Source organism: Carettochelys insculpta, chromosome 17 (genome assembly GCF_033958435.1).
Source record: "Carettochelys insculpta isolate YL-2023 chromosome 17, ASM3395843v1, whole genome shotgun sequence".
NCBI classification, from domain to species: Eukaryota; Metazoa; Chordata; order Testudines; family Carettochelyidae; genus Carettochelys; species Carettochelys insculpta.
Window position 1 is genome coordinate 10,108,004 of NC_134153.1, and position 1,153,433 is coordinate 11,261,436.

The window sequence follows — 1,153,433 nt, forward strand, 5'->3', positions numbered from 1 at the left end:
AATAGCTTATTTCGATGTTGCGACATCGAAATAGTCTATTTCGATGAATAACGTCTACACGTCCTCCAGGGCCGGCAACGTCGATGTTCAACTTCGACATTGCTCAGCCCAACATCGAAATAGGCGCAGCGAGGGAACGTCTACACGTCAAAGTAGCACACATCGAAATAGGGATGCCAGGCACAGCTGCAGACAGGGTCACAGGGCGGACTCAACAGCCAGCCGCTCCCTTAAAGGGCCCCTCCCAGACACAGTTGCACTAAACAACACAAGATACACAGAGCTGACAACTGGTTGCAGACCCTGTGCCTGCAGCATAGATCCCCAGCTGCCGCAGAAGCAGCCAGAAGCCCTGGGCTAAGGGCTGCTGCCCACGGTGACCATAGAGCCCCGCAGGGGCTGGAGAGAGAGCATCTCTCAACCCCCCAGCTGATGGCCGCCATGGAGGACCCGGCAATTTCGACGTTGCGGGACGCGGATCGTCTACACAGTCCCTACTTCGACGTTGAACGTCGAAGTAGGGCGCTATTCCTATCTCCTCATGAGGTTAGCGACTTCGACGTCTCGCCGCCTAACGTCGAAGTTAACTTCGAAATAGCGCCCGACGCGTGTAGACGCAACGGGCGCTATTTCGAAGTTGGTGCCGCTACTTCGAAGTAGCGTGCACGTGTAGACGCAGCTTATGTTCATCTAATTTAATAAATAAAAGTCCTCAAGAAGGTAAGCATTTCCCCAGCTCCTCTTTGCCTGTCAGGGGCTGGAGTGTTGCTGGGAGTGGACAGGGTAATGTGCTAGAACTGAAATATGCTGTCTTTCTTCCAGATAACTCTTAATGGATCTGAAGCTGAATGAGTATGTGGCTTGGATCAAACTGCTGGCTGGCATGTTGGTGGGGATGTTGGGGAGCAGCCATCTGGAAAATGAAGGGAAGGGAAGTGCCCTCCTCTGGTAGCCATACTGAAGGCTTAAACTCTCTGGCAAGGTAGGTCTTCAGATGCTGTGGCAGAGGCTGGTGGTTTTTCATCCGGAGGTCCTGGGTTCAACTGATGCAGGTGTGTCATGTTGCAAACGGGGATTTAGCCTACATTTTAAGCTGTGGTGATCTCTAAAGCTTGGGGTAACTCTCTAGAGGTGCCCGTAAGCATGTGATTCTCCACCTGATGTGTCCCCAGTTGCTGTGTGAGTCTCCTTTTGCACGTCTTGCTGACAACTGCTCCAGCTCCAGTTTGACCTTCACAGAGCCCTGCTCATTCAGGGGTAAACTTGTAGTTTGACAATAGTCTGGCCACTTCACTTTGGTCCAAGTCCAGACTTATTAGTTCTTACCCATTCCCACTATCGGGAGGCAGGTGGAATTCAGCAATGCTTCCCCTGTTTGTTAGGGAGTGTGGGGTTCTGCTCTATCTTCTTGAGTGCGCTAGTAGGGGAACTCAGGCCCTATCCACAGGGTTCTGGGCCAGGATCCTTGAATAGGCAGCTGAGGCATGACTACACAGCCCCCTTACTGCCTTCCTGGACCCCTTTCTACCTTGCAGTATCTTGGGCCTTTGCCTCAAACTCTTCCCAGGCTGGGTCCGGATGTATCACCCTACATCTCAGCCATTAGCTCCCTGCAGAACTTTGTAGCACCTTTCTGCCACCCATCTGGTTCTTCTCCAGGGGCGATTTTATCCTTTTCCCTGGAAGTTTAGTTCCTGAGTCAGCAGGTGTCTTGCTGACCCGTCAGTCCTGTTCACCAGAACGTAGAATCCTGGGCATATTCGAATCCTGCTGCTCATTCCCAACTGCCTTAGGCTGCTTGTTATGGATGTTACTTTCTTCCCTGCACTCAAATTCAATATAGCATCTACTACCCCTGGCTGGGGCCTGCAGTCAATGTATTTCCTTGGCTTCACCCAGTGGCTGTGGTCTGCTGGATGTTGGCTCTGAGGGCCTTTAACTTCCCGCTCCTGCTTTGACATCTATTGCAGTTATGACTGGGTGTGGCTGATTGTGTGCACAGGGTCTCATAAAACCCTTCAGGCCCAGCTTGGGTTTGGTATACTCCATCTCAGGGACTTATTCCTAGGTTCACAAAATCCCTCTGAAGAGCAAATTGTTTGCCAGAGCAATGGATTGCATTGGACCAAATATTTTATTTTTAAAACCCCACATCTCCTGGTAAAGGATACTCACAGTTCCTTGCCTGGTGTTTAAGCCCTCTTCAGAACATAGCAGTAGAACATCATGTTCCTGCAAAATACCCTGAGACCACTGACTGTCCAGCAAAGGATAAATATTAAGCAGAAAAGTGCAGCTTGTTACAGGTTCTTTTTCTTTTCTCTCTCTCTTTTTGCCAGTCACTTCCGTCTTCTCCTCCTGTCGTGACTAGGGAAAGTTTTTGCTCAAACAGGAAAACAAATGAATAAATTTCTTAGTCATTCGTCCCCACTGTCCATGAAGGCATGGACTTGTGGGTCATGGATTTATCACAGACTGAAAACGGCCTGTTGTGTTAGTGTACTAGCAACACTCCCTGGGCTATTAGGACAAAATAACTGAGTCTTGCTGGCTGGATCCTAGGTTCAGAAAACAAAGTTAATGATGGGATCGACTGTGCTGGTGAGAAATAAAGTCACATTTCTGGAGGCTGAGGAGGGTCTGGGTAACAATAGAAACCCTTGGCTACGTCTACACGTGTCCCAAACTTCGAAATGGCCATGCAAATGGCCATTTCGAAGTTTACTAATGAAGCGCTGAAATGCATATTCAGCGCTTCATTAGCATGCGGGCGGCAGCCGCGCTTCGAAATTGACGCTCCTTGCCGCCATGCGGCGCGTCCAGACGGGGCTCCTTTTAGAAAGGATGCTGCCTACTTCGAAGTCCCCTTATTCCCATGAGCTCATGGGAATAAGGGGACTTCGAAGTAGGCGGGGTCCTTTCAAAAAGGAGCCCCGTCTGGACGCGCCGCGCGGCGGCAAGGAGCATCAATTTCGAAGCACGGCTGCCGCCCGCATGCTAATGAAGCGCTGAATATGCATTTCAGCGCTTCATTAGTAAACTTCGAAATGGCCATTTGCATGGCCATTTCGAAGTTTGGGGCACGTGTAGACACAGCCCTTATGTGCAGGTTAGCAGCGGCTTCACTCTTCTCTTGGCATCTAAATGTGATTTAGATACCATCTCTTTGAGGCAACATGGGATCTTCCATCAGCCTGCTGGTAGTTTAGTGAATTCATAGACTTTTAGGGCAGAAGTGGGACCATTAATCATCTCCTGAGATCTTCTATATAACACATATCCGCACAATTTCCTCCAGTCAGTCCTGCATGGACCACATCACATGGGTTTGACTAAAAGAGATCTGACTGAATGAATTAGGAGCTGTGGTATGTTCATCACCATGCTACTTTTTAATCATAGATTTCCCTCCTTGTGAATGGTTGCCAGCTTGCTACTTAGAGATCAATACATTTTATTCACCCCGGCGGGTATGTCATTCTTTCCTATTAGCCTTTTCCATTTTAAAGTCTAATCAAGGTCACCCAATCAGCAGAAGGCTACTTTAGAGAGATTTTTTTTTACTTGCCTAACTAATAACTTTGTCAGAGATGCACCAAACACCCTAGTTAGATCTTCCTGCTACAGAAGCATACTGTGACCCAGAAAAGAGTCCAAACAGCTGCCTTCTCTTACTGCAAGGGGAGACGCTACACGTGTCAGCAAATACAGGTCAAAATAAAGGAAATTACAGATGTGTCCAAGTAATGTTCTCCAGACAGCTTAAGAAGTGTGAGCTCCAGAAAACCCTCTGAAAGATGCTCCAACTTTCATTCACTCCTGTAGCCTGAATTGCATCCCTCAGTCCCAGAGAAGATAAAACAAAGGTGCACCTTTTACACAGCCTTCCTCCATTGTCCTATTTCCCCAATGCAACTTAGCCCAGGTTGGTGTCACATCTGATTTAGTTGTGAATAACTTTAAAATCCTTGGCAGGGCAAGATGCCTGCTGAACAGATTGTAGGACCTCCACCTACCGTTCACTTAGATTTAAATCAAACATTTTTGAATATATTATGCTGCAGAGCCCTTTGTTCAGTACCACTCCCCTCTGTATAGCTTGCATTTTATCATACAATAAGCTCTCTGAGCAATATGTATTCTTGCAAGGATTACAGCTGGGTTATACAAGCCAGGGAATGACACTTACACTGACATTAGCCACCTCTAGATTGTATGTGTGTATGTGTAGTTTCCATAGTAACCACTTAAGAAAAAGCAGATTCTGAAAGAAACAGATAAGCAATAGAAATTGTCTGCGGATTTCTCTTTTCAAGGGAAAGCAAGGGAAGAGAAGGGGTTAAATCAAGAGCGAGTGGTTCACATCCTCCCTTCTCCACATCGAAAACCACAAACTGAAAGGATATTTGGCAAAGAGATACACTTTAAAAAATAAAAAGCTTTTAATGTCCCATGCCCCTCATTCCTTAGGGACTTTCTAACAGCATGAACCAAAGTTCATGTGTGCTAAAAGGGCCTTGCTCAGCCACTGCACAAAATCAGGAGGCAGAGGCCTCTGAAAAGATGCTGAGATTCAGATGCAACCATGTCATGTGCTTCTGCTTTCCCACTTCTCTTTGGCTTGGGAAGTGCCGTCCCTCCCCCCCCTCCCCGCCCCACCCCACCCCACCCCACCCCAGGTGGCTTTGGACCATTTGCCAGGCTTCTCTTGGTCACGCTCTATGCTTCGCTTGCATTCTCATGCAACGGATGAGCCTGTGAAATACAAACACTGCTCTTTTCAGGAGCACATGCTCTACCCCTCCCCCTCTTGCCCTCAGTGAAAGACCACGATGGTTTCTGTGAGGATTCTGGAGGGTGTAAGAGAACAACAGCCATGTTTATTTCTACAGTTTCACAAAGGCAATTTTTTTTCTTGTCTCCAATTAGCCCATTACTGCTGACTTAATTTGGTCATATGAGATTTAGCCATTCCCTGGTGCACAGGGAACCTGCAGTGCAATGCATGTAAAGCATGAAGCAACTTGTAAAGGAAGGGTGATAGTTAGGCTGTCCCTAGGGAGATGCTAAGAGGAGAGGTGGAATAGCCCTGCAATTCTCTGTTCTCTAAAAGCTTCTCATGGGAGATGATCCCTGCAGGGCTGCTGAGAGTTCAATAAACTCAAGCCTCTGTAAGATTCGTTCTCATTTCACAACAAAAATCCCATGGTGACCTTCTTACTTCAGCTATCTCCACAGCAGGAGTCCTAGGCTTTACTGGAAGAATGCGCTGTCTGGGAGAGGGAGGGAAACTACTGCTGTCCAAGAATTAACAAACCAGGCTCAAGCCATTAGTCCCAGGATTTTTCTCTGAATTGAGGAAAAATTCTCTCAGGCTACCTCTACTTTAGAGGTTTTTTGGACAAAACAGGCATTTTGTCGACAAAACCTGTGGAGTGTCCACACTAAAAATGAGTTCTGTTGACATACTGTCTGCAGAACTTGCCACTTTTGTCAACAGTCTTCTGCTTCTTCCCCACAAGGCAGAATGCCTTTCTCGACAGAATCTGACAACAAAGAAGCCATGTGGATGCTCTGGGGGCCCCCTCTGTTGACAGACAGGGCTTCTGAATCACTGGGCAACCCTGTCTGCTGTGCTCCCTGTTGGATGTTCTGTTGAGATCCAAACATTCTCTGTTGACAGAACAGATTACTTTTCTGATCCGCTTTTGTGTGTGGATGCACTCTGACAGAAGTTTTGTTGGAAGGTCTCTTCTGACAGTGACTTCTGTCAACAGATCACTGTAGTGTAGACATAGCCCCAGCGTTTGTAACTATAAAGAGGAATTTTCAGATGGGGTGAGGCTCAACATTTCTGTTGGTATGCACAGTCCTTGCTTTAAAAAAAAAATCCCATGCAAATCACTTTTGAATGCCTGCAAATGAATTTCAAGCACAGATATTAGCATTTGGATAGCTGCAGATCAGGCTGTTTGCTGTCTAGATACTACTATTCATTCACAGCCACAAAAAGGAGCCAGCTTTCTGAAAATGTAGGTGCAGGTTTTTGGAAGATCTGGGCGCTCATTCATTCCCATTTAGTCGAAGTAATTGGCTGGACTTTCAAAGGAGCTCCAGCCTCCTTTTAGGTACCTTGATGAAGCAGACAGTTTCAGAAATGTTTGGCATCCACTAGTTTCCACCGAGAACGATTGAAAGTCTTTCCACTTCACTTAGGAGCGTAGATGGGTTTCTGAAAATCTGCCTTTACCTGTGGGTACTGGCACTCTTACAAAATCTGGCCTTAAGGGGGTGATCAAAAGCCCATTGAAGTCAGTGGAAGTTTTTCTGTTGACTTGCGTGGTCATCGGATCAGACACTTGGCAATTAGAATATTAATCAAAATTTTTCAGGTTAACACCATAATTATTAGGCAAGGCTGTTCATTTGTCTGTAACTTTATAACTTAAATATCTGCCCACTTTTGTCATTGATTTAAAAATCACTGGGGCAGCAACAATCCTACAGGTAACTTCCGCAGCATTGCTACCTAACAAACCTTTCCTTTGCAAGTGGGTGACTTTCCACATCTTGCCCTGTGCCATCCACAAAGGACACTGAAGCTGGGAATTTTTTCTAGTGATTTTTTTTTTTTTTGGCCTTAATATGTGAAGTCAGGTTGACCAAAATATTTTGTGAATTGCTTCGGTAGGGGCAGGGAAACCCAATTTTAAAATGGTTTTCAATTTACATTTCAGGGTAACACTTGGCTAGATAAAGAAACGAGAGTACGTAAGGGCATAAATATCTCACTGCCTGTTACTGGGGATAAATATGTTTCCTTCCTCTTTGAGTGCTAATGGAATCTGCTAAAGACTCAGTACATCACATCTTCATTAATATTAATGACCCTCTCCTGCAGCTATGGGGAAGGTATTTAAATTAAGTTAGTGCCTGACAGCTTGGATGCAGCCATGTTGGGTGCATCTCCTTTTCTCAGCTGCTCCAGGCCTTCTATTTAGCTTGACACTCACATTATTCCGTGGGCGCTCCAGCAAGTCTGCTGACAGAACAGCGGAGCCAACTGAGAAGGGCGACTGCGTGGCTGCACAAACCCTTCTGAAGCTGGAACGACATTTTCAAAGGGAGTTTAGCCAGCCTCTTTCTTTGCATTAGGGTAGCACTTCAGATGTCCTCACCAAGTCCATGGCATCATGATGCTATACAAAGACACAGTAAGTGATGGTCCCTGCACCAAAGTGCTTACAATGCAAATAAAAAAGGTGAGAGGAAACAGAAGGACATGAATTGAACAAGGTCAGAGGTGAAGCCAGTAACAGCACGCAAGTTTTCAGAGCCCTGGTCCACTGCTGCATCCACTGGGCCAGGCTCTCCAGAAGTGCCTATGACCTAGTCATTGTGCAGTTGTACTCACAATGAGAGGCTGGTGCTCATTTTGGGTACTCCCTGTGCAATGCTGGGATTCTTAAGAACAAAACTTCTGCAACCTCCCTCAGGAGCTGTAGAGGCTTTACTCCAGTAACAGGAATCCCCTGTGTCCCCTGAAGATGAAGAAGTGGGTGGTAACAAGAGTAGATTAGCAGCCATAGGGCAGATGGCCTGCAAACAGTTCTAAGTAGAGCTCAGTGACCGAGGCACATGGATAATTCATTTGATGAGTTTTGCCCTTTTTTCTGCTCATGAATTGTCAGTGGGCAGACTGAGATTTTCTCAAGTGTATTTGTGGTTGGAAGTTATTTGCTGAAGGGCTCCAGAGAGCAGTTTTGGGCCTGTAGATTGTTGGCAAACCATTTGTGGCAAGTGTTTCACCTTCTAGCTGTTTTGTTTGGACACAGGCAGGTCACATGCCATGGTTCCACTCACTGACTGGATCACTGTTATGCTTACAATCCGTTTTCATGGGTTAATACTTCAGTTCTGACCTCAAAGCCCATCTCTGGTGTGTGGCCTCCAGGGACAGTTCAGTTTGCGTCAGTGGGGAACATCCAAGGCTACTGACCACAATTCTGGGCCCTACCGAAGAAATTATGTTTCATTTTTTTACAATAGTGCTACACTGTTTGGCTCATATTTACCATGTGGTTCACCGTGACCCATTTGCTGATTTTTGACTGTTGCTTCCTAAGTGAAATATTTTGCATTTGTCTGTATTGAATTTTACCCTATTTATCTCAATCTATTTCTCCCGTTTGTCCAGATTATTTTGAATTTTAATCCTATTCTCTAAAGCACTAGCAATTTGCTGTGATCTGCAAATTTTATCAATGTACTTTTTATCCCACTATCTACAGCGCTGATGAAGCTATTGAACAGAACCAGACTCAGAAATGATTCTAGTAGGACCCCGCTCATTACGCCCTTCCTGCGTGACTGCAAGAACTGTTGGTAACTCTTCTGATAACAGTGATGCACCCACCTTACAGTAGCTCCATCTAGGTTGTTTTTCCCTAGTTTGTTTATGACACCATGTGAGACAGTGTCAAAAATCTACATATTCTACATCTACCACTTCCCCCATCCTCAAGGCTTGCTACTCTGTCAAAGGAATCTCTCAGGTTGGTTTGACACTATTTATGCTTGACAAATCCATGCTGTCTGTTTCTTGTCGCCTTCTCATCTTCCGGATGTTGGCAAATTGAGTCCTTAATTATTTGCTCCGTTATCATTCTGGGCAGAGAAGTTAAACTGTCTGGTCTATAATTCCCAGGGTTATCCTTATTTCCCTTTTAATAGTTTGGCACTATATTTCCCCTTTTCCAGTCTTCTGAAGTGAATCCCATTTTTGATAACTTTTCAAAGATAATTGCTAATGACTCAGAAATCTCCAACAACTCATTGTTTATACTAGCATAAAGCTGATGGACTGGGTCATTGGCAGGTGGGATCAAATCTGGGACCAAGGCCATGTGCCTCTGTGGCAGGAGCCTGAGGACAACTGCCTCTTAGCTAAGACTGTAGAGCAGATGTTACTCTCCCTACCTCAGTGCCTCTGGGTTACACTAGGCTGCGTTTCATCAGGTCCTGGTGGACCTTAAGTATGTGAATAATCCCATACAAGTCAAGATGACTAAATACTTTTGCTGAATCAGAGCAGAGCATTTATTTGCAGTTCCAGATCTAGAATTTGCTTTCCATGACTTTTCTCCAATACTGGCTTAAAATGCACTGTTTTGGGTAGTATTCTTGGCAGCAAATTCCCTGCTAGAATATTCACATAAGAGCATAAGAATGGCCATACTGGGTCAGACCAAAGGTCCATCCAGCCCATTATCCCGTCTGCCGACAGTGGCCAATGCCAGGTGCCCCAGAGAAGGAGAACAGAAGACAATGATCAAGTGATTTATCTCCTGCCATCCATCTCCTGCCCTTGTACTGAAGGCTAGGGCACCATACTTTACCCCTGGCTAATAGCCATTTATGGACCTAACCTGCAAAAATTTATCGAGTTCTTTTTTAAACCCTAATAGAGTCCTGGCCTTCACAGCCTCCTCCGGCAAGGAATTCCGCAGGTGGACTGTGCGCTGGGTGAAGAAAAATTTCCCTTTATTAGTTGTGAACCTACTACCCATCAATTTCATTTGGTGTCCCCTAGTTCTTGTATTATGGGAAAAGGTAAATAATTTTTCTATATTCACTTTCTCCACACCATTCATGATTTTATATACCTCTATCATATCGCCCCTCAATCGCCTCTTTTCCAGACTGAAAAGTCCCAGTCTCTCTAGCCTCTCCCCATATGGGACCCATTCCAAACCCCTAATCATCTTAGTCGCCCTTTTCTGAACCTTTTCTAATGCCAATATATCTTTTTTGAGGTGAGGAGACCACATCTGCACGCAGTACTCAAGATGTGGGCGTACCATAGTTTTATATAGGGGAAGTATGATATCTTTTGTCTTATTATCTATCCCTTTCTTAATAATTCCTAACATCCTATTTGCTTTACTAACTGCCGCTGCACACTGCGTGGATGTCTTCAGAGAACTACCCACTATAACTCCAAGATCCCTTTCCTGATTTGTCGTAGCTAAATTTGACCCCATCATGTTGTTGTATGTGTAATTTGGGTTATTTTTTCCAATGTGCATTACCTTACACTTACCCACATTAAATTTCATTTGCCATTTTGCTGCCCAATCACTCGGTTTGCTGAGATCTTTTTGTAGTTCTTCACAATCCCTTTTGGTTTTGACTGTCCTGAACAACTTGGTGTCATCTGCAAACTTTGCCACCTCACTGCTTACCTCATTTTCTAGATCATTGATGAACAAGTTGAACAGGATCGGTCCCAGGACTGACCCCTGGGGAACACCACTAGTTACCCCCCTCCATTGTGAAAATTTACCATTTATTCTAACCCTTTGTTTTCTGTCTTTTAACCAATTCCCGATCCATGAAAGGATCTTTCCTCCTATCCCATGACTGCCTAATTTACATAAAAGCCTTTGGTGTGGGACCGTGTCAAAGGCTTTCTGGAAATCTAGGTATATTATGTCCACTGGGTGCCCCTTGTCCACATGTTTATTAACCCCTTCAAAGAATTCTAATAGATTAGTTAGACACGACTTCCCTCTGCAGAAACCATGCTGACTTTTGCCCAACAATTTGTGCTCTTCTACGTGCCTTGCAATTTTGTTCTTTACTATTGTTTCTACTAATTTGCCTGGTACGGATGTTAGACTTATCGGTCTATAATTGCCAGGGTCTCCTCTAGAGCCTTTTTTAAATATTGGCGTTATATTGGCCGTCTTCCAGTCATTGGGTACCAAAGGGGATTTAAAGGATAGGTTACAAACCACTGTTAATAACGTCGCAATTTCACATTTGAGTTCTTTCAGAACCCTTGGGTGAATACCGTCTGGTCCTGGAGACTTGTTACTATTCAGCTTATCAATTAACTCCAAAACCTCCTCTAATGTCACTTCAATCTGGGAGAGTTCCTCAGATTTGTCACCTAAAAAGGTTGGCTCAGATTTAGGAACCTCTGTAACATCCTCAGCCGTGAAGACTGAAGCAAAGAAATCATTTAATCGCTCTGCAATGGCACTGTCTTCCTTGATCGCTCCTTTTATATCTTTATCGTCCAAGGGCCCCACTGCTTTTTTAGTGGGCTTCCTGCTTCTAATGTATTTAAAAAACATTTTACTATCATTTTTTGAATTTTTGGCTAGCTGTTCCTCAAAATCTTTTTTGGCTTTTCTTACTACGTTATGACACTTAATTTGGGAGTGTTTGTGTTCCTTTCTATTTTCCTCACTAGGATTTGACTTCCACTTTTTAAAAGCTGCCCTGTTCTCTCTCACTGCCTTTTTAACATGGCTGTTAAGCCATGGTGGTTCTTTGTTAGGTCTCTTACTGTGTTTTTTTATTTGGGGTATACATTTAAGTTGGGCCTCTAGTATGGTGTCTTTAAACAGTTTCCATGCAGCTTCCAGGGATTTTAGTTTAGTTACTCTACCTTTTAGTTTCTGTTTAACTAGCTTCCTCATTTTAGTGTAATTCCCCTTTTTGAAATTAAATGCCGGAGTGTTTGACCGCTGCGGTGTTCTTCCCAACACAGGAATATTAAAAGTTATTATATTGTGGTCACTATTTCCAAGCGGTCCAGTAACAGTTACCTCTTGGACCAGATCCTGCGTTCCAGTCAGGACTAGATCGAGAATTGACTCTCCCCTTGTGGGTTCCTGTACTAGCTGCTCCAAGAAGCAGTCATTTAAGGCATCAAGAAATTTAATCTCTGAATCCCGTCCTGAGGTGACATGTACCCAATCAATATGGGGATAATTGAAATCTCTTATTATTACTGTGTTTTTTATTTTGATAGCCTCTCTAATCTCCCTTAATATTTCAGCATCACTATCGCTGTCCTGGTTAGGTGGTCGGTAATATATTCCTAATGCCATATTCATATTAGAGGAATGAATTGTTATCCATAATGATTCTATAGAACATTTTGATTCCTTTAGGATTTTTGCTTCATTTGCTTCTATATTATCCTTCACATATAGTACCACTCCACCACCCGCACGACCTGTTCTGTCTTTCCGACATAATTTATATCCCGGTATGATAGTGTCCCACTGATTGTCCTCATTCCACCATGTTTCTGTGATGCCTATTATGTCAACTTCCTCCTTTGATATGAGGTACTCCAGTTCACCCATCTTATTAGACAGACTCCTAGCATTTGTGTAAAAGCACTTTAAAAAACTACCACTATTTATATGTCCGCCTTTCACAGACGCGTTGGATTTTTTATATGCGATTGTTTCACATCTGATCTTGCCCATATATTATTTCCCACGTTCCCTATCTGACTAACTTCTAGGGAATCCCTATCTATGGAGCCTTGTGTAAGAGAAGTCTCCGTCCGATCCAGGTGCTCCCCTGCACCAATCGGCTTTCCCCCACCACTTAGTTTAAAAACTGCTCTATGACCTTTTTAATGTTTAATGCCAGCTGTCTGGATCAACCTTGATTTGGGTGGAGCCCATCATTCCTGTATAGGCTACCCCTACCAAAAAAGTGTCCCCAGTTCCTAATAAATCTAAACCCTTCTTCCCTCACCATTGTCTCATCCACGCATTGAGACTCTGAAGTTCTGCCTGCCTATCTGGCCCTGTGCGTGGAACTGGAAGCATTTCAGAGAATGCCACCATAGATGTTCTGGATTTCAGTCTCTTTCCTAGTAACCTAAATTTGGCCTCCAGAACATCTCTTCTACCCTTCCCTATGTCATTGGTACCGACATGTACCACGACCACCAGCTCCTCCCCAGCACTGCCCATAAGTCTGTCTAGATGCCTTGAGAGATCCGCAACCTTCACACCAGGCAGGCAAGTCACCATACGGTTCTCCTGGTCATCACGAACCCAACTATCTATATTTCTAATGATCGAATCCCCCACTACTAAAACCTGCTTCTTCCTAACAGCTGGCGCTCCCTCCCCCGGAGAAGTATCCTCGGCGCGAGAGGATACCATAGCACCCTCTGGAAGGAGGGTCCCAACTATGGGATGGTTTCCCTCTGCTCCCATTGACTGGTCTCCTTCCCTGAGCCTTTCTTCCTCTGTAACAGCATCAGGACTGTCAGACTGGAGGTGGGGCAGCCCTACTATGTCCTGGAAACACCTCTGCCTTCCTTAGCTCCTCCAGTTCAGCCACCCTGGCCTCCAAAGCACGCACTCGGTCTCTGAGGGCCAGGAGCTCCTTGCATCGAGCGCACACATACGCCACCCGCCCACAGGGTAGGTAGTCATACATATTGCACTCGACACAATAAACAGGATAGCCCCCACTCTGCTGCTGGGCTTCTGCCTCCATTTCCTACTCTAATTATATAAGAGGGTTTAATTAAATGTTTCAGATAGAGGTTGTTATAAAGGATTTAAGTTTAAGGGCAATAGAAGTCACTGGCTCCCTCCAAGCTCCCCCTCTAAACTCCCCTCTCAATACTCCCTCCTGTTAGCACTCACCCTGTTCGCAAGCACCCGGTCGCAAAAGTGAATGTGAAAAGAGGTGCAAGCATAGATGAAATGAGATCATTTAGAAATGCCAAGACACTGACTGCAGTATTCATTTAAATACTGGGTAATTTCTCTCTTCACTTTCCTAATTGAATCCAGGAAGCTTGCAAGTGCATTAGTTTTGTGCTCAAAAAAAAAAATCATTCGCATTTGAACTTGCAATCAAAGGTTTGTTCTCACTGACTATTATTTAAATTGTTCTGTCCATACTTCTATGTCTTTGCTTCAGCAAATGGCTTGGGACTGATCTGGTATGAAATGACTCTCGTTTAGACACACTCTTACATGAACTTGTCAGAGGAATAGAGTGTGCTTGTAATTAAATGTCTATCACACCTACCTTAACCTCAGTCTTGTTAAGTCAAAGCACTAGAAAAGCCTCAAAGAGACAAGAAAGACTCGTCAATTTGCAGCAAGTTTCATTTTGCACCTTGAAATGCCCTTGATTTGAGAGATCAGTGCTGCTCATGTGGAACAAAACTATATGGAGTGTCACATTTTTTTTTTATGCAGCATCTGTTTTACATACTGAATTTATGTGTGATCATATATTGAAGCGCATACAAACGAATAGGAAAGTGGTCTCTTAGAAGCGCTACGTGGGTAAAGGGACTAATATATCAAATGCAATTATGACGTGTCTCTCTGTGTATATATTGCATGAAAAAAGTGCGGAAAAAGAAGTACAAAGCTGATCCACTGAAAGAAAGGGAGTGTCAGGATTAAAGGTTGCTGTGCCACCTTAATTCAGGCCCCTTTTGGACATTCATTGTTATAAAGTCTTTAGTTACACTGTCAAATAAGTGATCACACAAACACTTGCCCACACATGACTAGATATGGGAGTAAGGCCCAGAACTTCTGATTCCCGGTCAATCAGAGAAACTGGTTTTTGAATAATATTTTCAGATTAATTGGAAGTGGGATCTATAGAGAAATCTCACAATCTGCTCTTGCATGATCTCTAACCTGCCCTTGACCTACAATGTCTGGTTACTGCGGGAAAAGTTGAAGTAAGCACCTGCTTACCAAATTACAACAAACTTCTAAGAAAATCATAATCAGCCAGTCCAACAACACCACCATCAGACTAGGAAGGGATGACTTTGAAGATGTGGAGCAGTTCATATACCTGGGGAGTATTATGGGCATAGATGGAGAAACAGACAAGGATATCAATGCCAGGATAGGGAAAGCAACAGCTGCACTCAAGACTCTTTGCTCCATATGAGTTCACAAATAATACCTGTGAAGACGAAACAGCGGATCGCCAACACAAATGTGAGGAGTGTGCTCTTGTATGGATGTGAGACCTGGCATACTAAAAAGTCCTCAGATCACAAGCTACAGACATTCATGAACAGATGCCTGAGGTACATCCTTTTCATCAAATGGCAAGACTTGCTTGCAAATGAGGAGCTTTGGAACAGAGCAGGACAAGAACCGATAGATATTTAAATCAAGAAAAGGAAGTGGGGACAACTAGGCCATACTCTCAGAAAACCATCATCCAGCATATTCTGTCAAGCTCTCAAATGGAACCAGCAAGAAACAGGCAAAAGAGGAAGACCTTGGACAACAACGAGATCTATTGAGATTGAAGGACAACAACTGGGGTACTCTTGGGATCAGCTAGAAGTTGACAGTCTCTACATAAAAGAATAAATAGACATAAATCAGGCGTCAGAAATGGTAACATATAGAAACCTGAAGGAGAAGACTTGGGTCTCCCTGTACACTCAATAACAGATTTAAAAGTAGCAGTCCTATAACAACACAAAAAAAATTCAAAAATAAACTCCAAAGAGAAACTGCAGAGCTTCAATTCATTTGCAAATTTGACACCATCAACCAAGGACTGAACAGAGACGGAACAAGGATTGAACCAGGAGTGGTTGGCCAATTACAAAAGCAGTTTCTCCGCTCTCGATGTTCACACCTCCACATTAGCTACTGATAATGGGCCACATCCTCCTTGACTCAGCTGACTTGATTTCTCTTCTCTTGATGTTTACAACTCCACATTAACTGCTGAAAGTGGGTCACATCCTCTGTGATTGAACCGACCTTGTCAACTCCGGCCCTCCTCTTGACTGAGACTCCCTCTTTAAACCCCCCCCTCTGGAACTGCCCCCACTCATGCATCTGATGAAGCAGGTCTTTGTCCATGAAAGCTTATGCTCCAAAATATTTGTTAGTCTATAAGGCTTCTGCCCCAGGCAGCCTCAACCTCCAGCTTCTTGGGCTGCCACAGGGCTCCAGCAGGTGGAGCCTCTGACCCCAACCCTTTACTCCAGTGGGTGCTCCAGTCCCAGCCGTGCATTGTGATGGGGGGCTCCAGCAGGGCCTCTGGCCCTAGCCCCATGCTCCACCAAGGCCTTCCTCCTCATCTCCATGCTCCAGCCAGAGCCTTTGGCCCTGGCCCCATAATGAGGCAGGGGCTCCACCCCCCACCCCACCACCCCACAGTGCAGTGGGGCTGGCAGGGGATCCAGCTCTGGCCCTGGCCAGGCTGCTGGCTACTGCTGTGGTCCCAGCCCCCGCCCCATGGATATGGGTTCCTCCCCAGTCTCAGCACACTCTGGTCCTGCAACATCAATGGTCCTGCCAGACCACAGATGCTGTCAGATGAGAGAGTACCAGATGTAAGAGGTACTAACACAGGAATAGCCATGCTAGTGCAGGCTGAGGTTCAGCAAATCCGATATCCTGTCTCTGCCATGTGAATGTCCAAACCCTCTTTGATTCTTGCTTCTCTCTGCTCCTACTGAAGTCAAGAGGAGTTTTTTTTTCTCTAGCTTGAGTGGTTGCACACCTTTAGTGATCAAACAAAACTTTGCTTTGCCATTTGTAGGTTCTGAAAGTAGGCTTTTGCCTCTGATTTAAAGTGTATGCGGCTCTTCTATGACTGTTCCAACCTACTGACAAATTGGAATACAATGCCAGGCAATTAAATAGCAAGTGGGCTTATTACTAAGTCGCTAGCAAGCAATGGAAACAAAATTCTAGCCTGTTTGTTCATAAATCTAAGAATTTTGGGTAAGCTCATCTTGCACTTTTTGTGCAGACACCTAAATGGTGTTCAGAGCCTCATGTAAACACAGTGCTATGAGGCCAATTTCATCCTAGCTAAGGCACTATCTTAAGTACTCTCATTATATTGTTTCTAGGTGCTAAGGCATCTATTTTAATCAGAATTCTAGAAAATAATGAGCTCGTCTCCAGGGATGCGTGAGCAAATACCTTTCTTCTGTGATCAACATTCAGCTACTGAAATGACCATGTCTATAGCAATAACTTGTTATCACAAATAATGTCTTTGGAGTGGAGCAATGTCAGAAGATCAATGCCTCCTGCTCCTAAAATAGAGACTTGGCTTTGCTTCAGCATTTATGTAACAGCAGAAAAAAATCCTGACCCTGTGATAATGCCCTATTTCATGGACATTATCTTAAATTAAATTTAGCTTGTGCGAGGTGGAAGTAGAGTTTGAGGCTATGAATATGTGCGTGCTTCGCTATTTTCTGAGGAAAGCAGTAATCAGCTAGACTAAGATAGCAAAGGTGAGATCCTGAACAGATCACGCTGGTAAAACATCAGCAAAGAACCAGTCATATAGACCAGGCTAAGAAGTTTCTATTTAGGCCCAGATGGAATTATTGACCAATGCACAGCATGTGGGGAGTGGGGAGTTATTAAAGAAATGGAAGATATGGTCTTCAGGGGTAATGATATCTCAGCACTCATAATAATGAATGTAAAGGAGGAGCTATTGAATGAGTTAAGTCAACTGCGTGTTTTCTGATCCAGAAGCCTCCTGAGGGCTGGAGTTAATTTATTGGTGTTAGAATCTAAGGGTATATCTACACAGCAGCCTTATTCTGAAATAAGCTATTCCAGAATATCTTTTCTGAAATAGCTTATTTTGAAATAATGCTGCTACACACAAAAACGTATTTCAAAATGTCTGCTTCTACACTGGCCGCTCCCTTTCGAAAGGGGCATGTTAACGAGGGAATTTGGAAGATACTAGTGAGGTGCTGACATGAATATGCAGTGCCTCATTAGCATAATGGTGGCCATTAATGGCTATTTGGTTTTAGGAAGAAGGGGCTTTCCAAGTCAGGGGGATCCTTTCGATAGAGTCCCATCTACGCAGGTGGCATGTGTTCCAAAAGCAGCGCTTTCAAATTGCGTGTGGCCATCTGCATATGCATGACAGTGCTTCATTAACATCCTCTGAAATCCCTCATTAACATGCCCCTTTCGAAAAGGAGGGGCCAGTGTAGACGCAGCCAATAATACTTTGCTATTTCAAAACACGTTATCTAAATGCATAGAGCTTATTTTGAAATAGAGCCATTGGACACACTATGGCTTATTTTGAAATATGTGCTATTCCCTGTCTTAACAGCACCTATTTTGAAATAGGCAGGATTCCTTGGATGCGTCAACACTAGCCCCCTTCTTTGATGAGGGCATGCTAAGCAGGCAGGTCAGAGGAGGCTAATGATGTGCTGAGGGAAGTTTTAGGAATAAGGGAACTTTGAAGTTCAGCACGTACTTCGAAGTGCTCATGGCTACACTGCCTGTTATTAACATTTGTTATTTCAAAATAACTTTGCTGTTTAGACCTACTCTAAATAGCACTCTTCTGAGAAGCTCCACAGAAGAGATATTGAAGATGATTGTGAGTCTTTGAGGAGAGTTGTTAATTTCTGTGATGTACAGTTTTGTAAACCAAAGTGATTTCTGCTCTGGGTCTTGGCATTTAATTTAGAAATCTCTGAAACTGAGAACTTTGGTCCCAGGTGTTGAATCCCTGATTTTGTCCTCTGTGACAACTGGTGAAATTCCATGCAGATAAACTGGGCTTATCTAGCCATTACAGAGTAAGTTTATTTCAACCATCCCCTTGGAACTAGATAGCTCATGGATACATCCTGCCTCCTTTAAAGGTATTTGGGGAAAAAGTGAGCTCATTGAAGTGAACCTAAGATGATGGTACTTCTGCATTGAAATAAGCATATACTGTAAGTTCAGTGTGTGTGGCTTACTTGGTGAACGGTTGTAACTTATATCAGAGAGGCAGCCGTGTTAGTCTGTAGCTTCAAGAACAACAAAAAGTCTTGTGGCACCTTACAGACTAACATATTTTGGAGCACAAGCTTTCGTGGGCAAAGACCCGCTTCATCAGATGCATGAGACCTCATGCATCTGATGAAGCGGGTTGTAACTTAGTGCTCTCTGACTTGCACCTGTAAATTTCTGAGTTGTCCATAGGGGCAGCTACTACTTGGTGATGAGGCAAAGCGGATGCATCATCCTACTATAATATAAAAGAAGTTAACTCTAAGGCTGCATGGACAGAGTGCTATAGCTCCACTCTAAACATACAACTTCAAAGACAGAACCAGCTCTGGCAAGCATCTCCAAAATGATGTCTAAAATTAGACCCATGTTATATGAGGAAAAACAAAGGCCTTTTAATTCTAGCCTTCCTAGAAAAGAAATACAGAAGTTCAGTTGTTTAATGCCTGCACTATAACTGCAAACCAAACACCCACCATTGCACCACTGTCTTGTAATGCACCAGTTCTTATGTTAAGAGATATCTCTCTGCTTTCTCCTGAGACCTGATGTATACTATTTCCCTGACTCTGAAATTAAAGCCATTTTGAACTCCAAGGCGGTTTTGTTCTTGGTGCCAGCACGTGTGTGACACAAGCAGTTCTGGGAAGGCCATTCACACCATTTAGTTAAAAATACAGGCTTTTAAATATCTGTATCAATGCCTTGGGCTCCAAGGAAGCCGGTGAACAATGCAGACTTTGAAAATGATATAACCTACCATATAAAATGTTTGCAGTGGCATCTTTGCTCACAAGTCACTTTGGGGATCTTACGAGTTTCCTTGTCTAGAGCTTGCCTTTATTTCCTAGCACTTCCCTGGGAACAAGTGGAGAGATATGTTCTGTGTTGTGGTACAAAGCCTGGCCTGCCCTCTCCAGCTGGATTGGTTCCCATGTTCCGGTGGAAGGTGGAGAAGGGAAAACAGAGATGTGGGATGGGTGCTATACCCTGGTCACTCTGGAGAAAATGTGCTCCATTGGACCTCCTTCTATAGTAGCATATAGGTGAGTTCTTAGGAGAGGTTTGTTGGTATAGTCAGTGGACACAAAGTAACACCCTATAAGGGGTGCCTGATTCCCAGGGAACATCTCTATCCATCATCTCTTGTCTCAGTCAGGGAAGCTGTTTGGAGCCCTAGTTTTTCCCTCTGGGATTTAAAGGCTGGAAGTGTTCTGTTGACGACAGAGCTGCAGTTAAAACTTGGTGAGTTAAAGCTCCTTCCTCTGAGCTCAGGTCTCTGCATCCTCCAGCCTCTATAACCCCGTATTCAAACTTCTGAATCATTAATACTGGACATGCTGACAGGGGCTCCATTATCAAGGATATGTCTATTTGTGAGGGCTTTGATTGCAGGTTAAGATAAATAAGAAAGAGAAATATAATGAACTAGCTGCAGACAAGGAGTGCGTCTGACAGCTGGCTTCAGCCACTGTTGTTTGATCTGACCACTGAATGTAAGTGGTTTTATTGTTTCAAACCAAACTCCTGAAGTTATTCTCACATCTTTCTCTGCTCGGTTGAATATGTAGCCATGTCTGTGATCAGTGCTCTTTTGGTTTTTGTTTTTTTAAAAATGGAGCTTGTACTCAACAAACTCCCTGCCTTTTTCTCCCAGCCAGTCACGTGGCTGAGGCTGCCAAGGTGCTGGTCCTCAGTACCAGCAAGTACCGGCACCAAAAAAGCGCTGTCTATGATGATAATTACAGGGGAAAAGACATCTCAGGATACGACTAACTTTCAAGGCCAGGCTCACAGGGGACCACTCAAGGCACCAAGGGCCTGGGACTAGGTGATCACAATAGACACGTGCTTCTCACTTCTGGAGTGGAGATTGCTAATGACAGGCAGCACTCTCTCTAATGGAGAACTGATGTTCTCTCTGCTGCACTGCCTGATTTGCTTATATAATTCCAGAAAATCAAAATGATTGTATATTATTAACTAGATGGCATTTGATGAAGAGCTTTAATCCAGGCAAAGTGAAAAAGAAAAGGTGGGGGTGAGGAGAGAAAAGACTGAGATAGGAGGAGGAAAGACGAATGTCTAGACCCTCACTGACATGTTAGAAGAAGCTAATAAGTACTGCAAAAAAGAATTAAAACTGTTCCTTGCCGTTTCTCAGAAAGGGAAGATTTTAGATTGCAGAAAAGGGAATTTTGACATCAGTTATTATAGTTCTGTTTTTTCCTTGGGTTCACAGCAGCCCACATTGTAGAGAAATATATATTTGACTTGCCAGATGACATGTAAAGTAGAAAATTAAAAGCAAGACGTTGGCTTTACTTACTCTCTTAGTACTTGAGAGAAAAAAGTTGCCTATTCTGCCTGTCCGCCTATTTTAACAAAAACCTGCAGTTTAAAAGAAAATGGATTTTTTTAAAAGATAAAAATCTCTCTTTGGTGGAAACCTCCTTTCTACAATTAAAAAAAAAAAGCATTAATGGAAAACTTTGACCACCAACAACCCAGAGGCCTTATTAAAGGGTTGATTATTTGGGCTATTCTCTGGAAGTAATCACCAGTGCCGTCTGTTTTGATTGCTCAGCTACCCCCATTTTCATGCACGATTGTGAGTACTACAAGAGCAAACGAGCCAGGCAGTTGTCCCCTGATTATATTAAAATAAGCTCACAATGCATATGGTATGGGGGAAATCATTATTATACCATTCCCTGTCATTAGAATAGGAAACAAAAACCTGAAGTCAAAGGGCTTTGGAACAGGCTCAAAGGGCAGGATCTGGGTTAATGCTGTGTGGTCACCATTAGTAAACACTGGCTGTGTGTGTGCATAGCCATACTGGTTATTCTTCTTTCTCAACAAGCACCCTCATTCTGCCTTCTGTTTTAGGTAATGATGTGCTCCCCTTCCCTTTGTATATGAGCCTCAGAATCCCCCTGTGCAGGGGGCAGTGCTATTACCCCCATTTTATAGATAACCTCTCTGACTCAGTTCCTTGATTTGCCTGGGTCACACAGGAGCTTGGTGACAGGACCCAGGCCTGTAAGCTGATAGGCTCTTTGCAGTAACCACTGACCCATCCTGCCTTATGCCCACAAAGGGTACTCTGATTATATGTAAACTACTAAAATGGATTCAGAACAAGCTGGGAGGGATGGACGTGGTGAGAAACAGAGCTGCTGAATTCCATGTTAGCAGAAGAACAAGTGTAGCATGCCCTCAGGGAGCCCTGAAAATAACGAGCAACAGTATTCAAGCCATACAGTAACAAAGGTGGAGAGTTGGTAGCCTGCCTGATGCCTCCTCCTTCCCTCCCCAAAACAAATTCACCAGCATGTCTCCTGGACGATGCAACCACATGGTGTTACTGCACAATTTTAAGCTCGACTTCGCACATCTGGAGCTCTGTTGCTGCATAAGGGTTGTACCAGAGTGCCTCCCAGAAGCCTGATGAGAGCCACATGTGTAAATTCCCTGCCTACTGAATGGAGAATACACCTGATATAATTAATAGGTGATATCCTCTTTGACCTCCCTGGTAAGCAATCTCATCCCTCTCAGGGGAAAGCTGATTAGAGGTTTACATGGGAGGATAGCAATTGCATCCTACCCTCCCTTTAACGTGAAGCCAGAGCACTATCCATTACTCAGCAGGTACCCCTGTCCAGACAGCTGCCTCTGTTATTGGCTCAGCTTCAGTTTCATGAAATGAAATACAAGGCAGCAGAGAATGTCTCTGAGGCAGACAGTAAGTCAGATCTGTGTGCTGAAGCAAAGCATCAAATGGATCAGATTTTTTAGTGACTGTAACCTCTACACACACATTTACTTTACTACTGAGGTTCTGATTCTTCCCCTGGATGTTTAGTAGTGGAACCTAAGAAGGGGAGTTTCTGGCATTATTTACAATTAAAAGGGCTGGTATAGATGCACTTAGAGTCTAGATTGTAAATGTAATTTATGGCAAACCAATTTACTGCAGTTGAGTGTGACATCTCAGGTGCCAGGGATTTGACAGAAAATTGATGGAATTATTTGTTAGAGAGACACTGAAATCTGCAGTCTGCTGAGTAGCCTAGCTGGATACTGAGTCTTGGCCATGTGCAGGGATGGAACAATTCATGGTGAGAGGTAAGTATCTGTTTTCTGTGCACCACACTGACAGGGGGTGATGGTACAGATGTCCAGTGTTTGCAGCTACAAAACTCACACTTTTGCTCTCCTCTTGTTTGTGCATACAGGTTTTTGCATATGCAAAATGTGTAACTGCACGTGCACATTGGCAAGGGCATAACTGATAGAAGTATGTGTGTAGGCACACAGGGATTTTCTCCACATTTTTCTGAGAGTGTCCATGACACTCACATCTGATAGGAGCCCATGGTGTGCTGCCAGGCTAACCGCTGAAGGGTACTGACCAAATTAAATTTTTTAAGACTGTCATTGCCTCTAGACTAGTGTGGGTCTGTTTAACACATCCAGCTGTAGCGCTGAACACAAAGTGAATATTGGAGAGCTCTTGCCAAAGAAATGAGGACTAGAAACAGCTGCTTTAGATGCATGAATGATTGGTTCATTGGGATGGGTTGCAGCAGGGCTAGGTCTGAATGACGAAGCTCAGATCTATTATTTGCTCAAGATTTTGTAGTCAATTTTGTGCAGGCACCTACTAGATCCCCACAGATCTGGTTTGCCAGGCCTCTGTATTTTGACCCAAAAGCCTGGTTGAAAAGGAGCCCCGATGGCTCTTGTCAACACTGCTGACTGGGCTATTAAGGATATGTCTACCCAGCAAGGTTATTTTGGAATAAAACGACCGATATTTCGAAAAAATTTGTGAGCACCTACACAACACAACTGCTGTTTCAAAATAATTTTGAAATAGCAGACAGCTTATTTCAAATTTGGCAAGCCTCATTGTACAAGGAGCAGTGTCTAGTTCGAAATAAATATTTCAGAATAGTGGCTATATAGACAGGGAACAGCGGTTACTTCAAAATAAACTATTCCAGAATGGTTTATTCTGAAATATTCTGAAATTTGCTGTGTGGACATAGTATTTCAGATTAGAACATCTAATCCGAAATCGGATCTATTGTGTGCAGACACCCTATTTCAGAATAATTTTTGCTTATTCAGAGGTTTCCCTGTAGGGTAGACACACAATTCTGGAATATTTCATTTTGGAATAATAATTCTGGAATAAACTATTCTGGAATAATTTTGCTGTGTAGACATACCCTTAAAATGCAGTCAACAGTGCAGCCTACCTGCCCTGGCTCTGTGTGGCTCCTGGAATTGGCTGCCAGGTCCCTGTTGCTCCGAGGTGCTGGGAGGAGCCATGCACTGCCCCTGCCCCCAATGACCAGAAACTGTGACCAGTGGGAGTTGCTGAGGCAGCACATTCGGGTGTGAGGACAGCACATGTAGTCTCCTGGTCTACAGGGACCTGGCAGCTGCTTCCTAGTTGAGGTGGTAAACACCACTGAGACCACACATTCCCACATACACCCTAACTCCCTGTCTCAGCCCAGAGCCCCCTCCTGGTCCTACCCTCAAGCCCGTGGCTGCAGCTGGACTTCTCACTCCTCCTCTTCTGATTGCGAGTGAGGGAGATGAGCAACATAAGGAGTGGGGATGGAGTGAGAAGTGGGAAGGGACCCTGAGATGAGGCCAGAGCCTCTGGGGCAGGCCATTTGGTTCTGTGAGATTAAAAAATTAGCAACCCTACCATTTAAGTCAGTTTGGAAACAATCACAGGGCGCTGGCTACGTGGAACTTCCTGCAGGGCCAGCGTTTCCTGGACATTTTTTTTTTGGGGGTGGGCATGGAAATCAGGTTTCGTCATCAAGGGAAGATTTTCAGAAATGACCCATGATTCTTGGGGCTTACCTCAAAGGGCCTGTTTTTTTCAGCAAATGCTGAACCACCAGTCCTCTGGGAATCAGGTCCCTTCACAGTGTCTCAAGCTGGGCACCCCAGAATTAGGGCACCCAGAATCACTCATCACATGTAAAAAACCTTGGCCTGTCCAAACACAGGCTAGGCAGATATTTGGGCCTAGATGTGACTGTCCTTAACTTCCTAACTTCACAGGCCAATTCTTTCCTAAGAGGATGTTTCCAGATGTCTCCAAACTTTTCAGATTTATTTTGCATCTTTTTGGTCTGTCCCTTAGAGCCAAGTTTTATTGCTGTAAACGTGAAGTCCTAACCTAAATTTATTCTACAAACACGAGAAGTGTAGATCAGGAAAAAAAAAGAAAAGTTAGAAAGGCAGCTTTATTTTTATTTATTTATTTTTAGCTGATGGCAAGCGGTAAGCATGTTTTATTTATGCAGTCAGAGATCTGCCAATGTTATGGGTTTTTTTCTGACTGATGCATAAGCCACAATGACAGCTTACACTGAGCCGGCTGTGTGCTAGGCTTATTTACTCTAGACAGAAGGCTTCTGAGGATTGACAGAGAAATATTCTGCACACTGAACTGTTGCTCTCTTAATGGTATGCCACTTTTTTGTGTTATTAAAACAATTATTTAAAAATCTGACTTTTTTTTTTTTTACCCCAGGGAAGAAGGTTGTTGTTCTAGATGGAATAAGTAGTAATCCATAAGAATATTATTAAATGCTACCCGATGGATGTCGTGCCATCTACTAACTCGCTATGCATGGATGTGTACACATTATGTGATCATTTTAATAGTGGATGGTGCACGTCTTCTCCCCGTCTAATCCTTAGGGGAAACAAGTCAGATTTTGTGGGTTCAAGCATGCTGCACAGAGATAGTAGTCCTATAAATTTCTAAGTGTTCTCTGGCCGCTCATTCGCCTCTTGTAATTGCTAAAAGTGTTTGATCTGTGAAGCTTGGATATCAGGTGCATCCCTCCAAAAGCCCTTTTGAGATTCTATCTTTGATGTATGCTTCAAGGGAGCTCATGATACAGTCCAAACACTTATCAGGTAGTAGTGCTCACATTACAACACTTTCCATTAATCCTCTATGGCACTGTTCAGATGCACAAAATTGACTAACCATCCTATTTCTAAATTTGATAGGAAACTGCTTTGGCAAAATTATTCCTAATGAGAGGGGTTTTAGCAGCATGCAGTATGGAAAGTAGCCAGGATTCATGCTTTTCAGGATAACAGCTGGAAAAAAAAATAGAATAAGGGTGCATCAGAGCTTTTGTTAAGTAATTAAGGGATTCAGTCTTGCTTAAAAGCCCTAAAGCTGTGTTTGTGGGTCTGATCTGGAATTTTTTATTTAGGTAAAGAATTTGCAATTCCTGGCATCTGAATTACGTTGTGTGAAAAGGAAGCCGTAAAGGTATGTATGTTTTTCTGCCACTGAACCAGAGAATCAGTACCATAGAATTCAACAGCCAATGGCTCTTGTTTTGTCAGAGATTCGCTGGTACAGCACTTTATTTGAAGAAATAATTGATGTTCAGATATTGCAGAGACTTCCTAGTTAATCCCAGCCTGTGTTCCTTCCTTCTAAGGTGGCCTAGCCAGTGTATTTAAACAGCGGGACTTGATACACAAAATATTAATATAATCTTTATGTATCCTGGCTGTCTGCTTAAAGCCCAGATATTTGCATACTAAATTTACACTCCTGGTGCCTGCACACCTTCACCTGTAATTAAGCAATGCCCTGGGTTTCTCTTTCATAGGATAAGTGGTTATGTGCACAATCTAATGGGCTGGAGATAATTTTTATACAGAATTTTACTGTTTGTTTAGCTGTATAGCAAATTAAATGTGTGGGTAAGTGTATTGCCCTGATAAAACCCACATACTCTATTGTACTATAGTTATTTGTGTACGTTTTTTTAAAAAAAGCTGCAATTGCTTAACTAGCACCAGTAGCCAAGACTGCTTTCCCTGCCGAACTCAGCATGGAAGGTGCAGACATCTGAGTGTAGCTTGCTGCAATTACATGTCATTCTCCTCTTCAGACTAACCCACTGGAATGGGGCTGAGCCTTGATCTTGAACTCCTGAGCTGGTGCAGAATGTGCCTACCTTTTCATTCATTCATTCATTCATTCACAGCATTATACTGGTGCTTTGAGATCAGTGGTAATTTCCAAGTACTGGCTTTTGAGCAGCAAAATCTTAGATGCTTTGAGAGCTAGGGCTTATCTACAGTACTGCAAAAGTTTGACCCAGTCAGAGTCGATCTTCCAGGGTTTGATTTCACGAATTTAGTTTGGACGCATGAAATCGACCTCTCAGGGGTTGCAGTCACGAGATGTGAGAAGTAAGGGAGGTCAAAGGGAGAAACTCTCCTGTCGACCTTCCCCTGTATGGACAGACAAGTTCGCCGAGTACAGATATGTTGATTTTAGCTATGCAATTGGCATAGCTAAAACGGCATAGCTGCAGTCGACTTTCCATGTCTAGTACAGACATAGCCCTAGCTATGCACGTCCCTCTTTGCATGTGATACCCCCAGTTAGGGCAGGTGCTAAAGGAAGCAACTCCTTGGTTTTGAAAGGGGGCAGAGAAATAGCAGCAGGGCACGTACTTTGATGGGGCTCGGGTCTCTGGAATGTACATCACCTTTTGACCCACAGCCTGAATTGGTTATTCTTTGTGGCATATTGCAAAGTTCGTCTATTCCCACGAATGTCACTCAATCACCAGTGGGAACATGGTTCGCTCAAGCCAATAAACCTCGTGCTGCAGCCTTAGGCAATATGAACAGGTTAAAATAGGTGTATTCAGCATACATACTGGGTGTGTTTTGTCCAGCCTTTAGTTAGTCACCTTGGAATGGCTGAGAGGATACAATGATAGTGCCACATACTGGGGAGACAGGACAGTGTGTGTGTTTAGAGTTGCAAGGGCTCTTGATTTATGTGGTAGTGGACAGGAAAAGAGAAGGTAAGAAAGGATTTAGGCTCAATTCCTGAAATTGCAGCCAGGCAGGGAAATAATTTAATAATTTTTTTAGGTGGAATTGGGGGTAATATGGGTCAGCATATTATATTCTGAGCAGCTGGGGGAGGCCAATGCTCTCCTTGCCCTATAAGAAATGAGGACTCTGTATAAATCCCCATTGGTCTTGTAGCTTGCCATCTTATAAGGCCTATTAGTTTAATTAAGTCTTCTCTATATGTATTAATCCAGTACAATTAAATCAATGAATAGTTGGCTTGATCTAGAAAATAGCAAACTTATTTTCATTTTATACTCCATTTTGTAGTAACCGCAAGAAACCAGCAGAGTATTCTGCGCTGTAAGAATGAGCTTGTTGCAAGGTTTTTTCTCCTGTTTTCCCCTATATTTATACCCCTAGATTTGAGGCATACAGATGATTCGTGTCAGTGCCTTTCTGACCTAGGCCCTGGATCTAACTGTCAAGTTGTATCCTTTTACCCACATTCTAACTTAAAAAGGGATAGTTGTCATGAAGACCATGTGTCACAGATCAGTAACATCAAGCCCATGGGTTGCACCCATCCTGTTACTAGGAGAAAGTAAGGCAAGAGTTGCCAAGGTGATATTTCTGGGTACTCTTACCTTTTTCTTGGAATTTGCACATGAGGCCATTACATCATGCCTCACGCATATTCAGGATGACACCTCAAATGAAAGTCACCCATCACATTTGTGCACCCCACAAATTCCTAGGGTGCCAATGCCTAATTTGGTTTTGGAAAGGTTGAGCTAAGATAATGTAGAAGGGACTATAATACCCCATTGCAAGTGGGGAAAGTAGGTTCAGAAGAGGCTCCTGAAAGGGTTTCTAAGATTCTTGCATTAATTTAATTTTATTTTTCCGGGACTGGCTCTCCTTCTGTTTCTAACCTCAACCTCCTTGTTCTACTATCATACAATCTTCCCTTGCTGTGCGTGGAGCAGAGCAACTCCTAGTATCCTGAGGAGGGAGTGAATATTGCACTTTATTAAGATATAAACTATAATAACTGTAATGAAAACCATAATCAGGATGCTATGCTAAAATGGTGAAAAGGTATACAGTCTGCAAGACTATATTGGCTCTATTATTCAGTATCACTCAGTTTGTACTTTTTTATTAATTCAACTATTTTTTTAACTCAACCTGCTGTGAAAGAAAAATAAGCAAAGTCTTGTTAAATTTACTTGTGTAATCATTGGGAATCCACGGATTACCTGTAGTCCTGGAACATTTCTATCTCCATGATGTTTGAAGTGATTGGGGATAGGTATGAGCCTTTCATCTTTAAGTCGGACTGCAAGTATAACCTAAATTAGTAACTCCTTCTAAATAGCCTTAAATCCAGTTACTTGGACTCCCTCCTCAAACCCTAGGCCACCAACACTCCCAGCTATCTCCGAATGCCACTGATTTCCTGAGGAAATTACAAAACATTGGAAAAGTTCCTGACAACACCAACCTTGCCACCATGAATGTAGAGGCTCTGTACACTAATGTTCCACACGAAGACTGATTACAGGTGATCAGGAATACCACCCCTGATATCACCACAGCCAATCTGGTGTCTGACCTCTGTAACTTTGTTCTCACCCACAATCATTTCTGATCTGGGGACAATTTATACCTCCAGATTAGTGGAACTGCTATGTGCACCCGCATGGCCCCACTATATGCTAATATATTTATGGCTGACCTGGAACAATGATTCTTCAGCTCTCGTCCCCTATTATCCCTCCTCTACATACGATACATTGATGACAGCTTTATGATTTGGACTCATGGTATAGAGATTCTAGAAGAATTCCACAGAGACTTTAATAATCTGCACCCCATCATCAATTTATGCCTCAAGTACTCCATGTGAGAGATGCATTTCCTGGACACTACAGTACAAATCAAAGATGGCCTAATCAGTACCACACTCTACTGGAAACCCACAGATCGCTATACTTACCTACATGCTTCTAGCTTCCATCCTGCACATACAACTAGATCCATTGTTTACTGTCAAGCCCTTACGTACAATTGCATTTGCTCTGATCCTACTGACAGAGACTGAAAACTACAAATTCTTTACCAAATATTCATAAACCTGAATTACCCACCAGGAGAAATAAAAAAACAAATCGACAGGGCCAGATGAATACCCAGAGACCAGCTACTCCAAGATAGACCCAAAAAAGCCAAGAACAGAACATCACTGGTCATTACTTACAGTCCCCAACTCAAACCACTGCAAAGCATTATTAAAGACCTACAGCCTATCCTTAATCAGGATACCACACTCCAGAAGGCCCTAGGTGACAGGCCTGTTCTCTCCTACAGACAGCCTCCCAAACTTATGAGGATTCTCACCCACAACCACAGTTTATACTGCAGGAACACCAGTCCTGGAACTCTTCCTTGCAACAAAGCCCGTTGCCAGCTTTGTTCACGTATGTATTCTGGAGATACGATCACTGGACCTAACCAGGTTATTTACAGAATCACGGGCACATTCTCATGTTCCTCAGCTAACATCTTATATGCCATCATGTGCCAACAATGCCCAGATGCTTTGTATATTGGACAGACTTCAAACTCTCTTAGACAAAGAATTAATGGGCATAAAAACACTCCTGATCCACAAACCGGTCAGCCAGCATTTTAATGGAGTGGGCCATTCTGTTAATGACCTGAAGGTTTGCATCTTACTGAAGAGGAATTTTCACACTACTCTGGAAAGAGAGGCTGCTGAACTCTCTATATTCAATTTGACACATTAACACGTGGTTTGAACCAGGATGGGAATTTTTTAGGTCATTATGGGGGCTCTTTTGCATACTTGGCTTAATCTAATTCTTGACCCCCTCCCCCTTCTGCCCCTCTACTCTGTGATTTGCTCACCTTGATTATTACTTTTGGCTCTCTGTGCCTTAAATATTGAGTCTGTTCTGGTATGACTATGATCTTAAGAAGTGGGTCTGTCCCATGGAAGCTCATTACCTAATACATTATTCTGTTAGTCTTTAAAGTGTTACTGGACTGTTTTTTTGTTTAAGTCCCCAGTTACAGTCTCCATTAGAAGCTGGTGATAACTGGCAGACAGGTGCGCATAATTGACCTTGCCTATGCTTGGAAAATTAGATTTGTTAAGAAAATGTGGTAGTGCGTAGATGCAAATTAATCACATGACAAACTAAGACATGCCCAGTGAGGTTTAAAAATGTTTTATGTTACATTATGAACATTTACCAAATATGTCTTGTTTTCCTAGTCTAAAAGGGGACCTAGTGGCTTAAGAGAGGTGGTAGCAGTGCACCAGCTTCAAGGACCTGTCAAAAATGTAATCTGAATTAGCTTGCATTTCATGGTTATTAAATGGAAATATTGAATGGTATGTAAATTCTGTAGTGGCTGCAAAAGTATATGCCAGTAAAAGGGAGGGAAAAGCGACGTGTGTTATTCCTATTATCTTCCACCTTTCTTCTGTGTGATTGCTTGGTGCATCATCCTTTGTATGATGCTTGTATTGCTAATATTCGTGGTGGCAGGTTTTCTACTTAGGAGTTCTCTGTCTCCCTCTCCTGCCTTTTGAAAATATTGTTTCGGACAAGCTTAAACATACACAAGTGGTTTCTGGGGTACAATTTGATATTTATTGTGGTAAACTAGCCTCAACGAGTCCAATAACTTATATGAATGTCGAGTCACTTCTGTATGGGGGGAAGTCTAAATCTTTGTCTAAGTTTGAATCAGTTGTCATCTTATACGTGCTATAGGTATTGGTGCAGGTGATTAGGGTTGGTAACAAATGAGACTGGACATCTTACTGTAGAATACTGGGTTCCTGATGGTACCTACCAATCACATGTAAGTAGCAAATGTGCATATTTAGATTCTCAGTTTGCAGAAGTGCTTATTATAAATAACCATGCCAGTTGTTTCTAATGCCTCTAGTCTGTAGCTAGACATGGAAATAAAATAATGAATTTAAGATAACAGAGAGCACCAAACTTCACAACACTCAGCTTTGTGTTAGTACCTTGCCAAAAGCATGAAGATGGTACTCAATGTCTGTCTGATTGCAAAATTAAGTTCATACAACAAAATGAGTTAGACTGATCCTGGTCTGCACATGATGGGCCTGATTCTGATTTACATTGAGGCCCATTTACATCGCTCTGACTGCACAAAGGATCCTTAAAGAGGGTGTTACTTATTCCCACTTGAAAGCTGTTTTACGCTGCCAGACTGGTGTAAAGGCCCTTCGTGTATATGTCCAATGAGACCATTGCACCGATCGATCTCTTGCTATCATTGGTGTAACTCCATTAGAATGAGAGTAGCAAGGGTCCCAAAACTGGTTTGTACTTTTATCTCTGTAGGGGAATCAAAGCAGCTGGTCATAGGAGTTCTGCAGCAGCAAACAATTGGATTTGATTGATTTAGGGCCCACAGTGATTCTTGGGGGGAGAGCGGCTACAGCTACATTCCTGATCACACTGGGCCTGCGCCCTGTGCATTGTGCAGATTACATTGTGCTGCTGGACTGAAGATAGTCTAACTTTTCTGAATAGGCTGCTTCAGTCCCCGGTATCCACAGTGCTCTCAGCAGATGGGCACCCAGTACTTTAGAGATGGAAGGCTAGATTGTGGCATACAGCTGGTGTTTGAGTTGCAGATGTTTTCTGTCCCTGGAAACTCTGGTAGGAACTGAGCCTGGGAACGCCCCCATCAGTGCTTGCTGCAGCACTGGGGAGAGCAACCATAGTATCAATCTTGAAGGGGGTGCAGAAGCTGTTCAGGGCCCTGTCCCTGTCCCTTTGCTAGGGCGGCTACAGCAGCCCTGCACAGGCTTTGGGCTTCCTGGGTAAGGATCACCTTTATACCTCTTCCCTGGGTGGGAGGTATGCAAGGAAGCTCCCCAACTTCCTGTACACCAGCTGGGCAGAATCATGCCCTTACAGATACCGCATGTGGCAAGACTAAAAGTCTCATCCTCAAAGTATGGGTTCCTAACTTCATGTCCATTAATTGAAAACCCATGTTCAGGTTATGCTCCACATTTCATTTTAGCCTGGGATTCCTCTTCTAGTCCTGTCAGGCAGTGACCTCCCTGCCTAATGCTTCCCATGGGCCTCAGTCCCAGCCTGATGCATTGATGGCTCCATAAAATTTAATTACTGCCATAAGCCTAGTGGTACTGGAAACAAAGTCCCAAGCCCTGGGAATTAAATCAGGGACCTCATAATTAAACTGCTGTGTACTAGAGTAATCATCTGAAGCAACGGATTTGATAACTCCAGACTTTTATTTAGGGTTCTTCACAACTCTCGGTTCTTCATATTTATGGCACCTTTTGTACTCTGTCTACCTGATGGAAGCTTTTCAAGTGCAAATGAAATGGTCCCTTTTAGACTGACACACCATCGGTATCATTTTGGCATTGGTTTGGGGTGGATAATCCACTTCATCTTTGACCGAGCTGCTTCTCTTTGGAGTTTAGCTCTGCTTTTTATCATGAAGCAGTGTTAGTTGGATTTGCAGTGCTTTAGCTGATACCTCAGTTGCTTCCTGTGAGCTTGTTTTCTCTTGTAACCTGGCAGCATTAGGGAAGAAAGGGAGGCTTTGAGGACCTTTATGAGCTTTGTAAAATTAGGAAGAAGGTAAACATCACAACTGTGCCATTTCTCTTTAGCTATGTGTTATTTAGAAGTTCAGCCAAAGGCAATCCTTTAGAACAAAGTGGCACTGCCTTTAAATCAGCCGATGCAAACCAGAACCTGAATATATTCAATGGAGGTGGCTGGGGAGCAGCATGTGGTGCTCTCTTTTAGATTGAAACTAAAACCAGGATATCACCATCTTCCGTGGTCAGGCCAGGAAAAAAAACTGTGGCTACATCTACACTACAGAGCTTATTTCAAAATCACAGCCATTACTTTGGAATAACTTTTTGAGCATCTACACTATGCACATGCTATGTCGAAATAAATTAGAAATAGTGGGTATGTTATTTCAAAACTGGTAAACCTCATAGCAGGAACAATGACACCTCTTTTAAAATAGCTGTTTTGAAATAGGTGCTGTTAAGACATGGAATAGTGCTATTTCTAAATGAGCCATGAAGGTGTCCAATGTCACTATTTTGAAACAGCACTGTTTCTGGAAATGCCGGTTTGAAATAGCTGGGTTCTATTTTCTATTTCAAAATACATTTTATCTATGTCTACATTGGTCCCTCTCTTTCAAAAGGGGCATGCAAACTCAGTGGATCAAAATGCAAAAGAGGAACTAATTTGCATATACAGTATCTCATTTGCATAATACCAGCCACTTGCCATTTTGGAAGAACTGTTTTCAAAATGCAAAACAGCCCTGCTTTTGAAAGCACCCTTCTTCCTAATTTCTTAGGCCTTTCTTAGGGACGCAATCATGGTCTAGTCCAGAACTGTCCAATTATGTGCATACTGTAGACGTTCAAAGGAAGTGGCTGGGAAGCAGCTGGGGGAGGTGCGTGCCTAATCTTGCACACAAGCATATTATGACTGCATGTATAAATATGGGACTTGAAAGCCAAATTTTCAGAAATGTGTATACGTGCATTTGTTTATCTACTTTGTGCTTGCATTGTCTGCAGTTGCCCTGCATTTTTGTTTGCCCTTCCAGTGATAATTGATATGGAAATTAAGTGCATTCTGAAAAAATCTGGCCTTAGACCTTAACTATTAAAGTGTGTGTGTGTGTGCGTCTGTGCAGTGTCCATATCTTTGTGCATGCAGTTATGGGAACACAGTTCTGAAAAATCTGAGTCAAACTACTGGCACAAGGTCACCCCAGGAGCCCGCATCTGTGTGAATAGATATCCATACCCTATGACCCTTACTCCCCTGCTGTACTGACTCCACTTGTAGTTCTCAACCTTTTTGGTAACACAGCACACTTCAGTGAGACAAACAGTTGCACGGCACACCCACTTTTCCCAGCTGAATCGATTGCTCACTAACTCACATTTACTATTGTTACAGTCTGACAAGAGAGGTTTGCAACACAGTAGTGCACACAACAAGCTACACAAGGATCACCACAGAATATACCTTCTTCAACCGCAAGCACAGGCACATTTTCAGTATCTGGTCAATGCCATGCTAGGGATGCTGAGTTAAAAGAGTAACCACTGAAATCAGCCCCCCTCCATGCCAGCTCTTTGGAGCCAGGATGTGGCTTTTAAACCATGTCCCAGCTATAATAAGCTTCTGCCCTTCCTCTCTCCCCCTTGTCACTGCAGGGAGTGGGGGTGGGCTCCCCGTCAGCTTGTTTGAGCCAGGAAGCTGCATTTCAGTTGCCTCCCGGCATGAGCGAGGGCCTGCAGGGTTGACTTTTCCCCTTGCAGAAGCTCTGCAAAAAGCCACCATTGGGGGGAAATTGACAAACCCCGCATCAACTGGGGCTCAGGCAGCTTTGGTGCTTGAGCCTCAGCTAGTGCTGGGTTGTCAGTTACCCCCACTCTCCCACAGTGTCTCTGCAAAGAGCCACAGCAAGGGAAAACTGATGAAATTTCAGGCACTCTTGAACAGGTCCAGACTAGACCCTGATTGCATCCCTAAGAAAGGGCTGAGAAATTAGGAGGGGGCAGGGGAAGGCAGATGAACAAAGAGTAAAAAATTGAGAGTGAGGAACAGAGGAGAATGAGGTGAAGCCAAGAAGTCCTAAGACAAGGAAAAATCTGGTGGTTGGGGCTCCAGAACTTTGTCCGCAGATATTAAAAATGAGCCAATAAGCCTGCAAGCAAACCCCCAAATGTTTCTAAAGATAAACACCACCATGCCAGGCAGAAAATAAACAAACAAGTGAAAACAAAAGGCTTCTCAGGGCTGACGAAAGTGACAGAGCAATTTACTTGTATCTCAGTATAGCATGTACAGATACAACCTCTCAACATCAGCCCTGTGAATAATACATCCCCATAGTATACTTGCAGCCTGAGAAACACAGAGCTGCTGCTATGATTACTTGCCTAGGACAGAAATAAAAAAAAAACCAAGAGACTTCTTATTGTTTCTTAATAATACGGAATCAGCCTGGACTCCCTGGGTTGGCAGGAGGAGGAGAGGGTAACTTGACACGTAGTTCTGACTGCTTCAGAGTTGTGGTTCAATTCCCTTTGCAAACCTCACAAGTCAAGAGTCAGAACCAGGGTGAGCCTGAAGTTTTCAACCTGGCCGGTAGGTTTTACAGTCTTAAAAAGCAATAGTTCCCTAGTGCCCTGGTATAGTGGAAATTAAAACCTACGTGGTGTTGAATACTTACAGTTTCTCCCTTTTGGGCATGCTTAGAGAGACTGGGTCAAAGGTACATTTCCCTTAGAGGAAGGCTGATGTGGGGCGAAGGGGTGGTAGTAGTCATGGGAAGGAAGGCTGTTGGTGAAAGGGGAGGGGTCAAAGGATGATATTGAGTGTGTGCTAGGCAAGGGAAAGATGGGGAGAAATTAGCTGGCCCCCACCCCCAATTTTTTAAAAATAACTGAATAGACAGAAGGGGGAATATTAGGGGAAAGACAGGTTCAAACACCCTCGTCTGGCATCATCCCTCACCTGGCAGGACAATGCCTTAACTGATAGGAGATGGTCATGTCTTTATACCTATTGCTAACCAATATGTTCCTGATTTATAGGAGTGAAGTGTGTTTACCTTAAACAGCAGTGGGCATCCTACAGCCCACTGGGATTCCATCTCCCTGTCTGTCTGTCCTGTCTGTCCCCCGACCCCTAGGTGCCTCTTGTGCACTGAGGCACCGGACCCCCACACTTCTTACTCCTCTCCCAGCACTTCTGGCACACCATGAATCAGCTGATTTGTACTCCATCCCTCTTCAGAGCTTGAATGCTGCAAATTAGTTAGGAGGGTGGAGGAGGAAAGGAAGTGTGGGGCTCCCGGGCCCTCATGCATGGGAGATGGGGCTGGAGGGGGGTGCCTGGGCCATGGGCCGCAGGTTGCCCACTACTGCCACTCATGTCGTCCACTCACTAGCCGTGATTGTCCATTGCTGCCTTAGAGCCTTCTTGGAAGTTCCCCGTCAGAGCAATTGGAGACACATGGTCAGGGCATACCCACTGTTAGCTAGCTCTTAGCTTTTCACTCTGAGCACCGGTAAAATTGCACAGCCCTTTCTGCCCCTGGAGGGTGCCCAAAAGACCAGCATGACCCAGTTGAGGACATGTCACCGTGACCTTGAGGAGCTGGAGGTAGGTGGCAAATGGCATCTTGGCTTGGCCAGAAGCGTGGGGGCTTAGGATCTTTTTTCTTTCACTTTAAACAGCATGAAGAAGTTCTTCCTCCTTGCTCCCCCTCAGGGTCTCAGCAAAGGAAAGGAAGGTGGGGGGAATTCTGGGGAGCTGCCACATGTACCTCGACTTGTCTGCTTTGTACATTAAGTTAGAGCCACAGCTTTTGCTTTTCACTCTCTGGCGACACGGTGGAGGGGCAGGAGAGCTTTGTGTGGGAGAAGATGCTGCACTCAAGGAGCAGTGGATTTCTATGAAACTTCACTGGACAGGCCATATATTAGGCAATCTCAAAAGCATACAAAGAGCTGTTGAAGGGAGGAACGCAAGGAGAATTTGGCACTCAATTCAGTTCTCAATGAACAGGTGAACCTGTCAACAAATCATCCAATACTATGGCACTTTTGTGGGGGAGAAGCAGGACTGCCCTCAATGTGGAGTTATTCTGTCATACTCAAAGGTGTGTTTGGGGTGAGACAGGGGCAGCCTGAAGGTGCATCTTTGGGGAAGCCTGTCCAGCTGCTATTGGGTGTATCTGCACTAGAGCTCTGGGGTTCCCCACTGGGTGTTGATTGTATCATCCCAGGGCAGCAACCCCCAGCACGGGTGCCAAGAGTGGCATGTGAGCTGATTTTCATCAGCACATGAGGGGGGAGCTCAGCCCCATCCCTCCTCCCCCATGCCTCCTGATGCTTGCTCAAACCCATGCTGCCTTTGGGTTAACAAAACTTCAGCTAATGCTACCAATCACCATGTAAACAGTAAAGCTCTGCAATTTTATTTATTAATGAAGCTGTTGTAAGTAGGACTATTAGGCTATGTTTACACTGCAGAGCTTTTTTGGGTTACGGAAGCATCCCAAAATAGAGACTCCATGTCTCTGAAATGTGCCCATTATTTCAAAATATTTTTTTGCAAAAACAGGTATGCTCTTTCGGCATCCCTTTATACCTTGTTGCAGGAGGAGTAAGGGATGTCTTGAAATAGTGCAGTATTTTAAGGTTTGGTGCTGTGTAGACAGTGCCAAATCCCAAAATAGCCTATTTCAAAATTAACTCAAAATAGGATATGCAATTTGCATAGTGCAAATTATGTATCTTATGTCAATTTAAGGGTGCAGTGTAGCCATACCCCTATAGATTTTAAAAGGTATCACAGACACTTGTACTATAGATAGAGGTGAAAAGGTCAAATTTCAGCACTCCACCTCTGAAAGGTTGCTGACTCCTGTCCTAGGGAACACCTCTCCCCTCACCCCCACACCCTTGGGGCTGTGACCATCACTCTGCCGTAAGAGTCACTTTTGAGGGACAGAAGACTCTTTCTCCGCTTCAGCAGCTGCGTGTGCCATCAGTAAAACTCTTAGTCCTTGCTGGGTCAGGTAGCAGGGGTTGGCACTGAAGGAGTATGGCAGGGGCTGTATGTGTCTAAGACCAGGACGGAAAATCAAACCAAGAACTCCTACACATGACAGTGCAGTGCTCAGATTATTAGGCTGTTGGGTTGAGTTTTAGGCCTGGTTTAGAATTTGACAATATTATAAACTACTCAAGGGCATAGAGATGACATCTGCTGAAGTGCTACACAAGCAGGGCAGCTCCTCCTCCCACTTCATGAGAGTGATGAAATCTGAAGAGCCTTCCGCTAGCAATTGATTGAGTTTATCAGCTCTCTTGCATTCTAAGCAGTTCTGTAAACCCAGGACCAATTTTGCATCTCTGTTATCAATGAAAACTCTAACTCAATCAGCTGTAAGCAAAAAGGGAAGAGAACTTTATATACTTGGGAAGGAGATTAGGGTGAAATGAGAGGACTGCACTTGGCAAGTTTACAGTTTGCTGCAGGTGTTATTGTAATAAACTAATTTGATTGAAGGACTTTTTAAAAAGTTAGCTATATGGCTTGACTGCCTTTTCACCTTACAGACAAGTTAGGAATAGGCATTGTGTTCCCTCCATTGCTGAAAGTGTGGCTTCAAGTTGTAAGGTGCCTAGGTAAGTGCTGCCGGTTGTTGGCTGTGTGTATGTTTTCATTGTGTGCGGCACCAGTACTGGCCAGGGGGTCAGTACAGCAGACTAATCAATTTGCCTAAGATGACCCCAGCCTCAGTTCAGCAATAAAGAAGCTCAATCAGGTGTATTGCTGACAAAGCATGGCTCTGTCCCCCCGGATCAATGCCTACAGAGATGCTAGCGCAGATACGCCCATGACAAAGGATCAGCTCAGTGAGCAGCGGAACTATCCACTCCCCTCAGGCAGAGACCATTACTGTGACCTCTTTTATACAATTTGTGAGATTTGGGTGTGCTTGATGAAGCTTTTAATGAGATGTGGTTCTCAAGTGCCTAAGTCACTTTGGAAAATGTGTCTTAGGCTCTTAGCTACATGTAAAAATTTACTCTGCACTGATCACACATTATTTGGTTTTAGGGGAGATCTCTTTCCATGTGTGCCTGTGCAGATCCACCAGCATGTGCTGGGCAGGTGCTGCCCCCTGGTGTGTGCTTTTAGGAGCCCCATCTATTGTGCATGTGCAAGGATCAACATTTGCACGTGTAAAAAAAATATGCATGTAGATTTCAGGTTGGCTCTTGCTCCAAGCTCCTCCTCTTCAGTGCTGTATCTCACTGTCCCAATGCCAGACCTACAATATGCAGGCTACCTGAAAGATGTGCGGGAGGAATAGCTCTCTCACAACATGCAATAAAGACCAATACCATGGCTACCCATGGGAGTAATGGTACCCCGGTAGTAACCATGTGCATAATTTCCCTTCAGTATCCAACGGACAGCTCAGTTTTTTGGAACATCAGGAATTTACTCTACAGTCATCACACCAGTTCTTCACCACACACTTTACATGGACAAATGATTTGCTTCTTCTGAAAAGAAAATCCTTTATTTTTGAGACGGGTGCAGCACGTGATGTCAATGAGAGTGCCTGGTTATGCGGCTGTATTTCCTGGCACAATGCATTCTTCCTAAAACTCACTGCCTCACACCTTCATTTGCACACACGACTGAAGACGTGCAAGGCTAGCTGCTCTAGTTCTTTTCACCATTGTACCATACTCAAAGCTATGAAATACTGAGCAACTTGTGTAAAATCTGTACTGCTAGTGCATTGTTGCTTGCACATCTTTTAGCTACGGAAGCAATACCAGTGTGATGCAGCTCATATGCTAATTAGAATGCTCTTATAGAAGAAACTGATACATTGTGGGAGCGGATGGAATCCCAAGTGAGACTGAGAACATGACAAAACAACAGATCTGTTATTTGAAGTGCATGCCCCTGCTTGCTGCTGGTGTAATCCACAAAATAAGTGCCTGTGTTGGCATTGTTGAGACAAAAATGGCCACACACAGATTCCCAGAAAAATGGAGAATAAGGCAGGATGCTGTAGACAGCAGCTGATGGAAATTCTGGTGGTAAATACGATAACCTTTGAGGCTGCTTGTGAAGCTCCTGATGGCTGAATACAGCTGAAAAGAAACAGCAGCTCTCCTTGCCTCTAGTGCTTATCAATCTCCACTGAAAATGTATCTTTTCTCTCTGGCCCCATTTTTTTCTTTTCCCTATTTTCCTGTTTAATTGTATTATTGAACTCCTGTATGAGCATTGTTTGAAAGCTAACAAGAAAACTCTATTGCATGGTGTGCAGCACGCAAGATTTGGAATGTGTCATTTGTCAAAACTGGGCTTTTGCTAGTGTATTTGCAAATGAGTGTATGTGCAAATGAGCACCTAGTCTGTGCCCGTGGTTTCTGTGCAGGATTAAGGGTGAAATTCAATCTCAACACAGGGCCCATGCGCCGCTAAAGTCCTCCATAGTGTTTAATTGAAGTGAAGAGGTGCTCAGGTCTGTGCTGATCCTCTGCTCAGGAGTGAATTTTACCCTTCAGGTGTAGTACATCTAAACTTATATTTGAAACAAAGCAATCATTTTCTATGTATGAGCATCGTTCTTAGAGTCTGCTTGGAGGGACTTCCTGACGTTCCAGACAGGGATTTCAACTTGGAACATTACAGGAGGGGATTGTGGTACTTACTCCCTGTAGTTGGCTCTCCTGAGCTTTTACAAAATATATGTCTGTATCATAAGTATGATTGTCTATTACTTCAATAAATGAACTTATAACAATAGTACCAAGAGAATAGTGGCACTCTTCAAATCATAGAAAATTGAGTCTGAGAGGACCCAATTTTTCCACAGCTCTCTGTCAAATGCCACTGCAAAATTTGAAGACATACCCCGAATGCTGCATTGGATGCATCTGATGAAGTGGGTCTTTGCCCATGAAAGCTTATGTGCCAATAAATCTGTTAGTCTATAAGGTGAGCCTGGACTTCTCATTGTTTTTGTGAGTACAGACTAACACAGCTACCCCCTGATACTCACATGAATGCTTGTAAGGCTTGTAAATTGTCTGATCTGTGTGTACATGAGCCTATTTGCATATGTAAATAGCAATTGATTTTAGGCGGTGTCTTTTTTAGGCAGTGCCAGTCCCATGGCTGAAGCTGCTGAGCTGCTGTTACTCAGAACCAGCAAGTGCCAGCACAAAAAAAGCACTGGTTTTAGGCATAACCAGGTGCAGTGCATAATGTGTGGAGGCACAAGTCACAGGCCTTGTGCAAAGCTGCCCTGGGTAATCAGCCGTTAGCAATTCAGGATTTGGCACATTCTGTTGTGCAGTACTTCTATCAAACAAACTTCCATACCTTCTCCATGGTGTTATTACAGTTGAGTTCTAGCATAAAAAATGACTATGTAAAAATGGTGACAACTTAGATTTTCACTTTGTGTATTCAGTGTCGTCAGAGTCTTGTCCTGCTATAGTGACCAAAAAATATGTTTTTGGTACTGTTAACCTTTCAGAGACAATCCTGAGGGGTGGGGGGTGGGGGGGGAGAGAGAGAGAGAGAGAGAGAAGAATGCGTGTTCCATTTGTTTTCTTATGCCTCCTCAGCGGGATTGTTTACAAAGTTCTAAGCAGTCAATGAATTTGTACAAGCGTTACTAAGGGTCTAATTTATTATAATTTATTATTTATGTTGTGGGACTTTCCAGAAAACCTCCAGACTGCCATTTGTTAGGTGCTGTACAGACACAGAACAAAAAAATGCTTCCTCCTGACCCAAAAAGCTGCTAGAAATTTAGCCTTTGGAATCCTTGTTAGTGGTGGTATTATACCGAAGGGGAGAATACAGCTGGACTTTGAGTCCCAGCTGTTTATACAGGTTTGGTAATGAGAAAAATCATATTCTTATTTGCATGGTGATCAGATTTGAAATGCAAACCATCTAAAGGTGAAATGGTAGGGGATTCCCTAGTGTCGTTTGTACAGAGTCACTTTCCAGCATTGAACCACATTTTAATGCCTCCTCTGCTCAGGTTTAACTTCATTGCCCTCCCTTTTTGCTCTGCAATGCTTCATTGGACACTGAAGGAAATGGTAAGGACACAAATAATGTTGTTGTAAGTCAGTAGCCCAGAACTCCCTTCAGCAACCTTGACAACGTGGCAATGCTAAGTGAAGAGAGCTCTGACAATCAAAATGTTAATGCAGACACAAAATATAAGGTAACCCTCAGAGTCTTTCAAGAAATGCCTCATTGGCACATGCTGTCTCACATCTGACAGGAAATTTTCCTACAGACAGAACAAATCAGCATGATCAGCAGTGACGAAATATAAGTGGAATGGGGGAGAAGAGGAGGGGAGGGGCAGGGTGTGTGTGCATGTGTCTGTGTGTGTGATTGTAGGTATGTTTTGGAAACAAGTAATACAAGCAGCAAATAACAGAACTTGTCTTATGGAGAAGGGAGTCCTTTGACGGCACACCCAATCAGCACTCACTCTCCTCTTAAGGAGCTGAGGTGCTGCTCTTGATACCTGAATTTCTGGTTTTAATGTTATGTAGAAGTAAGCCTCTTCCACTCCTAAATCTTGAAGCATAGGCCACTGATGACCATTTGCCAGCATTCCCTGTCCTGGGTGATCTTTCCCAGTTCTGACCAAGTGTATCCCGTATTTTTAATGTTTCTTGGGTGCCAATTTAAAGCTTGCCTTTTGATGTTGGTGGCTGGCTTTCTGAGGGTGTGTCCAATCCATCGCCATCATCTCTTCCTGATTTCTTCTTTGGTGGGAAGTTAGTGAGTCAGTTGCCACAGGTCTTGGTTGTTGATGGTGTGTGGCTAGTGGATCCAGAGGATTTTCTGGAGGCAGTTATTGATACACGTCTGGATTTATTTGATAGTCCTCTCTTTGTTGTTCTCCAAGTTTCTGCTCCATACAGAAGGAATGATTTGACATTGGAATTGAATAACCTGATCTCAGACTAAAAGCAGGTTAATGTTAGGTAGGGAGGACTTATTACGAGATTTTGAGAAAAGCACCAAGGAATAATAAAAGGATAGAGGGACCTTTTCATGCTGCACAAGTGCTCCAGAGGGGGGGCACAAATCCTTCATTGCATGGCACAGCGCAGAGGACGACTACAAGAAGCCACTACTTCTGCTCTGTGTGGGTTGATGGTAGAATGGGCTAAGAGGGGCAGAGCTTTGGTTCCACCTCACCTTCCCCTCCAATGTGCTGAGTAGTGTGGCTGAGCTGACACAGCCGGAGAAGTAATCTGCTCCTGGTATAAACTAGCAATAGGTCACTCCTGTCACCTTCCAGAGCAACACAGGGGACTATGGCAAAAATAGTGATTGAGCCACTGCTGGTTCCCTGGTTTGCTCCTGCAGTACAGATGTAATAATCACTTCTCAAATTGGTATGAAAGAAGCAAGTCACTATTGACAAAAGTTTGCAAGTGGTCACCATCTGCAATGTCCTGATGGTGTTTTTTCCTGTATGTGCCTCTCACACTCTGGAGTGGGGGCAGAGGTGGGAAAGGGGGGATTAAGAAGCTCTTGAATACAGGGAAATGTCTATAGGGTATGCAAAAGTTTCAGCAAGTGGAATACTTCCACCATGCTGAGCACAGCCCCATTGGTCAAAAGTCTGATCCTACACATGATAGTGGAACAAGGCCATAAAAACAGAAGAGCAGTTTGCTGGAGGGTAAACAAGATTTTGGAGTCTTTCAAATGGCAATAAGTAGCTACGTGTTAATTTGTTCGTCTGAGGGAAAGTTTAAGCTTTAACCAGTGGTGTGACATCCTGAACTCTGTATTACTAAACTTTCCACTTGCCTTGCTGCTCCTTTTCTTTTCTTCAGCAGATGCTTCGTTTCTTCCATCCTTAGCTGGCAGCATTTTGTTACTGTGTGTTGACAGATGTTACCTGAAAACTACCATCACCAGGGATAAGAGTAATTGAAAAAAACCCTAAGGACTTGTTATGTATATTAGTGTGAATTCAGCAAATAGTCTTCAGATCTTTCACTCACGGCTGATTTTGGCCAGAGCTGAACAAACGACCCATTGGTCCAAAGGCTTTATTACAGATGTCCAGCAATCTTACATGTTGTTATGGTAGGCTATGCTTATTTTATAGGAATGAAATCTTCCATAAAGAGAATATTACAGAGAAATATTATGAAGACAGCACAAAAATCATAAAAAAATAATCACTGCATGCCTTTTTCCTGAGGTTTCCATCCCATTCTCTGGCAAATTATCTGGCCAGAACCCAAGGTGGTTTCCTTAACTATCTTTCTGTTTACAACTGTAGTGCTAAGAGATCATTAATTCATTATCTCTTCTCCTAAACTGGAGATGGGTTGCTATTACAGAAGTACAGAGACCAAAGCTCATGATCCATTGGTTTCTGTTGTCAGGTTAGATTATCTGCTAGTGCACCTCCGTGGTAAATTCTCAGTTTGAAATCTCCCTCTGTGTGTAGGAGTTTTGATAAATTGAAGGCACAACAAGGAGGAAAAGAGCAGCAAAAGCAGCAAGCTACTTACTAATGTTACTGCATCACAAATACAGGCAGAATAAAGAAATTGTGGAATAGAAGTACTTCTGATCCAAGGAGACCTTTAGTTTAGAGCAAGCAGATGACTAGTATTGGAGTCTTAGGCTATGTTTACATTAGCCTGGAAGATCAGCCCACTCAGGGTTGGTCTTCCTGGGTTTGATTTCACGCATCTAGCAGGGAAGAGTGAAATTGACCTTTCAGTGGTTGCATTCAACCCCTGTGCTCTTCATGACGCACGAGGAGTAAGGGAAGTCAACAGGAGAAACTCTCCCATAGATGTTGTTCACTAGGGACAGCCATGTAAGCCAAACATAGCAAGGTCGATTTTAGCTATGCAATTACCATAGCTAGAATTGCTTATCTGTGGTTGACTTACTTTGCCTAGTGTAGACATGGCCTTAGGGCACAAAGCTTCTGTTTTCTTTTTTTCTCTCTCTCTCTTTGCAATTAAGACAGATGTCTAACATAAAAAAAGCGATTGGTGTTTGTACCGATTTTATACCCTTGATGTTAAATTATCTACACGTTTTCCCCGGCACATACGTGAAAACTGGGAGCAGTAAAATGAAAATGAAATCACAGCCTTGTGCAACTCTCACTTTAGATATCAAGATGTGGTTGCTGGAAAGTGAAGAGTCATTTTCAAATTCACTCAGTAAAAAGATATGAGCTGACACCTCCTTTCTGAAACACTTGTTTGTGAAAGTATGAGTAAAAGAAATCTAATCGTAATGTGTCTTTCTGGGAGGTTATTCTGCTGCACATACACAGGCTACTTATCGAAAGACCCGGGTGAAAAGCTAATTATTTAGACTGAAACTTAAATCTGTTTCTTCAAAGATGGATTTGTGACTCTTGCCAGCTTTTCTGAGAGGATGCAACCTCATTCTGTTCATGGTGAACTTCATCTGCTGTTATTTTATGCCTAAATCTTGAGAGCTACAACCACTGAAGGATAGATTATAATTATAATGCAACAGCTTCTGCGTGAAGCTAGCCAGGACCGCTACACTCTGAAGATGGGCACCCATTCCTAGACAGCATGGTAATGCCAAGTCTGTGTTGTGTCTCTGTTGGAGCCAGGAGACTGTACTTCACGGGAAGAAAGATTACACTGGTTACAAATACGTATTTGTCGGCCTGTGGACATTTTCCTAAAGAGGTAACGAATTTTTTAAAAAAATTAGACCTGCCGTCTTTATGACCATGGGGTGATTGCCTGGAAGAGGAACTTAAATCACAGACTGGGAAGTGAATATTGTCAGGTCTCTGGGGGTAGTGATCATGTTGGTGTTCTGTGGCTGTGCAGTGGGGTTCTGGTCCATGACTGGGGCCTTAGGTCCTGACACAGTAGAAATAATAATACACTCATTCCTCATTTAACGAGTACTTTACTTACGAGTACTCGTTAAAATGTGGGAGACACATACCTACTAATGTTCACTACACGAGTGAACTTCCCCCGCTAATATGAGCCAGCCCTACAGCTGTCTCTGTGCCAGCTGCTGGGTCCCTGGCTGGGGGTGGGGGGAGGCACAGGGAGACCGGCAGCCCCATGGTTGGCTCTGTTCCAGCTGCGGTATTCCTGTCCGGGAGAGGTGGAGGGGGGCATGGAGAGACTGGCAGCCCCATGGCTGGCTCTGTTCCAGCTGCAGGGTCCCTGGCTGGTGGGGAGGAGACCCGCAAGCACCATGGCTGGAGCTGAGCCAGCCACAGGGTCCCTGGTTGGGGGGCGGGGAGATCCACAGCCCCCCCGCCCAGTCCCAACATTCCCGCAGCCCACAGCTCCCCTTGCAGCCCCCCCAGCCTGCTCCCAACACCCACACTGTCCCGTTCCAAACCGCCTGGCCTGGCTTCAGCCCCCCAGGTACCTCTGCGGCAGCCAGGAGGAGCAAGTTGCCACCTCCTCCAGCTGAGCTTCCTACAGGTTTTAACACTCCCTCCCATTCATGACCCCAAACTGTCCCCAGCCTTTAATGCTCCCCAACCCCAGGGAGCATCACTTACCTTTCAAAAGCAGCGCCACCTGCTGCCACTCCAAGCACTTGGAACCAATCAAATACTTTTACATGTATTTTAATAGGAATTCAGTGTCCCCTGTACAAGTTTTCTCCTATGAGCAAAAAGTTAGGAACCAATTGTGCTCATACACTGAGGGATAAGTGTAATAAATAATGACTCTGAAAGGCACAAAGGGTAATATAGTCCCCTTTGAAAGCCAGTGGGGGCTGGGCGCCTGACACCTATTTGTCAATTAAAAATCTCCCCCTCTGTCCTTAGTGCTATATAATCATCTCTAGTGATTTCCTTGCAGATGGGGGGATTTTATTAACCTGTCCCATGAAAACATGACAGGTTCCCAGCTCAATAAGTTTTCTTTATTCAAAATTGCATTGCTATTGAGCTGAAGAAGTAGGTCTGTCCCATGAAAACTCATCACCTAATAAATTATTTTGTTAGTCTTTAAAGTGCTACATGATTGCTGGTTTGTTTTGTTAGAATAATACAGAATAGCTTTGAAATGGGGGCTCAGGCAACTTCATGTTATTGTAAATGTTTGTGCTGTATAGTTCTCACGGATTGCCATTGAACTTGTTTTACTCCAAGCAGTTAAGCAGGAAATACAGTCACACCATTCTTTTGTCAAAAGTGAATAAACCAGAAAGAGAGAGAATAAAGGAAGTAATAGGAACTGGATGGCAGTTTCCTGTGTAGAGTTGAGTGGAGGATAAGTGGAGTCTCCATCTGAACAGCCAGGAAGATTCATTTTCATGCACATTGAAGGGTGACTTGTCCATCTGAAATTATTGCACACACCTTGGCAGAGCATTAGAGGAGAGTTAAAAGTCAAAAGACAAACTAAACATCTTGATCGGATGTTTTTTAACAATCTCAAGGTTTTTGAGGATCTGCTTGATGAGTTTTGACCTCTTGACATTGGCACTACTGCCAGTGTGATGTAAACCAATGTCCTCCTATTCCACAAAGTAGCAGCTTGTTACTTACACTATAGGTTAATTCCTGGAGGGTAATATTGACCAGTTCTGATGGGGATCTCCTATCCTGGGTCCCTGTACTGTGCTTTACCTCATCCATCCATCTGAACAGTCCAGCACTCAAGAAGATGGTAGTCAAAACTAGGGAAGGTAACGAGGGACTATAAGGACATGTTTCCCCCAGGTATGGCTGGTAAGTGCTATGCATGCTGGTGGTGATGTAGAAATGAATAAAACCAATACTGTATAATTAGATGCACTGGAGTATGTAGACCTTATTCTAAAACGATTGAGGTTTACTACCATCAGACGAAGAATTCCAGGGCTAGATGTACATTGATTGAGAATGTAGAGTCAACAGCTCCACTTACAATTTCATTTAGTTCATATTTTTTTATAAAATCTCATCTTATCAATTTCTTACTGGAGCTGGTTGAAATTTTTTGAATGAAAGTCATTTTTTTCTAACAGAATTTTTTTCTTTAAAAAACTTAATTTGTACAAAACAACAAAGTTAATCATTTTTCTCTTTTTCATTATTCTTTATGTCCTTTTCTCCCTTTCCCCAAATCTGTTTTCAAAAGGAAAAGGAAGAAAAGGAGGCGAGAATGAACCAAATAACTAAAAGGTTCACTGGACTATTTATAAAAAAAAATAATGTGAGTAAATGAAAAATGGCCTCTGGTTTGAAATTGGTAGAATGCAAATGACTTTGAAATTTTTGAAACTTGTGGTGAAAATTAGGTTTGAATTTTATATCTTCTGCAGAGCTGGGTCAGTGAGGTTCTGGCCAGGGAAGGTGCAGGACCAGCTCCCAGTATGTGCCACATCTTACACAGAGCAGTGCTGGGCAGGTGGAGGGGAGCTTGGGAAAAGCTTCAGTCCAACACCTTCCAGACTGCTGGTTCTGAGCCCAGGGCCAGCAAGGTGCAACAGTTGGATCCTGGCCAGGGAAGGTGCAGGACCAGCTGACAGAGAGTACCAGCACCTTAGATGGGGCAGTGCTTGGGCTCCCTGGCCCCAAGGTAGTGGCCCAAGAGCTGCAAGGAGTCAAAGGGGAAGTGTCCTAGGGAGTGAGAGGTGGTCAAGGCAAAGGGAACAAGGGCAGGATTGGCTGCCACCCAAGGGTCCCTAGGCTGGGACTCAAATTAGAGGACAGACCTGAATCCCTTCCCCCCTCTGTCTTGCACCACACCTAGCCACACCATCTGTGACTGGCACAGGCTGTGGCTTGCCCCCCAGGTAGGGGGCTAGAGAGAGGCTACAGCAGGCAACACTGGTGAGTGCCCTGAACAAGGACTGCTGGAGCAAGGGACGGCAGTGTCTCAAAGAGGACCTGGTGATCCTGAGAGCAACGTGGGTCCAGAGCAGAACCCAAGATAGACTGAGGAGCGGCGGCAGATGACACACCAGCCAGAGGAAGGCACCATGGCATGCCAGTCCCCACTAGTCTTTTCCATCCAGGCGCAGAATAAATTTTTGTATGTGCACGGAGGCATGTGCAAATGTGCACCAGCAGTAGAAACACAAAACCTAGCTGTAGGTGCTCTGCTAATCAGCTGGGCAGCATATGAATTTCTCCTGAGTACCTGCACCTGTGCACAGCTTACAGGGAGCATTGTTCATAGGTATTTTAAAACCTCTCCTAGCCAGCATTCTGCAACAGCACATTCCTCATTCACTCATTGGCTACAACAGTAACATCAATATCTACTCTGGGCTTATGGGATCTTCTTTTCTTCAGGAGTGGGAGAGGAGGCAGACTTCATGTAAGATTTAGTTTGGGTCTCCTGAGTCAAAGTTGCCACTGGGCTGAAATGATATAAAGTTGTTCTGTGATGGATTTCTTCCTGACTGGATGTCCTTTAGAAGCACACAAATGTAATCTCAAAAGAAACCATGCTGGTAAAGTTCTCCAAGGTTAAATATTTTATAGTCTGCTATGTTTATTCAATGCATTTCCACCCTGATGTACTTTTTATATTTTCTTATAGTCTGCTGGTTATAGCAAGGGTCTGTAAGTCTGGTTCCTATAGCCAGCTCTGCTACCTCATCAGATTTCTTTTGGCCCAATCCTCCAATTTGTCTAGTTCTTTCTGGACTCGATCCCTATTCTCCAGCTTGTCAACCTCATCCCTCAGTTTAGTGTCTTCCATAGATTTACGGAAGGTGCAAGCCGTCCCTTCATCCAGCTCATTAATAAAGATGTTGAACAAAACTGGCCTTAGAACAAGCCCTTGGGGTACTCTGCTTGATACTGGCTGCCAACCACACATAGCGCTGTTGTTCACTACCTGTTGAGCCCGACAATTGAGCCAACTTTCTATCCATCTTACAGTCTGTTTATCCAATCCATACTACTTTAGCAATGACATCACCCTGTGACTGGCACAAGTCACTGTCTGGAGCTGCTGGTAAAGTTGTAATTTACTGTGCAAATCTGTGTTGCTATATCATTAAGGACCCATCCATACCACAGTGATTCACCTACAACCACCTGTCCTGTAGTAACGATGAAATAATATCTGAAACAAAATTAAAAAAAGTATAACATGGCCATTTATAGCTGGTGGACTGTCTTGTGAGGAAGTTAAATGGAATGGTTAAATAACGAATGACACAACACGGCCTCGTCAGAGCTTGCCTGTATTGATTCAGCTTGTTTTCTTTCTGACAGTAGCTTGGGATGCTTGGCAAGCAGGAGGTTCAGTAACACTGTACATTGATCTCAGTGATTACACACTTGGTTTGCATTTAATAGGCTGCGTATAGTGAGTTAAAAGTAAAGCACATGATTGATAATCACATCCACTGAGGTTCTAAATGCTGTCTACAGCACCTAGTTTTGAATGCTAACACAGAGTTCTCACTGTATGAAATTTGTTATGGCAACTTTCATGCTCAAGATAACTCAAAGTACTTTAGAAAATAATAAGATGCTGGAATGTGCAGCATCTGTAGTGATTAATGGAGTAATTATGGTGATCTCAGTAATGCAGTATTCATACAGCTGTGGCTATTAACCCATTTTAAAGAAAATAGGAATACTAGTGGGGCCATGACTTCTCTTTAGCCTTTTTGAAGAATCATACCTGAGCCTTTGAGTTTCTGGTTAGCTGGCTTCCAGGGATGAACAGAAAGTGACAATAAGCTCTCAGTGGAAGATTGGCACCTTGAACAATGCAACTGCTCACTGGCTCCACATTAGGCACCAGTCCTTGGATTTTTACTTGCAACCATCTGTCGCAGCTAAATTGCCATCAGCCAAGCCACAGTGACACACAGTCATAAAGCAGAGGGAAATGCCCTCATTGTCTGAACATGGGGTTTGAAATAATTGTGCTTCTTGAGATGGTAGGAATCTAATCCAGACATGGTGAACTCAGCTCATCATCCTACCAAGATGGATAAGCTGAGTGGCATGTTTTTCTTGAAAAATATCTTAAAGATGGAAATGCTGTCATCTCTCCATGGACAGTAGGGGTCTCATGATGCTTTTTAGAGAGCAAAATGTTTGCACCAGTACCCTTCACTTCCCCTTTAACCACTGTAAGGTCTCATGCTATCTGCCCATTAATTTTCATTTCCCGTTTCAGAGTTTTCACTTGAATGAAACACATGATGGTATCCTTTGACTGGGTGGCAACATAAGGCAGATTAACCAATCAATAATCACTTGAACAGACTGAACAGACTGCACTTGCTTCATAGGTAGGAAAATTACTGTAACTATGGTAGATGTATCTAAGTTGAATATCAATTTAGTGCTAGATTATGATTCTTAGAAGAATTTAGAAAACTAAGAGGAGATTTCCAATGGCACACAAACATCCAGGAGCCCAACTCTCACTGGAAGTCAAAGTCAAAAAGGGTACATGAGAGAGAGAGAGTCCGTCACACAAAGTAATTTAATTAATTAAAAAAACTTTTAAAACTGGTAATATCAATTTAATTTAAAGTTCTGGAATGAGTGCCCACTATTAAACTGTAAGCAGAAATTTTAATTTTTGAATTTTCTGGGGAGAGGGATAGCTCAGTGGTTTGAGCATTGGCGAGTTCAATCCTTCAGGGGGCCATTTAGGGATTTGGGGCAAATAGATTTAAAAAAAAGGATGGTGCTTTGTCCTCGCAAGAGAGCAGGGGACTGGAGTTGATGACCTCCTGAGGTCCCTTCCAGTTCTATGAGATGTGTAGCTCCATACATTTTTTATTTTTAACTTCAGCAGATATGATATGTTTGAAGTAAGATGAGAAACAATTCTTGGTTAAAGCGTAGTTATCAGCTTTCTAGGAGCACGTCTCACTATATATGCCTGTTTCCTTGGAACATGGCCACTGTGATGAACAAGTTAGGCAGCCAGTCTCCTTCCCTTCAGAGTCAGACAATTTTGTAACCTTTCTTGTGCTGATGCTTCCTTGAGTTATTTGACTTATTGCCGTCAGAGAAAAACAACTCTGTGGTCTTGGATCTGACACCAAGTTCCCAGAGTAGCAGCCTGAATAGCACTGCATCAATCATATGGGTGTCCCTGTTTGCGAACCAGAACAGCATCGAGCCTGAGGAGACCGCCATGTTCCTTGGCGCAGCTATCACAGCAACTCACCGATATCATTTAATTTTTTTCTTAGTGATCTCTTTTTCCTTTTTTGTTCTGGATAATCACAGAACGTTAAAATATCCTCTGTCGCCTTTTGTGCAGCAGGCAGAAGGGGTCTGTGAAAATGACTCTAACAAAGGCATTGAAGGTTTGCAGATTTATTCTCTTGGTGCCAGGCACACCTCTTAAATTGGCTCAGATGACAAGTCAAAGGTGATTTTGCCTCGCCCGCTTATTGTACTCCAATAAATGCCACCAGGGCTCTGAACAATCTGTTGGCTGCTACTGCCTTACCAAGAATAAACAGTTTGCCACCTGCACTTAGGATCAGATATTAACTCCTGTCTCAGTCCTTCACTCTTCTTTGAGCTTTTCAAGAGAAGGACGATCCAGGGGTTAGAGCAGTCACTTGGGGGTCAGGAGATCCAGGTTCAACCACTCACCCTGCCCCAGACTTCCTGTGTGATCAGGAAGGTTAGAGTCACAAAGGGGATTTAAGATCAGCATTGGTAGGTCACTGGAATCCTCAGTGCTCTGTTAGGTGCCCAGGCTAGAAAGTGTGACTTGCCAAAGAATGGTGTTCATAGAAGCCAGCGAGCTGAGAGGAGTGCTCACCTCAGCTGTGCTAAATCTGGCTTCCATCTCCATGCAATCTGATTCACAGTGTGGTCTTGAGCCTGGGTCTCCCAAATTGCAGGGATGGTGAGGGCATTTACTTGTTAGCAAACATCAGCCAGGCTCTAGTGCCCACCAGCCTTGGTCATTATTTGTAGGGTGACCCCCCCAATACATTCTCATTTCCAAATTCCTTCTCTCCCTCCCAAATTAGTGATCTCTACTGTGCATCCCTCTCCTGGACAGAGCAGATATTTTAGGTGCATTGTTCCTGTAAGAGAACAATACGCAACAACTTGTTCCTTATAAGACCTGACCAATATTGTGGCATAAATAGCTGTATGTGAAGCAGTTCAGTGTCAGCACCATGTGACATAACTTACATCAACCTAATGCCTGTCCACACTGCACTATGTCAATGGGACACACTCTACTCCCAACTTAGCTTCCACCTCTCCAGACGGTAGATAACTGAAGTCAATGAGTGAGCACTCTGCCACTGACTTATCACACCTTCACAACTTTTCATTGGCCCTAGTGAGGAGCCATTTCTACTGCTCTGCGGCCTCCTCTCCAAGGCTTTGTGGAGTTCCATGTCTCCTGGGCATGGGCTACTTCTTCCTGCATTAAGGGGGGCATGGTATACAAAGTCCAGTGGGAGGACAGAAAGGTGTCCAGAGCCTGGGGAAGGGGAAAGGAAGGTCCAGAGATTGTTATGCCTCAAATTTTTGAGGGATAATACTGTCGAGGAAAACGCAGGGTTCTAGCGAGACTTTGTCGACAGAATGCTTTAAGTGTGTGGATGGTCCCTGAGTTATGTCACCAGGAGGCCCCCTTCTGTCAACAAAACTATGTAGTGTAGACCCAGCCATGGTGTCCAACTAGTTCTGAAGCAGTAGCCACTAGAGTGGCTATTGCCATAGCAAATTAGCCACATTATTCTAAAAATATATTTATTGTTTAAGCCAACTAGCCACACATAACTGGCCAAATAGCTAGATGTGGCTAGTGTGTTGAACACCACAGACTAGACCATAAGGGGGTACAATCAGGGCAGGACCTGGGGCAGAGTTGGGGGCTGAGCAGCAAGCACCCTTAGCACATTGGAAAGGCAGTGCAGTAGCTCCAGCCCCAGAGTTGGCACCTAGTTAAGGAGCCACATATTAACTTCAGAAGAGCTGGTAGGGAGGGGTGGCCATCTCTGGAGCCACACCTTGTGTAGAGCGTGTATGAGGGGTTGGATTACAGCATCCTCTTGGGACTGTCATCTGGTGTGCTGATCATATCATTGAGTCTGCCTCACTGCCCTCTGGGGCTCTGTATCAACCTGCCCTGCTGGGCCAGAAGCGCAAGGCTTCCCCAGCCAATGCACAGAGTTGGGGGGGTAACATTTCTTACACCAGCAGAGCATCACAGATGCTGACACAGCTCAGCTCGGGGAGGCCTCAGCTATAGAAACCCAACTTCAGAAGGGGCCAAAACCCTAAATAAATTTTTCCCAGAGTAAAATGGATTTATGAAAGAGAGATCTGCACAATGGTTGCTCCACCCTGCCCCCTCTGCCCTGATAGCAATTATTTACACTGGGTTTGCAAAAAAGTGGAGTGTTTTATTAAATATAAAAGTAGGAGTTAAGTGAGTGCAAGTGAAAATACAGTGGAATCAGTTAATAAAATAATATTAAAAACATAGGCCAATTAATCCTTATAGGCTAAGTAAGATTGTTACAAATTATAAGTCTCACTCTAGTTCTTGCACCAGGTAAAAATACATCAAGACAGAGATGATGTTTTCCTTGTGTTTTGGGACTGCAGCACCTTATGTCATTAGCATGCTTTCGTTTCTGGTTTCATCATGTGTAACCTTTTAGGAAAGGGATGCGGTTTGAAAAGCCAGCTGAAGACAAAAGATTGCTTGCTTGCCATTCCTTAAATAGCCTTTCTTCAGGGCAGGAATCCTTTGTTTAACTCCTCCCATTCCATTGGAAAATTACGCAACTCAAAAGGGATTCAAGCAGCAGGTGCCATGGTCACATGTTTTTGTAGGACCAATCACAGTTTGGGCTTACAGGGGAAAAAAAACAAACCAATTTAGGATATGGCTACACTTATTGGAAGAATAACTCTTTCAGGATTAGCAACGAAGGGTCCTGTGGCACCTTAAAGACTAACAGAAAAGTTTTGAGCATGAGCTTTCGTGAGCACAGACTCACTTCATCAGATGCATCTGATGAAGTGAGTCTGTGCTCACGAAAGCTCATGCTCAAAACTTTTCTGTTAGTCTATAGGGTGCCACAGGACACTTCGTTGCTGTTACAGATCCAGACTAACACGGCTACCCCTCTTTCAGGATTGGGCTTCCAGGGTTCGATTTAGTATGCCTAGTGGGGAATGTCTTAAATCAACCTATTAGCGCTCTAGAGTGGGCCACGATATGCCTCATGGTTGTGAGAAGTAAAGGAGGTTGCTGGGTGAGTTTCTTTTGTCACCCTTCCTCTGTGTGGACAGCCAGAAAAATTGATCCTGGCTACATTGATTCCAGTTGTGCAATTGTCATAGCTGGAATTGTGTATCTTAGATTGACTTTTCAGCCTCATGTAGGGCTGGCTTTCCGTATTGTTGTCTTGAGCACCAGGCCATTAAGTTCTGCTAGCGGCTTTCACTAGCAGACTTAGGTTGATAAAAACAGGTTTATACTTCATATTTCTAGCTTCACATACAAGGATGACACAGCAGAGCATAACAAAAAATATGTCACAAGCTGCATTTTGACTAAAGCATCTTCAAGTTATGCATTTTCATAAATTGTGGTGGGCATGGCAGTGTGAATACAGGAGAGCATTCCATCACACCCAGATACATACATTGGCTAGCTTGAGACTGGATGGATGGTTGTGATTTGCATGAATATGGCTGTTTGAAAGGATGCAAGTCATCACTATGGTATTGTGCTCATTGAAATGATAAGCCTGGCTCCTGCAGTGGATTATGGCTTCAGGTGGGTGCACAGCAGCAGGAGTAAATGAACTCTTAAGAAATAAAGATTCAATTTTCATGCAAATATGCCTCAAAATAAAGGCTGAGGGCAGCCAAGTCCCAAAGCATGGAGTGACTATAAACAAAATTGTTTTAAAATGAAATGTTTTATCGAACTCTTTCCCATCCAGCATTGCTTGCTGCTTTCAAAGGTGTCAGGGTGAGTAACTACTACAATGACAGTGGCAGCCGGTGAAAGCTTCTTATATGAGCTGGATGAGGTGGGCCTTTGCTTCTTTAATCCACAATTTAACAGGAAGGAACATATTCCCATTTGGTCCCTGTTTCTGATTTCATGCAGACAAGACCCTTTGCAAAATGTATGGGCTGCTAATTAGTTCAGCTTCATGAAGCTTTTTGCAGCCGGGGTCTCCTTCAAGCCCTGTTGGCTGAATATTGGATTTCTTTGGTGAACAAAAACTGTCAGGCTCGGAAGGCGGCCATTTGGGTTGGGCTAGATTAAAACCACCTTTCGGAGTTGAACAGACAGCTGAAAGATGGCTATTTCAGGCTCCACTCCTTCCACCACCCTTATCTTAGTCATTCAGGGTTGGATGGCATGCAAAGTTATTCCATTTTCTAAATGTCAGGGGAAGACAAAGTGGCAAAGGAAGCCACCACCTTGTTGTGAGGCGGCATTCAAAAACACAGCTGCTGGGGCTCAAAGGTCGTCATTGCTCATTGCAGCATAAAAAGCTCTCATAGCGTCATGGAATCCTAGGGCTGGAAGGCCCTTCAGAAGGTGATCGCGTCCAAACCCCTACCTAAAGCAAGATCAGCCCTAAATAAATCATCCCAGCCAGGAGTTTGTCAAGCCAGCACTTAAAAAACCTCTAGGGATGGCCAGTCCACCATCGCTCCTGGTGATGCATTCCAGTGCTTCACCACCTTTCTGGTTAAAGTTTTTCCTAATAGCCCCCCCACACCTCCTCCTCTGTAACTTGAGACCATTGCTCTTTGGTCTGCCATCTGCCACTACCAAGACCAGGCTCCCTTCAGCCGCTTTATCGTCCCCCTCCAGGCAGTTGAAGGCTGCTCTCAAATCCCCCTTCACTCTTCTCCTCTGCAAGTCTAAATCCCTCAGCCTCGCCTGGTAGGTCATGTGCTCCAGCCCCCTAATCATTTTGCTTGCCCTCTGATGGACCCTTTCAAATGTATCCACATCCTTTCTGTATGGGGCGGGGGGGGGGGGGGGGGGGGTGCGTGGGCAGAACTGACCACAATACACCAGCTGTGGAGACAACACATCTTCTCTAGTTCTGCTGGAAATCCCCTCTCACACATCACAGTTCAGCTATGGGAGAGGTTTGCCTTCATATGTGTGCATGCATTCCCTAGCCTTTGCTTTCGTTTCATTGCAGAGTCACCTCACTGGAGAGTCAGCCTACGGACCCAACTCTTGGTGTGTTTCCTTTCAGCCAAAAGTGTAAATTACATGAGCTGCGGAAGGTGCGGTTTGGTGGGCCTTCAATTATGTAGTGGGGGGTCATCACAGCCCACTTGCTGGGTCCTCAATAGCTAGGTTAACATGAGGGCCTAAATAACGCAGTGTGGTTCATCCCTGGACTGAAGCCAGGAGCAGCTCTCTGTCATTGCTCACAGCCATCTATGTGCTGCTGTTTCCCAAAAAAAGCATTACTGCAAAAACTCAAATTATTTTTCTCATTAAAGGGCCGGGAAGGTGGAAGGAGGGGGTGGGGAAGGGCCTACAAACAGGCTAGATAGATTGGGCTGTGCAGCTGAGATGAGCGCTGTGAAGCTGTGTATTAATCATAGTGGTGGAGGAGAATAATACAGCTCTATCAGGAGCAAACCATGTGTTGTAAAACAATACTGACAGCTAAGCACCCAGCGAGCTACATGCATGCGATAGGGAAGAGGTTGTTGCTGTTCAGTCCAGCGAGGGTCCCCATTCTATGGATGTTTTAATCCCCAAAAGGAGAGGCCAAGGAGAGAAAAAAGACTGACTAATGGCTAACGTGCCTTCCTTATTAGGCTGCTATGTTTGTGAGTGTACTTCAAACCTGCCCCACCTCCCCCCGCCCCGCCAACACACATGCTTTGCTTCAAAATACAAATCTTTACTGTCTCATTAACTCTATCCCCCTGTGCAAGCTCTACAGCAGTCAGGAGAAGAGACAGTAATAAATAATAATCGAGTCTGAGGCAAAAGCTTGTAATGTAAAAGATGCCTGAAAATTCAGTCCCATCTGAATTCCTTCATGCATTTGTGTTTCCTTTCAGTCTGCATTGGACTTCAGAGAAATGCTGCAGCTCACACTGATAAGTTGCATGAAACTCAGCACTTCCAGGTCCACAGCAAACACACAATTAAAAGATAAGCAACTGAGAGCCTTTTCATTAAAGACTCAGAAGAGAGTGCACTCGAGTTACTTCTGTACTATTTGCTGTTTTAGCAAACATGGATAGCCAAGTTTGCCTATCACACTGAACAAGCATCTCTTCAGCCTTTAATTCAGTTTTTGGGTCCTTCATTATGTTTATGGACTGCCTGTTTCTTCAACCTATCATTTCTCTAGTGGGTGGTCAAAGGATGGGCCCTGGATTTCTGTTGTCAGAGGCTGACGCTAGCACTATGAAGCCCAATAGCCAAGCTTGTGCCCAATGAATTTATGGTGGCTGTTTAGCTGAAGTCAGGATTTGTCCTCTAGAAGGACAGATGCGAATAGGCGGCAATTTCAGTCACCCCACTCACTCATCCCCCCACATCCATATCTGTGACTTGCGGTAGCCTTTGTGAGGTGCACCATCCACTGTGTCCCATCCAAATTTGCCCCCACCAAACATCATTGCTCACTGCAGTGCCCCAAATATAGCTGACCATCTAAGTGGCCCTCCCTGTACCCACTGCCCCTGCAGGCATCAGTCTCCACTGCCGTCCAGTGAAATGAGGGCCATATGCGTATGCTTCCAAATGTCAAAGGGTGGGTGGGGGAGTGGAATGAATGGGCTCCGCTGCCCACCAACATGAACTGGAGGTTGGGCACATCACTCCGTGGCACAGTCCAAGCCTCTACTTTGTTAGCACTCCCACTGGAAAAACATGTTTTGACTATCAAAACAAAAAGCAGTCAAGTAGCACTTTAAAGACTAGCAAAATGGTTTATTAGGTGAGCTTTCGTGGGACAGACCCACTTCTTCAGACCATGGCCAGACCAGAACAGACTCAATATTTAAGGCACAGCGAACCAAAAACAGTAAGCAAGGAGGACAAATCAGGCCAAGATAATCAAGGTGAGCAAATCAGAGAGTGGAGGGGTGGGGAGTTTGTTTATTGAAAAGGATTTGGATCAAGTGGTTCCTCAGTTTCTTAGAGAGCGTGTTGCATAGATAACCACTGTAGTCAGTGTAGTATGCTGAGTGTAATGGGTTTTTCACTGTCAGTCCCTTGGGTACAATGTCCATTTTCTTGCATTTGGAGCGAAAGATGATGTCTGTCTGGATCTGGGCGAGTTTTTTCATGTAGTTGATGGAGCTCCATTCCAAACGGCTAAATGTAGTGCCTTGCATGTTGAATAGTAACAAAGAGGCAGCTGTGCTAGTCCTTGATTATCTTTGTCCTCCTTGCTTACTGTTTTTGGTTCTCTCTGCCTTAAATATTGAGTCTGTTCTGGTCTGGCTATGGTCAGAAGAAGTGGGTCTGTCCCACGAAAGCTCATCTAATAAACCATTTTGCTAGGCTTTAAAGTGTTACTTGACTGCTTTTTGTTTTGCTAGTGTATAGACTAGCACGGCTTCCTCTGTTACTATTCAACATGTTTTGACTATGTAGTAAAACTGTGGCTTCCTCTTGTACTTGAAGGACTGGGTCCAGTTTCATGGATCTCATTGGTTTGTTTGACCCACCATTATTTTTTTCCACCAAGAGATGATTTCCTTGGGGCAGGGAGGAGGGGGCCCACCAGGGCAGGGAGGGGCAAATACTCACTGGCTTTTAATGAAAGGTATAATCAAAAATAAGCTCATCAGTGACTGCTAATAAAGACACTGCTAATGCTGGCTGGATGTGCCAAGCCCACGTATAGACCACTGAACAAGCATCTCCGCAGCCTTTGGTTCTGTTTTTGGGTCCTTCAGTACGTTTATGGACTCCCAGTTTCTCCAACCTATCATTTCCCTAGTGGGTGCTCAAAGGAAGGGGCCCTGGCTTTCTGCCATCAGGGGCTGATGCTAACACTGTAAAGCCCAACAGCTGTGCTTGCACTCAATGGCTACGTCTACACTAGCACACTCTGTCGAAGTAGCCTATTTTGAAGAAAGAACATCAAAATAGGCTACTTTACTGTGTATCAGCTATACATCCTCCAGAGCTAGTGCCGGTGATGTTCAACGTCGAAGTAGCAACGGGGAACGTCAAAAGGCGCTGCCCCGGAAGGAAATGTGGAGCATCCACACACACACAAGCACGCCCCGTAGAAATAAGGGGCCAGCAAAGCCTGCGGGTGGTGGGGGGGGTGGGTGTCACAGGCTGGACTAGCCCTTCTGGGGCATGCCGCTCCCTTAAAGGGTCCCTCCCAGACGCACAGCCTGCACAGCACAAGGTCCACAGAGCCAACAAATGGTTGCAGACCCTGTGCACACAGCATGGGTCGCCAGCTGCAGTAGCAGCCAGAAGCCCTGGGCTAAGGGCTGCTGCAGGCGGCAACCGTAGAGCCCTGCAGGGGCTGGACAGAGCATCTCTCAACCCCTCAACTGATGGCTGCCATGGAGGCTGCCCCCCCCCCGCCCCCCCCCTGCTCTTTCAATGCAGCAGGACGCGGCTCATGTACACGTCCTCCTTCGATGTTGAATGTCGAAGTAGGGCATGAGTCCCATCTTCGGATGGGAATAGTGATTTCGACGGCTCACGTCGATTTCAGCAGTGAAATAGCACGTCAACACGAGATGTGCAATGGGTGCATCTATACTTGCATTCCTCTTTGGAAAGAGGCATGCAAATGAGGTGTAAATTTGCATATTTGGCACATTATTTGCATATTCTAATTTCAAAAGAGCTTCTTTCGAAAGAAGCAAGCCAGTGTAGATGCTGCTCTTTCAACCATAAACCCCATCTTCGAAAGAAGCCTTCTTCCTTGGCTGAGGGAAGGCAGAGCAGTACGTATACATTTTAGCTGGCTGGTTTTTTTTTTAAAAAAAAAAAAAAAAAAGAGCCAAACTGTTTTAACACAATTGAAATGGTTCCTGAATATGATAGAAGCTGCTTCAGCAACAGTCTTAAGCCCTTATGGAACGCTGTGCATGTAGCTAGGTCTTCTGGCAGATGCCAGCTTTAATTAATTGTCAATGGTGTAAAACTGGTGTGCCTGCAGCATTGGGACACGGCTTTGTGCAGGGGGACTATACACATCAGCTTGTGTCTTTGACTAAAAGGCATTTGTGGCTTTGTCAGGAACACATTGGAGACGGTGCTGGAAAAGGTCTGGCTTTAGCTACATTGGCCTGGCTGAGAACGCAACTGTTATAGTCAAACTTTGGCAATGGAGCCCACCTGCAAACGTGCCTGACCCCAGTGGCAGGCTCCGCACCTGATTTGATGCAGCAGTTTGTAGACATCTTAGTGCTAGGTTGAAGTGAGTCTTGCCCATTGCCTGAGCTGGCCGTTCAGGGTCCAGGAGGGACGTGCTAATGAGGGCTGACAAAGCTGCTGGCATGTTGCGGCTGTGCTAGTCCCAGGTGATTAGTGCTACAAAGCCAGTGAGGTGCTCTCTTTTATTAGTGCATCATCAGCTGAGGACGGGAGACAGGCTTTTTGTGCTGATCTAGGGCATAACTTCAAGGCCTGTGGTCACCTCAGTAACAATTCCAGCAGTATGGGTGCCTCTGGCAGACCAAAAGGTGCTTTGCCACCCTAAACAGGGGGGAGGAGGGGCTGCAGATTAGCATGCCTCTACAAGCAAGGGCCCTTCATGCTGTATTACCTGTGGCAAAGCAATTTACCTCAATATGTGGTCAGCAGGGGCTACAGCCCTTCACTTGTGCACATTCCTGCAGTTGCATGGATTGGGCAGAATCATAATAATGTTTACCCCCTTGTGCCCACATCACCAGTGTCTTCTTTCTGGGTTAGCTGTGCTCTGAGACCATGAACTGGAGCAAGGGCTCCAAGAAACATAGCCAGGGTTCTGTGCGGTTCTTTAGCTGTAATTTGCTCTTAAATGTCTTCCAACAGTCCGGCAAGCAGTGGAAATGTTGGTAATGAGGCTCAACGATATTGACCTCCTGGGTGGGGGGGGCTTTGAATTCTCTCATTTGGCACCGCTCATGTCCTGAGGCTGCTGGACGAGAGAAGTTCAGCCTGTATTATGTGGTTGTAGCTCCACATGCCTTACAAGCATAGGATTTGTGCTTCTGTTAGTAATGCATAGGTGTGACATAATGTCTCACAGCCTTGTCTGTTCACTGATCACTGCTATTGACACACTAGACAAAATGAACAGACATGCACGTGTGTGTGCACAAGGGAAATGCAGGGGTTGGTGAATGCCAGTTTGAAGTTCCTTATGGACCGTGAAGGCACCAGATGCTGTATAACCTACTGACCTCCAGCCATTCCATGTGACAATGCCTTTGCTGGGATTGTGAGAACTGCTGCCCAAAGAACATTCTGTGAGACAGCCAGGAGAGGGCTAGCGGGGGCTGAAGGTCACAGAATATCATGTGAAGGTCACACAGGACCTGCTTGCATTAAGCTTTGTGTGAACCAGCATAAAACAATCACTTTCATGAGCCCTCAAGTCACAACAACAAAACAAGCCTCTTGCCTATCCTATACATAAGAGGTTTGCAAGAGAAGTGCAGCTGCCCCAGTACTGCAAGACACATTCCCCAGTTAATATCATTATGGCTTATCCTTACCTTCTAGCGACAATTTGAACTCTAGTACCTTCTGTATTTTTTTACTAAATAGGGGGCTGTGTATGTGGGAAAAAAAACAAAACCAAAAACAAGGGAGACTATTAAAAGGGGCATTTTATTTATTACACTGGAGCTAGGAGCTAATGCACCAGTTCAGCTTTGATACACAATAAATCAGCAAAGCTGTTACTCAGTTTTGAACCAAGATTGCAGTGGCACTAAAAACACATTGCAAACATTTACTCTCTTCCTTTTTTTTTTCCCTCTTTTGTTTTTTTGGTACAAAAATGGTACAAACAACAATACAAAAGATTTGTGCTGTTGACAGTTACAAAAAAAGGTTTTTGAGCTTGTTTAACTGATGCACTTGCATTTGCAGTTTGGCGTGAATATGTCAGAACACTAGAAGTCTTCTTGAAAACAACCACAATCATGCGGGCTGCTATACAGTTTGTCCATTTTAAAAGGAAACATGCAAAAAGAAAAGAAAAAAAAAAGGCATGTTAATTATACATATAGGTGATATTTTTCCTCCCCCCACTTGTTGTAGCGTTGAGCAAATAACTACATTATGTACACATTGCAGTGAGCAATTTTAGTTTTGTTGTGTGTGTGTGTGTGTGTGTGTATTTGAGATACCTTTTTCCCTTTCCACAAGCCATTGAGAAGATTTTTGCCTAGGAGAAAACTACACTGTTTTAAAACATATGCTTTTAACATACACACCATTTTCCCTGAAACATTTACCTTTACGCAAAAGTGTTTCACAAGCCATTACAGGGCAAGGTCCCATAGTTTCAAAATACATTGTCTTCAATATTTTTGTCATGCCAGCCAGTGTTGCAATAGCTGCATTTGTGTTATACACACCCTTCACAGACTGTTAACAAGTATGTCTGGGTGAAATTTACACCTGTATTATGGGCCTGTGGATTACTTAATTCCCAAATAAACCCGATGGGTGATTTCAGAGCTGAGCACCAGGGCACCAGGCTGTAAGGAGTATATTAACCTTGTACTGGCCTCTGCACATGAGTGAATTTCACCCCATTGTCTTCACACAATCAAAGGATCACTCCTGGTCCAAAACCACAAAAAGAGCCGTGAGAAGTATATCTGGATGGTTAATAGCACCAAAGGTTACCCACCCATTCACTGTCAGTTTCCTGTCATCTCCCCTTAATAGTTACAAACTACATAATAAATACATTGGATATCGAGAGCTATGTTTATATCAGTGGCCCGGTGGGCAGGAGATGTGGGCGTTACCTCAAATATGAATGATCTCTGGCTCAGGGGCTATATATAAGCTTGGCATCTGGGAGGCTGCCTTCTGCATTGCCTTTTGGTGGCCTATTCAGTCAGACTATGTCTACACTACAGCGATATGGCAACACAAGTTACTGTCAGAGGCTATCTTCCAACAAAACTTCTGTCAACAGATTGCAGCCAGACAGAAAAATGGATAGATCTTCTCTGTCCACAGACTGGCTGGACTACCCAGCTGCTCTCTCGACACAATGGCCAACCACAGTGGCCTGGGCTCCCGCTGACCTGGCAGTCTTGTCTATAGACAGAGGGCACCCCAGAGCATCCACATGGCTTTTTTGATGACAGATTCTGTCCAGAAAGGTGTTCTGCCTCATAGAAGAGAGGCAGAAGGCTGTCAGCGTAAGTGCCATGTTCAGTCAATTTGCTATTGACAGAACACATTTTTGGGGTGGACATCCTGTGAGTTTTGGCAACAAAAACAGGTGTTTTGGTGACAAAACTCTCGCTTGTAGACATAACTTCAGAGTGCTTGCTGTGCTCTTTTCCTAGACACAGGTGAGAGGTTCCATAGTCTTTACTGGTAGTTGTAAGAGGCCTAGTGGCAAAAATGGAAATCACAGCATGAGGATACAGGAGTGTGGTAACCGTCCACTTTTCTGGAAGCCAGCTTGCCTTTAATCATCTTCCCATGTCACGTCTGGACTGAATGTCTTTCATTAATTAGCTTGTTATCTTTATTACTGTTCTGTATATTATTCAGAGAATAAACTTTCTTGTTCCCCAATACGGTAACGATTAAAAAAAAACAGCCTTATAAGAACTTATCTGTGTGTGTCTTCCCTACATTGTTTCTTCCATCTCCAGAATAGATCAAAACCGCTAACACACGTCCTCTAAGCAAAAAGGCATGTTCCATCCTTGACCACCACCATCAGGATCAGAGAAATGGTGCAGTACTAGACTGCGTGGGATGTGATTGCACCCCATCCCATGAAAAGTTGCTGGTAGCCACATTTTTTTTTACTTCTCCTGAATAAGAGTCTACATCTACATTCCTCTTTCGAAAGAGGAATGCAAATGAGGGAAATCAAAGTGCCAGCAACGTGCTAATTGACAAATCTCATACTTCATTTGCATAATCTCAACTGATTTTTTTTTTCAGAAGAGATTTGTTTTTTTTAAAAAAAGCAATGTAAGTAGGGTTCATTTGAAAAATAGCATTTTTCGAAAGAACACATTCCTGAAAAAATGAGATTTAGAGGTCTCATTTAAAAAAGTGTTTTTTTAGTTAACCCCATCTACACCGCTTTCTAAAAAGAAGAATACTTCTTCCAAAAAAGCAATCACATGAGATTATGCAAATTACATGAGAGATTTGTAAATCATTGCTTCATTTGTATTTTCACTTTCCCTCATTTGCATTCCTGTTTCGAAAGAGGAATGTAGTGTAGCCATAGCCAGAGTGAAAAGTCAAAACCAACCATTCCACAAACCAAAAATCTGGCACTTGTGGGGAGGGGAAGGTTTTGGGGCAATAAGAATTGCTTATGCTTTAAAAAGTTTAGCTCAACAAGATTTTGAAAGAAAAATAAATTTTTGACTTAAAAAAAAGGGGACATTTCAGACTCCATTGTCTTGAGAATAGTTTTAGTTTTTACAAATCAGAATATTTGGCAAAAGAAAGTGTTTGTCAAAATAATCCCAAGCAGGTCTTTGTTTGACATGAACATCTTTTTAAAGCGACAATGTCAGTTTAAATATAAGCAACTTCACTTGCCTGCATACAAATCCCAAACAACAAACTAAAGACGAAAACCTGTAAAAAGTGAATTTATTTTTGCTGTTTGCTTATCTTCTGCGTGTCCTGCAGCTCAAACAATAGGCCACACACTAGCCCTGACTACCTCCCCCCATGGACATCATTTGAGTCTTATGGGGAAAGCATGAGTGAAATGTTGTCAAAAGATGACAGATTAAGTTGTTTCATTTTTGGACGCTTATGTATTAACATAAGCTGTAATATTGGAGGGGCAAATGCTTCGGGGAAATATTAATTTCTTTTAAAAAATGTCAATGTATTTTAAGTCACCGAAGGATTTCTGCTAGTCTTGGATTGATAAACATTAAAGTTGTGTCTACATGAGCCCCTTCCTTTTGGAAGGGGCATGTTAATGAGCGAGCTTGAAAGATGCTAATGAGGCAGTGCCATGAATATGCAGCACCTCATTAGCATAATAGTGGCCATGGCAATTCGAAAGTGCTGCTTTCGAATCGTGGACTGCCTGTGGAGACGGGGGGGCCTTTCGACAGGACTCCCCCAGTCTTCGAAAAACCCTGCTTCCTATCTGGTGTTAGGAAGAAGGGGCTTTCAAAGACTGGGAGGGTCCTGTTGAAAGGCACCAACTCCACGGGCGGCGCACGATTCGAAAGTGGCACTTTTGAATTGCCATGGCCGCAATTATGCTAATGAGGCACTGCATATTCAGGGCAGCACCTTATTAGCATCTTTCAAACTTGTTCATTAAGGGGCTCATGGAGCTATAGCTTAAATGTTGCAATATTCCTCACCGTAGTAATGTCCCCTTAACGGTCAATGGCTAAGTGTATGGTCTCTTTTGTAAGCCCACTTATTGGTAGGGCCCTACTAAATTCATGGTGCATTTTGGTCAATTTCATGGTCATAGGATTTTAAAAATGGCAAATTCTGTGATTTCAGATATTTAAATCTGAAACATCACGTCATTTTATTGATAACAGTTCTGACCCAAAAAAGAAGTTTGGAAGCAGGTGTTACACAATACTGCTACCCTTCCTTCTGTACTGCTACTGGTGGCAGCACTGCCTTCAGAGGTTAGTGGCCAGAGAGCAGCAGCTGCTGGCTGGGAGCCCAGCTCTGAAGGCTGAGCAACTGCCAGCAGTAACACAGAAGTAAGGATGGCCTGGTATGGCATTGCTACCTTTACCTTTGTGTTGATACCTTCAGAACCTACCTCATTCAGCAGCCACCGTCCTGCCACCCAGCTCTGACAGCAGCAGCTTAGAAGTAAGGGTTGCATGGTGTGGTAGTGTCACCCTGCCTTACTTCTGCTTTCAGGCTGCTGCCTTCAGAGCTGGGCACCCAGCCATTAGTCGCTGCTGTCTTGCCATCCAGCTTGGAAAGCAGTGTAGAAATAAAGGTTGCATTTCCCACTTGTAAAATAACCTTGGAACCCCCCCCTGCAACTCCCTCTTGGGTCAGTACCCCCAATTTGTCAAACACTGGTCTCCACCCAAGAAATCTGTAGAGCACAGGGTAAATAATTGGGATACTCAAATTAATGTGTACATAGTTACACTATATATTCACCCTAATCTCAGCTTCTTATTATCATAGGTCAGCATTTTTACTATAACATTACTGTACTGGGTTTGGAAAATCCAACACCTCCACAAAACAGACATGATATAATACCAAACCTCCCAGAGCAGATGTTTAGACTATTTGCATTAGGCAACTGGTACCAAGTGTTTTGCATAGTATAGCATAGCTTAGAACTGGGGACCATCAGGTTTGACTCCTGGTTGGCTGTTCACTTTGAGAAAAGCTTTCCTGGCTGTCTGCATAGAGGGAATAAAACATGTTAGAGAGAACTGGGTACTACTTGCATCTCATGTCTGAGTAACTCCCTCCACTTTTTTGCTTCTTCCTCCTGTATTGAAAAGGAGGTTACAATAATGATTTCAAACCACTGACATGTACCAATCATTAAGCAACACTAAGTGCATGCTTTTTATTCACTGATTTGGTTGTGACTGTGCCATTTCCATGCCTGTGCCTCATCCATTCTGCTTATAATCTATTCAAGTTTAACACTTTTCTGGAAAGAAAGAGGATCAAGACAAATACATGGATGAAGACCATAGGCCAAACCTCTGCAAGGAGATTACAGTTCATAGCTAGTTTGTGGACAAGTGATGTTATTTCCCCATGTATCAGAGCTGGTACACTCTACTTGACTTGCAGGATGTTGTATAGAAAAGTTTGCTAGTGTGTTACGTTGAATTGGAGGGGTGAGGTATGTGGTGCTAGCCAGCTAGGCTACATCTACACTAGAGAGATTTGTAGACAAAACTGGGGTTTTGTCTGCAGAATTCTCAGAGCATCTACACGCAAAATGTATTACAGCAACAGAAACTGTCAACAAAAAAGCCATGTAGATGCTCCGGGGCCCCTTTTGTCAATAGACACAGTCATAGGATGATCCACTTTTATGTGTAGATGCAATCTGTTGACAGAAGTTTTGTTGGAACATCTCTTCTGACAACTTCTGTAGACAGATGCTTTTAGTGTAGACATAGCCCTAAGGTTTTCATAGAGGCAAGATGAGGAAGGTTGAGGTCCCAGTTCTGGAGTAATTATTTTTGAAAGGCATCAGCTACAGAATTTGTTATGCATTCATTGCACATCATCCCAGATGCAACAGTGACGTGTTGCCACTAGACTCCTCATTGTTTCCTGAGGTATTATCTGCTACTTTTCTCTCCTCAAGAAACTTGTATGAGTTTTTTTTTGTTTGTTTTTTGTTTTTTCCCTGGATAGTAAAAGGATAAACCAACTGACCCCTCCCCTCCCTTGGCAATTAATAATATAAAAGATAGCGATTGAGTCCTCACAAGCATACTTTTACCACATTCCATTTCAGACAAGACACATTTCAAATGCTCATTAATTTACAGAAATTGCATTTTATAGAAAATATGATACAATGAAATATAAAATGCACTAGGAGCATTTTAAAAATCTAGAGACACAATCCTGCAGCCTAGTATTCCCTCTTAAACAATGTCTGTTCATTATCACACATACGTTCCCTCCCACTTCCCCGGTTTAACTCTCAGCATTCAATAAACATATCAAAAAAGCATGATCATCCCCTGGATAATCATCTTCCGATACTGTGCACATTCTTGGATTGAAAAGAAAATATATCTAAGCACTTCTACAATTTTTAGTGAACCCACTGCAAAATTGTCTGCAGAATATAAAACATAAGTAATCCAAGAGTTCATAGCACATGAATTCAGTGGCTCATAATCCATTAAATGTGGTTTATATTACACATCCATGCAGGCTAAATCATTTTACAAACATTAGACATAAACCCACTAGTCCAAATCAGTAAAGGAATATGTAATAATAATAAAAAAGCTAATAACTATTTGTTATTGGTTAAATTGACCCTACATATAAACTAGGTAGTATGCTACCATTTATAATACTGCTGTTGTGTCTGGATGCTGCAAAACCGCTTGCTTAATTGGCAATGTTTGAGCATGTATACCACAAAATACTTACTAGGACCTTGTTGCTTTTCTTCTCCAAAAGACATTTAATATAGATAGAAGTGCCTATCCATCAAATATAAAGGACACATTCGTTGGGTTACATGATGCAGTTGCGCTTTGGCTACTGATGCTCAAAGGCATTAATATAGTACTAGCCCTACTTTATCCTACTGTCATGGTAATGTACTGATAAGCTGTCCATATGATTAACACTGCCCTAATTTTGAGGTTGCTGATTATGTGATGTCCCTGTATATGGTTAAGGTAGGAAAACAGCATTGATTTGTCATACTAACAAGCATCATTTTGGATGCATGACGGCAACATGTAACCCAGCTTTTATTTACACTACTCAAAAGGTTCAGGGAGCCAAAAACACACCAAGAGCAAAAAAATTAAAAAACCCCAAACACATGGCCTTTGGTCATTTCATGATTTACTGTAGGATTTATGTAAGGTCTGTTTGAGATCTTTTGTTTCCATAACCAAAGGCTTATCAATGCTATAGTTCTATGCAGCTACATCAAGTGTGACCAGGCTACAGGAGAAATGCCAGTCAATATTTTGCATCGGATAAAACTGAATTATATACAACAATATGAGTAATTCACCACCTGCTTAGGCTTAAAGATGGCTGTTAAGATTTCCCCACCCACCCCAAAATGAGTCACCCACTTAAAAAAAAAAGGCAAAAAAGAAACAATCGCCACGGTTCCTTTTGTTAACTCCTTCCCAGCTAGAACTGGCTTAGGGTCATAGAGAGTGCTGCCCAAGATGGTTGAAATCTTTATTTTTTTTGTATGTTTGTTTAGATCACTCCTGAGATTGAAGGGAATCTGATACATGTACCAAAAGGCACTTTCAAATATATATATATATATATTTTAAAAACAGTGCTTCTGTTCTAAGAAATTCAAGTTAAGACAGAGTGCCTTTCACTCTCTTTAGTCATAAAGCGGATAAATGAGTGATATCCCAGCTGACATTAAAAAAAAATGCAGCAGAGACAAGTGTTCATGCTAGACAGCTCTAAAAAACACAACAAAACCCATTAAAAAACAAACAAACAAAAAAAAACCTCCTAAATCACCACTAAAAATAATACAGTCAGCGGGGAATATTAATTAAAAAAGCTGCCACTTCTGTACAGTTCTTGCTTCTTCGTTGTCTTTTTTTTCCTGTTTTCGTCTTTTTAATTTTTCTTTTAAATAAGAATATGAGGTCAGTTTAATCTTCCTCGCCTCCCCCATACATGTCCGCCAATTTCTTGAACCTAGGCCCCCAGTCATTAAGGTAGTCATAATCCTGATCACCGGAGCTTGAGGAGTTGAGGGAGCTGACAGAGCCTGCAGTAGATCCACTCCCCTCATAGTCGAAGACCAGCAGGGAATCATATGGTGGAGCTGTGGGGTCATTATCTGCTGCTCTCAAGCCCTGGGATTACAAAGAAACTGTAGTAATAGATGCTGTTTGTTACACTCAGGATGTACACAAAGAAAGATTAGATAAAAGCATAAATATGTTTCCTGGAATGTTGTAAGGTAACACCCTTTATTTCTTAGAATTCACAATGATTACATATAAAAACCCAAAACCAGAGAGTGACAAAGCAGACTGCTTCCTTAAAAGTGAGAGACACAACTCATCCCACCTCACTCTAGGGTCTCTGCAGAACTGAGTGCTGCTCCCAGATCACACACTTCAGCACAGAGCAGGCCCACGGAGGAAGACGGACAAGAAAGCAGTTGCCCCGGGCCTGTGCTTCAAAAGAGTCTGAGGCTCCCGGTTTGCACTGCTGCTACTACAGGAGCAGTGATGAATGGCACCTTCAAATCTGCAAGCAGAATATCGAACACCGCTTCCAAGCAATTCTGAAAGGGATACTTTGCAATTCCAAGACTGTTCAAGACATTGCGCTGTTAAAACTTAACAGAACTCTTTTGGTGCTGTGATAATCGGACCCATAAGTATCTAGCTAGACCAAATTCAACAGGAGTTCAGCATATGGTGGCCTTGATCCAGTTAGGATTAGATTTTATGCTTCACCTCTACTAGATCCATGTGTGGCACATTTTAGAGAAGTCTCTTTTTTTCTGGTTCACCCTGACTTTTATAGGCTGCTATTAGGGACAAGTTGGGCTCAGCGAGGGGAGAGATTCTGGGATATGGGTATAGATTTAAATCCAGGCCAGTATATGGGAAAAATAAAATTGGAAAGTATTTGATGTATAGCAAAAGTTCCTCTTTATTACTCATTTCCAGAAGTCATGAGAGGGTGTAATTAGTTTTACTGGGCCGAACAATAGCGGAAATGTGTCCGCATGCAGAGGTGAGCAAATATCAGTGAAAAGAAGAGGAGAAAGAATTTAATGAGAACAATAAAGAAGAACGCAGTCACAAGACTAAAATTGCTGCCACATTTATATTTCTGACATTAGAAATGAATTGTGCTTTGTCTCAGAGGAAATAATGCATTGATTGGTTTGCAAGCACTTGTTTTAAAAATGATTGGAGAAACATTTAAAAAGAATTAAAAGTGCAGTAAAGTTGCAATAAGCATTTATCTCTTATGAAAATTCTCAGCGGCTTGCATGCTGGAGTTTGTTGGAGATGGAGGCATAGTCTAGTAAACTGATAGGCAGGAACTCCTGATAGCTTTTGTGGCTGTGAGCAAGTTATTTAATCCCTCTGCCACAGCTTCTCCATCTGTAAAAACCCTCCCGTAGAACCAGACATTGCTTTCATTTCAGGCAACAGCAAAAACCCCTAAGCACTGAAATGGGAGCAAGATTAGCGCACAGTTCTTTAATGATGAAAATCCACATGCTTGGTGTGGCATTCCAGGAAAACTAGAAAATAAACCTTGGGCTGCATTTGGCTTTGGTTTCAAAACTTTTCGGGTCCAGGTCCTGTTTTGATCACTCATGTGAATAGTTTCACTGACTTCTATCAGATTATTTGTCTGAGTAATGGGAGCAGAATTTTGGCCTATTGTGAGCACTGAACATGTGCTGATAAATTTTATTTCAAGCATTTTGCATCAGAAACATTAACAGACTGCACAAGCCTTGAGAAGTGAAACAGAAAGCCTAAAGGAACTTACCTCATTAATAAAGTCACCAATGTCCCCGGGATGGGGGATTACTGGTCTTATAGGATACTGGGGTTCAGCCCCAATGGGTCTCTCATCCACTCGTCTTACTCCAGGGGCCTTGTTGAGTACGTGATCCATAGTCTCCGGCTGTTGAAGTTGGCTTAAATCATAATCCTATAACAAATGGAGAGCCACAGAGTGAAACCGAGAGCTTTACACAAAGATTGTCAAGAAAGTCTCCACTACACAAGCAAATACATTTGAAATGCTGTGCACAATTAACTTCAATACCCTTTATCGGGGTCTGCAACTTGTGGCTCCGGTGCCACATGTGGCTTTTTAAGGACTTCTTTGAGGCTCCTGACACTATAATTGAAAAGTTAAAAAAAAAAAAGCACTCCTAATCAGTTTCGATAAATGGTGTGCCTCTAAAAGCCCAGCAATGAAAAACTCATATCTAAACAGCAAATGGTATATGATCTTGAAATGCTGGATAATTACCCCTTTAATATGTGCAGTGCATTGTGGGGTATGATATCGTACCTGTGTTTTGATCATGTTGCTAAGAAAAATCTTGATTTTGAAAAGGAAAAGGAAGCTTGCGGCATTCCCACTGTGAAGGGCAACAGGCATTTTAAGAAAGAAAACTGAAATGAAACATGACTCTTCATTGGCATAATTAAGGTGGCTCAGGTGTGAAAGTCAGGAAGATAGTGGTATAAACACGCACATGTAAAGTGTGAGGAAATAGAATATATAAAAAGTTTGTGTCTGTCCTGCAGTAAACATGTATCACAGTACAAATCATTGTGTGTGTTGTTCTTAAAATAGGGGTTACAAAAAGTATGATTTGATGTTATTTATTAAAGACAGTCTCGTATTCACATGCATTAGGGCACTTGAATTATTGAATTTTTACCGAATTCGAAAAAAAAGTCTCTTCTTGCTATTTTGGTTGCTGAACCCTGTACAGTATTATATCTTTGTGATACCAAGTTGGATTTATCATTATGTGTGTGTCTGTGTATAAAGGAGCAACATTTTCAGTACTATATATGTGCAACATATTAAATACATAATTTACTTTGAAAATAACTCCGCCATGAAGCCTCTATGAGCCCCATGCCAGTCCCAAGCCTGAATGAAGGAGGAGAGTTGGTCAGATGTGTGTCGATGCGCTGACCATCAAACAACAATACAAATGAAATCTGATGCCAGTGCAACTAAGTGATAAATGATGCCAGCTCAGATGTCGCCTGGATAAACAAGGTCTGCGATACCAATCGAGTGATTGGGGTTGGGTCGATAAGTTGGCTACCGAAAGAAAATTACAACTAACACATATGCTATCCATTGGAACATGGAATGTCCGAACACTGTGGGCAACTGGAAAATTAGAGCTGCTTTGGAGGAGATGGAGAGATACCTATGCAATATACTTGGACTGGCAGAGATGCGCTGTACAGGATCAGGAGAGATATGCGGTTGCAAAGTCATTTGATCAGGAAATGAAATGAAGCATGAAGCAGGAGTTGGCTTCCTTCTTAGCAAAACAGATAGAAGAGCATTATTAGGATACAAACTGGTGGGTGCAAGAATGATGGAAGCAAAATTTGAAGCAAAACCGTTCAACATCTCAGTCATTCAAATTTATGCACCCACGTCGGACAGTACGGAGAAAGAGACTGGGCTATTCTATAAAGACTTGACAAAGACGGTGGAGGAGAGACTGAAGAAAGATGTGTTGATCATTGGAGAAGATTGGAACACAAAGGTTGGAACAGATAATGAAGGTTGGGAGAGAGTCATGGGAAGGTTTGGATATGGACAAAGAAATGAACGAGGTGAGAAACTACTTGAGTTTGCTACAGAGCATGAGGTAGTGATCTGCAACACGAGATTCCAACATAAGGACTGTAGGAAGTGGACGTGGTGATCGAATGACGGGAAGTCCAAGAACATGATAGATATGATTTTGATAAGAAGATGGATAACATCAGTACAGCAGTGCCAAACTTTCCAAGGAGTGGATATAGACTCAGACCAGTCTAGTGATCGCAAACATCAAGATAAAACTCAAAAGAAAATGTAAGACACAGTTTAAGAAAAGAAGAGACGTGGTGAGGCTATGTGAAGAAGAAACAGGGAATGCATACAGAGCAGTGCTCGAAGAGAAGATTAAGAATATCACCACAGAGAAAGACCTAAATAAGAGAGTTGCAGGAATAGAAGAGGCAATTGAGCAGACTGTTCCAGAAGAAGAAAAGATCAATAAGAAGTGGATTACCCAGGAGACACTGAAGTTGGTTCATGAGAAGAGAGCGTTGAAGATCAGAAGAGATGTCTCTGAGATGGCAGAACAGCAATATAGGGTGAAATGCAGTGAGGTAAGGAAAGCAGCCAGAAAGGATAAGAAGAAATGGTTAGAGGAGCAATGCGAAGATATAGAGAAGTATTATGGCGAATGTAAGACCAGGGAGGTGTATAAGATAATTAGGAATATTAATAGGAAATGGCAACCAAAGCAGATGGCAATCAAAGTTGAGAATGAAGAAGTGCTCATGAACAGGGAGAAGATTGTGCAGCAACGGATGAGATATTGCACTGATCTACACAAAGCACAGTTGGACCTGAGTGTCTCAGAGAGACTGACTGAACTGAAAGAGACATCTCCGCCGAGCATCAAGATCAAGACTGATAGTTCCAAGGACGAAGTAGAACAAGCAGTGAAATGACGAAAGAACAACAAGAACCCTGGAAATGATAAGATCACAGGAGAGATGATCAAATATGGTGGAGAAAACACGATTCAGGAAATACACCGACTATGTAATATAGCATGGAAAGAAGGGAAGGTGCCTAAGGAATGGACAAGATCTGTGCTAGTGACAATACCCAAGAAAGGAAGTACAGTGGAGTTCAAGAACTACAGAACGATTGCCGTAACAAGTCATCTAGGCAAGGTGCTGATGATGATACTGACTGAGAGACTAAGATCGCAGATAGGAGAACATATAGAAGATGAGCAAGCAGGGCTCAGAAAAGATAGAAGTACCATACAGCAGATATTGGCATTAAGACTGATATCGGAAAAAGCTCGACGAAAGAACAAGAATGTATACACTTGCTTTGTCAGTTTTCAAAAGCCATTTGATAGTATCGATCAGAAAGTGACTTGAGTGGTGTTGGAGTCATATGGAGTGGATAGCAGACTGATACAGTTGTTGTAGGATATCAGTGACAATGCTGCGGCAGTGGTGAGAACACGCAGGGAGCTGGGAAGTTGGTTTAAAACAAGTAGAGGTACAAGACAAGGAGATCCAATGTTGCCAAGCATCTTTACTGCACATCTGGAGAGAGCGATGGACAAGATCAAGGAAGAGGTAAAAGGGATATCTGTGCACGGGAAAAGAATTAACAACTTGAGGTTCGCAGATGATATAGTTGAGGAAGATGAGGAGAAGCTAGCAAAAACGGTGCAGGTGTTAAACTAAGAAGAGAAGCCATACAAACTGATTATGAACATTGATAAAACAAAAACAATGGTATTTGGAGATAAGGAAATAGGAAGGAAGATCAGTGTCGATGGTATTGAACTAGAAAATGTAGAGAAGTTCACATATCTGGGGAGCAACATCACGTATGGTCTAGACGGTAAGCAGGAAATAGCAACTAGAACAGTGAAAGCAAGAGTGAGTTTGAAGGTGATGGATAAAGTCTGGAAAAGCAAAGCAATTAGCTTAAGAAGGAAGCTGAGCATCTTGAAAATGTGTGTATTCAGCAGCATGTTGTATGGATGTGAGACATGGGTTATAACGAAAGATTCAAAAAGAAGAATATTGGATTTGTTATAGAAAGATTCTGAGAACAGGATGGATGCAGAAGGTCACCAATGAGGAATTATATAGGAAGATACAGCCAAAGGGGAACGTGCTGCAGAAGATTACAAAAGGGAAGCTACAACTATCTGGGCATATTTGCGGAATGAACGACGAATGAAAAATCAAGACCCTGGTGTTTGACATAATGGACGGTTTAAATAGGAGAGGCAGACTCCACAGAGAATAGACAGATGATATAGTAGATTGGTGCGGAGCTAGTCTACAGAAACTAACCCACTCTGCACTGGACAGGGAAAGATGGAAAGAAAGACTGAGAGACGCATCAGACACCAACGGGCGCTGAGCCCATGGTTATTGATGATGACGACTTTGAAAATAAGTATTGGTCACAGTATTATTACAACATTTCTGTGTTTTAATAGATTAAAACAAAAAACTTGAATAGCATGTATGGATATTGATCTTTTGTAATGAATTGGTTTTTCTCTTTTAGATTTATTACTGCAAAAATGAGAGTAAGATTATATCCCGTAACAAGCACTAGGTAATATGTCAAATTCATAGCTTTTGGTGTTTTGCTGAATGCTATTTCCCGCTACTTTTAAATAATTCTTCCTAAAATCACATTGCAGTTGCTTGAAACCAGATTTTTCATCTAGTTTGAATGTTTATGACTTTGATCTGTTGCTTAACCTGTGTCTTGAATAGGGATGTGCTCTTGGATTTGGGTTGTTAAATCTACAAGAGCAGTTATCTACTACTGTATATATTAGAGAGAGTTTGTGTTTGTCTGTCTCTGTCCATCCATCTGTCAATTAGTGCATTCGTGGTAGCACCACCAAATTGGGTATGCAGTTTCCTCCTATCGAAATTTAAAGTAAGGTAAAGGGGCTTGACTGTGCCAGGAAAACAGGATTTGCTTGGAATGGTATTGTTCCTCATAAAGTGCTAAGGCAGGGACTACAGGGGGGCGACCATACCTGTAAGGCCCATGGTGGGGGCGAGGCGGTTATGAATGTTGCCAGCCACTATTCATGGGTAAGGTTCCCATGCTGGTATTGGGCATAGTTCCCTCTCCCTTATGGTGGCCCCCATGGCCCACAGTTGCAGCCCAATCCACTTGCAGCCCCGGCGCTCAGACTCAGTCCCAAATGGACAGTGGCGGGGGTGGAGTGGAGTCCAGGGAGGCCGTGCAACCCCCCTCCACTGCTCCCAGGGAGCAGCTGCCCCCCTCCACTGCTCCCAGAGAGCAGACAGCTGGTGTACTGCATTGGCCCTTTGCCACCAAGGATGGTCCCAGGGAGCCACCAATGGCCAGGCAGCGCAGTTCAGCAGAGCAGCTGCTGGCCAGACAGCCCTCCAACACCTCCCAGCCACCTGCCCTGAGCCCTTCCACATAGCTAACACCTTGCCCTGACTCCTGCACATCCCACACCCTCAGCCTCCTTGAGTCCTGCACCTCTTCACATCAACCCCTTGCTCTGAGCTCCTTCTCACCTTCAACCCTGACTCCTGCACCCCTTCCCCCGAGTCCCTCTTTCAGGACCCAAGCAAGCTGGGTAACTGTTCTAAGCTTATAAATAACTTCTTAGTGATTTTGAAAATAAAAAGAAGAAAGTGAAAGAAATGCTAATTGTGAAGGCACCTGTGTCCCATGCCTGGAAGTGTCCTATCCAAGGTTTCTTGTCCAAGCTGCGCAAAATGGGCTTACATTACTTCTTATATACGCTCGTGCAAAACCACTGGAGCCAACAGAGTTATGCAGGTATGCATGAGGAGAGAACTTGAACCTGTTCATATACATCAATGAAACTTTTTCCAAGTCTTGGCCCAAGTTCTCCACACAGATCATCAAGGTGGACCTCGACTAGGAGAAGCTTCATTCCCATTGATGGGAAAGTGGGTTCTGTAATTGTAGGGAAAGCAATTGGAGTAGACTGTGGATTCTTTTAAATGGGAGTGACTGAGGTCACTAATTCAGCGTTTTGATGTTAATGCAACACTGAGGCCAATACAGACTTATTGTTCCCTTGTATTCTCCTGTCTGTCTATACCTATGTACTGTCTTTATAGTTAGATTGGAAATTCTTTGAACAGGGATTGTGTTTTTTTATTCTGTGTTTCTACAGTACACAGAACAATGTGGTCCTTATTCAGGACTGGGAATCTTAAACACTCCCATAATATAAGCCATAAAAATTCCCTTTACAACAAAAGCGATGTTAGAATAATAATATACCTAAAGGAACATGAAATGGTAGGGCCGTTCTGTTTGCCCTTTGCATTGCAGTCCCTGTCCACATTCAATTCTGGAATAATAAAAGGGCTCAGTTCCATTGACTTTGTTAGCGTTGAATCCCTTCACATCAACAGTTAATCTGACATCGTGCAGCTGTATATATGAAGGGACAAATGAGTTATGCAGCCCACATCCAACAAATGCTGACAAATCATTTATACTGCCTCACAACTTTATGTAGTCTCTATGAACAACATATTTTTGAGAAAATCTATTTTAGAATTGGTTGAGAGAGATTGTAATGAGACATTTTCTTGTATAGCTCCACCTGAAAAAGCCAGGTATCTTAGTTGTGGGTAAAACTGTCCAGGGGGCAGAGTAAGAGAAATAAAAAGAAAAAAGAAAGAGAGAAAAGAAAACTAATACATTCTGAAAAGTCTCGAAAATACTATGATTCATGAACAAATTTACAAGCAATTTACCACTTTACATCAGACCCAGATCCATATCTTATAATTATATTATACCTGGACAAATGGAACACACACAGGCTATATCAGTGTTTCTTTCTCACCTGTAAATCTCCCCCTCCTATACAACAGAACACACACAAATGCACGCATGTTCCTACACACAGTTTGACTATGGAACAAAGCTTTTCCCTTATCAGCTTAGCTGTGGAAAAGAAAATCCCCAAACATATTTAGACATTGCTTACATATTAAGATCAGAAATTAAGAGAAATGAGAGGCGCATTAGAAATTGTTAAGGAATAGAGAAAAAAAGCTAAAAGCTCAAGCAAACCCTGGGGCTACAGGACCCAAAGGAGGATGATACCTCCTATCAGATTTTATGAAGATATCTAAATGGAAAATGGGAAAATACATACTTCTAATTATTGAAGTAATAGCTATATTGTTAATATGTTAGTGTCAATATGTTGGTTTATCATTCTTTCCTCTATAGGTGGGCTTATGTGAATGAATGCTACACCTGTCCCACATCACTATCCAAAATGCCTGTAAACATACTGTCGATGTTACCTTCTTTCAGCTAGATATGGTGGACTCAGGTTGCTTCTTATATATGCTCATGCAACGCCACTGGAGCCAACAGAGCTGTGCAGGCATGCATGAGGAAAGAACTTAAACCTGTGCATATATATTAATGAAAAAATCCCACTATAAAGTGTAGCTTCTGGTACATCTCTGTGATGGCTAATATAAATCTAGTAGCTACTCTTTGGCCAGAAAAAGCCTGGTGGCCACCACTTATCTAAAGTATCAGACTTATGAGCAGAATGAAGATTTGAAGCTCGCAAGATGCAGAGAAATGATGTTAAACAATCCCGAACCAAGTGTTCAGCTCTCCTCACCTGGTCTTCTTCTCCGCCACCTTCTTCGTCATATTTCAGGATGTTGTCCCTCACATCATCTTCAGGGTCAATGAGAAGTTGCTTCGTGTGCCTCTCTTTTTCCCTGCGTTTCATCCACACCACAAACAGCAAGACCATGGCTGCAACAGTGAATGACACAAGCCCGAATAGTGAGATTTCACACAAGCCCATGGATGAAGGGAACATGTTAAACCAATCTAACCTTTCCCCTCCCCTATTTCCATAACAGATGGATATGGCTGCTTGCAAAGAGCCATGTCCTAGCTTATTCATCCAGAATGTTTGTTACATTTTATAAGGGCAACATTTATATGCTGCTGTTAGCAGTCAATGCTATTGTAAACAGAGCTGGGCACTCAACTTACTTTTTGGTTTGCTGGTACAGGTTGAACATCTCTAGTCTGGCACCATTGGGACCTGACCAGTGCTAAACCAGAGAATTTGCTAAACCCCGAGAGGTCAAATAGAGTAAACTCTTTCATATCCAGCAGAGCCGGGATCTGGAGGTTGCTGGATATTCAAATATTCTGGGTAAAAGAGAGACATACCTAACAATGCATAACTCTAAAGAAAAACAAGATTAGACATTAAAAAACAAACAAAAATGTATGCAGAGTACTTTATTTACCAACAACAGTAGTATTATACACTGTGAACTTCTACGGTAGTTGCTGTATTTATTTGTATTTACTTTCACTATACTGTACTTATGGAAAAGGTAACTAAAATTTACTTATGGTTAAAATGCTGGTTATCTGAGAGTTCTGGTTGATAGAAAGCTGGTTATGAACACATTTACCATGTTGTCTAGCAGCATTACCAACACTTCCACTGCTTACTGGGCTCTCAGAAGACATTTTGGGTAAATTACAGCACAGAACACTGAGACCCAGGACTGGGGGATGTAAACAAACAGAAGGAAATTTGGTACATGATAAGTGGTCATTCGGCTAACTAAAATCATACCAGACCATGGATGTTGCTAGAACAGAGAGTGCCAGACTAGAGATGTTCAACCTGTGGTGCTGAAGAAATAAAAAAACAAACACTTAGGAGTGGAACTGAAAGCCAAACTTGTCAGAATATTTTCTTCAAAAATACCACAAAAATTATATGACTGGGTGAAAGAAACTTTTCAGTTTAAGTAGTTCAAATGAAAAACAATGCAAACAGAGGGCCAGGTTCACAAGGGGCAGCCCCTGTTGCTAGCCCAGCAGCTAAGGCTTTCTCCTGAGATGTAGGAGAGTCAGATTCAGAGCCCCACTGAAGGGGGAGTAAGGACTGAAATCCATGTCTCTTCTTCCCTGGGTGAATGTCCTAAATAGGCTATAGGCTAGACATTTCTCAAGCTGCCTTGTTGAAGCAGTCCTACTTTTTATAAGTAATTAAATATCCAGAGAAGCAAGGATGGGGCACTATGGTCTCTCCCTGAACCTGGTGCCCCCCACCCACTCACTGGGTAATAACATCATTATTATCTGTCTTCTCTGGCACTGAAGTATTTTAGACAAAAATGGAACCACTTCTTCAATCCACCAAAATCCACACACCGAATTTTCTCCAAGCTCTTGTCAAGACCTCCAATGCTAGAGGCCTCTGACTGTTTCAAACTGTACCTTTGAACCAAACATGTCTGGTATAAACGGCAAACACTGTAACTTTAATCATGGATTATATGCCCTGTGAGAAACAGGGCTACTGCAGCACTCTCAGGATTTGGACATCCAGGTCCTGCACCTCTGCTGCCCACAGTCCTGGCTGCCTGCCCCACATGGATGCCACAAACGGTCCTGGCAGCCAGACCTCCTGCCAACTGTGGGTCCCTCTCAGCTGCCATCCATGGGTCCCACTAGGCCATGGGTTCCATCTGGCCACTGCTAGGAGCTCAGCCGTCAGTCCCAGGGTTCTGTCTGCTAGCCCCAGCTCTACGGGGTTGAGGAGCACAGACACAGGTAAGGGAGGGTGCGGCTCAGCAACCTCAGTCTGAAATGCTGTTCCAGCACAACTGTGACTGGGGAAGAATACTTACAGGCTCGTGTAAGTTGCATGCAGTTCTAACCTGTATTGCTTGTTGAGACTAAAAGAGGGTTAGATCAGTGTGTGTGAGGGGTGTAGATTTCTCAGAAACTCCGAGCTATCCATATTCATTTAAGCACATTGATTCTGGCTAAGGTTGGAAGGAGCATCATGCATAAGTTAAAAAAAAAATGAACTGAAAATAGGAGAACAATCACTTTCTCCAAGTGTTTATCCTAAAACAAAAGGGCCTGTAAGAACTGGCAGATGCAGGGCCAACAGAGAGGGGCATGAATAAGTTAAGAAGCAAAGAAGCCCCAGCCTAATGCAGAGCACTTTCCCATGAATGGGTGAGTTTCAGTGGCAGAACAATAATGCCCCATGAGTTTATGCAATGACAATGCTGTGATCTTTTTCCCCCTTAATGATTTGCAGTGTACTTAGATGGATGTAACAGGGTAGATAACAATCCACAGAAGCCGGTTTGGATTCATTCTTCTTCTTTTTTTGGGGTGGGGGGGGCTTGCTCTGTTTCCAAACTTACATTAATGACAGCATTCATGTAGGCTTTCTGGTGACTACTTGGATATTGGGATCTTTCAAGGAAGGGTGGTGGGTTTTGCAGCTGAAGGGAGTGCAATACCAAGTTTGATAAAACTGAGATAAATTCTTGAGCCATCAGTCTTCATATACCAGGCCGTAGTTAATCTCCCTGGTTCAGATGCCACAATAGTATAGGCAGGAAAATTGTTCTGAAATCATGGGAGGATGTTTGCCACTTAAACAGTGTTACACAAAACATTAGTTCCCCACCCCTCACCCTCCTCTTTCTGCTTTTTTATCTGATTTGACAACCTTTATAACAAATTTTCTAATTTGTCAACCTTGACAATTTTTGGACCTCTGGGCTTCATATATTGAGTCTGTTCTGGTAAGGCTATACATCTGAAGAAGTGGGTCTATCCCACAAAAGCTCATCACCCCCTAATAAATTATTCTGTTAGTCTTTAAAGTGCTACATGTCTGTTTTTTTGTTTTGACAAAATACAGACTAACACGGCTATGGCTCTGTTACTATTACACATGATGCTAGTTTCCTAGCTCCCTAACCTTGTTCTTCAGAGCCCCATGCCCCAGGGATTGTACTTTCTGAAAAGGATGAGATACGTGAACAGCAATAAGGACTCTGGCACATCTCAAAGAGCACCAGGCAATACAACCTCTCATTATAAAAGTTCCTGTTAGCTTAAAAACAAACCCACCATTATTCCAGCTTTTACTCAAATAATTGATACATAGCTGGGATTATGGCTCTGTCATATCTCCACTAGGAAAAAATGCCTTCTTAACTCCTGATAGCTAAGGTGCAAAGCAGCATGTAGTAAAATTCCATTGAAAACAAGGCAGCTTGTTGTTTTAACACAAGTTAGCAGACTTGATATACCTTCGGGTCCCCATAGTCGTTTCCTCACCTGTTAACTTGTGTTAAAATCACAAATCACCTTGTCTTCATGAAGGTTTTACCCCAGGTTAGGTCTAACGTATGCACACTTGACTTAGGAACACACCTTTTTCCCAAGTGAAGAGACGCTTGCAGGGAGAACGCAAGGTTTTCAAATTCTATGTGGCTGCTCTAGCTCTTCCTGGGTATGTAGCTTAGTAATGGGAATGAACATTTCATATTTTGCACTGTGGTTTTTAAAATATTTTTGCTCCTTGTCTCTTCAGGGTGCCTCAGCATCACTTCACTGAGCACAAGAGAGAAAATGAGACAAACTTGGGCTATGTGGACTCTAAGGGACTTGCAATCAAGACAAGCTTTCTGACATCCTTTCATCTCAAGTGGTTAGGAAGATCTGAGCTCTTCCTCTTTTCTTTTCTTCCGAGCGTGAGAGTATTCATACCCAACAAGAATTCATTGAAGTGAATAGGAGAGGACTGGACAACTAATTACTGCCATGGTGTGCCAACTGGCTGCCATCCCTGCCTGCCAGCTAACAGAACTGTTTGCACATATTTCCGCATTTCTTTACAGCATATCCCAGATCTGTTCTGGAGTACAATGAAAATCTGAAAAAAACATGGAACTCTTTTCTCTGATGTAAAACCTCTTGACTATTTAGCAGATGACAGAAGTCCTTTTTTCATGGTTTTTCCGCCAAGTCTCTCACAACAATCCTCCCACCTGGCACACAAAGGGAATATTACAATGGTTAGCAGGGTGGTTTTTTAATGCTACTTTTCCATTGTGTTTTGGAAAAATGATGCCATTAATGCCTTTACAGCTACCTTGAAAAAAAGACCTTCAAAGTGTCAATAGCAGATGTTGGGCATTCTACCTCTTCCTTCTATTCACTCGACAGAATGGGAAGCTATATTACCGCTGTTAAACCCATTTTTACTCTGCATGTAGTTTTTCTTGAAATCTACTGTCTTCACCCTTTCCAGTTTTTTATTGTATCATTCTTTCCTCAAATGTGTTATCCTGGCAGTAATACGTCAGGTATGAATGGAAAAAGAAAAATCACACCACGGTAAAAGAAACTTTCTACTCCTTGCAGCCACAACTAGCATATCCTATTGCTCCGTCTGACTTTTAAAGCTTGACCTGCCTGATTCCAGAATGGAATTGCAGAGCAAAAAATTACATGTTCCTTGTCCCACATCATCATTTAGAGGTCACAGCATAAAATATATCTTTAAAAATAAAGAGGTGAGACAGTAGAACGATGTAACTGAAAAGCTTTCTCATCGCAAATTACATTTTTCATCACTGAGAGAGGTCTTTGCAGCTCTTGAACATAAAAAAGCCAATTAGAATTACAATGAATGTAAAAATAAGCTTTTGTAATGAAAACCATAATTTCAAATGGGCTAATGTATCTGACAATGAAAAAAGGAATATCATAAATCAAGTGTCTGTCAGCTGAAGTTAATTTTAGTCAATAGAATTTTCAAGTGTTTAAATCATACTTTTGAGTTGGATTTATATAGGAGACAGCAAAATGAAGTCTTGTGCTTCTGTTACTTCTGGGGAAAAGCTTTACTATGCCCTCACTCTTTTTTATGAAGTCAACATTAAAGGCCAACATTTCATCTGATGGGGCTTAAATTAGCTGTGCCTAATTGCTATGCATGCACATCATGCACCTGCAAAAAGCACACCTGCATATTACAAAAGACAGCCCTGCTGCACACAATAGCACTGTGCCTGGACACACCACTGCCTGTCTCTATGTGCAAATGGACGTGCGGCAGCTACCCCTACTTGCAACTTACTCTTGTGTTGGAAAGATGCAGCCATAAAAAAGCATTAAAAATTAGAAGTAGGGAACAAAGGTCCCTCTAATTTTTTTCATCCATGCACAGAATAAATTTTGTTATGTGCACAAGGCATATGTGGATGTGCACAACCAACAGAAACACATTCTGCTGACAGTGGGCACTCTGCCAATCAGCTGGGCAGCAAATGAATCTCTCCTGGGTGGACACTCAAGCACTCAACTTACAGGGAATCATATAATAGGGATCATATCATTCTTTGTACCCGGTGTAGCTGATAAGCGACTGCTTTCCAGAGCTGAAGAGTGACAAATGGGCACGACATTTTGTTACACAAACACCACATTTTCATAAGAATTTTTTTCTACGTGCACATGGACTGTTAGGTGCAGAGCTGGGCATATGCAGATGCAAATACCCTGCTTTAATGCTCCATCTTGGCATTCACAAGTATTAATTACATATTCAACTGTGTACTCCCATCACTGAAACTCAAGCCCTAGAGGGTCGACTCTCTGGCCAATGGCATGCCACTATCCTAATGTACCGTAGCATATATATATTAGGCAACATTCACTGCATACACTGGTCTGCCTGCTCTCCATTAAACACATTAGGGGTAAATATTAAGTGTGATTTAGCACCAGAACTCCCATTAACTTTAACAGTTTCATCCTGTGGGTCCTGATGAATATTTACCACACTGTACATTTCAGCGCTTCTTTTTATCCATCCCTACTGTGCCAACTCCTGCTTGAAGTTATAATGATATCATTTTTATTTGTAAATGCATATGCATTACAGTTAGTGCTCATGAAGGCCCAGGAATGCCAATGCCGCTAGACAGAGGGCATCTTCCCCTTAAACAACTGTGATGCAGCCTGGCTCAAGTCTTTTAGCAGGCCTTCAAGTTGTAAGTGCTTCTTGCTGACTATATAAGAGCTATGCTCAGTTAGGATAGTGATCTGGGTTTTACAAGAACCTGAATTAAAATACAGCACAAGGGCAGAACTCTACTTCTGCCATTCCTAGAATCCTCCCCCGAAAACAGTAACTCTACAAATGAATGAAGGTGGTTAGCTAGCATGAGAAGTAAATGGTAATAGATGGATACTAGGATTTGTCAAATGTATTTAGGTGTTGCTTCACTAACTGATTCAGGAGCCCAAGTTTCATTTTCAAAAGTGACTTAGGCATGTAGGAGTCTCTCACTGAAAGACAGTGCTACTCAAGCTTTTGAAAATGAGATTTGATCTCCTAAATCAGCTAAAGGTTGCAATGCTGAATGGTGCAACACCTGAATACCTCTAAAAATCTAATCATTTGCCAGATAGATGAAGCTTAATTCTGTTACGAAATAATAGAAAGGCCTATAAAAGGCATGACATAACAATGGATCCACTTGTACTCTCACTCTTTAAATACGTGAGCTAGACTTTACTATGCTTGCTTCAGCCAGCTTGGGGGAGGGTGTATGTTTATGTCTTTGCCTTAAAGAACTTCACATATCTTTCTGGCATGTTTTTCGAGCTTGAATTTTTACAAGTGATGGGAGTAGCTGCAGCTTTTTTGGAATCCAACATTAGAAACAGGCAGTACTATGTGATGGGTACATCAGTAGCCAGGCACTTGGTTTCTAATGGCTATGAGCAACAGTCTGCATGCATCATAGACAGACAGGCATGTGATCTGGTTTCTATTATGTATTCTGCTACTCAGTTGCTGTGAGACCTTGGGTGAGTCATTTGAACTCTCAATGTCACACTTCACTCAAAATCTCTGCCCATGTGTTACTTGCTGCAACACTTACTTAGTAGAATAATGATGCATATCAAGATGGCTATTATGGCACCAGTTCCCAGTCCAGCTGCAGCAACAGCTCCAATGGTAGTGCAGTCTCCATTCTCATCACATGGACACACCTTTACTTTAATGATGGACGTGTTATACAACGGAGGGTTCCCTGAATCCGTCACAACAACTGGGACATCATACATGCCAGCTTCCAGATACATTATTCGCAAACTGAGCTGGGCGTAGTCACCTGGGGGAAACAGAAACAGACAGAGATGTGACTGCAACTCTGGCAGGAATGCTAAAAACAACATTAATGCCCTGAAAATATCACTATCCGATTAGCTCAGTGAGACAGGCTACTCTACATCTGAACCACTTGGGCTTCAGACCATTTCCCTAAAGTCTTGTTGAATGGGTAGCCTGCCAAGACGAACAAGATGTGTCATGCATTCTTCACTTCCAAGTATAGTAAACTCTTTCATATCCGGCTTTCTATCATCTGGAACTCTCAAACAAGTGGCATTTTAACCATACATAAATTTTAGTTATGATTTCCATAAATATAGTATAGTGAAAGTAAATACAAATAAATACAGCACATACAGTATAAGTTTACAGTGTACAATACTGCTGTTGTTGGTAAATCAAGTACTCTGCATGCATTTTTATTTGTTTCTTAATATCTAATCTTGCTCTTCTTCAGTATTCTGCATTGCCACGTAATATCTCTCTCTTATCCAGAATATTTGAATATCCAACAACCTCCTGGTCCTGGGGCTGCCAGATATGAAAGCGTTTACTGTTATACTAGTTCCCTATACTATTAACTCTGTTTGATGTTGTTAGTAAGCCAGTAGTCAGTTGTTTGACTCTAAAAATTGATGGCAAGGAAACAGTGAGATAGTGAAGCAGAGATGATAATGTTGAAATTGCCAGGACAGAGTTGGGTAATTAGAGGTAAAAATGCCTCTGCACCTTCCCAGTGCTGGGCTGTACCCAGGCCACTATGCTGGGACTCTGCCCATATACCATCTAATGATTGTGGCTATATCCACATGGCAAAATTATTTCAAAATAACTTTGTCAGTGTCTTAATGATGCACATGCTATTTTGAAATAAATTCAAAAGAGCGGGTCCATTATTTTGATTTCGGTAAATCGCATTCCATGAGGAATAACGCCTATATCAAAATAAGATATTGTGAAATAGGGCAAAATACGTGCTATTTCAAAATAAGTCATAATGGCTTCCTATGGCACTATTTTGAAATAGGCATATGTGTCCAGAACTGCTACTTTGAAACAGCTGGTGCTATTTCAAAATTTATTTTTGTGGTTTTTTTTCAAAATAAGACACTTTGAAATAGCCATTTTGAAATATTTTATTTTGAAATACTTTATTTTGAAATAGGGCTGCTGTGTAGACATAGCCTGTGAGAAGTGCTGGGCTGGCAGTTTAGAAGACTGAGATTAGGCCTATGCTATGGAGACTACACCAGCACAGGGATGGTGCTGTAGATATGTGGTATAACCTCATAGTATAGATGCAATCTACAATGATAGAAGGGCTTTTTCTGTCACTAAATCAGTGGCTCTCAACCAGGGGTATGTGTAGCCCTCAGGGTATGCAGAACTCTTCCAGAGGGTACATTAACATTGTTTCTCAACTGTTTTTTTATGAATTAAAAAATTGGATGGAGTTGAGGTTCCTCTAATTTTTTTTATTTATCCTTTTTTCACAATCATAATTAGGATGACAAGTTTATTGCCTAGAGGCAGTTTCTTCCAACCAACCAGTTAGGATTAAGTTGTTTAAACAAAAGTATTGCAATGGTAGAAAAAAAATTGCGTGTTTGAAAATTGTAGCTACTGGGGGTACTTATAATTTTTTTTTTGAAAAAGGGGAACTTTATACTAAAAGGTTGACAAACACTGCCCTATACCACACTGCATCCCTGAGCAGCCACAGTTGCATAGATGGAAGCATTCTTCTGTTTACATGGCTTTGTCATCCTTACACTATGTGCAGACCAAGCCTGAATCCCTGAACAAGCAACTAAACAAGCACAGGACAAGTTGCTGTCTCAGGTCATCCTGGCAGTGTGTTTTGGAGGGATCAGCTTGAAGACAAGAGATGACCACTTTTAAGACACGTTTGCGTTCCGTGACAGGTCCATTACTGGCCTTCTATGCTGAACCTTCCAATAAGTGGGCCAATTAGTGTCAACTGAAGTTGCACGCCACAATCTAAAATCCTTCACATCCTCATCATGTTCATACTTACCTAGCCGGCCTGGTTCCATGGTAAAATAAAAGGCTGCCTTTAAGCAATTAAGGTCAGAGAAATGAACATTGATCGTGACTGTGGCTCATGACAATTACACTGGAACATAAGAAAGGCTAATAATAGCTTTTTTCCCCGGGCTATTCTGGGTGATTTATATCCAGTTCAGGCTGGATAACCGTTCATAATTATGAACAGTGTTAAAAAAAGGGAAGTGCCACAGCTCCTAGAATGATGCCACAGGTCTGATACAAATAATTTCTGATTAGCTAGCTTGTCTATAATGTTGACCAGAATATGTTTTTAAAAAGTCAGATAAAGAAGCAGGGAAGTTTGAAATGCTGCGGTCCTCATTAGCCAACAGGACTCCAAATGTCCTCAGGATCACCTGCCCCATTTACCATTTAGCCTTGTTATGGTCCAGTTCTTCCTGACTGCAGCTGGCACACTTGGCAGCTCGAAGACAAAGGGCCCAACATTTGGATCGATGTCAGCATCTGCGGCTGTTATGTTGATGACATTCAGGTTTGGCTTCTCACAGATCTGTGCCTCTTTTGGCAGAAGCTCAGGAGCGTTATCATTGATGTCGATTAGATAGATCTGCAAAGTGCCAGTGCCACTTGCTGGGGGGATACCTGAATGGGAGAGGCAGATTCAAATGAGCAATGACAAACCCAGCACAAACAGTGGCATGCACAACTACACTAACTTCCACGGCCTTGGAAAACCTTACAGCTCCATAAAACACATAACAGGCCTGAAAGATATTTTTTTCATTTCTCCCTTATGTTCCTGGCCATTTCCTTGTCCTGGTGTGAAATCAGGTACGATGTATCGTGACAACCTTCCAAATGTTCATGAAAAATGCTCTTTTGTTTGAATAAAACAGTGCTGGTTGATGATGCTACACTAGATGTCATGTTACACAGCACCCATTTTAACTGTGTAGTTACAGTGTGGCCCCATCATATTGGGCAGACAACTCACCAAGTCAGACACACCAACGGGGAAGGGATAAGAAGGGCGTTGCTCTGGGGCTCTGGGCACTTCAAATTTCCAGTGGAGCCCCAAACAGCACAGTCTGGGTGGCACTGAGGGCTGGCTGCCCTTAGCCCCACCCCTCTGGTCAAGGCCCCACCCCTTCTGAAGTGCATGGAACCAGCCCCATTACTCAATGCCCTGCACTCAGAAAGAGGGGGGAAGCGTTAATGATAAAGGGGGATTCCTTAAGGCAAGACACTTGATATTAACACTACAGCTCTTTAGTTAGTAGGCTGGGGTGGCCATTCTGTGGCTTTGGAGCCACATGTGGCTCTTCAGAAGCTCATATGTGGCTCCTCGCTTAGGTGCTAACTCTGTGGCTAGAGCTACAGGCACCACCTTTCCAACATGCTAGGGGTGCTTGCTGTTCAACTCCCCCAGCTCTACCCCAGGCCTTGCCCCCACTTTACCCTTTATGGGCTAGTCTGTAGTGTACATACAAATCACTAGTCACATGTGGCTGTCTTGTTGGCTTGAAGAATAAATGTATTTTTAAAATAGTGTGGATGGGTCTCTATAGCAGTAGCCACTGCTATAGCGGCTATTGCTTCTGCTTCAGAACTAGTTGGCAACCACAGTTTTATGTGGTGCTTGGTCTTGTAATGAGTGCAGGGGACTGGACTTGATGATAACTTGAGCTTTCTTCCAGTTCTATGATTCTGTAATTCCCCAAGCCCGCCCCTTCCAGTCCCCCCACCGCATCCTCTCTCCTTCTCTAGAGCCTCCTGCATGCTGTGAAACAGCTGATCATGGTGAGGAGGGGGCCCATAGAGGGTGAGGGAAGCACTGAGTGGATAGGTCAGTGGCTTGAGCATTGACCTGCTAAATCCAGGGTTGCAAGATCAATCCTTGAGGGGGGGGGTATGTGGGGCAAGTAGGTTTTTTAAAAAAAAAAAAAATCTCTCAGTGAGGGTGCTTGGCCCTGCCAAGAGGGCAGGTGACTGGACTCAATGACCTCCCAAGGTCCCTTCCAGCTCTATGAGATGTGATTGATGGGGGTTGCTATCACATTACTGTGGCTCTTTAGCAATGTACACTGGTAAACTCTACCTCCTCCCATGTGTGGGTTGGCCAAACCTATGGTAGAGGATTGGAGATGCCCAGAATTGGGCAAGGGTGTTTGATTTCACAAATTCAAAGTTCAGAATGCAGGTCTCATCTTCTTCAAAGACTCAGTGTTTGGAAACATTCAAGTCAATGGTTTCAGGTTTTGCTCATTTAATCAGACAAGGGCTAAAACTGTGATGGCTTCCTTCTGCAAAATGTGGTTGGTTCTGTTTTATTCAACCCTGAAACCAGTAGGAGGGTGGAGATGAATAGTTTTTGCTACTCCCTCTCCGGGAGGAAAGAAGGGGAGGGCTGCAGCAAAAGGGGGAAACAAGAAAGAAGAAACTTGTGGGGTCAAGGAGTAAAAGGAGTGTTACCCGTTTGTTGGGAAGTGCTATGTGGCGCACTCTCTGTCCAAGCCACAGGTGATATGGGTCTGTTGTGGCATTAGTCTCTGACTGCGAGATGCTGGGACTGGACAACAGGAGATGGATCACTTGATAATTTCTCTGTGCTGTTCATTCCCCTTGAAGCATCTGGCATTTGCTGCTCTTGGGAGCCAGGATACTGGGAGAGATGGACCTTTGGTCCACCCCAGTAGCATTAGTTTTATGTTTTTAGTTCAAGCTGGAGAGACACCTGTGTTGAGTTCTTAAGTCCTTGGTTCAATCCCCAGTGGGTTGGCCCAGATGGTGACCGTTACAAAAACACATTAGATTCCACCTGAACCATGCAAAAATAGAAATACATATCATCCTCCCTTCAGTGCTAAACCATGTTCCAAAAAGCAGATGTGCTGTGCTTCTTCCTGATACAGAGATGCCAGTCCTGCACTCCTTACTCAGATGAGTAGTCTGAAGTGATTTCCGTTGAACTACTTGGCCGAGTAAGGCTCAGTCATGTAAATTTATCTGGATCAGGTGCTTAGTTTTTGTTTCACTCGTTAAGATGAAAAGCTGTCACCGTCCTGTAAAATCTTCTGCAAATATCTGGTTCTTCTGCTTTCCAACCCGCCATGCTTCAATAAATGCTCCTCTAGCAAGAAAAACAGCTCGTTTTCTTTAACATGGTTGAGTCGTTTTTCATTTCCCCCCACCCCTGAACTGCGGGCAGTTTTGTTCCAGGTCTCCACACTACCTATGTCCTCACACTGCTCTCTCTGCCTCAGTAATTTTTTTAAGTGTATATTTTCAATTCATGCGGCCCTTCTTCCTAATGCTAGGATAAAACAAACTAAACAACCAGACCACTTTTTCCATCATTCCTGGATGCTTTCTGTTTCTTTAGGATTTGCTAATGCTCCTTTTTTGTTGTTTTTGCTGACTGAGGGGCTCAAAATCCCTGGAGGAGCCCTGAAAATTCCTCTCTCATGATTCCTGCATTCTCCCTCCCCACTTTTTATCACAGATACCATCCTTTCACCCACTGAGCGCTGCAGAAGTCTCCCTTTGGAACAAACATCTTTAATCAGCCATGGAATTTGCTGCAGAGAGAGGCAAAGCCCATGGGGCTACTAAGGCTGTGCATGAAATGGAGTCATTGTTAGTGTCTTCTGTGGAAAAGTATAGGTGAGTTTTTTCTGCTTACAGGAACTACAGACTGTATAACTGGTTCTGCAAATTTAGGGATTTGTTTTTAAAGGGCCTTTAAAATACGTTTCCAATAGTAGGTGTCAGTAATACAGACATGACTGAAATAATCTGCATTTGCACCTGGAAAATGATCTTTGCAAGTGCATACCAAAATGTTGATTTATGCATACAAGTAGGTATCTCCATGCCCATTGAGTCATTTAGCTTGTTCCTGATGTCCCTGAGGTGCATTCAGGAGCAGGCCCAGGAGAGACTGAAACAATCATAACTGCAATTTCCTTTGCCAAACAGAGTTTCAAATTGCTTCATCTAGAGTGGGCAAAGGAGCAGGGAGGTGTTGATGTCTAACAAGTGTAAGGCCGATGCACCCGAGTTGTCAGGAGGAGGAAAAGAACCTGCAACCTAAGGGGTTAAAGTCCTGTGCTCTACCACTGGAGCTAAAATTTGATGGCCTCTTGGCCCAGGATGTAGAGCAGAGACTTCACTCTCCATGTCAATTGTCTCAGCACCTCTGCGGTTACACATGGATCATGGGGTGGAATCCCTATGTAACCTCAGAGGCACTGAAACACCTAACAAGGGAGAATGAAGTCTCTGCTCTACAGCCTGGGCTGAGAGGCACCTCACTTCTAGCTCATTCAGTAGAGCCCATGAGCTTAGCCTGTATGGTGGTATGTTCATTCCCTCCTGCTGATGACCTGGGGTCCAGCCTTATGCTCAGGTGGCATGAATCGAAGCAGCTTGTTCGACTTCAGTGGAGAATCTGACTCCCTGGCTTGATCTAAGAGCTAAAACAAAAATGAGCTGGCCTGGAAAAGATTTGGTACCTCTACACACAAGGATGCAGGTGACAACTCTGTCTACCTACAGTGCAAGTGGCTTTTCCTTTTTCATCTTAGCATCAAGGCATTGAAAAAGCCTTGGGCACAGGAAGCAGCTTCTGGAGTGATGTAAAAATATGATGTTATTGTTTCATTGTGCCTTTGGAGGGATTTTCTAGAGTATCCAGAGATCTGTTGCTGTGAGTGGTGGTTCTCCATTCATGAGACAGCAAATGCCTTTAAAGTGTCCTCCTGTTTACCAGGCCATTTCTCTTGTAACACTGAGCTGACACATACTGGCAGAAACAAATTAAATGGAGTCTATGTGACCTAGTGCTTGGGATCCATCCCCACACTTTGTCATTGTATAATGGCAGATAATTCAAGTGGTACCCCTCAGAAGCACGACACTTGGTGGAGAAGAGGGAACGCTGAAAAGGGAAACACCACAAAACAGAAATATTAAACTGATTATGATTTTTTTTAATAGAGGCTGCACTTTCTGCTCCTTTGTGAACACCTCCTTCTGGTAGTTCAGGGAGAAATCATGCCCAATGAGCTAGTTAGTGGAATGCTTTGTTAATCACACACAGAAACTATCCAAAGGGCTTGACCTAGTAGAATGCTGTTCCTTTCCCCAGGAGAGAGAAAAAATCCCCCAAATCTGCTTTGATAAAGAATGTGATGACACAGCTCATGGAAACTGGGGAGAAATTTGAAACTCCTGAGATGAAACTTTGGCTATTACCCTGAACACTTGAGACAGAATTTTAAAGGAGGTGGTGTTGTAGGTGCATTCTGAGGGCTGCAATAGAACATCAATGGATTTATTTTTTTTAAAAGGAATTCATCCATATTTCAGCTCTCACAGCTGCTGAATGGTGGCTCAAGAGAAGCTCCTGTATGGAGCCATGTTCTCTACCATGAGCTAAAAGCCCTTTTCAGAATAACAGACATTAAATGAGAGAGATTGTAATGTTCCACCTGCATCCAAACTGAATTGCTGGGTGTGGTGGTGGGAACCCTGGTGGGGGCAGCCAGGATGAACCATGTCCCTTTCTCCAGTGAGTAAGTTTGGTCTGGTAGCTCAGGCGCAGGTCTGGGATTCAGGAGACCTGGTTTCACTTTCCAACTCTGCCACATTTTCTCTGTAACCCCTGGCAAATCCCTTACTTTCTCAGCAGCTAATGAGCCTTCCTTTGTCTGTCTCATTTATTTAGATTTGGGGCATGGATATTTACAGGGTGAGTGTACAGTAGGCCTAGCACAAGACAGTCCTGATCTCAGATGGTGGCTGATTCAGACAGTAATAGTCACCACTTTAGCCTCAGGCTTCCGTACAGCACAAAGGTCACCTGGAACTCCCTGCTTGCCTCAGACAGAACTGCTGTACGCAAGTCTACAGGGTACCCTCCACAAAGGTAGGCCCAGAGAATGCTAACTGTGCAAGCTCACATATCCTGCCCCACGACCATGTTGTGGTATGCTGATGGTTCTCTGCACCACAGGAGGGAGGCAGGATTTGCCCATTAGTGCATTGATTAACAGTACCAACACTCACTAAGTAGCCCTGCTTGTTTCCCTGGTGGCTCCCAAACACTACGACTGATGTTACCTGGAGGGGAGCTTGGGAAGCAATAAGTGGGGGCGTTTCTCCAGAACAGTGAGCATCTCTGTATGAAAGCACTCATGTTTTATACAGCGGCTATCAGCCAGAAGGGTCCCCATGGGCATTGTAAACCTGAGCTGACAGGCATACCTGGATTCAACAAAACGTGATCAGCCCAGTTACTTACTCACATGCTTAAAGTTAAGTCCATGCTTAAGTGCTTTGCTAACCTTGGCCCAATATGTGTATGTCAGGTTCAGTTTGGACCTGGGCCAAAAAGGATGACCATTGACTTCTCTTCCCTCTCTTCCAGGGAGTATTGTGAGGAACTGGGAGGATGCTACCTACCCTGTCAGCTTTGGAAGCTGCTGCCATGTCAGGCTATGGGGATGAATCATGGAAGAAATCTGGGATTTGTAGTGCAGCTGGCTTTAAGCACTCACACAGTAAGTGGGAGGCACAGGAGACTACCTTAAGCCCTGGACTAAAGGTTGTGAGGGAACTCCTCTGTTCCTTTCCCTACCCCACCTCCCTTTTGCTTCTTGAAACAATAAGCCTAACTTCAAAAAGGGTTGACAGCTGAGAATAGATAGCAGTACATAAGAATGGCCATGCTGGGTCAGAGCAAAGGTCCATCTATCCCAGTATTCTGTTTTCCAGCAGTGGCCAATGCCAGGTGCTTCAAAGGGAATGAACAGAACAGGTAATCTGCAACAGATCCATCCCCAGCTTCTGGTAAACAGAAGTCGGGACACCATCCGTGCCCATCCTGGCTAACAGCCATTGGTGAACCAATCCTCCATCAACTTACCTAGTTCTTTTTTGAACATTGTTATATTCTTAGCCTTCACAAGAGTTCCACAAGGTTGACTGTGCATTGTGTGAAAAAATACTTCCTTGTGGTTTTTTTTTAAAACCTGCCACCTACTAAATTTCATTTGATGACTCCTAGGTCCTTGTCTTATGAGCTGGAGTAAATAACACTTATTTTCTCCACACCAGTCATGGTTTTATAGATCCCTATATCATATCCTCCCTTAGTCATTTATTTTCCAAACCCCTCTTCTTACCTTTTTCTGTGCCTTTTTCAATTCTAATATATCTTTTTTTGAGATGGGGTGACCACATCTGCTTGACATGTGGGTGTACCATGGATTTATATGGAGGCAGCATGATATTTTCTATCTTAATATCTACCCTTTTCTTAATGATTGTTAGCATTCTGTTCACTTACTGGTCTGTAACTGTCCAGATTACTTCTGGAGCCCTTTTTAAAAATTGGCATCACGTTAGCAATTGCCTGGTCACTTGGTACACCAGCTGATTTAAATCATAGGTTACAAACTACAGCTGGCAGTTCTGCAGCTTCAGATTTGAGTTGAACTTTTGGGTGAATTACGTCTGGTCCAGGAAACATTAATGTTTAGTTTTTCAGTTTGCTCTAAAACATCCTTTAATGACACCTCAATCTGCAACAGTTCCTCAGGTCTCTCATTTGAAAAGAATGGTTCAGGTTTGGGAATCTCCCTCAGATACTCAGCTGTGAAGATCGATTCAAAGAATTTGTTTAGTTTCTCTGCAATAGCCTTATCATCTCTAAGTACTCCTTTAGTATCTTGGTCTCCCAGTGGTCACACTGGCCGTTTACCAGGTTTCTCTGCTTCATATGTACTTAAAGCTATTTTTGCAATTACTTTTTGAGTCTTTGTCTAGCTGTTCTTTAAATTCTTTTTTGGTCATTCTAATGAAATTTTTACACTTCATTTACCAAAATTTATGCTCCTTTGAGTTTTTCTCACTAGGATTTAACCTTCAGTTTTGAAAGGATGCTTTTTTGTCTCTCACTGCTTCTTTTACTTGGTTGTTTAGCCATGATGATATTTTTCTGGTTCTTTTACTATGTTTTTTTTAATTTGGGGTTTACATTTAAGTTGAACTTCTATCATGGTGCCTTTCAAAAGATTCCATGCAGCCTGCCGATATTTCTCTTTTGGTGTTGTTCTTTTAAATATCTGTTTAACTTCCTTCTTGTTCTCAGACTCTAAGCTCTAGGAGATAGGTAGGCTTAGCATACCATCCTCTGAGATCTAGCTTAGGGGGCTCCCAGCCTACTGTGTTGGCTTTGGTGAATTATGCTCTAAGGCACATAACTCTCTCCCATCACAGTATAGGGCACTTGGGTGCCCTGGTCAGGCTTTGTGAATCATAGTATGGTCCTGTGATTTTCTAGGTGCCTGAGAGTAAATCTTATTCTCACAACAGTTCAATACTTTTGTGAATCTAGCCCCTAGACCATTAGTTCTCAAAACTTTTTGGCTGGAGGCCCAATCAGCTCAACACAAACTTTTCTGCAGACCGCCAGCCAGTCACCATGATGACAAAATGCATTCACTTACCTCCAGTACTTTTTTTTTTTTGTAAAAAAAAAAAAGAGGAGCTGGTACTCAGCCAGTTCCCTGCCCCCTGCCCCCAGCCAATCCTGTGGGTGGGGCTGCCGAGGTGCCAGTACACAGTATTGGCAAGTACTGGCACAAAAACCTCCCACTGCTTAATTCTAAATATCTTAAATACTAATTTATTCACATTAGGCTGCTGGATTGTAAAAACATAAATATGCAGCTCTAACAGAAGGGGGCTTATATTTAGATCCTATTTTTATATTTTATAACATGGGGGGCATATATTTTAAATCTTTGTTTTAAATAAAGCAAAATATTGATTTATGTCCAAAACAAAAAGGTTTCAACATTGTCTTTAAATATGGCAGGGGGGCAGAATTGTTTGGAATGGGGGACACACTGACCCCCAGAAAAATTCAGCTGGGGGCTACACAAAAGTAAGAAGCAAACCTACCTTCACTTATTTGGCTCCCGACTGAGACACCTCGCTCTCCTCGTGCTTCAGTCCCATGGGGTGGGGGAGAAGGGACTGAGGTTCAGGTTTCCCATAGGCCACATTAATTCTTTGGCGGGGGGGCCCCGGGGTTAGAAGCTTTTGTGGGTGGCCCTAGGCTCTGGGGTGGCGCAAAAATGAGGGATTTAATGTATGGGAAGGGGCTGCTGAGGAGTGGACTGGGGTCTGAGCAGGAGGGAGGGTTCAGGAGCAAGTGAGACTGGGTCTGGGAGAGACGGAGGGTGAAGGAGCAGGATGGGAGGTCTGGGTGAGAAGGGGGTGCAGGAGAAGGGTTGGGGTGGAGGGTCTTTGAGAGAGGGAAGTTGCAGGAACAGGGTGAGAGATCTGGGAGAGAGGGAGGGTGCAGGAGCAGGAAGTGGGTGATGGATCTAGGAGGGAGGCAGGGGCGTGCAGGAGGAGGATGGGGTGCAGGGCCTGGGAGGAGGACAGGAGGAGGGTGGGATGCACATCCTAGGAAGCGGGTGTTGGGTCTCACAGGAGGGGGCTGTGTGAGGGCAATGGGGATCTGAGGTCTGGGCATGCAGGAGGTGGAGGTTGCTTACCTGGCTCTGCACCCAACAGTGTTCCCAGACACCACCCTGTATTGCTCCCATTAGCCAGAATCTGACCAATGGGAGAAGAAGGAAAAGACTCCTGGTGAGCAGTTTCCTGCGCTGCCATTCCTGCAGCTGCAGAGAGTGGGAGCAACAGTGCACAGAGCTGCGTTTTCTGCCTTACCAGCCTGATCCAGCCCACAAGGCTTGGAGTTCCTCCCCCACCAGTGAAAAGCGTGTGCCGGTGCTCCAACATCCTGGGGCAATGTGGCCCCCTGCTGCAGCAAGGGGAGGAGGAAGGGGCTGAGCCCCAAGCCCACAGCCCACCTATCCACTTGGAGAACCCCTGCCCTAGACTGCAATAGGCATCAATAGAGACTGCACTAAATCCAAAGGAATAATAAATAAAATAATAATGTGGCAGTGTCTGGGGGTCATTCCAAACACAGTCACCTTCCTGCATCTCTGGCCTCTCCATAGCAGTAGGAGAGCTGTAGATCAGCAGAATTTAATCACTTGAGTTTGGCCAGGACACCACTCGTTTAATTAGAAGTGCTGTGTTATCTTTAAGAACCACAGCTGCTTAGGACCTCAGCCTGACATCTCAAGAAGTTTAAAGGGGTTAATGGTCCACATCCTTTTTAATGATCTCTTGCAACATGTTAACTCTTTAGCTCCTCCATCTTGTGTTTAGCTGTGAGTCATGCTCTGAGTATCTTTTCCAGACCACTTTGTCTCTTTAATCTCAGAACAAAGCATTGTACAATCACAGCTCTCCAGCTTGCTATGCTAGAGCCCACTAGTACCTGAGTGCTAGGGGGATGGCTGCATACTTTAGAAATGTAAATAGATATAGAGAGAGATTAGAGTCGTATCAGATGAGACAGATCAATTTTAAGAAAGTTATGGCGTCTTAACATTACAGCAAGTCAGTTTCTTCTTAATACCATCCCCTCTGTCCCCTCAAATTGTTTCTGATTTCCTGATGGAACATTTCCTCCTTGCTCTGAGCTGCAGTTTTTGGACAATAATGAAGATGGGTGTGTTCTGCAGCACATTGAGCTCATCGCCTTTGGTATTTCCTTAGATATAGGCTCTACAGCTACACAGAACTTCCCAGATCAATTTTTCATTTGCCCTCACTTTCCTTTAATAACACTCTCTGAATGCTGGGCACATTTAAATTTACTCCAGCAATTTCCTGTCCCACTTTCACATTTTTAACCATAAAACCCAGGGAAAAAGATAACTTATACTGACAACTCTGTCAGAGCATCATTCCTGTTAATGCATCACATTAGAGTATTATTGAAGCATGAACAATGGGAAGCTTGGGCTCACCGTTGTCAGCCGCCAAGAATGTGGCCTCATAGACATTATTCTTAATGTAGACTGACTCTCGATCAAGGACAGCAGCCGTAGTGATCTGACCATTTGTGGCATTAATGTTCAGCCAGTTTGCAGGATCTGACAGCTTGGAGTATCTACAGAAAAAGGAAATAAATATGTGGCAGTCTTTTTGGTGACATGTCTTTAATACGGCCTGAAATAAGGGGGCTTTGTACGCCTGACCTCTTTTTCAGCGTAGCTTTGGATAACGGGTTTTGTTGACAAACAAAACACTAATTGAGTGTTTACTGCTGGTCCTTTTTTTCACCTCCGCAATTATTCAATTTTTCCATTCTCTTTCCATTAAATGTTTTGCATTCTGCTAAGTGCCACTTATGCTTCAGCTTTCTGCTACGGGCAACACTCCTATTCTATAGCAAGTTGCTAATAAAGATAAAAGGGTCTTTGTCAACGCATAAAATGATAGCTATATTTGTGTGTTTGTTCCTCAAGAGCTCAGACTAAAGGAGGGATGATTTCCCCATTTCTCACTCCATCCCACCTACAACAGAGGCAGCTCCCAAACACTGCTTATACCACCCTGTCCACACACACACACCATGAGGAATTAGCCTGCAGTTACTTCAGTGGTATATAATGGGAACTCACAGCTGCATTAGCCAATAGGCCCATGAGGCCAGTTTGAAGCCATTTTAAGTGAGCCATTTTGCAGTGGCTGCAGGCAGGTGTGTGTGTGTGCGTGTGTACATGCAAGTTGGAGAAGAACCTCAGTTATGTAGATGGGCAAGTGGACTCCGAAGAATGTCCACCCAATATGCGTGGACACGGTTAGCCAGTGCAGCTGTGCATGGACTGTGGGGAGCACAATAACAGCCAGTAGGCAATTTGGGATGGAAGCTACTGCAGAGCTGACTCTTTTAGAAGTGAGAGTTGCCATGGAAGTGTTGAAATTCTATTACCTTGGTAACTGTGGTGGTGGGGGTGAGTGAGGGGGCAAATTTTTAGACCTTATGGAAGCTGATAGGGTCAATACAGTCCTTAGAACAAAGTGTACACAAGGTGGCAAGGGACTGTATTTTGGTAGTTGGTGCGTATGACTGGAAATTGGAAAACCTATTCCTGTTCCTGGCTCTTGGACACTCCACCCCCTTAGGAAAGTCACATAATTGCTCTGTGCCTCAGTTTGCCCATATATAAGATGGGGATAATAACACTTACCTATGTATTTAGGGGTATTATGAGGCTTACATAATTGCCTGCCAATTGAAGGGCAAATGATCAGTCATAAAATACCCTGCTAAATAAAGTTGTTGCATTAGATCTGAGCGGAGAATTTAAACAAATTCATTCTTTTAGAACAGTGCTGCAACATTCATAGCAAGACCAGGAACCATGCAGACATCCACTTAGTTCATGATAGCACTGCAATCTGGAAATTCAGACCAGGTGGTTCAGCACAGCTTCATCTTAGGCACATGTTCTGGCAATCTCCAAAGGTTCTCTAGGAAGACTAGAGGCACACAATTTTCAGTGGGACAGTTCCCAGCTGCAACACCTGCAGCACCTCTAGTTCCAGCACCTATGTATTCCCCTCATCTAGAGGTCTGCAACCTGTGGCTCTGCAGCCACATGCGACTCTTAAAAGACATCTTTGTAGCTCCCAATGCTATAATTGCAAAGTTAAATAAACCCTCCTGATTATTTTCAGTAAACAGTGAACTTCTAAAAGTCCCACAATGCACAACCCATATCTAAATAACAAACAATATGTGATCTTGAAATGTTGGATAACTCCCCTTTAATATGTGCAGTGCTTCGTGGGATATGATATCGTATCTGTGTTTTGATAGTGTTGCTAATAAAGTCTTGATTTTGAAAATAATAAGGAAGCTTGTGGAATTCCTGCAGTGAAGGGCAATACACATTTTAAGAAAGAAAACTGAAATTGAACGTGAAGTAAAATTGGCATAATAAAAGTGGAGTTGGAATGGCTTGTAAAAAGACTTTGTGAACCTCCTGCAGTAAACATGTATGGCCTTACAAATCATTGTGTGTGTGCTGTTCTTAAAATAGGGGTTAGAAAACGTCTGGTTTGACACTATTTATTAAGGACTGTCTCACATTCACATGCATTGAGGCACTTGAAGTATTGAGTTTTTTACCAATTTGAAAAAAAATGGCTCTTCTTGGTCGCTGACCCCTGCCCTTGCCAATCTACCATAGCTCAAGCTTCTTTGCATTCTACCTGGTTAGCCATCTAGAACTTGACACAGTTCAGTCAAACCTTCTCCATAGAGTCATTCTCTTTAATTCCTTTTAAAATCTCTCTTTATTGCTCATTATTTTAGGGTTACCATATTTGAATTTTCAAAAAAGAGGACACCCTGAGAGAAGTGTATCTGTCAGTATCTACCAACTCACATTGCATTAAGGTACAGGTTGAAGCTCTCTAATCTGGAATTCCCTTGTCTGGCAACATCTGTAATCCGGCATGATTTTAGTTAAGTGGACGACTGTTTATCATGGGTGTGGCCAAGTTTCCTGTGGTCTCATAAAGTTTTGTTTCCAGCCACCAGCCCATGGTCACATGTTTTTTGCTCTTAGTTAGCTGTAATTTACCCCAAAATGTCTTCTAAGAGCCCAGTAAGCAGTGAAAGGGACTGTTTCTGACAGGCTTGTAGATTGGGGGTGTGGGGGGAGGGGCAAAGGGGGCAGTTGCCCAGGGCCTAGCATTTCAAAGGGGTGTGGGGCTCTGGCTGCTACTGCTGCTACTTTGGCAGTGGCGATGGAGAGAGTCCAGGCCCCTTTGAGGTGTCACAGCAGCATGGCCCCCCTGCTCCATGTGGCTCTGAGGGAAGGGGTGCCAATGCCACAGTTCAGGTGGCACAAAGGGCTGACTACCCTAGCTGTAATTTACCCCAAAATGTCTTTTAAGAGCCCAGTAAGCACTGAAAGTGTTGGTAATGTGCTAGCCAATATTGACCTCCACGGTCTGGCAAATTCTCTCGTTCAGCATCAGTCAGGTCCCGAGGGTGCTGGACAAGACAGATTTAACCTGTACTATATACATCTAACACATTAATACCACGTAAGTTGGTAGATACTGAGTCTGAGTCCAGTGTGGACTAAAACAACAATAAATTGTTATTACAAGCCCTTACCAAGCGAAAATATGTTGCAGGGAGCTATGTTCTTTATGACGATTGTTTTTTAAATATCATTGTTATCTCTGCACAGTTTCATTGCTGAAAATGACCAGTGATCTGGCTTGCAAAGCTGCCTTTCTGGCTTCATTTGTGGTTAACAAAGATTATGTGAGACAGGTGATGATCAGTAACAAAAGCTGTGGCTTGTTGGAAGATGTTCTTAAACCCTGATCTTTCATTTTGGAAAATTATACTTAACAGAAGAGTATAAAAGCTAAGATATAATGACTGCATCCTGTTCTCAGTTAACTGAAAACTGTTTATGATAGTCTGCGCATATGTATTGCCCATTCATTTCACTACTTCAAATATTTACCCTCTAGCATTTTTTTTGTCTAACTCAGTAGTGCCAGCTGGGAAGACAAGACAAAAACAAACCAAAACATCAGCTTGCATTGTTCACAGCAACTGCTTGGGAAAGTCTCAACTGACCCTACCAATATTTTGCAGCTTTTTGCAAAGCCATGGAATCACTCTACTATAGTGAAATCCAGGTACGAGAGAGTTAAGCTTACATATAAAAATACAGGTTGAACTTCTCTAATATGACACCCACAAGACCAGTGCCGGATGAGAGAATTTGCCAGATTACAGAAGGTCAGTATTGTCTAGCAGCATTGCCAACACTTTCACTGCTTACTGGGATCTTAGAAGATATTTAGGTGTAAATCACAGCTAAATAGCAGCACAGAACACTGACAGCCAGGACTGGTGGCTGCAAACAAACTTTATGGGAGTGCAGGAAACTTGGCCACACCCATGATAAACGATCGGCTGGCGAACTAAAATCATGCCTGATTACACATGTTGCCAGATGAGAGAGTTCTGGATTAGAGCAGTCTAACACGTAGTGTGTTGCTGGATCCAACCTTTCAGTGAAATGTCTGTCTTGGGAACTACGCGCAGAACAGCTCAAGTCACTTGCTGTTGATGTTTAGAGGATGTCATTCAGGGTCATGTGTGAGCACCATGCAGTCAGAAGAATGTCTCAGCAAGTTCATTGTTCACCCCCAGCTGGGCAACGTTACAATCCAAACCCACTCAGGAAGAGTATTTGAGTGGAATGAGCACTGCCTTTTTCTGTGCACTGAAAAACTGGCTTTACTGGGGGATGGGAGGGAAATAAAAACTCTCCAAAGGCTTCAGAATGAAATCACTATGGAAAAATGTCTTGTTAGTGAAGACAGTCTCTCTCTTTAAGCATTTCAATATCAGTCCAAAGGCAATGGACAGAGACAGTGAGAAAACACTGTCATTTTCTACACCAGACAGTTTCATCGTAAGTGGAATATATGAGTCTTTTCCTGATTATCACAAAAGATGTAAGTTTAACTGGACTCAACTGAGCAGTACGCTCTCCTAGTATGCCATTAAGTTGGTAATCCTTGAGTACATACAATAAATGGGAACAACCTGTGTATTTTCTAGCATGGGCAGAGGCTCAGAGACTGATGTGGGTTTTTAATCACTCAGAAAAAGGTTAACAAAACTACTGGACCTGATTTTATTGTAAATGTGAAGCGTGAAAACCATTGTTCACCTAATTCCAAGGTCCAAATTACATGAGAATGCAAATGACCATAATTAGCCTCAAGAGTGTGCAACTGCCCACTCTGTTCATGCAGCGCGGCAGCTGCGTGATGCAAGACTAACCATTTAAAAATTCAGGCCCATAACAGTAAGTGGTAATTGGAAGGTGCCAAGGTACTCCTGAAGGAGAGTTGAAGAATAGTCTTTGATTCACCTGCTAGAAAGGGACGCTAGAAAAGTAGATTTGTTTCCCAGTTTTGCCACAGGTTTTCTTTGTGACATCGCATGTGTCATGTAGGGCTGGATTTTCAAACGTATTTAGGCATCCAAAGATGCAGGGAAGTGCCTGTCTGCATCTTTAAGTGTCTAGATATCTTTGTAAAACTAGCCCTTCATAAACTGGAATAATATTACTTCTTTCCTCTAAGCCATTGTCTGTTTTGTCTTTTTAGACTATAATCTCTTCAGGGCCAGGACTGTTTCTGACAGGCTTGTAGATGGGGGTGGGGAGAGGGGCAAAGGGGGCAGTTGCCCAGGGCCTAGCATTTCAAAGGGGTGTGGGGCTCTGGCTGCTACTGCTGCTACTTCGGCAGTGGCGATGGAGAGCGCTCCAGACCCCTTTGAGGTGCCACAGCAGCATGGCCCCACTGCTCCATGTGGCTCTGAGGGAAGGGGTGCCAGTGCCACAGTTCAGGTGGCACAAAGAACTGACCGCCCTAGGCTCCGCCCCTTCTGTCCCTGGCTTCACCCCGTACAAGGGTGTGGAGCCAGGCCCCTATTCCACCTTGTCCTGGGGCAAATGGTAGCTGCCAGCCCTGCTGGTTTCTGATCATGCATCGGTATCTATTACAGTGGGGCCTTGATCTGAGACAGAAACCCAATGAGCTACTACAATATGAACAATAAATAAGTTTTATACTGATGAGGGGACACAGCTCCCTAAATGCTGATTAATTTCAGTGTGGCTGCGGGTTGAGGGCTCTCAGCCCTGCTCAGAATTAGACCCTCTCTGAGATTCACTTATGTGACACTGGTTCTGATTGGGTCATACTCCACAAATAGCTCCACGTGGCATTTCTCCCAATGGTATGGTCCTGAATGTTAAAGTGCTTTGAGAGCTTTGGCTGGAGGCTGCTAGGCAACTGCCAAGCAATGTTTCCGCTAATATTTTTCCATCTATGTGCAGAATAAACTTTGTTATGTGCACAGAGGCGTGTGCAGATGTGCACCACCAGTAGAACACATGCAGCTGGCAGTGTGTGCTGTGGACACTCTGCCAATCAGTGGAGTGGCACCTGAATCTCTCCTGAACAGCTGCCCAAGTGCTCAGCTTACAACGAACAGTGGTGCCAAATATTATAATTACCTTATATAGGATAGGAACAGAGAGGAAGCCGTGCTAGTCTATACACTCTCAAAACAAAAAGCAGTCAAAAAAAAAAACCCCTATCCTTATATAGGATAGTTTATGTTGCAACTTCTGATTGATGCGTACTGTTGCTTTTGTTGCTCTGATTGGTACACGCTCCCCATCCTAACGCATGCTCTTAATTTTATACAACCACCTTTGCTCATTCGGTTTCCCACCTTACTGCTTGTTGCATGAAGCGATCAGGATCCACAGCTGAAAATGTTGTCAGCGCCGTCCCCATAGGCACCCCTTCCTCCAGCCGAATCAGCTTGTGGTTTGTTGGAAAATAAGGTGCCTCATTGATATCCATGACCGAAATGGTGACTCCTGCTGTAGACTGGAAGGACATCTGGATTCCACTTGCTAGTGGAGCTTGATTTGAGACCATCACAGTCAGCATGAAAGCCCTGTTCATTTCGTAATCCACAGCCTACAACAAACAAGCACACAGACAAGATAGCCCCTCTTGGAGAATAATTCCACCTCCTGGTGGAAAGCTGGAAGATTGAGAATGGGAACAATACCATAAATCACTATGCAATTTAATTTCTGGGTATAGGGGCAGATCCTGCTCTCAGCTGCAAAGGTGTTCCAAAGTAATAACCATGTAAGGAAACAAAGTTAATCCAGATTCACACTTCTGTAACTCAGATTAGAATTTGAGCATTGGATTTTTGGGAAATGAGAAAACAGGATTAAAAGACCTGGAAAGACCCAGAAGGTTAAAGCTAAATTTTGCTAAGTGTTTTCTAGAGGGCAAGGAGACTGATTTTAGGGCCAAGGCTACACTGGAAGTGCTTTGCCACTATTTAATTACCCTGGGGCAATATATGGGCAAGTTGTACCTACCATGGGTACAGCTTTTATCAGTATAGCTTATTCCAGTCTCCTCAAGCAAAATAATCTATACCCACAGAAGTGCAGAGTTTTGTGGTCTACACTTCTGTAGGCACAGCTCCACCGGTTAGGGATCACATCTCACCCCCACCCCGACCAACTGAACTATGCTCCTAGAGGTCTGTAGTCTAGGTCTGGCCCACCGTGTCATTCATATTTCAGCAAGAGATCCCACCAAAGGCAGCTGTAAAAGCAACAAGCATGGCCATGTTAAAAGGAATTAGACAGGTACTTAACAAAGTTATTAGCATTTAAAGCTGCGGGCAAAGTAACTGGGTCAGACTCGGTGGATTCTGGAGCCTGTAGCATTCATAGTTGAGATTACATGTGAAGGCTGGATTGCAAGGTATGCAGCTGGTTCAGTAAATCATGCGGTCTCCCACTGGTGCCCTTGAAGGATGCTCTCATATGATATTTTACAGTTTCTCACACATTTCCAAAGGTATGTCTTGCCATTGGGTGGCTGTAGATCTCACTACAGCACACACAAAAGGAGAGCATCTCTTAGAAGCGAGAGGGAATAAAAAAGCTTTACCTGGTTTGAATGGTAGTGTAATAATAATCTCAACACCATCTCTGTAATTATTAAGTGGGTAGTTTCTAATCATACACCAGGGAGGTTTGAGTTATGCAGGCTCACACCTCTGCCCATTAAATCAAGCTTTGCCATAATTTATTAATTTAGAAGTATATCAGTTCCCTCTAATATGTCTTCTGATGTGGACTATTGACTGGCTCTAGAGACTGAGTGCTGATATCTCAGCTGGTGTAAACTAGCCAAACTCTAATGACATCAGTGGAGCTACACTGATTGGTATCAGCTGGGAAGCCGCCCCCTGTGTTCAACATAAGAAACAGAACTTCCAGGACTGAATTCAAACTGTGGAAAGGCTGGTCTGAGGCTACAAAGGAAAACCAAATTCCATGGAGGTAAATGGCAAAAGGTAAAATATTGGAATCTATATTTGACTGGAGTTTGTGTTCCTGTTATGAAATGATTTCATGCCCTGCAGGGCCAACACATTTCTCATAAATAAAAGAAACTCAAGCTGACTGATTCCCCAATCACACACCAGCTAGGGTTGCCAACCTTCTAACTTCATAAAATTAAACATGCTTGCCTCACCCTTTCTCTGCGCACCACCACCGCCCCCTGCCACTTCCCCTCCCTCTGTCACTTGCTCTTCCCCACCCTCTTTCAATTTCACCAGCTTGGGAAAGGGGTTTGGGATGTGGAAAGGAGAAACCACTTGGAGTGGGGACAGGCTGTAGGAGTAGGCTCAGGCCTGGGGCAGGAGATTGGGTGGCAGAAGGAGTGAGGACTACAGCTGGGGTGTGGGCTGTAATGTGGGCCTGGAATGGAGGCGTTTTGGGTACAGGAGGAGGCTTAGGGCTGGGGGGTTTGGAGTGTGGGCTCCAAGAGAGAATTTGGGTGTAGGAGGGGGTTCCAACCTGGGACAGTGGGTTCCCTAGTTCTAGCCCCTATGATTCAACTCCATTGATCTGGGGACTGTAGCTCATCAGATGAGGATGTGCCTAGGGACCATGTCCACAGAGCAGAAGAAACTTACATTGATATGCTTGGGGTTGGGGGGGGCTGAAAGAACTGATGCCCCCTGGGCAAGATGAGGAGGGCATGGCTCCATGCTCCTGGAAGGGGTGAGGTTGGGGTCAGCTAGCCCAGAGTGCCCCTTGCAACACACCCTGCTGTCCCCTCCCCGATCTCCACAGGCAGGCCACATGGCAATTTAAAGGGCCCGGGGCTCCGGCTGCCCACTGTTCCCGCAGTAGCAGTGGCAGCAGCTAGTAGCCCTGGGCCCTTTTGCCCCCTCTGCCTGTTAGCAGGCCTGGCTATGGGAAGCACACATTTGTTGAAGGATTCAGAGTTGTGGCATGGCTCCTGGTCTCGAGGGAACTGGCTCATATCTCTGTGTCTCCTCTCATCCTTCAGGCCCTTGCCAAGGACTCCTAAGCATTCCTTTGAGAACCTTCTTCCCTACAAGACCCAGTGCTGTAGCCAAAACTTTCCTAGCTAGGACTGCACAGGAGGCCTTCAGAATGTGACACTGAGCAGACCTGATCAGCTATCAGGGCTGACACTAAAGGCCACTATCAGTTCTCTCTAATGTGTCTTCCACTGTGCTGAGAATTTACTGATTCTGTGCTGTGCTCCACAGCCTTTGCACAAAGGGAATGGAGAACAACTGCCAAATCCTAGCTGTGGGTGCCTGTGGAATGAGCGAGTACTCAGCAGGTGCAGAAAGGTATTGCTGGTTCCTATGCCTCTCTCCCTGTGCCCCTCTCTGCCCAGTAGATGCATGCACTGGATCTGGAGGGAGTTGTTCAAGGGCAGAGAAGCAGCTGGACTGCAATGCTCTCTGGGAACTCCCTGGTCAGTCAATAGCCCCTTGAGAATCAGGTTAGAACAGCCTCCAGTCTGCACCAGTTGGTCAGAGAATCAGAGAGCTGCAACTGGCTCCCTGCCAGCTCCCTCCTCTACCCGCCAAGGCAAGCGAAGGGAAAAGTAGGCTGGAATTCAAACCACAGAAACATGAGGCCAGTGGAAAAAATTCCATGGGGAAAAGAAAGGTAAAATATGGGCTATGCATGTGACTGAAGTGCTTCTGTTAACCTTCCCATTGCTACAGTGCATTCCCTGGACAGCATCCATCAAGGAGGCTATTTGGAGCTCTGACTTTAATGTAGACTGACCTCTGCGAAGAAACCCAGTGGTACAAGTCCTGCTGGCCCTTCCCCAGGGGTGCATCCCACTGGGATGGCAAGCTATGAAAACTGCACCTCCTTGCCCGAATGGAGGTCAATCCAGTCGTCAGTGTAATGGTCACATGTAAAATAGTGTGCTACTATTGACACAAACTTCAAACTTTATTCCATTTCTCTACATCTCTGGGGTACCAAATGGTTTATCTGAGCACATGGTTGGCAAATAGGTTTGTGAAGAGTGCGCATTAATCAGATGTGATTCGGCAGACCTTGTAGTGGTTTGTTCTTCCACTTCTCAATTCTTCACACTGGGCTAACACTTTCCATCTTCATGTCACTGAAAATGATTGATCCAGCAGCAGGAGCAATAGTCCAGAGATCTGTTTCATCTTGGATGAGAATATGTCTGAGGCAAAATCTGATTCCTCCTGTCAGGCCTGCCTACGGAGAGGGCAAGGGGGGGCTAACACACAGGGACCCAAAGTTTCAAAGGGGACTGGAGCGCCCAGCTGCCACTGTTACTTAGGCAACAGCAGTGGCTGAAGTCCCCAGCCCCTTTGAATTGCCACCACAGTGGAGGAATGCTGTCCCAAATGGCTCTGAGGGCTGGGTGGGCTCTAGCGCTGAGGTCTATGTGATGCTAAAGGCTGATTGTACGAGGCTCTGCCCCTTTCACCTGAGTCTGGAGCATGGAGCCGGCACCCTCCACCTTGCCCTGGGGTCCGTGATGGTTGTTGGCCCCACTGCCTAATGCATTTCTTTTATTATATGCAGGTATGCATGGAAGAGACAAATGTATATTTAAAATCATATACAGGTTGAACCTTTCTAATCTGGCACCCTCAGAACCTGAGTGGTGCTGGATAAGAGAATTTGCCAGACCACGAGAGGTCAATATTGTCTTGCACTGCTTACTGGGCTCTTAGAAAACATTTAGGGATAAATTACAGTTAACTGATAATACAGAACACTGAAAGCCAGGACTGGTGGCTCTGAACAAACTTTATGGGACCACAGGAAATTTGGCCACACACATGATAACTGGTCATCCAGCTAACAAAAATCACGCTGGATTATGAATGTCGCTGGATGAGAGTTCTGGATTAGAGAGGTTCAACCTGCATTATACGTACAAAACCACAATAAAAGAACATTATTTAAGATCACAAAGTAAAAGATGCAAAAGACAGGACAGTCTAGACTTAGGGATGCTGATGCAACTTTAATTCATCTCCCTTGTCTCAGCAAACAGGACAGATAGTGCTCAGTTAATGAGTAGCTATTCAATATATTTTTTTCTCCTCATTTTTCAATGTGTGCCCCATGCCTTATTTTGGGTGCACTATTTCAAGCCACTCTGAAGACAGAATTATTAATTTTAGCAGAGGTTTTTCCAAAGCTCTTGTCAATATAACTTGAGTGTTTCACAAAATAAATAAATATGAATTTATTTTCACAACACCTCCATGGAAAGAGTGGGTATTTTTGTTTGCATTTGCAGATGAGGAACTAAATCACAGAGAGATTAAACTCAAAAGCATCTAATTTGAGCTTCCTAGGATTTGCTTTTTCAGAGTGCTTAGCATTATATAGCTCTTCAAATGTTCAAAGCACAGCTCTCACTGACTTCAGCTGCCACTGCAAGTGCTCAATACATCTTCTCCCGCTCAAAAAAAAATTCAGGGTCTCAATTTGTGTGCCCAGAAAATGAGTAATGCCCAGTTATTGACCACCGGTGTAACATGATGTTTCAGTGACTAGCCCAACATTATACAGGCTCTCCACATTAGAATTCAACTGTCTTCACCATGAGATAATTTTCTTCCCTACAAAACCCCAGTGCATCTACAGAGCAAGTTGGTCCATCTTTTGCAGTGAATGAGGCAGAGATCCTGTGAGAAAACAGTATGGATATGTCTACTCTACAGAGTTATTCTGGAATAGTTTATTCTGGAGTTATTCCATGCTACAGGGAAGCCCAGAATAAGCAAAACTTATTTCAAAATAGTGCATGCATGTACAATACAGCCTATTTCAAATTAGAGCCCCTGGAAGCACTCTGGGGTATGCCCACACAGCTGCATTATTTTGGAATAAACTATTCCAGAATACCTTATTTCAAAATAGCACCTATTGCCCCACCTCAATTATAAAAAACACATTTGTTATGAAAGCAAGCCAGCCCCCGTCTGGAAAAAGAGATGTTTGTTTAACATGGCAGGGGAAAGAGGGGAACAAAATGTGGCAAGATGTCATCAGATACTCACATCTACTTGTGGGCCATTTTTTTCCCATGCTGCACCAGTGAAAATAGCCAGAATGCTACAGGGCTCAGGGAACTGTGGGATAGGTTCTCACAATACATTGCTGCAGCACTCAATTTAATCTACTTGTGTGTGGCAGCAATAAGTCAGTTTTGTGGAGAGCAGATGGGAAGGTGAGGATGCTCAAAAATGAATGGATAAAACCCAGCGTTAATAAAGAGATTTTAATGAATTTGCTTTTAGCTCGCAGTGTAGATGCAGCCCTAGAATGAGGTTTACAGAATTTGAAATAAGCTGTCCGCTATTTTGAAATGGCAGTTTTGCTCTGTAGAAGCTCACAACATTATTTCAGAATAGCATCTGTTATTCTGAATTAACACTGCTGTGTGGACACACCCTATCCAACTATGTAATTAAAAAACAACCACAATGCATATACACAAAGGTGGGTGGTGGGCGACTTAAGGTTGCTCAGGTATTTTTGAACTGATGAGTGTTGACTTTGCAGCATTAATTATTCTAATGTGTGTTTTTATGTGTCATCCTTAGGATGGCACAAGGCTGGGGGCAACCTGCCCAGTGCCTCACGCATGGGACATTGTTGCAGACTCAGACCCTGCTCCACCTTTGCCCTGCCTCAGTCTTCCTCTTCCTGTCCCTGCTCTGCTCCCTTGCCCAAAGTCCCCACAGCATAGCAGGCTGGCTCACTCCAACCCCCATTGCCATGGTGGTGGTGGGGGCAAACCCTTCTGCTATCTCATGCCATGCCCATGGTTAAGGCAGCTTCTTCAGGGCTCCCCAAAGTACAGGGGATGGAATGACAGTCCCAAACCATTCTATGGGTGGGACTGCTGTGCCCAGGATGGCTGGAATCTGCAAGGTCTTAAACGTCTAGTAGCCAAGACATCTCTGTGCATGTGCAAACTGCAATTTTTCAGAGGTTTAAAATGAAATGTGGAAAGATTTTCATGGAACTGGCAAAAGGCACATCCCTGTCACAAAGGCCAGTCCCCTACCAAATGTCAAGTCCCTCCTTTAAAGCACGAGGCTGCTACAACTTTAAAAAACACACACAAAAAATCTGCCCTCACCAAACCCCGGTTTTAACATTGGCAAAACAATGCTTTTCCCCCTAGGTTCCTTCTCAGTACTAACGGAACTGTTCTAGCTAAAAATTTTCAAAAAAACTTCAGCCTGAAGCAGACATCCGTCACAGAAAATTACAGCCTCTCAGACTTGGCAAAGTAGTAAGGAACTGAAAACAGGGTCTTCTAATGGGAGCTATTAAACAACCTTAATAGATACTGCCACCATTCCTGTCTATAACATATTTACATTTATCTTTGTGTTCTAAAATTAGCCTACTGATAGGGGGAGAGGGAATTGCCCAGGGCCTGGGTGATTTAAAAAGGCCGAGGGCCCCCAGCTGCTTCCAACAGCATAGCAGGGCTAAGCCAGGCTTCTTGCCTGCCCTTGCTGAATGCCACTATTGGAAGCAGCCGACACTGTCCCTGTGGCTCCTGGGAGATTGTCTTCCATGTGCTGCCCCCACCATGAGTACTGACTCCATAGAAACAGGGGTGGTGCCTGCAGGCAGCAGTGCATAGAGACCCCCTTTTCTCTCTGCCCATGAGACACTTGCAGAGGGATGTGCCAGGTGCTCTTGGGAGTCACTTGAGGTAACCACTGACCCTCTGACCTCCTCGCACACTCAACCTCCATGCCTCTGTCCAGAGGCAGCACCCAAGCTCCCTGCTAGGGTCCACACCCCCTCAGATGCCCAAACTCCTTTCCAGAGCCTACACCTCACACTCTGTCCCCTTCCCCACAGCCTGGTGAAAGTGACAGAGGGTGGGAGAGAATGAGCAGTGGGGGGAGGGCAGATGGAGTGAAAGGATGGGATGGGGGAGTGGCCTCAGGGAAGTGGTGGGGCGGGGTGGAATTAGGTCTTTGGGTTTGAACTATTAGATAGTTGGTAATGTTCCTGGTGGGTATGTGGAAGCACTGGCCATGCTGGAAAGTGTGCCCAGTAGCACAGACAGCAGCTCACTGGGCACCAGCAGGCAAAAGTTCAGCAATGTCCAAATGTCGGGCAGACCATGCTGGTACAACTTGTGTATGCATGTGGGCCCACTGGCTGTTCTGCCATGGGGCCTGACATCTCTGTCAGTCAGCCTCGATTCACAGTAGAGCCTCCTTTTCCCCAGAAATTCTCTCACCCAAGACTGGGTTATGTCCCCAGACATTCATTAGTTAGATTATGAACTTCCACACTTACCTCAAATCTGTGAGATTGAGATACACCCCCACACTCATTTAGTTAAACAGCATTCGGTCCTTCTCTATTCCAATGGAACAAGTAACCTCCCTGGAGGCGGGCGGGGCGGGGAGGGTGTTGCACTCAAGTAACCACAGGCAGAACAAGGCCAAGCATATATTGTTTTTACTCTCCATGACATTCACGACACCCAGGCCTAAATGCCCCAAAGCACAAGCAATATATGTGCTCTTTACTTGCACATGCACAACAGTCAATGAATCTGAACATGCACAAATGTATGTGTAGAGACAAACCTGAGCACTGCTGTGTGCATACTTACATTTTTAGGAACACAAATGAGTATCAGCACATATACCAATCAGCGATAATAAAGATACTATTTACTATATTTGCCAGTCTGGGTTAATTATAGGACTACCCTGTTACCCACCACCAGGGATTTTTTTTTTTTTTTTTTTTTTTAGTGTGTCCCAAAACCTTGGCTTTATTAAATCAAGAAATCATTTTCTGTGCTAGCCTCTAATTTGCATGGCAACTGTTTGCCACCACAAAAGTGATCTTCAGCCATCACCTGTACCTCTATATTTAAATGTGACAGTTGGAATCCGCGTATTTGGTGTGTACCACTTTTGCAGGCCACAATCACTATGTATGCAGCATCTGAGGCTGTCCAAAAATTTGGCTCTGATATCTCATCTTGGGATGCACAGATCAACCTCCTATGTGCAACATAGCTCAAATTATCTTGGCACAGCAGGTTAAAACAGAAGACTTACAACGTGTCCTTTTCTTCTCAGTGTATCTAACTGAAGGGTACAAATTTGCTTTCTGCTATTGTTATGTCAAGAGTGAGATCATAAATGGAAGCATCTCCATTGTAAATTCATACCTCTGATTCCTGCAGAGTACATAAAACAGCATTAGTGAGCTGGCTGCCACAGGGCACCCACTGCTGCTCTTGGAGATTGTGTTCAGACTCCGCTGCGTCTCAGCTGAGTGGGAAGTTACTCTCTCCCCATTTACAAGGCTTGCAGTGGAGAGAAAGGACACACACCATTACAGCAATGATAAGAAAAGCAAAAAAAACCAAAATGAAATCATAGCTTTTGGTGATTAGACTGGCAGGGGACAGGTGGTTTTGCTGAAGGCTGATTAAATGCTGCAAAGCAACTTTCTCAGACATTCATTACAGCTCTAAATGCCTGTTTAGTTTGAACAGTTTTATGCCTCTTTGAGACTGAACATGAACAAAGACATGTTTAGGGAGGATGAATGTTCTTCACAAGAATATACCTACTGGATTGTATTTGCTACTTCCTGTAGGCAAAATTGTTAACTTCTTTAGTCACACAATTAGTCCTTTTGAGTTCAAGGGGATATACGTGCTCACTACCTGACTCTATGTGTTATTCTCTTGTTTAAAAAGTTTCACGGGTGCAATCAGAGACTAGAAACAATGCCACGTGACTTAGATGACCACTCAAAGGCCGTGAATGTAGTACGCAGAATGCATATTTTAGGTGGTGGCACATGTGAAAAGATGCCTGCTTGTCAACTAAGGAAAGAGAATCAAAATCTTAGAAGATTAGGGTTGGAAGAGACATCTGGAGGTCAGCTGGTGCAACCTCCTGCTCAGAGCAGGACCAGTCCCCACTTAATCATCCCAGCCAAGGCTCTGCCAAGCCTCACCTGAAAAAAAACTCTAACCATGGAGATTCCAGAACCTCCTTAGGCAACCCATTCCAGTTCTCCAGCACTGTCCTACTGAAATAGCTTTTCCTAATATCCAACCTAGACCTCCCCCATTGCAATTTGAGACTATTGCTCCTTGCACTGTCATCTGTCACCATTGAGAATAGCCTGGCACCATCTTTTTTGGGAACCTCCTTTAGATTGTTGAAGGCTGTTATCAAATCCCCCTCATTCTTCTCTTCTGCAGACCAAATAAGCCAAGTTTCCTCAGCCTCTCCTCATAAGTCACGTGCTCCAGCCTCTTAACCATTTCCATCATCATCCACTGGACTCTCTCCAATCTGTCCACATCCTTTCTGTAGTAGGGGGCTCAAAAGTGGATGTAAAAGTGGACACATAACTCCAAATGTTGCCTTACCAGTGCCAAACAATCACTTCCTTTGATCAGCTGGCAATGCTCTACAAATTCAGTCCAATATGTCATTTGAGTTATTGGCAACCAGGGCACACTGTTGACTCATATCTACCTTTTAGTCTACTGTAATCCTCAGGTCCTTTTCTGCATGGTTGCTGCTTAGCCATTCAGTCCCTAGCCTTTAGCACTCCATGGGATTCTTCTGTCCTAAGTGCGGTATTCTGCATTTGTCACTGTTGAACCTCATCCAATTTCTTTTGGCCAATCCTCCAGTTTGTCCAGGTCACTCTGGATCATATCCCTACCCTCCAGCATATCTACTTCTCTTCCCAGCTTAGTGTCACCCATGAACTTGCTGAGAGTGAAAACCAACCTATCACCCAGATCATTAATGAAGACAGTGAACAAAACCAGCCCCAGGACTGACCCCTGGGGTATTCCATCTTATATCAGCTGCCATCTAGACATTGAGCAGTTTATCATTACTTGTTGAGCCCAACAATCTAGCCAGATTTGTATTTACCTTATAGTCCATTGTTCTAGACCATATTTCTTTAAATCGCTGGCAAAAGTACTGTGGGAGACCTTATCAAAAGCTTTGCTGAAGTCAAGGTGTACACATCCACCCTTTCCCAAATATCTACAAAATCAGTTACATCATCCAAGAAAGCAATGAAGTTGGTCAGGCATGACTTGCCCTTGGTGAATTCATGTTGACTGTTCCTGACCACCTTCCTCTCCTCTGAGGCTATGGCTAAACTAGAAGCATCTGTTGACAGAAGTTACTGTTCACAGGGAAAATCTTGACAGTATTCTGTTGATGGATTGCATCTACACACAACTTCCTCTGTTGACAGAGAACTGCCAGGCCGCACTGCTCTCAGGTTCCAGAAAACGGAATGGCAGCTCTGCAAAGAGGGCTGCCTGGCAACTGGAAGTCCTCTTTGTTGATAGAAGTGTCTAAACTGCACTTTTGTTGACAGTGTTCTGTCCACAGATTGTTATGCCTCAATTTTTTGAGGGATAATACTGTTGAGGAAAATGCAGAGTTCTGTTGAGAGAATGCTTCAAGTGTGTGGACATTCCCTGAGTTATGTTGACAGAAGGCCCCTTCTGTTGACAAAACTCTGTAGCGTAGACTGGCCTGTGTTTCAAAATGGATTCCTTGAGGACCTGCTCCATGATTTTTCCAGGGACTGACGTGAGGCTGACCTGACTGTAGTTTCTTGGATCCTCCCTTTGAATATGGGCACTATATTTGCCTAATTTTGGAGCACCCAAATGTGGCAGCCACCTTGCATTTAACCCTATCCTGTGCCCTGTTGTGGCAGACTAGTTACTCAGTGAAGCACTGAATCAATGACATGCTTCTTCAGCTTATGAGTCTGCCTGTGATCTGTGCATTCTGGGTGGTGGGAAGTAAATAGCTGATAGATGCCACAAGCAGTGAACACTGCAAGATCTGAGGTCAGTTTGTACTCAGTGCACCAACAGTGAAAGAGTTTGTCTAAAATTCTCAACAGTTTTCAAAGCAGAAGGTAAAATCCAGAGTCTTTCCTTTCCCCACCAGGAACATTTAATCAGAGGCAGTGTTCTCTCACTCTCCCCCGAAAAGCACCAAAGAAGTCTTCCAGTTTGCCAAGAATGAAGAACTTAAGATGTGCAGAAAGATCAGGTGCGGTTATCTACTGAAGACATTCAATATAATTTTTGGCTTTGAGCTCAATATGACATGATAGGATTTTCAGCGTGGATCTTTGCATTGTGATCATTACTGGTTACACAGCAATGGAAAATCAACATGGGCATCAGTGGCATCTTGACAAATCTGTCTTGCTTTCTGTCTGCAATTTCTGAATAAGGGATGGTTCATTATGCAGAAGTCCTGGTGTAGCAGGATGATCATATAAATCCCCTGTTTTTCACTTTGATGTAGCTCTAAAACTACAGTCATGGCACTTTATGTTTTGCTAGATTAGGAATAAAAGGCTTTTTTTTCCTTTTAGTGAAATTTTTATGAGTGTTGGCATTTCTACTTCAGATCAGCTACCGAGATGGAAAAAAGTTAAATTGTTTCATTTTGCCCTGTGGAGCTTTTGTTTTTTAACCACGATCAAAGAAATCCCACCCAACCAAATCAGAAAAGGTATTTTCATGTTGCAGCAGCTAAGGCTGTCAGCCATCATTAGAGAACAATAAGAGTGATAAATAAAAAGCTCTGTTGAAATATCATCTAGCTGGTAAGATGATGCTTCCTTTAGAGTTTCAGCAAAGTGGCATCTGCAGACGCACAAACACAGCCTAAGGGACCAAAACCACACCAGCTCACACATTCCCACCACCGTAATCTAAATGGCATTTCACTGATGTCATTTTCCCTAATAGTCCAACAGTAAGTATTAAGAATGATTACAATTTGTTAGCTATGAGGGAGTGTTTCTTCCCCTACAGAGTCATTCTTTAATCGCTTGGCTCTTTACACTTTAGTGCTGTGCTTGTATTTATTAAAACTTTTTGTTAAGAGAAGGTCACGCTTTTTCAAAAGGTGGAGGCTTTGTTCTCGACAGCCTAAATAAATCTTTCCAGGTGCAGCACATGGTACATGTAGGGCAAGTTCCTTCAGATCACAGCAGCCTATTTGTGCTTCCTTTGCTTTCTTCAGAGTCAGTGGGAACATCTGTAGGAATCTTATCTAGTAACTGATTGACTGAATGTTGAATGAACGTATTAAATTCTGACTGCATTTAATATCTGCCGAGGCATTTGCTGCCTGAGTTGCTGCTGGTCTTATGCAAGTGAATGTGAAGGAAGACCTCAAATGAAGATTGAACTTGTGCTCTTTAGAGGTGCAGGGGATGAAGGGAAATAGAAGTGAATACCTAGGGTCCAGGTTCTAAGCTGCAGCTTTTAGGACGTTATAGAAACTTGATGACAGTGGATGAAGCGGAGCTCTGAACTTCACTCTCCTCAGTTCCTACTTCTGTGGCAATACTGAAAGCAAGCAGTAGGCTGAGAATCTCAGGACCAGTTCTTTAAGCTATCATAGGGCTGGATTCTCAGCTGGTACAAATGTGTAAAAATCTATTGATGTCAGTGCAGCTGCTCTGTGTTACACACCAGCTGCATATCTGGCCCACAAAGCCTGTTAATTGTTTGCTATCAGGAAAACAATCATCCCCAAACTTTTCAGGCAATTCTACGAGTTGAGCCTCTCTGGTCTGGTACCTTCAGTACCTGACCAGTGCCAGAAGAGAGAATTTGCTGGATGACAGGAGCTCAATATTTTCTGGTACATAACCAACACTTCCACTGCTTACTGGACTCCTGGAAGACATTTAGGGTAAATTACAGCTAAATAACAGGACAGAACACTGAGAGCCAGGACTGGTGGCTGTAAACAAACTTTATGGAACCACCAGAAACTTGGCCACACCTATGATAAATGTTTGTCTGGCTAACTAAAAATGTGCTGGATTATGGAGTTTGCTGGATGCTAAAGTTCCAGATTAGTTCCTCTCCCTTGTCCTCTCTGCCACCAGAAACCCCATCCCTGCTTGTGACAACTCTTCAACAGACTCCTTCCCTCTCTGCTTTTGTAAGATATCAGTTATCCCGGTTATGTGTACGGAGATGGGCGTGCGCCAACATTTGAAAGAACTTGGTGTACTCCAAATCCTGGAATACCTCAGACTGGGCGAGGTGATGGAATCCAATCTCCACTACAGCTTTAAAAAGAAAGGGGGCGGGGCAGGGAGACAAACAGCAGCAACACCCTGAAGTGCAGCTCAGAGACGGGGCCCTAAGTTCATCATATTAGTGTTTGTGGGGGGCTCGTGGTGGTGCAGCCAAAGAATCACAGAGAGATGAGAGAAGACTTAGTGGCTTGCAATTCAGTAAGGCCTCGGAGTACGTGAACCGAGTACACAACCCCCTTCTTAGGCAGCTGACCCCCGATTCCTACAGATTTCCAGCTGCACTTAACTCACTTCCCCCGGCCCTGGCTCAACCCCACCAGCTCTGCTCACCACCCGTGCATAGCTCCTGCTCGCCCCCTACCCCGCAGGCGCGACTCCCACTCAACCTGCCTGGCTCTGGTTCAACCCCGCTCCCAGCTCACCACCAGCACGCAGCTCCGACTCACTCCCCAACCCCACACTCAGCTCCGGCTCACCACCCCTTACATGTGGCTCTGACTCAATACCCCTCCCCCCGGCCTGATTCAAACCCCTCTCTACTGCCCAGTTCCATCCTCCTGGCCCGGTTTAACCCCCCGGTGTGCGGCTTTGGTTCAAGTACCCCCTGCACGCTGCTCCGGTTGAACCCCCCCCCCGCACATGACTATGGTGCATCCTTTCACACCAGTTCAACCCCCACACACCCTGGTTCAACCCTCTTGTGGCCCCGGCTCACCACCCGAGAAGGGCTCCAGCTTACCACCCCCCATGCACAGCTCCAGCTCAACTCCACTCTTGGCTCCCCTGCAGCCCTAACCAACCCAGCCTTAACCCTCCCCAACCGCCCCCCCCACAACCCCAGCATTTACCTTTCTGCTGCTTCCCCGGCTGCAGAACATGTGTTCCACCGGGGAAAAAGCCGGACCCCCCACTTACATGAAATTCGGGTTATGCGAGGGTGTGTGGACTGTAACCCTCGCGTAACTCGAGGGCCTACTGTACAGTATGCATATCATGTGCTCCAGCAAGATGTGGAAAACAGCAGTTGGAGATTAAGCACTGACATTCCCACACCATGAAATAATGGCAGAAGTCTGGGAATTCCCCTGGGAGTAATTAGCTAGAGGGTCACAAAGATGGACTTGATTTAGTCACTTGCCTTCACCACAGTTACCATCCCTTCATTGGTAACTGGATCTGTCCGAATGGTGAAATGTCCCGAAGGATCTCCACTGATAATGCGGTACACAGCATTCCAGTTGGGGGAGTGAGGCTGGTCCCGGTCCATCACAGTCAAATTTGCAACCACAACTTCCACTCTGTTCTCAGGAACCTCCCCGGAATACTGCAATCAAAAGAGAGAAATGGGCATGCGCAAAGAGTTCTTAAGGATTGCAGGGCTAGATCCCTAGCAAGTTCAAACAAATACCCCTGAAGTCACTGGAGCTGTGTTGACTTACATTAGCTGAGGAACCAGACCTCAGTGTTTTGAGAAGATAATTGTAGAAAAATAAGCATGAAAAGTACTCTCAGTTACTATGCCTGCCCCTGACTCCCTTTGGAATTCATGGTTTCACAATTCCATTTTCTTTTCATTACATGTTTCCTCCCACCCTTCCCGAGTTGCTGTCTGAAAAACCCATGTAAAAATGGGTGAAAGTGATTAACTAGCCAAGGCAAAATGCTGTCAGATGTGCAAAGTAAACAAATTGGGAAAAAAGAGATTATTTTCCCCTCAATAATCGCTTTCAGTTATAGTTGCTAGAGCTCTTAAAAGTGACTTTTTTAAATTTTGGCTGTGTCACTGTAATGTAAAACATTTTCAGATACCCAGCTTTCAAATGATACATTCCAATAGCTTGACTTTATCTAGTTTTAATTCTTTCTGTTTTTGATTCGATTTTGCATGCTTTTTTCCCCATGATTTTGCATCAAACTTTTCTAGTGGTTAATTCTATTATTTATCATTGCTTTTCATGAAACACATCCAGTTTATCCATATTAAGATTCATTATCTGCATTCCTCTCATTTTCTGCTTTCAAATCCTTGATTTATCTTGTATCTGGTCAATGACCCTTGACATCCTGCCTTTAGAGCACAAAAGTTCCCACGCAGATACCTGAACACAGAATCCAAATCTTCAAACGTGCTCAAAAAATAGAAACTTTTATTTACAATTGGGAACCAACACTTAGGGCAAATCTACACCAGGGGAGAAAGTCAACCTAACATGCAATTCCAGCTATGAGGACAGTGTAGCTGGAGTTGATATACCTTTGGTCAAATTTCTCTGCCATCCCCCCAGTGGAAGGTTGATGGGAGAAACTCTCTCGTCAACTTCCCTTACTCCTCACACCTGCGAGGAGTGCCAGGGTTAATGGTGGCACCCTCAGCATTCCATATAGTGTGTCTGTATTAGACCCGCTAAATTGAATCCTGGAGGATCAACCTCCAGTGCATGAAACGAGCTCTAAGGGTGCATCTATATTTATGGGAGTCGGGGCTGACACACCTTGATCGATCTTCTGGGGATTGATTTTGTCACGTGTGAAGACGTGGCAAAATTGATCTCTCTGGGCTTGGCCGTCAACCCTGGTACTCCATGCTATCACATGGACATTGGCATGAGTCCGAAGAGCCCTGATCTATACCTGAGAAGAAAGTTGATACGTTGATTCTAGCTACACTAATGGCACAGCTAGAATTGTGTGTCTGGGACTGACTTTCTTCCCTGGTGCAGACAAGGCCTGAATGTAGGTAAGACCTTAGAAAGGCATATGGCAAATTAAACAATTTGGCTGGCCCCGGTCCTGAAATTCTAACTTAAGCCCCAGTTGTGGACTTGGAACACTTTTGAAAATCTGGCCCTTAATATATGTTTATGTAGAACTTTGCTTACTTTAGTCAATAATTTTTTTAGTTGAAGATTCCCTTTAAAGTAATATTGTTCTAGTTTAATAGTAACAGAGAGGTAGCTGTGTTAGTCTGTATTTTAACAAAATAAACCAGCAGTCATGTAGCACTTTAAATACTAACAAAATAATTTATTACGTGATGAGCTTTTGTGGGGCAGAACCACTTCTTCAGATCTGGACATTCTGACTGATTTGTTTTGTTCTGGTCTGACACCATTCAACATTTTTGTTTATACATACTTGCTACCGACATATCACATTTCACATCTGACAGCAAAAATATTTAATTTGCCATATGCCAACGTAAATGTATTTTTGCCCTTTAGTGATATCTTTAATGGCATTTTGCTCTCTTTTCACTTATGCCCCTGTGCTAAATACATTTTCATCAGCTAATGCAGATGGTATTTTTGCCTAGGTCCATTAGGTAGTGGAGCAAAACAGTAGGATGCCACTTAATAATTCTAATTCCAAAATATATCATGGCTCCTCTACTTCTCCTTGTTTCCCACTATGTAGCCAGGTCTTTATGTATTCTCATGCCCTATTTGGAATTTTGAGTCAGTCTGTTTAAGCAAGGGAATACAATATGGAAATTTACCAAAAGCCTTTTAAAAAACCCATTAGATCATGTCATGCGCACACATCTATTATCAGGGTTGTCTGAAATGCTGCTCAAAAGAACTCAAGGAGATTAGTTAGGCAGGATCGTCTCTTGCTAAATCCATGGTGGTTATATCCCATTGGATTAGATTAATGTACTGCATGGCAGCGATGACAAGTTGACGGATCTTTGGTTTCCTTGGGCAGTTGACTGCTCTGTGTTAAAATCAAGATATTATATTTGCTGTAATTCAAAGGGAACTAAGCATGTTAAATTCAGTAAGGTGCATATCTCAGACACTGCCATTTCCTTCCTTGAGCCCGTGTGAGTCACAAGAATTAAGAGAAATGTAAAGATTTAATCTATCCTGTTGCCCTAATCTTAGCACTTTCACCAGTGTCCTCTGTAAACTGAGTGCCTGGGCAGCCACCCAGGAGAGATTTGGCTGCTGCCCAGCTCATTAGCAGAGCACCCCTTGCTACCCACAGCTGGCAGTATATATTTTTAATGGTGGTGCACATCTGCACATGATAAAATTCATTCAGCACAAGAATGGAAAAAAATTAGAGGGCACATTGGCCCTCTCCCAACTTTTATTAAAGCAGGTCAACTGCACATTGCCAATAGAAAGAGTTTTGCTTGTGTAAAGTCTTGATAAGAAATAACTGCTGACTTCATTAAGATTTTGGTGCACTATTCATTTTTCATGGGACCTAGTAGGATGAACTCATTCAGAACACATAATTGATCGAACTTTTTGTTTTAACACTGTGCCAAATTCTACAAGATACCGTGCATCCTTTGCTCTCAATGGGCGACATCCTAAGGGGCGGGTGGGGTTCAGCTCTTTTGACTTCCAGAAAATGTAATCCTTTAAGGAAAAATACTATTTAATAGGGATGAAACCAATGGAATTTTACAGCAATTCCTCTAAAAGAATTTAGAATTTAAGAGAGAACATAATTCTCTCTTTGAATTATTTTGACCTATCTGATAGAATTCCATAGGATGCGTTACTTTTTTTTTTTTTTTTTTTAAAAGATGCTTCCAGTAAGACCATTATTTTTTGTAAGACTTTCTCCTAAGGATGCAAATCACAATACCAGACCAGTATAAAGCATTTTTCAGGATTTGGTCCATTCAGATCATTGGGAATTGATGGCCATCTGTCCTTCTAAGGAAGCAATTAACCCTTTACAGGATCCAGGGGTATCAGTGGAAATTAGTTATGCGTACAGGATGAGACCAGCTTATGTAGATCAGAGTAGCTGCACTGAGGTCAGTGGAGTTATACCAACTTACAGCAGCTGAGGAATGAATTCCGAAAACTACTTGGCACTTGAAGTCTATATTGACTTTTTAACAGCTGTCATTCAGTATTCATTGTAATCCACGGTGCCTACTGCCTCAGCCCTTTGGTCTTATCTGACACTCTTCTATTGTTTACGTAAACATGTGCTGTAACATGGCTACAATTTCGCTTATTTTTAATAAAATTAAAGAATATATTAAATTATGTCTGGTGTTGGACAAACAGGAGTTTGGAGCTGCTCGAACATATTTAAAATCTTTTATTCTTTACCCAGAAATAAAAGAATTATGACCAGCATAATATTTCAATGTGCTTTCCCTAAACTATGTTTCTTTTACAAAGAGTGCAGATAGAGAGAGTAGTACAAGTTTAACCTCTCTAGTCTGGCACTCTCTTATGTGGCAACATCCCCAATCCAGCATGCTTTTAGATAGCTGGAAGTCCACTTATCACAGGTTTGGCCAAGTTTCCCGCTGTCCCATGAAGTTTGTTTACAGCCACCAGTCCTGGTTCTCAGTGTTCTGTGCTGTCATTTAGCTGTAATTTACCCCTAAATGTCTTCCAAGAGCCCAGTAAGCAGTAGAAGTGTTGATAATGCTACTAGACAATATTGACCTCCCATGGTTTAATCATTTCTCTGGTTTGGCACCAGTGAGGTGCCAAAGGTGCTGGACTAGAGAGCTTCAACCTGTATCTCTATTCAAACACTGTTGAATAGCGAGAGGTCCAGAGAGAAGTGCTGGAATAAATAAGAACAGCAACAGCAATGATTTTAACACTGAGTAGTGCCTGTCGTATATTTTCTGCTTTGTCGTGATTATAGTTATTATACTGTTAGGTAAAAGGAGTACAGGAACTAGCAGACAAATGTGACAGACACCCTATTCCAGCTTGTCCCATGTTCTTCACAATCTGGTATTCTCGTCACAGACTCTGTCTCGCACACATGGAAGCCAGTACAGCTCAGCCTTGTTGGAAGCACTTAGAAAATCAGGTTCTTAAGACACTCATCCGTCCCATTTTATGACTATAGGCAAAATGAGTCTACTCAGACTTATCCGTGATGGGAAAGTTACAAAGATCCTGTTGTTTAACCAAGGAAGGGAACCAGCTTCTCTTAGCAACTGAGCTTTGCCTTCCAATTCTAGGCTAGCTTCTGTAAGCAGTTGCTGTCTTCTAAGAGCTGCCTCGCAAAAGAGAATAGAGACATGACTCTATGCTGTAATGTAAAGCAACAGTGTGCAGAAGAACAGGCTCTGCAAAATCAGTGTGTGTACTCTGGAGCCATAAAATGATAGACCGTACCGCATCTACCCCCTTCCTGCTGTCCTGATGTATCTTTCAAAGGAACAACACCAGAAAGAACCACACTTTAAAAAAAGAGAGAAAAGGAAATTTCTCAATACAGAATCATGATTTAATCTGGGAGGATGCTTGTGGGAATCTAAACAAGCCCTCATTCTCAGTGGCTGCTGGTGATATCTAAGTGTGCCTGGTGGTTCTTCCCCTGGGTTTTGCATCATCTCTGTTTGCAGGTCTGAGATGGAGGTAAGACTGTTTTTGAGCTGAGTTGATTGTTATAAAACAGCTGTTCAAATATTTTATTATGTAAACTGAAACCACATGAAACACATCTACACTTTAGATGTAAGGACAAACCTGATGTCCGCCCTGCTTAGGTGTGTGGAAAAATAAGGTTTGGGAGCCATTTAAATGAACACAGGTAAAGTTTTAATTGATCCTGGATTTACATGTGATTTTAACATGAAACAAGATCAAAATGGATTTATTTTGACTGAGTTGGATATTGAGTTTGTTTGTGCCTGAAATTCAGGAGGCACAAACACATAAGCACCGGAATTAGCACTGTCAAGAGATTAAAACTATTAATTATGATTAATTGTACTGTCAAACATTAATAGAAAACCATTTATTTAAGTATTTTTGGATGTTTTCTACATTTTAAATATTTTGATTTCACTACAACACTGTATACAAAGTGCACAGTGTTTTTATTACACATAGTGACATTGTAAAACATTTTTTCAGTTCACCTAAATGCTGTAGTGCAACCTCTATCATGACAGTTGAACCTACAAATGTAGAATTATGTACAAAAATTGCATTCAAAAATACAACAATGTAAAAATTTAGAGCCTAGAAAGTCTGCTTCGTTCTACTTCTTGTTCAACCAGTCACTCAGACAAAAAAGTTTGTTTACTTTTGCAGAAGAAACAAGCTATCCTCTAGCACCATAAAGACTAATGAATGTATTAATTAGGTAACAGGCTTTTTGTGGGTAAGACCCACTTCTTCATATTTGAGATACGGGTCATACCCAAGAAAGCTCATTACCTAATAAATAAATTTGTTAGTCTTTAAGGTGCTAGAGAAATGCTTGCTTTTTGTGAAGCTACAGATTTACATGGCTACCCCTCAGACTATTTGCAGAAGATAATGCTGCCTTGTTCTTGTTTACAATGTTATCTGAAAGTGAGAACACATGTTTATATGGGCAAAATAAAAGCTGATGTCATAAGATATTTATGTGCCACATGTGTTAAAGCTTTATGTCACTTCATACTTCAACCACCATTCTAGAGGATGTGCATCCACGCCAATGATGGGTTCTGCTAGATAACAATCCAAAGCATATTCATTTTCATCATCTGAGCCAGATGCTAGCAACAAAAGGTTAAGTTTCCTTTTTGATGGTAGGGTGCAGGAGGAGGCGGGAGTGTGTGATCTTGGCAGGAGAAAGGGTGCAGGAGTGGCCTGGAGCTCGGGGGCGGGAGGGTGTCTGGGTGGGAGGTAGGGTTCAGGAGCAGGCAGGAGGTGAAGTGGGACATCTGGGTGGAAGGTAGTGTCCCAAAGTGGGCTGGGGGTGTGTGGGGTCTGGGTGGGAGGTAATGTGATGAAGTGGTGAAGTGGGGTGGGGGTGTGGAGTCTGGGTGGAAGAAGAGTGAAGGAGTGGGATCAGGGTTCAGGATCTGGGCAGGAAGTAGGGCGTAGGAGCAGGTTGCGGTGGGGGTTCAGGAACTACGAAGGAGGGTGCAGGGCAGGCTGAGACTAGGGGACACAGGGTCTGGATGGGAGGGGTTGTGCATGAAGTGGGTGGGGCAGTTACCTGCACAGGTCTCTGGAAGTACATGTGGCCCCCACCATCCCCAGGCACTGCCCTCCTCTGTTCCTATTGATCACAATGCTGGCCAATAGGAACAGCATGAAATAAGCCTCCAGGCAAGTGGTTCCCTGTGATGCCATTCCCTGAGGTGGAGGGAGGTAGTGGGGAGGAGGAGCTGCTTTAATCAGGCCTGCAAAACCTGGGGCTCCCCCCTGCAGTGGAAAGCTGGTGCCTGCACTCCAGTTGGGTGGGGTGGCCAGTGGGCTGCATGTTCTCCACCTCTGCTCTGTAGTACCTGTATGAAGTGAACTGAAAAATACCATTTATTCTGTTTATTATTCTTGCAGTGCAAATATCTGTAATAAAAATAACAAAGTGAGCACTGTACACTTTCTCTTCTTTGTTGTAACTGCAGTCAATATACTTGAAAATGTAGAAAAACATCCACAATATTTAATATATTTCAACTGGCATCCTATTGTTTAACAGAGTGATTAAAACAGCGATTTTTTTTAATCATGGTTAATTTTTTGAGTTAAGCATGTGCGTTAACTGTGACAAATCATCAGCGCTAGCTGACATCAAAGCAAAGAATGCACATGGCCTCCTACAAGGCAAAAACTGAAGACCTCCACCCAGCTCTGCAGCAAGCATCTTGTTAAAGATAAATCTCATGTGTCAGTAAAGAGTAGGCATCACACAGGAATCATGTATCTCATAAAATATTCATAGCTTAAGATATTTTATAATCATATATATCTTCACTTAATTCTAACACAGCAACATTTATTTATATTCATCTGCAATTTATTTTGTTTCATGTTCTATTGGTGCACTATGAAGCTTTTCATTTTCTGAGTCCTTTTTAATCTCTCTCTCGCTTACTATTTTGAAATTGATTGTTATTGCATTATGAGCTAAATACTTTCTCTGTTGATTCACCATTACTTCTTAAACCTCCTCTATTCATCTGAAGTTACGTAGGCTCCATTTTTTTCATACTGCTATGATTGTGAAAGATCCTCTTGCTGGCCTCTATCGTTCGCCTGTCTGAAGTCATTATAGTATTGGAAAGGTAATAATTCATTTTGATTTCAAGGCTGCATCAGATTATACTGAAGTCATTTAATTCTAGAGTTTATTTGTTGTCTTGCTCAGAACTTGACAGCACATATGTACAAACATCACTCAACAGAAGAAAGGGAAATAAGCAGGGAAATTGTAAGTTCACATGATGACTTTATGGCTTTGCAGCATCTCCTAAATCTACAGTATGAAGAGCAGAGCCAGCATACCGGAGTAAAACCAAGCACCTCATTTTAGACACCCCCAGACGTACTGATGCGAGATGGATGAATAAGAAAAAATTATTCAGGTTCATTCTGGTGACTGTGCAGAGAATTTTATTTCTTTCATTTTAGCCCGTTTGTCTTTCATGAAGACTTGCTATACACAATATACTGTGATGCAGGTGAGCAATCATACACCTTGAATATCAAATCACACATACATAATACTGAGAAGAATGCTCATAAGGAACAGTTTATGATCAGTCCAGAGGCTGGAATGAGTTCGCACAAAATATTTAGCAAAGAACTTTGAATATTAAGTAAATTAATAAAAATGAAGTTTGTTGACAATATGTAAAAAGGAAAAAGAGCTAAGAGCATGCTATAAATCGTTAATTGTGAGTCCTTTGCCCTGCTGCAGCACTGAAACAAGAAAATACCGTGCTAATTAACTGCTCCTACACCAATGTAGGAGCCTGCTTTTTTTTACTGTCATGGATTAAATAAGACTTCTACATCCCAGAAAAGCCAAAGAAGTAAACTCTTCCAAATTGTACTGTGCATCTGCCAACTGGATCTTCAGATCAATAATCCTCTATTTTTTCTATTTCTACTACCAGTAATTTTGCTTTCCTTCCTAGCAGCCTAATTGCTGTTTTCTTAAGCCTTGTTATTACTTCTCTGACCTTTAATTTTCAATATCATTTGCTGTATGGTTGAGTGCACTAGGTTTGCAAGTTATCCTAGCTAAGCTGGTCTCTATGCAGATTTGGATCTCAGTTTCTGTGCCAATATAAATCTAGAGAAACTCCCAAAATGGTGTCAAAATTGTTATTGTAATCTACAGTGGTGTAGCTGCAACCAGTATCTAGCCTTAAACTTCTAAATTTTGAAAAAAAGATGATCAGCCCTTGTAAGTAATCTAAGTAATTGTTTTGGTGTAAATCTGCAGATTTTGCTATTTCAAAAAGTTAATCAGTATTCATTAAAGCTCTTATCAGTGGCACGTGTCCTCTTTTTACAACTGATCACATTCTAGTCTCCATGCCCGTCTCCTGAAGAGTAGCTCACAGACCACCAACTGCCTACCCTATCATCTAATGACCAGAAAGTAAGCTTCATACCTATTTTGTCTTTGTTCTTATAGTCTCTCTTGCACAAATACAAACTGCATGACAATTCTCAACCTAATTTGTGTAATCACATGGATCAATTCAGTAGTCATTTCATGGGTACATATAATATACCAGGCTAGTTATATGCCACATGGCCAATGACTTCCAATACATATACTGTGAAAGTCCAATACATTCTTGCCAACTTGCAGTTTACTCCATTGTCACTAGGCCCAGGTATCACATATTCCATTATGAAATGAATTGCTTGGGTTGGATACATTTGCTCTTCACGTGTTTTTTTAATGATCTACAGAAGTCGGCCATGATCTAATGACTTTGAGGCACAGGGACCGGCTAGCTCACCAACTTTTAAAAGCTGAATTGGAAGTGCTATCTTTCTTTTCACCATTTGGTGCTATTAAAAATGCCCACTTGACGTAAACCTGTGAATGAGGTTGTAAAGTCCAGTAAAAGATTTATGTATGCATGCTACCATCTTGTCCTGGTCTACACTTAGGGGAAAATGAGTGCTGTGGAGATGTATCTCCCAGGGATCAATTTAGCCTGTCATTTACCCACTAAAACAAATGCTAAGCTTGCTCTCATCAACTCCAGTACTCTAACAGAATGATAAATGTAAGGATAGCCAATGGGAGAGTTTCTCCTGCTGACCCCATGCAGTGGGGACCCTGCGGTATCTCAGTATAAGGCATGTCGATTCCAGCTATGCTATTCAAGTAGCTGGAGTTGCGTACCTTAGTACATTAACATTACTCCATCCTGTAGCCCTGACCCTTGTTTATTTACAAATGTGTCTCGATTTAAGGCTTATAAAGAGAACAGTGAGTGATAGAACTTAAAGAGGGAAAAAAATAAGTGTAGGAAAAAAGGAAACTTGTCAGAGATTGCTCCATTTGTTTACTTACAAATATTTAGGGTATCTATTCTATTTCTTTCACTCAAACTGTTGGCTTGCTGGGAGGATCCTAGCTGTATGCTAATATGCCCACCATCAATAAGCTAAATATTTTTTCTGATTTTTCAGGTACGTTCCCTGACCACATCTGATGCTGCCTGATGAACACAGTAGGTCTGTAGGTTGACTTTATTTCCTGAGCCACCTTTCAATTTCTTAGACCCCCCTCTTGACTATATGCTGAGATAGCAACCATTTTGCTGTCAGAACTGCTGAGAGCTGTTAACTCCACCCTTGCTCATAACATGGGTGTTACTTTCCTTACTCTCAAGTAACAACTGGATTTAACTGAAAGAACATGGTTTGCTCTTTGGATTAATGAAATGTAAATTCAAATTAAGAACTTGGATGAAAATATGCCTTTAGGAATGGTACATCATGTATTCCTTGAACTAAGCACTAGTAAGTGGAAACTCTGCAATCTCTGACTCTTACTTTCAAGGGGGCCAAGCTTGATCCAGTTTTAATCTTGGACCAATGAGTCCCAGAGTACTCATCAAGGAGTCACAGAAAAGAGTACAGAATGGTAGAAAACATCTTTTTTAAAAAATGCTTTGCATTCACCATAACAAAAGTTATTTTTTCATTGTTAAGCTGTTTACATTCTTTTTACAGAATGAAAAAATGCTACAAAATGATGACAGACACTGCTTTGCTGAAAGGCAACACCATTTCTGGATAAATATATCCTATGAAATGCAGTCCACATATAAATGTATACATTTTAGAAAAGTGCTGTACAACACAAAGGAGCTCTTTACAATGTTGGTATGAAAAGTTTAAAATGAGATTAAAATGATGTCCTTGGAGAGGCACACATTCTTGCCAAGGAAAAGATATCTATATGCAGGAAAGTTGTATGCTATCTGTATTTAAAGGCTATAAAGTCTGACTTTAATCAACCTTCTTGACTTTGGGAACTTTCATGTCTCACTGAAACTCCTGAAGTCTGGCATAGTGTTGCTTCTAGAACACAAAAGCCTTTAATCTGTAACCTGGCACTCTTGTACATTCAAATCCTGATACTATCATCTTGTTAGGAAGAAAAATTGTGAATTTATCCAGAATGGGATCTCATCCAGTTTAAATGATGTAGCCTTTGCAGCAATGACCTTTAACAACGGTTGTACTCAACAATAAAAGATCTTATCTGAAGATCCAATGGAAACATTGTATGTTAAAATTCTGATCTGATAGCAGAAGCTTCCATTTTCAAGTTTAGCCAAGAATCTCTTGAACAGTCCCTTTGCTTTCTTGTCTAACCCACCTTTGCTCTTGCCTGAGGAACAAATGGTGAGAAAATTAAACCACTGCATTTTTGATGAATAGTTGTCAGGTTTAATTAATAATGCTATCTTTTAAATAAGGGCATAGGGTCTAAAACAGCTGGAACTGGCGGCAAAAACCTACAAAGCTGAATTCTGCTAATAAAATAGCAATAACTCTTTGCACGGAAACAGTACTGCCTTACTCTGGTGGGCAAACACTACAGCCTGCATTGTACGGAAGGACACAAAGGCTATGACTTGCCCAAGGTCACATTGGAAGGTAGTGGTTGAATCAGAATTGGAACTCAGGTCCTGTGCTGAGTCCCTGAGAACATGAATTAAAGTACATGTTTTACAAACAGATTCAGGTCAGTCCAGGTTAGTCTCTCCATCACCAGAATGCATTACCTTTTAGCTCTCTGATAGCCATCAAGCTGTTGAGAAGCAAAAGACAAGGTATAAAGCCTGGAAATAAATTGCATTAAACACTGTAAACCAATGCTGTGGATCAGCTGTCTCAGCAATACTACAGTCGGCAATTTCCTCCTCACACTTTCACAATGCATTGATTTCAAACAAGAGAAACCAAACTGGTTTTACATATTGAGGGAAAAACATCAACAGAAGAACAGTTTGGGTTATATGTAACCTAGCCCTGTAACAACAGGTTGTAAAGTTCTGTCAGTTGTGGCTGCAGGATCTGGCAGTGCCAATGTGACTTTCACCTTGCAACAGATGGCATAAACAAAGCTTTTCAAAATACAGCATTAGGTCCAGATTCCACCACTGTCCTTTATATAAAATACTTAGCTTCCTGAGTCATAGCTTCCTGTGCTACTCAGTATCCTGGTGTAAGAAATGCACCAAGAGAGATGTTTTGGGGCCAGATTCCCATTCTAGTTACTCAGTGGAATAATTTTTGCTTTGGTGTAACTGAGATCAGAACCTGACCCCCAAATTCAAGAAAGCACTTAAGCACATGCTTAAGTTTAGGCATGAAAACCATCCCATTTGAAGTCAATGGTGCTATTCTTGTGCTTAAAGTTAAGCACTTGATACAATATTTTCCTGACTAGGGGCTCTGGTCATTTTTAGACAAACTTTATTTTTACACAAGTGTAACATGAAAACCTTCCATTAACTACATTAAATAAATTTGAAAACCTGATGAAATCTATTAATTTGTTGGAATGTGTAATTAACAGGTTCCAAACCTTATCTCTCTTCACTATGCCTCAAAGCGGCAAATCTATGTACTTTATTTGCTTAGATTTTACAAAACCTCCCTCCCAAACCACAGTGACAGAGACAGTGATACAGTTCAAACTTCAAGCCACTGAAATGCACCCCATTGTTCTGACTCAGTACTTCTTGGTGAAATTTGTACAGAACAGGATATTTTAATCCATGCAACTTTAATAAGATTTCATAAAAAAAGGGCTGTAAACTAACAAATACAGATTTATGATTTTGTTATTAACTGCCTACCTCTCATAGGCCGTGTCTACACGAGCCCCAAACTTCAAAATGGCCACGCAAATGGCCATTTTGAAGTTTACTAATGAAGTTCTGAAATGCATATTCAGCACTTCATTAGCATGCGGGCAGCTGCGGTGCTTCGAAATTGACGCGGCTTGCCGCCGCGTGTCTCATCCAGGGTTGGAATAAATGGTAAATTTTCACAATGGAGGGGGGTAACTAGTGGTGTTCCCCAGGGGTCAGTCCTGGGACCGATTCTGTTCAACTTGTTCATCAATGATCTAGAAAATGAGGTAAGCAGTGAGGTGGCAAAGTTTGCAGATGACACCAAGTTGTTCAAGACAGTCAAAACCAAAAGCGATTGTGAAAAACTACAAAAAGATCTCAGCAAACTGAGTGATTGGGCAGCAAAATGGCAAATGAAATTTAATGTGGGTAAGTGTAAGGTAATGCACATTGGGAAAAAAACCCCCAAATTACACGTACAACAACATGATGGGGTCAAATTTAGCTACGACAGATCAGGAAAGGGATCTTGGAGTTATAGTGGATAGTTCTCTGAAGACATCCACGCAGTGTGCAGCGGCAGTTAGTAAAACAAATAGGATGTTAGGAATTATTAAAAAAGGGATAGATAATAAGACAAAAGATATCATACTTCCCCTATATAAAACTATGGTACGCCCACATCTTGAGTATTGTGTGCAGATGTGGTCTCCTCACCTCAAAAAAGATATATTGGCATTAGAAAAGGTACAGAAAAGGGCGACTAAGATGATTAGGGGTTTGGAACGGGTCCCATATGGGGAGAGGCTAGAGAGACTGGGACTTTTCAGTTTGGAAAAGAGGCGATTGAGGGGTGATATGATAGAGGTATATAAAATCATGAATGGTGTGGAGAAAGTGAACACAGAAAAATTATTTACCTTTTCCCATAATACAAGAACTGGGGGACACCAAATGAAATTGATGGGTAGTAGGTTCAAAACTAATAAAAGGAAATTTTTCTTCACACAGCGCACAGTAAACTTGTGGAATTCCTTGCCGGAGGAGGCTGTGAAGGCCAGGACTCTATTAGGGTTTAAAAAAGAGCTCGATAAATTTTTGCAGGTTAGGTCCATAAATGGCTATTAGTCAGGGGTAAAGTATGGTGCCCTAGCCTTCAGTACAAGGGCAGGAGATGGATGGCAGGAGATAAATCACTTGATCATTGTCTTCTGTTCTCCTTCTCTGGGGCACCTGGCATTGGCCACTGTCGGCAGACGGGATACTGGGCTGGATGGACCTTTGGTCTGACCCAGTATGGCCATTCTTATGTTGGCTCCTTTTCGAAAGGACCCTGCCTACTTCAAAGTCCCCTTATTCCCATGGGCGGGGTCCTTTCGAAAAGGAGCCCCGCCTGGATGAGACGCACGGCGGGAAGCCGCGTCAATTTCAAAGCGCCGCTGCCGCCCGCATGCTAATGAAGCGCTGAATATGCATTTCAGCGCTTCATTAGTAAACTTCAAAATGGCCATTTGTGTGGCCATTTCGAAGTTTGGGGCTTGTGTAGAGGTAGCCACAATGAGTTTTTAATTTTTTTAAATATTTTTCAGGAACATAATAGCTGTTCATGTACTTTTCGGATTAGCAGGCAGATATTCTGGGAAGGACAACATTTAACAGTAGTGGAACTGAACTTTTCTTTTACACCATAACCCTGGTATTGAGATTTACCACAAGTTTCCTCTATAGCAAGACTCAGCCAGTCAGCAGGCTGACTTCTTCTCAAGCATTTTCCATACTGCAATTCAACACAGCTGCTTCCAAATTAGAATTCACATACAGGATTTGTCTTATGACTGGAACTGTATAGCAACACAGACTAGAAAAATCTACAAAATCTTCTGTTTATTGATAAATCCCCCAGTTCAGTAAAGTATCCCCATTCAAGAAAGGCATTTAAATGCAAGCTAAAAATAAAGCACATCCTTAGGACCCACTGATGTGAAAAGGACTTAAACACATGCTGTTCCCGAATCTGTGCCAAGACGATTATCACTATTTGCATGTTGCCACAAAAAATTTAACATACAAATATGCAGCAGAAGAAAAATTGGGCACAATTGTAGAATGCAAATATGAAGTTATGTAAGGAAATAAAGTCAATGTTTTGATGAAGTGGCAAATGTAAGGCGTAACATAATAGTAAACACAAAGGCCTGGCTACTTAGAGTTATGCAGAACAGTAAAGACTAAATACAGCTAAAATAAATAGTAAATAATGAATGGACCTTGGAATGAGAATGAGGCAGAGAGAGAAAGAGAGAGTGAGAGAGATGACTAGAAGGAAGAAGAGCATGACTAGGACTTTTTTGAGAAAGAGAGACACACAAATATACATTGGAAAAGATATGGGGGCGGGGGGAGAGAAGAGAGGAAGGCTATGTGTGTAGTGGGTGGGGGGGTGTATATGTACATATATGTTAGGCTTAATGGCAGGAGAATAGTATTTTTTCTTTGCTGTTAGAATCCTTTATGATTGTGCAAAGCTGAACAGTTTGAATAGTTCTAGCACAGTTTAAAAAGTCAAGAGAAACCTCTTGGAAGTCCTCTATGTTTCTAATTTTTCCTGTACTGAGTGTTCTGACCCCATTCTCTGAAACTGGGAAATGCTAAGACATCCTGGACAGTTAGAAATATTTGACAAGAGAAAATTTACAGCCTTACTAAATCCGTTGCTAAGTTATTTTATTTAAGTATGTCACTGAAGATTTTATAAGAGAAATGTGCTTAATAGAATTTGAACTATATATCCTCTTATAATGGCATTTCTGGGAAGCAAATGTTTTTAGGCCAGTTAGGTTTTAAGACTGGGTCAACAGAATATTGAGAATTTTTTTAACAGCCCGAAGAAGTTAGCATATGTCAGGAAGAAAAGATGCATTTTTAGCCTTTATGACTACAGAGTGAAAATATGTACCAAATTTCTCAAACTCAGATCAAACTATAGTATCAGTATCAGATACTCTGTCAACAAAAGGCCCCCTGGATTTTCTACATGGCTTTTTGTCGAGTTTCTGCTGACAAAACACATTTTGTGTGTAGATATTCTGTGAGATTTGCTGACAAAACCCCACTTTTGTCTATAAAACGCTCTAGTGTAGACATAACCTATGTGTATTTCAGTTACTAAAATAATCCATTACAAATAAGCATTTACCTTGAATTTGTTCTATCATTGGTGTCAGATCTGGACCTAGGATGCTACAGCACACATTAGTGTGGTACCCAGGTTTATAATGAAAAGGATCCAGGCATGGTGGAATGTAAAAGATACAAGAGAATGCATCATAAAAGCACAAGAGATGTTGTACTTTTTTCAAAATTCCTAATTATGGATTGATACTGAAGGTAGATAAAAACTGGCCCAGGTGAGGACCATGTGGCATTTTTTAATAGGAAAATTAGGCTGACACTGTGCTCCTGAAACTGGTCAAGAAAATGTCACAGATCTCAATTGCACTACAGAGCAATATTTCAGAAACAATGATAATGGGAAGTAGAAAGGGTACTGAATTAAGCTCTCAGTTGTCGACCCCATTTGAAAATCATTCTCTGACTCTGACAAAGCTTGCTAACGTTCAGAGGCATTTAGGTCAATAATTTATTCATCCTTTCATGGATGCTTTAATGAACTACCAATGCTGTAGCATATATCAAGCAACAGTTTTCCACCTATCTTTTGATTTAGTGAGCCTAACTCAATATAGGCAGTTGAATATATGCACAAAAGCTGTGAATCTCTTTGGTGTGCACATAAAGCTTTGCACAAGCAACTTGAGCATTCAATGGCCCAACTATTTTGTTTTTTTCTCATATTTTCTCAAAATATGTCCAGTTTGCAGTCATCATTTGCACACATAACACTGGGTGCACAAAATGAGAGCCAACTTAAAATGTTCAGAATTTACCGAAGCCTAATATAATATGGCATTCAAAAAATTAAGATCTTAAGAATCCTAATTTCTCACTCAAATTTTCAGGCCATTACAATACTTTGGGTCAAGCTTTTAAAGCAAATGTCTACATTACACATATACAAAATATGAATGTGCATATGTGAAATGGATAACCAAATATACAGCCAAATGTAGCTATGCAATTTTCATGGCAAAATTCAGATCTAACTCCTCAGCTGGTGTAAATTGACTTCTCTTCATTGCTTTACAGAAGCCATGCCAATTTTTAGCCAAAAATTTAAACGCATGGTTAACCTTATGTATAAATAACTCCACTCCATTCAGGACTGTACTTTAGCCCATGCTTAAATTACAGAGAAGTTAATGGAACTTAAGCACATACTGAAAATTATGCGTATCAACAAATGGTTTGCTAAAGAGGGGGTCTATTTACCTGGTTTTGAAAATCTAAAGATTTGGAGTTCTGAGAGCGAGCAGGAACCATTTCCTTTATTTCACCAATGAAACTTTCTGAAAAGCTATTTTTTCGATGTAATAAAAACAAGAATATACCACACATTGTTTTAGTGGTGTGCAGCACATATGCATCAGTTTGATGGAAAGCACTGGTATTTTGCCACAAGATTTACTACCTAGAGTGGAGATCATTAAATTTAATTGTGGATGTTGGGTCACCAACAACTGGTAATGTTACATCTCATTGCATTTTTGCACTGACACTTTTTTCCAGTCTGGATCATCCATTCACAGGATTACATAATGCGTATTACAACAATCTGGTTTTATGGCTCCAGACCCCACATATATAGTAACTGGAGAAGGAACACTGTGATGAGACACTATTCAATAATCTGTTACACTAGAGATGTAACATAGCCAAATGTTGCAAATGAAATGGGTCATGACAAATGGTCTAAGACAAGACAATGTGAAAGCTAACATGGTAGCACTATAGCATGTGTACAATTACTTCAATATACAGCTTTAGTGAGCTGGGTGAAAATATTAAATATGTCGCATGAGCAGAAAACATCAATGTAGAAGACCAAACATTCCAAACAGATTATTGCATGTTACTAGGTGTTCATGTGTGCAGTTCATTCCCATTAATGGGAATTACATACAAGCTCAGAGGAGAGAAGCACTTAGTGTTGTAAATGATAGCTAAGCACGGACTTAGGATGTATCCATTCACTGAGGTTATGTTGTAATTTTTGGATTTCAGCCACTTCTGTGTTGTGAAGCTGGGAATGAATAGTACAATGGGCTCTACTCCCATCTGGCATTTTAACTTGAATTGGGTAAAAGTGTGCTTTCTAGTGCAGAAAGAGATGGTTGCATTAGTCTTGATTTTAAATCAGGAAGTAAATGGGTCCAATTTAAGAGAGATCAATCAAGCATTTTTTACTGCCTTTTTTTTAGGGTGGGGGGGAGAAGAGGTACAACAGGGAATTGAAATTTGTAATGAATTTGTCATTTCCATATTTTAAATGCACTGTTTTTTGGCAATTTACAACTGCAAGGTCTGAAAAATTCATTATTATTACTTTCCATCAAGGACGTTTCTGAAACCAAAATTACTTAATCACCTCAATTTAGCTTCTTGTGCAGACATGATTCAGAAAAAACTTTATCTTTCTGAATTGTTATTGCAATTAATTTCTTTCCCCTTTTCTTTTCTGCAGCAGACTATGTTACAGTAATTAGATATTTTATAAAAATGAGTTATATTCATTGAGGGTAACTTCACTTTTACATTTGATTAATCAGATTACTGCTGAGGTCTCGGGTTTCTCTCAAGGAAAGTTTAATGACTTCATTTTAATTCTTCTTTTAACCACAGAACAGGTATAAATGAAAAGAAAGAAAATTATCTCCCCCCGCCATGAAGATTACATTTGATGGTTTTGCTGTGCGACTGACCCATTTATAGGGAACAGTCTATCTGATTCTAATTAGGTGCAGGGCTACACAGAGTCTTGAACTATCTCTTAGTTACTCAAGCTCAGTATAGTGGTGAGAAATCAGTGTAACTGGAGTGAAATGGCAGCTTTTTTTAATACCCAGGGTGTCTAATTTTGGAATAATTAGGCAATAAAATACTAAAAACAAACAACCAAACCAAAAGACACTGAAGTTAGGTTACAATTAAAGACTTTTACTTGTAAGCAGAATATGACAGGGAGACATGACGACTAATGGAATCATAAAATGTATATCACTTTAATTATTTCAGAGGAACTCACAGCTGTGGCTACCTCTGGGAGTTAGCTCTGCCCCAGTCTGACAGCCCCTCCTTCAGTTGCTCACCCTATGGTCTCCCTCTGTCTTTCAAGCTGGGGAGATCCATATTTCTGACCAGTATTCCCTGTAAGCTGAGTGACTGGGCAGCCACACAGGAGAGATTCAAATACCAACCCGCTGATTAGCAGAGCACCTACAGCTGGTAGCATGTGTTTCTACCCATGGTGCTCATTTGAATATACCTCAGTGAACACAGCAAAGTTTATTCTGCATATGGATGGACAAACTTAGAGGAAACATTGTTTGTGACTCTGCCCACATCAGGTCTCTATATTCCTATACTTCAGGGATAGGATGACCATATCTACCTGTCCCAAATAAGGGAAAGGGAGATATTTGGGAGAGGGGCCACTCTTCCAAGCCTTAGGGAGCTGGGAAGGAGACAGCAGCTGCCAGTGCTCCTCAGGAGCCCCGGGGAAGCCAGCCAGTACTCCCTGGGAGCCCTGGGGAAGTGACAGCTGCTGGCGCTCCCTGGGAGCCCAGGGAAGCCAGAGCCGCTGGTGATCCCCGGGAGCCCTGGGGAAGCGCACCTGCCAGCCTCCCTCAGAGCCCTGGGGAAGCACTAGCTGCCCATGCTCCCCCTGCTTCCCTGAGGCTGGGGGGTGGGGCAAATATGGGACAATGAGTCCCCTTTAAAAAAAAAGTCGGGATGCCTTTTTGGCATCTCAAATATGGGACCATCCCGCCTAATATGGGACAGATGGTCACTCCACTCAGGGATATCAAAGTCCCGCTGGATAAATTGTCTGTCTGCAGTCCCTTGAAGTCTTCTGATCCCTTTTCAAGTCTGTGCCACTTTCCTAGTGTCTGTTATGAGCAGTGTTTCTCAGCCAGGGGTACGTGGGGGTACACCAAGGTCTTCCGGGGGCACATCCATTCATCTAGTTATTTGACTAGTTTTACAACAGGCTACATAAAAAAATAATCAGTACAATCTAAAAGTTCATTCAGACATTAACTCGTTTCTATGGCTTCACATGCCTTTTCCTGAAATGTAAGTACAATATTTCTATTGAAGATAAGATGGTAGGATGTCAGCAAGTTTTCACTAGTCTTCTGGGATGTTTTTGCATGTTTTTGTATGCAAGTAGTTTTTAAGTAAGATGTAACTTGGTGGAAAGGTTGAATGGCACTTGTTTCAAGAACTCAGATTACCTTAGAAGAAAGTACATTTTTGACCAGCAAGTTCACTGTCTCCTTTTGCTGCTGCTATTTCTGGCCCTCGAGCCTTGTTATTTATTAGTTATTTATAGTGTATTATTAGCAATTTACAAAAAAGGTTTTCTGGGACACCTGGAATACATTTAAGGGCAGAAAGACCATTTCAATGTAAAAGCATTGGATTCTTATGCAGAAGAACTAACTGGATTTGCAGTTCATTGTTTGTATATTTAATTGAAGTGCACAGGAGACTAAGAATATGTTCTGATAGGAGCCAAACCACCAGGGCAGACTGGGTTTACTTGAATACAGTCAATTTACTTAGTTATAAGATTACAGCACCATGACTGCACATACTTTGTGTTCTTTGTTCCAACTTCATTTTGAGTGAAAAATGAGAAGACTACAATCAGCTATGATTTTCCATAAAAACACAATCAGTTTTTAATAATAAATCTAATTTGCAGAACTGTATAGAAACAAACTTGCTAGCTTTCCTCCATCTTCATTTTTGTCTCCTTTGATAACTGTTTCCAAGTTGTGCTAGTGCCACTTTGGTGCTATAAATTATTATTATTTTAAATCAATCCTTGAATTTAGTTCCACATTTTCTGAACAGCTGACAATCAATTGTGGTGATTGCATATGCAAATGGACACACGGATGGCTGTACCACAATTGCAAATTAGGCACACGGTTGAAGCAAAAGACTTCTCTGTGTTTAGGCAGCTAACATTCAGCTTTTTTGAATTCATTAAGGCAACAGATGAGCCAAACTGAACACTAGTAAAACCAGGTCCAGCAGGGCTGCTTGATGTAGCTAACTCTGGTATTTTATACCCTTACACAAACAAAGCCCAGTGTCAGAGGCAATTAGGCAGAGAATTGTAAATCACTTCTCAAAGAGAAACCGTTATCAGCAAAGAGAAACAGGTACTGGGGAGATGGAGCTTAACTCCAAACAGTCCATTAATGCATTCCATAGAGCTCATCCTGCCTGCTATTCCCAAACAGGTCAAGGAAAGTACAGGCTTTTGTGTACGTGCAGAAGTAAGGGATGTGAAATGACTTATATACAAGATGGTTTCCACAATGCTGTTCTGAATAATTAGGCCCCAAGTCTTTTCCAAGTGTGGACACAACTGTTTTCTACCATCCCACTTCGGGGCAGATGACTTTTTAGGATGAGATGCACAGGTCAGAACCATCACTCTGGAGCTAGATAAGTGTCATTATCCCTACTTTACTAATGGGGAACTCAAGCACACACATTTACTGACTTGATCAAGGTCATACAGTATGACAGCAGCAGAGCTAGAATGAGGATGTTGTGGAGAAGTATCTAAAAGGGTGTTGTAAGGAGGAGTGAAAAAAATTATTCTCCGTAACTCTGATTATAAGACAAGAAGCAATGGGCTTAAATTGCAGCAAGCAAGGTTTAGACTGGACATTAAGAAAAAATCCTAACAGTCAGCATGGTTAATTACTGGAATAAATTGACTAGGGTGGTTGTAGAATCTCCATCATTAGACAGTTATCTAACAGGGATGGTATAGATGGTGCTTGGTCCTCCTGTGAGGGCAGGGAACTGGACTAGATGACCTTTTGAGGTTGCTTCCAGTTCTATTATTCGATGATTCTAAGACCAGGAACAGCAGAGCTTTGCCAGAGGATGTCGTGAAGACCAGGATTCTAACAGGGTTCAAAAAAGAGCTAGATACGTTGTTGAAGGATAGGTCCATCAATGGCTATTAGCCAGGAAAGGTAGGAATGGTGTCTCTAGTCTCTGTTTGTCAGAAGCTGGGAATGGGTGATGGGGGAGGGATCACTTGAAGATTACCTGTTCTTTTCATTTCTCTGGGACACCTGGCATTGGCTACTGTTGGAAGACAGGATACTGGGCTAGATGGACCTTTGATCTGACCCAATATGGCTGTTCTAATGTTCCTATGTAAAAGGTACATCTGATTACTCACAGTTCTCTGCCTTAACAAACCACAAGGCTGCCTTTTTGATTCAGATGTGTCTTTTTGCCTATGAGTCATATTTGAGTTATGATTGATCTGATTGCTCCAGCCAAGTCTGAAGAACAGGTTACCAACATAATATTATTTAGTAGCCTGATATGATTCCAACCTGAAGATATTAATTAAATATCCATGTGCAAAAATTATCAAGTCAATTTGGCAGAACTGCCAGAGCCTGCTTTTTCCAATGAGCCATTTCAGTGCATTGGTAATGAATGTCTATGTATTCCTTTCTTTGGCTACCAGCTCTTCTGCTCAAATCAGAGAGGAACTGGACCATGCTAGGCTCTCCATCCTATTTCTTTTGTGGAGGATAGCTGCGTTCATCATGCTATTCCAGAATAGCTCCTCCTGCTTCAAATTTCCATCCTACCTTATTCCAGAAAAACTTGATTGTGCAGGCAAGCTCTTATAACAGCCCTTTTGTCCCTGAATACAAGGATTCTCACTGTGAATCACAGATAGAACTGGAAGGGACCTCAAGAGGTCATCAAGTCCTGTCCCCTGCCCTCAGGGCAGGACGAAGCACCATTAGATATTCATCCAGCCTGTTCTTAAATATTTCCAATGGTGGAGCTTCTACAACCACCTTACGCAATTTATTCTGGAAAATAACTAGCCCTACACTGGGCATGCAAAGTGGGAGAAGTTGCTTCTGCCCATTCCCTTTTCTTTCTTGCACACCTGTGCAGGAGACAGAACATATGTCCCACTGAAATTATAATAAGAGCTCCGACAGAACACTATAGAGAAAATGGATCCAGAGGCATCCCATTCAAATATGCTTCATTCTGCTTTGCATTCAGCACACAAAGAGCAGATTCTTAGGTCGCCACCAAAGGGCAAATTTTAAAGTAGCTTTAAATAAGACCTCGTAAGACTCAGGAGCTTAGAGAACTCACATCGGCCAGTTTCTCTCTCTCTCTCTCTCTCTCTCTGTTTTTCCCTCCAAAAGGACAGCTTGATTGCAAGTCAGATTTTCCCAAGAATCCACAGCTCTGCTAATCACGAGCACTTCAGCCTCGCTCAGTAATATTTCCCTTCCATGGGCTACCATAAAAACAAGTTCTGCACAGTAGGCAAATTTAAAATAACTTTTAATTAACATTTAAGTCACAGAAGTCTGATCATGCAAATTCATCTGCATCTCCTCTCTGTGCCTGATTGTTCCTGATTGAATATGATAAAAATAGACTTTATATGAGTTGAGTGTGGGCATGGAACTCCCTTTACTTCTCCTCCTCACTGATTAAGTATTTGCTTACTTTAAGTGGAAACCCTTGGATGGCTATTAACTGTGTCATAGGTGGTACTGCAGAAAGACATCTCGTCCAGTTTGTACTTACAGATTGCATTGTAATTAAATGCAGCTTTTAAGTAAGCATATTATATTGTCTTCTCCTAATATGAAAATCCAACCATTTCAGGGACTTAAACATGGAAAGATCATCTGTGAGTACTAACACAGTGCTCACAAAGCCCAGGTCAGAAGTAGAGCACCCACCAATTTCTCATTCCCAGAATCAGTGCCAACTCTGGGGACATGACTCAGTGCACCTCCCATATCTGAGATGAGAGTCTGGTCAGAGGTAATGCACTACAGCTCTAGCTTTTCTGAGTATGAAGGAAACTGCACAAATGGGAATAACGAAGGTTTGGGACGACCCAGGGAATTTTTCACATAATCCAAAGATTTTAGGTACTATGAACTTGTTATGGATAATAGGAAATTTGGATAACTGCAGTTATACTGTATATTAATTGCAATATCTCAGTTTACTACAACTGTCTTTGAGTCAATTGTCCTGGTAAATCTCCCTACTGGACCTTTTCAGACAAGTTCAGTTGATGTCAATGAAGCTAAGAGAATTAACACCAGCTAATAGCTCTCAATAGACAGTTTTTCATATCATAAAACCCACTGTTAGAAATCGGTTGATTGGTCAACTTTTGTTGGCTTCCCAAGCAGAAGGGCAAGGACTGACTGGGAATAGAGATGAAAAAAACCCACTGATCTCTCACAGAGAACTATCCAGGGTGAAAAGGTGTAAAGTTATCACACTCTGGACTGTTTCCATACATCTTCTGCAGAAAGAAAACCTTAATCCTTAGGCTAATTCAGAAAACCTTCCACAAGCACTAAATTCACATAAAAATATTTTAGAAAAACAAAAGGATTACAACTGTCCATCCATCAGTTGGTCAGACGAGTTTTCAACAGCTTGTGATCCTGCACAGATCCTGTGCATGAAACTTAGAACTGAACCAACTGAATCTAAGGCCATGTTTACACTAGACGTAGAAGTTGACTGCCGATACGCAATTTTACCTCTGCTTATTAGTGGTTGACTTCAAATGTCTGTCTACAAGGAGGAGGAAGCGTTTCACCCGTCAATCTTCCTCATTGCCTGCAAGGAGTTCTGGGGTTGACTTTGACCCTAGAAAGCGCCATTTTGCACATGCACGAAATGAAACCCCAGAAGATCAGCCCTGAGCCAGTTGATCTTCTGTGCTGCATGTCTGTAGGCTTAGAAGATCTCAATAGTTTTAGTAGGTTCCAAATTGTTTCACTATAGACATGGCTGTTCCAGATGCAGCATGATGCTCCCCCTTTGCCAGCTGCTTTCTACTATTAGAATGCAAGATAAGATACAAGAGAAGCAGGTAGGGTAGGCTCTTCCCAGAGATTATGAATATTATAGTTAAAGAGTTCATTCCTCATGGAGATAACAAATCTCTCCCCCATATGGCTTCAGATTCCTTTACAAAAGACGGGAATGTTCTTTTTTTCACATAAATCTACAGGTCCTCTTTCTTTGCCTCCTGGGTGATATATTAAGAGATAGGATAAATACTTGTTCCAGTATCAACATAGAAACCAATCATTTCTAGGTTTTATCATACCATTTGCACTTTATAGTTTTAAATAGCTCTTGCCTGACTTTATGGCTTCTCTTTCATTCCACATCCAGCACAAAGCTTTATGACAGTGCAGCTGTGATTTTTTTTGTGATCCTTAACCAAAATCTTTTTTGATTATAATGCACTATAACCTTTTTTGGGGTTGGCGTGTGACTATGATGCTCATAAATCTGTCATTTAGGTCTAAAATGTCATTTGCTATATATTCATAGTAAAATCAGCCTGACAAGCAGACAACTTGCCCAATTTTTGACTACCACTATGGTTAGTTTCCTACTTTTTGATTGTTAAATTTTACATAGTAAAATTAATTCCTGCTGCTGAACATGAGTTGTAACACCAGTATGTTGCAGCATCCTCCTGAGCTACATTTACAGCCAGAAACTATTAAGTTGACACCCCCACAGTTTGAATGACAGGTAATTTATAGGGTGTGTTTTTGTATGTTTCTGTGCTGAGTATCATCCTTGATTTCCTCTCATCTGGCAACTTTCCAAGAGCAAACCACCATTTCAACTGTTCAGCCTATTTATGTTTTTGATTGTGTTTCAGGGCAGAAGTGTGTGTGTGTGTGTGTGTGTGTTTTCAAATCATGGTATGCTTTCTTAAAGAATCTGAGGATGTAGTGAATGCTTAATTTTTTTAAAGCACACAGAAGCTATAAGAATGCTTTTCAGAGTTGGTGTATATGCATGTGGGGAACAAAGTGATTCACTTCAAGTTTAATGAGAATTATTGAACTGATGATTTTACCTGTTGCAGTCCCAGGTAAATATCAGATGGCATTTTTGTACCTCCTGGTAATGGGATATTTACTATACCCAAGAGAAAATTAAAGATCACTTTTACTAGAGAACCATGAGGTAATATCACTGTAAAATAGTCTCAGGTTTTGAATTTAGCACAGTCCCACTTGATACTGTATAAAGGGCCCTTTTTTGCTTTGGCAAAGCTCTTCAGTGTATGAAATTAGAGTAATAGTGGTACAAAACATTCCTGCTTAGGGGCAGAGTAGAATTTTCTGATCCATTTAACCTGATTCTAAAGATAATTGTCTGTTTTTTTCTCATTCTGTGTCTGATGCATGCTGAGACTTAAATACTTAGAATTTACCTGAATGTGCTTTTTCCTTGAGCTCTCCTTTGTCAAATTCAGTCCTGAATTAAATAAATCCTGGTAAGTTTCCTAACATATGTTCTTTTATCTCACAAATACCATAGTATATATACACTCTTTCCTCCAGAAAACTTTAACCAAGCTATATGGCCAATCATAATGTGGAGATGGTTAGAAGTAAGGAGTTGACAGTCACTTTAAATTTCTCCTGTTAACTTTATTTGGAGACAAGAAACATTTTTCCTGGGATATATTTAAGAAAGTTATATCTGTGCTTAAATATCTTGGCTACTAGCTGTCAACACTTTTTCACTCAAATTAAGGTGGAAGACATTTATCTGGAAGCATAACGTTCACCTGGGAGTATTAGCATACTGGGGCATGTATATGTTTGTAGTGGGAAGTCTCATTGTTTGGCATATGGAAATCCAGACTGGAGAAGACCACAACTTGTACAGGCGGAAGCAATCCTACACTGACAATGGAAAGCATCAAATAACCCAAGATCCTGTGGTTCTGCTTGCACTGTTTCCATCACATACTGAAATACATCCTCTAACATACTAAACAGAGAATACCCCATTACATATATTTCCATGACAGACATCTTTGCACATATCCTACTGTGAACCATACTCTGTGTGCTCTGAGCTAACAACTGCAGAGGCTGTAAGTGGAGCTACTTCCATGGACTGGAAGATCCCCAGCCTGTGGCCCTGCCCATTTTCCACCCCTGCTCTGTACAGGCCTTGCCCCCGCCATTCTGCCCAGGCCTTGGCCCTGCCTCACTGTTACCCCCTTCTCTTCCCTCCTGTTTCTCTGAGCACCCTTCTAGCCAAATCACTGAACTCAAATGTGGAATCTGAAAAAAAAAAACCTAAAATTTCTTTCTAAAGAAAATGAAAACTATTTTCCGTTGCATGCCAGATTCTGAAGACTGGACATGCAGAAGGTACCTAATTAGAAGCCTAAATTCGGGAATAAAAATGTGAGTCCCAGGTGTTTTTTTTTTTTGGATGTACCCTGAAGCAGCAGGGCTGACAGTTTCTGAAGATTTTAGGCATAACAAAGCATTTTATAAGGTAAAATACTTACTAAAGTATTGATTTTGATGGAGGGTTCTCTTAAAGCTAGGCCATCAAATGATCAGAAGTAATGTAAGGGAAACTCATTTGGTCAGTTATGTGAAAGGGATGTTGTTCCTTTAAGGTCCCTCTTCAACAGAGGGGTGAAAGGAGAGCAGGGATGGGTAGAAAGGACAGGAAGACTGTGGAAACAAGTTTTTGTACTATAGTAATTAAAATGTGTATTTTAAATAAGGGTGGTCTTTTGATGAATGTATTTAAAAACACCTAAATGTCAGACGACTGAGGCTTTTAAGGCTAAAGCAGAATAATCAGATTGGGCATCTAAAAAATCTATGGAAGAATTTTTGAGAAGTGTGATTTTTATAATCTTCAGCAACAAACTAATGAAACATTTAAAACAAATTTTAAACTGTTATAGCTACGCACAACTGTTTTTGTCAAGTTTAGAAACTGACAGTATACACGTCTGGATTGGCACATGCCTGTTAAATGGCTTCATTACAACTTAATGGCTCTTTCACAGGTTCAGTTTATGTTAATAAGTTTGACAAGCTGGAAGGCATTTCACTTTTATGTCAATAGATCCATTTGGCAGCATGTGGGGGAGGGAAGAGAGGGGAAGACTTACAAGGTTGCATAGCCAGCTGTGGGAGTCTGCAGGAACTGTCTGAATAGAGATAGGAAGAAGGAAAAATGTTGAGCACTAAGACCTAGGGGAGGCATTGCCTTCTCTTGACTCTTATACCAGTTCACCAGGAATAGATGCCCCCTGTGAATTGCTCTCTTCCCTAACCTCAGTGGAAAATAAACAAACTCAGAACCTTTGATGGTGACAAACATCAGAGGGGTAGCTGTGTTAGTCTGTATCTGCAAAACCAACGAGAAGTCCTGTGGCACCTTATAGACTAACAGATTTTTTGGAGCATAAACTTTCGTGGGTAAGACCCACTTTGTCAGATGCATGTAGAATGTTTAAGATAACTTTTTAGAGCTTTGGTTTGTAGCCAGACAAAATCTCCCCACTACAGACCAGCATTTGCCTCCCCTCTTAGGTGCCTCAGACCACACAGGGCACTGGACAGCAGTTAAACAGCACAGTCTTTGATGCATTCTTAAATGGGCCCAGATGTGCTGGCTCATCGTGACCCTGAGAAACTGAAAACACAGATAGAGGGTAGCAGGCTAACTGTTAACAGGGGCGGGGGGGGGGGGGGCTTCAGGAAATTACCGCAGCTGGCATTGATGCACACACACAGCCATCCCAGAAGAGAAATCTCCGCCCTTGTAAAAGAATGTCCTGTACTCCCAAATTGCTTATCTCCTGTCTTACAAGTGCAAATTAAGTAAGAATTGCCCTTGTAAAAACTGGTGTCACCAAAGACAGACCAGTACGATCTGGCACCGTAGATAAGAAAGAGAATATGTGACCCAAGGGGTATAAAGATGGGCCCAGCAGCACTCTGACTCTGAGTGCATTTCCACCAACTACCTGCTGGTCGGGTCAGGTGATTGCCTCCCGAGGTCCACAACTGGGGACGCCCAACCTCGTATTCATCTTTCCACGGAATTGAGTGACTGATCTGGCTTGGCTACGCTGGTATCAGGAGACACAAGGAGGGTAAGATACACCCACATTAAGGTCTCCTTTTTTGTGTACACAGATAAAAAATTAGAGCTCTGTAACTAGATGTCGTTGTATTAAGATATCATTGTGTTAGATGGTAACAGATATCTTTGCATTGGATTGTAACGTAACCTGTTAACACCTGTACTCTGCTAGCATATAAGAAGTAGACAATAGCCTTTTGTAACCGCACGCTTATAACTGTAGCTGAATCAACTTGTAGTTAGTTAAGATCTAAGCCTGACTGCTGTTGCCCTCTGTCACTGAAACACAGCCGGCACAATAAAAAGAACTTTAACTGTTTGGCTACCACAGCCTGGCCATAGGTGAGAGTGCTAGGAGCTCCCTGCTCTAGCAGTAAACAACTGGGGTGTTTAGGACCCAGGGGCATCCGTCAGCCTGGCCCGGGCTGTCCGCTGCACAGAGCTCGGCGCTCTAGCAGTTAAAGCCTCGGATGGTAACAAGGGCATAGTTGGTACCTCACCGCACATTACCTGGCCACCGGCTAACATGGTTGCATTTTGAAAAGTATTTTGTGTTTGCTACTTTACTTTGCTTAATTGCTGACCTTCATACTAATGTAAACAAATGAAAGCTTATTATTTACCATTATTTAGGGTGACCATATCTCCCTATCCCAAATACAGGACAGGGAGGGGAGGGGGACAGCTCTCCAGCTGTGGCTGCCAGGGGCTGCCACTCTGCGGGACCTCCCCAGCTGCCCCATGTTTCAAGGCACCAGGAATGGGGAGGCAGCCATACTGGTGCGCTCCCAGCTTCCCTGAGCTGCAGGGAGCCAGGTGGCAGCTGTGCCAGTGTGCTCCCAGCTCCCCTGTGTCTTGGGGAGCCAGGAAGTGGGTGACAGACATACAGGTGCAGCTCAGGGAGCTGGGAAGAAGGTGGCAGCCATGCCTGTGCTCCTGCCAGCCCCCTTCACCTTGGAGAGCTGGAAACTAGGCGGCAGCCACACAGGTGGGCTCCTGGCTTCCCTGCATATCGGGGAGCTGTGTAGCGGGTGGCAGCCATCCTCCCTCCCTCGTGCCCCAACACACTCCTAACTCTGCAGGGATTCCTGCTGGCTCCCTCTTGTTGTGGCTTGAGAGTACAGGTGTAAATGCTGTACATGTTCTCTCTGGCCAGAAGCTGCACCTGCACTTGTCGGGGGAAAGGTCAGCTAGCAGGGGGCTCAAATATGGGGCAATTATCCTCTTTGTTAGAATAAATCAGAGCACTTTCTTGACACCAAAATACAGGACATTCCTGCCCAAAATGGGACAGATGGTCACCCTACCATTACTACATCAGCCTGACTTAGTTACATGTATTCTGAGTACTCTCAGAGGGGTAGCTGTGTTAGCCTATTGCTTCACAAATAACAAGCAGTCCTGTGGCAGCTTGGAGACTGACAAAATTATTTGATCAAGAGCTTTCATGGACAAATCCCACTTCCTCAGGTGAAAAATGGAGAGGGAAACAGACCCCAGGGTTTATATAGCTGGGGGAAGGAGGAGGAGGGGAGAGAAAAAAAAGCTAATTTTCAAACGTGACACCTTTAACCTTGGCCTGAATAGAGATATTAACTATCTTATGCATTTCAATGGCAATTTCCCCACCTTTGATATTCATAGGAATGAGACAAATCCCACTTCTTTAACTGGTCCTACAAGTGACAAGGTAACCCCTTCCCCTCCATTCCCCTAGCTATATAAACCCCAGATTCTGCTTGTCCTCTCTCTTTTCCATCTACGTTTTCAATTTTTTGCCCACAAAGGCTCATAATCTAATACATTAGTTAGTCTCTAAAGTGCCACAGGACTGCTAGGCTATGTTTACACAGCAGCATTATTTCAAAATTATCCATTCTGGAATGGCTATTTTGAAATAGCTTATTTCAAAATAACACAGCTACACACAAGAATGCATTTCAAAACCACACCCAGCTATTTCAAAATAACATGTCCAGACACATTGTGCCCATTTTGAAAAAGTGCCATTGGATACCGTTAGGGTTTATTTTGAAATTGTGATATTCCATGTCTTAGCAGAGCCTATTTCAAAATAGGGGTTATTCTTCTTGCATTGAGGTTTATGAAATTCAAAGTAATGTGCCCATTATTTCAAATTTATTTAGAAATAGCATGTGCGTAGTGTACATGCTCATAAAGTCATTTAAAAAATAATGACTCTTATTTTGAAATAACTTTGCTGTGTAGACATAGCCCTTGTTATTTGTGACTCAGAATACTTCACTTCTCTATTTGCTGTTATATCACTAATTTCTTCATTTGTTTGTGACACAGAAGTATTGTGTTAGCTCTCCCGCAACCCCTGGCTAGTTGCTTGCATTACCTTGTCCATTGCAATCTCTATTTTTCCCAGTCAAAGAAGTTAGACCAATGGTCTTGGAGCTTAATAGAATAAACACAAAGAATATGAAAGATTCTGAGATCATTAAAAACAGATGCACTATGTTTTAATACATTTACTGCCTGCACAACAAAGACTTCTGTTACAATTATCAGTGAAATACTTATGGGTGACTAAATGTTACCATTTGGACTATTTATTCTTCTTCTGAAATTTTGTCAAAGCTACAATATGTAGTTCAGGGTTTAGCTCCAAAGTAATAAATCTGTTACAACTACAGCCAATTGCTGTGAAACCACTGTATCCTAGCTGGTGAAAGTAGGCCATATCCTTGCCCCATTCTTTCAGTTTTTCCATTACCCCAGAGTAACTGGTAGCTAGTGTTTCTGGATTAGGAATCATTCTCCCTCTTTCCCCCGTTTTTTCCCCTCTGAAAGTCTTTGTTACAAAATTATTTATCAAGCTTTTTTTCTGTCCGTCAAACCAGCAAACAGTGACGAGCAATATCAAATGTCCATGACTTAAAAACACGTTGTGTGTGCATGCATCATTGGGCTGATGTATTGATACTCACAGTGCTGGCAGTGAATTCTGGTGGGTTGTCATTCACATCCGTCACCATAATGATTGCAGTTGCTGTGTTTGAGAGACCATAGTTAAGATTTCCTTCCATATCTGTAGCCTGAACGATGACCGTGTACTGCTGAACTTTCTGGAAGAGGAAATAAAAGAGACAAAAATATACCATTTAATATGTCGTGAGTTATTCCACCCCACACGATTGTAGGTTAAAGGAACACCAAGCATGATTTGGACTCAATGTCAATAACAGGGCTGGGCCAAATTTACCTTCAAAACTCTTTTTAAACGAAAAATTTCAGAGTCGACTAAGGAGAAACCTTTTGGAAGTGTCAACTTTTTAAACATTTTCACCTTGCCAGAAAGTGACATTTTTGGCTGAAAGCAGATTTTTAAAAAGTTTTTGGCCACTGAAAACTGACAATTTTTTTTTAGTTTTTGGCTTTTTGACAAAAAGTTAAAGAATTTCCACTGAAAATATTGTTGAAAATTAAACACTTTTAATGCTTGTCGAATGTTCTCACAGGGAACCTCATCTCACCCTTGCTTTTCTAACCAGCTCTGGTAAATTGGTTTTATAAAACCTAGGAATAGAAGCGACATTTTCACACAGCTGAATGGAAATAAAACACAATTATAATCATGTGTTGGGAGTCAATCATTCTTCTTCAGGGTTTGAAACCTAAATATTTCCACTACATGCTATTTCATGACAAGCAGAAAGTGAAATGACTATAAATAAAAGGGCAAACAACTAGTTTGTCTTCACATTGTCCAACACACATGAAAAATAAAGAGGAAACAAGTAGTATAAATGTGAATGAGTAAACAATAGTTTTTAAATCACTTTACTTTTTAATAACTTGGAGGAACTGACCCCTCACATCAAAAACAATGGGAGGAACCAAAGGAGAAGTTTCCTTCATGTAATTGTCCTCAGCTTTGCTGGAGACTAGAATTTGCCACATAGAAACAGTGTAGGATTTCAGCCTGAGAGATCCCATAAAATCTATATAACTCTTGGGGAGTCAGTCAAGACCTTCTGAGCTGGTTCTAAGATTCTATGCTGGCCCTTTGGCTTCTGGACAATGCAGTTTCCCTGCTTGTCACTGCTCCAAGGACCTTCCCTTCGGTTTAGGTTTTCACAGAGTGGAGGAGCGGGTAGAGACTTAGGCCACGTCAAGTTTTAGTGCCAGATCAATGCAGTTTGAAAAGAGATGAAGCATTCACCCCAGCTGTAGCCCAGACTTTCATCTTCCTACTCACTCTGCATATTCAGTCTTGAGACTAATGTGCACTGGGGAAGATAGTCATAGAAGTTCACCTATATGTGTGGATCATGAATGAATGATTTTCCTTCTACAGTCAAACCTGGGCATTGATATTAAGTCCTTACATATCCACTATCCAGGCCAAACCAAGTAAGAATTTCAGGCCTGGACCTCTCCCAAAGTGACAGACATGAGGCAAGAGCTAAAAACGTGTTATCCGTAATCCAACATTTTCCCTGTAATAAAGCCAGAGTATTTCACAATGTACGTGAGGAGCAGAGAGTTTTCCACACAGAACTGTTTTGTGTATACCAATGCTCTCCAATTTACTCCCTGTGGGTCACTGAACTGCCGCATAAGGACGTTTGACTTGATTTTCATTTAAAGACACTGAAGCTTGGAAACACAAAGGCCGTTTTTACACAGGCCACTTTCTTCGAAAGTGGCATGGTAATACACGGCCCGAAATATGGTAATGAGGCACGGATGCAAATTCCCCCAACTAGCATACGGTCACATGATTTGGAGTCCGGAAGACCATTGTTCTGGACTTCAAAAAGCCGTTTAGAAGCGTGGCCCCCGGGGGGTCTTCTGGAAGGAGGTCCTTCTTCCGGAAGCCCCTTCTTCCCAAAAATTTTCAGGAAGAAGGGGCTTCCAGAAGAAGGACTTCCTTCTGGAAGCTCCCCCAGGGCCGTGCTTCTAAACGGTGTTTTGGAGTCCAGAAGAACGGTCTTCCGAACTCCAAATCACTTGACGTTATGCTAATGAGGCATGGGGAATTTGCATCTGCACATCATTAGCATATTTTGGGCCATGGATTACCATGCCACTTTTGAAGAAAGTGGCCTGCGTAGAAACGGCCAAATGGTGCATCTACACTTGCATTCCTCTTTCCAAAGAGGTATGCAAATGAGGCAAATAAAATGCAAATGAGGCATAAATTGGCATATTTGACACTTCATTTGCATATTCTAATTTTGAAAGAGCTTCTTTCGAAAGAAGAAAGCCAATGTAGACGCTGGTCTTTCGAAAGTAAACCCCATCTTCAAAAGAATCCTTCTTCCCATTAAATAAAGGGAAGAAGGATTCTTTCGAAGATGGGGTTTACTTTCAAAAGACCAGTGTCTACACTGGTTTTCTTCTTTCGAAAGAAGCTCTTTCAAAATAGAATATGCAAATGAAGTGTCAAATATGCCAATTTATACCTTATTTGCATTTTCCCTTTAGTTAATGGGAAGAAGGATGCTTTCGAAGATGGGGTTTACTTTCGAAAGACCAGCATCTACACTGGCTTTTTTCTTTCATAGAATCATAGAACAATAGAGCTGGAAGAGACCTAAAAAAGCCATCAAGTTCAGCCCCCCTGCTCTAAGCAGGACCAAACCAATCAGATCAGCCCAGCCAGGGCTTTGTCGAGGCAAGACTTAAACACCTCCAGGGATGGAGACTCCACCACTTCCCTGGGTAGACCATTCCAATGCTTCACCACCCTCCTAGTGAAAAAGTTTTTCCTAATGTTCAACCTGGACCTTTCCTAGCACAACTTGAGACCATTGTTCTGTGTTCTGCCATCCATGACCACTGTGAACAGCCTCTCTCCAGCCTCTTTGCAGCCTCCCTTCAGTAAGTTGAAGGCTGTTATCAAGTCCCCCCTCAGTCTTCTCTTCTGCAGACTAAACAGTCCCAATTCCCTCAACCTTTCTTCATAAGTCATATGCTCCAGCCCCCTAATTATTTTGGTCGCCCTTCACTGGACCCTCTCCAGTATATCCACAGCCTTCCTACATATGGGGGCCCAGAACTGGACACAGTACTCCAGATGCAGCCTCACCAAAGCCGCATAAAGAGAAATAATCACTTCTTTGGATCTACTGGCAACGCTCCTCTTGATGCAACCTAATATGCCATTAGCTTTCTTGGCTACAACGGCACACTGTTGACTCATGTCCAGCTTCTCGTCTACTACAACTCCCAGATCCTTTTCTGCAAAATTACTATCGAGCCAGTCGGAACCCAGCCTGTAACAATGCTTGGGATTCTTCCGGCCCAAGCGCAGGACTCTGCACTTCCCCTTATTGAACCTCATCAGATTTCTTGCAGCCCAGTCTTCCAATTTGTCTAAGTCAGTCTGGACCCTGTCGTTACCCTCCAGTGTATCTACCTCTCCCCCTAGCTTAGTGTCATCCGCAAACTTGCTGAGGGTGCAATCCAATCCCTCATCCAGGTCATTGATAAATATGTTGAATAGAACAGGACCCAGAACCGAGCCTTGGGGCACTCCACTAGAAACCGACCGCCATCCCGACATCGAGCCACTGATCACGACCTGCTGGGCCTGACCTTCTAGCCAGCTTTCTAGCCATCTTACCGTCCATTTATCCAATCCACATTCCTTTAACTTGCTGACAAGAATATTGTGGGAGACCGTATCAAAAGCTTTGCTCAAGTCCAGATAAATCACATCCATTGATTTTCCCCTATCCACAGAGCCAGTTGTCTCATTGTAGAAACTAATCAGATTGGTCAGGAATGACTTGCTCTTCATGAATCCATGCTGACTATTCCTGATCACTTTCCCCTCCTCCAAGTGCTTCAAAATGACTTCCTTGAGGAGCCCCTCCAGGATTTTTCCAGGGACTGATGTAAGACTGACTGGCCTATAGTTCCCTGGATCATCCTTCTTCCCTTTTTTAAAGATGGGCACTACATTTGCCTTTTTCCAATCATCCAGGATCTCTCCCGACCTTCATGACTTTTCAAAGATAACGGCCAAGGGCTTGTCAACAACATACACCAACTCCCTCGGAACCCTAGGATGAATTAGGTCCAGGCCCATTGATTTATGTACATTTATCCTTTTTAAATAGCTCCTAACCTGTTCTTTCCTCACCAAAGGCTGTCCACCTTCATTGTACAATGCATCACTTATCACATTAGTCCAGGAGCAGTCTTTGTCCGTGAAGACAGAGGCAAAGAAAGCATTAAGTACTTCAACTTTCCCTACATCATCTGTCACTGGGTTACCCCACTCTTCCAGTAGGGGCCCCATGTCCTCTCTGATCATCTTCTTCTTGTTAACATGCCTGTAGAAACTTTTCTTGTTATCCTTCACATTCCTCACGAGTCGCAATTCCAGTTGCGCTTTCACCTTCCTGATAACTGCCCTACATTCTCGAGCTATACGTTTATACCCCTCCCTAGACATCTGTCCCAGTTTCCACTTTTTGTAACCTCCCGTTTTGTCCCTAAGTTTTCCAAGGATTTCCCCATTAAGCCAGTCTGGTCTCCTACCATATTTACTTCTCTTGCTGTGCATCGGGACAGTTTCTTTCTGTGCCTTCAATAGGGCTTCCTTAAAATACTGCCAATTTTCATGGACTCCTTTTCCCTTAATGATAGCATCCCAGGGGATTCTGCCCATCAGGTTTCTGAAAGGAGTCAAAGTCTGCTTTTCTGAAGTCCAAGATGTGCAATTTGCTGCTCTCTTTTCTTTCTTTGGTCAGGATCCTGAAGTCTACCATCTCATGATCACTGCTTCCCAGGTTGTCCCCCACCTTTACCTTCCCTATTAGTTCCTCCCTGTTTGTAAGCAGCAGGTCAAGCTGTGCATGACCTCTAGTCGGGTCCTTCAGCACTTGTACCAAGAAGTGATCCCCAACATTCTCCAGAAATTTCCTGGACTGCTTGTGTACTGCCATAGTGGTCTCCCAACAGATGTCAGGGTAATTGAAGTCCCCCATGATAACAAGAGCCCGTGATCCAGAAACTTCTCTCAGTTGTCCAAAAAAAGCCTCATCTACCTCATCATCCTGATTTGGTGGCCTGTAGCAGAAACCAACCATCACACCTCCAGTGCTGCCTACACCACTAAGCTTGATGCATAGATTCTCAACAGGCTTTTCTTCCTCTATGTACTGGAGTTCCAAGCAATCATAGTGCTCTCTTACATACAGTGAAACCCCTCTTCCTTTTCTCCCTTGCCTGCTCTTCCTGAACAGTTTATACCCTTTCATGGCAGCGCTCCAGTCATGTGAGTCATCCCACCAAGTCTCTGTTATTTCAATCAAGTAATCATTCTTGGACTGAGCCAGGGCTTCTAATTCCTCCTGCTTGTTAACCAGGCTTCTGGCATTGGTGTACAAACCCCTTAGATAACCAGTCGATCTCCCTGCCCTCACTACTTGAACCAAGGGTCCACTTTTGTTGCACATTCCTCTTTGCATTTCTTCCCGGCCTCCAAGTTCCTTTCTACCCACAGGGTTTTGGTCACCATCCCCCAGCGAACCTAGTTTAAAGCTCTCCTCACTAAGTTTGCAAGCCTACTTGCCAAAATGCTCCTTCCTCTCCTGGTTAGGTGGACTCCATCTCTTCCCAATAATCCTTGTGCCCAGAACGGTGTCCCATGATCAAAGAATCCAAAGCCCTCTGTCTGACACCACCTGCGTAACCATGCATTTACTTCTGTAACCCTTCTGTTAACGCCAGATGCCTGCCAGAAGGGCCGGGTTCAACTTTTGTGGGGTTTTCCTATCAAGGATACAATTAACCGGCTCAAGCCCCCACCCAGTGGCCTGGGACAATTTCACCCCCGTGCTGGGTGCCTGTAAGGCGGTTCTCCCCCCCCTCGCAAGCACAGAGTCTGAGATAGAAATGGCTTGTTTAATGACCGTAACCTACCCGAAGGTTACAGCGACAGATGCAGTATATCGCAGCACAGAAGAGACAAAACCCCTTTTACCCAGATACCATCCCCATATGCAGTAGAACCCAGTCTCTTGCTGGGGCTGTTGGCCCTTTTCCACACACACACAGTTACAGGGTGTACCCTCTGCGGTACAGTCCCAAACTCAAAGCCCACATATACATCACCAGGGCAATACTAGCTGTCCACTTGTCTGCCGCCGCCGCCGCTCCTACCGGCCGCCCGCCGGTCGCCATCGTCTGCCGCCACCGCCGCCGCTCCTACTGGCCGCCCGCCGGTCGCCATCGTCTGCCGCCGCCACCATCGTCGTCTACCGCCACCGCTCCTACCGGCCGCCCACTGGTCCTGCTGTTGTCCGCCAGCCCTAACCCCACTGCTTGGGACTGCCCTAAGGCAGAACCCAGTGATTTCAGCTCTGTGTGGCCTCAGCTGCCACTCTGTGATTTCAGCTCTTGGTATCTCTAGTGTGGGGTTTCACAAACACCCTAGTATCCAGCTCTATCTTTTAACAGGTGGGGAGGGTTAGTCAAGCCAGGCTTATAGCTATATGGCCAAGGCATACGCAGGGCCAAGGCACTCAGCAAGCTGGCTCAACCCATACCCCTCCCCTCCTCTCTCACAATGCTTTAAACCAGGAAGCCCTGTGTAATCAATGTCTTACACAGCTAAGGCAACTGCCCTGTCCCCCCACAACAACCCAGAGCATTGGTGAGATCTTACAACTCCCACCTTAAGTGTCAGCTTAAATTGTGATTTTACAACTACATGTTTACAATAGACCAAATCTCATGGCTTACTTGCTACCCATTAGGCTTTGCCTGAAAAGGTATCACACATGCACACCTTTTGCATTCTCATGCAGATGACCTCTGGGAGACTCATTCCTCCCAGCCTTCAGCAGCACTGCATTCCTTCTGCCACATTCCCTACACTTCCTCAATTCAACAGTCCCTACCTGGCCCTTTCAAAATTAGAATATGCAAATGAAATGCCAAATATGCCAATTTATAACATTTGCATTTTTGAGTTACCTCATTTGCATACATCTTTTGAAAGAGCAATGCAAGTGTAGACTTACCCAGAGTGTATTTAAAAATGTGTAGTGACATCTATATAAAGCAGCCTAGAAAAAGGTGCTTTATTATTTACACTTCTGTTGGCCTGTTTCTTCTACATCAAGGGTAGGGCTGTATTAAAGCAGTAGAAAAAAGATATAGGGCAATAAAAATTTAGCCAGACAAGTGATAAATTTGTGCTTAGCTAACTTCAGAAGGTCAATAGGGAAAGCAGGCTACATATGAAAAAGCAATTCAAGAAACAGCTGGAATTCCTGGTAAGGGGGATTTCAGAAAGTAAAGGAAGTGTAATGTACCAAATAACTTATTGTTTTTTCTGTGCTATCTTTCATTAGCAGTGTGCTTTGAGTCTCACTCTTACTCTGAATTATTTAGAACTGAATTTCCATCAAGCACTGATCTCTTTCCTTTATTAATACTCACAACAGTCCTAGGTGATCAGGGAGGAGTAAATTAACATTAGCAAATAAAAAAGAACCAATCCAACGTGTGCCACAAACTGCAGCTAAACCAAACAAACTTTTTAGGTGTACCAAAAGGTTTGAATAATTTAAAGAACCACTCAAAAAACAAATTACGTATATCAGATGTTAAACTAGTGGAAGGTACTGAGGATGGTCTTAGAACTTATACAGATGGGCACATAAATTGGTCCCCACTTTGTTCGTGTGAAAAATGACACAGGAGTCATCTGAACTTCTGAATACTCACTTGAACCAAGCCAAAATCAACTTCTAGAGTTGCATCCAGTTATGTATCTCCTTTGTTAGGAGTGTGTGATGTGTAGTTATTTCTGATAAATACAGTACTAACAATGTGCAAAACAGGCTAGAAACAGGTATGGAAACCAGGTCCCTGCTCTAAAACACGTGCAGTCTAAATGATGTGTAATACGTTAGGAAGTGTTCCAATCAAAATCGGCATGAGTGAAAAGTGAAGCTGTAAGCATCAAGTCATAATCACTGTGCACATCATTCTTTGGCTCACGTGTCTCTCCTGCAGTGGGAAAGGTACTAGAATTTATATGCCATTTGGGGAAGACACATTTGAGGAGGGATGACAAAAAGATAGAGGCACATTTGATTGTGCTCAGTGGACTTAAGGCATATGAAGCTATGTGGAAGAAAATCAAGCACAAGGCAACTGAATGAATGACTTGGTGAAGTAAAAGGGAGACTGAGGTGAGTGAATGAAGATTGAGGGAGAGTGTTACACAAGAACTAGTTTGTGCAAGGCTGAAAAGCTCAGGACAAGGAAATGTGGGAAACCAATGAAAATCAGAGAATGGGAAGATGGACATTGCCAGAGAAGCTGGCGCGCCAAAGTACTTGTTAGTATGATGTTTTTATGACGTGAATGAGCTGAAACCCTATTTGGTTTTCATCCGCTGATGATACAAGTAGTTATTTCAAGCTTGGACAACAGACTGTTTCTAGGGACATTACAACAGTTTGGTTTCATTCTCATTGCTAAGATATCATTGCAAATAATGACATCATTATTAATGAATGTGCCCTCTGTATTATTGAGTTCTCGCTCAATGTACGTGACTGATGATAGCGTTTATGTACAGTCCAAATGCTCATGTGCTGAATTCTCTTTTTAACAAGGTTTAAGCAATGGAGGGAGTGTAAGGAGGAGGACTGAGGGCAGGGAGATTTAAAAGTAATCAGGTTCTACCAAAATTAGGAAAATCAGATGAAAGTGTATATTAAAAACACCAATTCAACAATGTCTGCATTTTGAAGGGTGACACCACTTCCAACGTTCATTACCACAGTGAGATATGAAGCATGCAATTTAAAGCATTTCTTATTTGATGGTATAGCTGTTGCACACTATTATAAAGGCTTCAGTGCCTCAGTAACATAGCAGAAGAAAAATGTTCCTTACTTTCCTTGCAAGAGCTGGGCAATAAAACATTCCTCAACTGTGGTTTCTCTCTCTTTTTTTCTTTAAAGTTGCAGTTTTCTATTTTTACCTGTTTGCAACCTGACCCCTTCAGTAACTGTTGGACTTAGAGGCTACTACCACTTACAGGTTTCTCCATTGGAATAACTGGGGACTGCCAGAGCCACTCATTGCTCTTGTTTTGATGTCTTGCCTCCAGCTAGGGCACTAGAAAGGCAGTTTCATTTCGTTTCTGTGTCAAAAACAATTTGGAGACTCATGACACAATGCAAACTTTACTCTGAACTTCAAGAATGAACTGCAGACCTTGGATAAGGTCACAGTATGTGCCATGCTAGGCTGAAAACTGAGATGGTACTAATTAATATTGGACCTAATTCTGCAAAATTCCCATTACCTTTAATTCTTTATTTATTTATTTATTACATCAAAAGCTGTTTTGAAGAACACTTACTGAGAAAATTCCTCTGACAGAATATTAGATAAGGGACTAAAAGTCTCATTTTAAAAGGTTTTCTTATTTCATTAGCTGTCACTGATTTGAGATACTAAGAGAACAGATCTTGATAACATCAGGCTAATAGGACATTTTATTGATTTAATAAGGTGCCCCATATGAAACATCTGCCTATAGTGTAAATCAAACCAACAAAACCTAAACACAGAATATTAAAGGAACAAAAAATAAAGAGAGGAAACAAACCAACTAAATACAACACAAAGCTGGCCAATGAAAAAAAACAAAGTACAGGGACAAAAAATTCAACAGCACACCGCCAGCTGTTGACCCCCCTCAAGGTAGGGAGAAATAGAAAAAACAAAAAGTACAATGGATACAAAAACAAGGGTAGAGAAGTCAAACATAGTCAAAATCACAACAGCTAAAGCAAGTGAGGCTTAAAGCATGCGAGTCCGATAGTGAGACGCCTAGAAAATAACAGGAGCCTGTCTCGACTAGTGCTATAGGCCAGGGACACAGGGTAAGAAGCAAACTGCTGTATAAAGCTCTGCTGAAAATCAATAGTGAAAAACTGATTTCCAACAATGGAGGATCTAGCTCCCTGGGCCTAGAGGAGAAAAGGAAAGGTATGTTGCGTGAACCACCAAAGTTTCTAGCTAGTGCAAAATGCTACATCACTATGGATGGAACTTTGAGTTGTATTTAAACCTACAGACAGGCAACATAAAAGAGAGTGTGGTTTGTAAAACCTCACATTAGGTTTGGATCCATTTCCACCATCAGGACTAATAAGATGCTTAAAGTTAAGCACATGCCTTAGTGATTCACCTCTATCTGAAATTCTCTGTTGTGCAGAAGGCTAGCATAAGGTCTATTATATGCCTGAAGTGGTACTGTAAACCCTATTGTGAGGATTTGGGTAGGATTTAAGTGGTGCAATGCTTGGTCATCTACCAGAGGGTGAAGCCATTTGCTCCATGTGTGGCCACTGGCATCAGTAACAGGATACACTATCACTCCCATCAGCTTCATTCTGAAAATGTTGAAATGCTTTATATTGCTTATTATCCCAATTTTGGATGCCTTCTTAGGCTTAACAGGACTCACTTTATAGTCTGTTAGTGAAAAGTACAAGCTGTCAAGCAACACAAAGTCCTTCTTCAGGTCTGGGGGAAGGAAATCTAGGGTCCAGGATTTTGGTGTCAAGCAGAATTATGAATTGAAGTTCACAGGCTCCCCTTTTGAAGGGGCTGAGCAGGTTTCCTCTGAGCATGAGTATTGAAAGATCAAATATGGAGGGAGCACTTTGTAAACAACATTTCATCCATGGGTAACAGGGTGTATTTTTTTTTTTTTATCAGTTATCATTCTGTGTGAGGTCCTTTGAAAGAGCAGTCATTGCCTCGTTTTGTGCACTCAGTCATTATGGGGATTTTGGTGCACTGGATGAGGGCCACCACGTCTTGACAGGCACATGCAGGACCCATGCAGTTTGAAAGGTGTGTTGTGGGGGCATAGGTAATATGTGGGGTTGCATAGGAGGCCAAATGACCGCCCCCCAGTATCTCCCATTGCCCCCTACACTTACCATTAGCACTGCACTACTTCCAGTTAGTGTGAGAGTGGACCCAAAACTCCCCAGGATGCTATGGCTCATGCTACTCTCAGTTTGCACCGCTGAGAGTGGGGGACTGCTCCCACACTCCCCAGAAGTGCATGGTGCTGCTGCAGAAAGAGGAGGGCAGGGGCAGAGCAGGGGGAGGGAACAGAGCAGAGATGGGAGGGGCACGGACTAAGTAGGGGCAGGGAGAGGAGGAGTATAAGTGGGTAGGGAGTGGAGCATGGGAAAAGCAGGGGCAGGCCAGGGCTATGTGGTTGGTGCCCCTCTTCCCTGCACCAGTCACCTCTGTGGCCATTGTAGCTGCAGAGAGCAGGTTTTGCTTCTGATGTTCTGGCAGAGTCAGATACCCCTCTGAGCTGGTGTGTCCGGGGCTGGCTTCTGAAGATGAGCTTGGCAAGGCTGAGGTGATGTGTAAAGGCTAGAAGCGGGGGTACAAGAGGGATTTCTATCAGTATGTGGTCCCCATCAGATACAGCAGACCCCCCCAACTTACATGATTTCATCTTATGTGTTTCTTGCAATGACATGAGTCGAAATCAGGTGGGAGGGAGCAGGGAACCATGTGACAGCAAGCTCCTGGCCACTTGCTGAAGCTGGGAAACAGACCAGCTCTGCTGAGCCTGGCACTGGGCTCCCCACTGCTCATAGGAGCAGGGAGCCAGGCACGGCAAGGACCGGGGGACCTGAAGGCAGCAGGGCCCCTTCCCCACCCAGTCCTGACTTATGGAAAATTTGACTTGTGTGTGGTTGCTCAGGAATGCAACCTATGTGTAAGTCACGGATCTACTGTGTGAGATCTGTCTGATGATACCTATCCAATAGGGGTTCCAGTGACACAATAGGGTCACTGGTTTTGTGCATCATTACAATAACTTGTAATGCAACATACTGCCTGCTACTTTTAATTACCTACTTCAAAGCCTTTGTGCATTACTATCTGACCCTCAATCTCCCACTTCATGTTAACTGACCACCTACAACCTGCATTACTTCTAAAGCTTAACAACCTGTCTCAACTTGTGTGTAGCTTGGACACTCTGGTTATCTTCCCCAGAGCTCTATGTAGCTCAAAAGAATGTGGTCTAATAAAAGATACGACCTCACCTACAGTGTTCCCTGCAAGCTGGCTGCTTGGTGGCCAACCATGAGAGATTCAAATGCTGCCCAGCTGATAAGCAGAGCTCCCAGCAGCATGTGTTTCTACTGATGATGCATAGCCACACATGCCCTGGTAGACATAACAAAATTTATTCCACCCACGGATTGAAAAAATTAGAGGGAACTTTGCTCATTTACCTTGTCTTTCTCATAGCTTGGGACCAACAGCTACAACAATCCTGTAAACTAGCTTCATATTCCTGTCCTAAGAAATATATCATGGATCTTACATATTATTTTATGAGTTTCTAAAAGATTTTAAAAATATAACAAAACAGAGTCTCTTTGGATCATGTAAAAGTTATTTCTAAACTAAGGGGATAGCAGAAAATCAGATCTCCCAGCATGCTCTATGTACAAACAATTTTGAAAAAAAAAATCCCAAAACAATTTTCTGTCTAAAAATCACTACATGTTTTTGCAGCAAGGATTTAAGTGGAGAGGTTTTCTATTTTATGACCCCTTTCCTTAACACAAATCAATATCACTGAGCTAGCAAGGTACATGACAAAAAACAAAGGAATCTGTGACCTGAACAAAATTACAGTTATTACATGTGGCTATCTCCATCAAGACGTGGGCTGGCATGACATATACCTTTTCCAAGACCCTGGCAGCACCAGTTAATGTTCTGAGAGTTTATGAACAAGACTAAAATTATATTTACAAAGAAGCTGTAAAGGACTGTTGCATTTTCAGCAAATAAAGCAACAAGAAATAAAACTTGCATGTGATTTAAGGTCCAAATTTTAAAAAGCATATGCACAGTTGTTTTATGCACGCAACTGTATTCCAAGAGCCACCTGTAATACATGCAAATTGGTAACTGTATGTCTAAGTCTAGACATACAGTAATTATATCGTTAAATGAGTCCATATCAGTAGACACAGATACAGTGTCTACACGTGCACGCTACTTCGAAGTAGCGGCACTAACTTCGAAATAGCGCCCGTCAAGGCTACACGTGTTGGGCGCTATTTCGATGTTAACATCGACGTTAAGCGGCGAGACGTCGAAGCCGCTAACCCCATGAGGGGATAGGAATAGTGCCCTACTTCGATGTTGAACATCGAAGTAGGGACCGTGTTGTCGTTGCGCGTCCCGCAACATCGAAATTGCGGGGTTCCTCCATGGCGGCCATCAGCTGAGGGGTTGAGAGACGCTCTCTCTCTCCAGCCCCTGCGGGGCTCTATGGTCACCATGTGCAGCAGCCCTTAGCCCAGGGCTTCTGGCTGCTGCTGCTGCTGCAGCTGGGGATCCATGCTGCATGCACAGGGTCTGCAACCAGTTGTCGGCTCTGTGGATCTTGTGTTGTTTAGTGCAACTGTGTCTGGGAGGGGCCCTTTAAGGGAGCGGCTTGCTGTTGAGTCCACCCTGTGACCCTGTCTGCAGCTGTGCCTGGCACCCTTATTTCGATGTGTGCTACTGTGGTGTGTAGACGTTCCCTCGCAGTGCCTATTTCGATGTGGTGCTGCGCAACGTCGATGCTGAACGTCGACATTGCCAGCCCTGGAGGACGTGTAGACGTTATTCATCAAAATAGCCTATTTTGATGTCACTACATTTCGATGTAGCCTATTTCGATGTAGCGTTCACTTGTAAACGTAGCCCGAGACTGCAAAATTCAGACCTACATTTTAAAATCACAGTTCAAATATTTTCCAACTAATTACCACTTTCCTAGGTGTGGGTATCTGGCTAAATTTACCACGTCTGTTAAAGTAATGGAAGCTTACAGGAGTGTTGCTTTTGAGTAAGGAATTATTGGAGAGAGAAAGAGAAAAATCTATAGGTGTTAAAATGTCCTATTTCTTCTCACAGCTATTCTTACACCTTCTCTTCTTATTTTTTATGTATTTTTTCATCAGCTTCACGCGGAAGTAGTAATTCTGAATACTAATGAAAATAAATCTACTGTAATCCTCCTTGGTTAAATTATTTTTCAGCCAATAACAACTTGGTATTTGCTTTTTAGGTAGAAGTATCTCACATTAACCAATGACCTTGTGACTATTTTGCTTATAAATATTGTAGCCCAATAAGGAAAGTCACATTTTTTAATAACTTATCTGCACTGAAAACAATTTCTGCAGAGAGATTTAATCATTAATTACGTAACTAAAGCTCAGTGTGAGATATTTTTAAGAGTTTAGCACACAACCTCTCCCACTTAAGACACACCTCAATAGATGGCCCAATTGCCAAATCGCTTAACTCCCATTCAGGAAACTAAACAAAGCAGGCAGATTTCCCAAAATATTCAGTGTATGCAGCAGTTTTCACTGGTCTGTCAATTAATGGTTAGGTGTTAAGTGTGGTTCAAAACCTGATCCCTTCTTTTATGTGCCTAAATGGGAACTGAGTTCCTTTTTAAATTTGCCCCCGATTATGGGTGCTGAGCCGTTCTGAAAGTCTGGCCTTTTCTTTTTCACTCAACTTTCAGGTTGTGTCTTTGGGTGGGGTTCTTGAGACAGGGTAGGCTGCCAGAGGCCACCAGCTAGCCCAGAATTTTAATTTTAACACTGCAAAGTTTTTGAGAACTGACCAACAGGAAATAGTTTCATTTACCCATGTGACTGATAATCACAAGTTCTGCTTTAAAGAAAACAGAACATTTTTCCTTTGTGCTTTACACATGTAAAATGCTTATACATCTGTTTCTTTCCTAATCTATTAACCTTTGTATTTTAAATGGTGTGATACGCAAATACTTTCTTGTTAAAAAAAACACAGCTTCAATATTGACAGATGCTTGATCATTTCTTTTCTGCTTCAGCTTTTCTAGGGACAGGTATCAAAGCTTAAACATGAATGTGATTCTAACTTAATCCACATGCTTTAGCATTTCGGATTTTTTGTGTGGTTACTTCTGAAAGTACAGCTCTTCAACCTGCTGGTGTTTATATGGTATCATCTCAATAATATTACATGTTAACTCCAACCCTTTTGCACGAGGAAGTGTTATAAGAGTTAAAGTGGAAATAATTTTAATCTTTTTCACTATAAAATTAATAAGCGAGCTAAATGTTCATGCTTTGTTCTCTGGTTTCTGAGCAGGTTTGGATACAATGGAGCAGATTCTCTGCCTGTTTGCTCTCTTGGTGCTGCTCAGCTGGTGTGGAATGTACACAGCTAGTACAGGAGAATTCCCAACAAGCCTGAAGATAGCCTTGAACACTCCCATATCTCCCTGCCTCAATTCCTCAGTAGGACACAAGGCATGTCTGAGGTGCAATGCTGCCAAATCTCATGATTTTATCAAGAGACTTGTTGGTTTTGTTTTCTTTTCTTGAAGATCTCATTTTGGGGATCACATGAATATGTGAAAATCTCTCTTCAAAAAGGTAAGTTTTAGCCCTCCTAAGTGTGGAGAAGGCTCAGAAGCACATTTCCTAAAAGCTGGAAAACAGGAAGGCAAATAAAAATGAATCCTGCATTTATTTGTTTACTGCAAAATCTCATGGCTTTTAAGCCTATTGTATGGCTTCAAGAGGCCTGATTTACAGTTTTTTGTTTGTTTTTTTGTTTTTGTTTTTTTACTACTTGGGGTCAACAAACTTGAAGTTATGTCTATACTACGACAGGGATCAATGTTGCAGTGATTGATCCACTGGCCATTGATTTATCGTGTCTGCTTAAATGCAATCATTCAAACTCCCAGCATTCTCCTCTTGATGCTGATACTCCATCAAAATGAGAAGAGCTGCTGGCATCGATGGGAGAGCAGTCCTCGCCAACCTTACTGCACGTAAGGGGCTGTGGTGCGTATGTTGATATCAGCTGCATAAATGTCATTGCTGAAGTAGATCAACGGTGCTGTGTAGCGTAAACTCGGACTGAGTATCCTCCCCTTGGGAAGGGAAGTGGCTTGATATGATCTACTCCAGCCATTCCTTGTTGGTTATTTCTTATAAGTGGAGTGAATTTTTCTCCTGAGATACTAGGCAATAGGTTGGTGTGACCCAAGTTTGGGAAAGCTAATCCAAAAGTCAGCAGAGCCATCATGTTCCTGTGGAACATACAAACAACATATTTAAAAGGGCACTTTTGTTCTTGGAAAGGGTAGTCAGTCACTCCCCATGCACCATCCAAGACATCTATCACGCTCTGACCTTGAACAAGCACCACAGATGGTGAAAAAAATGTGTCAAAAATACTCTGTATCTAAGGTTAATAGTACAGCATGTTCTGTTTCTACCAGCTACTAGCTCTAGATTATGAGTTGCAAAAGGTGGGGTTAGAGGCCACATCATTTTTTATTCTATTTGTTTGGTTTAGGAGAATGCCATTACTTGCACATGGCTGCATGAGAAACACTACATTGTGTAGAAAAACAGAAACTGTTAAACCCAAAGAAGTTTTTCATTGCTAAATAGCACCTTTAAATTCATCTCATTCTTCAAAGTTGACACAAGCACCTACTTTCTAAATTGTGCCTCTTTAGTTAAGTTTGTGTCAGCATTTTCAGGGATTTTATAACGAGGCCATACAATTTGTTTATTGACTGAAACTTGGCAAAAGGAACTGCAAACATGGAGAACATTCAAAATAAAAGGATGTGTTTTCAAATGAGAGAGAAGAAACCAGTAGTTTTTTTTTCAGGTGCTTCTTTTTATATCCCTATAAAAATTAAGGTCCCAATCCTGCGGATGCATGTCAATGGGTTGCCACAATTTCACCAAGTCCTGTCAAAATCAATGAGGCTCTCTACAGTCAAACCAATTTGTTCAGACACAAAAGATTGCAAGACCTGGACCTAAACTAGCCCAGACACCAGACCAGATTAGAAAATGTCTAAGTTTTCAAATACTGGAATTCCTTCTATGGAGCGGTTTCCAACAGGTGAGCCCAGCAATCAGTTTCGTGGTTTTCCAAAGTAATCCCAAAATTATTATACGAGAAAGCATGCCTTAGAAATGTGCACGATGCGTCCCAACCTGCTGTATTCCACATGTGGGACTGAGACTCAAAATAAGGGATCTGAAAAGTAACAATCAAGAGGCTTAAATGATGGTCAACTGTATTTTGTGACCTTACTTCAGCAGAAAGCAAAGAACGTAATCCTAACAGATGCTGCTTTCTCGTGATGTCAATGTTTTGCATGCTTTGTGCTCAGAAGATTCCATTTGCATTTCAGAAATCATTTGAAAATAGGATCATGGAGTAAGATTGTGGTTGTGGCAGTTTCTGCAAATTTACTGCATTATTTTCAGTTTTTCCAGGGCAGAACAAATACTCTACGAAAGTTTGATCTCTAATGGCCACACAATAAGCTGTCAGCTGATGTCCTTCAGTAAATATGTCAGAGTGATATTCATGCTGCCGACAGTTTGCATTTGTGTTGCTGTGACAATGGCAGTGAGCACTACTGAAAACCTAAGCAGGTGCCATGAAGAAGGTAATGATGATATCTAAAAAAAGTTGCCCCCTTCTGGTGTTCTCCAAAGCAAAACCTTCTTTCCAGTATGTTACTTCTTGGTGATCACCCAAAGGCCATGCTTTAGTTTCAAAGAATCCTAGTTATGTCCCTTGTACTTTTGTAATCTGCAAAACCTTTGCTGACAAATGCTGCCAGAGCAATTTAATAAAGAGGGAGAATGCCTTAATGTATTCTGAGACCTGAAAACCACCCATCATTAGTCCTACATGCTGCTTCCCTATTTCCTTTCCTTTAAGCCATTTAGCTGCTACAGCTGTTTTCTTTGCAAGTCTGACTTCTGTTTTTATGAGCCTGACTTTTTTTTGGGGGTGGGGGTGTATCTGGTTTGATTAAAAAGAAAAGAAAATCCTCTGTGATTCAGATTTAGGGAAAATTGCCTCTTTTCTCCAACTCTTTTGGCTGGGCTGCTTGAAAAACGATAATCAAGAAGAATAAGATAAATCTAGGTCAATGAACGCTGACAATATTGTCCAAAATTTATGTTCTCTCTCATTTTTGTAGGGAGATCAGAGGTGCCATGACTGGTACACCACTTTTCAAGGGCAGCTGAAAAAAACTGCTACTAGTGTTATATCCTACAGACTCATTTTAACACAACCATCTTAAAAAAAACAGACCGAAATATTTGCATTCCATTCCAGTCAAGGTACTTCCTATATGTTTGTATTTTTTTTTAATTCGATCTTGTTATTAAAGCACTGAAGGGACTAGGACAGGGATCAGCAACTTTCTGAGGTAGAGTGCTGAAATTTGACCTTTAGACCTCTATGTATGGTCCAAGCACCAGTGATACTGTTTAAATTCATTAATAGTTCTACTTACAACAGCTTCATTAATAAATAAATTAAAATGCAGAGCTTTACCATTTAGGTGATGGTTGGTAGCATTAGCTGGTCTTTTGTTAATCCACAAGCAGCATGGCTATGAGCAAGCTTCTGGCTGCAAGGGGGAGGAGAGGTGGGACTGAGTTCTCACCTCATGTGCCGATGAAAATTGGCTCACTTGCCACTCTTGGCACCCAGGCTGTGGGTTGCTGACCCCTGGTCTAGGGTTTTGGAGAGCACCTGCAGCCTTGGGAAGATAAGGAGCATTGATGCTGCATGGAATGAACAAACTGTACTGCTGCAAAACCTGGTATCACCCAATATTTAATGGATTACTTACTTTGATTAAATAGGTTTGCTTGCTTCTTGCTGACTGCATGTCATGGATGTTTATGCCTTATAACAAATGCAGGGCGACATCCAAAGAACGAAGGGACAAGCTATTTTAGAGAAAGCTACAGACTGAATTAAATTCAGCAAAACAAAAGGTTTGTGGGATGAAATGGAAACTGAACAAAGATTAATGTCAAGTTGCTCCTACTGTATTTCCCCTACTATTTGTTGTGTACAGTATCGACAGGCTCATGTTGGATGCTTGGGTCAATTGGTGAGAGAGACTCTGACAGTATTATTGGAACAGAGACAAAGAAAGAGCAGATTAAGGGGAGCTTCTGTCAAAGGAAAGCTCTAAAGGCAAGTGACCATTTTTCTGCCCACTGAGGGAATTGCAGCCTTCATGAGATGAATTCTCTTCCAAATTCTTAGGGAAATACCATTGATGTCAGCAGGTAACCACCGGAGTAAGCATCAGATCCAATTTGCTTCAGTGAAAGGGCTTCCACTGAAAAGGGCTGGGGATGGGTGGATCACTGAGAGCATGGGAATTACACCAGGGACAAATGTGGTCCAATTTGTTAAGCAGAATCTGTTGGCCATGAGCTGACTGGTGCCATGGACTGAGTGAGCCATTGAGGGACAAATCCTGTCCCCAGCTCACTGCAGCTGTGTTGCACAGTGTCTAGAGACATGGTATTCATCACGTGCGTTAGGCAGAGTTCAAGTCCAAAGGGAATTGCTGTGCATGGTCATGCAGGAGCATCCTCCTCTGGTCCTCTTCCCCTAAGGAGTGAGGATGCTGACTCAATGGAATACACTCCCGCCAATAGGCTGAAGGAGTGGCCACGGAGCAATTTCATGGTCTAGGAAATGTGACCTTTGAATTTACCACACGTCTCCAGCATCCAGTGATGTTCTACCTGAGATGTGGTGAAATATAAAAACATAAGAACTCTCACTGAACAAAACTTGGCTGGAAGTAAACCCATCCAAGAAGGAAGCAATATAATTCTGAAGGACTGATAGGGTTATAGGCACTCATTGTTAATTTCCGTTCAGAGAAAAGTAAGGTAATGAAGTGAGGGACAAAATATCAGTAATTGTGTAGACGCTGCATATCACTCTCTCAGCAGGATCATGTGCTACAATGAACGGACAATACAATTCTAAAGTTTTTGTGCAAGATTGCTCAGGCATTTTCTTAGGAATTGGGTGTTGGACTTGATGACCTCCTGAGGTCTCTTCAGGTCCTAGGATTCTATGATTCTATAAGCTAAGGAAGGCCTACGGTGCGTAAATATATGTCTTGGATATAAATGAGACGATTGTTTTTGTATGCATTATGTTAAGGGAATTGTGTGAGATCACATATGGAATACTAATAATATTCTTATGAAAATGCAGTTACCAAAATGAAAACATTTCTGCACAAGGCAGTATGAATGTCCCCAGGACTCATAAGGAATTTGCCGATGTGCTCAGTACACTTTGGGAAAGGGATCCTAACATGGGAGCTCCACTTTGCTGTGAAGTACAACATGGCAAGAGGGAAAAAAGCTGATTCAAGGTAACGCACAGCCATTTGGCAGGGTACTGAACCAGGAAATGAGAACAAATTTCAGCTAAGAGGAAGTGTGGAGAGTATGAGTGGTGTGAAATCATTATATAGTTAGCATGAACTAATGAATACTAATTGAAGGTAACAGCAACGAAGGGTCCTGTGGCACCTTATAGACTAACAGAAAAGTTTTGAGCATGAGCTTTGGTGAGCACAGACTCACTTCATCAGATGCTGGTCTTGGAAATCTGCAGGGCCAGGTATAAATAAACCAGAGCAAGGGTGGGGATGCTCAAAACTTTCCTGTTAGTCTATAAGGTGCCACAGGACCCTTCGTTGCTGTTACAGATCCAGGCTAACATGGCTACCCCTCCGATAATTGAAGGTAAGTATATGGTAACTGCTGAATAGTTCCATTGGAAACAATGGAAAACATATAGCTTATGCTAATGCTAACATCTGAACATCTCTCTGATCAAGAAGACCCTGTGTTTCAACTGGCAGACAGATCATCAGACTTTGGAGCTTTGGTTAGACTTATGGTACCTGGTAGCATGTTCACAGTTTTGAGATTACTATACTAGTGTAAATTTCATTTTTGGATTTAATTTGAACTGGTTGTAGCCCTTGTATTTGAAGTTAATTGAAGCTTGAAAGCTTACAACAAAAAGCGGGGGGGGCAACCCACCAATGGCTTTTGTGATGAAACCATCAACTCGTTCCTAATTTGTTTGAAAGCATTTTTTTTTGAGAAATTTGGGATGAGGTCTGAGTTTGTCATGAAACCTGTAAGTTTCCTAGCTGTTTCTCAAAGCAGCAATATGTGTGCATTTACCTGCAAAGAGGAGACTTGGTACATTTTAATACATTTCCTACTTATGAGGATAATGATGGCAGACAAAGAATGGCAAAACTTGCACAATTCACCTAATGATGCTGGTGGACCATCTCAACTGAAAAGCTGGGGGTGTTTGTCCCTGTAGCAACCTACTGCCTTTGTGCCTTTTTTCCTACAGCCTCTTGCATGTGGGATCTGGCTCTATAGGTTCTTAGCCTTTAGATTCTTCTAAAGCACCACACATCCTGGAGCAAGAAATGGCCATCAAATTCCAAATCATATCTTCCAGAAGCATTAAAGCAAATGGAGGAAACCCCAAAAGGTTCTAGTTTCTTCCGGGGTTTCTCTTCAGTCTCAGTCTCTTCAGCCAAATGGATTCTCAAGCACTGGGCTGCTCTCACCCCTGCTGAGTCTGAGGTTTCAGCTTTTCCTCCCTTTCACATTTAAGTTCACCCTTTTTCTCAGAACTCTGATTCAGAGGAATGCTTCCCTGGAGGCCTGTACTTTTGCAGGAGCTAGTCCTAGTTCTGCTATATCCCTTTTCTTTCGTCATTGATCAGGTCCTCATCTAGTCTCTCCTTCCAGGAGAACAATCTCTCTCTCACTGACTCATTCTTTTACCCAGCACTCCTTCTTCAACCTAACCATAGCTACGTCTACACGTGAAGCCTACATCGAAGTAGCCTATTTTCATGTGGCGACATTGAAATAGGGTATTTCGATGAATAACATCTACACGTCCTCCAGGGCTGGCAACGTCGATGTTCAACATCGACGTTGCGCAGCACCACATCGAAATAGGCGCTGCGAGGTAACATCTACACGCCAAAGTAGCACACATCGAAATAAGGGTGCCAGGCACAGCTGCAGACAGGGTCACAGGGTGGACTCAACAGCAAGCCGCTCCCTTAAAGGGCCCCTCCCAGACACAGTTGCACTAAACAACACAAGATCCACAGAGCCGACAACTGGTTGCAGACCCTGTGCATGCAGCATGGATCCCCAGCTGCAGCAGCAGCAGCAGCCAGAAGCCCTGGGCTAAGGGCTGCTGCACACGGTGACCATAGAGCCCCGCAGGGGCTGGAGAGAGAGAGTCTCTCAACCCCTCAACTGATGGCTGCCATGGCGGACTCTGATATTTCGATGTTGCGGGACGCGCAACGACTACACGGTCCCTACTTCGACGTTGAACGTCGAAGTAGGGCGCTATTCCCATCCCCTCATGGGGTTAGCGGCTTTGACGTCTCGCCGCCTAATGTCGATGTTAACATCGAAATAGCGCCCAACACGTGTAGCCGTGACGGGCGCTATTTCGAAGTTAGTGCCGCTACTTCGAAGTAGCGTGCACATGTAGACACGGCTCATGACATCCCCAGTTGTAAGGGATAAACTTTCAGACTCCTCTGTTGCAACAAGGTGGGGTTTATACTCCCCATCAGAGTCCTGTTGCAACTGAGAGATTTCTTTATGATCAACCTTCCCCACCCCAACCCCCAAATTGGCGTGTCAGCTTTAATAACACCTCTAGGGAGAGGGTAAGATTGTTATTCAATTTGGGGGTCAGGGCAACCAGGCCTGCCAAAGGTGGGCAGGGAGAGGGCTGTTGCCCTGGGGCCTGGCATTTCAAAATAGCAGTGCCGGCCACTAGAGCTCTGGGCCTCTCTGAAGTGCTGTGGCAGCACCACTCTGCCGCTGTGCGCAGCTGTGAGGGACAGGAAGCCCAGGACCAGGGTCCAGGTGGTGCTGAGGGCTGAGTGCCTTAGGCCCAACCCCTTTTGGTCTTGGCTCCTCCTTTTCTAGTGGCCTGGAGCCAGGCCCCCCTCCCACCTTGGCCCAAGCTGGTCGTCAGCCCCACTAAGGGCAACTGTTAACATAAATGAAACAAACTATGTCAATCTCAGCGAAAAGAACCAAGTGTGAACATTTTTTAAAAAATATACTGACTCCATGTTTTGGAGGTATAAAGTGCTGGAGGTAAGTCTATTTATTAATTAAAAAGGAGGGAGTAGATTTGGATGGATTTCCTTTCACTCTAAAATTCCCTCAGCATACAGGGAGATTTCTGACAGCATAAATTGGGCCCTTTTTAAAAGTACAAGGAATCAAGCAGTAGGCACAAGTCATTTCAATAATTGAAGACAGTATTTAATTTTCTTGGATCAGACCCTCAATCAAGCAGTATTTAATTTGCATACTTTTTGTCAACCAAGGGATGCGGATGATCTTTGCAAGCGATAAAGCCTTTCAAGTGATCAGTAAGCAGGTTCCATCTTAGCAGGGCAAATTTCAAAAAGGAGTCTGCACTGTGGAGAGCCATTGAAATGATCCCAGAGTCTTGTAATACGTAATTAATTTCACATGGCCACAAGGTACCAAAGAAGAACTTGTTAACCATATTTACCTGATGCAACATAATTTATGTGGCTATAATACTGGAGAAACACTAAGTTTCCTACTCAGTAGCTTGAAGGGGAAGTTTCTGTAGCTAAGGGTTCTTCAATTTTAGCTACCTTTGTTAAAAAAAATAATCCAGGGAAGATCTAAATTTCAGGTGGGAATGAAGATGACATGGAATTTTGAAGTTGAATTTAGCAGCATATAGTCTCAGCTATTCATATGCCATACATCTAAACTGAAAAAAATTGCCAAATTTAATTTTGACAAAATAATTAATGGAGGTTAACTCAAGACCTGATCATATTTAACACTTCACTGAATACTTATTGAAAGGCAAACCTCATGATGGTATATATTTTTTTTATTTATAGACACAAACATTAAAAAGTTCATCATTGTGAGATTTTTGTGAGGTTGGGAAGTATTTATCATGTTCCTCTTTGAGATGGAAACCCGAGATTCAAAGAGGTTCAGGACCACATTTTTTAAACTGTCCTCTAATCTGGGGGACCCAGGTTGAACAGGGGACCTGGAAGTGTCATTGGGCCCATAGGCAAGGTTGTGGTGGGGGGCAGCTCCATGCTCCTGGAAGGGGCAGGGGTGGTGCAGCCTAGACCACAGCATGCCACCCTCTAAACCCTCCTGCTCAGCACTGCTTGGATTCCAAGCACCCGTTGCTGCTGCAGTAGTGGTGGTGACTGGGAGCCCCAGGCTCTTTTGAATTGTTTGGGCCCATGAGAGTTGCCCCTTTTGTGTCCTTGTCAGCAGGTCTGAGGATGAGACACCCTAGGCCTGATTTTTAGAGGTGCTATAAACAGTCTTGAATTTTGCTCAAAAGTTTGAGGCAAATGGTACATGGTGATATGGAGACCAGATGTCTTACAGAATGACATCATGTTGGGTATGTCTACACCGCAGTTAGACCCCAAACTGTACGTATACACTGGTTGAGAAACATGGTCCTAAGGTAATCTGAGGTCTTGAAACAAGTGCCATTCAACCTTTCAAGATTACTGTACCCTTTTCAGGAGTCAGATTTGTTTTGCATAGCACTAAGTTACACCTCATTAAAAGCTATTTATTTACAAAATCGTGCAAAAATACAACAGAAGACTTCTGAAAACTTGCTGACTTTCTACCATCTTATTATCAAGGAAATGAATTGGAATACAAATATTGTACTTACAGTTCAGTAAAGGCACGTGCAGCAGTAGAAACAAGGTAGCTGGGCAAATGAGTTGCCCTTTCTTTATTTGACGAACGAGTTTTTAAGGTACTCCTCAACCCAAATCAACATCTTACTAAGATATAAAATCCTTTATTATGCCTAAAATCTTTGGAAACATATTTTAACATGAAGTTTTTTTTCCTATAGGACTGCTATTTTTAAGTCTGTTACTGAGTGTCTCAAGAGATTGAAGTTTTCTCCTACAGGTTTTTCTATGTTACCAATGATCCTTCACTCTCATAGACCTTGGGAGTCAGGCCTGTCCTCACCTACAGACAGCCTGCCAACCTTAAACAAATTCTCACCAGCAACTATAGACCACAACACCGTAACTCTAAACCTGGAACCAATCCCTGCAACAAACCTTGATGCCAACTCTGCTCACGTATCTACATCAGCGATATTATCATAGGACCTAACATCAACCACACCATCAGGGGCTCTTTCACTTACACATCTATTAATATAATATATGCCATCATGTGTCAACAGTGCCCTAGTGCAATTTACATTGGCCAAACTGGACAGTCTCTATGTAAAAAATAAATGGACATGAATCAGACTTCAGGAATGGTAAAATACAAAAATAAAATGCTTCCCTTGACTGAGACTCCCTGTTTAAATCCTCCTCTGAGCCTCGCCCCGCACACCCCTGCCGCCACTCATGCATCTGACAAAGCGGATCTTTGCCCACGAAAGCTTATGCTCCAAAATATCTGTTAGTCTAAAAGGTGCCACAAGACTTCTTGCTGTTTTTGAAGATAAAGACTAACTCGACTACCTCTCTGATAAAATATCACAATAACCGATAATAATAAATGCTCAGAGGGGAAAGGTGCAAAAGAGAGAGAGATGGAATTAGTCCAAAGAAAAAAAAAAAAAGGCCCACTGATATATAAATGCTAAGATCTTGCCTGGCTAAACAGAGGAATTGAGGTCTGAAAATTATTACAACAAAATTGGTATGTTGGGTATTTGGACTAATTAGCATACAAAACAATGAGAGAATGGACCTTGGACCATACACCCAGCACTCTCCTTCAGTAGCCTTAAGAGAGAAATTTTTGAGGAAAAATTGGCTACTGAAACAAGCTTTGCAATAATTGCAACCATTGCTTGTGTCCCCAGAACGTCTGCTTTCTAATACTAGAAGTGGTCCTGACCAAATTGGGCCAGAGAGAAGGACCCAGATGACACCACTAGGTCCACCAACTCCAGCTGAATCATGAATATCACCTAGGATGTGAGATTAGTTTATTTTCCTCATCCTCACCCTGTGTCATTTTCCTTCCCCACTTTATTTCCTCTCTTTCCTATCCCTCCCCTTTTCTCCTTTGGCCAAATAAAAATGGACTTAGCTAGCACAGAGTATATTTTGTAACATAGCTGTTAGCATATGGCCAGAAAGATGCAACTATAAGCAATGCCTTAAACGACCTGATGCTGGTACAAATTTGCAAAGTACCAGAGTGGCGGAAGAGACTGTGTGCTTTGCCTCTTTTACTCCATCACTGAGTTTGCAAGTGAATCTCAACACCAGAGACAGATGCTGCATTTTTTATCTTTGCAGTTTGTTTCACTTTCCTTGTGTGTTTGTTATGTTTTGTCTTCTAGGCAACAGGATCAGACTAACACCAGAATGACAGCTCCAGCCAATCATAACTAATTTATCTTTTTTACCTAAAAAAAGGACATTTTTTACTATTATACCATCTAAAAAACAACAAATAAACATTTTATTTTCCTCCACTCTCTCCAGATAAAGGGAAAGGGAACAAGAGAGGTTGTTAAAACAAACACCTTATTCAATAATTTACATTCCTTGATAGGTTTTTTGTTCTCTTCTGCAATTTAATAGACATCCAACAGGATGTTTAATTGTGTGTTTGTAAAGCAGGCTGATGTCACCAAACCCCAGCCTAGCAATCACTGTTAAATGTGGGGTGGTGATTAGGTTCTGTTAACCTCTTTGGGACCCTCTGTTCCATCTAAATTATTTGACAGAGTGTTTTGGTTTTTTGAAATGTTTTACTGAAAAACAGGTTCTCTGCTGCGTTAGCGTGTGTTTAGCACAGCTGATAGATGTGGGTAAAGGTGGTTCTAAGCTGTGAAGCTGGACCTTGGGAGGTGAGAGTGCTGCAGTACCCCCACCTTGAAGTAGTAATACAGGTTGTACCTCTCTAGTCCAGCCTCAGGACCTGACCAATGCCAGATGAGAGAATTTGCTGGACCACAGGAGGTCAATGTTGTCTAGCAGCACTACCAACACTTCCATGGATTCCTGGGCTCTTTAAAGACATTTAGGGGTAAACTACAGCTAAATAACAGCACAGAACACTGAGAGCCAGGACGGGTGGCTGGAAACAAACTTTATGGCCATTTCTATGTGGCCCCTGGGAGGAAGGCATTTTGGGGAAGAAGGGGCCTCCAGAAGAAGGACTTCCTTCTGGAAGCTCCCCCGGGCCACGCTTCTACTCAGCATTTTGGAGTCAGGAAGAACAGTCTTCTGGACTCCAAATCACATGATATTATGCTAATGAGGCACGGGGAATTTGCATCCGCACTTCATTAGCATATTTTGGGCCGTGTATTACCATGCCACTTTCGAAGAAAGTGGCCTGTGTAGAAACAGCCTATGGGACTGCAGAAAACTCGGCAACACCCATGGTAAGTAGTCTTCGGGCTAACTAAAATCATGCCCGATTACGGATGTTGCTGGATGAGAGAGTACCAGATTAGAGGGGTTCAACCTGTAACAAATATCTAGTGGTAACTGGTGAAGGGGCTTCTGGGGAGGGTACTGGCCATGTGCCCCAGAGCAACCCCCTCCTCGCCCATGCTCCACCTGTGCCTCACCACTCCTTGCCTCTTCCTCCTGCTCTGCTCCTGCCCACCTCTTCCTCCAGAAGTGCCACACTGCTGACAGGGAGTGTGTGTGGGGGAGCATGCATGCACAGATGCTGTCGGTGCATGTGACACCCCATCCCCCGGGTGGTACTCACACATTGCCCCGGCAAATACCATATTCAGGGCTTCCATCTGCAGCTTCCCCCCTATAAATATTATTCCAGCACTCCTGAGTCTAGGCAATTTTGTCTCTCCCACTATCCTGGGGACCACTGAAGGTCAAATAATTCAAGCAGCAGCCCCATGGGGGTTGTTATATCTGCAGGTTTGGTGCTGTTCTACCAGTTTGACGCTGGCAGATTTCCAAAGATCCCTGCCCTCTTTGAGCTGCATCTTGTCTCCTTGCATAGTCAGTCAGCCCCAAAACAAAAGGAATTTTCCTCACCTCCTTTAAGGCAGATTTAAGGTTCTCTGCATTGCTGATAGTGGACTGAGGATTTCACCTGCTGTCTTTCATCAGCTTCATTTTCAGGCACAGCAAAGTACTAAAAACCAAACTCTCCCAAAAGCTCACCCAGCTCCTGGGGATCTGTGCAGAAATTTGGCCCTGATTTTTTCTTAAAAATAGACAACCGAACCAAACAAAATCAACAGAAGCATTTAGCTGGATTGTGATAGATTGAATATTTCTTTAAAAGCTGCTGCTGTCTAATGGAAAAGGTCCATTTAAAACTAGCAAAGATTTCTTTAGCCCATATCTTCTGTTTCTTTCAAATCAGTCACCATAGCTATGGACATTTACTACTATTGCGCACTCCGGGCACCTTTTATTGTACGCGCTGTGGCATCAGAACTGGTTGCTATGGAGATGACTGATGCCACACAACAAAAGTTGTTATCTTCAAGCGGAAAAGGACCATATGAGGAGACAAGACATTCTCAGAAACAAAGGTCCAGTTGGGTTTTACAAACCTTGCATGAGAGAATGGAGAAGACGACAGAAGCATGGCACGACTGTGCACGATCCTCTTCTAAGCATAGTCTATGTCTACTCCAGAGAGTTTTGTCAACAAACTCATGGAGTATCTACACACAAAATGTGTTTTGTTAACAGAAATAGTTGACAAAAAAGCCATGTGGCTGCTCCGGGGGGGCCCTTTTGTTGACAGAGTGGGTCAAAAGATGTGATCTGTCCACAGTTTTGTTAGAACATTTCTTCCAACAGTAACTAGTGTAGACAGATGCTTCTAGTGTAGATGTAGCCATAATGTTTTCGGCAAAGCTTTCTATGAGGTGTCAGTTGCTTTTCATATCACTCAAAGGAAAGGTACACCACCTTTCTAGTTTTGACACCAAAGAACATTTTCTACCTGTATTTGAATAATGTGAATATATTAATTAAAGTTGATAATAGCTGATAATGATTTCCATCAGCAGTGGAATGAGGCTATATTTATCTTTATCTATGAGATCCTCATGCCTAATTATAATTTATGCAGAGAAGAGTTGGCAGTAATGTGAACTTGCCATTTTAACACAATTTCTTGAAAACACCATTAAAGCAACAGAACATTGTTTTCACAGGCATATGAGTAGATTTGCTGAAGACGCAGAGGGAAGGAGTTCACAGCAGGAGAGATGTTCTGAGCAATCGGGTTTTGCTGCAAACAGGTACACTTTAAAAGGCATGTCACATCTAGGACAAAAATACTTTAACCGCACTTTGGCAAAAAAATATTCCTGGCTAGGCACGCAGAACTCTAGAGTGATTTGCAGATGCAGTCAAGATATAAAATTAGGGTGAACACATTGCCTATGCTAAATATGGGACACCAGCCCCTGGGGACGGGGGGACTGCTGTCCCATGTCAGGGCTCCTCAGTGATGGGGGTTGCTGCCCCATGGTGAGGCACCAGGGATCGGGGGTCTGCAGCCTCCCAATGGGGAGTACCAGGGATGGGGAATCCACAGCCTCCTGATGAAAGGGAGCAGAGGATGGGGGCTCTGCAACCTCCTGGCTGGGGAGGGTGTTGCTGAGAATGGGGGCTCCACAGCTTCCCAGCAAAGGGGACCAGGGAATGTGGCAGACATCCTACAAAAGGGGTCCCTGGCAGCAGTGGCTGCTGCCCTGGGAAACAGGGCAGCCACCCTGCAGAGGAGCTTCCCTGTAGAAGGAACTGCCTGTCTGAGGTGCAGGATGCTGGGTGATGAGGCAGACACCCTGATGAGGGGCTGCTGCCCCAAGTAACTGGGTGTTGGGGAACAGGGGACCCACAAAATATGGGACAATTTGTCCTTCTTTAAAAAAAAAATTTGGACACCTGTGAGGTAACCTAAATAAGTAAACTCAGTTTACTTTCCTCTAAAAAAAAAAAATTGGAGCAACATTCCCTCTGCTCTCTGGTGAGCAGCACTGCTCCACAGCTGACCCTCTTGCCTTGGCTTGAGTGCCTACCACTTTCTTTGGGAAATTCTCTGGGAAAACAAAAAAGCAGTCCAATAGCACTTTAAAGACTAACAAAATAATTTGTTATTTGGGGGTAATTTATTATTTCTTTGGGGTCAGCATTCCTCTGCAGCTACCCCAACTTGAGGAAGCAGCACTCTTCCACAGCCTCCACTTTTCCAATGTCCTTGAGCCTCCTAGTGTGAGGAGAATTTCCTCTCCTGTTTCAATCTGCTTTAACCTGGGGAACACGCAGTACCTGACAGAGTTCACACTTGGGCCAAAGTCTGCTATTTCCTCAGGTGCCAAGAAGGGAAGTGGCTGCTGAAAATCTGTCTTGAAAATCCAAATCCTGTTCCTAGTGGAAGTTGACGGCAAAAGACCTCTTGACTTGACTGGAACCAGAATTTACACAATAGACAGAGTATAAACAGAGAAACTTTCTTAAGTATTTGTTAAGGTAAATCTAAAAAGATTGTTAATTGCATTGTACAGCAATCAGAACACAGACATTGAGTCTAAATGTATCCCTTTCCTTACCTTTGGAACAGAACTGGAGTATCTTGTTCACTTCCTTATTAGGCCATAAACTTTCCAATTCGGAAGCAATTCCAGATGAATAGGATTAGCAATGAGGGCATTTTAGACTAGGTACACAAGAGCGACTCACAACTCTCATGTCTTATCTAACACGCTCCTGACATTTATAATCATGTACAAATGCTACATTTACATAGCTTTGCCTAATTAGACATTGTTGCAATTATGCTTGTGGGCTTTTTTTTTTTCCTGTCCAAGAATGACTTACACCATCAAAAGAGAAAACAGGAATTGAAAAAGATGACACAGGAGAAAAAGTGACATGTACAGTTTTTTATTTTACTTCTTCAATTTACATTTTAAAATCCAAGTTGTTTTTATCTTACCCAAGATCTGGATGTCACCAATCCAATTTCAGAATCAGTTCCACACAACCAAATTTTCACAATGAAAGACTCGGATGAACTAAATTTCAAATGAGCTATGACTGCACAACTAAAGTCTGGTGGTTATCAGCACTTAAAGAATAAGCACTAAGCTAGGGCCTGATCCTGCCAAGGCTTACACAGTTCAACAGAACCGCTGATTTTGATGGCACTTCTCCTGTGTTTAAGGTTAATCCCGAACACAAGTGTTTAAAGGACTGGGGCCTGGTCGTGCTATCAGTAGGGCTGACTGCTGCTGTGGCCTATTGGGAAAGGTGGGATGGCGTCCCAGCTTTGTGACCACTGAAGAGGTGGGGCCAAGGGTGGAAGGGGCAGGGCCTACGGCATTTGGACTGCAGCACTGCCCCCTACACAGGTGCATGCAGCAGCAATTCAAGGGGGCTTGGGGCAGCAGTGGTGGCCAGAGTTCCAGGTCCCTTTGAAACGACAGGGCCAAGGGCACCGCCCCGTCCCATTCCCTGTCCTCTCGTTGGTGGGCCTGAGTGCTATGAAGCTCTGTAACCATGAAAAGGAGCACTAACACAATAGGGAAGCTTCAGTTTTCTAACAAACTTCTTGTGGCACTGCATACTGATTTTACAGATCATTTGAAGTGGATAAGCTACTGCAAGAAAGCTATTTTTTTCACTCGTGCTATGCAATTAAGTAAGAGTGTCCAGTAAAGACATGAATGGTCTATAAATGCCATTCCACCGTCTTTAGCTTGTGCCCCATTGGTTGGTGATAAAGGACTCACAAACAATGATAAAACAATTCCTGGAAAAGTTGGTGCATGCTCTGAGCTACCATTTAAGTCAGCAGGAATGAAAGAATTTATGTATGTATGTATGTATTTATTTATGTAGAAATAAAGGTATTTCTACATAGCATCAAGGGTTGATAGAACCATGCTCAGGTAGGCACACTTACCTTATCTTATACGCATGTCAAAATGGATAATCTACTCTAAAGACAAAACGCATTCCAAATTTCAATGTCAGGATTAGACCTTGATCCTGCAAACTCATATGTCTGGACAGATTGCTTACAACTGGAAGATGCTCCACTGGAGTCAGTGCAGCTCAGTGAAGATCCATCCACATGTGCAAATGGACATGTTCAGGGGCGTAAATATTTCCTGCACCATTTTATTGTCTGTTCAAGATCTAACCTGTCTCTCCTCTAACCTGTCTCTCCTCAAAACACTTTGTTTATAAGAAAATCATCCTAGCCAACAACTTTTCTGCCACAGTTCAGCCCCAAGTGAATGTCCCCAGCTGAATTAGAAAGCTCTGAAAAGCAGGGCTTTATAGTGTCAAAGGTAAGTGACTCTAAGCAAAGACACAGTTTTAATAAAGCCATGTGAGGAATACGAGCATGACTGATGAATGTTATCAGAAACCTCCTACCATACTCATTAACAGCTGCAGAACAGGGGAGGGAGGATGAACTCAAAGGAAACTCAGGCTGAGATTAGGGTTGTTGGTAAAAATAGTCAAACTCCTGATAAGTAGATCATAATAAATAATTCCCTCTTACCAAACTGCAAAAAACCCTTTGAGCCAATGAACTGGTATTTTCACAAGTTGTTTAAATAAAAGCCTTGCACATGCCACTGCATGGTACAACCCTTGTCATGATGAGGTGGCTTTGTGTGTCTCATTGACCTGGAGAGCTATGCCAATGGGACCTACAGCTCCTTGAAGGGTCACCCACGCTGGACAGATCAAAGAGCAGAGACCAGACAAATTTGGATCACCTCTCCTTGAGGTAAAATGGGTTGACTTAGGGCTAACAACCCTTTCCTTAAAAAAAGAAAAAGTTACAGAAACATCTACAAAGAAACTTGCAACTACACAAGTCTTGGGAGGAGCTGCCAATCAACAATGCATTGAGTGTGAAGTATGAGAAGGAAAACCTAAAGGAAGCTGCCCCGCAGATGACCCTTCTCTCACCCAGGACAAACACCCAGTTGGTAGGTGGAACCATGTGTCAAGAGGGCAATATATGACAGATCGCAGGGGAGATGAAACAGTACAAGCTTGCAGGTTTTGGCCCTGTGTGAGACAAGACGGACACAATCTGAGCAGCTATGTCTGACACCAGAATAGTCTGTCAAGCTCTTCAGTGGAACCTGTGGGGAAAGTGCAATAGAGGAAGACCCTATCAATGCAGAGGAGAATTCCTGAGACTGGAGGGCGACAACTGGGGTACTCCTGGAGTCAACTGTAAGTTTTGTCCCAAGATAGAGTGAAGTGGAGGAGACTTGTGGTTGACCTATGCTCCACTTGGAGTGCAAAGATTTAAGTCAAGTCACATGCCTGGCAAACTAAGGGCTTGATCTCTCAGCCATTGACTCTGAACAGGAGCCTTTAGGTGAACATCAGATCAGACTTTACATGCAGAATTCATACTAAAAGCTATTTGTTTTTAAATATTAGAGCTCAAAAATGCAACAGCTATCTTCAAACAATGATAATTGGTTTCTCTCTCTTTGACTGAACCATTTACCTGTCACTTACTTTGTTATCAGAGATTTTAATCTTGAGCCATATGCCTTGAGAGCTGGCCCCAAAAGCTCAGGATGGCATACCAAACAGCTGAAGTTAATAATTATTCAACCACCAACCTCTTTCATATGCTGTGTTGTATTTAAGATTAATCAATATGTACAAATGACTAGCACCAGGCACATCTGCACTATATTAGCACATAATCAACTTTGTCTTGTCTCATCTGACTACAATTTTCCACCATATTAGACGTCTTTATAATATCCTGTCCTTTCAAATAGATATAATTCAGAATCACTACATAGTTCAATTGGATTATTTTAGTGGTGTGCATACACATGCACACACACACACACACTCCTCTCTTCAGACACTGCTTCTCTTTATTTCATTACCCAATGGGATTATAATGATGATTAGAGTGTCTGTGATGAGATGACACTCAGGGCCATAACAAACCCTTACCAGTACCACTTCAGAAAAGTTCTTTGGGTTTTAAAGGCTGGCGAAAGAAATGAACAAAATATCAAACACTGTGCTGTGGCAGCCATTAAAGCTCTTATACAGATTAAATGATTTGGGAAATGGTTAGTGTTGCATAAATGAGTTTATCATTAATATGCCTCATTCGATGTCAATTTTACACTGTAAAGTTATCATGGCAACCCTGATGGAACTGAAACATGCATTGAGGAAATAATTATGATCTCCACTGGGAAACCACAGAAGGCCCCATTGGCTTCAAAACCATCTCCAGATAAAATACTCAGTGACAAACTCATCAGAGTTACACAGATTTTCTCTATACTTATGGATATGCCTATTTCAGACAGCATAAAATTAGCAGGAAGCTTATGATGCAAGATCTCCTCCACCATCAGAAATGGGTATCTTGACTCAGGGTAGGGGCCTCTGCAACACATGTTGGTTAGACAGATAAGCCCAGGCCAGACAGAGTAAGGAAATCAGTTTGTCTCTTAAGACAGCTGCTTGTTGCTTGGTCCACCCCAAGATGTGTCTCTGCACAGTTGTTCACCATGGAACTTTCAGGCCTTTCTCTGAAACTTTGAACATGGCAATTTCAGAGACAGATGCCTACCTAATGGACCATTCATTTTATATGCAGCAGGAATTTCTAGAGTCCGTTAAACATAGTCCTGTCTTTTGATAGAGCTCATGTGAGGAGTGTGAGGATGGGCAAAAACTCTAATTCGGTATTCTCTAAGACAGTGGTGGGCAACCTGCATCTCATGAGCTCAGTAAAGCCTATGAGATATTTTGTTTACTGTTGCCCATACTCAGGGTTGCCATGTTCCGCTGGTTTTTGTCCACACAGCTTTTTCCTACCAGCATTACCAAAGTAACAGGAACGTAAAGCAATGACATGTGAAGTGAGGAATGTGCTGATGGCACACAACATTGACTGAGAACTGTGTGTTCCCTTTGCGTCCAATCAAAGCTCTGCTACATACAGTCAGTAAACACCACAAATACTAGGTACACAAGTGCAGTTAGCACAATTACCCTATCCTATCAAAACAAAAAGCAGTCAAGTAGCACTTTAAAGACTAGCAAAATGGTTTATTAGGTGAGCTTTCGTGGGACAGACCCACTTCTTCAGACCATAGCCACACCAGAACAGACTCAATATTTAAGGCACAGAGAACCAAAAACAGTAAGCAAGGTCTGAAGAAGTGGGTCTGTCCCACGAAAGCTCACCTAATAAACCATTTTGCTAGTCTTTAAAGTGCTACTTGACTGCTTTTTGTTTTGACAGTGTATAGACTAGCACGGCTTCCTCTCTGTTACCCTATCCTGGGAGACTGTCTTGGTTACGACAATCTTGCAGCCCACTGAGATGAAGGAGGTCCACTCAAGAGGCCCACTCACTAACCTAGGATGCCCCTCACTGTTGTAGGCCAAATTGTGTCCTCAGCTACTTTACAGTGCTACTTGAATAGTCTTTATTCAAATCCCTTTCTTCCAACCTTAGGGCTCCCTTCAGGTTTCAGACACAAACCTGAGGATACCCTAAACCAGTGTTTCTTAAACTATGTTGAATGGAACCTGGTGTTCTTTGGACAACTTGCAGATGTGCTGTGAGTGTTTGGAAAAATACACTGATATTTTCTGTTATTAAAACCAGATACAATGTTACTTCTTCATTGATACAATACCTGATTAAATTACTTCGTTTTGTTTTTGCTGTATATGTTGTTTTGTTGTTGTTGCTCTTTTTTGTTTTGGTCTGACAATTTTTTAAGAATATTTTCATAGGTATTCTGCATAAAAAATGTTGTTGTTTTGTGTTTCATGATCTCAAGAAGGTTTAAGAAACACTGCTGTAACTATCACTGCTTTAACTCTTCCTTCTTCTCAGACTGTCCCATACTGTAGCCACCTTTCTGAGCCAGCACCATTGACGGATCAGCTGGAGGTCTTCCTCCCATTGCTTTCAAACTATTCCAAGCATCTACCATCACAGAAAGCAAGGACAGGGGTGGTCATGTGTATTTCTTTAATCCCTCACCCCTCGGGAATCCCTCATTTTCTTCCTCTCTATCTTGATCACATTCCCCATCACTTCAACAGTGTTTCTATTCCCTTCCATGGAAATGAAGGTGAATGGCAGATCTTGTCTCTCCGCTCATTTCTTGGCATAGTCAGGAGACTGTCTGACAGCTAGAAGTTCACCCATGGACTACGGAAGGTCACTCAGAAAAAAAACTACAACAGAAGCAGAAAGCTTGCCAAACAATTGGGGGGGCAATGAATGATTAAGTTACTAACAGAGCTCTCAGAAAAGACAAAGAATCAGCCTTCACTGCAGAGAATGTGAAGGAGATTCCCAGAGATAAGCCATTTTGTAAAGTGATAAGACTTCCGAATAGATGAAGCTTTTGGAACAACCCGATGAATTAAATAGTAAGATGGCACCAAGAGTAGAAAGTATTCACTGAGCATTCTGAAGGAACTCAGACATGAAACTGCAAAACAACTAAGTGCTGTATGGATTGGAAAAAAGCTCATCTTCAACCTTGTTTTTAGGTTGATTAAATATGAAGATATACCTATCTCATAGAACTGGAAGGGCTCTTCAGAAATCATTGAGTCAAGCCCCTGCCCTCATAGCATGACCTATCACCATCTGTGACAGACTTTTTTTTTTAATCTATTTACCCCAGATCCATAAATGGCCCTCTCAAGGATGGAGCTCACAACCTGGGGTTTAGCAGGATAATGCTCCAACCACTGAGCTACCCCACCCTCTCCCCCTTACCTAAGAAACTCATCGCAGCCCTCAGTTTAGCAACTGTCTCTAGGGCACCAGCTTGTTGTTTGTTGAGCTATTCTCATCATTGACCAGCAGGGAAAACATGGAGAAATCAAATGCATGGAAGACAGATCCATTAAGGCTATTAGCCTAGATAGACAGGGATGCACCTCCATGTTCCAGGTGTTCCTAAGCCTCTGACTGTTAAAAGCTGCATATGGATTAGAGGAGATGGATCATTCAACAAATTGTCCTATTTTATTTATTCCCTCTGAAGCACCTCTCACTAGCCACTGTTGGAAGGTAGGATCCTGGGAAAGATGGATGAATGGTCTGACCCAGTATGGCCTTCCTTATGTTCCTCTTCTGTTCTGCGAGCTCTGCCTCAACAGAGTATAAGGCAATATACAATGACAGAAGGCAACTCCGCAGCCTTATGTTACATTCCTGACTTGCCTCAGATAGCTGAACACCCCCAAATCTGTTTCTGAGGTTGTACCCAATTGTTAATGATCTAACACATGGACAGTCTATACTTTTGAACTGATATACCTATCCATTTGCGGTATTGCTGTAGCTGTGTTGGTCAAAGGATACTAGAGAGACAAGGTGGGTGAGGTAATATTTTCCAGATTAACTTCCATTGGTGAAAGAGACAAGCTTTCAAGCTTACATAGAGCTCTTCTTCAATCTCTGTGTAAAACCAAACATGTATCTTGTTAACCACTAGAAGTTGGTCTAATATAACTTATTATCATCTCCACCTTGTCTCTCTACTATTTATCCATTACAGGTAAGAAGGGATATACAAGAAGGCCTTTCTGTAACTGAACAAAAGTTAGCTAGCGGTAGAGACATGCAGTGTTTAATCATTTATTCACCATGCTTTATTCACAACAGGTTGCAAAGTTGTGCTTAAAACCTGATTTCCACCCCAGAATGAATTTCATTCTTATTTATAAAGTAACAAAGTGCAAAACAAGGTCTTTGATTTTGATATGTGCCTCTGTGATTATTCCTTCAGTAAATGCCATAAGGCCCTTCAGATCACCCTTTCATATTCTATTTGGTTTAGAGCAGAGAAGAGAGAAGGCACAGAGACAAGTGTCTGTGCCTTGAATCACTTGCATTATTTTCTTATTTATAAAAACCAGGGAATGACTAGAGCATATTTCATTGGTACTTAAGGAACTTTTGACCTTTGGAATATGCTTTGTGAACTGGACTCCCAGTGGACTATAACCAACACCCAGCTGCAGAAAGTGTCAGTTTATCAGGTAATTGCATCCTGTTAGATCATAAGGCACTAACGGTAGGCTTTCAATATTATCACCTCAGATCATGATATAGCACGCTCCTTGAATAGAAATAATTTAGCTTTCAACATGAGCAGCAAGCCAGTCTGCTGCTGGAAAGTCCTTCAGCAATTTGCATGTTCAGGAAAGCTAGCGTACTCTAGACATTAGTTCACTCCATTGGAAGGGAGTGAAGAATGGTAAATGAAATTTAGTCACCTCCTCTGACTTTTCGACTTACATTTGCATGTCTCATGTTAGAACGTTCCACTGGTTTTGCTTAAGGGATGTGCTTTTAAGGTTTCCATCACCGTTATAGCTGGAAGCACAAACTATCAGGATACAAGAATACACATGTAGCACAGTACATTTTCAATGGGCTGTCTAACAGGATGGTAGATTCTAGAGAAATGTAGGACTATTTGATGTTAGACATTTGAAACCTTCACAGAGGAGCAGTCGTGTGCTGTTTCTTTCTGAGCTCAGATCAGGATGGCCCTATGTGCTGCAGCCAGGATATGAAAGGGTTTGAGCAGTTCTTTGAGGCAGAGGAGTATCCCAGGAGAAAACCCAGACGAAGTTAAAGCTCAGACCAGGGTGGGAAATCCATCTGTTACAGGCTGTTCCCACATTAACTGATCAATCTGGAAACGTAAGGGAGAGAGAGACCATAGAAAAAGAGGAACATTAGACATAATGCATGAAAGTCAATGGGAGTTCTGCTGTGAATTTCAGCAGAGCCAGGATTTCACTCAAATAATCCACCTGCATCAGCTAACAGAAGAATATACATTATTTCTTATGTCATGGGGTGAACAGGCTGAAACATCTTCTAAGTAATTTATTATCAGTTTATAAGGAATGCTTAAATCTGGGGTTCCTCTATAAACATGCCCCAGTCCGAGGTAAGCAGCAGTCTGCAGGAAATCATCTCCAAATCCGTTAGAGTTCCTTCTAAAATGCTAATACTAAAGGTAGTGGTCACTTAAGTGACACCAGCAGTTTCTTACTATGAAGAGTGGACTAGCTTTCCCCAGCTTGGCATGTGAATAATTTAGTGCTCATCTAAATAACACATATGAAGTAGATGCACTGAGAGCAGCAGCAACCATGGATAAAGCAGCTAAGAGGGCATCAGGCCAATCAATAAAAGCAGCCTATGTTGAGTTTTTGTCCCTCTCTGGGCTATGAAATCATTAATTCCTGTGCAGTATATGCTGGAGGGAGCTGCCTCTTTAGTTACCATACAAAATATGCAGTCAGCCTGGAGACATGCACATTTCCTATGGATTGTGAGGACCACTGGAAATTCCACTCCTATTTTCTCTTCAGTCTTTAATAAGTGGTCAATCAAACCACATCCACTGGCTGGTTACAAGGCTTTATCTTTTTCCAACACATCACATATTTAGCTGTCAAAGAGAAATGGAGAGGAAGCATAAATTACAAATCTAATAAAACATTTCCAAATCCCATTATGCTCCTCAGCAATGCGATAACCACGAAAAGATGGAATCAGGTGAGATCAAAGTAGGTCTTAACCACGAAAGCTCACTACCTAATAAATACATTTGTTAGTCTTTAAAGTGCTGCAGGGCTGCTTGTTATTTGTGAAGCTACAGACTAGCATGGCGACTCCTCTGCATCTATTTTCTAAAGGTAGGATTTAGTTGCTAAAAGAATTAGAAAAAATATGTATCCCCCAAAGCAAACCACTTGGAGACTGAATATTGTCCTCTTTACTACTACTTCACCTTGGCACTAGCTCCCATGGCATTTAAGCAAAGAAATATAGATCCTTCGAACAGAACAGATGACTGCAGCTAAACCAATACCCCAATGCACTGCAAAGGAATCACTCTCTTGGTGTGGATAGCACACAATGCAATATAAGCAGCATGTCCTCATGTTTGTTCCATTCTTGTGAAGACCACTTGTGGTAGACAGGAAAGTTATTTTGTTTTTCAAAAAAGGCATTTGTATGTGGTACATGTTTTCGTGTCTTTAGGAAAGCAGAAATTTACCACAAAAGCCATTAGCTGTGATACAAGACTAACAAATTATTAATTTACAGACACTGTGCCAGATCATCAGTTGGTGTAAATCAGAGCTGCTGAAATACAACAGCTGAAGAACTGGTTCCTTCCCTCTTTTTTAAATATTTTAAACTGTTGACTGTACCCTCTAATGGACAGGAATTCCATATTCATATACATGTGAAATGGCAGCTCAGTCTGGTTGATACTTTTTCATAGATCCACAGAATTTAAGGCCAGCAGAGATCATTTGTCAGCGAATTTCAACCATCCATTCTGTGATTAGAATTTGGTTGTCAAATTCAGGGTCAACACCTGTGCAATATGGTTATTTGAACTCAAAACTACAGCTGTGGTACTGGAAATATAATGATCAAGTGTGAATAAATGACCAATTTGGAAATAACAATTCATTATGTCAAGTGCTATGCACACACATACCATACATACACATAATTTCTTCCACTGCCTTCACAGTGAACACTGGTTTTAAAAATAGAAATAATAGGATGGTGGAAGAGTATAGATATAACTTAGATATTAGGGCAAAATTGGCTCCAAGGTTAAAAGGACAACAGAATGGACTGCCTAATTGATACTGTAATTACTCAAATAATGATGCTCTCTAAGGAATGACTGCATGTGTTTGTGGAGCAAGGAGTGTAAATGCTGTCATACTTGCAGGAAAGACTATTATAGATTATCCATTTTAAACCTGTTATCTAGGGACAAAATTTTCAATTCTTGGTGCTTAAAGTTAGCACTAGCTGTTGTGCTCTAATACCATTTACAACTGCCCAGTGTGAATAACTTCTTCCCTCCTTCAAAGGGCCAGATTCTCCTCCACTTTCCTTCATTGTTAAGTATATTATTCTTCAAAATCAGTGGCACTACTCCATGTGAGTAAAGAGAGGACGAATATGGCCCTATTATGTTTGTCATTTCACAACCATCAAGTTTTCCACAACTGGGTACCTGATTTTTGTAAACAGGAGGAAAAAAATCCATTTGGAAGGTCAAACTCCCAAGACCTTGTGGAGTTCCAAATACTCTTCTTTGCACTTAAGCTGCCTTTCCCCTGCATTAGTTTGAGAAAAGTGTTTGCTGCATGCTGACATGGACTAAATTTATTCATGTGCCACAGACAGAGTGGCAGTGATAAGAGCTCTGTAAACAAGGTCGCCAAAGCATATGTATTAAATATTGTAACGCTGTCCCCTTAAATATAGCTGTGGGCTACATTTTAAAAAGTTTTACCAATAAAAGTGAATGTACATAGCTCTAGAAAGCAACGAGTTAATGAAGCTGCTCTTTAAAATGCTAACAACAGACGAAGGTTCAGGGATAAGTTAATTAGCAGAGCCAGCTTGTGTTCAATTATTTCACTTGACCTGGTGCAGATTTATACCATAATCCCTTCTGAGAGGGGTAGAGACTGACAGAAACTATGCAACATACCAGAGGAAAAACTTTAAATCTGTCTGAGCTGAATAGGACTCTTCTGACTAAAACTCAAACGATACATTATTTTCCACCGTCAGACAAGCTCAAATGGAGAAGAAATGCAGGTTTGAACCACTGAGACTACGTTAAAGATCTGATGAGCTTCCTACTCTGAAACGCAACTCCCCCACCCCCACTTCATTACCACTAAATAATGCATGAATCAAGTCACTGTAGTTGGTGGTGGGGTTTCATGAGCAACCTCAAACACGTACAACCAGTCTTGTACCAGAACTTAGAGCTCTTAGAAATCTTCTAGCAGAGAAGAAATGGAATGAGAACTGAATAGGCTCTCTCTCCAGCTGTCATTCAGAACTATCTAATGGGAATTCATTTAGACTTAAAGGTATCTTTTGTCTCAGCAGGTCAAAGTATATTTGGCACGGGGAAAAAAGGTTTGAAGGTGCCTCAATATGAGTTTATATGAGAAATTAATGACTCTAAAGAGGTTATTACAGATTAAATGGAAGAGCACGTGTGGAGCCAAAGGTGTAATATCCATGCCAGAAAAATCTAAATGAGACCAGGTGCAGTGGAAGAGAGACATACACAAAGAGAAAAGGGGGTGTGTGGAAAAACCTGGAAAACCAATTTTGTTAGCCAGCAGCCGGCTCTAGACTCACTGTGTGATTGGGAAGAAAATTTCCTCCCACTGAATCCAGTAAGAAGAAACCATTCTTGGTGGAGATTGTTTATGGTAGGTACAATCTGGATCTCAAGATACTTCTAAATGTCAGCTGTTTCTGTCCATTTTCAGGTGTCACCATGCTACTCTGGTCATCATTACAAATGACTTATGAAAGCCCACGAACCTGAGCTGAAATCTTTTCTATAAAACAATTGGATTTACCATTACCATGTGAGTAAGTGCATTGCTTCTGCTGCTTACTTTTAATTAAGACATCACTGATGAAGAGAGATGTGGGGGAAAAGCAGGACCAAGGATAAGGTGGGCTGTGACATGGGACAAGGTCTGTTTTAGGAGCAGCAGTGTGACTAGGAGGCAAATTACATATTTGCTCTGATGGCAGCTGCATGTAACTGAAACAATGCAATTGTCACCCTCAAGAGTGAAACACCTGACTAGAGGAGAGACAGCTTTCTTGGCAGCTGGTCCACAGCTAACTTCTCAAAGGCATCCGCATGTACTTATGTGACTTAGCTATCCTTCAATGCAATTGTCAATCCTACCCTCCCCACACACCTCAATAACAAGGAGAATTCTCACAGACTGTAGAAGGGAAAGACAGACTCTGAGAACGCTGTGCATTCAGCTTGAGACATGTAAAGTGCTCACATACCACACCAATTGCATATATAACTAGCTAGATAGAGAATGTGGCACAGAATCATTGAAAAAATTCCAATTTTTAAAAATATTACATAAGAACAGTACAGATAAAATGTGCTGTAAACTGGAGATTTTGCACAGAACCTTTTGATTTGCTGGCTGCTGAGCATTGTACCAATGTTGTCACTTCAGCAGGTTGCAGGCAGAGTGTATGATTGAAATGACAAGAATGTGATAATCCTCCGTGAAAGCCATCAGATTACACTTCACCCAGGGCAGGTCACATAAACCTGAAAGCAGCTCTTCTGGCTAAAAAGAATGGTTGATGTACTGATGATTCAGCATGTCTAAAGTGTGCAGCCCTGCATCTCTCTTTTGCTCAGCACAATCCCAGGAAATCCAGGATTAAAATGTCACATGGGCCTATACATCTAGAATGGCTCCCAAAGATATAGGCTGGCATCAAAGTGATCTACTTTCTCACTATGTCCCGGGCAGGTGATTGAATGTGTTTGCTTTGCTCTGTTTTGCTTTGTCTTTATTAGTGTTTATCTGCGTTTGTCAATATATTTAATTCCTGAAACCTGTAGTGATAGTAGCAGCCTGTGCATCTAAAAACAGGTAGTATATTTAGTGACTGGAACCAGGGTGGTGATGACCTGTTTGCCTGAAATTCAGACTGTGCCACCAGCTTTTGTATGTTATATGACTAATTGTTTGCATGCAGCTCACCTTCTTCCTTCACTTGATTGCATGACATTTGTGAACTTACAACTATTAATATCATACCTGAATGCACCAAGTTGCCCCCTTCCCCTCTAAGCAGGAAGCAAAGCCAGGCGAAGTCCTGGGAACAATTCTTTTTGGAGAAGGAGCCTAACTAATTTCTGGGGTCCTTTCTCTCTCAGTTCATAGGAATGACACAGCTTTTAAATCTCCTTTTCACTATACTTTCATTTTGCATTAGTTGAAGGGTCTTCTCCTCCTATGTTCTTCAAGTCTCTTTCCTAGGGACACTGGTCTCATGCCTCAGCTCGCTCTCTCTTTCTACCTACAAGTTGAACCTCTCTAATCACAGAATCACAGGGCTGGAAGGGACCTCAGGAGGTCATCTAGTCCAGCCCCCTGCTTCAAGCAGGATCAACCCCTACTAAGTCATCCCAGACAGGACCTTGTCCAGCTGGGACTTAAAAACCTCAAGGGATGGAGAATCCACCACCTCTCTAGGCAACGCATTCCAATGCTTCACCACCCACCTGGTGAAGTAACAGAGAGGAAGCTGTGCTAGTCTATACACTATCAAAACAAAAAGCAGTCAAGCAGCACTTTAAAGACTAGCAAAATGGTTTATTAGGTGAGCTTTCGTGGGACAGACCCACTTCTTCAGACCATAGCCAGACCAGAACAGACTCAATATTTAAGGCACAGACAACCAAAAACAGTAAGCAAGGAGGACAAATCAGAAAAAGATAATCAAGGTGAGCAAATCAGAGAGTGGAGCAGTGGGGGGGAAGGTCAAGAATTAGACTGAGCCAAATATGCAGACAAGACCCTATAGTGACTCAAAGTTCCCATCACAATTTAAACCATGTGTTAATGTGCTGAATTTGAATATAAAAGCCAGCTCGGCTGTTTCCCTTTCCAGAACGGTGCGATAATTCTTCTTCAGTAACACACATACCTTTAGGTCATTGACAGAATGCCCCATTCCATTAAAATGTTGACGAACTGGTTTGTGGATCTCGAGTGTTTTGATGTCTGTTTTGTGCCCATTGACCCTTTGTCTAAGGGAGTTAGAAGTCTGTCCAATATACAAAGCATCTGGGCATTGTTTGCACGTTTTCCTAATATCTAACCTACACCTTTCCCTCTTCAACTTCTGACCATTACTCCTTGTTCTGCCATCTGACACCACTGAGAACAGTTTCTCACCCTCCTTGTCAGAGCTCCCCTTCAGGAAGTTGAAGGCTGCTATTAAATCACCTCTAAGTCTTCTCTTCTGTAAGCTAAACAAGCCCAAATCCCTCAGCCTATCCTCATAGGTCTTGTGCTCCAGACCCTTAATCATTTTTGTTGCCCTCCGCTGAACCTGCTCCAGCAAATGCACATCCTTTTTATACTGGGGGCCCAAAAACTGGACACCATATTCCAGATGTGGCCTCACCAGTGCTGAATAAAGAGGAATAACTACTTCTCTAGATCTGCTTGAAATGCTCCTCCTAATGCACCCCAGTATGCCGTTAGCTTTCTTGGCTACAAGGGCACACTGTTTACTCATATCCAGCCTTTCATCCACCATAACCCCTACGTCCCTTTCCATCGTAGTGCTGCTGAGCCAGTCGGTCCCCAGCCTGTAACAATGTTTGGGATTCTTCTGCCCCAGGTGCAGGACTCTACACTTCTCCTTATTGAACCGCATCAGATTTCTTTTGGCCCAGTCCTCCAATTTATCCAGGTCCCTCTGGATTCTCTCTCTACCCTCCAACAAATCTACCCCTCCCCCTAGTTTTGTGTCATCTGCAAACTTGCTGAGGGTGCAACCCAGTCCCATATCCACGTCATTTATAAAGATGTTGAATAACACCAGCCCCAGAACCGAGCCTTGCGGCACTCCGCTTGAAACAGACCGCCATCCAGATATTGAGCCATTGACCACTACTACTACTGATCTGGAACTCTCATCCGGCAACATCTGGAATCCAACATGATTTTAGTTAGCTGGGCGACCACTTATCATGGGTGTGGCTAAGCTTCCTGCGGGCCCATAAAGATGGTTTCCAGCCACCAGTCCTGGCTCTCAGTGTCCTGTGCTCTTGTTTAGTGGTAGTTTACCTCTAAATGTTTTCTAAGAGCCCAGTAAGCAGTGGAAGTGTTGGTAATGCTGCTAGACAATATTGACCTCCCATGGTCCAGCAAATTCTCTCATCTGGCCCTGGTCAGGCCCTAAGGGAGCTGGATGAAAGATGTTCAACCACTATTTCCACTACTTAAAGCTCCTGCAGTCTCTGTTTCAAACCTTTTCGGAAGGGGTATGTAAATGCCATGGATTGGAAATGCTAATAAGGCACTGACATGAATATTCAGGGCCTTGTTTGCTTAATGGCAGCCACCCAGAGCATCTAATGTGCTGCTTTCGAACTGAAAACTAGCCATGTAGACAGGATTCCTTCAAAAGGAAACGCCGATTTCAAAAGCACCCTTCTTCCCAATATTTCTATCAGCATCTCATTAGCATTTCTGATCTGCGACATTTACATACCCCTTCTGAAAGGGAGGGGTAGTGTATATGCGGCCTCACTGATCTGACAGCTATCATTGCAGTGCTATGAAACATCATTCTGGTAAGACTGGGGTTTTCTTGGCCTACCTTTAACTCTATGAATCATGACCAGCACTCACACCCTTACCATTTAGTCTAATATTTTCAGACCAGATGCACAGTGTCAGACTACTTTAGAATAAAGTTCCTGTTACTGGCTCCCTTAGGCTACGTCTACACGTGCCCCAAACTTCGAAATGGCCATGCAAATGGCCATTTCGAAGTTTACTAATGAAGCGCTGACATGCATATTCAGCGCTTCATTAGCATGCGGGCGGCAGCGGCGCTTCGAAATTGACGAGCCTTGCCGCCGCGCGGCGCGTCCAGACGGGGCTCCTTTTCGAAAGCACGCCACCTACTTCGAAGTCCCCTTATTCCCGTGAGCTCATGGGAATAAGGGGACTTCGAAGAAGGTGGCGTCCTTTCGAAAAGGAGCCCCGTCTGGACGCGCCGCGCGGCTGCAAGGCTCGTCAATTTCGAAGCGCCGCTGCCGCCCGCATGCTAATGAAGCACTGAATATGCATGTCAGCGCTTCATTAGTAAACTTCGAAATGGCTATTTGCATGGCCATTTCGAAGTTTGGGGCACGTGTAGACACAGCCTTACTCTCTTCCTTTTTACTTGATTCCTCCAGTGCTGACTTAATGAGTGGGTAGCACTTATGCTCCATCTTCCTACCCCTCCTGGTCTTTCAGGGGCCATTTTAAATGTGTCTTATTTAATAAGATATAAAAAATACCCACCAGAAATGCAACAAAGAAGATAACATACTGATGTATGCCAACTAAAATATCTCCTTCAGCACCATCACTTCCCACCATCTCTTTCAGCAGTCTAAATAAGTACATTATGCTTATGTGATTTCTTGACTTTCAACCAACAAAAAGTTTTCTGGAAGGATAGTGGAAGTCAAGTTCAGATCTGAGGATTGGTATGCTCCAAATCTAATCCTTTATAGTTAAAATATAAGGGAAGACTAACAGAAGTGTTCCAGCAACTTCCATGATAGTTCACAGGAAAGAGGCACACTCACCCTAAGGGGGGGGTCTGCGATCAAAATCCTCACTTGAACTTCTCCAGAAGCAAATAGGAAGCCAGGGCAGGCTTTGGAGAAGAGGTGAAACCATAATTTTATAGGTAATATTGGTAGGAAAGCTGGCAGGAGTTTTCTACCCTTGCTGAAGCTTAGGGATAGTCTCATGCAGAGTGCCTTGCAGTAATTTAGTTCATGGGGCACAAAGACATGGATGACAGGAAAAGGGCTGTATCACATAATAAAAGTTCGCAATTGCACGGGCAAGCACAGATGGTGGAAACTAATACTTCTGGGCAACGTGAATCTAAGACTGCAAACATCAGTGACATATCCCCTTGTGAATAGGGGCAAACCAGTGGAACATCCTTATCTATCTTCTAAATATTGGCACTCCAACTTCAGAAGATTTGATTCTGCTGATCAATGCTGAATTGTGAGTATTTGGAGTGCATTCCTGACTCTTGACATTTCCAGATTACTATGAGTGGCTCTACACTGGGTGTACGCTGTGTCTTCACAGGAACTAAATGGGGTTAGTAAACTGACCCCTCTTCACTGAGGAGTTGTAGTACTCTGCACAATAATTTGCTGAGAAAAGGTTATTCTCATTCCTAATGAGAAAAGGAAATGAGTGTTGGACTTGGGAACAAGCTTAAATCAGCCCTACATACAATATAGAACTATAAGCTCGAATCAGCTATAAATTTACTAGATACATTTGGTGCACAGCTAATCAGCTCCACTTTTGACAGAAAATGCTGCTGTGGAAGGGGGATAATTTTGTAAATGAATAACTTAACCCATTTTATCTTTTAAGTAATGATATTCAGATGTATTAACATATAAAACCTCAGTATTTACAGTTTTGTTACATAGACCTGCAGAATTAAAATGTATCAGGAGTATTTAGTGACAAATCACATTTAGAGAGTGGCTTTCATCACACACAACTACTCTGTGCTTCACTAAAATCCCTGGTATGGAACACAGCACATAGGCAGACAATTGGCACACAGCTCAATGCATGACTGCATTGGGGGAGAACTTATTTTTTAAATATCACAGACAATCTTTTCCTCATTCCATAGGTTCAGAGATTTTAAGGCCAGAAGGGATTATAAGCTCATTCAGTCTCACTTCCTTCCTAACACTGGGGATAGAATTTCACAGGTTTAAGTGCAATATGTTGTGTTTAAGAAAAGCGTATCTTCCAGACATCATCCAGTCTTGATTTCAAGACAGCAAGAGGGGGAACATCCACTTCCTTACTTGAGAGGTAATTCAAATAGTTAATCAATTCACTCCAACATAAAGTGTGTAGGAAACTTTAAGACCACATGTTCAAATATAAGAGAGGTAGCCATGTTAGTCCATATCAACGTTGATTCAGTATCAGTCGTTGATACAGATTAATACGGCTAGCGCTCTGATACTCATCACCATGCAAGACACTGCATTTAGCTGTATTGAGTGGAAATCCATCAACCTCATGAAAAAACTTGCACAGATACAGACATCATCTTCCTTTCAAAATGCAAACAGAAGGACATCATGCCAAAAGGAATGAAGGTGAAAAACCCACTGAAATCAACATACTACACAGATGATAGTGAAAGATTGTTCCACACACTCTTTAAGAAACTGAGGAGCCACTTGATCAGCATCCCGTACAGTAAACAGGAAAACATCAAAAAAGAGCTCTCAAATTTGGAGACCCTCATAAAAAAACAACCTTCCACACAAACCTACATGTGGCTGGACTTTACTAAAACAAGACAGGATATTTACAATGTACATTTCTCTTTTCTACAGAAGAAAAAGGACTGTAAACTATCTAAACTCTTACTTTCCACATGGGGCGACAATAGGGGTACCCTTAACTCACCCAGCAACTCTACACACAACCTGGCAGAAGAATCTGCCCTTTCTCAGAGACAATCTTTCTGCCCCACCATGCCCACAAACTTGATACAGTTCTGTGGTGATCTGGAAACGTACTTTTGCTGTCTTGACTCAGCGAATACTTCCAACACTACACTGAAGAGTGCATTGACCCACAGGTGCCCTCTCACCTACCATAGAAGGAAAAGAATTCCTCATGAATTCCACGTGATGGAATTGTCGAAATGACAAACTGGACCTATACATAGAATGCTTCCGCCAATGTGCACAGGCAGAAATTGTGGAAGTGGCATCACTTACTCCATAACTTCAGCCATGCAGAACACAACACCATCAACAACCTCAGAAATAATGCAGACGTTGTCATCCAAGAGGCCGACAAAGGAGGTGCTGTTGTCATCATGAATAGGACAGACTACCGAAAGGAGGCTGCTAGGCAACTCTCTAATACCACATTCTATAAGCCACTCTCTCAGAATCCCACTGAGGAATACACAAAGAAACTACAGCATCTGCTCAAGACCCTCCCCATAAAAACACAAGAACTGATCTATACAGACATACCACTTGAACCCAAACCACGTTTATTCTGCCTTCTATCCAAGATCCATAAAGCTGGGAATCCCAGGTGCCTCATCATCTCAGGCATTGGCACCCTCACCACAGGATTGTCTGGATATGTGGACTCTCTACTTAGACCCTATGCTACCAGCACTCCCAGCTTTCTTCGAGATACCACTGACTTCCTCAGGAAACTACAGTCCATTGGTGATCTTCCTGAAAACACCATCCTGGCCACCATGGATGTAGAGGCCCTTTACACCAATATCCCACATGAAGATGGACTCCAAGCTGTTAAGAACATTATACCTGATGAGGCCGAGGCACAAATGGTGGCAGAGCTTTGTGACTTTGTCCTCATCCACAACTATTTCAGATTTGAGGACAAATTATACCTTCAAATCAGTGCCACTGCGTTGGGCATCCTCATGGCCCCACAGTATGCCAACATTTTTATGGCTGACCTGGAACAACGCTTCCTTAGTTCTCGTCCCCTGGTGCCCCTCCTCTACCTGTGCTACATTGATGATGTCTTCGTCATCTGGAACCATGGGTAGAAGGCTCTTGAAGAGTTCCACCGTGATTTCAACAGTTCCCAGCCCACGATCAACCTTAGCCTGGACCAGTCCACACAAGAGATCCACTTCCTGGATGCCACTCTGCAGATAAGTGATGGTCACATAAATACCACCCTATACTGAAAACCCACGGACCACTATGTTTATCTACACACCTCCAGCTTCCATCCAGAGCACACTACACAACCCATTGTATACAGCCAGGCACTAAGGTACAATCATATTTGCTCTGATCTGTCAGACAGAGACAAACATCTACAAGACCTTTACCAGTCCTTCCTAAAACTACAATACCACGTAAGGAAGTGAAGAAACAGATTGACAGAGCCAGACAGGCACCCAGAAGCCACCTTCTACAAGACAGGCCTCACAAGGAAAACAAGGGAACACCACTGGCCACCACATACAGCCCCTAGTTAAAGTCTCTCTAATGCATCATCAGGGATCTCCAACCCATCCTGGGCATTGATCCTTCACTCTCACAGACCTTGGGAGGCAGGCCTGTTCTTGCCTACAGACAGCCTGCTAACCTTAAACAAATTCTCACCAGCAACTATAGACCGCAACACAGTAACTCTAAACCTGGAACCAAGCCCTGCAGCAAACCTCTCTGCCAACTCTGCTCACGTATCTACACCAGCGATATCATCACAGGACCTAACATTTACCACACCATCAGAGGCTCCTTTACCCGCACATCTACTAATATAATATATGACATCATGTGCCAGCAATGCCCCACTGCAATTTACATTGACCAAACTGGACAGTCTCTATGTAAAAGAATAGATGGACATAAATCAGACATCAGGAATGGCAACATACACAAACCCGTAGGAGAACATTTCAATCTCCCCGGACACACAGTAACAGATTTAAAAGTAGCAGTCCTATAACAAAAAAATTTCAAAAATTCAGTGGAGAGAGAAATCTCTGAGCTGCAATTCATTTGCAAATTTGATTCCATCAACCAAGGATTAAACAGAGACTGGGAGTGGCTGTCCCTTACAGAAGCAGTTTCTCTGCAATGGAAGTTCACACCTCCCTATTAGAATCTGACAATGGGCCACATCCCCCATGAGTGATCTGGCTTGTTTTTTCTCCTCTCTTGATGTGTACTACTGATAATGGGCCATTTCCACTCTGACTGGATAGACCTTGTCAGCGCTGGCCCTCCCTTTTACTGGGACCCCACTCTTTAAACACTTCTCTGAATTCCCCCCCACCTCAACTCATGCATCCGATGCAGCGGGTCTTTGCTCACGAAAGCTTATGCTCCAACATACCTTTAGTTTATAAGGTGCCACAGGACTTCTTGTTTTTCATGTTCAAATATAGAGACTCAAGGTCTGAACACACAGAAATACAAGTGCATTAAAAGCAAGAGTGTACCAAGAGACATACTGGGAGATTTCTATTCTTGTGCATGCAGCTGCAAGAGTATTTTTCTGCATGTGTTTCTCATGCACTGACCTCAGAGCTCCATTTTTGAAAATAACATCCTTTGGACCCAGGAAAATCATACACAGACTAATTTAGGCCTCTGTTTTAGGCCTTGTTCAAGAGAAAACACTGGAGAGATATTAAAAAAAAGAGTTATTACACAGCAATCTCACTTTAAGGCAAAGGATTTGGATAGCACATGGAAAATACAGCTCATATTTAACGGTGCCTATCACAGAGCAACAAACTCCTACCAATTTAAATCAGCCATTGCTGTGAGATGTCTAATTTTGGTGATGAAAATATGAAACAGATTCATATGAAATAGACAAGCTAGCAAGACGTTATTTTCCTCTCACTCATTGTACCCCATTTGATCCCTCCCAGCTATCTGGTCTCCATAGATTTGCTGAGGCATACTTTGTATTATGACAAGATCCTTCAGCTGCAGTAAAACATCATTACAGTCTTATTCGGACAGAGAGGTGCAGGCTTGGATAGCAGCACATTGGTAAGCAGGGCAGGAAATAACACAAATCCTAACCCCATGCTAAACCCCTTTTTTGCTGTTCCAGTGGGATAAAGGGGGACTGAAGATGCCAATATGGCACTGCTCTGGATTGTCCTGTCCTGGTGCTGTAAAGCCAGCGAGGTCAGTCCAGGTTCTTTAAGTCCTGCAGGCAGTATAAAGGGCTGGCCAAAAGAGGCTCTACATTTCAGCAAGCCAGTGGAATAGTGTGCAGCGCGCCATTCCAGAGCATGTAAATTAGAGCAGATCAGTGGCTGCTGTAACTTGCCACAGAGGTTGAACAAGGCCCCAACAGTTCCCAGGACTGGAGACACAATGTCCTTTTTGAATCCTCCTTCTCCTTAGAGACTCTCAGCAAAACTCTGGTGCTCATCAGCATCCAGCTCAACAATCCTCTAATACATTTACCAATGGAGTTTCTAACAAAACGCCCTTGCGGCTACCAGAAGATAACTGTTCTCATCTACCTACATACTCACAATAGTTCCCATGCAGGGCATAAATGAACCTGACACTAGCTTAGCTGAATTATATGAAGAAAGCGAGGAGGCTAATTTTTAAATAAACCTTTCTAAAACTCTGATCTTCCAGAAAATTCTAGTTTCCACAGACATATCAGAGAAGAGGTCAGACACTTCTTCCACCTCGTGAAAGGAACCTTTCCTTCTACCCCACTAAAAATCCTGCTGTTTCATTCATAAATAAAATAAGCCACAAACTCAGTAGCTGGCAGGCACTCTCTTTTATCTTTCCTTTGGTTGAGAGAGAGACTAGCAACATCACATTTTCAGAAAGGCAAGAGTGGTAATCACAGTACTGGATGTCATGTATTTTTAAAAGCATTTCCAGCAGCACATCGCCAACCATTTTAAAAAGAATTACAAGCATGCAGAAAATTCTAAACCAGCAGCTTAACTCTCTTTATTTATTTTTAAGATGAAAAAGAATGCACTGGAATAACACCACATCCAAAAGGAGACCTCATAAAGTTAGTACCATTTCACTTCAAGCACCACAGCGCTGAAATACTTATTATCTCAAATAAGACTGGATGACATTTGAGATGTCTCGACAATTATTGGCCTGCCAGCAGTGTGTGGAATCAGCCAGTTCCTTTTCTCTTGCTACTTTTTTTTTTTATACATGCTCAAAGTCCTCATTCATAAAATATGTAGCTGGAGCTCTTCAGAGGATGATATTGCCTATGCTGTAGACCTGATGAAGGTTACTGTGCTGCTGAGACAGATATCCTGCCACAGAATAAATGAATGTAGCCAGTGGAATTGAATTACTGCATCAAGATCTCAGTGGCTGGCACACTGGCCCTCAGAATGAAAGTCTGGGTTTGATGCCTGGCTGGCAGCACAATTTTGAGCCTCAGTGAGAGTGAGGAATAAACACACAGTGTGGTCCTAGTTGTTACCACACAGGTTCAGGGAAAAATACAACTTGTTAGAATAGAAAACAGATACCAAGTTTTTGCACATTCCCATGCCATGTGACAGGGATGCAGTTGGCCTATTTATCTCCACATGCACATGGGTGGTGCACACAAAGAGACGACAATGAGCAGGACAGCTGACAGGAGGGATGAAAAGGGGGCAGTTGCCCCAGGGCACAGTGTTTCAAAGGGATGCAGAGCTCTGGCCACCACTGCCATTGCTACTTTGGCAGCAGCTGTGGCTGGCGCTCCTAGCCCCTTTGAAGTGCTGCAGCAGTGCTCTGCAGGGCTGCGAGATAAGGCCCCGCATCATGGTCCAGGCAGTGCAAAGGGACAACTGCCCTAGGCCCCCACCCTTTCTGCCCTTGGTCCAGCCTGTTGTTGTGTGCAGAGCTGGGCCCCCTTTCCACCTTGCCTCAAGTCTCAGAGTGGCTGTCCGCCCTGCTGACCAGGATGCAATCTGGACATATGACTAAATTAAACATATAAAATGTTAGCAGTTGGCTGGAGGCTTTTGCTAGAACCAATTTCGCAGCAGCTCCATATAAACCAAATAAAAGCAGTATTGCGTTTTCTTCACAATTTAGTTACATCCTGTCCACCTCATATCTTTATGGCCTGTCTGGCAAATCCAAATCCTCCATGCTCCGCTCACCCCCTGATTTTTTCCACCTTCTCCTAATACATTCTCCAACAATTCATTTTCATCTGCTTCATTTTTGCCAGTTTTAGAGCAAGTGTTTGATTTTAACTTTCTGGTGTTAGCGTTGGTGTCTCAGCATGTCTTTGAATCTTTGGTATCCCTTACATTCTAAAACGCCATCATTTCCCTCTACTAGTTCAATGGGCTAGCTGCTCTTTCATCTCCCCTTCGGCATCTCTCACACTTCTGCAGGCGGGAGTGCAAATCAGACTGTTGCTGAACTATCCTCCTTTAATAATTTTTATGAAGTTCAGTCCAATTTTCTTTATCTTCCTCGGGGATCCATTCAATTAAGCACAGTCATAATGAGTGAATGGACACAGAGCTTTGTAACCATATTTACATCCAGATTAATGGGAACCAGGTAAGATAACTTTAAAGCCATCAATATTTTAATACCTTTCCTTTTCATTTTGCTATCTTCAATGTCAGACACATTTAGAGGCTGAGTTTTTAATTTCCTCCTCAGTTTGTGAGAAATCAGAGTTTATACATGGCTGTAAATTACCAGAATTTGCCTCAAAAGAGATTCTCCTTGCAGGTCTTCCATCTTGATAGTCAGCTGAAAGACACACACTGAGTTGCAAAGCTGATCATTTATTGGCAGCTGTAATGAATGTAATCTATTTATCTACATATTGCTGAGAACCCAGCATTTATCAATATCAGTATTTAAATGAAGACTCAGAGAGCACCAAAAAATATAACGAAGGGAACACTGAGGCAACTGAAATGCTGAACTAGATGAATGAAAATGTCTTTTCCATCTTACCTTTACCACTCAGGTTTACGTATTTTATCCAGTGTGCGGAGTTATTGTTAGACCTCAAATATGAGCCTGAATCTCATTTACTTCAAGGCTGTGACAGTGGCATATATACTTACTTCACACTGCTGGAGGTGTACAAAAGGGCCTTAGTGTAAAATGAAAATGAGGTTCTTTATCTATACAATCTAACTGCACAATGTGAGACAGTGCAATATGTACATATGCAGCTGAGAAATTTATGACATTAGCTTGAACCCTTGGAATTTATTTTATAGGACCTTCACTTACATGAGAGAGATTTGTTAACATTATAAAACAGATTAAAAATCCTGCTCCAGTTTGGCTCCTGCTACTAACAATGGACAAACAACAAAACTTGCTTTACTCCTTGCATTGCCTTTTCCTTCAAGAATTCAGTAAAAAATTATGATCCACTTTGTAAAGTTTACAGATTTCTACTTAGATTTGAGAAAAAAACATTTCTAAAATATAAGCTTGTCACTCCCATTCCAAATATAGTAAAAGGTTTATTATACACCCTCCCCAAGGAACCAGACATACTAGATAATCAAATATGCTGGATAGCCACAGCCAAGCAGCAGGCATCTGGCCTCCGTTCAACAGCCACGGTCAGTCAGCTGGCCCCAGCTGGGTAACTAGCCCCATTGCAGCTGGCCCTGGCTGGTCAGTTTGCCCTGCAGCAGCTGGTCCCAGCTGGTCAGGGTAACCTGCTGCAGCTGGGTAACCAGTCCAAAGCCAGCCAGTCCCAGACAGCTAACTGACCCTGTGGCCGTTGGCTCCAGCCAGTAACCTGGCCTGTGACATCCTGGCTAACCATATGTGCTAGTTATCTGGTTGCTGGATAACAAAGCTTTTACTGTATTAAGTTGGGGGCACCTGGAAAGCAAGAAAACATTGGGAGTAGGGTTACTGCTTTAAGGAGCTCCAGCAGTTGTTAGGAACTATGAGGTCCGGATTCACTGTCTTTTGTCCAACCTAGTACCCAGGGCTTTCTTCTGAAGAATGCACCAGAATGGAGTTCCAGCACCTTTTTCCAATAGAATACGAGAAAAACTTTCACTGTTGGTCCTGCAGCAGTGCAGGGACCAGCCCAGGAGCCCCTACCAGTCCTGAAGCAGCACGGGGACAAGGGCAGGAGTCCCTGTCAGACACACAACAGCATGGGGACCAGGGCATTAAAACTGAACACCCAAACCCTTATGAGGAATCATCAGACTTGAGTTCTGGCACCTTTTTTCCCTAGGAAAAAAAACACTGCTTGTACCCAGCTAAGGGACGGTCAATAGCCTATTTCCATATACTTACTGCTAACTTGCCTCAATTTGCTAGCAGTAAAGTGACAGAGAAGACAACCTCAAATACAAACTTCTTCTGAGAGCTTTAGACCTGGGCTGCATAACAAACCTGTGGTAGCACAGATATGCTGGCTAGGAGCATGAAAAAAATCACACACCCACGGATCAGAGCTGACAGCAGAACCTGTAGTTTAGAAACAACTAAACTAACAGTAGAGCAATTCTCTTGGCATTGTTAATGGGGAACTGGAGTTACTACACTAGCAAAAGAACTTTTGCCAGCCTACGCAGTACCCACACAGAGGCCTCTCCCAGAATACCGATGGCCTTAAAATATTTCACACACATAAAGACTAACACAGCTAGACTAGATGAAAAAGGAGCGTGGGTAGGGTTGTCAGATGCTGAATTTAAATCAGAAGTCCCATGTCCTGCATTTCCCCCAAAATGTCCTGCACAGCTGCTGAGGTCCCTCCACCCCTGCGGGGAGGCCCACCAGGAGCCCCAGTGTTGGATTTCCAGCTGGGAGTGGGGAGACCCTGGCAGCCCCACTGCTGGGAGCTGGCTGGGGTGCAAAACCCTGCCAGCAGCCCCAGCTGCAGGAACCCCCTCCAGGGTAGGGAGATCCTAGCAGCCCCGTGACTGGGAGCCAGCTGGGGTGCCACAGGGCTGCTGGGGTCCCCACCGCAACCCGGCCAGGGATCCCAAGGTGCTCCAGTTGGCTCCCAGCCCCAGGGCAGCCTGGGTACCTTGCCCCTTGGTTGGGGATCTAGTGGCTGAGGCTGCAGGTGGGGGGGTCTATGTGTTCCACATCACTTTTCTGAAAATCTGGCAATCCCACCTGTGGGATTCAGGGATGGAGGTGTGGGAGAGGCAAAGATTCTGCCTTTTTCTTTTCTTTGATTGTTTTGACTAGTGAGTTCTTAAGTTGATTAGCTCTTCCTTTGCTTTGCACCTGAGGTCCTAAATCACTAAAATTACTAAACAATTAGGCTGTCTCTAAAAATCTAAAAGTCAATAGAACAACTTGAGTTTTGCCATTGGATTCTACAGGGTTTCACGCTTTGGATTTAGGATCCAGCAGTGGGTGCTCGGTTGTTGTCCTGTCATTTCTAGGGCACCATTAGTGATTCGTATTCTGCCCACACCCTCTGTTCTACCCAAGTCTGCCTGGGATAAGCTACTATCTGCTGAGGATTCAGTTAAGTTTCTGATTTTGCAAACAAAGAGTGTGGAAATGCCCTTTGTCATATTTGCAAAGTCACCTAGATCAGATCGTGGAAGAGGCAATCCGCAGTGCTATATTTTAAACTCAGCTCTGTTTCCTGTCTTCACATCCAATCCCTTCAAAGTTCTTTTTTCTTCTGCTGCCCAGCTCCCCAGACAGCTGTTTCATTCAGCCTTCCCCCTCAGGCTCAGCTCTAGCTGACACAGTGCCTTGGGTGAGCCCCAGTTCTGTGCCAACTCCATCCAGCACCCCTTGTTTCTATTCAAATCTTTCTGACTGCCATGGGGCCCTCCTTCTGCCTGAGGCTGACTTGCTGTCAGTGTTTCTAACCAGTTCTCTCTGTTTAGCAGTGGCCACCTTCCCTTGCTCTGAGGCTATGGTTAGGGCTTCTGTCCACCAGCTGAACAGACATACAGGGAAGCAGCCTGCAATGTGGAAGCCTCAGCGTAGCGTTGAAGCAAAAGGCAGCCTGAGGTGAAACAGCAACTCTACTGGAAAAAGGTTTCAGCAGTCAACTCTCAATAATTCCTCCTCCTCCACTAACCAGAATGGATTTTGGGGACAGGAATCTCTCCTGCTTAGGCTAACCCAGTAAACTCCAATTTAGGGGCAAAAATTCTGCTTCCTTATCTATTTCACTTTTCTGCCTGATTTTAGGGGCAGGAAATTCTGATAATTTTTTCTGTGATTTGCTCTTGTTTTATCTAGTAAGAAGCACATTTCCAGAGGAGGAGGAGGTGGTCGCACACATTTTTGTTAATCTGTGATGGTGGAGTGTGGTTTTTTAAGACTTAAAATAGCCCCCATCCCCCAGTTTGGAATGTTTGCATATTCTACAATGATGGAAAGAAGCTCTGTTTAGAGAGGTGTGCTTCTCAAAACAAAAGCACATATACTTTAACACAAAGCTGGAAACATTTTCCTAAAGTTATCAACATAATCACTAGTATGCAGGGAACACATCTGCTCTCTAAGATCAGTGGGTGAATTTTTTCCTGCCTGACAACAAATAACAAAGCAATGTTTGGAATCTTGCATAACATTTCAGAAAATGTTTGAAATGATGCTGTAACCGTTTTCAAACATAAAATGTAAAGACCCATTGAAGTTAGAGGTAGGAAAGACCTTTGCCCATCCCCTAGCTCAGGGGTCAGCAACCAAAATAGCAAGAAGACAGCCCTTAATAAATAATATCAAAGCATACTTTTTGTAATCCCATTTTAAGCACAGCACACAATGATTTGTAATGTGCTACATGTTTACTGCAGGATGTTCATGAACTTTTTACATGTTCTATTTCATCACACTTTATGTGTGTGTTTGTACCACTGTCTTCCTGACTCTCACTCCCAAACCTATTTAATTATGCCAATTTTACTTCACATTTAATTTCAGTTTTCTTTTATGAAAATGCGTGTTGCCCTTCACAGCAGGACTGCTGCAAGCTTCTTTTTCCTTTTCAAAATCAAGATTTTATTAGCAACACAATCAAAACACAGACTCAGTATCATATCCACAATGCACTGCACATATTAAAGTAGTAGTTATCCAACATTTTGAGATCACGTATCGTTTAATATTTAGCTATGAGTTATTCATTATTGGGCTTTTAGACATTCACCATTTATCAAAAATAATCAGGAATGGCTTTTTTTTAACTTTGAAATTATAGCTTTGAGAGCCACAAAGAAGTCCTTAAAGAGCTGCAGGTTACAGGCCCCTTTCCTAGCTAGTGAAAAACTCCTCTGTAGTTTATTTTCCATAGCTTTGTACTACCACCTTAAATTATCCAAGGATAAGACTTTTTCAACATTTGAGATTACCCTTTTGAGATTATCCACTTTTGATCATTAGGAAATAGGTCCAACCCAGAACCCAAAGGTCCCTACTTCTGGACTCTGGATGCACTCAGATCTGGATCTCATGGCTTCACTCTGAAACAAAATCCTGAATACAAATGACTCCAAACTTTAAAACATTTGGGCGTAAATCCAAATCTAGATTTTACAGTTCACTAAGTCAATGATAACCAGAAACATCTATATTTTCCCCCCTTTTATCTCACCTCTCTGTCCAGTCCAGCAGCCACTGTGACAATGTCTCCTGTTTCACTATTAATTGTAAACATATTTTGTGATGGACTCTGTGGGGTCTGAGTCAGAATCCGGTATCTCACCATCCCATTGGCTGTAGTACTATCATCTGCATCATTTGCGGTCACGGTCATCACGTAGGTCCCTTGAAATAAGAGAAAACAAAACATTAGTATCTTTTCAATGTATAGCATTGCATTGTTGGTGAGCTGGAAACAGTCATAAGATTCCTGAAAGGCCAAAGAACATCACATTGGAAAGCTACCTAACTACAGGTTAAACCTCTCTCATCCAGCACCCTCGGGACTTGACCAGTGCTGGATGAGAGAATTGGCCAGACCACGGGACGGCAATATTGCCTAGCACATTACTAACACTTCTTTTGTTTACGGGATGCTTAGAAAACATTTAGGGGTAATTATGGCTAAACAACAGCACAGAACACTGAGAGCCAGGAATGCTGTCTGTATACAAACTTTATTGGACCACGGTAAACTTGGCCACACCCATGATAAGTGGTCATCAGGCGAACTGAAATCATGCCTGATTATGGGTGTTGCTGGATGAGAGAGATCCGGATTAGAGAGGTTCAACATGTGGCCAAGAAGTAACAAAGAGGAAGCCGTGCTAGTCTATACACTATCAAAACAAAAAGCAGTCAAGCAGCACTTTAAAGACTAGCAAAATGGTTTATTAGGTGAGCTTTCGTGGGACAGACCCACTTCTTCAGACCATAGCCAGATCAGAACAGACTCAATATTTAAGGCACAGACAACCAAAAACAGTAAGCAAGGAGGACAAATCAGAAAAAAGATAATCAAGGTGAGCAAATCAGAGAGTGGAGGGGTGGGGGGGAAGGTCAAAAATTAGATTGAGCCAAGTATGCAGACAAGCCCCTATAGTGACTCAGAAAGTTCCCATCACGATTTAAGCCATGTGTTAATGTGCCGAATTTGAATCTAAAAGCCAGCTCGGCTGTTTCTCTTTCCAAAACGGTGCGATAATTCCTTTTCAGTAACACACATACCTTTAGGTCATTGACAGAATGCCCCATTCCATTAAAATGTTGACTAACTGGTTTGTGGATCTGGAGTGTTTTGATGTCTGTTTTGTGCCCATAGACCCTTTGTCTAAGGGAGTTAGAACTCTGTCCAATATATAAAGCATCTGGGCATTGTTGGCACATGATGGCATATATGATGTTAGTAGAGGAGCATGAGAAAGTGCCCGTGATTCCTGGGGTATAGACTGTGGCTGTTAGTGAGGATCCTCATGAGGTTGGGAGGTTGTCTGTAGGAGAGAACAGGCATGTCACCCAGGGCCTTCTGGAGTGTGGCATCCTGATTAAGGATAGGTTGTAGGTCTTTAATAATTCATTGCAGTGGTCTGAGTTGGGCTGTAGGCGATGACCAGTGGTGTTCTGTTCTTGGCTTTTTTGGGCCGATCATGGAGTAGCTGGTCTCTGGGTATTCGTCTGGCCCTGTCAATTTGTTTTTATACTTCTCCTGGTGGGTAATTCAGGTTTATGAATGTTTGGTAAAGTTCTTGTAGTTTTTGGTCTCTGTCAGTTGGATCCTCAATAACAGCCACAGTCTATACCCCAGGAATACCAGTCCTGGAATCCTTCCCTGCAACAAAGCCCGCTGCCAGCTTTGTCCACATATCTTCTCTGGAAATACCATCACTGGACCTAACCAGGTTACTCACAGAATCACGGGCACTTTCTCATGCTCCTCTGCTAACATCATATATGCCATCATGTGCCAACAATGCCCAGATGCTTTGTATATTGGACAGACTTCTAACTCCCTTAGACAAAGGGTCAATGGGCACAAAACAGACATCAAAACACTCCAGATCCACAAACCAGTTAGTCAACATTTTAATGGAATGGGGCATTCTGTCAATGACCTAAAGGTATGTGTGTTACTGAAAAGGAATTATCGCACCGTTTTGGAAAGAGAAACAGCCGAGCTGGCTTTTAGATTCAAATTCGGCACATTAACACATGGTTTAAATCGTGATGGGAACTTTCTGAGTCACTATAGGGGCTTGCCTGCACACTTGGCTCAATCTAATTCTTGACCTTCCCCACCACCCCTCCACTCTCTGATTTGCTCACCTTGATTATCTTTTTCTGATTTGTCCTCCTTGCTTACTGTTTTTGGTTGTCTGTGCCTTAAATATTGAGTCTGTTCTGGTCTGGCTATGGTCTGAAGAAGTGGGTCTGTCCCACAAAAGCTCACCTAATAAACCATTTTGCTAGTCTTTAAAGTGCTACTTGACTGCTTTTTGTTTTGATATGTGGTCAAGAAGTATATTGTGAAAATAGTATCCTTGTTTGGACTGTATGGTCTGGAAGGATAAATAACCAAGCTTTCTGTCTTTCATTATCAACTCAAGCCTTATCTTTTTTTTTTTTTTTTTCCAAAGGATTGTATGTTTTAAGGCAACGTTTTCCTTCTGTAGCATCCTATATCTTCTTCAAAAGGCATAGTTTTCTCCATCAAAACTCAGCCCAGTTACCTTGCTATGAGAATATTTCTAGAATTTAGCAGCACAAGAGCTCTTCAGGTTCTCAGAAGCTTCAGAAGGTCCCACCAACATGCACCACTGCAACATGACTTGTTCCAAATCTTTCAATAACAAAGTCCATTATTGCACTGCCAACTACTTTTCAGTGCAGAAACAAGCGTCATCTGCAGAGTGAACCAAACAGCTGCTGCCCAGCAGGGAAGGAAATCAATGGTTTGGTATGTGTGGCCAGCAATGTATTGAATCATTGGTATGTTTCTTGCTAATCATGAGCTTCTTCATTTGCCTTGCAAAAAGCCTATTTTCCAGATATTGCTGGGAGCACAATGACAAGCTTATTATCACTGGAGTTTGGCAGCAGGGTGTTCTGTTAAAGTGGGAAATTATCATTATGATGGTAAAGGATGTTGCTTGATTGGATGGACTCCTGCAGCTGCATGGTCTTATGACCTCCTTCCCCAATAGCTGATGCACCACAGCCTAACATTTGTTTTTACTGGGTGGAAAAAATGGCTTTAAAAAAGATGGACAGACACTGTCTACCAATAATGATCGGCTATAATATATGCAACTCATAAGGTACCCAAACAAGGGAAAGGAGAAAGCGGGGATGGACTGAGTTTCCAGGCCACTGAAACATAGAAGAATCATTAGAAAAAAGCAGGGTCTTTAAGAGTCATGCAGAGTGAGGGTCAGATTATGGCTGGCAATCTGGGGCCCAGCCTGGATGAGATGCCAGAGGTCTCAAAAGGGATTCTAGCTCACTCTAAATGGGTACTCTTTCAATGGTGGCAGAACTCAGTCAGCTATATTGGCCATCACAGTGGACACCACAGTTAATTGCACTACACTTCCAGCAGGGCCAACAGCACTGCAGGCCCCCAGGACAAGGTGAGATGGGGTGGGGGGGCAGCTCTGCCACCTGAAAGGGGCAAGGCCAAGGGCAGAAGGGGCAGCCCCTAAGGCATTCAGCCCTCAGTGCCACCTAAACCACATTGCTGGCCCCCCGGCATCCTTCACAGCTGCACAGACTGGCAGAGCAGCAGTGCCATGGCAATTCAAAGGTGCCCAGAACTCCAGCTGCTGACAAAGTAACTGAGGTTGTGGATGAAGCCCTAGGCCTCTTTGAAATGACAGACCGAGGTGCAACTGCTCCTTTTGCCCCCACTGTCAGTGGGCCTAGCTTTGTCCCACTTTTGGATAACTACCACCTTTGGGGGTGCTAGGGGGAAGCTCCCCAATAGTATCACATCCTTGTGCAGACACATATCATTGTGCTGGATTTTTCCCAGCTTGCACAACCAAGCTGTCTTTGTTCTTTATGGTACAACAGATCCCTTTGAGTTTTTCTATTTTAGTGCTTTTGTTGTTTTGTTTTGTTTTGTTTTGCTTTTTAAAACTATGCAGGGCAAATTCCTGTGATAAATGTAAGCCCTATTTTTCTTTAATAACCCTGGTCCTCATTTGTGAAATGAGAACAAAGTATGGAATGACCCTAAAACTTTTCTGATCCATAAATGCAGGCTGAGGAAAGGAACATTGACTTGGAACAAGACTGCATGAGTTATTATTTGTTCTCTCTCTTGTAGCATTTCTTTTTTTCTCTGGCAAAACCAGTAATGATAAGAAAACTGATATAAACAAGGAATCCATCCTTAGAAATATGCTTTATAGGAGAAACTTCAATAGAACATGTGGCACAGGATGTCCGATTTATAATGTATGTTCTTTTAATGCATTTCTTAAGGAAAATAATCTCTGAACACAATGTCAAAAGTTATGGTTAATGAAAATGGAAGAGAAAGGAGAATAAAATTTATTTTAGGAGATATGATACACACTGTATTAAGCCATTTCCAAAACATCAGGCTCTGGAGAAACAAATGTTATGATTTAAGTTTTCAGTATAAGAAACAGAACATCTCAGAAATAAAAGTTCTTTAAGTTGCCAACAGGAAGCAAAGAAGATTCTTTTATATTCACGAAAGATGCTTAGAGAAAGAATTTACAAAATGCTCGGCCCTGCAGATTCTCTCTCTTGTGAATAATTCCATTGATCTCGTTGAAATGGTTCATGTGAAGAAGAATGACAACTCAGATGAGGCTTTGCAGGAGAGGGCTGCATGACTTTTCTTTCCCTCTACCCTTGTTTCCTTTGATGCAGCACTTCGACCAATAAAATAACATTTTGCAAATTGCAGTTCTAGAAAACTGATTATACCACTTGTCCTTGAACCTGCACCCTGTAAAGACACATGAGACAGATTAAATGCCTCTTATGATGTGAGCCGAGAACCAGGCAGCTGTAGCTCATGCTGCAATCTGCTCTGATTCTCATGTGTGAATATTATTATAATTTTCCATTGTGAGGTCCAAATTAGTGGGAAGCAAAGAAAGCTTTGGCTAGATTAATGACTAGATTGTAGCATAATAAGCTACCGTGTGTAAGGGTGCCACGTAGCAGTACTGCCACAGGGTGCATACTATAGACTCAGAGAAAGTCACATTTCCTTCCCTGGTTCCCTCTTTGCTCCAATGAGGACGTAATGTGATGGCATTTCACCATCCAATACTCGGTATGCGCTAGTAGCACATTAGTTCCCCCTCTCTGCTCTGCTGCCTGATGTGTGGCTGGGTGCAGCTAGTATGCCCATTCCCTCCCACTTCCTGCCCACCCAATTCCTGCCTGGCTATGTTGGAGGCAAGCTGCAGTTTGACAGAATCTGCTCTATTTTCCGTCCAGTAACCCACGTGCAAAGAGCATGGTCTTAAGGGCAGGTGATGATCCTACTCTTACTGTCTATGTGTTATATTCACTATTATACATATTTACTCCATCTAAACCAAGAGACGGTTCTTGCTGGATACTTTCTCAGGGTATCACAATTTTCAGTTAAAAAGAAGTATATTGTGAAAATATATCCTAAATAGTATGCACACAGATCGTTGTTTGCAGTGCTTTTTTTGCCAAAAAAAAAAAAAAAAAAAGAGGTGCGGTTACTCATATCTTGGCACCCCAGCTCCACCCCCCATTCTAACCAGTTCCTAACCCCTCCCCCAGAGGCAACCCCCACCCCACCCCACTCTAATACAATCCCCCACCCCTGTCCCAGAGCCAGGCATTTCCAGCCCCACCCCCTCCACCAGCTTTAACCCAATACATGGGACTCACTGGCGCCGCCACCACCACTCGCTGCCTTCTGGCACACGGCTCTGAGCAGGAGCTTCATTTCATTGCTCAAAGATCTGCATGCGGTTCTGAAAAAAGGTGCTGGTAAATTGTGCCAGCATGTACCATCACAAAAAGAGCACTGCTTGTTTGTATATTTTAACTGAAATAAAACATAGTTACTTCTATAGTACTCTTCATTGTAATATCTAGACACATACATTGAATTATACTGTACAGCCCTTACTCAGGTTTTTGCTGATGTTAACGAGGCTACTCATTTGAGTAAGGGTGTACCAAGGTAAAGACAGTACCATGTAGTCCATACTGTGTATATGTTTGAATTTAGAGGGAGTGAAAGTAACAGACTAAGGTTATGTTGAGATTGCAGGTTTTTGGAGGCAGAAGTTTGCATCAAAAGACATGTTATGAGAAAACTTCTGTTGACAGATTGGGTCCAGACAGAAAGGTGCACTGAAAGAGTGATCTACTCTGTTGACAGACAGCAGACAGCTTGCGTCGCCTCTCTCTCTCGACAAGACAGCCACCCGGAACCACATCAGACAGGGTTGCAGGTTACCAGCGCTTCTGGGAGCTCCAACATGCTTAAAGGGACTGCCCCCAGCCCCCTACTTCCTGTCTCTGTTGTGGGCATGCCTACCTCCTCGAGAGACAGCACAGCTGTTTCAAGGCCTAGTTCAGGTGCCTGCTCACTCACCCTACCCTGTCCCCACCACCAACCCCTCCCTTCATCTCATCACCCTTCCCCAGCTCCTGCACAATAAAGAGGGACATGGATACAGTGAACAAAAAACTGCTCATTTAATAAAGAAAAATGTGTGCTAAATAAACTCTGTTGTAACAAACTATGTACAATAAAGTGAAGTGCAAGGAACTATTTACAGTGGGGAGCCTTGGTACAGGAGGTGTGGGGGGGCTCAGAACATGGAGGAGGCGGGGGCCATGAATCCAAGGGGGAGCAGGACCCCAAGCAGTGTCGGCCTCAGGATCCCCTCCCACTGCAGGTTCTGGGCCCCTGTTGGGGTTGGGCTAGGGTTGGGACCGGGAGAAGGTACGGGTGGGGAGGAGCTGCAGCAGGGTCTAGGTGGGCGGTGAAAACAGAGGGGACCTGGCTGGAAGTGGAGATTGGGAGCTGGGGGGGCAAAGGGGTCCTAGGGGCCAGGGGGAGGGGCCATGGCGATCACCCAGGTCCAGGATGCCGTGCAGGAGGGCCGGCGGGTGTAGGACAGAATGTCCCACCAGACACTGGTGACAGCTGTGTTGTCCCTGAACCAGCACTCCATTGTGCCTTGGATGGTCCACAGGACACCATTTTGGTCCTTCTGGATGTCCTCATAAACCCTCCAACAGCCCCTCCAGGTGTGGGCTTGGCCTGGTGGTGAGGTGGATGTTGCCTGGCCTTCAGTATGGGTCTACCTGTAAGGGATACAAGAAGGAGAGACAGAGTCATTCATGCAACTTAGCCCCTAAGGCCATGGCCCTCACCATAAGCACTGACCAATGCCCCCACCATAAGCACCGACCAACACTCCCAGCCAAGGGATGGGGATGTTTTGGGAGCAAAGCCACGTGTGGTCTGCACCGTGGGCCCTGCTGCCCAGGGGCTCTGCAGTGCATCCACGACCATGCTGACCACTGCACCCTCCCCTACCCCGCTTGATGGGCTAGTGGCCAAGGGGTGTGTCCAGCCATAGAGGGGTTCCCTCCTGGGTGGTGGGTGTGCCAGAAACAGCTTCGTCTCCACACACCCCTGGAGCTCGCAGTGCTACCTTTGGGAGCGGGTGCTGCCTCTCACCTGTGGGCACGACCGTGCACCAATGCCGCACTACTTGGTGTGTCTGGGGGCAGGGCAGTGCCCTTACAGCTAGCTCACTTCCAGCCATGGGAGGTGTTACCCCTCCATCCTCACTGGCCTGAGGCTCTCCTGGCCTCCCATGAGCCTGATAGGAGGATCCTTGCCATGCCCGGGGGCTGTCTGCTGGGTCTGGATGGTGCACACTACCACTGCCTGTAGTTCCAAATGCTGGGACCACAGCACAAGGTCCTGCCCAGGCTGGCTGAGTGATGCTTGCAGCATGGCCCATCTGTGCCCACCTCCCATGCCCTGGGATACTCACTGGAGGGACCCTCATTCAACTCTGATGATGGCTGGGAGGTGTCCAGGCCGTTGAGGACCAGGTCCAAAGCCAGCATAAGGCTGCTGGCCTCTGAGTTTTGGTCCGGCTTTGGCTCCAGTGTGGGTTGTGGCTGGGATGCTTCCTCCTTCTCCTGTGGGGGTTCCTGCTGTGGTGGGGAGCATCAAGAACCATGTCTGTGCTGAGGCACAGGGATGATGTGTCCCCCGTGCTTAGGATGTTGCTGGTCCTGTCCCAGAGCACTGGGCAGCATCCCAGGCCTGGATGTAGCTCTGTCTCAGTTTCTTGATCTTCACCTGGACCTGCTTCAGGGTACAGTGGGGGTGGCCCCATTTGGCCAGGGCAGTGGCCATTCTGCTTGATATTTCAGCATTCTCAAACCTGGCTTTGAGGCCCTGGAGGGTTTCCTCCTGCCCCCACAAGTCCAAAAGGGCCTGAATCTCGACCTTTCTCCAGGAGGAACCCTGGGGCAGATCCTGGGACCCCTTAGGCTTCTCCCTTGAGGGCCCAGAAGGGTCTCAGGGTGCCTGGTTTTCTGCCATCTGGCAATGTTTTCACCAAGGTGCAGATGTGAATGCATGTGAGACCACCCACAGTAGCTCTGCTGTTAGCAAGCTCTCAGTTTCCTGCCATAGGATTTCCTGAGCTCGCTGGGGCTTTAATAAGGGCTGGAGGCAGGAATCATAGAGGGCTGATTGCTGTGGACAGAGTATCCACTGGGGAAACAGTGCTGCTTCCTGGAGTCCTTTTCTGTTGACAGATGGTCTCCCAGAACGTCCAGACCAGTGTTCTGCACTAGCAAACTGAACCACCCAAACCTCATTAAAAGAGAACAAGTGAACTGATGAAGCTCAGACCATAGACCAAACCCAAGCAGTGTATCACGCACTAAAATACATAATCTGAAAAAATATATTTGATATAATTTCATTAACATATACACATGATCTACTGATAGTGTTAAAATAGAAACATTTCCTATCACACCAGGTACAACATATATGGAATAAAATATACCACCTCGTAAATCATATGAATTATTAAATCAAGTTTGTTACACACATTGAACAACCCTCCCAAGCAACTAACTGATTGAATTACTGTGTGCACAGAATGCTGACAAGAGTACTGTACATTAGCTCTTCATTAACTAATGTGCCAAGTTCTGTATCAACTAAGTCAATGTTAACATATGACATGGCATAGCTGATCTTCCATTAAAAGAAGACACCAAGAATCAGAACTTGACAGTGCATGGCTTTGATTTTTCAAGGAATGCAGACTCCTGGACATTGCCTTGTCAAGTAATGCAAATTTATTTCAACCAGCTGATAATTAAATAGATGAAACAGCAAGGGAGCTTTTCCCCTGATCTCCTGCCTGCCTGAGACAGAGTGTACGTATACACTAGAGCTGGAAGGGTAATACCAGCTCAGGCAGACATACCCACACTAGCTTTGATTGAGTGAGCATGCTAAAAATAGCAATGCTGCCATGGCAACGCAAGCCAGATGCCCAGGAATGATCCCATCTGAAACAGCAGGTATGTATTTGCAGCAGATAACCCATCCAACTGCTAGTATTGGGGTGACTGTGCTGATTGATCATAATAAGCATTGAGTATGCTCTCGTGAGCTAAAATTTACATCTCCAGCCCCTATCAAGACATAACGTCCGAGTGTCAGTATGTGAAAGTTTTGCCTTCAGACTGGGCTGTCTGTGGGATGTGCACATAAGAGGAAGTGATAAAGAAACCATTAAGTGCAAGAAGGAGCCTTACAGAATATATTGTGGCTGGAGGAGCAGGAGCTGGTTAAGATGGTAATACGGGGAATTAGCATGGAATACCTTTTGTACTTTATATTTACACCCTAGCAATTTTGCACTAACTTTCCCAAGCCCTAAACTTGATTCTTGGTCAGTTTGGAAATGATTATTACTGCATTGAAAAGTTACTGTCTCAAAATAGCTTTGTGGGGTTCCTTGTATCTCAGGAACTCAAAATCATATATACTCATTTGATAAGAAAAAATAAAAGTAAAAAAAAAAAGATAAATACCTGTATCTCTCTATATATCTTTGGATGTCAGCACACTAATATTTAGCTGTATAAAATCATCCAAGGATATGGCTGATAAGATGAATTCTATCTGTCTCAGATGTTAGCAATAAAGAATTGCAGACTAATTGCTGCCCTTGGTTTCCCTTTCTCTTCAACCTCTGATCTCTCTCACCACCAGTGCAATCTAATTTGTGTACAGTAAAAATTGCTTTCACAGTGTTAAGGTTTGCAATTGTGCAAACAAAAGCTGAGAACAGTTGTTCTCACACATCTTTGAAAAGATGGCCTCTAATGCTTCACTGTTACAATTGCATCAATTTACCAAGAGTCTAAGCTCAGTAAAAAAGACGACTGGTGTTTATGAGTTAGACTTTGTGTATTGTAAAAGAGCTGGGGGCAGGGGTATTTATCACAAAAAAAGAGCCTTCCACTCTGTCCTTTATGCCTCATAATATCACATTAAACAAATATATAAAATACCCCTACCTCCATTTGTTTGTTTAGAAAGAGACAGGCTAAAAATCTTCATGTAATTTCAGTAATAACATTAATTCTTTATCGAGTTGTGTCTTGCAGTTTATGTTTTTAAATGGCTGGTAAATGCTGCAGAATCATTAAAGGTTGGTTAACCTTCCCTGTCTAATTTGTCTTACAAGATACTTAATTTAATCATCTCCCCATAGAAAAGGAATGAATCATTATGTGGAGACATGTAGCAATGGCCATATTACATTAGATCATCATTAACACAAGTTAATAATGGCTTCAAACTGATGGAGTCCTCCCTTTCCTCATTTCTTTTCTCCAAATTGCAAAGATTTTGTAGTGAATGATCTACATATCCATGTTTGGTAGAAGAATGAAGCAATCACAGATGGAAAGTTTATGTATTAAAAGTGGCATAAAAGTTAAACGTTTATAAAAAATGACAATTTCTAATTATTTTAAAAGCATTGTGAGAATAGTTGTTTTATACTCTCTGCATCAGATTCTCAGATCCTTACTCTCATGTTGATTGCTATCTTACTCTTCAAGCAATGCCACTCCTTCCAAGGAGACCGTTGGCTGAATGAGGTATGACCCTATGAGAAGAAGGATGGCAAAACAGGGTTCCATATTTTTCCAGAACTGTAGCCCACATCTGAATAGGTCCTGTGGTTAATACACCTCCTCCTGTTAAAATAATAACTTCTAAATATTGCTTCAATGTTGAAGGCAGCAAACATCTGAAAATCTAAGGTTCTAGGCTGAACCAGTCTGTTGCCCATCATGCTCTTGTGTAGGGTAACTTCACTTTGCTTTCATTCTCCTCTTCTCAATGATTTCATTGTTGTGATTCCAGAAAAAAAGGAAATTGACAGCATTCTTAGTTTCAGCATCAACTTCTGAGGTTCAATCTGACAGTTTGCAGGAGCAGAGCATAATTTTCATCCAGCTTCCACACTGAAGGACAGATTCTAATGTAAACAAAAGGCACTAAAGGAGTCTCAGCAATTCACACCACTGGAGAATCTGGCATTGGCATTTTAGGTAAACTGAAGCTTTTGTTTTGGAGGGCTGATATTCTTTTCAGATACCAAGGGAATAGCTGACATCAGAAAATATGCTCATGGGGCAGTATGATGGTTTGGGCCTTGCAACTTTTAATCATGACCCTTTACGAATGAAGTAAGTGCAAGAGTTGCACTTGGCTGTCAATGGGATTCATTATGGCTGTGACCAGCTGTATTTGATTACACCAAAATTCAGGTCCATCAGGAAGCACAGGAGAACCTGAGAACAACCCCAATATGAATATGAAACAATAATGATAATAATACCTCTTATGCAGCACCTTTCCTCAGAAGATCTCAAAGTATTTGACAAAGGTTTGATCCCCTTATTTTACAAGGATCTTAACCCCATTTTACAGATGGAGAAGCTCAGGCACAGAAAGAGGAAGCAACTTGCACAAAGTCACCTAGAAGGCTAGAAGAAAAGCTGGAAATAGAACCCTTCTCTAATTAAAGACATAATAAAATTTAATTGGAATCAGAATAGCCCAACTGAACTATGTACCATAGTTTGACCTAGAGACCTTTGTGAGTTGTAAATTTCCTTGGATGAAGGAATCAGAGTCTTATCACTGACATCAATGGGGCTGGGTTTCACCCCTTCTCTCTTATCAGCTAAGAAAAAGGGAGAAAAAACCTAAAACCACGATCATCCAATATAGGAAAGAAAGACTGACACACGTACCCAGTCATAGCATGCAACAGCGAGAAGGAAATAGAATATACCTACTATTTTAGTCAAATAAGGAAGGACAAGATTTGGAAGCCACTGAAGTGTCAGAATAACTATTTTAAAATTAAAGAAGCATTGTCTGGATAACCAGTGTAATGAGCAAACAATAGTGAATGTTGTCATTGATAAATGTAGAAGTAGAGAAGATGACAGAAAAGGCATATTAGAAGATAAGGACTTTAGGCCAACATGGAGACAACTGCTGTAGTATGTGTAATGCCAACAGACCCAGGTCATCATCAGGAGGGTTTGAACCTGTGACCACATGAGCTAAAGGCCAGCTGACTCTCAGACAAGGCTGTAGAGCAGAGACTTCACTCAGCCTGGTACATGGTCTCAGTTCCTCTGGCAATTACATATGCAAGACTAAAGCTTGTGAGTTTGCAAAAATGGATTAAGTAGATGATAAACAAATCATTTTTACATTCTCATTACCCCACATGCAAAATGGGCATTGGACCCACCAAATTTAGGCAGTAATGTAATTAAACTAAGTAGGTGGTGTCAACTAAATAAATGCATGCAAGGCAGGGAGATCAAACAGATGATTAAAATTCTGTTGCTGATATAACAACTTGCAAACACGCCTAATCTAAACGGTATCCTGCATCACAGAGAAAGAAAAGTAAAGTAGAAGCTTGTGCTTTCTTTTCAGATGCTGCTCCCTGGTGCTCTTTTACCATTTTTAAAAAATAATCAATGGCATATTTTGACCTTTCAAGCAATTAACCCAATTCACAGAGGATAACATTCCCTAATTACCGGAGACATCAGATTCTCAACCTCAAGCAAGGCACGAAGAGACAACCTAATGAGAACAAAGAGAACAAGTGGATCTAAAGAGAAGATTGAAAAAGTCAGAAAGGATGCTGTTATCTGGAACTGTAGAACAATATAAACTTCTTGGGAAAGAAAACTAAAATGAATGCACAGAGAACAAATCACAAAGAGGTATGGCCAGAGTTAAGGTTAACTCTTGCATGGTTTGGGAATGTAATCTGTAGCACAGTGAGGCTGAAACAACCACACAGAAGCTACATGAAGTAAAACTTCAAGACAGGCAAAAAAGAGACTCCTGTACATACGGATGAGCCTCAGCCCAAGAGGCAGTTTAGTAAATGGAATATCTTGAGCAAATTCAAAAAGTGGAATAAATGAGATTTAGGACAAAATATTCAAAACTGTGAGCAACCAACACAATTTGAATAAGAGTATCAATGCATTTGCACACACATATACTGCACAGCTATAACTATTCATGCAAACAGACAGATGTCTGATGGCAAATGCATACACAAATTATAAAATTATGCAGAGATTTCTCCACAAAACTGGGGACTCTACATACACTGCACATTAACATCTTGCATTTTGAGATCTCACAGAGAAAGTGGTTTGTATAATGTAGCTTCATAATTTCAAAAGGAGGATTTTAAAGTGGCAGGCTTTTTTTCAAGACAAAAGTGGAAATTAAAGTGCACAGCAAAAATTCATCATTTCTCTGCAGACCTGAGCTATGAGATAGGCCATTAATGCAACTAAAGAAACAAAATATAGTGCAGAACAGATTGGGAAGTTGAAGAAATGTATTGGGGCAACTGCAATAATGTTTTCCTGCTGTGGTCAAACAAGGGCTCCCAGTCCACGGTCCCAGATGCTCAGCTGTCAAATCTCTTGAGCAGAGACCTGCCTCTCTCTCATTGTGACTGGAGTTGTTTCCATTTGTGCTGTTCAGTGCCTACACCGTGATATTCTCAACATGCTAAACTGCCTAAAAGGGCCAGCATCCATGTACTGCTCGCTTCCCCACGGGAATGAACAGTTGTAATTCCAGCAAGAACAGGTTACTATACTGATTTTTACAAGTACGCTCATGAATTCTTATAGTGAATGCGCCACAGAGAAAACACTGGAAGACTATAAGCACATGCTAATAAATTTACCAGAGATCACCTCCCAGCACCAATAAGGGCTCTGGTAGGAGTCAGTTTGTCAAACCAACCAAAGGAGTTTTCTCTTGCTACAAGCCATAACAGCACTAGGTCTGAACTAGAACACAGTAATTCTCTGGTATATGCGATTTTGATTTGCGCTTAATTCGCATTAACGCGAGTTACGTGCAAACTGAAAACACTCTGGCCCCGGAAGCAGGGGAAGCAGGGGAGAAGCGATGCCACAGCGGCTGTTTACTCAGCAGGGAGAAACCACGCCACCGCATGTCTGCCTGCCCAGCTGCCCCAGCTGGGGAAGCCAGGCCAGCAGACAACTGCACCGCTGCAGATGCTGGGAGAAACAGGGGAGAAGCTGTGCCTGGCTCTCAGAGTGGCAGAGAGCTGGGAAACCAGGCAGCAGCGCCTGGTGCCCTCATCAGTTTCCTGGCTCCCCCGTGCTATGTGGGAAATGTGACTTATGTGGGGGTTGTGAGAATGCAACTCCTGCATAAGTTGGGGGTTTACTGTACTTATGAACAGAAAGGCTTTCCTTTATACAGAGTATGCCTATGGTCGTAGCCTTCTGAAATAGGTAATCAGCAGATAAAAATAGTTTCTTCAGGACATATCTTCTAAAGATTGGACTTTTGCATACCAAGAGGAGAGGGATTTTCTTCTCCTTAGGGATTTTCCAGTAACACGTATGGTCTCAAAAGGCCATTCTTGTCTGACGCATTGTTCAGTATAGTCCCTTGTTCACCCAGCCTTGCATCACAACTTCTCTAGTTATCTTACAAACAATGTTGGCTCTCATTAATGTATACATGCTGCATTTTGTACAATGGCATCAAAGAGACAAACATAAATCAATGAGGTTTTTCAAGGATATTGAACAAAATAGCCATATCCATCACGTAACAACTGCCCTGGATGCCAGACATGAACAACACCTGTTCCATCCCTTTCAAGCACATTTAGATCTTTTCACTTGCGATAGTCTGATAAGACTTGGCGATGTCAGGCGAACAGAGAGAACCAAAATTCACTGACTTCAGTGCAGTTAGATCAGCAAAAAATCTAATTCCCTTTGGATTAGAAAGGGAAACTCTACAGATTGTGCAGTTTTCTTGCAGAACATGTTACAGTCAGTCAGTCCACATTGATACAACCAGCATTCCCTGTGTGCTGAGAGCTTGGGCAGCTGCCCAGGAGAGATTCAAATGCCGCTAGCTGATTAGCAGAGCACATACACCCTCCCACAGCTAGCAGCATGTTTTTCTGTGGTGGAGCACATCCACTCATGCCTCGGTGCACATCAAATTTATTCCACCCATGGTTGGAAAGAATTAGAATATTGGATACAACCAATAGCAGGTTCAGCAAACAACCAGATTTTTTAAAATTATTTTTGACTATTAACTACTTGCTCAAGGGTCCTTGGAAGCATAGTTATAGCCTGGTTACAATGATCTTTTACCACTTATCACTGAGATCAATTTATTTGATTCTTGGCTTTTAAATAGCTGTCATTTTCCCATAGATATATGGCACATTATCTGTTGTTGTTTGCTAAATACATTGCTATAACTGATTTCCAGAATGGTTTCAGAAGATTATTTCAACCAATTTTCCTTTATAACAGCTTGGTCATTTCTTGGAATGGGAAAATCAGAGTTTTTGGATGGGGTTTTTTTTTTCTTGTTGAGACTTATAATTCGCGGTATTGCTATTGCAACTGGTGGCTTCTATTCTAAAAAAAAAAAAGCCACAAGTAAGCAAATTAATTGATAACTATCCAGTTTTGACACAAAGTGAAAAGCAGTAACACATGGTTGCACATGAGCACTTTCTTCTCCCAGAATGGTGATGAGCTGAGCAGAAGACCTGAAAGAGGATGAGGTCTGTCCTAAGTTTATTTACAACACGTCAGAAAAGAAGGTGGGTTGGATGAAGCTATTTTAATGGTTTTCAAAATGCAAAGATGAGATTAGAATAGATCAGTGGTTTTCAATCAGTGTGCAATGGCACAGTGGTGTGCCACGAGAATCGTCCAAGTATGCTGTGAAATTGTGTCAATTTCCTCCACGCTGTGTCTCTTTGCAGAGTTACCATAAGATGAAATGACCCCACAGGACCCTGTTTGCACCAGGAAGCAGCTGAAATGCTGCTTCCCAGCCCAAACAAGCTAACAGGGAGCCTGCCACCATTCCCTGCTGTGGCCACAGGGAGGGAGGGCAGGAGCCTGTTGGATCTCACATGCGGTTTAAATGCTGCATCCTGGCTCCAACGGGCTGCCAAGGAGGGGAGCTGCTTTAAGTGGTTACGCATTTACTCAACATCCCTAGCATGGCGCTGAGCAGATTTTGACCTTGTGTCAGTACTTGCAGTCAAAGAGGGTGTATTCTGTGGTGGGTTTGAAACATGAATGCATGTGATCTTTGTTTAGCTTGTTGTATGCACTATTATGTTGCAAACCTCTCTAGTAAGAGTGGTATCAAAGAGGTAGCCATGTCAGTCTGTATCTTCAAAAACAACAAGTCGTCCTGTGGCACCTTATAGACTAACATATTTTGGAGCATAAGCTTTCAGGGGGCAAAGACCTGCTTCGTCAGATACATGAGTGCATGTGACAAAGCAGGTCTTTGCCCATGAAAGCTTATGCTCCAAAATATCTGTTAGTCTATAAGGTGCCACAGGACTTCTTCTTGTTTTCTAGTAAGACTAGCAACAGTAAATGTAAGTAAATGTCATGTTTATGAGTAATCAATTCACCTGAAAAAACTGGGTGTGCTGGGGAATTGTGTGTCTCATTGAAGTGTGCTGTGTTACTGAAAAAGGTTGGTAACAGTCTGAATAGACTGAGACGGCACTAAACTATTTAAATGGGCTGTATATTGAACATTGTGATAATACATCTTGTGAGTCTGAGAAAACTGCTGAATCATATTCTGTTCATTATGCAATCAGATGAGTTTGTATGTGTTGTTCCTTTAAGGACGATGACGATACTCTAGCTATTGCTATGCTCTTCTGGTTGTAGTGCTGATTAGGAAGCAAATGCAATTAGCAAAACACACAGTCATGCAGGGTAGGATCCCCCACAAGACTTCACTGTGTACACAGGAATGTGGAATTTGATCTTGAATGGTAATAGTGACTGATGTAAGTAGATCTGGGTCATGTCAAGATAAGCAGATTCTTCTCTTGCTTTGTCGCACTGGAGTTACGTCCATTTTTGTTTTCCCTTTTTATTTCATAAATTTTAGATTTGGAAGGGCACAACTATCATTAACTTTGTAGAAAACCAACTAGAATAATACTCCACAATTTCAAGAGTCAAAGCAGTAGCTTATATGTTGAGATACTTTCTTTACATGGCTGCATATACAGTAAACCCTCAATTCAGCGGACCCCAATTTAGCGGACTTCAGGAACAACAGACGTCCACCAGCCCCTCCCCTTCCAAAGAATGTAAATACCAACAATTCACCAGAACCACCCTAGCCAACATTGGGCCCACTGTGGCTGTGGTTGGAGGAGCTGCTGGGGCTGCCTTAGTGGCTGGAGAAGGCACTGTGGTTAGGGCTGCTGCTAGAATGGCTAGATGGGCTGCCGCAGCTGGGGCTGCCACACACTCCTCCCATCAGGGTGGGGCATGTAAGTGGGCAGGCAGCACTCACGGACATGCCCACCTATGGTGGGAAGAGTTTGTGGTGGTTCCAGCTGCTCCAGTGAGTTGCCAGCATTTATTTGTGTGTGTGTGTGTGGGGGCGGGACTCAGGGAGCAGTCAACCCTGTGATTTAGGGGACTTTCAGCATTAACGGATATCCATCCCCCCATGAGTCCATTAAATCGAGGGTTTACCGTACACTCACCCACCACACACACACATTTTGATGGATAGTTTTAAGTACAACTCTCTCTTCCACTGTGGCTCAGATCCTCTGCCTGGTGTCACTGAAGTTCCACTGAAATCAATATAGCTATATCAATATAACTGTGATAAAGACCTGCCCCTATATATTTGCATATACATATTGATATGTGATAACCCACTGTTTCCAGTTCATGAAGAAGTTATGATGGTTTTGACTTCCTCATTCCACTGGGCACTTAATATAGGTTTAAATGTCTGGTTATGAGTTTTTTTCCAAATGCTCCTTATTTACCGAGGGCATGAGATGATAGAGCACTTGTAGACATGCTTAACCAAAAGCACATATTTAAGTTCATTCTCATTCAGCAAATTGCTTAAGCATATATCCAGGTCCAACTGGTTTAAGCGAGATGTCAGCATGTTTATGTGTCTTGCTGAATCAAGGCCTTAAAATAAAGAATAAAAAATTATTTGACTTCAAGCTCATAAAGCTGCACAGACTGTATGAAGGTTGCAGTTATTAGCTTCAGCATAGTGGTTTTGAACTGATTCACATTCAAAAGGGAAGGAAGTGTTTTTCACTGTCTCCTGCCAGCCTTTAAAAATGCTGTTTCTTATAGCTACTGAGACTGGAACTTTACCTGGGTCATATTCAGTTCCTTTCTCACAAGCATTTTACCACCTATGGGACTCCACCTTGTAATTTAAGTAGAAATACAACATTCAGGATGATGTGCACATCTTTGTTACCTGCACTATCAGGTGAATAAGGGGAAAGACCCAGGAAATCAGAACTTCAGTTCTATATACAAGTCTATGTACAAATGCAACTATATGCCTTAAAGGATTAATTTCACAAGCCTCAAATTGGAGTTTAATTTGAAAACTAATTCAGCCCCATAATTGGCTTTCTGTTCAAATCACTGAGGCTAAAGATTTAAATTCTTAATATTCAGCTGCCTTTCAAGTATCTGGCCCCATCTGTGCATTAGTCCATGATGTTAATCTCTCAGGGGAGTCTCTGCGAGCATAGAAATAAAATAAATAAACAAACATATTGGGGGCAGTAATAGCATAAGATGCTTTGAAAAAAAAAAAAGAAGCCCAGGGCATTATATACAATATTTATTTTTATGAGCTTTCTTTAACTCAATTTGCTATGTGCAGATTTTGCTTCCAGCTGTTTAATTTTTTAGGTGACATCAGTATCAAGAAACATACTATCAGAATTGCATGGCATTAGGGAGAGGCAGCAAGTTTTAATTAGAACTTCTTTTTCACTTAAGGAATAGCCATTACAATGATCCATTCCTTGGGAGGTTTGCCCATAGAACTTTGAGCATCTTTCAGTTCATTAAGAAACTGGTGTCAACTCTTCCCTTCAGCTTAAAATGTGCTAAAGAATTAAATGGAAAACAGGAGGAAGTGAGATTCTGGCTTCCTGGAAAGCCACAGGAGTTTTGCTATTGAGTTCAAAGGGTCCAGTATTTCACCAAGGGGATACATAGGGAGGAACTAATGGGTTGATATTCAAATGTTTCTCACATACAGCTGGTTGGACATCTTCCAACTGAAGGTTCTTCCAAAGGAAAATGCCAATTTGTCAAGAGTGAAATGTTTTGGACAAAGTTTTACATTGAAAAACAAAAATGAAAAGCTCTTGGAGTGAAGCATTCTGTTGTGGTTGAAATTTGTTCGACCTTATTGGAGCAGAATGTTGTAACAGAATGTTTTGATTTCCTATTTCAAAATATCTTGTCATTTCAGTTTTAAAGTTTGATAGTATATAATGCGTAAAGTCAAAATTGGAATGAAACATTTGGATTTTATTAAAACAAAACATTCGGATGACGCTGACATTTAACTTTTGCCACAATTCCATTTCATGAGTAATCTCACATTTCTAAAATCTTCATTCTGTTTTGGAAGGGAAAAATTCAAAATCAGAGAATTTCCCATGAAATGGAAAATACTGTTCCCACCCAACATTACATCCTACCCAATATTACTGAGCTCTCACTAACCTATACAAGCGCTGCTATAAAACTCTACTAGCTAAAGTTTGTGTCAGGCAGTACCTGGTGAAAATATTTGCAAGACGTCTCTTTGAGTCACGGTAAGAAGAAAAAGCTTTTTTTCCCTTGCTATAACCCATTGAGTTAGTTTGCCCTGGTTCACAGAAATAAGCTTTAAAGGTACAACAGAATTCTTGTGGCATGTACTACATTCAGAAAAGAAGCTGTGCAATCCACACAGCTTTATCAGCTCTTGAAAGGAAAGTTCTACAGTTATGAGGGAACTAGAACTTCGCTGATTAAGGCTGCTGGAGGGACCTGGGGAATTTCAGCTCTAGCTTGCAGCAGCATTTTTTAAACTTAGCTATGTTCTTCATACAGAGGCAAAGTTCAAAGAAGCAGAACATTATTCAATGTGAGTAAAACACCATCTTTTAAGATACACTTTCAAACTGTAGTGCATTAAATCAAAAACAATTCGAGTGTCTGTGTGAGGGGGAGCTGATTCTGTGGGGAAAAATAACATAACTATTCATATTCTGTGTTTATTTGGAAGGCCCCACATTTTAAACACTAAAGGGTTCATCTGCATAACCTTAGATTAAATAAACTAGAAACAGCAAGGAAGAATTTATTGTGGAGTATCAAAGAGAAGAGAAGAGAGAGAGAATTCACCACAGCCTCTGGAACACATTTGGGGATTGTACAAGGACCAGAGAGTAACACCTGTATTCATAATGGCTGTGTCTACACTAGCCCCCTTCTTTGAAGGGGTCATGGTAATCAGCCTGAGAGGAGAATACCAATGAAGTGCTGCGATGAATATACAGAGCCTCATTATGCTAATTCTCCCCATGGCAACTTCGAAGTTACAAACTTTGAAGTGCCGGCATGCTGTGTAGCCACGGGCACTTCGAAGTATTGTTTGAAAATTTTTGGGAGTCAGGGCACTCTGAAGGTGCACGGGTACATAGTATGCCAGTGATTTGAAGTTTGCAACTTTGAAGTTGCCGCGGAGAGAATTAGCCTAAGGAGCAGCACTTCATTGGTATTCTCCACTCAGGCTGATTACCATGCCCCCTCGAAGAAGGGGGCTAGTGTAGACACTGCCAAAGACTAGTACCTTACTGTGCAAGGGGAAATTCCTTAAATTTCAGTGGGATTACTCATGACTTACGGTACTATTCAATTCACTGAGAGGAAAATCTTAGTCAACAACAATAATAGATTATAATTGACAAGGCATGAGCTACGGTCTGCATTCCCATCAGGATCTCAGTTCAATGGTGGCTTGCACACTTCAAGCAGTACAGTCTTTGGCAACCTGGGCAGTCTGTGGGATTCAGAGAGCCATACATTCCGTTAAGGCCTGTTCACCCAAAAGGAGACTCTCTGTCCTTCTGCATCAGCCTTCTCCTGGTTCTTGCCTGGTCCAGATGGCCAAGGAGGGCTATTTCTATTTTTGAAGGAAGGGAATCCATATCAAATTTAGGGTGGCATCCAGGGAAGCCTGAGATATCCGGACACAGTGAACAAGGCACAGCTGGACTTTGCTGACCTATCTGCATTCCCATCATCTTGAAGCTCAGCACCTGCTCTTAGACCATTCATACAGCACTCATCAGGCTACCTTTTGACTGGAGCCCTGCTCCCCTCCCAACCACTCACAGCAAAGGCCAGACACCGTTTGTAGTTTCTGGGCACACCTGAGCATAAGGAATGTTTCCTCCTGCAGTCTCTGAAGGGGCAAGAGCCACCCCAAAGGTGACAGGAGTGAGCAAAATATTAGCTCCTCCTCACTCTGCTTACTGACCAGTGAAGCTTGGTGCACGTGGCGACTCTGTGCTGAGTATGCTGCAGGATCGTCTTGAGACACTAGCCCTTCTGCATGTCCCCTGAGGCCACAGCTGCTCCATTCTACCTCTGACTTAGAGATGTGCTGCACAGCTCAATGGAGTTCTTTGTTGTTCATTTCAGAGGTGTTCTGCTCTATTGATCCTGTTAATCAGCCGCATAGGGGGTTTCCCTTGTATCTCAAGGTCACTGTGCTATTCTCATCTGCATATATTTGATGTTCTCTGGGAAATTTCCATGGGTTAGAGCTTGAATTATTTACTATTTTTATTTTGGCAAAATTACCACAAATTCAGATGGACTTTGGTCCCTGGTAGTGGTTACTCTATTAAAGTCAACATTTATCCAGAGTACTACTTAGAACTACTTTCCTAAATTAAAATATATGAAAATACTTGGCATTCCCCATAATGTGGTAATTGAATAAGGCTTTTTAATATCGACCACTGTACATGGACGCATCAATAGTCAAGTCCTGAGCAAGAGCTCATTAAGAGTAAAGTGTGCCTTTTATGGAAAATGAATGCTGATCTGCTATATCAGTGTTTCTCAACCCTTTTTTTATAAAGTACCCCTTTTAAAAAAATTATAAGTACCCTCAGTATCTACAATTTTCACACACAACATTTTTTCTACCATTGCAACACTTTTGTTTTAAAGTTGTGCGGCAGTATAGTATTACGAGTGTACTTAAGGCTCGTCTACACTAGCTCCCTCCTTCAAAGGGGGCATGTAAATGAGCCCAATCGGAGAATAGCAATGAGGCTCTGCACTGCATATGCTGCACCTTATTAGCCTAATTCCTGCCATGCAAACTTTGAAGTTGCTAACTTCGAAGTGCTGGCAAGCAGTGTAGCCATGGGTACTTCAAAGCGCCCATGACTACATTGCTTGCTGGTGCTCTGAAGTTAGCAACTTCAAAGTTTATGCAGAGGGAATTAGGCTAATGAGGTGCTGCATATGCAGCACGGCACTTCATTGCTATTCTCTGATTGGGCTCATTCACATGCCCCCTTCGAAGGAGGGGGCTAGCGCAGATGAGTCCTTAGTGTTTTAGAACTTCTGAAAACATTTCTGAATAATTGCCTGACTATTACAGAGCAGTGGTTCTCAAGCTTTCCAGAGAAGCGTAGCCTTCCAGGCGTCTGACGGGCACATGCAAGACCAAAGTTTCACTTCACTTTTAAAAACTACTTGCTTTCAAAATCAGACCTTAAAATACAAAAGTGCTGCAATACACTGTTACTGACGAATTGTTTACCTTCTCATGTTTGCCATGAAATTATAAAACGAATTAGAACATAAATATTGTGCTTAAATCTGGGTGTGTAAACACAGGGCTGTACAAACAAGTCATTGTGTGAAATTTATACAGACTTTCATAATCTTTTTTATATAAGCCTGTTGTAAAACTAGGCAAATAGCTAGATGTTTTGATGTATCCCCTGGAAGACCTCCGAGTACCCCAAAGGACACAGGCATCCCTGGTTGAGAACCATTGTGCTATATCATAAACATCTTCGCCTTCCAATCTGCCTGAAGGAGAACAGTGTTTGCCTGTACATGTAATGCATTGCTGAATCAAGAGTGAGCACATTTTATCATTTGTTTTCTGGAGGATATTTGTTATACTTTTCCTTTGTCAATCATTATGATGAATAATTAGGAGCCCTATCTGCCATTCTTTCCCATTGTACGAAGGCCTAGTGGTGTACTCTCTTAATACTGTAATTTCCTGATATAACTTGAGTGAAAAAAAAAAGATATATTTCCAAGTCTCTGGGGCTGTGTTCACACTTGGCCAAAACATGCAAACGGCCATTTCGAAGATTATAACGAGGCACTGAATTGAATATTCAGTGCCTCATTAGCATTAGGACGCTTCCGGCAGTGGCACTTCGAAAGTACCACGTTCAAACACATACGGCTTGGTATGGCTACACAGAGGTCCTTTTCGAAAGGACCCTGCACATTTCAAAATCCCCTTATTCTCCTCAGCTGAGAGGAATAAGGGGATGTTGAAATGTGCGGGGTCCTTTCGAAAAGGAGTCCGTATAGCCGCCCAGAGACGTGTGCGTTCAAAAGCAGCGCTTTTGAAGTGCCTCTGCCAGAAGTTTCCTAATGCTAATGAGGCACTGAATACTCAATTCAGTGCCTCATTAGAAATCTTGGAAATGGCCATTTGCATGTTTTGGCCAAGTGTGGCCACAGCCTAGGAGTTTAGTGATTAGCTAAACATACCGCATTCTTCATTTTAGCTATATATGTCTCAGTGGTGCCCCAGCTGGGAGTGGGTGAGGAGCACACAAGTTGCACAACCTAACTCAACAACCTCTCTATTATTCTCTCAAAGACACAATATCCCAATTATTAACATATGTGCAGAAGGAGGGCATCAGACACCCAAGTCTTCAGGCAAGTTGAGAGAGGCAAGGAACAGAAATTCAATAACTATTTTAAACCTTTGAAAGTATACTGATTAAATAAGAAGGGAGGGAAAATAAATCCATCAAAGACAAATGTAATTGCTTGTGAATAAAACAGACTGTGTCCCATTTACCTGCCTTAAAGGGTCTGGGATGCAGAATACCAAAAATCTCTTGTATAACCAGAGGCACAAATATTTTGTAGTCCTATTCTGATTTAATGGCTTATAGGCTTATCTGGATTCCAAACAAGAAAGGGCTGCAATTTACTCCTTCCATCATCCTAATGAGCAGAGCTGGTTAAACATTTGGGAAAACTTTCAGTATTGATCTGTTTTAGAATAAGTTGCGCGAAGTCTGATTTGTTATGGAAATATCATGAGCACTTCAACCAGCACTTCAGAGCTTAAGAACTGGTACCTGGAAGACCCAATAGATATGTCTATGCTACAGCAATCAGTCAACAGAAGTTACTGTTGTAAGATATCTTCCAACAAAACTTCTGTCAACAGATTGCAGCTACACACCAAAGCGGATGGCTCCGTCAATTCACTCTATCGACTAAGAGTGGCCAGACTGCCTGGCCACTCTCTTGACAGAATGGCCAACCAGAAGTACAAAAGACAGGGCTGCCCAGTGTCCCGGAAGCCTTGTCAGTTGTCAGAGGCTCCCCTGGAGCATCCACGCTGGTTTTCTATTGACAGATTCGGTCAAGAAAGACATTCTGGCTTCTGGGGGAATGGCAGAATGCTGCAGACAGAAGTGGCTGGTTCTCTCGATTTACTGTCGACAGAATACATTTGTGATGTGGACGATCTGTGAGTTTTGTCGATAAAACTCACTAGTGTAGACATGGTCAATATGGACTCAATGCATCGGGGAAAATGAACTCCTCTATGAAGAAAAAAGTCATTAGAATGATCGTTTCATTTTCTTTACAGGCTCGCTCTGAAGATCAGAAGCTGTATGAGAAACTTGAAGTTTTGGTGCGTCTCTACCTTAAACATACCAAGAGGGAAGCTATGTAAAGTTCTTTCCTTGTGAAATAATGTCACACTTTTGTCCCCATGACATGTCACCACACAGCTATTCTTCACACTGCTGAAAGACAATCAATCAGGATTGCAATTCACCTTGTTAAAAATAGTGGCCTCTGGAGACTTCTCTGTGACAACTACCTCAGGCGGCAGAGAAGGAATGATAAATGTTTGCTGACACAAGCCACAAGTCACGTGATATTTAACCCTTCTCTGTGGAAACAACTGAAGATAAATTTATCTGGTGGGAGTCTGGGGGGAAGTCTCATTAAAGCTGCAGGAGCTTTGTATTTGATAGAAGTTTACCTAAAAATAGGGTCAATTGTTTTTACATCCATCTCCATGTCTTCTTTAAATTCTGAACACATCCATATTAGTTACATTCAGCGATAAGCTGAAGGAAACGATTTACCATATTCTAAACAGCCTATTTTTGCTCTGCCCCAATAATGCATCAACAACATACTTGGAAGGGAAACGATAAAGGCAATTTTTTTCCTGAAAGACTCTTTTAAACAGGTTAACCTTTGCATCATACTTCAGTTGTACACACAAATCTAGCACTCGCTGATTTTGCATGAGAATTTGCACACTTAATTTTTTGGAAATCTGTTCTCAGAACTCTACATAATTCATCCCTGGCAGAAAAACCATGGCATGAGAGCCGTCACCATGAAGTTAGTGGGAATTGTTAAATTTCCTACAATGATTTTTGGATCAGATCCCATAAAAAGTAAGTTGTTTGCCCACAACTTGGGACACAGTCTGCATTGGGTTCTGAGTGGATGGCTTTCAAATGATTGGATTATGTTTCAGTCCGTCAGACATACAATAATTCAAGTGTACAGTAAGGTGAAATTCAAGATCATTGTAGGGTTTGCTTTTCTTTTTATAATTATTACTGCATTATTGTTTCTGTGTTACTATAGAACACTGTAAATGCAACAAGCATTTGAGATAGGCAGGCCACATCAGGATTGATTTTAAAAAGCATCAGCAGCTCAATTTGCACATAGAAGTTCTGAATAGTGTCATTTGGACAAAGGTCTCATTTTATCCAATTCTACAACTCCTCCACTTCTAATTCTGAGTGTGTTCAGCTAAATTGTTGTAGTCTTCACTGCTCTTTAGCAAAAAACAACAATCTCTGAGCATCATGAGGAATTCTGGAATATGCAGCTCAAACCAACTAGTGTTTTATAGTTGAAGACTTAGATTTATCATAAGAGCTTTTCCAACTCTACCTGGTTTAGAGCCTTCATCAACAGATCCATTATAGACTTGATTTATAAACTCAGGCCTGTTGTCATTCATATCAATCACATAGATGTAGAGGTCAATGGGGTTCTCCACCTTGTTTCCATTCATATCCACGGCATGAGCCCTCAGCTGGAAATAAACAAAGTGGAAACATACAGTTAGTGACAGAATGTGTTAGATGAAAGAGAGGTTTTTTTTTTCAGAATAGAGTTGAAAATGTATATTCTTTCCAAAAATTAAACTATTGTATATGAATGGCAGTTTTACAGGTGTACCAACAGATATCTGGTTTACATCTAGGCTCTGCAGGATATAGAACATTTTACACCAGCAGTGAATATTAAAAATCATTTACAAATAACAACAATAGATTGTATTATTAGTTAAAAGAAACATTTTCTCCACTGCTAACAAATGACTACATTTAAGTAGTTTAATAAACTAGTAGTTGTTTCTTGGCAATCTCCAAAGCCTAAGTCTTGCTTACTATTACTAATTCCATGATGATGTGCGTTTATTTGGCACTGTTCACATGAACGTCAGCAACACACTATATAGAATCTCACACTGCTTTGTGGCCGCAATAGCATATGGTAATTAATATGTGAAGAGCTTTCATAATTGCTGGTATTGTTGCTGTAATTTTTACTCTGTAGCACCTAGGAGCATGAGTCATGTATCGTAGCTATCATCCTAGGCACCCTACAAACTTGGAAGAGAAAAATGCCCCCCAACTCATGTCTGTTCTCCAAAGGGGAGAAGCCATGTATAGTTAAGAATGGGATGCCCATCTCAATATTAATTACAGCATGAGTGATGCAACACTATAATAGCCAGTACTGTACTGCTGAGTTCACAGTTAAAAGGGCACTGGGACTCCGTCATATTAGAAACAGGAATTAGTAAACTGAGACCATCTGTTTTCAGAATAAAAGGGAAAGATACAGCATGTCAAAATGAGCAATTAATAATACAAAGCAATCAAAAAAGTCTGGAACAAGCCATAATCAGGTGAGAAAAAATGGAGAGCTGCCTTCATTATATGGAACAGACAGCTGTTCTAAATGGAGTGTGTGTCGAATGTATTTTATCAAAGCTGACTTGGAAAAAGGCCTGGCTATGAAAATCTTGTATCGTGCCTGACTTCAGTTGGCCAAGAGAGAGATATCTGGCTCCGGAAGAGCTTTGAAGCTTTCATTTTGTCACCTTTCCTCCTTTCAGTACCAGTGCTGAATGCCTGCACTGACATAAAAATCAGGGATGGTATTGAACAGCTTATGGGCAGATTCTGAAATACTAATGAATGGAGACTGAAAACTCTGCATAAAAGGAGTGTGGTGAAATGGCTGTCTAGAAAAACAGGACTGTCACTTTAACACCAGGTATAAGAAGGGTTGCCTAATTGGCGCTATGTGAATGGCTCATATTATAACACCTGCTATCATGCTTTCCCCTGCAAGATACCTGATGTATAATGGCCTCGATTTTCAGATGAGCTGGTATCTCCAATTCCCATTGACTACAAATGAAGATACAGATGCTCAGCACTTCTAAATTTCAGGCCCAATGTGTCAAAGAATGTAAATAGTTCTTCCAATGCATAGCGCATAAGGGTGCTAATTGTCTTTAATATTGATTTCAGACTTTTGCCAAGACTATAATTGATGGGATTTTTCCCCTTCATTATATTTACAAGAAGGTTTAACAAACATAATCAGGCTATATTTGATAGGGTGGACTGAGATTTAATCAAGGGCAGAGCGCAAACTGCCATGCAGACTGTGAAGGTAGGATTTTTTTTTTAAAGTTTAAAAATTTTATTTTTTTCTACATCTTAAAAAGGTCCCGACTTCATTTTTAATACAAACTATATCCCTTCCTGATTCTTAATGCTCTTAATATTTGTATTTCACGCCTATGTATAAACTGCTTTGACTTGGAGTCAGCAGAGCTATCCTTCATTATGTCAGATGTAGCAATTCAATAACTTTGACAAGTCAAAGGTCAGATTGTCTTTGAAAAAAAGTAATTCTGAGCAAAAATTAAAGTTATTATCTTCAAACTGAAGCCTCACTGGACTCCTGCTTGCTGCATTTTCAGGAATGGAAACACTGAGATAAAGCAGAGTGCAAAGCTGGTATCTCTCTCTTTCAGATCTGACTCCCCACCCCCCGACTCTCAAATTTTAATTATATTTGATAGCTCTTGTTTGAAATCTCCAGGAGTAAGTCGTTTCTCAGCACTGCATGTCTATCTACTTGTCACATACACCAAGCCCCTGTAAATATGCATATGTTACCAATTCACTCAAGAGAATAAATTTGATAAGCAAGACTGCAGTAATCTCACTAAAAAACGCAGCGATGTACATGCATGAGGCTTTGCTGCTCCATGGTAACATCAGCATGAGCGCATCTAAACGGACTGCTGAAAGTGAGGACAGTACTGGAGAACACGGTCAGCTGAACTAGGCCTTCCCACTGAGGTACTGAAGGCAGTGATGTGCACCCTTTGATTTCACATGCAATCCAAACACAGACCACAGAAACCCCAGTACTCATTTGTTCCCCCACCTGTGGTTCATTCTCCTTGTACGGTTGTTACTGCCTCCTTGCTGAGGCTATGCCTTCTCTACCCTGGAAGACCAACCAGTCAACCCCTGTAGTTATTGCGAGACGTGAGGAGTAAGGGGGATTGATGAGAGAAACTCTCCCATTGACCCTTCCCAGTATAGACAGCCAAGTTGGCTGAGTGCAGCTACGTTGATTTTAGCGACACAATTACCATAGTTAGAATTGAATATCTGCGGTTGACTTACTTTGCCCAGTGCAGAAGTAGCCTGAGCAATTTTTCTTTCTGCCCTCTTTTACCTCTGTTTTCCTTATTTTTGGGGGTATTTTTTAAATTCTTTCTGTGCTCTGACCTGTCAATGACCTTCCTCCATATCCCCTCACTCTATGTTAGACCTGGGTGGGGTCAGGACCATCTGCTGACATGAACTCCATGGGAATGAGAAGCTTAGGATAAGCAAGCACCTGTTTGTGTCTATAAGAATACACAACAAGAGGAGCTCCTGGGGCTGGCTACTTTAGCTGTCCTTTGCAGAAGCGGAGAGGGAGGGCACATGGCTTTCAAGGGGCCACCTGCTGCTTTGAGGCACACTTAGAGAAAGGACAGAGTGGAGCAGATCTTAGGCAGCTTTCCCTGTCTTCTACCATCCACAAACTTGCTGAGGGTGCAATCCAGTCCCTCATCCCGGTCATTAATAAAGATGATGAACAACACCGGCTACAGAACCAAGCCTTGGGGCACTCCACTTGAGACCGATTGCCATGCAGATATTGAGCCACTGACCTCTACCTGTTGGGCCTGACCATCAAGCCAGCTTTCTAACCATCTTATAGTCCATTTACCCAATCTGTACTTCCTTAACTTACAGGTAAGCATGTGGCACTAGTCCGTGTCTTGACAGTGCCTATTTTTAAATAACTATTATTTCGAAATAGGTGTTATTGCTCCTGCAATGGAGGTTTACGAAATTCAAAATAACTTACTATTTCAAATTTATTTTGAAATAATGTGTGTGAGTGTAGATGCTAGCAAAATTATTTTGAAATAGCAGCTGCTAACTCGAAATAACTTTGCTGTGTGGCTGTCACCAAAACTAAGAAACACAGACCACCACAAAGCCAAACATATTTTACCTTTTCTTGCTTCACAAGTGTATATGACCCTGACTTATTTATTCATATGCATGTTTTAGTCTCACACTGTGCTCAGCGGGCAGGGCAGCAATCAAGTTCCATCTGCTCCACAATGCACGTTGTGATAAAGAGAAGGGAGGGGATGAGAAGGTGATACACTTAAGAGCTTTTTCATAGAATGTGAGCTGTTCACGGGGCAGGATGACTAAACAATGGTCATGAGGTCATGTTTACTGCTGGCCACTGGAAAGGAGCACACTCTTCTGGAATGGAAGAAATCATTGTTTGAAAGGCCAGTTACTATAAACACAGGTAGAAATGAAGGTAGGCACACACACACACTCATTCAAATGGGATACAATCAGGTGGAATCTCAACTGGATGCTTGCAGGGGTATTTAGTAACTGTTTGCTAAGGCTGATATTAATCTTTAAAGTTGTTGCCATGTGAAGTGTGGGGTCTTGGCTGCAAATTAGAGAATGAATAAATAGGAAATGACAAATGTCAGAATCCAACAGCCATTGGATAGGGTTCATACATTTAAATAAAGTCTAGCTGGTGGTACAGCGCCTCTGCGGGTGGAACAGTCACAGGTCTATTTTGTAGCAGCCAAAAATCTGACCAGTCCCCTTAAACAAATATTTTTAAAAGTATAACAATCTTCATTTACAGACTTAGCAACAGTCACCACTGTCTTTTTTTGTGGTTTTTCTGCAGACAGTTTCTAGCGCAAATGTAGCTGTTGGCATACAAATGCTTCAGCACCATGGTTATTAATGACAGTGGAGGCTGGTGCTATCTGAAGGTAGTTAGTCACAGTCAACAAGGTGAAATGTGTTAAATATAAATACCACTTCTGTACTAATACAATTAATATAAATGTGTTATTAATAAGTGACAGATCTTTAAAAATAGTCACACAGTTGTGTGCCTAATTTGTACACTGTTTACCATGATTAAACTTGTAAATCAGGTTATTATGGCACAAATGACCAGAATTACATATAAGCAGGGCTTTTTTTTTGTGCAGATACTGAGTACCAGCACCTTGGCAGCCCCAGCCATGGGACTGGCTGGCAGTGGGGGTTGAGGGAGCCGGCTGAGTACAGGCTCCTCTTCTGTTACAAAAAGGGCACTATATAGATGGTTTTGTAAACTTGGTTCAGGAGTAATTATTGCAGTAAATACTATTTTACCTGGCTCATGTCCCTTATTTCTGATTGTCTTTTCTTCTGCCAGAGACAGGTGGGTGAAGTAATATCTTTTATTAACCCAATTTTCATTGGTGGAAGAGACAAGCTTTCAGACTTACGCAGAGCTGAAGAAGAGCTCTGTATAAGCTCACAACTTTGTTTATTTTCACCAAGAGAAGTTGGTCCATGAGAATATATTCCTTCATCCCACTTGTCTCTCTAACAGACCGATATGGCTACAACAACATGCAAATAATTTTTGTCTCCAATGCTGTCTAAATGATTTCTGTAACCAATCTCCCCTTGTCCAGACATCTCTGACAGAATGCTGTTTCATAAATTCGTTAGTGGAAGTAAAATGGCAGAAATGTAGCACTTTAAAGACAAACAAAATGATTTATTCGGTGATGAACTTTTGTGGGACAGGCCCACTTTATCAGATCAAACTCATTTCCAATACAGACTGACATGTGATGCTTGTGGCTGTCACGTTGCTCGCTCTGGTTGGGGATCACACTCCTTCCCACACCCTGGGTCTTTTGTCTATTTAGACTGTAAGCGTTTCAGGACAGAGATGGTCTTTTTTGTTCTGTATTTGTACTGCATGAAACACAGTGGAGTCCAGGTGCAAGGCTGGGGCCCCACAAAACTACAGCAACAATTATGCAGCCATGCTGATTAGCACCAGCCAATGTTCTGACTTCTGCCTAGATTGCTTTTACAGAGGGAATCACAGACAGATCTAGTTATGTCCAGCATTTCCTGTAAGGTGAGTGCTTGGGCAGGAGAAATACAAATACCCCTCCCACAGCTGATTAGCAGAGTGCCTACCACCTCCCACAGCTGACAGCATGGTGGTGCACATCAAAACATGCTTTGGTACAGTGGTTAACTTTTTTATTTTTTTTAAATTACCCCCCCCTTTTTTTTTTTTTTTTCTTTAAAAAAAAGTACCCCCAGCACCTAAAATTTTCAGACTCATACATTTTTTTCTACTGTTGCAACACATTTGTTTAAACATAACTGTTTGGTTGGAAGAAATTGCCTACAGGCAATAAACTTGCCATCATACTTATGACTGTGCAAAAATAAATCCATTTTTTTTTATTAGTAAAAAAGGTTGAGAAACACTGAGCTGATGTACCCTCTGGAAGAGCTCTGAGTACCCCCAGGGGGTACATGTACCGCTGCTTGAGAACCACTGCTTTGGTGCACATAACAAAATTTATTCCACACAGGGATAGAAAAACTTAAAGGGAATGTTGGTTATGTCCCATACAAGAAAGTCTTGCACATAAGTACCCAGCGTGTTTTCCTTCTTCCTATAACTCTGGTTCATTGTTACCGTTTTGCATAAAGGTACATTTTTAAATGGTTTACACAGGGTTAATAACTGCATGATCTATGGTTTAATAACTCTCTAATCAAATGTCAAAAGCTTGTTTATAACCATGGCTTATAATTATCTATAAACTTTCTACAGATGTGCTTACACCCAGTTAAAGTATAGAATCAAAGACCCATAATGTTGGAAGGGCCCAGAAGGATCGTGTTGTCTGACCCCCTGCTAAGATACAGGATTTGTTGTGTCATATGCTGCTCCTGCCTATTATATCTAGCAATCATTTATTGACCCTTATTGTGGCTATGGCTGTGTTCGGTTGTACCTAGGTCTCCTGCATTCCAGAAAAGAGACTTCCATAAATGAGATTAAAAGACATTCTTATTGATTCCAGGTGGTGGAAAATAAAGCTGCTTTTTTGGGAAATGATACCAGTAATTTCATGGCAGCCTTTTCCAAGCTTTCCTGAGATGTCTGGTCTAAATGTACATACCAGGCATATTTGTTATGCATTATGGATCAGATAAGTCTTTATCATGGGAGACAAAGTCATTTTTTTAGCTCAGAGTGTCTAGTACTAGAGATAGTAATGGCTCCATCAAAGCTGCTAGCTTGTAAATTATATCAACTGAGCTGTTATGCTGACCTGGCAGTACTGAATCAATCTGAAAAACACGGACATGACAAAGGCGCTCTCTCAAATATTCCTTTTTTTCAGAATAATCCTCTTCACATTTTCATGGGCACAACAGTCAAAATAATTGTTCTTGTGCACAGAGGATAAAACAATTTAGCTTCCGATTCTTTTTTACCCAGGGGAAATTTCTCTTCCCATCCAACTTAAGTGATAAGCTATTTGTTTGTCCCTTTACTCTCATCCAGAAGCACTGTCACCTTAGTTAACTGGATACCTGATAATGCTAACAAAGTGTGCATATCTGACTGAACAGTTAGGAATATGCTAGTGGTGAAGGTCATCCATTCCAGCACTGACTTCATAGCATCCCCAGAAATGACTTTTATGATACCAAAGGATGTGTCTGAAGCTGACACGAAACAATCCACAAAACAACTTTTTGTAGCTGCTGTAGAAAAGAACTAATGGGCAGGTACAGAAAGTAGAGTAGTTTTGTACGGCCTACACACAAGGAATGACATACTTTTGAGTGATATTATTTGCTATTTGGTTACAGCCTGTAATATTTTGTGACTGTAGCTGTGCTGTAGATTATAATACAAAGACCAATTACACTGTAATTATTCTGCAGGTAGAACATTTTGTGAACCAGTAGTCTATGGATGCGTCCCTTGGCGTTACTAATCTTTATTAATTCCCTACCTACTTAAGAACTTATGTGATCCCCTTACTGGACTGTCTAAGAACCTCCACAGGATTTAAAATGAAAAATGACTATAATAGTTACTGCATGTCCAACTGCAGCAATGAGCAATGAATCAGTAACTTTCTATGATGCTCTAATGTTGGTACTGCTTTCTCATGTTCTTTTAGGCCTGGTCTATACACAAACGTGACCAGCTCTCAGTTAAACCACTGCTACATTCTCAAGTTACATTGGCTAAACTCTGAGAAAAATTTCACACCCTGTGTGGTACAGTTAAAGTAATCTAAGCCCCAACACACATATTGCTAGGACAATGGAAGAATCCATCTCTTCAAGACAGTGCCTCTTGGAGAAAAGGGTTTAGTCCAGTGACAGAAAACCTTCTTCTCTTGCACCTCCTACAGCTGCGTTTTCTGGTGTAGATGCACCCTAAATGAGTGTAAGGCTGCGTGTGGACACTACGGCCGTGTCTACACTAGCCCCAAACTTCGAAATGGCCACGCAAATGGCCATTTCGAAGTTTACTAATGAAGCGCTGAAATGCATATTCAGCGCTTCATTGGCATGCGGGCGGCTGCAGCGCTTCAAAATTGACGCGGCTCGCCGCCGCGCGGCTCATCCTGACGGGGCTCCTTTTCGAAAGGACCCCGCCTACTTCGAAGTCCCCTTATTCCCATGAGCTGATGGGAATAAGGGGACTTCGAAGTAGGCAGGGTCCTTTCGAAAAGGAGCCCTGTTGGGACGAGCCGCAAGGCAGCGAGCCGCGTCAATTTCGAAGCGCCGCTGCCGCCCGCATGCTAATGAAGCGCTGAATATGCATTTCAGTGCTTCATTAGTAAACTTCGAAATGGCCATTTGCGTGGCCATTTCGAAGTTTGGGGCTAGTGTAGACGTAGCCTACATCAGTTTAATGGCACAGGTGTTGTACTGTACACTACAGAAATGGAGGGGGTTCTTCCACTGCAGGAGGAAATCGAAGAGATGATAACTAGATCGACAGTAGATGCTTACAAGGGAACTTAGGTTGGCTTAACCACATCAGAAATGGTGTGAAAACTTTCACAGCCCTACTTCATCTGACAGTTTGGTAGTGCAGATCAGCCCTTACGCTAGCTAAACTTAACCCTGGTGTACACTCGAAACTTGCATCAACATAGCTAAGTCACTCCAGGGCATGAAAAATCCACTGTGTGACCAGCACCCAGGTAGGCTGAAGGAAGAATGCTTTGTTCTGGCTACCATCAATCAGGGCAGTGGAGTTCCCACCATGATGGAAAAACCCCTTCCATTGCTGCGTCTACACTAAGAGGCCACAGTGACAGCAGCTATGACATGTACTTAATAAGGGACAACCAATGTAAAGCACATTTAAAATAACAGTGAGTCTATACGTAGAGGATATGTCTACATTGGAGGTGGAAGAAGGCGTAAATTCCAGCTCAAGGAGACATATCCATGTCAATTGAGACAATGAGCTAAAAACTAAAGTGTAGCCTGAGCTCCTGGCCCATTTGAACTGCTGTGGCAGCATTGTTCCAGGTGGCTGTGAGGGAGGAGGAGGACCCAGCACTGCAGTACAGACAGCACTAAGGACTGACTGTCCTACAATCCAGCCCTTCCACGCTCTGGGGGTGCAGAGCCAGGCCTCTTCCTACTTTGGTCAAGGGCCTGCGATGGCTGCGGGTCCTGCTGTCAAGCAGCCCAGCCCATTGTGCCACTGCAACCACACGACAACACTTCTCATTTAGCATGAGAGTATGATCACACCTCGTGCAGATGTGTCTCCTAGAACTGCACATTTTACTTTCTAGCCCCCAAGCAAATATATACGGCAGGGGTGGGGAACCCCTGGTCTGGATCCAGATTGCAGCTTGTCTCGATACAGTTCCCAGGACTCGTGGCTCCTCTTTCCAGCATCCAGCCCACAGCGGCCTGTGGTGGATGGATAACCCCCAGCCTTGCAGACCACATCAGGCAAGCCAGGGCTGGATCCAGCCCACAAGTTCTGCCGGGTGCAGACAGGAAGCAGCTGTGCTGCTGCCTCCACCTGTGCTGCTGTCGCAGCCACTGCCAGTTCTGCTCCCGTCACCACCTTGGCTGAGGGAATGGCAGATCATAGCTCCCTGGAGAGGGTTGTCCCCTTGCCTCTCTCAGGCACTGCCCCCTGCTGCGCTGATGTGTGGAGGTAAGTTTCCCTCCTCATTGCTCAGACTACCCCACCTCCAGCCCACTCCTGCCCCACTAGACCTCTACTCTATTCCTGTTCCCTCCCTCCCACCCCGATCCCCATCCTGTTCCTGCACACGCCCTCCCAGGCCCCACACCTACACCTTGGTAGCCCCCTACTACACACTGAACCTGGAACTCCCCAATTTTGGTCCCATCCTGGGTCACAAGAGAGTTAATCTGGCTTGGGAGAAGCTCTGAATCTCATTCCCCCCTTTTCCATCCTCCTGCCTATGGTGCTGGAGTGTGAGCAGAGTGAGATGTCTCAGTCAGAGGCCACAGTGTCTCACTTTTATGTGGCTCCTGGCTTATTTTTCTGTGGGTCAGTGGCCCCCACATCAGCATCTTACCACTGATATGCAGAATGCACTTATTTAACTGTCACTTTTACTGACAACCATGCAAACCTGTTGGGTAAACAAACCTTAGGCCTTTTCTCAGCACAGGGAAAGGAGTTGATCTGTCCAAAATATGTGCTCAACAGACCCTGAACTGGGCAACACTCACATGCAAATCTGTGCCCTAATTTTACACAAGCAAGTTGGCTCCTGAATTCTATATCTAAATTGTACAGAATACACTTGCATGAGGTGAAACCTGCTGAAATCAAGCTGTTAGACTGTTTGACTCTGTGAGTTTGGACCCCAAATAAAGGGAAGGACCCAAATCAAAGTGTGTTTTCCAGTTACAAAATTCTTTTGCACAGTTCTAGTGGAGAAGTGCTGTGGAACAGGGGGATAACATGTGCAGTGCATAAAAAAAAAGATGCTGTTATTTACTTACATGGTAGGAAGCCCTTTCTTCTCTGTCCATTGGACGTGTCACATACATTCTGCCAGACACAGGATCAATGCTGAAAACTTCCATAGGTGGCTGGTCCGCTCCTACTCCAGTGATGCTGTACCTGATATGGATCTCACTGTCCTTATCAGAACGAATCTGTATAAATAATTAAAGTTATCAATCAGTAAGCTATGGATAATGGGTTAGTGTCTTTGATATTCAAATGCCTTTACATGCTTTATTGTTAGGAGAACATTAAGGCCCAATCTTGTAAGCCTTCTCTGTTTAATGGTGTTAACTCAGATAGGATTCCTATATACCAAAGACCTGGAACTAGGCTGGGGAAAAAGATTTTTCATAAACTTTGAACTTCTTTTTAACATTTTTGTTCACAATGATCCTTTGGAATCTAGAAAGCAGAAACCTCTGATGTTTCAGCCACGACTCTATGAAGTGCTTTCGTTTGCATGCACAATTTATGCAACTGAACATGCATCGCAGGTGGTTAATTTATGTTTACAAGTAATTAGAGCTGGAATTTTTAAAGGACTGTATATTCCTTGCCATGGTGTGGTGGCTTGTGTTTCTCAATAAACTGGAGAGCTATGCCAATGGGAGCTATACCTGCTGGAAAGGTCATACAAACTGCACAGGTCAAAGGGTAGAGACCAGACAAGTTTCAGTCATCTTTCCCTAAGGCAAAAGGAGTTGGCTTAGGGTTAACAACCCTACCATTGAAAAAAAGTTACAGAAACATCTACAAAGAAACCTACAACTACACAAGTCTTGGGAGGAGTTGGCAATCTGCACGGATAGAGTATGAAGCATGGCAGGGAAAGCTTAAAGGAAGCTGCCCTGCAGATGACCCTTCTCTGACTGAGGACAACCACTCAATTTGGTATGTGGAGCCTTTGGACCATGTACCAAGTGGGGAAGATGGCACAGATTGCAGTGGAGTTGAAACAGTTTTTGGCTTTGGGCTTGTGTGAGGCAAGATGAACACTATGTAGGGAGCTACCCTTGGCATCAGATGAAACCCTCATCTACTCAGGACATGAAGAAGCAGACGCATCACACACAGAAAACGTGGTCCTGATGTTATCAAGAGAAGCATCTGGTGCTTTAAGGGAGTGGACAGCAGTATCATTATGCATCATCACAGCCAGATTCTACACCAAAGTGCAGAAGGTACTGGTTGTCCAGTGTTTTGCACCAAACAATGAAGCAACTGAGAAATATAAAACTGATTTCTATGAGAAACTATGAAGTGTTATCCAGTAATATCTTGATTATGACGGGCAACTTCAATGTCAAAATTGGAAGCATAAATACAGGCAGAGAACAGACCACGGGAAAAGAAGGTCTAGGCAACATGAATGAAAATAGAGAGGACTTCAGTGGCTTTTGTTCCTTCAATGGACTGGTGATAGGTGGTAGTGTTTTTCCACACAAAAGGATCAATAAGGTCAGTTGGATTTAACCAGATCTCCCATCCAGAAAACCAGATTGAGCACATCTGTATCAGCAGCTCTTTCAGAAGATCAATGCAGGACATCTGTACTAGAAGAGGAACAGATGTAGGTTCAGAACACCATTTGGTTATGATAAAACTCAAGTTCAAGCTCAAGAGGTACACTGCAAAAGCGACCGAGCTGAGGTTGAGATTCAACACGGAGCAGCTGAAGGATGTACAGACAAGAGCCAGTTTCCAAGTGGAGCTGTCCAACAGACATGTACTTCTGTCAAACCTCATACTGGAAGATGCTACCATGGCACAAATTTGGGAACACACCAAAACATCGAGGAAGCAGACGTGCAATAAAACACTGGGAAAGAGGAGAAGGCATCTCAAAGAATGGACCACAGCAAACACTCAGAGAAAAGTAAAGGAAGGAAAGGATAGAAAAGCAGCAGTCAACAACAACAAAACAAGAGCAGCCAAGGCAGAAGCTCAGAGACTGTATTCAGAGGCCAACAGAGACGTTTAAAAGGCTGCAAAATAGGACAAGAAGATCTTTGTGGAAAACCTTGCACAACAAGTGGAACGAGCCTTTAGCTATTATATTTGAAAAGTCCTGGAAGTCAGGCGAGATTCCAGAAGACTGAAAAAGAGCAAATATAGTGCCATCTTTAAAAAGGGAAAAAAGAACAACCCAGGAAACTACAGACCAGTCAGTTTAACTTCTGTGCCAGGAAAGATAGTGGAGCAAATAATTGAGGAATTCATCTGCAAACATCTGGAAGAAAATAAGGTGATAGATAACAGCCAGCATGGATTTGTAAAGAACAAATCATGCCAGACCAATCTGATAGCTTTTTTTTTTGACAGGATAACAAGTCTTGTGGGTAAGGGAGAGGCAGTGGATGTGGTATACCTAGACTTTAGTAAGGTATTTGACATGGTCTCGCATGGTCTTCTTATCAACAAACTAAGCAAATATAACTTAGATTGGGCCACTATAGGTGGTTGCATAACTGGCTGGATAACCATTCTCAGAGAATAGTTATTAATGGTTTGCAGTCACACTGGAAGGATCTGTTTTGGGACCAGTTCTATTCAATATCTTCATCAACAATTTAGATATGGCATAAAGAGTATGCTTATTAAGTCTGCAGATGATACCGAGCTGGGAGGGGTTGCAACTGCTTTGAAGGATAGGCTCATAATTCAGAATGATCTGGACAAACTGGAGAAATGGTCTGAGGTAAACAGGATAAAGTTTAATAAGGACAAATACAAAATACTCCACTTAGGAAGAAACAATCAGCTTCATACGTATGGAATGGGAAGCGACTGTCTAAGAAGGAGTACTGCAGAAAGGGATTTAGGGGTCACAGAGGACCACAACTTAAATATGAGTCAACAGTGTGATGCTGTTGCAAAAAAAGCAAACATGATTCTGAGATGCATTAACGAGAATGTTGTGAGCAAGACACGAGAAGTCATTCTTCCGCTCTACTCAGTGCTCGCTAAGCCTCATTTGGAGTATTGTGTCCAGTTCTGGGCACCACATTTCAAGAAAGATGTGGAGAAATTCGAGAAGTCCAGAGAGGAGTAACAAGAATGATTAAACGTTTAGAGAACATGAGCTATGAGGGAAGACTGGAATAACTAGGCTTGTTTAGTTAAGAAAAGAGAAGATTTAGAGGGGACATGATAGTGGTTTTCAAGTACCTCAAAGAGGGTTACAAGAAGGAGAGAGAAAAATTGTGCTCCTTGGCCTTTGAGGATAGGACAAGGAGCAATGGGCTTAAACTGCAGCAAGGGAGGTTTAGATTAGACATTAGGAAAAACTTCCTAACTGTCAGGGTGGTTGAACACTAGAATAAATTACCTAGGGAGGTTGTGGAATGCCCATCACAGAGATATTTAAGAGCAGGTTAGACAGACACCTATCAGGGATGGTCTAGATGGTGTTTGGTCCTGCCAAGAGGGCAGGGACCTGGACTTGATGACTTCTTGAGGTCCCTTCCAGTTCTAGTGTTCTATGATTCTAAGCTGCAGTACAGAGAAAATTGAAAGAGCTGTATGACATCACATAGAAGCTATCTGAGTCACGGTGTACAATGGATGAGCCAGCAAAGGATAGGGAAGAGCATGTGCTAACAAACCCAAGTGAGCAGCTCACTAGATTGAAGGAACACTTTGAAGAGCTACTGAACTGCCCTGCCCATATGGAACCTTTGGAGTTACCATCTGCAAATATATCTCTGCAAATTAACAGCAACAGTGGAAAAATTTGGGTCACTGACTGAAAGACTGGAAACATGGCTACCTTATTAATCTTCCCAAGAAAGGCAACCTGAAGGAATTCAAGAACTGGAGGGGCATCATGCTACTGTCTATTCCAGGAAAAGTGTTCATCACAAATAGGAGCTTTGGAACAGAACAGGACAAGAACCACTTGATCTTCAAATCAAGAGAAGAAAGTTGGGTGGCTAGGGCACACTCAGAAAACCATCATCCATCATAATCTATCAAGCTCTCCAATGGAACTCACAAGGAAAGTGCAAAAGAGGAAGGCCTTGGATAATGTGGAAAAGTTCTACTATTTCAAAATAGGCGTTATTCTTCTTCCAATTAGGTTTATAAAATTCAAAACAGTGTGCCTGCTATTTCAAATTAATAGTCTGTGTGTAGTGTAGATGCTTGCAAACTTATTTTAAAATAACAGCTGCTATTTCAAAATATCTTTGCTGTGTAGACATAGCCTAAGACAGCTGGGCACATAATTCACCCCAGGCTTCTTTGAAAAATCTTAGTCTGGGATTCTAACAGACTGACTGAGCATGCAGACCCTATGTTTTCAAAAGCAACTAGTGATTATAGGAACTGTAATTTGGGGGCATCTAACCTGAGACACTTCAAAGGAAGCCTGACTTTCGCAAAGTTCCAAATGCATGCTCTTTGAAAATCAAGCCCCTTTTAGGGCATTTGTAAATCACTAGTCACGCATTAATGATTTTTGACAATCTTCTGCAAATACCAGGATGGCATATTGACCCAACTCTGTGTATGCAAACATATATAAACATTCCTAATAAAAGCTTATAGACTTGTTATTGGAAGGTTATAAATTTCTGATGGACTGCTAGCATTGTACTTGAATGTGTTCTCATGAAAAGAGTATTAAAAGTATTGCTTTTGAGACCCATTCCTTTAGCCTCCTTCCCACCTTGAAAAACACACCGCTAATCAAACATGGCATGAAGAACTATGTGAACTTTGGAAACAGATAAAAGAATATAAAAAGGCAGGCACAGACGTTACCCTAGCAACACTGATTGTATTGCTTTAAATCTGCAGGTAATTTCTAGATCAGCCATTTAAAAAAGATCTTGTAATGTCAGGGCTATTTCTGAAGGAAAATGCAAGGTACGAGGTACAAATAAACAAACTACCACCTCCACACTGTCACAAACTCTCTTACAAGTGTCAACGGGGAAAACAGACATTTTATTCTAGCCAGGTTTATGAATGCAATAAATTAGTGGGAGGATCATAAACATTCATCTTAGAGCTGAGGGTGCATTGGCGTCTTTGTGATATGGCAGTGGATTTTCTGAAAAGTCTACATGCTCTGAAATACTATGGTGTATGCTGGAGGTACAAATAACTGAATTAAAAGAATTTTAGTTAGAGGTGAGCAAAGGTGGTTTCTTGAGATGAGGGTTTGTTTATCAGCTGAAGGAAATTGGGTAGAGGTGGCTGCTATTCTGAAACCCTCCATACATGACCAACTGGTATTTCTTTCCTCTCCTGAATTGGGAGGCTGACAAGATGCCGATTAAGATATCACAGGATAACAACAGAGCACTGACAACCATCTCTGAGAATCCTTTGATGCTGTTGTCCAGATGATTATTGAGTTTGTACCATGTTCTCCGTGTACTGCTTCCATTTTATATTGTTACCTCTAACAGTTAATAATGTCCGCTATTACTAGAAACTACTAGAATTGATTCTTACTGGACCTATACTTTGGGAGTTGAAGGTCGGCACATACAAAAAGACTCATCTGTTGCTAATATAGAAGATTCACTGCTTGTTCAAGCTTTTTGTACTATGTAGAACTGGTTTGACTTACACTTGCATTATAACTTAGAACAGGTAGTAGGAACTATGATGGTAGCTGACTGAACTATTAGATTAAAATGTGGCACATGGCCAGAAAGGGTTAACTGGCTCACAGGCTGAACAACCCAGTAAGCCTCGTGAGGAAGATGTGTACATGATGGCTGGGCTATTGCATTGGGTTAGAGTAAAACTGAAATGTAAACTTGCATTCTTAAAGAAAACTTGCATTTCTTTTTTCTTTTCTTATATATTTCAGTTTAGTTCATAAGAATTAGCTATATGCTTATATTTTGGGTAAGATCCTTGGTACATCACTAGTCCTTTGGGATCAGAAGAACTTTTCTTAAATATGACGAAGTAAGGCTTTTAGCGATCATGATCATATTTGATCTGGGAAGTTAGATGGAGGTATGAGCTGGGTATTTGAGGGGAACTATGCTGTTTGGACTTGAGTAACCGCCAAGGTAGTATCGAAGCTGTTCTCTGAGAGCTCAGTAAATCTAAATATTGGAATATCCACCAGCAGTTGGGGTCCGTCTGCTCCATTCTGTTTGCAGTTCAGCCTAGTTGAGTGACATCAGCTCTCGCAGGGACTATGGTCTAACATGTCCTAAACACACCCATTAAATTTGTGCCCAAATTGTGTAAACAAAAAACTCCAAGTTCACAGCATTTGTAAGAGCAAATCAGGGAGACATCAAACCACTCTGTGTTAGCAAACTTGTGGATGCAGAATTTAAAGTATGCTTTTAGAAAATTTAGCCCCTCAAAGTCAACTTCTGAGGGCACGTCTGTGAACTTGACTTGCAGAACTATGGGTTTTGGGGTTGCAACCTCTTTGTGTGGGAAATAATGCAGGGACCTATGTTAGAAAGTAAACATTCAACCTGGCTGCCAGAGAGATGCCAACACACACTATCAGCTCCAATGGGGAATTCAATATCTAACTAAATATTGATTGCAAATGAAAACATATGTTCATATCTAACCTTTTCAATGCAAGTAGGTGAGTGCAAGCCTGAGAATCTTTGGAGGGCAATGTCTGACCTTCTACTTCAAGCGAGCCTTTGTTTAATGAGGCTGGAAAGAGAAAGAGGAATGAACTAGCTAAGTTTATGATAGACGTAGTCTAACAATTCCTTTGTCCCAGAAATTAAAATGGTCAAAATTACTACTTGAACTAGGGCAGGCTGGAACCCCAATATTTTTCATGGACAATTTATACTTATAGTGCCCTGATCCCATGTTGAGAAGTGCATCAGAAATGAAGAGAGACAGACAGCGATCGGGAAAATGAGTCTGTTTTGGAGTATTTGGCCCTAAGAATTCTATATTGCATTGTAAGGAAACAAAAGGTAAATGGATGCTTTCTTTAAACCACAGTATGGCTACGGTTACACTAGCAAGTTCTGCTGGCAAAACCTCGGTTTTGTCAAAAAAATTCGTGGAGAGTGCACACACAAATTGGGATTTGCTGACAGTATTTGGACAAAACACAGCACTTTTGCTGGCAGTATTCTGCCCCAAAGCTTCAAGGCATAACACTGCTGTCGACAGATTCTGTAGACAAAAAAGCTGTATGGATGTTCTGGGAGGGGCCTTCTCTTGACAGACAGGGCATCCACAACAAAGGGCAGCCCTGTCTGCTGTGCTTCCAGGTGCCTGTTTTGTTGAGAGAGCACCCAGGCAGTCCAGCTGTTCTGTTAACAGAGCCACTCACTCTACAGATTTGCTTTTGTGTGCGGCCGCACTCTGTCAACCCAAGTTTTGTCAGGAAATCTCTTCCGACAGTGACTTCTGTCAACAGAGCACTGTAGTACAACTGCAGCCTAATTCATGTACAAGTTAGTACGTGCATGCAATCTACACACACACACACACACACACACACACACACACTTCCTTCCATACATTTTTTTAATTAGCACCAGTGAAGGTTAAACTTTCTGTAAGTAAATCACTGCACATCTAGGATATGAAATATACCACAGGATACATATGAGTTATCCAGCTGTATTCAGAAAATCTATGAGATAATTATACTGCATTAAGCAAAACAAAGATACTGTGGTAAATATTGCAAACATAATAATCATTCAAAATTTGCTGTAAATCACAAACACACTCTGAAGGTCTACTGTTTTCCTGAACTTACTTCCAAAAATAAATAAAAAAAACATCAATAAAAAATTGTAAGGTAAAGTGGCACTTGTCACAGAAAATCACAAAAATTTATGGCAATGAAGCATAATACGTCTTAACACTACTGAGGTATTCTCCATACAAAAGCACATTAATTTTGTATCAGAACATGTAATTTTAACATTTGATGAGATGTTTTAAAAAAGAAAACTCTAAAAAAAGAATATTTCCCACCTGTAACAATCTGATCATTCCGTGTGTGTAATTTTTGATCAATTAAAACTTTTATGTGAATACAATATAAGCTTTGCTTATTTGTCAAAATAGCTACTGAACCAGTTTGCCATATTTAAAAAAACAGTCAGTTTTTCAGGAGTTTCTTAGATTAGGAGAAAGCACCTTCATATCTTATTTATGTCTGGTGAATGAGACAAACACAACACATGCTAATGATAGGACTATGAGTGAAGACAACACACGTGCATCTCCTTCACTTATCTTACATTAATGATGATGATGAGAATTATGTTTTTTATTTACAGAACAGGTGGTGAAAGATTAATTTTTAAAAAATGTGTTAATATATTTAAAAATGTATTACTGTGGTACGCAGACATTCCCATGGTCCCCAACGTTCTACTTGCTAGGCACTGTATCTGTGTATATGAAGACATAATTAAAGTGATATGTAAAGAAAATTAACTTATGATGTTTGTAAGTGTTGTAATGGATTAAGTCTTCATAGAAGGCTTTTCACTCTCAAGAAATACATGGGAAAAAATTTAGCTTTTGAGATTACTGACCCCATCAAGAAATGTACTATCAATAGGGAGGTCATTGGATTCAGAATCAGGGCAAATGTTATAATTCTGGATATCTAAGCCCTGATATGGTTCTCCAGACCTTATTCTGTGCACCTCACAAACACTATTGGAGTTTCCCTCACGCCAACCCTATAGCTAATGTTTGTTTATTTCATATTTTATAGATGGGGAAGTGAGGCACAGAAAAATTGAGCAACATGACTAAGAACAAGACAGCCTTTGGCAGAGTCAGGAACTGAACCCAGGTCTCCTATGTCCCAATCAGATCTCCCCATTGGCTTAATGAGATGTATCATTCAGTAAACTGCATTATGGTTTTGGTTCAATCCCTGCTGAGCCAAGCAATATACAGGCTGATAATTTAAATCAGTTCCCAATTCATAACTGGACAGAGTCTGAGTCTGAATCTAAGCTCTCCCATTACACTATAGTAAATACATAATAACTGGAGATCAGTGGAATGATACAGATGTAAAATCAGTACAGTCAACTCTTTCATATCCGACAGTATTACCTGGGGTATTGCTAGATATCCAAATATTATGGATAATAGAGATGTATACCTAGTAATGCTCCATGCTAAAGACAAACAAGATTAGACATTAAGAAACAAACAAAAACGTATACAGAGTAATTTATTTACCAACAGTAGCATTATACACTGTAAACTTATACTGTATGTGCAATATTTATTTGTATTTACTTTCACTACACTGTACTTACAGAAAACATATCTAAAATTTACACATGGTTAAAATGCCAGTTATTTGAGAGTTCTGGACAAGAGAATGCTGGATATGAAAGAGTTTACTGTAAAAGTAAAAACAGAAATAAGCCTTTCTCCTTTAAGGATTCTCTGATATAATGGCCAAAAATACATATGTTCTATACCTTGATACAAAATTCTGTTATCAAATCTGATCTTGTGATTTCTAGCATTGGTGAATTTTAATAGGCTTCCCCTGTCACATGATCAGTATCCCTTTTAGATACAGGACTTCATGTCACACTTTTAGACAAAATCTTAAGGGGCACATAAATCCTTCGAGATTTAATATCCAGCTTCCTATAAGTTTTCTTATTGGGAAAGATCTTAATTAAAGAGCTTATTCAATGCAACAGATTTTATATCTCTATTTCTACTGATCTTATCTTCTTTATAGTCTCAGTATTCTTGATTCCTGCCCTGGGTCTTACAGTTACTAATCTTCTCACTGTACAGGGTGAAGAACTATCCTCTGAAGCTGACAGCAATGCGTGCTCTATGACCGGGGATAAGAACAATGGGCTATTGATAGTTGGCCTGTCAGAAGACACCAGATAGCTGGTGAATTACCATTTATGTAAAATCCAATACACTATGTAATAATACATAATGGTATTTCACTCAGTGGTGCTTCTGTGAAATATACTATATCATAGTACAATAAGAATTTAACTTGGACTTATTTTGTCATTGCACAGTATTTGCTATTTCATTTTTTTAAAAAAAGTCATTCAATGGTCACACGGAAGATGTACCCAGATGGGGATATATCTCGGCAAAACAAAATGACCAATTTATCCTCCTTTTCACTATCAAACTGAAAATAAGACGATAGCCTGGTCTACTCAGAGGTGGTTCTGAAAATGTCCTACAAAATTATTGCATCCCACAAAAATTTCAAACTGAAACATTAAAATTTGCAAGGCTTCTGTCTACTTGGACCTCATATTTTACTTTACACAAAACACCATAATTATTAATAGCCATTCAGAATAGTGTAAATGCTAAGCAATAAATATCTGTATTACGAGGCTTTTAGTTGTTTTGCCCATTACAAGGACCAAATGGAAAGGAATTGAAGGCTGTATTCTATCATGTCTTCAAAGAATTGCATGGATGCCAAGAGAGGCAAACATTTACATCCTTAAAATTACCACACTTAAGAGCCAATTTAAGCATTCTGCATTTGGCTCATTGATTCTAGTGGAAACATTTTCATTTGGCTATATCTTACTGCTCATTGCCAAGGGATTGTTTTTTTAAACTAAAGTTGCAGTGCATTTAAGAATCAATCATTTAAATGTTCTCTGCTCTAATTTCACAATCTCTTTACAAATCAGCAAAAAGGCAGATTTCTACGACTGCACCTCCAATCATATTCCTTCCTGTTGACTTTTAAATATATTTGGTTTCTGTAAGCATGTTCCGAAGTCCAACGGACAGCAAATAATTGAGTGAAATGTGGAGAATCACTGGGTTCAGGTAATACTATCACCATTCTTAAGGAAACAAAAAAGCAGTAAAGTAGCACTTTAAATCTGGATTTCTGCGTACAAAGCTTCCGCAGTCGTGCTCAGACTGACATTATACGCAAACAATTCTAAATAAGACACAATCTTAACTATGCTGAACACTATGCTGTCCAGAGTCTCAAAAATAACCTAGACATTATTGTTAGTCTCTAAAGTGCTACTTTACTCCTTTTTTGTTTTGATAGTACATAGACTAGCACGGCTTTCTCTCTGTTACCATTCTTAAGGATGAGCTCAAAACACTTAAAAAATACACAAAAACCTGACTCTGGAGGTCTTATCCCTTCGCCTGGTGTTCCCTGAATCCTAGTGGCCTGATCTCGGGTTGAATCCTCTTCAAACTCTTTCCTGTAAGAATTTTAATTGATTTAATTTTATGCCAAAGCTGAATAAAAGTATACCAGAGACCCTTGGGGTTCAAGAACCTCTTTCTCCTGAATTGAAGTCTCTGCTTTTACATCTGAATCACATGATCTTGGTGAGTGAAAGGAGAGGCTGCAAAATATTAAAATGTGCATAAACAAAACCTCCTGGCTGCTACCACATTTCTTTGCAGCTTTCTATCAAGTATGGGTACTGGCTGCACACTGACCCTCTGAATTGGGTGGCGAAGCAAATTTACTGTTATGGAATTGCAGCTGAGCTTTCAATGTCTTTCAGATTCTGACTTCTGTGAGTCTCTCCCCAAATGGCCAGTTTTTATTGATGAGCATAAGCCTGTGTGGATGTGATTCCCCACATTTCCCCCTCCCTCCCTGTTTTCCCTGGTTATTCATTTTACTTATAATTTTCTCTCTGGGTTTTTCTGGTTGGTTTATTTAGGTTTTGTCTTTGCTTCTTGTGTATGAAATAGGGGGGAGATACAACACCAGGCAGAAGAGAAAAGAAAGAGTCGAAACCAAAATTACTAAGGAGATCTTAACATGTTACTGAAAATTTCCTTTTTGCAATACAACCACATGAGATCTTACAAGTCCTCAGGACTTTGCAAATTGGCAGTACTAATTAGCCATCGGCTGCATTTTAGCTTTTCTATAATACGGCTTGCAACTGCAGAGCACTTGTGTTTTAGCATGAGTTGGATGCTGCAGGACTAAACGACTGATGGATTCTTACAATATCTTTGCTTGCTGTTCTCTTATCTACTTATGCCACAGTTTCAAGTACAGATAGAAACTTGCAACTGCTGACAGTTGATGCCACTGCCATCAGGTCTTCTCTTTACTGTGAAGATTCAATATATTTTAATCTGTTGCATGGTCTTCATGATTAGCTAATTAAGTAACCTCCATTACTTGTTACTGTGAAGGTCAAAAAGCTAATGCATCTGTAACAGGAAGTGGCCACAGCTAATGGGTCTTCCACATGCAATGCTAATAAGCAATATGCATTGGCTTCCAGTTCTTTTGCAATAGATTTAATTTTGAAATTGAAAAACGATACCACTTTCTGGAAAGTGTGTGTGTGTGAGAGAGAGAGAAGCATGGGGATAGGAAAAGAACATTATTTAAAGATATAGACTCTACAGCACCACGTTAGCCATTAAAAAAAAAAAACAGAGCTAGAATTCAGATGCCAAAACTGCATATCCCACATTGTCTGCACTCATGTCATAGGAACAAAGTATCGTAGAATCCTAGGACTAGAAGGGACCTCAGGAGGTCATTGAGTACGTTGTGTATAATTAGAAGCACCTCTGGTGGAACAAAAGCCATTTTCCAGAGCAGAGAATTTGACCCTGAGATGGTTTCTTAAGTTACTGGGGCTATTTCATTTAATTTGATCTCACATCAAATGAGGTTTCGGCAACACTTGCCCAGAAGATCGACCCACTCAGGGTTGATCTTCCAGGGTTCAATTTCACACATCTAGTAGGGACACGTAAAATTGACTTCTCGGGGGTTGCAGTCGACCCCTGTACTCCTCACAGAACACGAGGTACTGGGGTGGTTGATGGAAGAAACTCTCCCTTCAACTGTCCCTAATAGGAACAGCCAAGTAAGCTGACGGCAGATAGGTCAATTCTAGCTATGCAATTGCTGCAGCTAGAATTGCTTATCTGCGGTCAACTTACTTTGCCTAATAGTAACAGAGAGGAAGCCGTGCTAGTCTATACACTATCAAAACAAAAAGCAGTCAAGTAGCACTTTAAAGACTAGCAAAATGGTTTATTAGGTGAAGAAGTGGGTCTGTCCCACAAAAGCTCACCTAATAAATCATTTTGCTAGTCTTTAAAGTGCCACTTGACTGCTTTTTACTTTGCCTAATGTAGACATAGCCCAAGATACCAATGCTTCTTATTAAATATGGGGGGACCTGATACAGATGGTCAAGGTTCCATCCATTTAAGAAGGGCTATCTTGCAAGGTGGAAGTTTGGGCCAACTGAAATTGCTCTGGTAGCTCAGGAAAGATCTCTAGTAACTCTTAAGATGGGAAAGTCACTGATCTGCATGCTACAGAAGGACTTTTTCCTTTATCTGTTAATAAAGGGGTACATCCTGACATACTTATTTGTAATTTAGTCCTGCAGCTAGTCAGGGAGAGCTATGCACAAGTGAAGACTATGCAAAAACCAAGTAAGGATACTGGGATTTTACTCAAAGTTTTTTCAAAATGTGTTCTTATTGTAGGCCTGTCCATGAGCTCCCCCATTTGCTTTCCCCACAAAGGCCGTGTCTACACGTGCACGCTACTTCAAAGTAGTGGCGCCAACTTCGAAATAGCGCCCGTCACGGCTACACGTGTTGGGCGCTATTTCGAAGTTGAAATCGACGTTAGGTGGCGAGACGTCGAAGTCGCTAACCCCATGAGGGGATGGGAATAGCGCCCTACTTCGAAGTTGAACGTCGAAGTAGGGCACATGTAGACGATCTGCATCCCGGACCATCGAAATAGCGGGGTCTGCCATGGCGGCCATCAGCTGAGGGGTTGAGAGACGCTCTCTCTCCAGCCCCTGCGGGGCTCTATGGTCACCGTGTGCAGCAGCCCTTAGCCCAGGGCTTCTGGCTGCTGCTGCTGCAGCTGGGGATCCATGCTGCATGCACAGGGTCTGCAACCAGTTGTCGGCTCTGTGGATCTTGTGTTGTTTAGTGCAACTGTGTCTGGGAGGGGCCCTTTAAGGGAGCGGCTTGCTGTTGAGTCTGCCCTGTGACCCTGTCTGCAGCTGTTCCTGGCACCCTTATTTCAATGTGTGCTACTTTGGCGTGTAGACGTTCCCTCGCAGCGCCTATTTCGATGTGGTGCTGCCCAACATTGAAGTTGAACGTCGACGTTGCCAGCCCTGGAGGACGTGTAGACGTTATTCATCGAAATAAGCTATTTCGATGTAGCGTGCATGTGTAGATGTAGCCAAAGTCAGTGAAGGAAAGAGAGAGACCAGTAGTTTCTTGGGAATAAAAGCACTTGTTCCATGAGGTTAGAAGAATTAGCAAATATCAACACTAAGGCTACGTCTACACTAGCACAAATCTTTGAAATGGCTATTTCGAAGATTACTGATGAGACGCTAAAATGCATATTCATTTGCATGACTATTTCAAAAATTTGAGCTAGTGTGGACTCGGCCTAACAGTGTTAACTATACCATGGTAACTAACAAATCTAGTTCTCAGATAGTGTAAATCAGTGTAGCTCCATTGGCTTCAATGAAATTACACTAAATCATCTCAGATGAAGATCTGGTCCAAGCTATTTAAGAAAATCTAACTGGACATCAAAACAGAGAGAAATAAGAAATAGTCATTGTACAACCAACATACCAGCATTTCAACAAAAGCAGCATTCCTTTTCATTTCACAGTATGGAGGCAGCAAAAAGATAAATATTAAGGAACCGACACTGCTGTATCTTCATGAAGGGAAGTTTTTTCCACTCTCATGGGATATAATTTGTCTTGGTATGACCTTTACTTTCATAATAAGTTATATCTTTTCCCCTGTTGTCCAGCTCTCCTGACCTTACCTAGCAATGTACTTCAATTCATATTCTGTACCATTCCTATAGATGGTACTGATCACACATAGCAACATTAGAGACTCTTCTCTCAGCCTCATATGAAACTTCTAGGCCTGTGTACAAACAACTAACAATGTCTAACATTGAAAACAAAAATAAAATTCTAATTTTCTAAGGTTTGGGATACAAAATCTGCCCAGATTAATATTTTTATATTACTTTGTGGATATTTGAAAGGCAGGGATTAAGCATCTTGTCATTGTATTGATATGCTGATTGCTAAGGGTTTTTTTACACTGAACTTTGTACTAGGTCTCTCTAACGCACCCAGCTATATAACAAGATACTTTCCTCCTACAGTGGATATTATATTGTGTACAATATACAGAAAATGATTTAATTAATTGGCAAAGGGACAAGCTAAACCTGAAAGGTTTGAAAATGTAATTCCCTTCAAAAGAAAATATCTATCATAGGGACAATATTAGAAAGTATTAATGAATATTTAAATTCATAGTTTTATTCTTCATTTGTGCAGTTTCTGAGAGATGGCTGTGATCCCAGTGTCCCGTCATGGAGCTACTGAACAGCTTCTCAGCTGAAATGCTGATTTTTCATATTTTCTCTCTTAGGGCCAAATTCTGCCTTTGGTTGAGGGTGTGTTCTTTGTACCAAGGACAGAGTGAGCTGAACATGGACAACCAAGCGCAGCATTTCTTCCTTAAATTGTACTGCTAAAAAAGTGTTAGGGCTTCAGTAACCCCAAGAACAAAGCATAAAACGTACTGACAAATGAGCAAAGGCTGGGCACGTATTTACCAACACGCATCCATGCATGTTATATGTACCATACATGCCCACAGTATGAATGGTCGTAAACACTCACACAATGCATGCACTGCGCAAAGTCATACACGCTTACACACTGTATGCATTTCACACATACTACCCTTGTAAACATTCTAGATACAGTGTACACTACTATAGACACATCATTTGCACTACATACACACATGCATGTGCATGCACACCATGTTCACCACAAGAATACATGCTGTACGCATTACCAAAACTTGACTCCATATACATTGAAAATAAAATTGGTCTCAGGTAGACCACAAAACCTATTTTAAGCATGACTTTTTACATAGTCGTAGATTGCCATCAGCTCTAGGAATATCAATCTCCACTAATCTTCAAACACCAGGCCACGCGCTCTTGCACCAGAGTTCTAAACATGGAAGGGGCATCAAAGAGCTGGGTACAGCTGGTTCTGGATCATAGAATCACAGAAGTGTAGGTCTGGAAGGGACCTTGAGAGGTCCTCTCATCCAGTCCCCTGCACTCAGGAGAGGATTACATAACAAATAGACCACTCCTGACAGTTGTTCATCTAACTTGTTCTTAAAATCCGCCACTGACAGAGATTTCACAACCTCCCTAAGCAATTTGTTCTAGTGCTGAACTACCCTGACAGTTCGGAAGTCTTTCCAAACGTCCAGTCCAAAGCTCCCTTGCTGCAACTTAAGCCCTTTGCTTCTTGTCCTATCCTCAGAGGTTAACAAGAACAATTTTTCATCCTCCTCCTTGTACAAACCTTTTATGTATTTGAAAACTTATATGTTCTCTCTCAGTCTTTTCTTCTCCTGATTAAACTAACCCAATTTTTTCAATCTTCCCACACAGGTTATGTTTTCTAGACCCTTAATCATTTTTGTTGCTCTGCTCTGGACTTCTCTGATTTGTCCACATCTTTCCTGTAACGTGGCATCCAGAACTGGACTCACTGTTATACTGAGGCCTTATCAGCGAGGAATAGAGTGGACGAATTACTTCTCATGCCTTGCTTACAACACTGCTGCTAACACATCCCTGAATGATTGCTATTTTCCCCAATGTTATACTGTGGACTCGTACTTAACTTGTGACCCACTAGAACACCCAGATCCCCTTCTGAAGTAATTCTTGCCATTTTGCACATGTGCTGTTAACTGTTCCTTCTTAAGTGGAGTAATTTGTGTTTGTCTTTATTGAATTTCATCCTATTTATTCCACATCATTTCTCCAGTTTTAATTTGAATTTTAATCTTTACTTCCAAAACACGTGATACCCTTCACAATCTGGTATCATCTACAAACTTTATAAGTGTAGGCATCCAGATAACAGATTTAGATGTATATCTACAGGTGGGGTTAAATAAAGGGAATTTGTATGTCTTCTCTTCATCCCACTCACATCAATGTATCAACTCCTGCTCTCCTCTGAAGGCATCTGCTACTGGATCTAGCTCAATCCCTTCCACCAACCTGTGATTAACGTTTTCCTAAAATAATTTCTTCAGACTGATCTCTACCTTGTTTTCTTCTTTCCCCTATGACCTTCTCTAGTGCTACTCCGCTTCAACAATCTACGAACAAAAAATTCTCTGCAAAACCTTCTTCCTTGCTCATCTTCAGAGACCCTTTTGATTCCTATTGCAGGTATCCTGCTTTGTCAAAGATAATTACCCCAGCTACCTTCCACTTCCGGTGATGCTTCTGGCAGAACCCAAGGCTGTGAGCCATCTTGTCAACCCTTGCCCTTAGCATGAAGCAGCTTTGTCTGTGCCTTCTGTTGGTCAATGACCCAACTCCATTGGCCACAGTCTGCATAACCCCCACCCTCCGGCCTTGTAGGATGCCACCCTACATCTTAGCAACTGGCACATTGCAGCCCCGTCATTGGAAAACCCCCCTAGAGTGTTCAGCCCTTGGCTCACTGGACAATCACATTATTTATAGAAACAAGGAGGGGTCCTTTAACACCTTAGAGACTAACAGATTCATTAGCGCATAAACTTTCACGAGTAAAACCCACTTCACTATCTCTTCACCCAATGAAGTAGGTTCCACCTCTGAAAGCTTATGCCCTAATAAATTGGTTAGTCCCTAAGGTGCTACAGGACTTGTTGGTTTTACAGATGCAGATTAAAATGGTTATCCCTCTGACTATGTATAAATACAGTGCTTCAAAGAAACAAAACAGCCCTGTTTACTCATTCCACCTTGGATACCTGTGTCATAGCACTTATGTATATTTATAATGAAACAGCTTATAAGCTTATTTAACAAAGCATAGAGATTCAAATGGTAGCCAGCAGAAGAGCTGGCAACAAACAGTAACATGAAATCATAGCATACATTCTAGGGCCTAGACAAGAACATGCTCTTATATCTGATAGACTATTGTTCACTCAAAATCCTTGCAGAGTTTTTCATCCAGGTTGGCCATGACCCTCCTTTCACAAGACAAACATGCTGTCAGCTGCCTCTTTGGTGGAGGCTCTTGTATGTTTCCTTGCATCCCTGCTGTTTGTTTCATCTGTAAATTTCCTTTCTGTGACACCTTCCAATCTTTCGTTCTGCCCCTTGGTCAGTCTGTGGAAGGGTGACCATCCATCCTGTTTTCAGCAGGATGGTCCTGTATTTGGGACGCCAAAAAGGCGTCCCGACTATTTTATAAAAGGGACTAATTGTCCTGTATTTAGTGCTGCCAGAGAGCATGTATTGTACATCAGTACGTGCCCTCCGCAACAGAGGGAGCCAGGAGGTTAGCTACTTTTCCCCTTCCCCGAGGCTTGGGGAAGCGCTGCGGCTTCTCCATCCTGGCTGCTGCCCCAAGGCTAGGGGGAGGGGGACTGCCACGCATGCTCTGTCCCGGCCACTTTCGCAAGGCTCAGGGAAGGGGAGCGCTGCAGCTTCCCCATCCCAGCCGCTTCACCAAGGCTCAGGGAAGTGGTGGGGGGAGCCTCCCCCATTCCATATGTGGCCTTGGAAGATGTGGTCACCCTAGTCTGTGGAGAGGCACGTATTATGATGCATAGAATGGGATGGTTGTCCTCTATAATGATATCCCTAGCCTCTGTTTGCCAGAACCTTGGAATGGGTAATACAAGATGGATCACTTGATTGCCTCTTCTATTTTCTTTGGGGCATCTGGCATTGGCCACTGTCAGGTGACAGGATCCTGGACTAGATGGATCTTTGATCTGACCCAGCATAGCCATTCGTATGTTCTAATGCACCAATGACGTCACAGGAGAAAGATGTCTTATTTCCTGCCTGAAAGCGACACTTCCAAGCAGTTTAACCTCTAAGCAGCCTTTCTTATCTCAAAGACCTTAAGAACATCTCTTTAGCACAGGTATGTAACCCTTTAAATTCTACTGTACATACATTTGGCCAGGATTATGATGAGCAGTGGATTACTATCTCTTGATAGATGCCTTATATGCCACTCTGGCCAACTACTTTGCATACATATGATCCAGAGGGTCCCTTTAAAATCTGTGTATGCATTGTACCCTCTGCCTATTGTTCCCCAGGGTGCCCTAAGCCACATTCACCCAGCTGCAATTCTTTCATTCATGGTCCACTTTTCAAAGATATCTTTACCCATCTTATCTATCTCATAGAGCTGGAAGGGACCTTCAGAGGTAATCGAGTCCAGCCCCCTGCCCTCATCCAGGACCTATCACCATCCCTGACAGACTTCTTTTTAAATATTTTGTTTGCCCCAGGCCTCTAATGGCCCCCTCATGTCTTGAACTCACAACCCACGGTTTCACAGAATCACAGAACACTAGAACTGGAAGGGACCTCAAGAAGTCATTGAGTCCTTCCCTGCCCTCTTGGCAGGACCAAACACCATCTAGACCATCCCCGATAAATGTCTCTTGAACCTACTCTTAAATATCTCCAGCGATGGAGATTCCACAACCTCCCTAGGTAACTTATTCTACTGTTTAACCACCCTGACAGTTAGGAAGATTTTCCTAATGTTAACCTAAACCTCCCTTGCTGCATTTTAAGCCCATTTCTCCTTGTCCTATCCTCAGAGGCCAAGGAGAACAATTTTTCTCCCTCTTCCTTGTAACCCTCTTTGAGGTACTTGAAAACCTCTATCATGTCCCTTCTAAATCTTCTCTTTTCTAAACTAAACAAGCCCAGTTCTTTCCATCTTCCTTCACACCTCCTGTTCTCTAGCTTTTTAATTACTTTTGTTGCTCTTCTCTAGACCTTTTCCAACTTCTTCACATCTTTCTTGAAATGGGGTGCCCTGAACTGAACACAATACTTCAATTGAGGCCTAATCGGCACAGAGTAGAGTGGAAGAATTAGCAGACCAATGCTCAAGCCACTAAGCTACACCCCCGCCCACCTCCCTAATGCAGATGTGCTCAGACTCCATCAGCCACTGTTCCTGTCTGCAGAACTGCTTCATTAATTAGCAGTAGGAGATTGCCCATAAGCAAATTTCAAACTTAGCTGAACTTCACTGATTTGAAATGTATTCATAGGACTGAATCTCTGGCAAGTTTTTCTGCTTCATTAACTAAGTTTCTGGTTTTTATTCCTCTAGAGCTGAGGGTCCAGTTTGCTGTAACCTGAATTATCAGTGTGTTAGATTAGTTCATTTCCAGCATTACATTGTACTGATGTGGTCTCCATCTATCCGCCTTCAATATGAAACACAGGATTGCTGTACCGTACTGCAGTATGCAGCGTTCTCCTTTTAAAGGCACCATGAGCTACAGCTTTTAAAGTGTCTATACAAATTTCCATGCTCTTTCCTTTTATGCAAGAATCTCAACATTTCCTTTTTAAACTTAGAGAGCCAGATTTTCAACACATCAGAAGGCAATGACCACGTGCAAAAAAGTCTGTGTCCCTAACTAGTGCACATTGTTTCCATTATCATAGGACCAAATCAGGCATCTGAACAGATGGTCATTTAGACTCCCAAACAAACATTTGTTCATGCAAGTACCCAAACTGCACATGCAATTACAAGGAACGCACTTGCAAATCAGGTATGTATTTGAATAAGTGGCTGTGATTCACTAGCTGGCAAAGTGATATCTTCTACCTACAGCATGGTGCTTTGAAGTTTGGGTCTTGTCAACACCATAGGGTAATGTGCAATACAGGGATGTGATTTCTAACGTGCACAAACAAACTGTCCAGTAATTGGCCTGTGTGGACTGCTGGTGCGCTTTAACGGAGAGCTGTTTGAAACAGTACTGTTAAAATGCACTAAGAAAACTTAAGTGCACACCCGAATGGTCGACATGGGTCCATTAATGTGCAATGTAATAATATGATTTAGAAATCACATGCCTATAGAACACATTATCTCATCATGTAGACAAGCCTTTAGTTAACGTTTCAAAGATGCAGAGGCACTGGCATTCGCACTCGGTACCGGCAAGTACTGTCACAAAAAACCACTGGTTTTACACATGTAAAGACCATATAGTCCACTATGGTTTAAGATTGTCATGCACCATCTTTATAATTGCAAATTAGTGTGCTTTGTCTGACAGACATGTTGACTCTCTGTCACATGACTGGACTTTTATATTGGATATGGAAGCCATTTTTTGTGTCTGTTGTATCTATTGGCCCCAAACAGTGTGCCAGAGGGGCTGAGTGAATTGTCAAATGAAAGCTGAGGTTACCCTGAATCTGTGCATGCTATTTATATGCCTGTATCATGTTTGCAGGTAGAGTTATAGGTTTTAGCTATGTAGCTGTATTAGAAATATTTCAGTGCTAAGATTCAAAATGGGAGGTGGATTGCCACCCCAGCCTGGATGATTGGACTATAAATAAAGGCTCAGACAGCTGAATATACATTTCAGAATTGTGGGGCTTCTCTCCTGGAAGGCATCTAATGGCAATGGGCCACAATAGCCCAACTGGATCAGGTGACTTTAGGCAAAACAATGAAATTGAAATCAGATGCCCAGACATCCATTCCACCTGCCACGTAAATGACAGGGGTGTGCTTGCAAAACCAACGACCAATGGCATTTTGCCACAGCAGCTCACCTGGGTCAGATGACATTGACCCTCAAGGGTCTTTGGGAAGAAGAAAGGTTTTTTCCCTCCACAGGAAAAAACTATGGAGTGGACCCAGCAGCATCCATCTTGGAGACAGAAAGCCTTGTGTCTTTTGTCTTTTATTCCTGTTCCAAGGATACATGTTCCAGCATGCTGACCCCAGTTGGTTGGATCTACAGTTTTCCTGCAATTAAAACTATGGAACCTGGAACTGTGCCCCCTATGGGGTGGACTTTCAGAGACTTTCAAGAAGCAGCATAGAACATTGCTGGCCTGCATCAATAACTGTTATTGATGTACGTAAATTATCACTTTAACAATTTTCCCTTTAATCCTGTTTTTTTCTTGCTTTCTAAATAAACTTTTAGATGTTTAGATCTGAAGGATTTGGGCAAGCGTGTTGGTTTTGGGTAAGATCCAAGTATATATTGACTGGGGACTGTGGCTGGACCCTTTGGGGCCCTGAAGAATCTGTGTGGATTGGGTGAAAGAGGTTTCATAACCACTCACCTTAGTTGGGAGTTGTTAGTCTGGGCTGGTATAGCAGCTGGGAAGTCTGTGGGTTTGCTTGTGTGGCTTCTGGCTGGCCAGTGGGGCTGGCAAAGTTACTTTTCTGGCCATTGGATTTGCCTTAGTGAGAAGGAAATCCCAGCCTGGGGGCTGTAAGTGGCTTGGTTTTAAGCAAAGATAACCTGGATCAATTTCCTTAGCTGTGCCCAGAAATCCCATTATATTATAGTCTCCTTGCTCATTTTTGAAGTATTTTTGATATATCAACTGATCATTTAATTGCAGAGCTGGTGTATTACATATAATCCATTTCCCATTTTGTTAATCGTTAAAGTGCTACATGGTTATTTTTCTGTCCACCTAAACGGTAAGTGCATGGACCACAAATTCATATAAAGCTTCCTCTTATCATAACTTAAAGCAATGTAAGTGTTTGGTTGTGCCAGGAAAATGGGATGTGCCTGGAATGGGATTGCTTCTCATGAAAGCAAACAGAAAAGAGACAGAAACCCAAAATCAAGTACAATCCTTAAAACTGACATAACTGAGTGGATGTTGAATGAGACTGAACCAAGATGAGCCAGAAAAATAGAATGAACCTGGAACTGCTTCTCAATAAACCTTTGAGAAAAGAGATAAAATGGAGACATTTGGAGTAATGCTCTGTTTTGCCACAACTAAATCAATGTTTAAGGTTTGAAAACTAGAAAAAAATATTGGAACCCAAAATGACTATAGCTCTTTTTTGTTACAACCATAATGAATTATAAGAATTTATAGGAATGAAGAGATGCACTCGGTAGAATTCCCATTTTAAAAAACTTTACTACAATTAAATTGAGAAATTGTGAGAATTCTTCTTCAAAAGAAATCCAAAAAAAATAAAATAACACTGTATTTTTGAAAAATGCAATCATCTGAATAAAGTACATACATTTTTATTTTATTTCCCCCCTCCAAAAAATGATTATGATAAATCTGCTAGTATTTCTGAAGTGAAAGAGATCATAGGAGATAAATGCATGTTTTTGATAGCATTTGGACCATGATTTTGAAAAGTGCTCCAGGGTTCATATTTTCAAAAAAGCTCCATTCCTACTGAGGTGTTTGAATACAGGTCAGATTTTCAGACATTCTTATTTAATGTCCAGATTTTCAAAAGATCCCCACTTCCAATCTATTGAACTTTCCTGATAAGCTGGCAACTTACTTTGGTAATTAGATGAAGCTGAGTTCTTACCGTCTGTTTACTTCCTTGTATTCCCTTGGTCTGTCTGTCTACCACTGCCACCTGTTCTGTATCATCTTATACTTACATTGTAAGCTTTTTACATATTAGCCATATGCACCAAAATACAATTGAATGAATGAATAAATAAAATAAATGGGGTGCTGCTCTCTTACAAATCTGTCTGTTAGCACAAAGCCCATTTCCTGATTTGTTGATGATCTCTTGCACTTTCCAGTCTCGGGCCATGTCTAGATTAGAGGGATTTGTCAGCTAAACTGCCATTTTGTCGACAAAACCTGTAGAGCGCCCAGATTCCCAAAGGATCTTCTGTTGACAGTAAGTCAACAGAATGCAGCACTTTTGTAAACAGATGTACCCTGCTTGCAACGAGAAAGAATGCCTCTGTCGACAGATCTGTCAACAAAAAGTTGATCTGTCTGGACGTTCTGGGGGGGCCTTCTTTCAACAGAAAGGGCTTCCAGGACACTGGACAAGCCTTTCTGCTGTGCCTCCTGTTGGCTGTTTTGCCAACAGAGGAGCTGGACAGTCCGGGCGCTTTCTATCAACAGAGTGGATCGCTCTTTCAATCTGCCCTGTATTCTGGCTGTGATCTGTCAACAGAAGTTTTGTCACAAGATATCTTCCAACAAACACTTCTTCTAGTCTAGACATAGCCTCAGGCACTAACAAGAGGAAATCACTCATGCACAGCTCCGTTTTTTCCCCCCAGGCCCTGCAAGAGATTGCTTACTAGTATCAGCAGTTATGAAATTTAACCTAAAGAGGAATGGGAGCAGAAATGAAGCTTGACCAAATGATTGTTAGTTGTTCTTGGGCACACCTACTTGCTCCTGTGAAAAGGACTCTTAAAAATACAGGACAGAAAAGCCTCTTAGGGAGTCTTTCTTTTTAAGTATTTTGGGGGCGGGGGTGCAGGACAGCCCATGAAAAAGGTGTGTGCTTAAGCCCTGATTTATTTCTTTTGCAGATATCTCCAGAAGCAGCTCTGCTTCTGTCTAGTTATATCATTTGAACTGGAATGTTATGTGGGTCTAAAGACATTCAAATGTATCAATCACTTATTCTCACATATACTCTCCCCAGAGCACACTAACAAGAGACAGTATTTTTTTAAATTCCAGTTTTCCTGAGATACAAGTTCAGAGATGATGGTTTGACACATGCTAGAATCCTCAAGGGGACACTTAATGAACTACACAATGGGACAGAGCCTCGGCTATTGCAAAGCAGTGTGGTTTCACAATCATCAGTGGAGCGACTTCAATTTATAACAGATGAGGGTCTAGCTCAGTAATTTCATGGTGCTTAGTGTGAACTGTTCCTTTGTGTTTATTTCTAGGGAAAACAAAGACAGCCCTCATGTCTTGGATATGCTGTATGTAGTGTGCTACTGTTTGGTGACAATGACTTGAAGCACTCTTGCTTTTTTCTTAACTCAGGGACACTTTTCTGACTCTTTGACCTATCCGCAGTTTTGAAAACGATGCATGGTATGCCTGGCAACAGAAGAAAAAAGCTCTTACATGATAAACTTTTTAAAATGCAGAGGCAGATACAAAGCAAATGGCCTGGAAGCCAAGGGACATGAGAATTAGCACACTAAAAGTTTCCAGGTCTTATTTTGTTAGTCAGCACGGAAGGAGACTTTAGACAGGAGGAAAACCAATCCAATTATATATTAATCCACTACTCTTCTCCTCCTCCTCTGTTCTATAGATTTAGTGCTTAGTTGCTGAACAGCCATATGCAGTGCTTTTATAAAAGGAGTGTTTTTTATTTTTCGAAAGAAAGACTCCATGTCCATTAGTTTATATGAGGAAATTAAAATAAAAAAAATCTAAAAGCATGTTGGCTGATGCAGCATTCTGAGCTTCAGTGGTGAATGGCAGCTTCTCCCCACTGGAAACTGGGACTTGTACTTAAAAATCAAGGTAGCAAAAGGCTGATACCTCAATCTGCTCTGGGTGGTCACGAACTTTCTAAAGAGTGAGGTTTTTTTGGTGTTGCCAACACTGGGAACTCAGTATAACCAATGGGGAAAAATACTCAACATCCCTCTCCCTGCCTCCTGTCTGCCTTAATAGATTTCTCAAACATTTGAAGAGCTTTACTGTTTCAGTATAAACTATTGCTTTTTTTTTTAAATGAAACAGTTCTTCTTGAGCAAGAAGCTGGCCAGCAGTGGGATGCTAAGCAATGCCAATATTAATTAACAACACCCCAAGTGAATCACAGTATATGCATAGCAGGATGTTTGTAAGCATGTGAACTTCGAACATGCTGTGTTGAGCATAATAATTGCAGCTGTTTTTTTGTTTTGTTCTTTATCAGACAGTAAAATTGCATTGCTTTGGAAGGGCAGTCTATTAATTCTTTTTTATGGCCCCATTCCCAGTCTCCTGAATTTTTGGCCACTTCTTTATTCTGAGGATGCCATACACCTTTGATCACCTCTCTTGCTTAGAGGGCTATGGATGTGGGATACTATTTTCCCTCTAAGAGAGTGGCATACACAGCTGCTTACACTGCCCCTTCTATCTTTTAGGAGGGAGTCTGTTACAGAAGACTAAACATGCTTTCCCCACAGTGGGGAAATGTGCTGGTTCCCCATTACCCAGCTGTCTTTCTATTTCAGTTTTCATAACCCTGCATACTGGCCTTTTCTGCACAATGTGCCACGCCATGCAAATCCAGAAGCAGGTAGCAGCTCCAGTAAAGCTATGTCTACACCACACAGTTACTTCGAAATAACAGCAGTTATTCTGAAATTACTATGCAAGCGTCTACACTACATACATGCTGTTTTGAAATACATTTGAAATAGTGGGCCCATTATTTTGAAATTGGCAAATCTCTGGCTATGTCTACATTACAGTGATCCTTCGAAAGACATTCTTCTGAAAAAGATATTCCAAAAAAAGGTCTTTTGAAAGATTACATACACACACAAAGAAGTGGATAGAAAAATTGATCCGCTCTTTCAATAGAGAGCGTCCACACAGCCCCTATTCTTTTGAAAGAATAGGCCAGGGATTGAAAAATCTGATGCCAGGAGAACTGCTCTTTCAAAAGAAGGGCCTTCAGAGAATCTACACATGCTTTTTTTTTTTTTTTTTAAAAAGAATCTTCCTAAGGAAGGTGTTCTTCCTGATCTGGGAGCAGAGGAGGGCTTCCTGAAGAAGAGCCGTGTTCTTTCGATTTTGGATTGAAAGAACGCACTTTGTTTGTAGACGCGTCATGTGTTCTTTCGAAAAAGGGTCAGATTTTCTGTAAGAGCTCGCTAGTGTAGATTCAGTCTCAATGTGGGAGGAATAATGCCTGTTTTAAAATAGATATTTTGAAATAGGTGCTATTAAGACACAGACTAGCTCTATTTTGAAATAAGGCAGGTGCCAACAGCACTATTTCAAAATAGCTCTGCATGTCCAGAAATGCTATTTTGAAAGAGCTGGGTGTTATTTAGAAATGCATTTTGTGTGTAGCTGTGTTATTTAAAAGAGTTGTTTTGAAATATCATATTTTAAAATAACTCTGTAGTGTAGCCATAGCCTAACAAACATAGATTGTGACTTCAGGAGTACACAGGGATTTAACGGAGAGGACATGAAACACAAAATATGAATATGGTTTAGAAAGTGCTCCCTTCAAGGGGAAGTTTGTTGTTGCTGCTGCTGCTGCTTTTTAGTGCTTGGGGACCTTGGAAGGAACAGAGGAAAAGGAAGAAAAGAGACAGAGTAAGAGTTTACCTCCAGAACTCACCACTACAATGCCCAGACTTTTCTCGCTATTTCTGAAAATCAGAAAGGCCTGGACTAGATCCAAACACCACTAAGTATGGGGAAGTTCGGATCCAAATCTCACATCTCAGAGACACATCTCAGCTAAAACATGCCTTTTACCTTGCTAATTTAGTAAAACATGGTTAATATGGTCTATGGGTACATACACCAAACAACCTACAGTAAAATCAAAGGAAAGAAGCCAGTGGCCCATATATGCAACCAACCAGAACCCCAAGATTTAGCACCATGGCAAGCCAAACAACTACTGGGCAGGCACCCACCTAATGAGAAGGAACAATTCCCATTTAATGCAAATATAAAATACAAAAAAACAGTTATATCTCTTTAACCTGTGTGAAGTGTACTAACATGTAGGCTTAACTGGTCTTCCTGGGGCTAAGATTTGCTTTGTCCTGTCTCTAGCAGGCATCGAAGTGACTGCAATGCAATAGGGAAGAATTACTACCAAATGGTCCAAAGAGCACCACGGAGGAGGCTGAGTACCATGCTGAATGGTGCAACAAGACTTAAAGAAAATAGTAAGCCAGAAGGTTGGGCACAGCAACTATAGCAAGCATTAGCCAACATAGAATGCAGTTCCTTTACCAAATGTGCATCCTCTCAACCAATTCTTTCCAGTCTTCCATGGTAATCACAACTGCAAGCATAGAGAAGGCAAGGGGCCATTGCCTCAAGATTTCTAAAGGCATTTGAGGAAGGATCGGCCATAAGTAGTGACATATCCTGAGTAACCTCTGGATTTTTGTTTTATACAATATAGAGGAGATAAGAGCTCATCCTTATACATATTGTAGAAAATCTCCTCTGAAGGCACATTATCTGGCTTCATAACAAAGTGCAGGACTCTGAAAAGACAAGAGGTCCAGGTTTAAAAATTGTCCAACAGATGGAGTGCAGGAGAAAATTTAGGTGTTAATCTACGTGTTCAGTAATCCTACAGTAAACCTAAAAAACAACAATGCCATAAATTCAGAATAACTTAATTTAATACAATGGAATTGCACCAAATTAAGGGCCTATTGAAAATCCACTGGCATCCATGGAATTTATGGCCTTTTGGTCAGGCCTTTACAGCAGAGTAACCAAAATCTAAATCAGGCTTTTCAAGAGGATCTCCTGTTGTATGAAATATCATATGCAGGATTTTGATAAAGTTTTATTATTGTTTTGGAAATTATATGATCATACTCATAGTATACAAATCTCCATGTGCCAACATGGAAAAATCAGTTTGTGTTTGTGTACCTTATTCTCAGAAAAGACTTAAGTGTATAAGTAGAAACTTTTTTAAAAAATGAATTCTGCTTGAAATAGATTTTAGGTATGAAAAAATTCAGACTGATGGTTAAAGTTTAACAAAATTATAAGCAACTGAATACAGTCATAATAGGATGTGCTGGGAGAACTTAACTAAAGATGCTTCTAAAAGCTCTGCCTATAGTACACATACTGGGTAAAATGCTAGCTCGACTGAAGGTTAATGGTAAAATTTCCTTCGGCTATGTCTACACTGCAGTCCGCTTTTGGAAGAAGAATGCAAATTAGCGAGATGGGGAATGCAGATAAGGTAGAAATTAACATATCTCTCACTTCATTTGCATGTTATCACTCAATCTTGCTTCCGGAAGAGCCTTTTCTGGAAGCAAAATCAACTACGTGGCATAGTTCCTTCAAAAAACAAACCCCGTTTTTGAAAGAACCTGTCTTCTGATTTTCTGGAAGAAGGGTTCTTTCAAAAATGGGTTTGTTTTTGAAGGAACTCCTTTCACACAGCTGTTTTTGTTTCCAGAAAAGGCTCTTCCAGATATGAGATTGCATAAGTACAAGCAAATGAGGTGCAAGATATGTAAATCCATGCCTCATCTGCATTTCTACTCTTGCTCATTTGCATTCCACTTCCAAAAGCAGACTGCAGTGTAGATGTAGCTTTTGTCTTTAGTGAAGCCACTACGTCACCAATTATAATCTTGTGGACAGACAGATCCACACATACACACATTAGAATAAATAGAAATACTGATTGATTAGCAAAATATTCATGGTTAATACTAAAATATAGAAATATTTATCATCTATCTCAACAGAACCTAATTATCTTTTTAAATATAAATTCATGAAACAACACATATCTTCTAAACATGTTTTACAATGTTTGGTTTTATTTAAAGCTATGCATTTCTATGGAAGCCAGACAGTCTATTAAAAAATCCAATGGACTGGTGATGCATTAAAAAAGATTTCTTCTTTTAAATTTTACATGGGAAAACTCAAACCTGAAGAGTGTTGGAGTGTGACTTTACTGCCCTTCGTATTATTAAATGCTTCACAGAGCTGGTGTAATTAAGTACTGAGTCTGTGAAAGAAAACTTTATTTCCCATTAAAGAGGCTGAACCTAGTGAGCTCTTTAAATAGCTAGTGGGGACTAGCTGGGCCTTATTGTTCCAACCCCAGAATCACACTCTTTGAGCCTTCATTCATTCAAGAGGTTTAGCAGGTAAACAGATAAATCCCACTTGAAGTCTCTTGTATTATCTTCGATTGATGGTGGAAGCTGCACTGGCATTCTTGCTCATGCTAGTGTGGAAGAAAATAAAGGCATCATTCAAGAACAAATATTTTGGGTTTAGATGCTGCTAGCTTTGCTCATGTGGAACATACCTAATGATTTCAGTGGGTCTTTTTACACCAGAAAGTGCAACCAAGGCAGAGGAAGTTTGTCAGAATCTGGCCTTTAGCATTTTAAAGCTAATTGATCAAAAATGCTAGCAATACCATCTAATTCAAAGGGCAGTAGCAGATATGACTATATATTACAGATCTAGTTATCAGAGAATCTACCACAAGATTTCTCACCACACAATTAGGAAAGAATGGTGCTCCTTCAAGATTTTGAGCTAAAACTGCTCAATTGTCATCCAATAACCATGAAAGGCCCGCATGCCACAGCTGTTATTTCAAAATAACTATCCTAGCATCTACACAACAGGCCTTCAGGCTTATTTCAAAATTGGTAAACCTCTTTTTATGAGGAATAGTACCTATTTTGACATAGCTACTACAAAATAGGTGCTGTTAAGACAGGGAATACAGCCTATTTCAAAATAAGCCATTGTGTCCCCAATGGCTCTGCTTTGAAATATTCTCTACACTGTATTTTTTAAATAGTCAAATGCAATTTGCATGTAGCTGTGTTGTTTCAAAATAAGCTATTTTCAAATAGCTTTTCCAGAATAGGTTGTTTCAAAATAAGGCTCCTGTGTAAACATACCAAAACGGCCTAAATATTAAAGTAGTTGGCCCAAAAGTTCATTAATGTAATGTAGTTGCATGAACAGACACACAGAATTTTTATGAGTGAGAACAGCACTACAGGTTTCAGAAACTAAAGCAAATGCCTCTGCCACATGCACAAAAGGGAACTTAACAGTTCCACCACCATTGTAGGTTGCTTAGTTGGTGGAATCAATCACTAATCATACATACCAGACCATGCATATCATGGAACTGTATTAGGTCAGGATTGTTGTTGGCATTTGTCGATAAAACCCATGGAGTGTCCACATTCCCAAGGCATTCTGTCAACGTAAGTTGACAGCACACAGCTCTTTGTTGACAGCATTCTGCCACTCCCTCATGAGGCTGAACACCTCTGTTGACAGAAAGCCATTCTGGATGTTCCATGGGGCCTTCTGTCAACAGACAGGGCTTCTGAGACACCAGCAGCCCTGTCTGCTGTGCTTCCGCTTGGCCATTTTGTTGAGAGAGTGGTTGGGCAGTTCGGCCACTCTCTGTCGATGGAGTAGATTGCTCTTTTGATCCGCTTTGTGGTCTGGCTGCAATCTGTTGACAGAAGGTTTGTGAGAAGATATCTTCCAAGAGTAACTTCTGTCAACAGATCACTCTTGTACAGACATAGCCTGGATGTCTTGCCATCTGGTAGCTTTCTTTCTGTCTCTCTCACCTGAGACATCCCCACCTCAGTGAAAGTGATGGGGGCCTCTGTACAAAGTGCATACAAGCTCAACACTGCTTGGAACTGTTACAACTGTGAGTAAAACAAATACAGTTCAAGCATCTCCTAATGACCTGTTATCTATGGATCACTGACAGTGTTGATTGTAACAGTTCTAAATGACTCCACTGGACTATTGTGCCAATAGGTACTTAGGGAGTTCATAATCTGTGGATGCTCTTGGAATAACTGCACACTAAAAACCCTTATGAAATTTCTGACGAAAAGTCATTATTGCTGAAGCAGTAAAAAAAAAAAAAGTACCATGTAAAAATAGAAAAACAACCATCCTTCACATGACAGGCATACAAAAACAGTATCTGAAACGATAGATTCCTCTCTTCCTCTGCCTAGTCTAAAAATGCTCCAGAATATTTATGCCAGGATACTTGAATGACTTGTTTTCCAACTGAGCTAAAATCTTGGTCAGCAGGACTGCAGTTGATGTGACTTAAAATGAACTGGTGTTATATTATGAAGGAAACAACAGAGGGGGAACCTGTGGTAATTCTTAAATTAGCATTCCCTGTTGATACAATGTGTGAAATTAAGGAGTGACAGTAACCCAAGGAAATGCTCATTTTCTGTCTCTGAGAAGTGGCACTACGCACGTGTATTTTAGTTTTCAAGAAAAGGTAAATTCATAGACTCATAGCATCAGTATACAGAAGGTGAAAAGTGACCAATACCCAGAGTCTTCTAGGAAAAGATCAATGCCAGGCAACACAGCTTGCACTGACATTTTTTTACATTGCAAAATTGGGTCCATACAAAAATAATTACACAGCAATTTTGTAGGGGGGACAAAACCCGCCACATGCCCTCCTCACTCTAGAGAATGAATCCCAGGCATTTTACCTATATGAAAGTCATATTGTTTTTACAGCTTTCTTCCAGACAAGGTAGACCAAATGGATAAGACCTAGAGGAATAAAACCAAAACTAAAAGTACTACCATCATGTTCATTTTTCACAGAATGTATGCTGGGATGCAGACGCTGCACCTGTGTAACTCAGAGCAGATTGTGGTCCCTAAACTTTGCAGCTATTAAAGGCAGCCTCATGAATCCATAGTTCACTGTTCACAGAATCGGTAGGTCTGAAAGTGCCTTCCGAAGGAGATCAGTGTCGTTATCCCCATCTTACAGATGAGGTACAAAAGTGAAGTAACATTCCCAAGGTTATTAAGCAGGCAGAGCCAGGAACAGGACAGCCTCATGAATCCCCCAGAAGGTGTTAGTATTTAGTTAACAAAGAAATAACTTGTATGTTAAACTAATACTCGAGAGTATGTTTCCAAGCATTATTTAACTAGACTTCCTTTCACATTATTGATGTTTTTAATATGGATTTTCTTCTCCTTCGTTCTTTTTATTACTTTGTGTGCCTTTCTGATTATTTAGAGAGTTGTGAAAAGAGCTGGTCAGCACTTAGGAGTTCCTACTGCTCATCAGTAACAGATCCAGACTATAAAATTAAGCCAGTACAGAGAATCCCCACGCTGACCTTTCTTGCCTCTCAAGGGAGAGCAGGTAAACACATGAGTAACCTCTTCCAACTTCCTACTATGGAGCAATAACAAATCTGAAATTACTTCACTGTGTTCTTTTCACTGGGAATACAGAAGCACCAATGGCCTTATAATTATTGGATGACATAGTAAACCAGCCAGCTCTCCAGTCCTGTTAGCTCCTGGGAGATTTTAGAGACAGAAGCCTCTGAGAATACCTTGCAGGAACACCAGGAAGATCTGTGAATGCATCAAAAGTTTGTTTTTTGCCTTACACTGGGCTGCCGTTTCCTTAGGCCAACAGCTGGTTTTGACAGCCTATATGTTTGCTGATGTAGATGTCACACATGGGAAAAGGGTCAGGGTTTCAAAATCATTTGGCAGAGTAATGGAATTGACAGCTGAGCAGCAGCAAAAGCCAGGACATTTCAGTGTTCAGACATAATGTCAGGACACCAGGACAGTCAAAGGAAATCCACACTGTCTCAGATGCACTAGAACATCTGGTCATCTCTTAATATATTGGCAGAGATTTCAGTTTATTTCAAACCTATGTATATTTTTCCCATTGGACGCAAGTTACTTTTCTTTATTTGGAATTCATTTAAAATATGGATCTATTTGATGACTTTTGGGGGGTCACTAACACCTGCAGAAGGGTAGACAGACATTGTCCAAACTTCCACGTTAATGAACCATGGTCCTGGCTTTTAATCCTCATGTTATTTTGGAATTAGGGCTGTTTTAATAATAGTTGCTGTGTAATGTTTCTTAGCATTTATGAAACGCTGTATATCTTCATACTGCTTCAGGAAGATTAAGAAAAACCCGACCTCCTGTTGGAGAGCATTCACTTCAATGTGACTATGCAAAAGTGAATAGTAAGAATCCATAGTTCACTGTTCACAGAATTGGTAGGTCTGAAAGTGCCTTCCAAAGGAGATCAGTGTCGTTATCCCCATATTACAGATGAGGCACAAAAGTGAAGTAACATTCCCAAGGTTATTAAGCAGGCAGAGCCAGGAATAGGACACAAGTCTCTTAAGCCCTGTTCCAGTGCTCTAACCACAATAAACACTGCTAAATTCTGACCAAATTGAGTTAGTGCTTCATAGCCTGCACCAATTAATCCAGTTAGGATCTGAACCCAGACTTCAGGAGATGCTCTAAACCACTGCTCTACCAGCTTTCTATGTTTTCACATAATTCAGAACTTTTCTTACTACTAGTAGTAGAAAAATAGTAGGCAGGGATGTTGCTAATGAACATTATGGTTAAATGAAAGAACATGCTTTGCACATTTTCCTGTTACTCGATTACGTTTATCAAGCTGCCACTCTCTGACATCACTTTATTACTTGTATCATGTGACTCCTTTCCATGTTCTCATTCTGGGTAATTCCAAATAAACTAATCCCACTTCTAGATCTGTGGGAGCTGAAGGGAAGGAATTTTATATTATCAGAATAAAAGCACTAGCCACTTTAAAACACGCTTCATGCTGCTTACAGCTTTAATACCTACCTGTTAAAACAGTATAAACATCAGTAGTGAATGACATTATTTTATTTTATTTTCCTTTAAAAATGTACCAGTTACTCACCTAACAGCCACCCCTGAGATGCTCTAATTGTGTAGTACGAGCATTCCATTCTGACCCACACAAAGTTTATCACATCACAGGTATGCCTCTGATGCCACAACAGAAACACAGTGCATTAAATTGAGGCTGGCGTAACGAAAACAGGCATGTCTGCTTATCTCAGTGGAACTGCACCCACTTAACCAGGCTGAACTGTGCCTTCTGCCCTGAAGATGCTGACAAAGTTGGATGGAAGTTAGAAAGAAATTTCTCAGGTGGCAAATCTGTAACTGAAAGAATTAACAGTAGAAAGGAACAAAGAGGATGAAAGGGAGAGACAGACATACCGGGCCAGATCCAACCAGGCATGCTTGTTGGAAGTTGCAAATTTTATCTCTGTATACCTGTGGCACATAATATTCCTATAGAGTCATCCCTGGGGCACAATAGGCAGAGGTAGATAACTCACAATCATCCATCAGGGAATAGGCAGTGTGGTGAAGGGAAATGGATAAAGCTTACCAGCTTTCAGGAGGGACTTAATTTGGCAAGACCACAAAGGTACAGGTACATTAACTGAGCCAGAATGCTACCAGAGAAGTAGAGGATTCTCAGCATGTAAGCCTGGCTTCAGTGCATGCTCAGCAATAATCTCTTTCTTATAGCTTTGCCAAGCAGCCCTCTGCACCACTTATTGTTAAAAGAACAAGTTATGCTAGGGACTGGTTGCTTCTATGTTTTTAGGCTTCATCTTTGGACTGACTTAGCTGTGCCAATGCCACCTGTTTACATGCTGGCCTCCTGAGGCTTCCCTGGCTGAAAGCAGGTCGTGCTACAGTGACACAAATCTTTCAGTACCATGGCAATGCTGAAGGCTCTGCAGGAGGATCCACATTCATTCACTTCTGCCACTAACAGTGTTCCCTGTAAGCTGAGCACTGGGTGGGCTGCCCAGGCGAGATTCAAATGCTGCCGAGCTGGTTAGCAAAACACCTACAGACACCCACAGCCAGCAGCATGTGTTTCTACTGGTGGTGCACATCCACACATACCTTGGTACGCATAACAAAATTTATCCTGCACATGGATAGAAAAGTATTAAAGGAAATACTGGCCATTAGACCCAGAAGTGAATTTGTTTCACCTCTGTTTCATCTGCAGGCTTAAAGTGGGTAGCCATTTTGTGTGTATGGAGTTCTCTCATGTTTCCAAAGAGTTTAGTCTGCTCTGATTGAGTCACACTGTGTGAAGTGCCACCTTTACTTCTCACAGACTACCATATTCCACACCAGGAAGAGTTTACCCTGAATTTGCTAATGCTCTTCAGTAAAATATATTTACCTATTCTGCTGTTTGTGGGGAGAAACAACTCTTAATAAATGCCTGTTTAGGAGTAGGTTTATTATTCCAACAACACAGGCCTGGTTGTGCTAATAGGAATGATGAACAAAGTGCTCAATGTGCCAAAGGGAGGTGTTAGCTGAGGATGCTCCTCTAAACACTGTGGGAATCATCCCTGTCCTAAGGAAACTGCAGTATTTTTATACTTCCAAGGTATATATCACATAGGTCTGACCAGTGGCACCAACAGCCTCCACAGGCCCAGGGGAAAGGTAAGAGGGAGCCCAGCTCCCCACCCCACAAGGGGTGGGGCCAAGGGCAGAAGTGGCGGGGCTTAGGGCAGGAAGCCCTAGGTCCTCCCCATGATCACTCAGAGCTGTGTGCAAAGAAGCAGCACAGAGCTCTGCAGCATTTCAAAGGGGCGTGGATATACTTTGGCAATGGCAGTGGTTGGAGCTCCAGGTGCTTTGAAATGCCACGTCCAGGAGCAACTACCCCTTTTTGTCCCCCTCCTCCTCCGTCAGTGGGCCTGTGTCTGACATGTCAAATGGAACCTAAGGACTGACCTCGCAAGCAATGCTTCCGTAAGAAGGCTTTGCCTGTGGGAATCAGGTAAGGACTGATAAGAATAGATGAACTGGTCATAGTTACAGTGCAGGCCAAAACTACCCGTGCATCTTATGGGGCTGAGAGCAGGCATGATCTTCTTGGACCTTCACAGCTACATGTTGAGCAGAGTCCCAGTAACTCCCATGTTCTAGATCCCTTTGTGAATTGCTTTAGAGGTGTTCTTGATGGAGGTGTGCTGTGAGGGAGGCTGCAAAATCCCTCTGTGTGGCTGGGGACTTGGTTCTCATATGTTACAGACCCACAGAACATAAGGAAACTTCAGTGGCACTGACATCCATTGCAGGACATGGAACAAGGTGGGAGGGGAGCCTGGCTCCGTGCCCCAAAAGGGGCAGAGCCAAAGATGGAAGGGACAGAGATCCTGCCACCACCACTGACAAAGTAGCATCAGCAGCTGCTGGAGCTCTGGGCCCCTTTGAAATGCCAGGCCTGGGGGCAAGTGCCCCCTTTACTCCACCCTGTCAGTAGGCCTGGGTGCTCTTGCCCAGAATGACCCTGCTTAACTGGGTTCAGGAACCAAGTATGAATGAACCCTACTTATAACAAGAAAGAAAATTGTTCAATTAATTTTCAAATATACAGACATTCCCCAGCAATATAGACTGAATAGGAACACTATAGGGCTGATTGTGTCATCCTTAGCCAAATTAGTAAGTGTGATGTTGCACCACACATTCTTATGGTAATATGCTCATGAATGACATAACTCATATCTACTTTATGCAAAGTACTTCATGGAACTTACCCTTTGAAACGTTATAATCTGCTGAATGTGTACATTCCATTTGTGTGCACGTCTCATTCCTGTATTTGAAGTTAGAAATATGAAGTGAAAAACTGTTTTACTAATCTAGAAATATTAAGTAAGGGCCATTAGTAGTACTCAAGGAACATACTGGCCCAGTATTCAGGACAATGGTCTGTGAATAGTCTTCACAGAACAAAAAAGCAGTCCTGTAGAGCTTTAAAGACTAACAAAATAATTTATTAGGTGATGTGGTTTTGTGGGACACTTCTTCAGATCTGGAAGATTCTTCCTGGAACAGGGTTGGTCCTGTCAAGACATGTAGTCATCTCACCAGATGCTGAAGTCCATTTTGGATGCCGTACTTTTCCTCTGAAGGTGAGAAGACTGTGAATTGAACACAAAGGATTCCCATCTTGGTAAAAATCTAAATAAGGGCAGGAAACCAAACAATAGAGGCTGTTGACAGGCGCTAGGACACCCAAGATGACTGCTGGAAAACATCTAAGACTGAACAGGGAGAAGGATCAGGCCCAAGATTGGAGGCTTTCCAGCTTGTGAGAAAAGATCATTAGGGGAAGAAATTGCAGATAAAAAGTTTCTTAGAGTATTAGACTTAACTGGAGTGTTTTGTTTTATTTTACTTACCTTGACCTGTTTGCTGTTTCTTAATAAACCCAGTGTAAATAGTTCTTACCTGTGCGGGAGACAAGAGCTGTGAATATCTCTTTTTCATTGACAAAGGGGATGAACTTTTTATGACCTTGCTCTGTACAAAACTTTATACTGAGTAAGATGGATTATCTGGAGTTCTGGTGCTGATGGGCTGTGCACCAAGTGGCAACTCCCTTCGACTAAGCCTTCCCAGAGCTGACCTGACCTCAGTGTCTGTATTATTCTGCTGTGGGCTGTGACCCCAAAACTCTGTGCCGGCTCTGGAGGGGACTGGAGGGTCTGTGTCAGCACTACAGGATAATGCAAAAAGTTCCCTCTAATCTTTTTTATACCTGTGCAAATATATTCATGCATGTGCATGTTTGTGTATGTGTGTGTAATAAATATTTTATGGGCACTGAAGTATTGGCGAATGTGCACTACCACCAGAAACAAAAACCCTCGCTGTGGGCTTTCGGCTAATCAACTGGATGGCATTTGAATTTCTCTGAAGCAGCTACGCAAGTGCACAGCATATAGGGAACACTGGTGGTGGGGCACCCCAGAGGGCAGGTAGACAGGTTCAGTGGTATTTTAGCACATCAAATGGCAGTCTCAAAAGGGATCTCTGTGACTAAAGCCATCACAGTGGGGACTTACTCAAGGGAGTCATCTCAGTATCTTAATGAGACTAATCACCCTGAGTAGGCGCTTCATAGGCTGAGTGAGAGTCATACACTGTGATCACTTGTAATACAGTCTGTATAAAAAAAGGGTAAGTGTGTTGAAGAAAGTGTAACGTATACCTTTTTGGATTACTGTAATGTAATATGTATGCATCATTATAACAAATGTGAAGTGTAGTGTAACCCTTACTACATCATTGTAATTCTTCCTGCTTTTGGTGGTGGGGAAAAATAAGAGAGGAGGAAATTAAAAATTGAGAAACAGTGGGAAAAGGAAAGATTTGGAGCAGCAAATGAAAGGAACCTAGTATTTGTGAAGGAAGCAATATAAATGAAAGTCTGCTAGCCTGTGTGAAAGTCACCTGTGAACATCAGATCAATCTAATAAGCAATATCAGAGAGAGGCAGAAAGGGGAGCAAGTTATTAATGACGGTGAAATGTGGTATTTTCATACTTATGAAGCAGAAGAATACTGTAGTAAGAGGTGTTTTAATTCTTCTGGGGTAGGTCAACACAGCAAAGTTATTTCAAAATAACAACTGTTATTTTGAAATAACCATCCTCGCATCTACACAATGCTGCCGCTATTTTGAAATTATTTCAAAATAGCAGTTGACTTATTTCAAAATTAGTAAACCTCATTTCAAGAGAAATACCTTCAAAATAAGTGCCATTAAGACAGGGAATGGCACCTATTTCAAAATAAGCCATCATGAGTTCAATGGGTCTATTTCGAAATTGGCTCTGTGTGTTAAGATGATGTTTTTCAGAATAGCTACATGCTATTTCAAAATGCATTTTTGCATGCAGCAGCAGTATTTCAAAATAAGCTATTCCAGAACAGTTTATTTCAGAATCAGACTGCTGTGTAGACGTGCCCTAGGACCACAAGTAATACCTTAATATGGCATGACACGCAAGGAGCATTCAGGAGTTTAACAAAACAAACTACAGCTTTTCCTTTTATTCAGTTAGCAGAGTGCTTGCTTCTCATTTCTTATTTTTGGCTGAGGATGAGGGAGCTGGCAACAGCCCCACTAAACCTTTCAGTCGTTCCTGGAAGAACACAGGTCAAGCAATGAAACCTACCACTTCGGAAGAGTCACCTCGGCTTTCACATTGTGCTGACCGCACAGCTTACAGGCTCTCCTGCAACTTGAGTGACTCTTTCCAGATTATAGCCAGTGGCTGTCTAACAGGGTGATCCAACGTCCATTGAAATCAGTGAGGACTGGATCAGCTCCTAAATGCAATTGATATTAGAATTAAATACAAAGAATTGTTAAAAAGAAAACTGTGTTCTTTTCTTCCCTCATAAGAAGGGCCAGCAGCACGGGGTATGACTTTTCTCCCGTACTCCCCTGCCTCCATCTCTATGATTTAAAACAAGAGAACTCCACCTTAAAGTTCTCTGAGCCCATCAGCTTCCCCATCCACGGTGGCAAAAAAGGAGACATGGCCTAGAACTGAATAGCTATATGGGCAAATTGAAGGGCTGAGAATTAGCAGTAGACACAATTGGTGATCTCTTAGCTTGACTCCTATGGATGGCTTCCTTCTAAACAGGCTGGCTGGTCCTGGAACCAGCAACCAATCTTCCAGGGTATATGGATGGATTTGGCTCTTATTTATCAGTCTTCATTTTGTTTTCATTATAATGGAACAATAAAATCTATTATCTGAAAATCCAAACAGTCATATTTGTGCCATAAATGTGCCTGTCTCACATTATTGCCACTGACATATACTGGAGAGCTATATCTTCAACATTATATAAAACTGTTTTCTATTAAAACGACAAACCAGTAATGAGTTTATTACATGAATAATTTTTCTAGACACTGAGAAGCCCTATACTGCAGGCAAGAATAATAAACACATTATTCAGGAACAAATTAAGGAACAATTCTGTAGTTTTGGAAAACACAGTTACTGAAAATAAAATTTGACAGTGACATCCTCAAGAAATGCAAGTTGCAATTCTTATCCATTCCTAATATCCAGAGGATCTACTTTGTACTTCTTCACTTTATTGTTGATAAGTTCATAAACATCCTGGAAGGAAGGTGCTTTGGGTGCTCTTAATTTGTTCTTTGCAATGCTATGTAATCTAGGCTCTGGTACTTTCTTACTGAAGTACATGGGAGTTGATGGTGATCAGTACCTTCTAGATTGTGTTGGTGCTGCAAAACCAGCAGGGGAAAATTAAACAGACTAACAAACCCTGTGCCTAGGGCCCTACCAAATTCACAGCCATGAAAAACTGTGTCAAGGCCCATGAAATCGAATCTTTTGTCTGCTTTTCTCCTATGCTACACAGATTTCACAAAGGAAATCGGCATTTCTCAGTTGGGGGTTCTGGCCCAAATGGAAATTGCAGAATGAACACAAGATTATTTGAGGGGAGTGGGGCACAGTACTATCATTCTTACTGCTGTATTGCTGCCTTCAGAGTTGGGTGGCTAGAGAGTGGCAGCTGTTAGATGGGCACCCAGCTCTAAAAGCAGCACCCGAGCAGCAGCACACAAATAAGGGTAGCCAACCCCTACCATGCCACACTTACTTCTCCATTGCTGCTGGCCATGGCTTTGCCTTCTGGGCTGAGCTCCTGGCCAGCAGCTGCTGTTTTCCAGCTGCCCATCGCTGAAGGCAGTGTCACTGCCCGCATCTGCGCAGAAGTAAGGATAGCACTACTGTGAGCCCTCCACAACTCCCTCTTTCATCTGAACTCCTACAACTACAACACCATAAAATTTCAGATTAAAAAAATAAAATTTACAATTTGTAAAATGCCATGACTGTGAAACTGGCAAAATGGGACTGTGAATTCAGTAGAGCCCCACCCATGCCCAAAATGGTGCTGAGATTATTAGAGATGTTTGCACACTAAAAAGGAAGGACTGAAAGCAGAATCATATTGGCTTTTTCTTGGCAGAAAGAAAATGGAGAAAAACAATGTCAGTGCTTGCCAAATCCTCCAGTTTCTGCCAACCAAACATAATTTTTGTTGATTTATCTGTGAGAGGATTATGGAAGGGTCTTTCATTTTTCTGCAGTGCCTTGCTATCCATGGGCATTGTTCAACCAATTGCTTAAGCTTCACTTGTGAAGATACATTTATGTGGAAGTACAGCTTGCAGATAATACAGAGCACATGTATAGCGTTCTACATCTTCAAAGCACTTTGCAAGCAGGTACTTCAAATGAATATTCTTTGACTGGCAAACACTGAGCTTGTATTTTATTCTTCTCACTCCTCTAGCCCAGCTGAATTCCCACTGATTTTCATCCTAAGACACCTCTTAGAGAGACCCGGGGCATAGTTACTCCGTGTATGTGGCTAATGAATAATATGGTCAAAAAAGTGTATTCAGATATGTGTCCAAGAAGTCCCAGTCATTGCACAGATGACTGAAATCTAATATTATGAAAGGCTACACACTATAATATTATTATAAACAAGAAGGCTCCATTTTTGAAAGAAAAGCAATGATCACATCAGAGAGGGGAAAACATACCATTCAGCTCTTAAACATTTTGTCCTTGTCATAAAATCAAGCATTGAGCAAGGACCAAGCCTTTGCTTGTACACAATGCCTACTTGAGAACAATTCAGTAACACGAAATATATGCCTCATACCCCTGAATGCAGCAACACATGATTTATATTTGTCATTATGATCAACAACAGTTCACGCACCATTGAAGCCACCTGACTCCTTGCTATGTGGTGAAGATTTGATTGTTAGTGGGAAGGTATTCTCGTATGTGTGCATGTGTGTGTGTACCAAATATTTTATGGGCACAGAAGCATTTGCGAATGTGCACTACCACTAGAAACAAAAACCCTTGCTAGTTGTGCCTCTTAAGGTTTATGATTGCTGGTGTGAGGAACATGGGCTTTCCTCGCAGTTTGGAAGGGAGGCATATGGAAGGTAGTTACATATTTCACAAGCTGCCAAACAATTTTCATAGGGTCTTAGAGGACACATACCCCACAGACAGTCCCCTGGCAACTTCATGATCTTCGAAAACAGCAAGAAGTCCTGTGGCACCTTAGAGGCTAACAGATATTTTGGAGCATAAGCTTTCGTGGACAAAGACCCGCTTCATCAGATGCATCTGACGAAGTGGGTCTTTGCCCACAAAAGCTTATGCTCCAAAATATCTGTCAGGCTATGCCTATACTAGCACCCCCCTTTCGAAAGGGGGATGCTAGAGACACACTTTGGGATATGCTAATAAGGCACCACAATGAATATGCAGAGCCTCATTAGCATAATGGCGACCTCAGCACTTTGAAAGTGCTTTTTTTGATTGCCCGCGGCTTGTCTGCACGGGGTCCTTTTCGAAAGAACCCCGCAGACTTCAAAATCCCCTTATTCCTATTTTATTATATTTTATTATAGGAATAAGGGGATTTCGAAGTCTGTTGGGTCCTTTCGAAAAGGACCCTGTGTAGACAAGCCGTGGGTGATTGGAAGCAGCACTTTTGAAGTGCTGCAGCTGCCATTATGCTAATGATGTACTGCATATTCATTGCAGCACCTCATTAGCATATTCTGAAGTGTCTCATTAGCATCCCCCTTTTGAAAGGGGGATGCTAGTGTAGAAATGGCCTTAGCCTATAAGGTGCCCCAGGACTTCTTGTTGTTTTTAATATTGGCTTTGTAACTTGGACACTGGTACAGCTATAGAACAAACATGTGACTATTCATTTGCTCCATTCCTCCATCCAGCTGGATGCTTTCAAAAACAACAGTTTAGCCTGGCTAAAAGTGACAAATGTTTTCTGCATGCAAAGGACTTGATTTAGAAAAAGAACAGTGGGGTCTGAATTTGTGGGTCAAAGGGTTAAAAGTGAGTGGATCTTTTGGACTGGACTTCTCCCTTTTCTGGAGATTCTTTAGGGCCAAGCAAGTTGTGCAGGTGGCAGAAAATGTTCTCTGAAACATGGATGCTTCTTGGAAACTCCAAAATCTACACTGCAAATTAAATGAGCTGTTTTATTAGCCTCAGGTGTGCCCTACAGAACTCACCTGATGATTGAACCCACCTGGTCCTGGCTTGCACCTTTTGTGATTATTACTTTTCACAGTAAATACTAGGTTGGTGGTTGATGCAACAGTCAGGGCCATTGGTGATGTTCAGGTGCTCATGAACTGCCAGCAAAATAAGTAGTTTTTAAACTAATGGCTACAGCTTTTCTAAGTTTGTATACGGATCCTTTGACACAGAATTTTTTTTCTTGACATCTATTCTTCATTTAAACTTTTTTTTGGAGGAAGGGTGGGAAATTATGCTGATTTTTTGCTATTAGACAATTGTCAGCCCAGGGAACTCTCACTAAAATCGTTAAACATATGCATAACCAGGTAGAACTGGGAAAAGTACTTGGACGTAGTAAAATGAACTCAATTAGTCACAGGTGAAAATTCAAAGACTTAGTTTAGACCTGGCTGAAAATTGAGGCCTCAGTATTTTATTTTCTTTATCCTTGTTTTTGAACATTGCGGACAGTGAAAATGTTTCCCTCATACTCCAACGTGCTGCATTTTTACAGACTGCTGCAGCCACACTCCCCACAGGAACTAATGGGCTACAAAGCTCTGTGGCACAGAGCTAATGTTAACTAAACAACATTTTTTCTTCTCCTTTCCTAGGCATAACAACCTGCTCATCACCATGAACACTGATCTCTTCCAGCATTATTAAACCATGCAAACCTGCTCTGGGAAACCAAGTTCCAACTCCAGCAACACAAACCAAGTGATTCATGCTGCTGGCATAGCAATAAACTCTTCCCTCTTTTATACACTGTGCTTCACAATATTGTAATCTTTATGCTATTTATTCACTTTGTATTACTTTGGCTTTTGCAATTCCTTAAGGATGCTTATGAGGAGAGACATACTATGTAATAATGACTAAAATACAAGATCACCCAAAAATGAATATGTATTTCATCAATATAACTAAAATAGCTCTTAAAAACGTTTTTTTCCACATCCACATAGCCACATAAAAATGGGAAAAAGGGTTTGTAATTATATGTGCATTTCAAGTAGTCTACACACAGTGGGGGGTTTAAAGCATTCATATAAATTATACCAATCAGCAATGAAAGGAGAAAAAATGAGGACATCAAATGTGACATTTTCTTATAACTGATGTACACAAGCATTGAATCATGGCAAAACAGTGCCTTAGAAAACAGGGACTAAAATATCATAAAATGAGTTGCTATCTCCAGCTTTCCTGCCTCTGTAAATGCATATGATCATCTTAATGATGTATTTTGAGAAGACATGATAAATCACCGAGTTAAAGGAGTTTGTGGAATATGAATACATTTGGAAACTTTCCTTTGAATTGTGTATACTAATAAATAGTGCACAATAGATGGCCCTTGTGCTACTGTCTTAACTTATGATTCCAAGAGAGATGAGCATTATTTTGTCAAATCCAATCTTACAAGTCCTGGGGACAAGTTGGATAGGATTTTAATTTTGACTATCATGATTTTGGAGCTCCTGTCGTTTTTGCCAGGGGAATCAGCATAACAATGTTTTGTTACAGAGCGTTAGCTGTGCTAATCTAAATCAAAAGTCCTGGTGCCTTAGAAAAAGAGACTTCAAGAAAAAACGTAAGTTAATATTTCTACGCTCAAGTGCCATAGCCATTCTAGATCGAACCCCAAAAGATCACCAGAATGGATGCCATGGGGAAATTTTAAGACACCATTGTAAAATACCTTCTGCAGGGAGCCCCATAAATCAGTGGGGTTACAGAAAAAAGCCATAAAGTGTTATATGTAGCTTCTATTTTATTACCATCAAGGTACATTACCACCAGCAAAGTTGCATATATGGCATAAAACTGTTTAATGGAAAGTTTAAACTTTTAGATATCGACTAGATGGATACTAACCTGCAATGGTAACCATGAAAATTTTAATTTTGGATGCAGTCTGACTGTTGCTGTTTATTATTGCATGATTCCATGAATCAGTAGCTCAAAGCCATCAATACCTGTGTGTATGTAAAAAGCAATCACCTGAAGTTATTGTGGAAAGATACAACTAATATTTAGATTATAACTCACTGGGGCAGGGGCTGTCTTTTTTATTCTGTTCCAGTGCCTAGTCCATTTGGGTCCAAATACATGACTGGAGCTCCTAGGCACAACTCAAGGAAAATTAAATAATTATAGATAGTAGTCCCAATGTGAACAGATGAAGCTAACATTTTGTACATACCATTGTCAGTTTGCAACCAGGCACGTATCCAGCATTTTGCATTAGCAGTTCAGGACACAGTTTTTGCAAATTGGATCCATCTTATATGGGGGGGGACGTGTAGATCTGTATTATTAGCAATGATACTTAAAACTGAAGCAGCTTGAAAGAATGGATGTAGCAAAGTCAATGCACTGCACTGGAGAACTCAGTAACCTTTTCTGCTGCTGCTAGAGAATAAAACCACTCAAGTTGCCTTCCTGATAATATAGGTTGAAACTCCCAAATCTGGCACTCTCTCATCCAGCAATGTCTGTCACCCAGCAGGGCCATGGGTCTTGCAGGACCAGAGAGTCCTGGGGCTGGGAGAAGGATGGGCCAGCTAGACCAGCAGCAGGAGCCCAGGGCAGGGCACCCACAGCTGCTCTGGTGGCACAGGTGGGAGGGGAGGAAGCAGCAGGCATCAGGCAGCTGCAGCGAGAGACTCTTGCCCTGGGCTGGGAGTAGTGGCCAGGGCTGGCTGAGCAAGAAGCTGGTCCAGGGAAGCTGTGTCAGGAGCTGGATGGAAAGGCCCTGGCCTGGGAGTGGCAGCTCATCCCCAGGGTTCGGCGGGAAGCTGTGGCCCTGGGAAGCTGTGGCTGGGACTGGGCAGGAAGAAGGAAGTTTCAGCTGGGGAAGGGTGGCTGGGGTCGGGAGCCAGCAGGGGTGGGGAGTCAGGGAGCTGCGGGTGTCAGAAGGGAGGGGAGTCCCAGAGCAGAGGCTGTAATGCCAGCAGGGGGCATCATTGACCACCCCTGCTCTAGCAAAATCCTTGGTCCTGAGGGTGCTGGATGAAGGAGGCTGAATCTGTTCTGCAGTTGCCGTCTTATGGTTCTTTTAAAACCTACTTTTTCTTTTTAAATCGTGCCTGTAAAACCCCTCATGATGTTGCATACCAGCATAGGTTTGGGCTCGTAAAGATGGTTCCTCCTAACTGGTTGAGTTCAACACATTATATAAAATCCATTTGATTTTTTGCCAGTATATGATACACCATCTGGATGATACTACCCTGTCTCTCAGTGAGGAGATGATGAAAGTCAAGCTGGACCAATTATCACAATGCCAGTTTGAGAAAGAAAGGAAGAAAAACACCTCGTTTTCTAATCCCTGCTGCTATTTGTGCCTCTTCCTCTTATTTGTACTTGCCTCTTTGCTACTGTCATTGTCTGGAGTTCATTAACTAACCACAAAACCCAAGCTTTCAACTCCTGCATCTAAAGTCTGGTTCTGTGGGATGGCTCCAGCCACAGTGCCTTGGCATGCACACTACATTAAACACTGCTTACAACAACCAGATGTGAGGAAGCATTTAAAAATGTAATAGCTCACCCCCCCCCACCCCACAGAATTGATTTCTGACATGCTCTTACACAGTTTATTCTATTTTAAGATTGCTTTGCGCAATGGCCAAAGAAAACAGTTTTTTAAAATGCCTTTTGTAAATTAAGAGAAATTATGGGTTGGGGTAAACAAAGAGAATTATAATATCTCTCAATGTAATGAGACTCCCTTTGTAATAGGGGCACAGACCACAAGTTTGACTTGACTTTTTGTTTGAAAGCTTGGACAGCATGATCTCTTTATGTGTATTTTTTAATGTTTTCTGGTGATAATTTGAGACTAGGAGCTTTGAGAATCAGAACCTAGAAGAACAAAGTTGCTTCAGCTGAAATTTAATTCTGGAATCAATCTGGTCCAATATCTTTGAACATTTGTCAGCGGTGGCAGAAAACCTCACCGAGTGGAGCATCACTCAAGGCCCAGCATTTTTTCTCTTGCTGAAAATAAAGACTTAGTATTATTTGGCCTCCCTGCATTTCAAAAATATTTTACTCAAACATACTTAATCTAATGTACAGCAAAGAGGGGGTTTAATATTACAGGAAATCATCCCTCTTCAGAGCTGCTAACGCGATTATGTTTTAATACCGCATCACTACAGCCTCCTGGGATATGAGAGAGATTGGGTCAACTTGTGGTCAGGAGTTAGCAATACGACTGACAAACCCTCATGTAATTCACTAGTCTGTGACTTGCAGGTATGCATTCTTCGGTTCAGAAGCTATCACATCATAGAAACAAAATCTCTAACAATCAATACAAAACATGAAACTCTAAGAAACCGGCAAATACACATTTAACATATCACTGCTAATGTCATCAATATGAAGCAAAAATTAAGCTAGTTCATCATACTAAATCTCTGGCTGGACAATTTTAGGTAGGTTGCTGATTTTTCTTCTTATTGTGCCATAGGTGTGCTTGATTCTTTACAAGTGCTGTGAAAGGGTCCCTATCCTCAGGAGCTGACAAATCAATAGTTCAGGTTCTGTGAACACTTACACTAAATATAGTGCTCACTGCCAGTGTGATGACTCAGAGAACTGTGCTTAGGACTAAGTGTTTGCTGGTTTGAGCCCTACGTCAGTCAAAAGATAAGAAGAGGTGAAGTGACAAATGTGGGGTGAATTGCATTATGTTGGCACATATCATGTACTTCGTTACACTCTTGCCATTGAGTGATTTACTGATCAGATGCTGTCCAATCCTAAATCCTGGGGCAAATCTCTTGCATTTTCCTCTGGAAATCATTGCATGTCTTTTCACCCTCCTGTCAGCACCGGTAATAAGCCTTTGCATACAAAACAGATTATTTTCATGAGACGAGCTGTACAGAGAGCTACAAACCCAATCCTTCAATGCACAGACCCTTGTGGATGGGAGGTGTACACCTGCTGGAATGCGCATAACGGCACAGCAGATGTGCTGGCAATAGTTGCACAGTGCAGTTAAAGCTGACTGTGCTTGGAAGGACGTGCCAGCCTCTGCACCCAGGGCTGGCAACAGACTTCACTAAGCCCTGGACAAGGTGAGAGGGTCTTGGCTTCTGGGCTCCCTGGGAGGGGCAGGGACTCAGTCAGAAGGGGTGTGACTGGGAGCTAGTTTCCCCCATCCAGTCCTCAGCACCACCCAGATCACATCACTTGGGGCTCTAGCAGCAGTTTAAAGGGCCCAGGGCTCCAGACACTTCTGCTGCCTTGGTAGCTGCAGTGGCAGCCTGGAGCCCCTGGGCCCTTTTGTAGCATTAGGCCCTGGGGCAATTATTCCTTTTGCTCCCACTGTCGGCAGCCCTGTCTGCATCGCCATGTGTTCAAAAGGGTTGGTCACATCCAAAAAAGGCATGTAGGAGGGCACACATACTGGCTGGCTGCTTCTGTTGCAGTGGTACTGAACCTCCATTACACACAGTATGCAAATAGATTCTCAGCAACCCTGCGTGGATACAAAAATGCAGATCTGCATCCAATCCACATCCTCCAGCCTCAACTCCTCATCTGATCTGCAATCCACAAGCTGGATTTTGCTTGCATCTGCACAACAAATCACCTGTAGGGGTGGGCAGAGAGGGAGCACAGATGAACAAGGAGGGGGCAGGGTCTTGCAGGGAAGAGGCAGGCAGCACAAAAAGCAAGGATTGTGGGTAAGGGGCAGCAGGGACCTGGGGACCCAGGCCTGGGCTTCACAGGTCAGTGCTCACCAGATGTGGAAGAGGCAGAAAGGGGGACCAGGCTGGGCCAACACTTGTTCCCTCCTGCAGGTGTCCAGGAAGAGTGCGGCAAAGACCCCTATATGGGGTATCTGCTCGGCTATCTGTGGATGTCCACGGTCAAGCAGGGCTCTACCCATGACCTTGCAGTATGGCTATGTCTGCTAGGAGACCTGTATAAGGCAGTGCTGTGTTGTGCCTTCAATAACTTCCCTAGAAGCTAATTGTGTTAAATGAGCATTCCCCTCACCCTTGCATCATTTTCTGCCCCAAAGCAGAACTCAGCTCTGAAGCAGTATGTTAAGTGAGTCTGGGCTATGACAAACACAAATCTACTTGATCCTGCAGCAGATAAAGATATAAGCGAGGTTCAAATGTGAGCAGGGATGCAACAGGAAGAAACCTTTTTCAACTAGCATCAAGGCTAACCTTATTCCCAGTGGCCATGTATGGCAGTTCCTGCTGTAGAATAAAGGAAGGAATTGTACAAAGTGTGAGGTAAAGCAGGGCCAGCTAGTTGTGATAGCAGAAGCCACAGCTATGGCTTAAGAGGGAGGGGAAAAAAACCATTAAAATTGTAAAATGAAGAGGGAACACTGGCCTCCTTTTAAAAATATTAATGCATGAAAAATATGGGATTAAAGTAGCCCAACTGACCCAAGCACTGTATAACGGTGAAAATAAGTCAATAAGCAAAAGTTATTTTCTCTATTCAATATTTCATTTCTAATCATATGCTGTTTACATACTATTTTATCAAAACCTCAACACTCAAATGTAAGAGCCATTCGGTTGCTAGAACATACAGAATCATACAGCTAGTAATTACAAACACCTTTAATGTTGTAAACATTTTAGGGAAGATATTCTTTGTCATTTCTAGACATGATTTGAGTGCTTATACCAAATATTCTAGAAATATAGGAACTTTGTCTTTGGTCTGCCTTGCAAACACAATACTGATTTTTTTTATTCTGAGATTGCCAAACGGGGACAGAAACTGATCCCTGCCCAGCTCCTTCCTCTCCACTGTAAAAACAAAGGAAAAAAACGAAAAAAAAAAAATCTAGTTTTGTAGGAGAAGTTGCATTTAATTTATCCCTTTCACATTTGGATGAATAGTCAGGCAAGAGATCACTTCTGGGGATACACAGGCTAATTTAGCTTTAAACATTACTATGACTTCAACCTGCCAAAACTATGTTTCTAATGCATGTGCCAGTCACTGAGTTTGTGGCTACTACACGCCAATAAACAAACATAACCAATTGACTCTCATTTCTGCCTTCCTTCCCAGGAGATATCACCTCTTTTTTTCATTGAAAGAGCATTTCACTAACACCAGATCAAAAAGTGATACCGCTCCCAAGTCACTGTTCAGTGACCAGTGGTTGCCAGGCAGTACTGAAATTTCAACTGGTGTGCTGAACACAAGTTGCTCATTCTACAGTGTTTACGCTCCAGAGACTTTGAAACTGGCTGGTAAAATAATCTGCAGACATAAAAGGTAATGCACACAAAGTCAAAGCCACTATCTCCCAGATTATTAAAGGTATTTAAGACTTGCTGAACTCAAACTTGCAAGGCCTTTACTGATTTAAGAGTCTAAGGAGACAACTACCCAACCGAGCCTACAGTGGGAAATCTGCACAACCACTTTCATCATTGGTGATCCCTTGATTCAAGGATGATCTCTGCCGGCATTTATGTAAGGGTCCTGGGTGACTCAGGAGTCCGATCCTTGAACCAAAGAGCTATCCACAGAAAGTACAGCTGGTGGGTCAGCTGCCTGTGTAACAGTATAACAAGTAAGATTCTACTATAACTCTACTGAAAGGCCTTCCTCTGCAGCCAGAATAAAGAGCAGCAGCCATTAACTGTAAAGCTAGAAGTCACATACTCACATTCCTTCTTAATTCCATTATAGTAGTGTCACACCAGGCTGTCAGAGGGGAACCCTGTCCTAACGCCACCTACTGTCACCAGATAAAATAACAGCTCTCAGAGTGGGCAGAGAAAACTTAGTCAACAGAATTTTGTCTGGCAAGAAACTACTTATCAATAGCTGAGGTTGTGGAATCCTCATTCTATGATGATTGTCCTTGCCTTCCTACTGTTTGCATCATCTCCTTCTAGTTTATAATTGTTTCTGTCTGCTGTATAATTAATTTTGCTAGGTGTAAATCAACTAATGTGGTGGGGTATGTTGGTTTGGTAATTCTGTTACAGTAGGTTGTGACTGATGAGTAAAATTGTACTAAAATAATTGGTCAAGGTATAGCAAAGCAGGATTCAAGTTTCACTATTTAAACTGGGGTCCAAGAAGGAAAACAGCAGGAAGGAAGGAGAAAGACAGGAAGAAAAAGAAGAAGAGAAAAGAAGGAAAAACACCTGGATGGAGAACTCATCTCCAAGACACAGTCAACGACCAAAGCAAACAGGACTGCTCTGTGTGGACAAAAGGTGCAGCAACTAACACCCAGAGAGACTGACATCTGGTCAACAGGGGAAGTCTGCCTGCCTTTAACAGGATTGGTGAGCATGACACTGTGGCTACACCTACACTTGCATTCCTCTTTCAAGAGTAATGCAAATGAGGGAAATTGGAAATGCAAATGAGGTGCACATTTACATGTCTGGTACCTCATTTGCATATTCTTCTTTCAAAAGAAAAAGTAGTGTAAATGCTGCTCTTTCGAAAGTAAAACCTATTTCAGAAAGCATTCTTCTTCCAATTTTTTTTTAGGAAGAAGGGTTCTTTCACAGATGGGGTTTACTTCAAAAGAGCTGCCTCTATACTGCTTTTTTTCTTTTGAAAGAATCTCTTCCAAAAAGAGCTTATGCAAATGAATCACAAGATATGTAAATCAGTATATCATCTGCATTTTTGATTGCGCTCATTCCACCCCAGCTTGTGATGTCCACATCAGTTTTCTTGAAATATGTTTTCAAAATGTCCTGATGGCTTTTCCTCTGACTATCACATGATCTCTGATCATGGGTGAGCTGAGAGGAAAGGACTTATGGGGGCAAGAATCTAGCAGCTGCACACAATTCTGGACCAGTGGAGTTGGTGTGGGAGGATCATTGCTTCTTTGTGGGTGATAGTGGCTTCAGTGAGGACACTGGCATTCGACCTAGTACAGATGCTCAAAACTGATGGGAGACAGCTCTCCCATCAACTTAATTATTCTAGCCTCCTGCAAGTGGTGGTAGATATGTTGGTAGCAGATGCTCTCCCACTGATATAGCATTGTCCACATTGGCATTCAGGTCCTTATAACTTACAAAGTTTTTATTCTCAACTGTGAATGACACAACTTATACCACTACAAGCTGCAGTGTGTACATAGCCTCAATCTCATTTTCAAAAGAAATGTAGGAATTTAGGAATTCAACTCCCATTGACGGTGGGATTTAGGCTTAAAATCTCTAAAACTTTTTGAAAGTGAAGGCTTGTCTATACTGTGTGGAAGATTGACCCAGTCAGGCTCAATCGTCTGGGGATCAATTTCATGCACCTATTAGAGACACGAAAAACTGAACTATCTGGGTTTGGCAGTCAACCCCTGTACTCCTCAATGTTGCAAAGAATAAGCGAGGTTGACTTTCGGCCAGGTGAGTCAATTGCAGATAAATTAATTCTAGATATTCAATTGGTGTAGCAAGAATTTTGTATCTGCAATCAACTTTCCTGCTTAGCATAGACTTGCCCTGAGACTTTGGTTCCTAAATTGGCTAGGCACTGCAATGCAGTGCACAGCAAAACATTGGGGCCTATGTTTATGTTTAGTGACCATGAGGTTGCCTTTCAGAAGAATGTGTGTAATCTCAGAGGCATTGAGACCATTGATGAGGGAGAGCAAAGTCTGCTCTACAGTTATAGCTGAAAATTAGCTAACTTTTGGAGACACTGTCTTTAGACCCTAAGCTATGTGTACATTAGAGTGCTCTGTTGACAGAAGTTTCTGTCAGGAGATATCATCCGACAAAATTTCTGTCGACAGATTGTGGCCAGACTTCCAAGAGGATTGAAAAAGCGTGACGCTTGTCTCCACAAAACAGTTAACCAGAAGGCCAGCAGACAGGGCTGCCTGGTGTCCCAGAAGCCCTGTCTGTCCACAGAGGGCCCTCTGGAATGTCCAGACTGGCTTTCTGCTGACAGAATCTGTTGACAGAGGCATTCTGCCTCCTGGGGGAGGTGGAGAACGCTGTCAACAGAAGTGTCACATTCTGTTCTGTTGATTTACTATCGACAGAACACCTTGGGAATGTAGACGATCCGCGAGTTTTGACAACAAAACTCTCTAGCGTAGGCATAGCCTTATGGGCTAAAGCCAGTGTCTCCTGCCAATAACCCAGGGCCATTGGTCTTATATATGCATAAAAAACATTTTATTCATGTTCTTCGTTCTCCTCTTCCTTGCAAACATTTGAAGTGAATCAAATTCTGAGAAGCCAAACAAACAAAGTTGTGATGCAAGTAATGTAGTGTCCATTTGTTTTGGGGTTTAATCAAAGAATGCTTCTAACAGTTCTGAAGACTGAGGTCAGTTCTGGCAGAAAACGCAGCACCTTTAGTATCTTGTTATCTAAGTTTACCAAAGCAGACTTAGGCTGCCCGATAAATACTGATTTATGCTGAACCCTCAGTTAACGTCTATATGAGTGACGTTAATATTTCTATTCTCATTGGCTCAATTCATGCTGCTTCAATGAGGTTTTAATCTTCGTCAGGAAGCATATGTAGTCATGCATTTAAATATATTCTTTTAACGTTTTATCTTTGTACAAGCTACAGTACTCAGCACTATATTTAAAGGATTTCTTCAGTATTAAATTGTATTCATTAGCCAGGGCTAAGTATAACCAGTCCTTATGCAAGGATACAGTTGGGGGAAGAGGGAGCAAAATAAGCCAACTAGACGTTCAATTCCCAATATAGAGTTGTGCCTAAATGGTCTAACTTGGCCATAAATAAGTATATGGAAGTGTGCCCAGATACTGTTGCTAAGACAGCTACATAAGGAAGGGTTCTCTGTTATCTGTACACATGGGTTCTGCTTTCAATTATATCACTGAAGCAGAGACCAGAATCTAGTCCAAGAAATGAAATAAAGGCAACAACATAAGTTATGCAGTTATACTGAATATACCCCCTGCCCAAAAATGTGCTGTGATGCATGAATTCAAGTACTTAAGCAAAATACATTTGGCAAATTGTGTCACCAATTTAACAGATATGTTTTGTTCTGCATTTGATGGCTGCTAATCCGTCCTTTTTTGGTGCAGATACTAGCCAGTAGTGAGAACCAGCTCTTTGGCAGCCCCAGACATGGGATTGGCTGGGGGTTGGGGAATACCTGCTCCTCTTTTGTTTACAAAAAGGCACTGTTGCTAACTACTTGTTTATGTATGTCCCACATGGAGCCAGTCAGAACATTTCAGGATAAATATATTTTTGTCACAGTATTCTACGTGGCTGCTACTGAAATGTTTGCAGAGGCATATTAATTTGGGGGTAATTAACAGCATGGTTTCAGAACTCTAGAGCTCTCTGATCAGAAGTGACCAGAGAGAGAAAGAAAATCATATACCTGACCTCTTTGATCTAAAATATATGTTTGCATCCAAATCCACGTCATAAAAGTATTGGGGAGGTTTTATTTTCATTCCAACATCAAGTAAAAACAAAATTTGGCCACCTGAAAAGTTGTCATTGTGACAAATGTGGGGCGACTATTTAATAACCTGAGAACACTGACATGTAATAATTTTACAAACATTGTATGGGATCTGCTGAGTGAGAAGTCATTGACTACAAGGTTACAAGACTTTCTCACATGAATCTATTGATCTAGCTTAACTCTGGCCTCTGGGAAACGGACGCAGGAAAGCAACATTCTAGCTATAGATAAACAAGCCTCCCCAAAACACTGAGCGACTGTTACAGGACAACAGTTTACCCTACAAATCGACCTTAAAAACCTTCTTAGGAGAGGTGTCAGGGAGGTTCAATTAGCAGGGGCTGTCCAGCATGACAGGCTGATAGAGGTGTTCATGGAGGGAATGTGAAGAAATTGGACCTCAGAGCAAGACAGATATAAAGAGACTGATGAGACTGATGTATTGTTTTTAGGTCTGTTTTCTCTTAAATGCGCTGGTTCTAAATAAATAAGACTTTGCTTTCAGGAGGAGGTCGGGTCACTGGTTACCACTGTCCTTGTCCCTGAAGAAAACACACCTGTTTGCAGTCTGAACCAAAGTCAGATCTGTGGAAATAATCTTGATCAGTACCAGGGGACTGCAGCCCAGGCCCAGCTGTGTGGGAAAATGGCATGATTCCATCCCAAGAGGAGTACAGGTGGAACCTCGCTAATCTGGAATTCTCATCTGGCAACATCCATAATCCAGCATGATTATAATTAGGCAGATGAACATTTAGCATAGGTATGGCCAAGTTTCCCATGGTTCTATGAAGTTTGTTTACAGCCAGCAGTCCTGGCTCTCTGTGTTCTGTGCTGTTATTTAGCTGTAATTTACCCCAAATGTCTTCTGAGAGCCAATGAAGCAGTGGAAGTGTTGCAAATGCTGCTAGACAATATTGACTTCTCATGGTCCAGCAAATTCTCTCATTCAGCACCAGTCAAGTCCCCAACGTACCAGACCAGCGAAGTTCAACCTGTAGTTTCTGGCTAGGGGCCCAAGACCTGAGGGGAGTGCACTCAAAGGGGTTAGTATTGCTGTTAACCTTGCAAGTGAGCCAGTCATGAAATGGAATTATATTATCTTCTGGCTGCCTCTAATCCTAACCCTTGTATCAGGTACTGATATATGCATAGTGCTATAGGGAAATCATTCCCTCCTATTGCTATAGCTGTAAATAAAACCCCATACTTCACAGTGCACATTGTGATATTAAAAATGAGGTCAAAAATCCAACAGAACCTACTGCTTCTTTTATGGCCTGAAATCTGTGGGAGCTTTTCCACTGACTTCAATGGGAGGTGGACCAGGACTTAAAGAGAGGTCACCATTCTAAAGTTCATTTCTGTTGCTGTGCAGTGGTTTTCTTTTGTTTTATGTCATGTTAAAGATCTCTTCTAATGCTCTGAAATATAGTACAATCTATACAAGGGCAGGAAACAGAACTAAGCAGGAGTGGGGAGCACACACCTACACCTCATTAAGATCTAAAGTTTGTCCTTAATGTGCCTATGAACTCAAAATGAGTGTCTAAGTGGAGACATTTTTTCTGCTACAGGGTAAAATGATTACAAATGTCTCTTTGTGCAAGAGCTTACTGGTATTTTATGCAGCTGGCATGGCAAAGCTTGAAACGAATCCAAGAAAACAGATTGTATCTTTAAGGTTAGAAATCAAACTTTCTACTGCTAAAGTGCAGATTTCCTGGTAACGGCTAAGCCATGATACAAGACGCTATAGCAAACAGAATCTCTCCTGCTATATTAACTGAAGTGTATTGCTCGCTTCATTCCCTATTGCCTTTTTATCCATTCATTCCATTTCCAAACTATCATTACACGGATATTAGCACATAATTTTTTGTTATACTTTTTCATATTCTGAATTTTTCAACAATATTTCTAATACCTCTTCAGAAGCCTTACAGGGAAAACTGTAAGGTAAAAATTACTAACTTTTCAAACAGATCTGAAAGCAAGTTGGTAGTTCTTATCAAGCATAACAATAGCTTCAGTTTATATACAGTGTGACAAACCAGAAGTTGCGGCTGGGAAATACCTGATAGAGGGTGAACATTTTGGGTGCTGGAGGAACTCCTTCTTGTTCCCCTCCTAAGTTTCCAGAGGGTGCAGTCTTGGAGGCTGGATTGGCAGCTGGGGCTCATTAGGAGTCAGCCAGCAACTGCTTCCAATCAAACACCTGCTACCAGTTAAGGCCTCCAGGCTCCCTAAAAAGGCTTTCCCCAGGCAGCAGATGGGGAGAGTGGTGCCCAGAGAGAAGGAGGCTGAGAGAGGGGTGGAGCAGGACAGATCTGAGTGAAGTCAAGGGATGTCAGCCACAAGGTACCAGAGGGAAGTGGTGGATACAGAGGCCCAGGGAAAGGCTGCTGCCATGGGGCAGGGTCAGAAGCCCCACTAGCTCCCTTCCCTTCCTAGGGTCCCTGGGCCAGAGTCCAGGGCATTGAGTGGGACTAGATTCTCCCCCACCCTTTCCCCTAGAAGGGTACCCAACCTGGGCCAAACTGGGGCAGCCCGAGACTGGTGGAGAGGGTCCTACTCCACCCTCACTCAGAACTGGCCTGTGATGAAAATAGCTTGGTAAAGGGAGAGCCTTGTCTTTGGGAAGCCCCAGGGCAACAAAGAGGCCTCTCAGTCTCTGAGGCACACAAGGAACTTCCCAGAAGCACTGGACCCCTAAGGAACAGACAAGGGGTCTGCCACAATGGGAATCTCAGACCTGCCATTGTGGACCGAATCATTGGTCTACCAAGCCTGCAACACCCTCACCCAATACAGACACACACTGTATATCTTTTATACAACTTCTTAAGCAGTTTCTCTCACCCCACTGGGTATTGCAGTTCATGGTGCAATGATTCTGCCTGTGTTCCTTGTAAATTGAGTGGTTGGGCAGCCATGCAGGAGAAATTCAAATGCCACCCAGCTGATTAGCAGAGCACTCACAGCCAGCAGCATGTGTTCCTACGGGTGGTGCACATCCACACACGCCTCAGTGCACAGAGGACAATGTATTCCACACATGGATGGAAAAAAATAGAGGGAACATTGGATTTTACCCTTGAAACCTAGGCCAGTCCCTTCTGTTGGATTCTTGAGCCTTCTCCTCAGTGTCCTCGTTACTGGGCAGTATAGGTGGGGCGGTAGGAGAAAAGCCACGCACACTGCCTCTGTGGTCTCTTCTATACCCTCATGCCCAAGTTCCAGGCACCTGAAGAATGCAAGTCCAGGCATGTTTGGTGGGCACTGCTGAGTCCCTGGGCAAGGCTGAGCAATTCTCTTGGTGTGGCCTCATGCAGATGCATCACTGAATTGTAGCTCTCGTGTGGGACAATAGCTACTGACAGTGGTTTGACACCCCACACAAGCATTGGCTATTTGCCTCGCTGTTGTCTCTGGGGAGCTAATATCTGGCTGACTCCCCAGTTTACAGCATGTTTTAGTGACAGTCATATAATACACTTTCATAACTTCGTATGTAGAGCTCTGCATGGATCAAAAACTGCTATCAGCTTTTGCCTCTGCAAAAAATGATTCTCGGATATCTGCATCCACGCCTGCAGATATGGATACCCATAGATATAAAGCAGGTATCTGCAAATTTGCAGGTTTCTCATTAAGACATTTGTGTCCATACCTTCAAAAGTAAGCTGAGGATATCCACATCCACATCAACGGTTTGGATACATGCAAATATGAAGTGGATTTGCATGTACCTGCAGGACTCTATTAATAGGCATTGAAGCTATACATATTTAGAAAGGAAAAATGACTTTCAGCAGATCATAACCTTCCCTACAATACCTCACATGCAGGGTTCCCTCTATTTTTTACATCTCTAGGCAGAATAAATTTTGTTATCCGCTCCAACGGCATGTTTTACATGCAAAAGCATAGTTACCTCTAAAATGAGGAATGGGGGTTTAGAGAGCACTCCCCCGAGGTAAAGAGTATCACACAAGCATAATAGTTTATATGAATTATTATGTTTGCAATTAACAGACTTCCACAAAAGCTAAAAAAAACTCTACTCATCCCTATCATGAGATCTTCTTGTATTCTTCAGCCCCTCCAACTGTGAACCCCCAACCCTACCAATAGCCTAGCATGCTTGGCTCTGTCATACTAAGGAAGGAAGCACAGCCCAAAGAGAAGAAGTGTTTGAAGAATGTCCAGGCAGTTGCATACTCTCCTTTAAATACACTGGGCTCCAGGCTTTGTTGGTCTCAGGGTTGACAGCGTGGTACAGGATGGGAGACTGTCCTTCAGGTAATTAGGATCTAATGCCACTGAGGTGCTTTATAGATTCAAATCAGCCCCTTCCACTCCACTGGAATCCAGCAAACCTGTGGGAGCCACAGTATTATGGACTCTTCACACAAGGCACTGCTCACCATCTGGACAGCTGCATTATAGGTTGGGCCCATGAATAGTCCTAATGCACAGCCTGTAGCGGAGAGAAATGGTTCCCTGCTTGTAGGCAGGGACAGAAGACAAATGCCTGGTTTTGGCTACAGCTGCTAGTGTTTAATCTTTCATGAACAGTCCTGGATTGGATACAACTCCCAACTCAATCCTACACAATGGGAGCACTGTAATGGGGAGCAGAAGGCATGGAAGATGCAGGCCAGAAAAGTGGGAAATGAGACCTTTGTGGATTCAGGACCCCTACTGCCTGCCCATATGCTATTGTACCAGCCAGTTAGCTTCTGCAGGTTGAAGTTGCTTTTTCAGCTCCATAAATATAAGACTGAGAAGCTTCTTTGCTTGTGCTGTGTGCTGCTCATTTGCAGAATTGTACCCCATGGGAACAGTGTCTTTTCTACAGATTAGTCTGATGGGGTAGCCTGCCATCGAAGGCAATACTGCCCCCACCTGGCATGATTCTCTGAAAATTTGAAAGAGCCATCAAGAAAATACAGAGAGACCTACACAAGGTGGGGATAGGAAGAAAGCAAGTCCATGAGTGAGTAGGGCTTGGAGAAGGAATACTGTTGTTGCATTTTAAGGGCCCAGAGCTTTTCAGAAAGGGCAGGGCAAGGCTTCCCTCTCACCAGGCAAACAGAAAGGAGTTGGGGAAAGTGAAACAAAGATGGCCTCCCCCCTTCCAACTAATAGAATATATGCCATCATGTGCCAGCAATGCCCCACTGCAATTTACATTGGCCAAACTGGACAGTCTCTATGTAAAAGAATAAATGGACATAAATCAGACATCAGGAACGGTTATGTACAGAAGCCTGAGGGGAACACTTCAATCTCCCAGGACACTCAGTAGCAGATTTAAGGGTGACAGTCCTGAAACAAAGAAATTTCAAAAATCAAATGGAGAGAGAAATCTCTGAGCTGCAATTTATTTGCAAATTTGACTCCATTAACCACAGATTAAACAGAGACAGGGAGTGGCTCGTGGCTTACAATGGGAGCTTCTCTGCCCTGGGTGTTAAGATCTCCCCATTAGACTCTGACAATGGCTCATATCCCCCTGTCTGATCTGACTTGTTTTTCCTCTTTTGATACCTACTATTGATAATGGGCCATTTCCACCTTTCTGAATAGACCTTGTCAGCTCTGGCCCTCCCTTTTTCTGGGACCCCATTCTTTAAATACCCCTTTGAACCGCCCCCGATGCATCTCATGAAGCAGGTCTTTGCCCATGAAAGCTTATGCTCCAAAATATCTGTTAGTTTATAAGGTGCCACAGGACTTCTTGTTCCAAAGATACAGACTAACACAGCTGCCTCTCTGATACTTATATTTTAGTATTTTCTAGTGTCCTGCAACTTCTCTCCTAAGAACTCAATTGATCCACATTATCATAAACATTCATATTTAGAGCTGACCCCGAAGAAAACAGATTATTTCTAAAATTTCTGCACTAGGCTGGTGGACCAACTGTTCCAGAAAGGTCAAGGCAAAAATACTGTTTCAAAACTCTGGGTCACAGATACCTTCTCTAATATGAGCATGACTTTTGGCAGGCATGTGCTCTGAATAACCAAAAGACAAAGAGTAATGTATATTTTTTTGTTTTTTATCCATATCTTTAGCTTCTTCTAGGGTAGTGCTTCTTAAAGTTTTTGAGATCATGCGACACTAAACAATAATATTTTTATGTGGAAAACTTATGAAAATTTTCTTCCAAAATCAAATAAATAAAAAACCCCAACCGCAACATCTACAGCAAAAACAAAATGAAGTAATTTTATCAGGTATGATAGCAATGAAGAAGTAACATTGTACCTAGTTTTAATACGAATACATATACCATCAGTGTACGATCCTGGCACACCTATGAGTTGTTCATGAAACACCAGTGTTCCACAGAACATAATTAAATACTGTTCTAGGAACTCATGCTACTGGAGCTAAGTCAATGATTAATTTTGGCATTCAGCAGAGTTGATGTGGTGGTGGTGGTGAGGGAGAGTAAAAAGAAAAAGGCCAATTCCAATTTCTGTCACCAGGCATGACAGAAGAGAGGCTGAAGAGAAGGTGGTTGTAAACTTATCTTGCCCAAAGATAACATGCAAAGATGGGACTGGTGCTTACCTGTAGACAGAGCAAGTAAGACAGGGAAGATAAAATGTTGCCTTTAAAGAGTGGGTTCTGGACAAATGTTGGAATTTTTCACATTCTGAGAGACTCTTTTGGTTTGGTTCTGCTTCAAGAAAAAACAAAACAAAACAAAACAGTACCTATGGTACCAAGAGCTACAGCATGGATTAACCTGTTAGTCTTTGGCAATCAGAGAGAATACCCAGAAGGCTCAAAGGTGCTGCCGTCGGTGGGAATTTTACTTGTCCTACTAATGCATATCTGTATAAGGACTTTGCTGTCATATTTTTCATTTGCAAAAACTGATGTGCCATTAAAAATAAAAGGATGGAGGGAATGTAGATTAAAGATAGATTGTCAGTCTGGCTCAGCCTAGTTTGTATTTTCACTGTAGAATGTGTATAAATAACACCTTTGATTGCTTTCAGAGATGGGTCTGGTTTCAGCATGGCATTCCAATCCCTCTACTTTCTTTTTGTATTACCTCTGCCAGTCATGAACAATATGGAACCTTTTTGTTAAAGAATCCTTTAATTTCACATAGTAATTACCTATTTGATCAGACAAAAGGCACCATGACTGAAAGACATTTACTTGTTTGATGCTAGTGAGACAAAGTGTCACTACAGCTGTGAGCCTGTCAAAGAGAAAAACTAGTGGCTGATTAGATAAACAACGTTGTTTTAAAAAAAAAAAAGGAGTTTGTGTGAGGGAACAAAAGGAGACAAATTCCAAGTTTTACACCATTTAAATACACAGAAAGGAGTTAAAGAGAAATCCTTCAGCAGATAATTAGCATAATTATCTTGCAACAGAACTGCTGCCACTTCACTGGGGTTAGTCTTTCACCAAGTGAGCTAAACATGTGCATGTGCACATACAAATACACGCACACAAACACACAGAAAGACCCAAGGAGGCAACTTGCCTAACATCTGCTTCAGTACCTCAAACTCATTCATGGAACAACAGAAATTGTGCCACAAAGATGTGAAAAGTGCCATTGGTTTAAGCTGATCAATGACAATTTGGACCATGATTTGCACTGGTTGAAATCAGAATTACAGTCAAGTTTGCACAGGGATTTTTTTTTTTTAAATTATTCTTTCCAGAAACCTGATAATGGAATGTTGAAAAACAGCTGCGGGAAGATATGCTCAAGGATGAAATTATTGTGTTTATTAGAAAAGGAATCAGGAGATGGTATTTCTATCTAGATATGGGTTTTAACTGTAGAAATGACTTGAGAATGAATTGAGAATGGGGGTGGATTTCAAGTGGCTGACACTGGAATCTCACTAGCAGTCTCCATAAGAATTCCTCCCCAAATGTGAAAAACAACAAGAAGTCCTGTGGCACCTTATAGACTAACAGATATTTTGGGCAATAAGCTTTCGTGGACGAAGACTCACAGATATTTTAGAGCATAAGCTTTCGTGGGCAAAGACCCGCTTCATCAGATGCATCTGAGAATCTCCACTCTGAGGCTGATGAACTGGGTCTTTGCCCAGGAAAGCTTATGCTCCAAAATATCTGTGGGTCTTTGTCCATGAAAGCTTATGCTCCAAGATATCGTTAGTCTATAAGGTACCCGAGGACTCCTTGTTGTTTTTGAAGATACAGACTAACACAGCTACCTCTCTGATACTTATCCCCAAATGTGGAAATCTATCCTGATTAGCAAGCCTTCAGGTTCACCTAGACAATATCAGAAACTGCTCCAGGGACCAAAAACTGGACCAAAACCAAGGAAGGAGTCGGGGGACAGGTGTTCAGATCTGTGGATTATGATCTCACACCCTGCATCAAGACTCGGAGTTGTTCAGTCTATGTGTACACTGCAGCCCAGATTGACACTGTGAGATTGAGTCACCAGCAGTTGATTTAGCAGGTCTAGGTCAGACCTGCCAAATCAATTTCAGATTGCTCTGCAGTTGACACCTCCATTCTGCCCTGGAAAAGAAGAGTAAGGGAAGTTGACGGTGAGTTTCTCCTGTCGACCTCCCATGGTAACTGGACCTAAGGCATGCCAAGTCCAGCCACATTATTTATGTATCTAGATTTGTGTAGCTTAAGTCAATTAACCACAGTAGCGTAGATGTAGCCTCACACCTGAGATTCTCACTTTGGCCCAGCTCTATTCTTTGTATAGTCTTATCTATGGAATGCCAATATCATGGCAAAATAGCAGCCCTGTGTTCTCTGTTGGGTACGCACACAGTGTGAGGATGTGTGGTTTTGAGCTCTCTTTTCTACCTTACCTCCCTTTCCTCCTTTGCTGCAGCTAGTGTGGGAGGTGGAAAGTGAAAGGCACAATGATTTCCCAGAGTCCCTTCAAAAGCTAAATTTAAAATACAACCAGTTTTGGATGAAGTCTCTCCTCTGTGCTGGCTGTTGGCCTCTTGGTACTAGTTGGTAAGAGCCAGACATGTTTTTAACATTAACTGGAAATGTTTTATTCTGTTGGATAACATATCAAACAACACAGCTCTGAAACTTTCATTGCTTAGAAACTGTGCCTGGAGGTACTTGAGGGTTCTTATGGACTCTTTCACCAGTATGATATCTGCATGCCACACCAGGGACCTCAAGATTCCTTTTTCATGTCTTTGACTCATAACAGTGATTCATGTAGCACAGAAGCTGAATACTTTATTGCTTTCCTTGACACTCCTCAGCAAGGGAACACATATTAAAAAAAGGAAAGCACCCAGCTAGCTGACCCAATTGAATGCTGGTTCACCCCCAAAGGCTGCAATACTATTAGTACTATAGTTGCAGCAAAAATGTACAGTGCCAGAGCAGGGCTGTGGCTATGGGCTTAGTAGGAGCTGGAAAAGAATTCCTACAGAATGCAACTGCCTCCTCCAAGTGGTAATAAATCGCATAGCTCCTGCATGGACATATCCCTCTCACCTTCTGTGCATGGCGTGGAGGAAGGAATGGAAAGTGGAACATTACCCTGCTCTGTTATACTCCTTCCCCGCAACCACTGCCTCCATTCACAAAAGCTCCTACACAGCTGAGCTTCATAGGCCACGTCTACACGTGCAAGCTACTTCGAAGTAGCGGTGCCAACTTCGAAATAGCGCCTGTCACGGCTACACGTGTTGGGTGCTATTTCGAAGTTGAAATTGACGTTAGGCGGCGGGACGTCGAAGTCGCTAACCCCATGAAGGGATGGGAATAGCTCCCTACTTCGAAGTTGAACGTCGAAGTAGGGCACGTGTAGACGATCTGCGTCCCGCAACATCGAAATAGCGGGGTCCGCCATGGCAGCCATCAGTTGAGGGGTTGAGAGACGCTCTCTCTCCAGCCCCTGCGGGGCTCTATGGTCACCGTGTGCAGCAGCCCTTAGCCCAGGGCTTCTGGCTGCTGCTGCTGCAGCTGGGGATCCATGCTGCATGCACAGGGTCTGCAACCAGTTGTCGGCTCTGTGGATCTTGTGTTGTTCAGTGCAACTGTGTCTGGGAGGGGCCCTTTAAGGGAGTGGCTTGCTGTTGCATCCGCCCTGTGACCCCGTCTGGAGCTGTTCCTGGCACCCTTATTTCGATGTGTGCTACTTTGGCGTGTAGACATTCCCCTGCAGCGTCTATTTCAATGTGGTGCTTCCCAACGTCAAAGTTGAACGTCGACGTTGCCAGCCCTGGAGGACGTGTAGACGTTATTCTGTAGCGTGCACGTGTAGACGTAGCCATAGTGGAATAACAGCTCGCATCCTTGAGTGCTGCATCCTCCCTCACTCCCACCCATGGCCATCAGTGGAGGAAAAATTTGCTTTATACTGCACATTCTCTCTTTAGAGATATAGCTGTACGTGTATGTACTTACGCTACTGCTGCATTTGCTGCCACTGCTGTCTCATCAAAGAGGAGGGTTTCTCTAGAACTGCAAGCAGCCTCTGCAGATGCAATGCTAATAAATATGCCTCAGGAGCAGCAGTTCTTTAACAAAGCAAATAGGTCCATTACAGCATCTCATAGTCTTCTTTAAACCTTGCCATCAAAACCTAATTTCATAGCATGATCAGTTCCTGTGGCCGAATAATTCTCTATATTATTTAAATCACACCAAAATGAATACATTAACACATAACACTAATAAAATTCATGGGCTCACACAGTGGAAAAAATTACATGGCATGGAGAATTGGGTTACAGCAGTTACAGCACCTGTTGAATCAGATACAATATACATCAAATCAGATAGATGATTACTTTAATTCTATATACAGGCTATTTAATTCAAGGCATCCCTTAGTGCATGTAACTGCTAAATGAAATGCACTGGATGTACTGCAAACACATAATCACCTTGTAAATGAAATACCTACGATATTAAAACTGATATAACATTTATTAAAGCCATCATGCAAAGAATTCATTTAGATCTGAATTGCCAGATATGATGACTGCCTATGGATTTTCAAATGGGTTGGGGTCCCCAGATGAAGAAGCTATCTCTTCTAAAACAGCGCACTCAGACGTCCCTCCTGAAGGTAGGGAAGCGTTGTCTTGTGCATTCCAGCTAGAGAGGCATTGTCTCCATTTAGCAAGGCACTTACAAAACATGCTGAAAGTGAAGCAAGGTCAAGGCTTTAGCTGGTTCGGATAAGGACTTTTATTTTCCCAGGGGCACTGAGGTGTCTGTCTTGTTCCAGGTGAAGTTGATTTAGCAGTATATTAACACCCCACCCCCCGCAGAGTTGAAGAGTTGGGTTTGATATTGTTTGTGTCCACACTTCACCTCATCTATCCCTCCTAAGGAAAATAAAGTTCTATTTCTAATGGGAAATGTGTTTTTCAAAACAGACTGTGAATGACCTCTGCAAGAGGTGAGGGATTCAGTCTCTCCTTCTAGTAGACTTTGCATGACTGCAAGGGAGAAACGCAGACACTAAACTCAGGGGCTACATATATACTACTAGATAAATTCGAATTTATTAATATCGATTTTGTAATTCTGAAATTTATAAGTTCAAATTTGACCATCCTCACTTCCTATGTGTTCCCCAGAAAGTCAACTCACTGCTGCCACACTCAAATTGGCTAACATCAACTGGTGCAGTAGTGCATTGTGCGAAGCTTACAACACTTCCCTCATCCCTGTAGCATTCTGAGTATGCTCACTGGTCTTTGACATGACCTTTCCACACTGCATTTTCCTCATTCTCCTCCCGATCCCTGAAAATATGCCAATCCATAGAAATAATTCAGGGACCCTCAAAGTTAGAAGAAAGAGGATAGAGAAGTTTAGGAAAAAAGAATTTTTGGTTTCCCCCACATTACATTGCCAATATGGGTGCAGCGACTGTATTCTCAACTGGCCATCCATGAATGTCCCACCTCCCATCATTGCATCCCTTCAAATAATAAGGGGCCCTGACTGTATTTTAAAGTGAGAAGAAAGATAATAGAAAATGTAGGAAAAAAGAATTTTTGGTTTCCACATTCATTATATTGGTATTGGGCTTCCGTGCAATGACTGTGTTCTCCCCACGGCAGCAGCAAGTCCCCCAATATCTTAGCCACCAGGGAGACTTCCCCATGGCAGCAGCATCCCCTCCAGTATCTTAGCCACTGGAGGGGACTTCCCCTTGGCGGCTGCAAGCCCCCAATAGCTTTCCTGCCCTCGGATCCCTAAATGAGCACAGTCTATCATGGTGCTGCCTGGCAGCATGGTCTGCATCAAATGGCAGTCACATCCTTTTATTGGGTTGGGGGCTACCCATGCAATGTAGCAGAGTGTGGGAGAGACCCAGATTGTGTGGCGCCTGTGGGGGGAGGGAAGAGGGTTCACAAAAATTGTAAACTGCTGAGAAGAAATTTCTCCATGTGTTATGCAAGCATGACCCCACAACAGCCTTGTTGCCATGTGGTGCAGCGGCTGGCACTAGCTAGCACAGGAAAAATTAACAAGCGGAGAGACACAGCTACAAACTCCCTGCAGGGGCTATTTGAATGGGTAGATGCACTCACAGTGCTAACAGCAAATAAAGACAGACATTTCTTAGACTCTCGTACAAACATGAGCCCACAGCCAAAGGCTTGCTGCTCTCGCTTGGAAATGCATGGTCTTCCTGCTATTGGAGAGCAGGGGCCAGAGCGGAGCAGTGAGGGACATTGTGTGTTACACACGGGACACCTCTGGAAGCTAAAATTCGATTTTAAGATGTGGAGCTTCCACAATGGCCTTTAATTGGATTTCTAAATTCAAGCTTGATGCTATACCTGTCAGGTAATGGCAATTTTGTAATCTTGAGATGAGTCCACCCTAAGTTGAGCTAATGGTATTTACAGTGAAGACAGTCATGTGGTAATGTTGAGCTAACTGCCTTAAATTTGAATTTATCTCATAGTGTAGACACAGTCAGGCACTGCTTCATCTGTGAGCCCCTGTGATAGGCTTGCTTTTACTGCCACAGCTGGTCACTCTGGGAATTAGCTCAGTTCAGCCTCAGATCACCCTCACCTGGAGGTATCTCACCTGTCATTACCTGACCTTCCCAGATTTTCACCACTGGAATATTCACCACCAGCTTAAAACTCATTAATCAACTGTTAATGCACATCAACAGGATGCCCAAAAACAGATGGTGCGATAGAGTTATGCCCTAGCCTGCCAGAGTCCAACTGTTCATAGAAAAACCTTTGTTCTTCTGTTCCCACCTGTACAATGGGTATATAAGAATCCCCTACTTCACAGGGGATTTCACAGAGTCATAAAATATGAGGACTGGAAGGGACTTCGAGAGGTCATTGAGTCCAGGTCCCTGCATTCATGGCAGGACCAAGTACTGTCTAGACCATCCCTGATAGACATTTTCTAACCTATTCTTAAATATCTCCAGAGATGGAGATTCCACAACTTCCCTAGGCAATTTATTCCAATGTTTGACAACCCTGACAATTAGGAACTTTTTCCTAATGTCCAACCTAACACGCCCTTGCTGCAGTTTAAGTCCATTGCCTCTTGTTCTATCCTCAGAGGCCAAGAAGAACAAGTTTTCTCCCTCCTCCTCATGACACCTTTTTAGATACCCGAAAACCACTGTCATGTCCCCCCTCAATCTTTTTTCCAAACTAAACAAGCCAAATTCTTTCAGATTTTCTTCATAGGTCATGTTCTCTAGACCTTTGATCATTCTTGTTGCTCTTTTCTGCACCTTTTCCAATTTCTCCACATCTTTCTTGAAATGTGGTGCCCAGAACTGGACACAATACTCCAACTGAGGCCTAACCAGCACAGAGTAGAGGACAAATTGTGAGGACAGATATGGTGAAGGCTGTGAAATGTTCACATAATAGGGTGAGGGGAGAAAAGAGAATTCTAACTCAGGACTTCTGATTTGGAAACCATGTGCCTCTACTAGCTAAACTAAAGAAACAACTTCACCTGGAAAGCCAACAGAAGACACAAGTGAATGAGAATATCAAATTACAGCTGAGGGCATCTGAGTATATAAAATGACAGGTATTCGATATACGAGTAGGCCCAGTCCCATCCTCCATTCCAAACAGAACACTTCTGCGTTCCATTTGAGTTGGGGAACAAAGTCCAACATTTTCAAGGAGAGCTCATGATTTTGACTGTTTTCAATTTTGTGCACTCAGTGTGAAGTGAAACATTTCAAAGGAGCCTGATTCTCATAAAATGAGTGCTTGGCATTAGCTGAAAATCAGGTCCCTTTAAGGGGGTTTCAAGTCAGTCATGCAAAGAATAGGCATCCAGAATCACTAGCTGCTTTTGGAAATTTTGGGGACAACGTAGGTTTAGTTTGGCTCACGTGAACTTTTCTGCCTGCAGTTTATACAGAGGTGACTCGTTCCCATGCTCCACCCATGCCGTGCCTTCTCCCCACCCCTTCACCATGGTCCACCCTTGCCCACCTCTTTTCTGTGAAAGACTGCACTACTTCTGTGGAGTGCAGGGGCAGTTCCCCGCCCCAACACTCCTCAGAGCGGCATGGCCCAAGAGCAGTGTGAGGTAGGAAGCTCACACTCTCTCAGGCCATGCCACTCTGAGGGAGAGTGGGAATTGCCCCTGCATGGCTCAGAAGCGGCACATGCTGTCAATGAGTGTGGGGTGGGCAATGCGGCCCCTGTGCACCTGTATAGGTAGTGGTGCAAATCTGAATCCTTTCACCTTAGATGACCAAGGCCCAAAGTCAGCTGGCTAGAGCCCCAAGGATTAACTCTTAGCTCTACAGCTGAAACAGCAAGAGAAATTTGCCATTACAAAGGGAGGCTGGACCTCAAATGTGTTGGAAAATGTACAGATGAATTTCTATTTATTCCTCATTTTATTTTTTTCCAGGTGTCAGCTGTAATTTAGTTGCAATTGTTTTTGTGTACTGGTGTTATGAATGTGCTATGCACTATTTATGACTCAAAAGCAGTCACAGCTTCTTGGATTTATATAACGTTTTAGCACACCTAGTGCTTCAAAGAGCTTAACAAAAGGAGATAACTCCCTGGGATGGCAAGCTAACCTATCTATTACAAAATAAATAAATCAGTTTTAAGTTCAGACTTCAAAAGAGAAACAGTAGATGTCCCACTAAAATCTCTGTGGGCAGGGAATTCCACAGAGCAGGAACATAATGGCTAAAAGAGCAGCCTCCCAAGGTGACACATCATGGTCCTTTTCCAGTATAGATTAACGAGCAGCGGGAATGGAAATGTTAATCATTAAGAAAAGGTTAAAGTGTTTTTACTGTGCAAGAACGATGCATAAAAGGATAGAACAACTGTTAAGAAAACACCAAATCAGCACAGATATCTTTTGCAAACTAAATTCCAACTGGGAATATATTAAGAATGAGAAACAGCAACAGAAAAGGAAACCTCAAAGTATAAAGCCAATGCAAAAACAGCAAGTGAAAATCAAATGGAACTGTGGTATCAAAGCGCCTTGCACATTGTCAATTTAAGCACTATTCTGGCCCAAAAGCCAGTCATTTAGGGACTTAAAATCTAATATAATGAAATAGTGAAATGTTCAGACATACCAAACCCAACAACTATTGTCTCAAAAATCAGATGTATTTTTTTTTTTTTACAAATGTCCATGTTATTTTATTGCATTAAAGTTCTCCAGATATAAATTTTAACCGGTGGTTAAGTAACATAGGTCCAGATTTTCAGTTCATGCCATTATACATGCATTTATTATGATTGAAGACACAACCACGTCAAATTCTCACACAAGTAACCTGTTGCACATCTGACTACTCACTTGTATGTGCAGTGCCTCTGATTTTATCACCATTCTCAGTGAGTGTACCTGCAAAATTGGGTCAAAGATGCACACACAATTTTGGACATGCATAGACTATTGAAAATCTGGCCTTTATTCCACTGTAATTCAGTTGCATGTATTAAGTATATGGACTCAAACTGAGCAATGGCATGGCAGGTAACTGTACAAATTGTCTCCCCTGCATGCGCTTCTGAGGACTAGGTAAGAAGAGTCAATGCCATTCTTCTGCAGCAGGGCAGGATTTAGGCTGCAGGTGGTTCATACCCTCCTATGTGTGAAAAGAAATGTTCCATGTCGGGGCTCTCTCTTGCCATAGCAGACATGGGCTACGTCTACACGTGAAGCCTACATCGAAATAGGCTATTTCGATGAATAACGTCTACACGTCCTCCAGGGCTGGCAATGTCGATGTTCAACTTCGACGTTGCGCAGCACAACATTGAAATAGGCGCAGCGAGGGAACGTCTACACGCCAAAGTAGCACACATCGAAATAGGGATGCCAGGCACAGCTGCAGACAGGGTCACAGGGCGGACTAGCGCTTCTGGGGCAACAGCTAGCCGCTCCCTTAAAGGGCCCCTCCCAGACACACACAGCCTGCACAGCACACGGTCTGAGGAGCCATAGGCACACAGACCCCGGGCGACGCAGGCATGGACCCCCAGCAGCAGCAGCAGCCAGAGGTCCACCCAGCCCTCCCAGCAGGAGCAGGGCTTGCCCTGCTCCATGCCATGCGGGAGGCAGCTGAGCACCTCCTTGCTACACTGGAGGAGGAGCTGCCCCCAGGGCAGCAGGGCTCAACCCCCAACCCTGCAGCACCCCGCCCCCACCCCCGCCTCACACGCCGGCGGCTGTGGAGCTACCCCACCAGCACCAACTGGTGGGAGCGGCTGGTGCTTGGGGAGTGGGACGACGACCGCTGGCTCAGGAACTTCAGGATGAGCCGGCAGGCATTTATGGAGCTGTGCCAGTGGCTCACCCCCGCACTCAGGCACCAGGACACCGCCATGCGGCGTGCCCTCACAGTGGAGAAATGGGTCGGCATCGCTGTCTGGAAGCTGACCACTCCCGAAAGCTACCGATCCGTGGGGCAGCAGTTTGGTGTCGGCAAGGCCACCGTCAGGGCTGTCCTCATGGAGGTAAGAGAACCCACGGGGGGAGGACAGGGCAGGGGAGGGGGGCCCGGGCAGAGGAGGGGAGGCCAGGGCAGGGCAGGGCAGGAGGGGAGGGGAGGGCGGGGGAGGGCAGAGGAGGGCAGGGTGGGGGAGGGCAGGGCAGAGCAGAGAAGGGCAGAGAAGGGGAGGGCAGGGCCACGCACACCCTGCTCACCCCTCATTGGTGCTGTCCCATGTGCTTTCCCTGCAGGTTGTGCGTGCCATCAATGCCATGCTCCTGCACAGGCTCGTGAGGCTGGGGGACCCAGATGCCACCATCGTGGCCTTTGCCACCCTGGGCTTCCCCAACTGCTTCGGGGCTCTGGATGGGACTCACATCCCCATCCGCGCCCCGCATCACAGTGGAGGACGCTACATGAATCGCAAGGGCTACCATTGTGTGGTCCTCCAGGCCTTGGTGGACAGCCGGGGCCATTTCCAGGACATTTATGTGGGCTGGCCTGGCAGCACCCACGATGCCCGGGTTTTCCGGAACTCGGGCCTGTGCCGCTGGCTGGAGGCAGGGACCTACATTCCCCAGCGGGAGATCCCTCTGGGGGACACCACCATGCCCCTCTGCGTCATCGCAGATGCAGCATACCCCCTCCGGCCCTGGCTCATGCACCCGTACACGGGCCATCTCTCCGCTAGCCAGGAGCGCTTCAACCAGCACCTGAACCACGCGCGCCAGGTGGTGGAGCGCTCATTTGGCTGCCTGAAGGGACGCTGAAGATGTCTCCTGACCCGCCTGGATGCGGGCCCCAACAACATCCCCCTGATTGTGGGTGCCTGCTGCGCCCTGCACAATTTGGTGGAGAGCAAGGGGGAGGCCTTTTTCCAGGGCTGGGCTGTGGAGGCCGGCAGGGCCGACGTGCAGCCACCCGCTGCCCCCAGTCGGCAGGTGGACCCCGAAGGGACCCGGGTCCGGGAGGCCCTGCGGGCCCACTTCAATGATGAGGCCGCGGGGTGAACTCTGCCAGGCCCCCCACTGCCCACCCCTTCCTCCACCACGCTCCTTGCCCCAATGCCCACACCATGGAGCACCCAACCGCACCCCCCTCCCACTTTTCCTGGACAAATGACAGCACGCACTTGTGGCTGAACTTAAACTGCTTTTTCTTTTAGAACTTTTTTTTTTTAACTATAAATATAAAACAAGAACAAACTATATACAACATGTGTGGAACCAAAGTAATATGTACAAATAAAACAATAGTAATAAAAAAGTGTGTTCAGTAATAAAAAGAAAACCAGCGATGATAAAGGGGAGAACTATTTATATGGGGGGGACGGGGCAAACGGGGGGCACAAAATAATAAGTCCCAACTATATACGGGGGGGGCCACGTCCCGGGCCCCTCGCCCCTCAAGTCCGGCACTGGGCGTGGGCGGCCAGCAGCCCCGCCGCGGCCGCAGCCCTGTCCAGGGCTGGCTGGGGGCGGGGCGGACCGGAAGATATGCCCGGCGAGTCTCAGCTGGCTCCAGGGGTCCCTCGGCGCTCCGGCCCTCGGCGGTGGGTGGCGGGGCGACGGCAGACGGGACGGCGACGTGCGGAGCAGCTGGTGGTGCGGCGGGTGGAGCAGGCACGTCGGGTGCTGTGGCGGCCGGCGCGGCATGGGGGGCCAGGTAGTCCACCAGGCGGTTGAAAGTCTCCATGTAGGCCCCCCATGCCTCTTGGCGCCAGGCCAGAGCCCGCTCCTGCAGCTGCAGGTGCTGCTCCGCGACCTCCAGCTGCCGACGGTGGATGGCCAGCAGCTGGGGGTCCATCGCCGTTGGCTGGTGGTGGTGCGGGTCCGCCGTCTAGCCCGCCGTGGGGCCGGTCGGTCCTCAGCCGAGGGGCTTGCCTGGAGCGATGGCCCCGGAGGGGTCTCCGGGACCACTGATGCCTCGCCGGCGCTCTCTTCCGGTCCTTCTGATGGTGCAGGTGCGGGACACAGGAGAGGAGGGGGGGAAGAAGAATGGAGACAGGCGTTAGTGTGGGTCCCGAGCCGTGGCCTTTGTCCCCCCAGCCCTGTGCTGCAGGTTCCCCATCCCCATCCCTGGGAGATGCTGCTGTGATGGATGGGGTTCAGGGGTCCCCCTGCACTGCACCTCGTCCCCTGGTGGGAGCGACTCTCACTTCACTCCACAGGGTCTGACAGGAGAGGTTTCTTAGGCCACAGATGCCCAGTTTCTCCCAGGAGCGACAGCACCAGCTGTCAGAAGAGACAGTCCTTCCAACCCGTCCTGGGGAGAAGACCCCAAGGGGTGCCCCTCTGGGATGCAGCTTTCCCCCTCCTCAGGCTGGCCGCCTTCCAGCTCTCCCTTCCCCTAGCCTCTACCTGTGGCCCCCGCCCTCCCCCCCCAATTCAAAGCCAGCTCGGCTCTTCCCTCCTCTTTGTTCAGGGCAGAGGTGTCACCTGCCAGCTGTAGCCCCACGATCATCCTTTGCCTGTGGGAGCTATTCGGCTCTTGTTGCTCATATCTAGCCTGAGTCTCCCTTTTGCACTCCCTCCACTCCATCACATGCTGCTGCTGCTGCTGTTGCTGCGGGGTGTCCCACCCCCTCCTCCCGGAGGGCCCCTCAAGGTTCCGCTCCCCCCTGCCCCGGGGATGGGGCATGGCACTGTCGTGCGGGGGGGGGGGGCAGGGGCTGATGCAGTGCTGTGAGGGACATGGCCCTGCTGTCCTTCGGGCCATGGCCATGTGAGGGGCCCTGGACACATATCTATTACCCCCCGCCCCTCAAGCCCAGGGGTGTACACCAGAGTGGGGTACATACCTGTTGGTCCACTCCCACGGTCCGGAGATCCCCAGCGGGCGGAGGCCCGGCTGCTGCTCCGGGATGGCAGGAGGAGGATCTGCAGCCCGGATTCTGTGGAGGAGTCGTCCCCCTCCTCCTCCTCCTCCTGCTGCGATGTCCCGGGGGTGGGCTCCGGGGGGGGGCCCCCGGGGTGCGGGGCTTACCTCCGGGGCGAACTCCGTCTGAAGGGCCTGCTGGGGCTCGTCGGCCGAAGTATCAAGGGTGGCCGGAGGGGAGGAGGTGTGCCGGGGGCCCAGGATGTCCCTGAGCTCCCTGTAAAAGGGGCAAGTGATGGGGGCGGCCCCAGATCGGCCGGCCGCATCCCGGGCCCGGGAGTAACCCTGCCCCAGCTCCTTCACCTTGCTCCTGACGTGATCAGGAGTGCGGGCAGGGTGACCCCGGGCAGCCAGGCCGTCGGCCAGCCAAGCGAACGCATCTGCGTTCCGCCCCTTGCTCCCCATTAGCTGGAGCACCTCCTCCTCGCTCCAGAGCCCCAGCAGGTCCCGCAGCTCGGCCTCCATCCAGGAGGAGTCCCGCTGCTGCTTGCCAGCCTGGCTGCCCTGGCTTCCCTTGGGGGGGGTCCCCTGGGGGCGCTGGGGGGGCTGCCGGGCAGCCATCGCAGCTGGGGTGGCTCTCTGTGCTGGCTGAGGAACGTGCAGGATGGCCACGTGTCTGGGCTGCCGCCTGCACGTTCCCTCAGCTTCCTGCACAGGAAGGGAGGGGGAGGGGACCTTTAAGGGGCCGCTCCACGCGGCCACCATTGAGCTGAGGGGCTGCAGAGAGCGTCTCTCAACCCCTCAGCTGACGGCCGCCATGGAGGACCCCGCAATTTTGACGTTGTGGGACACGCAACGACTACATGGTCCCTACTTCGACGTTGAACGTCGAAGTAGGGCGCTATTCCTATCCCCTCATGGGGTTAGCGACTTCGACGTCTCGCCGCCTAACGTCGAAGTTAACTTCGAAATAGCGCCCGACGCGTGTAGCCGTGACGGGCGCTATTTCGAAGTTAGTGCCGCTACTTCGAAGTAGCGTGCACGTGTAGACACGGCTATGGTGATTAAGAGGGTGAAATCCAGGGCCAGTGAATCCACAACTATGCAGGTCTATCAGGCAATCTTCTCATCCGTGATGGAGAGGCACACCAGCAACTCTGGCCCCAAGGCTGCAGAAGCAGCTGTAGAGCATGTCTCCTGCCAGTCTACACTTGGGAAAGAGACTTCTAATGCCAGCGTCCATGAAATAAGGCCATCTCATTCTGCTGAGACTGGTGCATTCATTAGATTTCCCTTGCCATACCTCCCTGCCTCAAACTCATCTCTTGCCTGAGGTTATTTGATCTTTTCCGTGCTTCAAGCCAACTACAACAAGAGCAAAATAAAAAATGCCAGACTTGTCCTTTTTAGTCAACACCTGAGTTTGACTGATCGGCAGGCTCTCTTCGGATTATCTTCTTTGGATAGGCCACGAAAGATCAAATCTCATTAAATAAAATATACTTTAAAGCAAAGAGAAGCTCAAATCAAGCAGCATAAATAATTTCACAAAATCTTAGCCCTTAGCCAGGAACTAGGCTCACCTCAGAAGACCAAGATCCTTTCAGCCACAGGAAAGAAAACCAAAGTGTCATCTTTAGAAAGCTTGTATTTCAGATGCCCACCTCTCAAGAATTCTGTATGTCAGCACTTCCTATCCACCAGTCTCCTGGTTCCAGTGAACCACTCAATCTCTCTTCTTGGCTTCTGCCGCTGGGTGCTCACCTGTCAATGTACTCATTACTATGCTAGCCAAGAAGGAACCCTTGGTTTGTGCATCTTGACAAAAAGCTTGTAGTGGGGCACCATTCTGACGAGTGCATTAACCTTTGTCCCCTCTTGATAAAGTAGCCAATTACATACCATATTTGTTGGTGTACCTGCCTAGGGCTGCAATTATTGTCTCAGATTTCCTCCAATGATTGCTACAAAATGTTAGAGCCTTTTCCATCAACAATTCCATTTTTGTGGGAGGCAGGAGGAGAGGGGAGGAGGACACATAAAGCCTAATCTGAATAAAGCTTGTTGGCATTAAAGGGCTTTCTTGGTGGTCAGGCAAAGTAGAAAGCATGTGCAGTATGTATCTGAAATATTGTTGCAAGGGGCATCTTCCTCTCAGTCTCAGTCTTCATTGTACAGTGATAACGTTTCCCCATTGCTTAATAATGTCCTCCTCTGTCAAACATGCTTCATATAAATGAAAGCATCTAAGGAATAACAGACAGCTTTTAGCCTCAACATCTGTGTACAATTAAACACCTTTTTTCAAACTTGTGTATATAACTTTCTTTAAATTAACCATCAGTGAAAATATCTTGAATACATAACTGGTATTTAACATACACAAAAGGAATGTTCTTTGTAAATTACCCTTCTATTCCCTGGTTCTGCTACTGACCCATGTAAGGTATCTATATTTCAATTTACCCAAAGACTGAATAGGAAAAATAATTCTCTGGACAGTGCTTCTAAACATAGGAATAAAGAGTTTTATTACACAAATGCAAATAAACAGTAAAAAATACTATTACAAAATATAAAAACTAACCTAATAACCTCACTGTGGTAGGTCTGCGAGGATTATTTAATGTGTGAAAAGTGCTTTAAGATCTTGAAAGATGGTAACTTTAAAAGTGAAAATTACTAAAGTCTCATCCATTATGCATTTGCTATGTGTTTTTACAGAAAGTTTATATCGGTGCCAAAAACGCAGGAGGAAATCAATGTACAAACTGCATCAGATGACCATATTTCACTTATTTAACTATGAAGTGAATGCAGTGTGATTTATTTAAATCAAGGGATCCTACAAATACTCTGTACATGATACCATCACACAGTTAGATGTTTTTCATTATTTCTTGCACATTAGCAGTTTTTGCAAAAATTCATCAGTTTATGAGAAAACGTACCATTTCTAGTGACTTAAACCCTTGTACTCTGGGTGGAGCATACGTCATTTACAAGTCTCCTTCACTTCACTGTGTCTCATGTTGTCTGACATCTTCCCCTTTTGCATTTTCTTTGCAGATTCCCTGTGAGAGCTTGACAGACTATGCTGGATGATGGTTTTCTGAGCCTTTGGTCTAGCCATACCCACTTTCTTCTCTTGATTTGAACGTCATTTGGTTCTTGTCCTGTTCTGTTCCAAAGCTCCTCATTTGTGACCAAGGCTTGCCATTTGATGTGAAGGATGGACCTCAGGCATCTGTTAATGAATGTCTATAGCTTGTTATTTGAAGACCTTTTAGTATGCCATACAAGAGCACTCTTCACATTTGTGTTGAAGATCTGCAGTTTTCCCTTTGAAGATATTATCTGTGAACTCCACATGGGATGAAGAATCATGTATAAATTAAAAAGAGTGACACTCCCTATCTGGATTTGCACATTGTGCACTTAGAACTATGCACATACCCACATGTATTTGTTTCAACAAGACTACCAACTACCTTCTTTCAGACATTAACAATTGTAAACCTCTAGTTAGGACACAAAGAGAATTCACATAAAGTGAATAATTAGTTCCCCCTTCCCCTCAATTTGCGAAAAGGATGTTGTTGAAACCTTACTGATCTATTCCCTTCCTCCTTTATTACAAATGAATTCCACTTAGAAGGTTTACCGCAGAAAGTAGTACTGAAATACAGTTCAAAGAAACAAAACAATTTCAGTACTCACACACTCTTATTCATAGTATCACATCAAACTGCTGAAGTAGTGCCATATGGCACTTGAGCACCAAGCCAGAACAAGTTGTTCAGCTTGTCATAATCTGGAAAGCTGCATGAAACTTAAATAATCTCTCTATGAAGTGGAAGATCTTTGGCTTTAGTATAACTCACTGAAAATGGTTTCAGCATTTCTCTCCTATTATTCCATGTGTTTTTCTCTGATTCACATTCCATTTTCTAGCTCTTGCCATTCGCACAAGTGGATGCTAGTAGCAAAAGGGCTGAAAGGCTGCTAAAAGCATCTGCCTATAGGAGCTCCTTGATCCGTCATCAGCAAACTGAATGGTATAAACATCTTCCACAATCATGTTCATATACATCTGAATAAAAGAATTAATGAGACATTGCAAAGTCTCCCAGACTCACATTTCTACATCCCTTCAAAGTCACACGTTCAATTGTAAATAATTTCCCCCAAAACTCATGGACTGATGTGACATTTTCATGTAGTATACCTGCCCATTAAGACTGAGAGGGGAAGTATTTTAGGCCCATAGTCAGGCCCACTGATGTGGAGGGACAAATGGGGCAACTGTAGAGCCCAGGAGCTCTGGGCCTCTTTGAAACACCACTGCTCTGCTCAGCTCCTGGGGGCTGCAAGGGAGGCGCAGCATGGTGCTCCTTAAGGCATTAAGGGCTAACTCCCTTGGCCCCACCCCTTTTGCCCAAGGTTCTCCCTCTTCCTGGGTATGCAGCTGCCTCCATCCCCACCACTTTGGTCACCAAGCCCATGGTGGCTGTTGGACCCACTGCCCATACTGAGATGTCAGCTTTCATATTTTACCAAGTCTCTGAAATCAGGTGAATGTGTGAGAATCTCTACCATTTCTTTTTTTACAATAAATAAATGCCTAGCTTTCATGGTAGAGGAAAAAAATCTTGCAGCCAAATGATTCAAAAATAGAAGATGAATGAAAGGAAACCATTTTAAAATTATTTTAAGCAAAACTCAAAATTTTGGTAAGGGCCTTGGCTCATGCTTTTGTATGGTTTGGACTGGCAATAATGATATCATCCCCATTCTAGGGAGAAGACGGTGGAGAATGTGACATATATTCATGTGGAGGTTGTCCCAAACATGTAGGTAACGAGTGGGAGTCTGGAGATGCAAACAAGTAAGTATACTATATGAGGGAAGAGACAGGAGCAAAGCACAGAAGGAAAATAGGAAATGGAAGGACAGAGGCAGGCAAAGATGTAGGTAAAGATAGAGTTATAGGAGAGAGATTTGATATGGAAGAGCACTGCAGAGGTGAGTGGGTCAGGAAGATTGGAGATAATATGATTTTAGTAGCTGCATGTTTATCAATCAAAGAGCAGAGAAATTAGAACTGAGCCAGATATCCCAACAAAGTTTTCTAATCTTCGGTGGCACATACATCAAGACCTGTATATACACCCAAATTGCGAGAATTCTGAAACCATTTTCAAGGGTTCATCTTGAGCGCTACTGGGCCAGCCAGCATGGATAAATTGAAGTATAGTATTGCACGATCATTTGCTTAAAAAATATGTAGTCATCTAACATGGGCCAACTGTGTTCAGCAAAACCACTGTAAAATATGACCAGAAACCCATCTTCAAGAATGGTTCTTCAAACCTAATTCAGATCATGGCTCACTGTGTACAGATTAAAATGTTTTAGTCCAATACCCTTGGAACCCGACCAGTGGCAATTCAGGGAATTTGCCAAGCCATGAGAGGTCAATATTGTCTAGCAGCATTAACAACACTTCCACTGCTTACTGGGCTCTTGGAAGCCATTTAGGGGTTCTTGGTGGTCAATTGATAATGAGCAGGATGTCTTCATGTCACGCTCCTATTTGTAAGTCCATTGATAGCTGATCAGCCCAGTTCTGGAGCTGCAGGTCTTATCACAGAAGGGGCACGTGTTGGCAGGTGTGGGGCAGATTTTGCCGCTCTTTTCTTTTTTGCCACCCCTCCTCATCTCCATTGTGGCTGGACCTCTGAAATTGGGCCATTCACGGATTAAAGCCCTCCACAGAGGATGGTCCTGGGCAAGGTTCTCCCAAGTGTCAATATTGATGTTGCACTTTTTCATGCATGCATATTGCTTCCTTTGGCCCTCAGTGCACCTTTGTCCTTTCTCCAACTCAAAAATAGAATCTGTTTTAGAAGGCACTGATTGGACATCTAAACAACGTGGCCAATCCAACAAAGTTGTTGATGAATGATAATGGCTCCAGAGCTGGTCATATTTGACTATGCCAGGATGGTAGTGTTTATCCTCCTAAGAAATATTTAGGATTCTCCTGAGGCAGCATTGATGATATTGTTCAGGTTCCTTCAAATGATACTTGTATGTTGTCCAGGTTTCACATGTGTACAGTAGCATTGGAACAAGCACTGCACGGTATACAAGGCGCTTTATCTTGGGATAGATGTCTCAGTTCTCGAAGACCCTTTGTCTCAGGCAAGTGAAAGCAGAGCTTGGTCAGCTCATACGATGCTGGATTTCTACATCCATGTTAAATTTAGTAGAAAGATGACTTCCAAGGTATGGGAAATGCTCCACAATTTCCAGCAGTTCTTTACTGACTTCAATAGAAGGTATGTGAGATTGTCCTGCTGGCAAGGGTTGGTGGAGCACCTTGGTCTTTTTGATGTTCAGCATGGTTCTTCCATGAAGGTGCTTAAGACGGTCTGAAGGGCTGTGGGAGAAAGAGCAAAAATCATGTCATCCGTGTACTGGAGCTCCGTAATTGAGGTTGTGGAGGTCTTGCTTTTAGCCTTCAGTCTCCTGAGATTGCAAAGTTTCCCACACATTCTATAGACAATCTTCACACCATCTAGAAGCTTGGAAGGGTCATGGCAATGAAGATGCAGAACAATGATGGGGCAATCATGTAGCCTTGTTTGACTCCAATTTTGACCTCAAAGGGGTCACTCTGGGATCTGTTGCTGCTCAATACTGTGGGGATCACATTGTTGTAAAGAAGCCTCAAGATGTTAATGAATTTTTTTGGGCAGCCGATCTGTGACAGGATGGTCCACACAGTGTTATGAATAATTGAGCCAAATGCTTTGGTCAGGTCAATGAAACTCATGTATAAGGCTTGGTTTTGTTCACATCTTTCTTGGAGTTGTTGGGAAGTCTGCTGTTCCCTGGAATGGTTGGAACCCAGGCTGTGATTCTATAATTTCTTCTGAGAGTGGTAGGAGTTGGTTTGCAAGGATGTGAGATAAGATTTTCCCTGCCATTACCAGGAAGGAGATGCCAGGATAATTTCCACAGTCTGACTTGTCACCCTTCTTGAAGGGAGTGATGATCAGTGTGGCTCTGAATTCTCACAGCATCTGCTCCATATCCCAGATCTGGAGAATGAGTAGGTGGAGTTATTTGTGGAGCTCTGGCCTGCCCTCTTTGAAGACTTTGGCAGGGATTCCATCTAGTCCAGTTGCCTTGTTGTACTTCATTGCTTTGATGGCAGCTTGGACCTCACTCAGAGCAGGAAGTATTGCAGGATCATCCCAATGTGATTACTGAGGAATGGTCAACAGAGTCTATGACTATGACGGAGGAGCGGTTCAAGAGCTCATTATAATGCTCCCTCCAGCAAGAAACAATGGTTTCATTATCTTTCAAGAATTGGGTACCATCCTTTGGTTTCAGGAGGACTGATTCCTTGGTTTCTCAGTCCATAAACAACTTTGGTGGCATTGAAGAAACCTCTTGTATCCTTGATATCTGAGAGCTGCTGGAGTTCTCGCACCTTCTCAGTCCACCACTGTTTTTTCACAGACCTTGTTTTAAGTTGGACTTCTGCTTTGTCCTTGGCATACTATTCTCTCTTCATTGTGCAGTTGATGTCGCTTTGCCATATCCTAAAGACTTTCCTAACTGCCTCAGACAGGCACTCAATTTCCGCATTGTTCTAATCAAACCACCAATATTCTTCCACATCTTCTGGGTGTGTTATTGGTAACTTCCTTTGCAACACTATCTGGAAGTAACTTCAGCTGATGGAGTCCTTCAAGCCTTGCATGTTGATCTTTCATCTGCTCTGTTTCCTCTGAGTTCTCCATCTGGGGACAATCCTAATCACCATTGTGGATTGAATAAGGCAGTGATTGGTCCAGCAGTCATCAGCAGTAGTCATTGCACATGTGAGAAGGACATTATGCCTAACCCGAGTGCGGACGATGACACAGTCTATGAGGTGCCAGTGCTTTGATCATGTATGCTGCAATGAGGACTAAATTTTTTCTTTTCTGTTGGAAGAGGATGTTCATGATGATGAGCTTGTGTTCTGCACTTATGTAAGGAGGAGCACTCCACTGGAATTGCTCTTACCGATTCCTTCTTTCCCAATGGTAGTCTGCCAGAGATCCACACCTCTTCTGACCCTGGCATTGGAATCCCACAGGAGAATAATATTGTCTTCTTTTGGGATGTCTTTCTAGACTGTCTCCAACTGAGTGCAGAACTTTTCCTTCACATCATCTTCAGTGTCTAGAGTTGGCATATAAGCACTCACAACAGTTGCCTGTTGGTTTTTGGCAAGCTTCAAGTGGAGAATCATGGAGATACATGTTGATACTGACAGGGACTTCAGACAGGATCTTTGCCAGTTTGTTCTTTATGGCAAATTCCACTCCATGAATTCATTTTCCTTCTCTTGGGGTTCCTTTCCAGAAGAATGTGTACCTTGTGCCGCCTTCTCATAGCTGTCCTCCTTGTGGTCTATGCGTTTCTGCCCAGGCAGCACAGAACACTGAAATCCAGGACTGGTAACTGTAAGCAAACTTTATGGAACTGTGGTGAACTTGGCCATATCCAAGATAAGCAGACATCCAACTAACAAAAATCATTTGAACCACAGATGTTGCCAAACCAGAGAGTGCTAGACTAGAGAGGTTCAAACTGTAGTATAACCATGGCTAAGGGGACATAGTCTGTCCTCAGTAAGGGGAGAATTTTCCATTGACTCCAGTGGGCATTAGATCAGGTCCCAAATAGTTTTGAACAATGACTGAGTTCTACAAACTCACCCTGCAACTGTAAAAATATATATATGATTTTACCAAATTTTTAAAAAACAATTCAAATAAAAAAAGAACAAATACAGGAAACATCTCAGGAATGAGTGAAAAAGTACCTCCATGCAAGGGAGAAAGGAAGACATTTTTATGCCTGAAGTTTTACTAGAGACAAGAGAGAGCTCTTGAAACAACTGAGACATATGGAGAGAGCCTTTAAATAAATAAATAAATAAATAAAACAAATCAGTTCCACTCCATGGATGAAACAATTGAAGTGAAAATAGGTATTTTCTCAGTGATGCATGCACATTAACAGTGAACAAAAGGAAAGCTGCAGCTAGACACATCCCTGTCATGTAGATAGAAAGTTACAGAGGGGTGAGTTGGAAAAAATCAATGTAAAATCCCTTGCTGGAGAAAAGACGGAATCTGGTGTCAGTGAAATAAGTCTTTTGTTTAACATAGCAAGCAATAGTCTTGCAATTGCATGAAATTCTTCCCATTTAGGAAAGATGTGGAGAAATTGGAAAGGGTCCAGAGAAGAGAAACTAAAATGATTAAAGAAATATGACCTATGAGAGAAGATTAAAAGAACTGGGTTTGTTTAGTTAGGAAAAGAGCAGGCTGAGAGGGGACATGATAGCAGCTTTCAAGTGCCTAAAAGGGTGTTACAAGGAGAAGAGCGAAAAATTATTCTTCTTAGCCTCTGAAAATAGAGGCAATGGGCTTAAGTTGCAGCAAGGGAGGTTGAGGTTGGAATTAGGAAAAATTTCCTGCCAGGCTGGTTAATTACTGAAATAAATTGCCTACAATTATGTAGAATCTCCATCATTTGGAGATATTTAAGAACAAGTTAGAAAAATATCTAACAGGGATGATACAGATGGTGCTTGATCCTGCCGTGAAGGCAGGGAACTGGACTTGATGACCTCTGAAGGTCCATTCCAGTTCTAGTGCCCTTAGACGCATAGCTTGTGGGCACAGACAGCACTGTTGCCAATGAGGCTTTCAACTCTAGCTGTACAAACCCATACTAACCGCACTGACATTCTTGCATTCTCCCTACTCCTCCCATGGTTCATGGCCTGGCCGCTTGGCAGCCTTTATAGACCAATTTTACTCTCTGTGCCAGGACCGAAAGGACGGGGAAAGCAAAGGAAGGAACCCAACATGCCAATGTCGCGTGGTGTTTCCTTGTTTGCTGCTATTACTCTTAAGACCATTGTTTTCCAAACTTGGGGGCATGAAGAAATTCTGGGTGGGGGGCACGAGGCAACCCAGACCCTGCCCCCCCCACCCCAAGTCATTCCCCACACCTAAAGAAAAAGGCGGCCCTTGCTTCCGGTTCTCAGCCCTTGACGTTTCACGTGGGCGACCCGGCACAGCTGCTATAAAAAGCAGGCAGCCGGTGAAGGCTCACATGGTGCTAGCTGCCTCCTGCAAAGGTGAGTGAGTGCAGGTTGGGTGGGAGAAGGAAGATGGGGTTAGATGAGGGGCTGGTGGTGCCTGGCTTTGGGGCAGGGGAGGGGCTCAGGTAGGCAGCTCAGAAGCAGCTGGGGTGGCTGGCTTGTGGTAAAAAAGAGGTGGGGAGGTGTGAGGATTTCTCAAAAATCAAAAGGGGGTTGTGATGCCGAAGAGTTTGGGACCCACTGTTTAAGAGGTTTACGTTTGAACGCATCTTCTTTCATATTTAATGGACGGCTGGATAGGGAGAACAGATGCTGGCTCCCTCACAAATGATGGTAAAGTATTCTAAGAAAGCATCAGCCCTGGTAAGAAGAGGGAGCCCCTAAATCAGATGCATCCCTGCTTTGGGGATGGAGATGGGAGAAGTGGTTTTTTTCTCTTTAAAAGATCTTTTGAAAATTTTAAAATCTGACACAACAACAATGTCAAGAAAAGCTGGTCCTGGATTTCATTTTAAATGCCAAAGGCCAGGTCCCTCTCCTCTCACAAAAGGAGAACAGACAGGAAAGGTGATCCTAAACCAGACCTTTCAAAGTATTTAAGTGACTAATAGGATTTTGAGCAGCATCCACCTACCTGCATCTTTATATGTCTAAATGCCATTAAAACTTTAGGCAAGAGATCATGAAGAAATCTATGTTGGTTAAAGAGAAGCACTGAATGCTCTTCCTTTTTCCATGATGCTGTGTCTCCATGTGTTCTCCATCACCATAGAATCTAGGTTCCTCACAATCTTTTATGATTATGGTGTCCAACATGCTAGCCACATGTGGATGTTTGGCTGGTTGAGTGTGGCTAGTTGGCTTGAACAATAAACATATTTTCAGAATAACGTGGCTAGCTTGCTACAGCAGTGACTAGTGCTGCTACCATAGTGGCTACTGCTTCAGAAGTGGTTGAACACCATGGTTTTATGCATTTATCCACACAACACCCCAAGAGGTAGGACAGCATTAATATCATTATTGTTACAGACAAGTAACTGAGCCAGAGAGGCTAAGTGTCTTACTCAAGGTCACACACAAAAAGCTGTGGTGCAGCAGTGACTTCAGTCTATGTCTCTCAAGCCTCAGGCTAGTGTCTTAACCATGGGGCCAGCCTTCTTCTCATATGCCCCATCTCATTCCCAACTGCCCCCTGCTTGGTTTCTTCAAGATAATGAATAGCTTCAAGAGCATGAATGATTTGTATTTAGACAGAGAGAGGAGAAACAGTAGAGCAGAGGAAAGCATTTTACACTGGCTGTTCTGACATTCCTGGGTATAGATTTTCCCACGACATAACCTCAAGCTAGTATTACGAACAGTTTGTATAACTAAAAGGTCTACTTGAATAGCTTCTGTGCCAGGGACTCTTGATTAGGCCAGCCTACTAGCATCAGAAATTTGGTTATCTTTGGGGGATATTCTAAAGAATTGTCAAGTCTCTTATCCCAGGGGAAAAAAAGTGAAAAAAAAAATCTGCTGTGTGCAATTAGCAGCTCCCTTTGATGAATCCATTCTAGCATTACCACCTTTATCAGAACAGTTTGCTGCTCGGCAAATGATTAGAAGTTGCCAGCACAGGCAGAACTTCAGCACAGGATCACAATGGAGAAGATGATGCATTGTAAGTGAGAACACTCATTAACCCGGCCCAGGAAACACACTCAGATCTTGATTAACTCCTTGAAAGCCTAGAATTTATTTGCGCCAAAGATGACTGCTCAGGAAAATGAAGTTATCCTGACTTTAGTTTCACATTATACCACTCAGCATTTGTTCTTTTCTCTCATCAGCACACTGGCTCTTGGCTCTGTACTTATGAATACCCAGTATCCAATTAATACCCCCATTAAACTGAGCACCTGCAACGACTTTCCTCTCACCACTACATAGTAGCTCTTAACTCCATAATTCCCTGTTGTTATTATTATGTTAGATTACAAAGGTCTGACCCAAAGCTGAAACTGACAGGCACTCATTCAGCTTTGGATCAGGTCCTCAAGACTCAGAATATGCACAGTGAAGTGAAAGAATACCCTTTCTTTTAGTCAGCTGAGATAAAGATGCCCGAAGCCACCAGCAGAAACACTGAGCACTTACTGGTATAGAACAAGGCTGCAGTGAAAACAACACAAACTATGGGAGAATTATGAATGCTATATGATATAATATCACTTTAGATGAATTAGATTTGGATCTATCTGTGGCTCGATCTGACATAGCTATGAGGGCTCAATCATATGGTTATAAATGGCATATTATTGATAACCTGGCTTTAGGTTTTAGTCCCAACTTCATTTGAAAAGTAGGATACTAGACGCTGAAAATCAGTGTGACTCCTCCTCTAATTACTGATTAATCAAGAGCTAAGTTTACTTAAATAAAGAATCATGGAGAGAAGGAGGAAGTCTCATTAGCAACAAGAGGTAAAAAAGGGGGTGCATTTTAACAATTAGATGGATAGAGAAGGAAATAGCTGATTTTCTAATAGCATGCTATCTCCTAATGTTACATTTTGTATTCCTGTCTAATCAAAAAGTGATAAGAAAATATGCTCTCTAATGCTTGCACATATGGCATGAAATGCAATTCAAAGGGAAGAACAGAGAAATTATTTTCCTTTAATAATTTCAGAAATATATGTATTGTGCCCTTCTGTCCCCTGAATGCTCCAAAGGCCCAGTAGCTGTTTCATAAATTCTAAATTGCCTTTTTCTTTAATGTACAGAAAACTGCACTATAGCCATAATGCTGCATGCAACATATTTGGTAAACCTAGACAGTTGTAATGTTTGCTCTGATGTTTCAGTTCCTCTCTGATGGGAGCTTTCCTGCAAAAATAGATGCTACCCAATAGCACTTTTTATCATTCAGCTGAATCTGACTGTTTACTTGCAATATTTTTTCCCACAGACATTAGAATATAATTTCCATCACTGAAAGAAAACTGGCACCTTACTTCTCAATTCCTTGCTGCCAAATGCATATATAACTGTTATAGCCTGCAGTAAATGATTTATGTTCTGATGATGTCTGATTCTTTTACCTTGCAAATATTTTTGTCAGACATTATTGAATGCTAGTACCAGTAAGAAAATTGTATCACAATGCTTCAAACGTAAGATTGCCAAGCATATTTCTCTCCCACTTGCTCCTCAACTATAGGAGCTGTGGGGCTGAAGCAAATACTATGTCCATCTATTTTACTTCAGTCTGGTAAGCACCATTGGTTCTTTTAAATTCTAGGTTCTATAGGTTCTAACTAACTCTTCTTCCAATAAAGCTATGAGAATGATGGTCAGTTCTGGATAGGAAATGATATAACCAGAAATAATGGTTCTTAAATGATGCACTTCAGGAGCAACTCGAAAATATGGCAACCTGACCATGTTCTTGTAGGTACTCACAGGTAAATCCCATCCCGAGGATGAACATCCAGGTGAGCTGCATCATCATCTCTCAGACTACTGTGGCTGTACAATGCCAGATAAGGAAGCATTTGCTTTTACACAAGCCAGAAAACTGTGCCACCCTACTCAAACTGAGTAGCACCTTACTTTGTGAGTGGCTCATTTCATCTACCAACAGAATAAGGAACTATTCTCTGGAAGTAAGAGGCATAATCTTGCCTTGCAGTCACATCTTTTGAGAAATGCAATGCCTGGCTGTGTTTCCCAGGGACAATGAGACTGTGCATTTCTTCCTCCTTTATTATTTTTAATCACCCCACACATTATGAAAATAAAATTAGCTTCTTAGCTTAAATACATTTTACAGAACACGAAGCCTTGAAGCCCAAATCATACAAATAAGTCAATTGCAAAAGCCTAAAAGGATTAGAAAACTGAACACAGACACAAATGCCCCTAAAGGCCATTTAATGTTTTGATTAAAAAAATGGATACCGAAAAGAAAAAAACAAAACAAGTTCCCTTTCATGGACAGCTAAAGCAGCATAGGATTGGAATTATTACAATGATGCCTGCTAGCATCTCTAGTTAAATGTCTGACAGTATTTTTTTGCAACCCTTTAGATTCAGGGGTTTATAATTCACCCACAAAAAATTGGCTGCAGGTTAAAACTTGGGTTGCAAGGTCTTATCCCACCATTGCTACAAGTCCCAGGGTTACACACACAAATTTTGGGAAACAAATGGGGGAGAGGAATAAGCCCCACATTCCAATTAAATGAAAGCTAAATCACAATATTATGTAGTATACGTCATTATAGCAGGGGTGACCAACTTGATGAGTCTAAGAGCCAAAAGAGCTGTGGTTAGAGTGCAAAGAGCCATGCGTTATATATTTATTTATGGTTAGGTAGATAAATATAAATATAACACATGGCTCAATGCTCTCCCTCTCCCCCAGAGCCAGGCATCCCAAGCCCTCCTGCTCTAACCCAATGTACCCATCCCTTCCCCAGAGCCAAGCATTTCCAGCCCCACACTATAACCCAATTCCCCACTTCTCCCCCAGAACCAGGTACTCCCAGCACACTCCACCCCTGTGCTCTAACCCAATGCCTGGGACTTACCAGAGCTGATGCAGCCATGTGCTTCTTTCTTCACGCTCTGCGGTGCATGCACAGAGAGCAGCACTGAGTAATCCAGGCATGGGGCTCCAACCAGGAGCTGCATTTCATTGATCCAAGAGCCAAGGGTGGCTCAAGAGCCATGGGTTGGCCACCCCTGCATTAGTTTGTATTTGTTGTCTGCTGTGGCTCTGCACACAGCTGGTTTTGTGTAGATATTTCTGGCAGGGCTTAACCATTCTGTCTCTGGTCCTTGTCTTAGTTTTGTCTTCTTTACAACTTAAAAAAATTCAAACGGGAAGGTGCTTTCTCATTAATCTCTCAGTTTGGGAATCTGGTTTCTTAAGAGAGTTCACAATCTCACAGTATTTTTCACCCAAATTCCGAGCTGGCTCAATAACCTTTGCATAGTGTTCTTAGCCTCAGTAGGGATAGGATTTTCTTCTCCCTCCCATAGGGTTACCATAGTTGACTTTTCAAAAAGAGGATACTCCTGGGGGCAGGTGGTATCTGTATCAGTATCTATCAGCTTACATTGTATAAATGTACTTTATATATCACACATTGATACAATGGGAATTGGTAGCTACTGATACAGATATACTCCCTCTCAGGGGTCTCCTCTTTTTTTATTTGTTAACCCTACTCCCATCCAGCCTTCCTAGCTGCCTCTTGTTCCCTCTAGACCTTTGACTTAGCTTTGTAGCTAGGCTTTCCCAGGTCTTCTAGCTAGGAGCTATGGCGAGTTACACAGCATAGACCTCGTCAGTGGTCTTCTCACACTTCAGTGAAGCACAGACACATGCCATGGTTCACTTTTCATAGAGTCCTCCTTGTGAACGACAACTGGTTGTTCTTATCTCCCCCTGCAGGTGGGTTCTCATTCACATTCTCCTGAAGACATGGCCCATGCACTTTCATCCCCTACATCTGGAGAGGTGGTTTAAACCTGACATAGGTGAACCTGACCCCCAATCTTCTTAAAGCTCACCCTGCGACAATATAGGTTGAACCTCTCACATCCTCGGGAACTGACCAGTGCCAGAGGCATGAATTTGCTAGACCATGGGAGGTCAGTATTGTCTAGTAGCATTAGCAACACTTCCATTTCTTCCCTGGCTCTCAGAAGACATTTAGGGATAAATCACAGCTAAATAACAGCCCAGAACACTGAGAGCCTTTAGCCCTTGAATTGTTCTGGAGGGGTCAATGGGACTTCAAAAGGGATGAAAATTAAGCATGTGTTTAAAGGCTTAATGGACTCACAGGCAGCATGTTCAATATTGTGCAGGATGAAGGCCCAGTTGCTCTGAGGCTGGCCAAAAATGTGTCCTGTCCTATTGTCAGAATTATTTTATGCAGGTCCCTAAATATTCAGATGAGAAAGTGCGCACATAAAGTATTAAGGGCCTGACCAAATACCTAATGTCATCAAAAATGTATCCTGAGGTCCCACAGGAACTTGGATTAAGGACAAATTGCAAAAAAATAAGGGAGAATTTGTTGACACTCACGATGGTGCAGCGGGACAGTACAATTGTGCCACTGTTACTACAGTGAAAATGGCACCTACCCGAGAGATAGTAGCTACTTTATTGGGAGCAGCCCTCCTATTGACATAGCATTGTTTACACCAGGAGTTAGAATTTTCCATGTGCCTGAGTGATAGCTTATAGTTATCCTCACACACAACTATTTCAGATTTGGCGACGACATATACCTTCAAATCAGCGGCACAGCTATGGGTACCCGCATGGCCCCTCAATATGCCAATATTTTCATGGCTGACCTGGAACAGCGCTTCCTTAGCTCTCGTCCACTAACACCCCATCTCTACTTACGCTACATTGATGATATCTTCATCATCTGGACCCATGGGAAAGAGACTCTGGAGGAATTCCACTGGGACTTCAACAACTTTCACCCCAACATCAACCTCAGCCTGGAACAGTCCACACAGGAGATCCACTTCCTGGACACCACGGTGCTAATACACGATGGCCACATCAATACCACCCTGTACCATAAACCTACTGACCGCTATGCCTACCTTCATGCCTCCAGCTTCCATCCCAGACACACCACACGATACATTGTCTGCAACCAAGCACTAAGATATAACCGCATTTGCTCCAACCCCCCCGACAGAGACAAACACCTACAGGATCTCTACCAAGCATTCTTGAAACTGCAATACCCACCTGAGGAAGTGAAAACACAGATCAACAGAGCCAGATGTGTGCCACGAAGCCTCTTACTACAGGACAAGCCCAAGAGAGAAACCAACAGAACACTACTAGCCATCACCTGCAGTCCTCAGCTAAAACCTCTACAGCGCATCATCAGGGATTTACAACGATCCCCCACTTTCACAGGCCTTGGGAGGCAGACCAGTCCTTGCCCACAGACAACCTGCCAACCTGAAGCAAATCCTAACCAGCAACTATACACCGCACCACAGTCACTCTAACTCAGGGACCCATCCATGCAACAAACCTCATTGCCAGCTCTGCCCACATATCTACACCAGCAACACCATTACAGGACCTAATCAGATCAGCCACACCATCGTGGGTTCATTCAGCTGCACATCTTCCAATATAATTTATGCCATCATGTGCCAGCAATGCCCCTCTGCTATATACATTGGACAAACTGGACAGTCTCTATGTAAAAGAATAAACACACACAAATCAGACATCAGAAATGGCAATATACAAAAACCTGTAGGAGAGCACTTCAATCTCCCAGGCCACACAGTAGCAGACTTAAAAGTAGCTATCCTACAGCAAAGAAATTTCAGGACCAGACTCCAAAGAGAAATTGCTGAGCTACAATTCATTTGCAAATTTGATGCCCTCAGCTCTGGCTTAAGCAAAGACTGCGAATGGCTGGCTAAATACAGAAGCAGCTTCCCCTCCCTTGGTGTTCACACCTCCAGCTCAACTGCTGGTAGTAAGTCTCACCCTTGCTGACTGAGCTAACCTTGTGATCCCAACCCTTACTCTGGCTTATTTATACTTGGCCCTGCAGATTTCCAAGACCAGCATCTGATGAAGTGAGTCTGTGCTCACGAAAGCTCATGCTCAAAACTTTTCTGCTAGTCTATAAGGTGCCACAGGACCCTTCGTTGCTGTTACAGATCCAGACTAACACGGCTACCCCTCCGATATAGTCCTAGTGTAACCCAAGATTGTGTTTTTAATCAAACCATGGCAAATGCTAGACAGCCACAGTTCAGTGGCCAATCCTCTAGCCATGTGATTTACAAACCTCAACCAGTCTCAACTAACGTTAGAAAAGGCTGCAAAAGGATTTACACTTTTAAAACTAAAAATCTCAACTGCTAAAAATAAAACAATTAACTACCGTAGCAAAGGCTTAAAATTAACCCAATAGTAAGTTCTTTGAATCCTACAACCTGGCATCTGAAATTCTGAGCTGTTTGGCTTTGTGAGAAAAAAGAAGCAGATGTCACAGAAAAACGTAGATGCACTTTCTGTTATACAGACACAAAACAGCACATTTCAGACAACGTCTTGCTGTCGACTTCTAACTGCACCATCTTTCAGGATATCCAAACTAACGCCCACAGGGTCCCAGTGTTTCTTTAACAATCCATTTCAAGCCATCCAAGAAATTTAATTCCATCACAACAAGATACCAAAGTGGGTGAGGGGTGGTAAGTATTGAATTATTCCAAAAAGGGACAGATTGAGAGTTCTGTGCCTTATCTTGGGACTTGGACTTATTTATTTATTTGGCAATGCACCAACACCACAAAATCCTTTGTCCTGTTGTCCCCCCTCCCTCTATATATTTTGACTTCACACGTTTTACATAGCTTTTATGCACAGTGCATATTCACACTTGCTAGGCCTTCCTATCTTTGCTTCTACACAGAATGACAACAGGACTGAAGGATTATTAGACTTGTCTTCCTTTCTTAAAAGGATGGAGAATATAATGGTATGTTGCAATATGTGCACTGGACTACTATACAAATTGCACAGCGTACTTCAAAATAGTTTTTTTCAGCATTTGGCATTGTCGAACATTGTGCCATATGTTGAAACAAAGTGCAATTTCAAGGCCATCCCTTAACTCTTCCTATGATGAAATGAACAGGGATGTTGAAATAGCCTGCCCATTATTTTGAAAAATATTTGGAAATGACGAGCACATTGCACAGATGCAGGGCAGCTATTTCGGGATACTTTAATATCCCAAAATAGCTGCTGCTGTGTAGACATGGCCCCAGTGACAATCCCAAGGGGACCTCCATGATCCATTGTCACACACAGGTCGAGAAGCTTCAGAATAGAATAAGATAAACAACAAAATATATCGGATAATAAACCAAAAATATAGAGTTGCCCTTATCCAGAGTTCTTAGAGTGGCTAACAAAAAACAAACCCAACATGAGATGCAGGTGTGATCTAGAAAGCTGAGCATGGGACCAGGAGCCACTATTTAAGAGTTCTAATCATGGCCTTGACAATAACTATCTTAGGCCTTGAACAAATCATTCAGTCTTTCCACCTTAGTTTCCTTATCTGCAAAAAAAGGATAAAAATTTTAATCTATGGAGAGAGGTCAGGAAGATCAGCCCACGGTGTGAAGGAAAAAAATCCACAATGAAACAGAATGATAGTATGGCTCCAGTGTTCAACTCTTTATAATAGCTTTCAGCCAGCAACAACATGCAGGGTGGTTCGAACTTACCAATCAATGCTCCTTCCACCCGATCCCAGTTTTGACGAGTATTGTTAGAGGTTGTAAACATTTTGGCAATGAATCCCAAATTCATTTAGAGTGCCTTATCCCTTTGCCACATGGGATTTTTTGCACTTGCAATATTTAGGCCCAGAGTTCGACTTTCAGACACATATATCAGACTTGGCATGAGCCATTACAGAATTTACACCAACAAGCTGTTTGTTAGCCATGCAAATATATGTATCCATAAGTCACTAGCAGATACAAAAATTATATAGGTTACATTTTGTAAGGACACCACCATAGGATCTCTTGGGCAATGACTGTCTTCTGTCCCAATTTGGCTGTACAGTGCCTAGCATATGGGAGCCCTGATCTGAAAGGAGGGTTCCTAGGTGCTACCTAAATATAAATAATAATAATTGGCAAAGTTATTCTTCCGCTCTACTCAGCAATCATTAGGCCTCAGTTGGAATGTTGTGTCCAGTTCTGGGCACCACATTTCAGGAAAGATGTGGAGAAACTGGAGAAGGTCCAGAGAAGAGCAAGGAGAAAGATTAAAGGTCTATAGGACATGAGCTATGGGGAAATACTGAAAGAACTTGGCTTGTTAGTTTAAAAAAGAGAAGACTTAAAGGGGACATGATAGCAGTTACATGGAGGAGGGAGAAAAATTGTTCTCCTTAACCTCTGAGGACAGGATAAAGAGCAATGAGCTTAAACTGCAGCAAGGGAGGTTTAGGTTGGACATTAGAAAAACTTCCCAACTGTCAGGGAGGTTAAACACTGGAATAAACTACCTAGGGGGGTTGTGGAATCTCCATCACTGGAGATAAAAGCAGGTTGGACAGACTTCTATTGGGGACGGTCTCGAAGGTGCTTGGTCCTGCCATGAGAGCAGGGAACTGGACGCAATGACCTCTCGAGGTCCCTTCCAGTTCTAGTGTTCTACGATTCTGTACATTCTGCAATAACAGCCAAATTTGGAACCTCGCCTCATTTACCTTTCGCCAAACTGCAGTTTGACCCACTAGTAAGATTTTGCATGTAATTCTCCTTGAGAATTCTATTACTCTGTTCTGCTATTATGGAACATTCAGGGCACTGGAAAGACACAGTGTCTAGGTTTCTGCTGCAAGACTTTTGTCAGTGGAAAAGCATTTGTGCTCTTGGGAATCAAACTGAAAGTCACCCATTTGTGGCAGGTGTTTTAAGCACTCAGCCTAACAACTTACCCACGCATGGCACTACAGAAATTCAATGACTAAATTAAATCTCTGAATATTAAATTAATGATGGAAATCTAAAATATTAATATATTCTAATTGAATATTCTCTGATAAATTATCTCGGCATTCTCAGCAATTTGATTTTACTTTCGCTTCTTAAGGAACTTTCAGCTGCATAAATACAGCTATTAAAGCAATTCAAAAAGGGAACATTTTCTGCTCAGACAAGAGAACTCTAAACACAAAGGGTCTAAAAATTTCTTTCATATGATTGATTAAATCATAGAGCCCAAGACAGCTGAATCATTAAATGACTGTTTCTTCTAGTCCCTTTGGTGTTAGCAAGGACAATATAAATTCCCCAAAGGTCTGAATACAAGGAAATACAATATGTATAATTACAGCATAGGCTTGAATGCTGTTCTAAGAGAATTTCAAATGGAGCATTTATGCTGTAGTTGCACTTTACAATCTCTACTGCTGTGTGTATGTACATTTAACGCCCACCAAGCACTGGACTTCTGTTTTCTGTGGCCCAGATTCTGATCCCCAAGTGGGGTGAATTGGTGTAGCCCCACTGATTTCAATGAGCTATGCTGTTTAGCCTCAGCTAAGGATCTGGCCTGATACATCTGTGAAGTGACAGGAAATCTAAAATGCCATCTAATCTTTGCACTCTGGGGAAAATGCAAATTGAGGAACAGATTGTAGTTTTATGAATATATATTATGGTGCATATTTAGGAACCTACTCCCCCCCCCCTTTTTTTTTTTTTAAGAAGGAGTTTTGAATGGCTGTGTCAAAAGAAAAGCTGTATGTTGAATCATTACTCTCTCTTCATTCAGTCAGGTTATGGTGAGCCCTATTCTGGTAACAAAATGTGAACAGAACAATTGCACACCAGAGCTCAGATGGGACTACACCTCCCAGTGCTGAGCAAAACAGAAATCCTGCTGCTATAAATCATTTTCTGGGTAGACTTTGGCTGGATTGTGCTACAAGGCAGAGCCCTAAGCAGCAGACGGTTAGGCTCTTCACTGCCCTTACAACAGCAGCAGGAGAGACATTGTGGCCCAGGAAGATGCCTGTTGGAGCTTCTTGGGAATAAACCCTATTACCTGGACTGCCAAGGGAGCCTGGGCGGGGGGGGTAGCATTGCTTACAGCCCAGCAATTTAAAAGGGCCCAGGAGACCAGGTCGCTGCTGCAGTAGCTGTGCTGGAAAGCATCTCTTGACTGAAAGATGCTTTTATGTGCCCCTCGCAGGGTCTGGGGTGGGGTTATTCTGCCCTGAAACCTGCATGGGGCATATCTGAAGTGTCTTTCCATCAGCAAATACCCCTGCAGTTTTCCCTACAGGAGGCAGGTTGGGTGCAGGGAAGGGAGAAGTGAGGGATAGGGCTGGGCCAGCCCAGGGCTCCTCTGGCCAAACACCACCCACTCTGCTGCTGGCAAATCAGATACATATGGTGAGGTCCAGAGGCCCCTACACCACACTAAACCCCAGAAGCATTTGTAGCTGGGACTAGGCTGGCAAACTGAAACAGCAGGGTCAAAGGCGCACAAAGGAGAAAGCTGTAGTATGTCTACAGTGTATTTGGTTCAGAACCCCAGGAATGGCTAGCTCAATTCCTGTGCACATACATTAGGGCCATGTCTACACTACCCCAAACCTTTGAAATACCCCAGCAACTTCGAAATCCCCTTATTCTTTATTCAGCAGATAGGAATAAGGGGATTTTGAAGTTGCTGGGGTCCTTTCGAAAAGGACCCCCATCTGGACGAGCCGTGGCAATTTTGAAGTGCCGCGGCTGCCGGCATTCTACTGAGGCGCTGAATACGTATTTCAGCACTTCTTTAGTAAACTTCAAAATGGCCATTTGCATGGCCATTTCAAAGTTTTGGGATAGTGTAGACGTAGCCTATATGACAGCCCTTTATAACACAGTAACACACTTTTGTTTTCCATCGGCCTCATTCACTACACAGGACAGAGAGCACTAAAGGAACCAGGCAACTGTTTAGTACTTGTCCCTTATTGTTCAGCATGTGGCCCCAAGCCTCACAAATTGCACATAATCTACATATTGTTCAGAACAGTTTATTTATTTATTACAGGTATTGCTACGGCTCTCTTTGCCACAGCATCCATGCCTCTCACAACCACTAAGGAATTATCCTCACAGGTGCCCTGTGAGAGAGGGAAGCACTATCCCTATAACAGAGGAGGAAACAAGGCACAGAGATTAAACCCAAGATTCTCATCAACAGGAGTCTCATAAATGCACCAAACACACATGGGTCTTTTAAAGGTAACAGCACAGATGAAGACTAACAATTAATAACACGCCTGTGGGAAGTTTATGTACATTGTTGAAGTTGATACAGGCAATTTTTTTTTAAATATCTTCCTAAATCACTATTCAGCCCCCTAACCAAGCTTCGATGACTACTTGTATGTCATACAGGAAACCTTTGTCAGAGGCAGGACTACCACCCAAATCTCCTGGGTCTCCATTCAGTACCTTAAGCACAAGACCATTCATAGTCTAGACCTCACATACTACACATCAAACACTTTCCACAGGAAATGAGGCTGTATGCTACAACTGCCGACCTGTTTCATGATACACAATGCAAAAAGTGAAGCATATGAAGATGGGATGCCCTGGTCTCCATGCCATTTCACTCTGTTGTGCTGTCACTTTTATTATTCAATGTATACACTGAATAAGGCCTGGATCCCGTGGTGAAAAGTCCAAACAGAAAATAGTCAGAGGTGCTGGAACTACAGGTGTTGCAGCATCCTGCAGCTAGAAGAGATTTCTATCATACACAAGATTTGCAGTTTGGTTTAATGGTTCTCTACACCTACACTGTACAAATTATTTCAGCACCCCTGAAAATAGTAGATGATCATGCAGTAAAAAGTAGCCTCATAGGCAATGTCTACACGAAGGTAAGTTGACCACAGATATGCTTTGGCAATCGCATAGCTAAAATTGACATATCTGTGCTCGGCTAACTTGGCTGTCTACACTGGGGAAGGTCGATGGGATAATTTCTCCAGTCAACCTCCCTTACTCTTCACAGCTTGTGAGGAGTACAAGGGTCGACTGCGACCCCTGAGAGGTTGATTTTGCGCATCCATGGTAGACGTGCAAAATGTAACCTCAGATCGACCTTGAGCAAGTCCATCATCTGGGGTAGTGTAGACACCGACATAGTGCGTAATACATAAGTGGCAGAGTTAACATGGTGCAAGGTTCTAATAAGGGAAACAGTCCAGGCTCTGTATAATGACTGTGGATTTGGAGGAGTCAGGGTTCTGGAGAGTTATGATATGCATTATGACATACTATTACATGTGCCTGGTTTCTATTTGAACTTCAGCTTCCAATCACTGGTTCTTGTTACGCTTTCTCCACTGGATTCAACAGCCCTCTAATACTGAGTATTTTCTCCCAGGTAGGTATACACACACATCTCGCTGCTGTTCAGTTTTCTTTCTAATAAATAAATAGAATGAGCTCTCTACATCCCTCAGTGTAAGGTTTTTCTCCTGTCCTCAAATAACGTTTCTGCTTTTTTTATCTGTATACGCTAGAATTTTTTCAACATTCTTTAAAAATTGTGTGCATCAGAACTCAGGGGTGACCCTTAGCGGTGCCCAGGGGGGTCACTTACCCTGCTTCCCCAGGCATGTGCCCTGCCCTGCCCCCACTGTCAGTACCGCACTGCTTCTGGGGAGTGTAGGGTGGTCCTATTTCCCCTCCACAGAGCAGTACTCCCCTAGAGCAGAGTGAGCTTCCTAGCTCTTGCTCATCTCAGGCCACACTGCTCCAGGGGAGGGGCAGGACTGCTACCAAACTCACCAGAAGCAGCATAGTGCTTCTTCAGGAAGAGACGGATGGGGTGGGACATGCGCGGAGCAGCAATGGGACATAGATGGAGCAGGGGTGGAGTTGGGGCTCCCATTGCCCCTCCCAGAACACCCTTCACCAGTCCTCACTGGTAGAACTTCATACAGTATTCCAGTACATTTCACTCATGCCTTATACAGAGGTAAAATCACCCCCTCCTAACTCCTACTCTCTTTTCTCCTGTTTATACATCCAAGGATCACATTAGCCCTTTCTGCCACAGCACCACACAGGGAGCTCATGTTGAGCTGCTGGCCTGCTAAGACCCTTGGAGCCTTTTCAGAGTTTCCAAGTTACAACTTTCCAAGATACAGAACCCATCCCTCATTCTGCCTTGACTGTCTACACTGCAATTTATAACTTTGCATTTGGCTATCTTACAACGCATTTGGTTGGAATGGACACAGCTTACTATTTGACCCAGATCACTCTCTAGAACTACCCTGTCCTTATAATTATTTATCCTTCCACTAATCTTTGTGTCATCTGCAAATTCCATTAGCAGTGGTTTTATATCTACTTCTGGATCATTGATGAAAATGTTGAACATAAGAACATAAGAATGGCCATACTGGGTCAGACCAAAGGTCCATCCAGCCCAGTATCCTGTCTGCTGACAGTGGCCAATGCCAGGTGCCCCAGAGAAGGAGAGCAGAAGACAATGATCAAGTGATTTATCTCCTGCCATCCATCTCCTGCCCTTGTACTGAAGGCTAGGGCACCATACTTCACCCCTGGCTAATAGCCATTTATGGACCTAACCTGCAAAAATTTATCAAGCTCTTTTTTAAACCCTAATAGAGTCCTGGCCTTCACAGCCTCCTCCGGCAAGGAGTTCCACAGGTTGACTGTGCGCTGTGTGAAGAAAAATTTCCTTTTATTAGTTTTGAACCTACTACCCATCAATTTCATTTGGTGTCCCCTAGTTCTTGTATTATGGGAAAAGGTAAATAATTTTTCTATGTTCACTTTCTCCACACCATTCATGATTTTATATACCTCTATCATATCGCCCCTCAATCGCCTCTTTTCCAAACTGAAAAGTCCCAGTCTCTCTAGCCTCTCCCCATATGGGACCCGTTCCAAACCCCTAATCATCTTAGTCGTCCTTTTCTGAACCTTTTCTAATGCCAATATATCTTTTTTGAGGTGAGGAGACCACATCTGCACACAGTACTCAAGATGTGGGCGTACCATAGTTTTATATAGTTTTATATAATATTGAGTATTAGCATGCCTAGTAAAACTCCCTGAAAAACCCCACTACAAACAACCACATTCTGTTTCCTGGTTAATAACTATTTTTGAGTACTGTCAGCCAGTTCTTAATCCACTTAACAGGTTCTTTTATTGATAGTAGATAGTGCTAATTTTTAATTAGAATGTCCATATTACACCTATGCAGTTACCTTTAATTGTTCAGACTTGTCATCTAATCAAAGAATCAAATCCTGTTTGTTTGCAAGATCTATTTTTCATAAAAGCCATGTTGACCATATAGTAAAGGACAGGTATATAATGAAATCTCTATTAAGTGAATCTCATATTAGCTCTTCTATTATTTTGTGGAACACCAACATCAGGCTAACTATTCTGCAGCCGCCTGGATCATCCCACTTTCCCATTTTTGAACTCTGGCACAATGTTAGCAGTCTTGCATTCTTCTGGAATGTTCATGGTGTTTCAAGGTTTATGAATATTACCAGATCACAGATCTCGCTTATCCAACTCTTTTAAAATTCTTGTGTGCAAGTTATCGGGGTCAGCTGATTGAAAAATCTTTATCTCTAGTGAAAGTTATTTCATATACTCTGTTTAGTCATAAGCAAGCAAGTACTTCATCATCCTCATGTCATACCAATAGGTACAAGTTTTACCAAATGACAGTCCCTTCCCTTACAATAGGAGGCATATTCATATTCCACAACTGTACTCACCAGTGTTTACTCACTGCTTATTGGCCAATTGAGTAACTGTATTCTGTTCTCTTGTATGGCACTGCAGCATACAATCACTGAATGACATAGCATAGGATGTAATTCTGAATGAATCATGGCCTGCAAATGCTTACATAAGAAGAATGTATATTATGGGGGTTTCTTTAAGATGACAAATTGAAGAATTGTAAGATGAAATGGCTAGATGCTGAAATTAGAAACAACCAAACTGGGAATAAGGTACATCCTAAACTATGATCATACTTAACAACTAGAACAGATTACCAAGAGACATGGCAAATTCATCATCATCTGGAGCTTTTAAATTGAGACTCGCTGCTTTCAAACAGATATGCTCTACTTCCATCCCCAGTTATTGAATTAAATGGTGTTCAGTTACATAGAATGGAAGGAGGATTCCCTTCACTGCAGGAAGGACCTGTTGAAATTCTCTGGGCCACGATGAATAGTCATTGTGGCCCATTCTAGCGTTAACATCTGGGAATTCTATGTTCACATTCCCACAGGATCACATCCCGATGCTATGTGGATTTACACCAGTTAAGGATGTGGCCTTCAAATTGTTTCTGTACTGCTTATGTTTTCTTAGCAGCCAAGTCTGTAGCAAACCTAAATAGCTAGGTATATTTCAATAAAAGCTTTGCACTACCATGTATCTTTGTATTGCCCTGTGTTATCCTGTATCTTCTAATAGGAGCTTTGTACCACTTTGTATCTAACTCCATATTGTACCTAAGACTCCATTTTGAGGGATATGCTCTTCTGTATTAGCCTGTAAACCTTGTGCTGTCTCTGTGTGAGGAATGGTGTGTGTGAGATGCATCTGGAAGTGTGAATGTGGATGCTTACTGAGTTAGCCTCTGGATCCAGCATGTCTGGACAGCAAAGACTTGGTGGCTTAAGAACAATGAGAACTGGATTATACAGCAGTGACCTACACAGAGAGGAAGATTAAGTCCCATCTGTAGGTGGTAAATCACACAGAAACCTGGGACAGTGGGAAAAGATCAAACCCATCTGCCATTGACTGGTGACTCATAGTGCCTGGAACAGAACCAGGACTATGGACTAAAAGCTATAAAAGATGTGTGCACCTCTACAGGGTTGGGTTCTTCTCATCTTGTCAGCATCAGAGCATTGATCTGGATCAGCCAAACCTGGGTCCACACTCACATATAATCCAGCTGGCCAATGGATTAGAGTGAGCGATTTTGAGTAACCACAAGATGGAGCGTATGTGTGTGTATGCCTGTGATTAAACTAAATATATGCATATAATATGATAGTGCGGTATTCTCAATAAATGCGGTGTTCTTGCCTTATCCTTCTAGAAAGATCCCATGTGCTTCTTATAAGCATAACAAGTCCAAACAGAAATTTGTTCTATCTTTTTCTGTATTCCCCAGCACCTAAACACATTCAAACTTCTAGTGGTTAACATATATGAACAGACATAATGTTCCTTTGTATGAAAAACAAAACACGTAGGCTATGTCTGCACCAGAGAGTTTTGTCCACAAAACCCACAGAGCCTCCACATTCCCAAGACATTCTGTTGACAGTACATTGACAGAACACACGACTTCTGTTGATAGCGTTCTGCCATTCCACCATGAGGCAGAACACCTCTGTCAACAGAAAGCTGGTCTGGATGTTCCAAGGGGCCCTCTGTCATCAGACAGGGCTTCTGGGACACTGGGTAGCCCTGTCTGCTTTGCTTCCAGTTTGTCATTTTATTGAGAAAGCAGCCAGGCAGTCCGGCTGCTCTCTGTTGACAGAGCGAATCGCTCTTTTGATCTGCTTGTCAGACTGGCCGCGATTGTCTTCTGTCGACAGATTGCTCTAGTGTAGACACAGACATAGTTACAGAAAGAATTCCACACTCTCCTCCAGCCCTCCCCCAAAATAACACAGTAAAAAAAATTTTGGGGGGGGGGCGGTAAAGGGGTTGGTGGTTTGTTTTTCTTCATTTTGTTATAATGAAGCATTTTAACGAGCAGAGAATTACAACTGACCCCAGCCAAACAAGACAGCTCAACATGCAGTCTACATGGCTCTATCAAAGCTGCATTCACCTTTGCTACGATTTAAGCTTCATTCAGGCACTGCCTGGCTAAAAATACTTACAAGTAACTAATCAACTTCCATAAAATGGAATTTTCCCCTTCACAATAGCAAGCAGGAATAGGAGGGAACACAAATGATTTGCCTATGCATTTCAAATTAGTCTGACCTATAAAAATGCAAACAGAATCCAGCAAGCAGGGGTATAAAAATGTACATGTAGTAGGTTCATAATGGATGGACTACTTTTCATTAGCTATATTTGCATCCAAAGTGTAAGCTCAGATAATGCTCTCAAGGCCAAGGGGAAGTGTAGGATCTGGGAACTACAGTTAGGTTATGCGTACACTGCAGATTTCTTTCATAGTTACTTGTTTTGACATTCTAATGTCTAAATAAGTAATGTTGGAAAATCACATTCACAGAACCACAGCATTGTGAAACATAGCATTCTCATTTACAGCCACAGGTCACAGCCACAGCATTGCAAATGGATTCTTCACATGAGCTGACAACAGCTGTGCTTTGTTCATACCCATTCCTTTTCCACCTTGAAAGGATGGGCTGCAAAAGTCATACACAGAGATGGAGTAATTATTTCAAGGGAAAAACCTTCTTATCTTGAATCTTATCTGCTTGGCTGTGTGGACACTCTGGGTTTTATTTCTGATGTTGGTGTTCTTTTTGTTTTTTGAAAAAGGTTGTTTTTTTAAAAAAGTGTAGACAAGTCCTTAATTTTGAAAGCTTTACAAAATGGATCACATTCTGTGCCATGCATTTTTTTCACATGTTGGGCTCAATGTTTTATTTCTTCATATGCTCTTTCTAGTGTATAAATAGATGGGTACAGAAAAAATCAACACCCAATCAGCAGGAATGTTTGAAATCAGACCCAAACTGTTCACCTAGCTCTATTAGACAGCCAAGTACCATAAAGATTATGTGGCTTGACATAAGCACACAGTTGTGACCTCTGAAAACATGGGGTTATCCTAGTCTTGCCAATTAAAGGGCAGAGTCTAAATTGTGAACCTTTAACACAAGCTAGTGCTCATTTCACTCAACTCCCACTTACAGGGACTATCAAATGGGTTGAGGGACTAGTAGCTATAGAAGAGACCAAACACCATCAAACACAGAAACATCAGGCATTCTCATGTTCAATCAAACGTGGTATTTATGCAAGACTGTGACTTTTCCCCCATTATAATTCCTTCTGTATTTCATGCGGCAGAAAAGAAAATCTCAGCATTTTAAATCCTTTCCTCCCCTCCATGTCCAAATTTTGATTTATTTTAGTTATGCACCATTGTGTGCACAGCAGATCTCAAAGCCATACGGGGATTTCTTCTTTTAACAATTTAAGAATGTGTTTGCTTTGCCTGGCTGGTTTTTCCCCAAGGTTTGTGTGTCTTTAAAGTAGGAAAACCTGCTCTTTCTACATATAAAAGACTATTACAAGTGACTTCCCTATTTGCGACTATAGCTTCACATTCTGGAGTTCTAGAATTTTATGTCCATACCATGACAACAAATATGTGGAGATATTAGCCACAGTTACTATATACATTTGCAGCGATAACCTGATAATGCTAACAATAGGCTTAACAAGCTGGAGCCAGAGACCCTTTTCATTCTTCATCCAAACTCATAAAGAAGTGTTTGTGTGTCTGTGTGTACACGCGCGCACACACATGCATGCATACATGTTTGTGTGTCTTGTGTAACCTCTTTTTGCATTTAGCCTGCTGGCTGCCTAGCACTCAGATACAGACAGGCGTTCAGCTGTAACCCAAACTATCTATTTTGCTTAGTGGAGTTTTAGCTCCCTCTAATTCAATTCAAACTCAAATCCATGTTATATGACATAGCATTAAAGGGCTAGACTGTACCCCAAATCTGCATGCCAGGGAAGGTTTCTTGCACCCCTCCCTTACTCATGCACCTCAGCAATTGACAGGCAGATGTGGTCCTCAATACTGTGTTGCACATCATAGAGCTGATTTTCACGAAGAGAGAACCTCTGCTCCTGCATTCACATGTGCAACAAATACCAATGCACATATATATAACTACGTTATTGCTCAAGTACTATTTTGCACCCCACATCACAGTATTTGAATGTCATTTACTTTCTGTAGCAAACTGTCTCTTGTACTTAGCACCAATAACACAATTGCACCTGATATTTGGTGGACTGTGAATGTGCTCCTTTCAGATGTTACGTGACTCAACAAGTTTCATGATACTTCAGCGAGACTTAGCAAACTGCTCATTCTTTCCAAGTATCACGCGAAGTATCAGCTAATCAGTGTGGAACAGGTAATGACAGCAATTCATTTTAATCCAGGAAAGGGCTCAGCAAGCATTGTTTCAAGAAGAGCGGAGCGAATTTCCTGACAAGGGATGTAAATTACACACCACTGCTTTTTCAAAATTAGATCTTAAATTCTGTAATTACGACACAATTTTTTTCAAAAGGAACAATTATAAAATATCAGTCAGTTTGTCTTCATTTTATATATATATTTATACCTCCCCTTTTCCCTTTCCAGAAACCAAAATCGTGGTGCATAAAAACAAACAAACAATCATACGCTTTTGTAATTTTGTTACATTTATCAACAGCAATCAAATGCATCTGCAGTTTTTCTTTTTTTTCCTGGTGAGCCAAATGTCAGCATAATGTACCAGGGGTTATGAGCTGACTTCTACCAATTTCACAGTAAGGAAAGAAACAAGCAACATGTAGCGCAGGAGCCAGTTAATGAAGGATTTTCTGTAGCTTCTTACATGAATACCGTTGTCAGCCAGACAAATGTACATCTGCATTGTGAGTCTGACTGAGAAAGGATGCTGAGATTCGTACTTAGGAGTCCCCATTCCTAATATCACACCTGCAGTCATTATCCAGTTGAGAGGGTTGGCAACCTGACATTTTGGAGAGTGGAGCCAACTTCTCCCTCAGGATTAGCTAGAAGGAGGTGATTAAACTCCTGCTGAGTTGGACATGAGGGGAGGGAAGGTTTGGACTGTTTGCTTCAGATGCTAAATGCTTTACCTCTAGGACAGACTTTGGCTTGGGAAGGGATTAAAAATGTCATATCTCCCATGCTACAGACTTGAAGTACAAATGTTATTGCACCAGACCAGCCACCTTTTATTATTATTATTATTATTATTATTATTATTATCATCAATAGTTGCACTTACCCTAACCAGCTGCTGAGGGAAGGGTCCTCTTGAGTTTTCAGGCACGTTGATTGGTGGGATGACCCAGTCTCTCTTTTGCCTTTTCAGCCCGTTAGAGTTCTGGTGCTGGCGCCATGGTAATAAAGTATAGCTTGGTTGCTGTGCAAGATCTGTTGATGCAGTCTTCTTTCCTTTTTGCTGTGTTGGAGGGAAAAGAAACGAAAAAGCAATCAGCTTTTTCCAAGTAAGCTGGTGGGAAGGGCAAAGGTGCGAGGGGAAGACAAATCAATTCTTGGGACTATTGCCACAGTGCTGCTGCTTGCATGGAATTTCGTGCATAGCTGTAAAAATTGTTGTTATTAAAATGAACTTAAACATTTCTGCATCACAGATGCCTAATAAACTTTACTGGCATCTTTGCTGCCGCTTCATTTTCACAAATGTATGGAGCTGTCGTTATCAAATCACACTGCTTTCCAGAATGTATTGGTGTCATTATACCCATTGTAAAAAGCTTCATGAGTGACTTGCATAAAGGCGGCTGTATTTTTTGAATAAGTATAATCCACTGGGAAAACCAAAAAATAACGAAACTCCTCAGGTGTGATTTTAGCTCCACAGAACCATGGTAACCTGATTTTGTGGGCTTTAAGAAAGGGCCAACAACATTTAATATATGGTTTTATGGAAAGAAGCTTGCCCTTTTAACTTAACAGGCCTAGACAATGCATCTGCTCTGGTGAGGATATTTGTGAAGACAAAAACGACAGTTTCCCCAGACTCTAAATCTTTTTGCTACCCTCACTGCAAAATATCACATTGTACCAAAATTATCAGTGCTGGGAAAGTGTGCAAGTTCTGGGGAAAAAAAAAAGAAGAGCTTTCTCATCATGTGCAGCCAGCTATTTTCTCTACTGTGTGACTCAGGCCTTCTTAAGATGTGACTCAGGCCATGTCTTACAAATATACACATATTTAACTTTAAGCACATAAGCAACCTCATTCACTTCAGTGGGACTAATTGCATGCAAAAGAGTTAAGCAAATGCTTATGTGCTTTGTTGGACTGGGGCTATAGAATGTATTTGTATATTAGTGGTAAGTAGCAGAATTATTTGACTCATGCCACAAAAGTTATACTAGTCAGTTTACAGTAGTTAATTTTTCTGACTGTTAGATGTTGCATGGAATGAGAAATTTAGGAAAAGAGTATAATTACTGGGGCTAAGTAAATTATTTAGAACAGAAGAACAGCTCTACTGGGTCAGAACAAAGGTTGATCTCACTCAGTATTCTGTCTTCTGACAGTTGCCAATGTCAAGTGTCCTAGAGGGGATGAACATGACAAGTAATCAGCAAATGACCCATCCCCCATTGCCTATTCCTAGCCCTGGGAAAGAGGCTAGGGACATCATCCTTGCTTATCCTCACTAACAGCCACTGATGGACCTATCCTATATGAATTTATCTTGCTCTTTTCTGACCCCTCTTAAGGCTCTGTATTTCACAATATCCTCTGGCAGGGAGTTCCAGAGGTTACTTGATTTAGGGGTGCACAGTTAGCTGGATTCGCAACTGCTAATCACTGATGACTCAAAAATTGAGTGCAAATGTGGATGGTACAAATATCACCTAAAAATAGAGAGGTTACCATTTTAAAATCTGCGCCTTAATGTTAGGGTGGGTACTGATCTTGGCTGTGATGCTGGAATGCTTGGGCATCCAAAATACCTGTTGACCTCAATTCGGTTTGACATATTTGAGAGAAATTTTGAAATAAATATTTAGAACCTATCTTAACAAGGATCTAATTTTTCCAAGATAGCCTATTTTCCATTCAAAAATTTCAATATGAGAATTCTTTCAACCACATCTAACACTAATCCCCTCTGAGACTAAACCAGGTAACTTTATTGATCAGCCTTAGATCTGACAGGGTCATTGTTTTGTACACCTTCACTCAAAAGTATCACCACTACTGAAGCTACATTACTTTGCTGATCATCAGTGGGATACACTTGCAAGAACAGTAACTTTAGTCAGTGATGAACAAGGAAATAGCATTATAGTATGGCTCTTGGAGGCACTTGCAGTATTTTTTTAAAGGAAAAAGTAGGTACTGTTGAAGTTATCCTAATTAATCCATGCATAAGGCACACGATTTTTGGTAGGGTCCCTCCTTCTTTAATACACAGGTGCTTTTCCCTCAATCTCTGACAATAGGCAGTATGAAGTAGAGAAAATATGAAGAAGTATAGTAACAGAGAGAAAGCTGTGCTAGTCTATGTACTATCAAAAAAAAAAAGCAGTAAAATAGCACTTTAAAGACTAACAAAATAATTTATTAGGTGATGAGCTTTTGCGGGACAGACCCACTTCTTCAGACCATAGCCATACCAGACATACCATGCCGACATTTTAATGGAGTGGGCCATTCTGTTAATGACTCAAGAGTCTGTGTGTTACTGAAGAGGAATTTTCACACTACTTTGGAAAGAGAGGCTGCTGAACTCTCTTTTATATTCAAATTCGACACATTAACATGTGGTTTGAACTGGGATGCAAATTTTCTGGGTCATCATAGGTGCTCTTTTGCAAACTTGGCTTAATCGAATTCTTGACTCAACCCCACCCCCACCCCTCTACTCTCTGATTTGCTCACCTTGATCATTTTTTTATGATTTGTCAACATTGATTACTATTTTTGGTTCTCTATGCCTTAAATATTGAGTCTGTTCGGGTATGGCTATGGTCTGAAGAAGTGGGTCTGTCCCACAAAAGCTCACCAAATAAATTATTTTGCTAGTCTTTGAAGTGCTACTTTACTGCTATTTAGATGTATGTGTGTTTCAAATAAGCCTATCAGATGCTAGTCATGGGGAAATGTATACTTAAAAAATTAATTGGTTTGCAGTTCCCATTTGGGGTTCCTCAGATGACCAGGTATTTGGATCAGTTTACATAACTGGCATTTGAGTGTGGAGACAGATTCTGAAGGGATGGTACACAGTGGAATGCCTCTGAACTAAAGACAGACTTGAGAATTAAAACGAATCCCAAAGCTCTGTGTATACTGACATAATTAGTGTCAGCTCGGCAAGGCAGTTCCAGCCTTTTTAGTCTTAGCTGGCAGGTGACTAAACAGTGACTAGCTTTCTTGTTGCCCTGATGATGTTTTCCTGCATTAGAATAAATTGTCGGCACGCCTCTGAATTTGGTGTATCGAATTTCAAAAAGTGCCTCACAACAACAATCTTCTTTATAAAATCCCAGCACATCTTTTTCATCTTTATTTGTTGATGATGTGTTCTAAAGGCCTTAATTTCTCTTGTGTTGTTTAAGTAAGCTGTACATGTTTTTCTGCTGTTTTAAAAGCTGCAAGACAAATGTAACAAAGTCTGGTGAGAATGAATGTTCATTCTTTTGACTGAAATAGCCAAGAATTCTCAGGAATAGCAGCAATGATCACCTCTAAACACCAGTGAGCCAGCAGGTTATTTTGAATCTGTAAGGATCTAAAGCCCAACTCAAACATGGAAGGTTAATTATACTAACTGCTTATATAGTTTCCTAGTTCATTTCAGCTGGGGAAACAGTTTTCACTTGGTTAACAACTGCTCATCTCCTCTTGGATTCTGAGACAGATGATCTAGCCATCCAAATACTCAAAAAGGTCCTCCTCACCATGGAATCTGAGCACTTTGTCACCAGTAATGTATTTATCCTCATTACATCCATGTGAGATACTCTTATTCCCATTTTACACATGGAAAACAGAGGGTCAGAAAAATGCTTAATACTAGTCCCCCTGTTTTGTGCCTGAGGTCACATGGGGAATCTGTACCAGAGAAGGGAAGAGAACTCAGGCCTCCACAAGCTGAAGCTAAGGGCCTAACCACTGGACCATGCTTCCTTTTTACTCTCTTAATACTAAGCATTCTATTTCAACTTTCCCACCAGTGCATTTTTTTCTCAAGCCATATTGATGCTACTGTATACCAGGACTGACTGGAATGCAACAGCATCCCACCCACATAGGCTCACTACTGTGAAAGTGGGGTGGAAAGGAGGCAACAGCCTTGGGTCCTGGGAATTCAAAAGGGCCTGGGGGTCCTGGCCATTGCTACTGCAGCAGTGGCAGTGCCTAGAGCCCTGGGCCTGGTGGAGCACTGTGCAGCATGATCTGGGCAGAGCTAAGGGCTTCCTGGGGGAGGCTAGCCACAGTCCTGCCCCTTCCAACTGAGGCTCCGCCCATTTTGTGGGACATGGAGACACTCCTCCCCCCCTACACACACACCTTGCTCTGTTGTCCCCATGAGCCCACACTCCTCCTAGCTACATTCCCTGAATCAGGATAAAGACCAGAATGGAATGTATATTTGAGCCCTCTTGTCCTTTACTTAGGTAAGGCCAAATTATACAGGGAGACAGAAGAAGTTCTGCAGCTATAAAAAGAGGGAGAGACTACCTCAGGAGCTGGCTCCTCAGCACTGTCCTTTCCTCCAAACAACCAGCTCTGCAGCTCAGTGTAGATGGTATGTGTGGGGGCATTGCTCTGTTTTATCATCCTTGATGGAGAGTGATATATGCCTTTGGGGTGCAATCCGCTCTACTCCCCAGCAGGGCAGAGCCCCCAAGCTCCCCACAGCCCATGCACTCTGCTAAGCAGAGAACAAGAGGGGAGTAGGGGCACTGTGAGCTGCATTTTAATTTTTAAAAAATACTTGATTTGGCAATCACTGATTTATGGGGGTCCTTAGCAGCTTGGCACAAGGAGGACAATCTTTGGTATATTTCAGACAGATTTAGGGGAATCCTCTATAGCATGACATCTTGAGGAATGCAGATGAATTCCTCTGGACTACATTTACACTTCATCTCCTTCTGTAACAGAAAGGAAAACGTTCCAATCTAATTCTACATTCTACCAGTGGTTCCTTTTCAGCCTGGATGTTACGAGGTGGCAAAATTTACAGGTGATATAAAACTCATCAAGACAGTTAAGTCCAAAGCAGACTATGAAGAGCTTCAAAAGTCTCTCACAAAACTAGGTGACTTGGAAAGAAAATGACAGATGAATTTTAATGTTGATAAATACAAAGTAATGCATATTGGAAACATAATCCCAACTATACGTACAAAATGATGGGGACAAAAGTATCGGTTACCACTCAGGAGAGAGATCTTGCAGTCATTGTGGAGGGTTCTCTGAAACCATTCATTCACAGTGCAGCAGCAGTCAAAAAAGCAAACAGAATATCAGGAATCATTAAAAAAGGGATAGAGAATGAGACAGAGAATATCTTCTTGTCTTTATATAAACGCATGGTACACCCACATCTTGAATACTGCGGGCAGATGTGGTTGCCTCATCTAAAAACCAACAACAAACAAACAAAATTTGGTATTGGGAAAGGTTCAGAAAAGAACAATAAAATGATTAGGGATATGGAATGGCTGCCATATGAAACAAGATTGTTAAGACTTGGACTATTTAGTTTGGAAAAGAGACAACTAAGGGGTGGGATATAACAGAGGTCTACAAAATCATTACTGATGTGGGGAAAATAAATAAAAAAAGTTATTTACTTGTTCCAATAACATAGGAACTAGGCATCACAAAAGGAAATTAATAGGTGGCAGGTTTAAAACAAACAAAAAAAATGATTTTTTCACACAACACACAGTCAAATTGTGGAACTCCTTGCCAGAGGAAGTTGTGAAGACCAGAAGTTTAACAGGGTTCAAAAGAGAGCTAGAAAAATTCATGGAGGATATGTCCATTAATGGCATCCCTAGCCAACAGGGAATGGATCACTTGATGATGATGATGGACCACTTCCATTCATTCCCTGGAGGCAGCTGGAATTGGCCACTGTCAGAAGATAGGATCCTCGGCTAGAAAGACCTTTGGTCTGACTCGGTATGGCCATTCTTATGTTCTTATGATATTTAAAATGTGTATTGAGCACTGTACATTGAACAGGCAAATCAGGAGATCAGCAGAAACATTCAGTCAGTTCATGGAAGTTATAAAGGAGACATAGGGCAGCTCTACACTACAGCAGAAGGATGAATTAAGGTATGCAATTCTAGCTACATTAATTGTGGATAGAATTCATGTACCTTAATTCAGGATTCCATGGCCTTTCCACTAAGCGAGGTCAATGAGAGGGTGCACTCTCATTGACTTCCCTTACTCTTAAATGTTCAGCAGGAGAATGCAGGCACTCTGGAAGTTCGATTTAGCATGACCCTATTAGATGCACAAAATCGAACTCTGGAAGATCAACGTTGGCAGGCATGATCTTCCCTCTAGTGAAGACACACCCACAGAAATTCAGAAATTCAGTAACATACCCACAGTAAGAGCACTTAAGCATTTGCTTGGGATAATGATGAATCAGAGAAGGAATGAAAACCTGGTCCAAACCCTATAAAGCAAAAGAAATTCAAGACAATGTATGGGATGAAAGAACAACTATTGCCCACGTCAAAACACAAATTAATTATAAATTGAGAAATAGTGTGATTTGGTTCCTTACTATCCATATTTTAGCAATAACTGTACATATATGTAGCTAGTCTCAGGCAGGGTTTTGCAATCTGTGGCTCCAGAGCCACATGTGTCTCTTTAAGGACTTCTTTGTGGCTCCTGACACTATAAGTGCAAAGTAAAAAAAACAAACCAAAAACCCTTCCTGATTATTTTTGATTAATGGTGTGCGTCTAAAGCCCAACAATGAACAACTCATATCTAAACAGCAAACAATATATGATCTCGAAACTTTGCATAACACTCCCTTTAATATGTGCAATGCATTGTGGGATATCATACTGTATCTGTGTTTTGATCATGTTGCTAATAAAGTCTTGATTTTTGAAAAGGAAACTTGCAGCATTCCTGCTGTGAAAGACAACACTCATCTTTAGAAAGAAAATGGAAATTAAACTTTAAGTAAAACTGGCATAATTAAAGTGGGGTTGGAATGGCTTCAAAAAGAGAAAAGATGGAAGATGAAAACAGATAATTTCAAACTGAATGGACCCAATACTTCACATTTATATCAAGTTTGTCTGGGCTCCCTTTATGTCTCATTTGCAATGAGAAATTCATCAACAACATAAAATGCAACCTCAAGAGGCCTTTTCTCGAAAAAACAAACTACTTTTGTCAAACAGCATACAGTTGGAGACACCAGAAAAAAGAAAAAAAAAAAAGCCACGGAGGAGCTGCTACACAAAGCAGAGCAAAGTAATAACACGCTTCCTAAATGGGTCAAATCATCAAGTAGCATAACACTGGCTAGTCTTGTGGCAACACAAGAGATTGTGAAATGAGGAAAGCCATTCATGGATGGCAAACATATAAAAGAATGCTTTATCAAAGTATCAGAGCAGTTGCACATTGAATTTAAAAACAAATGAAATTGTTCAGAACATTAGAGATCTCCTACTGTCTGCAAAGACGGTGAGTGATAGAACTCTAAAAATGGCCACAGATATCACCAGCCAGCAGACGAAGGACATTAATACTGCCTTGGGCTTCTCTCGTGCTTGTGATGAGTTGAGGGATGTCAATGACATTATGCAAGTTGCCCATCTCAGCAGGTATGTGAATTGTGAAGGACCCTAAGAGGAGCTTATTAAGTTGCTGCCGCTCAAAGGGGACATGATTGTGTTCACAGTTCTTAAAATAGAGTTTGCAAAAAGTATGATTTGACATTATTTACTACGGATCATCTCATATTCAAATGCATTGTGGCTGTTAACTATTGAGGTTTTTACCGAATTGTAAAAACTGGTTCTTCTTGCTATTTTGGTATAACCGTATTGGGGCAGATTGATTAAGAACAGTTACTGAAAGGACTGTGAAGATAGCAGGGATATCTGTATTATTTAGACATTAAGTTTGTTTGGGCAGGGACCATTTTTTTTGTTCCGTGTTCACACAGCAGCTTCACCATGAGGTCCTGGCCCATGAGTGGGGCTCCCACACACTATTGTACTTCAAATAAGATGACAGGTACCAATTTTTTTTAATGCATGACTTCTCTTCCCATGAAAAGTCAAATTTCAGCATTTACTGTGTGCTCCCATTATTTTAAAATGGAGAAATGGTTTCCCCTCTCTTCTACAGCTTTGCCATGGAGAGACAGAGTCACATACATTTAGTGTCTGGTAGGGACACATGAAATCGGCCTCTCAGGGTCGCAGTCAACACCTGTATTCCTCAGGAGATGCGAGGAGTAAGGGAGGTTGATGAGAGAAACTCTCCCACCAACCTAGTTCAGTAAGAACCACCAAAGAAGCCCAGCACAGATACATTGATTCTAGCTATGCAATTGGTGTAGCTGGAATTGTCTACTTACAGTAGATGTACTTTGCCTAGTGTGGGCATATCCTCAGTAAAATCAGTGTATGTGTGTGTAGTACAGTTGCCAACCCAGTACACTTGCTTGTGTACACATGTAGTGCTGCAGCAACTTTTGCCTCACTTTCCCCAACCATGCTTCAGCCTACTTCAGGTATAGGCGCAACCTGGCCCTCCAATACCACTTATCGGCTACGTCTACACGTGCAGCCAACATCGAAATAGTCTATTTCGATGAATAACGTCTACACGTCCTCCAGGGCCGCCAATGTCGATGTTCAACTTCGACGTTGCTCAGCCCAACATTGAAATAGGCGCAGCGAGGGAACGTCTACACGTCAAAGTAGCACACATCGAAATAGGGATGCCAGGCACAGCTGCAGACAGGGTCACAGGGCGGACTCAACAGCCAGCCGCTCCCTTAAAGGGCCCCTCCCAGACACAGTTGCATTAAACAACACAAGATACACAGAGCTGACAACTGGTTGCAGACCCTGTGCCTGCAGCATAGATCCCCAGCTGCCGCAGAAGCAGCCAGAAGCCCTGGGCTAAGGGCTGCTGCCCACGGTGACCATAGAGCCCCGCAGGGGCTGGAGAGAGAGCATCTCTCAACCCCCCAGCTGATGGCCGCCATGGAGGACCCAGCAATTTCAACGTTGCGGGACGCAGATCGTCTACACGGTCCCTACTTCGACGTTGAACGTCGAAGTAGGGCGCTATTCCTATCTCCTCATGAGGTTAGCGACTTCGACGTCTCGCCGCCTAACGTCGAAGTTGGTGCCGCTACTTCGAAGTAGCGTGCACGTGTAGACGCAGCTATCATGTCCAGCCCTTTCTGGGGCCACAGAGTTTGTTATTAAAGTACATCTAAAACTACGAAAACAACTGACCTTTTCAGCCCAGTCAGCCACAGCGGCCACCCTTTTCTCACAAACACACATCAATGCTACTCTTGGGAGCTACTTGAGGTGAATGTGGCAAGGAGCGCCAACTCCTGAGCCCCCCATCCCACCACGTTCCTTACCCCCCCCCCGCCCAAACACCAATCCCCCTTCTGCCCTCCAAACTCCTTGGCTCCAGCCTGTAGTCCCTTCCTGCACTCCTAACCCCTCATTCCCAGTCCCATGCCAGAGCTCTCACCCTCAGCCAGAGTTATCACCCCTCCTCCTGCACCCCAGCCTCCAGTTTTGTGAGCATTCATGGTCCTCCATACAATTCCACAATGAGATATGGCCAAAAAGTTTGCTCACTGCAGGTGTCTATCACAGTTTAAAATTAATTTGTCTACTCTACAGACCATACAGTGTATGAATGCAGCTGTACGACTGTAAGGTCTCCAGCATAGCACAGGCCAATGGTTGAGAACTCTCCTGCTGGCACAATTAAGCCAACCCTCATGAGCAGCAGTAGTCAAGTTAGCAGGAGAGCTTCTCACACTGACATAGCACGATCCACACCAGTGCTTTTGTTGGTGAAAATTTTGTATATCAGAAGTGTGTTTTTCATACTCCGACAACACACTTTACAGACAAAAGCAATAGTGTGGACAAAGCATAAGGAAGCTTAAATTATGCGACTTAAAACATCAGACAGTCGTTGGAGCTCTAACTTTCTTGGATTTCCACCTACTTATCTTCAGACCTGTAGAACTTGGAGATTCCTCATTTGCCTATTGGACTGACTGCAAAGACAAGAAGTACCACTAGGCTGATGGCTGTATTTAAAGGCTCCTTATTGTTAGTCTGTGGCTTGCCAGACTTTCTTCATGGGTAGCCTGTTGTGCTAAACTCAGCTCCCATTTATGAAATTGATCTAAAGAGGAAATAACTCGCATAAGATGAATAACACCAGAGATTCCAAGAACCACAATTACCATCTCAGATAGCAAAGGGAAAGCTCTGAGCCACAATCTTTTCACTAGTCCACAAATAAAATCAGTGTGTGTGAAGTAATACCAGCTTTCACCTTCCGCTACACTTAGCAGTAACCAGTCCAGCCAGCTGGCACCTCTCCCCTTCCAGCCAACCTGTCTTTGATATCAGTCAGCCTCTGGCTACAGAGACATCTGGAAGTTATTATCCAGCAGAGTGTATCACAATCGCATTTACATAATATAATATTTTGTGTTCCTGCTTAGCTGAACATTTTGGATCACTCTAATGTTTGGGTAAATAAGCCGCCATTCTCTGCATATAAATAATAGTGTCTTAAGGTATATTCTTTAAAGATTATTAATTTTATAGCAATCAGGCCTGGAATTGAAACATGTCGCATTCACTGCTGACATATATTACTCTTGCTTTGTGAATTAATAATAACCTTGGTGGGAGGAGAGGTAAAATCGTTTTCATTTCCAAAATATCAATGTTATTTACGACTTGCTTGTGTTGTTCTGATTTGTTAGTCTTATTATTTTCATTGCCTCTTTATAGCTTTGGGTCATTCACATTTCCGAAGATAAATAATCTGGTTTTTGTTTTGTTCTTATTGTCAAACCCAATATTTTACTGAGGTTAGATTTTTTTTTAAAAATAAACAAACAAATGACAACTCTTTATAAAACAATAAATCTTCAACCCAATCCTCCAATATACATCTCTTCCTCCTGCACACTAAAATATATTTTGAAACGGATCACCATTTCCTTCCTCCCACATATATATTTAAAAGTATTTGTTCTGAAGCATTTTAGCTAGTAGCTATGAGAAAGACAACAGATAATGCTATTTACCAAAGCACAAAATAAAACAATGAAAATATATTCTAGTTCTGTAACAGAGAGAACATGAGAATGAGGCTGGATAAACATCCGCATACATTTCTGTTCTAAGGAGACAATATTTTGCTGACTTTGGCAATGGTAGCAGAGGAAAAATAAACCCCTTTTTGTACCTTTTCATCTTTAGCAAGGAGAATGATTTCATTTTGTTGTTTTTTTTTCCCCTACAGATTGTAATGAAAGGTTTTCAGAACAAAAGGAGTATTTATTTTAGGGTAATTGATTCTTTTGTATTTAGGTCATTGCTGAATCTGCCAAAGTGGAAGGTGGGGGATGGGGGAAAGTGGTAGAAAAATGACCCTTCTTATTTTAGACCTTCTTTTACTACAATTACTTTAGTATGAGCTGTTGTGTTGAAAGCGTGCTGGGGGAGAATCAAAAATCTGTTTTTTCTCTGTTGTATTCCTACAGGAAATATATCATGGCCACTTATCAGCCATATTTGGAAATAGTTGCAAGCTCGACGGTGAAGTTAATCAAAGATAGCTTCATGTCACGTGCAATGAGCAACAGAGCTTAAATTGCTATTCATGAATGATTTGTGTCAAAAGTGCCCTAAAAACTGGCATTTCAGCAGCAAGATGTTCCAGTGTGCATAGTGGTTTAGTATGGGCATTAAATTAATGTGTTTGCAGAGAAGCCACTAATTGACAATGGGATGTGATTCTGGCAGTGTATTTCCACTTTAAAGATAATGAACAGTGTTCAGATACAGAGAAGATCCCCCTCTGTTCCCAAAACTATGTTAATAATTTCTGGTATAAACAGGAATAGGGGGAACCAGTCCAGCCTGGCTATTTCAAGCGCCAAATCAAGCTGTCTGATCATTGCTATTTACAAAAGCAAACAGTGAAATCTTCATTTTTGTGACCTTTATCAAATCTGGCTACACACAGTCAAGAATGTTATGTTTGGTTAGGAACTCATTAAACAAAATTACCTCTCCGTTTACAGAAACCATACAATTACAGTATAAAACATTTTTAATTAAATCAGCCAGTTAAGCAAAAATTCATTACTTTTTTTTTTTTTCAGTTAACGGTGTGGCTGCATAGAACAGATCACATTAGAGTCAATTAGTAAGAAAAATTGTCAGATTTGGCAAGCCACAAAGACTTCCAAAACACATCGGCTGACAGGAAAAAGTTTGAGTGCAGTTCTAACAGGGCCACCTCCCCCAAAGGAGATGCTAAATGAACGTATGTTATTATGCATGCCAAGTCTGCCACTGGAATGAGGAAACTGGTGTTTATGGGGTCAAACAGGGCAACCAGCTGTTTGCATGTGTTATTTGTGCATGAGAGCCAGTGTGTGCTCCGCATGTAGGCTTCTCCACACACAACAAACATGTGTCCAGGTTGCACAAAGGGCTGGTTGGGTAGGCTTTTGATGATCTCATTGCTACACCATTTCTGTCTGCCTTCCCCCTAGGTGGGCTCCATCTGCTCCAAGACTGGGACAGGAACTACAGCCTGATGTGATGCCTACCTTCCTGCCTGCTGGTAGGAGCTGGACCCAGCTGAGCAGGGGCTGGTGCAGATTGATGACCTAACACTTCCCCCCACTTGCAGTGATCAGACACTACTAGGTCCCCTCAAAATTGGACACATCATAGCCCTAGTTGGGACAAATTTCATTACCTTGTTGCCCTCTGAGTTAGCCCATATCCCCCCACACATGGGCAGGGCTGGACTAACATTCTGACTGCATCTACACTAGGAAGTTCTTCTGAAAGATTTTTCAAAAGAAGGGGGCTCTTTCAAAAGATCCCATAGAGTGTTTACACATAAAATGCATTCTTTTGAATGTAAATTGAAAGAATGCAGTGTGCCCTTCAAAATTGCATTTCCTTTCCTGGATCAGGAAGAGCGTCCCCTTTTGTAAACTTCTATTGAAAGAAAATGTGTGGATGTGCTGCAGGCCCTTTTTTTCCAAAAGAGAAGTCCTCATGGTGCTTAATTTTTCAATCCCTGGACCATTCTTCCAAAAGACAGAGGTCTTTGTGGATGCTCTCTTTCAAAAGAGCAGATCACTCTTTTGATCAACCTTGTTTGTATGTGGATATTCTCTTTCGAAAGAAGTTCTTTTGGAAGATATCTTCCAGAAGGCCTTCTTTTGACAAAATCTGTAGTGTACACGTACCCTCTGTGGGCCCAGTGCCAAACATATTTGTGGGCTCCATGTAGTCATTAATCAGCCTCTTCCAAGTGTGGGCCTGGTGTGGCAATGTCAGTAGGGCCTTAGTATACCCAGAATTGTATCTCAGAGGCATTTTTCATTCTGATCATACATCTCTGCATGACTATATGTACTGCCATATATAGCTTCTTCAGCCCCAGTTGTTCTCACTGAGCTATCCACCCATGTGGGTTTACCAGTGTGCACAGTGAGCAGAAATTACATTGTGATCAGGGAAACACCCCACTGACTCATCTCCTTCCTCATCCAGACATGTCTCCAGGACCTCACTATTTCATCACTGTATCTGGTCCTGCTCTCAGCTTAGGAAAGTTCCCCAGCCAGCAGACAGCTGACCAGTTCTGACAAATCCCTCCCCCATCATGAACAAGCCACTTGCAAACACCATTTCCCCAAAGTGACCATTTAGCCCTTGGGAACTTGGCTATACAAGGAAGGCACTTCTGAATTCAGACTTCAAGAGATTCAAAGAAGTGGGTGGAGAGCACTGGTGTGAGAGACAACAATAAGGATCTTCGTTCATTTTGTATGCACTAGAAGAGGAGATGTACGAGACTAGGAAGTGAATGAAAATAGAATTATCCATATACTTTAGAAAGATTTCAGGGTCTGCATGTATGAAACACGGAGTATTCTGAAGAATTACAACTTTAGCTCTGATGCTCTTTACAAGCCCATAGTTTTTTCATCTCTTGCATTTGGTTAATTGAATATGCATTTGACAGAAAAAAAAACCATAGTACATGTTTTTAGAAAAGCCAACAATGCATAGCTAATTCCAGATAAGGAAAGCCAGCAAACTGATGTTATTTTCTTCTAGAATATTATCCCACTCAAGTTTATCTTTTCATAAATGCTGACGTGAGCCATAAAGGCCTAATATTAGTTCCATAAACAACAATTGCTTGTTGGCAAACTATACCCACAGGTCCCATTGACACTTTCAATTGTTACAGCCAGTCAGATGAGAACAGTGTGAAAAATTTTATCTTAAGTATTGTATTTACTGTTGTGCTAGAATATCGCTCAGTTTCCTCTGGGGTAATTCAGCACTCCAGTGGGAAATATGTGACCTCATTTGCATTTTCTAATTGAATTGCTATCAGGTTTCCTGCAAGACTGAACCAAAAAAAAAAAAAAAAATTGTACAGTTACTAACACCACTTGTACTCACCAGAAAAAAAGTTTACCTTTGAGAGAGAGAGAGAGAGAGAGAGAGAGAGAGAGAGAGAACTTCTTTAGAGCTCAAAAAATGACTTGGTTTTTATATTTACTCTCTTTGCTATCAATGCTATCACAATCTAATGAATCTTAGATTCTGTAGATAAAATCCTTGTATTTCTGGTCAACATTGAAAATTGTCAGCTAGGCCTACCATAAATAGCTTTTACCTCACGTTTATGCAGTATTCTCTATAGATCCTTCAAGAAGGAGACTATGTAATCTCTAAGGCAATTAGCAAATTTTAAGGGTGTTAAAAGGAAATGGAGGCATAGTATAAGCATTTCTCAATTTTTAAAAACACCAGCTTTCTCCATGAGTAATCATACTATTGGTAATGAGTTACATGGATAATAACAAAATCTCTGATTCTCCACCAAACACTTGCCAGTAGACTGCTGCAACAGCACAGTATGCTTCTGAATTCAATGGCAGCTTCACAGGAGAGTAGCCATCTGCCTGTACGTTGTCCATTGTGAAGGCACCTTGGATTCTGTGATCTTTCTGTCTAAGCTCCATTTATGGCCCCTAGTGTCACAGTATTTGACAACAGGGATGAAGATAACTTGAATTGCTTACAGGCCCTGTCCTACCACAACCAAGTGAGGGATCAGGGCAGGGCAGCACCTGTAAGAAATTTAAGGGTGGGGTGGCTCAAGGCAGAGGATGGGGTGTATAGGGTGGCAGAGGGATGGGGTATGGGGGTGCAGGAGTCATGGAAGGGAGTTGGGGACATAGAGGGTGCAGGAATGAGGGCTGGGGTATATGAGGGGCTCTAGGCAGGAGTCTGGGCTGTGGTTCGGGTGTGGGGGCACTCAGAAGGGGGCTGGAGTTATTTGGGGAGCACAGGAGTCAGGGCAGGGGGCTGGGATATGGGTGTGTGTAAGGTGGACCGTGGGATGGGAGGGTCAAGGCTGGGCAGTCCCCACTGGTGACCCTGCCCTGCATTGCTCCCTGTTCCCAGCCAAATGGGAGCTCTGGGGGCAGTGTTATCAGGCCTTGGATCCTGTTTGTCAGTGCCCCCGTCCCGGAGCTTTCGTGCTGGCTGTGGGAGTCCAGGGATCTCCTTTAAGGGGAGGGGCCTTGTGTAGAAGGGCAGGCTAGGGGCTAGTCTCCTCCCATCAGTGGCACCCAGACCATGCCATGTGGGGCCCTGGCGATGATTTAAAGGGCCTGGAGTCCTGTGCCCTTTCAAAGTGCCAGACCCCTGGACAACTGCCCCCTTTGCTTGCTGGTGACCCTGGGAATTTTAATTCACTGATAATTCTGAGTAAAATTTTGTTTTCCCCTTCATGAATATCCTGGTGGCTGTGGGGAAGGGGAACAGAGAGACATGACATTTCTCTTTTGCCCAGCAGATCTCTGCAAGAATCAGCCATAGATGGCCTGCAATCCCCAAGAGCATGAAGTAGTACAGGACAGTGCTAACCAGTCCCATAGGGAATGTCTGTGTCAGGGATAAATGCCAGCAAACTCTGACAGCAGGGATGGGTAAAAGACTTAAGACCAACAATTTTTAATTATCCAGGAGTGACTAATTACAAAGACACTCACAGATTTACAAAGTCAAATGGATGATTCTGACTGTCAACACTAGTGTTTCACAAAAATTGGTCCATTGATCAGTGTCGCACGTAAGATTTCCCTGACACAATTTAGGAAGTCAGACATCCACTCCTCAGTTGCAAAGAAACTCATGAAACACTGGTCTGCACCACAGCAAAGACCTCACATAATTGTTGTCTGGAAACGTATTTGAAGTCTTGCAGGCTAGTCAGAGAAGTCCCTACAACAGATTTTTGTAACTCCTTTTTTGCTTGAGTTGTATTACAACTTATAAATATATATTTTAAATCTTTTCTTGTAACAGCCATTAAATGCTATATATTAAGGTTGTGGCCTGAAACTGGATATTGTTAGTTTTTAGCACCCCACTGTTATCTTAGAAAATAATCTTCTGAGCTTTTTCTGTTCTTTGGTAAACAAAGTCTTACCTTACTTGCAAAAAGCATAAGGTTTTAAATAAAATACAAGCCACATGCCTACATGTGGACCCACAATAAAACTGTCTGTGACCTTGCCATTAGACTTGTTTTCTTCAATTTTTCAGCCTCAAACTATACACTAATAAGGCTTTTAGAAAGGAAAGACATGAATTTTAAAAAGTGGTGGCATATTCTATCTTGAACCAGAGTTCAATATACATTAACATTAGAGGAATTTCCAATCAAATATTTTACTAAAGCAGAAATGTGCAGTCTTGGGTTTTCCTTCTGCTGCAATGAAAGAAAGTGTAGCTTAGAAGCTGCTTTACTTTGTTCCCTAGTAGTTAATCACTGTTAGAAAGAAATGGGCTGTCTTTTGCAGATCTTTGTGATGAACCATTTTTTTTCATTCACTAGCAACTCTTTTTCCCAATTGCTTTTACCTCAAATATAAAATGAAATATTTAAAAGAAGTAGCCAATTAAAATATGTAAGAAAACATATAACAAAATTTGTTCAACTCCAAAATGAAACACTTTGGTTTGATGTCAAGAGTTTTATATGTTTCTGTCTGGGTTCTGTAACAAAAAATTAAAGGAAATTTTTGAAAGAAAAAGTAATTTTGAATGAAAACATTTTAAATGTGTCATTAGGAAAAATGTCAAAATGAAACATTTTGATTTCTTTGGATTATTTTATTTTCAGCTATCACAGAGGTAGCCATGTTAGTCTGTATCTTCAAGAACAACAAGAAGTCCTGTGGCACCTTATAGACTAACAGATATTTTCAGCTGAAACACTTTAGTGATATCAACCCAACTTCATGATGAATAGTCTCAGACAGGTAGCCATGTTAGTCTGTATCTTCACAAAACAAAAAAAGCAGTCCTGTAGCATCTTAAAGACTAACAATATTATTTACTAGGTGATGAGCTTTTGTGGGGCAGACCCACTTCTTCGGATACTCTCCAGATATGAATAAGTGGGTCTGTCCCATGAAAGCTCATCTCCTACTTCATGAAACACTATTAGGTATATCTGCATTCTTCTCTGAAAATTTTTTCCCAGCTGGATTCTTTTGTTACTAGGTGCTAAATACAGCTGCTATAATGTGCAGAGCTTAGGTCTTGTCCAAAAAGAGCAATGCTACAAAAGATGGAGGAGGTGGCATATGCACATAGGTGACACATGCACCCTGGGCACTCATATGAGCTCTGTACTGCTTCTGAGGAGAGTGGGGGGCAGTCCCAACCCTCCCCCAGACTGGTGCAGCTCAAGTACAGCACTGGAAGCTTGCACTGCCCTCAGACAACAGCCCTGCTGGAAGGGGTGGGGTCAAGAATAGAAGAGGAAGGGCCAAGGGCAATCAGCCCTCGCAGTCACCCTTACTGCAGTGCTAGGTCCCTCCCTAACCCCCTGACAGCCATGGGTAGCTGGAGCAGTGCTGCCACGGTGTTTCAAAGAGGCCTGGATCTCTGGCTGCTACTGCTGCCACTGACAAAGTAAAAATGGTGGCAACTTGAGGTCCGGGCCCCTTTGAAATGCTGGGCCCTGGGCAATTCCCTTCTTTGACCTCCCCTATATTAAACTGGTGCGCCTATGTCTGATGGGAGCTGAGGGGATGAAAAAAATTTAGAGACGTGATTTTATAGTCTTCAGCATCGTGCTTATGAAATATTTTTAAAACAGATTTTAAATTAAGGTCCTATAGACTAACATAATGAATTCAGAAACTGATAGGGCTTGACAAATGCCTGTTAAATGGCTTCATTGCCACTTGAAGTCTCTTTCACAGGTTCTGGGAATAGGTGTTGCAAGCTTTTCCACTTTTAACTTAAGATCCTTTCTAGCAGCGCCAGTTGGGCAGGGGGTCTTATTGCTATTCATTCAGTTGAAGTCTCCTGTTTCCAGTGGAGGGACAAAATTAACTGTGAACAGCAAAGGCGTTTTAGTACGAAAATATGTATAGTCCAGAAAGCTTCACTATATGTGCATATCAGAAATTGGAGATCACTTAAGACTACATAAGTATGAACTGAAGAGCTTATTCTTCTCTGTAGTAACATTAAGCAAAAAAGCACTTGTCAGAAGGAGACTAGGCAGATAAAGAAATGTTCACAAGATTTTGGCCATGGCTTGTGTCACTTGCTCTTTGGAAACATACCTTTTAAATCCAGTCTTATAAAACATTTAGTTCACATTTAAATTGTGTGCAACTTCTATAGGAAATATAACAAGAAATAAGTCTAGGTATATTTAATCATGCCTTAGTGCATGGAGATGGAATAGATGACCTCTTGAGGTTCCTTTCTATAATTACATTTCTGTAATTCAATGAAACACTGCACTGGGCAATTTTAATCAAGAAAACACTGCATTAAAGGCTTTTACCTTGTGTCCACTGTGCTGTGATTTCTCCCCAACCAATAATCTGACCATGGTTTCCCATCTCTCTAGGGCCTCGAGGTCCGATGCAGTTACCATAAACATCGTCTGCTTTGAGGGGATTTGCATCTGATGGGCAGCATATATGGTCCCATCTGTCCTCACTTTGAAGTCCAAGTTGTTGGTTTCATATCGAATTCCATTGTTCCCAGAACAGCCACTAAATTTCACTAGAACACGAGACAAGAGACAAAGACCATGCCTTGAGATTGGCATCCGATTAAAAAAAAAATATGATCAAGCACAAGTTACAGACACTTAATTTTCAACTGCATGCTCTATATGTCCAATAACCATCAAGGAAATGACTTAACTGTTTCTTTGACCTTTCAGGAATGCTCTTGTACTTTATCTCATCCTCAGGGAAGACGCTTTGGGACCTTTTTAAAGAATTTGATACAGTTTCATTCAATCTATAACACAGCTGTTACCCATTTCTACAAGTGGATTTCTCTCTTGTCACTGTTATCTTTTACGTTCAAGTAGAGTCTATCACCCCACAGTGGGTATTCTTTAGACAAAATGGGGTTTTTTCCCTCAATAAACCTTCAACAAGTTAACTACAAGACAGATATATGTATATACTTAACTTCAATTTAAATACCTGTAACAATGCCAGTATCACAATGATAAAAATACTTTTACACAAAGAAAAAATTAAAATAGATCCTTCTGCTGAAGTCAGACACACAGAAAGAATTGTAATCTCTTGCTTGTCTGATTGTTCAGCATATTGCAGTCAAAGGCAAAAGTTGGACTGCTGAAACCTGCTACAAATTGCACGGTAAAGACTAAATATCAGATCAAAGTTCTCTTACTTACAAATCTTTGTGAATTTTAAGTAAAACTAATTTAAAGATGAGATTGAGGAGCACTATTTATATATGCTATGTTGAATATCACAAATGTTAGGTTAAAAACAAATCATACATATTAATTAAGCAACACAATCAACAGATTAGATGAGAGTTGAACTATACATTTGACTACTACAGCAAGCCACCGAGAAAAAAAAAACAGACACCCTCTCAAAAGAAACATACTAGAGCAGTTAAAGTGATGGGAAATGGATGTACAGCTATTTGTCTTAGGTACTTAGATGGCTCCCATCACTGTAATATCTGGGCCCCTAACAATCTTTTAAGAATTTATCCTCCTACTACCTCCAAGAGGTAGGGCATTGTTATTATCGTGGACTTTTACACAGAAGGCAGAGACTGAGAGACACTTAAGATATGTCTGCATCACAAAGAAAAAACTATGCTTCAGGGATGCAGGCTCTGGGGCTGTTTCATTGTTGTGCAGACTTCTGCACTCTGGTTGCAGCTGGACTCATGGGCCAACTGCAGGTTTTTCTTTGCCATGCAGACATATCCTTAGAGTCTTGTCTAGACAGGGACAGTCAGGAAAATTAATCCAAATTAACGGTATGACTTGAAAGTGGATTAGCTCAGCAGCATTAGTGCCCTGTGTGGATAGTTTCACTTAGAATTTAATTGACTTTAATTCACGATAGCTTAATTCATTTTGGTAGTGAATTAAACTAAACCAAATTGAGGACACTTTAATTCTGAACATGAGGATTCAAACAGGTATTTAAGAAATCCACTTCAGATTCACACTTTTAGTTAACTGAGTGTCCCTGTGTAGACAAACTCTATGTGACCTTCCCAAAGACACATGCCCAGCTTCTAGTAGAGCAATGCACTGAATCTAGGTCTTCTGGATCCTTGACTAGCATTTCAATTACTGGACCATCCTTTTGCTGCACTATGCAAAGTGCATCTCTAAACGAGTTTAGTATCAAGATCATTTCAGAACTGTGCAGTTTACATAGTGTTCCAGATTATATATTTATTTAACCCATTTTCGTACATTTTTAAAATCTAGATGCTGTTCGAACTGTCAGCTAATGCTGCCATAAATTACGAGGCACCAACTGCAAGTGTCATATTTTGCTGATAAAAACACTGGATAAAGTTACCTAGCATTTAAAAAAATCTGGGTATCAAAGCAATTATAGTGGGAGGATTTCATTTCAAGCAATTGCACTGTCACATTTTACATGATTTAATTACTGTTTATTCCAAAACCCAGGAGAAGAAAGCGCCTCACTGTTTTGTTTTATAAAGTGTGTTATTCCACAACTTCACCTTTTATTGTTGCTTGGTTTGGAGTAAATAGCTTCTAAGCCTGTCTCATCTGGAATATTTCAATTTAAACCCCTCTCCAGCTGTCTGTGCCTCCCACCCCAATCACACCAAAATATTTTTGCATAGCAGAAATAAATGGTAATCTCCTTCATTGCTGTAAGTACAGACAAAAAATAATTACTTAGTTTGTTATGGAAAGAGAATATTACATTAGTGTTACCTTTGTTTTGGTTATTATGGGTACATAACTTCAAATAGCTCTCTGTTGAGGTGTGGAAAGTGAAAAATAATTCCTGCCTTTAAGAGTTACAGTCTGTATCAATCATAGACACCGAGGGAGACTAACACAGGAACCAAACATAGGAATATCCTGCTCTCTTGACTCATGTCAACAAAATTAAACCACCTCAGCGGCAGCAGTAGATATGTTGGCAAGAGATGCTCTCCCGCCGACGTAGCTCTGTTTACACTACCACTTATGTGGAAGAAATTTATGTCACTCGCGGGTAGATTTTTTTTTTCCCACAGCCTTGAGTGACATCATTTTTGCCAACATAAGTGATAGTGCAGATATGCCTCAAATGTTTATTCAGACAAGACCCTTTGTATATATAGAGAGAGCTGCATTACTGCTCTTTATCTATTTTCATTTCGCTTCCACCAAGCTCTCTATGTATGTTATAAAAGAAATCTGGGAGCATTTTTAGACCGATTTATATACTGATATATTGCAGAGAAAAAAGGAGAGAGAGAAAGAAACAAAGCAAGCTACAGTGGTTGCTTTTTAAAAACACTTAGTTCGATTTCACTTAAATAAAAAGAGCACAATATACAATGTGAAAACCCACTTCTTATATGTACAAATTGATTCAATATTCAAAATATTTAAACATCTGTTTAAGGCACAGTGCACTGCTCCAATATGCTGCTCTAGTGTCATATGTCACTGTGCCAACTTTTATGCTCCATTATCTGAAAATGGCTACCTCTTAGAAAAAGTCCCTCTGCGATTCACTAATTGCTTCCATTAGTTTAAAACAAACTTGACTAGACAGAGAGAATCCAGAGAGAAATTAAGACTAATTTTTTTATACAAGCAGACTCTCTGCTCCTCTTTGTTCCTCTCAGATAACAGGTAGAGAAATACCTGGTGATTTATTAAACAAAAGGAACTCTTCCCCACATGAGATCTTAGAGAGGCAAAAAGACAGAAGACTTCAAGCACAATACATGGACCTCAGCCCAGCCAAGTAGCCAGAGTAATAATGAAATACATTAGACCAAGTTCTTCCTTAGTATAAGTTTATTAACTTCAAAGGAGACCCCTAGAGGTGCATTTAGCTTATTGTAAGGATGACACTGGTGAGCAGTTACTGACTCCATCAGGATTATGGGAGTACCAGTAGCACCTTAAAAACTAACAATTTTATTTATTAGGAAATGAGCTTTTTCAGGTCTGATAAACAGGATCTTACCCACAAAAGCTCATTACCTTAAATAAAACTGTTTGTCTTTAAGGTGCCATAGAGTTGCTTATATTTTTGTGACGCTACAGACTAATATGGTTACCCCTCAGACTATGGGAGTACTTATTTACCAATGTCATGAGCTGATCTGGGGCCCAAGCTGAAAGATGCCAAGGATGCTGATTTTAATGAGAGGTGTCACTGCTTATCCATTCTTAGCATTTGGCCTCGAGTGACTCAAACACACTAATGCATTTGGTAGCACTTCCATGGCTTGCCTATGGGTCATGCCCTTCAATCTGTACCAATGTAATGAGGTTCTAAATCTGATGACACATGATGATTGTTGTGACAGGTAACACTCTTATGAGCACCACTTTTAACAAAATGATGATAATCCTTCTTGAGGTTTAAATTCTCATAGATTATCTCCCAGAGCCTCTCTCCTCCACATGCCCCATGTGGAGATTCAGACTTTAGCCCTTTGGGAGGGACGGGAGATCCTGTGGCATGCACCACAGTGGCTGAAGCCTCAAGCCTTGGCGCTTTCCACAGGTTTAAAAAAAAATAACCAGACTTTAGCTGAATTCACATCCTGCATCTTGTGCAAAATACCCCTTGTGAGAAGAGTTATAATCTCTTGAGCACCACTATCCTACGAAAATACATGTCATTGCATACGAAGGTATGAAATACTACTCTATATTTGTTACCGAAACATATTGTGAATCTGGGTAATGCCCACAGACCAGCGCCTCACAGGTAACAAATAACAGTGAACAAAAGCCTTACATGTCAAGCCTCACCTACACAAAAGATGTGAACAAAAGATTTGCAATTCACCTGAGAGATGTTATGAATCTTACATCACTGAGTGTCTGCGCTCACACGGGGGGATATTCCTAAAGGCCAGAAGAAGAGTATAAATAATGGAGATAGAAATCACCGCTTCCTCCCTCCTTCTCTACCCACTCTGAAGGCAACAGCATTGTTTGGAAGACAAAAACATTTGAAAGGGGACAGAGGGGGATGTCTGAACTAGAAAAGCTTTCCAATTAACACAGACTTCTGTAGGCGTTTGGGTAAGAGAAGTCTTATTGCTTCAAATCTCAATTTGATCATGGTTAGGAAAAAACTTGCATTTTTATCTTCTATTTCCTTTTGTAACCAATTCTGAACTGGCTGGTGGCTGAACTGGCTTATACCACATATAATCCCTTAAAAATCTCTCTTTCTGTAATTGATACATTTATTTCAATGCTTTACCTCAGCAGTGTGTTTTTGATTGACGTATGGAGACTCACCTCATTTACAAGAGCTGGTGCATATTTGTGCCATTTGAGGATATGGCAAACTAACTAATGAGTTTACTCTAATCAAGAGGGCATTGAGTATTGTAGGGTGCACAATGTTGGGGTGCAAGGCTGGGCTGGGGAATCTGCAGGTGTCTCCCTGTATGCGGGGAGAGAAAGCCTGCCTTCACATGTTAATGGCCACGTGAGAGCAAAACCTGAAGGGGCTGCCTAATATAAGCAGAGCAGTGAGAAGGGTACATTGAGTAAGAGAGGTGAAAAGCCCAGATTGTACCTTGGGGCATGTCACAACTGTAGATTACAAAAACAGCTTCAGTAAATTATGGAAAGCATGAACAATATTGCTAGGGAAAAAAAGCCTCTATTGGATTGTTTTATCCACTATTTAGATCACAATTGCTGTTTCATCTCTCCTGTGGACTCTCAGGTACCTTTCCAAAAGAGTAGAGAGAGATTCAGCCAGACAAGTCAAATTTTATTGAGAGCTGTGCCACTAAATCCAGGTAGAGCCATTCTGAAAATTTATTTCACAACAATTAAAACCAAATGTCTTTAGTGGAAGAGCACATCACACAGATGCCTTAAGACGGAAAGGAAGGTATTAACGTTTTATGGTCACTCAGGAGATGAGCTTGCATGAGAGATGGAAAAGATTATCCCAGGGTTTTGGAGTTCACCTTAGACGGAGTTTGTCATATTCGGCCAGGGTTAACGTAGTTTCAGGGACTTTTACAATCGATTTTGAGTATTTTGTGCATGTGGGAGGGATACTATGTAACTCAGAGGAACCGAGACCACGGAGAGGTAACATGATACCTGCTCTACAGCCCTAGCTAAAGGGGATAATTGGCCTTTAGCTGATGCAGCAGTGGCTCACAGCTTTATCCCCTAAAGTTTCAGGTTCAATCCCAGCTACCAATGACCTGGGTCCATTGGTGTTACTACTATCTATTAAAATTTTATAAATTATACTGTATTAAAGTTAAGCACTGCTTTGACTGCTTTCCTGAATCAGGACCTGTGTATACACAGTAGGAAATAATATCATATTTCAAATAAAAAAATACTGCATGCACCTGAAGAAATGCATTTTACATAATGTGCCTATGGAACACTGCTTCATGTATGGTGCATTTCATGAGACAAGCAGTGAATGCTATAATGCATTGTTCCAGATGCAATGCTCCATTCACAGTGTATATTACATATGAATGCTGCAGAGCTCCACAGAAACCACATTGATCCCTAGAACTTGCAGAGTATGTAGGCAGACAGTTTTCAGTAGAACAGCAATCCTCAGCCACCAATAAAATGCTGTGGGGGGAATTTCAGAGTAGATCCTTGCGGATATTTCCTCCTCTGCATGCCCAGTTTTCAGAGGTTTACAGCAGAAGGAGAAGATCTCATTTGTAGGATGTTTCAATGAGCCGGGAAAAAAGCTTCACTTGATCACTGATAACTAAAAGCTGGGGACTACAATGTAAATGTTTAGGTGTCCTTTGGCATAGCTGACATTGTTGATCCAGTCACCCTATCCACAGAAGGGCACAAAAATGCAAACATATTTGCATGCGGCATAGCAGAACTGTGAACACATTACTCTGAAGTCTTATCATCTTTACATATACACACCCTCCTCACCTCACAAAAAGAATGTTCCTACAGAGTTTTACAGAATTTTTACAGCATTCATCTGGGGGGACTGGAGCACATTATTCTGTTTTTATAAATACAACACTAATCAATTTTCTTCAATTCCTCCCTCCTCCTCTTGCTTTAATTGATATAAAATTAAAATTTAAAATTCATACGATGCTCAACAATATTGATTTTTTTCTTTAGATAGCTGTACTTTTATGATGCAAACCTTGAATTAGAAAAGACAAACAAAAAACCACTGTCTGTATTTGCCAAGCTCAGATCTCTGTGGATTTGAATCTATCTGTGACCAGTTTGAAGTCTAAGGAACACTGCATGAATTTAACATTCAAATGCAGTGGTATCTGTAATTAGGATTTCAGATAAACAGCAGAGCCCCACATCTATCATTTTTACAGGATGGATTTTTTTTTAAAATATACTGTGGATAAATGTTCAGTGATGCTTATCGAAAGCTTATGCTGAAAACACCAGCAAATGCTGGATGAAAAGAAAACTGGTAAGGCATCCTCATTAGCAAGCTTTTAGGCTTAACCCTTTACCCTCATCATTTTTAATTGCTTGCTCTGTTAAAGGAAGTAACATGACAAATCTGATATGGCAAAAGAGGTACTTAATGCCAGGCTGCAAACTTGTAGCAGTCTATAGCAGACTGCCTGGCATCTAAGGAAGAAAAAAGTTATAACTGTCTTCAACCAGGAAGTGGTGTAAAAAATGCAACAAGTTTATAAATTGTCATTTTTTATAAGCTATTTTGCTTGTTAGGCTAACTGGACAGGCTCAAATGAGCACACAATGAACATGCAAGATTTTCTGTCTACTCACTGAACTTGTTGAACACCAAATGGACTTAGCGGGAAGGTCTGCTTGAATTTAATTTAGCCATGCACACCATTCACCAAAGAATCAGATTTAAGTCTTATTCTCCTACGTTCAATACAGGATACGTTTTTTGTCATATAATCCTATTTAATTAACACACTTTTTTATAATCCAGAGAGGGCCACACATCAAGCAGCTCCTCTGCTCCTTTGCCAGTTGAACGGTGTCCTGACCGTATCCTGCAGTTCTGGGCACTGCCCACTAGGGAGCACTATCTTCCACCATAGTGCTCAGTAAAGGCAACAGCAGCACTGTGTACAGTCAAGCCCTTTGGTACAATTGCATTTGCTCTGATCCTACTGACAGAGACCAAAAACTACAAGATCTCTACCAAATAGTCATAAACCTCAATTACCCCCCAGGAGAAGTAAAAAAAACAAAAACAAAACAAAACACAGGGCCAGACGGATACCCAGAAACCAGCTACTTCAAGATAGGCCCATAACAACGAACAACAGAACACTACTGGTCATTACCTACAGCTCCCAACTCAAACCACTGCAATGCATCATTAAAGTCCTACAACCCATCCTTAATCAGGGTGCCACACTCCAGAACTCCCTAGGAGTTCGTCCTGTTTTCTCCTAGAGACAATCCCCTCAACCTTATGAGGGTTCTCACCAGCAGCCACAGACTATACCACAATAATACCAGTCCAGGAACTTTTCCTTGCAACAAGCCCCGTTGCCAGCTTTGTACACATATCTATTCTGGGGATACCATCACTGGACCTAACCAGGTTATTCACAGAATCATGGGCACATTCTTATGTTCCTCTACTAACATCATATATGCCATCATGTGCCAACAATGCCCACATACTTTGTATACAGGACAAACAGTAAACACGCTTCCACAAAGAATGAATGGATACGAAACAGACATCAAAAAGCTCTTAACTCACAAGCCTGTCAGCCAGCACTTTAATGGAGTGGGCCATTTTGTTAATGACCTTAAAGTCTGTGTTTTACTGAAAAGGAACTTTAAGAATCACCTGCAAAGAGAGAGTGAGGAGCTCTCTTTTATATTCAAATTTGACACATTAACACATGGTTTGAACTGGGATGCCAATTACCTGTGTCATTATATGGACTCTTTTACATACTTCGTTTTATCTGACTCTTGACTTCCCTCCACTCCTACTGCCCCTCTGCTCTTCTGATTTGCCCACTTTGATTACAATTTTTCTGATCTGTCAACCTTGATATTTTTGGTTCTCAGTGTCTTCAATATTGAGTCTGTTCTGGTATGGCTATGGTCTGGAGAAGTGGGTCCATCCCATGAAAGCTCACCACCTAATCAATTATTTTGTTAGTCTTTAAAGTGCTACTGGGATGCTTTTTTATTTCCTACCAACACTAACCCACAAAAGTATACTCGGCATTAGGAATCAAACTCTGGCCCATGAGCTGCCCCACTCACTCACTTTCCCTGACAGTGACAATGGAAAAGCCCAATAATTGTATTTGCCCCCTTTTCAGAAGATAGGAGAGAGAAAAATTGTAGGTGGGAGGAGTTAAGCAAAGGCACATTGAACAACCATGACGCTTCAGCTTAGCTTGCTGTTGAACTGCTCCTTACTGCTGTCCAGGGGCCCAGTATAAGGCTTCTTGTGCCAGGGCTGTAAGGGGTAATCAGGGTCACAGAGGGTAACTGTGGGCATTTCCACAACACTCACGGTAATTTTGTGGTTTGGACAGAAAGTCCCGGCCTGCAACTTTCTACACAGGCTACTGCTCCTGAAAATGCATGCATCATGGATTTCCCCTCAAAAGTTTGGGAAGCCCGTTTCTGCAAAGACGGTCACTATGTCATCCACATTTCACAGAATTGCAATCCTATGCAGCAAAACATGATTGATTGACCTGTACACTTGCAGAAGTCTTGTCCCAACATTAGACTCTCCCACTCCAAACTGATTTGCAACTGAACAGTAGCTGTCAGGATCACCAGCTTCTACAAAGCAATCACCACAGACTTCTCTTCCAAGACAGCAACTCCCATTAGGGCATCCTTGCACCACAGGTCGGGGGCCAACTCAGCACACAGTTCCAGGTAAGCTGCTTTATGCATCCTAAAGTTCTGTAGCTACTGGTCTGTATCTCACATCTGCATGACGATGCAATCCCACCAGTCAGTGCTGGTACCCCTAGCCCAAAAACAATGGTTTACACTGCACAAGTGCTCTGTGACAGCCAACTGAATGCAAAGTTGTTGCTGTCCTTGTCACTCACACTGCTGTCCTCCTCCAAGTCATCCTCCTTAGATGCTAACTGCAGTAGCAGCTCTGCTGCAACATGTGACGTCCTCAGCACATTGAACACAGCATAGGAGAGAAATCTGGGATCCATGATTTCTGACAGAGGGTGGTGGAGTGTAGAGGAAATGTTGGCATTTTTAAATGGCGCTCAAGTAAGTTGGAAGCATGGGAGGGCGTTCAGGCTAAAAGGTGACTGACAGGATATTTTCCAAATTCCCAGAATGCTTTGTGCCACGTTCTGCATTCCCACAGTGCCTAGTGACTGAAGAAGACATCACACACTCTTGGATGCCTACCCACATTGCGTGGTTATTCAGTCAACAGAGGAACCAAAAATGTGTCCACAACATCTCGACAGAGGGTGGCAGTGTAAATGTGATTTGGTGACTTTCTTTTTGTTCACTTCTGCATGTTGACAATACTTTTGTTGCTGAACCATTGCAATGTAGACACACTCTAAGGCTTTGTAAATCAGAAAAGTTGTCACCATGCATGAAAAAAAAATTAATTTCACTTTATATGTATTAGTTGGCAGTTTATTGCTCCAGACAGCAAATGTCTTCTAAACAAAGATCTGAGGCCATTCAAGAAAACAGGCAATCTAGCTAGCAAGTGTTCTTGAGTGTTTGGTAAGGAAGTACAGTGGGGTTGCAACATCTGCAAGGGTTCCATGTTGAGAACGCTCCTGAATGTTGAATTTTGCAAATGATGAATATAATTCACCTGACACCCAAGAGAAGCAGCAGCCATCAACACTCCTGCCCAGAGCCCCGGGGAGGTAGCGGTTGCTGGCGCTCCTGCCCAGAGCTCCAGCAAGGCAGTGGCTCCCGGCGCTCCTCCCTAGGGCCCCGGGGAAACAGCAGCTGCTGGTGCTCCAGGCTTGAAGCCCTGTGGCAGCCGCTCGCAAATAACTGAATTATTAAATTCATGCATGTTGGGACCTTATGGTATATTGTATTTATGAGTAGAGTTCTTACCATCCCGCAGTGTTCATTTATCAGTAATTATTCCCATCTTCAACATGGCAAGCTCAGGTCAAGGGAATTCCCAAAGGGCAGTTGTGAGTCCATGGCAAAGTTAGGAACAGAATCCTGAGATTCTGACTCCCAGTGTCCTGTACAAACCAGTAGATCACAAAGCCTCATTAATCCATTTGTGATTATACCGAACATTGGAGATGAAAGTTTGGATCGAAAACCTGCTAAGTGACTTCTCCCTGCCTGTCACAAAGCAAGACCAACAGATTTTTTTGCTTACTGATCTGAAAAGCACATTTCTTACTTAGCATAGGAAAAGGGAAATGGATAAGCATAAAATGTGTTGTTTCACCCATCCTATTAAGAATTTTGGTGTTTGGACCATCTCACAATTGCCTCAGTAGGATGGAGAGCTGTGCACCTAAATATGAGAAGTTTAGTTCTACAGTGCCCTTCTGGGATTGTTTGGTATGAATTACAAAGAGCTAATGGTGTCAGGGAAAAGAGATTTTTGGATTGAGATTTTATTTCCTGTTAGCCTGAGAGAATGCATTTAGCTCCATGCAATTTTTATTATCTCTAAAAGGTACTTTATGCAGGTGGGACAGTTTTCTTTACAGCATTCAGCGGTCTAACTCACAATAGTAGTTTTTTGAAACAAAATACAAATACTCAGCAGTGCCATTCCACTGACAGCAGATACAACATTAAAACAAAACCAAAAAACCTCTTTCTCCATGGAGTGTTTGTAATGAGTCTTATCTAATACCATAACTGGATTTATATCTCACTTAGACAGTGAGCCACTCAAAGACCTTCTTTCTTTGTAGAATAAAAAAAATGCATAAACAGAAAAAAAATGATAGCAGTAAAACCTGATAAAATAAGAATTTTCCTCCCAAAATATCAACCTGATGTTACACATTATATTTTCAAGCATGTCGCCACAAATACATTGCACCAATAAATTCTTGGCATCTTTATTTAATATTTATAGCACTGTAAGAAAACTAAAGTTTATTGGTGAAAGGAAAAAACAGCAATTCAAACAACTTTGTTGCTATGTGTGTGTAATGATCATATCCCTTGTACTCAGGTTTGACAGCTTGCATTTTAAGAAAGCATTCTCATACACCACATAAAATGTGTGAGTGGGCATGCACAAACATGCGCCTTTGAGTTTGGTTTGTTAAGTAAATTTCCTGAGTTTAAAAAGCCACAAATAAAATATCAGAGTGTAGGGAAGAAGAGAAGGTGATAGCTGTAATCACTCTCCTTTTGAAATTGGACTTCCATCTGAAATGTATAATTCTGATTAGAAAACCCCACTATTTTCCCATCTAAATAGACTCTTCATGTCCACCAAAAATCCAAAAACCTGTGAAGGTTTACCAAGCACCAGTCACCATCTCAACATACCACTAACCTAGCATCTAAGGAGACAGATGAGAATTCTAGATGCTTATCACAGGGGTTAGTCTAAAATGGCTCCATATTTACAGGGAGAACTTGGTTAATTCCCAATGATGTGCTATTAAAAGGCCAAACCCAAAACCCATTGCAGTAACCGATATGGATCAAATCTGGGTCTTCTTTTTTAACCTCCTCCTTTTTCTTCCTGAGATTTGTTTTAAATTAAATATTTCTGTTACATGTTAGAAAAAAAAAACTATGCCAAACACTTTTCACTTGGAGGTTCAGCAGTACCCAAAAGCTGTCCCTACCAGATAGGCCTATATGAAAAAACAGTCAAGATTGAAATGGTCAAGTTCTTCCACAAACAATTATTTTTTTGAGCCACAGCAGGAAAACAAAGGACTTAGTTATTCAGATCAATCAATCTATTCATGGACCCTAAGGATGGTTGCTTTATGACAGAATAGGCCAATATACAGCTCACAGGCCAGACTAGACCCAACAAAACTTTAAATCCTTCCCACAGCCAGCCTCTAGTGACTGTGGAGGTGGGAGAGCTTCAAGCACTGTCCCTGTCCCCTGCAAAATCTCTCAACTCCCATTGGCCAGTTTCAGGTGCTGCCCCCACCCCTAGCAAAATCTTTCAGCTCCTGTTCATCAGAAACCGGCCAATGGGAGCTGAGAGAATTTGTTGGGGGCAAGGGCAGTGCAGCATAATTTCTCAGCTCCCATTGGCTAATCTCCAGCCAATAGCAGCTGGGACATTTTGCTGGGGTTGGGGGCAGTGTGTGAAGCCTCCCTCCACTGTGCAAAAAAGCCACATAGAAATGCTAGGAACTAGGGCTGCTGGCAGACAGGGAACCCTGCTTGAGAGTGCTGCTGGCCAGGAGCTGCTGAGGTAAGTGCCTCCTGGCTAGAGTTTGCTTCTGACACCTCACCCCAATTCCCTCCCAGGTCCTGCACTGGTTCTCTCTCCTCACCCCACTCCCAGCCAGAAATCTCTTCTGTATTCATACCTCCTCCCAGTTCCTGCACCCCAACCCATTCGCCAATTTCCAGATCCTGCTCACCTGCCTTGCATTCTCACCTATGCCAGTTTCCACTTATTCTAACAGATATAAAGGGGTTTAGTGAAAAAAACATATTTCACTTAAGTTTTGGAACTGGAGGGGAATAAAGGCCCCCTGGAGAAAATGACTATAGTTCACAATAGAAAAGATGAATCACAAGAGCAGCAGCCAGACAGCCTCTAACTAATTTTCAGCAAGCCAGGAATTGGTCCAGTTAAACCAGGCTCCTTGCTGTACATTAACATGCTGTTTGTTTGTTTGTTTGTTTTTTTCCACAGCTCAAGTATCAGCTATAGACCCCAAAGGCTTTTCTGCTTAGGATCAATCAATCTACCCCACTGCAGTGTAAAACATACGCTGTCAGCTCTGGGCTAACTCAGGTTAAAAAAAAAAAAACAGGAGAAGAATTTCTATATAAAAATTGACATGTTCTCACAGTTGGTATAGGGATGCTTTCAACAGCATCACTTACTTTTATGGGATTAGCACTGAGCAAAGACAATACTTCCTAAGGTCTGCACTCACCCGCTGGTATTTAGGATTCATTTAGACCTGTGCGTCAGTTCCAGTGTGTGTTACGCTGAAACACAGTGGGATAAAAAGCTTTACACAGACGACATCAGAAAAATAGTCTTAATTCAAGGGGTCACTAACACATTGTTCTAGGAAACTGGTCGGGGGCAAGAGGTAATGTTGTAAAGGTGATGGACCAATACAGGGTTCTGTCACCCCCAGCCTTGAAACTTCAGGGTGCCTCAATGCTGTACTGCTAAGGCTCAGACCCTTGACACCAGCAGCCACCCTACAAGCACAAAGGTCCATCAGCCTAGTTATTCCTTGCAGCATGACCCCAACAAACTGAGTCTTCCCGAATCCATTTGCCCCAAGTTCTCAACTACAAGCACTCAGACTTTCCCTCTCTGTTTGGTCATCCCCACAGGAGGGAAACTTACCATGTTCTCAGTTCACTTGTGGGGACACACTGCACAGAGTTTGCACACCACAGTACTGCTCCAAGTTCAAAAAATGTTTACTTAATAGAAAAATCACAGATGAAATAATAAGGACAACTTACCCCCAAATAAACACATGCACAGCTTCAGGCTTCACACTTCTAAGATGAGACAAATTCCCTTTCCTAACAGGCAATGCCAAAGGCCCTGAACAGCTTCCCAGCATACCCTCTTGCCTCCCATCATAGAGCATCCAGTGTTTCATGTACAGTGCCCCTCTGAGAGGGCAGCCCTCAGTTTCTGGATGTCCTTCTCTTCAAAACCACTTTCCTTTTAAGGTTTACAGTTTTTGTTGTGTTTTGTTTTTTGCTTTCTATCTGACTGTGGTGTTTTATAGCACAGGAAATTTTCTCTTCTTAGTTTTCCATGACTGGGACTTTGTTTTCACTTTGGACTCCTTTCAGTGTTTTCCCACTAACTGGAAGGTTCACCATGGTTTTCTCCTGGCTGGACAATGGATGGTACAAGTCAGTTTCATATCAATATGTGGCTTGGGAGGAGCACCATCCTGCTGTCAATTGTATTTGAAATTGTAGTATGGGTCACAAACTTTTCTATATACATAGATTCATAACCATTTTTGTATATGTATGTCTGAGTGATAGTAAAGTTCAAAACACTGCAAGCTTCACAAGACTTTACTTGGCATGTTTGTGAACACCAGATTCAGCTGCATTCAGTTGCCGACTCTTTGGGATTCACACCCTGCCCTCCCCTTGTGGTGCCTGGACCCAGATGGTCACACACATGCTTGACATTTTCAATGGAGCAGCTCAGAACGGGTCTCTCATATTATTGACACCATTGTCTATCATGCTGACCAATATTGTATCAGTGTTTCCTTGAACTTCCCCGTCTTTCTGTTTGTAACCATCTGCTGTCTCTTGTCTCACGTCACTTAGGGGCGTGAATAAGCCACACTCCTGAATGACATAATAACCTAAATGCTAGTGTGGACAAGGCTATATCTGTGGGACAGCTTCGCCTGCCAACACAGCTGCTGACATTCTTTAGGAGTGGATTAATTAAGTTGACAGGAGACCTTTCTCCCATTGGCTTAGAGCAGTTATGCTGGAGAGGTTACAGCAGCGCAGTCGTGTGGCTGGCAACCAGGTGCACCAGAACAGGGGTGACTATGGGCCTATGGCTTATCACTATTCACTGGCCACAAGGGTGAGAACAAGGGGTAGAAGTAGAGATGTGCAAGCAGGGGCGGATTCTTATGGAGAACAGGCAGCATGCGGTGGAGTCTTGCGGGAGCATGTGTACGAGGGTGGGGCCTCTGGCAAAATGGGCAGCGACTCAGGGGAGGAGGTGGCATAAGGGCAGGGCCTCAGGAAAACAGGTGATGTTGGGACTGAGGCCTTGAGGAAATGGCAGCACAAGGAAGTTTGGGATCATGGTTCAAGCATCAGTGGCCCCACACACTTTTAGGAAGTTTCCACCGCTCCTGCATTCTGCTGTAAGCTCTCTACTGCAGCCAGAGTCAGACTGTAAAGGTTAGGGTCTGTCTTTTTATTGTGTGTGGGCAGGGCACTATTCTAATGACTTTAAAAGCCAGATGAATGAAGTGGAGGAGCAGAAGAAAGAAGGGGCAGAAAGTAATACAATGCGGGACAAAGAGCAGGGTTTTACTTCCCTTGGCAGTGCTGGCACTTAGGTAACCTCGCTGAGGGGCTGAAGACAGGTTGTCAGGATCATATGATGACTTTTGGGACCCACAGGTGAAAAACATAGTTCCTTAGCCAGAGTAAGGCCTGCTGGCCTTCCCCTTGGGCACACCATCCTTCACTCTGGTTTATTCCTTGTGACTTGGGGAAGAAGAGATGAGGTGAGCCAGAAAAGGCTAAACTGTCTTGTATTGAGATAAGGGAGTGAGGAGTCTTATTTTTAAAAGTCTCTTTTCATGAACCCTTAGAATTGGAAAGATCTTGGTATCCCTCTGCTAGTTGTTGGCAAAAACTAACAATTTATGGGCAATCACTGTATGAATGTTGCTCATCTTAAAATTCTATACCTTCATTCCATACTTGCAATGGAGTTGAAATTTACAGCTGCATTAAAAAGATCACTTTGCTAAGTAGAAACAAATCTCTCTCAGCCTACAGGAGAGTTTGGGTTCTTCAGCTAAGCAGCAGTAAATGAATCTGTGCTGCTTTTGGCCTTGTTGCAGAAATTCTCCATGATTAAGTCTCCAGATAAGATGGACTGATTGACCTCATGGATTAATCAATGAGTTTCTGTTTCAGAGCAAAGGGCAAGCTGTGGGAGCTACCTGCAGTGGAATGTGTTTTAATTATTACTACAGCACAGTGCAAATCAATCCCTTTGCACTTAATTTGAAGGAAAAGACTTGAGGTTCTACTTCCAAGCACTAACGATTTTCATAACACTTGGTTTGTCAAGCTATTGATGCAGGGTGATGTTAAAAACATCGATAGATGTTTCATGGTGAGACACTCAGACAATATGGAGATGCATGCTTGGGAGATAATTTTAGCTCCCTGTGAGTAAACAAAACTGATTTAACCATAAACATCCCATGCAAAGTGTGACACACTGTACTGTATCTGTACCTCATGTTCACCACTTTTGTAAGCTTATGCTACATTTTGTGCAAAGCATGCCTTGAGATATCATCTGAAAACTCATTCTCTACTAAACATCATAGTCCTGTTAAAATCTGTGCATCAACATCGTACATGGAGTTATAAGAATTTGCTGTTTATTACTGACACATATTGAGAGTCTGAAGAATGCCCACACACTACACAAAGGACTGTCCACCTGTGTTAGACAACTATTGTCTGCTAACCGCAAACAATGGATTTCCATGTCACTTCCAAGACCGCACAAACTGCACACATAGAAAAGGTATAGGCATGAATTTGCAAGTCACTTGAAGAATGGCTTGCAGAAAATGTAGGCAATCACTCCAGGATCCATCAAGGATTTCTCTAGTACAGGGAGTTGGTATAGAAAGGAGGAAAAATGGTTTCAGATTCCCCCACCCCTACATCTCAATACATCAAAGCAACATCATGTTGAAGACATAGAAAGCACATAAAAGACCAGATTTCATGAGGGGAGACAGATTTCACAATCCATGACATATTTTTCATGGCTGTGAATTTGGTAGGACCCAAATGATTGAGCTATGGGCAGATTTGTTGCGGGCTGAAAAGAGACAGCCTGTGAAATTTACTGCAGCCTGGGGAAAGACAAACTCTTTTGCTTTTAGAATTATCAGCTTTGGTAAAACTTAGGAATTGGATTGCAGTTTTATCTTTTTATTTTTTTTTTAAACAATTCAGATTTTTATGCCTTGGTCAGTTATAATCACTTCAAACCTATCTTTCTCTCATTAATAAACTTGTTCAGTACTTTACTCAAACCAGTGTATTTTGACTGAAATGTGTCTGGGGAATTTGTACTTAAGTTAACAAAGACTGGTGTATACTCATTACCCTTTGACCGCACGGCACACTCATTACTGAGCTTACACTGGTCAAGGGGGTCTCAAACAGTGTAAGATGCACATTTGTGGCATAAAAGGCTGGGAATCAGGGAGGTATATGTTTTGCCATTTACCTATTCATCAATGGCTGGCAGAGCAACATTCACATAACTTTGCTAGAGGTGCCTTTCTAAGCTTATAGCTGTGTGAGCAGAGTGTGGAGAGGCTGCTTTTTACTAACAGAGCAGTGTAAAAGACACCCTGGTCTGGAGAATAAAGGGGCCACTGCTGCTCAAAAGTCCAGTTTGTTCCCTGTGGACACCCGCAAGAGTAAACGCTGTCTTGTCTGGGAGCTCATTTGCTAACCTTGTGGGGCTTTATCCTGGGTGCTGCCGAAGAACACCTAATTCCACACTTTAGTATGAAAAATAAAGCAATAAGGAGCTGCAGAAACTTTTCAGAAGAGAGGACTGAAAGGCTATGTCGACACATCAGTGCTATTTCAAAATAAACCATTCCAAATTAACACATCTACCCACAAGAATGCATTTTGAAATAGTACCCAGATACTTTGAAATAGCATGTCCAGTAATATAGTGCCTAGTATGAAGTAGTGACATTGGACACAATTATGGCTTTTTTCGAAATAGCCCTATTTTGTGTCTTAGCAGCAGCTGTTTCAAAATAGATATTATTCCTCCTGCAATGAGGTTCAGGAAATTCAAAACAACACACCCACTGTTTCAAATTTATTTCAAAATAGCATGTGCATAATGTAGATGCTCAAAGTTATTTTGAAATAACAGCACAGGAGTTCAGACAAAGGGAGAGCGAAAATATAGTCCTGAAAAGGTATCCAAGCCAAGTAGCTTCATGCTTTCCTCTTCTCATCCTCTTCAGAGCAACACACACAAACAACCCCTCTCCGCCCCTCAGAAATAGAGGATACACCTATTACTGAAATAATCTGAATCTGAATTCCGAGTAGATTTGGTCTACAAATAAACTCTGAGAATAATAGGTCTGATGCTAAGGTTCCACAAGACTATTAGTTTTTTGTCCTCACACTAATCTGAATCAGGATTAACTTCATTCAAATCAATACAGTTACACTTGTTTAAATCAGCCCCACTGCCTTGTGGGTTATCCTGGGAAGGAGCAAGGCTAAGGTAGTAAACCCTGACAGAAAATCTGGAGAAGAGTCCTAAGGTGGTTCTGTGCCAACTTCTGGCATTGACCTGGCAACTCCTGCAGCAGAGCTGGTACCAGACGTAGAGGTTATCCTCTCCTTTGAACTAAATCAGTAAAGCCAAGAGGGGAACACTGGCATCTGGGCAGCCCAGGGTCCCAAAAAAAATTGCCCAGGCTCGCGCCTGGAGAGGTACTCCAGCATCACTTAACAGCGTTGAACCAACACAGGAGGTAAGAGACACTGGTTATAAGCTCTTGCTCGACTGGCATAGAGAAGGAGCACCAGGGGTTGCCCTTCGACGGTGGGAGAGGTCATCGCATCTCATTGGACAGTCACCACCCACCACCCACCTCAAGCTGGGCAGCCCCCAGCCAGTAGGATACTGTCCCGCCACAGTTCACCTGCCTCACTGAGTACGTGAGGCTTAAGGTTCCCAAACCTGACAAGTGACTGAAATTTGAGCACCAGGCAAACCAATAAGAAAATCAAGAAGAAAAGGAAACCATCAAAGTTTTAAGCTTGCTTGCTGGAATGTGTGGACCATGCTGACCGGTCTGACTGAAGATCTTCAGGACATCAGCGACACCCGAAAGACCGCTGTCAATGAGGAACTGAAGAGGCTCCAAGTTGACATTGCTGCTCTGCAAGAGACGCGACTTGCTGATTCAGGATCTCTAAAGGAAAAAGATTACACCTTTTTCTGGCAGGGTAAAGCCCAAGAAGAACCCAGGGAGCATGGTGTTGGCTTTGCCATCAGAAACACCCTTCTACAAATGGTGGAATTAACCATGGGCGGATCAGAAAGACTCCTTCAGGGCATACTTCAAACTTGCGCCAGTCCTGTCCACCTGATCCGCGCTTATGCTCCAACCCTGTACACCACACCAGAAGTAAAAGACAAGTTTTATGACATGCTTAGTACTGCCATAGCGCAAATACCTGCTTACGAACAACTGTACATTTTGGGTGACTTCAATGCAAGAGTTGGAGCTGATCGTGACTCACGGCCTTCCTGCTTAGGCCACTTCGGTGTGGGAAAAATGAATGAAAACAGACAGCGTGTTCTCGAACTTTGCACGTGCCACAATCTGTGCATCACAAACACATTTTTCCAAACCAAGCCACAGCACAGAGTGTCATGGAGACACAGATGCTCAAAAAACTGGCATCAACTAGACGTGGTCATCAGTAGACGTGATAACCTCAAAAACGTCCTTCTGACATGCAGCTATCATAGTGCCAACTGCGATACAGATCACTCGCTAGTTTGCTCCAAACTCAAGGTCAGACCCAAGAAGCTGTACCACTCTAAACCAACTGGAAGGCCCCGCATTGATGCCAGAAAGACAGCAAACTCAGAGACAGCCAAAAAGTTCAGAGAGACCTGTTAGGAGAATCTGCACAGGAGCCCTGGGGGTACCGATGTGACATCCAGATGGCAGCATCTGAGGGATACAATTTATAACGTGGCCTTGTCGGTGTTTGGAAGAAGAACTAGAAACACAAATGACTGGTTCAAAGTTAACTCCGATGAGATGATTCCAGCCATCAAAAAGAAGCAAGCTGCACTCCTGGAGCACAAACACTCACCGAGCCAGAGTACCCTGCAAGCACTCAGAGCAGCCAGAAAAACAGTACAGCAGACAGCCAGGCACTGTGCCAACAACTACTGGCTCAAGCTATGCAGCAGCATCCAGACCAGTGCTGACTCTGGTAATCTCAGGAAAATGTACGAGGGCATCAAGAAGGCATTAGGACCCACACAGAACAAGATGGCACCTCTGAAATCCAAATCTGGTGAAGTCATCATTGACAAAGCCAAACAGATAGAGCCCTGGGTTGAGCATTACTCCGAGCTGTACTCACGCAAGAACATTGTAGTTGATACAGCCCTCAACGCCGTTGAGCTCCTACCAGTAATGGGCAAACTGGATCAGAAACCAACTGTGGATGAACTGAAGAAAGCCATCGACAGCATTGCAGTAGGAAAGGCCCCAGGCCAGGATGCTATACCACCAGAGGTAATCAAGTGTGCCACGGACACCCTCCTGGAACCCCTACATGAGCTACTGTGCCTATGCTGGAGAGAGGGAGAAGTTCCACAGGATATGCATGATGCTAACATTGTAACCTTGTATACGAACAAAGGAGACAAACAACTGCAACAATTACCGTGGAATCTCCCTCCTAAGCATCACTGGTAAACTCTTTGCTCGCGTCATCCTCGGCAGACTCCAGAAGATTGCTGAGAGGGTGTATCCCGAATCACAGTGCGGATTCCGTGCAGAGAGACCTACCGTTGACATGGTCTTCTCTCTGAGGCAGCTGCAGGAGAAATGCAGGGAGCAGAGGAAGCCACTCTATATTTCCTTCATCGACCTGACCAAGGCCTTCGACTTGGTCCGCAGGGATGGACTGTTCAAACTGTTCCACAAGATAGGCTGTCCACCACGGTTACTCAAGATGATCCAGTCTTTCCACGAAGACCTGAGAGGAACCATCCAATATGATGGCACATTATCGGATGTTTTCAGCATCAGCATCAGTGTCAAACAAGGATGCATCCTTGCTCCGACATTGTTCGGGATCTTCTTTGCACTCCTCCTGAAGCATGCCTTTGGATCTTCAACAGAGGGCATCTTTTTGCACACAAGATCTGATGGAAAACTGTTTAATCTTGCAAGGCTGAAAGCTAAGTCTAAGGTGCAGGAAGTCCTCATCAGAGATATGCTGTTTGCAGATGACGCTGCTGTAATGTCACACACAGAAGACCAGCTTCAGAAACTGCTGGATCAGTTCTCCAAAGTATGCAAGGACTTCGGGCTTTCCATCAGCCTAAAGAAGACAAGCATACTTGGTCAGGACGTTGCTGAACCTCCATGAATCAGCACTGACAACTATTCATTAGAGGTCGTCCACGAGTTCGTTTACCTCGGGTCCACCATCATTGACACCCTGTCATTGGAGACTGAGCTAAATAGGAGGATCGGAAAAGCAGCCACAACTCTGTCCAGACTCAGCAAGAGTGTGGAATAACATCAAGTTGCACACCCACACCAAAATGCAAGTCTACAGAGCCTGTATCCTCAGCACCCTCCTTTACGGCAGCGAGTCTTGAACCCTGTATGCCCACCAGGAAAAGAGGCTGAACGTCTTCCACTTGTGCCGCCTCAGGTGCATCCTTGGAATATCATGGAAGGACAGAGTGCCCAACACCGCCGTCCTTGAGCTAGCTGGAATCCCAACCATGCACACCCTCCTCAGGCAGCAGTGGCTCCGCTGGCTTGACCACGTCCACAGGATGAATGATGGAAGGATCCCAAAAGACATCCTGTATGGTGAGCTAGCCTCTGGCAAAAGACCTCCCGGATGCCCCCAAATGCGTTACAAAGATGTGTGCATGAGGGACCTCAGGGAGGTAGACATCGAGCCGGACAGCTGGGAGGAGCTGGCAGACGATCACAGCAGATGGAGGCAGGAACTACACAAGGGCCTTCAGAAGGGTTAGATGAAGATCAGACAGCTAGCAGAGGAGAAGCGAGCCCACAGAAAGCACAGTTAAGGACCTGCCAGACACCAACTACACATGCAACAGATGCAGCAAGGACTGTCACTCTCTTGTGGGTCTTCACAGTCACAGTCAATACTGCAAATGATGATCCTAAATGGAACTACGAAGGGCGCGATCCATAGTCTGCATAGATTGAAGGATGCCTACCGTTTAAATCAACATAAACTAGAAGAGAAGCAGGCCTTGTGTACTCACGTGAAACAGGAATGCAACCAATTTAGTTTAAGCAAGATACTAGCATTTACAAACTGCTTTATTAAATGAATCAGGATAGAACGCCTACATTTGTTACGCTGTTCAACGTGACTATGTGTGCTATGAGTAATAATAGTCTGTGGTCTTCACTGTAAGGCATATACAAACTCTGCAAGTTTCAGTAGAAATTAATCATGCACTGAATAAAGCAGTACTCAGTATCCAATGGATTTAACTTCAGGTTGAACCTCCTTGGGACAGCACCCAGTGAGTCTGCTGGACCATGGGAGGTTAATTCCGGCCCCTCCTCTGCAGGTTTCCAGGCTCTCCAAGCGCGTTGCCAACCTCCTGGCCAGCTTCTCCAGTTCCCCTCATGGCCTCAACTCCACTGCCAGCACAGGCCATTAGGCTCTACTCCCAGTCCTGACTAGGTTCCCTGCCCTCAGGCTGACAGCCCAGCTCTGCTCCAGGCCCTGGCTAGTCTCCTGGCTACCCACCCCACTGCCACCAGACTCCCAGGTGACTACCACTCTAAGCCACCAGGGCTCTTTGGTTCAGCAACATCCATGGTCCTGACAGAACACAAACGTTGCTGACCCAGAGAGTCCAGCACCAAAGAGATTCAACCTGTGTTTTGACATTTCAGACAACCATGCCTGCAGATTTTGCAAGTTTCACCTGCCTATTATTTTCTGACACAGTTGTGTTCAACTTTGGGCACTCAGTCAGAAACCCAGACCATAACAAGGCCAGCTGTGCCTCACCACTCTGGGTTTCAGCTTGCACAGAAAAGGCTACCTGTATTTTCAAAAGGCCTATCATATTGATAGCAGTCCCAGTCTTACTGTTTCTGGACCAAATTATGATGAATGATTCAGCCTATTGGCCTTAAACTTACTCGCTGGATGTTGCAGAGGCTAATATAACATCATCAGTGACAACAGAGGGATGCCAAAGCCAGTGAATTAGAGGATGTGATAAATGTGACACAAAGCAGGGCGACCACAGAAGGTATCAAGTAAAGAGACATTGGGAACACCCAAGATATTTCTGAGTGCAGTGAATCATATTTAAACTGCCTGAAATTCCACATGGAATTTATTTGACAAATTCTTTCTCCCTCTTCAGTTTTCTGTTCGAGATGATCTGTCGTCTGGCAACTTCAAACGCCTGGCACAGTTTCAGTTTCAGTTTGCTGGGGTTGAATCCAAACAGGAACTTGAACTTTACCAGTTCTGCTCTTTTTGTAAACATATTTGCTGTGGCTGCCAAGTGCTTTCCAAAAGTACACAAACCCAGAATCCAAAAGGAAAACATTGTCTTCTCTCAATAAAAATGCATTTAACCACCTATGTGTAGCGTCTACCCTGGATTGCACTGTGCAGCCTGGTGATATCCTGCCTTATCTGCATTTTTTGTATGCCCCAAAGAGGAATTCAGCAGAAGTTGTGGGCACAAAAAACTGTTGGGTTGGGTCCCTTATTGAGTCATGGGTGCAGTCATATACCAGTTCCAATCCCACCTTGCCAGACTGTGGTTATTGTTTGGAAATTTTCCCCGTAAGGCTATGTGTTCAGCCAATAATATAATTAGCAGTAGTGCTCATTTAGGCATACTGGAGGAGAGATGCTGAAGCATTTAATTAACAGGTTTGATGGCAAAGACCATTCTGGACAATCTTAGTGAGCAGCCTCCTGTTCAACTCGTATTTTTAGATAGGTATCTTTGGGTGGCATAAAACCAGACGTATAAATAGAGAAACATGGTCAGGAAAGTCCAGAGAGGGCAATAAGTGACAATAAACCAAGCAGATCTTTTTTTTCTTAAAAAGAATCAGTAATTCATATTTAAACAACAAACATAACATAACTTCATACATTTCTATTTGGCAAGATGAATGCAGTTCCTTATGACCAAAGAAGAGAGCTGTGTGGCTCAAAGGTTTGCCTCACACCAACAAAAGTTGGCCCAATGAAAGATGCTACTTCCCCCGACTGCTGCTGTCTGTTCTTTGTAACAGACAGCCATCATTCACTAATATTCCACTTTGCAGGGCACAGTCTCTTACACAAATTGTGCATTCTCTTCTCCACCATTCTACCATAACGTCGTATACCACTTGAGTTCCACTAACTTCATAAAACACAGCAGAACTGAAATGCTGTAAGTGGACAGTAGAAGACAATACATTACGTAATTGTGAGAACACACTTTTTGGGACTGCACAAAGGGTCAAACAACTGCTGTCAAGAAAACTTCATTATCCATAAAGGGCAGGCCTTATCTGTAAGGCTCACACAGAAGTGCCCAGAATACACATAGGCCATGTTTATTTTGATTTATTACACTTTCATTTTTTCCCCTTTTTGGACCTTAATTCTCTCTAGATTTTGTAATTACTGTCTTACTAAAGTTTCTATCTATTGAGAAATATTTTAGGAGATTTTTCTAGCAACTGAAAGATTTTCAGGAAAAAACACAGAATCTATCTTAGGGCTTTGGGATGTCATGCATCACCACAGTATATGAAATTTTTTCATGTAAAATCAGTTGTAACAGAGAAGTCTTTAGTAAACTTCATGGAATTTGTCTCTTCTCACTTTAGGGGGTAAAAACCTGACTTGGGGTTATTTTTTTTTCTTTTTTTGTTGGTTGGTTGATGTGATTTATTTATTAACCTTTAAAATAAATCAGCCAGATACATGCAATGCATAATGCCTGTGAGAGTAGTCTTATTACTTTGCTCAAGGAATGACAAAAGGCAAAGGCCACAGTCTTTCTGAAACTAGGAAGAGCAGCTCATGTACCAGAAAACTACCAGCCAAAGTCATTACTAAGTGTAAGGTAATGCCTGTTGGAAAAAAATAACCCAAATTACACGTACTACATGATGGGGTCAAATTTAGCTACGACAGATCAGGAAAGGGATCTTGGAGTTATAGTGGATAGTTCTCTGAAGACATCCACGCAGTGTGCAGCGGCAGTTAGTAAGGCAAATAGGATGTTAGGAATTATTAAAAAAGGGATCGATAATAAGACAAAAGATATCATACTTCCCCTATATAAAACTATGGTACACCCACATCTTGAGTACTGTGTGCAGATGTGGTCTCCTCACCTCAAAAAAGATATATTGGCATTAGAAAAGGTTCAGAAAAGGGCGACTAAGATGATTAGGGGCTTGGAAAGGGTCCCATATGGGGAGAGGCTAGAGAGACTGGGACTTTTCAGTTTGGAAAAGAGGCGATTGAGGGGCGATATGATAGAGGTATATAAAATCATGAATGGTGTGGAGAAAGTGAATATAGAAAAATTATTTACCTTTTCCCATAATACAAGAACTAGGGGACACCAAATGAAATTGATGGGTAGTAGGTTCAAAACTAATAAAAGGAAATTTTTCTTCACACAGAGCACAGTCAACCTGTGGAACTCCTTGCCCAAGGAGGCTGTGAAGGCCAGGACTCTATTAGGGTTTAAAAAAGAGCTTGATAAATTTTTGCAGGTTAGGTCCATAAATGGCTATTAGCCAGGGATAAAGTATGGTGCCCTAGCCTTCATAACAAGGGCAGGAGATGGATGGCAGGAGATAAATCACTTGATCATTGTCTTCTGTTCTCCTTCTCTGGGGCACCTGGCATTGGCCACTGTCGGCAGATGGGATGCTGGGCTCGATGGACCTTTGGTCTGACCCAGTATGGCCATTCTTATGTTCTTATGTATTATGCATAAGGTACAAACTCATGGAAAGGATGCTACTCCAGAGAATTATGCTCATCTTTGAGGAATACAGTCCTAATAAGCAATCTGTGTTTAGATTGAGACGATGCACCTGGAACTGTGTAATTGCCCAGAACAACCTACATCAAAGCTAGCTTTAATTGCAGTGGCCTTTGTGGACTATCTTTGGCATATGACATTGTTTGGCAGGACTGCCTGCTTCTAACGCTGTCAAAATAACACAGATTTACACCTTTGCACTTGGCAGGCAGAAGGGATGCTCTGGACATTTGATAAGAGCAGGCAGAGGCACAATGCTCACAGGCAGTGTGAGGGACTCACTCAGGGTGCGTACACCCTACCAACTTGGAGTGTGCCTGGTTTGGTAGGTTTATTTCCTTATTTTTATGGGCTATAAATTTACTCAAAATAGTAAAAATAGAAAGAGAAGAACACAAGTAACAGGGGAAGAGTTCTCCCCACCTACTGATTTCTGAAAAGAAAAACACAGGCTGTCTTGCTCATTACTGCCGTCAGGTGTTTAAGCTACCCTCCTCCCAGTGTATTTGTGCTGCACAATGCACCTGTGGAGTAGTGATATTAGATGTTATCACTGTTCCGATTGTGTCCGATTGCTTAAGCAGCAAGTGATCAGACAAGGCTGTGCTCTGTTATTAGAAGAGAGGTCCCGAGGCTTTCCCCAACCAACCCACAGGTGTCATGGGATTCAAATGGAGTTCTCACATGAGGTTATTATTTGTTCTTGACATGATTAACAGAGGATTTGAATGGAGTCTCCTGGAGTCTGTACTGCTGTAAACCTGAATGGATATTTTTGGGGAGCTAGTACGCAAGTTCACAAAACCTGTCACAGACTTAGTGGAAAGAAAGCTTATTCTCCAGGCGAGCTCTTCCCGCACAAAAGCCTTCCTTTTTTCAATCATTTCCTGGTGGATTAATCTCCAGTGGATGGCTGATATGTCTGAGTTATGTATGCAATAAAGTAATTTCACATCCATTATAATAAACCTGAGAAAATACTAACAATGAAAAGCCTATGCTCCCCCAGCCCATTAGCAATTCTTAGCTCACAGATGACGGATTGTATCATCCAAAACTGTTCACTAAAGCTTCATTTAAAATTAATATTATTTAAATCAGAGAGGTATGAATGATGCTCCTGGCTTCTATCAACTCTTCTTCAATGAGAGCCATTAATTAACGGCTGTCCCTCTCCACATAATCCTATTCCTGAGATCCAGACAGATTCAGATGTATAGCTTCCATTGATGCTAACATGAGCTGTGCATACAGATCTCGGAGGATGTCTGGCCCAGAAAATGAGTCACACCTCCACCACAAATCACACAGCGGAAACCTCTTCAAATATGAAAAATGATCATTTGTGCTTGTTTCCTTAACGTTGAATACAGCATCAACAAGGCCATTATGAATCAGCTTGTTATTTGTGAACATAGGACTCAGAAGACAAGAATGTTGATCCTCTTAATTTAAAAACTTTTTTAATATCCAGATTACACAGCAACAAAAATACACAACACTGAGGAGCAAATATCTAGAGTCAGGGAATATATTCAACATATATACAAAATGGTGGGATTAAATTTTCAGTATCTCATGCAATAAATGAGTCCCTAAAAAGTGTCTAAGATCCCATGGCACAGGCAAACCCCCAATTCCGAAGACATTTGGTATTCCTGGGGTCTTAGGGATGAGTCTGCCCTCCATTATCTTCCTACAACCGTACACAGCTCCATTAATTTCAAGCTGACATTGCATTAATGGGAGGGGGCATGGAAGAGGGAAGAAAAAGAGCCTCATCACCTGATCAAGCAATGCTCAGTGCAGAAGACGAATACAGGGAAACAAGTTCTATCACATCATCATCCCAAACTCTGGCCACTTCTCCCTCGGTGCACACAGGAGCCACAGCAGTAACCAATACAATTTAGACCAGCTTCATGCCTAATCTGTCCCAGTTGGTAATAAACCCATGTAGTTAGAGGTTATCTTCTTAATGCCAGCAGCACTGGTTGTGCTACACCTGGGGGATATTCCCATGCTTGGAGACAGGCCTGTTACTGGCTGGCGGGGTGGGGGTTGGAAGGGGAGGAGCAAAAGAGGCAATTGCCCCAGGCCCAGAGTTTCAAAAGAGCCCAGAGCTCTGGCTGCTGCCACTGCTACTTTGGCAGCAGTGGTGGCTGGAGCTGTGGGCCCCTTTGAATTGCACTGATGTGAAGGGAAGTGGGGACCAGCGTTGTGATCCGAGCAACACCGAGGGCCGAATGCCCTAGGCCCTGCCCCTTTCACCCTTGGTCCCGCCCCTTCTGGGGCACAGAGCCAGAGCCCCTCCCATTTTGTCCCAGGGATCTCAGCTGCTGTCAGTGCTGTTACCAGGAGACTCCTAATCAACTCAACTTTCCATTATTACTGGACTAGCCAAAGGCACAAACAGAAGTCAAGAGCCAATGTAAAAGCTGCAAGAAAATTTTAGGATGGCCAGAAAAGGAAGCAAAAATCTTTGAAAAACGTATTGCATGTTCCCACTTCCAGTTCCCCTCACCGCTCAGTACATTACATTCCTTGTCTCAAGATGAAAGCTGGGGTGAGGTCAACTGTGTCTGCTTACAATAAAGCCTGAATTTGGCCTATTCCTGCCACTGGCATCAGTAGAACTACAGCTGTGATGAATTTGCCCTATTGATTTTTTTTTTTTAAAGAAACAAATTAAAAGTTACGAATTCTTTAAGGTTTTCTAATCTATTTGAGAATATATTTGCTGTGTTTTGGCCCAGGAAAAATTATCTCCATACTCAAAACAACAAAACAGTTTCTTCTGTTAATGATCAGTAAAAGCTTGTCGGGGAGTGGGAGAGAAATCTAGAGATTAGATTCCAATTGTGTATTGCTTCCAAATGTAAAACCATTTTGCTTGAGACAATATTAAGATGCTAGCATGCAAAGTTTGATCATTAATTTTGACTAACACTATACATTAATGCTGCTTCAGCCTTAGAAGTTTTCTTCTCCCTCTCCACCCCACATTTTAAAGATCCTTAATGATGCTTAAAGCCAACTCTAATTGCTGAATCATATCACTCTCCACTTTCTCTAAGATGCTTAGGGCAAAAAGAAATAGTGAAGATTAATGACACCCGTGTAATTAGAAGAAAATGTACAAATCTTTTGTTAATCATTCAGAAATAATTTGATAAATATGAAATTCAGAAAAGCTCCCAGACTAAAAGATGATAAAATGAGTGCTATAGGAGACACAGCTGAGCTCAACTACAGCACATGGAGCGGGAGAAAACAGAGAAATATTAACATAACAGAATTCTGCATGGAAGACCATCTGTTTTAATTGAGCAAAATTATTCATATAATGCTTTGCAACACTAATCTTGTTTAGATTAATGTTAATGTTCTATTAAAAGGTAGTTTATCATTTCACAATACCGAGTTAAAGTAATCAAACCCATAGCTATTCTCTGCAGCGCATACAGAGGCAGAAAGTTAGCTCATTACTGGGCTATAGATCTTCCTAGAACACAACTATTAGTCTGGGAGCCTTTGTTGAGAAGTAACCAGAGCTCCTCTTTGTGTGTTACGGGTGACTAGACGGATGAAAAAGTTTCTTTTCTTAGTGTAGAGAGGTTACTCAATGAAAGATTTTTAATTATGTGTTTGGGAAAAATACACAGGAACGATCTTTTGGTGTTGATGTCTTTGAAGTCATGAAAAGGGAGGATAAGCTTCATTTGTGCATTTTCCTGTGATCGCTTATGGTGAGAAAGCATTCCATCTTTCCCTAGCCTCTGCTTTTAATGAGAAAGCAGACAGCTGAGTGTTACTTGGAAGCATGGGTATCATTAAAAACACAGTCACAAGGGTAAGCCTAAAGAGGCATGGCAAGTGCGGTCTGAGCTGCGAAGTATGTTGGAGTGTTGTACCAACATAACAGAAATGTAGGCGGCACTGGCATTTCTTGATGAAGCCAGTTTTCGCAAATGTGGCAGATGCTGAAAATGTGCTCTCATCTTCCCTCATAGGAGAAGACTGGTGCCTAAAATTCTATGGGTATTATGTGGTATTATGCAAGAGGACTAGCCTTGCACCAGCTAATACAGTGATTTGATGGGTGGGACCTAGTGTCAACAAAGAGGGAAATAGCTCATTGGCAAAGCAGCCATCAGAAATCAAATATTTTTAAAACAAAAACAGGAGTATATCCAGACAAACACACACTATGTCCACAATTAACTGATGGAACAGCTTTTCCTGTCTGTCCACACACTAAGGCTGTGTCTAGATTCAGTCTGGCTGCTGGTAGCATGTTGCAAATGAAGGCTCACAAAATTGTAAATGGCCTCCATTTGCATATTTGTGATACTCATCTGCATATTCATGGCACAAAACAAGCAGTGTGGACATGGGTCTGCTGGCAAAAACCACTGACACTGCTTGTTTTCTGGCACAAACATGCAAAATGAGCTACATGAACATGCAAATGAGTGGCCATTTGCAAGTTTGGGAGCCCTCATTTGCATCATGCTGCTGGCAGCCAGACTGAATCTAGACACAGCCATAATCTCTCTCCCAGGTTCTCATCATCTCATATGCTAATTACTGCAATGTCCTCCACTGTGGCTTTTGACAAATGCCATCTTTGCATGGTCAGTTTCATTCCCAATGATGCTGCTGCAAAGATTATTTCCCTTGTTGCTGTAACCACTCACCTCTCTCTGCCTCCCTGCAAGGGATCCCTTTTTCTCCATTGCATCAAACTTAAGCCACGTATCTTCACCTCCAATGTCCTTCGTTGTTTATCTCTGTGCTTCCTATACTCATTCATAGGCAAGTGAGATGTTGATTCCCTCCTCCAATCGGCCCGGGATGACAGCCTTGATTACTTGCTAGTTAAGTTTTCAAACATGCACCTTCCTGTTTTCTCTTATGAGACATCCGAAAAAACATCTCATTGTTCCCCTCATTGCTCCCCTTCAGACTCCTTAAAATTCTCCTTTGCCTTGATACTTACTTGAATCTGCCATACACTGGCCCTAACAAAGGTTAAATCCAGACCTGGGAGAAAATAAGCAGCTGTGACATACAGCAGCCTATTAGGGCCCAGCTGGGGCTGTATAAATAGGAGCTCCTGGGGAGGAGAAGGAAACAGCACACACTTGCTCCAGCAGGAGGGACCTGACATTGACACCAGCTGAGGAACTAACCCATGGCATGTGGGATCAATGATCATTACTAGGATATGAGCGAGCTCACAAATGTACCCCAAAGCCTCTAGAATGGAAAGGCAGAAGTATGAGAAGAGAGAGACCCTGTCTAAAGGCATGCAAAATGTCTTTGACTACACTTCAATCAATTCAAAAGAGAAACAGACCCAAAAAATAATAAAAATGTTGTTAGTGACCCAAACAGTTACAGATTATTATTTTATCTACAGCAGGGGTCAGCAACCTTTCTGAGGTGGAGTGAAAATCAGTTCATATGCCACTCTTGGCAACCATGCCGGGGGTGGCTGATCCCTGATCTACAGGTTGAAACTCTCTTGCCTAGAGCTCTCTCCTTTAGCAACATCTGTGTTGCTGTTCCAAAAGGCTGTGGGGGCCAACTGGGAGCCTTGAAGTGGAGATGACAGTGACCTGGAGCCTGGTCTGCTGTTGGGGGCAGGGAGCCCAGTCAGGGGCAGGGGCCCTGGGCAGGACGGGCAGTGGAGTTGGTCCTATGTCCAGGGGGCTGTTGGACCAGAACGTGGTCAGCAATCCATGAGTGGAGCCCACAGTCCTGTGCCTGGCCAGGGCACTGGGAGTGGAGCCGGTCCCACAACCTGGGAACTGGTGACCCAAAGCCCAGCCAGGGCACTGGGAGTGGAGCCAGTCCTGTGCCCAGGAAGCTTGGAGCTAGGCCAAGTGTCTAGGAGTGGAGCTGGGGTCAAGGAGCCCAAACAATGCAGGCAGCAGTGTCCAATGGTCAGGGTGGCAGCAGGGTTGAAGGCCATGAGGGTAGCCTGGCCAGGAGGCTGGCAGCAGAGGCCGGAATGAGCATCCCTGGTCCAGCAAACTCCTTTGTTTGGGACTGGTCAGGTTCTGATGGTGCCAGACCAGGGAGTCTAACATGTACATGGCATGTATCTCAAAAGTGCCCAACACGTTTTAAACAAAACCCTTGAAAACCCAAAAGATTAATCGAGCAATAATGAAAGGACATCATGCCCACCGCCTACATTACACTAGTCCCACTTTTGATTGTTACATACCAGTATCACAGTTTTCAACAATCTTTCCTACCCCAGTATACTCCAAGATCCATTCATTCTCCCTTCTCCTTGGAAAAATCCTGGAGCCAACAGAATGGCAGGTGGTGTTACTATAATAACTGCTCCTTTGAAAGTCAAAGCGTGTCTCTACACTACCTCCCTGTTTCGAAGGGAGCATGGTAAGTAGGCTGTTGGAAGATGGTGAATTCAATCCCTGAGGAGGCCATTTAGGGATTGGGGCAAACAGATGTTTGGTCTTGCCAAGAGGGTGGGAGACTGGTATTTGGAAGTGCCTGAGCAACTTCGAAGTCCCTTTACGCCTCAAAATACATTCTCAAAATTTTGAGGAGTAAAGGGACTTTGAAGCTGCCCAGGCACTTCAAAGTACTGGCGGGTTAGCCATGGCCACACACAAGCCAGCACTTTGAAGTTTAACACTTCGAAGTAGGGAGCTAGTGTAGACACAGCCAAAGTGGGTGATGTAATATTGTTCATTTGACCAACTTTTGTTGGTTGAACAGCCAAATTTCTGTGCGTTCACAGTGCTCTTCTTTAGGTCTTTGAGAGTGCATTTAACCACTTTTGTGATAGCCCCACATGCTTTATTTCCCTCCACTGCACTAAATCCAAGGGCAAGTCTACACTATAAAAGTACGTGAACCTAAGTTACATTGACATGCAACCATTACAGTAATGAAATCACTTTTGTATGTCCACACTACATTCCTTGTGTTGGCTACGTGTGTCCTCACCAGAAGCACTTCTAGCAACTTAACTCTTAGTGTGGGGAATTGTGAGATAGCTTCTGGCTATGTCTACACTAGAGCATAAAGTCAACATTAAGGGAATTAGGTTGATTTTATAATGTACCTGTCTTAACAACAAATATTAGGTTGATTTTAAGGGATCCTAAGGTCAACTTTTCGACTCTGGCTTTTTCATGAAGAGTAGGCAGTAACAATCAATGTAAACAACATAGTAGGTGTGTCTACACGGGCACAAATCTTCGAAATAGCCATGCTAATGGCCATTTCAAAGATTACTAATGAGGCGCTGAATTGAATATTCAGCACCTCATTAGCATTAGGACGCTTCCGGTTGCAGCGCTTCAAAAGCGCCACTTTCAAAAGCACACGGCTCGGCACGGCTCCATGGGGGTCCTTTTTGAAAGGACCCTGCACCTTTTGAAATCCCCTTATCCTGCTCACTGATCGGAATAAGGGGATTTCGAAAGGTGCGGGTCCTTTCGAAAAGGACGCCCATGTAGCCATGCTGAACCATGCACTTTTGAAAGTGGCGCTTTCGAAGCACCACGGCCAGAAGCATCCTAATGAGATGCTGAATATTCAATTCAGCGCCTCATTAGTAATCTTTGAAATATGGCTATTTCAAAGATTTGTGCCCTTGTAGACACAGCCAGTATCTACACTGACATAGCATAAAAGCATTTTTCCCCCGTCAAAGCAGATCTGAGAAAGACGGAGCTGGCTGGGTCAGGCAGGTTAGTAGACTTGCCCTGGCCCTGGGCAAAGGCATTGGTGGGACCTTGGTGTAAGGGGTAGGGCAGGAGCTCGCCCCACCCCCCCAGCCAGCCCTTCAGTGCCACTTTGTGTGCACCACCTGCAGCTCTGGCCGCTGTGGTAGCTGAGATCTCTAGACCCTTTTAAAATCACTAAGTCCTGTCAGGGGTCTGGCCTGGATAGTATGAAAATGAAAAAGGGCAACCATCTGCAACACTCTCACTTACTCAACACTTAACCACTTTGCTTTCTTGAAATTGTTTCTACATATTCCTACAGGTAGGTATGAAAAGAATCAATTATTGATTTCATTGTCAGCTGCACTCAATGTTAATATATTAAAATTGTAAAATTAAGTCATGGTTATTCCCATTCAGCAGGGTACTTAAGTACATGACTACCTCTAAGCACATGTAGATTCATTGGGACCACTCACATATCTAAAAAAATTACGCACATGCCTATATACCTGGCTGAACTGGGACATGTATGAGGAAGATAATTGAGAGTGTGGCTCATTTTTCCTTTCAGGACTGAAAAGAAATATCTTTGGAAATATTAGCAACATGGTCAATGGCCCAATGCATCTTCTGTATATATGACAAATTACGCATTCATCCATTGTTTGAAAGTTTTGAGTTGACTGTTGGAGGTAAACTTTTGACTAGAATACACAGATGGTCCTGCCTGATCTTGTTATTGAAAAAAACTCTCAGAGAGCTACAAAAACAGACATGATCATCTGTTTTTCAATATTCTGGAAAAAAAAATCTACAGAGGTGTAAGGTGCTATACAAATGAGAATAATTAGCCTGTGCCATCTGTGGACATTAAAAAAGGAGAGTATCTAGATTCCTATGTTGTATAATGATACTCTTCAGCAAGTATTCACTTAATAACTTTTTAATTTATAGTGACCTTCTGCTCTAATTTACTTAAGGAACTATAATACTAGCTGAATCTCACACCTTTTCCACCTTCTAATTAGCAAGTAATAAAAAATGCCATTATAAAGTAATAAGTTAGTAGCTGTCTGATGATCCACTGATTAATTTTGCAGATTGTAAAGCACTTCGGAACATACTTGGCTGAACCATCAGTTTTATCCAATTCTCAATTTGCTGGAGAGTGTTTGCCCCCCGCCCCATTCCCACCCAATGTGGAGAGGTTTAATAGATGGACAAGTTTTGTTAGACCCAATGCACTCAGTCTTTTGGAAGAAAAAGCAGGTAGATTTCTGACTAGTGCACTGTTAATTCTGTCTGTTTCCAGTTGGAACACGGAGCCTGGATTACACACACATCTTCTGCATATCAGAATTACAATGAACTGAATAACAATAAAGTGTCATATGGAAAAAACAAACCAAATCAAAACAAAGCCCGTCCTTGTGCCTTGTGCCATCCAGCTTCTGACACGGTATCGTATAAATGGTTTTCATTTCACATTAAACAAAGTAGCATGCCATGAAAAAAAGCTGGTACGACGAAATGCGTAGAACAAGAACGCTATTGCTTTTGTGATGCTGTAGTAACATGTTTTTTCACATTTTGTATTTAGGAATGTTGCCCACGTGAGAGCAATCACACTTCTTTCAAATCCTAAAAACCACCACCAAAATCCAGAAAGTTTTGTTGACAGCACATTTTGTACACAAATTTTCATGGTGGACCATACTGGTATAGGAGCCACTTCACACTGCATTTCATTTATGAACGAACATTACAGTAGTGCCTCAATTTATGCGAGGGTTGTGTTCCCATGCACTCTTGCATAACTGGAATTTCACATATGTCGGAGCTTTATCCCCAGTGGAATACATGTTCTGCAGCTAGGGAAGCAGCAGGAGCACCTAGACCTCCTTCTGAAAGGTAAATCCTGGGGTTGCGGGGGCAGCTGGGGGGGGTGTTAAGCCTGGTGGTGGGTTAGGGCTGCAGGGGGCAGGGACAGAGATGAGTCAGGACAGTGCGTGGGGCGGGGGGTTGAACCAGAGCCACTCTTGGGTGATGAGTGGGGCCACAGAGGAGTTGAACCAGACCAGAGGGAGGGATTGAACCAGGGTGGTGGGGGTTGAACTGGAGCCATGCATGAGGGTGGTGAGTGGGAGCTGTGTATGGGGTGGGGAGATAGAACCAGAACCGGGAGTGTTGAACTGGAGCTGCGCATGTGGAAGGGGGGCTGAGCTGGAGCCGCGAGCAGGGGGTGGTGAGTTGGTGGGGGGCAGGTTAACCGAAACCAGGGGGGTTGAACTAGGGTGGCGTAGACTGGGATTTTGAGTTGCACTCAACTCGCGTTAATGTCAGTTCCATTGACCTCTTCCTACTGCTGGCCTGTCTTTCCTTCTAAATCATGGTCATTGTTAATTCCTTCCATTGATTGTATTTGGTTGAAATGTAGGGTTTTATTTCTTTATAATATAATTTTGTACTGCACCACATTTTATTTTACAGGATAGGATCTTGAGCACCTGTGTGAACTGATATTTAATATATTATTATTTAGCCTTTTTTGAAAAAATATGCTTGCATAGGTGCTAAGTGGCTTAGCATTAGTCTGAGATGACCTGATAAAACTTGTCTATACTGCAATCTTCTAAATGCACACAAGATGACAAATTAACTCCCAACATCATCATCATAAAATAGGAAGTCATGGGAAAGGAAAGGGTTCTGTTATTCAAATGACAAGCAGTTCAGTATGGTGCTGTAATGTAACTCTTTTTAGTTCAAGTATATCATTGAGTGTACCATGCAATTAAATGCCTGTATAAAATTAAATTACTAAAACTCAGATTCTTGCTGCTATATTGTTAAAAAGCCTTATAATCATCTGTGGTTTTTATTGCATGCACACTTTAGCTTGTAGACATATCAAGAAATATTTGATTCTAAAGGTAAAATGATGTTCACTTCAGAACTGAACTGGCCATTAGTATCCCACCTGAGTGATGTTTTCATGAAATCTGAATTGCTGTACATACTGAACTACAAGGTCTGGGCAGAAAAGTTATTTTAGTTTCTGTGTTGTTTTAAATGTCAGAGAGACAGAACAATTCATGCTTTATTAAAAAACATGGCACATAGAGACTTTGTACCTCTTAATACCGGCATGCATAAGAGATCTTCATTGTAGCTGTTTTCTGGCAGCAGAAGCTCAAAGTTAATTTACCAGCATATTTTTGCACTCCTCTTCTAGTGTTAGATACAAAAGACAGTTACCTGTTCTGTAGCTGGTGTTCTTTGAGATGTGTAGCTCATATCCAATTCACAACAGGTGTGTGTGCTCACCATATACACTGGTGTCAGAAATTTTTCCTCCAGCAGAACTTGCAGGGGAATGCCTCTAGCAACCCTGAGAGCAGTGCCTCCCTGGTGTCGTATAAGGGGTGCTCCTGTTCCCCACCCTCAGTTCTTTTTTTGCTGGAGATGCCAACAGTGGGGAAGGAGGAGGGATGTAGAATGGACATAAATAACACATCTGGGCAGTGGGGGGTGGGGTGCAGAGGAAAGAGCTCAGTGGTTAGCACGTTGGCCTTGTAAACCCAGGATCATGAGCTCAGTCCTTGGTGAGGCCTTTCAAAGGTCTGGGGAAGGTCAGATTAAACAAAAAATCTGTCAGAGATGGTGATAGGTCCTACTGTGAGTGCAGGGTATTGGACTCAATGACCTCTCAAGGTCCCTTCCAGTTCTATGAGATATGTATACCCCCATGTTTGTTTATTTTTTTAATCCTGAAGACCACATAACTCTCTTATCGTCTTTGAGTGCTTGCTCATGTCCATTCCACAACAGTTGACTACCAGCTGTACCCCCATAGAGGAGGGTAGGAGTCAGGGAGGAGAAAGCTGCAGAATCACTCTGCTGAAACTGGTGTTGACTCTTGTCTGGGAGACGACGGTGTAATGTACAGTGAAGGTGTGCACTGACAGCTATATACCTGCCTGATGGCTATCCTGGATAGGGACATGAGCTGGGAAAACCTGTGCCCTCGTTGACTGCACAATTGGTGATGGGGGAAATGCCAGCCAGGTTGTAGCAGGCACGGATGCCCAAAGTGATCCAGTTTGAAATTTTCTGGGTATCGTCTGGCTGGTCCCTCATTCACTCAACCATAGAGATGAACTGCTGGGCTGATTTTCAGATCAGCCTAGGTCTCTCTAGATAAACAGCCAGGGCAAGCTGCACATCCAACAAATGAAGGTGCCTCTCCTCACTTTGTCCTTATGGAAGACCAAAAATAGTGGCTCTGAGGCCAAGGCTTAAAGTTCATTAACTTGTTTAGCCAACGTTGTCATCATAAGGAAGACTATCGTCCAAGATAAATGCAACCAAGAGCACACAAACAATATTTCAAACAGGGGCTCCAGAGTCTAGACAGGGCAAGGTCCCTAGACAGGTGCCTGTGGTGGGACTACAAGTTTGACTGCGGGAAAAGAGTCATTCCTGACCCTTAAGAAACTTGTCTGTCATGTTGTGGGAGAAGACTGTGTGGCCCTGCACTAAGAGATGGAAGGTAGAAATGGTCGCCAGGTGCACCTTAAGGCAGGAATGCACCAAACCCTAGTTCTTCAAATACAGCAGGTAATCTAAGACTGACTGGATCAGGGCCATTGTTGAGAAGAAGATGCAGTTTGCTGCCCAACATACAAATCTTACTCATTTAGCCATGAAGCTTTGTTGGGCTGATGGTTTCCTGCTCTTGAGGAGGATCTGGAGAATGCCCTCCAAGCAGGCTTATTCCTCTGGGTTCAGTCACATAGCATCCATGCTGTAAGGTGCAGGGATATGAAGTTGGAGTGAAGGAGATGGCCATGGTCCTGGGACAGGAGGTCAAAGCAGACTGGCAGTGGCCATGGCGGGGAGCAGTGCTAAGCTCAACAAAATCAGAACCAACATTGATGTGCCCATGCTGGAGCTATTGTAATGTCAGTGGCCTTGTCCTTTTTCATTTTCTGCAGGACTTTGCTGATGAGCAGATATGGAAAAAATGCATAGAACAAATCTCCTGCCCACAAGAGGAAGACATCTGAGAGGTAGCTTGTACCAAGGCCTGGTTGTGAATAGGTCCATCTGGGAAGGGTTCCTCCTACAGAAGACCACATAGGTGACCTCTTCATGCAGTGTCCACTCATGGTGAGAAGAGAAATCTTGGTTCAAGCAGTCATTGAGAGAGTTCATGGCTCCTGAGAGGTGATAAGCCTCCAGATAGATATCGTGCATGATACAGAAATCCCACAGCATGAGGGCCTCCTGGCAGAGGGGTGCAGAACAGGCCTCATCGAGGCTGCATTGTCCAAGAAGACTGACCACGTTGTCTGATAGATGGGGGTGGAAAGGCCTTAAACACAAGATGTGGTGCCCTGAGGTCTTTGACATTGACATGCAGGCCCATCTTGTCTGGGGAACCACAATGTCCTGGGTTGGCAATGTGGGCTCCTCATCTAGGATCCGATGCATCTGATATCAGCTTGATGGCTGCGGGGCAGCTCTAGAGTGGCACTCCATGGAGCATGTTTCTCAGAATTTTCCACCACTGGAGAGGGGTAAATATTGGATCAGAGATGATGAGAAACTTGTATAGACAATCCCTGGAATGTGACAAGACCAACATCAGCCACATTTGCAAAGGGCACATGCGGTGTCTGACATGTCAGACAACTTGAGTATATGCCACCATGTGCCCCAACAGGTACAGACACATTCTGACCATTGTTATTGGGAAATGAGAGACACCCATGATGAGGTTTGCAAGAGCCTGTAACCTATCCATGAGGAAGGATGACCTGGTAATCTTAGCATCCAGTACTGCCCTGAAAAATTTTTGCTTCTGTACAGGTACTAATGTGGACTTTTGTTTTCACCAGCAAGCCTAGACTGCTGCACATGGACAGGAGAGTAACACGACTCTGCATCTGGGATGAGGAGCTGCCCTTGACCACCAGTTGTCAAGGCACAGAAATATTTGGACAGCCTGATGACTGAGGTAAGCCACTACAACCGACAGCAAACTAGTTCTTAAGTCCTGACCTACCATGAAGAAGAGGACGTGCCTGTGGCCCTCAAAATGGAGATGTGGAAGTATGTGTCCTGAAGGTTGAGGGTGGCGCACCGGTCTCCAGGGAGGTGATAATTGAGGAAAGGGAACCAATGTGGCACTTCATGTGGCTGAGGTCTCATAGGTTGAGGATAGGCCTGAGACCCCTTTCGTCTTGGGGATCTGAAAGTACCAAGAGTAGAAGCCCTTGTTCCTGAATTCCACTAGGACGACCTCTACCACCCCAAGGAAAGGAGTTGGTGTACCTCCCGTTTGAGAAGATGCTTGTGAGATAGGTCCTTTAGAAGGAGAGGAATAAAGGTGGGCTGGAGGGGTGGACTCTGCAGAGGGAAGGGTCCAGACATTGCTCACCAGCCCATATGCCTGAGAGGCAACCCAGGAAAGGCCAGCCCCACTAACCCCCCTCAGCCTATTGGGCTGGGTTCCAAGACACAGGGGCTCAGGATATGGCTCATTGATGTGGGAGTGCAGATCCACAGAGGCATGTGCCGCATGGATCAAACAAGAACATTTGCACCAAGGATCCATAAGCCTTCGTCACCATGAGGACACCAAATAATATGAGCTGTAAAGCCTCCTTCAAGTGCACCCCTTTTCCTGGTTGCAAACCAGACATTGGCACTGGTTCTGTTCTGCCTCATACCCCGGTCATGGCCTCCTGGTCTTGGCCAGTGCAATATATGCCTGTTACACTTATGTGGAACTTGATTTTCAAATGAGACAAGCCTCCAGGAGCTCCTGTAGTGTCACTTCCAGCATCTAAGTGAGGGTGATTTTCAGAAGTGCTCACCACTCTGTTGTGAGATATATGGTCAATTATTCCAAAAAGCTCAATCCCCAAAGGCCTGAGTTCTTGGGAAAAACCTGGTCACTAAATTAGGTACCTGAATGGGAGCTGAGCGCTTTGGAAACCTGGTCCCCAACTGTGTGCACTGAGATCTTTTATAAATGTAGCCGTGGACTGTGACTGTTGAGCTGCTGCTGAAAATCCTGACCCTAAAGCAGGGAAGGAAGAAAAAAGAGCTTTCCAGCTAGTGTCTGGTATATTTGAAGATGGGAGTGTATCTTTCTTTCTAAGATGACTTGTGCCAGGCAAAGCCAACATAGGCTTAATGTGTTTTTCAGCCTTGGAAATGTTAACAAGATTTTAGTGTTTGATTTTAAGCTTCAAATGAATGAAAACAAAATTATGGGATTTTCATGTGTGCTACTGAACACAAACACTTTTACATAAGGGATTTGTGTTTTGTAAATTACACCCTTTAGCATATCACTAGTTGTTAGCCTAATTTAAATTTCAACAGATTCCAAGCTTCTATCATTAAAACTAAGTAGTTCGTCACTAAGAAGAACTACAAGCCAGAGGGTGAGGTCAGAGTGATACCATGAAGTCAGACTATGATTAAATCCAACTTTTATTTAGCGGAGCTCTTTGTCCTCCCCTACAGCGATACAAAATCAGCCTTTTTCTGATGGATAGCATGTCAAAGTGTCCCTTTCTAAGTGTCCCACAGGCCATTCCCTGCCTGCTGTTTCAGCTAACTGCTGTCTGTCATGTATTGCTAAGATTTATAAAGACACTGCAGGGATTATCTTGCAAGCAACTTTCTCACAATGTGCTCAAATGCAGAAGGGAAGTCCAGGAAATACCTATGCAACTGGTAAGTGTGATTCTTGGAACCAAATTCAGAAAAGATGCTTTCCTACTGTTTTATCCTTTGATTTGTCTTTGTATTCTTGCCATTATGGGAACAGAAAATTGCAATCACAGTATGGACTGGCCATTAACGTCATTCACGTTTCAGGTAGATGGGTGCTCAGCTAACATGAGGCAGAGAAGGACGACTAAGGCCAATATGCCTCCCACTGAAACCCACAGGCCAGTCTCTGTACAAAGGCAGCTCCTTACACAAGTGGCACAGAATGTGCTAGGGGTAAGGATGAGGCAAAAAGAGGAATTTGGCAGCAAGGGGTGTGGCTGGAGCAGTCTGCACTCCAACTAATTTTGCAGGCCTAGGCCCCTAAACAGGAATTTCTGGTGGGAAGGGGTGTACTTCTTTTGTAAACGTGGATCATGATTTTTTTTTTTTAATATAAAGGAGTTCAAAATACCCACAGAATGAGTGTGCATGAGAGGGGTTCATGAAAAATTTGAGTGGAAACAATACTTGCTAAAATGATTTTGTTATAACATGCTAACAATATATATGGTAATAGAGGTTTTATAGAAATTGCCTTCTGGGATCTTGCTGTAATATCATAAGTGAAAAAGAATATTCCCTCATTTCCCTCCTCTTCCTGTTGCTAGTGGCCAAGGGCATGCTGGGAACTGTAGTCCCTTCCCTGCTCTGAGTCCAGCTCTCTAGACAGGGAACAGACCAAGGAACTACTGCTCCCAGGGTGCCCTTGATTCCCCCATCATGCCCTGCTGGCTCCCCCTACACAGTGCAGCAGGGAGGAAGGGAAAGAAACTGGAAATGTGTGTGTGCGTGTTAGTATCCTTCGAACTCCCCACTGGTTATGGGCCTATCTTGGCATCACAGCATGGAGTTCTCAGCAGAGCCCAGCATTTGGGAGCTGGAACAGTGGTGTTGCTACCTCCCCTTTTCTAATACAGGAAAGGGGTGTCAGAGAATTTGGACAACTGTCTTTAGTGGGTGCAGGATAAAGCTCCCAATGTCATCAGAGAAAACAATAAAATGCTCAGCGCCAAATGATAAATCGCAGAAGTGAAAGGGAAAACTTTTCCAGGATTTCAGGAGTGTATAAAAATTGAAGTTATTGGGATTTGTTCTAAGCAAGCTCAATCCTGGGAAATGAAGCTCTGCAAGTCTAAAAAGTCAGCTCAGCACCTCAAAGTTGATCATAGACAGACAACTCCAGCTAAGGCAATTGCACAGCTGAAATCGACATATCTACGATTGACTTTATCCGGCTGTCCTCATTAAGGGAGATCAACAAGAAACCTCACTTCCTCCCCATAAGATTGAGGAGAATAGGGGTTGACTGTCAACTCCTGATAATTCAATTTTGTGCGTTCCCACTAGGCATATGAAATCAAACCTGGAAGACTGACCACTTCTGGGTCGATCTATCACGTAGTGTATATGAGTATACAAGACTATATGTATAGGAGTATATGAGACTTAGTGACTGATGCTAGGTAGACTGCAAAAAGGAATACAGCTCTCCTACACAGATCCTGAGAAAAAGGGCCTGATTCTGAAGAGTGAGCCCCCAGCTGCATGTCTTAATTCCCCCCCCCCCACCTGCACCCCCAGGACAAATACAACACCTTGTAGGACAGGTAGCACAGAAAACATAAGGCATTAAAAGCTGATTTGTTTGGGAAGGATGCCCCTATTTTAGGCTTCTGTCTTCCAACAAATAGCTTTGGAATAACGATTTACTGCCAATGCTGGCAACAACAGCTAGTTGGAAAGCTGGAAAAAGAGGACAGGTAGACTGATTGGCTTAATGTATAGGTAAGACTTTACTAGTGTTTTAGATTTAAAAAAAAAAGGCTCCTCCATAAAATTGTCAGCAGAGATATAGGACTCCAGTGGCTCTAGTTATGTATTACAATATTAACAATGTTGCTTATGTCATAGAAAACAGTAGAGTTTTTTTTTAAATATTCATTTAATTGGATACTCTTGGTCCATTGTTATCTTAAGCACATCAATAATGCTAAAGAGCTACTCTGAATTGACAGTGCTGCTTTTCTTTGAGTCTATTCTTCATAGAAACTTATATTAAAATATCTTTATGCATAAGAATAACATATGTACCTGAGTACATAAATGATGGTATGCTAAATGCTATGCTAAATGCATGTTTGCTTCATGCAACAAGCATTTGATGTAGATCAAGAATTCTAAATTCCCATCAAATGAAGTGGAATATTAATTGCAAAATCCTTCAAAGTACCTTTCGGAGAAAAATGATGAACTATAAACAAGCATTCCAGGACTTTTCCAAATTTCCATAGCCAGAGTTACTGAACACTATCGAATCTGAGGCACCCGTGCAAATGAAGATATTTTGTTGTTTTAAGAAGCACACACAGATATATAAAATGTGTGTAATTATCAACAGTTTTGCTTCTCCATTTAATTTCCGCAGCACTACATCGGGCTCCACAAGGCTTTTGCATACAGCAGAATTATTAATTGCAAATCAGAATGCCTACAAGGTTAAGCAATAAAATATAAAATGGGAAAATATTCATAAACACAGGATTAAGTAGTTCTGCCTGCAGTCTCACGATACAAATGGGAATGCCTTCCCATTTGCAAGGAGAAATGCCACTGGATTTAAGTGGATTCTACTCTGCATTTTAGACTCATGCTCAAGTTCTAATTACAATCAGGGGTAAACAACATCCCCAATCCTGCAGTCCAGTCTGTGGGAGAAGACCCTTTGTGTTTACACAGAGCCTGGCTGATATCAGAGGAAGTCTACATGGGTTCACAAGTCCATCTGCCTGGACCTGGTTGAGGGGTGAGAGCTAAAACAGCTAATTCCTAAGATCATGGGAACTTCTGGAAATGTCAAATTCTGCAGAACTTCTTTGTGCAGGAATTTCTGGAAGGCTATTTTTTAAGGAAATTCACTAAAACCTGCTCACTTTACTTGTGTAAGATGTCCTGATGCCTTGGAGTCAGTGGGAATATTGGTATTGAGTTCAATGGGTAGAGCACCAGACCCAAGAACTGATCACTAATGTACTTCTCTATTCTTAAAAATAAAATACATTTTACCCATAAGAACACCTAGATAGGAATAGAGTACTATAAAATACCTGGACTCTGTGGTTCAGCCCTGTATTCTCAAGGTGGGAGACTTATGTTTTCAAAGATACAGCCCATGTCTGCATCCATATGCATTAGTACACACATTTGTATTTTTCAGTAAATGAATAACTACATAGTCGCTTGAAACTAGAAGTAACAGCATTTAGAAAAATGAACTAAAGTGCTCAAACATACAATTGGCTTTACATTAGAAACAAATGAGAGTGGACAATGTTCAGCTTCTGTTGTTCTACTCAAAATATTTGAAGTTCTTGTGAAAATAACATCCCATCAGTTCAACAGCTGGATTATTTTAGAACTAGCCCAAACACTTTATTCTGTATTATCATTGGTCCTTGAATGTTTATCTTTCAAAGTGTGCATATGAACAAGTGGCTTCTCCTCAAACCTCAGGGAAACTCTGCAAGTTGTTCCCAGCCCCAGTTTTCCTCTTGGTTCCCCACAGCAGCTTATCCTCTAGACAGTAACTTATCAAAACACATTGCAGACAGTCCCTAAGAAGGATCCACAATATAGTCTGTACTACCTCTGCTGTATGGTATCCTCAGAACTTGACTTTATTCTTATTATATCCTGATGTCTTCTGCCACTCCTCCATCCCCCCTGCCAAGACACCTATCCCAACCCTTCCTTCTGGAGTGCAGCCCCACTTTTCACAGCCAGAACTCCCACAGCTTGTATGCTGGGAGCATCCCTCACTATCTTTTTTTCTCTCACTCCCTCACAGTCCTGATCTCTGCTGCTGCCCTGTCTATCATCCCTCTGCTCCTAGCTCTCTGGCTTGGGGACATAGGCCTGCAAACCCCTGTGGCTGCTTTCTGGCCTTCAGCCTTCTTCAGGTGCCACTTTCTCTCTTGGCCATTTTTCATCGGCTGCTTTTTCTGCCTGAGACATTCTGTTCTGACTCTCCTTGCCTGTTCCTCACCTAGCCTCTTAGCTCCCAAGTGATGTCTTGCCTTCTTAACTGGCCCAACTGGGAGCAGCTGGACTGGAACAGGAGGTCTAAGTCCAGTTTCATTTCATTTCATGGGCCAGCTACCCTGTTACAGGAGATTTCATTCTTCCACATTTAAAAATAAATCCATGCAGGTTAAAAACGCTAAAGAAATCACCTGTTCAATGTAGTGTTTTCCAGTTGTTTTTCTCCATATGCTTTGGCATAGACAAATTGGTCTAATTTGTACTGGTTGTGCTACAGTGCAAACCATATCAGCGTTTCTTCCTTCTGGTTCCGATTCCACAAGCTTCTTAAGCACGTGCCTATCTTTAAGATCATGAACAGTCACACTGTAGATTTCATATCTTTTTTTTAAGTCCATGTCAGAGAACAAATGCAGACTCTGGGTAAAATCCCAGGGAGCTTTAAATTACTTAGGAGCCTGTGTCACATTTTCAAATGTGACTTAGGCCCATAAGTCACTTAGGCTCTTGTGAACATGTTGATATCCAACATGCAGAATGGTGAACACTCTCAGTGGGAACCTTTAGGCTCACAAATCACTGAGTGGATTGCAATGGGAGATTGATAAAAAGACTGAGATTCTCATTCCCATTCAGGTCTTTTTAACATGGTGAAAAGACTCAGTTCCAGAAGCTACAAACTATCCTGGGTTCCAGCAGGGGTGGATTGGGTGCTGAAACTATGGAAAACAGTTTTGGGTTGTTCTTCCAAGGACCTCTCTACAAACACTAACGTCGGTGGCATGTGGAGGTTGGGGAATATTGTAGTGCAGCTCCAGTACTGCAGAGATTCTTGGCAGTACCATGATCCATACAGTACCCAGAGAAGGCTGCTGTGACTTAGACAGACCCCAGAACTCTCTCTCAGATTTTTTAGGCCAGAAGGCTCCACCATCCTCATTTAGTCTGACCTCCTGCATATGGCAGGTGACAGAACCTCACTCATCTACTCCTGTGAAAGATTCTTAACCTCTGGCTGAATTACAGAAGTCTTGTTTACAACATGACTTCAAGCTACAAAGAATTGGCCATTTACTTTGCTTTAAGTCAGCCAGTAACCTGAGCCCATGTTCTAAAGGTCTTTGCCAATCTGACCAGGAGGAAAATTCTTTCCCAACCCCACAGATGGTGGATCAGTTAGATCCCAAGTATGTCGGCAAGACCGGCCATAACTCAGAGCCCTCCCCATCTAGTGCCCCATCTCTGACTGCAAACACAGATGGGCCACATGCCATTGTAGGCAATCTCATCATAGCATCCTTTCCATAAAATTTATCAAGCCCAGTCCTGAAACAAGTTAGAGTTTTTACCCCACTGTTCCTCTGGAAGGTAGTTCCTGAACTTCATTCCTCTGAGAGTTGGAAACCCTTGTCTAAATACAAGCCTTATCTCAGTTACACTGAGGGCATCTCCAGACCCTAGAGTTTCCCAGGATCAATAAAGCTCAGGGTGCCTTAAAACCCAAAACCTATCTCCTCCCCTACCCTCTGGCTGTATGTTCTGTGATGCACCTTTCGGGAACAGAATGCACCCAGAATTTTTTTTTTTTTTTTTACACGTACACCTATCTTGCTCATATTATTCATTTTATCACAAAAATACTCTACTTTTCTTCAGCCCTTCCGCCGAATTAGACATTTTCAGAGCAGAAATGCCTTTAAGGAGACATAAGTGAATAACTATCCAAAACAAACTGCCTGCCACTATTTTTTAAAATGGGACATTGCAAAACTTTGCCTTTGACTCAATCTTTTATGCTCAGATTTTCAAAGAGATCTAAGGGACTTGGGAACCCAACTCCCATTGAAATTCAGTGGGATTTTGGTGTCTACCTGAAACCCTCTCAAAACCTCAGGATTTATTTTCTGTCAGAATAAATTATTTTGCAAAGTTATATGTAGACATGGGGCATAACTGCTTATCCCATATCTAAGACTGGTTCACAACATATGGCAAGCAGACCAGCTGAATCTGTCTTATGGTTGCTTTTTGGCTTTAGCAAGACATATACCATAGAAAGCCAAATGGCAGTTGTGTCATTACATTCAATAAATATAATGTCTTCATGCAGTGAAGTAATGCTAAGATACCTGACTTACATTTGAGCAATTGGCAAATAGAGGTGTCATCCACCCTCTCAGACCTGCAGGCATTATTGTAAGTGAATTGTTCATATCAACAGAAACAAATCCCTCAACTAAAACCACATAAAATTTCAGCACATGCTTTCCCACTTTGCTACTATATGACGAGACCTTTACAACTAAACTAGTTCAGACCCGGGGTAAGGGAGGTCTGTTTACACTGCATAAATCAACTGAATCTTCTACTCAGGAGGGTGATGTATTTTGCTAAACACGTGGGTACCATCTCTTATAAATTTTTAAGTTCTCAGGAAAAGAATTGTAGTACAGTGTGTGTGGAAATGAGAGAAATCTGTCAGTCTTATTCTTGTCCAACCCACACAACTAACTGAGTAACTTTATCTATTTTTGGAACCATAATAGGAATATGTTCTGAGGTTTTACACATTAGGACTTATTAAACTTTGTGTGTATTTATCCTTATGGGACGTTCAGACAACCATGTTTGAAAAAACCCAGCTGAATACCACTTGGAGAACTTACAAAGCTGGAGATAACTCTCCAAATCTTTCCTCATGCACATAAGGTAAGAAACAACATATAGACATGCAGATGTCTAGCATAATGCAATCATCTGGCATCCATACATGAATTATAAAGATTGGTTTTATGAGCTGCATTCCAAAACACCAATAGCAGGGTTGCTTCTTTACCTTTTTCTCAGGGATGCTACATAAATACTTGTATGGTTTTATCACTGCTACTGTAGTTCCCTGGAAATGAGAACATTGATTTTTCAAAAACTATGTGCTCTTCAATGGTGCCTTGCTACTGTTCAATGGCAAATGCATCTGCTGCAGAAATCAATTCTCTGCACTATTTCTTTGCTTATGTTGCAACTGCATCTAGCAACACCCTCTGCGGTGGCTCAGCTTCTAGACCTACCCTTTGGAAGGTTATACTAGCCCTGAAAGTCAATCCCAGATACGCAGGCCTAGCTATGACAACTGCACATCTGGAATCGACTTATTTAGGATTGACTTATCTGGCCATCCTCACTGAGGGAGGCTGATGGGAAAGTTTCTCCCCACTGACCACCCTTACTCTTTGCAACAATGAGGAGTACAGGGGTCAACTGATGAGCCCTGACAATTTGATTAGGTGGGCAAAAGTGATGCCCAGAAGATCAATCCTGACTAGGCTGATCTCCCAGTAAGTGTAGAGTTACCCTGAGAGTCACCAAAATAATAGAATGTTGCTAGATTTAAAAAGGGGACAGACTGTTCTCTAAGCAACATTTCCCCTTGCTGAATTAAAAATGAAGGGTAGGGTGCATGCTTTGGGATTTAGTCAAAGGACGGGTAATGGGCCAAATAGTCTTCTGTAGCTCATTTTCCAGGTCATATCGAGTTTGGGTCACCAGTGACAGAAAGCTGGTAACATCTTATCCTTACTCAGCACAATGACCATTTGTGTGAAATTACTTGTCTGTCTGCTGGTTCCCAGTGGACAGTTTTCACACGATAGTTGGCACTAAACACTAACCTTGAGGGCAGCTTCAGTAGAAGAGGTATGGAGAGTGAACTGCCCTCTCATCCCTCAAGGAGATTGCTGCAGCATACTGAGGTACACTGTTGCTATCTGTGAAGGCCTCATTCTGCGGTTAGAAAACCTACTTCCTTTCTCCACAGCTGTCAGTTTGGCACCTTTCCCCAGCAATAAGTTCACAAAGTGATACAAGAAAAAAAAAGAACTATCCAAAGAAAGACATGAAATACCAATCTTATACCAGAGATTGTTGAGGTCATATCTGGATGTGACAAATTCCTTTCCCTTTAACACGGCTACCTCTCTGTCTTTATTCTGAGGTCAGGAAACCCATGTCTCTCCCACCCCATAATTGTGAGAAACACTCATGCCACTTCTATTGCCTTCAAAATGCCCAAAGGTGTATCTTGCTTACCTTCTTTTATTTCTAAAGGGACACAAACTCTTTTTTTTCTCTTGTTTCTGTGATGCCTGAATTTTCACAGGATGCAACAGAAATGCAAATAATAATAAATAATTAAAAGAAGTGGCTTGTCAGGAGTTTTGTAACCAAAAGCAGGAGAAATAAAGATGCCTGCAGCAAAAGGCATATTTTTCAAGAAAGATGTGGAGAAATTGGAGAAGGTCCAGAGAAGAGCAACAAGAACGATTAAAGGTTTAGAGAACAGGAGCTATGAGGGAAGATTGAAAGAACTGGGTGGAGTTTAGTTTAGAAAAGAAAAGACTTAGAGGGGTCAAGATAGCAGTTTTCAAGTACGTGAAAGAGGGTTACAAGGAGGAGGGAGAAAAATTGTTCTACTTGGTCTCTGAGGATAGGCCAAGAAACAGTGGGCTTATACTGCAGTGAGAGGTTTAGGTCAGACATTAGGAAAAACTTCCTAATTGTCAGGGTGGTTAAACACTGGAATAAATTACCGAGGGAAGTTGTGGAATCACCACCTTTGCAGATTTTTAAGAGCAGGATAAACAGACACCTATCAGGGACGGTCCTGCTGAGAAGGCAGGGAACTGGTTTCGATGACCTCTCAAGGTCTGTACCAGTTCTAGCGTTCTATGAGTCTATGGTCACGAGTATGACCAGACAGTGTACGAATGTATGACTATACTAGTAAATGGATCCAGCATTACTTTAGTCTTTAACTGAAGTGATTTTTTGAAAATAAATGAAATTTACATGCTTTCTTCCCCCATTGATAGTATTTTTCACAAATGATGACTGGAATGAGGATTCAGGGGTGAGGAGGGCCCGGGGTTGGGAGGCTTAGTGCAGCTGGTTGGTTGGGGCTCAAGGCATGGGGATGGATGTCAAGGTAGGGGGTGGGGATACAGAAGTCAAGGCAGATGAGAGGTGCAGTAATTAGGGCAAAGGTCTCAGGACCAGGGGCTTGGAGGTAAGTGGAGGGGAGGATTTACCGGGGCCACCCGTGGCAGTGAGGGTGGTACTACTCTGGTTGCAGCTCCTCAGACAATGACTCCTCTACAGATGGTGTGATCTGGGTCTGTGTGCTTGTCTGGTAGGTGCTGGGACTCTGTGGGCTGGCCCCCAACTTCAGCTGCCCCCTGCAGTCTGTCTGAGAACAGCAGCACTCTGGGATCAGCCCCTAGCCTGCTGCTGCTCCACGCGGTCTTTCCTTGGGGTAGTGATTACCTCATCCTGCAGCCTGTTGGGTATAACATCACTCTGTGGGCACACCCCAGCCTCCATATGCCCCCTCCCATGCATTCGTCTGATGGATGGTGCTTTGGGGGTCACCTCCAGTGGCCCCCTCCATCCTGCAGCCTGCTTGGTGGGGCATTCCAGGTGCTGGCTGGGTTCAGTGTCACATCTGTGTCCCTCCCTTTCACCTCCCTCTACCCCCACCCTTTCCATGTTCTGGAAAACAGCCCCTTCACAGCTATTCTCGTCTTCCAGGCACAACCAAACACTGACCTTGGTTTAAGATAGGGTAAGAGGAAGCGGCATGCCAAATTTTATGGTTGTAGCTCTCACAGTGTAAGAGGAATTCTTGAACAAACATAGCATCAGCAGACAGACAGACACAGGCAGACTCTGCTAGAATATATAGATGATTTTGCGTTTGCGTCTACTCCCATTTATGCAGGTTTTGTACCAGCATATTTCCAATAATTTTACTGTTATTATCCTCATTTAAACCAGATATGTATTTACAGAATTATGCATTCTCTGTTTCATATAATCAACAGACTCAAGTCTGCAGTAGCCCTCCAGGAGATGCCTCCTCCTCTCCAGAGAGAGATGGTTTACAAACATAAAACTATCAACCTTGGCTCAACGCATGGCAGATACTAGGCAACTCTGAAGAGCAGGGTTGGGCAAGAAGTGACCTGCAGGCTGGAGGCAGTTTGCCAGGGTTAGCCCCTCTTGGACCCTTAGTGCTTTATTTACCTGAAGCTTCCCAGGTATGGCTGCTGATTAGCATTCCTGGCGAATGGGAGCCGCAAGAAGCTGTGTCACCATCTGTGCTTCTTCCTGCAGCCCCCATTGTCCAGGAATTGCAATCCATGGCCAACAGGACCTGCAAGCAGCCATACCCAAGAAAGTACATGTAAATAAAGTGCTGGCCACCTACCCAGGGCTAACTCTGGTGAACTGCCTCCAGTTTATTGCCCACCCCTGCCGTAGAACATAGTTCATGACATGCAGGGCTTTATGCATTGCCTGGGCTCCTGGTAGCTGACACTAAATCCACTGAGTGAAGAAGTGGCCCCGAACCTGGTATTTCTGAGCAGCCAGGTTGATGACCGTTTAGCTCAGGTTTCTCTACCAGAAATATGGTAACACCAGTTGACGTGTATCACTGGTGAAGTGCTTTGGGATCTTCCAAGCTGAAGAGCAATCTACCAATACATACATGTCTATTATTATTATTAGTCTGTAACCCAGGTGCCTCTCCATTGAAATGCTATCTTAATAGAGCTGAAGATTATTTTCTTGTGTAAACAGTTAGAATATTCAGTGTCAAAGTTCCTGTTCTGATTGCCAGAAGGCTATTTTGGACAGGAATTGGGCAGAATCAATCTTGAAACTATAACAAGAGTCATCATCATCATCATCAACCATGGGCTCAGTGCCCGTTGGTGTCTCATGCCTTCCTTCCATCATTCCCTGTCCAGTGCTGAGTGGCTTAATTTCTGTAGACTAGCTCCGCACCCATCTACTATGTCATCTATCCATTCTCTGTGGGGTCTGCCTCTCTTATTTGAACTGTCCTTTATGCTGAATGCCAGGGTCTTGATTTTTCATTCGTCGTTCATTCTGCAAATATGCCCAGATAGTTGTAGCTTCTGTTTCATAACCTTCTGCAGTGGTTCTCTTTCGGCTGTATCTTTCAATATAATTCCTCAATGGTGACCTTGTGCATCTACCCTATTCTCAGAATCTCTCTCCAACAACTCCTTTCAAATGCCAATATTCTTCTTTTCAAATCTTTTGTCATCACCCATGTCTCACATCCATACAACATGCTGCTGAATACACGTTTCCAAGATGTTCAGCTTCATTCTTAACCTAATTGCTTTTCTTTTCCAGATCTTATCCATTGCCTTCAAACTCGCTCTTGCTTTCGCTGTTCTAGTCGCTATCTCCTTCTTACAGTCTAGATTATATCTTATGTTTCTCCCTAGATGTGAACTTCTCCACATTTTCTAGTTCAATACCATCAACACCGATCTTCCTTCCTATTTTCTTATCTCCAAATACCATTGTTTTTGTTTTATCAATGTTCATAATCAGTCCGTATGGCTTCCTTTCTTCATTCTACACCAGCACCATTTTCGCTAGCTTCATCTTCCTCAGTGATAACTATATCATCCACAAACCTCAAGTTGTTAATTCTTTTCCCATGCACAGATACCCCTTCTACCTCTTCCTTGATCTTGTCCATCACTCTCTCCAGATGTGTGATGAAGATACTTGGCGATATTGGATCTCCTTGTCTTGTACCTCTACATGTTTTAAACCAACTTTCTAACTCCCCACGTTCTCACTGCTGCCTCCGCATTGTTATTGATATCCTTCAACAACTGTGTCAGTCTGCTATCCGCTCCATATGACTCCAGCACCGCCCAACTCACTTTCTGATCTATACTCTCAAGTGTCTTTTGAAAATTGAAGAAGCAAGAGTATGTGTTCTTGTTCTTTTGCCGCGCTTTTTCCACTACCAGTCTTAGTGCCAATATCTACTGTATGGTACTTCTATCTTTTCTGAACCCCGCTTGCTCATCTGCTATATGTTCTTCTATCTATGATCTTAGTCTCTCTGTCAGTATCATCATCAGCACCTTGCCTAGTTGACTCATTAGGGCAATCGTTCTGTAGTTCTTGCACTCCAATGTACTTCCTTTCTTGGGTATTGTCACTAGCACAGACCTTGTCCATTCTTTAGGAGCCTTTTCTTCTTTCCATACTATATTACATAGTTGGTATATTTCCTGAATCATGCTTTCTCCGCCGTATTTGATCATCTCTCCTGTGATCTTATTTCCAGGGCTCTTGCTGTTCTTTAGTTGTTTGAGTGCTTTTTCTACTTCCTCCTTCAAAATGCCGGTCTTGCTCTTGACGCTTGGTGGAGATCTCTTTCAGTTCTTCAATCAGTCTCTCCGAGACACTCGGGTACAACTGTGCTTTGTATAGGTTGGTGCAATATCTCATCCATCGCTGCACAAGCTTCCCCCTGTTCATGAGCATTTCTTTGTTCTCATCTTTGATCACCATCTGCTTTGGTTGCCATTTCCTATTAATATTCCTAATAGTCTTATACACCTACCTGGTCTTCCATTTGCCGTAATACCTCTCTGTATCTTCACATTGCTCCTCTAACCATTTCTCCTCATCCTTTCTGGCTGCTTTCCTTACCTTGGTGCATTTCACCCTATATTGCTGTTCTGCCATCTGAGAGACATCTCTTCTGATCTTCAGCACTCTCTCCTCTTGAACCAACGTCAGTGTCTCCTGGGTAATCCACTTCTTGCTGATCTTTTCTTCTTCTGGAACAGTCGGCTCAATTGCCTGTTCTATAGCGATGGCTATCCCTGCAACTCTCTTATCTAGGTCTTTCTCTGTGGTGATATTCTTAATCTTCTCTTTGAGCGCTGCTCTGTATGCATTCCGTTTGTTCCCCACATAGCCTTCCCATGCCTCTTCTTTTCTTAAAGTCTGTCTTACATTTTCTTTTGAGTTTTATCTTGATGTTTGCGATCACTAGACTGTGGTCTGAATCTATATCCCATCCTTGGAAAGTTCGGCACTGCTGTACTGATGTTATCCATCTTCTTATCAAAATAATAGCTATCATGTTCTTGGACTTCCCTTCATTCAATTGCCACATAAACTTCCTACAGTCCTTTTGCTGGAATCTCGTGTTGCAAATCACCACCTCATGCTCTGTAGCAAACCCTAGTAGTTTCTCACCTCGTTCATTTCTTTCTCCATATCCAAACCTTCCCATGACTCTCTCCCAACCTTTGTTATCTGTTCCAACCTTTGCATTCCAATCTTCTGATGATCAAGACATCTTTCTTCGGTATCTCCACCACTGTCTTTATCAGGTCTTTAAAGAATAGCCCAATCTCTTCCTCCGTACTGTCCAATGTGGGTACATACACCTAAATGACTGAGATGTTGAACGGTTTTGCTTCAAATCTCACTACCATCATTGCACTCACCGGTTTGTATCCTAATAATGCTCTTCTAGCGGTTTTGCTAAGACGGAAGCCAACTCCTGCTTCGTACTTTGTTTTGTTTCCTGTCCAAATGACTTCACAACCGCATGCCTCTCCTGATCCCGTCCAATGCATCTCTGCCAGTCCAAGTATATCACATCGGTATCTCTCCATCTCCTTACCAAGCAGCTCTAATTTTCCAGTTGCCCACAGTGTTCGGACGTTCCATGTTCCAATGGATAGCATATGTGTTAGTTGTAAGTTTCTTTCAGTAGCCAATTTATCGACCCAACCCCGATCACTCAATTGGTATCGTGGACCTTGTTTATCTGGGCAACGTCTGAGCTGGCATCTCTTATCAATTAGTTGTATTGGTATCAGATTTCATTCGTATTGTTTTTTGATGGTCAGCACATCGACACACATCTGACCAACCCTCCTCCTTCATCCAGGCTTGGGACAGGCATGGAGCTCATAGAGGCTTCATGGCGGAGTGAACTAACTTTATTCCTTTTCCCATTCTTACTACAATCAATGTCACAACTGATTTGTTTTTATTGAAATATGTATTACAAGATTCAGATACCAGACTTTGACTAGTCCGTATATTTTCCGAAATACAAGAATGGGCTGCTCTGCCTTGACCTTATCAATATTCTGTAATGTGTTTGACTAGCTGGTCCACTTCTCTGTTTACAATCTCTGTAACCTTTATGGAAGAAAGATCAACCAATTAAGATACAGAATACTGAGAAGATCAAAGTTCAACCTATCATACCATAGTTCATACTAAAATGCAAATAAACTCTTCCCCTGACTAACTATAAATGGGAACACACAACAACAGCACAAAATATGTCCTTTCTCATGGGAAAGGATGAGAAGAAGAGGGGCATAAATTTAACAGTTCACAATATCTTCTGAAATCTGCAATCTGACAGCCCTGCTAGAGTGCAATAAAATGATTAATTGTAAAAAATGGTAAGTGATGTGTTTCTAGAATATCTGATTTGTGCATTTGGAATTTGAACATAAACCTATCTGCAGTCCAAATTTTGCAAACACAAGTTAGCTACTTACATCACCAATTTGCAGCTGAGTGTGAAGGTTTTCCATGTGCCAAGGGTTGTGTGTGGGTGCACCCGCATGTGCACACTTGTGAAAATTTTGGTATGCAAATATTTTGAAGGTCTGAGACCTGACACTTGCACAATTTGAGTCAATTTTGTGGAATATTGATTCATTTTTCACTCAAATTTAAGCTGTACTCTTGCTTAACCTGTGCTCATCATTCTGCATCTGCTCTTCATGTTCCTTCTCCGTTATTCATCAAAATATTATCCTATGTTTGCATGGATGATGTGTCAGTAAAAGCACAGTATCTAGCACACTTTAAAATAAACCTCAGCCAGCCAAATGCATACTTGACTGTTTCTGGCAATATTGACATTATGAAGCATCAGTCAATCTTGAGCCAATCAAGGTAACTGCTTCATCTGCTAGCTGGAATGCAGTCCTACCTATTCATTAAACAAAACAGCTTTAAACATACATTAAAACATATAGTGGGTTTCTATCATTTTGGTTTCTTTCTGAAGCAAGCAGGCTAATGTTAATATCCTGAAACAACAGCCCAAAGCAGCTAACAGAAAGTTTATTATGGTACCATGGACAGTTCCACACTCTGGGGAGGACATTTACATCAGATCTGGATTTTTTCTCCTACATAATGGAAAATTCACTGTTGTACAAGAAAAATGAGAAACTTCTGACAGCTGAAAGGGGGTGAGGATGTCTCATGGCTGCTTTGACCCTTTCTTCCCATGTGTTCATGGCTAGGCTGGCAGAGTAAACTGCTAATGCCTGTAAGCAGGTATCAGCTGCGTTATCATTAACATTACCAATCTGGTCATATGACTTCAAAGCATTACATTTCTGGTCCCAGAAAACACAGCTGTTTTGATCTTTCTATGCAGCCAAGCACTAAAAATATTGCACATATTTTCCGTGCCTTTCCAACGAAATTTATCTTTCACACCCTACTTCATGCCATATGCTGGGAGCTGAAAGAATGAAGGATTTAGCTGTCAGTCTCTGATGGCAGTCCAGGCCTTAGTCCAACTCTACAGCACAATGGATCTGAAAGTATGACATTTTGCTTTAGCTTCTGTCAGCACTATCTGCAGTGTATCATTGGTGCACTGCTGAATATATTCTTGATAGGCAGCTCATCTGCACTGGACAAAGTGCTGGTTAATCTTTCATTTTTTAAAAAAGAATTGAGAGGAGGTGAATGTGAATCAAAGATGAATCCAAAATATAATATAGAATATGTATCTACATTATATTTCTTAGCCAGTGATGAAGTGAAACTTTATGCTGTAGCTTCAAAAAGCAGCCAAAGTGCTAAGTTTTTTCATTTAATGTTTTTTAACCTACACTTTTTTTTCTTCCTCTGTTCTAGATCTGATTACCACTTAGACTTAGCAATGCAAATGTCACCTACTAATGGCTGCCTAGGTGGACTTCATAAAATAAAATGAGCTAATACTGAGGAGTGAAATCCTATGTCACTTTGGACAGACAAATATTTTAGGGTAAGTTTACAGAGCAAAGCCATTTCTAAATAAAAGCCCTTATTTTGAAACATCTTTGTTCATGTCTACACACTAACTGCTTTTTCAAAATAATTTTGAAATAGCATTTGGCTTATTTCTAACTAGGTAAACCTTATTCCAAGAGGAATAGCACCTATTTTGACCTATTTCAAAATACCTATTTTGAAATAGGGGCTGTGTAGACAGGAGAGAAAGCCTATTTTGAAATAAGCCATAGTGTGTCTAACGGTTTTATTTCAAAATAGTCTCTATTGTCTGTAGATGCTGTATATCAAAATAGCTGAGGGTTATTTCTAAATGCATTTTGTGTGTCATTAGGCTATTCTGGAATAACACTTAGCAGAGCACTACAGCTAGTGTTTTTGTTTTTCTGGTGGTGCACATTCATACATACCTTGGTGCACAGAAAAAATTATTCCACACATGGGATAGAAAAAAGTCTGCACATGAATGCAAAAGATTAGACAGAATATTGGTCCTGAGTGGTATCCTGTGAGGGTGGTTCATATCACTACTCTCATATTCACTACTGATTACCCATATTTATTTTTCCACCACAAGACAAGTACAACAGAATCCTTCAGTAGGTCAGCCACGTTTCAGGCGTCATGAAAAAAACAAGAAAATGAAATTGAATGTCTTTAATTAAAAACCACCTCCCACACTGCCCTAAGAATAACATCTTGGAATATGAAACACTTGATATATGAAATTACTCATGAAAAGAGGCCACTAAACCCACCCAGACAGCATCCCCCTGCCTATAGCTTATGCTTTTTGTTTGTAAGCACCTTCCTTTTTCAAAACCTGGCACAACAGCAGAAAGCACTTGAAATGCTGTCTTGCGCATGGGAATCAAACCTGTGTTTTGGATATAACAGTCCAGTAGGATTAAAAAGGAAAGTAATTTTAGAAAAGCAGCTATCCTCTTCTAGAAGTAATTTACATACCATTTGTGTCAATATTATTTAGATGCCACATATTTTGTATTTCTATTAATCTTCACAATTAGTGCACATCATTTATCCCACCTCACAGTAGTGGGATGTGGAGACCTGCAAAGCAAACTGAACTAAAAGACAAAAGTCTCCCTCACTCCAGTAGACAGGCAGAATCTACCTGTGTAAGAAGAGTTTATAGGGCCAGGCATTTAACTGTTTTGCCTAGTGAAATAAACAGTCATAGCTACCACCAGCTCCATCATAGATGAGAACAGCCCAAAGACTGCACTAGTTTATGCCATTTATCTATGCCTGTACAGGGCCATCCAGTACCTCTGCCCACTTGCGCTCTAACCTCAAAATGGATCGGGGAAGCTGCAGGAAGGTGGTTTAGGACTCTGCTATGCTAAGTCTGTGCTTGCAGGGGGCTCTGCTATCCTATGAGATAACCCTACAGGAGAGATGCATCTGTTTTGTGCATCTTTGTGTTGCTGCAGACCAGAGGGTCTATCCTAGAAAGTTCCTAAGATTCCAGAAAGACACATTCATGGAGTAAGAACATAAGACCCAACCATACTGGGTCAGACCAAAGGTCCACTAGTATCCTGTCTGCTGACAGTGGCCAATATCAGGAGACCCAAAGGGAGTGGACTGGAGAGCTAACAATCAAGTGATCTCTCTTCTGCCATCCATTTCCAGCTTCTGACAAACAGAGGCTAGGGATGCCATTCTTTACCCATTCTGGCTAACAGCCATTAATGGATGTAACTTCCAGGAATTTATCTAGTTCTTTTTTAAACACTGTTATAGTCCTAGCCTTCAGAGCCTCCTCTGGCAATGAGTTCCACAGGTTGTCTGTACACTGTGTGAGAACTTTTTTTCTTTTAAACCTGATGCCCATTAATTTAATTTGGTGTGCTGTAGTCCTGATATTATGGGAACAAGCAAATATTTTTTTCATGTTCACTTTCTCCATGCCACTCATCATTTTACATATCTCTATCATATATCCCCCCTTAGTCTCCTCTTTTCTAAACTGAAAAGCCCCAGTCTCTTTAATCTATCTTCATATGGGACCCATTCCAAACCCCAAATCATTTTAGTTGCCCTTTTCTGAACCTTTTCAGATATGGAAGAACATGGACAGCATATTAATTCTACACTTGTACGTATGCCAGACATTCCAACTATGCAACATTCTCTGTCTGTATATTTTTGACGTATTTAGTTCAAATTGTGTAATGCATTGCTCTAAGCTTCAGGTGCACATGTAATATAAAACAAGGGAAATGTATCTATATTAATAATGACTTTTTCTCACACCACTAACCCCTTAATGTTAACTATAGCTATCCATCTGAGCCTAGATACACTCCTTCATCCACCTCATTTGGAAAGATTGGCAAAACAAAGCTTGCAGCAGGCCCAGAAAGTCAGCTGATTCAATCTGTTACACCTGGGGGATGCTGGAAGCAAGTTTCAGATTCAAGGGTCCTTCTCTGCAAATGTCTTGCCCCCTCATTCAGGAGGAGACTCCACTCAAGTATCTCAGCAACTGTGTGTAGAGAGGAGGGCTCTAAGGTATGTACAAATGGCCAGTTTTACAAAAAAATGCCCCTTGCAAGAAGATACTATATTTGCTCACACAACTGCAGTAACTGGAAGCACAATTTTGCCTGGATTTTTACATGGAAAATTGCACACAAAGCCTATTGTAAATGTTGCCAGCAGATTGTCTGCCTGTACCACACAGCTAGCTTCAGTCCTACCTAAACAGAGAAGAGGCTGACAAAAGAGATTACACAAGGCTTTTTTCATTAACGTGCCATCTCAGGGAGGGTGTAAGGGAAAAGCATTTGGGGGCATTAGAAAAAAAGCAACCATGTGAACAGTGCATACTTGGTGGCCCTAACTTGCCTGGGACAATTTAATTGTAGGACACAAAATGAATAGTGCTCTCTGCCATGTCAAAGTGTGTAGCTTTACTTATCGGCACCTAAGCCATTTCCAGTGAAGCAGAACTGAAGTGTTTATGTGAAAGCTGCTTATGTGACCAGCTACTCCAAACTTCTCCTTTTAAAGCACCATGAAATATACTCACTATAATGTTATTTTCAACTTGTGTTCCAGTCACTCTTACTGCAGCTGGGAATTAAGGACAGTTCTCAACAGTTCCATCTGGCAATCACAGGGAGACCTTGTTTCGTTTGGGATTTGATTGACTTTTCATGCCTAGTCCTGGCCCACTCTATGGGTCTTTGTAAATGCAGAGAATGTCAGAGGTTTACTGTTCATCGCCAGTAGCACATGAAGGATGTAGCACTGTGTTGGAGACATTGTAGCTATATGGTGAGCAGAGAACTTTCATCGCTAAGCGTACGTTAATAGGAAGTTTTATAACACATCACTCAATCCACTGTTTACAGCCAAGTCCTAAGATACAACCACATTTGCTCCAATCAGAGCAGAGACAAACACCTAGAGGATCTCTATCAAGCATTCTTAAAACTACAGGCATATTTAACACAAATACTCTTCTGGGGAATTGAAGAAACAGATTGACAGAACCAAGCAGTTATCCAGAAGTCACCTACTCCAGGACAGACCCAAGAAAGAAAGCAACAGAACACCACTGGTCCACACTACCTACAGCTCACAATTAAAACTTCTCCAGCACATTATGAAGGGATCTACAACCTATCCTGGATGATGATCTCTTACTCTGACAGACCTTGGAAGGTAGATCATTCCTCATTTACAGAGAGCCACCCCTCCCAACCTGAAACAAATAATCAACACCAACCACACACCAACCCAGGAACAAACCCCATTGCCAGCACCATCCACGCATTTACCCTAGTGACCCAACATAAGACCTACCAACATCAGCCATATCATAAACGGCTTGTTCACCTGCACATCTGTAGTGTGATATATGTCATCATTCACCGTAAATGTGTGTCTGCCATGTACACTAGGCAAACTGGATTGTCTTTACACAACAGAATAAATGGACACCAATCAGACAAAGAATAGTAGCATACAAAAACCAGTGGGAGAACACTTTAACCTTCCTGTATCCACTTGAAAGCTGCCATCCTCAATCAAAAAGTCTTTAAAACCAGTCTGTAACATGAAACTGCTGAGCTGGAATTCATATGCAAATTTGACACCATCTGAATGGGTCTGAATAGAGATTGGGAGTGGCTTACTAATTACCATAAGTAATTTTTACCTTTAAGTATTCTCACCTTTTTATCCACATCCACCTGGATTAAATTAGCTCTGCTGTAACACCCCATCTCTGTATCCCTACCATCTGTTTTTTTTTCCTTTCTCTTCATGCCTCTGATGAAGTGAGTTGCAACTTACAAAAACTTATGCCACAATAAACTTGTTAGGCTACCGCTACACAGCCTCCTGGCAGAGGCTTCTGTCGCCACAAAACAAGCTGTGTAGATGGGGTTCTGTTGACCAATCCCCCCTTGTCAACAGCTCCTTTATAAATTCTTATAATTACTTTTATATTAAACACAGAAGATTTCTGAGAATATAGTATCTTTCAAATTTGCTCTCCCATCCACTTCTTGGAAGAATAGGAACAGAGCCTCTGAAGTTTACAAGCATGACTTCAAAAGTTCCCGAATACAATATGTAAAGATGTACAAATGTGGCCTAAAATACCTCTAAGCAAGTAATTTGGGACTGGAAGGACTCAGACAATTTTGTTTTCCTTAGATAGCACGTCCAGTTATCTAAAGCAGATCCTTTCAGCAAAACATTGACAAAATATATACTTTCAGCTCTGAAATGCATGTAGAAAAGAAATGTTTCTTGCAATAACATAACTTTAACTAGTATTTGATGAGGCAAAATCAGTTTACTTTTGCTGCATTTCATTTCATTTTGTTGTAGAATTTTTTTCTTTTAGGCACTATCTACATTAGTTTTGTGTTCATGATGTATTCAGTTTAGACATCTCTAAGGACTGATCTCAAACCCATTGCAGTCAATGACAGGACGTCCATGAATTCAGTGGACTTTTGGATCAGGCCCTTACAGAGCCCTAAAGAGAGACATCCTGTACCAGGATGGATTCAACATCTAATCAAGTGCATAGTTTAAGTAAGTTCTCTGTTTTATTCAGATTATTTACAAGATCATTTTTATCTAAAATGTTAGAAGTGTGATGCCTCTTGTATGTAGACAACCAATGGGTGATCCCCACTGTAGGACTAACTGGGTAAATACCTTCAAACTGTTGAAACTGACAATGAAAATCTATGCACCCAAGGAAATTAATGGGCTGTAAATAAAACATTTAGGAGTGATCACATTCAGGAGAGAGGAGTTCTGGGCTGAAAAGCACATAAAATAGGACACCCACTGGTTTTTCTAGGCTGAAGAGAACATTCTTGAGGAGTGTTGGAAAGCCTCAAAGACCATGAAAGATGTTTAATAATTCCAAAGCTTATCTGAACATCTTTGATTTGGACATTGTGCTAAAAACCTTGCAAGGTGATGTCTCCAATATCTTTCGAGCAATCCAGATTTCAGAACACCTCGGAATTCCACAACAGCACCCTTCCTCCCAACATTTTGGCAACTCTACTTCTCACTGAGCCCATCTAACACATGCTCTCAAAGAGGCCAGAGAATGTTCTGGGAAAATATTGGACTGATGTCAAGGCTTCTTGTTTTAAACATTCAGTCACACACTTTCCCACTGTACTTCACATATAGTAATTTGTCATTTCCCCTCCACATTTAGATGTGTAATTTAAAAGGAATTATGCCATCTTGCATGTGTTACTATGAATGTATTTTTAGACTAAATACCTGCAGATATATTTGTAGAGGAAAAACACTCTGTGTTTGGCACTCACTGGCCAAACACACTTCTACGTAATTACTTATTATGACCCGGATCCTGCAAGTACAGCCACACACACAACTCGTTACTTTCACAGTCTTATTCAATCGTAACTGCTTGGCTATGGTTTAATACAGGATGCTATTTGCTTCATAAGCAAGGAAGAGCCATTATTTTAAAATACCATCCATAACTTTGTCTTATTGGAAAATCCTAGGAGGTGGGTGGGCACAAGCCTTGCAGGAGGGACCACTGTACCCAGGTTCCAAGTACATACAGGGGATGATTAATGAAAAAAACATGGTCAGGGTGCAACCATAACTTTGTTGGCACATTTTGTCTTGAAATCTCTTTCCTTATGACTGCTTAAAATTTCAAATTATTCAGAAAAGGGTAAAGGATGGAAAACAAAATTTGGATTCTTATCCCAAGGGGCATTAAAATGGGGATTTTTCATAGGAGAAATTAATATCTGAATTAGATAAGAGAAGGGTTATGGATTACTGAAGGGGGCAACTCCAAACCTTGATGATAGGCAGTGAAGGATTTAGTCACTCTCCAAAAGTGAACGCCAGTGTGTAATAAAGGCAGTCCTTGGATTTACAACACAATTTGTGCCTTACGAGTGCGTGGTAAATTGGAATGTTGCAGGACTGGAGTTATAAACTCAAAACCTGTAGTCGGTTGAATTAGGGTGTCAGTATATAAGTGTTGCAAGTGTCATTTGACATAAGTTGAAAGTCATCATCTGGCCTTCTGTGTAAGATCTGAAAGGAGGTCTGTGTTATGTGGAGCAGTAGTTTGCTGATGGTAACAAAGAATACTGAAATAAAAAAGAACAATAACATGAAAACTATGCACATGAAGAATAATTTTGGTAGATAAATGCTTTATCAGTTTCAAGATACGTAATGCTATGAGATAAGGATAAAGCCAAGAAACAATTTTAATGCACATATATTTAAAAGCTGAGAAGGGGAAATATCCATGTGTAATAAGAAACTTGAAAGCTTCTAGCACAGACCTGGAGAAGATTAAAGCAAAAATTACAGGATATATAAATATAAGTATCAAATCTGATTCAACAGAAGTGATTATAATATTGGAGAATGTACAAATGAAGCCACATTATGAATATTAATGCTGACAAGTTGATAATAAAATACTTTCGTTAGAAATGGGGAGAAGTAGAATACAACCGTGTTCTGCAGTAAATACAATCCCATTCTTTATCAAAATAGTTTTAAAAGAAATCACTTTTTATACATTGCTGTTTTGCTTCTATTACAAGCAGTGGTAAAACTGCCATATATTTAAAGGGAAGTCTGTCTGTGAAGAAGAGCACACAATAGGTGGAGTAAAATGACAGCAGCTGAAGTGAAGAATACAACATTATATTAAAAGAAGACACCAGTGCAGTACCCTCACGTGAAGAGTGCAACATACCATGAAATACTCTGCAAAGATCTCATCTACCACTAGCTCACAAGTCCATGACAAATTTGTAGGACTGGCTCATCAGAAAAAGCAAATCAATTCAACTGAATATTAAAGCAAAATGATCAAACTCCATTTCCTGAAGTTCAGCACCTAAATACAAATGGCCCAATTTCTAAAGATGCTGAATATCTCAGCTCTCAGAGTGATTAATGAAAGCTGTGCATTCTCAGCAGCTTTGATGATCAGGTGAATTTTATTTAGGTGCCTACATCTGCAACAGAAAAGTCTGACCCAAAAGCTTCATTTTTCATTGCAAATGAACTCTGGAGTATTTGAGTGCAGCTACTAGGCTAGACTGAGTCCTCTGAAGAGTAAAGTCTTGCAACCTGTAGAAAAATATTGAATACATAAAGGATAAGGCTCAGGACATGCAATTTACAATGGCACCCACCCAATCATTTTAAATCTTTAACATCAGTTATGGACTTAGGAGCCCAGAGTAACATGTGCAGGACTTGGCAGTTTCCACCCTGAGGATTTCTGTGGGATTCAAACAGTAGACAGCACTTTACTGTATCCTTGATATACATCAGGGATAGGGACTGTAAAGCTGCAACTTAAAGAGAAATGAAATATGAGAAATTTACCCCCATAAGAGATAATGTAAATAGAGAGGGATAGGGACTGTAAGAGTGTAAATTTTGTTTATGTGACCATTTAAACCCTAATGTACCACACACTTACTATGCCAGATGTTTAAAGCATTTTAACCAAACACTTAAAAATGATCCTAACCCCAAATACAATTTTAAATAATTTTGATCCTGTATGCAGTATGAGGCAGCAGAGATTTGAAGAGGATGCTGGTAGGATATGCTAATTTTCCATTTTCTAAATGATATAACAGCTTAAGTGAAAGGAATTTTTATGTCCTGTTCCTCAACGGTCCAATGGTGTAAGTGCAAAACAGCTTATAGCAGAGTGACTTATACTGAGGACTGACGATACTTGTAAAGATCTTTGGAGTCGGGGGGGAAACAAGAGACAGGGAACACTGCTGCTTGGGGACACTCAGTTCTGAACAGTAGAGGAAAAAAGGAAAAACTTCTGTTCTAAATAGAATTTTCACGAGTCTGATATGTTAACACGGTGCCCACCTAGACTGCGCGCAATTGCTGCATTATGGGAGGGTTTGTAGAATCATATATGGTTAATAAAACATTGGTTCTGCTGATCCCATTTATTTTAAGACTATGCTGCTCAGTGAAATGTGGACAAAAATCTCTTCTCAGCAGGAAAAATATAATCAGCATACTTTCTTCTGAAACCCTGTCCTTAGTCAAGATTGGAGAATCTGTTAAGCTGAAGTAGGGATTTTTGGACACCTCATGCACTGCACATACAGTTTACAACCACTCACAGTACCCACAGAATTTGAGAAGAGCTTTTCTTAAATTCACATACTTTGAATCCAGAAGGTTATGATGAGCTGTGCATCATTAATCTTCTATAAAAGGCTAAAGTCACGTTTGTGTGAAATTCTCAGACTAGTTATGCTGCTATGAATCCAAAATAATTGCACTGATTTCAACACAGACTTACTCCAATTTCATTGCGAGGTAAATGAAAGCAGAATCTGCCTTTAGACCAACTTTCTTAGGAAAATAAGGTGAGCATTCTGAGCAAGCTATCAATCCATAAATGTTTTAAAAAATAGAGACCCCTGTGATTCCATATGCGCTTACTTTAGTTAATATGATTCAACTATCAAAGAGTTAGATTATCATTAGTATAAGTTTTTAGGGTTTGCCTAGACAAAAATGCTCAATAAAATTAATCTGAATTAACTTTAACAGTGGATTAGTTAAACTGCATTAAATCCCTCATGTGAGATGCTCTTATTAAAAAAATGAGATGGTCTTAATTCTTTAATGCTTAATAAGGGCCTCCACATGAGGTTTAATGCAGTTTAACTAATCCACTGTAAAGGTTAATTTGGATAAATGTGCTCTTGTGTAGACTAGCTCTTATATCTGAAAAGAAATAAAAATGGAGAAATATTGATCTGAAGACCAGGGATACTCTGGTGTTAATATTGAGCTCTGAGTCGACACTTCAAACTACCGGGAAACCAAAAAGGGAGAACAAACGGACTATACGGAGGGGCACTGAAAAGTCATGGCATGAAATTAATAAAGGGAAACGTAGGAAGAAAAATTCCTAGTAATGCAGCTGTATTAGCCCCGACTAGCAAGGCACTAAAGTGAGTGATTCAAATCAGCAGGTGATTTCAAAGGCACAAATGGGAATTGTGTGTCCAACATCCACTGACTTTCAAAGAGAGCTGGATGTCTACCTACCTTTCATGTCTTTGAAAATTTGCTCCTAACCACTCAGTAATCCCCAGTGATTTCAAATGGACTGTTCACAGACTTAAACACTTGCTTAAGTGCTTTGCTGGATGAGGGCATTAGATTGTGCGATGGTCTCCTCAAAAGCAGTGACAGAAGCACTATCATGTGCAACATTTAAAACTAGGCTGATCAAGGCATTAGCAAATAAACCAGAGCAATCCTGCTCTGGAAGATGGGCTAAACAATGTGACCTTGTAGTGCTTTTCCGGCTCTAATTTTTATGATTCTGGATACTTGAAATTTAGTGGTGTAAAAGCAACTTGAACATTCCAAACCCTTGAAGCTGCAGCTTCAGTACAAATTGAGTTCTCTCACTGAAGTGTCTCTCTTTATGCTCTAAATATAATAGTTAGTTGTGTAACTATGAACCACTGTTTTAACTTTTTTTTTCTTTTGCTTCATTGAGTATCTACTGAGCAGAAGGTACTACCTGTGATAAATGCTACCTGTCAAGATTCTACTTTGAAAATGCTTCAAGAGGGAAGGCTTTCCAAATCATTTGCTTGGAAATTTTTAATTCTTAAGTGGGCTGTTTGTTTGCCCCAAAGATAGTACTAACCTATTTTATGTTGTCAGAATCTATTTTTAAACAAAGTTCTCCCTTGTACTTTAAGCCTTCCTTACAAATATTTGGTAGGCTCATTTTGCAAAATTGAAACAAAATAGATGATTACACTGTCCCTGGAGTCAGCAATTTGGTAGCTCACTATTTATCCACTGGTTCGGGAAGTTGGAATATATTTTGCCAATGGCTGTCTTCACAAGAGTGCAGAGCTTTGTGCTAACGCTGTAATTTTTCATGGACACTGAAGCCCCTCCAAGGCTACATCTACACTAGCCCAAAACTTCGAAATAGCCATGCAAATAGCCATTTCAAAGTTTACTAATGAAGTGCTGAAATACATATTCAGCACCTCATTAGCATGCTGGCAGCCACGGCACTTTGAAATTGCCGTGGCTCGTCCAGAGGGGGGCTCCTTTTCGAAAGGACCCCAGCAACTTTGAAATCCCCTTATTCCTATCGGCTGTTAGGAATACGGGGATTTCGAAGTTGCGGGGGTCCTTTCATAAAGGAGCCCCGTCTAGACAAGCCACGGCAATTTCAAAGTGCCGTGGCTGCCAGCATGCTAATGAGGCACTGAATATGTATTTCGCACTTCATTAGTAAACTTCAAAATGGCCATTTTGAAGTTTTGGGCTGGTGTAAACACGGCCTAAGTGTGTCTGATCACAGACAGGAATGATTCCTAGTTGGGCTTAAAATTCTATGTGAAGGGTTCAGTACAGAGAGAAAACGTTACACCACAGAGATCTTTCACAATAAACCCTTCTGGAAGACCTCTTCCAAAAGAACTTCTTTTGAAAGAGAGCATCCACATGCACAAAAATGGCTCAAAAGAGCGATCTGCTCTTTTAAAAGAGAGTATCTGGGCAGCCTCTGCTCTTTCAAAAGAACAGGCCAGGGATTGAAAAAATCAGATGTCATGAGGACTGTTCTTTCAAAAGAAGGGCCCTGCGGCCTACCATCGCTCGTTTTCTTTTGAAAGAAACTTTTGAAAGAAGGCGCTCTTCCTGAAACAGGAGTGGCAGAGCACTTTCGAATGGAGCACTGCAATCTTTCAATTTACTTTCAAAAGAATGCTTTTTGTGTGTAGACGCTCTGCAGGATCTTTGGAAAGAGCCACCTTCTTTTGAAAAATCTTTCAAAAGAACTTGCTAGTGTAGATATAGCCTAAGAGTCCTCTCACCAATGCTTCCAGTATTGTATATAAGATGTCAGAAATAAAGACCGGATATTTGGGCTACGTCTACACTAGCACCCCCCCATTTCAAAAGCAGGATGTTAATGAGACACTTTGGGATATGCTAAAGGGGTGCTTCAATGAATACGCAGCACCTTGTTAGCGTAATAGCAGCCACGGCACTTCAAAAGTGTCGCTTTCGATCGCTCACGGCTCGTCTACATGAGGTCCTTTTCGAAAAGGACCCTGCACACTTTGAAATCCCCTTATTCCTATTTGTTTATAGTAATAAGGGAATTTCAAAGTCTGCGGGGTCCTTTTCGAAAAGGACCCCATGTAGATGAGCCGTGCGTGATCGAAAGCGGCACTTTCAAAGTGCCGGGGCTTCCATTATGCTAATGAAGTGCTGCGTATTCATTGAAGCACCCCTTTAGCACATCTCGAAGTGTCTCATTAACATCCCCCTTTTGAAATGGGGGGTGCTAGTGCAGACATAGCCTTGGTGTGGGAGATGATTTCAGAGGTCACCTCTGCAGCTTATAGAAAGCGTTTGCCTGGCTTCACTAAATTCCAGACACTGAATTTCAATTTCACCAGTTAAATATGAATTCCCTGGACAGGAAAGATAGCGCACAACTTTTCGACTGTAGTCAGCAGAGTCCATGGCACAACATGGCGCAGCCTAGCTTAGGCAAGAAGCTCACTGAGCTTGTTGGCCAATAGGAAAAAATTTATATGAGGGAAAGTAAAGTTGTCCATTTTCTTTTAAAGGGGAACGTTTTTCTATTTCTACTTTTCAGCTTGCCTACTTCTACTGCAAATGATCATCAGACTTGCTACATAGAACTGAAAGTATTTTTTTCACAACAGCAGTGACTGTGATGGATTCATCCTCTTAAAATTAATTCTTCTTCTAGCATGTCTGGTTTTATCAGAAGTCAATGGATTAGGAAAATACTTCTCCTGATACTGTAGCATTTGGCATATGCTCCCCCATCTCTATGCATGTCGTCAATGTTAATGTCAATGAGAATTATGTTAAGTGAGAAGGAATAGACCCCCTGCTTTGCACTGCTGCGCACGGATTTAAAGACTTGATTAAAATTCTCTTATGTAAAAAGAAAAATCCTATGCAAAGGAGAAAAATAAGGCTGTTTTTTCATTTTATTTACAGACACTTGTAAGTCTCCTTGAAACCTTAAGCTCCTTTAACTTGATGTCTCATACCTCAGTGAAGCAGATGTGAAGAAGGCAGATATATAACACTACAGCATGCACAGCCGGGTTGCCAACTGTCAATACATTTATGAACAGTTTGCAGATCTATGGGAGTTTTGTGAAAATTTTTATTCTTTTAGTAAAAAAAACTGGCAAGTCTTCCCACATCTTGGCAGAAAATGCATAAAATTACAGCCTGAGACCACGCTAGTTTATTTCCACCTGGAAAACCTCGCTCATCCTCTCCCCCCACAAAACAAAACAAAAACCCACTCCTCATGCAGTTGGATCTGCTCATTTTCACTTGCTGTTCTTAAATCTCTGACTCATGTAAATCTCCCTAGTTTTGGGAAGGATAACTGAATTGCTGATGTTAGAAACTGATAAATGAATTCTGCAATACATTAAAGATTCTGGACAATGTGAAATATGATGGATACAGATTTTAACTAGCCATTAAAATAGCAAAGTTTTTATTATTAAAAACATGTATCCTAAATTATTTGTTTAAAAAATCCATGGGCACCAGACATTTCAATATTATAGTCTAAAATTGGCTTTATAATTAAATGCATTGGGGGGCACTTTAATTTTACCCCAAACACTGAATAGGCAGACTTTAAATGCTCAGTTTTTCACATGTAATCACAGATAGTCCCCAGCTTACAAACGGGTTACATTCCAAACACCTGGTCGTAACTCAATTTGGTTTTAAGTCAGAAATAGCCTTATACAAGTAGCTATCAACTGCCCACTACCAGTAATGTTTATATTAATTCTAGCATGCCAAATGTAACAAAGCACCTTCAAACCAACAATCAACATTAAAAAAAACAGTAGAAACACACAAAAAACCCAACACAATTGCAGCGACAGCAAACAAATTGACAAACATGAACATGAAATACAAAACAACGTAATACAGTAATGTAAATGTGATGTAAATATTGTAAATAACATTAATACTGTGCATGAACTTTACCTTTATTCCTGGTATAGTCGTGCACACTTGGATTAATAATTATAGAGTTGAATGAATTGAATTAATTGGATGAGGAACTGTAGGAGATAGGTGACAATACTACAGAAACAACATAATCAACAGCAGACTCATTTTCTACTTCATCAGTGCCTTTGCTTGCAGAAGGCATTGTTTCAGTGGGGGAGGCAGCAGTTCTGGGGGCTTTCTTCAAAAAAATATATCCATTTTGGACTGGACAGTTTGTTTTTTTTTCTCCTCATTATAAATTTCTTTATAGCAAACCAGGGCATCCTGAATTAAACGATCCACTTTTGAGAATTGTGCAACATTACAGTCCATTTTTTCAAACGTGCACTCCTTCATTTATTTTGCTGAAGGCTGCAGCCATTTCTTTCATCAGAAATTTTTGGGGTCTGCTTCTTCTTCTTCAGCTTTGTCTCTCTCTTCCTCTGCTACCCTCTCAACCTCCAGCTCCATTAAATCTTCATTGTTCAGCTCCTCCCCAACAGCCTCAGCCAGTTGGTATATGTCTTCATTATCCACTTCCAGATCAACTTCTTTCGCCAGCAGTTCAATTTTATTGGACATTTCTTCTAGTGCTTTTCCTTTTTCAAAGCCTTTGAAACTGTTGACATTTCTTTTTAGGATTTTCTTCCATATGCCATTAATACATTGTTGAGTGACTTCCTCCCACCCAGCAGCAATGTTCCTTATGCCATGCAGAATGTTGTAGTCCTTCCAAAATTCACGTAATGTTTGGCATTTTTGCATTTTGTGGCAGCTATTGCCTTTGCAAATGTGTTGCAAAGATAATATACTTTGAAAGCAGATATGCCCCCCTGGTCCATGGGTTGGAGAATAGATGTGGTGTTGGGAGGCAGAAACACCACTTGACTGCCCAGATGCTTTGTATATTGGACAGACTTCTAACTCCCTTAGTCAAAGGGTCAACGGGCACAAAACAGACATTAAAACACTCCAGATCCACAAACCAGTTAGTCAACATTTTAATGGAATGGGCCATTCTGTCAATGACCTCAAGGTATGTGTGATACTGAAAAGAAATTATCGCTCCTTTGGAGAAAGAGAAGCGGATGAATTGACATTTATATTCAAATTCGGAACATTAACACATGGTTTAAATCGGGATGTGAACCTTCTGAATCACTATAGGGGCTCGTCTGCATACTTAACTCAATCTAATTCTTGATCTTCCCCCCCACATACCCCTCCACTCTCTGATTTGCTCACCTTGATTATCTTTTTCTGATTTGTCCTCCTTGCTTACTGTTTTTGGTTCTCTGTGTCTTAAATATTGAGTCTGTTCTGGTCTGGCTATGGTCTGAAGAAGTGGGTCTGTCCCACGAAAGCTCACCTAATAAACTATTTTGCTAGTCTTTAAAGTGCTACTTGACTGCTTTTTGTTTTCATAGTGTCTAGACTAGCACGGCTTACTCTCTGTTACTATTCACTTGATTGTTGGGATGTAAGTCATTCAGGTGTTGAGGGTGACCTGGAGCATTATCCAAAATAATTAAATTTTGAAAAGAATTCCTTTCTCCAGAAAATATGCTTTGACTTCAGGGATGAAACAGTTCATGAACCAATCTTCAAAAAGTGCAAGCATCATCCATGCTTTATTATTAGCATGATAATGGGCTGGTAAAGTAGCCTTGCTGATATGCTTGGAGGCTCTAGGGTTTTCAGAATGATAAATCAAGTAGGGTTTGAATTTATACCCAAAAACATTCCCTCCCAACAAGACTGGTAGACGGTCTTTGAAAGCCTTAAAACCAGACAGTTTTTTCTCCTTATGTATGTTGGTACAGTTGGGCATTTTCTTCCAAAAGAGACTTGTCTCATAGACATTAAAGATCTGTTTGGCAAATAATTTTCCTCTTTTATCAGCTTATCTAATTCTTCTGTGAAAGTTTCTCCTGCTTTCGAATCATCACTGGCTGCCTCCCTGCTTACTTTCACATTGTGAAAGTTTGCATGATTCTTGGAACAGTTGAACGAACCGTGATCGGCAGTGAAAGTTGGGTCATAGTCATACTCCTCCTTTTTCTTTGAGTCTTCAAAAAGACTACGAGCCTTAGCCTGTATCGTCCTGAGGCTTAATGGCATGCATTTTTGTATTTGGTCTTCCATCCGAATGTTTTCCATGTCATGGATGGGACCTGTTCTTTTCTTTGTTATAAATGTTGATTTCATAGGCACAGGCCCTTTCACTGCCTCATGAATGCGATCACTATCCATTATAATAGTGCTTCTGGTGGATTTTGATGGGCCTAAATTACGCGTCATGAACGACACTGTTTGACCCCCTTTGTATTGCCTCACTATTGCTATTTTCTGTTTTAAATCGTTAGCTTTTCTCACCACCCTTATCACAAGCACTTTTCCTGTTACGTGCCATGATGGCCACAAGCAAATACAGAAAATACTGTAAGGGCAAAATATATGAGGGAATAAAACCTAAAAAAGCTGCCGGACCACAGACATGCAAAGACAACATGTTACTGAGAACCAAAACATAACCAAGGGTGGGGGACAACGTTAGCTGCTGCCATGACTGAGCTGTAGTTCTCATACCACGCTGCCCGGGTTGTTCAAAAAACTAAACATACCCAGTTCTCAACTCGAAAATATTACACAGCACAGTAATAGGTGGTTAATGGAAGGTTGGTCTTAAGTACGAATGAATGACTAAGTCGATGTGTTCATAAGTCGGTAACCGCCTGTATGCATTTTGTTTACACAAATCAGATGAACACAGGAAACATGTACTTACAAATTTAAAGGCTGGGTTGAAAACTTTCTGAACACTTGACCATATAGGTACAAAATTATAAAGGGTAACATTTTAAAAAAACATAGCCTACCAAATTTTCTGTGCATGTTTTGTAAATAGGTGTCCAACTGGGCATTAAATGAAATTAAACTATGTTGTTGCAGATCCATCATCCAGGGATAAACAGCACACAGAGAGACAGGTGCAGTTGCAGAGGCAAGTTTGAAAATCCAAACTCCAAGTCCATGTAAAATAATGGATACTCAGCTCCCTTCTTTTCCAGTCCTAAATTCAGAGTCCTTTGTGTCTCCTGTCCTGTATATTCTAGACATTGCAAAGGCTTAAATTAGTGAAGACACTAAGGCAGCGAGACAATTGGAAACCAGCCTTGAGCATAGCCATCCTCTCTGTCTTCACAAATGAAAGTAGGAAGACTGAAGATCCTTACAATTAGGAGTAGCAGTATGCAAGGACAGGTAGCTCATTTACACATGTAATGCTGCCAGGAGGCTCAACAACTTGTAAACACGGTTGAAGGGGTTGTGGACTAGCTGTGACTTCCTGAATCAGTAAACGCACCAGAGATCTAGGATCGGAAGCCTTTCAGGATGTGTACAGGTTATTTCACACAATTCATTAACTATTTGTTATCTCAAATGGAACCCACAAGGACAATGCAAAAGAGGAAGACCTTGGACAACATGGAGAAGGTGTACCGAGATTGAATGACAACAACTAGGGTACTCCTCGGGGCAGCTAAAAGTTTTGTCCTGAGAGAGAGTGAAGTGGAGGAGACTTGTATTGACCTATGCTCCACCTGGAGTACAAGGGTTTAAGTCAAGCAGGTCATGTTATCATCATGAGATTACTACAACTACAGTTACCACCACCAACAGGTGACCTAATATGACAAATGTAACTGAGTTCAGTGTTAAGATTGCCACACACCCTCACTGATTTCTCATTTGGACAATGCAGTTTTCCATTAATAGCTGTTGTTACAGTTCAGATATGCCGCATAATATAAGAAATACGGAAAAAAGTTAAGGATGACCTTGCTTTGTCTGCCTGTGTCATGGAAAATGAGATTTTCATAAGACATTTTATTATGTCCTGACTTCCTAAGCCTGAACATTAATATGAATTTAACCAGTTCTAGGACTCTACATTTACAATGTCATTATATATACCTTCCTCCCACTTACACAGCATAGATACCCAGACAATCACTTTTGTGGGAAGAAACATTTTTACAACACCCTACTGACATTAAGTGAATTGCTGCCACTGCTGAGTGACTCCGGAACTGTGCTTAAATGTACTTTTAGATATCGTTCCCATCTTTACAAAAAAACTGAATTTCTTGAGAGCTGCATGAAAAGTATTCCACAGTTTTTGCACCTTCAGATATTTAGTTGTGTCCTTCTTTTCCCCAGGTAAAATATATGGCTCAATGATAACAGAAACAATAGATCACTCTCTTTCTACATCCCCCTTCATATACATTATTTATAGTGGGAGTGATTCCAACCCCACAATTTAGGTTAGCTAAAATTTTTCATTATAAAAGATTCCTGTGCTTTTTTAATTAATTTATTTTTTAAGCTCTACCACCTTCATTGTTTGCAGCAGGCCTTTGGAATTCAGCAGGGAAAAGGCCTGAAGGCACTGCAGTGCTTTTATTTGGTCCATGAAATCTTGTTCAGATTTGGTTGAGGTACAATAATTTAAAAATTACCATTTCCTTTCTATTATGTTGTCAAGAAAATTTAGATAGGATGTCAAAAGAACAACTGTATGGGAACCTGTTAAAAGGCAGGGCCACTTCCGAAGCAGCAAAACCTGGGAGCAGAGAGTTTGTCAAAGAGGTGGGGAGAAAGACTGCTCAACTCTGCAACTTAACTGTCCTCCTTTTAACACAGATTTTGAAGATAATAGTTACAAATATATGAACATACCACTGTGATGAAAGTTCTGCTTATGGGGCACAAAGAGAGAAATTCTTCAGAGACAACAGAGCCAGTTTGCCAGACTAAAACCTCACACCCCCACTTGCTTGGTTTTTACCACCTCACATTTATTGTGTGAACTCAGAGACTGTGTCTACACTAGACCTTAGAATTGACTGCAGATACACAATTCTAGCTATGGCAATTGTGTAGCTAGAATTGACATACCTGCAGTTGATTGTAAGGCCTGCATCACTGAGGGAGGCTGAAGGGAACATTTCTCCCATCGACTTCCCTTACTCCTCACAAGAGCAGAAATACAGGGGGTTAACTGTGGACCACACAAAGATCAATTTTGCATGTCTTTACCAGATGTGAGAAACCAAACTCTGGGAGACCGACCCTGAATGGGACAATCTCCCATTAGGCGTAAACATACCCCTAAGACATACTGGAGATTGGTCTGCTCCAAAACTAGGGCTGGGATTTTAAGCAAATGAATCTACATTGTAGGCTGTGGCATGTACAACTGAATGGGAAGTGGAGAAGGGCAGCACAGTCTCAGGCTCATCATCAAAGCAGGATATGAGAAACCTGCAGTGACAAATGCCTTAAATGCTAGTAGGCAAATGTGTACCAGTGGTTTTCTCTGCTTGGGTATGCACAGAGCAAGAATACAAAGTGCGGCCATTTCACTCACAGAGAGAGGAAGCTGTTTCATTTAGTGTAGCATCTCCTGAGTTGGGGACAAGCCCAAAAGCAAAACTCAACCAAAACTGCCAAGTTTCATATGCTTTGAAACAAAAGAAACATAAATCTCTTCTGGCAACCTATGGAGAGACAAGTAATCACTCGAAACCCAGCATGAGCTCACAAAGCTTTCAGTAATCCTGGGCTAGTCTTTACATTTATAACGAAAGGTGAGAAAACTTGAGTTTCAAGGGGTATTGAGTCTTGATATAGAAAGTTCTTACTACTTTTTATTTATTATGGAAACACTTACATGAACTTGCAATGTGATCCCTAGGACGTGGTCTACTGAAACTGTCCTCTCCAGTGTTTCAGAGTGGAGTTTTTACTGAACATGTGACTGCAGTCTCTGACAGGTCTACACTACAGTGGAAGGTCTAATTAAGATACGCAGTTCTGACTATGTTAATTATGTAGCTAGAGCTGACATACTTTTTTTTAGGGTTTCTGCATTGTCTCCATGATGGGAGGTCAATGGGAACATGAGCTCCTGCTGTCTTCCTTGACTCCTAACATGGGCAGGAGTACTGGCACTGACACAGGCTCCCTGTAAGTTCTATTAGCTATGCTAAATTGATCTTTGGGAGGTTGAGCGCAGAAAGGTCAATCTGCCCTGTAGCGAAGACAAACCCTTTGACTCACGTCAATTCTGTCCTCACTTTTTTCCTTTGGAACTCCTGGCTTTACACTACAAAGCATGAATACTATGCAGTGCTTCATCCATGACATATTTTATCATACAGCCTGTGATATAAATATTACCACTATAATTGCACAAATGAGGGAAGAGAGGCAATGAACACACACAGATAACTTGTTTGATTACATTAGATTCAGGGCCTTTATATGATATACCATGGTACAATCCAGACAAATAAGGAGCTGTGTCTTCCCTACCCTCTACATGGGGGTGGCCTCTTACAATGCCTAGCTGCTGTAATCTGCAACCTGGACTGCTCAAAATCATCATCCAGCATCTAAGTCATTTCAGGTTATGTCTGTGTGTGTTACAGGCAGCCAGCCTCACGTTACATTGTACCAGCCTTAGAGGTTAATGCATAGTGACCACAGAAAACTGCTGCTGAAGCTGTATATGCTATTTTTATGGATGTATCATTCATGTATGAAAATTTAGAAATATGTAGTGTGAATCAGGCTTTCATACTAAACATACTAATGAGGGCCATTAGTGATACTTTAGGCACTTAATGGCTCATATTCAAGACAACAACCTGTGAACAATGTCCCCTTTATTTTTTTTTTTTAATCTATGTGTGGATTTTTCCATCCCTGTGCAAGGCAAGTGTGAATGTGCCCACCAGTAGAAACACTAAGCTAATTTTGGGCGCTCTGCTAATTATCTGAAAGACCTTTGAATCAGATCACTATGCCATATCTCCTGAGTGGCTGCAGAAGTGCATAGCTTACAGGGAACACTGCCCATAAATGGTTTCATTTCTTCTGCAAGCCCAACTGTGGTTTGTCCTAGAAACATGTGATCAAGCCACCTGGTACTGGAAACCATCTTGAATCTGGTATTTTTCCCATGGAGAGACAGAACAAAGGTTTCCCACCCTGAGAAAAGTCTATTTAAGGAATGGAAAGCAATCAGGTCTTTATCTTCAGTTGGCCTTTGAAACTGCCGTGTTCAGCCAAAGAGGATACACATGAAGAAACCTGGAAGCAAGGAATTGTAGTGAAAGGCTGAAGGCAAAGTCGCTGGGCCCAGGTCAGAAAAAGATCAGCTCTTGCCTCAGATAAAAACAGCAACAGTTTAGGATAAGAATTTGTATATAACACGTTTCTTAGTGGATTAGAATTTTCTGGTGTGTTTTGTTTATTTTGGTTTAGTAATTCACTTTAATCTGTCTGTTTTTACTTGCAATCTCTTCAATTCTATTTTTATACCTAACAAAACACTTTTTGTTTATTATCAAGCCCAGTGTAAGCAATTGTTACCGAGGTAGGAGCAATCATGGTGTATATCTACCTTTCACTGATAAAGGGTACTAATCTTATGAATTTTCTGTGTGTGCAACTTTTATAAGAAGAAAGAGATTTATTTGGGGTTTTGGTCTCTTTTGAGGATTGGTTTCCTGGGTACTATCAGTGGCTTTATAGCTCAGTGTTCCCAGAGCTGAGCTGGTTGAATGTCTGTTTTGCTCTGGAGGTGGTAACCCCAACTCTGTGCCTTGGCTGGGGGATATCAGAGCCTCTGTCTGGCCCAGTAGGACAAGATGGCAGGGAATTCCACAGGGCTTGAAGGAGGGCATCAGTGGCCTGATCAGCTCCATGGGAGACAACCCCAAGGGGATTTCTTTGATCCAACCTGTCATACAAGTAATGAGGTGTAAAAGTCAGAAATGATTGCAAGAAAAATAAAAATAAAGCACTTACAAGTGCCTACCTCAAACTATATTAGATTCAAAGCAGTATTCTCACCATGTTTCAGCAGGTTACTGATCAAACTCTCAGTTCAGGAACCCTTCCCCAGAGTCCAACAGCTACTTTCTTTGTCTTTTAAGGGCCAGATAATAAGAAAGAGCACAGTGTATCTTTGCATGGGGTCTCTTCACCTCCTGGTTCTCAAGTGGGAATATTTTTAAAGGCGGATTGAAATTATAAAAAAGAGCGACAAACACTACAAGATCTCCCCTTCTCTCTCCATGTCAAAGGGCATGGAGAGAGAGGGAAAGATCTTGTGGTGTTTGTCCCTCTTTTTTATAATTTCAATCCCCCTTTAAAAATATTCTCACTCGAAAACCAGGAGGTGAAGAGACTCCATGCAAAGATATACTCTGCTCTTCCTTTGCTAAAATGTAGATGTGTTTTGCTTCTAGCCCCACTCCTGGCAATGAATAAGCATTTACTGGGGTAATGGCTCCTGTATCTTATTAACACTTGGTTTAGGGGTCAGTTTTCCCTGGGCCCTAAGAAACTGGTTTGCCCACTACATAGACTTATCTGGAAACATACTTTTGGTTATGGTTTCAACTTGTGTTCATAACTTTTTATATAATGATGCTACCTGCATTTTGCTATGATATCACTGATCAGAAAGTTACAAGTGTTTTAGTGATATCTCACAAGGCATACTTTGCACCAAGAATATACCAGTACTATGTAGGCAGTGGTGAATAGCCAATGGGAGCTGTGGGAAGTGAGGGCCAAACCAGTTGGTGTGGGCTGCTGATAGAAGTAACAGGATTTTGAAGTTGGCAGCCATCTGGACAAGCCGCGTGGGAGTGAAACATGGCAATTTTGAAGAGCCGTGGCCAGCGGCATGCTAATGAGGCACTGAATATGTATTTTAGCGTCTCATTAGTCATCTTCAAAATGGCTATTTACACACACACACACACACACACACACACACACACACCCACACACCATTTATAAAAATTCAGGAATTGTCTAACACATCTAATCCACATGTTGTCATCCTCACTGTACCTTAACCTTATCCTTATGCATCAAAGCAAATCTTAAAAATGCAGAGAGAACATGCTGTATGGTTTGTCAAAAGGAGAAAATTCAAGCTACACATTGAAAAGAACTACTTAGTTGCACTGTACACAATTTGTAGGTAATTCACATCACATTAAATCACATCAGATTGTACAGGGAACAAAAACTATGCCTGGAAACATGACAATACTACTTTTTCACTGAGAAGAATAATGCACAATCTTTCCACATAGACATTCTGGTAAAATGAACATATTAATCAAGGGTCAAATTTTGGTTGCACTTAAGGGAATTTCTGCCGAGTACAATAAGATTGAGATTTGGCTTCAGGTGCTAATGTTATGTATGTAGTTGACCAAAGACTTTCAAAATAGTTCTCTTTCAACAGCATAAAATAGTTCTCTTTCAACAGCTCACTGTTCTGAGCTTTTTTTTGCTTGTGTGTGGGCAGATGGGTGTCACTCTCAGAGGACCTACTTCACCTCATACTTATTGTTATTGTTGGTCAAAACCTTGATAAAACCCTTCAGTTAATATAATAATATAATTGTAAGGTTAAAATAATCACAAATCACCCCTAAAACAAAAGAGTTGACACAGAAGTTTTGTTGATTACCATTTTAGATGCACACACGCGTGCGTGTGTGTGTGAGAGAGAATACAAAACTAGAGAGACTGAAGAAGACACCGAGAAAGCCAAGCAGAAGGCTACAGACAAGGTCTGGTCCTCACAAAAGCCTCAAGAAAAAGGTTTCTAGATCAGAAGCACTGATTGAAAAGAAGCTTGGGCCAGTAAACTAAGAAACTACTGCTTTTGCCTTCCATTCCACCTGCAGGACTTTATACTTGTCCATAAAAAAGATTGCCTCAAGCAAAATACCAGACTCCATCATCAATTTCTATTCCCAACTGGAACATCTCCAAGACCCTCTATTTTGAGTAGCAAATCAGCTCAAAAAGGAATACTATTACATGTATTGTTTGCCATACTTCCCTCCCAATAATAAGAAGGCAAAATAAATGATTGCATATTGGCTACTAGAAGGGGCTTGTAGTCCTATTCATTTTAATAATGAATTCAAGCGTGGTCTTGAGGAAGCCTCTGATTTATCCTTAAAGAGGAATGGATCTTCAGCTTGTGCACACCTGCATATGCACATTGCATGTGCACTAACATTTGCACAAGCCCTTTAAAAAGTGCTGGTGTTAGTATTACCATTTGCAAAATTAAGGTGTTTTGTTAATCCACATCAAGACTTTCCAACATGTAGATCAGGATTTTCCAGATCTGAAGAAATGGGTCTGTTCACAAAAGCTCATCATCTAATAAATTTTATTGCTGATCTTTGAAGTGGTACAGGACTGCTTTTTTATTTTGTGACGATACAGACTTACACAGCCACCTCTCTAAGACGATTCCGCATGTAGATATTAATCTATTTAGCATGATGCACGTAAGTGTTAGCAATTAGCAAGTGTTTGCGTCTGCAAAGTGCTGGCATAGGCTTGTGCATGAATAATTTTTAGCACACACACGGAGGTTGGATAGGGGCATATTTCACCCTTAGGACAATGTTCAGTTCCCGGTTAAAATTCTTTTTTGTCCTTCTATGCAGAAAAAATATATTATTTCATGAACAACCAGTAGTATAAGGTAAGTCTCTCCAAGCAGGATTTCATACACAGAAATATAAAGGGATCCCTTCTTTATGTAAAACAAAAAAGAAAAAGAAAATGTACAGTTAAACATTCAGAAGGAACTCAGTTGTACTGAATGCCGCTTTCTAGTCTATGCAGTGTTATTGTAGCCATGTTGGTTCCAGGATATTAAAAAAGAAGGTGGATGAGACAATATCTTTTTATTGCACTAACTTTGTTAATGTGAAAAGACAAGTGTTTAAGCTACACGGAGTTACTTCTCAGGTCTGGAGAAGGTACTCAAAGAGTCACAATGAAACAAAAGTCAAACAGATAGGTTAGTGTGAATATCTAATACATATTCTAAGGGACATTCAAAGGGTAGGCAACTGTTAACATCCTTGTAGTTAAAGGTCAAAAAAGGGGGCTAGCAGGTTACATGTTGTAATAAGCCCTAAATTGGTGTTTGATGATCAAGTCTGAAGTTCAGAATTTGAAGGCCAGAAATAGGGTTTAGGAACAATTTCTTTCAGGATGGGGTCTCCATCAGGTATGCTAATCTTTATATGGATCCCCATGAAGAAGAATTTCTGGACAAAAGGAACCAATGATATACCTAAGATAGGTGGATGATATTTTTATCCTCTGAACTGGATGATTCACTCCCTTACAGATTTCCACTGCAACTTCAATAACCACCACTTGTTCATTAAACTCTAGAACACTGTCACACCAGCATCAATTTCCTGCACACCACAATCAACAAACAACGGAACCCTACAGCAAACTAGGTAAAAGAAATGCTTGGATCGCAACTTGTACCTTCACAGTCCCTGAAACCACCTAATACATCAAGAAATCTGTTATCAGCCACTGAAATAGCATGGGACATGCTCTGAGGAGAAAGTTGGAAATATGCACTTTGCACACTCAAAACCACCTTCACCAAACAAGGATACTACACCAGAAGTAGATTGTGAACAGACTTTGAGAGAACTTGCTTCTGTCCACAAATAATCCCCATCTGTCCACAGAGTCCTATTTGTCACCTACTTCCCTGCACTGGAACCCATGCTGAACATCATTAAATAACAACCACCATAGTCAATGGGGACCATCTCCTGAAACAAGTATTTTCTGAATCCTTTCTTCCAGCCTTCAGACAATCCCCAGTCTCTCCAAGCTCATTCTCACAAGCGAGCTCCCTGCAGGCCAGGACACAAATTCAAAGAGGCACCATATCCTGCCAGAAGAACAGATACAAAACCTGCAGATGCTTCTCAACTGGTATACTGATGATCATCCCCACAATACACCTTTCAAGAACCAGGAGTCCTGCACCTGGCTATCACAACAAGTGGTATAATTCGTCCAGTGCACAGAAGGAAGAGGGTGAGAGGTGGGGGGATGTTAATTGTCCTGTCTGAGATAACTGTGAGCATCACAGGAAGGGAAGCAGTCTTACTGATGCATGAGGTAGCTGATGTCTCTGTTAATACCACCTGTTAACGTGTCAAATTTGAATATGTACTGTAACTCAGAAATCTCACTCTAATTTATTAAATTCTCTGTGTTGCAGGACAAAAATTGTCAGGTCTTTAACAGAATGGCCCCCTCCACTGAAGTGTTCACTGACAGGCTTATGTGTAATTGAGCTTCTTGATGTCTGCTCTGTGTTCATTTATTCTTTGGCGAAGGGTTTGCTAACACGTCTACCTCTCTGTAACCACATTCCAAGTGGATTACCACCTCCTCCCACTCTCCTCGACTAAGCCGATGAGGCCATGAGACTTAGAGGAAATCCAGTAGAGGAAGGTGCAAGGAAGAATCCATGTCCCCTTACTCATTTGCAGTATTCCAAGGTTAAGGAGCTACAGTTGCAGCTGTTCCCCCTACCAAAGGCTTCTACTGCTTCCTGCTACATTAGTGATTCAGAGAGGTCCTACATTCACTGCCATGGTGAAGGAGAAGGGAAATGTTTGTCAGGAAAATCCTTTCCTGTGACAGTGGAGTGCAACAAAAGGGCCTTCAGTCATATTGCTCCTTTTTGCACCTGGTTTGAATTTGGTGCTAAACATCCCATACACTGCCTTTATCAAGCATAAATAAAATCCAAGACATACTTACACTGTAGGCACATCACTATATTAATGACTTTTTTGTTTCAACATCTGATCTGAAAGAACTAATTCTCCAAAGAGCTTTCTCAAATTGCAGATGTCATCCAGTGTCTGATTTTCCCCTAGCAAGATTTTTGCATGCAATATGTTATTTATGTCCAGTATGAGACTCCCCAAACCTCCAGTAAGTGCTGTGGACAGATTGCTAAAGGTATTTCAAAGGACATCAGATGTCTAGCTGCTTCTGAAAATCCCTCTAGATGCCTAACTATCTTCAAGAATCTTATCACATCTGCTTGCAGCTGCATGGACCCCAGAGCGGGATTAAGGCCACAGAGGTCACATATGAAATTTTTGCTCCAAAACAGCATTGTTTTAGATTTACATTTACTTAAGCATTTCCCACTGTTATAATTTTAAAGATATACATGATGCAATGATATCTAGTTTCAACTGAATGGTAAAGGAAACATGTCTACTATTTTTGGCTGCTTAATGTACATTATATGATGAGACAAATCTGATATAAATAATTATGTCCTACTTCTGTCTGGAGGCTACTTCAATCACAGTGTGCATTCTCAACATAGGAAAGGATATATTTTTTTCAGATAGACTTGTATATATACTCATGTATAAATAATAAGGGCTCGAACAAATTTGAATTCCAGACTCCTTGACTGCTTGAGCTGAGGCAGAAGAAAATGCGTGTAATTGTTTAAATAGACAAAGCTGCATTCTATCATGGCAACCCTGAATGTCTTTGTTGGAGGCTCCCTCTGTATCCTGGCATATCATATATTTATTCTGGCCCAGGATAAAATAATTATTTGGATGGCAGAAAACAGATGCAATAAAAACAAATGGGAGCAACAAAATTCCCAACACTTGAATGCAAATCAGAGATATGTAGCATCTAGTAAGAAGTCTGATCTATGGGTTAAACAGTCCATATGTTTGTACATGAGAAAGCCAGAGAGTTCACTTTCAGACAAGCCTCTAGGGGCGTAATCATGCTACCAGGTGTAGGTGCACACGTAGGCCATATTTGACTGACCACACATTTTCTCTCTTTTTTCTCTACCATGAATGGCCAAAATGTTTGTGGGGTCCAAGGCAGCACACTGACAGTGGGACCGCGCCTGTGGGTGGGGCACAAGGTGGGACACTGACAGCAGGGCCTGACAGGTGAGCAGTGCAGGGCCCTGAAAGTGGGGGACCAAGGCAACCACCTTGATCACCTTGACCTAAGATAGACAGTGCTTGACCCATCACAAAGCATTGTGCATCCTGGCCATTAGAGAAGAGAGAGCTTCCAGAGCTGAGGCTCACTGTACATTTCCCTAACCAGGGGCTCCAAAACTGTGGTACATGCATCTTGGGCGGTATATGCGCATGATGTTTTATCTATTCACTTCTCAACAATTATTTCAATAAGATGATAGATGAATCAATATGATATAGGAACCTCTACATCTAAGTCAGAACCTATTTACATAAACAGTAACCACCTTGGGTAAAATATCTAAGGCAAACTATGGTGCACAGGGATAATTTTCAAATTAATTAGATATAGCAACACCCACAGAAGTACATTCTAACTTAAAACCCTCCAGCAGTCAAATGGATAACACTTAGAAACTTAAATAGTATAATATACTAACAAGTTCACCAATATGGAGTTTGCTGGAGTTCCAAAGAGAATTGTAAATGAGCAAGCAAAATATATCACAAGTTCATCATCTTAGGAAGCATTTGTTTTGAAAGGTTTGAATGTGTTTCCATGGTGTTTAGCTGTTAAGCCTGTTTTCTGAAAAATGTACACTTTTTAAAGTATAGTTTTCATGGGCTCTATTGCTTTAATAATTGTGCATTAGTGTGCAATATTTACAAAAGATTGTCCCCTTGCATACTACCCTATTTTGTCATATTATCTGCAGTAGACATGTAAATTTTTATTTTCCCCTGAGCAGTGAGGTAATTTGCCCATGTTATTTGCTCTGTGGGCATCCTCCTAACACATTCTGAATTTATATCATGATGTCTCCTGAAAGCACTATGAATCCAAGACATGCTGAATCAAACTAATGAAGTAACCTCCATACTAACAAACCCTTCATGCCTCAACCCCACAAGAAGCAGAGATGTAAAATGGACAGACAAAATTTAAAATATAATTCTTCTGAACCCAGCCCACATGCTCTCTAGATAATGAGACCTTAATGAAGACATAGATGCTCATGTGGAATATTAGGCCTGACATTTCATCTGAGGTGAAAATTGCCAGTCTTCTTAACGATGTCTTTTCTTGCCAGGTACAAGAAGCAAAACTATAAAAACATACTGTTTTCACACCAGTGATCGTAATCTCAACATGTTGCATTTCACTGAAGCAGTTTTAAATAAATACAACGGAAAGTTAGCTTTAAAAAAGAAAGCTGTTAATTGCAATGATCAGGCACATTTTTGGTTATTTTAAAAAGATGGTCACCAAGAAAAGAATCCCAATGTCATCTTTATTTCTCAATTTGAGGGTGGCCCAGGGCCCTCTTATTAAAAGTAGTGCCTATAAAAAAAGAATGTATAGATGGTGACAAAGAGTTTTCTCTAACTCAGTGCTACTTGCCCTAAGGTGCTTGGGGGGTTAAAAACAATTTGCATAAACCTAGATATTTTCATATTTCAAATTCTATCTTCAGCTCAGTTTGTGACCTAACAATGCAATGTGTCAAAATGAAGAAGCATCTGGGTATTTTATTTCAATTGTAGTATTGGGTCATGTATATAAGGTTTGTTTATGCAGACATGTCACTTCCCATTCCATATTGGATACTCAAACACAGCTGCCAAAAATTATTTTCATTAAAGCCTCTCCATAATTGGGGTTGGGGAGGGGACTGGCTGTTTAAAAAAAATACTGACAACACAGAATAAAAAATAGCTCTCTCAATGGCATGGCAGGACAATTAAATTCCAATATGGATGCAAACTCCGTGAAAATAAGAGATAGCTAATGCTAAGTGCTATTCCCTTTATTTATGGCTCCAGAGCTACGTCTACACTGGGATGCTACATCGACATAGCTTATTTCGATGTAGCAAAATCGAAATAAGCTATTTCAACAAATGGCATCCACACATCCTCCAGGGCTGGTGCCGTCGACGTTCAACATCGACGTTGGACAGCACTACATCGAAATAGGCGCTGCAGGGGAGCGTCTACACACCAAAAGCGGCCCAAATCGAAATAAGGGTGCCAGGAACAGCTGCAGACAGGGTCATAGGGCAGACTAGCACTTCCGGGGCAACAGCAAGCCGCTCCCTTAAAGGGCCCCTCCCAGACACACACAGCCTGCACAATACGCAGTCTGCAGAGCCATAAGCACGCATACCCCGTGAAGCACCATGGACCCCCAGCAGCAGCAGCAGCCAGAGGCCCACACACTCGCCCATGGATGACCAGTGGCTGCCCTGCTCAGTGCCATGCAGGAGGCAGCTGACCATTTTTTATCTGAGGAAGATGAGCTGCCCCCAAGGGTGAGGAAGCAGCCCGAGACCTTGCTGCCCTCCCAGCGCCCCCTCCCACCCCGGCCGCACATGCCGCTGGCTGTGGAGATACCCCACAAGCACGGGCTGGTGCTCGGTGAGTGGGACAACTACCGCTGGCTCTGGAACTTCCAAATGAGCCGGCAGACATTCCTGGAGCTCTGCCAGTGGCTCACCCCTGCCTTACGGCACCAGGACACCCCCATGCGACGTGCCCTCACTGTAGAGAAAAGGGTCGGCATCACTGTCTGGAAGCTGGCCACTCCAGACAGCTACCGATCCGTAGGGCAGCAGTTCGGCGTGGGCAAGGCCACCGTTGGGGCTGTCCTCATGGAGGTAAGAGGACCCGGACGGGGGGAGCCCTGCGGGCAGGGCCAGACACATCCTGCACACCCCTCACTGGTGCTGTCTCATGTCCTTCCCTTGCAGGTCGTCCACGCAACCAATGCCCTGCTCCTCCACAGGCTCATGCAGCTTGGGGACCCGGATGCTGCCATCGCAGGGTTTGCCAGCCTGGGCTTCCCAAATTGTTTTGGGGCTCTGGATAGGACCCATATCCCCATCCATGCCCTGGAGCACAACGGAGGACGCTTCCTAAATAGGGAGGGATACCATTCTGTAGTCCTCCAGGCCTTGGTGGACAGCCGGGGCCGCCTCTTGGACATGTATGTTGGCTGGCCTGGCAGCACCCACGACGCCCAGGTGTTCAGAAATTCGGGCCTGTGCCACCGGCTGGAGGCGGGGACCTACATCCCCCAGCGGAAGATCCCTGTGGGGGACACCACCATGCCCCTCTGCCTCGTCGCAGACACAGCGTACCCCCTCCAGCCCTGGCTCATGCACCCCTACACGGGCCATGTCACAGCCAGCCAGGAGCGGTTCAACATGCGCTTGAACCACGGGTGCCAGGTGGTCAAGTGCACTTTTGGCCGCTTCAAAGGGCGCTGGAGGTGTCTCCTCACCCGCCTGGATGCAGGCCTCACCAACATCCCCCAGGTTGTGGGCATGTGCAGCGCACTCCACAACCTGGTGGAGAGCAAGGGAGAGGCCTTCTTCCAAGGCTGGGCTGTGGAGGCTGGCAGGGCCAACGTCCAGCCACCCGCTGTCCCCAGTCACCAGGTTGACCCTGAGGGGATCCGGGTCCGGGAGGCCCTGTGGGACCATTTTGACCAGGCTGCGGGGTGAACGCTGGCAGGGCCAGCTGCGGGTGAGCCACCCACTGCACCCCCCACATCCTCCACAACACTCCCTGCCCCCACGCCCACACCAGAGAACCCAAGAGAGCACCCCCCCACACACTTCTGTGCAATAAATGGAATTCTTTTTTAAACAAAACCGTGCAACCTGTATTAATTATTAACAGAAGAAGGGGGGAACTATATACATGGGGGGGCAGATACAAAACAGGGGTAGAACAAAAACTATTTACAAAGATGGGGGGAATATGTCCAAAGGAAGGGGCTGGAGGGGGCCTTGGGGGGCAACGTCCTCGGCCACTTACCCCCTATTGTCCTGCGCCTGGTGTGGGGCGGGGGGCAAGACCCACGTCTCGGCCGGAGGCCCTGTCGAGGCTGGGTGGGGGCTGGGAGAACCGGCAGATAGGGCCGGGAGGAGTCCAGAGGCCCATGGTCCCCCTTGGTGGCAGGCCCCAGGATGGCTGATGGTGGAGGGATGGCAGGCGGACCGGCTGGTGGAGCGGCGGGCAGAGCGGCAGGGGTGCCGTGCGATGTCCTGGAAAGTGCGCATGAAGGCCCCCCAAGCCTCCTGGCGCCAGGCCAGTGCTCGCTCCTGGAAGTTGAGCCGCTGCTCCTCCACCTGCAGGCGCCGCTCGGACACCTCCAGCTGATGCTGGAGGGTGGTGAGCAGCTGGGGGTCCGTGGACGGCTGCGGATGGCTCCGCCGCTGTCGGGCTTGTCCTGGGGCTGGCCGTGCTTCGCCAAGGGGCTGGCCTGGTGGGATGGCCCCAGTGGGCTGTTCGGGACCACTGATGCCACGCCGGTGCTCTCCGGGCCCTCCGATGGTGCAGCTGCAGAACAGAGGCGGGGGAGAAGAGCGGAGACAGCCGTTAGTCTGGGCCCTGACCCGTGGCCCTGACCTGTGGCCCTTGTCCCCCCACCCCTCTGCTGATGGTTTCCCATCCTCATCCCCTGGAGATGCTGATGCTGATGATGGGTGTCCAACCCCCCCCCCCGCAGGGACCCTAGGTTCCGCTCCCCCCATCCCCAGGGATGGGGCATGGCGCTGTCCCGCTGGGGGGCAGGGGCTGATGGACTTTTCTGAGGGACATGCCACTGCTGTCCTCGGGGCCATGGTCATCTGGGTGTGTGGAGGGCCCTGGTCATGTCTCTTGTCCCCACCCCTTAACCCCAGGGGTGTGCACCAGGGGGGTACATACCTGACGGTCCACTCCCACGGTTGGGGGACACCCACTGGGCGGACGCCCTGCTGGAGCTGCGGGAGGGGAGGGCGATTTGGAGCCCCTGTCGCTGGAGGACAACTCCTCCTCCTCCAGTGTCCCAGGGGTGGGCTCCTGGGGGGGGCCCTGGGGTGCAGGGCTGGCCTCCGGGGTGGACTCCATCTCCAGGGCCTGCTGGGGCTCGTCACCCAAGGTGTCAAGGGTGGCTGGGGGGGAGGAGGTGTACCGGGGGCCCAGGATGGCCCTGAGCTCCCTGTAAAAGGGGCAAGCGGCGGGGGTGGCCCCAGATCGGCTGGCCATGTCCTGGGCCCGGGCGTAACCCTGCCGCAGCAACTTTACCTTACTCCTGATGTGGTCAGGAGTGCGGGCAGGGTGACACCGGGCAGCCAGGCCCTCGGCCAGCTGAACGAACGCATCCGCTTTCCACCTCTTGCTCCCCATTACCTGGAGCACCTCCTCCTCGCCCCAGAGCCCCAGCAGGTCCCGGATCTCGGTCTCCGACCAGGAGGGGCCCCGCTGCCTCTTCCTCTGCTGGCTGGCAGGCTGGGAGCTCTGGGTCCCCTTGGTGGGGGTGCCCTGTGGGCACTTGGGGGGCTGGCTGGATGCCATGGGTTCAGGGTGGTGGGTTGGGGCTGCTGAGGATGTGCAGGCTGTGCACGTGGCTGTGCTGCTGCCTGCACGCACTCTCAGCTTCCTGCACAGGAACTCAAGGGGCGGGGAGCTTTAAGGGGCTGCTGCATGCGACGACCATAGAGCTCAGGGGCTGGAGAGAGCGTCTCTCAACCCTTCAGCTGATGGCCGCCATGGAGGACCCCGCTATTTCAATGTTGCGGGATGCGGATCGTCTACACGTGCCCTACTTTGACGTTCAACGTCGAAGTAGGGCGCTCTTCCCATCTCCTGATGAGGATAGCAACTTCGACGTCTCGCTGCCTTATGTCAATTTCAACTTCGAAATCGCGCTCGGCACGTGTAGACGTTGCAGGCGCTATTTTGAAGTTGGAGCGGCTATTTTGAAAGAGCCGGCTAGTGTAGATGCGGCTCAGAGGTTACAAAAGTTATAATGAAATAATTGTAACTTTCTAGAACACTATAGTTTTCTCTCAGTAAAAAGACGGGTTCACTGGTGAAAATGTTATTGAAGAAACACATGAGATATCCCCCCAAATTGGCATCTTTTCTAATCTATATCCAGACTGTAGTACAGGGACCTTTCTGAGGGAGAGTGGCAAAATTTGACCTTTTGACATCTACGTACATTCCTAGTGCCAGCGACACTTTTAAAGTCATGAATAGTCCTACTTACAACAGTTTAATTAATAAATAAAGGTGCAGAGCTTTACTGTTTAGATGGTGGGTGGTAGCACAGGTCACATGGCTTTGAACAAGCTCCCAGCTGCATGGGGGTGGAGGAACAGGGCTGGGCTCCCACCTCACATGCCAATGGAAATTGGCTCACATACCATTGTTGGCACCCATGACAGAGGTTGCTGACCCCTGCTGTGTCATTTACACACTGTAGTCTGTGTGGAGTTGCAGAGCACCATAGCTTGATACAACAAAGCATAAAATAAAGTGTTTATCTTAATCATATGAGTAATGAGATTTTAAATCAACATGATTATTCAAGACAAACAATTAAGTATGTGTTTAAAGTTAAGCACATGCTTATGTCCCACTGATTAAAGTCCTATTGAGTAGGCTTTAAACACATGCTTAAAGTCAAGCATGTACAGAAGTGTTTTCCTGAATGGGCTGAATGTTAAACAGATGCTCAAATACTTTCCTGGATAAGACTGGAGTTCAGTCTTGAAGGCACGCAAAGGCTGCTTCTACACATGCCACCTGCCGTAAGAGGTGGCATGGTAATGAGGCAATTCAAAGCAGGCAAATGAGGTGCTAACGTGCTTATTCAGAGCCTCATTAGCATAATGGCAGCCATGTGAATTTCAAAGTGCAGACTTCAAATTGCAGATTGATGGTGTAGATGGGGGCAGCTTCGGAATAAGCGCCCCACTTCGACATTCCCTTACTCCGATCTAGTTGTGTGGAAGTAAGGGAATGTCAAAATGGGGTGCTTATTCCAAAGCTGCCCCAAACTACACTGTCAATCTGCAATTCAAAGTCTGCACTTTGAAATTCGCATGGCTGCCATTATGCTAATGAGGTGCTGAATACGCAAGTTAGTGCCTCATTCGCCTGCTTCAAATTGCCTCATTACCTTGCCACCTCCAATGGGATGTGGCATGTGTAGAAGCAGCCAAAGTTTTCAATCCGGTGCAATCAGCAATAGAGAGTGATGCACCATTAGATGAAATTCTCTCATTTGAGAGATCTCAAGAGAACAATTTCCAAGGTCACAGCTCCATCACACTTATTTTGGGGTTAAAATAACTCTTTTGTCATGCCCACCACACTAATACGATTCCCTAGATCAATCTCTTCCCTCTGTTCCTGCCCCATATCATTACTGCTTTTGTTCAAAAGTAATGCTATATGGTGACCAATATAATCTTAGAGGATTCAAAAAGAAAAAAAAAAGAGGAAGAAAAATGATCACAGACAATACCAGTTAATAGTACAATTTTTATAATTTTTTTACCATAAAAATAGTGCAGTTTTCACATTGTATGCTCAGAGGTCATGGATACATTTGATGTTACCTGACCCCAGTGGATCATAAGACAACCTTGTTCTCCTTGGGTACACACATGCCTCATAAAAGATGAATAAACATAAGCTTGTCTGCTAGCTCTTTACACACCCTCACTGTAATCTTGAGGTATTATGCTGAATCTCTCCAGACTGCCTAAGCCCCTGGAAAGGACATTTCATAAGAGGCATTCATCATTTGATAAGAGGACACATCTGGGACGTTCCCTCTCAGATACCTACTGGTACTGCTTAACAGAGGGATACAAGAATCAGCAAAACAATCAACTGTGCCACTCAAGAGAGAAATAGCTCAATTCTACTTCTGAGCATGCATGTCTTTTTAAAGATTAAAATCAGAGTTGATTTTTAACTAACGACACACACACACACACACACACACACACTACAGTGATAAAAATAAATTTTTCATCCATTCCAAAGACATGTTGAGAATACAGGCAGGCAAAAAGGACCAAGAATACGATGGAATGCTAGACTTTGATTTACCACATTAGAGAAGTTCAGGAAAGTGGCGAATGTTAGCAGCATCATCCCTAGGACCTGCATAAATAGAATCATTTTCACTGTCCCTAGGTCAGTAACCCTATTCAGGACAACACTTTAAGCATAGGTGAAAAGTTAAGTGCTTGTTTCCTAAGTGCTGTTGCAAATCAGGATGGACTTTCAGGTTGTGCTTAATCAATGGGGCTGACAAGCTGGCCGCTGGGCAAGATGGGGGAGGAGCTCTGCAAACCCAGAAGGGCAGGGCCTTGGGTGGAAAGTTGGCGGTAGGGATAGTCTCCCCTAGGCAGCCCTCACAACTGTCTGGACTGGGCTGCTGGTGTTCATTTAAAGGGCCCAGAGCTCGAGCTAATGCTGCAGAAGAAGTGGGGGCAGCTGAGCTCTGGGGTCTTTTGAAGCACGAGGCCAGGGGACAGTTGCCCACTTTGCCTTCCCCCCGCCCCAACTAGTGGGCCTGTGTTTAATACTCTCTTGAATCAGGGCCCTAATAACAATATCGCCACTATGACTATCACCTTAAAAGATCTTTAACTAATATTTATCTTATATTTAATAGATTTACTTTCCCACAAACCCAGATAGATACATGGTATCCAAAACAACTATTTTCTTTTACAATCAAGCAATATTCCATTGCGTTTCAACAGCTATCATGGGAAATTGTTTTTTCAAAATTATAAATGGCTCGAGAACAGCAATATTGATCTAGGAGCAAACAGCAATTTCATTTTTTCAATACCAAAAGGAACAGGCTTACAAAAGTAATTTTAATTACCAAACCTTTGTTCAGCAATTATGTCTTTGGTTCAAATTTGTTAATTTTAATAAGAAGTCCAGTCTGTGCCTGCTGTGTCCCTCTTTCACACATACCCATGTAAAAGATTAGTCTTAATTATGGTTTTTAATATTCAGTGGTAATAAACAATAATAGATGCAATTCATGGGTTTCTCATAATTTCTCAGCATGCATAACCCAATGGCGTAGGAAATTAAAGGATGAAACGTCTAAAGTTACAGAGAAGAAAACTTCTGCTAAAATCAAATAATGCTATACTGTGCTATACTGGTTGAACCTCTCTAGTCCAGCACACTCTGGTCCAGAAACATCTGTAGTCCAACGTGATTTTGAATTTGTCAGATGTCCACTTATAATGGGTTTGGCCAAGTTTCCTACATTACCATAAAGTTTATTTACACCCAATACTTCTGCCTCTTCTGCAGCTCTAATTTACCCCTAAATGTCTCTTAAGAGCCCAGTAAGCAGTGGAAGTGTTGGTAATGCTGCTCAACAATATTGACCTCCCATGGTTCAGCAAATTCTCTCATTCGGTACTGGTCAAGTCCCCAGGGGGCTGGACTAGAGAGGTTTAACCTGTCCTTATTTTACACAGCATTCGTTTTTCAAATACACAACTCAGATTTTTAAAGATATTTAGACATGTCTCTGCTCAATGTTACAAAGCATAAAGCGACTTATTTTCAAAAGTGACTGTGGCACTTGGGAGCCTAAGTTTAAGAAAATCAATGGGAGTTAGGGACCTAGGTGCTTGTGAAAAGCCCACTAAGCAACTATCTGCATCACGCCTAAATACCTCTGAAAACCTGACCCCTAGACAGTTTTGAAAATTTTATTCTGTAGTTTGTATGTCTGATCTCCTTTCAGGATAAGAACTCTATTAGGTAAGTATCTTCAAAAACATTTCACAGACACTATTTGTAATGATTCATAAATAATTGAAGTGGACAAATAATAGCAATTTTTTTCCCCAAGAAAAACTGCCCTTTGACCAAAAAAATCAAATTTTGAAAAATTTCAATTAGTTTATATTTACCATGCACATGTTAAACAGATGCACAGTTCTACAAAACGTACATGCATAAATATACATTTCTCATGGTGACAATATCTAGAAAGTGGCCTTAAGGGACTCCCCCTCTAGACCACTTAATTTATGAGGCCAGCATGAACTTCATACAATGTGAGATGTCACAGTCTTCCCTCTCCAACACCAAATGCCTCTGAGTTCAGTAGCCATGCTGCCTGCTTCAATTAAATGATTCATCAGCCCTTCTCTGTTTGTGCAGGATCTGAATGTATTCATTCTTTTCATTTTTTTTCTCACTACCCTTTTCTCCAATTCAGTTCAGTTTGAATTTCATTACAGCTTTTCTTCCCAGGAGTCTTTGTACATCTACATTCTTCCACAGTTATTCTGAATGGAAAAGTCTCACTATCTGCTGGGAATGCTGACGACAGATTGTTTCATAATTAATTGAAAAGCAAAACCTGGACATTCTTAGTCACCTGCTGATGGGGAATTACTCTGTACAACTTCAGTAAATCAACAGTGCACTGTAATGAAAAAACCCAGCTCAAGTTAACTATCAGCCATGTCACCATGAGCTAATGGTATACTTTAAATTAGTGCTTATTTTAAGATACCCTTTAAAAAGAACAGCATCTACAAAAAGAGGAAAGGTGGATATGCTGAGGCAGATTTTAGTTTTGTTAGTTTAGATAATACTTATCTTCAGAATAAGCTTACCTAATAGTATGGATTCTGCTTTGAACCACTAAGCGTAGGTCACTGCAAATGTGCAAAACATGTCATATGTATTTTACCCACTGCTGTCCACAACAGAAACATGTCACAAGGACTGTACTCTGTTTATGGAGATGAATCAGTAGAAAGAATTCATGAATCACTTCACTGTTCAATGGGAAAAAAAGCACCATATTCTACAATGCAGAACCCATGTGGCATTTTATACACAGGATTTTTAATCTCATGTTCATCTGATTTTGTATGTGATTCTAGTCTCAGATGCACTGGTATAAATCTGGAATAAAACTTCAGGGAGCGAATACAGATTTATATTGATTTATTTCAAAAATCACCAAATAGAAACCACAACCACACTGCGGTTAGACCAGTGGCCCATCTAGTTCAGAACTTCATTTCCAACAGTCACCGTAACAGCAGCTTCAGGGCTAGGGTATGAAACTCTCAGCAGTCAGTTATAAAATAATCTGTAGAGTCCTGTGCGGGTACAAAAATGTGGATCCACATCCAATCCACATCCAGCATGCTCAACTCCTCATTCAATCCGCAATCCAGATTTTACTTGCATCCACACAACAAATCATGTGGAGGAGAGGACTGAGGGAGCACAGATGAGCAAAGAGGGGCAGGGTCATGCAGTGAAGAGGCAGGCAGCACAAAGCAGGGACTGGGGGGTAAGGAGCAGCAGGGACCTGGGGCTGAGGCTTAACAGGTCAGTTCTCACTAGTAATTGTCCCCTCCTGCAGAGAGATTTAGGATGGGGCCTCTTGCATCCTTTCCTCTTTGGCAGTGCAGAGCCCTGCCCTGATACTACCCCCACCGCCCCTGCCTGCAGGCCAGGTGAAAGGGAAGAAGATAGCACTGCCTGGGTATCTGCTCCACTATCTGTGGTTATCTGCATCCATATCTTTGTGTACGCAGGGCTCTACTAACCTGCCTACAAGGGAATGTTGTTTCCTAGTCCCTCTTTAATGAACGAGCATTTATTTAAAAACTCTTATTAATTCCTTAATCTTTAATCCTGTAACTCTGTATGTTCCTATGATCCATGTAAATATCTGGTTCTTTTGAGAACCCTACTGAGTTTTTACTAGATAGGAATTTCCAGAATAGATCAGGCTAGATGTCCATGTAGTCCAGAGTCTAGAGTCCTGTCCCTGACAGCAGCTGGGACCATAGCCTTCAGAGGCAGGGGTATGAAAAAAAGGTGTCTCACAAACAACAATTTCAAGTGTACTAACAATTCTGCACATGTTTAGAAAAGCAGCACCTACACATCCCTTGGAATAGACACCACAGTCCACCAATGTTTCAAAACAGGTATGAAGACCTATATTTGCAGATTTTTTATTCACAACAATTGCCTTTTTTAGTCATTATTACATCTTAAAGGAGAGGTAATAAAGACTGTTTTCTCTGCTTGCAGCTCTTGATTCCAATTAGCCCTCTGCTCACTCCTGCTAAAATAGCCATGAGGAGGCACTAATACAATACACTGCATCATCAGTGACACTGTTATCTGCTGTGGTTGTGTCACTGTTTTTTATGACTCTATTCAGAGAGGGAATGATTTTCGAGCTGTAAAAGGTGATGGTCTTTACAAATTCCATTCCCTTCGACACTGTGTAACTGCACATTCATTCCACATGGAAACAAAACAATTTAGTTTGGTTACTTTAGAAAACATTGTATTAGCTTCACTAGTCATTAAATTATTCCTTTTAAAGTCAAATTCCAAAAAAAATTGGGATGAAGGGAGCTTTCGAAATTAAGGTTTCCTTTTGAAGGAACTCCAGCTACACAGCCAGTTTGCGATTCCAAAGTAGCCCTTTCAGTGCTCCAGGTGGCCATCATTATGCACATGAGATGTTGAATATTCAGATCAGCACTTCATTACCATTTCCAACCCACTTCATTTACATGCCCCTTCTGAAAGGGAGGGGTATGTGTAGACGTAGCCCAAGTGTTCTCCAAAATCTCATGCCAGAAGGGTATAAAATCAAGTTCTTTTCTGCTTGCAAAGCCTTCAGAATGATGCATTGATGAAACTACGTGAGTCCTAAAAGGTTGTATAAGAACTGCAGCTTGCACACAAAGTACGCTTTTGTAGGATGCCCAGTTGTGACATACTGAATGCTTTGAAAGGGAGACGAAAGGTATCGCTCTTTTATTGAGAACAAACACAAAATGATTACTGCAGACTTGGTTCAACACCAAAAACCAACCAACAAACAAAAGATGAAGATTCTCAACTTCTGGGATCAACCTGACAAAGTTGATGACTAATCATTTAAAAATGTTCCCTTTGTTCTGTTCTAGATGCTTCATTAAAATATGAATTAACCTCATACTATATATTAAAGCATTGTGCCTAGTGACAGTATAGTAAAGGATCTGTCAGGCATTCCATTACAAACCCCTATTTTAAGCCATAAAAAGTCCCTCTGGGCTGAAACCCGGCATACAAGAAAACTTGAAATAAATCCATTTTCTGGGTTTTGAATTGAGAGAGAGAAAAGAACATTGATTTAAATGTTTAGGAGACATTCTATAACTTTATAACTCAAAAATAAGCTTCATGTTTTTAAATAAAATTTTTCTGCTCCCTAGCGGAAAGCACTCGTTTTTGCTACTCAAAACAAGTAAAAAGGGAAAGAGTTTTGATTTAAAAAATCATCATCACGGTTCTCTGTGCCTTAAATATTGAGTCTGTTCTGGTCTGAAGAAGTGGGTCTGTCCCACGAAAGCTCACCTAATAAATTATTTTGCTAGTCTTTAAAGTGCTACTTGACTGCTTTTTGTTTTGATAGTATATAGACTAGCACAACTCCCTCTCTGTTACTAAACAGCAAAGCTGCATGGCTTGCATCTGCATGACACCTTACCTTTGCACAAACATTATCTTTCCAGTCTCAATTGGGCATCTGCTGTTAAGTTGAATTATGGAAATTCTCAAATAGGTAAGTGTATATGTATGACAAAAGAAAAAAAATAATTACCCCGCAAGCCATATGAAAGTAGACTCTTGCCTCTAAAAGAAGACCACATGCTTTTATAACTTGGGTAGTCTATGACATTGTGGCCTGTTGCAGATCTTTAGTCTCACACCATCATCAAAGAAAAGCATGTTGCAAAATTGATCCATTATATGCATATTAGGTGTTTGTGTTATCATCTTGTCTCTCAGATTCATGGGAAGTTGCCTTGTGAGCTATGACCCTATTCAATGTATATATTGACTGCACAATAGTGTATGTTCTTTAAGTGAAAGAAATGCATTTGTGCCTGGCAGAACTCAAAGGCAAATAAAAGCTTCTGTAAAAACTGCCAGGACCAATAATGATTATGCCTCTTTGCTTAAGTTTCAAAACATTTGGAGTGACCAGATTAAAAGATAAAGTCACTGATTATCCTCAGTGGACCCAGAGTAGAAATCCTGACTCAGCCCTTACATAGGCAAACTGTTACTGAAGTCAATGGGAGTTTTTCTGGAAAAGGACCAAATAGAAATAGAATCAGGACATCAGGAGCTAGTTCTTTATAGGCCCAAACCCAAGGTCTTTAGTGAATGCTTTCTCATCCAAAACATTCGTTAAAATCACTGGGCCAAACACTGAACTGCTTATTTAGGTTTTACTGTGTCCTTGCCAAAGCAAATTTTTATGGACTTAAACAGCTTATCTGAGAAAGCAGTTGGAAGAAACTGAATAAAAGCTGATTGAGGAGGTTCTGAGTTTGACCCAGTGGAAGCTTTGCCTGAGTAAGGACTTAAGAAACTGTCTCAATACCATCTTCCCCCAGGAACTTAAAAAGTGGGATGCAACAGGGCTGATAGCAACTCCTCAAGGGAAATAATTTTGCAAACACTTGTCTAGCTCTGAGTCTTTCTTCAGTTCACTGTGTCTATGCCAGTCTTGTTATTGGTTTATGTAAGGCTCTCTTTTCATTCATGCCTACAGTACAAATTTAGCTACATTCCCTCTCATTTTTATCTTCAGGCCTAGAAGCTCAGTGGGGAAGAGCTGTTGCTGCTACTGAGACCCTGTTAATTCTTTCAGTGTTTGATTACCACAGTGTGCTCTCGCCTCTTTCTGCTCTTACCGCTTCACTGTGCGGCAAAAAGTCTTGAAGTTTCTGTGTTGCTTTATTTTATTTTCCTTCTACTGCTGCCTTACAATCCTGTCAGGCTTTTTTCATCCAGAGCAAGCTAGATTTTTCTCAGAGTATGGAAGGCGAGTAGTAGAATTTGACCATCTTCCTCAGTCCTGTCACACACATTTTGTCTGTCTGCGTCTTGGGAGTTTCTCCCCCGTGAAATCCACTGACCTCTTTCAGTCTAGTCTGCCTATTTCCCACTAGCAAAGATATCAGTCTCCCAGTGCATAAGGTTTATGAAGGGGCTTATAATACAAGCATAGCATATCCTTTCCATCTCTTCCTCTATAGACCCTGACAGCTACAGAGAATTTCCTGCTGTTTCACACCAACTGCACCACATTAGATACGTGGCTCTTGGGGATGCTAGCAGAAATTTGCATTACAGGCTCACTTTGATTTGGTTAATTTAGCTCATCCCTCCTCCCAAAGCCCACCCAAACCCCCGACCTCTCCACACACCCTCTTCATATACTGCCTGTGCACTGGATTAGCTGAAGTGAAATTTACCTTAAATTGTAAAATTTGATTTTTGTTATCTTATACAATATAAGCATGATCTGGCATCCAGTGATGTAAAATGGGAACAGATTTGTACCTTTTATGGGAGAGTAACTTATATGTGGTGAGCTGAAGGATGGCATTCTTGAATTTAAAAGGTATTTTAAACTCAAATGTTACTAAGCGAGGAAAAAAAGTGAAAGAATGTAGCAACAAACATAGTGTCAAGGGACTATCAACATATTTTTAGGAGACAGTCCATTCTGAAGTAAAGCAACTAGCTTGTATCAGTTAATAGCATGCTTCACATTATCCACTTTAATCTTCCACTGGTAAAGAGGATCATAAAATAAAATGATTGAAATAACCCTCTGCCATGTTTATGCCTTCTTGCCTTGACCAGAAATCAATAAGAAGTTTTGATTTACCTTGAATTCTCTCTCTGTAGTATACAATGAACACATAATTCAAATACTCACAGACACATGTATTTCACACAACATAGAACATCAGTGTTCTGGTTTGCATAATTTTTTTAAACTAACTGATTAGATAGTCTTTCCCATATTGTCTAGACAGCAGGCATTCTTATGTTACCTGTGTTATTCTGAATGTTATTATGTGACAAAGAAAAGATCACCTTTATATTCTTTGCTTGCTTTCTAATTTATTTTATCGCTGAAGGATTCTTTCCATAAAATTCTCTCTCCAGGAAGAATACAAAAGACAAATTGCAGGTTAAGAAATTGGGAATTATATTAATTTGTGGATCGGTTAACTTTTATATTTTTTGTGTTCTTAAAAATAATTGCATTTTTAATTTGGAAAATAAAGAAGAAAATGAGCTGTGTCAGAGTCCTGTTTGTTTTATGAAGGGACCAGAAATAGGCAAAACATGAAAGGCTTGTCTACACTTGCCCCAACTTTGAAGGGGGCATGGTAATCAGGGTGATGGGAGATTACTAATATAGCGCTCTGGTGAATACACAGCACCTCATTAGGCTACTTCTCCCCTGCGACAACTTTGAAGTGTCAAAATTCCCACTGCTAGCATGCATATAGCCACAGGCACTTTGAAGTGCCCACGGCTACATGCATGCTGGCACTTCTAAATTGCTGCAGGGTGGGGGCCGGGGATTAGCCTAATTAAGTGCTGCATATTCACTGCAGCACTTTGTTAGTAATCTCCCATCACCCTGATTACCAAGCCCCCTTGGAAGTTGGGGGGCAAGTGCAGACACGTCCTAAATGTCTGCAAGCATACCAGCTTATAGCATCTCGCATGATAACAGACTATTCTCCTGCCTCACCTTGTGGGTAAAACCACATAGGTCTGATTAATTCCAATCCAAGACAGACAGAGTCTGTCTAAGGCAGTGGTTCTCAACCTGAGGTGCACGCACCCCCTGGGTGTGCGTGATGGCATTTGTGGGGGTGTGAGACATGCCAGATTTTTTTTAGAAGGCAAATCATCAAAAACACAAATTAAGCACAGGCAGGTTAAGTACAACTACTTTGTTTCATCAACCTATGTATGTATTATTATACTTTTTTAAAAAAACAATTACTATAATATACAAACAAAAATTATTTTTAAGTTTTTAAGCTAAATGTAGTGAAATCATCCCTACAAAATACAGTATACTGCCACATTGCGGGGCATTTATTGACTCGTGCAGATGATGATATGGCAGCACAGCAGCTTTTTTTCAATTCAGTTAGCCATTAAATGTTAGCGCATTGGTTACAGTTTACTTCTACAGCAAAACTTTGCAACACCTCTGGGTAGTACTTGCATATTTTTGTATGCCTACTGTACTATTTGTGCTGAGTAATAACCTAAAACCATTTCACATATATTTAACATTCATTTAAAAGTGTATATGCCCCCCATTTCCATTTTTGATATTTGACAAGGGCGCAAGAACATATTTTGAGACCCAAAGGGTTGCAGGCTGCAGTATAGATTAAGAACCACTGTTCTAAGGCAACATAGTAGGAGCAGGGAATGGAGGCTTCTATAAGTTGAAACACTAGAGACAAAGGTCATCACAAACATCCGAGAGTGGCTATACAGCAATTAAAAAAATCCCAAGAAATGGGTTCATTTGGTCCCACTCAGCTTACATGTAGGCCACATCTACTCTGGCCTCTTCCTTTTGAAAGGGGCCTGGTAATGAGCGAGGTCAGAAGATGTTAACGAGGCACTGCCATGAATATGTATCACCTCATTAGCATAATGGCAGCTGTAGTGATTCAAAAGTGCTGCTTTTGAATTGCGTGCCACCCATGGAGATGGGAACCTTTCAAAAGGACCTCCCAGTCTTTGAAAGCACCTTATTCCTAAAAATAAACAGGAATAAGGGGCTTTTGAAGATTGGGGGTCCTTCTGAAAGGCTCCTGTCGACATGCGTGGCACGCAATTCAAAAGTGGCACTTTCAAATCACCGCAGCCACCCTTATGCTAATGAGGCACTGCATATTCATGGAAGTGCCTCATTAGCATCTTCCAACATTGCTTATTACCAGGCCCCTTTCAAAAGGAAGGAGCTAGTGTAAACACGGCTATACTGTGTTAGGCGCAGAGGGTAATCTAGTTACTGAACAATTTATTTTCCCTTATTTACTGGTAACTTAGACATGATTTGTATGCTGTTATTATTCCATATTTACACTTTAAGAGCATTGAGAGGCCCCAGTCATCCTTGGCACAGAAGACAGAACTGGTCCAGAAAGTATATTATGGCGTAAAATGAGATTGTTTTTTAACTGTCAGGGTGGAAGAACTAAGCCTCCCAGAGCTTTTCACGTACAGGTAAATATGTATTAAACAAACAATAAGCTAAACACATGAAATTTGCATTCCACAATGTAATGCAGAAATCCTTGTTTCTTCTTGATAGGACTCCTCAAAAGCTTGTTACATCATGGGCTTAATTAAGGAAAAACAAATGTTTAATCAAATGATGAATTATAAAGGAAAACAAATGATTATTCAGAATTCAGGAATCACTTTATTCAAAAACTCCAAATAACAACTTCAAAGTGTATATGGATGAGAGAGTGAGTGAGAAACTGTCCATCTGCCTGGAAATAGTGTCAAGTGGATATCACTGGAGAGAGAGGATGGTCCAATAATTAGGATCCCAGCAAGAAACTATAAACACCTGAATTCAATTTCCTGCTCCACCAAAGACTACCTGCATTACCTACGGCAAATCAATTCTCTGTGTCCTACCTCCCCATCTGTAAAATGGGAGTGATAGTAATTCCCTTCCTCATGATACTGCAATAATGCAAGCCGTATAATCATCTCTATCTTCAAACAATAGCTGCTTGTTAAAGAGTCTGGATAGGATTCTAATGGAATAAAAAACATTTTTTATGACTGAATAGCCTCATGAATATCAATACTCCAATTGGACAAACGAGTCCAAATCTATGAGATACAATGTGATAACTCCATGACTAGAAGTCTCTCCCATTGATGTATTATTTTATAAAGTGTGCCAGTGCATCACAGATCAGATATCATTGTGCTCTGATTTTCTTTTGCAACCACTTACACACAATGCTATACAGATCAGTCAATTCTACTTTCTCTAATTGTTGTTCCACTTACTATTCTTTTCAGCTGCAGTCAGTCCTGAATGACAGAGATTACAGAGTATGCAGACACACTGCACAAAAGAACTATATTTGGAAAAAGGTGTGTTGGAATTTAGCTGTACAACTCTCACTAACCCCCTGGAGCACTATCCTTCTAACTGCTTTTGACATTTAATCCCTTAATAAACCTCAGATTTATAATCTCACACCAATTTTATATATTGATTGGAGTGGAGTTACTTCTGATTTGCACCTGTGTAAATGACAGCAAAATGTTGGGTTGCCAACTCTAACTGAAACTGTTCCATGAGATTTCTTTCCCAACATGATGCAACGTCATTTTCTTAAAATAACCTATTAAAATTTGCAGGCCAGCTTTCAAAAGTCATCAGAAGATTGATGCCAATTCCAGGAGACTCCAGAGCAACACTGGAGATTTGGCAACCCTTGTGTAATGGTAAAGTTGTACAGGGACACCTTGTTGTCCTCTACACTCATAGGCTGAAGCCACAAATGCTGAGAAACAGAAATATTTAGTCATTTGAGACAAGCCTAAACCAAACCCCAATGCACAACCACCCCAGAAATTCTGGGAAGTCCAGATGTAACCTTTGCAACTCTAGCTCCCTTCTGGTAAAATATCTCTCAATGGCTACGTCTACACGTGCAGCCAACATCGAAATAGTCTATTTCGATGAATAACGTCTACACGTCCTCCAGGGCCGGCAACGTCGATGTTCAACTTCGACGTTGCTCAGCCCAACATCGAAATAGGCGCAGCGAGGGAACGTCTACACGTCAAAGTAGCACACATCGAAATAGGGATGCCAGGCACAGCTGCAGACAGGGTCACAGGGCGGACTCAACAGCAAGCCGCTCCCTTAAAGGGCCCCTCCCAGACACAGTTGCACTAAACAACACAAGATACACAGAGCCGACAACTGGTTGCAGACCCTGTGCCTGCAGCATAGATCCCCAGCTGCCGCAGAAGCAGCCAGAAGCCCTGGGCTAAGGGCTGCTGCCCACGGTGACCATAGAGCCCCGCAGGGGCTGGAGAGAGAGCATCTCTCAACCCCCCAGCTGATGGCCGCCATGGAGGACCCGGCAATTTTGACGTTGCGGGACGCGGATCGTCTACACGGTCCCTACTTCGACGTTGAACGTCGAAGTAGGGCGCTATTCCTATCTCCTCATGAGGTTAGCGACTTCGACGTCTCGCCGCCTAACGTCGAAGTTAACTTTGAAATAGCGCCCGACGCGTGTAGCCGCGACGGGCGCTATTTCGAAGTTGGTGCCGCTGCTTCGAAGTAGCATGCACGTGTAGACGCAGCTAATGTAAGCATAGAAGAACTCTGCCAAGCACTGTGACTCTGCAATTCATGTCTATCTAGGGTGGAAAACTTAAGGAACATATTCTAAACCACAGGGGTTTTCTATTGAAGTACAGGCACATTCAAAGTCAGAACGAGGCCTTTTATGAGATACAGACACCCAGTCCGTCCCCAGAGCTCTGTTTCCTTTCATTCTTGCCACATACAAGACAATGGCACTGCGCTGTTTTTTACACCCTGCAAAGGAAAAACAATATAAGTGCCCACTGGTAAAATACACCCCATTTAAAGCCATTTCTAATGATTTGAAGAGGAAAGAATGTCACACAAGGATTTTCTACACCATTTTCCTCTGTTTGATGGGTTAGACACAAGTCCTCAGCCTTTTATTTATTACCTCTAAGCAGCAGAACATGGCAGAACTCTAACTTATTTCCATGTATTCACCAGTGTTTAGCTATGGCATTGGATGTTCTTGTGATAAGTTCCCGCATGTTAAAGAAAATACTTCTGAGAACATTAAAAATTATTCTAAAGATTATTTTGACAATTTCTCTATGTTCTTTCAAGTGGCTTTGACCAACATTTCATAGCATTATGTAGTACTAATAATGGAGAGTTCATCCATTATTGAGGAGGTAGGTTGCTTTAATTGAAGTTTAGATTTGTAAATTTTTTTTTAAAATAGAGATCCTGGATCTGGTTTGTTTGCTCACCAACATGCAAATGAGAATAATACTTAACATATATAATGATGTACATATTCAAAACACTGTGGCAACATTTACATTAATCCTCACAACATCCTTGGGGAGTAGGTAAATACTGTAATTATTATTACTTAACCTCATTTTCCACATGGAGAAAATGAGCTTGCAGCATTGCCAGCTTCCAAACATTCAGAAATCATGAGTCCAGCCCCCCCCAAAATCATGAGATTGGTTTAGAAATATTTTTAAATAACAATTTTGAGGATCTTTTTATTTGTCTTCTGGGTACTCTATATGAGCTAAAAATGTCAGCAAATTAATGACTTGAAGCTACTCCCTCTTCAAAGATAAACATAAAATCCAAACACTGACAGAGCTTGTTCTGTAAAATTTTTATTTTATTTATTTACTTACTTATAGATAGCACTGGTGATGTGTTCCTCTTCACTCGGTACCATTTTATAAATAGATCCCTATGTAAATCATGGGCAGAGTTGACAAATTTCACAGTCGGTCATGGTAAAAATATCAGATTCCATGGCTTGTCAGAGATTAATAGAAAAATTGTATTAATAATGTGCAAATTATTTATATAACTACATAATTATTGATGAGTATGAGAGTTCCATGAAGGCAAAAAATAGAAATGGATATCAAACTAGCATGAATATGCTATTAATTATTTTTCCCCCTCCAGGAGTTTGCTTCTTTCCCACTGACCCCGAGTCCTCTATAACTATGCGCACACATGGCAGGAGGGGTAGAAATAAACCTGCCACTGATTCTTTACTCTGGTACAGCCCACACAGTAGAACATGGAGATATGCCCACTTGAGTTGTGCATATTTTGGGTTAACGTGACTGAGTGGTAGGGAGCTGGCACCTGATTCCAGGCTGTCCGCCACTCAAGGGAGCCGGAAAACTGACTAGTGCAGCAGCACTGGTCAGTTTCCTAGTTCCTGTGAGTGGCAGGCAGCTGGGAGCCAGGCTCCAGCTTTCCACTATTCACAGGAGCGGAGAAACTGACCAGCACTACTACACTGGTTAGTTTCCCAGCTCCTGTCAGGGGCGGCAGTCAAGACCCTGACTCGTCACAGCAGCCAAAACCCTGAATCTCACCACCCATGATGGGAGCGATTTCCCCACCCCTGTCAGAGGCAGCAGCCTCCCCACTCCTGTCAGGGGTGGTGAGTCAGGCTGCCACCCCTGACAGGAGCGGTTTTCCAGCTCCTATCAGGAGTGGCAGCCTAACTCTTGGTTGCAGTCACTGACAGGAGACAGAAAACTGACCAGCGGTGCTGTGCTAGTCAGTTTTCTGGCTCCCCAAGTTACACGAAATTTGACTTGCTCAAGAACTCAACCTCTATGGAAGTCAGGGATCTACTGTATAGTTTTATCTAATAGATTATGGTTTACATGGGAATCAAAACCTCAGGAATGTGGGAATCATGTTTGAAAATGTGCAATGCATACATGATTGGGGCTTGTGTGCATAGGGGAAGGCGTTATATTTAACGGTTGGACCAGAGGTCTCCTGAATCCTCTTCTCAAATGCTACTGTTTTGCATTGTGCTGCTTGGGCAAATCTGTGCCTGTTTTCCCCCACTTGTAAACTGTAAACAGTTCAAAGAGAGGGAGTTAGCCAGACTGAAGGTGGCACTGGCAACAGTCTAGGCGTTTGGGTTACAACGGGACACAGGAGATCACAAAAGGGTGAGTAGTACGTGGCACATGGGCTGGAGGCGGTTCCTCACAGGACACCAGATACTTTATTTACCTGCACATCTGCAGGTACAGCTACTCAGAGCTCCCACTAGCTGTGCATCACCATTCTCAGCCAATGGGAGCTGCAGGGAGTGGCACAGACCAGGACATCGCTTTCCACAGCTCCCATTGGCTGAAAACAATTATATGCAGCCAATGGGAGCTCGAAGCAGCTGTGCCTGCACATGCACAGGTACATAAATTATCCAGTAACCTTCTGGGGGGCTAGCCCTGGCAAACTGCATCTGGTCCATGGGCCATTTATTGTCCACCCCTACTCTAAAGTGTGAGTGGGGAAAAGGTCCCGAAAGCATCAGTGAGCAGCGGTAGTGACTCCATGAAATCCAGCGCAGTGCTTCAACAAGTAGGCCCAGTGGATACAGAACCCACTGAATGTCCTGCCAGGAGGTAGAAGCTTTGTGGGATTAGAGCCACTTTAACAACTTGAAAGAGAAAAAAAAAAACAAAAAAACAGCACAGGGTGTGATAATGGTCTAGTAAGAAAACTCCTCCTTACGTCTGTTTCAGTTTTACCTCTTTCTGTGAAGAGATGTTTGTTTTCAATTACCTTTCTTTCCCTAACTGAGGCATAGAAATTATGGAATGATCTCTGGTACTGTTTGAACCCTTCTTGGCCTAGGACCTGAGCAGAGGCAAAACTGACTGTATATCTCCCTTGTACTTTCATGATTCTCTGGAGCACCAAGGGGGAAAGGAGTTTGGCAACTGGCTTAATTTCAGCAGCCTCAAGGCTGCTCTAACTTACTGGAGGTGATAATAGCCCCTTGTCGAAAGGGACATTTTGCCAGCTGGGAATCGCTGGGGTTCACTATACTCTGGCCACGCCTCTTCCCACTGGCATACCTCAGTACATCCTTTGCATTGGCAGTTGTAGCATAGAATCATCTCTGTTGAAGCTAGGCCAGACAGGGATCACCTTGGCCCAGGTGAATCCTCAAGCTGCTTAGTTAGAGCAGCTTTCCAACCTGTTTGCTCCAGCATGGATAGAAAACTCATCCTCATGTGTGGGATGGTCTTTCTAGATGAAAAGGGCAGCCACATCCAACATGCTCTTCTTGTGTATGTTTAAGCAAACAAGAGACAGGCTGGGAAACACCTGCCCTGAGAAGGTCCATACAGTACAACTATTCCTCATGACATCAATCAGGGATCATCTAAACGGTGCGTAAAATAATCACAAAACATACATATAATGCTTAAAAATTCTGCCCTCCACACCTACTCCCACATAGGCTACGTCTACACTAGCACACTATGTTGAAGTAGCCTATTTCGACATTAGAACATCGGAATAGGCTACTTCGACACGTATCATCTACACATCCTCCAGGGCTGGTGCCATCAATGTTCAACGTCGAAGTAGCAATGGAGAACGTCGAAAGGAGCCACCCTGGAAGGAAATGCAGAACGTCCACACACAGAAGTGCTCCCTGTCGAAATAAGGGGCCAGCAAAGCCCCAAGCCACTCCCTTAAAGGGCCCCTTCCAGACACACACAGCCTGTACAGCACGAGATCCACAGAGACGACAACTGGTTGCAGACCCCGTGCACGCAGCATGGACTCCCAGCTGCAGCAGCAGCTGCAGCAGCAGCTAGAAGCCCTGGGCTAAGGGCTTCTGCACGCAGTGACCATAGAGCCCCGCAGGGGCTGGACAGAGCATCTCTCAACCCCTCAGCTGATGGCTGCCATAGAGGACCACGCTACTTCGATGTAGCGGGACGCAGATTGCTTACACACGCCCTACTTCGATAGGGCGCTGTTCCCATCTTTGGCTAGGAATAGTGATTTCGATGTCTCGCCGCCTAACGTCGATTTCAACATTGAAATAGCTCACAGTACCTGTAGATGTTATGTGTACTATTTTGATGTTGTGCCAGCTGCTTTGAAGTGGCCGGCTAGTGTAGATGCACCCATAAGCTGCGTCTACACGTGCACGCTACTTCGAAGTAGCGGCACCAACTTTGAAATAGCGCCCGTCGCGTCTACACGCGTCGGGCGCTATTTCGAAGTTAACTTCCATGTTAGGCGGCGAGACGTCGAAGTCGCTAACCTCATGAGGAGATAGGAATAGCGCCCTACTTCGACGTTCAACGTCGAAGTAGGGACCGTGTAGACGATCCGCGTCCCGCAACGTCGAAATTGCTGGGTCCTCTATGGCGGCCATCAGCTGGGGGGTTGAGAGATGCTCTCTCTCCAGCCCCTGCGGGGCTCTATGGTCACCGTGGGCAGCAGCCCTTAGCCCAGGGCTTCTGGCTGCTTCTGCGGCAGCTGGGGATCTATGCTGCAGGCACAGGGTCTGCAACCAGTTGTCAGCTCTGTGTATCTTGTGTTGTTTAGTGCAACTGTGTCTGGGAGGGGCCCTTTAAGGGAGCGGCTGGCTGTTGAGTCCGCCCTGTGACCCTGTCTGCAGCTGTGCCTGGCATCCCTATTTCGATGTGTGCTACTTTGACGTGTAGACGTTCCCTCGCTGTGCCTATTTCGATGTTGGGCTGAGCAACGTCGAAGTTGAACATCGACGTTGCCGGCCCTGGAGGACGTGTAGACGTTATTCATCGAAATAGACTATTTCGATGTCGCTACATCGAAATAAGCTATTTCGATGTTGGCTGCACGTGTAGACGTAGCCATAGTGTTCTATTGTAGGCAAGATACGGAAAGAGAAGGGGAGATGCAGAGAGAGACATAAAGAGATGTTTGGACTCAGACACCCAAGGGAGTGGCACGACCACAGTGTGAACATGTGTGCATGCTCACGGGGATTCTCTCTCCCGTCAGATAGGCACATTTCATGCCCACTAGGCTGCGTCTATCAGCAAGCAGCAAGTCTAAAATGGTAAGCCCCACTGTGCAGTGAATGTGCCAGAGAAGCTCCCTGGTAAGACTGACAGGTAGCCCTCCCATATAATTTCTCTTTCCTCCCTCCTCCTATCACTTCTGATAATGGGGTGAATGGGGTGAAGGCTGTTAAGGCTGAGGACTTGTTCTATCATCCATGTTTTATACAAAGCTTAATTGAGACGCACCTGAATTTTGAGGCAAACAATCAGGCAGGAAGCTCAGAATGAAAGGTGTACAATGGAGAGAGCCTCAAGCTGCCACATTTAAATAGTGATGACTGGGTATGAAAAACCCCACATTTTGGAGAAATACAGTTCTATAACTGCACCCTCGGGCTTAGATCATGTGTATGTAATAGGCTGAGCCTTACTCCTGGATTTGGGAAAAAACAAAACATGATCTTTGGATCCTGATTAAAATCAAAATTTTGCAGCTTAGACCATCTCTAGATTAACTGAATATCCCAACAAATGATGAATTAGTTGGAAGTGCTCTAACTCAAGTCACTCTGTCAAGGAGTATTTCTTATGATAGGCAAACTGTGGCAGGGTACTCCTGTGTCTTGTCAGGGCCCCATGGCTCTCCCTTCTTGCTGGAGGGGTTGGGCTGCACACACCTCGGCTAGCTTGAGCTGGCTGGTCAGTCCTTTTCTCTTTGCCACAATCAGGGCTTCGGTCTCGTGTGGGGAGGGGAGTCCAGACACCCTCCGGTTGAGCTACTCCCTTCCTGCTCACATCTTTTGGTAAACCCTTCTCGTTCTCCTTCTCTGTCTCTCTTTCCTTCTCTATTTCCTCCACCTTCCTACCTTGTCCACCACCTCCCTCACTCTCCCCTCTCTACTGACTGGAGCAGCTTCTCAAAAGCCGTGCCAGCATGCCAGCAGTGAGATCATCTGACCTTCACTGATTAATTGCCACCGCTCCCTGTTGCTTCCACCTGGGAGCTCAACTAGCTCTCTCTCTTCTTCCCCCACCCCAGGCTGCGTATTGTGCTGTCTTTCACCCTTTCAACTGAGGTCTGCTGGCCTGACCCAGTTAGAAAACCTACTACAGTGTTTTACATTCTTAATTGGCAAAGGCCAAAGTGGAGTGATGAAATTTGAATCACAGTTCCAAATTCAGGAACAGAAGACTCAGGCATACCAAGACCTGGGAATAATCTCTTAGTATAAATAAGAGTTTAGGTAGCCTCAATTTGACGTATGAACAGTTCTCATGTAAATAGTTCACACTAATAGAGAGAGAGAAAAGATCTGGTTAGCTTACAACAGAGGTTAATTTGGGTGTAACAAGAAAGTCTTCACTTACACTGAAGGATAGTCACAGAATCATAGAACACAAGAACTGGAAGGGACCTTGAGAGGTCATCGAGTCCAGTCCCCTGCCCTAATGGCAGGACTAAGTACCATCTAAATCATCCCTGATAGATGTCATGAGGACCAAGCACCATTTAGATGATCCCTGATGGATGTCATGAGGAATAGTTGTACTGTATGGAAACTGGGTTTAGCTATTTTATATACATTCACATGCAATGCATATTGTACTCTCTAGTTTAAAAAAAAAAAGGAATATATCAGGGGCGCAGAAGGATGAGGAATTAGCAGAAGGCAGAGTTTAGGTTCTCACATTGTAGCCGTGTCTACACTAGCCCCAAACTTCGAAATGGCCATACAAATGGCCATTTCGAAGTTTACTAATGAAGCACTGAAATGCATATTCAGCGCTTCATTAGCATGTGGGCAGCTGCAGCACTTCGAAATTGACGCGCTTCACTGCCGCGCGGCTCGTCCCGACGGGGCTCCTTTTCGAAAGGACCCCGCCTACTTTGAAGTCCCCTTATTCCCATCAGCTCACAGGAATGAGGGGACTTCGAAGTAGGCAGGGTCCTTTCGAAAAGGAGCCCCGTCGGGATGAGCCGCGTGGCAGCAAGGCACGTCAATTTTGAAGTGCCGCAGCCACCCGCATGCTAATGAAGCACTGAATATGCATTTCAGCGCTTCATTAGTAAACTTCGAAATGGCCATTTTGAAGTTTGGGGCTAGTGTAGACATAGCCTGTGTGGCAGAAAATTAGCATGGAGACCCTCGTGGTTGATCACATGTATACAGCTACAATAATAGTTTATTTTTTCTTATTTAGCAAAGCATTTGCTTCCAGCTGCAATGGGCAGTGACAGATCGGTACACAAAATAGAACCACAATACCAGGTACACTGTTGGTATTTTTCCTCTCCATCAGCCTCCTCTTTCATATTTATGATTTCTATTACAACAGTCTACACTGAGATCAGAGCCCCATTGTGCTAAACACTGAACTTCAGCATTGTAAGAAACAGTCCCTGACCCAAAAATCTGAGTCTAAACAAACAAAAGGCAAGAGGAAAAAAAATGGGAAAATTAGTCACAGAGAGATTAAGTGACTTGTCAAAGGTCACGTGAACAGCCTATGGAATAGTATGGAATTTAACCCAGATTTCCTGAATTTCAGTCCTATACATTGAACCCAGCTCCAGCCATCTCTATTCTCCAAAATTTTAAAATTTTAAATGTGTTCTATAATGTCAAAGGGATCAATTCTAATAGTTTATTAGTATTGTATAACACTTTTAAATGGCCTTTTATACCAAAACATCCCAAAGGACGGTGTATTCAAAAACATTTTATGCATACACAGAGAAAAATTGGATTGCTGCTCACACAACTGAAATGCTGCCATCTCTGTGATAACATGTTGCAGCTGTATAACAATTTAATGCAAACTTTTTTAAAAACAAGTTCAGACCACAAACTAAAGAAGGAGAAGAGTACACTGAGCTGAAACTATAGTAAGGATTTAGATAACAGTGCAGAATATAATTATACAACTTGGAATTTGGCCAGCAGGCATGAACATTTTTATTAATTTATTTTCTGATAAATATTATTGAAAAATCATTAAAAATGGAAGAGGACTTTTGTTAACAATAAGTTCTAAACACCTGAAAAATGTTGATATGCTAGACCAAATAATTCTGCAGGCTGTGCAAAAGGTTACATATTATTGAGGATTGTGGGAGGTTTTCTTTGAGTAACCACAAAATACATCATCATCCAAATTCCAATCAGCACTGTCACTTGTTGCTCAGACTTATTTGTTAGGATTTAATTTTTCATCTCCCACTTGTCTTCAGTGCACTTTGGATCAAACCTTGTGGGCTTAGTTAATTAGGGAGCTTACTTCATGAATCCTTCTGCCTGCATGTTTTTTAATGCTTTTTTTCCCTTGTTCACCAGTGACTCAACATACTGCTTCAGTTCAAGAACTTTACTGCTGTTCTCATGGGTTCATCTTTCTTTGGGACATAATGGAATCCCATACAGCCTGACGTAACCTCTTGTTGCCCTCCACCCCCAATTATTATTATAAATTCCTGATTCTAGAAGTTTCCTGGAAGCACCATTATAGCACAACACAAAGCTAAATCTCCCCTTTTCAGCTAATTGCACTATCTTGCTAATGTTCTTAGTTCACATTGTCTTAAGTATACTTCAAGTTTGAACAGAGATCTTCTTGGTACAGGTTCCTGGCTTTCCCTTAGGCCACTGCACTTACACCATAATGCCAAAGTCTTGCCCTAAGTGCGATGTCAAGTTTTGACAGGCCTGTTGGTAATTGGTCACACAGCAGATTGAATTTTATAGCAGCTCCATGACATTGCTTCCTACTTTGGTCTAACTTTGAATCATGAGCCTAAAGGATGTATAGATCATTTCAGTGTAAAGTAAATGGTGGCTGCACTATTCTTCCTGGGATCTGTATTGAACTGATTTAGATATTCTTTTACTATTATTATTAATGGCACAGTTTCTTTCTGACACTTACAGAACAGATTCCCTATCATTCCTGCATAGACACAACATGGTGCTTGCAGCATTCCATTCTTTGTGATGTCCAGACCATTGATTTTGCTCACTTTTAAAAACTGTTTTTTTGAAGTATGATGCAACAGGTACACCCCAAATAATGTAGCCATTCTAGAAGCCTGCATCATTAATGAAGATATGGATATTGGCATAGAAAGTACGCTTATTAAGTTTGCAGATGATACCGAGCTGGGAGGGGTTGCAACTACCTTGGAGGATAGGGTCATAATTCAGAATGATCGAGATAAATTAGAGAAATGGTCTGAAGTAAACAGGATGAAGTTTAATAAAGATAAATGTAAGGTGCTGCACTTAGGAAGGAATAATCTGTTTCACACATACAGAATGGGAAAAGACTGTCTAGGAAGGAGTACAGCAGAAAGGGATCTAGGGGTTCTAGTAGATCACAAGTTAAATATGAGTCAACAGTGTGATGCTGTTGCAAAAAAAGCAAACATGATTCTGGGATGCATTAGCAGGTGTGTTGTGAACAAGACACGAGAAATCATTCTACCACTCTACTCTGCGCTGGTTAGACCTCAGCTGGAATATTGTGTCCAGTTCTGGGCACCCCAATTCAAGAAAGATGTGGAGAAATTAGAGAAGGTCCAGAGAAGAGCAACTAGAATGATAAAAGGTCTGGAGAACATGACTTATGAAGAAAGGCTGAAAGAATTGGGCTTGTTTAGCTTGGAAAAAAGAAGATTGAGGGGGGACATGATAGCAGTTTTCAGATATCTTAAAGGGTGTCATAAGGAGGAGGGAGAAAACTTGTTCTTCTTGGCCTCTGAGGAGAGAACAAGAGGCAATGGACTTAAACTGCAGCAAGGGAAGTTTAGGTTGGATATTAGGAAAAAGTTCCTAACTGTCAGGGTGGTCAAGTACTGGAATAAGTTGCCAAGGGAGGTTGTGGAATCTCCCTCGCTGGAGATATTTAAGAACAGATTAGATAGATGTCTATCAGGGATGGTGTAGATAGTGGTCGGTCCTGCCGTCAGGGCAGGGGACTGGACTCGATGGCCTCTCGAGGCCCCTTCCGGTCCTAGTGTTCTATGATTCTATGATTTGCATGCAAAACCAACGCCTCTGCCCTTAAGTGGCCACACAAGCTCTCGGTAATCAATTTTACCTTTGAAACATACATGTTTGACCCCTCTTTAGTTTTACTGCTGCCTGTTCCATAATGCTGTTTGGTGCTGAGGTCATACAGTACTTTGGTATAGCTGAAATTATCAATCATCAAATAAAAACGTGTATGATGAGCAACATGAAATATGTTATTGATGTTGCTCAGGTACTCCTAATATAATATACACGTCCATTAATGTGTTGGTGTTATTAGCATACCCCTCCTCTGTTCCAATGTTAGCTGTATTTAAAGAATCCCATTGCTTGTGAGATAAGCAGGGAGGTCTGCCCTCCAGGATCCCACTTTTAGGGTCTGTCAGCAGTCTGTCCTCATGTACCACTTTTCACCTTTCCTTCCCAATATGTCTGAAAGGCCTCGAATGTTACCAGCATGCCTGGACAATTCAATCAACTTGCTTTCAGGGGTATATTTTCACACAGACATGAAGTCAAGGGAACAGCTGACATCAGCAGAGGATAAAAAAAGAGACTGTGTTAGTGGTGGGCCCCTTACTCTACCTCTTCCTCGTTATCTTTATCAATTCTTGCTTTTCTTGCGCTCTCACAGAGGGACATAACAGCAGGCAGAATGGGCTGATTCATTCCCACTCAAGTCTAATGGACTAACTCCCATTCAATTCAGCTGGAATGGGATCTGGCTCTGAGCAGCTTTTCTTACATTGTGCCAGGAGCTCCACCTGAATCCCAAATGCCTGGGAACAAATACACCCCTGTAGTCACACTCTACATACTACCAGGCCCACTGATGGGGGGGAAGGGGAAGTTGTACCAGGATTTAGTGATTCAAAAGGGCCTGGAGATCCCAACCACCACTGCTGCTACTGTTGCAGCTGGGATCCTTTCAACTGCCTCCAGAGTGCTGCTCATTGAGGGATGGGGATGGGAGGTACCAGTACCTGAGTAGTGCTACCGGCTGGCTGCTCTCCACCTCAACCATTCCACCAGAGGCCGCTTGTATCTTCCAGGGACACAGAACCAGCCTCCCCCTGCCCCCCGCAACTAGCCACCCACATCCCTTGCCCAGGGACCCCCAGTGGCTGTTGATCCAACTGCATACTATAATCTTAATCTTGGTGTAAGACACACCAGGTGAGATATTTGAAAACTAACTCCTCACTGATCAATAACATCATGGCAAAATGTAGACAACAACCCTATACGGAAAATTGTGAACATAAGCTGAAACTATGACAGACATGTGTATAGGTCTGTTTATAGGACATGGACAAAGGACAAACTGACACCCCAATAGGTGCCATCAAAGCTGATGGGCCATCACCTATAAGTAGCCATTCATTGGCAAGGAACAAATAGGTCTGCATCTTGGTGAACAACTTAGCTAACCTACCTTCATGAACCCCGACCAGACTGCCTGTCTCTTTCATCTCAAATGGAAAGAACTTTATCTAGGGGTTATTCTCAGGAAGATGCATTTTGACATATGACAATTATAAGCGAGTGGCAAAAGCTTCCTTAGTTGTCTCTCCTTCCGTCTCTCTCTCGCTTTGTGCTTGATAAGACAAAGAAAACAACCTGGGAACCTTGGGAAAGGGGCCCCATCTCAAAACTTTTGCTCAGTGTTGCTGTCAGAAAGACGCGATAAGGACTTTACTTTGTATCAAGTATAGTTAGTTGAGTCAGGCACAAGGATGCATTTTATCTTTGTTTTCCTGGTAACCATTTTTAACTTTTATGCCTCATTACTTTTACTCTATTAAAATCTCTCTCTTTGTAGTTAAATAAACTTGTTTTATTCTTTATTTGAAACACATTCAGTGTATTGAAGTTAAATTGTCTGGATAACGCCATTTAAGATAGCAAGTTGTTCTGTATTGTTCCCTTAAAGCAGGGGTGGCCAAGATAGGCCTTAGGGACTGGATCCCGTCCCCCCAAGCCTTTTATAATCCAGCTCATAGCTGGTCTCTAGGGCTGCAGAGGGGGCAGAGCTTCAAGTGCTTCCCTTGCTCCCTCAGTAACGTCTCTCAGCTCCTGTTGGCTGGAAACCAGCCTATCGGAGCTGAGAAATTGATCTGCACTGTCCTGCCCCCAGCAAAATCTCTCAGCTCCTATTGACCCGATGCACAAAACTGAACAATGGCAACTGAGATATTTTGTTGAGTGGAAGGACAATGAAGCACAGTTTCTCAGCTCCCATTGACTGGTTTCTGGCCAATAAGAGCTGACATTTTGCTGGGAATGGGAGCAGGAAGCCCTCCTCCCAGCACACAAAGCCACATGGAACAGTCTTTGGGCTGCGGCTGCTGGCAGTCATGGAAACCTGCTTGAGAGTGCTGCTGGCTAGGAGCTGCTTAGGTAAGAACCTCCCAGCCAGAACCTGCCTATGGCACTCCAACTCAACTCCCTCTCTCCCAGACCCTGTACCCCCTCTGATACATGCCCCACCCCAGGCCAAAATCCTCTCCTGGACGTGCACCCAGAATCCTTCCCAGGTCACAACCCCTCCTTCATCCAAGCTCACTCTCAGACCTCCCACTGTCTCCTGCACCCCTGTGCCCGCTCCCAAGCTTTCTTCTGCACCAAACCTCCATCCCAGACCCTGCATGCACTCTATAAAAAAGTGCAGAACTTGACCACTTTCTAAAATCTTGGAGTGCCCCATCCCCATCAAAATTTATTGCTGACCCCTGCAATGAAGGGACAACAGATAATGCCCTGACTTGTCCAGGAAAGAATGTATATTTTAGGGTTGAAAATCAGGGACTGGGAATAAGTTGGATTCACCTTGAAGAAAGAGCTAACTAAGGCTGCTAGGGTGTAAACCATGTATGGGCTGGCAGACTGTAGTTACACACAGATACTCAGGGGCACCTGCATGGTGGAGGCTACTTTTGAGTGATGCAAGTTTGGAGTTACAGCAACAAGACATTACAGAGGTTAAAGAGCAGAATGTCACCCAGACTCATAATAATTTAGCGGCTGTCTACTACGCTCTGAAAGCAATTAATTATACTCGGAACCTAAGTCATAAGCTAAGTTATTATTCTACTGTACTATCTTGCCTTCCTTTCACTTTATTTCTGACTTCTCCAGTTTCTATCTTACAGAATTACAGCTCCCCTACAATCACGCATAAGCGATCAGTGACTGCAGCTGGACGAGGCTGCTTTTCATCCTTCTTAAAATGGTTGTTTACTTCTGCTAATTCAGAGCTGAACTATAAAATATTAAGAAGTTATTAGTTAAAATATAGAACTGAGAGTCTCTGAAAATAGACCCATCCTTTAGCCACAGCTTTCGCTGCTCTTCATACATTAATCAATAGTTCATATTTAATTAATTAGCATGAAGTTCACTTGGTGATGAAAGAATTTCTATGAATAGGAAAATATCTGTATATGAGAACCCAGCAACCAGACTGTTCTAAAGAGTCTCTCCCACTGACTTACATGTGATAATGGATGTCTCTTCTTTTTGTTATGAAGTATTTTGAACTGCTTTTTTCCCCAAGAGGAAAGGGAAAGCATCTTTTTCTCCAGCTGGGTGAGAAATAACCTAAAATTCTTAAGGTAGAAAAGCTACCTGCTTGTGTTGGCAATAGCTGATTTATTTGGATACCCTCATGGATGTGCTCTACAAAACTATCACCAATTTAAAAAAATAGAGAGCTTTTCCTCAACCAAATCTTGCCTTCTCAAAAGAGTACTCCATTCAAAATTAATGCATATTTGCCAATTAAAATACCAATGCAAGGAGTTTATTTACAATAAAACATGCCTTTCTACCATGAAATAAACATGCCTCTGGTGGAGCAAAGTAAATTTAATCTCAAGAGCCTATCACCTAGTTTAAGGTCTCTTCCCACTCCCTGCAATACTAGAGCTAAGTTCAGCTCCGCTGAGTATCATTTACTCACATGAGTTGTCCCACTGACTTTAACAGGTTTGTCTGCATGGATAAGTACTGCTCAGTGTAACAGCTACCAGGCTCCCTCCCAGTTGACCCTCTCAAAGATGAGCTTTCAGTGTAACACAAAAATAAAATGACCAGAGAGCTATTTGTCACACAGAGAAAGGGAAGACCATCACATGCAAAGGGTGATATATGTAAGAATGAGAAGCAAAGTTGCCTCCATGATAGGCACTCTGCTCCTCAACTCCTTTAACTTTATCCCTCAGTACAGGGATGTATTTTCCAGAACACTAGAAAAGTGACATCAAGCACAAGGAGGGTACATGGACCGTTATAACATTTCCCTCCTATATATCAGTGCTAATGTTTCCCAAGGAACACACAAGCATCTTCTGTTTGGACTTAGGAAGATAACACAGCATCGTAAACTGATTCGTTGAGAACTGAGCTTTAGGTATTGACTTCATTTATTTTCTAGGGATTTGCCCTCAAGCTCTCTCTTATATCAGCCTCATACTTAACAGCTGAAACTCTGTATATTTAATATCCTCTATTTTCATAACTAGAAACTACAGAAAGTTTCAAAGCAGGGGTGGGAAACTCCTGGCCTGCAGCCCAGATTTGGGCCATAGTTTTTCTGGATCTGGTCAAGGGCACTGTGGGTGAAGAGAGAGTGTGTCGGGGGGGGGGGGGTTAGGGAGGGAGGCACTGATGTTGCTGGTTGCCATTTCACCAGCTGGACAAAGGGAAGGGGAGTGGCAGCAGCCGCTGCAGCATTTCTGAGAGGGTTCATTCTGCTGCCCTGATTGGCCCCTCTCGAAGATGAGCTCTCAGTGTAACATCCTGCACCCCCTTCCTACACAGCCCCCCACCCCAGCCTGCATCCTCCCTCCCACCCTTACTTCCCACCCCTAGCTTGTCCTGCTCCCTTCTTCCCAGACACCCACCCTGACCCCTCCATTTCACAGCACCCCAAACCCTCCTGTACCCTTCCTCCCATGCAGACACTGCACCCACAGCCATTTCCTACAGCCCCCCTCCTGCCCAGAACCCCACACCTCTCCTACACACCTTGTAGGAGTGTCAGATGCCGATTTCCAGCCCACTCCTAGATTCTTCACCTGCAGCCTATTCCTGCACCTCACTCCTTCCTGGTTCCCCTCCCATACTGAACCCCCCACCCCAGAGCCTAGAGGGGCCCACAAAATGTAATAGTGAGGGTGGTGTATGGTGTTGTTTGTTTTTGTTTTGCTTCTCATTTGTTTGGCTCCCAACTGATTTGTTGGTGGCCCCCAATCTAGAAAAGGTTCCCCAGCCCTGATATAAGTAAACTTTTAAAGAATTTCATTCAGATTAAATGTACTGTAACAGTGAAATATTTTAAAGTACTGTAAAGGTGGAAGCTTAGAAGATACTTTAAGGACAATTATTACAGATGGAACAGTAGTACAATATTTATTTTCAGCTCCACCAACTCTTATAATGTAATTAGATTAAAGTAAGAGTGTGAGGTGGGGTACTGTGTAAAATTTTTGGCGACCGTGGAAGAGGGCAAGGCTACTAAAATTTCTCAGACTGTAAAAGTTGTACATAACTGCAGTAGGTAAGCAGTTGTCCACCTAAGTCTGCAGTTTTATTTTGGAAATTTGGAGTTTGGGGACACAGAAGAAGCACTCCAATAAATTTTCTAGGTATATATAGTAAATGCTTTCATATCTGGCATTCTATCATCCAGAACATTCACGTAACTGGCATTTTAACCAAAAGTAAATTTTAGTTACATTTTCCCTAAGTACAGTATAGTGAAAGCAAATACAAAAAATAAAGCAAATACAATATAAGTTTACAGTGTACAGTACTACTGTTGTTGGTAAATAAAGTACTCTGCATTCACTTTTGTTTGTTTCTTAATATTTAATCTTGTTTTACTTTAGTATTATGCATTGCCAGGTATACCTCTCTATTATCCAGAATGTTTGAATATCTGGCAACCTCCTGGTTCCAGAGCTGCTGGATATGAAAGAGTTTACTGTAAAAAGGAACAATATTGTTCATTTAAATGTCAGAAAGGAATTAATTTGCTTAATTAATTTAATAAGCAAGCTAATTGCTGTATTTTTCCCCCAGGAACTCTCTTTGAAAAGGTGGCTTTCACCAACTCTGTGTACCTCTGTATCTAATGTGACTGATGAGCATTGCCAAGCCAAAGCAAGAATAAGTGCTGGCCTTTGAGATCCATTGATTGCATGTGATTATTTAGAGATATTGTCATTCCCTAATTTTTGGGTTTAATGTCGTCGGCTTTCAACAATGTTCAGCAACCAGTAAACATCTGAGGAGGCAGAAATGGTTTGATGTGAAATTGAGATCTATAGCTTCTTTTCCCACCAGCTCCATCCATCATAACACATCCTATATATGTTTAGAAAGATACTGATTTCAGAATAGACGTAAGTTTGCTTGTGGAACCTAGCAGCTGAAACAGTGAAAAGATTATGCTGGGGAAGTGTAGACCTTTCCACCCACGGTAAAGCCACATCTTTCTAATGGTGGGTAACTGAACTCCAAAGGCCTTGCCCCTATTCTGCCATGTCTCTTTTCCCACATGTTCTTCCAAGGCTCTGCTCCTGCTCCATCTCCTCATTCAATGTTCTGCCCCCCCGCCAGCTCTTCCTTGTGAGGCCTTGCCCATGTTCCACCTCTTCTCCACAGATTAAAAAAAAATGCACATCAGGGCTTTTCAAATGGCATCCAGACACAAGCTGAACCCCAGAATGTCCAGGTAAAAACCAAATAGATGACAAGGGCAACCATAAACCAAAATCTGTTTCGAACATTTTACAAGCACATTACTGGAAGAAAGCAAAAAATAATTTATACCTCTTTGAAGATTCACTACAAAGTTCTCTCCTTTACTTTGGTAAAATAAATAGTCAAGAGCAAACCAGACAACCAACACCATTCGTTTCATGTGATGCAAACGAACGACCCACCTGCATTGTTTCACACCATAATATTGCACTTTGTAACATTTGTTTGTAAAGGGCTTTGAAGATGAAAAGCTTTTATATTATAGGTTTGAGATGTTTTTAAAAAAAACAAACAAACAATTTTTCAAAGTAGTTAACAAAACCTGCTTTGCTCACACAAAGGACTCATCTACACCATGTGATGAGTATAAATCATAGTCAGGGCTAATGTGTAATGCTATAACTGATCCATGTGGAACATTCTGGAGCACACTAGGGGCATGTCTACATCACAAAGTTATTCTGAAATAACAGCCACTATTTTGAAATAATCTTGCAAGTGTCTACATAACACAACTGCTATTTTGAAATAATTTTGAAAGAGTGGTCACCTTATTTTGAAATTGGCAAACTTATTCCACAAGTAATAGCACCTATTTCAACATAGGTATTTTGAAATGGAAGATGAGTAGGCAAGGAATAAGGGATATTTCAACATCAGCGATTCTGTAATATTTTATTTTGAAAGAAAGCTGCTGTGTAGACACTATTTCAAATTAGACCACTGCTTCCAGGGTCTCTTATCTAAAATAGGCTCTATCATGTGTGGGCACACTATTTTGGAATAAGTTTTGCTTATTTTGGGGCTTCCCTCTAGTGTGGACACATTATTCTGGAATAGTTTATTTTGGAACAACAACTACAAATAAGATATTCCGGAATAACTCTGTAGTGTAGGCATGCCCTAAAAATGCTTGCATGTGTGTTAATGTGGTATATCTGTGGATAGTGGGAAAAGTTTGCACTAAGGTATAACATGGGCATGACGTGTGTGAAGGGTGAAGACTTTTCACCCCACAAATGGAAAGCAGGAACAGGCATATTCATGCAGAAAGAGGCTAATTGTCCGATGTTTTGTGGGTAGCATTTTGTGGGTAGCAGCAGAGACCATTTGCTGTGCAGAACCTCTGCTGAATCATGAAGAATGTACTTCCTCAGACATGCAGTTGACCTCTGGCCCCTATTTTGCAATACATATTAAAGACACAGCTGAGATCAAAGGATGATACCCAACTCTTGAAAGACAATGTAACCATTGATTCTCACTGGAGGGAGATCTATAATGAGCCCTTGAACTGCCCCTGCACCATGCTCCTACACAAGGAAGACCACATTGCCCAATGGCAAGTACAGGACACTGTCCTTCAAGGATGGGGAGCTGCTGTTCCATGTCAGGGCTCTTCAGTAAAGGGGGCAGCTGCCCCACAGTGAGGCACCAGGAACGGGGGACCCATATCCTCCTAATGGGAAGTAGAGGATGAGGGCGTCACAACCTCCAAACAGAGGGGAGCCAGGGAATGAAGAGGCTGCTCTGTGGCAGAGCTCCACCAGCACTGGGGGTTGCCTCTGTGGGGTGCCAAGGAATTGAGCAGCCAGTCAGCAGAGGAGCTCCCTGGCAGCAGGGGCTGTCACCTTGAGACATCAGGTGCCAAGGAACAGGATACCCACAAAACATAGGACAATTAGCCTCTTTCTTGAAAAAGTTGGGATGCCTGTGAGACAGCTTAAATAAGGGACTGTCCTTGGAAAAACGGGACAGATGGTCACCTTATCCTAGAATCCCTTGACCAAATCCCTCAGCAGCTGCCTAGGGACTCTTTTGCAACACTTCCTATCCTGAGTGAGGTCCAAGCTGACCTCAAAGTGATGAAGTCCAACAAGGCAACTGGACTAGATGGAATCTCTGCCAAAGTCTTCAAAGAAGGTGAGCCAGAGCTCCACAAACAAACCCATCACCTAACTCTCAAGGTCTGGGATAGGGAGTAGATGCCACAAGATTTCAGAGACACACTGATCATCAGTCTCTTCAAGAAGGGTGACAAGTCAGACTGTGAAAACTACTGTGGCATCTCCATCCTGGCATTGGCAGAGGAAAAGCTTAGTGTGAACCTTTGCAAACTGACTCCTGCCACTTTCAGAAGAAATTCTCCCAGAACCCCAGCGTGGCTTCCAACCATTTTGCGGATAAGCAGACATGATCTACACCACCCAGGAACTGCAAGAAAAATGTTGTGAACAAAACCACACCTTATGCATGAGTTTCATTGACCTGACCAAAGCATTCAATTCAGTCCCAGAGCCCTGTGGACCATCCTCTCAAAGACCAGCTGCCCCCAAAAATTCATTAGTATCTTGAAGCTGCTTCACAAGAACATGACTGCCACAGTATTGAGGAACTATGGATCCCAAAGCGACCCCTTTGAGGTCAAAATGGGAGTCAAACAAGGCTGCATCATTGCCCCATCACTGTGCTGCATCTTTATCACCATGATCCTTCACCTCATTGATGACCAGCTTCCAGATAGTGTGAAGATTGAAAAGCTTGCCATTCATTCTATAGACAATCTCAGGAGACTGAAGGCTAAAAGCAAGACCTCCACAACTTTGATCATGGTACTCCAGTTTGCAGATGACAAAGACTGCTGCTTTTTCTCCATTTTAAGTGCCTTCACTGAGGCATACAAGAGTCTTGGACTCACCCTGAACATCAAAAAGACCAAAGTGCTCCACCAACCCTTGCCAAAGGGACAATTGCATGTACCTTCTATTGAAGCCCGTGGAGAACTGCTGGAAAATGTGGAGCACTTCCCATATCTTGTAAGTCAACTTTCTGCTCAAGTCAATATTGATGCAGAAATGCAGAATCTTCTGAGCCGTTCAAGCTCTGCTTTCACCTGATTGAAGTAAAGTATCGTTAAGAACTGGGATATCTATCTCAAGACAAAGTTCCTTGTATACCATGAAGTGGTTGTTCCAATGCTACTGTATGTGTGAGAAACCTGGACATCATGTGTCATTTGAAGGCACTTGAACAACATAATTAACACTGCCCTCAGGAGAATGTTAAACAGCTTTTGGAAATATAAGTGAAAGGAACACTAGCATCCAGAAAAAGTCAAATATGACCAGCACTGATGCCATCATCATTTATCAACAACTTCGTTGGACTGGTCACATTGTTCAGATGTCTGATCAGTGCCTCCTAAAACAGATTGTTTTCCGAGTTGGAGGTAGGACAAAGAAGCCTTGGGGGGCCAGAGGGAGCACTGTAAGGACATGCTGAAAGCACACATGAAAAAGAGCAGCATTGGGGTTGACACTTAGGAGAACCTTGCCCAAGACTGTACCCTGTGGAGAATGGTTATCTGTTAGGGGGTGACACAATTTGAGAGGTCCCACCACAGTGCATATGAGCAGAAGAGAAGAAAAGAGCATCAAAAACTGCCCCACACCCCTCCCACAGCTACCAAGACCTTTGATTCCAGAATCAGGCTGATCAGCCATCAACAGACTTACAAATACGAGGGTGACATGAAGATGTCCTAATCATTATCGAGTGACCACCGAGAGAAGAGAGAGACAGCTGTCCACTTGTTAGAGCAGGGAGCTCGCAATCAGGACTCCCAGATATGCACTCAGATATCAGATGAGAGTTGCTTTGGAAGCGAATCACATTATTAATATAGTAGAGGCCATTATATTACCAAATACCATTCATTCTTTTTTCAAGCGTTTACACTTCAGTTAACAGTGATTTTTCTTTTACTACAATATATTGGAAACTGCAAGGCTGAAGATAGCTCACCAGGAAGAAAAAATAATAAAACAAAGAAAATTATGTACAGCCATAGCAAGAAATCAATTAATTCAATGAGACTTAAGATGTTAAATTACCATACCAGTAGATATTGCCACTGGTTATCATCAGTAGGCTTTTGAATAACTGTCTGTACCACAGTTAAAATAGGATGGCACAGAATGCACGTTATATTAAACACTTTACACGTTGGATCATAACTATATTGATTACTCCAAATGTGGCAGGGGTCAGCTAGCTATATTATAAATTAATGTTGATCTAGTGTATTCAATTCATTGCTTTTGATGAACTCCATGAATGGCTGCCAGATTTTATAGAAGGTAGTAAATCACTTAGAAATGTGCTGTGTATGTAATTTTTTTCTGATAGTAAAACATTCTATATCCATAATCCATTCTTAAGCAATAGGCAGCTTCACTTTCAAATATTTTACAAGAAGCGGGCCTTTTAATTTATTTATTTATTCTTTTCTCTCAGTGGAGCCAGACATGATGGTGTCATTGACAGTGGAGAGGAAAGCAGACACTGCAATCAACTTTATGCTGATATTGATTTCCTTATCAGAAAACCTAACGAATTGCATCAGTGGCTATGTCTACACTACCCCACTCCCACTTTCAAAAGGGAGAGGCTAATGACACACTTCAGGATATGCTAATGAGGTCCTGAAATGAATGTGCAGCACTTCATTAGCATAACGGCAGCTGCAGCACTTCAAAAGTGCCGCTTTTGATCGTGCACAGCTCATCTAAACGGGGTCCTTTTTGAAAGGACCCTGAACACTTTGAAATCCCCTTATTACTACTTGATTAGGACATAGCCAGTGTCTAGTAAAGTGGGTGACCAAACCCAGTGTGAAATTTGGATTACATCGAAGTACACAGAAGAAAGTGGCAACTGTGGAAAGAAAAACAGCATATCCTAGACAGCTGAAGAACTGGAAATTCAGAGCCAAAAAAAAAGGCGGGGGGGTGGAGGGGAGAGACAACCATTTGGAGAAAGTGGCCACTCCAGATGATTAAATCAGACTACAAAAAGTGATAGCTATGCAGAAGTCCAAGTGAAAATATCATGGACACATGCTATTCCCTTTCCCCTTCCTTCTTGGTTGATCAGCAATGGTTGAAAGCATCCTTCAGTGGGAGTAGCTTGGAACTGGAAGGGAGCTACTTCCTGGATGGTTCACTCCCTTTACAGTCTGTTCCTCGGAACTCTTCCATTCTATGAAGTTCATATCTGGGAAGCTCTGGATCTCATCTGCACAGCCTCATAATCCTCTGAATTCATCCTGTGCTTATTCTCTAGATCTGTGGTCTCAGACCCTGGACTAGGAGCATGCAAATTCTCTTCACTGTGTTGCCCTGCTATACCTTTGCCTCTTCACAGCAATAGTTCATTAGTCCCTCTGTTAAAAATTTAAATCTTAAATCCAGTCTAAAGTTTTCTAGCTTCAACTTCCAACCATTGGATGGTGTTATACCTATCTCTATAGACGTATTTTCAAATATTTGTTCCCTGTGTGTGTCATTACAAACCTCTACTTTCCCTTTCATGTACTAAATAAACTATTAGTCTACCACCATAAAGCATGTTTTCAAACCTTTTAATCACTCTAGAGCAGAGGTATTCAACCAAAATAGCAAGAAAAGCCATTTTTTTCAAATTCGATTGCAAAATCAATACTTCAAGAGCTGCAATGCATATGAATATGAGAAAGCCCTTAATAAACAATGTCAAACCATACTTCTTGTAATCTCTAGTTTAAGAACAGTGCACACACAATGATCTGTAATGTGATACGAGTTTACTACAGGACGTTCACAAACCTTTTACATAGTCTATTTCTTCACATTTCACATGTGATGGGAGGCAGAGGGGCTCACTTCCTGTCCCCAGAGTAAGTAGTGGCTCCTTGGGGCCAAAGGTAGGGATGAAAGTTTGCTGCAAACTTGGCCATGACACTCCCCAAAATGGTGGGGCAGGGAGATGGGCTAGGGAGAGGACTGGGACACCCTTACGTAGCTGCAGAAGTCTGGGGCCATTCTCTGAGGAGCCAGACAGCATGAGTGGCAGCTGGGGAGGCTGTCTGAGAAGCACTAAGCCAGCCCTGGAGGGTTGAGGGGTGCTGCCCAGCTGGAAGGGCTACTGAATTTAGCTATGCTCTGCGAACTATGGCTCAGACATTCAGTGCAGCTGGGAACTGAAGGCAGCAGATTCAGGCATGTGCTCCCCCTGCACCCAGGCTGCCATCTGCTCCTGTGAGCTCTGTGGCCATGACACTTATTGCCTGTGGCAGAAGCAGGTAGAAGGGCCAGTGGTGGCTGCACGGGAGTCCCCTGTGACACACCCAGTAGCAGCAATTCCCTGTCCACCCCTCTGCACCCATTCCACCTTCACCTTCCCTCTGAGCCCCCGGATCCTCCCATCTTACCTGGCCCACCTGTTCACTGCTGACCTGCAGCGGCTGGGTGGAGGAAAGGAGGGAGCTGGCAAGAGCCAACCAACATGGAAGATGCAGGTGGATGGGGGAGGGAGGACACAGAACTGCCCCCTCTAATGCCCCCCCCCCCGTGGCCAGACCGTTCTCTCCTGAGGCCCAAATGGAGTCAATGCAGCTCGGGACATTGCTGCTGACCCTTCTGCGGCTCCCTGCCTGCTGCTGCTGAAACAATAAAACTAAATTCAGTTGGTTTAACAGCTGAATCCCTCCTGCCACCCTGCTAGCCGTCAAACCAACTGAATTTAGTTCTACTGTTTCAGCAGCAGCAGTGTCCAGAGCTGCACATGACTCCTTAAAGGGCCGCAGGTTGCTGACCCCTGCTCTGGAGGCTCTCCTATAAACCCTCTCTAATTTATCAAAATCCCTGTTGGCTCACAGGCACCAGAACTGGACACAGTATTCCAACAGTGGACACACTAGTGCCAAACACAGAGGTAAAATAACCCCTGTACTACTATTACAAGATTCTCCTTCTTTAAGTGTTATGTTAGCTCTTTTGGATCCTGCACTGCAACCCTCCAAACTTTTTCAGTTACCACTTCTCAGGATACAGTCCCTCACCTTGTAATTATGGGCTGCATTCTTTATTCCAAAAGGTATGGATTTACTTCCATAAAAACACACTGCTTCCTTGCATCCAGTTTCTCAAGTAATCTCGATTGTTCTGAATCAGAGACCCGTCCTCTTCATTATTTATCACTTATTCCCCCACCCCATTTTTGTGTTGTTTCCCACCTTTACAAGTGACGATTTTGTGTTTTCTTCAACGTAACTGACAGATATATTAAATAACACGTGACCAAAAATTATCTCTGTAGAACCCCACTGGAAACTGAGCCACTGAATGACCATTCCCTGTGTTCATATGGTGATGACACTTTTTTTTTCTTTCCACTAACATCTTTGGAGGATGTTTTTCAAAAAGCTGATAAAGGCATAATTTTTTTAAATCTGCAAGTCCAGTTAACTTTCATCCAGGAGTTTTTAAAGCAACTACATCATCTGCATTTTCTCTAAATACAGAACAGATATTGATTGAACACTACTGACTTTTCTACATTGTTATTGATAACGCTAATAGTTCTATCAAGTAGTGGACCGATACTACTGTGAGGATTCTGTTTGTTCCTAATATATTTTAAAAACTGTTTCTTGTCTTTAACTTTACTGACTTTCCTTCTGTATCTTTGCTTCCCTTACTAATTGTGAACTGCTATGCTTAATTGGGTCATGGAAGGATGATGAATCAAAAGATGAATTCCTGAAATCATCTGTGCATGAGTCTATTTGTGTGATTAAAGCCTTATTTAGTCACTGAGTATCCCAGATGGAGTCTGAGAGGGACACAGAATGGAAATATGCATCTTCCTTCATAATTTCTTGGGAATTTTAAAGGAAGGTTTCTTTTTTTTTTTTCTTTTGGCTGGAACATTTGTCCCTAGAGAGAGGAAAATAGGATTCACGGATCCGTCTAAGGCTTGTTCTGGGGAAACAAGATCTCTTTATGCCCTGTGACTCGGCAGGATGGACTATCCAGTGGTAAATAAGACTCACTTATAGCTCAGCTTGGTACATGATGGCTAGCATACTTCACTTAATCAGGCACAGTGAAGCTGTCCTCTTCATCAGGCTGTTGAGATGTTACCCCTTTCCTACAGCTTTATCATTGATGGCCTAGCTGAAGAAAGAAATATATTCTGCCTTTCTGGCAGAATGTGAATACCTTTACAATCCACTTACTCTCTGCAGGGGCCCTTTTCGTAGTTAGAAAACTCATCATTTGAAGTACACAATAATCAGTTTAAAACAAAGAAATAAAGGCAGAGGCCAAATTATCTATAGAGAATTTGAAATATCCATTAGAACAGGTTACCAAAAAATGAAGTGCTGGAAGGCCCTATTTATATTTGAGATTAGGCACTTCACAGAGATGGGGGTAGCAAAGTCTTAAGAATGGTACTGAATGCAATATATACTGTATTCATTGACTCTACACTTCTTTTTCCACCTTTTATATCCTTTCCTTTCATTATGAAAAACATTGGCGTATAAATCAGTCCTTATGCTTCCTCCAGGTAATCTACATAGCACGGTTTATCATACAATTCAAACTAGAGCTAGTCAACAAATAGTAGTTGATTTGCTTGTTTCCTTAATAATATTTTATAGACTGAACATTTTTTTGGAATTCCAAATTTCATCCATTATTGAGTAATCTGGCAGGCTGTAGCTCAGAAGCTACAAACATATATTCCCATCCAAGATGCTCATCAAAAATAAACTCAAAAGCCATGTTCAAAGAGTACATATACACAGGATTGCAGCTAGCCTGGTTCTGACCCTAGTAATAGCAAGGGCCAAAGAATTTATATGATCTTCCAGTGTATTCTTTGTAGACTGTTCTCACACCACTGCTTGACACGTCAGAATGCCCATTGTCACAGCAGCCAATGAGTACGTCAAGAAAGGGAGAGTGATGATTTAGGCTATGTCTACACTGTCCATGTCTTAGCACTGCTGCTGCAACACTATCACCCAGGCAATGTAGTCACTCTATCGTGGGAGTAGCTCTCTCCCAGCAATATAAAAACGCTACACTGAATGAGCAGGTAGCTTTCTTGCTGGGAGTGCGGCTATAGCACTTCCTATATACTGGCACTAATCAGTGCTAAAACATTTATTGCCCCAGTGGGGGTGTTTTTCACACCTCTGAATGATCAGTTTTAGCACAGAAAGTAGCAGCATACACACAGCTGTAGTGAGGCAAGCACAGCAGGAACAGGCTTCTGAAGACATCCATTGAAATCAGAGAGGAAGCTGACCGCACCCCATCTGAAGTGGGGAAATGTTGTCTGGGCCTTGCCAAAGAAAGGCAGCTGTGCTTTATAAGAGGGAGAGGAGGCAGGTGATTGGGAATTGCTGGAAAGGTGAGAGTGGTAGTCAGTTTTGTGGCATGACACCTCTGCCCCCAGGAATGTGAGGTCAGATGTCTATAAGGGTACAAGCCTTGGGGATGGGCAGCCCCCTTCCCAGGCTGCAGCTAACACGGTGACCAGATCAATGGCTTGGTAAAGGCAAAAGTTAAAGTAAGCTCGTGCCGGCTGGTGCAGTGCATTGGTAGGAGACTGGCTGGGGGGAGGGGCTTTGATGCTGCCAGCACCCTGGGCTGCACAGCCACAGTGCATGCAGGCTCCAGCCCCAGTGCTTAGGTGGCTAAACAGTGTGGTCCCTGCCAACCTGGCCAGCCCCGGGGTTCCAGCATCTGGCCAGCAGAGTGGCTGCCTTTACAGTCCTGAATTCCCCCTCCACTCCAACCACCTGCCCTGAGCACCCCCACTGTGACTCCTGAACCCCCACACCCTCCTGCCCTGAGCTACCCTATACCCACACATCCTCCAAACCCCTGCCCATCTCACAGTTAACTTGGTTGCAGGTACTCTCCTATTGCAACCTTCCCCATCCCAAATAGAAAGAAATTTAGAAATTTAAGTTACTTTTACTCCCGGGTAAAGGACTCAGAAGAAGGTACTGGATAAAAGAACAGAATAAGGGAGGGGGATTGGGGATTCCTCTGACAGGTATGACAGAGTGACAGCCCCTCCCCCTGTTCTCATAGCTCATCTGAACCCTCCTGTGACGGGGGTGGGTGGTAAGGTCCAAGCCATGGGTTGGCTGAGAAATCTGGATGGAAAGTAAAGGGCAGCTGGTGGAAGCCCCAGTGAATGATTTGAGTAAACATGGATTTGTCCGCCTTGTACACTTTATCTGACAGGTAGTCTCACCCATCAATATAATAAGTTGCAGCCTGATTAAAATCCATATCAAGTGTCTTCTGTCTGTCTTTCAGTATAGCCAGGCAATAAGCTGTGTGATTTAAAACGTCTGTGCTTGTGGATGTGCTTGTGTGATAAAGAGAAAATGTTCCCAAAATATGCCTGGTTAAGAATGCGAGATTAACTCTGTGACTTCTGGTTAGTGTAAGGAACTCCTAGACAAAACAGCAGGAAAATAAAGCTCACATAATCAATAGTGACAGGTTTAGAAGGCTCTGCGAAGAGGACATGAGGGGAAAATTCACAAATAACTACAAAAATGTGGTGCTAATGATTTCTTTTTAATAGTAGGGCTGTTATTCCTAGCATATAAATAAATCACATAGAATCTGAATAATACTAGTATAACTTTTCTCCTGAGCACTAGACAAGGACGTAGGAAACCTGGATTTCACTTTTATCACATGCTGGGTAACCCCAGGAAAGATACTTGCATCTTCGTACCTCTGTTCTCCCTTCTATAACACAGCAATTACGATACTGACCTCCTTGATAAAGTGTTTGGGGATGTCCTGATGAAAACAGCTACCAAAGAGCAAGGTATATGTATTATTATTGATCTCTGAGTCATCCACTGTACACTAACCAAATGAAACCATTGGTACAACCATGGAAAATAAAAGTCTATTTTTACCTCTCCACAGATTTATTCTTGAGTGTGTGTTGGCTGGAAAATGTTGAGACAGAATTTCAAAAGAGCTCAACTGCTAATTTAGGCAACTAATAAATGCTGGATTTTCAAACAAGTTCACAGCAGTTCTCATCATTCTCAGGGAGAACTTTTTTAAACATGGTAGCAACTTATCAGCTTCTTCTGAAAATCTACTGCCAATTGTGGCTGCTGAACATTTTTGAAAAAGTGGAGCAACATACATGACTTTATATTTAATAGCAAAACACACAGTTTGGAGAAAAACCCAGTGATGTCATAATTGAGCATGGGCCTCTACTTTCTCAAAAGCCATCCTCTTCCTCCTTTACCAGTATTAAATCAATTTCCTGCTCACCCTCAGAGAGCCTAATTAGAACTCCAGTGCCCTCTCCACTACTCCATCATGTCCTGAACTCCCTGCTTAGATTTCACATATGTGTTAACACTTTGCTTGGTTAAAAACAGTAACCTCTGGACCATTTTGTGTAAGAACTGAGCTTTAAAGTAAAATGTCTGTCCCTTCCAGAAAGCACAGTAGTAGAAAGCAAGAATATGAAGTGAAATACTTTGCTTTGTAAGAACTATAAAGAGTTCATTAGCTGCCTTGTCAAAAGCAGTGTTACTGGGCAGTGGAATTCTGAGGGGGAAAAAAGCAAAGACATATTAAGAAAAAACATTAATTTAAAAAAATGAATACACAAGAGCAAAGTTGGACTTTTATCAATACATTTTACAGAAGCAAGCGGCAAACCTTGTGCCCTAACTTAGGCTACATCTAAACTGGGCAAAGTAAGTCGACCACAGATTCCCAATTCTAGCTATCGCAATTGCATGGCTTATTTTAGATGTATCCAGGCTCGGTTAACATGGCTGTCTAAACTGGGGAAATGTTTCTCCTGTCGACCTCCTTTAATTCTCACATCTCATGAAGAGTACAGGGGTTGACTGTGACTCCAGAGAGGTCAACTTTGTGCATCCATACTAGATGCGCAAAATTGAACCCCGGAAGATTGATCCTGAGAGGGTCAATCTTCTGGGATCGAGTAGATGTAGTCATACTGCCTTACCACACAGCCTCTCCTTACTTCTGTACTGACTGGAAAGGATGTTATCCTGCAATGGATATCCTGAAGGATTCTAACACTTAGTCCTCTCCTTGGTGTACTGGATATATGAGAATCCAGGCATATGTGAAAATCTCAGGCTGTCAGCAAAACTTGCTATTACTCTGACCAACATCCTGTGCAGCCTTCAAAATTCCTACAGTTGATTCTCGTCTGTCAGACTGCAAAATAACCTACATTGGTTCAAAGTTATTCCTTTTCTTTTTAAACAAAAATAATAAAAAAAAACCACAGGTAAGATTGCACCATTTGGAAATGTAGCCATCTCCAGGACTCCATGGTGTTCTGTGATGCTGAGGACTTATTTTAGGCATTTTATCTTACAGATCACTATCTGAAAAATGCTACATATAAATCTGAATGAAGGAAATAACTTTGCCTCAAAGTATTTGTATTATTGCAGTCCTCTGCTGCTGTTTGTGCTCAAGCAGTTCAGCATGGCAATCACAACTGAGTTTTAAGAGCCTTTGGAAGCCTTTACAGCTAACAGTAGTCTGTGGATTTTTTTTCACTCTGTGTTCACCATCTTTCTGAGGGAGGGGAAATGTTCTTTTTTCCGGTTTATATATGTATATATAATTATCAAAGAAACATTTGATGTCCACTAAGACGGATCACATCACTGAGCAATTTATTTTCTACCAATGCAGCCTGGTATGACTAGGCATTTTGATAATAATTGAATCCAGTCTACTGCTGTCAAAACAGAGAATTTATGAATAACAAATTGATCGCAGCCAACAAACCTAAGTTTGAAATGGCAGGATACGTCAAGGAATCAGAGGAAATTTAAGAACACAATAAAGATTAATTTAGAATCAAATCTGTAATGCTTCCACAGTGGACAGTGAAAGCATGTAAATTTGTCACTTTTCTCCAATATCTATAATGCCCCAAGGAAAATAAACTTTGCGCTAAAATAGGGCAGCAGAGACTTATGTATCTATAAAGTGGGTGTGCTAATGTAATACTGAAATACGTAAGTATGCTAGAAACATGGTGGATTAAAAGGAGACACAATTCAAGCTTTCATGACCAATTTCACTTTAATGTACCTGTATCTTCACCGGAAAAAAAAAAAAAAAAGCAGGTAGTAACAGGCCCTTTCCCATACAAGGGCATAAGAAGAACCACTAGCAGGAAGTGAAAACCAGAGAGGTGATGTCAGGGGGTCCTCTGGGTGGGGGAAATTTCTTGTTCTAGCTGTGGGGGGACAGCAGTCCCTCTTTGATTGTTCTGTCCCAAAGCCCAAAATTGATGTCAGAAGGCCAGCTGCCAGTTCAGTCCCCAGTGTCTGGCTTCTGGTCTCAGCCTCTAGCCTCAGCTCCGTTCCTGCTGCTGTCTCCAGCTGGGATTGCAACCTCAGCCCCCTTACCCTTGTCTATGTCACCCCTCCTGGATCTGTGGCTGCACTCGCTGTGCTTGTGGGTGGAGGGGACCAGCATGGACAAGTGTAAGGGGGAAGGCAGCAGGTAAAGTTTGAGGACCACTGCCTTAGAGAAACCAACCCAGATTCTGCTGTACAGCTGCTGTCAGATGCTGGCAGAAGCTCTTAACAACAACCTAGCTTAGCAACAGTTGATTGCACTAATCATTGTAAATGAATCCTCTGCTAGAGCAGAACCATTATCTCTTCCAGCTCCTGTGCCATCCCCATGCTTCTGCTCTCACTGAAATGGGCCTGGCTGAAATGCTCTTCTTCCAAGCTGCTGCAACAAGCGCTAAATGACCACATCTGAGCAAGCTAATACATCAGTATTAAACAGAAATGCACGGGCTTGATACCTGGACTCTGTTACCTCAGTGAGTTGCCCTGAAGTATCTATTTCTGGAACCTTTGTGAATTCAGTTCTGGGATAACTGGTGTTCTCTCAGCATCTCTGACAGCTGCATTATTTATTTTAATAAGGTCAGATCTATCAGGCTGTAGCTAGTCAAACCTCTATCTCTTGATACTTCTTTTGTCACATGCTAGCAATCCATGGTCCCTGGATGCAACCTCTGAAGTTAAACAATAGGAATGGCATACATGGATTAAGGGCTGTGCATAGCTCTGTATCTTAATGATACCCAGGAGGCCAATGGGAGGGTTGGACAAAATAGGCATTAGCAACATGTCATCTAGGCTTCACAATAAGTTGTCCTCCAGTAAGAAACAGACAAAGGGATCAAGCTGTGTCTTTCTACTTAATCATTAAAAACTGGTCAATTATTCTACTTTTAAATTAGAGAGAATAAATGAAACAATTTAACTAATCAAAGCTAGCTAAATCTTAAAAATGGGGAGCAGCCGCCAATTAATCTTTCACTTAGAAAAAAAAGATCATATAAATTCTGCCTCCACCTATTGAATCAACCCTCTGTTACACCAGCAAATCAGAGGTCAATGCACTGAAGTCAATGCATTCACCCAGGTGTAAATGAGGTTTAAGTGAAGGGGAAAAATGGAACACCAGCACAGAGATAAGTGACACCACAAACTGACTTTGAATACTATTCAATTTTTAAATTGGGAAAATTCTCCAAATACAGTGCATCACGTACATCTGAAAAATGCAATCATTTGTGAGCTCTGCAAAACTCTGCCTTTATGCTCACAAACTCAGTAACCATGTGTGTGAATAAGTGCACAAATTTTATTTGCTAGAGTCATAAAAGCTTTGAAAAGCTCTGGCCCTATGTAACAAGCAGCAGATGCTTGTGGCAGATATGAAATGGCTGCTGCAAGACAGCAACATCCCCATTCCTGTGTGTGTTTGTTTCCCAGGTGATCCTGAGAACACGGGTGAAAAGACATGTCTCTTCCGGTAGGCCCAGTTCTGTTTGTTAGGGGAACCTGCCACTCCCACTCACTGCCTTCAGCACTTTGGGAGCTATATGAGAGCTGGGACTGAGAAGGCTGGGGGATACACCACTCTTTTCCATTCTGAGAATCTCAAAGCTCATTCTGAGGGTGAAATTCATATTTCCTGGGAAGTCACAACCACTGTTCCCTATAAACCATGCACTGGTGAAGCCACTCAGGGGAAAGTCAAATGACCCCTCACTGATTAGCAGAGCACATACAATTAGGTTTTTGGTGTCTACTGGTGCTGCACATTGGCACACCTCAGCGAACATAAAATTTATTCTGCACATGGATGGAAAAGATTAGGGGGAATACTGGAAAAAAGCCTTTTAAAATCTGCCATGGACATTGATAAAACACACAGTCCGCAATATGCAGGAACGAGACCTTGGTGAACGTGTAGGGAAGCATGCCTTTCAGTCAGGCCATTCTTCTTCCTCCCCAACCTCTTACCTCTCCTGATCTTATTATACTCACAGTAGCTTTTCAAATGCTAGTGAGTGGTTCTGCCATTATTAAAAAAAAACACATTAATTGAATCCTCCAGCATCTCACCACAAGGAATACTGAGTAGCTGTTGGGATGTTATTCCTCCAGAATGCTGGCATTTTTATTTATGGCACGGTAGTGAATTCTTCCCCTGCCAAATGTTCTCTCTCCCCATCCTATGAAGTACAGAGATAAGCAGGACAGTGCAGAGTGCATTGATGATACAGCCCCATGAATCCTCCTTTAATTGTTTTCTCCTCTCAATAAATTAAGATGAGGCAGTGACAAGGCATATAGAACCCCAGGGAGGAAGCTACAGTGCTGTCCCACCGAGCAGTTCAGCTCTCTCAGACACACAGACTTGTTCGTCTTCACTGCAGAGAATGCCAGTGAACCCAGCCATGATGGAAAAGCGGCTGGCCACAGGTGGAGGGAAGATGTGTGTCAGAAGGCAGTATATCAGTAATAAAGCTTGGTGCATTTAGAGCATCATTTGGCTGAGCATCTCAAAGTGACACACAAACAAATGAAGCCTCACAATACACATCTCAGTTCGCTAAATAGTACTGCACCTGCTGTACATGGTCCCACGGTCCGATGCGCTTTCCACTAGGCCAGAAGTTCTTAAAGTGTGATCCACACACCACGAGCGACCTGTGATCTCCATTCAGAGGTCCACAGATAGTTTTCTCTAAGGTGCATGCCTGGGTAGCTGTACACAAGGGAATAATGGTTCCCGCTCCCATAATTAGTGGGGCTACCCAGGTGTGGTTCCATCAATTAGGTGCCATGATCCTGTACAAGAAGCACATGTTAGGTGAGGTGGTGGCCTTGTGAGAAATAGAAGGTAGGAAAGAGGACAGTGGGTTGAGAAGAGGGGTTGGGAGGAATTTGGAACATACAAGGCTCTGGTAGCCAGACAAAGAGAGGTGACTCTGCTCAGCTCCAGGGCTGTAGCTGAAAGGGAGAGATCTCCTTTCTTTCCAGCCCCATCTCAGTCACTGCTGAGGTGTGGAAGACCCCCTCATTCACAGCCCCAGCTCATGGGCTGCTGGGATAGATGACAGAACCATATGGAAACCATTAACACCAGATCTTTATCATCAGATATAGTGCTAGTTCTTCAGAGTACTCCCTTTGACTTGTAAGTAGCAAGCAGCACTAGGTCTGGTGTAGGTGCTGCTAGATATTTTGTATGATAAAGACCATACTACACAATATACATAGTTTTAACTGGTGACACTTTTAAGCTGTATATGTGTGGTTTTTATTGGACTATGCCTCCTGGAAGATGTGGAGTATACTCTTTTTTAAAAATACACATAGCTTATTTTTGGTATGGAAGCAACATCCCTTAACCTTTTGCCAAGTGTGAATTACCATTCTCCAACCTCCCTTTACTCAGCAAGTTTCTGAAGCATCTTTTGTCCTGCTTCTCTTTTGCCAAAATCAACAAGGTGTCCAGCAACACCTTAAAAACTAACAAACTTTGGCTTCCCTAATGATTAAAGCAGATGGAAACAGACAGAGATTCCTCAAACATGGAGGAGGGGATCTGTGGGGGAAAAACTGTTTGTCCAAGCCAAGGAGTGGAGAGGGAAGTTTCTTCTTCGTTTAGCAAGAGAGGGGTTTCCCCTCCCTCCTTACTTTAATCTCTGTCTTCCAGTAGCTAATGCCTTGCCTCAGATGATGGGATCTTCTTATTTATTATTATTTGTAGAGCACAGACCTGGAGAACCCATTTTGCTAGTCACTGTACAATCATATAGCTAGTGAATCCTAAATATCTGTCCAAACACACACACTGATTGTTCATGGAAGTCTTAGGTTTATTCAACTTGTCATATTGTCTCTAAGCCACCCATCATCTTGTTCATAATACAGTTTGTACCTTTCTAGTACAGCACTCTCTCATCTGGCAACATCCGTAATTTGGCATGATGTTAGTTAGCCAGACAACCACTTATGAGTGTGGTCCAGTTTCTTACAGCCACCAATCCTGGTTCTCAGCATTCTGGGCTATTATTTAGCTCCAAGGTATCCCTAAATGTTTTTAAGAGCCCAGTAAGCAGTGGAAGTGCTAATAATGCTGCCAGACAATACTGACCTCCTGTTTGGCAAATTCTCTCATTTGGCATCAGTCAGGTCCCAAGGGTGCTGGACTAGAGAGGTTCAACCTGTACTAAGCCTGTGTAAAACAGTATTCTGACTTACCACAGGTTATATAAAGAAGTACCTTCTGTAAATGTTCTTGATGCACTGTACCAACTGAACACAGTCATGCACAACATTGTTTTCCATTAGTTTATCATTCACTTCTTTTCATAAGCTGCAACCATGAAATCATATTTTTAGTAGTTCAGGCTGCACCCATTAAGATTTGGAGTGGCATAATGATATTTTAAGATCCTTGAGAAAAAGTGTATAATGAAGATATGTCTGGTAATGTATCAGTCTCTTTATCAACTGCCCAGAATTGCAGTATTAAAAGCTTTAAGTGTGAAATTAAATTATACATGCTTATTGTGCGAGAATGAGCATGGAATGGGGCTCATCCTTGTATGAACAACTGAAAACAGAAATGTAGAATTTCTTTACAAGAAAATAAAACTATTCCATAATGACAAAATAGAAGAAGTTGGTGGAACTCAGCTTCAAGCAAATATGATAGGCAACCAGCTTGGCTTACAAGGGAAATCCTTGGCATGCTTAAATTCAAAAAGGATGGGTATAAGAAGTGGAAACTTGAACAGATGAGGAAGGAGGAGTATAAATACATGGCTGGAGAATGCGCTGGGGGCTGGGGGTAATCAGGAAAGCAATAGCACAATTAGAATTACAGTTAGCAAGGAAGATGAAGGGCAACGAGAAGGGATTCTACAGGCATGTTAACAATAAAAGGGTTAAAAGGGAGGTTGGGGGGCCGTACTGGATTAGGGAGGCAACCCGGTGACAGACAATATAGGAGAGGCTGAAGTATTCAATGCTGTTTTGCCTCAGTCTTCACAGACCAAGTCAGCTCCCAGACTATGGCACTAGGCAATGTAGAATGGGAAGGAGGTGGGCAGCCCTTGGGAGGGAAAGAACAGGTTGAGAGCTATTTAGAAAGACTAGAGGCACACAAATCCATGGGTCCAGATTTAATACATCCCAGGGTACTGAGGGATTTGGCAAATGTCATTGCAGAGCCTTTGGCCGTTATCTTTGAAAATTTGTGGAGATTGGGAGAGGTCCTGGACAATTGGAAAAAAGCAAATGTAGTGCTCATCTTAAAAAAGGAAAGAAGAAAAATCCAGGGAACTATAGACCAGTCAGCCTTACCTCAGTCCCCAGAAAAATCATGGAGGATATCCTCAAGGAATCCATTTTGGAGCACTTGGAAGAGGGGAAAGTGATCAAGAGTAGTCAACATGGATTGATGAAGGGCAAGTCCTGCCTGACCAATCTGATCAGCTTCTGTGATGAGGTCAGTGGCTCGGTGGATGTGGGGAAGTCAGTGGATGTGATATAACTTGACTTAAGCAAACCTTTTGATAGTCTCCCACAACATTCTTGCCCATTATGTTAAGGATGCATGGATTGGATACGTGGACTGTAAGATGGATAGAAAGATGGCTTGATGGATGGACCCAACTGTAGCCAGACAGACAGCCCCCTCTCAGACCAGCATTGCTGGGAAAACAAGGGAGCCACAACAACAGGGCACTTAACGTAAATTCCAGCACAGCCTTTGAAGCTGTGAGAAAGCACAGGTGTGCTGCTACAGTGTGCCTCTGGGAACATATACAATGATTAGGCTCACAGCAGACAGAGAAGCTGTGACAGACATGGCTCTTAGCCCCTGCTAATAACTTGATGCACACACACTAACATCCTAGGTGGGAAAATATTTACCCTAATAAAAGGAATGTCCAGTAGTCGAAACTTATTGTTTCTCCCCCTTGCAAGTGTAAATTAAGTTCACACTACTCTTGCAAGAGCTGGCGTCACCCAGACAGACCAGCCCCAATTTGGCATAAGAAAGGAGAAAGAGAATAAAGGACTACAGAGGTATAAGTATGGGACCTACAGCACGATGATTTTTGAGTGCTTTTCACTATCTATCTGCTGGTCAGATAAGTGACAGCCTCTCAAGGCTTCTGCAGCAAAATGGGTCCCTAAGCCTTGTCCCTTATTCGTCTTTCCACGGAATTGAGTGACTGATCCTGGCTTGGCACCGCTGGAATCGAGAGATGCAAGGAGGGTAAGAAGCACCCACACCTGATCTCCTATCTTTACTGTACACATATTTTGAAATAGAGCTCTATACTTTGTTTTCTTTCTTTGGGATCGTGGCTTCAGTTTTGTAACTTATTTGTGTGTGTAACATCTATACATTTGAATAAGTAGGCACTAGCAATTTTGTAACCACATGATTAGAATCTAGTTTAATAAATTTTGGTAACCATTTGTGCATAAGCCTGACTTGTTTCCCCTGGGTTACTGTAAAGCAGCCAACACAATCAAAGAACCTCAGCCGTTTTTGGCTATAAAGCCTGGCCATTAGGTGAGAGTCTGGCACCTCACCAAACATCCTTGGCCATCGGCTAACACCAACGGGTAGTGATCAATGGCTCAATGTCTTGGTTGGCAGTTGGCTTCAAGTGGAGAGCCCCAAAAATCAGCTTTAGGGCCAGTACTGTTCAACATCTTTATTAATGACCTGGATGAGGGGATGGATTGCACCCTCAGCAAATTTGCAGAGGACACTAAGCTAGGGGGTCAGGTAGATACATTAGAGGGTAGAGACAGGGTCCAGAGTGACCTAGCAAATTGGTGGATTGGGCCAAAGAAATCTGATTAAATTCAACAAGGAGAAGTGCAGAGTTTTGCAGTTGGAATGGACGAATCTCAAGCATTGTCACAGGCTGGAGCTGACTGGCTAAGTAGCAGTGCAGCAGAAAAGGATCTGGGGATTACAGTGGATGAGAGGCTGGATACGAGTCAACAGTATGCCCTTGTTGCCAAGAAGGCTAATGGCATATTGGGGTGCATTAGGAGAAGCATTTCCAGCAGATCTAGAAAAGTTATCATTCCCCTCTACACAAACAGCACTGGTGAGGCCACATCTGGAGAATTGCGTCTTGTCTGGGCACCGCAGCATAGAAACGATGTGGACACATTGGAGTGGGTTCAGTGGTGGGCAGCAAAAATGATTAAGGGGGTGTAGCACATGACCTATGAGGAGAGGCTGAGGGATTTGTGCTTATTTAGTTTGCAGAAGAGAAGACTGAGGGATGATTTAATAGCAGCCTTCTACTTCCTGAAAGGGGGCTCTAAAAAGCAGGGAGAGAGACTGTTCTCAATGGTGACAGATGGCAAAACAAGGAGCAATGATCTGAAGTTACAGAGGGAGAGGTGTAGGTTGAATAGTAGGAAAAACTATTTTAGCAGGAAGGTGGAATATATTACTGAGCGGTGGTGGAATCTCCATCCTTACAGGGTTTTAAATCCCGGCCTGATATAGTCATGGCTCAGATGATTTAGTTGAGATTGATCCTACTTCAGGCAGGGGGCTGGACTATATGACCTCCTGAGGTCCTTTCCAACCATAGAATCCTATGATTGTATGATTAACCTTAGGCCATCATATATCTGTCATGAACTCTGTAGTCTGGGAACTCAAATTCATAATTCCGCTAGGCACCAAAAACCATGCATTCATCAGAGACACCAGGTTTATGGCTCATTATGACACTCTAACACACCCCACTGTCTGCTAACCCTTAATTGCCCACTTCATTTTAAGTGGTCTCCTACAGCATGTGTAAAACTCTTGTGCTTAACTATCTACCCCTCAAATTTCCACTTCAAGTGGTCTCCCACAACATGTGTTAACTAATCCATCTCAATATGAATTTTGCTCAAGCAGTCTAGATATCATCTCAGACCCGAAGATGAGTTTTTTGAATCTTGAAAGCTTTTACCTTCCAACAGCAGCCAGTCTAACAAAAAGATACTACCTCATCGAGCTTGTCTCTCTCATGAACTGTAATGTTCATGTGCAATTATTAACCTCTTTCAACGCAGACTCATTATGTTTGGTTAATACATCTGATTTAAGACACTGTATATTAAATGGCAACATATATAATAAGCAGCAGCAATAGCATTTATTCTGGCCATGTAATCACTTGAAAAATCACAGGCCAAGTTTTCAAAGCAGCATTCTAACTTTTGCCCACGAGTATGTGCATGCAAAAATACTAAGCATATACACACATGAAAGAACACTTGGGTGCACAACTGTCAGGGACACTGACTGGATGGAGGGGAGTAGAGGTGCTCTGAAGCTTGACAATTTAAAAGGGCACTGGGCCACCATCACCAGAGCTACTATTAAATTGCTGCCGGAGCCCTGCATGTTACTGTCTGGATGATGCTGAGGGCTGGCTGCCCTTAGCCCCACCCCTTCTGCCCAAGGCCGTACTCCTTCCATGAGCCCCAGAGCCAAGCCCCCCTCCTCCCCAAACACACACATTGTCCAGGGCCCGGTGAAGTCTGGCACCTGACCTGACAGCTGCATATTGCACATGAGCAGATGTGCATTGTACATCTATCTGCATTTTTAAACACACAAACAACACACACAAATTTTCCTGGAAACATTTCTCAGTCTTCTTTAAAAATCTGTCTCACTAATTCTTAACAGTGATGAGACACATATAGACAGAGTCTTAATTCAGAATTCTGCATGCCAAATCACTTTCCTTCAACTTCTATAGTTCTCCTTCAAGTTCCACAGTTGTGATTATAGTACCTCAAGTTCTGCTCTGACTTACCACAATGAAAATGTAAGGTAAGCGCACTGACTTAGTGGATTCTCTTCAATATTATACTCGTGAAAAGACTACAATATAGCTCTACTTATATCAAAAGAAAGTTATTCCATTTCTGCCAGTTGAGGTATTTCTGACATAAAACAAATATTGGCTGTAGTCACAATACACGCTGCTGAGGAGAGAAATGCAGCAGAAAATTGGAACTTAATTGTTAAGTGATGTTTTGGATTGTCACAAAATTAATGGTACACTGCGGGGTGTGTAGTGGTGCATATCTCTGAAATATGGATAAAGTTCCAAGCTTTCACACAAAGCTCATTTTAAGAATTTTGATTCATATATTTAATTTAGAAAGAAAAAAAGAAAGAAAAAGAAAATTTATATGCAGACATGCTCATCGTGCACATACAAATTTCGAAGAGGTTGCTATTTTCCATCAAATTATATGAAACGTAAAATTAACAAAATGTAAATAATATAAACAACATAAATTAAATATTAAAACAATGCCATATCTGAATGAGTGAATTTTACTTTCATAAGAGGCTGAACTATAAAACCATTCTTACCAATGCAAAACCCAGCTGTTTGGTGTTTAGCATCAGAATAACATTATTCTAGTGCAGCTGCTGTTATTGTTTGCTGTGTTTCTGCCAACTTGCGGAAGCCAGATATGTTAGTCTAGCAGAGAGGGACAGCGCTGATGAAAGCTATAGTTTGACAGATGCTCCCATCAACAACTTTGTTACTCTGATTGACTACATGGTATTTTAGGCAAATTAACCTGTCCAAAAATTCTTTATTACTATGCTTGTGCACAGATGGAAATATGAACTTCATGATTCTGGGTACGAGCTTAGCAATTAACTGAAATGTTTCAATAGACTAATGAACTTTCATTCAAAGCATGCTCTCTGTCAGGAGGAGAAACAAGCTGTGTTTGAGAAAGTATTCTAGAATGTCAAATAGAGCTTGACAGCAATGTTATGATGAAATTTGAAATATGAGAAAATTACAGAAAGAAAATCATCTAACACCTTTGTAATCCAGAGGGATCCAAGCTAAGCCTTTGTTATCTAAATCTGAAATTATAATACACTATACCTTTACTTACTGTAATTCATAATATATATAATCACAGCTCTGTAATCACTAACACTTCTCAGTTTTTTACGGTCACCCTTTGTTATAACAGGAAAAAAATATCAAGCAATTACTTTTCTAAGGAAGTTTCTAGAGATGAAACTAGTTAATAGAAAGCACAATTAAAGCATAACAGTCCTGTAAGTTGAAACGGGGGAAGAGAGAACGAGTGTATCACCACTCTACATGGGTGGATATATTATATGTGCTACCTGGGAAATAAATGTAACCTTTTAGGGAGTGCTGGAGAAGAACATGTACAAAAATGGGAATTAAAATGTTGTTTGGATGACACAGAATGACATTTCTGAGAACATGTTTAAATTATCCATCAAATCTCTTTACAGAGTAGTAGAGAACCAAACCAGTGCCCTGTATAGGCATTCTACCTGATTCCAAAATAAAAACCATTGGACCAGATTCTGAAGCCTAGCTGCACCCCCTTTGCACCACTCCACTGGCAAAAGGGAGCCATAATCTGGTTGCAAAGCACCATCAGGGAAATCCCATGCTGGTGCAAAGTTAAATCCAGGTGTAGGGGTTGTGCTGGGTATGTGGCAGGGCAGAAAGGGGCAAAGGCAGAGTTCTATTCCTTTGGCTCTATGTCATCCATTCTCTGTGTCAGTAAACGACTTTCAGAACTGGCCAGGATCTTTCACAGAGCCTCAGCTGAATCTGAGCATGATTCTGCAAAGTTCTTAAAATTTGTGTTTACAATAAAGCACATGTTTAAATCACGTTAATACCCATTTATATGTGGGCTTAAATGCATTGCAGGATCCAATTTGTAAATGCCTTTCTTTAGCTCTCAACATTGTCACTGTTCAATCTGAATGTATAACGTGTATATAGATATTAAATATAGCATATATTATGCAGGCTGTACTAATACTTTAATCTAGGGTCAGCAACCTTTCTGAAGTGATGTCCCAAAGTTGACCTTTTGACCTCTGTGTATGGTCCTAGGGCTGGTGATACTTTTTAGAGTCACTAATAGTCCTACTTACAACAGCTCCATTAATAAATTAAGGTGAAGAGCATTACCACTTAGGTGGTGGTTGGTAGCATTAGCTGGTCTTTTGTTAATCCACAGGCCTCCTGGCTTTAAGCAAACTCCTAGTTGTCGCATGGGGGAGGAGAGGCAGGGCTGAGCTCCTGCCTCGCATGAGGATGAAAATCGGCTTGTTCTTGGCAGGCATGCCGGGGGTTGCTGACCCCTGTTCTAAACCCTTTGATCAATAAAATTCTCAGCATGCTATAATTTTAAAATAGAATGTATCCAAAGAAAATGTTTTCAAGGCATTATTGTTGCAATTACAAAGCATGTCTTTTTTCCCCTCGATTGTGTTATTTTGTTTTTGTTAGGGAGGAGCTAAATTCTCCATTCCTTTATGTACAGCCTTATACTTAATCTTGGGGAAAACACTGCACTGTGACAAAACAGCAAGCACTCTTGCGACACAGCTTGTAAACAGTTTGACTCTTTCATAATAAAATATTAAAGCCTAATGTTGTAGTTTGTTCCCTCAAAGGATCAGACTCATAATAGCCCCGAACATGTTGAACACGGATTGGAAATGCTACATTTTAAAACCAAAGCAAGGTGTTACCTCATGTAGTTTGCAATACCCTGATCTAAAACCCTTGCAAAAATCTTAAAATCTTCAAAATATTAACTACCTACTGAGTTAATAACTCTAAAATAAAGGTCAAAGTTTAAAGGAAGCATTTGGAAGATTAATGAATCTTAGAATGTAAAACAACTGCAAAGCTTTTGATATTTCACCCTAGGATGAACATACTGTTGTCCCTACATATCATGTGCCATACTCCCATTGACTTCAAAGGAAACAGGCTGGAGGCAACCATTTATTAACTTATAATGTAGACAACTCCATAGCACGGTGGTCTTTGTTAACATTAGAAAAATAAGAGTCAAATTTTGCCCCGATACATAACTCCACCGTGCTCATACTGGTATAATTGAGCACAGAGTTTTAACTTTGACTGCATTCTTTCAATGCCTGAGATATAAGTCAAAGCAGCTTTTGGCTTGGATATACATAATATAATAAAGTTTTTATTTCAATATTCTTACTGAATTGACGTTATTTCTGTTCTTCCTGAACTTATTCCCATAGCAATAGCCACTTGTATCATTGTAATTAGATAGACCATTATTGAGAGTAAGACTAACAGCATACTAGCTTATCATATCAAGTTTTACATAAAGAATAAGTTGGTTATACGTGACAAATGGGTGCCATCAAACTCTGGATAGAATTGTGAAAACTATGTAATTTCTGTCTCGCAGAAGATTATATGAATTTATTTACATTGATTAATTCCAGGTAGTTTCACACAATGCTCCCAATGGGATTATTTGCAGCTTTGTCTAAGCAAAGACCAGAGCTCAGGCACCTTACACATACCAAATTCTGATCTACTGCTACTATACTACTAAGATTTAACAACCTGCTAAAAATCTTACTTTGGTCAAATACAAATTCTGAATATTTCACAGACTCCTGGGACAGAACCCAGAGTCCAGTGAAGTAAATGGAAAGATGACTCTTGCATCTGACGAAGCGGATCTTTGCCCATGAACGCTTATCCTACAAAATACTGTCAGTCTATAAGGTGCCACAGGACTTCTTGTTGTTCATGAACTTTACAGGTCACCAGATCAGGCCTTTAGACATTGTTCACACAAATCTCAACCAACACCCATTTTGGAAAGCTGATTTTAAGCATTTGCTCACCTTAGTAAAGTCTGGATTAAATACAATTTTAAATAAACCACCACCTTATTTCACAAAAGTTTCTTTATTTAATAACCTGGCTAAGTTTATAAACTTAATTTTTAACCCCCGCCAAATCCCCAATGACCTTTTGCCTCTGGTACCTGTCTCATGAATGCCTATGTCCATGCAGAGTCCCACTAAACTCCAGAGAGAGTTGACTTCTCCTGATGCAAGATTGGGGTCTAAATAGTCACACACAAAATAAGATCACATGCTCTATAGTATAGGGCATAATTTCAATAAACACTCAAATGGCACTTGCACAATATGTTTGTCCATTCCTTTGCATTTTTCACTCTCTCTGTAAATTTACTAATGCCAAACATTGGACAATGTAATTAATGTCATCAGTCCAGGTCCTTCGCTATCATCCTTGCAGAAGCAGCATGAAAACAAGCTCCCTGGTGGTTCTGCACAGTTGGATGGAATCCCATGGGTGGTACTGACTTGACATAATGTCTACACACCACCTCTTTCCTAGCCTGCTGGGCTTGTCTGGAGAAAGAGGGAGAGTCAACTGCATCACTGCACTGCAATGATTCCTGAGTACCCAAACACCAGATACTAACTGGGTAGTTAAAGTAACAAGAATGACAAGAGTAGTCTGATTAGGAAACATCTTGCAGATCAAGCAATGGCCCAGGAGGATAACTCCCCCATTGCAGCCCTGCAATATTCAGAACTCACTGATGGACTTTCTCTGTTCAGAGGTGTCTGTTCTAGTAAAAACTTCAAAGAGAGTAGAGAACCCAACTTTGCAGCAGAAACAGCCCAGAGCTTCACTAGAGGATAGCTTATCCCCACCTTATGCTAAGTTCAGGGTGATATTCCAGTTGGAAGCCCATGTGGCTAACAGCAAAAAATACCCTGTGTCCCAGATTTCAGATAGGCCTGTGAACATGGTGTTCATGTGGCAGTTAGCTAGAATTTCTTTGTCTTTTGAGTCCTGCACAGAACACAAGAGAAAATGGACAGATAGCCTCCTGACTGAGCAGATCAGTTACTTTTGCTACTCAGGTTCACACTCAATGTGTTCATTGGTATTTTCATCCATGTGTGGAATAAATTTTCTTACATGTACTGAAGAATGTGTGGGTATGCACCACCGGTGGAAACATGCTTCCAGCTGTGGCAGCTCTGCTAATCAGCTGGGTAGTATTTGAATCTCTCCCGGTGGCCACCCAAGTGCTCAGCTTACAGGGAACAGTGGGCTCACACCAGCGGTGGAAAAAGTACCCAAACGTTACTCGAGTAAAAGTACAGCTGCTTTGGGGGGGGGATGTACTTAAGTACAAGTCACTGGTGTCCATCTGAAAAACTACTTGAGAAAAAAGTACACACACAAGTGCCACATCTAGACTGTACTCAAGTATCCAGAAGTGAAAGCAGCTGCACTTTTACTCAAGTAACTTTTGGGGTATTTTTTCCACCTCTGGCTCACACACCAGAGGTATACCCAGATAGATAACTGTATTCTTAATCAGATATTCTGTCTTAACCCCAGGAATAAGTAGCTTGTTTTTTAAAAAAATACACTATGTTATAAGTTAATGGAAATAGTTAATGGGGCAGCTCTCAGGCTGTGAAGGCAGCCAATTGTGAGGGGCTGGGGAAAAAAATAAAACCAGTTTGGAGCAAAATGGAGGTAAAAGGTTGTTGAGGCAACTGCAATCAGAGAGCTAGATGAGAGGCATGATTGGGTTCCCTACAGCCCACAGAAATTGTTGAGAAGTCCTCATATATACAAGGAGAGGGCAGTGAGTCAGCTGCTGCTTTTATTCTCAGTGTTTCAACAATTCTTCTGTTTCTTCCTCAACTTTACTCATATTCCACACATTGGTAAATGTCAGAAGTGTGGTATTTCCTGCACCACTGGGTACAAAACTAGTACAAAAAAAATCACACTCCCATCATATAGGAGGTAAAGTTAGACTAGAGATTTACTGCCGATAGTGAAGTGCAAAAGAAGAAGCCACGAGTGGAACTGATCAGAAGATTTTCAGTGAAATTACATTCCAGCAAATTGTGTTCTTTCATGGCGATGTATCAATTCTGACTGTTTCTATTGGTGATCAGGTCTGGTGAATGGGAGAAACAGAGACAGCACATCACAGGCCAATGTCCTAACCACCATGGCACTTACCCACTCATCTTCCCAAACAGGCTTTAGTCAGGAAAGACCACTGTATTTTGGGGGGAAAAAATTTGAAAGGTTATGAAACAAAAACAAATTCTGAAATCTTAAAAGTTGACATGACATGGAACTGTCATCTTCTGATCAGCTCTAGACTTGAGTCTTCATTTCAAAAAGGAGAAATAAAAGTACTAATAGAAGAAGTCATGTTTTCGATTGTTGGAATGGGGAAGTATATGCAACAAATTACAGTACTTAAATGAAGAAGGCATAGCGAAAAGAAAGTTTTAAAACAGTGGCTAGAAGTGTTCTTAAATCAATCTGGATTAAATCTTCAGGTATGTGAGAGCAGGATACTCCAAGCCCATAGAACAGTTTTCCTAGTTTCAACTATTACTTAATTGATACTTCTGCCTCATTCTCAAACACCTCCATTCTCTAAAAACGACAGGTGTAACATCCATAAAACCTTGATTTGATTCAATCCACTTGCTAACTTTATTGCAAGCATTTCCAAAACAAGATTAAGAAACACCCAGCCAACCTGTTCATATCTTAAACATAAATTGTATTCTCCGACACAGAAATTAAATGTGCCTGGTGGATAAGTTGGCCAATTGTAGCACGATTTATACGAAGTGCATCTATGACAGACCGGCATAATGAGCAGTCTCCAGTATTTATGGTGCTTTTGTAGGACACCTCGCCAAATTCACCTTTGCATTTGATAATAATTCACAAAATCTAACAGGTCCCATTTTCCTGTATGAACAATTTACTGTTTAGAAAAATAACTTTGAGGTTCTATTTACCAATAAATCTGATATGAATTTCTTTATTCAAACTATTATGTTGCTAAAGAAAACTCAGCTAGTATTTAATATTGGCCTACTAAAACTACTTTCACTTGATTGTTTTCTCACAACAGGCTTTTTAATTTGTTTGATACATTAATTCAATTATTGCATCCACATTTACACTGCAAAGATTATTACAATTTATAACAAAACTTTCCTGCTGATGGTAAGAGAGAAATCTGGCAACTCCATTTTTGGCTATTATCAGTAAAAAGAGAGGCTGTTTTCACCAAAAACATTTCAGTGAAAATGTATTTTCTAAAAATACTGGATTTGTTGAAATTAAATATTTTTAGTTAACTTTCAGTAGCCAGATCCTGAAGCCGTGCCCTTCCATAACTGCGGAGGAAAGAATATGGCTGTAACCCACAAAAATCCACATCCTATACAGGTTGAACCTCTAGTCCGGCACACTCTGGTCTGGCAACATCCATGGTCTGGCATGATGTATGTTAGCTGGACGTCCACTTATGAATGTGGCCAAGTTTCCCATGATCCTGTAAAGTTTGTGTACAGACAACTGTCTTGGCTCTGAGAGTTTTGTGCTGTTATTTAGCTTCATTTTACTCCTAAATGTCTTCTAACAGCCCAGTGGAAATGTGGTAATGCTGCTAGACAATATTGACCTCCCATGGCTTGGCAAATTCTCTGGTTTGGCACCATGCAGGGCCTGAGAGTGCTGGACTAGAGAGGTTCAACCTATATCTCCATCATCTTATTTGGAGACTTGCCATTTGTGCCTGTCCATGCAGCGTCCAGAAAGTACCTATTACAGATGCTTTGCCAATTACATGGGGCTTCCCTTTTAACATATACATCTACTTTTTATATTCCTTACACTCAGAACAAAGAATAATCATCACAAGCAATCAGTTACAGCCATAAATGGCACATTTTTAGGGACAGTCGCTGCATTACATTTATTGAAATGTATGTTTTGTTTGGAGAGTCTTTTTTTGCCCACTGGAAATGACTGTCTCTAATAATAATAAGCACATCCCTGTCCATAGATTACAATACAATTTTTCCTCATTAGTGTACAGTGAATGACATTTTCAGCCTTCATGGGGAGAGGCAGTGCAAGAAATAAGAGATCAGTGTCTGAAAGCTAAGTGCCTGCTCATTACCGCTGCCCTCACTGCACTGCTCCGTGGTAGCTTATAAGCAGTGTGAGAATGGATCTGTAATAGAAGCCATAGGAATGCACTGTCAAGTTGGCTAAATGAGAGCTTGAAATATTTTCCAGTGGGGAACAGAACCTGCTAGCCAGATGCATTGGTAGAAGAGAAGAGAGTTATAGATCCCATCACTGAAGTTTCGTAGCCAGTGGTGCTGACAGCCACAGTGGGCCCTGGGGAAATGGAGGGACAGGGCTGGCTCTGCGACGATGGAAGGAGCAGGGCCAAGGTGTTGTCCAGGAGTTGGCAATTTCTGTAGGACTCCTGTTTTGGCTAACAGCTCACCAATCTGATCTAAGAATCTCTAGTTTTGCCCTCCACCCTGGAGCACAGCGATAAGAGCTATTATCTGAAGGTAGGTCACAGGACTGCATGAACACTGCAAACGATGTAATAGTAGCACCAGATTTATTACACTTAATAATGGAGTTTATAATCAAGTATCCGAGGTGGTGACTACCTACAGATTAATCCACCTTGATTAGTTACATAAAAAACAGTATGCAAGTGTGAATATGCCTAGAATAATACCAGACTCTCATTCCCTCCTGACGGACTCAAGGAGTTGAAGGCCCAGCCTCATGTTGTCAGTGGCAAGGTACTGTCAGAGCACAGGAAACTTTAAAGAGATAAAGAAAGACTAATACTGGTAGAAAGAAGGGGAAAAAAGAACCTACAGAAATCTTAGAAGAGAGGTCAGAAACCTTTCTGAGGAAGAGTACTGAAATTTGACCTTTTGACCTCTTTGTGTGGTCCCAATGCCAGTAATACTTTTTGAAAAGCCACTAATAGTCCTACTTACAATGGTCAGAGCATACTTCTAACCCCAGCATTGTTTTATCAAACATCAGTTTAAAAGTATAAAGGGCCATTTCTTGCTGGGATCTGAAATGTTTCCCACTCACCCCCATCGCACAATTACACAAAAGTGCTGACTCAGGAATAAGCTACATAATATAGGCTCAGATAACCTCATAGGCAACAAAGGGTGGAAGGGGTGGGGTATACGGTGGTTAGAACTGCTGGACCATGATGCTGCCCCTGGGTCTGTCAGAGCAACAACCACCAAAGTAGCAACAGCGGTGGCCAGAGCTCTGGGCCCCTTTGAAACTCCAGGCCCGGGGGAAACTGCTCCCTTTGCCCTTCCATCCCCAATCTGGTGGTCCTGCTAGCAGCAAAGGGCCATGCTGGGGACAAGGGAAGAACCGGGATTTGTCCTAAGGTACTCTCTCTGCAGCCTCCTTTGAGGGTTTGGCATATGATAGACACTTGTGACTAGCTTGTTGCTGATGCCTCTGAAGTGCCAACCCACTATCAGCTGGAAGAGAGAGAAATTTACATCTGTACTCTAAAGCCTCACAGCCACTGCAAGGGTTGGGATGGGGATGTGGGCGAGTTGCTGGTACAGGCTGCACCTCCTAAAACCAGCACTCTCTGATCCAGCAACACCCCCAGCCTGGCAGAACCAGGAATGCTCCTGGACCAGACAGCCAGGGCAGGAGGGCAAGCTGAGGTGGCCTCCTGGCAGCCTCATGGGAAGAGGGGCAGGGCAGCAGGGCCAGGGCTGGAGCCAAAATCCCTGACAGCCCTGCAGGAGGCGGCGGGGCTGGGGCGGGGGCAAGGCTGAATCTGGCACTCCCTGGTAACCCTATGGGTAAGCAGGGGGGCTGGGGCTGGAGCCAGTGTCCCCTGCCAGCCCTGCGGGAGACAGTGGCAGAGGCAGGGCTGAAGCTGGCATCCCATACCAGCCCTCTGGTGGATAGTGGTGGTCTGGTGATGGAGTGCCAGAATCCCCTGGTAGCCACATGGGCCAGGAACATTAACTTCCCCTGGTCCACCAAAAGCCCTTGTTTGGGACATCCTGACGGTCTCAGACCAGGGAGGTTCAATCTGTACTCTTCTTCTTCCCCAGAGCATCCTGTCTGCTACAACTCTACTGAGCAATCATCTGTTGATATTAAGTCTCACTGCAAATGCAACAACACTATCATTTTACATGAATATGGTGCCTTTCATCCCAGAGGATCCCAAAAAGCTTCATGGCCAGCAGCTGTTTCACAGTGTAAGACTACATGCCAATTTAGGGAAGAAATCGGAGGAGAATACAGCATCCAGCTGAAAGTATAGGGGAATTTCAGGTAGGAAAATGTAATTACCCAAAATTGCACTTTTGCCAAAATGCCCAGGGCTAACATCTCTCCACTCGCAAAATAGCGCCCTTAACAATTCCGAAGGCATTCATCTCTTGACAGAGAGAAATGTCTTTGGATATTCATGCAGCTTGTACAACTCAAAAGCAAACTGAAAATTATTATAGAACCTGTTCCACATTCTTCATTCATTAAAATTATGCATGCCACAGTCTTTATAGGCATGATCAAACCTGTCTGGAAGATCTCACTCTGTCACCATTAGCTCGGTCTCCTTATTGTTCCACAATGGACACAGCAGTGGTCTAGCTTTCCTTTGCTTTGCCAGAAGTCCTGGGGCCAAGAGAGGATTCCAATGGGGGGATCACGACTGAGGGAGTGGCACGACTGGATGAGCAGCAGTAAAGAAGGGATAGAACAAATGTAGGAGGGGAGGAAGTTTAGGGGGAAGAGTTCTCAATGTTACCAGAAGCCCTTTAAAGAAAAAGTAGTGTCAATGGCTGGACAGGCCTCAACCTAAGCCACCACATTTCAGAGGTTGGAGGGGCTGCAGCTCTTAGAAGTAGCCAACAACACAGGAGACATCATGCTGCATGAGTCTGCCTTTTAATCACAGGTACCTAAAGCCTTTTTGAACTTGCCCACCAGCAAGCTGAGGAGGACAAGGGGCACAGGAGGAAGGAGAGACTAGCTTTCAATCATGGTCAACAGCCCCCTGCTGCACAATGCTGTACCTGGAAACATTTGTCCTCACTGCAATAAAACTTGTGGTCCAAGGATAAGCCTTCTCAGCCACCTAAGCATCCACAACTCCCATGGAATATGATCATACTCGGCATCACCCAAAGCTTTCACTTCGAGCCAGCCATCTGTATCTCAGGATGTCATCATTGGGCCTATAGAAAAGGTTAGTAGCTTGAAGACAAGCTCCATAACCTACAGCAGAAGAAAAGCAGTATGTCGGGGGTGGGGGGGAGTCAGGCCTGCTGATGGGGGGCAAAGGAAAAAGGAAAGCAAAGGGTAGACAGCACCCTTAACCCTTTAAATTGTCTCCAAAGCTCCAGGATGCATGCTCATTGTGGTGCTGAAGGGCTGGCATGAGGAGGTGAGCCCCCATCCTGCCTCTTCTGCTCAAGGCTCTGCACCTAAGACCCTGCCCATTCTGGGACTGCGAAGCTGATCCACCATGCCTCACTCAGCAATTTTGTCAGCTCTCCCTGGAGGGAGCTGAGGAACAACAGAGTTTGACTTGAGTTGTACCACAAATAGTTTCTTAGGGTCCAAACCAGTGTCCCCTATACTCTGAGCACTCAGGGGGCTGCCTGAGAGAGATTCAGGTGCCACCCAGCTGATTAGTAGAGCTCCCACAGCCACCCACAGTGAGCAGCCTGTGCTTCCTGGGGCTTAATCTGAAATACTATGTCTACACATCTGTGCTCACGAAAGCTCATGCTCAAAACTTTTCTGTTAGTCTATAAGGTGCCACGGGACCCTTCGTTGCTATGTCTACACAGGAGCTGTATTTCAAAATAAAATATTCCAGAATATCTTATTTCAAAATAGTCCCAATTCCCTGTCTACACAGTCCCTATTCCAAAATACCAGCTTTGGAATAGGTGCTATTCCTCGTGGAATGAGGTTTACCAAAACTGAAATAAGGCATCTGCTATTTCAAAATTATTTCAAAATAGTGGTTGCGTTGTGTAGATGCTCACAAACGTATGTCAAAATAGTTGCTGTTATTTCAAAATAACACACCTGAACTGTTCTTATTGTTCATTAAAAATGGCCAGTAGTTTTTGGAATCTTGTCAGTGACGTGTCAGGGAGTTTCATGGGCTAATGATGCATTGTGGTAAAGCATTTCCTTTGGTCTACCTGAATATCTCTGTATTCACAAGCCAGGGGAGATATTTTAAGTGTCAGGCGTTCATCATCTTCCGCCTAATGGAGCTGGCTGCAGTTAGCAGCATGGAATTAAAATAATTAGCTAATATACAGGCAATGTGTTCTTAAATTCCACCTAAAAGGCATTTTTGGAGGACTACATCCATCTGGGTTGTGTAAATTCCCCTTCCCTTTCCACAACATTGTTACACCATACAGAATCATGAAGCTGTTTCAACAGCCCAGTTTTAAAGCACTTTTTTTTTTTACTTGACATTGTGCCTTCCTAGCTCAGACATGCAGCTCACTCATCACTTCCCCAGGCTCCTTGCAAATAGCTGCCAACCAGAAAATCAACTCTGGTGAGCAGATTCTTTTCAGGCTCACTTGGAAAATCTCATGCCAGACCAAGCTCACTGATGTTCTCCCCTAAGACTCAGTAGCAAAAGGAACTCTTATTACTCCTAATACTTATATATTAGCTCCAGTTTTTTTATGAGGAACAGTCAGACAGGACACACAGAGGCTAGTGTTCCGGGGGTGGCGGGGGGGACCAGCATGTTCAAGTGCTCAAGGGAGTCATTTCATTTTTGATTCTTGTGATTTTTGTGTTCCATTCATGGACGTTCCTTCTCAGCTACTGTGCATGGACAGACTCCTCCTTTATTTTTAAATAAAAAATGGAGCTTGAACATAATGTGGAGTTTTCCCAGCCGCTCATTACTCCAGGAGCTAAATGAAGCAGCATCACTTGAAGCAAATTGTGGCCTCTCTCTGCCCTCTGCCAATAGACACTGAATTTTTATGTGAAAACATTTTCAGGCTGTTCTGCATCTATTGCCCTCTTTTCAAAGAACAGGGGAAACCCAGACCCCAACAAAGTTCAATCTTTTCCACAATGTACTCTCTGAATTTAGTCAACAAAATTAATCCATGCCGAACAATTCAGCAGAGTACAACAACAACAAGCTGGTTACACAGATGGGGATGCATCTGGAATTTAAATTAGTTCCTTTTACTCTTGCTCCCTCGAAAGCTACATAGCGCTGAAGGACCCTATCTAATGCTTTTTAAATGGTGAAAAAAATAGTGTTTTTAAAAGTATTTTAACCCCTCTTCTGTTACTGTAGTTTGTCCTCTCAAAGGAAAGATTGTTTCTTGGAATTTCTTTTGCCACAAATAAAGGCACTCAAAGATACATTTTACTCTGATTGTTTTGGCAATCCCTTGTGATTAAAGGGCTCTGAAATAAATACCTGCATCTTATACATTTAGAAGAATAATGAAAACATGAAATTTTTGCAGTTGGCTCAAATAATCCATATTAATTCTTTTGGGTCTGCATTTTTATCAGTATTATTTATACTGTGGTAGTGGCAAAGAGTCTTGCTCGTGGACAGAGACCCCACTATTCTAGACACTGCGTAAACACAGATTAGAGTTGATGTTTGTATGTTTTCTTCTTTAAGTTGCTTTCTTATTATGTAGCCACCCCCACACCTTTGAACATACAATATTCAATATTAGCAGGAATGGCTAGCAGTCAGTCAAATTCTAGTGGCTTTTTTACTGCACAATAAGCTTGAATCAGTTATTAAAAGGCTCTTTTTTATTTACAATGCTCACTAACGTACAATATATTATCCCTTTGTTTTCCCCTGCCTTCAACCAGTGAAAAGGTTGTTCAGAATCTCACTCAGAAACACAACCATGGTCTGTTCGATTACATTTCTAATCCAATCCACTCACCCAACCCAATGACCTCCTGCACTGCAACATCAAGTGGTGAAATCTCAGAGAGCTAGCCATGTTAGTCTGTATTTTCACAAAACAAAGACGTTCCAGATCTGAAAAAGCAGGTCTATACGACAAAAGCTCATCACCTAATAAATAATACGGTTAGTCTTTAAGGTGCTAAAGGACAGGTTGTTGGTTTGTTTTTTGCACCCCCCTTTTTTGTTGTTTTTTTAATCAAGGGGTATATCATTAAAGTGGCTTAGACTCTCCTTTCTTTCTGATTCACAAGGGAGCTACCAAAATAGTGTTCCAGGTGGGTTCTCAGTTTACTCCTTACATTCTTCTAGTGCATGGTATAAGATTTACAGACAGATGAAAGAGTGTTCCTATTGAGTTCAATAGTAATTGGGTCAGATCTTTAAATCTTTAATTCAGATATCTAGACACAGACAGACCCACAAAACCAAATAAATGTATAATGCAATCTCAAGAGGGATCATGTACTCACAGACCCCATTGACTTTAATATATTTTGAGAGAGAAGTAAAATATGTGATTGAAATGAAAAATTAAATAGAATAACTTTGAAATAATGCCATCAGCTCTCCTTGGTGAAGCTAAATTTTGCAGCTTTTGTTCACATTGTTCAACCTAAATTCCTATTTGTATCTGCAGAATTTGGCCCTATAATTGTGTCCTTTCCCCCCACACCAAGAAAGAAAAAACGCCTATAATCTACAGCTAGTGTTTTTACAGTAAAAGCAGAGTACCACTCACATGCAATGTTCCCACTAATCTTTTCCATCTGTGAGTAGATTTTTTCCATCCGTGTATGAAAAGTTTTTTCTGTGCGTACCGAGGCATGGGTGAATGGGCACCACCAATAGAAACTAAAAAACAAGCTGGGGGTACTTTGCTAATGAGCTGGGGGCAATATCTGAATCTTTCCTGAGTAGCTGTGCATGAACAGAGTTTACAGGGAACACTGGTTTTTGAGACAAACATTAAATCACATTTTCTCAGAAAACTTGGCTTTGGAAATGAAAAGTCTACTCAGGGTAGGGGGACCTCACTTTTATTTGAGCTAAAATTTGCTTGGCTCTTCCTCAGGGGCTCCGAGAGCGCCTTTCCACATTTTTGTAAAGGGTGGGGAAAAAAGGAAAATGATGGTAATTTAATGCTTATTCTTCTTTGTGAGCCAGTCTCAGCTCTTCTATATATATATGTAACTAAATGCTCTTATTAGGTCTAACACACCAAGAAATACATTCCATTTATGTCTGTCGCACTGTGAAATCTTTGGAAAATCAACTTCTCTCACTCTTAGTTTTCCAATCAGAATCTGATAAGTTTCTCCTGAATTGCTGTTTTGAGAGCAGAGCCATCTGAGAATCAAAACCAGAAAAGGATCGCCCTTCCCTTGGGTCTCGGTATCAATTACAGAATCATAGAACACTAGAACTGGAAGGGACCTCAAGAGGTCATCAGGTCCAGTCCCTGCATTCATGACACGACCAAGTACCATCTAGGTAAATCCTAAAATATGTCTCTCTCACCTGCTCTTAAATATCTCCAATGATGGAGATTTCACAATCTCTCTAGCAATTTATTCCAGTGCTTAACCACCCTGACAGTTCGGAAGATGTTCCTAATGTCGAACCTAAACCTCTCTTGCTGTAATTTCAACCATGGCTTCTTGTCTTACCCTCAGAGGTTAAAGAGAATAATTTTCTCCCTCTTTCTTGTCACAACATTGTCACAAAGCTATTATCAGATTCCCTTGCACTCTTGTCTTTTCCATACTACACAAACCTATCCTTCCAAACATATCTTTCCTTTCATAACCAACATATCCAACTGTTGCATTCACTTCAGCACAGCACCTACCTATCGTGTAGGGCAAATTCTGCTGTTCCACTGGGGCTGTTAAAACAATTCTAGAAATCAATAAGAAAGAGCAGAGCTGTTATTACTATTTCCTTTAGTAAGTGTGGAGGTGTCGCTTCAGTAGTAGATACTTGCCTAGGCCATGAGTGTCTTTCTTTAACTCAGAAATGGTCTCCCCCCACCCCCGAAGTCAACACATCCACCCAGGATCTTTGTCACCAGACTATCACTTTCCCTAGATGACTAAAGCACCACCATTGTTTTTAATGGAAGACAGGTAATAACTTGACAACTAGACGTTACCAGATGAAAACTGTATTTCTCCTAAGTACCTTCGATAATGGCTCACTTCTGTCCCCACCTTCTAGATTGCAGCTTCCATTAAGATAAGTAAGAATTACATGAAGACAGGGACAGAACTCGAACCACAGTGTATATTGTTTTCCTCCAGTTTTATAAATTAACTACAGTAAAGGGTTATGAACAAGTGGTGTGACAAAGGACTGGAAACCTGGAATACCTGAGTTTTAATCACAGTTCAGACTATGCCCTCTTGTCTCGGGCCAACTACAATCCTGCCTCTCTTTTGCAAGCTGTAATACAGTGATGATAATACACATAAGAACGGCCATACTGGGTCAGACCAAAGATCCATCTAGACCAGTGTCCTGTCTTCCAACTGTAGCCAATGCCAGATGACCCAGAGGGAGTGGAAAGAACAAGCAGTCATTGAGTGATCCCTCTCCTGTCATCTATTTCCAGCCTCTGACAAAAGCTAGGGACCCCCTGTCCTATTCTTCCTGGCTAGCAGCAACTGAGGGACATATCCTCCATGAATTTATCTAGTTCTTTTTTGAGCCCTGTAAAAGTCCTGGTCTTAACATTCTCTGACAAGGAGTTCCATAGGCCTACCATGTGCTGCGTGAAGAAAAATCTTAGTTTTAAACTTGCTACCCATTAATTTCATTTGGTAATCCTTAGTTCTTAAGTTATGGGAACAAGTAAATAACTTTTCCTTATTCACTTTTTTCCATACCTGTCATGATTTTATAGACCTCGATCATATCCCCCCTTAATCTCTTGTTTCTAAGCTAAGAAGTTCCAGCCTTTTTAATCTTTCTTCATATGGCACCTGCTCCATTTTTGTCGGCCTTTCCTGAACCTTTTCCAGTGCCAATTCCAATGTACATATATTTCTGTGATAAGGTGACCGTATCTTCACACAGTATTCAAGATGTGGGTGTATACAGAGGCAATAAGATAACCTCTGTCTTATTCTCTAACACTTTTTTAATGATGTGAACATTGCTTGCTTTTGTGACGGCTGCTGCAAATTCATTATCTGAAATTAGTACACTGGGGATTAGCTATGAGTTTTCTAAATAATACAGCACATTTGAGCAGGACCCACAGAAACATCTGAGCTATTGCAATCTTTTCAGTGGTGAAAGTTTACCTAGAAGCACTAGAAGCCCCGTCCTGCATACATTTTGTCTTGATTCTCCCATATCATTCAATGGAATTTCTATTCACAGAATGCTTTTGGAAAGTTACCATGCCTAGATCTACAATTAGCACAATCAATGGTGTTGAGAATCAGAGTAGCATCTCAACAGACAAATAAATATGCAATCAAAATTAAAAACTGTAAAAATGTGATATTGCATAATGGCAAATGTTGATTTGTTCCCTCAGCAATGCAAAAGGATAACATCAATGCAATCACTTAAGCTTCTATCATATATAACAAACAGGAATTAAACAGGAAAAAAAAACTAAAATACACACAAGCACACAGACCTATATACACACAAATGTGACTCCCTCTTTCTAAACCCACATAGTAAATGAGGAAGACTGACCACAAGTGACTGACTTGCGGATGGCAGTGTGAATCTAAGACTTGTCTAATCACTGCTGACATGCACACTTGTAATTTCAGCATCTTCATTTAAAACAAAATACGACTCCCAAACTCGACATTGATCATTGGTTCTTCCAGATTCTCTTGGAATTTGCAGCATTAACCAGCAGAAGGGGTTTCTTTTTTTGTTTTTGTTTTTAAATCTGGCTTCAAAAAATAAAGTCAATGGCGATGATAATAAATGATCAGGATAAAGAGTATTCTGCATCAGGACAAGAAGCAAGTGTGCAGTATACAGGAGACATGGTGCTAAGCTCAAACCCTCCCAAAGGGGAGATGCTGGTTACACTGCAGACTGAATGTGCATATTGGGAACATCTCATGCTCCACCAGGAGTACAAGTGTTTAAGTCAAGTCAAGTCAAGTCAAGTCACTGACTGCTCAATTGCAGAATGTGTTATGCATGTGTTCACTTTCTTCCTGGTCTATCCCTATCCCTTCTGCTTGAGTGACGCAGGGAGCAGGAGTAATCAGAGTTTTAAGGCTGCTTAGCAACTTCAAAAAGAAAAAGGCAGGAGACACAACCAGCCTAGGCCACAATCGACTGATAACTAACCTATTTCCTCAGGGATCTGGCCCCCAAGCACTGCAAGTGTGTATACTGGTTTGGACTAAACTAAACTTTTAGGACTAGGCTGAGGACTTTGGATTCTAGGCAAGGTACTTTTCACATGTAGCATTTGCAGCCGTTTACAGTGACCTCTTATGCTTCTTAACCTCTCCTTTATTGTGCATCGTAGATTGCTTCCTCTGCATACTCATAAGGGAAAGAAGGAGGGAACAGGAGGAATAAAGCTTGCACCACCAACGTTGAAAGGGGTTGCTTAGACCAGAACTCAGTAACCTTTCTGAGGTGAAGTGCCAAAATTTGACCTTTTGACCTCTATGTGCAGTCCAAGAGCAAGTGACACTTTAGAAAGTCACTAACAGTTCTACATACAACAGTTTCATTACTAAATAAATGAAGATGCAGAGTTACCATTCAGGTGGTAGTTGGTAGAATTAGCTGGTCTTTTGTTAACCCATAGGCATCATGGTTTTGAGCAAGCTCCCGGCTGCGTGGGGGAGCTCCTGCCTCATGTGCTGATGAAAATCGGCTCATGTGCCACTCTTGGCACCTTGCCAAGGGTTCCTGACCTCTGGCTTACACCCCTTGTTTAATAGGGTTCATTGCATTATAAATAAATAAGTTACTAAAAAGCACACTACAATACATTTTTATTGGCCGTTTTTAAGGAAAAAATCTCCCCCTCCCATGGTTTCCTATCAATTCTTTGCTTACTTGTTAAACAAGTCCTAAGTCTCTGAAGTATTTTAACTGGGCTGGCTGGGGGTGGAAAGGGGGAAGAGCAGTGAGCAGGCAGTCTTGTTCTCATCAAGATGCAAGTGTGCAGAATTGGTTGGATGAACCTGAAGCACCCAGCTTTACAATTTTCAATTTTCACAGTCTGAAAGTGTGACCTAAGTAGCCATTCATCTTATAACAATGCTTGTTGGCACCAGCAGACTCTGAATGACTCAAATGCGGGAGGTGTCCATGTGACTGGAGGGTTGTGTGTGTTCAACATGAGCATTGCACTTCATTTTCACTGACATTTCCACTTCAAGGCTGAGGCAGATTATAGGTTTGAGAGGTCTGGAGCCAGACCAAGTGGGGGCTTCTCCCCACTCCTTCTGCCTGGGTCTTCCCTACCTCCCCTGCACCCAGTGCTCCAGAAGCGGAGCTGGATCGGGCTGCAGAGACTCGCTCTGTGCCTCCTGTGCAGCGCTCCTGCCAGGGAGCAGGGTTGGGACATGGAGAAACAACAGGCAGGGGAAGCAGGGGAAGCCCCCACACCCCAACCCCATTCCTCAGCAGGAGGGCTGGGTAGGCAGGGGTAGTGGAGTGCCCCAATTGGCCAGGATTCAGTGACTAATCTTTCACTGCCTGCAGCCAAATCTAATCTTGCTGTGCCTCAAAATTTGTAGTAGGATACCAAGGTGTTAACTTCCAGTGCGCTGCCTTAAATGCAGCTAAGAACAAACTGTAACCAAAATGGGTACCTTGAAGTAGGCAGCCCATGCAAAATGAGTAGATGGTCTCAGATTTACTTCCTAGCACAAAAGAGGGAGGCCCAGGTGCTTGTTGGTGCTAGTGACCAATCTCAGAAAAGAGGCTATGGACAAAATAGACATACAGGCCAACATATCTTCTTGAATTCACAGCTATTCTCTGATACTCAGAAAAAGTGAAATCCTGGGTCTGCTCAAATCAATGGCAAAGCTCCCAGTGAATCACTGGGAGCTGGATTTCACCCAAAATGTCTGAATCATCAGAAACTTTTTATCTCCAGTGGAGTCAAGCCAACTGCTTTTATAGATCATGAAAATCAAACTTTCTTCTATCAAAACAAAAAGCAGTCAAGTAGCACTTTAAAGACTAGCAAAATAGTTTATTAGGTGAGCTTTCGTGGGACAGAACCACTTCTTCAGACCATAGCCAGACCAGAACAGAGTCAATATTCGTGGGTCTGTCCCACGAAAGCTCACCTAATAAACTATTTTGCTAGTCTTTAAAGTGCTATTTGACTGCTTTTTGTTTTGATAGCGCATAGACTAGCATGGTTTCCTCTCTGCTACTATGTTATTCATTATTTTCACATCCCCACTTATGATAAAAGCAAAACATTAATGTGTAAATTCATATGCAATCTTCATTCGTTAATTCCAGGGTCATTCCTATGAGCTGAAATCCTAAGGTTTATTTAACAGGGATAAAGGTAACTTGGGAGTGAGATTTAAAGGTTTTGTATATACAAATGGTCTGCAGAAAATATATCACATAATGATCATGAATACTGATTATGCTGGGACACATGTCCCATGGCTGTAGAGTTCCATTGGGAATGCAGTATTAATAGCATACACTGCCATAACATTACTTCATTAAAAGAATAATTCTTGTAACCTGAGGCAAACCATTACACTGGAGCTCACCTTGAAAATGAGCATGAAGCACTTTCTAAAAGGATATCTTAAGGTGCAAAGTGCTTAATCTACACATCCAAGGAAGCCCAAAACATATTTGTTTGTACTTGTTGTGAGCAATGGACAGGAAATGTGGCTTAGCTTCAACTGATTGTGGTTGATAAGGATATAAAGTATTTTTTCACTTCAAATATCCATCTTTTCCTATATATAATATACATAACCTCAATAACACACAAGGATATTTCTTGAAAAAAAATCTTAGTATGCTACTTCTCACTATTTTATTTGTATTACAGTAGCAATCCATCTGAGAGCAGATCCTCACCAAGATAGGCACTGTACAGCTGTATAACCCTTGCAAGCTAAACAGGCGAGACAAGGAAAAAAAAAGTTCCTTTTCTCAGGGAGGAAACTGAAGCACAGGCAGTAACCAACAGAGCAGACTGGGGCGGGGGAGGAAGAAAAAAGCCCTAAATGTTCAACATGTCCCAATGAAAAAAAATGATAAAAAAATTTTGTGAGTATCCTTTCCATCGTTTGACCAGCTCTGGTAAGTGATTTGCTCCATGTCACATGCAGAATCCATGGTTGAGCCAAGGACTGATCCGCAGGCAGTACCTTACCTGCAAACTTTTTCTATGGGTCCTTATTAAGGCCAATAACCCTTCATTACAGTTAAGCTATTAAATGTATTTCATAATATGTTTTTATGTCTTAATTGTGATTAGCAGAGCAAAAGCTATGCCGTGCGCATTCATGTGTGCTCTCGCCAGGGTTCTGATGAGATGCACAGACAAAGTAAGAAAGCTCACACCATTGCTTCCCAAGGGGCACGAGCTTTCTGGATAAACTGAGATTATCAGTCTGCAATGCCCCTCAAGCCAGCCATGGGGGTCTCATTGCTTAATGAGGCTAAGCATCAGTTCACACTTACTTCCTCCACTGTCAAAAAGCCTAATGGGCAAAGCTCTCAAAACTGCAATGAAAACAAAGTACTTTCTTGTAAGATGCCAAAGGCATCGGAGATAAGATGTTCCATAAACTGATACACATCTCTCTCTCTCTCTCTCTCTCTCTGCAAATAAACCTTTTACTGAAATTTGTATGTTCTTAAAAACAGAGAAGTAGTTCTCTGTACTGTGAATCCACAGGAAATGGAACACATTTCTCTGAGGTGAATTAATAATTCCATATCTGCTTTCCTATATGCTGTGTAAGAGGGAGTTCCAGCTGCGAAAAAGAGAGCATGCTGCAGCTCCTGCTGGCAGAGTCAGATGGAGGATTTCCTTTAGCTCATTTGCCCAAGCTCAGAGCCCTGATTTTCAATTTTAGTCAAGGTGGCACATCGATAAAACAAAGGGTCAAATGACAACAACCAGGGCCTGAACTACCCACTGAAACATATACTAAACACCCCGTGCCTGCTGCCAACTTGCCGTGTCCTGAAACCATTCTCCAAAACCAGTCTGGAAGATGGCTTCAAGCCACCTGGCCAGGATGCCTAGTTAGCTTGTCTTCAGCAAGTTTCACCAACCCTCTATCACATGCAAGGCACTGGCTGGCACCTGCTAGCAGTGCTGTGGTACCAGATACTGTTCTCAAGATCAGTGTGACTGGAAACCAACTGGAGAACCGTGGCCCATTTCCCAGAAGGGACTCAGCCTTAGACAGGCAATTAATTGCATTGCGTGGATTTACATGCACAAGTTCTGCAGCCAGCTTTGGCCCAAGCCAGCTCCTGCCAACAGCTGGATATCTGCCCACCATTGGGGAAGTGCATTTTTTGCTTTAGGTGAATTCAGTACTTGTTTATTTTGCAGCATTGTGCCTTTAATGTAAGAAACTAACACCACATTTCTTCCCCCCCCCCAAAATAATCATGGTCTGTATTCGGTATTCAGACTCTAATTCTGTGCCGAATTTAATCACCTGTCTTGATTTACTAAGCTTTAATGCCTTCATAGGAGGTTAATACTTTCTACTCTAAAAAAGGTTTTTCAACCACGCATCACCGTAGCATCTTAGTGCTTTTCAGTATTGCATTAAGCAACGTGACTAAACATCTGTCACATGTTGTTTGTTCTCTCCTTCTCTCCCCAGAGGGAGAAATGTGTGCAGTGGAGTGTCTTGTATGGAAGGTTCTGGGTTTTTTACTATATATACATACACACACTTGTTACATGATTGTTTTAGAGAAGGCAGATGAAAGAAACATGCGATGCACTTGGAGTGATAAGTGGTGAGGTTTGTGATGGTTCTTGGAGGGAGATCATTCCACAGCCATATCACAACCAGAAATAGCTTATCTGCCACTCTGAAGGCATCAGATCCCTGCAGGTTTGCCTCCAGGTGGCTCAGTCTAGAAATTAACTTTTCCCTCCTCTGGTGCCCACTTCCATCAGTTGCTCATGCTATGGCCCCTTTCTCCATGATTTGGGAGTGGGCCTTCCTTGTGAGCTAGCCTTTTATGCTCTCAGACACCTTTCTGCTCTAGCGCCAGGTCTATGCCACTTAGCCAGTGGGTGGTAGGGGAACCTAGAAATCTCGCTCAGGGACCCTATGACTAGCTACATAAGTCTTATCAGTCATTCCTGGTTACTGTTTCCCTGGGCTCTGCCCTACTCCATGTCTCTCCATCCCTGTGTCTACCACTGGAGTGTCTTGTGACTACTTAAGCCTCTTATATATTTGACTAGTCCAGGGTAGGACCTGAGGGCTGAAGCTCCCTCTGGACCTCCTCCTTATCCCCTTAAGCAATGATCGCAGATCTCCTCCTTGCCACTTCTTCCTGCTCTTACTTCCTCGCTTTATACTCCTATCCCAATTTTTTTTTCCCAGCTGGGTTTCATCTGCCATTCGCATTCATCAATCCCTGGCTTCCTTCCAGGTGCAGCATTAAGGTTAATTGCCTCCTTCTGGCCTTTGTTAAGCTGCTCAGAGCTTGTGTGATGGGGACACCCCACCAAATCTGCATTATTCTGACTGTTCCATTGTACCAGAGAAACGTTGTTGACTAAGGTATTTATTCCGAAGCTTTAGACTCTCTCACAGATGCATGACAAAAATTTTAAGTGACATTTAGAAAACTTGATCATTTACTGGACTGCTAGTTGGAGCATTTGCTGCTGCTTATATACCTCCCTGTGACAGTGAAACTTGCCATCAAAATGCATTTACTACTCCTGCTGACACTTAACATAATATTCTGAATAAAAATATTAGCCTTGGAACTGCTAAAACTGATGACACGTCCTCTCAAAATTAGTGCATGCAATAGGGTAAGAGGAAAAATATTCCAAACGTACCAGAAGGTTTTATAAGTCAATGATCTGCTTATGTGAAACGGAGGCCTACTCACACAAGCTGCAGTCTTACTGATAAAACTATGGATATCCCATAGCATTGCCGAAAGCAGTAGGAGCTAATTGGCCTTAGTTTGCTCCTGCTGACTCTCCCCGATTCAGTTTGGCTCTCTCTGGAGGACCCAATCAATCTTAAGACCAAGCCAAGCTATATATAGGCAACTACAATTAAAACACAGCTCCTGATTGCTTAAAGGTAGGAACAAAATTTAAGAGGATGTGAATGACAAAAGGCGACTTGAGGCTTCTCCTAGTGCATAAAAGGCTATCTCCCGACAGACAACCCTGCTCCCTCTATCTGGGGTCACATTTTATCTGCAACATTTTAGTAAGTTAATATAACGTGTTAGATTGCAGTAGTCATTTGGAACAACTCCATTCATACAAACATAAGCAGATATAGTGCCACTGTGAGTTTACAGCAGCTGAGCACCTGGCCCATATTTTTAAAAGAATTCATGGATTCTTGGTTTAAAAGGGACAACATTTCCTTGACTAAAACTGAAAGCAATGTCTGTGCCTATAGGACATTGATGTGCATTTGGTGATCTATTAGTCTTAGTGTTACAGGAAGGCAATCCAAAGGGACAGAACTCAGAATAAAGAGCATGTTAGAATATGTTTAAGAGATGACATTTGCAAAGCACAGAAAAGACAGAGGGTGGGAAATCAATGTCTAGATAGTCTTCTCACGGTGGGCCAGATTTTGTTTGGATGTGCAAAGGAGGAAGGGAAAATAAGGGGTCATTTTCCTCTTATGTATGACCTGCAGAGAACTGCAAAGATGCTGCTAACTTCAGCTGCAACTGAAATCCCTGTGCCTGTGAAAAACAGGGGCTGCTCTTTCCCTGCTCCTGCACCAGGGCATGTAGAAGGAGGCAGGTCAGCTGTACTATTCTCCTCCCGCATGCACTAGTCAGTAGAGCCACACAGGAAGAGGAAAAACTTAACTCTATCTCAATAATGGGCCTCTATGTATGTTGGAGCTTTGAAAGGCTTCCTGCTGGACTGGTGTGCATGTGACACTGGATAACCTCTTGGTACAAGACAGCAGGAACAACAGCTGCCATGGGACATGGGGAAAGGTGGAAGGGGGACCTGGCTCCGGGCCTCAGAAGGGATGGGGCACAGGGCAGAACAGGTAGGGTCTAGGGCTCTCAGCTCTTGACAACACCTAGACCCCTCCCCCCACCAGAAGCAATTCAAAGAGACCCAGAGCTCTGGCTACTCTTGCCAAAATACCAGCAGGAGCAGCCAGAGTCCTGGACCCCTCTGAAATGCTGGACCTGGGGGCTCCATTCCGTCACTGGGCCTGATACAAGCTGATACTTGGTACTTCACTAAATGGCAAAGAATGTGCCAAAATGATTCCTGGTGTAAATGGGTGTTACTCCACTGGAATTTACATCAGGACTGAATTTGGCCCAATAATTGCCAAATGCACTGTGTGAACAACACACAAATATAACTGATTTCAATGATGCCGGGATGTTATTGCTTCCAGATGAAACCTGCCCTTTTACACACAGTTCAGAGGCAAATCTAAAGTAGTTAATAGTTAACAAAGAAAAGTATGAGCAAAGGAAGAGACACTCAGAAGTATACACACTGCTGCACATTTTTTTTCTGAGCCCTATTTAGAAAGTAAAAAAAAAAATATTTAAAATGGATAAGCTTCAAAACTGTAACGAATAACTCAGTTATTGCTCAACAGAATCCCTCAGTTCCAGAAACTCTTTTAAAATGATGTGATTTAATCCCTTGCAGGACAGCATGTCAATGGTTTGATGGGGAAAGGTGACCAAAGCCCACAGGTAAGTAAAAAAATCTGGAGACCTGGGAGTTGGGTTGGAAATGGGAGGGATCATAGGCTACAATAGCAGAGAAAAAAGAGGGACTAGGCAGAATTAGGGGGCAAAAGCAAATCAGTATCTTAGATGCCTATATACAACGGCAAGAAGCATGGGTAATAAGCAGGAAGAACTTGAAATCCTAATAAACAAACACAAATATGATATAATTGGTATCACAGAAACTTGGAGGGATAACACTCACGATTGGAATATTGGTATAGAAGGGTACAACTTACTCAGGAAGGATAGGCAGGGTAAACGGAGGAGGTGTTGCCTGATAGATCAAAAATGTGCACACACAGACTGAGATGGAGATGGATGCTGGAGACAGACACGTTGAAAGTCTCCGGGTTAAGTTTAAAGGGGCAAAAAACAAGGGTGATCTCATGATAGGGGTCTACTACAGACCACCTAGTCAGGTAGAAGAGGTGGATGAGACTCTCTCTAAACAATTAAAATTATCCGAAACACAGGACTTGGTGGTGATGGGGGACTTCAACTATTCAGATGTATGTAGGCAAACTTACACAGAGAAGCACAGAATATCCAGAAAGTTTTTTTGACTGCATGGATGACAATTTTTTTTTTTTTTTTATTTCAGAAGGTGGAAAAAGCTACTGGGAGGAAGCAGTTCTAGATTTGATTTTAACAAATAGGGGGGAACTCATTGAGAATTTGAAAGTGGAAGGTAGCTTGGGAGAAAGTGACCATGCCATCATAGAGATCACGATTCCAAGCAATAGTGAAAAAGAGCACAGCAAAATAGAGGCAATGGATTTCAGGAAAGCAAATTTTGGTAAACTCAGAGAGCTGGTAGGTAAGGTTCCATGGGAAGCAAGATTAGAGAAAAACTGAGGAGAGTTGGCAGTTTTTCAAAGGGGCAAACAATTAAGGGCCCCAAAACAAACTATACCACTGCACAGGAAAGCTAGAAAGTATGGTAAAAAACCACCTTGGCTTAGCCAGGAGATCTTGCATGATCTCAAAATCAAAAAGGAGTCATATAAAAGTGGAAAGCAGGAGAAATCACAAAAGATGTTTATAAACAATGTATGCATGCAGGGCAAGATTAGAAAGACTAAGGTACAAAACAAGCTCAAATTAGCTAGAGACATGAAAGGTAACAAGAAGTCATTCTTTAAATATGTTACAAGCAAGAGGAAGACCAAGGAAAGGGTAGACAGACTACTCAATAAGGAGGGAGAAACAATATCAGGAAACTTGGAAGCGGCAGAGGTGCTTAAAGACTCCTTTGTTTCAGTCTTCACCAAGAAGGCTTATGTAAATGCACGCTAGTGGGAAGTGGGTAGGTTTAGAGGATAAAATTCATAAAGAACAAGTTAAAAATTACTTAGAACCTGCAAGTCACCAGGGCCTGATGAAATGCATCCTAAAATATTTATGGAGCTGATAGAGCAGGTTTCTGAGCGTCTAGCTATCATCTTTGAAAAGGCCTGTAAGTCAGAAGAGATTCCAGAAGACTGGAAAAGGGCAAACATAGTGCCCATCTATAAAAAGGGAAACAAGAACAACCCAGGAGACTACAGACCAGTCAGTTTAACTTCTGTGCCAGGAAAGATAACGGAGCAAGTAATTAAGGAATACATCTGCAAACATCTGGATGAAAATAAGTTGATAGGTAACAGTCAGCAGAGGTTTGTAAAGAACAAATCATGCCAGACCAATCTGATAGCATTTTTTGATAAGACACGTCTTGTGGATAAGGGAGAGGTGGTGGATGTGCTATACCTAGACTTTAGTAAGGTATTTTACATGGTCTCATAAGATCTTCATATCAATAAACTAATCAAATACAACTTAGATGGGGCCACTATATCGGTGCATAACTAGCTGGATAACCGTTCTCAGAGAGTAGTTATTAATGGTTTGCAGTCACGTTGGAAGGGCATAACTAGTGGAGTTCCGCAGGGATCTATTTTGGGATCAGTTCTATTCAATATCTTGATCAACGATTTAGATATTGGCATAGATTGTATGCTTATTAAGTTTGCAGATGACACCAAGATGGGAGGGGTTCCAACTGCTTTGAAGGATAGGCTTATAATTCAGAATGATCTGGACAAACTGGAGAAATGGTCTCAGGTAGAGAGGATAAAGTTTAATAAGGACAAAAGCAAAGTACTCCACTTAGGAAGAAACAATCAGCTTCACACATATAGAATGGGAAGCAACTGTTTAGAGAGGAGTACGGCAGAAAGGGATCTAGGGGTCACAGTGGACAACAAGCTAAATATTAGTCAATAGTGTGATGCTGTTGCAGAAAAAGCAAATATAATTCTGGGATGTATTAACAGGAGTGCTGTCAGCAAGACACGAGAAGTCATTCTTCCATTCTACTTAGTGCTCATTAGGCCTCAGTTGGAGTAGTGTGTCCAGTTCTGGGCACCACATTTCAAGAAAGATGTGGAGAAATTGGAAAAGGTCTAGAGAAGAGCAACAGGAATGATTAAAGGTCTAGAGAACAGGAGCTATGAGGGAAGACTGAAAGAACTGGGCTTGTTTAGTTTAGAAAAAGAGAAGATTTAGAGGGGACATGATAGAGGTTTTCAAGTACCTCAAAGACAGTTATAAGGAGGAGGGAGAAAAATTGTTCTCCTTGGCCTCTGAAGATAGTACAAGGAGCAATGGGCTTAAACTGCAGCAAGGGAGATTAGATTAGATATTAGGAAAAAACTTCTTAACTGTCACGGTGTTTAAACACTGGAGTAAGTTACCTAGGGAGGTTGTGGAATCTCCATCGCTGGAGATATTTAAGAGCAGGTTAGACAGACACCTATCGGGGATGATTTAGATGGTGTTTGGTCCTGCCATGAGGAAAAGGAACTGGACTCGATGACCTCTTGAGGTCCCTTCCAGTTCTAGCGTTCTATGATTCTGTGTCTTCCTTGGGCAATGTGATCATGCAACCAGTAAGACATATTTCAAAACAGTCACTTCCTTTGGCCAGCGATAAATCTTTTCAATTGTATTTATTTTCTTCCCTGTTACACATAAAGCAGAAAGACACCTCTGAGCAAATGTGCTTTCAGTCAGCCCACAAAAAACACAACCAAACAATCATAAGTATATTTTGGAATTGCATACCTGAAGTGAAAGACTACGAATGGCTTTGGACAGCCAAGGCATTACACATCTAAGTTATGTATACAGCCAAGCAGTTAAACATTTTTTAAAAAATCTAGGGATACAGCAATTGATATTCTTTACTTAAAATGCAAAGGTTGTATAAATACATGCATTTGGCTAGGTTTATTTGCCTCCTCTGAAGCTAACACAATAAATTTTTAACAATGAAATGTTGTTTTCCCTCTGCATTTTAACAACAGAGAATAAACTGTTTTCCTGTAAAGTTAAGCCAAACCGCTTAACAATCTGTACATGTCGAGTTTTGGAGCACTTTAAAAAGTACACACAAGTTCCCCCTCACACAACCGCAAGAAGAAAGTAATTAGTATTTAGTACAGTAGCAATAAAACAGAACATGATGGAACCAGTTCAAGTCTTGTCCAAACTAGTAAGTTTTTCAGTTGAATTAGGCTTTCAGTCTCAGTTTTGGTGACAGTTCCCACTGAGCAGAAAGCAATGGTTTGATGGTATATTGGCTATGAACCCATCTTATTAAAAGTAGAATTCTTTCACAGACAGATTTCTGTGCCCTGTTGTTCCCTTGAAGTTCATTCACAATGTTAACAACTGTATAAAACAAACCCTGGAAAAAGTACACCACCGAACTTCAAGACTAATGAAAATACATAATACAGCTTTTCTAATGTGACATTTCAACCTCCCATTCAAAGAACAGGAGGAAAGAAAGAAGATCAAATACTGAAAAGTCCACCAAAACATTTCATGTAGCTGAACTTGATATTTGCAAATTATGCATATCCTGCCACCAAGCCACATGTCAGTGCATTCAGAATGACATTAATGTAGCTCCAATTGTTGTGTCCCTCCCCCTTTGCTCTGTCTTTGTACAGGAACTCTACTTTTTGATTCTTCCTACATCAATATATCAGGGAGTTCAGCAGAATATTAAAGTTTCATGTAGTGGCTAAAGAGAGATATTTAAGAGCAGGACAATTTGAAACCATGCTGGTGAGAAAAAGCACTGTTACCATAACACATACTACTACTTAAACCCTTGTACTCTGATTGGAGCATAGGTCATCTACAAGTCTCCTCCAATTCACACTGTCTTGGGACAAAACTTCTAGCTGACTCCAGGAGTACCCCAGTTGTTGTCCTTCAATCTCAGTATCTTCTCCATACTGTCCAAGGTCTTCCTCTTTTGAGTTTTCCTTGCTTTTAATGAACTATAAAAACAAAAAGCAGTCAAGTAGCACTTTAAAGACTAGAAAAATAGTTTATTAGGTGAGCTTTTGTGGGACAGACCCACTTCTTCAGACCATAGCCAGACCAGAACAGAAATATTGAGTCTGTTCTGGTCTGGCTATGGTCTGAAGAAGTGGGTCTGTCCCACGAAAGCTCACCTAATAAACTATTTTGCTAGTCTTTAAAGTGCTACTTGACTGCTTTTTGTTTTGATAGTGTATAGACTAGCACGGCTTCCTCTCTGTTATTAATGAACTATAGTTCTCTCTATGCCATATGATGATTCCCTTTATAGAACAGAACAAAGTTAAGGTGGATTAAATAAAGCATGTGTGTTAAGACCAAGGATTTGACTCAATCTTTATTTGAGTCAATCTTTTTTAACCTGCTCTGGTGCTGATGGACAACCTGCTTTTCATCTGCACAGATCTACCCAATCAAAAGCCTATTGAAATATCTTGCAATAACTGCTGTTACGTTCACTAAGGTTTGGATCAGACCTTCAATGGTTTCATCCACAGCTCAGTCCTTTGTGCTCTTTGGATTTGTTATTATTGCTCAGTAATTTGCTGGTGCAGCCCTGCTTCCTTTCAGTCTCACTTTGACAACTCCAAGGGGCAGAGAAAGTTACTGTCCATTTGCCCATTACACAGCTAATTCTCTGCCTTCCTTTTCTAGCTCTTTAAAAATGCTCAGGAAGTGAAGGGGTTTTGTAGAATACGTCTCAATTAGCTTCAGTTAAAGTTCACTTCTGCAAGGCCCCAAGAACCTTACAGATCAGCATTTCTCAAACGGGGGTCTAGATACTCCAGTGGTCTGTTGCCCCACTGATTAGCTTGCCCCTACCGTCCCATTGCCTCCTGCAGGCATAGGGAACAGGTGGGAGGGAAGGGAAAAGTGGAGCTGGAGCCCACTCAGGAGTGGGAGGAAAGAAGCCATGAAGAGGAGGTGCAGGGATGGAGCAGCAGCTGAGTGTTGAAGGAAGACTAAGGGCAAGGCCCAGGGCTGAACAGAAGGAACTTATGGTGTGCATGAAAAATATTAAATAAAAATGGGGGGGGGTGCCCTCAGGTTGCTGAAGTTTGAGAATTGTTGCAAACAAGATGAAAAAACAAGCCTGTGCTTTCATTTCCTTTCACCTGTTAACAGACCTTTGGGTCCCTCAAATTATTATTAATACTAGGACACATTTAGAGTACAATAGATCCCAAAGATACCAGCTGGCACTGGGGCCTCACTGTCCTGGGCTCTGTGCAAACTTAGATCCTGTTTTAGCAAATGCTTAACTTTGGGCCCTGTGTAGCATTACTGACTTCATGTTAAGTCTTTACAACACGATGGGTGCAGATAAAAGACAATCTCTGCCCTGAAAGGTTGCAATTGTTGGCAAAATCCTGTCATTACTCACAGTTTGGCCCTGCAGTGATAGACTGAAGATGCATTCATTAATAATCTCTGCACCAATACTGTCTGACTGCAAACATCCATTCCTCTCAAACTTCTTTCTGGTTGGCACCAAGCAGTCCTGAGTTTATTATTATTGGGCCCCCTGGGATGGAGTGATCAGCCTGCTGTCAAAGAAATGAACGTGAGACTAACATAAATCTAAAGATGTACGAAGAGAACCCAATATTCTGTTTTCCAGCCCTACTGCTCTTTCCATTAACAGGAATCTGCCTTATTCAGCTGTTCTTTGTGTGTAAATCGTTTGGTCTTTACACATGTTTTATTACAGGAACTACTGATACACTCATGGGTAACAGATGGGAAACATCAGGGCGTAAGGTAGGGGTGGGCAATGAGCAACTCATGAGACAGACATGCTTCATCAGGGTTAGCCCTGATGGGCTGTTGGCAATTTACTTACCTACATGGGCCCCTTGTAGCTCCCACTGGCCACTGATTGCTGTTCCTGGCCAACAGGAGCTGCAGGAAGTGAGACAGAATGGGATGCCATTTCCTGCAGCTCCAATTGGCTGAGAACAGTGATCTGTGGCCAACAGAAGTTGCAAGCAACCACACCTGCATAAGCACAGGCAAACAAAGCACTGGTGGCCCACTAGGGGCTCACCCTGACAGACCAACTTCAGCTTATTGCCCACCTCTGCTAAGGGTACCTGGGCTCTTAGTCATACAGGACTGTCATGTAAGTATGCACGCACCAGCGGAAGATGATAGGGTTTATTTCTTTTAAAAAATTGATGAGTAGTGTCATATTAGAGCTCAATGAAAAGTGATGTGAAATGTCAGACCCTGAAAATAATGTGTTGGAAATGGGTCAGTGCTGTCGGTATTCACGCTGTCTGCCAACCAGTTCCAGTTCCCCAGCCTTTTAAAACCCAGATTTTGGGCACTAACATGACAAGCAAAAAGTAAGCTCGAAATCTCTCTTCTGTCACAGCACAGTAATTCAGGGAACATTGCACCCATGCTACTGACCCAGACTTAGGTCATTTGTGGAGAAATGGTTTTGGACAGATCTGATGGAAAACTTTTCCAAAGTAACAGGTCTCCATGAGAAAGTGTGTCAGAGAGGTAGTTGTGTTCAGTCCTGTGGCACCTTATGGACTAATAGATTACTTGGAGCATAACCTTGCATGGGCAAAGACCCACTTCACCAGATGCATGGGAAAATGCTGATTCGAATACATCAGAAGGTTTCATAGGAAGTCTCAATTCGCACCCCCCACATCCACACTATTACCAATAAATTCAAATTTATTTAAATAAGGGCAAACGATTTCATTTTGACTTTTCCCCTACAATGATGTCGGGGTGTTCCTCTGTCCCAGATATGTTCTTTTTGTGCTTTGCTGGGGAAAGGAAGATGGAATACAGTTACCCCTGTGCCACCGAAGGATTCCCCTTGCAAAAGAGGGCTGGCTGCGATGGATTAAAAGCAGCGATGCACAGAGCAGGGGGGCAGGCTCCCTCGAGGCAGCATCAAATTTCATAAGGGTCATATCACGGTCGGTTGCTGGGTCTCAGGCACATGCATCTCTTTAAAAATGCTGAAATATGTTACTGCTTTTATGTATGTGTATTCATATTTACATACTGATTCATAAAGTTTTCTATATTCCCCATATTTTCTTACACATATCAAAAAGGTTTTTTTATATGAACGTAATTGAAATTTCGGTTGGTTTGGATCATTCTAAACAGGTGGGGGGGCATGCTAATTGCAGGAATGAAAAGTGGGGCCTGACATAAAAAGTTTGCTGCCCTCTAGATTAAAGCATGTGTAGAAGGGTCAAGGACCTAGTTCCAAGTGTTGCATGTGCACCGGTGCTGACACCGTCTTTGCATTACAGAAAGTCCAGCAGGGGAAAATCATCTTCAAATTCCCAGCACAGAAGTAGGGGAAGAGTATATGGAAGAAGAAGAATGAATGAGGTGAAGGTGGGTTGTGAAGGCACATCTTATGGGAGAACAGAAGGCAGGCTAGCAGGATGGATGTGAGAAGAAGTAGAGCTGGTTCCGCTGAGGAGCTGGGGAAGAGCAGGATGAACAAGCTACAGAGATAGAGCAAGCCAGATACAGGAGAGAGAGAGATTTTGCCAATCTGAGGGAAAGAGAGAAAAAACATTTTAATACTTCATTTACCAAATGAGTGACTGACACGACAAAGGGCCAATTCAAATAGGAGAAAATGAAGGTGGGTGGCTAGTGCTGGTTGTCTATGTATTATACAATGTACACTGAAAATAGGATTCACATGGACAAAATTAAAAATACATGTTGGCAAATTTGTCCAAATAATATAAACAAGCCTCTCTGTGATGGACAAAGAGACAGTAATGGAAAAGCACTGGTTACACAACATAAAGAATGTGTGCAATTTTCCAGAGTAAATTCAGATTATCATATTCAACAGTATCCAAATAGCTATGATCTTCCCATAAATAATTAGCCCCAGCCTCCAGTAACACTCTAGGAAGTGGCTGGCATATGGATAGTGTTCTGTAATCAAACAGTGACAGACATATTCAATCATTAGCAGAAAGGACTTATGCCCATTCTAAATTATTTATTCTCTTTCCCAGCACATGCACATTCTTTAAGGAAAGGCTTTCTTCCACCTGGCAACCAGAACCAGGGGAAATAATGTCATAACATTTTAAAGTCTAGGCACAAAGTGCCAAAAGGAGGTGGCAGATGGGGATCCAGACATTGCTAAACACCACCTAGCAATACATCATATGCAGCCTGGTAATCATGACATCATCTAACGAACGAAAATGTGTACCAATGACGGAATTGAACAATTTACCAAGAGAAAAACTGAGAATCAGCAAGATGTCCCAATGCCCAATTTAGGGAAATGAAACCTAAAGAGAGAAAAGTTACCCCAATCTGCCACTGGTATCTTTATGATGAGGAGTGGCTAGTTCAAGATCAGCAATTTTCTCTTCCCGCTCCAAGTTTTTTTGGCAGGAAAGTTGGGACAACTTGAGAGATTGCAGACATCTTGAACAGGACACACCTTCATTCATTGCAGCGCCTCAGTATGGGTGGATTTCGAAAAGGTATTTTTCTATTAGAAGACAAATAACTATTGTGCATCTAGATGTTAGGGTGGATCTGCACAGCATAGTTATTTTGAAATAACTAACCTAGCATCTACACAACGCAACCACTATTTTGCAATACATTTCTAATAGAGGCTATCTTATTTCAAAATTGGTAAACCTCATTTCACAAGGATACTGCCTATTTCAAAATAAGCTGTAGTGTGTATTTTGAAATAGGCTGTATGGTCACGTTGAAACTACAGCAATCGTTTGAAAGATGATCTTCTGGAAGACCTTCCTTTTGAAAGATTGCATCCACACACAGAAAGGTGGACCAGCCTCTGCTCTTTCAATACAGAGCATCAACACAGCCCCTGCTCTTTCAAAAGAACGGGACAGGGATCGAAAAATCCAGCACCATGAGGACTGCTATTTCAAAAAAGGCCCATGGAGTGTCTGCACACTTTTTTTTTTTTTTTTTTTTTTGAAAGAGGCTTTCAAATGCAGACACTCCTCCTGACCCAGCAGTGGAATATGGCTTTCAGAAGAAGAGATGCATTCTTTTGATTTTGGATTGAATGAGCACATTTTGCATGTGGACATGCTGTGTGTTTTTTCGAAGAAGGGCCAGATTTTCCAAAAGAACTTGCTAGTGTAGATATGGCCTTTGTGTTTAGACAATATAATTGAAAATAGTAAGTGCTATTTTGAAATGCATTTTTGTGTGTAGCAAAATTGTTTCGAAATAAGCTATTTTGAGGAAGAGGGGGCTTCTGAAAGGACAGTTTCCTTCTGGAAGATCCCTGTGGGCTACGTGTCTACAAGTGTATTCTGGAGTCCAGAGAAAGCTTTTCTGGACTTCAAATCATGTGGCTATATGCTAATGAGGTGTGGGAAATTTACATCCGTGCTTCATTAGCATCTTCCAGGCTGCTCACGACCATGCTCCTTTCAGAAGAAGGGACATGTGTAGATGCAGCCTTACAGAGTCTGGTATCAGACAACTGCAGTTGTAAAAGTAATAAACTAACAAAAAATCCTTTTGTTCAGTGTCAATGTTCTCTTTTATTTATTATTTTATTTTCGTTAGAAATTAATGGAGAGAAAAAAGAGGTTACAGAACATTGAGTCCCCAATCTCTGAAATTCTGACCTTTAACCCTGGCATAAAATGCATTATACAACTCAACTTTTAGTTTAGAATCATGTAATTTAATGTGATATGTTTACAGGTAGAGAAATTGCAAATCCTTCTTGGCACCTAAGACTTCAGTGCTACCCATGTAATTTTTGGAGACAGTTTTAATATGATTTTGTATAGTACAAATACACAACTTGGCCAGATATTTTTTATTTTAAATGTGACTATGCAACTGCATGCACAAAAATATACAATGTATATTTTGCTCAAGCAAATAATGGTATAAAACCTGAAAATCAGATAACTGCAATGACTGATCAAGCAAACAAGACACGCAAATGTATGCACAATGATGTACATCTGAATTACCCATCCCAAGAAATTTAGACAACTTTTGTAATATTTTTGGTAGGCATTAGAGTATATTTTGTGTAACAGAATTGAACTAACTGCACATGCTATTTTTGTAGTCATGAAGACAGTAACATTTAACTTTTTAATTAAAAACCTTTTATTAAAACCCATAAACCAGAGTCAACCATTGCAGATGAAAGTATGTTTAGTATGCAGTATATATTTTATTTTTTCAAATTTTCCACTGGCTCATAAAAGTACAAAGCAATATAAATGCCTTTCACACTTTTTAACTAGCACTTTTAAAAGTTGTGAGTGTCTTTATTTATGTATTTATTTATTCATTCATGCTGTAGAAAAAGCAATGGCACTCCTTACTGATCAGAAAGTACCAGGTATAAGATATGTTTGGATCCTGTACTTCGATCCAAGTATTCTGTTATGTCAAACCATGTACAACAGTTTCCCTAGAGTTCACCTAGTCTAAAGGAGTTCTAGGTTCTGCAAGTGCCTAAAGCATACCTAAGGTTTGAATATCATTTCACTCTGTATTGTATTTCATTCCACCTATAGAAAAAATGGTGATTGATTTTATTTATTTATTTAAGAAAGGAAGTTTGCTTGGCTCCCCTGACACAGCTGTGTTATTACAAACAGAGACACATTCTCGGCCAGAGAGCCGTTTTGGATAGAAAGCAAGAAATGGAGCTGTGTTTTCCCATGTGCTGATGGGCTGCATAACCCTTCTTTCTCTGATCTGAACTGTTGTCACACACTATATAGATCAATAGGGCTCAACATAGCCATAGACTGTTAAAGAACAGGTGTTTGAAAGCATTTAACTGCCGAAAGCTGATGTATGGTGAATGCAACTAAATCTACAGATACAACTGAAATTAATGTACTATGATTATTCACTTAAGACGCAAGAAAAATGAGAGCTGGAGAGAGAGCAAAGATATTATTTAAATGTGAAAACAAATTTTCATGATGGTTATTTGCTTTCCATAAATATTTAAATGCCCATTCTTTACAGCTAATGCTAACCAAAACAGCCAAATTTTGAGCTTGAACAAAATTCAGATTATATATCTGATTGTAAATTCCATAGTTTTTTGGTACTGGTTAATTATACAAACATCTAACCCAGGAAAAGAAACAGAAGTATGGAATTTACACAACAAACACATAATAAAAGATATATCCACACACTGTGTCTCTAATATTCTGGGAGCGACACTGCTCCAATATCACTGCCTCTATCTACATAGTTCCTTTCAGAAAATACATTTATAATTAGCCAGTGCCAAGCAAATTGTGGAATTTAGACCAAATATATTACATGAATTTTCTTCAGGCTCAATTTTTTTTTCTTTTTCTTTTTTTGGGAGCATGAACTCTAAAGTACTAGCACTGAAAAGTTCTGGAAAGCAAGTAACCATCATGAATATGTCTGAACTGGATTTTTTTTTTTTTCAAATTTAAATCACATTTTTGCTCTGTCGCTATCATTTTTACCGTGTCTTATGTTCGCATGCCATCCACAGGCTATGAGCTGTGGAATGAAGATACTGCTTAGGGCCAGGTAAAGCAATTGAGGCTATATGTACATTATGGACCTTTCAGAGGCACAGCTGGATGGTCTCCTGTGTGAATGCTCTATGTCAGCAGAAAGAGCTCTCCTGCTGTCATAATTAAGCCACCCTCCATGAGCAGCGCTAGCTACATCAGCAGGAAAATGTCTCCTGAAAACACTGCATTCCACACTAGAGCTTTTGTGGGGAAAACTTTAATTGCTTGGGGTGCATTTTATTCCCCCCACCACCACCTCCAAAAGTTTTATGGAAAAAACCACTAGTGTAGGCAAAGATAAAAGATCAGCCATGGCCAAATCTCTCCCTCAAACTACAACCAGCCTTTCAGTGCAGTTTAATTAAAATGTTTTCCTCCTTCGTTTTCAATGTTGTGTATCACTGTGCTTCCAGCTTCCTGCTGCTACCACAACATGGAACATCAAAAGCGAGAGATTGTTCTTGTATAATTTCCAGCCCAACTGAATGCAAGAAGTGCCAGATATGTTAGGAGAAAGCTTGTTCTCACCAGACTGCCAGTCTAATTTCGCAGAACCAAGTGGTTCAAGCAGGTTGAATAAGCTTTGGATAAGTATCCAGACTTCTGGCTACTTACCGGAATAGAACAGCCAAACTGTTTAAAGTCTGCCCATCGCTGCTCGAGACCAGATGCAAACCCATATTGTGCTTGCTTAGGTAGTAGGAGGTTTGTATCTACCTACTTACCAATTAGCAGCACATTAATTCCAGTCACCTAGAAAACAGCACATAATTTGAAAGCAAGCTAAATAGAGCCATTTTCAGTTAAGGGTAAAACATATCACTTATCTTCAACTAAGCCCCACTGCCCCCCCCTTTTTTTAAAAAAAAATCACAGCTGAGCAAATGATATATAACAAATGTTTTGTTTGATCAAACTCCTGCTTCATCTCCTCATGGAAGACTTCACCATGAACAAATAGCAACATTCTAACAGTCTGTTTACAAGAATTTGTAAATTTTGTCAGTGCATTATTCTGGGCCTTTACATCATGTATGGACTGTGAATATTGCCAGTTTGTGTACTGTTGATAAAAGTGGCTTTGTCTACCCTTGAAAATTTAATGCACAGCCACAGCAGTGTGGCCACAGCATAAGCACTGGGAGAGAGCTCTCCCACCACTCGAGGTAAACCACCTCCAGAAGGCACGTAGCTAACTGCGCTCAAAGTGCTGCTACTAGCTCTGTAGCCCAATTTATATTGGTGCTTGACAGCACTGCAACTTGCTTGTTCATGTGGTGTTTTTTCACACCTCCGAACCAGACTGTTGCAGTGCAGTAAAGTGGCAGCGTAGACTTAGCTGGAGATAAATTTTAGAGCACTCCGAGGTGGAGGGCCAAAATTTGACCTCTTGACCTCTATGCATAGTCTGAGTGCCAGTGATACTTTTGAAAGTCACTAAGAGTCCTACTTACAACAGCTTCAATCAATCAATAAATTAAGAGAGAGAGCTTAACTGTTTAGGCTGCGGTTGGTGGCAATAGTCGGTCTTTTGTTACTCCACAGGCACCATGACTTTGAGCAAGCTCCCGGCTGCATAGGAGAGGAGGAATAGTGGGGTAGGGCTGAGCTCCTGCCTCACATGCTGATAAAATTCGGCTTGCATGCCATTCTTGGCACCCATGCCGAGGGTGGCTGACCCCTGATTTAGCGCCCCAAAGAGCTCTTCCTCAAGTATGGGAAAGTTACCTAGTGTGTTACAGCTGACCACAAGGTTAAGCAGACAGCTCAGCCCAAGTAACTAGCACATATTCTAAGGGAGCATTCACACTGAAGAGCCTTGAATGGTCCTTTAGAACATGCAATAACCACTTTTTATGATCATGCTACTGACTCGGGCTGATGACAGGGGATTAAAAATAACTCTGTAGCCTTTTGGGCTCAGATAGGACCTTGCACTCTGAAGCCTCGGGCATGGGCTTAAGAATCCATGCCCAAATGCCCTCATAGCTATTTCTTATCAGCCTGAGTCTGTAGACCTGAACTCCAAGACTTACCACCATGGATCTCTGCTTGCCCTGTAGACCATTTCCAGAGTGTACAGAAGCGTGCACCGAGTAGGCTGCTAACATCTGCATTGAAAAGGCACAGCAGATCTCTCTCCTGATCCTCTGTCTGTTTCTAGGCACTAGCAGGGACACAGACTGGGCTTTGTATCCTCCCTATTTCCTCAGCTTGGCCACTCATGCCTCGTTGGGAGCACGGAGTGTGGTTGTGGTCCCTTGCTGTGTTAATCTGCACCTTCAGGGACGGATGCTAGAGGAATTTTGCTCCTGTCTGTAGTGGGTACAATGAAGTTGTGAAATGCTCCCTGCACTGTCCCCAGAACAACATAGCAGTCGCTGCCAGTCTGAATGAGTTGAAATTACACAGGCAAAAGCAATGCATGGCCTTTTAATGGAGAGAAGTTGCCTCTTTAGCATGAAACATCTGTGAAAAAGATCCATTTCTTTGGCTAGTGTTGATATTTGTTTCAGCTACTCTGAGTTACACCCAACCTCCCCTCGCAAACCACTAGGGACTGCGCATACATGAAATTACCCCATGGCTGGCCTTACATGCCACTAATGGAATGCTGCAGAGAAGGCTCTGACACTGCATACAAGCACTGCAATCCATTCCACACCGATAGGCTTTAGGGGAAGTGCATAAACAGCCAAACTATGTTGTGTGACCAACTAGCTGATCCTGAAAACATGAGAGTCATACGAGGTATTGGGATGACATTTTGCTCTGCTGTCTCTGGCAGCTCCTGCTGATGGAGCTTTTCCCAGCCACAAGTTGCAATAAGCCTTTTTACTGCCATAGGGAAAGGTTTTAGCAGGTCCATTGCCTTTCCTCTGCCAGAGCTTTTCACTGAGATGTGTAGCTCCTTGCAGCAGTGTGGAGGCAGCTTGCTTTTCACTGTGGCATGCACCTACACATCCTTTGCACACCCGTGTGTACAGCATAGATAGAACCTCATGCTTTAATGGCCATCCATTCAAACAAAACCATAACCCTTCTTTAACTTTTCACCTCTTATAGTCATGAATATTGGTTCATGACTTTAAATATGCATACAGCTACTTAGAATAAAAGAAACGCAGATATATAAATGGATATACAAGTGCATCTTGGAATAAATGAAGAAAAATGTACAAGTGATTGCATAAATGACAAGGACAACTACTTTCCTCACAGGAAAGAGGAGGCTATTTTACTTGCTATTATTATCTCTACACCACCAAAGAAAGCAGCAAAGACATAACTGCTTCCCATTTGAATATAAATTACCCCTTAAATTGATGAGTTAACTTTGTTTTAAAAATCTGGACTTGAACTAGACAATAAAAAAAGTCTGAGGTTCCAATATGTAGATGTAAAGGACTTATTTTTGGTGAGCTTTTTTTTTTAAAATTATTGTCCCATTGGTCTTTTGATCTTTTGCTATGACAAATCCACTCCTGTTTTCCAAAAATCAAACATGACCAGCAATACATCCATATCCATGACGGATCTACAAAAATGAGATTGCTTTGGTCTAGAAAGCTCCTGTATCAGTAAGACCATGGAATATATGTCTATTGGTATATTTCAATCATAGGGTGTCAAATAGTGAAGACTTTTCTCAACAATTACTCAAGTAAAACCAAATAAGCATCAAATATAGAATGCAGGATTTGGCTCACTATTTGCACAATTTCTTCCCTTGTGTTTGTACCCTATGATAGGGGTAATGAAGTTATATTTAAACTCAATTAGTGTCTTTTATACGTCTTTATCTATTTCACTATGCAGACATTTGTAGTGACTCAGATTTATTAGGGTAATGGCTGAACAGACGTTTAGGAAATTGTTTTCATAAATTGATGTTGACTGACAAAGGATCCATATTTTAAAATGTTAGCTTGTCTGGTTTATGATGTGCTGTTGCTGCAAGTCTGTTTTGTCTGGAAGTAAGTAAAATGGCTTTACACTACGGAGGGCAGTATTTTGCCATTATATAAATGGAAGAAAAATTGGACAAATCAAATAGAGAACCTGTCCATTCCACGCAATTATTTGCAGTGGCCAGATTCAAAACTCTTTTCCACTGCTGCAAATCCAGAGTAAACATTGACCTTGAGGAAGCTACTCCCGATTTGCACATGTGCAATGTTTAGAATCATGTAATTTAATGTGATATGTTTACAGGTAGAGAAATTGCAAATCCTTCTTGGCAGCTAAGACTTCAGTGCTACCCACGTAATTTTTGGAGACAGTTTTAATATGATTTTGTATAGTACAAATACACAACTTGGCCAGGTATTTTTTATTTTAAATGTGACTATGCAACTGCATGCACAAAAATATACAATGTATATTTTGCTCAAGCAAATGAATGTAAGAGAATATATGAGCTATTGTTACATCATTTTCAGATACAACTACTTTTTCTTATACTCATTGAGATGTATCACTGAACTCCATTAGTCTACTCCTAATAGTAACTACTGCTCCATATAACAAAGTGTGGCAGAAGTGACTCTGTATTGATCAAGGAGCTTGAACAGCAAATTGACAATATAGCTGAGGAACAAGTCAGGAAATGCAGACATAGCATGGTTTCCTGCTGCACCTCAAATGATAACTATCAGTATTCCAATCAGTGGCTGATGGTTTTATTTCCCTGCTGAGTTTCTCCAGGTCATCCCTAACAGTTAGAAAAGTGCTTAGTCATTAAAGCTGCATTGAACAGATGGTCACTGATCAGATATTAGTACTAGAGCCGGGGTTAGCTCGCTGCCAAAAAATCTCATCTGAAACCTGTCTATTTCAATCACCTTTGGGACAGCAGTTTGCTGACTGCATACAGACAGGCAACTCACTAGGCAATGGTATTGCTCACATTCAGATCTCTCTATACACAGCCAAAGCACACTTGATACATAATTTATAGTCCTGTGATTTCAGTGACTAGTGCTACCATACCACTTTTGGCTTCAGGTCACTCAATATAGACCTCGGAAGTGAGGGAGCTTAAAAAAGAGAGAGAAAGAAAATGAATTTATTTTCTAGTGATTCTTCATCAAATTAGAAATACAGGGATGGAAGGGGTCGTAAGAAGTTGTCAAGCCCAGGCCCTGTGCTGAGGCAGGACAAGTTAACCTAGACCTAGACCATTACTGTGAGACATTCACTGAGCCTGATCTTAAAAACAAAACAAAAGAAAAAAACAAACATCCAGTGAAGGGGATTCCAAAACCTCCCTTAGAATCAATCACAGAATCACAAAATATTAGGGCTGGAAGAAACCTCAGGAGGTCATTGAGTCCAACCCCCTGCCCACATAGCCAATTTCAGAAATCTATTCCAAAACACCACTCTCTTTCTAGTTAGTAATTTTTTCCCCCATAGACTTACCTAAATCTCTTCTTGTGAAAATTAAGCGCATTATTTTTGTCCTACTTTCAGTGGAGCTGGGGAACAATTGATCATCATCCATTTTATGTCAGCTCTTAATATATATGAAGACTGTTTTCAGGTCCAGTGTCAGTCTTCTTTTCTAAGACTAAACATGTCCAGTTTTTAATAGCTTCCCTCTAAGGTCAAGTTTGCCACATCTTCCATCATCTGTGACACTCTCTTCTATAGTCTCTCTAGTTTGTCAACAACTTTCCTGAAGTGCAGAGCTAAGAACAGGACACAGTACGCCAGGTGAGGCATCACCAGTGGCAAGAAGAATGGAACAATTACTTCCTGTGTCCTACATCAAATACTCCTGTTAAGGCACCCCCACAAAAATGCTAGCCTTTTCCACCACTGTTTCACACTCTTGGCTCATATTCAAACTGTGATTCACTACAACTTCACAAACCCTTTCATGGAGCACTACCATCTACCAGTTATTTAACATTTTTTTAATTGTGCATTTTTCCTTTCATTAAGTGTGCATTTGTCACTTTTCTTTATTACATTTCACCTTGACTTTCAAATGAGGTACCATCCATTCAGTCGTCTGGAACTAGGGACACTGCATACTACATTGAAGAACTAGGTCTGCTTTTTCAAATTCAGGATTAAACAACAGAGTTATCTTGGGATATTTAACAGTATAGTTTCCTCGTTACCATTTTATTATACCTTCTTTCAGTGTTTTAATTTGTCTGTGCATTAAATTACATATTACTGTCATATGTAAATGATTTAGGCCTTGACCTTCTAAACACTAAACACATGTACTTAGCTTTATTCTTGAGTGGTCTTGCTGAATTCAGTAGGACCACTCACATGTGGAAAATTAACTGATCTGGTATCTAATTCATTTTTTCCACTTTATTTTTAAAGTTTTCCTCTGGAATCATTTCTACCATTCTTCAGTAATTTGTCACTGTAAAATTTTGACATGCATGCATTTATTTCAAAGCAAATATTTTACATTAGAAGGCAACACACTGCAGGAATTTAATTAAATGAAATTTTAATATACCAGACTTCTCAAAGAGAAATGTCTGGTCACTGTCCTCATTTCAAACCCGCCAATTTTAACATTCTGTCTAACCTACTACAAGAACAATTTTATGGTTGCAGCTTGAAATTTATTTTGAATTACCTTGGTGATAACATAGCCATTCATTTAGCAAAAGTGGTTTTTACATGGCTAATGTATCTCTAAGGCCCAATTTCAAAATCTCACTCCTACTTTATCACTTTATTAAATTCAGTAATGTTTCCTAGCAGGAAGCTGTAGTTGGCATTAATTTCCCCATCACGTATGTTTGTACAGAGCCAAGCACTAGGAAATCTAACCTAGCTGGAGTTTTTAGGTGTACAATAAAACCTTGATCCTGACAACACACAGATCAGGAACTACTCATGCTCATGAGGTTGAGTTCAAGGGGACTACTCACGTGCCTAAAATGTTCTTAGGTAAGTATTTGAGATTTGAGTGCTCCCACACAAACCCCTTGACTACAGGAAGGCAGCTGAACATAATTTTGCTTTCTAGGTGACTTGTATTTTCAGGATATACCAAAGGTGTTTAGATGTCAAGATGGAAACTTTTTTACACTTTGCATAAAATGCAGGGGTGGGGGAATAAACAGAGATGACCACTGAGGACTAATTTACTAATAAAGGAATCAGGGAAAGATGCCTCAGCATTTATGAGAGAGACAAGGCAGGTGGGTAATATGTTTTATTAGACCAACTTTTGTTTGGTGTGAAAAAGACAAGTTTTGAGCTATATGGACTTAGTCCCATAAAAGATACCCACCTTGTCTAACATCTTATAAGACAACTGGAATCAGCATTTAATATAATGTTAATTTGTTCCATGACAATTTGCAGGGCAAACTGAAAAAATGGAGTGTGTAATAGAGCACAATATGTACACATTTTCACCATGCTCCATTACTATACTACTTCTTGATCTTATAAGTTCTCAGTAAAACGTACTGCATCTGTGTCTCAACACTGGACCAGAATAACACAATGTCATGTGTGAGCACTGTTTGGATGGTTTCCATATTGTCCAGCAAATAGTGTTAAAACCCAGTCCCCTTAAAGATAGCCTGAAAACACTGCTCAGAATCCAGGGGCATTCGGGTAGCTAATGCTGTGACTTCAAACAACTGTACAGTAAAGCTGCCATTGTCACTGGTCAAAAGGAATTTGCTGGGAGACCACTGATGTAATTTAATAGGCAACATACAGCAGTAGTACAGAAAACATGCAGGCAGTTTGAAGTCCTGAGAACAGATGTAACTCTCTAGTATATTCCCCTGTTGGGCTTTGGCTGCACAATTGCTTTTTTTCCTTCACCTTTGCACTACAGGAATCCTTTCCATTTACTTTTGGGGATTCAACTTCAAAAAGGTTTTTCCTTTTGCAGTTAGTTCTTAAATAAATCACACATCCTTCAGCTTCTGAACTATGAGTCCCATGTAAATGTTTGTTCTACTCGCCCAGCTGACCCACCCCAGCTGTAGTGTTACCTGACAGTACCCAACATGTTACAATACAATAATTATATAGCAACTTGCACTGATTTTAATGCATCATCTCTCAATAAATGAACAATGTATTTTTGTTGTCATGGTGTGCTTGCTGGACCACACAGGTTAGCTCTATTACAAGTTCTTTGAGGACACAAGGAATTAATTCCTCTAAACAGAGCACAGAACTTTTCAAAGAAAATGTTATGCACTAAACCCACACCTCAGTGTGCAAACCGAGTTACAGGACCTACAAGAACATATACGTGACTTGTGTGCACAAAATTAGTTTTTTTCAAAAGTCACTCAAGGCATATTTTGCAGATCTTCATATTATTGGTGCCCATTTCTTATCCAATTAGAACAGTAGTGAAATAGTGTAAACACTCCTGACACTTCAGTTCCCACCCTTAGTCTTCAGAATTAATACAGAAACATGCCACCGCTGACGTTTGGTTCACATTTTGAAGGTTAACTTTGCAATCAAAGTAACTAGGGATTTTTTTTTTTAAAAAAAAGGTTACATGAAGACTTGTCATTTTAAATCTAAGTTATCAAAAATTCAAAGTTCATCTCAAGCTGCATTGTGCTGATCAGGCTCATGTAGTTAAGGCATGTTAGTTACCATGGAAAAATGTACACATGAAGTGACATGGCTAGCAACACATTTGGCTTCCTTTGAGTCTCCTAATCTGATATGTCACGTCTTTATTTCAAATAGTTTGACTGAAGGTAGCCTTGCTGTGCGAGATAAAATAAAACAACTTCCAGAAGCGCGACTGAGCACCTGAATCATGTGGTTACCATGCCTCACAATACAAACTTTAGTCTGTAAGGAAAAAAAATGTACTGGCTCATTGAATCACTGCCCAATCTGTTGGCCCAATCTGTCCTACACAGCAAGCCATTTGCTAGAACTATTACAGGTTGAACCACTCTCGTGCCACATTCTCTGGGCCAGCAACATCCGTAGTATGACATGATTTTAATTAGTCGGATGACCACTTATCATGGGCGTGACCAAGATTCCTGTGATCACAAAGTTTGTTTCCAGCCACCAATCCTGGCTCTCAGTGTTCCATGCTGTTCTTTAGCTGTAATTTGAACCCAGTAACCAGTGAAAGTGTTGGTAATGCTGCTAGACAATATTGACCTCCTGTGGTTCAGCAACTTGTCTGGTTTGGCACTGATCAGATCCAAAAGGTACTGGACTACAGAGTTTCAATCTGTACTTTTGAGTACATCCTGTTTGTAATTGTAGTTATCTAGCTGGCCACTAATGTCATATGGTATTGTTTCTACTCCTTCCCTAGCCCCAGAAGGAGATCTCAAAGTGATTAAACACTTGTGATGTGAATACTTAGGCAAATGTATATTAGCAACACTTTCTTATGCAGGAACCATCTGATAAGCAACTTGTTTGAACAAATGTTCCTAGATGTGAGTAAATGGGGGGCTACAAATATGATTGTTGGTGAATATTCTCTTAGGTGCAATGTTCACACAACTCTGCTCTCAAAGCTGTTTTGAGAGTTAATTCATTCATGTCTGTGTAGCACTCCAAAGATGTAAAGCTATATGTAAGTACTAAGCATTATTATTCCTGGTGTCTACTGCATGTGACCCCCATGAAATATGCATAATGAATGCCTCTATTTTGCAATGGAAAAAGCAAAAGTGTAGCTACAAGGCACGAGAAAAGGCATACAAATATTTCTGTGCTATCTTCTTTTAATAGCACTCTAAATGTATAATCAATCTTTATGGCCTGTCACTGGAGGGAAGGCATAATAGAACTGAGTTGTCATACAATTGCAAATCATGTGAATCTTCTTGAAAAACTGGATTGTGTCATTCTTCATTCTAAATCAGTGCTGATTATTCTTTTACAGCTACGTAAACTGTTTTTAAAAGTAAACATGTTGGATGATATAAATGCACTTGGGAGTGGGGAGGGATAGCTCAGTGGTTTGAGCATTGGCCTGGTAAACCCAGATTTGTGAGCTCAATACTTGAGGGGCCATTTAAGGATCGGGAGCAAACAGATTCAAAAGAAAAAAAAAGTCTGTCAGGGATGGTGATCAGTTCTGCTGGGAGTGCAGGGGACTGGACTCACTGAACTCTGACAGTCCCTTCCAGTTCCATGATATAGGTATAGCTCCATATATAACATAAGACAAAATGCTTTCTAGCATACAAAAAATGCCATAACTCATTCATCAGGCTTCATTCGTAAAAACAACATTATATCTACTAGTTATGAGCAATTTTTAAACAAAGGTAATACTTTTTTGTCATCTGTTGCTTCTCTTTTACTTTGTGCTACCATGACCCCAGCTCACAACATAATCCAGGAGAAGCAAATCCTTGACCAGGTCAACATGGATACTAAAGGTAGCCAGGTCTCTGGTGTGCAAGTGGAATGCATGGTCAAAAGGGGATCCTGGTGGCCCCTGTCAGCACTGATGACTGAGCCATTAAAAGTCTGGTTGGGCAGGGGGTTGCATACTCCCTACCTGGCTCCACATATTTTCCCAGAAGTGGAGACATGTCCCTCAAGCTCCTAAGCTGATGGATGATCACTGCCTACTGCCCTGGCCCCAAGTGTCAGCTCCACAGTTCCCATTGGCAGAGAACTGTGTCCAAAGGGAACTGAGGAAACTGCACCTGTAGGCTGAGAAAGTGCACAGAACCGCCTGGCCACACCTCTGCCTAGGAGACAAGGGACATGTTGCCTTCTGCAGGATGCTGCCTGAGGTGAGAGCTGCCCAGGGACCACGCCCTTCACCCCAACCTACAGCCCTGAGACCCTTCCCATACCAAGCCATCACTTTTAGCCCCACTCCAGAGACTGCATTCCCAGACAAGAGCTCACACAGCCTCCCACACCACAACTGCCTGCTTCATGGTACAGCCCCTTCCTACATGCCAAACATCTTGGCCCAGCCCCCTAGCTTTGAACCCCTGTCCCCACACACCCTTCATACCCAGATCCAGCCCAGAACTTACACTCCCTGATGAAGGTCTCATCTTCTGCCACACCCATACCACCTTCTGCAGCCTAATGAAAACAAGCAAGTGAGTGAAGAAGATTGAAAGTGAGCAACAGAGGGGAGGGATGGTGTGAGAGGGGTTTGTGGCCTTTGAGAAGGGGTGGGGAGAATCTTTGGAAAAAGAGGACAAGGGTTTTCAATTTTGTGCAGTTGGAAAGCTGACACTCCTGTCCACGCTCGGCCTGACACAGAGCTCACTGTATTCAATGGAAAGGCCCTTGGATCTCAAAAGGACAAGACCCTCTGTGAAGAACCACAAACTAAAAGTAAAGTTTCTACCAAGGACCAGCTGTAGACTCTTCTGTAAGGAGCTGGGTTCATTTTTAATATTTAAACATAACATTCAGAAATGATATTTGCTGTTGTGAATCAAAACGGAAAACCGAACAACGAATCACCTGCTGTACCCTTAAATGTTCTAAACAGGGTGTGGGCATTTAGCCAGTTACTTCCATTAGAGTCCAGGGAAATTTTACAATTTAAAATCCCTTGCATGGCTCAGCAAATCTGTGGGTATATGAAATCTGTGTACTACTTAAACTTTCCGCAGTTCCTTCTGAATTCCTGAAATTTACACAAAAAGAAAATAAATCCACAACACAGACATATCTATGCTTCCAAAAGCCTGGAGAAATGCTGTAACATCTAGCACAGCAATCAACAAATCACTTTCGTAAGCAGAGAAAATATAGAAATTACAAATTCACCAGTTTCCTCCTCGGTATGCTAATCAGCTAGAATGGTACAGTTTGCTAAATATAATCTACTATTCTGCACTTGAAGCTTTGTGTGTGGCCAATCACAGGACTGATAATCAGTTATTAGACAGAATTTGCTTCTGCAAAAGGAAGTGTAGTTTCCATTGCAATAAACCTTTCAACAGTTTTACAACACAGAAAGTACTCTTTACATTTTTCTCTCAGCATTTAATGTACCATAAGTTTACATTTGATTTTTTATGATTAATTGTACTCTCTTTTTACCCACTCAGTATACTTCTGGTTTAAAATAAACCTCTCGGGATGGTTTGTCACCCCTCCAGGAAACCTATTCCAGTTCTTCACCATCCTCCTGGTGAAATAGTTTTTCCTAATATCCAACCTAGACCTCCCCCACTGCAACTTGAGACCATTATTCCTTGTTCTGTCATTTGTCACCCCCTGAAAATAGCCTCGCTCCATCCATCCATTAATCTATCTTTGTAATCCCCCTTCAGGTAGTTGTCAGCTGCTAACAAATCCCACCTCATTCTTCTCTTCTGCAGACTAAATAAGCCTAAATAAGTAAGAAAAGCCGTTAGGTGCATTAAAACTCACTTCTGAATCTTGTCATATATTTTAAATAATACTTTAAGATGCTAGTGTTAAAATGACAGTCCAACATTCAAACAGACAAAAAAAACATACTCCTTGAGACAACATTTGCAATAAAATGCAAACAAAAATAAAAGCAAACAACATAAAGACTGTTTGGAGTCCAAAACAAACTGGTACAAGTACTATCAAGAGTTGGTTTAGATTTTTTCTTCTTTTAATGGGATATCTTATACTTAGTCAGGAACAGAGAAGATAAAACATTTTCCATCTGTTGAGAACATAGACCTGGCTTTCCTTATTACCAGACTTAATTGTAAAGCTAAGGCTTAATATCTACAGTACAGTCACCTCTTACAACTCAAAGCAGAATAGCTGAGAGCTCTATTTATTAGAAACAATTCTCAGCCTTCCATGAAAGATAAATCTATGGATGGTGGCTCTGTCCCAGAGCAATCTATCTGTAAGGACTTTGGACAGGCCCCAAGACTCTATTCATGCTTTGTTATATGGGTTGGACACTAGAGAGTTGGTCAGGGGGTGGATATTCAATATCAACAAGTCTCTCATTCACTTATAATAGAAGAAAGTCAGAAATCGTCTGGAAGCAACTAGATATTGGGTGTTATTGTTCATTTACTTATTTTTAACCTGAACATTAATCTACCTCCAGTCTAGATTCACTGCAGTGGCAGCCTCTATCACCAGCTGGGGGATGTGCACATCTGCCAATATGCTCAACTATGGAAGCTGCAAAACTTTGTTTTTTGTGGGTTCTCCCCCCACATAAGGGCAAAGAATATTTAACTAGCATTTGCTTCCTTCCTTTCTAGATTTTTACCAGAAAGACATTTAAGGGTTTATGGAAATGATCTTCTTTGTGGTCCTTGCTGCTCGTACTGAACGATCTGATTATGAGTGAGAATATGTATAGTACTGTGATATTTCCAGGGCTGCCCGGGAGGTGGGAGAGGGACCAAAGGGGGCAACCACATTGGAATCTCTTAGAAACACTGTGAAGGCCTCATGTCATTGCTTTGCACAGCTTCTGAAGGCTGAGAGAGCAGTGTTGTGCTTCAGGTGGCACTACAGGCTGATTGCCCTTGGCCACACCACTTCTACCCAAGGCATGCCCCTTTCAGGAGCATGGAGCCAGTGCCCCCACATCTTGCCCTCAGGCCCAGGGTAGGTGTTGGCCCCACTGGATATTTCATACCTTCTGTGGTCATAAAAGGGGACATGATTTGGGAGAAATGGGGAGCACATGGTCACATCCAACCTTTGGTAGAGCGAGATCAAAGACATAATGGGATGCTAATGTGACTCCACTAGTTTTACCTTTGAGATAACAAAGAGGTGAATCAGACACGGGAGCTTTAGACAGGCACAGACCCTTCGGTAGAAAAAGGAACAGATCTTTCTTGTCTTCAGATCTCAATATTTATGTACTGGAAATAGAGTTTTCCTGATGCAATAATCATTGCCTTTTCCAATTATGCAGAGTGAGATCTGTGACTTAAAACACATGAGTCAGATATGTACAAATCATTATTTATCCATTGGCATCACTAACTGAGGACCCAGACCATAGGGGAAACCACTTCTAGGTTGCTTAGGGTTTTTCTGATGTCTTGTTTTCCCTTCATCCTTTTTGGATATGCAGGCAGTGGGTAAATCCAGCTTAACAGACATTGAGTTGGAGAAGCAGAACTGTGTGGTTCATGGAATTGAGAATGATAAAAAGCTTATATCACTTTTAGGTCAGAAGTTCAGATACTAGGTAGGCTAGTCATGACCACAAGAGGTTCCTTTGAACAATAATCTCAGTATATCAAGAACTTTGTTGCCATAATTTGCTTTAATTGGCACTCGTATCAGTACAGTCATCACACCTAAATGGACTACAGATGGGATAGATAAGCTTTTTCTTTTTACCAAGGATCAGGGTAGATTTCATTTGATCTACAGTCCTGAGCTATCAGTTGCTATGATCTCAATGAAAATACATCCTGAAGCACTGTGGACTATTGTACCAGCTTCATGCCAGAGGTGCAAATGAGCAGGGATGAGACATTAAAATAAGCTGCAAGATGGCATTAATTCATTCAGAATTCACTGTACTAATACTAATTATGGTGTGCTAATGGGGTATTACTGAGAACATAATATACACTTCTACAGGAAATCCACTGTAATGCACCAATTAACGTACGGCTGTTGTGAAATGGGCTTTATCGTTAGTTGTAGTATTTAAAACCCTCATTTAAAACTTCAGATTAGTGTAGTGTTTTCTGAAAAAAAAGCGAGCTTTTCTTTTCTTTTTTTTTTTTTTAAAATAACAGAGCTGCAGTCAAACAGATCTGCACAAGATACAGAACAGAGATCCTCCTTAGTCTGAGCACAACACTTTATGGAGAGGTCAGTAAATTAATTTTAACATCAGTATCCCACAAAAGAAAATATCTTCCTGTTCCTTTGTGCATCTGATTGCAAGATAAATTCTTAGACACTGCAAAGAAAGGAAAACTAGTATTCTGATGAATGGTGAATCGCACAAGTTCAGAAACCAATAGTCAAAATTACCATGTATAGTTAAGGAACTGAGCTACATTTTTTCCCTATTAGAACTAACGCTTCTCTTCTCGCCATCATAGTTAAAATAATGAGAGGGTGTATTCCTGTCTCTGAAAATACTTTGAGGTTTTAAGGCTCAACCATGGAAAACACAAGAAAAAAAAACCCAAAACCAAGGAGATTTGCTTTAGATCCACTGCAAGATTTGCTAGCATAAAATTAAAATATTTGATCTCAGACTGCAAGACTGAAGAGTTCTGCTTAACTTCTCTTTCATGTATTTTATGGAAATATACCTATACCATAGAACTAGAAGGGACATTCAGAGGTCATCAAGTCCAGTTCAATGCCATCATGGCAGGACCAAGCACTTGCCCTAGCCATGTTTTTTTTTGATCTATTTGTCCCAGACCCCTTAATGGCCTCCTCATGGATTGAATTCACAACCTGGATTTAGCAGGCCAGTGCTCAAAATGCTGAGCTATCCCTCCCCCCATTTAGGAAAAAGGGCAATGCTGTTCCTCTCATGCCCCTTGCCAAAAGGCTGACATTTCTACCTTTTCAGGCAAATGGACTATTTTCCTCCTTTACCTGAAAGGAATAAATCCTAGTATGCCCAACATCCAGAACCTCACTGCAGGGCACTAGCAACAATGTACAGTAGAACCATGAGATACGGGCACTCAAGTCATGCGTATCTTGGGTTAACATGACTGAGTGGCGGGGAACTGGTGCCTGGCTTTGGGCTGCCTGCCAGTCAAGGGAGCTGGGAAACTGGCCAATGCACAGTGCTGGTCAGTTTCCCAATTCCTGTGAGTGGTGGGCAGCTGGCAGCCAGCCACCAGCTCCCCACTACTCACACGAGCAGGGAAACTGACCAACTGTTGCTGTTTGGAAACCACTCCTGCCAGGGATGGTGAGAGTCAGGCTGCCACACCAGTCAGTGGTGGCATCTGTTCCTGTTAGTGGTGGAAGCTGATAGTCAGGCTTTTGGGTGCCACCACTGACAGGAGAGGGGAAACTGACCAGCAAGGCAGCCCCAGTCAGTTTCCTGTCACCTGAGAGTGGTGGGAAGCTGGGAGCCAGGCTCCAGCTCTCCACTACTCACAGGAGGGGGGAAAGTACCAGAGCAGCAGCCCTGGTCAGTTTCCTGCCTCCTGTGAGCAGCAGGGAGCTGGAAGCCCCACTGGCCAGGAGACTGTCCAATGCTGCTGTGCTGGTCAGTTTCCTGGCTTCCCAGTAATGTGAAATTTGACTTACGTGGGGTTGTGCAGGAACACAACCTCCACATAGGTCGGGGATCTACCATAGTAAAATAACAAGTAATGACAAGGTTTAAAAAAAATAGACCTTCAGGAGCAGAGACGATAGCAGTAGTTTTCCCTCTATTTTTTTCCATCCATGAGTAGAGTAAATTTTGTTACGTGCAGCACCAGCAGAAACACATTTCCCACTGTGAGTAGCTGTGGGTGCACACAGAGCATATACACTGCAATGTGTAAACTAAGTACTGAAAAAAAACAAAAGTTTAAAAAAGATCAGACAAGGTGAGGAGACTGTCTGTGCTGGTTTAATTAAAATCAGATTGTTAAAAGAAGCACTCTTCTTCTTCATGATAAAGTTTCTAAGCTGTATTCAGTCAATGTTCAAATTTCTGAAAGAACCACAATGCTCTGTTCAGCATCACCAACAACCTCCATGCCCAAGGTGTTCATAGCACTCATGTTCTACTGTAACACGTGGTATAGGCTAACTTCAGGAGCTGAGTTTAAATTATGCTGGCAATGCCTGATGTCCCTGGCAAGTGAATGGGAAGGAGAATCTGCTCTTTAAGGAGAGAAAGAGAAAGAAGTCAGTTTGCTGAGAAACAGTTTTGCTTGGAGGACAGAACTTTAATCAACTGCAAATGCCAAGCGTAGATTTGTCAAAAGCAAGTCAAGCATCTGATCCACTTGTCAATTGTTCCAGTGTCTAAAAATACATAGGGTGGAATTGTGTGATGGAAATGCTTCCTTTTTTTTTTTTTAAAGCAAGAATCTATACAGGACTGAGAAGGCAGGGAAGGAAATCCTACTTCACTATTCAAATGACTGTTCTCATATTGGATAACACATTATCCAAGGGCTGATATGAAATAAGAAGCATGGCTCGTAAGAAATTAATAAACACAATGAATTACTAAATTTTTGCATTGTACGTATTCTAAAATAAATGAATCATTGTGAACTCAGGAGAACACAGTTTTATAATATGAGAAGAAATAGCATAGTGCACAATAGGGTATTAAAACACTAATGCAGTCCGGACAGTTCAAAGTATAGCATATGTCTTAACACTGGTTTAGTAACTACTAATTATACTCTACTAAATAGCTGAAAGTGTCCTTTCTATGGTTTGCTGTGAGTATTGATGCAGCTTGTGACAAGTCTAATTTGCCTTATAGCATTAAAAATATATCTATTGTCAGATTACCAGCCTCTTTCTTTCACTTGGATTTCCTATGGAAACAATCAAGTGGCAGTTTAATGCATGATAGTTGAGAATAATTTCAGCTCAGCAGTATGAAACCGAGATTGAACATTATTCCCCCTTTTCTGATCTGTGTGGCAAGTAAAATCTCAGGGCGCTGGTGATGATCTAGCTGGAAGTAAAAATTTGTGGAATCTGGTATTTTCCATTGCACTCTTGATTACCCATAAGGGATTTATAAAGTCCTGCTTCTCCAAATGCAGAAGAAACTAAACATAAAAGGAACAGTTTCTTATCTTACAGCCTCAAACCTCTGCAGCCAACCGACCTAAAAGAATATTCTATGGCTTTTCACTGCGTCAAACTGTATTCACAGGCTCTGAAAACGTTAAACTTACCAATTTTCAAATCCCAAGGCAATGAAATTGACCATAATGGACTGTGACTGTTGCAGGGCCCTACATATATGTGAAGTAGTGGAGGCACTGTGTTACCCTGACCCATGCAGGCAGTCTTTTGTGTGTGCAGGCAGTCCTTTTCGGGGTCACTGGGATTATTCCTAAATAGATTATTAATCATCATGAAAAAAAGAGGGCAGAATCAGGCCCAAACCCTTTAAATTCAAGTTAGCTGGGGTGGAGGTCAGGAAATACTTGCCTCCTTGTCACAAATAAGATCACATCAAAATGCTATGACAAAAATGAAGATCATAAACCTCAGTAAATACATTTTAATGATAATCTTCCTTTAAAATACAAACAATACATGCTGCATTAAATGCAAATTAAATATGCTCATTGGATACTTAATTCAAAACTTTGCCATTTTCTTTTATCTGCTACATCAAAAGAATAGGGGCTTATTTTATTTTTTTGTGCTTCATAAATATAATGTTAATAGAACTGACTTAACAGAAACATGAATGCGAATGCAAGTTCAACTATATTAACTTTCGCAATTTTGCTACATAAATTATTTTGCTTGATATCTTCATTTTAATTTGTCTGATACCCTGGGATGGAAAAAGTGAAGTCAATCCCCCTTGCTGAAGTTTCTGCAACTGCATAGGAAGGCTGAATATAATTCAAGTAGTTGTGAAAAATTAGCACAGCAAGCCATGACAAATGGTTGTTTGTCTTCTTAATGTAACAGCATTAGGTTAAAAGAAAATACCATTTCAGTAATTCAACTGAAATAAACATTACAAAAGGCCAATTTACACTTCCAAGATTACTTGTAATCACACAATGTAAGGAAAGCAGCATTTTAAGGAAATTATTTGTGAGGTTAGTGTTATTTTGTGCTATAGCTGTAAAGATGCCATTTTACTTACAGTTATTTAAAATGCATTTCTTAGCTGTTCTTCTTAGCACCAACAAATACAGATGTGCTGTGATCTACTTTTTAGATTAATTTTTATCACTAACGTTAAACAGAATAGTGCTAGCATGCAGTGTCAGAAAGATAACATATTAAGGCTTTGAAATTAACAGAGGAATGTGACACTGAGGAAAATTAACATCCTTTCCTCCAACTCGACAGAAGTAGCATTTGGTAAAAACTTTACCATCAGAAGGAAGTTCCATATTTCTTGTACTTATCCTGGCCGTATATTGACCTATCTTGACAATCACACAACTGCATTTGCCATTTGAAAACAGAATATAATTACTCTTCTAATCATTACAAAGGCATGTAATGTAAATTGAATATCTTCAACTCAAAATGCAGTCACTCAAACACAAAAACTGGCTCTTTTCAGTTAATGTGGTAATTTAAAAAACAAATTTTAAAATATTCTCCTGTTATTTATTGTTGTACCTCACTGGAATGCCAATGAAATAAGGCACCATTTTGGGAGGGTGGAGGTGGGGGCAGCACTGCATATTGGGTTAATGCTTGTTCTTAATGTTCCATTTACTGTCAGGAAGTGAGGGGGAAAGTACATAGCTTGCGTGCATGGCTCTTGCTCCTTGCGGGTGAGGAGGCACTAATTCACAATCTGCGTTCATTCCCCTTGCCACCAATAGTAGTGGTGGCTGGAAAGGGGGCTCCAGAGGGGATATTGGCCAAGTTCCCCCTGCAGCTCCCTTCCTGCCCCAAGCTCTGCCCTAGCCCCTTCCTGCTCCTTCCCTGTACCTAGTTCACCCCTGCCTGCTTCTTCCTCCTGAAGACCCACACCCTGTCTGGTGCGTACAAAGTCTGTCCTGCCCCTCCCCCAGAATTGCTCGATCCGTGCTGCTCGAGGGGAGCAGCGGGACTGCCTCTGCACTTACCAGTGATGACCGCAAGTGTGGCGGGAGCGGGATATATCTGACCTCTGTTGCACCTCCCACTCATGTGTCACCCCTGCCTGATAGTCAGGGGAATCAGAAGAAACACAAAATGTGTCTGGTAGGCATGACTGTTGCCCCCTGTTTTTTCTCTCAAAGTGGCACTCTTCCAATGGAACTACTCTGCAATTTTATATTAACTCAGATGACTGGGTCCAGATTGGTATAATTACAGTAAATATCAAAGAAATCTGGATAAGCAGATCTCAATTTTTTCCAGGTTTTTCTTGATACTTTTTCAATTTGGCAGCAACCATTTGAAACTCTGAAAGCACCTGAATATATGCAATTAACAAGCCACTTGGTACAACAGAAAATGGTCAAATTCTCCTCCCCCTCTTACTTGCTTTTTGACACGCCCCTTGATGTAACTCATTGCATAAGAAATTCAGAGATGTAATGGGTTTCAAGAGCCTGGAAAAAAGCTTTTAATGGAATGGCCTGTTTGTTTGGTTATTACTATAATAGTGCAACAAAGTCAATGTAATCATTTGGAAGCCACTTAATTCTGGTACTAATGGGGAGCTGCCAAACCAATTAAGGTTACTGATTTAGCCGCTGGCACTGAAGACATATAAAATAATCCTGCACCCAGTTGCATTGTTTTTATGGGTTCACACAACTGAGGGAATAATATCCAAACAACATGTTTTAAATTAGCTGCTAGAACATCTGCTGAGAGTAGATAGCTTTTGTTTGGAAGACAAGAGCTGCAATCACAAATCCATTAGTGAAAATGGACTGACGTCTTGGATCCTGCGGGACTCCTCACTAACTGGGCACCCAGAGTGTGAGTGGCAAGAGATGCCTTCTTCCACGTTCAACTATGGCATATCTGCACCAGAAATGCTACAGAGGCATAGCTGCACTACCTTGCAAATACTTGCTGCAGTGGGGTTCTACCATCACTGTAAGGAAACCTCTTTTCCAAAACCAAGTTGCTAGGTTGAGGGAAGGATTCTCCCATCAACCTAGCAGTGTGCACACTAGGGCTCAGGTCAGCTGAATTACATCACATATGAAATTTTTCACAGCCCTGGAGCCACGTAGTTAAGCTGATCAGATTCTGTTGTGTAGACCAGACCTAGCTAGGAGCCTTGCATCTTCCTGTTTGACAAGGCTCAGACACTCACCACGTCCAGACTTGAGACTATAGTTTACTGTATCTGGGGTTGAACATGGAATGGGTACAAAAGCTTCAGCTTGTGCAGAAAATGGCAGAACACACATGCCACTGGCTCTCAACAGCTTCCATTGCTCATCCCAAGCCTGAGTCATGATCTTCAAAAACTATTAGTAGGCCAGGTCTTGGTTATAACAGCATCTCCACCAAGTCAGCTGCATTCCTCTGTGACAGGGGCTAGGCAGCCCTGCCTGACTCTCCTCTTCCCTTCTCATACACCATACCCCACCAGCAGACAGAGCCCCATCCCATGTGCCCATCAACTCAACTCTGAGCATGTGGCATTACAACCTGGCACACAGGATCACAGCACCTATCTGCTGTACTGGGGGCAGGGGGTGGGGATCATGACAGTCCTCACTCAAATTTGACTCAGATACCCCTCTGTCATGGTGGAGGCACAACTGAGATGAACCTGGGCAATGCTGCAACCCCATGTGCCAGGTTGCAACACCACTCACTCAATCTGCTGCAGCCTGAGTTCCCCAGGTGACAGCACCACTTAGATCTAATAAACAAAAAAGTGGGTGGCCCAAAACACATATGGCTCCACAGCCTCTGTTCTGGGATAATTCTGCTCACAATGCCAATAAAAAGCCCTTAAGAGCTGGATATAAAATGTCCTAAGTCAAGGAGACTTCAGCCCTACAGCAAAGATTCAGCTGCTGACACAGCTTTTGGAACATGCTTCCAGATCATTTCATCGGAGCTGGAAGATTTAAGAACAATAGGCAAAACAAAAACAAACTTTTAAAAGTTTCCCATATGCTGCAGACAGTTTCCTAAGATGGGATGGATGAAGAACCCACTACAAGCCTCCTAGGGCTCATCCACTTTATTTCTTCAGTGCTTACAAACTATAGTGATGGTTGGACGATGTAGAAACCACCAAGACAGATAAGATCCTAGGACCAGTTAAAAACACACATATTTCATTTGAAGGTGTGCAAAATGGGTTACTCTAAAAAGCCAAATTCTGACAATTCCAAACCAATTTTCTTTCCTTTCAGTAGCAATGGTTTCAAATTGCTTGCAGTTTTATTCATCCTTACCCTCTCAATCTGTCATTCTGTTCCGATCTGTCACTCTGTTCCACTCTGATGGGGATATTGAAAGTTATACCCTGCCACCAAATTTCCCAGTCTGAATCTTTCCTTGTAATGCTGCTAAGATTCTTATGATCTCTGTTCTGACTCCTCTTTAAATGTACCACAGTTCTTTGATTAGTACTCATTTTTTAAAGACCCGCTTCTCATTGTCCACACAAAGACCACTTTACTTCACACCAGCAATGAAAGGGGTCTTAAAGGGAGAGCAAATGACACTGATGAATCATAAGAAGGAGGCTTCTTGTTTACATATGTATAGAAACACACAGCATCTGAAACTATTGCTACTATTACCAGATTAGTAGATCATACCAGATCAACACCACCAAGCTGCGTATACAATCTCACACAGAAGATCCCCAAAGTACTGTGACATTTTCAGAGGGGGTCTCCTTCAATGAACCCTTCATATTTGTGTATATATTCATTTGCACATACATGCCAAAACCCACATAGGGCTATACAAATGGGTATGCAAAGATACAATTAAGCCATGTTCAAACAGGGGAGAATACTGCACTACGCATTTTGGCTTCAGCATTTGAAATTATTTTGCCAACACACCCAGGCCAATGCCTGTTTTGGCAAGCATTTAACTGTGTGCCCTTGCAGATATATTCCAGGAAGCCACACACATCTTAGATGATAATAAAAGATGCCTTGGATTTAGCAGGATAGCAGTCCTGGGACAAACGAGCAGGTATATAAGAGAATATGAGGAATTACTTAAGATTTAAAAATAATGTCTATTCTTAGACTGTGCATAAAACAGAAACAGGTATGGGCTGCAGCATAGCAAGAGGGAATGGCCATATGACAAAATTAAATGTTAAAAACACATACATTCATTTTATACTATAATATTGAACAGGGCTACAGTGTTTTCAAGGAAAGATGTGGGGCAACAGGGCTATCCTGCTCCCAAAAGTAATGGATTATCTTTCTAAAAACTAAGGGTGCAGAATATGCTGCAGCTCCAGGGCAGCAAAACAGATATGCACCAGCAAGCAGGCTTTACACTCTGCTTAATATAATTATCAATACAAAAAACAAGTAAATGAGGTGTTGCTATAGCAACCATTACCTCCTGAGGACTATGAAAGATAGGGGACAACCCTCACCCCTGGGAATTCTTTTATTTACTGCTGCATATTTTGAAGGTTCAGTAAAAGTTGTGCTGCGGGATGTTGCTGGGCACGTTGTCTGCAGACCTTTACGCTGCAACATTTGAATTGTCCCTGGTGAGGTTTCAGAGAGGATGAAGATACTTTCATAGTGTCTTTGTCATTGGGGTCAGCCAATTGGTCCTTCAAGTCTGAGATCCTGCCTCTATCAGCATCCAATTCCTGGCTGCATGGGAAAGTTAAAGACAAACAACTCCCTCACCTAAAGATTTAAATTACTGCAAAAATGAAGGGGTAAAAGAAAACAGATTTTTATAAGTCAAAATGTATGTCTGGACTTTGACTTTCCTTACGTCTTGGCCCAAAATCATCTGATTTTGGGGTCCAGCAAAACTGTGCTCTGAGCAGAACCTGTGGGGAGGTACAATCAAGGGGCCATTCCAGCACATGGGGATAGACAGAGTAGAATGGAATTCTCGTCCCAGCAGGGAGGCTAACAGACCTGCCCAGCCCTGAGCACTGTGGATGGGAGTGGTGCAGCACTCTTGGAAGGAATGGGGCCTCAGGCAGAAGGGGCAGGGCTTGGGACAGCCAGCTCGAGTACCACCTGGAGCATACCACATCAGCCCCCACAACGCATACACCCCAGCCCACGATGCGTGCCATGTGGCACTCCAGCAGTGATTTAAAAGGACAGTGGTTCTAGCCACTGCCATTATCACACTACTGGCAGCAGCTGGAAGCTTTGGTCCCTTTTGAATCCCTGCACTCTAGGGCAACTACCCCATTGGCAGGTCTGGCCACACCCTGGTGTTCCAACCACAACTCTCACCCCACCTTCGTCACCAACGCACCAATGCCCTGCTTACACCAGAGGCAATCTCAACAGACTGCTTAAGCAAGCTTTATAGCCTATATTTGTCATCCAAGCATAGCTCTGGAGCCAGGAATCCGGCCCTTTCATTCAACGAAGACCCATGGTCATGAATTCCCTAGTTGGCTTCCTACATCATCTTCAGTTGTTACGATTACACTTGCCAATAGTTTCACTTTTTTATACTCTGGTGTTCTATAAACACCACACACTACAACAGAATGAGAACAAGCAACACATGTCTAATGGCACCTAGATGAAGCAGTAGCAAGTGATGAATGAAATGGACAGAACCACCAAAGCTTGAAGAGCAATGGTCAAGCATAGAACCCACCCAGGCTATGCGTGCCTTCACAGAAGCTGAAATATCCACTCCACAGTAAAAGCTGCTCCCTGGCAAAAATAAATTTTCTTCCTTTATTTTGTACTCTATGCACGTGGCATTCATTAAAAAGAGAACTGCTTCATCCTACCACTGGCGCGGTTATTCTGTCACCCTACTGCTGCTCCCTAAAGAATTTAAGCATGTTTTACTTACAAACGTGTGCCTAAGTTCTATTGACATTAACTGGACATAAACTTGTGTCAGTATGCTTTGCTGAACCAGGATGGATTTAAGAATGCACTTAAAATTAAGCATCTGCTTAAATGTTTTGCAAAACTGTGGCCTGAAATAGTCAGATCTGGGCGTCAAACATACATATGAAGCAGGGCAATAAAAGGATGTTGTACTTCAATACCATAATCAGTTTCACTGTTCAATGTCCATCTTGCTGTGGAAGGAGATGTAGATGGTTGTGTAAACATACCAGCTTCACTGATATGATAAAATACAGGAGGTCATGTGTACATGGCACCACATTTTCTGAATGCTTTATATTTACTGATCAGACTCTCAGGACAAAAAAGACTAAAAAGGCAAAGTTTTGCATGTTACAAGAATATAAAAATCTTGCCATTAGCAACTAGCTTGTCTCAAGTCAGAACCTGCTCTTTGGAAAATTTATAAATGTTTTTCAGTTCAGAGGTATTTGTGCTATCAAAACAGGCTGATGCACATTATGATTTGCAGTAAGTGAAGACCAGTGTCTTTATTTACGTGCATTATCCTCCATCTTTGCCTGTAATCTCACTCTCAGCGTCTGCATTTTCACTTTTCATCCATGCTGCAGTACTCTTCTTAGACTCACTGCTAATTCAGCCAACAGACAGTTTCACATTTGTTCTCGTTACCCGCCATTTGCTTGAACCCCAATCTAAACAATATTTCTAATCCACAGAGCAATACTAAACTGGCATATTGTAAATACATTTACATCTAATGGGTAACGTGCATGTCCTTAAAAAATCCAGTACAAACAAGATGATTATGTTCAAATACTAGATCAAGCAATTTTTGAGTGTTTTTTTTTTTTTTTTTAAAGAAAACAGCAGTAACTTGCATTACTTCCCACTTTCCTAAGGTCAAACATGCTAATAGACTTAATTTAAATCAAGCTATATTTATGGCAACTTGCAAAACCAATAAAAATCCCTACCCTCGGTCTTTTGCAAGAGAAACAGAATTCATGCTTCCAAGAATTCCAATTTTCTAGCATAGGATACATTGACTATAGAGATTGGGGGGAAAAAAAAACCCTTGACATTAGCCACATAATATTTACTTTAAGTTATACCACATGAAAGAAAAATTCACCCCATTTTCTACCTTGAAAAACTGGGAATTTTTTCTAGTTCTATGTGATGCCTACTCAATAATGTAATAGGAGACAGAAATTATGTATGTATGGAATATAGCAAACATCAGACAAGAGATGGTAACAGTTTTGCAACCACGTACAATCATCTTAAAAAAGAGACAGAAGCAGAGTGGTAGGAGGGTGGGGGAGGGAGAGAGATTTTCTGCAAGAAGGATGAGTTACAGGACTGTAACACAATGTGGTTTTGCCTCTAGGCAGAAGACAGGCTGGGTGTAGCAACAACAAATATCTTGAATTGCTACACCAACTGTAAACAAAAATCTTTTCTTCCACCCCTCAGACCCACCCCCACAAAAATGCTATAAAATCTCCACCACCCACCCTGGCATATCAACTGGGTTTTCTCTGCATATAAAACACAAGACTAAATTGCCTAGGCTTCAGCTTCAGTCCTGGGGTGGCAGAGCTCAGGAAAAGGGCTTTAAGCCCATGAAGTGGAGCTTTGCCTTTCTGCCTGGGCTTCAGCGAGTCCTGCCTGATAGCCACCCTAAAACCTGCTTGCAGGCTCCCTCCCCAGGGGTGTCCTGACCCCTGGTTGAGAACTACTGTTCTATATCAAATTGTCCTTTTACAGAGCACTTTTACTCCTGCAGTGTCATACCAGATGGGAGACATGAATCTGAAAATACTGGGTGCAATGGGAGACTTTGCTGAATTTTCCGATGGGGAATCGTAACTCTCCTGAGTGGCACATTAAGGCCATAACACACACTCCGCATTTTTTCTCCTTACTGACACACTCCACTGAGTTACGGGCATTTTGGAAAGTGTCTCTTTTGCTACTGGACAGTTCAGTGAATTCAGTTGTAGAAATGCTCTATGGGTGTGGAAGCCTCTTAGTGGGAAGTTTAGTCTATATATGGTGCAGCATTAGAAAAGCTGCTTTGCCTGACAATGTCTGGTAATTAACTGCAGTGAAATGCACACAGATTTGGGTTGAAAGGCCATTTACATCATTTCAAGTTTATTCGCTCATATTTTGGAATGGGGCAGAGTTCCAGATGCTCAGGGGGAAACAAAAATCTAGTGCTCACATAGACACACAGTCCACACTGCAATTACATACCTTGCACAATCCTAGAGCACTAGCTCCAGCCCAAACATGTACGCCACAATTAGACAGGCTCTTAATACAATCCCTGCAAGCCAGAGTCCATGAGCATAGACCAGCTGAGGATCTTTACTTGCAATACAGACATACCTTTGTTGGCTCAGGTGTACGGTCCAGGGTGTGCTTGATGATGGTAAAGTGATCATGGGAAGGACTTAGCAGAGTTTGACCATTAAAGGGGAAGAAAGCCCAAGAGAAAACAGTGCCATTTAGAGGTTCTCAAACTGTGGTCAGTGAATGACAAGTGGTCTACATGTTCCATTCAGGTGGCCCATGGATGGTTCCCTCTAAGGAGCACACCTGGGCAGCTCATGTGAGAAAATGTAAAGCTGTTCATCTAGTTCGTGGAGCTATGCAGGTGTGGCTCCACTAGGTCCCCGAACCCTGGAGAAGAGGTGGTGAGGTGAGATGGTGTCCTAGCAGGGAATAGGGCGTAAGTAGGGGATAGATGAGGGGTGAGCTGGAGGGAGTAGGAGGTAGGTGGGGAGACAATAGGGTGAGGAGGAGGAGTGTGGAGAGTTTGGGATATGCAGGGCTGCTGTGGCCTGAAAAGGAGGCGACTTTCCCCAGTTCAGGGATGCAGCTGTGAGGGAAACCCTCCTCCTTCACAGCACCAGCTCAGTAGCTGTTGGGATGGGGTGGGTGAGGAGAGAGAGACCGACCTGCTTGCACCGAGCTGCAGGTCACTGGCTGCCAGGATGTGGGGGGAGAGAGAGAACCCTCTTGTTCTTAGCCCAGCTTGGTGGCTGCTGAGCTGCGAGAAAGGCTCCACTCCTCCTTCCCAGCCCAGGCTTGGTAGCTGCCACAGAAGGAGAGAAACGGGTCTCCCCAGACGATTCAAACGATTGCTAAAATGTAACGGAAACCACTTGTCCAGACAAAATACACACGTGCACACACACACAAACACACATGCACACACACACACATACACACAGAGCTAATGATATGAACAACATTTGGAAAGATCATTAAGTGGTCCCCCGAGACCTGCAGCAATTTGCAAGTGGGCTGCACAGAGAGGGAAAAAAAGTTTAAAAGACACTGGGGTAGTTGAAAGAGGCCTGTTTTACTGGAGCATTCTATAGCACCAGTAATCACTCTGGAGCAAGAAAAAAAATTCATGGACAAACAAGATGCTCCTTATAATTGTACTTGCTCACGCAAAACCACTGTAGGTAGCGAGGGGTTTTATTTTGTTTTGAAACTTGCATCTTCCTCTGTAGTCGTAAAAGCCCTCAGCTGAAAACAGATTTCACTCCTGTGAAGTCTCTGCAGCTTTTTTATAGCTGAAGATCCATGATGGACTGAAATGTCCTGAAGTTTTCACACTTGAGAAAAACTACGGATGAGAACAAACTTTAAAATCCTGGATAATCCTTAGTTTACTAATAAGCAATTTTATCTAAATCCTTCCTTAGAAACTGTGCTTCCCTGACGCATGCGAGTGGAAGAAAGTTACCACATCCAATTTATAGGCTCTATTCAGCAAGTAGGCTGCCAAGTCATGAGGCTCAAAGGACCTCTACTACAGCTGCTATGAAACCTTATCTTGATCCCTCTTAAAATTCCAGCTTCAATTCACTCCATCCTGTGAGGGACTGGGTAACCTGAACGCCCATTGGCTAATAACACTGCTAGCTATTTAAGGAAATTCTATGGCCTTATGACATAGTGTCTGTATGCACCATAATGTTTAAAGTAAGTATCAGAGGGACAGCTGTGTTAGTCTGTAGCCACAAAAATAACATGAAGTCCTGTGGCACCTTCTAGACTAACAGCTATTTTGGAACATAATGTTTCATGGGCAAAGACTAGCTTCATCAGATGCAAATATTTAATCCACTTATCCTCACAACATCCTTGGGAGGTAGGGAACTGCTATTATCCCCATTATACAGTTGGGTAACTGAGACAGAGAATGAAGTGACATGCCAAGGGTCACACAGTAAGTCTTTAGCAAAGTAGGAATGCAAACCTCAATCTCCTGAGCCCTAGGGGATAGCCCTCAGCATTGAAGCATCACTTTTCTCTCCTACAAATAGGATAAAGTGTGCCTTTTACATTTAACAAAATAATTGCTGGCATATGCCAGGCAGTAGGATGGGCTAATATGACTAAGTGGGCATATTTGTGTAGAGAAGTATCTGAATATGCTCATGAAGTCATAATGTTGGTGCTTGCTAGTCTGGGGCACACACAGGACATACCTACACTGCAGTAAAACAAAAACAACCAACTTCTGGCAGCAAATCATGGAGTCTGGGTTTGCAGATTGATGCTCAAGATACAGAACTATTAATAGTCCTACTCAGTTCTGAGACCTGCTCTCCCTTGCTGGATTTCACAGCCCAAGCAGGAAGGTCTACACTACTATTTTAGCATTGCAGAGCGAGCCCAAGTTTGTAGAGATGACTTTGAGACTTGCTGCTGCAAGTGTTTATTTGCAGCAATGTAACAAGTCCTTTTACTCCTAACCTTTCTATTCTAGCAAAGCAGGGGACGACTCTCAGGCAGTATATTATGAAGAAAGTGGGTCTTCAAGGAGGACAGTCATGGACCTCCATGCAAGTACTGGGTCGCCCATGACAACTTTTCTGAGGTTGTCTTCAGAGAGCTGTAAATGTGACTGTATTTACCCTACTTACACTGCAGAGCCATGTATTGACCTGCAGCACTCTTCTGTGTAGCTGCTAAATACATTTGCTCAAAGTATGGTAGTCACAGCTTGAACATGTTTTCGTTGTCAAAATGCTGCCTGGTTTCAGTTTTTATTTTCTGTCCTGTTTGAGAGATTCACTGTGAGCCACAAAGTTATAAACCAGTTGGCTCTGCTCTGAAGGATCCAGTCCAAGAGCAACACAGGAGTTCTGATCTAATCCAGAATAGTGCTATAATACTGCTTAGACCACTTGCACAGCTGTATTTTAAAACTGGGCACCTACTTTGTTAAATCAAAGTAACTGGAGGCTCTGGTCAGGCAAACGCATATGTAAACATGGCTAATTGGTTGTATTTGTGCATAGAATGACCCGAATTTGCACTTGTAGACAAAATGATTGTGCATATATATCTGGGCCATTTTCTCCAACCTAACTTCACCATTAAATGTGGCCCAAACAGAAATCATCACAGGATGCTGGTGCAACACAGGGTTTGAAATACACTTTATGCTAGGGAATAGATCATACGATTATTTTATATAGTGTTATACTCAACTGGAAAACAAAAAGCAGAATGATGGTTAATCCCTTTCTTCCTCCGAGAATAATGGAACCTGAATCCACAGGAAAGTAAATTACTCTGGGTTATAAGTGATGTGGCGAGATATATTACTGAGCAGAACCATCAGTAGAATAGGAAAATAAAATTTATAATGGAAGCTTTTCCTCCATAAAAATATGCCCATTTCCCAGTGCATGAGTTCTGAAATTCTACATTAAAACATTGTGCAAAGATTTCCCTGCAATAAGTATTACTGTGAAGTCTTTGTGCCCAAACTTTGCCTTGTTTTTCTGTATTTAAAGCTCAGCTGGTTGCTTCTGATTATTCACATAGTTGTTACCAGCCCCAAGTAATCAAATACGATTAGTGAGCTTCTCCCTCCATCCCACTCCCCCTAAAATTAAGCTAAAATTAGATTTAAAAGTTGTTCTTTTTATTTGCCTTCTGGATTTCAAGCTTCTTCTCCACAACCACAGGGATTAGAATCTTTCTTTTTTAAGCAATGAAAACTGAGTTAATCGCATGATTCTAGAAGCAGGGCCTTTAAAACACCAAATATGATTTTATCACATCTCTTGCTAACAGCAGGCAACCATATGGTTCTTTAATTGTGAGGGTAAGCAGAAGATTGACTTATTTCCCCAGGAGTGGCCACCAATAGTGAAGCCTCAGAAATAAAATGGCAGGAGGTGGTGACTTGGTACTATTTAATATTGGCATTGGTAGAGGTGGCAGAAGTTGTGTGGGTGAACTTTTCACCTTAACCTTCCATGACTACTTGGTGAAGGGACCAGGGCTGTTTACGGTGAGCCAGAATGGACTGATTTAAATCAAAGTGATTTAAATTACACTTTAAATCACCAAAAATTGATTAAAATCAAGTTATCAAAAAAGCGAAGACTGACTGAGCTTAATTCTGGTGTAAGCCCCTTTGAACTCACTGGCTAGTGTGTGCTTTTTTGATAAAACATGTACAGAATGGGGTTCCACTTTAAAAGTTGAAATAGGTTGAAGTGAAAAAGGGATCAGATTTATGGCATCACCGTTATGGTGTTTGGCCCTGATATTCCAAAATAAGGGGTAGGTATTACGTAACTTAAAATAATAAAACGACCCTCAATAGCAACTGCCAATTGTAGATTACTAACCAGTGAATCTGCTCAGCCATAGCCACATCTTCGTCTACCTCATTTTCTCCCAATAAGTAGAAAAAATGATGTTTCAGTCTTGCAACTAGGTCCTGCATCTTCTTCTGGCACAGTTTACACTTAACACATTTTCCTATTTTCCCCTGGGGAATGAATGACTTCAAAATACTCCCAAATAAGGTCTATCTTATGCCCAGTAGCCATGATTTTTTTTCTGTGGCAAAAGTGTGAGGAAATATAGGAAGCTGAATATGTACTGAATAATGTTTCCCCTTTTTCTTTCCAGCCCACTCCACTGTTCCTTTCTATGCTGCCTCCATCCTTTCCTATATATTGCCTCTCTGGCTAGCTCTATACCACTGCAGAAGACCGACCCATTCAGGGTCAATCTTCCAGGGTTTTGTTATATGCATGTGGAAAATGGTACTTTCCAGGGTCAAAGTCGACCCCAGAATTCCTCACAATGGTGAGGATTAAGGAAGAAATTCTCCCATTGACCTTCTTCCATATAGACAGACATTGAAGTCAACCACTGATTTTAGCTATGCAATTGGCATACCTAAAATTGACTATTGGCAGTCAACTTCTTTGTCTAGTATAGACAGACTCTGCCTTAAGACAACATCTTCACTAACTTCTCTGCTGTGCTTGGCCAAGATCCATCACCACATAGGCACAGAACAAAAAAAAAACCAAAAAAAAAAACCTATCCAGCCTGTCTTTTTCTCTGCACGTTTCCTTTTAGTTATCTGAGAAATGGAAATTGACAGCGCAGAACACTGAAGAAACAAGAGCTAGTAACTGGGCTGGACAGAGCCATTAATTCATTTGTATGAGGATATAAATACATGTGTAGCACGTCTGCAATGAGATTTAATTGCAGCTTAATCTTCAATGAGAAATTTAATATTTTATGGATGATTTAAAATCGATTTAAATAAAAAATCCATTTTTAAAAAAAAGTAATTTATTTTTCATCTGTCCTGCAGTGAACCTGCTTGGCCATGTGACTGCTGTGCTTTGCATGGCTGTTATTTCAGTCCCCGGTCTAGTCATAAGCTGCATCTACACTAGCAAGTTCTTTTGGAAAATCAGGCCCTTTTTCGAAAGAACACGCAAAACATCCACATACAAAATGAGCTCTTTCGATCGAAAAATTCAAAGAATGCAGCTCTTCTTCTGGAAGTGATCTTCTGCTCCTGGACCAGGAACAGTGCTTCCTTTCAAAAGCTTCTTTTGAAAAAAGCATGCGTAGACACTCCCTGGATCCTTTTTTCAAAAGAGCAGTCCTCATGGTGATAGGTTTTTCGATCCCTGGCCCGTTCTTTTGAAAACACTAGGCCCGTGTGGACACACTCTATTGAAAGAGTGGATATTTTTGAATCCACTTTTTTGTATGTGGGTGCATTCTTTCAAAAGAAGTTAATTCAGAAGATATCTTCTGGAAGAACTTATTTCGAAAGAGCGCTGTAATGTAGATGCGGCCATAATGTATAGGTCACCAAAATAAGTTAGCATTTGTTACCCTGAGAGATGCCAGTGGAAAACAGACTGGTCTATCCATCAAATCACCAGAAAAACAACACTAGCAATAACAGATACACAGTATATAGTCTCAGATCAGCTTCCCAAACCTCAGTGGCCTAACATTATTCAAAGTCACACACCCCATCAACAGTCCCCGTTAGAGTGACTCTGGGATTCCTGAGTATTATAGCAAACAGGACCAGAGGAGAAACTACTCACAGTGATGCAGGAGAGCAAATACCCATATCCTCTGCCTCCATTTCCATGGGTATCCCAGTCAGCTGCAGGATACTGGCTGTGCAGTGCTTGGTTAGGCCTCTGCCTTTGATGGGCAGCCAAACTTCCTGGTTATTTAAGACCCATTCATGGTACTCAATGCTCCTGTCATGGAGCAACAGCAGCCTTGAAAAAAAGAAGACTTCATTTATCTGGCCTATGCCTACTCTGACTTAGTGGGTAAACTCCTTGTGGCTGCATCTCAGCATGGCCCACAGAACTGGATTAAAAAACTATGGAGATTACCAAGTCATACCAGCATGCAAATATGCTTGGCAGCTTCCCAGCCCAGTGTGTCTTTGTGGGTGTCTACATGGGTTTGTCTCTAGATAATTTAATGCCAAGGCATCCCCATAGCACCTGTCAGCTCAAGACCCATTTGCTGTTGCATCCTCTCCTGCAATGTTGCTTCACAGAGTGAATTTTTGAATGCATGAATCCGCAAGAGGTAGATTTCAAAAGCTGATCTGCAAAATATTGACCCTCAAAATTCACAAATAAGAGTGCTGAAGGCTAACAAAGCATACAAAAAACTGGTGGAAAGATCTGTAGGAACTTTTTAAATATGTTAATTATTCCCAAAACTCTCAGTGGGCAAAAACCCACAGCTTTCTTGCAAGGATAAGCTTAAATGATTCCAAAGTTTACGCAGAATGACTTTTTAGTAATGCCTTAAGATATCACTATATTATGTTGTTGATTTTAAAAATAGATAAGCTTAGGATGAAAAATTCTATCCATTTATTTTGTAGTCAGGTGGATAAGAATGTTTAAAACAAAACGAAAAAAAAAAAACCCCACAGACAAACCAAAAAACCACCTTCCAGATTTATTATGGATTGCATTCACACAAGAAGTTATAACAACATAAAAGCCAACACTCATCTTGGGATCATACAATAAATAGAATCTGTTAAAGTACTCTGTAAACTCTCCTGTGAGATACTTCTTTGATCCAGACTTTAACAGGAATTATTTAACCGTAATGAGATGGTAATAAAGCAGCAGCACCTGAATAATCTGTTTTATTACCTATTTCTTAATTAGTTCCTGTTCATTAGAATTCTTCCAGATATTTAAAACTTATGATGTAAGTGACACAGTGTAAAAATATTAGAAACTGTATATGTCTGTGCTAATACAACCCTGGCACATTATCCAAAGTGTCTGAATATTTTAAAAGTTTATCTTTTTGGATCCCTCAAAGTATTATTAAAAAAAACCCAGAAAATGAAGTACCACTTTTTCATTAAAAGGGTGTGAAAAAAATCAACTCCAAAAGTGACAAAACATCTCTTCTATTTAAAAAACACAGAAGCGGCCAAGGTTAAATATAACACTAGCAAAAACAGTTTAAAATAATTTTAAAACAGGAGAGTCAAGATGACATACATTTCTATTACATCCAAAGAAACAATATTGAAAGAATGTTAAGATTGCAAAGTCAAGCAAGCAAAAATTAGGACATGCCAGAATTAAGGTTTCTAAGGACAAGAAACTGCAGTGAAAACCTGCTCTACTGGTGCAGCCCCAGGATGGTGCGTGATCAGCTATTGTGTGTGGATAGCACATACACAGCCTGGTCACGCACTGGAGGTCTGAGGGAATACAGCATGGTTAGTACAGATGGAATGTTTGGAGAATTTAGCAGACAAACTCTAACAAACCATCATTGAGCATATGTGAACTTAGATGTTTTCAGCATCCCAAGTTTGGGCCAATTTCCTTAGCAATGGGAAAAGGTACAATCTGATACCAGGGCAATCTCCCTATCAAATTTACTCATGCAAGAGCTTCCCAACAGAATGGTTGTATATGAATTCTTTCTAAAACATGAGGAAAACAAGTTTTGCCATAAACAAGTTATTAGAAATAACTGAACCACTTTTGCGGAAACTTGCCAAAAAGAATCATCCTGAGGTAGCAATTTAACATTTCCAAACTAATGCTACAGATTACAGTTGCATATACTTTTGTCAAACACAGTCTTATAATGAAAAAACGAGAAGTCCTGTGGCACCTTATAGACTAACCAATTTTTTGGAGCATAAGCTTTTGTGAGTCTTCGCATGTCATCCGATGAAGAGGGTGTTTGCCCATGAAAGCTTGTGCTCCAAAAAATTGGTTAGTCAAAAAGATGTCAGGACTTTTCATTGTTTTGCGGGTACAGACTAGCATGGCTACCCCCTGGGTCTTATAATGGAAAGCACTGGGCAACCTTAGCTGAAAACAAGGTATTATAATGCACACAAACTGACATTTAACATGTTAAATACCCCTGGAGTGTATTTTTCAGCATACACATGGGTAACCAAGAACCCTAAGAGAACTCTGCACAATTTTTAATTTTTGTATTAACTTGACGAATGCCTATTTCTTAAGTAAGGTTTCAGAAAGCTGTTAATTTCCATTCCCTTTCCCTCCATGTAAGGAAATCATATGATTCTACTATTAACTTACTCACTTTCTGGTTACATAAAACTCCTAAGTATATTTGCACATATGCTACAAAAATTAAGATGGATTAGCACAAATATGTAAAATACCTTTTGATATTTCATAATTTCCTATAGCTAAACACCTTGTAAAGTCCTCCCAATTCTGTTTTGAAGATTCGCTCTGAAACCACAAAAAAGTAATAACTGATAACTTGACAGGTCTTTGAACACTGCGGAGTAGTTTTTAATAAAAAATTCATGCCAGAGACCAAAGCTTTAGCTGTATACATGCTATGTCTAAGGCAAGTTTCAGTCTGCTGAGAATGTAATTGGATTAAAACCCATCATTTGATAATTTGGAAGTCAGTCACTGGAATGGACATGTAAGTAATTTCAATTTCACACAAAACTAGTCATCTTGGTACACTTGTGCAGTTTGGTGAAAAGTTATTTTTAGGAAACTTGAAAATAATACATTATTTAAAAATGCCAAATATGGAACAAAAGTTTCTTCCCCATATGTGTTCCAATATTTCCTATGATAGGTGTTACATGATTTTTTTCAAAACACTACCCGCTCCTAGCAGTTTTTATACTAATTTCTGCAAAATTTGTATGTAAGAACAGTATTCACAAAAATGAAAGCTCCACAGATTTCACCACAAATGTCTACTAAAATATGACAGTCCCAAATGACTATACCCTTGCTTTCGAATGTGCATGGCTTGGTGCAGCTACATTGGGGTCCTTTTGAAAAGGACCCCCGTGTAGCCATGTATGTTCAAACACAGTGCTTTTGAAGCACCGTGGCCGACAGCCTGTGAATGGTAATGAGGCACTGAATATTCAATTCAGCACCTCATAAGTATTCTTCGATTTGGCCATTAGAATGGCCATTTCAAAGTTTTGGCCAAGTGTGGCCAAAGCCCCTTACTATTCCAGCCTGGTACACACTGATAATTGTGATGTATACATTGACTATGGGCTTTGACAAAAGGAGGACCACAGTGAGATGCAGAAAGCAATTCTTTTTGGTGTTTACAGAGAATATAGAATATGAATGAAATGATAAAACTGAACATAGAAGAACAATCAATGATAACAAGTTGTTATATGAACCTACCAAGCCAATGAACACCCTTTGCACAAATTTTGATAGGTCACTGCCAAGTCCTTTATGCTTTACATGCAGTTCCTTTGCTTACCAAATATTAATATGCCAAAATTTCAAATACAGCCTCCAATTTTGACCTCACCATCATTACTTTGCCAGTCCAACTTGGCGGATCAAGTTGAGGGCCCTCTGAAGATGTGTCAAAGCAGAAAAAAAAAATGAAAATAAATTTTCTCCTCTAAGTATTCCCTGCACAGCTCTAAATCCAAGCACTGTGGACTTGTCTACACTAGCCCTCTTCTTCAAAAGGGACATGGTACTCAGCCGGATCAGGCAATAGCAATGAAGTGCTGCAATGCATATGTAGCACCTCATTAGGCTAATCACTGCCACTGGAACTTCAAAGTTACCAAATTTGAAGCACTGGCAAGCCATGTAGCTGTTTTGGGAGTAAGAGGACTTTGAAATTGCATGGGTCCTTTGAAGTGCCTGTCACTACAGGACTTGCCAGTGCTTCAAAGTAGCTAACTTCGAAGTTCCCACAGTGAGAATTAGCCTAATGAGGTGCTGCATATGCATTGCAGCACTTCATTGCTATTCCCAACTCTAGCTAATTACCACACCTTCTTCAAAGAAGGGGGCTAGTGCACACAAACCCAATATGTAGTTATTTTGATTTATAATTATATTGTGTGTTGTATTTTTGATTGTAGATACTGATTTGCCAGAGGATGTTGTGAAGACCAGGACTTACACAGGGTCAAAGAACTAGATACATTCATGGAGGTTAGGCCCATTAGTGGACACTACCCAGAATGGGTAGGAATGGTGCCCCTATTCTCTGGTAGTCAGAGGCTGGAAACAGAGGACAGCAAAGGGATCAATCAATAACCACCTGTTCTGTTCACTCCCTCTGGGGCATCTGGCATTGGCCACTGTCAGAAGACAGGATAATAGGCTAGATGGACCTTTGGTCTGACCCAGTATGGCCACTGTTATGATTGATATTGCTGCCCAATACAAAAAGCACCCAGTCCAGATTCTGGCCAACTTTGGAAATCTTTGAAAATATACTATTGCAACACTTGTCTATTTAAGTTGATAAGCTCTTTGGGTTGTCAAACTAACGGAGTCAATTTCATTTGGTGCCTCTATACTAGTGGTCACTCACTGATCGAAGATGATTGCTATCGGTAGGCTCTGTGCTTACCCTGGCCCAATGCTGCCAGCCGCTCCCAGGAGTAGCCAACGTGGCCTTGAATGTGGTGGGAGGAGGAGGGGGAGGAGTTCCAAGATGCTACTCTTGCCTGCAAGCACTACTCTCTGAAGCTCCCATTGTCTGGGAATGGGAAACTAGAGCCAATGGGAGCTGGAGGCGGCAGTGCTGGCAGAGAGGGGCAGTGTGCAAAGCCACATTCCACCACCCCCACCCCAGGGTGCATTGACTAATTCCAGGAGGAGCTCAGGGCCAGGGCAGGCACAGCGCTTGCTGTAGCCTCACTGCACCACCCCCTGGGAGCTGTCTGTGGGTAAGTGCTGCTTGGCGGGCATTGATGTGGGAAATAAGGGTTGCAGGGGGTGTTGCAGCAACCCCCAGGTTTCGCACCCCTGCCCCAGCCACCACGCCTGCTTCTGCCCAGTGGCTCCACTGCTGGCCCTCAGCTCTCAGCTGCTTGCCCCACATGCAGGCACCAGCCCTGCTACCAACACCCCTGCCCTCTCCTGCACCCCAAGAACCTGCCCTAGCCCTGACCCCTCTTTCTGAGCCAGCCTCCCATATTCCCTCCTATACCCCAAGCCCCAGCCATGACCCCCTCCCAGACCCATCACCCAACTCCCCTCCTGTACCCCAAGCACCAAACCCTGACTCCTCTCACAGGCCCCCTCCTGCACCCAAATCCCTACCGCAGCCATGTAAAAGTGAGTGAGGGTGGGGGCAGCGAGCAAGAGAGACAGGGAGGAATGGAGTGAGTGGGGCAGTGTGGTCAGGAGCGGGTGGGGCCTTGTGGCAGGGGCAAGGTAGATCTCGGACTGCCCTTAAATTCAGAAAGTGATCTTGGGCATAAAGGATTGGAGGCCTCTACTCTAGATGCAACCGTAATAAACAGACAACTATTCCAACTAATTTTAACAACCAACGGTAACAATGTGTTAATAGAAATAAAATAATATTTTGAGGTTAAAACATTATGTTCATTTTTGACACTGTTTCTGCAAGTATTACCAATGGTTTATAACTACAAGATAAATAATCCTTTTTCTGTGTTACCACGAAGTTCTTCTACATCTATGACTGTGACAATTCCCAGTAGAAGTGCCTGTTCTGTACTGTTTCTGCAACTTCCCTCACAGCAGCATCTTGCTAATGCAAGGCATTGATCCAGCAGCAATTACTAGCATGGTAGTGAAAAGTTACACTAATTCCCTATCTTTATTTTTCCCCTAAGCTACAGGGTATCAGCTTCCAAGTCTGAGACTGTGTGCAAGAATAGTTGCTAACATTACCTTGTTCGCCTGGAATCAGGTCAAACATCACAGTCTAGGTAGTAGACTCTGGGGGAGGCTAAGAATTAAGGAGAGAAAGAATGATCTAGTAGCTATTGCATGGGCCTGGGAGTCAGGGGAACTCTGTTCAGTTCCCAGCTCTGGCACAGACTCTCTCCCAGTGGGCCAAAGTCAGAGGTGAGTTTAAGTGAGTTGACAGGGAGGCTACCACAGAGGTCATGCTTCAAAACATTTCACCTGCTTTGATGAGATATGTTACCTCTGCAGTTGGATCATTACAAGTATTCCCTATACCATTCACTTAAAAGAGATGGACAAGGGGTCTACATTTAGTGTTTACCAAGTTTCTTTGAAGAACAGGTTAGATACATATCTCACAGGGATGATAAAGACGGGGTTTGGTCCAACCATGAGGGCTGGGCACTGGACTTGATCACCTCCTGAGGTCCCTTCCTGTTCTACAAAAACAATGAGAAGTCCTGTAGCACCTTACAAACTAACAGATTTTTTGGAGCATAAGCTTTTGCGGGCAAAGACCCACTTCGTCTTTGCCCACCAAAGTTTATGCTCCAAAAAAATCTTTTTGTCTATACGGTAGGACTTCATTATTTTTGCAGATGGAAACTCACACGGCTACCCCTCTGATACTTCCTGTTCTAGTATTTTGTGATTCTATGATCACCTTGCACATCACTTCTGCATTATACCAATTTCCTCAGTTTCCTGTTCTGAAAAGTGAAGAGTACAATATTGGGCCATTATATATATATATATATATACACACACACACACACACACACACACATTATATATCTATATGCTAACTTATATTTGTGCTCATACATTTTTACAATGAGATTAAATCAGAATAAGGTAAAGCATTCTGTGTCAACATCTATGGATTTTCTCTCTCAACAAATAAGTAAACCAGTCAAAATTCAAATCTCCTCATTCCGTTAAAGTAGTACAGAGTACCCTAAAAATCCATCAATTGTAACAGTCACTCCTGAACAATTTAAAACAGCTCAGCTGAGACATTGGGCACCCTTAAAGGATGCCACCAAAAAGCCAGTTAATAATGGTTACAATCTAGTACTAGAAATTATTCTGAAATTTATCACAATTTATTTTGTTCTTGTGTCGGTTCCTGGTTCAGTATGTGCACCCTATATCATGCTGAACAAACCACACATTAGCTTCTCTTGAAGCTCACAGGAACATTATATGTCCACAGTCCAAGACATATAATGGCAGATGAATTCTTTTAACTATGGATCCCCAGAACACAAGCCGAAAGGAGCTAGCCTCAATATTGGCTTGAAACTATGTCAGCGTTTGCAAAGGATCATCACACAGCAGGTTATGTGTTATGTATTTATCTTCTGTATCTTCTGTTACAGAGAAGGTGAGAAGCAGCACAGCAAAGCAGATTATAAAGGATCAGAAACACCAAGACAGTCAATTAAAACAACTACTTCAGACAGTACAGAGGAAAAAGGTGAAAAGTGCAGAAAGCTCATGGCTTCCAGCGAAACAATTTTATGCAAGTGTGATAGTCAAGCAAAGCTCTCTTACAGACTAAGGCGGGGAAACGATTCCATTAATACAAATAAATTACCTTTTACCATGTAAAGTAAAAGCTAATAAAAATGAAGCAGCGATGCACATGACAGATTTATGTTAACCATAATTGCGTCATTCTAAAGATGGAAACACTTTAACATGGTATTAAAAAGATCAAATTAAACTTTGATGAATACCATATTAGGTGTCAGAAACTGCTTTGCCATTTACACATTTTTTACTGTAACACGTATATTTTAATTCTGCCTGAACTCTGGCTTGCTAAAAAGTCAATCAGTCCCTTTGGAGAAAACCAAATACCTTTACTGGTACTGCTTTAAAAAAAAAAAACATTGAAAGCGGTGCACACAAGCTAATAATCACTCCAGAGCACTCCAGGTGGCCTTCCAAAATCAGAGATGTTGCTAAGTAAACGAAAATACTCTATTTCTGCAGGATATGCTGCAATACCTGAATTTGGGTCTTAATAATATATATGTGATGTAAACAGAAAACCATCAAAAAGCCTGTTGTTTAAACACTGTGAAGCCAGCTTGACATCTCTCATTTAGCCAGAGCAATAAGAGAGTGCTTTTATTGATAGAAAAGTCATACAGACGTGAAAAACAGTAAGATTTCTTATTGTATCACCACTACCTGAGAAAACCAGGTTAACATTAATAAACAACAGTAGGTGCTGAAGATTTAGCTGCATGGAGTAGAAAGCTTTTGGTTATTTGATGGCAAGCTGTTACCTTCAGCTTATTTACACACGCACACATACACACACACTGTGCACTTGTTTTGAGCAAAACCAAATCAACAAGCACATTTTAGGAACCAGGAACGTTCTTGTCCAGAATCTATGCAGACCATAATTTGAAAAACAAATGAAATACAATAAAATCAACATTGAAACACCCACAATCTTCTCTTTAAAATTACAAGGGTCAGAGTTTCTGAGGAGCACAGTGGGCAAGTGTTAGTCGAGGATGAATTCAAGGCAGTGAACAATTTGAGATCTCGTATTCATGATCCATCAGGGCTGGAAACAGACTGAGACCAATTTACAAAAACACAAAGTAGACAGGCACTTACCACCTAGGGACTTTCAATGACACCAGCTCCCTTTGAGGATCCTCCTATGACCCTCTATCATTATACCTACCTGTAGATTCCAAACTTTCTAACAGGACACATGACACTTTGCTTGCTTCAGATGAAGGTCCTCATGTAGCTGGTCTCAAAATTACAATACTAGGCTTCAATTCTCCTGTGTGCTCTGCATGTAGCTGACCAGAGCCCCAGTGACTTCACCAAGAGTTCATTGCAAGATCCTGGAATTAATTTTGGTGGAAGTACTATTTCTGATCCTTTGAAAAGCTTTCTAAAATGCTCTCTTTCCTCTCAGGCTTGTACAGTTGGATTCATAGTGTAACTAAGGCATCTTGGCTTTGTACTTCATCAGTAAAACCTGATTGCTCCAGCATGTGCAGAAAACAACCACTAAAGGGATGCAATCAAGGTCAAAGAGGAATCAATTAAAAATTCAAATGCATATTTGTTGAATGTCTTTTTCCACTGTTCATCCAGCTCTACCACCAACCATGATTCTAACAAGTAGAGCAATGGGATGTTTTATTACTGCACAGGGTAAGAAATCCACCCATCTAATTTTTATTAGGATTTATGGTGCGAAGGGGGAAATGGAAAAAGCAACAGTCTATGACCAAGGCTGGTTCCAGCACAGCACTTAGAAGGTAAACCGATGCCTAACATGGGGTAATCAATGGAATTAGACCCAAGATGATAAGTGGAGGATGGACAGTTCCTTTGCATGCTTCAGAGATACTTAAACTGCTTCCCAAATGTGTCAGAATAAACAGGATCACTTCATTTCAAAGTTAAACACAGATGCCAATGCAAATTTACAAATGCAAAAAGGAATCTTCATGAACAAAAGAGGGACTAAGCACTTACATAGCACCCAATGTATGCAAATGTTATGTGCTACACTGGAACATAAAATTTCCATTATTTGGGGGATGAAAGTTTACTAACCCCAATAGCATGGGACGGTGCAAAGTGCACAACCTCAATACAGTGAATTTTTCTGCCTATGTATGTTCTCCAGCCCCCTGTCACCTTCATCCAAATTAGGCCCAGTCTTCAGTGGCCCATCTGCTTTCATTCCCAAGCATGCAACACTACTGAGGTCTGACTAGAATAGCCAAATTTTGAAAGGGTATTTACTGAGGGCAAAACTGATTTCAAAAATGTAGACCACTATTAACTGTCCTTTCCAGTAAACATTACGTCAAACACAATTATTTTTTATTTCTTTTATAATTGCAAGTACTGCTTTTATTTTTCCCCACTGGTGGCAGAAAAGGGGAATTCAATGACCTGTATCAGGCTGTCACTGTAACATGACTCTGAATCAGATGAATTGATATAGAAGTGTTCATGAAATTTCAGTGCCAGAGATATCTTTACCTCAAACACCCAACTCAATTGTATCTGTATAAAGGAGAGCTATGCTGAGGAAAACATTACTTACAATTGCCATTTGCAGACAAACGGGGTGGGAAGGTGGAAATTACAGCAATCACCATTCCTCAATATATTGTGGTGATGTTCGTCCTTTTGTTCATTTGTTTTGTTGGTAGGAAAAACTATCTGAGTTAATAGACTATAATTTTGATTTTACATTCTATACTTCAAGAAACACTTTGTAGTTTATAATGTCCTAGAATACATAGGCATTATTTACTGCATATTGAGATAATGATGTAGGATCATCTTGAATCACACGGTTACCATTGTTGCCAATGGTTTACTCTGAGGCTATGTCTACATGGCCAAGTTATCTCAAAATAACAGCAGTTATTTTGAAATAACTTCAGTAGTTTCTAAATGAGACACATGATATTCTGAAATAAATTGAAATAGTGGGTGCATTATTTTGATTCTGGTAGTCTCATTTCCTGAGGAATAACACCTATTTTGAAACAGGGCCATGGACCCAGAAATGCTATTTTAAAATAGGTTGGTAATACACTTACTATGACACAAATGTCCGGTATATCCAGTAGTTATGCACATACAGTGGAATAAAACAGTACACATTTTGTGAAAACGAGGAGTTACAAAACTTTTAACCATATATTCCTTTGCAGGATATGAACAATCTCATAGGCTTTGTATTATTTTAAAAAGGAAGTCTTCTGAACAATTTAAAAAGGCTACCAATAAACATTTTCTTTAGAATTGAAATTCCTACCTCCCACACAAACCATCTAGCCCCCTTCTTTTCTGGAATGTGTGGTGAGTGGGTGAGTACAGCTCTCACATCTCGTGACCAGAACACCAGAATTCTCTCAAACTAAATAAGCCAGCAATCTTTCCTGGGATACGTGGGCTCCTGCTCACTGCAGAATTTGGCAGCAGGGTATGCAAGGGTTGCAGAATGTCCCTGCACAGCCCCTCTGCTCCCTTCCCTCCTTCTGTGCAAAAAGATGAGCTGGATTTCTTTTTAGAAGCGTCAATAGTAATAAAATGTTCTGTGAAAGATAGTAAGGGCCAAATTGTGCCACCTTTGTGGAGCAAAATGCATTTTGACCGGACCAAGGGCATCATAGATCACCCTTGAACTTTTTAGGATAAATTATGTGTATGATATATTTTAAATAAAAGACAGTTAATAGAAGATGAATAACAAAAACAAATTCTTTATTCTACGGTATTTCTCTTCCACTCAGTAATAGTATTTTGTACTTATAAAAAGAGCTTTGAATGCTTGAAGCATTGGCCAAAAATTAACCAGATAATTCACAGGTTATCCCAAGGAGCCACTGTTACCACGACCATTGCATAGTTGAGGAAACTGAGGCATGGGGCAGTGAAGTAACTTGTTTGGGGCCAAAGAGTGATTCACTGAAAGAGCCAATAATAGAATGCAGGGTTTAACTGTGAGCTCAAACCTCTAGACTATAATGTTGTTCAAAGAAGCAAATACAAGTAATTGCTTTGAAGACATACTTCTATAATAAAGTGCATGATGTATTTCTTCTATCTTTTAAACTGAGATTTACCATTTAAAAGGTCTTTCTAAAAGCTGCTTAAGTCCCTTTCATTAATCTTCTGTCAACATAAGAAATCTTAAAATTATTATGAATGCATTCATTGTTATTTCACTGAACCTGTGTCCAGCTGAATCCCTAGTTTTGTCTTTCATAAGGCTCACAAGAGCAGAACTTAATAACACAAGTAACGCTGTAGTAATGTGCATTTTAGTCAACCCTGTTATTTAACCTCTCATTCTTATGTGCCCTAGACAAAACGAAGCCTATTACATGAATTGGACATGCACTGCTTGGATGAACTGATGGTCTATTGAAGTGCTTGAATCTTTCATTTTTACTAAGGCTTAGTCTTTTGTATTCATTGTACCATAGCTATCTGTGGAATCATCATACAGTTCTTTTATTTGAAGTCACACACTCTTTCACATACATACATCCATGCAATCACATGCACGCACAAACACACACCCCATCAGATCCTTAACACTTACTGATTGTTGGCAACAGTGAGAATAGATTTAAGAAATAATTCAAAAACAATCTGCAACCATGTGGGAATTAACTTGTGACATGTTCAGCATTAATTTTTGCCTTTTTGTAATCTGAGGATTGATTAATCTTCATCACAGTCATAACCCCCACTGACAATTTCCCCAGTAAAGCTCTGTCAGTGCAGAGAATGCAGCTTTCTCAGACTCTGGTATGAATATGAAGTAAAGGACTGACAGTGTATGTGAAGGATGTTATTTGATTTACTGCTAAGTTTTGGAGTCCCAGAAGACAAGCCTTACAGCTCTGAAATCAAGACTAAAATGAACTGTATCTACTTTCCTGCAGGCTGCTTATCAGCAGTGTAGAAACATTCCAGATACTCATTATGTATGATATACATAAGAAATGTGAAAATAATTCTTTCTAGTGTATTGTAATATCAATGTCCTGAGGTTATAGAGTTGGTCTTCATGAGTACTATTAAGAGCATCTACTGTCAATCTTCCAGGAGAAATCCACCTCATTTAAGCTAGTCATGGTAGGAACAAAACACTAGTTCTTTTTCTGTAGTTGCTTATTCTCTGAAGGATATATGCCATGAGTGAAATTCAACCCAGCATGGATGGTCAAAACAAGGTTTATGCACAGTTAAACCCCTACTTAGGGTTCTGATGAAGGAAGTAAGGCATATCTACACTACAGAGTGGTTCTGGAATAACTTATTCCAGAGTAGTCGTTTCAAAACAAGCTATTGCACAATAACACATCCACACTACCAAGAAGCACCAAAATCAGCAAAACTTATTCAGAAATAGCATGTCCACACACAGTACTACCTCTTTTGGATTAGAGCCCCTAGAAACACTCTACTGCTATGTCTGCACAGCAACATTATTTCAGAATAAGATATTCTAGAATATCTTATTTAAAATAGCACCTATTTTCTGTCTACACATTCCCTATTCCATAATATCTCTTTTGGAATAGGCACTATTCATCACAGAACGAGGTCTACAGAATTCAAAATAAGCTGTCCACTATTTCAAAATAGCGGCTTTGCTGAGGAGATGCTCACAAAGCTATTTTGAGATAGCGGCCATATTCTGAAATAAGTTTGCTGTTTAAACACACCCTCGATGGGCTGAAGTTTTGCATGCAGCCTTATTCCGCACTGGAGTGAAATTCATTTGATAGTGCAAAAGCCCTATCTTTCATGCAGAAAGTAGTTTTGAAAGCATTAATAAATTAATAAGTTGGCCTATGACGGTTAAAATTGAGAGAGATGCTTAAAAGCTATTAGCTCTAAAACTTAATGGCTATGTCTACACGTGCACGCTACATCGAAATAGCTTATTTCGATGTAGCTACATCGAAATGGTCTATTTCGATGAATAACGTCTACACGTCCTCCAGGGCTGGCAATGTCGATGTTCAACTTCGACATTGGGCAGCACCACGTTGAAATAGGCGCGGCGAGGGAACGTCTACACGCCAAAGTAGCACACATCGAAATAAGGGTGCCAGGCACAGCTGCAGACAGGGTCACAGGGTGGACTCAACAGCAAGCCGCTCCCTTAAAGGGACTCTCCCAGACACAGTTGCACTAAACAACACAAGATCCACAGAGCCGACAACTGGTTGCAGACCCTGTGCATGCAGCATCGATCCCCAGCTGCCGCAGCAGCAGCCAGAAGCCCTGGGCTAAGGGCTGCTGCACATGGTGACCATAGAGCCCCGCAGGGGCTGGAGAGAGAGCGTCTCTCAACCCCTCAGCTGATGGCCACCATGGCAGACCCCGCTATTTCGATGTTGCGGGACACGGATTGTCTACACGTGCCCTACTTCGATGTTCAACTTCGAAATAGGGCGCTATTCCCATCCCCTCATGGGGTTAGCGACTTCGACGTCTCACCGCCTAACGTCGATTTCAACTTCGAAATAGCGCCCAACGCGGGTAGCCGAGACGGGCGCTATTTCGAAGTTGGTGCCGCTACTTCGCAGTAGTGTGCACGTGTAGACGCGGCCAATATCTCCACATTTTCATGTATTAAATCTTTGGCTTTCATTGCACCAACAATATACTTGTAACTTTATTATTTAATAACATCAATATAGATGATGGGTCTAGGATGTCTTCCATCTTAGCAAACAAAGCCCCACATCATGTTAGACATGTACAGTATTTTAACTAGAATTATCCTATTTAAAAAAAAAGAAGAAGGAACCCGAGGCATAGGTGTTGAAGGAAGTTCACTTTTCACAGTACATAGGCATGGAAACGTACCATCCGACTCTGAAGCATGTGCATGTATATGCCCTGTATGCACAAAGATACACGTACATGGGTGTGCTTTTGAATATTTGAACTTATGAGGTCTTAGCCTGCAGGAGTCAGTGTCAACAGTGGGATTAAAACCCATTTATTTCTGGTTTCTAATCTAGACCTCTGCTCAGACAACCAGATCCCCTCCCTTGGCCATCCTATAATTCCCTGTCCAGAGATGTTCTAGCGGAGACATCAAGATGCAAAGGTCTATGAACTCTCCACAGTATATTTTTCCTTCATAAAGAAAAAACATACAATTTCCGTTGCTTAACAGGTATTCCAATTGCATGAAGGGGAGTATATCAAACTGAATTGTACAAGTACATCCAAACTTCCACCTGGCTACTTTGCCCCACAGATTTATCAGTGACTCAACAATTTCCTTACAGTATACTTTTCCAAGACCATATCATACAGCAATATTTCTAGATACAATGTCAGAATAGAATTGTCCCCTATTTTATTTTATCTCTGATTTACAACACAGTTTTAAGTATCGGAGGGGTAGCTGTGTTAGTCTGGATCTGTAACAGCAGTGAAGGGTCCTGTGGCACCTTATAGACTAACAGAAAAGTTTTGAGCATGAGCTTTCGTGAAAACAGACTCACTTCATCAGATGCTGGTCTTGGAAATCTGCAGGGCCAGGGGCCATCTGCCAGGGGCCCTGCAGATTTCCAAGACCAGCATCTGATGAAGTGAGTCTGTTTTCACAAAAGCTCATGCTCAAAACTTTTCTGTTAGTCTATAAGGTGCCACAGGACCCTTCGTTGCTAACACAGTTTTAAGGACTGATTCAAAGTGCACTGGATTTAACAGGAGGGGTTTTCTTTGTTTTGCTTTTTAAATTCACTCCAATGGGCTTTGGTTCATGCCCCTTTAAACACCAAAACAGACCTTTTTTAATGTGCTCTAGAGTCACAAAAACAAAGAGAATTAAAAACTCAATCTGCGATTGTCTCTCAACCTATTTACAGCTTAAAATGTATCTTTTTTCTCCACATAAATAATCCACTCTTTCAGCTTTCCCCGTTATCTTCAGTTAACTGAATATGTTTTTAATGAATATCCAGTTTTTAAATCTACCATTCTTGTCAATTTTAGCCATGAAAATTCCAAAAGGCCTCATATTATCACACATGCAGGAAAATCTAATGCTACAGGTGTTCGTAACAGCTAGCGATAATGCCTGACAGATAATGTAGAGAAATTCATGAAATAATAGTACCACAAGAGGGTAAAGCAAAATATGAATCCCACTTAATCAATTCTAATCTACTACAGGTGTGACTGCCTCATTATTATTAAATAAAACCAACCAGGTGGGGGAAAGAAAGCGTGTTTTGCATTGGAAAGGGAAATGGAAGCTGGCACGTTACTCTGGACTGTGTTTCTGGATAAAGTCATAACTCTTCATCAGCTACAGCCTACATCCAATCTAACAAATTGTGTAATCACAATAATAAATATACCAATCAATTCTTTTCATAGATGGAAAAAAACAAAGACCTTGCCAGATTTAACTTTCATTGCACACTAATGTGCACTGAACATCTGCTGTCACAGTTCAGTGAAGTCAGGTTTCTATCAGTTTGCTTTTCTATGCAACATAACTCATTTAAACAAAAAAAAATTAAATGACGCAAACAGTCTATTCCATATGCCATGCATATTGTGCCTCTCACAATGAATCCTGAACACTTAGGCATGCATATATACTGAAAATTGGATAGGTAGCCCTCACCATCACTATAATAAAAGGATATTTTCAGTTGTAACTAACTTTGCCAACACTCAGCTGCTAGGGCTGAAATCTTCCATCCAGATTACCTGCTTCAGATGGATTTTTTTTTTTTTTTAACTGAAAATGTTCAGCCAAAATGGTTCATCTTTTCCTGTAAATGAGGTTAGAGAAAAATTGGTTTTGCCCATGTTGGAAAAAACACATAGCAAATATTTCTTTCAAACTTTCTAGTACCTGAATGGTTTGGAGCAGATTCTTGAAATTTAGCTGGGAGGGGAGATGCATTTTTGTTGTTCCTGTGAATATCTGCTCAAATTTGGTCAAGTTATAAACCTATTGGAAAAAAATTCATGCTGCTCTCAGTAGAGACTTCCTAGAGTTTAAACTACGAACATTGAAGACTCTGCACTGAGCATGGGACAAAAATAGGACTTTCCCTGAAATTGCCACTCTGGGCTGCTGTAGGGCTGACCGGGGTCAACCACTGGAATATGTAAAGAGGGATACTGTCTTTTCTGCATGCTAAATCCCTCTGGCTGGCACCCACATGATGCACAGGAGGAAGCAGCTTAATTTAAATGCAGAGGAGACACAAGAATGACCTGGAGGAAAATGGACAAAGTAGATTGGGACTAAGGCCTGGTCGAGAGTAGGAAAATAAGTCGATTTCTGATACGCAATTCTAGCTACCGCAACTGCATAGCTAGGCTCGACTTACCTGAAATCGACTTACATGACTGTCCTCAATGAGGAAGGTCGATAGGAGAGTTTCTCCTGTCTACCTCCCTTACTCCTCAGGATAGCTCACCCTTGGTAAGTAGATTTCGTGTGTCCCTACTAGATGTGTGAAGCTGAACCCCAGAAGATCAATCCTGAGCAGGTTGATCTTCTGCTAACATAGATGTGACCTAAGACTGAGACCAAAGGCAGGTGATGGGGCAAGAGGAACCTGCATGGGAAGAGACTAGGAATGGCTGGGCAATGATGAGAGGTAAAACCTGGGAAGGAGTCACTGAGACTAGACAAGTCTCCTGGGCAGCAATAATGGGTCTGGAAGTCAGTGAGAATGGGGAAAAATGTCTGGGTGCAACCACAGGTGGAGCAGAAGAGAGAGACAGACTAGATGATGGATCTAGGCTAGAGTTCTACTAACAGTTGCATGAGGGTAAATCCTGGCTAACCCAGCACACAGATTTCAATGAGAACAGGATCTGGCTCATGATTTATTCTGATGCAAGGCTCCAAATACCCCTGCCCCAACAGTAGATTTTCTGATCAGCTGCTTCAACTCCTCTACATATGTAATGCTCCCTTGAATGCATACAAAAATATAGAGAGTACTTCTGATAAGATGGAGACACCACAGACGGGGGCATTTTGCTACAAATAGTATTTTACATTAAAATGCTTTATGCCTGCATTAGACTTTGCAAACACTTGCCTGTGCAAAGTTATATGAACAAGACATGGCAGTGAAAATATTCCTGGCTTCCGAACTTGGTAATTCACCCCTTAGTATGGTTATGGTATTATATGTTAAAATGGAAATCTATTTCAAAGAGATTGCCTGAGGCCTATGGAATATATCACTAGACTAATCACAGTAAAGTAATACAGTAGACATTATTACAAATTCAGTGATGACTGTCCCAGGGTTTTGAGGTAACTGCAGCATTTTGCTGAACAATCAATCAATATGGAAAGGCAGTGCTAAATCTTAAATGGAAGCCACCCTATATTTTTTCTCCCTGCATTTATGAGCTCATTTTATGATGTGAGGAGCACTCTGGACCCAATCCAGTTATGTTAACACCAAAGAATCAGCAATGGACAAATTTTACTCATTGACCCAAACTACATCTATACCTGTAATGTGGTGGTGAAAGAATATATGTTCCACTACCTAATTTAAGACAGTAATAGTTAATTAATACAGAAGTGTGTCCCAGTAATGCTTCAGAAATTATATGTATTAGTACCTGGAAGGCCAAAACCAAAACCAAGCAGAGAAAATGTGCATATATTTGAAGGTTTCCCAGAGGTTCAAGAAAAAATGGATCACAGCTTAAAACTCCTCTGATTCTGGCCCCATAAAGCCTTAGGAAATTGAATAACTTTAATCACTTGCAATTGTTCAGGTATCAGGCAGCATCTGAGCCCCAGCTAAACGACAATGAAGGAAACTGCTGCCAAAAGGTACCTGCACATGCTGCATACTCAACAGCACTACAGTATTTACGGAAAGGTCAGGAAATGTTCTTTCCCCATCTTCCATTATCTTCCCTGCAAAAAGAGCTGCCCACCTTTCTAGAGATAAAAGGTCTCCTTAGCTACGTTTTCCATGCCAGCGTCTGTTGTGTCAGTTACTGATGGCTTTCTCCCCCCACCCCATCCCACCCATCATCATCATAAACTTTGCACTAGCAGCAGTCATTGGAACATGTAAAAACAGCAACATTTCTTAGTCATGGTCCAAAACCACACCATTTTCATTTAGATTTCGGACTAAAACTAAATGGAAAAAAAATCTACTTCCAAAACAAAATTGTAAAGTGCTAATGTAATGTTGCATTATCTGAAAGACAGTTATTATAATCAAGACAGCTCTGCTTTGCTCTACAATCTCCCTAATGAGATGCACTGGCAAACGCTTTTCCAATTTTTGTATAAAAATTACCTTTACTTGTTTTCACATCTGCTAATTTTTTAAAATATATAAGCAGATAGCAGAAGAGCTCTCACAACCACCAGCTTTATTAGTTCTGCTACTAAAAGTAGAAGCAGGCAGCCTCATGAAATGGGGGATATTTACAAATGCTTTAATGTATTGTCAGAGGTTGTTGTTATTGTGATTAAAGGCTGGCTGATTTACAGTACAGCTGTGTGTTTAAGCATTTACAGGCATTTGTCTCCCTACAAAAGACACTATCTGTGTTTGGTAAACTTCTAACCCAGCTTTACAAAGACTTCTATTTTTTTCTTGCTACAATAAGATTAAAAACAAACACATTTTAAGCCGTATTTAAATAAGGTGAAACAACATGGTGGCTTGATTATGGTAGTCCACTAGAATTGATCACTCTTATACTCTTAGGACTGAAAGTGTATTTAGCCTGCTCAGTTACACATTATTTTGGTCTTGTTGCACATATAGTCAAAGGGTAATGACTCTGACTATGTTGTAAAGAATCAGAGAAATTGGTGCTGGAAATACCACCGCAAATCAGCAGCATACACTGAAAAAACAAGAAAAGGAACAAAAATGTTCAACATCCTCTATGATTTTTAATCGAAGAGCTTCAAGGATTTGTGTTGTTGATATCTACCAGGAAGAACATCATTTAACTGTGGTCAATAGCAGGAATATGTTCTGCAGAAGTTCCTAGCAAAGATAGGGCTTGTCAAATAGAACTTCAGCATAAAAATAGACTATCTTCTAGACTGGCTGAGCAGAGAGAATTTTATTGATAATTAACTCGCTATCTCATCCTCTCCATAAGTAAATAAGACCACAACAGGTGTTGGAATCTCACTAGAGCTGTGTCTACACTACAGTCTTCTGTTGACAGAAATCACCCAACAATACCTCTGTTGACAGAACACAAGGCTCCCCCTGTTGACAGAGAGCAGCCAGACTGCCCAGCCCTTCTTCAACAGAAGAGACAACTGAAAGCTCTGCACACAGGGCTACCAGGTGAACCAGAAGCCATCTCTGTCAGGGCTTGGAGCATCTACATTATTTTTCTGTCAACAGAATCTGTCTAGGGAGGCATTATGCCTCAAACATTCAAGACAGAACTCTGCTGGGAAAAAGGGTGTGTTCTGTCGACAGGTTCTAGACAGAACACATTTGTAGTGTGGATTCTCCCAAGTTTTGTTGACAGAAGGCTTCTTCCGTCGACAAAACTTTGTCGTGCAGACACAGCTCAGAATTTTCTGTTGAGGGTTTCTCACTTCCAGGGTGAAGATGAACAGAAGAGGGTGAGAAGAGCATGCAAAGCGGAAGTCTCCAGAGCAGACAGCTGTCCTTTCTATTTTCTATCAATCAGTGAACAGGGATAAATCTAAACTGTTAGACTCACATTTTATATCCTGCTATGTAGAAATTAGAAGTATCCTATACATAATAATTTGTCCAATATTAACAGCAACATTTGGCAACAATATGCAGCAGGTAATACAAATCTAATGTGGCTTTATTAAACTGTAATACTTCTGTGATTATATTTTTGGTGTATTCTAGACGTTCAATAGTCAGAGGCTCATTGCTTTTAATGCGGAAAAGGATGACGTGGTTAAGATTCTGGACTAGCACTAAACAGATCTGAGTTCATTTGTGCTATTCCTGAAGAACATCTGGCCATGTACTTAACCTGGGAAGTGAAGCGTAGCACCCACAATAAAAGAAGTTGGGGGCTTAACTTCACTAAGCTGTTTCTACTCTCCCAGCCTTAGATCTCAGTGCCTCAGTTTCCCACTGTAAAATACCAGTTTGTTTCACTGGAAATTTTCCATAAGGTTTTGGGGTTTTTTATTTTTAAGTGAAATTTTTAAAGCAACTTTAATTTCGTTCTTCTTGGATAAATCACATTCTCTATTTTGTTTTATTTCCTCCGGGGAAAAGGTGTGGAAGGGGAAACAAGAGAAACCAGAGGCAGAAAAGTACTCTCACTCACTCCTCAGCCTTACCTTTTTCTTATGGAGGGGAAGGGGAAGAATTTATTTCAAAATGTGATAGTGGGATTTTCTCATAATTCTGAAATGGAAAACTCAACAAAAACGCTTGGTGAAAACAGTCATCAGTGAAAGCCCATTGACAGTGAATATTTTTGACTAGTTCTAATGAAGAATTAGATTTCCTTTCTCACACAGTGCACCTCTTTCCCCTTCACATTATAAAATTTCTGGAGCAGTATGCACGTACAACACTAAGGGCCCCAGTTTTAAGCTGGGGCTCTAGGATTCTACAGTGCAGTACAATAACAATTTTCTAGGTTTATTAATTTACAGAGGTAGTCGGGAGAAAATGGAAGAAAACACAAAGCATATTGTGAGACAAACTTCCTCTTTCAGATGGAAAAGTCAAATAGCAGAGGTCTGTTCAAGAGTCTATTATTGCTTTCTCAAAGTGGTTTACTGACAACTAAATAAAACAGTATCTGTCCCATTACAGCAGATACATTTAAACAGAATAAAGGGAAGTATATGGTAATATTTTTGCACAGTTAGAAACCAGATTTTCAGACCCCTCTCAACTATTATGTTAACTAGACTGTGGGCTTGTCTACACTACCACTTTCAAAGTAATGGCGGATGAGCTGCAGATGATGAAAGCCGATACTTTGAAGTTTTAAACTTTAAAGTTGCCGTGGGGAATGGAGGGGGGAGATTCGCTTAGTGAAGTGCTGCATATTCAGTTCAGCACAGCTCTTCATTAATAAACTCCCGCATATTCAGCACAGCACTTCATTAATAAACTCCCAACACCTTACTTACCATCCTCCCTTCGAAGGAGGGTGGTAGTGTAGACACAGCCTATGTGTGTCATTAAAAAAAAGGCAATTGAGAATGTGACACTTCCATGCTTGTTGGCATTACCTGCAACTTTTACATTCTCTTTGGTCTGCCCACAGAGTTTACCATAAAACCCCAAGCAATCAGGCTAGGTTAGCACCAGTAATTCTGAAAATATCTTCGTTGTACTTATTAGTTTTGATTTTGATGACTCAGATTTGCCAATAGTAAAATTGCAATTTCCGAGGTTTCCCTGTCCAATTTCTACCCTTCTTTAGAATCATAGAACACTAGGACCGGAAGGAGCCTCGAGAGGCCATTGAGTCCAGTCCCCTGCCCCGACGGCAGGACCGACCACTATCTACACCATCCCTGATAGACATCTATCTAATCTGTTCTTAAATATCTACAGCGAGGGAGATTCCACAACCTCCCTTGGCAACTTATTCCAGTACTTGACCACCCTGACAGTTAGGAACTTTTTCCTAATGTCCAACCTAAATTTCCCTTGCTGCAGCTTAAGTCCATTGCCTTTTGTTCTCTCCTCAGAAGCCAAGAAGAACAAGTTTTCTCCCTCCTCCTTATGAAACCCTTTAAGATATCTGAAAACTGCTATCATGTCCCCCCTCAATCTTCTTTTTTCCAAGCTAAACAAGCCCAATTCTTTCAGCCTTTCTTCATAAGTCATGTTCTCCAGATCTTTTATCATTCTAGTTGCTCTTCTCTGGACCTTCTCTAATTTCTCCACATCTTTCTTGAATTGGGGTGCCCAGAACTGGACACAATATTCCAGCTGAGGCCTAACCAGTGCAGAGTAGAGAGGTAGAATGATTTCTCGTTTCTTGTTCACAACACACCCAGAATCATGTTTGTTTTTTTTGCAACAGCATCATACTGTTGACTCATATTTAACTTGTGATCTACTAGAACCCCTAGATCCCTTTCTGCTGTACTCCTTCCTAGACAGTCTTTTCCCATTCTGTGTGTGTGAAACAGATTATTCCTTCCTAAGTGTAGCACCTTACATTTATCTTTATTAAACTTCATCCTGTTTACTTCAGACCATTTCTCCAATTTATCTAGATCATTCTGAATTATGACCCTATCCTCTAAGGTAGTTGCAACCCCTCCCAGCTTGGTATCATCTGCAAACTTAATAAGCGTACTTTCTATGCCAATATCCAAATCATTAATGAAGATATTGAACAGAACTGGTCCCAAAACAGACCCCTGCGGAACCCCACTTGTTATGCTTTTCCAGCTGGATTGAGCACCATTAACAACTACTCTCTGGGTACGATTAGCTAGCCAGTTATGCACCCACCTTATTGCAGCCCCATTTAAGTTGTACTTGCCTAGTTTGTCGATAAGAATATTATGCGAGACCGTATCAAATGCTTTACTAAAGTCTAGGTATACCACATCCACTGCTTCTCCCTTATCTACGAGTCTCGTTATCGTGTCAAAAAAAGCTATCAGGTTGGTGTGACATGATTTGTTTTTTTTACAAAACCATGCTGGCTGTTCCCTATCACTTTACCACCTTCCAAGTGCTTGCAGATGACTTCCTTAACTACCTGCTCCATTACCTTTCCTGGCACAGAAGTTAAGCTGACTGGCCTGTAATTTCCTGGGTTGTTCTTTTTCCCCTTTTTGTAGATGGGCACTATATTTGCCCTCTTCCAGTCTTCTGGAATCTCTCCTGTCTCGCATGACTTTCCAAAAATGAGAGCTAACAGCTCAGCTACCTCTTCTATCAGCTCCTTGAGGACCCTAGGATGCATTTCATCTGGCCCTGGTGACTTGCAGACATCTAACTTTTCCAAATGGTTTTTAACTTGTTCTTTTTTTATTTCAAAAACTAACTCTACCCCTTTTCCACCAGCATTCACTATGTCAGGCGTTCCTTCAGACTTCTCTGTGAAGACCGAAACAAAGAAGTCATTAAGCATCTCTGCCATTTCCAAGTTCCCTGTTACTGTTTCTCCCTCCTCACTGAGCAATGGCCCTACCCAGTCCTTGGTCTTCCTCTTGTTTCTAATATATTTGTAAAAGGCCTTCTTGTTACCGTTTATGCCTGTAGCTAGTTGGAGCTCATTTTGTGCCTTAGCCTTTCTAATTTTACTCCTGCATTCCTGTGTTATTTGCCTATGTTCATTCTTTGTAATTTGTCCTAGTTTCCATTTTTTATAGGATTCCTTCTTTAGTTTGAGATCATGCAAGATCTCCTTGTTAAGCCAAGGCGGTCTTTGCCCATATTTACTATCTTTCCTACATAGGGGAATAGCTTGTTTTTGGGCCCTTAATATGTCTCTTTGAAAAACTGCCAACTCTCCTCAGTTGTTTTTCCCCTCAGTTTTTCCTCCCATGGGATCTTACCTACCAGCTCTCTGAGTTTACCAAAATCTGCCTTCCTGAAATCCATCATCTCTATTTTGCTGTTTTCCCTCCTACCAGTCCTTAGAATTGTGAATTCTGTGATTTCATGATCACTTTCACCCAAGCAGCCTCCCACATTCAAATTCTTGACCAAGTCCTCCTTATTTGTTAAAAATCAAATCCAGAACAGTTTCTCCCCTGGTGACTTTTTAAACTTTTTGGAATAAAAAATTGTCTCCAATGCAGTCTAAGACTTATTGGATAGTCTGTGCCCCACTGTATTAGTGTTCCAGCATATATCTGGATAGTTAAAGTCCCCCATCACCACCAAAACCTGGGCTCTGGATGATTTTGTTAGTTGTTTAAAAAAAGCATCATCCACCTCTTCCACCTGGTTAGGTGGCCTGTAGTAGACTCTTAACAGGACATCATCCTTCTTTTTTACCCCTCTTAAACTAACCCACAGACTCTCAACACGTCCATCTCCTATGTCCATCTCCACCTCAGTCCAAGTGTGTACATTTTTTATATATAAGGCAACACCTCCCCCCTTTTTTCCCTGTCTATCTTTCCTAACCAGGCTGTAGCCTTCAATACCAACATTCCAATCATGTGTATTATCCCACCAAGTTTCTGTGATGCCAATGATATCATAGTTGTATTTATTTATTAGCACTTCCAGTTCTTCCTGCTTATTACCCATACTTCTTGCATTGGTATATAGGCATCTTAGATATTGATTTGAACTTTCCCCCCAGTTTTTTCCTGGCCCTCTTTTTACTCTGACATTGTTGCCCATGCTCCCTCCTACTTCCGACCCATCTCCCAGGTTTCCATGTTCTCCACTTACCTGCGGGCTTTGCTCCCCTGTCCCCGGCAAACCTAGTTTAAAGCCCTCCTCACCAGGTTAGCAAGTCTGTGTCCGAATATGGTCTTTCCCCTTCTTGAAAGGTGAACGCCATCTCTGCCTAGCAGTCCTTCCTGAAATAGCATCCCGTGGTCGAAGAAACCGAAGCCTTCCCAGCGACACCATCCACGCAGCCAGGCATTCCCCTCTAGGATGCACCTGTCTCTGCCTGGGCCCCTACCCGCAACAGGAAGGATTGAAGAGAATACCACCTGTGCCCCAAACCCCTTCACCCGTGCCCCCAGAACCCTGTAGTCACTCTTGACCTGCTCAGCATTACACCTCACAGTATCATTAGCGCTCACATGGATGAGAAGCATGGGATAGTAGTCTGAGGGCCGGACAATCCTCGACAATGCCTCTGTAACATCTCGGATACGGGCCCCAGGCAGGCAGCATACCTCCCGAGATGAAATGTCAGGGTGACAGATGGGTGCCTCCGTCCCCCTCAAAAGAGAGTCTCCGACCACCACTACTCTGCGTTTCCTTCTTGCAGTGGTGGCAGGAGACTTCTCAGCCTTGGGGGTATGAGGCTTCTCCTCTTCTGTACTGGACGACTCATCTCCTGTAGCAAGTACAGCATAACGGTTTTCCAGTACCACAGTGGGAGGGTTCTGTGCAGGGATGGAACACTGCCTGCTGCCAGAAGTAACCAGCTGCCAGTGCCCACCCTGGTCTACCTCTTTCTCCACCAGTGGTTTATCAGCCTTCCTGTACACTGGGACAGTCACCTCAGCAGACTCCAGATGAATACTATCTAGGAACTGCTCATGGATTCGGATACTCCTCAACATGGACACCTCCTCCTGTAACTCTCCCACCTGCTGCCTGAGAGATTCCACCAGCAGGCACCTATCACACTGAACGGTCCCCCCAGCCTGGATATTAGAAAAGCTTTTTCAGTTTGCTAGCCTGATGGGAACTTTCATGTGTAATATGTTAAATCAAATCAATTCAATATGCCTTAACATCAGTAATAGTTCCTCCAAGACAGAATGAAAGCAGATGTACATTTAAAAATAATTTCAACAGTGAAAATAGCCCAAGGTCATATTTCTTAAGCAAAATATCAAAATATAAAACAATGAATTCTGAGCAGCGCAATCAAAAAGAAACACCTTTCACATTAGGAATGCTCTGAACTGCTGTCTCTGTTGTTTCATCTTCTTTTTTCCCATTAAATCAGACACTTCTTCTAAATCAAGCCCTCCGGGAGTAAGAGACAAAAGTGATGAGAATTCAATGTGTGAATATAAAAGTGGAGCATGTGTTTTATAAGTAACTCTGTTCAGAGATCAAGGGAAATGTCATTGTTTATAGCCATCAGTAAAGAATCAATGTAATTATATTTGTAATGTCAATTCAGGTCATTACTCTAATACATACACTGTAAAGCTACAATTACAGTTTCATCTGAGCTGAACTAGGGTATTTATCTCTTAACTCTTTCTGTGTGTAAAATAACACCCCCAAACCTATTTTAAATTAGAAACACCTGATTTAAACTGGAAAATAAAAGTGCTCTGGACTGCACCTGGCTCTGTTACACAGCTTGAGTTCACACTGTACAGCCCCATTTCGGAAATCTGGGTTCAAAAGCAAATGGGGACCTTCTGGTCTTTAATCTTCTGAAGTATCTCCTACAACAGCCATGAACTAAGTCCTAAGGGGAAAGGAAGGCAATGCTCCATCCATGGAGAAATGTGTCAGATCATTCACACAGCAGGGAATGTGAGAGCATTGGCATCAGGATCCTTTTTTTCCCCTCCAGCCATCATCGATTAGTAATATTTTGCAGAGGTCGAATGTTGAGAGTAGCAGCATGTGAGAGTAGTGATATTCTCCACCACCTCTGCTCACAAACCAACCTGTGACACTAGTGAAACTAGAACAAGCAGAATGTACAGATATTAATATCTCCGTTCATCCTCTACAGTTGAAATTGTTGACATTTAAATTGCAATACACTTGAACCTCTAATCTGGCAACCTGGGAAATAGGCTATGCTGGATTATGGCACTTTCTGGATCACAGATGTTCATCATAATGAAGCCTAAACGAAGTCTATGGCTAATGCTTTTGGATGTACAAAGCTTCTGGATGTACAAAGCACATAGAGTACCATACATGGATAACAGGTCATAACAAATGCTTAATGTATTGTACTTAAACTGTTTTGTTTTTATTATATGTAGGTAATAGTATTGTACAGTTCTCTGCCATTTCTCATTTTCACAAGTTAAACGTGTGCAAAAACAAAAAAGCAGTCCTGTAGCACTTTAAAGACTAACAAATTTATTTATTAGGTGATAAGATTTTGTGGTACAGACCCATTTTGTCTGACATAGTTCAGCATATATATGTTTGTATAATTTTTGTTTTTTGTTGTACTATATTTACACTTAATTTATTTTATGATTATGGCATTCCAGCCATGCAGGAGTTCAAGCCAAAGCTGTTCCTGGATTACAGACATGTGGATTAAGGAGGTTAATGAGTAATTAAGGCTCAATTATTAGCGTCCTACAGAGATGATGAAGAACCATGCACAAACCTCAAAGCTATTGTTTCACGCAGACTACAGAGTAAGGTAGACATCATGGTACCACTTACACTCAGTTCACATTTGGTTTCTGTCTTTGCAACCAGGAGGACTAAAGACTCACACTTTTACAAGAAGCCTACACATTGCAGTATCAGGTAGCAACCTCCGCAAAAACTACCATCTCACGGAACAAGTGTTTACCAGACCAAGTCAGCTCCTGCTTTCTCATCACCAAAACAAATATTATTCGTATTTTGGTACAGCAGTGGAGCTATTGGTATTTGAGTGAACTTGTTGTCCTTGGCCCAACCATGGTGGAAGAGGGGGATGACATCCAATCTTATAAGGGACATTCTTCATTGCAGTTAAAGCTGGAGTTATCTATGCTAAAGTTAGCCTAAATTGAGAGTGAGCTTGCCACAGTGATTGTATCTGCAGAATACAATAGGTGAGTCTCCACTGTATTTCTAGCTTCAGCATCAGCAGCATTTGACTTACAACCTTCACCATCTTATTGGACAGCTATATCGAGTTTAAAATATGGATTACTTTAAGCGAGAGCCTTGTGTGTGTGCGCGCGCACATGAATTGAGTCAGAAGCAATGGTTGAGTTAATCTTTGGGTTAGAAGCACAGTAAAGACAAGCCCCCACAGTGAGTAAAACAAGATGAATTGGCTGGGAACGCTCCCTTCCACTGGAAAAAAAAAACCGCAATCCAATATTACAACTGCATGGTACCCTTTAAAACCTTGAAATTAATTTCTTGGGGATTAATTCCTTCTGATAATCTCCTTTAAAGCAAATAGTACATCTCAGCACTGAAAAGAATACTTGCAGGTATCCCAATTAATTGCCACCAGGGAAAATGATACTGGAATAGTTAACATAGTATTTCAGTGGTTGTCTAACAGAAAATTCTCATGCTAAAATCCCATATCAGGTGACTCAACCTGAACTAACAAACATGTGATACAATATGGGGGAAAACCCTCTAGATACTAGTTCTTCCAGAGTTTCTTATAGATATTGATAACATAGGACTAACAGCTTGATTTGATGGTTTCCATGATCAGATACTCAACATCAGCTGCTTTTTCATGGTCACTAACCATTTTTCTACTCCAGTTTGCTTTAACCAATGAGAATACAGAAGCACTCTCTCTCACATGTTATGGCTTGTTTCTTGCTGTCTGGATCTCAGAGACCATTGAGCACACAGAGCCCTGAAGGGCTGAGTTGAGCACCTTGTAGAGCAGTACATGAACCAAAGTTGACCCATGCAACAGGAGACAGATGATGCATACATCTAGGGGTGGTGGTGGGGCTCTCACCTCTGCAACAGTGCTTGTGGGGGACACTGTCTGGGGTCAATTCTCCAGCTTGCTGGGAAGGGGACAACACGGGCCTCTACCATATGTCAGCACAGCATATAGCTTTCCACATGGTGCAACTGGGGATCTGTGGCAGTGGGTCCCATGTGTGTTCAGCACAACTATAGATTCCATCCATGTGGAAACAGGACCCCTTCAGCACTGGTAGAAGTAAACTCCGGACCATATGTGCACCTCTTCTTCCCACTTCCACCCTCTAGCATTAGAGGAAGAGCCCATTGGGAATTTCCTGAGGGAAATAGTACTGACTTGACTGAAAAGGAAGCATTTGAAGTCAATACAACAAAGTGAAAAATAACAATATTCAGAATAGCAAAATGGTTTGATTAGGAAATACTAAAATATTTCCAACCAAAACAAAAAATTTAGAATTTTTGTTCTTTTTCTTATTTCAACTTTTTACTGATTTCACACTTTGTTTCAAAGCTTGTTCTCCTCTAAATAGAGGCTCAGTTTTCTTCCAGCCTCAAGCCAGATCCTGAATTTACATGTCCATTTTTCACAAACTGTTTCCTCAAAAAATATCTCTGAGGTGCATACAGATCCTACAAGCTGTTGGCTGTGCACAAAACTGGAGATGAAAATGTGGACACAAACTCTGAAAATACTGAACAAAACATAAAAGTATCAAAACTGAAGATATAACAGACCTTACTTTTTCCACAGAGTATCCTGCCTTTCAGTCCTCAGAGAACTGGAGCAGCCAAGTATGTGCTTATATCTTTTGATGTACCACATATAAGGAAACTTCCACACTCTAAGACCTGAGACACTTACCTAAAAATGAAGAAGAGAACACGTTAAGCAAACTACATTATTTGTTCAATCTTCCTTTTTGAATATGAGCACTTTGGTCAAATTTTATATTTTATAATTACTGTGCAGATTATAAATGCAGTATCTCCACTATATTACAACTGCATTCATAAACGATTTCTACAGTGTTAAATGCTAAATCAATTATCTTGCTATGAAATCCAGCAAAACCGTAGGCTGCTTATAACTCAGGTGTATAACTATCATTGCTTATAACTAGTGCTTATTTAATACCAGTACTTGCTGGTACTGAGTACCAACACCTCAGCAGCCCCAGATGCAGGACTGGCTGTGAAGAAGGGCAAGGAGCTGGCTGAGTACTGGTTCCCTTTTTTTTTTTTTAAAAAAAAAACAAACAAGAAAAAGCATTGTATATACCAAATATTTGATATTGGTGCATTTTATTAAATTTTATGCATCATTTCTAAATGGATATTATGTCAGTGGACCAAAACTTTCATAACTGGTGCAAAGTCATATAAACTAAAACAATATACAAAAAGGTGGAACTTTATTAATAGATAAAGCTTCTAATTAGGAAGTAGCCACTTTCATGATGATACTTTCTTAAACTCCCACCTTTAGGACAAGACTTGACAACAACAGCCTTAACTACATCCCTGTGTTCATTCCTGAATTGAGGCCTGAAGTTGGATCTCACAGAAAAAGTGAAGCCAGACAAACATGGGAGGAGCAGCCAAGGCAGAAAATAACATCTGGATTATACTTTTCATTATTTATTTGAATGAAAACAGAATTCAGGGCACAATTCTGCAATTTTTGTTCATGTGAGTAGATCTCTCTCTCAAGAATATTCCCATCAAGTTCAGTGGCACAACGTGTATGGATGTAGACTGCATGACAATATCCAAGTATTGTACCTTGGGATGACAGTTTGTACAACACTAACAACAGATACCAATTTTTGGCTTCCATTCACGAAACCTACTATTCATGACAGCACTTAGATATCTGCTTAGTGCTACTGCAAATGGCAATGCTTTTCAAAATCGGGGACAAAGAGTTAATAAGTTTGTATGTTCATATTATTTGTATGACTACTATATGATATATATGACTTTCCCATGGGATATTCATATGTTTCCTAAAAAAGTTTATATATTTTCCCATAAAATGCTCTGTGGCACCAACTGCACTATATTTTTCTCCCTCTAATACTATCAGGTAAGTCTGTTAGAAACCAACAATTCCTGCAGAATTCAATCAATAAAGATTAACATTTATAGAAAAATTCCTCTCCCTAATCTATAGAGCTGCCATAAAAGGAGTACTTTTCATTATATTGTCATTTTTTGTTGCATGAGAGCTTTCGTATGCCACAGTAGTAGCATCTCCCCAATATCAAATGGAAAAAAAACCCCACAGATTGCAAAAAGTGGCTGCTTCTTTTCTTTGCTCTCTTAGCTCAACAAATATATATTAAGTCTCTTCAAGGTGAGCTGTTTTGTGAAGTGAGATAAGGCCCATGGCAAACACATGCTTTAAACAAAATTAGTCATTGCAGATTCATTGTTACCCATTTTGACAATGTAGAATTTTAATGAGCAAATGTTGTGAGGACATTGCACTGAAACAAGAAGTTTAATTCACTCAGCAATTCAGAGAGCAAGCCTGAGTAATGACTTTATAATTTTAATCATCATGGATGAATCCTTGTTTACACACCCTCTCTCTTTATTACTACTGTATATCCTATTAAAATTTAATTCCCATTCTCAAACTGGGCCAATCATATTTTCATTATTTGGCAAATAAAGATACTAAAAGTAAACAAACTACTGAGGTGGGGACACAGAGAGTGTTCACAGAATGGTATTGTTGGGTTTGTGTTTATTGTTTTGGTTGAACATTTAAGCCTCCTTATCATTACAGGCCTGCACATATACAAAATCTGTATCTGCAGCCGCAAAAATGAGCCACTAATACCCTCAATGACATCCACAGATGTGAGTACCTATGGACACAGCAGATATTTGTACATTTAGATACAAAATCTGCATCTGCATCTGTACCTACAAAAATGAGGCACAGAAATCTACACTGACATCTGCGGATGCAGATACCCGTGGATCTAAAATGGATATCCTCAGATTTGCAGGGATCTACTTATCTCTCAGAAGTTTCCAGTAGACATGTCGTCCTCAATCAGAGATAAACACATTCATGGATGTAAGGAACATGAAAGGCCTCCAGTGAAAACCACAGCAATATCATGTTGAGCATGATTAAAAATGGGAGCCCGTACCTGCTGTGAATCACACAGATGACTTAGAACATCCTAGACTGGTATTGGGACAGTGACGATGGCTTCAAGGAGGACTTCTAATTATGGAGGTGAAGTGTGCATGAAAGACAATGCACACCCAACTGTAGGTCACTTCTCCAAATATTATCATAGCACTGGAGAATAGAAGACTTTTCACACACAAACTCCCCAAGCACCTGAAAAATTCCCAATGCAAACATTGGTATTTTGAGGTATTCTATAAGGAGATGTGCATGAATTTCATCCCTCAATTTAAACTATATCATGGATTTTCACAGAAAAAAGTGCAGCCAAGTAAACCATATAAGGCCCACATTTCAAAAGCAGCCTCTGATTTTGAATACATCAATTACTGGGTGCCCATCCTGAGTCACCTGAGCACCTTTGGCTCCCAGTGATGTCAACTGGGCCTGTAGTTCTCAACTCTTTCTAGCAATCAAGCCCAAGATGCCCCAGTCTTGGTTCCAGAAATAAGCCACTTAAAATCAACAGGCAATTTGGGAAATTTTGACTCTTAATGGTTCCCCATGTACCTTCCGCGAAATGGGTAAGTAATTCAATACAATTACAGTAAGCGATAGCAATAATGTTTACTGGTCTCAAAAAGTGGGTGTGAGGTTTAATAGTTCAGAGACCACTGAACAAAAGGTAGCACGAGTGGGAATTATTATACAATGCTGTTAGCAATTTTGGCTCTACACTTTTTCCAAAGACCTTGGTATTTGCATGATTAGATTTATATATGAGTGACACTGCTGTAGATAATGGACAATCTATGATTTATTTTCTCCCTGATCCTGCCTAAGTAGAAGGCAGAGATAGTTTAGCACAAAAGCAGAATATCACTAAGAAGTAATATAAAGCACTATGATATTTACTGACTATTTGACTTACACTAGGCTAAAGCTTTCTGAACATTCATTTCACAGTATGATGGGCCTGATCCAGAACCACTGAAGAAAGGTGAGTCTTTCAATTCATTTTACTAGGCTCTGAATCAGTCAGCATTAGCTTGCAATATACCGAATTCAATAATGGGAAAAAAAGTTTAAATCTACCCTAAATATAAAAATTTTAAAAATTGTTTATATATTTTATTGAATTGGTTTTTGCAAAACATTTCCTTATTTTTTATATAATTTTGGAAGTTACTGGTAAAACACTACACTCATAAAAACAGATATTTGCTTTCTGTATACACAATTTGTTACCACAGCAACTCATCATTTCCTCAGCAGAAAGTGAAAACCTCCATTTGGAACTCACTTAGAAGCTGGTTATCTTGAATTTCATGCAGAAAGGGACACTCTTATAAGTGAAGATGAATAATGATGCATTTTCGAAAACATCATGCAGATTTGTGTGCAAGATTTATCTAGGCCTTTGATAGTCCAAATGTGGTACAGATTTTACAGAATAGAACGCTATATGCACTGAGAGAGAAATTCACCACTACTCCCACCCTATACAAAACCAGAGTAAGACAGACTAAACTGGGACTTAAATTTACCTGACCAGGTCATTAGGCCACCTGAAGCTACTCCTCTCATATCACATGCAGGAGTTTTGAGACATACAGTCAGCTTAAGCGAAGGTCAGACCTGGTCAGAACATTTAAATTCCATTCTTATTTTATTTGAGAAAAAAGGCTCTTTTTCCTTCGCAAAAATCTTCGTGCTATTTTTGGCCAGCTCTTGAGGTGATCCTGTGATCACTGTCTGGACTGGCAGCTTACTGCAATGCTTTACGTTTTGTGTTGTTCTCCTTATTAAGGCACAGAAAGATTGTAGGTCTGTATCACTCACTTGGAGTTTGCCAACTCCAGGAACTCTGGTCCAAGGAATTTTCTACACATACAGTGCTGCAGCTGTGCCGCTTTAGGCTTAGTGAAGACACTACCTACAAAGACAGGAGAGCTTCTCTTGACTGCATAGGTACTTAACCACTGGCCTGCCAGGCAGTAGCTACGTTGACAGGATAAGACTTCCATCCAACAATGTGCTGTATGCACAGGGGTTTAGGTCACTATAACTGCATCCCTCAGGGGTCTGGATATTCCATACCCTTGAGCAACACAGCTATACTGATGTGTCTAGTGTGTATACCACCCTGAGCCTCCTATGCAATGTACTGTAATAGTAAGAGCTATCAGAGCCTAATGACACCATATCTCAGCAAATTTGGAGTCAGAGGTGGGAGGCAGAATGGACTCAAAATGCCTGGACTAGTTTTAATGTGTTCTGCATGTGGGTGTTGTGAGAAGCAGAGCAGCTCAGGGAGCCACAGGTTAACTCACACAGCCCCTCACACAAGGGGGTCTATGTAGAATTTGTTACATAGGTCAGGCAGCTCCCAGACCAGAAGAAGCCAGCATCTGAGTGGCTGAGAACCAAACCACAGAGACAGCTGAGAGTCACCCACACTGCACACCAGACCAGGAAGCCAAGAGAGAACCCTGCCCCACCAGGGTTGGACCCTATTTAGCTTAAGCTGTTCATAGTGCTACAGCTCTTATTTCCAGTGTCCCAGTGAGAAAGTGCCAGGGGATGGGAGGGGGACGCGCAGGGCTGGGAAGTGAATCTGTCAATGTTCAGTACCTACTAGTTCCCCAATCCCTTTCTTTCCCAGACTGGAAGTTTCTGCTCCCAGTAAAGGCACTTTGTTAAATGGTTATTTTAGGTGTGTCACTCTTTTGCTGGGGTTTCTGATGATGTACTCCATAGTTTCTAATGGACTGGCTTTTATCCTCCTGCTCCATTAGTGGCACTGTTTAGCATCCCAAAGGACTGCACCTCCTTGCGTCCTGGACTAGAGGTCACCTTGTAGAGAGGCATGGGGAGGAACCTCCCATGCAGAGGAGAAACCACAGCAAGTAGCCTCACCTCAGGGCACAGGCTGCACATAGTTTCTATTCAAGTATTATGTCACCACAACACAACCACAAGCAAAGCACAGTGCTGAGTGAAGCCTGCCTGCAGCCCAGAGCTCTGCATTCTATGGGGCTTCCCAGGGTTTTAAGGTGCCTCATTACCGCTGCCTTAGCATGAGCAAATCTTGTCCTTGCCAGCTCTGGATCAGCTCCCTGACTCCACCAGCCTCTGGCAACATAATCACTATCCGCCAGGCCTCCCTCACTCTGCACAGGGTAGCAACAGGCACACATTGATTCCCGCTTTCTCCAAGAATCCATCTGGAGCGCCCAGCCTCTGTTCCACCGAACACTCATACTCTCCACTCCATGGTACACACGAGCTTGCTAGATTCAGCACTCTGCTTACCACATGGCGCTTAGATACATGCATAGCAAAAACAAGAATTAGTTTATCAGCAAAGAACAGAGTTTCATATAACAGTAAAAAAAGAATATTGGAAACACATGGTTACATAACCAGATAGAAATCACGTCTTTTTCAGAGACCAAAGTTAACTCATAAGACATTCCTCTGTCTTTTACAGGATACCTTACACCCAATTTTTTCCCCTTTGTTTTCAACCAGGAGTACCGAGATCGTCCTTTCATAAGAAGAGCTTTACTCCCCAGCCTGAAGCATGCCTGGCATATGACCAGAAGTTTATTGTCTCTGCTCACAGGCATGATAACCTCAGCTGTTTTTGTTTTGCCCCCACTGAAGCACTTGCAATCTATTCATTAGCTTTTGACTCAATATGCAGGCAGACATCCACTGCAAGACACACAACAGTCAACCAGGGAGATTAATATCTCCCACATTCTGTCCAGGGAAGTCTGCCTTGTGGGAGGCTACCTCTGAGTGTTCTGCTTTTAACTGAAGGCCTTAAGAACAGAGTTTTCAGTGCACACACATAATCCCTGATACACTATGAGCACAAACATCTCACAATGATTATGATGACTATTGGGGCCCATGCTTTCAGCAGAGACTTTATATGGCTTCTTTTGGTAAACCTGGGAGATCCTTGTACCCTATGACTTCTACCAAAGGATGTCCAGAGGCACATGGGTCACACCTTCCAATATTTCCATAACACTAGCCATTACTCTACGAATTCTCCAGCCTATTTGGAACCACTACAGAATCCTCTTCACAGCAGTACAATGCCTAAATTTAGATTAGGCATTTATACCTCTCCCCTTACTAATGTGAGCCCCTCTAGATTTTTTCCATGCACGTAATCTCACAACACTCTTTGGATATTATCATCCCCATTTTACAGATGGGTAACTGAGACAGACAGGCTACTGCACTGGGGACAAAATCCCCAGCTCTAAAAGACATACTTGCTGTAGCTTCCACCCAGCTAAGAGGCTAAAAATTGAGTGTAGCTGTGGCAAGATGATGTGGGGGTGGCTCCCTATCTGAAGTGTATCCATCCAGTACCCTTCATCAGTATTCAGGGTGACCAGCCCCTCCCCCTCAGGAATAAGCTCAGGGAGAGGTATGATTATATCTTCATGTGCTGAGGATCACACACACAGAGGTACCCACAGATTCTAGCCAACCTACTCAAGGTCTCACAGAAAACCTGAGGTAGAGCAGGGAACTGAACACTGGTCTTCTGAACACCCTATCATGGAGCAAGTCCTCCTCCAATGCCGCAAATACATTTGGCTTTGCCCTCATGACGACACTGCTCCCATCAAATGCAGGGAACCTCACATGTGGGTCCTCTTTACCTAGGCTGCAGAAATAGAGGAACATGTTAACATGCAAGAATGATGGAAGACAGAGATGTTTCAATAACCTGCCAATGCCACAGATGGAGATGGCATCACTTCCTGGAGACTTACTGAAAACTGAGGGATATTCCACTGAATCTGCCCTGACCCCCTGTTCACCTAGGATGCTTCTATGCTAGCAAATTCTTTTGAAAAAATGGGACTTTTCCAAAAGAACCCATGGAATGTCTAGATAGAAAATGTGCTCTTTTGAGCTGAAATCAAAAGAACGTGGAACTTTTTTCGGCAGCCCTCCTCCTCTCCCAGATGAAGAAGAATGCCTTCTTCTGAAAGATTCTTTCAAAAAAAGCATGTGTAGCCATTTCGTGGGCCCTTCTTTCAAGAGAGGAGTCCTCATAGCACTGGGTTTTTAGATCTCTGGCCCCTTCTTTTGAAAGAGCAGGGGCTGTGTGGGAGTTCTTTATCGAAAGAGCACATCAGTCTTTCAATCCGCCTTTTTGTGTGCAGATGCACTCTTCTGAGAGAAGGTCTTTTGGAAGAGATCTTCTGGAAGAACTTCTTTCGAAAGATTGCTGTAGTGTGCACATAGCCCAAAGGTCACAGTCTGTGCTTTATCAAATGCCTTCCCAGTCATAACAGGGAAATATTTAAAGACTAGTATCTTTAAAATGAAAAGTATGCAGAGTTACATTTTGTTGCAAAGTTTTTACTGCTCAATGCTCCACAAACCTTTCCATTTTGCTTTCCTCTGTATAAAGCAGTTGGGTGCCGTATTCAAGTCTTTCCTCTTCATATTAGCTTGACCACAGGCTCAGAAGTGAAAACAGAGACGCATCCTGTGCAGAGAAGCTGTTATGCATGAAGTTTTATTGAGACAAACTCCACAGGGAAAAGAAGCTATGTGGAACACAACTAATTTGGTTTAAAAACATAAGTTATAAATATCAGAGCTGTTTCAAGTCCAACAGCAATTCAAATGGTGCTGAATATCTGTCTAAGCTATACCTACCCTCTCTCAAGCTTGTCAAACTAAAATCTTGTATAAGGATCCAAGATTATTCTCAAGATCATAGAAATACTTGTGGTTCTCTGTGGATTGTTACAGAATCATGGCAAAGTTTAACAGGCAAGGACTGGAAACCTTTCAAAGTCAAAGCATGCATAGCAAATCTAACGTACATAAAACATCTGTTTAAGGAATCAAGTTAAAGTGCTATGCAGCCTGCAGCACAAAAAAAACAAATTACACTTAAATGTCTAAATAATCCCATGTTTATATAGTTTTCTGTGCCAGCTAAAATATAGTTTCTGCTGTAAAACTACCCTCCCTCAGCCTTCAATTGCATGAAACTGCACAATCTCCTTTTTATTAGAACGGTAATGAACAGAGCTTTGGTGTTACTGTGTGTTAGAGCTGTTTGGTTCCAATCTACAAACAGTCAGAAGAGCAGAGTCTAAAGCAGGGATGGGCAATAATTTTCACAGAGGGGCCACTTTATGAATTTTGATACCGGTCACAGGCCAGCTCTGGGCCCCAGGGCAGAAGGTCTGGGGCTGGGAGCTACAGAGAGAGAGATACACAAAGAGTATGAGAGTATGAAACATGGTGTGTGAGAGAGATTTTCTGACACAGACTGAGTGTGCTGCAGTGTACATATGATGGTGACCATGTGGTGCGGCACAGACTCGGTAAGCGTGATAGTGACAGAGTGTGTGTGCTGGGTAAGTTTCTGAGAGAAGCCACTCTGTCTCTAAGGGAAACCTGTGCTGCTCTGGTGTCCCCCCCACCCCCGCCAGCTCTCCACTCCTGCAGGTAGGTAGCAGGTAGGCATCCTTCAGTCTGCATAGACTATGGATCGCGCCCTTTAAAGTTTCAATTAAGGACTTCATTTACAGCGTCTGTTGTGACTATAAAGACCCACATGAGAGTGACAGTCCTTGCTGCATCTCTTGCAGATGTAGTGGGTGTCTGGCAAGTCCTTATTGTGCTTTCTGTGCACTCACTTCTCCTCTGCTAGCTGTCTGATCTTCAACTCACCCTTCTGAAGGCCCTTGTGTAACCCCTGCCTCCATCTGCTGCGGTCGTCTGCTAGATCTTCCCAGTTATCCAGCTCGATGTCTACCTCTCTGAGGTCTCTCTTGCAGACATCTTTGTAGCGCAACTGGGGGCGTCCGGGAGGTCTTTTGCCAGAGGCTAGCTCACCATACAGGATGTCTTTTGGAATCCTTCCATCGTTCATCCTGTGGATGTGGCCAAGCCAGCGGAGTTGACGCTGCCTGAGGAGGGTGTGCATGGTTGGGATTCCAGCTTGCTCGAGGACGGCAGTGTTGGTCACTCTGTCCTTCCATGATATTCCAAGGATGCGCCTGAGGCAGCGCAAGTGGAAGACGTACAGCCTCTTTTCCTGGCAGGCATACAGGGTCCAAGTCTCGCTGCCATAAAGGAGGGTGCTGAGGATGCAGGCTCTGTAGACTTGCATTTTGGTGTGAGTGTACAGCTTGTTGTTATTCCACACTCTCTTGCTGAGTCTGGGCACAGTTGTGGCCGCTTTTCCGATCCTCCTATTTAGCTCAGTGTCAAACAACAGGGTGTCAGTGATGGTGGACCTTAGGTAAACGAACTCGTGGACAACCTCTAACGTATAGTTGTCAATGCTGATTGATGGGGATTCAGCAACATCCTGACCGAGTACGTTCATCTTCTTTAGGTTGATGGTAAGCCCAAAGCCCTTGCACGCTTTGGAGAACTGATCCAGCTGTTTTTGAAGCTGGTCTTCTGTGTGAGACACTACAGCAGCATCGTCTGCGAACAGCATGTCTCTGATGAGGACTTTTCGCACCTTAGGACTTAGCTTTCAGCCTTGCAAGGTTAAACAGTTTCCCATCGGATCTTGCGTGCAGCAAGATGCCCTCTGTTGAAGATCCAAAGGCATGCTTCAGGAGGAGCGCGAAGAAGATCCCGAACAATGTCAGAGCAAGCACGCATCCTTGTTTGACGCCGCTCCTGATTCTGAAAGCATCCGATAATGTGCCGTCATATTGGATGGTTCCTCTCATGTTTTCGTGGAACGACTGGATCATCTTCAGTAACTGTGGAGGACAGCCTATCTTGTGGAGCAGTTTGAACAGACCATCCCTGCTGACCAAGTCAAAAGCCTTGGTCAAGTCGATGAAGGCTATGTAGAGTGGCTTTCTCTGCTCCCTGCACTTCTCCTGCAACTGCCTTAGAGAGAAGACCATATCAATGGTAGACCTCTTTGCACAGAATCCGCACTGCGATTCGGGGTACACCCTCTCAACAATCTTCTGGAGTCTGCCAAGGATGACGCGAGCGAACAGTTTACCAGTGACGCTTAGGAGGGAGATTCCACGGTAGTTGTTGCAGTCACTTCTGTCTCCTTTGTTCTTATACAACGTTACGATGTTAGCGTCATGCATATCCTGTGGAACCTCACCCTCTTTCCAGCACAGGCACAGTAGCTCATGCAGGGGTTCCAGGAGTGTGTCCGCGGCACATCTGATTACCTCTGGTGGTATACCATCCTAGCCAGGGGCCTTTCCTGCTTCAATGCTGTCGATGGCTCTCTTCAGTTCATCCACAGTCGGCTCTTGGTCCAGTTCGTCCATTACTGGTAGGAGCTCGACAGCATCGAGGGCTGCGTCAACCGCAACATTCTCGTGTGAGTACAGCTCGGAGTAGTGCTCAACCCAGCACTCCATCTGTTTGGCTTTGTCAGTGATGACTTCACCAGATTTGGATTTCAGAGGTGCAGTCTTGTTCTGGGTGGGTCCTAATACCTTCTTCATACCCTCGTACATTCCTCTGAGTCACTTAACATCCATGCTTCAGACTGGAGTAGCTCTGCTATGCTTCACCCTCTCCCTGATGCCTGCTCTGCAGAGATGGGGCACATGGGCAGGGGAACACCTTGACTTCAGCGTGACCCTGTCCCTTCCAACTCCCTCCTCCTCTGCACACCTAGCAGGAGACTCCTAGGAGCAGCTTGGATGCAGAGGGAACATGGTGTGGGAGAAGGATGGGGGAGAGCCGAACACATGCTGCTGGCTATAAGTATGCGCACACTGCTAATCAACTGTGCAGGCTAAAAAGGAATGCTTGGTAGGTTGGATCCAGCCACCGGGTTTGATTTTGCCCACCCCTGGTCAAAGGAGACTAACACCCAGTAAAATCAAAGGTAGCATTTGCTGAGAAGTGGAGATTTGGGCTCCATTTTTAAGGAAGTTCTCAAGTTAAAGTATACAGGTCAGAGACAAAAACGAGAACACGGTGTCTTGCAGCATTGAAGGCGTTCTAGCATCTGAAACAGTGACGAAAGCATAAGGGGAAAGCAAAACCTTCAATAGTCCTGCCATCAGCCAACAGGGAATCACCATCTAACATAATGTGATCTGATGGGAACCCAAGTCTGTCCAGGATGAAGAGGAAAGATCCATGCTAACCACTGCTGGCTCTTTAATAATGCTGAGCAAAGTTTAAAAAATAAAGACAAAAAATGCACGTGTTAGATGGAAAAATGCTACAGCCAGGAAACAAAGCAGAAGTAAACCCATTCTCTGAAGCTTTAAAGTATAAAGAAAAAAATCAATGAGACATCAGGGAACCCTTTATTCTAATGCCTTATGTTTGTTTTTCCTAACAATGTAGGATTTTGTCACTAAGAAAAATAAATCTAATTTGGTAGTGTGTCTGTCCTGGAAGATCTTCATTCCCACTGACACATCTGTTTGTTTTTACCTAGAAAGGGCAAGGTCGTGGTGTCCAACACACTCCCTTCTCACCACATGCAGTGAGCAGGGAAGCATATTGTGGTGAATGCATGTCAGCAGGCTGGTGCGGCAGCTTGCGAGCTTGGGTGCTATATGGCTAGCTTGGGGGTGAAGTGATGTGGCAGCTCCTTGGGTGCCACACCTCCAGAGCCGCCCAAGCCCCAAGCTGCGCAGTCGCAAGAGCCACGCAGCGTGGTGCTGAGGAGACACCACACTGCCCATGAGCCGGCCACACAGTGCCCGAGCTGCCACTGCGCAAGCCCCTGAGCAGCTGCACCAGCTTGCGGGGCTCTGCAGCTTGGGGCTGGGCAGCCCTGGCGGCGTCTCCAGTAAATCAACAGGAGCCAGTGGGGTTTAGGGTTCCAGGCTGGAGGGCACAGGGGGTAGGGTTCCCCGCTGAGAAGGCCATGGGGCAATCGGGTGTCTTGCTTTTGGACACGACTACTCTAAGGGTATTTCTATACAGCAATAGCGGCTGCAGTTTCAAAATAACTACGTGACCACCTACCCAATGCATTTTTGACGTAGCAAATGCCTTATTTTGAAAGTGGTAAACCTCATTGTATGAATAGTACCTATTTCAAAATACCTATTAGGTTTTAAATAGGTATTTCAAAACAGGTAATAGTGCACCCCTGATTGACAAAAGTTTTGTTGATGAAGTGCAACTGTAGCCATACCTTAGCAGCATCAGGGGATATCAATAAAATGTGTCCACATGTTCTTTGAAAACTGCATACTCAACTATATTGAAAGGTATTGGAACAAAATATGCCACAAATACAATATTTTTTGTTACCGAGAAATGTTAACTATACAACATGCCATAAAAACCTCCTTACACTTACCATCTGTTAAAATTACCACAATTACAAAACCACAGCAGCTTTTAGCACTATACTTAAGAAGATATCCTTAGAATAAACTCACATGGCTTAAAATGGAAAGCTAGCATAACAGATTCCTTTGTAATGAAACATTTAATACATTTACATTCTACTGTAGCTACTCAGAAAGATTCCCTATGAGATGCATGTTACAAAAATGAGCCAAATTATAATGGAGCTTTGTATAGCTGGGTAACATAACATACAATTATTGTAACCTTGCCCTGAGGCATTTCACAAGGAGACGCTGAGAGCACAAAAGCCTGCGTTTAAGTAGTTAATTTCCTTTTAAGAGAAAAGATAGTATATTGGTTTTCTTAGCTCTTCCTAAGAGGACAGTATTAATTAGGACACATCTTCGTCCCTACAAAGGCAGGCTCAATTATGGACTTTCTTTGGTAAGTCATTAGACGTTTGCACAAGACATCCTCAGGCCTGCCATCTAGGATGTTCATTCTGGGTAGCTATAAGAAGTGTGAGCATCAAGAACGTGACTCATAGCAAGGAATAAGGAAAGGACATAAATCATACCACTCAGTTCAGTCACTGTACACTGTCTTCAGAAGCAGCTTTGTAAAGCACCTGACTGGAGTACAGTTTATTAGCATAGAATCATGGTTAGTAAGTGAAAGATGGAGAAAGCAGCTACAATTCTACTGCACTGAGCCAAGAAAAAAATTGAACTGGCTCCTGCAGTCACTTAAAACTGATGGCTGTTTTAAAGACATTCTAGATAGTCTGACTGTAAGATTACCATATTTGATCTTTCAGAAAAAGAGGACACCCTTGAGAAGGAGTGTGTGTGTATCAGTATCTACCAACTCACATTATATTAATGTACTATATATACACACTACAACACATTAATTCAACCTGAACTGGTAGATATTGATACAGATACACTCCCTCTCAGTGGTGTCCTATTTTTGTATGGTAACCCTAACTAGAGACTATCCTATGGACCTGGCACTGTTCTTGTTATTTGTGCCATGGTGCCTACATTCAATCACTGCCATATTTTTGTCCAAGTGTAGAAATGCTCCATATAGGTGTGGGGTAGGAGAATGGATGACACAGAGTTAACAATGCAGCTTTATGCTACCAGGAGATTGGACCAAAGAAGCAAGAAGACTTTGACCTCGTCTACACTACTGCGTACATCAATATAAGTTACATCACACCAGTGACGCAAAAAAACACACATCCTGAGCAATGCAGCTTACATCACCTTATTGTGGTGCCTATACCTTGCTATGTTGATGGGAGATACTCTCTTTCAACACAGCTTCTGCCTCACAGCAAGGTAGATTAATTAAGTGGGAATGAGAACACTCTCCCCACAACTTATTACTTCTTCACAAGACCTGCTAAATCAATGTAATCACATCAATCACAGTGGCATGGATTTAGCAGATCTTGTGAAGACAAGCCCTTAGAGATATGGGAATTAAGTAGTCTTTACTAAGATACAACATCCTGTAGGACTCATCAACTGACAAAGACCAACCTTTGAGCAACAACAAATTTAACTTTTTCCTTGCAAAAGAAATGGGTATATACGTTACCACAAAACCCAATTATTATCCTTCATTCTCCCATCATCTCCATATGCCTTTATCTTTTTGGACAGGTTAGATCTATATAGGCTAAAAATTAAAAATTCACTGGAATTTTTAGGAAATAGGAGCAGGACAGTGTATTGAAATCTTTTTTCTTCTCTCAGACATTGTAGGGTAGAACACATATGCTTAAAATGCTCAATTCCATTAAAACCATAAGTACAAGATTTCCCACACATATATACAAATTATATTTGAGACCACAAAAGGTCACCATTTAAAACAGCAATCCAATTACAAACTGGAGAAATGGTCTGAGGTAAACAGGATGAAGTTTAATAAGGGACAAATGCAAAATACTCCACTTAGAAAGAAACAATCAGCTTCATACATATGGAATGGGAAGCAACTGCCTAAGGAAGGAGTAGTGCAGAAAGGAGTTTGGAGGTTATAGTGGACCACAAGCATGATGCTGTTGCAAGAAAAGCAAACATGATTCGGGGATACATTTAGAGGAATGTTGAGAGCAAGACACGAGAAGTCATTCTTCCAGTCTACTCAGCGCTCATTAGGCCTCAATTAGAGTATTGTGTCTAGTTCTGAGTACCACATTTCAAGAAAGATGTGGAGAAACTGGAGAAGGTCCAGAGAAGAGCAACAAGAATGATTAAAGGTCTAGAGAACAGGAGCTATGAGGGAAGACTGAAAGAACTGGGCTTGTTTAGTTTAGAAAAGAGAAGATTTAGAAAGCAAACTGGCAAGCTGATGGGTTCTAAAAGGTTAACTTTGGCAGCTGCATGATCCATACGTTAGAGCTTCAGTGCATATTATTTCTGCAGGCAATATCTTACTCTGTGGCTGAATTCTTGGCTGGCAGTTGTGGGGACACTACAAATTAACTATCCAAAGGGCTATTTTGGCCTTCTTCATATCATTTCCCTTTAACTTTCTGTGCTGCTACAATCTTTACAGTGGACAGCTAAAGGGAGCTGAGTGATTGATGGTGAATTTACTTTTTACATTTTTTTAAAATCCAACATCATGAATTCCCCTCTTCAGAGACAGATAATCAAGTTTTTTCATGGTATCAGTGAACTCAGGTGGTATAGAACTGATAGGTCAAGCAGTCCATCTCCCTGCCAAAGCATGATTTTTCCCTAGTGTACATTAACTTGTACTGTCCAATCTAATCTTAAATGTACCAAATAAATAGGATTTGCACCACTCTGCTTGAGAGACTATTCCTAAAGCCCTACAGACCTGACTCTCTGGAAGATTTTTCTGCTATTTATTGTAAATGTTTTATTTCTTAGTTTCATCCCATTAATCCTGTTTATTCTCCTTTTCTGTTCCACTCATCTGTCTTCACATTTGGATCACTGCAACATGCATAAATGTTATCATGTCTTCCTTTAGCTGCTCCTGAGCCAGGACAGACATATTTACTCTTTAATTTTTTCCCATAAGTCAATCTCTTTTACCACGGGAAAAGGGAAACAGTTTGCTAGCAGTGAATTCACACAGTGTTCATGCACGACTTAGTCCGAGCCGATGCAGGGTCCTGGTCAGCTTTGTGCAATGAACTTTAAGGTTTGGTTTCAGATTTATGATTTGGAGAGCTTAATGTGGTTCAACTATTTCACTACTTACCCACAAGGAAGGGACTCAGCTATAAACACACCTCTGACAATGCATGATCAAAGGTACACAAATTAGCATCCATATCAGGAAATGCACATTCACATGGTTGCTTAAGACCACAATTACTTTATCTGGGTACCCTGTAAATCTGGTCCCAAAAGTGTATCTACGCTAATGTAGATTTTGTTATTTATGTCAGAAGTTTTAACAAGCTTACAAATCCTTCCCTTGTAAATATCAGAAACAAAACAATCATTAAAAGCACACTATTCAGAATTAGATCTTTCTACTTAGCAGAATATTACAAACAGACCATCATTATAACACCTATGTCATTTCCACTAATTTTATTAAATTGAGTGAAATCGCTGGACACATTTATTTAACAAAAAAGGTACGTCTATTAAATGGCAATATTAAAAATGAGACAGGTATGCTGCTATTTTTGCAGTTGAATATAATCTGAGTACAGATTAAAAAGAAATCAAATATCTAATTATTGATCTGTCCCCCATCCATTTTGCTAGGTACATAATTGGTGCTTTCCACAGAAATAACCTTGCATGGTTTTGAAGCATGGTTGGGCTATTTTTCTTTTTTCAGTGAAAGGATACCAATAACAAAGCAGCTACTAGCAGATGAGAGATTAATTTTTTGTTTTGCATGACCACTTACATGAGGAAGCCCCAGAAAGATTATGAAAGGCTGTTTGGTAATAGGCATCCCACCATTTGTGATATGTGGTTATGGATTGCATACCACTGCCTGCTAATGACTGGGCATCACCACCCTATTCACATAGATGTTGGAGAATTTTTGACTAAAGAGATTTTACTACCATTCTGTCTGTATCATTTTTTTACTTGTCTGTTGTGAAGTACCACTGAAACAGGCACTTAAGATATTATATTATATATATCTTGCTCTACACGTAGGTTGCCGGCCCTCCGTTTCACATCAAAACCCACTTTCTATTTCTTAACTGACTAGGTGCCATCACTTCTATGAAAACTAACTTTCTGCATAAACAGATTTTTTAGAAAGTTGAGAAAAAGTTCCTGACTTGAAAGTACTGGTATCCGGGCAGAAAGAATGGGCCAGCTAAAGTGAATTTTGGTTTTGATATAAATCAGGAAAAAGTTTATTTACTGGAAAGCTAACCCTCCATGCGTATCCTGGGGCTTTTCCAACCTTTGCAACTGTCTGCTTTGTAATTTGGGTTCAGATCTTGATTATTTGGACTGGGCAGCAGTGGTGAGGCAAAAGAACTGATCGTCTCTCCCACTAATAATTTTAAGTGAATGTTTGAGGAGACCCTTATGCTAGACTCCTCCTAATTCAGCCAGTATCAAATAAGACAACATCTAGGAAAGCAAATGATTAAGTGCTTGCTACAGCAATTAATTGTGGGGCATAAAACAGCTGAAAGTAAACAGGAAGCTGGCATTTGTCCCATTGGCTAAGAAAAAAAAAACGCAAAGCAGAACTTGGTATCTCAGACATCACTGCATCAGCAGCTATCACACACATCAATGACAAAGTTCTGTAAAGGACATGCCAATTCATTTGGCAAATGGCACTGCTATTTAGACAACTAAAATCTATATTCAATAACCATCACCTATAAGTGAATCTGTGGACATCTGACATTGCAATAATGTTGCTGTCCAAAATTTCCTTAGCAAAAAAACGTACGTGGCTCCAATTTGTAAGTGGAGGTCAGAAAGAAAACAGAGAATAACCAGACCCCAGATGATTTTACCAATTAGTCCTAATTATTAAACTTGAATTGAAAATAAGTGTTTTCTGGAGTAAAAGAGCTGTAAATAGGGAGACCTAGTGTTCCCTTCTGAGATACAGCAAAAATAGAGACCGGCCATGACCCGTTTAAAGTAAGGACTTCTGTCGAGATCTCTCTCTCTCTCAGAGAAGCTCAAAAAGCAAAATCTTGCCTCCTTCAAGAGAGGGAAGAGTCTGAAAATATCCATTAACTTTTAGGATAGCGCGTTTCACCAGGAGAGTGCATCTGTTGAGATATGGCAGAGTGAAGCAGGAATTAAAAGGACAAAATTCACTGTAGGAACTGGAGACTATTTCCTCACATTTAATTTTATGGTCACAGTTCAGATTATTCCCTGTACTGTTTCAGGGTATGTTGATGAAGCAAAAAAGCAAAAATGGGGTGTTCCTAATGGGGAGCTACTGTCAGTATATGCTTTCATATGTAATAAGTACAATCTAACCACCTGGTTCATAAATTTTAGGCCAGGGTTTACAGTACTGATCTTGGATGTGAGAAACCAGTAATTCAAGCTCCCTCTCCAACTGAGAAGGAAGAGCAATTTGAATATGGATCTGCACCCTCTCAGGGGAATACTCTGGCTACTGGGTTAGAGGATATTCTGATGTGGGGCTCCCTCATGCTCTCTGATGAAGCCGTTCCACTTGATACATAATTAAAGAGTCACGGGGCAGGGGTAGAGTGAGAGAGAGAATGTTGCCACATAAGCACGAGAATGGCTCTAGTGTGGTGGTCTGCACTCAGGATCTTGGAGATCCAGGACTGAGTCACCATGCCCCAATGTACAGATTTAAAAGTAGGAGTCCTAAAACAAAGAAATTTCAAAAATCAAATGGAGAGAGAAATCTCTGAGCTACAATATATTTACAAATTTGACTCCATCAAGCAAGGATTAAATAGAGACTGGGAGTGGCTGGCCCCTTACAAAAGCAGCTTCTCTGCCCTAGCTCCCCACTAGACTCTGACAATGGGCTCACATCCCCCATCTGATCTGACTTGTTTTTTCTTCTTTTGATTCATATTACTAATAATGGGCCATTTCCACCTTGCTGAATAGACCTTATCAGCTGTGGCCCTCCCTTTTATTGGGACCCCACTATTTAAATACCCCTCTGGACACCCCCTGCCCCCCCACACATACATCTGATGAAGTGGGTCTTTGCCCACAAAAGCTTATGCTCCAAAATATCTGTTAGTCTACAAGGTGCCACAGGACTACTTCTTGTTCTCATATGCCCCAATGACGAATTACCCACAGAGGAAGGACTTCCACAGGCTTCCACAGCACTGGCACTTAGGCAGGGGACTAACGCATTCAGATGCCAAAAGGAATACAGCAGTGTGCACACCCACTGCCAGAAATACAGGTACCTAATGAACTTCCATTGTGAAAAGAAGTGCCCGATGAGTTTATGCTCCTGTGCCCTTTTCCATGACTTCAATGCTTTATGTCTGAGGTAACTGTATTTTAGTCTCACTAAAACTATTCCTATGGGTACTTGTTATTCCTTGTTACCTGCTATTCCTGTCCTTGTTCATCATGAGGGGAAATTCCACTGACATTAACAGGAATATCACAAACGAAAGGAAAGAATAATGTGACCCTATTTGGAAATCACACTGTTGGACACTTAAAGACCTTTGAAGAAGGAAAAAAACCCAAAAAAGGTCTATTTTCCTAATGTCAGTCATTATTAACTCTGAATTCCAAGCTGCTGTTGCTTTTAAATGTGACACCAAATTAGTTTAGTGTCATATCTGCACATTTCCTGTGGAAGCCCCATTTCAATAGGCTTCAGTTTTACAATGCATCCTGTAATATAACTAACAATCAGCTGTTTGCTGAGTTAATTAAAGAACCACACTAATTTTTATTATAGATGTCAGAAATTAGCAGCTAAATAGTACCACAATAAACTTACATTTGTAAATGTATACATTATGATGAAATTTTCAAAGAAGCCTGGGGGACTTAGGCACATGTTTTCTATTATTGGCTTTAATGGAAAATATGTCTACAGCCCCCACCCCCACCTCATTCTATATTGTTAAATTTTGCAGCTTTGCTATTTTCAAGTGTAGAATGACAAAGAAACCACCCGTTTCTGTACAGTATTTTCACAGTATTCATTATTTAAAAAATGTATTGTTAGAAATAAAGTTAAGTTAACCATTTCCCTATTTTCTCAGTGATAATATATTTTCTCACGTAGTATTATAGCAAACCAAAATTTGATCCTTTGTGCTTAGGTACATTGTTTTCAACACATTCTGATATACAGGTTGAACCTCTCTAGTGTAACACCCTTGGGACCTGACCACTGCTGAATAAGAGAATTTGCCAGACCCCAGGTGGTCAATATTGTCTAGTAGCATTACCAACATGTCCACTGCTTACTGGTCTCTTAGAAGACATTTAGGGGTAAATTACAGCTAAACAACAGCACAGAACACTGAGAACCAGGACTGATGGCTGTAAACAAACTTTATGGGACTACAGGAAACTTAACCACACCCCTGATAAGAGGTCGTCTGCCTTGCTAAAATCATGCCAGATTACAGATGTTACCAGATGAGAGTTTCAGTCTGTACAATGAGTGCATGAAGAGCGAAAAATACTCTGTTTTAAATGTCTGTGCTAAGAAAATTGCATATCTCAGCCCTACTGGGCCATTCCTAAACTTGTTAGCAACAAGGCAGGACATTTTTTTTTCCAGCTCTCCTGCTGTGAATATTGAGCCTGCTGTGGATAAATAACAGAAATGTTGAATCATCACCACACTCCAGATGATCTCCTTTCCACCTAATCAGCCTAAGCTGGGTATAGGATTGCCAAAAAGTGTATATTAATATAGTAGAATCATCCTCATAAATATCAGGTCCTGCAGATAAAAGGGATCTGAGGCACATGGCTCTACAAGAAATGAAGCATCATTGATGAACATCAGTTTTTCATTTTAAATATTAAAACAGGGCAGGGGACTTTGCCCTTTCAGTGTAGCACTAAAGAGACATTTGAAAGGTTAATTAAATGACTGACATGCATGAGGGGCAATATTTGTAGAGAAAGGTCTACATAAAGAAGGCTCTCATCTGAAGGAAACAAACATTCAGACCAAAATTTAAGTGGTGTTCAATTTCCTTGGTGAGATCCTTGTTTTATCTTTTCATATATGTTGACTTTCGTTTTCTTTATTAAGTTTAGCATCGTGTTTCATTTTGGGTTTTCTTTTATTTCTTTAATTTCATTTTGGATTTAAAACAATGAATGGGGTGGGGCTAATGAAAAACAGAGTGTAAACTCAACAAAATGGCTCCTTTCTTGCCCTCCTGACATGGGCAATAGTTTTCCTTCCTGTGTTGTGCCTGTTGCCTCTGCTTCCCTTATCCTTTGTCTACATGGCTTCTACCTTTACAGACCATAAAAGTCTGAGAAGACAGACCAACAGCAGAACAAGTCACAGAGCTGGAACCCCTGCTTTCACCCTCTGGTCAGGATTTAGTCTCATCTGTGGGAGATGAGGAAGCTTTCAATCCAAATATCTAGGTGACAATCTGGCCTTAAACATGTGCAAATCTCTTACTCCTACTGTTCGGCACTTACTTAGAGGAGCAGCAACTACTCACCGGGGCATGCACAGAGCAGGATGATGATTGTCATAAGTAAAGGTATCTGACTGTGGTTCTCTGTGGAAAGTCAGTTTCTGCTACAAAAATCTACTAGCTCCCTATCCCTACACAAGTCCTTAGCTTAATGGGAGATGAACTGTTCAACTGATTTCACTCTACTTTGTGACAATGGGGCAGTGAGAAGGAATGCTTGGAATCATAAGCTTGGAGAAGGCCTCTGTGTCTAACAGAGTGAAATCTTTGTTCAACTGACTTCAGCGGGAACACCGTGATTGATTTCAGTAGGATCAGAATAGCACCCATGGACTATGTGCCTCTAAGGATCCCTCTTCAGCAGGATGGCGTTGCAGGTCTACATATGGCATACACGTATGCTCAATCATATTTTTGGAGGCATACTGAAGTGCCAAAATGAGGCACTCTTGAAATCAATGCTTCCAACATTTAATAGGACATTAACCCCCGCCCCCCAAAAGGCATGTGTGCATATCTAAGTCCCACACTAGATTTGTGCCTATAATTTTTCCCACCACTTATTAAAACATCAAAATCTAGAGCAGTGAGCCTAGTGCATTTAAAAACGCACAAATATACTTTTTTTCTGGCATGCTGGTCATGAACAATTTTAATGTATGTTCTAGGTACCAGAAAAACAAATATTGAAAAGTTGTGTCCTTATATATTTACTATGACAGGAAAAAAAATCTATACCTTTCCTGCTGGCTTGAATTATTGCTGTGACACTTTGAAGTGCGTAATAAATTCATTAAAATTTTGCAGAGAAGAAAATAATAAAATCTGCCATACAGCTACCAAGACTTTATTCTCATGCAGCACTGGCCACAGAAGTTTTGTTAACAGCAGACATAAAAAAGGCTCAAAGCATTTAAAAGAATATTTTCAGGGAGGAAAAAAAAGTGAATGAAATGTTGGAGGCAATCATAATTATGTTTTAAAGAGAGATTTTGATTGCTTAACCTAAGTCACCTAGGGCACAATGATTACAAAATTCATAACTCTTCCCATCTTAGAGTAAATGGAAATGTCTTAATAATATAAAAAAATATTGCAGCATCTCTCTCTAGTCTGTTTGAATCAATGATATTTATAACCCTGGAGGAATTGAATTTCTTTTGTATCAGGGAGCACCAATAATAATGTACTAGTCCATTGTAAAAGAACACCTCAGAAAGTGAACATTTTCCAAGACCAACAGAGGGGAGGAAGTTAAAACCTAGTATCTATGATCCCAAGAAACATGCTGGTCTTTTCCAAGCAGTTAGAATAAGCTAATGTTCTCTGTAGTTTATGGTAGAGTATGTAAAAATAAGATAAAAAAATATGGACTGGAAACAAATTAGCAAAACCTGTAACTGAGTTTATTTGAGAAATCAGTGAGGAGCTGTCAGTCTAAAACAAAAGAAGCATTTTTATCTACGCTAAATAAATAGAATTATTTTAAAAATGAATGAAGAAAAGCCAATGTAGATTTGCAGTGTGCTGGGTGGCATAAATGTGTGATAAAACTTTGGGAAGTTGAATGAGATTACCTGGCCCATACAAAAAGGAAGACAGGACATGTGGGAGGGGAGAGGTGTCTAGCTTCATAACCTCATAGAATTTCCAGGGCATGATGTACTCATAACAACTCAAAGTGAGCCCTGAAGGTATAAAAAGTAATGTAGTCACAGCACGATGGGCAGCTGCAGTGGAGATAAGGCTGGAAAGTGCTGAATATAAACCCACCTGAAAAGAATCGTGCATTATTTCTACAAAGCATAGGAGGGGAGACAGCACATACAGCACTAGAAAAAACGTCACAAATCGTTTGGTGACCATGACAATGCTGTAGATGACTGTCATTTTAAAGCATCAGTTTCACTGTTGAAAATCCTGTATCTTTATGTACCATGGGTGGTATTTTAAAAGCATTCAGGACTGGCCTAACTCCATTCCTATTCCTGTGAATGGGGCTTTTCCCACTGACTTAAACAGAAGCAAGGTTAGGCCTGTGGCTCAGCATTTTTGAGAATCCTACTTTTATATATATATAGGACAGAGTTACATATGTGCTTTGCCTCCTCGCCACTAGCCTGAAATTCACCCCTGTTCTGAAGATCATCACAAGTACCACTTACATCCTGAAAATGAAGACAAATTATTATTTGTGTTACAGTGTTGCCTAGGAACTGTGCTTACAGGCCAGGAGACTCCACTGTGCTGGGTGCTGTACAAAAACATAAAAAAAAGGTATGCAGCAGTGCTGACAGCTGCTGCAGGTCACAGGGGAAGGTGGGAGAGGTGCTCAGAAGGGGTGGGGCCAAAAGCAGTCAGCTCTCAGTACCACCTGAACAGCGGCTCTGTCCCCCACTCCTACTCCCTCCCATCCGCACACAGCCAGAGCAGTACAGCCACTGCAATTCAAAGGCACCTGGAGGTCCAGCCACCACGAGTGCCCAAGTAGCAGTGATGGTGGCTGGAGCTCTGGGACCCTGTGAAATACTGGCCCTGGATGCAACTGCCCTCGTTGCACACACCCTCACCCAGTCAGCAGGCATGAATGGAGGGCTTCTGCCCCAAAGAGCTTACAATCTACATACAAGGCAAGAAACTACAGATAACTACAGAGTGACAGCTGGGAGAAAACAAGGAAATGCACGTTGCACCTCCCTGGTCTGGCACCTGAGCGGTCCTGATTCAGGAATTTTGCCAGACCGGTGTGGCCAATGCCAGGTACTCTGCCACCACTGGCTGCTGAGCTCTGTTTTGGCAGCTGCAGAGGGAGCAGCATTAACTAAGTGGGGTTTGGAGGGGGCATTTGGAAAAGGGGCAGGGTGGCTACAGAGCCCTGCAGCTGGGAGCTAGGAGCAGTGTCTCATGGGAGAGCACTAAGTCTCGCAGCCACTGGGCAGTGCTCCCAGACCCCAACACTGTCTACGGGCTACTCTCCTGGCTGCCGGGCTCCACAGCCAACCTGTCTCATCCTGTGAGCATCCCCAGTCTCTGCTTCTCCCCCTCCCTCCCTGAGCTTGTGGCACACAGGAAAATCTGGAAAAGCCGAGTTGCTGGTGGGGGGAGGTGGCTTTTTACTCTGAGTGCTCCAGCCCAAGAGCGCCCACAGGGATTTCAGACAACAAATGTTGCCAGACTACAGGAGACTGTCGAACCACAGAGGTCAAATTGTATTAAGACAATACAGATCAATTAGCATAGTGCATAAGTCCCATATAGACGTCCTGCAGAGAGCAAATTTCAGACTAAGCAATTGTTACAGAGATGTTTCAACGAGGGGCTGGCTTTAAGGTGGGTTTCTGTAGAGTTTTGATGTAGACTACAAAATCCAGCTGTGAAGTGTGCCTTTTTACACGGGAGCCTTATTAAAAAAAGCATCTGTGTCTGCCTATATTTTGGCATCACTAAAGAGAGAAGAATGCTTATACCTGCTGGATGCTGCTGCTACGTATATGTTTAAAAGGATATCCTCCATTTTACAGCTGTAAGGAGAGGATGTGCTTGCTCCAAAGTGCTTACAGTCTAACCATCAAACAGACACATGAAGGATAGAGGAAGAGATGTTAGAAAACAAGCCAATGAGTGGTAGAGTATAGAAAGTGTCTTGCTCGTTCCACTGCAGTATTAGGGAGTAAGAACTAAAATAGAATTGTGAGTAAGGCCATGATATTATAGGGGAAGATAAATTATGGCTCTTCAGAACACAAGCACTTAAATCTATATGCACTTAGTATTCATATTGTCTCGTTATACTTTTCTACTATTGGAAATGGCACCTGATTTGTCACCTTTATAGATCAATTTAGAAATGTGCTCTTATGTTTTGAGGCATTAAATTAGATTTACTCCACATAAGTTCATTCTGACTTACTGAAGGAGGGTTTGCCATGCCCAATGCTTCGGTCATAATGGAAAATCTTCTCCAAGAAATGCAGAGCTTAGTGGAAAACGTTACTATTACAAATACCCTGATGCTTCATTTTAACAGTCCAGACCATCACACACAACTAGGCTAGAACTACATGTAGAAAATAAGGGATTAAACACGTTCCCAGAGATCCGGGTGCTAGTCTCAGGCTTGTTTTGTGTTTTCAAAAAGAACACTCTACATTCAGGATTTTGTTCTGCATCATTGCCACCATTATGAAGTACAGATTCACCACAAAGTACTAGTGATTAAAATGTGCCAGCTGTCTTACATTTAATAATGGCTGTGATCTTCCATACAGTGCATCGCAAATTCAAATGTATCTGCTTATATCAATTTCAAACTCAGTCTTTTGGATACACAGAGTCAGTATGGGTCCATCATTTCTTGCTTCCTCGAATAGTGTACATCAATCCCAAAGAAATGCTCCTGCCTATGAGCACAGCATTGCTCAGTTGGCTGGGTTCATTATATTTTTGTTTTATTTTTTTCCCCTCTCCACACAAGCATTAAACATTGACCGATATCAAAATTCAAGATATTAGAAAAGATAGACACATGACTTGATTTTTCAGTCCTCATGTACAGAGCTTCCTTTCCATAGAACTAATTTTGACAGCCTTGTGTTTTGCATAATAAGATACAATAACATTTGATTTTCTCCCTCTACTTTCATAGAAGGGTTATTTAAAAGTACTTTGTTTAGCAATTAATGGAGTAGCTAATATGTTCTTAATCAACAGCTGGCCCAGCCTCAGACACTGGGGTTATCACCTACATTTGACAAGTTTCACGGGAATCTTTGACTTTCACCTGAACTGTCACCAAAAAATGACTCACAGGAGAATGAAGTTCTACTGAGAAATGTGCTATAAGGAAAACTTTATGATACACATTAATGGAGGTCAGAGACAAGGCTACCCTTCTCATTTATGAAGGGACTGCTCTAGATCATAGTGATGGCATCAGGATGGGGAAACTAATGCAGTTATTCCCAGGGGTCAGGCAGGATTAGTACTTTTGGCCCTATTAAGTAAAATCCTTTTGGCCTTAATTATATAGCCTGATGCTGCCTGTACATACGACTGCAGTCAGCGCGAGTGTAGTAATACACATAGAGGGCCATCAATGTTAAGGGCAAAAGGGGGCGAGTACCCCCAGGCCCAAAGATTTTACAATGCCTAGGGCTCTAGACCCTTTAAATTGTCGCTGGAGCCTCATGCAGAACAGTCCTCATGATGCAGAGGTTAGCTGCGGGAGGCTTGCCTCTGGCCCCTCCCCTTCCATCCAAGGCCCTGCCCCTTCCAAGAGCCAATGGCCTGGAGAAGTCTGTTGCCAGTCCTGCATACATAACACCACTTAGAGCAGGCAGCTTTTGTGTGAGATTCACAGGCCACACACATTTGATCGAGGGAAGAATGACTGCATTATGATTCATAGCAGTGCTTGATTAAAAGGACACCATTCTTCATAGGTTGCAATTCTGGGATTATATTGAGGACTTCACTAAATATACTACGAGAGGTCATTCTCCCTGTTTAATTCCAACATTACTAATGCTGGACCACGGATGGTCACACTTGGATATCTTATTTTCAAAGGTACAACTGACGCCTGGGTTCTGTTCTTATTAGCCAGCTGTGCACTGTGGATCAGGCTCAGCATTCCTGACCTCATGTACTTGCTCATTCATGAATGAATAACTTTGTTGGTTCAAAGTAGAAAGTATCCTTCCAAACCGTGTCCTCTCCCCAGATATTCATACAAATACTAGTTTCCACTAATATTTGGGAATAGCACATCTTAGGGACGATGAACATAGTAATCTAAACATATCCGTGTAACTCATTTTTGGAAAGTTGAGCCAGCTACCTGTTCATCCTGGACAGTTTCAGATATAAGAGAGATACCTGAAACATCTTCCAGAATTGCACTTGTATTGATGCTTGTGGTCCCACACTCAAGAATCCACTACCCCAATTCCTTTCCCATTCAGAAATCAAATCTGAAACTATCCAGATAAGCAATTAGAAGAATGAAGCCTTGTATTTCAGAAGAGTCAGGCAGTTATAAAAATAGCTTAAAAACCTGCCTCTCACTGTAAGCTTAAACATTATAGTAAAAAAAACAATGACATCCCATCACCTTCAGAGCAGAATAATGCAGATGGTTATAGTGACAGGTTAGGTCTACACTAGTGGGTTTTGTTGAGAAAACCAGTGTTTTATTGACAAAAACCTATGGAGCGTCCACACTAGAAATGAAGTCTGTTGGCATACTGTTGACAGAACTTGGCCCTTTTGTCGACAGCCTTCTGTCTCTCCCCCATGAAGCAGAATGCCTTCCTCGACAGAATCTGTCCACAAAAAAAAGCTTGGACACTCCAGGTGGCCCTGTGGCAACAGAGAAGGCTTCTGAGTCACCAGGCAACCCGTCTGTGGTGCTTCTGGTTGGTCATTCTGTCGAGAGAGCAGCCAGGCAGTACAGCTGCACTCTGTCAACAAGAGCAGAGCAACGGAGCAATCTGCTTTCATGTGTGGCCACAATCTGTCAACAGAAGTTTTGTCAGCAGATATCTTCTTACAGTAACTTCTGTTGACAGATCACTGTAGTGTAGACATAGCCACAGAGAGGTAGCTGTGTTAGTCTGTACCTTCACAGAACAAGAAAGCCAAAAAAAGCAGTCCTGTGGCACTGTAAAGACTAACAATAATTTATTAGGCAATGAGCTTTCACGAGACAGACCCACTTCTTCAGATCTAGGAAATTCTGATAAATCATAACTGAGACACACACTTGTAGAAACTATTTTTCTTCTCACTTTCTCCCCTAGCCCTTCTGTTCCAGCTAGCTGAGTCATCAGTTTGTTTCTTTTGTTTTTGCCCCCATCTCTCTCAAGTTCTCTATGTCTCAGTTACCATTTATCAGATTGTTCCAGATCTGAAGAAGTGGGTCTGTCCCAGGAAAGCTCATCACCTAATAAACTATATAGTTAATCTTTGACTTGCTACAGGACTGCTTTTTTGCTTTCTTGTTTTGGACAGGTGGCTATGAACAGCTGAAGACACTTGATAATTTAAAAAAAAGTGCATGTGACGGGGAAGTAGTAACTAGAGAGAAGCTTCTTCATTTGTGTTTTCAATGTGATAAAAGACCACACAGAGGTGGGAAGTCTAAGCCCAAACCTCCACATTGCAATGTTTAGGCCCCGCATTCTACAAGCTACAGGAGCCTGAATTAGCAGACCTGGGCTTGGGCTCAGACTCAGACCTGTGGGGTTTTTTTAACCGTAGTGTAGACATTCCCTAAGGAGTCGTTCTTTAATCACTACTCTGCCTTTCTCTCCTTACCCCCATTTTTGTGTGTTATTTTCTTTAAATTACAAAGCATAGTTAGTCATTTCAGATGCATTATTTTGGATTGAGGTGTCGGTTTATTTATTTAGGTGTAACATGTAATCGTGCTTACAGGAAAAGACAAGTTTCTCAGCTGTTTTGATAGCTTAAATTATGTCTACACTGCAATAAGAGTTCAGGGCTCAAATAAAGGCTCAAGCTTAACCCCAATTCCAGCTAAACAAACTGGGCCTACTCAGGTCTGTGAACTTGGATCCCAGAAAGTAACAGCGGTGGAAGGTCCCACCTGGACAATCAGGTTTGATGGACAGTCACATTTTCCCATACTACACCATGAAATGAGAGCTAGAACAGCCACATTTTGGGAGGGCACAGCAAAGACTGGGATGGGAGTGGTAGGACTGGGGCCTACATAGTGTAACCCCTGATACTGGAGATCAGGACATGTGCAGGGATTTAAATGTGACTACTTTTGTAGGAGCACTTTAAACACAGACCCCCCGCTGCTTCCCCAGGCTTCCCTGCATCCTCCCAAGGTCCTTCTGCCTCACCTCCCACTGTCTCTCACTCCCTCCTGCACACCTCAAGCAGCAGTAGCAGAAGGTGATAAAGTGGAGGGGGCTACCGGCACACAAACTGTTTCCACAGTGCCCATTCCCTAAGGCTCTGTTCCAGTGCTCCTGGCCCCAGGTGGCTTCAAACACTTACTGGAGGCTGCAGGCAAGAAAAGGATAGGGACTCAGCTGTGGACCCAGAGTTCAACAATTCTTACTCTGAGGTTACAAATAATGTAGACACCTAAGTGACAGGTTAATAAATGTAGTTCTACTAATCCTGGGCTTAACACGGCAGCATAGGCATACTCTTACTGTTATGACAGATCATAGTGCATCTGCCTGTATTTTGAGCTCAGCCTTGCAAGAGAGCACATGAGATTTCCCTGATGTAATCTCTCATAAATATACATACTTTTCTCTCTAAAGGGATTTAAATTCAGAATGCCGGCATGCAGGTCTTTCCCCCCCTTGAAAACAAAGCAAAATACTTGCTTCCCCAGCATTCTTGTTGTGCATTCAACACTGTGCTCTAGAAGAAAAGCCTTAATGTTGTCTCTAAACAAACATTCTTGTTCACTTTCAGTGCCTAAAATCAAAGTTCTTCTTGTGACTCAGTGGGGATTTGGAAACACAAGTTTTAGATTTGACGTACAAAATGCATTTCTGGAGACCTCCGTGAACTCTGAGAACTTGCCTAATAGGAGAATCAAATGCTACATCTCCAAGTTTTAGCTTATTAAATAAGGGGAAATGTAAAATGCATGACTCAGATAAAAGAAAAAATTTTTTGCTGATTTTCTGTTTTTGAAGTCAGTGTCTTTGTTCCGAGTAAAATATGTTTGGTAGCAGCTCAGCCCCAGTGGATGCCAAGCTACATCAAAAAACTATCAAACACAAGTTGGCAAAAGTATTGCTCGAGATATTTCACACTAAGCTTGCATAGATGAACAATCATAGAAATGTAGAGCTGGAAAGAACCTCGGAAGGTTATCTAGTCCAATCCTCCAACCTGAAGTAGGACCAAATACACTACTGATTTCAGGATGGTAAATGATGTAATTTGGGTATTGGACCTTTAACGTGGCTGGATTCAAACATCTCACAATGCAGTTTTCTACGCTAACTCAAACTAGCAGATACATCAAGGACTTCAGTTTCTAGCTTTACCCAAACCAATTAGCCCTTGGCAACCTTAGTCTCTTTAGAGAGCAAAATATAATAAAACATTTCAAAGTACAGTTCAAATCATAACAAAAGCAGTTCCTCAAAGGTAATTACAAACTGATCTATTCTGTTACTATGCTTCCCTATACTGCTTTTGAATATTTGTATTTGATTTCCCAGACATAAGAAAATGTGGTACCAAACTTATATACAACTGGTACATCCTCAGCAGATAAGACTCATATATTTTTAAGTGGAAGGAGCAACTTGTGAGACTCATTTAGGCCACAGTCAAGAGGAAAGAAGGGTCCTGTGGCACCTTATAGACTAAAAGAAAAGTTTAGAGCATGAGCTTTCGTGAGTTAACTCACTTCTTCAGATGCGATGCATCGCATCTGAAGAAGTGAGTTAACTCACGAAAGCTCATGCTCTAAACTTTTCTGTTAGTCTATAAGGTGCCACAGGACCCTTCGTTGCTCTACAGATCCAGACTAACACGGCTACCCCTCTGATACTAGTCAAGAGGAAAGGATTCTTAAACCCTAAAGGCAACTATACTGCATGTGATATTATTTTCTTTTTAAAAATGAACAATAAAATTTCTGCTCAAGGCTTTGCATATGGTTTGGCCCTGTACAACATGATGTAGAAGATGGTGAGTAGGGCTCAGTGATGCTATTTGTTATATTTTCTCCTCAATTTTTGACTTTCAAGATCAAAAACTGTCATTAGCCCCTATCAAGCTTAAATATGGTTATCTAGATAGGGAGAATGCATGGTGTGGAAAAGCTTTATCAGCACCAGTAGGTGACCACCTCGCTCACAAGTGACAAAGCCCATTTATGCCTAGTACCTGAATGAGTCAGAGTAAGCCCTTCATACCACACTATCCATATTCTCTGTTATCCCATTTTGCAGGAAAAGAGTAAATATCTGGGTGGTTTTTTTTAAACATACTTACAGCCTCAAACATTAGAATAAGTACTGGTGGAGGTGCAAGTACAAAAGATAAGGTAAAAGGTGCATAGAAAATGGAATTTATCACATAGCTATCAGAACTATAGATGTAATGTGTGTGGACCCTCTCAAGGAAGCTTTTTGACCAATTACAGTAAACTCTTACATATCCAGCAGCCCTCAGAGCAGGAGGCTCTTCAAATGTTCTGGATAATAGAGAAGTATACCTAGCACTGCATAACACTAAAGAAAAACAAGATTAGATACTAAGAAACAAACAAAAACTTATGCAGAGTACTTTATTTACCAACAGTAGTATTGTACACTGTAAACTTCTACTGTATTTGCTGTATTTATTTATACTTACTTTCACTATGTTGTTCTTGTGTAAAATGTAACTAAATTTTATGTATGGTTAAAATGCCGGTTATTTGAGAGTTCCAGATGACAGAATGCTGAATATGAAAGAATTTACAGTATACTTTACAGTGGTGTCTCAGAGTGCAACCAATGCAGCGAAGTCTGCATGAATCTGCAAATGCCCTGAATGAAAATCAAGGATGTAGGAGGCAGAAAATAAAAAGGATGTGTGTGTTGTGGGAGGAAATTAGGTCTTGGCCCTTTCAAAAGCTTACCTCTTTAAAAAGTAGGGATTTTTATGATTATTATTATTACATTTTATTTTTGAAAGAGGCTTAGACTAAGATTGTAGGAAAATGAGCCTTGTTGAATCCCTTTCAAGCTATTTTTTTTTTCTATTACATCCCAGCTGTTGTTTCAGCCCTATCACTGAGTGGAAAAGAAATTTATTCATAAGAATTAAATATAGAAAAAGCCAATTAATTTTAAGTGCAATGGTAGTAATCTACATATATAGAAAGTGATATATCAATCAGATAGTCTGTATCAGCGATACTCAGATCTCAGTATTTCACTAGTCAAATTAGAATTCAGAGCAATGTTCGTATGAATTTGTTGTTTCATTTGCTTTTTTTTATTATCTCACAGCAAAACAATAGATCAAGCATTCTGCAATTCGTTCATAACATAATACATGTATCCTGACTGGCTAATAATTAAATCACACAATGTTTTAATACCATATTCTGCAAAGAGTCACAGGAGATTCATTAAAGGGGTATTTGCAGTTCCTGCATCTCAGTCTGAGTATCACTGGTCTATATGCATTTAGATACAGTACATTACATACAGCAGCTATAAACGGGCAATGACATATAGTTTTATAGATATTTGTGTGCGTGTGCGCATGCACAAAAATATACTCTACATACATGACAGTTTCCCTGCCTTGCTTTCAAGTATTTTCCTGGCAAATATTCATATTTTAAATTTGATACCTTCTAATGATTGTTGTTTGCTTTAAGTCAGCTTGAAAGTTTAATTTCTAACATAAAACCACCCATTCACCTTCCTACAGAATATAAAATCAAGTTTCCAGCTGACCACACAGTTACAGCTAATATTATGGGAAAAGGTGAATCCTACATGACATGTACTTTTTTCTTAGGGTTGCTGCGAAGCCTGAGGGAGTCATGAGGACAGACCAAAATCCTTAAGAAAACCTGTAAACTGAAAAAAGCAACATCTGCTCATGGAAAAAGCGGGGGGCGTGGGGGGCAGAAAACAGGTTCTAAGCAGACTGACACATCCTAACTAATGTTTATGTATATTTCCAAAAGCACCATTCTCTGAATTTAAGTAAATTTCAAATTTCTTCACTTAAATCAGTTTAGCATTCCGTTCTCATCCAACTGTCTTGTCAAAAAACATTACCATAGCCTAAAAACTTAAGTTCACAGGAGCAGTGGGGGAAGCTTAAATAGCATCTATTAAGGACATTTTATCTTCATTTGAAAACAGATTCCACAGTTATGACTGAGGGCGCGTAGCTTTGTGCCCTCAAAATTTACCCCGTCTCTCAAGGCTTGGGATAGGAAAGTGTGCTGAATAATTCCTCCCTTATCAGTTACAAGTGAAGTGTAAAGTAAATCTGCTGCTGTTCAATAAAATCCTTGCACAAAATCACAAGTCTCTCAGTTACTGTTTCTGTCTCAGTGGCATTGAGTATTCCAGGTCATTGCACAGGTTAAGTGAACAACCTCACAAATGCAAAAATAACACAAACCATGATTGTTCCAATTTCCTCACAGCAGCAAGTTAAAAGAAGAGCATAATCAAACCTTCCCTCTTCCTCTTCTGACTGGCCCCTCCTGTTTATGTATGTTTGGGGAATTTATTGCCTTTTTTAATACAACCAACTCTCCCAAAAAGCATTCAGCCTACAGTCAAACATTTTTTTGTATATAGCATTCCCGTTCTTAGCATTCATTTCAAGAGACCCCTTATCTCAGAGCTTGTTAAGATTTACTCTTTTCAAAGGAATAGAAGTCTTCATTTTTGGCATAAGATATTCTAAAGAGGTTTTCTCTGACGACTGATTTGTCAAATTCTGACACTGACTGTGTTATTTTTTTTACACTAATGTAGTTCATTAACCCTGCATAACTGCCAATTAAGAGATTCTCTCTTTGAGAAGCAACATCCTCTCCCTGAAACCCATTTAATTACTGAAAAATGAATAGCTTCAATATAACACCCTCCTCTCCTTTTAGTTCAGCTGCAGTGAATTTTACAATTTTTTTTTTTTGTTTTAGTGCCTCAGGTTTCAAAGTAATGTAAATTTGGGGAAAATGCCCTACTTTTTAAAAAAAGATATTTTTCCTGTAATGCTACTCTAAAGGTAGGTCTGCTCAGTGTTATTTCAAAATAATTATCTTAGCATCTACACAATGCAACCACGATTTCAAAATAACTTTGAAATAGAGGGTGGCTTATTTCAAAACTGGTAAACCTCATTCTACATGGAATAGTGCATACTTCAAAAGAGCTATTTCAAAACAGATGCTGATAAAACAGGGAATAGAGCCTATTTCTAAATAATCCACCATGCATCCCATGGCTCTATTTTGAAATAGGCTCTATGGATATGTTTGCACTACATTCCTCTTTCGAAACAGGAATGCAAATGATGGAAATCAAAAATGCAAATGCATAACGTTCATTATATAACCTTGTCCGATCACGTTTTTGGAAGAGTATTTGTTGACAAAAAAAGCAGCGTGGAAGGGGTTCTTTAAATAAATAAATAAATAAATAAATAAACAAACAAACATTTTTTAAAGAATCCTGCAGATCTTACTTTTTTTCAAAAAAATAATTTTTCCCCCAAAAGAATGCCGTCTACACTGCCCCTCCTTTTTAAAAAAAAAAAATCTCTTCCAAGAAAGTGCTCGGACAGATTATGCAAATGAAGTGAGAGACTTGTAAATCAGCATTTAATTTGTATTTTTGATTTCCTTCATTTGCATTCCTCTTTTGAAAGGAACTGCTTGGAAATACAGTGTCTACACACTTAGGCTAAGTGGTATTTTGAAAAGCATTTTTGTGTCTAGAATCATTATTTCAAAGTAAGGTACTGCAGAATAGTTCTTCCAGAATAACTTATTTCAAAATAAGGCTGCTGTGGAGACACACCTTAAATGAGCTAAATCCTGCAGGGTTTACTCACATTCAGACTGTCAGGAGCAAGGTGTGTGGGGTGCACACGAGGCCACAGGCACTTCCCAAGGCAGGAGGGACTGGCCAGCAGCTGGGAGGGAGACTAGAAGGGCTGGAGGGCCATGCCAGCAGCAGGCATCCACCTGCCCCCCCGCCCCACTGCCATTAGCTTCTAAAGCAGGCGTGTCCAACCCGCGGCCCTGGACAGTTAGTAATGCGGCCCCACAAGATTGTAAACTTTTAACATTATTATGTGATTTATATACATGAACTATATTATATTTTTATATGCGGCCCAAGACAATTCCTCTTCGCTCAATGCGGCCCAGGCAAGCCAAAAGGTTGGACACCCAGGAGCTAAAGGGAAAATGCAGCAAGGTAGCCCCAGACAGCGCTGTTCTCCAGCCACACCATTCCAAGGGAGGGCCAGGACTGACCTCACGCTCCCCAGAAGGACGCAGAGCAGCTTGCCTGAAGAGCAGCATGACCTGGGAAGACCTTAATGCACTTTCCTCACCGCTGCCAGTGAATGCGTGGGGAGGAGGTGCACAAACGTGCAGGGAGACGAGTGAGGCTGCACCAGCAGCACTCACCAGCAACGGGGAAGGGAGAAGTGCAGCAAGGCTTCTCTGGCCACACCAAGCCACCTCCTGTCAGGTAGTGCTGGGGTGGTCCTGCCCTTCCCCTGGATTGGCAAGGCAAGTGAATAGCACCGCACAAGCTGAAGCATCTTTGCTGAACCATCCCTGCCAGTGCCAGCGAGGGCAGGGATGGGCACCTGCTGACGACGCTGATGCTGACCCTGCCGGTCTCTCTTCCCCCACAGCACAGAAAGGGTGGGGAGGTGTGTAGCAGGGTGGGAAGAAGTGGGACTTGGGGCAAAAGGGGCTTGTCCCAGCCTTCCCTTTTCTGAGGAGAGGACTACGTGATTGGCTCCCCCTCTCCCCCATCACATCTGGAGACTGTACCCTCCTAGACCTCCAAGCACAGGGGCGCTCCCTGTGCCTTTCTACCTAGGGAAACTCCTTACTTAACGTTGTCCTGGTTAACATTGTTTTAGCCCTCTCCCACCCCACTTTACATTACTTTTTAAGAGAAAATTGGGTTCACTTTCCATCATTTTGCTTCAAATCACATTTTTCAAGAATTTAAACTACAAGGTCAAGAGAGGAATTACTACAGGGCGAACCTCTAATCCGGAACTCTCTTATCTGGCAACATCTGTAATGCGGCATGATTTTAGTTAGCTGGATGATCACTTATCGTGGGTGTGGCCAAGTTTCCTGTTTGTAAAAAGTTTGTTTACAGCCACTCATCCTGGCTCTCAGTGTTCTGTGCTTTTATTTAGCTGTAACTACCCATAAATGTTTTCTAAGAGCTGAGTAGGCAGTGGAAGCGCACTACCCGTGCATCTTTCTTAGGACCTTCCTTAGCCCCCATGCCATGGCACCAGAGAACTTTGCAATCAAATGCATTTATCTTCGCAGCAGCCTTTTAAGGTAAGGAAGTGCTATCTTTACAAATAGAAAACTGAGGCACCTAAGCTACATCTACACTACAGCAATCTGACATAAGTCACTGTCAGAAGAGAACTTGATAAAACTTCTGTGGACAGAGTGCATCCAAACACAAGAGCAGACTGAAAAAGTGATCCACTCTGTCGAGAGAGAAAGGCTGGACTGCCCAGCCCTCTCAACAGAATGACCAACCGGAAGCACAGCAGACAGGGCTGCCCAGTGTCCTGGAAGACCTGTCTGTCGACAGAAGGCCCCCCTGGAGTATCCACATGACTTTTTTTGGTTGACGTTCTGTTTAGCAAGGTGCTCTGACTCATGGGAGAGAGGCAGAAGGCTGTCAATAAAACTTCCAAGTTCTGTCGACAGTAGGTCAACAGAAAGCATTTTTAGAATGGACACTTTGCAGGTTTTGTCAACAAAACACCTCCTTTGTCAAAAAAAAAAAACAACTGTAGTATAGCTATAGCCCTAGAGATTAAGAATATACTTATACAGCTGCTGGCACCATAACTCACAATTCAGATAGCTATATATTGAGTCATTCGCATCTGATGTATACTGGTACTACTCCATTGTGCCTCTGTATCTATCTGTTTGTCTTTCAGTTGAACACCTTGTCATTAGGGAGGCATGGCATTCATACATCTCTATAGAAAGAGAAAGGACAAGCATTTAATTGTTATCATGAGATAAGTGGAGAAATTAAAACTTGTATTTGATGGCCTGAGCTCTGGGATGAGCTGTACAAAGATCAATAGTTATCAAAATGCATTCTCTAAAGGAAGAAAAGAGAATGTAATTTAAATGTATTTATTCATAGGCATTGCCATTCATTACCGTACTCTCTTTGTTCAAGAAGATACAAGGATGCATGCTATAAACTGCTCAGCAATTTAACAAACAATATAAAATAGATTTTTGCCTTTTGTTTAAGGAACAAAAAATTACACTCTCCACCATTCCTGTGGCTGCTTATTTCCTTTATATACTTCCTAATATTCTGCATCTCATCACTATGCTCACCTGCCTTGCTCCTCCATCAGTCAGCTGCCAGGGGATACTCAAAGTGCTGTCTGGTCAGCATGGTCTCACTTAAAGATAAAGCAAATAAGCTGCTCATCCATGTTTAGTATGCATCCTATCAGAGAGTCCTAAGATAGTTCCTGAACTCAGGCTTCCTACAGAGTAATGTAACATGGAAATCACCAGGTGGCTCTATTATGTAGCAGTCATTAGTGAAGCGCTCCAGCCAGCACAAGGCCCAGCTTTCATGTTTTGTAACGCTGCTTGATTACTTGAATAAAAGATGCCCCGCTCTCTGTGGAGACTGCTCACGGTGACTGATACCCTGATGGGGACAATAGAAATTAATTGAAGATATTGTTAACCTCTGAAGGATGTGTGAAAGCCCAGCTGAGGACACACAGAGAAGCAGATGAAAGTGAAGACTGTTTAGCGAAAGATTCCCTGAGGTTATTTGAAAATGGACGTTTATCTCAGGAAATTCACACATATATATCATATATATCTTCATTATTTTGGAAGGACTCAGGTTCAGACGAGGGCCAGTTTTAACTTCAACAGAGTCCACACTTGTCTGAAATCAGGACACCAGAGTAACAGAGCAGAGCAGACACTAACCACACATTTAAGATGAGCTTTATCTCAAAAAGACTGCACCTATACAAAACTATTTTGCCATTTAGAAATCTACACATGAACTGGGGCAGTGGGTCGTAGTGGCTCGAGCAATGGACAGGGACTGAAGAGACCTGGGTTGTAAGACCTTGCTCTGCTACTGACCTGCTAAGTGAACAGGGCAAAGTCATTTCAACTCTGTGCCCCATCAATACAATAAAGATAAAATGATAGTGACCTCCTTTCAGCTTTATAGATGAAAAGTGGTGTATAAAGATCTAAGTATCACTACTACTATTATTGAAGCTTTTTTTTTTTATTTTACTCTATTAATTATGTTTAAACTTTTCGCTTATTGCTATTGTGTAAGATAGGAGTTCTCCATATGAAATGTCAAAGAACCATCCAAAGCTGCCCAGGAGATATTCATCTGCATTTTAAAAATTACTTCTTTCATTCCTCACCAAGAAGCACAGAAGTGGCCAAATTTTCAAACAAATTCAACCTATGTTTACAACATTTGCCTTCAGAACTGAATTACAGACCTATATCTGAGAATGTGGTCGAACTATTTGACCATGAATGGAAATCAGGTAGATAAAATCAAAAGCAATCAGATATGCATTCAAAGGTTGTTTGGGGGTTGCAGAAACACAAGAATAAATTTCGCAGATACAAAAATGTACAGATACAAAACCATCTCAAGCTTTAGGACAGTGTCATAAAAAGAGTTACACAGGTTCTTAACTTTACGCATTTGCAAGTACTTCCGCTACATCTTGGGCCTAGTATAATGAGTAAAATTAAGAATGTTCACAAATCTTTGCAGAATTAGGGTTTTGATGACTGATATTTCCGTTATAAGAAAAAAGCACCTCACAGTTACTGCCTTCTGCCAGCGTGAAGAACATACAATGGCATAGTACTCTGAGCTACAACTACATATTAAATTAACCTCAGTAACTCCAGCTTTGTGAATAACACAGCTGGAATTGACATACTTTATGTCTATTACCGGTGGTATCTACACCATGCAAGTTGGGTCTACATGTGAGCACAACATTGAAAGCGTGAAAATCAATGGAGAGCGGTTGAAACAGCGGCTGTCAAACGGGAGCGACTGCACGCTAAAAGTGGATTGTGGTCTTTCAAAAGGGAGCATCCACCCAGCTCCAAGACCTCCTTTGAAAAAAGTAAGGCAGGAAATACTGCAGACCGGGTCCTGTGGCTGACAAGCCCTTCCGGGGCCGCAGCCAAATGCTCCCTTAAAGGGCCCTCACTCCACTCCGCACGAACTGAGTGCTGTCCAGCTGTCCCTAGCCCAGCAGAGCCCACTCTTGCTCCAGGATGGAGACACAGCAGCAGCTCCTGCATGAGGACACAGTCCTCAAGGAGACCCTGCTGTCAGTGCTCTGCAATGTCCCCACATCTGCCCCACATCTACTGAGCTGGCTGAGCAGCACCCCCGGGACACCACTGGGCTCCTCCCAGGTGCTCCAGTGCCTCTGGACCCACCCCAGCAGCATCTGATGCTGGGGGAGCACCTGGGGCTGGGGAATGGAATGACGAATGGTGGTTGTGGAACTTCCGCATGTCAAGGCAGACCTTCAATGAGATCTGCCACTGGCTCGCCCCCGCACGTGTCCTGTGCTCTCCCTGGAGAAGTGGGTCACAAATGCCATCTGGAACTTGGCCACCCTGGACTCCTACTGCTCCATGGGACAACAGTTCTGGGTGGGTAAGGCAATCACCAGGGCCGTACTCAAGGAGGTAAGTCAGGCCCGGGTCACACGCCCCCCACAGGCGGTGGGGGGGCCAAGTGTAGCCAGACATGAACCCCCCATTTGGCCTTTTCTTCTTCTCCCCCCCCCACTGGGAGAGACAGAGAGAAACAACGAGGGAGACAGGCAGCCTTTGATGTCCTGGGAACGTAGGTGTGCTGTCTTGCCCAGCCTCTCTACTATACACAAAAACCAGACAGTGAATAGAAAGGTTAGTCACCGTAGTAACGGTGGTTCTTCGAGATGTGTCCCCGTGGGTGCTCCACATTAGGTGTCGGGCTCGCCCGGCGCCGCAGATCGGATCTTCCAAGCAGTTTCTGCCGGACCGCGCATGCGCCGGTGCGTGCCGCTCCCCCGCGCGCTCCCGGCCATGTGCGCGATCCGGTCCCCGCCAGCTCCTTGACCAACCGCCTCGGATGCTCCTGCAAAACACTAAACAGAGATCCGGAGCGGGGAGGATGGGCGGGTAGTGGAGCACCCACGGGGACACATCTCGAAGAACCACCGTTACTACGGTGAGTAACCTTTCTTTCTTCTTCGAGTGTCCCCGTGGGTGCTCCACATTAGGTGACTACCCAGCAGTAACCCAAGATAGGAGGTGGGTAATCGGATTATGTGCAGCTTGTCCCCGAGAGGACCGCTGCCGAGAGACGGGTATCCTCTTGGAATACCCTGTGAAGGGCGTAATGTTTGGCGAAGGTGTCACAGGATGACCAGGTCGCCACTCTGCAAATGTCTTTTAGCGCAACGCCCTTGAAAAAAGGCTGTTGATGCTGCCACCGCCCTAGTGGAATGAGCCCTGGGCGTGGCCAGTAAAGGAGTCTTTTTGAGTTTGTAGCACATTTTTATGCAAGATACGATGTGCTTAGAGATTCTCTGCGAAGAGAGACATTCTCCTTTTGATTTGGGAGCGATAGAGACTAGGAGCCTATCCGTTCTCCGGAAGGACTTGGTCCTGTCCATATAGAAAGCTAGCGCCTCCTCACGTCCAGGAGGTGTAGGCGCGCCTCCTTGTTAGAGTTATGAGGCTTTGGATAAACAAGGGTAAACAATAGGTTTGTTAGTATGAAACTCTGAAAGAAACTTTAGGAACAAGGGCTGGATGCAGCCGTATGGTTACCGCCTCCTTGGAAAAACAGTGCAGGGTGGCGTTGCCATAACTGCCTCAAGCTCGCTCACCCTGCGAGCTGACGTGATTGCAAGAAGAAAGGTCGTCTTCATCATAAGGAGGCAGAGGGAAACCATGGCCAAAGGCTCGAACGGTGGTCCCCTTTTCGCATTAAGCACCAGGTCCAAGTTCCACGGAGGTGGAAGCGGTTTCTGAGGGGGGTATAGGCTTACCAGCCCTTTGAAGAACCTGGTAACCATGGGATGGGCGAACACCGTGTGCCCTTCCTCTTCGTGTCTGAACGCCAAAATGGCGGCCAGGTGGACCTGAAACGAGGATAGCGAGAGTCCTCCTCTCTTGAGGTCCAGTAAATACTCTAATATCACAGCCATAGGCACCGAAAGGGGGCTAGCTGTTTGGTAGAACACCATGCCGTAAAGCGAGTCCATTTCTGCTTGTAGGTCTTCCTGGTGGAAGTCCTCCTGCTACTTTCTAGGACTTGCTGCACTTCCTCCGTACATGTGCTCTCTAGGGAGCTGAGCCATGGATTAACCACGTTTGTAGTCGCAGGCCTTGGGGGTGCGGATGCACTATGGACCCCTGGGCTTGCGTGAGCAGATCCAGCGCCACCGGAGGGGACATCGGTGGCCGGTCCGACATGCGCAGGAGTAGGGGGAACCATTGCTGTCGATCCCACGTTGGGACTATTGGGATCATTCAGGTTCCTTCCCTCCTGGCTTTCTGCAACACTTTGTGGATGAGCACTGTGGGAGGGAAAGCGTAAAGCAGGGGGCCCCTCCATGAGATCGCGAAGGCGTCCCTCAGGGACCCCCGTCCCAGTCCTGCCCTGGAGCAGAATCGTGGGCACTTCTTGTTGTGCTGAGTAGCAAACAGGTCTATCTGGGGAAAACCCCATGCGTGGAAAAATCGGTTGCAGCAGATCGGGACGGATCTGCCACTCGTGCGTGAGTGCGAAACGCCTGCTCAGCTGGTCTGCCTTCACATTGCGAGCGCCTGGTAAGTACGAGGCTTTCAAGGTTATATTGTTGGCGATGCAGCAGTTCCACAACCGGACTGCTTCTACACATAAGGCACGGGACCGAGCTCCTCCTTGCCGATTTATATAAAACACGGTGGAGGTATCGTCTGTACTGATCCCGACTACCTTGCCTTTCATTTGGTCTCGAAAGTGTCTGCAGGCGTTGAACACTGCTCTGAGCTCCAGTATATTTGTGTGCAGTGACTGCTCCATGGAGGACCACAGCCCTTGCGTCACCTCTTCGCCCATGTGTGCTCCCCACCCTATGAGGGAGGCATCTGTAGTAAGAAAAACCAATACGTGTGGTTGGTGGAAGGGTACCCTTGTTAGCAGGTTCCCGGGGTTTACCCACCATTGCAGGGATTTGCGCACCTCTGTTGTGGGCGACGCCATCCTGTGAACAGTGTGTGCTGCCGGTTTGTATACGCTCGCCAGCCAATGCTGCATGCTGCGCATGTGTAACCTGGCGTTCTGTTCTACGAAACGTCGCTGCTGCCATGTGGCCCAGCGGCTGTAAGCACGTCAGAACCGGCACCATAGGGCTGAAGGTGAAGCCTTGCGCGAGGGAGCCGATGGCCCGAAAGCGAGTCTCTGGTAGATACGCCCTCACTGTAATAGAATTTATGCGTGCCCCTACGAACTCTATGTCCTGTGTGGGGTCTATCTTTGATTTTGTCAGATTGATAAGCAGGCCGAGCGAAGAGAACGTGCCTGCTGTGACACATATTATGCGTAGTACCTCCTCCTTCGAGGCCCCTTTGAGTAGGCAGTCATCCAGATACTGGAATATAAATACCCCCTGTCTGTGCAGGTAGGCTGACACCACTGCCAAGGTCTTGGTGAAGACTCTGGGGGCTGAGGAGAGCCCAAACGGTAGGACCTTGTAAGTCGAGGGCTGCGAACCAATCTCCATCGTCTAGTGCCGTAAGGATAGAGGCGTTTGTGATCATCCGAAAGCGTTGCTTGCGCAGGTACCGGTGAGGCCTCGAAAATGTAAGATGGACCTCCCCGTGAGGAAGTACCTCGAGTAGAACCCTCTCCCTTGCAGTTGCTCCGGCACTCTTTCCACTGCCCCTACAAGCATGAGATGGTCTACCTCCTGCTTGAGCCTCGCTACATGGGAGGCCTCCTGGAGGTGGGGCCCCGGGTGGAGGTCATGGCGGTGGGAGCAACTGGGAGGGGATGGCGTACCCCGTGGCTATGATCTCCAGCACGCATTTGTCTGTGGTGATCCTTTGCCACTGGTTATAAAATGGTCGGATGATGGCCTTGAGCACTGGTTTCGTGCCCTCTGGAAGCGAGTCCATGAGGGAGGTTAACCTAATGTGGTTGTCGAAATTATGGTTCGCTAGATGCGCTGCGTAATTTGCCATTGGCAACAGTAGCGTGGAGGAGGAGTAGACCTTTCTGCCCAACCGCTCTAGCTTTTTGGCATGTTTGTCTGTTCCCCCACGTTGCGACGACTCCACCACCAAAGAATTTGGTTGTGGGTGACTGAACAGGAACTCCATGCCCTTCGTCGGCACGAAGTATTTTTTTTTTTTTTTTTTTTCGCTCTCTTGTGGACAGGCGGAATAGTCGCAGGAGTCTGCCATATCATAGTGGTAGACTCCAAGATTGCGTCATCAGCGGTATTGCTATTTTGGAGGAGGCCGGAGGTCTCAGATTTTTGAGGAGCTTATGGTGTTGCTCTTGCACCTTTGCTGTCTGGATGCCTTGCGTGAAGGCCACCCTCGTAAAACAGCTCTTGGAACTGTTTGAGATCGTCCGGAGGATGGACGTCCCCCGGGGCCGTAGCCTCATCCGGGGAGGAGAGCGAGGAACTGCTGGGGTACGTCTCTCTGGACCCTTCCGGTTCCTGCTGATGATGGTACACCCTCTCACTAGAGGTTTGCGAGGAAAAATCTCGGGGTTCCATAACCAGTCCCCCCTGAGATGCTTAAGTCTCTGTCCCCGGTCGCAATTGCCCTCGGGGGTACGAGATCGTTTGTAGGGATTTTTCCCTAGTAGATTGCCGATGGTGTCTATGCCCTGCGTGGTCCCAGCCAGGGTGAGGCTGGTTGCAGAAATGGAGAAGGGGGCTCCGGGTAGGCTGGGGGGGGACCCCTGCCTTCTAGTTGGAGTCTGCAACATAGCGGAGGGCTGTGAGAAAGCAACTCCACAGCCCTGTGCGGAGAGGGGCTGCAATGCCCCCTCTTGTGTGCAGTCTTCCCCCTCCCTTGAGGAGGTAACTCCGCCCCTGACATACAGGGGATCCCGGCCCCGTCCGCACCGAGCTCGGCACACTCGAAGGCGGTGCCGCACGTGCGGTGTCCTTCGGTGCCGGCAGGCTGCGTGCCTGCACGCTCTGCACCGCCGGTTTTCCGGGGGTCGGTGGTACCGGCGCTTGTTTAGCCGCCGCCCTGCCTGCGGTGCGGGGCGGCTGGCTGATTATCGGAGGCTGAGCCGCTTGCACGTGGCTCTCCGTGCCGCCGCCAATCAGCTGTTGCTGCGGCTGGGGGCTGCTCGCTCCTCCCATCCCGCTCGCTGTTGCTGCCGGCAGGGATCGGGCTGGGGGGCATACAGGGGATTCCGGCGTCCGCACCGAGCTCGGCATGCTCAAGGGCGGTGCCGCACGTGCGGTGTCCTCCAGTGCCGGCAGGCTGCGTGCCTGCGCGCTCTGCACCGCCGGTTCCCCGGGGGTCGGTGCCGCTGCCCGCGGTGCCGCCGGTACCGGCGCTTGTTTAGCCGCTGCCCTGCCTGCGGTGCGGGGCGGCTGGCTGATTTTCGGAGACTGAGCCGTTTCCACGTGGCTCTCCGTGCCGCCGCCGATCAGCTGTTGCTGCGGCTGGGGGCTGCTTGCTCCTCCCGTCCCGCTCGCTGTTGCTGCCGGCAGGGATCGGGCTGGAGATACTTTCCTCCGTTTCTGCGCTGATGGAGTGAGGGAGGCAGCTTTCCTTTTAAGGGCCCCGGAGGGTCCCTCCTGCTGCGGCCGCTCCGGCGCTTCTGGCTGGAGGGCCTTATCAAGAAGCAGCATTTTTATCCTCATCTCCCTGTCCCTCCGTGCTCTGGTTGTTAATTTAGCACAGAAGGCGCATTTCTGTGCCACATGGGACTCCCCCAGGCACCTTATGCATAGACTGTGCCCATCGGACACTGGCATCGCCTCTCGGCAGGACTCACGTTTTTTTAAAGCCTGAAGAGGACATTGTTGGTGAGTCTTTGAGTTTTTAAGTGGGTACTTAGCACCTTCTTTGTGCCGTTTTCCCCATCCGATGGCCTGCCTTAGCAGGAGGGCTGATGGCCCTAGCTCCTGGCCTCCGGTGCTTGTTACTGGGACTGGCTGAGCTGTCCCTCTCGTAGCTTGTTCGTTGTTGTTGTTTTTTTACAAAATAACAACCGGCTAGCTTATAGTAGCCTAAGTGCCTGGAAAAAACTTTAAAGAAAAACAGATAAAGTCGTTGAATACGCTACTTGGCCTTAGCCTAGTTGGATTCCGTCTGCAGCCGACGGCGGTTAAGAGGAACTGGCGGGGACCGGATCGCGCACATGGCCGGGAGCGCGCGGGGGAGCGGCGCGCACCGGCGCATGCGCGGTCCGGCAGAAACTGCTTGGAAGATCCGATCTGCGGCGCCGGGCGAGCCCGACACCTAATGTGGAGCACCCACGGGGACACTCGAAGAAGAAGGGCTAGCTAATGGCCACCCTTCTGGCTGACCTCGGTAATTGACACGCATGATCGCTACCCCAGGAATAATGGGCAATCTCTGCCCATCACCTCCAAAGGTGCCCAATTGTCCACAATTCACAGGTGCAAATTGAGCCTTGCACCTTCCCTGGGAAACCTGGGGTTCAAACACATTCTTCCCGATTGGCCACTTGAGACCAGGAAGAAGCCTACGTGACAAAAGGGGTATAAGAGGGGTTTGGCAGCCCACGCCCCCTTTGAGTTTCAATCACCTACACCTGCTGGCCAGGTCTGGAATTAACTCCCGAGACTGGGGATGCCTGGTTCATATCTACTTCTTCCCGAGGGATTGAGAGAAAGATTCTGGATCACACCAGATCTAGGAAGCAGAGGTAAGAAATACACCTCTATTACACTTCTTTCCTATAGGATTTGAGGGAAAGACTCTGGTTTCACCAGGTTTAAGAGGCAGTGGTGAAAATCACACCTGCAATGTGCCTTTCTTGTGTACACATTACTTGTATTAGTTTAAGCTAGCTAGTTTGCCTAAAACTTTTCTTAAGTTAAATTGTGTTGTTTCCCCTTTAAAAACCATGAGTACTAACTTGTACTTTAATCATTTGTCTTAGTTAAATTGTTTCTATCTTTGTATAAATAAAAGTAACTGGTAAAGCCTCTCTAAGTGTAATTTTCCTCTTGCTGCTGTACCCGAACTAAACACAAACCAAAGAACCCAGCCTGCCCTGGCTGCTTAGCGTAGCTGCTGGTGTGGCATCACCCCCTTTGCCCCACCAGACCCTTAGCTGGCCCCTGGGCATCGGCTCACACCGAGGCAAGGGGAACCCCAGCTCCATGGGCCAGGTGAGCAGGGGCTGGGGGGCAGCCTGCCACACCCTCACAGGAGTACATGTCCCCCTCCCCCCCAGTGTAGGGCATGAGAGCCATTAATACGATGCTACTGCACAGGGTCCTCCACCTGGGGTATCTGGATGCTGGCATCATTGGCTTCGAGAACCTGGGCTTCCTGAACGGCATGCACATCCCCATCCGTGCCCCAGAACACAGAGCTGGCCAATATGCGAACCAAAAGGGTTACCATTCAGTGGTCCTCCAGGCCCTGATGGATGCTAGGGGCCAATTCATGGACATCTATGTGGGATGGGCCAGATGCACCCATGACATCTGTCCCTTCTGAAACTCCAGGCTCTGCCAGTTCATAGGGGCCAGCACATTTGTCTCCCTGCGTGAGACCCCAGTGGGTGGGATGGCATCATCATACCACTCTGTATGGTGGCAGACACGGCCTACCCCCATCCAGTAATGGGTCTTGCAGCCATACATAGGACACCTCAACTCCACCCAAGAGGCATTCAACCAGCACCTCAACTACACCTGCAACATTGTGGAGTGGGCCTTTGGGTGCCTTCAGGGGCAGTGGAGATGCCTCCGCATGAGATTGGAGGCTGTGGAGGGCAAAGGTGATGCCTATGTCCAGGTGGGGGACAATGGGGCTAGTGCCGGGTATGAGCCCCCATCTACCAGGGCCACCAGGATGGCCTCCACATTAGGAAGGCCCTCAGGCAGGCCTTTGCAGATGGCTGCCTAAGGCCCACACCCATCCCCCATGCACATTCGCCACCCGCTGCCCCCGCCGCCACCACCGCTGCACTACACATCCACCATCCCTCCCTGAGGGCACAGCACACGGGGGTGTATGTAAAGTAAACATTTATGAACAACTGAACAGTACATGCAACTATGTACAGGGGGGTGAGATGGTAGGGAGGTGTGGGGGGAGGGGGCCTACCCTGGAAGGGGACTGGGAGGATGTGAACCTGGAGTGGGGCAGAGAGATACGTAACCTGGAGGGGTCTGGGGGGACTCAGTCCAGGGCCAGGGTGACAGGCCGCGAGCCCCATCAGCCCCAGGATCCCCTGTCATGCCTGGGTGCAGGGTCCCTGGCAGGGAGGGGGCAGGGAGCACTGGCAGGTAAGGCCGCGGGGGAGGCTTGGCGGGGTCTACACAAGGTGGGCTACATTGGCCATGTGATCCTGGAGCATGGTTCCAATGCCCTCCAGAGTGGTCAGCAACTCATCCCACACTGCTTTCCACCACTCCTGGTCAGCCTCCATGAGCCGCAGGTGCTGCTCGGCCACTTTGGCCAGGCGGCTGCTGGCTGAGTCCTCCTCTACCCGCCGAGGGGCTCTCCAGCAGTGGCCCCGACGACGTGCTGCATGGGGTGGGAGCTGGCTGTCCTCAACACACACTGAGGGGCTCTCAGGGACCAGGGATAGTGTGGCACCCTCCCGGTCCCTGGATGGTGCAGCTCTATGGAGACAGGGACAGCAAGTCAGAAATGTACTATGGCCGGGGGTGGGGTGGAGGCTGACTGGGTCCCCCGCCCCCTTTTCCAGAGCTGCCCCCCCACAGATCTGCCTTAGGTCCTTGTGAATTTGTGAATGTCACAAAGCCACCACATAGTTCAGAGATGACGACAGTAAGAAGTTTTTTAGCAATGAAATACCAGGAAGACTGTAATTCTAAGGAGAGGTGTTTTTTCACCAAGCTACAGGGGCAAAATCATGACTGTAGGGCCTGAGTGATTAGCCTGATACCACAGACACTTACCAAATGCATCCAATATCAAATAAGATATACCACCATGCAGTTATGATTTCCACCTTCTTTATGCTAAAGAGGCGATTCCACTGATAGATAGGAAACCACTTGAGTAACTGTGGATTTACACTGGCATAAATGAGATCAGAATCTGGATCCTAGATTTATAAATATAAATAACTGCATGTGACTTTAATATCAGAGAAAATTAAATTGCTTAATGAATTATAGTACCCTCAATTTGGATTTTAGCTGAGCTGACTATATTTTTCAATTTTCTCATGGCATTAAGTGGTTTATTATAAATTGACATGGTGAGTCCTCAGAAAATTTCATTTTCCCATTTTGATTTGCTTTTTTAATAAATTCTTTATTACAGAGATATCTTCATGTGAAATATTAGAAAACTTTCATTTTAAACACATTTTGAAATGAAAGATCAAGAGCTTTATTTTCAATGTCCAGCCTCCACTTGGACACGTGCAATTTCATAAATGTACTCCTGCATATATGCATGGTGCATTAAGGCTTCCACATAGAGATGACAGAAGTTGCACAAAATAAATGCAACTGTTAAAGCAACAAAATGTAGGCACAAGTGTATATATAAGTAAAACAACAAGACTGACAGCAACTTATAAATAAGTAGTTTAGTATCTATGCAATGATGAATTTGTTTGCTATATCCAGGCTCTCAGTAAAAACTGGTAACACTAAGTGCACTTTTAACTGTTTTATGTCTGCACAAAAGTCATAGAATTGTACTATGTGTATGCATGTGTTTTGATCCTGCAACATGTGCGTGAAATGATGGGTGTCCAGTGGACAGATGTCTGTTATCCTGAACCTCTCTGCAGAGACTGACATGATTGATCATGATATATTGCTGTGTCAGCTGAGAGAGATGAAAAAAGTCCTGAGTTATGTACTAAAATGGCCTGAGGCCTTCCTGGAATGATTCCCCCTACAGACTAGCAACAGGAAATTGTACTTCCACTATCAAACCCCTCACCTGTGGAGTTTAGGGTGGCCAGGCGCCTGGTTTTCAACTGGAAAACCAAGGTGCAAAGAGAACCTGACAGCCTCTGGTCATATCTGCTGACTATTAGACACCAAACGTCTCATTAATGCAAGCAAAAGGAGCAAGGGAGTGCTGCCTCATCAACCGCACAAGCCGCTACTGAGGTTGCCTCTTACCTCAGTCAGGTACCTAGACTTAGCTCCACAGGCAAGTCTCTCCCCAACTGGCTGGGCAGGAAGAGGAGGAGCAACAGCAAGTGTTGGAGACAAGGAAAGAACAGCAAATAGGTGACAGGCCTTGAGAGGAAGGGCAGAGACCCTGGCACTTCTGCTGGAACATCCTTTTTTTTTTTTTAAAAAAATGCTACAGTTGGCAGCCTAGTGGAGTTCCACAACTAAGGCCTGGGCCCAGGATACGTAAAAGAACAGAGTACTTAAGAGCCCCAACATGATGACCATGGTCAATAACTTCTCATCTCTGGCATAATGGAACATTGAACAATCAGAGTGAAGTTCATTTGTGCAAAAGACGGGACCATCTCCTGTGTTCCCCATAAGCTGTGCGCTTGTATGGCCACTCAAGAGGGATTCATATGCTGCCCAGCTGATTAGCAGAGCAGCCACAGCTAGGTTTCCTATTTCTACTGTTGTGCACATTCACATATGCTTTAGTGCTCATAAAAATTTATTCTGCACATGGATGGAAAAAAATCCACACAGGGATGAAAAAGATTAGAGCTTCTCTGGAGTTGGTATGAAACTACAGCACGAACTCCCCCAGGAACGAAGACTCTGACTTGGGTCAGCAACCTTCCTGAGGCAGAGTGCTGAAATTTGACCTCTTGACCTCTAAGCATGGCCCAAGTGCCAGTGATACTATTTTAAAGTCAGTTATAGTCCTACTTAAAACAACTTCATTCCTAAGCTAAGATGCAGAGCTTTACTGATCAGGTGGTGGTGGCTAGCACAAGCTGGTCTTTTGTTAAGCCACAGGTGACATGGCTTTGCTCTAGCTCCCAGCTGCATGGGGGAGTGAAAGGACTGAGCTCCCACCTTGCATGCCACTCTTGGCACATGTGCTGGGGGTTGCTGACCCCTGAACTATGACATACCTTACAGCTTTCTGCTCCATGTGCAAAAAACATTTATATGACCTTGTCTAATACAACAATGTAGCAACAGGTATCAGAGTAGCTGCCGAGTTAGTCTGGATCTTTAAAAACAACAAGCAGTCCTGTGGCATTTCACAGACTAACAGATATTTTGGAGCATAAGCTTTCATGGGCAAAGACCCACTCGATCAGCTGTATGAGTGGGGGCTTTCCAGAGGAAGCTTTAAAGAGGGAGTCTTGGTCAAGGGGAGGGCCAGACTTGACAAGGCCTGTTCAGTCACAGAGGATGTGGCCCATTATCAGCAGTTAATGTGGAGTTGTGAACATTTGTTGGTCTATAAGGTGCCACAAGACGACTTCTTGTTTTTAACATTGCAACAGGTATATTTAACAACCCTCTCCATCCATGCTACCAAAATAAGACACTCCACCTGCATCTCCCTTGGAGGATAGGAGAGAATAAATGAGACAGACATGCAGTCACCCTGTTTAATCCACTGAAGGAAAGCGCACACAGATACTACAATGATGAGTGCAGTATAAAAAGAGTGATTGCAAACCTTTTCACTAGTGTAGACTCCCAGTTGTCCCCTCAGACTATTCAAGAACCCCCAAAGACAATTCTAGCCACTATGTACAGTTCACTAAATGAAAAAGGAAGCCAATTTTCAGACAGCAATTAGTAACATTATTGGAAGATATTTAATTTAAAAACAATTTATTTAAAATTTATTTTCTATGATTGTTTTTATTTATCTTTTTCCCCCCACACAGACCCTCAGCAATACCCTAGTGGACACCAGGTTGGGAACCTATAAAGAGTTACACATTTTAGCCCCACATAAATGGCTGTCAAAAATGAAATCCTAAAAAAACCAAGTTTACAACTTTCAAATTCTCAGGAGGAAAATCAGGTTTTCTAATTCTCTTGTGCAGTTCCTCAGTTTCCTTCCATGTTGTGCAACAGCAAAAATACTCCTACCATCACAGTGGACATGTAATAAATTATTTTTGCAACTTAGAATACACCTATTGTGCATCTGACAAAGTGGGTCTTTCTGTCACACATTTGACAAAGTGGATCTTTGCCCATGAAAGCTTATGCTCCAACAAATCTGTTAGTCTATCAAGTGCCACAGGACTACTCGTTGTGTGTGTGGATATAAACTAACATGAGACAGAATACACCTGTGCTTCATTTTGTCATTTTAATACCCTCAAAAGCTGTTTGTAACCCCATATACTCGTCCATTATGAACATTCATCTTTAAATATTCATAATGTCATGCAAGGATACAAGAATATCCCAGAAGCTGCTTTAAAAAGTGACAATAACAATCAATACAAGCAGACATAGGACATGAACTTATAGCTTCCACTAACACATTCATCAGTCATAACTATCATCTCAGGCACTGCTCAAAGTCCTATGTCTTGATTATCTGTGTCAAATAGCTAGAACTAATAGCAGGTCCCTGATGTGGGGTTTTGGTTAACAACCTCTGCTGCTACTTTATTTCAGACAGTAAGCTAAGAATTCCAGCCCCGTTAAGAGGTTCATATTCTGAGTTCATTGAGCACCCACTCTTAGGGATCATAACATCACCCACTACATTTGTGCGCAATTTGTGCTTTATTGTGCCTGGTTCCAAAGTGTGGAAAGGCTTCTGTCTGAAATACATCTCAGTTCCTCTCTCACTCTCGTTTTACAGAATTACCTTTAGAATGACCACTGTTGGTCCAATACTTATTAATGTCCTTTGTTATGCCTTTGGGTATGCTGCATGCCCAACATGTCTAAATGAAGGCAAATATCCATTAGCACACTGAAATGCTTTCACGTCAAAAGTAAGGGTAGGTCTACACAGGAAAGATTTTTCAAAATAACAGCTCTTATTCTGAAATAACTTTACTAGCATCTACACAACACAACCGCTCCTTTGTAATAATTTCAAAATAGCAGTCGGCTTATTTCAAAACAGATAAACCTTATTACGTGAGAAATAGTGCCTATTTTGAAAGAGAGTATATTTATACAAAGAATATAGCCTGTTTTGAAATAAGCTATAATATGTCCAATGGCTGCATTTCAAATAGGCTCTGTGTGTGTAGACGACCTTTTTCTAAATGCATGTTGTGGGGAGCAGCTTCCAGAATAGCATATTTCAAAATGAGGCTGCTGTGTACACCAGTGGTTCCCAACCTTTTCAGTAACATAGCACACTTCAATGAGACAATTCCACATAACACCCACTTTTTTCAGATGAATTGATGGCTCGTAAATGTCACCTTTAGTTACCTTTACTATAGTTACAATCTTATTACAGATGTTTAAAACATAGTAGTGCATACAGCAAGCTAAACCAGGATCAAATGCATTAATGTTTCACATCCACCACAGAACAAACCATTTCCGACAGTGAGCACAGACATATTTTCAAAATCTGCTCAGTGCCATGCTAGGGATGTTGAGTAAACAAATCACCAGTGAAAGCAGACTCCTCTCTCCACCAGGCATTTGGAGCTGGAATGTGGCATTTAACCCACATCTCAGCTCCAAGAGGCTCCCTCTCTCTCCGTCCCCACAGCATGGAGTGGAAGCGGGCTCCCTGCCAGTTTACTTGGGATGGGAAGCAACAGTTCAGCTGCCTTCCAGCAGGGTTGGCATTTCTCTTCACAGTGGCTCAGCAACGAGCCCCACCAAGGGAAAACTGGCAAAATTTCAGAGCACACTTGTACAGTTCTCACAACACACCAATGTGCCACAGCATACCAGTTGAAAACCGCTGGTATAGACATATCCTAAATATGCTCCATTGCATGGAAGTCTGTGTAATATCAACCATTTGGGCCAACACAGTGCAACTTACACTAGATTGGAGATAAAATATACCAACTGTTAAACTATGAGCCACATCTCCCTAGGTGCTGAGTAACAGGTTAATAGTCTCTGTGGACTGGGCCAAGAGGAGTAGCTGTAATATACACTGACCAGTGGGCTGTACCCATGATTCTTTCAGCCATTCTGAATGTACAACTTTAAGGAGGGTCTTTTCCAACTGTAGCTGAAGGAAGAATTTTCCAAACTAGTTGTTGATAACATTGCATCCACTGAAATCAGCGGGATTTCACCATTAGCTTCAGCCAAATAACTTCAAAAATCCCACCATTTATTCATCTTGATTGTGATGAACAGTGTCCTATATTCCATGGAAGGAAAGGTGGGACAGGGGACAACCTCATGCAAGGCTTCCCAAAGAGGCTGGAAAGCCATCTGTCTTAGATGGTTTCTACACAACAAATCCTGCCTCTTGGTAGGGGGTATTAAAACAGATGACCCTTGAGGTCCCTTCTGACCCTATGATTCTAATAAGTTATATACCCTAAGCTAACAATGAGACTTGGCTTTGCTCCTATAACAGAACATCACTGTGTAATAAGCATAAGAAACTGCTTCAAAACTGTGCTTCAGAGAAAAAAAAGTAGCTTACTGTATTATGGAGAAAACTAGAAATTAGGGTGTATCAAATATTAACATTTGTCAGAGACATTGCAAAAAGAAAGCCTCGGTCAAGTACATTCATAGGAGGGACTGTGCAATCTTAAAGATTAATTCACGGTGTGTCTGTGCCATTAGGGTAAAGTGGGAAATAGGGAAAGCAGAAGATGGTGCTTCTCAAAGGACTTGGAAAATGGGAGCAGTCTGCAATATGATTACAAAAAAAAAAATCATTGATTACTAAACACGGCTACCTCTCTGTTATGATTACTAAGTGTTTTAATTATTTCATCTCCGAGCCTGATGGCAACTGCCAGTAGCAATCTAAAGTGACTTGGTTAAATCTATCCTTTCCCCTGCTTTATACTCATGTCTGATCCGGAGTGTGAAATCTCCTGAGGAGCATACTGCTTTTGCAGTAGAAGCAAGCACTGCAAGCATTAGGCTGAACTTATTGGTATACCATATTAAGCTTAGTATACTCTTCTGTGACTAGAGGACGTTGACAATACTGCAGCCTGTGCACACCGTGTATCCTCCTGACTTTGTACAGTTTTCCTAATATTAGACCCAGCAGGGAAACAAAAATGTTCCACAAAGCAGGAATTTAAGCATATGTCTCCTATGATCAAGTGCAAAATCCTGCCACATCAGGTCACTGGCTCTTCTGAGGTGAAAAAGTGCTCTCTTCTCCCCACACTCCATTGTCAAATTATTTTTATCACTCAGAGTATGGGGTAAGAAAGTCATTTCAGCCACTGAAATAGGCGTATACAATCCACCCTGTACTACAATCTTCTTATATAGCTTTTGGATCCTAGAGTTCGCGCTCTAACAGAGATTTTCTTCCAGAACAAACATGATAATGTACAAATGAAGAGTTTTTTTGGTGCTAGAAATTATGGTACATTCTATTAACAAAGGGCTGAAGTGGGGAGGCTTTACTACACTCTCTTTGATTAAATAAAATCAATTGGTATGTTTCTTTCAAAATACTACCAGAATTTCCAGACAACATAATGGACTTTTACTCTGAACATAATATGCAAGTACATATGAAAATACAAACAACTTTACCTACACTACAGGAGATTACAAAGCTAAAAAAGGCACATATGATGAACCATATATATCTGGACAGTAGTGAGAAGTAACTTCACCCTGTTTAGTTCCTTTGAATTGTTATTTTCTGCATTCTGGTTTTTAAAAAAAAAACAAAAAAACCAACAACAAACAGTTCTAAGGCAGTGGTCTGCAACCTGTGGCATGAAACTCTGAGGACTTCTTTGTGGCTCCTGACTCCATAATTGTAAAGTTTAAAAACCAAAAACCTTCTGATTATTTTTGATAAATGGTGAACATCTAAAAGCCCAAAAAATCAACAACTCTTACCTAAATAGCAAATAATCTGATCTCAAAAAACTGGATACATCCCCCCTTTAATATGAGAGGGATATGATACTGTATCTGTGTTTTTGATCATGTTGCTAATAAAGTCTTGATTTTGAAAAGGAAAAGGAAACTTGCAGTATTCCTGCTGTGAAGGGCAACATGCATTTTAAGAAAGAAAACTAAAATTAAATGTGTAATAAAACTGGCATATTAAAGTGGGGTTAGAATGGCTTTAAAAAAAGAGGAAAATCGAAGATAAAAACTGAGAACTGCAAACTGAAGGGGCCTTCACATTTATATCAAGTTCAGCTGCGCTCCCTTTACATCTAATTTGCAATGAGAAATTTCCCAAACAAAAAAATGCTACCTTGAGAAAATATGTAAAAAGTTTGTGAACATCCTGCAGTAAAAAAGTATTGCATTACAAATCATTGTGTGTCCACTGTTCTTAAATTAGGGGTTACCAAAAGTACGGTTTGACATTTTTATATACTAAAGACTGTCTCCTATTCACTGGCACTGCACCTCTTGAATTATTTTTTTTTTTAAACTAAATTCGAAAAAAATGTCTTTTATTATTTTGGTTACTAACCCCTGTCCCAGGGAATATATACCATGCTTCTGCTGTGGAGGAGCAAAGCACTACTTTCTGAAACCTCTTAGGGAAACAATAAGAAAACCTATTTAAATTACAGAGCAGAAAGATAAAATGTGTTGGCTTGGAGTCAGCGCAGCAATTTGTGTGTTAAGAAGACTTAAAAGTAAACTTTTGGTTAGTCTGTGGCTTAATAGAAATGAGCTAAATGCACACACAGCCAAAAATAATCCTAGCAATTTTTTTCCCCAAAGCAGTCCCTTTTAAGAACTGTTATTTTAACTTATGCCACTAAAAACTCATGGGACTCTGCCATGCTGGCATTCGCAGGGGAAGCCAATGCCACTTAAACAGCTTTGACAGCAAAATCATGGTTCCCAGGAGAGTGTTCAAGAATACACGGATACAAAATGAAAAAGAAAACAAAAGAAGTTAATGCAAAGTTATTTTTCAGAGACAGAGGAGAAGCAGAAATTTAAAGTGGGTGAAGGAAGGAAGCAAAGGCCAATATTGGGAAAGCACTAGTGTGTATCATAGACTAAGAAAGATACATTTCTCTTTCTTTTGCATTTGTAGAAAAGATACAATTTTTCCCACAGATAGCCACTCTTTGGGCCTCCCTTCATCAAAGCACATATGCATCCTTCCCCACTGACCAAAGAATTTAAGTACTTGTGTAAGTGACATTAAAGTCAATGGGACTTAAAAACGTGCTTCAGTGCTTTGCTGAATAGGGATGGTTTGCCACATCAGAGCCTTGAGAATCAGGATAATGAAATCTGCTTGTCATCTTTCATTTGTCATTCTCCCTGAGCATGTGCCTGTATTGGAGGGTGCTGATCTTTTCCAGGAATGGGCCAAAAGTTCTTGGCTCACCATGAAAATCACTGGGAGTTGAAGATGCCCAGTGCCCTGCAAGGGTCATACTTTGGTTGTCTGCACCAAAGTGCCATGTGAACATGCCTCAGAAATTGTAACCCATTATCTGTTCTGTGTTCTCCCAGGAGCCCAATGAAAATGAGATGCCCAGTCTCAGATGGAAGAAAAGAAAGGATAAGTAAATGTGTTTCCCTCTAAAGCCCCTTGTATCAGACACAAAAGGCCATTTAAGGGCACCCATACAGTCTTGGTGCCACTGTGAACGAGAGTAATTGATGGGAAATGCTAAAGCCCAACAAAAGGGATTTTGATTTGACAACAAAACCAGTTAACAGAACTTGAAGACTGTGGGAGGGGGAAGTTGCTTCATTACCACTTAATACGAGGGTCTCTCTCTCAATGGGAAAAATATTTTTAGAAAGAGCAATTAATTACATCAGGGAAGATTTTGAAGGCTGTAAAAGAACCTTGTTCCACTGAGCTGCTGAAGTGGAAATAGGTAGGAAGGAAATTATGGGCAAGCTATTTCAGCATCCCTGCAGTCTTCATTGCAGGAGAAGGAAGGGATGCTTTGAAATAATGCATTATTTCAACATCTGGAACTATTTAGGCAGCTCCAAAGGCCAAAATAGCCTATTTCGAAATAAACTTGAAATAAGCTATGCAATTTGCGTAGCATATATTGTGTAGCTATTTTGAGTTTAGGCTGTCATGTACACAAAGCCAGGTTGCATTAGAAAGGCTTTCAGTAGAAGATAAAACAAAAACAAAAAAAATCAGCCACCTGAACAGCCAATTGATGTTACAGCCACCCTTTGCTATAAATCAAATGAATCTGAGTCTTCAGATATTTTTTATTTTAATAACTTTGCCAGCAGTATCTTCTTTTGAAATTAATATATCTGCACTAGTCATTTCAATTTTCCTTGTAAAATAATGACAGCTAATAGGAAAGCACTGTCATGTATTCTGACTAAAGGTAACGTATATGACAGCTGTGTGATCATTAGAAGAAAGGTATTTCCAAAAGACAAAAAGAATAATTAAAATGAGCCTGCAGACGTAGCCTTGGATTTAAATGTTTAAATGTTTTAATTTGAAAGAACAATGGCTGCTTGATGCAACTTCACAACCAGTACTGACAGCCTGCCATTTATTAATCACTGTTAAATAACAGTAGTGAGGGTTTAAACACTAAACAGTAGATTATGTCTGAAGATCTTTAAAATAGCAGTGAAGTTTCAAAGCTGGTTTGTCAAATGAACGGAGCTTTTCCAGGGAAACTTTTGAAATACTGACTCTAGAGATGAGACATCTTTGGAAATGCAACTTTTATAATATGTGGGCCAAGTGTGGGTTTTTGTTGTTGTTTTTGTTTAATTTTTTTGTCCGAAGCATGGCCTTTCATATATCTCAGAGTAATTAGCTGACCTAGGCGTGCCTCTGAAAGTAAGCAGTGGACCTCAGTGATAAACACTTCCTTGTCAGCTGATCTGATCAATCCAACAATGTGAACTTTGCTGACTCTGAAAATTATTAAATAGCTGAATCAGTAATTCCTTTCCCCACCCAGGCCCAAAAGCAGTATCTGTAGTTATTTAAGGGAATGCTTGGCAATTAGCATATCTATAAATTGCTGGCAAAATGAGGACAGCAAGGCATATACACCTTATACTCAATACTCAGGATTTAAGCCAATCATTGAATTTTAGGAGTCAAGATGACATCTGCAATGGATTCCTCATCTGTCTGCTATGATGGGTCTTCCCCCTTCCTCTGAAGCCTTTAAGAGGTGGCCACTGTCGGGGCCACAGACTAGACTGGAGGAACATGGGTCTGGCAACTTCTACAAAATGTTGCTTATTTGGCTGTTCTCTTCTGAATAAAATCACTCCAAGCATGTCCAAGTGTTTTTAATTAAAATTGGGAGGTTTGTGGAATAAAATGCAGAAGGAGTTCTACATTAGGGCCTAACCTCGAATCCTTCCTCCTGGGAGTAGTTTCACTGGAGCTAATAGAAAAGTTTAGAGCATGAGCTTTCGTGAGTTAACTCACTTCTTCAGATGCATCTGAAGAAGTGAGTTAACTCACGAAAGCTCATGCTCTAAACTTTTCTGTTAGTCTATAAGGTGCCGCAGGACCCTTCGTTGCTGCTACAGATCCAGACTAACACGGCTACCCCTCTGATACTGGAGCTAATGTGTCAAGTGAGCAAAACCTGCCTAATTCTAAAAACTGAACACCACTTTAGAAAATCTGAGCTTTCCTGACTACTCAGGTGATCATAACCTACAATAGATGTCAAAGGACTGAAGTTTTTAGCTGTGGTTGCCCAACTATGGAATTATACATGTAACTAGCCAACACTCATGCCTGGGCATGCCATCAGTATGACAGATGACAAATCCCGGAGACTACTGTACTGCTGAAATGCTAGATCTAAATGTCTACATATGACTTCAACCATAATACTAGGTAGGTCATAGTATAACCCATGCACCTACTGGGTGTGGTTCACACTCCTATGTAGTGACATTTAGACCAATGTTTCTTAAAATTTTTGACACCATGGAACACCAAAAACTATTTTTATGCAGAACACCTATGAAAACTTTCTTTAAAAAATTGTTGTCAGACCAAAGAACAAAAAAAACCAAACAAAATAAATCAAACCAGCAACATATACCACAAAAACATATCATAGCAATAAAGGAGTAACATTGTATCTAGTTTTAATAGAAAATACATAGCAACAGTGTATTTTTCCAAATGTTCACGGCACACCTATGAGTTGCTCAAAGAATACTAGTATTCCACGGAAAACAACTTAAGAAACGCTCACTTAAAGCACTTAAATAGAGAAAGAATCAATCTTCTCTATAGCCTTAGCTGAGAGCCAGCTAGTTTTCAGCTCAAGCTGTAGAGGCTCAAGAAATCCTGGGTTTGAGTCACCCTGGCAGCAGTCACAAAAGCAGAGGTCTGAATATGCAAAGTATTGAATTGCCTCTCTTCTAAATTATGTAGCATATACGACTATAGAACATCTACGCTGGGTCTATGCTAGCAAGTTCTCTGGAAAGATTTTTTCAAAAGAGGGGAGCTCTTTTGAAAGAGCCCACACAGCATCTACACACACAAAGCATTCTCTTGAAAGTAAATCAAAAGAACATGGTATTCTTTTTGAAATCACTCTTACTTCCCCATTACAGGAAGAGTGTCCAGTCTCTGTTACTATTCCCTTTCAAAAGCTTCTTTTGAAAGAAAACATGTGTAGATGCTCCATGGTGCCCTCTTTTCGAAAGACCACAGTCTTGATTTTCAATCCCAGGACCAGTATTTCGAAAGAGCAGGGGCGGCATTGATGCTCTCTTTCGAAAGAGCAGATCGCTCTTTTGATCCACTTTTTTGTGTGTGGACACATTCTTTCTAACGAAGTTCTTGTGGAACAGATCTCCTGGAAGAGCTTTATTCAAGAGATCCCTGTAATGTAGATGTAGCCATACCTGTTTTGTTGCCAATGTTGTCAATGTGATGTTTTTATAGGAAAACTTGTGTCAGAATATAGATATATACATACATATACACATACCACTTCTGCTTGATTTTTTCATACCTATCAGGCAGAAGTGGGGGAAGTAAATGGGTCTGTTCTGCTTACTTTATGGCACTTAAACTATTATTCATCATTTGGCAAGCAGAGGCAGAGAACTTGGCTCTGGAGCTGAACAAAAAAATTCTCTTTTTTTTTTTTACGGATAGTTTCTTCATTGAAAAATTTGGTTTTATTTAACAAATATTTTGGTGACAGTATTAAAACCAAAATAACCCCTGTTTTCTATACAAATCAGAGATGTTAAGTATACTCTCTGTGTTTGCATTATCCTCAGTCTTTTAAAGGGGGGGATGCAGAGAGAAGAGAAATAATTTCTCAAGCAACTCCACCAGATATGACAGAGGAAGCAAGATCTCCATCCTAAGACAACAGACCAGAAAAGGATGTTAATATGTACACAGGACCACTTGGATGGGTAGGATTGGGGATGACTCACTGCCTGTACAGCTCCAGAAAGTTGAAAACTACTGCCTGCTTCAGGTGCCTTTGCATGCTGCCCCCACCCTTTGGCAAAATCTTTCAGCTCCTATTGGCTAGAAACAGGCCAATGGGAGCTGAGATGAGACATTTTGCAAGGGGGCAGGAGCAGCATGTGAGCATCCCACTCCTGTCCATCTCCAGCATCTGGAGCATAGAGCTATCTAGAGCAGGAAGCCACTTACAGCAGCAAATGGCTGCTCTGTGCCCAAGGCGGTCCGCGGGCCAGATCTGACAGCTTGGCAGGCCATAACTTGCCCATCCTGGATTTAGAGACTACAGTCACAGAAAAGCATCTGGGAAAACTCCAGAGAAAAAAATATATATGGGGGAGTAGTGGAGAGGGTGAGGTTTTATGCTCTGCTATGAACAACTGACCATCACAGGAGAAAGTGGTCAACACATGGGACAAGAGGTAAAGTTCCTTCTAACCCCACAACTTGGCACCAGGGGCACTATGACAGTATACACCACCTATCTGTTGCTCTAGGCAAGTAATTGCTCTTTGAAGGACTTCCCTGTGGGATATCTGGTCCTTCCATATGCTGCCACCAATAAAATCAAGAAAAGGGAAATAAGTAAAGCTGAAGAGAGGAACATTAATTTTATTTTAAACAGCCATGTGTGTCAATATAAGAACTGCAACCCTAGCACCAAACTTTTCAGGGGCTTCTACCCCCTTGCGTCACTTCACAACAGAAGAGCACAGCAAGCGATTATTAATACAGCTGATGACCATGAATGTATATGCACAAGGTCAAGCCTTCAAAGAACAAGATTGATCTTCACGTCAGAAAGGCAATGCATCACTCCTGTCAAAAAGGATGAAGTGTTCTGACATTATTTTAACCATGGGTTCAAAACAATATTTAGGGGGTTCTTTTATTTTGGGGGGTTCTTTTAGACTTTATGAATTTACAAAGCTTCTGTTAACAGTCCTATATTTTTTATATGTTTTGATTTACTTGATTTATGGATGACTGAAATAAATCCATCATAGCAAAGCAAGGAGGAAAAAAAAGCAATTGTTATTTTTTTCCATGAGCTTTGATTTTGACTTCAATGGATGTTTTAATTTTTGGAGCATCTTTTGATTATTTATTTCATTTCCCCCTGGAATGCATACTCTTCATTTTTCAAAGAAGGAAAAGAACAGAACAAAAAAAATATTTTCTTATTAAATGCAGAGTCTTCCATGTTGGAAGAAACAATAGTCAATCAGAAAGCAGCAAATTTACTTTTAATTAATTAGAAATTACTTTTAATTAATTAGAAAATATACTAGTATTTCTGCAGCCCCACTGGAAAAATACTGGACAGTAATAACTTATTCAATTTTTTAATTTGAGCTTTGTAAACTGTAAATATCCTATAGTTCTCATTAAATCATTTCTAGAGCCCTGCAAATCCATGGATATCCATGAGGATCTCTGTAGCTCATTGTTGTGGATACAGATGCAAGTTCTGTATCCACACAGGGCTCTTCTCATGTCTTCATATACCAAACGTGTAAATCAACTCAAATAAATGCATCTGAATACCTCATTTATCTGACGTCATTAATCTGCTGTTCTGTTATATATGTTCAAAAATAGCTAACTGTGCCTTCTTGTGGTGTCATCTGTCAGTCTACAAACAAGAGAAAGCTAAGGGTCTGCAATCTAGATTCAAATGTTGGACCCTTCATTTTACAGATGAGAAAGACAAAGGTAAAATGCCAGCCCCATTGACTTCAGGGGGTCCAGAATTGTCATTAAGTGCAAAACTCATACCTGGTGTAACATTTAAGTCAATGGTTTTACATTGGGCCATGAATGATTTGCCTAACCCTGGTGAGCCACCACCAACTGATTGCCTGCATCTGACCAAGGAACTCCTGCCTCCTCCGCTCTTTCCATGCAAAATTCTTCAAAACACACTGCTCTTAAACTCATTTTATGTGATTCTTAGAAGTTCATAATCGATAAAGTCATGGAAATCACATACAATATAAGGCTAAATATTTTGCCATGAGAAGGAAGAGGAGTTCTGCACAGAATGTAATACAAGACAAGACTGCAAGGGGAGCCAACAAGCCTAATAAAGTTCTGGTGTGTCTCCAGGAATGTGAAACTCCACGAATTCCACCTAGGGATGATTTTGGCCTAGTCTCTAATATCTGTATGTATGTGCACATGCATGTGACTACACGGAGGCAGATGCATTTAAAAGAATAGTTAATCAGCTAATGTCTGTAAATTACCTTAATATGTAAAGCACACAGTATGCTAAATTCTGAACTCTTGATATCCGCTCAGGACAACAGGAAACAATAACAGCTACAATTTTTTAGTCCACTGAGTGAACACACACAGAGAACATATTAAAAAAAGCTATTGTGCCAAAGATATATGTAAACAGGTCTTTAAGTACACGGAGATGTAATTGCTAATGAAAGACATACACAACCCCTCCCCACTATTCTCCTTCCTATTCTTCTCTTATAAATGCAATTAAAATTAAAAGAGAAAAAACAGTGTCATTCCAGTTTATTTCAACTTTCCCATCACATGGCTTGGATTAGCATTCATTGCACTCACTGGGGCTTCCTTCATAAAATCTCCTTTACTCATTCTCTCAAGATCTGGGAACAAGTCTTTGAATTAAATATGAGTATCACATCAGCAACCTGACTACCCCAAAATGCTTACAAATAAAATACAGGGTAAAAACATAGGCTCAATAGACATCAGTAACAAAACCTCCGTTAGCTACAACACACTAGGCCATATTTAAAACATATTTTTACAATATCTTATTTTATTTCTCTGGCTTTCCTAATTTACCTGTCCTAATCTCAGCCTTCAATGTGGCTTAATTTGTAACACTGGGCAACTCCCTCCAGAAAGCATATTTTCAGGATATATTATTTTAAATATAAATACTGGGTTTTACAATGAAGTTTCCACAGGAAAGGATATACAGTAATACCAGGCAACACTGATAGTAAGCTATTACCATAAACACTTTTTTTGCAGTTTTTGCAAGTACCCAATAAGTCACTTCATAAAACAAAAAAAACTTTTTTACAAAAAAGTGTATCCTATTGATTGGTTATGTATTTTCAAAAAGAACAAAACCTAGCCAATAAAACCAAGCCTGACTAGCTTTTTTGAAGAAAACACTACACAATTATCATGAGATTTCCATTAATTTCAAATGGGAGTTCTTTTTATAAGACATATCGTTTGCACTGGCATTCACGACAATCAATAGGAAATAAAAGACAAATATGGAACAAACATCTTCCAAGGAATCAACACTTCTAATGCCAGGCATAATATAAGATAACTTTTATTGATTAATGTAATGCATTTAATAAAATATTAGAGATTAGGATCTAGTACCTGAAAATAAATCTAAGGAGAAACCAGTTTCTGTGTTGAATGGCATGTATTTAATTTTCCAATAAAAACTGAAATTGTTCAACATTATGATTAGCCAAGAATATAAATGAAATTTGAACCTCACAGAACAATGTCTATGCTCTTCTTCCAGGCATTAATTTCCATGTAAGTATATTATCATCTGCTGGTACAGTAATGTAACAATCGGAACACAAAAAAATTACCAACATTTGATCAAAAGCCAAATCTATAATGGTGGAAAAACAGCAAAAACCACTCCTTCTAGCATGGAAAGACCTGATCCAAACTACAGGTTTTGAGATCTAAAACATAATTAAAATTGCTCCACTGATAACATGAATAGAACCTGTTAATTTGTTCAGCAAATGAGTATGAAATTTCAAAGGATTTATGTACCAAAAATCCTGCTCCCCTGAAACTATCCAAGATTCTTTTTCTATATATTCTCACTTTGCTTCAGACAGATAGCATATATGCTACTATTGTACCTGTCAGTGAAAACGGTGATGAAAAAAGGGACATGCCTTTGGATCAAAAATTATTAAGACCAGCTGCACCACCACTTTATATATAAAATGAGGGGCAGATTAAGAACAGGTGATGCCCCGGGACAACACAGTCACAAAAAGCCCCTCAATATATTAAAATTTAATATAACATCATTATACTTTAAAATCTATTCATGCTTATTGTTCATGATGCATAATAAGAATACACTTAAAATAATTTAAAAAAAGAATGACAAGACATTTATTTTGTTCCATTGAAGCAAATTGTTTAAACAAATTAAGTTATGGAGGTTTGGGGCCCCATGCACCTCGGGGCCCTGGTTGTCCTTACGTTAATCTGCCACTGTAGAAAACACCCAATTATGACTTTGATGGGAGAAAATTAGCTGTCACCATAGAGATTTGAGATGGCTAACACATGACTTTTGGCTCTAGTGCAAATGCAGAACATAGCTGAATTTCCACATTTACTGCTTGGGTACTGCTTTTAACGTGACATTTAGATCTATATGCTTCTTGATTCCCTTCCTTTTGATTTCTGATTTCTTTTGGGACACAGGAATTTACGGCCAGTGCAGGATGAGAAACTTGTCTGCAATACCCTAAACTACCTACACACAATATTATGAAACATACTATTAGCAAATTGAAGACTCTGGGGGCGGAGGAGAGGCCAACGGAAGAACCCTGTGCTGGAAGCGCTCCTGGCCGACTGTGAAGCGGAGGAAGCGTCTGTGTGCCGGGTGGATTGTTATATGAAAGTAAGCATCTCGTAAGTCGAGTGCTGCAACCCAGTCTCCATCGTCCAGTGCCGTGAGTATCAAAGCAACTGTGATCATCCGAAACCATTGCTTGCGCAAGTAATGGCTGAGGCCTCGAAGATCTAAGATGGGCCTCCAGTGTCCTGTTTTCTTCTCTGCTAGGAAGTAGCGTGAATAAAAACCTTCCCCTGGAATTATTCTGGCACTCTTTCCACCGCCCTTATGAACATAAGGTGAGTCACCTTCTGCTTGAGCCTCGCCTCGTGGCAGCGTCCCTGAGGTGAGGCCTGGTGGGAGGCTTCGTTGGTGGAAGCAACTGGGAGGGGATTGCATAACCTGTGGCTATGATCTCCAGCACCCATATGTCTGTGGTGATCTTTTGCCATTGGGAGTGGAATGGTCTGAGGCGATGATGGAACAAGAGATGAGAGTGGCATTGAGCGAGGGTATTGATAGTGCAGCCCCCGACATACCCATCAAACTTGTTGCCTTTGAGGCCTGACCTGACGGCGTACGGCTTTGTTGAGAACGTCGCCTAGGAGTTCTGTACTGTTGCCACTATTGATAGCGCCCTTGGCCGTAGCCCCGTTGATATTGAGCATGCTGTGGTTGTAAGCGTAGCGTCTTTGCTGAGGATACATTTTTTCCCCTCCTGTATGCGGGAGTATAAATGTCCGAGGTTCTAAGTGTAGCTCTCGAGTCCTTACTGGAGTGAGGGACCGAGTCGGTTGAGTCTGCAAACAGCTCTTGTGTATCAAAGGGAAGGTCCACGATCTTCGCCTGTAGGTCCCTCGAGATACCTGACGTCTGGGGTCAGGATACTCTATGCATGACCACTGCTGTAGCCATTGAACATGCCTCCGTGTCCGCCACGTCCAGGGCAATCTGGGCTCCCGTCCGCGATGCTGCATAGCCCTCTTGAACAAATTGCCTTTAACACTGGCTTTTTGTTTTCCGGAAGTGAATCCATGAGGGGAGTAAGCATCAAAATTATGGTTTGCTAGGTGTGCCCATAATTTGCCATTCTCAATCGCAGGATAGGAGAGGAATATACCTTCCTGCTAAACAGCTCTAGCTTCTTAGCATCTTTGTCCGATCCCCCCAATTTGTACTGAGAAGCCTTTGACCTCTGCTGGGACGACCTGACCACCAAAGAATTTGGTTGTGGGGGACTGAAGAGGAACTCCATGCCCTTTGCCGGGACGAAGTATTTCTTATCCGCTCTCTCATTCGTAGGCGGAACAGAGGCCGGAGTCTGCCATATAGTAATGGCTGACTCCAGAATGGCTTAGTCCAGCAGAATAGCAATTTTGGATGAAGCTGGAGGTCTCAAATTTTTCAGGAGTTTGTGATGTTTCTCCTGCACCTCTGCTGTTTGAATGTCATGCGTGAAAGCCACCCTTTAAAACAGCTCCTGAAACTGTTTAAGGTCATCCAGGGGAGAGACATCCCCGGGGGCCATGGCCTCGTCTGGGGAGGATGAGGAGGAACCCCTAAGGTAAACCTCCCTCGAACCCTCGGGTTCCCGCGGGCGATGACACACTTGTTCGCTGGAGGATTGTGAAGGAAAGTCTCGGGGTTCTAAAATTAACTCCCCTTGAGACAACTGTGTTTCCGTCCCCGATCGGGAGCGCCCATGGGGGTATTGAGCAGCCGGGGGGGGGGGGACCTGCCCCTGGGTGCAGGCCTGTGGTTTGTCTGAGTCCAGCATGATAAGGACGACCATGGCAGCATGGGCAAGGGTCCAGAGATGGAGACCTGGACCACTCACGGGGTGTGTACCCCCGATGTCTCGGAGAGCGAGACCTCTGCGACGACACCGATAGAGGTGAAACTGGCTTGTGATAGTACTCCAGGGGATCCAATCCCAGAAAACGGTGAAGGTGGCCCAAGCCATGGTGACATTGGTTGGAGGAACGGAGAAGGAGGGTTTTGTTTTTTTTTTTTGTTTCTTGATGGGCCGGTGGAGACACAGGCCTTCGGTGCGGCGTGTGTATCACAGGGGGAGGGCTTGGTGCTAACAGCAGCGCAGCCCTGTCCAGAGATGGACTGCGGTGCCGGGTTTTTGATGTTGCCTTGCCCCTCCGCTGCGGGGCCGGCACCGCCCCCTCCCCTGCTGGGAATCTCGGCCGCACTGTTAGCACCGCGCTCGGCACCATCAGCTGCAGTGCTGCGCGGGTATCCCCCTCTGGTGCCTGCATGCTCCGTGCCTAGCACCCCTGCACCGCTGGTGCCGCGGGGGTCTGTGCCGGTGCCGCCGCCTGAGTATGCGGCCGGTAGCTGTGCGCTCTGCTCGTCCTGCTCGCTGCAGATGCACGGCAAGGATCGAGCCAGGGAGAGTTCCCTCCGTTTCTGCACTGAGGGGCGGTCAGAGCACAGTGAGAACGCGGCCGGGTAGCCTGTAATTCCCACAGGCGTCGGATGCCTTCACTATGCCCCACGGAGGCCGGCATAGATTCACGGCATGACTCACGCTGTGTAAAACCTTAAGAGGCCATTGTGGTGAGTCCTTTATTGTTAAGAGGGTACTTAGCACTTAATCCGTGCCTTTCCACCCCAAAGAGTGATCACCGGCCTGCGGCAGCGGGTGGCCTGAGGGCCCTCACGCCCGCTCTTTTCTCCTCTGCTCCTCTCTTTTTCCCTTTTTTTTTTTTCTTGCTGGTATTCTCTTTGTCTTTGCTTTCTCTCTTTTTTTTTTTTTGTTTAATAACCGAAAAACAACAAATCACACGTGGAAAAAAACCACTAAGTAATCTGACTCTGGCCTTAGCCTGAGTGGATTCCGTCTGCAGCCAATGGCGGTTGAGAAGGAACTGGTGGGGACCGGATCGTGCACGCGGCCGGGGGCACGCAGGGGGGCGGCGCACGCTGGCGCATGCGTGATCCAGGAGAAACTGCTAGAAGATTTCCGATCTGCGGCACCGGGCAAGCCCGACACCTATTGTGGAGCACCCATGGGGACCACTCGAAGCAGAGTGCTTCTTATCAAGCCTAGTATGAAAAACTGCAAGTAAGAAGCAAATCATGCAGGTGCAGTGCTTGAGAGCTTAAGAATTCGAAAGCCCATAATCTTGTATTGGCTGAAGCAATGGTTTTGTGCAACAATAAATAAATAAATAAATAAAATATATATTTTGAAAATGATGCCAAGAGCAGAAAACTATGAGTCTTTGCAATAAAGGAGAAGCTGGCTCACTTGGAACCTCCAGAGAACAGAGAGGAATTACTTTAAAAACCAACACTAGGAGGCCATTCCCTGCAGGAAGACTCACACAATTTCCAGATTGCCTTCAAAGCTCTCCTTTGCAAATAAAATTCTGAGTACATGTTCCACACCAGCATGGTGAAGAATCATTGAGAGTGAGGAGTTTTGTGCAGGTCTTTGATAGGGAAGGAGATGGACATAAAGAAGAGATGGTGCAATCTCCATCCGTAGAGGTTTTTAAGTCCCAGCTTGACAAAGTCCTGGCTTGGACAATTTAGATAGGGTTGGCCTGCTTGAGGCAGGAGGTTGGACTCTATGACCTCCTGAGGTCCCTTCCAGCCTTAAGATTCTATGATTTTAAGCAAAAGGGGTAAGTCTATAAACACAGGTTCATGTGGTCTCCAATGTGGGAATAACACACCCAAGAAGAAAAACAACAAGCAGTCCTGTTGCACCTTAGAGACTAGCAAATGTGTTAGGTCATGAGCTTTCATGGGTAAAGCCCACTTCATCGGATGGGTGGAAACAACAGAATCCAGGGTATATATAGGTGCAAAAAGGGGAAGGAAAAGGCAGTTACCTGTCATTAGTAGGTCTAGTTAACAAAGCAAATTAAGCTGGATGCATCTTATTCATAGCATGTGATGCAGAAGTGCAATTATCAAAAGGCAGGGAAATTGCCCTTGTAATGCAATAGCCAGTTAAGTATTCAGGCCTAGGTAAATGGTGTCAAATTTGTAAATGAATTGTAGTTCAGATGTCTCCCTCTAATCAGGTGATAAAACTCGTGTCGAAGAATGGCTACTTTTAAATCCAATATTGAATGTTGAGGGAGGTTAAACTATTCCCCTGCAGGTTTGTGTGTGTTCTCATTCCTGGAATCTGATTTTTGTCCTTTTATCCCTTGGCACAGAGACCGGCCAGCTTGTCCAATATATATGGCAGAGGGTCATTGCTGCCACTTAATGACCTACATCATGTTAGTGATGTGCAGACATATGAGGCACTGATGTTGTGGCTTATGTGGTAATGTCACAGGACTAATTATTTCTGAAGTTACAGAGGGCAAGTCTACCCTACACAGGAAGGTCGAATTAATTTAGTTTAATTAATTGCAGCTACATTAATTATGTAGCTTAAGCCAACATACCTTAATTCGGGCTTCTGCACAATCTCCACTAAGGGAAGGGAGTGTCAATGGGGGCCTGCACTCCCATCAACTTTTCTTACTCCTAACAGGTGTAAATTTGACTTAGCGCATCCCCCTAGGTGTGCTAAAGAGAACTCCAAAAGATTGATGGCTTCTGGGTTGATCTCCCTTGCAGTGTACATGTGCCCTAACACAGCTACCCCTCAGACACACACAAGAAGGGAAAAGATAGGAACTGAGTATAAATTTTCAAAAGTGAGTGACTGATGTAGGTTCCTAAGTCCCATTTTCAAAAGCGAGTTAGCCTTTTGATGAGTGCCTTACTTTTGAAAGTGAGACTTAAGCACTTCTGAAAACTTTTTATAAAGAAAGAACTTTGATTTATTGTATTCAATGTTTCTGTAAGTTTCATGAGTAAGACACAATTTAAGTTTTAAATTTAAGTTCCTAACAGTGGTATCAATTTCATAACTCACAGTAATGTTGACAATTCCAAGATGAAATTCACAGTGCCAGGGGTGAATATTCAAGATTAAAATTTGGGTTTTGCATGTATTCCTAATTATAAAATTTATTCACTACAATAAAGTGTTCTTAGAAGAACAAAACAGTCAAGTTTATCTGAAAAATACAAAGGCATACTAACAATTTTTATTTTTCTCTTCAGTATTCATGCAGGTCTCTCAAACTATGAGATGGTAAAAATTATTTTGGATTGCAAAGTGATCCTCCCAGACTGACCATCCTCACTGCATGTACAGTTGAACTGTGTGTGTAAAAATGCAGACACATTTTGCTCATCTTGGGCCTCTTTGAAAATGTGGCTCTAAACAGCCCAAGGAAAAAAAATACAAACTAACCCTTATAGTCCATGGACCAAATACTAATCACATATACACTAATAACAACAAGAAGTCCTGTGGCACCTTATAGACTATAAGGTTAGTGTATAAGGTGGCACAGGACTTCTTGTTGTTTTTGAAGATATAGACTAACGGTTTACCTCTCTGATAGATACACAAATGTACATCAGGGGTAGCTCCACTGCAAATTCCAGACTTATACCAAAATAACTTCAGTGAAGCCATATTCACATTGCTGTAATTGAATTCAGAAGTTGATCTAATTAGCTGTCCTGACCCCTGATCTGCCAATGACCTTCATGCAGGTGCCCCATGCAGTGTACCTAATTTTAAGCGTGTTTGTAAATTCCCAGTGTAAATTGGAAGTTTGTCATGCCTCTCATTATGCTAAGTGCATTCCATCCCAAGGATATGGCCATATGAATCATTTGGGGCCATTGCTGACACATCTCCCTCACTTTCTCTCCATTGTCTCCAGTCAACACGTGCTACCTAATACTGCCTGATATATTTTTCCATATATGTTATGACTTTTCAGGTGCTTTGACTAGCTCTCCCATGATCCCTCATAGATGCCTACATTAACACTTTGCTTTTTGGATAAAGTTCTTCTGGTGCCTATGGCTTGTTTCAATGGGATTGGTCAGGTGGAACAGAGAAAATATTTTATAGATATCCTTTAAATTCCAAAAAAATTTTCTTGGTCTTCCAATTATGGAAGTTCTGTACAGAACATTTGCAACAACTCTCTTTTGCATGAGTTACCTGATTGTAACCATATGGGTGTGTGGTTAATTATGCATTTCTGGACATACTGGGAGTTTAAGGGAGAAATACAATTCAGATAACTGTCAATTGGTCAGAAACAAATAGAGACAGAACAGCAGATGAAGTTATACAGAAATTTGTACAACTCATATTTTTCTAAGTATTTTTAATGTTTTAAAATGTATGGTTTGTGATACCAACCACCAAGTTTCTAGATACAGAACAACACAAGCAGAAAATTATTTATGGTGGTCTGTTTCAGAAAGGATAGTGGAAGGAGAATTCTATCTTAACTGTTAAAGAAATTCCTTTTTCCTCATCCATTACCAAAATTCCATTGGCCAGGTCTACACTAGACCTGAAAGTCGATTTCAGATATGCAATTTTAGCTACAGCAATTGCATAGCTAGAATTGATGTATAAGAAACCATGTTTTGTGACTGTCTTCACTAAGGCAGGCCAATGAAAGCATTTCTCCCATCTACCTCCCTTCGTTCTTGCAATAGTGAGAAGTACAGGGGTCAACTGAGAACCCCTGACAGATTATTTTACATGTTTTTACCAGACATACTAAATCAAACTCCTGAAGATCAATCCTGACTGGGTCGATCTTGACTGAAGTGTAGACAAGCCCTTAGTTTGCTCCCTATGCTTTACAGGAAATGCTTGACAGCCTGTATTTGTTCTCCCTGCATATGAAGAGTAGCTTCAATACTGAGATTCAGTGAATTAATTACTATGGAAAGATGATTCTCAAATATATCCTGTGCTCACTCTAGAATGGACAGTTCTTGTCAATAACATATTCAAGCAGCTCAAAACTTCAATAGCCTAGTTCTTATATACTGCAAGTGGTGCCGAATGTTCAGTTTTATTTCTCTGTTTCGCTGCCAAAAGCAAATAAAGAACACACTTTTAGCTAAATGAGGACTGAAGCGTATTAGAAGAGTGCTATAAATTATATGCAGGCCACCAAATAAAATTCAATTTTCAGGTGATGTGAAGGTGTAATGCGTCTGGAGAAGCTGTTTTGCATATCACACAAGACAGCAGGCAATAAGGAATGGGGGGTGACTAAAAACTGATCTGTCACATGCAACTCTTTGATTGTTTCTCCTCCTTTACCTACTCTAATCGCACTGTTGCAGTGTTGATTCAGAACACGGCAGTCCATGAAAAATGTCACCGTTCTGTCGATGTTGCGGATCCGCTGGCAATTTCAGCAAGCGCTGGATGCACATAAAGGGTGATAAGGCACTACATCCTGCCATGCTCAGCAGGTTTTCCATTTCCTCCTGCAATTACACATCAAACTGTTTTAGCTTCACAAGCTTCGGCACTATGAATGGCCTGGAGGCAGAAGTCTGCTTCGCACACTGATGAGCCTATCTTCAAAGCAGAGTGCAAACTCAGGTTTTGGGGAGGGATTTTTTTTTTTTTTAAAAAAGCAACCCATACAAACATCCTTTTCCCAGAGCTTTTAAGAGTTTACTTAGAGATTAATCCTATCATTGTCTCCAGGTACTCCAATTAACAGGCAGTTTTATATCAACCTTAACTAGAGATGCCTTTAAGAGGAGACGAAAGCCCTGCATCTGCAAAAAATGAGCCATGATTTGCACTAGAAGTCTGACAGCATTACTGCTTTACTGATCCCATTTTTTAAAAAAATGAGCTTACTTGTAATTCTGCACTGACCAGAAAAATGGGCTGATGGAACTGGTTTTCAGTTATACAGTCACAATGCTACCAGTGTTGGACCTTTCTATGGCTGCTCCATTGTAAACAGGTTTTTTTCAATGCATCTAAGGCTATGGTAGGTAAAGTCAGTCAACTGCAGATACACAATTCTGACATCTACATATCTAGAACTGATATATCTGCACTCAGTTCACTTGACCGCCCTTACTGAAGAAGGTCAACAGAAGAGCTTCTCCCACTGACTCCCCTTATTCCTCACATCTCAACAAGAGTACAGGGGTTGACTGCGACTCCTGAGAGGTCAATTTCATAAATCACCACACGACGCATGCAATCGACCCTGTGTGGGTTTATTTTCTGGGCTACTGTAGACACAGCCTTAGCCTCTTATAGGAGGCTTCCATTTGTCTACCCACAAGAAGAGAGCAAAATCAACATATCATGCAGGAGTAGCTCTGAAACCTCCAGTCAGTTGTGGAAAGTGAAGAGGATTTGCAGCCATGTCTTTCCTTTCCTCACGTAACAAAGCAGAAAATTTCCCCAACGCACAGTTGTCAGGAAGTACGCAGATGGAACAAAAGAGTTCATACTAGAGGGCACAGGCACTTCATTATACTTCGATTTCATAGCCTGTTCCTCCTGCATTGTAAGCTAAGCTCTTCACAATTTTCAAAATGCATGGGGCATCTGAATTCCTACCACATAGGCTGAGAGTGAGATGGAAATGGAAACAAGGAGCACATGGATATCCTAACATGTACAAATGCAGATGTCCATAACTTTATTGGCCAACTAATAGTGAACTCTGTCCCTTTGGTAAGCTACCCAAAAATACTTAGCCACTTTATTCCAGATTGGACCTCTATCAGCACTAAAGGCACCAGCATACTGTAAACACCAGTTCACCATGAGACCTAGCAAAAGATCGTAATTGGTGGTCTGGATGCTGATCTGCTCCCCTTCTTACTGCTAGAGGTAAGAGACATGAGAGAAGAGGAGCCCCAAGCAGTGTCAGACATGGGGGGCAAGGCATATCCCCTCCCAACCAGGCCATGTGACTTCTCAGGACCAGCGTTTCTCTGGATTTTAAGGTTCAGCTAGACCCTTCCTAGTCCAAACACACTGGAAACCACTAAAGCTGTGACAATTGCAATATAATACACCTAAGCACAGACCTAGATACCTAATGGAAGGTGAAAAACCCCACACAGAAATTCACCAAATGTGCTGCATGAGAAAACTCCATCCAGAACCCCCAAGAGTTGATCAGCAAAACCACAGGAAACCCAGCTACTAGCTCAAGTGTAGGAGGACAGGGCTCAGAGAGGCTGCCTGAAATGAAGACCTGGCCTGGGAAGCATGCTGTGCAATACACGTGCTCCCTCTTTCTCTGCTTTCACTACAGGGGAGACAATCACCTAGCCCTCGATGCACCTCACTGCTCACACAAATCTCAGAGCCCGAGTCCCCATGCCTCTTTTCTTTCCCCTCCCCAACCATGCAGCATGAAGGAGGGTTGAAGCAGCAGACCCTGATTTCTGGAAGGGCACAGTTAACCTGCCCCCTGGGGCAGAGGATATAGGGGCACACAGAACACTGCTTCAGCTGTTCCTGGCCCAGATCTTCCTACCTGCACCAGGCTGTGACTACATTGCTCCCAGCCAAGCCTGGCTGGTGGGTTAGAATTTTCAAATGTGCCCAAGGGAATTACGTGCCCAGTTAAACATCAGCAAGATGGCTCCCTCTCTTTGTGGTCTGTAAATATTCAGTGGGAGTGGAGGAGGTAAATCCTAGCTTCTTGAACCTAGTTATTTGTCCTTTCCACATTTCCTGCCAACACTGCTAACTTGAACATCTTGGGCTCTACAGCTTTCATCCCACAACAGGATTTTTTTTTTTTTTTGAGTAGGGGAGAGAAAAAACCCTCTTGCATATACTCCTAACTCTTTGGCAGATCTGTTGTCTTTAAATCTGGCATTGCTCCTTGATCTAATATGAACAGAAACTTACCACACGCTGTTCATAATGAAATGGCTGTTTCATTTTTTTCTTGGCACCTTCTGTAGGTGGCATTGCTACAGCATTTGCTGAAACTCTCACATATCACTCCAAAGTAAAATCTCATCTTTGATAAAGAGTTCTGTAACTTCCTGAAATAAATAACTGAATATCAGAGCACGTTCCTTCCCATGCAGCATCGCCTTCGTCCTCCCAACATGAGCTGAAAAGTGTGTCAGGTGCACATCACAAATGCTATTCCATGGCACAGATGCTTGTGTGCAACCACCAAAAGGAAAAAAATCCCCTGTCATGCAGCAGGTCTGAATCAGTTAATATAATTTCTTTAAATAGCACCCAACACTTGCTCAGTGCTGTATATATGTGACGGCCACCAACTTGACTGACCAGGGCTCCTCACAGATAAAAACGTAAGCCTTCGCAACTGGGCCTAGAGAGACAGGCTATTGTAAGCCAGGAGTGGAAAACTTGCATTCTCTGTGGACTAGTTAAAGAGGTAGATAGGGAGGAAGACATGGTCCCTGCCCCCCAGACAGAAATGCAGAGCAACAAAGAGAAGAGAGGAAAATTCTGGGAGTAGTCTAAAAGCCAGTGCATGCAGAGTAAGCCAAGAGGTATTGGCTTTCTGCAGCAGGGCAATACAGAGTCTGCACGTATTTGGCAAAAGAACCTTATTCTGTTACTCTTTCATGTGCAGCACATGACTTTCAAAGCTAACACTACATAGCCGTGTCTACATGTGCACGCTACTTCGAAGTAGCGGCACTAATTTCGAAATAGCGCCCATCATGGCTACACGCGTTGGGCGCTATTTCGAAGTTAACTTCAATGTTAGGCGGCGAGACGTCGAAGTCACTATCCTCATCAGGAGATGGGGATAGCACCCTACTTCGACGTTCAACATCGAAGTAGGGACCGTGTAGTCATTGTGCATCCCACAACTTCGAAATAGCGGGGTCCGCCATGGTGGCCATCAGCTGAGGGGTTGAGAGACGCTCTCTATCCAGCCCCTGCGGGGCTCTATGGTCACCGTGGGCAGCAGCCCTTAGCCCAGGGCTTCTGGCTGCTGCTGCTGCAGCTGGGGATCCATGCTGCAGGCACAGGGTCTGCAACCAGTTGTCAGCTCTGTGGATCTTGTGTTGTTTAGTGCAACTGTGTCTGGGAGGGGCCCTTTAAGGGAGCGGCTTCCTGTTGAGTCCGCCCTGTGACCCTGTCTGCAGCTGTGCCTGGCACCGTTATTTCGATGTGTGCTACTTTGGCGTGTAGACGTTCCCTCGCAGCGCCTATTTCGATGTGGTGCTGCGCAACATCGAAGTTGAACATCGACGTTGCCAGCCCTGGAGGACGTGTAGACGTTACTCATCAAAATAGCCTATTTCGATGTTGCTACATCGAAATAAGCTATTTCGATGTAGGCTTCACGTGTAGACGTAGCCCATGTCTCAAGGATTCCATAAGAAGTGACCATAAACCAAAAGGCCAGTGGCAGAGCTTCCTGGGCTATGTATTGATTTTCCAGTCTGCTGCTGCTCCCCCATCCTGGTAGCAGACTGGAGAACCATCTCAGCCACAAAGGGTATGTCTGCAATAAAACAGCCATGCTTGGCTTGTTTCAGGTGACTATAGTTTTGGGGGCTTCAACTATAGGGCTATAATATTGCAATGTAGATGTCTGGGCTCAGGCTAGCGCATAGGCATTGAAATCCTGATGCATGCTGCTGTTTTATGGCCCCTTAAGATCAAACCCGATGAGCCCAAGTGAGGTGCCACAGGCCAGCCACAGATGCTTCACTGCCATGTATACATACCCTGAGAGCCTCCATTCCTTCCATGCTCCCTACTTTGGTGAATACATTAATTCAGCATGTTTGATGGAGCAGTTTATTGTTGGGGGGGGCCAGTGGTAATGGGAAAGCAGCCTCAACTCTCCCCACAATACATAGGCACACAGCAAGAATTGCATGTGATCAGAGTGAGGGAGGGGAGAAAAACATAGAAACCAAGGGGCTGGATAGTCACAGCCTTTCCAAGTGAATAGTCAGTCTACAAATAGCATGTTTAAGAAGAGCATTAAGAGATACAAAATAAATGTAAAGATAAGACTAAGATTAGACCAATGCTGGGAATAAAAGCATTTGAGAAATTAAGAATGTTATGGACAGTAAGAGAAGGACCATGAGAAAAAGAAAGAGCGCCAAAATGACAAACACAGTTGACACACACAGATACTGTGACACACATTTCCATCAAGTTAAATACCATGAGAAAACTGTCAAATACAGAGAACATCAAAAACAAATGCATTACTAACCTGTAAGCATAAAGAACACATACTATAGAAAGAAAATCAAAAAGTAAGGGAGGAAAAGAAAACAGATCTCTAATAGAAACCCAAATCTTAGTTTTAGATTAACAGTAGCAGAATCAAGTTTAGTAGTGAGACTAGCAGCAGCAGTGAAAGTAGAGACAAGCAGATTGTCTGATAAGCAAAGAACAGAAGTAACAACTCGTCTGCTGATCCTGCATGAAGCCCCCTTGAGGGCAGCTGTCAAGAAAGAAAAAGCTCAGATAGCATCTTGTGAAATAGGGTTAACTATAAAATAACCTCATAAAAGTTTGCATAGTATTGTGGAATCTGCTAATCTGTGGTACTAAACCTCTGGATATCTAACTGAAGCTATAACTACACTGACCACAGAAGATCAACTGCTCAGGTTCAATCTTCTTGGGCACTATTTCACACATGTGCGAAATGGCACATTCCAGGGTCAACGTCGACCCCAGAACTCCTCAAACCATGAGGATTAAGGAAGGTTGATGGGAGCAGTGCTCCCTTCAACCTTTTGCCATGAAAACAAGCCTGGAAGTTGATGTCTGAAAAGTTGATTTTAGGTATGCAACTGGCTTACCCAAAACTGCGCATCAGTTGTTGACCTTCTAGGTGAGTACAGATACAGTGAGGGAAGCCTTGCAAGTGTTCTGATGAACGACATAGCAATACATTGTCTTGATAGAGTTAAAAGCAGGCATATCACTATTTATAAACTCTAAACAACCCTTACTCTCCTAGAGGACAGTTCATGAGTTAGATTTACACCTAGCTCACAGAGACATTGCAAAAGTAAAAAAAAAATAAAATTCTACCAGAACAATTTCCACTTAAAGTGATTCTAATTGTGGATATTTGTTAATAAAAATCATCTGGAAAACCAGAATGATTCTTTCACCTTGAAAATCTAAGAAAAGCCACAAGCTCAGAAAAGCCTTTTCAAAGACAATATAATCCTGAGTGCCACAAAAAAAATATTAAAAAAAAAAATCAATGGTGTCAGTAAAATCACGGACTGTGGTTACTTCCCACATTCCTGTCAACAAGTATTTTCAACGAGCATCATCATGGTAGTTGAATGTGCGATTTCAACAATCTACCTGCAATGTATTTTGCCAGGCATTTTCCACTGTGTCAGACAGCAAACATAACCACATAGAAAAAGAAATAGTGCAAAACAGCCAGGCTTGGATCAATGATGTAACACCCCAGTGGCCCTGAGACCACTTACTAGAGAGAGTGAAGTCTCTGCTATACAACCCTGGCTGAGGGCCAATTGTTCTTTAGCTCATGTGGTAGCACACAGGGCTTTAGCCTCTAAGGTCACAGATTCAATCCCCTTTGCTGATGCCCTGGTTCCAGTGGCATTACTGATACACCAATGACTCCTATATGAATACAACGTGACTGGAACAAACCAGCACAAGGTCTACAAAGAAAAATAAGGCTCTCTAATGGATTAGAATTTTTGGAGAGCTTAACATGGTGCATCCCATGCAACAAAGACTGTGGTTTAGTTATTGCTCCTCCAAACGACAACTTAGAGATGAAAATCAGTTTACTTTCGAGACCTATTACCCCAACCCATCTGACACATGCACCACTGAAAGCTTTTATCATCATGCAAACCCATCTGAACTGCCAGAATATATCTGATAGCACATGAAGAGCACTTTATATAATAGTAGAGCATGTGAAATTCAAAATCTGACATGCTGTCTTTCTACTATCCTGTGTATAAGTTAGCCTTCTAGAGCACATTCGTAACATGGTATAGCTCCAGAATTTTTGCACACCATATGATGTGTAATTCGTACAATTCAGAGGGGACTATTTAATAAGTAAATAAATATCACCACTAGCTAACTCTTTCATTCTGTCTCTGAAGCCAACTGTGTGTTCCATTGCTTCTGTTTTTGAATTCTACTTCTGTTTTCTGTAAATTCTGACAGGCACTGAAGATTGGTACATGCTGACTAATGAAAATGAAAATTAATGCAGAAAGATTTCCTGTTTAAACATATGTTTTGTAACAAAATTAAACAGCATTTCATTCCACTCAGCTGTGACTCACAGTAATGCTCATAAAAGTATTGGTTCGTACACATTTTCAGTACTTTGCATAGTGGGCAATTTATATTTTCCTTACTAAGACCCAACTGCAAACGATCTAAGTGTATATTATATGCAGTACTTGTGTAAACATCAGGGTTTTTGTTTTAAAAATTTGCTTAGTCCCAAATTTGCTCAGGGTGCATCTGTGAGCTTGGAAGAAGACAGGGTCAGGAATACAAGAAGAGAAAATGGTGTTACAGCAAGTCCTACAAAGAACTCATACCGAATATAGGTTGAAAGGATAAGGGTGCAGTTGGCTTTTGGCTGAACAGTTACCTGGAGTATTAAGAAGCTCATAATTAATCTCTTTGTTTCAAAGAACATGATTTCTAATGAAGTGAATGGTTGGTTTCCTAAGATTAAAATTTGCTTTGTTTCCCCATTGGTAAGGTGACTATCTGTCCCATTTCCACCAGGACAGCCCTGTATTTTGGGTGCCAGGCAGGCATCCCAATTTATTTTTAAAAAGGGACTAATTGCCCCATATTTGGGGAAGCCAAGAGCGTACCTGTGGGGCTGCACCACGCAGCCCCACAGTCTGGGGGAGCCAAGAGCTGGACCGGCACAGATACTGCCTAGCTGCTGGCTGCCTGCAGTTCGAGGAAGCTGGGAGCACAACAGCGTGGCTGCTGCCTCCTTCCTGGCTCCCCAAGGCGTGAAGAAGTCAGGACTGCACTAGCATGGCTGCCGCCCGGCTCCTTGCTGGATCAGCATGCCTGTGGGGAGCCAGACTGATGCAGCTGCCACCTGGCTCCCACCTCCCTGCAGGCTGGGGAAGCTAGGAGCACACTGGCATGGCTGCTACCTGGCTCCCAGCTCCCCGCAGGCTGGGGAAACTAGGAGCACACTGGCATGGCTGCCACCTGGTTTGCAGTTCCCCAAACCATGGGGAGCCTCCCTCCCAGTGTCCTGAGGCTTGGGACAGCTGGAGAGGTGCTCTGGGGCAGCCGCCCTTGGCAGGCACAGCCAGGGAGCCGTCCCCCCTCCCCTTCATCCTGTATTTGGGACAGGGGGATATGGTCACGCTACCCATAGACAGTATCCAACCATTGTGATATTGTATAGTGCAGTAAAACCAGGGACACAGTTAACCGGATTCACACAAACTTAAGAATGCTGAGTAATTCCAAATGCTCAGCTAACCTTTCCGTTTTAGGGTAAGTAAACACACTAAAAAATGAACAGGCAACAACTTCCCCACATCTGGAAACTCCTCATCTACCCATGATCATGAATGATAGAGCAAACAGATTGTATATGTGTTGGCATCAAAACTGGGGTATCAATAAGTCAAACAAGACATAGGTTTGGTTTAGTCTCTGAATAAACTAAAGTCAAGCTCACAACAAGAGAGATGCTTTAAAAATGCATAATTTCTTTTTTTTTTTTTTATCAAAACTGTTTTCTTATATACGAGAGTAAGAGACAAAAAATTATTCAGGAAGTTTTTATGGCCTGTGTTATGCTGGAGGCCAGACTATGAGATCTACCAAACCCTTTGGGCCTTAAATATGTATAAATCTGTAATATATTTCTCAAAAGCTGGGGAACTAGTATTACTTTTAAAATATCTGTGCATACATAGCATTTGGCATCAGACAGTTATGAGGTTTCATTTATTTAAAACTACACATCCCTAGTAATTTGAAATCACAGGCAAGGAAGTTCCCTCTCATTCTCCTTCAATTAAATCCTAAGTACAATGTATTAACTTCATTAGAACTAAACACTTTGAACTGGAGTGTTTAAAAAGTTAAACATTTTTTCTGAAATTGATCCAAGAGAAGCTGCACTGACTAACATAGCTACCCCTCCGATACTTTCTACCCATACCCCTCTGTCTCAACCAAGGGAATCTGCTGTGATTGACTGAATGCACCCAGGAGTCAGTCAATCGTTTGACCTAATGCTCACGGATAGGTTACGGAGAAGAGAAAGCAGGAGCGTATTGTGTTTCACATGTGTTTCAGTTTCGTACATAGATACTTTATCGATGTGATGATAGGCTGTGACTGGCTGCTAAGCTAACATTGATTTGCAGAAAAAGACAAGAGTGTTTCAAAGATGGATTGAAGCACTCGTTACTGGAGAAAACAACAGTACTGTATATAAATAAGACTGTCCCTTTGTCTTTCCTTTTGCCAAAACACCTGTATTTGACTTGGAATTTGCAAGTTAAAACTCCGTTCCAGTGAAAAAACAAGCACCAGGGCCACATTTACTAAACCAATCATCTCCTTTGCTACTACCACAGTCCTGGTACAGCATACTGTACAACATACTGGTATACATATAACATTCAGAGTTATTAACATTTCAGCTTCACAAGGAGAAATTACTCTACCTAGTGCCTGAATGGAAATTACCTAGGAGGGGTTCTTTTTCATTAACAAACCTGTCAACAACAGGAGAACTGACAGCCTTGCTGACTCTCCACGCAAGGTGATGGTGGGGGGAGGTTTCATGCTCCCTTAAGGGGCGGGGCCTTGATTGGAAAGGGCAGGGCCAGTGCAGCCAGCCCTCAGCCCATCCCAGATAATAGTATGCCCACACATTCAGCACTGCCTTCAGAATGCTGTGCTGCACTTTGACAGCATTATTAAAGGGCCAGGACTCCAGGCACCTCCCCTGCTGCAGTAGGGGCGGCAGCAGCTGGCAGCTATAGAATGTTTTGAATCACTGGGCCCCAAGACATTTGTCCCCTTTGCTACCACATTGGTGGACCTGGTCAATAAATGGAATTTATAACCAGGTGAATTATGGATGTGCTGAATGGTTTTGTAGGGAGTCTTTGCATCATTAACTACTGACTTCTTCCAAATTTGTCCAAGCAGTGAATTTCAATTTAATGCATCAAACTGGAGGTATCTGCATGCACAAAATTCCCAGGAATGAGACATGGCATGTAACTGAGGACCTTTCATCTTTAAACAAATTTATACTGAACTCTCCTTTTCTCACAGCTAAGTTGCTTTGTGTGATCAGCAGTTGCCATGTGCAACCAAACATGAATCTTTATATGGCACAAAAGCAAAATACATTGCTTCTAAATATCAAACACCGAGAATATTTTAAAGTCCAACTTTGAGATTCATTTCAAAACACACCCAATGGCCAACTGGACACCTGTAAGCCATTTCCAGCTTACCTTTAGGATTTACATTTTTAAATCCGTTGTTATCATCATTCCCACATTTGTACAGCACTCATCTTCCGGGAAGAGCAGCAGTCAGTGGAGCAAACAGGAGGCCACACAGCAGCAAGCTACCTCACAGGAGCCTTCTTAATGCAAACTGTGTTTCCAGGAGACTAAAACAGCTTAAAGGATTTTCCCCTTTTGGCTATGTGACCATAAATCTGGAAAAAGGCTATTTCTCATATTTATATCAGAGTCTTTCTTCCACTTGGGACTTGCAGAACTGCTTCAATTTAATTAAAAGCCTCTCTTTCAGGGGTGAGGAGGTGGGAAGGTAATAGGAGTAAATTCCTCCTCTGTTTTGTTTTAGGAGATGCTCCCTCACACAAAGACAGCAGTTACATGATGTTACAAAGAAGCTCAGTAAATCCTCATCCAAGGCATAGAAGGGGAAGGGGGAGGACTGGAAGTTCTTAGTCTGGAGAAACAAAACCAATATGCAATTAGGCTTGAGAGCCTATTAGGAGCATACAGAGATTGGGATTACTATGAATCTGCAGCCAGTATTTGGATGTCAACATGTAGCCACAGAGCCTGTGTCATCAATTCAACTCTTTACAGTACTATTCTTCCCCATAAGGGTATTTTTCTTAAATGGGTTTTCTAGATTTTGAAAATGTATAGAATAGAAACTAGCTCCAAGAGGTCTCTCATGGAGCTCATTGTGAAATAAAATGTCCAACCTGGCACTGGAGTCTGATGAGCAACATACAAATGAAAAGACCCAGGAGGATTCTATTGTTCTGAGGCTTAATTTTCAATTTGCATCTTGAAAAATGTATGATTCCATGCAGATTCACTGGTTTACTCACTTGTATTTATCTATAAGAGACCACATTTTAGTTCCTTTGAAATGAAACCGTAGCAAATCTGATGTTCAAAATCATTCCAAGAGCACTACCCTAGTTTTAACACAGTCTGTGAGGATAAAGATGTGAGTAATCTGCGGCACATGCAGCTAAAGGCTTGATATTGTAGCTACTCTGCACAATAATCCCAGTGAGTGCCACACATGTAGCTGTTGAAGAATACAGAATGAGGTGGTGTAACCCAGCACAGCTGTATTGAAATCAATGGCACGCCACTGCTTAATAGGAGTGGAACATCTGACCCCTCATTCTGTAGTGGAAAATATATGCATCCTAAACTATTGTGCCCCATGCCAGACAAAACTAACAGTGAAAAGCTGAAAACTAACTGCAACTGGAATAAATTCAAATTCATTGCAATGCTCTTAGCACCTGACATCAAATCCCAACTAAAATTTGTGCCACATAGCTTACAATATCTCACAACAGCAAGAAGTCTTGTGGCATCTTATAGACTAACAGATATTTTGGTTTTGGTTAGTCTATAAAGGTGCCACAAGACTTCTTGCTGTTCTCGAAGCTACAGACTAACACAGCTACCTCTTTGGTACAATATCTCAGAAAACATTCAAGCGTGTTCCTTCAGATGAAGGCTCACAACTAATTTTCTATAATGAACAACTTAAGAATTCTAAATTCAACGTGAACTAGGGAGGAAGACTTCCAGATTCACAATGGTTCTCAAAGAAAGCAATTGCACAGCTAGCTATTTTGAGCCTCCCTTTTACACTGTTTTCGTTCAGTCGGTCTGACAGACAGCCTTTGAGGCAACCAAGAAGATGTAATGCCAGTCATGAAGAGCCTTCATTACACTAACACTTTCCAAAGACCTGCACTGTTGACTGTCTTGAGTCCCATTAAGAAACTGCAAGTTGCCCCACTATCTCAAAACGTATTAGTTCCATGGGCATAGTGTACATAAATGAAACTGAACAGATACAGCAAATGCAGTGAAGGGAGAACTTCAGAGCCATCCACCCCTGCTGTTCTCATCACACATCTTTAGATAAATTCAGGGCCCTGCTAATGGAAGACCAGTCCCTTCTTGGCTATTTGATATTTCTTCACTAAAACTGTTGGGTTAAAACAAAAGGGGGAGTGAGGGAGACAACTGTCACAGTTCATTCAGCAGGAATGAGAAATTTTTCTTTCACTCATGACTACCAGATGGCAAAACAAATTCTTCAAGGAAGAAATTTTAAGGCAGAGGTATTTTGAACAGACTCATATGATAAAGAATATCTAGAACTAGAAAATTTAACCCAGCGTTGCTTGAGTCCTTCACTCAACGCATTTTGTTTTTTCTTCATTTAAATCTTTACTGTGGGCTGGGGCCAGGGATCAGGGTTTCCACATGCAGGCTGCCCCAGGAGGACGACTATCCGAACACTCTCTCACTGCAGCAGGCTGGAGCCAGGTGAGAAGCACCTGTCCATGGTCACTGCAGTCCTAGCAGGAACACCCACGGGAGGGGTGCATACCTCCAGCCAGCCCATTGCACCTAACTGGTGATTCTGTCTCTTCTCTGTATGGTTTTATGTGAAGCAATCCCATTCTGGGCACATCCCATTTTCCTGGTGCTACTGAACCTTACCTTGCTTTAAGAAAGGGGTGAGCAAACCCTTTTCATGTCAGGCCCCACTTTTTGTCCCTGCAGTTAGCAGGGCCCCCTGTCCCCATCTAACATAGATCAAAACAGAAATTTCAGTTATGTTCATGTGAAAAAAAAACAATACACACCTTTTAGCACGTATAAGAAAATATGCAGAATGTAAAACCTTTATGAATTGATATAAATGTGAATACATATACATAAAAACAGTAATGTATTTCAACATTTTAATGAGATGGATGAGTCTGAGACCCAGCATCCAATTATGCTGCACCCCCTTAAGAAATTTCACCCCCCGCCCCAAGGGAGCCTGCACCCAACTTTGCATGCCCCTCCTTTAAAGTTCTGGTAAGAGGAAGCTGCATATCAAATTTGGTGGTCCTAGCTCTTACTGCGTAGGAAGAGTTATTAAACAAACCGACAAACTTTTTCAAGTATCTAGCAGATGGTGAAGTAATACTTTAACTCTAGGGTGATTTTTCCAGCACAAAATAATTTGAAGATTATTTTGATCTCTTGAATATAAAGAGAGAGGAAGGTTTTAATAGCAAATGATGTTACTCTTTCAAAAATATGGATGATTGTGTGTGCCACTGTTCTAGGCAAATGCACCTGTGTCCTCCCTCTGTAAGCCAGGCAGGGCATTCATTCTCAGCTTCCTGCTACTCAGCCATTGCTTCATTGAGTAGAAACACACATTTCTGTCTCCATGCTGAGCATGGTACTCCCAGGTCACACAGCCCTGTATCTATACTGAAACAGACTCGGCAACAAACGGGCCTAAGCAGGCTTCTTTCGCCTTCTCACCAGAGACTATGTGAAGACCAAAGTTAATCTACCACACAGCTCTCTCTAAGCAAGCACATTTTTTTCTTAAGGTAACAGCAATAGAGAGAAACATACTTAACAGGGCTGGTCAAAAAGATCAGACAGTTCATCAAGGTTAGCCGCTGGCACTTTATTTACCTACATGGCCACAAATCTGGCTGCTTGCAGCTCCTGTTAACTCCAGAACACTGTTCCCAGACACTGGAGCTGTGGGAACGCGTGTCCCAGACTGTGCCACTTCTCCAAGCTTCCATTGGCTGGGAAAGATGACCTGTGACCAAGAGAAGCTGCAAGCAGCTGTACCTGCAAACATGCAGGTAAATAAAGTGCCTGGGGCCTACCAGGGCGTAACCCTGGTGAACCTGGTCTGGTCCGAGGAGTGCTTATTGCCCATACCAGGACGAAAATAAATAAATAAATCTACTTGCAAACTAATAAACTTGCTAGGAATCATCCCAACCTCAACAAGGTTTTGGCTGGTGAGCAGCGTTTCAAACCTCAACATGGTTTTCTTGTTTCAATTTCAATCCTGCCCTCCCTCCTACAGAAGTTCTATGCAACCCCACAACTATAAATAAAATCTGCATTTTTAATACAATGGATTCCTAAAATATTTAAACTCAATTCACTTCGGTTTACATTAATTCCATAAGGTTCGTCCCAGAATAGCGCAGAATACTGACACAGCCATCACAATTCCTTCCCAAGAAAAGGGACCATTATATCATTTGGGTCTGGCTTCCTGTATATCACAGGTCATTAGCTTTCACACAGATATTGAACCCAATCATTTGAGTTAAGCATTTAAGTCCTCAGGAGACAAAACTATTGGGCTGCAAGAGAAGAGAATGAGGTGCCACTTATCCCTGAGGCCCCTGCCTTGATGAGGAATTAATTAGTGGACAGATGTCCATATGATCCTAACAGGAGATCCATATGCCATGCTGATGAAGAGGGCGCAAACCTCCCAAGGTGTCTGAATTGAGGATGCTCTTTACCAGAGATTCGCATCAAAGCTCAAATCTATTCTAATGTAGACTTAGAGTACAATCCCAGCACTTCAGAAGTCAATGAGAGGTTGGCCACCAACTTCCACATACCCAGGATTTCACCTTGGATAGAAGGTTGAATACCTGTGTGTGTGTGTTCAAGATTAGGATACAAATCGGAAAAGCAACAAGTAGTCCTGTGGCACCTTATAGACTAACAGATATTTTGGAGCATAAGCTTTCATGTGATGAAGCAGGTCTTCGCCCATGAAAGCTTATGCTCCAAAATATCTGTTAGTCTGTAAGGTGCCACATGACTTCTTCTTGTTTTTGAAGATACAGACTAACACGGCTACCTCTCTGATAATTGGGAAAGCAGTGACCCTTTCTCCTGAAGCCAGTCTCCATCCACAGATAACTATCTACTCTTTTCCAGCACATCTCAGGACAATCCCTCTCTCAAGACATCTAAAAAACCCACAAAACACAACAAAAAATATACATGCATAAGTGGTACTGGAGCTTGTTACAAACTCAGCTATCCAATGCAAGCTGAATGAACCTGTGTCCCTCCCAGCTCTGCAAATGCAACTTTGGGTTTGGTTCAGAGTTGAATAATGGTATTGTCAATTCTCTTGCAGCGAGTGTCATGATTCTGGCATTCTTTTGAAAGCTCCACATCATGGACATGTAGGATTGCATGAGAATCTTAGCTTTCTTCCATTTTTAAAGCATATTTTCCAGCCTTGTGTATTGTGAAGAAAAGCTTCAGAACATGAAGTGACCAGAGCCTAAAGGCTTAGAAACCTGGACACAAATAAAATCACTCCAAATTTATTATTTAAACAACATCTTTAAGTTTATCTCATGACTTTCTAGAGCAGGGGGTCAGCAACCTTTCTGAGGCAAAGTGCCAAAATTTGACCTTTTGACTTCTATATATAGTCCGAGTGCTGGTGATACTTTTAAAGTGCCTAATAGTCCTACTTACAACAACTTCATTAATGAATAAATTAAGATGCAGAGCTTTACTGTTTAAGGGGTGGTTGGTAGCACTAGCTGATCTTTTGTTAATCCACAGGTGGCATGGCTTTGAGCAAGCTCCCAGCTGCATGGGGAGGAGGGGTGTGGCTGAACCCCTGCCTTGTGTGCCAATGAAAAATCTGCTGCATGCTGCTCTTGGCACATGTGCCAGGTGTTGCTGAACCCTGTTCTAGAGCCTGATGCATGATTTTTGAAAATCTTGAGGTTGACAATACAAGAATACACATTAAAGGGTTCGCTGTGATGTGTCACAATTAAGGTTCTGGTCAAACACAATATTAAGCAAAACAGACCAAAAGACCAGTAAGATGAAATATAGCTTTTACTAGTTTGCAAAAATTGTTTTTAAAACTATGTTATCATTGCTCCTAGTCTATGCTGCAGCTGCCAAAATGAGTCTTTCAAGCAGATCTCAAACATCATGGCATTAAAGTAGGTGAGAACTGAACTAACAGAACTGAAGCGATCAGCATAACCTAGCACATGAGACTGCCCCATCTGCTCTTCCTTGTTTAGGAAACAGCAGGTTTCACATATTTGAGATGAAATGAATGAGAAAACATTACAGCAACATAACTTCCTTCAACAGAAAATACATGCTTAACAGATTTTAAAACAGATTTCTAATATATGTAGGAAGGGTTCCCTGCTTTTCTTTTCCTTTTTTCTTAATTGGCTCAATGAAATACAAAGAAAATGGCTTAATTTTTCACAGGTTTACTTCTAGAACAGACATTTCTTTAACAGTTTTGCAATGGGAGAAGTGCTGCCAAATCCTGAGATTTCATCCTATAACATTGCTAAAATCTATCCCTTCTTCTGAAAGTCTGGATCATCATGTTGCAAAGAGTTACCCCTGTGCTTAACTTTGTACATGAAGTTACTCCACTGACTAATTCCTGGACAGACGCAGCACATACCATGGCCTGTTTTCACCGTAACTACTGCAGCCACTGATGCTCAGTTTGTATCACTTCACCTTAAACAGGCTGCTGCTAGAGTCAACTCTGACCCACAGCTCTGATCGTATCAGATCTGCTGCAACAAAATCAGCCCTCAACTTCATCTTCCAGGCCTTCCACAATTCCACCCTCTCTGTTTTCTGTCACTTCCCCACTTATCTCCTCCACTCTGTAAACTCAACATCCTTTCTTTCCCAGATTTTCCCCAGAAGTGATTTGGTACTTTTTTCTTTTTCCCATGCTGCTTGCTGCTGCAGAAATAGCATCATGGATACTGGATGCCAGGAAAACATGGTCTCCTTCAAACCTCTTTTCTTTATTAGCCTTCCAGTGATAACCTCTCCACCAATATGCCCTTTTTGGCTGATTTTGCTCAGTCTATAATATTGCTGCCCTTTTGGCCTGAGCCATCAGCCAATATTCAGAGCCTTGTTTCTCATCATCGATTTCTCATCCTAATGGAGTCAGGAATATTATTTGGTATACTAATCCTGCAGGGTTATAAAACATGTATACAAAGTCCTGATGCACTGAACAAACAAAAATCAGTTTTCTTATGCAGAAATCCCAAAATGTTAAATACCCAAGAAGCTCTGTTTCCTCTCCTGGTCATGTTCACACAAGTGCTTCTGGAAATTTTGGCCTCTAATAGACAGGTGTGCAAACCAACACCTAGGCCCCTGCGTTTCCAAGCAGGAAATCCCCACCGCTGACAGGTCATGCAAACTAGCGGCTGAGGCAAAGGCTGCCATTTTTTGCAGCCGTTTTACTCCATAAAAATGGCATAACTGCTTCGCCCATAGACCCCAAAGGAGAATGCTTGGCACCCATTGTATTAAATGAGATCTGGGATTTTCTTCCAATCACAGACCCTCTTGGCAGTGGCATAGCTAGTAGCCCAGTTTCAGAGGGGTAGCCATGTTAGTCTATTTCAGCAAAAACAATGAGTCCCATGGCACCTTAAAGAATAATATGTACATTTGATGAAGTGTACTCTAGCCCATGAAAGCCCAGATAAATTTGTTAATCTTTAAGGTGCCACATGACTCATCATTGGTATAGCCAGCAGGAGGGAATCTGGGTGAACCTTGTTGCATAAAAGCTCTTCTGGAAATACACTAAACTGTAAAGCCTTGCCAACATGTGACTTAGAGACTGACAAAAGCCTCCTACTGATTGCATTGCTGCGGGACTGGGCTAGTTGTCTTCCCAGTTATTTGATTACTGACTAGTAAATGATTGTCTGAAGATCTGTAAATGTTTCTGCTGCATCGCCTTTTAAACTCTGCAACTGGTTGTAATCTTAGACCTTGCAACACTAATCTTTTAAATATCTGATACTTGTCACATTGCAACTTTGGGACTCTCAGCAACTTTGCTTTATAAAATTCAGAAACTTACTGTAACCTTGGTGATTGAGCCTTGCAACTTTGCATTTCACAGCAAGTTACAGAGTAGATGGAAGTTACAAAAAGGATTGCATTCTCCCCTTATATATGAATGCACGTGTAAGTGGAGACTATTGTGTGCTTGGGGTTAGAAAACGCAAGGCTGAGCACATGGATGAGTCTGAACAAAGGAAACTGCTGCTCTGCTGGGTCAAGGGAAGCCTGGGCATGCTCATTGGTGACAAATGTGGATGAGTCACAGGGTTTATAGAGAGGCAATAAAGGGGGAGAGCATGTGGCAGTCGCTCTTTCCTCTTGTCTTCTTGCAGGCAGTTTCTTTCCTGACCAGCTCCCCAGCCATGATCAACTGACCCTCCAGAACCAGCATGCATTGCCTCCTTCTGCAACCTATATGCCTGCCTAAGTGAGGGCAGGAATGAATGTGCGTGAATGAATGAAGGAGGGCATGTGTTTGTGAGAGAGAGAGTGTGCTGGTTCCCTCTTTAGTCTAAACCTTTAGTGGCAGCTTTATCCTCTTTAGTTTAACCAATACAGTGGAGTGTTTACTGCTTCAACCCATATATCCATACTAATGTAATCCTGGGTGGTCTCTCATGTAAATTAAAGTGACAGGCCCCAATCTCCAGGTGGGGAGGCTGTGGCTAGCTCAGCTTCTCCCCTGATGCCACACCCTCTTCCTTGCACTGGTGACCCTGAGCCCAGGCTTCCCCTGCCAAGCACAGCAAGACAGCTCAAAACATGTCACACCAGAGCTGCCCGAGCATAGCTTTCTGAAGAGCAGATATCTATCTGGCTCTGTTCTTGAATTCAGGCACCTGAGGGATGCTGTGTCAGAACCACCACCCCGTCTAAGATTTGGGTGATCCTGGAAGCTAAGTGGGTGGGCCACCCATCCATGGCTATGCCCCAGCCTCTGGATGGCAGTCATTAGCTCCTTTTAGCATAACAATATATTGACAGAACACAGGGACAGAAGAACAAGAAGAAAAGCTCAGTCCTTCAGTACCATAATCCATCCCCTCTCCATGTGCTGCCTGTCTCCTTCCTTTTGATCCAACATGGGTCCAAACTCTACTTGTTTTACACACTAGAGTAGTTCTACTAAAGCTTCAGTGAGCAAGCCAAGGGGATTTTCTACTTGGTATTTTCACTGTGGTAGCACCACCAGGCCCCAGTCACGAACTGGGGCCATTGTGCTAAGAGCTGTGTGAACAAAACAAGAGAGCGACAATTCCATTCCGCAGGAGTTTTCTGACATGATTTCCATGCAGGGTCTCTGATTTTAATGGGTCCCTGCCCAGACGCAAGATCTTGGAACCCATGGCGAGACTGAGGCCTTATACTTCTGTCCTGTGGAAGTTTTCTATGTGCATTATCCCTTTGAAGGGACTATCCATACATGTAGGAGTAAATGCTGTGTAATTTGAGTGTGAATTGTGATTATAAAGTCTACTGAACAACACCTCTTGTTCTACATATCTCATAACTAGAAGAGATCTAGAAAGGTCACCTAGTCCAGTCCCATGCAGCCACACCAGTTCCTATCACCATCCCTGACAGATTATTTTTAAAATCTACTTGCCCTAGATGCCTAAATGGCTCCCCTCAAGGACTGAATTCACAACCCTGGGTTTACAAGGCCAATGACTAACCACTGAGCTATCCCTCCTCCCTATAAAACAAAGAATCCTAACCGTTAGACCATATGGGAGGCATTGTTGACCCCATGAAATGGCATTCACAACAAGGGCACTGGAGAAATCTTAGTGATTGCAGGAACCAGGTGAAAAGAAAGCAGCATTCTTCACCAATCCATCCACCTGACATCACTACCATTTCTCTCTGTGACCACTGTCAAGAATAACCGCGTATTCTGTTCTGCAACCCTCATACTTAACAATTAATTCGCAAAGAATGAACTCAAAACCAGGTAGTATATACTGTTTCAATGCCACTGGTTATTTCTGAAATCTTAAGAAGTGTGAAATTTATCTGATGCTTTGATGTGAAAGCAAACCACCATTGCAGCAGAGAGTGATGGGTGTGGAAATTAAACAAATTAACCCAGCCTCCAAAAGAGATGGCATTGTTAAGGATTCTCAACAGCTGTCAGCATTGCTTTTTTAGATACTAAAAAAAAAAGTGACTGTGAAAGGGAAAACATAAGAACATAAGAACATAAGAATGGCCATACTGGGTCAGACCAAAGGTCCATCAAGCCCAGCATCCCATCTGCCGACGGTGGCCAATGCCAGGTGCCCCAGAGAAGGAGAACAGAAGACAATGATCAAGTGATTTATCTCCTGCCATCCATCTCCTGCCCTTGTTATGAAGGCTGGGGCACCATACTTTATCCCTGGCTAATAGCCATTTATGGACCTAACCTGCAAAAATTTATCAAGCTCTTTTTTAAACCCTAATAGAGTCCTGGCCTTCACAGCCTCCTCGGGCAAGGAGTTCCACAGGTTGACTGTGCGCTGTGTGAAGAAAAATTTCCTTTTATTAGTTTTGAACCTACTACCCATCAATTTCATTTGGTGTCCCCTAGTTCTTGTATTATGGGAAAAGGTAAATAATTTTTCTATATTCACTTTCTCCACACCATTTATGATTTTATATACCTCTATCATATCGCCCCTCAATCGCCTTTTTTCCAAACTGAAAAGTCCCAGTCTCTCTAGCCTCTCCCCATATGGGATCCTTTCCAAGCCCCTAATCATCTTAGTCGCCCTTTTCTGAACCTTTTCTAATGCCAATATATCTTTTTTGAGGTGAGGAGACCACATCTGCACGCAGTACTCGAGATGTGGGCGTACCATAGTTTTATATAGGGGAAGTATGATCTCTTTTGTCTTATTATCGATCCCTTTTTTAATAATTCCTAACATCCTATTTGCCTTACTAACTGCCGCTGCACACTGCGTGGATGTCTTCAGAGAACTATCCACTATAACTCCAAGATCCCTTTCCTGATCTGTCGTAGCTAAATTTGACCCCATCATGTAGTACGTGTAATTTGGGTTATTTGTACACTATCTTATCTTTAAGACCATGTAGAAAATGGCAGAATCGACATGACAAATCCAGGGAAAACATACAGTTAGTGACCTTATAAATAATGTGCTTCTGGTTTTTGAACCTGTTGTAGATTTATGAGGTCTTCATAGACATCACAACACTGCAGGCACTCTAGCCAAAAATAAGTGAAATCACCATATCCCTATTACTTTAACTGTTGTTGTCAGCCACCTAATTGCATCAATAAAATTTAATTAATTAAAAATAACTTGGTGATATTTACATTACCTGAAGACTGCACACAGTAATTTCCAGATGTAACTGATTTTTTAAAAAGAATCCTTCCAAGCATATTTAATTATTGCAAACACTAGCAAGAGATATTCTATAATAAACCTTTTCTGGGTAAGCAAAATTAATAACTCACTCTTAGGAAAAAATTTTCATTAAGCTTTTGATCTACAAAAGTTTGTTTTAATTTACAATTTACATGTACAAACACTGTGTGCAAAAGATTTTATATGAACTTTAAGTTAGGAGAATTTATAAATGCATTTAAAGTTGCTCTGAATAAGCTGCATTCTTGCATGGTTACACTTGAAGCACAAAGATCAATGTGATTCTGGGAAATTGAAATGATGCAATCTGACTCTACAGTTTTGCTTTTTGAATTTTAAACTAGATCTTTCACTATAGATATGTAGAAAATGCTACAACAGCTAAATCTACGACAAGGTGTTCCACATCCCAAGTTGGTAGGTTTGCAATTGGGAGACAAAGGCTAAAGAAATCCAGCATAAGTAGCTGGGATAACCTGTTAGAGCTGGTCAAAACCTACAATTTCCATCGCATAAGAAATTTACATTTTGAAATTTGGATTCCTCTTGAATTAGGATTAAAAGCTGGAATGTTGGACTTTTTCATGAAATGTAACATTCCAAAATTCTTTCTTTCCACCTTATTGAAACATTTTCTTTTGATAGGATTAAAACATATAGCTTCCACGTTTCTAGTTTGGTTATTATATTACATTATACAACGTAACACAAAACTCCAAACAAAGTTAAAGCAAAAAATTTAGACCTTACCAAAATGAAACATTTTGGCCTTATTCATATTCAACCATAATAGGGTCAAAGAAAATACGTTTCAGTAATTTCCTGCAGAAAACTGACAAAAATAATATGCTTCCAGGGAACATTTTTCATTAATCAAATTAGCATTTTCCAGCAGAAAAAAAAAAGTTCTGAGGAACATATTCAACCAGTTCTACAATACAGCTATACCTATCCAACCAGCCTGCATGTGGACACATGGATGTCCTTTTATTGAAAATGTCTCTTCAAATCATTCCTGTGATTTGCTAGCAAAATCAAATGGGTCATTCAAGAAACCCCCAAATTTAGCGGCAAAACCTCTATATAATGTGAACCTTCCTGGTGAATATTATTTTTATTTCAGAGAACCAGGAATTAAAAATATTTGAAATATAGAAAACACATTCAAATTGAAGAATCCCTTTGAACAAAAAAATCAAACAGCTTTTCAGTGGCTAATAACACTATGTTGTCTGAACCCCAAAATTTCATTGTGTTGAACCCCACAGAAACCCTGTGAGTCACCTCTGAAGGACTTATAACAGAATTCTAGGTGTAGGATTGAGTTCTGCCAGATTGGAAACATGTCTAGTGTTTACCATACTTGCAAAATGTCACAGCCTCCTCTGTCTGAAACCACTTTGCACCACAAAAGCACTCAGCACAACAGATAAAAGTTTCAATCCAACAGCAATTTAGGCAATTGCTAATCTAGTCACTCTACTCACAAGCTTAATACTAAACCCATATACAAGTCTGTGGAGGAGTGGTCCCAAAAGAAGCAGTGGTTTGCCAGTCACTTTTTTATGGAAGAAAGGTAGGTGTGTTTTATAACAAACCCTTGTGCTGCAGACATAAAGGTAAAAATGAAACACGCGCGCACGCACGCTCAAGATGGATTATGAAGCTTTTGCTCAGTCTGGTGAGTTCCCATAGATTCCAGTGGCACAACTTATTCATTGGTAGGAGTAGGAGGTTCACAATCTGGCCCCTTCAGAGATGGGACTAGGACCTCTGACCTTCAGCTACAGGAGAAGCTGAACAATTACTTCTATAAACTGACATTACTTGCAGGACTTATATCCTTTCTGAGTAGGGTTGCCAACCCTCCACGATGGGCCTGGCATTTTCTGGAATCATCGTCAACCTGACAGTGACTATTGTAAGCAGTCTTGGAGATTTTAATAGGCTTTTCTAAGACAACATTCTCATGGTGGAAAAAAATCTCCCAAAATAGCTTTAGTCAGTTAGCAACCCTATATCCAGAGCACTGTGGTGATATAAAATTATCATCCACACCAGCAAAAATTATCCATGGATCTCCACATGTGCACATCCATGGATATGAAGTGGCTATACATTTATTTGCAGGGATCCAGATACAAAATGTGTATCCACATCAGCCAAAATGACCAGTGGATATCCATATTAACACCTGTGAATACAGATTTGAAAACCTCTACCTATACCTGAGAGACATCCTCTAAACTAGATGGCATCACCATTCATGAACACCCACAGCCAGTAGATTACATACTCCTCCACCATTAAACACCACTTATCCTACCCAGCAGCTACTAAAAAGCTATGTCTCAAACACTCACAAATCCAGTGGTACTCTGTTGTTCAGTTTTGGTCTGCCATTTTCTGCACAATCAGTAAATTTAAAAACATATTCACTCTTGAATGAACTTGCTAAAGGTTAAAGTTCATGTATATTTGTGCATACAGGAGATACAATTCCCCACAACTGAAAAATATGTTGAGGTTCAGAAACACATTGGTACCAAGGAAAGGACAACCAGTTAAGAAAAGAATTATGAATTAGCAGTTAAATTTGACGCTGTACATTTTACTCTTCACAAAAGGCATTAAGTGGATATAATGACAATTGATGAACTGGACAATTATTCTTTCTCTCCTGTCCAATGGGCAAAATTCAAAGTTCTAAAGCAAACACTAATATTTGGGGTGTAGGAGAGGAAAGGCTATAAATCAAGTTCCACATGACTTCCTACATGAAAAGGATTGTTACATCAACGTGAGATTTAACAAGATGCACGGAATTGCAAAAACATGAGTGCAAAGTGTCATATTACATTCCACACACAGTAGCTATAGGAATGATCAAGAAAGACAAGGAAACTGGACCCAGGCTACTAAAATGCATAACATTATGATATGGTCAGAAAAGATAAGCATGTTTTTACCCCCTACTGCCCAACATTTCACAGCCAATAAAGAACGCTGGTAAAATGAAAAATGACATACAAAGCTTCACCCACATTCCGAAGCATATGACACTAAATTACATCATGAACAACTAGAAATAGCCTTAGAAATACAGGCCAATGAACCCTATTTGAAGAAAGTTGGTAGGAATGTGAAACTGTGCTACAGAGTAAAAAGTACTTCTGTCTAATGGGGCAGGCTACAACATTAACCAATGTGAGCCACTCACAATGGCCTCTCACTCTTCTACAAGGGTAAATACTATTGGCTGATCCCAAATTGAAGGGGCAAACCATTCATGTAAGAACTGCTCATCTGTCAGGTAACTGAATTCCACAGAGCCCTTATAAAATCAGGACGAGCAATCAAGATATATGTATTAATGTTCCAATTTTGCCAGGGGTGGAGGAGCTGGAGCAGTTACCCCACTTTGTCCCTCCCTTCCATCGGCAGGCTTGATTTACAATTGCAGTGTTAAAATAATTTCAACTGCCACACAATGCTTTTGTCACAAAAAATTTAGCTTCTGATTAACATATTAAATTTCCAATGGAGATACTTGATCAGACATTCAACATAATTTATATTTACACATGAGAATCTTCAGTTCAGTAAAGCATATAAGAAACATAACTGCTAACAATACACAGTAGACTTTCAAACAGGAACATGTCATGATATTTGCAATTTGTTTTGTTTTTGTGTGCCCAATTAAATATTTATGTAGTTACCACCCTGGGACAGCTATTAATCTAAAGGAGAAATCCTCTTTCACTTAAGCACTAACTTTGAGGAATGGATGCATACAATCTGACCTATAGGCATGGCAACATGCCTGCAATAACAGTTTCCACCTTTAATTTAATTGCTTTGGTTAACCAGTGTTTTCCTATCCAGAATAAAATCTATCTTATGCAACAGGCTCTCACAAACTTAACTAATAGAATCTCTTTTCACTACAAAACTGGGTACAGGTTTAGATTGTGAGCTACAGTCAGGCAGTTGTGAAGGCAGAAAAAAAACAGCAATTGTTTACATTTTCCAAACCAGAGTAGGCTGTGTAGCAAATTTGAGAACCAAACTCAGCAGCTGCTACGGCGAAACACCATTTAATAACAGAAAAGGAGAAATAAGGCCAACTAAAAAGACCCAATCAAATAGTTCAAATAATTGTTTTTGCAAGACAATTTTCCAACCAAGCGTAAGTAGATTTTCTAGTGAAATTAACTAAAATTTGACTACATGCTGCAAAACACAATGCCATTTGATTTTACAGGGAGGGCCTTTCTCTAATGTTTTGTTTTAGACTTGGAATTGCACACTTAGTTGCTTCTGCATCACAATTTAATTTTCAAGTCAATCCTCAATTTGTACACAAGTATTTTTAACAGACATTGACATAAAACCGGTATATGCCAAGACTTGTTTGATATAAAAATATAAATTTGAAAAGTATCTATAAAGGTACTTGGTAACCACCCAGTCAGATCTTAGGGTAAAAATCAACCCCTCCCCACTCCAAGTCCCCACCCAAATAAAAACCCTCCATCAACCAGATTAAATAGAGGGTAATATTGAAAACTCTGGGCTAAGCGAAAGTAAAGAATATGGCACAGAAAATATATGCTAAAATATTAAAAACTTTTATGTAAACATACTTTCTAGAACTTGTGCAAAGCTAATATCCATGGGTTTCATGTCAGAAAGATTAAATGTTTTGTATAATTTGCATCAACCAAGAGAAGCTTTTCCCTAATGGCAGTCTTTTGTAATGGAGTAAGAAATTGATTGCTTGCATGTACATGACTGCTCTGATGCTCATGTGAAATGCACAGTAGCAGAAAATATGTAATATTTTTCCATAAGAAAATTCACTACTAGAGTGCTCTGTAAAACACATGAGCTGTGTCTACACGTGCACGCTACTTCGAAGTAGCGGCACTAACTTCGAAATAGCGCCCGTCGCAGCTACACGTGTCGGGCGCTATTTCGAAGTTAACTTCGACGTTAGGCGGCGAGACGTCGAAGTCGCTAACCTCATGAGGGGATCGGAATAGCGCCCTACTTCGACGTTGAACGTCGAAGTAGGGACCGTGTAAACGATCCGCGTCCCGCAACTTCGAAATTGTGGGGTCCTCCATGGTAGCCATCAGCTGGGGGGTTGAGAGACGCTCTCTCTCCAGCCCCTGCGGGGCTCTATGGTCACCGTGTGCAGCAGCCCTTAGCCCAGGGCTTCTGGCTGCTGCTGCTGCAGCGGGGGATTCATGCTGCATGCACAGGGTCTGCAACTCGTTGTCGGCTCTGTGTATCTTGTGCTGTTTAGTGCAAGTGTGTGTGGGAGGGGCCCTTTAAGGGAGCGGCTGGCTGTTGAGTCCGCCCTGTGACCCTGTCTGCAGCTGTGCCTGGCACCCTTATTTCGATGTGTGCTACTGTGGCGTGTAGACGTTCCCTCGCTGCGCCTATTTAGATGTGGTGCTGCGCAACGTTGATGTTGAACATCAACGTTGCCAGCCCTGGAGGACGTGTAGACGTTATTCATCGAAATAGCCTATTTCGATGTCGCCACATCGAAATAGGCTACTTTGATGTAGGCTTCACGTGTAGACGTAGCCATGGAGACACAAAAACTGGTCACTTCATTTAAAATTACTTATGTGGTCATGGAACACAATTTTAGTTTTCAAACAGCGCTTATCTTGGATTAAATTATAGAGACAATTGCAGATCGTTGGAGAGGTGTGTCAAGATTTTTACTGAGCTTGCTGAGACGGCTGAAGAGGAGCAAGTGTCTTCATACAACAGAATTTTGCAGGATGGGAAATGCACACACTGGTCACAGACGAGACTCAATATATGCCACAATTGATGGTACCACAAGGAATAAAAGCCCCTTAAGGAATGAGGATGAAGGCAGAAGAACCCATCAGAGCTGATTGGCTTGTATGTGAATGATGCAGCAATGAACACTTGGGCTATGTCTACATTTGAGGGTTTTGTTGCCAAAACCCACAGAGTGTCCACGCTAAAAATGCATTCTGTCAACAGACTGTTGACAAAAAGCTGTGAGGATTCTCTGGGGTCCCCTCTGTTGACAGACAGAGCTTCCAGGTCAGCAGACAGCCCTGTCTGCTGTGTTTCCAATCAGCTGTTCTGTCGAGAGAGTGGGCAGGCAGTCTGAGTGCTCTCTGGTGACTGAGTGGAACAACAGCGCAGTCTGCTTTCATATGTGGCTGCAATCTCTTCCAACAGCAACTTCTGTTGACAGATGACGATAGTGGAAACAATGGTGTTTAGGTGGACAAGAGACTATTTTGAAATGCATCAGTACAGTTTTGAGGTTGATATATGGGCTCCCAAAAGACAGGATCATACTTTTAAATGACAGCCAGACCAGAACAGACTCAAAATATTGAGTCTGTTCTGGTCTGGCTGTGGTCTGAAGAAGTGGGTCTGTCCCACGAAAGCTCACCCAATAAACTATTTTGCTAGTCTTTAAAGTGCTACTTGACTGCTTTTTGTTTTGATAGTGTATAGACTAGCATGGCTTCCTCTCTATTACTTTTAAATGGTTGAATGTAATCTGAAATATTTGCAAAGCCCAATTACCCAAAACCCCAAAAGATTATGCCAACTGTCTGATGCCACAAAGCCATCTTTGAGTTAGAAATCCACTATAGTTGCTGGGTTGTTTCTTAGGCCAGAGGTAACGCTCAGAACTGTGTGAGTGACATGTATCTACAACATTCTGAAGCAGGGGGCAAAGTACCTGGAGGTATGTTAATTCCAAGTAAGATCAACATATAGAAGTTTAACTAAGTACATACTTTTTTTTGTTTCTTAACATCAAATCATCTTTTTCTTTAGTGTTCTGCATTGCCAGGTATACCTCTCTCTTACCCAAAGTAACTGAATATCCGGCAACCTCCTAGTCCTGGGGCTGGTGGATATGAAAGTTTGCTGTACGCACAAAGGTTAGGTCTACATGAAAGAGATCTTTCGAAAGACAACCTTCCAGGAGATCTCTTGACTTCTTTCGAAAGAGTGCATCCACACACACACAAAAGCAGATCAAAAGAGCAATCTGCTCTTTCAAAAGAGAGCATCCACATGGCCCCCCACTCTTTCAAAAGAAAGAGAGAGGGTTTGAAAAGTCAGGCCCCATAAGGACTGCTCTTTTGAAAAAAGGGGCATGCAAAACATCTACATACGTTTTCCTTTGAAAGAAGCTTTCAAAAGGAGGTGCTCTTCCTGAGACGGGAAAGGAAGAGTGATTCTGAAAGGAGCACCACATTCTTTCAATTTACTTTGGGAAAAAAAAAAAGCTTTTCGTGTGTAGACTCTCTGAGTGATCTTACAAAAGAGCCCTCTTGGAACAATTTTTTGAAAGAACTTGCTAGTTTAGATGCAGTGAAAGAGTTAAGCTCCACTGTGACTAAAGTCTCCAGTTTGAGGCTTTGCAAATTCCAGAAAGCATTGTGCCAGAACCCACATAAATTAAAACAAAATGACAAAAAAAACCCCACAATTTTCTGGTCTCTGTCTGGAAACGAAAACTTACCTATGGGGATAGCAAACTGGAAGATGGAAATACTGCCAGGTCTGCAAGCAAAGCAAAAATCATATCTATATATGCAGATTTATAAACTCCAGCGCCAGATCTGTCATTTTGCAGTTATAGAAACAGATGGGTTCAGAGCTTCAGAAACGATTAAGTGATAAAAGAGAATTAGCCATTCATGGCAATGAACTAATTGATAATCTGATAGACTACTTCATCCACATGCTCACTGAATGAAGACACTAAGGATATGATTCTATGTCTTCACTACAGGTAAGATTGACTCTGCCCCCATCAGTCTTCATGAGTGCCATTTAGTATGCCTAGTAGGGACATGGTACATCAAAACTTACACATTGCTTACATGTGTGCCAGCTCTCCTGTCCCTCATTGCGAATAAGGGAAGCAGATGACACCAAGCTGGGAGGGCTTACAATTGCTTTGGACGACAGAATTCCTAATGATCTGGACAAACTGGAGAAATGGTCTGAGGTAAACAGGATGAAGTTTAAAAAGGACAAATGCAAAGTACTCCACTTAGGAAGAAACAATCGGCTTCAGACATGCAAAATGGGAAGCAACTATCTTGGAAGGAGTACTGTGGAAAGGAATTTAGGGGTCAGAGAGGACTGCAATCTAAATATGAGTCAACAGTGTGATGCTGTTGCAAAAAAAGTAAACATGATTCTGGGATGCATTAACAGGAGTGTTGAAAGCAAGACACGAGAAGTCATTCCTCCACTCTACTCAGTGCTGATTAGGCCTCAGTTGGAGTATTGTGTCCAGTTCTGGGCACCACATTCAAGAAAGGTATGGATAAATTGGAGGTCCATAGAAGAGCAACAAGAATGATTAAAGGTCTAGAGAACAGGAGCTATGAGGGAAGTTTAGGAAAGAGAAGATTTAGAGGGGACATAACAGCCATTTTCAATTACCTAAAGGAGGGTTACAAGGAGGAGCGAGAAAAAATATGCTCCTTGGCCTCTGAAGACAAGGAACAATGGGATTAAACTGCAGCAAAGGAGGGTTTATATTGGACATTAGGAAAAGCTTCCTAACTGTGAGGGTGGTTAAACACTGGAATAAGTTACCTAGGGAAGTTGTGGACTATCCATCACTGGAGATACTTAAGAGCAGGTTAACTAGACATCTATCAGGGATGATCTAGATGGTGCTTGGTCCTGCTGTGAGGGCAGGGGACTGGACTCGACTCAATGACCTCTTGAGGTCTCTTCCAGTTCTAGTATTCTATGATTCTAAGCCGATGGGAGTGAATACTCCCATTGATCTCCCTTAGTGGAGATGGTGTGGAAGCCTGAATCGAGGTATGTTGACTTTATCTATGTAATTAACGTAGCTTGAATTTTGTACTTTAATTCGACCTTCTGCTGTAGTGGAGACGTGCCCTAAGAATTAACCATATTTCAGTAACTGCCTGTAAAATTGCCTTGAATTTGGAAAAAAAAAATTGCACAGTAAGTGAAAGCATGCATGCATATCCAACAAAGCCTTTAACCTCTATGCCCCTATACTTCAGGATAGATAACTCTGGGTGGAACTACTCTTCTCAGTGACCTGTAGCCCTGCTGTAACAGAAAGTGGATCCACAATGAACGTAATTAAAAGAGGACTTTGAACAAAGAACATTCTAGGGTTTGAGATTGGCTATATATGCATAGTCCCAAATCCCATCAGACTGTTCTCTATTAGCTTAAAGAAGAACCAGGAATGACCATGGACACAGCCTCAGTGAACATTCGGCAGCAACAGAAGACAACATTAGGGGAAGATCAGGTTAGCATTACTCTGCATAATCAGATTGAGATTACAAACCATATGGACAATTACCCAACATAGTCTTTTCATATTAGAATTTTTGCTTGAATTTGAAATAATATCCCAGTTTCATTTTTGATTCCCAGTCTCCATCTGATAATACAGGGAAAACAACTTTAAATATAAAACAACTAAGAGAGACCAAACAAACCAATAACAAGAGAATAATAAGGAGAACCCCCGGCACACGACAATCTACGAAAGTAAAATGCAAAGAATGCATTAAAAAAATCACAGTAAAATAATATTTGGTATTACTCAATTTCTACCACAGCTAGAAGATCTGGACAGCGCAGATGTTACGCTGGACAATCAAATCTGAAAGCTGCTGTGGATGACTGCTCAAAAAGTTGTATTCCCCTGCTCTCAATTGAGGTACAAGTAATCCCTTATTGCAACATACAAGGGTGGTATGCATTTCCAAAACAAGCTTACAGGTAAACAAAATTCTGACATTGTGGTTATCCCAAAAAATGAACAGTGTGAATGAAAGGATTGTCCTCATTAAATGAGATAATAAAGAGGACTTCCCAAGGGAGAGTCAAATGTGCTCTGTGGGAAACACTAAATAAAATAAATGGCAAACATCATTGCTTCATCATGCTGGAAAGCGTAATCTTGGTTTTGTTTTGGTTTTTTAAATCATCTATTCAATTTTCTGAACACTTCCACAGAATGAAAAAATGTTCTTGTTTCAAGGCAATTCAATTTTCGGTAGCAGTTCTACATTTACTTCTCAGAATTCCTTCTATGTCCTCAACAGGGAAAGCTTTTCTGGTGGACAACTAGTTTTTAGTAAATAAGGTGACATAGTAAAATGGTAGCTGGATAAATGGAAGAAATTAATGCACTTGACATTTCAAAAGAACCACTGGCTGAAGTGGCATTTTTCCCCCTTCTGAAATGAATGTGCCATATTGAGTTTCTGGTGAATGCTGTGAGAAACAGTCCGAAATTCTTTGAAAATGTCAAATTTAACAGCACGAGGAAATGTCTTTTGAATCAGAAGATGAGAACTCAGGGGAGTCAAATTAACAACATAGCACAACATTTTACCAAGTAATAGCCCTATATTTTTTCTTTTATGGAGCACTGCTCAGAGCAATATTTAATCTCTTGAGTTTAATGAACTTTTAAAACTACTCAATAAATACTCAAGGCTATGACAAGTACAATCATAAGATAAATTCAGCTCTACTTCAATGGACTATATCACTTTTTTGTTATGAAAATGATAATTTTAATATTCTAGGGGACTTCATTTCCTATAAAATAAGGCGTCAGATTTTCTAAATTCACATCACAATGATAGGTTTTCATTAAGGACAATGTAATTTTTAATCAAAATACATGGTGATCCTGTCTTTCTAGGCTGTTAATAGGACTTTGTATAAATAGCGCTATCAATAAAATGGTTCTGTCTCTCTGGAAAGATTTCTTTAGTCACATAGGACATTAAGATTTTGGGAAGTAGCTTAATGAATTAAATTCACACAAGTGAAGAATTTCTGATCAGATGAAAAATACTGTACTAATTGTATATTCTGCTCCTCAGTAGAAAACATAGATGGATCCAAGTTCTGGGATTAAATTAAAAAACTAAGTGATCAGATGCTAGAAATATACACAATTTAAGAACCTATATCAATTAAATATACAGAATCCAAGCCAAAACAATGACTACTAGGAAAACTCAATTCATCTGACAGGATTGCCTTGACTGCAGTAGTTCTGGCATGTAGATACTGAATACTGATTTAAAAGCTGATATTTTCTTCCTGCCAAATTGTTATTGGAAAAATATTTCTCAGAAACTTTCTAAGCATCCATCAGGGTGAAAACATTTTATGTACAGTGTTACAGGAAAAAGATCATCTTTTTCCAACATACTATATAAACATTAAATTAGAAACTATGTTAAAAGAACATTAGTAACGTCAGGAATACAAAAGTTAGAAGAGATCAACATTTAGATCGTCCATGCAATCTTAATCCCGTCCCTTTATGTGTATGCATTATGACACAGCGCAATTATGATGTTCACACATTTTTCCCTAAGAAACCTGTTTCATTTAGTGCACAAGATGGAATCAGTGTTTTGCAACACAAGAAGGTGGCTTCCACAAAACATCTTGCAGAAGTTACAAGGCATGTAAACTATGCTTAGATTAGAGTGATTTGTCGACAGAAGTTTTTGTTGGAAGATATTTTGTGACAAAACTTCTGTCTACACATCGCATCCAGACAGCAAAGCAGATCAAAAGATCAATCCTCTCTGTTGAGAGTGTGTGGATGGACTGTCCAGCCACTCTATTGGCAAAATGGCCAACCAAAAGCACAGCAGACAAGGTTGCCTGGTGTCTCAGAAGCCCCTTCTATCAACAGAAGGGGCCCCAGGACATCCAGATTGTTTTTTTGTTGACAGATCTCTGTCAACAGAGGCATTCTTCCTCATAGCAAGTGGGGTATGGGGTACAGCTGTGAACAAAAGTGCTGCATTCTGTCACCTTACTGTCAACAGGAGGCACTTGGACGTACCCCAGGTTGTGTCAACAAAATTGCCATTTTGTGGACATAACCCTTTCATCTAGACATAGACATAGCAAGTGAGGCAGGGGACACAGGAAGAGAAAGGACTGTCTCATGGTAAAAGCACAATATTCTGAGGCAGGCTTAGTGGCGACGGCAATCTTCAGGAAATTTAGCATCTACAATCTAAGTCCTCTCTAGTAAGTGTGTATGAACTGCAATTTGACAAAGGCTTATAACTTGGATAAATGTGAATGGATGTTCATATGGACAGTAAAAGGCAAATAAGGCTGAGAGAAGAGCTGAATATTTGGTTCAGGTGCAAGTACAGAAAACAAAAGACTGGGAGTCAAACTTTTTCCAACTTGCAACACTTTGTTTGAAAGCTTAAAAACAAAAAGCTTTCCCTCAGTTTTATTGTTTAAACAAGTTAAAAATTCTAGAACAAAACATCTGTCTAAAACAAAAAAGTCCAAATGTTTTTGTTTCAAAAATACTTCAAAAAAAGTAATTTAGGTTTTTCCACCCCCCAGATATACAGACATGACACACGGAAAGTTTCCACCCAAATAGCTAAAATTTGACAAAGTTGTTACTGAAAACATTCTCATTAATCAGATGTCAAGCAATCTTAATAGGCAGAGCTACCTGCCCCACCTATAACACAGGTTTTTAACTAGAATTTTCTGATTTGCTCTAACAATATTTGTTCTAACAGGCTTTCATGAGTATACATTGCAAGCTATTTGCATGCTATTGATCAACTAAACCCCTCAGCATGGGTGAAATCCTGACCACATTGAAGTCAGTTTTGCCAATGACATCAGCAGAGCCAGGGTTTTACTCTTCATCCCTCTTCAGATTGCCTCTGATTAAAATAGGCCCATGCTCAGGCCCACCAGTGGGTAGGTAGAGGGCTATGGGGGAGGGAGGCAGTTGGCCCCAGACCCAGCATTTCAAAGGGGCCCAAAGCTCCAGTTGCTGCTGTTGCTGAAGCAGTCCCTTTGAAATGGCACAGTGTTGTGCCATCACTCTGTGTGTGGCTCTGAGTGAGCGTGGGGGGGAGGCAGAGACGACTGCCCTAAACTCCACCCCTTCCACCCTTGGCCCCACCACTTCCTCCCTGTGGCAACTGTAGGTGCCCCGACCACTCTTGGCCATCCACAGTGTGCTGATAAGAGTGCTTAATTATGCCATAGGATTATCACTTGATGATGATGCTCTAAAGAACTGTGCAAGGAAAGAATAAAAAATTGCATAATGATGCACTTGGAAGTTAAGACATACCAGAATGAAGGTTGTGAATGGCTATGTTGGAAATTCTCTCTATTAAGTAATACAGATTTAACTTTCTAATTTCAAAATAAAATAAGGGTCCCAACAGGGATCTTTTACCAGTCCGCCAATAAGAAGTTACAGTTGTTGGTGCACCTCTCCTCTTGGAATGGGAAGGAGACAATGGACAGTAAGACAATACAGAGACTTTAGTCTAAGGACAGTGACAGACGCTTGCCAGGAGAAATGGAATTTTCAGTGCAGTGGGCAGTAGGTTAAGTCCCAAAACGTTTACTATCATGCATAAAGGGAGGGTTTAGATTTTAGCATATATTAGGAACATCCCTAAATGTGGTGGTATAAAAATTGAGGGTTCCTTATGTTCCACAAAATTTGGATATGCTTATCGCTAAATGTTTTCAGAACATACCCTCCCTGTGTGTGGATATGTCCTCTGAGTTATCATACCTAAAGTGTTAAGTAGTTTTTCCACTTATTTTCTATTACCTTCCTAGGAAAGAAGAAAAAAAAACACATCTATTTCAATTCTTCCTGAAACAGATTTTAGAAAATCTGTATAGCAGTTTAACCTCTTCCATGCCACACTTCTTTGCACTCCCAGGCGTATGTCTCAGTAACACACACCTATTTGCTCTAACTCCTCCAAACCAAACTTGTGAACAGCAACCTCTTTGCTACAGCCTCATACCTTATACAGCATTGTGCAATGCTTTCACATTTTACATCCAGAAAACATGGCTCCTATTTCCCCTTTGGAGTACACACTACGTTTCACTGACTACTTTCACCCATCAGACACAAACACACAGCCCATTTAAAAAATTCTCCGATATATATTCTTACTTTCCTGAATATAATTTCTATTGTCTTCAAGAAAGAAACGAAACTCTGCCACAGACTGCTATTGATTCTCCAGTGCCAGGTAATTTGTCCTGAAAGGTTATATGAACAGCATCCAGGGTTGTAAAGAACTCATTTCATTGCTTCCTAAATTTGTCTTGGTCTCATAAAAAGGTTTAACTGTTTTTATGGGACCCAGGAGGCTGTCATTCTGGTGCATTACAGGACGGGACAGAAGTGCCATGCCTAATCAGTCACTTCTGAAAGCTGTTATTCCTAGCAGGGGTCTGTCAACTTTCCAGTGGGAACACATGCTTGCCCCTGGGCCTTCTTTATCAGGTGCAGCTGTCAGATTTAATGAGTTCTGCAGGTACCCACGCAAAGCACTGATAGTTTCCATTTTCCTTTAATAAACCGGCTTCCCCACACGCTAAATGATGTTGGTTCTATTTGGATAAACTGCTTTACCAGAAACACTTAAGCTGCAAATTGCCAAGGTAGTAGAGGAACTACATCAGCCTATGCTTCTTTTGAGGTGTTCTGGTTTCTGTTAGATCACAACGGCTTTTAGCTAATTTTCAGAACAATGAAACAACCAAGTTAAAATGACCATGTGCTGACATCAACCAAGCAGAATATTTAACTGGGAATCTCCAGCAATCACAAAAAAAGGAATACTTTCCCTGCTGCTGGACTGAAAGGATCATTTAAAGTTAGCACAAAAGACCTCATTCCAATAGAAAATATCTGCAGCTTCTCTCTATCCATCACTCAGCAGCTGATTTTAGGCTGGTAGAAGTCAGGAGTAACACCATTAACTTCAGCGGAGCTATGCTGATTCGCATATTCTCAAATGAAAACAGAAAGAATTGGGTTCAAGATCGCAGATCCTGACTCTGCAGCAGGCAGACTGAGGCTGGGATAATCCTACTCCACTTAAAGTCAGTGGGAATTTGATCACCGAGTTAAGTTCTTAATCAGTGGTGTCCAATTGGAATTCAAAAATCACCAAACCTGCAGTTGTCATCTTTCCACATTTGCCATGTTCCCCACCCCCCACACCCCAGCTCTAAATAAATGAGTCAGGCTCCCCCAGCCCCAGGCACCCCCAGCCCCCCCCATTCTAATTCAATGTTAGTGACTCACTAAAACTGCTGGGGCTGCCACAGCTGCCACCCCAAGCTTCTCCCACCAACAGCCATGTAGCTCGAGAGCCATATTCATCACAACGCGGTGTCCTCTTCACTGCATGTGGTGAGTAGTGAACATATTGGATATCCCTGCTGCAAACAGCCTTCCTTTCTTACATGCGCTCCCTACATGCAGGGTCCACAACTGCAGTCTTTGTCCTTTGTCAGGACTGCCCCCAATAGTAACACAGGAGGCTAACCACTCCAAAAGCAGAGGCAGGGAAGAAGCAGATTATAGCCATGAGGCCCTCTCAGGCAGGTTGAAGGGCTGCCTGTAAGCAAATGATGGTCCCACAAACACCATCTTATACTGGAAGCCTACTGACTGCTATACTTACCTATATGCCTCCTGGTTCCATCCAGAGCACAACCCACTGTCTTACAGTCAAGCCCTAAAACGCAACTGCATTTGCTCCAATCCCTTAGAGACAAATACCTACAGCGTCTCTACCAAGCACTCTCAAAACTACAACACTCACCCGAGAAAGCGGGGGGAAAAAAAAACAAAACAAAAAAAAACATTGACTAAGGCAGCAGGTACTCACAAGTCATCTGCTACAGGACAGACCCAACAAAGCAAGCAACAGAACACCTCTGGTCATTTCCTACTGCCCCCAGGCTCAAACCTCTCTGACACTATCTGAGATGATAATCCCTCATTCTCACAGACCTTGGGAGGCAGACCACTTCCTGCTTACAGAGAGGTCCCCAGGTTACCAACAGCATTACCCTTACCCTACACTCATTGTCTTTGGAAAAAAGCTTTCGAAAGGGGGCACTCTTCCTGAAACAAGAAAGGAAGAGTGATTTTGAAAGGAAAGCCACATTCTTTCAATTTACTTTTGAAAGAATGCTTTGTGTGTGTAAACGCTCCATGGGGTTTTTTGAAAGAGCCCCCGTCTTTCGAACAATCTTCAAAAGAACTTGCTAAAGTATACACAGCCTTAATGATTATGAGGCACTCAGGTACTATAATCATAAGACCATAGATAAAATATTAGTATAGTCATGATTAAGGAAAATGAATTTGCCTATACTCTCCAATGGCTAACACTTTTCCCCCATAATATTTAATAAATGTTTTCACAATCACTTTCTTATAAATGAAAGAAGCTTACCTGTTTCCCAGACTGAGGAATTTCCTGCCTATGTATCTACAATATTACTTTTACTGAGTTAAAATACATCTTTAAAAGAAAAATGCCTTTATCTTTATAAAAGATGTGCTATATAGAAGGAATTATTCATGGTGATTAAGTGAACAATTAAATGCAAAAAAAATCTAGCATTAATTAAGCTAAGAATATAATAGGATAAACTATCTTTTGCAAGTAACATTTGATTGTACAGTTCTACTACTATCAATGTTAATTTTTTTTTACATTTAGCTTCCTTGAGTTTTGGGTGAAAAAATGGGACACAATCAGACTATTCAGTATATGGAACCTTTCCCCATAAGACGCATACAGTCTTGGTACAGCAACTATGCTCAGTCCTCGATTATCTGAAGCCTAATTCACCCAAACTCTGATTTTTCAATTAGTGCTCTCTCTCATTTATTTTTAATATTCATCTGAAGTATTCTTATCACCTCTTATATAGTTACAATATTTCCAGTGCTGTTCTGAGTGTGTGAAAGAGAAGCAATCTTAAATTCCAGAGAAAGAAGTGACAATCAATTCAAAAAGATAGTTTTTAAAATTGTATTAACTGAACATTTTTTTTTTGCACCACTACCATCACACCGGCCAACATCTATCCTTTTTTTGGAATGTTAAAAATTAATATGAAAAATACCCATGCCAGCCACTCAGGCTTTGGCATTTAACAGTTTATATATTTTTCAAATGCATATAATTTACTGATCAGAATGGATTTACAAATGACTTATTTGAACTACTTAGTATCCCACAATGAGATAGTATCACCTGTCTCAGCCATGTGCAGACAACATTCTAAAAGATTTGGGTGGAGGAAAAATGGAGTACAGATTTCACTTGCACTGTTTTGTAAGATGAAATGAAATGCTGTATCTCTTGTGGGTCTGGTGACACCTGAATGACATACGATTACTGGCTTCAGAAAGTTTGCCTTACATGCAAAGGTCAACACAGTTAGATTATTATATCTCTATCACAATGCAGCAATACAAACGTGAGCACAGAAGGAGTGGGACAAAGCTAAGACAACTATAATTAATGTACAAACAGTGTCCATTCAACCACTGAGGCAGTAATAAAGGTATTAATTTGGCTGCAAACATTAAAATATGTACAGTAAGATGGATTTTTTTGAATAGTGCAGTGTGGCATAACCTTAATACAGTACATTAAAATCATTCATTACAATGAATAAATAGCTTAATGAGATTTGAAACATCTAGTGGTCTCTGTATAAGTGGGTGATGAAGTGAAGCATGCTATCAGCATCAATGAACATAAATTATACAAAAGTAATACTTTTAATGTGATCTATTCCCTTGTATTGTTGATACTGTTAAATATTCAAAAGGCACAAGTTTCTAGAACATCAAATTAGTCTGTACAACAAAAAGTCAACAGCAGCATTACCTACCAAAAGCTAATTTGCATAGCTCTCTCTCTGTTGTGTGTGTGTCTGTCTGTCTTTGTATATATAAATATACAGTGTGTGATTTTTTTCCCATCTGATTTATCCTTGTGTTCCAGAGAACTATTTCTAACCAAGCTATTTTTTTAAAAAAAGGATATTCTTTATTGGCATTTTTCTTCTAAAAGTTCAACTGTCAAATTAAACATGGTATTTGTATGTTCAACAGCAGGCATTTGTAATACACTATGTTAAACTGAAAGGGTGTTAAAAGAACTGCTGGAGCATTTTTTCCTATTAATTTAAATGATTTATTAACAAATCAAGCCATTTTATTTAAATTAGGCATCTAAGCATGTAATTAGTTAAGTAAAAACACTTAAGGCAGATATTTCTTCCCATTTTAGACTGTAATGTTAAAACAGATATATGCTAAAGAAGAAAAAAAATTACTCTACCTCTGATTTTAAAAAGGGTAGTACAGAAGTTCTTCCCAGCATATATGGAGCCTTGAATTTTCTTTAACATCTTTTTCTTCCCTGGGCACAGACATGGTTTTGAATTTTATATTAATTTTCATATATTTAAAATCTTTAACTGTTCACAGGCATTTGTGATTTACATTAAGTAGTGCAGGATCTCTCAGGCATGGCTGCATGCCAATTAATCCAATATCACCCTGCAGATTCTCCCATTTGTAATTTGAAGATAGAGCACTTCAGGAGCTCTGCAGAGAGCAGCAACCATTTAACTACAGGTGGCATTTGCAGTGGCAATGTGCACATTCATCCAAAGCAATGCAACACACACACACCCCACATATAATTAAGCAATCAAGAAATTTGTTAGAGATGGAAATACATTTGTTGGGGGTGGGTGGTTAAGAATTTATTTCCAAACTTGTGTAAGCACTCAAAAAGCAGAAATTAGAACAAGAGCAAGTGATCTGAAGAAAAACCATTAAATATCTTAACTGATGGTAACTTTTTGAAGGGGAGCTAAATTGCAGAGTATGAAAAGGAAGATTTTTTCAATTTTATAAAATATATCAAGGAGACTTGTATTTTGTATGTTGTTTTGGACACAATTTATGTTTCTCTTTCAGACATTAATGGATTCATCCACACAACACCCTTTTTTGGGAGGGAGGTATTCGCCCCATTTTACAGATGGAAAACTGAGGCATAACAAGTTTAAGGGCTAGGTTGTGAACTACTTATTCATGGCTGATCAGGTATTTGGATGCAGGGACTATCTGCAGAGTAAAACACGTTTCAGCAGAGTAAGGCTATGACCTGCCCCTAAGCAACTTGCCTGAGGTCAAACATGAAGTCAATCATGCAGCTGGAAATTTAAAATGCAAGTCTAAAGGCACCATCCATCTCCTTAACAAAAGGACATCCTTCCTCCCAAACATACACAGGGTAAGTTTACACAGCAAAGTTATTTGGAAATAACCATTATTTCAAAGTAACTATCCTAGCATCTACACAATGCAACTGCTATTTTGAAATAGCGGTTGGCTTATTTTGAAATTGGTAACCTCATTCTAGCTGTGTCTCCACTTGCATTCCTCTTTCAAAAGAGGCATGCAAATGAAGGAAATTGAAAATGCAAATGAGGAACTGATTTAAATATATAGCACCTCAGTTGCATAGTCTCTTTTCGAAAGAGGAGCTTTTGAAAGAAAAAAGCAGTATAGACTTGGCCCTTTCAAATGTAAACCCCATCTTCAAATGAACACTTCTTCCTGAAACAAAATCAGAAGGTTTCTTTTGAAGATGGTGCTTACTTTCGAAAAAGCCACATCTACACTGCTTTTTTTTCTTTTGAAAGGAAATTATGCAAATGAGGCTTCAGATATGTAAATCAGCACCTCATTTGTATTTTCGATTTCCTTGATTTGCATGCCTCTTTCAAAAGAGGAATGAAAGTGTAGACACAGCTTCAATGATAAATACTGCCTATTTCAAAATAGCTATTTTGAATTGGTGCTGTTAAGACAGGGAACAGAGCCTATTTTAAATTAGCTATAGTGTGTCCAATGGCTCTATTTTGAAAGAGGCTCTATGGGGGTAGATGCTGTACGTCGAGACAGCTGAGTACTATTTCAAAATGCATTTGTGTATGTAGCACCGTTATTTCGAAATAAGCTATTCCAAAATAAGCTTACTTTGAAATAAGGTTGCTGTGCGGACATACCCTTAAATGCAGGATGAAAAATACACTAATGCAAGATCAAAACACAGGACAAGAAGCATTATGAGAAGCAAAACTCATACAAACAGATAAGAGTAATAGTATGAAATGCAGTTTGATTAACTTGATACCCATGTGCTTCAAAGTAAAAGTTCCATTCGAGGACAGACTGTATATCTGGTAAGATCCAGAGTGAATTTATGCCTTTGCATTCATTGACCATATCTTCCCTACCCCCAATCAGTTCCCTGGAGCAGGATTTCCTCACACAAATCCAGCTTGCATGATGAATGGCAGAACATACCCTGTCAGAGGTTCACTACAAATTTTAGAGGTGATAGGAAAACTGACCAACTGGAGCACTCAACCAGGAAGCCGAGAGAGATAAGTTCTGAAACGAAAGCGCAGAAAGCAGAAACTGCAGACAGCCACAGAGCCAGGAACGGAATGGAATCAGCCAACTGCTTTGAACATTGGCTCCCAGAAGTGCTACATATTCAATGCGAAAAAAAAGGAATGAAATAAAGATAAATCAAGCGTATATTCCCATAGTGTCCCACAGAACCTGGTATTTTTACAAGTTTAGAACATAATGTGTAAAGTTTTATTGTACGGTACTCTTTCAACTCTGATAAAAAGGCCTGCAAAATGCATCAGTAACCCTTCTCACCTGCTTCTTTTCCCTCTTCTGAATCTTTTGGATTTCATAGATTTTTTTTTTACAAAAATATATACTAATCAGTTGCACCTTATTCTTAGTTATTTGTTGGAAAAGCTTATAGCAGCACTTTGATCAGTGGATATTCCACAAGTGAAAATTCAGTTTCAGTAATACCATTAACAATGCACATTCACCACATACAGTCATTCAGTTAACCACAGTGCTTGTTGTATTTCCCATTCTAAGTATAGAAAATACCGCTGAGAATGCAAACAAGGTTAAATTAGTTCTAATTGTGATGTGAGCATATGTTTATAGATAGCAGACAGATTACTAAACTCATTTAACATGGACTACCAGCTATCAAACAGAATGAATATTCAGTCACTCTGAGCCGGCCTTCAACTTAAAACAGTTACCTACAGCAGGGGTTCTCAGGTTCTTCTTTCTGTGGCCCTCTCATGAATGAATGAATGCCTGTAAAGGGTTAAACCCAGAGACAGTGGGTTCTCTGTTGGCAAACAGCCAGGTGAGCCAATGGGCAGAGAGAAGGTTGTTTTGAATTGAAGCAGTTACCCGCTAGGGATCTTTTTGTTTTTTTAAGTCTGGCTGGAGGAGAGAGACACACGTTTAAGACCAAGCAGGCATTACAGAATTCAGTAAATATCCAGGCCATAAGGAGATCTGGGCATACAGATATGTAAATAGAAAGGAAGTGTTTAGTCAGAGATCAGTTTATTTTTTATTTTCCATTTGCTGTGGGACTTCTCAGGCTGGCTGTTATACCTTGCTGTATACTAAACAAAAAAGCAGTCCTGTAGCACTTTAGAGAGTAATAAAATAATTTACTAGGCAATGAGCTTTCATGGGACCGATCTGAAGAAATGGGTCTGCCACCTCTCTGTGACTAATCCCTGTGTACAGTGTAACTTCTACACTGAACCCTAGGGAAGTGATTCTCTGTGCTTTTATCTGCTCTTTTTCTTTCTTTAAAGTTGTTCAGTGAAACCTAGCAACCAAGAATGCTTTATCGCTTTCTTTGCATACTTTACCTGTTTGGTTTATAATTCACCTTTCTTTAAAAGGTAATGACTTGATTCCTGCGTCCTAGAGAAGGGTCTGTGCATATGCATGCCTAAAGACAGAAAGGTCAGCTACCAGATTGCAACTTAAGAACATGAGAACATACTTCATGGGGGATAGGCCCATCAATGCCTATTAGCCAGGATGGGCATGGAGGGTGTTCCTAGCCACTGTTTGCAAGAGGCTGGAAATGGGCAACAGGGAATTGATCACTTGATGATTACCTATTCTGTTCATTTCCTCTGGGGCACCTGGCATTGGCCACTGTCAGAAGACAGGATACTGGGCTTGATGGACCTATGGTCTGCCCCAGTACGGTTGTTCTTATACGTGTGTACTGATGATGTCCTGGTGCAGTTCAGAAGGGGACTGGCTGCAATATGTGCAGCTGGCTCAGGCAATGAGGGGCTGGGATACAGGAGAGTAGTAGAAGATTAAATGTGTCTCAGGGTAAGCTAACAGAGGATAGTTTAGAACTAGCTAGAACCTGCCAGAATCAACCAGGCCAATTAATGCACCTGGAGCCAATTAGGAGCTTTCCAGATGCAAGGGAGTCAGGCTAAATCAGAACTCCTGGTGCCAATTAAGAACCAGTTGAGACTGGTTAGAAACGGCTCCTCTTCAGTTAGCTGAATGTGCACCCGGAGCTGAGAAAACAAATGCAAGCAGATACCAGAAAGACTAAACTGTGGGTAAGGAAGGTGCTGGGGAAGGCCATGAGGAAGTAGCCCAGGGAGTCATAGCTGCCATATGGCTGTTATTGGAGATGTTTGCAAGCAGCTGTTTTCAGAGTTCCTGGGCTGGAGCCTGAAGATAAGAGCACGGCTGTCCACCCCCCACCATAGGAACAGGACTGGTTTTGGTAAAGGGGTTTGTCCTGCTCTGAACCACTTACAAGGGCCCCAGAGTCTATGGAATTTGGTTTTCTTGCCTTTTCCATGCTGGCCAACGATGAGAGTAGCTCAACCAACAGCAAGCTGGTGCCCTAGAGAAAGTGCCTAAACTGAGAACAGCTGTGAGCCTCTAAGGCGAGCAATCTGCCCAAAAGTGCAGGAGCCAACAAGGCTGATGAAAAACTTTGACGCTAGCCTGTACTGGATTAAAGCCATAAACTGACAAAGATGAGGTCCAGGGATGTGTGCGCGCACACACACAAAAGAAGAAAGAAATTTGCAATACCCTCCTTACACAGCTCTAACGAGGCAGTAGTTAATCTGTTTAATGAAACAACAACTTACTAGTTTAATGTAGTATTAACTCCAGCACAGCTTGTTTTACACCAAGTTTTATGGATTAATTACATTTTGTCCTCTCATTAAGGGATTTAATGTCTACTTAAAACACACACTCATTATGTTGCTGGTCAAACAATATTGTTGAAATGCAGCAATGAATTATGTTTTAAATAACTGATGCAGTTTATGTTTTGGACCTCATTTGTAATCCTGACCACGCCATTCAATATCAGCGATTACAAACTACAGTAATTTTAAACGCTGACAAAAATGAGTCATTTAGGGGAGGGGGAACCTATTTAACTCCACATCTGAAATTGTACCTTTCAGGAGACGAGTGAGGTAGTTGGAAGTCATTATAAACGATCTCACAGTAAGAACCATTTTAATAACTCTCCATGTGAGGGAGGGGGCAATTGTCATTTATATTTTACTTAATTATTACACAGGCAATAAATTACTACTGAGTCAATGAAAATCATCAACAAAATGCACTTTTTCTTCTACCAAAGAGGGGAGGGGTAATTTGAGAAAAGAAATTTTGGTTTGTCCAATCAACCAGCTTTAAAGATATTCACAGACAAAGACCCATGAAAGATGTACTTTAGGGATTATTTGGCGAAGGTTCTATGGCTTGTGTTACACAGGAGGTCCCACTAGATGATCGCAAAGGTCCCTTCTGGCCTTGGAATTTTGAAAATATTTCAATAGGTCCAGGTGCATAAAATGGGCACTTGTGCATTAAAAGTGGAATTAATGTCCAAGTGAGGTAGGCACAAGACCCATTACAATCAATAGGACTTGCACACCTCAGTTGAGAACCTTTGAGCATCCTAGCTTAATTGTTGATGGAAGCATGCAAGGACAGAATGATGGTATGGCTCTCATACTTTAAAACTGGCTCCACAGTGTCCTCCAAGTCAAATAATTTCCACCTAATTAGCTCTCAAAGTTCTGTGTAAGGACGTAATGTGAAGATATTTGGCTTTTGGACTTTCTCACAACCATTTGAGGAAGAAACCTAGAGGGAAAGATTCTAGCGTAATAAGGAGCCAAAAACTTGGTATAACCTATTCACAAAATTACTGAACAAGCCAAACTTGTGTGGGATGTACAAGGGAAACCAGTGGCATGCAGATAAATGAAAATACCAGCTTCCCACCACTAACAATCATGTAGACCAGTGTATGCACTGGCTTCCATAATGCCGTCAAAGCAAAACCGTCAGGGTATGATCCAAATTCTGGTACAGCTGACATGATGGCTTTCCTTTTATAACAGCCTTATTAAGCAGCTTTCAGACCATCTCTGCTGTTGCTTTAGTCTCACACATGCACTACATGTAGATCCTTTGACCCCCTATTCAGATATTAAATCAAAATCAACCTTTTCTGTTATGAGTTCTCACTTCGAGGGAAAATAACCAAAATGTAGACTTTTTCTAAGAAGTAAACCAGTCAAAATTTCATTGGTGTTCCTGGAGGTTTGATGGTTTCTCACATTTATTATGAAATCTTCATGACACGGTTGTAGGTCAGTTTCCCATGTTATCTTTCTTATGTAGTCAATCCTTAACACTATGAAAACATTAAGATAGGGAGGAAAGGCTATTTAGGGTAATCAGAAGTGATTCTCAAGCCTAACATTGTCAGAGGCATCTGACAGTGTGCTTACAGCTCATGGAGTGAGGGTACAGTGCTCACAAGCATCCATAGTTGGCAATCCTTAAGGCAATCCTTGTAGTTACGATGACTCAGGGCTGCACGTCAACTTACTACTGCCTCCCTCCTGTCCAAGGGAGTCTAGCCTGTGCTATCTGGGTGTTAACTCCCCAATACAATCAGCCTGTCACCTGCTCAAGCACTTGCTGTTCTACATCAGCCTTGTCTTTGTCTGCCAAATCAATAATAGAGGCATCCTAGCACCCAAAGTCTTTTAAAAAGGTCCTTCTCTGGCATCCAGACAATATCACTGGATACCCATAGAAATCCCACATCCTATGTTCCCAAGACACTGTGTCCCTGTTCTTTCCTGTAATGCTGACAGACCCTGATTGTCTTCAGTAAAATCAAACTTGGAACCTCTGGGCTCTCTCTACACTAGAGGCATCTGTCCACAGAAGTTACTGTCAGAAGAGGTGTTCCAATAGAACTCCTGCCAACATTGTGTCTATACGTAAAAGTGGATTGATCTTTTGATCTGCCTTGTTGACAAAAAAGGGCCCCCAGGAGCATCTACACAGGTTTTTTTGTCAGCAGTTTCTGTTGACAAAACACACTGTGTGTAGATGCTCCATGAGTTTCGTAATACACTAGTGTAGGCATAGCCGTAGAATGTAAAATATGAGCCTCTACAGCATGAGCTAAAAGCCAGCAGACTCCGTCTCCCTGTAAGTTGTTTTGGTGCCAGTAGTTCGGACAGTACACCACACCCAGAAGATGCGTGATTATATACTTCCCCTAGCTGAGGAAGAATGTCCTGAGCTTCAGAAACTTCCCAGTTGAATCTCAGGCTACATGTACATTAGGCAAAGAAAGTCGACCACTGATACACAATTCGAGCTATAGTAAGCGTGTAGCTAGAAATGACCTATCTGCACTCAGCTTACTTGGCTGTCCCTACTGAGCAAAGTTCACAGGAGAGTTTCTCCCATTGACCTCCTTTACTCCTTGAATCTCTCAGAGTACAGGGGTTGACTGCAACTTCAGAGGTCCATTTCATGCATCTCCACTAGGTATGCAAAAATCGAACCTCAGAAGATCCACTCTGAGCAGGTGTAGATGTATCCTCAGACAAGTCCCCATTTGTAACCCTGAGAGATTCCAGTCACCTGTAGGTGGAATCAAACCTGGGACTTCTGGAGCTTAGAATAAGCGTCTCTACCACATGAGTTAAAAACTAACTAGTTTTTAGCATGCATTTTGCATGACCCCTTATGGTGAATCCAAAAGATCCCTATATCCATATGCATCCATCTCCTCTGCCAGTTGGCATCAAGACATGCTTGAGTCACAGTTAAACACAGAATTAAACAGCTGACACTATTTGGCTTTCTTGATGCTTGGGTAGTATGACAATCGGTCTATAATGGATCTGAACCTTTTCATACAAAAGAGTTGACACCTAGGACTAAAAAATCTTTCCCCTCTCTCACACACTTGTAAAGAATTGCAATTAAGAGGCTTGTCTGCACTAGCCTCCTCCTTTGAAGGGGGCAGGTAAACAAGCCCAATCGGTAAATAGCAATGAGAGGCTGCAATGCATATGCAGCACCTCATTAGCATAATTCTCAACACGCAAAATTTGAAGCGCTGGCAAGCAGTGTAGCTGCAGGCAGTTGGAAGTACCCATGCTACTTCCAAGTTCCTTTACACCCAAAACATTTTGGGAGTGAGGGAACTTTGAAGTTGTGCAGGTACTTCAAAGTACCTGCGGCTACGCTGCTTGCCAGCGCTTCAAAGTTAACAACTTTGAAGTTTGCGCAGCAAGAATTATGCTAAGGAGATGCTGCATATGCAGCGCATCACCTCATTGCTATTCACTGATGGGGCTTGTTTACTTGCCCCCTTTTCAGGAGTGGGCTAGTATAGACGAACCCTTAGCATCTAATTTTACAACACAGTAACAAAATTTGCATGTGCAGTCTCCCACCTGAAATGCAGCTGGGCGCCTCACCCATGTTCTCCCGTTAAAAGCTTCTTCCCTCCATAGGTGCTTGCAGAGACTGTTGTCAAGACAATCTGAGGAACTATCAAGAAAACTGATGAGGGACAGGACCGGGGAACAGGGACTACTGCCATTTCTCTGAAAATGTTTAGGCCTTGTTCTCCTACAAAGACAGCTGTGGTTACCCACCACAGAAGGTTGTAGCTGGGGGCAGGGGCTCTTAAACACTTCTCTCCCTTTCATATTTTGTTTCTTTCCCTAGATGCCAGGGGAAAGCACAGATGAGGGGTGGAGTTGACCAGAGGCGTATGGAACAGAAGGTGGCATGCAGTCACAGTACCATTTCATAATGGCTCTCTTTTTTTTAGCCTAGTTTAAACAGGCACACACAAATCCAGATCCTACCTGCCAAAAATGGGGACAGTCAGAGGCTAAATTTGAAATGTTGACACTTTTATGATCGAGTTCAAATTTTAGACCCAGTTTTCCAGTCAAACACCAGTACTCACTCTTAGGTTTCATTAGGATTTAGTGAGGCCGTAAGTGTGAAATTCACTTTAACATGCAGAGAGGCTTGTCTGTCTGGTAGTAGGTTGTCATCAGTTTGCAGTCCAGCATCTCTGGTATCACACCATACCAGGTCTCTTCCATTCATCATAATGTATAAGGAAAATGAGCAAGAGAATTTTCAGTCACACAAAACTACTGTCAACCAGGTGCCATTAAAACAAAAAGCAGTCAAGTAGCACTTTAAAGATTAGCAAAATAGTTTATTAGATGAGCTTTCATGGGACAGACCCACGTCTTCAGACCATAGCCACACCAGATCAGACTCAATATTTAAGGCACAGAGAACCAAAAACAGTAAGCAAGGAGGACAAATCAGAAAAAGATAATCAAGGTGAGCAAATCAGAGAGTGGCGGGCGGGAAGGTCAAGAATTAGATTGAGCCAAGTATGCAGATGAGCCCCTATAGTGACTCAAAGTTCCCATCACAATTTAAACCATGTGTTAATGTGCCAAATTTGAATATAAGAGCTAGCTCGACTGCTTCCCTTTCCAGAACGGTGCGATAATTCTTCTTCAGTAACATGGTCTGAAGAAGTGGGTCTGTCCCATGAAAGCTCACCTAATAAACTATTTTGCTAGTCTTTAAAGTGCTACTTGACTGCTTTTTGTTTTGATAGTGTATAGACTAGCATGGCTTCCTCTGTTACTATTCAGGTGCCATTAGTAAGTCATCAAATCAGAATAATCTTCACCATGAACTTGAGTAGACACACAGCCCCTGGCAAAATATAGTTTCCTAAATAAGGGATCAGAACAGTACTGCATTGTTGCAAAGTCTGAGGGAAGGACATTTTGCAAAACATTTTAGCAATCGCGTCCTGTTCAACATCAACAGAATCCACAGAAATGTCTGACTTGCTGTAGCCAGACAAAGTCTCCCCCTTACAAGCCATCAGGGGCTGGAATGTAGCCAGACAAAGTCTCCCCCTTACAAGCCAGCTTGCTCGTTGCCTGCCCCCCACCGAGGAGCACACAGGGCACGGAAATGACTGCTGACAGCACAGTCTTTGATGCCCTCATTGAGGCCCAGATATGCTAGCTTATCGTGACCCTGAGAAGCAGAAAGTACAGATGGAAGGCTAACAGGCCAGACTGTCAACAAGGGGGGGGGGGACCCTCAGAAATCACCCCAGCTGGCATTGATCAATATGATGCACACACACAATCACCCAGAAGGGGACGTGCCCCGCCCGCACAAAAAGAATGTCCTGTACTCCTAAATTGCTTATCTCTTGTCTTACAAGTGCAAACTAAGTAGAAATGCCCTTGTAACAAACTGGCGTCACAAAGACAGACCAGTATGATCTGGCACCATAGATAAGAAAGAGAATACGTAACCCAGAAGGGGTATAAAAGATGGGTCCAGCAGAACTCTAACTTTGAGTGCATTCCACCAACTACCTGCTGGTCGGGTCAGGTGATTGCCTCCCGAGGTCCACAACTGGGGACGCCCAACCTCGTATTCTTCTTTCCGCGGAATTGAGTGACCGATCCGGCTTGGCTACGCTGGTATCGAGAGACGCAGAGAGGGTAAGATACACCCATGCTAGGTCTCTGACTTTTTTGTGCACAGCTAAAGAATTAGAGCTTTGTAACTAGTGTCAAGATATATGTTAGATGGTAACAGATATCTTTGTATTGGATTGTAACGTAACTTGTTAACACCTGTACTTTGCTAGCATATAAGAAGTAAACAATAGCTTTTGTAACCATACGCTTATAACTGTAGCTTAAATAAACTTGTAACTAGTTAAGCTCTGAGCCTAACCATTTTGTTAACCCTTTTGTCACTGCAACACAGCCGGCACAACAAAAGAACTTTAACCGTTTGGTTACTACAGCCTGGCCGTGGGTGAGTGTGCTAGGAGCTGCCTGCTCTAACAGTAAAAAACTGGGTTGTTTAGGACCCAGGGGAGTACCTCACCACACATTACCTGGCCACTGGCTAACACTTGCGTGTTGCATCTCCACTCTAAATAATTTATGGCAACATGAAATAATTCCCATGCCATGAGAATGTAAAATGTTTTTTCCTTTGTAAGGTAGAACCACATTCTAGATACAAAATTCTTTCACCGTGCAGATATGGAATTATCTGCGGATTGAACCTCCCTAAATCCAGCATCCCCAGGACCTGACCGGTGCTAGACAAGAGAATTTGCCAGAACACAGAAGGTCATTATTATCTAGCAACACTACCAACACTAACTGCTTACTGGGCTCTTAGAAGATATTGAAGGGCAAATTAGAGCCAAATAACTGCACAGAACACTGGAAGCCAGGACCACAGGAAACTTGGCCACACCTATGATAAATGGTCATCCAGCTAACTAAAATCATGCCATATTATGGATGTGACTGGACAAGAGGGTTCCAGATTAGAGAGGTTCAACCTGTACTGTTTGGTAGGAACACGTTCTACAATACAGGAGAAACAGCAGAAGAGATTGACTGGTCACACAGAAAAATTTGATCACCCAAAATATACATTTCTACATATCCGTTTTTGTGGTTAATTTTGTTTCCCTGTCTTTCAGTTTCCTATCATATTTTACTGTAGGGTGACAATAGTTAAGGTGATGCAGAAAACAGTGCAGAATGTCTTACTCGGGGGACGCAATATGAACCATGAGCCCATGCTGTAAAGAGTTATGGGATAGAGTTTTATATAAAGTGGAAAGAAGAGCGCTGCCATTATTGGAGTACAGTGCAGACCTCTGGGAATTCAAGCGGTGAGTTAAATATAACATTGCTCTGACAATCCCCAGCATAGAAACTTCATTGTTCTCATATTTTTCTTTCCAACACCTACATCTTAAATGGCAAAATATTATTTTTAATGTGTGAAAATATATACCCTGAAATCAAGAAAATTGCTTCGCTTTTTGTTGAAAAAGGAAAAGACAAAGTACCAGACTGAAGCAGTGCACGTGTGCAAGGAACAGGGAGAGCTCAAGAAACTTCTCTCTGTAGCACCTCCCTGTTCCAGCTACAATTCATTACATCTGCCTTTGGGACACTGAGCCGCTGGAAATCATGTGGGGAATTGTTCCATGCTTCCTCTAGCTCTAGGATATGCTCCACATGCTGCAGAGGCATAACAGTGGGCCCTGCTCTCTCTCCCCCCTTAGCTCTCATTGCACAAATGCCTACTCAGAGCTTACAACTTAAAAATTATGATGCAGCCCAAAGAAAATGAAGGTGCACGGTAAAATGTGTGCTGCACTGTGGAATGATTATGACCTAGGGAATGCAGTTGATTTGAATATTAACTTTTAAGCAACTTATTCTTGATATTTTCATTGCGTTCATTAAGCTTCTCCTTCTGTCAATTTCCCACGAATCCTCCCACCCACTTTGAGATTATTTAGCCTACATAATAGGGCACCTCATTTTAGTCCAGAAGGTGCTGGTGGGGGTTGAATCCACTCTTGCAGTATTAAGCACCTATTTATGAGATTATTTGGTCTCTGTGGGATGTGGATGAACATGTTTCCATCACTTGTGTTCTAGACCAAAACAATACAATTTATTCAACATCAAATAAAAAACATCAAGCATCTGATGTTTTGCCAGATGGACAGAAGCCGAAATACGTACCTAATTAAGCAACTACAGTTATTGAAACTGTGCACCCAGATTAGGCATGCATAAGCCTAGCTGGACATTTCTTGAACTCAATTATATCTTCCAGTGCTTTTTTAATCTTGTTTCTTCCAGTCGCTATGAACAGATGTGTACAAAGAAAAGCTTTTGACTTTAAACCAGCCTTTTCCCCTAATTCCATTACTTTAATAAATAATACTTGCTCTGTTAATGCATTTATTTTGATACAAAAGCACACTGCTATGTAAATGACCCATTAAGGATTTCAGAATAGTGAGGTATAAAGACTGGGACGTTAGAGCCTCCCCTCTCATCCACCCACAAACACATAATGCTTCATTCAGGATCCTTTCATTGTCTCATTTTTTCCAATGTTTACATTCCATTTCTTTTCCTTCTCTCTAAGTATAAGACGAACACACATAAAGAAACAATTGAATTCAGAAGTTTAGCTTAAGATAAGCAACATGCCGATATTTCCCTTTTATAATTAGTGCTAGTTCATTAATTCCCAGTGAAACCAGACTTCAGGTCAATGACTCTTTACTCTTAATCTTTTCATCCCATTAACAAAAAATACCCTGAATCATCCACTGTGATGGATAGGATTTTTTTTTTTTTTTTTTTTTAAGATACCATGTTTCTTTTATAAGCCTCACTCTGGGGAAAACTATTTTACCCAACTGTGCTTTTGGGGTTTTCTTTGTGTTTTTCTTCTCCAAGCTAATTTGAGGAGACTAATTTATTCACATTCTTTTCAGAGCCCTACTTCCCAGAAATAGGAAACCTGAAACTGAAAAGAATCTGGGTCCATGTTGCATGATTCCACTACAAGCATTTAACACACCTTAATTCCCAGTTCATGGCTCTTTTGTAAATACTAGGCTCACTGTTTTCACCCTGCCTACAGTGCAGTAAGAAGTGAGAATACCAACGGGGCCTAAACTAAAATTTTTGTTGCATCCACACAAAGTAGTAAAAGACATGCAGCTCAAATTTTTCCTCTACTGGCCAGCCACTTGGTTCCTATCCTTTCAGGGGTGAGGGATTTAAAGCGGTCATTTTCTGTCCCAGATTCAACTTTATCAAGTAAGGAAATAAAAATTAAGGCTTTGTTTTTGCAGTAATGGTTCCCATCAGACTCTGATGCATGTCTGAATGAAAGCTAGGCTGTGAAGGAGCAAAATCAAAAGAGGAAGAAATTTCACCCTTGTGAGATGATGCTTAAAAGGAAAAGAGGCTTTGGAAAAAAAAAAGTTCCTTATTGAGCAATTAGCCATAATAAGCTTAAATAGACAACAGATCAAACAAGTGCTCTTAAGAGTTGTAGAGGGAAACGAGCGACATTCTGTGAAGGACTACAAACACTCACAATTTAAAAACTGGAAATATTGGCAAGTTCCTGCATTTAAACTAAAGCAAACTGCACATTGTTGGCTCCCTGACCAGTTTCATGATTCCAGTTTCAGCTAGGAGAGTCTTTTGTGAAAATGCACCCATTATTTCTGTTCCTTTCTCTCCTCAAAGCTCATTGTAGCTCTAAAGCAGAAACCAAATCCACCTAACATCCTGGGTCCAGTTCTGTAAGTTCACCCTCAACTGCTGTGAAATGTCAATGAGATTTGAGGGTGTTCAACACCTTGCAGTCATCTTCCCAGGGGCTGAAAGTCATCCCGTCAATTTCTCCTTCTCTTGAGAAATCTTGCTCTCACTTGAATACCTAGATTTCCAAGTGAAAATATTAACTTCTTAGAAATCCCTTCATCAGGGCAGCAAGGTGGCAGTATTTTTCAAAAGATATTTAAGTATCTGAGCCCACTGCAATCTGTAAGATATTTATGCTCACAACACTATATGAAGTAGAGAAGCACTCTTATTCCCATTTCACAGATTGGGAAATGAGGCACAGAAAGATTCACTCTGAGTTTGGCACCTAAATATGTCTGAGGACCTGAACCTAACAGTGGCTCACCCAAAGAGATCCAGGAAATCTACTCCAGAGCTGAGATGACTGAACTGAATCTCCAAGACCAATGCCAGCACCCCCTGAGAACTGAATCATTCTTCCTTTTCAATTCCAATTTATACTCAGAGCTCATTTTTGGTAACACACGGAGACACTCAAAATACCTCACTTAGGTAGGCATGCCAAACTTTAACTAAAACAGAGTGATAGCTGTGGAATTTTTTCCTATGTGGGGAGTTTGAATGATTGATTCATTGCCTCTTCGCAGAGTGCTGCAAATTAAGACACATAATGAGGTCAACTTGATGGTTGTCTTATTAAAAACAACCATTTGAACTATATCAACCAAATTTAAGGCAGTCAAGAAATCCAGGCCAAACTTGAGCCAGATTAATTTCAGTTAGTAACTTGGAAATGGCCTTTAATTGGGCCCCAGAAACACCCCATGCTCCTCTAAGTCCATGCTCTGATCAAAGACACACATTTTAAAAAAGTATATATGTGGTAAATTTCTGTCCTAACAGAAGACAACAGAAAACTCTCTCTGACTTCATGCCACTAGATTTTCACTCATGTATTTTTCAGAGCTCTGACTGTAAAAACTTCCTATTACAATCAAATGATAAAGGCTAAGAGTTTCTTGCACATATTCAGAATATATTTATATTCTGGAGACGAGTAGGGTCTCATTTTGGATCAGCAATTCATGCCTATAATGAAATATTGGGAAAACACGGGTGAAAAAGACAGGAACAACTAATATCACAGTGGAAGTCTGAGTCTGACACTTATTTCTTTTAAGGGTTTCTGACTTATTTCCTCCCTATGCCACAAATGTAGTCCATCAACTGTCCCTTCTCCTCTAACTCAGTGTCTTCCACTGGGGATATTCTTTTCCCACACATGTAGCTACCCCATCATCCAGGCGATGCAATTCCCCACTTAAATAGACAAAATGTGCTAGCTCTGCTTGGGCTAGTGCCTGAAAACAGCAGTGTGGTCACAGAAGCATGGGCCACGTCTTAGGTTAGCCACCCAATTATGTATATTGAGGGGGTCAGTCAGGATTGTAGTTGGGCAGCAGGACTAAGCCACTACTTGGGGCATCATGACCACTCTGCTACTTTAGGTGCTAGCTTCTGCAGAGCATGGACGTTTATGTCTACTGGAGCAGGATATACCTTCCTGTTGCTGTGAAGACAGCCCAAGTCATCAAGCTCCAGGGCCTGCCAGAAGGGCCAGCCTGCATGATGTAGCTCCTTCCTCCTGACCCAAGAGCTTTTTTAAACACAGCCTCCTTGCTCATAACAATTCTGTATCCCAACTGAGAAACTGCTTTTATATAACCCTTTGTTCCCTAGGTAATCAGTATGAGCTGGCAGGTAGCTGGTCAGGCTGAGCCTCGCTCTTCTCAAAGGACCTGTGACACACACACTTTGATTCTGAATGGCACACCCCATAATTCACAGGTAATAAACTTCACAGGCTTTATTCCAATATTTGCCCAAGACTTTTCTTCAAAGATTATTTGATCACTTTATTTGAGCTGAAAACACCGTATTCCTCTCTAGAGGAAAATAGTCTGACGTTAAGAGCTGTAAATAAACTAAAATGCAAATTCTAAATTTACTTTTCATCTCAAAAACATTGAAATTTTCACAGTAAAAGTTTTATCTGACACTTCACTACTTGGAATACTCTATAAACTGGTGTTTCTGATCTTCTTGGAAAGTCTGAGTCACAATCCATTTGGTGCAGGGCCAGCAGGCTCCCTGCCTGAATCCACCTAGCCTCCCAGAAGCAGTGACAAGTCCCTGGCTGCTTCTAGTCATGGGTACTACCTCCGCCCAGTCACAACTGCTGGCACTGCAGCTATCTGCACCTCCATCTATGAGGGAATTTGCCGGACCATGGGAGATCAATATTGTCTAGCAGCATTGCCAACACTCCTTTTGCTTACTTGTCTCTCAGAAGACATTCAGGATTAAGTTATAGCTAAACAGCAGCACATGACACAGAGCCGGGACTGGTGGCTGGACACAACCTTTATGGGACCATGGGAAACTTGGCCACACCCATGACCAGTGGTCATCTGGCTAACTAAAACCTTGCTGGATTATGGATGTTGCCAGATGAGCACATTCCTGATTAGAAAGGTTCTGCCTGTAATGTGGAAGTACCTATGCACACATTATGCATTCAACAACACATTCAGCAAGGGATAGGACCATGTCTGTTGTGCATGTACAAGCCAAGGCTAAACCTGCTTTGCAGAGAGATATTGGGATGTTATAGTCACTTCAGGCATTCCAAAATTCAGATTCTCATTACCTTTGTTCAGTTTCCACCTAACCCTGCAGGTGCGCATCCTTCTTTGGAACAAGAACTTAACTTGGATCTCCCACATCTCAGTTGAGTGCCTTAATCACTATGTTATAGTGTTCTCTCTCCTTTCCTGACCCAATGAGTATAAAGGTAGTTATACAAAGCTGAATGACTTCAATAGGAGTGAGAGAAAGAGGGAGAGAGAATCCCTCTTCCCAAGAACAGAACATATCCAAATTCTTGGAGCACTCTCAAAGAGCAGGAGACAAGGGTCTAAATCTTGATTCAAATCAAGCAGAGTGGAGATCTCTCTTCAGATTTCCCACGTTAGGGGAGTGCTCTCATCACTGGACTACAGTAATAAGACTTCATCTCCCTCCTGCAGAAGGACTGAGGTTGAAGCGCCATGAATCTCCCCACAATCATCTTCAGCCCACAGCTGCCACAGAAACGATGAAGTCGGGTTTGTCCTATCAAAAATCTCTTGCAGGCCACAACCCTCAGCCAGTTCCTAGCTGAAGAACAGTTTTGGGCCTCTCATCAAGGCAGCTTGTCCACTCTCCACCATAGGCAGCATTGAACTGCTGCTCTTTCTTCCTTTTAAGTCCTCACCCCTGCACATATGTAATGGAAGTAAAGGGCTACTGAACAGAGCTGACTGACCCAAGCCCTCCTGGTCCTTAAAGGGAAGACTGCCCTGTAACAGGCACTCAATTCCAGCAGAGGGTACCTGGCTGTGAATCCCAGATGAAGATAGTTGCCCAAATCCCTCAATGGATAGGGCTTAAGGCATACTCCTCTCACTGACATTTCCTGTTGGATAGTTTTAGAAGCTCCCCCACTCTGTTTGCTGGCTATCTTTTGCAGATTATGTTCCTCAATACCTAACTACACCCCAGGAAATTATGCAAAGAAAAAACAAATCAAAATAATGTAAAATTGAATTATTAATAATAAATTTTATACAGACTTGAACTTTCTTTACAAATATACAGTTTATTTGTATTTATACAGCACATTTTATCACAGCATCTATTGCCATTTATTTCATACCTTGATCAAAACAAACATACAAACATACAACAAAAAAAACCAACACCCTGCTGGTGTGATTTTGAAAACTAAACGTTGTTAAATGAGGACTTTTTAAATTGAGATTAGTTTTAGGATTTTAAGCAAAATCACCATTTTTCCTTTGTAAATTAAATATTCATATTTTTTCCAAAGTCTATGTGCAAAATAAATGACTGCTTCAAGTTCTTGTGGTACTTCAAAGTGCTGTGCAACGTAACAAAATTATTGTGCAGCTATGTTGGGTTGGTTCTTTTTTCCACACTGCTTACCAAATACTAACAAAGACATTAAAATAAAGAAATAAAAATCAAGCATCAAGAAGACTAAAACAATGGATTTTTGTGAATAAATTATTTTAAAATTCCAAGATACAAATAAAGAACTACCAGCCCTTCTGATTTGTCTACTGAAAGAGCCTCCGGCTAGAGGAGACAAAACTACATGGCGAGTTGCTGCACTCAGTATCCGATGCGTTTCTTAGCATTTGTATATCCAAAATCTCATGTTGTCAAATTCAGAAGACATTTGGCCATTGATGATCAAAACATAGCACTGTTCCCTTACTGTAGAACACTGGATCACACGGGGTGCCACCTTCCTGGGTACAGAGCAAACTCCTCTGCTGAAGCAGCCAGGTATTGAAGCGTAACTCTCCTTGACAGGACAGGACAGGACAGGAAATCTTGTAGGGCTGAAAATTCTTACCCATTTCAGGGAACTTAATTGCAGTCTGCCTACACTTAGTACTATCGTTGTACTACTACAGCTTTTTCAGCCCAATAAGCAACAGCTGAATGAAACAGGTTCACCAACTCGCTATTTTGATCAATTGTAACGTGGTTGATATTTTCTGCAATTTCTTCTGAAAACTGAGTACCCACCTCAAGAGAAAAAGAGCAGTTCTTGCTTTTTCCCAAAAGCAAAGAGTACGCGATTGCTGGCTTTCAAATACAGCCATATGGGTCAATGACTGGCTCACACATTTCACTGATAAAATGCAATGCAATCGTCAGCATTAAACATGGAGTTTCATCTGACAGCACTCCTTCAAGTTCCCACAAAGAATGTGGTGCCAATTTGCCAGGCATATGCCCATTTCTTTTTCTGGTTGCTATTGGCTTTGGGGTCAGTAGTGCATTGAGAACTTTTCCCCTCCCCTCCAAGGTACGTATGGAACATACATGAGAAAGCTTTTACCAGTGTACCAGCACCTTTGTGTGGTTTATAAAAAAAAACAAAAAAACTTTCCACTACCAAGCTGATTATACAAGCAAGACATGTTACATAGATGCTATTGGGGAACAGTCCAGCTGTACAATTTTTCAAATTTTTTTCATGTATATGGCATTATCCATGTCAAAGACATGCACATTGTTGTAAGCAATTTACTAATGTTGCACAGTCTGACTGCATGAGACATGGTCCCATGATTTTTCTGCATGAAGTGCATGTCAGCAGAAGAGAAGCACACTTCAGAGCACCATCTTTTGCCAACGTATTCAAGTAAAATATTATTTACATAGCATCCACCTTCATCTATCATCTCATCAACTCCAACTTACAAGTAGTTATCCGTCACTTTGTCCTTAAGATTATTGCTACACATTGTAGACATCTGCAAGTTGTGTATGTCTAAGCTGGTCACGTGAAATTGTACCATCTTTCTTATTTGACTGTTTAAAAACTGACATATGAAAGGATGGTCCATTTTAGATAACAGGTTTTTGGCACTACAAGTAGAGATCCAGTCATGGACAACATCCAAATGTTCATGCTGTACTACTGTGGTTGTGTTGAAACACACTGAAAGCGTACCCTGCAATTTTAGGGATTCTCCACACAATACAGCTTCTGTTTAAGTGCTTTTATCATTTCGTGAGTGGGTTTGCAACTGTCAATTTTCTCAGATGATCCAGCAAAAATGTTGCACACTTTGCACAAGGGTTTTCACCATCTTCAAATACATGTCTGGGAAACTCTTTTACTCTCTCTTCTGCTGATATATTTTGCAACATGACACCTTTGTTGTGGCATTTCCTGGCAACCTGAATCAATGCTCCCTTAACCCTCGGTGCAATCTGATTATTTTTCATGGTCTCTCTCTCTCTCTGTTAAGGCATCTTATGCAACATCATGTGCCAATACCTGATCATACATTTCATGCACCACATTGCCTGGCTGCCTAATTGTGTAACTTCCCAAGATATAGCTAACTCTCATCATACTACAACGCACAGAGCTGCCTATTCCAGGGCTAGGAATTCCATGAGATGATGGGACACCTGCAGTAGAGCACTGCAATGCTGATTCTAAATCCTCCTTCTGGATCTTGACCCACGTATTTAAGAACACAAGAAAGGTCATACTGGGTCAAACCAAAAGTCCATGTGGCTCAATATCTGCTCTTCCAACAGTGGCCAATGCCAGGTGCCAGAAGGAACGTACAGAACTGGTGGCACATTCCTGTTGCCCATTTCCAGCTTCTGACAGACAGAGGCTAAAGACACCACACTGAACAACTTTCCCCATAAGGTGAGTGCTTGGGCAGCCAGTCAGGAGAGATTCAGGTGCCACCCAGCTGGTTACCAGAATACCCATGTGTTTCGATGGTGGTGTCATCTCCTCATGTGTGATGTGTGAGTGAGTGAGTGCATGCACGAGAGAGAGAAAACAATAGGTAGCGCACATGTCCAAAAGGTACGTACCACTTCTGAACAGCTGTTCCTGCAGCTGGCTTTACTGAAAAATAAAATGCTAACTTGGGTCTAAACTTCCATGTAGTCTTTAACACAGGGGAGTATCACAAACTCAGGTTTGGATTTTCAAAGCAGGATTCAGACACTGGGACATTCAAATCCCATAACTGGCTTTGAAAATCTTAGTCATAAGCTATATTGACACAGAACATATTTATGGTGCCAGTCTAGTCTCTTCATTATTATACAGTGCATTATTTAAATCAATATAAATCCATTTAAAGGTGAAACACTAAAATTTGTCTGTCTGCCATCTCTTTTGTACAGTTCATGAATACTCAAAAGCCAAAAGACCCTTTTAGGTTTCTGATATTATGCCCATATATCAATCAATGCCTGGGGGGTGGGGAAATCAACAGTTGGATGAAATACATCTGGCATAAATTCACCCCAGGAAAGTCAGCAGTCATGTGGGCAAGAAAGGGGAAATATTTTGAGAAACAAGCCACAGCGTGTCAACAAGTTACCAGGGGCATCAGACCACTGATGTTCCCTCTACTTTTTTCCATCCATGTGTGGAATAAAGTTTGTTATGTGCACTGAAGTAATGTGTGGACATACGACATGGGGGGAGACTCCCCCCCCCCAACAGCCAGCCCCCAAATTATTTGGCACAGGCAGGAGACTCCCCCATTGGCAACAGTCAGCCCCTGAATACCTCACCACATGCAAGCAAGGACATGGTGCTGTCTGACAGCATGGTTGGCACTGAGCCACAGGCATGTGTTTTATTGGGTTGGGGACTAGCCACGAGACATGGATAGATGCCAACTGCATGGTGTCTGTGCAGGTGGGGCTGCCCCTGTACAAATGTGAACCACAGAAAAGTTTCTTGGCCTCTCGTACAAGCAGGACCCCCACAGTCTAGCCGCCATGTAGTGCAGTGCTGATGCCAGCACTGGAAAAAAACCTCATCCTCTCCTGCTACATCCTGTGCAGGGAAAAAGCCACCACCCCATTTTGGGGGATGATTTTCATGGATAGATGTGATCACCGCACTGACAATAAAGAAAAGTTTTTTGGCCATAACATGGCCCCCGCAGCCTAGCTGCCATGGGCTGGTGCCAAATTCAAATTCACAGGCTTCCTGTTACCTAATTCCTGTGTACCTGGAGAGCAGAGATGGAAGCGGCCAGAGCAAACAAACTGTGGGGCACTGTGGGACACATATGGGACACCTCTGGAGGCTAATAAAGTCAATTTAAAGAAATGGTGTTTCCACACTTGGCTTAATTTGACCTTTTAAATTCAAACTTGAAGCTATGTCAACTCGCTTTGTGGATGTTATATTGACCTTAGCACGCCCTGTAATTGACCTAATGATATTTACAGTGAAGATAGAGGCATTGTTAAAATCAAGCTAACTGCCTTAAAATCAACTTGACCATGTAGTGTAGACATAACCTTAGTTGTGTTGGACGACTCAATCCTCAGAGCTAACCAAGTTTTTTTTCTGGGGGGAAAAAAAAAGTGTAAATGTTCAGTTTGGGTATTTTTTTTTTCCTATGAAAGTGTTGCTGGAAAAAAGAGGAGAAAAAGTTCATTGTTTTTAATTTCAAACTGTTTCCTTTTGAAGTTAAATTTTCTTTTTGTTTCAATTTTTTCACATCAAAATGGCAATGTCTTCTGAGAAAAATGCTGAATGAAAATTATTCCATTCAAAATTTTGGGGAAGTAGAATTGGGTTTTTCAACCAACCCTGAAGACAAAGATTACCTCATCTTCCCCCTCTCCCTTAGTCAAACACAAGTTATTAGTCTCAATGCAGGAGTAACCAGGTGACATTTCATGGCCTGTGTTATGCAGGAGATCAGACCAGATGACCTAATTGGCCCTTCTGGCCTTAGAATATATTAACCTTATTTCACAGTCACATGACTTACAGGCTGCATCCACTCTTGCATCCTTTACACCACCGGTGTCCAATAGGAATTCACCACACTTGTGGCTCTCACCTTTCCATATTTGCCACATTCACCCCACCCCCAGCCCTAAATAAATGCCCTTCCCCTCCTCCAGAGCCAGGCACTCCCAGCTCCCCCACTCTGAATAAATGCCCTTTCCCTCCCCCAGAGCCAGGTATACCCAATCCCCCCCCACAACCATTCTAATTCAATGCCGGTAACCTAACAGAACATTCAGGTCTCTGCTGAAGCTACCACCACTGCGACATTGTGCTTCTCCCACCAAGTGGTGGGGCATGTGCACGGAGCAGGAGGACAGCACTACCCATGTGCAGCTCTCAGGAGGAACTGCACTTAAAGGCTCCAAGAGACATGTCTGGCTCGAGAGCCACATTCCCCACAATGCAGTGTCCTATTCACTACATGCAGTGAGTGATGACATGTAGTGGACTTGAAGGCTCTGTATTCACAGGAGCAGAAACAGAAAAATACCTCTTAGTTCTGGGCATTTGTACTCTTTTGCTTTATGCAGCATGTAGATACCAAGGTGCAACATGCAAACCTTGCCTGATTACCCCATATAGTATGATAACAGCCAGCAGAGGGAGCACAAGTGCATCAAAGAATTTTATGTAAGCCCTACAATAAATATTAGCTCAGTGAGTAGGTTGCATTTTCACTCACCCAGTGACATAGCTATGAATTTCCAAACCATTCTTTAATCAAAATGGTTCTTTGTTATATTTTTGATTACATAACTATGTCTAGAAGCCTGGTAGAAAGGCAGCTAAAGAGTATACGCAATATATGTAATATGAGGGAGCAAGCATCATGGTTATATTCATAAATGGAGTGACTTCAACCTCCGACAGCTGGCTGCTCATTTTGCAATACCCAGAGCATGTCAAAAGATTAACACTGGTTACAAGTTACAGCTCTTTGAAAATCTAGGCCACATTCCATAGCTGATGTTGTACATTAACAATTAAAAACGATTGCATGAATATTTTCCCCCCATGTTTTTGTCCACAAATTTTGATGTACATTTTCCAGCCTGCACTAACATATTAAATCAAGTTTCACCTTATCAAAATATGTTTTCATAGACGTATTAGGATAGCATAATACACTTTATAGAACAATCCATACATCAAAACAGAGTCCGAAATGGACTCCTCCTACTACAGGTTGAACCTCTTTAATCCGGAACTCATCTGGCAACATGGTAAGCTGACATGATTTTAGTTAGCTGGATGATCACTTACCTGGGTGTGGCCAAGTTTCCTGTGGTTCCATAAAGTTTGTTTACTGCCACCAGTTGTGGCTCTCAGTGTCCTGTGCTGTTATTTAGCTGTAATTTACCCTTAAATGTCTTGTAAGAGCCCAGTAAGCAGTGAAAGCATTGGTAGACAATATTGACCTCCTGTGGTCCAGCAAATTCTCTTGTCTGGCACTGGTCAGGTCCCAAGGGTGCTGGATGAGAGAGGTTCAATGTGTATATCATTAAAAGACCAAATTCAAAGATTTCAAGGGTTCAAGACTTGGAGTTAGACATCTTAGTACTTAATTTTATTTGAATACCAGCTTATCTTCACTGAAAGAGGTAGGAAATCTCTGTTCAAGGCTGTTTGAAAGTAGGAAGTCTTGAGAAAAAATAACCCCAACAATTAGCACTCAACAGTGTAAACTGTAGGGACCATGTGAAGTAAAAGCACATCACATATACAGTCCCTCACACCTCTAACAGGTCACATACCTTTACTTGAGCACCATCTCTAATTTGACAATTCAGCTCCTTATTGTTAAAGCCCATTTTCTTTCTAGAAGCACGGTTAGAGTGTGACTCTGTTCAGTAGGCAGTGTAAGGTTTCCTTTTGAAAGTTACAAAACTGCAAAATCATTACAACAACGAGGTCTTTGGTTTAATTTTAGCATTATGGGGCAGAACTTCATCTAAATCACCTGCAGTGCTTCCTCCAGCCCACTAAATGGGCAGGATCCTTTTGGCAAAGTCATGTAAGCTTATTAGCATTCTTACTCTTTTTCCTACAGTAACGTGTTTTTAACATGTGCATTTTCTTAATTCCAAGCTTTGTCCTCCTGAAGCATATTCAGTTCCTACTTGAAACATCGTGAGTTTTTATTTCTTTTGTGTGGGCTGTTTTTAAAATTAATTGTGTGGTACTTGCATGATAACAATATCTTACTATTACAGAGCAGTAACAAACCCCAATGCCTTGAATGGAAGGGTAACATGCAAGAGAGAAATGTTAAACCCTTTCACATTCTCAAAAAGCTTTCTGCACAATAAATAAATTCATTTGGATCTAGACAGTCTTGTAATCACACAATACTTTCCCTGCCTTCAGTGGAAGCGGCAGAGATGTTCTTGAAAATGCCTTGGAAAAGAGGTTTTGGGGAAGTTTCTCTCTTTTACTGACTGCAGGCCTACATAAACTATTGATGCTTTTGAATAGTAACAGAGAGTAAGCCGTGCTAGTCTATACACCATCAAAACAAAAAGCAGTCAAGTAGCACTTTAAAGACTAGCAAAATAGTTTATTAGGTGAGCTTTTGTGGGACAGACCCACTTCTTCAGATGTTTGATGCTTTTGTTTATTTAAGGCTGCTGACTGGGGGAGTTCATATATAGTGCATTAGTATTGCTGTTGCTGGATGGCTATTTTAAGTGTAGTTACTGAGCTATACGACAAGAGTTCATATATTAATGTCAAATCTAAAGTAAAAAATAATAAATGTAAGTGGGACTCTGACAATATTTCCTGTTCACCACACTTCTCTATAACTTATTCTGAGTTTTGCCTACTTCCTAGAACAGGAGTGGGGAACCTACAGTTCACAGGTGGAATCCAGACCCTGGATCACTTGAATCCAGCCCATGGCAAGGCTCAGGGATTTTCCCCCACAGCAGGGAGGGTCTGCACTCATCCTCTAGCCTTGCAGCAAGTTCTGAGTTTTGGCATACACTGCCCAATCCTTCCCATGGGGCTGGGCATGAGCACCAGCTTGGTAGGAGTCAGGTGAAAGGGTTTTGGTTTCCCACTCCTATCCTAAAACCAGATCACCAAGAAGAGTCTTTTTAGAACTATGGGTTGGAGATCTCTGGCTTGCCACGTCCTTCCCTCCCTTTATGCCATTGGTATAGCCCCAAGAAGTTTATTAGGATGTGCTTCATTGAAGGATCAGCATGAAGGCCTAGCCTGGCGACTGCCCTCTACGGAGAAGGGAAGGAATTTCTCCTATTTGGTAGATTTGTCCAGGTTTTCTTCGCCTTTCCTCAAACCAGAGCCTTACTGGCAGGTGTCTCATCAGACTGAGGGGCTGTAGGTTATCCAGTATATATGGGGGGCACATGGAAGTTGTTGGGTAGGTGGCAGGAAAGCTGAAGAAGTGTCACGACTTGTTTCACCAAGTTTCTCTTGTGAGCATGGATGGTTCAACAGCCGTGTAATGTGCTCAGTCAAAAACAGGAAAGTTGCCCAACAGAGCATAAAGCCTATGACTTGGGAAACCAGATTTCAATTTCCTGCTCTCTCATGGGCTCCCCACATAACCTTGGACAAACCACTTATACTTTTCGCACCTCAGCACCCTATCTGCAAAATGGGGATAATAATATTACTTGGTTCTTACACTGCTTTTCATCACTAGATCTCAAAGGAGGTTGGTATCTTTATCCCCATTTCACAGATGGGGAAAGTGAGGCAAGTAATGCAAAGTCACCCCTCAGGCTTCTCACTAATCCAGGTCTCCTCAGTCTCATGTCCAGTGCTCTATCCATTAGGCAACACTTCCTCACCTCCCAAGGATGTTGAGAGTATATATACATTAAAGATTATGAAATGCTCAGATGATTTAGCAATGCAAACATTTTAAAGTAGACAAAAGCTGATTCATAGTGCCAATAGGGCACACTTTGCAGCAAGAGCACTGAATGGGCTATGCCTCAAAAGGGTGCGAGTGTATGTCTACACTGCAATTAGCCTCCCGTGGCTGGCATGTGTCACCTGATCCAGGCTCACAGGCTCAGGCTCAGAAGTGTAGAGGTTTTAATTACAATGTAAACAACTCCAATGGTTCAATATGAGATCTGCCTTTGGAAGACCTAATTCCTTGCATAAGCAATGGGCCAGTTGGATTTGAGCAGAGACACCAAAGGTCACTTTGACCAATGTGCCAAAAACATATATGGTGGTAGTTGTAGAGGGAAATACCCTCGAGCTATGGAAACTACTTTTTCAAGGGAGTAACTGTAAGACATAGAAGGAAAATTTCCAGCAGAGAGTTAAAAAACTACCCTGAAAAGCAAGATTTAATAGAGGTACTGCTGCTTTTTTACTGTGCTGCTATTATTTAAGATTTTTGAATATATAAATGAGAATTACTTGACTGACAGCCTCTTTATCAATAGTATAATCAGCTTTCTTTTGTTGGAATAAGTAATTTATTTCCACAGGAGCAACATTTATTTTAACTGTAGAAATATACCCCTATTTATTTCCAGTAAGTGAAAGTAACCTTCAGTGTTATAAATGAATTGAGACAGGAAAAAGAGAATTTTTCTTATCTGCATATAGAACAACAATAAAAAGACTACTCTGGACTGCACTGTTAATGATGTAAAGACCAAACTTATATTTCCACACTAATATTGGTTTGTGGGTAGAAATTTGACAGTCTACAATGGACCTAAATTTGTGATTGTTCAATTTTACAAAATGTAACTTTAATATGGCCTTTATTTGGTATAAGGGTAATGGTACTCCAGTACTTGTTATTGTTATTAAAATACATTATTGTATTTATAAAGAAAATACAAACTAATAAAGGTATGTCGAGCTGGATACACAATGTATTTCTGCATACAGGTGTGTGCTCTTTCCTGCTTGACTGAACATTTTCATATTTTACGTACTATAATTAATAGCTAACAGCTTTAAAAGTCTCTAAATATTCATTATTAGAGGGGGAAACTGAAAAGGTCTAATTCATTTTAAACGTCTTTGACAGCTGCCATTAAAGCATCCTTGTGCAAGTTGCGGTAGATAGTTATATTTAACCAGCACAGCAATGGCTCGTGGAATTCCACATTGTCGGTTACATTTTTTCCTCTGGCATGTGAGCTGGGAGACACACAAGGTACATTTTAAAGAGAACATTCTTAAAGCATCCCTCAAACCATATATATTAGCTGTAGCCTTCCATTTCAAACAGATTATGGGCCATATTGTGGCTGTCAGGCACAACCAGGAGTAAAGCATATTGCTTCTTTGAGTTCCCACCATGTGCAGGGAGGAAATAAGCTGTGATGTCCTTTTAAAGATTATCCTATTCCTTCTCTCTCCACCTGGCTGCTATGCAGAGGGGCCCATACTCCACCTATTCCTTCTTTTCCCTTTATCCAATGAGAATTTGAGACCATATCTTTGGCAAATCTTCCTTTACCAACTTAAAAGCTATAAGGGTGATTGTAAAGGTCTAAGAAGGTACTAAAATGTGTCACTTCTGCCCCCTAATCTGGCTGCATTTTCCTAACAATTAACACCTTGTATTTGCCTTTATTTCTATTTGTTTTACATTCAAGGGTTAGGGCATACATTTAGATTCTTTCCACATTCAGTAGTAATCTTTGCTTGGCCTCATAAGATGCCTACTTGCGAGTCTAAGGGAACAATAAACAGAAAAACCATTTGAGGTAAGCAACTCTGTACCTGCTCTTCTGCATATACATTCAGTGGGGGACTACGATTTTATTTTTACTCCTTTTATTAAGCATAGGAGAGTCGTGCTGAAAACGGTAACTGCAGAACATAGTTCATCAGAATCAGGAGAACTTCTTACTGCACCCTTTTTGACAATACGGACAGAAGTAGTCTAAGTGGTACAGGCCGACCTGCCAATCGGTGTGCTCACAGAAAGTTAAAACAAAACTTTTCAGAATGAAATGCACGACTGGCAGCAATCCATAATCCTGACACAATGTCATGGGTGCCAAAGGGCATCCACTAAGTGCTGCCTTTGCATTTTAAAAAAAAAATGTTTTACAAGCTCAAGACCCCAGGATTAAATATCCTCACTTTGGCAAGCACCCTGCCTTCTACTAATGCTATGGGGGTGGGTCCCTTAGTCGTTAAGTCTCCTTATCCTGAAATTCTCCAGTGCAAGGGCTTTGAGTGTTACAAGCCAAGAGCTCTCAGCTTCATGGCCATTACTGTTCACTGCTCTTCACACTCCTCACTAACAAAAAATGAGACAAGCCCTTGAATCCCGAGCCAGGATTACCAGGTGTCTCATTTTCAACCAGAAAGTCCACTTGACAGGAGATCTGTGCAACTCAGTCAATACATCTGAGCGGGACACCAAAAGTCCAGTTACAATAGTGGGGAAGGTGATGGGAGGCGCAGAGTCCTCAATGTGCAGCAGCCCCTGCTCAGGCTAGGCTGTCTCCTATTTGCATCTTGTGGATAGGGAAGCTGCACATTAGGGGCTGCAGTTCCTGTCCCAGCCCTGGAACAGAGGGAGCCCAGCTGTAGGGAGGCAGATGTAGAGGATAAAGCAGTGAGGAAGGGAGAGGTGAGAAAACAGGTAGTGAGTAGGCAGGGAGGAAAAGGAACTAGAAAAGGGCAAGGCCTGGTGAAGAAGTGTGGCAGTGGACCAGAGCCTCAGGGAAAGAAGCCTTGGCTGGGGAAGAACGTTACTTCACTCTGTTTTAATGTCCAATTTCCAGGCATTAGAAAACCAGCAACCCTATTCTAGCGGATATATTGTGGTTTGCTTCCCTATGCTAGCCTCCAACTAATACTACAGAATTACACAGAAAAAAAGAACTGTTCTTCTCCAAAACTGAAAATACCATGTTATATTAAGTCTCCAATCATTTCCATAGTTGTCAACAGTATTTCCCAAACCTACACCACATTTTCTTAATTCCCTGACACCAATAAAAATATAAACTGGTTCATCCTTTATGTTTTTTAAACATGCAACAAAAATGCCATACGCTAACAGATCCACTTAGAGAGACTGCAGAACTTCTTGTTATATCCAAAGACAAGGGAGGCATGGGACTGCTTAGGCAGCCATAGGTCTCAGTCAGGAAACCGAGAAGAAATGAGAAAGGCAAGCATATGGCAGCATAATCACAATTCCCCATCCACACAGCCAGGTGGGGCAGGGGAAGGAGGTTGGAAGGGGGCCGGGGAGTGAGCGGAAATCAAACCTTGCTTTTAAGGAGAGAGTTACTGCTGTAATCCAGAACAAGATACGTACAGAGCTGGCCACAGCCTGAGTTTCATAAATCTCTCACAAGGAACTGTATTCTGGAAGGATTTCTCCAAACTGTGTGCAAAGGTTTTTCTTACAAGAGTTTCCTGAGAAACAGAACAGCACCACAACAGCAGGTATTTTCCCAGTTACAGAATGTTTGTTTAAAATGGTACACAGAGGCTTGAAATAAGTTTTTGTCTCATTATTCAAAAATTTAAAACCATAGTTCACAGCCATACTGATGATTATGCAAAACTAAGCAAGACTGGGTTAGAGCTATAACTGGATGGGAAATCTTCAGGGAGCAGCTCATCAGTATCTACCCTAGGAAAACCTCAGACTACCTGAGTAAGTGCTATTAGCAATGGTACAGAGAACTATTCAGCTCATTTTGAGTACATCACATCCACCCCTGCATTCACTGAGAGTATGATGTGGGCTGTGTTGCATGTGTGTCTGCCTGGCATTGTATCGTAAAGCAAGTGCAGGATGTGTAAGTTTTCAACACCCTGAGGCAAAAACGCTAGAAGTCAGTCTACCCTAATACTCATGCAGTTATTGGGCGTGGCTGAGCTGTTGCATAGGAATAGTGGGAGAATCTCAGCAATACATGTGCATGCAAGGACATATCTGTTTAATTAGCAAAATAGCTCTTGCAGCAGGCAGAACTGTGGGAAACATCTTTATTATGCATGCAGGGAAACCAGTGTTCTATGCTCAGAGGTCAGTGTCTGTTCAGTAGCAGCTATAGTACAGGAAGGAAACCTCAAGACCTGACTAGTGTTGAATGAGACAATTTACCAAATCAAAGAAGGTCAATATTGTCTAGTAGCGTTACCAACACTTCCACTGCTTCCTGGGATCTTTGACATTTAGGGATAAATTAGAGATAAAGCAACAGCACAGAACATGAGAGCCAGGACTGGTGGCTGTAAACAAACTGTATGGGACCACAGGAAATTTGGTCATACCCCTCATAAGTGGACATCTGGCTAACTAAAACTATGCCAGACCAGACTGTGTTGGACTGGAGAGGCTCAACCTTTATAAGCTATGATTCTTCAGTTCCTGGCATCACATCAAACTAGATACCTCCTCAAGCCTGATCTCTTCTTTCTCCAGTCTCAGTTATCATCTAAAAGATTGACATATATAACATCCAATATGCTGCGCTCATTTAAGAATACACAGCACTTTTTGCAACAGCAAAACTGTTCATTAGAGTAATTACTTTAAGGAAGCCAATAAAATTTAAGGTCATAAACACTAAAGCAGGCTATATATAATATGTATCTATATGAACTGATATTTGACAGCAATTGTTTGTTTGTTACACCGTCGCACAAAAAAATCTGCTTCAACAAATAAAAATGCAGTTAAGTACTTACCGGGAAAGTTGTAGAGCCACAACCATTCCCCTAGATTGTTAAAGAATGCAGACATCAGTCACACAGCCAGCATAGAAGAAGTGCACAGGCAGTATATAGATTTTGGGGATAAGGAGTGGAATCTGTAAGTAAGATCCATGAAAGCTCTCTCTGCTCCACAAATCAAAGTGAGGGTGATTTATTATGTTATTGGGCCTTGTCTTGAAAAAAGCAATTTTAGGTAACCATTGAGTAAGTCTTCCAGTGTATCAGTTGATTACAAGTCACTGTAATCAATTTCTATTGCCTTTCTGAACTTTTAGACAAATGCTGTCTCTCTCCAGCTCCATGATCTTTTTTCCAGTGTTTGCAGATGCGAATGAAGAAAATATGAAAATACCCAGAAATCTGAAATTCCAAATCATCATTGGTCTTCTTAAAGTACTTTCCTGTCCCTGCAAGAATAAGTTTCTTAGACAGGGAAGGGCAATAAGTGGTCCACATGACAAATGGAGTTCCCCAGAGTTAGCTCCTGGTGGACCACCAGATGCTTTATTTACCTTTGCATCTGAAGAATATGGCCACTTGCAACTCATTGGCTGTGGATCACCATTCCTGACCAAGGGGAGCTGTGGGAAGCATTGTTCCCATCCATGACGCTTCCCACGGCTACCATTGTCTGGGAACAGTGATATGCAGCCAACAGGAGCTGGGAGTGCCTGTACCTGAAGAGACAGGTAAATAAAGCATCTGGTGGCCAGCCAGAGGCTAACCCTGGCAAACCATGTCCAGCCTGCAGACTGCTTACTGCCTGCTCCTTAACTTAGAGCAGGGTCTCAGACTTTGAGCAGCTTCCTAGATCACAACAATTAACCCCATCACTTGAACAAAATCAAATACAAGTTCCATCTCTGAAATTCAGCAGGACCATAGGTGTTGTCAGACCTGAGGGCCCAGTGGCTGGAACAAGGCCCAGCAGCAGCCAGGGAGCCATGGCAGGGAGCAGCAGCCCAGCAGCAGCAGGGGAACCATGACCACTGATGAAGCTAAGGAGCAGTTGCCTGGCATTGTCTGAGCAGCCATTACTAGGGTCAGGGAGCCAAGGCCAAGAAGCAGTGGGCAACTCGCTGCAAGGGAAGACAGCCCAGCTTCCAGCATTGCCATGGCTCCTGCAGTGGCCCCAGCTCCCTGCTCTGCTACAGGGATACTCAAATTCAAACATTGTCTCATTTTTCCCCTCCTGGTGTCCCTTCATCTGTCTGTAGCCTCCTGTCATATACTTAGATTGAAAGGTCTTTTTTCTGTGTTTTTTCAGAGCCTGGCACAATGGGAGCTTGGTCCATGATTTTGGCTCCCTAAATGCTACTGCAAAATAAAATAGCAGCAAAACTTTAATACTAATTTCAAAACTGGGACATCAAAATATATTATTGCACTGACACATGAATTTCTGTTCACCCCTCATCTGGGTGCCAATAATGACTCCAAACGATACATTATTCAGCACATTAAGAAAGCAACAAATGGGAAACGTTAGAAAAATAAGAACATGACAGAAATGATGTGTGAGTAAAATGTAAGATGAGAGAGAAGTATTGGTCCCAGAACAGAATGTAAGAGTAGTCTAGCAGCTGGCATGTAAAGTTCCAGCCCATTAAGATTTTAAATGTCTTAGTATCATAAAACCAGAGAAATTAAAGATTAGAAAGAGCTATTAGATAAAATAGCTCATCCTTTTGCCAATGCAGGATATAGTTATAAATCTCTTAGAGAGACGTCAAAATACATAGTGATAATACCCCTGACCTTTAAACACTAGTGTGTCTTGATAATAGAACATCCCCAAAAACATGTCATGAAGCAGGTACCAACTAGTTATCCTAATAATAGTGTGTAAATTTGGTAAGAGGAGGGAGAATAATTGAACACTGCTGTGTTCTCTGTATTCTGACACACCTGCAGAAAGTAGATTTTCCTCGAGTTCCCAAATGGCGACTATAATTTTTATTCTTTATTAATAGCAGCCATGCTTCCTTACAAAAATGAATGCAATAAATGTCAACTTAAATATACTAACCTTACAGCACCTGATGCAAGAAAAAACATTCAGTAACTATATACAATATTTCAGAATATGAAATGGAAAACATACCAGAAATTATGTATTGGATGTTATTAGAAATATCTAGTGTAACAGATTTATATTGTTGTATTTCCACATTATCCAACTAAAACAATGAAATAAAAAAGGAAACAGAAATCCATATAGCAGTTAGAACCTCATCATTTCCTGACAATTACACACACAAAAAATTGCTGAGACAGCTTCTAAGATACCTTCTCAGTAAGACATTTTAAGATGACATAAAAGCATTTGACATGTAGCCACATGGGAAATTACTAGTTATATTTGGGAAGATGGGGATCAGTACAGGCATTGTAAGGTGGAAAAGATATTGGCTAAAAAAGGGGAAAATGACAGGTTGATCTGGAAGACGAACCATCAAACTGAAGGGTGGTTACTAGTAGTGTTTGGGGATCAACTTTATTCATTATTTTTATTTGTTATTTTGGCACAAAAAAGTAGGAGGGTGCTAATAAAATGTGTTGATGATACAAAGTTGGGAGGCATCATGAATACAAAGAAGAACTGAAATATTATACAGGAAGATCTGTATAATCACGAAGACTGGATTGACAGAAATAGAATGAAATTCAACGATATAAAGTGCAAAATCATGCACGTAGAGTATAATAAGAATTTCTGCTACAAGAAAGGGTCTAGTCATTTGGAAACGACAGAATACCAGAGACACTTGGGTGTGCAGGTCAATCATAGGATGGCTATGAGCCACCAATGTGATGGAGCTATGAAAAAAAGCAAGCACAATCTTAGAATGTTTTGGCTAAGGTATTTCCAGCATAGCTAATCCCATTGTACAAATCCGTATTAAGACCTCATCTGGAATATTGTGTACAATTCTACTCATCCAAGTTCAAAAAAGATGAATTTGGAACAGGTGCTTAGAAGAGCTACTAAAATGATCAATAGACCGGTTAGCCTATTTTATCAGAGAAGACTGGAAGAGCTTGATTTCTTTAGTTTATAAAAAAAAGAAGGCTGAGAAGGGATAAGACTGGTCTCTAGATATATACTAGGGGGTTATTTTAGTTAAAGAACAAAGCCAAAAATAAATACTAAGTGACATGAACAAACAGGTTGAAAACTAGAAAACTGCTTCCAGTTATCAGAGGGGTGAATTTCTGGAGCAGCTCCCTTTAGAAATTGTGCGTGCAAACAACTTAATTTTAAGAAATAGTTGGACAAATTGAGGAATGAAATTGTGTGAGAGGGCTTCTTGGCATGATCTAGGACTGAGGTCAGCAACCCAAGGGCTCACAGTTGGTTTACATCTTATGTTCCTAAAGCTTATGCATCAGAATTTCAACTGACAATTGGTGAGGATCAACAAGGGATCCGCAATGTATTCTGGGAGAGTTTTTTTATAAATCTGTTTCCTCTGAAGCATCAGGGATAGCCACAGAGATAGGGCTATGGTGGGGCAGAAGAACGCTTTATGGTGATACTTTGAATTCTCTCTAGGTGCTTGGCTGATGGGTTCTTCAGCCTCTCTCCTCTTGCAAAAAGTGTTCTAGGATCTGCAATGGTTATAATGGCTCATGAGTTTTCTTAGAGTCCTGAAACCATTAATTTCATTGAAAATTGTATGACTTAGGCCCACTTTGAACATTTCAATCAGTATCTCTAGCAGCATGAACATAACACTACTACAAGATTTACCCAACATTGTCTGGGTCATTAACACAAATGTTTTTCTTCATTTAAACTGTTGCTCTGCACTGGGGATGAGGGGCTCAGTATCCAGGCTGCCCAGAGAAGAGATGGTAACCCCAACCCCCTCTCACCCCACAACTTGTGGCCAGGTGAGAAGTGCCAGTCCATGGCCACTGCAGCAGGCACAGCCAGGGACAGAAACAAACCCACCCTCTGAAGTATATACAGTGAGGCTGTGACATTCACAAATTCAATTATTCACGAGTGGTTCATGAAATTAATTTTCGAACGGGGCTGCTGCCGATATCAAGCAGAACCAAGTTTCACCAGAGTCTCATGGCAGCAGCTGGGCTCCTTTGGCCTGCTCAATGAGACTGTGGGTGCCGTAAGAGACCCAGAAATGTCCCTGAGCCCTGAACAACATGGGTCAGGCTTTCCTTAGCCCTGAAAAACAGGGGCTGCTCTGACATCATAAGCAGGCGATAGATCCCATTCTAAGTAGCCCTCCTGCTCTAGGAGGGAACCCTGAGTGTGCAACAGGAGGTAGTTACGTCTCTTGACATCTCCACAGGCGGCAAGTCCAGGCCCGGAGGCAATTGAATTGTACAGACCCTCAGAAGCAGCGAGCTTGGGGGCACACAAAGGGGACTTTGCTGCAACGTTTTATCACATGGCCCGTAAGGCTGCTTGGTGACAAAACCGTTCATCTTTAGGGGCTCAAGATCACCCTGGTTATCCACAGTATTTTTTGCACCACAGAGGTAATAGTAAAATGATATTTGCAAAATTCAGGACTCGTGAGGGCTCAATACTGAACTCTTGTGAATGTCGTGACCCTACTGTAGTAGACACCTGTCCCTTTCTCCACCCCTGCACCCTCCTGGCCCAAGGGGGTTATAGCTGTCCCATTTCCCATCTCTGGTCCCTTGTTACCCGCTGTGGTCATTCTGCACTTAATCCTCCTTCTTGCCAGACTCCTCCCTTTCATTTTATGAGAAACAACTGAATTCCAGGCACATCCCATTGTTCTAGGGCAACCAAAACCTTACCTTTCTCTAATGTATTATAAAGGAAAGCTACATGACAAATTTGATGGTCCTAGCTCTCAGCACTTAGGATGAGTTCTTCAATAAACAAACTCACAGATGGACAAAAAGCTTCTAAAATACATAGTAAATACTGGAGCAGACAGAAGGAAGAAGTCTGTCTATTGTCTCAATATTTTCTTCTTCTGGCTCTTCCCTGAAAACGTCCCCTCAAAGTAGAGACCTAGGCCAATGCCACTTACACTGTGAAATCCATTAGAATTACAGGATATTGTGGTACTGTACAAGTAGCAGTTGAAAATATATTAATATATGGAAACAACTGACAGAAAAAACACAACACCGAAAACTCAGCGAGTATTTGAATAGACAAAAATATCCCTCTACAATGGTTCTGGAGTCTGCACTATGCAATGTGACATTATGACTTTCCAGTCAACAGGGAGCAGGATGCTTGATTGAAAATAGTAATTTTTGCTCCATTGTACTGTGTGTCAATGCAATAAAAGCTTGATATTCTATAATTGGCACCTAGAGAAGTGCTTTTTTTTCCCCCAACATAAATAATGTAATGCAGTGTGATTACAAATGAATGGAGGATAGTTTTTGGCATTGAGGTCTGCACAAGCATTCTTAATAGACTTAAAGCAGAAAGATCTATTACAGATCACTGTCTTGGAAGTGTTCTGGGCACCTGACTTTACCAAATACTAACTAACAGAAAAGCCACCACAATTAAGAATAATTGACAACATGCATTAAGACAGGGAAATTTGATGGTTACCAAGTATGGACCAGGTTTATAGTTCAGAAAAATTTGGATTTATGCTCTAGCTCATGGTTTCCCAAACTGGGGTATGCATCCCCATGGGGGTATGCTGAAATTTCATGGCAGTGGCTCAAGGTGACCTCATCCCCATCATTCCCACCACCCCAAGAAAGAGCCGGTCTTTGCTTCTGGCTCTCAGCCCCTGCCATTTTAAATGGGTGACCCAGCACAGCTGCTATAAAAAGCAGGCAGCTGGCAAAGGCTCACATGGAGCTAGCTGCCTCCTGCAAAGATGAGTGTGGGTGGGGGAGGTGGGGGAGGATGGGGTTAGAGGGGGGCTGGGGGTGCCTGGCTCAGGTGAGGGGGACAGAGATGGGGTGACAGTGGGGGGGCTGGTGGCGCCTGGCTTTGTGGGAAGGGAGGGGCTCAAGCAGGCAGCCAGCCAGCTCGTGGGACTCACGGGGCTTGGGTGGCTGGCCCAGCACTGCAGGGCTCAGGCGGCTCAGGCTGGCGGCTGGTCCCCACAGCACGGGGCTCAGGCAGCTGAACTCAGCAGCACAGGGCTCAGGCAGGCAGGGGGGCAGCTGGCCCCAGCAGCATGGGGCTTAGGTGGCTTGGGCTGCTGGGTGGGCAGCTGGCCCCAGTAGTGCAGGGCATGTGGTTGGCCCCACCAGCGAGGGGCTCAGGTGGCTTGGGCTAGCAGATGGACAGCTGGCCCCAGCAACGTGGGGCTCAAGTAGCTCAGGATGGCAGGTGGACGGATGGCTAGCCCTGGCAGGATGGGGCTTGGGTGGATGGCTTGGGAGGCTGGCCTGCAGTTGGGGCAGACAGCTGGTCCCAGAAACATAGGGCTCAGGTGGGCGGCGTGGGGCTAAGGCGGGCAGCTCTGGCAGTGCAGGTCTCAGATGGGTGGGCAGCTGGTACAAGCAGCTCTGGTGGCTGGTATGGGGCTCTGGCAGCTGGGGCTGAACCAGGCACCCACAAGGGGCCAAGTAAAACTATTTGTGTCTATTTAATTTTAGATAACATTTTTATATTACATTTGTGTTTATTTTAAATTATAAATTGAATTTTTTGTTAAAAGAGGGGGTTGGATGAAGGTAAAGAAGAGATGGGGGGTATGGGGGGGTGTCTCAAATCAAAAGGGGATGTGAAGCCAAAAAGTTTGGGAACCACTGCTCTAGCTCAAATACCTTCTGCATGGATGTCCACATAGATAATACTGCTAGCAGGATCCTACCTTAGATGGGAGGTCAGCAGTGAGATGCACTTGGCTTAGAACTGCAAACCCATGCCAGCTAAATACTAAATAAAAGGTAACATTTCTAAAAATGCTTTTGCTCATACTACATGAAGAATGGCAACTGCAGACATTTGACCTTGTCTCCATAGGAAAGTGGTAGCAGTTAAATTGTTTTTAAAACTAATTTAGTTAAATCAAAGCAAACCCCATGCGTGCACTCTCATTTCAGTTTGAGTGGGCTTATTTTGATTTAAGTTAAACCTGTTCCCAAATGACTTAAGCAAACGTTAAAAAGCCACTATTAAATCAAAAGAAAAACGTGCATATAGGGGTTTGCATCCTTTAAACCAGTTACACACTTTAAGCTAAACTGATGCAACATTCTCATGTAGACAACTCCTTCATTAATCCTAAGCTTTTGCCAGTGTAAACAAAATGCTACAAAATATGCCACATGCATTAACAAAAATAGGTTCTATACTTGTTCACTGACGAGGAGGCAGAAAAGGGGACAGTTGCCCCAGGCCTGAAGATTCAAAGGGCTGCCCCAGCCCGGCCCTTTCTGCCCAAGGCCCCACCCCTTCCAGGAGTGCAGAGCAGCCACCTCCCACCTTGCCTACTGCCTGCACAGGCTGTTGGCTCCCCTGCCTCTATAGATTCCTGAGCAAAGAAAATATGGAGTTTTCTGACCAAGGTATTCATTTGTGTATGGTTAACTTTTGGCACATTTCTGGAGATCTTAGTTTTTTAAATGGATGGTTTTGAACTATCACAATGTTTTATTTAATTCCTCTGGATAATAAAAAGCAATAAGGGTATTTTTACATACGAAGGGGAGGATTGTTATCCGCAGAAAACCACAGCTGGGAAAGTAAGTGTTCCAGCTGTGTCCCATGCCTAGTAATCTCCCCAAAGGTGTTATTTTCTCAAGATACCAATAATCAACATTCATGTGTTCATAAAAAAAAAAAAGATATTTCATTAAATCAAAAGATGTTGCTAACCCTGATACACTGAATGTATGGCTTAACCCTAAAACTGTAACACCAAAATAAAATAAAATGTAAGTCTGGCTTGCTCTTACCAGATAATTTAAATATTAACTAAAAGGTTACAGTTTACATAATAAAACCTAATCTTGTAGCAGTGTTGTTGCCATTTTCTGAATAGCCACTCATTAACAAATTGTCTAGAGCATTACTTTCTACATATAAAAGTATGAAATCAAATAAATACACTGGCTTTTCTCAACACCCAAATTTGTCTAGTGTTAGATACTTTCCAAGATATACTCATTTTGGTGAATAAAAAAAACGTTACATGACAAAAGCACTTTTATCCCCTTAGCTTTATTCAGTGACAGTATCAACTACCTTATTCATTAGCACAGGGAGAATATGTTATTCCCACACTGAAGTCCATAAGAGATTTGCCTTGGTAAAAACCTTCAGCATTCAGACCTTTCACCCCAGACGTTAAAGCTCTTTGGGGTTAATGTTATGTGAAAATTCAGATTCCTCCACATCTTTTCTGCATCTTACAGTAAGAATTCTTGCATCAATCTTCACTACATACTATACACATGCCTTTGAATATGAAAATTTGCTATATCAATATAACCAAATTTCTCAGTTTTATGAATACTGATCTTATGCATGATGGTCCTATGAACCAGTTTTACAGACTGGGGGAAAAGATTTCCATGTAACCCAAGTGATGCTGAAGAAAACCAAATTGACATCCCTTCACTCAGGTAGTGCATGTCCTGGATTATGAGCCTGTTTTGGTCTCTCCATTTTTCTAAAGGCCTCCTACCTCACTCAGGATGGTACAGTCGCCCACCAGACAGTGTAGACAGCATGAGAGTCAGTTTGAAAATCCCTCTGAGAATCCTACAGTGGTCTTATTAGATGATCCTACAGGACTGGTCCTATTAGTGACAGGTAACCCCCTTTTTCCTCCTTCCTTCCCCTGACTGACTCTCTGCTATATAAATGCTGGATTCTAATTATGGAGATTAGATATATCTCATACACCTGGAAGGGACCTTCAGAGGTCATTGAGTCCAGTCCTCTGCCCTCTCAGCAGGACCTATCACTATCCCTCACAGATTCTTTTTTTCAAACCTGTTTGTGCTAGGTCCCTATATGGCCCCCTCAAGGACTGAATTTACAGCCCTGGATTTAGCAGGCCAATGCTCAAACCACTGTCTACTCCAACAACATGAGAAAGTGGGTGTTACCTACAAAACTTCTTTACCTAAAAAAGTTGTTAGTCTTTAAGGTGGGTGCATAACTGACTGGCTAACCATACTCCCAGTAGTTGTTAATGGTTCCCAATCCTGCTGGAAAAAGTATAACAAGTGGGGTTCCACTGGGGTCTGTTTTGGCACTGGTACTATTCAATATCTTCATCAACAATTTAGACATTGGCATAGAAAGTATGCTTATTAAGTTTGCAGATGATACCAACAGTGTGATGCTGTTGCAAAAAAAGCAAACATGATTCTAGGATGCACTAACAGGTGTGTTGTGAACAAGACACAAGAAGTCATTCTTCCGCTCTACTCTGCGCTGGTTAGGCCTCAGCTGGAGTATTGTGTCTAGTTCTGGGCACTGCTGTTCAAGAAAGATGTGGAGAAATTAGAGAGGGTCCAGAAAAGAGTAACAAGAATGATTAAAGGTCTAGAGCCATGACCTATGAAGAAAGGCTGAAAGAATTGGGCTTGTTTAGTTTGGAAAACGAGAAGATTGAGGAAGGACATAATAGCGGTTTTCAGGTATCTAAAAGGGTGTCAAAGAGGAGGGAGAAAACTTTTTCTTCTTGGCCTTTGATGATAGAACAAGAGGCAATGGACTTAAAGTGCAGCAAGGAAGATGTAGGTTGGACATTAGGAAAAAGTTCCTAACTGTCATGGTGGTCAAACAGTGGAATAAATTGCCAAGGGACATTGTAGAATCTCCATCGCTGGAGATATTTAAGAACAGGTTAGATAGATGTCTATCAGGGATGGTTTAGACAGTGCATTGGTCCTGCCATGAGGGCAGGGGGCTGGACTTGACCTCTCAAGGTCCTTTCCAGTCCTAGTATTCTACGATTCTAAGGTGCTACATACAAGACTGAGTTCAGTATGAATTTTGCCTGCAGTGCACACCTGCAAAGCTAACCACATAAGCAGGTGCAACATGAGCTAAAGACCCAGTGCTTCTAGCTAGTGTTGTAACAGAGTTGTATGTTCTATAGAATGGGCACAGGATGGCCACTAAGAAGCACAAACCCAAGGGAGTATGGTATAAATGGTGACAGTTTAGTCACATGCAGTAATGCTTTCACAGCAGGCTTCTCCCAAACAGCCCAGACTAATTTTTACTCACCTTTCATACAGGGACTATAAACTTTATAATCTTATACCATTCCACTGACATATCAACCTGGGACCTGGGCAGAATCATGCACGGCACTTTGTTTCTGCTGCACTTTGATGGTCTATTCAAGCACAGCACAAAGCAGCTGCTTCAATTTTTCTAGTTTAACAGTTCAGCCCTTTTATCTCTCAATGTCTGCATCAACTAGCATATGCTGCCAGAGTAAACTAGCCACGGGGGCAGGTCTGTGCATAAAATTATTTTTCAATGTTTGTGCTGCAGCAGGAGTGTTTATCACCTCATTGTAACCAACCAAAACTGCATTTTGACATTGCACTAAGTATTTTCTAATTGCTTAGTGACCTTTTTTGTAGACTAGCTTACTATTAGTGTTCCATTAATCCATGGCTCATGGGTACTAATTTATTGCTTATCCTCTTGGAATTTTAATAAGAGTATCCAGGGATTGTCACAACCGTCACTTCATTTATTGCAATGTTTCTTTTGGAAAACCTTAAAATACTTAAGTGGAAAAGCTATAAAGCCATGAAGAAAATTTCTTCAGTTGGAGGGTGTTTGGTTTAGTTTTTAAGAGCAATATACTTTTGTACTCTAAATAGATTATTTTATCCACGTGATTGACATCTCAATATATTGCTAAACATTGTGAAGGATACTTGATTTTAGGAAGGGAAAAACAAATAGCTACTTCATAATACAGCATTACTGTTTATTAACATGGCCAATCATCATCTAAATACTGTAACTCAGAATGATAGTGCCATGAAAGTGCCAATAAAGGCTTCTTTAAAGGAAAAAATCTAAGTCTCTCCAATGATTTCCTGGTAGCATTATTAGAAAACCATTGGTGCTATTTATAGAAAAATACTAATGATCATTAAAGAGCTATCTGGTGACAGGAAGGGTTCACTGTACCACAGGCTGAGTGCCAAATCCAAAATCTGTATCTACATCTTCTGTACTTCACAGAGAAAATTTGGGGAAATGTATACTGTATGCTGTCCTCATGTTCAACACGCAAATAATGCTGGTTGCAGTAAAGCAACAGCTAATACAGAAGATGAAATTCATCAGCTGAAGAAGTGAACAAAGAACATGGGAAGAATTTGGCGTTCGGAATTTGATCCTGAATAGGGAAACTAGTCAGCATACATGGACCTGCTGTTTACACATACACTCTCCATCTTTTGGAAAAATCATGTTTACTTTTCCTGGTCCCATTGAAGGCAATGAAAATTTTGCCACTGATCTTATTGTATCTTAGATTTCACTCTTTTGTACATCATACAAAGATTAACAATTTTTTGCCACACTACATACTGAAAGGGAACAGATCAGGTCATAACTAGTTGACAGAGTCTCTTTCCTACAGATATTCAGTAAACCCACAATTTAACAGACTAATGGGGGGAAGGGGTGTCTGTTAATGCTGAAAGTCCAATATATCCTAATGGTTCTACTGTATGATGATGTACTGAACTTCCCAGCCCATCAATTGCCCATCTTCTGCCCCTCCTCTTCCTTTCCCCACTCCTGCCCCATTCTTCCCCTCTCACCTCCATGTCCCTCTCCCAATTACCAGAACAGGAGCTGAATGCCAGCCTGGCTCCTTCCACCTCCTATAGCTCTTGGCGCTGCAGCTCCTCCAGCCCCTGGCTCCAAGCCATCCATGCAAAAGTAGAGCATGACTATCCTGCAACCTGCCACTGGGCAGCAGCTTCCAACACCATGTCTGCTGCTCAGCGCCATTACAGGAGGTGGCACCCGGGCACCAACATGCTCCACACACACACACACACGACTGGGGTAGAAGAGCTCCTGCATCCTGCAGCAGCACCCCCCGCTTCTTGGGCCCCCAACGGCCCCAGCTGCCGCGGTGGCCCTTCTAGCTCTGGCAGCCCCAGCCACTCTGATAAGTTTCCAACATTTATTTGGGAGAAGCCGGGGGGAGGGGCTGGCAGGCAGCATCCATTATTTCCAAAATCCACTGTATCTAGGTCCATTAAATCGAGGGTTTACTGTACTGCAGAGCATCCCAAGGAAACCCTGTAATTGAAGCCCATTTTATATTGCCATTTGACCCACTGAGAAAGGAATATAAAATATTTTGTTAAATAAAATATAATGAAGCCGTGTCCAATGCTGGCTTTCAAAATTTTACTCAGCTCACATGAAATATCATGGACTGTCAGTCATTGATGAGGAGCAGGCACATGAAGGATAACCAGAGACAACCTCAAGAAGGATAGCGCCAAATATTAGACACTTCTACCTCCTAGAATCAGATAATCCCTCTCTTCTATCTTCCGCTAAGCTAATCACAAGTTTTGCAAGCAGCAGGCACCAAAGTGTCTTCTTTTTAGAAAGCATTTGAAAGCAGCAGGGAAAAAATATCACTATACGTTGCATCAGTTATGCTGTTAGCACTATAAAATCTCAGTGTAACAAAATCTCAGCAAATTTTATTGCCTGAAGTCTCACCCTTCCAAATAGATATTTTCAGTTTGAAATGGTCTTTCAATGACTTGCGCTATGCACATCAGATGTTCAAGAAGTACTGAATCAAGACATTAGACTAACAAGGATCCCTGGATGTTGTCCAATAGTAAATTGAGATCAGACCAGCTAAACTAGCCATCTGTCCTGAGCAAAATAAATCAAGACAAATATTTAACAGTAGCAGATTTACCCGGCATTGCTCGGGTCCTAAACTCAAGTTTGGCGGGCGTTAAATAAAAGGAAAATGTGCACTTTATTTAGAATGATTGTATTTTTCAAAAATAGAGTTATTTTATAAAGTTATTTTTATTTCAATTTTCTTAAAAGGAGTTTTAAAATTTGTCCATTTAATTATTTTTTAGTAATTTTTTAAATGCGAATTCCAGCAAAAACATTCACTGCATTTTAACAAAGGGCTATAGTCTACTTGGTTTCCAAAAATATTTTTCTCTAGCTTTCAAACCTTAAGCATTGATTAGCTGTGCCAAAACAGAGTACTACTTCAGATTTCTTCATATTCTTTCTTTTCTGTAAGGATTTATTGAGAAGCATTCCTATTCCAGGTCCAGCTTATTTGCCTGGCTTGTCCTGATTTGGTCTCCTTCAACATTCACTCCGTTATGTCAACGTTGAGGACTGTACTTGATTGGTGTTATGAGAAGCAATCCCATTTTAAGCACACCCTGTTTTCCTGGCACAATTAACCCCTTCAATTGCTTTAAGTTATGATAAAAGAAAGTTGTATACCAAATTTGGTGGTCCTGACTCTTTCCGTTTAGGAAGCATTCTTGAACAAAACGGACAAACTCTCTAAAATATATAGTAGCTTATTTCAATCTGATCTGAACATCAAACAAGACATTCATTAAGGATGGAAACTGTAATAAGGCAGACTCCTGAGAAGTTTACATCTGTTTGTGTTATCTGTTTCAATTGCAATACTTTAACTTCATAAAAACAAGTTTCCTAGATACTGCAAAGGAGCATATGACAACAATCACAATTTCATCCTTCAAATTGCCATAAGAATGAATTAATGATCTACATTTGTACCAGTTACTTTTCTAGTTACACTTATCAGCAGGAGAATGGATGTATAATGCAGTGGTTCCTGTTCTCATTACAGCCACTCTCATGAGAGCATAAAATCAGAGTTTGAATGACTCATCCATTCTGAGAAAGATGGATGGCAAAATATATTAATTAGACCTTTACAATGTTTTGTTATTTGATTTGTTGATTATTCTTCTCCCCCGTTTCTAGCAAGAATAAAGTGTAAGAAAATGTATGCATGGCCAAAGAGTCAGAGAATTCCAGTTTATTTTCTTCTCCAGCGTGGAGACTGATCTTATGGCCCTCTTTAGATAACATGCACAGACTGAGTACAACACTTCATTACAGTTGTTGAATTCCCTCTTCAGTATCAGAGGAATAATCAGACTCCACACACAACTAGTCAGAGTGGGAATAAGATATATTTACAATGGACAATATATATTACAAATGATCGATTATCTTCACTATGTTTTCCAAAATATGCAAAGTAACTGAAGAGTATAGATATAGTTTCATGCTCAGATTCTTCAGACTACCTGGATTGGGAACATCAGGGGTGTAACGGGAAAGGAAGAAAGAGGGAAGACAGTGCAAAAGGGGCATTAAGTCACCTACAGATGCCAGGAAACAGAGCCTTAAAATGGAATTTGGTCTCCTGTCTCCATTTCTTCACACACATCACTGAAGGAATGGGCAAATCATCTTCCTGGCCTATTTTGTTGAATATCATGACCATTTCACTCAACCAGTACACACAGAGTGAACATAGCGAGTTATACACATACTTTAGTGAAACTCAGTACTGCAAGTCAAATTGTGATATATACCTTAAGCTCACGTGAGAGACCATGTTACTCTGAGCATCAGACCAGACCTGGCAATCAATGCACCCACACCAAAAGCCTGCCCTCCAGGAAAATGTGACAAAATTTACAAGCAACTTTCCTCTGCCCAAGCATATCAAGGAGTTTGTAGATTTTGTAACATGGATCTCCTTCTCTTGCCTTCACAACAGGTTCAGTCTTAACTTCCTCATCCACCCTTCCTCCTCCTATTCATTTTTTGGTGGAAGCCTCCCTACACAGCTATGTAACAGCTGGAGCATGAATAACTTAGGTCATCAGTAAAAATATTTTATTGAAGTAAATGTTTCCAAGATAGTTATACAAGGTACAGTGTCAGATACAGGTGTGGCAGAATACAGTGTTGATTAACATAGTTAACAAGAAAAATGACAAACAAGCCACACTGTCCCAGATTTAGGTGCATGGGTTTTTAAAGAGTCAGTGGTAAGTGTCTCCAAGGGTCTAAGGTCACAGTCTGTGGCAGCAAAACAAGTAGGTAACCCATCTGTACGCCAAGTGTATTCCTTGGTGTGTCAGTGTCTCCTGAGAAAAAATACAGAGGTTGTCAGGGAAGGAAGTGGGTTGTTTCCCTAATTCTGTCTCTTGTTGGTGTTCTTGGTTGTATGTCAGCATCCTTCATTGGGGGTCTCACACTGTGCCTGTTGAAGATACACCCCTCTTCACACTTAGAAAAGGACTAGGACAAGACTCTGATAAATTTGAGGGCAAGCTCCCACTGCCATGGCCTGTGCCTCAGCTCCTCTGTGGATGAATAGAAAACTTCAATAAAGAACCACCAATCACTTTTCAAACAAATGCGGGATATGAAAATACATTTTGCCTCCATCCCCATAAGCTCTAAAGGTAGTTGGTGCCTGTATAGGTATTTATAGCAGACACTGATTTTGGGATAAAAAATGGTGGTGAGGGGGGGAATTCTCCAAAGCGTAAGAAAAGGAAGTCATCCAAGAATCTGAGCATGAAACTATATCTATACCCTTCAGTTACTTTGCATATTTTGGAAAACACACATATGGCATTGTTGTGGGGAAATGAACCCATTCTGATAGTTAGTAGCCCCTTCCCAGACCTGCCAATGACAGGGGCAAAAGGACCAATTGCCCCGCTTTGATTTTCTGCGGCAGCACTGCTGAACTGCTGTAGGCAGCTGTGAGAGCGAGGAGGCCCCAGAGCCATGGTCCAGGTGGTGCTGAGGACTGAGTGACCTAGGCCCTGCACCCTTCCACCCTTGATGTTCCCCCTTCTGAGACTCATAGCTGGGTCCCCCTCCCATCTTGCTCCAGGATCCACAGCGACTGTTGGCCCCACTGACCTTTTCTTAATGAAATACATGTTCACAACTCTAAGATTTAAGGTGCTAAGTGCTAGTAAATGAAAAAGGACAAGATTAGTGATCAATTAAATAAAGCAGGTCTTTACAAACAACCTAGCTTAATATACAGCTCCTTTGGCTATAAGTTGAAGCAATCATATTTACTCATTGCACAACAGATTTCATGACTGTGACAAAGTTACCTGAATAATTTTTCTCCCCCCCCCTGCCCCCAAGTCTGGATGCTTTGAGCAAAGCCTTGTCCCTATTTAGCCTTTTAAGTTTTTTTTAAAACAATGCATGTGTCTCATTTCTAAGGATAATGACACACCACGGTACTGTCTGACCTCATTTACATAGTTAATGAGACATCCTTGAAGAGATTTGTGTTCTGCTAGATTTTCAAAATCCTCGGTCATTATATTGCTGACCTGACGCATGGAGCAGAATGTCATGCCACTGAAGTGGCTGTGTACACATGACCTTGGCACAGTATTTCCCAGAGACATTAGGGGCTTGGCATGTGGCAATGTTTTTGGCTTCTGCAGTGAGTACAGTATGCCCACTGCTCTATTCTTACAGCAACCCCTACAGTTTAATATGCGAAGTGGAATGGTATCCTGCTTCTAGAAAATGGAAGGAAATGCGACAACAAGCTCATTTAGGAGATTAGAAATAAACAGTTCAGTGAGCAAATATTACAGAATGAGACTGAACCCATTTGGGATGATCTGCACCTATATCTGATAGTGACAGATTTGCAGCATACAGGAGTCATGATTTTTTTGCCCCCCAAAACTCCAGCACTTCTGTCTAAAATGAGGACTTTTGTGTAAAAAATAAAATAAAACAACAGGATTATAAAACCAGAGACCTGGGCTCAGTCTATACCACTTTACTGCAGATTCACAGAGACCCCAAAGGAAGCCATTTTATCCAATCTGTGCCTTGGCTTCCCCATTTATGCAATCACAAGACCCACCTCACAGTATTACCACCAGCACATAACACCATCTTCCTGCACTTCAGTAAAGGTTGCAACCAGCAGCACCAATAAGTGCCATACGCCCCAAGGAAAAGTGAGAAGGGGCCCGGCTCCATGCCTGGAAGGACTGGCCCAAGAGTAGAAGTGGCAGGGCCAAGGGCAGTCAGCTCTCAGTGCCACCCACACTATGATGCTGCCCCCCGCAACTCCCTGACAGCCATGGACAGCTGGAGCAGCACTGCCCCAACACTTCAAAAGGGGCCTGGAGCTCCAGCCACTGCCTCTGCTACTTTGGCAGTGGTGGCAGCTGGAGCTCCAGGGCAACTGCCCCCTTTCTGCCCCGCTATCCCCTCACATCAGTGGGTCCAGCTGCAACACCTTTTCACAATGTATCTTTCATCAAGGCTTGATTTGCAGGAGAACAAAAGCTTGAAAACCAATTAGTACTAAGGACGGGAATCTTTTTAAGTTTGCAGTGAAGAAGTGTAAATGCCAACAGGCAAATTTCAACCTGGGGCCTTTGGAGCATAATGTAGGAGCCTCTAGAGCTTGAGCAAAAAGCTAGCTGGCTATTAAATAAGGCTGTAGTAGAGGAGACTCATTCTCTCTGTAAGTGGTGCAAGTGCCACTACATGGGACAGAACCACATGCAGCAGATGGGTAAGTTACAGAAGCAGCCCCATGTTCTTCAGGCTGGGGGTAGGATGGTGGTGTAAATGCAAACCCAGCAGCTGGAATCCCACTTTTGGCTAAATATCAGTTCTTGATATTTGCTTTTTTGCTGTTTCACCAATGCAACCATATGTATTTCATTACCATTTATTAGCTTTTCAGTCTCACGTACACCAACCACAATATTTAGTCAAATGGATCATCAATATTTTAATGTCTTAGTCCACTCAGTGTTATGCAAACAGGAAAAAAAACAGAGGGTTTGATAGTTCTGAATCAATGTATTGTCCAGCTACAGAAACATTTTGGGATCATTAGGTGATCGGCAATTAAGACCACTCTTCCCATCTTCTTAGACATACTCATTCAGAAGCTTGCAACACAAGCTCTTTCACTGCCCTGACAGACTGCAACTAATGAGGTCAACCCTACCACACAGCCACATGATTCTGGTAAGCTACCGTTCACATTCTTTTGTCCAGTCAGACTTCATGATTGCATTTTGCTAAAACACATTGTAGCCCAAGTACTCTTTGAAAGAATTTATGGTAAGGGAGCCTAGAAGGTGGCCAGAACACAAACCATTTTGTTCAACTTTCATAATTTAACAGAAAAGGTAGGAAGGATGGTGTGACAAGTGGTAAGGATACTATTTATTCTCCAGTGAGCAAGAAGATAAACTTAGCTTCTTCCGCCCCACCTCCCACCCCCGCCACAACCTAAGTACTGAGGGAAAAGCTACAGGAAAGGCTACTTGGGATAATGCCTCTAGGAAGGCAGGAGTGTATTCCAATGGTCATGTGACTGGGCTAAATCCCAAAATGGGGGAAAGCCAGGGTTTACTTTACCAATAAAAGCAGCAGAAAACTAGGGTTTTTCATGTCAGTAACTGAGCACCTCACACCAACGTTTGAAATTTATCGTCTGTTGTACAGACAGAAGTGAAATAGAGAAACAATTTGCCCCAGATCACACTGCAAGTTGTGAATGTGGACCCAAATCTTCTGAATCCAGACCGCTACCTTAGCCACAAAACCTTGCTCACTCCTTAACACGAACATGCTCAGATTTCTCATTAAAAGCATTTCTTGGAGAGAGAGAGAGAGAGAGAGAGAGAGAGAGAGAGAGTCCTTGCTGACTGCGACTGTTTTTCTGTGGAGTCATTCTGGCAGCTCACAAGGATAGATTCCCTTTCCATTAAAATGTGTGCAACATGCTTTTCCCTGCCCAAATCATAGCCTGAGAAGCGGACCTTCTGCAGTGTGGTTCAGTCACCACCGGAATACTTTGAAGATGCTTCACAACAACTCTAAAATGATGTATGTCTTCAAGTGCCTAATGCGCCGCTTCCTTTATGTCAGCAGAAGGGAGCAAACAGACAAAGGACTGGTCTGGAGAGACCCATCTGGAGGGGAGATGCAGCAGTTTACTAAATTGCCTGCACTGTCCCAAACCTGCCCACTGTTTCAATACCATGCACTGGGTGTTCGACAGGCGATGCATGATGAAATAGGATCCAAACAGAGGTGAGCTGCTCCACAGTGTCACCAATCACCATGGGCTCAGCGCCCACTGGTGCGAAGCGAGTCCTACAGAAATTAAGCCACTCCACAAGGGACAGAGAAAGATGGAAGGAAATTGTGAGGGAGGCATCAGACACCCATCTACTATATTGCCTACTCATTCTCTGTGCAGTCTGCCTCTCCTGTTCGAACCATCCATTATGCCAAAAACCAGGGTCTTGACTTTTCTTTCTTCATTCATTCTGGAGATATGCCCAAATAACTGTAACTTGATTTGTATAACCTTCTGCAGTAGGTTCTCTTTCGGCTGTATCTCCCTATATAATTCCTTATTGGTGACCTTCTGCATCCATCCTCTGCTCAGGATCTTTCTATAACAACTCCTCTCAAATGCCAACGTCTTTCCCTTCAAATCTTTCCTTACGACCCATGTCTCACATCTGTATAACATGCTGCTGAATACATGTTTTCAAGGCAGTATGGACCCTTGGAAAAGGAAAGTCTGCAAACATGCATGCTTCCAGGATCAACTCTCCCATCACATTAACAGCCTGGTGGTGGCAATGTACAGCCATGGTGGAGAATATAACCTGGGAGTCAGCAGTGGTGTCAGAACCAAGAGGCACACCCAGACATCACATTAAGAAACAAGTTGTAGGCAAACTGAGATGGGGCAAGATTCCAAGCCACATCCCTCTGCCATGGGAACTACCCTTCCATTCATCCAATGGGATGAGGAAAACCACCTATGGCAAGAAGCTTTTGATACTGTTGAGAGTACTTATTTTGCTTGGCTCATGTGGAGGCTTGAGTTCATGCTTTGTCTTTAATCCTCTTCCTCTCCCTCACCAGCCTTTGCCAAATGCTTACCAAATGTTTATAGAAATTGTTATCTATCAGGTAACCCAACTGAATGATCAGCCACAGCATTTCCATGTTCTAATGGATATTAAACTCAAGCATAACCATGTACCTATTTTTGGCCCTGATCCAAAGCCTACTGGAGTGAATGGTCAAACTCCTCCTGACTTTAATAGGATTAAGCCAGTCTTTCCTTGTCAAAGAAATTAGTGAAAACAAAGAAAGTACTTACCTCACAGTCCCACTCTAATTTTGAAGTTTAGCATTTAACTTTACTTATGAACAAGTCTTTTTCAACCAAATACCAACACCATCAGTCAGTATAATTCTTCGCCTACTCAATTACCATAGCCAGGGACTACCTACTCTACCTTTAACAGGCAAAGTGATTCATTTCCTCTCAAGATACAGCACACATTTAGATGAAAAAAAAAAAGGGTTATCTTGCAACACCTAACAGCTCAAAGGCAGAGGAGTTTGTCCTCCTTTCCCTTCCTCCCACCCCAAAGAGCTATTCAGTCTAACTTGAAACAATAAATGTTATGCCACCACAAACTTGACTTAGGAGGACAAACTGCCTCTCTTTGTAACTCAACAACAATTGTGTAAAGTCAACATTGCTAGTCATAGGTTTTTTAGCCATGAAGCCAGCTTTTGATTTCACACACACAACTATTTCCTCCCCTCCTCCAGCATACAAGACTCCCCTCCCCACTCAGGTGGTGATTTTGGGGACTAACCCAGATTACACAAAACTGCGGAAATACCCTTTCATAAAGTAAATGCGGAGTTTTGAAGTTAATTCATTTGTGGGTTTTTGCTTGAGTGTCTGAGAAGCAGAGAAAGACTCATGCCTGTATAAAACGCCATTTATTCCCTGAATTGCTGTTGGTGCATCATTTCTGTGCGCTGACCTCTACAGATGCAAAACTGAGCCCTAAATAACTCCCTAAGGTGACTCTGACAGTACGTCTGGGCAACTGAGCAGTTTAGATACTTCAGACATAGCCCTCTGCTAATTCACGTCCATTGAGCAATTGTCACTCTCCAGTAAATAAGACAAATGATGCTGAAAGGTATTATGGGCCATCGTCAACATGTTACACTTCTTAAAAGCATTAAGCCTTCAACAGTCCATAGAGGAAATTGGAATACGATAATTTTCTATCTAAAAAATAGCTCATCCCCTAAAACAAGGACTTGTCTTCCATGATTTATGCCAATCGATCTGTGATTAACCACCACCAACGTAATAATGAGATTTACTGCACTTTGTATTATACTCTAATTGGAAGTGGACAGACTGTTCACAAAAACAAACAATTATTGAAAATAATAAAATTACTTGCAATGAATTGTGGCTTACATGGAATTTCCTCAGAGCTTTCATGAGCAATATCCATTCTTTTTGCCAATCATATGATTTTGTTTTATTGTCAGTTCACACAGCATATTAACAGCTTTCTAAACAGTAAACACACATTTATTTAGTGAAGAGTTTACAGAGGGTAGAGAATGAGTGCTCAACTCCCAAGAGGAGCTCTGTGCATTGAAAAAGCCAATATTTATCTAACCATGGATGAAAATCTGAGACAAATGCTTTCTTTAATGAGGAAAAAGAAATAATAGCAAGCTGGGTTAATGGATTGGCTTAGACTGCTTATGTCCCTAACACAATGCACTTTGCTTTAGGAGCAACATAGAGATGAATCGGAGGTCTGCAGAGGTCATTGTATCATAGCTCACTCTAAGTCTGATGAGACACTTGCATGTTCTCCCTCTCCTGCCTTTCTCCTTTTTCCCTGGGCTACAAATTCATGATGCATCATTAACACTGGTCTCACACAAATAATTGATCTTCCATTCTCCTAATTATAGATGGAACCACATGCATTCACATGTACACTGAAGAGATGAGGAAATAGAGAGAGACATACATGAATGAATGGTTGAAAGAGAACTGTCTTGATATGCCATGAACACACCTTGGACAACGTAAATAATACAACCAGCTAAATCATCAATAGATGACATAGCTATCATCTTAGGAAATGTATAATTTGCTTCATGCAGTTGCCCTACAAAGGATGCAGAGTTTGCATTGTGATTTAAATACACAATGTCCTTTTTTTGTCTTCGTTTAAATCAATCTCTCGTGTACACAAACAAAACAGCTAACAATGGGACTGGGGGTGCAAACAGAAAATATGTGAACTATTATAAAAAGCAGCAAATCCCCAAATACAATAAAACAGAGAGTGAATCAACAAGGATAATATGAGTATGTTAATGCAACTCAGCATCAGTTAATGCATCAGCAGGTTGCACATGTTTGACATGACTATTTACAGTTCTACAAAGCTGGAATAATTACAGTACAATAACTCCACCCAGACCACATGCTACTTATGCTTTTACCTCTGAGATACAGACCACTTTTCTCAAACTAAATATTTTCTGGCGTGACTCATAAGGGAAATATGCAGGTTGACTGGTACTGTTTTGGACACCATAATCTATTGGCACAAGGTTCTATTGGTAATATTGTCAACTCATTCTTTCCATAACCTGTTTTTTAAAAACTGACTATGCTAAGAACATTTGTTAATGGTAACCATATTTGAAGAAATCAAATATAAATATTAATCCTCAGATAAATCAATACACCAAGAAAATCTAAAAGCAATGCTACAAAGTTAGAGGAGGATAAATTTTGCCCGTGTTGGTCGCCTGGGTAGTTGACTGGGACAACACAAGGGCATTCCAGGGCATAATTTGGCCTACCACTGTTAAATCAAACCCACTACACACAGAATGCATTTTAAGAGAGAACAAAGTTACCCACTACTTAAAGATCTCTGGACATGATGATGTAACGTAAGAGCAATGTGCAGCAACACAGGCCCTTCACACAGTCCCTTATATAACTTTTAGTTGCCTAAGGAGTGCAAGATTTGTCCCTAAATCAAAATTACATTTTGCTGTGCTCCATTTAAAGTTGGGCTTCAGCGCTATTTAGCAATAGGGACTAAATGCTCCGGCCCTATAAATGGGTCCAGCTTCATTGAAGTCAGACAAACTACCACAATACACTCATATGGAATCTGGCTGCAAGGTTTATGAAGTATTAAAATCTGCAGTGCTTTACCTAAATTACAATAGGTATCTTAGTATTAGAGACCCTCCTCCATGTATTAGGATTTAATGGGCCATATGTTGGGGTTCTTTTGCTCTTAACACGAGTTACGATTTCCTGACTCCTGCCATTTTATCACTGCTTGCTCTATAAGGAACAAACAGGAAACGGATTATCCTTAGGGAAAGGAGAGAAGCATGAAAAGCAGACAAATGGAACAGCTTATATTGCAATTCTTTTGCAAAAATAGTGTGCTGCTGTTGAGGACGTACAGAAAATTATACAGCGTAATGCTTAGTTTACCATGAACTGAGTACCTTCCTAGAGCAAACTGTGCAACCAATACATGAATGGGGAAAAAGAGATGAGTCTTGGAGTCTGTATTTGAGTTCCTTGCTTCAAAAGCCGCTCATTCTTCCTAGTATCAAATTTCATCTGCCTAAGACCTTGGGACATCATAAAATGTAAGTTCACTTCAGCAGAGAAAAAGTAACAATTTCAGTGTTCTGGCTGACAATTGCTTGTTCTATAGTCATACAAGTGTGGAAAGCTGATGCATCTATTCAATTGTCCCACATCAAAGGGATGTTTAATGTCCAGCACATCCATTCGTGATGGTTATTATATTTCACAATAGATTTTGAGGCTCACATGTTTATATTTAAAAAAAAGACTTAGCACGCAGACTACATTGAAATATATTTTGTAACATACATTGGTAAACATTTTAAGTTTACATTTCCATACTGCTCAGCATTACTAAAACAGCTGACCTACAATTCCCTAAAGTACGTCTCTCTCTCTCTTCTCCTTAAATTGCTTTTCCACTGTGACTCCACTGTAACTTAGTCATTTCCGGGGTATTACTGCTAGCTTACCTGCTGTAAGTGAAATCAGAATGGGGCCTGTGAGTCAGTCATTCTAAAATTCTGTCACAGAAATAAGACTCAACCATAGTAATGCTTATATTAGTATAAATGTAGTTCTTCTTTTGGTATAACATGTGTGCTTTACGTAAAAGTGAATGGACTGCTAGGGCTTCCAAAACTGCACCTTTAAAAAAGAGACAAACTGAATATTCGTAGCTTGCAAATCTTCCAAAATAGGGGGTGAAAAAAAAAAAATCCATGTCCTTCCAAATGGCCACTAAAACTCTCCCAAAGCCAATTAAGAAAACAACATACTTAACCTAGAGAGAATAGGATGTGAGATAACTTATCCATTCTGGAGAGTGAGAACAACAGCAGCTAACACAAAATCCATAACAACTGAAGCAATTTTCTTTAAATTAAAATTAAAACTACTGTCAATCTCAGGAAAATAAAAGACCTAAGGAAAAAAACTTCTTGGAAGAAGTTTTTTTTTTTTCTAAAGGCAAGGTTCATAAATTTGGAGAATAATTACAGCTAATATGTATTTATTACTCCTATAGGATCAATCTGTGGCAAAGATTTTTATATTTGAAACCAAACGTGGAGATGCTTATAATATCTGTAGTTATCTGCAGCACTGCACTCCCACATGTCTCCCTGGTGACACATTTACTGTATGCATTTGTGAGATACCAGCAGCATCCTTCCTTTTATTTATCTCAGTCTTCTCATCACAAAAAGGATAATTCAAGACAGCTTATTCAAATCTTGGATATGGCTCCCAGATTTCTGAGAGCAGAATCAGATAGACAAAAGATTTAGCCAGATTGTTACATTAGCTGCTTAAAAGCTGACCTTTTACGAAACCTGAGAATAAAAGCTTGTATTTACAGATGGGATTAGAAATGTCACACTGATCGCCTGCCAATTAAAAGGAAATGGACTACAGCCTACCCCCTCCCTTCACAGCCTATATTCCAGATACAACTGAGCTGTATGGGAACATGATACTGGTTCCCTCTGTGATTTGAGTGTTGACCAATCAAAGCCAAGAATGTAAAGTAGACGATGCTATAAAGAAATGAGGAAAGTTAAACAAAAATCATAGAATGCTAAGACTGGAAGGGACCTTGAGAGGACACCTAGTCCATGACAGTTAGGAACTTTTTCCTAATGTCCACCTTAAACCTTCCTTGCTGCAGTTTAAGCCCATTGCTTCTTGTTCTATCCTCAGAGGCCAAAAAGAACAAGTTTTCTCCCTCCTCTTTATGACACCCTTTTAGATACCTGAAAACCGCTATCATGTCTCCCCTCAGTCTTCTCTTTTCCAAACTTAAAAAGCCCAATTCCTTCAGCCTTTCTTCACAAGTCATGGCTCTAGACCTTTCATCATTCTTGTTGCTCTTTTCTGGACTCTCTCTAATTTCTCCACATCTTTCTTGACCTGCGGTGCCCAGAACTGGACACAATACTCCAGCTGAGGCCTAACAAGCGCAGAGTAGAGCAGAAGAATGACTTCTCGTGTCTTGTTCACAACACACCTGTTAATGCATCCCAGAATCATATTTGCTTTTTTTGCAACAGCATTACACTGCTGACTCATATTGAAGCTTGTGGTCCACTATACCTCCTAGATCCCTTTCTGCTGTAGTCATTCCTAGACAGTCTCTTCCCATTCTGTATGTGTGAAACTGATTGTTCTTTCCCAAGTGGAGCACTTTGCATTTGTCCTTATTAAACTTCATTCTGTTTACCTCAGACCATTTCTCCAATTTATCCAGATCATTTTGAATTTTGACCCTATCCTTCAAAGCAGTTGTAACCCCTCCCAGCTTGGTATCATCTGCAAACTTAATAAGTGTACTTTCTATGCCAATATCCAAATCGTTGATGAAGACTGAATTTCAAATCAGGACCAGGAAGCTTGTGGTTGCGGGGTCATGTTTGTATGAGAAGCCAATGAGAAACATCCTTCTTTCTTTGCTATAAGCACTGTGAGTGCATCTACCCATTACAAATAGCCCCAGCATGAAGCTTGTGGTTTTGTTTCTACACTTGGTATTTTTTTCTGCGCTGCCTATCACCAGCCACTGCCCCGCTGTGCCACATGGCAGCAGGGCTGTTGTGGGGGTTGTGCTTGTATAAGAGGCCAAGAAATTTCTTCTCAGCAGTTTACATTTGTGCATGCCACCCTGAACCCCTACAGGCGCCATGCAGTTGGGGTCCTTCCCATGCTCAAGCACATCATGGCTACGTCTACACGTGCACCCAACTTCGAAATAGCTTATTTCGATGTTGCGACATCGAAATAGGCTATTTCGATGAATAACGTCTACACGTCCTCCAGGGCTGGCAACGTCGATGTTCAACTTCGACGTTGCTCAGCCCAACATCGAAATAGGCACAGCAAGGGAACGTCTACACGCCAAAGTAGCACACATCGAAATAAGGGAGCCAGGCACAGCTGCAGACAGGGTCACGGGGCGGACTCGACAGCAAGTCGCTCCCTTAAAGGGCCCCTCCCAGACACACTTTCATTAAACAGTGCAAGATACACAGAGCCAACAACTAGTTGCAGACCCTGTATATGCAGCACGGACCCCCAGCTGCAGCAGCAGCAGCCAGAAGCCCTGGGCTAAGGGCTGCTGCCCACAGTGACCACAGAGCCCCGCAAGGGCTGGAGAGAGAGTATCTCTCAACCCCCCAGCTGATGGCCGCCATGGAGGACCCCGCTATTTCGATGTTGTGGGACGCAGATCGTCTACACGTCCCTACTTCGATGTTGAACGTCGAAGTAGGGCGCTATTCCCATCCCCTCATGGGGTTAGCGACTTCGACGTCTCGCCGCCTAACGTCGATTTCAACTTCAAAATAGCGCCCAACACGTGTAGACGTGACGGGCGCTATTTCGAAGTTACTGCCGCTACTTCGAAGTAGCGTGCACATGTAGACGCAGCTCATGTGGCTAATCCCCAACCCAATAAAAGGATGTGCCTGGTGTTCAATGCTGACCATGCTGCTAGGCAGCACCATGTTCTGGTTTGTTGGTTAGGGTATTCAAGGGCAAAAAAGATTCAGGGGCTTGCAGACACGTAGGAGGACTACTTCAATTGGCCTGCCACCAAAAATATTTTCATGGCCTTTCTGACGCTGGTGGGAGGTCTCCCCTGGCAGCTAAGATTTTTGGGACCTTTCTGCCACTTGGTGGGGGAGTAAGTCTACCCTAGCGGCTATGAATTGCAGGGGCTTGCAGCCACCCAGGGGGACTACTTCAACTGGTCCCCACTGAAACCCACCAGGCTCTCCACCCAAACAAGGGGCTGGGGGCTAGCTAACCTTTTTGAGGCATTGCCACCAGGGAGGGTGATTCAAGTGGCCCTTGAGCCACAGACCGCACATCCCAAAGCCAAAGAAGATTTGAGGACTATCAACTGGCCACTCAGCCTCCCAAACACACACCAAATTGCACCCCCAATGGCAATGAAATTTGACAAGTCCTATCCCTTGTGTTGGCAATTTCTGTGTCGTGAGGAGGGAACACAAAAACTTTTTTCCCTAGCCTTTCCCATACTCCTCCTCCTAACTTTGGACCCCTTCACACAGGGAAGAGTGGGTGGAGGGCTAATTGAGAACACAGACTTTGCACAAAAGCTGTATAGTAGACTGGGAAGCCAAAAGCCCTCCCTACAGGAACTCTCTTTTTTCCCCCACAGTTTTACTATCTACTCTTTCCTCATGCTTTTCATTGTCCCTGTATTATTTTCAGGGATCAGATGCAATCAAGGGAGGAGGGACAATCAGTGACTGACCAGTTGAGAAGACACACACCTGCTGATTTTTAGAAAATCCTTGATAATTCAGCTACATCTACAGTTTTAAAAAGCTTTTCAGTTATGGAAGAAAGATTCCTGTTAATTTGGCAATCTTTGTTGATGCCCTATTTTTCTAGTCAGAAAGAAGGAAAAGCGGACGTTTGCTCACCACAGGAAGGGAATAAAGGCAATGCAATGTGGAAAGATGACATCAAATGCCAGCGAAAATACCCAGAATGCTACAGGGATGAGGGAATTGTGGGATAGGTTCCCACAATGCACTGCTGCAACAGTCAATGTTTGCCAATTGATCATGGCAGCAATAAGTCAACTTTGTGAGGGGCACATGGAAAGGTGAGGATAATCAGATTCAAATTTATAAAATCCAGCATTACAAAATCAATATTAAGAAATTTGAATTTCTTTCCTAATGTAGACATAGGCATAGTCCAGTTTTCAATAGCTCTCCACGTGCAGCTGACCACAGTGCTGTTGCTCTACTGGTCTGCATACCTTAAACCAGGGGTCAGCAACCTTTCTTAAGTGGTGTGCCAAAACTTGACCTCTTGACCTCTACATACCCTCTGAGTGCTGATATCTTTTAAAGTCACTAATAGTCTGACTTACAGCAGCTTTGCTAGACAATAAACATGCAGAGCTTTACCATTTCGGTCTTTAAATCTCCATCCAGCTTTTTTGTAAAAAATCTAAAACTGGCTGGGATTTTCATACAGGATGAACATCTCTTATCCCAGATCCTCTAGTATGGCAACATTTGTACTCTCAGCCAGTCTGGCAGGCAGTCCCAAAGGCTAGGAGCCTCAATGGCCAGGAGCACAGAGCTGTAGAGGGCTTGCACCAGGTGGGAGACAAGTTGCAGAGAGATTAGAGCCCCCTGCTCAGACCACCCCACCTTGCTCCTACAGGCCCTCCTGCCCAGACCCTCTCTTCCCTACCCTGCTCTTGTCCAGACCCCCACACTGAGCCTGTTCCTGCACTCTCCCTTCCACCCAGCCCTCATCTATCCTGCTCCTGCACCCTTCCTCTAACCCAGATCCTCAACACCCACACCCAGCTTCCTCCTGCACTGTCTCTCCTGGCCAAACCCACCAACCTGCCCCCAGCTCATAGGGAAAGGGGAGAAAAGCCAGCCTGCAGCAGGTTCTGCAGGGTTCCACGAGGAGGGCTCTGGCCCCAGCCCTGTGGCAGGGGTGTGTGCAGGAGGGGCCATCAAACTTTAAGTGTAGAGAGCACTGACTGCTGCTGTGGTCTTCAACTCTTTTTATAGGTCCTTCCTGGCCCCCAACTGACTGCTTCCTCTGTTGCTACTCTAACCTGCCTGGAGGACTTCTCTATTATCCTTCCTGGGGTGGATAATGGCAGCACCACAAGACCTCCAGCAAGGAACCTCATAGCCTGATCCAGGCCATCCCTGTGCCCCACAATCTGTCATGTTTTCATTGGGATGTAGCCAAGACTTGCCCCATACCAAATTGCCTCTGGCAGGAGACACAGGGGAAATATGCTGTACCTTTTACAAAGGGGGTACCCAGCACCAAGCTTGTCCTCTGTAGTGCTACAAACATGATGTTTCAGTCTGCTACTTATAAAGGGTGTTGCTTCCAGCCACTGTTGCTTACACACCATCACTCCCCTACCTCTACTATAGTTCTAAGTTTAACAGCTGTAACTGACCTTCGCCATTTTGTCTTTTGCATGGAATCCCCATATAATTGTAAAATACTAGTACACTGCAATTATATAAGGACACAATAGTGGGGAACAATACAATATAAGGAGAAAGTATGTTTTGGCCAAGGGATGCTAAATAGAAATAGGGATAGTCTAGTTAATACATAGTCCAGCTATGAATGCAAGGGTCTGGACTGAATGACCTTGAGATGTCCCTTCCACTCCTACAATTCTATGCTGGAGAAATGAGCAGCTCTGGGGAAAAAAAAAAACCAAACCCAAGCCATTTTCACATTGATTTCTAATTATGGATGTAGGCAGACAACTTCAGTCTTGAAAATACTGGCCCTGATCCATCACAAAGAATAGCAGGTGCCCCAGTAAATTGTAGGTGCCACTATTCACAAAAGCAAAACCCAAATATATATGAAAATAAAGAAGTACAAATTTTTGTCCTCATTACAGCAGATACAAGGACATGTTACTTCAATGGTATCTCCTTATTTTGAGAAGGGCTCTCCCAGAGGACATCCCTATTTCACAGAGTGGAGGACTTCTGTGCAACCTACAAGTTTTTACTGGACAGCCAGTCATCCTAGTATCTTTGTCACTTGTTAATAGCTAAAATTCTAATCAAGGTGCACCAGGTGACAGAATTCTGCTTACACTTTGACTCAAATTGAAAGACTGTTTTCTTTCTTGAAAGCATAGCTGGTCTCATTTGAGTGATCCTGTCATTTCTTGTTTCCACTAAGAAAAACATTGGAGAAAGGGACAATAAATGACTTGCATTCACTTTAACACAATTGTGTTCTTCAGTCAAATGGCACAATGTTCCCCCATGCTCTCACAAATGTGAGGCAAAAGTCAGGCAAAGGGAAACCAAACAAAACTTTGATATCCAGTACCAGTAATGTTATCTTCTGAACATCATATCTCAAGACCTGAGAGAACTACAATTAATGCATTAAGGAAAGTTAAATTATTTTCAAATAATTGTGTCATACTAACCTAAAATTCATCAAGGGCAGAACATATTGTGTATGCTCAGTGCACCTCTAAGCCTTCCAGGAATTCTCCTGTACTTGATCTTGTTGAATATTTTACAGGGCATCATCAGCATAAACTTCACACTTGGGCCGTGTCTACACATGCCCCAAACTTCGAAATGGCCACGCAAATGGCCACTTCGAAGTTTACTAATGAAGCGCTGAAATGCATATTCAGCGCTTCATTAGCATGCGGGCAACAGCGGCGCTTCGAAATTGACGCTCCTTGCTGCCGCGCAGCACGGCCAGACTGGGCTCCTTTTCGAAAGGACCCCGCCTACTTCGAAGTCCCCTTATTCATCCCTTTTTTGTTTGGTTTCCCTTTGCCTGACTTATTCATGAATAAGGGGACTTCGAAGTAGGCGGGGTCCTTTCGAAAAGGAGCCCCGTCTGGCCGCGCCGCGCGGCGGCAAGGAGCATCAATTTCAAAGCGCCGCTGCTGCCCGCATGCTAATGAAGCGCTGAATATGCATTTCAGAGCTTCATTAGTAAACTTCAAAGTGGCCATTTGCGTGGCCATTTCGAAGTTTGGGGCATGTGTAGACGTAGCCTCGTTTCTGAAACTGTTTTCTTTCCACTTGTTGCAACTGACACCGTAAAATAGTATAATGAGGATATGAGAGAGAAAATGCTGGTCTCTATTTTCAGTTTCTACAGTTTATGCATTTGAGAGCACCTGTGTGTAGTCATATTCATTTTCCCCTGTTCAGGGCTATCAACCAGAAATGGGGAGGAGAAAATGTTTTGAAAACGAAGTGCTTGTCTACAGTTAAAATCCTGCAGCTCTTCAAAGCAAGCAGTACTAGGGTAGGCCAACAAGAGATTTTTTTTTTCCTTTAGTACAGGTAATCCACCTCCCTGAGAGACAATGCCTAGGTCAACAGAAGAATTACACATTTTTTTTTTCCTGGAAGGTGCTCAGATACAATAGTGATGGCCAGCAGTATAAACTCCCATGATAGATTTTATAGAACTAGGGTAACATTATACAGCTCTTCCTGAAGAATAGGTCTTCATATTGACAGCATCATCAAGGCTAGATCCTGCCCTCTACAGAATAGGGAGGGTATGAAGAAGAAATCAAAGAACTGCTAGTTACGCTTGGAACAAACTTCCATTTCTACCCGCACAATGTTTAATGTGCTACATCTAGCCTCATTGCAGGTTTTGGCATATGGGATTTGAACCAAAGTCATGGGAATCCCTCCAGTAATAACAGACTTAACCCAAGAAAGCCCAGTGACGTCAACAGCAAGAATTTGTCAGTTACCTCACTGGGCTTTCAGTTAGGCTCCTGTTGAAGGCTGGGACAGTTTATGGCCCAATCCAAAATCATTGTGACATGACAGAGCACATTCTAAGGTGTATTTTACTTCACTTACTTGAAATAGTTGAGGCCAGTGTTCCCTGTAAGCTGAGCACCAGGAGAGAATCATTTGCTGCCCAGCTGATTAGCAGAGGGCCCACAGTGGGCATCCTCTGTTTGAGCAGCATTGGTGGTGCACATGCTTTGGTGCACATTAAGTTTATTCTGTCCATTGAGGAGAAAAAATTAGAGGTAACACTGACAGGGCCAAAACGTGTCAGACATCTTTTGTAGAACACAGAAAAACGACCAGAGAAGAGGGAGGGAATAAAAATTGAGGTTCTTTTTAATCCTGATTTTTTAAAGACTTATACTTGGGGAATTAATGGAAATTCACTTTTTATACACCACATTAAGTGATTAAAAGTGTGTTCATCACTTTGCTTAATTTTAGAAAGGCCTACTTGGAGATCCTTTGAAATGCATAATTAATTAATAGTAATGTGGTTACATGTCTACTGAAGCAAACAGTAGATGTGAAGATCTGTCGCAAAAAAAAAAAAAAACCCACAGAGCACAAGCAACAATTAAGACATTCAAAAATGTCATCTAGCTTTCCAGTGGGATCCCATCACCTCCTGCACACCTTCCGCCCATCACTGACAAGTATCACTTACACTGTGATATTTATTGGTCCACAACTCATTTCTACTTGCAGAAGACTTTTTGTCAATTGAATCTGACAGAGAAAATTAAAATAATCCTCTTTCACTTCTGCATTATCCTTTAAGTACTTAAGTTTTAATTATATCTCAGTCTACCTGAAGACATTTTGGGAAAATTCCAATAATGTGAATAAGCAGTTGAATACAGTGTAAAAGTGCATGTAATTTCCAAGTCCCCAGTTGTTAATGAAATCCCAAACATTCAGATTTTAATTGAACTAGATAAAGATTAAGAAGCTTAGCAGCAGCTGGCATTGCGAATTAGTTCTCAGCAGATTTTTATGTTGTACTCTAAATCATTGCTTTTGTAATCTTCCTAAATTGTCCTTTATCTTGCTAATGCAGATATGATTCTCAGAAAGCATTAGACTTCCACTGTTCCCATTGCCTGTAAAATCTTGAACTGTAAAATCTTAATAGTCTTTTTAATAAGTATTATGATCTATATGTATAATGTGCATTCAATAAAATCTTACTGTAATTAGAAGAAAAGTTTAGTTTTTACGTGACCCATTTTGCAGATTAGATTTATTAAATGGCATGAAAACTCTTGGAGCTACATTAAGTCCTATGGAGAGCTGTCCAGCACCAAGTGAAAAAAATAGTACTGATTTTAATATTTGAAATTTTCTTTGCTCATATGCTCTAACAGAGCTTTAGTTTTCCTCATTCCTGAGGTTCAAGGAGTTACGTATAAATGCAGTTAAAATATTAAAGTGGTATAATATTACATGAGGGTGAGCAAATAATATTGTCCTTGAAAATGTTTTCCAGCAATCAGAGGGAAAGCTCTCACAGTTTGTCCCTTTACCTGACCGTTGTACACTGCTTTTCAGGGCGTTTGTCTCTCTTTTCTAACTTAGAATCTAATCCTGCAATAAATCCTCCCCACACAGATCCATTTTTTCAATATTCAGGCTTTAAACCATAAAGTCTGTAGGGCGAGGATCTATGTTTACAAAAGCTTCAATACAATTCTCATGGTACCTTAGAGACAAAAGGCATGTGAGGCAACCTTTTATTTGACCTTAGGTGGGGACCCACAGTAATGGGTGGGCCTGGGTTTCCTCCCAATCCCCAACCTTTGTCACCACTCACTCCAGAGCAGAAGGTGGCTGGATAGTGGATTATCGATTCCCCCCCTCCCCACCCACAGGAGAAACAAGTGGGGCACAGTCAGAGGGCTGTGTCCGGAAGAGGAAGCTACCATCCTGAAAAAACACAGGTCCAAGACAAGTGACAGCAGTGAGATGTCACCAGATAAAGATTGATTCAGTGGTGAGCAGAACTAATTTCCAGGATGGCCAGCAGGAGGCACCACAGTGGTGAGTCATCCCATCACCATAAATTCATATAGTGCTTCAATGATGTGCATGTATTGTGCAGTTTTCTCACACTGATGTAAATGCATCATTCCTCCATGTAATCCATTGGTGTAAAAATGGTAGAAAAAAGAATAAGGCCCATTGATTCTATCATACAAAGCCATGAAGCACTTGAGTTCGTTTTGTTTTCATTGCAAAACACAAGTGATTTTCCAGTCTGATTTAGGAGTCACCAACAGTGTAAGGCAGTTGCACATGGTTCACAGGAGAAAATTACAAGTGAATAGCACAAATCCAACTGGCTGAAGGGTTTTTGATATCAGACATGTTTCTGGGACATGTAATGAAACTTAGACTTAAAAAGATGCCTAAGTACTACTGGGTGAACCTCTCTAGCCCAACATCCTCAGGACCTGACCAGTGCTGAATGAGAGAATTTGCACATCCATGGGAAGTCACTATTGCCCAGCACTATTACCATCACTTCCACTGCTTACTGGGCAGTAATTACAACTAAGCAGCAGCAGAGAACACAGAGACAGGATTGGTGGCTGGAAACAAAACTATATGGAACCATGAGAATCTTGGCCACGCCCATGGAAAGTCATCATCTGGCTAACTAAAATCATGCCGGACCATGGATGTTGCCAGACAGGAGTGTGCTGGACTAGAGAGATTCAACTTGTATTAACACATTGCTGTCCAGAGAAAGGAGATCCAGACTATAGACCTTTTTCCTAAGAGTGGCAGTATCCAGAACTAATGAATTGCATTTTAGTATATTCTGCCTCCCAATTTTCTGCCTACAGTTTTAACTGAATAAGTTACTCTCCTTCTCTTCCTGTCTTGAGCAATTATATTGCACAGATGTCCGCTACCAACCAGTTATGTTCCACCACAGAGATGGCTGCACTTGGAATTAATAATCAGTTCGTTCACCTATACCTGCCTTCAAGGGATGATAACTAGCTCATCTAGCTGTGTGATCTTGAAAAAAAGTTGCTGTAAGTGGTGCTAAGCAATTCTTTTCTATCTCAACATAAAATTAAACCAAAAACTGTTCACGTCTCTTTAGGACCCTCATTACTTGACAAGTCCCCACTTAGTAATCTTCTCATTTCCAATACTGACATTCTGTGAGACCTGTTATTTTCAGAAATTATCTCAAAGTTTTGGATGGTGAGATTTTGCTGAATCTTTTCAAGTAAATTCACCTATTGATTCAGATGCTCACAACTCCTCTTTCTTTCGTTACTTTGAAACGAAGAGCGATCACCGTTTTCATTCCATTTCTTAAAGCATTAATTACAGCTTTCCCCACTCCCCACATTTTTTGTAGTTTCAAGGACATCAATCAAGGTTTTTTTTTCTTTTTTTAAAAAGGGTCACACTTTGAGCACCTCGTTTTTTGTATGCTCAGCAAGAGACATCATAGAAGGGCTTGATTCTCAGCGGACAGGTGATCTGCTACAGCTAAATGTCTGGCTACTTCATGGTGACTCAAAATTAGGCAACCACAGACAAAAAGCCACTTTTGAAAACCTTAACCATTATGTATGTGGAAGATACTCTTGGGTGAATAGCAAAAGCCACTATATTGGCTCTAGGACAGACTACCATAAACCACTCTTGCAAAATGCAAGATGCAAATCTTGAACCTGTTGAAGCCAGAGATTAATTATTGGCATTAGTGGTGCCAGGATGTTATCCACATCTGTCTTTATGTGAAGTATTTTATCTGCCACACACAAACCATATCACAATCCCCCCCAAACCTACCAATGCAGTGTTTGAACCAAAGTTTAAAAAATGTGAACATTTAGAGTACAATGTAATACAATTCACACACAGAGGTAATCATTCAAGAAAATATTTGTATTATCGTAGGGAAATACACAGAGGGAAAAAGAACTAGAAAGAAATTCTAATTATTTGGAGCACTGTTAAATGGACTAGTGAGCCTTATAATTAGAAGCATAATAATCACTTTAAGACAAATAAAAATAATGGCTCTTTTGTAGTGCACAGCATAATAATTGTAATAGTACTTTGCTGCAGTTTTATTAGTTATTGGAGTTTGTTGTCCTTTCACATTATAAAATTCTGAAATATGGTAAATTATAAATCACTCCTGGCCAGAGCCAAGACATGTTGGAAATAACCAAGGGGGGAAAAAAAACCTTCTGAGGGAGGGGAATGTTAATTGTATAGGACAACTGACCATTCAAGTCCACGAACCTTAATCTGACCCTTGAAACACATCCACACAGCTTAAACTGATCTCTCTGACATCTTATAACCAAGCCAGACACAGACAAAGCATGCCCAGTTCTTAAAAGCTATTGTGCTCATATCCACAGAAAGAGAGTGATTGAATACAGGGGGATAACATTTCCTGATATAATTTAACATCTGTGGTTATGTATTTCTTCTATTAGTCAAATCATAGGAGAAGGATGCTTCATTGAATACACAAGCTAGTGGAATCACTTATACAAGTGCCACTTTAATGTTCAATTCTTACTAGAACTTCATCCATGTACAACATTATATGCCTACACAAACTATAAAGCAAAATAATATCATGTTGCTTTCTGTATTTGACCTGTAAACCAGAGTAGAATAACTAAATGAGCTAGGAATTCACTGACAGTAGAGAAATCCCAGGAGCCCCAGATTAATACTTCCTAATTATTATTCATATCACATTTGCTTTAATATATTCACTCAGTTTTCCCTACAGATAAAAACACAAAGTTCAGCCAAGTGCACACATTAGTTGGCTTTCGAAACCCACCAAAACATTGGGAAAGCCCAATGAAGATTATAAGAAATCATTCCTGTAGTTATCACACAAAAACGCACACCAGAATAAAGTAATAAGTGCATTAAAATCCTTTAACATAGTTTTGCTGTAAATAATTTAAATGAATCAGTATTTTCAAATCTACAGTATTATTCTTTTAATGGTGATAAAAGTGTGTTAGATGCTCCAAGGTAAAAACTAAGGAGCAAGATTCTCAGTTGTATAGAACGAGTGTACTAGACAGAGCAGAGGAAAGAAAAGAACAAAGGGTTTTTCTTGATCCTCTGATCCTGGAGCTAATGTCCATCAGCTAATGTCCTGGAGCTAAATGTCCTGGTCATTCCTAAATGGCGCTCATTAAGAAACTGGGGGTTGCTAAGTTACTGAAACAGTGGTATAGAAGAGGTAGGACTGTGGTAGCTGCCCAAGGTAGGAAAGATCTTCCAGGGGCAAGATCTACAAAATGTAGGCACATTTTGTGGAGCACAACAGAGTGGCCAGAGTCCAAGCCAAGATAAGGAGCAAACTCCCTTTCAGAGGAGCTCATGAAGTAAGGCTCTTCTGTGAACAGCTCTGCACGGGAGAATCCCCTGAGCTCATACAGAGCTCCCATGATTTCTGAGAAGCTCCACACAGACGCAGGGAGCCAAGTGTCAAAGCCTTCACCAACTTGGAGTTGCAGAATCCCCTCAGTGCTCAGAGGTATTGGGCCCTATGTTCAAGCTCCCAAATGCAGCAGACTGTGCCATATGTCCTCACGGGCCTGCAGATATTGGCTAGAAAAAGTGTTCAGTGCGATCAAGAATTTTATACAGCTGATTGCTTATTATAGCCATTCATTTACATGAGGAAAAAATCTGATAGCTATAAAATGCCTTTGAACGTATTGATCCCATAATGAATCGGACTAACTTGTAGAAAAGATACATCACTTTTTAATGCAATTAAAAATATTAGCTCTGCATTATGGCAAGATTTTAATTTTTGCTGAGAGGATAATTTTATGTCTTGATATTTTAAGCAAGAGTTTGATATTCTTAAAGCTAGAGGTTAACACACAATCAGCTATAGATCTCATTAATGTTGAAAAATCCTCATTCTGAGGTGATTGAGATGTCCCTGGCCATGGGCTGTGGTGTCCGTGTGTTTCTCCCCGCATCTTAACCAAAAAGGCCTTAGGAACTGAGCTTTTTGAAAAATCTACTCTGTTTGATTGGTGACTTTATTCCCTATCAAATGCCATAAAAATTACACTTGTTTTATGAAAAATTTACCTTAAAAAAATCTCTTAAATACTGTACAATGTAAAGTATATTGAAGTATATGGAAGTGACGGTTGAAGTTGACAGTTGGTGTTAATATTCATAAGGAATATGTATAAGTTTAGGTTTGAAATTCTAACAACCGATTAGTTAATTGTCAATACCTTATGAATATGTAATACAGAGCTTTACTTGGTTGCCAGGGCAACCAAAATGCAGACGGGTTTTCAATCAGGTCCTCACTGGCCCTATAAAGTTAGGAGCCAGAGGCCATCAGGCTCGCTTGTGTCGGGACCCCCGAAGAGATAACAAGTGACTACAGAGAAGTCGGCGCTGGCTGGAAAGCCAGAGGCCACCCTACAGGAAGTCAGTGCTGAACCTGGTTCAGTCACCGCAGAAGATCATTGATAGACCTTTGTGTCAGTCATCGCACGCTAGCCATCGAGGGACGTAGAAGACCGAAGGGACGACTCCAGGAACTCAGACTTTGCTCCAATAGTCATCGAGGGACAGAGAAGAGCTCCTGACTGAAATCACTAAAGGCTCCAGTTTTTTCTGGAGGGTTTGCCCGCCCCAGGTGTCGTTGCCTCACCAGCGCGCACCCTGTGACGGGGGCAAACTGCAGCAGCGGTCCTGCCCTTCTCCTTGCTGACCATTACCGTGGCCAACAACGAGGATTAAAGGCCGCCATTTTGCAGAGGGTTTTTTGTCTACCCAGTCGGTTCTTTTTCCCTCTGCTTTCTTTTTCTCCTCTTTCCTATCAGGCCTTGCGCGGCACTGTACAAACGCTCCTGTGCCAGCCATACCTTCCTAGCACCTCTACCAAGAGATCTCAGGCCCAGCGCCTGGAAACAGAGCTAGAGGAGAGAGGTAACCAGAACTGTAATTTGATATTATGAGTTGTTTAATGTGTATATTTTATACTTTTTGCTGTATTTTTGCTTGCTGTTGTATGTGTTAAAGAATAGGATATAACACATAGAATTCCTATATCTAAAGTAATAGCAGCTTGATTTTGTCAGTCTAGTTAATTGCATGGACTTGTATGCTTAAGTCATAGGTGGTAGGCTGGGACTGCCCCAGCTCTACTAATGCAGCTAACATTTTGTAACCCTAAATCAAGCTAGTTAATGTAAAGCACAGGGGGCTGTATTTAAAACCAGCCCAAAAGCATACTCGTACCTCACTGTATTATAAAGTTTTATTGGTTCTGCCCAGTAAGAGGCATACTGTCCTGTAAGAGGCACAGAACCTATATTTAAAGTATAGTTTTTGGGGCTCAAGCTCAACTATATCTCTGGAACTACCGTAAGAGGTGGTTCCACAATTAACATCTGCTCCCCCCGATCATAAGGGAGGTTGAGCGTTTATATAACGGGTGAGGAGCTCATGGTTCTCCCCACCTGCCTGCTTGGGAGTAGCGCCCCATAGCAGGTAATATACTACTGTCGATCCAGTATCTCTGTAATCAGAGGACTGTAAGATCTTGTATATTAATGATCTTCCCTTTACAGCACCCATCGAAGACGACGAACTCCCTAGGATGTACTGTAAGTAAAGGGTCAAGTTGAGGTTGCTGCCGTTGCAGCGTAATACATATCGTTCAAGGGCTTTAGTGTTAAATACTAAAACCCTGTGTTAGAGAACTAGTAGTGAGTGGGGATATATTAGACTGGTATTGTAGGATAGTCTAGCTTTCTTTTACCCTTTGTTTGTGTTTACCCTTAATAAACTTTTTCCTTGTGTTTCCAATCCAAAAAAGGGCCTCAGTTGTTCTTTCAGGGTTCAGACTGCTTACTCCACCAATACCACGGTTCCTTTACCACAACCCTGTTCAGCCCTATTGTGATTGGTCACCGCATACAGCGCACTGGGTTGCAGGGTAAAACCCAGCGGGACACTTTGCCGACACCTTTTCTGTGACTAATTGGGTGTCTCGGAGCAGAGAGAATTGAAACCTTGGCATTTTTGCTCAATTGATTGTCATGCCTCAGTTTCCCTAGTCGCACACAATCGCTCTGCTTTGCAATAATTAGACAGTTTTTAAAAATATATATTCAGGGAGGGATGGAGGTAAGCAATTTATTCACAGCAATACTGCCACCTCACTCATTCTGCTGTACACAAGTATGATACCTAGCAATATTTCCAGATCTGAAGAAGTAGGTCTGCCCCATGAAAGCTCATCACCTAATAAGTTATTTTGTTAGTCTTTCAAGTGCTACATAGCTTTTTTGTTTGTTTGTTTGTTTGTAAAGATACAGACTATCACAGCTACCTGTCTGTGACAATTATGACACCTGGATATGATCCGTAACCAGGCCACTCTCTCTTTATATTTGATATCTGAGTGGTGAAATCTTAAAATCTGAATGAGCTTTCCTTTTATTCTTGTTTCAAATGCATTATTTTGCTTTCCCTTGCTTCCATAAGAAAACAGTTTGCCTGTTTTCATGTCACTGATTGAGATGGCTTTGTTTTCCCCTTCATCTGAATGGACCAAACAACTCTGGACATTGCAATACAGATAAAGCTGAGGTATATTTTCAGTTGCTTTGTTGTGTAGCTGTATGTTCTTTTAGATACCGGTAATGTAAGCAATTTAAAACACAATCCAAAGATACAATCTGCTTCATTTTTGGATCTTAACATATCAGGCTTCCAAATACACTTTGCTAATTTTTCAAACAATAATATTACATTTCTGGACAGCAAATATAAAACCTGGTAAGAACAGATCTACTCTGACAAGCAAGGCAAATTGTATAATGCTGCCTAAGTGGCAAAGAGATTCATTAATTAGGTGGCTGCTTTAGAGTGTTGTTCCCCTGCAGCTATATTCTGCTCCAGGGTGTTTTCAATAGTATTGAATAAATGAAGCAATTACTAAACAAAATCCACTAACTGATGGTCACTGTCAGCTTCTTCTGGCTACAGTTTCAGAGCGGCTTATGTATTTCCTGGACCGTGTGACTGAATGTAGCAAAATCCATGTCATGGCAGTCAAGTTATTCACATGTAAGGTGTGATTTTTAAGAACAGCCTCCACTTTTATCAGCACAAAACTGCAGGCAGAATTAATTTGCTGTTGCAAATGACAGAGAATATCTAACTGTGTGACTGCAAATGCAAACTGGGTTGCCTGATAATCTAACGCTGCATTTGTGCTCATGGTTAACTGCAGGTACAAACTACACAAGTAGTAACTGGTTATTCTTTGACTGCAGCTACATAGTTTATACCTATGTTAGTGATAACAGCATATGCCACTGTACAATTAACTTGAACATAATAGCCTTGTGACCAGCCAAAACATTCTTGTTCTGACCTTATGTTTCACGTGTACTTTCATGCTGCCACTCTTTAATGGTTCCCATAAGGAGACAAAACCCTGAGTATGTACCTGAGTGAAATAAGTATAGTATTCATTAGTTTTAATTAGTAACAAATATTTCATATTATAAACCTGTTGAGGTGCTTGTGTGCGTTTTAGTTACGATGTTTTTAATTGTGCCTCATTAAAACTGGGAGTAAAAGCAAAACAAGTCTTCGGGCAAAAACATTTTTCTTTTAAAGTTTAGGACATCTGTAATTCTAACCAATCTTTTGATTGGCATTAAATCTTCAAAGAATGTCAAAGAATGTCTTAAAAACTAGAGATGCTTGACTCTATATAGATGAGGAACAGATGCACTTCTGTAATTTGCCCATAAACAAGTAAAAAATGAACCCATCAGCTATCAGGGATACTTGCAAGCAATCTGGCAGACACATCCCTTTTGTTATTGTTTTTTTGTTGCAGTTTTTAATGCCTTCTGAACCAAGCCACAGTGCAGTTCTGTTTAAGAGCTTTCGCACGGTCATGTTTGTTTTCAGACACTTGCTAAACAGAAGCGTCATCTCAGAATGCTTGCCCTTAAATAAAGGTATTAGTCACTGCTTTTCGCCTCTGAGCCCATCTCACTGTAAAATGTCCACATATAAAAACATTTGTTTTCTGAAAACTGAGATCACTTACCCTAAAGTTTTCTGTAGGTCACATCAATGGGTTTGCTAAAAAGGAGTCAGCATCATCAATTAACCCAGCTCTCAAATGCAAGAGACACATTTAAGGGTGCTCTCCTAGTTATTTTTTTTAAATTGCCTCAGGAGTCATGTCTGGCTTTCAAGAGAAGTGCACACACTTACAGCTAAGTATTGATCTAACACAGGGAAAAAAAGGTGGGCAGGGGAAGCTGGGACCAGGGGACAACCCACAAATCGGAATGACTTTCAACAAATCTTTCAAAAGACCTTAAATAAAGGTTTCAAAAAAGTCAGGCTTTGCTCAATCCCATACACTTTGGAGTGCCCAATTTTCAATCTGATTTTCAACCTACACTTTTAAATTAGGAGACACTTAGAAAGTGACTAATTTACCACAATGAATCCATTTCCTATTGCTCTGACTGATTGCCAACACCGGTCACTGACATGGTAACAGTCAACAAGATGTGAACTAGCACCTACTGCAAACTAAGGAGCACAGAAAGGATGACGAACCTCTGGACCATATTCAAAACAAAATCAGTCATAGGACTCAGTCAGGTAAGGCTTTCAAACCTCTGGAATGTCTATCTGCCATCAGACAAATGTGCTACCATGCACAACAAAGACACAAATAAGTAGGTGATCAGAATGGTATCACACTGACAGTCTATTTAAAAAGTACAAACTGTGCTGGTCTCTCTAATGAGCCAGACCACTGACATTTGGATTACATGGCTACGAAATAAGACTTTCATTTCCTTACCTAGAAAGAGCAGAGAAAAGGAATAGAAAAAAATCAGCTAAAGATTTTCATTTACAAATCATTAAAACAGAAGCCAGGCAGATGTACAGCGATGGCTGATATGAGAGCTCTTAGTCTCTTTCACTTTTCTGCTAATTATCTCCTGTCTTAAACCACTGGAACTGTCTCTTCCCTGCCCACGCCATCCTCATGTGTCCAAAATGTGACTGCTAAAGATATCTCTAACTGCTATGCCTCACTCCCATTCACCTCTCAACACACCAATGCAAGCTCCTCATCCACACACTCATGGCCCTGCACTCCACATCCAGCATTGCCAGGTGTTTGGCTTTGGACCGGAACACCAAGTTGAAAAGGGACCTTGGTGGTTCCAGTCAGTACTACTGACTGGGCTGCTAAAAGGGAAGTTGGTGCAGGAATGGCAGGTTCCCTAACCAGCTTTCCCCAGCTTCCAGGATGTGGTGATCATGTCCACAGATTCCTAGGCATAAGGGTGACCATGAGGGCTGCACACACTGCCGCAGCCCCAAAAGATGACTCTACAGTTCCTATTGGCCAGGAATCGCAATCAATGGGCGTTGAGGAGATGGTGCACAGAGCCCCCTGGCCCACCCCGCCACCTAAGAGAGTCAGAGACATAGTGGCCACTTCCCAGGAGCTGCCTGAGGTAAGTGTTGCCAGAGCCTGCCCTCTTCTTTCCGTCCTGTGCCCAATCACCCTGCCCCAGCTCTTAGTCCCCTCCAAACCCTCTATCACCTCCCTCAGCGCAGAGTAGTCTCCTGTACCCCAACCCCCTGCCCCAGTCCAGAGTGTGTCCTCTCACCCAAACTTCTCATTTGCAGACAGTACCAAGCTGGGAAGGGTTGCAAGTGCTTTGGAGGATAGGATTAAATTGAAAATGAGCTTAAGTAAACAGGATGAAATTCAATAAGAACAAATATTAAGTACTCCATTTAGGAAGGAACATTCAGTTGCACACATGCAAACTGGGAAATAACTGCCTAGGAAGAAATATTGCAGAAAGGGATCTGGGGTGGTAGTAGACAAGATAAAAATGAGTTTAAAAAAAAAATAATTCTGAGATGAGGTGACCATCTATCCCATTTTTCCCAGGACAGTCCCTTATTTAAGCTGTCTCACAAGTGTCCGAACTTATTTTAAGAAAATAAGCACAGTGTTCTGTATTTTGCAAGGCTCCTGTTCCCTGGCACCCTGTGCCTTGGGGTGGCAGCCTCTCCTGCCAGAGAGCTCCTCCACTGTGGGTCTGCCCTGTTCCACAGAGCTCTGCATCTTCCGGCAGAAGCTCCTGCTGCAGGGGAACTCCTCTATGGGGGCAGCTGCCCCATTCCCTAGCACCCCACAGTGGCAGCTGCCTACTGCTGGTGAACTCCGCAATGGGTGGCTGCCTTGTTCCTTGGTGCCCTACACTCAGGAGAGGCAGCTCCCATGCCAGGGAACCCCTCCATGGATTGGCAACCTCATTCCACAGCCTCCCACACCTCAGAGAGGCAGATCCTGCTTCACTCCCTCCCCTCCCCCACTGCTGGGGTCCTTTGGAACACCCCCCCCCCAACAAGGGGTTGTGCAACCCCCATCCTCCACCCCCTTTCATCTCTGGTGCCTCCTCATTGGAGGCAGCAGAAACCCTGCCATGGCTCCCCACCCTTGACCAGCAGCCCCCATCGCCAAGGAGCCATGACATGGGACAGCAGCCCCACCCCTGGAAGCCAGTGTCCTATATTTGCCATAGGGACATACGGTCACCCTGTTCTGGGATGTATCAGCAGGAATGTCTTAACCAAGGCATGAGAAGCAATTCTTCCAATCTGCTGTTTACTGAGTAGGCCTCATGTGGAGTAGCGTGTCCAGTTCTGCATGCCACATTTCAAGATGTGGCCAAACTGGAGAAGATCCAGAGAAGAGCAACAAAAATGATTCAAGGTCTAGAAAACATGATCTATGAGGCAGCTCCAATCAGCCAGGAATGGTGCTTATTGCCCACCCTTTCCTTGGATCCTCTCAAAAGAGCCACTCAAGTCTCTCTCTGATGCTATAAGACACCCAACCTGTATGCAACAGCCAAATTTATTTAGCTCTTTCCAAAATATCCAGCACCTGCTCCCAAGGTGCAGCGTTTCAAGAAAAGTCCAGGTACTCCCTCTTCTGATGTTGTCTACCTTGTGTTTTTCATCTATTATTTAGGCCACACACTTTGTATGACAGTGAAAACATCTTATCCACATTCGGTAAAGCACCATGTACATTTCCACCACATCACCACTTTTATTGTTTAAACAGAAAATTTAGGCCACTGATTTTCACTGATGTAGGTTGTAACAATGGTAGAGATTGTTCAAAAATCCCAATTAGGAAGGATTGCACATTTCATAGCTTGCGTTGGTGAAGTTTGATGCATGCATCAGGGGCTGCTTCGTTTTTTTTCCCCATCCCTCTCACAAGCTTCCTGAGTGCAACTCTCACCGTCTATTTCATGGACTCTCTACAACTCCCTCTCCTCCCCCATCAGGATAGCCAGTTCTTCTCCCCAATGCTCATAGCCCTGTGTGCCTCGCATTTTCCTGTTCCCTGCATGCAAATAGTTCTCGGGGTTCTCCTTGCCCCAGAACAGATCCCCCAGCCTTGGCCCACCACCAAGAGTTGTGTATACTGGCATTCCCCACCTACCCAACTGCAGAGGTGCTTAAAGCTATAGCTTTGCTTATCAGCTGGCAAGGGCTCCATGTCTCTTTCACCTCCCCCTTCGGCTTTCTAGTTTTTCAGTGAAGTTCGGCCCAATACTACCTATACCACTCATTGAAATTTAGGACCTGACCAGACATGGCATTCAACACTTACCATTAATGTACACACAGAGGAATGCCATCAAGTTAAGGTTAAGGTGGCTTAAGCTCGGCCAATTATTTTGTGGAAATTGTGTTTTTTAATTTAACTTAAAATATTTTGTTTTTTCACTGAAAAGGGAAAAAAATACTTCCAGTTTTCAAAAGTCAGTTTTTAAAATTAAAGTGTATTTTTAAACCAAGAACTTAGATTGTAGAGGTCATTGGAAACAGTCTCCTACATGTTTGCACAAAGCCTGCCACCAAGGCTCATGCATGGGGTTCCAGGTTACTACACAACACACACACACACACACACACACACACACACACACACACACAAACATTGTAATCAATTTTGTTTCAATGTCTAGTATGTCAGTGACAACCAGTCTGAAATAATATAGGTGGAGATCTACTGATCTCAGAACTGGAAGGGACCTTCAGAGGTCATCAAGTCCAGTCCCCTGCACTCACAGCAGACCCTATCACCATCTCTGCCAGATTTTTTTTTTAAATGTAGTTGCCCCAGATCCCTTGGCCCCTCAAGGACTGAACTCACAACCCTGGGTTTAGCAGGCCAATGCTCAAACCACTGAGCTATATCTCCCTGCAATTAGAAGAAAATAATTAAATTGTCCATGTTAATTTTGTTTATGACCAAGATGATTGAAATTTCTTAACAAAACCTGATTTCAGTGCTAGCAGAAAAAAATGCAACACATGAATACATGGGGCACCATATGCCGTATATAATATTTAGTAGTGAAGGGAAAAAATTAAGCTAGTCATCAATTCAAACAAACACTCCACTTGCACTTAAAACGATTCATCAGAACTCACACTGGTGCAAATTGATATATTTGAGCAAGATTAAAACTATCACCTGTAAAGCGCATGTTTTGAGACTCCAAATGGGAGGGAAAAAAGAGGAGGAGACAAACAAAGCAAATGAAAAGCATTTAAAATATTAATCAAAATTAATTGAGACTCTAGATTCAGAAAGTAGAATTTGATAAATTCTAGTCTTTATCATGTACATATTGTCGAGTGTATTCTTTACCACTGCAATAGTACTAGTGGGCTTTGTATTGCCCACTGGGATGCCCATAATGCATCTACACCTTCTTGTCAAGGTACGCATTATCAATGGTTAGAAGTGCAAAAAGAGAGAAACCAATAAACATCTCAATACCACACCCTTGATTAATAAACCAAATATTAATTTCCATTGTAGTAGCATCTAGGAGCCCCTCACATGCACCAGTGCCCCGCCGAATAAAAAGATGGTCTCTGCCCACAGAAGAACTTACAACTTAACTGTAAGACAAGAGATAAAAGATGGATACAGGCAAATAGAAGAGAAAGAAACTTTAAGACTATTAATTACATGGTAGGCACCGGTCTCAGTCCACCAACTGTCCAGTGATAGTTTCCTTAAGGTGCGCCTCTCAAGAATTTTTTTTTTAAATGTGATAAGAAAAAAACCCAGAGCCATCACTATGTCAAGTAATCCACACCCTAAAAGGTAAGGAAAATATTAGAGTCATGAAAAACATCCTTTTTTTGACATTTTCCCAACCTTATACTGAAACAGAGAGGATGTCCCAAATTCAAACTCAATAGTTTGGGTGTAAAGAAAATAATTTTTGTAAGCAGTATTTCCCCCTCACTCACTCCAGTGATAATGCAGGTAAAAAAGTAAAATTTCACAAGTCTTTGATTTGGTTGGTATTTTGTTAAGAGAGACAGTTAAAGGTGATAGGCCACAAGCAGACTTACAGGGCAGAAATATGCCATTTTCCTAAAATTCTGGTCCATTCAAAACAAATCTACTGTATTTCCTAACACATTTACCAGTACTCTGCTTTAACCAGTGCCCCAAGGCTAGCACACAAAGCAACCATCCTTCCCACGACTTGCTGTCTACCTTCTCTTCCATTCCTATGTACAAACCAGGTATTGACATTTGCATGACTCTCAACTGTCAAGTGACAGGAGGCAGGCAGACAAATTCAGAATTTAAAGCCAGAAGAGATCATTAGATCAAGTCTGACCTCCTGAATAGATGACAGGCCATTAAATTTCACCAAGACTCATGTATTGAGCTCAATAACTTATGTCTTCAGAAAGCATAACTTGCAGAATTATATGAAGGCTTGATTTGAAGACTTGAGAATCCATCACTTCCCTTGGTTGTTTATTCCAGTGGTTAATCAAACTCTCTGTTAAAAAACTGTCTTATTTCAATTTATTTGATTTCAGCTTGCAGCTGCTGGATCTTGTTAAAACTTTCTCTGTTAAATAGTGGAGAGATACAGCAAGCTAGCAACATGGTCTGTGCTCATAAACTCAAGAGGTAGGTACAATTCTGTAATCATAATGAGCTTCTTACATCTTACTTCACCAAGATAGCTTCTTTGCAAACTTTGACTGCATAAAATATAAAACAAATCATAACACCATCATCCCCCAGTTGAAATGCAGCCATCTTTGGAACAAAATGTGACAGCAGCTTATCAGCACTATGGTAGTTTAGGTCTGGAAATTAGGTCTACCACAGGCAGTTGAAATATTAGAAGGCATTTAGGTCTGCAGAATATACTGACACATTACTAGCAAATCAAATTAGAATTTGACAATGCAACCCCGCCATACTTGTAAATATAGCTGTGGGATACGTTTTAAAATTCACGTTAAAGATGTTATTTCAGTTAACATTGGTGACAAGAACAGTGTATTTAGGTCTGATTTGGAAAACAGCATCTCCAACATTGGTGCAGTGGTTTAATTAGATGTATTAGCCGTGGCGGCATCCCTTTCACTAGAGATTTAGTATTTACATAGGCCTAGATCTTAAGGTTCTTAAAGCAAATCTCCCACTGAAATTTATGGGAAGAATGCTCTGGAAATTATGTTTTCCTGAGGAATGTTGCTTATCATTTTCCTCTGTCATTCGTATGGTCACTCATGGTATAAGTATTCTTTATGCAGGGCTGACAGCCACCATGGACCTCAGTGCAAGCAGGGAGGGAGAGGGCCTGATAAGGTGCGGGGCCAAGGAAAGTCAGCTCTTAGTGCCACCCAAACTGTGGTGCTGCTCCACCCTCATCTGTCACAGCCACACAGAGCAGCACTGCAGCTGCACTTCAAAGGGACCTGGAGCTCTGCCTGCTACTGCTGTCAAAATTGCTGTGGTGGCTGGAGCGCTGAGCCCCTTTAAAAGGCCAGGCCCTGGGGCAACTATCCCCTTTGGCCCCATGCCACCCACGTCAGCAGTCCTGTCTGTGTGCTACTGAAGATGGCCAAAGCCATCAAACAAGCCAGATTAGAACTGTGCTCCTTCTGCCACAAAAATAGATGTATAATACTTCACCTGATGTACTATAGTATCAATAGTGATCAGTCCCATACCTTTGGAGTTAGTCACTGGAGGACATCATGATGTTCAAAAGCACCTTACATCTGTTTGCAATATTTATCAGTAGTGCCAAAGGACCACAGCCCCACTGCATTAGGTTCTGTACAAACATAGTCCCTTTCTCAATGAGCTTACAGTCTAAGACGACAATAATGAAAACAGACAAAGGGAGTTCCATGATAGAGTTGCAAAAGGTACAGGTTTTCCAGCAGGCTGATAAAACACTTGAGATAAAGTAATATAATAAATAAAAACAGTGTAGCTTTAAAAACTATTTGAGTGTGACATGATCAATTCATACCACAATAAACTAGTATAACAGAACATCTGCAACTACAATAAGCTAATTTAATGATACTTCATCAAGTGCTCACACTTTCAGCTACTGTTATTCATGGCACAATGAAGCCTGTGTAAAAATATGTCATGAGTCAATATGGCATTGTAGAGAAAAGAAAAGACCCACACATCATTAAAATTTTAAGTAAGCCTTCATTAAATGCAAAACACCAAATTAGCTCTTTCAGAAGAATTTAATTAGTCAACACATGCAGGTTAAGCTCACAATATGCCATTGTTATTTTGTGAAGCCACTCATTTTCTTAAAGATGTATCAAAAAAAGATTTTTTTAAAAGCTAGCAAAGCACCACAATTCTTTAAGAAAAATGACAAAGTATCTCTTGTAGACCATGCAAATGTCTCAAAATGCTTCCACGTGAAAAGTTTTCATGGGTACTGTGTGTATGTACAGAATACTGCCTTGTTAAGTTGATTGTAATCATTTTACCCATCATCACTGAAAAAGTCAGGAGGTGAGATTCCACTTTTCACAGTGAAAAAAGCTCAGCAGCTGCAGAATGAAGAAGGGACAACAGAGTCTCAAAACAGAAGAGGAATTACCAGCTATCTAAATTTGAACTGAAACCTTGGGAATCTCCGCCTGTAGTTTCAGTCATTACAAACCATGATATTTATGTGAGTTTGCAAGCCCATATATAAAATTTCAATACCTATGAAAAGCTGCAATGGCCACAATATGAAAGCATTGCTAGCTCATTCTGTAAGGCTTCAGGCTACTTGTAACAGAGAGAGGAGATAAATCAATAAAATGTTGTCAGTAAAACAGTTTGATTCCTGCACAGTTAAGCACAGGGCCACTTCTAGAACTCCATCCCCTCTGGACAATGGAATTTTACACAGTTACCCAGTTCTCAGTGATGCAGAGACACTGGTAGAGATTTCAGATATTCCATAGCACTTATTCCTTCAGGGACGGAGGAGGAAAACACTTTTCTCCCCCACCCCACATCTTGGTTCAGAAACACAGGTCTTTAGCATAGTCTTAATCACCAACAGATTTCTGTCCCAGCTCTGGTAAATTAAGTTATTCTGAAAAGGTTCACTGGGACTAAACCTGAATGTTTTATCTGCTCCCCCTCCTTAGGGCTGCTGAATGGCGGGGGGTGGGGTGGGAGAAGAGGTTTGAGGCGGAGGCGGCTTCCCCCAGACCAAGCATTTCAAAGGGGCCCACAGCTCCAGACACCACTTCTGCTACTTTGACACTGATGGCAACTGCAGCTCCAGGCCCCTTCCAAATACTGCAGCAGTGTTGCTCTGAGGGATTAGAGGATGGGGTAGCGCCACAGTCTGGGAGGCTCTGAGAGCTAACTGCCTTTGGCCCCACCCCTTGTGCCCTTGGACCCACCCATTCCAGGGTGCAGAGCTGGGTAGCCCCCACCTTGCCCCAGGGCCCTTGGTGGCTGTCAGCTTCTGCCCCAGCTTCCAACTTCAATAAGAGATTTGGGTGAGCAAAGCAAGCCAGGTTTGCATTTGGTCTTTCACTACACGTAAACAGGAGATTTATACTACAAATTAGTTTCTGCCCACTTTACTCAAGCACTTCTTAGGAAAGGGGGAAAATGCTGGCGAGTAAGGCAAGCCAAACTTGGCCCTCTCAAGGATTTCAGACACACAAAATACTGACAAAGACCAACTCTAAAATTAATCTAATATTCCATCATATATGCATGTCATTCTTCATGAATACCCTTAATTGCCAGCTTCCCATTTGAGCATGGAATATAATAATGCCTACGGTTAATTACACATCTTCAAAGAGTTGCATTTCCTGGATAAATAAAACAGCAAATATACCTCGAAAACACAGGAAGCAATCACTGTCATTGTAACGAACTGCAGTACTCCAGAGGCAGGTAATGTTCACAAGGAAGCTCATTTTAGACAAATCCACTTTCCTTGATTTAATTTGATAATGGCTTAATAAATGAGTACAATCCTATTAAGGGTCCAATCCTGCTCTCACTGAAGTCAAAGGCAAATCAGTAGTCTTTGATAGGAGTAGAACTGTGCCCCAACACATGTGCAAGGTTAAAAATATTTGGTTTTTTTTCCATTTTGTCCCCATTTCCATCCAATTGTCTCATTTACTTTCTACTATTTATCAGTACCCTGTACTGTACCCAAGAGGCGAAGGTAACAGTTTATCCCACAGCTATTAAAAGACAAAATACATGTGCTATAAATATTTGCTGTAGTGCAATAATTCCTACTCTTACACTCAGTCCCAATTAATCAAGGATTATGTTAACAAAATTTCACTAAAACCAAGATCAGGCTACTTATTCTCCCTCCACCTCCTAGTAAATCTGTTCTGAAAGGGTTACTTTACATATATTTTACAAGCATTTAAAAATGTGCAAAGGCCTATAGAAGTTCTGCATGGTATTTTTTCCTTTTCTATCTTTATACTAGAAAACAAGTATAGCTCTGCTGTTGGAATAAAATTCTTGTTTAATGGTTAAAACATAAGCATGATGAGAGTTTTATCTTTTAGAAAAACAGACATATGATACAATCCAGGCTGTTCCAACATGTTTGGGTGTTTCATGCATCAGAGATTAGTCTTGCAACTTTCCCCTAAATAGGTTATAAACTGTAGCATTGTAAAGCACTGAAGTTACATTTAAATAGCAAAACTGCAGTGATCCTCACATCTTATTTCTAAACCATTCTACTATAACAAACCAGGATGAAGAAAGCCGTTTATCATGCTAGAAGATCAAATGTACCAAAACCCAAACAAATCAGTCCCTTTAAAAAAAAAATTCTGAAATCAAATAACTTGCAGGAGGAAGGTTAGAGCTTCCTGAATAGATATTCCATTGGGAGAAAGTTTTAGATTAACACAATATGTTCAGAAACAAATAGATAAGCCTTTTGCTCTGCAACACTAGGTGATATTACAAGACTGGGATTAAGTCTTAGAAAACAGAGGAAACTGTTAAAAAGCAATTTTTCCCTACTCTGTCCACTTTTGTTTTGTAATCAAAACCATCAACATTGAGTCACATTTCTGTATTGCACAAGGGATTATCACAGTGAAAAATATTCTGACTTGATAATACTTTTTAATTGTAAAATTTTGGTCCGCTTTGTATATAAGCTAGGAGGAAAAATGATTTTTTTTCACTGCACTGATAAAGCTGAAAAGCAACAAAGGAACTTCAAGATAACCACAAGTATGGTCTGTCTTTCTGATATAAGTCCTTCAAAGTGAAAAAACAAATGTGGTTAGATACCTGTGCTGGGAGAGGTGGGAAGAGGGGAGAAGAGAATAAATTTAGCAGCTTCACTCCATCTGTGCAAATTCTTTAAACTTGGTTTCCACTGCATTTGAAAATGTGGATTATGAAGCACCTGCTAAGGGTTTTTCTACAGTGGCAAGTTACTGAACTGAAACTTTCTTGCTCACGGGTGTGGAAAAAAAATTATATGCCTTCCTCCCCTCTTCCCCCAAGCACAGCAATTTTCACTGCAATAACTTGCCAGGGTAAACAGTGCAGGGAGCTATGTCCTTGTGGAGATGGTTTTCCTAAGGTGCTGTGAGAACTCTCACCTTGTGCTGGTGCCATGACCACACTATCACATTAAAGCTTTGTCTACACTTACAGCATTAGATTCCCCAGCAGGCTGGAAGAAGCCAAATTTTCATGGTCATTACTGATATCTTATGTGCATGTGTGTTTTCATTAACAGTGTTTCTCTCCTAGTTCACTGGAGTTATTTTTTCCAGACTGGTAGGGAATCCAGATAGCAGGTGAGTAGGTCACAGCAGAATCCATGCCCAGCTGAGGAGACTGAGCCAAATTTTACTAAGAGTCCATAGCTTTCAAGGCTAGAAAGCACCTTCATGATGATCAAGACTGACCACATGCACAACAAACTCCAGCATACCCCCAACAATTTCCAGAGCAGATCTTTCAGAGAAACATCCCATCTGGATTTAGAAATAGCTAGTGATGGAGTATCCACCCTAATCATTGGTAAGTCATTCTTGTGGTTATTTACCCTCACTGTTTAAAAAAAAGGGGTGCCTTATTTCTAGTTGGAATTTGTGTAGCTTCAACTTCCATCCACTGAATCATGTTGTAATTTTCTCTGCAACATGGAAGAGCTCATTTTATTCCCTGTGTAGATACTTACAAATTGTGATCAAGTCCCATTCCCCACTCCCGCCCCTCAAAACCCTCTTTATTTAAGCAAATGGATGGGCTCCTTGAGTATCACAGTAAGACAGGTTTCGAACACTTTCAACATTCTGCTGGCTCTTCTCAGCACCCTTCTGCCACATGTCAATGTTCTTCTTGAACTTTGGGCATCAGAACTGAATGCAATATTCCAGCAGCAACTGCACTACTGCCAAAGACAAAGGCATAGGTGTGTGTGTGTGGGCCGGCAGCAAACACAGGGTTTGGTGAGGCTAGCTTGTGGCCCAGTCCCACCCATTTTGCTTGGGGCCCTGCCCCTTCTGGCCAGTGTCTCACCTCTTCCGTCAAAGCCCAGAGCCGCCACCAGCTCCATCCCCCTCCTGCCCAGCACCAAATGGGTAGACAGTCTTCCTCCCCAAGACCAGGAGCACCCAGCAGGCTGGCAGCAAGGCTCTCCCCATGCATGCCAGGTGATGTGCTCTCACAGCCTCAGGGTCAGAGTGCCAGTCAGTTTGCACCCCTCCATCACTGCTAGCGCCAGACCCACTTCTTAGGACCCCAGCCGGGGGGGGGGGGGGGTGGGCGGAGAAGAGCCTCTGCAGTGCAGCCCTGGGAAACAGGAAGAAGTCTTGGGGAATAGTGTGGGCAGGGCCATGGATGACTATTTCGGAAGGCTTAGGCAAAACAACCTCTCAGCTTCTGCTGAAGATTCACTTGTTTATTCCTCCAAGGATACGTTCCCACTTTTGGCTATAGCATTGCCCTGGGAGCTCATGTTGAGATGAGCATACCAGTTGCTTGAGCTCAGTTTACAGAGATATCCAAATAATTCTATATCAATGATGAGGACTACTATTAACCATTTCCGCAATTTGTATTTTCTGCATACGTTTTCAGTAATGGTTTTATATCTTTTTCCAAGTCAGTGATAAAAACGTTAAACAGCACAGGCCAAGAACAATATTTGCAGCACTCCACTAGAAACATAGCAACTCAATGAGACTTCCCTATTTACAATTACATTTGGAGATCTATCATTTAGCCAGTTTTTAATCCATTTGATATGCACCAAATTAATAGTGATCTATTTAAAAAAAATCAAAATGTAGTATATTACCAAGTCAAATGTTTCACAGGAGTTTGAATATATTACACCAAATTTTTTAATCAGCCAAACTTGTAATCCCATCCAAAAAAGTCAAATTAGTTTCACAGGACTTGTTTTCCATGACACCAATCAACATGGGCTTATTACATTACCCCCTCTTAATTAATTAAGTCCCTATCAGCCATTCTATTACCTTGCCTGAATGGATGTCAGATTGACAGCCTGTAACTACTCAGGTAATTCTATTTCCCCTTTTTAAATGTTGACACAAAATTTGTTTTCATTCAGTCTTCTAAAAATTCCACAGAGTGCCCAGATTCAGTGAAAAATCAACATTAACAGTTCAGCAAGAACCTCAGACAGATCTTTTCAAATTCTTGCATGTAAGTTATCAGAGTCTGATGCTTAAAAAAGTCAGATTTCAGTAGGTGCTTTTTAACAACCATGGTAACTTTTGGGAGGATATCATCTATGCCAGAGAAGAAGCTCTTCAGAAACAATGTTGCACCTCACATAAACACCTCTCATAACTCAGCTTCCATCAGGGCTGCCAACAGGGGAGGGCAAAGGGGGCAACTGCCTCAGGATCCAGCAATTCAACAAGGCCTGGAGTTCTCAGGCGCTGGACCTTACATTCTGGGCAATGCTAAGGGCTGGTGGGAGGAGGGAGGGAAAAGCAGCACACTCCAGACCATGCTGAAGGGCTGACTGCCCCAGCCCCATCCCTTCCACCTGAAGCCTTGTCTGTTCCAGGAGCATAGAGGCCCCTTCTCCCCACAACTTGCCCAGGAGCCCAGTCATTCTGTCAGCTCCCCAGACTTCCATTGAATTCTGTATTTTTTATTTTGTAATTTCCACAAAAGAGATCTAAGTTAAGACTATCACAAACCAAATCCCAATGCCATTCCCATGCTAACCTCAAACCCATTATGTGATGTTGTTCAATTAACATATTTTGCCAAGTATTCACTGGACAGACCAATTATTTGTAATACTTCTAAGCTTTATGTTTATAATGAGGCCAACACAAATTCCCTATGTGCAGTAAAATAAAGCATTTTAAACAAGTAGGGAGATGCACTTAGATGTTATGGGTAAGAATACTGTATTACAAGTCTGTAAAACTGTAGCTCATGGCTCTAATCCAGACAGCAAAGTAATTTAATCCACCACACACAGAAATAAGGAAAATGGCCTTTGCCATGTTGAATTAGCTATGTTGGAAACCAGGATGCCCTCTATCAATTACTCCAAGGAAGAACAGTTAGTAATACCAACTTAACCTAGAACTACTGGGAAAAAAAAAGCAGCAGGAATATAATGGTCTAAATTTGCAGTGGACACAAAGTGACTTGATTCCACGGACATCAAAAGCTACACTGATTTACGCAACCTGAGGATCTGGCCTTATACTTGCATCTTTATATTTTTATTTCAAATTAAGAGAGTAATCCATCTCAATAGTTTGGCAGCATTAGGATGCTTCAGGAAACCAAGTCTGAGGAGGGATCTTGGATGAGTTAAAGAGCAAAGGGAAGGGTAATCAGCCATTTGTAATCCTGACAGCCTGTTGGAGGAGATAATTTTGAAGACTGAGAAAAGGATGCATAAAAGGATGTCCTTTAAAACACATACGAACCACATTTTCAGAAGGCTCCAATGCGCACACAATCATCTCAATGACGCAAGAGGAACAATCTTTGTTTTGGTCAAATTAAGCCTGTAGGAACAAGTTTTACCATGAACATTTCAGGGTTTAAAATAAATCCCACTCTCCTCCAACAGAAGGAGGAACACAATTTTCTTGAAAAATGTTTTGAAGTGATTTTTTCATCCATTCTGGTTGAACATGATGAAAGATGACCAGCATACATGCTACCCATAATAAGGAGTCATGTATTGGTCCAAGACAAAAGCCAGTCTACTTGATTTTTTCCCTCCTAATTGCAACAGCTAACACCTCCATAGTATTTTCAAAAAAGGGATTCTGAATGGGCAAAGAACAGAATTTGAAATGCAGCTATTTGTCATGTGTCAAACCAAATAGGGCAAGGGTCTTGTTGCCAACTGATGAGTCTTCACCAACTTCTGGAGACACACTTTGTTGCTTACAGACCAATTATGCCTTGCCTGAATCTCAAAGACTAACACCGATACTGGCCTTTTTTTATATATTTTTTATTTTTTTTAAAGTTCTCAGAAGAGTGCTCAAGAAACAAGTGCCCAGTTTGGTCCACAGAAACATACATGCATCTCTTATTGACCTCTAAGAGAGCCACATATGTGTATGTGAGAGAAATAGACACAACAATTTAAAAAAGCTTAGTATGCATGAGACATTTAAATGATCAATACAAGTGCAGCCTGAAAGTAACAGGGCTCATTGGCAGGGCCCAGAAATAAATATTGTACAGCCAGGGCTGTTGATGGAGAAGAAGAAGGCAGTTGCCCCAGGGCTCAGTGATGTCAAAGGGCCAGGGACTCTGGTTCACTGCTACTGTGGTAACAGCAGCAGACAGAGTCCCCAGCCTTTTGTCTCATTGCTGGATCCCTATGAGGCCTGGTCTGAGCAACCCTGAAGAAGTCTCTCTGCCCCCTAACCCCACCCCTTTCTGCCCAAGGCCCTGACCCTTCCTGGGGTGGGGGCAGGCACATTTCCCAGGGCCCAGAGAAGATTGTCCCCATCCCTGTGTACAGCCATTGCTCATGCAGGTCCTGTTGTATAATAGTTTAATCCAAAGCCCACCTAAATCATTGGGAGTCTTTCCATTGTCTTCAACATGCTCTGGGTCACTCTCCTCATAAATAGGACCATCCACTTCCTAGTGCTGCAAGTCTGACACATTTCATAAACACTTTAAGTAACTGATTAAGAATTATACCCAAAGAAGAATTTAAATCAAATTGCCTTGTCACTCAAATGCATAGACTCACTGCACCCATTGTTAGCATCTAACAACAAATAGGTAACGAGCATTTCAGTCCCCTCCTTCCAATGTAATAAGTTTCAAAGCTGTCTTCAAAGACTTCTGTAATTTTAGAGGCATTAAATTTCATGCCTCTGGAGATACTTTCATTAGCTGGGGTTATATTAAATTGACATTTACAAAGTATTGACTTTTTTAGCTCATGTATGTTTTTGGATGCACTCTTGAGTTGGTCAGCTTTTTTAAAAGCAACTGGTTATATTGTTTCATAAAGCTTTTTCATGCTTAGACTATAAATTCTTTGAGTGAAGACTATTTCTACTACCATTAGCACTTCTAGAAATTAGTAACAGAGCACAGACTCGGTACTTTCCAAGAGGCACACCGTTTCATTTATCAGTGCATCCCAACAAAATAAAAACATGCTAAGTGCTAAATTCATCTTCTTAGAAGACAGAGCTGGGCTGGGAAGGGGCACCATGCAAGCTATAGAGGGTGGCACCTGCAGGCCAAGGAGCCACAGGGATGTGCTGCCCACTGCTTCCCACAGCTCACATTGGCCAGTAACAGAACCACAACCAATGGGAATCAGCAGCACCAAGAGGAACTGTGGGCCCCAGGGCAAGGTGGGAAGGAGGTCAGCTCTGTGGGCCAAGAGCAGAAGTGGCATGATCTAGCGCATGCTCTGCCCTCCCCACATACCACCTCTCAGACACCTACAGCAGCACTATCACTACAATTCAGAGAGGCCTGAAGCTCCAGCCACTGCTGCTGCTGCACCTTTGGTAGTGGCAGTGGCCAGAATTCTGGGTCCCTTTGAAAGGCCAGGCCTGAGGGCAACTGGCCGGTTTTCCCCTTCCCACACACATACCATTGGCAGACCTGCTTGGGACTATGCGGGGGCAGAGCCTGTGGCTAGTCAAAGTCAGCCACATGCCTTGCGGCCCACAAACAGGTTACTGTGATGGGCTGCAGATTTCCCACCGCTGCTATGGTGAAAAAGAGAATGACAGTCAAAACATTCAGAGGCACTTAGAGAAGAGTGTGGTGCAGTGGCCCTTTCACAAAGATGAAGAGAGAAACTCCAATAGCGTTCTGCTCCAGAGTGGACCCTGGCAGCTCTTTAACAGCACACAGCAGCAGTGTTCCCTATAAGCTGGGCAACTGGGCCAAAGCCCAGGAGAGATTAAGGTTTCACCCACCTCATTAGCACAGAGCCCACATCTGGCAGCATGGGTTTCTACTGGCAACGAATATCTGCACATGACTTGGTGCACATAAAATTTATTCTACCCAGCAGCATTGGGTGGGAGTGTAGGGCAGGAAGTGACAAGACTAACACAGCCTTTTGTAAAGGAGGGAGAATTCAGACAGGGAAAATGCCATTATATGCTATGGGAGCTCACCAGAGTCTTGGACTTACTATGTGCTGCAACATAAGACCATACTTGGTTAGGAGCTCTGTTTTGTGTCTCGCCCCAAAGGCGGCACTTCTGATAAAACACTGACCCCTACTCCATCTTAGAAAGTTGGTTCAGTACAGAGTCAGAGTCATGAGCACCACTTACCAATTCACTTTCACATGGCCTTCCTTGGCCAGTCAAGTGCACAGTTTTCAAATCTGACAAGATTCCCACCTGAGCTAGCATCATTCACAGCCTGGTGTTTGCTTGCTGCAAGCCAATAGCCAAACAGGGGCTGTGTGTGCCAGACAATACCTAAACCAGTCCAGAGGAATCTGCTTGGGATGGGTCTGAGGAAAGGGCATTGTATTGATCTATAAATTCCCACCCCCTTGTGGATTCACAAAGACAGTGACCTCTATTCCATAGTGAAAAAAATAGTTGAGAAGCAGCCACAAAAGAGTTGGGATACAATCCACAATCTCTGAGCCCCAGTGAGCTCCCTACCCAAAACCCTCTACTACAGTCCTTAGGGTTTTACTCAGGCGCTGGAGGCCAAATTCCCTTTGGAGGAATGAAATGCACTGTGTTTGATGGCATACTACAACTGTCCATTCTGTAGCTTTTTTTATAACTCCTTTGAATGAGTCATTTGGAAAATCCCACAATCAGCTTTGCTTGGACAAACAGTGAAATCTCCATATTTTAGGGTATGTCTATACTTACCAGATGATCAACTCAGGTCAGGGTCGATCTTCTGGAGTTCTCTGATCAACCTCCCTCTGTGAGGATACCCTGGTAAATTGACCTTAGCGATGTCAATTCCAGCTATGCAATTGTCATAGCTGGAATTGAGTATCTAGGATTGACTTTTGGGTCTAGAGTAGACCTGTCCTTAGTCTCTTGCTCTGTCTGGCTGTTCCATCAAGAAATGCTTTGGTGCATTCTGGTAAATTCTCAATGGCAACCTTCTGTCAGGACAAAAGAATTTCACTCTTACATTCAACCCAACCCTGGTCTTTACATTCATTATATTCATAACTCTTAGGACATTTTCCTTCAGCCTCAAACAAGCAAAAACTAAAAGCCAAAACAAAAACTAGATACTCTTTTTGTCAGTTACACACATTCCTTTATCCTCCCGGGATGATCACCAGCCGAAGGGGACATGGAGTCAACCAAACAAGAAAACACATTTACAGTCCCAGGATAGAAGAAACAAAGGGAATACTAACTCATGCCTGTAATGTAGGAACAAAAAATTAAACTTTCTGGAGACAAGTGTCACAGTCGCCTTTTGCATGTAATTGCGTAAACCTTCTGTTCTCAGGGGACCAAAGCAAGCAACCAGCAAAAATTAGCTCTTGAACAAGTAAGATTTTCAAGACCTGCAATGATGCCTTCTTCTGATCCCCTAGGAGAATACTTTTAGTGAAAGCAAGAAAATTCTACAAAATCACTATTCCCATGCTTCCCTCAGATGAACTGCTCTAGAACTCATAAGCAATGGGGAGCTTCCCCCCCTCTAACAACTGAGTAGTGAGCTTCTGCTCACAATAATGCTCTAGAACAGGGGTGCACAAAGTGAGGGGGCAACATTTTGTAAGGGGGGTTCATTGCAATTGGCTCCACCCACCACCACCACTCCTCCCCGCAGGTTCTGCTGCCTCTCCAGCCCTCTGATTTCTCCTGTGCGTCCCCTGCATTGCCAAGGGAACACACCCTCCCCACCACTGCTGGGCCAATTAGCATGCACAGAGGTTCTGAGTCATGCAGTGGGGCATCCAGAGCTCTTGAACTGAAGAGGTACCCTCCTGGGGTCCTCTCCCGAGCACCCATTCCCTTCAGGGCACCCCGTGGAGCCTCCCCTCCATCCCTTCCCGTGGTGCTCCGACATGTTGCAGGGCTAATTGCAGGGCCAAAAAGTGGGGAGCAACCTAGAAAGTTTGCTCACTGATGCTCTAGAACACAGTAACAGGTGAACAAGACACACAAATTAGAGTAGCGAAACACATGCTGGGATCTCAGAGACTACAAACTTATAGAATATAAAGTCATGAGGAGAACAAGCAATGCACTTTGCCATATGTTTCTGTGAGCCTCAGTCATTCCCCATGTAAGGAGAGACTGGCAAGTGTCAAAGATCCCAGCCACTCTTTTGTCACTGGAGGAATACAGACCATAGCAATGGGTACTTCCCACTGACTGTACAGAGCCATGCACACTCCCAACCCTCACACAACAGTGGGAACTGGCTGGGATTGAATCTCACAGCCATCAGCGGATGTTGAGCTGAATAGTGTCTCCTGCAATCCAGATATCATCCCCTGATCAGGTTTTGATTCTGATTTGGGGAAAGTAAAAACCTGAGGCTGAGAAAACAAAACAAAAACACCCAAACAGCTATTTTTTGCCTCTCTGCTCCTCAGAGAGCATATCAGTGCAACCCTTAGAGCATCCAAACTGGCCAATCAGGAGGTAGTGGGACTGCTCTCCCCTTCCCGCCAGCAAGAGAGGAAGCTCAGCCTGCAGACTACGGCCCCATCTATACATACCCATGCATTGACACTCTGGAAGTTCATCTTCTGCTGTTTGACTCAACGGGCCTAGTAAGGATGCACTAAACCAAACATTGAGGGCACTCCCTCCAACTCCAATACTCCTCACAGTTGCAGAAGTTAGGGAAGTTGACAGGATTGTTTCTCCCTTAGACCTCGTGCTGTGGGGATGGTGCCAAAATCCAAATCAAGGAAAACCTGGCCTCTGGCAGAGCAGGAAAAGAATGCAGAGCAAGGCCCCATAAGGACACAGAAGGAAGAGTCTTGCACTGCTGGCTCAGGCAAAGGCCAATCCCTGGGAACAGGCTGGGTCCCTTGATTAGCTAATTATCTCTAGGTATTTATACAGCATTATTTTAGCCCTAATCCTCAGGATGTCCCAAGATCGTGAGCAAGGGCTCAACACAGCCTTCCCTATGCATACACCTCCCCCCAAGCACACAATTCCAATCTTCGCTTCTGCTCCCATCTCCCCTAGCTGCACAGACTGATCCTTGCTCATGTAAAACACAGGATGTGGAGCAGGAACTACTGCAGCTATCTTAGCTCCCTGAGCAAGCTGACAGAGTGCCACATCTTTTAGGATCATGACTACTAGTTAACACATCACAGTAGCACCTGGAGGTAAAACCGGGGGCGGGGGGGGGGGGCCTTGTGCTAGGGTGCTGTGCAAACATGTGATACATAAAGCAGTGGAAATGCTTTCTCTGCACCCCTGGCAGCTAGGGGCAAAGGGCACAACAGATTGCAGCCATGGCACTGCACCCCACAGAGGGGCCAAGCCTAGAAGGCACAGGTAAAAACAAATGTGGGCTGCAAGTCTTCACATCAGCGGAACTGTTTCGTGCCATTCTTTGGCATACAAAACGTCACATCCACTACAACCTGAATGTCTCATTTGCAGTTTGGGCAGAAGCGAAATATTTTGCTTTGCTCCACTCTTCTCACCTGAGCCCCACTTAAGACACCAACTGTAACACAAAACAGATCCTCCCAGGGATCATATGCATTTGTACCAGCAGTACAACACCATCGTAACCCAGTGTGTCTTCCCTACTCATTTAGGATTTCAATATGAGGAAAGTGCAAGTATATCAATTCTTTATTAATAGAAAAATGCTCACAATATCACCCTCTCAGGGAGGTGTTTTGTCTTCAGGGCTACAGTAAAGTGCACATTAGGAGGACATACTTACATTGCAGATATTTGCTTCTGGTTTTAGGTTTTCTACAGGCATTTTATTAAAGGCTCGGAGTGCAATTCATGCAACCTAAATAACTACCTGGGGCATTCTTGAGCATGTGTGTCTCCAGCTAGTGAAATTTTAATGAGAAGATCTCATCTTGTGTCACTCTGACCCTGCAAAAGCCATGGAAAACCAGCACGTAGAGAATTAGTTCAAAATGTTTGGGGACAGGCAGAGCCAGCTACAGACTTCATCAGATCCTTGGCATTGTGGAGTCAGCTCAGCTCTGGGCCTCTGGAAAGGGTGGGGCCTCAGGTGTTGGGGGAGAGCTAAGAGCAGGTATCCCTCAGTGTCACCAAGTGTGCGCCACACCTCCCACAGGAAGCCATAAGTACCACCCAGACCATGCCATGCCATGCTCTGGTGGCAGTTTAGAAGGTGCAGGGCTCCAGCCACTACAGGTGCTGTGGAGCAGGAGGGGCCCTTTTAAATCACTGGGCCCTGGCGCAAGTGCCCCTTTGCTTTACCCCTCCTTCCTCAGTGGCCCTGAGGACAGGAGTGTGATGCAATAAGGAAGGCATCTGGGACTGGCATATGTTTAAGAAGAAAGCTAGAGAACTAGCTGACAGATTTTCCGTTAAACAGGGAGGTGGGTAAAAATATGGGAAAGCAACAATGAAGAGAAAGTTGCCTTGATCCAAGTTGTGGAACAAGACAGGTCTGAGTTAATGAGGAGCACTTTGCAAACCATACCACATGGCACTGGAGCACAAGACAATCACATGAACAGGTCAGCCTGCCCACAGTGAGATGGGCCACCATGTGGCTGCACATTTGGCATCATTAGTCAAACCAGCCCAGCATTCCAAAAGGCAACGAAAAGCCAGCAGAGGGTAATAACTTGCTGTCATAAGCCTGATCCTGAACATAGAGTCCCTGAAGTCAACAGGACTTCTCACAGTAGGCCTGTCCCCAGCAGCAAGTGTCTGTAGCATCAAGCACTTAGGTTTGATTTATACACAGTTCTTTTATTTAAATTTATGAATAAGCTGATTGTGGATAAATAGCTTGTTACATTTTATTCCTTAAATCAATACAGATTTCGACTTATTCAAGTGCAACCGCTTAGTCAAGTGTTTGGGTTTCCACATTTATACAGTCACAGAATTACTAAACCACAATTTTGTTTTTTAATTAAAAGCAGTTGCTACTATATATCTCGGTCGTTTTGCTTTGCATGCTGAGAATCCCAAATTACATTAATCTCCAAAAGAAGAAATAGTTTTATTTGCTTTTTTGACACATCTCTGTCATGTCTTTGTGTGGACTTTCCACAGCAGGGACTGACTGATTGTTTGGTTTGGCCGATTAATAGCTCTGTAAGTGACAAATTTTTGCAGTCCCAGCTTTTTATCTTTGACTAACAACTATGTTTATAATTTCATAATGAAAAAATAAACAGGGTGATTGCTTGTAGACTGAAATTCAGTACAGCAAATTTTAGGTTGGAACAAGTTTTTAAGCCTCATCTATACACTGCTTCAAAATTGTGGTTTATAAAGCAAATGTCTAAAGCCTTAATGGTAGCAATGCTTCTGGATTTCACTGTAACACACAGGCTACGTCTACACGTGCCCCAAACTTCGAAATGGCCATGCAAATGGCCATTTCGAAGTTTACTAATGAAGCGCTGAAATGCATATTCAGCGCTTCATTAGCATGCGGGCGGCAGCAGCGCTTCGAAATTGACGCGCCTTGCCGCCGCGCGGCACGTCCAGACGGGGCTCCTTTTTGAAAGGGCCCTGCCTATTTCGAAGTCCCCTTATTCCCATGAGCTCATGGGAATAAGGGGACTTCGAAGTAGGTGGCTTCCTTTCGAAAAGAAGCCCCGTCTGGACGCGCCGCGCGGCGGCAAGGCGCATCAATTTTGAAGCGCTGCTGCCGCCCGCATGCTAATGAAGCGCTGAATATGCATTTCAGCGCTTCATTAGTAAACTTCGAAATGGCCATTTGCATGGCCATTTCGAAGTTTGGGGCACGTGTAGACACGGCCACAGAGTGGGTCTTGACTGAAATGGAAAGGATATTTTTTATTTTTCTGCTGCACGGCTGACACAAATGGATCACCAGGCCCCACATGAGAACTTGCAGCCCTCCAAGTGGGCCTTCCATAAAATGACTACTACAAGAGTAGAGATTTTAACAGGCTGTTGCGTATCTAACTCGGATTGTAGCAGCTAGCTCCAACACAAGCAATAATTCAAACCTCTGTTGGCTATTATTAGCTCTTGGTGTTACCAAAGGCTGACAAACAAGCAGTGGCAGGAGACAGAAGATAAGAGTGGCCATACTGGGTCAGATCACAGGTCCAATTAGCCCAGTATCCTGTCTTCTGACAGTGGCCAATGACAGGTGCCCCAGAGGCAATGAACAGAGGAGGTCATCATCAAATGATCCATCCCCTGCTGCCCATTCCTAGCCTCTCAGAAACAGAGGCTAGGGACACCATTCTTACCCATCCCAACAAATAGTCATTGATGGTGATGGCAAAGCAGAAATAACTGAGCATTTCCACCAGATGGGAACAGAAGACATGCAATAGAATGGGCTGGCATGCAAAGAGTATCGTGGAGTTATGTGATGTGTTGGGAAGAAAGAGAAGCAGTATTAACAGAAAATTTCAGCTTCTAATGACTGGACAACCCAGATGCCAAAACATTTGTTTCTCCTCTCTCCTTCCATGCACTTGCAATTTAAATTAAATAAACCTTATTAAGAGGCCATGAATGCGGTTCTATTTCAGACAAATACAAGCGAGAACTACATTAAAGACTGCCGCAGAAAGGAATTTTGTTCAGCTGACAACTTTATGCATTTCACAGGAATTCACTCAGGATTGATTCTGCTGAAGGAAATAAAGCAGCCACTACTACTGACAAATATTTTGAGAGAAAAAAAAATAAAAAAAGAAGATGTTTTTCTTTTCTTCTGTTGAAAACAAAATCTTTATGCTTCATTCTCTTGATTAAGGCTGATGTTTCCTTTACTCAGTGAGACAAATCATGACCACAGTTATGCCTAGACCTTAGTGGTGATGCACAGCAGAATTTTGGTCCCTTGTGTTTAAATTACCACCTCTTCATATGTTACCATTGCTGGAAGGTTGGCAAACACCATTTGCCTGCTAGCATCCATCTTTGCAGACTGTATTTGATTTACACAAAGCCCTTCTGCCAATTAAAAATCATTTTAAAAAAGATCCCATAGTATCAGGGAAAAATGTCAACACTGGATGATAAAAGTCTGATGTGGGTCAGGAAGTAGCTAGATACAATCAAAAAATTAATCACTGAGTTTTGGTACCCACATGAGTGTTTCATGAAGAGAAATACAGATGTAAATCCTTCTGTCTCTAAGTCAGTGTAAAGTTTCCTATCAACTTCAATTGTCCAGGATCAGGCCCACTGAGAATTTAATTTGTGATCTTCACTGAGGGGTCCTTATAAAGGGTAACTCTTTAACCCATTGAAAAATTGGAGTTTTACAAATTTTATCCAATGAAAATACTGAACGTAATCCTGCAAGCACTAAGGAACCCCCGCTTTCTCTAGACCAGTAATGGGGAATTTTTTCCCCCAATCAGGGGCCATTGACCCAAAACAGAAAATCATTTGGGAGGTACACACAAGTGAGAAAGAAAAAGACATCACAACTCACGGAGCTGAGGCTCCACTCATGCTCCAGCCCCACAGGGCATGGGTGGAATGCAGGGGCCAGATCCAGACCATGGGACACAGGCTCTCCACTGCTGCACTATAATCCCATGAACAACAGTTCTTCTGAATCAGACTTTTAAAGGCCCCTCCACAGTAGTAAATAAACCCACTGGTGACTATCTAAGGTACTTACAGAGTGAAAGAACAAACAGCTCACTGGCCAAAATGCAAGGCTAGAAAATTGGTCAACATGTAGGGAAGAGTCCTGGGACTAAAGACTAAACAGATGTTCACCTGGTTTCAGGCTTTAATATAAACCCATGTATAACTTACTAGGATGGTGTATGTTTCAATTTGGATGCACACTGAGGAGGGAGTGTGCAGCATAGTCCACTAGAAACACCACAAGGTCCCAATAAACCAGGTATGGTACAGGGGATAGCTAGAACAGGCAAAACCCCTGTAATTCAGCCCCTCAGGACCTGACTAGTGCTGGACAAGAGAATTTTCCGGACCATGAGAGGTCAATTTTGTCTAGCACTGTGGCTCCAATACATTAATTACTCACCACATATGGCTATTTAGCCAGTTGAGTGTGGCTGGTTGACTTGAATAATAAAGACTCCAAAATTGTTGGATTAATTTTTTTTTTTTTTAAATCAAAACCCAAAAATTTTCAGAGAATAAAAAAAGTTCAGAAGATCTTTCTGAAATCTAAAGTCATCTTCCATTCATTTGACCCATCTGCTGGATGGAGACCCCTGCAAGCTGGTGGAATAGCTTAAATATGCCACTTAGGCCAGAAATCATCATGCATCACTGTAAGCACCAGGTTACAGCTGGAATTTTATTCCTGTTTTTGAGTATTTACATTTTATCTTCTTTTTCAGAATAACATATAGTTTGCTACAGTAGTAACTGTTGCTGGACAGTACGGGTTTAGGGTCTCAGCATGTCTTAATGTAGCCCAGCAGAGACTATGTTTATACTACAGTCTAAGTACACTTATTTATTAATGTGTGTCTATAGTAAGAAACCTATACCACTTTAACCAAAGTAGATAAATCACTGCTCCTTCAGTGTGCAGACAGGAAGTAGGTCATAGAAGTTTGAGACGTGAACAACAATGAGTTCTAACAGTTCCACTAGAAAACCTATTCCTTCTCAATTGCTCCACTTCCAGTCTCTTGACTCTTGTGTGAGCCACCTGATGCAGACCCCACTCATGAAACTAACTGAATTTCTGGGGCTGTTAAGCCACAATAGTGATGCAGGCTGTGTAAAAGCCTAAACAGATTAGCACTACGATGTCATTTTCCCCAAGTATCACAGAGTCTTCACAGTGCAAACAATGTATGAATTTTAAATGTAAAAAACCCATTATGTTAAAAAAAAACCACACAGTTCCATCTTTCAGTCCTCATAACAAAGCATAGAAAAGACCCATCCCTATGTGTTAATTTACTTTTGCCAGTAACCTTTAAAATTACACACACGTTTACCAGCAGCCTACCTTCTACCTACCCATCTGAGGCCAAAAAGTCATCACCCAATATACCTGAACTCCACCAGCCCAAAAATCAAACCCTTATGGTTGCTCCTGGACTCCGTCTCCAGGGTAGCAGTGCATCTCAGTACTGCCAACCCCTCAGGATAGATGTTCTCACCAGTTTAAGTTAACATTAATTATTAACAAAGCATAGGAAATGATACCAGCACAGTAATTGTCCTCTGCTACACTACAGCTTTGAGAAGCTTCAGTTTTAGCCTAAGGAAAAATACTTGAACTTCCTATTTTAAACATTACCATGCCTCAGCGATCACGACTGGAAGTTTATTATCCCGAAAACAAAAACAGACCAAAATGTGTGATTACACCAAAATGACTCACAATAAAAGAGCAAGGAGCAGCACTTCCAAGGGAACCTCTGGCTCCACAGATCACATCACCTAATACCACATATAAGCCCCTGGCATTTGCAGTGAGGGGCAATATACAGTATTTGCAGCCCTGTTGGGGAAAACTATTTAAAGCCTAATTAGCAGGAATTTTTCAGAATGCAAATGCTTTTCATTTACACATAAAACAAAATGCCATGACATTTCTTCCATCCATTCATCACAAACAAGTTAATTATTGTGTAACAAATAACTCCTGCTGGAATCTGTAGGTTTTGTGGAAGTTAGAAAGCTGACTCAGGCAAATAAGATGAGCCACAAAGTAGTAGTTAATAGCTTATGACATGCTAGTAATAAAACCAGGACTCTGTTAAAGCTTTTGTTGTCAAATTAAGACTAAGCTATTTCCACTGAAATAACTCAATTATAAGTAGTCATTATCTGTTTAACTTTATTCAAACCAAGAAAGCTAGGAGCATTTTTATTTTAATACATGTATTCCTTCATAACATATACATTTGTCAGCCAAATATTACAAAGCTTAGCACGTAAACGCTGTATTTATCATCTCACAGTTTTAAGTAGCCTGGAATAGGCATAATTTATTAACACTGAATCTTATTAATGATGGTTGAAATTAATTCCTGTCCTGATGTCCAGCACAAGGGCCTGTTGCACTACACAAATCTCTGGGGGATAAATCCTCAGCTGGTGTAAATTATTAGCGATCCAGGGAAGTCAACCCTGTTGATGACCTCTAGGGCTAAGAGAAATGTATTTGGGTCATCACAGAGGTGCACTTCATCTTTTGAGTGTCATGGGGGGAGGGTTGCCCCAAATCTTGGCAGGCCAAATCCTACATGCTTCTTGCACACACAAACCATCCCACTAAGCCTGAAGAATTGCTGAATACTTGTTGACAGGATTGTGGGAACTGGCAGAAAAGCTTTGCTTGGCTAGATAGCATGAAGCAGCACATATGCCAATCCATCAAACACATTTATATAATCAACATGAACCCCTTTTTGGGGCTGAACTATTGTTGAATGCTTCACCCAGATAGAAAGAAAGAGGTAAACGTTTTACGGTGCAGACAGAGAGTCAGGGAGTAAAATTAAACCAAAACTGGAAAACTACCAACATCACATGCTGGAGTATACAGAAGAGTAACATAAGAACAAAGTGGAATTTTATGCAGCAGATTTTTCCTTCCCAATTATCCAAATTAATTAGATATATTTGTTTCTCTATGATAAACAGCAGCATGTATTTGAGTGTACAATTTCAAAGGTGTAAAGAAGATGCTTTAACTATCAGCAAACATTTGCACTTTTTTCTCCCTCTTACAGTTGACAAAATGCTTTGCAACTGACGTAACACCTGGCAGTATTACACAGCACATATTTTACATATGGCGTGTATGTATATATCTGTGTTTTACATATGTGTTTACGTAACATATTGAAGGCCAATTCTCCTCCAAATCAATGGAAGTTTTGCCATGACTGCAGTGAGAGCTCAACTGGACTCTAGAAAAAAATAAAACCAGGGATCATTAAATTCATGTTTTTATTCAGCTCAATGAGACTGACTGCGTGCATATCATTTCATATTTATGTAAGGATGGCATCTGTTATTGAAATGAAATGACAGCTATTCCATTGGCTCAACTGGCAATAACTTTGAACTCTTTTAAACAGACCTTCTGCTCCGTCCCCGTTGTCCACCTACACAATATGCAGCACAATCCATCAAACGCCAAATTGTCACAAATACTCCTCCAAAATAGCAGATTAATGACATTATTTAGTGAGATGGAAAGTAGAAATAAATATTTGCAAAACACTGTAAATCAAACTTAGTTTCCACAGCCAAAGGGTCAAAATCTAAATACTCAGCTCACTGATCAGCAAAATCTTACACCCTGGGTAGCGTGTGTAGATCTGGGTGCCGGGGAAGAGAACATTAACTATGTGAACACCTGGTTACGTTACTCTGTTATTTCTCTGTTGTCACCTATGTGACCTTTTTGTATCGTTTTCTAATTAAGAATAATATTTTTGTTTAAAAATCTGCCAATTGATGCCAGGATCAGCCTGATGAATTCCTGCAGAGAAGAACTAAGACAGCTAGGTTGAGAAACCAAACTGACTGCAAGAGCGTGGAGAGATAAAAGCGTTAGGTAAATGAAACAAAATGCTTCATACCAGATGATGAAGTCTGAAAAAGAACTACAGCAATCCTCTCTCTCTAATGAATCCAAGTGGTAGAGCTATTAGTAGCCATTCGGGGAGGGGAAGGAAAGAAGTGGACAAAATTCCCCTCATGCTGGAATAAAGGCCACTTGTGAGAAATTAAACTTTTGAGGAAGTTTACAACCCACTGTAAAACATTATAACCCTGATGTGCTGCTTAGCCTATCTCACTGTATTAAGATTTCAAAATTCCTATAGAGCATCTGTTACAGATTACCAATAGCAACATTTTGCCTTAAAAAAATTCTACAGGAATAAAACAAGGATACAGTTCCTGGCTCATGCAAATATAAAGTTTAATTATTTTTAACTTGAAAGGGAAACACATCAATATGCAGGATAATCTATTGTCATTTGGATTATGAAGATGATGTCTCTGAGTTTACAATCACAAAAGTGGTTATAATCCTGCAATTACTATCGAGCTAATTGGTAGTTTCTTCCTGCTTGTGTTTTCATGTTGTCAGTGGGGCAGTAATGAAAATGAACGCCACATTTGTGAACAGAATGTCTGTAGGCTTGTTTACCACATTTCTAACAACAACGTCTGCTTTATCATGCATTTGAAAGCAGGGATAATTTAAGAATCTTTGTAATTCATACACAAAAATATACTGTAAAAAGCCCATCAAGTTCCCATGATGAGGTGGGGAGTGGGAGAGTAAGAGGAGAAATGGATGATGTTATGTACTATATTCCAATAATTCACTTGAGTCAGACAAGATACGAACATAGAATGATTCATCTAATTCACATACTACTACTCCCAGGTAAATCACTTCATGCTTCACCCTCCTACAAACATTCTGTGGATAATTTCCACTGGCAAAGCCAGAAAATTCCAGCCTCTCAGATCTCTAAGCACCTCCCCTGCCTCCCCACGGAAATAAAAAAAAAGAGCATAAAAGGTGTTCACTGCAGCATCTAGGAATCATTTCATTCCACTCACCTTTCAGCAGCTTCTGCCCTTCCACAATATTTTGAGAAACCAAAGCGGTGTAATCTTCCTCGGAAAAGCCAGGCTTGCAAGTGGGTCTGACGGTAAGATCCCCATTGTGTGCCTGTGGAGAACAACCAAAGGGAAACAACCAACATGACTTTTGTTTGCGGTTAGGCTGTTGTACAGGTGTGGGGAGGAGGGGGAAGAGAAGGGAGACCCGGCCCCCAAAGCCGGGAGCGTGACAAGAAGTCTACGGGCGCAGCTCCTGAGTGTATGAGGAAAATTAAACTGGGCGAAAAAGAGTGGCTCGAAATGCACTGAACCATCATTAGCCCTCGGGAGCCTGGGTCTGGGGAGGCTCAGCGCTCCTCTGTGATCTTGCAACCTTACAATCCCTGGGAACGTTGCCAGCCTGCAGCAGGATCGGGGCCCCACACGGCATAACGCAGGGAGAACGGGAACGACGAGCCCCTTTCGGAACATGACAATCCCCCGCCCCAAAAAGTCTCCTACAACTCCAGCTCCGGCCGCGCGCGGCTGCTCTGCACGGGAGACGGGCACCTCGCCGACCGAGCGCTGAGCTGTAGCCACCTGGCAGGCAGGGAGGGGACACGCGCGCCTGAAGCCCAGGACCCTGCAGGCGGAGGTTAATGGGGACCGGCCCCCGCCGCAAGACCCACACCTGCTGCCCCAAGCCACCGCAGCCTGTTAGCACCGCCTGGCCAAAAACCCGCCCGCCTTAAAGGGAAAGGGCCGAAGGAAAACGTGGCTTCTACAAGCAACTTTCGCTGTCCTTAGCTCCACGTCGCAGCGACACTCCAGGGGCCGGGCTCCAGGCACGATCCCCCAGCGCCAAGGCAGTGTTACCCCGACTCTAGCGGGGGGGGGGGGGGGGACTCCGGGTAGCTACCCCAGCTCGGCATCGGCCAGTGCCTCAAGCCCCGCCCATAAAAGGCTCCTTAGGGAGTTAGCTACAAACAAGCGCAGGTGGCCAGGGATGGGACAAAGCAAAGGTCTCTCGCGAGCATTAGCGACCTGACACAGAGTTCACCTCGGACCAACCCGGCCAGCGCTAAACACACTTATCTTCTTCCCACCCCGGGAACGCGCAACTTTTTAATCTCAGGCAGGGTTTGCACCCCAACCCAGACCCAGCACCAGCACCCCACGCAGTGCCCCCCCTCCGGTAGGAGCTCAGCTTCCCGCGGGGGGGGGGGCTAAAATAGTTATGAACGCAGAGAAAGATGCATTAAAAAAAGAGAGAATGAAAAGGCTGCACACCCCCCGGGTTGTCCTTTCAGAGGCGCTTACTCAGCAGAAAGAAAAGCCAATGTAATCTCTGCTAGAAATCACGCCTGGGAGACAGATGCCAGCGCCTGTCTGGAAAGGGCAAGGAAGCAGCAGCCCCGTGGGCTCTGGTGGTCTCGGGCAAGATGTTGCAATTAGGAACCGTTTCCAAAGGGCTGGCTGAAGTGAATAACTAGCGCATTGCAAAGCGCCCAGGTGTTAAAAGGGCCGGCTAGCGCCGCTGTGCAGGGGAGCGTGCCAGTGTTCACCCGCCCTGGAAGGGCGTATGTGGGGGTGGGTAACTGGGACACAGAGGTTTCCCACTGACTCAATTCGGCACACCCGGGCTCAGCCCACACAAAGAACAACGCCGCTAGGTTTTAAAACAAGCCCCCCACAGAACAACATTCCCCAAGCGTCCGTCGAAGCCTGCACCTCCGCCTGCCCGAGCGCGTGTCCACCCCATAACCTCGGGGCTTCGTCCGCTTGCCCAGTTCGGGAGAGCAGTCAGAAACTGCCAACAAACTTTTCAAGCCACCAGCCCGCAGTACAGCGCAGGCCCAGAGAAAGGCGCCGCCAATGATACAGCCAAAACAGGGAGGCTGTAAAAATAGCGACCAATGCAGCCAAAGGAACCACCGACGAGGATTTTGCACTACACATTCAGCCCTACGGAGCCACAACAGTCGAGCCGGGAGACTCCATTACAGAGTAGACTGCATTAAAAACCCGGTCCAGTCCCCTGCCCAGGTAACTGCCCTGGGCAGCGCAGAGCCGGCGCACAGAAGGGAAAGTATTTCACCACACCGCGACAGACGGACAGACAGACGCCATTCAAGTTCCTCGTAGGAAAGGCGTATTAAGATCCCGTACAAGTTTTGTCAGCCCCCCCCCCCCCCCCCCACCAGCTGCGCCCCGCCGGGATGCCCAGAACAATACGAGACGGGAGACGCGACCCGCAGCGAGGCACGGCGTGCAAACCCCACCGCCAATGCTACAGGGGAGCTGAGCCCCCTGTACCCGAGGCGCTCGGAAAAGTGCCGGGATGCGGCCCTGCGTTTGCCTTTACTCTCTGAAGAGAAGCCGCGACCCTTAAGCCGAGCCCGCGCGGGTGAACCCCTGGCTGCGAGTCCCCGAAGAAGTTCCCGCAGGTTGCAGCTTTGGAACGGCGCCTAAATGTGACTGCAAAGGGAACAAGCCGCATACGCCCCCCTCTCCGGCTGTGATCTCCGTCTTCTCTGGCCCCAGGGCTTCCCCACACACGCGCCCCGCTCCGCCCTGACCAGACAGCCCCCCTCGGGGGCCGTGCAGGGTCTGCGAGTCCGCTAGTGCCCAAGCTGAAGGGCTCGGGAGAGCCGCGCGCGCGCGCGTGTGTGTGCTCGCTCCAGCCTGAGACACAGACTTGACATTGTTACACACACACACACACACACACAGCCACAAGAGATGAAATAACGCGCGTGCTGCTGCCACTTGCTCCAAACACTAGATCGATCTCTCGCTCACACACACGCACACGTACACGTGTAGGGATCTCTCGCTGCAGGCAGCCCTGCGTCCGGAGAGCCCCCAGCACATCTCCCCAGCCGTGCGCAGCCCGAGCCGTGTGCCTGTGTAAAGCTCGCCGAGCTGTACGCCTCTTCTCGCCCGCCCACCCGGCCGAGCGAGCCCTGCCGCCCAGCCGCAGCCGCTGGGCCACCGGGCGGCACGGCCGCCGAGCCCCCAACTTACCCTGGCCGAGCCCCAGAAGGGAAGCAGCAGCAGAAGTAGCGTTCCGGAGCCAATTGTCATCTCCCCGGCTGCGCTCACACTCCGGGCTTGCACCCCTCCTCGCCGCTTGCCCAGCGCCCAGGCTGCCTCACTCCAGCCGGCCTGGGCCGTCCCAGAGCCCCTGCTCTCCTCCCCCTCCCCCTAAATCAACTCGCCGGCTCCTCTTCCCCCCCTTCCGCTCGCCCGCTCTGAACTGCAGGTGAAGCGCCGGCGGTGCAGCTCTACCGAGTCCCCGCCTCCCAAGCCCAGCCCACCCGGCTCGGAGTGACAGGCGGCCTTAAAGGAGCCTCGGTCTGCTCCTCACTCTGCCTCCCGGCAGCGGCCAGGAGCCCCCTTCTGCTTCCCGGGCACAGGCGCGGCTGGAGCGAGGGTAGCGGTGGGCCGCTGGAAGCGTTCATGGAGATTCATGCTGACCCCTCCAAGAGGTTCCCCTGTTCCACGTGTGCCTGGCCTGTCACTAGCTCCGGGGCTTGCAGGAGCACAGACTGGTTGAACGCGTGCATGGAGCGCCAGGCTGACCCCTGCAGGAGGTGTCCCCCGGTCCACGTGTGTGGCGAGTCACGAACTATGGGGCTTGCAGGCGCAGACTCTCACAGAATACAAGAACGGGAAGGGGCCTCCAGAGGTCATCAAGTCCCGTTCCCTCCTCTCACAGCAGCAAGGAAGCGTTTGGGGAAGGGAAGGCAAGACAGGAAGAATAAAGACATTAAGTGATCACCCTGGGAGCACCGGGCATCAAGCGGGAGCCCCCCAGGACTTCATTGTCTGAATGACCGTGTGATACTTACTTAGCGTTAAGAAACCACTGGTATTTAAAAGGATGTCGCTACTGGTCCTACGTTTCGCTCTCGAGAGTGGAGCACAACTGGCTTTGGTCTGCTAGAGAGGAATACCTTCAACAGACGTTGGCTAGTAGTTTAATGTCAGAGCCATTTCTTCATACTCATGCAGCAGAGTTAGGCAGTATCCAAAACAGAAATACAATGTACTTCTGTGTTGGCTGTTAAAAAGTTTAGGGCCACTTTAATTAAAGCATCTGCACTGTGTAAAGGGGGCGGGGGGAAATAATAATAATAAAACAGTTGTGTTCACAGAAAGCCAACTTGCATCTGAGTAAAAGTCAAGTGAACCTGTCCTTCTTCATGTTCATGCACACCAACCCCATTCTGTAGAGGGAAAAAAAAATCAACAGACCCAGAAGAAATCACAGCATAAATACCAGTTTGGAATAGTTTTCCTTACAATGTCACTGCTGACTGCAAAGCTGGGAAAGTTACTGCTATTACTGAAAGATATTTTGAGAACATTGTTGTATAGGTACCAGTACATAATGGGATAATGGCAAAGAAAAGACAACCTGAGAAAGAAGAGCTGAGTTGATAAATGAGTAAAGTTTGTCCATGTTCACTTTTAGGAAAGAGATAAACACATCACTATTTACTCAAATATTCAGAGATTTCATCCAGTGTGTTTTGCTGGCGACCCAGGTCTAGAGGCAGTATAGGGCCTATGACTGCTCCAATTAAATTTATGGTAGAGAGGGGAGGATTGAATGCAATAAGCATCTGCATTCCTGCGATCAGAGTAATGTGTGTGAAAATCAGGTCAAAAAATCAGCCTTTTGAAGAAATAACTCTTGATTCACATCTTCAGATAGTCTGGATGGGCCCAACTCCAAACAAGCAGTTTATTTATTTACTTAATTTTAAGGGAATACACAGTGGTCTAATTCAGATCTCACAGGCCCATAAATTAGCATTTACTCCACTAATTCAGTGGTGTTGTCTTGCTGTAAAACTAGAATTTAATCAAGACCTGGTACCCTCCCTCAAAGGAGGAAAATTTTTGTACAGCATTTTGAAAATGTAAAGCAATGATAAGCATGAAGTATCTTTTTTTTCATTTTCAGCTTTAATTATGCAATCTACTGTGGTATTTTTTTATGATTTAGTTCAACTGCACATACAAATGATCAGGAATACATTTGTGCATATATGACCAGTGGTTGCAAGATCAAATTGAACAGCCAGCACCGGACCTCCAGTGTGCTCAAATAGCTGTGGTGCAAAATACAAAATCAGATACCAACGGTTAAAGTTTTATCCTTAAATAGTTCCATTGAATACACATATGAGAACAAGACAAACATTAATGCATCCTTTGCTATTAGGTAGGTTTGGTAGTATTGTGTTAAACACCAGGACCTTGTTCGATTAACCTGTGTGTGTGTACACACATGAATTCACACATACATGTATAATGAAAAATAGTCTCTCCTGCCCATTTTAGTAAGTTACAACCTTTAGCTTAAAGCAGATAATCTGAATATATTATGTAACATCAAGTACATATCCACCATTACTTTAAATTTGTATTTGTTATTACTACTTTTGGCAGAATATTACATAATCACCTGATACAATGGTAGGGGGGAAATCTATGTAGGCTAAATTTGCCGTTCCATAATTTTACCCTGAACTCAAAGTTTGGAATGGGTTGGTCTCATGGGTTTAAGAGCAGCTACGGCTGCTGCTGTTACATAGACTTTAAAAAGCCTCACACACACGCTTGTTTTTGCTTCTAAGATTTTAAGAAAGGGGATTTGTGCATTTAGAAGTTGAGTATTCTCTTGTGAACAGCTACATACTGTAGTGTGTGACTTGACTATGACTAACGATAGCTGTACTCACATTCCTTCTCACCCCACATCATATTGTTAAAATTTCAAGTTCGCAGTATTAGCAAAAAAAGTCTAACAGCACAACTTATGAAGAAAAGTCAGAGAAAATTGTCTCCCCAATATAATTAGAGGAGATTTTTTTAATCTTACTGCTGCTTCTTTAAATGTGTTTATATCCTAAAGTAATAGTTCTTCTTCTATGCTTTTAACAGTCTTTTGCTCTTCCAACAGCTTGAGAAAATATTTCTCTAACCTCCTTGCATTTTGGATCTCGAAGAATGCAATGCCCTGCTGTTTCAGTTCGTGCCTATTACACTGCTTGTAAAGCCTGGCCACTTTTCATACCCAGTCATGTTTGCCAACCTGCACTTCTAAGACGTGGCCACTGACTCTATATTTGCAGAATAACTGCCGGTGACTAGAATTTTTCATTATCTCACCCAACAACCTGTTTGGAACAGTTTTTATTTCAGATCTATAATTCTGAATTGTGTGATCTATTCTTTACCAGAACTCTGAGCCCCATGGTTAGTTTACAAAGCGATCAAGTGATGAGGGAAGGGCAATACAGATACAGTGTAGTATAGGTAATGCAAACAGACAGTGCCTGGTTGCCACCCTACCCCAATTACACTACCTCAAATTTCTTTAGTAAGCTTTGAAACGAAACTAGTGGCTTTTACTTCCATTCCTCTCTCTTCATTCGATTGGCTAGTTTTAAAGTGTTCATAAAAAAGTGATCTTTTAGATATGTAGGAAAATGGACTCGTATGGATCTATTTGCGTCTGTTTGTATCTACTGGACTGCTATCAATATTGTATCAGGAGGATAGAGCTGAGATTGATAGCACTCAATTTCAGAGGCAGCTTTGCTGATTATATTTTATATCTTCCTTTTTCTTCCACCCCCATCCTCACTTTCAGTGTTTTGCAGGGAACTAGTTATGAAGACTCTTGTGTAAAAATGGAAATAGGAAGATCTATCAAAGGGTGTACAAACGCTACAAGCCGTCGTTTTGGCTGGATGCGGTTATTCAAGAGTGCACATGTGCACATTAAATTAACTTGCTAAACACCTTAGAAGCAAGACTGCTGATCCTGAGAGCCAGCTTGCTACACTACTCACCACTCAAGAGAATTAAAGGCTCGTAGATGAGACATTTACAGAACTGACTGTGCCAAGATAATGAGGAGCAAGAGTACACAGGGGATCTGTCTCCCCTTGATGCACACATGTAACTCCTATTGACAGCAATGGGAATCACACGTGCATATCAAGGGCACAATAGAATTTTCAGTAAAGGAGATGAGTATCAGATGTAAGCTGTGTTCCTGTGGGCAGAAAATGAGATACTGCAAGGTGCGATCACTGAGGAGGGAGAGCAGAGTGCACAGTAAAATTGTCAAGCAAACATCAAATATGTGAAAGCACAGGAACAAGAAATCAAATGTACAGGGGGAAACAAAACAAAGCCAAGAGCTCCTTCTCAACCCCAGGTGCCCAGCTCTGAATTCCTTACTCAGGAAAGACTTATGCTCATTTAATTAGTTTACTTTCATGAGTGGTTGAGTTCAATCAGAGGTTTACTTGAGTAAGAAATTCAGGCCAGGTGCTAATGGGAAAATAGCCTATACGGTACTAAAAAGAAAGTGACATATGGAGAGAAATGAAATTAATACAATACGCAATCATGACCCTGGGTCTCACAAATTTGATGTTTTCCAATTCTAAAAGTAGGAGACAGGAGCTCAGTCCTGATGTGATCTGGAGAGGCATTACTACTAATCTTGGCCCATGTCAGAAACAATAACAAAGGACGGAAGTTTGCAGAACCAGAGAAACAACGATGCCAAGGACTGATGCTTAGGAGCGGTAATGTGGTCTCTTTACTGAACAGTACAGGCATCGCTTGGCAGTGTTCCAACACTGGCTCCATTAGAGTCAATTAAAAAACCCTATTCCCAACTCATTTTCACCTTTGGTAAAGTAACACACCAACACACTTAACATGTACATAATGTAAATTAAATTGTGATGCTTGCAAAAGTGTAACATTTCTGATCATGATTTTTTTTCTACTTATTTTTGGAAACGATGTATCTCCCTATACCACTGCTCTCCTCCTCCTTTGACACCCTCCCCACAAAAAAATAATAAACCCAAGTCAGACAAAACAATACTTGTTTCAGATGTATAAGTTTGACAGTTTATAGTTTAAAGCAGTGATATTTTTACAAGTCAGCTATTCTATTTGTTTTGTTCTCCGGAGATAAGTTCTTAGGCTATTTTTATCACCCTGTCCCTCTAGTACTGATGATGAAATCAAAATTTCAGAAAAGATTCCAATGCAGACCACCCAGGCAACCTGAATGTGCTTACTGCAGCCAGAAGTTGATTAACATGAATATAAAAAGATGGCCACATATGGAATTTTAATTTGTGTTAGCCAATGTAACCATGACCAAACATGGTGGAGTGGCTCCAGGTAGCTAATGTAAAAAGGTTCCTTACGCCCCTTTATTCTCTTGCACAGTGGCACAAGCCAACCCACTTGTGCCACTATGCAAGCGAATAAAGGGAAGTAAAGCACCTTTCCACACTAGCTACTTGGAGCCACTCCACCATGTTTGCTATGTTCCCCATTCCTCATTTGAGCAGGCAGCGTGGGAAGAGGACTGTGTGGAACTTTAACTCCATTGCTTATGCCCCAAAATACTACATTCTGTGGCTTTACTGGCACTGGGTATACAGCACACTACAAGTTACAACCTACCTTCTGGGCACCTCAGTGATGCTCTTGTCTTGCCTCTGCTCAGGGCAGCACTTAAGATGTTTCCTCAGTAAAACAGAATAACATCCGTGAATTTTTTTTTCAAGCGATATCAGAGAAGGTTCTTGATGAGCTCAGATATCACCGAAAAACTGACTCAGCATAAAGTGCATTTGGTGCAATCAGTGTTTTAAAGTGGGTCTGAGAGAGGGATTGCACGTGAGACAACCCTGCCTCAGAGTTGCTAATCACCACGTAGGCCTAAAACTCTGAGGCCGCGTCTACACTACATGATATTTTGAAAGATGATCTTCTGGAAGATCTCTTCTGGAAACTCTTCTTTTGAAAGAACACATCCACACACACAAAAGCATTTACACAGGCCACACTGTTGCAGAAGAACGGGCCAGGGATTGAAAAATCCAGCATCATGAAGACCACTCTTTCGAACAAAGGGCCACCCAAGTATCTACACATGCTTTTTTCCAAAAGAATTTTTCAGAAAAAGCATTCTTCCTCATTTGGGAGAGGAAGAGGGTCTCCAGAAGAAGCACCACATTTGCTCAAAAGGAGTTCAAAAAAGAGAATGTTGTGTGTGGACGCTCCCCTTCATCTTTAGGAAGAGAGCCTGATTTTCCAAAAGGACTTGCTGTCGTAGATTTGGCCAGGGAGTCCTTAACAGTGCAACAGTAGCCAGAGTGGGTAGGGGAATTTACCAAGATAACAGCTGTTAACTATCAGAGGGATAGCCATATTAGTCTGTGTCTGCAACTACAGTAAGTCCTGTGGCACCTTGTAGACTAATGTATTTTGGACCATAAGCTTTTGAGGGCAAAGACCCACTTTGTCAGATACAAATGCAATTGTTAATTGATTTTTTTCTAAGCAAGAAGGATTTTGACAGCTTTGTCTGTGTACTGGGCTTGATCCCTGATCAGCCTCTTCCACTGCTATCCCTGGGAAATTACAGACTTGCCCTGCTCTGAATTATGGTCAATTTAGGTATCTGAAATAGGCTGACAGTAAAGCTAACCATACACAAAGCCTTTAATTCTGCTGGAATATTGAATCAGTAAAGCTCCAATCTACTGTGGAAAAGAATTACCTACATAAGAGTTCTCATACTGGTTTAATTTATTCCAGTTTGGCAGCTGAAATAAAATATACTGGTTTAAGGCACTTTCATGCAAGTGTCACTGTCCACACTAGGGCTTTTAACACTGAAGCTACACAAGCAAAGTATCATACCACTAACCGATTTCAAGTTTTTAGTGTAGACTAGAATATCAATGACAAATATGAGGATTTTTTTTCCTCTGAAATTATGTTGTTTCTCAGGGATACAGTGAAACCTTGAGATATGTGCAACTAAGTTGCAAGTGTCTCAGCTTAAGGTGACTGCCACCATGGAGAGGAGCAGTTTCCTGTCAGAGGTGGCAGCTGTGAGTCAGGATGCCGTCCTTGACAGTAGTCGTTTCCCAGTCCCCAGAGTGGCAGGGAGCTGGGAACCTGGTCGCAGCCTGGCTCCTGGCTCCACTTCTCTTCCAGAGCCATGAGACTGTCCTGGTCAATTTCCTGGCTCCAAGGAGTGGAGTGGAGCTGGGAGCCAGGCTGCCTCTGGTTCCCTTCTCCCCTCCACTGGCTGGAGCCAGGAAACTGACCAAGGCTGCTTCCCCGGTTAGTTTCCCAGATCTGCAAGGGGACGGAAGCTGGGAGCGAAGCTGCTGCCTGGTTCCCAGCTCCCTGCCAGTTGCAATATCTGAGAAACTGACCAGCCATGACCTGGTCAGTTTCCTGTGTCCCCCGCCCCCACCTGCTCCAAGCAGCTGGGAGCAGGGAACCAAGCCTCAGCCTGGCTCCTGGCTCCTGGCTCCTGGCTCCCCTCCCCTTGCAGAGCCAGGACACTGACTGCGGCAGCAGCCTTGGTCAGTTTCCTGGATCCAGCAAGTGCTGGAGCTTGCCATGAAGTGCTCCAGCCAATTCTGAAGTACTTGCCATGAGCTGGTCAGTTTCCTGGGTCCCACAAGCAGCGGGGAGACGGGAATCAGGCTGCGGCCTGGACTTGCACAAAATTTGAGTTATGCGGGGGTTGCAGGAACACAAACCCCATGTACCTTGAGGGTTTACTGTATTTTCAAAGAGAATTAGGTGTCCAGTCCCCACCCACACCCTGCCCACTAACAAATTGGCTTTTAAGCCTTAACATCTTCCCCTCTGTGTACGTCAATTAATTTAGCAACAGGGAAGGGTTTCTAACTGTGTTTATTGTAAAGAGCTGATGTTAAGAGCAACACAGGAAAAGCTACCGTTACCTGGTTTGATATGAAGTAGTTTTCTGAGGTTGTCAACATCATTGGCCCAAAACAATATGGAAGGTTGGACTGCCTGGCTTGACTGAACAGCCAACTGGAAGCACGGAAGACCAGGGCTGCCCGGTGATTCAGTGACAGAGGGGCCCCTGGAGCATCCAGATAGCTTTTTTGTCGACAGATTCTGTCAAGAAAGGCATTCTACCTCATGGGGGAGAGGCAGAAGGCTGTCGACAAAAGTGCCATGTTCCGCCAACTTATTGTTGACAGAACACATTTTTAGCATGGACGTTCCATGAGTTTTGTCAACAAAACACCAGTTTTGTAGACAAAGCTCTCTAGTGTAGACATAGCCTAAATGTTTGAAGAGCACAACTGAAACTAAAATGTAGATAATATGCATTTGTAAGAGACCAATGGACTGACTCTAGAAAATGAGGACTCCCCTGAGACAGAAAAGACCCCTGTCTAAGACCATATATCCAAGAGGAAGTTTAAAATGTATATTTTCAAGCAGAACCAGCCCAATGGGGCCAGGACGGTGGGCTTAGCCCAAGACAGCATGCTGACAGCAGAGCCTGCCTGGTAGGCCATGGATGCTAGAGTCAAAAGGAGCATGAGGCCATGAAGGCACAGGACCCAAGGCAACGACCTTGCTTGCTTTGACCTAAGGCTGGGCCTGTTTGCAGGCTCAGCGAGAGAGGGGTAAAATGCACCATCAACATAAGGGGGCTCTATCTCTGTACCTTCTTACTGTACTAAATCCAGATGGTTCTCTTAAATGAAGCTTAAGCAACCGTTAGTATTTGTGGGACTCTGCTTGACTTTGCTAACCAACGAATAAAGACACCATAAGGACACAAAATATTTTATAGCCCTTTAGCCTTTGAGGGTACACATTATTTTACAGAAAATTATTTTATTTGCCTTTTACAGTGGTCTGAAATTGTGGTTGGTTCAAGTCAAAGGTTGGATTCTGGAATCCATCTCTTTGTCACTTGGGGATTTCTGCGACATTTCCTTTTAGCAGTTTATTCTGAACTCTCTTGAAATAGGTAGCGGCTAAATCTTTTTCTGAAAACAACTGCAGGTTGCTGACACTGGAATGATCTATATGCAAGCCACTGCATATTCTTAGACAACTATTTTATTCCAACTGTGTCACAGCCTTTATTTGTTAGATCAGAGGAGGTTACATGCACAATTGTCATGAATACCTATGCAAACAGGAAGGTTCCCTTACAAATGACTAATTAGTTGCATTTGTATGAGAATTTACCCAGTGCATGCATGGAATCTGAGTATATGCTACACCCAAGTCGGTGTACAATTGTATTTGTAGTTTGTTCATCTAACTAATTAACAAAATTGGTTCTGCAAGTTTATTGCTGCGTAGGGGCAACTGATGCATAGCACAGCATTGGAAATGCCTTATGTTGAAAGGAATTATTAACAGACTGAGCTGTACAACAAGAATGGGATTTACAGTAGCTCCTACTACTATTCTTCCAATTTATTTACAGTCATAATGTGATCTATTGAAGTGATGAACAGATAGTGCCATCACTAAAGGGGAAAAAAGTCTAGAATGTAATGAGCCCTTTTTGTTCAAATGTTTCAGAAGCAAATATTTTACTTATTTACAGAGCACTGCAAACTGAAACCTCACATGGAAAGCAGCATTTTTCACTAAGCGCAAACTGGGAGGAAAAACAGGGCCTTTGAGCTGCAAAGTTTAAACGAGTGAGAATTTAAATGTCAGAGAGCCACTTCATCAGAGAAGGCTATTTTAAAACTGGCTTAAAATGACTCCAAAATGATTTTCCTCCTCATTAGAAAAGCTGAACAAAAATATCAGAGAAAGGCATAAAAAAGAGCCAATGGATGAAAGTTGAAATTGGAAAATAAGCAATTTAGAATTCATGTACTTTTTAAATTTTAGCTATGTGGGTAATTAGTAAGTGAAACATCTTACCAAGGAATGTGCTGTCTTTTCCATCAGTTGAAGTCCTTAAATCAAGATCACTTATCTTTCTAAAGATACGTGCCAAGAGTAAAGCAACTAGAACTTATCGAGCTATGTAGAGGCATTGCTGGGTGAAATCCTATGGCCTATACTGTACACTTGGTCAGATGAAATGTTTGTAATGATTCTGTCCGGCCATAAAATCTATGCATCTCTGAACCAGACAATGATTTCAATATAAATCAATGTTTCTTATCCTGTAGCTGGTGGCACTGATGAGCCTGAAAAGTGAAGCTTTATGTCAGGGATTGCAAAACAGTCTTGATATTGCTTTGGCTCTTTTTTAAGGAAAGAGATTTGTGCTTTGTAAACTTTATTTTTATATATATAGTTATATTTTTCAGGCATTAAAGTTCTCTCCTGATTGTAAAACTAGCTGTAAAGCATGCTCAAATATGTTTGCAGTGTTTCCCAAAAGGTTTCCCCGTCGTTGCTTTGTTGCGAAAGCTATAAATGATACAGTTTGTCAAGCTGTCAGCCAGAAGTTCAAATGTGCCAGTTCTAATTTCAAATTTAGTCCCTAGGTGACTGGATAGCCAAGGACATCTGGAAGGGGCTACAGAGCATTTCACTTTTAGGATGGTTCACATCCTGCCCAGGGACTCACTATTCGTTTACATAAAGGATGACATCACCTTTCCACACCTATACATCACCTAATCCTTCAAAAGAGGGTGCAAATAGGACTTCAGTGGTGCATAGGACTTGTGTGTAAAGGATAAAATTCAGCTCTATGCAGAAGGCCAGGAAAAGCAGTAGTTCCATTCAGTTCAATAGGACTTTAAGGGCTAGATCCATAAAGTGAGTTAGATATTGCAATGGCTAAATTTTAGTCATCTTGCCACCCACTGGACTCCCCGGCCCAAAGTTATTTGCATATGGTCCCTATACAACACATAAAGAGAGGGAGGTGCCCCACTCCCCAACTTATATCTTTTACCTCTGTGGTCAGAGTATTTACCTGAATGTGGGGGATACCTGCTGTGCCTGATGTAGAGAAAAGATTTGAATGTGAGTGTCCCATCCTGCCACAGGAATACTACATTGCTCAATGGCTAGGGTCAGGCACTCACCTGGGTAGGAAAAGGGATGACACACCAAGTTTAAATCCCCATGGGGAGTCCACTCCATGCACCATGTGACTGATCTAACCACTAAGATTAAAGGACAATGAGAGCAGTGCTGCTACCTCCTCCTCTTGACCACTGATTCTGGAGATAGGCATGTCTTCTGGGCACCAACTCACACAAAGCTATGGGTGAGACCAGAGGTGACTACTGCAGGGATTCCAGAGGATGGGTGGGGGGCATTGGCCACATGCCCTGATGCTCCCCACCCTACATCCTTCCTGCCCATGCTCGGTCCGTGCCTCTCCCCCACCCACGCTCTGCTTCTGCTCTGTCCCCACCCCCTTCTTGAAAAGGACAGCCCCACTTCTGGTAGGTACAGGGCAGTCCCCACTTGCCGCTGGAGCAGCACAGTCTGAGAGGAGTGTGAGCTAGGAAGCTCGTGCTGTTCTTAGCCCTCTCTGCTCCAGAGGAGAGGCCAGGCTGCCTCTGCTCCCACTGGAAGCAGCTTGGCACTGATGTGAGCACCAGGGAGAGGCCAACATGGGGCGGGGAGGGGTGCATGAGACCCCTAGTGCATCAGCACACATTGTCTCTGGGTGAGACAGGATCCCATGTGGGCTTAGGGGGTGAGACAGTCACCCAAGTGCCTAGACTGAGGCAGCATTGTGCATACTCACTGATAGAAACTTAGATGCCTGGGAGACCATCATTCTCGAAGATGAGGTGCTTAGGGATGTTAGGTACCTACAGAGTTAGGCAGCAGCTGAGCAGGGTTTTGAAGATCTCAGTGGCACCTAGAGAGGCAGTTAGGTGCCAAAGCTCTTTGGGGAGCCACACACCCAACATGCTTAAGTGTTTTCAGGATTTGCCTCCAAACTGGTATTTGCTGAAATAATGAATCAGAGGGGTAGCCTCATTCGTCTGCATCTGCAAAAACAACGAGAAGTCCTGGGGCACCTTATAGACTAACAGATCTTTTGGAGCACAAGCTTTCATGGGTAAGACCTGCTTCATCAGATGCATGTAGTGGAGACTTCAGAAGCAGGTCTAAATATACAGGCCTGCATTTTTGGGTGTGCTCTCCACACTGCCAAAAGAAATGGGCCTGTATATTTGGACCTGCCTCCAGAATCTCCAGTACATGCATTTGACAAAGTGGGTCTTTGCCCATGAAAGGTTATGCTCCAAAAAATCTTTTAGTCTATAAGGTGCCCCAGGACTTCTGAAATAAAGAACCACTTGATGGATGATGGTGCTCTTTATTCATTACCTAGCAGACAAAATGTTCGCATTGTACCATCACCTTTTTGGTAGCTTCAGCAGCATTATATTTCAAAGACGTTAATCCACAGGAGTATCTGTACATTCGCGCATGGAAGCAACTCATACGAGGACTATAAGGCTCACTTCCTTTAGCATCATGGAGAGCACATACTGTGTACACCCCCTACCATGGGCACAAGTATTGGTGTAGATAGTGAGACACTACTTAGGCAGGGATATGTACTGTAGTTGCCAAAACAGCATCTTCCCCACCTACACTGCTGTTTTCATCAGAGTTGTCTCCTGTGGTCTCTTCACTGTCTTGGGGAAGTTCTGTTATAGTAAGGAAAGACTTGTATGGTTGAAGAAGGTACTGAGGGAAAGTTCTGGCAGGTTCCCACATCTGCAACTTTTCCTTGTCTGAAGGAATGAGTGGAATAGTAAGGAAAGTCTGGTTTCCTGCTACTGAGCCATTTCCTGCTGCCTGGCTACTGCCAAGAGCCTTTCACTGACACACATAAATACACACTGTAATGTGGATGCAGCCTTCTCCGCAGTACGTAGTTATTTATACCTCCATTACCTGCTGCCACCAGCCTTAAGCAGTGTATACTTATCCTAAACAATGCAGTTCTCATATACTATCCTACCTCTAGGGTTTGAATGGAGAGAAATTAAATTATCCTTCACCCCAGAGATGTTCCCTGCTGCACAGGCAGAAGGCACATGAGGCAGGGCAGTGTCAGGAAGACACACAGGAGGTAACTAGAGAACTTAACACTCAAAGACTCTTAACCCAGCATCTTTCCCACATGAAAGAAAAGAACCTTTTCCTTTTTCCTCTTTACTTCCCAGTCTTTGTACACCAGCAAGAATATATTCCCTTTGGATGGCTCAGATGGATTTGAGGAGAAAATACATGCATGTCTACTTTAACATTTCAATTACTGAAATTCATGCCTCTTCATTGGCCCATAGCCATGGTTAGGTCACTCTCTTCTTAACAGATAACAAGCTTCCCATGTAAACTATCTAAAAATGCGACAGTGCAGTACAAGAACATTCTCTCAAGGTTTGGGTGTTGAGCCATTTGAGCTCTGTCCCCAAACACTGTCAAGATCCTGCAGTGAAAATGTATCTTTATCGATCGTGTTTGTTTATGTTAGGTCTTTTCTTCTGTATTTCATGGGTATGGACAGAATGCTGGGCCTGCATTACTCTAGTTTCCAGTTTCTGCTTTTTGTTGTACAGGTTGAACCTCTCTAGTCTGGGACTCTCTGGTCCAGAAGCATGTGGTGCCCTGAGGTTGGAGCACTCAGGGAGAAAAAGCAGCACTGCAAGACAATGGATGTTGCTGTACCAGAGCCATGGTGGCCCACAGCCCAGCACTGGGGGGCTCAGTGGTCAGGCGCAGAACCTGGCCAGGGCCAGTGGCCCTGCATGGGGCTTGGCTGTAGCCAGCATCTGGGAAGGAAGCCCAAACGGGGGAACCCAGTGGCTGGTGGCAGGGAGCAGAGCTCAGCAGCTGGGAGTGGAGCACAGCATCGGGGCCAGGATTAGAGCCCATGGCAGGAAGCCCAGCATCTGAGGGGGCAGGAGTGGAGCCCAGACCCCAGCAGCAGAGGGGCTGGCATTGACAACCTCTGGTCTGGTGAACTCCCTATTTTGGGTCATACTAGCACTGAGGCTCTGTAAACCAGCATGCAAAAGATGTACATGACAAAACCAACTATTTAGATCACAAACTAGTGCTTTAGGGGAAGGGTCTTGGGTTCACAAAAGCCACTGTGCAACATTAGTGACTTGGGCTGGAAAGATGCTACATGTTACTCAAATAACCACATTGCTACTGCTACTGTGAATTTCCCTTTCACGTGTCAGGCAGCATAAATCTTAGTATGAAAATCCAGTGTTCTGTTCTCGTTTTAAACTTAACACACACTTTCCTAGGCTAGATTCCAGAAGGGAGGATTTGAAATAGGTTTTCTGCCACTAAGTGGTGCTATATACAGTACAGCATCTTTATGATACCACAACTGAAAAGAAAAACAGAGCATTGATTTGGCTGATGCAGGCACTTAACTATTGTCCATTATTTGATTTAATCACTCTGTGGTGTGGTATAAATCCGGTGGGAAAACAGACAATCCAGATGAATAAATAAATGCAAAGATTAAGGCATTCCATTCATCACTAGGGGATGAGAACTGCAGAAAAGAATTGTAAAGCTCTCCCACTCCACCTTCCCAAAGAAAAATCTTTCTTGGTGAATCCTATTCTGTTTTTTCCATTGTTTTAAGTCTAAATGTTTTTCAGCCCCCATTCACATGGCCAATTGCACTAAAACAATTAAAATAAGTTTTAATCCCAATTAGGTATTTCTCAGTCAGTCAAAAATTTCATTGTTAAATAGGCAAAAGTTGAAATAGATAATTTAAATTGGAAAAAGAAATCCAGTTGAAGAAAATCAGAGGAAGACACTTATAAGGAAAAGTGAATCCACATACTTCAACTGACACAGCTAAATGTGCCAGTTACAAGCAATTTAGCTATTTTAGTCTATACCCAATGTTGCTCCAATTCAAAACTATTTTAGGCACACTAGTATTTTGCAGATTCTTTAAACAATTACACATTTGTGCGGACACTACTGACTCTAGCTAGAAAGTTTTGTTCTGATGAATTTTGTATTAGGTTCAGTGGATGCATCCCTTTAGGAGTTTGGAAGCTTTAATAACTTCTAGTTTGTATAAACTTCGTTGGATAACTCTATAACAGTTTGGATTCCAGAATTAAGTTTATAGCACCGTAAGTGTGACAATTTCTTTGCACAAGTACATTCTCATGTACATCTGGCTGCCTTTCTCCCTTCTGTTGAAGATGTCAAGTCCATAAGGAAAAGGCAGCTGGACATAGAATTTGCTGATGTGATGTAACAGCTTCCTCTGGAAGTTTAAATTCCTGTTACCTGACAATCTGGAGTGGGTTGCTCTTGGAGAACAATGTTTGTTTTCATGTGCTTTGTATAGCATTGATAGGCCTTGTCAAGGCAAACAACTTGGCTCTAATAAATAAAGAAAGGGAATCAAAATACTTTCAAAAACAACAAGAAGTCCTGTGGCACCTTATAGACGAACATATTTTGGAGCATAAGCTTTCATGGGCAAAGAGCCACTTCATCAGATGCACGGGTGAGAGGGGATTCAGAGGAGGATTTAAAGAGGGTGGGCTCAGTAAAGGGGAGGGCCAGGGCTGACAAGGTCTATTCAGCCAGCGTGGAAATGGCCCATCATCAACAGTTAATGTGGAGTTGTGAACATCAAGAGAGGAGAAAACAAGTCAGTTCATCGGGGGAAGTGGCCCATTGTCAGATGCTAATGTGGAGGTGTGAACATTTCCTTAGCATTTTTTTTTAAATTACTAGTTACAGAACAGCCAGGAAGATTTTAAAATAATCCAGGCTGTGTTTCATGGTCAGAAAATATACTAAAAAAGATGTCAATCCTTTGGATGATGGCCAACAGGATTTAGTCAAGAGATTCCATCATGAACACAAGTGAGACTAAGGGCAGTGTCTACACCACAGGGCAAAGTTGACTTGATTTATGTAATTCGAACTAGATGAATGCCATAGCTAGAGTTGATGTTCTCTAGGTTAAGGTACTGCAAGGTCTCCATTACAGGGGTTCAACAGGAGAAACCATTGACTTGACTTATGTGTCTCATTCTGGTGCAGTACCAGAGTCAACAAAAGAATGGATTCGTGGTTGATTTAGCAGGTCTTCACCACAGCACCAATTCCCAGTAAGTGTGGACAAGCCAGCACTTCACAGTATGCCCTGAGTAAGGGTATCATGTAACTCTGATACTGCAGAAGCATAAGAGCAAATGGAGTATGATGGGGGTACATCTACCCTTATCAAAAGATTGATGCACTGGCTGTTGATCTTGTGGGGTTTGATTTAACATGCCTAGTGCAGCCATACTAAATTCAACAGTCATGGCATGGCGTTGAACCTGGTACTCCTGGTAGTCGTGAGGAGTAAGGGAAGTTGATGGGAGAGTTCTCCACAGACATCTTGCTATAAGGATGGTGGCAAAAATCAATTTTAGACATGTTGACTTCAGCTACACAATTATCATAACTGGATTTGCAAATCTAAAATAATTTTTATCTCCTAGTGTAGACCTGGCCTCAGTCACTAGCAGGGCTCCCTTTAATTTTTCCATCCATGTGTGGAATTAATTTTGTTATGTGCACCAAGGCATGTGAGGATGTGCACTACCAATAGAAACAAATGCTGCCCAATGTGGGTGGCTGTATGTACACTGCTAATTATCTGGACAACATCTGAATCTTTCCAGGGAGGCTGCCCAAGTGCTCATCTTACAGGGAACACTGGTCATTTCTAAATTTGCTCCTCTTTGTACTCTGAAGTCCTGGTGAGTTGATCTAAGTTTTCTAACAGTTCATGGATGGCCTGTCTGGTTCCTGGTATTGTCTGATTTAGGAAATTAACAATAGTAATTTGGATAGTGTGGATTATAGGCTCACCACTTAATCTGATCAGAAGATAATAAGGTTCTTATTCCAGAATCTGGCTGCACAGAATATGTGAAGGACACATAGTAGTATGAAGGGATGCTCTGCGGCAAAAATAGTTTAAAACTTTATTAAGATACGTGGAATACTAACCAAATGGCAATCCAATAGATCTATCACAGAATTGGAAGGTACCTTGCAAGGACACTGAGTCCAGTACCCTGCCCTCATGGCACGACCAATCACCGTCCATGATGGTTCTTTTTCCCTTGAGACTAACCTGCCCCAGATCCTTGAAAGGATTGCACTCACAATCCTCACTTTACAGAGCCAATGTTCTAACCACTGAGCTATCCCTCTGCTGCCAACCCTAGTAAAATAAATCAGGATTTGAAATTCAGTATTATTGTTCTAAAGGTATATGTGATATTATTTCTATAAAGCTTTGGTTAATATACTCACACCCTTTCTTGAGAAGCTGGTGATAAAAGACAAAGGATCAGCCTTGCCTCTGGCATGCCAAGCCAGTTCAGGTCCATTCTTTAATTCTCGATTGGGAAGTGCCAAATTTAGAGGAAGCTACAGTGAATAGCTATTAAAGTTAACTTAACTGACTTTGTTTAGTCAGCATTAATTGTAGGTTTAAATTAAAGATAACAGACTCCTAAAAAGACAAAGTTTAGAAACGTAGAAACTAGTTCAGGAAACAAGCTTAACTTTGCACTACAACTGAATACCTAATTGCCTTGTTACCTAATTACCTAGTCACTTAATTGCCTAACTTAGACCCTGGTACCCCTTTTTATAAGGCTTGGGTGCTTGGGCCCTCCTGTGTCCAAATTTATCTTTCTAACCCACTACATATTAGGGTATGCTGGATACCTCTGGTATGTTTGTACATATTGATAACATTAGATCATTCTCACGTGTTACTTTTGTTTTCATTTTGGTGTACCTGTTAAATTTGAGGGTACATTTGGAAGATAAAGTGCAAACAAAAGGTGCTTTATCTTATCACTATCTCTCTAGGGGAAAGGTCCTGAATATAGGCACATTGGCTACAGCTACACTAGTGAGCATTGCCAACAAAACCCCAGTTTTTTGACACAACTGGTGCAACATCCACACACAAAATGCATTTTGTTGACAGTATTTTGAGATAAGTTGACACTTCTGATGACAACCTTCTGCCTCTCCCAGATCAGGAAGAGCATCTTTTGTCAACAGATTTGGTTAACAAAATGCTATGTGGATGCTCTGTGGGGACCTTCTCTTGACAGTCAGGGCATCCAGAACATTTGGTGACCCTGTCTGCTGTGCTTCTGGGTGCCTGGTTTGTCAGGAAAGTGGCTGGGCATTCAGGCCACTCTGTCAACAGAGTGGAGCACTCTTCCAATTGGCTTTTGTGTGTGGCCACACTCCGTTAACAGAAGTTTTGTCAGGAAATCTCTTCTGACAGTGACTTCTGCTGACAGACTGCTGTAGTGTAAACATAGCCATTGGCTTTCCTATCTCGGTGAAAGGTCCCAGACATAGGTCTGGTAACTTTGCCTCAGGTCAGCATACCCGATATGGCCTGTAAGTCCCTTGTGGTATAGCCAAACTATAAATCTCCAAACCTGTTATTATAAACCACAAGGAAATAAGAAATCTATGGCTATGTGTAGATTACAGGAATTTGTTGGCAGAAGTTTTTGTAGGAAGATATCTTCCAACAAAACTTCTGTCAACAGATAGAGGCCAAATTGTCAAGCGGATTTCAAGAGTGATCGCTGTTGACAGAGAGTGGCCGGACTGCCCATCTGCTCTCTCAACAAAACAGCCAACTGGAAGCACTGCAGACCGGGCTGCCTGGTGTCCCAGAAGCCCTGTCTGTTGACAAAGGGATCCCAGAGGCTACGTCTACACGTGCACCCAACTTCGAAATAGCTTATTTCGATGTTGCGACATCGAAATAGGCTATTTCGATGAATAACGTCTACACGTCCTCCAGGGCTGGCAACGTCGATGTTCAACTTCGACGTTGCTCAGCCCAACATCGAAATAGGCACAACGAGGGAACGTCTACACGGCAAAGTAGCACACATCGAAATAAGGGAGCCAGGCACAGCTGCAGACAGGGTCACGGGGCGGACTCAACAGCAAGCCGCTCCCTTAAAGGGCCCCTCCCAGACACACTTTCATTAAACAGTGCAAGATACACAGAGCCAACAACTAGTTGCAGACCCTGTATATGCAGCACGGACCCCCAGCTGCAGCAGCAGCAGCCAGAAGCCCTGGGCTAAGGGCTGCTGCCCACGGTGACCACAGAGCCCCGCAAGGGCTGGAGAGAGAGTATCTCTCAACCCCCCAGCTGATGGCCGCCATGGAGGACCCCGCTATTTCGATGTTGCGGGACGCGGATCGTCTACACGTCCCTACTTCGATGTTGAACGTCGAAGTAGGGCGCTATTCCCATCCGCTCATGGGGATAGCGACTTCGACGTCTCGCCGCCTAACGTCGATTTCAACTTCGAAATAGCGCCCAACACGTGTAGACGTGACGGGCGCTATTTCGAAGTTACTGCCGCTACTTCGAAGTAGCGTGCACGTGTAGACGCAGCCAGAATGTCCAACCTGACTTTCTGTCAACAGGTCTCTGACAACAGAGGTGTTATTCCTCGTGAGGTGTGGGAGAAGACTGTGGACAAAAGTTCTGCATTCTGTTGATTTACTGTTGACAGAACACCCTGAGACTCTGGATGCTCCCTGGGTTTTGCTGACAAAATGCCGGTTTTGTTGACAAAACCCTCTAACGTAGACACAGACTATAAGAAACTATATCTCTATAGGCAAGTAAGCAGGTTAGCCTCAGAGGCTATGCTGGTAACCGCATATGGAGAATTCAAAGTTACCCTATGGATGGATTGGGGGTGGAGAAAATAATATGAACCACCAAAAATGAGCCAAGATTCTAAAAGCCTTTCCATCATTTTGATTTTGGGAGCCAGGGCCTTGTTTGCCACTTGTTCTCCCCATGCAGCTGTCATCCCCAACCTGCACATTGAAATCCACCCCTGCAAAACAGTTATCACACTTAGAGATTGTCAGAATTTGCAGGTAACTGTAGAATCGACCTTTTTGTTCATCATTATAGCCATCGTTTGGTGCAAAACACTGTATTATTCTTATAATAGCATATTTTGTTTGAAGCCCAAGCGCAGAGCAACCAGCTGTTAATTGGCTCCCAGTCTATAAGCAATTTTTTCTGCTTTGGAAATTAATTAATGTTGCTCCTTCTGAGGGGTAATCACTTTGCTTCCCTGAATATATTATGGCTTTATTTTCAATTTTTAATGGCTTTTCATCAGCTCTTCACCTTTGACCATCATTTACTCCACAAATTTCAACATTATATACTTCCATTTCTCTCATCACCTGTGTAGTAGCCATTGTTCTAAAGTTCCAGAAATCAACTTTCTTCGTTTGTTTAACCTTTAGTAATGAATCAGAGAAAGGCAAGTGAAATGACTTCTATTTAAGGAGGATTCCAGAGAAGATCCCAGGAAGCTAAAGACCTTCATGGTTTTACACTACTAAGAGACTCGGATATTACTTATCAAACAGTGCTAGTCTCACTTACTAAAACTTATTTAAACATTCAGCATAATTCCTGCTGCAGTGGCTGAAATGGATAAGAAACTTGAAAGCTTTGGTTTAAAACTGCAAGAAGCTTAAAGTAAGAGGAACAGAGATAATGAGTTTGAATTATGAATAGGACATGGGGTGCATATTTTTCTTTGTAGAATTTATGTATTTTATATGCATATTCATCTCACAAGTTATGACACAAAAACTGTTTTAAAAATTGGATGATACAGTCTAAAGAATGCCACTTATGTCAAATATCACACAGTATCTATCCAATACCCCATTAATGTATCTGGCTCTAAGAATAATGGAGATAATGTTGCTGTAACAGTAAAGACTCAAAGGTAGTTAGAAAATGAAACAATATGTGCAGGAGAAACTTCCAGCCCTGAACCATACAGAGCCTCTACTAACATGTATGAGGAAGTTTTCCCTACTGACTACAGTTGAAGAGGTGCTTCATGCCACCTTGCTACAGGGTCTCTATTAACACACTAACTTAGCTGTGTGTCTGGTCATCAGAGAATTGATGACCTAGGAAATAAACCCAAATTAAGATTTTTGAGTTTGGTATATATTTGTGATATCATGAAGAGGAAATATTTTACATTGATTTGTGGAGGTGTCCTGATGGATGATGCATCCTCAGCTCTCAGATGTCCAGCAAAGCCTATTTGATAGTATACTACAAAGTTCTTGTCAAACAGACATTTCTTATTATAAATTTCAAAACTTTGAAAAACATAGCCAAAATCTGTAAATCTAGTATCACCAGCTGTGCTGTGTCTGGTGCTGTATATAGTCTTTGGTTTCCCCTGGTCCTGAAGCAGTTCATTCGGGTTTTTTTTGTAAGTTTGAGCAGCCTCAAGGTTACTTCCACTTCGATGTCTGAAGCCATTCAGAATCTCCTAACCATTTTTTCAGGCCTGTCTCACTGCAGTGTCTCGCCATAGACTTTCTTTCTCTAATATGATCCTTATTCTGAGTGTAATACCCAGAGGCACTGAGACCTCATCTGGGGTGAGTGGAGTCTCTGTTGTACAGCCTCAACTGAAGGCCGGCTATCCTTTAGCTCATGTGGTAGAGTGCAGGGCTTTAGACCCTATGCTCACAGGTTCTATCCCTAGTGCTGGCAACCCAGGTCTGCCAGCATTATATGAGGAGAGGAGTAACAGAACCAGCAGGCAATCCACTGCCCAAGAGAAGTCCCAGGTTAGCCATTCGGGTCAATTCTCCATCCCCTTTACAAGGAAGATAGCCCCATTCTCTGTCCTGCCCTTTCCCAGTTTAATAATGTCTGGATTATAGTCAGTACCATTCTCTAGCACCAGAAATCAACTGTGAATGTTAAACTGGAGCACAAAACATTACCTTGGAATATGCTTTTTGACAGACAGGCTCCCTGAGGAAGTTGGCATATTTTGGCATTCATTCTTCCAGTCCTTATTCACAGAAGTACTGCTATTGACTTGAACCATATTATTCATCTGTTGGTTATTTCCAGTGACCATTCCAGGGTTGGCCCTTTGCTTTCTTCATTTATGGCAATGACACTTCTTTAGAAAGAGGATGTCCAACTTTACTCCAGCGATAGAAGAAACAAACAGATTCAGAGGACCAGACAGTCAAGCCATTTCATTTTTTCCTTCTTGTCTTTAAAGGCCCAATCATACGTCACTGAAATCAATAGCAAATTCCTACTGAATCCTACAGGATCATGGCTTACAAATCACTGTGAAAAGAAATGGTTTATGAAGCTAAGTATATCATTTAGTACTGCAGTTATCATTTGATATTAATCAAAGTCCATGTTGCAAAACCTCCATGACCTTCTGACTGGATGAGCTCATGGTTTGTAATTTAGAAGTATGAATAATATAAATTGACGAGTGCTATAGCTGAGGAAAAGCTGAGAAATCAGGAGTAAATAGCAGCATGAGGATGATGTTGTCCAATTTTAGAAGGAGGAATCCAGTGGCACATCTCTCCTTATTCAGAACGTAGATATTCAGTGGGCTTTGCAGCCAGGGAGCCCAATGAACTCAGTAGCTCTACCGTGCTGAAAGTACAGTGAACCTTAATGTTTAAGTGGGACAGATTTTCAAAGGCTGATACCTAAATGATGGGTGCAAATCATTTCCAAGTACCTGTGCCCTGGAAACTCACATTTAAATACGTAAATCAAGTAAATAATGGCACAAAATGGTGCATACATAAGGCTCATACCTTTCTATGTGTTCCTATATAATATTTACAGGTGCATTTAGTTGTTCATACATATGTCCCAAACTTCGTACAAATTATGTATTTAATGAGAAGAAAGAAGGGACTATTGGTCAGGGTTCCAGCCATATAATTCAAAGACTTGGGTTCAACTATCTGATCTGCCATTCAGACCTGATGTGTAATCTTGGGCAAGTCACTTCGTTTCTGACTCAGTTCCTCATCTATAAAATGGGGGTAGTAGTATTTCTCAACCACACAAGGATGGGGCAAAGAGTGAAGCATTCCTTATTAAGTACTTAAGATAGCTTTAGTCTCTGTGCCTTCAGAATTTGGTGGGGGGTCATGAAAAATACAATATATGTATACAGAAGATGGGGTACCTGTTATTGTTTTATAACTCTTGTGTTGTATTTTGTAATATGATAGCCTGAATATATATATACACATATAGCGACAAGATACTAGAACTGGTCCCATTTAATCTCTCCACACAGCCAACAATTCTTGAGCCAAAACACCATGAATAGTGACTTCTACTTTATCAGTGTTAGGCAGAATAACGTTGCACTTTACATTCAGAACACTGTACATACGTCAAAGGATTCTGGGAGTGTCAGATGTACAGCACTTGGTCTGTGTAACAAAGGTTCACTTCCCAGTGTTCACAAATCCCAAAATGGATTCACAAAGAGCATTACACATTTCTGCTGGCCTCATGTTGTGTGATTATTGTTTTCTTAAGGCTCCTTCTGCACTTTTCCAAATTACCAGTTCCCTTCTTCAAAACGTGGGTATGTGGGAAGGGTACCACATTCTAAGGACAGTCAAATTAAAGTATGTATTTTTCAACCTTGTTCATTACTAATTATATCCAGTGCTTTTTTTCTTTCTGGTGGAATGCTCTGGAACAGAATTCTGGAACCTTTTCTCTGTTAGAACCCCAGAAAACTGTTCTATTCTGCAGCAGTGTAAGGACCAGGGCAGGAACCCCCACCACCCTAGGCAGGAGCTCCCACTGGTCCTGCAGCAGTGTGGGGGACCTGACAACACCCCTCACCACTCTGCAGCAGTGTGGGGATCAGGGAATTAAAACTGAGCACCTTAAACCCTATGAGGAATCATAAGACTTGAGTTCCAGCACCTTTTTTCCCCTAGGAAAAAAGGCACTGACGATTTTGTTCTTAAACATCTGAAACAACTCCATCACAGCTCTCCTCAAATATCCTAGTTATCTAGCTCTATAGTTAAGGAAGTTATTTATTGACGATGCTGTCTGTTCACATTAACATTACTTAACAGTGCCACATTGTTTAAGAAAACAAATTAAAAAATGACATAGGAGAATAGGAGACTTCCATTATTGTTAATGGCTGTTGTACACCTAATTCCCTGTTTACTGTGGGAGAAAAAAAAAGGTTAACAGTTGTACTCTTCCTAGTTAGAGCCATAAGTTATAATCACAGTAGGTTATATAACGAACTCCTTAATGTAGATAATTGCAGTGCTTCATCTTAGCATTATCATCACAGCAACAGGAACTAGCCTCTCTGCTAACAATAGCTGTGTCTACACGTGTACGCTACTTCGAAGTAGCGGCACCAACTTCGAAATTGCGCCCGTCGTGGCTACACGCGTCGGGCGCTATTTCGAAGTTAACTTCGACGTTAGGCGGCGAGACGTCGAAGTCACTAACCTCATGAGGGGATCGGAATAGCGCCCTACTTCGACGTTCAACGTCGAAGTAGGGACCGTGTAGACGATCCGCGTCCCGCAACGTCGAAATTGCTGGGTCCTCCATGGCGGCCATCAGCTGGGGGGTTGAGAGATGCTCTCTCTCCAGCCCCTGCGGGGCTCTATGGTCACTGTGGGCAGCAGCCCTTAGCCCAGGGCTTCTGGCTGCTTCTGTGGCAGCTGGGGATCTATGCTGCAGGCACAGGGTCTGCAACCAGTTGTCAGCTCTGTGTATCTTGTGTTGTTTAGTGCAACTGTGTCTGGGAGGGGCCCTTTAAGGGAGCGGCTTGCTGTTGAGTCCGCCCTGTGACCCTGTCTGCAGCTGTGCCTGGCACCCTTATTTCGATGTGTGCTACTTTGGCGTGTAGACGTACCCTCACAGCGCCTATTTCGATGTGGTGCCGCGCAACGTCGAAGTTGAACATCGATGTTGCCAGCCCTGGAGGACGTGTAGACGTTATTCATCGAAATAGTCTATTTCGATGTTGCTACATCGAAATAAGCTATTTCGATGTTGGCTTCACGTGTAGACGTAGCCAATATCAGTTAAAGTAGGCAGTTTGTTATGGGGTAGTTGAAGTCATGGATGGAGTGATTTCCTGAAGTTGTCTGTGACCTTTATGACTTCCAGTTTCAAGGGATTGATCTTACGTAACCCATTCCCTTTATTGATATGGTCTGTCTCACTGTCCTCCAAGTGCCAGTATGTTGTATGCATTCTGCTCCCCTCCTCCTGCAAGGGCTGCTTCCCCAGTTCATTTTGCAAGAAAATATATTGTGGGGGCAAAGTGTTGTGCAGAAAGGAGGCCAGGCCTCAGCCCTTTAAAAACAAGATAACCCTTTTAATGCCACTTTTTTTTTAAGCATTTAATGCTGTTGGCATGCTCTGTTCAGAAAAAAATTAAAATAAAACCTTTCAAAAGAAGTCACACTTCAAACGGATAAAAAATTGGTTAATGGAGTGGTCTCAGAAATGGGGAATCTTCATCAACTGGATGTGTTGCTAGTAGGGTCCACAAGGACTGTACTAGGGAAGGCAGTCAACATTTTCATCATGGTCCAGAAGTAAATACAACAGTCACTGCAGATAAATTTGCAGATAACACACTTTGGCAGAATGGGGAAGGATGGAAGACAGGGGCATGCAGACTGCTAGATAAATAAGCCCTATTAAAAGAACATGCTTCTGAATATAGCCAAATGCAGGCCTGCCAACAGGGAGTTGGGGGCAAGGCCCTGAGGGCTGGGTGGGAAGACCCAGTGCCGTGCTCTGGGCAGTGTTAAGGGCTGGCTTCCCTCAGCCCCGCCCCTTTTGCCCAAGGCTGTGCCCCTTCCGGGCACAAAACAGGGTCCTTCCACATCTTGCCCCCAGATCCAAGGGGGGCTGTCAGACCTGCTGGACACTTGTACAGTTATAGCTCTAGTTGATACTGGATTCTTATAGTCGAATCCTGTGTACAGTTCGGGTGTGGAAAATGGAATGGGTGCAGAAGAGCAGTGATTTGTGAGCTAGAGAAAAATCTGATTGTGAGAAACCTTACATCTACATTGCAAGTATAAATCTGTGCCTGAGCTATGGCAGCCTGGTGTAAAACCAGGCAGATATCTAGATGAGTTGATGTACCCTGGAAGACCTCAGTGTATTCCCAAAGGTGCACACACCCCTGGTTGAGAAACATTGGTGTAGACATTGGGGGTCAGGCTGCAACTTTCCCATTTTCCAAACCCCTAGCACCCGGACTCCAGCCTGAGCTGGAATGTCGATATTGCAGTTAGGTCCTTAAGCCTGAGTCCTGAGAGCCTGAATCTGCTGACATGGGCCAGCTGTGGATAGCTATTTGCAGTGAATATCGGTGTTTCCTAAGCTATGTTCTGTGGAACACTGGTGTTCCATGAACAATTCGCAGGTGTCCTGCAGTGGCATAGCAACTAGCATTGATGTGTGGTGCATGTATATATTTTCTATTATTAAAACCAGATAAAATGTTACTTTTTTCATTGCTATGATATCTGATTAAATTATTTAATTTTGTTTTTTCTGTAGACATTGTTCTTTGGAGGTTTTTTGGGAGGGGTCTGACAACTTTTTTTTTTTTTTTTAATTTCATAGGTGTTCTGCATAAAAAATATTATTGATTGGTGTTCCATGGTCTCAGAAAGTTTAAGAAACACTGGTGTAGATGACCTCTGAAAGAGTGACATCTAATTAGCTTATCAAAGAGGACTGAGCAATGACTTGATTACAGTGCTTGAGAGAAAACATTGAGAGAAAACATGAAAGACTAAAGGATGAATTTAACAGAGAAAACCATAACAAAAATCATTAGATCAATGCTGAATCTGATTAAATTCAAAGTTAAAAATTTGTGCCTAACTTCAATGGTAAGGGAGATTAACCAATGGATCCAGCTACCAATGTAGTGGTGGAGACTCCATCGCTGGGAGTCTTCGTTTCAAGACTGGATTTTTTCTGGAAGGAAAGCTTTGGGAAGACAGAAGTTATTGGGCTCAATGCAAGGATAACTGGGTGAAACTGAATGAGCTGACATTCTGTAATGATCTCTTCTGGCCTAAAATCAAAAAGCTGGTATGCTGCTGTGAACGACAGAGCTGTGAGGGCAAGGTTACATAGAATCTTTCTGGACTGAAGACAGTGTTGATTTTAGTCCACCTTCTTGTGCACTCAGGGTTTTATCCTGCAGACCTTGAAATCTATGGTGTGGAGTCGGGAACTGAATTCCCTGACAAGTAGGTGATAAAGGGAAAATACAGGGTCTTAACGATGGTTTTGCATGATGTTAATATAAGGACACATATCCTGGTGGCATATATGTCCTTCTTACACAAGTTTCCTTTTCCTTTAACAATAAATAGCATGGACACAGCCACCTTTAGTCACAGAAACTGGAGTTTGTCTGCCTTATTCCTGCTCACCTTTGCCCCTATTTTCTGATGACCTTCAAGTACACTTTAGGTTTTTATTGAATTCAGCTTCTCTACTACTATTGACAAGGCTAGCTGCTGTTGGCCACGGGACATTTTCAAATGATTTCAGTAGGTAACATTATTGTATTATTGTTATGAAAAAGTACCCGAATTGTGTGGTGGTCACATTGAAACTTTATACTATGTAGTATTCATTCCACAAATAACACCCAGAATACTGTGAATCTTGTTTGTCATGGTTTGAATGCCGAGAGATGTGAGGGTTGGTTTGCAAAGGAGGAGAATGTTATTTGGCAAATAGAATAACTCCATAATGTCTGGCTATTTTATCCCTCAGAACCATTTATGTGGCTTTATATTCAGTTCTTTAACATGCACTTTTCAAGATATTTGAAGCACAGTGTTACACAAATGGTCATTGGTTTGGACTACAGTACATTACAGTGAAGAATAAAAGCAAATTCAACTTTTACATATTTCACCTCTGCATAGATTTTTGGTCAGTTTAAATTTACTCAGCAAAATGGCTACTTTATAATCTGCAGTAGGAAAGCATTTGCACCCAGTCCTGTAGATATTAACCAGGGAAACCCTCTCCTGTGTGATTTTATAATTCCTACATGGAATGTTCAGCGTAGACACAGTGACACAGATAGCCACTGGAAAGCACATGACCCAACAATTCTTATGGGGGTTTGATTAATGAAGCACCACAAAATGAAATAACTATGCTGAAAATCGAGAGAGCAATGCAAACTTTTCGTAACATTTGCAAAGTATTTAATCATCAATTTGTTCCTGAATTTGTGTAATATGAAATTTCATTACAGACTAGAATGTTAATGTGGAATTGCAACTGCATTGTAAATTACTAGCTTCTTCAGTGATGCATGGTTCTGTCCTGCTCTGGCCAACTGCAATTTTAATAATTCTCTCAAAAAGGGAGGCATTTATAAATAATTGCAGGAACTTTAAATTAAGTTAGTGTTCTAGTGATCATAAAACATGAGTTGGTTAAACAGGAAAAAAAAACACTGCTAGTTTCACATAGGTGTACGATGCAGTTCTTTGCTGTTGAAGCAAATTCTAGATTCCAAATTCTTATTTTTGAATGGATCCATTAACAACCAATGCAACTGACCTAGCTTTCTGCTACATGACAGGCCTGACAGACAGTGAATGAATTATTACATGTAACTGGCAATTTTACCATTGGAGACATTATTGTGTGTACAACTAGGAGCTTGCAGTATCTTAAAAACACTATTCAATTTTTGACATGTCTAAAGTACCAAATTGCTGCAATGTTTATTGGCAGGCATCCTTTTCTAGAGTTTAATATTTAACAATACAGGGGAATGTAAGAATCAGTTTACTATTTTTACGGTTTTTAGAAGTCAGGTGAACTGAATTGCTATGCCATTGTGCTTTTCACCTTCACAGCAAATTTCACAAGTCTCTAGTAGCATATTTTTAAATGAACTGCCACAGTCACAATTTTCTGGAATGTTAAACAAACAAACAAACAAACAAACACCCTCATCGTGCTGAAGGTGGAAGTTTATTACCATAAACATGATTCAGATTCCACTGTAGTTGATGTAAAGATGCCCACTGATTTCAGTGGGCTTTGAACAAGGCCCTATTATAATTTCAGCTAAGAGTACATAATCAGCATCTAAGGGTACATCTACACTAAAGACTATCAGAGGGGTAGCCATGTTAGTCTGGATCTGTAACAGCAACGAACGGTCCTGTGACTTCCTGAGAAAACTGCAATACGTTGATGACTTACCAGAAAACACTATCCTAGCCACCATGGATGTAGAGGCTCTCTATACCAACATCCCAACAAAGATGGAATAAATGCTGTCTGGAACAGTATCCCTGATGATGCTACAGAACATCTGATGGCTGAGCTCTGTAACTTTATCCTCACACACAACTATTTCAGATTTGGTGACAATATATACCTTCAAATCAGTGGCACAGCTATGGGTACCCGCATGGCCCCTCAATATGCCAATATTTTCATGGCTGACCTGGAACAGCACTTCCTTAGCTCTCATCCACTAACACCCCGTCTCTACTTACGCTACATTGATGACATCTTCCTCATCTGGACCCATGGGAAGGAGACTCTGGAGGAATTCCACCGGGACTTCAACAACTTTCACCCCAACATCAACCTCAGCCTGGAACAGTCTACACAGGAGACCCACTTCCTGGATACCACGGTGCTCATACGCAATGGCTACATCAATACCACCATGTATCGTAAACCTACTGACCGCTGCGCCTACCTTCATGCTTCCAGCTTCCATCCCAGACACACCACACGGTCCATTGTCTACAGCCAAGCACTAAGATATAACCGCATTTGCTCCAACCCCTCGAACAGAGACAAACACCTACAGGATCTCTACCAAGCATTCTTGAAACTGCAGTACCCACCTGAAGAAGTGAAAAAAACAGATCAACAGAGCCAGACGTGTGCCACAAAGCCTCTTACTACAGGACAAGCCCAAGAGAGAAACCAACAGAACACCACTAGCCATCACCTTCAGTCCTCAGCTAAAACCTCTACAGCGCATCATCAGGGATGTACAACCTATCCTGGACAATGATCCCCCACTTTCACAGGCCTTGGGAGGCAGACCAGTCCTTGCCCACAGACAACCTGCCAATCTGAAGCAAATCCTAACCAGCAACTATACACCGCACCACAGTCACTCTAACTCAGGGACCCATCCATGCAACAAACCTCATTGCCAGCTCTGCCCACATATCTACACCAGCAACACCATTACAGGACCTAATCAGATTAGCCACACCATCGTGGGTTCATTCAGCTGCACATCTACCAATATAATTCATGCCATCATGTGTCAGCAATGCCCCTCTGCTATATACTTCGGACAAACTGGACAGTCTCTACGTAAAAGAATAAACACATACAACTCAGATATCGGAAATGGCAATACACAAAAACCTGTAGGAGAGCACTTCAGTCTCCCGGGCTACATAGTAGCAGACTTAAGAGTAGCTATCCTACAGCAAAAAAATTTCAAGACCAGACTCCAAAGAGAAATTGCTGAGGTACTCATCTGCAAATTCGACACCCTCAGCTCAGGATTAAACAAAGACTGTGAATGGCTGGCTAAATACAAAAGCAGCTTCCCCTCCCTTGGTGTTCACACCTTGTTAGCCGGTGGCCCTTTGTCTGGCTACACACCTCCAGATCAACTGCTGGTAGTAGGCCTCATCCTTCCTGACTGAGCTAACCTTGTTATCCCCAGCCTTGCTCTGGCTTATTTATACCTGGCTCTGCAGATTTCCATGACCAGCATCTGATGAAGTGAGTCTTTGCTCACGAAAGCTCATGCCCAAAACTTTTCTGTTAGTCTATAAGGTGCCACAGGCCCCTTTGTTGCCTCTACACTAAAGAGTTATTCTGGAATAGTTTATTCCAGAGTTATTATTCCAAAATAAACTATGCTGGAATTATGTGTTTACACTACAGGGAAGTCCCCAAATAAGAAAAACTTATTCTGAAATAGAGCATCCACACATGATACAGCCTATTTTGGGTTAGTGCCCCTGGAAGCACTGTAGAATGGGGGCAGGGTGGGGCAAAGTAGAGGTAGGAGGAGGTATATGGGACCAGAGTTTTTCTCAGGGCTCTAATCTGAAATACTATGTCTACACAGTAGCTTTATTTTGAAATAAACTATTCTGGAATAGCTTATTTTGAAATACCTCCATTTTCCCCATCTACACAGCCCCTACTTCAAAATAGGTGCTATTTGTCATGGAATGAGGTTTACCAATTTCAAGATATGCCTAGGATCTTGTGAAGAACCATTCTTATTTTCATTACTTAGTTTCCTTTGCTTTGTTGACTTGAAAACTGGGACTAGGGGCTCAACACGAGGCAGCAGACTTCCTGCTGAAAATACAGATCCCCTGAGAAAAGACTGGGCCAACATAGGAAGTAGCCCAATGAAGATGCAAAAGGACTGACCAGAGAGAACATAGCTATTTGCTGCAAGCATGGCCATCACTGGAAGGGCATGGGACAAATCCCCACCCACCTCTGGTCCCATATACCTCCTCCTACCCCAACTTTGCCCCATGCTGCTCCCAGTCTACCCCTTTCCCAAGTGCTGCCTTTGCTCCAACCTGTCCCACTCTTCCTACCCATGCTCTGCTTCATTCCACCCTTATTCCCCCCTTTTCCTGGAGCCCCCCTCCACTAACTGATGTAAGCCAAGGGATTACATGGTTGGCCTGGCATGAGGTAGCAGCAGGGGTCAGCCCCCTTTCTACTCACCATGGTGGTAGGAGCCAGAACAACCCATCTCTCAGCTCGCTGTTCTTTACTCCACCATGGAGGAAGGGAAGCAGAGCACCCTGGCCCCAGTCTACTCCCACTCTACTCCCCTGACTTCTTCATTGCTCAGGGGAGCAGAGATGGCTGGGACCAGGCTGCTCCACATCCCACCACCATGGTGGACGTGGGTGGCCCACATCAGCCACCCCGCCAAGTAATCCCACAGGACAAAACTGTCCATATGACAACTATGACAGCTGCTGTGTGGTCTCCATATCATAGCACCTGGGACAGCTGCCCCAAACCATCTGCAGATGGAATGGCTCTGGCTGTAAGGATCCCTTGGCTGGTAAAATGGGGGGGACTAGGTTCTCCTATAGCAGCACAGTGAAGACTAGTGGAAAAATCCCGCATACTAAGGGCCAGGAATATTGGGCCTGGACCAGGATCATTAACCTGATGTAAGGCTTTGCATTCATTGAAAGCTCTGCTTTCCACCAAAGAAGATAACACAAAAGGTGACCTGGCCAAAGAGTGGAGACTACAAGGTACAAGGAGACAGCTAGCTTACCTGGCTGACAAGACTACAAAGAAAAAACTCGGAAACACTGCACCTAGCCAAAGTAGAGCAGTGTCTGCTGAGTCTCTGTGTCACAAATGCATGACAAAACAAACAACTCTTCTCCCTGTTCCCCGCACTTCTCACAGCTACCTGGGTTTCCCTATAAGATCTTTCATTCAAGTATTATACAAATCAAATTTGCTTAATGACATTACAGCCCAAACTAATATGACTCTTCTGCATCAGGCCACTCTATTTTCTATTATGCAACCACTTCCCAAACATATTGAAAATACCAGCTAGACTGCACATCTGAACATATAATCCCATTTTACATTTTTTGTGTCATACATGCATCTCTGAAGTTGTGATTTTTAAAAAGAAAGAGATTTGTGAAGAAATGTTGTCTACTTATGATCAAATCCTGAATTGGACAAGAGACAATAGCCACCAAATAACTGTTCATTCAATTCTGCTGAAGTTTCTGTCAAAACAACACAAGCTGTGCAATGTGCTGATTGCAAAGGTCAGAAGTAAAGCAGCAAATAGAGAAGGTTAGGTGGGTTAATGGGAAACCCATCTCTTGAGGGCTACAGTTGAGGTGAAAATTCAATGCCCTTTGCTTAGGAACTGATTTTGTGATTATTCATGACGATGAAAATTGAGTCCTAGATCCAAAACTTCAGCTCCAAAGAAGTGCAAGTTGTAGAATAAAATGTTAATGTTTTGTTAATTACACTGTAATTATTCAGGTTCTTTATTGAAAGCAAAGGTGAGGATGAGAACAGTGGTGTCAGATTTCATAATAAATCATTTGAATTTAATTGAATCCTTAACATTTAATATGAAATAGAAAGAATTAACTTTTACTTCGGTTTCCCTTTGGTATAATGCATAATGAACTGCCAAGTGAAATGAACAGCCACTCACAGCTCACTTTTGACTTTGTCCATTAATCTTCACCTGCCATCAAAGTGGTAGTTTATTTTAAGGATCCTCATTTTGTATCTGTTACCCTGACCCAGCAGTATGGACTTCTACCTATGCAATCTACCATAAAGCTAGTGTAAAATGGAATTCCATTTGCTAAACCCCCTGATGCTCCTGAACAGCTTGTCAGTCTGTTTGGCTGAGCAAGAATCTCTTTCCCCATTGGTGCACATTTTCACAGCTGAAGCTTTCAGATTTTCCCTTACAGTCTCTCTTACCCACCCCCACACACAGCAGGTGGTGTCATTTTTAAAGACTGAGTGTTTAAGGATTGTTGAGCTGAATATTTTGTTAAGTGGAGAAATCACATTTCTAATTCTGATTCTAAGCCATTTGTACACCAGCTTCTGAACTTTGGCAACCACCACATATTTTTTCTTATATAGTGCATACAATTGATTATGCACAGGGCTCTTCAGTTCACAGGCTAATTTATCTGTTTCAAATTTTTCATGATCGTTCCACCAAGCTGCTGTCATTGTGTCCTGTTCAATATTTTCTGTATTATTTTTCTGTGGCATAAAGCAGCAAGACGATGAATCTGGAAGCGTTGTCGAGAGGCATCCATTTTAAACGGGCTGGGGGTACTGCTGTGCTAGTCTAATGATCATTGAAATCAGCAGATGATCCTATAGTAACTGTAATGGGAGATTCCTTGGGCCTGAATGTGTATCTCTGCTGTACATCATCATGGACTATCTGCAGCTTTCAGAGTTTTGCCATGAGGAGTGTAGTATAGTGCTCCTATTTATAAGCAATCAAGGCAACATTATGAATTATTGGTGCAGCTAAGCAGGTGCATGCGCAAAGGTGACTCACTGCTTCCCTGATTCTGGTTGGTTGAAATGGCACTCAGATGTAGTGTATATCACCTCGGGCTGTCGATCTAAGTTACGCAACTTCAGCTACGTGACTAACGTAGCTGAAATCAATATACTTAGATCTACCTACCGCCATATCTTCATGTGGCAAGTTAGCAGTTGTAGCTCTCCTATCAACTCCCTTTACTCTTTTCATTTTGGTGGAGGACTGGAGTTGATGGGACAGCACACAGTGGTCGATTCATCACATATATACTAGACACAATAAATCAGCTCCTGTTGGATCAGTCACTGCCCATTGATCTTGTGGGCAGTGAAGCCATGCTCTAAATCGATGTACTAAAGATGTGACTCAGCCTCTATCCCCTAACAACTAAAATCTAATTATTCTACATGTTAGTGTGCAGCATTTCGTTTACACCATAACTGTATCACATGACCAATAGATTAGAGAATTTATCTTTTAAAAAGTCTGCTACTCATTGAGACACTCATTGAGGGTCAGGCAACATCATGAAGGAGAGCTCTCTGCATAGGCTCAAAAACTTGTCACTCTCACTAACAGATTTTGATCCAATAAAAATATTACCTCACCCACCTGGTCTCTCCAATATTCTGGGACCAAGACAGCTACACTACTGCATGCTCTTGATTGAATCAAATGACATTTAAAAAGCTAGAATAAGGGGTTTAACACTTATTTGAAGGTACATTTATACCAGTAAAGTTTTCAGCATGTTTGCCAGATATATATGTTGTGTTAAAAGTTTCTTTTTATAATGGTCAATATTAAAAGCTCCTTATTCCATGACATGGAAATTGTCCATGTGAGTACTGCATCATGTCTTTTAATATAGGCTACAATGAAATAATCAGTGATGCTTCTTGTATGCAGATTTCATAGAGAGTTTCAGATTTCAGCATACTCCCTTACTGCATTTGCAAAATCCAGAAAGTGCTCATTATCTACGCAGAAAGCCTGTTTTACACTCAAGAAATAGAGTACGAGACCAAATGTGTATATAAAGCACACACATGAAAAAATCTTACCAGTGCAATTAAGGATAGCAGAGAAAAAACTGGCTCCTCAAGATCTTATGTACTCCTAGAAATAATCCTATAAAATAGAACATCAAAATGTATTCACCAGTTTTTTTTGTAGATCAATGGGGTTTTTATTTATAAGAAGATTTTTGGAGGGAGAAGAAAATCTGATATTTAGCCATAAAAAGCATTTTTATGAGTCTCATTGGCAAACAGACTGATTTTCAAATACATAAAGTGAATTATCCAAAGCCAAATGTGATTTGAGTTTGATGGGGTAAGACTCAGCAGACATAGTTTTAATAGTAACCTCAGCTTCACTTCAAATATTTGTCACCTTTGTGAGAAATGTGCTTTAAAATGATCAGTTATGATGAGGTAACATCTTACATTTTCCCTGGTTTCTTCCGATGCTATCATATTTTCAACACAATTGCTTTCTGCCTGCAAAGGCATGTTGTGGAATCAAGACGCTCCTTTCAACACTCCAGACTATAAAGCAGCACAAGACTTGGAAGCAGCATACTGCTCTCATGCACATTGGCCCAGATGTTCAGAATCCATGAGCAAATGAAGCACACGTGTGCACACTCTTCTGAGCATTTAGGCCATAAGCGCGTGTAAAAACTTATGAGACAGAAACAGAGAGGCAGGGCCCATTAAGCTGGTGAGTAGCCAGGCCACAGAACCCAGAAATTCCACCCTTAGATCCAAGGACACAGGAGATACCCCACTTGGTCACACTACACACCAGACAATAAAAGCTCCTGTGGGCTCCCTGTAACCATTAGCTATCCTGAAGCTGAGCAGAGGGATGGTGCCCCAGGAAGTCTGTCAGCTCCTTTCGTGTACCCTTCTGAGATCTTCCTCAAACCTATGGAGCACCTTCTGCACAGAATCCAGCAGAAGAATTCTTGCTCGGAGTGTGAGAGAGAGAAAGACAGCATTCCCATCTGTGTATTTGCTTGGGAGCAATCCTACCTAGTCATCCTAAGCAATGATCTAAATTCATCTTTCTAAAGCTCATAACCAGTCCCAGAAACATTCCAGAATCACAGCTTTCATCCCTACTTTACCACTAAGAGGAAACCAAATGTGTTGCATGAGGATCTTCATATTTAGAGGAGATCAAGACAGGTTTCAGATTAAGTCTCCAGGCAGGAAAAGCCTTGCGGCAACAGATTCTGAGTTAACACCTCTAAAGGCAAAGTTACGTCTTTGCAATTTGGCTTCTGGCTTGGCTAAAACATACCTTTTTAATATGAAATTGTTAAGAGTTCTAACGTGGGCTCAGAGAAACAGAAAGAATTTACAGGGCAAAATAATAGCCTAAGCTTATCCATATCTGTGTGTACACTTGAGCAAATGAATGACTAAACCAGCCTTAAGGGGCACCTTCTAACAAGATGAGATGATGTTAATTAGGTTGAAAATCATCTCAGTGGCAAAATGCTGATTGGAAGACTTCTGAGAGACTGAACACACCAAAGGGCTAAATTAACACTGTTGTCTCTGTTCTTGGGCTTTTTTGGAAGGAAGAATAGTCTCTTCTTTCTCGTGACTCTTGGCACTTGGACGATGCCTTGTGACACTTAGGGTGTGTCATACACTCAATTATACGTTTTGCCTGTGAAACCTTCCATCCCATCTTTGTCTATGATAAAAATAGGAATGGGGTAGTACAATGAAAGGACTGATGAAATGGTGGAAGACAATGAGATAAAGGACACATTTTTTCAAAAGTATCTAAGTGAGTTAGGCACTCAAGTGCCATAGATTTTCTATGGGTATTAGGGTCCTATGCTTCAGATGCTTTTGATTTACCCAAAGCCAGAGGATCAGAAAAGTGATCAATTTTCTGTATTTCATTCTTCTGAAATAAACAATATTTTTCAAGTATCTGGGAGAACTTCAGGATTTCCAGAGAGATCTTAGATGCAACTCTTTTTTCAAAGAAATGATATTCTTTTATTGTGAGGAAAAATTCTTTTGAAGACTATTCAAAGAAAACAAACTCTTAACATTGTGGATGGCTGTGAAAATAGCAATTCTTTCTGCTACAAGCCTCTCCTAAAGGTAGTCCTACAATATGCACTCAATGTAAATGGCACAAACCTACTGAATATAGAGAAAATTAAGCTCCATACCTGCAGCGCAATTAGAAAAGTTCAGAAAAATAAGCATATTGTTCAAGCAATTTAAAATAAAAAGGGGGAATTTACTCCTGGGTGAGGGCAAGGGTTTTAAAGAAATAATTAAGGAAAATCCTGTCCAACCTATCCATCCAGAAGCATTGAATTACACCTGGAACTTTATAAGAGTACTATCCAGTCAAAAGATTTAAAAATTTAGAAAGGTGAATACTTGTTTAATTTGAGGTAACAATCTTCAGACAGCGAGTAGCCCTCAGGAAGGGTTTCAAATGAAAAGTAAACCCATGCATGTTTTTCAGCTCACTTGTTACGGGTAATAATATTGGAGGCAGGAAGTTCGAAGTTCTGGAGAATCACAAAATCGATCAGCACAGACAAATTAGTTGAGGCTTTAACACATGAATTTTCAGAAGAGTCTTGGGCTGTGTCTACACAATAGTGCTCTTCTGAAAGATGCTCTTCTACAAGATATCTTCCAGAAGATCATCTTTCAAAAGAGTGCACCCAGACACAAAAAAGCAGATCAACCTTTCAATCCACTTTTTCGAAAGATTGATCTGCTCTTTTGAAAGAGCATTGCCACACAACATCAGCTGCTCTTCTGAAAGAACGGATCAGAAAACAATGCAGATGGGGTCGCACGACTGCCAAGCCCTTCTGGGAGCCTCAGCCAGCCGCTCCTTTAAAGGTCCCCTCTCCAACATCCCTGCCCTGCATACGCTGAGGCCTGCCTTGCTGCAGACAGCACAGAAGACTCTGTGCGGGGACCAGATGCCCATTGGAGAGCTTGGGCAGCTCCCTGACAGCAACTTCCTAGATGCTGTGGTCTGCCTGCTGGCCTCAGTGTTCATTGCTGTCCTCCACCTCCTCCAATGGGTCACTGCCTACTGCCATAGTCCTGCAGGCCACTGCCATAGAGGTGGGCCCCACGGTGTGCAATACCCTTGAGGAATTTGGGGGAGGCCCTGGTCAAGGGTGCCAGGCTGGATGACCCCAATGGGATGGTGATGAGCATCCCATCTGTGGATCCTTCCTTGTTCGAGGTCCAGTCTCTCTTGGTCTCTGGGGCAGGGGAGTGGTCCAGGCAGAGGGTCCAGCCTGCTCTTCCATCTCCAGCTGCGGCTCTGGGTCAGGCTCTGTGGTGCTCAGCACCTTGGCAGTGGGTGGTGGTGGGTGTTTACTCAGCCCTGAGAAGGCTGTCCAGCTCTTGGAAGAAGGGGTAGGTGGTGGGTCCTGCTCCAGAGCATCCAGCTGCATCCTGGGCCCAGACATACCCCTGCCTCAGCTCCTTGACTTTGGAGCAGGCCTGCTCCTGTGTGTGGGTGAGGTGTCCTTGGGCAGCCAGACCAGCAGCCAGCTGGGCAAAAGCAGGGGCTTTCTGGTGCCTCCTGATGGTATCAAGGAGGACCTCCTCGTTCCCGAAGAGGCTGAGGTGGTCCCAGAACTATGGCTCTGATGATGATGTGGATCACTTCTTGGTGCCCCAGATGGGCTCTTGTGAGCCCTCAGTTGGCTCACTGGGGGGATCCCGGGGGTCATGGTGCTCTTGGCTGCTGATCATTGCACTAGCGGAGTGGCAATGTCTGCTCTGGGACTGCTGCGAGGGCATGCTGCCAGCATGCCAGCAAACACTCGGCTTCCTGCCACAACGTTCCTGAGTCCCTGCGTCTTTAAATGCAGCCAGACGCAGAGAGCATAGAGCTCCACTAGTGCCAGCCAGGGCACCTCTGTGCACCAGCTGTCCAGTGTCTTGGAGGACTTCTCTTTCAAAAGAGTGGCCCGTGAAGCAGCTACGCACTTTTTTTTTTTTTTGGAAAGATCCTTTTGAAAGGAGGCGCTCTTCCTGATCCAGGAGCAGAAGAGCACTTTTGAAAGAAGTTCCGTGTTCTTTCCATTTAATTTCAAGAGAATGCACTTTTTTAGGTAGACACTCAGTGGGATCTTTTGAAAGAGCCCCATCTTTTGAAGGAACTTTTGAAAGAACTTGCTAGTGTAGATGTGGCCTTAGTGAGTATTTGGCCAGGCCTGATTTCCAGGTGCTTCTAGTGAGCAAATGCACTCAAGGGTCTTGAGTTTCTTCTCATTTACCGCAGTGCAAATTTGAAGCAGTCCCACTACAGTTTGTGGTAATACCCATGGTGTGAACACAGGGAGGAACCTTTCCAATTACAATCTTCCTGTAGGGGAGTTACAGCAGAGAAATTGGTGCGCACAGCTGTCCATGCCCCTGTGGTCAGAATTTCATGGCCACATGAACAAGCCCTTGGATTCTATTCACTGGCCCACCTGATAGAAACTTCTCTGTTCTTTCTTATAAAGGTTGTTCTGTGTACCAAGCTCAAAACAGACAATATAGTTGGAGAATTAGTTACATGTTGCCACCATAACTTAGAAAAATCAAATAATGACGGGTGAAGTACTTTTTGCTAGCATGCTCTTTCAATTTCTGCCAATATGTACCTTCCCATGCTAGTGAATTTGAACTGCTTCACCACAATCTTGTTCATAACAAAGGGTGAGTAACATTTTCAGAATACATCTCTAGCCCTCAGGATTCACACTTGATTTTGATATAAAATGTTATTAACTTTGGCTCCTAGTACAAAAGGTCCTGATCAATAATTGTTTCTATCTTCTAAGACACATTTGGGCTGCTGCCAAGGCACTTCAGTTCATCAGCACGTAACAATGTATCCCATGCTACAAGTCTAGGAGTGTTTCTCTCACATTTTCATTAGCTCGAAGGTTTGTTTTGTTTTTTTTTAAATCTACATAGATCAGAATTCTCCATGACTGTTTAAGGTCACCCTGAAAAAAACACTGCCCCACAGCCCTAAGTAAACACCAGCTACCTTTCAACAGAAGCAGCTGCTTACCATTGCATGTAAACGCCTTTTTAAATAATTTCTTCAAGCAGGTTTTAAACTGTGGGCGTGTGAGACACTATCCAAGCTATGTAAATTAATAGGACCTGTTCACAAGTCCTTCCTTTAAAAAAATGAACCACCATCACCACCAACACAACAAAACAAAAACATGCTGCCAGCTTTTTCTTAGGGAATTAGGGTACCTAAGGGATGGAGGTTGGCGGGGAGGGGAGTGGAAGGCTGGGAGTCAGGTGGTCCTGAACTGTACAGTATTTCATTATAGAAAACTCTTCTCTTATTATGACTTGCAGCACTCCTCCTCCACAGCACCCTGGAAAACCCTGTGGGCACTGAGAGCCACTTAGATATTTTTTTCCTTTAATTCTTCAGGTACTGTCCACACAGTCTCAAAGTCTGGAGGCAGTTTGAAGAAGATCATTATAATGGCTGTGTCTACACTAGCCCCCTCCTTTTGGAGGGGGCATATTAATGAGGGAGTTCAGAAGATGCTAATGAGGTACTGGCATGAATATGCAGTGACTCATTAGCATAATGGTGGCCGCACATGATTCGAAAGTGCTGCTTTCAGCATGCATGCTGCTTGTATAGATGGGGAGGCCTTTCGAAAGGACACCCTGAGGTTGAAAACCCCTTTTTCCTAAAACAAAATAGGAAGAAAGGGCTTTTGAAGTTTGGGGGGGCCTTTTGAAAGGCCCCCATCTACATGGATGGCATGTATTCCAAAAGTGGCACTTTCAAATCATGAGTAGCTGCCATTATGCAAATGAGACATTGCATATTCATGTCGGCACCTCACTAGCATCTTCTGAACCTCCCTCATTAACACGCCCCCACCTTTTGGAGGGGTCTAGTGTAGACGCAGCCAATGTAAACAGGAACCTTCCCAATTACAATCTCCATGTGGGGGAGTTACAACAGAGACCTTGGCGCGAACTGCTGTCCATGCTCCTGTAGTCAGAATTGCATGGCCATGCAGACAAGCCCTTGGATTCTATTCACAGAAGGGGTCCACAGAGGTAAAGGGAAGCACAAGAAGCATTTGCAAATTTGGCAGGGTTTGCTTTGCTATGGTGTTCATGGATTGAACCCTACCATTCCATTAATAAGGTGACAGTCATGAAACAAGCTCTTCAACTAGTAGTGTTCAACTACTGATTTGATACTTCCATCTCTCCCTCACTTCACTAGGCTATGTGACCAAATCATGCACCGTTGTCATCTTCAGCAAGACCTGGCCATTTCCTACCACTTTCTATGGCCTCCTGAATTCAGAGGGGCCATTGTAACTCATAGCTTCCCATCTTCAAGGGGGTTTATTAGGCAGATCCCCTAATATAGTCAACGAGGAAGCCACAGTAGCTGAAAAAAACCCTCTCTCTCCCAGTGAAACCAGCTCTACCCGCAGTCCAGGGACTGGTACTAAGTCAACAATGAGCAGCCTACGTTAGTGAGTGGGCCACATGAGTGGCCCTCATTCATCTCAGTAGGCCACAAGATTGCCATAACCAGCATGGTCTCCCAGGATAGGGTAGCTTTGCTAACTGCAGTTATGTACCTAAAATTCATGGGATGTGCTGACCGAACCATGGTAGCGCTCAAATTGGTTGCTGGGGGCATACAAAGCACTCAGTCAATGTTGCGTGAGATCAGCATACACCTCACTTGGTTTGTCCTTGCTTTACATGCATGTCACTTTAGTAATAGTGACAGGAAATAAAAACAAACAAACACACACACAAACAAAAAAAATACCCTGCGTCCCTGTCTGATGGAATTCAGTAGAACCTGGCAACCCTGCATGGGCAATAATGAACAAAATGCCTTATGGGCCACAGGTTGCCCAGCATTGCACTATGGTCTAATGTGATAGCTAGGGAACACTTAGGAGTTCCCTAGAAACTGCATGTCAGAGTTATGAGGTTTCACTTAGTAATATATGCTTGCTCGGGAGCCCTGAGGGATGGGAAGTCAGGCACTTTTCTCGCTTCTGCTTCAGAAGACTATCCCTGGGTGACCCTTGAAGACAGGAGATGTGGAAGCAATTACCAAGTGTGCCCTGAGGCCCAGGTATCTGTAACAAGGGGTGGGGAAAACTGTCTTATTATTAACATAGCAGATCTAAGTTGGATCTCACTGGAGTCAGTGAAAAGTACCAATTTGCTTCAATGGTAGTAGGGTCAGGATCCTGTATGTCACCAGCATTCTAGGGCATTACCTCAAAACGTAAAAATTAACACAAAAAACACTTGCTGGAATCCTTCAGTTTTTGAGATTGATTGGCTTAATTTGTCATTTCAACACCGCACGCCTGGTTACCTCAGTATGTCTCCATGTGTGCAGCTGGCAATGGAGCATAACCACCAGCAGGGTTCAAACTTGCACAGTAAAAAAAAAAAAGACACATTTTATCATATCTTTCAGCAAACAATGTCTGGTTACTATCAATGTGTTTTAAAACATTTATCCTCTTCTTTAACTAGTGAAAATTTGCATGGGCAAGGAGAGAGAGATCATGAGCGGTTTTGCCACCTAGACACATTTAAACCTCAATCTCCAAAGGACTGAGCAGAGACTCTGAAACAGAATGAATCACAACCAATCAAGAGCCTCCACTTTTTTTTTGCTCATAAAAACTATTTTCTGGTACACCCTAGTTATACTGTAGCTAATTTCTGGAGAGATTATTTATTCCTTCTGATCTGCTTTTAGAATGTAAGTAAAAAATTAAAACCGTTCAGGGCAGAAAAAATTCAAAGCAGTTGTTAAATGTTCAGAAGGTAGTAAACAAAAGGTGGGGATGAGAGGGAATAGAGAAAAAATGAAATATCTGGAGGTGTCATGAAAAGAATTTGGATGTTGCTCCACTGTTTTTATTTTGGTTGAAAAAAGTGTTATACACATTTTTTCAGTTCATTTTGTATGCAGTTAGCCTTTGAAGCAACATTTTGAGAACAAACCTACTATCATTCTTCGATTCTCCATTACCAAGAGCTGTTTTTTACTACAACAAAATGAGCAAAAAGGCTCATTACAAAGAACATTACAAAGCAAAATGCAAAGACCATAAATTGGCTAATTTGGGTGGGGAAGTGTTATGAAAACAGCCAATGAGTTTCTATGGCCCACATCCCTGAACTGAGTGCCTCACAGAGAGTGAATTTCTCCTCACAATCCCCTCAGGAGGTGACAAACATCATTAGTCATATTCTACAGTTGGAAGCTGAAGCAAGGAGAGAGACATAGTGATTTGCCTGAAGTCACACAGTGAGGAACTACATTCCTTTTTTTCTCACCAAGACATGGGAGCAATTTAGCTGGTGCATATACCTTATACTGGCCCAGAAGTGAATTTCACCCAAGATGAATATGCATATCGTAGCAGTATATCTTGAACCCAATTCAGGTATGCCAATACAGCAACTTCCCTCCCCACCCAATCTTGAGTGATCGATTCTCAGAGCCCAGATCAACAGCTCTTTTAGCCAAGATGCAGGATTAAAAAAAACGATGGAGACATCCAGCCTCTGCCTGGAGACCAGCTTTCAGATCCTCTTTCCTTGTCAGGTTTCAGAACCCAGGCCTCTGTCCAAGGTGGAATACCTATGATGCTATTTTTAGCCCCACAGCAGGAGCCTCAGTGGTTGACCTGGGCTCTGAGAATAGGTCTTCACAGAAATGATATTTCAAAATAACAGCTGTTATTTTAAAATAACTATCCTAGTGTCTACACAATGCAGCCACTATTTCAAAATAAATTCAAATTACTGGATGATTTTTTTGGAAATAGGCAACCTTCAGTTCACCAGGAATAGTGCCTATTTCAAAATAAGCCATAGTGTGTCCAATGGCTCTATTTCAAAAATAGGCTATATATGTTTAGACTAGTGTTTCTCAACCTTTTAAAATAGTGTACCCCCCTTTTAAAAATTATAAGTACCCCCAGACTTCTCTCCTGTACCCCAAGGGTATGCATACCACCACATGAGAAACATGGTCCTAAGGTAATCTGAGGTCTTGAAACAAGTGCCATTCAACCTTTCCAGATTCCTGTACCCTTTTCATGAGTCAGATTTGTTTTGCAGACCACTAAGTTACACCTCACTTAAGAGCTACTTACTTACAGATACAAGCAAATATATAATAGAAATTCATTTATCAAATAAATGAATTGGAATAGAAATATTGTACTTACTTTTCAGTGTAATGAATATGAAGCAGTAGAAAACAAGTCATTGTCTAAATGAACTTTTAAGATTGTACTGACTTTACTAGTGGTTTTTTTTATGTACCCTGTTGTAAAACTAGGTAGATATCTAGATGAGATGACGTAACCCCCTGGAAGACCTTAGTGTACCCCCAAGGGTACATGTACCCCTGGTTGAGAAACACTGGTTTAGATGATGTATTTCAAAATAGCCAAATGCTATTTCAAAATGCATTTGTGTGTGTAGCAGCCCTATTTCCAAATAAGGTATTTCAGAATAGTTTATTTTGGAATAAGGCTGCTGTGTAGACATACACTTTTTTTTGTGCTGCACAAATGTACCCCTTGCAAACCTACATTACTACTTCATTATATTTATTTACTTGGTTTATTAAGAATTAGCAATATAAATACATGCTCTACAGCTGTGTCTACACATGCACGCTGCTTCGAAGTAGCGGCACTAACTTCGAAATAGCGCCCGTCACGGCTACACGTGTTGGGCGCTATTTCGATGTTAACATCGACATTAGGAGGTGAGACGTCGAAGCCGCTAACCCCATGAGGTAATGGGAATAGCGCCCTACTTCAAAGTTGAACGTCGAAGTAGGGCACGTGTAGACGATCCGTGTCCCGCAACATCGAAATAGCGGGGTCCACCAAGGTGGCCATCAGCTGAGGGGTTGAGAGACGCTCTCTCTCCAGCCCCTGCAGGGCTCTATGGTCACCGTGGGCAGCAGCCCTTAGCCCAGGGCTTCTGGCTGCTGCTGCTGCAGCTGGGGATCCATGCTGCATGCACAGGGTCTGCAACCAGTTGTCGGCTCTGTGGACCTTGAGTTGTTTAGTGCAACTGTGTCTGGGAGGGGCCCTTTAAGGGAGCGGCTTGCTGTTGAGTCCGCCCTGTGACCCTGTCTGCAGCTGTGCCTGGCACCCTTATTTCAATGTGTGCTACTTTGGCGTGTAGACGTTCCCTCGCGGCGCCTATTTTGATGTGGTGCTGCGCAACGTCGATGTTGAACGTCGACGTTGCCAGCCCTGGAGGACGTGTAGACGTTATTCATCGAAATAGCCTATTTTGATGTTGCTAGATCGAAATAAGCTACTTTGATGTAGGCTTCACGTGTAGACATAGCTTACATAGTACATTGTATACTGGTCTTTGCAATCTGTGCAGGCTTGCAGTTGTATGCTAAAGCTGATTGGGACCACAATGTAAAACTGTGGTCTGCAGTGTCTCTCTGTGCTTCTTGCTCCTGTCTGCACCACCACTTAACAGCAGTCTATTCCCCAGCCCCTTCCTCAGAAATAGGACAGTGTTTCCACTGTGAAGGTTGCAATTTACTTTTATCCCTCGCTTTTTTTTGACAATCTCACAGATATTTGTAAGATGTATGTAATTGCTGTTCCCCTGTGCTGATGTCATGGATTAACATCCACACAAGGTCTGTAATCTCTTAATAACACTTTGCACTTAGCATCTTTCATCCAGGCACTTGGAAATGTTAATTAATGAAGGTTAGAGCTGCTCAAAAGTCAAAACTTTTGTTCCATGGCAAAGTCCAACATTTTGAAAATTTCCTTCTGTATCAAATTGCATCAAACTCTTCCATTTGCCCATGAAAATAAGTTTTTAAATAATTAAACAAAAATAAGGAGTTTCAGAGTATCAAAACAGCTTTATCACACCATTTCATCTTTATCATTTTGACATATGATTCGTTTAAATTATGATGCAACCTTAAATTTGGAACAAAGTACTTCCATAGTTTTGCATTGAAAATTTTGATGGAATTGTTGCAATGAAATCTTATTTAGTCAAATCAAGCATTTTCCAATGGAAAACTGTTCTGTAAGGAAATTTTTCCAACTTTCATGAGGATCTACACCGCCACTGGGAGACAGGTGGCATTATATCATTTTGCATGGTGAAAACAAGTCAAATGGCCTCATTCTACCATGCCTTACTTACACTGAACAATCTCCTATTTCATGAGAAGTCCACTAAATTCAGTGGGACAACTTGCAAAATACAGGTACTACTCTTTGTGAGAAGGTGGGGCAGAAATTGGTCAGACCGCAGGGTAGATGTGCCTAGTGTTGGGAGCAGTATTTGGTAGCCAGAAATAGGAGTCCAAGGTCAGAAGTCAGATGCCAAAGCCAATAGTTGGAGTCAATGTCAAAAATTAATAATTGGAGCCAAGAGTCAGAGACAGGTAACCTGGACTGAGGCACTGTAGGCACCAGGACAGGACCAGGGCTGACAGGACCAAGGCCGGAATAAGATGGGAGCAAAGAAGGGGCAAGAATCTCAGGAACTAACATAGCCATGGGCAAAAGCTTTGAGCAGCCAGTGAACTTCAGCTACTGGGTAAGAACTGGTCAGCTGACAATTCCTGCCACTCAGATGATGCAGCCAAACAGGTATCTGGTGTACTGAAGGCCAGTTGTGTGCATAAAGTTGCCCAGAGGTTCCTAGAATGTAGAAATTAAGTGATTGCATACAAGAGTCAATGGCACAGTCAGCCACAGACCATAGGAAACACACTTAGGCTAGGGATCTAACCCCATTGAAAATGAATCCACACACAAAATGTGCTCTTTCAATCTGAAATCAAAAGAATGCATAACTTTTTCCAGTGGCCCTCTGCCTCTCCAGATGAGGAAGGGTACTTTTCTCCAAAAGATGCTTTCAGAAAAAAACATGTGTAGACACTTCAAGGGCCCATTTTTTTTTTTTTTTTTTTGAAAGAGCAGTCCTCATGGTGCCAGATTTTTCAATCCACAGCCTGTTCTTTTGAAAGAGAAAGGGTTGTGTGGACTTGATTTTTTGATCCTCATTTTTTGTGTGGACGCACTCTTTTGAAAGAGGTTTTTTTTGAAGAGATCTTCCAAAAGTACTTCTTTTGAAAGATTGCTGAAGTGTACACATAGCCTTTGAGTCCTCTGATTATAGTAAAATGTCTATTGATTTACACTTGTGTGATTCCACACTAGTGTTTGGGTTTATGGCTATCAAAGGGAAAAGAAATACCCAATATCAATGCACATGGTTATTCTAGTCCTCTTTTTGATTTCATAAATGCAAATTAAAAATACTTATCTGCTATAAAAAGACTTGGCATGTTTAAATAACCATTATCCCTTAAATATATTCCAGTGATGTAGGAATCATTATTCTAACAGATAGAAAAGGCATTAAATCCACAGGGGAGTCATTAAAAAATGGCTATTTCTCTCTGTTTGACCAAAGCAGCAGTTATAATGTATTTATTCAGGATTTACCACATGGAATTCAATTAGAAATGAAACAGCATTAAATTGAGTAATTCCTATTGTATTTGGCTGACAGACAGGAATGGCATGACCTGAAAAGTTAAATGGAAGTGCATTCATCCCAGCTCTCCAGATTCTATAGCAATTGTTGACAGAATGTCACTAAACTGGGGTATAGCCTACTTAACTTCTTAATCACCTGCTTAACACCTGCAATAGAAATAAGGACCACCCAGGTTTGTTGACATTATGCATTGAAGTCATATCTTAATATGAATAATCCCCAAAAATTTATTTCATTAGAGTCAGGTTTGAGTCAGGTGCTCAGATATAATTGTATTTTAAACAAAGAAGAATTAAACACTATACAGCAACTTGTCTCCCTGATTTTTTTTTTAAATGATGGTGGGAGTTCATGGGACTTAGAGCAATTTGCTCTCTGTTTTGGTTTGCGGCTCGTATGTGTGTGTTTATGCAATATTTATGTGTGTATAAACACACACAGAATATACCCATATGTAAGCAAGTAGGTCACATGTCTAAAACATTGTATATTGACATTACCCTTTGTACAGCAGTGAGAGTGGCAAAATAAATAACTGTTTTTTGTACAACCTCTTTGAAGGGAGCAGATTGTGGGTATTTTCCCTTGATGTTCTGAGAGTACTGCATATTCACATCACTGAACACAAGATGTCACTATTAATCAAGAAAATTCTGCCCATAAGGGGATTTACCTGGCTGCAACTAAGCTTTATCTTTTTTTTTAAAATACAGGACAATAATTTAGAGATGCTATCTGGCATTTGTTCGATAAGCAGGAAAACAAAGTGGCAGTATTGGGCCATCAGATGAAGCAAATAGTCTGGTAGATTTATGACCTCTATTAAAGAAATGGCCTGCTCTCAGCTACCTTATCCATTGCTGCAGTAATTCTGCAATAAAATATGATATTAAAGTAGGAATTATAGTAGCAGACCTAATACAGTGCAAATATACTGAGGAAGATTAAAATTTATGCAAATTTGGCACAGAGAACATTGGGGTCCCTGCACCTCATTAAAAACCCATTCCCACCCACTTTTTAACCTGGGCATTGATTGGAGGGAAGAGGCCACATTGCTCCTTCAAACTGCATGCCTCAAACAGGTGTGGGGATTACTTATGTGAGGAATGTTTTACCCAGATCTCAAATATTGGAAGGACTGGGACCCAACAAAGAACAAGATGGCACTATCAGAACATGATCTTTCAAACCCTCCCTCACGATACAGCTTGAAGAACAACTGTTTTTGGTTCCTGGCCAGTCTGAAAAATTGAATAAAAACATAAAGAAACATTACATTTTCAAGCTTTTTACACACACACACACACACACACACACACACACACAAAAATGTTGAAATGAAGAATCATTTTGAATTGAAACTTTAAAATATTTCCGAAAGGCATAAATAAAATATTTAGCTCTTTTCTTTTTTATTCAGATTCTTCCCTCCCCCTCCACAAACATATGAGCAAAATACTTTGATCAATCAAATATGCATGTATTGATAGAAAAAATGTTTCAGCTGAATAATGTTGCCCTGCTGTCCCATACACAAGTATTCTTTACATAAGAAGTCCAATTGAAATCAGCCTTGATAAGCGATACTTATGTGATTACGCAGCGTATAAGGGTTTAAAAAAATATGTGGCTAGAAGTTGAAGAATCAGATCCCAAAATATGCAATCAAACACAACTGCATTTTTAAAAAAATCCGGACGAAACTGGTGGTACCAAGAGAAATATGAACTAGCATGGACATATTTTATAAAAGTCAAGAGACATTCAGTTTCAATAAGGAATAAAACGTAATAGATTCCAAGGGAAATAATACTTAAATAGAGCGATATTTTCACAAGTGGTTAGTGGCTTCGAGTGCCCAACTTGAATTTCCTGAAAAGGGCTGATTATTAGAGAGCGCTGAGCACCCATGTGCTGAAAACTGGGTTCACTTAGGGTGGGTCAAGTTAGGAACTTAAAATCAATAGTCATCTCCAAAAATCTTGATTCAAATTAGAATATGAGTACCCAGCCTCAAATATATCTGCAAGAATAAAATTATCAGAAAACTGCATAACTACAAAATAGCAAACCAAAGCTTTTTTAAAAAAAATTCAAAAGACAGCATTGGATTAAGGACAAAAATAGATACACTAGCCTGTTATTTAACTATTTAGATGATCATAAAAAGGCAACCATATGATAAAAATCCCACTGGACAGTGATGGCTCCTTTGGGGTGTTGAGAAACAGATGGTGGTTTGTTGTTGAGGTTTTTATTTTTTTTTTAAACAAAAAACAAGGCCAAGAGGCAGATGCTGTACAGTTTCCACAAAAGAAGAGTGGTAACCACTAAGTTTTGACAATAAACTTTTTCCAACTAGTGGAATATGTTATTTAGGTGTAACGCTGATGACTTAAAAGTACATCTAGGAAATATCTTGCAGTTTGATTAAATTATTTTCATAGAATAACCATCAGGTTTTTCACATCAATCCTAAATCACATCCAAGACAAAACATGAAACAAAAGCCCATGGAAGTGAAATCATCATGTGAAAATGGGACTGAAAAACAAAATTCTGCACTAAAATGTTTGAATCAAAACAAACACAGAAGGATAAACATTGAGATGCAATTTTAGATGCCTAAGATGCACATTAATTAGTACTGTATGCATTCTTTGTCTATAGGTTTAACTGCATTGCAGAAATACCAAGATAATTACTATGCATTATCAACATAAATCTTGTTCACAAAACTTTTTATGCATCATTCATGCTTAGAAACTTTCTCACATGCAAGGGATCAGAATGATATTTCCCATGCATAATATACAAATTTAAAAACAACAACAGAAGCAATAACAAAATCCATTACACTTTAGGTTTTTATGGATCATGCAGAAAAAAATCAGTAAGGAATAGCCTCCCCATGAGAAGGATTATATCTTTTTGATTATGGAGGAAAAGAAACTTTATTTTCATACCAAACTGATGATGGACAGGTTAAACGATGCCCTGCTGTTGGTATTGATGCTCTGTCTGACAGTATCAACTATATTAGGGATTTAATTCAGATCACTGGTCCTATGAGTAAAATGATTGTAAGTGAGTGGTTACGTCACAAGAGTAGAATGGATGACCTCCCTCTTAGATCGAATATGGGAGTTGACGAATGTCAAGTGTTAGGTGAGGACCAAGTGAATGATTGATCAGTTTGACATTTGGTTTTTACCAATACCACTTCTGATCATTTCTTTTACTGGACACGAATGGGGACTGGCTGCAAAGAGTAACCAGGAAAGGGCAAGTAGTCATGCCTGTGCATAGTTAAAGGAGGACTGGGCCTGGGGTTAAGGCCCAAGAGAGAGAGGCCAGATTCCTCCTTCACCACAGACTTCCTGCATGATCCTGGAGTAAGTCTAATTTCTGGGTGCGTCAGAGTCTGCAGCAGCCCACAACAGCTAGCCATCCCAGGTCAAAGAGCTCTTGTTAAAAGTAGCTCTGTGGACAGCCCTTTGAAATTACAGCTCAGGCTGGAGCCTGGACTCTGAAGTCCATGAGCCTGTCTAGGCTACAGAACCCGAACCACAACAAGAACACAACATTTAAAAAAAAAATAAACCCATGCCTGCCAATCCAGTCTGGGAGGCTCACTGCCATGGGCTGTGTGGACATACCCTCTGTGTTCTGGATCCCAATGGTAAAATGAGGAGGACAATAATTCTTGGTCTTACAGGGAGGTTGTGAAGATAAAGTCATTAATATGCGAGCAGCTCAGAGACCACAGTGACAGGCATACAGGAAGAGGCACTTAACTATGTTAGAAAAGGTGTGTTTATTAGCCTGGACCACTAAAAGAATGTACGCATGAGGAGTACAATTATCATGACAACCTTTCAGCTGGTGCTCCTGCTCCTACACTAGTAATTTAAATCAAAAGCCATTCCTATTCTAATTTTTAAAACAAGCCTTTTACAGGGCTCTGTTTGGTTGGAATTCTTTTTTTCATTCCTTCTTTTAAATCCCAGTCAAACGTAGAAAATAAGAAAGCTGGAAATAGAAAGAATGACTTTCTGCTACATTTTTCTTATTCATGTTGGAAGATCATTTTGTTTACTTGGTTCACGTAATATTCCAGTTGTATTGAGAGCTGTTCCAGAGGAATGAAAAATTGATTTTCTTCTTGTAAAGTATAGTGTATGCAAACCTCTAATGTTTACACATTTACAATAATATAAAAAGGTCATAGTGTGCAAATGTGTCAAAACCAAAAAATTCTATGTGCCAAATTTTCAACAGTCCCCTGTAAAATATAGCTGTAGCTTACTCAGGTGCAGAGATGAGACACACACTCATTTGCATGTGCAAATCAGTCACTAGTTTATACATAAAGTACATTTTGTACACCTGTAACTGCCTGCTCACACACTGAAATGGAGAGCAACCAATAAGCAAACAAATTATTATTTTTTTCTTATTGAAAATTTAGCATTCACTTTGGCTCCCTCCAATGCCCAGTATGCTACTCTTCCTTGGCTGTTTCCACTACCATTCAATAATAAACACTTACCCATGTTTTTTTCCCCTTCACAGCATGTTCCTTTTATGATACTGTTCTTTTTTCAAACAGAACATAATACAGCCCTATTGGAGCAAGAATTTTCCACACAGCTTCTCTCCATTATATAGCACCTCCTCCGTGCTTCCTGTTCCTCCAGTTTCTATCCTCCCAATTACTGACAGTGTATCAATAGCCTGCAGCCTACTCAGTGGGGTAGAAGCATCAGTAATCAGGGTGCTGCTGCTAGCACTGTTTCACCTTCGAGGTTTGCCAAGATTCTCACAAGAAACTAATGAAGTTGTGTCACCAACAGGAGGTACTTCAGAGGGGACTGATTTTCAGAAATCGCTGAGTGCTCACCATCTGAAAATCAAACCAATTTAAGCTGCCTCAAATTAGGCACCCCAAACAGAAACAAAAATCACAGTCATTTCTGAAAATTGTGGATATGGGCTCTAATGTTTCTTAGATAAGATTAGGGCTCTTGATTAATTTCAGTTAACTCATGTAATTAACTCAAAATTAATGATGATTAAAAACTTAATCACAGTTGATCATGGTTTTCAATCACACGGTTGAAACAATAGAATACAAATTGAAATTTATTAAATGTTTTTGGATATTTTTCTACATTTTTAAATATATTGCTTTCAGTTACAACAAAGAATACAAATTGCACCATACTCACTTTATATAACTGGTATTACAAATACTTGCATTGTAAAATGTTAAATAAATAGAATTTTTCAATTCATCTCATACAAGTACTGTAATGCAATTTATTATGGAAGTGCAATTTACAAATGTAGATTTTTTTTTGTTACATAACTGCACTAAAAAAATAACAATGTAAAGCATTAGCGTCTACAAGTCCATTCAGTCTTACTTTTCTTTAGCCAATTCCTAAGTTGAACAAGTTGGTTTATATTTATAGGACATAACGTTGTTCACTTTTTATTTCAAGTGTCACCAGAAAGTGAGAAGAGGTGTTCCCATGGGACTTTTGTAGCCAGTATTGCAAAGTATTTACATACCAGATATGCTAAACATTCGTACACCTCTTCATGCTTCAGCCACCCTTTCAGAGTACATGCTTCCATGTTGACAAGGCTCATTAAAAAATAATGCATTAATTAAATTTGTGACTGTGCTACCTGGAGGAAAATAGTATGCCTACTGCTCTGTTTAAAACACTTTTTGCCATACATTTCATGTGATAACAGTCTTGCATGATGTCTCAACACATTCGTTTTAAGAACACTTCCATTGCAGATTTGACAAAATACAATGAAGGTACCAATATTAGATTTCTAAAGAAAGCTACAGAATCTGAAGTGCCTTCCAAACTTGGAGAGGGACAAGGCATGGAGCTTGATTTCAGAAGTCTAAAAGGAACAATGCTCCAATGCAGAAACTATAGAACACAAACTACCAAAAAAAGAAAATTAACTTTTTGTTGGTGGCATCTGACTCGACAATGAAAATGAATGCGTGTTGGTCCACACTGCTTTGTACTGTTATTGAGCATTATCTCCTGTAAATTTAAACAAACTTATTGGAGCGATTGGCTGCATGAGAAATAGGACTGAGTGGACTTGTAAGCTCTAAAGTTTTACATTGCTTCATATTTAATACAGTTCTTATGTACATAATTCTACATTGCTGAGTTCATCTTTCATGATAAAAAGATAGCACAAGAGTACTTATATTAGGTGAATTGAAAAATACTATTTCTTTTGCTTTTTAGAATGCAAAGATTTGCAGTGTACACTTTGTATTCTGCATTATAATTAAAATTGCATTTGAAAATACAGGACAAGAAGCAATGGGCTTACATTGCAGCAAGGGAGATTTGGGTTGGACAGTAGGAAAACCTTCCTAACTGTCAAGGTTGTTAGGCTCTGAAGTAAATTACCTAGGGTGGTTATGGAATTTAAGAACAGGTTAGACGAGTATCTAACAGGGATTATACAGATGGAACATGGTCATGATATGAGGGCAGGGAACTGCACTTAATGACCTCTTGAAGTCCCTTCCTTTCTACTATTATATGATTCTATGCAGAAGACAACCAAAATATTTATATAAAGGTATTCTATTAATATTTAACAGTATGATTAATCATGATTAATTTTTGTAATCACTTGACAGTCTTAGCATACTTTAAAGCAAACAACATATTGTTTATCAGCTTAACCCAGCTGAAACAATATAAAAGCTTTTTCCTTTCTCTAATCTGTCAGATTAATTGCTTTGGAAAAAATATGGTGACAGTAGCATTTGATTTTGCATATTACATATTTAAACTGCTTTTATTAATATTTAATGTTCTTCCTGTTTTCAAGTCAGGTACTTTTGACAAAGCACCTGAAGACAGAATCTGCTTCATGATTCAACGCTGACTCTTTACATAATGCTCCAGATGTATTTACAAGTAAACTGAAACTTGGAAGCAATAAGATGGGTGGAAAAAATGATTCAGGTAAAACAAGAACCTCAGATCATGTTTTGGAACCTAACATTTTTAAGTTCTGAATCATCTGCTAAGACTTTGCCCACCTGCAAGAGTTGTACTGGTTTAATTACACTGCTGTAGTTAAAGAAGGACAATCCCATAGAAGGGGTGCAGCTGTAATGATATACTTTTTTTCCTGTGAGAGAAGAGAAAATAAGCTATACCCATATATAAGGCACCTTTACATTGGTCTGCACACAGCCTCACTAGTTTTGTAGCAATAAAAGTATTTCAGTAAAAAATTAAATATCCCCTCCCACTCAACAGAATTAGTTATATCAGTATAAAACTGTGTGTAGATCAGGTCTTACAATTATTTGTTTCCAATTTCTGCCTGCAATGAAAAATGAAAGGCTTTTTTCATGGAATTTCACAATAGGTCCAAGCAATGCACGTTCCTCAATGAAATCCAAAGATGAAAGATGCCTAGGAGTGACTGAATTCTTCAACACAATGGCTTGGCCTGTGGTCTCATGGCAAGGCAAATGAAAGTAAGATGTCGTATTACATAGGCAGATTGTGTGACTTTGCATCATTCAGGTAAACATTCAAACTTCCTAAGCCCTACCAAAACAGGGACTCTTTCAAGGTTTGCACATATCTAGACTTAAGTCCCACTTCAGTAAAATCAATGACAGTTGTTCCAGTGGTCACACAGGGCTTCTAGATGGTCCTCATATTGGTGGCATAGGGATGGGGGAATACACAAAGATCCTACTGTTGCAAGTGGGGTGTGTGAGAATTTTATTCCCAAAGTTAGGTTGCATGGGTTTCCTGCTGTCCTGCAGACAGGTATCAGAGAGATAGCTGTGTTAGTGTGTATCTTTGAGAACAAGAAGTCCTGTGGCACCTTATAGACTAACAGATATTTTGGAGAATAAGTTTTCTTGGGCAAAGACCCATTTCATCAGATGCATGAGTGTGTGTGTCTGTGAGGTGGGGGAGGGGTTTCCGAGGGGTATTTAAAGAGTGGGGTCCCAATAAAAGGGAGGGCCAGAGCTGACAAGATATATTCAGCAAGGCTTTGGACCTATGGGAAGGAGGCTTTTGAAGAGTTCCACCATGATTTCAACAGTTTCCCCCCCCCCATCAACCTTAGCCTGGACCACTCTGTACAAGAGATCCAGTTCTTGGACACATCTGTGCAGATGAGCGATGGTCAAATAAATACCACCCTATACCGAAAACCCACAAACTGCTATGCTTATTTACACACCTCCAGCTGCCATCCAGGGCACACTACACGATCCATTGTATACAGCCAGGCACTAAGGTACAACCGTATTTGCTCCGATCCGTCAGACAGATACAAACATCTACAAGACCTTTACCAAGCTTTCCTCAAACTACAATATCCACCTAAGGAAGTGAGGAATCAGACTGACAGAGCCAGATGGGTACGCAGAAGCCACCTGTTACAAGACAGGCCTCGCAAGGAAAACAAGAGAACACCACTGGCCGTCACATACAGCCCCTACCTACAGCATCATCAGTGATCTGCAACCCATCCTGGACAGTGATCCTTCACTCTCACAGACCTTGGGAAGCAGGCCTGTCCTCCCCTACAGAGAGCCTGCCAATCTTAAACAAATTCTCACCAGCAATTATAGATCACAACGCGATAACTCTCAACCTGGAACCAATCCCTGCAACAAACCTTGATGCCAACTCTGCTCACATATCTACACCAGTGATATCATCACAGGACCTGACATCAACCATACCGTCAGGGTCTCCTTTACCTGCACATCCACTAATATATATCATCACGTGTCAGCAATGACCCACTACAATTTACATTGGCCATACTGGACAGTCTTTACATAAAAGAATGAATGGACATGAATCAGACGTCAGGAACGGTAATGTACAGAAATCTTTGGGAGAGCACTTCCATCTCCTTGGACACTAAGTAACAGATTTAAAAGTCGCAGTCCTAAGACAAAGAGATTTCAAAAATCAAATGGAGAAAGAAATCTCTGAGATGGAATTTATTTGCAAATTTGACTCCATCAACCAAGGGTTAAACAGAGACTGGGAGTGGCTGGCCCCTTACAAATGCAACTTCTCTGCCCCGGGTGTTCATACCTCCCCATTAGACTCTGACAAAGGCTCACATCCCCTTGTCTGATCTAACTTTTTTTTTCCTCTTTTCCTTTTTCCTTGTGGGTTCCAAATTAAGGCTTGCCTTGTGATATTGGTGGTTGATTTTCTGAGGGCATGTCCAATCCAATCTTCTCTTCCTAATTTCTTCTTCAGCAGGAAGTTGGTTAGTCAGTCACCATAGGTCTTGGCTGTTGACGGTGTAGGGCCAGTGGAGCCAGAGGATTTTATGGACAGGGTCATTGATAAACATTTTTCTGAAACTCAGAAACATGGATAACAGTTCAACAGATTCCACTCTTGTGGGAAAAAGGGCCCTCATCTTGAGGGAGTCTGATGTGCTTATTTGATATAGGGGTGTTTATTTCAGGATTTGACATGATGACTCTAGAGATGCGTCTACATGGCCTACACCTCTGAACCTCTCAGCATGCAAACAGACACTGGGTGAGTGGGGCTCACACTAGTGCTCTAAAAAGGAGCTGTGTTGGCAGCATTTAGAAGTTGTGGCTGGGGAGCTCTAGCTCTGAAGCCGCAGGAGGTGAGTTGGCTTCAGAACCTGAGCTGCCACTTCTGAATGCTGTTGGCACAGCTATTTTTATACTGCTCCTGTGAATCTCACTTGCCCAAGTCTGTTGGCTCAGACTGCGAGGCTTGCTGCTGCAGGCTGTGTAGACACACCCGAAAACGTATCATTCTGTCACGTCCCTGTTTGGCATGTTCTGCTGGTTTGATGTGAATATTACTTGATATATTATTCAGTCAATCAGTCTAAAATACAATTGTTTTCCTTCAGCTCTGCTACAAATGCATTTATTTTCTTTGTTAAATCCTTTGAGTCACAAATATTAACTACCCAATCAACTAATGTTGCAGCTGTTTTGCATTTCCCTGTCAGATGATGTACGCTTGTACCAGCCACACGACTAACACCTAGGCTGTTGCTCAGGAAGCTGATTGCTCTTCCTGCTGACAAAAATTCTTTGCCTTTCTTTCCAGTTCTAATCCCACAAGCAAATTCATTTGATTCATACACGAAAAGGTAAATGTATTATATAGTTATGGGCTCTGCAATTTTTCAAATAGCATCAAATTATATAAAGTTTCTACCCAAATATAGGCACTATGTGGAGAATTTTAAAGAATTTCCTTATAAATTATCCATGAAAATATAGAATGAAACTGGTGACATAAATTGCCTATGGCAGTAGCTTCTTTTTGTGCCTATTTGTTTCAGCAAATAGATGCTGCAATATAAAATCAGATGCTTAAAATTTGTGCATGGCAAGCAGTTTTATAACCAGGCTTTTTAGATATTTTGGATGCCAGGGAGAGCAGATTGAAGGGAGAAAAACATTGGTCATTCTATTTAAGGTCTAAATGCTAAAAACAAAGGCTACATTTACACTAGAAGCATCTGTTGACAGACATTTCTCTTGGAAGTGATTTTCTGACAAAATATTTGTCGAAAGAGTATGGCCATATGCTAAAGCAGATCGAAAGAGCGATCTGCTCTGTTGACACAGTGTGGCTGGACTTCCTGGCCTTCTCTTGAAAAGAATGGTGGATTGGAAGCTCAGCAAACAGGGCTGCCCAGTGAACTGAAAGCCCTGTTTGTCAACAGAAGGCCCCCCAAAACATCCACAAAGATTTTTGTCAACAGAATCTGTCAACAAAGGAGCTCTTCCTCATCTGGGAGAGGCAGAAGGCTGTCAGTGAAAATGCTGACTTTTGTTGACATACTGTTGACAAAATGCATTTTGTGTGTGGACGCATGGATGCTACTTTGATTTTGTTACTCTGAAATATTTTACTTTCACCAAAACCACGTAACTATATTAGGATGTTAAATGTCTGACATCCCACAAAAGTAATGCATGCTAACCTACTTCCTGAAGTCACTTCATCATCTGGTCTGCAAATGAAACAGTAATGCTGATGCTTTGCACTTATGCCTTTCATCAGAGGACATTAAAGAGTTTTATAATGTCAGGCAGCTATTGCTATCCCCATTTTGAAGATGGGAAAAATGAGGTGCAAAGTGAGATTTAGATAGTCTGAAGCAGCACAGCTGGGAAGAGCGCCTAGGACTCCTGGCTTTCAGTCTCCTGTGGTAAGCAGCAGGCCACACTGTTTTTCTGAGAACTCTTCTCTTCTTCCCTTCCATATGTGAGTGGGGGCATGGGACACTTCTGCTGTGTAGTAAGCTTTATTGGATAGTGGGCTAAGAAACAGCTTGTCTCCCGTTTGTTATCTCACATTCCCTCTGCCTTGCATTTCAGTAAGTCAGGAATAGCACATCCCCTTACTTGAAAGGGGAGATTGCTCAGCCCCTGCTGCTATGTCTCCTACTCACTGCACAGAGGAAAAGAATATAGGGGAGCAAAAGTGTAGCATTATATGGTAGTATTCCTTTAAGCAATTTGAACACACTGCAAATGATTTAAAGGGATATCACACAATACAGAAGATGATCCAGGTTGGATGTATTCTAGAGAAGGGGATTTCCAAGAGCAGGCAGCAGGAGGAAAAGGCAAAGAGGGGTGAGAAAAAAAAGGAGTTGGGGTTTGAATACAAAAAAGGAAGAAAGAACTTGCCAGAGATAGAAAGAATATAGGGAGAATAGATAAATGATCATGTTTATTAAAAAACCCTTTTGTGTGGTATGTTTCAGCTGGCCTGTATAATTCATGATTTACCATAAGGGTATAATAAAAGACAAAAATATCCTAGCCTTTGGCTAGGGAGGTAATGACTCCCTGTCCATTGACCTACCTCCCACTGAATATCGCTCTCATTTTCAGTCCGACTCACCTGGCTTTCGAGCTGCTATTGTACAGAACATCAGGAAGACTTAATTCCCTGTGGTCTGTAAAGTGGCTTGGATGAGAGGCAAGTGTGGGACTAACACAAACAGCGGACGCTGCTCCCGCACGCCCTTTGAGCAGACAGAGGTAATGAGTGGGAGTCAGAAAACACCATGGTCTCCCAAGAATAACCACACATCTCATTCTCAGAAATCCTAAAGCCTGCTCTTACGCCTGGCTTACAATAAGAGTGACGTGATATGATGCATGCAGCTCCAAAGCAATGTTCATTTTTTCATCAGGCCTCCACGGGAAAGCACATTGTGACAACACAAAGCGATGGTGATGGAGACACAATACTTTATTAATTTGATTGCAAATATTGTCTGTTCTCCAAGTCTCAAGTGCTACATAAAGAGTTTCTTCTCTGGAGAAACTATTCTAGCTTTTGGGAAGCCCAGTTTTCTATAGCTTGCCCTTCCACATTTCTAATTGGATCTTTCAATGGAGAGAAATGCTACATCCATTTTACAATTTCAGCAAGGTGAGAAGTAACATTTTATGATTTAGTGTCTTCCTTAGCAGTGTAGCATAACCACAAGTAAGTGCCATCCATCTCTGGCACATACACTATAATATTCGCACCTGCTTGGATATGAATTCATGACCTTCTCTGTACATTAGATATTAGGAGTTCGGGAATGTTACTGCACTTTGTCAACATAAAACCACCTCCCCATAGAAAAGGTACATTGTAAATGAATAGGAAAACAAAAGAGCTCAGCAGCTTTTCAAAGCCAGCACATCGTGACCACAAATACGTGATTTCTTGCAGCAATAAGATTGCAGAATAATAGCCCTTTTGTATGCAAGGAGTTAATAGCAATCAACGTACAGTGGCCTCTGTCAATGTAGCTTGTCAGGTATTCTTCCAGACTCTAACCAGGCAATCTGTAATAGGTTTCAGTGTGACTTTATTTAATGCTACAGTCATTCATGCATGGGCTACCATGAGTTGTTTCTTACTTTCTACTGTGAATGATTCAACTTCATGGAGTTTGATGGTTTACAAACTTCTGAAATGATGTACTGGGTTTGTCAAACCATCCTGATGGTGACAATGTCCCCCGCTCCCAAAAGGTGAATCAGTTAACTCTCCATTTCCATAGAAACAGAAGAAGAAGAACAAAACCTACTACATTAGAAAGGAAACCTGTGTAATTCACCTATTTATCTAAAGTAATTATATACACCCCATAACCCCACTGTCTTTCATGCATTTATTAGGAATACAGCTATTATCTTCATGGCATACACACACAGAGAAGTGAGACAAAACCATAAAATATGGAGGGCTGCACTGCAATGATACTTAATTCTTAGAATCCAGAGCCCTAACACATAAAGGCTGTGTCTACACGTGCACGCTACTTCGAAGTAGCGGCACTAACTTCGAAATAGCACCCGTCGCGGCTACACGCGTCGGGCGCTATTTCGAAGTTAACTTCGACGTTAGGCGGCGAGACGTCGAAGTCGCTAACCTCATGAGGGGATCGGAATAGTGCCCTACTTCGACGTTCAACGTCGAAGTAGGGACCGTGTAGACGATCCGCGTCCCGCAACGTCGAAATTGTGGGGTCCTCCATGGCAGCCATCAGCTGGGGGGTTGAGAGACGCTGTCTCTCCAGCCCGTGCGGGGCTCTATGGTCACCGTGTGCAGCAGCCTTTAGCCCAGGGCTTCTGGCTGCTGCTGCTGCAGCGGGGGATTCATGCTGCATGCACAGGGTCTGCAACTCGTTGTCGGCTCTGTGGATCTTGTGCTGTTTAGTGCAAGTGTGTCTGGGAGGGGCCCTTTAAGGGAGTGGCTGGCTGTTGAGTCCGCCCTGTGACCCTGTCTGCAGCTGTGCCTGGCACCCTTATTTCGATGTGTGCTACTGTGGCGTGTAGACGTTCCCTCGCTGCGCCTGTTTCGATGTGGTGCTGCGCAACGTCGATGTTGAACATCGACGTTGCCAGCCCTGGAGGACGTGTAGACGTTATTCATCGAAATAGCCTATTTCGATGTCGCCACATCGAAATAGGCTACTTCGATGTAGGCTTCACGTGTAGACGTAGCCAAAAATGCATACACTTCCATACAAAAACGAGAGACAAAGCAGGCTGCTCCCTAAGGCAAAAAGGCAGGCACAACCCATCCTGCTGACTCTTTGCAGACTGACTGCTGGTGAGCCATAGCCCCACAGCCTCCAAGTGGGACCAGGAATCCCCTTAACTTAAAGCAATACACAGCTTTCAGTATACAGGAACTGTTTATAAGTTGGAATGCCAGAGATTAGTTCTGTCTCCTTTTCTCTGTATACAGGGTCAGATTTTTAAGGCTCAGCATTCGGAACTGAAGTCATAATATCAACAGCACTCAGCAACCACTGGCACAAAATTTTCAAGATCACAGCATCCACAATGGATAGCACTCCAGGGATCTGATCCAAAGGCTATTTAAAACCAGTAGAAAAGCTTTCATTAACTTCATTGGGCTCTGGATCAGACCTGGATCTTCTTCCTCAAAGAATTTTGTGGTTATTGTAACAGTGAAATTCACAGCTATTTCCGCTAGCAGACCTGCTGGTTTATCTAGTTTTAACCTGTACTTGCCCTTTGGAATCCACGTTGAGTGTAAACCTCTCTCAGAACTTACAGAATGGGGAACAGTGATTTACAGCAGTTTGCATGACAGTATACTGTGGTGATATTTATGTGCAGGGATGGTAGACGGAGATACAAGCACATAGCTGAAGGTGAGCAGAACTGATTGACGACATGGGTTATTAAAGCAGGCCAGGCAGCAACATTAATAATCAGTAGCAGCATAAACTATCTTCGGGAAATGCACGAGGCTAGGAATCTGTGCAAAGATGGGTTTCCATCTGCATAGGAAGTAAAATTGTCATAGCCTCTCTTGATTCACTTTACCAACTAGAGATAGCTGGACAGTCTGGTCTGAGGTCAAATACAGCTATGCTTCTCCTCTCTTACTACAGTAACGAAAAAAAAGATTTGGAGTAAGGACTGAATTTTCCAGAGCTAAAGAGTAGATAGCAAGTATTCTGCACCCTACTTGGGACCAGATTTTCAAAAGACCTCAGTTTTCATTTAGGCACTGAAACAAGGGACATGTTGCAGAAGTGCTCAGATACCTCTGTCAACTGTAGTCAGCTTTTCAAAAACATTTAACTCAAACATTCACTGTGCTCAGAGCTATTGAATATCTGGCCACTTATTTTGGTGTTTATATGACAGCTGATCATATCTATCTGTTTAGCTATATTTTGTGTATATTCCAGTCTAATATGTTTTAATATGCATGCTTTCAAAAATATGGTTGCCCTAAAACACAAAAATGCAGCTTATATTTCTTGGGTATAATCATATGTAATTTGACAAGAAAAAATGTGTATTCAAATAATCTAGAGCTCTATCTGGATTTTGTTTAAATGCAGGCACAAGAGAGGCAGGTGCCTTTAGAGAATGTTAAAGTCCCATTGCCTCACCTCTCTGAATTATTCCGTGTGCATCCTGGATAGATCTGAGGATCTACCACGTGGTAAAGGCAGGAAGGCCTTTCAGGAAACAGTGCATGAAAGAGCTCTCAAGTGGCCAAGTTCCTGGTTCTGAATGAAAAAGAAAGAAAAGGTCACATTAATCATCCATCTGCAACGTTGTCAATAACAATCATTTGTTGGCCACGGATCAATGGGCAGTGTGACAGCATGTAGGTCACTCATCAGGGCCTTCCTTTCCAAATACTGTTCTACAAATGTCACATCCAGAAACTTAGTTAGAAAGAGTAATTAATACATTTTGATTTGAGAATGCATCCAGCCTGACATTTATTGTGCTCTGGGACACCTATCTGTATTATCATCTTATGTAGAAAAATTACAAAGTTTAACAAACTCCAATATTTGGTTTAGACTGAAACCTGTAAACTAAGGAGTCCTCCTTTCCTTGTTTCTTTCTTTTGTTCTTGTCTAATGGCAGCTCTTGTATACTAGTGCGAGAAGACTTGGCCTAAATGCTCTTCTTTCTGCAGAAGTGCCATATGGTGCAGGCCTTGCACTCACCCTCAGTGTGGGATTACATATTTGCTATGTGCTGGTTCCCAAATGATACTGCACGTTCTTTACACCATACTTTTTTATTTTTGGTGCTTCAACAGTGAAAGGTTGCCACATTGCTCGCAATGCATGGGCCACAGCAATTCACCAGTGCAACTAATATAGCAGTATGCATTTGCATGACAATTTACAAAACAAAAAAAAAAAGTCCTCCTTCTGTAAAGAGAGTGAACATACAACAGGAGAGAATGAGAATGAGGGTGAACTCATCAGAATGAAGGAACTTTGAAGACAATCACATGCTGATGTTTACATGGTAAGGTTATATTATGCAACTATATGCACGTGCACAAACTTGCACATTGCTTCCATTGCACTATACCAAAATATATATGGCAACAACATCTATATCTCCTAACAAGTACATAGGGACAAAATCAGAACAGCTAAGAAAAACTGAGTTACAGCTAGCAAGGGACATAAATGGCAATAGGAAGCAGTTCTGTAAATACATTAAGAGCAAGAGAAAGGTGAAGGGAAGTATAGTTTCAGTACTTAGTGGGAAAGGAGAACTAAGAACAGATGACACCAAGAAAGCTCAGGGGTTTAATGCTTATTTTGCATCAGTCTTCAGTAGAAAAGTTAATTGTGATCAGATGTTCAACACAATAGCTACGTCTACACGTGAAGCCTACATCGAAGTAGCTTATTTCGATGTAGCGACATCGAAATTTTAAAGTGCTACTGGACTGCTTTTTTGTTTTCATGGAGAACAGGTGAGGTCCCAGAGGACTGAACAAAGACAAACATGTGCTTGTCTTTAAAAGGGGAGGCGGGCAAAAAGGACTCAGGAAATTATAGGTTTTGCAGCCATTGTCAATACCTGGCAAGATACTCGAACCACAGAATAAAAAAAATTGCAAGCAGCTAGAGTATTATAGGTTGATAAGTCAGTCATGATTGTCATGTAGCCAGAGACATTTAGGTGAGATATTAAGAAAAGCTTTCTTACAATAGGGGTAGTTAAATATTGGGATAGGCTACCAAAGGCGGCTGGGGAATCCCCATCATTAGAAGTTTTTAAGAACAGGTTAGAGAAACATCTGTCAGAGATGGTCAATGTTGATTCAGTCCTATCTCAGCACTGGAGGATGGAATAGATGGTGTCTTGAGGTCCCTTCCCAGTTGTACACAGCTATGATTCTATGTACATACAAACATTATTTATCTCTATGTCTAGAACATTTTTATTACTTTATACTCCTGCATTATGTTCTCTTCTACATATATTGCTCTCATCACTAGTATTTTAGCACATATGATGTGAGCTATAGTCAACCATGGAAGGATATGTATTTGCACTGCCACAGACTGTAAAGGCTAGCTGACATGCATTGTTTATGGAGTTTTCCTGTCAAGGTAGACTGTTTTTGAATATCCTATTTTAATGAATGCAGCTGTTACCTGACAGGTAAGACAAAAACCTACAAGCTACTTCCTTGAGATAATACAGCTTAATTATCATGGTGAATAGCCAACTCTAGATTGCAAAATAAATAAATAAATAAATAAATGGACTTTGCATGTGCTAGGGTAGGGTCAGATAAAAATTAGGTCCTTGATTTTAAAAGAAAATTGGGGGCATAATTGTGTGTCTGGTCACACAAATGGCACACAAAAAATGATTTCTTTTTTTTTTAAATGCAGGTTGTCTGGTTTTGACTGATGGTGAGGATCAAGAAGATAGAGAGCTTCCTGTCAAAGCTGGGAAGCAGTAATGAAAAAAATGAAGTCATTCTTTTGTTAGCTATTGAAAAATCTAAGGTTTAACTGCATCTTACCATGGACACACGGTTTTCTTTTCAGTCCTAGTCTTTTTCTTGCAGTTAAAGACTGTTAAAAAACAGGAAAATTGGAAGTCAGTGGACATGGGTGAGAACTGGATGTTTTTCCACAATTTTAAATTTTTTTTCTGACATGAAAAAAGACTCATTTTTTCACAAAATAAAGAAGAAAAACAAAGTCCTTTAGGTAGTAATGGAAAAGTTTTGCTTTAATAAAATAGAAAAAATTTATCCTGCTTTTGATTTTTAAATATTTTAATAACACTCTGATTCCTGTCATGACAAAATTGCATCTAAATTGATTTGTTTTATTTTTTGATGAATCTGTGTTTTATATAGAAGAATGTGTTTCCACTGGAAAATACCTGCCCATCTCTAAAATTTAATCAACACAGTACATGAAAAACTAGATTCCAGTGTAGCAGAGAGTAATATTTCCCATTAGATTTATAATTAAAAAAAACCAACGTAGGTCAAGTGCAAACGTTCATCTGAGTCCCAGGTAAGAAAGATAAATAATTGGCAAAATGCAGCTGAAAAATATTGCAGAATGAGAAAGAACTAAATATGAGTCCCTGAAAAATTTCTCATGGAGTTTGACGGCATAAACAGTAGTGATTTTCAGGGATGGTGCAATCATTTATTTGTACTAATCCAGAACCTATAGATCTCAACAGACATCAGAGAACTAGCATAGTAGGAACTGTACAAATAGTGGACTGATTTTTTTTCCCCTTCAGACTGTTGGGGGTTTATAAAAAATGAACTCTTCAATTTTTTTCAATGTTTAGCAATGAAAATGTTTCTGGGTTTGGCATTACAAATGAGTTATTTTTGGCTTTCAGTTTTTAATGAAAGTGCAAACGTTGTCTATTAGAGGTCAGCAACCCCCGGCACGGGTGCCAAGAGTGGCATGCAAACTGATTTTTATCAGCATGCAAGGTGAGAGCTCAGCCAATGCCCCTTCTCCCCCATGCAGCTGGGAGCTTGCTCACAGCCATGATACCTGCAAATTAACAAAAGACCAGCTAATGTTACCAGCCACCACTGAAACTGTAAAGCTCTGCATCTTAATTTATTTATTAATGGAGTTGTTGTAAGCAGGACTACTAGTGATTTTTAAATGTATCACCAGCACTCGGACTGAACATAGGGGTCAAAAGTTCAAATTTCAGCACTCTGCCTCAGAAAAGTTGCTGACCCTTGGTCTATAGAATGGAGATTTTTATGGGGAGGTAAATTCCTGTTTAATTGAAAAGCCATTTTCTCATTGAAAGAGAAGATTTCTGACCAGTTCTAAGAAACACATGAGGAAAAAAACAACAAAAAACAAACAAACAAACACAAAACCAGTCCTAACTCACATTACGCAAAATCTAAATAGGCTAGGTCAAGAAAGTGTGGGGGCACAAACAGAGGGAAAGAATGGTGACTGCTGTAAGGATGCAAAGCAGATGAGCGTGAAGCCGAGAAATAACAAAACTCAGCTCTACTTCCTTCACGTTTGGGCTGGTGCCCTGACCACTGAAGCTTGCTTCTGACTAAAATGGGAAGAAAAATCATAGTTTCAAGAAACAAGTGGCAGTAAAGTGATTTTTTTCCTCAAGCTTTAAAGAAATGCAACCCAAAAGCTCACTTAAATCTTATGCAATTATAAGGAATATCACAGTAATTCTGCTGAGGTTGAAAGGAATATTATCAGAAATATTTCTAAATGTTCAGTAAAGTGCCCTGTCATCTGAAAGCAAGTCAGTAGGCCACATTCTACCCTTAAACTGGAGTACCATATGACCACAGTAACTCACATTAATCCACCTGAGAGCAGAACTTGTCCCAGAAACTTTACAGCCATTGTTTAGAACCAGGGTTTTGCTTCGCTTTTTCCAAAACCATATCTGGGGCTTGAGTCTCGTCTCACTTAAATCAGTATGACACTCAACTTCAATGGAGTTACTTCTGACTTACATGCACCAGTGTAAGAGGAGCTTGCAACAGGTAAATTTCATCCTGATGTAGACACATCAGCCTGCTAAACCACGGTGGTATCCCAGTTTTACACTAGTGAAATTTCAAAGTTGATACACTGAGGCTAAAATTGATATATCTTCAGTTGACTTCCATGTCTGGCTATACCAGGGAAGGTCGTTTTTCCTTTGATCTTCCTTATTCCTTGCATCTTGCAAGGAACACAGGGATCAACTTTGACCCCTGAGAGAGTCATTTCACATGTGCACAAAATCAAACCCCATACTGTAGATTTTGTCTGAGATGTAGTTGGAATAATGATGTAGTTAATCAGGTCCTTGATATTTGAAAAGACTCTGCAGTTCCAGTTTCCCCAGCCATTCTGTTCATTTGTAAGACCCTCATTCACAGATTGACAGTGACATGGCATGACAAAGGAGTTGGGAGGAGAGTCATAGTACTGCAAAACTTACTTCTATATAAGTACTGCTACATGTGCAGCAGCGCTATCTTCAGAGTTGGACAGCTTGACAGCAGCAGCTGCTGGCTGGGAGCTCAGCTGCAAAGGCAAAACTGCCACCAGAACTGGCACAGAAGTAAGTGTAGCATGGTATATTGCCACCCTTACTTCTGTGCTGCTGCTGGCGAGATGCTGCCTTCAGAGCTGGGTGCCTGGCCAACAGCCACTGATCTCTGGCCACCCAGCTCTGAAGGCAGAAATATAGAAATACGCATGGCAATACTCTGACCCCTCTAAAATAACCTTATGGGTCTCCTTTTGCATTAGGACCCCTGCTGTGAGAAATGCTGGTCTTCCCATGAAATCTGTTTATTTAAGGGGACAAGCACACAAAAGACCAGGTTTCACACGGAGTAGTGAAGATGGAGACCATATGTGACCATGCATGATGCATTTTTCGTGTCCATAAATTGGCTAGGGCCCTAACTATACAGAAGGAACATGCTAAAGCATACTCCCATGGTGAATGTCCATCACAATTAAAAACATGCAAAAATGTCTCTTTGGTTTGTAATGTCATGTTCTAAGTCTTCTAAGCAACAAAAACAACAAAATGCAATTTTCTAACTAGTTCATAATTTAAGGGCTTTGTAAATGAGACCAATTCTTATAACCATAGTTGTCTTATTTCCCTCTTTCTGGTCTTTCAGATTAACCAATAATCAATCATTTTTGGGATCATTTGTGCTGTATAATGGGTATGTTAGATTGCAAGAAAAGGAAGATGCATACTAACATATGCAATATGAATGTGAAGATTAGTGGATGTGGGAGCATTCTGTGTTTTATGTTTCTTGGCAATGATTGTCCAGAAATATTAAAAATACATAAGGTAACAATCAGTTCTAACATCACAGTTACAGACTTGCTATTATCTGATAACATACAGATGCTCTTAATGGTACGACGTGCTGACTGTTTGAGATAATTAATTTCCATTTTCCTGCTGAGTTAGAATTCTGAAATTTGGTTCACTCATTCATTATGAACTGCTGAGTACAGGAAAAAAAATCCAAATGTGAAACACATCTTGTCATTTGAAGTCTATCAGTTGCATCAATGGGTTTCCTGTTTAAGGGCTTATATTTGTATATGCGGGGGTGGGGGGGGGGAATTAAACCTCCATTTTGAAGTGATAAAAGTAATAGGAGGCCTTCTAATGATCAGATTCACCATAAGAAAATTGTAGAAGATGAGAAAATATTTCAGTTTTCCACATGCCTACCTAGCATATGAACTTACGAACTAATGCAAAATGAGATGAAACCAAAGCAAAACTTGGTAGTATAGTTAATGAACAGATCCTGGAAAAAGCCAAGTTAGTGTAGCCCTGTTTAATTTTGGATTTGCATGTCAATAATGATGACAACAAAAGTGGGAGTAATTAAAATTTGCCATTTACCCAGCAAATCCTTTAACTCTTCTTTGCAATATTGGCAATATATTCTTTTTATTTAAAATAGAGAACTATCAAATACCATTAACAAAGTAAATTCACAAAAGCTGCACCTAAACTAGCATGGTCCTCCAAAAGGTAAATCAAAAATCGGAGAGGGTGTGGGGGGTAAGCTCCTTTGAAAGAGCATGTGGAGCATCTACATACAAAATGTGCTCTTTTGAATGTAAATCAAAAGAACGCAGCACCCCTGCCAAAAGTGCTCCTCTGTTCCAGGATCTTTTCAAAAGATTCTTTCAAAAGGAAACATGTAGACACTCTACGGCCTGCTCCTTCAACAGAGAAGTCCTCCATGGCTCTGGCGAGCTGGAGCTTGGAGATGCCCCAGCCAGCGGCAGTGGGGCTCTATGATGTCTGCATCCAGCCATGCTTAAAGCTGCCTGGACCCAGAACTCTTGTCTGTCCCTGGAGGCCAGACCAGCAGATGGCCAGCAGCCACCCCCCACCCCCGGGAGTCCCAGGACCCCCTACTCAGAGCCTGCACAGGGCTTGCAGGAGCCTGGCAAGCCCTCAAAGAAATGGGCACAGTCCTGGGTGGACCCAGAGCTGTGGGACCCCCTAGAAATGTGGCTAGAGGAGGAGGTCTTGCAGGAGATTGGTGGTAAGTTCAACAAGAGGGCCGCTTTTGCCCAGTTTGCAAACAGACTGGCAACCCAGGGACACCCTGCCCACACCCCGACCAGGTAAGGAGCAAGGTCAAGGAGCTGTATTGAGGCTATGACTGGTCCCATGATTCCACCAGCCACTCAGGGGCAGGTTCTGCATCCTGCCCCTACTACAGGGAGATCCACAGATTCCTGGGGCCCAGGAAAAGCTCCCCCTGCCCACCATCCTGGACACTGTGGTGGATGAGCCACACCCTGGGGACAAGGAGGAGCTGGGACTTGTAGATCACCCTATGCACCCAGAGCTGGAACCAGCAGTCGAGGTCTTCAGTGAGGAGGGGGACCTCGTTATAGACCTCCCATCCTGGTTGTCAAGCCAGACAATGGCCAGCAGAGTATTGCTGGACCTCAGCAAGGAACCCTCTGGTAAGTACTTGGTGAGAAGCACACCACAGCTTGCCAGATGGGGCCACCCACACAACCAGCAGACCCAGGCTGGACACAGCCCAGCTGGCCATGGCTCCCAGCACACAACAATGGCTGCCAGTGACACTCAGCACCCACTCCCATGGACCATACCATGAGCTGCACGCACAGGGAGAGATTGGGAGAGTCTGGACAGCGGCCGGGGACTGCCCCACAGCATGTGTGATACCTTATGGCCACCTGTTGCTGGACGGGGACTCGTACCTATAGAGGGGTTGGTTCCTCTCCATTCCTGCAGCTGTGCCACAGGAGGGCTGGGAGATCCACGATCCCTCCATGATCCCAGACAGCCAGGTGGAGGAGGGGGCCGGTCACCACCCCCAGCAGCACCACAAGGGGCCCAGAGCAGGAGGGCATGACAGTGGGCCACTGACACCACCTATCACCAGGTGGAGGTGGTGGAACAATGCCTCTGCATGGACGAGGCCCATCACGGTAAGACCTGATGGGCCACCTGTGGGACATAACAGCAGACCTGCAGGAGTACTCGGTGCTTCTGGCCTGCCTGCTCCCCCCTGCCACCTCCCCCGCCACTCCTGTTCCCACCCGCACCCATCCCTCTGCCACCCCTCTGCCGAGCCTGCTCCTGCCACCCTCCCTGCAAAGCCTGCTGCTGCCAGACCGCCCCCCCCCCCAGAGCCCTACCTCTGCCTGCTGCCCACCCCTTCCCAGCCCTGCTGGGGACCCTAGACCATAGATGGGAGGGGAGCCCAGGGCCAAAGTCAGGGGCTTGTGGTCACTGAGTACAGTTCTCCTGCACTCTTGGCAGGACCAAGCACCATCTATGTCATCGCTGACAGGAGTTCGTCTAACCTGTTTTTAAATATCTCCAGTGATGGAGATTCTACAACCTCCTGAGGCAATTTATTCCAGTGCTCAACCACCCGGACAGTTAGGAAGTTTTTTCCTAATGTTCAACCCAAACCTCCCTTGCTGCAATTTAAGCCCACTGCTTCTCATCATATCATCAGAGGTTACAGAGAACAATTTTTCTCCTTCCTCCTTCTAATAACCTTTCAGGTACTTGAAAGCTGTTATGTTCCCTCTCAGATTTCTCTTTTCCAAGCGAAACAAACCCGGTTCCTTCAATCTCTCCTCATAGGTCACATTTTTTAGACCTTTGATCACTTCCCTGGACCTTCTCCAATTTGTCCATATCTTTCCTGAAATGTAGTGCCCAGAACTGGATACAACACTCCAGCTGAAGGCTAATCAGTGCAGAGAAGAACAGAATAAATACTTGTGTCTCGCATACAACACTCCTGTTAATATTTCCCAGAATAACATTTGCTTTTTCTTGCAACCAGACCTGCATACAGTGGGAAGGGGTAGGGGCAAAGGGGATGAACTGCCCTGGGGCCTGTTGTCTCCAAAGGGCCCAGGGCTCTTGGATGCCATTACCACTGGAGCAGCTGTGGCTAGAGCCTTGGGCCCTTTGAATGGTTGCTGGAGCACTGTGTGACGTTCTCCAGGCACTTCCCAGAGCTGACTGAGAGGTACTGAGGCCAGAATGGCACACTCCAGGTGGCACTGAGGGTTGGCTGCAGCCCCAAGCCCTCTCGTGCTTTCCAGGAACATGAAGCCAGTCCACCCCACCTTGCCTAGAGGCCCAGTCAATCTGTTGCCCCCTTCTCCCCCGCCCCCGTTTGCAACAGTGTCACGCTGTTGACTCATATTTCGCTTGTGGTCCTCTTTGACCCTTAAATCCCTTTCTGCAGTATTCCTTCCCAGACAGTCATTTCCCATTTTGTATGTTTAAAGTTTATTGTTCCTTTCTAAAGTGGAGTACTTTGCATTTGTTCCTATTGAATTTCATCCTATTTACCTCAGACCATTTCTCCAGCTTGTCCAGATCATTCTGAATTACACTTCTATCTTCCAAAGGCCGAGCAACCCTCCTTCTTATTGCAGTTACATTTTTCTACGTTTTAAGGAATTCCACACGAGTCAACAAACTTACTCCACATTTATTTTAGAATAACTAAGATCTGTCTTATGGTTTAATATTTAATTAAGTCAATACTAGATAAAACATTATATTTCTCTTTTCTCTTCTTTGCCATTAGATCACAAGTTCTGCAAAACAAACACATGTACCAACATTACTTGCTCTACAGTGTGTACAATATATCATAATAGATGCTATTATTGTGTGGCACTAGAGGAAATACTGTTACAATGCATAGCAAAGCAAACAAAACAGCCAATAGGTGGGAAATTAGAGTGTGATTGCTGTGACATTTCGGGAATTCTCCCATTTGTGCTGCAGATAACGAAGGCAATGTGTTATTGAAAGGTGGATGGAACACATCCTGGTTGTTTGAGGTAGCGCTTGCTCGTATAACAACTGACTTATAGCGTACTGTTGATTTTCTGTTTGGGCAGATAAGGCTGGAAATTCTCTTTGGTAAATGGATTATTACTTATAGAGAACTACAGAGAACTCTTCTGTTGCGTTCTACCTCACTTACTGGGGTATTTCAGTGAAACTGTTCATGAAATAAGGTACTCAGAGGAACTGGGTCACAATCTAGCCTACAATAAATAGCTTTTGTTCAAAGATTTACAACACCACACCCACTGCCAGCCTTCTGAGAGTACTATAGACTCTCAGTGAAACCAACACAAAAAATACACATATTACATGCATGTGCACATATCCGCATGCATTTCCAAGGAGAACACTGTTGGTTACTTGAGATATTTATCTACTGCACATCTTGCTAAAATCATGCAGGAGTCAAATTCTCATTGAAGCCTCTGGGCAAAATTCTGTCATTACTTATAAACACAGACATAAGCCTGAAGTAACTCTGTTGTATCAGTGGCAACTCTTTATATGTACATCCATTATCTTAGAGAAGAGCTTGGCCCATATGGAACATTCAGTATTTGACCCACTGTGTGTTATACCTTCTCAGTGGCTTGAAACACCACTTTCCCCACCTTAGCTTGACCCTGTTCTATGCGGAGAATATTTATCTTTTCTTCTCTGTGTTTTTCATGGTGCATACCAAACACTGCTCCTGTTCATTTATCTCCCCATTCCTGAATTTCTGTTCATCTTCCAGACTCTTCAATGAAGTTCTTTTTTGTTATTTTGTGCTCAATATTCCAAGCCATAATTGACCCGCTGGCTGTTCTAGTCCCCAACTACTCTGGACTATGCCTGTCCTTAACAGTGACAGCTTTTCTCTGTTTTCTAACCATATAGAGAAATTATTGGTGCTTTCCCCAGGAATACACCACTCACTTTCCATGGACTTCAATGTGCTTTGATCAGGCCCATGAAGAATTCCCTCTGGGAGGGGAAGGGACAGTGTTGATTTTCCTTCCTATTTGGATATATGCTTTAAAGCATGAATATGATGGTTTGTGAAGGGAAAGGAACACTTTTTATTTGCTAACTTTCAGGAGTGTTTATGCCACAGCAGCACAGAGAGGTATACACTCAGTTTTGCAGCAGTGCCACATTCTGAAGGCAAACATGCTGCAGGAATGGATGAAGGCTAGGGCCCATAATGGGGTAGGACTGGGTACATAATGGTGGAGCATGCAAGTGCACGTTTACAAACAAAGCCGTTATGTGATCCCATATGACCTGTGCAAACACCATCTTTGACTGACAGCCACAAAATAGGGCTAAGCCTTAAAAATTGTTTTTAAGAAGAAAATAATAATCTTGGCAGAAATGGGGACTGAGTGGCAAAATTCTGGCAATTTTAGAATCATAACGTATATCAAAGAGAACCAAATAAAAGAGCAGGCATGTATGTTCAACAATAATCCATATTCTGGATGTGGGCAGCTGAGTAGATAGTGTCTGTCTGAGGGTCTGTGAGTAGCCAGACATTTTCAGATCAAGGAGAATGTCAAAATTACATAGCTGCTGATTATGACTCCTTGGCAGACCCAGAAGTCTTAAATGCCTTCAGAGACACCTCCTCACAGGCCTGGATCTCCAGAATCTCAAACCTCATATAGTCATTTATACTTGTGCAAAGCCAGTCTAAAAATACTAGCTCTGTGTGGGTTGGAAGCATTGTGTATCAACTTTACACTCAGGTGTATATGAAAGCATTAAATGCAAGGCAGTGGATAACTTCAGGCACAATGGATTTTCACATCCAGGGCTGGGGCAGTTACTCTTTTCCAAAAGCTGTACCAATGCCTCCGAAATTCGTACCATTAGGAGAAACACACGGAAGAGGGGGTGCACAGCAGAATTTGACCTGAAAGCTGAACATTTTCATCCTGTGTAATATTTTACATATTCCTCTTTTTCCCTGTTGAGTTATTCCCCGCTACCCCAAAGCCAATGGCTACATTTGGCTCTTTTTCTTTATCCTGGCATGATAATTTTGTAGTAATCTTTCATAAATCTCACAATTCTCCTTGAAAGTAAATGATGGCATAATTTATCACAATTGTAAATGCTTTTGGTAGTATGACAGTATAATTAGACATTATTTTCAGGAGACATATTAAGTATATACCAACGTATTAAAGCTACCGTGCTGCAGATCTGGTTTGTTGATTTACTCCCTGTCTTTGGCTAGCCTGCCTTTTCACATTAGCCAGACAGTTGTGCATTTTTACTGAGGAAGGAGGAAAAAAGCACGAAAAAATGAAAAAGGGGTTCTGTGCACTAACAAATTCAGGCTGGAATGGGATGCAGTTCGACTGCACTTTTATTCCAATCCACTGCTTGTTAATTGTGCAGTGATCAAAATAATTTCACATGCATAATGCTGACCTCATTCACTAGAGGGCAACAAAATCCCAGCTTAAAAAGCCTCCACCTTCTACTTTCAATGACAGCACATTTAATAAGATGCTACATGGATTTTCTAATGAATACCCTATCAATTTTACATAAGTGCAAAGTTACTTTTGAAAAGCCAGTTAGGCTGTTTAATATACATGCTGTAGACTCCCAACAGGTGCCAGCAAGGCATTCTTACAGTGACTCCCCACCACCCACTCCCGAGCAGTATATCAGTAGTTGTTCTCATTTGTTTGAGTAATATTATTTGACTGAAGTTACCTACTGAGTTTCATTTAATAACGTCTCAATGTTATACTAGCAACGAAGGGTCCTGTGGCACCTTATAGACTAACAGAGAAGTTTAGAGCATGAGCTTTCGTGAGTTAACTCACTCTCACGAAAGCTCATGCTCTAAACTTTTCTGTTAGTCTATAAGGTGCCACAGGACCCTTCGTTGCTGCTACAGATCCAGACTAACACAGCTACCCCTCTGATCAATGCTATACTGTTTTTGTAAAACAAAGCATGGGGGGTTAAAATGCAGCTCCCAATGCTACAACTGTTGAAACTACTTAAAATTGTAACAAATGAAAAATTCCTGTTTACTAGACTGGGTTTTCTATATGAACAGGGAGATGTATTTCTCTTTAACAGCTGCCTCTTATAGCATCACCTTAGCATTGTTGCCTCAGGAGATGCAGATTTTCATATAGTGGGTATTTGCCTAACACACAGGAGAAGATCTGTGCCTGAAAATTTTTAGAGAGTGAGATTATAAAATCTAAAACAGTTGATATAATTTTTTCCAAGATTCTGAGAAATAATTAACAAACCATGAGCTATCACATTAGTCCTGCTAATTTAATTTCAAAAAGTTCACTCTGCATAATAAAACCTGGTTGCTGGATCCTCTTCGTGAGTTGTAAATAAGAAGTAGCTACTACTGCTATGGTCTATTGAGAAAGGGTTTTTATATTAGGAAAAAAATTATATCCCACACACAGACCCATCCAGTTAGAAAATAATTATGTGAATTTGTCTTTTGTTCTTAGATGCAAATAACAACTAATGCCAATAAAGCTCCAGTGAACTATTTTCCCATTGTTTTTAATAGGACAGCTAACACTATATTTAATCCATTTGTAATAAATGTTGTAAGTGTAGTTTTCCCCCACCCCTCTTATTACCTGTTATGGAGAAAATCATTAAGACTTACTGAAAACATCAAGATTATAAAAGGATTGCTTCCATAAACATGTCCCTGGCCTTTCCTTGAAAGTGATTTCTTCCTAAGTGGTGATGGCATACGTAGAAATGCATTGTTCTCTTTCAGAGCCGCATAAGGTGGTGGTGGAAGAGAGGTACAAATATAGTTTTCTATTACACAGTTGACAGTGTTTTGGTAAAACAAGTCTAAGAAATGTGCAGCCTTGAAATGTTTGCATGCTGAGAGGGATATTTTCAATGTGAACCCTGTGTTCTTATTTTCAAAGTCCTTAATCATTTGGCTTGGCTGTGCAGGAAAAGTCTACTGAAGATCCTCTCTCTCTCTCTCTCTCTCTCTCTCTCTCACACACACACACAAGCTATGTCTACATTAGAGGGTTTTGTTGACAAAACCCACAGAGCATCCACATTCCCAAGGGTGTTTTGTCCACAGTAAGCTGACAGAAAGCAGCACTTTTGTCAAGAGCTGTACCCTGCTCGCCATGAGGATGAAGGCCTCTGTCACCAGAGATCTGTCAGCAAAAAGCCAGTCTGGATGTTCCGAGGGCCTTCAGTTGTCATAAAGGCCTTCTGGGACACTGGGCAACTTTGCCACGCATCCAGTTGGCTGTTTTGCTGACATAGCATCCAGGCAGTCCAACTGCTCTCTGTTGACAGAGCAGATCATTCTTTTGACCCACCTTGCAGTCTGGCCATGATCTGTCAACAGAAGTTTTGTTGGAAGCTGTCTTCTGAGAAAAACTTCTGCTGACAAATCCATCTAGTCTAGAAATAGCCCCCCTCCCCCCACACAAGAGAAGAAGGAGTTCAGTAGCACTTCAGTGATTAACAAAATAATTTATTAGGTGATGAGCTTTTGTGGGACAGACCCACTTCTTCAGATCTGGAAAATTCTGATAAATGATAACTGGAAAGAAGAGAATTTAACAGAAAGATAGAAAAAAATGAAATAAAAACGGATGAATCATCTACATAGGACAGAAGTGTGTGTGGGGGCGGGGGGGTAGGGGGGAAAGAGTAAGTTTTCCAGATCTGAAGAAGTGGGTCTGTCCCATGAAAGCTCAGCACCTAATATATTATTTTGTTAGTCTTTAAAGTGCTAAAGGACTGTTTTTTTGTTCCGTGAAGATGCAGACTAACTCAGCTACTTCCCTATGACTACACAGGGAGAGAGAGAGTTTGGATTTAGTCCTTAACCATTTGGCTATACAGTGCACAAAGAGCCTACTGAAGATCTTGTAATATATACACTGAGTTTGGATTTAGCATCTTTGGGGTGTGTCATTTTATCTGTGTGGAAAAGCAGAATGAAACATCTATGCTGCATTCTCTTGCTGATGCAGTGAAGCCTATATGCTGCAAGCCTAGTTGGCGATATTCTCTCCCCTCAGCAGTATGGTGTAACACGTTCCCCTTGCTGCCGACGTAGTTAACAATTTCCTTTGAAATGGAACTCATTATATAAAAGCAGAACTAAATAAAAAAGACTCCAGAGAGGGAACAGATTGCTAGATATAGATTAGATGTGCAGCTTAATCTTTTACAAGAATTAAATATTTAAGATAACAACACCACAGGTGACAGGGAAAAGTCTGCATTGTTTCATTAGACTTAATTAAGCATAAGGAAAAAAATCTAAAGCTCATTTAGGTCTTCCTTTTAAATTGATTACAAATGTCCCCTCCCTTTTTGAAGTACCTTTATACTGAGGCATATACCTTTTTATTTCATTGTCTGGGAGAGTCCTAACCTTACAGTGTTCAACAACTAAGAAGAGATAATGCTACATTCAAAAGCCCATAGTGGACTGGAGACTTTACACCATCAGGTTAAGGACAAAACAGAGGACCTGATGGACATTTCTAGCACTGCTGGCTTGTACCGCTGCTATCCTTTTGCTATATTTGTAAAAATTGTTATGCTTGGGACACACTTTCCCTATTATTTTTTTACATAATTATGGTCTATAAGAAAATAGAGCATTTAATTGTGAGATGGAGATAATATTCTATGAAAACCCATTCCATGCATGACTGACTCTGGAATTCTGCTTACAATTCATGTTACTACTACAAATAAGAAAAGAAAAAAGATTTTTGGAAGTGATGGTGCTTTATAATACAGGACTAGCATTTAATATTGTAAATCATTTGCTGATAACATTCTGATGCCTCTGCCAGTTAATATTGCATTTCAGAACTATATTTACATGAAGAGTACATTTGCAATGCACAAGAACTACAGAAACTTCATGGTGTAGCACTTAATTTTACAATAATTTTGTTTAATTGCACTAGTTGGAACAGCTGAGTGAGGCCACAGTCCTGCCAGTCTTTGCATTCCCTGGCTCAGGCTAAGCTATTTTTTTTTCATCGATGTACTAGAAATGATATGAAAAGAAAAGCAACTACACAAACCATCATGTGCATAAAGGTAAAGTATTCAATTCAATGATCTTCAGCTTTGCAGAACAGAAACTCACTCACAAAGTGAGAGTGAGCTTTTTGTGACTTTGCAGTTCCATCTTCCAACTTTAATTGCACAGTGTCATCTTGCTGATCCACTGCTACAGCACCAGCATTGTAACTCCTTGAACCATTGCTCCCTGCTATTTCAAGACTATCTGGGACTCCCTTTCTCTCTACCTTCTCCTGTGTCATCACCCGTTGGCTTCTGAGTTGGAACTCTTAATTTATTTATTGGAGAGCAGGACAACTTCGTTGTGTCAAGCCCCCTCCTTTCAGAAGATGAATATGCAGCACCTCATTAACATAATGGTGGCTGTGCACAATTCGAAAGTATCTTTTTCAGAACACACACCGCCTGTATAGATGGGGGCCTTTCGAAAGGATCCCAAGACTTTGAAAGCCCCTTCTTCCTCAAACCAAATAGGAAGATGGGGCTTTCAAAGTCAGGGGGGTCCTTCTGAAAGGCTCTTGTTTACATGGGTGGTGTGCATTCTGAAAGCGGCACTTTCGAAATGCATGTGGCCACCATTATGCTAATGGAGTGCTGCATATTCATGTCGATGCCTGATTAGCATATTCCAACCCCCATCATTATATGCCCCCTCCAAAAGGAGGGGACTAATGTAGACACCACCCTTGTGTACTGGTTCTTGGGTTTCAGAGGTGACTTATTCAAAGACAGTGCTATAAAGCTTACACAGTAGACTCTTTTTTTCTAAAGTTGAAGTCAGTGGTCCAAGCACATTTCTGTGCGTCTAATTTGCATAGCCAATACCCACAACTTGATGCACAAATCAGGAATATATGTATGCACAAATTAGTATTAAAAAGTATTTGGATGCTCAAATATCTAATTTTATGATAAATCAATGCTGTAATATAATACAAATGGTACTCCTCTGTAAACATGGTATAGAATAGAATGGAAGTGTACATGGGCCACAGGTTTCTAAAATAGTAGACAAAAGCCAGTGCAGTGAAGAGTTAGGGCCATTTTTTTTCTAACATGGGAATAGTCATGAAGGGAAAAAACAGAAAGTTCATATAAGAGAATGGGGATATCGGCAGCTAATTAAACATGAATGCTGAATGTGTACCTGTGGCATAATGCTAAGCTGGGTGTTACTTTAAGGTGCAACCTTGTGAGGGACTGAGCGCCCTCAACTCCCAATAAATTCAGTGGAAATTTGGGGCAGTTGGCCCCTGACAGAAGGTGACGTTCAACCTCATGAAGCCGAGTGTTTATAAGACCTGGGAGGTGATAATTCTTACTTATGAGAAGTTAGCCCAGGGTTGACAGAGTAACTTCCTGCTAGGGCTGTTCATTGTACACAGAACACTGATAAACTAGAGACCATTCAAAAAAGGGCAATGAAAATGATAAAGTGGATAAAGTGCATGTCCTAGCAAGACAGGCTAAAGGAAATGGTTGTATACAGTATGGGAAAGCTGTGACAAAGAGAGGATAAGAGAACAGTCTATCACTAAAGGAAGGTTAGAAACTGACACCCAAGGAAAGGAGAGTATTTAAAGGTGATAAGATACAGATTCTTTAGAGCTAGACTGCAACCTAACACACTGCCCTGTATAAGCCTGCTACCTAAATTATTTGCAGGAGGTACAGTGACTCACCAACCTCCTTACCTCCAAATCACATTTCCTCTGTACCATGTTACTTTGTGGGCCAGTACTTTGCTGGTGACCTTTACCAGGAGGAAATTATGACACCATCCTGCCCTGCCACATTGGCTCAGCTGCACAAGGTAGTGAATGTGGTGGTAGGAGGGAGGTGGAGCTAAGTCTCTGCCCATTTAAGAACATAAGAACAACTATTTTGCGTCAGGCCAAAGGTCCATCTAGCCCAGTATCTTATCCCTGACAGAAGCCAATGATAAGTGCCCCAGAGGAACTGAACAGAATAATCTTTCTTATCCCTCCCCTGCTACTTGCTCCACACACAGACTGAGTGGGTGTGAGGCACCTATTGACTCTTACATACTTAGACCCAAAGTACAGGACTGCAAGGAGAGTACTTATTTCCCCATTCCCACTTAGGTAGACAGGAAGTCCAAAACACAATATGACCCTTAATTTTAAATCAGAAAAGAGAAAATTCAGAGGCACTAACAGAAAAACAATTCTATACTTATTTCCTTGTGGTCAATCAGGCAACAGAACAATTCACCCAGGGAAGTCACTGCATCTAAGTGCGTTCAAGGGAACATTAGATGTAACATAGCCGTTGCTATAACAAGACAGCTGTAACCCTTGCATTCAGCTGGCAGTGACTGTCCCTTGGAGATTATCTGTTAGAGATAAACTTTTGTTTAAAAAAAAACACTGACATCAATAAATTCATTCATCTTTTCATATCACACTGATATGAAAGTATTTTTGACTTTCTCTTTTAAACAAATCATTACCAGCATGAAGACATGAGTGGAGCACATACTGCAGATAAACATTAACTAACCTAGCATATTCTTTTCCAAAGTGATTTCTGTTGACACATTTTCTTGTCTTTTAAAGACAAGACACAAGTTTGGATTATCTACTAACGTATAAAGACAGATATGTTTAGTTAGACTATATTAAGATAAACAATTTCTGCTCATAATTGTAGATTATTGTAACTGATTTTAAATTAATCTGACAAAAAATTCTGGTGGTCTTAACACCAGTATCTAAGTTCAAGTAATCATTTTAATAATTAGATTAAGTTTTTATATTTAAAAAAATTGCTTAATTAGGTGAAAATCTTTTTTTAAAAAGTGGGCCCTATCCTGTAGTCCTTACCCAACCAAAAATTCCAACAAATGAAAATTAAAATGACAGAATTGTTTGATTATTACGAGTAAGTGTTCACAAGTGCCAGTTACATATGAGGTATAAGGTGAACTATTTCAAGTCTGCATACAATTAAAAATAAGATTGTTACCAAACCTTAGTCTTTTAGACTTCACAGACAAAGCTCACTCTGATCTCAGAGGAGTCAGTTTTTCACCCTTTATAATACTTTATGACACCAGCTAAAACAGGACCCAGCTCCAAAAAAAAACAACCCTACCCTAAAAACCACTGGCTTCCAGCACTCCAGTTCAAGCACAATCTCCCTTAGCTTTTAGTAGTATAAGACTTATGACACTCAGCTGCACAGTTCCGATTTCCTTCAGTTAATAGCAGTGATTCACAAACAGCCTACACAGTTTCTTACAGTATAACTCCATTTCATTGTCGAGACATGCACCATGATAGCTATATTTTAAGTATGTCGAAAACATTGTTTGAATAGTTGAGAAGGAACTTAGCAATGTTGGTGCTTTTCAAGTGTGAATCTGAATACTCATCAGTTATTTAATTTCCAGATGAGTCAGACTGAGAATGTCAAGGATTAGCTGTCACATTTATACCTGGTCTCTTGCTATAATAATAAACAACATATTTACATGCTTCTCAAATGACTTCCTCTTATGCCAAAGACTCCATTTGTTCTGCATCTCACAACAATTTAGTCAAATCAAAAAATAAAACTGTAAAAGGGCTTTATTACAGACAGCTAGAAAGAAATTTGTACACATTACACAATGGAATCTGACATCTTTAGCAAATGAAATGCTGGGGAAAAGAAGTCAGTGAATGGAATAGAAATTCAAAATAAAATATATAAATTCTGATGTCTCCACTATGATAAAGGATCCTCATCTATTATACATGATGTATGAGAAGAAGTCTGCAATAATAATGACATCCACAGTACAGAGCTTGTTTTGATTATGTGAAGATGGCAAATAGCTCAGAACTTCTTGCTTACCCTATCTTTGTGAGTTCTCATTGCTTCCTAAATTTCATCTGTAGTCATAATTCTCTTCCTGTTTTGTTCCAGAGCTTGAATTGCATCTCCAGTTACTCTGGATTTCCTGGAAATAGAAATGCCAGCTAAAATTGAATATAGTAGGTTAACTGTGCTTAGTGAGTGGTCTCTGATAGCACAGCGGTTGTTTTAAGCTTTTAACCTGCAGGGCAATGGAATAAAGCTCACAAAAGCAAGACACTTTTAAAGTCTCCCATTTAAGCATTTTAGTCACTTAATTTTCAACCATATTTCAATTGTTAATCTTTTGTACAGGACAGATTTTCAAGATGGCTTTAATAGCCACAAATGGGGACAGAAATTCTGAAGAACTTAGTTCTCAGTTAGATACCTAGATTTTCAAATTTGCTCACCATATGCCATCTGTATGCAATTCAAAGCCACACTGAGGTTTGGAAATAACAAACTCAGAAAACACTGAAAGGAGGCCATGCATAATGAAACTAATCCAATGCCCACTGAAGTCAATGGGAGTCTTTCCACTGATTTCACTTGTCATACAATTAGACACTATACCATTTTGATGTAACGTGATGGCCATTTTGCAACAGGGCGTCTCTTAGACCCCCGCCCCCCTTCCCCACACGCACTCTTTTTCCCACCTCAGTGTTAATGAGTTAACAATGTCAGATGAAAACTATGTAAAGAATGTGATGTCCATTCAAAAGAGAGAAGTAAACAACTGTTAAGCAAGCAACTATATTAGCATTTCTAAAGCTGTGAAAAGAAAAATGCATATGTGTGTGTGTGTGGGTTTCCCCTCCAAGAAAGAAATATCTCAACATTATTTTGGTGCAGGCACTGAAGATAGAGGGACCTTTCATACTTCATTTTCTTCATGTAACCAAGGGCAAAGTGAACTTGAAATAATATGCCAGAAGGCGCATTGTGTCCTGAACATATGTAACTTGATAGCAAAGATGCTTCCTTTACAGACAATGTACTCATTGAATAGACAAGCAGATAGCACATTTACAGGACTACCAAACTGAGGATACAACACAAATCTCAGCACAGTAAAAAGGTGAGACAGAGCATCATTACCTGAGTAATTTTTCATTCCTTTACATCTCAGGATTCCACCCGACTCCATCCACAAAAAACAATGGTTCTTATTTCTGAAGCCAAAATGGAGCCCCTCTCTGAACAAACAGGGGAAATCACCAAAGAGGCACTTTTGAAAGAAGCCTTGGAACTCCAATGTAGAAGGGAATTTCTAGCACCTGCTGATGAGGCAGTAAAATGCATCTACAAATAAGCCTGTTGATTCTTACAGAGAGACAGGAGTGAGTAGCACGCCCTGTAAAATAGGTAGATTAAATATACCTGATAACCACTGCAGAGCAACTTGGCTGACAAAACTCATTCTACCAGACAAATGAGCTGACGGAGTGAAGTTACCTATTGTAAAATAACTTTTGCATAAATGAAGTAGCAAAAGCGCCCAAACACAAGGGAACACGCAGACAGCTTGCTGGAGATGTGTAATGCACACCAATGCCTTACACAGCCAATAGCTGCATATGTCAAGTTTGGAAGAGGAGCTAGTGTATTTGATCAGACTATTGTGTTTTGCTTCTTAAGGATGTAATGAAAGTTACTTTAGAGCACAGCCCAAGGTTTTTTTTGTTGGCCAAGCAGAATGCCCATCATAATAAGAGTGAAGAAAAGGAGGAGGAAGAGGAAAAGGAAGAAGAGGAGGAAAAACATGAGACTAATCAGAGGATGGTACAAAAGAGACACAAAGTTAATGGCCAGGGTAACTGCCCTTGTGCAACCCTAGAATTGGCTCTAGAATCTGAGAAGAATGAAATATGCTTGGGGACTAGAAATAAGTAAAAGTTACACATAATACTATGATCATTGTAGAATCAATCATTTTCCAGATGACAAAAAACATAAGAAAATATAAAGTATGAGACTTCTAGACCTCAGTGTACCCACCAATCCCTATTCCCAGGCTGATGATAGAGTTTGTTCTACAAGAGCATGGGTGAGATATGCTTTACCAATTACCTGGAATATTCTCCTCCTGTAGTAGGATACATAAAGCTTACCAAGAATATCTTAATGCCATGGTTTCTATAAGGACCTTGGATTTTGGGTGAAGTTTTGTTACACATAAAGAAGTCAAAGTACATAGATATTTAGGGTCTATATTTTAAATCACACCTTGCAAACTGTTCTTCTCTGCACAGCATAAGCTCAGGCTCTGCAAAGTAACATAGCTGCACAGACAGACAGACATTCACCCCCCCACCAGCTCACCACACAGCCCCCCAAATCCCACACTCACCCAAGCTCCTCTAGGATGCTTTGCCCAGAGGCAAACTCCCTTCCCTGTTGGCTGCTGCCCCCTGTTCGCTGCTCACCCCTTGTTCGCTGGGAGCTCCCTTCTTATAGTGAGAGCTGCTGGCTGGTCAGGCCTGGCTCAAAGCCTTGCCTCCAGTCTATTCAGCCCTTGAAAGCTGTATGTAATTACAAAGTTACAAAGATGTCTGCAAGAGAGACCTCAGAGAGGTAGACATCAAGCTGGACAACTGGGAAGAACTAGCAGATGACCGCAGAAGATGGAGGCAGGGGTTACACAAGGGCCTTCAGAAGGGCGAGTTGAAGATCAGACAGCTAGCAGAGGAGAAGTGAGCGCACAGAAAGCACAATAAAGACTTGCCAGACACCCACTACATCTACAAGAGATGCAGCAAGGACTGTCACTCTCGTGTGGGTCTTTATAGTCACAATAGACGCTGTAAATGAAGTCTTCAATTGAAACTTTTAAGGGCGCGATCCATAGTCTATGCAGACTGAAGGATGCCTACTACTACTATTTTAAATCAGCCTGAGCCCAGACTGCCATTTGCAGGCACAAGTTTTTGGGTGTGAATTGTGCGTGCAACAGAGAACTGTCAATGAGAAAATATACTATGTAAAAAACTGAAGAGTCCTGCAGAGTTACTAACATGACAGGTGGCACTGTGTGTTAGCAATGATAAGTAATTATAAAACTGAATATAATGTTTATATATATATTATCTTACTGCAAAACTTTTTGAACCATTTCCAAAGTGCCCAAATCCTCCTTCCTACTCAAAAAGAGTGGATAAATAAATTGAGTGCCAATCTTATTCCTCACCTGGAGCTCCTTCAATCTGATTGCCTTTGATATTAGAATCCAACAAATTACAGAAAGCAAAGGACTACTATCGCTGTATTGTGTTTATTGCCTGGAGCAGCATTTTACTGTTATCAACACGTTAAGGCTGTGTCTACACTGAGCCCTAGCGCTGACAATTTGATGCAAATAACCAGTCTCAAAAATGCTAAAGGGCAGCTCATTTGCATAGCCACAGAGCTAACATACATAATCATGAAGCTAATTTTCATTTTTGCTGCAGAAGTCAAGCAGTGTAGACCTGGTTCTGCTGGCAAAACCCACTTTATCAGCAGCCTCTTATGACTGATTTTTTCCAAGAATAAGGGGCTTCCTACAAAGGAGGTTTTTGCCAGCAGATCCATGTCTACACTGCCTGGTTCTTGCTGTGAATATGCAAATGAGCCATTCAAATATGAAAATGAACAGCCATTTCAATGTCATGAACCCTCATTAGCATCATGCTGCTGGCAGCCTGACTGAATCTAGATGTAGCCTCAGAGAGACTCTGGGGCTGTTTCAGTATCCACAGCAGCCCAGAATCAGAAAGACCTAAACGTGGTTTATAAGTGCCTTTACTCCAGGATGCCTGGGACTGTGAGTTCTGCACTGCACTACTCTAAGTGGCCGCATAGAATCTTACTTGTTATTTTCATTACTTCAACATCAATTCACTAGTGGACTCTAAGTGCCTCCACAACTGAGCATTACAGTGATTTAAAGGTTCCTGACTGCTCTCTCTGTGCCTTTGTTTTGATTTCCATAGATTCCCAACTCTTTGATCTTTGCGTTGTATGACAGATGGTGATTTGCCTCCTAAGCCATGATAAAAGTAAATGCAAAAACTCCCTTATAGACTTAATGATTTTTCCTATTCAATTCTTTATTTCCATTCTACTCTCACATGGTCCTTCCAGTGCCATGTTATTTCTGATTCTCCATTCAGATTTTGGGTTGTTCTTCTACTATGGAAACAGTCTCCCTCCATCACAAGGCAAAATATTCTCTGAGTTTATAGATACATAAATTTTGCACGTGGACTGATTTGTACATGCAGAATCCACATTTGTGCACTTATTGGATAGCTAAGTATGTAATTACTCAATCTCCAAGGATAAATAGTGGCTTGTATGCACAGTTGAGAGGTTTTGTGCATGCAAATAGATATGTAAGCAAATTTCAAGGGAGCAATTGACAAAATTACCTGGCCAGAGCAAATATAAACTTGGCATAAACAAATAAAACTGCAAATCAATGAATATGGACCAGGACAAGTAATTTATTTATAGCTATTAACTCACTAATATTTGCATGTACCCACTGCAACTAATATAAATCATTCCACAATACTTTTATTGAAGTTTTTGATTCAATTATAATTTATATTGCACAAGAGTATTGAATACCATACTTGACTGTTCAAGTAATTAATGAACCAAGTTATCTAACGAGGAAAAAAATCAGAATAAAGATTACTACAAATATTTCATTACGTTGCTACCTGCTGTTTAGATGTACTTACAGGTAGTATTTCTAATTAAAACCCTCTCCATGCTTGGACATCTCTCGTCATTTAAAAAGAGGGATCGATATAATTTCTTGCATATGTGGAATCCCTTAATCACAGGAAAATAATGAAGAAGTTACTTGTAGTAAATTCTTTATGGGATTTCTGATGAGCAACTCATATAAAAAAAATTAGCTGCAGCTGTGAAAGTGTGAAACTGTTCCTAATCCTCTGGGTCAGTTTAATTGTAGATTTGACTTGTTTAGTGAACACCTGGAAAGACTTTTGAGTTTAGGAAGGAATTTTCAAAGGAGCCTAAGGAAGGTAAGTGAATTTCTGGAAGCATCCTTAGGCACCTTTGAAAAGTCATCTTAATGTGACTGTAGTGGTGGGGGTGGGGAAATCAGACTGAATTACTTCACCTCCATGTACATGAAGCCACATGTGACACTGTGGCCTGTGTCTCAAGCACAGGATTTTTCAAAACTAAGCCCAGTTTCAGGAACTTTTGACCAAGACCTATTCTAAATTACAAGTTTGCAAGGAGTAGATCGTTCAAAAATCTTCCTTTCAAATGGTTTTCTAGAAGGCTGCTTTCCATGGGAAATACTGACCTTTTAACAGAAAATAAAGGTCCACAACTCAAACTATTTCAGCCAAAAGTGTATATTTTAAATGGTGTTGCGGTGCCTCATGGGACTTGTAGTTCCCATGCTCCCCAGGCAAGATTACCATTTTACTTAGTATACCATGGCCAGAGATACCCATAATGCATTGCTTCTACCTTCCAGTGACAGAGACTGTGATGCATCATGGGAGGTTTAGATCTGTGAGGACACATGGCCTGAAGAAGAGAAAGAGAGCATAGCACTTGAACTACGAGTCCCGTGATGCACTGCAGCAACATTACCAACCTGTAGACTTTGAATTTCAGCCTAATATTTCAATATTTTTATTTCTAGTGAATATTTAAATATATTGTTTTTGTTGGCTCAGTGGAAGAAACTGTTCAACTCCTTGTCACAATATGTTTTGCCTACTCTCAGGACTTGTGGTGAAAGTTACATAAGCTCTGGAAAGGCAAGATGTCGCTTTGGCAAATGCCCTAGCATGAACCGGCATTTCTTGTGCCAAAATAGGGATCTTTTAAATCTGTGTGGTTGTCACTGAAACTAATATTATTGCTGGAGTCATAATTGTATTCCTGAAACTTCATAAGAAGCAGCACACTGTGGCTACGTCTACACTAGGCCCAAACTTCGAAATGGCCATGCAAATGGCCATTTCGAAGTTTACTAATGAAGTGCTGAAATACATATTCAGCACCTCATTAGCATGTGGGCAGCCGCGGCACTTCGACATTGACATGGCTCGTCCCGACAGGGCTCCTTTTCGAAAGGACCCCGCCTGCTTTGAAGTCCCCTTATTCCTATGAGCAGATGGGAATTTGCACGGCCATTTCGAAGTTTGGGGCTAGTGTAGACACGGCCTGTGAGTCAGATCCTTACTTCATGTAAATCCACATAGCTCTACTGACTTTAATGGAAATATGCTGGTTTACACCAGCTGAGGATTGGACCCTGCAATTAACAGATTGTTCTCCTTCATGAATATTGGACATTAGTTCTGACATTGTTTGGGCATTTCACCATACCTGAAATTTCCTGCAAAACTGAGATGAGTTCTACAAACTGTCAGCAAATTACAGCAGAGTTCCATTGAAACCCTGCCTAGCTCATCTGACCAGAGCTCAGCCACATGTAGTTCCACAAGCCAGTCTTCTATGTTTTGTAGCTCCAGGATTGCCCTGCCACACCAGGGCTTCCAGGATCTCAGCCTTGAAACTGGGAGCTTGGCAGATCTGGGAAATATATTTTGAGACAGGGCTCTCAGGACTTCCACGTTGTCAGCTATACAGTTGGGATCCTCAACTCTAATGCGATGAGGCTCCAGGTTCCTGGAAGTCCTGTGGGCTCTCAAGGCTTCCAGGTACCTTGCTGTGGAGCTGGGTATCTGGAGGAACTAGGACAGGCTTTGGAGTCTTGTTTCAGGGTGGACCCACCATGGAGATTGTCCTGAGGTTAGGGACCCCAGGGCTTCCACACACTCGGGCCAGCTGAATCCCATGGCCATCCACTTCACAAAATGGATAAAGACATACCAACTTGACACAGCAACTGCTAGCCATGGGGAACACATTTCATTTAAGAAACATTATGGACCAGGATTTAATCCTAAATTTCCAATAAAGTCAATAGAACAAATTGCCTGTTGTAGTTGTAGAATCTCCATCACTGGAGATATCTAACAGGGATGGTGCTTGATCCTGCCAAGAGGGCAGGGGACTGAATTTGATGATCTCTTGAGGTCCCTTCCAGTTCTAGTATTCTATGATAAAAGAGCTACGTTGATGTACATGAGAGAAGGATCTGACCCACAGTGTGTTTCCCCTTATGCAGTTTCAGGCATACAAAGCCAGCCCCATTCACCCCTTTCCATGTTCAAGTGTATTTTCACATGTTCATTGCAATCAGTCAATGATAGCCATTATTTATGTAGAGTTATATTTTTATTGTGAGATAAAGTCTTTAAAAATCAACTGGAACAAATGATGTGACTTTGAACATGTAACCCAGCACCCAGGACTATATGTTGCATCTTTTGAATGCCTGGCACTTTAAACAGAAAGATCAGTGTGTACCGTGAGAGATTCTATTCACTTTGATACAGGACACACAAACACTAGACAACCAGGTATCCCCCACAGTGCTGGGCTGGCTTGCCAATGAACAATATGGGGTTACTAGACGAGTCAGAAAGTTTGAATGAAAGGGATTGGTGGAAGGGGAAAGAAAAAAAAAGTGAAGTGTCACTAAAACTTTGAAGAGACAGTCTTATGGAAAAGAACAATGATTGAATGAAGGAGCCCTGCTAAGTTTAAAGCATTCTCCTTGCTTTTGATGTCAAACGTGACACATCCTCATGTATCAAGAATGAGCAAAGACAAAGTTCTGAGGCTCTTATTCTGATTTTAAAGGCTGGCCTTTGCAGCCTAAGGATAAAACTCTCTAATTATTTTTGTTCTTCGTTCAAAACAGAGAGTGGCAGAATGGTTCTGATTTCGGACCACAAATTCTATGGGTAGGTTTGGTTGACTTGAGTCAAACAAGGCAGCATCACACAGTGTGGGAAATACTTAGATGGATATTTTAAAAAATTCCACAAAGCATACTAGAATAAGAAGACCGATGGAAAAATGGCATGGTTAATGTATGGTTCTCTTTATTTTAGAAGAGCAAAGGAAAGAGTCTGGCAGATCTGAATTCCAGGGAAGACACTTGTTTGGTACCAGAACCTAACCCCTTTTGGGCCAGTCTCTTGCTCTTTCATTTTATGAGCATTACAGAGGTAAAGTCCCCTTTTAAAGCCCACAAAGTTTGTTGGGCTGCCTTGTCCTCTTCCTTTATGCTCTTGAAAAGATTCCTTTGGGTCCAAGCTTCCCCACCTTTGCCAGACATTATCTCATTTTGTTAAGTGGTACCAAGACCAAGAGGGCCCACATCTAGGTCCTGAGGATTGTGCAGAACCCATCACAGATTCAGTTCAGTCTAAATAGATGAATCTTACCAGGTCTTTATTCCTCTTGCATACAAACAAGAAAAGATCAGAAAGCAGCCCTGTATGTAGGGTGTGTATGAGAAGGGTGTGAACACAACCTTCAATGTCCAGTGTCTCTTCCTTCCTCCATGCTGTACTGTGCAGGTGGAGCTGAAAGGGCATGATGGGGGAACATAACACATCCTGTGAGCCGTAGTTCCTTGGCCAGCTTCCAGCCTAGAAAGCTGGCCCTTGAACAGGAAGGGACTACATTTTCCAGAATGCCTTTGGCCACTAATAATAGGAAAGAGAGAAGGACAAGAGACTATTGTTTTTTCACTTGTGATATTACAGCAAGATTCCAAAGGGTAATTTCTATAAAACATTTATTACTGTACAAATTTTTAGTATCTTATAAACAAAATTATCTTACCAATCACTATTTCCACTCAAATATTTCATTAACCTTTCTTATGCACATTCATTGCATGATGATTTTGAGCTCCTGTATATTTAAAAAAATTATGGTACATACTTACAAAAAAGCACCCCATCTCCAAAATTCCCATGGATGGGCCTGGAAAGGAATAATTTAGGGATGCATTTTCGCTGTCTGACCTCTGGTTTGTAGGCATAATTGGCAATTGTAAAAAAACATGCTCCTACATCTTTTATGTCTGCAGGACAAATCTCATCAGTCACATGTAACTCTCTGGTTGTAGATGTAAATAAAGGTTATTGCAACAATGTCTGACCCACAAACTTCAGATTTATTCCTTTTGGGATATTTTCAGCCAGGGTTTTGATTCACCTCATTGTACATAAAGAAGCACAACACAAGTTTAGATACAAATCTGGAGCTGAACTTTCTCAAAATTTGGGAATGCTTACAGCTGGAGTTCTCTTCCAACTATTGGGAGATGAGGGCACATATGCAAGATAAGAAATTTGTCTAATTGAACACATAACTTAGAGTACCACGAAAATTCAAGACTCAAAACGACTTCACAAAGAGATATTACAGAAATTGTCAAGAATGTACATGCTAAATGAAAAAAAATATTTACAGTGGGAATCATCACCGTAAAGTTAATTTCTCTCAAATCTACTAACCTGATGTTTGTTTATCACAGTATGACCCATGTTTCTAAGAAATGGATAGCAAATACAACACACACTTTACAAGACAGCCAGGGGCTCAAAGATTATTGCACGTGTAAGATATTATGCATCATCCAAACCACTTTAGTAAAGATGCAGCCTACTTGTATTATGTTGCTTGGTTGCATACTAGCTCCACCTCTTAACCTCAGTCTCTTTTTACTGCAGAAAACCTTGCTTTTGCTATGGCAACAGATGTCCAACACCATAGTTAGCTTAGAATTATGTTCTTACAGAACACTTTATGACCTTGGCTTTTGCTACTGAAACTGCTATACTTAAAGTGTGAAGCTCTCCGCCAAATGTCTTTTTTTCTTTTGTCGCATGAAAGATGTTCCCTTATAATCTGTATTATTTTGGTTTCATTCAATTCACTTGTACAAATCAGGCAGCAGCCACCTCACTTCTCAGCACACTTGCCTACTTTATGCATATTGCCAGTAGTGTACAAAACTCACTGTGCAAGATAATAATTGAACTCAATAAAATGCACTAATGTAGTATTCACTGTATATTTACATTTAAATAAAAGGTAAACAACAACATGAAAATGTTTTAATTAAGGATGAACTGAAAAAACTTACAAATAAAAATATAGTATAAAATGCAGCATTCTATGCCTGATTTTCATAACTTTGATTTTGTTTACATACAAAAGAGTATATGCCAGCTGAAGTGATTACCTAACATCTACAGAACTGAGCTATAGAACTATGTACAGGATGTGGGTGCTAGAAAATTTTACAAAAGAAAATCAAACACCCCATGAGTTAAATAGCTAAAAGATGCTATGTAAAAGTGAAGCAAATGAAGAGTTAGTAAGATTTGGGCCATGTCTACACTAGCCCCAAACTTCGAAATGGCCACGCAAATGGCCATTTCGAAGCTTACTAATGAAGCGCTGAAATGCATGTTCAGCGCTTCCTTAGCATGCGGGTGGCTGCGGCGCTTCGAAATTGACGTAGCTCGCCGCTGTGTGGCTCATCCAGACGGGGCTCCTTTTTGAAAGGACCCCGCCTACTTCGAAGTCCCCTTATTCCCATCTGCTCATGGGAATAAAGGGACTTTGAAGTAGGCGGGATCCTTTCGAAAAGGAGCCCTGTCTGGGTGAGCTGCGCGGCAGCGAGCCACGTCAATTTCGAAGTGCTGCGGCCGCCCGCATGCTAATGGAGCGCTGAATATGCATTTCAGTGCTTCATTAGTAAGCTTCAAAATAGCCATTTGCATGGTCATTTCGAAGTTTGGGGCTAGTGTAGACATAGCCTAGAAGTAACATTGTACCTGCGAGTTGTTCATGGAACACCAGTGTTTCACAGAATATAGTATAAAAAACACTATTCTAGACCACCCTATCAGACTGCTAGCTGAAAAATAAGGCGAGATACAGAAAAATTAAATACATTTTACCCTTTTGCAACTTCCCCAGCCTCTGTCACTACCTCTTTTCCAGATCCTAAAGTTATACCCTGTGTCTACACAAGCCCCTTCCTTTCGGAAGGGTCATGTTAATGAGCAGGTTCGAAAGATGCTAATGAGGTGCTGCAATGAATATGCAGCACCTGATTAGCATAATGACGGCTGCAGCGATTCAAAAGTGCGGCTTTTTGAATCAAGCGCTGCCCATGGAGACGGGACCTTCCGAAAGGACCCCCCCACCACCAGTTTTTGAAAGCCCTTCTTCCTGTCTGGTGCTAGGAAGAAGGGCTTTCAAAAACTGAGGGGAGGTGTCCTTTCAGGAGGTCCTGTCTCCATGGCCATTTCTACACAGACCACTTTCTTCGAAAGTGGCATGGTAATACACAGCCCAAAATATGCTAATGAGGCACAGATGCAAATTCCCCATGCCTCATTAGCATACGGTCATGTCATTTGGAGTCCGGAAGACCCTTCTTCCGGACTCCAAAATGCAGTGTAGAAGCAGGGCCCCCGGGGGAGCTTCCGGAAGGATGTCCTTCTTCTGGAGGCCCCTTCTTCACAAAAATTTTTGGGAAGAAGGGGCCTCTGGAAGAAGGATTTCCTTCTTGAAGACCCCCTGGGAGCCGCGCTTCTAAACAGCGTTTTGGAGTCCAGAAGAAGGGTCTTCTGGACTCCAAATGATGTAACCATATGCTCATGAGGAGCGGGGAATTTGCATCTGTATTTCGGGCCATGTATTTCGGGCCATGTATTACCATGCCACTTTCGAAGAAACTGGCCTGTGTAAAAACGGCCCACGGGCAGCGTGTGATTCAAAAAAGACGCACTTTCGAATTGCTGTGGCCGCCATTATGCTAATCAGGCATTGCATATTCATTGCATCGTCTCATTAGCATCTTTCGAACCCGCTCATTAACATGCCTCTTCTGAAAGGAAGGGGCTCATGTAGACCCAGCCATAGAGTACTACCTATCAGACTGTAATTTCAGCATCAGCAGAAAAACCTAATAAATCTGAAGACCCTGATCCTTTGTTCTGGATCAGGACCAAGGCAAGTCGCTAGAGCAGGGGTTCCCAAACTTTTTGGCATCATACCCCACTTTTGATTTTTGAGAAATCCTCATCCCCCCAACTCTTCTTTACCATCATCCAACGTCCCTTTAACAAAAAAAAATTATTCATAATTTAAAATAAACACAAAAACTTGATATACATTTATTTAAAATTAAAAATAATCACAAATCGCTTTCTTGGCCCTTGTGGGTGCCTGGCACAGACCCAGCTGGCCAGCTATCTGAGCCTTGTGGTAGCCACCAGAGCTGCCTGCACTAGCCACTTGCCTGTCTGAGACCTGCACTGTCAGAGCTGCTGGCCCAAGCCTCACACCTCTGGGGCTAGCCACTTGCCTGCCTGCCTACCTGCCTGTCTGCCAGCCACCGGGGCTAGCTGCCCATCCAGCCATCAGCCACTCAAGCCCCATCCTACCAGGACCAGCCACCCACGCACCAGCTGCCCCCCCCAGCCACAAGTCACGCACCTGAGCTGCCCACCCAAGCCCCACGCTGCCAGTGCCAGCTGCCCACCTGCCAGCCCAAACTGCCTAAGCCCCATGTTGCCAGGGCCAGCTGCCTGAGCCCCACACTGCTGGAGCTGACCACCCACCCACCCGCCAGCCCGAGCCAGCTGAGCCCCGCAATTCTGGGGCTAGGTACAAGCCCACCAGCCTGAGCTCTGCAAGCCAGCTGGCCACTCAAGCCCCACAAGCCACCCACCTAAGCCCTTCCCCTCCCACAAAGCCAGGCACCCCCAGCCCCCCACTCTTACACCATGCCCATTCACCTCTCCTGAACCAGGCACCCCCAGCTCCCAATCTAGCCCATCCTCCTCTTCCTCAACCCACACTCATTCACCTTTGCACATGGGTCTTCACCAGCTGCCTGGTTTTTATAGTGGCTGCACAGAGTCACCTACGTAAAATGGCAGAGGCTGAGAGCTGGAAGCAAATGCTGCTTTTTCTTTGTGTGTGTGGGGGGGGATGATGAGGGGGGCAGCTGCCTTGAGCCCCCTGGAATTTCTTCATGCCTCCCCAGGGGGACATGCCACCCCCAGGTTGGGAAATCATGCACTAGAGTGCTTTCCCCGCCTTGATTTGTATGCTTGTGAGAACCTCATGAAAAGCTGTACAGTGACAAAGATCACCACTGGGTCAAATGGCTAGTACAGGTTTTCCAAAGGTCACATTCCTGCTCCTAACCCCCCTTCAATCTTAATTGATGTAAAATAAAAAAAAGAGTTGAGCTTCAGTCATGAAAATCAAACTCAGACCTGAGCTTTCATATAGGACACCAGGTTTTGGAGGAAAACTCACTGAACAGCCTGAGAAGACTCATGACATTTGGCTGGGCATACAGATTTTTTGAAACTTTCATTTCAGGTCCCTCTTTAGAAGAAAGTCATCAAGGCAATCTGAACGAGGTGTGGCTGGACAGGTGGGCAAGGAAAGAATGCCTATTGTAGTGAAATGATAACCCTTCTGTCGCCATCATGATCTCATTCTCTAAAACATGGTAATGGCCAAAGTGGCACATGAGTAGCTTACAGAATGCACAAACGTGGGTGCAACTGTCTGCAGTCGCTGAACTACCAGTGTCTCCATCCTTGCTTCACAGAAGGCTGTATATAAAAGGAAATTCTAAGGTGACAGTGTAAAAGGAGCTGTTCCTCCATCTTCCACAGTGCATGGTTCTGTGCACCTTGTGTGTGTACAGAAATAAAAGTAAACTGTTTTCTTCAGACCAACTGGCAGTCTTCTATGGTTAGATCACTGATAAGATATTCATCCTGATCCACTCAAAATATCCCATGCATTACCTTCTCAGGAACACATCCTTTCTCAGATAACATCGAGCTATACAGCAAAACTATTGGCAAACACCACCAAATATTATACATGCTCTGGTTGGTATGACTGCTTACTTGCCATATATGCACCCTGTGCAGTTGGCTGTTTAATCTGGGGTCTTTGGTTTCAGAAGAAAGAGAGAACAGGAGAAACAAGGGTGATTTAAACCTATGTTTTCATGAAAAACACAACATAGAACACATTAATCAAGAAAATACTATCCCTGAATATACAAATAGAGGACTTAATTTTTTAAGAAACCAAGTCAAGTCCAACTAAAAACAGTTCACCATGCTGATTTGTCTGGTACCCTGAGTTACTAGGGCTCAGTCTTTAGGTAGAAGTCTAGTTCATTAATCTGCTGTTCTTCAGAACAGGTTTAAATTCAGAGTTCAGATTTTTACAAGCTGATTCAAAGAAGTCAGCAAGAGAAAGTCCCCTTTGAAATTATTTTTCATCTGTGGCAGCACTGAATTATACCTTTCATGACATTGCACAGCTGCATTAATAAAAGAATTCAGTGTGAGCTCTCTAAACTGTTTTTTTTTCCTGGAGAGTTTTTTTTTTGTTTGTATGAATGTCCAACTAGCAACAAACAAACAAACAAACAGAACAAAACAAAACATACACTTCCTTTGTATTGCAGCTATTGAAACCTAGAAACTACACGCACCATAGCTTCAAGTGGATTTTTGAGGCATACTGAAAAGTTCTTGGAGAGTAATAAGCCAGGTGCCAGTCAGCCTTAATGACAACACCTCTCCCAGCTGGCAAGAAGAGAAATCATAGCAATTCTTTGCAATTCTTCACTTGATATAGATCGACCTTGAAAGAGCAGATGTTCACAATATTTCTGTGGGAAAAATGGAGCTGGGCTTACCACAGTAAATACACAATAATTAATGAATTTAGCGAGGTGTTGAATGACTACCTTGGTTTGTGACACCAGGAAGAAATGTGGGCTCTTGGCATCTCACAGGATCAGCTAGAAAGGGCTAATATGCACATCACTGGTCTCATTGTGGGGAAACATTTTGCAACAGGAAAAGACTTGGATGTTTTTTTTAATGGGCTCAGATGGAAACCACAAAATGAATTGTGGGTGCAATTTTGACTACTTGTGTTTGCACCCACATGATTTGCATATACAGCTAAACAGAGGTGTCAGCACTTGGCTTGGGCTGTAACTAACTCAGTTATATGTACAAATCACACCTGCAGAAGTGAGGCAGCTTTTGGAAAGTGATGTCATTCACACATGGAGATAAATGCTAGAAGCATTCCAAGGGCAGCAATACATTTCCCCACCCTGGAGCACATTATTGGCAACACCGGTTGTTCTGCTGAGAGTTAAAGTTGCCCAACATGTTCCATGATACCAAATACCCCATTTGTTAATAACTTTGATCAAAGTTAAAATGTGGGCTCCAATCTTCCATGACAGGTGTCTGCCTCAGGCTAATTCATTAACACATTTTTAAATTTCAGCTAACAGGGTTCAGCTGTTTCCAAGGCTAAAATGAGGAAAAGAAACAAGAAAATCTGCTCAAATTTAGCCACTGTATAAGCTTCCATCCACCCCCCAACAGTCCTCTACCCACAACCAGCCAAAACAAAACACCTCTGTTCATACATGCTCAGAGTTTGGCACCTCAGTTCTCTGAAGATTCTGTCCATGTTTCAGTTTAGGACTTGAGGGATTGAACAGGCCTTCCCTAGTGACTGCCAGGGACAACAGCGGCACCAGGGAGACTATGGAAGAGAAAGCATGGAGACTGTCTGTCATGTCCTCTCAAGGCTGCCTTTGCAGGTGCCCAAGCAGCATGAATAAGAGGAGGAAGCAACCAGAGAGGAATACAGAGGAGTGGGAAAAACAGGGCCCAAACTGGGTTTGCCAGCTCTGAGATACAAAAAACAGGGCAGTTGAGAACACTAGTGAGCACAGGAATGGAAGAGGAGAGGGACAGGAGAAGGAGAAGCAGCACATGGATGTGTGTGTGTCTGGGGTTTCCATGCAGAGAGGAAATGGGGAGGGATGTGAATAGAGGCTGAAAGAGAAGAGACAGCAGGGTCTACAACCACTAGATCACACACTCTCCTCATCAGAAACTGAGTCTGAAATTCCTACATTATTCTGATTCCGCAAATAGCTAAAACTCAATCGGCAAAATACGAGTCATATCCCTATCTGGTGCCTGGTTCACAAAGGGCTACTGCTGTCACCTGTTACTCTGTAAACTCATGTGATAGAGGACTGTGCTCTGAACCTCAAGGTCCAAACCCTTCTAATGACTCAAACTGGAGGTCAGTATGATTCCAGGATGGACCTGTTTCTTCAGTGTTTTTAAATGATCAGTTATTTAATGAAAGACTTTATCATACTGAATATACACAAGTGGGGTGACTTTAAGGTTACACAGGCAACTTTCCTTCTGGGATTTCCTAACTTCTGAGTCCTTGACTTTCCAACTTCAATATTGTTTTATTATAGCACTTTTTTACAGTAAGATAGCATTTATTCTGATGAATGGAAATTTATGACCATTAGTTACAGTTTTTTGGGGCATATAACAACACAGCATGTATGACTGCATATTATTATTACATCAACACTATGCTGCCTTTCAGCTATAGATGGTACATGCAACCAGCCTGAAGAATTTTGCTCATCTTTGATGCTGTGTGGTGGTGATTTTATGGAAGAAGAGCAGGACATCAACAACAGCCAATACAGATATTTTCAGCAGAAGAAAAGGAGGAAGTCAATTTTTAGTGGAAGAGAGGGAGAAGAGCATGAGCGGTGGATGTAAGAGGCAAAGGGTAGCAATGCCTCCCCCGGTCTTAGTGCTCAACTTGTCTCCTACTTATCCTCCTATTCTGTTGCAGCTTGCAAACTGGTGACTCTTCCCATGAAGTAGACCTGTTAACTTCAATCTGAAAAGCCTTCCAGATTGCCAAACCTATTAGCATAACACTAAACATCTGAAAGAGCCATTTATTAGTAATGAAACCATTTAACATGCATGTGCCAACCCTATGTAGTTGGGACAAAAAAGCAATAAAGTAGCACTTTAAAGCCTAACAAAATAATTTATTAGGTGAGCTTTCGTGGGACAGACCCACTTTTTCAGACCATAGCCATACCAGAACAGACTCAATATTTAAAGCATAGAGAACCAAAAATAGTAATCAAGGTTGACAACTCAGAAAAAAAAATATCAAGGTGAGCAAATCAGAGAGCAGAGGGGCGGGGGATGGGGGGAGTCAAGAATAGATTAAGCCAAGTATGTAAAAGAGCCCCTATAGTGTCCCAGAAAATTTGCATCCAGGTTCAAACCACGTGTTAATGTCTCAAATTTGAATATGAAAGAGAGTTCAGCAGTCTCTCTTTCCAAAGCAGTGTGAAAATTCTTCTTCAATAAGACACAAACTCTTAAGTCATTAACAGAATGGCCCACTCCATTAAAATGTAGACTAATTGGTTTGTGGATCAGGAGTGTTTTGATGTCTGTTTTGTGCCCATTAACTCTTTGTCTGAGAGAGTTTGAAGTCTGTCCAATATACAAAGCATCGGGGCATTGTTGGCACATGATGGCATATATGGTGTCAGTTGAGGAACATGAGAATGTGCCCGTGATTCTGTGACTAACCTGGTTAGGTCCAGTGATGGTATCTCCAGAATAAATATATGGACAAAGCTGGCAATGGGCTTTGTTGCAAGGAAATGTCTCAGGACTGGTGTTCCTGCGGTATAGACTGTGGCTGTTGGTGAGAATCCTCATAAGGTTGGGAGGTTGTCTGTAGGAGAGAACAGGCATGTCACCTAGGGCCTTCTTGAGTGTGGCACCCTGATTAAGGATAGGTTTTGGTCTTTAATAATGCATTGCAGTGGTTTGAGTTTGGGGCTGTAGGTGATGACCAGTGGTGTTCTGTTCTTGGCTTTTTTGGGTCAATCTTGGAGTAGCTGGTCTCTGGGTATTCATCTGGCCCTGTTGATTTTTTTTTTTTTTGTTTCTCTTGGTGGGTAATTCAGGTTAATGAATATTTGGTAAAGATCTTGTAGTTTTTGGTCTCTGTCAGTAGGATCAGAGCAAATGCGATTGTACCTAAGGGCTTGACTGTAAACAATGTATCTAGTTATGCGTGCAGGATGGAAGCTAGAAGCATGTAGGTAAGTAAAGCAATCAGTGGGTTTCCGATAGAGTGTGGTACTGATTAGGCCATCCTTGATTTGTACTGTAGTGTCCGGGAAATGTATCTCTCGCGTGGAGTAATCATGGCATAAGTGGATGGTGGGGTGTAGATTGTTAAAGTCCCTGTGGAATTCTTCTAGTGACTCTATACCCTGGGTCCAAACCATAAAAGATGTCATCAGTGTATCTTAAGTAGAGGAGAGGTAATAGGGGATGAGAGCTGAGGAACTGTTGTTCCAGGTCTGCCATAAATATATTAGCATATTGTGGGGCCATGAGGGTGCCCATAGCAGTTCCACTAATCTGGAGGTATAAATTGTCCCCAAATTGGAAATAATTGTGGGTGAGAACAAAGTTACAGAGGTCAGACACCAGACTGGCTGTGGTGACATCAGGTATGGTATTCCTGATCCCTTGTAATCCATCTTTGTGTGGAATATTAGTGTACAGAGCCTCTACATTCATGGTGGCAAGGATGGTGTTGTCAGGAACTTTTCCGATGTTTTGTAATTTCCTCAGGAAGTCAGTGGTATCTCAGAGATACCTGGGAGTATTGGTGGCATACGGTTTGAGAAGGGAGTCCATGTAACTGGATAGTGCAGTGGTAAGGGTGTCTATACCCAAAATGATATGTCATCCAGGGTTCCCAGCTTTGTGGATTTTGAGAAGTAAATAGAATAATTCAGGATGGGGCTCAGATGGTGTGTCTGAGTTATTAAGGTCCCAAGTAGCAGCAGGGAGTTTCTTAAGTAGCTGTTGTAATTTCTTTTGGAATTCCAAAGTGGGATCAGAGGAGACATGTCTGTAAAATGTGGTGTTGGAAAGTTGTCTGGCTGCCTCCTGTTCATGGTCTGACTTATTCATGACGATAACAGCACCCCCTTTGTCAGCTGGTTTGATTATAATGTCTGGGTTATTTCTGAGACTCTGGACAGCCCACTGCTTTGGAAAGAGAGACTGCTGAACTCCCTTTCATATTCAAATTTGACACATTAACACGGGGTTTGAACCAGGATGCAAATTTTCTGGGACACTTTCAGGGCTCTTTTGCATACTTGGCTTAATCTATTCTTGACTACCGCCTCCCCCGCTACCCCAGTGCTCTCTGATTTGCTCACCTTGATCATTTTTTTTTCTGATTTGTCAACCTTGATTACTATTTTTGGTTCTCTATGCCTTAAATATTGAGTTTGTTCTGGTATGGCTATGATCTGAAAAAGTGGGTCTGTCCCATGAAAGGTCACCTAATAAATTATTTTGTTAGTCTTTAAAGTGCTACTTCACTGCTTTTTTGTTTTGATAGTATATAGACTAGCACGGCTTACTCTCTGTTACTATTTAGTTGGGGTTGATCCTGCTTCAGGCAGGGGGCTGGACTAGATGACCTCCTGGGGTCCCTTCCAGCTCTAGAATTCTATGAGTCTATGATTCTATTTATTGCTACAAACAGTTGTGCATAACTATGTCTACAAACCCTTAGTTTAAAATTTGCTTTTAAATATTTCATTAATTTGTAACTGAAGATTATAAAATAACATCTCTAAAAATCCTTGCAGAGATATTAAATGCACAGGTATTCAGTGTTAACCTTAAAGTCTTGGATCTTCAAGATCTCAAATAAATTCTGCAAGAGATCACCCTGATCTAAAACACATATTTTAATTTTAATTACTATAGTACAAAAACTTGCTTCTAAAGTGTTCCTGTGCTTTCTATCCATCCCTACTCTCCTTTCACGAGGGGACAACATTCCTTTTCTTCCAGATAGCTGGACAAATGAGTTCCCATTTTTACTTCTGACTATTTGATGAACTTGTTTTAAGAGAATCCTGCACCAAAACCAGTACATTACTAAGATATAATGTCCTTTGAGGTGCCTAAAATCCTTAAAAATATTTTAACATAAACATAAATTTCATAAGCATGCCTTGTTATGAAAAATCATACAAAATAAATCAGTGCTACCTTTTCCAAAACCAAAAACAAACAAGCAAACAAAGACATTCCCCAACCCCAACACACAAATAAAAGAATTTTGTTACCAACACACTGAACTGCTCTAATTGATTAATTTAAATAATATCTTTGTTTCAGTGAGTTTAAATAGGTAAACATCTGGAATGACTATTTTATGAAGGTTTAACATAAAATACAAAATCAGCTTAGAAATATTGAGGAAGAAAATGTAAAACAGAGGTGGGCTGCATCATGTATTCCACAATATTTAATGTTGTATTCTGCAGGACAACTGACTTGTCCTTTCTACAAAGTTTTTGCAAATAAATTTCTGACAAACTTCAGGGTATATAAAAAAACAAACCTGCGACTAACATTTTTGTTCCCAAATTTAGTGCTTTTAAAGAGGTACTTTCGCACATCCAGTCTGCTGCCATGTGGTGGAAAACAGGCTCCATTTTCTTTAGAAAGAAACAGATTTTTTTTTTTTTGGATAAATGTCATTTGCTACATTTGAGTTCAGTGATTTGACTAGAATGCATGAGCAGGCAGAAAAATGAGACAGTGGGGAGGGTGTGGATTAGTGGGCAGGAGGAAACCTGGTTGGAGCGGGGTGGAGCATGGGTGGGGCCACAGGCTGGGGCACTTGTCTCCCCAAGCAGCAGCTTCACCCATGGAGAAGAATATTTATGAAATTTATCTTTTTTTCTAAACAATGTACCTTGAAATGGATTAATTTTATTTCTCAGATACTTAAACAAAATTAACCTGATTTTCAGAGACAGAACTGGTGCTATTTAACACTTCTTAAAATATCAAGGCACTTGAATTTCACAGCCTAAATAATGAGTTTAAGAAAGTAACTTTAAATACCTTGTTTGAAAATTTGAGACAGAGATCTTAGAGTAAGTTTCTTAACATTTAAAGGACTTGGTTCCACTCTTCATGAAGGACACATGATTCATGGGTGCTTTCAATATATTACAGACATGAGTGATGAGTGTTGTAAGCGGCCATAAGAACAATAAAAGGTGTTCTAGCTGATTTTGAGCAATTTCTTGACCTGTTGGACTCTAAGTCAGTTAAAAAAAAGCATCTATTAAAACGTTAGTCATTTATTAAACCTTCTTCAGCCTTTAGTAAGCCTAAACAGACACTTAATATAAAGTGTGACCAAAGAATTTTTGATAGTGTAGTGGAGCAATTACTTTTCATTATGTAACACACTATGGATTCAGTGCCATAGAGGTGTTAACATGCTCCAAGTCATTAAAACTGACTGATAAATAAAGTGTTCAAACAGACCTCCTGGGTGTGGTTCACTGTCCCATGTAATGGGACTTAAACCACTTGAGAGAGAGAAAGAGAGAGAGGGAGGGAGGGAGGGAGTGAGTGAGTGAGTGAGTGTGTGTGTGTGTGTGTGTGTCCTCTACAGCCTTAGCTAATAGCCAGCTAGATTTTAGCTCGTGTAGTAGAGACTCATGCACTAAGCTCCAGCAGTCCCAGGTTTGGTTCTTTCTGTCATTGTAACAACAGCATATTATTTATTGTTGGTATTGTGGTAGCACCTAGGAGACCCAGTTCCCTGGATCAGGATCCCATTGTGCAGGACACTGTACATAGTCAGAAACAAAAGAAGCCAACCCTGACTCAAAGAATTTACAAAGTAAGAAAGCTTAGGAAAATAATAGCATCTATCAGTACTCCATAAACAGGAGCAACATTTCACAGACAAGAATGTGAGCATCTGGAAGGTTGTGTAGTTGCACTTGGAATTAAACAAAGGCAGTTTAATGCCACCATAGCAGGGCTCAGATTATGACCTGATTGTACAATGTAGTATAGACGGCAGCAGCAGAAGCCGCAGCATGTGTAGTCAACACCTTCATATGAATAGTATAAACAGCAGCATATCCATCAGTGCTAGAAGTGAGGACAAACAGATTACTAAAATCAGCTGGATACATTGTAACATTTCACTTTTTTGGTCACTAAGCCATATGAAGCATTTGCTGTGGAATTATTCTTACATCTCTGCAGTTCATAAACTACTTAGCAAGGTAGAGTTGAAGCTAATCTGAGTCCTATATGCAAAGTGAGATTGGGTATTTTTGAACCATTATTTGATATTTGCTAACAACTTTTTGTGCACTTACTGCAAGTTCCAGCTGCTCCATTAAGGTACAAATAATGGCCAAGCAAGGCTCACAGAAAGACTCTGTGAGGGGGATATAATTCTCCTACATGGAAGTTGGAGAGGTGAGGAAATATATTCCTATCCTGTGCATCAGGGATTTGAGGAAAGAATTTTCCCTCCTTCAGAAAGACCCCTTCTTAAGTCCCTCTGGGAGAATGAGAATGTGCTGTGCCCAGTGTGGGCCTATGTCTTAATAACACAACCAAGCCTCACAGTAAATCAGGTTTAAAGACAGAAAGAGAATTGATCTATCATTTCTGCAGATACCATTGTTGGGGGGCATAGGATAAAAATTCCATGGGGCAGCCAGCATGCTTCTGTTGCAAGTAATTTCACAGACTTTAAAATAAACTGACTAGCTATTTTAAAACTGATTGAGTTATGATTTCAAGGGGATTTCATTTCTAATCAACAGCTTTATAACCTTGTGATCTTTCTTCAACAGGAGATATGTTTATTCCAAATCATTAAAGAAAGCAGCTGTTTATTAAAGTGCCAACGCCAATGATTGATTTCTGATGCTCTTGAGTGCATCTGTTTTCTAGCTAATGACATCGTTGCAAGCAAGCAGATATTGCAGGCTGGGATGCTAATGAAGAAATAAAGCAGGTAGGCCTTTTCTGTAAAAATCTGTTTAACTGACAAAAAGATCTATTAAAAGTCAAATGTTCAAATAACATTTATGCCAATTGGCATTCTTATACACAACTGGCATTTGTTCAGAAAGAATTTGTGGGTTAACAAGGTTTATACTAAAATCTCTGAAGACAACATCTGTTAGCTGAAATTCCAAAAGTGATGATTGATTTATGATCTATTAAATCACATCTGTACAAGAAAATGTGGCCTGGACTATGGTAGGACTAACATCTGCCATCAATCAAATACATAACATAGTTTTCTATGATAGTGTACGAAAGATGAAGCACTTTGGTTATTTATTTGTTCATGCACTTTAACATTTTTGAGAGGTTAGCAGGGGAATAAAAATGAATTTATTCTAAACTCCACAGTTTGAGAAGTTACAGAATTTCTAATTTACTTTCCTGGACCAGATCCGGTGCTGGAGTAACAGAGTTGAATGCACTGGCTTTGAGTGAGCTACACAGCTGAAGATGTAACCCCTCCAGTCTCTTAAAAAGGTCTCTCAAGAATGCCTGTGCATACAGCCTGTTTATTGTGGGCTACACATGGGAGTCCAGAATATGCTCCTTCCTGAGAAATGTTTTACGGTCTCTGTGGAAGTTCTCCTTTTTAATCCTATGTGCTCTTTGTTAATTAAAATGTTATCAATTTCCCAAGTAAATCCTAATGCAAGCAAATAACTAAGCACCGATTTTCTTTGCTTTGAGAGGGAGGAAGCTTTGATTTGGCAGCCAGGACTCAAAAAGCACAGAAAACAGCAGTTGCTACTGTTTATGCCAGTTCTACTCACTCCAGATGAGGTATATTATTAATTTATTACCTGTGTTACATGTGGATTGAGTTGGGACAGAACAGTCATGAACGAGCCCTCCTCAGCCTTCAGTACTCCTGGCCTGGATAGAACATTTGATACACTCTTGAAAAAGTGCAGCTGGAGTCACATAGTAGGGCAACACCCCCTACCAACTGCGAGTAGAGGTACGACACCTCCCCAGGCTGCTGAGGAGATGCCTCTATTGCTTCCTCAGTGCATCCAAGGAGACATAGGTGTCCCCTAAGCAGTGCTGCAAGTGGGCCAATATTATCTGCCATGCTGTACTGGCAAGTTATGTCCAGGTGGTAGAGGTTAAACCTCTCTAGTTCGGCACCCTCAGGGCCTGACCAATGCCAAACAAGAGATTTGTGGAACCACGGAAGATCAATTTTGTTAAGCAGCATTACCAACATTTCCACTGCTTTCTGTGCTCTTGGAAGACATTTGAGGGTTAATTAGAGCTAAACAACAGCACAGAACCCTGAGAGCCAAGACTGGTGGCTGGAAACAAACCTTATGGACCACAGGAATCTTGACCACACCCACAATAAGTGGACTTCCAGCTAATTAAAATCATGCTGATGATGGAAGGTGCCGGATTAGAGAGTGCCAGATTAGCAAGATTCAACCTGTACTGGAAAGACTCCCTGCCAACCTTCCCCACCCTCTTCACTGGCTGCCTTGCCTCTGCATCCAGGCCTGGGAGTGCTATGGAAGACATGATAACTCCAAGGAGGAGCTGGGAACTCTATCTCTTTGTACAGGGCTGGGTGGGGGGCAGGAGTGGCAGTTCCACTCCTCTCCTCACTGCCACTCCCAGCAGGGAAAGGGGCAGAAGTCTGCAGCCATAGGAGTGCTACGGCAGACATGGGAGCTTCATGGAGGAGCTGGGCCTTCTGCACCTTTCCCTTCTGGGATCTCCCAGCCCTGCCCACCAGGCAACATGAGATGGGATGGGAAGGAGAGGAGTCATATGGGGAGCTCACTTGTCGCCCTCTCCCATTGTAGCTGGTGTGTTCTCCTCCTCCCAACCCAGTAAGAACTTTTGTTTATGTGCATCTCTGCACTGCCCCAAGACAGTCTCTCCCTCTGGAGGCACGTGTGTTGGGTGAGTATGCAGTGCTGCACATCAGTCCTACAGAAAGGGACAGGAACAAAAGACCCACCAGACCTCATGAACCAGCTGTTTAAATTCTGCACATTAAAATAAAAAAACAACAGTATAAAAGCCAGGGAAAGGGGGATCACAGCTTGAGCCCTGAAATAAATATTTCATCTTTCTTGGCTTTGGAATCTTTTTCTACCTTTCCTTGGCTCCTGACCTTGATACAGAAGTTTCTACTCTTCTCTGTCCAACGCTTTTCTATCACTAAACCAGCAAAGAGCTCCACTGTTCTCTTTTAAAAATGAAGGAGATGACCTGTTCAGAACCTAACGAGCTTCCTCATCCAGGCTTCAAATTTTAGCTCTAACGTTAAACGTAACTCTTCCCAGAGACTTTCCATCCTCGTTATGTCCAAAATGTTCTTATGTATCACAGATTTTTATTTTTCCCCCTCCTCACCTTTTTCAGACAGGATTACTGGCCTAGTGGATGTGGGGAAGCAGACATGTGAGATCTCAGGATTTTACTGAGGCTTTTCACACAGACCTACACAGTGCTTTTGTTTGTAAAAAGGAAAAGAAAGAATAAAAAAGAGGAACCCATATGGCTTCTCGCCCCTTCCGCCTGCTCCACTCCCTGCTGGGTTGCTGCAGCTGCGGGATGGACAGTGGGGGCTCTGGCTCACAGACCAGCTCCGCCTTCCATGCTGACTCCTGGCTGCTATGTTGCTGAGTGGTCACTGGGGAGCTCCGGCTCCCAGCGCTGCTCTGCCATGTGCCTTGGGGGCCCTGGCTCCCGGCCCCATGCTGCTGTGGGGTTGGCAGGGACTCTAGCTCCTGGCCCCACTCTGCTGAGGGACTTGGGCGGGGTGGTGGTGGGATCTCCAGATCTCAGCCCTGTGCTGCTGCAGGGCTGGCAAAGGCTCCAGCTCCCAGCCTTGCACTGCTGCACGGCCAGTGGGGTCTCCAGCTCCCAGATGCACTCTGCCATGGGTCTCAGGGGCTCCAGCTCCGCGTGTGCCCCAGTCCTCATCTGAGAAAAGGGGACAGTGTGCCATACCAGCGCGTACCATTACAAAAAAAGCAGAGGTCCCACATAACATTCTTATAAACAAACTCGGGAAATGTAGTCTAGATGAAATAACGATATGGTGGGTGCACAACTGGTTTAGAGAGTGTATTCAAAGATACCAATGATTTAGTGTCAAAATGAAACACCTGTCTATCTATCTGTCGATCGATCAGCCCTGACTTTAGTCCGATTCAATATTTTCATTGGAGAATGGAGTGAAGAATGTGCTTTTAAAATCTGTAGATGACACCAAGGTAAGAAGGGATTCAAGCACTTTGGAAGAAAGAATTAGAATCAAAACAACCTTGACAAATTGGATAATGGGTTTCAAATCAACGAGATAAAATTCAATACAGACAAATGTGAATTCTTCACTTTGAAAGGAAAAATCAAATGCACAGCTATAAAATAGGGAATAGCTGGCTATGTGTAATACCACTGAAAAGGACTTGAAGTTTCTCATTCATCACAAATGGAATATGCATTAACGTGTGCAGAAAAGGCTGATGTTCTGAGGTGCACTAACAGAACTGTCATCTGTAAGACATGGGAATTAATTGTCCATCTCTGTTTGGCACTGAGACCTCAGTGGGAGTGCTGTGTCCTATTATGGACACGTCACTTCTGAAAATACGTGGACTCATTGGAGAAAGTCCAGTGTACAGCAGCACAAATGATGAAAGATTTTAAAAAATCTGACCTCAAGATTTTTTTTTCCCAGAAAACCAAGCATGTTTATTCTGGACAAATGATTTGGGGGGCAGGGTGCAACCTGAACCCAGTCTTCAAACTACATTAAAAATGATTATAAAAAGGATGGTGATCAGCTGCTCACCATGTCACTAGAGGAAGGACAAGGAATAATGAGATTAATCTGCAACAAGTGAGGTTTAGATTAGATATTAGGGAAAAGTTTCTAACTGTCAGGATAGTTGAGATCTGGAATAAACTTCCAAGGGAGGTTGTAGAACCCCCACCAAAAAAGCTTTTTAAGAACAGGTTGGACAAACACCCATCAGGCATGGTCTGTGTTTATTGAACCTGCTTCCCTGTTAAAGGCCCACCAGATTAGGTGTTTTGGCTCAGATTTTACACATTATCTTGAAGATTTCTTTTTAATGTGTGTTTGATTCTAGTAATGAGTATTTTAATTACATGTTTTTTTAAAATTGAAAAATGTTAATTGCTCAAAACCAAAATTGTGAATAATGATCTTCTATTTAAAAAGATCTTTTCTTCAAATTTGTCAAAACATAATGACATTTCAAAATGAAAAATCATTTTTCCAATTCAAAATTACTTATTATTTCAAAACTTCAGTTAATAAGACTTAAGAAGGTTTTAAAAAAGATACAAATCAAAATGAAATCCTTTGATTTACCTGAATAAACAGCATTGGTTTTCAGTGAAGGCAAAAATTGAGATTTTTACTTTTTGTTCCAATACAAGATGAGAAAATTCAAACTCTGAAAAATATAAAATGATTGGAAACTACATTCTACAGAGAACTTACCTATACCCCACTGAAGCAAATAGAAAGATTCCCATTAACTTTAGTTGGTTTCAGACAAGCCCTTTCTTACTCTCTGAGAAGAGAACATAAAACTTAAGTCTACCATCACTCACAGAGTGGATCCTTATTAATATATTTATTTATTTATTTACAATCTGTAACACGATAATAAAAGAGTCTGTTGGTTTCAGAGGTCTCTCAGAATATGTGAAAGCACCTAAGAATGCACAAAAAGTGTTCTGTGGATTGGAACAAACATTTTTTACGAAACTTGGATCATAGCTCATGGATTTTATCTTACATCATTTTTTCCCTTGTAAGCTAAAACACAGTGCACCCATTTCAGTAGTGATGTTACTTGTTTGCTCACAATACTGGAATTACTCCAGAGGAATGCATTTCCTTATGTACATATTGTTGAGTGACCCTTCAATCTGGATATTTGGATCGGGAGTATGGACTAGTTCTTTGGTAAAAACAAGTAACAAATTTATAGTCCAAAAAGAAAGTTACTCTGTTTGGGAAATTACTTCATTTTCAGTTGTGCTTTCTATGTCTGAAACAGGCAAAATCTGAATTAAGGAGTATGGATGGAAAGATGAGGCAATGGTAAATTTTCTACATATTAACTAGTACACAAATGAAGATAAAAAAATTACCAATTTTCAAATGTACATTTTTTAATAAGATGCCCATATCTCACTTTAACTTGGGAGTTACAACAAAGATGCTACCATACCATGAAATATATCAACTAAATTGTTCAAACCTGGGGCCAAAGGACGGAGTGTGTGGTAATGGCTTAATTCTGCATCCATTTACTTCAAGGCCAAGGCCAAAACTGAGCATTTATGAAAATTGCACCCAATATGTTCAACCTTGGGTGCTTAACTTGAGTCACCTAAAAAAGTGTGCTCAGGCACCTAAATAAATGGCCAGATTTTCTGAGGTGCCACTCTTTCAGTTCCCATTAATTTGTGGCATACCTTAAAAATCAGATAATTCCTGGCTAAATGACAACAGTAACTATTTGCCAAAAGACCTCACCATCCATCTTGATTAGCTCTTTTGAAAATCTGGTCCTACATATTTGGGAAAGTCTGAGTCCACTAAAACTCCACTTCTCTGGTCATGGTATAGTTATTTAAACAACAATTTAAAAGAAAAACACTAAGAAAACAAAGAATTCTTTATAAGCAGTTTTTGATCACTTGTGCTGCTGTCAAAATCAGCACGCCAATTGGGAAATTTCTGGTACTGTTCCATCTTATTTATTATACCAGCTATTCAATAATGAAAGACAAACTTCGAAAAGCTTTTGAATCAGCAATAATTTCCCCATGCTTGTGTTTTGGTCTTTCATAAGCATTTGCACACCATAGTAATCTTTGGGGAAAATTCTTCTAAATGTGGACTTTTTCTATGGCAACATACTCCATGGGGAAATTGTTTTTGTAAGGTTCCCTGATGTTGAATTTGATATCCTAAACATTTTCATTAAGCTCATTCTTTTGGGCATGCATTATCACTTCAGGCAGCAAGCAGCAGTATGTTTCTTGCTGTTGTTAGTACAAAGTAAGCCAGCCAAGGAATCCATGCTACATGCAGTACTTATGCCAGTTGAACAACACTGAGGCAAATCCATTTTCACATTGTTTTGAACAGTTTGTGAATATGCATCTATCTAGAAATAGATATAAGAAGGCCATTCAAACCAGTTAAGTAACACTTTTAAAATGTTATCAATATGGGTTGTATCGTATCATAGTGTAGCGCCAGCCAACCCAGGTTGTCAGCAGAAGGGATGAACCTGTGACCACAGGGGATCTATCACATGAACTAAAGACCAGCTGGCTCTCAGCCAAGCCTGCAGAACAGAGACTTCACTCTCCATAGTCCATGATCTCAGTGCCTTTAGGGTGATAAAGGGCATGGAGCAACAGAAAAACAGCCAAAGGACAGCCATGGTTAAAAACAAGCTATGTAAACAACTTCTGGGTCGGAAGAATTGCCTGTAAAATGAGTGACATTGATGTACATAATTAGATATAAACTGACTTACTATAAACATAAGAAGTGTCTGACTGCCTTCATTTACTTAATGTGAATCCACAGTGATGTGTACCAATGTGTTCCGTAAGCTAAAAGATGGAATGTTTCTCTAGTGAAACATACTGCATTTTTTTCCATACATGCATGGCATCTGGTGAGCCACTCTAAATATATTCTGCATCTCAACAGTGACTAATTCCATCATTTCAAAGCTTTAGGGAGGGTCATTTTGATGCTCAGTTTCATCTGATGTTGAGGTGGGGAACTGCCAATTGCTCTTAGAGCAGCTGACCAGCATCTGCAAACAGATGCATTCAGTGTTCGCACTGTATTCAAGCTTTAGATGCACAGAGTTAAATCTTGAAATAGAAAATGTGATGGGAGATATTTGTGTAATTACCTAATTAGTTTGTTTTTGTTGCATTTCTAGTAAGGAGAATAAGTAACTTCAAAATGAGAAAAATGTACAATAAAGTAAACATTGCTTTGATCCCTAAAGCACCTAACACCATATGCACATGTTTGTGAGTGATTTCGCTTCGGCAAGCAACTCGAACATCACATAATTTCTCTGATCCTGTTTGGTCCGTAGAGTAAAACTTGCAGGTCACTGTTTAAATGAGGAGAAAATTGGTTATATACCAACTTAATTTTCAAATGCATTAATCTAAAAAGAACTAAATTTTGTGTGAAATTGTGCACTTATAAAAGAGTACAGGAGAGTAGCAGGAAGAAAGCTACTGCATGTAAACCTGAGACAGAGACCTATTGAAGTAATTTCACATCGCTTTTCTTTTCCAAGGTTTCTGTATTTCTGCAGTGCCATATGATGCAGAAAAAGAATTCATCACAGGGAAAATGATAGAATTACCTTTAAACATTGTGCTTTACAAAAGGTAAAGCTGTTCAGACATTGTTTCTTTAGATTTTCTGTGAAAATGAGTGTGATGAAGGGTTGACCCACTTTGCCATACATCTTTGGGATGAAGTACACTTTCAAGGAGGTCTGAAATCAGACTTGATGTTGCTTGTAATTTCAGAAATTTCACTTTTCTTCAGACAAGAGGCTGTTTTGAACAGGAGCAAGGTGACATGTTAACTTCTCACTACCAAGAACCTGGATTTGATTTTAGTTAAAAGAGCAGCCTTCTCATACCTGATCTGTCAAATAAGCTTCTCTTGCCTGTCCCTCATTTGGAAACACCTCTTCCTCCCTCACCAATGTGGGAGTTCTGCCTGCCCACGAAGAAAAGTTCAATCCTTGAGAGGGCCTCCTACGGGTCTGGGTCAGGTTAGATTTAAAAAAAAATCTGTTAGTGGTGGTGATAGGCCCTACTGTGAGTTCAGGGGACTGGACTCAATGACTTCTCAAGGTCCCCTCCAGTTCTACGAGATGTGTACATCTTCATGTTTCAGTTCTGCTTTGTGGAACAGCAAGGAGAACTCCCCCCTCACCAGTAAATTTGGTAGCACCATCTATATTCCCAAGAGATCACTGCCTACATCACAACAATACCTCATGTAATTCATCAGAATTGACAGTCTGTGCTCAAGAGAAATGACTTGCTTGCTTTGACAAGATTTCAAAGTTTTTCATTGCACTTTCCCTTCATGGACTCAGCAGGGAAGAATTAGTTACAGGGCAACCCTCTCTTGTTTGGCACCCATTGGACCTGACCAGTGGTGAACAAGAGAATTTGCCAGATCATGGGAAGTCAATATTTTCTAGCAGCCTTAGCAACACTTCCACTGCTTACTGGGCTCTTGAAGATATAAATTATGGCTAAATAACAGAACAGTAAGAGCCAGACTTGGTGGCAAACTTTATGGGACTATGAGAAACTTGGCCACATGCACTATATATGGTCATTTGGCTAAATACAATCATGCTGGATTATGGATGTTGCCAGTCAAGAGATTGCTGGATTGGAGAGGTTCAACCTGTAATTCTTTGAAGGTCTGCCTACGATTAATCCAGAACATCTTTTTCAACTATGGTTTAGGGCCTTGTGTTTGTCCTTACAGACACAGAGAGAGATTTCCACAACTGATGGAATCTTGCAAGGTGCTGACTCTAATGGGAGTGCAGGGAACAGTGCTCAGCATTCCACATGACAAGGCTGCCCTATCTAGCAGCATTGGATCAGACTAGGTCAATCTGAGCTTCGAGCTTCATTTGAACACTCTATTCTCCTGCTGTGCTGAGAATCTGGCCCAACACTTTCACTGTCATTTTTTAAAAGTGCAGAAAAAAAGCCATAAATAAAATCCAAAGACATGAAACTGAGAACTTAAGCCATAAATTTTCATTTATATGCAATTTAGATTATGATGGTTTTGATTCATTAGCCAGAGGTCAAATTCTGCTCTCTCTTACACCCACGCAACTACATCAAAATCAGTGGGGGTTTCTGTCATATAGGTAACAGTAGAGTTGGTTTAATTAATCCTTCATTATTTTGTGCTGATTACATTTTTTTATGTTCAAACAATTGCATCCCCAGAATATGTATGCTTGATGTGCACTTGACCTCTCCCTGGTGGTAGCTAGACCACCTAGAAACTATCCAGTCTGCTACAGCCTTGGCTAAGAGACATGCATATTTTAAGTTATGTGTTAAGCTCTAGAGCCCCCAAGTTTGATCCCAGCTGCTGACGACCAGGATCTATCAGTGCTACACTTGGATTATAAAAGAAAACTGACTCCAAGAAATCCAAAACATCCAGGAGACAATAGAAAACCAAGGGCATAATTTGTAGAAATTCTGGTCAATTATAAATCCAAGTTCATTGAATGAGAGCCATGGGACCTCAGGCTAGGGTGGCCAGCAATCTGGTTTTCAACAGGACTGCTTGGTCAGAAAGAGAACCTGACTGCTCCAATCAGCAACAACATATAGGCCCTTAAAGTCTGATTGGCAGTAGAGCAGGACTAAGACAGGCTACTGGAAAAAGGCTGAAAGGTTGCTCTGGCTCTGCATGCTGTCACCCAGACTGAGTACTTGCTCCACATTTTCCATTGGTTGAGAACCACAAACAACGAGCTCTGTCTACATCTCACATCCCTGAGCCCCCTCCTACACCTCAAACTCCTCATTTCTAGCCCCACCCCCAGGGCTCAGACTCCTCTACACATCAACCCTCTGTCTCAGCCCTAAGCAAAATTCCACACCCATCCTCCCTCCCAGAACCCACACCCCTTCTCCCATTCCAATTCTCCATCTCCAAACGTACCCCCAGCCCCAGCTGGAGTCTTCACTCTTCCCTGTACCAGAAACCTCAGCCTCAACCTTGACTCCCCCATTTCTCAACACAAATTCCTCATCCCTAGACACACCCCTGAGCCCATACTCTTATCTGAAGTCCCCACAATCTTCCCCACATCTAAGCCCCCTGCCCCTGCTTGGTGAATGTGACTGAGCGGGAGAAGGGATGGAATGAGGGTGCAGGGCCTCAGGGAAGGGGCAGAGCAGGGGCAGGATAAAGGTGTTTGGCTAAGTTCAGCCTTTGGCAAAGCAGGCTTACAATGCCTGATGGGAGATAGAAAAGAGGACACAAGGGAAATAGAGATGGAGAGTGTACTGGTTTCCCTGAATGAACCTCACTGGAAATTTCCACATCAAAATTGCCTAATAGATTTTATGCAGTGAATTGAGAAATTGTGTATGCTTTAGCTGCCTTTATATGATGCATATTGCATTGAGTGCTCTCTGGACAGGGGCTACCTTTGTTTTATTTGCAGAATGCCTTGCACAATGGAACTCAAAGCTCTGTTTCACATCCTGCAGTTCTCACGTATCAGAAATGAGAAGGTGCTGCACTCTGCTAATGAATAGCATCCTTTCAGACTGTCATATTTTTTCATTGTGTTAAGATCAGATAGTATCATGGTACCTGAACATTCAAGCCCTTTAGAAAAAGTTGCTTTGTTTTTTGTAATCTTTATCCTGTAGTCTTTATCCTCCCTATTTAAATCAATGGCAGATTCTGCATACAAATGGATGGCAGAATGTGGCAATTGAATTTTTGCCAGAGACAAGTGCATGTATTTATGCTGGCTTATACCTGATAGCCATATACTGGATCTCATTCTGAAAGTTGTGACAGCAAGGCAAATTATACATCTGTTTTCTGGGAGCCTCCTATTTTACCACTCTCATTTTTTGCCTCCTGTTCTAATAAGCAGTACAAGGTATTTGTTAAAGAACAGGCCTGAGAGTGGAAAGACTATTTCCAGCCCTACTTCTACCACTGCCGTGGCTGGGTAATACCAGGCAAGTTATTTAAGCTCTCTGAAAATGGGGATAATATAGGTAGAATCTCCCAGATCTGGCACCTTTGGGGCTTGATTGTTCATGAACCAGGGATTTTGCTGGACCAGAGGAAGTCAATGCAGGTCCTTCTGCCTCCAGCTGTGGGACTCCAGTCTGGTGGCAGCAGAGGAGTCAGCATTGACTGAGTAGGAACAGGGATGAAGGCGCTCGGGAGGCTGGCACTGGAGCCAGTGGCTGCCAGGCTGCATTTCCAGCCTCTGTTGCCAGCTGAAGAGCTCTGCTCTGAATTGTTGGCCACAGGCTCCTGACTATGGGGCTCTACTCCTGGCTCTTTGGCTTGGGGTTGTGCAGTCACCCCACCTCTTCCCCTGAACACCTCCCATTCCTGCTCCTCCCCAAGCTTAAACGCCACAGATCAGCTACGTGTGGTGTTCTGGATGCTCTGGGAGGGTGGGAGAGGATTTGCCAAGGGTGGGACCTTCCCCCATGGCTGCATCTACACTACAGCAATCTTTCAAAAAAAGTTCTTGCAGAAGATCTCTTCCAAAACACTTCTTTCAAAAGAGTACATCCACACCCAAAAAGCTGATCAAAAACTAAATCTGCTCTTTCTATAGAGAGTGCCCACGCAGCACCTACTCTTTTGAAAGAACGGGTCAGAGATCGAAAAATCCAGCGCCATGAGGACTGCACTTTCGAAAGAGGGGCCTGCAGAGTGTCTACACATGGATTTTTCGTTCTGAAAGAAGCTTTAGAAAGGAGGCACTTTTCCCGATCCCAGGGCAGAAGAAGAAAAAGAGCTGCTTTCTTTCAATTTTGGATCGAAAGTGCATTTTGGGTGAGGAAGCTCTGTATGTTCTTTCGAAAAAGGGCCAGATTTTCTGAAAAAACGTGCTAGTGTAAAAACAACAAGAAGTTCTGTGGCATCTTATTGACGAACATATTTTAGCGCATGAGCTTTCACGGGCAAAGACCCACTTCACCAGATGCATGGGGGGCAGGGTTCAGGGGAGGATTTAAAGATGGGGGGTCTCAGTCTCCAAGTCCTGTACCCAGGACTTCTTGTTGTTTTTGAAGATACAGGCTAACATGGCTACCTCTCTGATACTTGCTAGTGTAGATGCAGCCGTAGAGTGCTCCAGTTCCAGAGTACCCATGGATGCTGCCAGATGAGGGTATTCCAGATCACAGAGGCTCAACCTGTACTACCACTCCATATTGGCTACCTTGTGAGGTGGTGAGGGTTAATTAGGGCTCATAAAGGGCTTTGAACGTGTACATTATGAGTGCTCCCAGTAAGAGTAAACACTACTGTTCCCGTTTCACAGAATCCAGCATTGTTCAGCCAAGTGTGTGTCCATTTAACACAATCAAGTGCCTTTGTAACTAAACATGAACGCACACTGCCAGCTCTCCATCACAGCTTCCATGCCAACAAAATGGTGATAGGTATTTAGAAAACTGAACACCCCTTGGAGCAAAATCATAGGAGGAAGGCTCCCCCGCCAGCAAGCCAGAACCTTTAGCTAGGTTCGTTGAATATTAACTTGATCCTGAATAGTAATAAATAATACACAACATTGTATGTTAGTGTTTTACTGCAATTTTGCCTTAATAAAAAGTTTTTAAGATCTTTGATTCATCCACCGATTTATAAATCACAATGCAGCAGACAAGTTTAAAATTCTTGAGCAAAAACAGCTCCCATTTGGATTAGATGAATTATGAATTACAAGGTTATTTTCTTGAGCATTTGCATTTATGACACTTTCATCTGATTCAAAGCATTCAAATAAAGATTGTCTAGCATACCTGGGGTAATTATGTCTATCAAAGTACATTAGCAGCTATACAAAATGCTTGGAATAGCATGCAGTATGTGTCTCTCTGTGTGTATGTATGAAGTGTGATAGAGAAGTCAGGTAACTATGGTAACAACATGCAGGTATTTTAATGTCACTGTGCTTTCTGATAATGGGTCCATTAATGAAATTGTTGTTTGATGTTCAATTACATATAATGATAGCTTTTTGCACAATAACTATTCAGGTATACAGACACGTGCAGATAACTTGTTATAGAGTACCCACGGACCCCCCAGGAAAAAGCAAAAAACAAAAACAAAAATTCCCAAACCACCAGAGGCATAGCTATTAGGAAATGTATCAGTGTATCCTTACTTATTTTATTTATAGTAAAAATATTTGCAATTGCTCTTTAATAACAACCATATCCTCCCACTCTCCCCGTTCCCCCCTGGCCTGGTGACAGCAATTCCAGGCCCTGGCGCAGATTGGACAATGGGACCCTAGGACGCAGTCGTCCTGTCGTTCAGGTGGTGCTCTGCCTATGCTGTTGGCATGTTCCCTTTTACTTTTTTCATCCATATGCACAATATGGTTTGTTTTGTGCACGGAGGCATATTCAGATGTGCACCACTCATAGAAACAAAAAAAACCTAGATTTATTATACCTTTTTTTTTTTTAAATTACGATGAGGATAATTATTCCAGCCAGGACAAGTTAAGCATTTTAGAATGCAATACTTAAAGAATTCAATGTAACTAAAAGAAAGATAAAAATGATCAAATGCATAAACTAGACAAAACACTAATATAGCACACTTTGGAAGAATAAAATTAGAGAAAATGTATGTGATTTGCAGGAAGTACCAAGTAGTAACAACAACAAGTCTGGGTTGGGAGGTGAGTGTGACACAGGACAGTGTATGTGTCTGAGAAAAACACGCAGAGAAAAGGCAGGCGTAGGTGAGTGGGCAAACTCCTGCTGCTGGGGAGACCTGAGAGATGCCTGAGCTGTGTCTATAAGACTCACTGAAAGCTCTGCTTCTCTTGTCTCCCTCCCTTGTTCTGTGCAGATGGCTTACATGGACTGAGGATGATGGGAGGTGGTGGGGTGGAACAGAGTGACAGACTGTGAGCTGGCTACTGAGAAAATCTCAGAAAACAGTTCACTGTGTCCTTAAGAGAGGTAGTTACACACTGACAATTACAGGAGCAGATAGACTCCCTGACTGTGACATTAGCATCCCTAACCCCCAACTGTACACACAGCAGGTGTCCCAAAAGCACTGAGCTGCAACAGGATGAAACAATGTTTGGGGGAAGGGGTACCTGCCACCTGTCAGCTGGGAGATGTGAATTTCTCCTGCATGGTAGGTCCCCTCTGGGCCCTTTGAAATTGCCCAGACCCCTGGGCATTTGCTCTCTTTATCTCCTCCCCTCTACCCTCTGTGGCAGAACCACCCCCCACCCTCCCATAACTTTAAGGACATCATGGTTTTCCATATGCTACAGTGTAAAAAATTGATTAAACTTCTGACAAAGGTTTCTTCAATATATGAAAAAAGACTTTTTGATGCCAATAGCCACTTGATTTTACAAACTAGTGCTCCAGTCAGTAAAAATTTCCAATCAAAATAATGTTTTTTGGTCCCAGAGTATCAATATATAAATCCAAGTATGTTTAATCACCTGATGAGCATGATTTCATGAACCTACACTATAGTGTGCATACCAGCAGGTTCAGAATATTTGCTAAAATACTCGTGATCACCTTTGACGAATTTTTCAGCTTTAGGACTGTCAACTACTTGTTTAGCTCTGACATTTTCTCTGCTTCCCCTTAACACGTTGCTTCATACTGCATTAAATTACTCCAGGCATGGCTAAATAAGCATGAGTTAACACACTGTTTTTATAAATGGGTTTTAAGTGATTCTGGGAGGGCTTTCCAAACAAGAGTTATATGCATCTAGACTTGTCCAGATTCCTTTTTCTAATTCATTATAAATCCAGTTTTAAATGCCACAAAGGAAAATTTATCTTCACAGACATAGATTTTCAGTCGATATAAATTGATGTCACTCCATTTACTGTAATAAAGATATGCCAATTTAAATGATCTGAGAACATGGCTTATTTTTTCAGAGGGATTTTATTTACCACACTATTTTCTCTTGTTTTACAAAGATTCTTATTATTTTCTCATGCTCTATCAGAACGTAATTTAACTGTTGGTAAATTCAACTAGAAGATACATTCTGACAGGAATATTGGGCTGTTTGAATTTATCTAGTCAGCTCCTGGGCATAATGGGGCCAGGACATGATGTAAACTAAGCTCACGGCTTCTCTTTTTTTTCCCCCCCTGTATTGATGGAGGAAGAAGCTTAGCTTCTTAAAGTTTTGTTCAGCACCATTCCTGGTCTACAGAGAAAGAAGCATCAATCTTCTCAATGGTTGCTTGCTTTTCAATCAATATACATTAAACAGCATTTTAGAGCATGAGTTTATTTTCACTTTTCTCCACCCCTACGGCTAATGCCCTCATTTTTCAAAGAGAAGGTGTCTCCTAATCTCCTCAAGCTCTACTATTGAGGAACAGAGAAGCTCATTAGGTATTAAGACAGTGATCCTGATGTGGAAAGCACAGCAGAGTCTTATCCTCTTCTTCAAATGGACTTATAACCTCTGTGACAGGCTTTCAAGTGTTTGGAAGTGTTATTGGAATAATCTGAGAAGCTGGTTTGAACAAAAGCTTTGAAATGACACAATGCACATGGTGAAGTGCAAAGGTTATGAAGACACTTCATAAGCTGCCTTTTACAAACTTCTGATTTGTGACCTGTTTTCCAAAAGACACATTGATAGGGAAGAATTGCTAAGAAATGGGCAGGTTCTGAAATTTTAGTATGATTTTTCCATTTACAATTCCACATTTTCCATCCTATCTTACTTCTGTCAATTTGCTATGTTACTGTCATCCAACTCAAGTGCAACTAGTCATACCCAGTGGATGCCAACACCTCATTACTACCGAGTTCCCATAGCTTAGAACAAGAAGCTGAAGTTTGTAAACAGCCAAGAGCATTGAACTGACAGAATTCAGAAGACGGAACAAAAACTTGAGCGAATGATGGAAATCAGATGTCAACAGATCTTCTGCAGAAATGGGCTATTGGGGAAGTGTTCCATCTTGTATTTATTGATGTCACACTGAGTACCCTTCCCAGACTTGAAGAACTGGTCTCTCACACCAGTGGAGGTTGGTCCAATAAAATATATTACTTATCCCATTTTGCCAGAGCAGGCCCACCTGGGCCTGGTGGGTGGGTGGGGCCCAACGTGGCATGCTGAATGTAATTGGAGTGCAGGGCTCCAGAGGGACAGAGCCCAAGATAAGCACCTTGCTCTAAGGTCAGGCCTATACCTTGATCTATTATTCTGAGGCCAAGACAGCTAGCATAACACTGCCTTACAAGTAAGGTGACATGCTATCCTTTTTAACTGTGTTAGGACGTATTACAACTTTGCATGCCATTCTACAGCCCAATGTATCCTGTAAGGAACATCCCTGGAATTGCCGAATCATCCCAGTTTACGGCACATCAGTGTTACTAATGGTTCCTAAAACACATGCAGTCCCTTTTAGATGCAACTACATACTTCTTTAATGCAGTACTTAATATTGGTCAAATGAAGAATTTCTCAAAGAGAACACTTAATTTTATACAAATAAATTATTAGCAATAAATAATTTGACCAACTCTAATGTCAATGCACGTAATTCTAAACCACCTTTGGACACTATGGACAGCGATCTAGCAATGAACGATGTACACGTTTTCAAGCCAACTAAAGCAGTGATGGAAAATAAACAAGCAACCTATGCAAGATACAAGCAGTCAGACTAGAGTTACATACAATCGGTGCACTTATTTACCCCATTGGTCGTGCTACCTGTTAACAGTAAAACGTGCATTAACCGACAATTAAAAAGTGCGACCTTTGAAACATAGGCAGCATTCCCTTGTGCGTACAGTGCTCAGATAGATTTCTCATCTGCCATTCTTTTGGCTCCTTCGGAAATGTCCTATTCTGTTGCATGCATAAAAGAAAACAAGCTCCATACATTTTACCTCCCACTCCCCACACCAGAGCTAGAATGAGACACATTTATTTGCACTTGAGCTATGGCACTGTGATACAACGTTCATTAAGAAAAGATGTGGAAATAATCCTCTTTGTGTTTGAAGGAGAAAATGTTTAAAAAACAGATATTGTGTGAGTGTTCCACAAGCAAAGGGGGTAATGGCTGCACTGCTAACATCAAAATATTTGCAGTGTTTTTAAATGAACATAAGGTGGATACCTTACAATGCATCCATTTTCACCATGAAATCCATCAGCCTTCACTTTGAGCCTAAAACTGTAATTGTTTGTGTGCGCTTAAACACATACACATATAAAAAAAGCTTCATACTTCTGCAGTTTTATGAGCATCAGTCCTTAGCCTATATGTACAGGAAATAGCAGAGCTAGTAAACACATTTAACACACATTCTGCATTTCTTTTGTTATCTGAATTTAAGTCCAAATGAGTCAATCTCATTTGAGTAATTACAAAAAGCTTTCGGTTTGCAAACCCTATATGACATACCCCAGAACCTGATTTACCACACAGAAATAATAATAAAAAATGCTTCCAAAAATTTATAGCTTCCTGTATGCTGTAAAAATGCTTTTCCCTTTTAGTGTACCTCCCACTAGAAAATGGTTTCTGAGGCATGATTTAGTGGATAGGGCTACAACACCTACACTGTTGGGAATCCTGACTACCATTTGCCCTTTTGACAAATTCAGATATTTCTTGAAGTTTATACATTTGTAGCCATTTCACATTTGGAATATCCTCAGATTTGACCCTGAATAATGGATTTGCTACACAGGGCACAGCTAATGAGCAATAGCTCAAAAATATCAGTATACCTGTTGCAAAATCCTGGATTTAATTTTTCCAAATGCTACACTGAGTTCCTCAAAAAAGACTTTCCAGAGAACAGTAGCTGGGTGGGACTTTATTGCAAATAGGACATGTTTTTAAAGAAGGTGTCATAGAAACAGGAAAAACACTGAGGCCAGACTAGCAATCTTTTTACAACACTGGCATAGACAAGGGATTGAACCATGACTACTGTGTTTTTAAGCAGGAAAATCACCACACTGACTGGCTATGATTAAACCTAGAGAAGTAACCCCACAAGTAGCTCCACAATGGGGTGACTCAAGGATTATGTATAAATGGGTAAAGAGCTACTTAACAGGATTAGGAGAGGCAGAATTAGGCCACACAGCTCACAAAATGCCAAAATGAGCAGTGCCTTTGTTGAAAGGCAAGCCAAGGCACAAATAAGCCATGGAGACTGATCTACCTTCCCTCTCTACAGAATGTCTTGCTTAAGTCAGAGTTGATGCCTTGTACAGAAGCTCTGTCATCTGTTGGTCATGCTGTGGGCTGAGCCTTAGACACTTTTCAGTGCTGTCTTTTTCACAAGACAAAGTTGTGGCAGTGTTCAGACTGTTAGCAGTATTTTTATCACTCTCATTACTTTGTCTAAGTGCATTCTGTGATTACAGAGCTTACATGAATGGAGCTGGTTAAACATGGAGAAAAAAAAGGTTCACAAAATATTTTGCCAATTTTTAGCTCAATTTTTGAAAAAAAAACCCAACAACTAATTCTAAGAATTATTATTAAAAGATGTAACAAAAGGTGTGAGAGACAAACCATTAATTGTCACCAGCATGATGTTATCCCTTGAGGGGGATATACATTTTTCTAAGCCCAGAAAAAGCTACAGTAAATATTTCTTTGATGATTAATTGTAATTAAGACTTTCTTCAGAGCATCTTGAAAAAGCAGAGATTTTATGAGCTAAAACAAAACTAAAACACCAATCCAATGCTTTTTTTAACATCCTTTCTTTATGATACACCTAAGCTCTAACAGTGAGGTGGAAAAGCAAGTGTTGGTTTCAAGTCTGGTAGACCACTTCAATCTAGACATAAAGCAACCTTCAGTGGCATATGGGCTTCCAAGAACACCCTCAAAATTAACAAGTACTTTACAGCGTAGAGGAACCTGAAATAACTGTTTAAGACCAGGTGAAATAACTGGGTAGGATGGAAATAACAAATGTGATACATAACTACATGGTAATGAATTGGCATATATGACAGTAAATCAAAGATCAAAGATTTACTGACTTACAGGAAAAAGACACATCATCATTAGCAAGGTGAGGAAATACAAATAAGGAGAAAGGTAAACATCCCCTAATGAACATACATCAATCAGAGCAATGTCAGTGTAACATACTACGAAAGTGGCATCCCAATTTAACGCCAATAAGAGGAGGAGATGTCGTCCATGGGAGGTGCCGGAATGACAGCCACTTGTGACAATTGAGAAGGTGATGGTGACAAGGAAAACAATGGCAAACATTTCAGTTATATATTAGCATATTGTGGGGCCATGCGGGTGCCCATAGTTGTTCTAGAAGGAACGGTGTGATTAGATGGAAATACAGAAGTACATTCCCTGTCTATCATGTTAAATTGGGGTGTTTGTGACTGTGCTAAATGCATTAATAAACTATACTTGCAAATAAATATACGAGAGTTCCTATAGTGTGAGTGTTGTAACTGTGCACATCAGGGTTCCCAACCACAGATTAATTTTAATATTGGGCCTGAACCTGGGTCAAGGACCTGTCAATCCTCAAAGTGGCAACTGGACATTCATTAATAACCTGCACAATTATACATAATCTAAAGATCATGCACCAGCACTGAAAAGTGTCCCAAAATAGGTACAGCCACATGTTCAATATTTGGCATGAAGAGTAGCAAAAGGATAATGCTAGATTAATGGCAAGAAAATTGATAGCTACCAAATACATCTTTTTTTCTGCATCACCACTGCTAAAACCCTTGTTTATCCTATCTTTGGGGGGAGGGTTTGCCTTGTGACCTCAGAATTATTTTTCTTCCCCACACCTCTCTGCACCCCTTTAGATCTGTCCAAAATCCCTGCTGCTAATTGTCACTCTCACCAGAAGCTGATCATATCAAACTCCAATGCACCATTCCCTTCCTGTCTTTTCCGGTGCTATAGAAATACTTTATATTTGTGTTATTAATTTTATATTTATACACACACATAGTGATGAATTATTCATAACAAGTGGAACTGCTTAAATTGTTAGACATTATATTTATAATCATATATATCCAAGAAAGATTACCATATATCTTACAAAATCCACTTATTTTCTTTGTTACCCAGAAGGATTGCAATTTTCCCCACAATTTAGGCATACAATTTCATGTGCAGAATGCACACAAAATTGCACCCGTGATTTGCATGTGTTTATCACAAATTTTTCCTAGCTGGGCAGCTGAAGCATACTAATGGGGTGTTAGATTTATTTGTACTATTTTGAAATAGTACAGCTACGTACAAAATGCATATTGAAATAGCCCTCAGCTATTTCAAAAACAGAGCATCCATACACAGTAGAGCATATTTCAAAACAGAGCCCTTGGACATACTATAGCTTATTTTGAAATAGCCCCTAGTGCCTGTCTACACAGACCCTATTCAAAATACATACTTCAAAATAGGAGCTGTTTCTTATAGAATGAGGTTTACCAAATTCAAAATAAGCTGTCCATTGCTTCAATTTTTTTTCAAATAGCGGTTGCATTGTGTAGGTGCTTCTGGTCCCAGAGCTGCTGGACATGAAAGAGTTTACTGGACTAGGAGGAGGACTGGAAGATATTTTACTATTAATTAAAACTAACTTAGAAAAAACTCAGATGATCATTGACAATTTCACGTACTTATTTCTATTTTGAAAAGAAATCACACATATCTACAGCATCTTGTTGTCAGCAGACAGAAAAAGAGAAGGAGATTGGGCCAAATTCATCTATAGTGTATTGGTGATATACAGGTTGAACTTCTCTAATCTGGCACCCTCAGAACCTGACTAGTGCTGGACAAGAGAATTTGCTGGGCTATGGGAGGTCAATATTGTCTAGCAGCATTACGGGCTTGTATACAGTAAGTAAGTTCACTGCTTACTGGGCTTTTAAAAGATATTTAGGGGTAAATTACAGCTAAACAACAGCACAGAACACTAAGAACCAGGACTGGTGGCTTGAAATAAACTTTATGGGACCATGGGAAACTTGGCCATCCAACTAACTAAAATCATACTGGATTAGGAACGTTGAGAGACAAGAGAGTGCAGAATTAGAGAGGGTCAATACGTAGCAGTGATGAATATTAGGCTTAATTGTTCATGATACAGATTGGTAAAGGTCCGCTTCAGACAATGGAGCTATGTTGATTTATATTAGTTGAGATTCTAAGATGTGTAAGTTTTTGTCTGTTGGTAGATTTGATCAAGTGAAGAGTATTTGTTGACGTACAGAAAACTTTCCTAGATTACTTTCTTAGAGGGTAACTTCATTCTTTTAACAGTGTTGTTCATTTCAGGGACTGTATTAACATGATTATGAGAACAATGTGCTATGTTTTTTAATAATTTCTCTTATTACTATAGAAACAGAAGCAAAACAAACAGAAATTATCTGTAATTTCCCATTGCTGAAGTTCATACACATGATTATACTGCTGAAGTAAATCCCTAGGAATACTTGAAAAATTATATAATTATCTCCAAAGTGTGCTAATGGCACTAAAGCAAATGGCTTTTCATCGCATTTGCTACTCATGACCTCTTAGCTGAATAATTCAGGAGAAGGTGATTGTAGCCACTTTCAGACTAATGGCTAGGGGTAACTGCTGTGTGATTTGTAGTTATTTCTGGCAATCCCAGACAATTAATTCTCTCAACAAGAGAAAGTGATACCAAATAGAAAGATAGATGGTTAAAGTACTGCTTGGCAGTGGGGAAGCATTAGGAAATGAGATTGTGCTTTAATTCGTAGCAGAAATCATTAGAACAGAATGACAGTTTTGTCTGGTGGGCTATGTCTAGACTCCAGGGATTTGTCTGCAGAGGTTTGTGTTGGAAGATACCTTGAGACAAAACTTCTGTCGACAGATTACAGCCAGATCGCAGAGTAGGTCAAAAGAGTAATCTGCTCTGTTGACAGAGAGCGGCTGGACTGCTACTCTGTCAGCAAAATGGCAAGCCAGAATCAAAGCACACATGGCTGTGAGGTGTCCTGAAGGCCTTTTTTGTCATCAGAAGGCCCCCTGGAATGTCCAGATCAGTGTTTTGTTGACAGATCTCTGTTGACAGCCACGTTCTTCCTCATCTCAACTGGAACACATCTGTCGACATAAGCGCTACGTTCTGACAACTTACTTTCGACAGAACATGCTTTGCAGTCTGGACCCTTTAATCTAGATACAGCGGTGGAGTTTAAATTTTGCATCTACCTCCAGCACCATGAGAAACTGAAGTTGATGGAAGAAGCATTTTTTTCTAGGTCTGACAAATCCAGCTACTTTTGAGGTGTCTCCTGAAGAAATCTTAGAGAAGGTGCATCATCTAGGATATAGGGCACTAGTTTAGGAATCAGTAAAGTTGGATTCTAGTCCAAGGTCTGCCACTGACCTGTCATGGGACCAAGACAAGTCACTTCACTATGCCTCTATTTCCCTCATCATCATTTGTCTGCTTGTCTGTTAACATTTTAAGCTAGGACAATCTCTCACTGGATGCCTGTACAATACCAAGCAACTGATATCACACCTAGTCACAACGAGCTGCTGGTACCAGTTGGAGCTTTTAGATGTTACCACAAGACAGAAGAATGAGGAGCACAATAAATCTCTGACATTGGTAGGCTGAATCAGGGAGAAATGTGACAAACCAACCTACTGACTTGTGTTTTATTTTTTATCACAGTAATTCAAATGTTCTATATACCATTTTCACAACCTTACCTCAAGCTTAAGCAGTAACCAATGAAATTACAGCTGCCAGCGTGTGTGTGATCTAAAGACAATCACAGACTTGTTAAAGCCATGCTGGCCCTACTACATTCTGGCTAGATGGAAGAGCCAATTAAATTGCTTTATGGATTAAAAGAGTTGGAAACAAGTTAACAAGTTGGAAACTAGTTAACATAGTTGGAAATATAGCTATACTGAATGAGAAGGACTGAGGAAAAACTAACTCATCAGGCAGGTTTTCCCTGAGTGAAAATAAAGGCACCGAGGCTTTCATTGGGGGAGCTGTTTGTCACAGAAGGAATAACTTTGTGTAAGCCAGAAAGAAGCCAGAGACATATTGGTGGTGTCTGGGATGGATTAGAGACAGAGCCCCTTGAGGCACAGGAAAACAAGTTTGGGTTGATGAAGAAGGAAATTTCCTAACTTTTTTTTGTTCTCTTTTCAGAGAAACAGGACCTCGTGAGCAAACTTTGTAAAACAAACATGCAAACAAACAAACAAAACATAGTTCAACCAAACAAACTCCAGACTTCTACCACCAATTTCTCTTCCTAGCAGAAGCAGCCCAGCAAGACCACAAATATTGGCCAAACCACTTGAGCCAAGGGGCAGTTCTTCAGAGTGCCATGTTTATTGGCTGATTGTGTGAACAGATTGCACATCCATTCCTTCTCACACAGATTACCCAGTGGTCTCCAAATACTTGCCCACTCTGCACCGTAAATACAGCATCGTCAACATGAAACTACAGCCCAACTATTGGCTCTCATTTTTCTTCTTACTGCCTCACTGTCAACTCACCACCACAAGATTTACCCAGCACTCTGAAGTCCTCTTATCTGGTGATATTTTCATGATAACAATATAAAGTGAAGTATCCCACTTTGGTAGGTCTCTCAGAATAGCACAGGATCTTTGCTGGCTGGAGAAGAGGCTAAATTCTCCTCTTGAGGGAACATTTCATTATAGGAGAGTTATACTCCACAAATTGGAAATGCAAAACATGCTAACTATTGCCATAAATGAGGAGCTAATTACAGTAAATTAGTGTGTATCTATTACTGTAAAGGTGAGAGAGCTATTAGTGTATAAACGGGTACTTTCCTTTGGGATATAAATGACACCATTCATCTTTGGGTAGCAGCAGTGTAAATTGCTCTTCACCTGGGTGTGGTTGTCCCTACCCACATGACCCATGAGTCCATCTGGCTGCAGTTGGTGGTATCTGATAAGTGTGCCTGCTCAAAATGTTAAATGAAAGGTAGCAGTGGACACAGCAGAGAAGGGACACATTCTCTTAATAGTGGTGAAGATGGAAAACCCATGACTGTTGATTCATGAACTAAGTGATAGGCAGTATTCACTGGTGGTGCTGCCTAGTGGCTATGAGGTTGGGTCTCTGTTCACCACACCTCTACTTTTTTAGCCAGGGCCACCTTCATGCCTGCTGGAGGTCTGTCTTTTAATGCAGTTTGACTTAACCCTATAGTCCAGTTACCACTCAGTCTTTTTTCTATCCACCATAACAGGTTCTTAGGAAGATATGGGGTTCAACGATTGACCCTCCATGAGTGTCCAGTTGCTACAGGGGCTCAGAAGAGATTTACCCACTCCCTGCTTCATCTAGAAGGGGTGTATAGAAGGTGAGGCATTTCCTCCCATTTTTTAGAAGGGAGGTTTGGTAGGTGAATTCTGGCCCTCACAGTGCCTCTGGCCCAGGGTTGTATAAGGGCTACCAGATGTCCAGCTCCCAGGAGTTCCTTAAGGCTGCCTCCCGGAGTCACTTTCTACTATCTGCTTTCTTGTCAAAGTCTTGCATTCCATCTTATCGTGGTAAGAGGAGAGGGACCAGCTCAACCTTCACTGCCTCCAGGTCAACAGACAGGCTCTTCCTTTCCAGCAGAAGGTATTTGCATCACCCATTCCCAGGAGCAATCACAATGGATTCCTTTCCCTGCCTTGTCAGGCCCCTTCTGAGCTGTGTGACTTCTTCTGTAGCTCCACCTCCAGGGACAGCACTCTCTTCAGGTACACCCGGGCAGGGTTGCTTGGGCCTAGAGTTTCTCCTTTACACCTTCAGTTCTAATGCAAGATGTATACAACCTGTCACAGGCTGTGTAGAGCAGACAAGCTAGATCTTCATTACAGCCACTCATGCCCTCAGGAACCATTGGCATGTAGCAGGAAAATTCCTGGGAAAGGGGATGCTGTCTCTCAAAATAAAGCCCCCAAAATAAAACCATCCAACCATGACACACTGGAAGAAGAGCACCAGGGTAAAAGCCCCACTATTACTTACTCAGGATGACAGGTATGTTTGGCATTTATAGGACATGCATGACCCAAACCCAGTTTAGGGATGACATAGCCCCAAGGACTCCAGCTTCCTGCAAGTCCAAATTACACTGTAGAGATGTTGTCAATGTCACCACACAGAATGCATTAATATTCAGGGACACCGAGCACAAGAAAGCTCTTTCCTAAGAGTTCAACTGTTACAAGTTCATAATTTCAATGCCATAACTAGCTGATATGAAACTGTGCTAGGCCCTTGAGGTGCAGCCTCAGGATCCTCCAGGTGCAGCCTATGGCCAAGTGACACCATCACTTTTCTTTTAATACTGTGTGCTTGAAAACACGTTGTGAAAGTGTGTTGAACCATACATTCACTGATGACTAGTCTCACTAGTTGCACTGATGGCTGTCCAGAGCTACACAGCCAGGCATGGTTGCAGGCCCTGGGATGAACACTGATCCTCCACAGCTCAAGGTAAAAGTATGAAAGGCCGTTCAACTGTTATGGATATGGAATGGATATGTAGCTGAACCTGATGGTGTTCCATTCACGTGCTTATCATCAATGAACCCTGGCGTGTATCAACTGTTCTTAAAAGTCTGAGGATCAGGAAAAGTACCATCAGAAGGGATATACAGCATTTATTATACAAGCTGAAAGGATCTTGCATCTCAATATCAGTCCCTGAAAAGGACTTTGCTCGTGTTCTGCTGGGTAGAATGTAGTCTGTCCTCAGCAGACATCATCATCCATTGCAATGAGGTTTCACTCATGAATAGATGACAGATAGATGCTCTTGTTATCTTCCAGCTTCTGGCTGAGTTGCACTGAGAGTTTAACCAACTGCTTCACATGGCACATATCAACATCAAAGCAGCATTTGATTCAGTCAGCACTTTGGGTCACACTGAAATGAACTGGTACTCCAGATGTTATAATTTTTCATATGGCACACCAAGTGATTTCGTTGTAACTCCTCAGTGCCCCAAAATGGTCAGCCTTACACCATTGATTAAGCTTTTCAGTTAAATGGCCTTTGCATTCATGAGTGTGGATTCACCTAAATGTGTTGGCAGGGCATGTGCTTTGCTGCGGCTATATAGCAGACCAATAAAAGCCATTACAGCTTTATGACCAAACAAGATAAAATATGTGAAGTCTGACCCCGCTAATATGTTGCATTGAATATGCTGACAAAAGACACAATCGGCACACTTAATGCCTCTTGCAATCTTTCTTAACTTGGTTTTCAGTGCAAAGAATGCTGATAAACATTAAGGGCAATGAAGTTATAGTTAAGCCTTGACATCCACATTTAACCTCAGTGTATTGGTAAACAAGTCCAGAGAGTACCATGTAAAGATAATGAGACAGCTGTCAATGGCATAAAATCACTATAAAGGCTTGAGATGACATGGAAGGACAGAGCAATCAACAGAACCTCTGAGATAATCTTAATAAAAGATCCCAGTGTCGTTCATTATGTGCAAAACAAAAAGGCTGCTGAAAGGGGACTTTTCCTGCTTTCAATTGCTTGATGAAGTGCAAATAAACAACTTATTAGGTCTATTCCATTGAAGTGATTATTCTCTGTGTTTATGGTTTTAGATAAGAAACGGAAACCCAGTATTAGCAAGCTGCAGCTAACGCAGAGAGAAACCTAAGGTTTAGTTTTGGTATAGAATAGTAATCTGGAGACAAAAACACATGCATATAATTCAGGAAGATTGATCATACAAAGGTTGGAGCACAGTCAACTCCCACCAAAGTTAATGTAAGCAGAGGGAACTTACCACCAAACAGAACCAGTTCTCCGTTGCTGAGTGTCAATTGCATACTGATACAAAAAAGGCTCCTTCTATGTTTATACTGAAGGAGTAGTACAATTGAAGGGGTCCCGAAATGGATCGTTATTGTTGCAGGAAGTATGTTGCAATTAGCAAGAGTCAGTCAGATTATTCTTGGGAAATCATATGTAGTGTGAATTTAAGGTTCCCATATTTGAAAGTCATTTGCAAACCAATCTGGATTTCCAAGAATGTGTTTTTTAATAATTTGAGTATTGGCCAGACAATATTTAGGATCAGTTTTCAGTCTGCAACTTGTCTGAACAGTTTGGTTCTAGCCTTTCTTCAGGCATAGTCCTGCCTTGGTGCAGTGGGCTGGATTAAATATCTGCCTGAGTTCCTTTCTAGCCCTACATTTCTTTGATTCCATATAGCAAGGCACAGTCTCTGTTTGTAACAAGCACTTGCTACTCATTGCTTGGTAGCATGTCCCCCTTGCTTACTTGGGGAACTAAGTTACCATTGTCAGAGACCCATCCATTTATCGCTTGTCCCTTGCCTCAGTCACTTGTTCTGTGGCCCCTCTCCTGCAGGTCAGGTGCCTCTGCTTCATGGCTTAGCCCTCTGAGCAAGTCATAGTCATCCCCTTTCTGGGGTCTCTCTCCCCACACAGTCTCAGGCAGTCTCTATAGCCACTGCACTCAGTGCACTGCTGCTACAGTGGCTGGTAGGGGAACTTGGGCCTGGGATCTACATGGGGTTCCAACCTGGGGCCCCTGAATCTGCAGTTCAGGTCTGTTCCCTCAGCCCTTGCTGCTCTTTCCCTAGGATGGTCCTCACTTCCTAGTCCCTTCAGGGAGCGTGGCTACAGGCTTCCTCACTGAAGCATTGTTGCCAGCTCCCTGGCTTTATAGAAACCCTGCTTGTATCTGCCCAGGTGAGCTTCATCCCCCAGTTAAACCTTATGGCTCATTGGCTTTCAGCACCCCCACAATTAAAGTGTTCCCACGCCAATGTACTAGAATGTTAAATGTGATTTTCTGCTGAAATATGCACAATCTCTGTCTCTCTCACAGCTTGTCTTTTTCTACCACCACACCATCTTCAGCTTCAATGTCTCTTTCCTCAAATATAGATCTGTAGAAATATGAAATATGGGGACTCCTATAAAGAAATTGCATGTGTAATAATCAGGGCCCCTTGGAGAAAAGTGTTTTGGTATTGCCAGTTTAATAAGCACTTTATCTATATTAATTAAGTCATCCTATTATACTTGAGAAAACTCTCTTGAGGTTTATCCTTTGTGTCACTTTAGCCAACTTTTCCAAAACTGTGCCTCCTACCATAACATTCGTTTTCCACACATCGTAGATTTTTCAGGTTTGCGTCACAGACAACTAGCATGCCTTGATACCATACACGTCCCAATCATGCTTTAAATTTACAAATGTAAGCTGAGGAGTTATTCTAGCTTGGATTTCACATAAGTGTTTATTTAAAAAAAAGCGCGGACTGCACTAAAGCAAGAGTCAGGTAGGTTGCTAAAAGCTTCCCTTCAACAGAGTTCCTTAGAGCCATAATATTTAGAGTTGTTCATAAAATGTAAAACATTCCATCAACATTTGAACAAAAATGGTGTTCCTGTTTTCCAGTGAAAACTTTTGAAAATTTTTATCCAGATGTAAAAAAATATAGAAATTTGTTCTTCAGAAAATGTGTTTAACAGATGTTTCAGGCCATTTCATATATAAATGCTGATATATTCCCTGTTTTTATGTGTTCGTACTTTGCTCTAAATAATTAATCATTTGATGCCAATACGTAACAAACACACTGAAATTTTGAGGTTAAAATTTGAGGTTCTCATTAAGGCAAAGTAGAAGCTGACCTGAGTGAAAACTAAACAAAGATCTCAGGATTTGGCCCTAGAATAATAAGAGTGACCAGTCAAATCAAACATATTATATGCTTTCAATTATTTTCAGAATGTCCTCTTCTCTAATCAGAGCTAAGAGAAGTATGGAAAGGCTGTTGGAATGAAACCTCAGCATCAAATGTCTATTACTTCAACACTCTGCTTCTTGTACAGTGGGTAGCCTATTTAAATCATAATGTAATGTTAACAGAATAGGTAGGCCCATTTGTATATTTGGTTTCTAAAATGAAAATGGCAGTCTGACTCTCCTGTAACTGCTGTCAGGTTTTAGAGCTATCTTCCTTTCACAACACACATTTTAATGCAGCTGTGAAAAATTGTTACCAGGCAACAAGTAAGTTCTGTGTCCTGGAGAATTTAACAATGATCGACATGAAGACTTCTCAGCTGGATCATGTGAGGATCCTGCTACTACAGTGGGGACCACAATATGGCCTGCTTTGAGGGTGAGGAGTAGTGTGCAATTTTAGTGCAGGATAAGAGGCTACTGAGTCTCAAAGCATCATCTGAACATGAATATTGGTACTTCACATTTCTAACTCACCTGACCAAGCTGACCGCATAAAAGGCCAGGCATTCAGTTATTGTCAAGCAAGTTATTTTGTCAGTCCTGAGGAGAATGAGGATTGTGGCTGACTTAAGATGAAGGTAGTTAGAGGACAGTAAGTTACACACAATACTTTTGCACACATATCCATGAATCTCAAGTGACTTGAGTACAAGCAATGGTCTGGTCTATCTGGTTTGTCAGGTATTAGGAAGGGAGTATTGTTGACCTGCCAAGCTGTCTCATTGTAGTTCCAATAGGATATCCCCCATCTTACATCCTGTGTCTTATCACATTGCTTATGACTGGTACTGGACTCAATTGTCTCCTGCTGCTTTCAACTGCTGTCTCTTAGATTGGCCTCAAGAGAAATACAGTTCTGCCTGCCTTCTTTCAGTTCTGCCTTGCAGACGGCGCACTGATGCAATGGTACACGGGGGGCCTGGAGCACTGGTACTTATCTAATAAAACTACATTGGAGGGGTGACTTATAAACACTTTCTACGCTGCACAGACTTTATAAATGAGCACAAAACAGTGAAAAGCTGTGGAAGACTTGTCATGAGGATACATGTTATGCTACAAGAATATTTGTAAAATAGGCACTCAAGGGAGTCTAAATGGTGTATCTTATAAAGTGAGTCAAACTGTGGCTCTATAATCATTCTCTCTCATAAACAGTATCTCTTTTTGTCCACCTGCATGAATGTAAATATATATACAGCATGATTTTCAGAGATGCTGAGCACTAACAGTTCCAGCTAAAATTGTTTGGAACCACTGGTACATGGCAGCACCTCTGAAAATCAGACTTATACAGTTATAGATGAATATATAGCTTGTTCCTTGGTAGATATATGCCACATACAGGACAGTTCTTTAGTTCAGTAGAATTATTTCTCAGCATCTCTGGTACATATGGGATAATTTTTGAAGCCCCTCTTTTGAAGCCTATGTTCCAACCCTACAAAGAGGTTTGACTTCTGGGTTTCCACATAGATTGCCTTGACTGGGATCAAAGTTCAAGCACTGTATTAATTTACTCAGAGATTATTTTGCTGCTGCCATTTCCAAAATATTATTGGGCAACTTGAGGTGCTGTTTAATTCTCACTCCAATGGGCACAGGTGGAAATCAGAATCAATAAAGTTAAACTGTAAGGGGGTAGGAGAATCCATCCCCCAGTTTCTATTTCTTTCACTGATTGCTGTTTTCAGACTTCCTAAGCAAGAAGTGACTGAAAAGAGGACTATTTTGAATAGTTTCCATTACTGTTCCACCTTCTTGCTTTGCTTTTCAGACTAATGACTTTCAGGATAATTCTGACTTCAGTGCCCTTCACACTTATCTTACATGCAGCAGTCTCCACGAAGGAATTATTGTACACAGTGGATAATTAAGCATCTTGCTGATGCTAGTATTTAACAATGGTAGGAATTCCTACAGCAGAATCCTTATTTTCTGACCACTTTCTGCCATTCTATAATTAGAACTGGGCTATCAGGTCTTACAAACACTCTCAAACTCATCATATCATCACAGACTTTTTATATATTTCTTTGCCCATCAGACCTCAGCTAATTATCAAAGTATGCATGTGTCAGCCACAGCATTCTTGTGGAAGATGAAGCTCCCTCTCTTGCTTGATTAAGAATGGGATGCTGAGATCCACTGAACAGGGAAAAACAGAGCACTGACTTACTACAGAGAAAAAAGGTATATTGCTGCCATGTTGGAAATCATGCATTTGATTCTGGAGATGTTATGTGTTTCCTAAAATCTCATCTGCACTGGGATCAATGGAATTTGAGGGCTCAGCTTCTTGGAGAGGTTAAATATAACTCACAGGATCAAGTCCAAGGAGAAACAAAGACACAATCCCATCTTTGAAAAATGGCTTGGGACATACATCAAGGGAGGGAAGATATTCTAGAGCTCGAGCCTGCAAAGTGTATGCTTTTCTTTAGGCACATAAGCAGTTCCAGTGAAGGCAAGATGCCTATTAATATGTATGAAGTTAAGCATGCTGTTAAGTGTTTTGCTGGGCTGGGCCAGAATGGTCAGCAATTTACAGGATCATGTCTCTAAAGTGGTTGGTTTTTTTATGCTTTGTATTCCAGCTCATTTATCCCTGACAAATCATTTCTTGATTCTGCTCTGAACTTCCCTCATCAATGATACATAACATTTTTATCAGCTCAAATGGCAATGCTAACACCTTTTAACCACAAAGCATTAACTCACAGTAGGGTTTAATGCAACTTCATCACAGAATCCAACTCTGCATGCCTGTGTCACTATCGCGATGTTTTGCAGAAGACCTGGGAAATAAGTACATGGCATTAAAATCTCAACCAAACATTCATAGAGAAGGGAAAATATAAAATTGCAACTGGCGGGAGAAATGAGTTAACCAGCTTTTGACTTTATCACAACAGAACCTTTCTATCCTGCTCATAAAAACAAACACAAGAAGATATGAAGAAAAATCACCACTAACAGGTTTATATGCTTCACAAACAGATACCAAAGAGAAATGCAGCTTTTCAGCTGATCTGCCTATGACTGACAAAGAGTTTATTAAATCAAATAAGATGCTCTTGGCATTTCTAAAGCAATTTAAATGAGTGGGAAAAATGAGGTAAACTGAGCGAGCCCAGCAGGGCCTGAGCAGTGGGTGGGTCCCATGGTGGCACACTGACAGTGGGGCCTGGCCATTGGGCAGTAGATGCTATTTTCAATTGGAGGTGGAGGGACTCTGAAGGTGTAGAGCCCAAGGCATCTGCCTTGCTTGCCTTGCCCTAAGGCCAGGCCTGGAGGTGAATCACCTGGACTTAGCAAAACCAGCTGAGGAAAAAGGAACAAACATGCAAGCCCAAGTAAAAACCATTGTTTTTCCCTATCGTCAGGCAATTTATTTTGCTTTAAGATAGGAGAATTTTCTTGACAGCCTGGCCATTCTTATCCACTAATTGTGTCTCATGATAAAATACATACTATACAATTCTCAGTTAGCCCCTGCTGGCCCCCGCCATCCTCAAAAATTAAAAACATTCTGACAGATACAAGAGACATCAACCTATTCCTGAGAGAAAACACGATCTAGACAAACAGCAAAATCTTTACTACTACTGTAGTGGCTACCTATAAACTTAACATACCAAGGGCCTGATGACACTCTAACACAGACAAAATATGTGCATGGAGAAAAGAGATGTGTGCAACAAATTTGCCATGATAAAGCAGAAATAATTAAAATTCCTCATTCCACCCCACTAACCATAACCTTCACTGCAGAGGCTGCATTTGGAGTGGCATCTCATGGATGACAAAAATATAGTCACGGAGCAGAACTATCTTAAAGCCATTTATGGAGGCTATGGGAAGGACAAAGCGCAGAAGCATAGGGCTGAAACATGCCTTATTGTTAAAGTTAAGAGTCTGTTGTGGATATTTTTAGTACAAGTCAAGGACAGGTCTTAGGTAATAAACAAATATTCACAGAAGCCCATGATCTGTTCCTGATTCATACTAAAAACGCCCCGTGAGGGAGAGGTGATGGAAATAGAGTACTGTTGGGAGCTTGCAGCTGCTTCAGACCCACTGCTCCTGTGGTGGGATCTGACTACTGCTGCCCAAGCCTTAGGAGTGCTGACCCAACTCTGGCCACTGCTCCACTGGGCCCAGGAGCTGCTTCTCAGTCCACCCCAGAGACGATCAGTGGCTGCTGTTCTGATGGTGTCAGGGAGACTAGTCTGTCAGCCCCAGCACTGACCAGCAGTTTGCTGTTCCAGCAGCACTGGGACTGGCCACCAGCTGTGAGTCTGGCCACCCGGGGGCTGCAGCTCCTGGTTTGGCAGCACTGAGTTTGACTCCTGACAGCTGATCCAATCCCAACCACTGGTCCTGCCCATGGAATTGGTGATGTCTGTGAGATAATTGTATCCTTATGTATTGTGACAGGGAAAGCACTGAAATGACAGAGTACCATGGTGTACTAGTGTGAAGTAAGCTTCAGTAAGGTACATGAGCACTGGAACGCTCCAAGTGTCTCTGCAGCATGTGATACATACCACACAGTCACTGCCAGAACACCCTCTGCAAAACTTTGATTCATAGATTCCAAGGTCAGAAGGGACAGCTGTGGTCATCTAATTCGACCTCTTGTATAACACAGGCAATAGAACTTCCCCATATAACTCCTCCAGCAGATCTCTCAGAAAAATACCCAAAGCTGATTCAAACACTGCCATTGATGGACTGTGCCGTATTCCAAGATGGCTTGGGCACTGTATCAACTGTCACAAACGTGTGTCATGGAGGTTACACTATGGCCCAATCACAGCTTTGTAAATTCGTGTCTAACAGCAAGGGTCAGTTTTAGATATCCCTCTGTGATCCACCCTATTTAGGTGTCAAGATGCCATGTGCCAATGCCCAACACTGTATGATGTACTTTACTGCAGTGTTCACTTGCTTTAAATTGCAAGCTGAGGTTTCAATCAAAGATAAAAGCATAAGAATATCCTCTCCCTTCCCCAAAAAGGAGAGATATCAACCCCATTTGGTCCACTCCTTGGAAGTTGCAGCAAATTTCTTTCCAGTAGTACCTGTCTACAGAAGCATCTAAGTAATTTAAAAATATTTATTTTCTTCGCTTTCAAAGAAGATAATAGCAGCTAACCTGGTTTGGCTTTAAAAACAACTGGTTTGGCTTTGCATCTGCAGCTCCCTAAGGTGGTTCTTCCCCAACTTAAGAAAGCCAGCAATGTCTTTGATACTTTGGTAAATAGATTGCAAAGGACAGTATTGAAATAATCACAGTGTAAATAAGTGTCATCATAGCCTAGGTTTTACCCAGATGCTGTTGCCAATATATAAAAGTGGCAGAATGTGGACATATAGTTCAACATACTGTAGCTTGTTCAAAATTGCCTATCATCAGCTTTCAATGAAATAATCCTACCACATGATCTATTTTTCAGGAGAAGTATGTTAAATGCGTGGTCATGACACACATTTGTCAAAACAAGGAAACATTTTGCCTGGATTACAGCAAGGAAATAACTTACTGAAGCATTATTTCAAGCAGAAGGTTCCAGCTCATTGAAACTACTGTATATTCATTATATGCATGAACAACTCCCGGAACAACAAAAATTAGAACATGACTATACAGGCAAACATAAAACAGATTTTGTAACTTCCATTCACTAGAACCCAGAGTGTCTTTTCAAAATTTGGCTCTTGAGAAATTGGCACCAATGATGCATCCTTAAGTCAGTAATTGAAGATATAAGGTTTTTTTTACAGGAGAAAACATTGATTTCATCTCAGAAAACAAAGAAAAATCTCTTGCAAGGGCAAAGTCTGAATGCATATCATGCATAAACTCCATAGCAAGTGAAAACTAGCAAGCAATAAAGATTAAGTCCCATATTAAAAAGACGTGGCCCAATCTCATGCATCTCTTGACCATATTGAGAATAATAGTTGGATGAATTTGGTCCATTGCAAGCAATTCAGTGTGTGGTGTTCATTTGAATTATTTCTGCTGCTAGAGAAAGTGAAAAGAGCTCCCTGTAGAAAGAGATATTGAAATACAGAATGACACTTTATATTTCTGGCACACAACTGGCACTTAGTTATTTTAAGTTATCACATTACAGCATGTAATGGCAGAATGAACCAAGATGATAAAATGCCAGGTTCCAGTTACAAATTTGCAGACCTATTCTGTACATCTATTTTTAGGAATTCGAATTGTTATCGGCTTTTACACCATTACCAGGAGAAATAACATGACAGACCAACAATTCAGTGAAAAGTCTTAAACTAGCTTGTCATGCTCTGACAGTCAAAATCAGCCAGCTTGTTGGTATTCTAACCATTGGCAAACTGAATGGCCTGAATGTAACTCAAAAGGGGAAAATGAAACCACATACCCTTAATAACTAGAAGAAAATCATCAGAAAGATGATTTTGTAAGGAAACTAATTTAAACAATGCAGCAACTGCTCATACATTTCTACTATGAAGGGGAAACCTTACATACAAAATTTTAGTCCGTTTCCCCATAGAATATGTTAATAGTTTTACAATTATCCTCAATATAGAATAATTATATGTTATTTACAATAAGTCACCAACAGCAAAGGAACAATCACAGTATGTTAAATCATTACTGGGAGATAAAATCCCATTACTTTTCTACAAAGGAAGTGTTGGTTAACCATGCCAGTGATACTCGAACCCAGCAGGGCCAACACTCACTGTGAGCCCCAGGACAACATGTGTGGTTGGAGGGCATGTGTGGGAGGCGCTGCATCCTCAGAAGCGACAGGGCCTCCAGTGGAAGGGGCAGGGGCAGGGCAGCTAACCTTCAGCACAGCCTGGACTGTGGCGTCTCCCCTCCCCCACTCTCCCAGACCACAGCAATTCCAAGGGCCTGGAGCTCCTGCCACAGTAACAGCAGCAGCATTCAGGAGCCCCATACCCCTTTGACTCACCAGGCCGTGGGGCAATTGCCTTCTTTGCCCCCTCCTCATTAGTGGGCCTGCTCGCAACATTGAGTCTAATTTGCAGGCTCTAGGTAGATGCACATTTGTTCTTGTACATGGACACAATTTTGTACTCCTGTGCCTTCACATGCAGTTATTTAGCTGACCATTAGTCATGCATAGGAACATTTGGATATGCAGGCACAAAATAGGTGGATGTTTGGGTACGATATTGTTGACCTGGGTGAAAGGTAGCAAGATATATGGATATATAAATTTGGGAAGGCTCACCAATCTGACTTAAACTTGAAGATTATAGGTTCGCACCTCCCCCGAGTTAACGTTAAAGTCTGAGGCACAACCTCAGGCTCAGGCCGGAGGTGAGTTTTCGGGATTCCCAGTGAGTATACAGACAATGACGTTAGCGGCACTTCCAGTTTGTTTATTTAACAGCACAATGGTATATATGCAGCACTTAACCAATACACACTACAATATATATATACATATATATCGTGGTTAGCACTTGTTCTACAATAAAAAGACCTTACTTAACAATATTTTTAAACAATACCTATTGTTTTACTAACTGCACTTATGGTTTAAATCTATGCTGGGTGAACAAGATGCAATACTCACTGATTCCTCTTGAGCTCTTTAGAAGCTGAGACCAGCTCACTTCCACCTGTCAGAAAGGAATTATTGCAGTGGTTCAGAAAAGGAAGAAGTTAGCAGAGAGTTCTAGGAAATAGCAAGAGTAGGAAATAACAAAGAAAAGAGAGAGAGAGAGAGAGTTGGGGTGATAGGCACCCCATGGTGTGGATCCATCTGGCACAGCTTAATATGCGTCGCATTGAGCATTCTTCTACGCTACCTTCTGTCTCTACTAAAGGGTTGTTATATCCTTTTCCTTCACATTGACTAAATTAGGGTCTGACCTCATTGAATCTTGAACACCTGCTGAGAGCCCCGTGTTTTCAATGACCTTATTCCATCCTCTGTTGTTCTGAGAAACAGCTGAAGGGGAAATTCCCGCTCCGGCCTCTTTACCTGAATTTATCAGATGATCTTATGTTATTTCCTATAAGTGAGGAAAAGTTTGGGCGTATTTTGATGTCTGAGAGGTATTTTTAGATGGCACAGACTGATATAACACACCGTTACTAACCTGACCTTAAACCTACATAAGAAAAGTTATTTTGCCCAAGCTTACCCCCTTGCATTACTGCTGACAGGAAAGATATATAGGCCTAGATCCTTCTAGGGCTCAGTTAGCTAGACTATCATGGCTTCTTAATATGTAACCTAGATCATATACTATAAGGTTCAGAAAAAAAGAGATTTTGTGAGGCAGGGATTTTGGTTTCCCAGTTCATTACACAGAGGTGCCCAACACGGGGGCTAGGGCTCACCAAATTTACACACACATGAATGACACTGTGCCCTGGGATCACCCAGGAGTGTGTCTTCTCAACTCGCCTTCCAGCCACTTTTCCCTGTCTTAAGGGGGCCAAAGTTTGAGTAAAGAGAACGATAGGATAAGAAATATCTGAAATATTAAAGATTTTACAAAAAGCAGAAGGTGCCTGCAATGGGCTTAAACTGCAGCAAGGTGTCTGTGTCCTCTCAGCTGGTCCTCCAGCCACTTTCCTCTGTGTTAATGGGATCAAAGCTCGAAGAAAGAGAAGACTAGAAAAGATATTTGGCTTCCCACCTCAATACACAGAGTTGTCCAACGTGGGAGATGTGGCTTGCCAAATTTCAACAAGCAGTGTTGCTCAGTGTTGACATGGACATGGTCCCTTCTGTACTGAGCAGGCAGGTGGGCCCACCCTGATTGATTGTGTGGGAGCCGGCCCCACTCATAGCCATAGCAGGGCGTGGGGTCTGTGGCTACAGAGCCAGTTGATGTGGTCCTCCCTGCAGCAGCAAGCCCACCCCCAAAATCTTAGCCGCTGGGGGAGACTTCCCCTGGGTGGCAGCCAGCCCCAAAAATCTTTCCCACCCTTGGAGTCCTCACCACAGGCAAGCCAGGACATGGTGTTGCCTGGCAGCATGGTTCTACACTGAACAGCAGGCATATCCTTTTGTTGGGTCTGGGGCTCGCCATGTGATGTGTTTTGGCACTTGGAAGACCCTGACTGCATGGTGCCTGTGGGGGAAGAAGGGGGTTCTCCCTGCACAAATGTAAATGGCAGAAAAGAAGTTTCTCAGCCTCTCATACAAGATGAGCCTCCCAACAGTCTAGTTGTCATACGGTATGGTGGGAGCAGCAGCTGGCAACAGCTCAGAAAAAAAATAACCCAAGTGCTCAGCTTGCAGAGGTAGAAAAAGAGCCATGAACTCCTTTTTGGGACTATTTTTAATGGGTTAGCAGGACTCACAGCGCTGATAGCAAGGAAGGAAGAGGTTTCTCAGCTTCTCATACAAGCATGACCCCATAGCCATGGGCTTTCTGGTGCCGAATTCAAATCTGCAAGCTTTCTATTACCTAATTTCTGTGCACCTGGAGAACAGCGGAGATGGAAGTGGACAGAGAGGACGACCGTGGAGCATTGTAGGATACATACAGGACACCTCTAGAGGCTAATAAATTTTTATTTTAAGACAAGGCATTTCCACACTAGCCTTAATTCAAACTTTTAAATTGAACTTGATACTACACCCACCCGCTTTCAACAATGTTATCTTAGTGCCTTCCAAAATCGAGCCAATGGTATTTACAGTGAAGACAGTGACATTGTAAAAATCGAGATAACTGCCTTAAATTCGACTTTATCATGTAGTGTAGGCACAGGAAAGAACTAAAAACATCACATTGTCATTTGAAAAATGCATCCTATTTTCTTCCCCTTACTATAATATCTCAGTATGTTGAACTTCCAGCTCCAAACCATAACAAGACTATGAAATACCTCTAGGTAACCTTTACGCAAAGATAAAAGCTAACTGGTTAAGAAGCTTCTTTGTGGGAAAGCAAATTTTCAGATGGGAGGTTTGAACATGAAATTCATGATATTTATGGTCAATCTTATTTCCGTCAGGAATGAATTCCATAGCCCTGATCCATGCACTATTTGATGTTACAGATTCCCCAGGCAGTTAAGCACATTCCAAGCTCTAAATACACAAATAGTTTCACTGACATTTGAGCCTTCCTCTCCACCCACACCAGCCTTGTTTGCTATTTAAAGTTCCACTATTGCTGAAGTGCAGAGCTTTTGAGAGAGGTTAAGGCACCACTGACTGAGGCACTCATTTAGATGTCCACCATCTGGCTGTAACGAAGGGTCCTGTGGCACCTAATAGACTAACAGAAAAGTTTTGAGCATGAGCTTTTGTGAGCACAGACTCACTTCATCAGATTCTGGTCTTGGAAATCTGCAGGGCCAGGTATAAATAAGCCAAAGCAAGGGTGGGGATAACAAGGATAGCTCAGTCAGCAAGGGTGAGGCCTACTACCAGCAGTTGATCTGGAGGTGTCAACACCAAGAGAGGGGAAGCTGCTTTTGTAGTTAGCCAGCCATTCGCAGTCTTTGTTTAAGCCAGAGCTGAGGGCATCGAATTTGCAGATGAATTGTAGCTCAGAAATTTCTCTTTGGAGTCTGGTCCTGAAATTTCTTTGCTGTAGGATAGCTACTTTTAAGTCCGCTACTGTGTGGCCTGGGAGATTGAAGGGCTCTCCTATGGGTTTTTGTATATTGCCATTTCTAATATCTGATTTGTGTGCGTTTATTCTTTTACATAGAGACTGTCCAGTTTGTCCAATGTATATAGCAGAGGGGCACATGATGGCATAAATTATATTGGTAGATGTGCAGCTGAATGAACCCACGATGGTGTGGCTGATCTGGTTAGGTCCTGTAATGGTGCTGCTGGTGTAGATATGTGGGCAGAGCTGGCAACGAGGTTTGTTGCATGGATGGGTCCCTGAGTTAGAGTGACTGTGGTGCGGTGTATAGTTGCTGGTTAGGATTTGCTTCAGGTTGGCAGGTTGTCTGTGGGCAAGGACTGGTCTGCCTCCCAAGGCCTGTGAAAGTGGGGGATCGTTGTCCAGGATGGGTTGTAAATCCCTGATGATGCGCTGTAGAGGTTTTAGCTGAGGACTGTAGGTGATGGCTAGTGGTGTTCTGTTGGTTTCTCTCTTGGGCTTGTCCTGTAGTAAGAGGCTTCGTGGCACATGTCTGGCTCTGTTGATCTGTTTTTTCACTTCTTCAGGTGGGTATTGCAGTTTCAAGAATGCTTGGTAGAAATCCTGTAGGTGTTTGTCTCTGTTGGAGGGGTTGGAGCAAATGCGGTTATATCTTAGTGCTTGGCTGTAGACAATGGATCGTGTGGTGTGTCTGGGATGGAAGCTGGAAGCATGAAGGTAGGCGTAGTGGTCAGTGGGTTTACGGTACAGGGTGGTATTGATGTGGCCATCGTGTATTAGCACCGTGGTGTCCAGGAAGTGGATCTCCTGTGTGGATTGCTCCAGGATGAGGTTGATGTTGGGGTGAAAGTTGTTGGAGTCCCGGTGGAATTCCTCCAGAGTCTCCTTCCCATGGGTCCAGATGATGATGATGTCATCAATGTAGCGTAAGTAGAGACAGGATGTTAGTGGACGAGAGCTAAGGAAGCGCTGTTCCAGGTCAGCCATGAAAATATTGGCATATTGAGGGGCCATGCAGGTACCCACAGCTGTGCCGCTGATTTGAAGGTATATATCGTTGCCAAATCTGAATAGTTGTGTGTGAGGATAAAGTTACAGAGCTCAGCCATCAGATGTGCTGTAGCATCATCAGGGATACTGTTCCGGACAGCATTTATTCCATCTTTGTGTGGGATGTTGGTATAGACAGCCTCCACATCCATGGTGGCTAGGATAGTGTTTTCTGATAGGTCATCAATGTATTGCAGTTTTCTCAGGAAGTCAGTGGTGTCTCGGAGATAGGTGGGAGTGCTGGTGGCATAGGGTCTGAGAAGACAGTCCACATAACCAGACAGTCCTTCAGTGAGAGTGCCAATGCCCGAGATGATGGGGCGTCCAGGATTTCCAGGTTTGTGGATCTTGGGTAGTAGGTAGAATAGCTCTGGACAGGGCTCTAGAGGTGTGTTGGTATAAATCTGTTCTTGTCCTTGTGTAGGGAGTGTCCTGAGCAGATGGTGTAGTTTCTTAGTGTATTCCTCGGTGGGATCTGAGGAAAGTAGCCTGTAAAATTTGGTATTGGAGAGTTGTCTAGAAGCCTCCTTCTGGTAGTCAGACTTGTTCATGATGACAGTAGCTCCTCCTTTATCTGCCTATTTGATTATAATGTCAGGGTTGTTTCTGAGGCTGTGGATGGCATTGCATTCCGCACAACTGAGGTTGTGAGGCAAACTATTTCTGTCTCTCCACAATTTCTGCCTGTGCGTGTTGGCGAAAGCATTCTATATATAGGTCCAGACTGTTATTTCTACCCTCAGGAGGAGTCCACGCGGAGTTATTCTTCTTGTGCTGCTGGGAGGGTGTCTGTGTAATGCTGTGCTGGTCAGCGTTGTGTTGAAAGTATTCTTTGAGTCTGAGACGGTGAAAGTAGGCTTCCAGATCACTGCAGAACTGTATTATGTTTGTGCGGGTGGTGGGGCAAAAAGAGAGTCCCCGAGAAAGAGCAGACTCTTCTGCTGAGCTGTGTGTGTAGCTGGACAGATTGATGATATTGCTGGCTGAGTTAGTGGTACCGCTGCTGTGGCTCTGTGTGGCAGGCAGGAGTTTAGACAGCTTGCAGTCCATTAGTCTATAAGATACCACAGGACCCTTCGTTGCTGTTACAGATCCAGACTAACACAGCTACCCCTCCAATACTTGACGCCATCTGGCTGATGGCTTTGGAAATAGAGCCTGAAATTTGCCACACTGTTCAAGTGTGAGCTAGTACAGTCAGTAGCATCAAGGGGTGATGAGCACATGGTAGCTTGTTTTGCCAAGGAGATGAGCTTCCCAGTTTCAGCCCCACTTCTCTTCCAAAGATGGTCTCAATGTATGTGATCACTGCCAATAAGAATACTTGCCTACAACATTCACGGCTTGTAGAACACGTGTGTGTCCCAGCTCTGTGTGTGTGTGTGTGGGGTTATTTTACGGGAAGTTACCCTGATGTGGATTCCTTATTGTCCCTCTAAGTGATTTTTCCTGCAATGCTGTTGAAGTATGAAGTGCATAGAGAGCTGATGTTTTAAAACTATCCTTGCCTTGTATCACCTTTGGAGTTGTTAATCCCAGCTGTTGTACATATCTGTGGAATGGCTGGTACATGCTTTCAGCAAACAGTGAACACTACAGAAATTAATAATCTGGCCAGTGTTCACGATTCCCCTCCGACAAATATTTTCACATTGTTTCATTATTATTCTTCAGTAATCTCTTTAGCCATAACTTAATTCACATGGAAGGTTAAGGTTTGTCATTGTGTTAGATGACTAAAATTAAAAACTTTTGCAGCTTAAGATGTTTTCAACATTGGGTGATAACCATATGCACAGTGTGGCTGAATGGAGCTGTTTTCTCTTGATTCAGAAAAAAAAAATCCACAACCATAAACATTCTTCTTCCCTCTGAATTTATGAAAAGAACATAAAATCCCAAGGAAACTAAGGGAATCATTACTGCTTAGCTAGGGGCTTACAGGGGTAAACTCGGTGAAATCTTTTTTCTTGTGTGGGTTTTAATTTAGATGTTAAACCGGCTTGCAATGCATTTTGGATTCTCCAACTGTATATTTAAAATGGGTATGACACAGGGAAAAAAAATCTTCTTAGAAATAATCTGCATGTAAGGCTTCTTTGTTTGAAAAAAAGATTTTTTTCAAGCAGTGTTCTGACAAGTTGTACCCACGAGAGAAACTGTGTTCATCATCTAAATGACTGTAATTAATTGGGGGGAGGGGAAGAATGTAAGGCGATTATTAGGAAACACATGGAAAGTGAGATAGACTATTAAATTTTGTTCCAAGGGGAGAAGTATTACATTTCCCTGACCAAATAATTTTAGTTAATATACATTAATCAATCATTACTTGCACATATATGCACTATTTATCAGTTTATCACCATCCTTGGCGTTAGTGCCAACAATTCTGACATATTCTCAATAAATATTATAATAGAGAAAGAGCAAAGAGAAAATGGGGAGATCTATCTTTCAATGACTACTACAATCTTAGCAGATCAATACATGTCATAATGTCCTTATCATTCTGGAAACAGAAATCCTATTATGGCAATCAAGTTCTAGTATTTTAGTTGTTAAATTAGATCAGTCATGACAGGCCCAGGATATTTCAGGTTGCTGCAGGAAATAAGAATACAAAGCTTGGCTTGAGTAATTGTTAAATTAATTGTCTATGTCAAGCAGAAAATTCCCTATATTATGTAGTTTTGGGACACATACATCTTTGGCTGAGTGACTTGATTCTAATCTTGTTTCACTGTGAAAATCCAAAGTAACTCCACTTACACCACCAGTATTACTTTTGATTGACATGATAGTAACTGGGAAAATAATCTGACCCAAATTATTTTATGCTTTGGGAAGACAGATATTATCCCAGACTTCTAACTATAGACACCACCAGTGTTTGATACTCGAGTGCTTCAGACAGAAGGACAATAAATACCATAATGGACAAATATGAGCTAAGCTACCCAAAGGAAAAGTTTCTGCTGAACTCGAGTAAGATAATTGGCTATGCCCTGAAGCATAAGCATTTATAGTCCTTGTAATTTTAAAATTTGGTCTAATGTAACTCTGGATGTTTTCATTTTACCACATAATTTAATTATTTCTCAAATCATATTATACGTTTGGTATCAATTACATGTGGCAGGGAATTAGACACATACACACACTTTGGACTTTCAGGATATTTTTTAATAAAGGATCTCATTTTTTACAGAGACAGACATTATTACACCCATTATACAAGCCAGGCCATATAGGGGCTAAATTTTATGGCCAAAGTAACAGTAATTGTAGAATAGGAGAGGGCAATAAAAAAGCATCAGCTCACTAGGTTTAGTCCCTGGTGGTCTGCTGCCACTATATTTACCTGCACCTCTAGAGGTATTGGGCAGTGGCACCTCTCATTGGCCACCACTTCCTGCCATTCCCATTGGCTGCAAAAGGTTGTCCATGGCCAACAAAGCTGCAATCACCTGATACCTGTGAAGACACAGGTAAATACAGAGGTGGGGTTGTGCCAGGGTTCAATCTTGGCAGAATGGACTGTGGCCTGTGGGTTAGTGTTTGTTCACCCCTTGTGTAACAGAGTCAAGCTCTTAGTCACCTCTTCTTCTAGTCCCACCCTCTAACTATTAGATCTTTGCATTTGGTTGTGGGACAAATGAAACATTTCTTATGCAATCAGTATAATTATGCCTTTTCTGTTTAGAGTAAATATTGATAATTTGAGTCTGATACACATATTGCCTGTTTTCTTAGTCATTTTATCCAAAGCACAATAGTGTCCAGTCATTAAGAAATAGTTTCTATGTGATTTTCATGCAACCTACAAAATGGAGTATAGCTGAAAAGCACTGTTACTGTGTTTTGTGTTTGGCTGTAATATTGCAGCCACATCTTTGGACAGGACAGAATTGTCACATCAGATAAACTCCATCTGTCGTTTGCACCAGTCACTTGGTTCATCTTAGGTCTGTTTATGAAATGTACACTTCCATTTTCTGTGAATAGTCTCCCACCATTTAAAAGGCCTCTGCATCTGATGAGAATGTGCATTTTATTTACATATAAATGCCTTGACAGCTTGGAGAAAGTCTCCCCTCGAATAATGATATCAAGGCATGCATGATGGCATCCATCGGATGCCATCATGCATGGCCTTCAGCCGTTGAGCTCCTGAGAATAGAGCTAAAATGGTGTGAGACCATTCACAGAAAATGGCAGAGTACATTTCATAAACAGACCTAATTATCCCCTGAATCAGGACAGGTCCCCCTTGGCCACATGCTCTTTGTGGCAACAAAATCCTTAACTTTTTACATCCACAAGTACTGTGGGTTCATTAAAATAGAATGCATTCAGTATGTATCTCAGTTGTTTGCAGGGTTTTAGCTGTGTTGGTCCAAGTGTATTCCAGAGACACGGTGGGTTAAGTAACATCTTTGATTGAAGCATGGCCTGTTGGTGAAGGAAACAAGCTTTCATGCTTACCAAGAGCTCTTCTTCAGGTCCGGGAAAGGTAATCAGAGTGTCACAGCTAAATACAAGATGGAACAGATAAAGATTTAACACATCCTGCATTCACTGTCAACTGGGCAGTTAACACTTCTACAGCTGTAGGATAAAGGGTCGTGTGTACCTTACAGATTGCTGTACTGAGCCATCTTGCCAGTGCCTTTATTAAATCCATTGTTATCAGTGTCTAGCAGAGTTATGAATTTAAATTCATAGGTTCATTTTTTGAAGGTGCTGTGTAGTTTTCCTTTGAGAGTGAACACTGAGCGGTCAGAGGCGGAGTGACTGTTCTGTGAAAAGTGCTCAGCCAGGAGCGATTTGATGTTTTTGTCTTTTATCATTTTTCTGTGCATGTTCATCTGAGAGCTTCGTGCTTGTCTCATTTCATCCACGTAATTGTTATTGGGATATTTAGTGCATAGATGAGGAACACCGCGTGTTTATTAGGCATGTATAGGATCCACAAATTTTGGAAGTTTTGTTGTGGGGATTGTCGTGCACCAAAGCAGTGGAGATATGGCTCTAGGTTTTGCCTCTTTTGTTATGGCAGGGTGGGGGCCCCGTGGAGTTGGTGTGCCCAGGGCTGCCGATGGGGAGTGGAGTAAAGAGAGCAGCTGCTCCAGGCCCTGGTGATTTAAAAGGACCTGAGGGTTCCAAGCCCTGATGGTGGCCACAACTCCAGGTCCTTTTAAATTGCTGTCACAGACAGGCTGGAAGGGAGAGGTTAGACCCCAGCATGTCTCTTTCACCTGAGGCCCCACCCCTTCTGGAGGTCCATGAGCTGTGGAGCTCCCCTATAACTTCCAGGGTCCCAGTGTTTTTGTCCTCAGCCCTGGGTGTGTTCTGGTCTCTGAGTTTGCTTCTAACACCTTTGCCGACAGCTGATCCAGGCCCAGGAGCATGGTGGGAAGGGGGCCTATCTCCCGCCCTCCAGAGGGGATGGAGCTAAGGGCAGAAGGGGCAGAGCTAGGGCAGTCAGCCCTGGGTCCTCCCCACACTCCATCAGAGCTGAGGAGAGGCAGCACAATGCTCTGTGGCATTTCAACAGGGCCTAGATCCCCAACTGCCATCGCTGCTACTTTGGCAAAAATGGTGTCTGGATCTCCAGGCCTCTTTAAAATTCCAGGCCCTGGGGCAACTGTCCCCTTCCCTCTCACCCTTCTCAGCAGGCCTGGCTTCTGATGATAAGTTTCACAAGGTTAAGGGGTTGTCTGCAGGCCAGAAGAGAAGGATCAGAACAGATATCTTTCAGAACACAAACATGGGTTGGAATTGCATAATGATACCCTGAAAACCAGTGGAAAGGCTCCCAGTGACTTCAAGGCCGTGCTTCATGGTCTGGCATGAAGAGAAGCACATATGATTTACCTTGAACTTCTCTAATGTCCTCTTGGAAGTTTTAAAATACAAATAGTCACCCATTTGTAAAGCACAAATACACATTTTATTACATTTGGGGCTTGTTAAACATGGACATTTTTCTTTATTTACTTGCTGGATGATATCTTTGATAGTTCCAGAAAGAAGAGCTCAGCATGCCCTCTTTGTGCATGCGAATACTTGTATAGGAACCCTGGAAAAATCAATTTATTTGAAACAGGTTATGATCTAAGTATATATAATTGCAATGGCTTTCCAGTGAGGGTGGGTGCAATTTCTCTGTAACTTATTTTAAATCCATTCTCCAACAAGATTTTAGCAACTGTAAATGAGGTGAGGAGAGATGGGTTTGTCCTTATTAGTTTATGGTCATGACCTTGGGACTCTTGTTGAAAAAATAAAAATAATGAACAAGAATGATGCATGTTAAGAATTGGACCTGTACTAACTGCAGATGTGGGATTAGAATGTGACTTCAGACAAGCCTCAGCAATGCATGCTGTATAAATTACACCAGCCCTGTGTACCTCTGATGCCCATCTCTGAGTGACAATTGTTCCCTTTCTTCCTCCTGGTTTTGGAAAGGATAATCTGCTATTAGCCTATTCCATCTTGGAATTATAACACACTCCGTTCTGGTTTAGCTGCATTGGCCAGTGAATAGGAAGGGTTGAGCTAAGATGTTACCATTCCCAGGACAACTATTCTGAGGGGAGGAGTTAGCATGCAACACTTGCTTACTCCTGTGCATAGGACCCAGGGCTTAGGTAGCATGAACAGGAGTTTGAGGCAAGTTTCTTATGCATATAATCCAAGTCAGAATCTAGCTCTGAAATATCATTTAATATAATGGCCTGGTTTTAAAACCAGTATATTAACTCACTGTTAATCCAGAAAAAAATGTTTTACAAATGAATTCTCTTTCACTGGTCACTGTGAGCAATTAACTTTCATTTACTTCACCTTCAGCACTTTCTTTACTTTCGGATAGGAGCAGGTATAATGTCCACACACAATCCAGTGCATCTCAAATCACAGGTTTTCGAACAAGTGGCCCAAATGCTGTCATTTCTATGCACTTCTTATCACTGGTCTTGCAGCTGGTGTTTCTTTGGAACATTGCTTGCCTTTTTTGAGTTTTTAAACCAGTGAACAATCTCTGCAGTCATATTTGTATACTTTATAGTCCCATTAAGCTTGACAAATCCTTGGTCCATGACTGAATGCCCAGAGATTCACCACAGTTTTCAGAAGTTTAGAATATACTGGCATGTGGCATTTGGCCTCTTGAGAAATTTCAAATTGTCTTCTAGTCTTCAGATATGAAAAATATGACCCGTAGTCTCCAGTTGTTTCTTGTTGTTAAAGCTGCATAATCCAACAGTGGACATTTTCTTTTCAAAATCTCAATATAAAAGATTATTTCTTGGAATATCATCTGAACAATTAGGTCAGATAGTTTTCTTTCCAAAGGGGGTTATTTATTTGTTTTATTTTTGCTTTTGTTTGATTTCTGAAAACTGGGTCCGAAGAATTTAAAACATGCCAACACACACTGTTTAAAACCTCAGTATGAATCTAATTATGCCAACAGTTGCTCTTCCCCTCATGAGAAGGATAATGTAGGGCTGTCCGTCACACCATCGTTGAAATTCTGAAATAGGAATCATCGTGTGCATCTATAACACAGCTGTTTGTTGTGTTCCTGTGAGATTTCACCAGAACAAAGCTGACTAATCTGCAGAAAAGGCAATGAGCACCTATTATAGGCCATTCTGTGACACAGGGTTAGTCCTAGCTCCCTGTAGTTACAAATACAGTCCCAATGAGCTGAATAGTAGGTAGTTAAGGGTGGCCTCCCAAGGAATAAAAGATGAATCTGGGATACCAGGCGTTCCTATTTTGGGAGAGTTTAGGCAGGTGTAATGTGTCTCTGTGTGTGTGTATGTAATGGGGCAGCTCTCATTTCTTGTGAGTACCCCTACCTGGTCAAATGTGCATGCCTGTGCTGACTCAATTAAAATATCTCCAACAACTGAGCCCTCTAGCTGAGTCATGCACTGTATGCAACAATCACACCGCTTCTAGAGTATCCATTTAAGAGTGTCCAATCACGGTGCCCCAAACAGTGTCCCTGTGTAGTCCATTCCCCACTTGGGCAGTCAACAGTGGCTCCAGAAAGCAGAGTCCTTGACCTTAGATTAGGATTCTATTGCCCGTCCACCAACACTTATCTATAGCCTATAGCCTCTCACTGGCTCAGCACTCTGAGCTCTCCATGGTGCTGCCACTTGCTTCGGTAGCCAGTCCCATCTATTCTCTATGAGATCCCCCATGGCACTGAGCTGACCTGGTCCTGCATCTTTTTAGATAGGGCCTTCCTGGTCCAATTAGCTGCTTCCTTTGGCCAAGGTTCAAAGTTCCCTTGGAAGACTTCTCTATGGTTTACTGGGAGGGGGTGTGGCAAGGCTGCAAGCCTCCAGAGGGAAGCTTCAGGCCCCAGTCTGCCCTATCAAGGTAAGGCAGAAGAATGTATCACAACCACCTAAGTCTCACAATGACAATAAAAACATTACACTTCAGTATTTCTTTCAACCCTCCAACTATGCCCTTGTTTATTTTTCAGTAGCTCAATAAAATCCAGCACTGTATTTTTTTTTTTGATGTTGGATTTAACTAAAATATCCACTTCAGGTACCAAATGTTTTAAACCAATTTTAACAAATGTGCTGTATTTCTATGCAATTTCCTTAAAGTTCACTGTAGATGGATTAAAAATTTGCCATGTTTTATAGTAAGATTCATCTTGCGTGAGTCTAAGAAACTGACATAGTAAATTACAGAAGGCTTCCCTCAGCAAAAAATAAAGTTTGCCACCTCTGAGTACTTAATTCCCAACAGGTTTCTGTAGCTCAGAATAAAGCCTAATCCCCATGGAGAGAAAAAAAAGTCTCCTTTCCATGGTTAAAGAACATTATTATTAGCTCTGTGTTCCTGACACCAACCCTGAGACTCTGTTAGAAAGGGTTTGAACCTCTCTGCTAGAAGAAAGATAGTCTTCTGGTTAAGATGCCAACAAAGACCTCTGTAGTTTAGGGTTCAGGTACACGTTGTTCTGTAAACCCAAATGTGTGCCTCATATGCCCGCCAACATGGAGGGCAAAAGGGACAGCTGCCCTGGAGCCTGATGGTTCAGAGGGCCTGAGGCTCATGCCAGCTGCCACTTCTACTGTAGCAGTAGCAGTGCCCAGAGTCCTTTAAATCACCACTGGAGTGCCAGAACATGGTGTGACACGCTCCATGCAGTGCTGAGTGCAGGAGGGGGCACATGCTGTGTATTGGGCAGTACTGGGGGATGGCTGTCCTCAGCTCCACCCTTTCTGCCAGAACCCCCCTCCCATTCTGGAAACATTGACCCATACCTCCATCTTGCCCATGCAGCTGTTGGCTTCCCTGGTGCCTCAGAACGGTATCCACAGGCTATTGACCCCTTTCTACAGATGGGATCTGAGGCACAGAGTGATGAAGTGAACTGTTCAAAGTCACAGAGGAAGTATGTTGCAGACCTTGGACCTGAACTCTAATCTACTGAGGCCTCAGAAGGGTGCTTGTCCCAGACAAAAAGAGAATCTGAAATAAAATCCACTCTGACTAATTAACAAAGTCAGGTCTCTGTAGGTGAGTGTAGCACATATACATTTCTTCTGTCAGAGTGCACTGGACAGAATACAAAAGGCATGGAGTTCTTGGAGATGTGAAGGTTAGGTTAGGGTTAGGGTTTTAGAGGTACGGAGTTCTTAGAGATTTGAAGATGCAGTACACAGAATAAAAATATTTGCTACACAGCTAAATAGCTACTCAGATAGAGAATTGGGCTGGAGATCTGTACATTAAAGGAGCACTGAAAAGAACCGAATTATGTGCTGCCGTGGACAATTAAATCCTACTTACTAATATGTTAACTTTCTCTTTATTATCCTTTGCCACCTGACTAGTGCTTCTTTCCAAGGTGCTTCTGTGCTGCCATCGCCAAGATGAATCTTTGGGTTCAGTAAAAGTCATTATATAAACTTAATATAGAAAAAAGCCAATAAGTTCTCTTTCACAACTTCTCATATATCCCCAGGTCTAAGTTAAACGTCAAACTTCACAGGCTGCAAAGAGCCTTGGGCTTACACAGCTACCTCTGTGTCCATGGGAGGAAGCAATTGTTTCCTGAGAAAGGATAATGGAATCTGTAGTGACACAAAGGCAGTGAACAGCAGTGGATTAGAATGCCCAACATGGAACAAGAGCACTCTTACATTTTCACAGCTTGCTCCTCAGGATGTTTCTCTTTTTGCACTGGTATGAACATAAAATATACAGTGACTCTACAAAGGGGGGAAAATCCCTTGATGTTGCTTTCACCTACGGCTCTCCACCAGACTCAAACAGTGAGACAGCAAAGCATGTCAAAAGACAATTCTTGTGGCTTTTTTGTGTGCCATCCTTTCCATTGTCAGAATTACAGTGATGACAGGGCTGGATCAGGCACAGTTCTCCTAAGGAGATTCAGTCTCCTCTCTTTCAGAGGATAATAGTGCCACAGCATTAAAGCCAGAAGGCCCCACTTGTACATTATAGGCCATGAACAAAACCGAGCACCCACACACTAAACCCAGCTGGGGAAATAAGACCAAAGCAAATGAGACTGTGAGCACGGTGAGCAAGAAACAGACAGCCAAGCACTAGAGAAACAGAGAATGCTCAGTGCCCTGTCAGTGTCTTGGCCCACCACTGACTCAGTGTTCCATCTTCAGGAGTATACAACTCAGCAACTCCTTCCCCATCCCTACCATAGCTTCTGGAATGCCACCTACAGCTGATTTGCAGTATTCAAGATCGGGGTGGGGCATGAGGGGACACAGTGTGATAAGGGGCACTGGGGGAAAGGCAGAGTGGCTATGTAGCCCAGTGACCGAGAGCACAACTTGATGGCCAAGGATACTGCTGTCAGTGTCAGGGCCTCACTCCTGGCCCTCAGACCAGGGACTCCATAGCGATCCTGCTTCTCCCCCTGAGAGTCCCCTGCTGGCCTATCCCTGCTCCATCAATGCTGGCCCATCTGATGTTACCGGAGTGGAGCCCCACAGTTAGCAGCAGCAGAGGAGACAACATTGAGCTTCCCTGATCCAGCAAATTCTCTGGTTTGGAACCAGTCAGGTTCCATGGTGCTGGACCAGAAGGTTCAACTTGGGCAACGATTGAACATTAAAATAATCAACGTGAACCTAAAAGAAGAATCTTACAGAGGTGAAGTCCATTCCACTGGAGCATATGCTCTTCTTATAGTCCTTAGTCTTAGTCATAAAGGTATATGTTAACAAACCCTTCAGCTATTTAATCTGCAAAGAACAGATCCAGCACACCATTACCCATGCAAATAGTGCCGCTGAAATTAGCTTGCAAAGACTAGCCTGCATAAGGAAAGGTTTGCAGGCTCAAGGCCCTACATACCACTGTTAGGATCACTGGACTATCGCCAAAGACTGTGTCGTTATGAGGTTATCAGTTACCACAATGGCTGGAGTTATATTAGCCTGGAAGTGACTGATGATCTTCCTGTTTCCTTCAATCAGTGTTTGCAACAAAGAATTGTGAGAGAAAGCAGCTTGCAAACTCTCAGGGGGTTACTTCAATTTCATCAACATGCTCTTCAATATAGTTGGATATTGTCTTTGCTGATTATGGTTTATATCTTGTTTGGAGGGTCTGGCAGAACATAACATAGTGCTCAATTCCAGCTTCAAAGACATCCTGTATAATCCTTCTGCAGTTAGTACTCAGAGTCATCTCCTAACTTCAGCTTCCATATATGCTCCTTATATAGGAATCAAATTCATAAAACACTTCTAAGTCTAGCCTGCTAATATCATTCATTTTCCACATGGGAAATTCACTAGCAAGGGAGTATTATCATTTCATTTGACTTACTGCTATGCCACTTTACTTTGTAGAGATAGAACACAGAGTGTTTTCAGTAACAGAGAGGGAGCTGTGCTAGTCTATATACTATCAAAACAAAAAAGCAGTCAAGTAGCACTTTAAAGACTAACAAAATAATTTATTAGGTGAGCTTTCGTGGGTCTGTCCCACGAAAGCTTACCTAATAAATTATTTTGTGTCTTTCAAGTGCTACTTGACTGCTTTTTTGTTTTGAGAGTGTTTTCAGATATGCATTGAATATCTGAGTAAGACATTGAATTCGTTTCTTGTCAAACCTATTTTAATATTCCAAGTGTCTAATAATCTTGTGAACTCTTGCAACTTTCACTGAAATCAACAAGAATTTCAGATTCTCAGTCCTTCTGAAAATTGCCTCAGTTATTTATTGAATCATTACTTCCTTGAAACTCTGAAACTCATTGTCTGCCTAGCATAAAAAAGGATTGGTTATTCCACCATGCTTGGTATGATCTAGGAGAAGACTCTGGCTCCTTCTGCAAGTTGGATGTTGTATGCCTGGACAAACAACATATCTATATCTATTTCTATCTTTATATACACACACACCCATCATCTTAAAGTCAAATTCTCCCAATGTGGGAGCTATGTATGGCCAGCATTCTGTTTAAAGCTCTCTTCACTATAGTCTTTCAGCACATGCTTAGTTTTAAAGGGATGAATAATCTCATTGATTTCAATGCAGCCATGAAAATTTTTTGACATTAGGGCTATGTCTACACGTGAAGCCAACATCGAAATAGCTTATTTCGTGTTGCACGTGTAGCAACATCGAAATAGGCTATTTCGATGAATAACGTCTACATGTCCTCCAGGGCTGGCAACGTCGATGTTCAACTTCAACGTTGCGCGGCACCACATCGAAATAGGCGCTGCGAGGGTACGTCTACACGCCAAAGTAGCACACATCGAAATAAGGGTGCCAGGCACAGCTGCAGACAGGGTCACAGGGCGGACTCAACAGCAAGCCGCTCCCTTAAAGGGCCCCTCCCAGACACACTTGCACTAAACAACACAAGATACACAGAGCTGACAACTGGTTGCAGACCCTGTGCCTGAAGCATGGATCCCCAGCTGCCGCAGCAGCAGCCAAAAGCCCTGGGCTAAGGGCTGCTGCCCACGGTGACCATAGAGCCCCGCGGGGGCTGGAGAGAGAGCATCTCTCAACCCCCCAGCTGATGGCTGCCATGGAGGACCCGGCAATTTCGACGTTGCGGGACGCGGATTGTCTACACGGTCCCTACTTCGACGTTGAACGTCGAAGTAGGGCGCTATTCCGATCCCCTCATGAGGTTAGCAACTTCGACGTCTCGCCGCCTAATGTCGAAGTTAACTTTGAAATAGCGCCCGACACGTGTAGCCGCGACGGGCGCTATTTCGAAGTTAGTGCCGCTACTTCGAAGTAGCGTGCACGTGTAGACACAGCTCTAAGGTGCTATTCATGTGTTTAAAGTTAAGCACATCTTTAACTGCTTTGCTGGACTGGGGCCTACATGAACAAATTGAAACTAGCAGAGATTATGTTGTTTTATTTAAAGTGCAGGGGTGATATGTACTAGTTGGTTGAATTTGTGCCCCATTCTATAGCTTTGCATTTCTTTTCTGCTCCTCCCTCCTCTGTTCGTATCTTGCTCGTTTTACATCTCCTGAGTTGTTCTTAGCTGTTGAGACCCTGTCTCCCAAAGTCATCTAAACACAAAACTGCCTCAGGAATTCAAACTGATATTACAGCTTCTGACAACCTCCAGATTCTCACTTCTCCTTCCCTCATGCCATCACATGCAATCTAATTCCTGCTCACATAGAAGCTAGTCTTCACAATATTATATCACGTCCTCAAGCCATATCCTGAATGGCTCTATGATGGCACCCTAAGTGATGGCCAGGGAAGCTTCATATCATGAACTCCCAATTCCTGTTGGCCTCCATAAAAGGCAGGCTCTGACTGGAAGTAAAAATAATTTAGTCCCAATCAGAACAGCAATTTTCTACAGTCTTCTGTGCTAAGGGAGGCTAGAGATTGCTGACCACCGCCAAATCTGTATGCTGTTGTTGAAAGAGGTTTCACAAGTGAGAATACATGAACACCAGCAGATGGATGGGAGTATGAGAGCAGGAAAGAAGAAATAAGCATTTCTAACCTGCAGCATTTCTGCAGACCAATGAAACCTTACTAACATAATGGCAATAAACACCTGCTGTTGAAAAGGCTGGGTAAACAAAATGTAATCTTAAAATCTGTTTTGCTTGAATCTGAGCCAACAGAGTAAGGGAAGATGGTGCCCACACAATAAAGGAATATATGGATTAGTCACATACTTTGTTCATGCTATGCCTGTGTTCAGCTAAACTTGCCCTTCCTGACCTGCCTTCAAGATGTGTTATCATATTTTCTCTGAGTAATATTTTGGAAAAAAAACAAGACAAGCAATTCCTTTTTTATTGATTTCTTCTGTCAGGTTTCCTGATGCAGAAGTGTATTTTATGATCAACCCTCACTCTTTTTGTTTAGTAGTAAGCAATATATGGTGCCTCTTTTGTTTTTCCTTTAAAAATGTTGTTACATGAAACAAAGGTGCTAGGAGGGGGACAGAGGGAGAAGGGATTGTTTCAAATTAATCACAGTTCTTCCTCCATATATTTCCTATTCCATTACTTTCAGTCTACCATGAAATCACTTGCACTAGTGGTTACAGTTTTTTTCCTGCTTAGTAACTGGCAGAGGTGGAAACCAGTTCCTTTACAGAGTTGCTGCCTCCTAATTACCAATTGAATTCAATATAGTCATATTGTATTATGTAGTCTTAAACAACTGAAATTCTGTCAAAATACAAAATATGGCATTGAATTTATTGATTATTTACTAATATATAAATGACATCTATGTGTAAGCTACAAGGTGTGTTTTCTCCCCAAGAGAGGCAAATCATATGCTGACTGGAAAAAATACTTTAAATTCCCATCCTGTATTCAGAGACATGCACACACATGGCAACATATCATATACCAGTTCAGGAATCACGCACCCATGACCAGGCACTGATGGGAGGATGAGAAAGACATCGAGTTTCTGACCTCACTTGGAAAGAAAAAGATTGATGTCAAAAAAGATGTTGCACATATGTGAAGCCATCTTTGTCTGAAGAAAGGATTTTTATTCCTACTGGGAGAATTTCTTAGGAAAGGCATTTAAAAAGGAACAAGAAAAAGAAAATCTGCTCTTCCTTTGATAGCTGACTATATTGCAATAAGAGCAAAAAGCCATTGATAAGAGGCTACTGTTGATCTATAGGTTACATTTATAAAGTAGAGAGATTTTTATTAGAAAAAATAAAATAGCCTGTGTTCAGGTCTCATACCTGTGTTCTCTGTGCCCTTGAGGGAAAGATCAAGCCTAGTTTCTGAATGAGTTAGGTGTAAGTCTGAATTCTGCAGAATATGGAGCCGAACATTCATTCCGTAAGACCTGAGGGCCAGAGGCAGAAATATAAATGCTACTCCATAATGCATTTTATGAACAATTATTTTGACTGTGCATGCCTCTCAGCTGACTATGAACCTAGGTGGGTGCTTAACTAGCTGCATGAATATACAGTCAAAACACTGCAATAAGTAAGAGGTGCAAACATAGCAGCATTGTATATGGAATGGAGGCCTCTCTAAATGAAAGTCTGTCACACAGTATATGTATTTTCATGCTTTTGTACATGTTGGGCAGGCTGGAAAATAGCAGCATGGTAAGTGTGAAATGCCACTAGAAGAATATGGTAGAGTTGTGTATAGAAACAGAAACTGCCATTCTGGATCAAACCAGACCAGATCAGATCAGACTTTTGCAGGCTAGTATCCTATTTTCAGTTCTGGTTGCTTCAGAGGAATATATAAGAACCCCTCACTAGTACGCATCCTTCAGTCTACGTAGACTATGGATCACACTCTTTGTAGTTCCATTTGGGATCATCACTTGCAGCATCAACTGTGACTGTGAAGACCCACACGACAGTGACAGTCCTTGCTGCATCTGTTGCATGTGTAGTGGGTGTCTGGCAGGTCCTTACTGTGCTTTCTGTGGGCTCGCTTCTCCTCTGCTAGCTGTCTGATCCTCATCTCACCCTTCTGAAGGCCCTTGTGTAGTTCCTGCCTCCATCTGCTGTGATCTTCTGCCAGCTCCTCCCAGCTGTCTGGCTCGATGTCTACCTCCCTGAGTTCCCTCTTGCAAACATCTTTGTAGCGCAACCGGGGGCATCTGGGAGGTGTTTTACCAGAAACTAGCTCGCCATACAGGATGTCTTTTAAAACAAAAAGCAGTCAAGTAGCACTTTAAAGACTAGCAAAATAGTTTATTAGGTGAGCTTTCGTGGGACAGACCCACTTCTTCAGACCATAGCCAGACCAGTCTGTTCTGGTCTGGCTATGGTCTGAAGAAGTGGGTCTGTCCCACGAAAGCTCACCTAATAAACTATTTTGCTAGTCTTTAAAGTGCTACTTGACTGCTTTTTGTTTTGATAGTGTATAGACTAGCACGGCTTACTCTCTGTTACTATTCAGGATGTCTTTTGGGATCCTTCCATCATTCATCCTGTGGACGTGGCCAAGCCAGTGGAGCCGCCGCTGCCTGAGGAGGGCGTGCATGGCTGGGATTCCAGCTTGCTCAAGGATGGTGGTGTTGGGCACTCTGTCTTTCCATGATATTCCAAGGATGCGCCTGAGGGAGCGCAAGTGGAAGACGTTCAGCCTCTTTTCCTGGCGGGCGTACAGGGTCCAAGACTCACTGCCGTAAAGGAGGGTGCTGAGGATGCAGGCTCTGTAGACTTGCATTTTGGTGTGGGTGTACAACTTGATGTTATTCCACACTCTCTTGCTGAGTCTGGACAGAGTTGTGGCTGCTTTTCCGATCCTCCTATTTAGCTCAGTCTCCAATGACAGGGTGTCAGTGATGGTGGACCCGAGGTGAACGAACTCATGGATGACCACTAACGAATAGTTGTCAGTGTTGATTGATGGAGGTTCAGCAACGTCCTGATCAAGTACGTTTGTCTTCTTTATGGTGATGGAAAGCCTGAAGTCCTTGCATGCTTTGGAGAACTGATCCAGCAGTTTCTGAAGCTGGTCTTCTATGTGTGACACTACAACAGCGTCATCTGCAAACAGCATATCTCTGATGAGCACTTCCCGCACCTTAGACTTAACTTTCAGCCTTGCAAGATTAAACAGTTTCCCATCAGATCTTGTGCGCAAAAAGATGCCCTCTGTTGAAGATCCAAAGGCATGCTTCAGGAGGAGTGCGAAGATCCCGAACAATGTCGGAGCAAGGACTTATCTTTGTTTGACACAGCTCCTGATGCTGAGAACATCCAATAATGTGCCATCATATTGGATGGTTCCTCTCATGTCTTTGTGGAAAGACTGGATCATCTTGAGTAACCGTGGTGGACAGCCTATCTTGTGGAGCAATTTGAACTGTCCATCCCTGCTGACCAAGTCGAAGGCCTTGGTCAGGTCGATGAAGGCAATATAGAGTGGCTTCCTCTGCTCCCTGCATTTCTCCTGCAGCTGTCTTAGAGAGAAGACCATGTCAATGGTAGATCTCTCTGTGCGGAATCCACACTGTGATTCGGGATACACCCTCTCAGCAATCTTCCGGAGTCTGCCGAGGATGACGTGAGCAAACAGTTTACCAGTGATGCTTAGGAGGGAGATTCCACGGTAATTGTTGCAGTCACTTCTGTCTCCTTTGTTCTTATACAAGGTTACAATTTTAGCATCGCGCATATCCTGTGGAACTTCTCCCTCTCTCCAGCATAGGCACAGTAGCTCATGTAGGGGTTCCAGGAGGGTGCCCGTGGCACACTTGATTACCTCTGGTGGTATAGCATCCTGGCCTGGGGCCTTTCCTACTGCAATGCTGTCGATGGCTTTCTTCAGTTCGTCCACAGTTGGTTCCTGATCCAGTTCGTCCATTACTGGTAGGAGCTTGACAGCATCGAGGGCTGCATCAACCACAATGTTCTCGCGTGAGTACAGCTTGGAGTAGTGCTCGACCCAGCGCTCCATCTGTTTGGCTTTGTCAGCAATGACTTCACCAGATTTGGATTTCAGAGGTGCCATCTTGTTCTGGGTGGGTCCTAATGCCTTCTTGATGCCCTCGTACATTCTTCTGAGATTACCAGAATCAGCACTGGTCTGGATGCTGCTGCATAGCTCGAGCCAGTAGTTGTTGGCACAGTGCCTGGCTGTCTGCTGTACTGTTTTTCTGGCTGCTCTGAGTGCTTGCAGGGTACTCTGGCTCGGTGAGTGTTTGTGCTCCAGGAGTGCAGCGTGCTTCTTTTTTGATGGTTGGAATCATCTCGTCAGAGTTAGCTTCGAACCAGTCATTTGTGTTTCTAGCTCTTCTTCCAAACACTGACAAGGCCGTGCTGTAAAGTGTATCCCTCAGATGCTGCCATCTGGATGTCACATCGGCACCCCCAGGGCTCCTGCACAGATTATCCTCAAGGGTCTCTCTGAACTTTTCGGCTCTTTCTGAGTTTGCTGCCTTTCTGGCATCAACGCGGGGCCTTCCAGTTGGTTTAGAGCGGTACAGCTTCTTAGGTCTCACCTTGAGTTTGGAGCCAACTAGTGAGTGATCTGTATCACAGTTGGCACTATGATAGCTGCTTGTCAGAAGGACGTTTCTGAGGTTATCATGTCTTGTGATGACCACATCTAGTTGATGCCAAATCCCCTCACTAAGCAGATGTAAAATAATCTCATGCCCACCCCCATATCTCATCCTGATCTGCAATGAAGATTGGTTTAACCCATAAAGCACAAGGTTTAACAACCCTTCCAAACCTATTATCATATTTAATTATGAAAACTTGATCTCCATATAAATAAGATACAAGGAAAGATACAAGGAAACAGCATTCTTTTGAGATGATTGCAAAGCCATTGCGTTCTTACACAAAGTGACAAGTCGTCCTTGTGAAGGAAGAAAAACAAAAAAACAGCTGAGGTTAGAAAAAGAAGTAGCTTTAAGGGCAAGAAATAAAAAGGGCATTTTTCAGTTTTATATTTGAAGCTGAGTTTGCCATTTGAAGCAGAAAAAGGATATATTTGACTGCCTTTACTACAATTAAAAATGGTTCCAATATTATATGTTGCCATCTCTGAAGTATGAGCAAAAGCCCAGAAGGGAATCTGCTGTGCATGTTACCCAACTGATGTAGTTGTTTCATCTACAGATTTGCTGGTCAGCTAGTGGATGAGTTTTATAATGAGGAATTAGCCCACAAGGACCCAAGCAATATTCTCAACAACGTTACCGATTTTTATAGTGTTCTTTTTAATGGGACAAATATTGATGTTACCCAGAATAAGTCTTTTCTTGGACTGCATTCAGTTCCCTGGAGTTTTAGCAATGGAGTCTATAGCTCTGTTTCTTTACTTTCACAGGACAAGCTCAAGAAGCAATTGCCTCTTTAAATTACCAAAGATCTCTAGGGATGGACTGCCACATAGCAAAAAAAAAAAAAAAAAAAAAAAGAGAGAGATCTACTGAAAACATTAATGTAAAATGCATCAAATCATTATTTGATTTCATTTTAAACTGTCCTTTCAGAAGAATCCTGGGAAACAGCATTGGAGAAACACAGATGAAACAATCAGCCATTCAAAAGCTAGATTTTGTCACTTTGCAGCAACTATTGAAAGCATTGCTCAGCAGCCTGACATCAGCTGTGCCTTTCTTATAATTAAGAAGCAATGTGAGCAATCAAGTGGGGTCTTAGTGCTTCTCATTCTAAATGGAAAGACATGGATTCCCTGTAACAAATATCGAGGGAGAAAATGCTTTTGATGTCAAAAACGGAGATGCGAATCAATATGCAATGCAAAGTGGCTAGAAGTGCTCTAAAACACTGCCCATCAGCACCAAAGAAAATTGAGCCTTCAGGCTGTCAGTTTTCCCATCTGTAAAAAGTGTGTGAAATTTCTGACCCCAGCGGCAGCTCTTGCTGCTCAACAGTTGCAAAAATCAGGCCTCGTTTAGGCATCCAAAATGTAAACTTAGAAAGGTAAATTTAAGTTGCCATTTTAAGACCTTGCACTCCCCCTCATCGAAAGAGCTCCATGCTATGCTAAAGGAATCAAACTATTTAATTACTCTCTAAATAGCTCATGAGGTAGGGCTTGGTCTGGATATTTTTCTAGCTTTAACTTTGACTGCCTCATTGACTACACAGAAGGAAATGATGAGAAAAGACAGTTGTCTTAGCATTTTCTTTTTATAAACATATACAGTCAAAAAGACTTAAGATTTTCCCTGTCTTCCTCATCACAAGTTTAATACAATTCAATTTTCTGCCCTACATGAAGGAATCCCTACCATAGGTACTTTGTTGGCTCCCTTTTTAATTCTAGGGTTTTAGAATGCTTTTTTTTTTTTTTTTTTTTAATAGTATGCCTTTTTGAAGAGCCAGGCCATTTCTTTCTACAGCTCAACTAGGATCTGATAAAGCAGCAGTTTTGCAAATAGTGGGCTCAGGTGTGCTCACTGCCACTGAGTTCAGGAATTAAGCCTCATGTTCATATAGAGTGGATGAAATGGCAAGTCTGGGATGAGGTAAGGAAGACTGAGGGACTAAATTTGAAAAAGGGGGCTGGTGAAATCATCATATGACTCCTTCAATTCACACAAGCTTCTGGATGCTTCCTTGAGGTATACTGTAATGGCTTCTGTAATTAATTCATTTGGGATAGATAAACAAATGGTCTTGTAAACCAGTGTTTCTCAACCTATTTTTTTTTATAAAGTACCCTTTAAAAATGACAAGTAACTCGACTTCTCTCCAATACCCCTAATGGTATGCATATCCCCAGTTGAGAAACATGGTCCTAAGGTAACCTGAGGTCTTAAAACAAGTGCCATTCAATCTGTCCAGAGTACTGTACACTTTTCAGGAGTTAGATATATTTTGCATACCACCAAATTACACCCCACCTTAAAAACTACTGACTTACAAAAATATACAAAAATATCAGAGATGACTACTAAAAATGTTCTGACTTTCTACCATCTTATTAGCAAATAAATGAAGTGGAATAGAAACATTGTACTTACATTTCAGCATAAGGTATATAAAGCAGTAGAAATATGTCATTGTCTGAATGAACTTTTAGATTGTACAGTAAGCTTTTTCATATCTGGCAGCCCCAGGATCTGGAGGTTGCCGGATATTCAAATATTCTGGATAATAGAGTAGTATACCTAGCAATGTATAACAGTGAAGAAAACTAAGATTAGATATTAAGAAACAAACAAAAATGTATGCAGAGTACTTTATTTACCAACAACAGTAGGAGTATACACTGTAAACTTATAGGCTGGGTCTACATGGCATGGCTTTCCTGGCAGGTCCATGCTAATGAGCAGCCTCGAAATTGCAAATAGCTGCTCATTAGCATGGTCCTGTGGCTCATGAGCATAGCCGTGCGAGAGCTCAGTCTCGGCAGAGGGGGTGCCAGCAGTAAAGAGGCTGTGTGGATATGCCCTGATGTCAAAAAGCCCCTGTCACCAGACCCTTATGCCTGAATTAAGCCTGGGCAGAGAGGCTGAAATTGGTTACTTAATTCCACTGGAACTGGAGAGACCTGAATTGGTTTTCTCCTCCTGGAGGTAACATGCTTCCAGTTCTCTTCCTTGTTTTGAATAGCCTGCTGTTCCTGCAGTATTATATGGTGCCTTCTATCCAGAAAGTCTTCACCTTGTCTGATGTACCTGAGGATTGATGTTTGGGCCTCAAGTCCTCTAACCTTCTCTTCCAAAATGGCTACCAGCTTGCACCTGGTACATACACATTTTTTTTTATAGCCCAGGAGGAAGACAACCATGGCACATGCCATGCAGGTCACAACAGCAGACTTCTCAATAGCTATGTCACCGTCCGTTTTCTCCCTTTTCAAAGAGTTCCCTTCGATGTTCCTAGTGCTGCCTTGAAGGGCACAAGAGAAACAAACCTATAAGAAAGGGAAAACTGATATGGGGCTCCCCACTAACGCAAACTCCCAGGCAAATTCCCCATTAGCTGCTCACAGTGTTCACTGTGGCTGCCTTCCTATAAGGCTGTGGCTGGTTAGGTCCAACTCAAAGCCTTGCCTCCATTCTAATCAGCCCTTGAAGGCCCACCTAGAACAAATGCATACCTTGCAAACTTGCCAAACTGCAAAACACACTTTCAAACTGCCCCTCTCTGCAAAACAAATGCTCAGACACACAGATAGATATTCAACCCACCAGCTCACAGCACAGCCGTCTCCAAATGCCACAGTCACCTGAGTGCCTCTTGGACGCATTCACAGGCAAACTAACAATCAAAATATGATCTATGTCTGGGCTTGCATTTTGTTCTGTGCCCATCTCTAATATTTTTGTGCTTCTCAAACCTTTCTGCACTTATTGGCATGGTGGGATGACTTATGGTACTGTTGACTTTGCATTCTCTTGCCTGATCACTGTTCCCTGCCATATGAATATGCTCTTTGCCAGAATTCAAAAGATTAGTCTGCCTGAGGAAGATTGTTCCCCCTCTTGTGTTGTGTGACATCAAGCAGTCTGATAGCATTCATTAGCTACTAAATTCTAGAACATCCATCATATACTTTTCCTGTAAAGTAAATGGTGTAAAACTACTCAAGAAGGGCGGCATTCAATATCAGCACTCGCTACAGAGACAAGATGGAAGGAAAAATAAGGGATGCCCCCAGAATTAGCAGCAAACTCATCAACTCCTTGAACAGCTGCTCTGTCACATCATTCTTCAGAGCTAGTGACCAAGCCAAAAAGTACAGCTCCAGATCTGCACATTCTCAAAACTTCAGGGTATTCAGGTCAGGGATTGTGGCTGGCTTCCCAGGAAGATTCAACGGTGTGATGAGACCTCTATTTTTGTGCTCCACAGAGTCACACAGCCCAGGATCATGGAAGTCACAATAACAACCTGGAAGCAAATTCATACCCATGGCTGCAGGTATGTCACCCCTGCCCTGGGAGGAGATCTAGTCTCCGACTCTCCCCTGCTTAGCTGCAGATTGCTACCAAGCTCTGTTGTCACAATGCAGATGCCTCTGGTACATTTTCAAAACAATTTCAAGTTAACCTGGAAACTACTTGACCTACCCTCCAACCAAATTATTTTTGAAGGCCATTATAATCCAAATCAATATCAACTAGCACATGGAGGGTTCAATCATTTGAACTTTATTTATTTTTTTTAAATTAAAAACAAGCCAAATGCAAAGTGAGGTTAACACAATACTTACAAAAAGAAATTGAAATAAAATTAGAAGTGATGCGTGTGCCAAGAGGCCTTCTTCAGGCAGTGGAAACAAGTGAACAAGGTTAACGTGTGTGATTTTTTTGCCCCCTGAAGAGGCTGGAGAAGTCCTCATAGCAGCAAGGTCAATTCTAATCTTGTCTTATTTCTCACTGAAATTTCATTACCTTCCTGCCCATTTTTATATTTCACAGAAGAAACAGCTTTGTTGAAGCAGAAAATAATTTTGTTTCTGGAAACTTCTGCCTTTCAGGTCCAGTTAAATATCATTTTAAATAATTTATATTAGACAGAGAGAGGAGCAATGACTCCTTTTAGACAATTGCCACCTGTGGCAAACTGTTTAAGGAAACAATCTTTTCTTGTTCTGAATAGCTGCTGCTTCACTCATGCAGCCATTAACACTTTGTGTACAAAAAATCATGTAATTATCAAGCAGATTCTCTATTTCTATTTTCATTATTGCTGATTACCCGAAATTATTGGGCAAATAGAAGCTTTCTTCTTTTTAATCAACTTATTTCTCCTCCAGCTGATTGTTTTGCTGATATCATGGTGTCTGGATCATTGTTTTAAATGGAGTTTATTTGGTTAGGGTATGAGGTCAAGGCAGACAAGAGGGAGCATGTGAGGGGTATTGGACTGTATTTGAACTACCAGAGTTGCCAGCTCTCAGGATTTTATCATGAGTTTTGTGAAATTTTTGGTGTTTTACTTCAAGCGCCAGGTCCTGGAAACCTGTGATCAGGTTAGAAGTTCATCTTTTATTTATTTATAAAACAAGTTTCTAGCCATCATGGTTACAGACGAAACATGAAAATGTAACCTAAGTTCAAGCTAATGTTTTGGACACAAAAAGTCAAATAAAAATATGGCAAAATATGTTTAAAAATCTCATGAGCTGTAATCCAATCTCATCATTCTTGGGGACCTGAGTGATAATTTCTGAATGCTTGAAATTGGCAGTATTGTGTTACCAAGGTAGCCGACTGTAGTTGGGGAGGACGTCTGGACTATGTCTAGACAGCAGCATTACTCCTGAATAAGCTATTCTGGAAGAGGTATTCCAGAATAGGATATTCTGAAATAGCACCTCTACACACCAAATACATTTTGAAATAGTGCTCAACTATTTAAAAATAGAGTGTCTACACACAATAGACCTAATCTGAAATAGAGCCAAAGGACACACTTCGGCTTATTTAAAAAAAGGCTCTATTCCCTGTGGCTGCTGCTACACATGCCCCCTCCTTTCAGAAGGGCCATGTTAATGAGGTACTTTGGAAGACGTTAATGAAGCATTGACATGAATGTGCATTACCTCATTAACATAATGGCATCCGTGCGCGGTTCGAAAGTGCCACTTTTGGAATGCTTGCTGCTCATGTAGACAGGGGCCTTTCAAAAGGACCCCACTGACTTTGCAAGCTGCTCCTTTGGAAGCAGAGGCTTTCTAAGTCGGGGGGGTCCTTTCAAAAGGTCCCTGTCTACATAGGTGACGAGCTTTCCGAAAGCAGCACATTCGAAATGCACTTGGCAGCCATTACACTAATGAGGCACTGCATATTCATGTCAATGCCTCATTAGCATCTTCCAATGTGCCTCATTAACATGACCCTTCCAAAAGGAGGGGGCATGTGTAGACATAGCTTATCTACACAGCCATGATTTCAAAATATTTATTTTGAAATAGGCACTATTCCTTGTCCATTGGCGTTTACTACTTTCAAAATAGGGTATCCACTATTTAGAAACTGTTTCAAAAGAGCAGTTGCATTGTGCAGACACTCACATAGTTATTTCAAAATAGTGTCTGCTATTTTGAAGTAACTTTGTTGTGTAGACATACCCCTGCTGACCCTTTCCTTGCCTTCTTTGAACACCACCAGAATTCCAAGAGGAGCAAGGTGAAAGAACACAAGATAGGAAATACCTGTGGTCCTCCATTTCAGGGCTCCAGCCAATGACTGGGACAGGGTATAATATGCTCCCTCTCCATTTATCTAAAAGCATCACCTGCCACCACAGGCCTGCCCTACCTGGCACAATTGCAGGTTCTTGCTGAACTGTGCTAAAACCAATTGCAAACAACCATTCATTCCTAGTTTGTGTGTTCTCAGCTCACTATGGGTGTGCCTACACAAGCCCCCTCCTTTTGGAAGGGGCATGTTAATGAGGGAGTTTGGAATATGCTAATAAGGTGCTGACATGAATATGCAGCACCTCATTAGAATAATGGCAGCTGCCTGTGAGTCGAAAGTGCCGCTTTCGAATGGCGCACTACCGGTGTAGCCAGGGACCTTTTGAAACAACCCCCAGGAGGAGAAGGGGCTTTTGAAGTCCTGGGGATTGATTTGAAAGGTCCCCAGCTACACAGGTGGCACGCCATTCGAAAGTGGCACTTTTGAATCACCACAGCTGCCATTATACTAATGAGGAGCTGCATATTCATGGCAGTGCCTCATTAGCATATTCCAACCTCGCTCATTACCATGCACCTTCCGAAAGGAAGGGGTTAGTGTAGGCACTGCTGCAGTGCAAGGTCTCCACTAACAGAAACAACAGCAGATTTATAGTCTCAGAAGCTCTGCACTCCATGATCTGCTTTAGTGGGGTTGGGAGATTGAATCTTAAAAGTTAGGAAAGGGGTATAATCAATTGTGAGTGAGGTAGGCAAGACCTGACAGCCCCTTCACAGCCCTAGACTATAGGCACATCTGAACATAAACTCTCCAGCTAATCAATGGACTTTCTACCCTTCTTGCACTTGACCCCCACGCAGGCCCTCTGCTGCCGCAGCAGGACAAAGAATGAGGGAACTTCTGGGCTTCTAAGTGGCTTCTCAGGCACCATTTAACTGCAGTTGTTTATGAATTAAATAAATGCAAAAGAGGAGGAAGTGATTATTTTTTGGACTTGCTGATATATCTAACTCTTCAGAGTGGGCAAAATTATTTACCTTTGAAAACAGAGTATTTTTTTCTTTTTTCTATCTCAGGATGAGACTTTGCATTTTAAGTTTCAGCCTAGAGCAAATTATTAAGGCTGAGTTACTATCTAAATCCCTGGAAATAGGGGTTTATAGTGAAAACACTGACAAATCCACAACTAGAGCCATGCAAATAGAGCAGATAAAAATATGTATAAATGATAATGTGATTTAATAGCTTAAAGAGTTTTTAAAGGAGGAAAAATGTCTGCTTTATTTTGACAGCATAAAATGTCAGAGCAGAACCCTGTGGATGTAGCAGAGTCTGGCTCTATACTTCTTGGAGATTATTTGACAAGAACAATTTCAATGTTCTACTTAATGTGCGTAGGAAAAGTTTAAGTGATGAATTGATGCCTGAGACACCATGTGGCCAGAATTAGGGGAACAAATTCCCTTGTTATGGGAGCAACTAGAGGCCACTTCAGTGCTGATAGGCATATTAAAAGTTAGCTAAAGGAAATCTAAAAATAATATTATATCAATACCAGAGAAAATGGAAACTGTATATTTATTAAGCTTTAACATCACCAGGGTTATACTTTAAAATACCTCACAAACAGAAACTCCTTAAAGGGTCTAGGTACAAGAAAAGGATCAGAGTCTTTGGGAAAAGCTGCTCTGCTGGAAAAGCGAACATTACTATACAACTTCAGAAGTCACTCAAAGGGCTTGTCTACACTACCACCTTCCTTCGAAAGAAGGATGGTAATTAGGGTGTTGGGAGTTTACTACTGATGTGCTGCAGTGCATATGCAACACTTCATTAAGCAAATTCCCCCCCGCGACAACTTCAAAGTTTTAATCTTCGAAGTACCAGCACGTGTCTAGCCGTGACTCACCTGCTGGTACTTCGAAGTGCCAGGGCAACTTCGAAGTCTCTTTACTCCTCAAAATATGCTAGACACAAGCCAGTACTTCCAAGTTTAAAACTTCCAAGTTGATGTGGGGGGGAATTTGCTTAATGAAGTGCTGCCTATGCACGGCAGCACTTCATTAGTAAACTCCCAACACCCTAATTACCATCCTTCCTTCGAAGGAAGGTGGCAGTGTAGACAAGCCCACAGTCAAATATGCTGTTGTTCTGTGAGCCCCTCTAACAGGGAGTGGAACTGAGCAACCCATTCAGTAAAAATGAGCCTTCTCTTAATAAAGCGGAATTCAGCCAGACATCATTCAGACTGAACCAGAAAACCTAAGATTATCTCCCTTTTCAATCTTAGCAAATAGTTACTCCTCACAAGCTGTACTCATTCAGGTTGGCTCTTGTTAACCTTTCATACATGTAATTTCAATGGGAGATAGGCATGCATAAGGGATGCCAGACTGGGCCACATTTGAGAGCCCTTGTGAATATTCCTTATATCACATTATTAACTAACAGAAAAAAGTCTTGGGCGAGCAGTATTTTTGTGGAATGAACGTAGGCTGAAATAAGCCCACTTTCAAGAAGTTTCTTTGCTGACACTTTTTAACTGAGGCTGCCAGTTTTTCAGTTGCATAGAAAGTGTCATGACCCTGTTGGTGGATGGAGAGGGGAAACTGAAATTGGAGACCTCTTGATCCCACAGGATGAGCTAGAGCTAAAGGATTGCAATTTATTTGGTGGGAACAGTAGGATACAGATTGTTCAGGTAGACCAGCTGCTAGACAGGGACTAAAACATATACCTCTGTTCATTTGCATTACAAAAGGATGAGAATGAGAACACGCGCAGTCATCTCCACAGGTTATTTTCCCTCAAAAGTGTTTCAAACTGCATTTTGAATGAAAGAAGGTGCCAATTATCTGAACCAGGCCCTCCCTACGCTGATGTGAGTACATTGCTGAAGTTTACACAGCACGTCTGCCCTAAGTTTTTTTTCCCCCTTAGTATAGGCACCATTGTGAGCCACAACTCTGAAACAAGCATGTGAGACTAGATATGATTCAGGATAATTTGTCGTATCTCTGGGATTTAGAAGTTCTTTCATAACAGGACTAGATTCATCATAGACTCCATCTAACTTCTGGCTAGCCTAAATCCTGCAGGACAGAGAAAATTAGGGAAAATATGTTGCATTCCCTGCCCCCTGCTTAACTCCACAAGGAAAGAGAAATATCTCATACTCCCTAAAAAGTGTGCCTTCTGTCTGTGGTAGGGAATCCCTCTGGGGTGCAAGGATATCAGACTGATCAACAAATATAATTCTCACTTTCACTTAGGTCACTTCAGCCCAAGAAATCTGTAAATGGGAAGAATCTATTTTAAAGATTTCACCTGTACTGTATGTGTAATAGTCTAAGTCTCCCCTGTACTGTCTAAAATGATTGGGATTTGACTGAGTCCTGTGGATTCCACCCTTACCCAGGGTAATATATTTGACTGACAAAGTTTTCCTTCTAAATTTTTAATTCTTCATACAAACTCAGGACTCATTATTATTATTCATTTTCTTAGGCTAAATATAGAGGTGGCAAGAACCCTAAAATGTTTTGTTTAAACTCTTTAAACTCTTCATTCTTTATTGTCTAACCACTGGTCTTTGTAGATATTATGTCTGTTTTCTTGACCATTCATTTTTTTACTTAACTTGTCTCTAAATTTGCTATATATATTAATTTTGAGGAGTAAAGGGACTTTGAAGTTGCCCAGGCACTTCAAAGTACTAGTGGATTAGCTGTGGCTACACGTGAGCTGGCACTTCGAAGTTTAACACTTTGAAGTTGCTGTGGGGGAGAATTAGCTTAATGAAAGGCTGTATATGCACCACAGCACTTCACTATTAATCTCGCAATGCTTTACTTACCATGCTCCCTTCAAAAGTAGGGAGCTAGTGTAGATAAATGTTTTTGATCACCTCAGGAAATGTACTTCAGACTGAAAGAGAGGGGACCTCTTATTGTTTCCACTCATTTCAAGGACAAAGAAAATTCCCCTTTTTAAGGCCATATTTTTTGTGATGGGATAGGGAAAGTAACTAAAAACAAGTTGAGACTCAAACTACTGAAGAACAACCTTCCATTCACAGACAGCAAGCAACAGTACATTATTACATAGTCATTAGAGATATCCTCCAGTTACCTTGATATCACACTGTATCATCAGGTCTGAAACTATTGCATTCAGTGAATGGGGTCACACATCCTTGAGGAATGAGGAGTCAGGGAGATGAGACAGGTGGCTAGTAAACACTCAAGAATGGAGCAATTTAGTATATTCAAAGGTTGTGGGCTCAAAATGGCCCACATTTCCATGCTCCTGAGGGGAAGAAGGATGGTCGTTTGGTTAAAGCTTTGGAGCTGGACTCAGGAAGAGAGCTCAGGGGACAATGAATTAGTAGATAGAAAATTGGATAGACGTTTCTGTCCAAGAGTTCATATTGCACATTAGGATGAAATAGAAACATTTCAAAATTTGGCATGAAAATGAAGCTTGACTCCCATCTCCGAACAGGTTAGGGAAGACTCCTAGGATGTGAGAGACCCATAGTCATGTATCATCCACATTCCAGGGGACTGTCCTAACTACTGGCTCTAGAGTCACTCTCTCTCTGGTCCAGCAAACCTTTAATTATTTACAGAAAATGGAACAGTCCCAACAGGAGAGATGAAAAGAAACCCAAAATAGCCAATTGGCTGGTGGTGAGGTCTCTCACCTGGGTTGGGGCAGACCAAGTTTCATGTTCCTACTATGAACCAAGCATTCTTTCTCTTATATCCTGGAGCTGAGAAACCTTTTCCAGTGAAATCTTCATTGAAAACTGACACATTCCTCCAAAAACTTACCTGAATTTACTCCTCCCCCGCAAATTTCTAGCTCTGTCAGCATGGTCTTGGATACATTTTTAATCACCCTATACCTCAGTTTGCCCATTTGTAAAATGGAGAGACTTTCTTTGCACTTCTTGTATAATGTATGTGCAGTTGCAAGAACACACATACATTCAAAATTAGGGGATATCTGCAAAATATATATGGAATATTGCATGGATAAATTAGGAGTGGGCCTACAAACAATTTTCTTCTTAAAACAAGGCCCTGTAAGTTAAAAAAATTGAGTGTGATAAAATGCTGTTTTGTTAGTGTTTATGGTCTAGAGTGGCTTCTCCTCTTCAAAGTATCTATAATCTTTGTGTATTCATAAATGAAAGTGTGTTGATGGGATGAAGCAGGTTGTATACGCTTTCCTAACTACAGATATTATTCCGTCTAGAGTATGAAAAGTCCTCATTCACCTATGAAACTCTACGATATGCTTCGCAGGGAATGCCTAAATTCAAAGATATCAAGAGCTGGCTTGTTATAACACTTATATAATTTGGGGATTCATCCAAATAGATGCAGATGATGGGGTTGTTTTTTTTTCCACTTTTTCCATGTTCAGGGCTCATTTTAGTGGAAAAGTTAAGCCAGACAGAGAAATGAAACTAAATCTAATGCAGTGATTTCTCTCATACATTCTGTCAGTCAAGGAATCAACTACATCTTCTTTTCTGAAAATTTAGCCAGGAGCCCCGTGAAATCAGAACAAACAAAGAGTTGTCAAGGCCCTGACATCATATATGATCCTGGACTTCTTGCAGATCTATATTGCTTTAAGTGTTGGTGGCCTGGCACATTTTCCTTCATAAAAAATAGAAAAGGCAGATCTGTCTGACTCAGGACACTTGGGTCAGAGCCTAACCACTCTTTATCGGGATATGCACTGAGTTTTCAAGTTCGCATATTATTTTTATTTTCCACTATGGGCAACCACTGACTGCACTGTTAAGTGATGAATCCAGACCCCAAATTTAAGCCACAATTAAACTCCTGTGTGCTAGCTGAGTTCCCACGCTAGTGTCTCACTGCTGATCCATTAGCAGAAAATGTCAGAAGGACAAGGAGGAGGGGAGCCATTACAAAGTCTATCATAATGAAGCAAAGATGGACTAAATCCAACTCTTTTCTCTGAAATAAATAGGGCAGCTCATATATTACTGAAAGGAGAAATTGGCTGGTTTTCCAGCTTGTTTTCCTTGGTTATCTGTTGAGTTCCTCCAGCACACACAAATATTTAGGGCCAAATCTTGCTTGCCTTGAAGTCAATAGTTCTTTTTCTCTCCCTTAATTAAGGCAAGTAGAATTTGGACTTCATTTTATTGAAATGATTTTTCCCCCTGTATTTTTAAATCATACACTAGAATTCTCTCTTCTTCGAAAGAGTCAATGAAGCCAGAAGAGGCTTAGTGGTTGCCTGCAAAATATTGGTTGCTTGCATTTATTTGGACAATACAAGTATCCAAAGGACTGTTCACAAACATACGGTTATTTAGTTCCACTAATCAAGCACTAATACAACCTATTTGTTACATTCCTTTACATCAGTAACAAGCTTAAGAAAGAAAAAGGATCACAAAGGCAGAAAACAATTAATGGGAATGGCTGAAAAGCAGTGCTCAGGCACACAAGAATCCCTGACTGAAAAACTCCCCTTCACATTCACTCAACAAATCCCAAAAGATCGACTCAAGCTTAATCTGCTGTAGCATGTTTGAGCCCTTTGTTTAACCAAATCTGAAATGACATCTTTCACTGTGACATGTCAGCTGAAAAATTAGAACTATGGCTTGGAGAAAGCTGTGATGTGGGTTTTATTTTGGAGGATGAGAGAAACATTTGGGTTTGTGTGTGTATTGGGGGGGACGTCTGAGAGTGAAAGCAATAGGAGACATGGTGAATTCAGTGTAAAGTGACTGTCTCCACCCTCATGTCAGTTCTGCTGTGACAGCCTCACTTCATAGACCTTCAGGGTCCTCTGTTTGTGATTTTTAAGAAAGGGAAGGTGAGCTCTAATAAAACAAGCAGTTATTGAGGGGCCCAGACTTCAATGACTCAAAGTGTCTGGGAGTGAGACCCTGTTAGGGATTTCAGTGAGTTAGAGAAGATTCCTGTCTGGGGAATTTCATCTAAAGAGCTCTCTGGGATGCAGTAAGGAAGACTTAGCAGAAAATCATGGAAAAGAGGTGAGGAGAGGGAAAAAAGAGCTGAACGCATTTTATTTTTGTTAAGAGCAAAGAGGTTGAGATAATATCAGACAAGTCCCTGAAATCTTGCATATTTTTGTGAACTGAATCACTAGGCTTACTGGATTTCTTCTATCACCAGTTACACCTTATATCTTCCTTCAGGAGGGTGTGATCCACCAAGGATTCCGTTCTCTGTGGTATACAGTTGCCTCTCTCAAATTCCCCGTCATACTCTAGAAAATGACTGTCAAACAGCTGTAGAACCAACAGGATCCCCTTCCTTTTGTCTTTGCTCCCTGTAGCTGACCTGTCCTTGCCAAGCAAATATTCTCCTTTCATCTGGAAGAAGCCAGGTTTCCCCAAGGATATTTTACTCTTAAGCTGTGTCTACACGTGCACGCTACTTCGAAGTAGTGGCACTAACTTCGAAATAGCGCCCGTCGCGGCTACACGTATCGGGCGCTATTTCGAAGTTAACTTCGATGTTAGGCGGCGAGACGTCGAAGTCGCTAACCTCATGAGGGGATCGGAATAGCGCCCTACTTCGACATTCAACGTCGAAGTAGGAACCGTGTAGTCGTTGCGCGTCCCGCAACGTCGAAATTGCCGGGTCCTCCATGGCGGCCATCAGCTGGGGGGTTGAGAGATGCTCTCTCTCCAGCCCCTGCGGGGCTCTATGGTCACCGTGGGCAGCAGCCCTTAGCCCAGGGCTTCTGGCTGCTGCTGTGGCAGCTGGGGATCCATGCTGCAGGCACAGGGTCTGCAACCAGTTGTCGGCTCTGTGTATTTTGTGTTGTTTAGTGCAACTGTGTCTGGGAGGGGCCCTTTAAGGGAGCGGCTTGCTGTTGAGTCCACCCTGTGACCCTGTCTGCAGCTGTGCCTGGCACCCTTATTTCGATGTGTGCTACTTTGGCGTGTAGACGTACCCTCGCAGCGCCTATTTCAATGTGGTGCCGCGCAACGTCGAAGTTGAACATCGACATTGCCAGCCCTGGAGGACGTGTAGACGTTATTCATCGAAATAGCCTATTTCGATGTTGCTACATCGAAATAAGCTATTTCGATGTTGGCTTCACGTGTAGACGTAGCCTTAGTGAGACAGAAATCTAGCTTCTGCACATATCAAAGTAGCAATACCATGTGATCCACATAACAAACTCTTTCCCTGTTATGCACTACATCAGCTGTTTTCAACCAGTGTGCTGTGGCACAGTGGTGTGCTGTGAAATTTCATCATTTGACCTTGGCTGTGGCTCTTTGCAGAGCCACTGTGAGGGGAAATCCTGATCTGTGGGACCCAGTTTGCACCAGGAGGCAGCTGAAATGTTGCTTCCTAGCCTGAAAAAGCTAGTCTGGTACAATGCAGAAGTATGGAAGAGGAGAAGGGTTGTGAAATATTGTGCATATACACAGTACCTAACAGTCAAAATTTAATGTCTCAATATAATTATTATGTCTTTTGGCATATTCTAATAGTTATCACCAAATAATGGCTGAATAATTTATTTTTGTAAGGTATGGATTGGGGAGGGGGCAAGGGAGGAAACTAAAACAGCTTGCAAAATTGGCAAGCATGACTCTTTTTTGCCTTCTAATAAAAACATAGCTGAACTAATTTTGAATGAAATGTATAAAGTATTCAGTCCTTGCTTATGAATGTGCACACACAGAGTTTTGGCATGAATAGAGTTGATTTTTCCCTGAGTTATAAGTGCCTCAGAAATAGTTTACTGTGTATGAGCATTAGTGACACCACCTTATCTATAGTAGCACAAATGGTGTTAGTTAATTGTACTAGAGGATGTGCTGTAATTTTTGAATTTGCATATACAGTAGGCTCATTAATACTGATTACTAATTTGTCATTTATCAGCCATGCCCTGAACAAATTCCATGCCTTTTTGAAATACCAAAATAAAAGTAAAATGAGAAAGAATAGAAAGGATAGCAAGTTTTCAACCCTGGGTTAGGACTGATGCTGCTTTAGTAGCAGCTAGGTCCTTAGAAATAATCAGGTATATTACACTGAACTGGCTTTATCTCAGCAGCTTCTGTAATTGTTACAGATGTGTGCCATACCCACTGCACATCCGCAGGAAAGTATGATTTATTATCCCAGGAAAACAGACAATTTTGGTCATTGGATCCACCAGTCACATAGTTGAAATTAGGCCTTGTTTGTCAATAGCAAGACTGCAGCGAAACTATCTAGGTGGTACTGCAGGGAAGCAGAGGACATATGCTACACATATTGGAGAGGATTAATTATCCAGAAAGCTAGAAAATGACTGCACTTCTTTGAATGCAGAGTAAGATACTAAAGTGAAAACAAACAGGGTCTGTGGCCTTTCTAAATAGTCTAAAAGATTCTGTTGGTTCACACTCTATAAACCCGGTTGAAACTGAGAGAGATTTGAAGTCCAAATTCTCCTTTGATAAACTGACTTTTTTTCTTAAACAATCAGCTAATCCTGATTTGGATTTTACTCTTGAGCTCTCTGCTAATCAGTCCACTGCGTATTTTCTTCTCCCTGTTTTAAAACATTATTAGCAAGGGGTTTGTTTAGTCTGTAGGCAAGACAACAGAGAGGGGACATAGAGTTTTCAAATGCATAAAGGATTGTTACAAGAAGAAGGGAGAAAATTATTCTCCTTAGCCTCTGAGGATAGGACAAGCAGCAATGGACTTAAATCGCAGCAAGACAGCTTTAGGCTGGATATTAGGAAAAACGTCCTGCCAGGGTGGTTAAGCACTGAAATAAATTGCCTAGGGAAGTTGTGGCATCACCATCACTGAAGATTTTTAAGAGCAGGTTAGACAAACAGCCGTCAGGAATGTTCTAATCTAGACAATACTTCATTCTACCATGAGTACATGAGGCTGGACTAGATGACCTCTCATGGTCCCTTCCAGTCCTACAATTCTATGGCCGTGTCTACACGTGCCCCAAACATCGAAATGGCCATGCAAATGGCCATTTTGAAGTTTACTAATGAAGCACTGAAATGCATATTCAGCGCTTCATTAGAATGCGGGCGGCTGCGGCGCTTCGAAATTGACGCAGCTTGCCGCCGCACATCTCGTCCAGACGGGGCTCCTTTTCGAAAGGACTCTGGCTACTTCGAAGTCGCCTTATTCCTATGAGCTCATGGGAATAAGGGGACTTCGAAGTAGGTGGGGTCCTTTCGAAAAGGAGCCCCGTCTGGACGAGACGCGCGGTGGCAAGCCGCGTCAATTTCGAAGCGCCGCGGCCGCCCGCATTCTAATGAAGCGCTGAATATGCATTTCAGTGCTTCATTAGTAAACTTTGAAATGGCCATTTGCGTGGCCATTTCAAAGTTTGGGGCACGTGTAGACGTAGCCTATGATTGCTGAAGTTCTGCCACTTTTACAAGCACCACTTAGATTCCTACCTGCCTATATTATTTGTCATATATGTATGTAAAAAGCAACAAGAGAACAATCAGCATGGTCTTAACAATGTATCTTTCTCCTGAGGAAGAACCTGCCTATCCAAAGTTGCTCTGCTAGGAGACATAACACGATTAAATGAAAAAAAAATATGGAAAGTGATAATATAGTTGAAAATTTTAATAACCACAAGGAGTGAGGAGAGGCAAAAGTGAAGATTCTACCTGTGACCATGGTTACAGTTTAGATAAGTCATGAAGAGTTTCACATTTAATAAGGCAAACAATGGAATGGCAAACAATATTCAGTAATGTAGCAGCATGGCTTCACAGAATACAACAAAGCTGTGAAGAATTCATCCAGACCGGCAAAATCAACAGTGTCATGGGCACTATATTGCCAGTACCACAAATTCACAAGTGATGAGTCAGGCCTAAAACTGAATCATGAGATTGGTAAATATATTTTGTGTTCCTTGTGTGTTGTAGTTCTTGAACTTGGAAGTTGGAGGAGGGTTCAGTCAAGTTGCATTTTCCAGCTTTTCTCCGGGGCCATGACAGCTGCAACCTTAATTTTCAAATGAAAGATTGTATTCACATATTATCAAATTACTCCAGGTGCACGAAAAAAAATATCAGAAGACTTCCAGCAAGGTTGAGAGAGGTGGCAAGACTGGGGACAGTAACATCAAGCAGCAATGTCTTGCTTTACATGTTAACCTAAAGCTGCAAGTTTTAATAGGTGCTGATAACACCTCTTGGGCCAAATCCTGAAGTTCTTACTCAGGCAAAATTTCTAGACTATGGGCCTTTTACCAAATTACACCTCAGTTTTTGACTATTCTAGTTGTGGTACCTAGTTCTCCCCCATGTGATGTGTCTCTTTCCTCACAGATCTCCCTAAGCCAATCCCTTTCATCAGGACATCTTGATTCTTGTTTGGACCATAAATGCACCTGCTATTCGTTTTCATGCAGAATTACTGGAAGAAACCATATGTATGTTTCCTTTCTTGGTGGCAGAGGTTTGCCAATGTATGTTTCTTTACTAATTAGCAATGACTAGTGTCTTTATAAACACATTTTTGTTGAGCTCAACATTTAACGTTCATAACACGGACGTGGTGCCAAATACATACAGCATTTTACTGCGTGCCAAGCTATAAAACATAATTTACCAACATTTCATTCCTTTTATGCTAACTTGAAAATTCAATCCAAGGGTGTGTTGTTTTTTTTTTTGCACCTTAAAAAGCATTTCTGGAAGTGTTTTTTCATTATTGATATTTAAATTAAGTTCTCTTGAGATGGAGGAAAAGTAAGAAATTTATATCAAGAGACTAATAATATAACCAGTGAAAAATGTGAGCTTTTTTATATTGAATATATAAATCATGCTAGCAGTAACCAAACTGTTTAAATAATATGTAGAGTTTAACTATAATATACTTATTGGTATAAGTAATTTTGGTATGCTTTAATAATAACAAATCACTCAGAGAATACATTCCCATTTAATCACGTCTACTCCAGTCTAGAGAGGGGTATATTTATCATTCATTTTATCATTTGGTAAGAATAACACTACTATAAAAATGTATATTGTGTATCAGTTGATGCAGTGTTTATTACAGTCATTTGGGTACATTAATAAAATATCGTTTTCTCTCTGCATTGTAAAGACACTATTTACAGATAGGCCAGAAGATAATTAAAACCCACAGCAAGAATAATTGAAATGAATGTGCCATAGACCAGGTTGAGCAAACTTTTTATGTCAGGCCCCACTTTTCATTCCTGCAATTATCAGGGCCCCCCAACTTGTCTAATGTCATCCAAACTGACAGAAGTCAGGATACTGAGTTATCTATTTCAGGTTGGAAATAGCAGCTGGTTGCAAACTTTTATATTCCCTCCTTGTACATAATGATGCACCCCAAATGCCATGCCATTCTAGCCCACCCCAATCCACCAGTTTGGGGCTGCCTCCAAGGATGCAGGTCTGCAATGAGTAGGGAATTTGCCTCTGCAGCTCTCCTTGCTCCGTCATACCCTAGAGCTGCTACAAAGGTGCACAATTTGTAACTTTGAGTGTTTTCTGAAAATCTAAGTGGAATCCATTAGGGGTCTTCTGCGTGAGAAACAACCACTGCTCCGAGAAGTCAAAAAGTCAGACTGTCAGCCTTAGATATGTGAGATAAATATATAATTAAAGGTGAGCTGTGAGATATGTATCAACACCCAGATCTGAATGTTACCATCCTCATAACTTGAGAAAGGTTTAGCTGGATATTTGGTTCTCACCCATGTCTAATTTTAATATCTGATGTATATTTTGAAATATACACCTACATTCAGGACTAGGCAGGTTATGCCTCTGGCCTTTTAACTTTGTGTGCTTCTTTCCCCTTTAACCCAACCTTGACCCCCAGATTCCCCCATCCTTTATCTTGTGAAATCTACCTTTTCGTTTGTTTTAAACATTAGTTACAATAAAACATTTTAGTCTGCCCTGCTGGATGGTGTAAGTACTTTGTGAAAATACCCCATTCTATGGAGAAAAAAGTGGGTCCTTATTGCAAGGTTCAGCAGTGCCTTTCATATGATATGTGTTGATCCTGGGCTTCAGAGCCTCAAACATTCCCCATTCCATTACGTCTGCATAAACAGAGAAGGTCACAACTAATTTACAATTGGGGCATGAAAGATAAAATGTGAGACACTTGAACAGGAAGGAGGACACAAAGGTGCCAGTATGTAACTGGTTAACTTTTTTGTTATTTAGCAATGTGGGTAATACGACAGGTATAAGAAGCATGACAGAGGAGCTGGCTTTAACTATGTCACGTAAACGACACAGCTTGCTCTTCGGGGACCATCTCCAGGCTGCAGTTCAACATCACGCTGCTGGAACTCTGTCCCTTCTGCAGGACTGTGACATGCAAAAGCACTGCCAGGAACTCCCAGATAAGTGGACCCTTACTGGACATAAGGAGAAAATTGTCTGCATGTTGGGATTGGTGAGCATAAGAGGTTTGTTTGGTATATGTAGTCTGTTTTTTGCTAATAAACAGACGTTTAGCTCACAGCAGTATAAGGATCTTTTTATTGGGAAAAGGTCACACTGACCCTTATAGTCCGGAGCCCCATGGGAAAGGGTGATTTATTCCATGGGTGCCTCACACCCTGGCTCTCAGTGGGGAAAGAGTGGAGATGCCTAAATTAATTGGACCTTTGGCTTGAGCCCTCAGTAGACTATAAACTGGCTGCCTTAGATTACTTTTATGCTTTAAAACATCATACATGTGAGGCTGTACAAATATGTAAATCGATGGGGCCACTAGAAATATGATGAGGCAGAGGGTTAGCAAAATTATGCTCCTCCTTTTCTCTCTTACCTCACTAGGGTGTGAACACACTGAAAATGTGCATCATTCCTACAAAGACACAACACTTTCATCTGTCATCTTCACTTCTTAGCTGGACCAGCTTATTCATATCAACTGCAAACTTCCCCATCCTTCAACTTACATCAGTGGCCCCAACAAGTCTGGGGACTCTAAGGCCATGTCTTCACTAGCCCAAATCTTCGAAATAGCCATGCAAATTGCCATTTCGAAGATTACTAATGAGGCACTGAAATGCCTATTCAGCATCTCAATAGCATTGTAGCCAGACAGTCTCCCCCTTACAAGCCAGCTTGCTCGTTGCCCCGCCCCCACTGAGGAGCACACAGCGCATGGAAATGGCTGCTGACAGCACAGTCTTTGATGCCCTCATTGAGGCCCAGATATGCTGGCTTATCGTGACCCTGAGAAGTAGAAAGTACAGCTAGAAGGCTAACAGGCCAGACTGTCAACATGAGACGGGGGGTGGACCCTCAAGAAATCACCCCAGCTGGCATTGATCAATATGATGCACACACACAATCACCCAGAAGGGGACGTGCCCCGCCCGCACAAAAAGAATGTCCTGTACTCCTAAATTGTTTATCTCTTGTCTTACAAGTGCAAACTAAGTAGAAATGCCCTTGTAACAAACTGGCGTCACAAAGACAGACCAGTATGATCTGGCACCATAGATAAGAAAGAGAATACGTAACCCAAAAGGGGTATAAAAGATGGGTCCAGCAGAACTCTAACTTTGAGTGCATTCCACCAACTTCTTGCTGGTTGGGTCAGGTGATTGCCTCCCGAGGTCCACAACTGGGGACGCCCAACCTCGTATTCGTCTTTCCGCGGAATTGAGTGACTGATCCAGCTTGGCTACCCTGGTATCGAGAGACGCAGAGAGGGTAAGATACACCCATGCTAGGTCTCTGACTTTTTTTTGTGCACAGCTAAAGAATTAGAGCTCTGTAACTAGATGTCATTGTGCCAAGATATCATTGTGTTAGATGATAACAGATATCTTTGTATTGGATTGTAACGTAACTTAACACCTGTACTTTGCTAGCATATAAGAAGTAAACAATAGCCTTTTGTAACCGTATGCTTATAACTGTAGCTTAATAAACTTGTAACTAGTTAAGCTCTGAGCCTAACCATTTTGTTAACCCTTTTGTTACTGCAACACAGCCGGCACAACAAAAAGAACTTTAACCGTTTGGTTACTACAGCCTGGCCGTGGGTGAGAGTGCTAGGAGCTGCCTGCTCTAACAGTAAAAAACTGGGTTGTTTAGGACCCAGGGGAGTACCTCACCGCACATTACCTGGCCACCGGCTAACAAGCATGCTGCTGGCCACAGCTCTTTGAAATTGCCACTCTCCGCTGCCGTGCGGCTCATTCAGATGGGGGTCCTTTTCAAACTTCGAAATCCCCTTATTCCTATCTGCTGAAAAGAAGCCCTGTCTGGACGAGCCGCAGCAATTTCGAAGAGCCATGGCTAGCGGCATGCTAATGAGGCACTGAATAGGAATTTCAGTGCCTCATTAGTAATCTTCGAAATGGCCATTTGCACAGCCATTTCAAAGATTTGGGCTAGTGTAGACATAGCCTAAAAGTTAGATCATATAAGGTGCTCAGCACTCTCCCCTTCACTGTCTATAGTGCAGATGAAGCATGCACAGAGAACCTCACAGGAGGAACTCATCATGCTTGTGCAAGATTAGACCCAAAAATGGAAAATACATTTTTCAGAATGGTCCAGCAGATTGGGAATCAGGAGACTCCGGTTCTGCTTGTGGATCTGCCAAAATCTTGCTAAGGGACATTAGGAAATGTGGCTGAGACTAAGATTTTCCAGACACTGAGGCTGTGGCCACACTTGGCCCAAACTTCAAAATGGCCATGCAAATGAGAGGAATAAACTGAGAGGAATAAGGGGATTTGAAAATGTGCAGGGTCCTTTCGAAAAGGACTCCCATGTAGCCACATGGGTTCAAAAGTGGCACTTTCGAAGTGCCGTGTACAGAAGCATCCTAATGCTAATGAGGTGCTGAATATGCATTTCAGTACCTCATTAGTAATCTTCAAAATGGGCACTTGCATGGCCATTTTGAAGTTTTGGCCAAGTGTGGCCACAGCCTGAGAGTCTTAAGGTTGGATTTTAAATCATGTTTCTTAGTGAGTGCACTGTTTTTCAAAAACGCTGCATGCCCAGCAGTTTCCATTGACTTCAGCAGGACCTGAAAGGCAACATGATTCAGTAGGGAGAGTACTGGACTAATGCTCAGGAGATGTGGACTCTATTCTCAGCTCTGCCACTGACCTGCTGTGTGAACCTCGAGCAAATTCTCTTTCCTGCCCATGCCATGGAGCCCCAATCTCACCTACTGCTTGCCTTGTTCGCTGTCATCTGAAGAAGTGAGTTAACTCACGAAAGCTCATGCTCTAAACTTTTCTGTTAGTCTATAAGGTGCCACAGGACCCTTCGTTGCTGCTGTCATCTCTTTGTGGCAGGAATTAATTCTCCTTATGCATTTGTGTAGCTCCAACACAATGGGTATTTAGGATTATCATCTAACAGTGCAAATGTTTGAAAAAAATAAAATACTATTTGCTATGCTGATTAGTTTGTAACAATAGTTTTGTTTAAAAATGAATTTTAAAAAGTTTACACTTATTGGATTGTTGTTAGCTGAAAATTCATGTTGATATTTTATTTCCATCTGCGTGCAAAGGAGATACCATTTTATTTGCAGGCCCAACCTTAGGGCAAGGGAGTTGCCTTGGGTCCTGTGCTTTTCGACCACCATATCTCAACTGACGATAGCATGCACCACCATCAGTGTGCCACATTGGGCCCTGCCCACTTGCTGGCCCCCACTGGGCTGGCTCTGTTGATTTCTAGCCTGGAATAATCCTGGATGTGTAAAATACATCTTTACCCTTAAGTTAGCCTAGTGTCCTTTTGCATAGCACTATAACACCATATACAGAGTGGGAATCTAGACGTGAAATCTATGGTCGCAGTCATCCACCTGCTCTACACACAGAACACAAGCCTTACAACAAGCCCAAACAAATCTCTTCCTCAATAGCCTCAACTTCTGTGTCACTCAATAATGTAAATAGAGAGCAACGATCAGACTGATTCCTGAACTCAGCTTAACCACTATCACACATGGTTTTTGAGGCTCCCCTCTTGCAGGGGAGCTGAGAGCCTCGGGCCCTGGGGTACGTGGATGGGAATATTTTTGTTGGTTTCTCTGAACAGAGCAAAATGGACATTTACTGAGAAAAGCAACCCTTCCAAGAACAAGTATATTTTCCAGAAAAAAGTACCAGGTCCAGGCATGTGGATGGTGCTAGGCAAAGTGAAAATATTTCCTCAGTCTTCTCTCTCTCTCTCTGCAGGTGAATGCACCTTGGAGACACCGCATTTATCAGAGGCTAAAGAGGAACATATTTGCGGAGGCCTCATGGCAACGTATTATCAGCACAAGAATCGTAGAGACAATTTCACTGTTTACCCCCTTGCTAACCTGCAAGAAAAGAGGTTAAAGTGGAGATTATCGAATTTTTATTCTTAGAGCTCAACTCAAAAGCAGGATTAACTTGGAGAGGTTGTTGCTATCCATGAATAAGGTCTACAGCTGCCTCTGTTATTGTATTAGTTTTCAGCAACAGAACAGTAGCTAGGAGGATTAAAAGAGCAGCTGGAATGTTTCTGTAACGGATGACCCCAATGGTTGACATCCTTATGAAACTTAGGCAACTGCCCATCGGAGATCACATCTGTGCTTTAAAAACATTGTAACATAAAATAAAATGCTTCCTAGGTCTGTTGCAATGCCATTCTGTGCTGCCTAGCAACCATTAAAACAACCCCAGATGGCTAAACATATATCATAAGATAAAAACTCTTCAAGAACTTCTTGTGACTGAGAGCTGTGGTCTGACAGCCTTGCAAACCTCTCTGGAGAGCGAGACACTGGGACTTCTGTCAAAGCTGTAAAATATTTAAAGGCAGATGTGCTTCAAGGTCATCTCTCATATGAGGTCTCTGTACCAAGAGGAAGGAACAAATCACTAAGTACTCATAAAAGATACAGCTGGTGAGGGACTGTTCTGTTTACTTGCTTTGATAATTCAGAGGTGAAGTTAGAGTGCCTGAATTTGGAAGTGGTAGAAGAAGGTGGCAGAGGAGAGCCAACAGGTGATAATTAAAACAACAGTACAATAGAAGCAGGAAGAATAGGATGTGGGAAACATCACAGTTCTGTATCTAAGACTAAGAGAACAGCCTTGCAGAATATCTGCTTTGACCAACATCCAGTTTCATAAAAGAAGGACAGAAACTTTGAGAAAGGCATTGCTTTGTAGGTCTTTCACACTATTGTTTAAAAATATTTCAAAATATTACAGCACATTATGTCATGGAAATGAATCTATTTTTTATTTTTTATTAAACATGTTACTTCCTTTCCCTGCACGTTTTCTTGGTCCAAGAGTTTCAAGAAAAGTAGTGAGTTTGGCTGCTCAATTTTGGACTCTTTAAAACAGGTTCATTTTGAGAGGGTCTTAATGTTGTCCCTTTGAAGATGTTACATACTGGCTACAGGAAAAAAAATGGAGACACCCAAAATCAACTGTCACCCAAAATTATGTTCCCAAAAACCAGGAAAGGAAAGGAGGTAATTGCTTAATAAGAGCAAGAAACACATTTTCATTTTATTAAAATAAGCTTGACCAGATGTTAGTGACAAATTTTAAACTATGTGATATTTTGCAAATTACACATTACATTTCAGCAAGTTCTTTGAGTTCCATATTTAAAATCACTCGCCTTAATGTACATGGTGATTTATATAATTGAAACATTGCCGTGAAGGAAGCCCAGAAAGGTTGTGGGGTTTTTTTGTTTGTTTTTGTTTTTGTCATCCATGGAAGTATCACCTACATTTGACAGGTTTCCAAAGTCAACTATGCAAGCCTCATGCTACTTTTTACAGTCATTATTAATTAGATTCAGATGATGGGTCTCCAACAGTTTCTCCTGCAACAGATAATTAAAAAAAAAACCCAAAAAACAAAAAAACAAAAGCTGCACCTTTAATTGATGGCCTTCCAAAATATTATGCATGATGGCACTTGTTAATGATTCCACAAGTTGCATGATTCAGGCCTCTACTGTTCATAAACATATGTAGCAGAAATCCTATTACAGAAAGTCTTATGTGCAGGTTTTTTTAGTCCATTTTCAGAATTAGAATGACTCAAGACATAAAAACATCTATCAGCTTCTCTCATGAGCTTTTTATTGTCGTTATTAGATCCCATTGTCTCTTGTGGCTATTACATCTCCATACAATCAGGCGGTGAAACCTGTTTTAGACTATATGTGTTGAGAGCAACTTCAAGTACCGTATGCCTGTTAGGTACCATTAGCCTGGATTCTCTATCTAAGTGAAAAGACAAAAAGACCAAAGCCAAATACATTTGCCCAATGCAACAACAATTTTCACAAAGTGGTGTGTGGCTGGTTTTTTCCAAGGGTTCTTTGCAGTGTTATATTAACAGAATGCAACTCATGAACAAAAGCAGTTTTATTTTTTTCCTGTCAGCAGGCTGGCCTTCTTACTCTCAGAAAGCTTGTACTCTGATTTATCTTATTCTAGAGACAGGCAGAGACCATGGAACTTACTCAGTCTATATAGCCACGTTCTCCTCAAAAGGTTTTATATTTTAAGCAGCTCTACTTTATGGACTTCCATTAAGTTGCAGCTTTTGTGAAGGTTGCACTTCGATGGCAATTTATCTCATACCCGAAAGGATGTGGTTCCTGCAATATAGATGGATTTTAAGCATCCTGTTTTGGTCTCTAATGTTTTAAAACTTATGCAAGATACTGGAAACTATTAAGAGCAAACTTCAAAAAGAGGGATGTGCAAGGAACTTGGGGAAAAAAAAACAAGTAATCTCAGTACTGTGCACCTCTTGGGAGATGCAGAAAGCTCTCACCTCCCACTACTATCAATAGGATTTAAGGGTACTCAGTATGCTGCAAGGACAATATGCATGTTCTAATTTTCTCCATCCAGGTGTGCAATAAATTTTGCTGTATGCACTGAGGAATATGCTGATGTGTACCACAGACACACACACATGCTGCTGGCTGTGAGTAGCTGTGGGCATTCTGCCAGTCACTTGGGCAGCACCTGTATCTCTCCTAGATGGCCACCTAAACGCTCAGCTTACAAGGAACACTGGTTAATATCCTAATGTATCCTGGGATGAAAACACATTGTTGCTGATGTTGGAATATGTGGGAACAAGTTCCCCCATCCCACCCTCCACTTGTTGTTGGTGTATATTTTTAGATTAGAAACATCCACTAGCCAGTGCTATGAACAATGCTTAAACCACAAAGAAAATGAAAGCGATTTTTTGTGTATGTATGTTAACAATTTACCATACGCAAATAGCTACCATGTATTTTTAAAATATTTTTAAAATTGCACTATCAGCCCACTCTCTGTGCACAGCTGGCCCAGCAGGTGAGCAAGGCTCAAGACAGCACGTAGGCATAGGGGCCTGGACAGTGCGCAGTGGATGCTATAGTTAATTGGAACGTGGGGCCCTGAAGGTGCTGGGCCCATGGCAACCGCCTTTGACCTAAGGCCAGGCCTACTACTATGTACAGTGTGTGCACTAGTTTGAGAGAGCATAACTGGCTCTATCTATCCCATTTAAATTACAGGGAAGTTACAAGAACCTGGCGCAGAATGATGTAGAAGTAGAAAAAACTTTACTTGCAACCACAGTAGTATGAAGCTAACTATACCCAGTCACCCATCCTGTTTGTATTCAGATCTTTTTTGCAAAATGTACTTTTTCCATGAAGTTTTTCAAATAATAAACAAAGCGAGGGATACACATACATATATATAAGTACATTTTTGTATGTGTGAGTGCCACAACATTTTGTACTGGTTCTTATCTGAGATGTTGGTACTTTGTGCATGCTATCTGTTTGATACAGACACAGCTCTTTGGAGCAAGGACAGCCTTTCTTATGTATTGAACTGTGCTGAGCGTGCTGTCAGAACTCAGCAAATAATAGCAGCATAATTATAGAAAATATCAATAAAAGCACTTTCAGTTGGAAGTATAATTACGGCATATATAATTATATTTGGTACTTTGATAGCACTGCTCACCTACTGGAGAATCTTAAAGAGATTTATACATACCAATTAAGTGCCCAATGTTTTGTGAGGCAAGCAAAATCATTACCACAATTTGGTGATCAGAAGCACAGAGAGACGAAGTGACTTGCTGAAGGTTACCAAATAAACTTCTGATCTTGCAGTCAGATCAGCATGTGTGGACTCCTGAGACCTATCCAAATCAAATGGAGCTCCATATGGACCCAAAAGTCTGTCCACACTTCGTCAGTTCTGCAAGAAGGGTCCACATTTGTGGAAGGTTTGGAAGAGAACCCAAGAGGTCTGACATCCTGACCCCACTTTAACAACTAGCCTGTACTCGTCTGATTACTGTGAAGCATATGAAAAATAGTTGGATGCTTGCTTTTATAATATGCACCACTGACATTCACTCTTCCATGCCACAGTAACATCTGTGCTGCAAGCCAATGAGGAATGTGTCTTATTTGAATGGAAAATAAGCTGGTTTACACACACAAATCAAGTGGCAAAGCATGCTACTGCTAAGCTCTGCTCCCACAATTCATCTGACAGCAGTAAAATGCAGTGAGACTGGGTCTCAGCCAAGATGAAATTTTGCCCCTTAAAACTGTGACAGAAATGACATATCTGTAATCTTTGACTCTAGGTAGTTCATGCAGTGTCAGGGAAAAGTTTGTTTTTAAGTACAAAGAATTGACATTTGGCACATTTATATGTCATCAGCAATACATTGACACTGATTTCTAGTAGAGGAGAAATTAGATCCAGAGGATACAGATTCAGAAACATCAGCATTTTCCATTAAAACTGCTCTGAACTGTATCATCATTTTATTGTGAATGATTTGAATGGTTGATTTTCTCAATCTGTTGACAGCTCTCTCCTTTGCACCTCATCATAACAGTGCTTTTCACTTCCATAGTATCCTTCATCCCAAGATCTCATTTGGCCAATAGGCCTTTTGTGAAGCATAGTCAAATTGTGCATGTTTACTTTCTAGATAAACTGCAGCAGAGAGCAGTTTAGTGAATTTCTTAAGCAGAGGCACTAAAGCAAAGAACAGAAGTCAGGAATTCCAATTCTCACAGTGTAGGGTGCGAGAAGACTTTGTAACGGTTAAGAGTGCAGTTCAACCCCTCTGTGAATTCTCAGGAGAATTTCAAACAGGCCAGTTTGTGCAAGGTAAAAAGCTGCAAAACAACTAACCCTGCCATGGCAACAATTGCAAACAAGGCTTGCTTGCCAAGACTTCAAGGCTACGCTGGCAGTAGGCCACAAGAGATAGTAATAAGGAATGCATAGGCAATCTTATGTAAATGAGTTCAGCTGTATCAGCTAGTGTTAGGAGGCCTGTTACAGAGCCTCTCCCCGAGTGAAGCTCCGACGTGTCACGTGTTCCCCCCCGGTAACTGCGGCGTCTCCGGGGCTCTCGTCGCGGGTGTCACACGCTTTCAATAAACCAAATATAGCATTTGCCTTCTGGGTGCAGCCTTGTTTCTGGGGAACCGGAGCCTGGTTGGCTACATACAGTCTCCTCTATTATTAGAGATCACCAAGTTGTCCTTTTGCTGAATGCTTGACTATTGTTAGGGGAAAGTTGCCATTATGGCACACCTGGAATTCAAATTTTCAGCTTCTTCAAAGACCGCATTCTTGGAAGTAAGAAAATCCAGGCCCAGAATTGCATGAACCTATGAGATTGCTGCCCATGCTTGATAGAAAGACAACTTTCAGCCTCTCACAGAAGAGATAGTTGAGCATGAAAGCACCAGAATGTTCTCAGGCAATGGAAAGGAAAGAATACACAATGAAGCACACACAAAACTCAGGGTGGCTGGATAGAAACAACAAGGGGTGAGGGAAGAAGTACATGGTGTCTCAATACATGAGCCACTGGGCAGGTCTCTCTAGGAGGGCATAGTCAACAAGTGGCTGCACACTTGTGGCTGCACACACAAAAGTTAGAGTGAAGAGTGAAAATCTGCAGAGATTTGGAGGTCTGATTTAAAAAATATATATAAAAATGTTCTTGTGGCAAGTTTTCTATGTTTTCCCAGCCTTATACTCGGATAGATGGGATAAATGGGCCTTTTTACCACTGGTACTCATGCTGCCTTGGACCACAACCCTGTCCGAGTGAACCTTGAATTAACCGTAATTACTGTACACTCTTTTATCCAAGTTAATATGTAAATACACTTATCTATTGCAGCTCCCGCTATTCAGTAGTGCAAGTGCCCATACAATGAATAGTAATAGCTGTGTGATGAATATTATTATGCCAGTCCCCATTTACAGTTGACAGCACTTTTAGCTGAAGCATGCAGTTTTTACAGCACAAGCCCTGGAATCAGCAGTTTACAGTGGGGAAGAGGAGCTATGACCCTGAATATATTCTTTAAGTGGAGAGGAAGGCAGAGGAAGAAAGGATATAACAAAATTGTGAACACAGGCATATTCATTAGAAGTACATTCTTGGTGAAGCTACATCTTATCTCGTTCCAAGCCTTCAGGAAAGACTTAGTAAACCACATCTCTAAGTCAGTAGGGACACTGTTTGTCTCTGCCATCCCCCTGCGCCACTGAACTATCACACAGACATTTACTTAACTCTTACATAGCCAAACAATGTTCTGTCACATGCAGTTATCCAGGAACAGCGTAAGGACAAGATATGAGTTAATATCCTGAAGAACTGGAGTTGGTCAGCAAGACCATCTTGTCCGATTAGTTAAGAATCCCTCCTGCTACCCTGTGCTGCTGAATGCATTCAGCAGTGCCTGTCACAGCACTAGCTCCTCCTGTGAAACTATGGAATTGAAGATTGGGAATGTACTGGTGTAACCCCAAACACTTATGTCCCATACAGTGGCACCTAGACCACTCACACGAAGAAAGACAGTCTCCTCTACAGCTTTAGCTGGAAGGCAGTGTGCTTTTATCTCAAACTGTAGCAGCTCATGCACTCAACTCCAGAGGTCCCAGGTTTGAGTCCACCTGTGGGTGTTTACACTTGGACAGACCAAAGTTCCATCTAGCACAGTGCATCTTCTAACTGTGACCAATGCCCCATGCTTCACTGAGAATGATCATCATCCCCTGTCAGCCATTCCCAGCTTCTGGCAGCCCTGTTCTAATTATATGCCTCAAAGATAGACTTATTAAGACCACTTATGCCAACAACATGTGAAGTCATTTTTAAATGATTAGAGCAACAGTCTCGTGACAGATTTTTCCATTAAGAAATTATAAGCATTACAATAAAACAAGTGTCTAAAACCAAAAAGATATGGCTAGGGTATTTGTTTACCCCTCTGAGACCTTGTCTCCACTATGCAGTGGATCAATGCAGCAGGGATCAATCCACTGGCTCTTGATTTATCGCGTCTATTGTAGATGCAATCAATCGATCTCTGAGATCGCTCCTGTTGATGCCAGTACTCCATCAAACAAGATTAGCTGGCATTGATGGATGAGTAACCCTTGTTGACCTTACCACAAGCATATGTATGTTGACTTCAGCTATGCTATTTGCATAGCTGAAGTTGATCAACAGTGAAGATAAGTGTAGATATGGCCTAAGGATGCAATGAAGCCAGTTACTGAACTGGCAATCTCTTTAGCCAGACTTAGAAAGCACTAACAATAGGATACACTTGTCCCTTATATTGCTTAGGGATTTCGTATATGATTTGTGGCTTAATTTCTGGTTTAACAAATTAATTAAGAATGATAGGCCTACGCTAGATTGCCAGAGTAAGTGATGCATAAATATTAGTATAGGAAGAGAAAGTACCTCATATGAACTTACTAAGGAATTCTGACTCTTGCCTTTGTATGATTATTTCATTCTTCTTACAGCATCCAGGGTCATGGGCAGACATACATTAGTAGTAACTGAAATCATCAGGTCCTGAATGGTGGTATCATTAGTTTTGTTCCCTTCCCATAATGAGGGAAAGAAAGGGGAGGATGCTGAAATATAAGGATCTCAGGAATTTTGTCCCTCTTGCTGAATTAGCCAACAAATGTCATATGTCTGTGTCACCATTCAGATATTGTCAGTTGCAGAACTGCATTTAACTCCAAACCCGCCCCCCCAAAACTTACCCAAACTGATGTGTTATGAATGCATGATGAAAAATCTGCAGAAGAGACTATGTTGCTTCTCTGGGAAACAAGCTTTTTTCGAACACTTTTGGTATTATAGTAGCATCTAGGGCTTCTAATTGACTTTAGAGTCTCTGTGCCATGAACTGTAACTATACATAATAAAAGGGAGTTCCTGCCCTTGAGAGAATACAGTTTAACTGTAAAAAGAGGAAGGAGGGATTATATTATTTTCCTCAGGTTATGGATGGGGCATTGACATAAGGATTAAATGATATGCCAAAGATCTAACAAGAAGTCTGTGGCAAAGCCACAAATAAGCCTAGATCTCAAGACTCAGTGCAGCACCCTAACCACAAGTGTAATAACATGTAATATCAACAACATTTTTTCCAGGAATTAAGGCAGCATGGGATTTCCTACTTGGCATGATCCAGAGAAAGTGAGTATATCATACAAACTGAGGTTATTCCAAGCGTCTCTTTTTGCCATTCACAGAGTGCTTTGGCACACAGTCAGCCTTTCTTGGCAGAGCTTTATGAGTCTGAGACTTGACTTGGGAGATCTTATTAGCCATGTCCTATTATTATGCCACTGTGAAAGACTTTCTGTTCTCAGAAATGTTTAATTTAGTAAGTAACATTTATAACCTGAATTTAAGGGCCACAGTAGATGCATTAGCCAAAGCAAATGGCCTCTAAGATGTTCCTACAAATGTTGAGAATGGTGAATATTTTTGTAACCAGAGCCTTAAAAATAGATTTAATTAAATGGACACTTTCCATCCTTCACAAAATGGTTTAAATCAAGACCACTGAATTAGTACCTTTGAAATGTCATTGGCTGCAAGAAGTGTAATATGACTTCCTCTGAAACTTGGAGATGAATTTCACTGAAGATATTTCATAATTGGTATTAATGCTGATAACTGTTCATCTGAGTTTTCATCTTTTATCCCACCTTTCTTGATACACACCAATGTATATCATACACATGCACACAATCCAATCATCTGAGGAAATGGATCTTACCCACAAAATCTCATGACCTTATACATTTGTTAGTCTATAAGGTGCTACGGTACTGCTTGTTATTTGTAAATCATAGCTAAGTTATTTTGTTCCACTTTGAAATTTAATAATACTTTAGATTTCTTGTGAATTATTACAAAGATGCATAGTTGTACTATCTATGCAATTATGCATATAAGAAATATTACCATTTAAATCACCAGCCAACAAGCTTTTAGTGTTGAGGATAAATGTCTAGTCCAGTAGTGTCAGAAACCCACATCTGTAATTTACAAATGGATATTTGTTATTATCTATTGATGGAAAGATCCTTCATGTTGAACTTTCCTCTTCTGATATTCTCCTATGTATCTGCTGATATGGCCCACTTATTAAAATCAGAATTCATAGCACTTTTAATCTTAAAGCATTTTTACAAATATTAATCAAATAATCCTTAGAACACTCCTGAGCATTAAAAGTCAGAGTGGCTGAATCTTCCAATGCCAAAGGGAGTCAAGTGTCAGATGTGAGATGGGAACCCAGATGCTCTTGGCTTTAGCCGTGTGCTCAACTTTCACTTCTTTTACATGTTTCACTTTGTTTATCACAGATATGCAGCTATGAGGAACATGTTACAGGTAAGGATATTTACAGGGGATAAATACTATAAAGTTGTATAATCAGATTTGCCTTAAATTACTACATCCTTCTGGATAAAAGATTTGGACATAATAAAAGTCTCCAAAATGACTTCTGGTTATTTTCTAAGAAATATTATGTTATTAAAAGCAAGAATTATTCAGGGTATTTTATTCAGGATATTTTCTATTTTGAAGTTCAGTTTATAACTACTTGCTGCACATCCTAATAATCCAAATCATATTACTTATCTTGAGACATTTTTCAGTTATAGACATGCATAGCCTTCTTTGAAGCAAATGTCGGTGTGGTTTTTTTTTGTAAAGATACCTGTCCAAATTCAGCTTTGCTTTTATCAACAACATGTTGTATGGACATCAATGGGAAATCACACCCAATTACTCCAAGGCAGAATTTTATGTGCAGCATCGCCAACTGTTAAAAAAGAATCAGATTCAAGTCTCCACGTATAAATTTCCTCTGTGTTCTGTATATTTGTGTGTGTGCCAGTTCTGTCCCAGGCAACTTCTAGAAGTTATCTTCTGTTGCACTACTCAGAATCAAGAATTTACCTTTCTTCCTGCTCTGATACAATTTGGTAATTAACTAATGAAATGTGACTGTACATTCTGATTCACTCCTTCTATAGATAAGACCCAATGAACATTTTTCATCACTTCCTAAACTTTATACTTGGAGCCTGATATGCATTGGTAATTCTCCCCTCCCATCCTCTGTTTTGAAACAAATGAAGAAAGCTATAAATAAAGGATAGTGAAAGTCATGAATTTTCATTGGGGCAAGGAAGGAGGACGGATTTTCAACCATTGTATGATGATTTTAAGTAAATACCAGTGATCTGTGTTTGCTTCAATCTGTCGGAAGTGGGGGAAAAACATCTCTAATGGGTTATATTTCATGGTCCTTACTCATCCTGGTAAACTTTCAGATGAGTCACAGTATTTATCAAGGTAAGATTGACACAATCAGATGCAAAAACGAATAGCTCTTGTTACGTTGTAGCAATCAGAGATGAGCTGAATGAGTCACAAAGACTCTACCTGGATCTGGATTTCTCCAGAGTTTGGACTGTTGGCACTGCTGGTTTTTTCAGCCAGTTAGTGAACTGGGAGCTGGCCATGATGTTTGGATTTAGTACAGGTTTGGATTCAGATTTCAGTTATTTCAGTGTTTGGGTTTGAGAAAAATCTCTAAAGAAAAGCAAACTGGGAACAAAGGAGTATCCTTGGTTCTACTCGGTAATCTTTATTTGGCTAATATAGGCTAAATTCTAAAGTAGTTTAAAAACTAGCACAGTTCCTTTGGCTTCATTGGGGCTATACCAAAGTAATCTCTGTTGATTTTGGCCTATAGATGAAAAAAAAATACTAAAGGAATTGTCACTGCCTAGTGAAAGGTACCAAAAGAATCTTTGGAGTGTGCATTCTCCCTTTTGTACAGAAGGGGAATGTATCTGGCATAGGCAATCTCAACTTCCCTCCATTTCCCTGCCAACATGCTTCCATGCTGACCTAAAAGACCTTCTAAATGAAATCATAGTTCAATAATTGTCTATTCAATCCTTGCAAGTCAAGAAAATGCAGGGCTCTGCTGAAAATTCTGTGCTAAGAATAACAACAGGAGTTGCATTTTGTAATGTGGACACATCTACTAGGAATGTAGGCCAGCAACCCAATCCACTACAAGCCACAAAGCATTTTTGTGGTGGACTAAAAGGAGTTTATTTAATGTGTTTCTATTCACCCCAAAGCACTTTCAAATAACCCAGTAAACAATTTCTGACTACTGGAAACACAAGAAGAATACGTATCTAGATATTGTCCTCCATATTTTTGGCCTGCATTACATTAAGTATGATGAGCTGTATCCACATAAGTGGAATGAAAGATACTGGTGTATCTTGAGGAACTATCCATTTGAGGATGCACTTGGACTGTCAGTTGGTGCAGGTGAATGTAGCAAATCAATCTGAAATCTAGCCATGATTTGCCTTCCATAGATTGCCTGACAATCAACAAGCTACTCTTGGAGAGTTTTGGCAGTCTCTTCTGGTTACACCAGTCAATCTGAGTGAATAGCTGCTTGATTTGTTATTGATTTCCCTGTGAGTATATTTTAAGGAATAATTTTAGTGATAGGTCTTCAGAGTGGAAATACAGACCAAAGGAAAAGCTTTGCCTTTGAAGGTGGATTGAAGTGGCCACAATCTAATAGGAGTCAAAGATTCACTGTAGGTAGTAAGCTGAACTCAACGGACTTTGAGGCAAAAAGGGATGAATAGGGAAATCAACCTTAGCACTGGACTGTGTTACCAAGAGAGGTGGTAGAATCTCTATCCCTAGAGGTTTTTATGTCCTGGCTGGACAAAGCCCTGGCTGGGATGATTTAGTTGGGGTTGATCCTGATTTAGGCAGGGGGCTGAACTAGATGACTTCCTAAGGTCCCTTCCAGCCCTAGGATTTCTTTATAACCTATGCAGTTTAGAGAAACAAAGTGGAAATATGTTCTGTTACATTTTTTACTAGCTACCTGGACTCATTCAAACCTCTGACACATGACTGTTATCAGACATGATAACTAGCATTTGATCCTATGCTCAGTGTATTTGTGGCAACTGCTGCCTTGCCTGATACTCTGCAGACTGCACTGGTGACCAGCAAAGCTAAAAGTGTGAGCTTTTGCAGGTGGAGCTGAAGCTCTCTAGAAGGTGCACGCATACTGCATGGACCATGCTCATGAGGATCCTGTAACACACATTCCCCATTGAGCTGCATATTGACTTGGTAGTTTCAGATATTTCCATATTACAGTTGTGTAATACTTGCGCATTATGGGATAGGAAGAGTTGGTGACATTTATTTTATGGCAAAAAAGGGGGAAGTCCGTAAGACAGGCATGTATGTGAGGGTTTCAGGGCTGAGGACTTGGTTGGGACCTGTTTGTGACCATTAATGGAATGTAAGATTCCAGGAAACCTCATTTTCAGGGCAAACAAACAGTTATGGCTGCAAATGTGGCCAAGCAAGGGAAAGAGAAAGCTACAAAAATTGAACAGCAACAGAGAGTAAGCCGTGCTAGTCTATACACTATCAAAACAAAAAGCAGTCAAGTAGCACTTTAAAGACCAGCAAAATAGTTTATTAGGTGAGCTTTCATGGGACAGACCCACTTCTTCAGACCATAGCCAGACCAGAATGGATATGGTCTGAAGAAGTGGGTCTGTCCCACGAAAGCTCACCTAATAAACTATTTTGCTAGTGTTTAAAGTGCTACTTGACTGCTTTTTGTTTCTGCAAAAATTGGTACTGGGTCACTGTTTCTGATTCATACTGCAAGGGCATTTTCTTTTTACTTACACCTCACCTACAGATATTCATACATCAGAAATTCTGTCACCCGAACTTGGTACTAAAGGCATTTCTATCCTTTTTTGTGAATGAGGAATTGCACGATCCTTCAAATGGGTTCCTTCTCCTTGCTGTGAATTTGTCTTGATACAATTTTACTGCTATACAATTTTGATGGATAATATCACTACTTTCAAGCAAGTTTCTGTTTTTATTAACTTTTCACAGTTACTGAGAAGGGGTGGAGGAAACAGTAATTCTTTCATGACAGCAGATGATGAGATTTAAAGAATTAAAGATTTATAATAATTAACACAACAATTATCAAATTTAACTGTCAAAATATACAAAGTAAATATCCTCAGATCAAACTCCAATAAGTTCTCAAGCAACATTTTTCTTTATTTACCTTTTGGCAAATTTCTATTACCAGCAATGGAAATATTCTTTTATTCGTTCAGAAATGCTGGACCTGTGTTACATCTGAACGAGTATCTAATTTAAGGAGAATAGAAATATGGGAGATCTCTGTCTAGAAAATACCTTTTCTCTGCTTACTAAAAAGCTGGTGTCTCTTTCAGTGTCTGTTTTCTACATCTCAGAGGAACCTGAGAAAAGTACTCCATAGCTATTTTAAACTTTTAATCCTGACACATTCCTTAAGGATCCAATCAATTTTAACAGCTGGGGGCTAATCCATGAGAATAATTTGAAATACAATGGCTATAACATCTGAAGAAAATGATAAAGCACACAAATCCTTCGTATTATACCATGCTTCCCATATTATCAGGGCCGTTGATGGTGGACAGGGGCCCCTGGGCCTGGCAGTTCAAAGGGGCCCAGAACTCTGGCCACCACTGCTGTTACTTTGGCAGCAGCAGTGGCCAGAGCTCTGGGCCCCTTTGAAATGCCACAGCAGCACTGCTCCATCTACTCACATCTGTCAGGAATTGTGTGTGTGTGTGAGGAGGGTGGGGGCAGTGGCCAGTACCACAATCCAGGCCATGCTGATGGCTGACTGCCCTTGGCCCCACCCCTTCCAGCTTCAGAGCTGCCCCCCCACATCATGCCCCAGGGCCTGTAGTGCCTTTATGTATTACACCACACAACCAGCAACTCAGCCTTCTACCAAGTTCAGACACCCTGACTTTTTCTTTTGCATCATGAAAGATCCATGGGATTTGCAGACTACCTTTTCTTAACTTAATTCATTCAAGCATCTGATTTACCATGGATTCAGAAGTCAGTGTTTCCCAGTTGTATCAATATGAAAGAAATAGGATTCAAAACCCAGTGGCATTCTCCCTATTCAAAGGCTAACCAAGAATATAACCTAAACTGAGCTAACACAGAGCTTGTTTGTTGCCACTTTAGCAAAAAACGTTTTCCTACAAAAATCCCCCATTTGAGCAGACTGTTAGAAACAAATAAACCTTTGTCCCCAACAACTGTATCCACTATCCTTTCCCAAATGGTGCAATATTTCCTCTTTATTTTGTACTGACTCATAAGCCAGTGCATCTACCTAATTTTGCAGCAGCATATACATGTTCTCAACTATAGAAGCAGCAAAAGAAAGAAAAGTGAGTTGGGATTGCTCCAATTACCCAACTTTTACATGAGTGAAAGAAAATCCAATTTCACACCACAAGCAGAAGGGATGCAAGATTTTCTATGAGCAAATGACAAACCTGTATGATTGCACCTACTCATGGAATTTTATCCTTTTCAAAACTAGACAACTATCAGCCTCATCCACAGTCCAATCCTTTAATAAGAAAAGATTCCCATTGACTTCAGAGGCCTTTGCATCAGACCATAAATACCCAGAGACACATTAGACCTGCCCAGAATTTTTGCATGTGCATATGTAGGGACGTCCGAGTGCAAACATTTTACTCCCCCCTACACTTTGAAATTTGGTCCTTAGGCCGACAAACAATACAATTTGAAGAGTGCTCCTCCAATCTGAGATTTTATTCAGAGAAAGACAAAACATATCTGAATACACAAACCCCCGTACATTGAACTTCTCAACAAACAGAACTTTTGGTTAATTCCTAGGTCACATTGTTCACTGACAGTTATGTAGTTGAGGAAATAATGTAAAATATAACTCTATTATAAATGCAAGGGAGTTTGTCACTTTCAGAACTAAGATGTTCAGTAATATTCATGATGAAGTTTGTGATGAAGGGTAATTTGATTTGATGTGAAATTCTGTTTTGCTCCATCATAACCACTTTAATAGTGTCATATGATCTAGACATTTTATCAAGCTGTCTACCTGTCTCTGATGTTTATGTTAATACCTGTTTTGAAGTATAAAGAATATTAAAGTGCCTCTATTATAGTACAACTCATCGAAAAATTTCAGCTTCACATACTTAAAGGAAATGCTTTAGGATTTTTGCAAAATTCACTTAAGGTTTGTCTGAAATTAAGAATAAGGATTTTACTCTTTTTCTACCAAAAGCCTGTTTTAACTGATGTAAATCCATTCACTTCAGTCAAGCTGCTCTTGCTTTGCAACTGTCAGATCAGAATGAGTTCCCCCAAAGGACCAGGAAGTACAGTGGATGAAGACTTGTTTTCTTTCTCAGCAATGTGAGTTTTCTCAAACAATTCTTTGAAAGCAGCTTCCCTCTTCAAACAAAACCCAAGTTATAAGAATCTACTAGTTGGAGAACAAGAAATTAGCTCAACTTTCCAGATGAAGAATCACATTGTGTTATGTACTGTCAGGTTACATGGGGTCATGATTCATTTTATAACAATTCGCCAGGAGTGACACAATCAGAAGTAACTTTGCACAATGTGTTTGCAAAAAATATTGCTGTATCACTATTGTGGTTTAGACAAATGTACTTTAAAGTAATTTATTACCTATAAAAATAGTGTACAGGTAACATTTAAAACCATATACTTTGCAGATGCAGAACAGTAAGTTAGAAATTTCATTGTTGCACTGTATAGTGTGACAAAATTTATTGTACTGGTGTACAAAACGTAGGCAGGGTAACCATATCTTTATTCTACCAAGCTACCACCTGTCCTTGGACATGCTGAAGTTAATTGTTTCATCAAAATGTTGATCTGGAAGTAACTTCAAGAAGTCATCAAGTCCAGCCCCCTGTACTGAGGCAAGACTGAGTATCTCAAGACCAAGCCTGATGAGTGTTTGTCCAACCTGTTTTTAAAAACCTCCAATTATGGGGATTAGGTGGCCTCTGATAGAAGCCTTTTCCACAGCTTCTCTAACCTTTAGGTAGAGATTGTTTTCCTGATATCTAACATTTGTCTCACTCACTGCACACAGAGTACCTTTAGGGGACAAGGAACAATTGATTACCATCATCTTTTTAACTGCCGTTAATGTATTTGACTGCATCTTCGAAAGGACCCTTCTTCCTATTTTGTTTCAGGAAGAAGGGTTCTTTTGAAGGTAGGATTTATTTTCAAAAGAGCCCTTTCTAAAGAAGCTCTTTCAAAAAGTGATTATGCAAATGAGGTGCCAGATATGTAAGTCAGTGCCTAATGTACATTTTCAATTTCCTTCATTTGCATGCCTCTTTTGAAAGAGGAATGCAAGCGTAGACACAGCTTTGATGTTTCCTTCCCAAGTGCATCACCGTGTACTTATCTTTACTGAATTTCTTTTTGTTGACATCAAATTCTTCAATGTGTTAAGATTGTTATAAAGTCTAATTTTGTCCTATAAAGACCTTGCAACCCACCCAGGTTAGGGTCACATGCAAATCCACTCCATCATCCAGGTCATTTCAATGGGAGACACATCAAACCGAACCATTACTTCACACCTACTCCAATTTTGAAATATGCCTGCCACACGCACACAAGAAGTTAGATCCTGTTGGATTTGAATTTGATTACAGATAATTTCTTTCAGGTATGTCTACATAGCAAAGTTATTTCAGAATAACAGCTGCTATTCTGAAATAACTTTATGAGCATCTACACAGCAAAACCACTATTTTGAAATAAATTCAAAACAGCGAATGGCTTATTTTGATTTCTGTAAACCTCATTCTACAAGGAATAGTGTTTATTCCAAAACAGACATTCCAGAATAGGGACTATATAGACCGAGAATAGGGGCTATTTCAAAATAAATTATTCCAGAGTATCTTATTCTAAAATAAAACTGCCATGTAGACGTAGCAGTAGAGTGTTTCCAGAGGCTCTAATCCAAAAATATGCTCTTTATTTCAGAATAAGTTTTGCTTATTTTGGGGGCTTCCCTATAGTGTGGACGTGTTATTCCAGAATAGTTTATTTTGATATAACAACTCTGGAATAATATATTCCAGAATAACTCTGTAGTGTAGACATGCCTTCAGTAGGCAGATTCACATCAAGGTTCACCTTCAAAATCTCCTCTCAGTGCAGGTGCAATGTGCCCCAATGTCTTCTGAGGTTTGATACCTGGAAATCCCAAACATACCACATCTCAAACACAGACATGGCTTTTTTTCTAGCCTCCGTTGGTGCACCAGGATTCTCTGACTCCAATTTTTAAATTAGGAAGTTTGCATTCATGTTTTCATCACTTTCTGCGGATAAGTCATAATATTACAAATTCAGCGAACAATGTATAGACACAGGAACATGTTTTGCAACTGAATGTCAATTCATGAATGGACAACTAGTTTAGAAATTTCATGATATGATCACTTAAACTGTGCTGTTATTTACTGCCCCACTAAAAAGAGTCATTGTGAAACTTCCTTTCATGGCCTCCACTCCTCTACAATCCACTCACATAGGTTGTAGAATGCTAAGTATCAACTGCTGCAAAGTTCAAAGTTTGTTCATTGGCATCGGCTGTCATCCTGTTGCAAGTAGATGTAATGGGCATTAGGTCAAATGTTGAGCTGAATTGTGTTTGACGTTTCACAGAGACTTTCTTGCACATCTGAATTGCAGAATGTGCTGTTGGCAGAGCTAATTCAATTGGTACTGGATGCTTAATATGTATCACTGCAGATTTCACATGTACAATCATCTAAGTAGTAGTGGGTTTTTCCATCATATAGCTTAATGCAAATCTAATACCAGCTTTTTGGAAATGAAAAAAATGATCAAAGGCTATGTCTACACAGCAGCATTATTTCAAAATAAGCTATTCTGGAAGACATATTCTGGAACAGTTTATTTCGAAATAACACTGCTACACACAAATGTATTTCGAAATAGCCCTGAGCCATTTTGAAATAGAGTATCAACACACATTAGAACTATTTTGAAACAGAGCCATTGGGCTCACGATGGCTTAATTTGAAACTGGTTCTGTTCCCTGCCTTCATAACCACTATTTCAAAATAGCTAAAAGACACTATTCCTCATGGAATGAGGTTTACCTATATCAGTATAAGCTGACTGCTATTTGAAAATTCGTTTGAAAGAGCAGTTGCATTGTGTAGACACTAGCAAAGCTATTTTGAAATAACTTCACTTGTAGATGCACCCCTCATATCAAATTTGAACAACTTGTACTATCAGAACCCAGAGGTTCACATCCAGTCATTTGTGCTATTCACCATTCTCTGAATACAAATTAAATTCAGGGGATTTTAGCATGTAGGTCTTTCCTCAAAGTTCTTAAAACAGTGTGGGCTTGGCTACACTAGCTCCCTGCTTTGAAGGGAGGATGGTAAGTAAGGTGTCGAGAGATTATTAATGAAGTGCTGCACTGCATATGCAGCACTTGATTAAGCTAATTCTCCCTCTCATCAACTTCGAAGTGTTAAACTTTGAAGTGCTGGCTCGTGTGTAGTCGCGGCTAACCTGCCGGTACTTCGAAGTGCCTGGGCAACTTTGAAGTCACTTTACTCCTCAAAATTTCAAAGTACCGGGGCGGTTAACAGCCACTACACATGGGCCAGCACTTCGAAGTTTAACACTTTGAAGTTGCTGAGGGGGAGAATTAGCTTAATGAAGTGCTGCATATGCAGCACAGCGCTTCATTAATAATCTCCTGACACACTGCTTACAATGCTCCCTTCGAAGTAGGGAGCTAGTGTAGACACAGCCTGTGCTGTGTCAGCACTGAAGACCCTGTAAGACACTTTCTGTGAAAGCTAGAATTTGCCCTGATGTGCTTGGTCATTCATGGTAGTTCGCCACCCTGGAAATGGTGATATTTTCTGTAAGCTAATTGAATTCAGGAGTAACAAATGCCCTAACAGAGTATAGTATTTCTGGGTACTAATTATTAATATGTGAAAAACCCTAGTCTGAATCTCCACATGTGTAATCACTGAACCGATATGTTATTTGAAAAAACAGGGGAAGAGGTTAAGTTACTCATTAAATACTCTTCAGCAAAGAAAGCATTGCACATACTATTGATTCCTATAAAGAAATATGTATCTTTTAAATTACTGGCCTTAACTTCTCCCACCCATAAATCAAGAAACTGGAAAACAGAGCAGTATCTTATGCTGCACACAGTAAAAATTTAAAATCAGATTAGAAAACATGGTTGCCATGGCACCTAAGAACTCTGCTTTCATTCAAAACAATGTAACAGATGTGAGAGAATTGAAGCTTATAGCGGGCAAAGTGCAATTCTTAGAGGAAATTATAAAACACTGCAAGAAAATCACTTATGGAGGTGAAGGTGGAATAGCCCTAGGGCTGGTTCCTCCATTGCTTAATGTTTGAAACAGGACCAGTCTGGCCCTGAGGGGTCAGTTCCCTCTTCTGGGCTGCAATATCAGCCACATTTAAATCAATGGCAGCTTTGCCATTGATGTCAGTGGGGCCAGATTTTCATGTCTGTTTCTATGACAGTAGGTTGCAAAAAGCAGCAGTTAGGGAGAAGAGCACTCTGTTAGAAAAGAAGGTAGTCAGAATTGCCGTATGATATGTCCTCTTGGCTCCAAGGGACAGGGCAGATGGGCTCTCCTGTTACAAAACCAGTGTTTTGTGGATCTCCTGCATTAAATTGAAAAGTGAAAAGCCTTTGCTGTACTCGCATCAGGCTAGGCATACATTCCATTTCCAATGTGTGCATGTTGCATGCATGCCCCTTCTCTTTCTCTTTCCTTTGTGTGGTAATACTGAACATCATTTGGAACAGAAAAAAGAAGTAATATTGGAAATAGTAAGACCACAGCATCACCAAATGGGAACGTGGGACAGTAGTGAATAGCAAATGGGTAAGTAGCTTTTCATACTCTTTGGTTGCTAAAACTCCTAACTCTGCCTTGGGGTTCATATACAGAGATCTCACATTAGGGAGCAACGAGAAGAACAAGGAAAACAAGAGAACACCACTGACCATCACATACAGCTCCCACCTAAGGCCTCTCCAGCCCATCATCAGTGATCTGCAACCCATCCTGAACAAAGGTCTTTCACTCTCACAGACCTTGGGAGGCAGGCCTGTCCTTGCCTACAGACAGCCTGCCAACCTTAAACAAATCCTCACCAGTCACTGCAAATCATAAACCAGTGGCTGTAGGCCTGGAACCAGCCCTTGCAACAGTCCTCGCTGCCAGCTCTGCTCACATATCTACACCAGTGACATCATCACAGGACCTGACATCAACCATACCATCAGGGGCTCCTTTACCTGCACATCTACTAATATAATGTATGCCATCATGTGCCAGCAATGCCCCACTGCAATTTACATTGGCCATACTGGACAGTCTCTACATAAAAGAATAAATGGACATAAATCAGACATCAGGAATGGTAATGCACAAAAGCCTGTGGGGGAACACTCCAATCTCCCTGGACACTAGTGGCAGATTTAAGAGTGACAGTCCTGATACAAAGAAATTTCAGAAATCAAACAGAGAGAGAAATCTCTGAGCTGCAATTTATTTGCAAATTTGACTCCATTAACCAAGGCTTAAACAGAGACAGGGAGTGGCTCGCAGCTTACAAAGGCAGCTTCTCTGCCCTGGGTGTTAAGATCTCCCCATTAGACTCTGACAATGGCTCATATCCCCCTGTCTGATCTGACTTGTTTTTTCCTCTTTTGATACCTACTATTGATAATGCGCCATTTCCATCTTGCTGAATAGACCCTGTCAGCTTTGGCCCTCCCTTTTTCTGAGACCCCATTCTTTAAATACCGCTCTGAAACCACCCCCCCCAACTCATTCATCTGATGAAGCAGGTCTTTGCCCATGAAAGCTTATGCTCCAAAATATCTGTTGATCTATAAGGTGCCACAAGACCTCTTGTTGTTCTTGAAGCTACAGACTAACATGGCTACCTCTCTGATACATTAGGGAGCAGGGAGTTGATTATCTCTTTGCGACACTGATGGACTTTCATTTACAGATACGTTGAGGTTGTCTAGGAAAATTTCTATTGTCTGCCAACCACAAACAACCCAGACTCTGAGCTAAACCAATTTTTGACCTGCGCTTAAAATTTCTGCACCATATTTCTAAAATTGCTCTGTACCCAACAGCCAATAGAGCTGGTTGGAAAATGCCCTTTTTCAACTAAAGAGATTTTCAAAAAGAGCTAAATGCCTGCTAGTTCCCATTTGTATCAGTGACGGTGGTTGGGTGATGAGCTCTTGGACATCTGTCCATGTCATGTATGTAACTACGTCAGAGGAAGTTCTTTTGGAAATATGTTCTTGCTGTTGGTTCTGACAAAAACAAACAAGCAGTCCTGTAGCACCTTAAAGACTAAAAAAATAATGCGTTGGGTGATGAGCTTTCATGGGGTAGACCCACTTCTTCAGATCTGGAGATATATCATTTCCAGTACAGCACTGACAGTGGGTTCTGAGCATTTTTGAAAACCCGTCTCTCTGTGTATGCATTAATGGAGCAGAAGTCAACCAGAAACATAGCCTGTTACCTTGAAATATCACTAATGGCAAAATAAACCACCAATTTTTTCCAATTAGCTCATATCATTTTTTATGCCTGAGACACCAATCTAGATAGACACCATATGGTTAAATTCACAACTAGGAAAAAGAAAATTTGGGACAAATATATTTAGTGGTCAGCACCTTGATGTGGGAAGACATCCATATTCCAATGAACCTGAAAAGCTATGCTAGCTGGATTTTTAACTCCTGGTAGGACCAGTCAAGACAGGCAGGTCAAGACACAGGGACCAGCTGGACTTTCAGGTCCTTTAGATTGGGGTTTGAGCAAAAGGCCAACAATCCAGCCTCTGAAACATATATAGAAACAACAAGGCAGTCAATCAGGCAGCCACATGATAGACAGAGATGACTTGATTCCCCTGATTTTCTCATCATAAGAGGTATCTGGACACAGGGAAAATTGATGCAGCTGTGTGAAGACTGTTACAGGAGCAAGACGCAGATGTTTGTGGAATATCCACATGATGGCTAACTCGGAGGTATCTTCTCTTTGCAAGTTATTTGGTAATCATTTTTTGGTTTAGAGGTAAGACTCTCATGTAGCTTTAATTGCCACTAAAATAGCTTTGTAACACACACTGAAGACAAAACAGGTTTATGAGGCAGTCCCTCTCTGTCCATAAATTAAAGGTTTAATTTTGCAGTTAAAATTTAGACTGTATTGGGAGAGTAGGATAATACGTCGTATCAAGTCTGTCAATACATAAACTCCTGGAACAATAACTTCATTTAAAACTTGATCAATTGTATTGTCCTTCACTACTTATAAGACTGAAATACCTTGTCGCATGTTACACTGTGAGCGAGAGTGTAAATCCCACAGAGCCACTTTCTGCTCAAAGTTTGACTCCCCCTTAAAGGAGTATCTCAAGGAAAACAGAAAAACAATTAGTAACAGACAGCAAATGGAATGTGTTCCAGGACAGGAGAACATATGGGAAATCACCATGCAAGTACTTCAACAAAACACTGTTTTGTATGCCTAAATCATTTATTCTTCAAGGAAATTGAAAATGTTGAAGAAAACACCAATAAATTACTTTAATGCCACATCTGCTACGGCAGTCACAGTTCAGGTATTTTCCTAACTAAATCGGCAGACAATTTTTTCCTTATTTTAAATGTTTTACACTCTTTCTTGAGTATGCAATGGAAAGTACAGTACTAGCTGTCAGCAAATGTTGTTCACACAGCTGTTACACAGTATTAAACTGTCCTGATCCAACAAAGTCCTTAAGCACATGCTTAGTTTTACATAAGTGGTCACAATGAAATTGAATGGCTGAGAATATCCCACAAGTTCTCTTTCCCAATGACCCTGATCCACTGAAGACTTTAAGCACATCTTAACTTTAAGTATGCAAGTAATCCCACTGAACTCAAGGAAAAAGCTCCCATAATTTCAAATGAAACATTTAATTGCTTTGATAGCTTAAGGCAATTGATATCAGACTCATCTTCACTACAGCTTTTCTCTGCATAGGAGGACAGTTAAGAGCTCATTTTTGAGAAGGAAAAAACCTTTTCAAAACCATTTGGCAAAATGACTCAATAGTGGGGAAAAAAGTCAGAAAGGCTTCCTTTAAAACTACTGTGGTAGTACCCATAAAAATACTAACAAATACTTTGCAATATGGAACACCACCCACCCCCCCGCATTGAATCATTTTGTCTAATTTTTAACTTAATGGAAAATCATGTATATTTGAGTTCAGCTACAACACAAAAGTCACTAGGTTATTGCTCAGCTCAGGAGACATGGCAAAAAGGAGTATGAGAAGGAGGGAGAAAAACAGTACAAATTACAACACCTGGTGTAAATCAGTGCAACTCAGTTAAAGTCAATGGAGTGATGCCAGTTTATTCTAGCTGAGGATTGGGCCCTTTATACTGAAATAAAGCTGCTTTTGTGCCAGCTTAATTCTTGAGGGTCCTTTCAGCAATGCGTTGCCACAGATTTCTTGTTAGCGCAATAAAGATTCTATTAAGATAGAAACAAGTTTATATTAAAAAGCAAAGTCAAATAAGAAACTAGAAGCTTGTGATCTTGAATTTGTTTTTATATATAGACAAGAGTCTATATTTGTTTTGTGTATCTCTCTCAAAACTCCCTACCCTGCAGTTTGCATTCTCCTTAAAGACAGTTTCAAATTAAAGGCAAAGAGCCAAAATATGAAAGATATTTAGGCACCTAAAGACACAAATAGGCACCTGGTGGGATTTTCCAAAGTCCATTAGGAGATGGGAACAGAGATGGTTTTGAAGTTCCCATGAGGGATATACCTGCATCTTTTAGTACGTAAATTCCTTAGAAATCCAGCCCAGAGTCCTTTAAATTCTGCCAAGCCTACTTACAGTTCTGACTGATATTGATGTTTATTTTAATTCTTTGATTATCATCAATTCCTTTTTTCACAGGTTTACAAAACTATGAGATTTAAGCATTTCTTTAGATTTTTGTCCATTGAAATTCTTATAATTTCTGGAAACTTTGTGTAGCACCAGACAATGGAGAGAATCTAACAATGAAGGGCATCAGAGAGTGGAGGGAGTCAGGGAGAGCAGATGCAAACAATTAAATTTTTATCTTCTTCAAAAACACAAATTGTCAACATTACATGTCTATATATACTAAGTAAACCATTCTTAAATCAATCTCTAAAAAGATCCCAAACAGCTGTTCTTACTTTGCTTAAACATACATTTCAATACAACTGAAACATACATTTCATACAACTGACATTGACCAGTAAAAATCAAATCAAATCTTTCTAAGCCTGTTTATAAATGCTGAGTCAAAAATCCAGTTGACCTCAATGGAATCAAGATTTGGCTCATGAATTATGCCTTACAGCTCCTCTGTAATATAGACCATGTTGGAATGTACAAAAAAAAGCGATTGCAAGTAATTAAAATAAATTACTTTTACACCAAGTTTCTATAACATATTTTATGGGGGACAGATGTTTGGGAGGAGAGACAGAGAGAATTTTGTACAATAGCCTATGACATTTCTGAGTTTTGATAGGCTTTATTTTCCATTTGTAGTAAGAAAGGACAGTAGGAGTTTGAGTAATGTATTGTCTAAGTTAACTGAGAGCGAAATCTATAAATTCTTCATACTAAGTCTGCTGTGTTTCTTCCAGATCTCTACTGTTTTTACTGATTAAAGTATGGCTGAACCATGAGACACTGACCCTGATCATTAAGGTTTCATGAAATCAAACACTCACTTTTTGGGGGATGCAAGAGACATTTCAATATTTTTCTCATCCTTTCTTGTGCATGTAATCATTTGGTCCTCTCCTGAAGAGGAAGTTTGACGTGAGTGCAGCCCATGCTGGCTTGGTGTAGCCTCTGCCCCCCTCTAGTAGCACCTAGACCAGCCAGCAGTTGATTAGATTGCTACACTACAGTCTCAAGGAAAATAGCCATGTGTTTTAAGTTGCTGAGTAGAGGCTCATACCTTAAGCTCCAGAAGTCCTATGTTTGATCCTAGTTGCTGATACCAACCAGGTGCAGGTCATTTAATTCCATTTCTAAGACTGCATTCAACATCACTTGAAGAGTCATACCATTAGCTGTTCATTTTATCCAATACATTTCTTATTAACAATAATCTATCACATGGCATGATGATTATTAAAATCTGAACAATAAGAGCTTTAGAATAAATGAACTGATGTACTTGACTAACCTTGAAATCTGCTTTATACATTAAAAATGCCTTGTTTCCCATAAACACCTCACTCCCTCCACTATCCTTATGTTCTTCAAATCTGAATTGTATTTCTTTTTTTTTTTTTTTAACTCATACCATTGATTCACATAAATCTATTCATGCCTGTGGAACAATTTTTAAAATTAACCATCCCATGAACCTGAAAACATGACTTTCCCCTTCTTTTTAGCCACCAAAAGTGGGTGTCTCACACATAAAGATGAAATTTGCTTAAAGCAGAGAGCCTGTATTCCCCCTGCTTCACTCCCATGCAGTCATATTTCAGAAAAGTATCATTTAAAATGAAGAAATCCCATGATTACAAAATAACAACTTGGAAGGGATGTAGGCCATTATTCTAGGATAACAGACTTTTCAATGAATACTCAGCCAGAAGGAGGTGGTACATAATGTGAAGACTGAAACCCAAGGGAGAACTAACACATTGAGGTTTGGTCGACGGTAGGAAGGTAAGTTGATTGCAGATAAACAATTCTAGCTACGGCAGTTGTGTAGCTAGAATCAACTTATCTGCAATTGATTTACCTGGAGGAAGGTCGAAGGGAGAATTTCTCTGGTTGACCTCTCTTACTCCTTGCACCAGCAAGGAGCACAGGGATTGACTGTTGACCTGACAGGTGGATTTTGTGAGTTCCTATCAGGCAAGTGAAATTGAACCCTGGAAGATCGACCCTAAGTAGGTCAATCTTCCAGGTAGTGTAGACCTGGCCTCAGTAACAGAGGCCAGCTGTGTGATTAAAGCATCAGCCTGAGTTGTAACCATTCAGTTCTCAGCTTCACCCTGTGTCTCCTCTGTATGAAAATACTCTCCAGCCGTTAGCTTTTACACTTGCTGTTTGAAAGTGGAATAATTTTATCTAGCTTGTTCAAAGCATAAAGTATTCTGCAGGGATGGCTTCTTACTCTATCTGTGTAAAACCCCTACCTCAACTGGGCATGTTCTACACAGCCTGTAGCAGCAGCCCTCACAGCAGGGGTTGACTGACTTGGGCTGATGGGACTTGCACTAGTGCAGTAAATACAGCTGTCAGACAGTGCTTGAAAGCTACAACTCAGAATGCAGTTTGAAATCTGAAGAGTAGGACAGGGATGGGTTTTAAAGCCCGAGCTCCAGATCACAGAACAACTTCAATGTCCTGTCTACACAACTAATTTTAGAGCTCTATAGTGAACCCTGCTACCTTGAGTCTGTTGACCCAGTTTAGGACTCTGGCTAACATCAGCTGCTGTACCTGGAAAGACTTAGGCTGTGTCTACACGTGCACGCTACTTCGAAGTAGCGGCACTAACTTCGAAATAGCACCCGTCGCGGCTACACGCGTCGGGCGCTATTTCGAAGTTAACTTCGACGTTAGGCGGCAAGACGTCGAAGTCGCTAACCTCATGAGGGGATCGGAATAGCGCCCTACTTCGACGTTCAACGTTGAAGTAGGGACCGTGTAGACAATCCGCGTCCCGCAACGTCGAAATTGTGGGGTCCTCCATGGCAGCCATCAGCTGGGGTGTTGAGAGATGCTGTCTCTCCAGCCCGTGCGGGGCTCTATGGTCACCGTGGGCAGCAGCCTTTAGCCCAGGGCTTCTGGCTGCTGCTGCTGCAGCGCGGGATTCATGCTGCATGCACAGGGTCTGCAACTCGTTGTCGGCTCTGTGTATCTTGTGCTGTTTAGTGCAAGTGTATCTGGGAGGGGCCCTTTAAGGGAGCGGCTGGCTGTTGAGTCCGCCCTGTGACCCTGTCTGCAGCTGTGCCTGGCACCCTTATTTCGATGTGTGCTACTGTGGCGTGTAGACGTTCCCTCGCAGCGCCTATTTCGATGTGGTGCTGCGCAACGTCGATGTTGAACATCGACGTTGCCAGCCCTGGAGGACGTGTAGACGTTATTCATCGAAATAGCCTATTTCGATGTCGCCACATCGAAATAGGCTACTTCGATGTAGGCTTCACGTGTAGACGTAGCCTTAGTGTTGTAACCATTTTTGGTGCTTTTCTGGTGTTTCTTGGAGAAACACTGATTTAATTGTTGTTGTTACAGGAACAGGGAAAGTGGATTATCAGCATTTCTTCCTTGAAACTGAAAATCAGAGGACTTGAATATAAATAATAAGCTTCTCAGAAAGACATTAGAAATAGAGAAAACTCCCCTTAAACTAGACATTATGAATTTTTTTCGCACAGATAGAATCTTAAAATTTATTACTTAAGTAAAGTTTATAATTCAGCCCAGTCAACCCATAATTCCAATGTAAACCAATTCTAAGACGAAAAGTAATTTGCTATACAGGGTATTTTCTAAGGCCTAGCCCGCCCCATGCCACTTTGTTGATCCAAGATACACAACTTCAGCTATGGGAATAGCATAGCTGAAGTCGATGTACTTAGGCCTACTTACCACTGTCTCTTTCATGTGTTAAAGTTGGAGGTGAGGCTGTCCCATTGACTCCACCTCCTCTTCTCATTTTGGTGGAAAGTTCTCAGAGGTTGATTTATCATAGAATCATAGAACACTAGAACTGGAAGGGACCTTGAGAGGTCATTGGGTCCAGTTCCCTGCCCTCAGGGTGGGATCCAGTATTATCTAGACCATTTACAATAGATGTCTATCTAACCCGCTCTTAACTATTTCCATTGGTGTTGATTCTACAACCTCCTTAGGCAATAAATTCAATGTTTAACCACCCTCACAGTTAGGAAGCTTTTCCTAATGCCCAGACTAAACCTCCCTTGCTGCAATTTCAGCCTGTTGATTCCTGCCTAATCCTCACAAGCCGAGGACATTTTTTTCTCCCTCCTCCTTCTAATATTCTTTTAGGTACTTGTAAACCTCCATCACGTCCCCTCTCAGTCTTCTCTTTTCTAAGTTAAACAAGCCCCATTTGTTCACTGTTTCCTCATAACTCATGTTTTCTAGACCTTCCGTCATTCTTGTTGATCTTTTCTGGATGTTTTCCAATTTCGCCACATCCCTTTGAAATATAGTGTCCAAAATTGGACACAAAACTCCAATTGAAGCTTAAGCAGCACGGAGTAGAGCAGAAGACTGACTTCTCATATCTTGCTCACAACACTTCTGTTAATGCATCTTAGAATCATGTTTCCTTTTTTTAACAATGTTACACGGATGACTTATACTTAGCTTGTGGTCCACCATAACCCCTAAATCTCTTTCTGCAGTACTGCTTGCTGGAGAGTAGCTTCCCACTCTCTGGCTGTGGCCACACTAGTCTCTCTTTTCAGAGGGGCTATGGTAATGTGGCAGTTTGGAATATGCTAATAAGGTGCTGGCAGGAATATGCAGTACCTCATTAGCATAATGGTGGCCACGCGTGCTTCAAAACTGCCTGTTTTTGAAATGCAGCCACCCATGTAGCTGGGGGCCTTTTGAAATGGGAAGAAGGGGTTTTTGAAATCAGGGGGGTCATTTTGAAAGGCCCCCAGCTACACAGGTGGTACACATTTCGAAACCAGCAGTTTCAAAGTGTGCGTGGCTGCCATTATGCTAATGAGGTACCACATATTCATGGAAGCATCTCATTAGCATGTTCTGAAGTACCACATTACCATAGCCCCTCCTTTTGGAGGGGCTAGTGTTGCTGCAGCCTCTATGTGTGAAACTGATTATTCTTTCCTAAGCGGAGTACTTTGCTTTGGTCCTTATTAAACTTCATCCTGTTTACCTCAGGCCATTTCTCCAGTTTGTCCAGATCATTCTGATTTATGACCATATCCTCCAAAGCTGTTACCTACCCCTTCCAGCTTGGTATCATCTGCAAATGTACTAAACATACTGCGATAGAGCTAACCTTGTTCCTGGGCTCCAGGCCTCTATTCAGTCCACTAGCCCCACGGCTGGGATGCCATTGCCCTTCTTGAGATGGGGTGGGGGATAGTGGTCTGGGGGAAACCCAGGCTCAACCTACTCATTCTGGGTTCTGGCCAAGGGACCCTGTGGCTGCTACTGGTGGGGAAGGGCTCCCCTCGCTATGGATACTGCAGCTGTCCTCCCTGGGCCACTTCCCCAGATGATTCCCCTCCCTCCCGTACCTCCTCCAGGTAGTAACAGTAGCAGCAGCAGCACATTCCCCTTTCTGGATCAGCTCCCCCTGTGTGATCAGTCTATTCTGGTCTCATGCTGAATCTCAGGGCCGCCTGGGCAGGGGCCTTAGCTCGTTGCTGCTGTGTACTCCTCCCCTCCTCTGCTGTTTCTAGAAAACTTCCCTTGCTTCCCTCCTCTCACCTTCTATACTCTCCTCTATCACGCTCCCCTCCCACTGGGCAAAGGGTTCTTTTAAAAGGAGGTCTTAAGTGGGACCAGCCATCCCCCATTGACCCAGGGCAGCTTCCGCCCCAGGTGCTCACACTCTGCTTGTTTTGCCAGCTCTGCTTTTCCCTCTTGTACTCACTGCCCCACCCCCGCATTACCCTGTCACAGTATTCTGTATGCGAATATCCAAATCATTGATGAAGACCTTGAACAGAACTCTTTTCAAAACAGAACCCCACTTGTTATGCCCTTCCAGCATGATTACAAACTGTTAATAACTACCCTCTGAGAATGGTTATCTAGCCAGTTATGCACCCACCTTATAGTGCACCATCTAAATTGTATTTGCCCAGCTTATTGATAAGAAGATCATATGAAACTGTATCAAATGTCTTACTAAAATCTAGGTATACCACATCCACTGCCTCTCCCTTATCCACAATACTTGTTATCTTATCAAAGATAACTATCAGATGGGTTTGGCACGATTTGTTCTTTACAAATCCAAAGTGTGTTACCTACCACCTTATTTTCTTCCAGATGTTTGCAGATTAATTCCTTAATTACTTGTTCCATTACCTTTCCTGGCACAGAAGTTAAACTCTCTGGTCTGTAATTCCCTGGGTTGCTCTTATTCCTCTTTTTATAAATGGGCACAATATTTGAACCTTTCCAATCATCTGGAATCTCCCAGGATTTCCACAACTTTTCAACGATAATAGCATACCTCCCAGTACATCAGGTCAGGGTGACAGATGGGTGCCTCCTCCCCCTCAGAAGAGAGTCTCCAGTCACCACTACTCTGCATTTTCTTCTCACAGTGGTGGTTGCAGACCTCCTAGCCTTGGGGGTGCATAGCTTCTCCTCCTCAGGGAGGGATTTCTCACCTATAGTATTCAGAGCAGCATAATTGTTCTCCAGAAGCATGGTGGGAGAGTTGGAAGTTGGAGTTCAAATTTAAACAAACATCCCAGGAAACAAACATCTGGTTCAATAGGGTTCAGTGTCTCTCCCTCACAACCTTCCCCGCTAGCAGCCCTATTTGCAGCTCCCAGCTGGTCACATTCCTGCTGCTTGCTTGGCCTCTGGCTTTCAAAGCTTTCTCTTCTTGTTCCCTCCTACACTCTAGTGAGTCACAGGAGGAGGGGCTCAATCACTCCCCCATACACTAACTGCCACAGTAACTGAATTCAGTCAGTAACTGAAATTCAAATTCAAAAAATCAGTCTAGCATAAATTCAAACAACCAGCCAGATAACAGATCTATTGCCTTTTTCTCTACTTTTGCTCCAGCCTCCTCTTGCCACCTGCTCCAAGTGCCAATATGTGAGTGTTAAGCAGGGAGTTCACAAGAAGCCATCCATGCAGTGTTCTTGTTTCACAAATTCTCTCACTCTCTTCCACCATCACAGAAATGCACCCGTTTTATTAGGCATATGAAAAGGGAGGAGGAAATGTATGTCAAGAGCCAAAGCTGATTTCCATAATTCATAAATGAAAAGCTGTAGCTTCTCTCTGGCCAGAAATATTCTCCCATTTTTGGAGACTCACATTCTGCTCTAGGGCAAAATTTCCCTTGCTTTACATTAAGACTCCACTTATTTGCAAGTCTGTATCAGCATTTAATTTCTGACTTTGTCTGACTAAACAATGCCTAATTGTTATTGCCTTCCCAGATGGTCACAAGCTACCTAGAGAAGGGCAACCAAGCTAGCAATCAGGTCTCATTTAGTTTAAGTCGATACAACAGCTGTCTTTTTCTTTCTTATCCTTGCATGCAGAGCTTTGTGTTGTTCCAATATTCTCCTGAGTATACAGCAAAAAGAGTTTCAATGAGCTGGAAAGTCCTAGTTCAGATGATGGTTCAGGAAATTGCCCTGCTCTCCTCCTCCATCCATTTCACAGCATATGTCCACTGAAGGTGCAGGCTTAACTTTTAAACTAGGAGGAAGTGGCTTAATTTCTGGGCCACCATCAGCCCATTTAATGGATTTAGGTTCACAAGTAGGAGAATATGTAGCTGCTCAAAACACATGGAAAACAACAAATAGTCAAAGTGAACACAATTAACTTTGTGTACTGTATGTACCACACGGACACCATGGACTAGTGTTACAAAGGCAGAAAGGAATGTAGAAAACTGAACTTAGCCTCCAGATAACTAAGCTGTGCACTCCCTCAATAGGAATCATCATATAACAGATCAAATACTTGTTACAAAGCCAAAACCCGCATGTGCCAGGTACATGAGGCATGACACCAGAGGTTAAACCACCAGCATCAGAAGGGGATACTCTCGTTCTCACTATAGTCATGAATCCAAGTAAATTACACCTATGGCAGTAATAGCGGTACCAAATGAATACCTATTTCATTCTTCTTCTGTACAAACCTCTTTCAGCCTGTGGTGATTTCTTCTTCATCACTCCATCCTCCTACTAGACAAGTGTCCTTTAAAAAAAGCCTCATCCCTTCCCCCTACAAAGATTTTATGCTTTGTAATACTTTCATAATTGGCTACAATTACCTTTGTAGGCCAGGCAATACAAGGCCATTTCTCCTATTAATGTTTCACTTACATGGACGTAAGAACATGGATTTGAGATCCTCTGGGTGTAAACTTTTCTGCACTGGTCAATTTTTATACCCATGATAGGCCAAAACACAAACATTTGAAAAGTGTTCAGGGTTCTGTTCTTTTATAAGTGTAAAAATCCCTTAAAGCCAACTAAGTTACAAACATATCTTAGCAACTAACTCTCATGGGTGAATTATATGACAGGAAGGACACTGAAAGATGTTTCAACCTTTTTTGTGCATTAATTACAACATGACATCTAGCCAAACCCAGTGATGCCAACATCCCATTATTGAATCACATATATTACAATACTTGGTGTCTTTCTTAGAGGTCAAGTCCTGAGGTCATGTGATGGTGAGAATTTCAACTTGTATTAAAAATTTTTTTCAGCCTTCATTAAGAATACCTCAAAAATGTAACATGACTGTAACGAAAAGTCTCAAAACAAGAAAGCAAATAAAAGGAATCTAAAAGTTGTTGATCTAAAAACATCATTTTAAAAATCTATCTTAGTTTTTGGTGTTAGCAATATTTCAAACAATTTATTATAAATAATGCTCATTACAAATTATCAGCCTACTCCACTTTTTTTTTTTTGCTCGCCACTCATTTGCTCTAAAAATGTGTGTCTGCCATTTGGTTTTGAGAAGTAATTTTCAGCCTATTTGTTCTTTTAAAGGCTATTAGTTTTAATTACGTGTGGATAAGGGGGAAGGAGTAAACTTTGTATACCTAGAATTTAATAAAGTATTTGATACGCTCTCACATGTCCTTCTTATCAGTAAACTAGAGAATTACAGCCTAGATGAGACTGCTATAAGACTGGGGAAAAATAGTTGGATAGAGTAGTTATCAATGGTTCCCAGCCATGGTGGAAGGGCATAATAAGTAGGGTTCCACAGGTATCAGTTTTGGGACCAGTTCTGTTCAATATCTTCACTAACAATATAGATAATGTCATAGAGGGTATGCTTGTAAAGTTTGTAGATGACATCAAGCTAGTGGGGGTTGCCAGTGCTTTGGAGGATAGAATTATAATTCAGAGTCATCTGGACAGGCTGGAGAAGTGGTCTGAGGTAAAAAGAATGAAGTTCAATAAGGACATATGCAAAATATTCCATGTAGGAAACAGCAGTCAGTTTCACACATACAAAATGGGACATAACTGTCTAGGAAGGAGTGCTGCAGAAAGAGATCTAGGGGTCAGTGTGGACCACAATCTAAATATGAATCAACAGTGTGATACTGTTGCAAAATAATAGCATATATCTTTCTGGACAAGGATACATTAACAAGAATGTCCTAAGCAAGACAAGAAGTAATTCTTTCACTCTACATTGATTAGGCCTCAGCTGTAGTGTTGTGTCTAGTTCTGGGTGCCACTTTTCAAGAAGGATGTGGGGTAATTGGAGAAGATCCAGAGAAGAGCAGCAAAAGTCTAGCAAACATGACTGATGAAGGATGACTGGAAGAACTGACGGTGTTTAGTTTGGAAAAGAGAAGACTGAGAGGGGACATGATAACAATTTTACAAAGACAAGGAAGAAAAAAATATTCTTCTTAACCTCTAAGGGTAAGAGAAGAAACAGTGCACTTACACTGCAGCAAGGGAGGCTATGATTGGTCATAAGGAAAAACTTCCTAATTGTCATCGGGGTTAAGCATTGTAATAAATTGCTCAGGGAGGTTGTGGAATCTCCATTACTGGAGATTTTTCAGAGAAGCTTAGATAAGCATATCTCAGGGATAATCAGTCTGGTGCTTGGTCTTACAGTGACTGGAACTGATGACTCTTGAGGTCCCTTCCAGTTCTAGTATTCTGAGTCTATGAATGTGGGTGACTATGGGTGACTCCTAGGCTGTGGCCGCACTTGGCCAAAACTTCAAAAAGGCCATGCCAATGGCCAAATCGAAGAATACTAATGAGGCGCTGAACTGAATAGTCAGCATCTCATTAGCATTTTCACACTTCTGGCCACGGTGCTTCGAAAGCGCCGCTTTTGAACGCATGCAGCTACACAGGGGTCCTTTTCAAAAGGACCCTGCACATTTCAAAATCCCCTTGCTCCTCTCAGCTGAGGGTAATAAGGGGATTTTGAAATGTGTGGGGTCCTTTTGAAAAGGGCCCCTGTGTCGCGGTGCTGAGCTGAGCGCGTTCGAAAGTGGTGCTTTCAAAATGCTGTGGCTGGAAGCATGCGAAGGCTAATAAGATGCTGAATATTCAATTCAGCACCTCATTAGTATTCTTTGATTTAGCCATTAGCATGGCTCTTTCGAAGTTTTGGCCAAGTGTGGCCATAGCCCTAGTGGGTGACTGGGGAAACCAAGATACCTGGGTGAATAATGCATTTAAAGACACAAACTTTGGGGAAAATAACCTGATTAAAAATTTGTGAAACTTTTGGGATTCACAAATATTTCCACACCTACCCAGTTGATTATGCAAATACTGGTGAATAGTAGACAATGTGCGCCCAACTTGGAACAACAATATTTATGGATCAGTGTTTTTACCATCTAACTAGCTGTATAGACTACAACATTTAGCTTGCACCTGTTTTTAGGACTGAATACAAAAGCTCCTTGAGCTGGATTTGTATTTGCATGAAAACAGCATTTGGTCATAAGCAGGGACCTCCACAGTTGAAGTACAAGATTCTACAGTCTGAGGTGAAGGATAAAATCAGAAACAAAGTAGCTGTAATGGATTTAGGTGCTCTATAAACTGGGCACAAAAAGCTGGGAAAACACACTGACCAATGGGTTATATTTGCATAGTATCAGGTTGGCTGACAACACACAGTAAATATTTATTTCCACAAAATGTTTCAAAGTAGGAGCCTGACTCCAGTTCAACATAGCTGGATCTGTATATGAACATAACCTAATAAAGTGTTTTTATTTTTAAATTATACATTGTATTCAGCATTTTAGACTACATCAAAAATTCCTTTTGTTAACTTGGATTAATATTTTAAAGCAAGAAAAATGACATGGAGACAAAGGGAGTATTGTAGCAGATTAAACTAAAAACACCCCTGCCACATTAGAATAACTTTAGAAACAAAAGGACAGCTGTTCACAGGATGAAAAGGAATCAGAATAAATGAAACAACTACATGATGTGCTTGAAGTCTTACATATACTCTCCTAATGCAACACATCACTCTTTGTACCGTATTTATATTTGTTTCTCAGTAAGATTAACTAAGTCTGTATTATTCAGCTGCATTTATGAGTCAGTTACAAAACCCAGCAAAAAGATCCTTAACAAAAATCATCTTTTTGAGTTTAGCCTCCAAGCATGATACATGAAGAAAAACAACACCTGTGCCCTGCAAAAGAACACAATGTTCTCTTAGAAAACACTCTAATGAGGGGTCAGGCCAAATTCTTTAGTGAATACTATTTGATTACTGGGCATGTTTTCTCATTCTTTTGCTACAACTGAAGAAAAGCTGTGGGTAGTATTGGCTGAAAAATAAGAATTCAGTTTCACAAAAAATTGAGATTTCAAACTTTCATTTTCATTCCAATGTGGAATGAAAACAAACTTTTCCAAATGTATGTGAAAAAATAATAGAAAAGCTACCTCAGCATAGCCAGTATCCTAGTAGTTACGGCAAGTACATAGGATGTGGATAACCTGTAACAGGAAGGCCAAGGACTTGAGTCTGGTTGGTCTATATCCCAGGGGAGAACCTTCCCATTTGGGCTTCTGTGGAGTGTCTCTCCCTCTCATGCACACACATACATCATAAACTTGACAAATCTTCCTGAAAAAAAAAGTTTAGCTGAAACTGAATAATTTCCTTGAAAAGTTATGATTTGACAAATTGAGGTTTTCCAACAAAATTTGTCAAACCTTTCCAACACAGCTCTAGTTGTAATTTTCTGCAAGCGAAGTGAGAAAAGGAAACTCTAAAAATAGAAATTGGGCTTGACAGGATAGGGGATCTCCATACAGACATCTTACAAACTAGTGACTAGGCCGTGTCTACACGTGCCCCAAACTTCGAAATGGCCACGCAAATGGCCATTTCGAAGTTTACTAATGAAGCGCTGAAATGCATATGGGAATGAGCTGATGGGAATAAGGGGACTTCGAAGTAGGCGGGGTCCTTTCGAAAAGGAGCCCCGTCTGGATGCACCAGCATGCTAATGAAGAGCTGAATATGCATTTCAGCGCTTCATTAGTAAACTTCGAAATGGCCATTTGCGTGGCCATTTCGAAGTTTGGGGCACGTGTAGACACGGTCCAAGTCCCATAAGGGGACTTCGAAGTAGGCGGGGTCCTTTCGAAAAGGAGCCCCGTCTGGATGAGATGCGCGGCGGCCAGCCACATCAATTTTGAAGTGCCGCTGCCGCCCGCATGCTAGTGAAGCGCTGTATATGCATTTCAGCGCTTCATTAGTAAACTTCGAAATGGCCATTTGCGTGGCCATTTCGAAGTTTGGGGCACATGTAGACGTAGCCCATGTCATAAAGACATCAACTTTTTAAAACATACAACCAATAAGAATTTTTTAAAAATAGAACAGAGAAAAGAAAGTCTTTGCAACAACGTACTTATCTCAAGCATGAGCCATCATTTGTCTTGATTGGTTGGATATCCATTTTGACTTAATTGTCTCCCAGAGATATCATTCAGTTCATGCACATCTACATGTGAATCAACCAGTACCTTACCCCCATAGAGGGGCTTAGATCCATCACTTGCCTAGATGCCAGAACTAGGGTTGCCATGTGTTTGGTTTTCAACTAGAATGCCCAGTTAACAGTGAATCCATGCAATGTCTGATGAGATGACACTGCTCAGCTCAGACCACTAGGAGGATATTGTGTGGGCAGGCAGGCCCTGTGTCAGGCGCTGCAGGTCCAACCCCAGCCTAGAGCAGAGAGACTGAGCTCAGCTAGCGGCATGTGAGCGATGGAGAGAATGGAGGTGGCCTTTGACTCTTTTGCTGAAAGAAAGACAGAAAGAAGCTGGCATGTCATTGCCCTACACCATTATGGTCTATGACCCTCTGAGAAATGGAGGTTGATCCCTAGATAAAGGTCCTTCTTGCTGTGAGATCATGATGGAGCAATGTAGTGAAAGAGATTTCATGTTCTTTGTTAAAATGAAGATCAGTATATTCCTGCCTCACTCCACTGCTGAAGAACAGCCACTTTACCAGTGATAGTTAATCAACATTGTGGCATCAGCTGATTTGTTATCTTTGAGAAAAAGGTTTGTTCCGATCCCAGACTTGTCTGGTAAACAAATTTCAGTCACAATTTCAGTTTATGTGCATGACCTTACATATGATCTTGGTATACACATTTCACCATGCAAGTTACTAGTTTTCAAATAATACCTCACAAGGCATATTTTGTACCAAGACTATTGCAACGGGGCACTCACACACATGCACACACACTGAGTTAGACTACACATTGACTGTTCTCTGAGCCCTGTTCTGGGGAAGTCCATCTCTACACTACCTCCTATATATGGCTGTTAACAATATAGGTCAGACGAATGCTGTAGGGACAAGAAGTGTTGAAATTGCAAGAATAATTTTAACTTTTGAGCACAGTTCTAGACCTCAGTGCTGTGTCTTTATCAGTACAATAAGGAATGGTGCTATGTCAAATGCTTCAGGCCTTTATCTATTTTTATCGATCTATATTTCATTAAAGTAATACAATATATTTGGCCATATACTTTAATTCTCCATGAACGGAATTCCATTCTGTATCTCCTCTAACTAGCATTTCATCGGTGCATCCTTCAGAAACATATCATTTTGTTTGCTTACAGAATTGCTACTTAGAATATTGATCTACCCAGGCAGTGTTTTACTCTGCGCTCACTCATCAGAAAGGATAAAAGAGTAGCACATACAAGTGGATAGTAGCAAGCTAGAAATTAAACACAGCCAAAGTGAGTCAGAGGGTAGAATGGATCAATAGTAAAATTCAGATGAAAGCACTTGCAGCCAACAGAGATCCAGTGATGCACATTCTCACTGCAGGGTATGTAACATGTTATAAGGAAAATAAAACAAAAATGAATTTATCATACAATTCTTCACTCGAGGCAAAGTGTGAATACTTGATAAGAAAAATGTGCAAGGCTGATTAATATAAAGCAATTCTGCCTCTCTTTTTGTCCTCTTGTTCAAATATGCTACCAGAAATCCAAGTGCTGGGCTGAAAGGAAATCCTAGAGTCGCCTCTTCTTAGGTAGTTCCAAATTCTGGTCAGGAATCTGGAGGGATATCTCCAGGTCATTCCAAACATTGCAGCAGCAGCAGCACTTTCCTTGGCATGGGGTGAGTTTCATTAAATAATTATGTTCAGGTGCATTCAGCCATATCACTGGCAGTCTGGGAATCACAAAATCCCCAGCTGGGTTCCACCTGCTCCAGGTGACAGGCTTTATGTTATTTCGCACTGATACCACTTCCTAAAATATTGGGCTCAGTCCTGGGCCCTGCTGATGCCTCTTTACACCATCAGACTGAGGATTCTCCTGTCCTGGAGAATGATGCTCGGTAGTGTGGAACCAGCTATGCCAGTTCTGTGCTAACCCCTCTTGTAACTGTTAGTGCAGGGGGATTTTTCAGGGCCCTGGCTTGTGTACTGGTGCATTCTAACTGCTGGAATGGCCCTTCGGTCAGGGCAGCTGGCATCACATACAGCATCTCTAAATGTGGTTCTAAATTGCAGCAGGGCTAACCCTACACTGGTGAGTCACAATGGCAATCTAGGGCCACCTTTTTCCAACCCACCTCCTCAAAAGCCCATTCTTCAGTTACAGGAAATAAGCAAATGTCATTATCACCATTTACAGAGAGTGCAACTGAAGCTCAGAACACTTAAGTGTCTAGTCCAAGGTGTCTCAGAGTGCCAAAAAAAAAGATGATTATACAACTGTCTAATTATGGCTATTTACATGCAGATTTACTTCAATTGCACTAACTGCTTCTGCCTTTTTCTGAAAACGTAGGTGCTAGTTTTAAAGGTCTGTGTGATCTTTAGGGCAGGACAATATGTGCATAATGTGTGAGGTGTAAATAACATGAACATCAGATGTTCACTTGCAGCATTCCACACTTGTTGCAACAACTGTATACACTGACACATCAGTAAGGATTATTTGTCATCAAAGTACTCACCTTGCAACATGGAGAATTGGACTGGGGAATCGAAAAGCAGTGAGAACACATGACACCACTTCACACATATACCCCCAGTTTGGGAGTGAGAATTGAAGGGGAAAGGAACTCAGCTATCTCTGGTCTCCTTTCCCCTGAAATCTCAGGGGAAGGGGAGAGGGAGAAAGAGGAACTGCTTTCACCTCCACTCATTCCCATCTCTCAACCTACTTTTCCCCAGCTGAGAGGGAAAGCAGCTTATTTCCAGCAGCAAACAGCACCTGGGCTGTCTTGTTCCCTTCAGCTGCCATTGGATAGCTTGGCCAGGATAGGTGAGCTCCCTGGCTCTTGTTTGCTGGGGGAAGCTGGGAGAGGTTGGATCAGCTTGCTGCTGGCCAGTTGCCATTTTGGCTTCACTTCCTAAAATTTATTTAGGGGCTGGAATGATTTTGCATATCTGGCAAAAATGGCCAATATCTGTGTGGGTTATTTCACCCTCTGCCCAGCATGCTGTAGGTCCAGAAAGGGAGTTTATATTACAAGTGTCACAACTTTGGCGAGATCTGGTATGTTTGATAGGTAAACGAGATCCAGTGTGAGGTCCTGGTAAACCTATGGGCTCAGAACATGACACCACACTGTGAAGGGGTATTCCTCCACATTGAAGGCTTCACAGGCTCTCTCTTAGCTCCTCACACCTGCTTCTCGTATGGACAAGGGAAATGGATTGGGAGAGGTTCCAGCCATAGCCCTAGGCAGACCTAGGGCGTACAGAGAGCACTGTCCTTGTATCTATCCAGGCTCAGGTTTGTCGAACCCAGGCTCATTGGCACTCAGGTGAATTCTGCATTAGAACAGCCTTGCCAAATAGTGTGGGGAGGGGTTCCATAGTGTTTGACAGTCTAGCAAAGTGGTGGCCTTGGCATTTGCCCGTACTCCATTTTACCTTTCTTATTATGTTCATGCCAACATCAATCAGGAGCATGATGAACACCTTACCTTTCCAGATCGGCTTTCTAAGTAGAACTGACACCGGTTCTTTTCTATTTTCAGATTAAGTTTGTTTGGTTCAGATATGCTAGGAATGACTAGCAGACACCAAAATGAATCCTAGACTGTTCTGACGGTTGGAGCTTTTTCTTCCATCTCATAACAACAGCACATTGTTTTCTTTAGCCATTCATCCCAGCTTGATGGTTTCCAGTAATTTCCCTTGTATCACTTTTGGCATGTGTCAGTAAATTATACCATCAGTCAAGACCAACAGAACTTTCATAACAAAATTTTAAAGGCAGTGAACTATCACTAAACTAATTTGGCACAAACCTGCTCAAAGCAGAAATCATCTGAAACCCTGTGGTTTGAAGAAATTATGTGCAATTATTCAATGAGTGCACCACACAGGTGCAACCACATAGGCAAACACAATTGTACAGCTAAACGATCTGCAAACCTGATGTCATCCAGCTCAAGTTAAACAAAACTAAAAATACAAAATGCCATCTTGATTTATAGATTTAAGAGCGAAAGGAACCATTTAAATAATCTAATATTCTGGATAACTCAGGCAACATAATTTCATCAAGTGAGTCCTGCATCAAGCCCATACTTTCTGGCTGACCTACCACGTATCTTTTAGAAAGATGCTCAGTCTTGATTTAAGGATTCTGTGTGATGGAGAATTCACAACACCTCTAGGTAAATTGTTCCATACGTTAATCCCACTCACCATTACAAATGTGTCTTATTTACAGCTTGTGTTTGTCTGCATTAAGCTTTCAGTCACTGGACAGTAATATATTTTTGTCTGCTAAATTAAAAAGTGGTCTGCTATCACAAATTATCTCCCTTTTGGATTTGCCCATTTTTAGTCTTGTATTTCTTAAATGGGTAGATCACAAAATATTTTCAAGTATCGGAGGAGTAGCTGTGTTAGTCTGGATCTGTAATATTTTCACTTATTTAGTTTGAACTGTTGAGTGCTGAAAACAAACATTTCACATCCATCTTGTTTTTGTCCAGGACAGTCCCATATTTAAGCTGTCTCACAGATGTCCTGACTTTAAGAAAATAGGCAAATTGTTCCATATTTTGCAGGGCTCGTGTTCCCTGGCATCCTGTGTCTTGGGATGGCAGCCTCTCCTGCCAGAGAGCTCTTCCACTGGGTGTCTGCCCTATTCCCAGAGCTCTGCATCTTGTGGCAGCAGCTCCTGCTGCAGGGGAGCTCCTCTGTGGGGCAGCTGCTCCATTCCCTGGTATCCCATGGTGTCAGCCCCCAATGCCTGTGAACTCCACCATGGGGCAGCTGCCTCGTTCCCTGGTGCCCTACACTTAGAGGAGGCAGATTCTGCTGCCCGGGTGCCCCTCCACACGTCAGCAGCCTTGTTCCCCGGCTTCTCACACCCCAGGGAGGCAGCTCTTGCTTCATTTCCTGGCTCCACCTGCCGTGAGACTTTGGAACACCCCACTACCATCAGGAGGTTCTGGAGCTCCCATTCTCCACTTCCATTCATCCTTGGTACCTCCCCATTGGAGGCTGCAGAAACCCCATTCCTGGTGCCTCACTCTGGAGCAGGAGCTCCCATTGCCAAGGAACCCTGACATGGGACAGCAGCCCCATCCCTGGAGGCAGGTGTCCTATATTTGCCATAGGGCAATATGGTCACCCTACACAGTCATCACATTAAAAATATAACATAGTGTCAATGTTAGTTTGAAATCAAACCCTATCATACAAATATCCCCAAACTCTGGATGTAGGTGGGAAGCATGGGAAAATTTTTGATCTAAGCTGTCAACAGAAGACACTAGAGAACTACATCATAAATGTTTATTTTGCCTCTGTTTTTAACCTTACAGTGTGATACCTCAATCATTATTATTGAGCAAGAGATATTTGTGAAAGATATGGATAAAAACTAAATGAATAGATGTGATGAATGCACACATTGTTAACCATATCTCCTACAGAAACAATTGGAATGAAACAGAATGGAGACCATAAAAAAACATCGTACAGTTTTGGAGTTTGGGTAATTTTCTGCATGGCTGGACTTGTCCAGGAACATTACCCACTGATTATGTTTCATTTTCAATCGTCAGGTTACTCATGGGGTGGCATGAGAAAATGTTCACAGGTACCCAAGAATTTTCAACAACTCAGGTTTATCCAGATTACAATCCTTAATCTTATGTATATTTTTGAAAGGTGAAGATAATTCACTAAATACATTTAAAAATATCTAATTCTCCTGGGGCACCCAGCTGCAAACACACTTGTTCTGCACTGTAAGTATTACATCCAATCAATGTTAGGTCTTTGAGAAATCTTGGAGAAAGTTTTTTTTTTCAGAATCATGAGCAGTACCCCCCATGGGTTGCAGCCTGAAAATTTTCACGTGTGCTCACGCTAAGTTTTTCAGAGCATCATTTTTTTTTAAATTTCCCTTTCAGCAGAGAGTTTCTTTTAAAATTAGTCCAATTGTGTGACTATGAAACAAAGACAATATGATCATCACATGAAAGCTTGGTAATGATGCTGCTGGGCTGTGGATAAATCTGTTCTGATATTTTTGCTATTATTTGTCCACGGAGAGCAGGTTAACTGCCTCACTGATGATGGAACATCGTTTGCCAGAGTATTATTTGCAGGAATTAAAATACAGAACACAGAGTACACAACTGAAACAGAGAAATAAACACACCTCTGGAGTGTGCCCATTACGTGCCTGTGGATCCATTCCTAGGTGTTTACACCTGTTTTTTCGGTATTGTAAAGTCATTAGAAATTCACACTCTGCATTAGGTGACAATATGGTAAAATCTACAAAGTATCCAGGCCTTTGATAATGTTATCCATACATAAGTGTGTTTATGGCTGTGTGCATGTATGTGTATATTACTCATGCATATGTATTATACATATATTTTGACAGATACCATAAACATAGACAATAAACCAACAAGATAAACTACACTGAGTTTTCAGACAGTTTTGCTTGTTTTCTTCTGAGACACTACTAAACCTGATTTTCAACTGCCTCACACCAGGCTTCATCATCTGCACATGTTTAAAGCTGGCGTAAACGCTCTCCAATCAGCAAACATAGGTCTTTAGAACCCCATAAGACAGATGGTACTGTAATTGATATGAACACTATGATGCAGACAAAAGACGACTTACTCTTTTCTCTGATAACAGTATCAGTTTTTCCTGCTTTTAATGCATTGCTTCTTTCCACACAAAGTGCAGGCTACTGCTTCTGCAGGTCTGGGTGTGGATAAACCCACTCTGGAGACTGACTGTGAATTTTGTGGTTTGGGTGGCTGGGCTCCTTTGGGAGTGAAAAGAGGCACCTCTCCCAAGGACTGTGGAAACGGCCTGCACTTGCATGTGCCCTCAAACCTTATTAGCCATGCACCAGTATGTTTCCCTGCCACTGCTTCAAAGATACTATGAGCAGTCACATTTTGGCTTAAGTGCTCATGAGTATACTCATCTCTTACTGACTTTAGTGGGAATTGCACCTCCTTATTTGAGGGTAGAATTTAGTTCCATGAGATTGCTGCAATTTCCCATTTCACTCCCATTACACTTCCTTTAAAAATCATTGACCAATGTTGAAAGTTCTTTCCCAGGCACATAGGAAGGTTCAGATGGAAATACATATTGGAAGTAAAAATAATCCCAGGGGCACATTAGAAATGCATAGAAAGACAGAGAACATTTAACACTTAGACACCTTCTTCCAGGTGGTGAGCGCAAAGTGTTTCACGCAGATTAATTCTGAATAGAAGTGTCATTATACAGACTTCAAGGGCCTTGTATGAAAATTTATTCAAATAGTTAAAATATTTGCTCAACCCACAAACTGTGAAATATTCCAGTCTTCCATTCAGAATCTAGGGAAGGACCATGTCTACATAATAAGTGACAATACATGTTTTATTTTGCTCTATATCTGTTCAAATATTGTTATGCTTAATGTTATGTTGCCATAGATACTGTTTTCCCAAGTGGGAAAGCTTTTCTCAAAGAAAAAATAGTGATTAGTTGTGGCACTGATTGATTATTTCAGGAAATAATTCTATTTTTGTTACAAGAAAATCTTTAAAACGTCGTATCTGTGTATGTGTTGATTTAAGTTGTTCATGAGATGAGGGTTATACACAGAATTGGCATTTGTGTAAACAACGAAATCTCTTTCCACCATGAGCATGTCTTCACCGATACTGAAACCCCCTTCTGACTTCTGAACCCCAACAACACCAATTAATACTTTTAAAGCCAAACAAACCAAATCAAACATCCCAAACACTGTCACAAACCAAGTTTTGATTTCAGATAGGTAGATGTGACAAAGACCCCATAAAGTCCACTATAGACTCTGCATTTGCTATCAATATTACATGGAAAGTGCTTGGAAACTGTTGTGATGGGATTTATATAAATCATATGGAACCTTATGTCAGACAGATACACTTGATATTTCTTTAGTTTCATTTTTCCTAAGGACTCACTCACCTGTCATTGAAATGGTGGTCATTTCTGCATTAGAGCAAAGACAACCACTTCCAGTCACAAAAAAATTCCATGGGGGTAACAATGGACACCTGTATTCAAGTCTTTGATTTTACATTTTACATCCTAAAGCTGGCTTTTCCAGCCTCATTGTACCCCCATAGGAGTCCTGAGCTTGAACTATACCACTGAATTCTAGTTACATAGACTGTGTCATGGCCAATGTTCTCTCTATGCTCTTCTAGCCGTGTGCAGATTTTTCCATCCATCTGTGGAACAAACTTTGTGTGCCCCCAGCTATGTGCCAATGTGCATCACCAATAGAAACAAAACCTAGTGTGGCTAATCAGCTGGGTGGCATTTGAATCTTTCCTGAGCAGCTGCAGAAGCACACAGGTTACAGGGAACACTGACAGCCTACAGAAGTTTATGCCCTTGTTAGACAGATCCACAAACTCTGGGGCTACTTTCACACCCCCCTAAGATCATATGGACATATTTGTTCAGGAATTACTCATCACAAGACAGCTCTTTTTCCTGAAACATCTGAGCTGCTCTTAGCTAGCTCATATCAAAACACTTTGTCAGGTTTGTGAAGACCACAGCTTGAGTATTGTTGAAAGTGACAGTGATGGCCTTGCTGTGTCTGAATGAATGTGTAGATTATGTGGTGTATTTATGTACAAATCTGCTTCAATTACCTATGAATCAAGGTTTCCAATAAGGCTGAGCCAGTTCATTCCGATAAATCACAGGAATAAAACAAACACTCACTTTGATGTAGATCTAGATTAGCAACAAAATAACTATACTGACAAATGGAAACACTAACATGCATTCCATGCTGTAAACCTCAACAGAGGTCACGATCATATTCCAGTTTTGCAGTAATAGCCGTCAAATAATCAATACTTAGTTAAATCATCTTGCTTTAAATATTATACCACAGGGATCCTAAACACATACATGGATCTAATTTAAAGAACGATTTATTTGTTGAACAATCAATAAGTTAGGATTAGAAACTGAAATTCCTGCTTCCAGTGAGGGTTATATATGTCTGCCTTTTCTTGCTCTCCTCCGTTTGCCTTTGTAAGCAAGATCTCCATTTCTCTTATATACCCAGCTCTCTGCAGAAAAGGCATGGTCAGCTTTTGATTATTCTAAAGGCTTTTGCACTTGCTTAAGCGTGGCCTGGAAGTGCTATAAATGGCTTCATTTTAAAAACTTTATTTGCAATAGGAAATAGACTTCTTAGTGTCTCAAATGATCCTAGACAACACCTCAAGTGTTATAATTCTGTTATCATTAGCCCTATGCTCATATGTTTCGAAAGGTGATCAGGAAGTTAGAGATGACCACACCTCATCTGTTTTAGATAATCACCCAAAACTCTGGCATCATATCTGAATTATCCAAATCTTTATGGTCCCCATCCTAAACCTTTTATCCTATTGCTTTGTTGGGGTGAATAACATCAGCTTTCTTGCAATACCCTGTCTCATTCTTCGGGTACTGCTAGACAGCTCAGTTCATCCAACCCAGCTCACTTTCTAGCTCAGGGTCCAGTAATCACAATGAATGTGTTAACTTAGCAGCAGTTCAGACAGTGGCACATATGCTGTTGAACTGAGTCTGATACTATCTGATTAGGGGTACCATTCAGTTTATATGGAACAAAGATACTCAGATTTATGCCCACAATTAAGAGTCTCACAGTCTGACTGAACATATGCCTTTAAATGTAATTACCACAATGCAGGTGTTAGCAACATACCTGTGAAGGGAAAGACTGAGTGTTCCTTAGAAATTATACACATTTCATAGATCAAAAAAACAATGTTCTATTTACTTTCCACAGGAGGGCCATGGGATCTTGTGATAAGCCCCTGAAATATTTCATATTATATCACTGTTGACAAAAGTCTTTCCAGAAAGTCTAAGTTATACTGCCATGTCACAGAAATGCACATGAATAAGATTATGAGAGGCTCCTGCAATACCTAAGTCACCAGAGAACTCAAAGGTATAGAATTTTTGTTTTCCCTTTTATTCCTTTCTAATTTTAGAATGACTGCATAAAGTGTGCCCACTCTCTACTACCCTTTGCCATACCTTGCCTTGCCCTCTGTTCTTTGTTCCCTTTGTTTTTTTCTTTGGATATACTAATCTTTCTGGCTTCTTCTACAGCATGAACTGTGCTTATCTGCAGGACAGATTTCAAAATGGAGGCCAGAGTATTTACAGATTTGTCTCCACCCAGATTAGGGCTTATGCCAATTAGGGAGCAAAACCAAAGTTCTTTACACTGAGCTTTGGCCCTTGGTAAAACTTGGCTTCTGCAAAAAGAAGGATTTGGGTGTATCTGGTTATTTGTGCATCTTCAGAGTGGTTAAAGTACCCTGGATGTAGTATGCATGGGTGCACTTAGAAACATTTCCAGTATAATTCTACACATGTATAAGGTTAAAGAAATCTGGATGCAGCTTTGTTATTTACCAACCTCTGCTTGGCTGTTTAACAAATAGGGTGCCTTTAAAATTTGTTGACATATGGTTCAGAATCCTGGGCTTTTTATACCTTCCTCTGACATAACAGATCCTGTCTGTTATGAGGCCAGATGGGTGCTGCTCCAGTCCAGCATAGCAGTTCATTTGGGGCCTGGCATTAAATACAATTTTACTCTAGAAATCAGATTGTATGATTTAACCACAGCTAAATTGCCCCATGGACACTCACCTGTCTAAATAAATATATTTGTCAGCAGTAAGCACTGAAACTGGGACAGCTTGTTTTAAAGCCACATATTGACATACATTTAACAAAGAGATCCAACCCTGAAAATCACAGCTTTAGAACCCTCATCAATCTCTATAGGTGACATCTACACTTGCCCCCTTCGAAGCTGGGGCCAAGCGTAGACATATATGTGTAGTAGAGTCACCACTGAGTTCCACAATGAATAAGCTGCAACTCATACACCATCTCATAGGACTACTAACACACTTTCTATGGCATCTCTTATTCACCATGGCCGTGTCTACACTAGCCCCAAACTTCAAACTGGCCACGCAAATGGCCATTTCGAAGTTTACGAATGAAGCGTTGAAATGCATATTCAGCGTTTCATTAGCATGCGGGCGGCCGTGGCACTTCAAAATTGAAGCGCCTCGCCACCACGCGGCTCGTCCCAACGGGGCTCCTTTTCGAAAGGACCCCGCCTACTTTGAAGTCCCCTTATTCCCATGAGCTGATGGGAATAAGAGGACTTCGAAGTAGGTGAGGTCCTTTCAAAAAGGAGCCCCGTCGGGACGAGCCGCGCAGCGCGTCAATTTTGAAGTGCCGCGGCCGCCTGCATGTTAATGAAGCGCTGAATATGCATTTCAGTGCTTCATTAGTAAACTTCGAAATGGCCATTTGCGTGGCCATTTCGAAGTTTGGGGCTAGTGTAGACGTAGCCCATATTAGGTGACTTGTCCCTGACTTCTCACTAGGGCAGTGTTAGTTTGCTCCTCAGGGAGTGCCAGAAAAAATGAGGAAACTCCGCATTCCTCAACAATCCAGGGGTTGCAATCCTGTGTGTCTATCACACAGAGGAGCAGAATGGTGAAGATGTATGGAGGATGTCCTCTCTCTCTGCACAAAATAATTGGAAACAGTCACAGTTTTCATTCTAATGTAGTATAAACTAATGAAATTAAACAACTAATTCAGAAGCAAAGTTGTGCAACAGAAACCAGAGCTCTTTGACAATCCCTGATGCTTGTGGTTGCCTTCAGTATTTCCAGGACACAATATTAAGGTTACAATTTAGTCATGGGCATTGTTAGTAAAAGTCATAGTCAGGCCATGGGCAATAACAAATATTCATGGCCTGTGATCTGATTTACAATAAATATCTTTGACTAAATCTTAGGTGGAGTGGGGCAGCTACTCTGAGGGACTCTTTTGGGGCTGCTGCTCTGAGAGGGGGTCTTCAACTGTCCAGATATACTTTGAGAAACTAACATGGTGAGGAACAGACTATCCAGGAAGTTCTTGGATGGCACCGATGACAGTTTTTTATTTCAGAAGGTGGAGAAAGCTACTAAAGGAAGAAGCAGTTATAGATTGATTTTAACAAATAAGGGGGAACTGACTGAGAATTTGAAAGTGGAAGGCAGCTTGGGAGAAAGTGACCATGAAATCTTATAGGTCATGATTCTAAGAAATGGTGAAAGGGAGGACAGCAAAACTGACACAATGGATTTCAGGAAGATAGATTCTGATAAACTCAGAGAGCTGGTAGATAAAGTCCCATGGGAAGCAAGACTAAGAGGAAAAACAACTGAAGAAAGTTGGTAGTTTTGCAAAGGGACATAATTAAAGGCCCAAAAGGAAGCTGTGTAGGAAAAATAGAAGGTATGGTAAAAGACTGCCTTGGCTTAGCCAGGATATCTTGCATGATCTCAAAATCAAAAAGGAGTCATATAAAAAGTAGAAATTAGGAGAAATTACAAAAGGATGAATGTAAGCAAACAATACATGTGTGCAGGGGCAAGATTAGAAAGGCAAAGGCACAAAATGAGCTCAGACTAGAGACATAAAGGCTACGTCTACACGAGCCCCAAACTTCGAAATGGCCACGCAAATGGCCATTTCGAAGTTTACTAATGAAGCGCTGAAATGCATATTCAGCGCTTCATTAGCATGCGGGCGGCAGCGGCGCTTCGAAATTGACGCGGGTTGCCGCCGCGCGGCTCGTCCAGACGGGGCTCCTTTTCAAAAGGACCCCGCCTACTTCGAAGTCCCCTTATTCCCATCAGCTCATGGGAATAAGGGGACTTCGAAGTAGGCGGGGTCCTTTCGAAAAGGAGCCCCGTCTGGACGAGCCGCGCGGCGGCAACTCGCGTCAATTTCGAAGTGCCGCTGCCGCCCGCATGCTAATGAAGCGCTGAATATGCATTTCAGCGCTTCATTAGTAAACTTCGAAATGGCCATTTGCGTGGCCATTTCGAAGTTTGGGGCACGTGTAGACACGGCCTTTAAAGAGTAACAGGAAGATACTCTATAAATATCTTAGAAACAAGAGGAAGACCAAGGACAGGGTAGGTCAAGTACTCAGTGAGGATGGAGAAACAATATCAGGAAAATTGGAAATGGCAGAGGTGCTTAATGACATCTTTGCTTCAGTCTTCACCAAGAAGTCTGATGCAGAAACACCTAACATGGTGAATGCTAGCAGGAAGGGGGTAGGTTTAGAGGATAAAATAAAAAAGAATAAGTTTAAAATTACTTAGAAAAATTAGACGACAGACCAGTCAGTTTAACTTCTGTGCTGGGAAAGATAATGGAGCAAGTAATTAAGGAATTCATCTGCAAACATATGGAAGCAAATAAGGCGATAGGTAATAGTCAGCATGGATTTGTGAAGAACAAATCATGCCATACCAATCTGATAGCTTTCTCTGATGGGATAACAAGTGTTGTGGATAAGGGAGAAGCATTGGATGTGGTATACCTAAACTTCGGTAAGGCATTTTTGATACTGTGTCAGATGATTTTCTTATCATTAAACTAGGCAAATACAATCTAGATGGGGCTACTTTAAGATGGGTGCATAACTGGCTAGATAACTGTATTCAAAGAGCAGTTATTAATGGTTTGCAGTCATGCTGGAAGGGCATAACAAGTGGGGGTCCTCAGGGATCTCTTTTGGATTGGTTCTATTCAAATTCTTCATCAGCAATTTAGATATAGGCATAGATAGTATGCTTATTAGGTTTGCAAGTGATACCAAGCTGGGAGGAGTTCCAAGTGCTTTGGAGGATAAGGTCAGAATTCAAAATGATCTGGAGAAACTGGAGGAATGGTCTGAAGTAAACAGGATGAAGTTTAATAGGGACAAATACAAAGCACTGCACTTAGGAAGGAACAATCGGTTTCATACACACAAAATGGGAAGCGACTGTCTAGAAAGGAGTATTGTGGAAAGGGATTTAGTGGTCATAGTGGACCACAAGTTAATTATGAGTCAACAGTATGCTGCTGATACAAAAAAAGCAAACATGATTCTGGGATGCATTAACAGGAGTGTTGAGAGCAAGACACGGGAAGTCATTCTTCTACTGTACTCTGTGCTCATTAGGCCTCAGTTGGAGTATTTTTCCAGTTCTGGGCACCATATTTCATGAAAGATGTGGAGAAATTGGAGAAGGTCCAGAGAAGAGCAACAAGAATGATTAAAGGTCTAGAGAACATGAGCTATGAGGGAAGACTGAAAGAACTGGGCTTGTTTAGTTCAGAAAAGAGAAGACTTAGAAGGGACATGACAGTGGTTTTCAAGTACCTAAAAGAGGCTGACAAGGAGGAGGGAGAAAAGATTGTTCTCCTTGGCTTCTGAGGATAGGACAAGCAGAAATGGGCTTAAACTGCAGCAAGGGAGGTTTAGGTTGGACATTAGGAAAAAGTTCCTAACTGTCAGGGTGGTTAAACACAGGAATAAAATATCTAGGGAGGTTATGGAATCTCCATCAAAGGAGATATTTAAGATCAGGTTAGACAGGCATCTCTCAGGGATGGTATAGATGGTGCTTGGTCCTGCTGTGAGGAAAGGGGACTGACTCAATGACTTCTCAAGGTCCCTTCCAGTTCTAGGGTTCTACAATTCTTTGATTGTATATGTACAACTGCCTTTGCTTCAGTTCCACAGACAGATACACACACCCATGAGACCTTTACCAAGCTTTCCTAAAACTACAATACCCACCTAAGGAAGTGAAGAAACGGATTGACAGAGCCAAATGTGTATTCAGAAACCATCTGATACAAGAGAGGCCCAACAAGGAAAACAACAGAACACCACTGGCCATCACATACAGCCAGCCCCATCTACAACCTCTCCAGCATGTCATAGGTGATCTACAGTTCATCCTAGACAAAGATCCCTCACTCTCACAGACCTTGGGAGGCAGGCCAGTCTTCAACTATAGACTGCCGGCCAACCTGAAACAAATTCTCACCAGCAACTATAGACCACACAACAGTAAGCTTAATTCAGGAACCAATCCCTGCAACAAACCTCAGTGCCAACTCTGCCCACATATCTACACCAGCAACACCATCACAGGACCTAACCACATCAACCACAGCATCAGGGGCTCATTCACCTACACATCTATTAATATAATCTGTGCCATCATGTGTCTCCCACATACATTGGCCAAACTAGACAGTCCTTACATAAAGAATAAATGAACACAAATCAGTTATCAGGAACGGTAACATTCAACAACCTGTGGGAAAACACTTCAATCCCCCTGACCACTCAGTAACAGATTTTAATGTAGCCATCTTACAACAAAAAGACTTCAATACCAGACTCTAAAGAGAAAGTGCAGAGCTGTAAATCATTTGTAAATTTGATAACATCAATCAAGTATTGAACAGAGAGTGGGAGTGGCTGGCACAAAAGCAGTTTCTCCTTTCTTGGTGTTCACACCTCCATGTTAGATGCTAAAAGCAGGCCACATCCTCCTGATGGAATTGACCTTGTCAACTCTGGCCTTCCTCTTATTGGGACTCCCTCTTTTTCATGAGCCTGTATAATTAGACCTGTCTCTGGAATCTCCACTACATTGCATCTGACAGAGCGAGTCTTTGCCCATGAAAGCTTATGCTCCAAAATATCTGTTAGTCTATAAGGTGCCACAGGACTTCTAGTTAATATTGAAACAGGTTCTCTTGGGCTATGTCTACACTACAGCCCTCTGGCAACAGAAGTTACTTAGGAAGATATCTTCCAACAAAACTTCTGTTGACAGATTGTAAACAGACAGCAAAGTGGATTGGAAAAGTGATCTGTTCTGTTGACAAGAGAGTGGCTGGACTGTCTGGCCACTCTCTTGACAGAACGGCTAACCAAAAGCACAGCAGACAGAGCTACTTGGTGACCGGGAAGCCCGGACTGTCAACAGAGGGCCTTCCAGAGCAGCCACATGTTTTTTTGTTGACAGAGTCTGTTGAGAAAGGCATTTTGCCTTGGCAGGGAGAGGCAGAAGGCTGTCAACACAGGTGCCATGTTCTGTAGATTTACTGTCAACAGGACACATTTTTAGTGTGGAAACTCCACAAGTTTTATTGACAAATTTGGCACTTTGTTGACAAAACATAGCTTTGGGGTCTTCGATTGGCCCACTCCATGATCAATTTCTATGGTGTAGCGTTCCTGTTTGGTGAAGGTGCTTTTAAGTGGGTGAAGTTGGGTCTCCCAGGCACTATTAACATGTCTCAGATTTTTCATTGTTTTTATGGCACTCTGTAGGAAATTGCTGTTTGTTTTAGTTTAATTTCCTTCCACTTGCCACCTATATCTGCTGCTCTGCTTCATCACTGGTGAAGGATTATTTTTCTTCTTTGTTTGGACTTCTGAGAGGTGAGCAATTTTGATACAAAACCAAATATCAAGAGAGAATGTAATTCACTTTCAATCATAACACTTTCTTTTAGTGTTTTTGTACAACAATATTTTGCAACATGTAATTTCTTTGGAAGAGGCAATTGGTTCATTGAATTTCTAACTCACAGCAGTGGTGTTGCTGTTGTTTAGACCTTTCTTAAATTCTGATAGAAGAGAGATACTGATAGATAAAAGAATTAATTGTCAACAGATGTAGTACAGCATTCTGAATGTAATAAGTTTGGGGAATGCAGCACATTCTTTTATGGCTATAAACTGCTTACAATTTATAAAATACAGAAGCAGAGCTGCAGATAAGATTCATTCTTTGTAAGAATTTATAACAATTGGTCAGAATGTTTCAGATCTGAAAAAGCAGGTCTGTCCCAGAAAAGCTCATCATTTAATAAATGTTGTTAGTATTTAAAGTGCTAACAGAACTGTTTTATGAAGATGCAGACTAACACGTCTGCCACTCTGCAACTATGCTTTGTAATGTCAAGTGGGAACCATTACCAATTGCTCCGTCCTTGTATATAGGAGAAGAGCTCTGGGTAAGCTCAAAAGTTTGTCTCTCTGACCATCAGAAGTTGGTCTAATAAAATATATTACCTCTGTAGTAGGAAGAGAGCCTGAGAAATAAGCCCTTGTATCAGAGGCTTAGTATAAGGCCCGAGGCATGAGCTTAAGTAGTGGTTAAAGCTTTGCTAATATAAAGCTGTGAACTAGAGGCTCAGCCTGCTGATGGGATGTGGCAAGAACAGGGCTGATATTGCAGAAATGCACACATTCCTAAGAAGTGCTTGGCACAAGAACACTCCTGCAAACACATTCCAGAAGGGTAGCACCAGAGAGCTCTGATACGAAGATGGTACAATCACATTCCTCACAAGATAATAGGAACATGCTAACCCGTCTTAATGATATGGTCAGGATGACAGCATGATGGGTATAGATGTTTTGATTAGACCACTTGGTATCAAGGTAAGGGTTGGTAGTTAGCTACAGCAGAGAGCAGCACATAGCTGTGTCAGAGGGTGGCATCGGGGGCAATAGAGAACTTGTTAGTATCAGTGAATAAAAAATTATTTCAGAGGAAGTGTTTTTGGCTACAGAACAGTGTAAAGTTCTGCCACTGACTGAGCTAATTTACTGTAACATGAATAAATGTGCTGGCATACCTGTAAGTACCAATCCAGGCCATTAGAACAGTGCTTCACTGACAATCAAGATGCCCAAGTGCCTCTATTATGAACTAAATCTGTGGTTATTGGGCAGGTCAATCCAGGTCTGCTGTGCCAGGTGTCTGGGCAGAGCTGGGACAGCAAACAGAGTGAACACACACACACAGACAAATATCTGACAACTACCCCATCTACCTTCTCTCTCTAACATCCTGGGACCAACAACACTGCTCATTCCGATAAAACACAGGCAAAATAACTTCATCTAGTAGTCTTTGCATCAAGTCCAAAACAGATTTTCGCCACTTCTGTGACAAAGTAACCAGGATTTGAACACTCCACCTCATGTGCACACCAGCACAGCCATGCTCCATCATGCCCTGACATGAGACATACATAGAATGTTGGTTCTGCCAGCTACCAGTGAGGTGTGTGCGTGGTCTAGATATTGGAAAAGTTCAGCTTCTATGTAGGCATCTTAAATAAGGGCTGGATTTTCTGAAGAGTTAAGCACCCCTGCATCTCTTTACACCAACTGTGCTAAATTCTATGGGAATCCATGACTGTGAGTGCATAGAGCTTAGTTAAAAGATCAGCTCCTAAGGTCCTGATCCTGTAAGTAGATCAGGATTGTATCTGGGGCTGCAGCTTGCAGGATGAGAGCACAAGTGCTATCCATTTTACAAAGGTTCATGAAAGCTCCATTTCTTAGAAGAATGAAAATTTATGAGGACAGCATGTATTCAATATTTAGCATCTTCCCTCAAATTTACATTTATGCTGCACCAGTACTTCAAATAAAATATTAATGTGCATAGTGTCAGTGTAATCTGCTCAGAGGAAAATAGTGAAAATAAAAATATTGAGATGTTGAGCCTTAAACACATCATTATCTTTTGTTGGCTTCTTTTATGTCTCAAATTTATGTTCTATAGGATACCCATAGGCTGGAGACTTTTTGGTAATGTTCCTACTTTTTTCTACTTGCTTTCAGATTCTTCAGCTGATTTGGAAAAAAGCAAATTGTTAAAAATTTGTTTTCCTGCCCTGAAGACAATAATTTTTCTTTATATATTCAATTAACTGTTTTCAGGTTGCAACCTCTCTCTTGTATGTGCCTGTTCTTCTAATTTCTTTTCCCCAGTCCATTTCCTGCTGGCATTGACATTAGTTGAATTATCCTTGATCTCCTTCTCATCCATTAATCCAGTAAACTCAGAAAAATGAAGAATTACATGGTAGAATTTGGATTCTTGTCCTCTCTAAAATAGGCTTCAGAAGTGAGTTTATTTCCATCATTGGAACAAGTGTTTGATGGCAGCACCTGACTGTAATAGAAAGAGACATAAGGCCTTGTATCAGAGGCCTGAGCTAAAGAATCAGCCAAAGCTTTGCTGATATAAAACAAAGTCAAATTGTGAGCAAGAAGCAGGCCCTGCGCACAGAATCTGGCAAGAACAAGGTTGATACTGGAGAAACACGCGTTCCCAAGTTGTTCTAGGTGCAAGAATACACAATCAACCATGTTCCAGAAGGGTGGCACCAGAACACCTTGATACCAACACATTGCCCAATGATAACAGGAACACCTTGACCCATTCTAAAGATAAGGTCAGGCTGACAGCAAGATGAATAGAGATGTTTTGATTGAAACAAGAAGTACAAGGCACCCAGATACAGTGGAGATGTCAGCTAGATATATCAAAGGGCAGCACCTAGCCACATCAGAGGGGTCATATGTAACTTGTTGTATCTGGAAAATCCTGTCACTAACTACGCTGTCGCAAGCATAAATGGACTGAGTGTACATGTGACAAGCATAAGGCAAAAATACTGTGTTTCATTGCCAATGAACCTAATCAAGTGCCTTTGTACCTTATCAGACCCTGTGGTGCTTGGGTGGCTCTCCTGAGGTCTGCTTTACCAGCTACCTGTGCAGAGCTGGGGTGGTACATGAAGAGAGCACACACATACACAGCAAATCTTTTCTGACAATAATCCACTATCCCCTTCCTGCTGAGTGTCAAATGCTCTCCAGAAAAAAAAATCTCTCTCTCACATATGGCATTTTCACAAATGAAGGGAAAGGGTTGAATGTCTACATTTTGTCTTGAAAAATATCGAAGAAGGGACCAGTCAAAGGACTGAGTCTCACCCATCATGAAGTTCTCACAGCTAACTTGTTCATTCTAGTGCACATGAAAAAGTAAATGAGGCTGGTGAAGCATGAGAGTCCATCAGATAAAACCATTTTGATTTAGGCTACAACCCTGCAACTCAGAACCATCTTTGCCCATAGTCACAATATGCAGGCTCCTGAAGATTTGGGGCACTACTGGGTCTTAATATCCACCCACCTGTCTGTTCCTATCCTTGTTTTGTAGCTCTGCTTCATCTGGCTAACTTAGGGTATGTCTAGACTACGTGGAAGAGATCTTCCGCAGTTCAATTTCATGTGCCTAGTAGATACATGCTAAATTGAACTATCTGGGGTTGGCAGCTGACCCCTGTACTCCTCAATATCTTGAGGAGTAATCTCCCATTGAACTCCCTCTGTGAAGATAGCCAAGTAAGTAGATTGCTGATAAGTTGATTCTAGCTACGGAATGGCATAGCTAGAATTTTGTACCTGCAATTGACTTACCTGCCTGGTGGTAAGCCATTTAACAAGCATTTGCCCAACCTTGTCAGTTTCTGAAGTTACTGTCTCAAAAGGCTAGCTGCGTTAGTCTGTAACTTCACAAAATACAAAGAATCCTGTAGTACCTTAAAGACTAACACATTTATTTATTAGACAACAATAACTAATTAACTAATACGTTTTTAAGGTGCTACAGGACTACTTGCTGTTTGTCAATTTACTGTATTAGTCTACTGGATCTTAGCTTAATATTTGTTTTAAAATATTTCATTACTGTGTTGCTGAAGATTATAAATTCGCATATCTAAAAAATCACTCTTCCCTGCCACCGTCTGCCATAGGGCACCAGTTTCTTAGTACTGCGTAGAGCCCCATACATCCTAAGGACAGCCCTTCTGCAGTTGCATCTCTATGAGTGGGCTCCTGAGTTATTCCAGATCAGAATCTGGTACTGAAGACTAGAATATTGCAGGGTGGGACTTGCATCATTCAAGCTGTGTCCAGAAAAATATGCAACCTGTGCAATAAAATAGTGTGTCCAGAATAAAAAAAAAATGATAAAGAGGACAAATTTTCTAGCTCATGATGAAAGATTAAATATTATTGGGAATATTTAGTCATGAGAAAAGAAGGTTGAAGGGGGAAAAATAACTATCTTCAACTATGTTTTAATAATGGTGATTAATTGTTCTTCAGGCCCACTGAAGGTAGGACAGGAAATAATGGGCTAATCAGCAGCAAAGGAGATTTAGATCAGAGATTTAGATTAGAGATTAGGAAGAAAACTATCTATCTCTATGTAAGCAGTGGAATGGATCCACTATTGTGGGGGATATTTTAGGCTTCTAAATTACTTGAGAAAAATAGCCTAGTGAAAGGATTTGTGTGCTAGCTCTACCCTGAGTGCTCGCTCTGTGCTGGAGCCTTACCTGACCCACTGATCTTTGTGCATTGTTCAAGCAAATAGTCTTTATCAAATAAGAATCAATTTAAAAAATTAGGAAAATATGAGAAAGGTTGAAGGAAAACACATAACCCCACTCTGGGGACAAAGACATCCCAAAGAGCAGTGCCTGGAACATCAGCGCAGTTCATAGTCTGCTCCTCAGAAGATCCAGACCCCCTTCTCGGGCCCTGGCTGTGTTGCAGAGATCTTGCAGTTTGGACACTTGCACCGCTGGTGGCCACACACCTTCTGGCTCTAGGTGACAGGACCCTTCTTCCCAGTTTGTGTGTCTCTCCCCCTCATAAGGATTAAAATCCCCCTCCATGTCTGGCCTGCAAAGCCTCTTAGCTGGGGGCCTCTCCTTGCACAGGGCCCTCTGCCCTGGATCCCTCCTAGCTTTCTCCAGCTGCTCACTCCACCTGGCTCTGGACTGTTCTACTCTGCCACACTAGTGATTCTGCTCTGCCTCTAGTGCAGATCCTGGGCCTACTTCCCTTGCCCTGGTGGCAGTGGCTACAGCTCTTTTCCAAGCACAGATTTGCTCTCAGGACTGCTACTGTGGGTCTTTTCCCAGCACTGACCTGCTCCCTGGGCTGCTTCTCCGGCTTTTGCTGCTGCTGACCTGCTCCCACCATGGATCCGCTGCTCCAGTTCTCTGTGGCCAGCAGGACTCTGCTTCCCAGCTCAGCTCTGATCTCTGCTCTCTCCTGAGCTCAGCCTCACCCTCTTCCAGGCAATTCCAGCCTGGATGGGAACCCCTGGCTTCCGACTCCTTCCTTAGCCTACCAGCCCTGCCAATCAGCTTGACCTGGAGCATTGGCCTCTTCCCATTGCTCCTGGGAACTACCAGTCTCAGGGTCCAGGTTTCCATCGACCATTCCTATTTGGTATTGGAAGCCAATAGTCCCCTTACATATAAGGCTCAAAAAAAAAATTGAACTAGGCTTCCAAGGGAGGTTGTGGAACCTCCATCACTGGAGGTTTTTAAGAACAGGTTGGACAAACACTGATCAGTGTTTACTTGGTCTTCACTCAGCACTAGGGAATGGACTATATCATCTTGTGTGTGCTCCATCTTTCTCTGACTTCACTGATAATCTGCCCAACTCTTTTGCTGCCACTGTGTGCTATCAGTGCAACATTGTAACAATCTCGTCTCCCAGTTTAGGAGCCTCATTCATGTCCTCTTTTTATGTGCTTTTGAAAACCCTACTCACAATCTCTAGAGCACTGAAAGCAAAGCAAAGCAAGGCCCCAGTTCTACAAATGCTTTCACAAAGATTTGAAGTAAAACACCTGCATATTTGTTTGCAAGACTGACATCTAATATTCTAAATCCTCAGTAAACTATGTTAATAGAATTCAGGGCATAGGAAATGTTTTCACGTATTAGGAATGAACATTCATAACCAACTGTACTTTTGTTTATGCTTTCCCATTCTTGAAAACATAAGGCCATTCCTATCTTGCTTAAACTTCACACCCAAACCCAGCCCTTTAATATCTTCTGAGTCCAACAGTTGCCCAAACAGGACTCATAGCTCTAAGAGAATTAAATGTGCAAGCTGATAAAGAGAAAAAAAATGGCATAGCAATGTTTAAATGATCACAAATATAAGTTTAATATGAAACCATATCAGAACAATTGAGAATCATGAGAGCTGATTTATTATTTATATAGCACACTAGAAGTTTTCTGTAAAGGAAATTGTGTAATATGCAGTAAATTAGACAAAGCTGCACTATAAATTGGGATTAAATCTTAAACTGATTTTAATATTTAATATGCTATCATGACTCACTTTTTCGTGTATGGTTCTTCAGACTCCAGAAAGAGATTAAGAAGATTCAAGGGAAAATCTAGTTTCTCAACCTTGGCCATGGACAATTCTAGCTCCGCTTTGCTCTTCATGGAAGACAACAAATAAAAAAAACAGGATGGATCTTTACCCTGGGCCTGATCCAAAGCCCATTGAATTTCTCCAGGAAGAAATATTTGTTACTTGAAATACACAAACTATTGTCTGGGAGAACAAAATATTTACATTTGATTATTTGTGATTTTGGGGTTATGAATGGCAGACCTCTCACTTACTTTGATATCCTGTCCCAAGCTGCTCCCAAGGTAGTGGTGTTCAATATGGTGTTTTGGCCCATCTCCTTTTCTAAAGACAGAGGGTGATAATTCATAACTCTTCATATATTCCAAATAATTTTACTAATGGAGACCAGCTTGGACCAAAATGGAGCTTCTTACAGTAAGACTCCCATAAGGAACCTGCCTTTCAAAGTTTCCAGTTTGAAGATCTGAGAGGAGTGCTAGACATAGCTCCAGGTACATCTTTATGTTTCTATCACTCTCTCTTGTACTACGAGAGGCAGTTGAAAACACTGTTGGATTCTTAAACAAAATGCATAGCTCTCTGACTACCAAAGATACTCATAATATAGTTAAAGGGATCCAAATGATGCCAGTTTTTTTAGCCTAAGTTGTTCGAGGCACATGCTTAAATGCTTTTTTGAACTGTGGGCTGAGTTCGTAGCCATTGTGTCCTATTCATTGACTATATTTCTTTTTTGGCTGCAACACTAAAATGCATATAATAGTGATGTATGGAGTAGGAACTACCATATTGGGCTGAGACTAATGCCTATATCATGCTGCTCAATAGTATCATTGTTTCCTTGTACTCCACCTGTCAGTGTGCCTGGATCACGTGCTGAGTCTTGTCTTATGTTTAGACTGTAAGTTCTTTGGGGACAGGCCCTGGTATTTTTTGTTTTGTGTTTGTATAGTACCTAGCACAATAGGAGCCATGTCCCTGATCAGGGCTACTACATCCTACAATAATGCACATCATAAAGCCTCAATCTTATATAGGACTTTTTTATCCACATATCTCAAAATACTTAGAGGAGAGTCAGTTGCTTTATCCCCATTTTACAGATGGTGAAACAGAGGCACAGAGAAATGACATGACTTGCCGAACATCACCCAGCAGAGCTGGGAATAGAATTCAGGTCTCTAATAGGAGGCCAGGGCCCAAGTCACTTGGCCACATTTTGATCATCTTTAATGTTGCTCATATGTTTCACTTTTAGCTGTTCTGCAGTGGCAATCATATGCAAATATCTTGCAGGTGATAAATTGGCTTCCAATGCTCATCTGTCTTTTTGATTGATCTAAAACAGGCAAAAGAATGATAAATTTGTCCCAATGTAAATGAACATTACAAATAATGGTTCTTTCCATGGCTGGTGCTGCTAGCAATAAGCTCAGAAATGCCAATTTTAATTAAAAACTGTATTTTAAAATATATTGTTTTGCACACTATGAATTATAAAAATGTCCCTTTCTCAATGAGAGCTTTCAGACTGCTGTGCATGTCTCGAGCATGGTTTGAGTTCTGTTTCAAGTGCATATCCACATTGTCCTCTTGACTGCAGTCAGTTGTTTCCAGGATGGAGACATTCCAGTGAAAGATGTTTCTATCAAGCAAGACAGCTGCCTTCCTGACTCACCTTAACAGCTGAAGTTTATTACTTGAATGTACAACTAAAGCTAAGGTTTTTGCAAAGATAGTTATGACCCTCACCTAAGTCTAAAATGAATTCCAGGGGTTAATGTAGGAATTGAATATATTATTGTCACAATTCATAAATTCATGCAAAAATAGTACTTCATAAAAGCCAAATGTACAGAGAAAGTGATGGGCCCAATCCTTAACCCCTAAAATCTAGTGTAATTTTTGACGGTGACTTCAATGATAGCCTTTAACTGAATATGGTGTTCGCATTAGCTGTAGCAAGATGATGAGGACCACAGAAAAAATCCCTACTTCATAGTAAGGCATTGTCTCGTATCATTCCCATAAACCAGGGTGTCGGTTGGATGTAATCCACGGCCTGATCATCAGCTGGTGCAAATCAAAATAGCTGCAACTCACTTCAGAATTAAATAATTTACACTAGCTGGGGATCTGGCTTTGACTCCACTCTTTGAAGACACAAGTTTTGGTAGGCAAATGATTATGTAACCTCTTCACCTGAGGGGGAAGCCTCTCCATGAAATGGGAAGAGGCTAGAGTTGGTTGAGGATTTTTGACAAAAATAGATGGCATGGGGAGGGCATGCCCACAAGAGCCTGATTCAGTGCACAGACTTATTGAACCTGCATCTTCCCTGTCCTAGGTGAGCACCCTAACAACTAGGCCAATGGCTGTTCTGGGTTGGGCCTGTGGCAATGGCTCCTGCTGGAGCTGTCATACTTTGTACTATTCATTGGGCCACATAGCAAAGGATTAATTCTCCAAACTGAAGGTCATGACACTCATCTGGGAGATTCAGGTTCCTATTCTGAATCAGATCTGAACACCTTTATTCCTCTTCCCACGTGTCTACACTAACCACTGGTGAAACTGTTTTCTGACCAGCTTTACAAAAGACTTCTGGGTTTGTTTGTTCCTTAGGCTAGTATCTTTAAACTACTCTGTAAAAAGCCTGTAGATTAGAGAGATATCCTGTAATCTAGAAAAATATTTCCAAGTCTACACCAATGTTTATTATTTTTACTTTATTATTGACAAAAGTACCTCTCATGCAAATGTGGTCTGGTGTCCTCACTGAAGACAATATATTATGAAAATTACTTCCAATGCTACACATAAAGAATTACTTTAGAGGCATATGTTACTTAAAGCAAATCCCAAAATTTTCATGATGTAAAAATAATCATGGTCCTAGCTGAGTATTATTCTTATTATCATGTTCCTTTTTAAGAAAATAAAGACTGAATTTGACTGGTCAGACATCACTATTTTATTTCTTTTTGTTGTCCCCATTAAGTCAGTTTTCATCCTATTACTCTTATGTGCCTCAGAGCAGCAACTGTTACCTTAAAGCACATAACCTCATTTAAAATGTTCACAGCTCATTCCACCTTAAAATATATTGCACCACTTAGGATCAACACAGTAGGTCAAACCATACAACAGCAGTGTTCTGATCAGATGGCATTCTGGCAGTTAAGTCAACAAAAAGATAGACTGAGGCAATGTAAAAACTAGCATTTCTCTTGCTTAAAAGATACACAGAAGTTGATGTAACCATTTTTATGTGTATCTTAGCATCTCCAGAGCATCTTTATTTAGGTAAAGATTTCTTTCATGACATACAGTTCTCAGCACAGCACACAAACAATTCACTAGGGTGATTTTTACCATGGTGATTATGTAAAGGAAGAGCTGGCTAACTTACCTGGGAGGGGGAAAATATTGTTCTGATGCATATGTCTATCTGTGGTATTTATATGTCATCTCACTACTACAGTATCTGAACACCTTGCAATCTAATTTATTTCTCTTTAAATCATCCCTGTGAGATTCAGTTTACCCCTATTTTACATCTGGGATAATGAGGCCCAAGGAGACCAAGGACTTGTTCAAAGTCACATTACCAGTGGACCATCCATCCTCTTCTGTGTGGCTGACAGTACTGTTTAAAAATGGATTCAGCCATTCAGTTGAAGGGATCCTGGAATATTTCATAAGCGTTCTGACCAGACAAAAGGAGGGGAGATTTTTCACTTTCCTACAAGGTGGTTACAAATCTAACTTTCACTGAATGACAAAGTCAAAGACACAAGTTAGGCTCCCAGCTCCCATAGAAAGATAAAGGAATTGTATGCATCTAACTTACAATTGTGTCTCTGAGTAGCTCTTCCTAAACTGTTAAAAAGTCAAATTAAGCAGATTGGTAATGCTAGATAATTAGTCATAGTGTATAGCCTTTATAAAGAGTTTTTTAACTGAGGGGTTCAAAGCATTATACATTCATAAAGGCTAGGAAACTAAGGAATAGAGGCTTTTATGGAAACAATATCATACTTAGGCACTCATTGTGAAAATCCCTATCAGTTTTATAGAATCATGCATAAAGCCAATGGACCCAGGTCATCAGCAGGAGGAAATGAACCTGTCACCTTAGGGGCTAAAGGCCTGGACTCTACCACGTGAGCTAAAAGCCAAGGCTGTAGAGCAGAGACTTTACTCTCCCTTTTCAATGGCCTGAATGCTTCTGGGGTTACATATTGAAGAGTGGGGTCACCTATTCCAACTCCCTGCTCAACTTCAATTCCAACTAAATCATTCCATCTAGGGCTCTGTCACGCCCAGCCTTAGGACCCTCAAGGATGGAGATTCCATCACCTCCGTAGGCAATCTATTCCAGTGCTTCATTACTCTGCTAGTGAAATAGTATTTTTCCTGAGATCTGATCAACATCTCCCACACTGCAACTTGAGAACACTGCTCATTGCTCCTTGTTCTGTCATCTGCCGCCAGTGAGACTAGCCTGGCTCCATCCCCTTCGGGTAGTTGAAGGCTGTTATCAAATCCCTCCCTCCCCTGGACCATTCTTCTCTTCTGTAGGCTAAATAAGCCCATTTCTCTCAGCCTGTCCTCATAAATCATGTACCCCAGCTCCCTAATTATCTTCATACCTCTCCTCTCTCCAATTTGTCCATATCCTTTCTGTAGTGGGTCGGGGGGAGTGTGCAAGATTGGACACAATAATCTAGATATGGCTTCAGTAGTGCTGCATAGAGGGGAATAATAAATTCCCTCCCCCTACAGTAAAATCAAAATATGAATTTGGAAAATGCAGGGTCAAATTCAACCCAGTTCAAAGGCGCATCACATCAGATAAGGCTGGAAAGCACAGCTCATTGCCAAGATAGTCTACAGACAATGAAATGCTAGTATACAGTCATACTAATAGAGTTGATTCATGCCTTATTGAAACTGGTGACTGTGGCAGCTGTACTTTGTTATTTATAGATTTTGTAAACAATTAAATTCTTTTATGGAACCAACCTCCAACCTAAACACAGGCATGTCACTGTACAAAACTAAGGCCCATGTAACAGTGCATGTGGGTAGGAGGATTTTACTTTGTGATTGGTGAAAGAAATAAGAGGAAAAAGAGGCAGAAATTCAATGATAAAGTCAGCAAAACTACTGGGAATGTGGTCCTGAGAAAAGCCTACAGAAAAAAAAAAAAACTTTTGGCTTGATGCTGGCTGGGAAGGGTCTTGGAAATGTAAGCAAAGAATCTGCCTCAGGAAAACAGAGCATGCTACCACCTGTAAACAGGATTTCCTGGAGGAAATATTTGACTCCAATGTCAATTTCTTCTCCCAAGGAAACAACCTATTAAACCCTGAATTTTGGCTAACTGCTCAGGTCCCAAAGGGGTAACACTACTCTGGCTGTGGATGGTGTTACTTCGATACATATGACAGATTTGTTTTTCCTACTGAAAGTCCTATGTAGGAAGAAACAAAACTATTCCATGTGGGATTATGTAAAAAATATTCCAAAAATAAAATTCACAATATTTTTAGCTGTTTGATTTAAGGATGAAAGGATATTTTTATAATTTTTTTTTTTTTTAATTCTGAAGTTTGAAATGTCATTGCTGTAATACTACGGGCTTGGTAACTCCTCTATGTTCAACATGTGATGTAGTTGAGAGATTAGATTATTTCAAAATGACAGTTTTGAAAAACAACAACAAACCCCAATATTGCTTTAACAATGTAATCAAATGATTGAGTGACATATGACTATCATATTGTTATGACATACTGTATTTTTCCAAGTCAATAAAATAAGAATTTGAAAAAGGCAGTTATTTAAACATATCAGCTTTATATATAAGCCTGATACCTGTTACATCTGACACATCTTTAAACTGCTTCTTGCATAAAGAGGTGATTACTTTGGTGATACAGGGTGTTCCTATCAGTGAAATTGCTGAATGCCACCTGTAGGATGCAGAGAACTGTATGGCCTACTAACCTTCTGAAGAATTGAAGCTGCCTTTCAGAATGTTCTAAACCATTCAGTGAATTTATGGAAGTTGGGGACCCGATTCCCCATTGCTCTGCCCCTTACACAGTAATTTACATCAGGTGGAAGTGAGTGTAAAATACAAGCAAAACTACTTCCCGCCCCACACCAGTAAAGGATTGTTGAGCAGTTGTTTGCTTGCCCTGTGCTATTTGCTGGGAATGACATCTCTTTCACTGTGTAAAAATGAAGCTAATGTGAAATGTCATGAGATCTCATGATAAGTCTAATAGCGATTCTTGCAATAACAATGCACCTACTGCAAATTAGCTCTATTGAGGCTTGAGCACATGAAGGAGGTTGATACTATCAGCCAATTATCAGCAGTTATTTGTACATTTCCAATAACAGTAAGTTGGCACAGCTCTATTCTACCTTTTTTACTGATTATGGAAGTTCATATTTTCATCCACACACTATTTGCTTTGTTGTAATAATTTTGTCACCCACCCTCCCAAATGTTAATATCACTAAATCCCAAATCTGAACCAGAATTTCACCATGATTTGCTATACTATTTGTTTATGCACTGTTAGTAGCAAGCACTGTGCCTCAATGCGCTGGCAGCACTAGCGATTTCACTCAGACTCAGGTTAAATTCTTAGTCACTTTATGATTCTATGGTTTGTATTTTCAGTTCATATTGGTTGTTTGCTTATCAATTACTCACTTTGAAACACCAGAACTGTGGCATATTTGTCTTTTGAAAACTTATAGTATTTGCCAGAAAGAGAACATATTAATAGGGTGGATTCTGACTTTTAAACCTGAGTCTGACATACAAGGACGCTGTATAGTGGCTTGTACACACTGTCACTTACATCAGTATAAATAGATTATTCAGGCATGTGAATAAGTCACTCCCCCTCCTCCCACGCTACTGAAGTTACACCAACCTAACTGCTGATGTGAATAGCTCTGTGTCAGTGGGAACACTTCTCCTGCAGGTACCACTGCCTAGAGAGGTGGTTTTATTATGCTGAGGGGAGAACTCGCTCCCATCTGCAGAGATTTTTCACCAAATGCACTACAGTAGTGCAAATGCACCAATGCAGCACTTCTAATGCCCTTGATCTGAAGAACGTGTTGGCCGACTAGCACATATTCAAGAGAATGCATATCCCCCATCCCCAGTAGATACACTGAATAATAATCCTAAAAATACTAGTATAGGTGAGAAAATTCTCCATATTGTAAGCTTCTATTCTCAGTTTGTAAATTCCTTGGGGCAAGCAATCACTTTTTGCAATATGGCGTGTGAAGTGTCAAGCACAATGAAATCCTGGCCCCTGATTGCAGCCAGTGCAATGCTACTGCAATACACATAATACATGAACACTGTTCAATACAACAATTACTGTAAAAACCACATCACATTTCACAGGGTATTATTGTTGATAAATCTCCATAGTGACATTTTCATGAAAGCAAATTTTCCTAACATAGCATGGACTATGCTCCATGTTCCTGTCATTATCACTGCTATGAAGTGACAGTCTGGAAAATGGCAAAAACTTCATTCCAATTTCTAAAATAATTAAAATACAGGGGTGATCAACAGCTGGTGGCACAGTGAGCCTTGTGATTCTGTGTTACTCTATCTGCTCCAAGCATCAGTACTATAATTCCTTTCCTGAGACACAAAAAAGGTTCTTATATATGACAAATATCTCAGTACCTTATGAGAGGAGGGTGTTTTTCATCAGGAGGAAGAACCTCTTAATTCCATACCCTGTTCAGTTCTATAGCTTTATTAAGCACTTGGCCTAGCACCAGGAATGCCATGATTGGTAATGCAGTCTGGAGCCACACCTGACTGCAGTTGCCTAAGGCTACATCTATGGTACAGTAGGGATCTATCCTCTGAGAGCATTCTATCAGTAGCTCATTTGGCAGGTCTAGTGAAGACCCACCAAATCAACATCAGATCACTCTTCAGGTCAACTGTTACTCTACCCCACCCCACCTGCAGAGAGAAAAATAAGGTAAGTCATTGAGAGAGTTTCTCCCATCAGCCCACTGTGATGTAGACCCCACAGTAGCTCAACCTAAGCTATGTTATGTCCAGCTACATTATTCATATTGCTGGAGTTGCCTACATTAGGTCGACTTTCTGTGGTAGTGTAGATATAGGCTTAGAAGAGGACGTTGGAGTAATTTAATCAGTTTTCCTATTCTGGTTGGTACTGATCATTGCCTATAAGGACAGTCAAACATTCTCATAAGAGACTATTTTTGTTCAGTGGTATTTTTTTTGCAGTGAACAAATATACCAAGCGATCTCACCCATAGCCATCAGTCATTTTGAAGTCTTGCAATGGAAGTTCGTGTGTTCAAATAGAGTTGTTATTCTTCACTGTTTGTAGTAAGATAAAGGCCCCCAAAGAACCTGAGTCCTCAGCCATACCAGGTGCTGTACAGATACATAGTGACACAATCTCAGCCTTGAAGTGTTGTGAGTTAAATAGCCACGGGAGGTAGAAGATCGTTGCGTTATTTTAATCTCTGTTTCATAAACAGTTAGAGTGGCTGTGATATGCTAGAGAAATGCCCAGCTTTTACCTTCTTACATCTCTCTCTTTCTCCTTTATATTTGTCTTTCATTGTATTATCAGGCTCACACTCAGCCCCTCTGTAGAAAATTAGGATCACATTAAAATATGCATTTATTTTCCTTCCATTTTCTGATCAAAGGTAGTATAAGAAGAGGAACAGATGCAGCAGAAACAGGGACATTTTACCAATTATCAGGCACTTTGCCTGATGTTGTTTTCTTCTTGCCCTGGTCAAGCTGCCTCCCTCTCCACGCTACCCTCAGGTTGAGCCTGAGTGGTAATACATGCAGATTTAGCTTGTGAAAATGTCACAGTAAATAGAATTTACCCTTTGAACATCAGCCTCCCATTCCCTTCCTGCTGTGCTGCATGTTTCATTTTCATGAGGTACAAAAAACATACTGAATATAATGTCCTGATGCTACTCCTCAAAAGAGTCTATGTCTTAAAATCTCTTCAACAAAATATCTCCCAGACTCGTGTCCAACAGAAGAAATGTAAATTTTCAGAGCTGTGCTTTAAGGCGCAGACAAGCATTTCTGCTGAATGTATCTGGAAAAATTATAGACGCTACCCTTGAAACTGCCCTTCTGGGTGCTGCCCAGTCTATGAAATGTGAATCACTTCTCGAGGGGCTATATATGGGGGGAATAGAGTTAGCTGAAATCATAAATGCACATTTGCAAAAACTTCCTATTTTAAAATAATTTTCATTCTGAAGGAGGATGTTTTCATATTTTTGGAATATATTTCATAGGGCTTGTCTACACTAGCCCCCTTCTTCGAAGGGGATATGGTAATGAGTCCAAGCAGGGAATAGCAATGAGGTGCTGTGATGCATATGCAGCACTTCATTAGGCTAATTTTCACCACATGAACTGAAAAATTCATAGAATACTAGGATTGGAAGGGACCTCAAGAGGTCATCAAGTCCAGCCCCCTGCCCCAATGGCAGGACCAAGTACTGTCTAAACCATCCCTGATAGACATCTACCTAACCTGTTCTTAAATATCTCTAGCATTGGAGATTCCACAAGCTCCCTTGGCAATTTATTCCACTGTTTGAACACCCTGACAGTTAGGAACTTTTTCCTTATGTCCAACCTAAACCTCCCTTGCTGCAGTTTAAGTCCATTGTCTCTTGTTCTAGCCTTAGAGGCCAAAAAGAACAAGTTTTCTCCCTCCTTATGACACCCTTTTAGATATCTGAAAACCGCTATCATGTCACCCCTCAATCTTCTCTTTTCCAAACTAAACAAGCCCAATTCCTTCAGCCTTTCTTCATAAGTCACATTCTCTAGACCTTTAATCATTCTTGTTGCTCTTTTCTGGACCCTCTCTAATTTTTCCACATCTTTCTTGAACCGCGGTGCCCAGAACTGGACACAATACTCCAGCTGATATCCAGGGGATAACTTCGAAGCACGGGCAAGCTGTGTAGCTGCGGGCACTTCAAAGGACCCACACAACTTCAAAAATGCCATAAAATGACGATGTTCAGATTTCTTTTCTAGGTTCTATATATTTCATTCCTTCCTTCTCCCCCAATCCAATGCCCAACTATGCATTTTTCAAAACTTCATCAACTTTGAAAAAGTTACAGCTTGGAAAAATGAATAGTGAAGATAAAGAAAGAAAAGTAAAAGGTTGAAGGGGTGAACCTGGATATTAGACCCTCTCTTGCAGTCAGTAGTAAAAAGGGGTCAAGGAAAGGAAGATGGGGAGAAGAAGGAAAAAGCTGTAAATTTCAAAATAGTGGAATTTTCAATGTTCCAGTTTTATTTAAAAATAAAAATAAAAAAAAACCAGAAGCACAATTTTCTTGTATGGAATGTAAATCACTGAGCGGGGTAAAAATTCACCATGTCTAAGTTGCCAACAGAGCAGATTTGCTGAGGGACCTGGGTGCCTCTTTGAAGGGTCTCTGTTCCTGTCTCATAGGCTGTGTCTACACGAGCTCCCAACTTTGAAGGGAGCATGGTAAGTAGAGTGTTATGAGATTATTAATGAAGTGCTGTGGTGCATATGCAGCACTTTATTAACCTTATTCTCCCCCATGGCAACTTTGAAGAGCCAGCTTGTGTGTAGCTGTGGGTACTTCGAAGACCCTTTACTCCTCAAAATTCAGGAGTAAAGGGACTTTGAAGTACCTATGGCTACAAACAAGCCAGCTCCTTGAAGTTGCCATGGGGGAGAATTAGCTTAATGAAGTGTTGCAGCACTTGATTAATAATATCCTGATGCCCTAACTCATCATGCTCCCCTCAAAGTTGGGAGCTAGTATACATACAGCCACAGAGGCCAGTGCAGTGAATAGCAGTTTTTAGAGGGACTGGGGCAACCAGAAAATGGGCCCTACATAAACATGGACTTAGTAGCTTCAACATTTTATGCAAGTATCCTGAGAGGCCCATGCTAGATCATAAGCTAGAGCAGCAGATATATGCGTAACTGCCTGCAGGCAGACTTGAACCCAGGACTATCTGGAGCTTAGGGCAGGGGCCTTTACAGCTTGACCTCAGGGCCAGCTGGTGCTGAGCTTATGCTGTAGAGGACACTCATTGTTTTTTTTGAAGCAGTCTAGGTACCACTACATGGGACAATTAACCACACTTAGGCTACGTCTACACGTGAAGCCAACATCGAAATAGCTTATTTCGATGTAGCAACATCGAAGAATAACGTCTACACGTCCTCCAGGGCTGGCAACGTCGATGTTCAACTTCGATGTTGCGCGGCACCACATCGAAATAGGCGCTGCGAGGGAACGTCTACACGCCAAAGTAGCACACATCGAAATAAGGGTGCCAGGCACAGCTGCAGACAGGGTCACAGGGCGGACTCAACAGCAAGCCACTCCCTTAAAGGGCCCCTCCCAGACACACTTGCACTAAACAACACAAGATACACAGAGCCGACAACTGGTTGCAGACCCTGTGCCTGCAGCATGGATCCCCAGCTGCCGCAGCAGCAGCCAGAAGCCCTGGGCTAAGGGCTGCTGCCCACGGTGACCATAGAGCCCCGCAGGGGCTCGAGAGAGAGCATCTCTCAACCCCCCAGCTGATGGCCGCCATGGAGGACCCGGCAATTTCGACATTGCGGGACGCGGATCGTCTACACGGTCCCTACTTCGACATTGAACGTCGAAGTAGGGCGCTATTCCGATCCCCTCATGAGGTTAGCGACTTCGACGTCTCGCCGCCTAATGTCGAAGTTAACTTCGAAATAGCGCCCGACGCGTGTAGCCGCGACGGGCGCTATTTCGAAGTTAGTGCCGCTACTTCGAAGTAGCGTGCACGTGTAGACACAGCTATAGAGTGGCATCTTTTCTCACAGGCCTGGTATATTTTCCCCCCACAAGCTATAGGCATATTTCACTGATTATTTGAGTTATATGAAGTGATTTTCATCTTATGACAGTAATAATAACAAGGAGAGTAAAATGTCTTTCATTTGATTAAAATATATCCCAAAGATGAATATTAAAATCTCAGTATTCATGGCCTTTTATCACACTGTGATATCTCTTATACCATAGTTATTTCCTTTTATTTTTTTTAAACAAACACAGGATAGTTATTACGAGTTTCGCTCTTCAGGTTTATTCACACTGCAATTAAATGCCCACGGCTGTCCCCGCTCAGCTGACCAGAGTTTGTGAGGACAGGCCATGGTCCCGTTTATTGTGGTGTAGATATCAAAGCTGGTGTCCAGGTTCTGGGACTCTGCAAACACCACTGTCTATGCAGTAGTTTAATAGCCTCTTAGTCCAAATTCCTGAAGCCCAAGTCGGGGTGTTTAACTGCAGTGTAGAAAGACCCTTTGAGTTCTTCTCCATTCCGGTGTATCTTGAAGCAGTTCCTCAGAAATACCTCAGCTAATCCATTTCTTTTTTCCCCCAGGATTTCCATCCTTTTAGTTTTGGGTCTTCCTCTCCTTCTCTGCCCTTCCATTTCTAAGTTTAACACCCTGTTTCATATATAGTCTTCCATTCTTATACCATCTTATGTTCTTTTCACATGCCCAAACCATCTAAGTCTCAACGATCTCAGATTTTCTAGAATTCGTACCACCTCCACACTTCCCCTAATTTGTTTGTGTGGAACACAGTCCATCCATACAGCTCAAGCATCCATTTTAACATTTTCATTGCGTTAAAGATCTGCTCCCGCCACTCCTTCAGAACTCAGCATTCAGAGAGCTCTTGGAATATATCCTGCAGGATAGTATTCTGAGGCTGGTAGAATGCTGTGACATCCAGAGAATATCAAATATGCTCCACTATAATAGAGATCTCATAGAGCTCTCCAGAGAGGTGTGGCTATTGAGCAAGGGGAAAACATTAACCTAAATGCTTTTAAGAATAAAAAAAAAAAAAATTAATGGTGACAAAGTGGTAAAGAGACTAAGTTTGGATAGAACCAATTATTCATGTTAGGGGATGTGAGCAAGGGCTTACTTCAGCAGTAAATGCAGTTACTGAAAGCAAGGAAAAGTAATAAGACCAAATATGTGCTTGCTTCGGGGAAAGATTTGCAAAATTCAATGTATGGAAGTAATTGGACTGAGGGAGAATTTGAGCCAGAAGAAAATTTATGGCAATAAGTTGTTTGAGAAACAATATTAAAAAAAAAATACCAAGAACCTATTTAACCCATGACACTCACAGTGGATTAAACCTCTTCATCTCTAATAAATGTTACAGGGATTATAGAGATGCTGTTAATGTTTATGGATAAATGACTGAATTCAGTTTAAAATAAAAGAAGCAGACTGAAAACCTTGCCAAGCCTATGCAACTCAAATGCAAGTTATTTTGATTGTCAGGAGTGATTTGATAGAGACCCCTCCCCAGTGCCATTTTTTGGTTTCTTTTCTTTTCTTTTTGTTTTGTTTGTAAAGGAAAACAAAAAAGAAAAAAGAGCCAGTACTCAGCTGGCTTTCTCCCCCACACAGAACTGCCCCTCTCCATTTCCCAGCCCAGGCCTGAATGCTTCAGACCTTTGCAGTACTGCTCAGTATATGTAATTTAAAGTCTATTAAATGAGACCACTTGAATGCTCAGCTGGCATTAGCATATATATTTTATTACTAGGATTAATACAAAATTTGCTGTGACTATTGCCCTATTGGGGGTTAATTTAGAGAAAGAGAAAAAATGATGATCCTTTCAGACCTCTTAGGATTTTTGCTTCTAGTAGCACATATTACAACAGCAGCACAATGGCAAGACTCAGGAGTGTCATCAATTACAGGGTGACTTAATAAGGCATTTGGACACATCATCCGAGACAGTACAAGAAATAAGTGAGATTCCTTGCTTTAGCTCCCCTTTTCATTCAGTGCATTGGTAAAACCTCAGCCACTCATTGAAATGGGCATAGTAACTTAATCTGACTCGTTTAAATCAATTTCTGTTAAATTTTAAATTATTTCTAGTTGTTGGTGCACATCTCCTTATGTAAAACATATGCTAGTAAATTAGCTTAGAATTAATATCCATTCATGCAGATACTAAACTCAAAATGAAATATTTCCCATTGCATTTGAATCAATACATATCAAAGCATTTTGAAATCTCTTTCTGGGAGTAGATTGACAGAATTCTCAGGTCCACAGGAAATATAATTTTACAGGTAACAACAGACTCAACCCATGCCTATAGTTCCCCCACCTATTGTACCTTTCTGCTCCTAGAGGCCTGAGCCCTATATGCCTTCTGAAGAGTCCAGTATGTACACAGCTCTCACTACAGAGATGTTTTGTCCCCCATCTACATCAACTGGGTCAGTGCAGGGCACATCAGTAGGAGCTGAAGGCAGTAGGAGCTGAAGGTATGTCTGCACAGCAGCCTTTTTTTGAAATCAGCTATTCTGGAAAAGCTATTCTGAAAGAGCTTATTTCAAAACAACAGCCACACACAAAGGCCATTTCTACACAGGCCACGTTCTCCAAAAGTGGCATGGTAATACACAGTCCAAAATATGCTAATGAGGCACAGATGCAAATTCCCTGTGCCTCATTAGCATACGGTCACATGATTTTGAGTCCGGAAGACCTTTCTTCTGGACTCCAAAACACCATTTAGAAGCACAGCCTCCGGGTGTCTTCCAGAAGGAAGTCCTTCTTCCGGAGGCACCTTCTTCCCAAAAATTTTCAGAAAGAAGGGGCATCGGGAAGAAGGACTTCCTTCTGGAAGCTCCCCCACAACCGCACTTCTACATGGCGTTTTGGAGTCCGGAAGAACGGTCTTCCGGACTCCAAATCATGTGACCGTATGCTAATGAAGCATAGGGAATTTGCATCCACACCTCATTAGCATATTTGGGGCCGTGTATTACCATGCCATCTTCGGAGAAAGTGGCCTGTGTAGAAATGATCAAAAACACATTTCAAAATAGCACTTAGGTATTTTGAAATACCCTGTCTACACACACAGCTTATTTCAAAGCAGAGCCATTGGACACAGTGGCTACGTCTACACTAGCCCCAAACTTCGAAATGGCCACGCAAATTGCCATTTTGAAGTTTACTAATCAAATGCTGAAATGCATATTCAGCGCTTCATTAGCATGCGGGTGGCCACAGCACTTCGAAATTGACGCACCTTGGCGCCGCGCGGCTCATCCAGACGGGCTCCTTTTCGAAAGGACCTTGCCTACTTCAGCTCATGGGAATAAGGGGACTTCGAAGTAGGCGGGGTCCTTTCGAAAAGGAGCCCGTCTGGACGAGCCACGCGGCGCCAAGGTGCGTCAATTTCGAAGTGCTGTGGCCGCCCGCATGCTAATGAAGCGCTGAATATGCATTTCAGCACTTGATTAGTAAACTTGGCCATTTCGAAGTTTGGGGCTAGTGAAGACATGGACAGTATGGCTTATTTCAAAGTAGGCTCTATTCCCAGTCTTAACAGCATCTATTTCAAAATAGCTATTTCCAATTAGGTAAACCTCATTGTAAAAGGAATAGCTCTTATTTTGAAATAAGCCAACTGCTAATTTGAAATTATTGCAAAATAGTGTGTGTATTGTGTGGATGCTAGGATAGTTATTTCAGAAAAACAGCTGTTATTTCAAAATAACTTTGCTGTATAGACCTACCATCTGTACTCCTGCAGAGGTGCTTAGTCCCTTGCAGAATTTAGTCCTCATCAGATAGTAAGGCCATAGGGTCTAATCAATGTGTGCTTATTGGTGCAGACCAATGTTTCCTCTAATTTTTTCCATCAATGTGTGGAATAAATTTTATTATATGCACCAATACATGTACAGATGTGCACCACCAATAGAAACATGTTGCCAGCTGTGGGCACTGTGAGCATGCCACTAATCAGCTGGGCACTTTTAGTCAGGTCTCCTCACCAGCCATCAGAAAGCAGATTTATGACTGCATGGCTAATATTAATTGTTAACAGGTACACAATGAGTTTGGAAAAAAGTGTCTGGTATGGATTTTTTTTTTTTTAAAACATGAAACAAAGCCAACATCTCTTCCATTTGCCCAGGTTTATTTTTTTCCCCTTTTCTTGTGCATTTGATGGAATTGTTCTTTATTATATTCATTCTTCAGTTGATAAGAAAAATAAGCAGAAAGGGAAATAGACAAGTAGGCTGCATTTGTTCCAGCTCCCCTGTCATTTGTTTCATAGGTAAGTGAGTAGAAATTAAGATAGCATGTTCCATGTTGAATACTGAGAGCACAGAACATGGCCTCCAGCTAAGTACAAATAATTTCTATGCATGATGAATCCTTTCAGTAACAAGAGCCCTGCAAATGTGGGATCAAATCATAGTCATTAGCTCTTGGCACTCATCTTAAATAGATGATACAGAAACCCTAATAGCATCCAGCCTTAGTCAAGTGTCACACAAACTAGCCAGTATTTAAGTTAGTCATTTTCTCCTCTCATGAATGTAGTGGGGTAATTAGAAAAAAAGCAATCTCACAAAATACAGTTCTCCATAAACCACAGCCATTTTAAGAAAATGGTGGAGTATGTTAAAATAAGAGACTCTGATGGAACTCTATTGATGGTGAAATTGGCCCATTGAGTATGATCAGGAAATCTCAATTTCTGTACACAGTGAATGCTTTTGCTGTTTCTCTAGAAGTTAGACCTCTCTCCCATGCAGCACTTTATTTAGGATTCCAACAGTAGCAGAACTAGTAGCCTATCCACAAGAGCAAGCAGCTCACTCACCTTCTACAGAGACCCTTCTGTGAACCACACTCCACACCTACCAAACTGATCACCAAAGCTTCCTGTGAAGTCACCACACAATTGAAACCCCAGCTATTCTAGTGCTTCTTATTTTCAATCAACAGTATCTTCGGAAAGCACAGTCTCACTTCCTGAAGCAAAATGCTTCTCTGAGTTTTGTATTTTTGACACTATGATTTTGGACAGGAGTTATTTTCCAATTTTAATTCCATGTTGTATAATTCACTCTGTTACTCAACGATCATTATAGTTGCTAACACTGAATTTATATATACTTTAAAAAAAATCTCGCTTTCCCCAATACCATAAGCCACCTCTGTTTAAAGCTATCTGTTCCTTTTGTCTTAAATCATTCACACTCTCTCTCACAAATGCATGTGTATGCAGAGGTACTTGTGAATTTATTATTAACAAATATTTCTGTGGAATGGAAAACTGGTGAAAAATTACATTTGACAGGTTGCTTCCATGTCCTCATATTATTGGTCCTGTGGGAACACTGTAAAGCACAGTAGCTATTACTATTTTAGTAAATGAGGGTCCATGTAAAATTCAATTGGAGTTTGTATCCCCATTCCTTCAGCTCAGATAACAAAAGCTTCCTTGTGTCTGTATTTTCCACCAGTCAATGCACTGTGCCAGCACTATGTTCACATAAAATTGTCACATTCCCGTTTTGACTTGTTAATCTGATGCAATGCTAAGATCCTCGGTTCTCCTTTGGTGGTGTTAAACAGTACAAAGATTAAATTTATTTCCAAACAAGGTTGGGATATGGCCACTAATTAATAATTTAACATGGAGATTTCTGGCCAATAAACATACTTAGCTGACTCGAGCAGGTTCAAGGACCTCTGTGACATTTCTGTGATGAAATGCTCTGAGTATTTTATTTTGTTTCCCACTATCCATTGGACTCAAAGGCAGCTTGATAACACAACTGGCACTTTCGATGGGTGACAGCAAACCACATGCAGGCCCAAGGACAGAGAAGGTAAAGGGGGCAGTGCATAGGGCCCCAGTGGACTTAAGGGGGGTCCAGGGCTGCCACTGCCACCACCGCTGGTGTAGCCCTGCCCATGTCCCAGGACCTAACAAAAAACACTGCGGTAGCAGTGTGGTTGACCTGAGGGGAGCCTCGAAGTGGGATCCTTAGAGTTGCAGGGTAGGAGGGGGCCCAGAAGTTGTAATTGTGTGAGTGAGCAGTGTGAGGAGATCTGGCCTGAGACTGCGGGGAGAGGCAGGCTGGGAAACAGAGGCAGCTGAGCTCTGAGGTAGCTACAAGTATGGGACTCTGGGGAGTGAGGGCTGAGATGGGTGGAGGAACTAGGCTGGGAAGGGAAAAAAGAGTGGAAGGGTGGGGACAGAGGTAGGCAGGGACAGCTGGGAGAAAGGAGCTAGGTGGGGGGCACAGGACTGCTGGGGGGCAGAGAAGGAAAGAATCAAGCTGAGCACAGGATCACTGGAGGGCAAAAGGGGGAGAATGGGGGGGCAGAGAGGGAAAATAGGGCAGAAGACACACCTCCAGGCAGGTGAGGGATGGGCCTGCAACCAATCAGGAGGTCCACTGATTCAGGGGTGGCCTTGGGGATTTCTCTGGGTGGGAGTTTGTGGCTCTATCCAGGGGATGGGGACAGAGGGCCCATTGACTGTGTTGTACTGGGGCCTGGAATTCCTGTCAATGAGACAGACCACATAACAAACAGCTCTAGAAATCTGATGTTTTCCCAGCTCCAAAATTAGCAATATCCACAAAAATCAACTATTTGAATACAGAGAAAACTTCTGTTGTACTAATATTTTTTCTTGTTTATGAGAATGAAAGCAGTGCACATACCCCATTATCTCCTGGCGGTGTTGTACCCACCCCAATGTAGTAATGCACTGAGCCATTCTTTCAGCAGAAAATAGGACACAAGTCTTACCTTATTGAAATCAAACTTCAGTTATGTAACAGAAGAGATAAATGTTGAAGAGCTCATTATTAGGCCTGGTGTCCATATGAAATCATCTAATTTAAATTCTCATAACCCTCATGTGGCTGGTGGTGCAAATGGGGTCAAGTGGAATCATATATTTTAAAGCTGAACTGATAATTTTTTATCATGACAAGCAGACCTTTATGATGCAGCATGAGCTAACGAATTGGAGGAGGACAAGATCTGGGATTTATTTTCAGGTCTGCAGCTGACTTTTCTGCATGACCTTGAATAGCAGCATAGATGGAAAGTCAATATCCCACAACTATGACATTTTTGAAATTTTTGGCTTTACACTTTCCAGCTCACCACTTCTTTCTTTTCTGTAAAAGCAGCATAAACCAATTTGTCCACTTTGCAATTCAGTATGAGATTTGTCACTGAAAGGTGCTCAGTCAAAAAGCAAATAAGTCAATGTCATTTCTTTCTCAAATTTTATTCCGGCTGATCACATACCATATTATGGGCGAAACTCTGGTCTCATTTACACTGAGTTGGACTGTATTTACACTCCGTCAGAGCCATTTTTCATCTGTGAAGTTCATTATCTGTGAAGCTAAGAAAAGATTTTGGCCCTAAGTGTGATATTAAAATAATCCAAACAAAACATTTTGACCCTTCTCTCTGTTACAATTGAAAGATCAACAATGAAGATAAAGCAAAACTTCAAACTTCTTCTCATGCCATTTTCGTGCATAAATGACGTGAATCAAATGAGATCCTAAACAAGAGGAGCAGAAGAAAACACTCTCTTTCACCAGCTGATCCATGGTTGATTTATAACATGAGCATTTAGGGAAATAGAACTGGTGCCATATTTATTTGGCAGTGTAATCTGGAGAGCACAGTCAGAGCAATAGTTAGTGCCAGATTGTCTTGTGTAAAAGGGAAAAAAGAAAAATCTACAGCTTGATCTATTATGTCTCAGTGAACAGTGAATAAACCTGAAAATGATCAGGGTTTATAATATAGTGAGACTTGCAGGCAACTTCATTGGCTGAATTAAACTCATACGCTCACCTCTCCTTTTTTTGTGACAATTCATGCCATGACATTAAAGAACATGCTTCCTCCTCTCTGTTACTTTAGAAGATGCCATCAATACCCTGAAATGATGCGATACAGAATTTAGTAAGTGCTGCAGAACTGCTGAAAGTCATCTTCGGTGGCTGTTTTTCATACCTCCCTGCAGTTCCATTTATGATTTCAATGACTTCCGCTAATATTTTACATCCTTAAAGGGAAGAACAGGTGGCTTGCATATAATAGGGAGTATGTTGAGGATGCAGGTCTTTGGAGTCACAGTAATTTAAATTCCAGTCATGCCATTCCAACAATCATAGCAATACTACCATACATGCATTCATTAAGGAAACATTCAGTTACTTTCTTTGCAATCATATTTAAAGTGATTTAGCTCAACACTCTATCCCCAAAAGCATACATCTGTGGTAAAAGCAGAAATAAATAATATAAAAGAATAAATGTTTGTTGAAAACATTTGGCTCTGACTCAATCAAGTGCTTGCTTGTATATTTTCCTTCTGCCTTTATATTTTTAAAATGAGAAATAAAGTTTCATTTTTGAAACAAAGCACCTTTCTCCTTTCCCCACCTTCTGGCAGGTAGTTTGAAAATAGTTGGGGGAAAATGACTTGGAATCCCCCACTGGAAACATGAATTGAAGGTATAATGTAACTTGTAAACACACCATTTATCTTAATAGCAACAAAGAACCAACTTGGAGAATGAACTGCCAAGCAATAACATATCATGTGTGCTTCCCATTTCTGATAAAGCCACAAATGCTCCAGGAAAAGGAAATAAAATATTTTCTTTAGCTATGCAATTGGTGGTTATGGAATGGTTTATTCCTGTCAGGTTTAATGATTACAAGTGCCTAAAAAATCACATTTAGTCATTTCTCTTCCTGATTTGAGTCAAATTTTTAAAGTTAGGTAACAATTCCTCCCACTCCTCCCCCAGACTGCCCCAGGAAGCAAAATCAATGTGGGTGAAACGGGTAGCAGGACATACTGGAAATTATCTCCAGTGCAGCACATGGTGCCTGTACTGGAGCGCAAGGGACATAGGAGGACTCAGCTGTAGGATGGATCACCCCAGCCAGACCTCCTTGTATAAACATTCAAAATAAGACACTTGCACCATTGGCCTGGCGTAGCCTCTACAGACAGCTGTACAGTATCTCTATCCTAGAGCATATGTGTTCCTACCATCTACATAGCCATCCACAATAAGGTCTGGCACTGAGATTTCGGTCTCAGTGATAAAAGGAAAAGATTTAGGGTTAAAATTAGTGAGTGATGAGAGATTCAAATGCCACCCAGCTAATTAGCAGAGCTAGGGTTTTTGTTTCTATCGGTGGTGCACATTTACATGTGCCTCAGTGCACATAAAAATTGTTCTGCACATGTATGGAAAAAATCTGCAGCAGGATAGAAAAAGATTAGAGGGAACATTGATGTGAAGACTAGAAAAGAGACACCACATTTCTGAATTGTCCCTGGGGTTGGCTACGTGACAAGTTTATGTCTGGCAAGCCAGGGTGTGACTACAGCACACCAGCTGACCACACACTAATCAGCCATCTGGACACTCCTACTGCTCACTAACAGTTCGGAAATATATTTTGATAGCCTCCCATTTGAAACTATAGGACTTTTACTGCCTGATAGCAGCGTGCAGGCAGCCAGTGAGCATTTGACAAGCTAACATGCAACAGACTCACTCACTGGCTTGCCACGTACCAGCTCTCCCTATGGAACAAGCCCTCTGAGTTGTCTGCTATTTCTGGATTCCATCCACATGGCACTTCATTGGAATTAGGTATATTGCAACAGTCCCATTCTGGAACAATTCACGTAACTTCCACCAGAAGGGGTGACATCACGGAGCCTGATTTATGACTTAATGGAAACATTGGCTAGTCACGTAAGTCACACTAACCTAGATTAACATCAGGGCCATCACAGGTCTAAGCAGCACAAAGGTCCACACTGGGCCCAAAGCAATGAGACTGGCTTAAACCGAAATCATCCTGCCAATCCTCTCCTTGTGTAAACGACTGGACTCAAGCAAAGAGCACCCTCTTACGTTCTCAGGATGAAGGGCCCTCTACCTAATCAACCATTCCCTGCATCCTGTGACTTAGATTAGACTGGATTAGCAGTGAAGGAAACACATCTTCCTGACCACAAGTGGCCATGGCAAATGGTGGCTCAGATCCTGCCAAAACCTGACCCCACATTAGGCAGTAACTTTGTCTCACCGAAATGCCAGGAGAGCTGAATCAAAACCATTGCTGTGAGGGCACATGCTGTGGGGCTGCCAGATTCTGTCAGCAACAACTGTTCTGCCCTTGTCCACAGCATATTTTCCAAACTAGGCAGGGGAATGAGTAGGGACAGCCAATTAGCAGGAACAAGCTTCCTACTCAGGAATTAGGTGCAGGGCCCACTGAAAGCTGCCCATCCCCCAGCAAGTCAAGGCCTTGCATGTGTAAATGTGGTTTCTAGCATGACCTATTCCAAACCAATTCAAATGGCAGATGGAATGTTCAGCTTGGATTTCCTTAGTGGATTCAACATTAAAGCTGTCAACTCAATCTTCTGCTTTTCCTGCAGGATAACAGGCAGCACCTCAGGTGAAACAGTTACATGCACCAAACACAGAAATAGATTGTTCATGATACATCCTCAACTTCCATTTTTAATGATAGTAAGTTTAAAAAAAATATTTTCCTTTCCTGTGGTACTCCCCATTCATACACAGCCACAGCCAGAATACTGTCTCTCCGCAATGTGCCAGAGAAGCCCAGCTTCCCAATACAAGGATCAGTTATGTATTGTTGTTATGATAGTACCCATTTTTGTTTGGCCTGGTGTATTAGGTCAATAGCAGGCCCTATTTTGCTGGGCAATGGGCAAACACATAGTAAGATGAAGACAGGAGAGAAGGAGAAGGACTAAGGGAGAGCCCGATCAAGCAGAGCACGGAGAATAGAAAGACTGAGGCCAGCAGCAGAGAAACAATGAAGGGAGGGTGTGCAGAGAGGTGCAGGGTGGAACTCTAAGCAAGCAGGTAAATCAAAACAATAAGAATTGCTGGAACTCACTTTGTACAAGGCAGTCTGCTGATATCATTGATGGCTATGAACGCTGTATATGCTTTACTGCTGCCCAACTATTGCTTCTGGATGAACCTCACCTCCTGTCACTGCTTTTTCACTCTTCCTGTGTCCCACTGCTGTGCCACTTGGTTACTGAGGACATGCCTGTTGGTGCTGGGAATTGAGTCCACCCTAAGATCTCTCTCTTCCTATCCATGGGGCTAGGTGGAATAGGAGAAGAGGTGCTTAGGACCTGCTTATCCCTAAAAAAATGGGATTCATGTGCATGTCTGGGTCCATGCAGGGATGAATGGGAGGAGATGAATGGCCCAGCTGGTCCTCTCCCTGCCTTCTAGCTGCTTGTTGCTAGGGAACTCACTCACATTTGGGGTTGGCCTCTGTCTAAGAGTTTTCCTTTTACATATCCTGTTTGAATATTTGTGGCTCAGACTGTGGATTCTGCAACACTTCATATGCCTGAACAGGACAGGTGACCATACAGTGCATGTGTTACTCTAACTTTTACTCATTAACACACACTTCTCGAGGCAAGGAGTCTCATCACGGTCAGGGGAGCTACTCACCTTTGCAGGCACTTGCCACAATGCAAGCAAAGGATACTCAAGCCGCCACTGGTGTTTCAGAAATCAAATGGCCACATTCAAGACAATCCTCTTTCCCACAAAACATTCTGTAACCCGGCTCCATTGCCAAGCTAGGAAGCTGATGTGAAGCCAAGGCTTGAGTGGACCATAAAGCAGAGATTTTATTTAGCTGACTCCTGAAATAGATAAGCCATCTCCCCCCACAACCAGTATTCTCTGTAATTTTCTCCATGCATGGGCAGGGTAAGTCTTGTTACGTGCACCAAGGTATGTGTGCATGTTCACCACTATCGAAGCACACGATGCCTGTGTGTGTGGCTGGGGGTTCTTTGTTAATTAACTGTGTGGCACCTGAATCTCTCCTGAGCGGCTGCCCAAGTACTCAGCTTACAGGAAACACTGCCCCACAACCACTGCTTCCTAGCGTTTCATTTTTAGATAAATCCAGTAAACGTTGAAAAATTTCCCAGGATTATTAAAAACGGAGGACACAGTACTGTATGGAAGAGTAATTGTCAACATCCAGAACTGAAAGCTCTTCCATCGTTCAGCTCTTTCTTCTCAAGCCTGCTACAGCAAGTGTAATTGCCACCTCTCAGATCACACCTGCAGTCTGTCTAACTGGTATTTGACTTAGTAGTCAAATTTCCCACACAGGGACTTTGTAAATATTAGATTAAGCTACACAGTTTTAATTCAAAGTTGTAACTGTATATCTCATTAATCTTTCATGCCTGAATTATTAAAATTAATTATTATTATTATTATTAAAGCGCTAGTTTTATTTTTAATCCTAAATAAAAAGAGAGAATTTCACACAATTTGACACTTTGTTACTTGGAATTCAGAAAATGTTAGCTCCATCCATTATAATACAGTGCAAGCTTTATATATCTGTATCGGTATATATTTGTGTTTTTAATCCTCTCAGAAGCATGCATTTGACTCATTTTTAGTGCACTCAGTTGCTTCTGAAGTGCATTCAGCAGAAAGGCAATCAGATTTTCCCTTAAATTAATGTTTTCTCCTAGCTAGAAAGCAATGGCTATAATACGGCTCTGTGTCTGGCTGCCTCCTAATTGTAGGCCTCTCTCTCTCTCCATTTTGTTCTGGAAAGCAGGGAATTAGCATAAAGTACATTATCTTCACTTTTTTTTTTAGTCAGACCTATTCTCCAAACTTAGATCCTGATCCTGCACACCTTGACTGACAGAAGCAGCTTTTACTCACACGAGGAACCCCAATATCATCAATACGTCATGTGTAAAGGGAATGGGCCTATCTGCCAGAGTAAGGACTTGTGTCATGTTTTGCTGTACTGTGCTTGTAAATCAGATAAAAAAAACATTTTCCACTCAAATTAATCTTGTTTTATATGCATGCAAAACTTCTCAGTGACTCAGGAGCATCAAGATGTGCATGTTACAATCTTATGTTACAAAACAGTGTCTTCTTATCACAGACTGTAACAGCAACTAAGGGTCCTGTGGCACCTTATAGACTAACAGAAAAAGTTTTGAGCATGAGCTTTCGTGAGCACAGACTCACTTCATCAGATGCTGGTCTTGGAAATCTGCAGGGCCAGGTATAAATAAGCCAGAGCAAGGGTGGGGATAACAAGGTTAGGTCAGTCAGCAAGGGTGAGGCTTACTACCAGCAGTTGATCTGGAGGTGTCAACACCAAGGGAGGGGAAGCTGCTTCTGTATTTAGCCAGCCATTCGCAGTCTTGTTTAAGCCAGAGCTGAGGGCGTCGAATTTGCAGATGAATTGTAGCTCAGAAATTTCTCTTTGGAGTCTGGTCCTGAAATTTCTTTGCTGTAGGACAGCTACTTTTAAGTCTGCTACTGTGTGGCCTGGGAGATTGAAGTGCTCTCCTACGGGTACTTCAATCTCCCAGGCCACACAGTAGCAGACTTAAAAGTAGCTGTCCTACAGCAAAGAAATTTCAGGACCAGACTCCAAAGAGAAATTTCTGAGCTACAATTCATCTGCAAATTCGACGCCCTCAGCTCTGGCTTAAACAAAGACTGCGAATGGCTGGCTAAATACAGAAGCAGCTTCCCCTCCCTTGGTGTTGACACCTCCAGATCAACTGCTGGTAGTAAGCCTCACCCTTGCTGACTGACCTAACCTTGTTATCCCCACCCTTGCTCTGGCTTATTTATACCTGGCCCTGCAGATTTCCAAGACCAGCATCTGATGAAGTGAGTCTGTGCTCACGAAAGCTCATGCTCAAAACTTTTTCTGTTAGTCTATAAGGTGCCACAGGACCCTTAGTTGCTGTCACAGATCCAGACTAACACGGCTACCCCTCCGATACTTATCATGGACTGTTCTGTTGAGTTTGAGAATACTCGTCTGATTATTGTTCTCAGAATTCACTGCATTTATACCTGGACTGTTCATTCTCTTACTGAGAAGATGCAGAGCCTAGGGCACACGACAACTGTAGAGGAAGGTTTGTGTCTAGATGAAATCCCATGGTTTGGGTGTCCCTATGTGTCTCACAGACAGATGCTGGGACTGAATGTCAGCAGATGGATCACATGGTAATTGCCCTGTTCTGTTCATTCCTCTTGAAGCATCTGTCACTGGCCGCTGTTGAAAGACAGAGTGGCACTCTCACATTCGTACGTCCATTAAAGGAAAATTATACATAAACCTGCATAGCATCTTGGACCTCCAGAAGAATTCTGGAGAAGCTCAATGGATGGCTATACTCTGCAGGGAATTTTAACAACTGAAGAGTAGAAACCCTGAATAATTTACCTTAAAATCTGCTTGATTTACAGCCATCTGTTCTCCCTTATCACCAGGGGAGACAATATATGGGAATGAATCCTCATGATAAATCTGCTCTTTTAACACATGAAAAGTTATAAAGCTCAAAAAGACTGACCAAGACAACTTAACTGTGAAAACAAACTTCCTGGAATCTCATAACTTCCAAGTGAGAAAATAGATCCAGGACTCATCTGATGGGCATTTTACATACTTTGTTCTAATAATATGTATTATTTGTATTAGCAAAATGGCTAAAAATCCCAGTTCAGAGGCAGGATCTCACCCAGATGTTTTCTACAACTTTCCCTGGCCAAGAAATGCACAGAGATGAGGGCACAATGAGTCCATCTGCTTTAAGAAATAGTTTTAGCCAAATGCACAATGGTGGTTCATCAGAAATCAATGAAATCACAGATTTTGGAAATCTTATCTTTGTTGGGGACCTTTCTGGGGTAAAGCAGAGGTCAGATGGAGTGGGGAAAGTTGGAGGACTTTGATGAGGGGATACAGGTATGACAATGCCATGGCTTCACTGCTAGAGTTCAAACAAACATACTCCCACACAAATGCCGCATGGCCTGTTAAAGCAGGGAGGAGAATCAATGCACATAACTGAAGCAGCAGTGGATCTCCTTAAAATGGAAGATTAATAAGAAGAATGGGGGGCTGCTGTAACTTACTAGCTTTGAGTTCTGACTCTGGCCACAGTTTGGAGGCCTCTGCAGATCCAGTGAGGGGAACTTCCTCAACCAGCTCCTCTGGGTAAAGATGAAAACTCACATTCTCCTTGTCCATGCAGTCTTCTGCAGCATCTTCTGTGGCTCATGTTGCCTTCTCTCCCACCCTCATCAGACAATGAGACCAAAGGGGTTGGACAAAGGGTCATGAGCTACTCAAGCCTCAGTACTGGGAACCCTAGACAGCACCTGGTAAAGCTCCTTGAAGAAGGGGCATGTAGACTTATGTATTACTGTTTGAATCTTTGGTCTTCCTCCATAGGATCTGTTGTGCTCTTGGCACTGGGCTGGAGTCTGCTGAATGCCCACTGGCAATAGAATTTCATGGCACAGGTGAAGGAATGTGTCTGTATTTCAGTTAAAGCCTTTGTTTTCTTTAAGAGTTTGTAACTGCATCAGTGACACCTGAAAGACCGCTGTCATCAACGAGGAACTGAAGAGGCTCCAAGTTGATATCGCTGCACTGCAAAAGACGCGACTCACAGATTCGGATAAGAACAAAGAACATAAGAATGGCCATACTGGGTCAGACCAAAGGTCCATCCAGCCCAGTATCCTGTCTGCCGACAGTGGCCAATGCCAGGTGCCCCAGAGAAGGAGAACAGAAGACAATGATCAAATGATTTATTTGCTGCCATCCATCTCCTGCCCTTGTACTGAAGGCTAGGGCACCATACTTTACCCCTCTCTAAAGGGATCTCTCTAAAGGAAAAGGACTACACCTTTTTCTGGCAGGGTAAAGCCGAAGAAGAACCCAGAGAGCATGGGTTTGGCTTTGCTGTCAGAAACACCCTTCCACAAATGGTGGAATTAGTCATGGGCAGATCAGAAAGACTTCTTCAGATCACGCTTCAAACTTGCGCTGGTCCCGTCCACCTGATCAGCACTTATGCTCCAACCCTGTACGCCACACCAGAAGTAAGAGACAAGTTCTATGACGTGCTTAGTGCTGCTGCAGCGCAAATACCTGCTCATGAACAACTGTACATCTTGGGTGACTTCAATGCAAGAGTTGGAGCTGATTGGGCCTCATGGACTTCCTGCTTAGGACACTTCGGTGTGGGAAAAATGAATGACAATGGACAGTGTCTCCTTGAACTGTGCACATACCATGATCTGTGCATCACAAACACATTCTTCCAAACGAAGCCACAGCACAGAGTGTCATGGAGACACCCACGCTCAAAGCATTGGCATCAACTAGACGTGGTCATCACTAGGCGTAATAACCTCAAAAACATCCTTCTGACACGCAGCTATCACAGTGCTGACTGTGATACAGATCACTCGCTAGTTTGCTCCAAGCTCAAGCTGAGACCCAAGAAGTTATACTGCTCTAAACCTGCTGGAAGGCCCCGCATTGATGCCAGAAAGACGGCAAACTTGGAGAAAGCTGAAAAGTTCAGAGAGACCCTCCAGGAAAATCAGTGCAGCGGCCCTGGGGGTGCTGATGTGACATCCAAATGGCAACATCTGAGGGATACAGTTTACAACACAGCCTTGTCGGTGTTTGGAAGAAGAGCTAGAACCACGAACGACTGGTTCAAAGCTAACTCCGATGAGACGAGTCCAGTCATTGAAAAGAAGCACGCTGCACTCCTGGAGTACAAACGCTCACTGAGCCAGAGTACTCAGCTAGCACTTAGAGCAGCCAGAAGAACAGTACAGCAGACAGCCAGGCGCTGTGCCAACAACCACTGGCTCCAGCTATGCAGCAGTATCCAGATCTGTGCTGACTTTGGTAATCTCAGAGGAACGTACGAGGGTATGAAAAAGGCATTAGGACCCACCCAGAACAAGATGGCACCTCTGAAATCCAAATCTGGTGAAGTCATCGCAGACAAAGCCAAACAGATGGAGCGCTAGGTCGAGCACTACTCCGAGCTGTACTCATGTGAGAATGTTGTGGTTGACGCAGCCCTCGATGCCGTCGAGCTCCTACCAGTAATGGACGAACTGGATCAGAAACCGACTGTGGATGAACTAAAGAGAGCCATCGACAGCATTGCAGCAGGAAAGGCCCCTGGCCAGGATGGTATACCACCAGAGGTAATCAAGTCTGCCGCAGACACACTCCTGGAACCCCTACATGAGCTACTGTGCCTGTGCTGGAAAGAGGGTGGAGGTTCCACAGGATATGCGCGACGCTAACATTGTAACGTTGTATAAGAACAAAGGAGACAGAAGCGACTGCAACAACTACCATGGAATCTCCCTCCTAAGCGTCACTGGTGAACTGTTCGCTTGCGTCATCCTTGGCAGACTCCAGAAGATTGCTGAGAGGGTGGACCCCGAATTGCAGTGCGGATTCCGCGCAGAGAGGTCTACCATTGACATGATCTTCTCTCTAAGGCAGCAGCAGCAGAAGTGCAGGGAGCAGAGGAAGCCACTCTACATAGCCTTCATCAACCTACCCAAGGCCTTTGACTTGGTCAGCAGGGATGGTCTGTTCAAACTGCTCCACAAGATAAGCTGTCCTCCACAGTTACTCAAGATGATCCAGTCGTTCCACGAAGACATGAGAGGAACCATCCAACATGATGGCGCATTATCGGATGCTTTCAGAATCAGGAGCGGCGTCAAACAAGGATGCATGCTTGCTCTGACATTGTTCGGGATCTTCTTCGCACTCCTCCTGAAGCATGCCTTTGGATCTTCAACAGAGGGCATCTTGCTGCACACAAGATCTGATGGGGAACTTTTTAACCTTGCAAGGCTGAAACCTAAGTCTAAGGTGTGGGAAGTCCTCATCAGAGACATGCTGTTCGCAGACGATGCTGCTGTAGCGTCTCACACAGAAGACCAGCTTCAAAAACTGCTGGATCAGTTCTCCAAAGCATGCAAGGACTTTGGGCTTTCCATCAGCCTAAAGAAGACAAACGTATTCGGTCAGGATGTTGCTGAATCCCCATCAATCAGCATTGACAAATGTATGTTAGAGGTCGTCCACGAGTTCGTTTACCTCGGGTCCATCATCACTGACACCCTGTCGTTGGACACTGAGCTAAATAGGGGTATTGGAAAAGCTGCCACAACTCTGTCCAGACTCAGGAAGAGAGTGTGGAACAACAACAAGCTGTACACTCACACCAAAATGCAAGTCTACAGAGCCTGCATCCTCAGCACCCTCCTTTATGACAGCGAGACTTGGACCCTGTATGCCTGCCAGGAAAAGAGGCTGAACGTCTTCCACTTGCACTGCCTCAGGTGCATCCTTGGAATATCATGGAAGGACAGAGTGACCAACACCGCCATCCTCGAGCAAGCTGGAACCCCAACCACTCACACCCTCCTCAGGCAGTGTCGGCTCTGCTGGCTTGGCCACGTCCACAGCATGACTGATGGAAGGATTCCAAAAGACATCCTGTATGGTGAGCTAGCCTCTGGCAAAAGACCTCCCGGCCGCCCCCAGTTGTGCTACAAAGATGTCTGCAAGAGAGACCTCAGAGAGGTAGACATCGAGCTGGACAACTGGGAAGAACTAGCAGACAACCACAGCAGATGGAGGCAGGGGTTACACAAGGGCCTTCAGAAGGGCGAGATGAGGATCAGACAGCTAGCAGAGGAGAAGCGAGTGCACAGAAAGCACACTAAGGACTTGTAAGACATCCACCACATCTGCAACAGATGCAGCAAGGACTGTCACTCTCGTGTGGGTCTTCATAGTCACAGTAAATGCTGTAAATGAAGTCCTCAATTGAAACTATAAAGGGCGCGATCCATAGTCTATGCAGACTGAAGGATGCCTACTACTACATTGTAACTGCATAATTGTGGAGTTTGCATGTATAATTTTTATCATCACTTTAAAGTCAATAAAACATTTATGAGAGTGAAAGAGAAAGAAGACTTGCATTCTGATGAAGTCAATTATTTTAAGTCTGTTGAGTACAAGTCCACATAGTGGGCTTTTACTGCCCCTTCTTCCTCCCTCTAAGTACTCATAAGGATAGGAGGAAAAGCTGTCACCACAAGAGTGATGAAGCACTGGAATGCTTTACCTAGAGAGGTGGTGGAATCTCCACCCCTAGAGGTTTATAAACCCCGGCTTGACAAAGTCTTGGGCGGGGATAATTTAGTTAGGTTAATCCTGCTTTAGGCAGGGGGCTGGACTAGATGACTTTCTAAGGTCCTTCCCAGCCCTAGGATTCGATGATTCTATGATATTCATGTACAATCATAGAATCATAGAAGAGTAGGACTGGAAGGGACCTCGAGAGGCCATCGAGTCCAGCCCCCTGCCCTCATGGCAGGACCTAGCACTTTCTAGACCATCCCTGAAAGCCATCTCTCTAACCTCTTCTTAAATATGTCCAGTGATGGAGATTCTACTACCTCCCTTGGCAATTCGTTCCAGTGTTTGATCACCCTGACACTTAGGAACTTTTTCCTAATGTCCAGACTGAACCTCCCCTGCTGCAATTTAAGTCCATTGCCTCTTGTTCTATCCTCAGAGGCAAGGAAGAACAAGTTCTCTCCCTCTGCCTTATTACACCCTTTTAGATACCCAAAAACTGCTATCATGTCCCCCCTCAATCTTCTCTTTTCCTAACTAAACAAGCCCAGTTCTTTCAGCCTTTCTTCATAAGTCATATTCTCTAGACAAAAGAGATGTGTTGTGATTTTGCAGGAGGATCATAACACCCTTCCCTTTCAAAACATTTCCAGAATAATATGTAAAGAAACATCAAATATTTCACTGCATTATTTCAAAAAACTAAAAGTGTTTCATTTCATGGTTAACTTAGTTTGTAATTATAAATCTGTTGGTAAACACCGACATAATATTCTTAGCTTGTTTATGCTTTTGAACAATATAAGTTTTAATATATTTGCACTACAAACAACCTGATAATAACGGTTCCTGAAAATGGCTTACTAGATACATTCATTCAAATGTAATATTTTAGCATTCATGAATCTGCAGATTGCTCTTGCTTGTACCTGCTTGTAGAGGACATTGAAAAAATAGATAAAAAGAAAATGGATTCAGGCAATTTTTAAACTGCAGAACAGAAGTAATCATTTATAACCAGAATAATTTTAATACTATCTGTATCATAATGATACTTATTTTGCTCAGAAAGTCAAGAAGACAGTTTTCAATTAAAAATACTTTGTGTGGAAACAAGATATGTCAAATTAAAACATGTACGTGAATTTCCTATTTTAAACCATTCCCTACTTGTTCAGCATGGAGAATAGGCAGAACTAAAGCTGTGAATTCATATTTCACTATGATCTCGTGTCTGCATTTTCAAAACAGGATGTAATTTCCTCTTCCCCCAGCTTATGAAGGGTTAAATGGTACTTTGGCTTTTGAATGCTTCTGTTCAGTACTTTGCAACAGCTTCAGAATAACAGAGCTTGGAATTTAAACATCTGCATCATCAAAGTGAAAGAGATTAGCCCCTTCAAAGTGTGTATTCATTAAATATGCTTGCATTATATTTTGCAAGAATGCATTTGTTTCATCTGGGCTGCTGCAGTTTATTTAACAGTAGCAGTAATTGCTGAGCATACAGCAACACCTAGGGTCAGATCATCAGAGTAATTTCCCTAGCTCTACATACAAAACATACAGACAGACAGAGATGCCTATATTTTGAAAGACCACCTTCCTTTCGATTTCTATATATGCGCATGTGTATCTTTGCACTTCATCTTTAATGGTGCAATTACCACCATGTGTTCTAACATATCTAATCCATAGTATGCTTATGTTATATAATCTAACTTTTCCACATGCACAAATGTTAAAAACTGCATTCACAAGCCCCACAGAGGACAGGAGGTTTTTGCAGGCATCAGTTCTTACATATGCAGATATTAAGTGCATGGAATGCATGTATGCAGGTATTTAAAATATGTATACAGGCATTTGCATCTGCAAAATGTAGCAGACACGTCCTGCACAGAGTCAGGGAGGCCATAAAATAGGGACACCAGCCTCTGAAAGTTTAGGTGAATGTACAGAAGACAAAGCAGTTGATTTTGTCTGCTCCTACGCAGTCTCGCAGGATTGAGGATTTTGGTTAGTGTGCATAAGTTCAGATGTCCCTCTCCATATTGTCTCAATAGAGATTCCTACAAGGACTAGGCACCCCTATTGCTTTTGCCATATGCACAAAGGCTCCAGCCCTGGAGCAGCCCCCAGGAAAAAGTAGTGGGTGCTGAGCATGCTATGCTCCTCCCTTCCATCCCTCTTCCCTTGTGCCTCTTGTTCACTGACCAAATCTTATCCACCCTCCCAGCCATTCTTGAAGGCCATGAACAGCTGATTCCTGACATTCAGGAAGCTCTGGAACGAAGGAGGAAGAGTAGGAAAGGGTCTTGTCCAGATGAGGAGACGGGACAGGGACAGAGGCTTAGGGTAAAGGGTGGAATTGGGTAAGGTAGGGACAGAACAGGGGTGGGGCTTGGGGCAGAGTAGCGTAGATTGAGTACTCCTTGTCTGGAGAAGAAATCAGCACCTATGGCTGGCTGATATTACAGCAGTGGTTCCCAACCTTTTCCAGACGGGGACGCATTTTGACAATTCAGGAAGACTTGGACCTTGTCTACACTAGCTCCCTACTTCGAAGCGAGCATGGTAACTAGGGTGTTGGGAGTTTATTAATAAAATGCTGCGGCTTGATACTTCAAAGTGTCCAGGGTACTTAAAAGTCCCTTTACTCTGGCACTTTGAAGTTTAACACTTCAAAGATGCTGTGGGGGAGAATTAGCTTAATGAAGTGCTGCGTATGCCCCGCAGCACTTCATTAATACTCTCCCAACATCCTACTTTCCATGCTCCCTTCAAAGTAGTGAGCTAGTTTAGACACAGCCTTGGTGACCCAAAGAAATTCAAAAATGGGGGGAGGGAAGAACAGAGCCATAACTAGGTAATTTTGCATCTGAGACAAGAATATAAAATTGTTCCCCCTCACATTTATATGTTCATAATAGTTATTTCACAGAAAAGGGGAAATATATTAATAAACACTACATTTACATTAATTAGTTAAAGCTGGGGTGGTGGAAAGACACTCATCCCCAAACTGTTCCCCCCTGCTTAAACCCCACACTCAGGGGCTAGGGGAGTCACATTGAGGGGCTAGGAGTCACTCAGGAGCTGGAGGTGGCTAGGGAAGTCACTCTGGATGCAGGAGGCTAAGGAGTCATACTCAGAGGCTGGAGGAGTCTGGAGGGGGGTAGGGGAATCACTCTCAGGGACTAGGAGTCATTCAGGGCAAAAGGGGGCTACAGAAGACACCGTTAGGGCTGGGGAGTCACACTCAGCCTGGAGGGGGCTAACAAAAAGACACACTCAGGGCTAGGAGTCAGTCAGGGGCTAGGGGTGTCTCACTCAGAGGCTAGGAGTCATTCGCAGGCTGGAGGGAGCTTGGGAAGGCACAGGGACCCCTGCCCCTGGAACTAGGCTGGGGCACAGAACCCCAGCTGGCAGTGCCAGCTGCAGGAACCCTGCTGGGCTCTGCAGCAACCTCATCTCCTGCAGAAGCTGGAAGCCAGGAAGCTGATCAGCTCTGCCCTCTCTCCTTCTCAGCAGCAGCTACTGCAGCTGCCCCCACCACCACCTCCCCTTACCTGAGCTGGGGGCTGCCCTGCAGCTGAAATAGTTCTCAATTTAATTGATTGTCTTAACTGCCTGATTGCTGTTAATCCAATTAAGTTGAGAACCACTTCAGGAGTGTGAATGGTTTCTTAATAGCCACCTATGGCACTGCGCAGCCCTGCACTGCCCAGGACCCTTTTGAAATGTAACCACAACTCATGTTTGGGTACCAACCCATAGGCTGGGAAACCCTGTGTTATAGTCTTATTATCTCCCTGTCAATCTGGTCCCTCATGGAAAAGACCATATTACTATGTCCTCATCAAATGCAGTACTGTGGTGATTACACTTTATTAGCAAATGACCATAGTTACTTAGCAATTACTGTGCAATCACTTGCAGGCTGAGTTTTATAGCCTAGCCTAGTCGTAAGGTGAATCATTTTGCTATTCTTTTCAACTCGGCTAATGAATTTAACATATGGCAAGGACATACCATTTAGTACTTAGATCGTACAATAATTCTTTTGTCCAGAAGAGCAATCCATCATTAACCTATCTGGAGAGAAATGAATATGAAAATATTATTTCCATGCTCATCCAGATCCATCTAGTGCAGCATTCCATCTCTATTACTGCTCAGGAGTCACAGGTTAAGGCGAGAAGGGCCCATTAGATTTTCTTGTTTGACCCCCTGCATAAAACAGGCTACAGCATTTCATCCTGTTATCCCTATATTGAACCCTGTAAATTGTGTCTGACTAAAGCATCTTTCAGAAAGGTGTTCAGTCTTGACTCTAAGATATGCCACCATTTGCACTACCAGATGTTTTGCAGGAAGGTGTAAATAGTTGCCAAGTAAATTAGTCACAGGTAAATTCTTCCTAAAACTAAGAGAGAGAATATAATTATGAAGAAACATTTATGTAAAGGAAAGAAACAGTTTTATATGTTACCTGGCTATTTTTATAAGACCGATAGAATGGCCACAATACAAGACAACAGTGGCACAACCGATTGGCTAGCTGAATTCTGGAATTCAGTTTATTGAGGGATGCTTATATGTTTTGCGTAAGTGTACTACTTTCAACATGACAATTCTTCCCCTTTGTGCATTCTCTTGGACCTTTAATATACACTTCATGTAGCAAATGATCTATATTCTTTTTGGATTCGGTTCTTGAGTAATCTCTGTGAGAAGCAGCAGCTTTTGTTGTATTAGGTAGCTTTCAACACAAACAGCTGACTGTTTGTTCAGTTTTAATAATATATTCTGTATGCCTCTTACCTTTGTCACCTTTTAAAATCAGTTTCGAGGGGTTTAGCTCTCACTTTGTGTGTCAAGTTTAACTGTTTTGATGTCGTGACTGTGGCAGAAGATTGAATAGCTACATTTAGGTAACAATGATGTTTTGCTGCCTTGAGGAAGAGAAAAAGAAATACCTATTTATAATATCAAAAATATGTTTCATGATATTGTCTTAGAATGTGGAAGAAGATTATAGTTTGAGAAAAGTTAATTGTTTTTCTATGGTATGATTCATACCTTTTATCTCCTATTGACACATTTTTAAATGTGCATTGAAATGTTAATTCATATTCTACATCAAGAAATACAAATTCAAAGCTAGATCTGTTTACATTGTACAAAAAGGTGATTCATAAATGTTGATGAATATCTTCAGCCAACTCGATCCATGGTTATTCATGAGGCCATATTGTTATTTCTTTGCAAGTGTTCAATAGTAACACAGTTTTAGTGCTTTAATTACCTGATTTGTTGATGCAAATTTAAAGGATGCTTTGAAAAATATGTTCCTCAAAATTACCTTTTAAATAATGCATAAAAATTCTTTGGGCTCTGCCCCCAAGAGAGAATCAGTCAAATAAAAAAAAACAATTGAGGAATTTCCTTACTTCTGGATTTTGTGAGAGGGATTGAAATGTGCTATTTCAAAAACTTCTGCAACTCAAAAGACACAGAAAACTGGTCAATGACTGAAACACTATGTTCCATATGCAAGAGAACCCTGACAGCTCTGCTTCTCAGCAGACAGTGTGCCAATCAGAAATTAGATATATTTTTGAGGCAACAAAAAATCCTCAGCTCCAACCTTCCTGCTTGATCATGGGATGGAAAGATAGAACATATATCATATTGGGGTGTTTGGGAAAGATAATAGGTTTATCTTGTGTATTTTTCAAGTAGAAAGTCATTTTCAAAACATCTACGCTGTCCATCTTTTATGCTTTTGTCAGAAGAAATTCATTTACAGGCTTATGCAGAAATAATCAATCCCTAAACACTCCTTGGGAGAGAATAATGAACTTTGTCAGCATCCTGAACACTCTGAGACTGTGTCTACATGTGCCACTTCTTCCAGAAGCAGCATGGTAATAAACCCTCTGGAAGATGCTAATGAGCAGCACATGTAAATTTCCTGCACCTTCTTCGCATATGGGCACATGATTTGGAATCCAGAAGAAGCTCTTCCAGACTCCAAAATACATGTGCAGACACATGGCCCGCAGGGATCTTCCAGGATGAAACCCTCCTTCCTGAAGCCCCTTCTTCCCCAAAATCACGTGCCCATATGCTAATAAGGCATGGGAAATTTACATCTGCGCCTCATTAGCATCTTTGAAACAGGTATTACCATGCTGCTTCTGGAAGAAGTGGCAGCATGTGTAGACACAACCTGAGTGATTTAAGAGTGTCCTAAGTTACCGTGGCATTAAAGCACCAGTAATTTTGGAAGAAAGTAAGACAAAAAAAATCTCTGAATTTACTCATTTAAACTAGAAACTTCCAGTTGGCAACAATGAAAGACTTTGAAGTCCTCTCACTTTCCATTTCCTTATACAGGTGCAGATGCTGTCTGCAAAAGGGTTTGGTTTAAAGGGGATGGATATTCTTGTAGAAGTTTCACCCTCAATCTTCAGAATTAACGAAGGCATGGGTTGACTCTGTCCTTGGCAACTGAAGAAAATATTTTCTCCTCATTGATCCAGATCTTTGAATGAAAAAAAAAGTATGCATTGGAGATCCAAAGTAATGATGGTTTCCTCCATTTTTTAGCCATCCACAAAATCTAGTTTACTATAATGTTTGAACATACCCTCTTCTTTGTAGAACTGCAATCCAGGGCCTAAGTTTATATGTAAATACTGAAAGGACCCTCATCTGGGGATATCTAACTGCTCTAAGGATTACATAGAAAGGAAATAATATCCAAGTCCTTAAATGTGAGGTGCTGCAAGAAGGTGAGCAACATCAGCCCCTATTACTGTAGTTTCAGCAGGTCAGAGGAATTCTGAGTACTCTCATGTTCACCTCTGAGTTACTCATACATCCATGAAGAAATATACCTCTCCACCCCCGCAAATAAAAAAAATATGATCTCAGAAAATAACAGCAAACAAAAGATCTATCATGTCACCTAATCTGTCACCTGCTGAAGGAACGATAATCCCTAGAGTACACATACATACAAAATCAGTTGATTTTTTTCCTAAATACTTTCATTTCATCCCAAGTTTCTTGCTATAACCCTACTGCAAAATAATGTACTGGGTCTAAATATGATTTACATTTCTGAATCCAAACGAACTCTGCCTACAATGGAACTTTGGGGTACTTAAGGGTCATATGGACATTTAAATTCCATGCCATTTGCACCTATCAGGAGCAAAATCTGGACAGACATGGAAGTCTCCAGAGATGTGATTCCAAATTAGTATCTGATCCTGACTTCATGACTCAGCTAAAGAATCATAGAATTCTAGGGCTGGAAGGGACCTCAGGAGGTCATCTAGTCCGGCCCCCTGACCAAAGCAGGATGAACCCCAACTAAATCATCCCAGCCATGACTATGTCAAACCAGGACTTAAAAACCTCTAGGGATGGAGATTCCACCACCTCTCTTGGTAACACATTTCAGTGCTTCACCACCTTCCTGGTGAAACAGTTTTTCCAAATATCCAACCTATACCTCTCCCTCTGTAACTTCAGACCATTGCTGATTATTCTGCTATCTGTCACCATTGAGAACAGTTTTTCCCTCCATCCTCTCTAGAGCTCCTTTTCAGGAAATTGAAGGCTGCTATCAAATTGCCCCTCAGCCTTCTCTTCTGCAAACTAAATAAGCCCAAATCTCTCAGCCTCTCCTCAGAGGTCATGTGTTCCAGACCCTTAATTTTTTTCATTGCCCTCTGCTGAACCCACTCCAAAGTGTCCACTTCCTTTCAATACTGGGGGCCCAGAACTGGACGCAATACTCCAGATGTGGCCTCACCAGTGCTGAGTAGAGGGGAATAACAACAATATCTTTAAATCTTCTGGAAACGCTTCTCCTAATGCACCCCAATATGCTGTTAGCCTTCTTGGCTACAAGGGTACACTGTTGACTCATATCCAGCCTCTTAGCCACTCAGACTGATATCTTTTGCACACATATTTGTATCTTGATCAAACATATATTTTCCTTTCTCCATTATACAACTTGGAAGGGAACATGTGGCTTACTTTTAGTGCATATTGCTCCATTATAGTCATGCATTATAAAATCTATGATTTTTTTAAAATACATAAGTTTATAGCTTCACTTTTGTCACAGAATCAGCTAAGTTTTGATGAATGATAGCTCAGACTAGACAGGCAAAGAGAAAAGTGGCAAAGTCCATGAGCTTGCAATGTATACGTTATGATTGGTGCCACAAATACTAATGCTGAGAGAAAACAAATTATTGGCCTTTCATGCAGTGACCATGAGCAGGTAGTAAATATTTCATTATATGCTACTCATCAGACATTTGAATAGCTCATCTGTCCTGTTTATGCCAGCTAAAATGAATTCAACCTATCAGTGGCAAATGTATTTTTAATGATTCTCTTTACCTTCTGTGGAAGATGCAGCTAAAAAGTCCATCTTCTACAGAAATTGCATTATTCATTTCATTACATACTGTAAACAGTTTATACTCAAAGAGGCTTTTCTTACTGAAAACAAGCCTTGACGTCTTAACAAAATTTAACCTGCATCACTCATTGTGGTTCCTTTCCCTGGGCAGAAGCAGAAGTGGCCACATATGTTTTCAAAGCTTTGAAAACCTTCATATTTTAATGGAGAAAAAGCCTATTCTCAATCCAAGCTTTAAAACAGTACAGGGCAACCTGTGGCCCATTGAAGTTCTCTGTGTGGCCTGCACATTCCCTGTCTGCCCTCTCCCTACATGCCACTGGGGCATGGAGACCTTGCACTTACTTACTCCTTCCCATCCTTCTCAGTACTTCCAGAATGCCATGAATCAGCTGATTTGTGCCTTGTCCCAATTTCTCCCCCTCCCTCCCGGAGCATGAGCACTATGAATCAGCTGATTCACAACATTCAATCTTTGGGAGGGAGAGGAGTGAGTATGGGGTATGGATCAGCCAATTCACAGTGCTCCAGAAATCTAACCTTCCTGTTAGATCATGGGAAAGAGGAAGAGGAGAAGGGACAGTGTGTGCTGCAGGGAGGAGGCAGAGTAGATGCTGTGTGGGTGGTTGAGAAAGGAGACGGAGTTGTGGTGGGAGCTGCAACGGCAGGGAGGATAGAACACCCCCTGGCAAAATGAGAGGTGACATGCATTTAAAGCAAGGGCACATGGGAGGTCCCTGCTAACTGAACACAAAATTGTGCAAGCCATGCACTCCCTCTGCTTCTTTATGTCACTTTTGCTGGCAATTTAATCTGATCCTAATAATGGATCACTTTGTATTGAAAAGACACGATAAAGAATGAGAATCAAGTGTAATATATTTAATCTTATTCTTGGGGTCATGCCCCATTTCAGTCTTGCAGCCCACAGACTAGCCTTGGTTGCCCATGACTGCTTCAAAATGTTCAAAGATATCTGTGGGGGTTTACTTCTTTTGAGAAGGAATGCCAAGATGGCCACCATTTTTGAAGCTTTTTCTAAGTGCCTTCTTAACTTGAAAATCATATTTCATTTATTTGCAAAAGGATATTAGTTATGCTTCATGTGGTGGATATTTCAAGCAATTGCATTTATGTAATGTCAAAATTTACAACAGGAGTAAAGTTATAACCATTAAATATGTAGAGAATGTAATATGGAAAAAAAGGCTACAAAATCATCTTGGTGCTCTAATGGCACCACAAAACACTTGAGGTTCATTCTCTTGCTTATATAGTCCTAGTCCTGTGAGGAGCCAAATAATACCTGACCAATGCTGAATGTCCTCAACTTAGTAAGAGCTGAGAGCATTTGGAACATCATGGATTGAACTCTGTGGTAACAAATTCTGGGGGCCATCTCTCCCTATTGGGGCCTCATCTCATTTATCAGGAGCACTTTCTGGGGAGGCATCTTGGAGAACTGGGCCAAAATTTATCAATATCCAAAGGAAGTATGACCAATCCCCCAGCCATGTGCTTTTCTTTGATACACTTTTCTACAGATTAATATGTGGTTAGCATTACCTTCATAGCCATGTTCAGTTACATTTTGTTCAAAAGAATAATCTGTTCTTTTAAAGGTTTTCAAACAAAACACCCTGCTTGCTATCTCTCATGCTCACCAGACTACAGGATACTACTGTGGACTTGAAAGTAAGGTCAAGACTGTATGTTCAAAACTTCAGACATTAAAAAATATATATCCCCCCAAGCTAAAAGTACGAAGTGGAAGTTACTTGCTTATTTAGATGTCCCTATATAAGAAGGATCTTTTCAATTTTTTTGCCTACCTGTGGTAGGGAATGAGAGGTTTGCAGTTGATTTAGTCATCTAAAAAGCGTCCACTTCTTATCTGCTTCAAGGAATGGTGATGATTGTGTCAATAAGAAAAAAATAGATCATCCTAATGTTGGATAGTCTCTCACATTCTTCATCGTATAGCCAGAAGGTAGGTATTTGGGGGGGAAAGTGGATTAAATAACAAAAACTAAAATATTTTCTTTCATCATGGCAGCTGCTTCATGGGACCACAGTATGTCAAAGCACATGGTGGAACTTTTAGCGTGCAATACCAGGGTACACATGGCTAGGTAGTACATGACAAACTATGGCCCTGTAGACTTACAGTCCAGCCTGCTGCATGCTAACTTGCCATCTAGACAAGCCCTAAATGCTTTGTCCAAGGTAACACAGGACGTCTATGCAAAAGCAGGGACTTGAGTGCTGGTCTTCCAAGTCCTAGATTAATGCCTTATCCAGGGCTCATCTCCCAGTAGACAAGAACTGTCTGGTACTATAGGTTTCTTATAGTGTATGGCATAATGGGACCTTGATAGTTGGGGCTTAAACTCTCCATTACTATAAATCATAATAAACTAACTATTTTGCTATACCACAGTATTTTATATACTTAGCTCTGCTAAACGACATATTTGAGAATAATTCATGCTTAAACTCTGCAGCTGCACTGGGCTGTTTGCCAGAATCAGAAACTCTTGAGACTTAACCTGACAGTCAACCTTAAAAAAAGGTCTGTCCTCCATTGAGACAAACAAGCTTGTGTGGGACTCAACATTATAAAAATCTCCCCTTTCATTTATTTTAATCCACTTTTCTTTTCTAATTTCTCATGCAATGCTGAATGGAGCTCAAGCAATTGTAACTACCACCTGCTTGCAAAATGAAGTTAGCAGGAAACATTCAATAACCACGGCATCTCAGTTTATGATGATATGATAATGATTTTTTCAGTGAGAAGAGATAAAAGGTGCAATATCCTCTTGATCCTGATGGAAAGATGCAGCATGTTCCTTTTTCCTGGAGATCTTGCTGAATGCCACTTTAGGCGCTGGAAAGGAGGGGGTCTGGACTTTTAATATAATGCTTTCTCCCACCCCTCAGCCTTTTTGGCTAAGTAAGGAGCAACCAGCTTGCACTGTGTAGCTTTGCCATTGATTAAAAATGTAGCTCATGCAGGGAAGATGTCACAGCTCACAAGGGGCCTTAGATAAAAAATAAAGATTTGAAAATCCACAGTTTAATGAACAGCAGAGTCAATGATAACAGGACCAGTCTCCTCCTGCCCTCCATGTGAGTGTCTCTGCTAACATGCAGAACTCTGTTGGAGTAACTACTTGTTTTCCAGCTAGAAGGCCAGTGTGCCAAAACTCTCATTATCCAATAATGGGTTAAAAGATAGGAAACAAAGGGCAGGAAAAATGGTCAGTTTTCAGAATGGAGAGAAGTAAATAGTGGGTTGCCCAGAGGTCTGTACTGGGAGTAGGACTGTTCAACATATTCATAATCAATCTGGAGAAAGGGGCAAACAATTAGGTGACATACTTTGTATTATCTGTAAAGAAATTCAAGACAGATAAGTCCAGAGCAGACTGCAAAGAGTTACAAAGGGATCTCACAAAGCTGTGTGACTTGGCAACATCACAGTTGAAAAATATGAAGTAATGCACATTGGAAAACATTGATCTCAGTGTATAAGGATGAGGTCTAAATTAGCTGTTACTGCTCAAGAAAGATTTTGGACTTATTATGGAACTTCTCAGAAAAACATCCACTTGATGTGCAGTGGCAGTCCAAAAAGCTAAGAGAATACTGAGAGTCATTAGGAAAGGGATAGAAAGAACACAGAAAATACCATAGTGCCTTTATATAATATATGGTACATCCACATCTTGAATATTTTTGTGGAGATTTGGTCTCTACATCTCTAAGAGGATATATTGGAATTGGAAAAAATTCAGAAAATGGTAACAAAAATGATTAGTTGTATGGAACAGTTTCTATAGGAGGAAAGATTAATAAGACTGGGACTTAGCAGCCTGCAAAAAAGATGACTAAGGGAGATAGGATAGAGGTCTATAAAATGGTGACTAGTCTGGGGAAAGTAAATAAAGAAGTATTATTTACTCATTCTCATAACACAAGAACTAGTTGTCACCAAATGAAATTAATTGGCAGCAGGTAATAAAGAAACAAAATAAAGTTTTTTTTTTTTGAACACTTTGTACTGTCAACCTGTGGTTTGCTTTGGTCAGAGGATGTTCTGAAGGCCAAGATCATAATTCAAAAAAAACCTAGATAACTACAGGGAGAATAGGTAATCAATGATTATCAGCCAACGTGGGCAGGGAAGCAAAACTGTTCTCTGAACCTGGGAGTGGGTGACAGGGATGGATCACTTTGGCTGTGTCTACACTAGCATTCCTCTTTTGAAAGAGGCATGCAAATAAGGGAAATCAAAAATGCAAATGAGGTGCAGATTTACATATCCAGCACCTCATTTCCACATTATTTCAAAGGAGCTTCTTTTGAAAGAAGAAAAGCAGTGTAGACATGGTTCTTTCAAAAGTAAACTCCACCTTTTAAAGAAGTGTTCTTTTGAAGATGGGGATTACTTCTGAAAGAGCTGCATCCACACTGCTTTTCTTTCGAAAGAATATGCAAGTGAGGTGCCAGATATGTAAATCTATGCCTCATTTGCATTTTTTTATTTCCCTCATGCCTCTTTCAAAAGAGGAATGCTAGTGTAGATGTAGCCTTTATGATTACCTCTTCTATTCATTCCTTCTGGAGCACTTGGCTTGGCCACTGTCAGAAGACAGGATCCTGGGCCAGATGGGTCTTTGTTCTGACCCAGTCAGGTTGTTCTTATGATTCTCTAAAAAAGTTTCTGCTACTGGGAACTGGTATGTGTGGGGCTCTTTTGATAATCTGACCTCAGTTTGGGTCTCAAATAGTTACTCCATAAACAGATTTATTTTCAGCTTTATTTTCTACTTTTATCCGTGGGACAAACAAATTTTCACATAGATAATGAAATGAGAATGGGCATGTGTGTTGCCTTCTTTTAATGTTAACAAATATTGTAATCAAGAGTAACTTTCCTTTGAATGCTATCACCACCATGCCTTCACATGGAAACACAATCAAACCATATTTTAGACAAAATTATTCTTCACAACTAGCTGCCTTTTTGGCATTGCTAACTATACCATGTCAAAGGTTGGAAATATTTTTACTTTCCTTTATCCTACCCACTACAGCCATTTCTACAGAGCACTGCCCTTCTGGAATGGGCATGCTAACAAGTGAAGGGGCGCCTTCAAATGAGGTGTGGATTTAAATATCTCATGCCTCATTTGCATATTCCCATGAGCTCTTGCTTCTGGAAGAACTTTTTCCAGAAGCAAAAGCTGCTGTGTAGATAGAGTTCCTTAGGAGGGAAACCCCCTTCCAGGTGGCCCCTTATTCCTCAAACATTTGAGGAATAAGGGTTCTTCCAGAAGGGGGATTTCCTTTGGAAGGACCCCCATTTCCTTCTGAAGGATCCTCATCTACACAGCAGGTTTTGCTTCTGGAAGGGGATCTTCCAGAAGCAAGATCTTGCAGGAATATGCAAATGAAGCACAAGACATTTTAATCCGTGCCTCATTTCCATCTTCTGCTCCACTCATGATCATGCCCCTTCCAGAAGGTGGGGAGCAAGCATAGATTCAGCCTGTGTGTACAAAAGCAGGGAAACAAATTGAGGACTTGGCTCTGCTTCCATTGTAGTCAGTGGCACAGCTTATAACTGGAGTGTTGTGTCCAGTTCTCAGGACCACAGTTCAAGAAAGATCTGGACAAATTGGAGAAGATTCAGAGAAGGGCAACGAGATGATTAAAGGTGGAGAAACCATGACCTATCAGGGAAGATTGAAAGAATTGGGTTTGTTTAGTTTTGAAAAGAGACAAGTGATAGAAGTTCTTAAGTTTCTAAAAGATTGTTACAAGGAGGAGGGAAAAATTATTTTCCTTAACTTCTAATGATAGGACAAGAAGTAATTGGCTTACCTTGTTGCAAGGGAAGTTTAGGTTGGACATTGGGAAAAATGTCCTGTCAGGATGGTTAAGCATTTGGAATAAATTGCCTAGAGAGGTTGTGGAATTTACATCAGTGGAGATTTTTAAAGACAGGTTAGACAAACATCTGTCAGGGATAACTTAGATAGTGCTTGGTCCCTGTTCTGAGTGCAGGTGAGTGGACTCTATGTCCCTTCCAATTCTCATATTCTATGAGTCCAGCAAAGTCAAGCACTTAAAGTTCACTTTGACACGCTTTTAGAAAGTTCTCTTCAAACTTCACAGAATCAGTCTCCTTTCACCTTCAGAGTAAATCTGGCAATTTTCAGGCCAAGCCAATTTTCTAAGGTTTCGCTTCAGGGGCACAAAAACCGAGCTTTATCAAGGGGTCTGCCAGCAACAGACATAGAAATTTTCCATGCAGCAGAAGCACCACCAATTTTGACCAGATTTAAGCTTTATTGGCGGATAACGCCCTTGTAATGCTCTATGAGCAAAGCATAATAATGCTGAGCATGCAAATCTAGCATACCTCAGTGGGGAATGTAGCTGTAAGTATTTCAGGATTCAATTCTGTTTCTGGTGAACTCATTGATGATTTTACTTTTTACATAAACAACAGCAGGATTTGCCCTAAAAGATTTTTCTTGTTTTTGTTTAAAAATAAACAGGTATATTTATCTCAATGAATCACTATCTTCTATATATTTTAGAGTGTGCCTGTCTATCCATCTGTCTGCTGATGCTGCATTTGTTCAAGAATGCTCTTAACCTGTAAGAGCTACAACCATAAAATTTCGTATACAGTTTCCTCTTACCCTATCTTAGGCCGAGGTCAGAGTTTGGTTATGCCTGGAAAATGGGAAATGCAGGGAAGATGCTGCTTTCCAGAGCACAGAAAGGGAGCAGGTAGAGGTAGGTGAAAGGAAGGGATACTAAGAGTGGCCACTGGGGGCACTTGCAACACAAAGCAAAAGGCAAGCAGGGATAAGGCTCTGCCATCTTGCCTGTCTTTGTGAGTAGCTTCCCTGCCTCAAACCCAGAGCTCTCCTCCCACCCCCACACCCAGAGAGCTACAGGCCACAGCGGTGGTTGCTGGAAGGGGATAGGCCCCCAAACAGTTTGCTGGCCATGGGAAGGGACCCAAAAACTCCCCACACCCAGACAGCCTACAGGCTAGGTGGGGCTGCTGCAGGGGGGAACAGGCTGTGGAACCTGATTCCACCAGACCGCCTGCAGACTATGTGGGGGATGCTGGGAAAGGAGGGACACACCCTGGAGCCTTGCTCCACCAGACAGCCTGCAGGCCATAGTGATATCTGGACGGGAGGGTCATTCTACTGAAGGCTAGCTCTCTCCACCCTATCAACCTGCATGCTGCAGGTGGCAGCCCCCTCAAGCTTGTCCTTCCCTGCCAAACAGCCTGCAGGCTGTGGGGACCAGTTGGAGGGGGGCAACTAGAGAAGGGGCAGCCCCCTAGAGTCTAGACCCACCCAGACAGCCTGCACACTCTGGGGAAATGCTGGGAGGAGCTATATCCCAGAGCCTGGCTCCCCACCCAGGTGACATGCAGGCTGTAGGGAGCACGCTGGAGGCTGGGGGCAATGTACAGAGACTTGCCCTTACTTCAACAAATTACAGGCCATAGGGGAGGGTCTACATGAGTTAGGGTCAGACCTCTCAGGCATCTGGTAGGCTGCAGGGGGCTCTGGAGTTGAGTGACAGCCCCTCTAGTCTGGCCAGCCCCTGGAGCACCCCACCAAGTAGAGTGCAGGATGGAGGGGACTGCTGAAGTTTGGGGGTAGCTCCCAAAGCACTGTCCCCACTAGACCAGTGCAGGGCTGGGGGGCACTGGAGATTGAGGTGTACCCACAAAGCACTGCCCCAAGAAACAGGCTGCAGGGTGGCACAGCCCCTACCCCAAGGAAGGACCACCTGGAGCAGCTTCAGGCTGCGTTCTGCCCCCAGGTTGCTTCCCCTGCCCAAGGCAGATTGCAGGCCAAGGGAGCAGGAGGCGGCCCTGGCCAACTGCAAAGACCCAGAACACACCCACCAAGCACACAGCCCCAGATCCCTCTCCTCCATGAGTTGCTGGCCAGGGTGAGCAGCCCCGGCCACCTCAGGAGGAGCTGCAGGCCAGGCAGAACTGCCATGGCCCTATGGTAGGAGCTACAACTGGAGCAGCACCACCCTCATTGGCACCATTAGCTCCGGTCCCAGCCCCCTGTCCTAGGATTCCAATCCTAATTTCTGCACCCTCTCCCCTACTGTGAGCCCCCTCAAATCCTCTGCCCTAAGTCATTCATTCCTTGCCCCTCCTCACCCCTGAACTCTCACTCCACTCATCATTTCTCTTTGCTTTGGAAAAATACTATCATTAGAACAAAAACAACGTGTGCATCTGTCATTTATTTTCAGAAAATTACTTCATTTAAAGATCCGAGCAACACTGGGTACGTCTGCTAATAGATGACACAAAGAACAGCAAACAGCACTGCCTGATGAACCCTTTTTGGAGAGGTCCACGTAACTTCCATGCAGAAACCAAAGCCCTGAAGTTGCACACTCAGGTTTTTTTTTTTTTTAAGAATAAAATAAGAACATTATATATCACTCTCTGTACAAAAAAAAGATTGTGAAAAAATATCTTTTAAATCCTTATTTCCTTAAAGCATTCATTTTCCTGCTGACTCTCCATTGCTTTGCATTTATTGGCAAATGATTTATGAAAGAAAGCAGTTAAATATTACAAGTTCCAAATTTTTATAGCTTGACTTTTCCCAGCCATTCCTTATATGTTTTTCTTTTATTATGAATTCCAGATTTTGCATCCAGTCATCATTCTTTGTGACAACCTAAATATGTACCACATTATTTGTGAATTAGAGAGCAATTTATTTAGGAATTGCCAAAAATGACTTTTCTTCTAGGTGCTGTTTTACAGTCAATCCATTTTCTCTTTTATCTGCTACTGCCTCTTGGGTGTCACATGAGCCTTAAGAGATATTTCATTCAGATGTGAATTGCAGTTTTACAAAAATTGTTTCAAAGAAAAGTTCCTGCTTTGATTGTGGATGGAAGAAAAATAGAAGCTCGGTGAGTACAAAAGAATATGAAATGCATAGCAAAGAAAACGGGACTCCTTAAAGGGGCAATGTCACCATAGCCCCAGACCACGTTAGCAAGAGTACAGCAGAGCACCATGCCTCTTGCAGCCCAGTGTTAGAGTGTGCAAGGAGGCCAGACATGGTGCAAAAACACTGTCAGATCCTGTAAGGCAATTCTGGTGGTTAGTATACATATTGGCACAAGGTCATTGTCTATTGCTGTCCTCCCACCACCTCTTTTCACAGAATCCTAGGGCTAGAAGGGACCCCAGGAGGTCATCTAGTCCAGCCCCCTTCTTCAAACAGGATCAACCACCACTAAGTCATCCCAGCCAGGACCTTGTCCAGCTGAGACTTAAAAACCTCAAGGGATAGAGAATCCACCACCTCTCTAGGCAACATATTCCAATGCTTCACCACCCTCCTGGTAAAGTAGTTTTTCTTCGTATCTAACCTACACTTCTCCCTCTTCAACTTCAGACCACTACTCCTTGTTCTGCCATCTGACACTGCTGAGAACAGTTTCTCACCATTCTCTTTAGAGCTCCCCTTCAGTAAGTTGAAGGCTGCTATTAAATCACCCCTAAGTCTTCTCTTCTGCAAACTAAACAAGCCCAAATCCCTCAGCCTATCCTCATAGCTCGTGTGTTTCATACCCTTAATTGTTTTTGTTGCCTTCCACTGAACCTGCCCCAGCAAATCGACATCCTTTTTATACTGGGGGGCCCAAAACTGGACACAATATTCAAGATGTGGCCTCACCAGTGCTGAATAGAGGGGAATAACTACTTCTCTAGATGTGTTCAAAATGCTCATCCTAATGCACATTAGTATGCCATTAGCCTTCTTGGCTACAAGGGCACACTGTTTACTCATATCCAGCCTTCCATCCACCATAAACCCTAGGTCCCTTTCCGTCATTCTGCTGCTGAGCCAGTCAGTCACCAGCCTTCAACAATGCTTGGGATTCTTCTGCCCCAGGTGCGGGACTCTACCCTTTTCCTGGTTGAACTGCATCAGATTTCTTTTGGCCCTGTCCTCCAATTTATCCAGGTCACTCTGGATTCTCTCTCTACCCTGCAACATATCTACCTCTCCCCCTAGTTTTGTGTCATCTGCAAACTTGCTGAGGGTTCTATCCAATCCCTCATCCAAGTCATGAATAAAGATGTTGAACAACACTGGCCCCAGGTCTTTTGAGAGCTCTAGAGGGCTACCAAAGTGCAGTGAGGAAAGTAATGCCAGTAGAATGTAGGAACTGCGTGAGGGACATAACTGAGACTTGGGCGATGATGCCCAATGGTTAAAGCCAAGGGGTGAGTTGAAGATGTAGGATTCAGGGTCAGGGGTGTCAAAGGATGAAGGAGAGGAACAAGCACCAGAAGCAAGACCAAGAAGTTGAAGGCCTGGAATGTAGTCAGCATCCAGTGAGCTTTGGCTGTTCCTCCTCCAGTCAGCAAGCATAGTCAATCATATAATTTGTACCAGTGTATTGCTAGGAGACCGACACTGCTGCAGCTGGCTCCCTGACAGTGTAGTTACAAGGCCATAATGCTTTCTGCACCCAGGTTTAAGCCTGATCTACCCACAGATCTTGGACCAGTGCAACTATTTAAATTGACATAGTTACACAAGTACAACTGTTAGTGTGGACACACAATAGTATAAGTGTGTTTTATACAGACTTAGCTTGTTTCCCTTTCTTTCCCATTCAAGAATAAGCTATAGTAGTTTGAAATGATTCACACTTGGAGGAACACATTGCTCCAGATAGTTAAAACAGTGCAAAATTTGCATGTAGACAAGACCTAATTTAATTATTGAGGACGTATCACCTTCAAGGATTTTGAGTCATAGAATTAGAGAAATGTACAGATGCAAGGGAAATAAAGAGGTCATGCAAATTTTGATCCATCAGGACCTAATTTACCTTGACTGTCCCTGATAAATGTTTGTCTAACCTGTTCTTGAAGTCTTCAGATGGTAGGTATTGCATGCCCTGGAATTCTATACCAGGGCTTAACTAGCCTCATAATTAATTTTGTAATATCCAATTTCAATTTCCCTTGCTACTTCTCATTACCTCTTCAGTGGAAAGAGAACAACTGATCTTTTCATAACACCCTCTGATAGAGAAGTTTGAAGATCAGGGCAGTCTAGTGGTCAACACCAAGTTTCTGGCCTCTTGTCCCTCTGTCAGGGCAGGAGCAGCCTCTGTTCCAGACTTCAAGCTGGGAATTTTTGACTTTCCACTCACATCTGGGACTCAGCCTTCAGGAGTTATGGCATGGGAACTTGAACCCTCATACTCCAGGAATCCAGCTCCCGCCACCACTCCTCTTGCTGCTTTGAAGTGCTGTGGCATTGCTGCTCTGCTGCACTGTGCAGCTCTGAGTGAAGGAGCAGTGCTAGGATCTGGGTGGTGCTAGGAGCTGATTGCCCTGCTCCTTCTGGGGCATGGAGATGGCTCCCCCTCCCACCTTGCCCTGGGGCCCACATTGGCTGTCAGCCCCACTGAATCATTACCCTTTTTGTGTTTGTGCATTTGATGTTTCTTTATTAAATGAAGCAGCACAGGTCTTTGCAGAAGGCCATCTTATTGATTACAGACCAGTTCTCCAAGGTCATTTTGAAATCTACACCGGTTCTTCCAAGAGCTTACCTCCCCTCTTATTTGGGCCCCACGTGCCCAAGTGAAAAATATAGTGTGCTCAGCCATTTTGAAAATCTGCTTCATAGCCATGGTAAGATATTTGTATGAATGTTCTTCCACAGAAGAGAACTACATAGGATCAGCTCCTGTTCATTTTAGGAGTTCTCCATAATTGTTCCCTTATCAGAAGGGGCAAAATTAATGCCCTAAATTATGTGTTTTCATTACTATAAAAGGTTGTTTGCTGGTTGACTTTCAGTAAACATTACAGGCAAACTTTTCTGTTACTTTCAGTAGAGATACTCAGGCTATAAAGTAAAATAGAAATTAATCACAAAGAAAAAAAGATTAAAGGGAACAAATGAAAATTCTGAAGTCCAAGTTGTACATCTTTTGTAGAAAACATGCACATGCTACTGAAAGAAAAAAAATCTATTTTTCTTCACATTTTATATGTTAATGTAAAATCAAGTACATCATCTTCTGTGATTAATTAACACCTGTGGTTGGGATAATAGTTTATCAGCGCTCTCGTGAACAACTTAGTTGCCAAAAGTCCACTTATATTTGCAAAATCATATTCTCACCTCTTCCACCTCCCTCTAATGAGCACTGAATAAAATAAAAAAAAGCAGCATTCGGGCAAAGGCCATTGTAGCCCTCATTATAAAATATTGAGATATTTTAATGCATCACCAGTTTGCATCACTATTCCAACTAAAAGTCTTTATTAACCTGGAATTAAGATTTTAAAAAAATCCCTTCATTAAAACAACTATCATCTCAAAAAGCACAATTGTTGTAAAGCCTGGAGATTGCAAGTAATTGTTCCATTATTAAAAAACTCACCCAATTTTGAAAAGTAATGTACTCCTGTTCTTGTAAGAACAAACATGAGTCAATGGAATCACCCTACTTCTCCTGCCATATTATGGACATGGCGTATATGCAGTATCCTTAGCCACACCAGCAAAGCACCACTGAGTTTCCACTTTGATTGTGTATTTTTACAAGCTCTATCACAGCTTTTTTATTATTTTTACAACAAAAATAATTGTTTTCATATGGATAATTTTCACTGGGAAAAGTTCCATTTTCATTAGAACAATTTGGGTTAAAATTAAAAATGAATTTAAACAGTAACATGAATTATTCCAGGAAAATGACAAAATATTTTCTTCAAATATTTTGCACAAAAAAAGTTAAATTTTTGAGTCACTCAAACTTCTGAATCTGTGTGATGGTGGGTATATTTATCACAGAAAAATCTCTGGTTTTCATTGGGGTGGTAATATAGGCTGTCTCCCTCATGCTCTCCTCCCAAGCTGAACTCAGTGAGGACAAAATGGAAAATATCAAAATATGGTGGAAGGGCACAGATTTCTCTCATCTTGATCCCAAAGACCATTACATAAGCTAGCGATAGCCAGAGTGCAACTGCACTATGACATGTTCCCAAAAAGTATGTAGGCATGGAACTGGCGCTACATAATTCAGAGATTCCCCCACTTTCAGGGAAACACCAGCTGGCCAGTAACATCATCTTTCCATCCATTTTATGCCATTCTGGCCTCATTAAGCACCAGAATGGAGCTTGGGATCTGGCCTTCTCTTTGGTTTGACACAAGATGTAGTGTTTGCCAGGTCACAATACTTGTACAAGTTTCAGTGATATTCTAAGAACCATGTTTCTCTCCTGCGTAACATCCTGGGACTAATTATGCCACAAACTTGCAAGTGGCTTCTTGTCTCATTCTCTACAGGAAACATTCAAATTATTGACTTTAATATGAAGTTTTGGAAGCAAATACAAGAATGATGTAGGGAGGGTCAAGTTCCCACAAAAGCATCAAGGAACTTAATTGAGCACTAATAGAAATAGGCTTATAAATTAGATGATGAGCAGGAGTAGAAAAACAAATGTATTGAATTGGCATTCAGAGGAAGCGGGGCCATCCCTAGGGGAATGCAAGGCCTGGGGCAACCTCCCCCTGGGCATAGGGCTTAGGGGTAGAACAAAGAAGCAGGGGGATCCCCTATCTCACCCCGGTCCACCCTTCCGTTTCTTCTGAGCAGGGAGAAGCACAAAACAGGCTATCTGCACTGAGCAGAGGTTCCCCTACATCAGAATCCACTGCTGTGCATATCTGGCCAGTTTATATCACCTTTCCACCATTCACTAGAGAACCTGGCCCACTGACTCCTATGTCTATTATTAAAGCTGACTCCATCACATTCCTCAGAGTCTTCAGTGGGAGCTTCGTAGGCACATACACCTCAGGACACAAAGAAAAAAAAAGACTTGAGTAAACAGAAGTAAGCTTGAAAAAAATTATGGGCTTATTGTCCCACAGTTAATAACCTGGGTGGACTGTTTGTCATGGGTCTAATGTTTATTCTGGTGGAAAACGTAGTCTGCACACTCTCCTGTCTTTTGATTTTTTGTTTCTTTCTGTAAATTTCAAAAATATCCAATGACAAATAGCAAAGATCAGAACCTTTCCCTGAAAATAAATAGTGCTCTGCTGCCTTTGTATCAATATGTTTTTAAGCATTACAGTCATTGAAAGAAAAACAGAAGTTTCTGTCTTTCCCTCACCCCTTTACTGAATCTTTCTTAAATAAACAGCGGTGCTCTCTGAAGAGAGCTTGTACTGCATTGAATTACTGTATTTTCAATGAAATCCAGCCATGTGCTGCTATAGTAACTGTCTTAACCATGATTAATGTAACAAACATTAAGAAAGCATGTTATTATTATAAATTACATTTTGCTTGAATTAATTTTTATGCATGGTTACTAAGATGTAAAGAGTTCTGAATTTTCAATTGCAATGCTCAGCTTCCAAGATAAGATGAATGTCAGAATACAAGTGAACCCTGCTGAAAAAATTGAAGTTGGAGAATTTGCCAGAGGGCCAGCATATTACAATAGTTAGTCTATAGACCACTAAACCAGGGTCTATGATGGCCTTAGAGACTTTTGTTAGAACTGGGGACCTTAAACGTGCTTCATGGTAATTCTTAGGTTAATGGTATAACAGAGTAGAGCATCATTCTGCAACTTCACAGTATTGTCCTACCCAGCCCCAGAGTTGGCTGTTTGCTTTTCCTTTAATGTTATAGTCTCCGTTACCCAGGCTGGTGCTTGAATGATAAAGGAATGACAAACTTTTATTGATAGCTAAATGCTGAAATTCCCAGTGTTCTATTTAGAGATGTGGTGAATGAATCCATATAAGGGATATGGGTGAATCATATAATCCCTTCCATAAATATGGGCAGCAGATTTCTGAAACTTGCAAATTTCTTCCATGCCACCACTGGAACCCTTTTGCTCCACCTCCCATCTTCAGAGAGCATGACTTCATTGCAGCTGTAGTGCCATGGCTTCCCCCAGCCCCTACTGAAGAATATTTTCCCAGCAAAGAGGGCTGTACACATGTTGTACCTTTAAATTTAGGAGACATCATGAAAAAGCCATTCTCTTGGCCCTGCCTCTCTTGCCGCTAGCTTGTTCTCTCTATGGCTATAGATGTTCCACTCAGCGGGCGGTTGCAAGATCCAGGAATGGAGAGAAAAGGTGCATGGGAGGGTGCAAATGGATGGTTCACTCCTACTGAAGAAAAAGGGAGGATACATGCATAAAATGGAAGTGTGACCACACACAAATTAGCTGCTACCCCTATTCCTCTCCTTTACTGCCAAACCATCTAACTTATGTTAAAAACCAACAACAGATATTTTGGAGAATGAGCTTTCATGGGCAAAGACCTGCTTTGTCAGATGCACGAGTCATGCATCCGACAAAGCAGATGTTTGCCCACGAAAGCCCATGCTCCAAAATACCTGTTAGTCTATAAAGGTGCCACAGGACTACTTGTTGTTTTTGAAGATACACACTAACTTGGCTTCCCCTCTGATAATTTATGTTAGATACACAGTGAGTTTTCTAATCTCTGTTTCCTGTTTTCTAATTTTCACCCATGCCAGCAGGATCATATTTTACATGCCAAGCCTAAGAGTATCAGTTATAGACAGTCAGTTTTAGTAAGTGTCGTGAAGGTAGGCTGATGTTACACTTCAGCAATAGCAGTTTGCAGTCCTCATTCTTTGAGGATAAGAACCTGCTCAAAAAGGAGGATGCATGAACTCAAATGGTGAAAATACTGCAAAACAAATCACTTAAACCCAACTCAACAATTCCCTAATCATCACTTTACAAGAGAATTGCTATTTCTATTTAATGGTTACACTGATCAGCCAGTTACCTGGACAATATTAACGGAGGGTTGTTTTCTAGTAATGGTAACTTTGCTTTTTATCTGTATCTAAATGAGGATCCAGTATTTGCTGTCTTTACAATGACAAACTGAATGCCATTATGATTTGATGAAACCATTTAAAAAACCAAAAACACAAAAAAAAACCAAACACAAAAACAAAACCAACTTCTCCCCACATGCTTTGCCTTAATTATAAGCAACAAATGCAGAAACACACTGAAAAACCTGACCACTCTTACTACTTCTATTTCTCTTATTTCCTTTTTCCTATTTTCTCCACAGAGACTCTCCACTCCGTCCTTTGTTTCAAACTTCCCACAGTTCTCTCCTGAGTGCACTGGTGCATCTTGACTCAGTAACTGTTCACATTGGTAAATTATCCCAAAGCAATTTGTTATTTCGTGTGACAGAATAACTGTGCTCAGGATCATCTAAAATTTCATCTTGTCATAGAGAATACATTTTCATATCCTCAGCTGTGCACATCTAGAAACATGAGACTATACAGAAAGACATTTTATTAGGTAACTCCCCTTGTCCAAATTCTGGACTGCAATGGGACAAAGAGTGCAAACTATTACTTAGGAACACTGTAGCAGGACCTCTCATGGTCCTGGGTCCCAGGCCCTTGTTCTGTCCACAAACACAGTGGAGGCCAGTCCAGTTCCAGGCACCCATGCTTTTATTATGTGTAGATATTCCACTAACTTCTATAAACAGTCAATCACAGAAACCCCTCTGATTACCCAGCTACAGGAGAGCAGATCCTTCCACATCCTGACTCCTCCTCCATCCCCCTCCTTTCCCCAAGCTCCCAGCTGCCTTGTATAACCCCTCTGCATCGGGGCTCACAGCTGCCAGCAATCAGGCCTAGGTTTGGTGAGCCAGCTTCTATAACCCTCTTTGGGTTCATTCAGTAATTTTGATTCAGCTGCTGTTCTGCCCCTATTATGTTCAAAGTCCATGAATAGTCTGGTGAATAGCCCAGAACCTCAGCAAGTGGAAATCCACGTACCTCCACTGATTTCAAGTGAGCAATGTGATTTTGCATCAGCTGAGGATCTGGCCCAGTGAGACAAGTGACAGGAATGTTCACCCAAAGAACACTTTATGGAATACTCGTGGAAAAAAGACAAGGCCGTATTGTCAAAGAGCACAAGTTAGCATTGTTCCAGTGGCACTCAAGCCTTAGTTCTATCCACACAGCTGTGTAATTTATACCATCTGACAACCTAGCCAACCCTCTTCCTGGTTTCCTAGCTATTCATATCAGCAAATCTATGAGCTTTCTTCTTCCCAAGAAGGAACAGAAACACTGCAATATGGCAGCTTGAGTTTCAGACAGCCTGGATCAACACAATCCTTACATCCAATAGTTCATAACTAACCCACAGGCTGAAACAGATTCACAGAAAACAGGCACTAAATAATAAACGTATCATGAAACAACACAGGGTGTTCACTAGCAAATCAAGAAGAGAAAAGGGTCTGTGTTTTATAAATAAATTGCTTGTTGCAAAATTTCACCCTAGTTCTAGTCATGTTTCCACTGTCTGAGACTTGTGCTATAGTTATGGTGCATTGCAATCCCCCAAAACAATTATATATGTTTTTTTAAAAATCTATTGGATAGTTATCCGTGCTTTAAACAAGATCTCCAGACAAAGTCTACCCAATGCCTTATTTATTAATAATGCCTCCTCTTTTGATTTATATTGCATGCATCCAGCAAAGCAACCCAGTGTCCCTGGTGGACAAAAAGCTCCCCTAATTTAGTGGATAGAACAAGATGATTTTACCTTCAACCTTGCTAGAAAGCCGACCAAAAGGTCAGTATCAACCAAATTAAAATTGTAGCTGTAGACCTTTTCAGGAAGAACAGGGCATCACAAAAAGAATAAGCTGGCAATAAATAAAAAAAGCCACCTCATGCAATAACTTACATGCAAGTTGATGACAATATATGGTAATCCTGTTAATGCTAGCTGATGGTACCACAAATTAAAGAAACAGCATTAGCTCTTCAATAGGCACTAGATAGCCAATGGCAAGTGCTGTTTGCTGCTTGTCTATCTTCTTTCTGTTGCTGTGACATCCAATACATTTGCCACTGGCCTCATGTGGCGAACAGGACACTGGAGTGGTGATTCCGGATCAGGAGCTGCATACAGCTCTTGACACCTTTGAATTTGGCTCTTCCACCAGCCATTTCCTGCACATGGAGAGCAGCAGAGCCGAAAGTGGTGGCAAGAGCAGTCACATTGGGGTACCGTAGAACACCTCCCAGGAGGCCAAGAATGTCAAGGTTTCACCATGTTTCCTCTGCACTATCCAAAAGTTGACCATGCAAGGTCAATTTTTGTGTTAATTTTTGGCTACATCTACACTTGACCAAAACTTCAAAATGGCCATGCTAATGGACAAATCAGAGAATACTAATGAAGTGCTGAAATGAAATGAATTAGCATGCCTCTGGCCACGGCACTCCAAAAGTTTCACCTTTCATTCTCCTGTGGCTTGTCTATATGGGATCCTTTTCAAAAGGACCCTGCAAACGTTGAAATCCCCTTATGCCTATAAGCTGATAGGAACAAGGGGATTTCAACATTTACAGGATCCTTTCGAAAAGAACCCTCATGTAGACAAGCCGTGAGAGAGTGAAACGTGGCACTTCAAAGTGCCACAGCTGACAGCAGGCTACTGGGGCACTTAATATTCGTTTCAGGGCCTCATTAGTATTCTCCAATTTGGCCATTATCATGGCAATATCTAAGTTTCGGCCAAGTGTAGACATGGCCCTTGTGAAAAGCAGGAGTACCTCAGTCAACCACAGGAGCCCTTAAAGTCACCCTAACAGATCACATAGTGTGGGGTGATTGATTTTTCTAAACAACCTACATCTGCTAAGTTTGACCTAATCTGCTAGTGTAGACCAGGTCATTGAACAAAACTGGAAACTCTATGCACAGTGGAAACCACTTGAAGTCAAAGGATGCAGTGCAGGGGGTGCAGCAGCTAGTTTAATCACCTATTGTTTCACCCCTTGTATTTCTCTGCAGTCCTGTTAATCCAGCATCCTTTATTTTCCTTGTGCACTCATGGATTCTATTGAAAATCGGGCACATTAAACATGGAAGAAACAGGTCTTTTAAATGCAAAGCTAAGTGCGAGAGAGACCTTTAAAATAGATTTAAATTTCTACTAAAAAGTGTCAAAACAAACCAAAGTGTCGATGGGGGGGCAAAAATTTTCATATATATTTCAACAAATTGAACACTTGAAACCAAAAACATTTCAGTATTTTGTTCTCAGAAACCATTGTTTGATTTGGATGATTTTATTTTTGGTCACAAGTTCCACCAAAATAAGGAGAAAAAAAGAAGAGAAAGCTTTTCATGAAAATTTTCATTTAGTCATATTTTTTCCACCCCCACAGAAAAAGTTGACAATTTTTTAATGACTTGTTCCACAAAATGCAACTTTAAAATGTCCCTAGACATGCACTATTCAGTCTCCTGTAGTATATTCATACTGTGAGCAGCATTAATGGACTTGTTCCCAAAGAGGGTCTTATGGCATTAAAACTAAAAGCTTCATATTGTCATCTTAATTTTCTCTTTCATTAAACTTTAACAGCTGTTTAGTCAAAATTTAAAAAAGATCAATTATTGAATTCAAAATAGGATACAAAAAATAAAATTGGTGATTGTTTATCTACTTTGTGAGTTGTTTACAAAGTTATGTGCATTAAATAGGGCTCCAAGGCTATGTCTACACAGGCAGCCTCTGTCAAACAGAGGTCAGTGTCAGAGAAACCTTGGCAGTACCTCTGTCAACAGAACACATCTACAAGTAAAAGCAGCTCAAAAGAGTTAGCTGCCCTCTTGACGAAGAGCAGCCACACTGTCCTGCCCTGCCCTCTACCAACAGAATGGCTGACCAGAAGCTCTGCAAACAGGGCTGCCCAGGGAACCAGAAGTCCTGTTGACAGAACTGTCTACACAGGCATTATACCTGATTAGGGAGAAGTATAACCGCTGCCAGCTGAACAGCTGAGTTTTGTTGACAAATTGAACACTAACTGTATACATGCTCTGAGTTTTGTTGACAAAAGCCCAGTTTTGTCAGAGGCCACCCATGTAGATGTATCTGGTGTGTCAGTCAATTTCAAGGTAGCTCAAGTCCAAAGATGAGTCAGGCTGAAGACAACGGGGCTGAAAGATTCTTTTGGCTGATAGTCATTTTAATTATTGAATAAATAGTATATTTTTTAAATTTCTAACTAACCAGCTGTTTACAGTGAAAATATTCAAGTTTAATATCTCAACATCCTATTTTGTTCAAAGTATGTGAGTTATCTATATTCACAAACCATCTTCAAAAAAGCATTTTTGAGGGGTCAGGGTCCACCAGATCCCCAGTGTAGCATAGACATATCCTTATTTTGCAACCTTCTCTTAGTCAACAGCACAAACAAGGAAGCGAATGTATCAGGATATTAAAAGAAAACAATGCCAAAATCTCAGCCCTTGGGGCTAAATCTTCAGCAAGGCTATTTCTACACTAGGGAGTTTTGTAGACAAAACTCTGAGCATCTACACACAATTCATTTTGTTGACAGAAACTGTCAAAGAAAAAAAAAAACAACATGCTGTGTAGATGCTCCAGGGGGTCCTTTTGTGGACAGAGCAGATCAAAAGATCTATCCACTTTTATGTATAGACAGGATCTGTCAACAGAAGTTTTGTTGGAACATCGCTTCCAACAGTAGCTTCTATAGATAGATGCTTTTTGTGTAAACATTGCCCTGGTACAAAAAGGCAACTCATCGACTTCAATGGTGCTATGTCAATTTCCCTTAGCTGAAGTAGAGGCCATATTATAGCCTTTAATTGTGCAAACCCAACTGGTACAGGCAGCTAATTCCAGGTATGAAAAGATACCACGCAACTGCTTTTCTCACAAAATTGGGTGCACTGAAATCTTTGGTTGTCTGGGAAAAAAATATGCCTTTCCATATGTTAGCCTTTGTAAATCACAACCATATACAAAGGAAAAGAAATGGACTATAAAAGGTCTTCCTGACCTCTTCACGATGCCATAATAAAAGCTGTAGAAGCAAAATCTATTGTCCTCACGAGGCATCTGTAAGTGGTGAGTGAATTCAGCAAGAGTGGAACTTGAAGTCCATCAGCAGCAGGAAGTGTATAGAATGCTGCTACTCTGCTCTGGAGCACAAAAGTGATAGAAAAACAGCATGGTGGTAAAGCGATTTTGATCAAACAAGTAACAATCATCATTGCTTTTAGTAAAACAAAAAGCAGTCAAGTAGCACTTTAAAGACTAGCAAAATAGTTTATTAGGTGAGCCTTCGTGGGACAGACCCACTTCTTCAGACCATAGCCAGACCAGACTCAATATTCAAGGCACAGAGAACCAAAAACAGTAAGCAAGGAGGACAAATCAGAAAAAGACAATCAAGGTGAGCAAATCAGAGAGTGGAGGGGTGGGGGGGGGGGAGATCAAGAATTAGATTAAGCTGGTTTTTATATTCAAATTCAGCACATTAACACATGGTTAAAACCAGGACGGGAACTTTGAGTCACTATAGGGGCTCATCTGCATACTTGGCTCAGTCTAATTCTTGACCTCCCCCACCACCCCTCCACTCTCTGATTTGCTCACCTTGATTATCTTTTTCTGATTTGTCCTCCTTGCTTACTGTTTTTGGTTCTCTGTGCCTTAAATATTGAGTCTGTTCTGGTCTGGCTATGGTCTGAAGAAGTGGGTCTGTCCCACGAAAGCTCACCTAATAAACTATTTTGCTAGTCTTTAAAGTGCTACTTGACTGCTTTTTGTTTTGATAGTGTATAGACTAGCACGGCTTCCTCTGTTACTATTGTATTTAGTGTGTTAAAGATGAATTTTTAGGACAACACAGATTAGTAGCCAGTAGAATACTTCATCTTGTAGCCATCTGCCTAAATTGCTTTTCCTCCACCCCCTCACGTTACTTACATTAGTAATTGGTATTTCAAAATGAGACTTTCTACAGAATAGCTCTGTGGCACTTATTTTCCTCTTTCAAAAAATATGCGTTTTATCTGGAAAAATGCTAATATAAAAACTTCTAATACCTGTAAGACAAGGCAATAAAGTAAATGGTAAAATTGTCTGGACAGATGCTGTTGTAGAGTTCATCTTAAATCACTCAAGGCCAATATCTTTTATACCTATAATTGCTGCTAAAAGTTCAGTGTGACATTTTGCTGATGTGCCTAAAATAGTCTTCATGGGTGGGCTGTTATACTTGATTTGACAGTAGTTAAGGTATAAGGTGCAATGATCCAGCTGAATGCCTGTCCAAGTCATTTTGATAAGTGAACTGCCTGTGCAGGGACTCCTTAATTGTTCCAATAGTCTTCAATTGTTCTTGTTATTAGGGTCTTTGTAAAAGGTCATTAATCAATCACAGATTGTGAAAGTTTTATGTTTTGCTTGCTTAATAAAACTCATCTTTAGGGAAGGATAGTGGCCTTAATTTTTTAAGTACCTGATTTCAGGATTCTTTTTCTTTAAAAAAAGAATTGGGAATGTGAATCATTTAATGTCTCCAATAATAGGGAAGTACATGGGTAGCATCCTACGGTGATCCATGCTCCTTTTCTCAGATTCCAAACCCAGGGGAAGCTAGCAGATTTATGTACATGCAGCTGAGGTTTATAAAGCTATAATTCTCTGGAGGGGTGTAACTGTTTTAGGCATGGGACTAGCCACAAACCTAGGCATAATCCCAGGCCTTCTACTGTATCACCTGGGTTTGGACAAGTAACTTAATTCAATCAGTGTCTCAGTTTCCACCAGACACAAAGAAAATATTTATGTACAGTTGTTGATGTAAGGATTAGCTGTTACATGCAGAGCTCTGAGGATGCAAAACACTTTTTAGCACCAAGGCTTTTAACTTGTGCCTGATACCCCAGGGAACCACTGGCTGATATACTAGGTGGAGGGTACCAAAGCACAGAGGCTAGGCTATAAGACTCTTACTGGCTATGATCCAGACACCTCCTACCCCGCCCCCCCCCCCCCGCCCCGTTAGGGTGAGACAAAGTGACTTCACCCAAGTGAAGAGACTAGTCCAGGTCTGAATTTGACCTGTGTCTGTAAAGTTCTACATATATCATATGAACAGTTTTGTTTTTTTTTAATCAAAAGGGAGAAATTATCCAGTAAGTATGGTGTATGGGTTGTGCATAATTTGTCAGCACTTAATGCAGGCCTAAGGCTACAGGTTATTTGAGAAATAAAACTTCACTTAAAAAAACCACACACCAAAATATTTAGATTTTGTAAAATATTTAAATTTTTCCATTTACTTCCCTTGAGAATGCTCATTTTGTTTGTTATCTATGGTGAAGGATATTTCCCTGGGGCCATCACTGGGAGTGGGGTGAGCATTAAATAGGAAGTAGTCCTTAGAGAAGTATCTAAGAATTAATCCCCAACTCTACATTGTTTCTCTCCCATTCTCTCTTATCTGGCCTTATTCACATGAAGAACTTGCATAAGGTTGCCCACAAAGGCTACATCTAGACTACATCAATAAAAAGTCAACAGAAGTTACCATCAGAAGAAATCTTCTGACAAAACTTTTGTGGACAAATCATGGCCACACATGAAAATGGACCACTGTCAGAGTGGCTGGACCACCCAGCCCCTCTCTCAACAGACCAGCCAATGGGAAGAACAGCAGACTGGGCTTCCCGATGACCTGGAAACCATCTGTCTGGCAGCTGAAGGCCCCTTGGAGCATTCACATGGCTTTTTTGTTGACAGATTGTCTAGAAAGACATTCTGCCTCATGGGAAAGAGGCAGAAGTCTGTCAAAAGTGCCTAGTCCTGTGAATTGACTGTCAACAGAACACATTTATAGTGTGGATGCTCCATGAGTTTTCTTGAAGAAACTGGGTTTTTTTAAAATTCATCAAAACCCTGTAATGTATTTGACGAGTCCAGATTAAAATGAAAATCCTTACAATTTTTTAGTTATTTTCCATTTCACCTGCAGCTATTTTTCGCATTGCTAGCGCTGTCATTTCAATCACAAGGCATTTTCTTGCTGTAAATTGAAAGAAATATGTACAAAGTAGCATAATTAAGATTTTTTCCATTTGCATTCATTTAAGTTTATCCAGGACCTAAAAACCAAACTTAAAAAACAAAAAAAACCACAACTGCACTGACTTCAGTAGGCTTTCAGGTAGATCCCCAATACACCCATTGCTCAAATCCCTGGGCCACATATGCCATTGCTCTGAAGCTTGTGTGGTTTATGGTGTTACACAGTGCAGTACAATGGAGAATGCCATCATCTATTAAGAGAGGAAAGGGAATCTGAACACATTACAGGTTTTTCTGTGACAATATATATTCATGAAAATACTGATGACCTGGGCAGGCCTGATTCTGGCCCCACACCACATTGCATTCTATCAATAGTATCAGTTCCATGAAACATCTTACCTACTTTTCTGGTCATTCACTATTGTTGAAAGAAAGCACAAAAGGCACACTGAATTTATTGCAATTCCTGGAAGTAAGCAATTTGTGAGAGGAAATCCCTTATCTGAAGTTGAATCAGGAACAAAAGAAAAAATATTTAAATCCCTTCGGAATTTGATATTGGATTCTAGCTGAAACATGGAGAACGTATGATTTAACTCCTTTATGCTTTCCCATTTTTTTAAACCTTTTACCACAATTTTATCTCCCTGATCATCCAGCACAATCACCTGCTCCCTTTGAATAAGATTTAAATGTAGAGTTGTCAAACCATATTGATATCAAAAGACAGTTACTGTTTCTAAATTTGGGGCCAGATGTACTATACTCCATGTGACAAGGGAACATTTGCAAGCAATATCACAGGAAGGAAATGGAAATTTTCCACCTGCAAACAGTACTAGAAATATTTCATCCCTTCTTGTAATGTGGGCTTGTCGTACTGTATTTGATTGATTAACTATGGTGATTATGTAAAATTCAAGCAACAAACCCTGTATGTTATATTTTTAGTACAGGATTTACCTTTTTTAAAAAAAAATACCCTAGTTGTTTCTTTTGATACAGGCTTTATCTTCTGTTAGACTTGTAAGTTTCTCCAGGGCATTACAAAAGAGATTTTCACACATATGAAGATTTATTGAATAAGAAAGCCATAAAACTTGATCATTTTGGTGCATTCTCACTCATCTTCTGAACAAAGTTAAAGAAATTCCATTAAATGAACATAACTGATTGTATGAAACTAAGTTGCACATGCATATAGTGTACAGAGGCCTTAAGGTAAAAGCAAAATATGCATATCAAAGTCTGACACTGTTGTTTCAGTTATGAGTTACTGGGAAACTTATCTGGCTTTGCCTGGGGCTGGGGTTCGTGGGGGGCTGTGCAGCTCACCCACCAACTTTTCCCTGGGGCTGGGCCAGGGCAGCAGAAGCCAGATAACCTGGTCAGCAGCTGCTCTCCAGGGCAACAGGAGCTGCACAGTGGACAGCAGCTGCTCCTGACGCAGGCCAGGGTGGTGGGCTATGCTGCCAGGCAGTGCCTGCTCCCTGAAGCTGTAGCGCTTGCTGCCTGCCTGTGGTCATTTGTGAGTGTAGCCATCCCTCCTATCACATCCCTACCTTTCAATTTGATGGGAAAAAAAAAAAAAATCACATTGAAGGCACATCCCATAGTCCTGGCCCAGCCAAACCCTGAC

At 42.1% G+C, this 1,153,433-nt stretch overlaps 1 protein-coding gene across 1 annotated transcript; it reads right to left on the bottom strand.

The window, feature by feature from the left end:
* Positions 1 to 70,697: 70,697 nt before the first annotated feature.
* CDH4 (cadherin 4) lies at positions 70,698 to 839,729 on the bottom strand. Its single transcript, XM_075011421.1, has 17 exons — positions 839,670 to 839,729; positions 836,661 to 836,772; positions 376,269 to 376,492; positions 364,623 to 364,625; positions 357,342 to 357,518; positions 250,765 to 250,920; positions 240,158 to 240,302; positions 213,537 to 213,709; positions 153,652 to 153,789; positions 121,580 to 121,765; positions 106,650 to 106,903; positions 100,318 to 100,460; positions 89,822 to 90,055; positions 87,150 to 87,383; positions 80,021 to 80,160; positions 72,574 to 72,738; positions 70,698 to 70,904 (listed from the first exon to the last, which is right to left on the bottom strand). The coding sequence occupies exons 1-17, from the start codon at positions 839,727 to 839,729 to the stop codon at positions 70,698 to 70,700; spliced, it is 2,751 nt and encodes a 916-aa protein (XP_074867522.1).
* Positions 839,730 to 1,153,433: the final 313,704 nt, after the last annotated feature.

What these genes read in the sequence shown, in the direction of transcription:
- CDH4 (XM_075011421.1), bottom strand. Translation starts at nt 839,729, where the DNA reads ATGACAATTGGCTCCGGAACGCTACTTCTGCTGCTGCTTCCCTTCTGG. An exon ending in CCTTCTGGGGCTCGGCCAGG is followed by an intron (nt 836,773 to 839,669) that starts GTAAGTTGGGGG and finishes TGTTCTCCACAG; the next exon opens with GCACACAATGGGGATCTTAC. An exon ending in CTGCTGGACTGGACAGAGAG is followed by an intron (nt 153,790 to 213,536) that starts GTGAGATAAAAG and finishes TTCCTCTTCCAG; the next exon opens with AAAGTTCAGCAGTACACGGT.